Source organism: Rhinolophus sinicus, linkage group LG06, assembly GCF_036562045.2.
Source record: "Rhinolophus sinicus isolate RSC01 linkage group LG06, ASM3656204v1, whole genome shotgun sequence".
Classification (NCBI taxonomy): domain Eukaryota; kingdom Metazoa; phylum Chordata; class Mammalia; order Chiroptera; family Rhinolophidae; genus Rhinolophus; species Rhinolophus sinicus.
In genome coordinates this window covers 35,503,007-36,656,439 of record NC_133756.1, presented here as the reverse complement: position 1 = coordinate 36,656,439, position 1,153,433 = coordinate 35,503,007, and the positions used below count along the sequence as shown (strand labels likewise).

Here is a 1,153,433-nt window from a genome sequence, read left to right as displayed (position 1 = left end):
ATTTTAATTGTTGTATTTTAATTATTTGTTTATGTTATTACCTCTCTTTCCAGACATTAACATCCTCAAAGCGAATTTCTAGGACATAGAAAATATTAATGACAGTTTCCTCCCTCATCTTCTTCTTTCCTTTCTATCTTATATACAGAGGATGCCAACAATATATATACACACACATTTTAAGAAAGGAAAAAATGATTAAAATTGTAATACTCAATATACACTGATAACAATAGATGAACACAAGTCACATTTGACTTCTGCAATTACAAGAGGTGCTCAAAGTGGTTACCATCAGCGTCCAGACACTTCTGATTATGGCAAACCACTGCTTGAGCAACATTGGCCAAAGTGTCCAATTGTATACATTTTTTTGGCACCGTGTGTGTGTGTGTGTGTGTGTGTGTGTGTGTGTGTGTGTATAGTTGACATTCAATGTTATTCAACTTCAGCTTCAGGTGTATAGCGCAGTGGTAAGGCATCCATACAGTCTATTAAGTGTTCTCCCTGATAAATCCAGTGCCCACCTGGCACCCTACACAATCTTTACGGCATTGTTGATTATATTCCCCATAATGTATTTCATATCCTTGCGGCTATATTGTGACTATTAATTTGTACTTTCTAATCCCTTTACCTTCTCCCCCTTCCCTGCCCCCCTTCCATCTAGTGAATTTATTCTTTATGATGGTTAATTTTATGCATCAACTTGACCGAGTTAAAGATTGCTCAGATAGCTGGTAAAACATTATTTCTGGGTGTGTCTGTGAGGCTGATTCCAGAGGAGATTAGCATCTGAATCCTTAGACTAAATAAAGAAGATCTGCCCTTGCCAATGTGGGTGGGCAACTTCCAATCAGTTGAGAACCCAAACAGAAGAAAAAGGCAGAGGAAGGGTGACTTCTCTCTCTTTTGAGCTGAGACATCTGCCTTCTCCTGCCCTTGGACATCAGAGCTCCCTATTCTTGGGACTTTGCACTGTGGGAGTACACCAACAGGCCCCCAGTTCTCATGCCTTTGGCCTCAGACTGGGAGTTACACCATTGGCTCCCCCAGTTCTCAGGCTTTCAGCCTTGGACTGAATTACACCATCGGCTTTCCTGGTTCTCCAGCTTGCAGATAGCAGATCATGGGACTTCTCAGCTTCTGTAACTAAGTGAGCCAATTCATAGGATAAATCTCTTATATATCTATATCTGTATATCTATCTATCTATCTATCTATCTATCTATCTATCTATCTATCTGTCATCTATCTATCCATCTGTCTATCCCATTGGTTCTGTTTCTCTGGAGAACCCTGACTAATACTCTTTTTCCTCCTTTCCATACCGCACTCTTTGAGAGGAAGTCACTGTACATACAACCTACACTTAAGGAGTAAGGAGTTATGCTCCACCTCCTTGAGGATGGAGGATCTACATATTTGGAATTCTGCATGGGAGATTTGTCTGTTCTCCCTTATTTATTTATTCTATTATTCATTTATATCAGTATAGACTCATGGATATTTGTTTTATACTTTGAGTTATGATCTATATGACTTTATTTATTTTGTTCAGAATGTTCCTTCTTTGGCCATTGGGAGCTCTTTCAGTTGGCTGCTGTGTCCCTTTGACATATACCAGGATTATGTGTTTTGTTTTGTTTTGTTTTGTTTTTTACACTTCCTTATTTTCTGCCACTCTAAGATGTTCTATGCTTGTCTTCTATATATTCTGTCCCAGTCCTAGAATCAGCTTTTTCTCTGAGGAGTCCTGGTTCCTTTTGTTGAAGAACAGTATTAGAAAGCAAGATCTGGACTCGATATAACTCTTCCTATTGGGGTTGTGCTTAATTTTTAAGCAGATATCCAAAACCAATACAATATTGTTTATTTAATAAACAAGTTGCTATTGTAATTCGTAATATGCTGACCTGTGCTTGAATAATGAATTTAGTCTGACAGAACTAACCTCTGGCAATCAATATCCCTTGAATGGCTTTATACATAAATTGAAGTATGCTCCTCTTAGGTACAATTAATTACAAATTAAAAGCATACATCAAGGTTATTATACTATGTGAAATTATGTATGTGGTGTAGAGCCTTTTAGAGCTTTACAAATGTGTGCCGAAACTGATTATACATTTCTAAGAGAAAGAAGCACCTTTTTGAGAGTCAGCTTCTCTGATTCTTTCAGACTTAGAGAATAAAGATAATAATGCTGATTTGGTTCCTGAAATGCATTGCAATGTGGAGAAGATTTTCCATAACTGAAATAAAAATACCAACAAAAGCTGTGATTCTCACCTCATCTTGTTCCCAATTTTTGAGCATCTCCACTATTGGTGAGCAGAGTGACATTTGGTCAATACAGGTAACCAAATATTCAATGACCACAAATGTCCTTGACAATAAAAATGCAATCTTGTGACTCTAATCTAATCTGACTTGCTAAACACAGGAAACATTTGACACTTTCCTAGGGCATTGATTAATGAAGAAACACTTAGTTTCACAGTTAATGTGAATTATTATAATCCCCGGGAACATTTTTGTTTTATAAGATACTGGTTCTGTATTATGATTACATTTATTGGTATCTGCATTCATAACACAAGACCAACATCTCCAAATGACTTCGCTTCAATTTGAGAAAAATGCATTCTTGGAAATGCATGTCATGTGCTAAATGCAGCTCCCTCTTCCTCTTCTCTTTTGGCTTTCTATTGGCTTTATTGATGTGAAAGGGATAGAGGAAATCAAACTAACATGAACTGACTATCCCATTTGTGCATACATTTAATTCAATTCTTATAACAGCATTAAGAGCTAAGTATTACTATACGTGTTTTAAAACCGAGGAAACAAATTTGAAGAGGTTACATAACATGCACAAGATCACACAATTTATAAAGTAGCACCTTATAAAGTTATTATATAGAATTTATGCCCAGGTCAATTTAATCCCAGAGCTCACCTTTTCCTACTCCGGTGAGGGTTCTCAAAACTGGCAGCATGTATAAGAATAATTTAAGATGATTTTTAAAAATAATGATGTCCAAGGCCCACTCTACGAGATTCTGATTTAATAATTCTGGGGAAGGATTTGAGCATCAGCAAGTGTTAAGAGTTCCCCTGCTGATACTAATGTGCAGTCAGGTGTGCATCAGAGCACTACTCATTTCTGATTTCATTCTCATACCTAACATTGATGCAGCGTCCTTGCAATTTTCAAAGCTGTTGTTTTTTAGATACATAGTTCGTTTAATCCTTAAACCAGTCTTTCAGTTAAGGATTATTATGTCCATTTTATAGAGCAGGAAACAGATACGCAAGGAATTTAAAAATCTTAGTTGATTATAGAGTCAGTAACTGAAACCCCCCCAAAATTGAAGACGGCCACCATACCATTTTTATCCTTATTTAGAATCTCCTAATCTTGGTCCCTTTTGGCTCCCCCTCCTGCTCTGTCCTACTCCCCAGCCAAGGACTGAAAGAGCTTCTTGAATGCCGTATGAAGCTGTCAACTATATTTGGAGGGACAGAAGTGGTGACTGTGAGAACTGTGACATTATTAAAGCAACATAGGTTAGCAGTAAGAGCAGAGTTGAGGGTAGAATACTTTAAGAAAGTGATTTTGTTTTTGAAGTTCAGGTTCAACAATAAAATGGGGGAAACAATAATACTACTTCACTGTTTTATCATGAAAATAAGATAAGATAATGTGTCTAAAAGGATTTTGCAAATTGAAGGCATTATATTTTGTGCTAGTCATTGCTATTTTATTTGTAATGATTAGTTCTGAAGTGTTGCATTAGTTTTGCAGGGCTTCTATAACAAATCATCACAACCTTGGTGACTAAAACTACAGAAAATTGTTCTCTCCCCATTCTGGCGACCAGGAGTCTGAAATTAGGGTATCAGCAAGGCCAACCCCCTTCTGAAGGTTTTAAGAGAGAGAATCCTGTTCCAGTTCTGATGGCCATTGGCATTCCTTGGTGTTCCTTGGCTTGCAGGCACATCACTCCAATCTCTGCCACTCTCTTCCCATCACCGTCTCTTCTGTGTCTACATTTCTCTTACAAGGATCTTTCCATTGGATTTAGGACCTACCTGGAAAATCTAGCATAATCTTTTCATCTCAAAATCCTTAACTTAATGACATCTGCAAAGACCGTTTTCCAAATAAGGTAACATTCATAGGTTTCGAGAATTAGGACAGGGGCATAACTTTTGGGGGGCCACTGTTCAACCCACTGCAGGTATTACAAGTATTTCTCTTTCCTTAAACTCAATATGCCACTCTCTGATTCATTACTTGCCAAATCCTTTATATGGTGAATAAGGTCTCCAGTCCACAAGTCAGCGCGGCCCCGTCCCTCAACCACACAGCCCTTGCTGTCATTTCCCAAATTTTCCCCACACTTTCCTGCCCCTGTTTCTTTATGTATGCCATTCCCATTGCCTACCTTCCCTCTCTTTCTGGACCTCATCACTGTGTTTCATCCTCTTCTGGGAAGTATTTACTGAACATCAAAAGAAGACTGCTTCTTATTTTCTTTCTAAACCTGCTAGGTTTCTTGGCGTCTTACTTTTGATTCTAAGACTTACCACAGGCTGAACATTACTGTTGTAGCTGAGCGTTTGTTTGCTTTCCCAGCAGACTGAGCTTTGTTTTTGTTATGTCCTCAGGACACAGATGGTGACTCACACATCTTTGCACTGCCCACTGCATGAGGCTCAATGCCTGGCACACGGTAGGTTCTCACCAAGCGTGGTGAACCACAGGAAATGATGAAGTTCCCTCAGGTTCCTCCAGTCTACTGCCAGGTGGGGCAACTAAATCCGGGCCCTGAAGTCTATTGTACTTTCAGTGGTACAAATTCTACCAATACATTTGTTGTATTCTCTTTATTTGGGCAATTATTATTAGGTTGGTGCAAAAGTAATTGCAGTTTAAAAGGTTAAAAAGTATTGCAAAAACCACAGTTGTGCACGAACCTATTTTATTATTATTAATTATTAATGTTATTATTTAGAAAATTGACTTGTAGGCCCTTTTCTTCCTTTTCTCACTTGGTAGTTTATTTTCTGGTGATGAATTTAGGTATGTTCTAGAATTTTCTTCTATGAGATTACTTTTTCTTTGATGGAGCATATTTTATTTGATGATGAGTCTATAGATTTGCTACCAGTGAAAACTGGTATTTCTTACATAATCTTACTTTAGTTAACACTTTGTGTGAGGGAGGGGAAGGCATAGAGAGGCTGTGTAAGTCTCCATTTTCTCCTCTGATCTCAGCTCTGTGCTTTGATTTAGGTTTCACCTTTTCGAAGTTCCATATATTTGTTTTTCTCTTTACCTCCCCCTATCCCTTTTGTGACTAAATCCCCTTTCAATCTTGGATTCAAAATCCAAAATTAGGTTTGGGAAAAAGTAAACCATAAATTGAATGTTGTCCCATTTTCTGAATACTACCAATGCTATGTAGTGGGTACACACTTGCCTTCAGGATTTTGAAAAAGATTTTCCTTTTTTTTTTAAAGATTTTATTGGGGAAGGGGAACAGGACTTTATTGGGGAACAGTGTGTACTTCCAGGACATTTTTCCAAGTCAAGTTGTTGTCCTTTCAATCTTAGTTGTGGAGGGTGCCGTTCAGCTTCAAGTTCTTGTCCTTTCAGTCTTAGTTGTGGAGGGTGCAGCTCAGCTCCAGGTCCAGTTGCTGTTTTCTAGTTGCAGGGGGCACAGCCCACCATCCCTTGCGGGAGTCGAAACGGCAACCTTGTGGTTGAGAGGATGCGCTCCAACCAACTGAGCCATCCGGGAGCTCAGCGGCAGCTCAGCTCAAGGTGCCGTGTTCAATCTTAGTTGCAGGGGGCGGAGCCCACCATCCCTTGTGGGATTCAAGGAATCGGACTGGCAACCTTGTGGTTGAGAGCCCACTGGGTCATGTGGGAATCGAACCGGCAGCCTTCGGAGTTAGGAGCATGGAGCTCCAACCACCTGAGCCACTGGGCTGGCCCCAAGATTTTCCATTTGAAGTGAACACTTTTCTCAGGTTCTCCTAAATTGAGTAGCCATATACACATACTTTGAAGGTAGAGGCTGTCTGTTGCACATTTCTGTAATCCTGGTGCCAGCACAGTTTCTGGCACAGGATACATAGTCAAAAAAAAAAAAAAAAAAAATCAATGCAGGCAAATATCCATTTTGGGATCTGGCAAAACATCAATAGAAAATGGGTATCTCTGATTTCTCTTTCCAACTATTACACCTCAATTATGTGATGATCTTTTATTGAAATAATCTTTTTTTTTTCAACAAAACATCTAAAGAAGCTCAAAGAAACTCTTGGTTGAAATGAACCCGTTTCACAATTCCTGTTCTGCATACAAAGGCAACGCTGATGACTTCGAGTTTTCTTATAGTTCCACCATTCCCACTTTGGGAATTTAAAGCCCATTCAGGTCTACAAGGATCTGGGTAACAAGACAGAAAGCTACCACACTCCAAAAGCAATCTTCTCCAAAAATCTACATCTGCCAGTGTCCTAAGTAGCAGTTCTCACATATAAGCCTCTAAACTCAGCGTGAGATCTCCGGGAATTGCCCACAAGTATATAGGTCCTTTTGTCTCAGTTTTGTTTGTAAATTTTTCCCCAGGGGGTTGGGTATCAGTCTCATCACATATGTCACTGTTTCTCCCATTCAATCTTCACTAAACTATAGTTCCTGGTGGATACAGTGTGTCTATGCTACTCCTACCTGTTTCCTCCCATATATACTTGCAATAAATAGTCAAATATCAAAACAATCAAGTCCAAATCATCACCACTTTGTCACTTGGGCTTAGAGAGGTTTAGTCAAAATAAATGAGATCATGTATGACGATCACTTCCCAGTATGAGCTAGACATTCTTCACAAAGTTCCATATAGCAGTGGTCCCCTACAGAGGGCTGTGCATGCATCTCTCACTCCTCCTCTATTGCCTTAAAATTGAGATACAGAGCTGAAAGGCAGTTCCCATATTAATGTATGCACCAAACCACACACATTATATTTTGTGTTTCACCTCAGACAGGAAACAAACAGGATCTCAAAAGAAATACTTAACACATGGTGTTCACCATCTCTTTCCTCTCTCAATTCATCACTTATATACAAATACAATATAAAGTTGTCAATAAAAGGGATAGAAAAGCATTTTCAAGTAGTCTTTGGTGGTTTAATCGACATTTCCCATTCTCAGTTAAAAACGTGGACACTCAGTCATTGGTTCCTACACAGTCACAGAGGCTGACACTCACAATAATACAAAGCAGCCATCCTTCATGGTCCAGCCATGTTGCATACACAGCAGAGAACATCCGCCTCCCCCCTCAACTCCAGCAGTCTTCTGTCCACAGAGAAGGAAATACTTACTATCCATGATAGGAGCTTGGGGTTTGGCAGTGATCCAGCCAAGAAATAGGAACAGAGGTCTGTAAGATAGGAAATAAAATTAAAGTTAATCTGAAACAGGCTTTGTACCTAAGAAACATAAAATTAAAAAAAAATTAGGGAGAAAATTGGTAGTGTTAGGTTATTTTTGCAGCAAAGGCTGCACCTCCATGGGAGATGTGGCTGCCACTGAGATGTGGGGCAGGTGTCCTCCAAGAGTAGTGATCTTACTACTCTAAGGTCACTTCAGATATACTCAAAATCCATGTCGTTATAGGCACTGCATCTAGAAATCTGCTGAAATGTTGAAGAGGGTAACACTGCATCACTGAAAGATGTCGCACAATTACACACACACCCCAAAAACAATTGGTGTGAACTTTATGTATTTTTGTCTCCTAGATTATTTTTTTAACTTTGTCTTCTCTTTTCCAGTCTTTTCAGCTGCATCCCTTAGTTCATGTCCTTAGCAGTTTTTCACAGGGATTACTGCAATAACCGTGCAAACTGCTTTCTGTTTCTACTGCCATCCCCTGCAATTTACCCTTCACACTACTGCTAGGATAAGCCCAGATTTGTCCTTGTTATTTCCCTGCCTAAAAGTCGTGAAGCACTCCCTGTTGCCTGCAGGGTAAAATCCAGGCAGAAGCATAAAAAACCCTGTGTAATCTGGTCCATGTTTATCTCTTACCACCCCTCAATCTCACAGAACTTTTTGCAGTGGCTCCAAAGTACAGTAGTGCTCTGGGACTCTGTCTTCTCCCATGTGATTATCCTTTAGTATGGCAGGCTCTTCTCTTCTAAGACTGATCAATTCCCATTCATCCTTTGAGATTCAGCTTGGGTGTCATTTCCTTCACGAAGTCTTGTCCTACTCTTGGACTGAATTGTTTGCACTGTGGGTTACCATAGCATCTGGTTTCATCCCATCATCACAACAAATCACATTGCATCCTAGTTGTGGATATAATTGTCTGTATCCCCATTAAACAGTAAACAATGTGAAGGCAAGGACTGTATCCCCTGCATCTAGAGGCACATGGAACGTCCAGAGCGGGTGTTCAGTGTGGAATGAATCCACACGCTCTTACTGGGCCATATTCTTCCTCAGGCATTTTCATATACGTTATGTCTTTCAGTCTTTCCAACAACAAATCCACCCCTGTCCATTCATACAGGAATGGTCCAATTCTTGGAACATTCTTCAAGTTTTAGGCTGAGATAGAGGTGAACATTATTACATCAGACAATTCAAGGGGAGAGAGGATGCTGAGATGGGAAGTAGATAATGAAAGGGGAGATAGTTAAGAGAGAGAAAGAAACGGAGATCTTAAGACTTTACAACTCTGATGTTATAACAAAACAGTTCTCTCTTTATTTGAAATCATAGAGGAGAAAATGAACATGAGATGGTATCATTGTATAGTGTTAACTCTGTAATCTGTTCATTATTCTATTTGCTTTGGGGCATTAACTCATTCAATCCTCAAAAACACTCTAGGAGATAAGTACTATTAGTATTCTCATTTGACAGACAAGGAAACTGAGGCACAGAGAAATAATTTATCCAAGGCGTATAGCAAGTAAGTGGCACAGTGATATTATAAGCCTAAGCACTCTGAAACCAAGCCACTACGCTCACAGCTACAACACTATATGCTTTCTGCATGATGCAGTTAAAATGCAGACTGGTAAATATTTCAATAAGTTATAGCAGTTGCACAGACTCTGATGGCAGATTGATGGTCAGGGAAGGGTTCATTAGAAGGTGAGGAATGATCAAGTCTTAGAAGAGTAGAAATTGACCAAGGGGGCAAGAAGTGTAAAAATGTTTTAGGAAGAGGGAATGGTGTCTGAGAAGATGAGGAGAATGTAGAGAAGACTCTACCATCTTGGTCTGGAGCCATACTTCTGGCTGTATGTCAAGGGAAAGGGAGGCGAGAAATTGGAAGACCAAGATGGCAGCAGTGTGGGTTGCCTGAGTCTATACTCAGTAGTGTTGGCCTCGTTTTCCCAGCAGGGATATTGGGGGAGTCTGCTTTGGTGAGACCCGAGTATGCCTCATGTGAGTAAGTCTGGCCACAAGTCTCACCTCAGGATTCCCTAGGGCAGGCAAAGGACTAGGATGCTTGCGAGACACCAGCCAAACATTATCATGGTAAGAAATGTCTGTAGCCATGACTTCCCACTACTTCTTTTTTATATCAATGAGGACGTGGAGATTCAAATAGATTAAGTGATATAACCAAGTTTGTACATCTCCTTAGGAGCAGGGTTAGGACTGGACTAGGAGATGCAGTACTTTCCTTTGAAGAGCTGATGACCTCTCAGTGAGATAAAAATTAAATACAGAAACACACTAATATCACAAATAGTACAGCATTTCAATAGATGCAAAACAAACAGACAAGCAGAAGTTGCACAATGTAAAATCTAAGTGCTGAAGGGTTGACTGAGTAAAGATGGAAACCAGGAAGTCTGAAAGTCTTCCTGGAGCAGATTAGTTTTTAACCAGGTTTTTGTGAAGTGAGAGACTTTGGCTGGAGGCCAGGAGGGACAGGGGAAATGAGCTCCTGAATGGGAAGGCATGTCTTATGATATTACAGTATGTATATAACAGTTTGGTGTGTTTTATGGGCGGGCAGCTTGATATCGTAGAGAAAGCAGAGACGTGGGAGTCATATAGAATTGAGGTCAAGTTGCTGCATTCGTCAGCTGTGGGACCATGGACAAGTTCAATTATTTGAGTACCTCTCTAAAATGACATAGAGGTTCTTGAAACATAGCAGTAATTATAACTAAAGTCATTTTGTGACAATTTAATGAGAAGCAGGGATTGAGGTCCCTTTGCCTTCTCTTTCTTTACTTTTTATTAAATAAATGTATGAATGAATAAATGAATGGGTGAATCGCCAGTTAGATTTTTTTCAAACGCATCTGAGCAATGAAACGTGGCACTCACCAGGAGATTCAAGCATGATCTGATAAAACACACCTCACTGTTCCTAAGTCCCTCTTGTGCGGCTTGCCTAGGAGGAGAAAGGAAAGGAGAAAGAATTACCAAGGCCAGGGAGGGGTGAGTGCTATTTGATGAACCAAATGGGGGGTAGAGGGGAAGCAATGTTCCACAGACTTTAGGCACCTATTTCTCACCTTCTGAGAAACATGTACCCTCACCAGACCTGTGGGTGGAGGGGCATATGATTCTTATATTCTATACCAAGAATATCCAGCATCCGTGTTTAGGGTTTCCAGCCATGCAGTAAAATATTTTCTCAATTTGGCTCTGGAACTCCTAAATGTTGCTTCTGTTTATACTCTGCCATCTTAAGGAGACTCTGGAAGGCTCCAATCCTGTAGGTATCCTGATGAGTCATCAGAAAACTTGTAAAAGAGGTTCCACAATATAAAATATCATAAAAATCTCAGAGTTGGATAGAGCCTTAAGGTCATCCAATGTAAGGGTTTCCAGGGTTTGGGATTTCAAGCACTAGTAAAATTTTAGAAAGCAAAACAAAATAAGAACAAAAATAGGAGATTGACCTAGGGTGGCTGTGTTAAGTTTCCTAGGGCTACCATTAAAAATTACCACAGACTAGGAAGTTTAAACAACAGAAGTTTATTGTCTCATAATTCTGGAGGCTCGGAGTCTGTGATTAAGGTGTCAGAACATTTGGGTTTTTCTGAGGCCTGCAGGAGAGAATGTGTTTCACGCCTCTCCCTTCTCTTCTTAGCTTCTGGTGGTTTGCTATCATTCCTTGGCATTCCTTGGCATTCCTTGGCTTGTAGATGGCAGCCTCCTAGTGTCTTTGCCTCATCTTCTCCTTGTATGTATCTTTCCCTGTGTCCAAATATTCCCCTTTAATAAATAAATAGTCATATTGGATTAAGGCCCATCCCAGTGCCCACATCTTAACTTGATCATCTGGAAAAACCCTATTTCCAAATAAAGTTAGGGGGTTAGGACTTCAACATCTCTTGAGGGGACTAAATTCAACCCATAATAATGGACAACTCATAATTTAGATAATTAAAGACATTAAAAAAACAACAACCCTGCCATCCACTGTCTTCATTATTTCAAAAAGAAGACATTTTAGCATGAAGAATGTTAGGAATGTTATCTTGCTGCAAAGGGCAGTTTTTCCTAAAAAGAGCAGCTGCAGCCTAAGACCAAACAACACGAGAATGCAACGTGGACTGCACTGCTCTTGCTTCTTAATCTTGTTCTGGGTTGGCCAGGACTTTGTCACTGACCAGGGGAGACCTGTGGAAAATGTTTCCTTTGGCGTGCTTGATCTAGTAAAACTGCTTGACCACTGCTGAAACCCCCTCTACATGAAAAAAAAAAAAGAAAAAAACCAGACTTACCAAGAGGTTACACTGTCCATGTAATGTCATACTTCTGTACCTGAAATTGCGTGAGACCTGGTTCCTTTCCTGTTTTCTGTATTGTCTTGCTCAAGTATGCTATGGGCTGTTTCTGTGAAACTTGTTTTTGTGAAATCTCACTGCAGGGATCCAGCAGAGCATTCTAAAACATCTTCACAGCATCTGAAATCCAAATTTCAGCTGTGTGTCTCCAAGCCTGCTTTATAAAATGCTGATTTAATCAGCCATTAAATTGGATTTTGAAATTGTATAGAATGAGGAGTAAGCAGTACTCAAACACAATGATTGGTCATAAACAACCACTTGAATTCTAGGACCACTCTTATTTGGGGGCAGATACAAGCTTGCTGGAGCCTTAAGGATACAAACCATATTAACCTTCGAGTCTTAAAATTGGTATTCATGTCCAGCAACTGACTTACCCAGAAAGTCCAATATGCACAGAAGATGGATTATCACCTAAAAAGTAGTTTTGGGAAAATAAAAATGGATGAATAAGATTGTAGCTTACATATTATTTGGTCATTTCTCCTACATGTCATTTCTTTTTCAGAATTCTATCCTCTCATTACTGATGCTCTGAAAGTATTAAGCATAGAAATGTAAAGAGAAAACCTTTAAGGAGAGAAAAATAAGAGAATATTTAAAAAGTCATGCTGTAGGTGAAAAGATTGTACGAGGTGGTTTGACCTCTGCCTCTGCCCCTTTATAGTTGCATGATCTAGGGCACAATACTTACGCTTCTTGAGTCTTAGTTTCATCATTTATGAAATGGAATTAATAACATCTACTCCATAGGCAGCTGTAAAGATTAACATATCTCTGGTGGGGAAAGGAGTGGTGTTCAGGGAAGACTTTCAAGAAACAACAAGTAAACTTAATGTGCTTTTGCCTAATGATGAATTTTCATCCACATGCCACAGGAAGTGTGATTCATGCTGGCACTTAAATTTTTTTTAATCTAATTTTCTTCTTTGAGTTGAGCAATCGTGTGACACATTTTCTGAAAGAAATGATGAGTTTACCTTCAACAAAAGTGGAATATAACCAAATACGCTTCATATCAAACGACCAGAAGGATACTGAAGCAAGTCAAGCTCTTCAAGGTCACGTAAGCTACTGGGAATTGAATGCACTTCTCTGGAAGACTCACAGGCTCAAGATGCCTTTGGGTATTTAACAGAGTTAAACTGATGATTATCACAAAACTACATAAGAAATCAAATTTATCAGGCTCTTCAAAATGTTACTTTCCATTCTGACCAGAAGCAAAATGTGCTTCATGGCATTTGTAATTTTATTTTACGATAAGGCAAAAGATGTGCATCTGTTTTACTGTTCCATGTGAATTAAAAAATTTTATTTGAAAAAATGAAATTGTTGGATTGAAGAAGATGTTAAATAGGATTTGAAGGATTTAGAAGCTATGAGCAAAATATCAAGCAAGCTACCAACAAATGAAAGTTCTCTGTTGCTTTTTTTCCTAACAGCAGAAGTAATTTTGACTGAACCATGTGGAGAATTTCATTTTGGCAGCCGTTTTCAAAGGAATATTTCCTGATTTATTTGAACATCTTTCAGGAAAAAAAAAAAAAAAACAAACCTATCCATTCACAGTCCTGACTATTCAGGGAAGAGTTTTTAGTCATGTAAAAGGCATTTCACATTCCTGCATGAACACTGACTTATGAACTCAGGGAGCTAGATTCTAGTTAAAATAATAGTTTCTCTCTATGATGTTGCCACCTGACTAGATAAGGCAGAGGTTGAGGAGAGTCCTGCTGAGGTAGGGATATCATCAGGAAATTACAGTGTGACAGGAAAGATGTATGCTCAGCAGAGCAACCAAGACCCTACATTGCAGTTCCTAGCAGACTGGCCTTGTTCCAACACCTTCGTTCACGCCACTGTCCCACAGCTGAAACAAGAGACTCTGTGCTGTGGGAGAAGGCATCAGGCTGTTCTCGATTTAAACCTCAGTGTGGCCACCTAGTTAGCTCCATAACTAGACAACAGTCTTGCTTCTCACCTCAGCTTCCTGTGTAACAAGCCAGTATCTACCTCTTGTGGATTATAGTGAAAACTGTTCGGTAATATAAGGTGCACGACACATAACGGATACCTGCTCTCAAGCTACATGAGGAGGACGATGCTGGGTTTGGAACTAATAATCTTGGTCCAATTTGAGCTGTTTTGTTTCTGTTCTTAGTTTAGCTTAGTTTGTACTCAGTAGTAATTGAGCATTGGAAAAAAAGTAATACCATGGATCTTGTTTCTGCTTTCCAGGAGCTAATCACCTAACCACAGAAAGCACATAGATGATAAATATTATTTTATATATATATATATATATATATATATATATATATATATATATATATATATATCTCTCAAGATCATCTGTGGATTTGGTATTATGTTATTTGCTAGAGAGATGCAAAGGTAAACTAAAAGATGTTCCTGCTCTCGTGGAGGTTACAATTGGCGGAGGAGAAAGACAGAGGACAGGGCTATATTCATCCTTGTAGGGCCTGGTACAATTTATGTGAGTACGTGAACACACTATAGTTGTACTTCCACTCAGAACAGTTTTTCTCCGTACACTTCTCATCTCCTGTTGGCAGTACTAGGTGCCAGCCGTGTTAAATAGATGTCAGCAGGTGGCAGCCACCACGTACTCAGCCCCACTGTTTTTCAGGTTTTGAGTTGAGCACTTCAAATATACTATCTTTTTCAAACCTCAGAACAAACCTGTGATGTAGGGTTATTATCAACCTTTTACAGATGAGGAAGACACAGTCTTCGAGAGATTCATGAATATGCCTCAAAGCAACAGCTGTTACAGGATTGCGACTGAAAGGCAGGTCTGTCTGCCTCTACTTGTTTTTCCCCTGAAACTCCGTACTTTCCTACCTCACCTCTGTGTATTTCACACTAGAGGTCATACAGTAGGTGCTCAGACATATGTTTTCATAGATTGATTATAAAGAAATGGCTGGCCTAGAGGAAGCCCTTTCAGAGTGGACTCAGACCTGTTTGAATTTGCCCTTCCTAGTTGAGTGAGATTTTATAGCCAAGATTGTGTTGATTTGTTGCATTCCTGCTTTTCAAGTGCAACCTCATGGGTCTTTTTCTAAGATTCATAGCACATGTCCCTTGTACTTGGTTCTCCATATTATATAAAGCATTTGCTCAGCATTGTTAGGACCTTTTGGAATCTCAGTGGATGATCTCACATTGGCATAATTTTGTAATCTTTTTCTTGGGCTATGAGAAAGGTTGCAAAAAAGACCATGCTATTTTTATGATTGTTGTTGGAGGAAAAGAATGCTATGCAACTCTGTAAACTCTAAAACAAGCAGAACAGATCAAGAACATAATTCCAGCCCTGTGAGGCATCTTATCTAAAACCACAAGTGGATATGTTATGGTACTAACTTTGTTTCCGTACCCTCAAGCAGTTGCAGACATCATTAGATGTCCTCATATTTTAAAAGTGGAGGAGCCTTTTGCTTGTCTGTTGTTATCTTAAGATTTACTTTTATCAGTTACAAGGAGAGAGAGAGAGAGAGAGAGAGAGAGAGAGAGACAGAGACAGAGACAGAGACAGAGACAGAGACAGACACACACAGAGAGAGAGAACCTCTTTAAGGATAGCAAGGAGTAAGGGAGTAAGCACTGCTAGAAGTGTTAAGCCTTTAAAATTCATTGAAATGTTCCTGGCTGCTTTATCAGTCAGTATTTAACAGTACGTCTGAGAGTGACATCTCCAGTTGTGGGTGAGTGTGTTTATATCAAAGTCAAATTACAGGAAATGTATTCCAAAATCAGATTCAAGTAATTTGGGGATTATAGTTCCTTCATTCTTTCATTAAACAATCATTAATTGAGTGCCTGTTTTTGAATGATTGTCCTACCAGCTAGATGCCCATTGTATAGGATCAGAAATAGGTAAAGATGGACAGGGTAGGTTTTATGATAGCAGGATTGCTGGTTGCACATGAAATCTAAAGCAGATTCACTTAATCCAAGTGTGTCAGGGAAGCCCAGCCTGCAGAAGGTAAAGGTAAGTTTTACAAGATGAGTAGAAGGCACTGTGGCAAAGAAGCAGGTTCCAGAGAGGATGGCATGCAAATAAGTATGAAGAAAGTGAGAGGGCTTATAATAAGGTAAGAACGAATCAAAACAAAACTAAAACTCCTTTGGATGTACAGTTGGGTACCCTGTAGATATCTCCAGAGGTAAAACAACAGCCAGATATTGAAGGGCTATATTTGCTAGACTAAGGAGTTTGGACTTTGTCCTAAGAAGAGTGTTCAAAGACTAGGAACACGGTAATAACCAATTTTCTCTCAGAACAACAAGAGAAGGACACCAGGCTGTTGCAGTAAGAAAAGATAGTGTCTGTGAGAACAGATATTACGCGATAAAACTGGTAAGATGGAGTCATTGGCTAGGAAAAGATTAGGTAGACCCTGGCAGCAAGGTGGAGAATAAGACCAAGACGATGTATGCAGGAGAGAATTTGGAAGGGGTGGTACTCAAAGTGGATTGTAGCATGAGTTAATGGGCCACTATTTTGTGTTCCAGTTTTTATGTTTCCTTCTCTTATCCTCCACCATTTGGTAAAGGTTAAAAGATTGGTTTGTGGGAGCACTTTAAATCTCAAATCTACTTACTGGCTTTCTGATCTTCAGAAGACCACTTACCCTCTACAAGTATACCATGTTCTTATTGGTAAAATGATGGTAAGAGTACTTATGTTACAGGGTTGTCATCAGTAAGGGTTAAAAGAGAAAAATACACAGAGTGACCGGCACAAAGTGAGTGTTGAGTAAATGCCTGTTATTATTACTGCTGTTGATATTGTATGTTGAATGCTCACTGAGTGCAGGGTCTGCATTTCCTTCAACTTTGCTCCCCTCCAGGGCCTTGTCTGGTGGTCTAAACAGAGTCTGTCAAGAGATAATTGTTGAATGGAGCTGAACTGAAATGGTAGAACAAACCAGATGAAGTTTCTGAAAGAGATGACGAAGGATTCATGCATGTTTAATGTACAATTTCAGGCAAATAAGTCACACAGTAAAGGTCAAGAGTGACATTTGGGCGTGAAGGACAGGGAAAGAGCAATGGTATTGATTACATAAAATGGGAAGTAACTCTAAAACATTAAAGAAAGCAAACTGACCCAAGAGCCGGAGCCTTAGAAGTTGTCCTCACAGACACATGGGAATTTCAAGTTAGCGGTCTGACATTTTTCCTTCTTGGCTCAAGGTTTTACCAAGACATCACATCGGACATCATATCACGTATTATCACCGCAAGAAGAAAACTGTAGGACATAAACCTTAAAGAATGATATGGAGCCTAGAACAGAAACCTAATCTGAACACTGATATATTGTTCAGTTGGCATCATGACTCTTGTTTTATTTTTCTTAAGTCATTTAATTATTTGAATGTGAGCCATGTTAATCTTTATATATAAATAGAAAATTAAAAGAATTGCTTTTGCATCTTCAAACTAAACTTGTCCAACAGAGAAATAAAGTAAGAATATTTATTATTAACAGAACATAAAGCATAAACCGAGGAGATAGAGCATAACCTTAAGAGGAAATTACTTTGGTGCACTGGGTGTAGATGTTTTGGGGTTAACTTGCAAGTTGCTAAGGTGCGATTTACCATATATCTAGCTATAGTAGTTCAGCAGCATGTAAATCTAAGTCAAGATGACATGAAAAGGGGGAAAAGACTTCTTTAGCACTAGATAAATTCAGCAGCTCTCAAGCATTTTAGTTCCTAACAAACCTCCCAAATCTTGCAACGCGCTATGGCCCACTCTGTCCCAGGGCGGTGGCCAATTGTAAGCCTGTGCTCACAGCACAAAGGTGCCAGGCGGAGGAGAGGAAAGGGATCCCTAAGGAAGAAGGATCTGTTTCTCATTTGCATAAATGTATGGGTAAACAACAGCACTGCTGTATCCTATGTCCTGCATTGTCTTTCCATAGGGGAAAAATATCCCCAAAGACACAAACCAAGGCCTTGTTTCTTCCTATAGAATAACACGTCTCTTTCCCAGAATTTCAGGTGGACGTAAAAGTCTGGGAGGTTGACTGGAGAATGAGGATCAGCATAGATCCATGTCCGTGTTCCTGACGTTCCCGACCTGACCTTTCTCTGTGCTTTTCTCTAGTCGTCTATTATTTATCTTTTAATTGGTGGTTTTCCAGAGGCTTTGGATTTGCCTGAAATCATAAGAAATGATCTCCTTGGTGCAATTCATGACTGTAAGACATCTCCTGCAACACAACCCTGCCTTCTAGGTTTTCTGCTCAGCCAGGGGGCTTGTGGGGTCCCGGAAACGCAGATTGGAGAATGGCCAGGGTACTGCTTGCCAGAGGACACCGTACAGTTCGGCTGATTTTCAAAGACTCAACACTCATAGCTTTGCATGCTTTGGTGACCAAAACGAAAGAGAGAGAAACAGTGTTGTTGCTTCATTGCTCTCCAGCCAGATTAAACCGGTTTGAAACCGCCTTTTCCCATCCTTATTTTGAGTTACTCGGAGAGTTCTAAATAGAATCGTATATCCAAACATAATGGAAGAAAGAAAATATTTCTCTGCTCTTGTTTACATACGGGTTGATAGTTTGTGTTTCAGTGTGGTGTTTTGGCATAACCACCCAGCTAGAACATGATATCTGATATAAATCAGGCAGCGCACACGTAAAACAGATTTTTAAAATCTGCTTTATATTCTCCAATGCAACCACAGGGGAGAGACCAAGAATTTGGACATTTCCAAACAGAGAGAGATGATTTACAGACTTCATTGGAAAATAAATATCAAAAGCAATACACAAAATCTATCATATGGAGAACCTGGAATTGAATTGAAAGGAAACCAGCTTCAGTTATCTCCCCAGCCATAAGAAAGTATGGATTTAGAAACCTGAAACTCACCTCCTGCCTCGCCTACCCCACCACCAGAAAAACAAAAGAAAAAGAAAAAAAAAAAGATGTTGTTCAACAGGGATAACATATGTAACTATTTGAGTAAAACAAACAAAGAATTATAATCAATGTGATCAACTACATGCATAATGACTAGCCACAGAGCTTGGAGATCAAAGCCAGCCCTAACCTGAAGTATATTTCAAAGTTTATAGCAAGCCATGTGTGAAAAGTGCTAGGAAGGAATGTATTTACTAAATTCTGCACTTAGTTCTTTTTAGATTGCAGTGTTCTGTAGGATTCTAATGGAAATGCACAAAGATCCAAAGTGTCATTACAGTCTATATAAATGCCCTTTCCCCAAGTCAGATGGTCTCAAGCACTCCCTCACAATCAGCATTTAGAAGAACTCTTAACACCAGCTCGCAAGCCTTCTCTTCATCCCCACAGTAAAAATTGTAAACTACTTTCCTGAGACTTCCAGATTCTTTATTCTCTGTCCCAAACTATCTTCCTAGTTGCATCTTCCTAACCATCATTCTCACATCCCCTATGCACCAGCTTTCCCCAATGTTAACTTATTCTTCTTCTTACCTCCACAGTAGTAGGGAGAAGTATTTAAAAACTTGGACTCTAGAGTTAGACAGGTTTGGATCCAAGGGCCAGATCTGCCACATACCCAGAGTGTGAGCATGACAAGTCATTTCAGTCATTAATGAACTCTGAATCGAACAATATTTATTGAGACTCTAGTGTGTGCCAGGCTCTGTGCTGTGCATTGGGTTTAGACAAAAATGGTGCAAAGTTCCCATCCTCACGAGGCCTTTATTCTAGTTGGGGGAGACAGAAAATGTCTGATACGTGTCATGATGAAAAATAAAGAGGATAAGCATGCAGAGAGCAATGTGGGAGTTGAGAGAAGAGAGGGTTGTGCTTTCCACAAGCTGGACAAGGATAAAATGACATTTGAACAGAGACTTGGATAAATGAGGATCTGAGGCCTGTCAGTATCTGGGAGACAGTGTTCCAGGCATGGGGAGCAACAAGGGAGCATGGTTGGTGTGTCTGAGGAGTAATAAAGAGGGGGAAAGATGGCTGTAGAGTGATGGATTCAGAACAGAGTGCTAGTAAATGATATCACAGAGGAGTTGAAAGCAAAACCACGTAGGGTCTTGAAAGCTATGTTAAGAACCCTGTGAACTGGGAATCTGTTGGAAAGTTTGTTCAGAGTACTGACATTATCTGATTTGTGTTTTAAAGAAGCACAAAGAGACTAGATGTAATGCAATGGGAGAAGAACAGAGACCAGTTAAAAGTTTTCTGCAAAGGAGTGAGAAAGAGATGAGAACAGCTTCGACTGGAGTAGTGCTGAAGGGGATGATGAGACGTGGTGGGAAGACTTCATTGTCCTCTTTGGAAATTACTTCCCATAGTCATTATCTTCCTGATCACATGCAGTTGCTGTGAAGATTACATGAGGTCCATAAAGTGCTTAGGGCAATTCTTGGTACATAGAAAATATTTAACAAAACACAGTGTTATTTTCACTATCAAGCTCAGCAAATATGTCACCTCTTTGGAGGCTCCCTCACCATTTGCATCTACCCTCTCTCCACATGGTTTGCACTGCGTGTTGTACACACCATTATAGCAACATTTATCATGGTGCATATCCTCATACTTTTCTTATGCTTTTGTTTTCTCAGCTGGAATGTGAGCTTGATGGAGGGGTGATGATGCCTTATTCTTGGGCCCTCAGAGCCTAACACAATGCCTGACACATCAAAGTTTCTAAATGCATTTTTATTGCATGCATGAATGAATGAGCTTCAATCCAACTTGCTTCATGAAGTTTTTTAACTTACCCTCATCTGTACTCCCACTTATTATTTGTACCAGACATATCACTTAACATATATCATTTAACCTATATTATTTTGTATGCAAATTATTAATTTTTTGCATTGCTATCTTTTTTTCAACTAGGTCATAAAGTCTTATGCAAAGGGAATTGTATCTTTTATTTTTTGTATGTCTCAGAATATTATGTATATACATGGGTTAACTATCATTGTTCTGTTAAATGCTTAATGAATAAATGCATAAGTGGACTTAGGAATCATTAATAGAAATCATTAATAGAAATATTATGCATGTTTGATGAACTGAGTGAGTAATGATGTCAGAATATAATTACTATTGCTTTAGGAAAACCAGAGGGAACTCCCGAAGCACAAGACAGAGAAATTTTAGAATGCTCTCAATGATGAGGGACAATAGGATCCCAATATCATTTCAGCACTCATGATTTTTCATAGAAACTTATCCCTGATTGCTAAAGGGAGGAATAGAAAGAGTCTGAATGTAGAATCAGACAGATTTGGGCTCTAGTGTGTTCAGGAAAATATCATTGGAATAGTTAGACAAAATGATGAAAGATATACAGAATTCAATGGGATATCTTTGTAATATCTGGAAGAGTTGTGGTTCAAATATAAGAAGAATACAAGTAGAGAGAAGCTCTCTCAGGTTTCTGTCTATAGCAACTTGGAAACTTGCAGAAATCCTGTAGGTAAGAAGACATTTAAATATCTTAGCCAGCAAATGATGCAAAACTCTATTGAGAGTTATAGCCACTTAGTGGAGTTTCAGACCTTGTGAATGGACAGAAGAATTAGGTGTATATGTTACTTGAATTTGAAGGATACAGAGTATCAACCTGATATCCTGGGTATCAACCACCCAAGTTGGAGAGTGTGTTAGTATTTTATTGCTTTCCAACGAATCGCAACAAACTTTGCAGTTTAAAGCAATATAAATTTATCACCTCACGGTTCCTGTGGGAGTATCTAAGTCTGACTTAGCTGGATCCTCTGCTCAAGATTTCATGAGGCTGAAATCAATGTGTCACCCAGGGCTGTGATCTCACTTGAGGTTTGAGGGTTGTCTTCCAAGGCCAGCAGGAGGATGCTGTCACTGTTTCTTGTCTCTTTTAAGGCTCAACTGATTAGGTCAGGCCCACCCAAGACAAAATTTCCCATTTGATTAACTCAGATTCATTACATCTGGAAAATTCATTACATCTGGGAAATTCATTTTGCCATGTATCATAACAATCATAGGAGTGAAAACCCACCATGTTCACAAGTTCTACCCACACTCAAGGAGAGATGATTACACCGGTGGTTTACACCAGGGGGCAAGCAATCTTGGAGGCAATCTTAGAATGCTGTTTACCACAGAGAGCAATGACTTAGATAAATAGGACTTAGGATGTTCCAACAGCATTGCTGATCAGAGTGCAGTCATGTCTGGCTGGTAATTCTCTTTTTGTTTTTGTTTTTGCAAGGGAATATCACCAAAGTTAATACATACATAGGAATACCCCCTCCCCCCACATGCATGAGAGAGTAATTCTGGTTTTCAGGAAAATTAAGCAAAGTGAGAAGACAACCCCTAAAATTACTTAGAAAAGTAACATAAAAATTATTGGGGATGATATATTGTGTCTTTATATTTTAATGATGGCAAAATTTAGTATTATGTATTTAAAAAAACATATACATATATATGTCATTAAAGTACAAAAATGCAAAAATATTTGTATTCAGGAATCTGCTTATTTTAAATTTTAACTATTTGTATTTAACTGTTTAAGAAAATTAGGCCTATTAGAATAGCAGGTCAATCTTGTAATTCCAAGTTAAAATGAGTAACTGAGTCATTGTTTTAGACTTGTAATTTCAGATTGAAATTTTACTTGGAACACTTAAAAGAATCTAAGTTCACCATATCTATAAATTAACTTTATTAGATTTAAACAATTACATAAGTTCCAAGGAAGTTTGTTAAGTCACACGACTGATGTACTTAAAAAGGAAAAAAAATATATTACATTAATAAATGTGGCTAAACACTGTAGAAATTTGATTAAGTTATAAAATTTTCTTTCAAAGTAACTATAAAATTTGCTAGATTTATGACCATATTTGTGAAATTTATAAGACTAACATACAAGCTCAAGAAAAACAAGGATTTCAAAAGAATTGGATGCAATTTTGCACCCAAATAACCTTGAATAGCTCTTTTCTAGGCATAAAAATTGCCCTCAAGAACATAAAAATACACATAACAAGTTTCAACTCTGCTGTTTTGTATGACCTTTGTCACGTCACTTAACTTCTTTTAGCCTCATTTTCTCATTTATAAAATGGGGTTCATCATATTAACCTGCAGGGTTCTTCCAAGGAGTAAATGAGATATTTTGCATGAAGTGCTTGGCACATGTTAGGCTGTCAATGAGAGCTTAAAGGAAAGAAATCTGGTTCTTCTCCTACACATGAGGGCAGAGGCTTTGTTTCTAGCCTATCCATGCCAGAGACACTTTACATTTACTCCTCCATATACCCTCTTACATAACAATTAGTTCGTCACCTTTCCAGGCACAAATGATGTTTAGAGGTTTAATGTTAATACTCAAGGCAGTACAGTAACCCGTGTCAAACCCCAGAAGAGGTTGACCACACCCTTTAGATATTTACCAGAAAGTAGCTGTAGGAAGGCAGCAGAAAACCTCATTTCAGTCCTTAAAATTTAAGGCCTAGAAGACAGAAAATGTCAGGCTCCAAGAACTTTGTGCAACCAGTGTTTCTGTGCCAGTGTCTGTGGCCAAATTACTGGACTGGGATTCAAAACACTAGGGGAAGGGATAAGTTAGTATTCCCTACAGGCTAACAGTCGCCTGGTGAAATGTCACTATATTTGTGTCAGAAGGAGCAGAGGAATGCAATCCTGTCTGGGCAGAGTGTAAACAGAAAACCCAGAGGAGGGCGGATCCTTTCACTCTACATAACTTACAATATATTGTGGTTAATATAGACAAATCTACTTTTCTCAGGTTCCTATATTTGGGGACTGAAAATGCTGTTTCAAGAAAAAAAGTGTAAAATAATTATTCTGAGCAACTACAAAAACTTCAAATGTGTTTAATTTCTTTAAATAAGCAATTTTTTAAATGATAACCTTGGAGGGGAACAAACACAAATATAGAGAGGTGTGTGTGAGAGAGAGAGACAAAGACAGAGAAATGAAAAGGAAAAATGATGGAACAGAGAGTCTCAGAGAAAGAAAACAGAGGGACAGATTCAAAGAGAAGCTGTGAGATTAGACCCAGGCACAGAGAAAACAAGCATGAAGAGGGGCTGGATATCTCAGCTGCAGAAGTTCCCCCGAGGAGTGAGGGGTTCCAGCCCCACATTAAAATGCAGAGAGGCCTAACACTGAAAACTGATGAGACAAAAAAGTAAAGGAAGAATCTGGAAAATACACATATAATTTTCAAGGATGCAAGGAACCAGCCAGAGGACCAGGGGACAAAAAAGAGAGAAAGGAAGATAACACAGGGCAACATTCAATTTAGTCAATATTTATTGAGTACCCTCAGGGAACATAGCAACCTACTGGAAACTAAGTGGAAACAAATTCAATTCTCTCCAGTTCTGAAGGGTGGGGGAGTTCAAGTCTGTGTAACTGCCTCGAGGCTCAGGAGTTGTGGGTACATGCAGATGCACACTATGCTCTGCTTCCAGTAGGTTGGCTTCACTGTTCTCTGCCTCCTTGGGCTGACCTGCAACCTTCTCTTCTTCCCCCAAACTCCATGGAAGGCATATATATATATATGCCAGTTCTTATACAAGTATTACTTAGTGGTAACACCGTATTTCTTAGTTAAACATAAAAATCTGGAGTCTTGATATTTAAAAAAAGAGAAATGTTAAAAAGTCTTCAAAAGAAATTGCCAGTCAAGATGGTAGAGTAGATGCTCACCTCTTCTCATGACCACATGAAAATTACAACTAAACTACAAAACAACCATCACTGAGAATCACCTGAAGTCTAGCTGAACAGAAGTCCTATAACTAAGGACATACAGAAGAAGCCAAGAGACTGGTAGGAGGGACAGAAATGAGGAACAGGCTGGTCCCATACCCATGTGTGGTGGTTAAAAATTGGAATGGATATCTCAGCTGCAGAGGTTCCCCTGAGGAGTGAGGGGTTCCAGCCCCACATCAGTCTCCCCAGCTCAGGGCTCTAGTGCCAGGAAAAGAAGTTCCCATAACTTCTGTCTGTGAAAAACAGCAGAGATTGTGGCTGAGTGAGACAGAGGGTGGCTGCAGTCCTAGACGACCCTCTTAAAGGGCTTGTGCACAGACTTACTGATGACTCACTCACTCTGAGCTCCAGCATTGGGGCAGCAGCTCATAAGGCACCAGAGACATATGGAGAGGAACTGAGTTGTCTTGGTGTAGGGCAAGGGCTAGAGGGGCAGCTTTCTCCCAGACAAAGGAGCTGGCAGATGACATTGTTTCTTTATTCAGCCATCCCACCTCCCTGCATGCAAGCACAGGTGGCTGCCATTTCTGAGTCTCCACCAACCTGGCTAACAATGTTCACCCCACCCTGATGATTCCCTCAGTCTCCACCCCACTCAACTTTCAGGCCCATCCAAGCAACTTCCAGTGGCTTTTCTATACAAACAGCCTGTCTTGGCTCATGCTTCAGACTTTCCTAAAATCTCTCAAAGGTTCACAAGCCACAAAAAAATCATCTGGCCTCAGTGTGCCCCATACCTCTTGGTGAGCAGCCCTGAGCCCACCACTAACAACAGCTGGCCTCAGTTCATGGCTGAGCCTCTCCAGGCATTTCCAAGCCCAGCACAAGTGGTAACCATCTCAACATCACATTGTAGCTCATATCAAGTGGTCCTGGGCAGAACACAGGCAGTAGCTGATCGTGGCCAGCAACAGAGCCACTCCCAAGGGACCCCAGAACCAACACATATGAATGGCCAGCTTCAGACCACACCAGAGCATGACCCAAACACCTCCACAAAATACACACCAAAAGGGCAGTCACAGAGCTCCCCTAAAGCAAATCCTTCTCTGTAGGGTCAGCCCCTGTGCAAAAGCTCCTCCGCTCCTGTCATAGCCAGTCTTCACAACAAATTAGCCTGAGAATCAATCCCTCCCATTGAAATGCAAACAGCAACTAAGGTTCAACTACAACAGGAGGGCATACACAAACCACACAAAAGACACACCTGGAGCACCAGTTCAAGTGACCAGGGAGACTGTGTCACTGGGTCCCCAGGACATCTACTACATTAGGCCACTCTACTAAGACCAGGAGACATAGCAGCTCTACTTAATACATAGAAACAAACACAGGGAGGCAGCCGAAATGAGGAGACAAAGAAACATGTCCCAAATGAAAGAACAGAACAAAACTCCAGGGAAAAAGAAACTAAACACAATGGAGAAAAGCAATCTACCAGATGCAGTGTTCAAACCTGGTTATCAGGATGCTCAATGATCTCAGGGAGAACTTTACCAAAGAGGTAGGAAACATAAAAATGGAAATAGAAAACAAAATAACCAGTCAGAAATTAAGAATACAATACTGAAATAAATATTAGAGGGAATCAATAGTAGATTAGATGTAGCAGAGGACTGAATTAGTGATTTAGAAGATAAGGTAGCAGAAAACACCTGAACAGAACAGCAAAAAGAATCTTAAAAAAAAAAAAAAAAAATGAGGATAGCGTAAGGGGCTACTGAGACAACATCAACTGTACCAATATTTGCATCATAGGAATACCAGAAGGAGAAGAGAGAGAGCAAGGAATTGAAAATCTTTTTGAAGAAATGATGATAGAAAACTTCCCTAACTTGGAGAAGATAATAGACATACAAGCTCAGGAAGCACAGAGAGGCTAAAACAAGATAAATCCAAAGAGGCCCACACCAAGACACATTATGATTAAAATGCCAAAGGTTAAAGACAAAGAGAAAATCTTAAAAGCAGCAAGAGAAAAGCAATTAGTTACCTACAAGGGAGCTCCCATAAGACTTTCAGCTGATTTCTCAACAGAAACTTTGCAGGCCAGAAGGGATTGGAATGAAATATTCTTAGTGATGAAAAGTAAGGACCTACAACGAAGATTCCTCTGCCCAGCAAAGTTATCATTTAGAATCGAAGGACAGATTAAGAGTTTCCCAGACAAGACAAAGCTAACGGAGTTCATCGCTACCATACTAATATTACAAGAAATCTTAGAGGGACTACTTTAAGAAGAAGAAGGAAAAAAAAAACCTCTTAAAAACATGAATAATAAAATGGCAATAACTACATATCTATCAATAATTACTTTAAATGTAAATAAATTAAAAGCTCCAATCCAAAGATGTAGGGTGACTGAATGGATACGCAAATAAAACCCTTACATATGCTGCCTACAAGAGACTCACTCAGATTGAATGACACACAGACTGAAACTAAAGGGATGGAAAAAGTTATTTCATAAAAATGGAAACAAACCAATAAACAAAAAATCTGAGATAGCAATACTTATACCAAACAAAATAGACTTTAAAACAAGAGACAAAAAGGACCCAGTGATCTCATGTCTGTGTATTTATCCAAAGAAACCCAAAACACTACTTCAAAGGGATATGTGCATCCGTATGTTCATTCCAGTATTTTTTCCAATAGTCAAGATATGGAAACAGCCTGGTTGTCCATCAATGGATGAATGGATAAAGAAGAGATGGTACATGTATACCGTGGGTGTCAAAAAGTTTTACACACATGACTTGTATTCATCTTTTGTTATCAGTATATATGGCATATTACAATTTTAATAGTTTTTTTCCTTCCTTAAAATGTGATACATTTTTTTGACACCCTCTGTATGTGGAATATAACTCAGTCATAAAAGAGAATTAAATTTTTCCTTCTGCAACAACATGGATGGACCTATAGAATACTGTGTTGAGTGGAGAAAGTCAGACAGAGAAAGACACATGTCATATGATTTCATATATGTGTGGAATCTAGAGAACAGGATAAATGAGCAAACAAAACAGAAACAAGCTCATAGATACAGAGAGCATTTTGATGGTTGTCAGGTTGCAGGGATGGGTTAGGAGGATGAGTTGAGGGGTGAAGGGGTTAAGAAGGACAAATTGGTAGTTACAAAATAGTCATGGGGAATATAGAGTATAGCATGGGGAATATAGTCAGTAGTATTGTAATAATTAAGTATGGTGTCAGATGGGTACTGGATTTATTGGGGTGATCACTTCATAAATTATATAAATGTCTAATCACTGTGTTGTACATCTGAAACTAATACAATGTTGTATGTCAACTATAATTGAAAAATAAAAAATATTTTTAAAAGAATGTTTAAATCTGGCACCAAAGCTTTGTTCTGTAAGGTAAAATAATAATAAACTAAACCTCATTTAAAAAATTATTTAAAAGACTGAATCAGTGACCACTTTTATTAGGCTCCCCCCACCACGTTCTGACGTATATGAAAATGTGCAGTATTTTTAATACAAATCGCTTTGTTTCAAAACTTTCAGCCTGGAAAATAATTATTAGGGAATATCAGAGTACATAGACACACATCTGATTAAAATGTCTCTGAAAAACCTGCAGAAAGGGAAAGGTAGTTATATGACTCACGGTGTCCATAAGATAAAAATAAACCAGAGGTTTAGAAAAAAAAATACAACTATTCCTGCAATAGGTTCTATGAAACAGCCTTGCAAAGGAAAAACACAATCATCAAAACTCATTACATCTCAGTGGTGAACCCACACCCATTCAGATCAACACATCTGATGAAACTAAAAGAAGACACATGGCAGAATAATTTATGGGAATATTAGCTTACCTTTATCCTTCCTGTATTTTTCTGCCTCACACCCTGAATTTTAGTATCTACTGGTTTTTGCATGGTGGAAAATAGAAGAGGCTTAAAGGAAGGGTTCTCTGCATCACGTTAAAGCGAGAAATTGCTGGAGAAACTGTGCTACTAGTATCCTGAAGAGGGGGGTAAAGAGAATAACTTTGAGAAACTTGGGAAGAGGGAGCTATGTCTCCCAGACCAAAAAGAGGGTGAAAGTTAAGGTCCATGCATTGCTTAGTAGAGAAGAAAAGCACTGTCATGTGCCAGTGGGAATGTCTCTTTGATGTGCCATGAGAGTGGCATCGTAGGCACCAGCGTTCCAAACTTACCAAAGATCGCATGCCTCCATTGTGAGGTGAAGCAAGAGAGCAGCCAGGTTGGCAGGATCAGACCACACACTCTGGAACAATGAGAATCACAACTGGACCAATGACCAGTGACTGCCTCTCAGATGGGTGGCACCACCTACGACTAACTCTAGGACCTCAGCACAACTCCATGGTGTGGTGAGTCCCAGTAATGACTGAGATTGAATTTTCTACCACCCTGGCAAAGAAACTTCTAGAACAATTCTATAAAAATAAACAAATGAGTTTTTTTATAATTCAAAGATTGTGAAAACAATCTTTGACAGCATGTAGAACTAGGGCTGAGTAACCCTTGGATACCTTACTTAATTTTTCCAAGTCTCAGTTCTCTCATTTGTAAATTTGTAAAAAGGAGATAAAAATGGAACTTAATTTATAAGTGTCTATAAGTAGTGATGATTCAGTGGATGCTTAGGTGCAGTGCCTGGAACACAGCAAGTGTTCATGAATGGTTGTTATTTTTATTTAGTTTGAAAATGAGTCTACTAGAAGTGAGATAAAATTTTGACACAAAGCTTTCATCTATTACACAAATACAGCCATTGCAAAGAAGGAAACACCATCAGTTCTGCACACTCTTTACAAGATAAAAATAAATTATTAGTAGTTCTCCAAAATAAATACCACTATCCCTTGCAGGAAGAACAATATGAGAATGTGGCCAAGAAAAACACCAACCATCTCCCACAACTTTACCAACACTGGGTCATGCCCATTCAGATCAGCAAGTCTAATAAACCTCAAACCCATGGGAAGAACAACAGAAGCAATTGAATGTACTTAATATGGTAATGGCTTTTAAAAAGTCAACTGCCACCCTTCTCTTCCCTTTTCCCTCCCTCCCTCCAAAATGACCACATCTGAGCCTAAAGATATTTATAATTCTCTGGGTGACTAACTGTAACAAACTTGACAAACAGGCTGGTAAACTTGATAACAGTATCTTAACGTGACAGATATACTTCTCAAATGGAATGTAGGAGGGGAGAATGTATACTTTATTTTTTGATAAGCTAAAATAGCACCTTTAAAATGGAATGACCCTGTAGAAGGATTTAACAGTAGAGTCCATTTCAGATCAGATAAGTCTCCAGAAATGAGGTAGGTAGTCAGGTTTTCATTCACATTAGAAACTTTAGTGGGACCTCAGGGTCTCCTCATTTCTTGCCTTCCTCTATGTGCCCAAATCATTTGGAACTAATCATTGGTCTCAGGTCTGTTGCTCAATGGCCTGTGGTATAAAAATCATGATTTAACAATTCAGCAAACATTCCTTGAGCCTTTGCTATGAATCTGGTACCAAGGACACAGAAATGGACATAGTCCATTTCAGGCCCATCTCAAAACCCTGGCACAGCTTTCTCCAGCTTCTAACAGCTGCGCCCATTCAGTCCTGCCCACAACCTGAGCTGCTTCCTGTGGCACCTACCACCCTCAAGTATGGCCTGGTATTTTTGCCCTTCTGTATGGCTACAGGACCGCTATAACTCAAGATGTCTGGACTCTTGAGGGTTAGCCTCTCTCCTGATAATGGGAACTCAAGCATGAGTTTCATCCAGTGATTCTATTTTGTAAGATAAGCCTTCTACATTGGCTTCCTTACATTTGAGTTCTTGTTCTAGAAGTCTTCCCGGTTCTCTAGACTCATCCTAGAAGAAATGTACCTTGATTTCAGCAGTTCTGCCTCCCTGGAGATGAAAGTTATTATCCAGAGCACTATGTTGGTGGCTGTGATCTTGTCACCTGTAGACAGGCTTCCCTACTGACACCCCTTGGAATTTCTAAATTCCACTTGTTCATTACCCTGTGCCCACTTCCAAGGAATCCTGCTACAAAAGGTTAAACCACCAAAACCCCAGGGATGGATAATTTAGCGATTGTTGAATGAGGGGATAAAACCATTCATTCACTCACTCTTTCCAGCATTCATTAAGTGAATTCTTTTGTCAGACACTGTGTCAAATGCTGGAACTATGGAGATAGGAAGACATAGACTCTATCATCAAGGAATACATAGTCTCAGAGGGAAAACAAAGAGAAACAAACAATTATAAGTAATTTAATGGAAACATTAGAAAAAAAACAACGGAAACATATAAAGGGAGAGCCAAAATTTGATTGTGAAAGTTAGGGTGTGTGTCACAGAGGAAGTGAGGTTGGAGTGGTGTTGTAAAGGTGAACTAAGAGTATGCTAGAGAGAAAAATGGTTAGTAGGTGAAATGGGGGTGAGTAGAAGTACATAGATTCCAGGCAGAGGAAACACCATATGCTAAGGCCTGGCATATAAAAGATGGTCTATCTAAAATATGATATATGTTTTGCTTAGGAGTTTGACTTTTATCTTATAGACCCAAAATGGCAAACGCAATTTAGTCTTGAGGGCCTACTGGCTCCTGCATGTCATGGTATTTAGTAAAGTCTATTACAGACAAGAAAGAGAGGACCACGACCCAAATGCTGTCTATTTGCAACCTGAGCATAGCAATCTTGAGCCACTGAAGAATTTGGTTAATCTGGAGAATAAGGTACCAAGAAGTTTCTATATTGCTACCCGAGTTGGGAGAGCTTCTTCAGGGACTAGCCTGGCCTCATGGGCATATCTGTGACAATGAACCCTCCTCATTCTCTCCAGCCATGTTTCATTACAAGTAAACAGGGCATAGATTCTGAATTGTGATACCTGTCCTTGAGGAGAAGATACTGAATTGGAGGACAGGAATAAGCAAACAAAGAACTATCAATAGTGTCATAAATGTCATTAAAGGTACATTCTTACCATGTACAGAAGAGAGAAGAGCAAAATCTGCCTGGAAATCTGGTTGGAAAACTCTGAGTAGATCACAAAAGATTCTTGCATGCCAGGTGGGAGTGTGAGAAGGGTATTCTCAGATGAGGAAACAGCATGAGCTAAAAACGTGATGTTTGAGAGTAAACTGTCTTTTTAGCAACCAGTAAAAGACTTTGCTACTGCCAGGGTGGTGGAGGACCAGGGCCAGTGGCACAAATACAATTTCAAAGACAGGTTGGGCAATGGCACAGGGCCTTGACCAACATGCTAAGAAGAGGTGACTTGAGTGGAGCTGTTTCTCAGACACACCTGATGAGGTAAGGAGACTATGTTATAAATTGGAGAGCATGGGGACAGAGAAAGGAGTTAGAAATCCAGTAAGGCATTCAGAGCAGAGAAACTGAGCCAGAAATCAGAGCATCCAGCCTTTGTCCTGCTGCCTAGGTGAAATACAGAAGTCTGGGTTTGAGTTCTGGTGCTTTCGCAAACAGCCCTGAGTCTGTGTCAAGCTGAGGGAACACCTAATAGAGCTGCCAGTGCCCTCTAGCGGTAGCCCACTTGATGGCTAGAAGACCCACTAGCCAATTCCTCACTCATTTCCCAAGTACCCTCCACGATGTGCTGGCTTCTATGATAGCTGCTGGAGCCACAGATCTTCAAGATACTGGTTTCACACAAAAGTAGCTCACAGTTTAGGACAGAGAAGAACACATCAGAATAAAAGTGTGTGGTCAGTGCAAGGAAAAAAAAACACGCAATCAGATACATGCATCAGACAGAGTTTGAATAGAGACAGATGATTAACTTTTGGGTCTGGGGGCTTTGATAGTAGTTTGATGTCTGGGCTGGCAGCGTAAAGGCTTCCTGGAAGATGAGATTGGGCCCTGAAAGAAGATGAAGACAAGGCAATTAATAGGAGATGAGCTTTCCAGGAACAGAGATCAACATGGGTTATTTGGAGAACTGCCAAGTAACTGAGATTTCTAGGAGCATCAAGTGGGAATAGAATTAGGTAGATTTGGTAGTGGCCCTTTCTGAGGGAATCTAAATGGTTCCCAGTGCTTCCCAAAGTGTTCCATTCGGCAAGTGTTTATTAAGCAGCTTCTATAAGCAATGTGATATGGAATTAAACAGCCTTTGCAAAGTAGGGAGCACTTGACTTGAACACTGAAGAAAAAATGAGTAGGAATTTGCCTGGGGCAGTTACAGGACAGGAGGTGGCATAGGGTGGGGGTGGTCTGTCTTCAGTGGCAGCATTAGGCTGATGTCTTCCTGCCTTTCTGGTCACGTTTTTATTTTCCTTTCTGATTCCTCTCCTTACCACCTTGGCTGTGACCAATCCATCCTGCTTTATGACTGCTGAATAATTGCTAATAAGTAAGTCTGATGTTGTATCATATAGCACCGCACCGCTCCTGCTTAAAATGCGTCCCTATAACCTACAACCTTCAGAATCAGGTCTCAGCTCCTTATAAGTGGTAGACAGACCTCGCCTGCTAACCTCTCTAGCCTCATTTGTTGTCCTCTGCTTCCAGGAATTCTCCAGAAATTCTAAACTGACTGTAGCTCTCCCTAAACATCACATTGTTTTATACTTTCCTGACTTGAAATGCTGTCACATAGAAACTCTCCCCATCACTCTTCCCACATGGCAAACTCCCAATTTATCCCTCAAAACTCAGTTTCCTGTCACTTCCCTCCAGGGAGCCTTCCTTTACTCTCTCTTTTGGATGGATAACCACTTCCTTCTCTGGGCTACTTCTGGACCACATGTGTATATCTATAATTATGTCATTTTGTGATGGTCTGCTTACCTGTTGGTGTCTCGTGCTCCAGGATGAAGCAGCAGTATAGCAGAGTAATTGAGCAAACAGAACCAAATCCCAGCTCTGCCACTTATCAGAGTGAACTTGGGCAAGTCATTTATGTCTCTCATCCTAGTTTTCCCATCCCTAAAATTGGAATGATAATAGTACCTGCCTCATGAAGTTGTCAGGTTAATGTATATCAAGTGCTTTGATCAGTGCCCGGTATAATAAGTGTTATAAAAGAATTTGCTCTGATCTTCAACTGTGAGCATCTTGATGTTAGGACATTATGTCTTATTCACTTTCATTTTCCCAGGGTCTAGTACAGTCCCTCATACAGAGAATATGAGAAATAAATGTTTGTTGAAAGAAGGAGTAACTGAATTTTTGGCTCCTTTTTTCTTTTGTTCCAATATCTAGTAAATCCTTGAGTCCTGCTGGCTTCTCCTTTTCACTGTCCCCTGCACTTAGTTTTATTTCTGTTGTAACTGTCACCACTCCTTCATTTGTTCAACAAAAAGTTATTAATAATCAACAGTGTATAAGACACCTCTCTGATTGCTGAGAATACTGCTCTGAACAAGACACATTTCATCTGCTATGGACCTTACATTCTAGCAGGTGACACAGACACTGAATAATAGCACATTAGTTATTTGATCATAAGTGTGACATATAACAGAAGAAATTTAAACTAGTCTTAAAGGTCAGGAAGTTTCCCTTAGACAGGAGATTTTCTCTGATACGTGGAAGACTAGAAGTAATAACTAAAGTAAGATGGTAGAAGCTGTGGTAGATAGCACCCAGGCAGAGGCAACAGCACATGCAAAGCCCAGAGTCAGGGAGAAATTTGGCACACGTAGATTTTGAGTTCGTTGTGTCTGCAGAATTGCTACATATGCTACCTGATAATTTGTACAGCATGACCCTCCACACAGCTATAGGCTTAAACTTTCTATAATGTTCACTCCCTTCTCAGAAACCTTCCATGATTCCCTATTGCCTAGTCAATGACATATTAATTCCTTATTTGTTTTTCACAACCTGATATAATATGGGCTCAAGTAATGGTCCAGTTTTATCTCCCATAAATTATCTGCATCTATACTCAACAATACCCATTATGAACTACTTGCTATTCCCCATGCATTCCTTATTATTTGTTACTTCCCCACATTCAGTCAGGTTGTTATTGCCACCAAAATGCCTTTCTTCTCTGTCCCCATCCATTCTTGTTGTTCCATAAAATAATAGCTTGTTCTATATATGATGTGGTTTCATATATTCTTTTCTAGTCTATTCTATTCTACTTTATTCTATTTCAGGTTTTAAAACAAGTAAGTTACAGTGTTCTAAAGTGATTTCACAACCCCCTAATGGATTTTGTCCCACAGTTGAAGGTATCGCCCCAAAAGACCTGAAAGATTTTTCCAGGATATATGATTCTTGAATGAGGTTGGCTTTGGTAGATCCTAAGCTTACTTGCAGCAGTAGAATTCTCTAACTCAGTTACATCTTGATTATTGGGCATCTGTATTCTCTGAAGACAGGATGGTAAAATTCTCCATGAACACATGTCCAACGGGGGAGCTAATCATACAGAGCTAAGGCATCTGAGGGCACTTGGCAATGTATCTTCATTTGTAGGAGATGTCACATTTCGCTCTTTCAATTCTAGTGATGTTCTGAACTAAAGTTCTTAATTGTATTAAGTTGTTCCAGATCACATATTTGGCAAAGGTGAACATAGGAGAGTATTCATTCCAGCATAACTGAGAAAACAAAAACCTCCATTCGCAAATAAATCCGTGGCAAACAGATGCAACTGTAGCTCATATTATGTAGCAAGGGTACTTTTGCAAATAGAATTTCCTGAGGAGAATACTTGAACCTTTTGTAATAATAACTCCTCAAAGAATGTGTTTTTCAAAATTGCTTTATATCTTGGGTTGACTTTCAATGGAGAATTTCAGTATCTCAGTATTTCTTCCATTTTTTATTTTTGCAATGTCAACACATGATCAACTTACCGTCTTGTTAATATTCTTCAAATCTTCATCTCAGCCTAGATATCCTACTGCCAGCTGGACATGGCTGTAACAATGACTCCCCAATACCCCAAACTCATCAATCTAAAAGTGAATTCATTATCATCACTCTAAATTAGCTCCTCTTACCCCACCCTTTCTTACTTTGGTTATAGAATGGCACACCATCTTTCCGCTTAAGCCAGAGAACACTGGCGTCAGGTTTGACTCTTCTTTCAACTAACCTGACCCTAATCCCTCTTGGTATTACATCCTGTATGCTTGTCAGATCTCTACTTCTCTCCAACCTCCTTGCCTCTACTGATGTTCAAGTTTCCCAGATAGTCGTCCTACCATCTTTCTAAGTACATTTCACAAGGTGACCAATCTGTCATGTCATTCTCAGCTGGAAACCATTCAGTTGCCTACTATTCCCTTTAGGAGAAAGTCCAATAGAAAGTAACTAAAATTGCTTGCAAATTCCTTCTGATCTATTCTCTAATAAACTTTCCTGCCTCATTTTTTCCTTTGTTCTTCCTTCCCTCCACCTTTTCCTCCATTCATATTCTATCCTTCAGTCACTGAAAAATGTTCTTTGTGCCTCAAACTTTCCTTTTTTTGTTTGTTTGGTTTATTTTTGATCTGGCAAACTCTCCTTTTTTTCTGGAGAGCTCTTACTCTTCCTTTAATGCACATCTTCAGTATCTTATGGGACAGATTCCTGGAGCATTCTAAATCCAGGGTTTGGTTCTTCCCTTGCCCTCCCTTACTGCCCTGTAGCTCACCATTACATGACAATGAAATCACCTATTGATTTCAGTCCAATAGTGTGAGCACAAGAATTAGTCAACATATTTTTATTGCCTAGCACATAAGAGGTATATAATTAATATTTCTAGAATGAATAAATAACATCTGGTTTGCTTTCTGCTAAGTGGTAAGGGGGGTCCCCTATGGCAGGGCCCTATAGTGTCCAGCTATTCTGATGATTTGAGAGATAAGTCTATCCAACAGTAGGATGAAATATTGGGAAACTATTTTGACTGTAGTTTTAAGTCATGGTCACCAAACAGCTTATTAGTAATATAACTTACTTTAAAAAAATAATCTCCATGTGTTTTATGAGTCTTACTTCACAAACTCAGGAGGAGGTAAAAGGAGCGGGAGGGATGCCTGTTAAGCTCAAATACCATCTCTTCTATGAAGCCCCTCAACAGGATCAATGGAAATCTTTCACGCTGAAGGAATTCCTCTGCACTCTGAGTGCCCCCAGCATTTTTGTGACTTGCCTTTCCAATAGCACTTATTACATTGTATTATCCTTATTGGTGGACATATCTCTGTTCCTTACTAGACTGTGAGCTATTCATTAATTTTGCACCTACAGGACCCAACAGTGCTTGATTCACATGAAAGCGTCCATATAGATGGGTTTAATGGTTGAATCATTCTGTTTTTTCTCCACCTCTTTTGTGTCATTGTAGTACCAAGTTCGTGTTGACCAGTTTTGGCCAACTTCATGATGTATGTTATTAAAAAGTTCTGATCTCATAATTAGGATATAAATTATTTTTAATTAGTCACAAATTCATCTTGGAAAAAGCAAGGAGTTGTAGTTTAAGACACATCTTTGTCACTAAGAGATTGTGTGGTTTGGGGCAGTCAATTTACCTGCCTTGGCTTCAGTTTCTTCACCTATAATAAGAAGACATTACTAAATAATTTCTGTGTTCTCCATCCTCTCTACTTCTGTGAACCAATAGTCTTTCCTGAATTTATGCAAAATTAATGGTCTAGATCACTGGACAATTTAATGAACAGTTTTCATCAATCTTGACTTGTTTCCTATTCCTTTGCTTTGCTTTTCCTTAAAACCCATAATCAAATTGAAATTCTTTATGGTTTACTATGATATTTTTAGAGCCCTCAAAGTCACAGATATAGGTTCAATCCCTGACTCTGTCACTTACAAAAGTAATTTTATAATTGTGGTAAATTGCGGCTAAGCCTGTTTCCTCATGTGTAAAATGAGAATAATAATAATAGTGCTTGTTTCGTAGGGTTATAATCTGTTGCAGTCTACAAGGGATGCAAAGATCTTAACAACACAGACATCTTCACAGATGAATTAATCACTAGCCTCTGTTTTCTCCCATTATGTAAAGTGTTTTGTATGTTTTTTTTCTGATTGCCAGATATTCCAAGCATCATAATATAATGCAAATATAATGCCAAGTAAATACAGTGTGAAGTATAATTGCAAAATCTTGCAACAGATGCAAAGATTCATTAAAATGATGAAAATAAGTCAAATAATGTTTAAACACACAGGAAAAGGCTCTGACAAATACAATGAAGAAGAGAAAAACTCATAAAAACATAGCAGAGTAGACATCTTAACGATAACAAATGGAATATGGGAATAAATAGATAAATCCTTCTAATATTTATCACAAAAATTAACCATATTTATGACCATGCTGCAAAAAGCATTAAAGGATTTTATTTTGTATTGTGATGCATTAAAAAAAAAAAAAAAAAAAGTGCTCCAAATCACTTTTTTTTTTCTTTGCTTTTCCTAAGAAGTAATTTATGGAATTACCTAGTAAGAAGATGTAATTCGGCATGAGGATAAGAGTGTCTCAGCCAGTGGGCATTGTGGGGAAGGCCAGGGACAGGGAAGTCGGCAAAGACAACATTGACCTAAGCTTCAGTTCTGCCTCCAGCCAGCTCTGGTGGGTATCCTCATCAACAATGTGGAAAAGCAAGGCAATACAACTGAAGCTGAAGCTCAATAATATTGAATGTCAACTATAATTTATGTGTGTGTGTGTGTGTGGAGTACAGCATAGGGAATAGAGTCAATGGAACTGTGACAGCTACATACGATGTCAGAGGGGTAGTAGGTAGGAGGAGGGGGATTATAACTTTGTGAGGGGTGTAAATGTCTAACTATAATATTACATTGTTTTGTACACCTGAAACAAAAAAAAAAAATACAAAAAACACACACAGAAAAAACACAGACTTATCATCAGACCATGTATGTTTGACTTCTAGCAATTTATTAAAGTTTCAACCAAAGCCATTCTATTCAGCCATGGAAAACAAATACAACTAATAATTTCTAAACTTTAGTAGAACTTTAATAAACATTAATTTTGTTTATTTCCATAGCATCTGGTGATAAATAAAGGTAATTCCATTACATTTTTTATGTTCTATTAATAACTCTGTGAAATAGCTGAAACAGGTATTTCTCTTTTTACTGTTGAAAAAACAAAAATTGGCCAGGTCTAAGTTTTGCTTTGTCTTGTGCACCTGAAACTAATAAAATTAAAAAAAAATATATATATATATATATATATATATATATATATATATATATATTATCAATGGTTTCTCTATAGAGTGAGAGAATTAGTTTTTCGTATCTTTTATAGACTTCTGTACTTATAGTGCATTTATGATCAGATACATAAAAAAAGTTTTAAAAATAAAAATGTGTTCTTCAAATAAAATTAAAAAAATTGTCCAGGCCTATTCAGATAGTCAGAGATAGGATACAGGCTCCCTGACTTCAAAACATAATGATAATGGTGTTTTATATCCCTTCTCTATCACCACTAATACTAAATAATTTATGTGTTAGTTCTAATGCTCATTACAATCTTTTCAGAATAGATTTTGTTGTCCCCAACTTGCAGATATGAAATCTGAGGATCAAAGATATTAAATAAACTTCCCCAAAGTCATTGTATTCCTAACTTCCCAGCCCTTGGGATTTTTAGGACCCTCACCCCTTTCCCTAGGTCTCACCCTTTTGTTTGCTGAAGTTCAATGTTGTATGTATTTATTAATAATAGAAGAACTACACCCGCAGAGAAGAGGCTTTAGAGTATAATGGAATTTTAGAAAGTTTGTCTTAGAAAAAAAGTGATCATTTTAAACCTTTTCATTTACATCTATCTTAATTATAATTATTGGTAAACTTAAGAATTCAAGTTTAAAAGTGATGCATTTATTTCACCTTTGTTCCTTTTTTTCTATATATTTTCTGGGGGTAATCCTAAAGAGTAATAACATAAGCAAAAACCATGATGCACCAAAAGAAAAGAAAAAAGAAGCTGTAATTTGTATAAATCCCTAAACTCTGTAGGTCACTGCCTGTCACTCCATTTTACCTATTGAGATGTGAACTATCAAGGGATTCAGGGAATTTTCTAGGCTCGGTGAGAAAATATACCAACTGTTCATTGACCATGCATTATTTTGATGACTGTCTTTAATCCAAGCATATTGTAGTAAAAGTATAAAATTGTGTTTAATACCGCAATAAGCAGAATACATCAGTTGAAATTATTGCCAATAAACTCTGGATTGAATTTATGTATTGAAATGGTATATGTATCATACCATTTACTTCTACTTACAGCAGTTCTCGTTATGGCTTATTTGTGAAGTGTTTTTCATATGGTGATATAAATTGCATAAATAAAACAAAGACTGAATATATACATATTTTAAATTATATTAAATTTGCAGCAAAACAAATATGTTGCAGTTGAGTGTCAGGACCAAAAGTCTCCCATTAGAAGGTGATGCATTTGTTCATAAAACTGTAAAGCTGAAAGGCATCTTTCTAGAATTGCTGATGCATCATCTAAACTAAATAATAACAGCAATAAAATAAATTTTGTGTTCTCGCTTTTATTTCACACATTTATATTAAGATTAGCAGATGTAAGAGGCAATTTATAAATGCATGAACCAATCTATAAGTGGCTTCAAGAAACAAAGCAGTTCCTAGGAAAAAGAAACCTTTTGGATTATTCCAAATCAAATAAACTCTCACTATATTTTCATATTTTAAAAATAAACAGCTATTGTGTCAGTCAGTATGCTGTTATGGAGATATGACAGTGCATTATAAAATGTCCCACATTAGCCTTCAAGCCTACATGAATCTCAAATCCACTGATTCTGTCTTCTTTTCATTGTCCCTTCCCTGCCCGACTCATGTCCTTCCTCCGTTCCTTACCTCACTAAAATTCTCTGGTCAATCATTATAACTATCTCCTTGCATATTTGGTTTTTTGTTTTTCTTTCGTGCTTAGCAGAACTAAAAGGGTTGCACGTTACACAGGTATTTGTCAAAAGCATAAAATTGTACATTTAAGAGTTATGCATTTAATTGCATTTAATTTTACCTTTAAAAACATTTAAAAAATTGAATTCTAGTTAATAGGTTTGCTTTTTGCAATGGTATGGCTAGCAATTTTAAAACTTGCTTAAACAAATGAGTAAATATATTGAAGGCAATAGGAGTAGTATTTTAAGGGGGAGTTACAAACATATAAAGAAGGAACATTAACTAACAATTGTTACCCCAATAAATTTAATTAGAAAAAAAAAAAGGAACATTGGTATTGGATTGAAATGAAAGTAGCAATATAAACTCATAGTTTTAATACTTATCTATCTAACTAGATAAATATATAGAGACATATATGTGTATATGTGTACATATGCATGTACGTATACTAGATCTGTTCTTTGAAACTATCTAAAAGTTATGACACAGCATTAGCAATGAACACATCTGATACCTAGATCTTGATTTTTATTTACCATTTCACATTGAAGATAACCTAGGCTTCTTAAAGAAAAATAATTCCAGGACTGTATCAGAGGTGAAAATATAGCTATAAAGGTTTTTATGGGGAATATTGACAAAATTTGAATATGGGCTATGAATTTGCTAACATTGCTTATCAATATTAATTTTCCTGGTTTCATTAATTGTTATGTAAGTGAATGTAGTTATGTAAGAGAATGCCCTTATATTTAGAAAATATTCACTGAACTATTTAGTTATGGTAAAGGGTCACACATGTCTCCAATCTGCTTTCAAATAGTTCAGAAAAAATCATGTGAACACACTAATCAAGACTCATGAGACAAAACTCAGTGAGAAGGCCAATTTAAAGAATTACCGTGAAAAATCGAATTGCCACAGGTGTCAGAAAATTGATCTTCTGCTCAGCTTATTCTCTATAAGAAGTTGACATGGAGTACAGTGGATGAGTGCAAAGTTACCTCTTTTTGTGGATTCAGAGCAAAATGAATGAGTTAGTCAAATTATGCTAGCCCCATGCGTACGTTTTTTCTGTCTAAGGATAGAGTATTGAAAACTCCACTCCTCTCTTCTGGGCATTTTCTCACTTCATGGTGTTAAAATGAAAACTATTAAATTTGGGTTTGGAGAGCTCCCCCTTTTAAGGTTTCCATATTAATCAGTTTGCACATTTCTTCCTTTAGTTATGTTAATACGTATCCAGGCCTCGGTCAAGCCCTGTTGCTATTGGTTTCCAAAGGAACTCACATTGCTCTTTGAAAATGATTTTGCAGATGACTGATCTTAGCCACTATATACTGAATTTATAACTTTAGCTGTTATAGTTGAGATGAGGTGGTTCCTCCACTGTAACTCCTGTCTCTATTGTCTACAATTTTTAATAAAAGTTGTTTAATAGGTCATGCCTATAACTGACAATATTGGGTTTTGTTTTTTTCGTTTTTTTTTTTTTTTTTTTTCAGCATTTCCTAAAGAGGGAAAAAATACATTTACTAACTTTAGCTATCAGGACATAGCATCAGATACCTTGGAAGTCTGCAAGCATTTTTTCTCTTTCAGGAAAATGAAAAAGAATTAGCACAGGAGTCTCAGGATCGATCAGTGGCATAGCTAGATAGTGACATCAAACTCTGATAGCCAAATACATCCAGGCTTTATTACCCATCTGTGTCTGATTTTCTTATCTATAGTAAAAACATCCTAACAGCCCTTTCGACCTATAGTAGATATTTTCAGGGTTCCTCCCAAGCTCAGATCACTCCTATGGGAAATGATCCCATCTTCTCCATGTAACCCTGTTTGAACTATGTCATCTTCTCCACTGGTCACAGTTGATTGGACTAGTATAGGATTCCCTTTCCTGTACTAATTTAGAATTTGGATCCATAGCCTCAAATTGGGTCACCTTAAGGTTCAATGTTGCTAATTTTCTATAGTCATTGCTTTGTCTCAATTATGAAATATTCCAAACATACAAAAACACCCAATTACTACCCAGCCTGAATGAACAAATGTTACTGCTCTGTCATATTTACTTCACATTTATTTTTTTCTAAAAAACTATGAAATTTTTGATATAGATGTAAAATTAGAAGGAATAATATAGATATACCAATCAGCAAGATAAAACAATTACCAACATTTTGTCACATTCACTTAATCTATTTTTAATTTATTTTTAAATTGTGGTAAAAAAAACACATAGCATAAAATTTACCATCTTAATCATTTTTACGTGTACAATTCAGTAGTGTTAACTATATTCATAAACTCTATGTGCTCTGAACAATTCATTTTCCCCTTCCCCCAGTCCTTGGAAACCACAATTCAACTTTCTGTTTCTATGAATTTGACTATTAGAGATATATCATATAAGATATAAGTACAGTATCTGTTGTTTTATGACTGGGTTATTTCACTTAACATAATGTCCTCATGATTCATCCATGTTGTAGCATGTGACATGTAATGATGAGTGGGGAAAAGAGACAGGAGGACACACTGGAATGGGGATTAATCAATTTATTTATTTAGCAATATCTAATCAATTTAGTTAGCAATATCCAACATCAAAAGGCAAAGACAATTAATAGACTGTGTTAATGACAGAAAGTAAAGGTGGTTAAGACTGAACTATATACATTGATAACAATGTCATATCAAAGGAGTATACATACATATAAGTTTAAGAGATCCCAACACATGTTTACTATTGATCAAAAATCACTTGGCTAAATACACAAGTAACATCAGCAAGGAGTATCCAAAAGCAGTAATAAGATTTATAGGATAGCAACTATTATAGTAGATGCCAAAATCTCACCAAACTGGGGGAGAACAGCACTGGACAAGTCATAAATCAAAACCTTGCCAAGTCTGTAGCTGAGAGAAACTCAGGCATCTCCCACACCGCTGCTTGCTAGTTCCCAAGATGCTGCTGCTGTTGGCGTTGTTGTTGTTGTTGTTGTATCTGTTGGAAGTTAGGAAGCTTTGTGATACTGCAAGCTGCAAGTTGCATACAAGTTCCCAAAGATGCTAGAATGATGACAATTCACCAACAAAAGAAGTCTCTACTGTCCATTGAGGCAAGTTCCGAACTCTTACTCTGAAACCATCTAATCCTGAAAAGCTGTCCTGAAACAGCAAGTCTTCTGAATAGCAATCTTTTGAAACAGCAATCAATCAATATCCATATGCCACCTGAGGTCTGTCTTATATATCTCTTTAGATGCACCCCAGAGCCAAATTTGTGTTCCTGCCTCCCCTCTCAAGGAATAGCCAGTTCTGAGAGGGTTAGACAGTTAATGATAAGAACGTTGCACATCTGGCTGATGAAAATAATACCTACTGTTTTCGCCTGGGACCATCAGCCCAAGGCCTTCCAGAACTTGGCAACGTGCCTATCACATCATCCTGATATAACTTAGCTACTCCTTCACTTCATCTGTTGATATGGGCAAAACAGACAGAAAGCAACATCGGCCTCATATCTCCCCTCGGGAGGATGAGACCAAAACGGAATTTACTCAACCCCTGATCACAGAATTCTTTTAACCCTAAGCTAACCATCACCTCACAGCATAGACAGAAGAGCAGTCTCATCTCACATCTCCCCTACTTGGGAGAATGAGACAAAAGGGGGACTTAAAGCAACCTCATCCCATGTCTCCCCTGCTCTGGAGAATGTGACCCAGAAAGCAACATCATCTCATATCTCCCCATGAGACCAAAAGGGGGAATTTACTCAACTCCTGATCATAGCACAGAAAATCACCTCATAGGCAGGAACAGATAAAAGCTAATAGGCAAAAGCTCACATCAACCAATGAAGGCAAATTTTCCTCAACACCCACCCTACATGACAGGATTGCTTCCTTTTTTAACACTGAATAGTATCCCAGTGTATATATCTACTACATTTTCTTTATGCATTCATTGGCTGATGGACATTTGGATTACTTCTACTTCTTGGCTATTATGAATACCACATCAATGAACATGGGTGTGCAAATATTTCTTTGAGATTCTACTTTCAATTTTTTTGTATATATACACAGAAGTAGGATTTTTGGATCATATGCTAAATGTATTTTTAATTTTTTGAGGAACTGTTATACTGTTTCACAGTAGGTGCACCATTTTACTTTCCAGTCAACGTTGTTAATGCTTCCAGTATTTCCACGTTCTCACCAACACTTGTTATTTTCTGTTTTTGTGAATAGTGACCATCTTAATTGGGTAAGGAAATATTTTATTGCTGTTTTGACTTTCATTTCTCTCATGATTAGTGATGCTGAGCATTTTTTCGTATGCTTATTGGGCATTTGCATTTTTTTAGAGACATGTCCATTGAAGTCCACCAATTTTTTCCAATTGGGTTGTTCTTTGTTGTTGTTGTTGAGTTGTAGGAGTTCTTTATGTATTTTGGGTATAATCTCTTGTCAGATATAATTTGCAAATATTTTCTCCTGTGTGAAGCTTGCCTTTCACTCTGTTGATTATCTCCTTTGATGCACAGAAGTTTTTTAATTTCACATAGTCTAATTTGTCTATTTTTGCTCCTCTGCTTTTGGTGTCACTCCAAGAAATCACTGCCAAATCCAATGTCACAAAGCTTTTCTCATATGTTTTCTTCTAGTAGCTTTATAGTTTCAGGTCTTATGTTTAGGTCTTCAATCCATTTTGAGTTAATTTTGGTATATGGCATGCAGTAATGGTCTAAGTTCATTCTTTTGCATGTGGACATCCAGTTTTCCCAACACCATTTGTCAAAGATACTATTCTTTCCCCCATTGCATGATTATTCGAACTTTTGTTGAAGATAATTGGATCATATGTACAATGATTTATTTCTGGACTCTATCGTATCCTATCCCATTGGTCTACAGGTCTGTTTTTATGCCAGTACCACATTGTTTTGATTACTGTATCTTTGCATAACTTAACCTATTTTAAGACACCTTTTTCCTTCTTGATATATTTCACAGCAAATATCATTCAGCATAATTTTACCCCTACATGATTGAGTATGAAGCTCTAAAAATTATGAGCATTTTCTTACAAAACCATAGTATCATTATCATTTATATCATTATAATAAAATTGGCAATATTTCTTTGCTATCATCTCATATCTAGTTCAAAATTAAATACATGAATTGCCTTGAAAAAATGTTTATTGGTTTGTTTGAATCAGGCTCCAAACAAGTTCCCCACTTTAGTTTAATTATGTCTCCTCTTAAGTCCCTTTTGATTCAGAAAAGTGCTTCCTCACCTCTTTATCCCCCAGACATTGACTTGTAGAAATTGGATTAGTTGTCCTATAGAATGTGTCACATTATGAATTTCTCTGTTGACTTCCTTGTTCTGTCTTTTAAATTGTAAGTGGCAGTTAACTGGTGACTTAATTTTATGGCCATTTAACTATAAATTGAAATTAGCTCAGAACTTTAATTTTTTTTATGGCTTCATTCAGTGTTTTTAATTTGTTTGCAAACTGAAGACTGGGGACATTTCAGTGGTCATTCTCAGATATGTCTTCCCATGTTTCCACCAAGGGAACATAGAATCCTTTTCCCTTAGACATGGATATACGTTAGCAAATTTTTGATCCTAGGTTTGTGGAGTATGTAGGTTGTCCCCATTCATTTTTCACTATACCTGCCATCCAACTTTGATCTTGTTTCTTGGTCTATCACTAGAGGTGATTTACCATTTGCGTTCATAGTCTGAAGTTTATGGAAATGTCTTGACTTCTAGTTTTATTTAGATGTTGTCAATCGATTTCTCATTTGCTATCCTAAATTGACTTGATCATTTTTCAGGAAGAATTTTGGGGAGATTAAAAACCTACTTTCCTACAAGATCACATCATGGAAGTTCCTCAACTTTCCTTTTTTTAAAGAAAAAAATATCACAGAAACACCCCACCTACCAACCCACTTCATTTCATTCTCTCTTATGCCCATCCCCAAAGGTAATCCCTATCCCAAGGTTGGTATGCCCTGTTCCCATGTATGTTTTTATACTTTTATTACATGTATATGTGTGCATAAATTTATATCCTATTGTTTTGTGAGTTTAGAGTATTCACAAATATGTTTTTATGTTATATGTATGATTTTGCTACTTGGTTTTCTTCACTAAAAATTATATTTCTTGAGATTTATCCATATTGAAACATGAGTTCTAAATCATTAATTTTATCTGCTGTAGAATATTCCATGGTTTGAAAAAAACATAATTTGTTTGTTAGCCCCTGCTGAGGGAAAATTATTTAATTTCACCATGATAAGCAGCATTGCGAAAAACAAAACCACTTGTGTACATGTTTGTTTGTGTATATCTGCATGAGTTTCTCTAAGGTAATATCTAGGAGTGAAGAAGCTGGGTCAAAGGACATGTACATCTTCTCATGTCCACACATAGGACAGTTTCTCCCTTTTGTATCTAGAGCAATATTTTTGTTGTGGCAGAGTTTCAGCAAAGATTCTCTTGACTTAGTCTTACTGATAATTTTAGACATCAAATCTTGATCACAATTATGTACAAGGTCCTCATAACTCAGGTATTTCTCTAGAGTAACACTGGATGGATTTTCTTTTTCTCCCTGCAGGATGGATCCTCCTATTAAACCAAATCATGACTCATTAGGAAGCAGAGGTTTTTAAAGTGTGCTTCTCATATGCCCAGGAGTTTCAAAGAGGAACTTGATCTGTGGTAATCTTGAGGTGCCAAAATGGAAATGTCTTCTTCTCAAGATGACTTATGTCTTTTACCTAGAGAAAGAGTTGTCAATGACCTGTAACCGCTTTAGCCTACTTTGAGGATCTTGACTTAATATGAAAGTTTCAGATTCTATTTTTGTACTATGCAACAGACTCAAGACTGGGTCTCTGTATCCAATTACCATACAGTATTAGCTGCCAGGTAATTCCAGGAAACCCATTTGCCTACCATTCATTCATTGTTCATTATTCCATTTTCAGGTCATTCTTACTTCTTCCTTTTTCTTCTTTCTCCTTTTTCTCCCTTCTTCCTTTTCTTTTGCCATTGGAGATTTTTTTTTTTTTACTGTCATCTCAGCTATGAATACATTTAAATGTTATGTCTGCAATACTTCAGCCACAATCTAGTTGTACTGCCCTGGGAGTGCCACGCACTCAGTGTTTCTAGTCAATTACATAGTAATTTTTTGAAGGCCTAATCAGAGTTAAATTTGTATTTCTTTTTTTTTTTAACACTGTGCTAAAACTGACCACAAGGAGACCTAGCTTTTTAAAGGTCATAGGCTTTTCCACCTCCCTCCCACAGCAGCACAAACTCAAGGTAGGAAGTTAACTATGTAGGCCCAGGATCCTGTCTAAACCATGCCCCCAAAAAACTGGTTCGATTTCTCTCTATTCTTTTCATGAATATGCTTGCCATTACTTTCTTCTCTATACCTCAACAATTTGGTCAGTAGATTCAACTTTAGTCTTGTTGCATTATGTTTTACACAGACATTTTACATATTTTATGTAAAGCAAGATAGAGCATGACTCTGTGTGAGTGTGTGTGTGTGTGTGTGTGTGTGTGTGTGTGTGTGTGTTTGTGTATGCAGCAAACTGTAATCTTAAATTTTTTATTCTTTAGCATAACAAGAGAGAGGGTCAAGTACAGGTGACAAAAGAATTTATCAAAAAACAGACAATTTCTGTCTTCAGGTAAGGAAGAATTGCAAATCTCAGACTGGTCAGAAATAAAAGTTTATAGCGTAAGAATCCACATTTTATGCTATGAGATGTCTGTGGGATTAAAGTACATATAGGTAGACTCCAAACTTTGGAATCAGAGGGGACTGCTGGCCGGAGTTTTGTTATTGGGTGTCCCAGCTGACTACTGCCAGGATACTCCAGTATTTACATGCTGGAAAGAGGCAGCAGTTGTTATCAGGTGACTGCTCAGGAATGTGACCTAAAAGGGACACTAATTGAGACACAGAAACTGGTCATATGGCTCTTTGGTGAGTTGTTTTAAACAGTTGTCTGCAATTCTTGATGTCTATGATCCGTACCTAGGTCACCTTCAACAACTTCTCTTCCTGTAAACAGGAGAGAGGGTGCTGGGAAATAGGCCAGTAAGAGTAAACAAGTAGGACACACAGTCACTTCTGACCCTATCAGCAAATAGGACACTACTTGTTGGTCCTGGAGTTGAGTTTAGTAACCCTTAGATATTTTTGGCTGCCTTGTTCAGAAATTGAACCTCAAAGCAAATACTAGTGAGGTTGGATGGTGTAGCTGAAAGAGTTCAGGGTTTGAAGGGATCAAGTCTTAGCTCCATTACTTAATAGCTGTGTAATCCTGGTCTTATAACTTATCCAGGTGTTATTACTTCAATTTGTAAAATGGTGATTATAATAACAACCTCAATAGATTAATGTAAAGATAAAATAAGAAAACATAAGGAGCTGGGCAAATGCTAGGTGCTCAGTATTTATTGGCTCCTTTTTCATTTTGTTGTAGGCTACTTGTACCCAATCCTTTCACCTGGAGTTTGGGTTAGGTATTGGAAGACATTCATATGTTCATATTAGGGATCAATTTACTCTATCTACACTAACCATCCTCGTTATTGTTCTAACATAGCAGACATTCTCCTGCCTTAGGGAAAAAAGCCCGACTGTTCCTTCTCCCTGAATGTTCTCCCAATTATGCTCATGGGCTGACTCTTTTACCTCCTTCAACTCTTTGCTCATTTAAAATTGCAAGTAGGAGACACAGACACAGTCCACTGCTCTTACCATGCTCTCCAATTCCTCTTGCCATGCTCTTCTTTTTTAAATACAATTTCACCTACTAGCACTCTATACAATTTATTTTTTTATTATGTCTAGTGTTTATTCTCAAGAGTTGCCTTCCTTCACTAGAATGTATACTCCATAAAGGCTAAAATCTTTAATTAATTCACTGATCTGTCCTGAGCACCTGTTTCCTGGTATATCATAGAGGCATAACAAATACTTTTGAATGAATGCACACATGCATTTCAGACTAAATCAGACCATAGAATTTACTACCTGAACTATGGTGTTATTTTGTTGTTGTTGTTGTTGTTGTTGTTGTTGTTTAACGTTGACGTCCCCAGAGCATGGACTGTAGGAAGTATAAAATGCATAATGGAGTGGATGAAAACAGTTGGTTCAAATACAATGCAACTTCCCAAAAGGGCTGGGAATTACTCAGGCTCAGGCAAAAATCCATTATCATTATTCTCTTCTTTCTGAATCTAATAACCAAACATACTGGCTTAGGATTTTTTCTATATTTGACTGATGTTATGCAGCCAGAAGGTCAAGAAAATGTGGAAAATATTAACTACTTCCTAAGGACTTTGATGTAATCCTGGTGAATATGTTCACTGGGTCATTTAAAGTTTGAGTGTTGATATTTAAATTAACACTGAAATAATTGTTCATCGTTTTGTAATAAAAGAGCAATGTAATGAGATTCAGTTGCACTGCATCACTAGGCAGCCCTCCACTGCTACTCCTGTCATTCTGAGTTTAGCTGAGCAGGATGCTAGTTGGCATCGGCTCTCATGGAATGAGTCTATTTACTGCTCCCAAGTGAAGAGACACAACTGATTAAGCCCCTTCTGAGAATCTAGTCTTTGGTCTTAGAATTTTCTGCTCTATGTAATATCATGAAGGCATCATCTAGTATAATCTTAAGAGATTACCACACCCTGTTACCATTCAAGAGATGACATCACGCTCAGAAAATTTCTGTAGAGTTGAATCCAAAATGAAGAATAACTTTATATTGGAGTTATTTGGAGGAACACAAAGCATGAGACATAAAACAAAGAGGAATGTATGTTACAAATACAAGGAAAGAAAATTTAGAGAAATCATAGTAAATTTTCATCAAGAGAGCTAGAATTCAAATATGCTTTATTATCACCTGACTTCTCTTCCTCGACTTCAAACAGTTAAAAATAATAGTCTATAATTAAAACTAAGGACAAGCTAATCTGATTTTACACAACTATTGTGCTCAGTCAGCTATACTTGAAATGTCATATGTGCTTGAATAACCAGGCATCGTGTAAAAGCTTTATGTGATGCAAGTATCTGATCTTGCCTTACAACAATGTATTGATCAATTAAGCGTGCCTTTGTCTTGTCTTCCGGTATTAATGCTATTAACGATTTGACAGGTTGCAATGAAGAAATGTGTTCTAGAAGAGCACTGCATCTATTTATATTCTACCTCATTACTAACACAGTCATTCACTTATTTGAACAAATAAAGGGTAAAGGAAATATGCCATCATTTTCTGAAACAATGTGAGGACTTCAATTAAGCATTCTGGTAAATAGATCATGCCCCAAAAATATGCTTTAATGTGTGCAACAGTCTTAAGTGCTCAAAACCCAAATATTTCACTTTAGAGTTAGAGCTCCCAGGTGGCAGACAAAACTACCAACTTATTCATGATTCATTCTAACCTCTTTACAAAAGACTGCAGCTGGGAACACAAAGAAGGAACAAGCAAGCTGAGCCAGAATCTATGATTGGAGATTATTCAACTGAAATAATGACATAAAAGCACTTGGAGGTTGAGAAGGAGAAATCAAAATACATATAAGATCATGAACCCAGCAGTACGCTGTTGAATTATGGATGAGCGAAGATGGGTAGCCCTATGTAGAGATTCTAAATCAATTGGAAGTGATGCAAAGCGGGTTGCTCCCAAGACTCTGATGACATAAGTATCACAGAATGAGAAATGGATCAAATGGTTAGTAATAGAAGTAACTAACCCCCAATAATTTTACAAATGATGTAAATGGGCTCTTAATAGAAGAGCCATTTTAATCCACAATCAGTTGATTCATACCAGAAAAAAATATATATATATCATATTTGCTATTAAATTGTCTCTGTCTTATTAGGTTCATCTAATATATTAGGGCATCAGGTCGTATGATACCAAATAATTGAATTGGCCATGTGTTTCACTTGATGCTCAAATTTATGGATGAATTTTTATTCCATTTTGTCATTGCCTTTGTTTGGTATTAGTTATAATGCCCTTTTTACTTTAATTAGAGGATTATTGTTTCCAGGCATCTTTTCTTTTGCCTAGACATATGTCATTTGTATAAACAGGCTATAAAATGGAGTTCCCCAAGGTCTGTTCCTGCTTAGCTATCCCAATTTCTACCCTGAAATTAACCACTGGGACGTGAATATACAGCACTGAGAAGGGAGCCAACCAAGGACCCGACATCAGGTGATTTTAGACATTGAACATTGGCACAGCAATTAAATTCAACCAGCTGAAGAGGCAATTAAAAATATGGAACCAGATTACTGGTCAACTATTTCAGATGCATGGCTCTGGTTACGCAATAAAAATCCACATGACATAAGGCCACAGTAGAGGTTGCTATAGCCAATCTAGTTAACAATCCCAGACTCTTATAGCTGAGAGTCATCTAGTAGTCCCCTGTTGCCCAAGGTCACAGAAGTCATTGATGACTCATCCAGAACAAAAACTCAGGATTCCTCACATAAGTCCAGGACTCTCTACAACTAGTCTTTAACTGTGAGAATAATTTGTGTAACTTGTATCTCTTAAGAGCAATTTGTATAATTTTTTTCTGAGTCTATTGGCATATTTAAATGACCCCACATGATTTCAAATGTATCCTGGTTTGAAGTTTCAAGGATCTTGGTTCATTTTGAAACTGCAAGTTATTTATAAATCTTAAAAGGACTAAGCTAGATTCATTTTCTTTCATTTGTTTGTTTAAGAAAAGGGAGGACAAATTGCCCCAAACATCAAGCTGTTGATGCTGAGGGATTGGACCATAGGAATCAAGAGTATAGGAAATATGAAACACCCACAAATGCAGTCAGTGGCAAATTGTATGTGCTGGAGTGGCTGAAAGTTTTAAAAGTAGGTATATGGCAAGAAAGATAGAAGGTAAGGAAGAAGGAAAGCTGAGGAGATACATTTTTTCTCATAAAACTCCTTTAAATTACCCTTTTCTGTGACAGGTCTTGTCCTATTTAGTAAGCCATGATGACTAAGTCATTTTTTCAAAAAGCTATTTATGTATCCAGATGCTATTTTCTGCCCTCAGAAAAGGAATTTATAACACTTCAGAGTTCTAAGGGGAGTAACAGCTGAGTGATCCCCTTCAGAGTACTGTTCACTTCACTTGCTAAGGGACCAAACCTTGTGGTACAAAGCAGTGGAATTGACCATGAATCTAGACATGAAATAAAACTCTCTCTTGGCTGTTATCATGTTTTAGTGTTTATTATATATCACAAAATGTTAGACCTTAAAGTCCCCTACCTAGAGCAGGGACCTCCTGCCAACTGCATTATGCTGTCAAATGAGCAAAATTGTAAACTTTTATTATGTTAGCTAACTAGAATTTGGAGTTCTTTGTTATAGCTCCTAATGTTACTTATCCTGACTGATGTACAGAGGAACACATCTTTTTTTCAAATAGGTCATTTTTTCCATGTGATAGACATTATATGTAATTTTTCACTAATATCTTATTCTCCCCTACTTCTGCACACCTAGAGGATGTGATTACTGACTTTCTTGAAGTTGAGTCAAGCATTGTGACTAGTTTTGGCCAATAAATTGTGAGTGAATGTTATGTGTGGCGGAGGCTGTGAAAACCTCATGTTTAGTTTTCCAGGCTCTCTTCCCCATGCTGAGTCATTGAGACAGCTTGTGTGCTAGGTGGTGCAGACACAACATAGGAAGTCTCTGAAGCCTGCGTTCCTGAGTGATTGTGGCATTGAGCTCCATGTCAACAAGCAATGCACATGTAATTGGAGCAGGAAATAAGTTTTTATTAGGTTAAATCACTGAGATTTTGAGCTTGTTTGTGCAGAACTACCCTATTCTAATATATGACATACAGGCTAGAATATGTATTTGCATGTGATGAATATGTATATATATATATATATATATATATATATATATATATATATATATATATATATATATATATATATACACACACATACATGTACATAGCTATGTATGTATATATACACACATATGTGTATATCTAGGTATATATACACATGTATGTATAAATTTATTTATACGCTGTGTTTCCCCAAAAATAGGACCTAGCCGGACCATCAGCTCTAATGCGTCTTTTGGAGCAAAAATTAACATAAGACCCGGTCTTATTTTACTATAACATAAGACCTGGTCTTATATTAATTTTTGCTCCAAAAGACGCATTAGAGCTGATGGTCCGGCTAGGTCCTATTTTTGGGGAAACACGGTATATATATATATATATATATATATACATAAACACATGTATGTGTATTAGCCAAAATATGTATGTATATATGTACACGTATACACATATATATCCATATGATTACTAAATTCTTGCATGAGGAATTTTGATGACATTTTGGTGCTTTATTTTATAGAAAGCAGTCTTAATTATGTCTTTAAAAGAAAAAAAATTTAGCAATTTCGGTCATTTTAATAGCACCATGCCCAAAACAAATCATACTCTAGATGAGTGTTGGTTCTATAAGGTACTAATCATGCCCCTTGTCCTTTTTGCATTCTAAACAGTATGAAAAACAAGCACAGGAAATAGACGAAATTGTGGATCTCAAAATATTTGCGTTTTTACCCTAAAAATGGTCAAAATGGATTTTTCTACTTTATACCACCTAATGTGAACTAAATCATCCATGTACTTTGCAGGGGGGAGGCTGAAGGACTATGGGTTTGCCCTTGCAGAGGTGAAATTCCTGCTCCAGAGAGCTTAGTGTATGAAGCAATTAGCAAAGAGCAGAGCAGGTACTGCTCGAAGACATGATGGAGAAGGAACAAGACACTGTCACCTTGTATGACAATGTCGTCCACTTCAATCTTACCCTTTAGAGAAGTAAAAAATGGGGTAATTGGGAAGAGAGACTTATGTGGCCTTACGACATTGTTTCTTCATGGAAAGATGCAGAGATTCCTCTTGTCTCTGGAATTTTGAGGAGTTGATTAATAACCTTTCTCTTCCATTATAACAACCTTTCCTGAGTCTTCTGCATCTTTGTAGTTATTACTATTCAACGTTAGAAACCATCTCTTCCTACTAAGGAGACATAACTACTAACTACAACGTGATATACTAGATTGGATCCTAGAACAGAAAAGGGACATTTGCGGAAAAACTGGTGGAATCTTAACAAAGTCTGGAAGTTAGTTGTTAGTAATGCACCAATGTTATTTTCTTAGTTTTAATAAATATACCATAGTTGTATAAAATGATAACTTTAAAGAATACTGGATGAAAGATATATGAGAATTCTCTATACTACCCTTGCAACATGTCTGTAAATCTAAAATTATTTCAAAAAAATTAAAGAAAAGTATCTGTCTTCTACAAGCTATGGGGCACAATCATTAGAAATCTAATTCTGTGAGTAAGTTTATGACAAAGTCTGTTTAAAAGGTAAGTGGATTAGGTATGGGGAGCATGAGGAGATATTTTGGGGTTCCTTTTAATACTCTAACTTAAACATAATAGTAATATTCTTCTTATAATACTCTGTAGCAAAGCTTAGACCAGATTGGCATGTTTAAGTAAATCTGCACTGAAGGCTAGTAATTTACAAAAGAAATAAACACTTTAAAAAGCTGATCTACAATATGTAGCTAAATTCTCATAATTTTGTGAATCCTAAAAGGTGTTCTCCTTTACTTTGCTTTCAGTTTCCTTCCACCTGGAGAAGTTCTTTTTAAATACACGTATCCACTATCCAAGAATGATACCAACACTTCTCAACTTCTAAATCAAGGAGGGGATGTTAACATTTTATCCTCACAATTCATTGGGGGGTTTCATAGACATCCTTGCTGGATGCAACCTCTACTTCTCTACATTATAAATAGCCTCAATGTTTATGAAATTGATAATAGAAGAGCCATTTGATGTCAACAAACAAACAACCTCCTGAAAGTCAACACAGTAGAAAAGAAATGGTTAATAGCTTTGGAACCAGAAAGAACAAGTTTTAAATATCAGACATGCCACTTTCTACCAGCTTCTCTTAAGCAAAATATCTCAGTTTGCTTAATCTATAAAACTGTGACAATAGAGCCTACTTACAAGGTCATTGTGCGATGTAAATGTCATATCATACACAAAATAGTCTTGGGATGCAGTGGAGAATCTCTACATATCGGTCCTACATTCTCTTACAAAGGTAGGATTTAATTTTTAAAAAAGAGAAAAGAAAAAGTAGAGTAAGTTGAAACTATGACCAATAAGATGGAGGGAGAAACCAGTTTCAGTGTGAGAAGTGAAGGTATAAGGTCTTTAGTCTCTTCACTGCTGTATCACCAGTGTCTAGAATGAATATTTAAAACATGTTGGCACAAAATAAATATTTGTTGTCTAAATAAATTAAGTTTTTTTGTAGAAATTCTTTATCTTTTTATGAAAGTTTATATATTCTTTACATATTGATATAATCATTTGAATTTTTGCCCCATAATCACTATTGTTTTGACCTGGTGATTTCCCTAATACTATCTGCCTTCATCCTTGGTGATGAGGCATTACGTTTTTGAATACTGCAGGATTCGAGTTGCTGATATTTTAATATATTTGCCTCTCGGTTAAAAAGTGAGATTGGCCTATACTTTTTCTGAGTCTGATTACATGTCTCTTTTAGACAGCATATAGTTAGATCATTTTTTAATCCACTTTGCCAATTTCTCCCTTTAATTGGACTGCTTAATTCCTTTACATTTAATATAATTAGTGATAAGGTAAGATTTATTTTCCTATTTTGCTATTTGTTTTGAATATATTTTATATCTGTCTTGTTTCTCTAATCCTTCATGACTACCTTCTTTTGTGTTAAACAGATAGTTTTACTATACCATTTTAATTCCCCTATTTCTTTATATTTCTTTGAATTATTTTCTTAGTGGTTTGCCTGAGTACTGAAATTAACATCTTAACTTAAAATAAGATAGTTTGGATTAACTTAATTTTAATAGTATGAAAAATTTTGGCACAATATATCTCCATTCCCTCCCCCTCTGTGCTGTTATTGTCATGCACATTATAGCACCGTAAGACAATCAACACAGTTCTATAATAATTGCTTTATGCATCTGTCTTTCATCTACCATATCAAATTGCTGTTACCAATGCTTTTAATTTCTTCATGTGGATTCAGATTATTTTCTATAGTTTTTTATTTCAGCTAGAAGGACTCCCTTTGGTATTTCTTTTAAAACAAGCCTGCTAACAATGATTTCTTAGTTTTTGTTTCTCTGGGAGTATCTTAATTTCTTCTTCATTTTTGAAGGATAGTTGATATAGAATTCTTGGTTGAAAAATTTTTTTCTTTTAATAGTTTGAATATGTTATCCCACTATGGTCTGACCTCCATGGTTTCTGATGGAAATCACCTGTTACTGTTATTAAGATTTCCTTGTATATGATGAGATATTTCTGATGCTCTCAAGATTCTCTCTCTGTCTTTCAACAGTTTATGTGTCTGGGTGTGGATCTCATTGACTTTATGCTTCTTGGAATTCCTTGAGCTTCTTGGATATGAAAAGAAAAATTTTTTCATCAAATTTGGGGAGTTTTGAGCCATTGTTTCTTCAAATATTCTCTCTTCCCTTTTCTTTCCTTTTATTCTGGGACTCCCATTATATATGTGTGAGTAAGGTTGATGGTGTCCCACAGGTATCTGTTAATTTTTCTTCATTTTTTTTTCTCTTCCTCAGACTGGATAATATCAATTAACTTATCTTCAAGTTCACTGTTTTGCTTTGTTTCTCTGCCACCTTAAGTCTGTTGTTGAGACTCTAGTAAATTTTTCCTTTCAGTTATTATAATTTTCAACTTTTGAACTTTTGTTTTCATTTTATAACTTCTGGCCCTTTTGATATTGTCTGTTTGGTGAAATATGGTTCTCACACTTTCCTTTAGTTCTTTAAACATAGTTTCTTTTAGTTCTATAAGCATATTTACAATAGGTAATTTAAAGTCTTTTTCTAGTAAGTCCAACATCTGAGTGTACTCGGGGACAGTTTCTTTTGGTAGCAATTTTCCTGTATATGGGCCACACTCTGTTTTTTTATATGTCTCATAAACTTTTTGTTGACAACTCAACATTTTAAATATACAATATGGCAACTTTTGAAATCACATTACCATCCTTTCCAGGACTTGTCATTATAGTTGTTTGTTGTTGTTTTTGTTACTACCACATTTTTTGTTTGTTTGCTTGTTTACTGACTTTTCTAAGTCTGTAAAGTCTGTATTCTTTGAATTGTGTGGCCACTCTAGTCTCTGCTTAATTGGCTTAGTGAGAAGCTAATAATTGCACATGTTTTCTTTGACCTGTTGAACAAGTAAGTTTTCAAATCTTTCCTGAGGAGCTCTGTTGGAGTTAGGGTCTTCTTCAACATTTTGGTTTTGTGTGTGTGTGTGTGTGTGTGTGTGTGTGTGTGTGTGTGTGTGTGTGTATTCACAAGAAGTGGAGTACAGCATAAGGAATAGACACAGTGGAAATGTAATGGCTGTATGCGATGTCAGAGGGGTAGTAGATTGGGGGAGGAGGTTTATCACTTTGTGAGGGGTATAAATGATAAATGTCTAACTGTTACATTGTTTTGTACACCTGAAACTAATAAAAAAAATTTCATATAACTTGAAAAAAAAACTCTACCTTAGCCTTGACTTTCAACTTATGCAGAGTCTTGAGATCAGACAGAGTTGAGAATTAGAAACTTCTCTGGTCTCTCCTGGGCATGCATGTGTGTTTGCCTTTCTAGTGCCCTGGATATGTCAGAGCTTTTCAAAGCCCCCTACAGACTTCTCATTCCCTAGATTTTCCTTTTAAATATTTTGGTCAACTTTTTGTTTGCTCCTACTTGTATTACTGCCTATGCAGCTGTTACAATTGCTGCTGCTTATTTTACACTGGGGATAGGGATCTCCTTACTGGGAGACAATCGAGTCAGGTCAAATAAGGATAAGCTCTGCAAATGGAGCTTTTCCAGGAAGCTATCATTCAGGTCATCTAATGATAAATTCTTTGGAAATGGGGCTTTTGGGGGAGTTCCACACTCTTTGTACTCCCTCCAGTGTCTGCTAGGCTGCTGATGTATACAGGTAACATGTTTCTGAGGCTGCTGGTTTTCAAGGTTACTGAGATGCTGAGGTAAGAGGAATGGGGATAGAGCAAGTTGAAACACAAGCAGTCACTGTTTTCATCAAAAGTCAGATGTTTTTCTTGAATAAATTCTCACATTGTTGTAAGTCAATGGTTAATTTACAGAGTTTTTACAAAGTTTATTTTGATAATTTTTACCAGTGTTCTTGTTTTTCTGGAAGAATCCATTTTCAGTGGTCTTTATGTGAATGTTTGTGTGCTCCCAAACTCATATGATGAAGCTCTAGGTCCCCAGTGTACTGGTATTAGGAGGTCAAGCCTTTGCAAGGCAATTAAGTTTAGATGAGATAAAAAGTATGAAACCCCCATTATGAGATTAGTACCCTTATAAGAAGGGACATCACTTAGCTTGCTTCTTCTTCCTCTTTTTACCATATGAGAATGCAGTAAGAAGGTAGCCATCTACAAGCAAGGAAGAGGATTCTCACCAGAACCTGACCGTGCTAGCATCTTGATCTTGGACTTCCCAGCCTGAAAAAAGTGTGATAAAGAAATGTCTGTTGTTTAAGCCACTCAGTTGATGGTATTTTGTTATAGTAGCCCAAGCTGATAAGACACTCCGCCTTTCTAGAATTTCTTTTAGAAGTTTCTGGACTATCTCTTCTGAACACTAATCAAATTCCTACTCTTTTAAATTAAAAAAAAATCATTTATAGTTGATATGCAATATTATATTAGTTTCAGATGTACAATAGAGTAATTCAACATTTATATAACTTACAAGGTGATTGCCCAATAACTTTAGTAACCCATCTGACCATACATAGTTATTACAATATTACTGACTATATTCCCTATGCTGTACTTTACATCCTTGTGACTATTTTTAGAACTGGCAATTTGTATATATTAGTCCCTTCCCATCTCACCAATACCCCTCCCATCTGGCAGCCATCAATTTGTTCTTTGTACGGTATCTAAGAGTTTGTTTCTGTTTCTCCATTTTTTTAGATTAAACATATGAGAAATCATATGGTGTCTGTCTTTCTCTGTCTGACTTATTTCACTTAGCATAATACCCTCTAGGTCCATCCTTGTTGTCACAAATAACGAGATTTTACTCTTTGTGTGGGTAATAGTCCATTGTATATATGTACCACTTATTCTTTATCCATTCATCTATTGATGGACAGTTGGGTTGCTTCCATATCTTGGCTATTGTAAGTAATGCTGCAATGAACATAGGGGTGCATACATCTTTTAGAATTAATGGTTTGGATTTCTTCCGATAAGTACCCAGAAGTGGTCAAGTTCATTCTCTTGATTCAACACTACATTATCTTGCTATACTGCTGCTTTATATTCTATTTCAACTCTGAATTAATATGCAATGTAAAGAGCAAACACTAAATGAACAGTAGGTTTTGGAGTATGACCTTTCTGTTTTGCTCCTTAATTAAAGAGCATAAGGATTGAATAATTAAATCCTTATTCAAATTTCAACAGAGACATTGCCTCCTCTAAAGACTTTATTAAGTCTTTCTTATCCTCCTCCTGGGTTGTGTTAGGAGCCTTTCTTCTATGTTGCTTCTTTATATTTTTATAATGTCCCATGCATATCTTTGTTATGGCATATATTTCACTGCATTGTGTGGGTTGAGATTTTGGCTATTTATACCACTGGACTGTGGTAAACTCTTTGAATGTAGAGACTATGTTCTATATCCATGATTCTTCGAATGATTTCTGGCCATATGAGTGGCACAATAATTTTTCCTTGAACAAATGAATAAATGGTATCAATTGAACTTTCTTCTGATGTGGCTAATGGGGAGGGGATAAAACTGGTTTACAATTTAGGCATTGTTGTCTTTAATCTAGAGCTTATTACAAATAGATACACTATAGTAATTTTAAATGCAAACACCTAAGTATGATTCAGTAATGTCTTGATTTTTAAATTTCTCATTTTGTTTTAAGAAAATTTTGACTATTGTCATTGGATATTTAAAAGCTGTGGTTTATATGCAGTTCCCAGTCATTAGCAGTTAAAATGCTCCTTGCCGTTTATCTCTATAGTCAACTCTATTTGATTTTTAAATAAAACTAATTTAAATCACAATCTACAGAATTTCTGCTAATCCCAGGAGGGCCTGAAAGTCTCAACACATGTTACATGCACTTGGAGAAATAACTTTCTGCTGCATGCATCTGGTCTCAGCTGCCACAACAGAAGTCAAGGATTTTGTGATAAGAAAATTATCTTGGATTATCCAGGTGTGACTAATAACGTAATCACAAGTGTCCTTATAAGATGGTGATAGAGGGAGATACCACTGCAGAAGCAGAGACAGCAATGTGATGATAGAAGTAGAGATGGGAATGATGTGGTCACAAACCAAGAAATGCAAGCAGCCACCAGAAACTGGAATAGGCAAGGAATCAATTCTTCCCTGGAGCCTCCAGAAAGAACCAGTTCTGGGAACACCTTGATTTTAGCCACATACAACTCATTTCATACCTGTGGCTTTGAGAACTGTAAAAGAATACATTGCTGTTGTTTTAACCCACCAAGTTTGTGGCAGTCTGTTAAAGCAGCAATAAGAACCTAATAGAAACACCCTCTTCTTTCAGCTCCCTGTACCTTTAATTTCTCCAAGAGGTCTCTTGATTCTTTAATTTTCCCCTGATAGTGTCCTCTTTCCTCTTCTCTATTTGCATGGTTACCTGAACACTTCTCCCATCAACATCTTCATTTCCCAAACACCACTTTTCTTCCATCACACCCACTCAGCAAAACACCAGCTCTGGATTAGTCCCTTTACCTGCCTTCTCCGTCCCTATGCCTAGAATGTCAAGAACTTCTGAGGAAAAAAATATCATAATCTCAGGAAACTTAACCACTGAAAATGTATGTCCTCTAACATTTTAAGACAGAATTTTCCTAAGAATCTATTTCAGTTCTTTACTATCTGTTAATTCCTTCCCCTAATCTCCCTCTGTTCTAGCTCAGCAGATAACCTCACTTTCTTCATGTAGAAAACTGAAACCATCAATCATAAAACAAGGTATTTTCTTTTTAAAAATCTGTTTACATCCTTATCATCGTTATATTCTTTTGTTCAAGCTCACATGTCTCCTTTCTACATGCTTGGAAGTAATAAGATTAAATGTATATAGACGGCCCTCTATATACATGGGTTCAGGATCTATGGATTCAACCAACGGTGGATCAAAAATATTTTTTTAAGTGTGACATTGTTGCTGACATGTACAGTAGTTAGGTCTACGATGGTTGCCTCTGTACTGAACAAGGACAGACTATTTTTTCTTCTCATTATTCTCTAAAAAATATAGTATAACAACTATTTACATAGAATTTACATTGTATTAGGTATTAGAAGTAATCTAGATATGAATTGAAGTATGACATTAGGGAGAATATGCATAGGTTATATGCAAATATGAAGCCATTTTTATATAAGGGATTTGAGCATCTGCAGATTTAGGTATCTGCAGGGGGTCCTGGAACCAATTCCCTGAGGCTCTCAAGGGACATCGGATCTATACATATAAATAAGTGCAGAAACAAAGATAAATAAAAGCAAAACAACAGCAGAAGACTTAGTAAGTCTGCCAACAGCAGTATTAAGGCAAAAAGCCTGACACAGTTCTTAAAAACTGTGTTTATTGTAGTAGGCTCCTCAGAGTCCAAGATTCTCCTGCCCCACACAATTCACAACCTACTAAGAAAAACAAATATTTAAATGAATACATTGCAGTACACTATGCAAGTCTAACATTTGAAGTGGGTATGCTAGACGGGAAGAACACAGGAGCAGGGAGCAACTTTCCCAGAAGAGCAGGAAAAGCAGTCCAGCATTGGCAAGAGGTTTCATGGAGACTGCTCTGCTGAAGCAAGTACTTAAAATCAGAATGCAGGAGAGAGGGGTCATTCACCAAACAGAGAAGAGCAAGGGCAAAGTCTGGAGACATGGAATGCATAGCATTTCCAGGAAACAGTCAAAGGACTGGTATTCTGGAACACTCCATTGGAGTTGGGGTCAGGAAAGAGAGGTTCTAGAAAAGTAAGCAGAGGCCAGGTTATGAGGGGGGAGGTTAAGGAGTTTTAGTATTATTCTGTAGGCTAATGTATAATCCCAGGAATCTCTATTTTAACTAAATGTAGGAGAGTAGAAAAAGGAAAAACTTTATAAAGTTTTTCAAATTTTAAATAAACATTACCGCTTACTAGATATAAGATCCTCAGAAAAATACATAGCCGTCTTGAGTCTCATCTCTAAAATGTGGAAAATGACCTCTATCTTGCAGGGCTGCTATGGGACGGTGATAGGATCCAGGGCAGTTCTAACATACAGTAGACAGCCAATGGTAGTAGCTATTAATGTTAATTTTGCTGTTACTTTTCCCACTATCATTCATGTTCTCTCTCTTCTTAGACTAGTATAATAACTTTCCAACATGTCTTCTTGCCTCCAGCATTATATTGAACACAGCAGCAAGAAGTTATGCAGGCATCAGAAATGACAGACCGAGAGTGAAGGGTGTGGATGGGGGTCAACAAAATGACTGAGCCAACCCAGCGCACCCATGTCAGGGAACAGAATTCTGAAGAATTCACGCATGCTTCTAAGGAGAGGGTCAGAGAAAGAGTGACAATCAAATGAGGATGGTTCGTGTATCCAATGAGGCAAAGGGACTTCAGAGAGAGAGCCAAACAAGCTCTTATACAATCTGATAAAGGAAGAGGGGGCGTGAAAGCACAGACCACACCCTTCTGCCCTTCTGCCCTCAAGTTGAAGACCTATAAGCACTGGGGTGAAGGGAAATAGGAGATTCACACAGGGGTCTCAGATTGGAGTTTTGAATTGAATGAGACTATGTTTTGCAAACAACCAAAAGGTATAGAATCTTTCTAAGATGGTCTTAGGTGGGAAAGGGAGATTTAATTTAGTACCATCAAAGGCAGATTTTCTGAAAAAATGTTTTCTGAAAATAAATTTAGATTCATGCGCCTTCAAGTTTGAACTGTTCAAGAATCTGGTAAGAAGACTGACGCCATCAAAGATGACACTCAGGTCTATGGGATTGGAAAGAAAGTAGTGCTGTTACCAGAAAAGGAAATACAGCAGCCCAGGTTTGGATGTAGAGGTTTTGTTGTCCACTTCCTGAAAATGTTAGCTGAAGCATTGTCAGAGGATGTGATGGCTTAGGGAGAGTGACTGGAGGATAGCCAAGAACAGTCAAGGAAGGAACATCAATGTGGGCAACAGAAGAGAGTAAGCAAGGGATCTGTTCCAATCAGGCTGTGGCTCCTGATTCCAGTTTCACTTCCATTACAATGGTGCCAACAGCCCAGACCAGTTGAGCAGGTTGTGCTTTTCTCATTCCCTGCAGAGAGAACACAGGATGCTTTTGCTTTTCAAAGAAGTTCTGCAAAGGATACTATAGGTATGCAAAGTATGTTTATCATTGTTGGGGGGAGGGGGTGCTTAGAACTCCAGAAATGTCCATTGGTCAAAGAACGGACTTCCAGGAAAGAAAATACATAATTCATTGCTCCCTCAGTGATTCCTTGGATGTTCCATGGTATTCGGATGCATTAAGGAGCACCAATTACAGTCTGCTACCTCTTCATAAACTGCACAGACCCTAGAATCATAATTTCACAAGCCAGGAAGAATGATAGCTAGTGAAAATAAAATACACTTGTCAAGAGTACTCAAACTTTTTTCTCAACTTGAGAACTCTAGAGTGTGAGCTGGTAAATGCAGCTCACACTCCTCTCTATCCAACTCATAGGGATACTTAAATAAAATATATTCAAATATATTTATTATGAATGCAGGGTCAGTTAGGGTTGCGGAGGAGGATAGCATCCAGTGGCATGAAGATGGGTACTCAGACGCTGTGGGGGCCCCCAGCAAGTGCCCTGCAATAGAGGTATGTGGTGGTGACTGCACTTGCTGGACCATTCTTTTTTTGTTTTTAAGATGAATAATTTTTTTTTTAATTAAAATTTACTGGGGTGACAATTGTTAGTAAAGTTGTATAGATTTCAAGTGTACAATTCTGTAATACATTATCTATATCTCACATTGTATGTTCACCACCCAGAGTCAGTTCTCTTTTCATCACCATATATTTGACCCCGTTTACCCTCTTCTAGAGCCCCCCTCCCCCTTTACCCTCTGGAAACCACTAAACTATTGTCTATGTCTATGAGTTTTTGTTTCTTCATTTGTTTGTCTTCTTCTTTGTTGTTTTTGGTTATATATACCACATATCAGTGAAATCATATGGTTCTCTACTTTTTCTGTCTGACTTATTTCGCTCAGCATTATAATCTCAAGATCCATCCATGTTGTCACAAATGGTCCTATTTGATCTTTTCTTACCGCCGAATAGTATTCCATTGTGTATATATACCACAACTTCTTTATCCATTCATCTATAGAAAGACATTTTGGTTGTTTCCATGTCTTAGCCACTGTAAATAAAGTTGCAATGAACATTGGACTACACATGTCTTTATTGATAAATGTTTTCAAATTTTGGGGGTAAATACCCAGGAGAGGGATTGTTGGGTCACACTGCTCGACCATTCTTGTGTCAGGAAATTGGCTGTGATGTTCTCCCTTAATTCCTGCTAATTCAAACTAGGAGAAATATTCAGGCCTTTTATGTTGCTATGAGCTATGAATTCTTTTTGGCCTAAATTAGCCAGATCCAGTTACAGATTTTTATAGCCAAGAACCCAGACTAGTACAATAGTGCTTTGGAGTTAACTTCCCCTGGCCGTTGCCCTTAGGGAGTTAGTGCTACAGTGCTTTAGGACAAAATATGAGATGCCCAAGAGACTATAGATGGGAAGAGTAATAAACCTCCATGTCATTTGTTTACCCAGTATCCCTTTCCCTCTGTTTCTACTAACGTACACTCTCATTCTGGCTTGCAGAGAGACATATGTCCTAAAATGGACCAAACAACGTTTCACCATCACCTAATATCACAGTGATGGAAAGAAAGGATGGATGGATGGCTGCAATCAGACATGAGTCTGAGAATTTTTTTAAAACAGAAATTGTTGGGGGGTGGGGCAGGGAAGAGCCTGGGAATTTACACTTCCCTTGGAGCAGCTCTTAACTAATGACTAGTAGGTACCTGATTATTGAGACAATGCTGAGGATAGATCTACTTCTTTAGAGTCCCTCTGAGGGATTGAGGCAACTGTACCTACACTGTGGGGTTTTGCTTCATTTCGCACCTTTACCTTTGCTTAGCTTCTTTCCCTTTCCTGAACCCAGTTTCCACCCCCTTGTCAGATTTTCCCAGGAATACTTCCTAATAAATCACTTTCAGGATCTACTTCTGGAGACTCTAATTCAAGAAACCAGAAAAGCCAGCACTTCTCTCTCACTCCTCATAAATAACAGTGCTTGAGATAGAAAGTCGACAAGCAGGAAGATGGATCGAATCTCTGTTTCCCAGCACTCCAGTCTCTCCAACAGATGAACTGATAAATTCCTAGGCCTGCTTAAGCTGGGTTGATTTTGATTTCTGTCACTTATAACTAAGAGAAACAATTCATCAGGGTGAGATAGACTGACTTCTTTCCTTGCTCCATTTAACAACGGATCGAGTGAGGGATGTCCATGAGGGGAGTAAACCAGTAGTATTTTCTGAAAAAAGTTATCAGAAGATCCCTGTCACATTCACTGCATTTTGGGTACCATGTACCTGATTTATGATTTATATGTATCTTCCATTAGAGTTTGCAGAACAATGTCCAGACTTTTCTACATTATAAACACCTGAAAAAGTTCAATCTACCTTGATAGATTCCATAATACATATATACATAGTAAGAAAGATAGAAGAGAGCAAAAGCTTTCTAAAATGTAAATCTGATGATGTCAGACCAAGTTGAAAGCCCTTCAATATCTCCTTCTTGTTCCCAAGATAAGGTTGATACTCCTTAAAATGATCTTAAAATGCTTTGTTATGTGATGTCAGGTGCAATCTCCAATCGCACTCTTCCCACTCCACTCCCATTTCAGTTTCTTGAATGACGTGCTCTTTTTTGGCCTTGAACCTTTGTACCTCCACTTCTTCCACATATCCCAGCTTCTCACTTTACCTGGATTACTCTTTTTCAGACTTCAGGACTCAGCCAAGATTTTACTTCTTCCAGGAAACCCTCTTTGATATCCCACCTTCCACCTATCTCATTGTTCCCTTTACTTCCCTATGATTTCACACATCACCCTCTAGTGTGATTACATGTGTTTGTTTAAAACAAGAATATAGGACCCCTGAGGTAAAACTATGTCTATTTGTTCAATGTTATATTGCTGGAGTCTAACAAAGTGCCTGACTCATAATAGATTCATGCTGTTTTTGAATGAATGGATGAATAAATGAAAAAGAAAAGAGAAAGAGAGATGTTTTGAGAGGATAAATGATGTCTTTTTGAACACTAGTATGGCTGGCACACTAAGTTCCAATCTGGAAACATCTCCTTAGGAGAAATATCTTGATGGGAAAAAGATGTATATATATTTCACCTCAGCATATGTCTTCCTGAGCATCAATTCTTTATCATAGTTAAGGTCAATAACCATAAAATATGTACTCAGCAGCAAGATCATTCTTGTGACTTAACAACAAGATTGAGAGTCATTTGGCTGTGATAGCTAGCTTCCCTTCCAGAACAAGACACCCAAGTTCTCTTGGAAAAAAGACAGCTGAGATGAGTATACCCACTGCTGAGACTTGGGTCGATCCCTTAACCTCTTTATTGTATATTAAATTATGAATTAATGTTCAGGGGCAGAAAGCTGTACAGACTGCTCTTTAATACAATTTTATTTTCAAACTTGTCTCTTTTAGGAGCCAGAGAGATTAAGGAATAAGGAGACACTGACTTAAATAATAAATTGCAAGACCGAAAGTTAGATGTTCATGCACTATGAAAGCAGAAATAGAAAGCACTAATCTATGTATGCTTTCTCTTATCCAGTATAGTGAGAAATGTACCCTTCCTTCAGCACAGTTTATTAATTTTAAATTGCACATTTCACCCCGACCAAGATCATTATGCCAGATGTTATGCTCTTCTACAGTAGCCTAACCATTTTCAGAAATGGAAGATATGACCATGTTACTATCACTCCTCTATGCGATTTTCGTGACAGGCCTTACTTACTCATCAGGACATCCTTTTTCCATGAGACAGACTCATCCTCAGAATGCTCCTCAATGCATTCCTCCAGTAATCACTCCTGTCCAATTAAACTTGCCATTGAAAATAAAACTGTTGTGTCATTCTGACTTTTCTGCTCAACCAGCAACAATTATCTTTTGGGATTTCAAACAATAATCTCCTTGCCATTACTGATATCACTGTCAGTACTCTCAGAACTACTTACCATATGCCAAGCCACTGCTCTTAGAGCAGATAGGGTGACATCTATGGAGCTAATGAAAATACCTGCTCACTCACATTGATTTTAAGCAGCATTTACTTCTTGGAGATTACTCTTTTTTCCCTTTGTTATAACGTGATGGATGGCCTCCAGGAGCACACGTAGTGATGGTGCTTAAAGAGTGTCTGTTTCATGGCCAACCCAATCCAGTCCACATCTATAGGGAGGAGGGTTGGCCATCTACCCAGGCAACAGTATCAGTAAGGCTTCTTTGTTTACACAAAAGAAAGTCAATACTACTACATATATACTTCATTTTTACACATCTTGATCCAAGCACAACTGTCAAAGAATATTTGAAAATATGACCTTTGTCTTAAAACTATTTGCTTTCCATCTCATCATCAATCTTATCAGGGAAAAAAAAAAAATCCCTTTTGTCTTCCAAATTCCTTGGTCCTCTGTATTTCCTCTCTTATCTCATAATCTAACCCAGGGTTTTCTAAAATTTAATCATTTATATCCTACATTCACAACCTTTGCCAGCTATACTCTTATAGATGATAGCGATAGATAGATAGATGATAGATAGATAGATAGATAGATAGATAGATGATATTGAAAGATAGATATAGGTATTGATGGATACATAGGTAGATAATCTGTTTTAAACTAACCTACTTTTCGTAACCTATTACTTGTCCTAAATAATAGCCATGGGGTTTTTTTCTAATATACATTTAAAAAAAAACACATAATCCTTAAAATTTAAAATGATCCAGCACCATCTAAAATGATCTTGACTATGACTATAACTCTTTGAGAAACAATAATTTATGCCAGTGGTTCTTAAAACTGGCATATCACAATCACCTTTTTAAAAAATTCCAATGCTTAGATCTCATCCCAGATCAATCGAATCTGGATAATATCTGAGAACAATGATACAAAGAAAAAATTATCATGCAGAAGCTCCTCATTCTAACCTATAAACTGTGTAAAAACCTCAAAATAGACGCTTACCATCAAAAATAAGTTGAGAGCCACTTTACTAACTAAATTTGGGCTTCTTTCCTCCCATCAGGAATTTATGAACTAGCATTCAATTTCTACCCCAATCAATGGTTCTAACAGAACTTCTAATTTTAAAAAGATCAGTTGTTTGGGCTACAAAATTTAGTTTTTCAAAGTTTATGTAAGCCAAACCAAACAAAATGTTTATAGAGAAATGTTCCTCCACCTGTATGAGTTGGGACTCAGCTATGAGTTCTTTAAGAACAGGAACTTTATTATCTTTCCCACATCTATGGATCTATGTATCTGAGGTCTCAAAGAGTGTGGTACATAATAGACCCCCAATAATTGTTCATCAAATAAATAAATAAGTAAATATACATAGTTCTAATACTTACAGAATGCAAGTTTTGTCAAAAACATTTTAAAATTACTTCTCTTTTCACTTGAATTTCATCTGTACTGTGAAGCTTTCTTATGTGATTTAAAAGATGAAGACTGAAGTTTTCTTATATTTCACTCCTTACTAACAAGTAAGGTTACAGTAAGAGATTAAATGCTACTTTGATCATCTGTTTTAACTGTGCATGGTTTTGGTGTCTGCAATCTGAGGAGCTGCCATCAATTTCAAGAGGTGACTGTGTCTAACCTTATAGCTGAACTGGCATCATTTCACGCCTATCTAAGCTACTGTCCAGTGCTGAGCATGTAGTAAAGTGCTCAATAAATCTGTCATGGGTATTTGAACAGACCTGATTTGTGGGATTTTATCAAAACACTTTTTGTAGAGGAGTTTTTCCCCTACTTCTGGATGAAAGCTCTGGCAGATCCCACAACTTCTCCAGCTTTTCAGTCTTACCAGTTATATTTAACTTTCAAAAGACTCATTTTCTTTATCTGTAAAATAAAGTGTTGGTACTACATACTAAGGTCTCCATTCCATTAATATTGTTGCTCTACTTTTAACATTCTAATAGCACAATTTAAACTTTTTTGTGTAAGATCTGAATATGTCTTAACTTTGTTTCCTCATTCCTTATTTCAAAATATGGGATGACATTTTGCAGTTACATGGAGACCCCGCTATGACTATAAACATTGATTTCACCTACTGTTTTTAGCAAGGATATAGTTTGTACACACAGTGCATCTTGACAGAGTTGATTTTGACAGAGTTGAAATCATTGACCTACAGAGAATGACATACAATCTGTCTGATGACTTTAACATTCTCTTGTCAGACACTTGCGTCTTCCCTTTGATTTGAGAAGGTTTTAATTTCCATTTTATTGGCACATATATTCACTATGTTCTCTTCCTCTCCATCAAGCTATTGCATAGTTGCCACCAAATCTGCAAAATATGGGTGGGTACCTTTTATACAACTGATGGATGGATATAGACTGGAACCTTCCCCACCACCATCATAAATTTCTCATATAAAGAGCTAGTGTTCACATTTTCTGAGCTCCATGAGCAAGTGACTGCAAAATAATGGCAACTCATACTCTGGTGATGTCTCTAACTGAGCCATAACAATCTGCTGCAATTGCATTGTCCCTGATTGATATACTTATTTTCTCCAGAAATAAACCAGAGCCAATTCCTACCATATGTTGCAGACAAAGAACATGACAGTTTTAGTTTTTTCTTTTCTGCTTCTTATATGAAGCCCAAACGTTGAATTTTCTTACCTTGAAGAGAGATGTCAGAGTGAAGTCTTTTTTGTTCCATATTGCTGAGCCAGTGATGAAAAATGTAAACTGAAAATTCTATTCTACTTTCTAGTACCAAATGAAAGGACAATACAGCCTTGGTGAATAACAGCCAAGAAATGGAACTGTCTCCTGAGGGGACAGAGAGGATAAACATGGCACGATATTGTTCTGAGCAGCACTGTTATGAGATACAGAGGTTACTGGTGCCGAGTCCCCTCAGAGAATACTATCAGGCTGGAAATAGGAATGTGTGGGTGGTGAAAAATCCTCCTCATGTGAAACCAGATGAAACTCCATTGCCCTCTGTTTCTATTTTGGGGGAAAATAGCCAAGAGGTTGATGAGGAACTAAGAGGAAGTTGGATCACATTCTTTTTTTAATCCATATTCATTTATGTTTTCCTTCTTTTGTATCACAGATGGTTGTTAAGCAAATATCTATCAGCACTGTGCTAGCCTCTGGGGTCACAAATATTATAAGTGGCGCACAATGTAGCCATCCATAAGCTGAAATCAAGTTGAAAAACAGTCACTTATGCAGGTTATTATAACACAAAGCTTTCTGGAGATTATAGTCTCTGAATTAAATTTTTCTTAGTTTAATACTAAACATAAATTTAATTGGCTAGACAATACTCCTTTAATACTTTACACTTTTAAAATTTGTTCATCACCACATACACACGTGCATACTCATCTATACTAATTGTTAAATGATGAGTGTAAACTAAACTTTGAAGGAAGGAAGTAAAGATGATGTGGAAGTGGAAATGGTGTTATGCCAATAGAGGAACTTGCATGAGCAAAGGCATAAACACTTCAGTGTACTGTGTAGACACCAGCATTTTAAATAGATAGAATGAAGAAAAAATGAAGTAAAGTGACCGTATAATTTATTGTCCAAAAAGACACTTTTGAAAGTGAAAAGGAATGCGAAAATAATTAAAATTATACGTTTTAAAACATTTATATATTTACCTAAATCGTGTTGTTGTTATATTGGTGGACGTACAACATAAGTCTATTCAGTAACTACTGTATTTTCAAAAATAAAATTATTTCCAAAATTAAAATAGGATATATCTATGTATATTAAAGAAAAAAACTAAATTACCTGAATGTTACAAACATAAGCAGAATAATTATTCTTATAATGTTTATGTAAATATTATATTTAAGTTTAACCAGTTTCCAAGACAGTACAAGTAGTTGGCAATATTAAATACTTCTCCCTTTACATCTGAGACATAAAAGTGTGAGCTATCTTTCCCATTTTTTAAATTTTGTTTATTAACAAATATTCTGCATTGTGTCTTAGAAAAAATGGAGATGGTAGTTATATTATGCTTGGAAAGGTCTGGGCAAAGGAAGATGTTTGTCATTGATCATCTTTCAGATTAAGCCATGTATTGTAAAGAGAACTCTGTTTAATATAAAAGTAACCCATCATTACTACCGTAGATAAGACATGACAAAAGCTGGAAGTGCAAAATAGAGTAAACCCATTCCAGCTTATTTGAATGTAACTATTACTAATAATACTTTATTTAATACAATGAAGAATCCTGGACAAATACTAAACCCTCAGACAACATTCATAAACCTGAAGTTTTCTAGGCAAAGTGGACAAATGAAGAGCTGACAGTTTCAGGGAGTGGTAAGCTAGAAAGCTAGAAGAGGAAGCAAAGGCCAGGTGCTAGAGGGCCTCCCACGCTATGTAAGGGAGCTTGGAACTAAGCGAGGGGAAGCCAGTGAAGAACTACAGACAGAGTTGTGTTTTAGTTAGAGCATCCGACTGCTTTTGGAAGATGAATTTTGAGGAGGCGGAGCTATTGTATTGTTTAATACAGAGAGAGCAACCCAGAAGCCCATGAGCTGCTTCTACCCCACTCGTATATTTTTGTTTCGATTTGACTTGTTCTTTGCTTGCTCAGTGTTAACATGCACAGTACTGAAAAACTGAATTTGCAGTTTAAGCAACTCAAAGGCAGGAAATTTCACATAAAAAAATTTGGATTGCTGACTTCTATTGAAAAACTGGAAGATCTGGGGTTGTAAGACCTTTACTGGATGACAACTGGCAGAAATTGAGTAGCAGTTGCCCTTTAGAGTGTGGGAGGTACTTTCCAACTTGACTGACAGGTTTGTTTTTACTAACATGCACTAATGCCTGGGCCTATGACACTTGAGTTGGGAACTTCCAACATACACTACCTTTTAAATGAGCAACACTTGATGAAAATGACCAGAAGAAAACACCCATTAAACTAGCAACTGAATTCTCATCAGATGTCCCAACTGATTGGCACAAAAGTGTGGACCAGACAAATTTAAAGACAAGCTTCAGATATGGGTGGGGGTGATGCCCATTTATGTGATCACTTCAAATGTTACTTTGATCTTGTAACAGCACTGAACACTAGCTGTGCTGGTAAAATGACCCAAATATAGAACAATCTAAAGACCACTCTCTGCCTGCTTACTGATTCCAAGCAGTAACTTACCAGAAGGAAATTTCATTTCAATTATAGTTCATGGGCAACTCCAATATAACTAAAACAGAGTAAGCCCACCACTCACCTCCTCCTTCCTTTGGCCCAGTGCTTCAATGAGATGTGGAACAGCTAAGGTTTCAATAGTGTTTCCCAAATGAAGCCACTGGCCACTACCCTTCCTGGCCCTAAAAAAAAAAAAAAAAACACCAATATACTCCACTGGGCATGAACCTCCTCTTTTCCAGGGTCCATGTAATTTGTGGCTTCTACTTTTCTGGGCACTTTATACAAGGATTACACATTTTATTAAGACTTTCAGTCAAAGAAAAATCATGTTACAGAAGGTAGAGAATAAAATAAAAAGGGTGTTGGTTTTATGCCACTTATACCATAACATTGAGAGTTCCCTCTGTTGGAGATGCTACAGGCCACAGGGATAATTTTTAACATTTTTTCATGTTTTATAAGACCTTTCATGATCTGCTTAACTCACTATTCACTCTGCAGCCCCTTCTGCCACAAACTCAGTCTCCATTTGTACTTATTTGCTCTCATTTCCTGACCTCTGCGTGCTCTACCTTCCACCTACAACACTTTCACAACCACTACTCTTATTTGCTGTATATTAGTTATCTACATGTATTGCTGTAAAACAAAGTAGCCAAATTTATCAGCTTAAAACAATAAATATTTATTATCTCATGGTTTTTGTGGGTCAGGAACCTGGAAACAGCTCACCTAGGAGGTTCTGGCTCTGGGCCTCTCATGAGGTTACAATCAAGCTGTTGGCCAGGGCTGTTGTCATCTGACGGCTTGCCCTGGAATGAAGAATCCATTTCCAAGATGGCTCGCTCATATGGCTAGAGGCAGCAGGTCTCTGTTTCTTGCCACTTATTGGCAAAGCCCTCAGCTTCTTGTCCTGTGGACCTCTCCACATGGCTGCTGACCTACCAGCTGATTTCCCCAAAGCAAGTGATCCAAGCGAGAGCAAGGCAGAAGCCACATGTCTTTTACGACCTTGTCTTGGAGTAAAACACCATCACTTTGGCCATATCTTTTATTAAAAGTAAGTCACTAAGTCCTGCCTACAATCCCTGGAAGGAAATTAAGCTCCACGTCTTGAAGGGAATATCAAAATATTTGTGGACCCGTTTTAAACCAGCACAGCCTTCCTAAAGCCAAATATTTCAGCCTGGTTGGTTACTTCCTTGGTTAGTCTTTGTGATTCTCTCAAGACTGGGTTGGTATCTCTCTTTAGCTCTTAGGAGGTACCTCTCCTAATAGGTACTGTATTTTGGGGAGTATTTGCTATTCGCTAGTTTGTCTTCTGCAGTAGAACATACGCGACTTGAAGGCAAGGACTGTGCCCTGATCACATGTGTATCTCTAAGCCCGGCGCAGCGCTTGGCCTTCAGTAGGCATTTGTTCAATGTTTGTTTAAAAATGAATTACACCTGCTTTCCCACATGAGAAGCAGGGAAAGAAATGGAAAGAAATCAATTTTATGGGGCACCTCCTGCTGTGCCTTGCGCGTTTTATATATTATCTCAGTGACAGATGGAAACTTTCATAGAAGTATAATTGTGAGACAGAAAAGAATTGCACTTTTATACTCTCCTGCCGCCTAGCACTGAAGAGACTTGGGCAGGTAATTAGACTTTTGGAACTTCAGTTTTATCCTGAAAAAAATTAAAAGATATAATAATAATTGCTTTGCCAACTATCACGGTTTGAGTGAGGATCAAATATTACAAGACAATATAAATGAAAAGGAGGTTCAAACCATAAAACGTCATATAAATATAATATACAAACATTATTATATCTCAGATTCCTATAGAGTATGGACGACATTGCCAAATATGAAGAAGATGCTTCTATCTTTGGAAACTTCATCACAGGTGACACTCGTATTCCAGCGATAACCGATATTTTAATTAACTCATTCATTCCATACTGACTGAAGTCCTACCACGTATATATTCAAGGTACAGGCCAGGTGTTCAAATACCTTAATGTTTTCAATTAAGTCCAAAGGCTAATGCAAAATTTTCAATATCTTTTTGTACAGAGCTAGTATAAATTCACTTGGAAGAATTAGCACTTTTTAAATGACAAAAGGAGGTTATCAAAAGAGTAAAAAAAAGCAGGCTACAGGCCTCAGTCATTTCTTGACTCAGAAGTCTGGGAGTGCCTGCTCCTACGACGGCCTTGGCTCTCCTCTCAGGGAAGAAAGTATTGGTGCCTGGCATTAGCAAGGGCTTAACAGTGGTTGAATAGAACTAAGTAAATGGCTATCCCTTGCACAAGCATCATTAAATGCTATAGCTAGATGGAATGGCTGAGGTTTCCAATCCAGCTGCCTCCTTTGCAGAGGAGGAAGCAGAAGCTCAATAAGGTTAAGTCTCAAGATATACAGGCAGGTAATAGCAGAGGTTAGACTCCAAATACATCTGGCTTGCAGTTTTATGCTGTTTCAACATGGTGTACATTACCTTTAGCAAACGAGAGTCCATTTTGAGAGTTTATTAATAGAAATAGCCTTGTCTCTGCCTCTCATTTGCAAACTGATGAAAAATAACACTGATTTACCTCATAGGCTTCCTTAAAAGACAGTAAAATAATGATGTCAATAAAAGGCTTCACATATTTCACAAATTAGTCCAGTTACAATAATTGTGGCCAAAGTTTACAGACAAGCAGCAGAGACACAAGTCTTTCAGGGTAACATTTAACGCAACAATCAAAATTGTGCATGGAAGATATCCTGCAAAAGGTTAATGTTATAGCCTCCTTCTTGGTATAATATTACCCAAGTTGGGCAGTATCAACAGCCACACAGAAGTAAACTAGCACAAATTGTTGTTTTCATTTTGCGTCTTCCCTCATCTTTATTTTCTTGAGTATTAAAGGACAAAAATGTTCCCCCAAAGAAAAACAAGTACTTTATATCAGACAATCACTAGGCTATACAAACACAATTCGGATTCCCTTGTGTGTCAGTTTTCAACTTGGACTATTCTGATGACGCTGAGGGAAGATTATTCACACTCTGCCTTAGTTGATTTGAGGAAGAGGAACTACTCCAGAGGCTAAGCTCACTAGCTGTTGAAACCTGGAAATATTTCAGTCACTTTCCAATATCTTCCAGCTCTACTCTTAGTACTTCCCCTTCCCCTCAACTCCTGATCTTGAACTTGTGGTTTTTACATTACGTGGTAATATTTCTCATGGAATGTGATCCAGATCAAAGCATCTACAGCACCTCTGGCAAGTAGTGAGCCAAGCTGGGCCTGTATCAGTTCCTCCGAAGGAATTTGTCCCTGAGGTGGAAAATGTCAAATGACAGAAGCTTGGTTACCAGGAGAGTTACACTTCTGGACCCATCAATCGACACGAAATGTAATTCATTTTAGGTGAAAACAACCATTCACTCAGTTCCATTTTTCCAGAGGAATGTGTCTGGTCTGCTTGTCTGAGTTCCAAGGGAGAAAACTTTCAACATGCCTGGAATTTTGGGAAAGAAATTGTAACTTGGAGTGAATGTAAAAGGGTTTATGGTGAAGGCTTTAAAACAAAACCAACACACCAAAGCAGTGAGAAATACAACAGGGTGGTTAAAATATAAGCTTTGATATCAGAACTCAGTTTAAAGTTAAGCTCTGCACTTGCCAGTTGCATGAATCAGGGATGAAAGATTAAAACAAATTTATAAAGTGGAGCTAATAATACCTATCTGATGGCAAAGCCATGAGGATAAAGGAAATAATGACTCTAGCTTATTTATTCTGTGCCCACAACATACTAAATACCCACTGTGGCTTTTATTATTGCAAATGACAAAGCCAAACAAAGGCAACTCATGCCCTAAATAGTTCTCCCTACTCCTTAAGAATTCAAGAGCCTTTGCAAGCTTATTTATTGCTTTCATCATATATATGTGAGGGATCTAAATTGATCTACACTCCCTGAGCCTATTAATATAATGGGAACATTTATTTTTGTCCCCAGGTATGGGCCTGGGCTCTGTAAATATGCAAAGCTCTAAATTTCCAGGATATAAGTGGAAGTAAATTTAAGCTATGTCTCCTCTCTTTCATTGGGCACATCCAAGCACTTGAGTGAAAAACTGTGTGCTGGTAAGAGTGGGGCTTTACAAGATGCTGGGATTTCTTCCAGAATGGTTCTATTTACAAAGTCCTGAGCTACATCACCCCAAAATACTTCACAAAAATCCTGTTCTCCAACAAATACAGGTTTCAGATTTCAGTATTATGCAAAGGGAAATACTAATGGAATAAAAATCCAGGGTAATTGCATTCAATGATATTTTACTGTCCAATTTAATTTGCTTTTCTCTCTTGTGAATAAGCCTGATGACATAAGTATAATGCAGAGTGAAAAATTACAATAGTATGTTTAGTATCATGGCAAGCAGCCAGTTCCTCCAAATTAAGGTTACCAGATAAAGTACAGGATGTCCAGTTACATTTGAATTTATGATTATATATATATATATATATATATATATATATATATAATTTCAGTTCTTGCCTACAACAAAGGAATCATTATTCACGTATGGGTTTCAAATTGGACTTCTTTCCAAGTCCATTTAGAGCAGACTTAAAAGCTAGGTTTTATTGAGAGAGAAAGAGGTTTTTCTGAATCCTAATATACATATTATATATATATATAATATATATATATATATTACAAACTGATCCTGACATCTGAAGGTAGACTTAGAAAAATTACCAGGGGTACCCCTAATGACCAGGCTTCATGTCAGATATACGTTGGCTGGCAGCCCTATTGCAAAGGAACTGAATTATACTAACTTCTACAGTTACTTGTCATACAGTTATTTGATCACCCTTTAAAAAGTCATATTCTGAGAATTTTCAGCCATTTTTCAGCACTTCTTTACTTTAAAGGGATAACAAAAATTATAGATTAAAAGTTTTTTGAACTCAATCACTTTTTATAATTTGATTTTATATAATTGTTATGTATATTAACGATAACTTCATAAAGAGGAAGTTAACATGCATAAAAATAGGACTTAACTCTCCATAGACAATCATGAATTCAATAGGCCAGTATAGGCTTCTGGGAACAGAGAGCAAAGCTTTACCCTTATGACTGGAACCTGCTGGAAGATTTTTTTTTATATTAAACCTGTGACCATTTAGACACAAATAAGCCAATTTTAAATCTGGACAGTTTTTACCAATGATGTCACAGCACAGAACTGGATATTTTGGACTTGAAATTAAATCAATATCGTAGTTATAGATAGAAAATTCAAATTTCACCCATGCTTATTTTAGACATTTCCAGATTTGTGCCATCAAGGTTTTAATGCTTTTGGACTGCATTCTGGTGGCTGATAAGGGATGAATTCTGAGAAATTTACTCCAAACCCCAGTGAACTGTTATGGTGAGTTTTCTCAGGACATGCTTGCAAAGAGTTTTATAGACTTTCCGTCTCACAGGGAAACCACCTTGTTCATCTAAATTGTTAAGTGCGTGAGGAAACATTTGTTAGGATATAGCAATGAGCCTCAATGTGTGACTTTGTTTGCTGAGGTCCCTTAGGCTTCAGCATGGGTAATAATCCTGATGACCTCTGGACCCTGAACTTGTCACAGGAGGAATCCAAGTCCTGCATTTCCTGTACAGTTCCTGGTGGACTTTTATCTAAAATCATTTCTTCTCACTTCATGCAGACTGTGCTCTTCTCCCACTGCCTTGTGGCCCTTAAAATGGGAAAGGACTGCACCACCACCCTACCCCCCAACCAGCCCTGCATGGATCATCCCAGGGGAAGTCCTTCTTCTTATGTAGATCCCCCCTAGGCAAGTTGCTCTCTCTGTTTGTCACAACCTCCCTCCTCAAGGAACATAGCAGAAATTCCCAATGCTGTGTCAGAAGATACTTCAAGGGTTCCTTCTGTGCCACACTCAGAAGAATCTCTCTCCCTTGAGCTTACTTCCAGTGTCCCAGTCAGGCTCTGTGCATCTCTTCACCAGAGTTATTTTCTTCACCAGATTTAGGGAGCTTCCTGCTCACCCAGGGCACTTTGCTACCCTTTTATTTTTTTGAGACTAACTTTAGAACCTTAGATCATATTGTGCATTTAAATGTGTTCCCTGTTTTATCCAAAATTACTAACATACTTGCATAACTATCTTACTGATCTACTGATTCTTTTATTCACTCTTCCATTTATTCAAGTAATATTTCAGTTCAACAATGTCAAACCAAACAATTTGGTTCCTACCTTCGTAACTCTTGTAACTCATTCGGGAAGAAAGGTTCAGCAAAAATAACTATTTTTTAATATTATCTGACGTCTTCTCAATTCCCTCTAAATCTTGTTGTCCTGTGACTTCTCAAATATCAAAAGAATAACACTTATTTTCTTCAGGGAGAATTCAGTTCTTGCCTACAACAAAGGGATCATTACTCAAGTGTGGGTTTCAAATTGGACTTCTTTCCAAGTACATTTAGAGCAGACTTAAAAGCTAGGTTTTATTGAGAGAGAAAGAGGTTTTTCCGAATCCTAAAAATGTTCCTCAAATGTCAGTAAAAAGCTTGGAGGACTGACTAGGGTGTAATCATAGAATAGGGAGGACTGCTTTCAGGCAATAATACATTCCATGGCATTAGGGAAGTTCCCAGCTATCCCCCCTCTACCCCCCCCCCACCACCTCCCGCTGCAAATAAAAGCTTTTCCAGGGCTATAGGAGGAACAATAGGAAGATTGAGAGACGGTAAATCCAGGTTTAGATGCTGCTTGGGCCCCCTCTAAACTCAGCATGCGTCATCTCCTAGGCCTCAACCCAGAGGGGGAATGGGGAGCAAGATTACAGGTGAGGAGGATATGAAAGCCCATTGGATCAAACCAAGTAAAACGAATGACATTGTCTATATTTCTGCTGGGGAAGACATTCTAAGTAATCACCAAGATTTTCCATTTATTTTTCTTTCTGGGCTATGGCTGCCTGGAATTAGGCATGGCCATGTAATTTACGTAGAGTAGAAGTGATTTTTATCACTTCTAGGTAGAAGCACTAATGACATAAGATTCTCCGTGCTTTATTTTGCTAGGCAACCGAGAAGGAGGCAGATGGCACAGTTACATGATACTAAAGATTCTGTCAGCCTCAATTCCCGAGTGTGAAGAGCAGTGATATTTGGTTTCTATCTGCCATTTCCTTATTTTGTTTTTTAATTTGTCCTGAACTCAAGGGAAAAAAACAAGTGATTTGGGATGAAAATCATGAATTTCGTATTTAGTCTAAAGGCAATTTTTAAAATTTAACCTAGAACAATTTTTTAAATACTTTGAGCAAAGCAGCTTCATGAAAGTAAGGGTATATTTTTTCAATGTAACTGTTTTGGAGATAACACTAATTTGTTTGCATAAATTTTTCTGTTTTAAAATAAATCATTAAATTCAATACATCTTACAGACAGGTGGGGTTAGCTATGAAATATAGGGAGTGAAATAAAAATTGTCTATAGTGAAAATAACCCTGGAAATTATCAATAAAGATTTATGAGCAAGCTGGACCAGGTTGGGCATAATGATGAAAATAATTTTATTCTTTCTCACTGTGCTCTGTTAAACTTGCTTTGTGGGCCTCTTCTTCCCCACTCCTGTATGAAATATCAGTCAGGTCCCATCACTTCTGGGGTCATTTTTAGCTAATAAAATTTCTCATAACTTTCAAGCATTAAAGACTGCAGATCTGCCTGGGAATTACATAATGCTGCTGTAATATTGTGTTACTTTTTTTCATAATCATTCAAAGGAAAAATCTGTGCTTAATCAGGTGGAGCCTGCATTTAACAATGATAGCCTACATTGTTTTCTCCCTCTTCCTTCTGCATCTCTTTGCACTTGCTGGCTGCTGTTTCTCACCCCTTCCAGAGATTGCCCAAAAGAGACAGGCGATGAGAGGAGGAAAAAAAAAAGCATAGCCAAAAGTGCCCGAAACAATTGCAGTCAGCATTAGAGACCCCTGGATGTGACCGATGCCCAAAGCTGACCTGATCTCTCATTGGATTCTTTAGAGGTTCCCTGGAGATCTGCCCCTGGTGGTCTCTTCTGTACCCCTCTAGTATAAGTAATGTTGCCCCTCCTGGTGGCCACTTAGAAGCAAGCCCCTCACAGTCCCGTGGGTTTTGGGTGGTCAATGAGCTAATTCAGTTTTTTGGACCCTCCAGCCAGTCCCCTCAAAACTTTTTTTCTTGGAGTCTTACTTTAGTCACCAAGAAACACACAGCTTCTCTCAAAGTTGGCTCTGCTTGTGAAAAGGCAGCTCTGTCTCAAGGCAACCCTCTTTATCGGGCTGTCAGCAGGCCTAGCTGCAGCAACAGTCTCTCTCTCATTGTTATCTCAGGTTTAGGGTGGACTTCACATGTTACTGAAATGATTTTGTGGCTTTCCCCCCTTTGATCTATTATTAAATACACTATATAGGTAACCCTCGTATAAAATGGTTGTTAAGTTCCTAAAATGCCGTGTGATGCAAATCCGTGTCATACGAAACAAAGAATTCATGTTATAGTAAAAAAAAGGGGGTTAGGTTCCAAAAATTAAAAAAAAAACTATTACATTTTTATAATTAAGAGAAATATCTTTATTAAACCAATTTTCACCAAAAGTATAACATATTAATATGTATTTATTAAATAATGCTTTCTTCATCATCACTACTATGCACCATTAACCGAGGCATTTTCTTTTTGACAAGATATCTTCACCTTCTGAACTTAACACTCCACGAACAAAATGGATTTAAATTTCTAATCAATTTAAAAATTCTGCAGTCAAATCTGAGATGACATTCATGCTCGAACGCAAATTTTCAGATGAGATATCTTTTGCTCTTAAAAGCTTTTATTACACTCCGTGTTATTCGGGGATTTCTCTAATTTCAAATGAGATATTTTTTTGCTCTTAAAAGCTCTTATTACACTCTGTATTGTTTGGGGATTTCTCTAATTCTCAAACCGTATTAGTATGAAACCGTGTTCTAGGATGCCGTGTTGTACGAGGGTGTCCCCCAATTCTCGAACCGTGTTAGAGCGAAACCGTGTTATAGAAACACCATGTTATATGGGTGTTACCTGTATTACCTCTGACAGGCCAAGTTCTTTTCTACCTTCTGGATTTGTATGCATTTACCTGCCTGGAATAGCCTCCCACTCCTCCTGCCTACTTCCTGGTCATCCTTCACATCTTGGTTTAAATGTTACTTCCTAAGAGAAATCTTTCACGTCTATATTATTTGAAATTAGATCATGGGTTATCGTTTCTCAAAGTATCCTGAACTTTTAATGCTAGTACTTATCACTATTTGTATCACAGCTATGTATTTATTAATGTGACAATCGTTTTGTCCCATGAAATAGTGATCTCTCTGTGAGGTGTGGACTGTGTACCCCACATCTGTGTACCCAATTTACTGTGTATCTAGTAAATTCATGGCACATAGTAAGTGCCCAATAAAAGTTTGTTAAATTAGTGCAAAAATATATTTTGTACAGTTATGCATGCTTGTGCGTGTGTGTGTGTGTGTGTGTGAGAGAGAGAGAGAGAGAGAGAGAGAGAGAGAGAGAGACCCCATTTTTTGTTGTTGTGGCACGTTCCTAGAAACCACATCCCTCTTTGAATCTCTGGAACTCATGGAACTTGTGGAGAAAACTATTATTCAAGTCTAGCTCCCTCCCACATTTTATGGAGAAGGAAATTAAATGGCAGGATAGTTATGTGACATCCAAAGTCCCACTAGTTTATACCAGAACTGGAACCAGAAGCCATATCTTCTTGATTTTTGTTCTCATGTGATTCCCAGGTGCCACTGCCTCTCTCTTTTCCTTCCAAGCTCTGTTCTTTCCACTCAGTTGTACCAGGAGTCCCCCACCTGTTCCTCCCTATTTCTGAGGCTTCACATTGTGATAAAAGAAAAAACAGTATCTTAGAGTACAAGGAGATTTAAAATCAGAAAGACCTGGATTCGAATGTTAACTCAGTCACTTAACACTTATGTGCATTTGGCAAGTTCTTTAACTCCACTGAGCTTCTATCCACACCCATAATTTAGATGTAGGATTGCTATAAACATTAATTGGAAAAGTACATATAAAACAAGCATCTGTCATTGGGCCTAGCATATGATAGTGCTTAGAAACTATCAATACATGTCATCAATTACTTCTGTTATGCCACACATGAGCATGTATTTATTTGTCCTGACACTGCATGCAAAGTGTAGGAACATCCATAGAGAAAGGTCTGAGTTCAAACCCAATATGATTAATATTGCACCAAGTACTGAAGTTGTCTTTGATTCTCTAACATGGGGAACTCAAGACAATCTATGAAAAAAAGGAAAAAAAAAACAAACAAAAAAAACCTTCCTACAGGCTTCTTGAAGCAGCAGTGGTTGCTACAAAGACAAGAAAACCAATCTGAACTCAATCTTTTAATTTCTTTTCATGATTACTGTTCTTAAATGGAGAATGTAATTAAAACTAATGCTATATTAGTTCGCTTTCCTCAAAATGAACGTTGATCAAATTCTATGTAAAGGGTCTGTAACATCTCTCTGTAATTATTTTAAAACATATTAACTGGGATCTGTGTATTGTACAACTAAGGGAACTGTTTCTGCAAGAAAGGAGCTCTTAGTTCTGGCACCTGCTCCTCTATATACCAACTATGTGACCTTGAAAAGTCACTTGTCATTTGGCAAGTTCTTTAACTCCACTGAGCTTCTATCCACACCCATAATTTAGATGTAGGATTGCTATAAACATTAATTGGAAAAGTACATATAAAACAAGCATCTGTCATTGGGCCTAGCATATGATAGTTAACCCTGTATCTCCTCTATAAAATGGGTACATTAATACCTACCTCACAGGATTGTTTAAGGATCACAAAGGTCATGCATGCTAAAGCAAAAATTGCAACACACTTATAATAAACTATTATGATTACTACCCACCTTCCTGAAAAATATGATTAACACAAGCCACACAGAAATCAGAATCATTGGGACTTGACACAAATATGTCATAATGCTTATTGTCATTACATGAAACAAATGTTATCTAGAGTACTCAGAGGGCTAATTAGCTTATAAGAAAGGTAATTCCTTTCATTTTTAAATGGCAACCAGAGAGAAAAGCGTAAAAACAGCTGAGACTCACTACTGAACACACATGTATTTATTAAGTAATTATACCACCAAATGATTCAAAATAATCAAAAACTGAGATATGATACATATAATCTATACTTTTTTTGAAAGTTTACTTTGCTAATGTGGGATGACAATCCAGGCTTGTTGTTTGTCCTAAGTACCCTCAAGCTTTTACTTTATTTTTCTCTTCAACAACTTCTCTGATGTCTCAACACACTGTTCTCTAGGAAATGCTTCACTGCTGCAAACATTGATTTAGCCTTTGTCAAAACCTGTTAGCCACGAACTTTGACAGTGTTTTTGAACTTCTAGAATTCAATTTAGATGGAAATAAAAAAAAAATTCTATTGCTATAAATCTACCCTTAACAGCCCAACTATTGAATTAAAGATGGCTATCCATAAAGTATGTGTTTTGCAAAAGGGTACATAATATTTAAACAGACACATAACTATGTCAAGCTTCATTTTTCATCAGCCATCATTGTGTCATGAATTTCACAGCACTATAAAACTTGGTCCTTCTACCAGCTCTGACTGGGCTAAACAAAGTAGTCACCCTTTATTTCAGATCATGAAACTGACAAAATTTATATCTAGATTGATGCCAGAGGAGATAAAATTTTCCTGAAGGAAAAAAAAAGTCATCTGCTATGCTGGTGGAAGGGCTGAGCCAGCTGCATTCTTATAATTGTCATCTGTAATTACTAGATGGAAGGGAAATGGAAAAATTACCTTTCTGACAGGCATGAAACATCAATAGGACCCCGTTTTGTTGGCTCAGACAGCTACTACTTCAGAAGTTAACATTTCTTAAGATTACCTAGGACAGAAAGAAAAATACAATTGAGGATGCAAAGGATGTCATTATAAAGCAAGCCCAAGTTCCTTCTGACAATATTCCACTGTCCCCTTTCTTCCTCTAAATAGCTAAGCTAAATTTTCATTTGACATTCAACAAATATTTGCTGATCAATTAGTAAGCTTTTCATTCTTCAAGGCATGACTTGAGCTGAGTAAGGCACAGGCCCTACATTCGAGGAGCACACTGTGGTAAAGTAAAATGTGTAACAAAGCAATCAGAAAATAATAGGATACTACAGGAAAAATCATCTTCTAAATGTCATCAATGCTGATCTATGTTGTTAGTTGAAGTGTTTCAATAAAGATTTCATGGAGGAAGCAACATTTAGATTGAGTGTTACTTGTTAAATAAAAGACAAGGAGGTGATATTCTAGGAAAAAGGAATTGATTGTGCAAAATCATAGACTACAAAAAAGCACACCTTCAGGAAATAACAAGTAATTAATTAGATTTCTCTGAGTAATAGTTTTTATAGAAGAGATTATTGACTTCCAACTCTGAAGAGAATGGCAAAATAACCTGCTTGATCAAGCAAAGACAAGTTTATTGCTTACTGCAGTAAGGGGAACCACTTATGACCTTGACAGAATCTTAGTAGCACCTCAGAAGGGGATAGTCAAAGCAACATTTTGTAAGGATTTGGGCTCTAGTTTAAGGCTTGTTGTTTAGTGAGGGGGTCTGATTGCATTCATAATGTAATCGTGTAAGATTAATGGGTAAAATAAGGGGAGGGCTTTGAAGAGAGTCTTTGAAGAGTAAACAATTATTTGATTAGCCCAGTTGAATGATCTATTGTTCTGAGAAGAGGTTATTTATCAAATGAGAGCAAATGGATTATGCAGATAAGTAAACACAGGACATTCTGAAATAAAAAAAATAGTTATTTTCAATTTTATCTTTCTAGATTTCCAAAGATTTCCTGCAATAACAAAGTTAGGTAGTACAGAGGTTAAAAAGTAAAATCATGTTAACATAGACAGTAAGCTGCATGAGTGTAGATAATTTCAGTTGTCAAGAAGCAGATGAAGTTTGACAATACAACTTGGGGCTGAATTGTGACTGTCCTCATATGCCATTTGGAAAAATTAAAATGGGGAAAGAAAGGAGAGGGAACAGCCTAGACCCCATGCTAAAGTGCTATGCAAGAAAAGAAATTCAATCACTTCTTAGAGCAATCCTATAAAACAGATATCACCGTTCTCATAATCCAGATGATATCAAGGCTTAGAGAGATTATACTTAAAAAGTAAACCTCTTTGGGAGACCACCTCAGGGGTGATGTAGATGCCTGATCTCTGCACTGTACACCTGAAGCTGAACAATAATGAATGCCAACTATAATTATATATATATTATATATATATATATATGTATATATATATAATATATATATATATATATATATATATATATATATATGTATGTATGTGGTTACAGGAAGCGGAGTACAGCATTAGGAATAGAGACAGTGGAAATGTAATGGCTGTGTGCAATGTCAGAGGGATAGTGGATGGGGGGAGGGGAGATCACACAGTGTGCGGGATATAAATGATAAACATCTAAGTATGGCTTTGTCTTGTGCACCTGTAACTAATAATTTTTTAAAAAAAAGTAAAGCTCACCGGGTATTTTTTAAGTAATTAGTGGAGCCTGATTTCAAATCCAGTTGTAGCTGACTCCAAAATCATGTTGTTCTTCCCCTTATGTAATGCTGCTTCCAGTAGATTGTAAGGCAGAGATGCAAAATGAAAAGATTTCTCTTTAGAGATTGACTATTGAAAGTGTGGACCCTTGGATCAACTGGTTGCTTAATAGAAATGCAGACTCTCAAGCCCCATCCCAGAATCAAAATCTGCTAACAAGTTCTCAGGTGATTGCTATGCACATTAAAGTTTGAGAAGCACTGTTTTAGAGAACTCATGAGAGGCAGTCCCCGTGAAGTTATCTCATGTTGCACAGTGAAGATTTCTGCACCCCTCTGATTTCCAGCCCTGTCCTTTTTTTTCCCTTATCTTTGTCCTCTGTGATAAGAAAACAAAAGGAACAGAGACTTTATCAGCATAATATCCTATGAAAACTCTGCAATGGAAATGTAGTCAATAGAGCAAGAGAAATATTGCCTCTTTTGTAGATGTTCCTCCATTAAGACTGAAAAATGACAGCCTGTTCCTAGTTGGACTGACGATTGCCCTCCCATGACGGCACTTGGAGCTCCTCTCTAGAGCAGAACTCAGACCATGGAATAGGTGATTAGGAGAAGGGCAGAAAACTAGAAAAGACCAAAGGGAAGATGGGATGAGGGAGAAAAGAGAGGAAAAACAAGGTCTGAGACCAGACGTCAAAGAGATTACTAGCTACCCACAAAGAAGCATAGCAATGGACTTTTGGGAAAAACAAATGTTTCATATCATCTGAATCCGTGTGTGTTGCCAATCATAAGATCAGATCATTTTGTTTCCGATAATCATATGTACCTGCACTGTAACTAAATTTATTGTCACCTTCTTCATTTATTCACTCACCAGCATCTATTTTGTTAATGCCTACAATATGTCAGACACTGTTCTAGTCAACGGACGTACACTAATGAGATAAATCTGTAGCTTCTTGGTGCTTATGTTCTAGTGGGAAGGAGAAACAGACAAGGAGTAAAAATATTATTTCAGCCATTTAATTTAAGAACTTCTCTAAATATAATTATAAATAGATATCTAGACTATGAGGACATGTGACATTTGAAATCAGTATTTTGGTGGGTATAGTGGGCAAACCAGGAAAGCTGCACATCTAACAGAATGGTGCACCACCTGCCTTCTTTCAAACTGCACAACAGTAGGGTGACTGTCATGGCTCTCAGGGAGCTGAGAAAGGAATGTTCCCTGCACCAGGTGAGAATTTTGTAATGTGTCTCAATTTCTTACCAATAACATTCTCTTTTGGAGCTCTGCACACAAAGCACTCTTGCTCTTAATTTCCCTGCCTTCAGAACCCATCATTTAAATCCCTCATATAGATTTCCTTTCTCTGAAAGCATGCTATCAATAGCTGCTCAATTATCAAGAAAGAAAGCCTCCCAAAGGGACATGACCTGCTGTCCCTGAAGCAATTCCTGTGTGACACATCTCTGTGTTTTTAGAAGGTTTAGTGGGACTTCACCTCAGAGTGGTTGGTTATCTGTGGCTGGGTGACATGGCTTAGTGATGTGACAGAAGTCTAACCCACTTCCCTTAGGACAGAGGTTTTTTTAACCTGTTTTTTCTGGGAGTCTGAATAATGATAACTGACATTTGTATAGTGTGGTTTTCCACACTATATATATGTATATATACATACGAAGGTTTTCCTAACACTGTCTTATGTTGTTTTATATAGTACAGCTAAGAAAATGGATATTCAAAGGCAATAGCATTCTTCCTAAACATCTCTGTGCCTGAGAAGTAAGTGTCATGTCTTTCAATTTCAAACTCGCTATTCCTTCCACTATTCCAATGCTAATATTCCATCATAGTTAGTCTCTTCCTCTGCACACCCCCTCTCCTTCCTCCTCCCTCTGCCTTTCTTTCCCTCTTTCCTCATGGTTTGGATAATTTTAAGACTGAAGGAAAATGAAAGCAGCCATTCTTAGTTAACCGATTACATTATTGTACCTTTCATTTTCATTGTCTTCTTTATGGGAATAAAATACTTAGCATTCTTTCATCACCCTTTTTTTTATAAAGGTAACATTATTAGTAACCCCTGTTACAAATTATAAACTCCATTGTTATTCCTATTGATACTAAACAAGAATAGTTGGGGGCTGGACCGGTGGCTCAGGTGGTTGGAGCGCCGTGCTCCTAACGCTGAGGTCGCTGTGCCCTACACAGCTAGACTGAGAAACAATGGCTTGAACTAGACTGGGGTGTGGGAGGCGGAAAAAGGGGGGGAAAAGTTGACTGGTGACTGCAGATCTGAAAATAAACTAGGTCTTATTATTTACTTTTATTATTATCATGTGCAAGTATTATTTGTTGAGGCCATAATTGGGAAATAATGTTTGGTGTTGAGAGAGAAAATACCTACATTTCTCTCTGAGCACTTTGAAATATATTGCCAACAACAATAACAACAAAGGCATTCAAGAAGAAAAAAAAGTCTTCCTCTTTAGGAATGCATTCTTGGCTATATCGGATATTGATTAGCCAATTACTAGAACTTGAAGTAAACTTCCCATGGAAATAGATGTAATAAAGTAATCTGTAAAAACTAATAGTGGCAAACACAAAAAATAAAAGTACAAGCGGTCATCTATATAGATATTTTAAAGAAAACCCTTGTGAGATTGTCATAATCACACCTCTTTTTAGTGCCAATGTATTTTTAAAAAGAGCAAACATTTGACTTCCTCTACCGTGGCTTTAGCTTAATTTGGAAGCACATTTAGTTTGGACACTGAAAGTAAACTCAGTAATGCCTCAGTATTGAGGTTTTACACTGGTGCTCAGGTGTATTCAGTTTATAGATCACACTTTATCTGCCTCAAAGTATTACAAAAAATGTATGCAATAATATTGGTATCTAAATGAAAATCATGTGGATCTATTTATCTATGTCTGTTTTAAAACCAACTTATCAATACAGAGTGAAATACAAAGTTCCAGAAGAAATGTCTATGTTCAGGAAATGTTTGAACAAATATCCTTAATTCCTAGAGAAACTACATGAATAGAGTCCCTAACTTGAAGAGATTGCCTTCAAAATCGCATTTTGTTCATACAATTGTAATAAATAGTATGACAGAGTAAAATTATCCATGAGTGGTGGAAGAAACTATGTCTTATTTATCTGTGCCCTTATAAACCTAGAGTAGTGACAGACTTAGATATTTAATATAGATTAGACTGAAGTGATATACGGTCCTGTGTTCTTTCCAACATACGCAAGAGAGGAGAGCAGAGACAAATATGAAAAGAAGAGTCCCTCTGCTTGTGCGCATGCACACACACACACACACACACACACACACACACACACACACACACCCCTCTGACCCTCTCTTGATTTCTAGTCCATCACTTGCTTTCGATGGCCGGACAAGAGCTTCCCCGGCCACGGCATAGCCTGACTCTCACTGAAGTGAAGCAGAGATGGAGGTATTTCCCACACTCTGAAAGTAGGTGCCCTTTTGCTGTGGTTTCCACCCCTTTTCTCAGGCCTTATAGAGTCACCCCAGGATTAAACTCACAAGTTCTCTTCTATACTTCTTTTCTGATAATTTTAACAATCTTTGTCATTATCTTTGGTATTCTGCCATTTCACTATGACATTCCTTGGTGATTTTTTTTTAATCCTGCTCCACATTCAGTGATTTTTTTCAACTTGGTGGCTCAGATATTTCTTCTAGAAAATGTTAATAACATTTGTTTAAATAACAGAAATGTATTATCTCACAGCACTGGAGGCGTGAAGTGTGAAAGCAAGCTGTCAGCAGGGTTAGTTCCTTCTGAGGGCAGTGAGGGAGAATCTGTCCCATGTCTGTCTCCTAGCTTCTGGTGGTATGTTGGCTTTCTTTGACATTCCCTGACTTCTCCTGCATCCCCTTAATCTCTGCCTTCTGCTTGTGTGTGTCTCTGTGTCCAAATTTCACCCTCTTATAAGGATACCAGTCGCAAGGATTAGTGGCCCACCCTAATCCAGTATGACTTCATGTTCACTAATTACATCTCCAGTGACCCTGTTTTCAAATAAGATAACATTCTGAGATACTAGAGGTTAGGGCTTCAACATATGAATTTGGAGGAGGTGGGGAGAACACAAGTCAACCCAAATTCAACCCCAAATAGAGACCAACAGTGTTTTCTGTACTATCCTTAGCTTTGTGTCTGTGTCTCTAGTCTCCTACCTCTTCAGTCTTTGTAATACAAAACCTAGATCATATGCCTGCACCCTTGCTATAATGAAGGCTGGAAATGAGGTGTTTGGAGTTTCCTTTGGGAAGGTGAGACTCATAATGTGGGAATCACAGCAGAAGGTAGGGAAAGTGTTCAAAAAATGTGAGAATCCTTAATTCAGATCTATGTTAAAAACTGGGTTTTAATTCTGGCAGCCCCTTCTTGATCTTGAGTTAGTTATATAAATGCCTTGATCTTCAGTTTCATCATTTTTAAAATGATTTGTGTGTGGGCTAAATGTCAAGGACATAGCATTGTGTATGGCATATAAGTAGGTGTTGCATAAACACTAGGTCCGTCAATGCCCTTTCACTTCTCCGAACCCTCAGAACTCTTCATTTCTTGCATGGTGTCCATTAGATACTGTCTTGTGTTTATGGTTGTTTGGCATATTTATACAGGTTTACTGTAAATTTCATGAGCCAGGGACATTTTTCTACACCAGTGCTTCTCAAGTCATTTGTGATGAAGGACTATATATATATATATATATATATATATATATAGAGAGAGAGAGAGAGAGAGAGAGAGAGAGAGAGAGATCCAATCTTTAAAAGACCAAGATTTTTTATAAAATATAATAAAAATAAGTTACTAGAAAAATGAAGTTAAGTAAAGACAAAGACATATAAAATGCAAGTGCCAGTTTTATTATTATTATATTCAACAAATATAAAATTACTCTGTCAAATTGCTATAAAAGTTTCTAAACTTTTACTTTCAATTTCTGTACTTAACCCACTGTAGACCAGTAACCAACATTTCTCTGCCAAGCCCGGGTCTATGGACCACACTTTGATTGGCATGTCCTAGACTCTCGCTCCTCAGAATGTGACTCCAGCACCAGAAGTTTTGGCCTCACCTAATGAGCTTGGTGGACACACAGAATCTCAGATCTTATCTCAGATCTATTGAATCAGAACTTGAACATGGAGGTCTGAGAAACACTGTCCTGTATCATGTTGAATCCCTTGCATTACTGAACTCCATAAGTCTTCCATAAGATAGGTGCTCAATCAAAACACATTAAAATTATTGGGGAGTACAGACACCCAAAAGAGACCCAATATGTGACTTAGGGCATCTGGCAGTAGAGTTTCATTTTATTGTGAAAAATATTTGTTGATAAATAATTGAAGAGTTTTTCTATGTGCACCCTTAGTAACAAAAAATAAATTTTTACAGGAATAATTGATTTTATATTTTTAAAGCACAGTATTATTACAATTTATATTTTTAATGTATGTGTATCAGGGTGTGTGTGTGTGTATCAGTCTGTGAAGTATATAAAGGAGGAACATCAGTTCAAGAGTGAATAATCTGCTCTTTGTGTCTCATTAAGATGAAGGTTAATGGAGATGAATTCCAAACTGCAATATATTTTAATGAAAAGGGATTAGCTTTGAAGTCAGAAAGGCCTCCATTTGAATACTGGGTTTTTATCCATTATTTAGTTCTTTTCTTTCATCAAAATTCCCTCATTTTTACAATGGAGTTAGTGTTCCAATTCTGTGGGATTGATGTAAGATTAAGATAATTATATTACACACCAGTATGAGGTCTCTTATGGTGTGGGTACCCAATAAACTTTGTTGTTCTGAAAAGAGAGAAATTAGTTTAGATTAACTTTTTATTTTTTAATGAGGCTGGTGGAAGAACAGAAATGTAATAAAACTAATGACTATAAAGTATATAAAACAACTTAAGTGAGGAAAAGAAATTTAATTTGGCAGAAAAATACAGTCACTTTTTGAATACTTGTAAGTTTAAAATGGCTGTTGCTATGTGTGACAACGCCGTTGATACTCATCATTCTTCTCCTCGATGGTAAAACTGAATTTCTACCTAACATGAGTCCGTCATGCGCCCACAGTACATGTTACAACGCCTTGCTCATGGAAGATGTTCCATACATATTTCTGGGAGAAACTGTGAATTCTTTTCTGTCAGGAACCATGTTTCATTCTCCTTATCCTGGGTCCTCTCCTCAGTTTCAGATAGCAGAGCTTGCCACCCAGGGTGCTGCTGTGCCCTGGTGAGCCACACATAATTTTCAAGTACCCAGAGATCCTGCACTCCGCTGGGCAGCCACACAGAGCCTGGGAAGCCGCCGCAGCCCCCTTTCTGTTTATGCCAGTATTATACTGTTCTCACATAAAAAAGCTTGGGAGACATGGGTCCATCCTCTCTTCTTTCCTAACTAGAATCATTGATATACATATTTTTGTCCTATAGTGAACAATCCTTTGAAAGGGGGCCTGAAATTTATTAATCATGGTGTGACCTCCACTCCTTCCTCCTAGACAAGTACAGTACATCTTTAGGTGAGTTTGGGTAATATTCTCACCAATTATTTTTATTGTAAACTTGACCCTTATCTCTAACTAAATGTGTTTCCTTCCATTACTTTTTCAGATTATACCATGCTGCAACTTGGTGCCTCCTAGCATGGATACTAAAATGATTTTACATTAGTGTGTTGTTAAATATTTTTCTTACTCAATTTGCTTTCAATCCTCAAAGAGAAAGTCCGTGTTTGGTGTTTGTGTGACTTGAACATCTTCTCAGTCTCATGCTATTTTCCTTTTTTTTTTTTTAATTTTTATTAGGGAATATTGGGGAACTGTGTTTTTCCAGGACCCATCAGCTCCATGTCAAGTCATTGTTTTCAATCTAGTTGTGGGGAACGCAGCTCACTGGCCCATGTGGGAATCGAACTGGTGACCTTGGCATTATGATCACTGTGCTCTAACCACTGAGCAAACTGGCTGCCCACCAAGCTGAAGCCGTTGCCTGTCAGTGGTCCATGTGGGAATCGAACCGGTGACCTTGGTGCTATGAGCACTGCACTCCAGCCACTGAGCCAACTAGCTGCCCTATTTTCCATTTTTAACAACAGGAATGTGAGACCTCAACTGTTTGAATAGGCAATAGGCTCTAACTAGAATTTAATAACTTTTTTACCTTAATTATATTTATTTTTATGGTTTTTTTAAAGCAAAGGATAAGGCTTTTTATTTAAACCATAGTAACATAAAGCTTTGCAATACATGCTTATTTAAGGAACAAAATTAGTTAAAATTTTTAAGTCCATGGATATAGCAAACTCAAGTTCATGGATATGATAGATACGTGAAAGTTGTGTGTAAATAACTGAAGTTTGCAAAACACCAGTATAGCAGAAAAAGCTCTAGGTTTTGAATCAGAAAACCTATGATTGGGCAACAGCTTCCTCAATTACTTGAGTTAAGTCTTTAACCTTCGTTAGCCACAATGTTCCCCCTTCTCTGTAGAATAGGGATGATAGCAACTACCTGAAAGAACATTCCTTGGAGATTAAATGAAATAACATCTGTGAGAGCACTCTGTAAACTAGAAAAAAATTATACACATATTAGTTTTTCACTTTTATGAATACATCATAACTGACATTTCAAATTATAATTTATATCACAGTGTTCTAAGATAATCACACAAATTACAAGATGCATAATATGAGTATTAAAGAATTGGGGCATAAAACCAAAAATAATGATTTTTAAAGGTATGATAAAGCCCTCTAAATATTGCTAACATTGGCATCTGGTTTGTTTTCAACTTTTATTATATGCCAAAGTAGCTTCAGAGCCAGCTGAATACTGCTAACAGGCTATTTGGAATGAGCTACGTAAAATAGTGGAACAACAAATGACAGCCAATGAAGTAACTCCTTGAGCAAAGGATAAAAGAAAGCTAAGTGGAGTGGGAGAAAGCAGGTGGTACTCTGAGGAGAGGTGATTAGAAAACCGTGTTCTGGGCAATCTGGCTTACTTTGAGTTCCAACAAGGTAACTATGGGAGCCATAACGAATACCGTACGTTGGGAAGCAGGAAAGGAAGAGTGCCGGGAGAATCTGTGGGATTTACACGCTGGTTGGAAAGCCAGGCTATGTGCTCTCAAGCCTCCTGCCAAAATACACAGTCTATAACAGACTAAGCTTTGAGAAACTTAGAGTACACTAGTCTCCTAATAGTCACAGTCTACATATTTCAAATAGTGAGTAGGAAAAGGGGGGAACATTTGGACTTCCTGGGAGCCTCCAGAAGAGAAAGCCAGCTGGGCTCCCACAGGCTTGTTTACACACAGAACGCTTGATGGATTTGCTGAGGCTGGACACTGAAAAGGAATATTTATTTGAATCTCACAACCACCACTCTCTATTAAATGACCTATTGAACCAGTCAGATGAGGCCCTAAGTGAACAAAAATCAGTAGTAACCAAGGTGCCTGACCTTTCTGCGGCTTGTGTGAAATTTTTAGAACTTATAGATCCAAATCTTCATTTATGTATTCTAATACCTTATGCTACCTATTAGTCTTTGTTTTAAAGGTTAAATGATCTCAGCTGTGAATATTGTTGTACTATCAATCAGACCAACAGCATCAGTGGGACATACCTCATGCCATCAAGTTTATTGGCTAAGCTAGTGGTTCTCAGAGTGTGGCCCAGGGACCCTGGAAGTCCCCATTCACGGTATCTGTAATCTCAACTATGGTAACAATAATTCTAAAATGTTATATTCCTTTCTCTCTCATTCTGTCATGAGTGAACAGTGTTGTTTTGCAGAGTCACCATGAAATGTGATGACACATTGAATTTCAGAAGCAAATATGAGAATCCATCTCTCTTTTGTTAAGCCATCAGAGATTTGCAAAAATGCTAAGTAATCCCCCTCTTCTCACTAAATATTTTTGTTTTGGAAAATATAGTTATTTGTCATTAAAAATGTTATTTATGTTAATGTTGATTTGCATTAACAGGTAATTGGTGTATTATTGCTATTTTCAAATGAAAATTTTCTGAATTTTAATTTTTAATATGGACCCAGGAAGTATGTATGTAACTCACAAAAAAATAGATGTGTAACTTACATAACATGCATCTTGGGGTCCTCACTACTTTTTAAGACCATAAAGGGGTCCTGAGGCCAAAAGGGTTGAGACCCACTGGACTAAGCTATTAAGCTGCCAGTTCCTACAGGGCTAATTTTATCTGTAGTTTGGAATTTTTGGTATTGGCTTGAGGAAAGGTTAGCAAATTCAAATAGGTAGCAGCTGAATTAATACTGGTAAATTTGTGTGTAACTGCAGAACACCCAGAGAGGAACCCATTTTCTGATTTGTTCTGCCCATGCTGAGCTCCAGAACCTTCACTGCAACTCTCCTTTGGGATTTGTCTGTTAGCTATCAAACTGTAGTCACACTTGAGAAGATTTTTAGAAGTGTGATTTTAAAATAACCAAAGTTTATATTAGAAATGACCGAACCTGTAGTGTGGTATGAAAACTGGAGACAGGTTTTTATACAATTATGTTAGGCTGAATTATATATATCCCAAATATAAAGATTGTGCAACAGAGGTCTGACAGTGATGCAAATCCTTTCTCATTAGAAACTAGTGGACACTTAGAAAGGAGAATTGTGCAGTGATGAAGAGTTCAGGCTCTAGAGTCAGGCAGAGTGCGTTTGAATACCATGTCCCGTACTTTTAACAACATGGCCTTGGGAATGTTAATTAATTTTAATCTTCATTATTTCTATAAAGTTCAGTTTCCTCATCTATAGAATGAGAAATAATAATAGTTTCACTTCACAGAGTAATTTGAAAATTAAATGAGATAATATATAACATGCTTGGTGTACATTATTTCATTTAATCTTCACAGCAACTTTAAGATGTATATGCCATTGGTGTGTTTTTTTCCATTTTACAGACAGGAAAACTGATATTCAGAAAAGTCAAATCGTTTTCCTAAGATTATGATATTATAAGTGGCAAAGCAGGGAATTGCTTTTGACCATCACTCTGTAAACGGCCATATTATTGTGTTTTCTTAGCAGCAAAAATTAGAAAATTGCTGGCTTCTCTTTCTCTTGTGCAGTCTATAGCTCAACACTTAGCTTTGTGTGAGACATACACAATCTCGAGTTTCTTATAAAGCAGGGCAAGAAAATGGCAATGGGCTCAGTATAGGGGAGGGTGGGCAGCGGTTTTTCACAATTCCCCAAGATATGGAAACTGACAATTCTTCTTTTACAGAGGTTTTATAGACAAATTCTTTTTTTATCCACACAGCACACATATGTTCCACAAGTTTCCTTTACTATGTTCTGCAATAGGATTGAGCATTTATGACAGATACATGTAAATATTGGTTTATACACTGAGCGATAAATAAGTGATCTTAAAAAAGGTAAATAAATGAATTTCTCATAAAAATCTCTCTCTGAAGCATTCTAGATGAAAGGGCTTGAGGCAGTGCAGGCTCTTCTTGCTATAAGACCAGGTCAACAAGCTGAGGACCGGATGCCTTAGATCTGGAACATTCTGTGCCTTAATATTGTAATAGAAATGCAGGGGTAGCTGTGAATATTTCCCAGATCTTGCTATTTAAGAAGCAATTCTATTTGGAGCATTTATATACTAGACAAGTTAAAAACAACAACAACAACAAAAACCTCAATGCTTTTTTAAAAAACATTTATTGTAAATGCAGAATAGTAGACCTAGGTTACACAGTAAATAATCTATGTAGCTCTTCATATTCTGTGGATGTGTATAGCCAGGAACTTTCTCCATTTCTAGACTGGCAATCTAAAATTGTAAGTAAATCTTTATATTTAATGTCTGTGGTTACCTCTTTTCTCTGAGCTACTTACAACTTGAATCATCTGATATTTCCTGGAGACACCATCCTCTTTCCCCCTCCTGCTGTACTTCATCTGTAATGTGACTGCTGTGTGAATTAGTGGTGAAACTGACTGAGTCATGCCTGAAGGAAGAGCTACAGCTTAGCAATGAGTCATGGCCATAACCTGAGTCAGGCTCTTCTTTAGCTCATTAAACCATAATTTTGATTTTACTTTTCCCCTGAGATAGAGATAAGAAATTACATCTGTCCATGTGAAAGTTGTTAGTTTTATGTTCCCCTTATTATTATTGCATACATTAATATTTGGAGCTATCATGTGTCTCTTTCTTATTCAGGTTATTTCTGCTTTTTAAATTGCACTGAAGTTCTTCATGGATTAGAGGAGGCCAGCTGCAATAAGCTCCAACTTCAGTTTTCCATCTTGCATTCTGAGGACAGCATAGTTCAGGGCTGTGGAAATAATAGGTTGATGCTCTGCATTTCTATAACACCTTTCACCCAAAGTAGAAAATGACCTTGTATTTTTCTTTGACTTCATTTTAAGAGGTAAGAGAAATGAGACGTCACGGTTTTTCCAAGAATAGGTACCAAATTATGACTTCACCCTTTCTAGTTCATCCTACATACTTCCTCCGGGGGGGGGGGGGGGGGAATCAAGATATTTTATTTATGTGCAGGTCAAATATTCTTCAAGGTCAAAATAACAACAACAAAACGGCCAAGCTGTCATAGGTAGAATTCACCCATGAGAAGACTTTTGATACCCAGTCCACTTGACAGAACAAAAAAGGAAATGCCTCATCCTATAGGATTCCTTTGAATAATCACTTCCATTGCACACCAAATGCTACATAAAAACTAGAACTTCAGCAATATCTCATTCCCAGAATTTCAACTTGTTCTAACTCATTTCTCTGACATTGTCATAGTCTTGGTATCCCATAACTCCTAGCCCTCCTATTTTCATCTACATCTCACTTTTTAGAATTGACCCTCAATGCCATCTTCCCAGGTTTAAGCTTGCTGCCTCTTTGAACATGATTTTAATTTTTATTCTTCCTCCAACAATGCTCTCCCTGCCATCTTGAGTAAATCGTAGTATGCGTATTTTTGTTTTTACTTTCAGCATTTCATTTACTTCAAAATCAATTTTATTGTAGCCAAAATTAACTGTACATAATAAACTGTTACACACACACACACACACACACACACACACACATTAAGTTATAAGAAATAAAGTTTATTTTGGCAGATAATGGTAAACAAAATTAAAGTCACATACTTTACAGTCACATACTTTAAAGTCGCATAACTCAACATCCTTAATTTAGTATAATGTGACACATTTTCTTGCTTTCCTGTGCTCTGCTTTATAAAACTAAACTGCTTTATAAAACTAATATGCTAAAATTCAGCTTTGTTGTTTTTGCTTACACTCTGATTCCAAACAAAAGTTTTCATAAACTTATTCTATCTCAGGGACCCTCTTGTCATCAATATCATCTAAGTATGGACCACCAGCACCTGATAAATCTGTTCCATTTTCTTCATAATCTGGGAAAAAGTCTTCTCTTTTAAGTAACACTTGATATTACTTTAAAGAAATAATTATGATGATTTTAAGTAAATTACTAATTGCTTTAAATAAATCCCCCACTTCAATAAAGCCCAAGAAGTTTCTCTTTTAAGACTATCCCTGTGTGTGGTTGTCTTATCCAATTGGCTCTGAGTTTGAATCTGGAAAAAACTTCTTAGAAGAAGAAAATGAAAGAAGAAAGGAAAGAAAACAAAGATCAAACAGAAACTTATCAATAAGTAGTTTCTGAGCTAAAATTTCTTTGGAGATCCCTGGCAGCCAAAAGAAAAAACATCAAGGACTTAGTTTACAAATTCAGAGGCGTCAAGGTAGCCTCCATCTGGTTGTGTTAATGGAATTCCAGCTCAACCATCACTATTAGTATTTATTTTTAATCCACATTTTGTCAGGTACTGACTATTTCCTGACACGTATAGAAACGTGGAGTCGGCTGGGAAAATTTCTCAACCTCTCTCATAGTTCCCATAGAATCTGGAAAGCTCACAGCAGTAACTTTGCGTTTTCTTCTGAGCCTCAATATTCTGCTGAGAACCATGGTTCTTTTTACTTCAAAGGGAACTCTTTCTTAGGACCCACAGCTAGTAGTTGACAGAGACCATGCTTTCAAACATCAGGCTCTATTACTTCTCATTATCAGAAAAAGCTTTTAGAAGAGCATAGATGTGGATTCAGATTCCAGGCCTGATTCTTACTAGGTGCTATGGGGAACATTTCTTCATCTTTAAAGTTAGTAATGATAATTCTTGCAGATATGTTATGAGATTAAAATAGGACAAGTATGTGTGTATGCACCTATCAAAATGCCTGACATTTAGTACGTACCAAATATATAAAATATACTCTGTCTCTAAGTAACTAAAGGAGGGACCGTGTTCACTATTGACATGCTAATTGATGTCTTCTGCATCCAGCTTTTATTAAACCAGCGTATCATCCTTCTATAAGAACAGGATAATCACTTCATTTTAGAGACAAGTGAGCAGGCTCAACCATGATACAGTCCAGAATTGAAGTGCATTAGTTTCCATCCAAACATTCTAAAGTGGCCAACTTAAATGGGAATGCTTGTATTTTTCTTTAGCAGGTATCTTATTTCCCTTATACATACTTTTATTAGAGATGCATCATTTTTATCTTCTCTGTAGTGAGACGGAAAGTTTACTAATCCCATCAGAATTATTCCTGGACACGTTTCCTGCAATTCCACATCATCCTTCATGGGCTTAACTGATCTGAGATCAGAAGCTCAGTATAAAAGATAATTTTTTCAATGCTACGTAATCTAAAGAAGGCTTTTTTTCTAACCACATGATAAATCTGACCTTATGCTGCCTCTCTGGAATGAATCTGACAGTAACCAAAAACAGACAGAGAGAACTAGATTGCACAAGGGGAGAAACATGAGCAAACCTTCATACTTCTCTGTTTCTATCTTCCCTTTTGAAAAGCTGCCAATGAATGAGATAAATGAGATAAATGAGTGAGAGTCTTAACAATACAGTTCACATTTCCATCTGTAATGACTATATCTGACCAACCTTGTTTCCATAGGAAATTGTTACAAAAAAGCAGCTAGTTGTGGACGATGCTTTATTGTATTCTTCTAGTCATTAACTATAAATAGAACAATGACAGAAAATGTTTCTGGAATTAGGTTTTCATGTGTGTTTGGGTTAAATAAACAATGCACTTCAAAGGGAGAGTCATCCGCCTCCCTTTACCATCTTTAATATTTCATACCTAAATTCCACAGTCTGTGCTGCAGGCATTTGTTACTTCCACTGGGAATGTTTCGGTAGCCTTGATATTTACTCTTTTCTTACCACCATGACTCTTGTGTAGAATGCTACATAAAATGGAACATCACAATTGTGTATGACTCACCTCTACTATCTCTATCCTGCTATCTATCATGTGCAACATTTCTAGATTCTTATTCCCAAATCATAAGCTTGGAAAGCCTCTACTTTATAACCACACTTTCAAAAAGCTTTCCAACCTACAGCATTTTACCCCCCAAAACCCCACTACGCAAACCCTTCAGTTCAAACTAATTGATCTTTTCATTGCTCCCCAATCATTCAGGAGTATCTATCGTGATTTAAGCCATGGCCCATCCTAAGAACTGAAACACCTTTGTCCTCATTCTCTTCTTTCCTGATAAAGGTTTCTGAGGTTTGGGAGAAGCTGTTTGGTATGGATTCTTTCCATATAATTTGGAATTGATACTCAAAAGAAATGAAGACTGACATCAACAAAATGGTGGGATAGGCAGCTCCAAGCCCTCACCTGTTTAAAAACATCGAAAGACAAGCAGAAGTTATTAAAAGCAAATTTGTCAGAATTCTAGAAAACAGTCAAAGCTTTACAGCAAACCGGTAAATGCTGAGCCAAGAAAACAGCAACTTTAAAACAGTAGGAAAGCCTTGCGGCATTCTACTTTGCTCCACCTTCTCCACAGTGTGATGGGAGTCTTAAAATGGTGGCAGCCCATGTTCCCAGGGTAGAACCCTGGTCCTTCATTCTGAAGGGAGCAGAGCAGACCTTCCTTGCAGGTTATTGTGTAGATTTGTTCTCACCTGTCTGAGAACTATCTGAAGGACTTACACAAAGCATTCATTTCTGATTTGTCTAACTCAGAACTCAGTCTCAAAAGCACCAGCCACTGCTTAAAAATGCTGCAGGGCAAACTAACAATGTGCAGAAACCTAGTACAAAAGATTAAACTACAGATATACAACACAGCCTAAGGCCCAGGAGAAAAAGGTGAGGGAAATTCATTGGAAAATTAGAATACTCAAAAGAATCATTTATATGGAGAATTTTAAAGTTATGCACTTTCTCAGGGAAAGACACATGCTCAGAAAAGACTCCAAGCTTTCAGTTTGCACTGATCCCCAGGCTCACCAAAAGCCTAAGTATTGGAATGCTCCAGCAAAGAACAAATATGCAAAAACTGGAAGAGTTTTTTGTTATTGTTGTTGTTTTGTTTCTTAGTTCTTAGAATTCAAAGAAATCTCTACCAAAATATTAGAACACAAACTAAAGGAACAGAGACTTCAATTACCAACACAATAAGGAATACAGTCTTTGCAAGAGATTTGAAAAATTCACTAAACAAATGGACTATAATAGCCTTCAACAATCAAAAGGAAAAAAAATAAGTAAACTCGGGGAATGGGGAGAATCTGACTTCCAGAGTGACTACATTATAATTTCCAAATGTCCTGTTTCCAACAACAAAAATGCAAAACATAAAAGAAAGAAGGAAACAAGACCTACTCAAAGGTACAAAATTAATTGACAGAAATCATTCTCAGAAGTCCAGATATCAGAATTACTAGGCAAAGATTTTTTTAAAACTTTCTTAACTATGCTCAAAGACCTAAAGAAATACGTGGACAAATAACTGAAGGAAATGGGAAAATGATATATGAACAAAATGAGAGTATCATAAAGACAGAAATTATAAAAAGGAACCAGACATAAATTCTAGAGCTGAAAAGTAGAATAACTGGGAAAAAAAATTCTAGTAGGTTTAAGAGCACATATGAACAGGCAGAAGAAAGAATCAGAGATCTTTAAATTAAATGACTGTAATTATCAGGTCTTGGGAGCAGAAAACAAAAAGTATAAAGCAAAGTGAACAGAGCTTAAGAGACCTGCAGGATACCATCAAGCAGAACAACATACCCATTATGGGAGTCCCAGAAGGAAAAGAAAAAGAGTGGCAGAAAAAAATATTTGAAGAAATAATGGCTGAAAACTTAACAACAGGGATACATTCTGAGAAATGCATTCTTAGGTGATTTTGTTGTTGTACAAAGAACTTTTAGAAACTCGAGACAAAGTATGACAGCATTCCAGTTCATCTTGTTATTCATGCTGTTTAATGCACATATTCTGTTTACTCAACCTGACTATAAGTCCCTAAAGATTAACAATTGCTTTGTCTCCTGGAGTAACTAGACATGATTACAGAATTCGTGACATGGAATGAGTCACAACCATTAAGCTGGGGGACAGATCTAGCCATTGGACCTCAGAAAAAGCAGAGAATTCAAGAATAAGATAGCACAAGACATGCAGTGGTTAGCATGGGGGCGGTTTACATAAATTGAGAGGGAATGTCCTGGTCCATGGGCAGAGCAAAGTGAAAGAAAAACGTGAAGCAAAACTCAGAGTTCCCAAATTGCAGGAAAGCAGTTGATAGCAAGAAAATATAGTAGCAGGGGATAAGAAACCACATGTGGTTCAGACTCCTAAGTGGTAAATATTATTTTTCATAGCTTATAGTAATAAGGAGTAATGGGGTGGGGCAAAGTAAGATATTGATCATACAGTTTCTGGAAAAGTTACCAAGACCTAAACAGGAGCTTCAGGTCAAAAATCTCAGCAATAGAATTGGAGCAGAACAAACTTAATGAACACTAAGAGTATCTCCATTTTGAGCCCCAGAATAACAAAATCAAGCTCCTTAAAGCTTTCTAGCCTAATTTTTAGGGCTGTCCCTAAAGATTAATATAGGAATAAGCCTATACAGGTAGTGTTCTTGCCGTGTGGACAGGAGGTATATAGCAGTAAGCAACCAGGTGGGTCCCGTTAGAAACTTTTGCTCCTTTAAGTCCTGTAGAGTATCTCGTTCAGATCCCCAAACTTAGTAGCTGCTCCACAAATAAATGTAAATAGGATCAGAAAAGTGACCTGGACCTCATGAGTCTACCTCCACTTTGAGAATTTCTAATTAGAAAGCTCTGCAACTTCTTAACTTTACTTTGACACCGTATGAGGAAACAGAATAGAAGAGCCAAGTTTTTTAATTAGCAAAAGCACTTAACCTTACTCTAACATAAAAAAGAAGCTATTTCATTTTTATGTTGTGTTCAGATTTAAAAGCCTACTAAAAATAGATTCTTCTGCCTTTCACAAACATTTTTCTGGAAAAACATAAACTTCAACTAAATGCAAAACAAAGAATAATCTCTGTGCAATACAATTTCTCTATAAAACCTATGGAACTTTAAGACAGGGATTTTAGTCTGCCTAATACATGAAAGAGTTTAAAAAAGGAAACAGACATGATGTTAGAGACATTATAAAAACATATGAGATAACCTTTCCCATCAAGGTACTTAAAATCTTTATAATGAAATAACACATGACAAATACATATACCCCAGAGATAAAATATAAACTGCATTTCTTAGACAACTTCATCATTTCATCTATTTTTGGTCGTGTTAATAGGGCTATCTGGGCTCTCCCCAAAGTTTATTTACATATAGAGGAACTTGACAAGTGAAAATGATGAATCACTTTAAGATTGCCAGGCAAAGACTTCTATATAAATATAGTGGATTAAACACATCCATTTCCTTTGGCTCCCTCCCAAAAATCCCACTAAAGTAATAGTAACACAGTTTCATTTAAAAGTATAAACACACAAAATCAGGGAAAATGGAAGACAAAGTGAAAGAAAAACAAGCCTACAGCAATAGAAGTATGGCAGCTGAAAACAGATCTGAAACAAAAATCAAAATGCTGAACCCTAAGATAACAGTGAGGAGCACTACAAAATAACCTGACTTACAATTCAAAATGCCCCCCAAATCTCAGGCACTATTGGCACAGCAAAGTGGAGAGGAAATGGCTAGAAAGAGAGGCCTTTTGAAAATCAGCTTAGAGAAGTTAGACGCTCTTTCTTTCTCTACTTTGATCTCCCATATGACTGTACCTCCTTCACTCTCATAGAAGCTTGGAGGAACCTTTGTTCTGTTCTGCTTTCTTCCCTTGTCTTTTTTTCTCTTAATAGGTTAAAAAGGGGGTCTTTGAATTATAGCAGAATATGGTAATAAGAACAGAGGAAAGAGCTAATAGATGGAAACTGGCTGCTGAGCCTCCCTGGCCTCTTACCTCCATTTGGCTGCAGAATGTTGGAAACAAGGCCTTTACCTTCTAAGCAGAAAACAGAAACTGCCTAAGATAGGGATTTCACCAGGACAACAGGAAATTCCCCTGTATTCCACCACCAGGATAACAAGCACCAAAAAACAATCCACAGCAGCCTACCACCAGGAGAGGGACAAGAGCATGGGGAGAAACCAGGGAAGGCCTGCAACTTAGGGCGAGGTAGGAAAATTGAGAAAAAGGCTCTGAAAAACCAACCCCCTCTCTGCCCTGCCATGGTAAGAACAAGGTAACGTTAGCCACAGCAATGAAACAATACAAACCCAATTAAAAGCCTGACTCTATGGACTCAGTAGCCGCCATCAATGGCCCAGCAGAAGAAAGGGTGAACCCATTGTCAGTCATGAATACCAGTAATCTCAGTCTGTCTGCTCCTCCATAAACTGTGTCCAGGAATCAGTAAGACATTATGAGACACACAAAAGGCAAGGAAAAAACAACCCATTGTCAAAAGACAAATTAATCAATAGAATGAGAAACAGAGATAACCTACATAATGTATCCATTAAAGAGAGAATTTGAAATAACTATGATTAATATGTTATCTAATGGGAGGAGAGCACAACATGCATGAACCAATGCAGAATTTCAGCGTGAATAGATGGGAAATACAAGAATAAAAAAGAATTTTTTTTAAAAATGCTAAGGGGAAAGTAATCAGAGTTAGAGAAATTAAGAATGTCTTCAACCGGCTAATCAATAGACTTAACATAACCAAGGATGGTCACTAGATATCACGCAAACTAAAACAGAGAGAGAGAGAGAGAGAGCAAGAGAAAGCATAACAGAGCATCTGAGAGTTCTGGGAAACTATCAGAGTCTAACATACATGTTCATGTAATGGAAATTACAGGGGGTTGAGAGAGAGAGAGAGAGAGAGAGAGAGAGAGAGAGAGAGGATTATAGCACTGAAGAAATATTTGAAGACATAATGGCTGAAAATTCTCCAAAAATATTAGAGATATCAAACCACAGGCCATGGAAACTCAGAAAAGCCCAAAAAGGATTAAAAATTAATAATAAAATTAAATGAATACACCTAGACACATGATATTCAAATGCTGAGCATAAAAGATAAGGAGAAAATCTTGAAATTATCCAGAGAAAAGGCCACTTTATGAAGAAAAAACAAAGACAAGAAGTATATCAGAAGCCTTGCCATAACTTTGCTTGCCAAAAGAAAATAGAGTGACATTTTTAAAATGCTAAAAGAAAAAACTATCAACCCTATACCTCATGAAACTATCATTAAAAAATGATGGAACAGTAAACAGTTTTTCCAACAAATAAGAACTAAGAGAATTCATTAATGGCAGATCTGAACTACAAGAAATGTTAAAGAAAATTCTTCAGAAAAGAGAATTATGACAACAGACAGAAAGTTGGATATATAAAAAGAAAGAAGGATCTCTGTAAATGGTTAGCACAAACATAAATACAAAAGACATTTCTTTTAATCTCTCTAAAATATCATTGACTGTCTAAAGTAAAAATTAGCAATGTTTTATGGTATTAGAAGGCATATAAAATTAAAATATATACTTGTACGGCAACAATAGGGCCAAAGGTGGACAGGAGATATTGTGAATATACATACTATCAAAAGTTCTTACACTAATTGTAAAGTGGTGTATCTACTACTTGAAGATAGACTGTGATTAATTGAAGACATATATTGTAAACCTAAAAGTAACCTTTAGAATAAATTAAAATGTGAAGGTAGAAAAAAATAAGTCAATAATAGAGAAAAAAATATAATCTTTAAAAACACTCAATTCAAATGTAAGTTAAAATAGAAGAAAAAAAGAACAAAAATAGAAAAACTAGCAATAGAGTAGACATTAATGACAACATAGCAATACTCATAGTATATATGTACAGTGTAAATACAAAAATTAAAACCCAACTTTGATTAAAAAAAAGAACACGCTATCTATAAGGAACCCCTTGTTAAATATAAATGCGTGGAACGATGGTGGCCACGTATGTCATGAACATAGATTAAAAATAAAAATGCATAAAAAATATAGCATGCAAACACTAATCAAGAGAAAGCTAGAATAACTATATAATTATCAATGAACAATTCAGAACAAAGACTATTACTAGGGATAAAGAGGAGTATGACATAATTATAAATGACTCAATTCACCTAAAAGACATAATAATCCTGTATTTATACACTTAACAGTAGAGCTTTAAAATATATGACTCAAAGACTAATAGAATAAAAGAAGAGACAAATCTACATTTATAGCTGGAGACTTCAATACCCTTCTCTAAATAACTGACGAAATAAGAAGATAGGGAAAAAATCAGAAAGAGTACGGAACATCTGAATAACACTAAAAATCAACTTGACATAGTTGTCATTTATAGAACTTAACCACCCAACAGCAATGGAATATACATTCTTTTCAAATACACATAAAACATTCACCATCGTAGACTATTTGGGAAAATAAAACCTCACCAAATTTAGAATTTAAATCATACAACATATGTTTTCTGATCATAATAGAATTACACTAGAAATCAATAACACAAAGATATATGGAAACTTTCCAAATGCTTGGCAATTGAACAACATTCATCTAAATAAGCCATATGTCACAAAGGAAACTAAAGAATATTTTTAAATGAATGATAATAAACATCAATAATGACAGTTGTGAGATATAACCAAAGCAGTGCTTGGGGGAAGTTTATAGCATTAGCGTCTCATATTAAAAATAAGAAGAGTCAAGCAGAAGGAAAATCAAGCACAAGGAAATAAATAATAAAGAGTAGAAATGAATAAAATTGAAAATTAAAACAGTAGAGAACGTTAATGTAACAAAACTCTGGTTTCTAGAAAAGATGAAGAAAATTGTTTACATCGTCTGACAAAAATTTTAAAAGTATAAAACAAAATTCTACTTGAATTTGGTGCCCTTGCAGTTTTGCTTAATCATACTTGAGTTATTTTCTGTCCCTTGCAACCAAATATGCTTAACCAGAATAAGAATAGACACATAATATAACCAACCCTGGAAAGGATACAATTCCATAGGATAGACATGTTTAGTTGAAACAATTTAGTACGAATATACATTCAGTTAACTTTGTTTCATTTAAAACAATATTCAGGCAGCAGTGATCTGGTAAAATTAATCTTGGAGAATACTGAGATGCAGGGATCCACCTTCCACCTCCCTGATTCCCAAAAGGAAGCTGCTTGCTAATATTCCCTTTCTTCTCACCCTCCTTCCTATACCATCTATTCCTCCAAAAAGATAAGTACTTTGTTCCACCCGTTTGAGAACAACAGTTGTGAAAGACAAGAGCCAATTGCCAAAAGCATTATTTACAAATTCTTGTTATATAACATATAAATCACAATATATATCACAGGCAAGGTAGATTAAACCCAGTAATGCAAGAATGATTTAATATTTAACTCTTAATATACTCATCACACTAACAGGTTAAAGTAAAATAAAACACATGATACAAAATGCTAAAATGATGAAAAAAGGCCTTCAATAAAATTCAATACTGACTCACGATACAAACTCTTAGAAAACTAGAAAAAAAGTATTTTTTAACCTAATAAAAATATCTTCTAAAAATACAAAACAAGCACCACATTTTATGGTAAAAGATTGGCATTATACTCCTTAGTAACAGTTGTAAAATAAGAGTGCTATTTACATTACCATTCTTAAAGACTGAATTGGAAACCATAGCCAGAATAATGATACAAAAATATATGTTTTGGAAAGCAAAGAAACAAATTATTCTCTGCAGATGATATTATCTACAAAGAACATTCAAGGGACTCTACAGAGAATCTGTAAAAACTAACAAGAGTTCAGAAAGCTATTGGATTCCATAAACTCCATCAATATATGGTGACATACTATATGCATAGGTAAGAAGAATTAATATTTTTTTAAAGTCAAGTCTTTCCAAATCCCAACAATATTTTTATCAAAATTACCAAATTGATGATAATGTTTATATCATGAGAAAAAGACAAAGAGTAGACAAGGACATTTTGAACAACAAAAACAAAGAACAGGTAAACGGTGTGGGTGAGACTTATAATATCGAATATTAAGAAATGTAACTACTATAGTAATTATTACAGAGTACTCTTACCGTTAGGGTAGAAATATACACTACAGGTCTCAGAACAGAACCAAGGGTTTATGAACACCTGTGAGAGATATGAATGGTATAATTCAATGGAGGAAAAGATGCATATATGTGGGGAAAATTATATCAATGAAAAAAATATAGAGAAAAGAAAGTTAAATTCTTACCTCATGTCCTACATGAAAATGAAAGTCAGGTGAAGTAAATATATACAGAAAGACAAACCTTTTAAAATTCTGATAAGGAAATTGGGGGGAAGTTCAAAGGAAGCATAGTTGTGGACTTTCCAAATTCCCCTACAAAACAACTAAAACAACAAAACATTCAGCATTCCAGTTCCGGCCCGGGACGCAGAAGCCGTCGCAATGTTGATACCTAGGAAGAACCGGATTGCCGTTTGTAAAGTCCTTTTTAAGGAGGGAACGATGGTGGCCAAGGATGCTCTCAGGCCTACCCACCCCCAGCTGGCGGACAAGAATGTACCTAATCCGCGCGTAGGTCAGGAAGGCCAGGCAGCCTCTCAAAGCAGGAGGCCGTGTAAAGGAACAGTCGGCCTGGAGCCACATCTACTGATCCTCACCAGCTAGCGTATCCGGTATCTCCGTGATTATCTCCACCTGACACCCCACCCCCACCCCCATCGTGCCTGCCACTTTGCACCGCAGCCGGCCTGAGACTGGCAGGCCTAGGCCCAAGAGGTCTGGAGGACGAGCTACCTGCAAGACCCCCAGGAGAGGAGGCTGACGACACACCTACAGGCGGAGCAAGGTGCCTGCTGGTGCCCACAAGAAAGCCTTAGACCCCGGCTGAGTCAGCAACCGAATTCAGTTTAGAGGCGGGTTTGGCCGCGGATGTGGTTAACCACGTCCTCAGTGAAGTTGAGGGATTATTTTGTGTGAAATAAACTTGTGGCAAGGGGAAAAACAATTTCAGCCAAAATCTACAACAAAACTAAACAAACAGTATCTCTATAAACCCCAAATGTGGGGAGTTGAGACCAAACAAACTAGAGCAAGCCTCACAGTCCTGGCAACTGTGAGGGAGGAAGCAGAGAGTGGGCCTAGGGACTTTTGACTGCTGGGAGAGCTGGAGGACTCAGCAATTGAATTTCTCAAGGATCCCAAATGGAGAGGTTATTGTGGAAAGCTCAGTGGGCTATTCTTAGAACAGCATCAAAATAGGAACTGATTTGATGGGCTCCACTTTGCCCCAGAGGGCAGAGAGACAGCAAAACTTCCGATGTTGCAGGTCAGTTTGTACCCTATGAAAATCTGAAATAAAACAACTAAAACTCCCTTGTAGGACGAAGATCCGCCTCCAGGAGAATCTATCTTCTGAGAATAGAATGTCAACTGAGCAGGATAGAGATGCTAACACTAAATGAAGGAAAACATCCAGATAAAAGTAAGGGAGAAGAACAGAGAAGGTGGGCCACAGAAAGTATAACATACATTTGAATACTTCGTAATAATAAGAGTTCTACAACCATGTAGCTAGGAAAGCTGCTGGCCAACACTCCTTTTCTGAGAGTGTGAAAAACCCCATCTCACCTAAACATGAACAAGAGTAAAGATTGTGGTCAAGTCATATACAAAGTTATTGTAAGATAAAACAAAATAATGCACAGAACCATATAGTGAAACATATTGTGAGTTTATTTCTGCTTTCTTAGTTTGTTGTTTTTATATTCTACATGAGTGAAATTATATGGTTTTTATCCTGTTCCATCTGACTTATTTCACTTAGCATAATATTTTCAAGATCCATCAATGTCACAAATGGCAATATTTCATCTTTTTTATGGCTGAGTAGTATTTCATTTTATATATATATGGTCATATCTTCTTTATACATTTATCTGTTGATGGACACTTAGTAACAAACAAAGTAACAAAATAAACAAACAAACAGAAAAACCACACTCATAGATACAGACAACAGAATGGTGGTTACTGGAGAGAAGGGATGTGGGGAAGGTGAATTGGGTAATTGGGGGTCAAATACGTGGTAATGAAGGAAACTAGACTTTTGGCAGTGAACACTCAGTAGAGTATACAGATGTCAAATTACAATGTTGTACACCTAAAGTTTATATAATGTTAACTCAATAAATATGTCCCTAGTCACATAGCCAGGAAGTGATGAAGCTAAAGAAGAAAATACAGTCTGAATCCAGGTATAGTGTTTTTACCATTTCATCATGCTGTTCTTCCTCCCTGTTTTCTTTCTTCCTGCTTTATACGCCTTTTAAAATATATATGAAAATATATAATACGTATATTATACATTTTCATTTTCCTTTCCGTCTTCCGCCTTATTATCTTATTTTTTTCAAAGTAGAGGGAAAGATACTATGAAAAATGGATGGATGGATGGATGTACAATTTACTGGGTATGTAGATATACAGAGGGATAGAGAGATAAAGAGCTCAATCGATGAGTATGTGGTATGTAAGTGACATGTCATGGAGAAGAAACAATGGACCTATCTGTTCTCAACCTGGACTATAAAGTGTCAGGGAGAGCCGTGTTCTACCACTAACATATCTGGGAAAATCATGATTAGAGCAAGTTTTAGGCATTCCTCACATCACCTTCATGCTTCCACCTCTGTACAGAAAACCTTGTCAAAGAAGACAAGGGCATTTTCCAAACAAAATTATGTCATGGCTGCTGGTTATGTAGGAAAACAGAAAATAACAATAGATTATAATTATTATTATTTTGTTATTTTTATTATTATTACCTTTCTCCTCTTCTATTCCACTGTTGGAGTTGCCAAGAGTGATTTATTTTTACTAAAAAAATTTTGTAAAACTTTGTGATTCTTTCATCTTGGCTTCTTCAGTTAAAATATTTTATGTGTTGCTATTCTCAGGGTCATTTGACAACTCATTGAGAGTCCATAAACAATTTCAGTAAACATCAGGGCTGGTGGAATATTCGTACCTGCGAGGGTACCTTTCAGGCCCTGATTTTCTGTGGCCTGCTGAGGAAGAAAATGCCTTTCTTCCATTCATTCAAGCTATCAAAGTTTGTCCCTGTCAATTGCATTTTGAATCATTAACAGACACTGCTTATTATTAGAGAGTAGTGATTTAGCTGCACAATGACCCACTTACTGTTTTTGCAATACTGAGTACAGAAAATGACCTCAGGTAGAACTATGAAACTTGGTTGGGCCACAGAGAAATTGAAGCACTTGCTTCATAAAGTGACTCCCTGAGTCTGTGGATAGACTCAGTAACTCAACAAACAAACCTGTAATTCAATAAGCTTTCATCAAATTTATATAGTAGAAGTGTATCGGGGTCAGAACCACTAAGCTCTACTTTTTGTTCTCCTACATTTTAGATGTGTCTAAACAACAAAGTCAAGCTAAATATCCAGATAATTTATCTGTGAAATGAGTGAAGAATCACCAGTTTTTCTTTCTCCTTATTAAGAAAAATTGGGCCTGAAAATAAATAGGGCAATTTTCTCAAAGTTTCATTTCATAAATCTCCTGAATCCATAGTGTCTAGAACCCAAAAGTAAATCGAGATGTGAATTAGTACAGAACACCTAGAATTTCTATATTTTTGTTAGATAATGCAAAAACAAGACTTTAATACAGGAAAAGATAGTCTTTATATATCTCAGCATCAAGTTTATCCTCAGTACCTAGACATATATCATTTCTTTTACTGATAAACGTGAAGATGGTTTATTATGAACCAGTCAGGTCAGTTGGTCAGTGAGTCAGTTAGATGGGCAGGCCTTAGTTATTCCCAGAATCACAGGATGGCTGGCTAAAATGCAAAAGAATCTTATATTTCATTGATTTCATAAATTTGTTGGTATTGCCGAAGATCCTTCCTAAATACTATGTTTCCTGATGTCTTTACTTCCAAGAAAATAGAATACATAAATTTTTTTTCCATTTCTCTCACCAAGTACAGTTGGACATTTTGTGGAAAATGAACATGAGAAGACTCTGTAAAGTACAGAGAAGAGGCTGGCTAAAGAACTTGGGACCTAAAGAGTAACATCATGGTGAGTTCTTTGTGCTTTTCTTTACCTCAAATATCCCATACGTGGAGCTGAATAAGCCTGCAACCTGGAAGTGTCAATGGGAAGACACAGAGGAGGAAAAGGACTAGGAGGAGGAAAAAGACAGGACAAAGAGAAGAAGAAGAAAGAAGGATAAAAGGACAGAGAAGGGGAGGGAGGGAAGAACTTGGTTTTGACTCCACCACCTACTTCATAGCTGTTTGACCTTAAGCCACTTTAGTCCTGGGACACAGTCTTTCTCTCTACGATGAAGGGTTTAGGTTCAATCACCTCTACAATCACTTCCAACACTAATGTTCCATCAAGCTGTGCAGCGTGATTCTACATTTCCCTTGTTTATTGATTAAAAAGAGGAGATAAACATTTGGTCACAGGGAAAGGCTGCATGCATCAGGGCCTCTTCCTCTTGCTCCGGTCATCACACTTACTAGTGTGCTGAACAAAGCAAGCCTGACGCGAATGAATAAGAAGAGGCTTTTCTATGTGGCATTGAGAAATTTCAAGAAAACTACCACTTGATCAAAAAGTATCTTTCCCCACAAGTTTCTGTTGATACTTAAAATTCTAAGGTGGGGGCGGCCAGATGGCTAAGTTGGTTAGAGCACAGGATCTCAACAACAGGGTTGCCAGTTCGATTCCCGCATGAGATGGAGGTCTGCGCCCCTTGCAACTAAAGATTGAAAACGGCGACTGGACTTGGAGCTGAGCTGCGCCTTCCACGACTAGATTGAAGGACAACGACTTAGAGCTGATGGGCCCTGGAGAAACACACTGTTCCCCAATATTCTCCCATTAAATATATATGTGTATATATATACACACACACATTAAGGAAGGCAGCATTTCTGTGGGTGCTGTCCCTATCAAATTACAAAAGTCTCTCGAAACGCTTTACTAGTAAGGCAGCATTGCGAAAAGAATAGGACTTTGGAGTCAAGAAGACCTTGGTGGGAAGCCTGACTCTGCCACTTACTGGCTCCAAGAATTTGAGCAATTGACTTATTTGTCTAAAACTTAGCTTCACAATCTGTAAAATAGGGATAATAATAGTACTTGCTTTACAGGGATTCTGTGAGGATTAATGATATAAAGCTTTTAAAGCACTTAAAAATAATCAATAAATTATCGCTAATGTGTTCTTTTTAATATTGTAGGAGTAATTTTTTCTGATCCCAGTGATCAGTTAGCTTCTGGTGTTAGGTGTCGTGGCGTGGAATTAACCCCTAGTTATTCATAAATGGTGAAAGCATTCACAGACTCTATAAAGTGGGAGAGTGAAGCAAGGCTTTATTAAAGTTAGGGCAGAGAGCATCTAAAGATGATGGCTGCTGGGGGTAGTAAGGAGAGAAACACCGGTGGGCCAGGAAGGAGGGGTGTCACCAGGGCAGAGTCCAGAGTCTGAAAGTGGACAGCTGCAGTAACTTCAGGTTAGCTTTTTCTTACATAGGAAAGGGGAAGTCAGTCAGGCAGGTTTGAGGGCTGACATCTTCCTGGGGTCTGGTCTGTTTGAAGATGATGTGATCTCCGGACTCCAGACTTGGACTCGGTCTTAGAGCCCCAGGACTTGAATGCATTGCCAGTAAAAACTGCAAGAAGTTGTAAATTGGTTTCCAGTATTCGGGTGCCTGAGGATTCAGAAACTGCTGTTTCCCAGATTAGGATATTGTTAGTCAATGCGGTATGGATAGCCTTGAGAAAGGGAATGAACAGAGTTCTTCAGTTAATCAGTGAGGGAAGAAACAAAGAGAAAACAGCTGAATATCAGGCTGGATCTAACTGCAAACTAAGTCTAATTACTGGTGGCTAGATAGTGAGCTGTGTGGTGAGGTAAACTGCAAACTAGCTAAGTCTAACTGCGTGATTGATTCCCTGTGTTTCACCCTAACATTAGGTTTGTAAATGGGCACATTCTAGATAAGGGAAGGAAATACAGATTCGGAACACAAGAGTCTACGTAGGGATGTTGGTTTGGTGGGAGGGGGAGGGCTAGGCAGTCTGAAGTAACAGGGGGTCCTTAAGGAAGAAGGGGAAGGATTAAAGCCAAACTATTTATAGTAACTGCAATTGGAACTCACTTTTCCAATGACGTTTTAAACCTTTTGAAATGCACTTACTGTCTTGTTGGTTAACCAAAACCACACATCATTGTAATTCCGCAGATACCACACATCATCTCACAACAAATCAATACAGCACTAGCAGACACAAGAGAATCCAGCTGTCCCTGAGGCAGCCATGACCATCTTCCAGTGGCCCTGAGTCCTTGGCTCAGCCAGGAAACTTATCAGCAACAGTCATAGTTGTTTGGGAACGACAAAAAGAGCACTGGAATCTCAGGCAGTGTCCACTCATTAATCAACGATTAAATGAAAACATTGCTTTTGTGTCTAAAGCACTGACATCTTCTGTATAAACTACATGTTTATGATGTGGCCTTCTCCCAAATAACTCAGATTTGGGTTAATGCAATTCCTGATTCAATGTTTGACTTTTGAAGACTTTTAGCAATTTTGAGAACTTTTATTTCTCTGCTCTAAATTAATTGCTCAAAAGAATTAATACACAAATATCAGTCTTTGGGCAATTTATTATCGAGTGCCCACAACGCTAAAGACAGACTTAGGCACTCTCTCCTCTCAGGTCCCACTGCACCCTGTATACATGGTAGCACATTTCACATTGCAGTTAAGTTGCCAACCCTTCAGAGCTCAAACTTCTTAATTTTATCCCTATCATGATGCCAAGCACATATCGAGCACTTTGTTGAATATCTTTAAATTAATAAATGAATAATGGATAAATTAGTCGCCACTGGGAATGTGAAATTTTGTAAGACTCAACTGATCTTCCGACTTAGTTGAATAGATAAGGTATGCAAGATTAATAACAATCCAAGAGTTAAATTATTCCAGAGGCTAAATTCTTCCAGAGAAGAGCACCTGGGCAGTAACTACTGTGGAAGGAGAAGAGGCAGGACAGTGTTCTGGGTATGAGTTTAGGCTCTGAAATCGGATGGAATTTGTTTGTTGCTTGACTCTACTATTTGCCTGCTGCGTAAACTTGGGTAAGTTACTACCAAAGGACAATACGATCATCACGCATTATCTGAAATAAAACACCAAAGCTAAATGTATTGCTTATTATACTGAGACAGAGAGATGCTGGTCAGACACAGGCTCTGCAGGTCTTACACAGGCTTTGGAGGAAGCATGCAGTTCTTGGAGACTTTTAGAAGCATGTAGATGCCTGATGATTGGGGGTAAAGACTGTTGTTGATTGATTGAAACTCAGAAATGTGTTTATTGGAGTGAGTCCTGATTGGCTGACTTCCAAAAGCAAATCTGGCTCTGGTTGGTTGGCTTATAAAAGTACATCCATTGCAGCAGCTGTTGATCAAGTGACTGGGTTTAAAACCAGTTCTGTTGACTATCTGTTTCCATGGCTACAGAGTAATTAATCTTTTCTTATGTTTGTGAAACTTAATCTTTCTAAATTTCATTTTCTTTACCTATAAACCTCACAGGGATTTTATGAGAATTTTGAAAGTTAATGTTCATAAAGAACTTACACTGCTTGCTACATAGTGAGTGTTCAATAAAAGCTATGTTTATATTTTTAAGATACAAAGCATGTATAAGATGGATAGGATTCCTATGAAATATGATCTGAATGATTTTGTTGAAACACCTTGAAACATTGTCATTCACTTCGTCTCTTCCCTCTCCCCAATCCTGGGGGAAAAAAACAAAAACAACCCTCAACTAATGTGGTATTGTATTCACAATATCTAAAACTGAGTTTAAATAGGTTTGTGTTATGTAGGATTCTGCTTTTCTTCTCTTTTACCTTAACTCACCTTTGATTCTGAAGGCAAGAAATAAATAGAATAAATGTTATCCAGGGCTCTAGGAGAACATGTGGAGATGTGGTAGACTGGACTATTATCTCCAACTCTTCTCTCTCATCTTATTATAAAATTGTACATGACTTTACAGTATCACACACCATGTAAACAATCTGTTTCCCATTCCCACTGATATTGGCATTGGCCACGTAGATTACTTTAGCCAATGAACTATATAGCAGATGTGATTCAAGGAAATGTTTAAGGCTTGCTTTCAGGATTTGGTGGAATTTTGAATCTCTGCCATCTATCATAAGTGTATTATACACTACCCAAGAAGAATGAAGAAACAAATGGAACAGATCTGGACCCAATGTGCAGACTGAAGCCAAGCCCAGCAGATCACCAACAGATCCACAAGTGAGAAAAATAAGTATTTGTTGGTGTTAAGTCCCTGAGATTTTGAAGTTGTTTGTTATGCAGCAGTTAAGCTGAGTAATATATAAGGGAAAGACATGAGGCAGAGCCTGGATGGTTATAGACTGGAAAAGATAAATGGAGCAGGAATGTGGAGTAAAGAACTAGAGGAATAGATTAGCTTAAGAAAAATATTTCCATTACCTTGTTTTGTTTCAGCTGTACAGGGAACATTAATACACTAATACTTTCTCTCCTCTTAGGTACAAAATAAAGCTAAATTAGAGCAATCTCTTGTCTGCCGTGTTATCTATATTCTAACAATGTTTTCCTAGAAACAGATTCCAAGACTTCTGGGAATAAATTATGTTATACTTTCAAAGGTTCTATCAGTTAAATTTCTTTGTAACAAAGCAATGTAATCTGACATTGATAACCTAAGTGAAAAGAAAATTTATTACGGCATGTTATCTGTCTGGCAAGAACTATAATGGAGGTATCACACTTCCTGACTTTGGCCTGTACTACAGGGCCACAATAATCAAAACAGCATGGTATTGGCAGAAAAACAGACACATAGACCAATGGAATAGAATTGAGAACCCAGAAATAAAACCACATAAATATGGACAGATAATTTTTGACAAAGAAGCTAAAAACATACAATGGAGCAAAGACAGTCTCTTCAATAAATGGTGCTGGGAGAATTGGATAGCCACGTGCAAAAGAATGAAACTGGACTGCTATTTGTCACCATGTACCAAAGTTAATTCAAAATGGATCAAAGACTTAAGCATAAGACCTGACACAATAAACTGCATAGAAGAAAACATAGGTACTAAACTTATGGACCTTGGGTTCAAAGAGCATTTTATGAACTTGACTCCAAAGGCAATGGAAGTAAAAGCTAAAATAAACGAATGGGACTATATGAAACTTAAAAGCTTCTGCACAGCAAAAGAAACCATTGACAAAATAAAGAGGCCACCAACTGAATGGGAGAAGATTTTTGCTAACAGTGCCTCCGATAAGGGGCTAGTATCCAGAATATACAAGGAACTCATGCAACTCAACAACAAAAAAACAAACAACCCAATTGAAAAATGGGCAGAGGACTTGAAGAGACATTTCTCCAAAGAGGACATACAAATGGCAAATAAACATATGAAAAATGCTCAACATCACTAATCATCAGAGAAATGCAAATCAAAACCACAATGAGATATCACCTCACCCCAGTCAGAATGGCTATCATCAACAAGACAAATAGTAACAAATGTTGGAGAGGTTGTGGAGAAAAGGAACCCTCATACACTGTTGGTGGGAATGCAGACTGGTGCAGCCGTTATGGAAGGCAGTGTGGAGGTTCCTCAAAGAATTACGAATAGAATTGCCGTATGACCCAGCAATCCCTCTCCTGGGTATCTACCCAAAAATCTGAAAACATTTAGAGATAAAGACACGTGTGCTCCAATGTTCATTGCAGCTTTGTTTACGGTGGCCAAGACATGGAAACAACCAAAATACTTGTAAGATATAAAAAAAAAAGATAGAAGTTAGAGCAGCTCTGAACATCTTTACATGAACTAATGGATAGTGTCATGAGAGTTGAATAAGCTGTAATTATTTTTATCCTATGTCCTTCCCTACGAGATTCCAAAACCCAGGTTAGCGAGACTGATTGCCTTGGATTATGCCATGTCCCTCTGTATCACCAAGATTGCAAACAATGGGGGAGAGATAAATTATCCAGGAAGAAATTTTAAGTTGCCCCCCAAAGGGAGAGCGGGATGCTAGATGGCAAAAATAACAGATGTACAGATGGACAGTTCGTTGTGGCTCTTTCATTAATTTGGGGTGTCTTGCTCAGAGGTTGGCCCACGATGGGCAATTAATAACTATTTGTTAAACAAATATTGAATCAATGAACATGAAATGAATTATCTCAGTCTTATTGATAATCCCCTTTTTTCATCCTCTATAAAATGGTGATATCAATATCTGTCCTATCTTCCTCTCATTTATCTTAAAATTAATTGGGGTTCTATGACACAAATTATTTTTTAAAATGTAATGCTCTACATCAACAAAAGGGAGTTGGGTATTTTTTTTTTTTGGTCTACAATAACTTACATTTATTAGGTGCTTCTAATGGGCCAGACACCACGCTGAGTACCTTACATAAATCATTTCATTTGCTCTTCAAACCCGATGTGGTAGATGTTATTATACACCCCTCCCTTGCTTCTATTTTATATATGCAGAAGCTAGGGCTTAGGCAGGTATATGAATTGTTTAAAGTGTCACAGTAAATTACACTTGAGTAGGCATTTGAATCCAGAATTGCATGACTTCAAAGACCACACTCTTAACCATTACACTTAATAGTCTCCCAGAATTTTTTGATCTAGAAGGATCTTACAGATTTCAGAATTATCAATGTCAGCAAACATTATCTTTTAAATACTAATGTACAACATGGGGAAAGTGGCAACTCATAGCATTAGAGCCTTCTAGTTTAAATTATGAAAAAAATACATTATTTATATCAAATGCTATGCTTTTTAGAAAGGGCTACCTTTGATTCAACTAATATTAAAACTCTGGCTAAACTCCAGAACAGCTTTGGTTATCTAGGTCAGATCCATGTCCACCAGAGTCCTGTTAATTTATGGGTGTCTAATTAATTTCTTTCATGAAAAAGTTCATAATTTTACATCCCAAGGATTTGACAATGAGACATTCAAAACAAAGCTGTGTTTTTGAAACCAAAATATAAACTTAACAGTTTAAATTATGTGCGCCAGATTACATCTCACAAATTTAGAACACTCTTCTCAAAAGATTAGTATGCAATAAAAAACTGTTTGTATTTGGAAATTCTGAACTTTTAGATGAAAGGCTAACTGGTTCCTATCAGCTCATCGCTATTTAAAACAGTTCATGTGTATTTAATAGCTGTGAGGTTTTTCTTTCATCACACTGTGATGGTGTTGTAATAGTAACAACTTTGAAAGAACAAAGTATACTTTGTTTTCACTTCTGCCCTTTTTTTAAATAACATTCTCAACTTATCTACACAGTTAAAGAAAAAGCAAAATTAGGACCCATTCTTTTTCCCCCACTCAAACGGCTATTGCTAAAAGACTTTGAAGCCTGAATTTTTTTCTTGGATAATAATTCAGACTTTCACTTTGGTTCAGCAAAATAGGTTTTGAGGAATACGTAAATAATGGTTCTTGAAGCTGAGGAAGTGTTTTGAACTAGTAATTCCTTATCAACTAGAGTGCTTCTAGCTACCATTAAAAAAAAGTCAAAGTTTCTTAAACAAAAATAAGAATGATATTTGTGTATTAATTCTTTGGAGCAATTAATTTTGAGCAGAAAAAAAAGTTTTCAAAATTGCTAAAACTCTACAAAAGTCAAACATTGAACCAGGAATTTCATTAACCCAAATCTGAGTTATTTAGGAGGAAGCCATGTCATAAGTACAGTTTATCAAGTGGTAATACATGTCTTCAAATCTCAAATGAAATGCCTCACTGATATCAGCTAAATGTGCTTTCTCCTTCTTTTGCAGTTTTGAACTGGAAGACCTCTGAGTCTCTGTCATGCAGTAGATACTAAATTTTGCTTTATACTTTATTAGGTTTTCTTATGTATTTATTTTGTCCTCCTACTTATTGTAAGCTCCTTAAGGGAAAGAGCTTTATTTTGCTCAACTACAGGACAAAGCAAACTGCCTTGTATGTGCAAGATAGTCAAAAAATATTTGTTAAATTGCTTTATAGAGCTAGTGTAGGAAGCAAGAATCATCAGCTTTTTCAAAGGAGCTAACTTACTTTCCGCAAGTCTACTTATACTTAATGAAAGAATCATAAGCGACTAACCTAGGATTCTTCTGCATCCCGCACTTACAGGACTGCTTCAGTATAGTTTGTGTGAACATACAGTTCAGTACTTTGTGCGTGTGAAGGGGCAAGAGCCGGAGAAGCCCCACAGTCACAAGTACTTTTAAGAGATTCCTTCACACAGGGAGAGTTTGGATTCTAATTTTCTCCATAGATTCAGAATCTAACACCCAAAGTAGAAAACCTCTCTGGCAAAAGGTAAGCATTTCGCAGAATGGGAGGTACTGGCTGGAGATCAGAAGTTGAGAAGACAGATAAGTCAGGGTATTAGTTCACTTACTGCCCTCCTTGCCTGACTTGGATTCTGGCCACATTTGCATTTTATGGTTATAGTTCCCGTCTTTCATGGCCCCAAACTGTCTTTGGGTTCCATTCTTTATCAATCTCCCTTGCCCTTTCAGGACTTGCAGTCTAAAATATCTTCCACTAATTCCTGGGCATTTCACCATCCACTGTGGGTTCTCTCACCTCCACCTCCCTCTGTACACATCAGTGGGTGAGATTGGCCCTCAGGCTGATTGGCTATGGGATTTGGCCATGACCACAGCTTATGGCTGTGACTTCAGATGGGCAGGGGGGCTTACCCCACTGAGTGGGATTTGCCCCAGTGGGCACTGGTGCCTGTTGAGACCACCCTTTGTGCCATTGTAGGACTAATTGGGTGGTGCTTTTCTGTGGTCTGAAGCCCACCTCCACGTATGTTGGTTCTGGGGCCTCTTGGGAGGGGCTCTGGTGCAGGCTCAGGTCACCCACTGGCTATGACTGGCTGGGGATTACCTAGTAGGAGCTATAAAGCTATCTGCAGCTGTTTGCTGCCTGTGCTAAAGTTGGAGGCACATAGAAGAGGACACATTGCAAACCGAGGACAGCTACCACCAGTACCGGGCCTGCGGTAGCTCCACAAAACTCCAGGACACCCTGAGTCCTGCTACCACCTGCTGGCTCCCTTAAGATGCAGCCACTGATAAAACCATGTGTGATACTTGATTTGGGTGAGGCAGGGTCTCAGAGAGTCACTAAAGTGGGAAGAGTTATGGTCAGCAGTTAATGTAGACTCTGGTTTGGTGCCAGTGTAAGCCTGGAGCTACTCAGCAAAAGTCTTCAGAGCACAAGAGGCCAGTATAGCCGTTTACCGGGGGCCTGCTGGACTTGGATAGTTTTCCAATAAAGAGTGCAATGTGGGTGGAGCTTGCTGCCTGTGAGATGGTGGTGGGGGAGTTGGGTAGGGCGGGTTCCCAGTGAGTCAGCAAGGTGAAGCAGTGGAGCTTGCCAGACCAATCAGATTCAGATTTGGATGTTTGGGGGCGGGCTTACCACAGGAAAGATGGCGGCTGCCTGATGCCTGCATAGGAAGAGAACCTCACCCAGGGAAAATGCCGACTGTCCTCCAGTCCTACCCCCAGCCAGTCACTTCAGCCTTCCCTTACTCTGTATGTCTTCAATGACTCCAGAGTCACCATCCCTCCGCTGGAGCCCAAGGTGAGTACTGCGAGCGAGTGAGTCTGTGTGTGGGCTGTTTAAGAGGACTCTGGTTTTTCCCATAGCCTTCCATCCCATCCAGATGGTCAGAATCCCCACTGTTATTCACAGCCTGATGTTGTGGGGGCTCTTCTTCCTGGCCCCAGTACTCTGGGCCGGGGAGCCTGGTGTGAAGGGGTTCGGGTCCCTCGCTCCTCTGGGGGGAAACTTCGTGGCTGAGATATCTTTCTCAGTTCTCAACCGCCGCATAGAGGTTTGGGGCCCATTTTGCGTCTCCACCCCTCCTACCACTATCAACTTGGCTTCTTTATATTTTGAGTCATATGACTTCTGTTCGGCTAACCTTCAGATGGTTCTCCAGGTTTATTGTTCTATAATTTAGTTGTAATTTTAATGTGTTCATGGAAGGATGCAGGCATAGTGTTTATCTACTCTGCCATCTTGGGTCTCTCCAGCAAAACCATTCTTTATATTAATCTTTCTCTTTCCCTCTCTTTCTTCCTTTCTTTCTTCCTTCCTTCCTTCCTTCCTTCCTTCCTTCCTTCCTTCCTTCCTTTCTTTCTTTCTTTCTTTCTTTCTGATATAACATTTTATTTTCTTAATTTGTTTCTTGGTGTTAAGAAAAGCAATTGACAATTAAAAAGAAGAAATCTCAATTTTAACTATAGTAGCCATATTTAGTTAAATATTTCCAATAAGTATTAAATCTGCAGTTACCAAACAAAGATATTATGCCTTCAATTCACACTTTGTTTCACTGTTTTAAATTTAAAAATAGAGTTAAAAAAAAAAATCCAGGTGATCATATCAGAAGACAGAATAAAATAGTATTGAATGTCAACTGTAACTGAAAAAAAAAATTAAACAGAAAGAGAAAAAAATTTAAATAGCATTTTACCCAAACCATATGAGTATTTCTTATGTTACTACTTGGTAAAATCTAAGGGCATGAAGTTTTAAGCAAAGATTGATAAAGGAAGTCCCCTAAGGAGCCAGAGCAAAATTATACAAGGATGTTGTTTTAAGGAAAAAAAAGTTTTGTAGTCTGGATAGTTAACCCCTCAATATGTTTCATAATCAAAACAATTTTGATTAAGTTTGAGAAACATTGAATGTGACATTATCCATACTCTATTATCTTGGTGGTTCATAAACTATATTAACATAGGAAGATGCAAAGAGTTCTAAAATAAACAAATCTTTTTTCCTGAAACTCATTTGAGGCTGATATTCTTTCCTTTTTCTATCAAAGGGGAAATTAGCATGCCATATAACATATTTTGTGCACCTCGCCTTAAGATATGTTCTGGCATATTATATGCTAAACCTTGGAGAATTTTCAAAACAGAATACATAATATCTCCCTCATACTGCTTTTATCAATACATTTTTAGCAGCAAGTGAATCAGAGAAATAAAGATTAAAGGTTTCTAGCAAGACTCAGAATACCAAGTATTCTACGTTTCCTCTTTCCTCCTTGAAACACCTTTTATACTTAACTTCCTGGATACTGTACTCCCCATTTTTTTTTCTACCTTACTAGTTGATCTTTCCCAGACTCCTTTGCTAGTTAGTTCTTATCTACCCAGTGTCCTAATGGTCAGTTCTTAGACACCTTTTCTACTTACACTCATGAATATGGTGATCTCATCCATTCTTAAACAAAATCTGTGTTGAAGATTCCCAAACTTATATATCCAAACCAGACTTCTTTCCTGAACCCCAACTTCATATGTCCAGCTGTCCCCTTGACATCTCCACTTTGGTCTCTCAGACTCAACATGTTCAAAACTGAATTCTGAACCTCAAACCTGTTCCTTGTGCATTCTTTCCTATCTTCATTAAAGTTCTTTTTTCCAGGTGCCAAAACCTTGAGGTCATTATATTTGATTCTTCTCTTTTCTAACAATACAAATCCAATCCACCAACAAATGCTATTGATATTTTTAAATACATATCCAGAATAAAACACTTTTCTCCTACTCCAGTGCTCCATCCCTGGTCCAGGCCACCGTCAAGTCTTACCTACATTATTACAATAGCTCCTCACTAATCTTCAAGATTCCATCCTTCCTTTCCCACTGTATCAGTCAGGATTCTCCAGAGAAACAGAACAAATAGGAGATGATAGAGACAGAGAGATAGAGGTAGAGGTGGAGATAGATAGCAATAGAGATAGATTGATTTATAAAATGAATTGGTTCATGAATTATGGAGGCTGACAAGTCTCAAGATTTACTTTCAGCAAGCTGGAGATCTAGAAGGGCCAGTGGTGTAGTTCCAGACTGAAGGCCAGCAGGCTTAAGATCCACAAAGAACCAATGTTTCAGTTTTATTCTAAAGCATGAAAAAAAGCCAATGCCCCTGCTCAAATATAGCCAGGCTTCAAAAATTCCCTCTTATTTGAAGGCGAGTCAGCCTTTTGATTTATCCAGGACCTCAAATGATTTGATGAGGCCCATGCACATGAGAGAGGTCAATCAGCTTTTCTCAGTCCATCAATTTAATGTTACATTCATCCAAAACACCTTCACAGAGACACTCAGAATTATGTTTGACCAAATATCTGGGTGGGCACCCTGTGGTCCCCTCAAGTTGACACATTAAAATTAACCATCATACCCACTATAATCAACGTTAGTTGTAACAACACAGGGCATTCTGCTAAAACAAAATCCAGATCATGTCAGTCTCCAAATTCTTCCTTGGCTTTCCATCTCCTTATATGACTTATAAGGCCCTACCCAATATATAACCCCCTGCGCCTCATTTCCTCTCTGATTTCACTTCCTTCAGTTCTTCCTTGTGCTCATTCAACTCTAAGCATACAAGCACCCCTTCACTTACTCCACCTCCCCACTCAGGGTCTTTGCACTTGCTGTTCCCTCTGCCTGGATTGCTCTTCCCCTCAGATATCTGTCTGGCTCTCTAACTTCCATCAAGTCTTTGCTCCAATATTACCTCCTCACTAAGATCTTCTCTGGCCATGCCTTCTAAAATCGAGCCTCTGCCTTCCATTCCATACTCTCTATTTCCCTCCCTGCTTAAAATTTTTCCCCATGGTGTTTATTACCGTCAAACTTACTACTTAATTTACTCATTTATTTTATTTTATTTTTCTGTCATTGGAAGATAAGTTACATGAGGGTGGGGAATTTTGCCTACTTTATTCACTGTCATATCCCTGGTGCCTAGAAAATTCCTGTTTAATAAATATTATTTGTTTTCCATCTTCACATATAACTTGTGAAAGTAATGTTTCATTGTTAACGTTTTAAAAATCTAACATTTTTCTCACTTTAAATAACTTTCCTACCTGCACACAGAAAGGTTGCAAAAGTGTCTGTAGGTTGAATTTCTCAAATAGGAGTTCCTGCTCTGTTCATGTTCTTAAATAAGTACTCAGTGGAAGCCTTGTAAAATTTTTTTTTTTAAATAATAAATGCCTAGAAAACATTTCCTGGATCAGCTGGAGCAGAGAACACTAGGTCTGGGATTTTAAAATATTTCTTACAGTGTCCAAGAAGCTTTACACATGTTAATTTTTCTTAAATGTTTGATCACCATTATTTTCCTAATATACATGAAAATTAACCATGAGGAAGTGATATACAGAAAGAGAGTGGATTCTCCATTTGAAGGAAAATTATCACTGAGCCAGCCCCAAAATTTCAAATCCAACATGGAGATATACAGGCTAGTTCTGATCATTAAGTAATAAATATACTTTTTCTTTAGGTAGGTGAAATTCCTTTCTTATTTAGTCCATTGGATAACGTTTCATAATAATAACTTATGGTTAAGAATAACCATACTCAACTTTCGCTTTTTTGCTTAAACTGTCCTTCCATAGAGGCCGACCACACAAAGTAATTGTCTTAATAAAAGAAATCATCTATAATTAAAATTATCTATTTTAGTCATTCCTAATCCAGGCATTTAACTTACCAGTAATTATTAAGTCAATTAAGTTTCAATAGGTCCACAAAGAAGGAAAGAAATTAATATCTATTGCTTGCCAACTGTATCAGTCACAAGTTTGAGCAAGTGTGTGTGTGTGTGTGTGTGTGTGTGTGTGTGTGTGTGTGTGTGTTATCCCCATAATAGTCCCATGAGATGGGCAATGCTATCTCCATTTCCACAGGTGAAATAATTTTACCAAGGTATTATAGCTACTAAATGAAAAAAGATGATAGGTATTTCTAATTCTAACGTCTCTCACCCTTTCTTGCTGTGTTGTTTTCACATAAGATTTATAAGATTTATGGAAAATCAGTATAAGACTAATTCTGTCAATAACCTTAAGCTGAGCCTTTGCTTTCATGTCCCATGAACTTGGAAGGATCCATATAGCAGTACATAAGATCATAGGCACTGTGTCGACCCTCAACCAACTGCACAGCTGTGCGTTTCCCTGAAATTAATAATTAATTAATTAATATTATTGAAATTAATACTCATTTGGAGTTTGGGAGAGGAAACTTCAGCTCTAAGTTGCAATATAATGCTCAACACAGTAGCCAGAGTAATCTTTTTTTTTTTTAAATACAAGAAGATATACCCTGTAGCTCCTCTGACCAAAGCTCTCCAGTGGCTTTTCAGGGAGAAGCAGCAGCCCTTACAAGGCCCCACATGATGTGTTACCTCTCCAATCCAATCTCCTAGTATTCTCCCCCATGCTTCTCTAACCAGACTGCTCCCACCATGCATGCTTCCACCTTTCACTTGTTTCCTTTCACTTGTGCCTCTATCTGAAATGTTCTTCCCCCAAATCACTTGGCTCACACCATCACTTTCTTCAGAACTTTGCTCAAATATCACTGTGGAAGAACCTCCTTGGCACGCTACCTTGGCCACGTCCTCCATCACCCAGTATATTCACCATCCCCCATCACATCTACACCTCGCACCTCCACCACAATCCCAGCTCTTCCTACACTTCCCCTTCTTCTTTTCTTTATTGTAACATGCTATATATCTTATCTATCTATGTTGATTACTGTCTGTCTCTCCCCTCTCCATATTATTACAAAATGTGAAATTCACAAGGTCAAGGATTTTCTGCGTTTTGTTAATTGTTATATATGCAGTGTCTATACCACTACTTGTCTATATAGTACATGTTCCATTAATATTGGTTTAGTCAATGAATTTGAAAGTGGAGGATACAGCATTTGCATGACTTCTGAAAATAACCAGTTTGTTCCAATCAGTCCATTTACACAAGTTCAGATAGTACCTAAAGCATTTTCACCTAGAAAATATAGCATGTTGGACAGTGAATGATTTTTACCTCTCTAGTTCTAAGAACCCAAAGCCTTTACAATTTTATAGCAAAGATCCTGCACTATCACCCTTCCAGCAAAAGGTGTGTCAGACAGGATGTTATTCGTATTTAATTTTTTATTACTTGTTTTCTGAGCCCTTGGGATTTCAACTTCTGAGCTAAAACTTCCTGATGGCTGACTTATTGAGAATCATTATTCTAATGATTCATTCTGTTTAAATTCCATTACCTGTATACATAGAAAATTTATTTTTGTACATGAAATTCCATGAAAAGGTGCATAAAGTGCAGTTTAAAATCATTGGCATTTGTCTCACCTTGCTTTACAAGTAAAATAATTTAATACTGATTATGCCGAACTGGTCAGATTTTTATGTGTGCTTATATGGATATTTGAAGCTACATAAACATTGTTATTAATAATTGTGACAAATTAACAAGTGTAGCATTGATTTTTCTAATTCTGGCACCTGCTCTCAAAATGGTAATTACAACTTAATAAGAAGACTGACTAAACAAGTGCTCACATCCTTCTGGGCAATTTTTAATACTCTCTCTAATGCTAGTGATGCTCTTTCAAGATAAGTTTGAATTACAGCCTATTTTATAAGTGGAGAAACTGTGGCTTGAAAAAAATGAAATAACTTGCTGAAGGGGTCACACGGCTAATAAATGGCCAAGCAGGAATGTTGAAATCAGTTCTCTGGATATACTTACCATTTACTCCATGGCATAAATTGTGCAAAATGTATCTCAATAAATACAGTCAATCATTTCTACAGTAGTCAAACTTCATCTTGAATTTGTGCCCAAGTGAATTACCAGAACTTCTGGAATTTTAAATTATAGTCAGTAATTTGATTTCCCTGAAGCATCTCCTTTCCCCAATTCACCTCTAAATGGCATCTGGCATAATTTTTAGTTTAAATAAATTTATTGTTTATACTTTTTCAAAATTTTCACAGAAAAGTCATTAGGAAATTGAAGACACTTTGCTATGTTGCAAACATGACCAAAATTGCTGATTTAAAGAAATTAGTATTTTTAAGGATTTAGTCTATTTCACTTCAGAAACCATCATTTGGATTGTGTACATCTTTTGATTTATTAATAAAACAATTCATCCTTCCTTCAGTATACTTTCCTTATCTCAGATAACAATATCTTTTTAATCTTAGCTAACTAATGCAGTAATAATCTTTTATTCATGCTGTGCTTGCACACAGAATGTATTAATAAATAATGTTAAATATATTCATAACTGTTGAGAAATTCAATAAATTATATACATTATTTTAGTTTTTCAGGTTGTAAGTAATATTATAATATGTTACCTCCTATGACTTTTCAGTTTTATTTATGTGTTTCTACTCGAAGCTGAAGTCCTTCAAATTATGCTGGATGCTTCCCCTAGAGTCTTATTGGGGAAAATGTTATCATTTTTAAGATTTGTAGAGTGCCTAAAATGATCTTTAGCAAATTCAGTCTGACCCCTGACTTTTTTTTAATATATGAAATAAGATGTTTTATTAAGTATAAGGAATTAATAAATAAAAAAAGTTGATGTTTGTCATGTATAATGACTTCTATGACATTATAAATAGCTGTTTTAAAATTTAATATTGAGCATATAAATAATCACACTTTTTTGAACTGAGACGATTAGATAAGCTTGCCATTTTAGCATTCATCAAGATATAAATTATCTATTATATCACAGCAAAATCTCTTGAAGAAACAACCTATAGTAAAAGAACTCTGTAAACTAACTTCCCAGAAACATAGCTAATACTAATGTGTTACAATGGGATTTCATGATATGCTCAAAAGTGACAGTGTCTGCATTATATGAATTTCAAGTCATAATTCAAGATTTTCTCTCACACTAATTCATGATATGACATTGAGTAAGTCACTGAATTTTTCTATGCTCCATTCTGCTGATTTGTAAAATGAAGATATTTACTGGAATAACCACCAGCCTCTACAATATCAAAATTCTCAAATTCTACATACTGTGATTGCTGGTAAAAGATACCAATAGAAAAATCATAAGTAAATGATTGATGAAATGCTTTCCCTTTATTCTGTTAAAACATATAATTTACCTCTGATTTTGTCACAGTTTGACTATGGTTTTGAATTTTGTGATGAAAATATTTGTTTAACTATTAATGTAATTCTAATAAATAATAACAATTACAAATTTCACTTGATATGTTAAGTAAAAATCATCATTTCTTTTCATTAAAATTAAATAAGGTGTATTTCAAGTTATATATTCTATAATATATTCTATCAAAATATACTGAAACATGTCATTAACATGATTAAGTTGGCTTTCAGTGTTGTAGTATAATTTCAGTGGAGGGTGGAGATTTTATACTTAATTTGCATTTGTCAGTTTTCTAGTTTTTTTCTTTTATTATTTGCAATTAATCACAAAAAGTAATCTAGTTTCTTTTCCTCTTCATTTTTAAAATTATCTACCTTTCGATATTAGTTTTGTGTTTTTTTTAATGTTGCTATTAAAATGACCAGATTGTTTTTTACATGAAAACATTGCCCTAATTCTACAACCTAACTTCATTTGTATATATAATATTCACATTATATAGATTTTACCACAATTTAGTAGAAAAAAAATTAATAGATTTCCTAACAATTTTAGACTAATGGATGTTATTATATTAATGTAATGAAGTTATTGATCCTATGGTAGGTTAAACTGTGGCCCTCCAAAGATGTCCATATCCTAATACTGGGATCCTTTGACTATGTTAACATATATGGCAAAAGGAACTTTGAAAATGTAATGACATTAAAGATCTTGAGATGTAGAAATTATTCTGGATTAATTAGGTGGGTCCAATGTAACCCCCAGGGGAGTTATAAGAGGGAGACAGAAGGATCAATGACAGAAAAAGGAAATATGATGTCTAAACCCATGATTGGTGTGATGTAATTTCAAGATGAAGGAAGGGGCCATGAGCCAAGGTATGCAGGTAACCTTTAGAAGCTGGAAAAGGCAAGGAAACATATTCTCTCCTGAATGTCCTATAGGGAATACAGCACTTAGAATACCTTGATTTTAGATTTCTGATATCCAGAACTATAAGAGAAATATTTTGTATTATTTTTAGTTGCTAACTTTGTGGTAATTTGTTATTTCACCAATAGAAAACTAATATTAATACTATAGCCTCTTAAGTATGCTTCATTTATACTGCTATGTTTTCCCTAGATCTTTTGTCAATATATTGGATTCAGTGTCTCATAAAAAAAATGTTGCTATTATTAAGAAGAGTGTTGCAATATGATATTATTAAATAAAATGAAATAAATTAATAATTCCCTAATACAATACTATAGACTGCTTTTCTCACATAATAATACATCATATAAAATATTCAATTATTAAGTGAAATTATTTAGATTTCTCTTTAATGATGAGATCAGATTTGCAGTGAGAATGCACTACAGTTTATCCAACCATTATTCTATAAATGTATGTTTCGGATGTCTCTTTTTTATTTTTTATTTTTTTAAGCATTTTATTTTAAAAATTAAAAAATATAATTATTAAAAATAATTTTATTAAAAAACATACAATATTATATAAGTTTAAGGGGCACACCATAGATTTTCAACATTTATTTACCTAAAGAAGTGATCACCATGATAAGTCCAGCAACCTTCTAACACTGTACTATGCTATCACGTATTATTTACTATATTTCCCATGCTGTACATTACATCCCCATGACTTACTTGTTTTATTCTGGGAAATTTGGATCTCTTATTCCCCTTAACCTTTCCCCCCTTTTTTAAATTTTCAATTACAGTTGACATTCAATATTATTTTTATGTTAGTCTTAGGTGTACAGCATAGTGGTTAGACATTTATATAATTTAAGACATTTATATAATTTAAGAAGTGATCCCCCTGACTAGTCTAGTATGCACCTAACACTATTACATAATTATTACCATATCATTGACTGCTTTACTTTACATCCCCATGACTCTTTTGTAACTACCAACTTATACTTCATAATCCCTTCACCATTTTCACCCTATCCCGCAACCCCCTCCCATCTATCACCCCAACAAATCTAGTACCCATCTGACATAATACACACTTATTACAATATTATTGACTATGTTCCTTAAGCTAAACCCTACATCCCCATGACTACTTTGTAACAACCAATTTGTACTTCATAATCCCTTCCCCTTTTTCACCCACACCCTCAACCCCTGTCCCATCAAAATTTGGCAACCATCAAAATATTCACTGTATCTATGAGTTTGTTTCTGTTTTGTTTGTTAATTTTGTACTTAGATTCCACATATAAGCAAAATCACATTGTATATTGCTTTCTCTGTCTGATATACTCGACTCAGCACAATACCCTCCAGGTCCATCCATGCCACTGCAGATGGCAAGAACCCATTCTTTTCCATAGCCAAGCAATATACCATTGTTTATATGTACCACTTCCTCTTTATCCATTCTGCCATTGATGGACACCCAGGCTGCCTCCGCATCTTGGCCATTGTAAACAATGCTGCAATGAACATATAGATGCACACATCCTCTCAAAGTAGCATTTGGGTTTCTTCAGATAAATACCCTGAAGTGGGATAGTATACTAGGTCCTTCATTTTCACTTCTTATAGCCTTTATTTTAAAGTCTGTTTTGTCTGGAATAAGTATTTCTACTGCAGCTTTTGTTGTTGTTGTTGTTGTTTTCATTTTCGTGAACTATCTTTTTCCATACCTTTACTTTCCAACTGTGTGTCTTTCAATCTGAAGTGAGTCTCTTGTATAGGTTACATGTACAGGTTTTGTTTTCTTATTCAGTCAGCCACCCTATGTCTTTTGATTGGAGCATTTAATCCACTTGTGTTGAAAGTAATTGTTAATAGATATGTAGCTATTGCCATTTTGTTCATAATTTTTATTTTTATTTTTTTCATCTTAAAGAAATCCCTCTAACATTCCTTGTAATGCTGATTTTGTGGTGCATCTAGTCTGCTGGTGATTCCCTCTAGTACATTCTTTATTTCAGTTACTGTATTCTTCACTTCTGACTGGTTCTTTTTTTATGGTTTCTATGTACCTTTTTATTCTTGCTATCTCTCTGTTGAAGTTCTGACTAAATTCTTTAAGCATCCTTATAACCAATGTTTTGAACTCTGTCTCTGGTAGGTTGCTTGCTTCCATTTCATTTAGTTCTTTTTCTGGAGTTTCTCCTGTTCTTTTATTTGGGACGTATTTCTTTGTTTCCTCATTTTGGCTGCCTCTCTGTGTTTGTTTCTATATATTAGGTAGATCACCTATGTCTCCCAGTCTTGGCTGGGTGCCCTGTGTAGTAGGTGCCCTGTGGGGCCCTGACAGAGTCTCCTTGGTAACCTAGACTACATGCTCAAGGAGGGTCCTTTGTGTGTTTTTTGTGTGCCTTCCTGTTATAGGTGAGCCTTGATTGCTCTTGGTGTGTGGGATTGACCCTCAGGCTGACTGGCTGTGGGATTTGGCCTCATCCACAGCTTATGGCTGTTCTGCAGGGGGTTTATCCCACTGAGTGGGATTTGCCCTACTGGGTTCTGGTGCCTGTTGAGGCCACGCTTTGTGTGTGCCACTTGAAGGGCTAATTGGACAGTGTTCTGCTGCGGTCTGAAGCCAATCTCCAAATATGTTGGTTCTGGGGTCTCTTGGGAGGGGCTCTGGTGCAGACCCAGGTCACCCACTGCCTATGACTATTCAGGAACTACCTCGTAGGATCTACAAAGCAATCCATGGTTGTTTGCGCCTATGCTAAACCTGGAGGTATGTGGGAGAGGCCATGCTGTGAACCAAGGATGTTCTGCCACCAGTACTGGGTCTAGGGTGGCTCCACAAAAAACCAGGACACCCTGTAGCCTGCTGCCACCTGCCGGTTCCCTTAAGATTCAGCTGCTAGTAGAGTCATGTGGTGTGCAAGTTGGGTGAGACAGGGTCTTAGGGAGTCACAAGAGTGGAAAGAGTTGTGGTCAGCAGGTTAATGTAGACTCTGGTTTGGTGCCAGTGCTGAGCATAGACTCAGCAAAAGTCTCAGAACACACTGAGGTGAGTTGCTGCCCACTGGAGGCCTGACAGACTCTGACAGTTTTCTAAGAAAGAGTGTAATGCCGGTGGGGCTGGCTGCTCTCAGAGAAAGTGTCTCCAGCATTGGGGGTGTTGGGTAGGACAGGTTCACAGTGAATCAGAAGGATGAAGCAGCAGAGCTCACCAGGTCAATCAGATTCAGATTTGGACATGTGAGGGCAGGTTCAACACAGGAAAGATGGCGCCCACCTGCCAGCTGCACGGAAGGGGGACCTGACACAGGGAGAATGCCGACTGTTCTCCAGTTCTCCCCCCAAGCCACACACCTCACTCTGCCCCTCCCGGTAAGTGTCCGATGCCTCTCAAGTCACCATCCCGCCACTGGAGCCTAAGGTGAGTGCCTATGAGCAAGTGAGTCTGTGCGCGGACCGTTTAAGAGGACATCGGTTTCTCGTAGGTAGCCTTTGGTCTTACCTGGATTGTCGAAATCCCCGCTGTTTGCCAGATGTTTTGGGAGCTCCTCTTCCCTGAGCCGGTACTTCAAGCTGGGAACCTGGTGTTGAGGGTGGGGTCCCTCGCTCCTCCGGGGTGCAAGGAAACTCTGGGGCTGAGATATCCCTCCTGATTCTCAACTGTCACAGGGAGGTTTGGGGCCTGTTCCGCATCTCTGCCTCTCCTACCAGTCTTGACGTGGCTTCTTTATATTTTTAGTCAGAGGACTTCTGTTCAGCTAGACTTCAGATGGTTCTCCTGTAACTTACTTGTAATTTTAATGTGGTCATGGAAGGACACAGGCACAGTGTTTATCTACTCGGCCATTTTCCATCTCTCTGATTCCTGAGTTGTGAGAGTTCACAATAAAAGGCAATGTTAACTCGTTTTATTCACTGTACATAAATTCCTTAAAAAGGTAATCCGGGAGTCATTTATCTCAGAACCACAACTATCTGAAAAAGAGTGGAAAACTGAAAGGAAAAAAATGAAACAAACAAAAAATCCTTAGAGTATATTACCTTTTGGGAACCAGAATCAATACTATAGCCTATGTTCCATGCTCTAGGTCACTGTTCTCTAGTTATAGGAGAACCTCAGACCTTAGAGTTAATTTAATTTGATGGTAGACATAATTCTATCTTGCCTTATCTCCATCATTGTCCCATTTCCTGTCTCCTCCCCAACATATTCATTTGGGATCTTTCAGTTTTACCTCCCTGTGCATCTTGGCATCTGCAGTGCCTCTGCCTAAACTCAGGCCTTCGATCTATTTTTCCTAACCATGGTAACTACCTCCTCAGTAGCTCCTAGCGCCAGTCTCCATTCTCTTCTCAGATATCCTTCACCAAGGTGATCCTGCTACAAAGCTAATAGAATCATATCACCTTCTGGCTTAAATCTTTAATGGATTCCCAATTACCTACAGAATTTAGTAAAAGCTCCTTAGCATGGCATATAAGGCCCTTCATTCACTGGCCCCTGCTACCTAAAAAACAAGTGAAGGAGAGCAACTAAAGGGGCTGAGAGTCACCCATTAGACTTGTTCAGAGTATTGCCCAAACACAGGGGAGATGACCTCTGGCTTTGCACAGAAGTCTAATGTAGTGAGTGGCCTTCAGAGACTCCTGGATGTCTAGTCTTCTTGGTCCTTTGACAAGGAGATGATTCAGCAGGATTAGGAAAAGCTGTTCTTTCTTAGCCTAACATGGTCCTTGATTTGATTGAATTGATTGAGCATTTTTATTTTGAAAGTATAAACTTTTCTCTATTAAGTGTGAATCCATATTTTTTCAGTCTCCAAAATCCAATAACTTTATTGATTTAGTAGAAAAGATATTGCATTATGAGTATTTTGAAAATTATATTCCAATACCTGGAACTGGTATGTTGTTGAATTTTCTTAAGATTTTTAAAAAAATTTACTAACAATTGTCACCCCAATAGACTTTAATTTTAAAAAAAAAGTTTATTAAAAGGATTTAAAAAAAATTTTTTTTAACGTAAGATTTAATATAGGTAATTTTCAAAATGACAGCATAGGACATTTAACAGCTCAGAAACAATTTGCGTCAAGGTTTAAGAAAATAAAATCTCTTGGTAATATCATTCTAACCAAATTGTTCTGTTTTTCTCCAAAAGAAAACTGTAATATCTTTCTCTCTTTTTAATTTTTTTTATTATTGTTAAATATATATAGATGCAAGGAAGATAGGAATCAGAAAGTGATATTCTTAATAGTCTCCATTATTCTAGGACATGCTTCTTATTTGATTTTTGGCTTATTTTACCATATTTGGAAGGCAGATACTTTATGTTAACTATAGGTTTCTCATGGACTGCACAATAGGTGAAAAAATATGTTATAGGCCAGCTGCATCTTCTTGCAAGTCACATATAAGGAAGCCTGAAGGTATGCAATAGCCTGAGGGTAAATTTATGCTTTAGGGATTGACAAAAGAATGAGCAGCAACTTCAATTTAATGAAAATTCTGCTTAAGAGTAAAATAAAAGTCAAATTCTCCTTTTGAGATAGGCAAAGGTCTAAGGGACACCACAGCTTCCCGCTGGAGTTTTCTCTCGGATTTTTCTAGTTTTTCACTTTGATCCGAGGTGGACTCTACCATCCTTATATGCAATATAACCATGACTATTACACAACACGCAATACACTAACCCTATTAGTCACACAAAAGACAGTGCACATATAAAATCACAGGGACTTGTCCCTGGCAGATAGCAGGAGCATCTAGCCTTCTGCATCAGGATGCTTCAGCTAAAAAGGGCAGAATAACGGATTAAAAGTGGTTCAACAATAGGGGTTTATGGTCATGTAAAAGAAGTCTGTAGTAGACGGTTTCAGGGAAAGTTCAGCAGCTTCAAAGAAGCTACTAGGGACCCAAGCTTGTTCTCTCTTTTTGCTCCACCATTATTGGAATATCTACAGTGTTTCCTTTCATGGCTGCAAAACTAATGTTATACTTCTAACTATAACCATCATGTTCCCACATGACAATATCCAAAGAGAAGAAAGAACTGTCCTCCTGTTTCCATACATGGCCTAAAATTAAGGATGAATATTATGTGCTGGCTTGACATCTGGTGGGACAAGGGGACTTCCTATGGCCTAACTAAAAGTCCCCTCTGCACACTGCTCCCACAGATAAGGTCCCTGGCCAAAGAACCCTCCTTATCAAGGTGACTGGTGCAGTTCCTGCTTATGCTTGAGTAGCAGATTTCAGTTCCCTGACAGGTCACAGAATTATGCAAACAATCCAATCACATCCTCTCACAGGAACCAGGGGCCTCCTCATCCCCTTGATACTACGAAGCCTGTCGCCCACAGTTCCTGGTTATTCACTCTGTTTGGAGTGTAACCCCATGTGGCCCAGCACGGCACCGTGTTCTCCTCCCCTGGGCTGTGAGTACGTGACTAATAAATTGCTATCAATCATCTGTCCAGTGCCAGGTGTCACCTGGTTAGCCATGCCCATAATCCTTGGGTGTGAATCACTTCCTTCTTCATCAAAGAAGAGAATTGGAAGCGATTAAAACAATCAGTAAAGGAAATCATTCCCTGAATTTCCTCAGAAAACTTCCCCTAGGTTCCTTTATGTCTCACCCACCAGAAATGAATCACATGGCCAACCCTGAACTAATCACTGGAAAAGAGGACATAATGATATCCATTGGCTTAGGCTAATCAGGCACGAGCCTCTGCTGGCTGCACAGGGAGAGCCTAATGTCAGGACATAACTGGAGTTCTATCAGCCTTTGGCTGTCAGGGGGGCAATCACAGCACCATCACAAACGTTTCATCAAAACCCTCTAATCCAACTTTAGTATTAGCTAGGATTGTCTCTGCGACGAAGAGCAGTACTATCGGGTCTGCTCCTATCAGGAACATCTGGTACGTTATTGTGTTTGTCACTCTAGCTGGTGTAGTAATAGGTCAAAATGCTACTATGTAAAGAAAGATAGGAGATAACAGTATGTTTCCCTTGCATTTAATCCAGCCAACCTCTATGTGTAAAAGATACTATTATCTGCATTCTGCTCACAGAGAGTTACAGTTTTAAGCTCAAGGACACCACATACTAAGTGGTGCATTTGGAATTCAAATGTGGGTCTGTCTGACCACAAAGCTCTAGTTCCCTTGACAAGGCGTGATTCAGTCTGGCGGAGGCATGACTCCCAATGTCACAGGAGGCTGCTGAGGCCGAGAGAATAAGCTGTTAACACCAAAACACTGGTTCTATGGGCAGGAGATTTGAGTAAAGGAGGCAGTGGGTAAATAAAGACCCACAGGAGCAAAGGCAGTTTTCCTACATAGATGCATTGGATGCACAGTCAGTTTTCAGTCATCTGTGAACTAATTAAACAGTCTGAAGATCAAGTTCTCTGTTTCCTGTCCCACCTAAGTCTTACAGTTTGATCATTCTCCTAAATAGGAAGAAAACAAAAATATTCCACTCAATCAGTTACCTTTGTAGTTACTTAATGGATTTGATAAAACTTCCCTGAGGGAGACGGTTTAATGTAAGGGCTTTGAAGATATCCGTAGATTGTGAATCACAACTTTTTTTGAGAGCAAATGTAATGTGTTTATTCTAATCAACAGTTCCAGGTCTTTTGTTCCAGTATTTGAAATCACTTCTGCTCAAAACTCTTATTTAAATCAATTTCATAATGGATTTAGCAAGATAAGTGAGAAAGTAATGAAGTAAGCATATTTGTGTAATCAAACTAAATGATGTATTATTTTTAAAAAAATAACTTATCAGGGTGATCACTTCATAAGGTATATCAATGTCTAATCACTATTGTTTTACATCTGAAAGTAATACAATATTGCATGTCAAGATGTATAAGATGAAAAAAAAAGATGTATAAGATGTGTGTGTGTGTATAGATATAGATAGAGGTAGAGATAGAGATTTGTTTTAAGGAATTGCCTCACATGATTGTTGAGGGGCTTGGCAAATCCAAAATCTGCAAGGTAGGTAGGCAGGCTTGGTATCCCAGAGAAGAGTTGCAGTTCAATTTCTAAGGCAGTCTGCTGGCAGGCAGAATTATCCCTTCCCCTGGGGAGATTAGTCTTTTTCTATTATGGCCTTTAACTGATTGTATAAGGTCCACCCACATTTCGAAAGGTAATCTGCTTTCCTCACAGTATACTGATTTAAATGTTAATGTTAATTTTATCTAAAAAATACCTTCATAGAAACATCTAGAATAATATTTGACCATATATAGGGGCACTGTGGTTTAGCCAAGTTGACATAAAATTAGCCACGGCAACTATATTTTGAGATTATTATAAGAGTAAATGAGAGAATATATACACACCATAAAGCAGATAAAAACATATGATACTATTAATACTGCTCATGAAGAGGTAACATGATGTATTACAAGAAGCATGAGCTTTGGAATCAGGTACCTCTGAATTCAGATTTTAACTTGATCATTTTCTCCATCTGTGACTTGGTTGACCTTACCCTCTCTTAGCTTCTCCATTTATAAAATGTGATTAACAAAACCTAGCCAATCGGAGTATGTGAAGGTTAAATAAAATATTAATTCAATGAAAACAACGTACCGTGCTAGATCAGAACACATGTGAATGTTCCTACCAGCTCTCTTTTTCTTCCATCGTCCTCCTTCCTGCCTCTCAGTCTACGCTGTACTTTGCCCCTTGCGGTTTCCAATCATGCTGCTGCCCAGCTGAAAGGACCTGAGGACAAGGTGAGCGGAGAGGTGGGTAAGGTCTAAATGTTTACCATTGAGCATTTTCATTGAAACACAACCCTCTGGAAGAGTCCTATTTCAGTAAATACCACTGTAACATAAGATTCCATTTCATGAAGTGAACCCCATATCCTGGCTGACGGCCCACGCTAGAATGGATTTGCTGATCTGGTTTCAACAAATTCTTTTAAGGGAAAATGTTGTAGACAGACAGATTCCCAAGACTGCATGCTGAAGTCAGCCAACTTGGAAACTACATTGTAATTTTTATTCCATACTTATACTTTCTACCATAACTAAATGTGTCCAGCAAGATTCAGTGAAGTTACAAACCAGGCAAAGTGGAAAGAGCACTCGCTCTGGCGTCATTCTGAGCCTTGCTTGGATCCAAGCTCAGCCACTTTTGAACTCTCCGACCCTGGGCAAAGTTCCAGGCCTTGATTGCCTCTTTTTAAAATGAAGATATTAATAGTGCTACTGTTCCAAATGGCTGCAAGGGTTAGATATAATGACTGAAGGTATCTGGAGTATAAAAAAATAAACAAATGGTTTGACAATATACTATAGTCATTATAGGGAATTTAGGTCTAGAGTCTGGAAAGGACTCTAAAAGATAGATTTGAATGTAAGTGATGTCAGCAAGTCTCGGTGAGCTATAGAGTGAAGAATAAGTAGTTAAGCTCAGCAGACAGCAAGCCAGTGAAAATGAAATACGCATTATCTCTCCTGCTGAGAGAGATTCATCCAACTTAAAACCAAAATTAGCAAAGCAGTAGTGAGATTGCCTCAAGTGTTATGATACAAAGTCCATGATAGCTAAAGAACTGAGAGAAAATGTCAGTAATTCCCTGGCTTTTCCAAGATGAGTAGAAAAGAACTTCCCTCTGAATCTATGTGATGAGAGAGAAATAGACCTGGACTGGGATGGAAAACTTTTACTTTAAGCTTTGCCAGTGAATTATAGAGGGTGTAGGGCAGACAATTTCCCAAGAAAGAGAGTAAATAAAAGAGAAGTTGAATCACTGGCCCAAGGATACAGGTATCAGAATTAGTTAGACTATAAATAACAGGAAACTGAAAGTAATTTTGGTTTAAGCAAAACAGAAGAGGTAGTCAGTCCAGGGCTGCTTGCTGAGTCCACAATCATCACACCTTCTATTTTTGTGCTTTATAGATTTTATTCTCAAGATTGCTCATTGCCCAGTATGTCTGCTGGAGAGCCCACCATCAGGTTTACATTCCAAAGAGAGGAAAGAGGAAAGGGCAGAAGTGAGAAAAGAGTATGGCTCCTGTGTGAGTAACTTCTCACATTGTCAAATCAAACCTAAAAGACACAGGAAATATGGATTTTAGATGCACATATTGCCTTTCTGAATAACATTTGGGTATAATTACTAAGGAAAAGGGAATAAACATTTGATGGAAGTCCAAGGAAGAAATCGGAAAATTGGCTAAAGCTCTTTTTACTCCATGCTTTAGTGGTGTGGTGGTTTTAAAATGTATCCAGAACATATTGGACACTCCTCTCTTCAACAGGTGGAGCCTAATTTTTCTCCCCATGAGTGTGGGCAGTACTTAGCAACTCAATGAATAGAATGTGATTAAAGTGGCAGTGTTAGACTTTTGAAACTAGATCATAAAAATCATTAGGTCATAAAAAGCATTATAGTTTTCTCTCTCTCTCTCTCTCTCTCTCTCTCTCTCTCTCTCTCTCTCTCAGTAGCCAGCAGCTACTCAAGCAACCTATGGAGAGGCTCACATGGTGAGGAATTGAGGCTTCCAGCCAACAGTGAGCCATGTTGGAAGCAAATCCTTTAGCCCTGGTCACGCCTACAGATAACGGCTACTGCCAATATCTTGACGGCAACCTCCTAAGAAACCCTGAGCCAGAACCACTCAGTTACTCCCAGATTCATGACCCATAGTAACTCTATGAAATAATAAATATTGACTGTTTTAAGCCTCTGAGATTTGAGGTAATTATGCAACAAGAGATAACTAATAACAATGGCTGAAATATGTAGAAGACTGAAAGAGATCCTATCATGTTTAACCCATTTTTCTAGTCATCATATATCCCTCTTGGACAGAATAAAGCGAACACTGACATAAATTCTCCACTTTTGGTGTATTCAGTTGCCCACTGCCTCTGTGACATGAAGAGGGAAAGTTGCATCAAATACACTCTTTAATTTGGAACAAAGAAAGCCCTGGAGGGTCATTACTTAGGATAAAGTTTGCCTGATAGCTATTGGGCTTTGGTTCATACTTCTTATTCCAAATTCCTAGACATAGGGGGCAAAAATGAGTTTCACCTCCAACCTATGTGTTAACTATAGCAGAAAGAGTTACAAAGCACAGATATTTAATGCTAGGACTGGTATAAAATATATCTCTTGGGTGTCGTGTCTTTATACAATTCACAATATGAACAGCTATTTGTCAAGTGTTTGTCTTTCTACATAGTTGTCGATAGATTTGGGAACTGGATAACTTACTTTCCTTTGCGGAAGAAGCAAAGCAACTGAAATTAGCTACTGGATATTACTAACACCATCCCAATCTCCATCTCTACCCCGTGACTTTATTTTTAGCCCAGCCACTTCTTGCATCAATAATGTCCAAAGCATAGTTACATCACAAAGGAATTGCTCTAACTTCAAATACATATCAATAATTTTAATATAACCTGTTTAATATTTGAGGATCATTGTCACTTTTCTGGCTTCACACCTTCACAGTCAATGAAAACTAACAATTATACTACTCAGAACACCAGGGTTCCCAGGCACAACACTCTGCTGGGACAACACTAGGACCAAAGCAAACAGCAATCTAGTGAACACTTCAAATTATAAGAGACATCTCTGCCAAGGGCAACTCCTTCCCCAATTCTCCATATTTCTTCTGACTCCAAGTAAAGCTTTGATCACATGGAACACTGTACCCACTTAATACACTGAGTATGAGGCATAGGACTGCTCATGATTTAGTCCCGTAATGCTGGAGCTTCAAGACTTCAGGTCAGCTCAGAAACATATCATTTGAACACTGAGGAAACATGTAGCATGGTGACTTACTAAGGCCTGTGACACTAGTTGGACCTCATCCTGCTCAGGTCCCTTGAATCAAAAATAGTCAATTAATTCATTTATGCCCTTTATCTGTGGTATCTTCAGGTGGTGGGTAAAGACAACATCCCAGACTACAATGCTGTCATTCATTCTGTGCTTTGTTTTCTTATTCTTCCTCTCAAAGTCTTCCCCCCCAACCTCAATTCACAGGCAATTTCAACAGCTACATGGATGATTTATCTAATAATCTAATCTCAAAGTTTTTTATTTAACTCCACTAACCTTCATCCACAACCCTCCTCATCTTCCCAATTTCTTGACTTCACTGCATCCACATTTTATATATAGTCCCTTTTCTAAATTTTCTTCAGTTACCCCGTTTGAATATGTTATCTGTTTGGCACTAAATATTTCTCATTCTATCCACCATGCATCTTAACTTCTCATTCATATTTTCTGTTTCCTTATCTTTCTGCACTGAAGTATGAATAATTTCTTCAGATACATCATCCAGTTTCTTAATTCTTTCTTTAGCTATATCTCATCTCTAATTTAATCCACTTGAAGATTTCAAAATTATATGTATTCTAGAATTTGTGTTTTTTTAAATATGCTTAGTAACTGATAATCCATTGTTGTTTATTCATCTGATTATATTTTCTTTGTACGGCATAGGATAAGCCTGATACTACTTTCCTCAGGATCTCTTTCTCAATATAGTTCTGGTTTGGAGTCTACCAATGGGAAGCCCTTATATAAAATTTTGAAGGTGGGACAGAAGAAGTTGCTATTCACTGAAGGCAGTTGCAACTAATGCCTCCTAAGAAGATGTGAGATTGATAGCAATTTCCTAGGTCACTCTTGATAGACACCTACTTCACTGCTGTGGGTGGAATAGTGGAGAGGAGCTCTCCAGAGATTGTGGGCAATTATACTGACTTCCCAATGAACTCCAAAAAACCACACATTCTGGTGACTCAGGCTGAAAACATTGGTGGCAGCTTTAATAGATTACAATTCCCCATTTCTTCTAAAAATATAAAGCCTCTAGTTCTTTGACTTTATTTCTCAAAACTGGAATACATGGAGTAGCTTTTGTTGTTCTCACTAAATCTTAGCTTACAAACCCAAGAAAAAGTGACCATTCCTATCTTTATGCCCATTCTTTAGCATATACAGACATTGATATTGTTTAAAATAGCTTCTTGTGTTTACTTATTACTGTATCTCTACCCCTCCCCTCAACCCCTATGAAGCACATTGTACAAGAACTGGTGCTCTTTTAATTTTTGTACCCCCAGCATAAGGGGACTAAAAAGAAACAGTTTATTTTTAATGTCATGAACCATAATTGTCCTGGTCATGAACAATCATGAATCAGGTCAAAGATTCTTTCTTCAAGATATTGAGGAAACAGAGAACAGGACATCGCCCACTTCCCACAAGTGACACAATAATTTTTAAAACTTCTGATGCCTAGTGACTCCTTTCTCCAGGGTTTGCCCTGCCCTCAAATCCATGGCAAAGGGGAAAGTATACTTTTATCTTTTGCAATGTCTGGGAAATCTGTCCCCTTCCACACACATACAAACATACTTTTGTCATTCATATTTAGTAATCACACTTCATCAATCACTCAGGCTGTACACACAGTTCACTACTTAACCTATCGCCACAAAATTCAGTTTGCTACCTTTCCATAGCAGTTGTGTAAAATTTGTTATATAAGTGCTTTACATAACATTTTTTAAATGAAAAAAGCAGACTCCTAGCATGACATTAATGTATAAGCATTGCTATCTATTCAGTCTGCCTACAATAAAAAGTGTCAGTTGCTCTAATTTCCCCGGTGTTTGGCAGACAGCAATGCTCCACTGCTGCTTGGTTGCATTGAACAGCGCTGGTTCCTCCCAGATTCTGAGGAAATGGCCAGCCCTAATGGGAGTCATGCTACTGAAACAGAATCAGTTTCTTTGCAATGTGGTCATTCAAATGTTCACACTTCCTACTTCATTGGGGTTTCTCAATAATTGTTGAACAAATGAGTAGATAAAAATCAAGTACATCAGTGACTTCATGAAGGCATCAGGCACACTGCTGGGAGGCAGAGAAGCTACACAATTAACAGTTCTGTCTATGACTTTTATGATATTTTATCATACTTTTATGATAACAATTACATATATGTAATTGTCCAAATATACACATATGTGTACAGTTAAATGCATGTATACGAGGTCAGACAATTAAGTTGGTGAACTTGTTACAACAATGTTGCTAACCTCTTTTGATATGAGAGGGATTATTCATTATGAATTTGCACCAACTGGATAAACAGTTAACCTAGTTTACTATTTGGAAGTGCTGAAAAGGCTGCATGAAAAAGTTAGATGACCTGAACTTTTCGCCAACAATTCATGGCTCTTGCATAATGACAATGCACCAGCTCACACAGCACTATCTGTGAGGGGGTTTTTAGCCAGTAAACAAATAACTGTATTGGAACACCCTCCCTACTCACCTGATCTGGCCCCCAGTGACTTCTTTCTTTACCCGAAGATAAAGGAAATATTGAAAGGAAGACATTTTGATGACATTCAGAACATCAAGGGTAATACGATGGCGTCTCTGATGGCCATTCCAGAAAAAGAGTTCCAAAATTGCTTTGAAGGGTGGACTAGGCGCTGGCATTGGTGCATAGCTTCCCAAGGGGAGTACTTCGAAGGTGACTGTAGTGATATTCAACAATGAGGTATGTAGCACTTTTTCTAGGATGAGATCTTGAACTTAATTGTCAGACCTTTTATAAAAATCTATCTTATAGTGCCAAGAAGGACAAAAGTAAAATGAACATTTATTATCTCTACTGAGTGGTAGTTGTTTAATCTTCCTTACTTCATTCAATCACATAGACTATTATCCTTGCCATTTTACCAAGAAGGAAAGTGAAGTTCAGAAAGGTCATTTATACAGCTAATAAATAAAAGAATTAGAATTCGAACCTATATCTATCTGGCTTCAAAACTCCAACATTTTCCATGGCAACTTCTTTATGCTGCTTCTCTAATTTTTATGATTATTTTTTAGAATTAATTATTAAGAATGACCTGTCAAATAAAACATGTTATTTGGGGCTTCCAGGTTGTAAAGGTATCAGACATAACCTATTTGTCAGCTAAAGCTCAGAATTTTCAATGAGAGCCTGTCTCATAATATACATTCTAAAAATTTATCAAATATACTAAATAAATAAGAAAACAAATGCCTTACTTTTATATATAAGCTGGAAGTGAGGATCACAAAATCGAAAAATAAAGCACATAGATATCCATCATCTATTTCCTAAGTCATTTTAGTCATTGATGCAAACCGTACCTTCATATATTACATTATATCTCTTCGTCCAGAGTCCACAGGTAACCACAGTGACAAAGTGCCATTGACCTCAGGCAGACATAAGGCACACTGCTGGAAGATAAATAAGCTACACAATCAACAGTACTGGCTATGGTTTTTATACAATCGCCCCTAAATGATCAAATAACCAAAGTGAAGCTCTTTGGCGTTCATTTGATCTGCATAGCTTTAATTTCAAAACAGATATCCTAAACTTCGCTTGCAACAAAATGTTCTTATGAGTCAGCAAGCAGTAAGTAGTTTTTAAAACAGAAGACACCAGAACTTCCTTCTCATCAGCTAAGACACCCTACTCTCTTTGTTCCTGGGAATGAATAACAACAGAATCACATTTAATGATGATGGTAATAGCAGCTAAGATTTATTGAGCTTGTACTTTAACTATATGACCTCACTTAACCATCATCTTACCAGGTTCTCTCATTTTACAAATAGAGAAAAGTGAGTTTAAGGCTTTACCAAAGTCAGACACCTAATCACTGTCATTCCTGGTGACCCAAACTGAAGCAGTCTAATTCTCATGGAGCTAGGCTTTCATAGTTCCATTAATAAGTTGAGCAATTTTTGAAGCCCTATGAACAATTTGTAGAGAGGACATTAGAATTATAAGAGCTAGGCTAAGTCCCTCACTGGCCAAAAACACTTGTACAAGTAACTTGATGAAATAATATGTAATACTAAATACAATTTATTTGTTTAATGTCCATCTCCTTCACTAGGGTATCAGTTCCACTCTGGCAGAGATCTGGTCTTTCTTGTTCAGAGCTGAACAAGAGCTATAATGGTGTTAGCCTTAGAGTAGGTGCTTAATTGTTGTTGAGTGACAGTGAGTAAATGAATGAATGAATGAGGTACTATCAAGAATTACAAATTCATAGAACCATTTCTGAATTTTTATTTTAAATCAATAATGATATCCTTTGCAAATGTATGGCTTTATCAATGTCAGAGAATATTACATATATCTTAAAAATGAGAATTTGTTTTTATTTAAGTACAGGTAGCATTATGTAGAACCTCATTTATCATAACGAAAATATTCTTATTCAATTGTTACCATAATTTTACATTTCAGTAAAATTTCAAAAAATGTTAAAATTTCAAACTATTTATATGACAGGCCTATAATTGCTAACTTCTCGTTTTATAAACTATGGATATTAGTTTTATACCAACCAATCAACCAACCACGTACTTAATCAATTTTTCATTAAAGAAAGTACATTTTACAACCAAAGAAGTAGACAGGATTTAATCCCAGAATAACAGTTAATGCTTCCCCAAAAAAGAATAGTAAATAATTTTACATTAATATAGCTATGTGACACTCTTCTTGTTTTTCCCAGTTTCCTGAAGATGATTAAAATCTCAGACATGGACTGGCACTGATGCACCAATAACTTTTTGTAGTAAAGCCTTTAAAAATTACTAATCATGTTTAATGCAAAATCCATTAGTCTATTTTCTTAAAAGTGTAGTTCAGATTCAGGAACTCATACTGAACACAGTGTGTCAGGCATTTTTACAAAAATCCATCCTATCCAAAATGCTTGAAAGTGTATTAGCACCACTGAGTGGGTTAGAAAAGTGTTACTGATAGAAAAAAACCAATTACACAAATTCACACATAAGATACTGTGTCCACTGCTCTTTCTACAATGACACATCTGCCTCACCCTTGGAGATAGAAATATCAATGAAATCTTTTCTAAACATGCTTACCCTGACTTCTCCCTCTACTAAAAGTAAGACATTAATCTCTTCCTTCCTCTGCTTTCCTGCTACCTGGTACTTACTTCTATCATGACAACACTTATTGGCCTTGCATTTGGCATGCCAATCTCCCAGGACTGGACCATGAGTTTCCTGAAGGGCCTGGACAATCTTATAGTCACTTAGTACCTTCACAAGCAAACGTGCTCATATCTGGAAAGTACAACAGGTCCTTGAAAAAAGTCGTTTCATTTAACATTGTTTCATTATAACTTTCATGAGAAAAAAAAAATGATTCCTGGCCAGGGCCTCTCTCTGTGTGGAATTTGTGTGTTCGCCCCATGTTTGAGTGGGTTTCTTCCAGGGACTCTGGTTTCCTCCCACATCCCAAAGGTTAGGTGAACTGGCGTGTCTAAATTGTCCCAGTCTGAGTGCCCTGTGGAGGGGTGTGTGAGTGCGCCCTGTGATGGAAGGGCGTCCTGTACAGGGTGGGTTCCTGCCTCATGTCCTGAGCTGTTGGGACGGGCTCCAGCCACCTGCCACCTGGAACTAGAATAAGTGGGTTGGATAATAATTATCTTACTTGTTTTATTAATCCTCCTTAAAAGTATGTATAGCTCACATTTACTCTAGTATTTAATATTAAAAGTGTTTTGAGACTTTATTTCAAAATTTGGCGATGTTTTATAACCAGAAATATGCTATAGGGATTTAATTCTAATTAATTAGCCTACAGTAAGGTTGGTTTCATTATGCATCATTTCCCTTAAAGTCACAGTTTCCAAGAAGCTATCGACAATGTTAAGTGTATCGCAATAAATTTTGGTTGAATGAACAAATATCTCATTTTGCAGGAAATATGAAATTTAAAGCATAAACTGCCAAACTGATGTTTCAGTTTATATGTGCCAAGAACCTGCCCACACAATTTTACAACCATAGCAAAATATACAACATCATTTAGCAAATTCTTCATCATCTAGGTATATAGTTTTTCAATATAAAGCAAAGGAGGTTATACTTTAAAGAATTTTAGAAATTAAAGGTCAAACACCATTAATTTACAGACGAAGAAATGAAGCCTAGGATGGTCATGTGACTCAACTCTTTACATAACTGAATAGACAATGAGAGGTCACAACCCATATCCCCAAACTCCATCTACTCTTCCCTCTTTTATATCATATCATTTAAATAATATTCACATTGCTAGCTGATTATCTCCATCTATAAATAATTCAGCCCTGATACTTATAATTAGTTAAATATACTCTGTCTGGATTACAACACTTCAGTATTATATTTTTAAATCTTTGTTATACAGAGACACAGATGCCTTTTTTAATAGTCTTTATGTTAACTAAATAACACACATGAGAAATCTACCCTGAAATAGACCTATTTGCTTACAGTACTAGCCTGGAGGCAGAGATGTTCATTTTCAAATTTAGTTAGTTGTCAAACATTTGAGTGTCTACTGTATAAAAAGATTGGTTTTCATCTAGATAATGGCTACTAATATTTAACAAATATTAACTATTTTGCCCTTATTCCAGGTTAATAATTTATCAATTCATGAGATTGCCAGATAAAATGTGGACAATATTTGGGACATACTTATCCTAAAAAAATTATTTGCTTTTTATCTAAAATTCAAATTTAACTAGACATTTTATTTTTTATTTGCTAAATTTGACAACTTCATTAGCTCAACAAATATTTAGTGGGGACTTACTACGTATCAGGTCCTTAGAATATAACAATGAATCAAAAAGAATAAGACCCTGCCCTCATGGAGCTTATATCATACTTGGGGGAGTTTTTATTACTAGTAAATAATGCATCAGGTGAAAATGAGCAATATGAAAAATATGAGGAAGTAAGACATGCAAAGACTGTTCCAGGCAGATGAAATAGCAAGGGTAAAATGCCTGGGCTGTGTATAATCTTGAGATATTTAAGGAGCAGCGTACCAAGAGTGCTCCTTGGTATTTCATCTCCCTGGGGCACTCTTTCCTCAGCTATTTGCCTGCAAAGCTGCCATGCTGCCTGCATAAAATGTGAATGCTGTCTCCTACTTTTATGATAAGCAGCTGCCCAATTTGCATGTCTCACTTCCTCAAATTTAGCAAATAAAAATTAGCCAGGAAAAAGGGCAAACTATCTAATATGTGTTAAATATCAATAGCCATTACCTAGATAAAATCAGTCTGTCTCCTGGCTACCTATCCTGCCTCAGGAAGTAGATCATGCAAGTATTTGTAGGTCATGGTAAAGTCTTTAGATTTTAGTTTAGATGTTATGGGAAGCCATTGGGTAGTTAGACCAGGAGTGTGACACAATATGGTAGTAGAAGCAGGGAGACAGGAAGGAGGTATGCAGTCAAGAGATGGTGGTGACTTGGACTTCAAGAGATGAGAAATGGTCAGATTTGGAACATGATTTCAGAATTATGTCTGTGGAATCAGAAAAAAAAGGAGTGAGAAATGATTTCAAGAATTTTTAGCAACTTAGTGTATGAAGTGCCACTTACTACAAAGGGGAATGCTATAGGAGAAGTAGGACTAAAGGAGTGTAAGAAATCAGCAATCCGATTTTTAGACACTTTGAACTTGAGATGCCTGTGGGACATTCTATTAGACATTAATTAGAAGTAGTCTATATTTCAGGGCAAATTCTGGGCTGGAGACATAATTTGGGTTTAATCAGCATGTAAATGCTATTAAAGTCTTGAAATGAGATCATCGAGGGTGTGAATATAGGTAGAGAAAAAAGGGATCTGAGGACTGAGTCTTAGGTTCTCCAACATTTGAAAGTCTAGCACAGGAAGATAATGCAACAAGGAGAAAGAGTAATTGCGGTCACGGAGGGACTTCATGTGGGGTATTTCCAAAGCCAAGTAAAGAAAGGGTTTGGGGAAGGAGAAAGTGAAAAACTCTATCATATCCTTTTGAAATGAAGACTGAATGTTGACATTGACTTCAGCAATATGGCGGTCTTTGGTAACCTTAATAAGAACTGTCTGAGCAGAATGATGAGGATGAAAGCTTGGTTGGAATGACTACACTAGAAGCAAGAAAGGAAAGACAGCATCTATAAACAAATTGTTCGGGAAGTTTTCTATCAAAGGAGAAACTTTATGATTACAGCTAGGAGACATGGCATCTTGGGATGCTTTTTTATTCAAGATTGAAGATGTCATATCATGTTTTTATGCTGATGGGAAAATATGATGATGTAGAAAAGACAGCGGATAATTATAGAAGCAAACTCCGTAAATAGGCAGAGAAGATTAGATCCAGAGTTCAAGGAGATGGATTGACTTAAGATAGGCATATTCACTGCTCCTGGAGAACAACAGGGGGGACGCAGTTGATATGAGCTCAGAATCACGCAGATTAGTGGATTTGGTGGTAGAATAAGAGGCTTTCTATGAATTGATTCTATTTTCTTAATGAGATCAGAAGTTAGGTCACCTACTGAAAATATAAAGGGAAAGGGAAGGGCGTAAGGACAGGAAGTCTTTTCTGACAGTGGAAAAGTGATTCATTAGAAAAATGTGATAGAATTCACATTTTAATATTCTATTCAAATCATTAACGTTACATAGGACTGTATGTATGTAGAAAACACCTGAGGATGAACTAAATTCTATCTTTTCTAATTTTTGAATGAGCTAGAATGGGAGCAGCATGAGAGAAGAGACTGTTGTCTATTCTGTTCCCAACTAAATCACTGTGCATGGAGCATCACCTATACATAGTAGATGCTCAGGAAACATTTGGTGACTGAATTAGTAAACAAGAAGCCACTGTATCTAACTTTTTGTTGTCGTTACAGATGATTTTTAAAGATTTTGATTAAAATATAGCTAACATACAATATTATATTAGTTTCAGGTGTACACCATAGTTATTCAACATTTATATACCTGAAGAAGTGATCACCATGATAAGTCCAGCAACTATCTGACACCGTACTATGCTATCACAATATTTTTGACTATATTCTGTATGCCCTACATTACACCAGGTATACAGCATAGTGCTTAGACATTTATGTAATTTAAGAAGTGATCTTCCTGACTAGTCTAGTACCCACCTGACCCTATACATAGGTATTACCATATTATTTATTATATTCCCTATGCTTTACTTTACCTCCCATTGACTGTTTTGTTACTACCAATTCGTACTTCTTAATCCCTTCACCTTTTTTACCCTGACTACCAAACCCCCTCTCATCTATCCCCCCCATAGACCTAGTACCCCTCTGACACCATACATAGTTATTACAATATTATCGATTACAATATTATCGACTATATTCCTCATGTTATACCCTACCTCCCATGACTACTGTGGAATAACCAATTTGTACTTAATCCCTTCCCCATTTTCACCCACCTCAATCCTCCTCCCATCTGGCAACCATCATAATGTTCTCTGTATCTATGAGCTTGTTTCTGTTTCATTTGTTTGTTTATTTTGTTCTTTAGATTCAACTTATAAGTGAAGTCATATGACATTTTTCTTTCACTGTCTGACTTACTACACTCAGCAGAGTACCCTCTAGGTCCCTCCATGTTGTCACAAATGGTAAGATTTCATGCTTTCTGATGGCTGAGTAATATTCCATTGTATATATGTACCACTTCTTTATCCATTCAGGGACATCCAGGTTGCCTTCATATCTTGGCTATTGCAAATAATGCTACAATGAACCTATAGATGAGCATGTCCCCTCAAAATATCATTTTGGGTTTCTTCTGATAAATACCCAGAAGTGGGATTGCGGGATCCTTCTTTGTCTCTTGTTATGTCTACTTTTATTTTAAAGTCTATTTTGTCTGGGATAAGTATTACTACTCCAGCTCTTTTGTTTGTTTGTTTCCATTTTCATAAAATAACTTTTTCCATCCCTTCACTTTCAGTCTGTATGTGTCTCTTGTAGGCAGCATATGTAAGGGTCTTGCTTTCATATCCATTCAGCCACCCTATCTTTTGATTGGATCATTTAATACATTTACCTTGAAAGTAATTTTTAATAGGTATGTAGTTATTGCTATTTCATTATTCATGTCTTTTTTTAATTTAATTTAATTTAATTTTTTTGTCTTAAAGAATCCCTTGGTTCGACAAGATTTCTGGTGATTCTGGTTGATCGTTGTTTTGTAGTTTAGTTGTAATTTTGATGTGGTCATGATAGAAGGTAAGCATGGCGTTTACCTGTTCTACCATCTTGATGGGAAAATCTTACAGATCTTTTTCTCACCCACAAATATACCTTCTCACCTTATCATGTTTTTAGTAGCATTTTTCCAATTAAGTTTTTTAAAAATATGTGGCCATTTTTAAGAAAACATTTTGTGGTTTACACTCATCTATTTTTAATTCTCCAAAACATTGTTTTGCAATATCTAAGGGACAGTTTAAAAGATTCATGAACTAAAAGGCACATAGTGCCAAAATTAAATGAACAAGAAAGAATGAAAAGTTTGGGTAGAGTTCAAAATTTTAAGCTCTCAAGGAAAAAGAATGCACAAAACTTGAGATTTTAGTTTCTCATATTCCCACATTAAAGGGTGCAAACTGTGTTAAGGGACCAAAACTTTTAAGACAAGCTTCCAACTGTGAAATGTACTGAAAGACTCTTAAACCGAAATCCCACTAAAAAGCTTGCCTAGTAACCATATTTTTTATTTCAATGTGTTTATTTATTTACAACAACAACAGTAAAATTTTCCTAAATCCCAAGATATTTCTAACCATTTCGCAGAAATGGATGGCTTTGTATGTTTATTAAAAGAACAGATGGTCTGCTACTCTTCAACTACTGGAGGACATTAATCCTATTCTTTCCCACAAAACTGGTTATTACACATGTGGAAAATGTTTAGCAAACAGAAATGCAAATAAAAGCAATTAGTTAGCATTTTCACCTATTAAAAAGGTGATACACTTCTCTATGCATGTTGGTTTCCAATATTTTTTATAATTGTCTTAGGATAAATTCTTCAGGAAGAGATTATTGGATGAAAAGCTATGAGCAATTTTATGGCTTTGGAAATATATAGCTAAATTACTTCAGGACAATGTAACAAATTATTATACCAAAAGTACAACTTTTATAACATTCTGTCAGCATTGGCTTCTTGGCATTTAAATATTATTTTTTACTTAATATACAGTAAAATTCACTCTTCTTGCTGTATGTTCTATGATTATTGATAAATGTAGATAGTAGTAGCATTACCATACCACAATCAAGATACAAAACATTTCCATCAGCCCCAAAAGTGTCCCTTCATAGTCAACACTTCCACTTCAACTCTGGGAAACCACTGGTCTCTTCCTTGGTCTTATAATTTGCATTTTCCAACATGTCATATATACCATGGTACACTTGGGCAGATATATCATGAAGTCGTCTGAATATGGCTCATTTCATTTGATACAAAGCATGTGAGTTTCTTCCATATTGATATATGAATCAGTAGTTTGGGGGTTTTTTATTGTTTTTTTTTGTTTGTTTGTTTTTTATTGCTCAGTAGTGTTCTATTGTGTAGATGTACCACAGTTTGCTTATTCATTGATCAGTTGGGTTGTTAACAGTTTTGGTGATTATGAATAAAACTGTTATAAACATTTCCATACAAGTTTTTATGTGAATCTAAGATTTATTTCTCTTGAGTTAGTTGGCTTTTATTTTTTACACTTATTTATTCCATATTTATTCTGTGGTTTTTAAATTCATGTTCCCACAGGAAATATTGGTGCCCCAGGCTGAGCAATGCAGGCTTAGGTAAAGTTATATCCAAGATAATGTACATAAAACTCTCAGCACTTAGTTGAAATTTGGATAGTACTAGGGATACAAAGATGCTTCCATAAATAAAATTAATTGTGAAACCTTAAAATACTCAGACTAGGTGATTTTTAAAAAAATAGTAAGTCCACCTTTCAAACTTACTTTGAATGTTTCAGCTAATTATGGGGAAACATAAGAACAAAAACTTCTCACATTTAAAATTCCCTGAAAAACTTGAAATCTGAACGATCCACAACAATTTCCAACTATCTTTTTAATTCTAAAAATAAAATAATAATAATTGTTCCTGCCCATGAGTTTGCAAATTCACTAGAGAAGTTTATCTTGTGTCTAGAAAGATACACAGCAATTCAGGACAGAAGGTTAAGGATATGAAAGGAATGCAATTGCTAATAAGTACAAATGGAGTTCAGAGTTGGGAGCTGGGGGCAAGATTTGAAGGAAAAGGCAAGTAAGGGTGAAATTTGCTGAGCCTTGAAGGGGAAATAAAATATTTCATTTGAAGTTGTAGCTTTTTTCTCTAACTGGTAAACCTTGGAGTGTGGAGGCAATTTAGACAGGCTCTTGGCACAGATTCTTCTCCCATTCTTTGTACAGGCCTATAATGAGTCATAATACCATCCAAGATAATTAGAAAACCCCTTTGGCACCCAAATAGCAGAATATTGCTGCCTGTGTATACAGGCTGCATCGTTAAGTGTCCTCTTCTAAGTCTGTCTGATAATAGCCATATGATAGATTACACAACACCACTATTAAATTTGGAGAACATTAACCAAGAAGGATGAAGGACTACTGAGTCATTCCCAAGTAAAGCCATCTGATTCCATTTGTACAACAAACTAATCAAAGTCAGAGCTAGCGAAATCTTAATGCACATATAATTTTGCAGGCAGAAAATAATAGTGTCTTTCTGTACCAAGAAGAATATACTTTTAGCAATTTCTCCAGAATGTGTCCATCTAGTGAGTCATATTTTAAAAATCATTACTTAATCTAAAAATACTTTTTTACAAAAAAGCACATAAACAAGCACATATTACTTCCTATTTTCAATCTCTCCTTCTCTTTTATAGTTTCCTTCTTTCCTACTACTTCATTTCTGCCCGTCTCTATCCCTTTCCCTTCCTATGGACACCTACTACCAATGTACACAGTCATCTTTTTAACATAGAATATTTGGTTTCCAGGCATCCAAACACCAAAAGGTACAAAGCTGTTTATTATTAATTGCTGCTTTTTAAGTGTGAATAAATTATATATGTAAAATTTACATACGTATATATGTATGTGTATACATATACATGTATGTATGTGTGTTTGTATGTATATTAAATCATGGATGTATTCATTCATTAATCAATATGGAAAATACTAAATTACACGTGTACCATGCTCCAGGCACTGAGAACACAGAGATGAAATACACAACCCTGCTCTTCTTGTGCCCACAGACAAATGGTGGAAACAAAGAGATAAAACAAAGTTGTAATAGAGTGCAATGTGCAATAAAAGAGGGAGAGTAATGCCCAGTGTGTTATGTGAACATAGAGCAGATTCACTCCACCCAGAATGAGTTAGTAAAATCTCTAAAGGAGATAATCGTTCAGCTGAGACTTGAAAAGGAAAGTAGAAGGAAGCCAGATAAAGAAACCAAAAAGGGAAATGATCCCATTAGAGGATACAGCAAACAAGAAAATATGTTTGTATGAAACTGCAAAGAACTGCAAGTGGTTTTTATAAGGCTGACATATGTCTTACATTTGGAGGGTTTCTATAATAAACTTGAATTCCAACTTTTACTCATGAGATTCCCAACTTTCTTCCCATGACATGTCTCTTTCCTTGCTACAACTCCAGCATTTTTAAATGAACATGGAGTTAGTGTAGTTTGCCTGGAGGATTAAATTTGTGCACATACCTTCTCTGCAGGTCCTGGCCATGCTGTCTTGGTGTCAGTTAAGAATCCGTACCCTGCCATTGCTCATCAACTCAACTCTTCTCTTTTTCATGGGCATGCAGCTAAATCACATTTTTTCTGATATGCTGGCCTCTTTGATGAGAGGTTGGTATCATGAAACTAAGTCCTGGGAAAATGGAATGTGGATAAAAGTGATATATTCTGCTTCCAAACCTGGCCTATAAAAGTCTTTCACATTCAAAGCTCCACTCTTACTCTTTCATTCTATAGTGATTTAAGATACTAAAGGTAGCAGTACCACTAGACAGAAGGAACCTGTGTTGTTCAGAATAGCTGTTTGAAGCAGAGTCCCTCCACCAATCAACACTGGACAGTGACATGGCACAAAATAAACCTTTACTGTGTTAAGCCTCTGAGATTTTAGGATTGTGTCATTACAGCAGTCAACCGGATCTTAGCCTGTTTGTTCTACCCACTAACCCTATACTCTCCAGTAGATGTATTTTTGACTTGGCTTTTTAATCATAATATTTCATGTCATAGAGTTTATCAGCATACTAAGGAACATGACTGATTTTTACCACCTTCTTTGTAGAAGCCTGATAGAACCATAGCTCTATACCAACTGGTTTGAACTGAACTCCTGTGCCCCTCTATACACGTACACCTGCTCTAAACAAGGAATCTCTTAGTTTCAAGTTCTTTGGGTCTTTCAGAAAGAAAAAAAATCTCCTAAAAGTGTCTTTACTGTTTATGCAGCCTGCTAGAGACTTCTTCCCGGGTATTGTTTATTATTGTCCTTAGTCATTAGGGTATTTTTCTCATCTTTCCTTTCCTGTTTATTGCTCTATAATAATCTTATGCTGTGACTTCCTTCTATCAGAAAGGAACTTTTCATTATGCATTTAGCACAGTAACCAGTCACTTACAATTGATCTGTCTATAGTTTAACACAGGTTAATTATTATCAAGAAGAAAACAACCATTTTAAACTCTTATTTAAATTATTTTATGAGAATATATTTCATAATAAAAATGTCAATGTTTGTTGTAAAACCTGAAAGAAAAAATAAACTCTTCCTTTGTCTCCCTAATTCCCACTAGGCACAACCAACTTAAATGTATTACTTTTCACCTTCAAAATTCACTTTATTAGATTATTTTATTACAAAAATTACACATGATTGCTGAAACATGTGAAACAATGCAACAATATATAAAGATAACAATATTTATCCTCCTTCAAATCCCACCTCCTGGGATTGTATTATATATCCTCCCAACCTTCTCCATGCTCAAACAACAGAATACATGCATTTAAAAATTTTTTTTATAAAACATGGTCCATATGTTTATCTATAACTTGCTTTTGTTATTTAACTATAGATCCTGGATATTCCTCAAGAACAGCAGATATAGATCTAATTCATTCTTTTAAATAGTGATTTCATATTCTGTAGTAGGAATGAAACAAATGTTTTCAACCATTCCCTACTGATATTCACTTTTTAAGTACATTTCTTGCATGTGTGTGTGTTTTTGTGTGTAGAAGGCAGATTGGGGAAACGGGTCCCCACTACAAACAATATGGCCATACCAATACTTACACATAGGAATTATATTAAAAATATTTGATGGTTGGCATGGTAAAGAAACTGAATAATCAAAACTGATATCCAATCTGTCAACTGGTACACCATGCCAATCATAATTTGATTATCAGCTCTACTTTTGCATTCTTTATCTTATATTGCTGCTTGCATTTCTACAGTTTTACATTTCCTGGAAGACTATCACCCAGGTTCCGTTGTCTATTGCTGCATAATAAATCACCCCACAAATTAGTTGCTTAAATAAACATCTATTATCTTATTCTCTCTCACGGTGTCTGTGCTCAGGAATTCAGGAAGGGTTCAGCTGACAGGTTCTGATTTGTGATCCCTTGTGTAGTTGCTGTTAGTCTATGACTGGTGCCAAAACAATAATGGACTAGAACTGCTGCGAGCTGGTCAGACCCCCTTCTCTCTTCATGTAGTCTCAGAGCCTTTCCGTGTGGTTTCTAACATGGTTTAGGCTTCTTCACAGCACGATGGTCTTTAAACTACTGAGTTAATGGGGTAGCTGAAGTCTTCAAAGGGAAGTATTTTTGTGAACAAAGAAAAAAAAGGTGCATGGAAGTCATGCAGCCTCGTGTATGCCACATTCTGTTGGTTCCAGGTGAGTCACAGCTGGCCCAATTCAAAGGGAGACTCCATGTCTTCCCGGGAAAGTGGCAAGGTTGTAGAAGAATATTTTGGGACAGGAAATATTATTGCAGCCATCTTTGAAAAAATACAACATGCCACCATTTGCTCTCTGGCCACAAGAAATTACATCCCTCCCATGTGCAGATTACACTCACTCTCTCCGAAAACTCTTAAAAAGTTTCGTCCTATTATGGCATCGGGCTCAAGATCTAGGAGTTTACCATCTAAATTAAATAGATCTGGGTGCAAATGAGGTTACTTTTGTGTGGATATTTTCAGATATAGATTGTTTAGTATTCTTCTTCTTTATCTGGAGACCTGTGACTTAAAGAGACAAGCTATCGGCCCCACGTGCCCCCAATATAGAGATGGAACAGTCATAAGATAACCACTATAGGCGGCTCATTCAAAAAGGGTGAAATGGAGGCACACGAGCAGGCACTGATGTGCACCAACATTGGAAGCCTTTATAGGTACCCTATTGCCAGTTTCCTGCTTGAAGTCCAGTATTGCTCCCTGAGACTCATTTTCTGCAGTTCTGGGTTTTACCCTCTGGGGTCTTAGTTCTGCCCTCTGGGTCATCTTTTTGTTTGTTTTGGGTTTTTTTCCCCATGAAGAATAGCCTATATTTTCAGCTAAGTTGAATAGTTTTCTTAGCCTATGGAAGTTCTTGCCTATAGATCAAGGTTCCCAGGTTTCTTCATTTTGTACTACTGACCGCTTCCGTCCAAGCTGATAGGACTTTTTTGTGGACTTTTAAAATACAAGTTTATAATCTACGGTATTGTAGAAAAATCATACCCCAAAATATCTTTGTGGTAAAGTCCTGTCTACCTCAGTTTCCCTGTGAAACTTCTGTAAAATAACATCCTTACAATTCTCAGAAGTCCTGCTATTAAATGGGGAAGAGCTGTGAGGTAGTCCCTTTAAAGGTCCTTAGAAGACCTTTGTCTGTTTAAAAGAGTCCATGAGGCACCTTACTCATAGTGGTGCCCTCAGACACTAACTTAGAGCCTTTTTAATTAAACTTTAGTTACAAATCTAATAGCTGTGGCTGTCCCATTGGTCAGCTTCCTAAACATGCTAATGAGAAGAATGGAAGTATGTAAGGATGACACAGCTACGGTCAGGCAAAGTGCCAACAATGATATATTACAGATGAAGTCATATACTGAAGAGGATGCTGAAATACTATGAAGAAAACATAACTCAAACTATGCAGCCATCTGAACTATAATTTTGTCATAAATAATACTATACTCCTCAGTAGTACTGAGATCATGAAAGCTTTGAGGGGTCACAAAAAAAGGACTTGACATTCATTTGGCATTGTAGTTGAGAGCTCAGCTCTGATGCTAGGCCCTGAGTTTTAATGCCAGCTCCAGTACTTCCCTGATTGTACCGCCTTAGGTGAGTTATTTTATGACTGTACCTCATTTCATATATGGGGATAATAATAGGAACTATCTTATGGAGTTATTATTAGGGTTAAGTAATATAATATACATAAAATGCTTAGGAGAGTACCTGGGACACAGTAAGCATCTAAAAATGTTAGCTATTGTTCTCATTATTATTATTTAGTTTAGGTAGCTGTAGAAGATAAAATATTTAGAAAGCATTTCATCACAAATAGCTGAAACGTACCTGATTTAGGGCTGAACAGAGTATTCTCTAGTTACCTGAAAAATCTACTTATGTGGAATTTCTCATTCTTGTGACATTAGACTAATAATACATTAGTGTCCTGGTCTCAGAGATAAGAAAGCAAACACAGCTGAAATGAGTAGCCAAAGGCCCCTCACGAGGTCAATCCTGAGTTCCAGAACTCTGCTCACTATTCCAGGGAAAGATTTTATTGTTTTGCTATGTTTTCCCCTCTGCACCATTCTTTCTTGAATGGCGTCTTTGAGAGCGAATTGCCAATTTGGTCTTTCCATTGCTGTTTTCTTACATCCTTGGTGTATGCTGAATTTCCTAAACTTTGTGATTCAAAATGTTCTGACATTTCTTCTACTTACCAACATTTGGGGGACATTTGAATCAAAAAGCATCCTTAGAATCCAAAGATAAGAACTTTCCAAATAATCATTTGGAGCTGTTTCTTGAAATTTAAAGGATCACAAATATCTTTACTAAACATTTGAAACCATTGCTCTTTTCTCCATAAAAGAAAATGCACATGCACATTTGCATATAACTTCAGGGGATTAAGGTGGATTTCCCTTACCTATTGATATATCAGTTAGAGCCTCCATGAACCACAGTTTAAGAACCTTTGATTTAAAGACAGTAAGGTGTGACTTCCTAGAGAAGCAGAGTGTATTTTTTCTAATAGAGTTGTCTTCTTTCTAAAAGTGCGGGGGAGATAAACTGGATATGTTGTATTAGCAATTGTATGTGCTTATGATTTTTAGTTATTCCACCCTTGGAAGAGGGTGGGGGAAGTATGATTGAAATTTTCCCATCCATACATGTCTTACTGTTCTTTATTAACATCTCTGTTAAGTCTCTTAACATACTACTAACATCAACCTTAAAATAGGAAGAAATAAATTTTTATCAGAAATAAATTTTTAATATATATGTATGTATATTTATATATTTGTATGTATATTGTTACAGGAAGCCGAGTACAGCATTAGGAATAGAGACAGTGGAAATGTATTGGCGCTGTGCAATGTCAGAGGGATAGTGGATGAGGGGAGGGGGATTGACACAGTGTGAGGGATATAAATGATGAATGTCTAAGTTTTGCTTTGTCTTGTGCACCTGAAACTAATAAAATTTAAAAAAAGAAAGAAAAAAAAGAAAAAGAAATAAATTTTTATCAGAATCCTTTTTTTTTTTTTTTTTTTTAGGATTCAAAACATGCGTGTTGCAAGTTAAATAGCTTAGAACTAACACTAGACTTTACACTGCAATGTTACATGTTTGTTCAGTAGTTTCTCTCTCAGGAAGATAGGAATGGTGCTGCTTCTGTTCTAATGCTGACAAACTATAAGTGTCATTATTACTTTCCCCTGGAGTAACTATGATTTTACCTTTCCTACAACACCAAGGACAAGCAAATAGACTTCTCTAATGATAGCAACTTGTAAACACTGATTGGTCATAATATTCATTATCTGAAAGTTATACTCCCATTATGCTCTATTATCAGCCAACAAATCCATAGCATTGGTAATAACTTTAATGCATATCACCTATCTCCTTATGATAATTTCCTAGAAGCGCTTCCAAGATACTTCTTAATAAGCACCATTATCACCTTTTCTTAAGACACAAAAAATCCATGCAATATTTGCCTCCCTCCATCTATAATAACCTTGTATTAGGCCATTTAACACCTGACTGCTGGGGGAAGTTGAAATATACTGCCTGGCATTCAGCTGTAATAACAACACCAGCAAAAACCCTTACAAGTTACCAGGCATCTACTGAGAAACTGATATCAGACCTTAGGTAAATGACAGGGAACCATCAATTGCACAGCAATGAATTAAGGTTAGCAAGGCAGGCACCAGAACTGAGGAATATTTAGGGGCAATGGTAGCTTCCACAGGCTTGGAGCTGGGCCAGATGGGAAAGCAATTGCCACCTAAAAGGAGCAGAAATGACCACCTCCAATCAACAGCAAAAGAGGATGCTTTTGAGGGTCAGACATCATAGTAGCTCTGAAAATCTTGAACAAACAAGGGCTGCATATCAAGCTTGGCTTTCCCCAAATCTAAAGAGGGCTTTCAGTTTTTTTTATTTATTTAATTAACTTTGGTGGGAAGTTGCTCATTTGAATGTCTCCAGAAAGACATGTACTCTAGCTCAGGACCAGGTAATTGAAACTATTTACTGCTTTTACACCTGGTAATGTGGTTACTTTAAGGAAGAGATTTGATACATTAAAAGTAAAAAGAATGAGATTTAATTCACGGAAGTATTTTCACGTAATAATTTATACATACTAAATAGAATGAATGAATAGAATAAGGCAATGGTTTGTGGGATCTCTAAATCCCAATCATTGCTCAGAGAGTGTCCAGAGACAGCTGTGAAAACCTTGGGCAATAAGTAGTGTGGGACTAAAATCAATCCTAGATCCATTTGTGGCGTCCACACAATACTCTTCGTTTCCTTTCCGAGCTCCGTTGACTTGGGCACTTATCTGAGCGCCTGTTGCTGCCCCCTAGTGGACCAGGGTTTCCAACAGCAGAGCCCCTTTTCCTTCTCTCAGTAAACTCACCTGCCAGTGTCCCCAGCGCTCTGCTTTCTTCTATTCAGTTCCAAGAGAAGATTTTTTGAAAGTTTACATGTAACTTATACATTACACTCTTTTTTAAAGCTAAAATAAAAAATAACTCCACAAACATTTATAGAATGTGATCATTTTAAGTAACAAAGTCTTATAGTTATGGATTATATTCACATTTTGTTTCATTTGATTTTGTGTGTTTGTGCACCTCTATATGTACATGTATACATACAGACTCTGTGTGTGTGTGTGTGTGTGTGTGTGTGTGTGTGTGTAATGCAGAGGTTCAAAGGCAGGCAGTGGCATTGGAAAACTTTATAGTGAAAAAAAAAAGGAAGGCTTCAGGTATGCCCTTATTGGAATTTTGTTGGCATGGGGAAAAATGGGGAAAATGTAGATGGGCTAGCTAGAAATGTGGCATCTCATTGGTAAGAGGTGCATATTTGGCTTTCTCTGTTTGGTTGTACATTTGAAGCAGAATCAAAAACTAGAGAAGTTGTCAAATGAAATCCTAGCCAATATGGGCTAGTTTTACAGAATTTATTGTTTAGCTTCCTGGAGTATTACTAGAGATAGCTGTCTGACTTCCTGCAAATACGGCTTATAGCACGCTGACTTCCTGTAATAAGAAAAAGAATAAGGAAGGTACATGGGAAAAAATCTGTTCCCTGGGATCTCAAGTGAGGTTAACAAAAAAGTTTCAATGACATTTATACTAGTTTTATTATTGCTAAGCTACAGCAAAAAAAAGACCCCAATTATTTCAGACCTAGCAAAGAGAAGAGAGGCATGCCAGGTTTTGACAAGTTTCTAAATTATACCCTTCTTAGGTATTCTTTCTTTTTGCCTTTGTATCTAAAAATCAAATTATAACCTGTCCAATAAATTTTAGTGTACTTTAAAAATGCATACATAAAGGATAGCAAGCACTACTCATAGTTGTCAAAGAATTCGGATGGTTTCAATCTGACTAATGAATTATGGGGTTCCCACGGAAGTACCGGACCACTGAAATTATGGCTGTCCCAGGATTAAGAATATTATACCTATATAATCTATGTTTGCCCACCTAAAAAGTATAACCACTGCCACATCTATTGTCCTAGAATGGTTTTTCACTTCTCTGCTAGGTGACATATCAAATATATCTCATTTTAGTGGACATAGGTAAGAGATTCAAATGCCAATGTGTAGAGTATAATTCTGATCCTTGATGCTTTAGGAAAGAATCTGTTTTGTTGGGGAGAGCTATGAGAGGGCTAGTACTCCAGGTCTCACAAGTATAAGAGGACTCAAACTTAGACTTTGAAATTATCTACAAATGAAGTCATGCGTATGGATATTTTATTTGTATATGTGTTTTAGATATGTATTTTTTTCAAATGAAACACAATTTTTATAACTTTATTTTTTATATATTTTTTCATTTTCAATTCCCTGGGAACCACAGATGTTTATGGGTGGAAGATTATAAGATTCCATAAGCATAATGGAACACATACCCCTACTGCAAAGGACAAAGGGTGACCTTTGTAGGAGCAGTGCGATTCACCTTAGCTCTTTAAAAATATTCTCTCTAAACCACTTTCAAAAACATAGGTAGCAACCATATTGTGTTTGGAGAAAGGTGAATGTAGGAAAAGATCTTACAATGTTTTACTAGAAGGAAAGGGTTTACTTGAAATTTTTTAAATGAGTTTTTAAAATGGATGCCTTTGAGACAACTTTAAACATCATACTGCCTTTTTCCTATGTAGCTCTTGCAAAATATATTGATTCGTGTCTTCTTTAAAATTACATACTCTGGAAAACTGAAGGACCATAAATATTGCATCAATGAGAACATTTTGAGCCAAAAAGAAAATGTGTTGACCTGGAGGACACCAGAAGGGAGAGTGCATTATCTATCACATAGAGTGAGCAAACTCCACGTGCTAACATGGCTCAAAAACAGACCATTTTCTGACTTAACTCTTTCTCCTCTGTATATTCTCTCAGAGACCTAGCAAGTCTGATATGGGAACAAAACCCTCACTCCTGCATCCCTTTCCTCAGGAATAGAGTATCTCCTAGTCCAGTTCAACACCATGGCTTCCTAAGGTAGTCATTCCTGCAGAAAAAGTGAACTGATAGCTGTTATGATTAATCAATTTGGAGACAAAATTAAGACAGGTTGTAAACAGTATAATCCAGGAAATCTGAAATCAGATTGAAGTAAAGCAATAGTGTTTCAAATCCTTGTGTCATTAACAGGACTTCTGAACATTCCATAGGAACAAACTCAAAATAATTACATAACAGAGGAAAGAGAAGATCTTATATTCAAGATGAAAAGTTCTGGAAACCAAATAGAGAGTGTGACAAAAAGGATGGTATACATGAGAGAAACAAGCATGATTTTATAAAGTAAAAAGAAATTTTAAAAAAGGGGGGGAGGAAGAAAAGAAGAGAGGGAAAGAGTGAGGGAAGAAGAGAAGCAAAGTAGGAGGAAGGAAGGTACATAAAGGAGCAACACCTTCCAATAATACTAGAAGCATATACCTAGGAACAACAGCTTTCATGTTTTCAGGGTTTCACGTGTATTCCTGTATATATAGGTAGATAAAAATTCTGGCCTTGTTTTCTAGGCACCATTTGTGTTTCTTTTAAAAGTGATATATAATAAAAATAATAGAGTTCATTCAACCCACCCTGGGTTGTTATGTTAAATACGATAGTAATGTTGAATTCTAATTTCGTACAAAATAGTGAGAGGTGAAGGTGGACTTGCTGATAATATTCATGCCCTGTGTATTCATTCCATCATCTATTGGTTCTTCTTGTGAGAGGACACATATGCAAGATGTCTGACCAAGGTAAAAAGTTCAGTCTACAGTCACAGTCGGGTGGTTCTGTGTGGAAATAAATGATCCACATAGATATCTGTCCCTTTGTCTCCCACATTGACATTGAACTAGAGATTTTCTTCCTGTCATGAAGTAATGATTGATGAGGCAGGTTTAGTGAAATACTAAGTCAGCTACCATTGCAGAAACAAACTCTTCCTCCTTATGTGCACTAGAATGGTGCTTCCCAGCTTGGGATGATACAAGAGAGAGAGGGCCAGGAGAATTACCTGGAGAGCTGTTTTAAAATTGTACATTATCACCATTAACTACACTTGAGAAAGTGCTTCTGATCTCCTAAACTTCTAGAGATCAAAGCCTTTCCTTTTGCATCACTACAAAACAGGAGACTTATAGCAAGAACCTTTATTTTTGTTTTAAAAATACAAAGAAAAGATAGGAGAACATACTTGTCTACTAGTTATTATACAAAAAAAGGCCTATAATTTAGTCAAGGGGCTCCTTATCTAGCCACACATCAAAATCTCCTAGGGAGCTTTTAAAATATCCTAATGCCCAGACCCCTATCCCAAACCAATTTAATCAAATCTCAGGGAAAGTTCAGCCCTCTATTATTTAAAAGAAAAGAAAAGAAAAGCCAGGTTTTATAATAATGTGGTAATAATAGGAAATACTGAGAACCACTGAATTAGGCCAATCAAATGTATAAAGACATCAGCATATGTCATAAATCTGATCTAAATTCTAGTCCTAGCTCTGCTTTGAATTTGATTTGTGGCCTTTAGCAAATTAGCTAACCTCTTGGATTCTTAGTTTTCTCAAAGTTAAAGTGAGATCATTGAGTTAGAACATTCAATATTTTGTTTCTAAAATTATATCAGACACACATCTTAACGTGCCTTATAAGACTTCCTATCACGCTCACTGTTTTGGGCCAAGTCCCTCACTCTCAGCTTCCCCCTCTTTACCCCAGCCCTAGTGAATTTATTTTAGCCCCTTGATCACCTGTAAGCTCCCTTTGCTTAGGAAACACTCTGGGACCTCTCCCTTCCCCACCCAACCCAGTCAATATTATCTAACTATAATCACTTTTCAGTTAGAACTGTTCTCCTTGGAGTCATAAGGGTATTCTTAAAAAGAGAAGATGAATATTCATGGGCCCCTGCACAATATAGTAATGAAATCATGTAAAAAAAAATTACTCAGAGATGGAAATTCCAAGATTTGGGTTCTACAACCAGATCCTGTTCTAATTAGAAAGTCGACCGAACTTAATCCAGTAATCTCAATAACTTAACCCCTCTAAGTGTCAGTTACCCCCTTATCTAACTCATAAATCATTTCCAGAATGAAAGGCAACCATTAGATAAGAAAGCACTTTAAAAGATTTTTAAAATATAAATCTAAACTATCATTAACACATGCTGGAGGGGATAAGATAGAACACAGATTTTTCTAAGAAATGCTTTGCAAGGAATTCTGAAGCCATGAATTTCCCTAGGTGAAGGAACCTGTCATAAGAAGTGTCTTTTGAGGGATGACTCTGAGGTCAATTTTGAGACAGAATATGGTAAAAAGTTTGAGTTGTTCATATTATTTCCCAGTCCCAACAACGACTGCTTCTAAAGGCCATTTCTGGAAAGGTCAGAAAATGGAAATACATGCATCAGAAGAGATTGAAAACAGAGACACTTCTTTCTCATAAACTCTATAAATGAGTTCAAGGTCCCAGTGAGAAAAGACCTTTAAACTCTCTCTGCCTTCTACATCAGGATAATGACTGTGGGAAGGAGTGGAAGGCAGATCATATTTTAAGGAGACAATGGGGGCTGTAGGGCAAGGAGAAGAATCTTGTCATACTTTTCCCACAAATGCCAGACAATTTGACTAGGAAGTCATGTTATATAATCGTAATATAGATGCAGGGCCAGTTCTCAGAACATTTAAGAAGTAGAGTGTATTCTCATTCCCTCCTTATATCCTTTGCTATTTCTCCATTTATAGAGCCTCAGTAGGCACAGAATGACATTGGGTTATTTCTGGCTGCCCATGGCAGCGTATTATACCTCACTGAGCACACCCATGCTTCTCCAACTTACTCAGTCCTCTAGCTATTCTATCCAGCAAGACACGAGGCATAAAGAACAACAACAACAAAAATAGTGCTTGTCCCCAGCTAGAATATTATGATCTGTTTGTGACTACAAAGCAGAAAAATGAAAGACAAATATGGGAAATTCATGGGGGTAGGATATGTGTGATGGCAAGTGGAAGGTTTGTCTTTAGGTAACAGTGGGAGCAGTCCATTGTCATGGGAGGAAGAAAAAGAGAGCATATTGGTAAGAAAAAAGTACAATGAAACTTTGGTAGTGGAGAGATGACTTAGTTGTATTATGGTGGTTATTATTTCCTTAAGAGATGAGTAAATTTACCACAGGGAATTAAAGAGGGAAGTAGTTGATATTGGTGGTTAATGGAGAGAGAAGGTGTGAAAGCTCCTCAGAGTTGGAAAGCAGAGATGGTTCTGCTAGTGATATGACTGAATAGTCAAAGAGGCAATGAGGGATTGTAAGGGCAAGGCTTCACTTGAGACTTGTGGTCACAAATGCAAAGTAAAACCAGTTCACAAAAGGTATGTATGTCTCCAGGCGGCAGCCACATTCCAGGCTGATCGGTGTAGTGTGGAGTAGGCACACAATTGGCTTTGCCAGTTAAGTGAAATGGATGGAAACGGGGTGATGAGGGAGTTGAAGTTGCTTGCAATGAAGGTGATAGACCTTGGAGTCTAACCTAGGCAAGGAAAAAAGTGAGAAGTAGGAAACACGGAACAGTAAAAAAGTGTTGGAGTCAATGAATTGGAGGTTTGCATGGGGTAGTATGTTCAGGTGGACCTATTATCATAAAGGAGGTAGAAAGGAAAGCGGTAGTTGAAACAGAAGAGTAGGCTGCTTAAAATTGAGGTTTCAGAAGTGCTGCATTTATTGATGATGATGATGATGATGTCTATAGTAGTATTTTTCAAACTCCTTAGACTGCAACCCTCAAAGAGAAAACAGTTTTGCAGATGTTTAATGTGTATATACATATTTTCATAAAACAATACTTATCCTTAAATTCATACTGATGTTTTAAATACTATTCCATTCCCATTTTAAAATTCTAGCTACTAAATCAGTTTTAAGCTGCAGTAGTATGTCAAAATCAGCAGTATGGAAAGCACTGGTCTAGGATAGTTCCAATAGGGGTGACTAAGTGGGGTAGAATGAAATATAGAATTAAGAAAATCATGGACCTCACAGGCCAGCATGTTGAACTAATCATTTTGTTGGTATTGAAGTTGCCAAGAATAATGATAGAAGTAGTGGTAGAAATGAAAACAACTCACCAGATGTGGAAATGTTATATTAATTATCTTTCCAACAAAAATAAAATTATAATAAATTAAGAAATGAATAAATGAATAAATAAATTTAACAAGGTTTTTATAGAACAAAGTGCAAGATTTTAAATAAAGTAAATAAAATTTTTAAAAATTGTTTTCTATTTTTGGTTCTGTAACATAAGATTTAATGTACATTTAAATGTTTAGTTGTTTTTTCAAACATTATGATAATTTAAAGTTTTATTTGTTGACAAATCATGCCTTATTTAATTAAGATGTTTTAAATATGATGGAAAACTGTTGACAATTTAAAAAAATTTTTTAATGTTATTTTTATTGAGGCATAATTGACATATAACATTATATTAGTTTCAGGTGTACAACAAAATGATTTGATATTTTTATATATTGTGAAATAATCACCACAATAAAACTAGAAAGTTCTGACAATTAAGGTCGTGAACTTGTTGCAATGATGTTGCTAACCTTTTTTGATATCAGAGGAATTATTCATTATGAATTTGTACCAACTGGACAAACAGTTAACTAAGTTTACTATTTGGAAGTGCTGAAAAGGCTGCATGAAAAAGTTAGACGACCTGAACTTTTTGCTAACAACTCATGGCTCTTGCATCATGACAATGCATGAGCTCACACAGCACTGTCTGTGAGGGAGTTTTTAGCCAGCAAACAAATAACTGTATTGGAACACCCTCCCTACTCACCTGATCTGGCCCCCAGTGACTTCTTTCTTTACCCAAAGATAAAGGAAACATTGAAAGGAAGGCATTTTGGTGACATTCAGGACATCAAGGGTAATATGACGGCATCTCTGATGGCCATTCCAGAAAAAGAGTCCCGAAATTGCTTTGAAGGATGAAGTAGGCACTGGCATCAGTGCATAGCTTCCCAAGGGGAGAACTTCGAAGGTGACTATAGTGATGATATTCAGCAATGAGGTCTGTAGCACTTTTTCTAGGATGAGTTCACGGATGTAATTTTCTGATCTCATATTATGTGAGAAAAAGATTTGGTTTTTACCCTCGTGTAGTTTGTAATCTAGTGTAAAATAAATACATTGAATAAATAATCACAAAAAATATAGAGTTACAACTTGTGGTAACAGCAGTAGAGTGCTATAGGGGAGAGAAGATGGATTGGGAGAAGTGATATTTGAGAAGTCCTCTTTGAAGAAATGATGTTCTCGCTGAATCCCAAAAGATGAGTAATAGGTGGTCATACGGCAAATCATATATCATTCTGCACCTTTTTTCATCTTTGAAATGAGAAAGAGCTAAAATAATAGAATCTCAGGAGGGGATGAAGCCTTAAAGTCCATCAAGCCCAACCTCTTCTGATTCTTGAATCCTTTTTAAAATATCTCTGCCCAGATGTCAGTATCATGGCAAACCTGCTCTTTTTCAAGGGCAGTTAGTGAAGATTTTTCTAATTATTATTTTAGATATTTTTCACACATTCATTCATTTAATCCTTGTAGCTACCCTATGAGAAGTAATGTTCTCTCATTTGTGGAAGAGGAAATCAATGGAGTTGGACTTGATACCCAATGGTGCTAGTAACCACCATCTCTAGGACTTGTCCTTTGAGCTGTTAATAGTGGCAGTATTTTTCTCTCATGCCCCAGCATATGCAAAGCAGCTGCCTTGGCTTAAAGGAGCGGTCTCAAGGTCAAGAGACAGTATCTCTGAGTAACCATCTGGCTCTGATCCAGCATAAAGTCACATCCATGACCTCATTTGCATTATTCTCTAGCTAAATCTAGACCAGGGGTGTCTAAACTTTTTTCAACGGTTTTCACCAAGGGCCATATGTGGTAAAATACACAAACAGCCAGGGCACTCACTCGAGGTGAAGTACGTATTGCCTCACCTGGTTTATTTAAGTAAACTAAATATATTTTTGGAATTTGCTGCGGGCCAATTACCAATGGATTGTGGGCTGCAGTTGGCTCGCGGGCCACAGTTTGGACAGCCCTGATCTAGACAAATGATAGATTTCTCATTCTTATTTTCCCTCATTCTTTCTAATCAATCAACTCCTGCTGAGTGTTACTAGACACTAAACCTGGGAATAAAGAGTAAAGTTATCATCCTGCCCCCCTTCAAGTGCTTACACATTAATGGAGAGGAAGAATAAACTAAACAGAAGTGTCCATACTAAGCATGGGAGAAGTGCAAACAATGGTGTAGAGGCTGCTAAGGGAGCACAGAGAAGAAGCATATACCCACTTTTCTAACTCTAGGGGCACACAGTGTTTTACAGTCTCTTAAACACATGTTGCCTTTTGATAAGCATTCACATTTCAAGTCTCCACACACACCCCAAAAAACACGATTCTAAGAAACCCCTGAAGGAGCATGCCTCTACTGAGAATTGCAGTATTTTGTTTTCTTACCTGCATTGACTTTTTATAAATTGAATTACACAAACAATGGATTGTTTTTCTTTTTCCAAATTAAAAAAAAATGTTGATCATATTGAATATACTTTCTAAACTACCTGACCCACCATCATCTCATATCTTTTGTACAAAATTCTGCGAATTTCCCTTTGCGGGAGGATCTCATATGTCCTCTTACTAAGTGCACCTCCTGGAGAATCCAGGGCTTAGAGGATGTCCAAGAACTAGCAACAGAAGAAATAGCAACAGTGAGCATTTAGACCAATTATTCCCAACCCTGTCTGATCCTTAGAGTTTTCAGGAGCGTATTTAAAATATTCTAATGTCCTGGAAATTAATTAAAAATGATAGAGTGAAGGTAATGCTCAGGAAAGAGGCATTCTTTTTTTTAATTTTTATTGGGGAATATTGGGGAACAGTGTGTTTTTCCAGGATCCATCAGCTCCAAGTCAAATCATTGTTTTCAATTAAATTGTGGAGAGCACAGCTTAGTTCCAAGTCAAGTCGTTGTCCTTCAGTCTTAGTTGTGGAGGGCACAGCTCAGCTCCAAGTTCAGTCACCGTTTTCAATCTAGTTGTGGGGTGTGGGGGAGGGGGGCACAGCACACCATCCCCTGTGAGAATTGAAATGGCAACCTTGTTCAGAGCTCACACTCTAACCAACTGAACCATCTGGCCGCCCCGAGGCATTTTTAAAAAAACTTAGCTTATTTCAATTTACAGCCACTTTCAATGTTGAAAACCACTGATAGAAATATAAAATTAGTGTTTCTCTTCAATTGAATCTTGGAAATATCCCCATGGTGCATGGACTCTCCTGATTTGATCTTGGAGGAAGCTACTCATTTCTACTCATTAGCCCCCATTACCTCATTGATGAGCTATTGCAATAACCTTCTATCTGATCTCCTTATTATAAGTCTATCTCCCTGTCTTTGTTCATTCATTCATTCATTCACTCATTCAGTACAGCAGTCAACAATTCAACATCATTGAGCACCATTCAGTGTTCAAGGGAATGCTAACAATATACAATCATGAAAGTCATGGCTACTACCCTTAGGGACCCCAGTCTAACACAGAAGACAACAGTATAACAGCAGGATCACACTCTGACAGAATATGGGAAGTATGTACAAGGACGTGTGGGGGCATAGGAGGGGAGCATTCACTGTACCTGGGCAAAGAACTTAAGGGGACATCTCAGGCTTACCAAGGGAAATGATGCTTCAGCTGAGTATTATAAAAAGTGGACATGAAGGGATTAGAAAGTGCAAATTAGTAGACAATATAGTCATGGGGATATGAAATACAATTTGGAGAATATAATCAACAATGTTGTAAAGATTATGTAAGGTGCCAGATGGGGCCTGTAATTATCAACGGGATCACTTCATAGACTGTGAAGATGCCTGACCAATGTGCTGTACACCTGAAGCTGAAGTAGAATAATAGTGTATGTCAACTGTAACTAAATAGATATAGATATGTAGACATAGGAGGTAGAGTATAGCATAAAGAAGATAGTCAATGGCATTGTAACAATTATATAAGATGCCAGAGGGGTAGCAGCTTGAGGGAGGGGGTTTGTCACTTTGTGAAGGGTGTAGATGTCTAACTATTATGTTGCTTTAGACACCTGAAACTTTGTACAGATTAAACACATTTTAAAAAGTGAACATGAATTGTCAACTGTCAGCTCCCAAAAGTCCGTCAGGAAAATCTGAAGATTAAACAAATCTAAACTTATTAGACTTACTGCAGCAAGCAATAACATCACCTTGGCAAAGCTTTAGTAGTAGCTCAGAACAGTGAAGGCAGGGGAAGATGATGGATTTTGAGACTTGTGCTCAGTGCCTTTAAGGTGGATGTAGGAATGCAGGGGACTAGATGAAAACTGGATGGAAATGGGAAGAGTTCATGAAATAATTGTGGGTTGGTTTTGAAGCCAGTCTAGATGACGAAGCTGTTTGTTTTGGTAGGTAAATTATTTTAGCTGGTACATAGTCTTACTTCCAAGGGCATGTATTACCTGGAGCAAGCATCTAAGTTATTTTTACTTGTTCTAAATAGTATTTAATATAGGGACAAGTAACAAACAGCATAGAGAATATAGTCAATAATGCTATAAGAACTTTGTGTGGTGACAGAAGGTAACTAGATTTATCATGGTGATCACTTCATAATGTATATAAATGTCAAATCACTATGTTGTGCATCTGGAACTAATATAATATTGTAAGTTAATTATACTACATATATATATATGCACACATATATATAAAATATGGAAATATGTCCAGTCCAGTCCCAGTACGGTTTACCACAGGGATATAAATGTTGGTTTTAATACTCACTAAAGGAGATGAAGATGTGGACAGATGGGAACTGGGCAATGAGATCAGTGTGTAAAAAAACAAAGCAATACAGCAGAGTATGCTCTAAAAATCTCTCTCTTCTGCTTTCTAAATCAAGTCCAAACTTTTGAACTTGGTGTTTAAGATGGTTTAGTATATGAAGCAACTTACATCTTTTTTTTTAAATTTATTTTTATTTTTTTTAGGGGGAACAGGACTTTATTGGGGAACAGGGTATACTTCAGGACTTTTTTCCAAGTCAAGTTGTTGTCCTTTCAGTCTTAGTTGTGGAGGGCACAGCTCAGCTCCAGGTCCAGTTGCTGTTTTCTAGTTGCAGGGGGCACAGCCCACCATCCCTTGTGGGAATCGAACCGGCAACCTTGTGGTTGAGAGGACATGCTCCAACCGAGCCATCCGGGAGCTCAGCAGCAGCTCAGCTCAAGGTGCCATGTTCAATTTTAGTTGCAGGGGGCGCTGCCCACCATCCCTTGCGGGAGTCGAGGAATTGAACTGGCAACCTTGTGGTTGAGAGCCCACGCTCCAACCAACAACCGAGCCATCCGGGAGGCAGCTCAGCTCAAGGTGCCGTGTTCAATCTTAGTTGCAGGGGGCAGAGCCCACCGTCCCTTGTGGGACTCGAGGAATTGAACTGGCAACCTTGTGGTTGAGAGCCCACTGGCCCATGTGGGAATCGAAGTGGCAGCCTTCGGAGTTAGGAGCATGGAGCTCTAACCGCCTGAGCCACCGGGCCAGCCCGCAACTTACATCTTAAGCATTATTTCCTGTTCACCACCTACAATGCAGCCAAAAAGAATTAGTTACCATTCCTAATCTTTTGGGCATTTTTACACTATTTTTTACATCTTCACGTATCAAGGATCAAATCCCAACTCTAACATTTTACCCACCATGTGACTTTGAGCAAATAAATATTTTGTGCCTGTTTCCTCAACTGTTAAAAAAAAAGTGAAAGTATCTACCTCATAGATAGGTACTAATAAAATAATCTCTCAGTAAACGGATATCCATTGAGTACCTTCTGGTATCAGGCAATGTTCTAAGGGAAAAGATTGCTAGCACTCAATGTATTTATTTATTTTAGATATGCTATGAAGAAAAATGTTGAGTAATGTGAAAGAGGGTGACTGTTGATGAGGCATTTCACTTTAGCTAGATTAAAAAAGATCTCAATGGAATACTACTCAGCAATAAGAACAGATGAAATACTGCCATTTGTGACAATATGGATGGATCTTGAGAATATCACGCTAAGCAAAATAAGTGAGACAGGAAAAAACAAAAACTGTATGATTTCACTCATATGTGGGATATAAAACAGAAAGCAACAAATTAAGAAAAAACCTTATAGACAGAGACAACAGTCTCATGGTTAGCAGAGGGGAACAAGGGTGCAGAGAGGTAGAAAAGGGAAAAGGGTGTCAATTATAGGGTGATGGAAGGAGACTTGACTTTGGGTGGTGAGCACACAATGCATTACATAAATGATATATCATAGACTTTGTACACTTGAAAGTTATATATTCTTATTAACCAATGTCAACCCAAAAAATTTAATAAAATTTTAAAATTATAAGATTTCATAATTTTTAAGCCAATTTAAGAAAATTATACTTATATCATATTTATACACATATATTTAATGGTAATGGTGGTAGACAAGGTGCTTTAGGGGGACTACAATGTTTCTAAAATGTATGTGAAAAGATAGCAAGACTAATCAGAAAATTTCTAAAAAAGAATAATGAGTAAGTTCTAGCCTTGTCAGATATTAAAATATACTATCCAGTGCCTGCTGCAGCGTAACAAACCACTCCAATACTTAGCTGTGTAAGATAAGCATTTCATTATGTTCATGAAATTTGTGGGTCGGGAATACAGTTTCTTGTTATTTCTAGAAAGACTAGTATAACTGGGGATGAGTTGGCTGTTGGGGGCTGGAAGCAGAAGCAGCTTCACTCACATGTCTGTACCTGGGCTGGGGTGACTTGTAGCTACAGCTCAGCTGGAGTGCCTACACGTGCTCTCTCCATTAGCCCAGACCAGACATTCTAGAAAGAGCCACCCAAAAAAAGCAAAACAAAAAAACCTGTTAGATGAGTTTCTTCTGGGAGCAGCAGGTTAGATGGTAGAGGTGAGAAGAGTAGGACAAAAAGGAAAAGATGAGGAATGAATCTGGAATAGGAGGAAGGCTCAACATGTTTAGTATTAACTTTTAATTAAAAAATAGTGAATATAAAAAATTAACCTAAAATTTTACATCTGTTTATGATATACATGATAAATTAACTGTAACCAAATATTTCATGTTGTGATGGAATGTTTTCCAGGATAGCATGGTAAAAAAAAATTATTTCTTGAGGATCAGAAGCTCTGATTCTTTTTTAATGGGGAACGAATTGCTACTTGGATTTTTGAAGGACGAATGTAAGTTCTAATGCACAGAGCAAGATGAAAGTTATATGCATATTATATGGGTCAAGTCTAAGGAAGTTCTTACTATTACTTTCAAATATTCATGCTTAGAACTAAGTAAATGCAATGGTTTTTTTCTTACTTAATAAAATGAAAGCAGTATTTTCTTCATGTTTGTTTCATGGTTGACACTATTGCTTTTTGTTTGGCCAAAGTCAGGGCCTTAGCTCTAAAACAATCCCAATTGCTGGCAACTTACTATGAAAAGCAAGTAGATATAAGTGAATGTGAATGCCCCTGGAGGACTTCTATGAGAAACTCCGGAAGGCAACCTGTGGGATCAAAATAATCTAAATAGGAAATATGTCACTACAGGTTCAGCTTTGGAGTCAAACTCACAAGATCAGGAATTTGGTGTTTAGAAGTTTGTAGTTTTATGTGTGAATGATATAGTCTTGTTAAATATAAATTAAATTCATGAATATCATTCTGTATTTCAAATTTCCATAATGATCCAAAAAAAGACTATCACAATAGTGTCAACTTGCCAGAAAATGATTACTTGGAAATTCTAAATCCTGATACATCAATTACACAAGCTGGGAAATAAATTTCCTAACATTTAGTTAGATATCAATGTATCTTGGAATTTCAATAATCATTTTATTACAAGGCTTTCAAACCCAGCCTTAGTCTGCGCATGTACCATTACTTCAACCATGAACTTGATAACAGACATTTCCACTGGGCTCCTGTTGGAATGAGGAAGAGAGTGAGCCACTCAGGAATTGTCAAAATCAGAACAGCTCTCATAACAACCTTCCTTCAATCTTTACTGTTGTTGCCATCTGGTCCAAGGGCTCGCATTTCCTGTATTGTCTGCTGTTGTATCCTGAGGCTGAATACAGAAAGCTTGGCATATAGAGGGGGGAAAACAAATGTTTGTTCACTGAAACTAATTGGAATATGATTGTAAAACTTGGTTTCCCCAAGGACTAGTCTAATAAATCTATGATTTGCTATTGCTAAGAATTATGTTAAGCACTTTATAAAAACACAGTAAGAAGTCTTTACTGAACACTGAACTCCCCTGAGCTTCTCTACTATCGTGTGTGTGTGCTTTATCACTTACCATGAGCTGTGTTTATCTTGTCCTTGAGAGTATAAGCCCCTTGATGGAAGGGATCCTGTTTTACTCATCTCTGTACCCACACAACCCAGTATGGTACTTATTCTCAAAACAATCCCAAAAAGTAGTTATTATCATTTCCATTAGACAACTGAAAAATTGAGGCTTAGAGAGATTAAATAACTATGCTCAAGTATGCACAATCAAAGAGACAAAATTTTAATGACTGTCAAAACTCTAATGCCTACTTCTCTACTAGGGTCTGTTTAGGACTAATTACTATCTATAATCCCACAGCCAGCCTTCCCCACTCCAAGTACATATATTAAAAAGAAATGGCAACATGACAAACAAAAACTGCTAGATACATTTCCATAAAAGAAAACTTGTGAATATACATCAGGCCATTTAGAAGTCTGATTTTCCCATTCTAAGAATGCCTCTGGCATTCTCTGGCATCATCTCATTAATGATAACTTTTGCTTCTTAATTTCTACAACAAGGAAATAAATGTCTTGTTGTCTCTACCACACTATCCTGAAAGTCTCTCTGAAATTTCACCCTAGAGGGAAAGGTTGGCAAGGAAAAGCTATCTTCCAAAGGCTTGTATGCTAGTACATTCTTATTTTGTGGTCGCTATTATTTTCCTAAACTAAGTTATGTAAGAAAAGAAAAATACACTTTTAAAAAAATCATCAAATCACTCCAATAGGCTTTTCTGCATCATTAAAGTTCAAGGGTTAAATAGCTACCTTCTGGTTCGTAAGCTCCTTTTGCTTCTTTGTGTGAGAAAGTGACAAAAGAAGATTTCTGGATCAGTTCCCAGAGAGAAAGCTAATGAAGTCCAGGGTGAAGCATGGTCAAAAGAGATGCTCTCAGGTCTCACTGAAAGACAGCTTGCGGTGGTTAGATGTATTCTTCCTCTAAGCTCTAGTGTCACTAATGTACAGTCTTCAGGTACAAAAAGAGTGATCAAGGGCAATAAGAAAAATTCTACGCTGATGCTTGACCAAGACATCTCTCATTTGATTTAGTCTGTAACACCAATTAATCTTTTGCAAAAGGTTGTTTTGATGTCTTCAATTCATTCTGAGTGACAGTATACTCACACACAGGTCTTTTTGTGTAATACTTACTAATGTTGCTGTAGTGGGGTTTGAGAAAGGAAGTATTACTTGTTTTGTTATATATTAATAAAGGTTAATGCATGTCTCAACTTTTTCCTAATAAAATAAACTTAAAGGTGAACTTAAGTAGGTTATAAAATTAAATCATCCAATACTTTCAAGGGACATAAACATCAATGTTCTGGCACCTCATATTTACCAATGAAATTATATTAAGTGGTGAAATATTAGCTCTCTTAGGTTTCACTTGCTTCCTATAATGTAATGTTGAAGCAGCACATCACTCAGTCAGTTTCTTCCTTCTGCCAAATCCATTTCTCAGAGTTTCTGGCAGGACTGAAAGAATGTACCCAAGATGATTACTAATGTGTTAGATTATTTAAAAATTAACTCCCCCAGAGTTCTCGTTTTCATTCATTTTCTAGGAAGACAGTCCAGGTCACCTGAACTAAAGGCTACCCCTTAACCACCTTAACCTTGAATTACCTCATTCTGAAGGCCGAAGGCCTGTCTCACAATCTGGACATTTTAATGGTGACACAAATTGCCAACTCAAAAGAAATAACCAAATTACAAGGGACAGCCAACTAACTCCTGGAATAAATGATATTCAATGTTAATCAAATTGTACACAACTAATATGACTCAGAATTCACTCTTGGCATCACATATATCATCAACAAAAGTGTTTTTGTCATGATAATTGGTCTCGGCTGGGTGAGCAGATTGTAGGACAGATGGATAAAAATCATAATAAAAATAACAATAAATTGCACAGCTGCCCTAAACATAAATGTCTGAAATTGAGCCCTTTTGTTATGTCCTAGGAAAGGCAGAAGATCTCAGAATACTTATACAAAGAAGCTTAGTTAAAGCGGTAAATAATTAATATAACTTTATATTCATCTTTAAGTATAATATAAAAAAATTGTAAGATTGCTTTAAAAAAAAAAGAAGTTTAGTATTCTCCTCCTATTGCAAGAACTGGTTGTCAGCTGATGTAGTAGAAATCATCAAAACAACTTCTAGTTTATATTCTGACATTAATTGTGTGACCTTGTGGGAAATCACTTATGCTCTCTGGTAGAAGTCTATTTGGTTGTAAAATTAGTGGATTTCACTATATCTTCTACATCCCTTTACAGCTGTAAAACTCCAAATTCTACATAATTTATTATGAATCATTTACTATAGGAGCTTTGTTTTGTTCACTGCTGAATTTGAGCGCTTAGAATTGTGCCCAGCACATCATAAATTCTCCATAACTATTTCTTGAATGAATATACTCATAATGAAACATTTGTTGAACATATGCATATATAAATCATGTATCTTTTCAGTTTCTTATCACTATATTATATTTATATACAGGGACTATGTTGTGAAGAATTTTTTGAAAACTCCCAATGTACCATAAGCTAAAGTCCATGGTACAAAAAATGAAGTTAAAGAATAGGACAATATTTTCTAACATTTTTACTCCATAAAATACCTAGAGATTAATATATGAGCAACCACATTCAGTGCAAGAGAACAAGATCAATGAAAACTGGTGAGTGCTTGGGGAAAAGAAAAAAGGGATACAAAGACCTTTTTTTGTAATCTCTGAGTCATTTGGACAAATACTTCCCAGATTTCCGAGTTAAAACATGGAATTAAGAAATGTCCCATTACTTACTTGATCCAATTTAAACCACTCAGCTAAACACTGACTCACCTCAGTTCCATTCCTTTCTTCAGGTCCTCTGCTCTGGCCTAGGCTTTGAAGAAGACACAGAAAACGAAAGTCTCAGACAGAGGCTTTGCTCATGAATATCTAAAAGTCTTAGTAACACATCTAGAACTCTTATCACACACCACACACATACCTCTTTTTTGTCATTCGTCAAACCAATAATTCCTGAGGTCATATTTGTATGCCATGTATGTTCTGGGCAAAGGAGATGCCAGGCTTCTATGAAAAACAGAAAGGAAGCCACTTTGGCTGGAGAAGAGTGACTCAGGTGAGGGTCAAATGAGATAAAATCAGAGAGGCAACAAAAGCCAGACTGCAATACCTTATAGATTTAGGAGTCTGACTTTTACTCTGAGTGAGATGGACAGCCATAAAGGGTTTAAACCAAAAAGGGACATGATCTGACTTCTTTTAAACAGGATCACTCTGGCTGCTTATTTAGAATTGGTTGTAGAAGCGAAAGGCAGAAACGAAAAGACCAGTTAAGAAGCTGTTGAAAATACACACACACACACACACACACACACACGCCAATCTATTTGTAGGAGTTTCATTCATTCCTTTTTCCCTGAGAATCCGCTATGTGCAAAGAATATAAGTGGTATTATATGAACCCTCCAGCCCACTGCCTATCTTACATTTTACTATAAGACCCAGTATAATATAATATAATATAATATAATATAATATAATATAATATAATATAATATAATATAATAATATAATATAATACCGGGTCTTGTATTAATTTTTACTCCAAAATACACATTAGAGCTGATGGTCTGGCTAGGTCTTATTTTCGGGGAAACACGGTAAAGTCCCTCATAGTAAGCAGGTCTAGTTCTGAATCGATGTTGCACTTAATTGTCCACTTAACATGTCCACTTCATTCTTTAGACATTTCCTTGCTTTCTGGCACAGATATGCCAGTCACATTTTGTCCTTTTTCTGTCCCACACCTGGAATCAGCCATTTCCTCCAAGAGCCTGTTTCCTTTATGTGGAGAATGGTATTTAGAAGATAAGATCTGAGTCCTTCTCATTTCATGACCTCTAAAATTATCTCCCATAAAAGCCATTTGTTATGGCCTGAATGTTGGCATTTCTCCAAAATTTTTATGTTGAAATTAACCCCAGTGTTATGGTCTTTGGAGTTGGAGCCATGAGAGGTAATTATGTGGCGATGAGGCCATGGGGGTGAGTCCTCCACGAGGGGATTCGTGTTCTAATAAGGAGAGGATACACCAGAGCTGTCAATCTCTCTGCATGTAAGAACACAGCAAGAAGTTGTCCACCTGCGGCCAGGAAACAGGCTCTCACCAAGGACAGAATCTGCCAGTGACTGATCTTGGACCTCCCGACCTTCATAATTGTGAGAAATACATCTCGTTGTTTAAATCTATGGTATTTTGTTATTGTATCCCAAGTTGACTTATACAGAAAATTGGTACAAAGAGTGGGGGTGCTGCTATAACAAATACCTAAAGTGTAGAAGTAGCTTTAGAACTGGGTGACGGGTAGAGGCAAGAAAAATTTTGAGGTGCATGCTAGAAAAAGCCAATCCTGCTATAAAGGAACTATTAATGGGGATTCTGATGACTCGAAAAAGAAAAGAAGAGAGCTGTAGAAAAATTAAAGGCCATTCTGGTGAGTTCTGGAAATGAGGAACATGTCCTTGGAAACTGGAGAAATCCTTGTTGTAAAGTGGCAAAGAATTGGGCTGAACTGTGTTTGTGGTCTAGTGCTTTGTGGAAGGTAGAACTTGCAAGTGATGAAATTGGATATTTAGCTGAGGAGATTCCTAAGCAAAATATCGAAGGAGTGGCTTGGTTCCTCCTGACTGCTTATATAGTAAAATGTGAGAAGAGAGAAATGAGTTGAAGAAATTATTAAGCAAAAAAGCAACCAGAACCTAAAGATTTGGAAAATTCTCAGCCTGTCCATATTGTGAAACATGAGAAAATGTGTTCAGAAGAGAACACTAAGGTCACGGCCAAGCAGTCATTTGATAAAGAGATAAGTATGGGTGTCAGCCACTGCCTTAATTGGGCACCCCAGCAAAAACTGCAAGTTTGAACTGAAGAAGATAGAGACAGGATGAAAAAGGGAAGACTGTCAGACATCTTAGATCTACAACACCAAATCACAGAGCTATTCAGCTGCTAATGCGTGGTATTCTTCAAAACTATAGGGAAGAATGACCCTGAAGCTGATTCTGAGAACATTAGGGCAGCCTCATCCTTCTCCAAGGAAGTGGGGAGGACACAGTCATAGAGCCATGCAGGGGAAGTGCCTGGAGGTGGGGCCACCCAGTGCCTTGGTGGCACTACCCCCACCTGACAGAGTCTTGGATGTGGGGGTAAGACCCATGCCAAGAAGAAGAAAGAAAGAACACAAGAAAAAGGAAAAAGGAAAGAATCTTGGTATCCATATTAGCCGAGACCCACCATCTCCCTGTCCTCATTCTCCTAATTCAAAATTAGTCATTTTAAGATTCATCATTTAAAGTTCACTCCTACATCATTTCTAAGAAATATTCTCTGACACCCAACTCCACCACAACCACAACCACACTGACCTAGGTGTTCATTCTTCATGCTTCTATAACATGTGATACATATCTTCTTTAATAAACTTACCATACTGATTTTTAATCATGTATTTATATATCTATTTTCTCCAGTAGACTATAAACATCTTGAAAGCAGGGACCATGTTTTATTCATTTTTGTAAGCTTAGGGTCTAAAATATTACAAATTATTCCAAACATATTAAAATACTATCAATGATTATTTTGGTAACATGTACTAGTAAGTAATAGTTATTCCCCATATTTGAATGCATTTTTAAGTGTTTTATAATGATTATTTATTAACGTTATTGTAAAAAAAAAAAAGTCCTGATGACCTGAATTCATTGCATTTCTGTCATTGAAATATTATGTCACCTATAATAGAAAAACAATCTTAACTATTACAGGGCCCTGCACACCTGAAAATAGAAATCTTACAATAATTTTCCTTTTGGTTATTTTCTGGAAGAGAAAAACATCTACTGATATGTTCAATACTTTCAGTTTAATTTCTTTCATTTGATACTCCTTTCCCCCCTTTCAAATGAAGGAAACTTTTTCACCTTAAAGAATGGTACAGCCATAAACAGGCCTTCAAGCTCTCCTCAAGGGAATGTTTCATAAAACCCCCTAATAAAGATGCTATTGAATAGATAATGCCAGGAGACCAATCAGAAAGTGTGAGGGCCTCATTTAATAACTTTCAAAAATCATAATGCATCTAGTTTCAGTTTAAAGGTCTGGTCAAGAGTAAAATTTCTCACTTTTCCAGCATTTCCCCCAAAGACCTCACGGAGCAATCTAAATAACATTCAATAATAAAAGCTAAATATCGAAAATTTTAATAAATCAAATTTAAAACATAAAAATTAGTGCCAAATATATATACCTGTACAAAGATATTATTCTTCATTTTATCATTCTACTACTTTATGTCCTAGAAACATTTGAAATATTGATGTTTAATTCTAAAAAATATTAATTTTTTAGAATCAGAAAAGATCTTTGAAAACATCTTTATCAATATACTCATTTTGGAGATAAAGTAAGTGAGACCCATGGAATTTAGGTAGCCTGCTCAATTAATAGCAGAGTTCAAATGAGAACCCACATCTCCAGTCTGATGTCAGAGGTTCTTTCAGTACATTAAGATGTTTTGCAAACTTTTCTTTATTGCCATATCTTTATAAGTAAATCCATAAATGTATCTGTGGTAGTCTACTTCTAAAATGGTTCCCAGTGCTCTCCTGCCTCCTGGGGTTCACTCCCTTGTGTAATCCTCTCCCCTTGGATGTGAGCTAGAATTTAGGTACTTATTTCTAATGAATAGAATATAGTAAAAATGATGGGATGTCACTTCCAAGATTAGGTTATGAAAGACTGAGTCTTCTGTCTTTCTGCCACTCGTACTGGTGCTCTTTGGTTCTCTCTGCTGGCTCTCTCTGATGAGCCAAGCTTCCGTGTAGAGAGATCCTCCATCCAACAGCCTGTGAAAAGCTTTACCTTAGCAATAACCATTTGTGTGAGGTTGGAAGCAGGTCCTTCCCCAGTTAAGCTTCAGAAAAGACTGCAAATTCAGCTGACACCTTTATTGAAATGTTGTGAGTCCCTGAGCTAACCTGTGCCCAGAATGCTGACCCACAGACACTATGAAATAATAAATTTTTTATATTTTAAAAATAAATTTCAAATGTTGTTTTCAGTGACTAAATTTGGGGTAATTCAGATTCCCTAAGCTGAATGGTCTTCCTCTATAACATAACCCTCTCTATATATGTGTGTCATCTGTAAATCTTAGGATAATTGGTGGGAATTGGGGCTTCAGGAATGTTGATCGATACCCTGGCTACTGCTATTTCTGTGAGTAATAAGTTAACCTTTGGCTCTGACCCAAGAGTCTCATGTTTTCTACCATCATTCATGAGACTGCAGCAGGTTCACTTGTTAGTTCTAAGCAAGACTCTTCACAGTTCTTGAAAATGAGATGTTCAAGAATATAAAGAAATATTTTCATAAATATTGCTAATAACACAAATGTGGCTGTATATATTTTGATATATTAACTCTAGTGCCCTATGATTCTTCCTTGCTAAGACAAATTAGTATAATGATGCAGTCTTAGCGAGAGTGATGAATCAACAGAAAGGCAGAGACATGGCTTTTGAGTTTCAAAACCCAATTAATTTGCAAGGGCTTCATTTCTGAGGTCCCCAAATCTAAGCCCTTTATAAAAATGCATGCTTTAAATAATAGATTGGAAAGAAGAAAGAAAAAGTCACTCACATCACCGCCACACTAGAGAAAGTCTCCCTTTAACAATGGGGATGTGGGGCAGTGGGAAGAAAAAGAGAACAGACAGTGAAAGCAAGAAGTCTATGTGCTGTTGGTTCTCTAAGAAAGAACCCTTAGAGGCTGGGACTGAGAGGCAAAGACACCCTGGAATCTGAGAGGAGAGAGGATCTGTGTTCTCTGTTTTTATGTAAAACAGAGAGGAACTTGACAGCTGTGTCCGCTTCTTCAGTATAGTAGGAGAAGAGTAGGTAAAATGCCTATGAGGCTTGTCTAAATGAAGCGATCCCCCCTTTATCCTTGGTGCCAAGACACAGAGACCAAGTTTTTTTGTATACCAAGTGGGGTGCAAAACTCATGTGATTGAGGCATTAAATACAGTGGTGACACACATGGACTAATTATTGGAAATGGGAAAAATAATGTACATCTTACCTAATGTCATAGTGGATAAATGAAAATAACCGAGGATGAGATAAAATTTTCCTAGAGTCCCCATAAGCCTTCTGGAACTTAGATGCAATACGGGAGAAATGTGTAGGAGGGCAGGTACCCCTGAAATGACTGAATCAACAGAGTTAGTCTTCACCAGCAGACAGAATAGGGGTTCAAAATAAAAATTGTTATGGAAAAATAAGGAGTGCCTTTTGGTTTGTTTTTGTACATTGTTTGTGACCTGAAATCTATACTCATTAGACCTGCATTCCTTAAACAATCGATTTTAAGAATACATTTACTGTGATTCATCACTTATGAGGGGGAAACAAAAAGGAAAATCCATGTCTTTTGTATTCTTGGCCAGAGTCTCCTGAATTGTCCTGCTCTCATTATTTATGGATTCCCAGAACTGCAGTGAGATTGAAACTATGATGTAGTCCACCTGACATAATTTCTGCAGCAAAGATATATTAAAAACTACCTCTAGCTAAACTACTTGGAGTCATATAAATAATGGAAACTATTCCCACCTCGAACTACCCTCCTCTGACTATTACTACTTTGCAAACAGAGGGAATTTCAACTTGCATTTCCTCTGTATAAGTAAGAAGATAAAATAAAATGTATTTACAAGAGCCTCATTTCCACACGTAAAATTAATGTCTATATTGTGTTATTCAGAGCCTGAAGAACTTTAAGATCATGTGTATTTTCTGAATCTTTCTGCATTGTTTAAAAATTGTACCTTAAGGGTCCGTTTTTATCTCAATATATTTTGAAAGCAGGAATGTTAAATGAAATTGGCAAACTAGATAAATTTGCAATCTTCTGTAAAGCTTTTTCTTCCAGGAAATTTAATCAGTTTTTATAACAATTAAGCAGCAATTCCAAAGGTTAAATGATTTTTAAAGTATCTACCAAGCCAAGACATTTTATAGAGGTTACTTTTTTTAGCTATGTCTATAAAGGAACTCAGTGTGACAAGAGCAAAAGAGAGAAAAGTTATATGGTTTAACAAGGGCACTTGATACAAAGCAGTCATCAATCCCAGGCAAAGGTTATGTTTGAGAGACAAAAATACGGAGAATAAAATTGTACTTCCCCAACACAAATCTTCCACAGACACGCCTCAGACATGAACCTCTTGACCAAATATCTATGATATTCCTGCCTCATACTGATGTTGTCACTCTCTATTAAATGCTTCCTACACTTGCAACAATGCCCAAACTCTGGCCTTCTTTTCTTGCAGATATAAATTTTAATATCTCTTAAAGCCTAATAAATCTCTCTCTCTCTCTCTCTCTCTCTCTCTCTCTCACACACACACACACACACACACACACACACACACACAACAGGGCCTCCAGCTCTAATTGATTTCTTCACAATGATAAACCCAAAAGACTACAGTTCTATCGTTCTCATTGCCAGGACAGTGACACCTTTATGATCCTCCAATCTGTCACTATGTCTGACCTGTTCAATAAACCTTGATATCATTTGAGGGTTGTGAATGTGACTCACATAATTTTCTTATTCCCAAAAGAGCCCAGCCCCTTGTTGGTACTGAATAAACCAGTTGTTGAATTGAAGCAACCCTTAAAAAGCTTCCAGATATAAAAATTAAGTTCTTTGACTCTGCTAAAAAGTATCTTGCAATCTTCCTCAAAGGAGAATTTACCAGAAGAATGATCCCAGTTTAAGTTGCTGACTGTGGTTATCAACTTTATATAGTAGCTAAATTGAAGAGATACCCGTAGATACCAATTACAACTTTTTGTTTAGGGCGTTTGAACTCTGATTTCCAATATTTTCCATTATGAGAAGTAAAAGAAAACTAAATTTAGCTGGTTCCTAAAGCCATCTATTTCAGAGATTATGTTGCAAATAAAATAGTAAGTTGATAAACAAAGTGGAAATGAACCAAAATCAGATGGATGATATTTCCCTCAAATCAGACATGACTTCAAAAGTTTAAGACAAAGGTGACTGGTGATAAATAAAGCATGATCCTGAGTATAATACTTTCCAGAAACTTGTACAAGATATCCTGAAAGTACAAAATCATTTAGATTCATCTATCCCTGACAAAGAGTATATAAATATAGCCTATAATATCTTTCTTTTTTTATTGGCCTTCAAGATATCTTTCTCCTTGAGTAAATGCATACCCCTCCTTTCTAATTTCTCCAATTCTTTCCCAATGGTACATTTCTTGTTCTTAGCATCATGATATCTTGGTAACCAGTTTTATAGAGCAAAGGAACAAAAGTTTTTTAAAACCAGAGATGTATTTTTCTTGCTTTATAATTTTGTTCCAATTGGATTTCTGCCCCAAAACAACTGTGCATGAAGATGAAGTCAATCTACCTGTTGTAAACTACCCAGTCTGGGGTATCTTGTTATAGCAGCCTGAAGGGACTAAGCTTCTTTACGAAAATTATTTTTAATAATCTGTCAGGCAATTCGTGTATCTCCATTTCTTTAGGGTCATTTACAAGAAATGTATTTTATTCTTTTGCTTGTGTCATCTTTTCCTGATTCTTCATGTTCCTGTAGCTTTACGTTGAGGTTTGAGCTAACAGCCATCTCTCCCAGATTTTATGGACTGGCGTTCACTGGGAAAGACCTTCACAGATCAACCTGGCTAAATTCTGGGCCTTTGTCCTTAGCTGCTCCGGACGTTCAGTCTTTTCTTTTTTTTCCAGCTGCTTGTAATCTCTTGCTCCCTCTGGAGTCCACTCCTTTCCCTCCTTATGGGGAAAAGGTCTCAGTTCTATGCCTTTTACAATCTCACAGAGCCAGGCCAGGTGGAGGAAGTCACCTGCCCCTTTTACTTTGTTCTTAGCTGCCCCAAGAGTCCAGATAGGCAAGTTCCTTCAGCTCTCCAAGTGGAGCAAGACAGAAGGAGCCCTTCAGGGAGTGCCTTGCAAGGCCAGACACTAGAGGCATGCTTTACTCTTCTCCCTCCTTATTGGGGAAAAAGCCTCCGTTCTGTGCCTTTTCTCAATCTTACTTCAGGGAGCTTCCCCCCTCTTTTCTTTTGTTCCTACTTGTTCAAGGCATACAGACAATGCCCATTCCTTCAGCACTCAGTGTGAGGCAAGACATAAACCAGGCCTGTGGCACACAGTGAAAGGCAGAAAGACCAGGTGCATGCTCCCCTGCCTACCCTCCCAAACCTCACACACACACACACACACACACACACACACACACACACACACACACACGCATATACACCACAGTAGAAGTCACTGGCTGGCTGAGCTGATCTCTCTTCGCCCTGAGCTGTACCAGTTTGGGGGAAGGGATGCCCTAGGTAAAGTGAAATTGTTCTTCTTACTTATTTCAATGCAGCTGTTTCCAGGTCTGTGCTTAATTGGGGTGCTGCAACTTCTTAATTGGATTCTAGACTTCTCATAAAGGTAGGATGGAACTGCCTCTTCCACCGTCTTTCTAACATACTCAGAAAACTGAGGTGAAATTAATTTTAATAATACATTTTTTAACCCAGTATATCTAAAATCTTATTTCAACTTATAATCAATATGGCAAAAGTATTAATTAGATATTTTATATTCTTTTTCATATGCTAATTCTTTGGAATCGAGCATGTATTTTATATTACACCACATCTCAATAGCCACATTTCAAGGACTCAACAGCCTCAGATAGCTAATCACCACAGTCAGTTTTCAGCAGTGCAGCTTTAGATCGTCTCCCTATCCATTGCCCTCCACAGATCGTAAGTGTGCTCTTATGCAGATTCTCTTTGTTTATTACCCTCTAGGGCCATAAGTGAGGAAGACATTATGGAGAATGTCTTACCTGGAGCTGCATGGTTTTCATAGGCCACCTGTATTTGGTGTACGTTTGGAGGGTCCACTGATAACCTTAGGGATTGAGTAAACAGACTGTTGCTTGCTAAGTTTGTGTATCTTTGGCAATAGAATTGCCCTCCAAAATAAGTACTGCTTCTTTGCAATTTCTTGTAGAGAATATCCCAGTCAAAGATCTTGTGTAGACATTCTCTTAGGATGTCTTTGAAATGACCTAAATTTAGGAGAGACCTTGGATTTCCATATGTTCTCTTGCTAAGGGTACAGCATTGTTTGTGTTGGCTTTGGTGACAGAGACAAAAGCAGCTGGCATTTTTCTTCGGGCAAACCTCTCAGTCAATAAAGATTGCAGGTTGCGGCAGAGTGTCTCCCTTATTAAAAATATATGTACTTCTACTTTTGCTTGCAGTAAGGTAGCCAACTGTCTGGTTTGTCCGGGATAAAGATAGCCAACTGTCTGGTTTGTCCATTTTAAGACTGGAATGGTCCCAGGAAAGCAGGGATGAGTTCGCCACTAGTATGCAGATAAGTCAGATCTAGACTTAGGATTTTTTCTCTGAGGATTTTGTTTTTCAAAATTCCATCTCCACTACATTTTAAAATCTGTTATTGTAGCAACCCACTTCCAGGTTTTAGATGCTTTATTAGTTATGGATTGCATTTGAATGCATACATCAGAAACTTGATTACAGAAGCTTAACTAAATAAATATTTTTCTCAGTAAATAAAAGTATGAAAGTAGATAGCTCAAGTCTGCCCTGATAACTCCATAAGTGCATAAAGGATTCATGTTCCATCTAACTTTCTTCTACTCAAAGCATGAGGCTCAAAAGGACAAGGCATGTGGCTTTTGTCCTTTTGGTCGTGAAATGGCTGCTCCATCTTCAGGAACTGCATACGCATTTTAGGTGGATAGAAGGTTTAGGGTAAAGTACAAAAAAAGGACTATGCTAACTGAGGCTGTGCCTAATATTAACCAATAAAAAATGGCTTTCCTTGCCAAAGAAACACGACTTCAATGCTGTATTCTTTATTTCCAAGTATAAATTTCCTCATCGACCTTGGCTTCCAAATGAGCACATTTCATCAGAAGTTATTTCAGTGCATCAGTCTTCTTTTTATTGCCTGGGTGAATTTTCAGTGTAGCTTGAAGGAGTGTAAAAGATGGTTGTAAGTCATTTCTGTAAAGATACCAAAACCTGAAAATTCTGCAGTAGTACATGAGAATTTCTTTATTAAGTTCCACTTTTAGCAGCTTGTAAGAAATCTGAAGGAATGTTATCAAATATCTGCCATCAGGATGCTTTTAACCCTCACAATTCCTGTGACAAGGCAGCACAGTGACATCGCTCACTCTTCGAGCCCCCAATAACACGACCTCTTATGCCAGGAAGAGATTTTAAACACATCCCTGCCACATTGAGCTGGCTTAGCAGTCTCCCAAATTCTCTCTTTTGTACCCATGATAGGTGCTTTGTCTGTCCAAAAGCCTGTCCTTGTTTTGACCCCAGCCTCATTTCCTTACTGCTAATCCTTCCCTTCACACATGTTCAAACCTGTGCCCTTACAGTGCCTCACCTATACCTCATTACACTCGAAGGCCAGGATGTATTCTTGTTTATTTCCTCTATTCTAGAACCCTTAAGGAGAACAAATGCCAAAGTAATAACCCCTCTGTCTAATGGTACATACAATAAATACTCAGTTAATATAAATGAATGAACAAGACAAATGAAGAACATTGCTTGCCACATACTGGATTTATTTTAGTTATTGTGTACTTACTTTATGTTTTTTCTTGACAAATAGATGTCTACTCACTTCTACCACTGCCACCACCAGCCCCTCTTCCATCGTCACCACTAGACTATGAGGTCTTTGAGAACAAGAACATGTCATTAGCTGTGTCCCTTGAAGCACACACCACACTGCCTGACACAAAATTGATATTTTGACTGAATTCACATTATTTTCTCAAGTTGGCTTTTGTACTTTGTGTATCACTAAATGGGCAACACTTCTATCCTCTATAACAGGCTTTGAAATGCATTTTACAGTCTTCTCATTTTATTTCACAAGAGTTATTGCAAAAGGAACTCACTGTGAGTGACTCAGCACTTATCATCAACCTATTATTAAGATTTTAAAGTGCTTTAAAATTGATTCAGCAGTTAAATATTTCTCCACTGCTCCTTGGAGAACCTCTCAAAAGCTTCTTTACCTTCTCCTTGTAATTGTGTTTTGTTTTTGTTTCTAAACATTTTTGCAGGACTTTAAAACAAACCACTGAGACAAATCTATGAAGTAGTTTAAATGAATTGGAATTTGTAAGAACTTTCCTGTTTCATCTGGGACCTCCAAGGATTACTAACAGCAGCCTTTTGCTCTTGGAATTAAATTCATTCTACCTTTTTATTTAGAAGCAATAGGGATTCTAGTATCAGGGCTCATTATTTCAGCTTTTGTAAGAGGCTAAACGTATCTAAAAAGATAAGTCGCACTGTGCAGAATGAGGTATGAGGAACTAGGAAATCCATGACAAAGTTCGAGAGAAGGTCCGAATCTAAAAGCCAGATAACACCATGGTTAGAAAACTAGTGGATTTTTGTCATTGATGGGGTCCAGTGTTACAGTGAAGACACAATGCTTGTACAAGGGCCAAAATCTACTGTGCTTTGTTTTTTGTCCTCTCCTCCAATCTTACCAACTTTCTCATGTGCTGTTTGGGTTTATTGTCAAATTATGCCATGTTGTGGGTAGTCTTCCAGAACTTTCCCAGTATCAACAGTGGCAATGAGATATTTGACTTAAAAGTACTCCAAGAAACCAAATAACTTTAATTTCATATTAAGAACATTAGATTTTTAATCTATAACAGCATCTCAATACTGTATGCAGAGTGCTATATCGCAAAGTTAGTATAGATGCTTTCTTTTTCTGAAGTAAAAAAAAGGTTTAAAAAGAAGTTGTGAGAAAGCAGGTTTAATTTGTATGTCTTAAACAAAAAAATCTCACTGAATAATAAAAATTAAAGCTCCCTCTTATATAGCTACATCTCATAGTGGGAATCTGGTATTCAAACAATATGAAACATTGTCAACTTTTGTTAAAGAAATGAGCATTAAAAATATAACTGAACCATTTTGATTCAACTAAGTCAGAAAGTTCTACAGCTTTATTTTATTTATAAAATATCATATATTAAACCTTAGTTGAGAATGTCAAGTTAAGCAAACACAAAATTTTTAACATAAACAGATAAGCACTTTCATGAAGAGAGTTCAGCAGAAGCAGGCAGACATTGGTACCATTACTTGACTAAAAGGAGGAGGAAGTTACAAGGTTTAGAGCCAAATAATGTTTGTGGCACCCAAATGCTTGAAGCTAACGTAAACTATCTCTCCTTTGTCCACCGACTTAACCATTCACCTCACTACCAAAGACTCAGATGAATCAGATTCATCGGAAATGAGAGGGAGGACAGAAGCTCATACTTCCTGGCGAGTCTAACCCCCTCCTTTAGAGAGCACACAGGACTCCCCAAAACTCAGAGACTTCCAAACACGTCCAATGCTATCATTACCTCCTTATCCTTTTTCTAACCCACAGAAGGTTTATCATTTATGTTTTGTCTTGTTCTTTTTTACTTTTTTGATTGTGCGAAACCTCTCAGCAACATCCTTCAGGGAGCTAAAAGGAATAAAAGAAAGCAAGTACTGAACTTATACCATTATTTTCAAAGGAAAAATGTTTAAAGAAGCTTCTCCAATTGGTTTTCTGTTTTGTTGTTGTTTGGTTTGACTTTAGGGAGTGGAAAATGTAACGTCATCTTTGGGATATAGGTTTCAAGTGCAGAGCAATGCATCTTGTGTCCTGAATTTACAAAGTCCTGGTGGAAACATTAAGAATCTTAGAAATAAGAATTCATCTGGAAAATCCACTGCTTTGTATCCCCTTAGATTTTTATTATTTCCACCTTGTGTGATCAAAAAAAAAACCCATCAAGTTTATTATTCCATAAAACTAACTTACTAAATTAGAGATAACAAGCCACAGAAGATCATAAAATTAACTTCCCCTTAAGTGGATCATTAAGGTGCACATCAATTAGTCAAAAAGTGATGCTGAAATAGATAAGCCATTTCGGAGGACTCACACGAAGGCTGAAACAGCAATTCAGGACCCAAGAATTCAGAAGAAGTTTGCAAAGTCAAAAACAGTAAGAGTGAGCAATAAATTTCACCACTATGCTGCTCTAAATCCTGTTATTGTGATCATCTATGTTCCCCACACTTGATATTTAACTCATTCATAAGTTCTTGAGCATAAGAACCTGAAAAATAAAATTGCGTGCTTCTATAAATATTCAATAAATACACATTTTACCATTTTGAGATTTGTGTGACCAAATAAAGAGACTTATCTTACAACAGTTCTGTTTGGTCTACCTTTTTCTTTCTTCACGAGTATACCAGTTTGTTTGTTTTTTTGTTTTTTGTTTTTGAAAAGGCAACATCACAGAGTGAAACCACCAAAAAGAAATACTTTTGGAGGATGGTATAACAGAGAGAAATTCCCTAAATAGTTGGTCTCTATTTACCATTTTTCTCCTCTTACTCACTGGAAAAGATCTTCAATCTCCCAAGAATCGGTTTTTGTTTATCAAGCAGAAAAACAAAAGAATCCACAATTTATAGTGTACGGATGATAATAAATTAAAATGCCATCATGTATAATCCCTTGTTTTTTGTTTTTTTGTTTTAATCCAGCAGCTGACTCCTTTGTCTCTGTTAATTCTCAAAAACAAAACTAAATCTTGATAGCCCTCTTATAAATTATGATATATTTCTGGGAACATGGGAAAATCTTCAGTTACACCACTGCTGATGTCACATTATGTATAGTGAAGAAATTATTGTATTTTTGTTAACTTCTTGACAATTTTTGGAATTAAGTCTGGCTTTTATGAAAATCATCTAAAAGTAACTAATTATAGAATTACTAATTGAGTAACCCATCATAAATTTTAATTTTGTTCTAGTATTCTACTAATTACTAATACCATGTTGCTGGGCATCAATAAGGCTTTTTGTGCGTATGCTTGGGAAAGTACCTGATATACAGTAGATGTTCAAAAAAATATTTTTAAATAAATGATGAAAAAAAGATACTCCCAACTTTTCTTTATCATCTACCTCCATGTCAACAAAAGTTGTGTTTTCCCCGTTATCATAATATAATACCTAAATTATAAATATTCTATCTGATTTGAACCATTGGCACTACCTTAAAATAATCTGAATCTTTAAATTTAACCAGTGCAATTTACCAAAATCTACTACATGTTTGTTGAACACTGACTATGCAGAAAATACTACAGGGACATAACTGTCAGCCCCGGCCCCCCAAAGAGCTTACAAAATAGGAGGAACACGTACATTAATAGTTATATAACAAAGGGAAATATAAACATCAGAAGACAAGGGAATATATGAGTATTAACCAGGGAGCTCAGTGAAGGAGGCATGGAAAAAGTGACATTTGAAATAAACTGTGAAAATATGGTAACAATTCTGACAGATGACATTAGAGAAATAGGGTATCCCAAGCAAGAAAACACAATGTGCTTTTTAGGTCTATCCAGAGAACTATGACTAAAGCAGTTTTTTACTGGAACAAAGGGTTGATGTGAGAGGGGAGTAGGAGAGTGGCCTGAAAGTTGAAGATCAGCTTGGGGCTTTGCACCAGTCAGGGTCTGAAGCCAATAGCACATTCAAATGGAATCAATGGGTGGGGTTTGATAAAGAGAATATTCCAAAGGATGTGATCTGAGTGAAGGACATCAACAAGGGATACTGAACAACATCTTGCCAGCCACAGTGGGAAGAAAGGGTTGCCACCACTAGTCCTGAAAGGGAAAATGGAAGGAGACATTACTGGAAGCTGCAGGGAGAAGTTATAACTCTAAGAAAGTGTCCCCTGACATGAGGCAAGGCCTTCTGTGGAGGAGGACAGGCAACCGACGATGGAGCAAGGAGAGAGACGGGAATAAAGCTCTGACTCCCTGCTTCCTCCCTCCAATCTCCTGCTAGTGCCCCCTGTTGGCCAAACCCAACTGGAAGCCATAGTCAAAGAAAGTCATTGATGTAGTCCATGCAGGCAGGCCTCCCAGGGCACAGAGCAGGGCAGAGACAGGAAGCATGTGGGTCTGGAGGGACAAAAGGGAAATAAATAGCCAGCACAGGACTTTTGAGCAAAGAGAGACATACTTCCTCCTAGGAAAATCAATTGAACAGGTGTAGATAGAATCAAAAGGTGTGTAGATGAGGAAACTAAGAATATAATAAAGAGTAGTAGAGAAGATCAGAAATAGGACCACAGAAGTGGAAAAATAAGCAAAAATTTGTCTTCAAAACATTACAGGGATAAATTTAGGGGCTTCTAAAATATTAGATGTAAGGGAAAAGGATATTAGAAGTCTAAAATTTTGAGTCTTGGTTCCTGGGAGAACAAGGCCATTATTAGAAACATAAAAATTCAGTGCTGGATTTTAAAGTAAAATATGTAGTATTCCAAGGTCCTACTCGCAGGAATGGGGCAGCCCTGGGGAACATGTGCTACGAGCAGCGTCCTTAAAGTCAGGCACAGCGCAGGACAGGTTTCTACCCAAGGTCACAGCAAGAAGCACAGCAAGAGAAAGCGTCCAGATCAATTTTGGTCCCCATATCACCCACATACCCTTCCCGAAAAATCTACTTTTAAAAAGAATGCTGCTGCACCATCTCCCAAAAAAAATACCATCCAAAATGGTAGTGGATGGTAAATTGTGTGGGTAAGTCATAAGGGAGGACAAACAAGAAGGGTCTAACACAGAATATAAACCAAACAACTGTAGTAATTGTGGTTACAAAAAAAAGTGCATAGTTTTCATTCTTGAAAGAAAGGCTGCGCAAAGTAAAAACAGTGCTTTGGCAATGGAACAAAAAAAAAGCCAAAAACTACTAACCAAAGCAAGGGGCAGGAGAGGGAGGCAGGAAGAAGTGTCAACGTTAACAATTAAAACAGTGTGGTAGTGTCATAGGACTAGACAGGCAGATGACGAGAAAAGGATGATCTGGAACAGGTAGGTCTGCCTATAGGAATTAGTACACGATAAAAACGTATTTAAAACCAGGGAAGGAGAGTATGAATTGCACCATAGATTGTGAGCAATTCACTAATCTTTCAGAAAATATTAACATGACATTTGGTATCATTTAGGAATGACTTCATCAGCAAGTAGCAGAAACCCCAACTAACAATTGCTTAAATAAAGTGGGGGTTTATATGGCTGGTCAATAAGAATTCTGGGGATAGGAAGTTCAGGACTGACAATGGCTCAGCAATGTCATCCAAGACCCAGGCTGTTTCTTTTTCCACTGCACCATCATTACCCTGCAGTCTATAGAAGCAGGCTGCACCTCGTGACCTCAGGCCTGCATTCCAGGGAGGAAGAAAGAGGAAGAGCACAGGACAAACGGGCATTTCATTCACACACTCACCCAAATCTTAACAGTGGCAGCATCTGTAACTGGATTATTTTTATCTTTCGTTTTTCATGTGATCTGAATTTTTCCAATGATTGTGCATTGGATTTTGTCAAAAATAAATTATGAGCCTATTGCCATTTTTCAGAAAGATTAATTAATCAAGAAAATCATAAATCTCTTCCTAAATCAGTAAGCATCCATTGCTCTGTGATTCTCAGTATTATGCATCATCTTAAGTTTTATTTTTAAATCAGACCACTTACTAGATTTCTTCTTGTGGAAAATGAGCTGTACAGAAAATTTACCTTTGTGTTCTGAACCCGTGGGAGCATAAAAATTATGGGTTGATTTGGCAATAATGTTGAGCCTCTAAGAACTTTATTTAATGCATTTAGGTTAGCTGTGTATTTCCAAGCATCTAACTGCAAATGTTAAAAATCATCCCCAGCATAATGTTCTCAGAAGGAGAAGATGTGGGGGTCAGAAGAGAAAAATCAACCTACAATGAACTTTTCAATATTTATCACTATTTTCAGATTTTGCTTAAATATTCTGTTCTACCTTAGAATAATTCCATTTTTTTGCCATATGATTTTTAGAATTCAATACAATTATAGAATACTAAAAAGATTGCTGGATTTGGGGAAAAACAGAAATGTTTGTGCTTGAGTTAGAAATAAATCTTCACTGTTCCCTAAACTAAAATGGTTCCTATGATTAACTTATATAGCATACCAAGGATTTTAAACAGGGTAATTATTTCATAATGTGTGGGCTAGTTATACTAACATTGCTGGTAGAAAAGCACTTAAAGTGCAAAAGCAGAAAATGGTATTTAATTTTGGATGACAGATTTTTCTTCATTCCTGGTCTTTGAAAAACTCAGGAAAGCATTTCCCCACATGCCATTTCCTAATGAATTAATACACAGCCCTTTAATAACCACTCTGGACATCCCCTCAGTTCCTTGGAATGATGAAGAAAATGGGCATCCAACCAGGCCCCTCACATGCCACTCAAAGTCATTCCTTACAAACAGAAAGAGGTTGAAAACCGCTGCTTCTTTTATGCCTTCACTGTCTTCCCCACATAGGACACTGTGTTAGTTTCATGAAAGAGCAATTTGCTACATAAACCAAAGCCAGTTCTGTGATGGCTATATTGTTAGTCTGAATCCTAGCTCTCTAGGCAGGAGGTCTGAGATCCCTAACAAGTCACTTAACTTCTTTGGCCCCCAGTTTCCTCACTAGTAAAATAGATGCCATTGTGATGATTAAGAAAGATCATGTTTCATTAGTACCTTGCACATAATAAGCATTTAACGTTTTAGCTGTAATATACGTTATATATTACATTATATTATATTGCTATTCTATTCTATTACTAAAATCTAATCCATTCTTTAAGACTCCTACATTCTTGTTCACCTTTCCCAGTGAAACCATCACCCCTATAAGGTGGTCTCAGTAATCCACCCTTGCTGATTCCTTAAGACATGTTATCTGTATTCCTTATGTGAGAATGTAATTCTATCCTGTCTTATAAGTCACTCCCTAGCTTTCCCATGTTCTCCTAGGAGGAGATATCGTTCCTACAAGGGTCTGCTGACTGGCCCCAATCCTGACCAAAGCAGGAGAAATATATGCTGCAATCCAATAGCCCCTGAGGTCTGGAATAATTCTGCACTCTGTATAAATGGATGAGCTCCATCCAAATCGCTTATCCACTAAGCAGATTTTCCTTTTGGTTCAGGTTTCGGTTTCCTTGCATGAAAACCCAGGTATCCAGAGCCTAGCATCTTTCCTGATCCCAGCTTCCTTGGTTTGTATCTGTCACTATCTCCTCCCAGTCTTCTCCTCTGAAAGGGATGAAGTTATTCCAGTTTCCTGCCCCCTCTCCCCAGTCACAAGTAAGAATTATGTTAAAAATGTACTGATCACCTAAGAACAGAATATATAGCCTAGCAATGACTATTCAAGTTTTCCTGGGTTTCTAAATTTTCTTTGTCATATCCCATCCTCCACATTAGATCTCCCTTGACATAGATGCCTTGAAATTTCATTGCCATGACCTTTGGGTACCATATTTAACTTGTCCATAAGCCCAAGGCCAGCCCTTCAGCCTGACAAGAGATTGTAACAAAAGGATGGAGATTATACAGACTTTAAGAAGTAACAAAGTTTATACTTTATCATAATGAAAAGCCCTTAAGGGTTTTAAAAAGTAAGTGATGTACGATTTGCCTTTTTGAAAGATCCCTCTGAGTGCAGTGTGAAGACATCTGGATGATATCTTTTTATTATAAACATCAAACCAGTTATGAAAGAAAGGAAAATCCTTAAAGCGGGAAAGCCCAAAATGACTCTGAGAGAAAAAGGTTTGATGTTAGAAAAAAATCTGACGTGCTGGTGGAGAGAAATAGAAGAAAAATGTTACAGAGATAGAATCAACAGAATTTGAAGATTATTTGAATATGTTGTGAGATAAGAGTTATGAGAAGTTAAATAAGTTGCTTAAGGTCACAGATCGCATGCATGTTTATTACCTCTCAACTTGATTGTATATGTTTTGATGGCAGGAACTATCTCAAATGTTTTCATGCATACTCTAGTGCTAAATAAATAAATACAGGTTCAATTCACCAACAAAGAATCAATAAGTCTGCTATGCTAGCCACCACAAGCCTTGTCTATAAGGAATTCTCTTATTGAAATCGAGAATCTAAACTGTGAAATAATTTTAGCCAGTTTTTCCAATTTTGCATGAAAAGCAACATTGATAAAAAATTGTGCAGATGCCTGGAGACCAGCAAATCAATTCACTTACAGTTTTAGAAGGTAATGTGCTGTTTCTTCTTCATGTTATTATTAATCATTCAAGTTAATTTGGGTGGTTCTCAAACTTTAGTGGGTCTCAAAATCCCTGGAGGATTTTTAAAAATATAATTGCTGCACGCAGTTTCTGATTCAGTTGGTCAGAATACAGTTCAAGAAATTACTTTGAGAACCACTGCCTTAGAACAATGTTTCCAAAATATTGATTATAAAAATCACCTATAATTCTTGTTAAAAATATAGAGTCCCAGGCCTCATGTCTGATCTACTAAATCAGAGAGTTCGGGGGGTGGGGGGCAGGGTGCAAAAATATGCAATTTTTTAAAGTGTTTCATGTGATTCTTATAATCAGCCAAGTTGGGGAAACACAATGATGCTTGAAAGTATTCTATGATGTAGGTACTACTGTTATGATTAATATACAAAGGAAAAAGAGTGGCTTAGCAAGCTTTGGTACTAGTAAATGGCAGAACTCTGAACTCTTCTACCAGAGGGCTTAAGCCAGTGTTCGGCTCCATATAAAATGTTTCTTATGTGGAAGTGCTGTGGGCATCTTGGTAACAGGGACTTTATCTTATTTATCATAGTATCTCTAAAACCTGGCAACATGCACACTGAATCGGTGGTTTAGAACCACATCCTGTAATATAATGCTATAGCTACATAAAATATAAAAAAACAAAGCAGCTAACAATAAACAGATCAACAAACAAAAGACCGTCAGTTCAACCAATGAAATGGAGGAAGGCAGAGTCAAATCATCATTTAAATGAATTGACCAGAAAACTAAATAAAAATTCTCAGCTCAGTATTTGTTGGTAAGCAATGCAAAAAAGTAGATATTGACTCTGATACCAAAAAGAAATTATACTGTGTATTTTATAACTGATTTGATATTTACAATAAAAAGATATGATCCAGGTGTTCACAGCCTTAAGAGTGCCCTATAAATTGCTTTACTAGATATTCCAAGATTTTTGGAAAATGAAATATCACTGTTTGCAGCAGAAGTATTATGTACACAACTGTCCTTAAAATGTTTTCCTCTGAAATGTTCCATAATTAGATTGAGTGACTTTTTAAATATACAATATTATTTGATCACAAGCCTATAGAAATATTAATGGCTAACCTGAAGTGCTCTACAGGAATAAAACCAGGCCCATATGCATCTACAATTCACATGCTGAACCACGAAGTTATGCCGTCTCCTGTGTTCTGAATACAAGCTTGATATCCTCATTTCACTTTTTTGAGTTTGCCATCTCCAGTTGTTATTATTTGCAATCGTAAATAAGGAAATAGATGGAATAAGGACAATAAGGAAAAATAACAAATTAAAGAATAATCACTCAGAAGAGGATGTGCTTAATTTGGGCCATGCCTACGTAGACAAAGAAGGAACAGGTGGTCATTACAGTCACAGGGGATAGAAAACTGGCTGCCAGTTATTTTTCAAAGAGCAATTCTACAGGGACAAGCAAATTCTGCCAAAACATTTTGAGAATTTTCTTAACACAAGGCCTGCAATGCTTTCCTTGGTGGATACTGATTTTTGGTGTTCAGCCCTACATTCACTCTCAGGTTTCAGCATTACAATGCAAGTTGAAATCACTGCCTCTCGGAAATGGAGTGGGAAATCTGAATTGATTCAGATGAATCTGAGAATACTAAACCCGCAAACTGACTTGCCAGTGAAAGCAGGCTTTCCTCACGGCTCCCTTCTCCTGCTTGAAGATCCTGAAATGACCCTACCCAGAGGACACGGATTCTCCCGAATCTCTGATTTCCTGACTGAAAACACACTGACATAGGTAGAATAACATTTTAATAGTAATAATAATAATAAATGTTGATAGTTTTACAATGCCGGTACACAAGACATTCATAATAAATATTTGTTGAAGAAATCGTTAGACAGAGGCTTAGATAAGCCACAGTATCAAATTCAGACTCTGGTAAGGCATGTTACAGCAAGAAATCTAATAGGCCCAAAATTTTCTTCCTAATCTTATTTTTCTATATCTGATCTGATTAAAGACAAGATAATTATATTACATTTACAAATGTTAAATTTCCTTTCTAAACAGAAAACCTTCTTTACTTTCAATTAATAAAAAATAAGAATGAAGACAGATATTCCTAATACAAGAAAAGCCCTAAAGTAAAATTTATTAATTCTACCTACAGTTGCTTTTTATTTTCTAAGATAATTTTCAAAAATTTTTCAAAGTAATATTTGAATGTAGTTAAAAATAAAATGGGATCAAAAGACTCATAAGGAAAAGCAATTAATTATATCTTATCCACACACATACACCTCTTACTGTCAAAGGGGAAACATTTAAGTCCTTTCAAGTATTTATTTTACCAGTTCACATTAAATCTCAAAATATTTTTAGGCAACTTTCTTTTAAATTTAGCTATTTTACATTTTCCTTAATCACTACTATAATGTGTGGGAATTCAGATCTCTTCTCCCACCCTCTGTTCTCTGTCTTTCTCTTAACACAGTTATATAAAGTTTTGTTAACATCTGTTTACACTTTTAAGAATTTGTAAAGTCAAGAATTTTATAGTGATTTTATATCCTTTCCTGGAGTATCTGATTATTTTTTCTTTCTTCATAAAATTTATTTTTTCTAATAATTATCATTTTTTTAAGGTTTAGTAGAGCCGATCCTCTATGAAATTTCTATTTTCCCAAAGATCTTCCTCTCGAAGTCTTGTGTGTTCCTGCTGCAGATTTCTGAGACTTATTTCATCGACTATCATCCCGAGGATATTCTCAAACTGTGCTTCTGGATCCCATTCTTCCTCCTGTCAGTTTACTTCTTCATTTTACTAGAGTGTATTCTCATCAAACTTTGTTGAGAAATAAAAGTCATGCAGGGAAGATTCACTTTTGCAAACCTAAAAATGCATCTGCTCTACCCCTACATTTGAATTACAGTTTGACTGAGTATAGACTTGTAGTTGCAAGTCATTTTTCCTCAAACCTCAGAAGACCATATCAATGCTATATCCCTAGCACATCCGAGAACAATTCCTGGCATATGCTTGATACTCAGGAAATATTTGTTAAATGTATGAATGAATGAATGCAATACTTTTTTCAAAATTCTTTTGAATCCTCTTCTGTTCCCTTTCATATTTCTGTCCTTTTCTCCCTTTCATTGCTGATGATCCCCCATCACCACCACCACTACCCCATCACCACGAAATATATACTGATCCTCCTTTGCCTGTTGGTATTTAAGAAAGAGGCTCCAAAAAGCTGACTTGAGGGTACTCTCCACAAGAGTTCTTCTTAAACTATGGTTCTCAGCATGATCTGGAAACTTATTAAAAAGGCAGATTCTCTGGCTTTATCCCACCCCTAGTGAAACAGAAACTCTAAAGATGGGACCAAGACTTCTGTGTTGTCATAAGCCCTCCAGATGATCCTAACGCACAGGAAAGTTTGAGAACCACATAGGTAGAGCCAAGACTGGCATCCATTGCTTTGGGTTAGCTGGAGGGGAGGAGCATTTACACAGCGAGATCTTTCCTATGGGACTGTTTAATTTCATCAGTGAAGAACTCTCGGGTCTTTTGCCCGGAGAGTAGATATCTAAATGCTAGTGTTCTGTTGGATGGTTGAGAGTGGGGCACTGTAACCCATGCCTCTGATATGATGCCAAGATGAACAAAGCGACTCTTAGATCTTTAGAACTGCTGTAATTTTTTAAACAAGGAGCCATTGTTCCGATTCCCTAAGAGATGTGGCTGCTTGGGCTACTAATTCCGTTTCTTGTATTTCCTTTCTTAGACATGTATCCTTTCTGTAGACTCATCACCTTAAGTCATCTGACTGTTTCCCTATTCTTGCTACTTGCAGAAAACTGACAAATACAGCTTAAAAATATAAACAATTTGTCAATGTATTCACTATTTGGATTACTTGCAACTCAAAAAAACCAAGTATGGCGTCAACTGGGAAAACAAGTCCAGCTCCTTTTAGAAAGTGCATGTTGTTTATTTCCCTCGAAGACCACTAGGTGGCACTTTCTGTTCTACTTATAGTCACTATTGACGACTTTCTAGTGGGACAAATCATTAATGGAGTTCCTTTAGCCTCTTGTGGCACCTCCTCGAGATCTGATGAGACAATGAGGGCACCTTGGTGACTCAATTAGTCTTTGGTGACTCATTCAGTTAGTTTTGCTGTGTGAGTAAAGAGTTAAATAATGCCATGTGTCCAACTGTCACAAGTTGCATCCATTTTTACTTTGCCCAGTGAGAATCTGAATACTAAATTCCAAAGTCAACAAAATACAACACAATTATCTTAATCCAGTGTTTCAGTAAAATGTTACTAACCTTCTCTCTCTCTGAGGATATTTTTCCCCTTGCAATGGGGTCCAATAAAATGAAGCTCAAAAGTTAAAGATGGTTCTTATAAATAAAGCCTGCCAGTCCCCTACAGAGAAGTAACAGTGATCCTTTGGATTTTTACAGAAAATTTGTTCTTACAAATATAAATAATATACAAATCAACTTTTCATTGATTATCAGAGGATATTTTCTTAATTGAAAAAATTGTAGGTGGCCAGTTAGCTCAGTTGGTTAGAGTGTGGTGCTAATAACACCAAGGTTGCCCGTTGGATCCCTGCATAGGCCATTGGGAGCTGCGCACTCCTTATGAAAAAAAAAAGTTAATTGCAAAACTTTCCTAAAGATTTGTCTTCAAATTATTCCTATGTCTAAATTTTATTCAGCCTTCAAGAATCAGCTCATACTTTATTATTACCTCTTACAAATCTTTACCAAAACCTCCCTCTTTCATAAATTGAATTAGAGCTCCTTCCTCAGAGCTCCGCATACCTGTCACATGGTACTAACCACGTTGGCTTAGAATTTCCTGTTTGTGAATTATATCCGCCTTAAAGAGCAGAGCTGTGTCATAATCATTTCTATATTCTATTTCTATAGTACACAGTGGAGTGTCTCGTTAGATTTTCATTTGAAAAGTAATATAGGTCTCTAATTATTTGATCAGAAAAACTATTTGATCTTTTAATGTTCATTTTTTCTTAAGAAGTCAGCAATCCGGTTAACTCATGAAGTACATTATAAAACAATACTAGTTAATAGAGGGTGGCACTGGGAAAGAAAAGACAAGCTGATTGGAATGCTAGAGACAGCCAGAAACAGACTTGGATCTTGCATAAGTGACACGTCGTTTGGTGGCCTCGCGTCCTCTACCATGTCATGGAGTCTCTTAAAATATGCAGATTTGGTCATTTTGAATTTTTCCTTAACACGTTGCGTACAGATCACGAGAATCTTCACGAGGGATTTAAACCCCGCCGTACGCAACGTGTTAAAACCCTGACATATGTCACTAATTTGTATCTTATTTCACTGGCATATATTTAATAATATGAAGCAATGCAATACACTCATACAGTTAACTACAGTTTTCAAAAAATTCAACAACATTGAAAGGCCAGGTAAACAAATTATAGTCACTGGCATACAAAGGGTCAGCCAACCGCAGCTTCACAAAGTGAAATATAAGTGTGCTTCTTTTATAGCAGGTTATCTTTTATTGGATTTGGGGATTTTAGCTATTTTTAGAGAAATTAATAGAGATAGTCTATGCAGAGTTACTAAAACCTGATCTCAATAGAAAAAAATGTTTTACATTGAATGATTTTTTAACATCTCAGATGGTGAGCTGCGGGGGAAAGAAAACTGACCGGATGACTAAATATAAAGAGAAAATATTATTAATGGCTCTATGTCTTGTCAGATGAAAAATACTGAGCCTGTCTGAAGAGATCCTAAAGGAAGACAAGACAGTAACCAGTCTTCTTGCTTGGCCAGAAAAATCCCTGCTTTCAGTGTATAAAAATGTGTGAAAGTGACCCAGAAAAGACCTTCTCACTGGAACATAGCCCAGCGTTCTGCCTCTGGTGCTGCCTTCCAGGCAGCCTGACAGCAAAACTAGACAAGAACCAGAACTGAATTGGGGAGAAAAAAGAATGAAGCAGGATTTTACTTGGGTTTATATGAAACTTCCCTTCATCAAATTCTTCTCAACAGTTTGTTTCACATGAACCTACAAAAAGTAAAACTGTAAAATAAAATAAACCCCTTATTTGGTTTCAATCATGTCCTCCCTAAGAGGCTTAAACAGGCAGATTTAAATACCATTTTATTTCATTTCCCGTCATTGGGTTGTTTGGAGGGAAAGCAACACATCGTATAATCCCCATTCTGGGATGGATCTTAGTCTCCTGAACGACAGGGAAAGCTGTGTCTGTTAGTTGTAAGAATCAGAAAGCCCATAAACCATGGGTTCAAGTCCTAGTGCTGACATGACTTTGAGATTTGGGCAAATCATTCTATGAGCTTTCATATCTCCTAAAATAGTAATAACGGGAATAACTACTTCACAGCATGAGTCAGGAAAGGTAATATGACTAACAGCCAAAATTTATAACCTTGGAATAAATATCCAGAGAGCAATTGTTCATTGAAACTTGGAACCATAGATCGTTCTAACAGCTTTAGTCAAAAGGACTCTGACAGCAACCTTTCTTTTTGGAGAACAGAATAAAAAGAGGGGAGAAGAAAAAAGCATAGGTGAATTCAGTCATAAGTCTAACTAATGTACTGCAAGAAAAGATAGCCATAACCTGGCAACAAAAGTCACAAAGAGCCAGTGTTTTGTGAGGAAAGAATAGGACAAACAGCAGATCAGGGCTTTCTATTCAAAATGTATGCCATGGGTGTGCATTCCTGAAACCTAGCTAATAAATTTTCTTCAAAAATTCTTAAACTTCACTGTCTAGTTACATCCATCACTCATGGATGTTACCATGTTCCCAGTTTTTACCTCTGTTTATTGATATTTAATGACAAGTTGAAAAACCTACATAACTGTTTTAATGACAGATTTTATACAATTTCCCAGAAATTTCAATTTGATTTTAAATTTTGTGATTAAACAAAAAGCTTGTATCTTGTTAAAGGTGACTTCATTTGATTCATAATAAATGTTTATTATAGAAAATAGATTTCTCTTAGTTAATAACTAAACTCAGTCTTGTGTTAATTAATCCACCATTTTGTACCCATTCTATGAATATCTTTGAAAATAGAAAATATCTAACTGCATATTCTACACGTTCTCTCAGTAACCTACTTGAAATTAAAGAATACCACTGGAAAGTACCAACCCAAATACAACTTGAAGCTTTAGTCTTCTACTCTCAAGATCCTATTTTCATAAAGTTATGTCTATTGCTCTCTCACATGGCATAGTGGTTAAGAATTCCAGATTCCAGAGTCAGACTGCCAAGTTTAAAATTCTAGCTTCATATTGACTGGTTGTATGACCTTAGGCAAGATACTTAACCGCTACATATCTCAGTTTTCATATCTGTAAAATGGAAATGTACATAGTACTTACTTCTTAGGGTTATTGTGAGAATTAAATGAGTTAGCATGTGCTATGCATTTAATACATTTCCTGACACATCATAAACTATATAAGAATTTGTCATTATCTATATATCCACCCATCTTGCATATATTTGCATTAACGGATTTCTGAAATTATGTTCACCTAAAATGCTAATGAATATTTCTACTCCGTTAAGATATTCAGTGTTTTTTTTCCTTCTTTGTAGGTTTTTATAGTGTTTGTTTTTTATGGTATGTATATATATATGCTATTTATATAAACACAATAAAGCTTTATTTTATATGTAAACTGTGTAAGTTTTTCTGGGGGGAAAAAAAAAAACAGAAACAAGATAGCCAAAAAATTTCCCTTTAAAAAAAACTTATAGGGACGTGGTTCTTCTGGACATAAAAATATGCTATAAATTTATAGTAGAAAAAGAATATTACATTAATGTAAAAATAGATAAATAGATCAATGAAACAAAATTAATTGCCCCGAAATATGAGAATTCAATATGTGACAAAGTTTGCCTGCTATATCAATCAGGAAAGGACAGTTTATTCAACAAATAGTGTTGGAGACTCTGGGAAATTCCTATCTCACATCATACAAAAACAAATTTTACATTGACTAGAGATTGGCATTTTACAAACAAAAGTATAAATGTCCTAAGAAAAAGAAAAGGAGATCGTATTAGTTTCCTATTGCTGCTGTAACAAATTGTCACAAACTTAGTTACTTAATATAACACAAATTTATTCTCATAAAATTCTGGATGTCAGTCTGAAATGGGACTCCTGGTCTAAAATTAAGGGGCAAGTTCCTTTCTAAAAGTTTTAGGAGAGAATCTCAGCTGATCTAACCCAGAGTTTCTGATTTCAACCACTAAACTCTTCTGCTTCTGAAGATATGAATCAATAAAATTCTCAGAAAGAGGAACAGGATGAGAGACTTGGAATTGTAATTTAATAGCTATAATAATTAAAGAATGTTGTATTTATACACAAGTAGACAGTAGAAAATAGAGTCCAAGAAAGGATACATGGATGTGTACATGGAAACTTATTTATACATCTGTGATATTTTATGAAAAAGGTAGCATTTCATATTACTGGAGAGATGGTCTATTCAATAAGTATTATTAGCACAATTGGAAAATATAGTTTCAGAGAAAGTTTGGAAAAACAATGTTTGGCAAAAAATAGTGTTAGCTCTACCTCACGATATATATGAGAGGCATTAAAGCTATAAATATGTTAACATGATAAAAATATTTAAAGATATATAAAGGATATATAAAGGATATTTTTCTGATATTGAAGTGGAAGATCTTCTTAAATAAAGCACAAATCCCAGGAAACATAAAGAAAAAAGAGACAGATTTGATCTAATAAAACTTCAAAACTTTTGTGTGACAGAAAATACCACAAATTAAATTAAAACACAAGTGACAGACTGGGATAAAATATTTGTAAAATATATAACAGACAAAGTATCAATGGCTACATTATGTAAGGCATTGTTTAAATGAGTAAGAAAGTCAAACAGGGTTATGAGAAAACATACATGTACATGTGATGGTTGTGCACAGATGAAAATCTCAGGCAATTCACACACAGAAAAAGTTTGCCAATGAAAAGTTTTAAAGGTGCATAATTTCATCAATAATCAGAGAAAAGCAAATCAAGACAAAAATGAAATATTATTTTGCCTATCTGAATGGCAAATGTATTACAGATTAATAATAACAAGTATTGGCAATGTTTTGAGAAAATGAACACTGTTTTTTAAATTTATTTTTCAAATATAGTTGGCATATAATATTATACTCATTTCAGGGGTACAAAATAATGATTAGACATTTATATACCTTATGAAGTGATCACCACGATAAGTCTAGTACCCATCTGGCACCATACATAGTTGTTACAATTTTATTGACTATATTCCTTATGTTATACTTTACACCCCTACTTATTTTTATAACTGGCAATTTGTACTTAATCTCTTTCACCTTTATTGCCCATCCCCCCAATGCCCCTCCCATCGAGCAGCCATCAGTTTGTTTTCTATATCAATGACTTAGAAAATGAACACTCTTAAGCAGTATAATTGCAGTATAGATTGGACATGTCTTTCAGGAATGCGTTTTTGGCAGTATCTTTTAATTTTTTTCATGTTCCATTCCTCTGACCAAGCAACCTCACTGTTTGGAATGTTGTTTAAAAAGAAATACTTGCACCTGTGCTCTAGGATCTAGGCACAGGGACATTTATTGCAACATTATAAAGTATGAAAATTTTAGAAACAGATGTGTAGCTATAAGGTAGGTTGCCAGCCCCCAAAAGCATTCCACAGAAGAGTCATTTTAATATAATTGACCTCCACAGATTCTCTCACATTACTCTGTGCCTTTCTATCACTTTCTTTTGAACAACGAAGTACTATTTAAAGAAGGTATATTAACCAAAACAAACTCTAACCAGTTAGAAGGGCCGAGAGAAAGGTGGAAAAATTTAACACAGATGCAGTAATTGTTCTCTCCAGCATGAGTCACAATTAAAAATGTTTAATATCACGGTTAGCAAGCCTTTTAAAGAAGACTTTAAAAAAATAATTCACTAAGTAAGTATGTACAGGACAATGAAAAGAGCAGCTGTCCTAACGTTATGCAAATGAGTATTTTCGGTTTGGCTTAGGATACAAGTAATGACAATATAAACAGGTTTAAAAAGAATGAAATTACAATGTAGAAATAAAGAGGATGAGCTCTACAAAACAATCAGATGATTCAAAAAGTGGTTTAATGACAGATAATATCAAGGCTGCATTAGGAGAGTTTTAATTAAATTGTTTCACAGTAATGTAAGAATGACAAAAAGCAGCTACTAAGTTAGTAATTATTTTATAAATATGCATGACTTTAAATATTTATGAATAACTAAATTATTACTATAAGTAAACATTTGATTTCTTCATCTTTACCCTCAAGGTTTATGTATGCAATATGACCAAAAAGAAATGTATTTGGAGGCTCTGATTAAAATAATGAGAGGAGTTGCTTTATCTAGAAAGTCACCCAACTTTAGAGTAATAATTGCCCATCAAAAGAGAGTCATTAAGTAAACTATATCAAAACCATTCTGGAGAATAAAATGCAAAGATTAGAAAGAATGAGTTAGACTTACACAATTTGCCATGGAAATTTCTCCAAGACAGACAGTTAAAAGTATATTTGTTTGTATGTTCATTTTAAAAGACTCTAGAAAGATACACAACAAAGCAGTTACATCTGTGAAAATGAGAGTGGGTCAAAAGGGACCTTGACAGTTTGCTCGTATATTTTTTATTCTGTGAATCCTACAAATATATTTGCACATTGTTTATGTAAGTTTTAACAGAAGAAATGAGATCGACATGGCTATAATGACATGAAAATATGGCAAAGATAAATTAATTTTTAAATGTTATTGAAAAATTTTGAGAATTATGAGTATATGTCTGTATAGATATGTATTCTGTAAATATGGGTGTGAGCATACAGATTAGCATGATCACATCTGGAAAAGGTGGACAGGGAGATTTGGAAAATGAAAGGGACAGTCAGTATTTCAGTATTGTTTAAATCTTTATACTATGTGCATATTATTTTGTAATTTTAAGATAAATTTAAGATAAAACTTCTTAACTTATCCTTCACAGCCCTCCCAACTTACCTTAAACCATGTCTCCAATCTTTTCTTTCACTTCCAAAAAATGCATAGTTCTTTTGTTCAGTTTCTCAAAGCTGCTGTTTACATAAAGCCATATTGAATCTGCAGGGTACGGTTGTACACGTTATGACCTGTGCAATGGCCTCTGGCAAGAGGAATGAGTGGGATCCCACCCAAGAGGTGAGGAGCTCATGCTCATGAACTCTGGGATAGGCCTAGCAACCTCCGTGACCCCAGCCAAGAGAGAACTTGCTGTCCTATGAATGTCTGTGACTCATTTACCATCCTTTATAGCACACTTATTTGTTTCTTTTCTCCCCTATTGCATGGAGAAATGAGGATAGGAAACTGCATTTTGTTATCCTTCCAAGTGCCTAGAACTAACACATGTGATTTGGCAAGAAATACCTGATAAATAAAAGAATATATAAAGTGTGCCATTATACACCAAAGTAGCATAAACCTTCAGGAGTGTTGCATTTCAATTAATATGTAAACTTAACTTTCACAACAACTGAGGATCTATATATTAGGGTGGTGCAAAAGTAATTGCGGTTTAAAAGGTTAAAAACAATTGCAAACACCACAATTACTTTTTTTTTAACACCGCCATTACTTTTGCACTAACCTAATATTACAGCAATATGTATCTGCCAAAACTCTGAGCTAAGCAGGACATGCAAAATTCTGTAAGGCAATACTCAACTTACAGAAGAGCAAAAAAAGGCATATTTGAACCCCATACTGAGACCAAAATATAATTGTTTATTAAAAGTAAAGTACTTTGCCTCTTGAATATATAAGCAAGCCAGATAAGGAAAATAAGCATTGTAATGTAATAACAACACAGGACTGGAACACATCAAAGGGAAGAACATGTATATGAAGGCAAATTAATTCCATAAAGAACAGAATTCAATTGACATTCAATTCTAGCCTTCAAAACGTTCTGTGAAATAAATATACACTTAACCCAATTCTCTATCTAGGCCATTCTCCCTGAGCTCTAATGCTATGATTCAGTGAACAAGTATCGTGAAGTAGGCTCCAATCTGTGATCTACCTTTAAACCAGGATGTGCTGATTTAGCTCCCAAAATTGGACTACTGAAAGCTGTTTAGTCAATAAACTCCAGCAATCATACTTCATTATCTCAGCCAATTTAATTTAAGGTCCTTAAGTGCCAGCTTCCTTGTGCAATATGTTTCTGCATGTTGGGTGCACCTCTCACTCTAGATAGATCTCAATGTTTGATCTTGATTTTAGAGTTCCAGGATTTCATACCAGGATGTCAAGTGATTATAAAATGGCTGGAAAAACAATTATTTGGATAGAAACTAAATCCTCCTGCTATTCCTTAGCCAAAATGCCCATGTTGAATTTCAGTCTATTGATAACAATCAGTATCTCGCTTGATTGCCAGCGAACTTGATTCCTTATCCGCAAGATGGCCTAGGAAATGGGAGCAGAATTTCCAGATAATTTTATTTGACTTCTACCAGTTAGGCCCCAAAACTAGCTTCAACTCAGTTTCAAAGAGCTGAATTACCTAGTTTGCATCATGGAAGTAGTTCATTGAGAATTTAAGTCGCTGAAAGTGTTTCATATTGGTTTTATTATATTTAAAAGCAAATAAGCATATAAAACAAAAAGTCTTCTCAACAGAAATGGCAAATTTCCTGCAAAGGTCACAACTGGGCCCCTGGGCTCAATTCCTTGGCACATGCAAGTCTGACACAAGGGGTGATCAATGGTCCATGGAGTCCTGCTACCTATGAAAGAAGGGAGTGAAGTTTCTCTGTTATTCCCATATTGATTCTACAAATTTTTCATACTGACCACCCTCTCCAGAGATCCTTCCTTTCCTAGATACCTGGATTTTGATACTTGATATTGTCCATGACATGGAATAAATCAATAGGTAAACTAATTCACATTAAGACATTCACTACTAAAACATTATATATCCTCTCCCTCTCATACCCTTAATTCCAATTTTAACACTGATGATACTTCACCCTTTCCCCCATGCCACATCTTTCCCAGTGTTTTCTGAGTTTCCCAAGACTCATTCTCTCATGATCACTTTACTCTTCAGTTCTTGCTTGGTACTAGGAGAATCTCAACATCACCTCCTACAATTTTTCCTCTCTTTCTGCTCCACGCTAACTCACATGGAATTCGTCCACTCTTCCTTGATTTCTGTTGAGTCATTTCTTATATAGCAGACTTTACTGAAGGTTCACAGAAATGTGTAAGGTTTATATTAATGCAACGTGAATAACTTAAAATTGAATGCTAGGCTTACCTGTTCTTAAAAATAGTCTCTCAGATTTTTTCTATCAACTTGAGCAGCAATTTTCAGTATTGCTGCTCAGTTGGTTTGCATTTCCCATCACCCCTGCATGTCTCTTGTGGGCAATTCCTCTGTCTCCGTGACAGCAAGGTTCTCTCTCTAGCTCCTACCCTAACAGCGGCCTTCCTTTTCGTATACTAAGGCTCATCCATTCATATGCTCTGCTTACCAGTGAGCGATCAGTGAGCCATCATCTGTCCTCCACCCACCTCTGTAGGGGGAAAGGACCAACGCAGTGATTATTCCTTTCACTGATATGAAGCATGTCATCCCTTTGCTAAAATCAGCTTTAGTTCCATGTAACACTTTTTTCCTCCGTAACCGTGTTCATTCTTTAACACTTAGCACAAGTTTACCTTTCCTGGCTAAAATTCCCTGACCCACTAACCTCCCTGACCCAGTCCCGTTCCCATCAAGGTAAAGTGTCTTTTCTCATAATGTATTAAAAATACATGTTTCGGGGCCGGCCTGGTGGCTCTGGTGGTTAGAGCTCCATGCTCCTAACTCCGAAAGCTGCCGGTTCGATTCCCACAAGGGCCAGTGGGCTCTGAAACCACAAGGTTGCCAGTTCAATTCCTCGACTCCCGCAAGGGATGGTGGGCAGAGCCCCCTGCAACTAAGATTGAACACGGCACCTTGAGCTGAGCTGCCGCTGAGCTCCCGGATGGCTCAGTTGGTTGGAGCGCATCCTCTCAACCACAAGGTTGCCAGTTCGACTCCCGCAAGGGATGGTGGGCTGTGCCCCCTGAAACTAGCAACGGCAACTGGACCTGGAGCTGAGCTGAGCCCTCCACAAATAAGATTGAAAGGACAACAACTTGACTTGGGAAAAAAGTCCTGGAAGTACACGCTGTTCCCCCAATAATGTCCTGTTCCCCTTCCCCAATTAAAAAAAAATCTTTAAAAAAAAAAGTGACCAGTGGTCATAAACATATAAAAAAAAACTACATGTTTTATAAGCTTCTTTTTCCCTAAGAGACTACATGCTCCTCAAGGGAAGGGATCAAGTCTTATTTGTTTTCTTAATTCTGCATTTTCTAAAATAGTACCTGCGAGGCAATATTGTACTAAATACATTTTCTGAACTTTAATAAGTTTAGTAAGTTTTCTGAACTTTTCAAATCCCTGAAGTATTTGCATGTTGAGAGGAAAATACTTAATCCCTTCTTAAACCTTAACTCCTCGTTATTCATCAAATCTAGTTAAAATATTATCTTTTCTATAAAACTTTCTCTGAGTTCCCACAGTAACTTATTCACGCCTTTATTATGACAACATAATCTTTTCACATAAGTTGTGCTAAGCACAGTTTTAATATAATTATAGCCAGCTAGACACAGGGCTCCTTAGTGGAAGGAACCATGACTACTTTATGACAATGTCTCAAACTTCCCAACTCTTATGGTGTGCGGACCATGAGAGGCATGCAGTAGATATTCATAAAAAAGAGAGAGAGAGAGTGATGGGGAGGTAGGACAAAAAGGAGGGAGGGTACCAAGGAGTTAAGAGATTGGAATCAATGGAATATTATTCAGCCATGAGAGAGGAAGACACCCTGCAGTTTGCAACAACATGGCTGGACCTTGAGCATAAGAGTATATGTTAAGTGAGGTAATCCAGAAAGAGAAAGACAAGTACTGTATGATATCACTTATATGTGGAATCTAAAAAATAAAATAAAAGTCAAATCTGTGAAAAAAAATAGAGTTAAATGGTGGTTATCAGGTATGGAGGTGGGGAGACAAGATTGATGGTGTTTAAGGGCACAAACTTGTAACGAGTAGTAAATAAGCCATAGAAATCTAATGCATAGTATAACGAAAACAGTCAATAATCTGTACCATAATGATGGAATGTGATAAATATTGCTTATATGGCAATCATATTACAATATGTAAACATATCAAAGTAACATGCTGTACACCTTAAATTTACAAATTGTAACATATCAAATTTATTGAATAAAATAAATTAATCAATTTTTTTTTTAAAGAAGGTGTAATGTTGCTACTTTCAGGTAGCATTTGACGTAGAAAGTGTTTTGGAAAGGCAGCCTTTCCAGGGCTTTTTAAATTAAACCATATTATAGTCACAGGATGTGGAGTACAGCATAGGGAATATAATCAATGGAAGTGTAACAGTTCTACATGATGTCAAGGGGTAGTGGACTGGGAGGATTATCACTTTGTGAGGGGTGTAAATGTCTAATCATTATGTCATTTTGTACACCTGGAACTAATAGAAAAAATCAAACCCCCCAAAAAAATCAAACCATATTGCTAACTGCTTATTATGTCTATAAATAAGGTGAGTCCTGCAATTTGATTATAAGCTTATCTTAGCAGAAAATATATTTCAAAGGCAGAATTTTCATAATAAGCATTAAACCTCAAAGTACCTTTTGAAATAACATCTGAATCCCTCTTACTAAACATGGTCAGTTCTTAACTTAAAACACACACACACACACACACACACACACACACACTTTGAGAGGAGCAAGGCAAATGTATTTTAAAGCTCAACAGAATGAAATTGGTGTGTCTGCCTTTTACCTAGTGACCAATAAGTATTTGTTAATACTGTATGAGAAACTCTTCAATTGAGCCTGTGCGTAATGTTAAATGGTGTCATATGGACTAATCTCTTGACTTAAAAACGGAGGAACAAAAATCTCAGAAAATAAAATAAGAATCTGAGTACCTGCTTTTGTCATTACAATTTGCAGAAATATTCTACTAACTCACTAAAGATGTACCTTGATTAAAGAAACTCAGTGCATGTTTTGTCCCAGGGTCACAACTTTTGTTTGGATCCTGAACAGCAAGGGGTTGAGCCAGGGTTCTGGTCCCAGGCCTATCATCTACCAACTGTATAATCATGAAAATTTGCCTAGCCTTTCTGAGTTTCCATATCTTCCCTGCAAAATGATGATAATAATAGTATATATCTCACAGGCTATAAGGAAAAGTCAGTAAGACAATCCATAAAAAGCTCTTAGCACACAATGTACACAGGCAACAAATGCTACTATCACAATAATATTATGTTATGATTTGTATTATTATTATGACTCTTGTAAGAATCTTTGACTAATCCCCTAAAGCCCAGCCTTACCCACTTCAACTACCCAAATCCTCTTAAACACCATTTCCACGTTAATATTCTTGTATTTTTCCTTAAGTTGTATCACTCTCCAAATTTAAAGTCTGTAATGAGTCAGTTATTAAATGAACAAACTATAACTCCCTAGCCTGGCATTCGGAGTTTTCAATTTGTGGCCTTAAACTGCCTTTCCAGATTTGTTACTCATAGTCCACATATTCTTCATATGGTCCTTTCCTATTTGCCCTTTGTGTCCATCTGCCTCCATATTTTTCTCACTGTTATCTTTTCATCAGACATGCAACTGTCCTCACAAACCCTCATCTATCTACTTGCTGTAATTTTGCCTGTGTTTTCTATTGCTGGTGAAACAAGCTATCACTAATTTAGTAGATTAAACACAAGTTTATTATTGTACAGTTCTGTAGTTTAGACGTCTGACACAGTTTCAACAGGGCTAAAATCATGGTCTCAACACAGCCACGTCCCTTTTGGAGAGGTTAGAGGAGAATCTGTTTTCTTGCCTTTTCCGGTGTCTAGCGGCCACCTGCAGTGCTTGGCTCATGGTCCACTTCTTCTGTCTTCAAAGCCAGCAACGTCTCTCTCTCTCTGACCTTAAATCCATCTTCTATTGTCAGATCACTCTGACCACAGTTTCTCCCCATCTCCAGGTTCTAACCTTAATCACAACATCAAAATCCATAAGTTCTGGGCATCACGACCACAGGGACATCATTCAGGTGGCGGGGCGGTGCATGATACTGCCTACCACATTACCCATTCATTTGTAACCTTGGCATTTTAATATACAGTTAGTACAATTGTAATTGGCAAATTTGTTTTGGAGGGTAAGTTCAAATATATCAAAATTAAATTTGTACATTCTCTTTGACTATAATTCCACATCTATGAAATCTATGCCACAGAAAGTTACATATTTTATTTATTAGACAAATACTTGCTGAAAGTATATTACACTCCAAGTACTTCAAGTAAAGTAAATCAGGACATTATTACCAGATCAAGGGAGAGCAAATAATGGGTAGCAAACAAACAGCCAAGCACCTATTATAATACCTTACATTACTAACATGTATCTAACACAAAGCCTATCCAAGTAATGAGCAGTTGTGACAACACACTGGCATATCTTCATAGCTATTATAGTACAAAAGTTGCCATATATGATACATACACAACTGAGCATGACTATGTCCAATAACATCCCAGGTATCATATAATTTTATCTGTAAAAATTTTAGTATGGGTGATAAATAGATTCTCATTTAAAAAGATATAACCATGTTTTTGTAGTTGATGGTTCTAGGACTATCAGGTGAAGGTCTTTGCTATAATCAATTCCCTTCAAACAACATAATATTTCAAGACATAAAAGTGCATAGTCCAATAAATATTAGTTAAATGTGATTTAATCACATTAAGTGTGCCTTAAAACATTTCCATGTTTAAAAGTGTGTTGTGAATACAGATAAAAAAGACCCAAGCCTCCACGTGGCCTCTGCTAATATGACTCTTCTTGAGTGAATGCTGCTACAATTCAGAACAGTGCGTCATGAGGTGGAGCAGTCTCTAATCCTTGGTCTACATTCCAAACAAAATTATGTGGACTGTTCTCAAAAGAGCACCTTACTTGAAGCTTTAATAGTCAGAGAGTTGCAGGATACTTTTTAAAGTTAAATTTGTTGGGCTAACATTGGTTAGTAACACTACGAGGGCTTTATTTTAGTAGAAGTGCCCAGCTAATTAATACCCTTAGCTGACACTTCAAATATGTTTGAGAGTATGTGCATTAATTTTTCTGGAATTTGAATTCTTGATCTTCCTTTCAGAACAACAGGATCTAATACCCAGATGTAATGGGGGTCCAGAGATGGTCAAGGTAGGGCACCAATATTTGGACAGAAATTTAATGTTCACTTGACTCAATAGTTGAGACTTATTTATTATGATCTACTAATTTTATTCAAACCCTATTTGGGCTACCATTTTTTTTTGGCTATGAAATTATTTTTCTTTAATGACAAAATTTATTTAATGAATGGATTCAGAACTTTTATTTACCATCACCACTTCAGCCTAAAACACAGTTCAAATATACAAAGCTAAATTACACGATTTAAATCATTAAAATAATTGCATGAGGATTGAAATTCATATTGATTTTATTTTACTTAAAGCTCATTTCAAAGCAAACAGACATTGAGAGTAATATGTCTACTGACTGGCAATTGCAATTTTCTGCAGAATTACTAGGTCCTCAAAGTCAATCGTCTGTCTCTGCCTAGTGTGAAATAAAGTAGAGGCCAAGGGACTAGGGAGCACTGCATTTGAAAGATCTATCTTTAATCACCCTCCTTCAAGCATTTTCTATCCTCTTCTCAGCAACACCCGTGCCCTTTTCTGAGGCTCTTCCTCGTGGGTATCTGGGCCATTAATGTTGCTCAGGACAGAATAAAGCATCTGATGTTACTGACTTAAATACATTAGCTTCATCCTTTTTGACACAGCCAATTCCAATTTTTTTATTCCAATTATTTTTTTATTGTTCAATTATAGTTGACATTCAATATTATTTAATATTAGATTCAGGTGTACAGCATGGTGGGTAGACATTTACATAATTTATGAAGTGATCCCCCAATAAGTCTAGTACCCACCCACATAGTAATTGCAATACTTTTGACTATATTCCCTATACTACACTTTAATTCCCATGACTATTTTATAACTGTTAATTTGTACTTCTTAATCCCTTCACCTTTTTCACCCAGATGGTTACCGGTTGGGAGAGGGGTTGAGAGGTTGGGTGAAAAATGTGAGGAGCCAGTTACAATTTTAATCCACATGTCAGCATATGCAACCCCAGCCCAATCCTTGATCCTTCCTTCCAGGATGTCTGTGCATTCCTATGGTTAATCCTCTCATGTCACTGATGCATCTGAGTTTTTGTTCCCAAGAGTCCTTCAATATCACCTCTCATGACTGAAGTGTTCCATCGTTGAGAAACTCAAGTTCATTTCCTTGTTTTCTGAAAAAGAGACAACAGGGGGAAAAACAAACAAACAGATAAATCAGTTGTGTGACAAGCCTTTTGTGAAGGTCTGGGGGCAACGGATGGGGTTACACAACCTCAACACACACGAATATTTCAATATTATCTCCATCATTCTTAAGAGAAGCACCCTATAATGTTGTTCTCTTTCCTTCATTACAAACACCAACATTTCAAAAAAATTTTGCTCCGATAAATATAGGTTATTTTGCCTGAATCTAACTTTTCTCTCCATTTTCCCAGTTTCTAAAGGCAAGGGAGATAAATGGAGATTTATTTGCCCACTGAAATGAATTAGATCACACCCTCTACGTTATAGGGCCAGCTACTGTTCAAAGCAGGATGTATTCCTCTCAAAAGAAGGACATATTATTTACTGCCTTAAAAGAATGCCTAACTAATAACCAATTACCTGCTAGAAATTTCATTTCAGTGTAATAGCCACCAATGTACTCATTGCCCTTTGTTACCAGATCCAAGGGCACAGGGTATTTGGGCATGTACTGAGCTTCATGCAGTGACCCAACAAACAGAATTCTTGCTCCTTCAGAGTAACTGGAACCATTACCCAGATCTGGCAGGGAGAGCAAGCAGCAGGTGCACCGACCTACTGGCTCAGGAGCTCAGTTCAATTTACTTTGATCTGGAGATATTATTTGTATACTTGTTTGGTTGCCAATGAGCTTTGGGCAATGGAGCCTGTCAGTTACAAAGTATGAAAAGAAGGATGAAGAGCAAAACTATTTTATCCTCAATTACAGCATAATGGAAGGTAAAGTCATAAAATATTTACACCCCAATAAAAATACTTGACAACAGAAACAATACTGAATAATTCTGTCCTTTTAAAGCATAAAAAGAAATAACTGTAAAATATAACAAATCCATTTAACCTGGGTTAAAAATTTATAATAAAATGTAAATCATCCATATGCTGAAATTCATTTTTTGGCACTTCCATGTTTAAAAAAAAAAAAATCACCAGACTTTATAAATCTCTATTTATTGTTACTGTTGGATCTAAATACAGAATAATAATGCCATTAGTTGGACAGAACATCTTTACCAAGGCATTTCTCACCCAGTAGGAAAATAGGAAAGACAGACAGTTGGTAGAAAGGAGATATAAGTGACTTTTATATGTATGAAAACATTTTCACTAAATGTAAATTGAAACTACAATGAGATACCATTTTTCATCAATCAGATGATCAAAAAATTTGATAACTCCCTGTGTTGGCAGGTGTTGGGGAAAGAGACATTTTTATTCCTTGCAGGTAGGAGTGCAAATTGATACACAACATCCACGGAAAACAATTAGGCAATGTCTCTCAACATTAAAAAGGACATATTCTTCAGCCTAGCGAATATAGCCTGCTCAATATTATACTTTAAATTGATGTTCATGGGGAATAAATGCCAGTCATACAAATGTCCTTTTTCCTAATATATTATATTCTATTAATTTAATTGCCTGAATATGAGAGCCCACCTAATAAAAAATGTAAACTATGTATGATATATATTGTTGAGATCAAAGTTTCCATTACGTATCTATCTTCATTTGGTCTATAAATTTCATTGAATATGTCCATTATTTTTTTTCTTTAATGACCTAACAACTCTATCTTAAAAAACAGAGACAATCAGACCCCTGGCTACACAACATTGGGCCCAAAATGTCTTATTTATCATTTTTTCTTTCTGTGTCTAGTACAAGCATAGCACATGTGAGGATTTCATTACGGGTTTGGTAAATTAATCTAGAGATTGAAAGGATGTAAGAAACACTAAGGATCTATTGCTGTCAAGAATTTTTAATCCCATGATATTAGTGATTTTATGTATGGGCAGCAGGGCCCTATTTTTGATTCAGACTCCAAGAAGAATTTACCAAAGTAAATGGAAAATAAATCCCTTACAAACATAGCATGTGGAGTAGAGAATCCTAACTTCAGAGGTAATTTTTATACATTAATGCAAATAAAAAGGCAGCCAGTGGTTTGCTGAACATATTAGAAGAAAGCATAGCCTTCTGTAAAAGACTATTAATGAGGACTTGACACTTAAAGACTGCAGTTTGAGTAAGTGTCTAATCAAAGCCTTGCTTTGTAATAAGAGCCCTACAGGAGGAAACTGACAGATCACATTATGTGGGACAAGACCTGCATGGGGCCCACAGAATAGAATAAAGATAGGACCAGAACGGAAACTATTTCTCTGCTGCAACAGATAATGAGTGTCTCTAGAGTGTTAGCAAAGGGAACCGGGGATTATTTCTGAAACCACTGGGAATCCTTTAAAGTCTGTTATGTGTATGTACATGAAGTAAATATTTCCTGTTACAAAGTCTGGATTTATTTATTCCCAAAACATCATTTTATTATCTTTCTAAATCCCCAGTTGAAGACACCAAAGTAGTCCAACACTCCAGGCTATGTGGTTGCAATCAGGGAATATACTGCCTTGCAGAATTCTCTTGTAATGAAGTCTATTTCAATCTTGAAAGGCAACAAGTAATGCTAATAGATTTTTCCAAAGTGTATTCTTTGAAAACTTAGACGTGGCTGATGCTCCTTGGTTTTGGGTTACAGGAGCAAGGGTCAAGATAGAAGATAGAATATGAGTTCCATGGTTCAAAAAATGCTAACTATAGACCTCTCTTGGACTGAAGAAGCACATATGCTTATCATTAGATTAGTGCAAAAGTAATTGCGGCTTTTGCAATTATTTTTAACCTGTTAAACTGCAATTACTTTTGCAAAAACCTAATAAATATGGAGCATTGCTGCAGGAAAGAAACTTCTTTAAATTTAACATAGCATTTCTTAAATTTACTTGATCAAGGAAAGGTTTTCTTCATGTAATATTAAATAACACACCCAAAGATCTAATATTTCACAGAACAAATTTTAGAAGAGTGTACTACTTTGTGATAATTAGAGATAAGGACTAAGGTCCTTAGAATATAATCAGACTCCAATAAATAGGAACTATTTTCTCCCGCCCCAAATGACAAACCTATTAAGACAGAGACTGATAATTGAATAACCAAAATTCAGGAACAGGACGATAGTTTGAAACATCTTGACTAGAGTGACTTCTTGGCAAGTCTATCTTCCAGAGTTTGGTCAAGGAGAAACACCGTAGGCTTGTGTTGGTAAACAAACCAGAGGAGTCGGGAAAATGCACTGGCTTATAAGGAGGGAACAAGACATGCGAAGAGGGGTTTTAAAAAGGACAATCTCAGTGAAAAGGCTTTCAAGGGAGAGAAGTTGTTCCAGCCCCAGTAGAAGTTTCCTGACATAAGAAAAGGTGTAAAAGTTAACAATCATGTGGAGGAGCATCTGTTTCATGACTTGACAGTCAGACCCTCCTGCTAGATCTGTTATATCTGGGCCAGAACAGAGACAGCTTCCTGTACATCCCATCAGAGAAGGTCCAACCTGTCCCCTGTGCCCCAGACGCCTGCCACATGGGTCAGAGGATATCCACATTGCCTTGCAAATCTCCCAAGACCCACGTACTATGTAAGCCTCTTTCTCAGGGCCGGGAAATGTTACCTAACTCATGTGTAGGAGATCACTGCAGAAATTAATTCCACTTTACAAATACATATTGATAAACTGATTTTATGTGCTAATTTGCACCGGTTGTCTCGGCATAACAACCAATAACATCCACGTTTACTCTCAAAAGTATTTCAATTTGGATAATAAATTATATGGAGACCCCCAGTATATTGAACACCTATCATGTGCCACATGTACTAAGCAGTAACAAAAATTAAAAAAAAAAAAAAAGGTGTGTGCCTTGTCATCAAAAAAAAGTGAACAATCTCATAATAGAGGCAAGAATAATGCATCTGAAACAATCTGAAAACAATAAAATGTTTTCTAATTTAAGGTCATTGCCTGATACAGCAAATAAATTGCAGAACAAAGCACCAAGGGGAGAGGGTAGGTTGCACTACAGGTGCTGTGGAAGGCAGATGGACAAGCTGAACCTAGAACCCAAACTTGAATGGAAAAGATGTGCATACAGACATAACCTACTGACTCCATGCTGGTGATCTTCAGGCTGCCTCTCCTGGAGCAGGAGTCTGTTTTTTAAACCAATTTCTTTTGATTAAAAGATCAGAAACTGCTTCCACATGAAACGTACCCCCACGTATAAACCAGGACTGTCCACCATCTCTTTCAGACCTCAAATATACAAAATTTGGAATTTTATGTCTTTCCCCAAGAACCTTTTAACTTCCAGAAAAAAACAAACAAACATGTTTTTGACCTCCAGAAACCAAACTATAGGACTGTTTTGCTCCCAGAACCCTTTCCACGTCTAAGAGAGCCTCTGGCTCTCGGTCCCTGCTTCATTTTTCAGCATTTCAGGAGTCACCCGCTGAATGCCAGCAGCCTAAGTCCGATTTGCTCCGTGTTCTCAGGGGTTAGAGATTCTAGTTTTATTAAAAAGTAAGGCATTTTAACAAGCCTTACTTCTGAGCGAAGCCCTAGAAGAGCAGTGATGTGCTCCTAAAAGCAGACTTGATTGAACATTCTGGGAAATGTGGTGGCCTGGGAAGAAGACGCACGCTGAGCACGGCACAGGCCTCCACAGCCTGATTTCACAGGGAAAGGAGAGCGATCCCATGCGATCCTGTCCTCTGCGAGCAGCGGCCCTAATGAAGGAAAGAGCCCCTCCATGTGGATGCTTCGCAGTGCTTTTCATTAATTTCACACAGCGCCTCGAAAGCCCTTCTCTGTCAGGAGTAATTATCTCCAGTGTGCAGAGTGGCACACAGCGTTTTCACAGACCGCACAGCCCCCTTCAGAGCTCCAGTCGTGCGCGTGCGTGCGCGGGGCAGCGCTTCGTGTCTAGTGCCGGACACACAGCTCGGGGTTCAGCCCGTGAGGGCGGACGGAGAATATTTCCATCCCACGCTTCCCAAAGAGCTATGTGTCCTCATCAGTGATCTGAGAGCCCAAGTAAGGACAACATGCAATTAAAGGACAGCATTAATTCTCCGTTCACTAAAAGAGAATCCTAATGTATTGGGCAGCTCTTATACGAACAAGTCAATCCTAACGCTGTATAAGACAGAATAAACTCATAAAATGAACAAAATAACGTGCAACCTTAATTCAGTCCCTCAATAGTAGTATTGTGTTAAAAAAAACAACACTTGGTTCTTCAAATAGTCAATTTTTGGGTGTGAAACAAAATATAAGTCACAACATTTTATTCAAGGCAATAGACATTGCTTCAATGTAAAATATTTTTAAGGAATAAATGATGCAATATGAGGATTTCTAGGATCTCATCTAGGTCTAATATGCAATCTTTTACATAAGGATTTTGATCCTTTTATTGTATCCTGCTAAAAGGTATGAAAAATGTGTGGGAGCTCTTAACCATTGTGAATTGATTTTCTTAAGATTTCTAGTTTTTATCTTTAATTATCCAACGTACTTTTAAATCTAATTCTAGGAATAATTGCTAAATTTCAACCACCGTTTCTTTTAGATGAAACTGATTTGAAAGCAGCAAAAATCAACCATACACAGAACTTTTCCCTAATAGATTGTTTGAATTAATTGAGTTTTAATCAAAGTATTTAAATTGAAGTATTTAATTAAAATATTTAATTAAAGTATTACATTTACATATTTTTTAGGTTCAAGCAATGCTAAAAGGCTTCTGACAACAACAAAGCAGTTCTGTGTTCTCACCTTTCTTGTCTTGTTTGCAATTTTAACAGTTTCTTTAATATTTGCTTTCAAAACTTTAAATAGTATGTATGTATCACTGTCTTCCAACGTATATTTTGAACTTTGCTAACTTTCCAATATAGTAAATGATTTCACTCACCCTCTGTCCTTTCTATTCTTGCCAATATAATTATAATATTCTCTCCCTCTCTCTCTTTTTCTCTTACTCTCTCTCTCTCATTTAAACCCAAATTCAGAAGTTTCATTATTATAATTATGTAAGTATTTATCACTGCTGAGTCACCTCTGAAGTATTATGATTATATTTACTTCCTTTACAAATTTATGTTTCCAAGAATTGATGATAGCCTCGTTTTTTTGTTTCATTTCCAACACACTCCAACAACTCTATAAAAATCCTTGCAATATAATTTTCAATTCAATCAATACTGCCAGATAACTTCTCAATTCTGTATGTTATGCTGGAGACAGCATCCCCTGCTATAACCTGACCTCTTGCTCAGGGCTGACTATTCCTCAGGCCATCCATTTTCTTGGGAGTTTCCTTTGCTGGCATCTTGAAAATTCCCTTCACTTCTTTTGTTTTGGATCTGCTGTTTCCTAAATCCAAAATCTTTTTTATGACCCTTAGTTTATTCCCTTATTTTGTTGAAGCTCTATTTTTCAGTATCTTCCTGAGGAAGGATGTGTAGGAAATGAAGGTTTGGGAGTTTATATTAATCTGGCAATGGCTTTGTTCCACTATAAAACCTAATTGATAATCTGTCATATGTGAAACAAGTTTTTCAGCTTTCAAATTCCTGTTGAGATGTCTGATATTATGCTATTTTCTGATGCTCTCCTTTGTAAGTAAACTTTTTTCTTTCCAGTAAATGTTGGAATTCTTTTTTTGTTTTCTGGTATTGAAATGCCATGATACTTAGCCTTGGAAAGAATTTGTCATTACTTCTTGTGCTGGAAATTTAATGGGCTTTTTCAATCTGGAGCCACAAGTTCTCAATTCTGGAGAATTTTCTTGTAATACCTAACTGATAATTTCTTTCTGTTTGTTCTGGAATTTATGTTAGTAGGTTGTTGAACCTCTATAAATAGGTTATCTTTATTCTCTTATTTTCCTATATTTTCCCTCCTATTATCTACCTCTTTGTATTTTAGTTTTTCTTAACTTTTTTATTGTCAAAATTTTATCTGCTGACTCTTCTTTTGAGTTTGTTTTTATTCAGCTACCATAGTTTTAATCTCTTGGCATTCTTTCATATTCAGATTGTTCCTTTTTTATTATATCTTGTTTTTGATTAATGAATAGCATAACTTTATTATCTCTCTAAGGATAATGATTTTAATTGTTTTAAAGTTTTCTCTGCTTCCTCCAATGATTTCCTTTTTCTTTTGGCTTGTTTTGATATCTCATGCTAAAAGCTTTACTCACATATCTAGCGCTCCTTAGCTATCAATTTCAGAATCAGCAAACTATGGCCACAGGGCTAAATCCAGCCCACTACGGGTTTTTGTAAATAACTTGGTTTCACTTTCTTCAGAGACTTCCTCTCCAGGCTCCTGTAGGAGTGAAGAGGGGTAGTAACTTAATTACCTAGCATGGGGAGGAAGAGACCAGGTCAACCTGACTGCTCCTTTTATAGACAGTTAAATAATCCCTCAATTTGGAGCCTTTTACATACCACTTTTTGTACATTATGGATTATTTGATACCTCTAATTCCTGAGCTTTTCCAGGGTTCTGCGGGGAAAATTGACTTGCTTGTGGCAAGGGAAATTACTGTATTCTTTGCAGGTGAAAAATTCACTCAATACACAAGCTGAATTTCTTGGCCCTTGGAGAGCCTGAGGAAATGTCACCTAAACACTAAGAGTTGGTTTACATGGTAAAATTACTGACTCACGATCAATACTTTCTGTGATGCAAGAATTTCTCAGAGGCATCATTGTTTACTGCAGACAGAACCCCATAAAGGTGAGTAGGGGTAGAGAAATAAAACTTGAAAGATAACCAGAATGGAAACATCCCATAGTGATGCTGCCAAATATAGAGTGTTTAACTGGACATCTGCTCAGTGACCTTTGAGGACTCTGGGTAATGTTTTTTTCTGCCATTGCAGTAAGGATGTCAGTAACCACATGCAAGCAGCCCAGAGTATGTCCAGAGGAATGGTTTTCTACTTAAGCAGAGACTTCTTGAGCTTTCACCCTAAATTACACTGATATTAGACAGACTATGGTAATGGAAATCTTTGAAAATAATAGAACATCTAATCCAATTCTGCAAAGACTGGTTTACACATAACAAATCCCATCTTCTACTCTGAAAACTACTCTGAGCTCAGAATACTAGCTTTACATCCTGTAAAGCATGTCACCCTAATTTTAGTTCCAGCTAGCCATGTAGCCATGAGACAGAGGAGACAGAACGAGAGCGAGAGCGAGAGCGAGAGAGAGAGAGAGAGAGAGAGAGAGAGATGGAGAGACAGAGAATAAAATTTAACAAAAAATGCCTCTCATGAAATTCAGTAATCATAGACGTCCATTCAAAGACAATTTATTTTTTTAATTAAAGAAATTATTTCTAGCATAAAGACCAGAGATGGCTTTATGGGGGGATGATTTGAGCTGGCTTGTAAAGGATGGGATTAGATTTTCACAGACGGTAATAAAAACAAGAAACAAAAATTCTGATTCAAAGAAAAGCAGTGCTTCTCAGAGGTCAAGAGATATTTCAATTTTGAGGCTCTTAATTTATTAAAGAAATCTCCAAATGCAAAAATATACAGTTATAAAAATGTGACACATTTTAATATTCAATCTTGTGTACGTTTCTGTTTCATTTTGAAATAATATTAAAAAGTCTAAATTTCAAACCCATTTTGATTGAAACCCTTAAGACAAGTGGTCTTTTTTGCTTCCCACGTCACCCCAAATAGACTATGGGATACAAAAGCAAAGGGAGAGAAAAATTACAAAGTATGTTTATTTAGAGGAAATAAATGTGATCTTGATTACAGAGATATACAAGACTGGTTAGGTGGATTTTTTTCCTTCCTGTATTTTTAAGAAATGTTTAAGGGAGTTCTTTTAGTATCAAGAAAGCACAAGAAATTGTGTGTGTGTGTGTGTGTGTGTGTGTGTGTGTGTGTGTGTGTGTGTGTGTTTTAATGGCTTAAAAGCATTTATCTCTCTCCTTCGTGAATCACTCCACTTGTCAACTGCAGTAATAATTACCTTTTTAAAAACCGTCTCATAGATTTTCTTCCATATCAATTTTGATTCTCCAGCAAAAGGAAATATTATTAAAGCACAATATGACTTTCCTTGGAGTGGCAGCAGACTTTCATGTCATAAACACCAGGTGATCTCTTTACCAAGAGTCAGATCAAGAGAAGAAACTGTGCTCTGAGGGTAGGAAGCTCATCCGCAACAAGAAAACATTCAATAAAAATCAGTGTAGGTGCCAAAATTCACTACTCATAAAAATCACTATTTTATGTTTTACATATCCCTTTTGTTTTACCCACTACATTTCACACAAAATTCACCACTCACTCCCCCAGGCTTTTCTCCTATGATTATGTACTCAGAAGTCTTCATAGTACTTTAGGTGATGTTGGTGAACAAATCAGAGTTTATCAAGCAGAGAAGAGAATGGGTTGAAAAACACCAGGCGAAAAACTGTCAAAGGAATAGGAAGTGGGAGAAGGCCAGCAGAGTGGCAACAAAAAAACTCTGAAATAAATTGGATGAAGGTTTTCCAGGATTCAAACCAATAAAAATTGTGAGCCATGGGTTCTATCTGGCAGTAACCAAAGCATCAATTGAAAAGAGGAGTGATGAAGTCACAAGTAGTCTATATTTTGTTAGCTTAAATATTTATTTAAGTAATCTATTTTTAAATAATGCAGAATGGATTTGCTACTCATTAGTTTATTGAAGGTGCATACTTAGTAGTCATTTTTTCACAGCATTATTTTTCTGCATTGATGGAGTGAATGTAGGAAAACTGGTACTAGAGTCATTTTTGATGACTCCCTAATACAAGTAGGTATTTTTTAATAAATAGAATTTAAATTACATGTATACCATATATTAGTCTCATTTTGGGTATTTACTGTTAGGCCAGCCTCTGTTAGGAAGAAATACATGTTCACTATCCCTCCTCAGTGTATCTTAAGAAGCTCTTCCATGGCCAGAGATGGCACTTGATAATTTCCAGAGGAAAATATGTATGGCTCAGAGGTCACTCTAGACAACACACTTTATGATCATGATATATTAATTGCAAAAGGTCCTCCTCAATCATTTATCCACTCCCTGTATCCATACTCTTTGTAATGTGAGTTTCAGCTCCTCCCATAAAGAGGTGAAATCTATTTCCCCACTCCTTGAATCTTTAGTTAGTAGAATGCAATAGAAAGATGCTGTGCTGATGCTGTGCTAATACTGGGCCAAGGTCTCAAGAGGTATTGCACCTTTCCACTCCCACTTAGAACCCTGCAACTGCCTAGTTAACAAGTCTGGACTAGCCTGCTGAATGATAAGAGACATTTGTGAAAGGTATCCATAGACATTGATAAAATTGGGATGTGAAGAAGCAAAAGTGAGAATTAAGGAAAAGTAAAGAGAAGACAACATTTATATACTTTCTTGCATTTACAAATCATCATCTTAGACATTTTTGACAGATATTGTACAAAGGGCATTACTATTTACTCTACTTATGTGTGTAAATCAACTTAGTAGACTTTGTGAATATTACAGTTTCATAAGCTATTTGACTTTCCCCTTTTTGTATATCAAATATTATCTCCTAAAATCAATTGTCTGGGAGAATGATTAAAACAAGGGAGAAGGAAAAAAGAAAAGGAAATTCCTAAAATAATCTCTCCTGGCAACTGAGAAGGATAAGCTTATCTAGACACAAACTTACTGACAATATTATAATCTTGTTGAATATGTTTGCTGAGAATTTCAATGAAATATGTCTGATCAGTGAATTGCTTTGTTTGAAGTTCGAGGCTTTGGTTAGGGAGTGCCCCCCAATCCCTACGGGCTAATTGTAGTTTCCTGTTTTTGACACTATATTAATGAAACTCTGGACACCTGACCAGAAGTACTTGAAGACTGACCAAGGATTATTGATGTCTGTTTGAGTAAAGCTAATCAGGAAAACATATCATCACAATTTCCAACAACTTTGAAAACATTACCAGTTTGAAAAAATGAAAAATCAGAAGAGAAATAAATGGATTTTGAAATGTGTTTTGCAATAGCAAAGCAAAACTATAGTCATATTTGGTTATTACTGATTTGGGGCATGGAGAAACAAGATATACACTTCTCTCCTATAGATTTTCCCTAAAACTGGGAGGGGAAAAAAGATCACCCTACATAACTGTTTACACAGGCTTATGTGAAGACTCAGAAACAAGAATACAGATCAAGATGGAGGCAGGAAATGGGCTCTTGTCTCAGCCACTTTAATTGGCTATGTGACCACTTTCAAATCCCATCTCAAAACCATGTAGATAACTGTGTTCTTTTAATTTTTTAAAGCAACCATATAACTCTAGTGATGGCTGTCACTAGGGAGTGCTTAATACATGTCAGACACTGCGCTAAGCACTTTACTAGTATTCTCTCAGTTATTGTTCAAAATAATCCAGGGTAGTAGGTGCCATTATAATTTATTTTAGAGATGAGGAAACAGAGAAGAGATTAAGTAATTGGCCTAAAGTTACATGAGAAGTAAAACCAGAATTCAAATTCAGGCCATACAGCCTCATACTTGTAACCTTCTTCTGTATTTGAAGAAATGTATGATGTATTCTAGAGATAGCATGTTACAAATAATATAAAGCACACATCACAGTATTACAAAATAAGTGATCTTACAAGTTTAAATAGCCATAGTTCATAATACAGTCATGCGTCACATACTGACAGACTGTATATATGACAGTGGTCCCATAAGATTATAATGGAGCTGAAAAATTTCCTCATACCTAGTGATGTCACAATACAACATATTATTCACAGGTTTGTGGTGATGCGGGTGTAAATGAAACTACTGCACTATCAGTTGCATAAGGTATAGCACATACAATTATATATAGTACATAATACTGGATAAGATAATAAATGACTATGTTACTGATTTATGGAGTTACTATATTACACTTTTAAACATTATTTTAGAGTGTACTCTTTCTACTTATATTAAAAAAAAAGGTTGCTGTAAAACAGTGTGTTGTGTTACACCAGCAGCTGCCTCATACATCTCGTGTTTCCAACATCTCTTGATTGCATCATTTTCTCTTGTTGTTTAATCTCATGTTATTTTCTACACTGACATGCTGTACAGGCTCGTGGTCTAGGAGCACTAGGCTATACCATATAGCCGGGGTGTGTAATAGGCTACACCACCTAGGTTTATGTAAGTGCACTCTATGATGTTCACACAACGACGAAATCACCTAATGATGCATTTCTTAGAATGTATCCTCATCGTTAAGCAGCGCATGGCTGTAATTACATTAAAACTGTGCTTAGCACAATTCTTCTCCCCATCTTATTTTTGATAATACAGTTCCCAGCAGATTGGTGAGTGGGGCAGTGGAGGGACGTCCAGATCTGAGGGTTTTAATTTTCCCGCTCCATATGTACCTGTTTCTTCCTTGAATTTAGGAATTCTGGCCTCTGGCTTCCAGGTTAAAGAATCAAGTTTATTGTTTCAGACTGGTTACTTTAAAAATTATTTCTACACATGAGAAACCAAGGTGCTGCCTCTTCAAATTTCCAGTCTTATTTTTATTCAGTATTAATTTCCGTAAAATAAGAACATGTTAATATTGGAAGGTTGTGGTAGGCAGAATAATGGCCCCACACAGATGTTCTTGTCCTAATCCTCAGAACCCAGGAACGTGTCCACACATGGTAAAAGGAACTTTGCAGACGTGATTAAGGTCAAGAGCCTTGTGACAGGGGATCACCTTGGATTATCCAAGCTCCATCCAATCATGTGAGTCCTTAAAAGCAGAGAATCTTGCCTGAGTCAGAGAGAGATGATTGAAAAAGGAGGAGAGATTCAAAGCATGAGAGGGGCTCACTGAGGCTGCCTGTGAAGATGGAGGAAGATGACCATAAACCAAGGAATGCGGTGGCCTCTAGAACCTGGGAACCGCCCTCAGATGACAGCCAGCAAGAAAACAGGGTCTCAGTCCTACAACTGCAAGAAACTGAATTCTTCCAAACATCCTAAAGGAGCAAGGAAATGCATTCTCTCTGGAGCTTCCAGAAAAAAACAGCCTGGCTGATAATTCCTCGATTTAAGTCCAGTGAGGCCTGTGTCAGACTTTTAACCTTTGGAACTGAATGATAATAAATTTGCTTTGTTCCAGCTGCTAACTTTGCGGTAATTTGTTATGGTAACAATACAAAGCTAATACAGGACGGATCTTAGATATTTTTTAGTTCTATCCTTCATTTTACCAGTGAGAAAACTGAGTCCTAGCTATTCTGTGGCATGTTCTTCCAGCTCTGTCCATCTAGCTCGTGCCTATTAGGCACGAGGTAAGATTCCTCAAGGTTCAACTTGGATGTTCCTCCAGGACTGGGTTAGGTGTCCCTACTTACCCCATGCAAAATTTAGCACATTGCATACTTCTCTGAACTCCCACCAAATTTGATTTTGTCTTGGTATCTCCTGAGCATAACATACTTCCAGCAGTTATAGCTCAATAGTGTTTAATGAAAAAACAATAAAAGAAGCAATGTCTCCTGATTCCCAATTCAGGATTCTTTCACCCACGATTTTTTTAGCAGAGTATTCTGCTAAAAATTTGCTTGCCAAGGTGTGGCAAACAAATCGGTAGCCTAGAAGTGGCATATAGCTTGTTTGTTATGAACAGGGCTTTGGAACCATGTAAACTGGGTTTTCATGTCCTAGCTCTGCTGTCTATTAGCTGTATAGCCTTAGACAAACTCCTTTAAAGTTTAATTTCCTTTAGTGCTACTTCCTCATTTATAAAAATAACATAATGGTAGCACTTAGCACAAGCAGTTGTATGACAATTCATTGAAATGTTTGTAGAATGCTTCGCGAGGTACCTAACACATAGGAAGAAGAGCGAAATAAAAATGCCTATTATTATTACTTTCATTACTCAGTATCTGTGTATTTGGTGTCCAGATATTTGGTCAAACATTTTCTGGATGTTTCTGTGAGGGGGTCATTGGATGAGACTAACATTTCCATCAGTGTACAAGTAAAGCTGACTGTGCTCCACAACGTGGGTGGGCCTCATCCGATCAATTGAAGACCTGAACAGAACAAAAGACTCACCTCCTCCAAAAGGAAAGAATTCTTCAGCAGATGGCCTTCGGACTTGAACAGCAACATCAGCTTTCCCTGGGTCTGCGGTCGGCCTGTGTGCATATGTACACACACACACACACACACACACACACACACACACACTTCCTATTCGTTTTGTTTCTTTCAGGAACCCTAATATAACAGCAAACCTATAAATATGGTAATATTACGTGTGACTTGTAAAAATGAAAATATAAAGATAGCTAAGATTCCATCACCCGTTACAACTAAATGTTTCCATCACTTCAATATCAAATGGGACACTTTCATTAATAAAAGAAGCAGTAACAAGATAACAAAAGAAAAACTGGTTTAACAATAAAAAAAGAAAGAAAGAGGAGGAGAATGAGGAGGAGGAGAAGGAGCAGACTCAGAAGGAGGAGGAGAAGAAAGAAAAGGGAAGAGGAAAAGAAGACATGTATTAGCTCATATGACTGACAGGTACTGGCATAGATCTAGCTTCCGGGATAACTGGATCAACATCTCAAAAATCCCAACAGGGCTCAGTTGCTGTCCATCTCGCAGAAATGCCTTCTCCATGGCATTTCATTCTCAGGTAGGTATTTTCCTCATGGTGGTGAAACGGCTGTAGCAGCTCCACATTACATACTTTCAGGCTCAAGTCAAAGGGAACGAAACCGCATCTTGTCTGGTAATTCCCACAGTAGATCTTAGATTCACTTTAAGTGGTCTGGCTTAGATCAAGTGGCCACCCGGAGCCATCAGTGTAGCAAGGCTAGACACGTGGATTGGTTTAAGTTCATCTGAGGTCAGCACTTGAGCTCTCCACCAAAACCAGTACTTAATAATGGGGCCAGGGAAGCTTTCTACAGGGCATATTTTACATGAAGAAGGTTAAATGGATGCCAGGCAGTCAAAACAAAAGGTGGCCACTCAAATTGCTTAACAAAATCACTCTTTGCAATTTTGGTTCTTTTCCCTCATACAAAAGCTATTTGATTTTTGAAAATAAAAAACACACGAGGATACCTGGAATTACATATTTTTTAAATGTTCCACACTAAAAATTCATCCAAATGAAAAATTTATATAACAGTGAATTTCCTTTCTTGGCTCTTTTAAAACAAGAACAATTTCTAACCTTTCCATAATGCTACAATTATCATTATTGTTATTTGGAGATGATTAAACTTCTAAGCTTGCTTTATATTTTCAAAATACTGTTATCATCGTATTAGCCATCACATATGGGCCAGCCAGCTCCTCTCATATTTCTTTCTCAAATATTCAATTAAAAAAACAAAAACAAAGAAAAACCCTCAAACCAGTTGGTTGAAGCAGCTGTGGCTAGGCTCAAATGAAAACCTCCTCCCCTCCTCCCTCCAGCCAGGATAACCAGTGTTCTACTTAGTAACAACAGCAAGGTGCTCTAAATCTAAACCACAACAAAAGTTGGACGGACAGTTTTTACTTGTCATGATTCCAATATAAAAGACACTGTCTATATAATTTAGAGAAAGAACTCAAAGGCATGCACACAGAAATTTCATAGTGGTGAAATAACTGAGTACCTACCACATGTGTACTTTACATGTATTATGTCACTAATTCTCGTAAAAACTCTATGAAGCAAACATTATTATCATCATCTCCATTTTGCTTAGGAGGAAAGACATTAAGCTTACAGCATTTAAATAAGTTACTTCAAACACGTTGGTAAGCACCCGAACTGGGTTTTGAACTCAGAATATTGGATTTCCACTTTTCTATAATGGAAGCCTATTTTTAAAAAATCTTCTCACTAATTCCTGTAATTCTCTAGAACAAAATCATTTTTGCAGAAAGAAAAAAATGTTATGGAAAGTAGGAGGGAAGGAAGGGAGGGAGGGAAGGAGGGAAGAAAGGGGGAAGGGAGCAATTTCATCATAGTCTAATAATCACATTATAGCAATGTTTACTTTTTTTAGCCTAGCTTGGAGGTTGTTAAATATAAATGGACAAGACATGACTTATTGCTTGCAGTGAATGCTATGCAATGTGTGCTATAGTGAGCATTGGATCACCTTTACAAGGTCAGGGCACCCATCCACCCTTCTCCAGAAAATTCCATCAGCGGGCTGGAGCCACTTTGCCAGGGAGGTTACCCAGAACTCCACCCCACCACCACTGCCTTCTTGCTCCTTCCCATCACTAGTTTTGGACTAGGCTCCTTCCCATCCCTAGTCCACAACTAGTGATTGAATAACACGGAATTATAAGAGGCCAGCCTCCTTGTCCCCAACTCTGTAGGGCATTTATTTCAGAGATCAACCCTTAAGGAGCAGGCCAAGGCTAGCTTTTCTGGACTCTTCTTCAAAATAAAATAAGCTATGTAAATAAAACACGTGTCTGTCTTACAGAGTTGCCTATTTACAACTAGAAACTAGGGATTCCATCACGATGGAGTTGATCACATAACTCCCACAATTGCAGGAAAATGGCTTGCTAAAATGCTTAAAAATTGTTTATGCTGGGTTAAGAATGGTGCATGGGAACAATGAAATGAGAGATCAGAAGACCAGAGTTCCAGCCCTGGTTCTGCCAGTTATTTTTACTAGCTGTGTGGTATGGGGCATTCACGTAACCACTCAGAATCTTCCTTTCCTTCTCTGTAGACGATGAATTACATTTGTGCCTTCCAATTCAACAGGTAGATAGGAGAACAACCGAGCTAATGAAAAAAAAAAAAATGAAGCTTGGAATTTTTCTGATAGGAGAAACTGAGATATACAGTATTATAAAAATATACTGAACTCAGAAGTCTCTAACCCCCTGAGCTATGCTATGTGTTCAGTCAGAGGCACACTACTGAAAAGATCAGGAATGTCTGCAGTATCTGTCAGTTCTCAATGGGACAAATTTAAATTGATTTTGCGAGCAGTAAGTCAACATTGAATCAAGTGTGGTTATTAAAAATATATATATAGCAATCTTTCATTTAACTAATTTTCAATTTCTATCCCAAGAGCAATTACATTTTTTATTATACTTATTTTTCCCCCCAAGTTTGTAGTTGCATTATGAAGCAAACAGAGTGTTTCTTTTGTAGTGGAGATGGAATTTTTTTTTCATTACTTACTTGTCTTTGGGTAATTTCTAAGACAAATTTTCTTATTTTGAATACTAATACCTTTGTTACCCCATGATGACTTTTGGTTTAATGTTTGCCACCTTTTTTCTCTTAATATTGACCTCCTGAGAGAGGTTTCTTGTGAAGCAATTTTATTTCCTTTTGTTTTTCTTTCTAAAGTACATTATAAGCTTGATTTCCTATTCCCTGAAATTTCCTTCAGGTCCACCAGAGTAATTAAGTAATCATATTATTTTCACTCTATCAAAAGTAGATTTCCATTTTTGTATAAAATAAAATTGTAGTTCCCAACTGTTTCCTGGCTTCTCTGTGGAATTCAGTTCATTTAAGTTTACTGTGTTGTTAAAAAGGATGTCTTAATTTTAAAACAGTAATCCAGATTTCACTGTTACTTTCTTATATGCCCCTCACATGTCTGAGCTATTAGTATTTGGCACAAAACTCCAAAATAATGGATGATCTTCTCTATTTTACCTATAATAGAATTTACTAAAAAAAAAAAAAAAAAAAAAAAAAAAAAAAAAACCTAAAAGAAAATGTATAAGGAAGAGCACAGCTCCATTTCTTTTATTATGTAACTTGGAAGCAGTCAGAATTCAGTAATGAATAAGTTCTCAGGGACAAATACATGAGTAAATTGAGTCACCAGCAAAAGACATGAGCTTGTTATATTTTACTGGCTTCAAAATAAGGTTTTCTGTTAAATGTCATCTAGCTGAATAAAATAAACATGATGCTGGGTCTTCTTAATATAGTACACATTGGCTTTGGTGTGAGATTAATTTCACTAAGATTTCAACAGCGACTGTAGTAAACCCAAGAGCAGAATGGAATTTTGAATAATGTACCCTATAAAGCAATTCAGCGAGAATAGTCTCCTGGAAGCCTGATCTCATTTAACCTGACTAGAACATGGCTGTCCAGTTATGTTCTCCGTCTACATAGCCAGACGTACTATATGGGGGTAGGGGTGGGTGGTACAGTGTTTAAACACTGAATCCTCATCTTGGTGTGAACTATGTCATGGAGACACGCTTGCAGATAACCAAAAGCTGTGGATAAACTTCATAAACCCTAATAAACATAGGGCCTTCTCAGGCAGTAAGGAACGGTGCCTAGAACATGGTCATGATGGTTAATTTTATGCGTCAGCCTGGCCAGGCTATGGTACCCCTGGTGTTTAGTCAAACACCAGTCTGGTCTAGGTGTTGCTGTGAAGGCATTTTTTAGATGTGATTAACTTTTAAATCAGTAGACTTGAGTAAAAGAGTCTATAACATGGGTGGCACCATCCAATCAGATGAAGAGCAAAGGCCAAGTTTTCCCAAAGGAAAAGCAATTCTGCCTTAAGACTGCAATAACTCTTGATATAAATTTCCAGCCTGCCCTACAGATTTCAGACTTACCAGCCCCTACAGTCACAGGAGCTAATCCCTTAAAATCTCTCTATATATGTCTATGTATGAGTATGTATACACACATATGTATATACCATGTTTCCCCGAAAATAAGACCTAGCCGGATAATCAGCTCTGAAGCATCTTTTGGAGAAAAAATTTATATAAGACCCAGTCTTATTTTACTGTAAGACCTTGTCTTTACTAATATAATATAATATAATATAATATAATATAATGTAATGTAATACCGGGTCTTATATTAATTTTTGCTCCAAGACGCATTAGAGCTGATTGTCCAGCTAGGTCTTATTTTCGGGGAAACATGGTATGTACACACACATACATACACTCTATTGGTTGTTTCTCTAGAAAACCCTAACAGAATGGTAGCTAGTTACTGCTCACTAGAAACTCTGAAAGACTGAGTATAAATATGGACAATGGATACACCATATATAAAAATAGAACTCTAACCCACAATCTGCAGCAATCTCCCTTTTTAGAAAACCAACTCCCTTGTCTATAATAAACAACCCAGGAAGGCAGCCTGTTGTAAGTCAGACTTGCTGGAAACCTGATTGCTGTCGCTAGTGACAATCCAGAAAGCTAACAAGAACTTCTGCAACCATCGACCCCAAATAGCCAGGACTTGATTCATAACTGACAGCTTCCCTATTTCTCGTCCCTGCTTTTGAATAAAGATCAGCCCTAAAAGGCCAAATACGCAGCCCGGACCAATCACATTGGAGGCCCCACTTCCAGTTTGCCCCGCCTCCAGCTTCCCCAAAGCCCACAGAGCTGCATCAGGGCACACTTGAAGCCTTCCCTTCTTAACACTACACAAAGCTTTTCCACTCCTCTGTCTGCCTTTGGTTTTCCACAGCTTTTTGTTTTGTTTTGTTTTTTGAACATTTCTAACAGAGACTGAATGTCCATTTAAGGTTCATTCATCTGACAGTTTCAAATATGGAAACTTTAGTTTCTCATATGGAAATTTTAGTTTCTCATCAATATCAACAGATATTAAAATTTCTGTAAGTCCTTATGTTTTGCTGCTCTCTGAATCTCTACCAAAACACAAGTGACAATAGCTGACTCCCTTGCGAGCTCAGAATAAATAGTCATTGCTTTTCTCATTTGGCTGGTCTTCCTTTATTTCCACAGCCCTCAGGTCCTGAAATGGTGGGAAATCAGGTGTTCCACAAACAACAGTTGGATATGACCTGCCTATAGACAGAATTTCCAGACTCAATACAGATAATTCAGAATTGTGGACAATACATAGAATGTATCCTTAAGTAATATCCTCCTACCCAGTACTGTTATGAATCAAGTTCAATGAAACACGTATTTTAACTAAAACAAATGGTGATAGCAAACAAATGACTGAAAGCCTTTACTATAAAAACAATTTAAAAACTCTAAATACTTGATTTATGACTTATTGACAATAACTTGCTCTGCACTTAAACTATAAAAGATTCTGTGTTAAGCTTTTCTCCCTTTAGTCTCACAAATTTACTGTTTCAGATAAAAATATAAAAAGTATTATTCCTGTCTCTAAAAGCGGCTTTTGACCTGCGATGAATGGAATTTATAACTAATCTGCAAACACGAAGGTTTGGATATGATAGTTATACAACTGAATTTATAAAAATTAACATAAGTGGCTGAGACATCTGAGAGTTGGGAACTAAAAGGGCCCAGGAATACAAGTTAATTCCACATAATATAGGAGTATCACAATGGAATGCATTTGATAATTAGATTTATTATTTTTTTAAAAATAGTAAATACAACCTTAAATCAATAGAATTTCACAATATTTGACTTTTGGCATGTGGTAATTAAGTGTAAACCATTGCTTTGAGCGCTGTTTTCAATATACAAAAATCATACTTGCTTTAAAAATTTAATAATTTAAATTCTTCAGAAAATATCAAAAATGAATTACCATTATATTGTAAACATGATCAATATAAATCTTACATGATGAAAAAAAGAACACAATTCCAAAAAGCAACACAAGTCTCACCTCCTTCAGAGGCCAATGTCTACCAAAATTAACATAGAAGATATTAACAGAATTCACCTGTCAATGACAATGGGCAAGAGAAAACTGTTTTCCACAGGGAGGATTCCTGGAAGGTTACAGTTGTGAAAGGTACTGACGAGGTGCCTTAAAAATTTTCACTTGAAAATTCTGCAAAGGTTAATTAATAGTCCATTCAGTTATTCAAAAGATTTGTTCTCTCACGAAGCAACTTCTAACAGCATTGCTGAAATGTTAGGTTCAATTTGCATTTGGACGGTGCTGTAATAACAGTGCACAAGAAAAATAGGTTATTAAACCTACAGGCAAAGACGTCACCTCCCCCAAGGACTCTTCTGAATACTACCATCTCTTAAATGTGCACTGAGTTCCCTGTACATTCATACACCTTGTCTATTGTAGGAAGAGAAGAGAAAACTTTTAAGAGTTCACAGCGAGGCCACTCTTTATAAACAGAGCCCCAAGACTAAGCGCACACACACACGTGCACACCCACCCATAGAAACTATGATAATAAAACTTACTGCTGCCTTCAAAGCTTGATCAATATCTTCCATTAGGTCTTCTTTATCCTCTAAGCCCACAGAGAGTCGAATCAGTGTGTCACTAATCCCAAGGGCGTCTCTCTGGCTCTTAGGCACTGATGCATGGGTCATGATTGCCCTGGAAAAAAGTGTGAGCAAATTTTGGATCATTATATTCTATGAATGGAGGCATAAGTCTGTCTCATAAATTGTAATTATCTTCAGATTTTTTTCTACTCTAAATATCAGATTCCTCATACACCTATAACTTTTCACAGGAAAAAAAATCAGTTGTGAAAACTAATCTTTTTAGTCATTATTTTAAGTGAAAACCAAGGTCTTTTATTATTTTTATGCCATCAGTAAGGTATACTCAATCCAGACACTGAAGGTGCTGATCAAGCAGGAGGGAAAGACATAGCCTCCAGTGTGCAGATTTTAACACCTTGCCCGAATGAGGCCTTGGCCAGAACTCACATACCCTGTGACCAACCAGCTAGACTTACAAGAGGCTTCTTGGACCAAGAACTAGCCAGAATTCGTTCCCTCTGGACCAACAAGTCAATCCAGAGCTGGACCTTCTGAGGCAGATCCACGAAAGAACCAACCCAGGATCACTAGTTCAGCCACTGTGCATTAGTAATTTCAGCACACGACCCATGTGTAAAAGTAAAGCACCTACTATGTGTCAGGCACTATAGTAAGAAACCAAAAAGAAAGATATTTTCTTTACTGTAGATAACAAATAGAAGCTAAAGATTAAGACAATTCACAGAAACAGAATAGTCAATAGCAAATGCCAAACCGGTATGGACAGTTAGGACTGCCAGACTTCAGAGGAGGAATAACTCCTGTAGGCTGAGGCCTCATGGAGGAGAGGCTTCTAGTCTCACTGAGCCCTAACACATACCTTACCACCGACACTCATCCTTTCCCTGCAAACTACCAGCAAAATCACTGCCCAAGCTGCTTTCTCCCGGCTTCCTTCAGAGCCATGGAAAGAAAAATGTCAGTCATGGTCAGAGTAAATGGGTATCTTCTTGTATCACTCTAATGAAGTTTTACACACAAACATTCCTCCTTAAAAATGTTCCACCTCTTCAGGCTCTTAACTCCTTAGAAGAGAGTATATACAGAGAAATAAGGCCTCTGAGCCCAGTAGACTTGGGTATGAATCTCAGCCCCTCCACATACTGGTTGTGTGGACTTGTAAAACTTACCTGGCCTCACAGTCGATTTCCTTACCTGACATAACAGCGATTATTTATTGTATGCTTACCATGAGGCAGGTACTCTACTAGGTCATTTGTATGTATCAATTCATTTTTTAATGAATACAAATTGGATAGAATACCTATCTCAAAAGTTTGTCACAGGGGTGGCTGGATGGCTCAGTTGGTCAGAGCACAAGGTCTGAACAACAAGGTTGCCAGTTCAATTCCCGCATGGGATGGTGGGCTGCGCCCTCTGCAACTAAAGGTTGAAAACGGCAACTGGACTTAGAGCTGAACCGAGCCCTCCACAACTAGATTGAAGAACAATGACTTGGAGCTGATGGGCACTGGAGAAACACTGTTCCCCAATATTCCTCAATAAAATTAAAAAAAAAAAAAAAAAACACAAAAAACAGTTCATTTTATAGACTAGCACTTTAGTAATAATTATTTTTTAAAAAAAAAGTTTGTCACGGTCGTTAATGGAAGGAACATACAATCACCTGGAGTGCAGTAGGTGCCTAATAAAAAACAATAATTCATAATAGTAGATAGAATTTATTGGGCACTTAATGTAAATTAAGGCATTAGCTTAGGAATGTTTTCCCCATGTTCTCACAATAACCCTAAGAGCTGGGCACAGTGTTATCCACATTTTACAACTGAGGACACTGAAGTTGAGAGAGGATAAGTAACTTTTCGAAGGTCACAGAATTAATACACATTTTCAGGCTGGGAGACCAATGCGGACCAGTGCAGTTGGCTCTGCTTCCTCCTTTCCTTATTCCAATGCTGCACTAGTTACAGCCGAGTTGGGAGAATGACAGAAAGGAGGGTGATGGAACAGACAAGCCCTGACCTCAATTCACGGGTCTACTGGCATCAGGGTTATGCCCTAGCTGGAGCGTCTGAGAGCTAAGCAACTTTAAACCAAATCCCTAAACAAATCAGCAGAGGTCTGTTTTTAAGAGAGTCTTAAAGTAATACACATTTCATTACTATGAAAAATAAACCAATTTCATATGCTGAGTGTGCCCTCTTGTGCATTCAGACTCACTAGCAGGCATTTCCTTGAAAGACTAATGAAAACCTTTATGCGTTATCTTAATTATTTGAATCACTATTTGGACATCATACGTAGATTGTTTAACTTTGTCATATTGCCTGACTCTCCCCAGAAATTGTAAACTACTATAAGAGGGCAGCAAATGTGCCTAAATTTTGGTAATCCCTGATACCCCTCAAAACAATGCTTCTAGAACATAGTTATTCCAGAAATGTTTATGAAAAATAAAAGACAGAACCATACCATGTACATTTATTTAGTACAGTTGAAAATTATTAGGTAATGATGTTGATTGATCCTGGCAATAACTACAATATACAGTCATAGTAACATACAATAAAGTCAGGATATAGTTCAGGAATGCTTGTTGGGACAGGTAATCAAAACATGATAATCATTATTTTAATTATTAAGCTTATGGATGAAAAATGTTGAAGCTCAAGGTTAAGTAAGGGGTGGAACAGGTATCATCAGATCCAGATCGAGACTGCTTTGACCTCCCCTCATCCCAAAGCTTCAAAAGTGAAGCTGTTAACATATTCCAGTGTGATATTTGAGTAATCAGCACAACTTTCTGTGTCTTCGTTTCCTTGTATGTAAAATAATTATTTGGACTGCCTAATCTTAGGCTGCTTCATAATCTAATATCCTCTGGTGCTTTGATAAAATTGGTAGTGAAGGTCCAGGAAAAACAAGTTAGATTTTGGATTTACCTTGCAAACAAAATGGAACCATTCAGGGTTGAACAGAAAGTAAACATATTTCATGGTATCTAGTTGGGCCGACCTCTGACCATCAAGGCAGGGAGGTGTTTTGTCACAGACATTTCCTATCTATCTCAGGAAGCCTTGAAATCAGCCCTTTCAGTACAAAGTCCCACTGCTGTTTCAGGACAGAGTGGGATAGAACAAGCTGTGCTGGGCCAAAGGCCAGAGAGCCTACCAGACAATTAATTACTGCTGGAATCTCCTTCAGGCAGAACAAGGGTTGAAGCGAAATTTAGGAGGACACTGGTAAGTGGCCCCCATTAGACTTTATCAGGATTTCCATTCTATTGAGTCAAAGTCCACTCTCATTAGATAGTGCCATGCTGTTCTTATCATTAAATATCTTGAGTTATTCCTGATTTTATCATATCCCTTTTCCAAATGTTCATTAAACCTGACACCGAAGTTAAAATACTAAGAAAAAATATACATATACTCACGGAAGCTCAGCAAGACTCTCGTATCCTCCCAAGCTCTCAGCCAGAGTAAATAACTATGGTAAAGAAAAGAGTAGTTTAGATGTCCCACAAAAACAAAAATACAAAAATCTAAAAATAAAGGTTTTTAAACAATGGCCCTGGGACAGAGGGTAAGAAATGGTGGTGATTATGAAGAAACTGTAAATTGGGCCACAAAGTCAGAGATAAAATGAGAATAAAATCCATAATAAAGATTTCATTAATTAGACATATTATGTATAAACTTTTAAAACATTAAAAGTTGATAAAGGCAAATTCTGTGTACCTCCTACATCTTAACTTAGCCCTATACTTAAGTAATACTTAACATGAGCTCTAAAGCCTCAGAATTATTACATCTGAGATCTAGCTCTGTGGTTACCCTTTAAATAAAAATCTCTAAATGTCTACACACTAGTGTGTTAAGATGTATCAGTTATTAGATTAATACAACCATTTAACTCCCTCCTGGGATAGAAGGGGAAAAAAAAGAACTCGGTTTTTGTATGTAGTGTTACAGTATCAACAAATTTTACCAATGTTTTTTTAAATTACTCTCAGAAGTCTATTAAATATACACTAATCTTGTTCTGATTTTAGAGGTGGACACATTTTAGATATCAGTAGGGCTTTGACTAATCTGGCAGCATCCTATGCTTTAGACCTATAGTATTTAAAACTTAAGAGTCAACTACACGAGCTCAGAGTAAGCCCAGCATTGGAGTTACACAGACCTCTCGCGCAGGGCGCCAGAACTTCCTGCCACTGTGAAATTTAGACAAAGGCCTCCCGCAGAAGCAGCCTGGGAGGCACAGGATTTGGAAAGCCACACCTCGGCTGGATTTCAGAGCAGCCTTTGTGTACTGCACTCACTGCACACTACTTTGAGGTTTCACCTCGTATTTCATTTGGAAAAGGGGTTTACTTTTAAATAAATGAGAAAACCAATGCACTAGAACATTCTGTCCCTCTCAAATTGATGGCAGTATCCAGAAAGTATAAGTAACTAAACATATTCAGATATCTGCTACTGCACCAAGGTCATTTTCTAACCCAATGCATTTCATGATCAAAAGGTTTGTGGGTGTGACCTGCAGGTACAAAAACATTAATCTGAGTTGGGTGGAAGTGAGAGACAATGAATTGCTATAAGAAGGACTTACCCTCTACAATTTCACAACTTATTTGAAAGTTTACCTTCAGGCTCTTGAGGAAAGTCTCAGCATGCTGAAGAGTGCCCTTAATATAAAAGGTGACCATCCCCGGGCACCCAGTGCACTGGCGCTTTGCCAACTCATGCTGAGGATGAGAGGGCAGTCCTGTAATCATGAGGTATAATAAAAGTCTTATTTTAGAGTCAAACATGTAATTTCAAAACAAAACAAAAAAATCACTTTTTGTTTAAACTGCAAAGAAACTTAAATAATGAGCGTTACACCATGGTCACACATCTGGCTACTTATTCGGGCCCCTGTCTCTATCTCTCCAGCTTCATTTTGGTCTACCTTTTCTACCCTCTCTATGCTCTAGCCACACCAGCTTTCTTTACACCAGCAGTACCACTCTTTTTTCATCTCAGGACTTTTGCACCTGCTACCCAGGTTAAAACCTGTAGCTGTCTTACTCACCACACTAGTTCCATGAGGAAAAATCCATTTCTTTTGTCGATAATTGGATCCCAGTTCCTAGTACAAACCTTAGTCCATAGTTGGCAACTAATAAATATTTGTTAAATGAATCTGAAATGCCTTGTGCATGTCCTTTTAACAAATGCGACCCATTCTTTAGGGCACAGCCCAAAACGTTTCTCCCTCTCTCCACCCAAAATATACAACTCTTTACCTAGGATACATACAGGGCATTTAATCTCATATGTATTTCTGCCTTGGCTTATTGAAGTTCCTAGGGCAGGGATTAGGCTTAATTCCCCTGTACACCCAAGACCACAGGGCTAGATACCTCAAAAGAGTTTAAAATAACTCTTTACTTAAGACCACCACAATTTAAAAGACTGGTAAAATATCAAAGAGTAACATGTATGTCTGCTAACTCCACATGAGTGTTCCTAGATGTTGTAAGAGGTGAAGGAATTCAAAACAGAAGTAAGAGAGCTTTGGGGGAATTTTGGTGCGTAAGTATCAAGTCTCAAATTGATATGTATCAAGCCCCAACCTAAATCAGATAAAAAAGAGCTAATGTAGAACAGTAGCCTGGCAGGATTATATGCAAATCAACTTGAAAGTACAATGTTGCAATTTTGGAATAGGTATACACAAACCTTGGAGCAAAAGACCATCACAGGAACGTCTAATGCTTAAGACTAATTTCCTAACATGCGAGCATCCACTAGACTATAGGCAACACAAGGCCAGAGACCATGCCCATCTTCTTCACCCCAGGACCCACCACAGAGACTAATGCACCACATAGCAGCATTCAATAATAAATGAACAAACATAAAAAAATATATGAAAGTGCCTAACTTACAAGTAAATGTTACATAAACAGAATGCTTAGGATAATCCTTAAAATCCCAAGGACATGTACTTAGAAATCAGATGAACGTACCAGGAAAAATAACCTTTTCTACCAGAGGATTTGATTCCAGAAACTGAGCAACTGCCATTCCATTTTCAAAATGCTTCTGCATTCGGATTTGTAGAGTCTTCAGACCCCGATTGAAGAGGTAACAGTCAAAAGGAGACGGAACTGCTCCAATAGCTGTAAAATGAATATATCCTGGGTTAGTGTGAAGGTGGGGAGGAACTCAGAAAACTCTCTGACCCCTCTTTTTCATCAGTGTCTTTGAGGGGATTCATATATCAAATCAGAAGCATGAGAATGAAGCACAAAATATGCTTAGAGAAATGGGCTTTAAAATGAAGAGGGAAAATAAAGATCCTGAAAATTGTATAAACACAATAACTTCTCGAATATGCACACAAACAGTCCTTTGGATAATCTTAATGAAATGACACACTGCCCATAGTTTAACCTTGTTATTTCTTTGAAAGAGTAGTATAACATATAGACAAAAAAAATCAGTCCAGCTCCTATTATTACTGAATGTTCTACCAATATTCTATTTAGCTTTTGTCTAAAGCGGCCTAAGACTTCACAGACCTCCAGGATATGGACCTGACTCCTGCTGTCTATAAATAAAATAAATTTATCAAGCAACAAGTTCTTTCCTCAGTGCCCCCTTTTGTTACTTTAATATTTATTTCCTAGAATATTAAATTAAGAATATTTTTATTCTTAATTATGTTAATATTTGATGTGTCTATAAAACTGCAATGATTAAACAAAGTCTCTTCAAATAACCCCTATCTATACATAAGATAACTAAACAATCTAAACAGGAAATGGTGTTTAAACATCATTAAGTTTATATCTTAAGTCCTGTTTAAAATTAACCATCATTTCAGGTATAAATAGTATAAGAAAGCCGAATGTTTGGTTTTCTTTTTTAAAAAGGAAAAAAATCCATTAAGCCTTAAAACTAAAACTTCACTTGGTCTTTACCAAATTTGATAAAAATTAACATGGATTTGCAAAATAACAAAACTCATTCCAGTTGTCATGTTGTAAAGCCCTGTTATGCTATAACTATATTTTTATAACCCGATTTTCGTACTTCCCTCTAAAAATCATAATTTTTTTACCTCTATTTCTCATTTCTTTCTAATAGAATGCTATCACTTCATAAGATCTAATGGAAACATAACTATTAAATGTACTCTGAGAGCATAAGATAATCCAGATGTTTTAATACTTACAATTTTGCAAGAAACGGAGCCTACTGTGGAGGGTCTCAGAATTAAGAGACACTAAGCCCATTACAACATCACTGTGGCCTAAAACAAAACAAAACCTTTACATTAAAAACAGTGTATGTTTATTCTTTATTTTATAATTTCTAAAATGTTATTTTCACTTGAAAAAATCTCTAGGAAAAGCCCCACAAAATTAATTTAAATAAACTTTATTCAGTTTGACAGTAGCAAAAGCTATACCTAAAATAATAAAATAAAAATCATATAAAAAGTAAATGCTTTTTTTTAAGCTGTAAGCGAGACAAAAGCATAACCTGTTATAGTAAATTTTTATTCACTGCTCATAAATCATGAGCATAGTTTTATCTGCTATAAATGAAATTCTATATTTAATTAAAGTACAATTTTATGACTTTCTATCTGAGTCACAGAGAAAACCTGAATAGAAGAAAAGGGACCAAAATGTCAAACCTAAAGCTCTTTTCATCTATCCATGGAAAAGAACATTCAAAGTATAGACTATGCATGTCTTACCATTCATATATTTTGTTCCTGAATACATACAAATATCAGCTCCCAAAGCCAAAGGCCGCTGAAAAGAACAAATGGTTTTTCTTTTAAATAAGAAATCATTTGAAAATATGCATCATTACTTGCGTATTTGTTATTGTGAATACCATTCCTATTCTAACTTTTCAAAAATAGGTACATCTTAAAATTTTCCAGGATCTCTGACATTATCTTTCCCTTTCCTCCCTCCCATCAAATAAAAGGACAATGTATTGGACCCAGTATTCAATCAAAAGGTACATTTCTTTTTTCTTTTTTTAAGAAATAACAGATAAACTCAGGTCAACAGGTCTCCTCAACCTGTTTTTTCAGAGCAGTTGCTAACTGGCCCCTAAATGTATTACCTACAACAGAGATGTTGGCATTTTATGACTCGGTAAACACATAAAATAGTTGACATAAACATTATGCAACTGTTATGTCATGTAAGACAAACTTAATCTGCTTAGATGTTTAATCATTAAAATCTGACAATATATACTGTGCTTATTCACTTGGTAGGCTATGATCTTGACTCTTAAATACTCTTTTATTTACAGTAGTTTACCCAAGTTTAAGTCACTTATAAAGAAATTTGCTTTTCCTTACCCAATTGTCCTACAAATTAATCCTTTAGTCTTAAAATGTCTTTGATATAATCAACTTATTCACTAAACAATATATTATGGACATCTTTCCATTTATAGTTTCTTTATAGTGTGTGTGTTTAACCTCACTAGTTATTTAGTTTTTGGAAGGTATTAGTGTAGGGGGCTATGGGACTTTTTCATTTAGAGTATTTAAAAAAATAGGATATTTTAAGTAAGGTGTTGTTCGAAGCACTCTCTACATATGTGTTTGCTCATTTCCAAAGTGAGGTAGTCAAACTAGATGATATCTGAGATCTCTTTCAGGACTAACACTCTGTAAACTCTGTGGTCAAAAGAAAAACTAATAACTAACATCTATTGATCGCATTATGTGCCAAGAACCCTGTTAAATATTTCACACAAGCCAGGGAAGCACTGTGTAAAATACTTCACCTAACCTAATAAAACCAGTACCTTTATGATTCTGATTGTACAGGTTAGGAAAAGGGACTTAGAAAAATAAAATAGATGTCTCAGATAAAAATTTTAAAAAAGCCGATAGAGCCAGGACTCAGACCCAGACTACCTGAATCCACAAGCTCTCCTCTGAAATTTTACACTGGCTTGTCTGTCCACCTTGCCTTTTGTGAAACTTACACAAGATCCAGAAAACAAAAAGGCAGGCAAGAAAGAATATATCCAGGTTTCGTGAGGATAAAACAATGAGAGGACCTTCTCAGAAGATTTGCTTTGTGGAACCAATCAATACTTGTGGTTGCCTAGGAAGAATGTGATTCTGAATAATTCAACTGGAATGAATCCAGATTGAAATGAAGCAAGTCCTGCCCCTGGCATGAGCGATGTGATGTTGGCTTCAGAAAGGTAGAAAAACTGGACCTATTTTAATGACGGTAATAGGAGAAAGAGGGCCCGGCCTGGTGAGTAATCTGGGCAGGTCCAGGCTAAAACAATGCACACCATCTCTTTGGGAATGTAGAGGACTCACTGTGACTCAGCCAGATGAATCTATGCTGTATTAACTGGCCTGTATTAACTGACATATGGGGTAAAGAATCCCTGGGGTAAAGAATCTAAGAGTGAAAATACCTGAGACAAATAGGCAATGTCAGGAGATTTTCATTTAGAAACAGACTGCTTTACCAGGTTTTCTGTTACAAGAAGATACAAAAAAGCAGCCAAAGATAACAGTCAGCCCTCCATATCCATGGTTTCGCATCCACAGAGTCAACCAACCACAGATGGAAAAGATTTGAAAACAAAAAGTTATGTTGTTGTTGATGGGTACTATGTAATTAGGCCTAAGATGGTTGCATCAGTACTGAACATGTACAGACTTTTTTATCTTGTCATTATTCCCTAAACAATACAGTATAACAACTATTTAGAAGCATTTACATTGTATTAGGTATTATAAATGATCTAGAGATGATTAAAGTATAGAGGAGGATGTGTGTAGGTTGTCTGCAAATACTATGCCATTTTATGTAAGGGATTTGAGCATCTGCAGATTTTGGTATTACCAGGTGTCTTGGAACCAAACCCCTTGGATACCAAGGGACAACTGTATATTATAAGTGAAAGGTGAATGGCCCACGAAGCTATCTGAAGGCAATTTAGCCATGAAGTGTGTTTCAGGAAAGGAAAATAAAACATAATAGTGCCTTCGAATTAAACAAAGGAAGGTGAAGAACATAACTATGAAAATTGCCTCAGGAGTCAGCCAGTCACATGAAGGCAGACATCTGGCCCAACTTCAGGGATCCAGAACAGAAGCATGGAAATATAAATAATTGAGCTTGTAAACATCTGCCTAATTGAAGAGCTGAAGTAAACAAGCTGGGGTTTTAGGAGCTCTACACAATAAAGGGGAATTACAAGAATGGTACTAAGAATAACCACAAGGTATAGGCAGGAAGGAAAGAGCAGGGAGAAGGGAACTTCTAATAAGGAAAGGAAACTGTTAGGTTACTCAGTGGAAGGAGAGGGAGAACAGGCAGGAACAAGTCAGACAACTAGTGAATTACAGAGATGCCAAGATGATCTGCCAAAAGGAACAAAACAGAACAGAAAGCAAAAAGAATCTGCAAAAAAGTAGGAGAAAAAAATGAAAGGAATAAAGGACAAATGGGAAGGGGGAATGTTTGGGTGAGGGGAAAGGTGTATGTAGATGGTAAGAAAAAAGACAGTCTAAAAGGAGACTATAAATACTTACAACTACAATGTGAAACATGAAATAGAAATTCATAATAAAAATAAGGTAAAGATATAGAGGACTAGGCATAATCTTTGGGTGCTGAGGGAAGAGAAACTAGAAAGAAGATAAATGAATAAACAATATGTGTGACATACATTGGGATGTCATTGAGTACGGCTTTTCCTTTTATTTGGAAGTTTCGTCAAGTTAAAAATATCTATCTATCTGTCTATCTATCTATCTATCTATCTATCTATCTATCTATCTATCTATCTATCTATCTATATAGTGTGACTAGAAATAATATTACTAACTTGTAACCAGCACATACACATTCTAGTCCCTACTATGTGCATGGCACTGACAGATACAATCACAAAATAAGACCACATCTTCGGAGAGTTTACACATCCTAAGAAAACCTAAAAGCTTGAATTAAGACAATGTTTAAAACATACAAAGTCCCATACAAGATATTACCCTAAAGAAAGGAAGGATGTTTACATTAAAATCACTTTCAAACTCATAAAATCTAATCATAATTATTGACTAGACAAAGAATTATAGTTGGATCCTTTCTACTATTAGTTAATGTCTTTTCAACCTAATTACAGGTGTCTATGTAGTCTACAAATCATACCCCCCAAAATTATTTCATTTACCTGGAAATATGCCGACATAAAAGTGTTATCCACGACCAGAATAATGTCTCCACGTTTATGGACAGTCTGTGCACAGGCTGCAATATCAACTATCTTCAAGTTAGGGTTTGTGGGCGTTTCAATCCAAACAAGCTAAAACAATTCAGGAAGTAACAACAGTTTATAAAAAAACTCCGCATAAATATACATCCCATATATTGCAACCATTTGGGAGACTACCCTGGAGTAGCATTGATGATGAAGCTAAAAGGTTCGAATCTGAATCCTAGCCCCCATAAATTTCTGCGAGGTCATAGCTAAGTATTAGGTTGGTGTAAATGTAATCGCAGCTTTAAAGGTTAAAAGTAATTACAAAAACCGCAATTACTTTTGCACCAACTTAGTAACTTACCATCTACATTCCTCAAATTCTTTGTCTGTACAATGGCACTGGTAATATTTACCTGAGAGACTTAGTTGTTGTAAGGATCAAATCAGATAATATACATATAAGCAGAAAAATATGGAAGTTAACTACTGTAGTTATTTTCCATAAAAAAGAGAACGTTTTCCAAAGATGTATTTCAGTGTCTGGACATTTTGTTCTCAAAGATTATATAGATTGTCTAAGGGTACATCCTAGAATTTTCATTAAAGAGAACTATCTATATAATGCCAGAAATATCCTTAATATTAACTCAAATAATGCCAGACACACTAGAAACTATAAAATAAGTACCCAGGACTTGAAGAAGAGCATAGGTATTAGAGTGAAGAAGTGACACACACACAACAGAAAAGCTGCTACAGCTCACTTAAGACACAGTATCATATTTATCTGTATATTCCCAAACCTAGCACAATTCAGGTATATAGTGGATGTATGATAGTTATTGAAAAGACCAAAAAAGAGAATTCTATTTGTTAAACAAGGTGCCACTGTGTTAATGACATTACCTACTGCTTTCTTTTTAAAAGGGTTAATAGTGCCTTTTTTTTTATGAGTTACATAAATGGGCAAGAAATATGGTTTAATACCCCTCCTACTCTAGAATTTTACTGTAGAAAAGATAATGTAGTTAAAATAATGCATTTTGCAAGAATTGAATTATTTAAAGACTCTATAAAAATTATTCCTGAGTAAGAATTTACTATTCTCACTCATTTTAAAAATAATTAAAATAAAAATAAAAACAAAGTAGATTTCATATGCAAAAATATCTTCAATGATGAGGCAGATATTGGGGGGGAGGTAATGTATTAATTCCAGTTGGTAAAGAGCGACTACATAAAGTTCAGTTGACAAAAATTAATATACTCACAATTTGCTTTCCTCCCTTAGAAAGACTCAGACCATTTTAATTAGTATCTTTTCTCCCAAGCAAGATAAAAAGCAAGTTTCTTTGCAAATAGACTTTAGTCACTCAAAGCTGAGTGAGAAAAGATTTTCACTTTTTAGCGATCACTGTAACATAATCCTGAGTACAATTGAAACTTTTAAATCATTAGCAAAAATTGAAAAGGGTTGACTTATAAAAGACACTGGTCCTTTTTTCACCCATACAGAATTTAAATGAGGTCCGAAGAAAGAATATCACATATGCCACTCACTCAGGCACAATACACCTTCTGATGGCATACAAACTTCCCAGGATAGAGGCTCAAGATTCCTTGTGGCCCATTCTCTACTTCTATTATTTTGCTAAAGTATTCCTAGAACCCTTAAAAAGCCACTATACTTAGGGTCTAGGGACTTGGCAAAGCTTCCTTTTCTGTAACCCAATTTCACTGATGACTTCTGTTACCAATACTAGCTTGGTAATACAGTTAAGAATTGTGTGCTTTTGCTAAAACTTTTTAAACAGTTATCATGTACTGGGTACTGTACTAAGTATTTCATGTGCCTTATTTCATTTAATTCACAAAACCACCTTTCTATAAAACAGGTACAATTATCCCCATTTTGCAAATGAAGAAATTAAGACTTTGGTTAAATAATTTGCCCATAATCATATACCAACTATGACACAGAATTAGTATTTGAATCTCACTCCAGAAGTCATGTACCTAATCATTATACTATAATACCTCAGGGACACCAGACCTATCTTACTCTGGTTCCTGGTTTCCAATGACTTCTAATAAAATATGTTATTCCGATTTAAATTATGTCCCCTAGTAAACAGAAATGATGAAAACAAAACATGACAGGGAAAAAAAGACGAAACTAAAAACTGAGTTACCTTGGTTTCTGGTGTAATGGCCGCATCTAGCAACTTAGTTTTGGAACAATCAACAAAAGAAATCTTTAATCCAAATTCAGCTGCCACCTGCCTGAAGTACCTGTTTGTACCTGAGGCATAAGAGAATCAGATAAAATGGAAGAACATTGTATTAAATGTTCATTCCTTATAGGTATAAACAATTATATAAGGAAATGTCAATCACCAATAAAAATACAACTAAGAGCAATTCTACTTTGGTTAAATAATTTGGCTATCGTGTAAAGAATATAAGGCTTGGATTTTAAACTAAAAGTTAAAGAGTCAAATAAAACACATGAAGCAGAAAATACTTCTCAAAACACACAATCTCTACTCTTCAGTGGCATGCTCCCCGAAACATCAATATCTCTTTTTAACAATTTCTTTCTAGTACTGAAATTTAAAATAAATGAACCAATGTCAATGAAATGTTCAAAATAAAATTTCAATTTGATTATACTTTGGTAATAGAAAAGAACTGGTTATTATTCTTTGTTCTTTCTCAGTCTTTTTGTTCTATTGTTCTGAAGGCTTTAACAGATAAATGAGATAATGTAAATCAAACTACTTGAGTTTTATAGTGAGAAAAGATAAATAATTCAACTTAGGTTAATTTCTTCTATAACACTGTTCTGTATTTGATTTTTATATATGCAAATTTAAAGGGAAAACTGCTACTGCTGTAATTGATAGTCAACTAAAAATAAAAAGACAAATACCCTAAGATCAAAAATATACCAGACTTTTGATGTTATGTAGACTGACCCTAGTTAATATAGGTTGAAAAATGATATAAGTAAATGTTAAAAATTAACAGCAATTTTTAAGATTTTATGCTATATTTGCCGTGAGATTTTTATAATGCATTATATAAGTAACTAAAGGTTTGAGATTTCATCATTTCAATTCAGCAGTCATAGGGACCTAAGATAAAATATATAGCACCTTGCAAATTTCTGAGGATAAAATGATTACTAAGGGTGAGTGCCTTCCTTCAAATAACGTACAGATTTAACTTTTTGTTTAGGTAAGAGATAGATAAAAATGATCATAATATTCTAGAAGTCACATTTTAATTATTTGGAATACATATGTATATTTACAAAAATTTTTGCTGTTGTTTTGAATACAAAAATCAGTCTTGCTTAAAGGTAAGGGCAACCTGTTTTCTTTACCTTCCCACTTGCCACTTTAAATAACTAGCATCTAAACTCTTTAGAATGGTAGTTCTTAAATTTGGATCCATGGACAGGCCTCAGGTGGTAAGATCCCCTGACCCTGAAATTAAAATAATAGACACTAAGTGTCATCTTAAGTATACTTAAGGTGGGGGAAGGGGTCTATAGCTTTCAACAGATTTTCTAAAGGTTCCCTAAAACCAAAAGGTGGGTGTGGGGGACAGGGGGAGAGTAAAGGGGTGAGTAGAGTTAAGTTCTTTGAAAGTGACTTGAGTTATAACTAATCTTAATTGCAAGTAAAAATTTTAAATTACACTAGAACACTCTCCCTATAAACACTGTCTTTTCTAGAGCAGAATATGTCTAAAAGTTGATCAAGTCCTACGTTGTCATCCCAGCAGCTTAAATAAAATTCTTACTAAACAGTCTCTTTTATAAGCAGTTCCACAGCATGGACCTAAGAATTTACGCTCCTCCTTTACCAAGTCTGAGCCAGCACAGAGGTGTCCATTACACCATTAAAAAATAATAACTAATCAGTAATATTGATAACATAATTCAGGACCTATTTTATGACCTTTAAATATCAGGTGACACAACACGAATGTGAGAGGGCACCTACCTCCATATACATCATCCATACAAATAATTTGGTCTCCTGCTTTTAAGAGATGGGTAATAGTCATAGTGGCAGCTAAACCTGAAGCAAAGGCCAAACCTAAAATAAAAACAAAACCAGAGTTAGCCCAGTAGGTTAAAAACACGTACAGTGTTTTGCTTGTATTACTTTATGTCCCTCTCTCTGCAGACAGGGGAGTCATCACTGCTAAGTCATCAGAAGTCCCTCGATTACATCATTACAGAATCCCCCTTTCCATTTCAAAGACAAAATATCTTTAAAATAAAAAATATATATAATTCTGCTTCGGTTATAACCTTTCTCTAAATCACTTCAAAGAAATAATTATTTATACAAATCTGAGATAAAAGGCCAGTTGCCAATTCAATTACCGTTGAAAAACAGCAAACTCGAAAGAAATTTCAAACTTGAGGAACAGAACCAGATATGATTCGTGAACTATATGGATACGCAACTGGGCAAAAAATTAACAAAACTCAAAATCAGACCTGCCATGTGTCTGACAAATTTAATACATTTCATTATTATTTTTTTAATGTGGAATCTCTTTTAAACAAATATGATCTTGTGTTGAACAAACATAATAAAAATGAATAAAAAAATAACTGGCATTGCGCACATTAAACACTCTAAAAGAAAATATCCTGACAAAATATCAATAGATCACCTTGATGATAAAAATCACCTATGGCTAGCAGAAGGGATAATCCAGTTAACTTGAAAAATGAAGTTATTGTAAAATCTTCTCAGAAAAGTTTAGATTAGGATTACAATTCTCTACAAAGCAGATCTGTGGACCAACAATGAATTCATACAGAAGGCTAAACTTCAAAAAACAGTTTAAAACAACCATGTTTTCTGGAGCCCACTTGAAAAGTGTCTGACATAAGAACACTCAGCCTTTATACCTCTGCAGGAAACAATGTTGCCTGTACAGTACCAAATTTCAGCAGTTTAGTGTTTAATCTCATCCAAAACAAAACAAAATAACCCCAAATCCCAAATAAACACAATAATTCATATTAACATTTCTAATTCCTACACTCTTGCTGTGAGAAAACTCCTTAGACTCATTTCTATTCACTATTCTGCCCTCTTTAGTAACATTTATATAAAAAAACACAAATATGGGGCCGGCCCAGTGGCTCAGGCGGTTAGAGCTCCATGCTGCCAATTCGATTCCCACATGGGCCAATTGGGCTCTCAACCACAAGGTTGCCAGTTCGACTCCCGCAAGGGATGGTGGGCTGCACCCCATGCAACTAGCAACAGCAACTGGACCTGGAACTGAGCTGCGCCCTCCACAACTAAGACTGAAAGGACAGCAACTTGAAGCTGGGCGTCACCCTCCACAACTAAGATTGAAAGGATAACAACTTGACTTGGAAAAAAGTCCTGGAAGTACACACTATTCCCCAATAAAGTCCTATTCCCCTCCCCCAATAAAATCTTAAAAAAACAAACAAAACCCACAAAGATGATTTAACAGCAATCCATTCCCTTAATGAAAAAAACCACAGGATTCAAGAAATTAATTCCTAATCTCTGAGAGCACATTATCGATAGTGCCTGCCTATTGCAAAAATACCTTCCTGTTACTCTTAGGCACAAATTATCAGGTAACTGAACCTTAGGTTGCGTAATAAAACTTAGTTAATGTTTACCTATTTAGACTGACAGCTTCAGATAAAGAGTGCATTTATTTACATAAATATCAAATGGCAAATTCTGCCGTTTTGCCTCTATTCACATTTATTTTTACCTAATAATTATATACATATTGTATAGTCTACCAGCTGTGGGACCTCGGGCAAATAATTTAATGTCTTAGTGAAATAAGAGTTTTGAACCAAGCAATCCTTATTTCATTCCAATTTTACATTCTGTGCCTCTATGATTTTCTCTATACATACGAGGTCTGACAATTAAGTTTGCAAACTTGCCATCATGCGCTTACATTGGCAGCCCTGTACAAACAGCTCAGTAAGATTTCATAACGTTGGTATATCAGTGTTTCACAGCTGTGTTCGTGTTGAAGTGTGGTGGTGTCTTGCTGAGTGGCGTTCATTATTGTTGTTGCGTGTTTTTGTGTGCCATTGCGAGAATGTCTGAGCTTGAGTTAGAGCAATAAACAAACTTTAAATTTCTTGTTAAACTTGGCAAGAGTGGAAGTGAAATCAGGGACGTATTAGTCCAAGTTTATGGGAATAATGCCATGAAGAAAACGGCAGTATACAAACAGATTAAACGATTTTCTGAGGGGAGAGAATGTATCACTTATGAAGAGAGGTCAAGGCAGCCAGCAACGAACACAACTGACAAAAACATTGCAAAAATTCATCAAATTGTGCATCAAAATCATCGGCTGACTGTGAGAAGCATAGCAGACCAAATAAACATCGATAGAGAAACAGTTAGGAAAATCTTAACTGAAAATCTTGGCATGAGAAAGGTGTGTGCAAAAATGGTCCCGAAGGAGCTCATCAATGAACAAAAGCAAAGGAAAGTCAAAGTTTGCCAAGACCTTTTGGAAAGGCAAGACAATGTTTTGGGTCCTGTAATCACTGGTGATGAAACTTGGGTGTACCACTACAACCCTAAAACAAAGCATCAAAGTACACAATGGAAGTAAGCCAATTCTCCATGACCCAAAAAATTCTGTCAGTCCAAATCAAGAGTCAAAACGATGTGCTGACCTTTTTTGATATCAGAGGGATTATTCATTATGAATTTGTACCAACTGGACAGTTAACCAAGTTTACTATTTGGAAGTGCTGAAAAGTCTGCGTGAAAAAGTTAGATCAAAACGACCTGAACTTTTTGTCAACAATTCATGGCTCTTGCATCACAACAATGCACCAGGTCAGACGGCACTGTCTGGGAGGGAGTTTTTAGCCAGTAAACAAATAACTGTATTGGAACATCCTCCCTACTCACCTGATCTGGACCCCAGTAACTTGTTTCTTTACCCAAAGATAAAGGAAATATTGAAAGGAAGACGTTTTGATGACATTCAGGACATCCAGGGTAATATGATGACAGCTCTGATGGCCATTCCAGGAAAGAGTTCCAAAATTGCTTTGAAGGGTGGACTAGTTGCTGGCATTAGTGCATAGCTTCCCAAGGGGAGTACTTTGAAGGTGACCATAGTGATATTCAGCAATGAGGTGTGTAGCACTTTTTCTAGGATGAGTTCGTTAACTTAATTGTCAGACCCCGTATAAGAATAGATTCCAGGGAGGAACTTCCGGAAAAATGGCGGAGTGAGGAACATGATGTGAAACATACTAAGCTTAATCCTGTTAACCATTGTAGAAGGAAAAGCTGAATGGTGTCCAGGAACCAGGAGCTGCTCTGTAATTATGTTGATTAAATATTGTTGATTGAAAAAAAAAAAAAAAAAAGAATAGATTCCAGACTTCACAAACTTTGATATGGAAATCACTTACTGTACTTAGCCCCATCCAGAGCTGCCACTGCTTTTTCCAAGCAATTCCTGGTGGGGTTTCCAGAACGGCTATACTCAAAACCCTGAAGGAAAGAAGTCAGAGTTCATCCCAAGAAATCTAAATTTATTGTCAGAGTCCTGCAATGGAGAATTTTACAACTATGGGTTCCTCCTACCATAATAACTTTTTTGTTATTTACATATGACGTCTTGCCATTAGAAGAATAAGTGTTGTAGCTATAGTGGTGTGGAGGGGCTCTGAAGTCAGCCAAAATGGATTACAATTCTGTTTCTGCCACTTAAGCGTTACAGGTCAACAGTTAAGTTACTTAACATCTCCTGGTCAATCTCAATTTCTGCTTATGGGAATAAAATACAGATATCTAGTTCATAAAACTGTAGCGAGATTAAAATGAGATAGTGTACAATAAATCCTCTCCATGGTGCCTCGCACATACTAACTACCAGATAAATGGTTGTTTTTATTACTAGCATTATCATGCTAGACTTACCTTTACCCATTTATCTGGGGACATCAGGAAAAGGGAATCACCTCAGCCACCAGAGTAAACCTAACTCTAAACTGTATTTCATTTCCTAACGAATAAGTGATGTAAGTTCTGTTTAGCATCCAAGAGGAAGTTATGAACAGGTCCTACAAATGCTCAAGGATCAGATCTTGGATCTATAAAAGTGACTCAAAAAACAGAGAGTAATTCTTGGTAAAGCAGCTCCACATAATACTTTTCTGACATTTGCTTTATGTTCCTTTTATGCATATGGCACCATACTAGCTATATTCATCCAGTCATTTTATTTAATCCTCATCATCTGCTTTGAGGAAAGTGAAGCCAAATATTACAGGGAGTGTCAGAGTCAGAATTCAAACCCAGGTTTTAAACATTGACGAAAAATCCTATCATTTTCTCCCCCTGACTTCTTATAGCACACAACAAAACACAACCACTCTTTACACCTTTGTTTCTGATTCAGGAGCTCCCAGTTGCTAATAATACATATTTTTAAGTTTTGTTGTTTTGTTCATTTCCTTGTTTTTGACAAACTTAGTAGACATTTTATAGGGCTCCAGATAGTCTAGTCCCCTCCTCCCACCATCACCCCCTTGATGTGACCTGCAGCTGTACTCACTAGACAGAAAAAGAGCTTGGATTCACGCGGCTACTGCCACACTAAGGTACTCCGTATTTCCATAAATATTCACTTCAGAGATTTAACTTCGTGGGGGAAAAGAAGTATATTTCAGAGGCAAATTTCCACTCTCTTGCCTATTCAATAGCTTTCCAAATGGAACTGGATAATTAGATGCTTCTCAAATTCTATTTAGTTTTCTGATTTTTTAAAGGTATTAAGAGGAGTTTGTGGATTTTACCATCCCTGCTGCTCTCTGAAAACATCTGTTAACATCATAGCTAAATGGTTAACTTTTGTATTAAGTACTGAAGCTTGGGCTGCCACACATTCACAAAACCCTACATCAGGAAAAAACTGCATGCATGTATACAGATATTGATTCCAAAATACAGTAGTAGCTAGAAGTATCCTAAACCAGTTGTAGAAACGCCCTTAGAACTCTACCTCATAAAACAAAGGTTAAGTCTAAAAGAATTTTCCTCAGCTTAATATAGCATAACACACGCTAAAAAGGTTTTTGAAGTATAAGCAACTTTTAGACATACAAAGTTCATTTAATTTTTTTCTGAACCTCAGCAACTTTTAAATACTCCAAGATCCATTAAGTATGCTACCAAAAGGGAAAAAGCTATATGATTAACAAAAAGGGCTCTCTCATAAGCCTTACATGTCATGTATCTATGACTCTGGGTCAGTTCCTTTTCTGTAAAAAGTGTATAATACCTATCCTGCCCTCTGACCTGGTTGTTGTGAGGATCGAATGAAAAAATAGTGAAGTGAACACCACGAAATACCAAACTACTGAGCAATTACAATGTACCATACAGCTTAACATACATAGCAACAACTTCTGTGGTGGGTGTATTATTAACCCCACTTACACAGGTTATGGAATTTTGCTCAAGGTCACCCAGCTCAGAAGAGGCGGTGTAAGAATTCAAATGTAGGCCCTCTGACTACATAATCTGTGCTACTAATCACTAAACCACACTGCTTAAATGATGCAATGGGTTAGATTATTGCTAGCATTACTGGAATATGGCACAGTGTGTAGCCTAATGCCTAAAAGTGGGGTTCTAGAGCAGGGCTGAATTCAAGCTCCACCGCTTACTAACCCTGTGGCCTTTGGCTACTTACTTATCCCTAATTCTCAGGTTTTTTTCATGAGAAAAATGAGAACCTAATTCATACTAGGGTTGTTGTCAGGATCATCTGAGACAATACATGTACTACACATGATATAATACATGTAAGTATGTATCTAGCACATAGTAGGTACTCAGTAGATACAACTGAATACAGGTATTGGAAATGATCTTGATTCCAGATGAGTTATAAAATCCTAATTTTTCTAAGCTGACTCATTATACCTTTATTATACCTTTAGGCTGTTAAAAGTAATTCAAGAAGTTATGACCCTTAGTTTTTAACTGCAAATTTGCCAAAATCACATGAATTTCAGTGCAAATCTAGATGGCAAATTGGACGAAGTGTTCCTTCTAGTCCTGCTTATCAGAACAAATATGATCACTGAACCATCCAATTCAAAGCTTTACTGCAAGGAGGATTACAGGTGTAGTAAACATTCTTTTGGGCTGCCTTCCTGATGTATAAGCCATCTTATAAATTTCTTGGGAGCCTTTTTAATTTGTAAGCCGTCTCTTTTCCTGCCCAACCCTGGACCGCCCCAGGTAGACCCAGCTCACCGAGTGCCGGCCCGGAGCCCCTTGCTTGAATGTGGTGGACAGTGAGATGGGGGGCACTACAGCCATGGAGGTCCATTGCTCTGGTTCCTGGCCCACGTGGATGGCCTGCGTGGCGAAATGTTGGAACCTGGGCAGGAAACCGTGTGGGGAGACGTCTTTTTTCTGCATGCTGAGCTGCGAAGGAAGAAGAGAGGGAAAGGGCGATAAAGACAAAACTAGGAAACCGGTGCGTGAGGGCTTGAAAGAGACACAGAAGAGTCAAGCGGAAGGAAGCTAAAGAAACGCCGGATGGCCAGCAGCAAGCACACAGAACCCGGACTCCGCGACTCGGGGGCTAAGACTCTATTAGACTGGGGGGAGTTGCGTTCCCCGCGGGGCGGAGCCAGCATGACCCAATGAGCGAAAATTCGCGACCTGGCTTCTGCTCCTCATTGGCTGACAGTGGAGGCGTTGCCCGGAGCGTCACCAGGACGGTCTTTCTCGGTGCAGACCGTGCAGTGAAGCCGAAGGCCGTATTTCCACGTGGGGTTGTTGTTGGTCCCTGCAGTCGAAATTCCCGAATCCCGGCCCTGGGTAAGCTGCCGTGCTGGTTCCTGGGAGCCACTCGGGCCGGGAGAGGTGCGGAAAGGTTGGCTTGGTATTGAAACCAAGTAACTTGTGAACCACAAAAATAGCCTCCTCTCATTGTAGCCTGTGCCTCTCCCCTTCCCGTCCTACCCTTTGTCCTGAGGGTGGTGCTGACAGATGCTAGCGATAAAGGAGATTCCTTCCAAAACCGTGGCCCAAGCTGCGAAATTTGCAGCTTGGATTCTCATTAACTGAGGGCCGCCTGCCTTTGAAGGTACACTGAACTACGCAATGACCCAGTACTTGGGCAATGATTGAAACAGGAGTGAGGGTCATATTTTTCTTAATAGTAAGCTACTATAGTGAGGATCTCCAACTCTGGCAGCCTCCTAAGAGCGACTCAAACTTGAACTTTTTTTGAAGCATTGTTATCTAAGTTTGAAACATCCAGAGAAACTCTCCCTGATGAGAAAGGTGTGTGCAAAAATGGTCCCGAAGGAGCTCATCAATGAACAAAAGCAAAGGAGAGTCAAAGTTTGCCAAGACCTTTTGGAAAGGCAAGACAATGTTTTGGGTCCTGTAATCACTGGTGATGAAACTTGGGTGTACCACTACGACCCTAAAACAAAGCATCAAAGTACACAATGGAAGTAAGCCAATTCTCCATGACCCAAAAAATTCTGTCAGTCCAAATCAAGAGTCAAAACGATGTGCTGACCTTTTTTGATATCAGAGGGATTATTCTTTATGAATTTGTACCAACTGGACAGTTAACCAAGTTTACTATTTGGAAGTGCTGAAAAGTCTGCGTGAAAAAGTTAGATCAAAACGACCTGAACTTTTTGTCAACGATTCATGGCTCTTGCATCACAACAATGCACCAGCTCAGATGGCACTGTCTGGGAGGGAGTTTTTAGCCAGTAAACAAATAACTGTATTGGAACATCCTCCCTACTCACCTGATCTGGACCCCAGTAACTTGTTTCTTTACCCAAAGATAAAGGAAATATTGAAAGGAAGACGTTTTGATGAACATTCAGGACATCCAGGGTAATATGATGACAGCTCTGATGGCCATTCCAGGAAAGAGTTCCAAAATTGCTTTGAAGGGTGGACTAGGTGCTGTCATTAGTGCATAGCTTCCCAAGGGGAGTACTTTGAAGGTGAACATAGTGATATTCAGCAATGAGGTGTGTAGCACTTTTTCTAGGATGAGTTCGTTAACTTAATTGTCAGACCCCGTATAAGAATAGATTCCAGGGAGGAACTTCCGGAAAAATGGCGGAGTGAGGAACATGATGTGAAACATACTAAGCTTAATCCTGTTAACCATTGTAGAAGGAAAAGCTGAATGGTGTCCAGGAACCAGGAGCTGCTCTGTAATTATGTTGATTAAATATTGTTGATTGAAAAAAAAAAAAAAAAAAGAATAGATTCCAGACTTCACAAACTTTGATATGAAAATCACTTACTGTACTTAGCCCCATCCAGAGCTGCCACTGCTTTTTCCAAGCAATTCCTGGTGGGGTTTCCAGAACGGCTATACTCAAAACCCTGAAGGAAAGAAGTCAGAGTTCATCCCAAGAAATCTAAATTTATTGTCAGAGTCCTGCAATGGAGAATTTTACAACTATGGGTTCCTCCACCATAATAACTTTTTTGTTATTTACATATGACGTCTTGCCATTAGAAGAATAAGTGTTGTAGCTGTAGGGGTGTGGAGGGGCTCTGAAGTCAGCCAAAATGGATTACAATTCTGTATCTGCCACTTAAGAGTTACAGGTCAACAGTTAAGTTACTTAACATCTCCTGGTCAATCTCAATTGCTGCTTATGGGAATAAAATACAGATATCTAGTTCATAAAATTGTAGCGAGATTAAAATGAGATAGTGTACAATAAAATCCTCTCCATGGTGCCTCGCACATGCTAACTACCAGATAAATGGTTGTTTTTATTACTAGCATTATCATTTTAGACTTACCTTTACCCATTTATCTGGGGACATCAGGAAAAGGGAATCACCTCAGCCACCAGAGTAAACCTAACTCTAAACTGTATTTCATTTCCTAACGAATAAGTGATGTAAGTTCTGTTTAGCATCCAAGAGGAAGTTATGAACAGGTCCTACAAATGCTCAAGGATCAGATCTTGGATCTATAAAAGTGACTCAAAAAACAGAGAGTAATTCTTGGTAAAGCAGCTCCACATAATACTTTTCTGACATTTGCATTATGTTCCTTTTATGCATATGGCACCATACTAGCTATATTCATCCAGTCATTTTATTTAATCCTCATCATCTGCTTTGAGGAAAGTGAAGCCAAATATTACAGGGAGTGTCAGAGTCAGAATTCAAACCCAGGTTTTAACCATTGACGAAAAATCCTATAATTTTCTCCCCCTGACTTCTTATAGCACATAACAAACACAACCACTCTTTACACCTTTGTTTCTGATTCAGGAGCTCCCAGTTGCTAATAATACATATTTTTAAGTTTTGTTGTTTTGTTCATTTCCTTGTTTTTGACAAACTTAGTAGACATTTTATAGGGCTCCAGATAGTCTAGTCCCCTCCTCCCACCATCACCCCCTTGATGTGACCTGCAGCTGTACTCACTAGACAGAAAAAGAGCTTGGATTCACGCGGCTACTGCCACACTAAGGTACCCCGTGTTTCCATAAATATTCACTTCAGAGATTTAACTTCGTGGGGGAAAAGAAGTATATTTCAGAGGCAAATTTCCACTCTCTTGCCTATTCAATAGCTTTCCAAATGGAACTGGATAATTAGATGCTTCTCAAATTCTATTTAGTTTTCTGATTTTTTAAAGGTATTAAGAGGAGTTTGTGGATTTTACCATCCCTGCTGCTCTCTGAAAACATCTGTTAACATCATAGCTAAATGGTTAACTTTTGTATTAAGTACTGAAGCTTGGGCTGCCACACATTCACAAAACCCTACATCAGGAAAAAACTGCATGCATGTATACAGATATTGATTCCAAAATACAGTAGTAGCTAGAAGTATCCTAAACCAGTTGTAGAAACGCCCTTAGAACTCTACCTCATAAAACAAAGGTTAAGTCTAAAAGAATTTTCCTCAGCTTAATATAGCATAACACACACTAAAAAGGTTTTTGAAGTATAAGCAACTTTTAGACATACAAAGTTCATTTAATTTTTTTCTGAACCTCAGCAACTTTTAAATACTCCAAGATCCATTAAGTATGCTACCAAAAGGGAAAAAGCTATATAATTAACAAAAAGGGCTCTCTCATAAGCCTTGCATGTCATGTATCTATGACTCTGGGTCAGTTCCTTTTCTGTAAAAAGTGTATAATACCTATCCTGCCCTTTGACCTGGTTGTTGTGAGGATCGAATGAAAAAATAGTGAAGTGAACACCACGAAATACCAAACTACTGAGCAATTATAATGTACCATACAGCTTAACATACATAGCAACAACTTCTGTGGTGGGTGTATTATTAACCCCTTACACAGGTTACGGAATTTTGCTCAAGGTCACCCAGCTCAGAAGAGGCGGTGTAAGAATTTAAATGTAGGCCCTCTACATAATCTGTGCTACTAATCACTAAACCACACTGCTTAAATGATGCAATGGGTTAGATTATTGCTAGCATTACTGGAATATGGCACAGTGTGCAGCCTAATGCCTAAAAGTGGGGTTCTAGAGCAGGGCTGAATTCAAGCTCCACCGCTTACTAACCCTGTGGCCTTTGGCTACTTACTTATCCCTAATTCTCAGGTTTTTTTCATGAGAAAAATGAGAACCTAATTCATACTAGGGTTGTTGTCAGGATCATCTGAGACAATACATGTACTACACATGATATAATACATGTAAGTATGTATCTAGCACATAGTAGGTACTCAGTAGATACAACTGAATACAGGTATTGGAAATGATCTTGATTCCAGATGAGTTATAAAATCCTAATTTTTCTAAGCTGACTCATTATACCTTTATTATACCTTTAGGCTGTTAAAAGTAATTCAAGAAGTTATGACCCTTAGTTTTTAACTGCAAATTTGCCAAAATCACATGAATTTCAGTGCAAATCTAGATGGCAAATTGGACGAAGTGTTCCTTCTAGTCCTGCTTATCAGAACAAATATGATCACTGAACCATCCAATTCAAAGCTTTACTGCAAGGAGGATTACAGGTGTAGTAAACATTCTTTTGGGCTGCCTTCCTGATGTATAAGCCATCTTATAAATTTCTTGGGAGCCTTTTTAATTTGTAAGCCGTCTCTTTTCCTGCCCAACCCTGGACCGCCCCAGGTAGACCCAGCTCACCGAGTGCCGGCCCGGAGCCCCTTGCTTGAATGTGGTGGACAGTGAGATGGGGGGCACTACAGCCATGGAGGTCCATTGCTCTGGTTCCTGGCCCACGTGGATGGCCTGCGTGGCGAAATGTTGGAACCTGGGCAGGAAACCGTGTGGGGAGACGTCTTTTTTCTGCATGCTGAGCTGCGAAGGAAGAAGAGAGGGAAAGGGCGATAAAGACAAAACTAGGAAACCGGTGCGTGAGGGCTTGAAAGAGACACAGAAGAGTCAAGCGGAAGGAAGCTAAAGAAACGCCGGATGGCCAGCAGCAAGCACACAGAACCCGGACTCCGCGACTCGGGGGCTGAGACTCTATTAGACTGGGGGGAGTTGCGTTCCCCGCGGGGCGGAGCCAGCATGACCCAATGAGCGAAAATTCGCGACCTGGCTTCTGCTCCTCATTGGCTGACAGTGGAGGCGTTGCCCGGAGCGTCACCAGGACTGTCTTTCTCGGTGCAGACCGTGCAGTGAAGCCGAAGGCCGTATTTCCACGTGGGGTTGTTGTTGGTCCCTGCAGTCGAAATTCCCGAATCCCGGCCCTGGGTAAGCTGCCGTGCTGGTTCCTGGGAGCCACTCGGGCCGGGAGAGGTGCGGAAAGGTTGGCTTGGTATTGAAACCAAGTAACTTGTGAACCACAAAATAGCCTCCTCTCATTGTAGCCTGTGCCTCTCCCCTTCCCGTCCTACCCTTTGTCCTGAGGGTGGTGCTGACAGATGCTAGCGATAAAGGAGATTCCTTCCAAAACCGTGGCCCAAGCTGCGAAATTTGCAGCTTGGATTCTCATTAACTGAGGGCCGCCTGCCTTTGAAGGTACACTGAACTACGCAATGACCCAGTACTTGGGCAATGATTGAAACAGGAGTGAGGGTCATATTTTTCTTAATAGTAAGCTACTATAGTGAGGATCTCCAACTCTGGCAGCCTCCTAAGAGCGACTCAAACTTGAACTTTTTTTGAAGCATTGTTATCTAAGTTTGAAACATCCAGAGAAACTCTCCCTGATGAAAAAGGTAGTGTGGCTTTGAAAATCTTAATTGGAGCTTCAAATATTTACCAAAAAATGCCTTCATTGCTACACAATTGATAGCAACATTCTTGTAGGAAAAAGAAAACCGTCCCCCGTCACTATTTACCACTCACCAGCACCCAGAGCCCAACTCTCACAAGGATCACTCCTTTAAAACAACAAAAATCTTCCGTGTTTTTCTGAAAATAAGACCTACCCGGACAATCTGCTCTAATGGGTCTTTTGGAGCAAAAATTAATATAAGACCGGGTCTTATTTTACTATAAGACTTGGTCTTATGTAATATAATATAATATAATATAACATAATACCAGGTCTTATATTGATTTTTGCTCCAAAAGACGCATTAGAGCTGATTGTCTGGCTAGGTCTTATTTTTGAGGAAACAGAGTAGTTCCCTAAACAATACAGACTTGACCTATTTACTATTGTGATTATTTTCTAGGACTAGGGCATATTTAGGGATTTTTCTGTTCCTGCAAAGTCTTAGCTAAAGATCTGAAATTTTATTAAATCAGTTAAAAAAAGAGAAAGTGCAAAATAAGCAGCTCTTAAAATTTTACTGGAAGGACTGAGGTAAATTGCTTTTCAAGATATCTTCAGGTAGGTTTAGTCTTTAAGCACTAGAAGAGCAGTGCCTCAGGTCCTGCAAGGCTTTAGAGGCCTCCTAATATGTTTATGCCTGGGGGGAAAATCAATTAACTCCAAAATACTAATAGATATTAATATATATTTAACTGATGTTCTGTTTAAAATATTACTTGTTGTCAACTGCAACTCATCTCAAGAGTTATATATAACTGTACATGGGTATCTTTATATGATACTAGGATGCTTAGAGAGCAGAAGTGTGTAAAACAGCCCTAATTAGGTTACCTCCTAATATTTGTGGATAAATATGGGTGTTTTATTTAGTGTTACTGTAATAAAGGATTCTTGAAAAGATGGCACCACTATAAATGCTCTAAATGAAGCCTTTTTTACTCTCATAAATTGAGGAAACTTTATTAGATGGCAGCGTCGTGTTATATATCAAGGACTCAGCAATTTTACTTGTAGGAATTTGTCCTTCCACTGTATTCCCACATGTACGTGAGGATGAGCAAGAATGTTTGTTATACCTGTTTTTGCCGTTTTTAATAGCAAAAGAATGGAAAACAGTTTAATTATCCATCCATAGAAGACTAGTCAGTCAGTCTGGTCTAGTTCTGTGATGTCTAAGTTTATGGCCGAGAGGCAGAAGGACATATGAGCTGGTATGTCGTGGTCCCTAATTTCTGAGATAGCAAAAAAGTGTGAAGCAATCTATATGTTATGCTTCCACTTTTCCAAGAGTATAAATTATGTTGCATTCTTTTTAGACAGATTTATGTATGGATTAATGTGTATAAAAAATCATTCTGGTAGTAGAGACAATGGATCTGCAGTGGAAAAGTAACTTTGCTTACATTTTATTTGCTTTTGTGTTCAAGTTTTATACCAAGAGCATAGAGTACCTTTTCAATAACGATAATACTGATATTAAAAATCCTAATTTAAAAATTGCAGTTAAGCAAGTTATTTAGAAAAAAAATTTTAAATGAATAAAAGATACTTTAAATATAAGAAATGATATATAGTTTGAAGTGTGTGCTAATTTTTCATGTAAGTTAGCTTATAAACAACAAAACAGGATTATCATAACACTGAAAAATTGTTAATTCCTTTTGGGAATAGGATTCAGCATGGGTGTAAAACATTAGAGCTAATGGGAAACTTCTCACTTTTTACATTTCTTTACTATCTAATCCTCATGTAACACAAAGTGCATTGTTACTTTTATAACACATACTTTGAATAATAATAATATTGTAATAATAAACACTATGAAAATAGCATTGTACTTCTTACATATACTATACACAAAGACCTCTACTTCTCTCATTAAAGTCAGGCTGTGGGTGAAAATATTATGACTGAATAGCAAAAAGAGCAAAGTAAGGACCTGAGAGGGTTGTTCATGTAATGTGTTGTTACTGTTAAGCATAAATGTAGGTAATAATTTTGTTTTACCTCAAAGGGAAAAGTTTTGCTTTTCCTTAGGGTTTTGCCATTGAAATTATGAGATGGGAATTTGGGGCACAGGAGAAAAAGACTTTACAACACAAGCCCTTACTTTGTGGGCTTTGTAGATCACTACAGTGGGCCAAAGCCCTCTAGATACCATTTATGATACCTAATTTAACTTGCCCAGGAAGACAGCTTTTACAAATAACAAAAAGAAACTGAATCTGGTTTTGATATGACATAATTGAAAGTGTCGACCATAAAACAAAAGTTGTCTAGGTATTCTTTCACCAAAAAGAATTTACATGAGAAAAAGAAGAGCAATCCTGTACATGTAGTCATGGCAAGTCTCCTGGAGGTTCTGATTGGACAAAGATGGAGGCAGTACTTTATAGAGGTGGAGAGGAAGTGAAGGGGAGGGGCTGTTACAACCATAGAGCTACGTTGTAAACACAAAGTTCTTGTGGGGCTCTCAGGATAACCAGGGTCTGAGAGCTCCTCCTATGCTCCTCTCAGTTCCTGTCTAGGTTAACGTCTCTGTAATAAATTTTAACAAAAGTGATATCTTTTGGAAATAAAAGTGTAAATACTGTTGATGGAATTGTTAAATTTAATATCAAGAGAGACACTGGGGAGTAAGTTTCTAGCACAATTGCTTTGTGTTAGTGATGAGATGCAAAAAAGATAAGTGACATGTTTATGCTTACACATACAGTGTGTAATCTGAGAATAGAACCGAGTTTCAGACATTCAGGATGAGAAAGTAACCCAGAAATCATTAGGATGCATTCCACAATGATATAAAAGGAGCCAAATAAGACTGAAAAATGTAATGAAATACTGACGTGGGCATTTTTGAGTTTTGGAGCCAGAATGGTTGAATTTTAAGCTACACCTGCTATCTCTGTGACCTTGAGGATTCAATTTCCTGAACCTTTGTAAGTCTCATTTCCTCTTCTGTAAAGTGAGGAAAATAGTAATACTTGACAGTTTTCAAAAATAGGTCCTTAGAAGCTTATGACAGGCCAGGGAAAAGGTAGGGAGCAAGTAGACTGAGTGGGTAGCACTTAGATCAGAATGCTACTTTTTGATATGTTTGATATTTAATATCTTTGCAGAGGTGTATTATACATAGGTCATTTGGCCCAGTTGAGAATGTGGGTGACATCTTTTTGCACAACTCATAAACCACCACAGAGGTAAGATAATAAGAGTGATAGGTGATGTGAACGAAGGTGTGCAGAAGTCTTGTTCATTTGGTAATACAGCAATTAAAAATCTTTTGACTTTCTTGCTGATAGTTTTATATCATAGAGAAACACAAAGTAATTCTCCATGTTTGGGACTGTCTGTCTCACCTCAGAGCAGTTATCCTCCCTGGTGGCCAGCGGCACACCTCCACATATTTTCAAACATAGAACGACCAACCCCAGTGAAAAACCATAACTAGAGGAACTAAGGGACTGCTTGAATTTAGTCTTACCAGCAAGGAGAATAGATTGGTAACAGACACATATGGAGCACTTTGGGGAAAATGATCTTATTATCTTGAAGATTGTGGTATCCAGACAAAAAAAGCCAGACATGTAGGACATAGTACTTACTAGACGAAGCCTCTCCAAACTGTGCCCCTAGGAATGTCTGTAGAAAACAAATTGTTGTGTGGCCAAAAATATTTGGGAAATACCATATACTTAATCAGCCATATTTATTTGTCTCATAATGCCTACTATTAGCATAATAAAGGGTCGGAGAAGTCTTAGAATTAGAAACCCAGTATAAAATATTTCAAAAGGAAAGACTTCTCCATGCCCTTATTAATATGCTCTCTTCCTATGGCTCATCTCCCACTTCTACTACAGCAGTTTTCTCTTAACAACAATTCAAAACGGGCTTCTCTGGACAGGTTTTAAAATATTTAAGAAAAAATATATAGTAATTCTAGTGTAGAAGAAGATAGGTCAAGAAAATAGTAATTATAACTTTTAAGCTTTTTTTCTTTTTTTTTTTAATGTGAAAGAAAGGCAGTATACTTTGAGATTCTCTCCTCTGATCCCTCAAACCAATCAGAAATTCTTTTGGATGCCTGTGGTTGGTCAGTTTCTTCACTAAATGGTCACTGTATCTATTGTAAGCTTTCGCCACTCTCTTTCAAATTCCTATCCCAGGACTCTTTTTTTTCTTTTCTTTTCTTTCTTTTTTTATTTTTAATTTAAGTTTATTGGAGTTACAATGATCAGTAAAGTTACATAGGTTTCAAGTGTACAATTCTATAATACATCACCTATATACGTATTATGTTGTGTGTTCACCACCCAGAATCAGTTTTACTTCCATCACCATATATTTGATCCCATAAGGGGAAAGGGGGGTGGCAGATGAGGGTAAACAGAACTCTTTCCTCCTTCTCTTCTTGACACCTTCACTGGCAACTAGGTGAGAACTCAGTTAATTTTCCCTTTTGTCCCCCAACTTTTCTCCATCCCTTCATTGTCTTTTATCTGAAAGTCACACTCTGACAATAATAATAACTATATCAACTTTCGTTGATGCCTACTTATTCTAAGGGCTCTATATAATTATTTTCTAATCTGAAGAGTAATTGCAGAGGATAGAAATTATCTCAATTTTATAAGTGAATAATCTGAAATTCAAAGAATTTATGTAACTTACGCCAATCACAGAGTCAATGAATGCAGACTCTAAACTCCAGACCCCATCCTCTACCTCTTCCTTCTGCTACATTTTTATTATGTCCCTCCGTTCAACTCCTTCCCTTCAGAATACAACTGTGCAAAGCCCCTCCTTAAAAAAAAAAAAAATTCCCTTCAAGACTTCATTTCTATCTAACAACAACCCTAATTTTCTTAATATTTTCATAATCAATGTACCTTTTAAATGTATTCCCTCTTCTTCATATCCTTTGCTGCATCCCTGATCAGGTGCTACTGTGTGCTCCAGTCTGTTTCCTTTTCAGTTCACCTTGCACGTGACAGCCAGAATAATTTTTCTAAAGTGTACTTCTGGTCATGTCAGCACTCTCAAGTTCCTCCTCTCAAGAAATTACAAACATTTGTACTTTGTCCCTAGCGCTGTATATACGTGTGTGGCAACTACCAACATTGAGCTATATTTATTGTTCATTCATTTATTCATTCAACAAACAGCTATTCAATATCAATTAGATGCAAGCATAATTCTTTGTGTCGGCTGAAGTCCTTTATTACATGTCACCTGGACCATCCATATCTTGACCTTCCACTAGAAAGAACTTTGAAAATAAAGATGCAAAACCGATCATGGTAAGCCCTGCCTAGGGACCCTTGGTTATCTTGCCCATCCCTCCCCCTGTTCAGCTATCTCAAGCTGCATTCAGTTCCTTGACTATGCCAATATCCTTTTATGATCATGAGTCTTTATACATATTATCCTGGAATTCTCTTCCCACTTCTTTACCAGATGACCTAAATCCTGCGGGTTCTCTTTATATTTCAGCTCAAGCTTTTCCTCTTCTGGCGAGATTTATCTGAAGCTACTATCCCCAGAATTAGTTTCCTCCCCACAGATGTGGGTTCCATAACAATTCTTACTGTTTTGAATTGAAATTGCTTGTTTAAATGTCTTTTGCAAAGTTATATGTCCCTGGAAGGAAGGGAGCAGTATCTTTGTCACCAGCAACTATATCTGTATCTGCCATACAGAAAATGCTCAATAAATATTTGTGAAATGGCCGAATAAATGCTAAGTAATTGAGAGAATACCAAGACTTAATCATTCTCCTCAAGAAGACTAAAAAATAAATAGTGGAAGCAAACCAGTATTGTCACATTCTTTACTACTGTGTTGTTTATTTGTTTTAAGTGAAACTAACTTCTCTATAAGGGAACTTTATTCCCAAATAAATTGTAAAGCACATATTATAAGAGATATGAAAGTGTAGGGATTGTTGGTAAGACACAAAGAAAAGTAGGAGTAGGAAAAATAACATAGCTGACCGAACTGTTCTTCCTTCAGCTGCAGTTCAAGAAAAAAAGGAGAACAGGTAAGCATAATATCGGTTGTTGCTCCTAAGTCTTCTGTTTAAATTATCACTCATGAATAATAAATACTGTCTTCCATATGACTACTGTATCTAATCATCAACAAAACAAATTATTAAACCTTAAATACCATTGGATAATTTTTTCCAATTATACTTGACCATTGTTGAGCTCCTAGTACAATAGGTTTTATTATAAATAGGGTGAATGACATGTTTCCCCATTTATATCTACATTAGAGAGGGTAATAGGACCATCCGTCATTTATTGCCCATTATTGAATGCCAGTTATGTGCCAAGAACTGTGCTAGATGGTGGGTACATTGATAGAGTAATAAACAAGACCCACTCAGTCTCCAACCTGGAGGAGCTTACAGAAGACCAGACAACTAACCATGACACATAGAGAGTCATTTTAAAAAGAATTCTTATTTGTTATGTGACTACCCGCTGATATCGTGCATGACCCTTTCATTTAAACCATCAAAGACAGTTCTGCTGCCTTCCACCACTGTTTCCTAGATTACTGTTCTGATCTCCTTTCTTCCCCACTCATAGTCCACTCAACACAGCAGCATGAGTGATCATTGTAGTATGTAAGTCAAAGCATGGTCACTCCTCCTTGGTACTCTTTTACTCTTAATACTCAGCGTAAAGCCAAAGTCCTTCAATTGTCCTATAAGACCTTAAATTGCTCTTATCCCCTACTGCCCTCCATTAATAGTGGTCTTCTTGCTGTTCCTTGAATAAGCCAAGCATGCTATTGCATCAGAGATTTTGCACCATCTGTGCTCTAATTCCCTCTACCAGGAGCACCCTTCCATCAAATCATCCATAGCTGATTCCCTCACCACCTTTAGGTCATTGCTCAAATGGTACCTCCTCCTCAGTGAGACCCCAACCACACTATTTAAAATTTCAATCATTTCCTCCCCAGACCCTGACCTCTCTTATTTTGCCTGAATTTCGCCATAGCACTTGCTACCTTCTACCAGACTATATAAACTATTTATTATGTTTATTAGTTCTTGTGTGTCTCCCACTAAAATTAAAGTCCATAGGGATACTACTTTTTATTTTGTTTACTCCTATATATTAAGACCTACAACAGTGTCTGGTACATACTTCTAGTAAGTGTGCAATAAATATTTGTTGAAAACATAAATATAGAAAAAACTCCACCACCTGCTTGGACAAAAAGCAGGTTAGTGCTTATCCATATATTAATTCAGCCAAATTTATTGACCGTATGCCATGATTCAGACACTCTAAGTAGAAGATAAATAGAATCAGCTTCTTGCCTTGGAAGTATTCATGTACTAGTGGGAGAGACACATGAACACATAGTTTCTTCACTTTGTTGGGTTAAGTGTCATAGAGGAATGTGTAAGGTATTGTAGGAGCACAGAAGTCAGAGCAGCTTAGTTTTAGACATACTCATGGAGTGCGCAGAGTTGTCTAGCCCATAATAATTGTACTCATCATATGGCTGCTTGGTGAGGTAGGCGTCTTGCTCTAGGAAGACTGGGTAGAATAGTAGTTGAGCTTCTAATGTATCTATTTTTAAGAATTGACATATGTGACATGGAATACTCTGCTTCTACATCTGACTGTTGTGAATATTAAATGAATCAACACCTGTAATGTTTTTAGAACAGACCTGGCACATAGTAAATATGCAATAAATGTTATCTATTATAATCATGCACAATTTTTCCAAAAGTGCACAACGAGGTAGAATAATGCTAATCAGTCCATTCAAAGTGCTGCCAAGGAATCTCATGTTCTGATTTTAAAAATCAAATCAAAACAAAGATATTTCTTGAGTACCTACTGTGTATAGGATGCTATGCTTGATCCTGTGTTTATAAGTTGTTATTATTAGTTTCATGTTCAATTCCCAATTTCTCCACAGCTCCTTGGAGAAATGTTCTAGAAATCTGTGTCAAGATAAGGTAAAAATCGGTCTGGCCCAGTGGCTCAGGCGGTTAGAGCTCCATGCTCCTAACTCCGAAGGCTGCCGGTTCAATTCCCACATGGGCCAGTGGGCTCTCAACCACAAGGTTGCCAGTTCAACTCCTCGAGTCCTGCAAGGGGTGGTGGGCTCCGCCCCCTGCAACTAAGATTGAACATGTCACCTTGAGGCCCTTCAATGTTGTTCTTCCTTGAAGCAAAGGGCATGGGCTTGTCATGCATCAGTCAGTGTATATGGGCTATATCCAAGGAGAGGGTATGTCCTTGAATAAGCTGGCTCTCTTCAGGTAAAGACAGTCCCCAGAGAGAGATTCCGTTTTGAGTCATTAGCCACCAACATTCAATGCAGGGAAAATGAGGGCCTAAATCCTACAGGGGAATACAGGTGACACACTACAGCATCCACCTAGGGCCAGGGAGCTAAACAAAAGATCAGTCTACGAAATAGAATGAACAGTCAGTGAAAGAGAATATTAAAGAAGCTAGACATCAACTTAAATGGTAGAGCTATAACTGTAAATGTAAAAGAGGTTAAAATAATTGCAAGAGGATACTAATAGTAACTTTGGCATCAGAATTGACAAGACAGAAGTGGATAATATTCCAGCAAAATAAGCATTACCACAATTGGCTCAAGAAAGAAGGAAAAGTTGAATAGACCAAAGAACAGAGATTAGAAAAGTGATGTTGTCACACAGCAGCATGCCTGTCTGTCCCCTCGTGCCTACCCCTAAAAAGAAAGAAGAGTCTGTGAGACTATTCCTTTCAGGGACATTGCTTCACGTTTATGCCATCTCCTTGTTTGGCCCCAAAGGATGGCTGGCTAGCCAAGGACGGTAAGATTCCTCAAGAAAGGAACAACCTAAGACAGGCACAGTTGTGTGGGGACCACCAGGAGAACTCACGGGGTTGATAGGGGTGGGCATAGACCGCCATCATCCCCCGTCTAAGGAGAGCTTCTGCCTCTGTGGCTGTATTCCTTCTCACAAGCTGCTTGGGAAGTGATGCTTGATGTGACAACATCAGTTCTCTATCTCAGTAAGTTTTCAACATAAAGGTTTTGTCCCCTGGGGAGGTACAAACAATAATTATTTATACATCATGGGACTTTCGACAGGCAAGGGTGATTGGTTTGAACCAGTTTTCTGTTATGATGGCTGAGACTCACAGACCCTAACAAAAGTAATGCTACTTTTATGTGCTTAAATAAAAGCCACAAGGTGGCCTGATTCGGGGCTCTCAGTCCTTTGAGGCTGTGAGACCCTTGGCCCCTGTTTCAAAACTTTCTCGATTTCTGTTTCTTTCTTAACCCTTCACTGCCCCTTATTCTCTCACTGCCCGTGTTGCGCTGGACGCGACATGATGTAAGTTCTACCATTGAAAAATGATTACATACCTAACAGCTCAGATAACTTCAGTATTATTTTTAATAGTGCTTCTGGAACATAAATGTACATAGGAAACTCCTGGGGGTCTTGTTAAATGCAGTTACTAATTTAGTAGCTGTTATGTTATATCTAAGGTTATGCATTTCTAACAAGCTTCCTGTGATACCAGTAGAGGTGGTCCATAGCCCATACTTTGACTAGCGAGGATTTAAACTAATCCAGTCATAGCAAAAGATGGAAATTTTCCAGTTTATTTTATGATGCTTACATAACTTTAATATGAAAACATGACAAGGATACTGCCTTTGCTTTTTTGTCAAAGATCAGTTGACTGTATTGATATGGGTCTATTTCTGGGCTCTCTGTTCTGTTCTATTGATCTCTTTGTCTATAGTTTTGTCAATACTATGCTGTCTTGCTTACTGTAACTTTATAATAAATGTTGAAGTCAGGTAGTGACACTCCAAATTTGTTCTTCTCTTTCAATATTGCATTAGCTATTCTGGGTCCTTTGCTTCTCAGAATCAATTTGTCAATAGCCACAAAATAACTTGCTGGGATTTTAAGGTGGGATTGCATTGAATCTATAGATCAAGTTGGGAAAAACCTACATCTCAATAATTTTGAGCCTTCCTATCCATTAAGATGAAATATCTATTTAATTCTTTGATTCTATCATCAGAGTTTTGTGATTTTCCTCATATAGACCTTGCACATATTTTGTTAGATTTATCCCTAAGTATTTCATTTTGGGGGATGCTAATGTAAATGGCATTATGTTTTCAATTTTAAATTCTACTTATTTATTGCTGGTATATAAGAAAGCAATTCATATTGTATGTATACATGTTTTTTAAATATTTTGAAGTTTTTCTTTCCCCAAGGACCATGCCATCCTTATATCTATTTCTTGAGAATTTTCTTTCTCCAATTAAAATATTAAAGCATATTAAACTGAGTTTCATATAGATTCTAACCTATAAATGAAATAAATGATCCCTAAGTGGAATTATATTCTAGAGTGGCAAAGTCTGATAAAACTTTCTGGGAGGATGTAAATTCCCTCTATCTGTACTGTCAAAATACAGTAGCCACTAACCATACATGACTTTTTAGTACTTGAAATGTCACTAGTGCAACTGAAGAGCTGAAGAAATAAAATTTATTTGATATAATTTAGATTAATTTAAATAGCCACATGTGGCCAGTAGCTACGTGTTGCAAAGCACAATTTTTACAATTATTTATGAAACCTTGTATCATACCTAATTTAAACTTCAGAATTTGAAATCAATCCTGGGTAAATTTGGGCTTTTCCACTGATTATCTGAATAAATTGAAGTAAGTTACTTTAGTTATTCAAGTCTCAGTTTTTTCCAACAGAACAGTAGAAGTAATGATTCCTGTTTTGCATAGGATAGTGGTACTCCAAGTGTAGTCTGCCTGTCAGTGTCCTTCATAGGTTGGTGCAAAAGTCATTGAGGTTTTTGAAAATTTTTAAAAAAATATTTATTGGGGAATATTGGGGAACAGTGTTTTTCTCCAGGGCCCATCAGCTCCAAGTTGTTGTCCTTCAATCTCGTTGTGGAGGGCGCAGCTCAGTTCCAGGTCCAGTTGCCGTTTTCAATCTTTAATTGCAGGGGGCACAGCCCACCATCCCAATTCTGGCAACCTTGTTGTTGAGAGCTAGCGCTCTAACCAACTGAGCCATCCAGCCATCCCTCCTGCAGTTCGTTGTCCTCACTCCAGCAGCTTGTCTTCAATCTAGTTGTGGAGGGCGCAGCTCATTGGCCCATGTGGGAATTGAACCGGCAGCCCTGTGGTTCAGAGCTCGCACTCTAACCAACTGAACTATCTGGCCGCCCCGGGTTTTGCAATTTTTAACCTTTTAAACCGCAATTACTTTTGCACCAACCTACTATTTGTTAAAGGTCAGAAATTAAGAGTGAGAAATAGAAACTTTAAAAAAAAATTTGACAGAGTAATTTTATGTCTTTGGACTCTAATATAATTTTGTATGACATTTAAAATTTTAATTTTCCTAGCTATTTGTTTTTGTTGTATTTTACAAAAGTATCCATCTGCAACAGATTGCAAATAGAACAAAGCTGATACTTTACAACAGATGATGTGAGAAGTACTGTCAGAGTCACAGTGAAGACAAAGCATCTAGAGGTAAAGTATCTAGAATGATGTTTTATGTAGCAAACAATTGATGAATGTCTATTGTTATGAATGTCAGTCTTATAATTTTTCAGTTTCTATGGTAATAGAAATAATTCCTCTGACTTGCTCAGAATATAACCCGTGGGTTGATTCTGTGACTGGCTAACCATGTCCAGGCCTATAGGTCTCTTTTTCTTTGAACAGCCATAAGACACAATAAATTCAAGTCACTATGAGTTAATAGCAATATATTTCACTCTAATGATTGATTGTACTTTTGAGTGAAGGCTGTGTTGTTAATAATGTATGTAAGAAGTAAAGTTTGTTACTCTAAGTGCTTAATGAACAGTATGTATTTGAGTGACTAGAAAGAGTATCATCATTGAAGTGGAACACAGAGGATTTTTAAGGCAGTGAAAATAGCCTGTATGGTAATATAATGGTGAATAAATGTCATGCATTTGTCCAAACCCACAAAATGTACAAGAGTGAACCCTGAGGTAAACTATGGACTTTGGCTAAGTATAATGTGTCAATACAAGTGCATCAGTTGTAGCAAATGTACCACTCTGGTGAGCAATGTTGATAATGGGAGAGACTATGCATGTGGGGGTTAGGAGGTGTATGAAAAATCTGTATCTTCCTCTTAATTTTGTGGTGAACCTACAACTTTTCTTAAAAAAAAATAAACTTTTTTTAAAAGAAATTTAAATTTCTGACAATAAGAAAATAAAAAAAAGTTTTTAGCCTTTACTGCATTTGGGATTTATATGGTTATTTGATAATATTGTTTAAGAACTACTGGGTATTAATACAATCCTGAATATTGCATAAGAATATAATTTACACTATGATTAAAAAAAAGACAGGATTTACTACTAGGAACCACAGAAACAAATTATTATTAATTTTTAATTGTGTTTTATTAGATAAATGTGTGCAGCTATTTTCTTATGTTGAAGACTAAAAGGTTAAAACATCATAGCAAATAATAATATTAAAAATTTGTTGTCCACACTGAGATACTGTGCATGCAAAATGCCTTAATTATTTAGTCAACGTGTTATAACAATAAGAAAAGATTATTATAATTACATAAATGAAACATACCTAATCAAAAGGTTTTAATTCAAAATGGTCACTCAGAGCATATGTGCTTGCCAAAATTCCTGAGAAAAGAATCTTAGAAAATAAGGAGATGCTGAAGTAACATAAATTGGACCTTAAAAATATAGATTTAGCAAAACAACATATATGATGAATAGCCATAGCATCAAACTGAAATTATGCTTAGAATGAAATAATCTTCATGTAATGAACAATAGAGTGTGGAAAGAAACCAAAATATATATCTAGGCCTTGTTGAAAATTCAGGAACACAGAATGATAGGAAATACCTAACTGCAGTATGAAAGGAAAAGATAGTGTTTTTAAAATTACATGGTATTTAAAAATTAGAGACTGATTCATCAAAATTAGGCTGTACATATATTGTAATATTTTTATTTAAAATTAATCTGGGTGAATTTATTCTCCTGCTTCCCCTCCTCCTCTCCCACCACTTCCTCCTCCTCCTTTATTTATTTATTTTTATTATCTATGGTTATTCAAGAACTAAGAATAATTGTCCTAAATTGTGTGTATGTGTACGCACATGTATGTGGGTGCACATGAAGAAGGTAGTTTAAAAATTCTAACAAATATTTCAATTGGTAGATCACATTCATGTGTAATATTCCCAATTCCTACTTCTTGAAATGAAACATTAAAAATATTTTGCATTTTATTTTATGCATTATCATTATATAGCTACCACAGTGAGAATCCTTCCCATAATGTTAAAATAAGAGGAATAAGTAGAGTTATTTGAAAGTTAAAATTTGAAATGATCACAAAGTGAATTTGAATAGAGATGGGCAAAGTCATAAATAAACATAATGTCTTCCTGGGTCACTCTTGACAATAGCCACTTGGATTGTTTCAATATATCTAAAGAAAAACAGTGAGAAGTAGATGGATATGAGAGTGGGGAATTAAGAGTGTAAATCATCCAGAAATGCAAAGAAAAATGAAGTCACAGAGGCATAGGTTGGCACTGGCTATTTAAGCATGGTGTGTTGGTGAGGAGTGGGTTGGCGCTCTGCAGGTCTTTTGAGTCTCCATCTGCCTCACAGACAGAAATTTTGCTCCTGTGGAACAGGGCACATCAGGCTCTCAAAACACAATGCCATTAAACATTAGAATCAAATAACTGACTCCTCTTATTCTGATTCCAGCCTCACCAAGCAGCCTTCTGCTTAGTTGGCTTTGTATGTAGTTTGTCTACAGGGAGATGTGCTGATGACTACTTCTAATCCACTTGGTCATTTATTTTAGATTGGAATTCTGGTATGTTAGTCTTCTATCCTTGGCTATCTCAAGTCCATCCCTGGGAAATGGACTCACTCTCAGAATGCTGACAAAATTAGATTTCTTTGCTTGTCATACTGAGGACCAGCTCACAGATGATGGTGAATCCATTGTAGTAAGTGCTAGTATAAAAGGTTCTTTACTCTCAGCCAACATTCTCCAAACAATGGCTGTTTGCATTCCCTGAGCCAAATGCTCATAGCAGTCAAAGAACCACAGTGGTTTACATTTCAGCAATAGGGGGCCCTCAATAATTATAAGATCAATTGACTTATTTTTCTACTCAGATATTGCCTCAAATGACCCAGATAATACTATTTTGGAATCTACAAAAGTAGAATGTAAAGCTAAGAATGACTTGAGAGCTGGAATTAGAAAATTTGAGAAGTGGAAATAAACAGAGAGGATACAGCTGGAGTAGAGATAGCATCCTCATGATACATGTTTCACATACTGTTTTTCGCTGTACAAACTGCTCCAGCCTCAACTCTTCCCCAGTATCTGCTTTTTTATCTATTAATGAGAAGAAGGAAATGTTGACAAGCAAAGACTCTAAGAAGCATCTTAAAATCAGGATTGAAGGAAGAATGTTGGCAAAATTAATAGTAGTATCCAGAGAACAGGTTGAATAGCAGAGAGAAAACTGATGGAGGCAAATCCATAGTAAAGGACAGTTGTATTATCTTATTAAGGTAATAATGCACTGTTTTTGCATATGGAGTTAGGAGCTGTTAAACAAAATCTCTAGTTAGCAGCACCTGGACTTTAAGGGAAATGAAGGAAAAGAGCTGTCTGAGAAGAAAATACAGGTAACAACAAAATTTTTTTAGATTTCATAAATGTAAATGGTACATATCAATGCATAATACCCACCATATAATAGAATAATACCTACTCTATTCACAAAGTTTAAATTTACAGACATACAAAGAAATTTTCTTAAGCTTACCACATATATACTTAAGTGTGATTTGTACAGCTGGGGAACACTTATGATGTACCAATCTTAACCCTAAACAACAAAAGCAAGACCTAGTTTAGGTGACAGATGATACTGAAACCAAACTTTGTCTAATCTACACACTATGAGGTGGTAAGATTTATGATTTGGAATCATCCAAATACTGATTATAAAACAGGGTTCGTATTAAAAGTAAAATTATATCATGCTTCAAGAATGTTAAATAAACTAGCCTATCATTAATTAACTTATTAATTCCATCAGCAAATATTTATTGAGGGCCCACTAGTGCCAGGCATTGGGAGCAGCCATAGATATTAGGGTGAATATGACAATCGCTAAACTTTTAGAAATTATATTCTAATGAGAGATACAGAAAAGTAAGTCAAAAATTATACTATGGTGCAAATAAGTGGTAAGTGATGGTGGAAGTGCTGAATGTTCTGTAAGTGCACAGGAGATGTACCTAACCCAGACATAGATAAGGTGCCAGAGAAGTTTTCTTGAAGATACTGAGGACTAATTTGAGACTTAGTGACAAGAGTAAGGAGGGTGGGGCTCAGTTATCGATCGAGAGAATATTATGGATAAAGGCTTGGAGATCTTTTGAGAAAAATTGTTCAGCATAACCAGACTGTTGTGTACAAACTGAAAGTGGCAAGATTAGAGAGGTACACAGGGTCAGTGAAACCGTGAAAATGTTTGTAATCTGTGTTCGGTTCTTTGGACTTTATCTAGAAGTCTATTAAGATTTTAAAAATATTTATTATAAATATTTGAGACACACACCAAGCACAATATTATTTTAAAATATGTATATGTGTCATGAAGCATAAATAAAACAAAAATATCCTTTAAAAAAGGGGAAAATCCAAAAATTAAAAATATACACTTAATACAAATACACATATGATGGAATTTCCTTGTTTATCCCTATGTATATTACATGATGCTGAGTCAGCTCTGACTCCTGGCGACTCTACAAATGAGAGACATCCACAATGTCCTGTCCTCAACAGCCCCACCCAGCTCCTGTAGAATCATGCCTATGGCTTCTTTTAAGGTGTCAATCCATCTCATATTCGGTCTTCCTCTTTTCCTTCTGCCTGCTATTTTTTTCCAGCATTATTGTTTTCTCCAAAGAACTCTGCCTTCTTGTGATGTACCTGAAGTAGGACAACTTCAGTTCTGTCATTTTTGCCTTCAGCAGCGTTTCAGGTGTAATTTGCTCTAGAACCTACCCACTTGTTTGTCGTTCTGGCACCCTCCAAAACCACATGTCAAATGAATCCGTTTTTGTTTTTTTTTCTATCAGCCTTCTTCACTGTCCAACTTTTGCATCCGTACATAATAACTGGGAAAATGAAGGTGTGGATGATCTTAGCTTTGGTCTCTAATGACAGACACATCTTTGCTCTTTATGATCTTTTCTAATTCCTCCATGGCTGCCCCTCCAAGTCTCAGCCTTCTCTTTTCTTGGCCGCAGTCTCCATTTGAATTGATGACTGAACCAAAATAAGCAAAATCTTTAACAATTTCAGTGTCTTCATTGTCTATGTTAAAGTTGTGAATTTCTTCTGTAGTCATGATTTTTGTCTCATTCTTTGATCTTATTGATGTATCCCAACTGATGGCATTTTTTCCCCCCTTCATGTTACATAGAAACCGCTATCCTGATAATGGGTGTTATTATTCCTGTACTTTTGATTTTGAACTTTAACTACATATGTAACTCTAAATAACACAAGCAAATGGTTGAAACATGAGTAAAGCTGACCAGTTAAATTTGAATTTTAGATAGAAAAACAATTATTTTTTAGTATAAGTATGTCCCAAATATTGAATGGGTATTTGCAATCCTCGCAATATTGTCTGATGCAATATTTGGGACATTCTTAAATTAAAAATTGTTGAATCTGAAATTCAAATTTAACAGGGTGTCCTGTACTTTTATTTGACAAATCTGGCAATCCAAGGGGTATGTGGATGTGGTTGTTCTGCATATACATGCATGGGTGAAAAAATGGAAGACAGAGACACAACATTTTGGAGGAAGTTTCAAGTGGCAGTAGCCTGAACTCAAGTATGGTGTTGTGCAGGGCGGCCTGCAGGGTCTCAGCTCCCGCTCCCCACACAAGAACGCAGGATATGGTGAGGCCAAAAAGGAACACCCACGGAGCCATAGGTAGGGGAGTCATACCACTATAGTCTCACTGGAGGCTGGATTCACACGACGTGTGACCTGCTGTCCGCTTTTCTGCCAACCCACTGACTCTCTGACTTCCCTCGACACTCCTCCACTCCCCAACATAGCCATAGCAGTTATATTAGTGGCCAATGGCTCAATGGTTACAGCTGATGGCCATCTACTACCCGAGCCAGCACCTTTTCACATGAGGCCGAGAGTCTGGAAACTGCTCTCTGGGGCTCTGTCCCCACATATGGCCATTGTAAAATCAAGAGGAATGGTTCAATTTTAGAGCTCTATGTGAGTTAGAAAGGTCAAGATTTGGTGACTGGTTGAATATGGGGCCATGGGAGATGGAAGAGTTAAAGATAATGAAAGTGATATACAGTCTTGGCCATTGGGATTGCTGAGGGAGATAATTTCTATATTGGACATGTTCAGTTGGATGTTCTCTTGAGGAATGTTTAGGCTAATTGATACAGCATGTAGTTGGATATATTCTGGGCAATAAAGTCATTTAAAATACAGAACCAGGAAGCCATGGACACAAGTACTGACACTTATCCACCTATGCCATTTAACCTCCATCTATTGTGTCTTAACTTTTTCTTTCATTGAAAAACCCATTCACATCTGTGTTTTATTTTTTATTCCAGGCCTTGGTTGGTGATCTAAAAATAATTTCATTTATAAACGATGCACTTTATCTTTTCCCTTTCGTCTCATATTGACTTGTCCTCTCGTTATGCTCCTGGCATCTTTCCTTCCTCCCCAACCTCCTTCATGAGTCTGTGTATTTCATCTGTGTCTGTGGAATTGCTTGCTTCTGGAACTTCCACAGCTATTGGCTCTGGGTTTCCTTGGCAACCCCCTTCCTCTCTGAGTTTTTCTGATTACTTAATCAAAATCTGACTAAATCACTAATAATCACTGATCAGAAATAGTAGAAGGAAAGGGAAGTGCCCAGCATTGCCTCAGAAAGAGGAAGTGGGGAGATTTAGAGAAAAAAGAAAAATACCGAGACCTAGGAAGATGGTTGTAAAATGTGTGAAGAAGGTATTGATTTACATGGTTTGTTATTTTCATTTGTCAGTGCACTGTTAGCAGTGTTGTCAGGGGATGTTCAAGATGATAATTTCATTACCCAAGCAGCTGTATCATCTATCCAACTAAAATTCTCCTAGGCCTTGCTCAACCAATATAGAGTATAGAAAAATCATATTCTCGGTTATTGTGAAAATATGAAATGCAAACCTTCAAAGAAAAAGAAAAAAGATGTGGACTAAACTTGCTCTAATGTTTATATTTGAAATAGCATACAATATAAAGAGAATTTAGTAGGATTAGTAACTACCAATCTTAATTTTAGGTCCATTGACACATTTACACAGTATAACCAATGAAATTTCATTATTTTGTGTAGTACACTCTATATTTCATAGTGATACTATTGTTCTTAGTAAATGAAGATTCCAGGATGGGGATTATGTGCTTTGTCTAAGCTAGTACAGGATCATACATTTCTGCTAAAATTCAGAATATTCATCCTTAGAACCAGGCTTAATCCTCTAGTCGTTGTTGGCTGTTACTGTACATAAGGCATTTAACAAATCCTCATTCGAAACAGTTGAAAGACGCACACTTATCAGATGGTACTTCTTAGTGCTATTCAAATCAAATAGATCATTATTTGGGTTCTTAGCTACAGCAGGAGGGAAATTATGAAGTGCTAGTCTACAGAGCCAGAATATCATCTAGTAATTAAATAACTGAGTCATATAGTTATTGGATTGAATTTTATATTGGTAATATTTGAATAAAAAGTAAATATATTGTTTGGCAGTAAAGTTATTTAGTCATTACATATTGATATAATTGAAAATCACAACATATTTCATCATATTTAGTCCAAGACAGTGTGATAATAGGCAGTTTTTTTCTTCCAAGTAAAATTTCACTTTTAATGTATGGGCGCAGTACTTTTCCTGACTGCTCTAGTGTTTGTCTCCTCAGAATCTTTCTCACCTCATTCTCATTATGAAATAGTTTGGCCCCACCCTGCCTGGCTCAAAAATGAGTGCTGATTGGACAAAGCCAATCAGGGTAATCTCCTCCCACATAGAGATTTGTTCATGTAACCCAGGAGTCAGCCAATCATTTTCCTGGACCCATGGATTGGACACGGTCCTCTTATGAATGTTAAGCACGAGGATTCTGTAGTTGCGGGCCATCCTTCTGGATCTGAAGGAGGAAATGTGGCCCCTGTTACCACTGGCAGCTATCTTGTTTCTTCAAGGGAAGCTGGCTGGCCTTCTGAGGATGCTCCAAATAGGGAGAGGCTCACAGAGAGTCACCAAGAAACTAACAGGTGGTTTGGTGAGGGTCACTCTTTTTTTTCCTTTGGACAAGGTCACTCTTGAAGACATATCTCTTCACCTTTCTGTTATGTAAGTCAATAAATCCCTTGAAGCCACTTTCAATTGAATCTACTGTTATTTGTAAATGTAAAAATAAAATCCAAAAATGATATAGCTACCCTTGGCCTCACATAAGAATCCAAGACAGTAGTAAACTTCAGTGTAGTCAGATTGGGATTATTTAAATTTATTTAGCATCTTGTCACTTAGTTTACAGTTGTCTTGGTACTATTTAGATACTTTGGGGTTTTATGTTCTAAGTGATTGTTTAATTCTACAACTGTTTATTATTAATATTAAGCATTCACTATTTCACATCTGTAAAGTACTGTGCACACAATGGTAGAAAACATAGTTCCAGTACTCAGCTGAAAGGAATAGAGAGGCAGATAAGAATATCAAAGAGGCATGCAAAAATTAAAATGGGAAGTCAGAAAGAAGGCAAAAGAGGGGCACCTAATTCAAAATGGTGGGGTGTTGGATAGGAGAGAAGGGGAGGGAAGGGCAGGTGTCATTAAAGACTCCTAAGGAGTTACTAACTTTTGTTTGGACCTCTTTGGCAGTATGGTAAAGCCTAGGGACCCAATTACAGAACAGTGTTTTTAAATGTATACAATAGTTTGGATTACAAAGAAAATATAGTGTATTAAAATAGTTATTGAAATGTTTTTAAAGACAAATTTATGATATAATAATATATGTGCTGCTTTATTAGCTCATTAAAGAGCACGATCTAGTGGTCGGCTTAATTATTAACATAATTTTAAGGTAGTGATGATGAATGCACAGGATATTTTGAATTATCTATAGCAATGGTAATGTGATACAAAAATATCTGTGGTTTCTTTTGGTTGCAAAAGCACAAGTATTGCTAATACTATTGTAGTTTGTGGCCTACATTCATAATAGAAGGACATGCTAAATTTTATTTAGAGCCTTAGCTTGATGTAATTTCCTGGACCCGTGAATTCTGTACCAAGTTAAAACAAAAACAAAATCTTGTGCTAAGAAGAGCTACTATTTGAACTAATTTTAGACAGATTGAAGGAGGTATCTAGGTGAATGATATAGATATGAGTCTGGGTCATATTGAACTGTATGTGCAAAGTCATGGATGCATGAGAGAGGGTAAGGGACATCGGATTGTTTTGGTTAGAATGAAGAATTAATTTGTCATTGTGGTAGGAGGTGAAGCTGGAAAGACTGGCAAAATCTCCTCTCTTTGGGATATAGGTTGATTGTATATTATGGTGATTAAAAGTGATTCTATCTTTATTGTGTTTGAAATCCTTTGCAAACTCTCCATTGCCTATATAGAGTCCAAGTTTTATACAGTTGTTCTTTGTAATCTAGCTCAGGCATTTCTTTCTGGTCACATTTACCATCACTTTTCCTGTCACATGCTATGCTCCAATGATTTTCAGATATCGTGCTGTATTTATGCATGCTATTCTTTTTACCTCTGCTCCTCAGCTGGATGATCGCTTACTGTGCCAGAGTTGCTTCATCTGTAAAACAGGGACCGTAAGTACCCATAGATTTTTTGTGGGGATTAAATCAACTAGTTATTGAAATTTGCTTAGAACAATGCCTAGCACATGGTAAGCTCTCAATAAATGATGGCTATTATTACCTATTATATCTTTTTCCCCTTGTCCAATTGGCCAACTCCTGCACGTTCTTTAAAACCCAGTCCAGACATTACCTCTTCCAGAAATATTTCCTGATCACCTGACTTTCATTTCCTTCAGATAAAATGAATAATTTCTTCTTTATTATGTCAGGATCTCATATAATTTCAAGTCTTACATTTTTCACAATGTGTTTTCATCTTATATTTCTATATCATTTCACCCTATTCTACTGTGGAGCTGTTAAAAGTAAGGGCTGAATATTATTTTTGAAGTCTAAAGTTTTTGAGTTTTTGAGGGAGGACACTTAGGAGTTTCCACATCTGTCCATGAGTGGCAGCCACTAGTAAGGTACTTTTCAATTCTGGATCCAGTGATAAGATACTTCACAGATATAATAGTAGACTATTTGGTATAGGTTTCCGATAATAATAGGATGCTGGCCATTCTTCCTGTACACGTTCTTTACATATTGGTGTTTTCAAGGTTTTCTTCTAGACTGGGTACTAATTTCTCACTCTACACAATTCCTTGAGGAACTCAATGACTTCTGTGGCATCAATTACTGTGTAAATGATAATTCCTGAATCTTAACCCAGATCTCTGTCTCTTAAGGTTCATTTCAAAATATCCCAAACATATATGTACCATCTAACTCCTGGGCGAGTAACAAAAACCTTCAATGCAATATGCCGAAACTGAACTCATTTTTTAAACATCTCTTAAACCGTCTCCAGCTTCACTCTTACTAACTTGGTTCATGCTCTCATTATCTCTTATCACCTGAATTAATGCATACTTTAAAAAATTAATTTATTTTTTATGATTAATAAAAAGTAACTTTCTCATTGTAAAAAGAAATTCAAGCAATATGTGATTTAGCAATTCCATTGTCCAGAGATAACCACTGTTCACCCTATGTGATATATATATTTTACCTGACTTTTACACCCAAATATTAACATATTATTATTGTTATTTGATTTATGCCGTAATCTCTGTTTCCTTGTCTCTAGAGTAGTCCCCTTGTAATCTTTTCTCAATATATACTTTTCCAAAGTATGAGTGAATGACTTTTCCAAAAGGCATGCTGTTCCTGTTTACATCCCTAAAAGGCTATCCATTTCTTTTAGGATAAAGTCTAAACATTTAAGATAACATACAAAGTTCTGCATGATCTGGCGCCTTCCTTTTTCTCTAGTGCTGCAGTCAGAATTGACTATACTGCATTCCAGCTTTAAGGCATTGGGCAAGTTTTTTGAACTGTCAAATTGTTGTGGGAGAGTAGGCCCTTCTCGGAGCGATGTCCAGGCTTGGCTCTCACACTGGGGGTCGAACGTGGGCAGAGTCTGGGCTAGATTCCCAGACCAGAGGTCGAACCTGGACCTTCGAGCAAAACTGGAATCTTAGCTGCTCCAGCTGCCGGAGTAAGGGCCGTCTTCGGTGCGGTATCCAGGTTCTTGGCTTCTCGAGCAAAGAACTGAACGAAATACCAAGGTAAAGTAGTAAAAGAGCTGTTTATTAGAAGAAAAAGTATACTCCAAAGGGTTTGGAGTGGGCACCCGAGCAAAAGCAAGGCTCAAAAAGCCCAAAGGCCCAGGCGCAAAGGTGGCATTATTAGGAGAAAGTACACAAAGCACCGAGCAAAGGCAAAGCTCAAGAGACTCAAAGGCGCTGACTGGTGATGACTTGAGAGTTTTTAATCCCTTGTTTTTCTCTAAAATGGACTGTTCCTTTCCTGGCCTGGGACCACTTACTTGATTGACACCTGTGATTGACAAGAGGCTATTACCTCATCTTTTTAGACTGCGCATGTTCCTTCCCAGAATTCAATCTGTTATAATAAACTTCTGGGCATATGTATGATATTATAATGATGGTATAAGGAGGCCCAGGTGAATTAAAGATCGTTGTGGCCTTTATTGCGCAGGTGTGAGCGACTGGTTTAATCTAGTTGGGGATTTTGTACCCATTTGTTCCTCACAGGGGTAGATAATTACAATGAAAAGGGGAAGAGAGGGAAGAAGGTCACATCCTATGGGTTGTGTTGGGTGTGCAGGAATGCAGAAACCCAATGTCTATTTCCAACTGCCTACCTTGTTTTCCTCTTGAGAGACATGATCCCCATAAAATCTCCATGGGAAGTTGAGGGATAGGAAGTCTTTTCTTCTGTATCTGCCTTCTGCTGGGCAGGGGTGTAGAGCTGTCCCTATCTATTGGGGAATTAACGGAACTCTCGTCCTATCTGATCTTAGATGAGAGGAAGGGGTCTCGAGATCCGCCTGGAGGACCTTGTTGGCTTCTTTGGCTGGGACTGGTAATCTTGCTGGGGTATCATCTGTATCCCCAACGGCCCTGAATGAGGAAAAATATATTTTAATTGATAAATTTCTTAAAAGCAGAGCTCAAAGCTATTGAGGCAGGGGGCCGACGTGATGGAAAATCCGTGAGCTCTTATGGAGCCTGTGGCCATTCAACTGGTTACTCAGGTGACGTCAATTGTCTAGGAGCTGGGCCCAGAATGGGTTGGAAAGAACATTAGGCTTCAATGATTACAATCAACAAGTATAAACCACAAGTTTTAGGGTAATTATTTAAAGCAGGGGGTAGGAGATAAGAAAGGGGAAAAGAAAACTTAAGAAAAAGGGAACTTAAAATCTCTACCGGAAAGAAAACTTAGTATGGGCGGAGGGCTACTCGCTTGACCCAAATCATTTCCCCCCTGTTGCATATGTTATGTAGATTTAAGTTGGAGCCTGGAGTGGATCCCATACAGATGCAAAACCTCTCTCAAGTCACAGGACCAGCCCTGGGATGAAGTAAATAGAAGCATTGAAATTGGTATGCATAGTAAATGTATAGGAAACAGAATCATTAAAAGGCAAAGAAAGAAAAGAAAGCTTTCAAAAAGACCAGAGTCCCAAATAAAAAGGGAACTTAAAATCTCTTAGAGTGAGGAGGCTCTCCCATATCAAAATGAAGATTGGTGAAAATGATACTTATCACAAGGAGATAACAAACTGCATGTAAAGTGCCAAGCATACTGCCTGATTTAGAGTTAACAATAAATATTGACCCATGTGAAAGAACAAAATGTTCTTGTATATATGTGTTCATTCTCTCTTGCCTCCTGAGCAGATCTTTTGAGGTGCTGATTGGGTAATGCTTGAACAGTATTGGAACAATCCTCACCCCCCCACCAAAAAGAAAGAAAAGGAAGAAAGGGAGAGATTGATTTGAATACATTTGAAAGATGATGGGGGTGAAACCTGAGTGGCGAGGGGGGTGGGGATGAAGAGAAGTCAGTTCCCACAGGGTTATTTATTTATTTGCGGGGAGATGAAGGTGGTAATAAAGTTTAAGACAAGAGATTGAGAGCAGCATCTGTCAGAGTAAACGGGACTTTGGAGAAATACATGGGTTAAGATCTTTAGGACATTTTGCTAACCTCCCTCCCCTCCAGTTCTCCACAGCTTTATTTTGTCAAGACTTTATGGATGTCAGATTTACGTGTTGTTTTTATTTTTAGAATTTGACGCTCGGTCGAGGTTGGCTATGAACTAGTCCAGTGATATTCCAGTTACACAATTATTTGCCTTTCTTCAGCGTCCTCTCCTCACACTTAAAACTCTGACGCCTGCCCGAAATTGATGAACAAATATTTGAGTGACCTTCCCTCTCCCTTTCTGCTGAATAGCCTATTTTCTAAGGTCAGCCCCTAAACTTTTCTATGGTGACTTTTCGGACACTATACCACCAAAATTTGCCTCTCCCTTTTTTGTGCAACCCAGCTCCCCGCATCCGCTTCCTTCCTCGCCCTAAATATTGTATCCACTTGTCTATCTTTTCTCCTTGACTGCGCTCCTTTGAGCCAGGGCTGGCGTTTTATAAACCTCCTAGCTCAGTGTATGGCACAAAGTAGATCCTTAGTAGATATTTACTGAACGACTGGCCGGTGCTTCTCAGTGACATCACATCCTGCGTGCAGGGCGTCAGTCTGCACTGCTCTGTGGGAGACCCAGAAGTCGGAGGGCTTAAGACATTTGTAAGACGCATCGAATATCTAAACGTAGGTTGTGATACAACCTCCACGAGAAGCGCGGCCCAGGAGAGTGCCGGGTCTCGCGCTCCTAATTCAGAGACTCCGCCTTGGGGCGGAAACACGCTGCCGGGCAGGTGCTGGCGCCCGGCTACTCTCAGGGAATCCAACGTGCGGGGGAGGGAGCGGACAGCTCACTTCTCGCGGTGTTTGCTCCCTTCTCCCTCCCGCGGGAGCTCTCGCGAGAGAAGCCCAGGGAAGATGGCCGTGCTCTGTTTTTCGGGGTGAGGCAGTGGTGGCCGCTCCGGCGGCGGTGGCGGCGGCGGCGGGGACACGGGTCCTGCTGTCGTGGGCACCTGAGCTCTAGCTCCCCTCAGCGAGCGCACGTCCTTTCGTGCCTAGACAAGAGCCCGCTCTTCTTCCTCCGGGAGATGCGTTTGTTCCGGGCTCGGGGGCTCTGTGGGAGTTCATGCTGCGAAGGAGTCTCCTGGCCACCGCTTTAATCGCCTTGTGCCGCCGCAGCGCCAGTTCCGTCGCGAGCGGTGAGCCTCCCGGATCCCTTTTCAGCCCCTGGCGGCGATGACCGGGGAGAAGATCCGCTCACTGCGGAGGGACCACAAGCCCAGCAAAGAAGAAGGGGACCTGCTGGAGCCCGGGGATGAAGAAGCGGCGGCTGCCCTCGGCGGCACCTTTACCGGAGGCAGGACTGGCACCGGCGGCAGCGGCAAGGTCGGCAAAGCCTGTCACAAGATCTTCAGTAACCATCACCACCGGCTGCAGCTGAAGACCGCTCCGGCCTCCTCCAATCCCCCCGGCGCTCCGGCCCTGCCGCTGCATAATTCCTCCGTAACCACCACCTCCCAGTCCCAGACTCTTCTAGCGGGCACCAACCCCACTGCTGTCGTCGCAGATGGAGGCAGTTGCCCCGCACACTACCCGGTGCACGAGTGCGTCTTCAAGGGGGATGTGAGGAGGCTCTCTTCTCTCATCCGCACGCACAACATCGGGCAGAAGGATAATCACGGTGAGTGAGTAGTGCTCTCCCCTCCCCACCTCTCCTTCCCCTACGGGTGTGCCTCTCCAGGCCTCGGGAATCCGAGGCTCCTCTCCAACAGACCCTTCTTTCCTCTCCTTTGGCCAGTATCCGGGCCTGATGTCTGTAAATCATGACGGATTCGGTGATAGAATACTAGTGGTCAGGAGATGGGTTCTTGTGGGTGCAAAGGAATGTTTCCTCCTTGCCCACTTTAAAGTTTCTCGTGAGAAAGCTGTTTTGTTTCTCTGAGACGGGCCTTCAGTACGTGTTTTGATTATAAGACATTTTAGGTTGCCTGTCGTTCAACCTGGCTTTCTTCCTTTTTTTTTTGGAACTGTATTTCTTTTCTTTTTCTTCCCACCTCCCAACATGGGATCTTGAATAAGGACACATGGGCATATTGCCCACCTTCCTTCCTTACCGGGGTACAGATCCCAACTTGAGTACAACTGGTTGTGATTGCTACCTGCCATCAGGTTGCCTTTTTTTCTCTCTCCCCCTGCTTTAAGGAAACTTATCAAACTTATCAAAGGATACAAAATGTCTACATTTTGCATTTAAGATGGCATTTAGAATGCTTTGGTTTCTGAAAGCCACATGGTACAAATTTGTTGGCGTTTGATACCTAGAGCAAGTAAAGTGACTTGAGTAGCTAAAATTTTGTTGGGGTACAGTTTTTTTGAGGGGTTTTTTTTTGTTTGTTTTACATAGGTAGTTGCTAATAGTAATGTTTCATCGTGAAGACTGACTGAAAATGATACTGTGGTTTTTCATAGTAACTTCATCATAGCCTATATATGACAATAGGTAGCATTTGTGATTCAAGGACTTTATTTCTAATTTTTGTCTTAACTCATCACCTGAATTTTTTCTGTTTCTTTAGTTTTAAAAACATAATGTGATTGAGTTGACTTTTAATCAGTAGTGAATTTGTTAATGAAAACTAATATAAACACTGATATTATCCTCAACATTTCATAGATAGGCCATTTTTAACTGGGTAGTTAGCAAATAATGTTGATAGCCCTGCTTTTAATAAAACTGAACATGTCTATTGCATACATTCAGTTAAGAACACATTTAACTCTGTGCTCAAAATAATTGAACACATTAATGAAATACTTGCCTGAGGAATAAGCTCCCTTAATTCCATTGGAACTCTAGGCTTCTTATCTAAAATTAGGGCAGAAATTGAGATTAAAAAGTAAGATTTCTATTGATCATATAACTGTCTAACAGCTGCCCTTGTATTCTGAATTTACAGTATTGTAATAATATCACTACCTGTCATTTATCATAAGTCAAATTCCCCTAAAAGTTCCTGAAAACTGCATCCAGTTTTTCATTCCTACATTTAATTTATTTCATCATTTTACTATTGTTATATCAAGCATAATATTGTTTGTTGATGGTAATTATATTCTAACTCTTTGGAAAAGAGTTTTTAGTGGGAGATGTATTGTAGCTTTGGGTTACTAGTCAATTAGGAAGTTTTTCGGATTTGGTCTTCGTAGTAGCTATATACTATATGTATACATATATGTATATATATGCTTTATTTTTATGGCCATTGCCTTTCAAGAAATATCCCTGAAAACAGGTAAGTTTCATTTTAGTTAATTTCCTTTGAAAGAAGATATAGATGAATATGATTGACAAAGTACGATTGTATAATATGTTAGAACTGATTTTCTTGGTTGATCACAGAAGGTACTGAATTGCAGGATTATTGGGCTTCCGTATCCTATAATCCAACATTTAGGAGTTGGTTTCTTAAAGTACAGATTCTGTTCAAAGTGGTTAGAATCTGTATACCCTTAAACTCTTGTCCTTAGCCCACTGAAAGTCACTTTTTAAATTGCCTCTGTATACCAAATGTTTGCATTGTACTTAGCTGCCTTTTTATTGTTGATATTTCTGGTGAATGTAACCAGTGTTTCACATACCTGTGGAAAGTATAATTGCTTTTTTCCATGCAGTGTACATCCTCATGTCCTGCAGTGAGTCTCCCAGGAAGAGTAGCGTGTATTTAATATGCTACTTCTTTAATCCCTTTCCCCACTGTAGCTGCATAATTTCTCTGCTATTTTATGTTACTTTTACTCTTGATAGTTTAGTAACCTGGATACTTTATTTAGATTTTTTAGAATATTTCTCCTTTCAAATTACAAGACAAATAGTTTTTAAGTCACCAAAACAAAAACAAGCTATGTGTTGTAATTGGATTGTTATAACATGATAAGTGCATAGCAGAATCATTCACTCATACAGGTGCATAGCAGAGTCATTTAATCATAACACATTGGATCACATAGTTTCATATTCACTGTAGAGATTCCTTCCACAGCATTATAATGATGATGATCATCGCCAGAGATACAGTTTATTGAGTGTGTCAGCACTGTGCTAAGTGTTTACCTACATTATCGTATTTAATTCTCACAGTAACCCTGTGAAGCAGATAGTTTTTATTTTAAAGGTGGAAAAAGTGAAGTCTTGAGACATAAGGAAACTTTTCTAAAGTTGCATACTTATTATATAAATTGCAAAGCTGGGAAATGAACTAATAGCTAGGACTCCCAAGACAGTGGTCAACCTCTTTGTAAATATTTCTGTTGATCAGGAACCACTATATTGCAAAGAAGTCAGTTCTAATAATATGTATGTGGCAGTTTACAGCATAGTTCTTTGATGCACATTTTCTCGTTTAGTCCTTATAGTAACCTCATAGAGAAATTCTGCTATTGGACAGCTCTCAAGAGATTTTCTGTAGAGTCCAAATCTCTCACTCTTGTTTGTTCTGTGTCTTTATTTAATGACACAGATAAATGGGCTATGTCGTTCACATGATAGCCTTTAGATATTTGACAAGAGCTATCATGTTCTCCTTATCTTCAGGTAAACATTCCTAACTTGTGTATTCATTCTTCATACATATATAATGTCCTTAAAATGATGCCTGAAACATAGTAAATACTATGTGTGTGTTAAATAAGTATATGAAAATCTTAATCATCATCTTTTAATGAGACTCTAGTTTGTTAATTCTTTCCTTTGAAAACTAACCTTACTGCTGGAGCTATAATAGCTTCACAAGCAAAGACAAAAAGATTATATTTATTGCTTTAAGCAGTATACATTCAGTAATGAGTGTTACTAAAAGCACTCATTAAGTAACGTGCAAGAAAGATTATGTTAATTTTTTAATACTGTGTTTTCTCAAGTGCATGGCTGTTTTCTCAAGAATGGAAACATTCTATCCATTCCTGCATTTATTTTTTTTAACATCAAAAGTGGACTTTACATTTACTAAATTTTATTGTTAGTTTGGATCCTTTATTCTACTTAGCTGGAAAGTTTAGAAATTTGATAACTGTTTAGCTCACTATTCATTAGCTCTTTCAGTTTCAGTGTCCTTTGAATGAAAAAACTTTTTTTTGGTGTGTGTGTGTATGTGTATTTACAAGTTATTGCCAAATTGAATAGGAGCAAACAGAGCTTTTTCTTTTGTGGTAAAATGTTAGTTGACTATGAATTGCTTTTTCTGAACCATCAATTATTTTGAGGAATATTGTATTTGGATCCAAACTTATCTCTTAAAATATAAGTTAAATACACTAACAGCCATAACATCATGTGTTCAAATTTGCTAAATGATTGTGACTCATCGTACATTTAGTAACCTTTTTTTTGGGTGGGTAAAAAAGATATGGTACATTAAATACACACAAATTTATTAAACTTTGTATCTTCGGTATATCTTTAGCTGTATACCACATTTTTCGTTAGTATAGAATTAAAGTTTAAATCTAAATATTTTATCACATTGACTGTTTTCTCTGAATCACTTTTAGCTAAAGCATCATGCTGACATGCTTTTTCAAAATAATTGATGCTACTGATTTTTGCTTCTTCACCTTTAGAACTGAGAATGTTTGTGAAGCATATGGGAACACTTATTTGATTTTGACTGTATTTCCTATTTGTTAAGCCTGTAATTTTGTTTTTTCTCTTAAATGAGTTAAATATCCTTAGAAGTTAAGTACCTTCTCTTGGACATTAGTCAGAACCAGCCTTTTCTAGATTATGAAAATTTTCTGATCTATTTTGGGAGATTTGGCAGTTTCTACTGCCTTTAATTACATTGCCTGGCATGTGAGAAGCCATCTTCTCTATACACAGTTAATTTTTATTTTTACTGAGTTGTAGTGTAATCTTATTGAAGGTATGTTACACAGTGATTAGAGATTTCAAATTTGAGTTAAAATTCAATTTAGAGTATTCCTGCCAATTCAGGTAACTCATTGAAGTGGTAGGACATGGTTAACCCATGACATCTCTGTGTGGTAGGTGGCAGATATCTTCAGACAGGGATCTGATTTAAGATGTTTGAAAACATCTTAATTTTAGAAAGATTAAAAATGTGTGTGTGAGAATTAAGGCAATAGGATAATGTGTTTGGTGTGCATATGGTATGTTTATTGTGACAACTCTGTATACATCTTTAAACTTCCTTTTGATATTCTCTGCTTTATTTTTGTGACTAAAATCTTCATGATAAGTGATGCAGGAGAATAATGAATAATATGTCTGTTTGAGAAGAGGAGACTATAAAGCTAAATTTTGCCTGGCAAAAAAATCTTGAATTAAGCCTCAGGTAAACAATTTTAGTCAGGAGGGTTAAAATGATGGCACATCTTTAGCAGAACACTAATAGTTGTGTATCTGTTCTTGTGTTTTGTAGTCTTTTCTGAACTTTGTTTTTGAAAGGTAGATCTCATTTCCCTTAGGAAAAAAGTGGTTTCTGGAGGCCCAGGGTAATCTGTAATCTGTTAGTGTTACACACATTCACTGGGTACAAGGGTCATTTGGTGGTGAATGCTGTCACTGTGCTCATCTCTTGAGTTGATTCAGTTGATCTTAACAACTATATGAATAAGACTTTTTATCTTTCACCTCTTACTGCATGTACTTCGCCAACAGAATGGGACTGTCTGTGGGATAAGTGGCTGGGTTTCCTGATGGCATCATCCTTAGCACTACAGAATGTGACTTGTCACTTACAATTGTGATGTGAACACATCTGCAGAGCTACCTCATAGGAGGGAGGAGGAAATCCTCTTCTCCCACTTCCTGCACTGAGCTACGATAGGAATAGGAATTCTGACCTTCCACTTTGGCAAAAAAGGAAGTAGAAATGAGCGATCATTGACAGTGATGTGTCCTGGGCATCCTCAGCGAGGCAGGAGGATTCTGGGGGGCTCATTGGAGAATTGAGTGTTTGCATCAAGTTAATGTCATTCTAAAGTCATAGAAATCTAATGCAGAGTACAGTGTAATTGTCGGGGTGTTTTGGGTTCTAAAAAATAAGTGTAGTTTCTCAAAACTTGGATGGGGGCTGGGCAGACAAACAATATGTCCCTGTTCATGTACCATTTATTTCATTGGAAGAGAGATGGAAGATAAGTTTTAGAGCAGAGCTGAAGTGTGTAAAACGGGGGTAGGAAAAAGGGAAAAGGTCTTTATTTTCTGAGATTATGAATGGTATTAATCAGGATTGTGTGGTGTGGTTGAATTTCATCTATTCTTGAGCCTGCTACTCTTGTTGGAATCCCATAGATTATTTGCAATCCTAGAAGGCCATCTCTATGTTTGGAATCAGATCTGAGTTTGAGATCATGCTTCTCTACAAACTGTTTTTTTTCTTTTTTTAAAAATGAAATTATGCTATTTACTTAGCTGCCGAAATAAGTAGATATAATAATATCTACCTCTTGGAGCATTATAATCTCAAATGGGAGACTGCACTTAAAAATATTTTATTCTGAAGGCTTGTATAATAGTAATACCTATTAAAATAAACATCTGGCTCTCACTTTTGGTGTTAAGTGCCTTCCAGCAGAAGACATTCTTGTTTTTGAGGTTTAGATTGAACTTCAATTGCAGATTTATCTGATACTTGAATGTATATTGCCTGTCAGTGAGCTACAAGGTGAGGTTTAAGTCAGTGCACGCCATGGATATGTGTCAGGCATGTTAATGCATGATAGCTCTTACTCAGCGCTGTGCTGGATTCTTTACAACCACATGTGCAGTCTTGCATGTCCTCTTATGCACACGAGACTATATCCTTTTTCTGGCTTTCATAGAGAATCATGTGGAGACCTGCATTGTCCTGGGGGGAAATGTTTTTTGGAGAGTAAAAACAGATTTTAACAATATTCTAATGAGTCTTTATAGTGTTTTTATTTTCTTTGTCCGTTTATTTATATAACAGATATATCCTGAGCTAACAATGTGTGCTAAACAGTGTTTTAAGTGCTGGGGTTTGAGCAGTGAACAAAAAAAATCCCTGCTCTCATGGAATTTACCTTTTAAAGGGGGAAGATAAATAATAAGCAAACCAATAAATATATGTTAATGATAAATATAGAGTAAAATAGAGGATGAGGAGGGTAGAGAGTGCTGGGGTAGAGAGGAGGGGAGGGGAGGAGAGGGAGTAATGACTTCATTGAGGTCAGGGTCAGGGAAGACATCAGTGGTAACAGAAATTTAAGCATTTACCTAAAGAAAATTAGGAAATAGATACCTGGCAGAACAGAGTCCAGGCAGAGAATAGCGAATGCAAAGGTCCAGTGTTCACGGAACAGGAAGGAAGCCAGTGTGGCTGGAACAGGGGAGAGTGTTAGGAGATACGAGAATGGAGAGGTATCCGGGTAAGCACGGAGAACTTTGGGACCATCGTTAAGGATTTTGGCTTTTACTCTGAGCAGCAGAGGAAGCAATTGGAGGGTTTTGAGCAGAGGAGTAATACGATCTGATTGTAGGTCTCACTCTGGCAGCTATCTGAAGCAGAAACTTGGGTGGGCAAAAGTGCTACTTTATAAGTTGAGGATAGCTGTGGAAATAATGAGAAGGTAGAACTGGTTAGGAGTTGAAGATGGAATGGATGTACTATGCTCATGTGTGAGTTTTACTATGTACCATTTTATGAGAGAAAATACAAAGATTCTCCCTTACTGCTTGCCTGGATGGGACTTGAAGGTGTCTATAGAAGCTGGAGCAGTGTTGGTTTTAGTACTCGTTGTTTCCTGCTTTGCTCCCTAGTTAGGGGGCACATCAAGTCAAAACTACTTTTCTAGTAATACAAATTCATTGCTTGTCTTTATCACTGGGCTGACATTTTCGCTGATGGTACAAAGGCAGTGGTCAGTAAAATTGTTGGAACTTGAGCACAAATCACGGCACCAGACTGCTAGTAAACATTGTATTACTGCCATGTACTTGCGATAAAAAAAAGAGAAAAGGGAAAAAAAGCCTTTTTACTTAATGTCTTTGATGAAGCTGTAGAAACGATTAATTTTTATTAAGTATTAATCTTGAGTACATGTCTTTTTTATATTCTTTATGACATGATGTGGATATATGCTGCATACTGAAGGGAAAACATTTGTGCAGTGGTTGAGGTGTAAGCCAAACTAGCTGCTTTTGTCATGGAACATTATTTTTTACTTAAAAAAAAAAAGCAGTTTACAGACAAACTATGGTTATTTCAATTTGGATATTTGCCAGCCATTTTCTGGAAAATGAATGAATTGAACCTGTAATTTAAGGAAAACCATTGACAGTATTTGTTGTCAGTGAAAAAATTCAACCTTTGAAACGAAAATTATAATTTGCAAAAGTTGTCTCTTGTCACTTGAAGCTTGATGGCTTCCCAGTATTTAAAGACTGTTCTGGTCAGATTGGTGATAATACCAAATGTGAGTGTTTTGATTTTGGATAGTGAAATGTACTGACATTTGGAACATCTGCATAACTCAGTCAACCAATATTTTTCAGATGATCTATGCATGATGTTACAAAATCATATATCAGTAAAAGATATACATTCCAAGTGCAAGAGAAACCAGTGTAATGTAGTACAAAAGGTTTATTGATGTGGTTTTACTCATAGATTTCATATTGCAACTAACCTTTAAGAAATGACCACTTGCTAAGTTTTGGTGTAGTAACAAAGAATAGCTGCAGTTATTTGCAAAGGCTATTAAAATACTCCTTCCTCCTTTTTTCAATGGCATGTCTTCTGAATCTGGATTTTCTTCGTATACTTCAAACCAAAACAACATTTATGCCCAATTAAAATGCAGAAACATTTATAAAAATCTAGCTGTCTTCTGTTAAGCCAGACATTAATTTATTTTAATTTTTAATGAAAGCACTTAAAATAGCACCAAATTTGTTACTCATTTTTGTTTGTTTTGGAAAATGCAATTTTTTCATTAAAAAACTTATTTTAACATAATGAGTTTATTGTAATTTTAAAATTAATAAATTAAAACATTTAATTTTTAATTTCTAAAATGGTAAATATCAATAGATTTATTTTTATAAAAGTTTTTTGGGATTTGCAATAATTCGTTAGAGTATAAAGGGGTCTTGAGACCAAAAAGTTTGAAAACTGTTGGCATAGTAAAAAGAAGGATTTTAGAGTCATGACTTCCATAATTTCTAGATATGTAATTTTAGGAAATTACTTAACTATTATTAGCTTTATTTTTCTTACCTGTGAAATAGGAGTAATGTTTGTCTCTCAGTGTTATGGAGCAAATTAAGACAAAGTATATAAGTATATAGCATAGTGCTGGCACACAGAATAGATTCCCCATAAATGCTAGCCATTTGGCTGATAATTTGCATACTTTACTACTACCACCGTGTTCCCCGAAAATAAGACGCATTAGAGCTGATTGTCTGGCTAGGTCTTATTTTCCGGGAAACATGGTATAGTGGTCTTATTGTTACTGGAATGTTTTTTACTCATTTGACAAAACAGTTAAGTTTTGTTTACTCAGAACCAAGAAATCCAATTTTAGATTTAGAAACTACATTGTGAAAAGGTGGCATAGAAGGTTATTTTAAGTTTTTGTATTCTTTGTATAATGAATTAGCTTAAGTAGCAGATTACTTAAAAAACCAAGAGAATAGCACTAAATAGAGGTGACTAGGACATTTAATCCCTTAGTTTCATGATGCACTTTGTCAGTAAATTTAATGTAGTGTTGGCGAGGTGGAAGATGATGTTGGTGATGATTATTTTACATTTAAAATATTGAAATCACAATATGTTATTTGGTGTCCTTGCGTGTAGTATTTATTTCTGATTATGTTCTTACCTGTAAAATGAGAGGGATTGAATTGTTGAACTCAAAGTCATTTCTAGTTCATGAATATTTTGTAAATGTGATTAATTTGGATTTGTAATGGGAAGTTTCATTTGTAACTTCAGTAGGTACTGATGCTTGTATCCTTTCATCTATATGTTCTTGGGGGGGTGGTTTAAGAAAGTAGAGTAACTATCTCGGTGTGTCTTTACCCACTCAGTTACCCTCCTTGGCAGCAACTAGTGTTAATATTTCCTTGTTTTTCTCCTGAAAGATAGGAAAGTGAAGAAAGAGAACTACTACTACCCTTTCTACTATTAGGACACAAATGGATATTCAGAAATTATATGTTTGATTTTAAGTCAATCAATCCTCCTCCCCCGTCACATATTTTGTGTCTCCAGGCTAGAGTTCTTGGAGTTCCAGGTTTTGTAATCTCTCCACTTGGGAATCTCAGAGATATTTCATAATACACTTGTCAAAATGCAGTTACATTTTCCACCTCACCCCTTCCCAACTGGCTACCCAGTGTTTCAGTAAATCATGCCATTAACTATCCAGTTACTTAAGCCTCAGTCGTGGGGGTCATTCTTGGTCTCATCCCCTTCTCTTATCCATATACATCAATTGACAAGTTATTTTGAATAAGTCTACTTTCTGTCTCCAAACTACCACTTTTGCTGTTTTGATTACTATAGCTTTGTAATACGGTTTGAAATCATGGAGCCTGCTACCTCCAGCTTTGTTCTTCTTTCTCAAGATTGCTTTGGCTGTTCCGGCTCTTACCTGTGATTTCTTTTACCTAGTATTATGCTGAAGACTTTGAAGGCACTGAATAGTTTATTAAGCTGACCCCCGGATGGTTTCTAATCTGGTATCAGTAGATGACTGTTTAAAATTGTTCTTCAGCATTTTCATGTAGTATTTGAACTGAGCATGATGTTAGTAGAAAAATTATGTCTTATTGAGAATTCCTTATACAGAAGAGTCAAATGAGAGTCTATAACCATATAGTTTTTTTTGGGGGGGGAGGGGGTGGGTTCGGTGATAGAGAACAGAAAATTCACTAACATAGTTTTGTTGTGTTTTTAGAGTTTTTCTATAGTCTTTTGAGATAGATATATGATTTCAACATAAGCGAGAGAAATCAGTTTTACTAATAACTTCATATATAAAAATAATCTGCAGTGAAAAATACTATCCCATATCGAATTATACATCAACAATGCTGTTCTAAAACCAAAAAATACTTTTCATTGGCCTTGTCAGTTTTATTCTTACCCATGTACATTTTTCTAATGTTACGACAGCATTTTGAGAAGCTAGCTTACTCTAAAGGATGTGAAATTTGAGGGGGATTGAAGTTCGTCTTTCTGGAAAATAGCTTATACCAATAACTTGTAGTAATAATGTCTTGCTTCAGTGTATGATTATTAGCGATGTGCATTATAGTCATTTCCATATTTCAACTAGGTTGAGTTCTGAGGTGTGATAACTGGGGAGTATATTGCCTAGTCAATAATGGAAATTTGTACTTGAGATTTTAATTTCTGAAAGCCATAATTGAATTATATCCCAAAGTACCCTTTTTTGTTCCTAATAGTCAAAACCAAGAGATTTACTGTAATCCAGTTTTTTTTTGGTAAAATTACTTATAGATGCAATTTAAATTTAGTGAATTCATTTGTATCTTATGTATTTTATATGAAATACCATCTTGCTGTCTTTGCCAATAATTCTCATTCTCTTCCGGCTTTATTATGCAAAAGGAGTGTGTGTGTGTGTGTGTGTGTGTGTGTGTGTGTGTGTGTTTTAATCATCTTGCCAGGTGTCGTCCAGCTGAGATTGGGGTAGATCATATACGAGTTTCTTAGAAAAAATAATCAAGTCTTGTTTTATCCTTTATATGATTTCTTGATAAGTGTGTGTAGCTCATTTTATTGGCAAAATTTGTTCATGTACAGAGTTCTGTAAAAATGGTAATATTTGAAAATTAGTATACATAAATTTTAATCAGTAACTTTATTTTCAAGTATTACTATAGCTTTTCTTAATTCTGTGATCAAGAGTTTTTTAGTCTATAAGTGTGACTTTGATACCATGTTGAAATTAAATTAGTCATTCTATATCATCAACTATAGGATGTCGTCCAAACTATTGCACAGCCTACAAGTCCTCATTAATTTGTCTTTTGCTAATCTTTCTGATTTCATTATTTACTCTTCTACAAGCTCTTTACTCCCACTAGTCAAAAACTTTTTTGTATTGTATTTTCCAAATGTAACCTGTTCTTTCATTTGAATGTAATTTGGGAGAATTTTTTTTTTTTAACGTGGAATATTGATCGGTGTCGCTTTGTTTGCCCACAAACTTCTTACCCATTCTTCAAGACTCATTTCACTGTGGTTCATCTTCAATGTTGCACTTCTCTGCACAGGCATAATTAGGTACTCTGCCCTATGCTCTGTTATCATGCTATACTCCCTTTTATTCTAGTAAATAGTAGCAATGATTTATTATTGTATCAGTGTCTAACCAGAAGACTTCTGACAGCTTGAAGATGGGATTGGGTCTTATTGATATTATTCTCAAGGATGAGTATATAGTAGGTATTTAAATTATTCACTGAATGAACAAATAATGATATGATAGAGAAATTAGCAGCAAAGGAATCTGTGGAATCTAGAGAAGTCCCAAAAGCAAAAATAGGTATCTTTTGGGGGGGGGGCAGGTGGGAATGGGGTGACAGGGAAGAGGAGTTGGATACGTTGTGTTAGACACCATGGCGTCCTCTGACTTTGAATTTGCCATATTAGCAGGATCATTTTACAGTCGTATTATTTTTGCTTAAAATCTGTCAGTGAAATTTCTGAAGGAGCTGAAACTACTTTTAAATATATTTCCCTATGTTTTTATACTAATTTTCTTTTCTTTTTTTTTATTTTAGGAAACACTCCTTTACATCTTGCTGTGATGTTAGGAAATAAAGGTTAGTAAATATTTTCTTTTTTATGTTTAACTTCACTCATGTATATTCAGTTATAAAATTTTAAGATTAATTTTGTCTTTTGAATTTTTTTCTTTAACAGTTTTGAGTTATAATTCACATACCGTACAATTTACTCATTTAAATTGTACAATTCAGTGGTTTTTGGTATATCCACAGTTGTGCACAACTATTACCACAATCAATTTTACAACACTTTTATCACTCCAAAAAGGAATCTGGTACCCATTAGTAGTCACTCTCCATTTCCCCCACCTTCCCCTCTGACCCTAGGAAACAACTAATGGATTTTCTATAGATAGAGTTGCCTATTCTGGACATTTCACATAAATGAAGTCATTTATGTGTGGTTCTTTGTGATGGATTCTTTTACTTGATGTAATGTTTTCAATGTTTATCCATGTTGTAGCACATGTCAGTACTTCATTCCTTTTTATGTTGAATAATACTCCATTGTATGTATACACCACATTTTGTTTCTCCATTCATCAGTTGATGGACATTTGAGTTGTTCGACTTTTGGCTATTATGAATAATGCTGCTATGAACATTTGTGTACAAGGTTTCGTGTGGACATAGATTTTTATTTCTTTTGGGTATATACCTAGAAGTAGAGTTGCTGGGTCATATAGTAATTCATGTTTAACATTCTGAGGAACTACCAAACTGTTTTTCACAGTGGCTGCCCCAGTTTACTTTCTCACCAGCAACACACAAGGGTTCTAATTTCTCCATTCTCACCAACGTTTATTATCTATGGTTTTTATTACAGTTTTTATTTCATAGTGGCTATGAAGTGGTTTCTCATTGTGGTTTTAAAAAAAATTTTAGTAATTTCTTTTATTTTTCAATTACAGTTGATATATTGATATACAATATTTTATTAGTTTCAGGTGTACACCATAGTGATTAGAAATTTATATAACTTGCAAGGTGACCACCCTGATAAATCTAGTACCCTTCTGACACCATATATAATTACTACAATATTAACTATATTTCTTATGCTTTACTTTACATCCCCATGACTATTTTGTAACTACCCACTTGTACTTCTTAATCCTTTCCCCTTTTTTACCAGTCCCCCCAAATCCCCTCCTGTCTGCCAATCATCATACTGTTCTCTGTATCTATGAGTCTGTTTCTGTTCTGTAGTGAAATCATATGGCATTTGTCTTTCTCTGTCTGAATTACTCCACTCAACATAATACCCTCTAGGTCCATCCATGTTGTTGCAGATGACAAGATTTCATTATTTTCTTATGGCTGAGTAATGTCCCATTGTATTGTATGTACCACCTCTTCTTTATCCATTGATTCATTGATGGATTCCCTCAGATCTTGGCCATTGTAAATAATGCTGCAGTGAACATACGGATGCACATGTCCCTTCGAAGTAGTGTTTTGGTTTTCTTTGGATAAATACTGAAAAGTGGAATTGCTGGGTCCTTCTTGTCTCTTATTATAGCCTTTGTTTTAAAGTCTATTTTGTCTGGTGTAAGTATTGCTAATCCCAGCCTTTTTTTGTTTGTTTGTTTCTATTTTCATGAAATATATTTTTCCATTCCATTACTTCCAGTCTGTGTGTATTTTTCTATCTGAAGTCTCTTGTAGGTAGCATATGTATGTTTTTTTTCCCCCTTATCCATTCAGTCACCCTATATCTTTTGATTGGAGCATTTAATCCATTTACATTTTTTTCTATGACTTTCTTCACTATTTAAAAAAAAAATCAACCTGATTATTTTATTTGCTAACTGAACTTAGGATTCAGTATATTAAAAATAAATATTTTTATAGCATTTTTTCCCCAAAAAAACTGGTGAAAATGCTGTATTAATCTTTGTGCGCTTTTTTTTTTTTTTTTTTTTTTTTTGATTTTATTGGGGAAGGGGAACAGTGTGTACTTCCAGGACTTTTTTTTTAAGTCAAGTTGTCCTTTCGATCTTAGTTGTGGAGGGTGCTGTTCAGCTTCAAGTCGTTGTCCTTTCCGTCTTAGTTGTGGAGGGTTCAGCTCAGCTCCATGTCCAGTTGCTGTTGCTAGTTGCAGGGGACACAACCCACCATCCCTTGCGGGAGTCGAGGAATTGAACTGGCATCCTTGTGTGGTTGAGAGGACACGATCCAACCAACTGAGCCATCCAGGAGCTCAGCGGCAGCTCAGCTCAAGGTGCCGTGTTAAATCTTAGTTGCAGGGGGCGGAACCCACCATCCCTTGTGGGATTTGAAGAGTTGAACCGGCAACCTTGTGGTTGAGAGCCCACTGGCCCATGTGGGAATCGAACCTGGCAGCCTTCGGAGCTAGGAGCATGGAGCTCCAACCGCCTGAGCCACCGGGCCCACCCCAATCTTTGTGCGTTTTGAAACTATGCTTTTTTTTCCCTTACTTGGTTATTTCATTAAGCAAGTATTTATAATTTCAGAGACATATTTTCAATATTAAGGTTTATTAATTATTGTAATACTTTTAATATTCAAAGTTATATAAGATTCTTTAATATGGACTATTTTGTATATCTAAACTCATAAGTCTAGGCTTTTATATGGTAGTAGATGATTGTAAAAACTTAATACTACTTGCTTATTCTTTAAAAAAACAACTCTGTGCTCTCTTTGACAGCTCATACACTAAATAAAAAAATTAAAACACCCACAACTCAGATGATTTAAAAGATCTGCTTTATAAGGCTATTCCTATATGCAACAAAATCTTAGTTATTTGGATTCCCAGTAATCCTGAAAAACGAGGATTCCAAATAGCTGATTGGCAGCCTTTTGACTGCTAGATTTTAAAATTTTAGGTATATATACTAAAAATATTTTAAAAACATACACTAGATTTTTTAAACAGTCTAGTTAATTTTTAAGACTTTTCTTTCTGATCATCTAGATATATCATTATGAGCATCTATTAGTGTAATGTAGTTGTTGGTATTAACCTTTGGTCTAAATATATTCTGATCCCAAGGGTACTAGTAGAACTTGCTTTGTTAAAGAAACAGTTCTTTTGCTAGTTTGGTTTTTAAGTTCACATGCTTCACTGAAGCATGTGATTTGCAGGATAATTTAATTTTATTTTAATTCTCTATAGATTGGTAGTTTAAATATTTGTTTAGTTATGCTGGCTCCCCCACCCCCTTTGTGCAAGAAACAGACTAACTTGAGTAACTTAGTAAAGAGAGATTGATTAAGAGACTATATATTATAGAAATTCGCGATACGGGAACTAGCTACATCTCAGGAAAAGCATAACCAAGTCAATTTGAGGGATTAGCCTTTCTCCTTCCTTCCTCCATCCCTCCTTCTTTCTCTCCCTTTCTCCATCCATTCATCTATCATCTGTTTCTCTATTATGGTGTGTCAACTGTTCTTTATATATATGTAATATGCTCCCTTTTCTTGATTTATTTTTCTGTTTATTGCAGTTGAACGTGACCCAAAATAGCTATTCTAGAATCCTATTAATAAATCTTCATGACTTTCTGATTTCAGTGTTCACCACCAACTAGTTTAATTTCTTAGGTTCCTGAATTTCTGAGCAAAAGTTTGATTGGTCTAATTCATCTGAAGCTAAGCCATAGAGATGAATAACTGGCAAACTCATGAATTATTTTTGGGATATATATTTACTTTTGTGAAATTCACTTTATTAGTTTACTTACTGGCTTCTAACATAGGATGTAATCTCTGATAGCAAGGCCTTATCTTTCTTCTCACTGCTTATATCTAGGATGGGGTACTTAGAAATAGCATTTAACAGGCATTTGGTAAATATTTGCTGAATGGCTGATTGAATGAGTCATTCATTTAGAAATTTAGGTTGGATCGTTATCTTAAATTTCCTTTAGCCTCCGTTTAAAATGGTTTTTGCCTGTTAACATACGTTTTTATTTTTAAATTTTACAAGTTTTCAACCTATACAGTGGTCTGTTTATACCTTAGACTTCTTTTGATTACTAGAAAGACTATCCAGATTTGGCCTCGTAATTATAAACAGATTATTGCCCTATTTGGTTGTTTTTCTAAAATAAACATTACTGATCCTTTTTGAAAACATTTTTTTTTTCTGAAATACTGAGCTTTCCTTTTGACATTACAGACATACAAATCCTCTTTATTTACTAAATAGTAGGTATTTTGATGTAAATTACTTTTGAGTTTCTTGGGTTGCCTTTCAGTGTGGGAAACATTCTCAAAATGTTGTTGGGAACAATTATCCGGACATAATCCTTTCTTTGTAGAGAGATCCAATTTATTTATAAGTAATAGAGTAGATATTTATTGAATCTGAAGATTTGAAATAACTTGGTTTAGATATATAGGAATTTAAAAAAATGTTTAATTCTCTGTGGTACAGTATTTCTTTCATAGATCTATTTATATTAATTTGTTTCCTTGAATTTTTACATGATTTTTATTTTTAGAGATTCTGAAAATTGTGTGATGTTTGATATTACTACCACTTTATGTTTCAGAATGTGCCCATTTACTTTTGGCTCACAATGCTCCAGTAAAGGTGAAAAATGCTCAGGGATGGAGCCCGCTGGCGGAAGCCATCAGCTATGGAGATAGACAGATGAGTAAGCAATATAAATTACTATTGTTGATATATAGTGTAAAAATACAAAGTGATGCATTTGAAATGTTTTTCATTTAGTGTAACTTTCATACTATGAAAAGTTTGTAGTTATTTATAAATATATATTATTCATAACTTAGGAACCTGAGCATTGGGTAGTACACAAAAAAATAGAGGAATTACGTTTAAAAGTATGTTGCTTATAATTTTTTCTCCTTTTACAGTATTCTGCCTTACTGGTATTCTTTGATTTTTGTTGTTGTTGTTGTTGTTTTATTCAGAATGAAGGACTTTTTAAAAACATTGAGACATGACTGTCCTTTCTGGCAACCACTTAATTTTTTGAAAGATTAATTGGAACTGAAAGTAATCACAGTTTGTTAATAACAGTTATTTGTCTGCTTAAATTGCTGGGCATAGGCTTTGTTGAAAGCATGGAACAAGTCTATCTCTATTTTTCTTTTCGTCTTTAAATAAGAATTTCCAAAAAAGGTCACATGCATTTTCACAATATGCAGAGTGTCCAGTTATTTCACTCTCCCTCCTCCTACACCTAACTTTTTTTTTTTTTTTCGGTTTCATATACAGGCCTTATTTTTGTCAAGCACATTTCAGTAGTTGAAAATTTTACAAAATTTAAGTCTGGATGAATAAGAATATTATCTTTCTGGTAACACTATGTGTTTACACTGTGAGGCTGAAAATGATCACTTAAATTTAGCTTTGTAGAAGGAACTACAAAAAAATTGGTAGTTTCGGGGGCGGCTGGTTAGCTCAGTTGGTTAGAGTGCAGTGCTCATAACACCAAGGGTGCTCATAACATCAAGGTTGCTGGCTCGATCCCCGCTTGGGCCACTGAGCTGTGCTCTCCACAACTAGATTGAAACAACTGCTTGACTTGGAGCTGATGGGTCCTGGAAAAACACACTGAAAATAAATAACAGTTTTAAAAAATTTTTTTTGCAGTTTTATTAAAGAAATGCATAACATTGAACACTCCATGGATGTTACAAAGATTTAATTTTATTTTGATGTTAAGTTTGGGGCTCTTACGGGGTATTTCTTATGTTTTAGTTTTACATGTAATCCACATATTACATCTTTGTGGAGAACACCTTGGGCAATGTTTTTTCGTGGTTTTTTTTTTAAGATTTTTGTTAAAATATAGTTAGCCTATAAGATTATATTAGTTTCAGGGGTATACTATAGTTACTCAACATTTATATACCTAAAGAAGTGATCACCATAAGTCCAGCAACTATCTGACGCTGTACCCCACTATCACAATATTATTGACTATATTTCCTATGCTGTACATTATATCCCTATGATTTACTTGTTTTATACCTGGAAATTTGAACCTCTTATTCCCCTTTTTAAAATTTTTCAATTACAGTTGACATTTAATATTATTTTATATTAATTTCAGGTGGACAGCATAGTGGTTAGACAGTTACGTAATTTACAAAGTGATCTCCCTGATTAGTCTAGTTGTCTCTCTACATAGTTACTACAATATTATTGACTATATTCCCTATGCTTTCCTTTATCTCCCCATGACTATTTTGTAACTACCAATTTGTACTTAATCCCTTCACCTTTTTCACCTAGTCCTCCAACCACCTCCCACCTCACAACCATCAGTTTGTGCTCTGTATCTGTGAGTCGATTTTTGTTTTGTTGATTCATTTATTTTGTTCTTAGATTCCACATAAAAGTGAGATCCTATGGTATTTGTCTTCTCTGTGTAACTTATTTTACTTAGCATAATACCTTCCAGGTCCATCCATGTTGTCACAAATAGTAAGATTTCATTTTTTATGGCTGAGTAATATTCCATTGTATGTATGTACCACAATTTGTTTATCCAGTCATGTATTGATGGGCACTTAGGTTGCTTCTGTATCTTGGCTGTTGTAAATAGTGCTGCAGTGGACATAGGGTTGCATATATCTTTTTGAATTAGTGTTTTGGATTTTTTCAGATAAATATCAAAAAAATGGAATTGCTGGGTCATATGATAGTTTATTTTTAATTTTTTGAGGAACCTTCATACTGTTTTTCATAGTGGCTGCAACAATTTGCAATCCCAACAATGCACAAGGGTTCTCTTCTCTTCACAGTATGGCTGACACTTGTTGTTTGTTGGTTTATTGGTGGTGATAGCCATTCTGACAGGTGTGAGGTGATATCTCATTGTAGTTTTAATTTGCATTTCTCTGATGATTAATGACATTGAACATCTTTTTATATGTCTGTTGGCCATCTGTATGCCCTCTTTGGAGAAATGTCTATTCATGTCCTCTGCCCATTTTTTGAGTGGATTGTTAGGTTTTTTTTGGTGTTGAGTTGTGTGTTCTTTATAAATTTTGAATATTAACTCCTTATTGGATATATCATTGGCCAATATCTTCTCCCATTTGGGAGGTTGTCCTTTCGTTTTTTAGATGGTTTCCTTTGCTGTACAAAAACTTTTTCATTTGATGTAGTCTCATTTGTTATTTTTTTCTTTTTCTTCCTTTTCCTGTGGAGATATATTAGGAAAAAAATATTGCTAAGAGCAATGTCAGAGAGTTTACTTTCTATGTTTTCTTCTAGGAGTTTTATGGTTTTGGGTCTTACATGTAAGTTTTTAATCCATTTTGAGTTTGTTCTTGAATATTGTGTGCGAAGGTGATCTAGTTTCATTTATTTTGCATGTATCTGTCTAGTTCTCCCAGCACAATTTATTGAAATGACTGTCTTTACCTCATTGTATATTCTTGCCTCCTTTGGCATAGGTTACTTGAACGTATAGGCATGGGTTCATTTCTGGGCTCTCTGTTCTGTTCCATTGATCTGTGTCTGTTTTTATGCCAGTACCATGCTGTTTTGATTACTATAGCCTTGTAGTATAGTTTGCTATCAGGTATTGTGTTACTTCGAAGTTTGTTCTCGTTTCTCAAATTTGCTATGGCTATTTGGAGTCTTTTATGGTCCCATATAAATTTTAGGATCAGTTCTAGTTTTGTGAAAAGTGCTATATAGATATTTTGATAGAAATTGAGTTGAATTTACAATTACGTTTCTTTGGATAGTATGGACATTTTAACGATGTTAATTCTTTCCATGAGCATGGCATATGCTTCCATTTATTTGTATCTTCAATTTCTTTCTTTATTGTATTATAATTTTTTGAGTACAAGTCCTTTACCTCTTTGGTTAAATTTATTCCTAGGTACTTTATTTTTTGATACAGCTGTAAATGGGATGTTTAAATTCCTCTTTCTGCTAATTCTTTATTGGTGTATAGAAATGGAACTGATTTCTGAATATTAATTTTGTATCCTGCTACTTTACTGAATTTATTTAACAGTTTTAATAGTTTTTCAGTAGAATCTTTGGATTCTGTCTATATAGTATCATGTCATCTGCAAATTAATGACAGTTTTACTTCTTCCGTTCCAATTTGGATGCCTTTTATTTCTTTTTCTTTTTTGACTGCTGTGGCTAGGACTTCCATTACTATGCCCCCTAAAAGTGGTGAAAGTGGACATCCTTGTCTTGTTCCTGATTTAAAGGAAAAGACTTAGCTTTTCCCCATTGAGTATAATGTTAGCTGTAGGTTTGTTATACTCGTATGTTGTAGGAAATTATCCATTTCCATATTCTCCAATTTGTTGCCATATAATTGCTCGTAATATTTTCTTATCCTTTGTATTTCAATTTGTTGTCACTTCTCTTTCATTTCTGATTTAATTATTTGGCTCTTTTTTCTTTTTTTCCTAATGAGTCTGGTTAAAAGTTTATCAGTTTTATCTTTTCAAAGAACCAACTCTTTGTTTCATTGCTCCTGGATTGTTTTTTAGACTCTGTTTTATTTATTTCCACTCTCATCTTTATTATTTCCTTCCTTTTACTCACTTTGGGCTTTGTTTGCTATGCTTTTTCAAGTTCCTTTAGGTGTAGGGTTAGATTATTTATTCGAGATTTTTCTTGTTTCTTGAGGTAGGTCTGTATTGCCATGAATTTCCCTTTTAGGAAAATAATGATAAAGGGATTATTTTTCCCTTTTAGGGAAATTCACTGTGTCCCATAGATTTTGGGTCATTGTGTTTTTATTTTCATTTGTCTCAGGGTATCTTTTCATTTCTTCCTTGAGCTCAGTTAACCATTCATTGTTTAGTAGCATGTTATTTAGCCACCATGTGTTTGTGTGTTTTTAGTTTTTTTTTTCTTGTAATTAATTTTTAGTGTCTTACCGTTGTGGTCAGAGAAGATGCTTGATATAATTTCAGTCTTTTTAAGTTTATTGACACTTGTTTTGTGGCCTACATTTATTTGAGATTTGTCTGTTAATGGAAAATGTTCTATGTACTCTTGACAAGAATATATATTCAGCTGCTTTGGGGTGACATGCTCTGAAAATATTAATTAAATCCATCTGATCTAGTGTGTCATTTAAAGCTGCTGTTTCCGTGTTGATTTTCTGTCTGGGAGATCTGTTCATTGATGTCAATGAGGTGTTAAAGTCCCCTACTATGACTGTGTTACTGTGAATCTCTGCCTTTATGTCTGTTAATATTTGTTTTATGGTTTTAGGTGCTCCTGTGTAGGGTGCATAAATGTTTATCATGGTTATATCCTCTTGTTGGACTGATCCCTTTATCATTATCAAATCTTTTTCTTTGTCTCTTCTTATAGCCCTGTTTTGAAGTCTATTTTGTCTGATATAAGGATTGCTACCCCAACTTTTTGTCTATTTCCATTTGCATGAAGTATCTTTTTCCATCCCTTTACTTTTAGTCTGTGTGTGTGTGTCTTTTGATCAGAACTGGGTCTTTTGTAGACAGTGTATGTATCAGTTTTGTTTTTTATTACTGAGCTACCCTATGTCTTTTGATTGGAACATTTAATCCATTTACATTTACAGTGATTGTTGATAGGTATGTAATTATTGCCATTTTATTATTTATATTTATGTTCTTTTTCTTCCCCCCTTCTTCTTCTTAAATCCCTTTAACATTTCTTGTAATACTTGTTTGGTGGTAATGAATTTTTTTAGCTTTTTCTTGTCTGGGAAGCTCTTTATCTCTCCTTCAATTTCAAATGATAGCCTTGTTGGATAGAGTAGGTTTGGTTGTAATTCCTCACTTTTCATCACTTTGAATAATTCCTGCCAATCTCCTCTGGCCTGCAGTTGAGAAACCAGCTGACTGTCTTATAGGAGCTTCTTTGTAGGTAACTACTTTTCTTTGTTGCTTTTGAGGTTCTTTCTTTGTCTTTAATCTTTGGCAGTTTAATTATGATGTGTCTTGGTGTGGGCCTCTTTGGGTTCATCTTGTTTGGGACTCTCTGCACTTCCTGGACTTGTATGTCTGTTTCCTTCACCAGGCTAGATAAGTTTTCCGTTATTATTTCTTCAAATAGGTTTTTGATTTCTTGCTTTCTCTCTTCTTCTTCTGGTACCCCTGTGATACGAATGTTGGTATGCTTGATGTTGTCCCAGAGGCCCCTTAAACTATCCTCATGTTTTAATTTTTTTTTTTCCAATTGGTGTTTTATGCTTCCTTCCTTGTCTTCTAAATTGCAGATTTGATCCTCTGCTTCATCTAATCTGCTGTTGATTTCTTCTAGTGCATTCTTCATTTCAGTCATTGTACTCTTCATTTCTGATTGCTTTTTTACGGTTTTTATGTCCTTTTTTATGCTTACTATCTCTTTGTTGAAGGTCTTACTAATAAGTTCCTTAAGCATCCTCGTAACCAGTATTTTGAACTCTGTATCTGGTAGATTGTTTAACTTCATTTTATTTGGTTCTTTTTCTGGAGTTTTCTCCTATTCTTTTATTTGGGACATGTTTTTCTGTTTGTTTTTTTTCCTCTCAGTGTTTGTTTCTATGTATTCGGTAGATCTGCTACATCTCCCAGTCTTGGCAGGGTGGGCTTGTAGTAGGTATCCTGTGGGGGCCAGCGGCACGCAGTCTTCCTGGTTACCTGAGCTGGATACTCCAGGAGTGTCCCTTGTGTGGGTTGCCTGTGCCCTCCTGTTGTGATTGAGCTTTGATTACTGTTGGCACGTCAGTGGGTGGGGTTGGCCCTCAGGCTTACTGGCTGTGAGGATTGGTCATGACCACAGCGTCTGAGCTGCTGTGCGGGGCTGACCCCACACATTGGGATTCTCCCCAGCGGGCTCTGGTCCTGATGAGACCGCTCTTTGGATATACTGTTTGCATAGCTAATTGCATGTTTTTCCATTGTTGTTTGAAGCTGGCTACCAGGTGTACTGGTTCTGGAGCCTCTCTGGAGGGGCCCCTGTGCAGGCCAAGGTCAGCTGCTGCCTGTGACTGGTCTGGGGTTACCTGGTAGGAGCTGTAAAGCTATCTGTGGTTGGTTGATGCCTGTGTGGATCTGGAGGTATGTGAGAGAGGCTGCACTGTGAACTGAGGCTGGCCATCACCAATACCAAGCTTGGGGCAGCTTAGCCAAAGGCCCAGGTACCCCAAGGCCTGCCGCCACCTGCCAGCAGTCCTTAAGGCTCAGCAAGTGAAATAGTCTCAGGTGGTATGGGAATTGGGTAGGGCCGGGTCTCAGCTTGGGGCAAGTGGTGTTCAGAGGGTTATGCAGATTCAGATGAGACTAACCTTGGGCAATGTTTAATGGTGAAGTTACATTTGGGTTTACGATTTAATGTGAGATAAAATTGTGGTAGTTTAACAACTATATGAGTGTGTGTGTGTGTGTACTTTTTTGTTATTCGTTGTGATTTGTCCTTTCTGGACAAACATCAAGAGACCCTTATGAGAGCAAAAAACTATACTAATCTTGAAATTATTTCAGGAAAACGATAAAAATATACAGCTCTAAAAAACTGAGAGTGAATTAAAAGTTGCAGCAGTTCCTCCGAAGGAATGTTCTCTGATGTTTCTAACCAATTAGTAGACCAGATGGACTCCTGGATTTCTGACCCACCCTGAGATTTATGAGACTTTCAAGGATTCTTGTATTCAGAATCAGTAAATATTTACTGAATCCTTATTATAAAGCATATGTATATAGTAAGATGTAGAAAAATCAAGACATGGTTTCTGCTGTTTAGTAATTCATAATCTATTGGGAAGGCCAATAAACAGAGTTTTCTAGGAAAATCACTTACTGGGTATATAGTAATAAATTTTAATGTAAAAGATAAAACATTCTGAATGGTATTCGATTGCCAATTATTTATATAATTGTATGTCCATAATTATTCAGTGCTCCTATTTTTATAACTTCTATCACATGAAACAGAAATAATCAACTACTAATTTAAAAGATAACAAATTCCTCAACTCTTATGGTACGTATTTAGAAAATGTGAATATATTTATAATGGTGTTAAGCATGACCATATTTTGAAAATTTTTTAATTGCTATGACTTGTTTTTGATTATTTAGCTTATGTTATATTGAAATAGTTTCAGCAAAACCTATACTGAGCAGTTAAATTTTCTGGGCATAGAAAATTACATTGATACATAGATAATCTAATATTATAAATTGTTAGTGAAAACTTTGTGACTTTTGTCTTTTTTGGTTTGATTTCTGCTAATGTTTTTGTGCTACATAACAGTGAGCTAATGCTAAATTACGTGTCAGAGACTATTTAGAATTATTTCACTTTAAAGTTAATACAATTTCAAGATTATGTTGCTTTTCTGCTCTACAGTGGTTACCTGGTGAACACTTGATCAGCACAGGCCAGTATTAGGGAGAGAGATGGATACAATATAAAGGTCTTTTCCCAACTTACAGGTCACTCATGGTTCCCTGCTTTCCACTGATCTAGACAGCTCTAGTTTCTTATTCACACTGGTGCCTAGCTGCTTTTCCAGGAGTTACTTACAGTTTGTACAGATTTACGTTACGGTGTACATATGCTATGGTAGTTTTAGGAATTCTGTCAGCCTGCATCTTATTTTTGTAGCACATTAAAAGTTAGTTTGGAGGGAAAGAAATAGCAAGTAGTCCATGTTGGTTTGCAGTCTTGTCAGGAACTGGCAGTCTTCTTAATTTGAGTTTCAACTTCATATTTCTTCCTGGAAGAAGCCTTAACTCCTGGAGTAGAGTAACTTCTTCTCATATATTTTGAAGTGATCCACTCTTTTCCTTTGCAGTGCTCAGTACACTTCTAATTAATTGTTCACTGTCTGCTCCCTATTCTGTATCCCTTGTGAGGACTGAAGTCATGAATAGTTTATCTTATTCATCCTTTTATCTCTGGCTCCTAGAACAATGTCTGGCACATATATTTATTATGTGCCTTTCTTTCTATCTTCCTTTGTCTCTCTTTTTTACCTTCTGTATTCCACATAAGGCTTAAAATAATTTATAAGAATGCATAATGTAAAATAGGGAAAAATGGTGTATATGAATATATATATATACGTGTGTATATAAATATATATTTATTTATATATATATATATATATATATATATATATATATATATATATGAAAAAGTATGTCAGCACCAGGAGAAATGTCAGCATGTATTGATATATACATTTTTTCTCTCTCAATGCACATTGTTCCATTTTCTTATCCTTTGCTAGGCTTATTTTATTCAAGCCTAATATTTTCCCTTATTTCAGTAACTGTTAGAGACTGACCGATTTTTCCAGTCAATTTTAGACCTGCATTCTAATATATTAAAATTATATTTACTTAATTGTAGGCACAGTAGTAAGCAATTTATGTTGAGGCTTTACGATACCTCTATACAGTATATATGACTTTTTATTTTTACTTGACAAATGAAAAATAGAAATTTAAGTTTGGGGAAATTAAGTAACTTGTCCAAGTTTATACACAGCTAATAAGTAGTAAAGCTAGGCTTTGCTCTTAACATAGTGTTTAAAGCTCCATCTCTTTTAACTCTTGAGAAAACACTAAGGAGGTCTTCAAGTTTTATTAGAGTTAGAAGTTATTTACACAGATAGAATGGCATTCACTTTTTTCCCCTATATTAGTAGTATGTGAGAATACAACTTCTAGTGAAAAAAATAACAGGTACACCTAGTAACAAATGCAAATAATTATGTTTTTAGAAAAGTAGTATCCAATGGGATTTTTGAGATCTGCTGTCTTTGAGATCTTTTAGACCAATGTTAAAACAGATCATTGCATCACATGACTGAGATTGGTAAATCTTGACTCTGTCAAGTAAATTCATACTGATAATTAAAAACTGGGAAAACTAGTGTGAATATAAGTTAATGTTGAATGAGGTATCTCATCTCAGTTTTCCTTGGGATCATGATGGTTTTACTAAACTTATTTACTAACTTGTTCACAATATCTCTCTCTCTCAGTGTATGTATATAATAAGCCAGTGGTGTTTTCTACCATGGTGATAGCTATTTTAATTTTTTTTTATTTAAACTTTAGTTACAGCTCTTTTAAGGAAGCTTAAGCAGCAATCCAGGGAAAGTGTTGAAGAAAAACGACCTCGATTATTAAAAGCCCTGAAAGAGGTAGGCCATATTTCTTTGGTGACGTTGTACCTAAAGAGTAATTTTGTGTACTTTTACGCATTGTTTTTAATATGGTCTAATTTCTCACTGATTATTAAGGGTCAAGAAATGGTAAAAGTCCTACTTAAATTAAGCAATAGTGACAACAAAATACTACGATTATAATATATAAATGTATTCTTATGGGAAGCACCATTTACTTTGAATTCTGAAGGTAGATAAAGAAATACTGCTTTCAATAAATTAGATGAGAGCTCTAAGAGAAACGGAGGTAGGGCATAATTAATGGCAATAATTTTCCTTTGTTCTTTGGATTTGAAGATTCTCTTAAGAGTTGAAGACGTGGCTCCCAGCAGGAGCAGTTTACATTTTCTTTATATAACAAAACTTTTTTCTCTACTGTCTCTCATAATGGTAAGAGCTGGGTATGCTGGCACAGAAAGAGAGAGAGGTTTATTTTCTGATATTCTCTTCCTCTGTATTTTTGATGCCTAAAAGGACTGTGGGAAAAAGACCTATCATGATGACTATGTCTTCTCTTAGGTATGCTTCTTTTTTTTTTTTTTTTTTTTTTAGATCTCAAGAGATTTTTCTTTTGAGAATATTTGATCATAATAGTTTCCTTAGCAGTTATAGTCTTTGGTATTTAACTTCTAATTTGTGAAATAAAAATTTTCTTTACAGTTCTCTTTACTATATTATTTCAAATATAGTAAACATTTGTGTTACCACTTTACAGAAGAGTTTCTATTGCATTGGGTGATTTTTTTTTTTTTAAAGACCATTATGTGGCTCCACTCATTTTTATAACACTTTCAAAATATTAACTATTTTTACAGTAATACTTCTTGTTATTTAAATTATACTGAGAAATGAATATGTATTTATGCAAATTTAAATGCTTATCAGTTTCAGATATGTTCTTATGTAATTGAAATGTTCTTACAAAATCTTCAGTGGTGCATATTTTCCTTTGTACATAAATGTAATAAGTAAGATGGGCTATTATAATATTTTATTGTAAGTAATAAACCTATTTTTTCTCCAACTCTGAATATTGAAATTTTCCTTTTCTTGTCTATAGACCTTTAATGATAAGTTTTTAAAAGCAAAATATTAAGTTGATATCAAGAGCTGTTAACTAACGTGCATTCAGTAATTATTCACATTTCATTTCTCAGCTAGGTGACTTTTATCTAGAACTTCACTGGGATTTTCAAAGCTGGGGTAAGAGTGTGCTATGTTTTACCATAAAATATGTACACATGAAGAATTGCAAGTATAAAATTAAGTATTATATGGAAATGTTAACATAAGAAATTTGATAGCGGAAAGTGTCTATTTTCCCCATTTGAAATGTGAGTCCACTTAGGGTGAAAACCTTCATTGTTTAAATGGGAAGTTTGATCCCAGTGACCTTTACTTTAACTAAATAATTACCAAAACAACTAAATTTTGTTTAAAAATATTTTGTAATATAAGCTGTATGTAGGTTGCAATTTGAATTAATTTTATGATATATACATATTTGAATGTTCAATGTTATTTATCTCTAAAATAATTATAAAAATAAATCATAAAGTCATAAGTGTAAATTATATATTGACAAATAGAAACCACTGTTAATGTTTCAGGCTAATACTTTCAAACCTTTTTTAATGCTTAGTAGATGTATATGTGTGTGTGTGTGTGCGTGCACACACACACACACATTTATATTTATATCCTGAGCATTAGTGCTTTTTTAATGGAATCATACTATTATATCATTATGGAATTTGTCATTTTTACATAACATATCACATAAGCATTTTACCATATTAGTTCATAAGGAAGTATTTCATTTAACATCTGTTTAGCATGGCTGATTAGTATATTAAGCTCTAAAGTAAAGTTTTAATCCCTAAATAAAATCAGTTCTTTCAAAAATTGCTACAATTCTAGCTCACCAGGCCAATTTTGGCTCCATCATAGGCCAACCTTGGCCTTTATGCTTTATATGTCATTCAGAAGTCCTGGTGTACTAGACCACTGAGAAAAAAAGAAGTCTGTGGTAGCTCTGTATAATAAAAGAGCTCCAAATCAGATTGGTCTAAAGCCTGAATGTATTTTTTCCACCCTGTTTTTCACCTTATTCTTGCTTGGTGATCTTAAGCTAAGCTTGTCCCTTGAGTGTATTGGTTCTTTAACTGATTCTCTTAGTAATGTTAGTGGTTTAAAGTCTAAAATAGTCAATTTATCTTGCTGAGCATAATGTTTTCAACTATTTTAAAAATGACATTTCAGTTACGTGAAAAAATAGAAATGAATGTAATCACTCCTAAAATTGTACATATGTATGTATCTACAGTTATAAACACGTTATAATTGTTGCATAACCAAATTCATGATGCAACTACTGAGGTATTATTTCATTTTGTAGATTTTGAAACTGAGGTACAGTGAGCTTAAGTAACCAAGGTCACATATTTGGGATTCAAACTCAAATAAGATTATTTAGCTTTAAAAATGTCTCTTATTATACACATTACTTTCTACTATTTAATCACATTGTATTTAAAGGATCAGATAGGATTCATGTTTATACAGTTAACCTGTTCAGGAGGGTTTAGTTACCATAGGGCATTGTTTTCTCATCTACGAGTATAATAATACCCTGCAATATGTACCCGAGAGTAGCATTATATCAACTCCACTGTTCTTGTATGTGTTGGTGGGGATGGGTGATTGGGGGTTTAGGGGAGTGTGGTGAAATATACAGCAAATACAATTAAACAGTAGATATTTGAAATTGTTCAAAATTGCTATGTATATTATTTTTAAGTTGGAAAATACTATTTTAAAGGAAATTATTGCAATGTTGGTGAATTAGTAAAATGTTTACATTGTTCTTCTAATAAAAAAATTGTAATGTCTCAGAACTTTAGGTAGTTAATTTATGACTTTTCTTTTTAAAAACACAGTGCCTTTACTTTCCCGAATTCTGCCTTCTGATGCATGTAAAATATACAAACAAGGTATCAATATCAGGTAAGGCAATTTGATTTTTTCTGAGTAACAGAAAATTGAGATTTAGAGGAAGCTTTTTTCCCTGTAGTGATAGCCTACATTTGGATGTAGTATTTTATAACTTAAACATGCATTAATATATTCACAATATTTTATCTCATTTGAGGCATACTACAGATAAGGAACCAAAGGCATAAAATAGTGACTAAAACAAAGGTATTGTTCTTATTCAACTACAGACTATCTAAAAGGCAAACAGAGTGAAGATCATGATGTAATACTAAGAAGAATTAAGATGGTCATCTCCCTGGTCCTGGCTTTTTAAGGAATAAGGGACATAAGGAAGATCTAATAACTCTTGTCCTCTTTTCTCCATCTCCCTTATACCCCCCCCCCATATAGTCAGCCATGTATCTATCCCTTTGTCTCTTCAATCATTTATCTATTCTAGTGCGCTCTTTAAGGCTAATTCTAATTTTTTCTGTTTCCTTTTAAAACTAAGATTGACATGTAGATCTGATGGGAAATTTATTTTACTCATTTCAGAAGTTTACTTTTATCATTCCTTATATTTTTAGCTTTATATTAATATAGGTATATTTATAAATTAAGTATATATAGCTATATATATAATGCTAGAAAATATGTGAACTTTTATATATATTAGAATACTTATAAATTATATAAAGTATTACATATTTATTTCTTTATACATCTCCAGAGTATTAATTTGGATATTAAGAGTCTAGAACTGGAAATGACTTGAAGATTAACTCATATAAACCTCTCGTTTTATATGTAAATGAGAAAGTTCAGAGAGGTGAAGTGATTTTTAGAAGAGCATGTTGCAGACTAATAGCTGAGCTAGGACCTCTGACTTCCTGTCAGTTCTCACCATGTCAGAAGGCAGAATTTTTAAAAAATCAACTCTTTATGAAATTCATTATGTAATAGTTGAATTCTAGTGAACAGATAACCTAAGTTTGAGGTAATTCTAGGATAATTATTCTCAAGGGGTAGAATTTGATTAAGGCAGATGTTGCTCAGTTTTTGATTTTTAAAAATAACCTCATTTTTAATTATGAAAGTGCTCATGCACATTGAATTCATAGAAACCTTGGAAAATACAGAAAAATATAGAAAAGAAACTAGGAAAGGACTTGTTAATGATGTAGATTTAATTCAGCAGCCCATTGTTAGCAATATATTATGGATTCATCAAAAAATGATTCATCCTCAATTTTAAAATTTTTAATGTAGACACTTGCCAAAGATAGTATGTAATTTGGAAGAATAGTATTATCTTCCATGTGTTACTTTTAAAAATGTTAGTTTTATTTTGCTTGACTTTTATAAATAGGAAAAAAGGAGCAATTTTCTCTTTTAAAAAATTGTTTCACATTTGTATATGACTTTTGGAAGTAAATGATATGAATATTATATAATAAATATAGATAATAAAACCGCAAAATGGTTAAAATAGTGACATGAGAATAAGAGCCTATGGGAGAATAATTGTGTCAGAGGATGTAGGTTAAGGGGAAGAAGCTACTATAATTTAGCAAGACACTCAAACCTAGGACTTACTAGCAGCTGAAGATGAAGGAGAAATGTGATAGGTTATAGAGCTCTCATTACCAAATGAAGTTTACCACATTAATGGAACTGGATTTTAGGATGTTTGGTAAAGGTTTTTTGCATAGATCACAAGAATTGACTTAAAAAGGAATCTGTTAATCATTAAATAAAAACTTTCTAATTTAAATGTCATGAGACAATTATTTTTTAAAAACATCACTTAAAGTTGAATTTTAAACTATGTTCAAAGGAATCTTTAAAGTTTGCTTGTATCTCATGACAGTCTTCTGATCATGTAAAATATCTTCCCTGGTGTCAAGGAAAAATTAATATTTTTTGTAGAAAGAGGAAAGTGTAAGCAACTTTATTGTTGTGGATACTAGCAAACATTTTCACTATTAATATTAATAATTTTGAGGTGATCTATCTGACTGAAATGCAAACTTTGCCTCATTTCAGGCCTTTCCTATCTCGAGAAGGCTCTATTTCCTTTTTCAAGTTTGTTATTTGGCATTTTCCAAGTTTTTATCTCAAAGAAATATTTTCTATTCAGATCTTTGCATTTGTATAAATGATTTTTTATTCTTGATGGCTCAGTCAGTACATGGCAAAAATTAAAAATATTTAGGTTCATGGGCTTAAAGCAAAGGACTAGTTAATACATTAAAATACCGTCATGGTAAAAATTACCATTATGCGACGTGTGATATTTACCAGGCCATCTATTATGTCAGGAATATTGCAGAAGATGTATTAGATAGTCTTATTCAGTTGCAGGTTACACAAATAAAAATGAAATAAACATTGGCTGTGACTGATTTTGGGTGTGGCTAGATCTAGACTTATATGTCACCATGTCAGTCTGTCTGTCTGTCGCTGCCTCTCTCTGCATCTGTTTTCTCACTATTTCCACCCCTACCACTTGCAGCCCACTACCACTCATCCAGGATGGGCAAATGGGATGTAGTGTTTCTTGGCAACTGAAGCTTAGAGTCCAAATACGCCACTTATATAGTGATCTGTTTCTTTTTGTCAGTATCAGTAGCCCACATCTTACGGAAGTAGGGGATGAGCCCCTTTTACTGGCATTATTTTCTCTTATGCCATGTGCACAAGCAATAATAGAGCATCTGTAGTAGTACAGAACTAGTATAATAGCAGGCCACTGAAAGTGGACCTGGAACTAGAATTCAGGTATAAAGCAGCAGGCAGGCTTCATTCACCTCTGTAGGAATTGGTGACTTGCCTTTTTCTTTTCTTTTTTTCTTTTTCTTTTTCTTTTTTTTTAGCTCTTTTTTATTTCATTCTGAGGGATGTATGTATTTCGTATGGCTCAGAAAAGTGCCCCTTATACATAGGGAAATCACACTTTCCTGGTTCATTGTTGTTGTCCTGGCAAGGTTATTAATATTATCTCTTTCACTTTTAAAAGTTACTCGTTTTGATGATGTAACCCTAATTATTCTTTTGATGCAGCATGTGAGATATATTCCATTTCTCAGCTTTTTCTGTGTAGGCTAACCAGGAATGCCCAATCACTTTGCAGGGTCAAAACTGAAAAAACCTACGAAGTGATGAATTCTTATAGTTGTATTAGAAACTCAGTAACCATAGTGAATCTCTCACAAAGACTTAAAGGAGTTTCCTTAGATAGGATCAGCATCTCTTAACAGATATGTCAGCCCATTTCTTAGATTAAGGACGGTGTTTTGAGCAGCCAGTCAGAGAGATCCTGATGTGATCTACAAAGCCTTGTGCAAGATTGGAGTGCCCTTCAGGGGACTTGAGAATTTTTCCCTTCCAGTATTTTCCCTAATTTCAACATGTAGTGAGTCATCTGTGGAATGTATTTGAGACCAACTCATTGGGCTAGATCAGGCCAGGTCTTGATAACCAAAGAGAAGAGCACAATAAACACACGTTTGTGAATCTAGGAGCTTTTGACACAGGAATGATCCACAAGATTTTTAGGCTGTGGAGATGTTGGAAACAAGAATGCTAATCTGAATCTGGGAAGTCAAACAGAAATGCCAAGAATTGGGAGTAAGTTAATGGGCTATCAAGTGGAAGGATGAAGCCAGTTTTGGTTAGGCATAAGGCAAAGATGTAGATCAAAAGGCCAAGACTGTGCATACAGTTTTTAGTCTGAGGATGTGGTACGTCCATTGCTTTATCCCTCTTATATGCTCCACTGAGCTAGCAACATAGTCTTAAAGGGCTCACAGAAGGTTAGGCCAGCTTGCTTTCTTTGTCTGCCCTTCCCAGTTTAAGTAACTTTCGTGGAGTAGCTACAGTAAGGGAAATGGTAGGGAGAGGAGTACATTTACGGAAATACTTCAATGGGGAAGCAATCTTTTTCTTGCTGGATTAATAAAGTATATGTTCAGAATAATGAAATATAGGTAAAGTGGAATGCATTTGAATATTCTTTCGGTTTTTTTAAAGTTAAGATATTTTAAAATTAGCTTTTATCTCGAAATTTGACTTTGAGATATGGTATTAGCACCTTGGTTTGAATTTAGAAGGAACAAAGCTTATTTAATAATTATGGAGTTCTACTGAAATTTTATTTGTCAGAATTTCTCATCTACCCATTTTTCACAGGCTTGACACTACTCTCATAGACTTTACTGACATGAAGTGCCAACGAGGGGATTTAAGCTTCATTTTCAATGGGGAAGCAGCACCCTCTGAATCTTTTGTAGTATTAGACAATGAACAAAAGGTTTATCAGCGAATACACCACGAGGTGAGCACGTTGTTTTATAAGTATTCCTCTAAATGATTTTTAAAAATGTCTTTGTATGCAACCAACCCACAGTGTAATTGTTTCAAAAAGCATAAGGTATAATTGAGATGGTTCAATCCCAAAGATTTCATTTGCTTAGTATGAGCTTTTTAAAAGTAATTATCATTTGGTATCCATCCTGGCCAATCCATTGAGTCTGTTTGTTCTTAATTCATTGATGATCTCCTAGTTAAATGAGCTTCAAGTTCCCTTGTACCCATTTGTGGTTCTCATTTGTGGAACCTGTGCTGACCCTTTCACCATTTATTATCTTGCAACCTTAGCTTCTTTTAAAATGATGCTGACCATCTCTTATCTCCTTAATAAGAACGCCTCTTTCGGCTCTCTGCTTGTACTCTTGCTTTTCCTCACTCTTTGGCTGCCTTTCTTTGCTCTTTTCCTTCTTAGCGTACACAATTAACTTCCTTCTGTAACATAATATATCCATGTTGGTATTGCCTCCACAGCCATCATGGAAAACCATATTCATTGTTATCCTCATCCTTTGTGCCCTGAATGCCCCTTTCCCTACTATTAGCCAAAGACAAAGCTTTTCAGTATCTCTATATCATTGATAGCCCTACAAATGTTTTTTAAGTCAACATTTTGTTTTGTCACTGTTGCATTTACTTTGTTTTTATTTTTCACCACTTCATTTCCCCATATTGTCATTTACCACATCTTGTGGCTCTTTCCTCAACATCTGTTAGATTAGACCTCCCTACTATCATATCTGTTGATGAAACCTTAGTTACTTTGTTATATGTACTGTTGAAAAACAGTGTCCTAACTGACACTCAATGAAGATTTAGATTGGAAGAGGAGAAGAAAAAAGGTATTCCCTGTGGAACACACCGGTAAAGGCAGGGAAGTGGGAATAAGAATGGTTTTTTGGGAAACAGAAAAGAGATCTGACTACAGTGAAGATTTTTCTTATTGAGTGTGGGAACATGGTTTATGAAAGGGCTCAAAAGCCAGGTGAGATAACTTAGGATCTGCTGTAGTTGGCAACAAAAGGTCATAGATTCTTAAACAAGGTATTGATATAATCCCAAAGTAATTTAAGTGAATTAATCTTATGTATTTCTTTCACTTCCCTTCCCTTCCTTCCTTTTTGTTTTTTCCAGGAAAGTGAAAGAGATTTATTGAAATGATAGTACACACTTGAGAGGGACGTAGGGGCAAACTCAGAGATTGAGCCACCCTCCCTTCTTTTCTTAAACATTTATCAAGGACCTAATAAATGTTAAACACTGCTATGTGCTATGGATAGTGGTATTGTATTAATAGTGTGTATCAATTACTAGCATATAATAAGCATTGTCAGCATATTGGAACTATAATTTGATTACAGCTCTGCTCATTAAATCCTTAAAATAACATGTCAAAGTAAATTTTTTTATCTCCACTTTACAGATAAGAAAATTGAGGTTTACAGATATTAAATTACGTCTCCAAGATCACATAGCTATATAGTATGCAAGATGGATTGGAAAAGGAAGAGACTGGAGGCAGGGAAATTATGTGATAAATTTTTAGTTATACAGTTGAGAAGGAATGAGGATCTTGAGGATCTTGACTAGGATAGTGTCATGAATAATTAAGAAAGAGAAGTTATAACTTTTATATTTCCAAGAATGAAATAATAGGGCTTGCTAATAGATTGAGTATAGTGAATTAAGAACTGGAAATATTGAAGGGTGTGTGTAGTGATACTATTTTGAAGAGTGGCATGATGGTGGTACCACTGTTAGTAATGGGGATTGGAAAAGGAAATAATTGGGTTGGGATTTTGGATGATGTTTATTTTGAGTCCATTGCTATAATCACTGCGTGTGTTTCAACCCTCTCTTTATTAAACTTCTGTGAAGTATTTGCTATTATTGATAATTCAGTTTTTAGAATTTTCATTTCCTTGTGATTTGATCTTGGTCATTTGTTATTTCCCCTCTCTCCTCCTTATTCTCCTTTGCCTGTTCCTTTTTCTTTTCTTTTTAAAAAAAAATTATTAAATTTATTGGGGTGACATTGGTTAGTAAAATTATATAGGTTTTAGGTGTATAATTCTATAATACGTCATCCATATATTGCATTGTGTGTTCACCACCCAGAGTCAGTTCTCCTTCCATCACCATATATTTGACCTCCTTCTCCCTCTGCCTATTCCTTTTCTCTACTCACCTCTTGAATATCATATGCCCCGGCGTGGTTCTCATTTTTACAAACGGCAAAATAATCTCTTATTCCTACAGCTCTAACTATATCCCATAGGTTGGTGATTCATAAATATATTTTTGTATCCTACATAGATTTTCTGAGTGGAGACCTATCTATTTAAATGCCTAATGGGCTCGTAGGTAACTTCAAAATTTAACTTGTCTAAAACTCAACTCATTATTTTCCCTCCAAACATGCCCTGTCTCCCATTTTCATTCTTTTGGTGAATGACATTCTCTCTTCAGCAAGAAAACAGGGAGTTATTTTTGACATCTTTTCTTGTACTCGGTGTTTCCTAGTTAGAGAACATATGGTCATTTCTGTCTCCCTAATGTCTTATAAGTATCCCTTTTTTATTCATACTGTTAATGCCATAATTTAGATATTCATTACCTTTCAACTGGACGGTTGCAAATCTCATAAATGATCTTCCTGGCCCTTTCTTGTCTGCTTCTAAATTATCCCACGTGTTGGAGATAGCTTGAACACTGAAAACAAATTCACAAAACCTGCCTTCTTGTAAGATATTGTTAAAGTTCTCTGTTGCCTAAAGAATAAAATCCAAATTCCTTAACTTGAGATGGTTCCTCTGTGACATGGCTTTTGCTCACTTTACCAGCCTTTTACCTACCTTGCTATCTTAGATACTCTAATGCTGAGGTTTTTTTGCAGATTTTCAGGTGTGCCAGGTTATTTAGTGCTTCATTCCTTTGTTCACATTGTTTCTACTTTCTAGAATGACTTTCTAGCACCGTCACACCTGTGGGGCACCTGCTTAGTGTCACTTCCTCCCCTGCCAGGTGACCACTATGTTCTTTATGCTTCCACTAGATCTGGTGCCACAGAGCTTCTACTGCTTTATTTGTTTATAAGGTTTTCTTCCTCTGTTGAGCTAATAAGCTCCTCAAGGGTATGGGGTTCTTTCAGTTGTGTTCTCTGGTATCTAATACAGCATCAGTACATTCTAGGCCAGAGTTCAGTGAAGTCTTTCTGTAAAGGAAGCGATAATAAATATTTTCGATATTTAGGTATATTGGCAGGCCATGTGGTCTCTATCACAACTACTCAACTCTGTTGTTAGTAACATAAATGCAACCATAGACAAAATGTACATGAATGATTATAGCTGTATTTCTGAAAAACTTTATGAAAACGGGTGGTGGATTAGATTTGGCCTGCTGGCCATAGTTTGCTGACCTTTATTCTGGACTCTCAGATACTTATTAAATAATTTGACCTCTTACATATTAAATGACAACGGGATAGCTAACTAGGCAACAACAGATACATTGGAAATATGGGACTGAAAGAGAAGCCAGAGATTAAGGCTAGTAGTGTGAGTATTAGCTGACGTTATAATTTTAATGAGATCAAGGACTAGTATTTAGGATATATATGTGTATGTATTTTATGCCTAAAAATTACAGACAAGCTGGGTTTTAAGCAGTAATCCTCAAGTCAGGAAATACTTGTTTATTCTAATATGCATACATAAGTAATAACTATCCAATAAATGTTTGTTGAATGGATGAAATTAACAACCTGTCTTTTTCAATGATGCAGTTAGGAGATGGTCAGTCAAAAGTTTATTTGAAAATGAGGTGTTTGAAACTTACAGCAATTTCTTCATAGACAGTGTTATATGTGGTGCTGTTCCCAAGCTACTACATAAAATATTAATTAATTTGAAATTGAAGCGTATTGTCTAACAGTTCTGTAAAACCTATGCAAGCCCAGATTTTTCTTAGAAACTTTTGTTCAGAATTAGTTTGGGTTACCAGGAATACATCTTCACCTAGCATTAATGTCAAGATTTTTTCATTCCACACTTGTAAGGGTGAAGGAAATGGTACTATCCCAGTCCCAACGTATTACTGTTGTTTTTCTGTCGATTGATAGATTAAGAAATGGACTATATCTGGGTGAAAGTTTGGTGGTGAAGAATAGAAAATGGGTCTGTTGGGAATATGAAAATCAGGATGTGTGGGAAATAGATCTCTAGCCTTTGTAAGCCCTGTGGACAGTTCTCATTCCCCAGACATTTCTCTAGTTGCTGCCTTTTTTTCCCCCTTTTTTTCCCTTAAGATGTTGAGGTACTGAATGTCTCTTGGTCTGTCAAACAGTACAACCTCATCTTATAGCTATTCACTACCCTTCTGTACCTCATCACTTAGTCTTCTGTCCCTGAAGCAAGCACAAAGTGTTCTTTTTTCTCATTTAAAAAATATTGATCAATTTTTATAGGCAGGCACTGGAGAATATGTGGAGAATAAAATCCGAAGCAAGGCTACTTATTAAGTTTTGAAATTTTAGGTTGATATTTATGAATTTCTTTCTATGAGAAATATGGGAAAATCCCTTCTGGACTCCTTTCTTTCCTCCTTTCCTACCTCCTTCCCTCCCTTCCTCTCTCCCTCTTTCTCTCCTATCCTTCTCTTCTTTCCACTTAGAACAATTGGGAAAGAAAGGCTCAAATGATAGTGGTGGGTCTTTGGATTAAAAAGAATTAAAGTAAGATTCATCTATAATTAAAGAAAACAAGACCTTTATATGGGCATTTTGTCTAACCTGTCAACTTCAGTCTTTAAGTAATCTTTAAAAATTGCTCTGCATACTCTCTGAAATGGGTAATCTAGTATTGTTTCTATTACATATCTATAACAGTGTAAGAGTGCTATATTTCATGTGTTCTGGATTTATAGATTCACAGTTAGTCATAATTCTGATTTATTTAGATGTATGTAGTTTAAAATGCTGTAATTGTTAGAATAAGTAAAACTTCACATTTTTTAGAATCTGTTCTTTTTATTTTTTGAAATTCATAACATTTTGTTATTTTCATATGTCATACTAATAACCTTTGAAAACCTGGATTCTTATATTTAACTTTTGCTCCCTCCCTAGGAATCAGAGATGGAAACAGAAGAAGAGGTTGACATTTTAATGAGTAGTGATATTTACTCTGCAACTTTATCAACCAAATCAATTTCTTTCACACGTGCCCAAACAGGATGGCTTTTTCGGGAAGATAAAACAGTATGTGCAAATCTAGATTTTTAAACTTTAAAAATAGTTCAGTATTTAATGTTGCCAAAATACTGTGATGGAAATGCAGGAAGGAAATAGCTTATTGAATTGTCTTCAAGTAGTTTATTCTCTCCTCCTTGAATCCAGACGGGGAGTTATAATGGTTGGTTACAGACTTGGAAAATAGTATTACAAAAGCCAGGAGACAAACTTTGGCGCACTTGAATTCTATACTGGGAAGATTCTTGTTGTCAGCTGTCTTGTTATTTATACAAGGAACAGTATCTTCACATGGTTGCATTACATTGTTAATAGTTTTTCCTTAAGAAGACCACAAAGAAGGATACACTTTTGAATTTATTTCCCTGGACCTCTTTCCTTTCTACTTTTAGGCTTCTAAACTGTTTACTTATTCAGGATCTGTTTCACAGTATTCCGTATATATGACTAAAATTAAATATGCTTGTTACATTTCTACAATACTGTCATTCAATTCAGTCTCGGTGGAGGTTTCCTCTTTGTGAATTGTAAATTTATTCCATAATTTCCATATTTGTCAGCAAGAAATTATGTAAGACTGTTCAAAATATATTCAGAAATTTTTTAATTAGACATATTAAGAAGCATTTTATAAAATTTTAAAGTTAATAACCACATCAGGTTAAGGGCCAGGATTTACTGATATTAAAAATTATTATCTTTTATTACACACAGTAAAAATGAATATATGCTCATTGGGAAATAAAAACTGCCTGTGTTTGTCAGGGTTCTCTGTGATACAAAAATCAATCTGTTTCTTTGTCTCCCTCCATTATGTTATATGTATATGTATGTATAAATATAGGTAGATGTATAGATACAGAGGAGAAAGAGGTAGGGAGAGATTGATTTAAGGAATTGGCTCATGTAGGATGTTTAAGGAACAATTCATGTAAGGAATGTAGGAGCTGGCCAGTCTGAAATCTGCAGGCTGGACTCTCAGGCAGGGTTTCTGTGTTGCCATCTTGAGGCAGAATTGGTTTTCCTTTGGGAAACAAGTCTTTTTCTTCAGGCCTGCAATTGATTGGATGAGGCCCACCCACATCTGGAGGGTAATCTGCTTTACTGTTAATTTATTTCAGTTAATTACATGTAAAAAAAAAAAATGACTGCAACATCTAGACTGATGTTTGACTAAATGATTGGGCACCATAGTCTAGCCAAGTTGACGTAAAATTAACCACCACACAACCTTGTACATAAAACTAAAAAATCCCCGTTGGCCACTACTCATAATCCCAGAACACCTTGCAGAAGGTTCTCCATTTTGTATATCCTCCAGATCTTTTTTTTAAATGCTTTTCATAAATATGTATCCACAGTAATATGTTGCTTTAGTTGATATTTTTTTATAAAGTGTTATATCTATTGTTTTGCTACTGTACTAAAACACTCTTTAGTATGTTTTAGAAGTTCTTTTTCTTAGTAGTAGTGCTACTTCATTCTTTTTAACAACTGCATAGTATTCCACAATATGGATATATTGTAACATATTTATCCAGTCTCTTATTTTTAGGCATTTAGATGAATGGACACACATTCGTGTCCAGTTTTCTGCCATTTTAAAGGATGTTGCATTTACCTACCATTCTTTTACATTCCTTTGCAGTGTCTCTTATAGATAGCAAGAAATAGAATGCCTCAGTTATGAGAAATACAGACTTAAAATTTTTCTTGTCATGATGATTTACTATTAATAAATGTGTTTTCATTATACGATTTCAAAAACTGGTGATTATCACCAGAATATTTCCCAACCACAGAAAATCCTCACCATGAGATCTGGGCTCATCAACTTTCCCCTCTAAGCCTATTTGATAGCAAACAGCATTATAGGATTCCTAGCAGTGAGATCCTACACTGCAACTCATTTGTTGGCCTGAAGACTTATTTGTTTATACTCGGTCTGTTCTTCAGGACAGAATTAGAAGGATCACTTCAAGAGAAGATAAAAATTGAGGCTGCTGTTCATCTAGTGTTACTTCTAAGCTGCTCAAAGCTCTTGAACAGCATCTAGGTGATCTTAAATCTTTGACAGGTAAGGAGGGAGTCAGTAATGCCTATGGTTCCCATTTTGTAGGTAGAAACAGGTGCAGAGTGCTTTGCTTTCTGGTAGCTGGTGAGGCCACCAGAAGCAAGGTGGACATGGAAACAATTCTAAACACATAGTTTTGGAATGCCAGAAAACAGCAGTAAGATGGAGACCAAATGATTTGCAAGCAGGTAGAAATGGGAAGCTTGTTTTCAGTAAGTTATTGATCATGTTTTTTGAAGTAATTCTGACCACTTGTGAGTCTGAAAAAGGTGAAGGTTGATGTTGAAGGAGGACTTCATTGAAAGGAAATACCAACTCTTTTCTTGATGTCCTTCATATCTCTTGAGTTTCCCTGTCCCCAGTTTATAATATAAACACTTAATTGTATTGGTGAGCAAGACTACTTTGCTGTTCTCTTTGTTGAAAGCAGCAAGCAACTGTAACTTGAAGTTTAATCCTGCTAGAGAATAGAGTATTGGAGCAGGTGATTGATTTGAGTTACATTAGAGATTTGTGTGTGACTTAGACTATTTCTTTTTATTCCACTTTCTTTTCTATCTATAAAATGGGAACAGTCATTATCCCTGACCCTTCCTATTAATCATGATATTTGACTCTCAGGTAAATAAAGTTTTCAGCTAGCTTTGTGCTACTTGGGAGTAGATTCTAAAGGATATTGTGTGGTATTCTTATTTAAATTTAATTCGTTTGCCGATTAACTGCCATACATCTTGTGCACTTAAAATTTTTCTTTACAAATTTGAAATGTGTAATTTTATATATAGTTTAACTTAATAGAATGTGTAAGATAATTTGATACTTTCAAGTACAAAAGTAATATTTATTTTCACCTTAATGTTACATGTTTATGGAAAAACGTGTATGTATTAGGTTGGTGCAAAAATCAAAATAATTGTAAAAACCACAATTACTTTTTCACCAACCTAATATGTTACTTTGAAACTTTCTTCTAAGGCAAACACAATTTTATTATTTTGAAATATTTGATTTTGTTTCAGGAAAGAGTAGGAAACTTTTTGGCAGATTTTTATCTGGTGAATGGACTTGTTTTAGAATCAAGGAAAAGAAGAGAACATCTCAGTGAAGAAGATATTCTTCGAAATAAGGCCATTATGGAGAGTTTGAGTAAAGGTGGAAACATAATGGAACAGAATTTTGAGGTATAATTTTCACTTCACATTTGTAATGTTCTAAGGAAAGGGGGGTAGACTTCATTCCTGGCATCCAGTATGTTTATATAAGTCAACAGGTTTTGTTTTCCTTTGATATGGCCTTTGGCCATTTTTTGTATGTCCTTGGTCTTTGAGACCTCACTAAGAAATAGATTAAATCATTTTGTAATCATGAAAATCAGTGTTCATTTTTAATCCATTGCATACATTCTTTATTCTATTTCACCAACTGAAATCACCTGCTGCTTTGAAGGCCCGGTTAAAGGCCCCCTTCCTTTATGAAGTAATTTCTAGCCTATTCCTTCCCATAAATTTTTATTCAGCACGTGTTTATTGAAAGCATGCTATATGCAAAGAAGTATGTGACGGTAGAGAAAAGGGGTGGGGGAAATTAGGAAATATACTATGAGACTGCCTCTGCAAGTTTATTCCTTAATAAGATGAATTGGATGGGTTTTTTAATTTATTTTTTATTTTGACAATTTTAGACTTACAAGAAAGTACTACAGTAATACAAAGAATTTCTGGATACCCTTCATCAAGATTCCCCAAATGTTAACATTTTACTAAATTTTAAAACTGTGTTTTTCAAATTGCAGGAGAGGGACCCCTTAGTAGATTATGAAGTCAGTTTAGTGGGTTGTGACCACCATTTTTGAAAAAAAATAAATTAGAATCTAAATCAAGATAAAAGAGAAAAAACAGTACATCACACACTGTATGGCTTCTTACTATTTTATAAAACAATAGTTTTGGGGTGTATGTGTTATATAACTGTGCATATGTGTGAGTGCTGGGTTGTGGTATAAAATGTGAGTCACAGCTGTAAAAAGATTAAAAGCTGCTATGAGGAGGCTTGAATTCCTTGAATGTTTAGTCTCTCCCCTGTGATACTGTGCCAGATTATGTTTTAGGGATAGACAGACTTTTCAGAATAGTATGCCAGATTCCAGTGAATTTATAGCAATACCTTGTGTGCCAGGAAAATATTTTAATGTTTAGAAAGTTCATGTATTGAATGAATTAGCCATAATTTAGTTACATAAGTACAGGATGCAAAGTGTTTAAGAATCCCCATTCAAGTTTAAGTTAAAATTGTGATCATACCAGTTTAGTGTGATTCTGTCCCCTGCCAGATCCTCTTTGCACTTACCAGTTTTGTTTTTGCTTTGGGATAGAATAGAGCTTCAGCAGATTTTAATTTTCAGAAGCCTCCTAGTATTTACTGATACCTTGACGACATGATATGCTCAGAAAATAGAAATGGAGATGAATTGAGAGAGGAAATGCTGAACTCAATCTTTGACAAAACTGCAGCCCTCTTCCATTGTTGAGCAGACACAAAGGCCATTTCTTTGGATTTGTATTGTGATTTAAATTTTATTAGAGTTCTTTTTAAAAAATGATTTTGTTGTGGGTGGTGGTTATTGCTACTGCCTTTGTTTAATTTTGGCAGGAAACCACTTTGGGATGAGTACATGAGTATTGCTACCTTTGTTGCAGCAAACTATTTTGGGATGAGTACATGGAAACAAAACTTTATAAAATAGCATTTCGTGGACTATTTGCCAGTTGCCTCTGATTGTCTGATTTATCTCTATTTAAACTTAACAGTACACAACCTAATTTTCTTTAGGGCAGAGATTATAACTCGATGCACTTAAATTGTTAAAGGGTCTTTAAATGGCATTTTAATACGATACCATTTCGCACATTGAAATTAAACCATAGTTTAATTTCAGGTATCTGTATAATAGAACAAAATAATATGAATTAAATAATTAAACTTTCGACTTCTGATCAGAAATCAAAGGAAACAGTGCCTATGTGAATCACATAGCCCCTTGAGCTTTACAGTTTTTGATAAATTTTTAATTCAACTTGTCAATCTCTATGAAATATAAGAAACTTGGTGGGATTTTGATTAGTATGGTGTTCAATCTATAATTCAATCAATTTCTGCCAAAAAGCCACCTTGATTTTTTGTTTATTCAACTTTTTATTTTGCGATAATTATAGGTTCAAATGCATAGTTGTAAGAAATAATAGAGTCCCTGTATGCCTCACAGTTTCCTCTGATAGTAGCATCTTGCAAAACTGTAGTATGATCTAACAACCAGGATACTGGCATTGATAGTCAAGATATAGAACGTTTTCACCACCACTGATCCCTCCTCTTTCTCTTTTATAAGCACATTGACTGCCCTTTTGCCCCTTCTCTGTGTCTCACCCTGGCAACCACTAATCTAGCTGTTCTTCCATTTCTTTAATTTTGTCATTTCAAGGATATTGTATATAACCTTTTGAGATTGGCTTTTTATTCAGTCAGGTTAATTCCCAGGTTATTTATCCAAGTTGTTGTGTATATCAATACTTTGTTCCTTTTTGTGTAGTATTCCATGTTGTGAATGTAACAGTTTATTAACCATTCACTTATTGAAAGACTTTTGGGTTGTTTCCAGGTTTTGGCCATTATGAATAAAGCTGTCATAAACATTCACATATAGATTGTTGTGTGAGCATAGGTCTTCATTTCTCTGGGATAAATGCTCTCTTTGGAAATGCGTGAAGCTAGCGGCTTGAGTGTGTGTTCAAGGGGTACATGGGCAGGTGGGATACTGGGGGGGTTGGGCCCTGGGACCCTCTGTACCCTACTGCCCTGGTGACTGGGTAGGACAGTTCATGCCCCCTCTATGCACTGTCCATTCCTGTTTCTGGAATGTCCATCCCCAGATCCTTTCCTTTCTCTGGTCCATTAAGAGCTACCTCTCTAATAGAGTTCATATCCTCAAAAAAGAAAAAAGGAAAAACAGTTGCACCCTGCCAACTCTGAGTACAACTAAGAGTGCAGTTGCTGGGTTGTGTGGTAGCTAAATATTCAGTTTTGTAAGAAACTGCCAAAATGTTTTCCATTTTATGTTCCTACCAGCAGTGTATGAGTGATTGTTTCATTGCATCCTAGCCAGCATTTGGTATTGTTACAAATTTTTATTTTACACATTTTGACAGTGTCTTAGCTTGGGATGCCATAACAAAATACCATAGACTGGATTGGTTAAACATTAGGAATTTATTTCTCACAGTTCTGGAGGCTGGGAATCCAAGGTCATGGTTGCTGGCCTATTCGCTTCCCGGATGAGGGCTTTTATACAGGCTTGAAGATGGCTGCCTTTTTGCTATGTCTTCGAGGGGCGGGGGTGGGAGGGTGGGAGTGTTCTGGTCTTCCTTCCTCACATTATAAACTAATCCCATCATGGCAGTTCCACCTTTATGACCTCATATAAGTAATTACCTCCCAAAGGCCCCACCTCCAAACACCATCACATTGGGAAGTTAGGGCTTCAACACGAATTTTGGAAGGGATACATTCAGTTCATAAAAGGTAGTGTATAGTGCTGTCTCAATTGTGCTTTTATTGCATTTTCCTCATGGCTAATGATGTTGAATGCTCATCTTTTCACGTGCTTGTTTGCCATCTGTATGTCCTCTTAGATGAAATGTCTCTTCATGTCCTTTGCCCATTTTCCAATTGGATTTTTTATTTTATTTTTGAGTTTTCAAAGTTCTTTATATATTCTAGATATTAATTTCTTTGTCAGATCTGTGGGGGTTTTTTTTGTTGTTGTTTTTTTTAAAAGAGTTTTATTGGGAAAGGGGGGAACAGGACTTTATTGGGGAACAGTGTGTACTTCCAGGACTTTTTCCAAGTCAAGTTGTTGTCCTTTCAGTCTTAGTTGTGGAGGGCGCAGCTCAGCTCCAGGTCCAGTTGCCGTTGCTAGTTGCAGGGGGCGTAGCCCACCATTCCTTGCGGGACTCGAGAAATTGAACTGGCAACCTTGTGGTTGAGAGCCTACTGGCCCATGTGGGAATCGAACCGGCAGCCTTCGGAGTTAGGAGCACGGATCTCCAACCGCCTGAGCCATTGCGCCGGCCCTCAGATATGTGTTTTGCACATGTTTTTCTCCTCTATAGCTTGTCTTTTCGTTAAACTTTTTTTTTTTTGGCAGAGGAAATATTTTTGACTTTAATGAAATCCAATTTATCAATTTTTTTTATTTATGGCTTATGCTAAGTCCAAGAATTTTTTGCATAGCTCCAGTTCCCTGAGACTTTCTCCCTATTTTTTTTTTAAGTCATCGCATACGTTTATATTTATTTTAGTCTATGAACCAGTTAGTTTTGTGTAAGTTGTGCTGTTTGAGGCAAGGTTTATTTTTTTGCCTTGGGTGTCCAGTTAGTCTAGCACCATTTTTTGAAAGGGTTATCCTTCCTCCATTGACTTGCCTTCTGGAATTTTCATTGGGATGGTGTAGCACCTGTGGATTAATATGGGGAGGGTTGATAACTTAAAGATATTGAATCTGTGTTTCATGAACATGGTATATATCTCTCCATTTATTTAGATCTTACATAGTTTTTCTCAGAAGTGTTTTGTAGTTTTCAGTATGTAAGTCTTACAGATATTTTATTAAATTTCTCTCAGGTGTTTTTTGTATTTTTAATGCCATCATAAACAATATTTTAAATTTCATTTTCAATTGTTCATTGCTAACATATAGAAATACATGTGATTTTTCTATATTGCTAAATTAATGTATTAGTTATATAGTTTTTTTTGATAGATTCCTTAGGACTTTATACAGATAATATGTCATAAAGTAATAGAGTTTTTTACCTTTTCCTTGCACATCTCTGTGCCTCTTATTTACTCTTTTGTTTAATTTGTGCCTTACTCCACTGGGAAATACCAGTATAACGTTGAATAAAAGTGCTGAGAGCAGGTGCTATGCCCTTTTCCTGATCTTAGAAGGGAATTTTTAATACTATGTTAATATAAAAACTCATTATATTATTTTTAACCTGGCATAAGTAATTTATTATGAATTACAAAGAGCCATGGCTTTTTTCTTCCTGTATTGTTTTAGCTCTGTAATCCTTTTAAGATTATATTTTAATTATTTTAGTATAAAGAAAATATACCTAATATTATTTGGGCTTTTGATAGGGAAGAGCTAATGGATTACATTTTAGAATCATTTTGGAGCTCAATTATAAATACAAAAAATTTAAAGAAAATATTGTTTCTATCAGATATTCATCTATACATATAATTTGATTTGCTTGAACCTGGCAAGGTGCAGGATGCGGGAACAGCAAAACAGAATTGATAAGTCTAATTATAAAAAAAGATGCAAACAGCTATTTTTTTTCTCCTAGACAGAATTTACCAACACATGAAAAGCAGTATGGGACTGATACCAGTTTAATTATATTTGACAGTGGGCATGAAAGGAGAAAAGAAATATTTGTATGCATTTCATAGATAATTTTGAGAATAGAGTTTTTTTAAAACCTACATAATAAGCTTTTTAGGAAAGGACCATACAAATTAACATAGTTAAAAAATAGGTGGTCAAAAGAGTAAAGGGAGGGATCTATCAAATTTAAGAGACATTACTATTTTAATAGTGAACTGTATTTAAAATCTTAATAGAGTTTTAGAAAACATTGTACACCAGTATTGAAAAGTAATAGCTGCTAGGTCAGAACTGGTGCTGTATACAAACAAATCGAGTGTGGAAATCAGCATTTCCTATATTAGCTTTCAAGTCATATGAAATGTAGGTTAGTTACTCAAATGTATATATTTTAATTAGTGACAATTATAATAAAACATTATATTGGAGATTAACAAAAGATTCTCTAGTAGCCTAATCTGAATGGCGTGATGGAGTGCTATAAACTCAAATTTAGCTTCTACAGGTTAAAAACTGAATCTGTATATGCAAGTATTACATAGACTTGAAGCAAGATTAGACAGATTTTAAGCAGTGTTCTGAACATTGATCATGGTCTGCTTAGGTAGACATTTGGGTGAAGGTGGGATTAGCCTTTGCTATGGTTCTGGATTGGAACAGCAGTTTGCATTTTTCCAGTCATTTCCCCTAGAATTACAAATAGATACATGTATGTCTGCCTTTTGCAGTGTCTCAAGACACTGTTTTACCTAATGTTTTGCCATAATACTTATGAGGGTCATTACCTACCTTTTAAGTCTGCTTGTCATTCTACTGATAAACCATTGCCACATATAGTATGATGTGTAGTATCCCACTTTGTGTATTAAATTTGGTATTGGTTATGATGATTGGTTGCTTATAAGAGATTGCAAAATAACAGTAAACAAGATAGAAGTTTACTTTCCTTTCAGGTTGCTCTGTGAGTTAATCTTAGACCTAGCCTTTATTGTCTTATTTATCTGTCATTCCTCATCCACATGGTATAAGATGGTTTATTACCTGTTTAGTATTCCAGCCAGTAGGAGTAGTAATTCCTAATAGTATTTAGGAAGGAGAGGCCATGCCTGTTCTATTTGAGAACCCAATCAGTAGTTGTACACATCTCATTGGTTAGATCTCATTGGTTTGAACTTAGTAACGCTTAGCTAGCTTCAAGGATGGCTAGAAAAGAAGTTTTTCATTAACTAGGAAGTTATGTATGTGTCCAGATCTATAGAGCTTCTGCCAATTCTACTTGAATAAACATAGGTATCTAAAATTTGGTGTGTTTAAAAGTTTTAGGTGTGCAATATAGTAATTAGACATCTGTACACCTTGTAAAGTGATCACCCCGATAAGTCTAGTACCCACCCATCTTGTACCATACATAATTACCATGTTTCCCCAAGAATAAGACCTAGCCGGACCATCAGCTCTAACGAATTTTTTGGAGCAAAAATTAATATAAAATCCGGTCTTATATAAGACTTGGTCTTATAGTAAAATAAGTTCCAAAAGATGCATTGGAGCTGATGGTCCGGCTATGTCTTTTTTTCTGGGAAACACAGTATTATAATGTTATTGACTATATTCCCTATCCTGCCCTTTATATCCTCATGATTGTTTTTATTAATTGGCAGTTTGTACTTCTTAATCCCTTTCACTTTTTCCATCCATCCCCTCAACTCTCCTCCCATCTGGGTACCATCAGTAACAATTGTTCTCTGTATCTATCAGTTTGTTTCCCTTTTGTTTGTTCGTTTATTTTGTTTCTTAGATACCGCATATACCGTGTTTTCCTGAAAGTAAGATCTAGCTGGACAATCAGCTCTAATGTGTCTTTGTGAGCAAAAATTAATAATATAACACCCGGTCTTATTTTACTATAAGACCAGGTCTTAATATAATAAATATAATATAATATAATATAATATAATATAATATAATATAATATAATATAATATAATATAATATAATATAATATAATATAATATAATATAATATAGTATACCGGGTCTTATATAAGACTGGGTCTCATATTAATTTTTGCTCCAAAACATGCATTAGAGGTGATGGTCCGGCTAGGTCTTATTTTCGGGGAAACAGGGTAAGTGAAACCATATGGCATTTGTCTTTGACTTATTTCACTTAGCATAATACTCTATAGGTCCACCTATGTTGTAGCAAAATTTACTAAATTTGATCAAACAATTTCCTTTTTCCTCCTATCTTCTCTGTTTTGAGTGGTGGTACCATTCTCTGCCATCCAAGCCAGCAGCCTGAAATTGGTTCTTAGACTTCTTAGCTTTCCTTACGCCTATGTCTGATCAATCACAAAGTCCTAAAGATCTCTTGAATCTATTTCTCTACTTCTGTTTTGGAATAGCATGCCCTTACCATTTCTTATTTGGATTACTGAGCTAGCTTCCTAGCTTACACACTGCTGCCAGAGTGATCTCCTTGAAACAGATTGAACTATGGAATGCCTATGCTCCAGAACTAAAATGTACGGAAGACTTAAACTATGTATCAGGCACTGTTTTAAGCACTCTCTATTTAACAAACCATTTTCATCCTCTAAGGACCTGTGACGTTATATAGTTGATTAAACTAAGACAAAAGAACTTGAATAATCTGTCCAAAAGTCAGCTTGTAATTGGAGAAGCCAGCATTTAATCAGTCTGGCTCCAAAGTTTGTGTTCAAAAACTACATTATATTGCTCAAAATACTTGTCCATGGCTTTCTGAGTAAAATGTAATTTATTGCTCAAACCTCTTCCAAACTCCTTTTTCTCTTCTGCGTCTTGCCCATTTACCCTTATATTGTGCTGCTTTCTCTTTATTCGATTCATACTGACTAGTCACAGTATACGTGCAGTTTCCTAGCACAGCATGCTTTTCCTCACCATATCATTTCCTCAGTCTCCTTCCCCTAGTTATTTTGTTCTCTTTCTTGTAGACTCCTCTGCTCAGGAACCACCATTGTTTGCACATCTTTTTGGCTACCCCAGTCTGAGTCAGAAACCCCTTCTCTGTGCTTGTATGTCATCTTCAAGATCTCGATATCGTAGCGCCAATTACCTTGGGTTATAATTGTCTCCTTTCTATGTGTCTCTAAGCTTCTCAGGACAGAATGCCCTCAATTCATATTGCCTGATGCCCAAAAACTGTACGTTTCCTTTCTTCTCACAGCCTCTGTTGCTACCCAGAGGTCATCAATGACTTCTCACCAACAAAATCTATGGCCTTTTCCAAGCTTCTTTCTCCTTAAAATCTTTGTATTATGATATTGAAATAGTCTTTCCTTTTGGCCTCCATGACACCTTGATGCTGCAATTTTTTGTTAGTAACATCTGGCTCCTTTTTGTCCTCCCCCCCCCACCCCCGTTCACCCCCAGGGTATATGGTTTTATCACTCATCAGCCCTCTATTTTCTTACTTATTTTTCATCTATTCAGAGAATTCCTAAACCTTTATCTCTAACTCTGATTTCTTTCCTTCTGTTTCTGTAACTGCCCTCTAGGAATTTCCCAGTATATAGTAATAGTTCCTGTTATTTCCTGAATCCTTTATTCTGTGCCAGGCAGTATGTTCTTTCCACATATAATCTCCTTGAATTCTTAACAGTGAGGTTTGCGTTCATATTCCCATTTTACAGGTAAGTTCAATTAACATGATAGAGAGTAACTTGCCTTAATTCACACACTACCAGGTAGTGGAGCTGGAATTCCGACTGAGTTTTGTGTCTTCAGAAATCCTTGATTTTAACAACTCTGATATGCCGCTAACATCTTAGACTCTATATCCAAAACTACTTCTGTGAATAGGATCCTCTCCCAGTGTTACTATTTATCTTGTTATTCACATCAGTTTTAATTTATTATTACCCTTTTGCTCCACAGTTTATCTTATTAGTTTTTCCTTAGTGGGTGTCAGTTTCTACAGCCACTCCCTACTTCCTTATTGCCAGTTCATCCTATAGTGATCCAAATTCATATTTAACAAAGACAAGGTGTAAGTTTTAAAATCAAGCTTGACCTTTTGCCAGTGTTGTTCATCTTCCTTTTGAACTTCCCTCCCTAGTTCACATAAATCAATCTACTTGTGTTTTTCCATCATTAATTCTTCGTCTAAAATACTCTTTTTATTTTATTTTCATTTAAATCTGAGCCCCCAATCCCCTAGTCTGAATTTATTATCCAAAGAAGATTGCTCTCTTTTCCGAACTCCAGTCCCACTCAGTTTTTTGTAAGCTCACTTGGCCTTTAATCATACAATATTTTTTATTTCTGATGAACTGCTCATGTCTACTTTTTTTTTTTCTTTCCAACTCTGAATTGTAAACTTCTTGAAGTCTATATTTCCCATGTTTACCAGCTACCATGATGCCAGGAACATTTTAGATGATTAAACATTGAATGAATGGATTTTATAACTTTGATACTTGTTGTCTTAGAGATTTAGAACAAAAATTGATAATAAATATTATTGATAGAGCTTAAATCACCATGGAATTATATATATCAGAAGTAGCCTCTTAAAGCATTATATTAAAGAGATTTAGAAGTTTAGTAGTTTAAAGTTTATTGTATGTTTTTATTTTATATTTTTTAAAATGACATTTTTCTTTCCTCCCTCCCTCTGTATCTCTGTCTCTCTCTCTCTTTCTCTCTGTCTCCGTCTCTGTTTTTCCCCCTTTCCCTCTCCCTCTTTCTTTCTTTCTTTTTTATTTTTTGGCAGCCAGTTCGAAGACAGTCCCTTACCCCTCCTCCTCAGAACACCATTACCTGGGAAGAATATATATCTGCTGAAAATGGAAAGTAAGTGGTTTTTTTTTTATTTCTTTTGTTTATATGTTATTTGGATTTTATAAAAGAACAATTTGTAGAAACATGAGTATGTAAAATTGTTTTAGAGAGAATTATTAGTAGTTTTGTCTGAAGTGGTTCTTTTACCTTTTAAAAATACGGGTTAGGCATGATGAGGGGGAAGTATCCCCAATTATGTTTATTCTTTGAGTAAGTTACAGAGCCTTCATTTGGCATCCCTGCTGCCTGTTTATACGCACCAAAAAACCTATAGGGCATTGTTCTCAGGAAGTGAGGAATTGCCCAGTGCAGTTGCTTTTTTGAGTGTTTCCATGTTTTGATGAACTTTGATATCCTGTTACTATCCTGAGTCTTTACTGTGGTGTAAGGCCATTCACTATTTATTTTTTGCCTTCCAAACTCCTGTCAGTACCCTTTTGTTTCAGCCTTTGCCAGACTGCTTCTTCCCATCCTTACATAGATAATTTCCTTAATGTTACGTTACTACAACTTAGTGATTACCTAGCGCATAGTTTGTATTCAGTAAATATTTATTGAATCAAAGAATGATGAATGATAAATATTTTGAAAGAATCGATAAATAAAAAGTGTTTTCTGGCCAACCATATGAAAGAAAGTACAGTGCTTTGAAGTAAATACTGTTTCCTTTTGGCGAACGAAAGTACAGTTCTTTGAAGAAAATACTATTTCCTTTTGGCGGAGAATAAAATATTACCTACCTCCATGCTTAGGAAGAAGTTGTAATGATTATTGTTTTTTGTATTGAAAGGTTTATTATTATACTTTAATTTCTCCAAAATGTTTCCATCTTACAGTATTCTATAGTTAAGATAGAATTTATTCTTCACATTATTACTTATTAATCAGTGCTGAGAACTGTAGACAATAAAAGAAATTGAATAAGTGATTTTTAAAGATACACAATGATATTTTAAACTTTTTTTAATGATTTGCTTTGTTTCTAAATAGTTGGATTAATAAAATTACATTCAGTGTGAAATTTGTTGAGTTTTGATAGTTTTTATGAACTTCTACACTTTGCTATTTTATTTTTTGTTACCCTTGTCTTACTTCTTATACATGTATCATTCCCTTTTATCATAACTTTATTTCTATACTCAGTGTAAGAAAAAGTGAAATATTAATAAATGCCATTGGAAGATTGACAGATTCTTCTTAAGACGATGATAACATCTGGAAAAAGTTTCCTAATTATTTCTTTCTCCCATTATAGAGCTCCTCATCTGGGTAGAGAACTGATGTGCAAAGAGAGTAAGAAAACATTTAAAGCCACGATAGCCATGAGCCAGGAATTTCCCTTGAGAATTGAGTTGTAAGTTTGTTACTAACTAACTATACAAGCTTATGAAAGAAGCCATTAAACCCTAAAGGCTGTATGTAATAACACTTACATCTGAGTGGTGCATTTGAGACCTTTGAAGTGCAAAAGCCAATAGCCATTGCTTTGATGGTGTGTGCCCCCTTGTAGGAATTTTCTAGTTCACAAAATATTAGCATTTTTATTATTTTAACCAGACAAATGTTTGAGTAGTTATTTTAATTATAAAAATAATACATGAATACATGTGTATTATAAAAACTAATAGCATGAAAGTTTATAGAATAAAAATGACAGTTTACTTTCACTTTATTACTAGCAGTTAATAGGTGAGTAACTGGTGTATTTTTATCTAGATTTTTCTCTGTGTTTTTGCATTTTTATTAAAATAGTATAGCCTACATTTGTTCTGTGAGTACCTGTTTTTTTTTTCTTTTAAAAGTAAGTATATCTTGCAGTTATTACAATAATTACTTTTTAGTCTATCTTCTTTCCATGGTTTTTGTAGTATTGATATACTGTAATTTATTTTGTCACACCCCTGCTGCTAAACATTTTGATTGTAGTTTGTTACCATTACAAACAATACTGCAGTGGACATCTTGAATATATCCTTTCAAACCTGTACTCATCAGATGTAAAATTAAAAATGAAATCAATTTGGAGAAATGGGTGGAATGGGAGGTGGGTAGCTAGAGCTAATTCTGACAGAACTGTAACTTCAGGCTCCCCACTAAAGTAGGGGATGAATTGAAGCCCTACACTATTTTCCCTTCCCTAACAATCTGGCTAATGCATTAAAACAAAATTTTCATAGAAGAGAGCAGGCTCTACATTTTTCTACAGAGTATATACATGTATTATACTCCCCAATAGCCAGACTTTAGAAAAGTAGATAGAATGTGCTATATATACAGCCCTCAAGCTATAGATCAGAGAGGGAGGGAGATAGACAGTTCCCAGAGGATCTGGGTAGGGAGTTAACCATACATACAAATCTGGGTAATTCATCATATCTTAGACCAGAGTCACTAGTATTATATTCTAATAAAGAACAACAATGTGGTCAATTATAAAATGCTATCAATTTTAGGAGTTATCCCAATTTCAGAGATGTTAGTATATGAAAAAACATGGTATAACTTATAAGTGTTGCATTTATAACCATTTCCCATGCAAAAAAGTAAAATAAAGAACATAGCATGTAAAAGACAAAGAATTCATTCTAGAACGAAACATAGGTCAAAGAACATAAAATTCCTTGTAAATGCTATAGAAAAAAAAATGTGAAATGAGTAAATTAGATCACGCTAAGAGAAGATGATAAGATAATAGAATGAAATGAAAAGGAGATTGTAAAGCTAAGGGAATAAAGTAAGTACTAAATAGCACTATTGCAAAGCAAATACATTAGGAATAACAATGAACAGAATGTATGTGGCAGAAAATTAAATTTTGATAGCTCATACTGCATTTCCCCGAAAATAAGACCGGGTCTTACATTAAGTTTTGTTCCCTTAGGGCTTATTTTCAAGGGATGTCGTATTTTTTCATGTGCAGCAATCTACATTCAATTATAGTCATGTCATCTTCCAGAACATCGTCATAATGTACTAAACAAATGCGTCTGTCTGGCTGAGATCTTAATGGGCTTATTTTCGGGGTAGGGCTTATTTTCGGGGAAACAACTGTAGTAAATGCAAGTGAAAGAAGAGGTTAAACTAATCAGAGAAATAATGTTTCTGGAGACAAAGATGGTTCAACATAAGGACCATTGGTGTGCCCCTAATATAGAAAGCTTCCAAAATAGTAATCCAGATATGATAGAAGAAAATTTCTCTGTAAGAAAGAACTGAATCCTTAGCATAACATTAGGCTCCAAGAAAAAGTGATAAGAGGATGATTGGTAACAATAATTATTTTAATTAAACTATTTGACTTCAATTTTTAATACTCTAAAGGCATTCAAACAGAAAAGATGAAAAACAGCCTGCCCTACGTTTTTTCACATCTTAGTATTTCTGAGGCAAAGAAAGTGTGATCTGATAGTATATCCAGATAAGATGCTATTTACATGTCAAGGCAATTGAAAAAGACACAGAATTCAAGAAATATAGCAGCCATGGACCATACTACTTGAAAATGAAATCCATCCAACCAAAAGATGAAAGGAGAAGTTATAGTATAATGACTGATGCAATACTGAATGCCAGAGGACATTATGAAATTGTAGTTTAGAGGGAAATAAGTATAAACTGAAATTTTATGCCAGCCAAATTTTCCTTTAAATATGCAAAATGGAAACACTCATTTATGAAATCTGCAAGAAATCAATGAATACTAACTAAGCACATAAGAGCCCTTCACACACACAAAATTGACAGCGATACTCAGCCACCCAAACAGTGAGGCTAATTAAAGAACTCGGGGGAGGGGGAGGTATGTAAACTTCAGGAAGAAGATAGATGTCAGCCTTGAATCCAGTTAAATATAGAACTAAAATCAAGTAAATGTGGAAATTATGACTGTACAATAAAATGTAAAAGTTATAAACTTTGACACAGCAAAAAGAATAATAACCAAAAAATCAAGAGGAAGAATGAGGCACCATTTCCTCATCCTTAATATCTAGAAATCAGTAGTACTGTCTGAGTTTGAAGCTTGTGGTTATGAAACAGCATAAGAACACAAAGACATCCATTTGAAAAATGAAAACATTTTTTTCTTCCATTTTTCAGATTATTGAATGTTTTGGAAGTAATAGCTCCCTTTAAGCACTTTAACAAGCTTAGAGAATTTGTTCAGATGAAGCTTCCTCCAGGCTTTCCTGTAAAACTAGGTAAGAGAAAAATTATAATTTCCATGTCTATTAGAAATATGGAACTGTTTACTAACATTTAATAAGAAATATGCTTTGAAGGAAAATGGATTTCCTAGTTGCTAAAATTTAAAGAAGTTTTTCTGTAATTACATGCTTTGATATTCACGTTTTGTCAGATATATAAAGTGCCTGATGAGAGTTCTACTTCTACTTGATTTAAATTAAATATACGGGATAAGCAAATACTTCATACAAGAGGGTGTGGGTGAACTCATGATGCACTGTGATAAAGTTTTTGAAGTGAAATAGGAAGACTGGATTTTAGCCCAAATTTTTAAGCAAACTTGAGTTCCTGAACAGTGGGGAATGTTTCTGGAGTCAACAGTCACTATTTATAGATAAAGTAATACTTGTACATTCTATTTTCAGTCTTAAATATTTAAACATAGTATTATCTTAAGCAATGATCTTTATAAACAGTAAACTCTCATTTTTGTATATATTTATCTTAACTGTATCAGAAAACTGGGAACAATAGACTATTAAAAGGTTCTTTAGGAGTTTAGGCTTAGATTTAGCATTGATTTAAGCTTCAGGAGAGCCTTCAATACCACCGATTGATCCAGCCACCAAATATTTAATCGCCGCTTGCAATGTGCCAGACGCTTTTCTAGGGATGAAAGGCAGTAAAAGTCCCTGCCCTCTTGGTGTTTACATTCTAGTGGGAGAGGAAAAAAAAGCATATAGTAAATGTAATCTTTATATAATTCCTCACATACATATTTTTTATCTTTATTCAATATTACTGAAACTACATCTCAGAATAATTAGGCCCAGAAATAATGTTTTCATTGCTAAAAATTAAACCTGAACTCAACTTTCCAAACTTGGAAATAAGCATTTGGTAGATTAAAATGGATTTTTAAGCATGTTTTCAAAATGTCACTCTAGAGTCCCTTTGTGCTGAAAAAGCAGTGGGAACCCAATGTCTCCTTGAGGAAACCACTATAAGATCTTAGGCAGAAATGGTTAGAAAACTGAAGCAATCGAGACCTGTCTGTTTGAGCTATAGATACAGGATCATTACATGAACATTTCTGCAGAAGCTTCAAATTCCACTGTGATTTTCTATAGCCAGCAACTAGTTCAAGCATTGGATTCTCTTCTAGGTCCTGTGTTTAGGAGGCACAGTGATAAACGAGAATAGAGGGCAACAATTGAATACATGAGAATTGCAAACTTGCCCTGTGTTCACATCTCTTTAAGCCCCAACCTCAAATCACACCCCACACTCAATATACATTTTTATGCAAAAGGAGTATTTTGATTATATGAAAAGGAAAAAAGTCTATTTTTTTGGAGGCATTTCTCTGATATAGTACCACATCTTAACAAGGGATTGATAATCTTTTGCTTTTGTACTTACAGTTATCACTAATTTTCTTACCTATCTCTCTCTCTCTCCTAGTTTTTCTTCTTTTCAACTAACCTTGTGAAACTCCAATCCTCAGTCATTTTTATTTCCTACCATTTCTGTTTCTGTATTTAGGCTAAAAAATACAATTGAGGGGGAAAATTATAAAAATTTGGAAATTGTTGTTAAGACAATTATATTTTTTCAAAATCAGCCAGAGCTTTAAAGAATGATTATGAATGATCTTATCCGATTAATTATCCTCTTTGCTCAAAGGCTAAATTTGAACCTCTTTTACCAGTCTCCATCCTCTCTCACTACTTCCTCCCACAATCTAAGCAGATGATTTTTGTTTCCTTAGTTACAGAAAAAGACTATCAGAAATGAGACCTCCCTCCACCTACATAGACTTTCTGCCCCCAGCCTTGTCTTTTCCATCTCAGTGGAAGTGGTGCCCTCTTCTTAGCTTGAATAGTCTATTTGTACTATGGATCTACTCTCCCAGCTCTAACGAGCTTGCTCTATCAGTCTCTGCGTATTTCTTTTTTACCATCCAACTCTCTACTGACTTTTTCCTCTTAGCTTTAGGCTTTGTTTAGGTCTTTCTCCTTTTAAAATTCAACCAGCCAAATAAAATAATCCCTTTAATTCCTCCCTACCTAGCACTTGCCTTTAATCTTTGCTTTCCATAGCCAAGCTACTTGAAAATCTACTTTTATCTCTCCATTCTTACTTTACAATTATATTATAAATGGGGTAAATAGCCACATAAAGGGAGGCAAGGTTTTTCTATTATACTTGAACTGCTAAAATGATGACACGAGTTTATAAGTTGGTTATATATAATGTATATTTACAACCACCACTAAAGAAGCTATAAGAGGAGATATACTTAAAAACACTATAGAAAATTAAAATCAAACTCTAAGAAAATAGTCAGGTAACCTACAGGAAAGGAAGAAAACAAATTACAAAATGGCAGACTTAAGGCTTACTATTAGGTTGGTGCAAAAGTAATTGTGGTTTAAAAGGTTGAAAATAATTGCAAAAACCGCAATTACTTTTGCACCAACCTAATATATAATTTCATTAAATGTAAGTAGTCTAAAGAGACTATTTGAAAGATAGAGATTGGCAAAATGGCTTACAAAATATGACAAGTGTATGCTATCATTAAGAAAGTCTCTTCAAATATAATAGTAGGCAAATTGAAAGGGAAAGGATGGAAAAATATGTATCAAAGGATAATGGGACTAGCCATGTTAATATTAGGTAAAATGGATTTCAGAGCAAAGAAAATTACCAGAGACAGAGAAGGACATGATATAATGATAAAAGGGTCACTCCACAAAGAGGAATAGCAATCCTAAATGTATGCATATACACCAGACAACAGAGCTGCGAGACAGGTGTAAGCAAAAAAATGAAATCAATGAAAGGAAAAATAGATCTATAATATAAATTGAGACTTCAGCACCCTTCTCTTCACAGTTGAAACAACAACGAGATAGAAAATAAGCAAAGTTATAGAACATCTCTACAACACCATAAACCAAAGCATCTATTTGTCATTTATGGAATAGTCTACCCAACAGTAGCTGAATACACATTCTTTTCAACTGCCCATGGAACATATACATAGGTAGGCCATATCCTGGGCCATAAGGTGACCTCAAAAATTGTAAAAGAGTTGAAAATCTGTCATAATAGAATCAAACTAGAAATTAACAATAGAAAAATAACAGAAGAATCTCCAAACATATGGAAACAAAAGAATACTCTTCTAAATAATTTATAGGTCAAAAACAAGGTCTTGGCAATAAAGAATATATTAAACTAAATGAAAATGAAGTAATAACACATCAGAATTTGTGGCATATATCTAAAGTGGTGCTGAGAGGGAAATTCATAGCACTAGATGTGTACATTAGGGGAAGAAAGTCACACATCAGTAATTTAAGCTCCTACCTCAATTAACTTAGAAAAAGAAGAGCAAATAAACCCAAAGCAAGCCGAAGGAAGGACATAATGAAGTGTAAAAATCATGAAAGAGAAAACAGAAAACAAATAGAGGAAGTCAATGAAACAGAGCTGGTTCTAGAAAATGATCAGTACAATCAACACATTTGTAACAAGACTGATAGAGAAAACAGAAGTTATCAATACAAGAAATGAAACAGGATATCACTACAGACCCTGCAGAAATCAAAAGGATAATAAATTTAATGAGGAATAAAGGGGAAAAAAGGCATTATTCAGAGAAGAAAGGAAGAAATAAAGTCTCCATTTGCAAATGATACGATTCTATCAGTAGAAATATCAAAGATTCTACAAAAAAATTAGAATTAACGAGTTGAGCAAGATGACGGGATACAAGTTAAACAAACAACAGCCAATTGTATTTCTGTATATTAGCATTGAACACAGACACCAAAATTGAAAATTAAGTACTGTATATAATTGCTAAAAAAGGAAATACTTAGGTGTAATTCTGACAAACCATGTGCGGTACTTATATATGCTAAAAATTATACAACATTGATGAAAGAAATCAAAGAAGATATAAACAAATGGGGAGACATACCATGCTCATGAATTGGAAGACTCAACATAGGAAAGTTGTTAATTCCTCCCAAGTTAATATATTGGTTTAACACCATTTTTATCACAATCTCAGCAATATTTTATGCATATATATAGACAAGATTATTTTAAAATTTACATAGAAAGGCAAGAAAACTAGAATATTAGTTTTCTAGGACTGATATAACAGAATACCACAAACTGAGTAGCTTAGACAACAGAAATTTAGTGTCTCACAGTTCTGGAGGCTAGCAGTCCGAGATGAATGTGTCGCCAGGGTTGGTTCCTTCTGTGAGAGAATCTGTTTGTTCCACACCTTTCCCCTGGCTTCTGGTGATACTCCTTGGCTTATAGAAAGTCACTCCAACCGCTGCCTTCATCTTCACATGATGTTCTCCCTGTGTGTGTGTCTCCAAATTTACTTTTTTTGTAAGGACACTAGCCATACAAAGAGAGGGTTAGGGACCACTCTCATGACTCTTGACTTGATTACTTCTGTAAAGACCCTGTCTCCAAAATAGGTTACATTCTGAGGTACTGGGGTTTAGTACTGGAACATACAGTTTTTGGAGGGGAAACAATTCAACCTATAACAATAACCAAAACAATTTTGAAAAAGAATAGAGTGTGGGTACTCAGTTTACTCTGTTTCAGTGTTTACTGTGTAGCTATGGTAGTCAAGACTGTATGCCAAGTGATAAACATATAAATCATAACAAAATAGAGAATCCAGAAATAGACCTTCATAAATGTGCCCAACTGATTTTTGGTAAAAGTTTAAAGGCAGTTCGACAGAAGAAAGATAGCCCTTTCAACAAATGATCCTGGAGCAATAGACATCCAAAAGCAAAACAGTGAACCTCCCACCTAAGTCCTTTAGTTTCTACAAAAATTAACTGATAATGGACCGTGGACTTAAATTTAAATGTAGAACTTAGACCTGTAAAACATTTAGGAAATAAACATTGAAGAAATTCTTAGGAATCTAGGTTTAAGCTAAGAGTTCTTAGGCTTTACACGACAAGCACAATTTATAAAAGGAAAAAAATCAGTGAACTGGACTTCATCAAAAATAAAACCTCTGTGAAACCCAGTTAAGTGGAAGAAAACACAAGAACTCTTAAAACTCATCAGTAACAAAACAAGCCAATTACAAAAGGACAAAAGACATTCCACCAAAGAGGATGTGTAAATGGAAAATAAGCACGTGTTCAATATTATTAGCCATTAGGGAAATGCAGATTAAAACCAGAATGAGATATCACTATACACACCTAACAGAATGGTTAAAATAAAACAACACCAAATGTTTGTCCAGATGTGAAGTGACTGGATCAGTCATACTTTGCTGGTGGTAATGTAAATAAAATGATAGATAGCCATGCTGGAAAACATTTTTGCAGTTTTTTAAAAAAAAAACTGAATACCCAAGTTCCATATGATCAAGCAATTGCATTCCTGGGCATTTATCCCAGAAAAATAAAGATTATGTTCACACAAAAACTGTACACAAATATTTATTCACAGCAATGTTATTTGTAATAGCCCCAAATTAGAACCAACACAAGCTGCTCATTGTAGATTCACTTTACTTTTCCACTTTTACTGTGTTTGTTATTGATATTCATATTGTTTTGTATATCTAATGGACACTTTTATTCTTTTAAATCTCTCCAAGATTTAACTATTTTTGTGGAGTCCTTATCCCAATGAATGATAGACTTTCTTCAAATTTCCTCTGACTTCTTTGAGTTCTCTCTTGATTTTCTTCCTGCCTCTCTGGCCTCCCCTTCTGGAGCACCTCTCTCTTTTGACTTATGTCATGCTACATTATACTCTCATCACATCTGCTAAAACTTAAGCCAAAACACGTTATGACTACTCTGCTCACAACCATCCATTTCATTCAGAGTAACAGCCAAAGACTTTTCCTAGACCGAAACCCCACGTGATCTGGCTGCCAGTTTTCCTCACCCAACCTGCTGATCTTCCCCTCACCCACTTGGCTGCAGCCACACTGGTCTCTTAGCTGTTCCCAGAGTAAACCTGGCACTTTCTTTTTAGGGCTTCTGTACTTATTCCCTCCACTTGGAATTTTCTTTTCGTAAGCAACTGTATGGTTCTTCTCTTAGGTTACTTCTCTGAAAGGTTACTTTATTAAGGTTTTCCTTTGCCACAGTATTCAAGACCTCTTACCCTCAAACACTGGGATTCCCTATCTCCCTAGCACGCTTTATTTTTGTCTCCTTAGTCATTGTAAAATGTATTTAATAAAATGTCAATATATGCAATGTAGTATATTGTTAGCATGGAAAATGCAGCTTTTAAGGTGTTTCTTACAAACACTTATTGATGCTCTGGATTTGCAAATAACAATCTCTTTAGTAAAGGTCCCTAAACTCCTTCAAATTATTTAAAATCCTGGAAAATGTTTAAACTAGGCTGGCCACTCTAAAAAACCTGACAGATGCATTCTGACACATTTATCAGGATACAATTTAAAACATTTCTTTAGCTAAGAGTTTTAATACGATGTACCTACCATCTTATGACTCTTAACACATTATTCTTCCTATTTTCATTCCATTGAAAATCAGTAAATGAATGGTACCCTGTGTTTCAATAAAACTACTCACGGACACTGAAGTTTCAATTTCATGTTATTTTACTGGCACAAAATATTCTTTTTTTGACCATTAAAAAATGTAAAATCTTTTCTTAGCTCACAGGCCAGGCAGTGGGCCTTAGTTTTTTGATGACTGAATAGAAACGTCCTCTGCACTTAATAGGCATAAATGAATGATTTTTTTTCCCCAGAGATAATTGGAAACGGTAATCCTTATGTTGATTTATCTTTTTTTTTAAAATCATAATATTACTTTTTGCAATAAAATACTAGGTTTGTTAACAGTCAAATAAACTTAATTTACTGTATGCCTTTATCCTAGACACTCAAGTTAGCTTTCATAGAATCATTCAGAGTTTTAAGGGTGATTTAGAGTTTATTTTGTAGATAAAATTCCTGAGGCACATAAGTTATTTCATTTGTCGGAATCAGAACCTAGGTTTTAGGATTTATATTCTTTCGAATAGCTTGTATTAGGAATAAAACCAAGCAGAATGATTGAAGTATTTGGCCATTTTTAATGTCAGATTTCACTCATAATTGCAGCCAGAAATGTATTTTATATAGAAGATTGTTAGGCTGTGGTGCCATGATGTTAATCCAATTCTGATGAGACTGTGGATGCATTGTTTTTAGTGTTTTAAAACAAAAAAGGATCCATGTATTTTATTTGTTAGAATAAAAATAAATCAGCTCAGAGTCAGAATACATGCACTATAATCTGAAAAAAAGATGGCAGAATGAAAAGTACACCTGTCCCTTTACCCCAAGAATAATAAAGAAAGACCAGTAGAATCTGGTGTTATAGTTCTAAGATTGGGAAGCAATGGGAACTTTGAGTTTTTGATGTAATTCTTGATGCCTTGGTATGTTCCTTACCTCGATAGTAACCAAATGCTGCCCCACGACACACATACTCCGTAATAAACGTGTTAGGGTTTGTCTGCTGTTTGAATAGTGTTTTTTTACATTTTAAATAGTACGGATATCTCTAATAGTATTTTATAGTCTATAAATAGATTAACATTTCATTTTACAATGTTACCATTGATTGTCCTCTCTTAGATATACCCGTGTTTCCTACGATCACAGCCACTGTGACCTTTCAGGAGTTTCGATATGATGAATTCGATGGCTCCATCTTTACTATACCTGACGACTACAAGGAAGACCCGAGCCGTTTTCCTGATCTGTAACTGACACGGAACACAATGTAATCTAACCAAGCAAAACCAGAGAATGTAGAGACTGCAGAATGAATCCAAATAGGAGGGACAGATGCTTTCAGTGAAGAAAAGGGAATTACACTGAATCGACACATCAGTAATACGATATAGTGAAACGGGCCTTGAATAAGAATTTCAGCAAGTTTCCTGATGTGACACTTTCAGTCTTTTTAAAAATATGCATATTATAGTGTAATAGATTGACACCTTAATGACCCTAAGTACTTCTTATGTAAAACAGCTATGAGTGCTGTGATTTGTTTTTAAAAATTTTTACACTTCTTGTGAAATATATGTGCATATAAATATATCTATATCTATAGCTATATCTAAAACACTCCTGGACCATTAACATAAATTAAATGTCTTAAGAGATATGAAACCCTTTTAAACTTGTCATCTTATATTCAAGGTGACATTTATAAATATTCCTTCAAGCTTTGTTTTCATAAAATGTAAACTATGTAACATTATGTATAGTTCAGTAATTTGAATGTTTGTTCAATATAATGAACTAGAAGGAATGCAGTTTTCTGTAGATGAATGAACCAAATGGTAACCATTAAACAATTGCATTTATATGTTGCAATACATTCAGAAGGAGTGTTCACTCTGCAGGGAATAAGGTACCTCCTTTAGCACCTTAGTGCAATTCATTGTGGTGCTATTTGTTTTTACCTGAATTCTTTCTTCAACGGAAAATGTTTGTTACTAATCTTCTTTTCATAGAACCTGTATTTTTTTTTTTTCTAAACTTGAGTTTAAGTCTTTTTGTGTGTGTGTTCATGGTAAGGTATGGTTAGCATGCTTAAAGGTATTCCTCTTCCAAATCTCAGCACTTTAAAAAAAAATTCCAAAATTTTAAACTTGCTTCCTAGAAAGTATACATCATTCTGATTATTTTGTTTGCTTTTAGTGGACTATGGATGCATTCGTGTCAGTTTTAAACCCACATATTTTGGACATCCCTACATGTTTAATGCTTTCAAAATAAGGTAAAAACATTTTATATGCTAAAAGAATATATTTGTTATCAGTTAAATTCCAGAAACGTACATAAGATTGACAATTCCTACTGTTTATATTGTAAGTTACAAGAAAATATTTATTGGTTTTAATTATCTCCAAAGTGTTAAAATCATGCATTACTCATTTTTGCACTTAAAATTTTTTATATTTATTCCAAGATGGTTTGATGGTCCAAGAATGAAAATAAATTAGGAATAATGTATCACAGTCATAAAATGTTATGTTGTATTAAAAACCTTAGCTAAAGAAATGTTTTTTAAATGTACCCTGATAAATGTGTCAGAATGCATCTGTCAGGTTTTATAGAGTGACCAGTAGTTTAAACTTTTTCCAGGATTTTAAATAATTTGAATGAGTTTAGAGACTTTTATTGAAGAGATGATTATTTACAAATCCAGAGCATCAATCGTAAGAACATTTTTATAATAAACATCTTAAAAGCTGCATCTTCCATGCTGATAACATACTACATTGCATATGTTGACATTTTATTAAATACATTTTATAATGAAGAAGAATAATCACAGTTAAACGTTCAAAGACCTATTACTACCAGATGTGGGTCTGTTGAATTTTGTGGAAAGAGTTGGTAAATGAGACTACGTTTATTGAATATAAGTTGATCCCTATTATTTTGGGAATGCTTATAGATCATGAAACTTGAAATACCAAGACACTGAACGGCAGTGATCACTGTTGCTTTTAGGCTCCCTTACTCTCTGGGAGTCTGGTATACTTTCAGGACTATACTATAGAGTGTTTCATAGGTACAGGCAACTTACTGGGGGAAATAAACATGGTAAATTCCAGCTGGGGATTTATCAATTTCATAAAAGCTGTGAATATTTTGCTGGGGTACACTGGAGGTAGGAAGACTACTGAAAACTTTTGCACTGGATTTTGTTGTTAACTCTTATCATTTTCTTTCATAAAGAGTAGTAGAGATTGTTCATTCCAAATGTCTTTTATTTGATCACAAAGGAAAAGCAAATGTCTGTATCTCTTAAGATGGTGTAAACAAGGAATTATTAATGCAAATAAACTTTTCACATTATTAGACTTTTCAAAGTGTGCCTTTTAATCCAGTTAATGAAGTTACAGGTTTGTCGTGTTAGGGACCCTGCTCGCTCCGCCATTTGTCATGCGGGGCGGCCTGTGGACTCTCTGCTCCCGCTCCCCACATAAGAACCCAGGATATGGCGAGGCCAAAAAGGAACACCCAGGGAGCCATAGGTAGGGGAGTCATACCACTATAGTCTCACTGGAGGCTGGACTCCCGTGACCTGTAACCCCCCCCACCCCCCGTCCTCCTCTCTGCCTGCCAACCAACCGACCCACACCCGACTCACCAACCAGCGCAGCCGCGGCAGTTATATCAGGGGTTGATTGGCTAACTAGTCACAGCTGATAGCCATCTACTACCCGAGCTAGCACCTTTCCACGTGAGGCTGAGAGCCTGGAAACTGCTCTCTGGGACTCTGTCCCCACACTCCACCCCTGCAGGGTTTCACCTCACAATTCACGCAACAAGCATCTTCCGCAAGGGTTCCTGCTTCATATTAGCCCACAGGCACCGACAAACAGAAAGAAACAGTAGTCCCAGGAACCAACAATGGCAAATTCCTTCCATTTGGGAGGACACACGCCAACCCTCTGTCCTGGGAAAGGAGGGTCGCTGCCACTGGCACCGCCCCCCCCTCCCTGGGCTGCGGCACCAGACCTCCACGGCACTGCTTGGGGTCCCCTGTGCAGTCCCAACATGCAACAGAACAGAGGACCCCACAGTGAGAGCACACAGGCTCCCCGCAAAATCATCCTAGCACCGGGACCTCTGCACACCACAGTCACCCACGATGGCCACTCAGCCACCACCCCTGGCATCACTCACAAATCATGAGTCAAACCGGCCCCCCATGGGGCTATCAGGCCTAATCATCGACAGTGGGGGCCTTCGACCTGCCAGGGCCAAGTCCATTGCTGCCGTTCCCCTGCTTTCAAGCATGTGGGGGTGCTGGCAGCAAAATGTTCCCATTTCTGCTGTAGCCTGGCTTTAACAGAGTCTCACTGGTGGTAACTTGTAATTGAATGGGAGCGGCCGTTCGATGTAGCAAAGCTTCTACTGGTGCGGGCCCTCCCTTCCGTGGTCTCTCATTCAGGACTCTCAGGACATCCCATAGACGCGAGGCCCAGTCACGTGTCGTGGGAGGGTGTTTGACACCCAGAGACCTTGCTTCAAAAGGCCATTATAGCGTTCAATCATGCCAGCTGCTTTTGTGGGTTATACGGGGTATGAAACAACCATTGCATGTCCATCCTGGCAGCCCAGCGCTGCATCTCCCGCACCGCAAAATGGGCACCCCTGTCACCCTCAATGACTCGGGGGCGCCCATAGAGGACGCACAGCCGTGTAAGAGGGACCACTGCACGCCACTGGTCTGCAGCCGGACACTGCCAAGCAAACATCAATCCCGTAGCAGTGTCCACTGCTGTAAATGCGTATATCGCATTGTGGGCCTTAGGCAGGGGTCCAATGTAATCCACTTGCCAGCGAGTGAGGGGCACCTTCCCCTGCGCAATCCGCTGTGTCTCCCAGGGGAGCCTCTGCCTTTGGGGGCTGTTCTGGGCACAGACGGCACAGTCATAGCAAGCATCTGCCATCTCCTGCCATTTCAAAGGCAGACCCCAGCATCCGCTCACCTGCCACATGGTTCGGCTTCCAGCGTGCTGCAATTTCCTATGCAGCCAATGGGCCACATCAGTGGCAGGAGCCCGTTCTAACCATCGTACCCGTGTTAGGGCATCTGCCCCACCACCACCTGGGGACACCAAGGGGGGAGTGACCTGTGACATGCATTAGGGTCACCTCCTTTCTCTGCCCCAGGCCCCAGAGATCCTGCCACATGGCCTAACCCCACAGTGGACGGTGTCCTACCAACCAGGCTTGATGTTTCCATGCAGGGAGCCAAAATATTAGGCCCCAGAACACCGCCCAGCTGTCAGTACAAATAACTAGGGGCCCGGGCTTGTACCATCCACACAGCCCATAGCTCAGCCCACTGGCTACTCTGGCCTGTCCCAGTATCAAACCAAATGGTGTCTGTTTTGGGCTACACACCAATAGCCGTCCAAACAGCTGCAGCCCCTCGGCTAGAACCATCGGTAAACCAGGCATCCTCAGGTACTGGGGGCTGTCTTTCTTTGTAGGGTGAGGGCTCCAAGTCCTCCCCCCTAGGTAGAGCGCTTGGCTCAGCCTGGGCTGCAAGCTCCACAGGCCCCAGGACCTGTTGCAGCTCTGTGCTCAAAGGGCTTGAACTAAGGGTGCTACGTTGTTCCAAGTAAGCACCCCACTTGGCGAGGGTGGTGGTCTGTGCCACCCCCGTTTTGGGTCCCTGGGTCCACGTACGGACCCACCCCTGGACCGGATAGGTTGTTCGAACCAACACCCGTGCCGTTCCTACGATGGCTTCTGTGGCCACTAGGGCTGCATACACAGCAGCCAGCTGTTTCTCTATGAGAGAGTAGCGCACCTCCGCTCCTTTCCACAATTGGGACCAAAATCCCACTGGCAACCGGAGACGCTCCTGCCGTTGCCAGAGGCCCCATCCATACCCCTCTTGGGTTACGGGAACATCAAGTTCAAATGGGCAGCCGGGGTCCACTACTTGCAGAACCTGTGCCTGCTGCACTGCCCATTTTGTGGCAACAAAGGCTTGCTCTACAGCCTCTGTCCAATTCCATGAGGCCCCCTTTTTTTATCCTGTTATACAAGGGTCTTGTCATTTGTGCTAAATGGGGTACAAATGCCCACCAATATCCTAGCAGTCCCAAATACATCTGCAGTTGGGAGACCTTGGTCGGCTGGGGAAAGGTTTGTATCTTATCAGTAGTGGCCTCAGGTATGACCTTTGTCTTACCTGACCACACAACACCCGAAAGCTTGATGGATAAGCCAGGGCCTTGGACCTTTTCCTCATTCACCGCCCAGCCGCGTGACTTCAGGTGGCGGAGAAGAGAGGGAGCTGCTTCCTCTAAATCAGAAAGAGAATCGGATGTTAATAGAATATCATCGACATAATGAAACAAGGCCACAGAGGATGGGTGATCCCACTGTGCCAAATCCTGGGCTATGAGCCCGTGGCAGATAGTGGGGCTGTGCAAGTATCCTTGCGGAAGGACTTGAAAAGTCCACTGCCACCCATCCCAAGAAAAGTAAACTGCTCTTGACACTCAGGTGCAATGTCAATGGAGAAAAAACATTGGCCAAGTCCACTACATAGTGATATGTCCCCAGGCGGACAGTCAGACGATCCATCAAAACGTGAATTGAAGGCACTGCAGCGTGCAAGGGTGGCGTCACCTTATTTAACTCCCTATAGTCCACAGTCATTCGCCAGGTTCCATCTGGCTTCTTGACAGGCCGTACTGGGGAGTTAAAGGGACTGTGCGTTGGCCTCACAATATGTGCCTTCTCTAATTCCAATATTGTACGACCAATCTCCTCCTGTCCTCCTGGCAGGCGATACTGTCGCACTGTAACCACGCGCCAGGGCTGTGGCAACACTTGAGGAGGGTGGTGAGCATGCCCACGTGTCACCGCTTTCAGCACCTGGATCTGGAGACCGAACTCTCCTACCGACGTCTGTAAGCTGAGGCCATGTAGCACGTCCACCCCTAGAATATACTCCGGAACGGGGGAGACATAAACCTTGTAGGTGCGAGGGGGAAGCCTTCCTATACCCAGTGGTAAGGAAATGGCTTTCACAGTCACAGTCTTTCCTCTGTAGCCATCAATGCAGATTGCTCGTCCGGGGAACAGTTCTGGGTTCCCATAAACAAGACTGCAGTCTGCGCCAGTGTCAACTAGGGCCAAAACCCTCTGCACATTAGAAGGGGACCAATGTATGGACAGTTCCACGTGGGGCCTCTGGTCCCTGCTCGTCCCCTCTGACCGGGTACCTTGGCCCCACCCCTAATCAAGCTGAAAGGAGTTGCCTCAAGTGGCTGCATGAAGTCCTGGAGGGACACGGGTCGCGCTTTCCCAGACTTGTCCTTTAGGCTTCTCTGGAATTGCTGTTCCGGACGCAACTGTTTCCAAAGCTCCAACAAGAGTGCATTGGGTTGTCGATCTATTTTTTCCCAGATCGACCCCTCCTGCCCCGAGATCAAGCCACATCTGTGCGCGTGTTACTGTCTGAGGCCCGCGACCTCACCCCCTTACTTTTGATTTGGGCTTCCAGGTCTCAACTGCGCGGACCTCCTGTCTTAACTTCCTTCGCCTCCGGCTTTCAACATCCCCTAGGGTGGCCATGGCAATTGTAACTTCATGGATCCGTAGCTCCACATTAGGGATAAGAATGCCAACCAAGGATCCAAAAGCACTCGCAGGTGCAGTATCCAAAACCAGATCTCACATGCTGGTAGTAAAAAGCTCGTCATCTGGGCCCTGCATGTTGAGGTTAAAAATAGCATGTCTCATACCCATTTCACGGATTATTTGCGTAAGTTCTGTATATGACTGCCATTGACTCACAGTGTCTGGCAGCTCGCCAGCCTGTCCCCATACTGTGTGTACCGCAGCAGTGAGCCACTCCATTAGAGAATGGTTGCCCTGGTTGTTGGCCAATCTATGGCAGTTTTGTAACCTTTGTCGCAGGGACGGATGCACTGTCACAAAGGCTAGCTTTTCCATCTCGCCTGGGGAGCAGAGAATGTTGTCTGCTCCCTCATCCCATAAACGTAGTAGCCAAGCTGAGATTGGCTCTCCAGGGCGCTGTCTGTACCGCCTCCCCAGCTCCTGCAACTCAGTGGGAGTGTAAGGGGTGTAGGTTGTGAACTCAGTCACAGCTGGGTTGCCGGCAGCAACGCCTCCAGGGCCCAACGGTTGCTCACATTTTACCCTTTGCTTCAAGATGGGCCGGGCTTGGGGGTTGGGAGCTACATTGTCTCCACTTGCTTCCTCCGCCTCTGCCTCAGAGTCTCCACCTTGGGGCCCCTCTTCTAACAGGCGGACCCGGGCTTCCAGCGCTTCCAACCGGGACACCTGGTCAGGCACCTGGGCCACTTCATTAAGCGCACTTTCTGTGTTGAGACTCAAGGCTGTGAGGAACATCCAGCCCACGCGGCCAGCTGTAGCCTTCTCCTCCTCCGGCAACCACTCAGCCAGAGCCTGCAGGGCCCTCTCCACGCTGGCCGGAGAGCCGTCCATGTCCTCCCACTCCTCCTTGGGGGTTCAACCCTTGAGAACAGTGGCCACCGGACACCACACACTGTGTGGGGGCCACACATCTTCCCAGAGTCAGACGCCATTCCTACCTGGTCGGAATCCTGCTCACCGTGCCAGGTGTCTGAGTGGGTGGTGGCCTCAGTGTATAATGTCCACAATCCTCGGAGCCTACAGCAGAAGCAGATCAACAAAAGGAAGACAACGCCTTCCATGGCCAAGAGGGAGGTGTGCCATCTGGAGTCGTGAGTCTCCCAGGCAGACCGTGCCTCCCGCTCCCGACGTCGCTCCTCATGGGCCTCCAGAAGCTGAACTTTTACACGCACAAACTGTTCCACCATGTTTCGGTAAGTTTTGGCCGGCACCATACCCTGCTCGCTCTGCCATTTGTTGTGGGGGAGGCCTGCGGGGCCTCTGGTCCCGCTCCCCACATAAGAACGTAGGATATGGTGAGGTCAAAAAGGAACACCCAGGTAGGGGAGTCATACCACTATAGTCTCACTGGAGGCTGGACTCACACGACCTGCAACCCGCCGTCCTCCTCTCTGCCTGCCAACCAACCGACCCACACCTGACTCACCAACCAGCGCAACCGCAGCAGTTATATCAGGGGCTAATTGGCTAACTGGTTACAGCTGATGGTCAATTAGCCACAGCTGATGGCCATCTACTACCCGAGCCAGCACCTTTCCACGTGAGGCCGAGAGCCTGGAAACTGCTCTCTGGGACTCTGTCCCCACAAGGTTATGCTTCAAGTTAAGTATATCAAAACACCATATATTTTAATTTCACACGAAAATCCAGATTTTGTAATGTAGGTTCATAAAATCTTATATTCCTTCTATTTGTGATTGAAGAAACTGTTTAAAACTTGGGGGACTGTAAAATGGTCACCTTAAATGACTTGAGAAATGCTCAATATTCCTGCCACCAGTGTGGTATCAAAAGAAGATCGTTCCCTAGACACAATTTGCCTTGTCTGTAGATGGTCACATACAGAGACTTGTCAGACGTCATGAAAAGGAAGCGGAAAGCAGGTGGTAAAGTGATATTTGTGAGGCGAGGCACATGCACGGGTCTGGAAATGAATACATTTCAGGAAGCTTATAACCGGCAAAAGCTGAAAAATGACTTAGTTTCTTATGCTTAGAACTGTTACTGAGGCTGACACTGCACTCATAGAAATGGGTTTTTATAGTGTTATTTGTGTCCAGTTTATGAGTCACACCTTGGGGAGGGTGGTGAATAATGATTAGTGATCCTGTTTAAGGGCCACAAAAGGGCTGGAGTAAATATTTTCAGACTGAATGAAGGGGTGCTTCCTTTTGCTCATTTATTTTTATTTGCAAACTGCATGATTCATCAAGTTGTAGAAAACTAGGTGAATTTGAATTCCGGCCTGTAATACGCTAGCCTGTAAAACGGAATGAGAATTACTGCTTAGTATGGGACACAACAGGCCTCTGCTCTTAACTCCAGTAAAAGACATCTTAACCATGTTTTCTAAAAGTTAACAAAATGCATCCTTACCCAAGTTGCTATATTTGCAAACTATGGAAATTTTCAAAGACAATTGACAGTGAAACTTGCTCTAGCAATAAATGGACAGGAGATAATAAACCACTTGTCAAGATAGCAAAACTAAACTTGGTTAAAAGCCACTGTGGGGACAGAGTCCCAGAGAGCAGTTTCCAGACTCCGACCTCACGTGGAAAGGTGCTGGCTTGGGTAGTAGATGGCCGTCGGCTGTGACTAGTTGACCATCAGCTGTAACCAGTTAGTCATTAGCTGCTAATCTAACTGCCGTGGCTAAACTAGGAGGTTGGTTGACAGAGAAGTAGATGGCAAATTGCAGATCGTGCGGCTCTCGCTTCCTGTGTCTCCAGCCCAGGAGCCAGCGAGAATATAGTGGTATGAACCCCCTATCTATGGCTCCGTGGGTGTTCCTTTTTGGCCTCACCATATCCTGTGTTCTTACGTAGGGAGCGGGACCAGAGACCCCCACATGACAGCCACCATTTGCATACTGTGAATTAGCAAAAACTACTTTTGCTAAGCATTATATGTCAGAAATCTGGGGCAACAGTATCTACGGTCACTATCTAAAAATGTCATCTCAAGTATTACTGTGTTTTTTAGATCACGTGGCCCTCTTTACTTACAGTACTACTTAGTGATGAATGTTTAAAATTACCGTCAGCTCATTTTAGAATAGTACTTTTGTTACTGTGCTAAGGTCTGGCTGCCTGCCGCTTAAAAAAGTTAAAAATCGAAAGACCAGGTTGGTGGAAAGAAAAGCAGGTTTATTCATAATACCGGCATTCTGGGAGGATGGCAGACTCTTGTCCGAAGGCCATCTCCCCGTTCCTAGACCAGTCAGGTTTCATAGGTACACCAGAACAAAGGAAAGGGAAAGTCGGTCAGGCAGGTCCAGGGATGATGTCGCTTCCTGTGATCTGATCTGTTAAAATAATACCTCTGGGTTCGGCCACTGCGGCCTGGGGCTTTATGCGGCACCTGTAAAAACTGCAAAATGGATTCCGGTGTCTGGGTGGTTGAGAATTAAGAAATTTTTCTTTTCAGGTTAGGATTCGGCTGATTAAATGGATTATCGAGGTATATGTAGCACAAAAGAGTTCTTAAATCAGAGTTGTTCAATCAATCAGTGAGGGGAGAAACAGAAAACAGCTGAATATCAGGGTGGATCAAACTAAACTAGCTAAGTCTAACTACATTATTGCTTCCCTGAGTTTTACCCTGACACTTTCAGCCAAAATGGCGCCTGTGGAACATAGAATTTCAATGCCACTTTTTGCCACAGCACCCACAAAGCAGAATATCCTAAGGGTTTTTAAAGAAAGGTACTTGGCAATCATTCCTGAATTTGATCATTTTTTAGCAGGTGAAAATGACTAATTGGCCTATAGTAAAAGCTTTGTGTAATAGTTAAAAAAAAAAAATTATATATATATATATATATATATATATAATTTACACACACACACACACACACACACACACACACACACACAATTTACCTGTACCTCCACAGCATTCTTGCTCACTAAAGAAGGCTGAGTGACTGGCTGGATGCTTTAAATGAAAATTGGTGGTTTTGTTTTGGAGAAGTATATCAGCAATTCTGAAGCTCATACACATTCTGTTTTACCAGCTGGTCCCTTTGGGATGGGGCAGCAGCTGGGCCTGCAATTACTTCCCCTTCCCCTTATCCTCCTTTCCCTTCTCAGACTTACGGGCCAGCTGTGTGTTTAGCTTCACAGTGAAAGGTTCTTTCTGGCTTCAGCCATACCACCCAGGTCAGAAGCAACAAGACCTGACCTGAGTTTCAGCCCATCCTTGTGGGTTCCAGCTTGTGCTTGGTTCCAACTTACTCTTACCCTCCAAGACCCATCTTCCCTTCCCGACTGACTGTGGGCTTTAATCTCCAGGACCATGCAAAGACAGTCAACAGTTTTGAGACTATTTAACCAGTTCCCACAATGAAGGTCCAATTCCTATAACAAATCTTTTCTAGTGGTTCTGCTCGTTTGACTGAACGCTGACTGGTAAGAATCTTCTTAATATACGTTTGTCTTCCAATTTGATATTTAAGTAAGCAAATTTTAACTGTTAACTTGTTCATAGTGAATAAAAAACGGCAGGGTTTTTTTTGTATTTAGTATAGCGACAAAATTAGGTTGGTGTGAAATTGCAGTCTTTAAGGTTAAAAATAATTGCAAAAACAGCAATTACTTTTGCACCAACATAATAGATCTTGTAACTGAACATTTATATTAAACATCATTTGGAGCATTCCATTCTTTAATTTGTGATGCTAGACCTTCAATTTCTTATGCACAAATCATACCTTAGCCAACTAGCTTTTAAGACTTGATACTAATTTTAGTGAAAATGCACTGGGAAAATAACCTTTACAGAGTACTGTTTTGAAAAGAATGTGAACATGTCACTTCCCCAATTATTTTTGTAAGGACATCATTTAAAAAATGTTATTTCAGATCTTTTCTAGGAACTGTCTTATATTGCTAGTAACATCTACTATACACTTCATGTATATGAAGCATATTCCCACTGGTAAGAAATTAGAATGGTTCACATGTGAGTTATTTTGCTAAAGAATTTCTAAATGGATTCATGCTTTGACATAAAAAATGACAACAAAAGTAAAACAGACTCAAAAATCTACAACTCCAGAATTGGTCTCATTTAGACAAGTACTTCTACAATTTTTCCCTGAAAATAAGACCTAGCTGGACAATCAGCTCTATTTTCGGGGAAACATGGTAACAAAGCCTTAGGGATGGACATATTCTGTATGCTCATTAGCTATTTTCGAGACAAAAGGAAGACATCTAAATTCCTTTAAAAAGGTGTCTGTCAATCTTCAAATGGCAGGGGCCTTCAGCATTGAGGAAAGTGTAGTTTGCTAGAGGAAAAGCGGACTTGTGTAGAAGCAAGAACTTTCCTCAGTTGTAAGACGCAATTCCAAAGTTAAAGTAAAATTAGTTTTTACTGTTCTAATAGAAGTTTTCCTATTCTTAAGGACCTAACATTTATCTACCATCCACATACATATACCATGTTTCCTCGAAAATAAGGCTGGGTATAAGACACGGTCTTCTAATGTTTGCTCCAAGCGACACATTACAGCTGTCCGGCTAGGCCTTATTTTCGGGGACATGGTACTGTAATCACTACCAGGAAGCTGACTATCCAAAACCTATCTTCACAAAAATGAAAATGGCAACATAGCCTTTGCAAAGTCTTAACCTGCAATTTACCTTAGTGCTTTTGCTAAAATATTACCCCAACGTAAATCATTGTAGTTTTGGAAAGCTCCATGATCTGACCATGTACTGACCCAGGCAAAACAGACCTGTTTTTTTCCTACCAACTACACAAGATAGGTTCTCACTCCCGTTTTAGGAAAATGAACGTGACACAGGTCTGTCTCCCCTGGTGTAAATGAAACCAAACACTTATGACTGGACTTACATAGCCACTACCTCTCATTCACTCCTAAAGAACTTAAGCAAATAAATAGGACAAACATTTTTCTAACAAAACCACTTTTATTTTTTAATCATTTACTACTAAATACAGAATAAAACTTAGTGTGGAGGCAGTGTTCACTTGATTTCAGCTGGTCGTCTCTGTTCAAGGCTTGTGTCCCTGTGCATCCCTGTGTTTGTGCAAAGTTTTCATTGGGAAAAACCCAACATGGATTCCCTTCACTGTAGCATCTTAAGTCAGTGACACTATTTTAAAGCCAAAACTTTTTAAATCCTGTTTGGAAGGTCAGTATATATTTGTACTCAGAGATTACCAGTGAGGAAAGAGACTAACATTAGGTTTAACCAGGTGAATGAAACTGCCAATATTTTACTTGTTTTGACTTACAAAAATGGCAGATGATTCAACCTTTACCTAATAAAAAAGTTTTTATAAGTTTAAACAAATGTCATTTGCATTCAGCTGTTTAAAAAATGCAGTGATTATTAGGACAATTACTAGAACTCCTTTAGCTATAGACAAAAATTCTTGATAAAATCTTTAAAAAGTTACTTACTACAAACTGTAAAAACAATGCTGCTTTTGTCTATATGGCATTTCAATTTTAAAAGTTAAAAAAAATCATCAAACTTGGATGAAAGCTGTATTTCCAAGTCTCATTTTCTCCTTAATCCCAGCCACTCCAACTACTCATTTCATAAATGTACTATTTAGTATTGTACAGTAAATACATACCATTGACAGTGGCTCTACTATTCTAGCAAAGGCAAATATATTTCACCAGAAAAATTAATTTACTAGATACAGGTGGGATCATTTGTTTATCCCCAAGTTCACTGCTTAATCAACCCAATTCCTACATCCAATTATGAGAAATAAAATTACACTAAGGAAAAGACAGTTTTAGATAGAAACTAAACCAACTTTGACAATTCTCATGGCAAGTAACCACTCCAGTGATGGATTTTATGTCAATATGTGGATTGAAAGGGGAAAGAACTTGATTTGTAAAATGAATGAGGTAATGTCATACATTCAACAGCTTGCAAATAAATACAAATCAGTTTTACAGGAACATGAACATAAGTTTAAGGGTTTTATTATCAAAGTCTTGTAAAACAATTTCAGAAACTGTACATCAACATGGCACAGACTAGCCTACTTTTGTTCTTACTGCACAAAAGTGAAGCTTGAAACTCCTGTAACTAAGAAAACAGATGCCTAACTACTTTGCATTTAACATGGAATCACTGTGTGCATAAGATTACTACTGCAGAAACAGTAACACAAATTTATTGGTTTATACAACTTGAGATCAAATAAAAAGTACATTATCAAGTACACTTATCTTATTTTAAAAGCATATGAAGGTCAATTTAAAATGCACTACCCCCTTTTTCCAACACTGACATTAAAACAAATTAATAAAAGTGAAAAACTGAAAATCACGACAAGAGAAAACTTTTACAGATGGTCTCAGAATAGGCAGATAGCTTTCACTGATGTAGATGTGGAATAAATTATTTTAGGAAAAAAAATTCCCAAACACCATATGAAAAATGTATATAACTCTACTTCAAAATGTTATTTACTCACTGCCAAAGACAGTTTCCAATTGAAATCTTGTTTCTTTAATTAAAAGCCTAATTAGCCATCAAAAAGGTTAGTGCATATATAACCTTTCAAAGTCAAACAAAAGCCACAAAAATTTAGCCACAAGGCTTAAAAGGATTATCTATTTCAAATGCTTATTTCCAGATGTAACTATAAGAATGTTAATTTGTCATGTCAACAAACAAGACCATAAGTAGATCCATCATGTTGGGAGGATTTTAATGACATTTAGGATATTCCTGCCACAATTAACATGCAATCAGTGCATTCCCTACATGGCTCTATTACGGCAATGAATCGAATCCTAGAAATGCTATAAGTGAACTTACTTAATGAAGGTCATACAACATAAACAATCCATGCCGGCTGTTGATGCATGCAGCTGTTGGTGTTTGCTATGAAGCAGCACCACAATAGTAAAACTGCTTGGTTACTCAATCGGATTTCACCATGTCAAGGACTGGTACCCATGTATCATTTTCTAAAAGCTTTTGGATGTAAATAATTAATATCGATACCAGGAGCTTTATAACCATTTATAACTCAGCTGTGTACATCTAGGTTTGAGATGAACAAATACAGCATTAAGAAATCACACAAAGGAATGACACTGATGCATGTACAGCTGGATCCCCAGGAGGCAACACTCAGTCACTCATATCCATGTCCTCCTCGTGATGATCGTCCCCGTTCACTTTGGATTCTCTCAGTGAATCACCGGGTCCCTTCTCCACAGAACACTCTTTTGTTTTAGGGGAACCTGGTTCTGTTGGTTTCTTCTCTTCTTTTTTCTCTTTCTCGCTGTCATACCCCTGTTCCTCTTCATCGTAATCCCGTGTAACCTGCTTTGCCAAGGAGAATAAGAAAAGTAAACGTCTTCACAGAAGGATCACTTCTTACAAGTACTAGCACCACCCAAAGTACCAAAATAAATTAGTATGTAAACATACTTTCACATCTTTATCACTCTCTGATTTTCTTTCTCGATCCTTTTCCTTATCCTTACTTTTCTTCTTCTTGCTTGTTGATCGTTCTCTCTCATCTCTGCTTCTTTCTTTGTCTTTATCTTTCTTCTTCTCCTTTTTGTGTCTAGGATGACAGTAAAATGTTCTCAAAAAGAAAAAAAGATGCTTTAAAGGGAAACACTCAAGTTTCACTTGTAAATATAGCAGTAAGTTTGAACTTGTTTAAATGGTGAACTTGATCAAGTTCACATGGCACAGAGAACAGCAAAGACCCAAATTCAAACCACAAGACTAACTTGGTTTTAAGGTTTAAAATGCCCAAACCTCAACAGTGTTTGTCATACCACAGTCTCAAGTCATAAAGGGCAAAATGTATCAGCACTTTCAAAGCATTTTATTGAAAAGGAAGACAACTCCCTAGAAGTTTTTAAAACAAACACTGGTAGTTTCTGAAAAACAGAAAGGATGGAAATCATTCTTACCTCCTTGGGGATGGGGAGCGAGACAGTTTTCTTTTAGGAGACCTCGGCTTTTTAGGAGATCTTGTGCCACTCCTGCTCCGTCGTCGTCGCCTCTCTCTAGAACCACAAATGTACAAACTACACTTTAAAATACAGACACATCATAGCAGATGTGTCTGTGATGGAGCTCCATCACTTTTAAATCATTAAATAAGATTCAAAGAACTAGGATTAATGGTAATATACAGATCGAAGTGATCCCTGTTTCCAGCAAACTGTCGCCCCAACCCTGCTTTGTGCAATTAAGTGTTTAAGATGTACAGCCTTTCCCGTCTCTTTACAGATTTTTCTTTTCCTTTTTTTTTTTTTTAACTATCCTGCTTCTGTTACTATTCTCAAAATTAGGTCTTGCAAGATGACCGTTTACAAGATTTAGACACAAAATAATCAAAAATAAAACCCCATACTTTCAGTTGTCTAATTTCTAAATGAAGCTTTTTGTAAAAAAAAACAAACCAAAAAACACGAGAAAACAAAAAACACCTTTACAGCCCTGTGTGACACCCCCAACCTCCACAACCTCCACTGGGGTCCTGGAAATATTACACAAACTAATCTTCATCAAATATTAAGTTTGTCAGGATTATACACCTCAGATTTTTTGCTACTGCTTTATGCAACTGATACTCCAAATTCCCTAGGTGGAAGAGATGTTTTATATTATATTTCTGTGTCCCTTGATAGATTATATAGTACAACTGCAAACACAATGGTAGGTATTCAATAAAAACAAAGAATATGCCTTATAGTGAAACAATAATTAAGCAGAATAAGGTGCTTATGAGCAAGTACATTAAATAAAGTAAGGCAAAAAACCCCCAAAAAACTCCAGTTATAAAGGTAAGAAAAATACACATTGCATGTCCCATCTTTTATGCCCTTTTGCCACTTTTCCCTCAGCCCTAATTTGGCATTTTCTTGAGTACTTACACTTGGTTTCATTTTTTTTTTTTAATATCAGTTGGCACTCTGGATTTGCAGGTTTCACATCCACAGATGCAGAGGGCTGATTGTATGCTTTATTCTAAGCCATTAATACAATGTTTCCCCGAAAGTAAGACCCAGCCGGACAATCAGCACTAATGCGTCTTTGAAGCAAAAATTAATATAAGACCCGGTCTTATTTTACTACAATATTAAGACCGGGTCTTATATTACTTTTTGTTCCAAAAGATGCATTAGAGCTGATTGTCCGGCTGGGTCTTATTTTTGGGGAAACACGGTATAAGGGATATGAGCTTCCTTGGATTTTTGTATCCACAGAGGGTTCTGGACCAATCCCCCATGGCTACCCAGGAACAACTGTCTTTTCCTTTTATGAAATTATTCCTCACCCTAAAAGAAACCCCATACCCTTTGGCTATCACACCCCAACCTCTGATCTACTTTCTGTCTTTATAGATTTACCCATTCTGGATATCTCATATAAACAGAATCATACAATTTGTGGTCCTCTGTGACTGACTGCTTTCATCTGGCAAGTTTTCAAGACTTACCCATATTGTTAATGTCTTGGTATTTTGCTCCTTTTAATTGGTGGATACTTCATTGTATGGATAAACCATTTTGTTTACCATGTTAGTTAATGGACATTTGGGTAGACTTTTTAGTTATTATGAATCATATTGCTATGAACATGTGTGTACAAGGTTTTATGAGGACATATGTTTCTGTTTCTCTTGGGTATACCCCTAGCAGTGAAACTGCTGTGTCAAAAAACTCGTTTACTTTGTAAGGAACTGCCAAACTGTTTTCCAAGCAGCTGCACCATTTTACATTCACACCAGCAACATACATTCCCAGTTTCCTCATATCCTCACCAACACTAGTTATCATCTGTCTCGCCATCCTAGTGGGTGTGAAGCGGTTTTGACGTGCATTTCCCTGATGAACAATGTTGCACATCTTTCATGTACTTATTGGACACTTTCGTATCTTTTTTGGAGAAATGTCAATTTAGATCCTTTGCCTATTTTTTAATTGGGTTTTCCGTTGTTCTATGATTGAGTTGTAACAGTTCTTTGTATGTTCTAGATACAAGTCCCTTTTCGGATATATCATTTGCTATTTTCTAGCCCTCTAGGTTGTCTTTCCTTTCTTGACAGTGTTCTCTGAAACACTGAAAGTTTTCATTTTGATGACCTCCAATTTGTATTTATCTTTTGTTACTTATACTGTTGGTGTCATAGCTACAAAATCACGGCCAAATTCAAGGTCATGGAGATTTACTTCTATGGTTTCTTCTAAGAGGTTTTCAGTTTTAGGCTTTACACATTTAGGTCTTTTATCCATTTTAATTTTTGTATATAGTGTGAATCTCCTAGCATTTAAATAATCAAGATTAAGAAAACAAATACTTCAGCAAAACGTGTAAACAAGATTGGAAGAAAACAAATATGGCCAGTCCTTACACATTTCATATAAATTCCAATGTTAAGTGTGAAAAATATATCTCTGTGGACTAAAGTTTCCAATACTGAATTCTCACTATGGCAGGTTAAAGACAGATTTATTTATCTAAGAGTGACACAAATTAGAACTTGCACTGCCTCTATTTTATCAGTGAACCACTGGATATGGGGAAAATTCTTTTCAGTATTAACGTGGCTATTTTAAATATAACTTACTACAAACTTAATGCAATAATTCAAATCAGGATGTGAAATGCTTTATAAAGCAAACATAAAAACTGACCTCTGCTGAATTCCATGTTATTTCAAACACACTCTATACCATAAATATTAAGTAAAAAGAATAGATGAACTTTAGGTTGTTCTCCATAAACTGCCTTTTTAAATGTCAACAATGAAGTATGCATCTATACACTAGAAAACATTTCATGTTCATAGCCTACTGATATCCCAGCACACAGTTTAAAAAAAATGCCAAGAATTCATAATGTCTTACCTGCTTGCACTTCTGGACCGTCTGGCTGTGCTGTAACTTTTTGGTGGTGTTTTGGAACGTTTCTTTTCTTTGTCTTCTTTCTTTTTGTCTCTAATAAATGAACACAATTTTTGAATACATTAGAAGTTTCAGCTAATACAAACTTATATAGCACTAGAAATATAAACAAAAGCACAGTGAGATCTAATTCCATCCTTAAAATATGAATGTTATCCTAATAGAAACTATAGAAGAAATGACTCAAGTGGCATTATTTGTGGTAAGAAAACTTTTTTATTAAAATCCTATTTTCTGTGTATGTGGCACAGAATCCTATTTTATGTGTATATGGCAAAAAAAAAACAATAAAGGGTATCAGCCAGTTTTTTTGGTATGTGTGGCACACTCACCAATAGTTTTAGTAATCGTCTCTAGCTTTCCAACAGCAGTTTCTTTTCTATCAGCTGATTTCTTTGTTTCCCCATCCACCATGGCTCCATGTCCTCTGCTGTCAGGCCCAAACCCGTAACACCACCAAAACTAATCATCAATATTCTTCCAAAGCACACACCCCATGCTAATGTTAATTAACCTCTAAACCTCTATCATGGACCACCTTCTACTCCCCTCCCCGCTGCTACATATTCTGGGCTACTCAGTGCTTTTGAAGAAAATATCCCACTGTAACTGACTGGTACTGCTACAACCATACCTCAACTCAAAATCTTTTTATAGATTTCTGTAAGTTTACTTTTATTCCCAACACCATTTTTTTCTCCCTCTAAGATCACCATTCTTCCCAAGACTCTAGGCAGAGGGTAATCAACTTATTTGTTGAATGGCAAGTCTTTTACCATACACTCATCTTAACTATTCTATAATTTTAGAGATTAAAGTATCTCTCGTTGCTTTAATTCTCCCACCCTAGATTCTTTATTTCATTCCCTCCCTTCTTTGGTCACCCTGCTCCATCAGTTACCCTCTCTCTTCGTCCAAGTCTTTATCCTCCAATACCTAGATTACCACAACAGTCCCTTAAGGGGCCAGTCATATTTCCCACAAATTTATCTTGTTACAGAAACTGGTATCACAAATTGATCCCCCTTTTAAAGTACAAACTTGAAAATATTAATTCCCTGTTCATTACTTTTCAATCCATTCCCTTCGCCTCTTGGATAAGCTGCGAACTTGGATAAGTGTGAACAATAAGGCCTTCTGTTTTTGATCTGTCTCCTTACACTTTTCTGAACTCATTTCATGGTCCTCTTATACCAAAATACATGCTATTTCAAGAATTCATTCTAATTCTGTAAACAACATTCTCTACCCGAAACCATGCCTGTCACTGGGTCCAGTCAAATCTATCCAAATTTAACAGTCAAGGATCACTTCTCAATTGAGTCTCTTCTAATATCACTAACAATGGCCCTTCCTTAGTAATTAATCTTTCTCCTAGCATAAAGTAAATTTCTTGAGGGAAGGAATGCCTAATTCCTTTTTGTGTAATAGATGCTTCAATAAGCAAGCTTGTTTGTTTGACTGGATTAAGAGACACCCACTCTGTAAAATGACTAAAAGCCTTGTTATAGGCTGAACATTCAGCTAAGCTATCCAGTAGTTATATGGTTACCAGGAATACCTTTTTCTTGGCCCCTTGCTGTCCTTTAATTACATAATTAAACATATAAATGGATAAAGTAGTATAAAGAGTTGCTTCTAGAAAACTTAGGGCAAGTATTCTAGAAAGAGATAAAGGACAGTTGCTAAAAAATAAGTTTTGTGAAACTGTGACAACTATAAACAGGAAAATATATAGGCACTTTTCAACTGATAGTTCTCTTGCCACTTTAAAGCTGGTTCAAGTGAAGAAACTGATTTAGTACGTGTTACTCAAATACTAGGCATACTAATTTAAAAGGTTTGGTCTTAAATGACACACACACAAAAATTACTGAATGCATGTTTAAGTCAAAAAAAATTTTATGGTGGGATATTTTTTACTGAATACCTCACATTAACTCTTGACTGGTCCCAAAGCATGGGATGAGACTCTCTACGTATGCTTCAGTCTCTGGCATACAGCAAATCTTAATAAATATTTATGTGGTGCTGATAATGAGGTACATAAAGATGAATTAAAGCATGGTTTTCTGCCATAAACCCTTTGTCATACCATAAGGAATGGCTGGTAGCACTAAATCCTTAGCAGTTGACTAGAAAGGAGGAAATGAAAGAAGGTAGTAGGACAGCTAAGAATTTTTACTACAAAGAAATCTTATCCAGACCTCAGCTGCAAATAGAAATCTCAAGTTTACAAAGGAGCAAAAGAAAAATAAATTTTAGCCTCATGAAACTTCAGTTTCTTCCCGAGTCAAGCCTTAGCATCACAGCTCTTTTGTCATTAAGTAACACAGTATTTGGGGTCTTGGGAACTCTAAAATTTGTCTTCCCACTCAATGTAAGTCTACTGTACCTGGTTTTGGATGTGCTCCTCGACCTTCTGCCTCTCTCTCTGGAATGAGATCTTCTCCGTCTTGGACTTTTGGATCGTCGCCTACTCCTTGACTTAGAATGTGATCTCCTTCTTGATCTGCTTCTCGATCGCCTAATAATGTGAAAGAAAGCCAATATAAATATGTAAGTATAAACAGACTAGTTCTGTTTGTGACTATTTCACTTGGCATCAGATAAAATACTCAAACATATGGGCGAGCCATCAACAAGTGGGGGTAATGTACTGCCAGTTGCTGCCATTATTTATTTGGTCCCCGTAATAAACATTTTTGATACCCTAGAAATATGTAATACCTTTTGTTCGACCTGTCAAACTAGTCCTTCTATGCCCATTGGAACAACAAACTCCAAACTGAAAGATATTGCTCGAGAGTAAGAAGAAAGAAAAAGCAAAACAAAAAACCTGATTCATTAGTGTCATCTTCACATTACATAGCATTTTAGCATGTATTTATTTGATTTCTTACTATTCCAGGTTAAATCTATCAATTATCAAATACTTACGTATGCTTTACAAATACTCATTTTATCCTCATAAGTCTATAAAGTGGGTACCATTATTATTCCCACTTTATAAATGGAAACTTTCCACTTAGTGTTGCCTTCTACAATTGGTAATTTTTGTTCTTTGAAATGTCTTCCACTTCTTTAATTTATAATTTAAGAGCAATGCAGGCCTTAAACAGATTTTTACAATTCAGTACCAACTGCCTCTTTTACTCTCATTTTCCCTCATTGTCTCTACATGATTTCTTTCCTGTCATGTAACGGAATGTTTCTCTCCGTATCCTCTTCCCTCCACTCCACCCAATCCTATACTTTCTTTCTCTTCCAGAATTTAAGAAGTACAATATTAAATATATTAACCTTTTCATGCTGTCATTGATCCTCCTTCCTATATTTTATTTCTCCTATTTATAAGATTAAAAATGAATTGTAATCCTTTGCTTAGACTTGATCATTTAACTTCTAGTGACCATCCAACCTCTTTCTATGGTAAATCTCAAATACAGTCTAAACTCTTTGCTTTCACTTTTCAAGGTGCCAGAGGATGGACATTTTATAAATAGAAAAGTTTGTGTTCCAATTTCATTTATAAGCCAGCTGAGAACATTATGTAACCTCTTTGAGCCTATTACTTAAGCCAAGAAAAATAATAGCACATTGTAGAAATAGTTGTAATTCAAATGGAATTATAAAGTCCAGCACGAGGCCTTAACGTGGGCGTGTACATTCAATACTGACCCCCTTCCTTCTTACTGACGTGCTAATATAACTTGTTGCCCCCATTCTCTAAAACTTGGCTATTTCAAAACCTATCACCAGTGTCTTATTAAATATAATTTTTACTTTAATCATTTTTCATTTTTGACCACATATAAAACTGTTTATTAAAACCATTCCTTCTCAATAACATGTCTATATCCTAGGAAATTTTCATGTAATGCTTATCTACCATTCTGTAAGCTCCATAAGGTAAATATGTCTATTTTATTCACCAGTGTATCCTTAAGCAATTATTACAATGACAGATTTCAATAAAAGGTACTGGTAATATATTTTGAGTGAAATACTGACCCTATAAAATATCAGAATCATCACTTTCTTAAGAGTTAAAAAAAATTCTGAAAAACTGAAAATGAATGCTGTTAGAATTAAGTAGGAGTCATCTTTTGAGGATTTTGGCGTTAAGAAAAATGCAAGTCAACAATCAGTTTACGCTAAACTGAGTTACACATTTTTCCTACCTTTAATGTATATAGAAAAAATACACATACAGAAAAAAAAATCACAAGCTCATTCTTACAGGTTTCTTCCTAAAGAACGTGATTAATAATATAGTTTTTAAAAAGTCAGTAAACAGAGGTACCGTATCAATCTATTTACTGTAAGCTCCTGAAAGTTATTTTTTCCAGAGTAATGTACCGCAGTCACTTTAACACACTAGTTTATATGAGCTTTTAAAAATCAGAAAAATGGAGATTAGCATATTATATCTAATTAAGTAAAAAAAGCTTATTGAAAGTAATAGGTAATTTTATATGCCAAGATGCTTAAGATACTACAACCTGTAATCTCTGTTATGATGTATTGTAACAAGTGTCCAAAATCACTTTGTTCAGGAAAATAAATGTCTCACTGTTATCCCCCACTGGTCATCTTCAAGTAATTCAAATCAAAATTTGAGCCCCAGGATGTGCTTGGTATATACAAAAGAAAAAGACATGGTTCTCCTTTTATAAGAATTAAACTAAGCTGGGAGACCCTAGTCCTGGAAAAGAGGACTGTACGTAGCACCACTAGTTCACAGAAGAGGGAAATTTTAGTGTGTTGTGAACAAAGGGAAAGGAGCTCCTAAGGTGGGGGTGGAGGTGAAGAGCACAGGGCAGAAAGGAAGGAACATCAGGAGCGAAAACATGGCGGCACAAAGAACAGGACGTGTTCAGGCCAGGAGTACTGCAGTTAGCTGTCTCACAGTGGTAAATGACAAGTGTGCAAAGAAAAACTAGGCTGAAGAGTAAAAAACCCTGAATGCCACTGTAAGGTTTGATTTACCTCCTTATTAAGTAAGGCAACAGGGAGCTTCTCAAGGTTTAACAGAGTTGTGACATGATCCCGATTTGGGTTTTTGAAAGACATCTTTAAGAATAAGGCTGGGGGAAGGCAGGTAACAGGATAAAGGAGATACCAGAAAAATCATGTAACATTTTGCTGTAGACTGAATGTTGGTATCCCTCCCAAAATTCTTATGTGAAACCTAATCCTCAATGTAATGGTATTTTGAGATGAGGCCTTTGGGAGGTGATTAGGTTAAGAGGGTGCAGCTTTCATGAACAGGAGCAATGAATATCCTTTTGAAAGAGATCTTACAGACCCCTCACCCATTCCACCACATGAGGACACAGTGAAAAGATGGCCCACTACAAACAAGGAAGTGGGTCCTCACCAGTAACCAACTCTGCCGGCACCTTGATCTTGGACTTCCCAGACTCCAGAAGTGTGACAAATAAAATCTCTGTTGTTTATAAGTCACCCGGTCTATGATATTCTATTATAGTAGCTCAATAAACGACACAGTCCAAGAAATGACAATGTCATGGGATCGATAATGTCAAAATTATTTTCAAATAATAACAGACATTTGTCTTTTTCACAGTGTTGACATGTGCACTAACGGTGCAAAAGCACTGGTGGTGTAAAAGTGCTGGCATCTCCTTAGCACAAACCAAGGTAGGGGGAACTGAACTGCCCCATTAATCACTGTTTTCTTCAGTGGCATTTGTAATGTGTACTTTCAGTAAAAGAAAAAAACAAAAATGTCATTTCACTAAGGATATCTTTGATGAAACATTAAAAAAAACATTAATTTTATTAAACCTAGTCTCTTGAATATTAAAGCAGTACTATTATTGACTAGTAATATTAAATCTAATCCCTTCAGTAATATCCTGTGCAACGAAATGGAAAGTATGGAGAAATCACTTCTGATACTTATTAAACTTCAATGACTGTTATCAAGGAAGGCACTTGTGGGATCAAGTTTTGAGCTTAACTAATTGCCTTTTCTATGAAACATCACCTTTACTTTAAATAAATGGCAAACTACAGTTGTTCAAAATTGGGTATTTGGGAACCACTTTCTTGAAAAATGAATGAAGACTATCATTTCAAGGAAAACAATTTGTTGCCAAAGAGAAAATCAACATTTTTGAAAACTTGAACTCACCATTGTGAGCCTGAAAGCTTCCTAATACTTAAAAAAGGTTTTCTGATGAGATTTGTGGTGGTAGCACCAAATGTCATTTTTTCGTATTATATAACAAAATGTGTCAACATCTGAATACTTGAATGATGCAATGAATTGATTTTGCAAACCACCAATGCATAATTTTACAAAACCATACCCAGGAAAAAGATCCATTAAAAATGTAAGGAAGATCAACAGATTTTACGCACATAAACATATATGAAAGGTTCATTTATGGTTTTAGATTCCCCCCTATTTCAATTATCTTTTAAGAAACTATCACTTGTCAAGTTTTGGTGTTATACCTAAGAATATTATTTGCAATAACTTCAAAAGACTATAAAATAACTTTTTCCTTTTCTAACTACATTTGTGTGAAAGCAGCTTGCTATACGTAATAACCAAAATATACTGCAGTAAGTTGAATGTGGAACCCTGTACATGTCTTGCATTATAAACATTACAGAGATCTGCGAAAAAGTAAAACAGTCACTCTTCTAACTTTTTTAAAAAGTTTTTTTCAAAGTTGTGCTAACATGAATGGATGTACTATCATTATTCCAAACGACAGTTTTTAATACTGTCTACATTCACAGCTCTAAACATAAACAATTTTTGGGGTTCTCATATTTTCTACAAGTACAAAGAGGTCCTAATACTATCAGCAAGTTTGAGAACCACTAGTCTAGAGAGAACCTTACAAATTTATATAGGGATGTCATGTGGAAGAGAATAAACTTAGTCTTACTCTAGGCAGGATAAAAGGATGATAATACCAATTAGCTTATCCAGTAATACAAACAATTCCAAAAGAATAGTAAGCTGTCATTTGCAAATGCATACTTTGCAGGCTGCGTGATGACCTTCCAACTTAAATATCAGGATTCTAGTGAAAAAACAGCACTGGAATCCAAGTCAAAAGTTTCTAGTCCAGTGTTTTTTCCATAGTAATAACTCAATTTGGTGCCCAAGTCCCACACTTTCCTCCCTCGATTTTCTTGGTTTTCAAGTATCCATCTATTTAGTCCATACCTTTTCTCCATTTATATATGTGTTAGCATTTACATATACTCTAACAGCAGAGGTTATTAAAACACATTTCAACCAGGAGCTAGTTTGTAGGTGAACAGGCAGCAAATTAAGAAAGATGTGACATACAGATATTATCTTTGTCTAACGTACAACTGAATACCAAAAGCAATCAATCTAACCTATGCCTAGAAGATGAGGGAGTCCTCCTCCTCCTAGAGCGTGATCTTGACCTCGAGTGCCTTCGTTTTTCTTCTTTTTTATCTGGATTTAAAAGGAAAGGAATCTGGATTTAAAAATTATCAAACAGATTATTCCTATTCAAGAGTAAATATGAATTTATCTTCATTTTCAGCTTTTACAAATAATCCTTAAATGTTACAACTGATCAGTTTACAATCAAAATGCTGAAGCTTACTTAAGTGATACAAATTATCCAGATTTTTGGCAGATCCAAATTAGACTTTTGATTTTCAGCTAGGCAAACAAAGGTTCCTTTGACTACTTCGTTTTTTAGACTTGGAAGGCTGTGAAGTGTCATCCATAAAACAATCCATGAAAAGGGTTATCTTTCTCATCCTTTATTCCTTAGAGGTTTTGAAATGAGGAATCCCTTTTTCTATTCCTAGGTTCTAGTTTCCCAAATATAGCTACAATCCACCCAAATTAAAACTTTAAATTCTACATTATTATGTATTAATAACATCCCCACAACAAACACACTTAACTGTAAAATACTTAATAAATTTATAAAATAAACATCTTAAAATTCTTGGTCTATCAAAATGTTCCTTTACCACGTAGCTCTATGTTCTTTTGCAAAATAAATTAATGTACGTTTATGTTAAAGTGATTGATAAACAGGCTCAATATTTGACCTCAAAATCCAGAAAGTCATGATTCATTCACTGTTCTTACTATACTTCTTTGACAGAGCTAGATTTTAGTAAGCTCTCTTATTCTGTCTTTCCTCTTCTTCACCAATTTTTCTTTTTTTAATTAAAGTTTATAGGGGTGACAATTGTTAGTAAAGTTACATAGATTTCAGGTGTACAATTCTGTAATACATCACCTGTATCTCACATTGTGTGTTCACCACCCAGAGTCAGTTCTCCTTTCATCAACATATATTAGACCCCATTTACCCTCTTCTAAACCCCCTCAACCCCCCTACCCTCTGGTAACCACTCAACTATTGTCTATCTATGAGTTTTTGTTTCTTTATTGTTTTGTTCTTTTGTTGTTTTCAACCAATTTTCAATTGTTCATGTAGGAGATAGACCTAGAACAGTTTGTTCCCAATTTCCTAGTTTTTAAATAACACATAAGAAATCTCTTTAACTCAGGACCAAACAAGAGAAATAGACACTGCATTTATGGACAATCATCAAAGTGAGAATGAGTTTCTCTTTCACATTTAGATCATTTCATTAATAGGATTCAATTTATTGTTAATGTCATTAATAAACAAAAAAATCTTGGAGAAAAAAATTCATAAACTACTTTTAGTCATTCCATTTATGAGTTTTCAATAAAAATAGAAAGTTTCAGCATGGTATTCTAGCTTTAAAGCTCCTACTGCTTGCTATGTGACTTTGTGCTAATTAATACTTTGTTGATTAAATGAGATAATACACATAAAAGCAGTTGATATTAGTTTATCCAATATTACACTTTACAATTTTTTTCTTAATACTGTACCTATTAAAAATCTTCCCATTTACTAAGAAATAACAGTGAAAAATGAATAAAACATTATTTAATGGGAAAAAAAATCCAAGCCCAAAGATCCAAATATATACAGGCAGACAATAGGATAACCATCCATTCCATCTCAAAAAGACAACCTACAAAAAATAAGGTACTTGGCTTTTCTTTAGGCAAATGGCATAAATAGAAGCATCTTTACTAGGTTCTCTTGGTCAAAAAAGGACTAAAAATCAATTAGGCTATCCCAACATAGGCAATCATAAATGATTAAAAACCACCCAAAAACAATAAATTAAAAACATAAATATCATACCAAACATCAGGTAATCGTAGGCATTACTAACATTTTGGAATGCATCATTCTGTGTTTGGGAAAGGGCCTTTCCCATACACTGAAGGTCTGATACATCCATGGTCCTCTGCCTACTAGAATGGTTAGTACCAGCATGACAACTAAGTGTCTCCAGATATTTCCAAATGTCTGATGACAGCTCCCAATCCACCCTTGAGATGCCTCCACTGAAAATCACCGCACTACATAATCTTTTATCAGAATTGGGAGAATTAAAAAATGATTCCAGGTTATCGGTCAACAAATTTCCAAACTCATGCAATAATCATTTCTGCCAACAAACATACAGTTTAAGATGCAATATAAATGCATAAACATATTTTACCTGGTTCTATGGCAGCAGAAATTAGGGACTGTGCTTCTCGTACTCTCTTCATGGCTTCCTCTATTTCTTTACTAGAGGTATCTGATTTCAGACTTGGTGAAACAAGACCAGCAGCTACATGATTCAACCTGAAACAGAACGAAGAATTTTGATCTGAACCATTTTAAAATACACAACAGCATTTCAAAGACATACATAAATGTTTCATATAACATTATTTTAGTATGATATTCCTTTAAAAGGGGGGAGGGATTCCATTATTTTGGTAAAACCATATATAGCACCCTTTTTAGTATTTACAATGGCATCTGCATTTTAAAGACTCAGATATCTGAACTTAAAAAAATAAAAAACAAAACCCTATTTAATTATGCTGACTGTCCATTAATGTCCATAAACACATTTTGAGAAATGCTAGTACATGGGAATAGAACTTTCCTTCAGATGATTTAAAATCTTTCTACAACATCTTAATTTTGTTGGGAAAAGCTTATTTTAAGTTTGTGGATTGGAAGAAACTGAGGCAGAGGCTAACGGCACACAAGTCACTCATGAAATTCCTGACTTGAAAGGCTAAAGAGGCAACTTAAGGGTTTAAGTGAGAAAAAAATTAGACACCAAATTTAGGAAAGTAGTTATTTGTGGGGAGAGTAGGAATTGTTAAAAAAAAAAAAATGCGTACACAGGGAATTTCAACTGTATCGATGTTTTATTTTATGAGCTGAGTGATAGGTGCATGCATGGCTTTCATCTGATAATTTTTAAACGATTCTATCCTCCCTTCTCCCATGCTCTTCTACTTATTGATAGTGACTTTCACCAAGGAGAAAAAGCATTCAGTTCAAATTTAAGATACCAAGGAATTACCAATTAAAACACCTCATGCCTTTGTTACATATATACCAAGTAGGAAATGAAATTGTTACAGCATGAAGAGAACTTTTCAAAGCACCTAAAAGATGTTGGCCATTATGTGACATATGCCACACTTCTGCTCTAGGATGGTGTTTCCCTCACTTCTGTCTCCCTAACTCCTCCTTATCCACTAGACTTAGCTTCTCTGATCTTCAAACTAAGCCGTCCTCCTTGTAATAAATTTCCACAGCACCTCTCTTTATTTCTTCCTGTTGGTGGAATTGTTTTACTCTATTTAAATAATGTCTCCCTTCCTAACTAAAGAATAAATGCTATGAACACGCTTATTATAGTAATCAAAACAGACATTTTAAAACGAATCAACAAAAGATAGTGTTTACGTTTATTCCTGTCATCCTGGTATAATTTACTTACAATTATTCTGAGAGGCTCAAATTATACTAAAACAAAACCTTCTATAGATGGTCTTACCATTGGATTTCTCTCCTTGTTTCTAGAAAACCAAATTATGTACGACATGCCTCAAGATAGCTTTTTTAGCTATTAGAAAGTAAGTGTTCGCTAGACATTCACATACTATGCCCATATAATCAATGGAAACCCAGCAAAAATCCTTACTTGGGATCAACAGTACTCATAAGCTTCAGCAACTGATCTGCAGCAAGAGACTACAAAAACAAAAGATGTAAGTCAGAATACATAAAACAATAATGACTGCTATTTTATTTTCCAGGATGTTGAAATGTCCTAAGACAATATGGCAAACCTACAAAAAGGAACATATTCTTGGCACAATGATGACCAACAGAAATATAATGCCAGCCAAGTATGACATATTAAGTTTTCTAATAGCTACATTAAAAAAAAAAAAAGAAACAGGTGACATCAGTGGCTATAGTAACTAGGCATCCAAAAGTGTTTTAAAAAATTAAATAGGAAAATTATAAAGCTGAACAGTCTAGATTTCACAGAATGATTACATCTTGCTTATTTCAAGACTTTCTGAGGGGAAGTAAAGCTTTAAAGAATCACGTACAACAAATGCTGAAGTGCTTTGTCAGTATAATAAAGCAAAAGGAAGTTTTGCCAAATTACAGTGTGATAAAACAAAAATTTCCAAGTGAGTAAATGACAGGAAAACAAATTACGAACCCATGTTGCCATCCTTTCATGACTGTTTACTTTGACTCCATAAAACATTGATGTGTTAAATTCCTATGAAACTATCCTCTATGTTCAACTACACAAAAGCAAGAAATTTTTTAATGCGCAAGGAGCTAATTATGAGTTGACGTTTTAAATCTCTTTTTAACAAGTTTACCTAAGATAAAATAAATACTACACCATAGCAATCGGTTATCTCCTGCTCTTGAAATGCAAAGTTAACAGTTAATGAAATAAATTCTTTAATCATAAAAGTGAGATAAAAGTCCAAGGGTATTATGTTATACCTGAGAGTTCAAGTTTGCTCCAGGAAGCCCAAGTGCAGCAAGGGCAGGATCAAGAGTAGGAGCTCCCAAAGCAGCCAGTGGAACAGCGCCAATCTGTGAAATTCCAAATTTATTTAAAATTACATTTCTGTTCCTTATGGGTGGTAGTGGTGGGGATGTCAACTTTTTTTTCTCTGAAGGGACAAATAACTGGTTGAAGTCTGTAGGGTATGTGGACTCTGTTACAACCACTCAGCTATACCACTGCATCTCGAAAACAGCCATAGCCAATATCTAAACAAAAGGGCATAGTTGTGTTCCAATCAACAAAACTGGGGGTCTGCCCCAAGAGCTGTACTTTGCGTACTCCTGCTACATACAATGGTCTCATTTTTCACTTGTCGTTACAGCACATTTATCCTAAAATCAAAATTTAGAAAAAAATACAAAAATTTTCAATATATTCTCTCACCAGTTATATTTATTGCTTCTCAGATCCAAATCTAGTTCTTTGTCCTGCTTTGTGACAATGAAGGTATCACCCTTATAAGCATTTCTCCATTGACAGCTGGCATGATGCTAAGCTTTATATGTAACAAGAGCTGAAATGACACTGACTCTAAAAGGGGTTTCTTTTGCTGCTCCCTATGTCCCCTTTCTGACTGTTACTGCAGCACCATGTGGGATACCCAATGGCCTTCACCTCTCCGTAAATTTTAGAGCCATCCTCTTGGGCAATTTCCTAGCAAGTTCTGTGACACCCCGGAAAACGTCTCTATGTCCACCCCTTTGGAAATGGTCTGAATCAGCCTTGAGGTAGAAGAGGAGCCTCTTCATCTAAATGTGTTTCTTTCTTGTGTCCTTTTGCCCTCAGCCCTAGAAGTAATGGTTGCTTCCTGTATCTGCAATTCCTGTATTCCTTAGAGTTCCCCTAGTAATCTCCTGTTACTAGTTAGTAATTCCTTATAATTAACGTCCCCTGTTCAAATTACTGTGTGGTTCTGTCTCCACCTGATATAATTCTGATTAATCAATAATTTAATAGACACAAATTATGCAAAATCCTACTGCTTGGAGGCAGTCTTTCTCTATAAGCACTGTGCTAAAAGTTCTCCTACTTTCAACTAATTTTTAATAAATATAAAGTACCAAACTTTCTGTAATTTAACTGTTTGCTGAGTACAGTTAAAATACTGTGATAACCCCTTTACTGAGACGTTTGTTTATATCCGAATGAATATATCCAAAATTTTTACACACAAAAATGTCATTTATATACAAAGCAGCTCTAATTGCTATTATTAAATGCATAAAATAGTAAAAAAAAAAATCAACTTTTTCTGTTTTGTGGATTTCTGACACATTTTGAGAAAAAAAAACACCTTGAAATCAATTAATGCAGCAAGAGAGTTACTACTACTATAAAAATGGCTATCTTATTTAGTACACAATTTGATACATCAACAATATCTACAAATTACCCAGACCCTCATTTTATAAGTAAAAATTGGGGGTTTAAATGAGTCATAACAAAAAAGCTGGGAATTCCTGTTCTCCGTCTTTCTATGCTACCATACAGTTCACTTAATAGCTAATCGAACTATTTAGACAGGCAAAATGACTTAATAGAAAGAACGTTATAAAGTTGTAGTTGAGGCTCGTCATTCCCTTTATCTGTGAAACCACTGACCAGTTATCATTGTTCTGAGTGGTTACAACACATGGTATTTAAAGAAGCTTTTAGTAGTAAAATGATATGCATTATCAGGGTTAGAAACATTGCCCAGTAAAATTTTCTCCAACTTGGGAATATTTCACCTTTCCCGTATCAAATATCTCCATGAAGAATTCATCATTTCAAGCCACCTACTTAATTCAAAGCCCAAGATAAGAGCAAAAGATCAAAAGACACTGACTTTTGGGCAAAGAAAAAAAAAGAAGAAATCCGAAGTTCACCTTTACTTTCTTTCCTGGTCCAAACGAACATACTATTTTCAACAGCATGTTTGACAGAAGTCTTACGTTCCATAGGATTTTTAAAAAAAATAAATATAGTTACTGGGTTATTTTGACAGCCAGTGGCAAAACCACTGTGACAAATATTTAAGATTTTCAGAATGTTCTTAAAATGCAAACTTCCAAAAGATTCTATTTAGTATTTATGATTGCAATATACCTTTTACAATACTGTACACGTAACATCGTTCTGTGAACTAGAATCACAACAACACTTAAAAAGCTCAAATGTGTTTAGCTTTACCCGCAATTCTGAGTTCCTTTCCAACCTTTAAGAAGAATTCGATAGAAGTACCTGGGTAAGTGGGTTAGGAGTAGGCAGGAGTCCACCACCAGGCAGAAGACCTGCCACTGCATTAGCTGGTGCCAACAGAGACAAAGCCTTAGTCTCATCAGGAATAACTCCTGCAGAGAAACATCCTTGCATTAGAACATACTCTTTTGCAAGACAGAAAACACACAAAAACACCCAGAAAATGTCTCCCTGATACACCACCTGAGTTTGTTGAAAGTACTTATGTTCGCTAAAATATAAAGCTTGATTTCTATGATTATTTATCATTAATTTTATGTCAGAATGAAACTTCAATGTGTGAAAATTTGTTTCCTTTTTCTCTACAAATGGTTAAGTTTCTAGAGTAAAAAAAAATAGCACAATACACACTACTTTTTTGTTAACACTGCCAAGATTTCATCACCTGTACTCGATTTTTAAGTCATGAACCAAACGTAAGCAAGCACAGTCGGTTCTCCAGGGGTGTGCTCTCAACTTTCAAAAGCTGTTTTATGAACAACGACTCGTGTCGGCTGCTTCACTATAAAGCACACAGAAAAATCAAGATACACAAGACAAAAAAAGTTTGATTTAGGGGTTAATAATATGGTACAGTTACTATGATTTTCTTTTACACCTACCATACAAATTTTGTAAAAATTAAGAGAAGAAAAGTATGTAAAGGAAATACTCTGTTGGACTCAAGCGTAGGGCTTTTGCTGACTCTTGAAAATGAACATGAATGTTTCTGAAGGTCTCTGAATACACACAGGATGTGTGTGGGGGAGTGAGAGAGAGAGAGAGAGAATAGGTAAAACAACATGGCACATTCCTTACCTGTACAGTAAAATGCTTTATGTTCCAACATGTGCCATGCTAACCATACCAAAAAATGCTGCTATATTATATAGTGTCAGTTCAAAAGCTAACTTAGCCAAACTCCTAAAGTCAAAAACGACATGTATGTCTGTTTTTAAAGCCTAATCTGTGTATTCAGATGAAATCTAAGGGTCCTAAGACAAATATTTATGTAGACAATTTAAATTCTATCCAACAGCAAAAGCCCTATACAGATGGATTAATCTGTTAATGTGCCCAAGCCCCCAAAATGAGAGTTCAATAATACAATTAAACTACATATTTGCAAATACCAGTAGTATTTCTGTAATACATATTAAGAAACTGCATCTCATCATAAAACATACAATATGTACAGGGCACTTAAGAGAAACTGGATAAGCTGCAGAAGAAAACTGTTGGGTGGTATTTTCAGCAGGGCCTGGTATATAGTTCAGGCTGAACCAGGGAAAAGAACTGTAAAACACAACAACAAAAAAGAAAAACCACTGTTAAATAAAGGTAATGGTTCCTTCCACCTATACTGAGAAGTGCCGATAATATAAACAAATGTATACTACACAGCACTGTTATCTTGCTTGTGTCAGAGCTGTCATCAATTTAGATACCAAGAGTTATGGAGGGAGGGGAAGGGAGAAGATCATTTAGATATAGGGCATTAATGCATCAATATTAACAAACCTACAAAGATTATGGGATAATCTTGCATGCAAAATTATGTCTCAAGAGGATAATATTAAATATCAACATCTTACTCAAATTAGTGCATTTGCAACATTTCTGGCAAACTAAAATCCTCTTGAATTAATTGTGAGACACCTGATAGAAGATCTGCATCCATTAAAAAAAAGTCATGCATCTGATCCTCTGATTAAAAAAAGACTATTTAAAAATAAAACTACAATTTAAAAATAGCAATGAGGCCCCTCACCAGTTAATTTTCATGCGTCAAGAGTTTTTTTTTTACTGCTGCTTTGATAGAACCATGAAATACTGCATGAATGTGTAGAAATGAAAGAAAAAGAAACAGACAAAAGAAACAAACATTAACCAAGGAACCTAAATAACCCCCAAATCCATTACTATTAAGAGTTCCTTCCAAATCCAGCTATCTCAGTTTTACCAATTAAGACTATTCCTTACCGTAGACTGTGTTTATTGTTCTAAAACACTGACCAAGAGCCAACACCAAGTATAAGAGCTAAAACTAGGGTGAATGGTGACAAAGGGATTGAGTATATCAGTCATTTAGTGGAGATAACATTAATACAGCATATCATACCAGTAATTAAATACACCAAAAAATAGATTCCGGAACTAAGTATTTCTGCAATTCTACATATAGTCCTAAATACTTCACTAGCAAAACAGATCCAGAAAAATACCATGGTCTAAAAATATTTATAAAAGCCAGTTATATGATATACTGTATTATGTTTAAGGCTTGGGAACTATGACATAATATTTAGCCAGTAAGAATTCTTTAAATTTAAAGGCTAACTAATGTTTTGCACATTACTCACATGATTTCACCCTTGTTCCAAACACTATCATCTGTATCTTACTTATCCTAAATTTGAATTGTAAATTTTCTCTTGGTGATAAGTCTTATCCTACAACAGGCACACTGATATAAAAGAAATCGCTTAATTAATACACACTAAATCAAACGTTTACCAGCATATATATTTTAAAACCTTAAAATTGGGTTCACACTTTAATATCATGGAGACAGATGTACTATTATATAGCATGCCTTTAACCCACCTATGAATGCAATTTAATTTCTTTAGAAAACCAGATGCAATTTTTCTGAGTTTTAAAGACTAGACATTTCACAACTTTTACAAGATTATGGTGTAAATGTTCACATTGGTATTCAAAGAGCTAAGATAGCATCTAATGTTAACAATATCAATATTCTGCTTCACTGACCAGTTCATTTAGGAAATGGGAAAGCATTTAAATCCTGGTCAGCATATATGTTGAATTATTAACTTAAAATCCAGAAATTTTATATTTCAGTGATTTGATTAAAATTTAGTTACCAAAAAAAGCAAATAAAGTAGCAAGTACATTGGGAACAAACTAATTATAAAATATGCCTTAGGAAATTTTACAGAATGGAATTAAAATAGTGCTGTCTTGTCACAGTGGCTTTTTTAGATCCAAAAACCCTGCTCATTATTTTTTGTCAAATTACTTAAACAGCCTAAAATGTAAAAAGAGAGAAATGTAGTTAACAAATGGTTACACCAGGAAAACACTTGGGGGACTTGAGTGCTTGCTGGCCTTTAGTTAATGTCTAGAATCCCCTGTAGCTGCAGAGGACCCACTGTTTTTCAGTCATCTGGAAGAGTTTTGCATTTGCCTTCTCCACTACAAAAATCACACACACAAATAACAGAGAGAAGAATTTATTATTTAGAGATATTCTAGAAAATATAGCAAGAACGAACAAGAAAATCTGGCATAAAAACAAAACACCCAGTGCCCATCTGGCACCTAAACTATAGGAAATCTTGAACTTTCATACAAACCAAAATCATTGCAACCCTTGGTATACTGGAATTCAATGTGGGATTTTTTTCTTTTTAAAGTTATCAGTAAGAAGAAACACTAAGGAAATAAAACTCACCTAGTCGTTTATGCAAAACAGAAATAACATCATGCATTTATTTGAAGGTTTCTGTGTAAATGTGCATGGAGTGAATCCTTCACCATTAGGGCTTTTTCATAAAACTCAACAATAAATTAACTAAGTAGACATATCTTAAGGAATTACAATTACGACATGGTTTTAATGAACTTACAAATGTTTTAAAGGAATAAAAAGATTACATATCTTATAAAAACAGATCTGATTTCTAATTTTTAGAATTAAAAAAAAAACCTGCAAGTAAAAATATGCACCGCAGTATAACAAGGGTTTCAAAATGTTAATAGCTTAGATTTTTAACATGCTACTAACGCTCACTCTAAAACTATACTGAGGTAGATGGTCATCATAGGATGCCCACACAGGTAGTTAAACAAAGCACAAACCTTCTGCATAGGGTACGACTATCAAAGCTCTGTCAACGAATACAGTGTTTGTCAGATGCTGTGCCACAACTGCTGAGTCCGGGTCGTGGAACTTAACAAAGCAGACACGGGATGAGACTGGCAAAGGCGAGTCACTGAAAAACAATGAAATAACATAAGAGAAAAAGAATATCAGCTCAAACATAAATGTATGCTTCACTAATCCAAACTTGAGTTCCAAAAGCAAACTAGGCAGATAAAAATACATAACTGCACATATATTAGTTAACTAGTTCAAAGAAAACTACATTTCAAATGAAGTACTACCCACTGAACTCAGGTAGTCAATTGCATGTAGACAATCATTGTTTAATTTTATAATTTATTAAGTTAAAAACAGTTTGAAACTAAAGTCTCAGTTTGATCAGACTGCAAGTGTCAAATCAACATTCTTTTTTTCATAATACCACTACCAGCTATTTTTAAATACACGTAACAAGTAATTCATTTTGGCTTAGAAAACTTTTCATTACGGCTAATTTTTCAGAGTAAAAAACATTCAGGAACAAAATATTGTGGGAAAGTACATCTATTTGACAATGAGTTTTCTTGCCCTGCCCTGTCCTCTTCCACCTACAGCATATCGACTACACATTATAAATAATAAGGCTCTCCCTTAGAGCACTTTTGGGGGGGAGGGGAAGCACACATAGGGGAAGTACTCCATACCCTAGTAGTACTATTATGCAAAATAAAAGCTACTTCCTTCAGCAAATTGCTTAGGTAAAACACAAACAATTGCTAAAGTAAAGTGCAAACTATGGCAGCATGTAAGACAGATTAGTTAAGGAGCAGGGTTTCTTTCTTTTTAATAAGGGTGGGGTTCAAATTTCTGACACAAAACTTCCTGTGAAAGGGAAAGACTAAATAAAGGCAGGATTGCTCCCTAACCCCCAACCAAAACTTATAGGAAAATCAATGCCCTAATGTTGTAGTAATCACAACATTCCTGGTTACACAACAGAATCATCTGTTGGGGAAAAAAAGTACCCAGCTCTCTACTCCACAATCAAGATCTCTTATGAATGATGTACTAAGTGCTTCCACCTTTATTTTAATTCTCTGACAATTTCTTTATGCACCCAGAGTAAAGAACCATAGCTTTGTTATAACAAGCCAATTATTGCTTAAGACCCAATAATGAAAAGGGAGATTCTCTAATATATTTTCATGTTATTAGAGCAGGACTTATTAACTTTTGTAATAAACCAGATTTTCATGAAAATGTGTCTACATCAGATTTGGTTACCCTAGGTATTTCAGAGAAGTATTTATTGAAAAAAATTTTTTTCTACTAACTTGTGCACTAACATAAAAATAAAAAGGTATTACTTATGAGGACTTAACATGAAGCTACATAACCTGAGAACTCAAACCTGTTAGAACTTAAAAGTTTACCTAAAGGCATCATCCATACTGAACACAGATCCTTATCTAGGTGCAAAGTTGACAATATATCCAAATGGAATTTAAGCTATCTTGTTATAGAGGCTTTACTGCTAAACGTTTCTGAAAGGAGATGGGTGTTTTTTAAAGTAGTGTTTTTTAATGTGAAGCACTACTGGTCCAAAATTTAACAATGATACACAGACAGTAGAATGAATGTCATTTTAGCAGTTTCAGTACTAAAGCTAAAGCACTTTGTATGTAGTTTCTGACATCTATAGTTTCACCACTAAATTAAAAAACTCTTTAAATGCTATTATTTTATATTCATAACACGTAACATACTGTCTTGGGAAGTAATGGGCACTCAATTTCTTAAAAAGTGACCTCTGCCATTTCTTTGTCACCGTCTATTGCTATCTGATACAAAGAAAAAAATGACTATCAAATATTAGGTTCTTAAAAGAGATAAACGTAATGAATAGTTCTTTAAAAAATTAGAAAGTACCACCTACATGTGCACAATGTATTTTCATTCACTTGGTTATCTTAAAATGATTAATATTTTTTCTATCCACTCATGTCACAGGAATACTGCTATTATTACTTGGGCTATAATCAAACCAGCAAGTGGTGGTGAGGTAAAGATAAAATATGAATAATTTAAACACCATGGAAAAGATAGTCACATAAGATAATTCAGAAGGCCAAATAATCCATCTCTCCCCACTTCAAATGGTCTTCTTTAAAACCACTGCTATTTGGACTCACAATTATATTTTTATTTTTCAATTAAAAAATTTTTAAATAAAAGACACGTTAATATAAGCTAGAGGACTGATGTCTGAATTTAATTTTCATACCCTAGAATTCTGTGCAAGTATTATTTCTAAAAATGTTAAGTCTTTACTCCCTATCTTTGAGAACATAAAAGAAGCAGGGGAGCTGAAAAGAACTAAGGACTAAGAAAGGAAAAAGTGGGCTTTGTATGATGCTTTTGTCCTATACCTAAGAGTGATGGTAGTTTCTAATGTTTCAAGTGTCCTCTAAGGTTTCTCAGAATCTTCTGGAATGCACAGAAAATTCAGATTTGCTTTCCATCTCAAGCCCACTGAATCCAAGATTCCCTTTCATAGGAAGGCTCAAATTGTTAGCAAGATCCCCAGTTGATATTTGTGCCCACTAAAGTGTAAGCGCTTCTGGTTAGGCCATTGATACCATTCTTTCAACTCCCACCTGTACTAACCATTTCTAAGCAGAGAATTTTGAGTTCATGAACAAAGGCATCTCTTAAGCCCTCCAAAATAGCAGGTTTGTGACAAAGGTAAAATTCACCTGAAAACTTGACCGTGTTACCTCACATGCCCTCCCTCTCATTATGTTTTTATTCAGTTCTCAATACAGTAAAATGTTGCATTTATTTAAAAAAAATAAAAAAATAAAGGTAAACTAAGTTCTCTCCCTTGCCTACTATACTAAATTATTTATGATAATTACAGTATCTATTTTTGGTCACTGAAATACTTATTTAAATAATTCATTATTTAAATAATGAATTTAAGTTTACCTGCAATGTTACAGTAGCCTTTAGTTACTGCATAACTTTGACATGTGCTTCACTGAGATCATTACCCTGTAAACACTCGTTATATTTTCCATTATGAAAATCCACTAAAGCCAAACATTTGAAGGAAGTGAAAGAGTGATTCCACTTAGAATTGCAAGGCTAAATCAAAATCATGAAGTGGTGAAAGGGTTCACAACATTAGGGTTCAAATACTAGGTCTGACACTGGCAGTAGTTTGGGTGTACAAAACAACCTGTTATTTGTGAAACTAGGTAAAACACAGTCTTCCGCTGGATTTGTAGGACTAAGAAAATAGGAAAGCATTCAAACAATGTTGAATTTCCAATATGCATTTTAGGAACAACTAGAATCAACGTAGCTTTTTCTTTAAAAAGAGACTGAGAAAAATACTGATGGATGCTTTCAAATAGCTGTAGTACTGTCATACCGAAGAGAAGGTTAGAATATTATTTGTTGTGAAGATTGTATTATCAGTGGGTGAAATTATAGGCCAGCAATTTTTGGCTTAAAATAATCAAGAAATAGATGGACTCAAAACCAAAAAAAGGATAAACGTTCTTGAAGAAATTGTCACTGAAATGTTTGGCATAATCTCAGATCCCAGTATCTCCCCTTTCCCCCAAATAGGCAGGGGGGCTCAGTCATATCTGCACACTTTAAAATGCTCCCTAAGTGACATTAATGACCCCAAGGTACCTCATATTCTAGAAAAGGATGGAAGTTAAACTTAACTGTCAGTTGGTGATTGGTGCATAGAGAAAAACAATTCAGTTAAGTTCAACAAAGAATGCATGGAGCAGGGGTGCTGTACTTTTACACAGGGTGATTAGGTAAGGCTTCTCTGATTGACATTTGAGCAACAAAAGAAAGTATGTCATAGCCATCCGTATCTAGGAATAAAAGAGTTCCAGGTGGGTATAAATGCCTTTTGAGGTTAAAAAAAAACCCACAAAAAAACCCCGCAGATACCGTAAAAAAATCAAGTGGCAAATGTGCTTACAATAGTCAGAATGTTATGTAATCTGAGCCATTTGATTTTATTCTGTAAGGGCAAATTTTTGAAATGATGAACCCTTTTGGATTAATAGGACTTCATAGCACATTATCACAGTCAAGCTACTGTTGAAAACTGTAGCAAGCTTAAAGAAAATGTCAACAAAGTATTTCCAAATGGCGTAGGTCAGATTAGCTACTGAGGCTTAAAATTAGCAACAAACAACATTACATATAAACAAAAGTAGATCTGTACACAGGTACTATTCAATTACAGATCACTAAGATACTATAACATTCACTATATTGTAACTTTGTACAATTTTAGAAAAAAAATGGTGTATAGGTGGGAACACATATGAAGGAGTTAAAACAGCAAAAAGGTGTCAATATGTATTTCCAATACAGGGAAAGCAGTCCTCTCAATGCACAGTACCCCAGATAATGTTATCCAGTGCACATCAGTTATCCTGGATGGAACTAGTCCTTTTATTACAAAGCAAAAAGCCATACTCAGCTTGATCATGACTCCCTCTAAGATACTGACCATGTAATAAGGCAAAAGAGGAACAAGTAAACTGGCTATACCTCTGTGTCTCGTTTTTATAAATGAATCATAAAAAGAGCATCTTCAAAATAAACACAGCACTTTAAAGTCAGCAGCTATAACCAAATTCTTAGTAACTTGAGGAACTGGAAAGCATTATTTTGTAAAAAAATCCAGTATCTCAAATGCTTTGAATAACATGATTACAACAAGAAAATGTGTCATTCATTTTCTACCATTTTACTGTTTAATTTTACTGACAACTTAATTAAGGGTATGTTGTGAGAAAAATGAGTAACAGCAAAACATTTATTTCTGTATGTTCATGTTATGAAAGCTGTATGTTCTTCGTTATCAAAGCAAGTAAAATGTCCATTCAAAATAAAAACATGTTCCCAGAATTCTACACATGCAAATTAGTAACTCCAAAATCTCTCTCCGCAAGTACACTCCTTTAAAAATTAAAGACAACACAATTTGAAAACAGTACCATCTGAAAGCATGATCAAGTTCGATTATTTTAGTGTACAAATGTACACAGATTAGTGATTTATTACCTCCACCAAAACAGTGGATTCCTTGAGGATTCCAATTTCCTGTTTAGCATTTAAAGTGACACCATAAAACTCCGTGGGTACTGGGAGTTGCTGGCTATAGCATCTGAATTTTCACTGCTACCGAAGAGCACAAGACTATTTTATTTCAAATATTTGTTCTAATATTTATCACATCTTATTTCATAATTATTTTTCCTTAATAATCCAGTAATTTAATAATTTAGGGACAGAAATAATAAATGTGAGATAGCAGTATAAAAACAAAAAGCCATACACTGTAAATTAAAAATTGTAACATTCTACAAAATTCCTTCTCAGGAACAACTGGAAAATATCATTAAATGTATACATTATGTTAACAAAGGAAAATCCTAGGTTTCGGCTACAGCCCATTTTTGTCATAAAAATGAAGTACCCAGGTTCACTGAATTCATCGTCTCTCAAAAATATTAATCTGACTTATAGTCACTGGGCCAGAATCACTTAACAGCAATACTCACCCAAAAGTGCGTAATTTCCTACAACGTTCAATGCCAAATTAACATAGAATGAATAATTTTGTTACTTTCCAAAGAACTCAAAGAAACATTTTTATTTTATTTTTTTTTAGAAAAAGAGATTAGCCTGTATACAAAATACATAAACTGCAGTTGTCGTGCTTTAGGTGCCCAAAGAACGACCACGCTGGCACAATTTAAGGGGAAGAAAAAAAATCCCGATTAAGGGCCAGTGTCTCCTAATCCCCCAAACCCTGGCCCTGCCAGTGCATTATTAGCAGGACTAACATGCATATTCTCTCATAAGTACATGCAAGAGCCAGCCTCAAGTAAAGCAACCTGGTCCGGGGAAGCATCGACAAGGGCCTAGGAAATGGTGTGTGGTTAGCGGTTAGGCCCGGGCTGGGGAGGAGTTAAGCAGAAACGGTGATGGTGGACGATACTCACTCCGGCGGGAAGAGGCGCAGTTCGTCGATCTTGCCTAGGAAACCGAAGAGGGTCCGCATCTGCTCAGAGCTAGCGCTCGGGGAGACATTAGTCACCTGGATTACCTCGGTGCCACCGCCTCCGCCGCCGCCACCTCCGCCACCCGGCCCGCCGCTGGGGCCCGGGCCCGCAGTGCTGGAGACGACGGTAGTGTTGCTCATGGCGCAGCTCGCGTTCTCGCTCCTGCTTTAACACATCAAACACACAACAAACAGTGAGAGGGAGGGGGAAAGAGGAACCGGTTCGCTGGAGAGGAAACAGGAGAGTGCCCGAAGTTAGAACCGCTGCTGCAGCCGCCGCCGTTTCTCCGCCCCGCCGCTCGCCAGGGGGGGAGGCTGGGGGGCAGGAAAGAGAGCGCGCGAGTTCGACACCACGAGAACACAAACGGCCGCCCCCACTTCGCCTCCAACCACCTCCCTCGCAGGCCCCAGCTCCCCACAATGCTTTGCGGCGCACGGGCGCGTCACCGTTGGCTCCGCCCCGCACAGGCCCAACAAGCCTCGCCCACAGCCAACGAAGCGCGAGAGGCACCGCGGGACGGAGAACGGCGTCATCTCGCTTCGCTTCCTCGTTATTTGAGAAGTGGACGGCATTAATTTTTTTAAGCAGTATTCACTCCCCTGCAAAAACATGCCCACGTCAGTAACTATTCTTATTAAAAATGCCCACCGTTATTTATTTCTTTATACAGAGTATCATCTACATACCTGTCTAGTTACTAATGAAATTTCCACCCTAGCTACCAAGATTTTCCTCCCCACCACAAGTTTCTGAATCTTTACATACACTTTGTATGTGACATTAAATTATAAATTTGCTTTGTCACTGAAGCCTTCAAAAAAGATCTACTTTTAATGTTACACTTACCAGTGCTTTATAAGCTAATTTTATTAGTATCTCACAAGTTGACATTTTAAAAGCACATTTTATAGTACCGAAATATATTCAAGTATAAGATCTGCAATTTGTACCAAAAAACTTCCTTTACATGCGTATTCTTAAAATAATTATGAAGCTTTTGACTATAAAACAACCCTTGGTTCATTTTTTAACCTCATCTGAACTATTCTCCCACTTTCATCCAGTGTTACCTATCCATTGACCTGCAGTTCCCCAAACCGGACAAAATCTTTCATTTCACTGTGCCTTTATTAACGACCTCCGTCATTTTACCTAACTGCCATCCTCTGTTAGGCCTTCCTCCCCTCACTGCCACAACTTCTGCAAGCAGTTAGGGCTTCCTCTTCTCTTACAAAGGGTACATACAACTTGCTATGTGGACATGGATCCCTCCCCCACAAAGCTGTGAGTTTTCTGAGTCAGTTTAGGATCCAGCACAATGTCTGTCACATTGTCAATGCCCAATAAATGTGTTGAACGTGTATAAATATGCCTTAACAGAGCCATTTATTGTAAGACAATTGTCAATAATTTACTTGACCCTGAATATTTTGGGAGGCTAAACCTGAGGCCTTTTGGAATATTTTCATTAGTAAATAACTTTATGGAATAATGCTGTCAAGAGTGTAACTTGTGAGAGATTATAACACAACCTTACTGAGATTTAGATGTAGAGCCAACTGGCTAGGTTTACTAACTAGCTAAGTCATTTCTGCTACGTAGTTCTTACACAGAAGAGGGATGCGTTGGTGAATGTAAGTCTCAGCAAAATTACAAATTACATCTAATTGTATGTCACTCATAAATGTGTATCTATGAATATAAAAAAGTCATTTATTTTCTCATTTGAATCAGACATATGTAACTGCCAATTTCAGATTCTTAACAGTTTGATAAAGATAATTTGTATATCAGGACCTACAAAATGGAGGCTGTCCCAGTTGCCCCGCCCACATCACAAATCTAAACCAGTCAGCCTACAATTATGGGAAACATCTGTCAACAAAACCTAACATAGGCATAGACCAATCACAATCCTCCAGCTCAGCTTTAGCTAGCTTACCTTACCCTAGAAAATAGGACCTGCTAGCCTTGTAAGAAACCCCCCACCTCCTGGCCAATCATGTCATTTCCACATTGCCTCCTCAGTACCCTATAAAACTCACTCTTGCCCAAAATCCCTTGGGAAGAGTGCTTCACTGCTTGTGAGGCAATGTACTCCCCAATCCACGGATTGTTTTCCCTTGAATAAAGGACATCAAACTTGTTACTAAATTGTTTTAGCTTTTTCATTTGTACAGTTCAATACTTATTAGGAGTGCCTATTATATGCCAAGCATGCTACAATGTTCTATGATAAAAGTACAAATAACACAAGGGCAGGGTTCATACACGTGTTTTTTTTTTTTTTAATGTTAATATCTTTTTCTCTGTGGTAGAGGCACAGAAATCTTTTATATTATTCTACACTTTTCTGTATGTTTGACATATTCCACAATTAAAATTACACATCCAAGCCCAAGAAAAAGATACCTCTGTGGTAAGAAAAAAATCTTTATATCATTAGAAGCTGGTTTATGTATAATAACATAGAGAACGTATAGATAGATGATGCTTCCACATGGAGAAACAAAATGGAAAAAAAATCTTATTCTAATAAAGGGTATTTTTGAATATTTCAGTTTCAAATCTTCAAGCAGCTAGAAAAATTACTGGACTTCGAGCCAGGAGACTGGCTTAAAATACTAGCCTGTCATTTATTAAGTGTGATTTAAGGAAATTTCCCTTCACTTCTAAGAATCTATCTCAGGAACTGCTGAGCTGAATCATAATTCTGAACATCCTTTTAGGTCTAATAAGTTGAATAATTTATTAACTACCTTGCATTATTATGTTTCCCATAGGAATGAAATATTTGAAATAAACATTTCAAAGCAAAATAACAAATATATCCCATCTATACTAGTTTTAAATCACTTCAGATTTGTTTAGGCTCCCAATTAAGCAAGACTAAGAAATAACTGTCAGGAAACAGGTATCATGTCTGTCTTATTTACTAACCCCAGTATCATAACAAGCTGTTAAAAAACTCACAAATTCCCTCAAATATTATGTGCCTACTATGGTCTAGGATTTTCCTATTACTAGTCGCTAGTAATACAGCAAAGATAGGCAATATCCCAGATCTTGGCACTAGTATGGCAAACTTAAAATAAACAAACACAAAGATGTAAGGGAGCAATGTGCTGTGATGAAAATAAACCAGGATAGAAGATGGGGGAAAAGGTGTTATCTAAGCTGAGCCTTTAAGAAAAGGGGGGACAGCCATTTGAATTTCTGAGGAAGAACAATGAAAGCAGATGAAATAGCAAATTAGGAAGGTACTGAGGATAAGGACAAGTTTGAAGAAAAGTAGGAAGACTGTTCTTTTTGAGCGAATGTTTTCTATAGTTCAGAGTGAGACTTATACAGGATCCTTCCTGTCAGTATCACGTGGAAAGTGAAGGGAGAGAAGTATGTACAGAGAAGAGTCACAGCTCATCTTTGGGGAAGGGTTAGGGAAGGCTTCCAGTTATATCTGAAGGATAAATATTACCAATTTTACTAAGGGTTAATGCTATTTCTAATCCAAAGCAAAAAGTAACATGTTAATTTGGGCCTATATAGTCATATTTAACTTATATATACACATTAGAGTGCATGATTTCTGATAGGTGAGGAACCATCATTAACACAGTACTAAGAAAATTTTAAACTGGTGCGTGATAATGGCAGGAAAGTCTACCAAAGAATATTAGAAAATAATGCTTCAAGTAAATTCTCAAGAACACTATCAATCCTCTAAGTCATAATAAACAACTTTCAGTTCTTCCTATTCTCAAGCTTCCAAAAGATCTCATGCATAAAATAATGAAACTAGACCCCTTATATCACTCACAAAAATTAACTCAAAATGGATTAAATAATTAAATTTAAATGTAAGACCTGAAACCATAAAACTCCTAGAAGAAAACAGGAAATAACTCCTTGACATGGAACTTGGCAGTGATTTTTTTGATATGACACCAAGAGCATAATCAACAAAATAAACAATAAACAAGGCAACTGCATACATTAAACTAAAAAGCTTCTGTACAGCAATGGAAACCATCAGCAAAATGAAGACTCTACGGAACGGGAAAAGATATTTGCAAACCAAATATCAGATAAGGGGCTAATATCCACTATATACAGGGAACTCATACAACTCAATTAAAAATGGGCTAAAGACCTGAATAGACATTTGTCTAAAGATACATGAATAAACAAGTTACACCTAAAAATGCCCAGCATCCCTACTTTAGAGAAATGCAAATCAAAACCACAATGAGATATCACCTCACCCATCAGAATGGCTAGAATAAAAAAGACCAAAGATAACAAATGCTGGGGAGAATGTGGAGAAAAGGGAACCTTGTGAACTGTTGGTAGGATTGTAAATTTGGTACAGCCATTATGGAAAACAGTACCGAGACTTCAAAAAATTAAAAACAGAACTACTATATGATCCAACAATCCCACCTCTGGGAATATACCCAAAGGAATGAAAACACTATGTTGAAAAGATATCTGCACTCCCACATTCATAGCACCATTATTCACAATAGCTAAGACATGGAAACAACCTAAGTATCCATTGATGGAGGAATGAATAAAGAAGTTGTGATACAAGATGGAATATTATTCAGCCATAAATAATGAGAAAATCCTGTTGTTTGCAAAAATATGGATGAAACTTGAGGGCATTATGCCACGTGAAATAAGTGAGACAAAGAGAGACAAATACTATGATCTTACTTATATGTGGAATCAAAACAAACAAGCAAACTCATAGAAAAAGAGATCAGATTGGTAGTTACAGAAGGGGTGTTGAGGGGGGGAAGTGGAAGGTAGGGGATGGGGAGGGGGAGGAAGAGGAATTGGAAGAAGGTAGTTAACAGGTACAAACTTCCAGTTATAAGATAAACAAGTACTAGGAGTGTAATGAACAACGTGACTATACTTAACACTGCTGTATACTATACATGAAAGTTATTAAAAGAGTAAATCCTAAGAGTTCTCATCATAGAGAAATTTTTTTCTTTTCTATCTATATGAAATGATAGATGTTAATTAAACTTACTGTGATAATTATTTCACCATATATATGTCAAATCATTATGCTGTACATCCTAAACTTATACAATGCTATATGTCAATTATATCTCAATAAAACTGAAAAAAAAAACACCCACTTGTAGTAAAGACATTTCTAAGGGGAAAAAAAAAAAACTCACGCATTTAGATAGACGTTCTCCAATGACAGGTATGTACTGTCACTCTACCCACTGGACACCAGGTTTCCAGTTGGATCATTAGAGTCACCTCTGTTATTGTTAGCCACCTTTTTACACATTAATGGAAAAGATGACAGAGTCCTCTAAATTGTCAGAATTTTGCAAATCTGCAAAAGTAATAGGCTTTTTATCAAATAAGTTGTTAAGCAGATCCTTTCCTCTAGCAAACACACTTTTTGAGGACAAGGAGAGCAATGTATTAATCTTAGTGTTTCTAATGCTTAACGATATTATATTGTAACAAAGTGAGAAACTGACAAAAACTTACTGAGTATTATCTATGTGCTAGAAACAAATGCCTCACATAATCTGTCCCACAAAGGCTTGGTGAATGAAGATAGGAATGCATTTGTTAGATTTACTGGCAAATTTGGTAAGATAAACTCTCAAAGTATTTGGCTATATGTTTTATTCCCTATAGTTACAGAAAGCAATAAGAAAAACCTAGGAAACAAACTGCTGTTTACAAATCTGTAACTTTAAAAAAACTTATCTGCAAATATATTTTAATGTGTATTTCTGATTCTACAAATTAGATATTTGTATTTCTATTCTAAATCTACAACTTAGATAATTCTACAAATTATTGTATTTGATTTTAAAGGATATTGATTTTAAAAATCAAAATTGTAAATCCCATGCTCCCCTTTCTTCTGCTCCACATAAAGGAAGGGGAGAGACCAAAGGATGAATTAGCAGTAAGGGACTGATGAAAAGACAGGTGGACACAGCAAGACAGAAGGAAAGCCTACTTAAATTTATTTCCAAATACGTGTTTTGCATTGTTTAACTTATATTATCTATTAATAGCAGCAATCCTATATCTACATTTAAAAATTGACAGCACAGGGTCTATGAACACTTTGAAATTGTAGGCAAAAATCTGTATGTGCCCATTTTTCAAAGTTTTATTTTTATGATTAACAGAAGGAAAAAGTAGAAGTTTGAGCATTAAGATACTATTGCCTCTCTCCATATGCACTGTATTCTCAGCTATAATACTTGCAAAATCAGTCAACATATTTGTACTGCTTTGTTTGGCTTTTTTGATTAAATGGGGTCAACAGAAATATTTGGATGGGGAAGGTCCAGGTACTGACTACTCAGTATTATCCTCTATGTTATCAATGATTCTTTTGGAGACTCAATTGAGAAAAGGCCATTTGAGGGAATGCTTCACATCTTTAAAAAAAAGTGAAAAAAAATTCAGAAGTTATATATATCTTTAATAGTTTCAAGCACTTTAACATTATATAGTTTTTTCTAATCAAGGAATTAGACATTTGCACTATTTGGATTCTTTTTTCCTCTGTGCTGTAAAATGAGCTTCTCTTCACGAAAGAAAATTATTTCTAAAGTCTTTTAAAAATGGTAAAAATGTAAGTGTACTCAACTCAGTAACAAGACATCTACATTAACTGAATGCTTTTAAAATGCCTTTTAATTTCCACAACACTTAAAGCACAGTGATTAAGAATGTAGAAACTGAGGGAATCTATCCCCAATTGGGATAATTGTGACCTTTGACTTGATACTCTGTGCTTCAATTTTCTTCTCTGAAAAATGAATAACACTTACCTTATTGGGTTGTTGTGAGGATGATGTGAGAATATTAATACAAATGCTTAAAGAGATAAACATTAAGTATTCTATAAACGAATGGTTACCTCCAGTGGGTTCCATTTTACACCATCACTCTATTTTATGCTGGCACCTTGGATTAATGCTACTTCATACGAAAAATGTGAATCAGAAAAGTTAATATACGTAGAGAGGAATTTCTTCTTTAAAATACCACATTTCAATGTGGGTTTTTGTGGCACATTAAAATTCTGTTATAAAGTAATAAATGCAAAATGTTAAATGTTCAAACTACATGAGTGTAACAAAGTAGAAGTCTCCCATTCTACTGTCCTATGTGTGTTCTCAACTACAAGTGTAATTAGCTATGGGAGCCCCCATTCCCTTATGTGAAAAATGGGGATAATGATACCATTTAAAGTTTTATAGATCAGAAATATGGCTACGGCACTTAGCACAGTGCCCAGTACATACGCACTCAACAAATGGTATATACTATTACAGGAAAGTCTGTTCAACTTTCTCATCTTTTCAATGGATGAACAGTAACAATATTTTTGTCTTACCTTAGAGCATTAATGTCAAATGTGAAAATACTTCGTATACTGTTAACATGTAGTAAACATGTGAAATATACTATTATTAGATGCCCTTTCTCCTTTAACGAGCTGCTACAACGGAAACATGACACCAACAGATTTCAAATTTTTCATATTCAGTTTGATCCTAAAGTAGCATTTCATTAATACATGCATAGATCTTTGGATGGCTAAACAAAACATTCCTTTTCTGATAAAATACAAATGTTTCATGGAAAACTTTTTCTAGGAAGGCTTCAATTACTTTTCTACATTTTTAGAGCGATAGAGTATTATTCTTATTTTCAAAAGACACAACTGCACATATGCTTGATTAATATTGTGTTTCCCCGAAAATAAGACCTAGCCGGACAATCAGCTCTAATGACCAGGTCTTATATTAACTTTTGCTCCAAAGGATGCACTAGATCTGATTGTCCATCTAGGGTTTATTTTCGGGGAAACAGCGTATTAAAGTAGGGTAACATGGCTCAGAGCAACAGACTATGAACTGACCAAAACGCTGATTAAAAAAAGGAAAATATTACTTAGTACAGGAAAACAATGTAAATTCCTGACACACGCTAAAGCTCAAGGCCATAATGCTTATTTTCCCCATTTGCCACCTCAGTCACTTGAAACTATGAACTGAAGTTAGTTTCAAGCCACAATTAGCTCATATCGAAGTCTAAAGCATGTGGAGGAGACACTGATCAAATAATTATTTTGAGGGAGCGAAGAAGATAGTGGAAAGGTAACTTTCTAGGAAATGAAGAGGTAAAAGAAAAGCAAATAGGTCAGCATCTCTAAGATGGAAAACAATCAAAGCTGTATTAACAGTTGATTAATTTAGTGATGAGTGCAAAACATGCATCTCTAGAAATATGAACAGCAAAGCTGGGTTCACAGATTTGCATTGTAGGTACCACGCATTTAAATGTTCACTAGTATTTCAGCACCCCATTGATGGTATCTTTCAAATTATTTAAGTCTGATATTTTAAAGGATTAAAAAAAACTAATATAAAAAAATTGTGGCCATATTTGAAGTTATTCTGAAAGCTAAACTAACATTTATCTTAATTGCAATTATGAGTATAAATATTCCACTTTGAAATTTGAGTATCAAATTGTTAAACAAAAATCTGATTGTGATTGTCAATAAACTATCAAATTATTCACATTCCCCCACTTATCAACTTAAGTTGACACTAAAAATAAAGTCTTAGGGACCATATCTTGTCTCATTAAACTGTTGAGGAGCTTTGCTCAGATACAACAATATTTTCCATATATACTCATAATCATTTAATGTCTCTCGAGCAAATGTAGTTGTAAGCTGAATCCAATAAAACAAAATTGGCGGGGGGGTGACATAAAGTCAAATTTTAAAGTAGTAGATTTTGATTAAAACTAATTTTAAAACAGATTTATTTGGTAGTGGTTTTGTATGTGTTTAAAACAATTAAAGACAATGACACTATGAAGTACATTCTATGGTTTGGTGCCCAAATTTCTCTCTGTATTAATTTACTACTTTAAAGCAAACAAATCCATAAAATCTATACAGTTAACATTAAAATTAAGACTGTAAGTCACAGAACACATTAATCTTAAAAAACAAACAAGAACTGCCATTAAAAGTTAGGAATAACATTACTGGGAACAATGGGAAACATTTTAGCTGATTCTAGAAAAACCAATAAACAATACCACGTGTTTTTATTTAATGACATAAATAAAACTGGTTTACAACCACCGTTTCAGCTTTTTTTCAATTAAAAAAAGCTATTTTCCTACAATTTTTCAATTTGCCTCAATATATCAATCTTATCAATTGAAACTCTCAGCTTCAAAAAAATCCAACATGTAGCAATGCTCTTAAGAGTAACATTAGCCATGTTTGAAAATGTCTTATTAAATTTTAGTGGTGTAGATAAGCTGTTCTATCTTACTTTGATAATAGTCTTACTTTCCCTTAGGAAACAAAATAGCATTTTTTGGCAGATGTAATTCCTTATGCTCAATATATTTTTAGTTTCTTCACTTTCTTTTTTCATTTACCAAAGAAGTTAGAAGAGTGAAACCTTCCATTGCTTTAATACAATGAATATAATAAATTGTATGTAGACAAATAGCATTGCAAAAGGTAGCTAGCTAGCTATGTAGTAGTCTCCAGCCCTTGCAAAGGAGACACCCATTTCATATTATTTTAATAATCCATTTTTTTAAAAAAACAAATGCTTTCACTTAAATGCTCATGTTGAAAGAGGGTTGGTTTTTTTTGTTTGTAATGCATTCTGTGTAATATAATTGATACAAAAAGCTAACTCCCACAAATATAACTATACTCTCTCTTAAAGCAGCTCAATTCAAAATGATAAGCTTTCAGTTTCTATAAATTTGAGATAAAGCATGTAATTTTTCCCATTGCATGAGGAAATAATTTTTATCCTCATTTTGATCAATTTGCACTTGCTACACAGGTAAAATATACAATGTACTATAGATACATACTAGCAATATTTTTACATGTCAGTTTATATCTATTGTAGTTTACCACAAATATATAGTCACTTGGATTTTTCACAATTACATTATTTTTCCATTAAACAGGATATGCTTCTCTTATACAAATGTAACAATGTTTCAACATATTATAATAAACATCAAAAATCAAATATTTAACTTCAAGCAGAAGCAAAAATTACACCTTGCAAGTTATTTAAAACAATGTTGAATTAAAGTAGAATTTATTGTAGGGGGAGGGGTGGCTATCCTAAAATATTACACTCGAGCAATTCATCCTCCAAAGGTAGGCTACAAAAGAGAAAAAGGTTTCTCTCTAATAAACAAATAAATCTCTTCTAAAAGATAATTAAAGTGTCCCTTATAACAGTTCCAGGATAAAAGCAAGTTGAAAACGATGAAATAATAGCCACCAGGCAAATCATAATGATTGACAAGAAAGGTTTTGGAGAGACATCTAGGTTCAAATTCCTGGCCATACTACTTATAGAAATTGTGACCTTGGCAAGTTAATGGCTTTAGCCTTAATTTCTTCACCTGAAAAATTGGACATTGTGCTAAATAAGATAGCAAAAGATGTATTATTAGCAAAGAGTCGCACTTAGTAAAGGCTCTGACAATCATTATTGTCAAGACAAACTGGGGGTGGAGGGGACCTCATTAGTGAGTGACCTTGCAAAAACTGCCATAGTCTTTGCTTTAAAACCCGCTCTTTTCTTGCTCGGCAGTGTAACTATTGGTACTTTTCTGCTGTTCACTTTTAGAGTAAAGGACTCTACACAACTAAGGGAAAAAAAAGTGAGCGGGGGGGTTAAAAACCGAATTTTACAGGTAGCAATAACCGGGACTCAGGCAAAATTGTGTGTGCTGCAGAATTTGTCGTCCCATCTTTCACATAACCTACTGATCCCCCACAAAGTTGATGGGGGGTTAGGAGGATATTTCCTGGTACATGCTTTGTAAAACAAAATCATTTAAGGCAAAAGAAAAGTCTAGCACCCAGGACAGCACTCAAGATGATTTCTTAATTATTTGTTGAATGAATCAATAAAGCTGTACATTTCAGACAGAAACTAACTTCCCAGGAAAACCGACTTAAGTGAACAAAATTTTCGTTTCTTATTCTGAGTTAGAGTCCCTTTCCTCATCAAGAGCTCAACACTTAAAACTTCAGCTTCACTTTATTAAAAAAAGAGAGAGAGAGAGCAATTATCCCTAAATTAAAAAGACTGAGCTTTAAAAGGGATCAATTGCCTCAAGTTACGTAGCTTGTAAGATACGGAAGCAGATGAAATTCGAACTCGCATCTCTGGGTTCCAAAGTCCAAGCTGTTTTCGCTATGCTAAAGCTTGCACCTCCACTTTTCTCTCCACACCGTCCGGTAGAGAGAACGCTTATTATTAAGCTTCCCTCCACCCTTTTTCTGTTGCCAACCCTTCCATACCACACTGCCTCCTATGCGGGGCTATAAACTCAACATGGCACCAGGCCAGGTACACTAATTCTAGCGGAGTACAGGCCCCAAACAGAAATTAGTTTTACTTTCTAGGCCAGACGGAGGACTGGCGCCACCACCACCAGCGACAAACAGGCTGGGGTCCAGAGAGGCTGCAGACCGCGCCCAGGTCTCAAGTTTTAGTCAAGGCCCACGTTCAGGCCCGGCGAGGAGAGAAGAGGTTATTCTTTCCCAGCAACCTGGCCACGGCGGGAGCACAGGGGAGACGCATAGAGTTGCAGGCATAGTGCACACAATAAACCCGAAAAGCCCTCCTCAGTCGGTTACACGCACTTACTCGAGCGGAGTAATTCCAAGACACCAGGCCGGCACCGGCAACGGGAAGGGCTCCTCTGTCCTCCAGCCCCAGGCGCGGACGGTGACGACATCTGGGTCGCGCCGCCAAAAGCGAAGGCCCGGCGCCAGGACACGAGCCCGGTTCCCAGAGCGCGCGCTCCCGGCGGGGGCGGGGATGCGGGGCGGCGCCGCCTTTCAGCGTCACCGGCGAAGCTCTGCTTCTGGACCCGGGGCTTTGAACATGTCGCGCCTGAAGGGAGTGTCTGAGCGGGATCCCCGAGCGGGTTTCAAAGCGGAAAGGAGAGACTGCGGTGCCTCAGTACCCCAGGGGCTGTTGAAGGCGGCGAGGAAGAGCGGCCAGTTAAACTTGTCGGGTCGCAACCTCAGTGAAGGTAAGCTCCGGAGGTACGAGCCCATCGTGCGTCCTTGCAGAAAGCACTTGCCCCTGGGAGCCTCCCTCCCTCCGGCCTGGCTTTGGCCGTCTTTGCCTCAGCCCCCCAGCCAGGATCCCTGCGCTCTGTCTAATTCAGGCATTCATCATGTTTCCGCTGGTTCGGTCATCCGGCTTTGGTTACTACTCGCTCCAGGAATCTTGATTGAAGGGACGGACCCTGTTGGGAATATGGCCAAAATTTAAACTGGGCGTTTTCCCGGATTCCCACAGTCTATACGATAAATAACATAATGTGTAATTAAATTAGCTAACAAAGAATGAGCAAATACTTTGTTTCTTTGGCCCTCATGCCCCGCCCCCTCTTAATTTAACCTCTTTGGGCACTTACACCAACGCTAAAATTCTGTATTTCATTTGCTCCTTTGGAACTTAATGACACTGTTCCCTGTCAAGATCCTTTGTGCAACTGGGCAGAGTACTGACTACAAGGACTAATGAGCATATTTCGTAGATTGAGGATTAGGATAGATGCCATAAAGAGTGAATTGGGGCCATCCTGAAAAACCTACTAAAGATCAACACAAATCTGGATACGGTGAATGAATAGTAGTCAGATGCTTTTCTGATTATCTGTTGTATAAGGGAGGAAGTGGGAAGTGGGGAGAGAGAGAATATAACATGCTTCCTGTAATGTTTTCCTCTACTTAATAGTCAGGTTTTAGGCTATCTGGGATTAAAACCTTCTATTTTCCTTCTAATGATTGCTTTTTTATTGTGTCATGTTACAGACTACACCACACAAATACTTGCTGAATGAATGAAAGAATATATGACATAAAGTCTCTGCTCTACCTGATAAAGCTTTTAATGAATGGGAACCTAAATATTTTAAAGCTACAGACATGCATATGTACACTTTATTTTCCTAAAGCATGGAACATTTTCCTGAATACGTGACTAGGGCTTCCTGTAAGACTGCTCAGAGGTCACACCTCAGAGCGGCCCTTCCTAACTACTGTCTGTATAAATACCATTGCTAAGACTCTGTTCTCTTACCTGTCTAATTTTTAAACAGCATTTATCACTATGAGTCTTTATAACATGTATTTGTTTATTTATTGTCTTAGTTTGATGAGGTTAAGGAGCTTTGTTTTGTTCTTTGTTGTAGACCTAGCACCCAAAATAGTACTTGGTATGAAGTAGATTCTTATTAAACATTTGTGGACGGAATAGGTAAATTAATGAATGTTCCCAAACAACAGTGTGGTATGCTGGAATGTACTTATCGATCGGATCCAGATGATTTAGTCTACTGAAGTTTTAAGGAGCAAATGAATTCTGACTCTTATGGTGACATGGATCACAGCTGTTTAGGCTGTTATTCCATAAACAGAGCCTAACAATACCTGACGCATACTAGGTAATCAGTAAATAATGTCGAATGAGTGAATGTACAATATTTCAAAGGAGAAAAAAGGCATAAATAGGAGAGGCACATGGTATTTGTAGTTTATATATCAAAAAGGAGTTTTTGTTACCATAATATGGAAGGTGTTATCTACCTGTAGCTTCAATTTCATCTCTTATCAGTTAACCTTAAACGCCGAAGCCCGTATAATTCTAAACTATTTATAGTCTCTTGTATGGGGCCATGCTCCATATCTCCATATCTTTGAGATGCTTAATCTTGTTCCTTATTTTCTCATTTACAGTATGGTATTAATTGGATCATCTAAGGTTTAAATGAGATAATACACATAAAGTGACTGGTACATAAAAAATACACAGAAAATATTGGCTCTTGCTGTTATTGCAAGAGCCTCCTAAGGGGTTACCTGTATTTGTTTTAAATCTCACCTTCTAACTTAGTGTCATTACCAGGTGTTATCTTTACAAAACACAGATATTATTATGTCACTCACAACATTTACTGACTCCTCAAGATTCAGTATAAAGTTCTTAGCACAACATACAAAAGCCTTTTGAAATCTTACCCCTAAGTGTCTACATAAGGCCTCCCACCTCTTTTCAGAATCCTATACTTGAACAGTAATGACAATAACAAAAATTCTTTTCCCCATAGTTTACATTGCTGTTCACTCTTAGTGTTGTGTTGTTCTGAGTTTTGATAAATGCATAATGCCATGTACGCACCATTACAGTATCATAGAGAATAGTTTCCTGCCCTGGAAATCTCCCGAGCTCTACCTATTCGTTCCTTACTTTGCTTCTCCTGAAGCTGTGGGAACCACGAATCTGTTTACTCTTTCTCCCAGTTTTGCTTTTTCCAAAATGTCACATAATTGGAATCTTAGAGTATATAGCTTTTTCAGACTGGTTTTTTTCACTAATCAATGTGCATTTTAGTTTCTTCCATTTCTTTTAGTAGCTTGATAGCTCGTTTTTTTTATCATTGAATAATTTTCCATGGTAGGTATATACCATTTTGTTTATCCATTCACCTTTTGAAGGACACCTTGGTTGCTTCCAGTTTTTGGCAGTTATGAATGAAGCTGCTATTTATGTGCAGATTTTTGTGTGGACATAAGTTTTCAACTCATTTGGGTATAAACCTAGGAGCACCACTTCTGGATCACATGATAAGATTATGCTTCACTTAGCTTTGGAGGAAGTTGCCAGACTCTTCAAAAGTGGATGTACCATTTTGCATTCCTACCAGCAATGAATGAAAGTTCTGTTGCTCCACACCTTTGCTACCATTTGGTATTATCAGGTGTTTGGAGTTTATTCTAATAGATGTGCAGTGGTGTCTCATTGTTTTAATTTGCTATTTTTTAATGACATACGTGTATCATCTTTTCATATGCTCATTTACCATCTGTATATGTTCTTCGATGAGGTGCCTGTTCAGATTTTTTGCCCATTTTTTAACTGGCTTGTTTGTTTTCTTATTGTTGAGCATGCTTGTCCTTTATATTTTTATGCTACATGTCTCTGCTCAATAACTGATGGTTCAATGAATAAGTGACATATAGAAGTAGGCCAGTGGCCTATTGATTATGGTTCTTAAAATCTGTTATATGAAGTATAGATAAAGGCTACAGAAGTGTTTTTTGATGTAATCAAAGTAATTGCAGAACATGATTATTACTTTTACTAAATTGTCCGTTGTAGAGGCTTACACATTGTTGTACTTTTTAAAATACACTGACTTTTTAAAAAGTCCCCTCATATCTTTATTATTATCCCCAAATATTACCTAAAATTATGAATTATGTTCAAAAGATAGTATCAAACATGGATTCTTTCAGATTGCTGTCATCATGTATGAGATAAGATATTTTATATGACATATATGAGCTAATAAATATTAAAGTTTGTATGCTGTGGGGAATGCCACATATTTAAATAGCATTTTTTGTATACCTTCTACCGTGTTTCCCTGAAAATAAGACCTAACCGGATAATCAGCTCTAATGAGTCTTTTGGAGCAAAAATTAATATAAGACCGGGTCTTATATAATATAATATAAAATAAGACCGGGTATAATATGATATAATATAATACCAGGTCTTAAATTAATTTTTGCTCCAAAAGACGCATTAGAGCCGATTATCTGGCTAGGTCTTATTTTCAGGGTAACAGGATATCTATGTTTCTCCCAGCCGTGGGAACCACCAGTCTTGTTACTCTTTCTGTAGTTTTGCCTTTTCCAGAATGTCATATAATTGGAATCATAGAGTATGTAGCTTTTTCAGACAGCCTAGGTACGAAGGAAGCAAAATGACACTTTGAACAATTCATAGTCACATAAACATTTTAACACGAGCCTTAAACAGATTTATTAAGACTTGCATTTGTTAAATAATAGATGTTTTATACTCCACGTCTTTATTTCCTCTTTCAGGTTTATTCAATCATATAAATGTATTTGTTAAGTACAGTCATGTCCATTATTTCTACATTGGAAAAATAGAATCTAGCCTTTTATTTTGATGTATGTAACAAAAAGCAGTTAAAATTCTGTTTTCTTAGATGGTGGTTTCTTTGAAACAATTCTTCTTAGCAGGAACTCTAAGCGCAGTGAAACATTTTATTGACCCATTAGGGTTGTTAACTCATAGTACAGGTTAACTTTCACCTGTAACTGAAATCTGGATACTTTTGCGGGTTTTAGATACCCTTTGTTTTTATACACCATAATTCTTTTGTGAAAATATCATTGATTATTTTCTTTTTTATAAAAGCATTATGTCTACTGTAGAAAAAGTAGATTTTATAGAAAGCATAAAAATCAAAATGACTGTCTAGGGTTAATCACTTGATATTTTGGAGGTTTTTCTGTAGTTTTCTATATGAATATGTATATATAAGTTGCCTTCTGTTTATTACCTTTAACAAATTTAGAATTGTACAAAGCCCTGCTTTTCTGATTTCAGTTGTACATTTTTCAGTGTCACTTGAAAAATCTGATTATTTTTAATGACTATAATATCCCATATAATTTTATGACTACTATAATTTACTTAACATCCGAATACTGTTGACAGTTTTAAAGTCATCATTCTGGGTGTCAATCCTATAACTTAGAAAGGTATGCCTAAACAAAATAACTGTTAATAACCAAGTTCAAAGAAGAATATTGGAAATAATCTGGAAATTTTAAGCGACAGCTCTTTTTATGAGTAGCAGCATAAGAATATATCATCAATTGGTTTAGTATAGATATTGTAGTTTTTTCACTGGACCAGTAAAATGATGGAGTTGAAAAGGAATTATTGCTTGTTGCTTATGGTGGCATGACCCTGGCAGAGCAGTAGTGTAGGAATGTTTTGGAGTGATCCATCAAAAACTGAATGAAAGCAAAAGGTTCCAGAATTTGGAACAAAAGAAGGCTGTAAATTCTAAAGGAAACCAAACTGTTCAATTTAATATGTTTTGAGTAAGAAAGGAAATGTGTTAGCTAACAAGTGAATGCCATCTGTCATAGATACTATCACAATGAAAATACAGATTGGAAGGAAGGGAATTGCTAGACATGTAGTGATAACTGTATATTTAATTTTATGAGTTCACCAAATTGTTTGCCCCTAGTAATAGGACAGATTCAGTTGCTCTGCATCATTACCAATACTTTGTATTTTAGTCCTTTTAACATTAGCTATTCTTGTGTTTGTGTTGTAGTATCTTCTTATGGTTTTACATTTCCTGATGACTAATGATGTTGAACATCTTTTCAACTGTTAATTAGCAATTTGTATATTTTTTGGCAAGTGTTCAGGTTTTTCTGTCTAGTTTTAATTGGATTATTTGTCTTACTGAGTTATGACACAAGTTCTTCTCAGATATCTATAGTGATAATTTATCTAATATATTCTCCCTGTCTGAGGCTTGCATTATTTTCTTAATTTCTTTAGAAAATTATGTTTTAAATTTTGATGAAGTCCAGTTTATCAAGTTTTTCTTTTATGATTTGTACTTTTTCTGTACTAAAAATTTTTATCTATCCCGATTCCCTGAAGATTTTCACTTCTGCCTTTTTTCTCATTTAAGGGCCGTGCTGTCCATTGTGGAAGCCTCTATTCACATATGGCTACTTAAATTTTTTTTAAAAACTTTTATTTGTTTTTTAAGTGTGTTTTTCCAGGACCCATCCACTCCAAGTCAAGTAATTATTTCAATCTAGTTGTGGAGGCAGCAGCTCACAGTGGCCCATGTGGGGATCAAACAGGCAACCTTGTTGTTAAGAGCATTGCGCTCCAACCAGCTCAGCTAACCGGCCCCTCCTGGCTACTTAAGTTTTAATTAACCAAAATTAAATGAAATAAAAAAAAGTCCTTCAGCCACTTCAGCTACATTTTTAGTGTTCAATAACCTTATGCAGCCAGAGGCTACCATATTGAATAGTACAGACAGTAGGATATTTCTATCATTGCAGAAAATTCTATTGGGTAGTGCTGTTTTAAGGGTATCATCTACCCTGTGAGAAATACATATATATATATATATATATATGATATTTGTTTATTCATTTACTTGTTGATGTATGTATACATATATATGATTACTTTCACATCATTTGTATTTTAATAATTGGCAGCCTTTTTTATTTTTAATTAACCTTATCAGGGTATAATTTACAAACAGTACGTGCACCCATTTTAAGTGTACAGTCAATGAGTTTTGACAAATATATACAGTTGTATAACCACTACCACAATCAAGTTACAGAACATTTCCAACACTTGGGAAGTTCCCTTAGGCCCCTGTGTTGTCAGTCTACCCGCTGCTCCACACAACATTGTAGTGATCGATCTGCTTTTTGTCAATACAGATTAGTCTCTTAAATGGAATTATACATTGGATTTTTTGTTTTAGGCTTCTTTTGCTTAGTGTAATATTTTTTGGGGGGGTTCATCCATATGGTTTATATCAGTAGTTCCTTTTTATTGTCGAATAATCGTCCATTGTATGTATATACCTCAATGTGTTTATCCATTCACCTGTTGATAGACATTTGAGTTTTTCTAGTTTTATGCTATTATGAATAAAACTGCCTTGAGCTTTCAAGTACAGTCTTTGTGTAGACATATGTTATCATTTCTGTTGAGTATGTCAGGTAAAATCGAGAGCAGCTCCCAGAGTCATATATGCCTTTCAAATATTCACTGAGAGGCAAGACCTTTGCCAGGGTTTGAATTCCATCTTTGCTACTTACTAGCTGTATAATTCTGAGTAAATTATAATTCTTTCTGTGTTCCATTTTTCTTGTCTATAAAATGAGGATGGTAATAGCACCTACCTCATGGAATTATGAGGTTACAGTTAACATAAACAATTTTTATGTTAGAAAATTGCCTGGTATTTGTAAATGTTGTCTCTTATTGTTACCAGTGCTTTCTTAGACTTAATATATACTTCTGTTATAAAAGTTATAACATTACCTTATAAATGTTGATTTCTATGCCTTCTGTTATTCTGCTAGAGTACATTCTTTATTTTTCTTGTACATGTACCACAATATGCTGTACAGAGTATGTATATAGTAGATACAGTTGAATGAAGATAAAAGTGAGTTCTGATATGTAAAATATATATCACGTATTCTGATTTTGAATAAAATCAACTTTTACTCTACTTACAATTTATTGGTATTTGTTTGACTTAATTGAAGTTTTTTTAGTTAAAGTTTATTGGGGTGACAATTGTTAGTAAAGTTACGTAGATTTCAGGTGTACAATTCTGTATACATCATCTATATATATATCACATTGTGTGTTTTTTAATGTTTTAGCAATTGTTTTTCAGTAGATAAATTTGATATCTATTATAAAAGTATGTCACTTAGTATCTCACTTCTTGTTCTCTCTTTCTTTCTTTTTTTTCTTTTTCTTTTTGTTGGTCTGGGTGTGGTGGAGATAGTGCCTCAGTGTGTCTGGAGAATAAATATGGATATCCCTGAGGAAGCTAATCAGAATCTTTCATTCAGTGCGACTGAACGATGGTGGGAGCAGACAGATTTGACCAAGCTAATCATATCCAACAATAAACTTCAGTCACTTACAGATGACCTCCGACTCCTGCCTGCACTCGCTGTTCTTGATGTAAGTTGACTGATTATAGTAGATATGGGTCATTAGTTGAAAAGACTAAAGTTAAATTTAAGCTTTGATAAGCAGAAAATCCATGTTCAATTGACAGAATGCAAGGAAGAATAACAAATTATTAGGCATGGCTAATGGTTACGAGTGCAGAGTTAGAAAATGAGGCGTCAAATTCTGACTCTACCACTTGATAGCTGGATAACCTTGGGAAAGTTACCTCTTTGTGCCTCAGTTTCCACACGTATAAAACAGGACTCATACTACTACCTATTTTTAAAAATTGTTCTTAGAATTAAATTAATTCTAACTCATTTCTCATTTGAGATTGGAATTCCACTCATTGGGGTGAAGGGTTATTTTTTAAATTGTAATATTTAATGTTCATGATTTCTGAACAGCAGTTTGGTCAGTTTCAAACTCTTTTTCCTATTCTATACACAAAACAAATTTCCAATAGCCCTACTCGATTCTGCGGAATTAGAATAGGATTATTGTTGAAGAATTTTGATTTATATATGGTTAATTATAAGACTAAGATATTGACTGTGTTTTTAAATAACTTTTAGATACATGACAATCAGCTGACATCCCTTCCTTCTGCTATAAGAGAATTAGAAAATCTTCAGAAACTTAATGTCAGGTAAAATATAAACTTATTTCAATATTGATAATATTAGAGTATAAATCTAATATTCTTTAAATTTTTTTTCTAACTAGAAAATACTTTTGTATTATCTCAGAAAGTGGTTAATGCAGAATAAGAATTGTAAGTTTTAATTCTCAAATTATTTTTATTTTTTTGTTTTGGAATTGCCTACATGTTTTCTGGTTTTACAAATTTAAAGCAGTTGACTTTTTAAAAATACTTTTTTTTATTTTTATGAAACAATTTTAAGTAGTTATTTTAGAAAACATGTTTGTTGATATCAAGTTTTAAGTTACTTTATTATACTAAAAAATATCTAGGTGTGAAGTAATAGGAAAAATTTAAAACAATTCTTTCATTAATGATGAAAAACTTCATAGTTTTGATATTAGTGATATTTAACGTTTTCTGAGGACTTCTGGGGTTGGGTCTATTGTGTGCATCTGGTACTCATTTATAGGTACATGGGAGGCCAGGTGGCTAAGGCTCTTGCTAACTCTTTGCCCTTCATTACATATCCAGACTTTCCAGAATAACTGCCTTATATATTATATATGCACAATTTATGGAAAATGGATTAGGGAAGATTTCATTTAGGAGAGAAAACAAAAATGTTTAAATATTCAAAACATAGTGTGAAAACTATGGTTTATAAAATAGATATGGTTATAGACTTACCTATAGTATAGTGAAGTCTCAGTTTTCTGAAAGTATGTTAACTTTCATGTGATTTGAGGGAACATAGTACCTGAAATAACAGTTCTCATCTTGGGAAAACTTAAAATGACCGTAAATCAACAAAAATATCTATACATAAAAAGGTGCTAATTATTTAGAACTACATTAGAACTTCTTCCCCTTATAAGTTGAAGGCATGGATGTGGCCTGCAAAGGCAAGAATAGGGAGGGTTGACTGGAAGTAGTGAGGGAGTATGGAGTGGGTGTGGCTTTAGCTTTAACTTCCAACACTGAAGATTAGGATGGAGTAACTAGATAGCAGAATGGTATCTCTGCCCAACTATCAAATGTACAAAGATTTCAATTACATAATCAACAACAAGAGACAATTTTTGACAACTTTTAGTGGTTCTTACTTTAGAACACATCTTTTGGCATTTTTGTTCCAACTAGTTTTATTTTAATATAATTTAATTAATTTAATAACTAAATTACAAAATTTTGTAAATTATAAAATTTTAATTTATATTATTTTAATTTAATTTAATATAATTTATTGTTACCCCTTATATTTTCCATTTCCCTGTTATTTTTTAAGTAATTTTATATGGCGTGAAAATAGAGTGGAATTCCTAAGTGAATAGTTACGTAGAGATTAATCTGGGAACAAGTTAAGTCAACTCTTAATTATTACAGAGTGTATCGTCCTCAGTGACTTGGGGCTTCTCTTAAACCAATGAGTTGAATAGAAGAACTGAGCTAAAAAGTTAAGACTCAGTACAAAAAAGAGTGGTGTTTCATATTACTTTCAAATGGACATGCCAGGCCCTCCGACAGAAATAGCTATTTTTATCTTGAGTGCTAAGTTTATAATAGAATCTCCACGTAAGATGTCACTCCATTGAAGTGTATGTGTGCACATCTTTGTCAAAATTCTAAAACTCAGCTATGGTATAAAATATGAAGTGTCCATTGTATCCTTTCACATTACATGTAAAATCAAGAGTTCATTATAAGGAAGCAATCAGAAGTTCACAAATTATTTGTTTGGTTAAAACTTTATTTCCTTGTTTTTCTTTGAAACCCTCAATTTGATTACTTTTGATTACTATTTTAATGTATGTGTACTTTTGGGATATGAAGTGTGATAAGTATTTAAAATTAGTAACCATATTTCATATTTTTAATGAGCCCATGTTGTTAGCAAAAATGCCTTTATAAATATTTAATATGTTGTCACCAAATTATTTAGCATTTATTTTATTGATCAATAGTCATAACAAACTGAAAATACTCCCTGAAGAAATTACAAATCTAAGAAACCTGAAAGGCTTGTATCTCCAACATAATGAACTAACTTGCATACCAAAGGGATTTGAACAACTTTTTAATTTAGAAGATTTGGTAAGTTGTGATCTTCCAGTTTTTATATAATTTGTGGCTAATGGGATTTTTTATCAGGCTGAGAATTTGGTTGTATGATTGAAATCATTAAAATACGGACAGCTGATTCTATGACTAGATTATCAGAAACTGTACATTTCAATTAGATTGCTAAATTATTAATTGTAAATTTGTTTTTCCTATGTTTTCTATGAAATGATCTTAGGTTTTAATTTAGGAATAGAGTTTGAGAAATGGTCATAAGGATGACCTTGTTATTCAGAAGCTTTTATGGCTTACTTAGAAAAATAGAGGAAAGATGTCTTTAGCATATATCAGTTCTCTTTTCTATACCATTCTACTTCCTCCTTTACAACCTCTATAGCTTTCTTTCTTCTGAGTATCCCCTCTGAGTACGCAGATATTCCTTTAAGGACTGCCTTTTCTATTTTTCGGAAAAATGGCCACATTACCTGGCAAATTTTTGTTGCATCTGTGTCACATGTTAAATAGAATAATTGTAAAGCAATATAGGTATTATTTAATCACATTAAGTAATTAAAAACAATAGGCACTTGACTTTGTGCTTTACATAGGGCAAGTTAGACAGTTGTATCCCCTAATGCAGATAGCAAACTAGGCTTATAAAAAAGAAGTAACTTATCAAAAGTCATTCAACTGTAAGTAAGGAATTCTGGATTTTGACATGTCAATTTGACTTCAAAGTGTATCTTTTCTTTTTTCCCCTTCATACTTCACCACTGAAGGAGTAAGATTCCACTGTAAGGTATCCTATTTGAAAGACTAGTTATATTAGATCAGATGTTCTAATACATAATCTCTTCTCCACATAGTTCTCTCATATTCTTATTCTTTACCCTATTACATGTTTTGAAAAACTCATTTATGTCATTTTAGCCTTAAAGTTTACATTTCATTAAAGGAAAAGTTACTTCTTTTACTTACTTATTTATTTATTTATTTATTTTTATTTTTGTAAACACATCCTCCTTAGTCTTTTCCTTATCTGCACAAGTGTTTAAAATAAAAATATATACTCCCTTCAACCATTCCTTCAGTATCTCTCTTTCAATCTGATCATAATTGGAAATAAGGTTTGGAAAGTAAAAGGCAGAGGTAGATAAAATGAATGGCAACAGAGGGAGCCATCAAATTTTCTTATAAAATTTAAAGATAAAACGGCAATTGATTTTTTTTTTTAAGAGTATTTAGAGTAGGAAGGAAACCTCCTAATAAACTACAGCAGTTCTCAGTTGTTTCCCCTCTATGTGTTCCCGTGTTCCAGGTAGCATAGTGAAAGGATGTTTCAGCTGAGAATTGTGTTCTTAAGGACTCAGTATCATGTAAACCATAATGTGAGCAACAGTATATTAAAACATTAAAAGTATAAGCATCTGTAATAATTTACGCTAATATTTCTTAGTTATATAAAAACTGCTTAGCATAATGGTACTACAGTATTGAAGAAATGACAGCATAAATATTGATTAATTTATATGTAGTATACTTATGCTTTATATCTAATGATTAACTATAATAATTAAGTGTTTAACTTTATTAGTAATTATTGATTTGGGTTATTTAAAATGTCTTAAGAATTTGTGAATTAATATCTTTTCTCTGTCAGAAATTTTTTTTGTTTTAAATTTTTTATTTTGGAATAATTTCAGATTTATAGAAATATCATAAAGATAGTACAGAGAGCTCCCTTCCCATATTCCCTTCACCCAGAATTCCTTAATGTTAACATTTTACATACCCATGGGACATTTGTAAAAACTAAGAAATAAACATTGGTACAACATTACTGACTAAACGACAGATTTTATTAAGATTTTCCCAGTTTTTCCACTAATGTCCTTTTTTTTTGTTCCAGGATCCAGTCCAGAATACTACATTGCATTTAGTGTCAGTAACTTTTGATATTCTGCAATATTTATTTTTAGTAATCTGTTAATTCTTAGAGTTTAGAGTATTGGAGTTGTAGATTATTATGTTGTATGTTGTAGATTATGATAATATGTTATTTTATGTTATTTACAGTATAACAGTGTTTTTTTAAACGCTGATTTACCATTTTGGCTTTTTTCTGTCTTCTTACTTTAGAGTTATAGAATGCAATTGTTTAATATTAGACTAACTGAAAATCTTCAGAGAACAGTTCCTTTAAGTTATTTTTTACTTATCCATTCCTGCCACTGGCTCGACCTAACAGTTTGCTGATAGCTAGTGGAATACTTTGACTGAATTCAAATGTCATGAGAAGATTTATCTGATTTATAACATGGAGTTTCAAAAAAAAAAGTTCTCTCATAACTGTTTAAAGAATAAACAGAAACAATGACTTAAAGAAACATCAAGGTATAGAGATTAATTAGGCGAGCTTGAATGAATGGAAAGTAGACTTGCTTCGGTCAGCAGAAGAATCGAAGGAATACTTTTTCCTCAAAAATTAAAATGTCAGTTTTTTTTCAGGTTTATTTTTCTTTCAAGAATTTTTCTTTTTGCAAAGATGTTTTTCATTTCAATTACATTTTGCCCAGTTTATCATAGGTACTCCATATATATTGGATAAAAATACTGATTTTTTTTTATTGAAAACAGGAGGCAAGATATATAGTATGACTTAGGGTTAGGTTGGTGCAAAAGTAATTGCGGTTTTTGCAAATTTTTTTTTTTTTTTAACCTTTTAAACCGCAGCTAGATTTGCAGCAACCTAATATGAGTAGAAACATTTAAATAAAATATTTCTGAGATCAGAATTCATTCTAATTCCTCGCGGCTGTTTATTTGACACCTAGTAGGCCCACAGAATATTGAGGTAATGAATGATGATTTATGAAGTTGTTAGTATATGCGAGCTACAGAACATGTCATCCCTGAAATAGTTTTTTTAATGTTTCAATTTCTGCAAAATTCTAAAATATCCTTTAAGAATTATTTATTTATTTACTGATTGATTGATTCATTCTTTCATTCTGTCTTTCTATTTTTAAAGGATCTTTCAAATAATCATCTTACAACTGTTCCTGCTAGTTTTTCTTCTCTATCCAGTCTGGTGCGACTCAATCTTTCCAGTAATCAACTGAAGAGTTTGCCGGCAGAAATAAGTGGAATGAAAAGTAAATCTCTATTTAAAAAAAAAATGTATGAATTTGAAGTTGATCTAACTGACATTTAGAAAAATAAATTTTAATACAGTTATTACACAGAAATAAAATAATAGATTGTATGGTGATAAATGCAAGCAATAGCAACTGGTTAGATTTTCTCAAGGCTATTATTGCCTAGCAGCTTCCTAAACAACACCAAAAAGATACTTTGACATATCAAAAGGAAGAAAAGAAAATTTGATTATGAATAGTTATAAAGTTAAATACCTGAGAAATTAAGGTTTTGAGCTATGCTGTATTTTCATTCATTCATTCAATATTCACTAAGGTTATTTCCCTTTTGTAGGTTATTCCACCTATGATATATAGTTATGTCATAGCTATAGCTTCTTCGTGGTTCATACTTAATGACAAGAGTCTAGTTTTGCCAAAATTGTGAATCCTTTCTTTAAAAAATTGTTAAAATTCAGTGGTTCTATTACAGTTTACCATTGAACCATCATATGTAAAGTATTGTAGAACTAATATTAAGGGATAAAAATATTAAGGTACATTTTAGTACTTTTTTTTAAATTTAAGTTTATTGGGGTGACAATTATTAGTAAAGTTACATAGATTTCAGATGTACAATTCTGTATTACATCATCTATATATCACATTGTGTGTTCGCCACCCAGAGTCAGTTCTCCTTCCATCACCATATATTTGATCCCCTTTACCCTTATCTACAACTCCCCTCCCACCTTACCTTCTGGTAACCACTAAACTATTGTTTGTATCTATGAGTTTTTGTTTCTTCATATGTTTGTCTTGTTCTTTTGTTGTTTTCAGTTTTATATATCACGTATCAGTGAAATCATATGGTTCTCTACTTTCTGTCTGACTTATTTTGCTTAGTGTTATAATCTCAAGATCCATCCATGTTGTCACAAATGGTACTTTTTCATCTATTCTCATGGCCAAATAGTATTCCATTGTGTATATATACCACGTCTTCTTTATCCACTCATCTATCGAAGGACATTTTGGTTGTTTCCATGTCTTGGCCACCGTAAATAAAGCTGCAGTGACATTGGAGCACATATGGATAAGTGTTTTCAGATTTTTTTGGATAGATACCCAGGAGAAGGATTGCTCGGTCATATGGTAATTCTATTATCAATTTTTTGAGGAACCTCCACACTGCCTTCCATAACGGCTGCACCAGTCTGCATTCCCACCAAGAGTGTATGAGGGTTCCTTTTTCTCTACAGCCTCTCCAACACTTGTTACTATTTGTCTTGTTGATGATAGCCATTCTAACTGGGGTGAGGTGGTATCTCATTGTGGTTTTTATTTGCATTTCTCTGATGATTAATGATGTTGAGCATTTTTCCATGTGTCTATTGGCCATTTGTATGTCCTCTTTGGAGAAATGTCTTTTCAGGTCCTCTGCCCAGTTTTTAATTGGACTGTTAGTTTTTTGTTGTTGTTGAGTTGTATGAGTTCCTTATATATTTTGGATATTAGCCCCTTATCGGATGTGTTGTTTGCAAAAATATTCTCCCATTCGATTGGTTGCCTCTTTATTTTGTCGATGGTTTCTTTTGCTCTGCAGAAGCTTTTTAGTTCCATTAATTTATATATAGTTCCATTAATTTATTTTAGCTTTTATTTCCCTTGCCTTTGGAGTCAAATTCATAAAATCCCCTTTAAACCCAAGGTCCATAAGTTTAGTACCTATGCTTTCTTCTAAGCAGTTTATTGTTTCAGGTCTTATGCTTAGGTCTTTATCCATTTTGAGTTAATTTTGGTACATGGTGACAGATAGAAGTCTAGTTTCATTCTATTGCACGTGGCTTTCCAATTCTCCTAGCACCATTTATTGAGGAGGCTGTCTATTCTCCATTGTATGTTTCTGGCTTCTTTGTCAAAAATTATCTGTCCATATTTATGTGGGTTTATTTTTGGGTTTTCAATTCTATTCCATTGGTCTGTGTGTCTGTTTTTCTGTCGATGCCATACTGTTTTGATTATTGTTGCCCTGTAGTACAAGCTGAAGTCAGGGAGCGTGATACCTCCAGCATTGTTCTTTTTTCTTAGTGTTTCTTTGGCTATTCCAGGTCTTTTGTGGTTCCATACAAATCTGACGATTTTTTGTTCTATTTCTTTGAAAAATGCCATTGGGATTTTGATGGGGGTTGCATTAAATCTGCATATTGCTTTGGGTAATATGACCATTTTAACTATGTTGATTCTTCCAATCCATGAACATGGAATGTCTTTCCATTTCATTGTGTATTCTTCAATTTCTTTTAAAAAGTCTTCTAGTTTTCAGTATATAGGTCTTTCACATCATTGGTTAAGTTTATTCCTAGGTATTTTATTATTTTTGTTGCAACTGCAAAAGGAATTGGTTTTTTTTTTTATTTTTCTGAGATTTCATTGTTAATGTATAGGAATGCAACATAAGAATGGACTTTTGTACTTTGATTTTGTAGCCAGCAACTTTACTGTATCCGTTTATTGTTTCTAATAGCTTTTTGGTGGAGTCTTTAGGATTTTCTATGTATAGCATCATGTCATCTGCAAAGAGTGACAATTTAACTTCTTCATTCCCAATTTGGATGCCTTTTATTTCTTTCTCTTGCCTGATTGCTCTGGCGAGGACTTGCAACACTATGTTGAAAAGCAGAGGTGATAGGGGACAGCCCTGTCGTGTTCCTGAACGTAGAGCAAAGGGCTTCAGTTTTTCACCATTAACTATGAGATTAGCTGAGGGTTTGTCATATATGACCTTTATTTTGTTAAGGTATTTTCCTTCTATACCTATTTTATTAAGTGTTTTAATCATAAGTGGATGTTGTATCTTGTCAAACACCTTTTCTGCGTCTATTGATATAATCATATGATTTTTGTCCTTTATTTTATTTATGTGATGTATCACATTGATGGATTTGCGGATGTTGAACCATCCCTTCGCCCCTGGGATCAACCCCACTTGGTTGTGATGAATAATCTTTTTAATGCATTGTTGCATTCGATTTGCTAGAATTTTGTTTAGGATTTTTGCATCTGTATTCATCAGAGATATTGGTCTGTAGTTTTCTTTTTTTGTGTTGTCCTTACCAGGTTTTGGTATCAGGTTAATGTTGGCTTCATAAAATGAGTTAGGGATTACTGTCTCTTCTGCAATTTTTTGGAAGAGTTTGAGCAGGATTGGTATTAGATCCTCTTTGAAGGTTTGGTAGAATTCACTGGTGAAGCCATCTTGTCCCGGACTTTTGCTTTTGGGAAGGTTTTGGATGACTGATTCAATTTCGTTACTGGTGATCGGTCTGTTTAGATTTTCCAGTTCTTCATGATTCAGCCTAGGAAGGCTATATGTTTCTAAGATATTGTCCATTTCTTCTAGGTCATTGAATTTGGTGGCATATAGTCCTTCATAGTATGATACCTTTGTGTTTCTGTGGCGTCTGTGGTAACTTCCCCTCTTTCATTTCTGATTTTATTTATTTGTGTCTTTTCTGTTTATATCTTAGTGAGTCTAGCCAAGGATTTGTCAATTTTATTAATCTTTTCAAAGAACCAGCTCTTTGTCGCATCAATTTTTTCTATTATCTTTTTCTCTATTTCATTTAATTCTTTGATTTTTATTATTTCCTTCTGCTGATCTTGGGATTCATTTGTTCTTCTTTTTCTAGTTCTTTAAGGTGTAAATGAGGTTAGTTATTTGGGATTTTTCTTGTTTCTTGAGATAGGCCTGTAATGATACAAATTTCCCTCTTAAAACTACTTTTGCTGCATCCCAAAAATTTGGTAGGATGTATTTTCATTGTCATTTGTTTCTGTGTATCTTTGGATCTCTCCTGTTATTTCTCTTTGACCCAGTCATTCTTTAAAAGTATGTTGTTTAATCTCCACACATTTGTGGTTTTTCCTGCTTTCTTTTTGCAGTTGATATCCGATTTCAAAGTCTTTGATCAGAGAATATGCTGGGTATGATTTCAATCTTCTTAAATTTGCTGAGGCTAATTTTATGTCCCAATGTATGGTCTATTCTTGAGAATGTTCATGTACACTAGAAAAGAATGTGTAGTCTGATGTTCTAAGATGAAGTGCTCTATAAATGTCAATTATGACCATTTCATCAAATATGTCATTTAGGGCTGCTATTTCTTTGTTTATTTTCTGTTTGGATGATCTATCCATAGCTGTCAGTGATGTACTTAGGTCCCCTACTATAATTGTGTTTTGGTCAATTTCTCCCTTTAGTTCTGTTAGTAGGTGCTTGGTATATTTCGGTACTCCCTAATTGGGGACATAAATATTGAGGACTTGTTGTATCGTCCCCTTTATCATTATGAAATGTCCATCTTTGTCTCTTGTTGCCTTTTTTATCCTGAAGTCTGTTTCATCTGATATCAGTATGGTACACCTGTTTTTCTCTGGATACCATTTGCTTGGAGTGTCAATTTCTACCCTTTCACTTTGAATCTATATTTGTCCTTGTAGCTGAGATGTGCCTCTTCAAGGCAGCATATGGTTGGGTTTAGTGTTTTGATCCAGTGTGCTACTCTCTGCCTTTTTATTGGTGAGTTCAGTCCATTTACCTTCAGGGTGATTATTGATATATGAGGATTTCCTATCATTCTAATTTTGGTTTTCTGGTAGGACTGTCTCCGTTGTTTCTTTGCCTTTTTGTTGCTGTATTCTATGATGGTGGTATTCTATGAATTTTCCCTGTTTCTTCTTTTATTATGTTATATATTTCAGTTCTTGATTTTTTTTTGAGTGGTTACCATTAAATTTATGTAAAAGAAAGTTTCATATTTAGAGTATTCCATTTTCTTCAGCATGCTTACTTTTTCCTTTCCTTTATGCTGGTTCAGACCTTTACTCTCCCCCTTTTATGTTTTTGTTATCAGAAATTATCTCTATGCTGGTCGAATAGCCTTCTTCAGTATTTCTTGTAGTGCAGGGTCATGAGTTAGAAAATTCCCTTAGGTTCTGTATGTCTGGAAAAGTCTTTATTCCCCCTTCATAGCTAAAGGATATCTTTGCTTGATGTATTATTTTTGGCTCATAATTTCTCTCTTTCAGTAGTTTGAATATTTGAGTCCACTCCCTCCTGGCTTGTAGAGTTTCTGCTGAAAAATCTGATGAAAACCTCATGGGCTTTCCTTTGTAGGTTACCGTCTTCTTTTTCCTGGCTGCCTTGAGGAGTCTTTCTTTATCGTTAATTTTTTTTTTTTAAAGATTTTATTGGGGAAGGGGAACAGGACTTTATTGGGGAACAGTGTGTACTTCCAGTCCTTTTTTCCAAGTCAAGTTGTTGTCCTTTTAATCTTAGTTGTGGAGGGTGCTGTTCAGCTTTAAGTTGTTGTTCTTTCAGTCTTAGTTGTGGAGGGCACAGCTCAGCTCCAGGTCCAGTTGCCGTTGCTAGTTGCAGGGGGCACAGCCCACCATCCCTTGCAGGAGTCGAACCGGCAACCTTGTGGTTGAGAGGACGCGCTCTAACCAACTGAGCCATCCCAGAGCTCAGTGGCAGCTCAGCTCAAGGTGCCGTGTTCAATTTTAGTTGCAGGGGGCGCTGCCCACCATCCCTTGCGGGAGTCGAGGAATTGAACTGGCAACCTTGTGGTTGAGAGCCCGCGCTCCAACCAACTGAGCCATCCGGGAGGCAGCTCAGCTACTCAAGGTGCTGTGTTCAACCTTAGTTGCAGGGGGCAGAGCCCTCCATCCCTTGCAGGACTCGAGGAGTTGAACTGGCAACCTTGTGGTTGAGAGCCCACTGACCCATGTGGGAATCGAACCGGCAGCCTTTGGAGTTAGGAGCATGGAGCTCTAACCGCCTGAGCCACCGGGCCGGCCCTCTTTATTGTTAATTTTTGACAGCTTCAATACAATGTTCCTTGGAGAAGGCCTGTTGAGGTTGAGGTAATTAGGTGTTCTATTTGCTTCTTGGATTCGAGAATCCAGTTCTTTCCACACGTTTGGGAGGTTCTCATCGATTACTTGTTTGCATATACTCTCTGTTCCCTTCTCCCTTTCTTCTCCCTCTGGTACGCCCATTATGCTTATATTGCTCTTTTTGATGGAGTCAGAGAGTTCTTGTAGAGTTCTTTTATTTCTTTTAACTCTTAAGTTTTTCTCTTCTTCTGTCTGTGTCATTTCCAGATTTCTATCTTTGATGTCACTGATCCTTTCCTCTGTTTGGTCAGTTCTGTTACTTAAGCTGGCTATTTCATTCTTCATTTCTTTTATTGAGTTCTTAATCTCCAGAAGTTCTATTTGGCCCATAAGTTCTCAAAATGCTTTTACGTATAAAGTTTCGCATCACAACAGTTTTGTAAGTTAGGGGAGATGCATATTATTTGCATTTTAAAAATTCCTGAACCTAGGCTTAGAAATTATATCGTAAGTTGTAGAGCCAAGGCTTGACTTCTCTTACTCCATCCTCATTGCTTTTCCACCACATACTGCTTGTTTTCTCAGTTAGTGCTCTTAGATACAAACTATTGTGAAAACTAGAGTCTCTAAATTGTTTATAGACTTTACTGGATTTGGGGTGCGTCAGATTGTGACTTTTGTTCTTCAGTGCTCTAGCCAAATAATACATAAATTATTATGTTATTAATTGAAAGTAATACTATTACATTTGTTTTGAAAAGCAGTTATCTTCTTTAAAAACTGAAAAAAACGGTCTGAGGCACATCACTCAGTCTTGAATTATGTTAAAATTAGCGGCCCAAAGTACAGGAGAAAAAGTTATAAAATGCATATAACCTATTCAAAGTAGAGGATTGAGAGTGAATTGTAGAAAATTGTGGCCATGATAAGTGGAACAATCTTTATTATGGATTAAGGAGAAAACTGCTTATTGAAGTCTTAGGGAAGGAAGACCTTCACTTTTTTCCATTTTTATTTTCAGTTCTGCCTTTTAAGAAAGAAAGGTCCAGGAGGTAAGAGAGAGATGCTGCAAGTTAGGACATTCTTGTCAAGAGTGTTAGCTAAGCTATTAGAGAAAGCATGTAATTAAAAAAAAAAAAATAGAAGGAAGGAAGTATAGAAGATAGAGTGATATTGGCAGTATAGGTAGATGAAAAATAGGAGGGAATACATAAAAATCCCAAGGCTTTTTGACAGAAAGTAAACTTGCCTATTTTATATACAGATGTATCTAAGTTACTTGACATCCATTCATACGACTAATATGCATGCATATTTATGTGTCTAACTGCCTTAAGCTTTTTCTCTTTAAAGGTGTATAATTATAGTATAATTATGGAGGGAAATAATAATCTCATAGTGTATAATTTATATATTTTAGAGTACTTTAACAGAATATTAAAGTACTTTATTTTTAAATCTGTTACAAAGATGACCTGGACTATTATTAAACATTAAATTTAATATCACTTCTCTTTAATTATAACTAAATGTAAAAAAAAACACCTTAGTTTATATTTAATTCAGTGGTATTCAAGGTTCTTGATTATTATAGCACAGGTTCGTAAGTTCTCATGATTATCCATTCTTTGAATGTATATACAGTTATAGACCAATATATTTTTCTCTTATTATTTTTGTTTTTCACAAAATATATATTATAGGATTAAAGCATTTGGATTGTAATTCAAATCTGTTGGAAACTATACCTCCTGAATTGGCTGCCATGGAATCACTGGAACTGCTTTATTTGCGGAGGAATAAATTACGTTTTTTACCAGAATTTCCTTCTTGTAAATTATTAAAGGTACTCTTTAGTTGATTATTAAATAACTATATATTTTCCAAAAGTTAATTATAAAAATGAAAGTTTTAATCTTGTTTTATATTGGAAATATATATTACAGTTACAAGTACTATGTTTTTCCTATATTAGTATTATTCAGAATTTTAATGTAACTAAATACATTACTGGTATTGTTAGTAACAGATTTAAAAAAAAAAGAAATAATCAACTTAAAAAATAGAAATATTTTATCTTGGTGAGTTTTTTATAATTGGAGAAGTAGTAGATGATGATGCTAACATGGTACGTTGGGACCATGCTGTAGGAGACCTAGAATATGAGAATACCAGCAAAGAATGTGTATCCAATTCTATAAATTGCTACCTCTCTTGTTTACCTGGTCATAACCAGGTTAGTTTAAAATTAATTACTTTCTTTTGGTTTTAAGTATTTAGCATTAAGATTGTCTTTTAAATTTGCCGTGCTTTGCTTTCCTTTATGTATACTTCTATACTTTATGCATTATACTTTATGTATATACTTTTATGCATTAGTGTTAAAGAGAGTTCCTTTTAAGCAGAATGGTGACAGTGCTAAAAAAAACTGAAAAAGTTATCATTTATAAGATTAATTATCTGGTAGCTATAGATTCTGTTAATGGGAAATCATATAAGTGTATAAGTATATGTAATAATTATTAGTGGAAATGTTGAATAACAAACTGATAATATAAATAATTTTTTAACTTGTGTTGATTTATTTTAAAACTTTAATCTTTCATCGCTATAGTTCTTGGATTTGTATTTTTATTAATTCTATAAATGTAACTAAATCAATTCTCTGTTTTGGTTTTATAAACTTTGAACGTTCTGCTAGGTTAAACCGTTATTTTTAAATTACCAGAACATTCTTGAAAATTTTCTTATTGCAATTTTTCTTTAACTGCAGGATAGCTTAAATGTAATTGAAAATTTAAGCACCTTATTAATTAAAACGTTATGTTGTCCATGTGTTCTTCAGTGATTTGAAATTAAAATTTCTATTTTATTTTTGTTATCTAGTATAAAATTGAATGTGGAAATATATATGATTGATGTTTGATTTTGTAGGAATTACATGTAGGTGAAAACCAGATTGAAACATTAGGGGCAGAACATCTTAAGCATCTGAATTCTATCCTTGTGCTAGACCTGCGGGATAACAAGTTAAAATCTGTTCCAGATGAAATTACTCTACTACAGTCATTGGAAAGGCTTGACCTAAGCAACAATGATATTAGTAGGTAAGTTTAAAGATCAAATGAATAAGAAATCATGTCTGTATTTGGTTATAATTCACGAGTTGAAATATTTGTAAAAAGCATGTAGAGATCTCTTTTCCTAAATTAAATTCAGTAAATATTCATTGAGCAGGTATCATGTACAGACTTACACAGAGTAATTAGAATTTGTCCTTGGCAGCAAGCTGAACATACTCTTATAGTCAGATGCATGTACAAGTTACTCTAACCTACCAGAACATAAATTCTCAGAAGGGTGCATTTTTATTTGTTTCATTCACTGCTCTATCTCTAACTCCTAGATCAGTGCCTGGATACACAGAAGGTGCCTGATAAATAGTTGTTGAATTTATTAAATGAATCTAAAGCCATGGGAGAGATATAAAATGCTTTCGGGGGCTTAAGTGAGATACAGGAGTCACAATTTATTGAGAGGATTCAGGGCAGACTTTGTGGAAGAAACCTTTTAGATGATCTTTAGGACCGGGACTAGGTTGAGACAAGTTAATTGCCTAGAGCACAAAATTTAAGAACACACTCACTTTCAGGGTCATGCCTCACTGTAGTCCCACCATCTGATCTTGAAAGGATGACCACGATTTTCATGTGCACATGTAAGGTGGCCATAGTGATTCACTTGGCAGGAGAAAACTGTACAAAGCTTTGAAAGCTCAGAAAGTTGTAGGGATATGTATTCAGAGAACTGCAAGGAATAAAGTGAACTGGTAAATAGGATGCAAGTAGGGGGATTGTGAGAATTTAGGGTTTGAAAGGTAAGTTGAGGCCATGTGGAAGGTGTCCTTGAAATACCTGTAAAGAGTCAATTTTCGTTAGTTAAGAGGTGGGAGCTATTGAAAGATTAAAAACAGAACTAATTTAATCGTAATCTCATTAAAAAATAAATTGATGATAATGGGTTGGATACTTTGGATTGGAGTGGTTTTGTAGGTGGGAAATCTAAATAAACTCTTATATTAATAATATTTAGCACTAAGGAGCACTTGCTATATATCCACTTCGCTGTATCAACAACTTTGAAGATTTCTCATGTAATAAGTACCTGAATTGTGGTGAAGATGGAAATGGAAAGAAGAGGAAAGATCTGAGAGTTGTGTTGAGTTAGAATAATTAATATTTTGAAATTGGTTGCCTGTGTTAGAGATGGGGAGGAGGAGGGTAGTGAGCAAAGAATCATAAATGTTATAGAACATAATATTTAGAGATGGAATTTTAACAGATACAAAAAAATAAGACTCAGACTCTAGGATTATACACCAGTTAGATGTCTGAGGTTTTGCATTTCGATGTCAGAAACATGGTTTGCTACTCATAGATGGCAAAAGACTAGGCAAGGCAGATTTTCTATGTGTATATTTTAATAAGTATTTTTAAAAATCAGAATTGTTTTCTCAATGTACATATGGCATAGGGTACGTCTTCACCATAATTTGAATGCTTGGATGTGACACCCTTCACTTCTATTTATGATAGAATTAGTAAGTGACCTGGATTAGCTTACAAATAGCTTACAAATAATCTCTTGCCTCTTATAAATATTGACATACAATTTTTTTCCCATGGCAGTTTTATTTTAGTATCTACTGCATGAAAGCAGTGGAAAGCAAATATTTAAAATAGACAACACTATGATAAATAATATTAAATAAAGTAATTAGTACAAATATTTCTGATATATATGTTCCTGTTTCTCCAAAGCTCTGGATATAAAATGTATATATGTCACAGAGCCAGTAACATAATGGCACTTAATAAGTATTAGTTTCTTTCCTTTCCTCTAACCTCATACTTCCTATGATTAGACAATTCTATCCATTTTGTACCTCTCCAGGATCTCCTCTAACCAAAATACTGATTCCTCAAACTGCTACCAGAATATTTTTTATCAAATACAAATTATCAGGTCATTCTTCTGCGAAAAAGCTTTGATGGTTCTCCATTGTTACAGCACTGTTTTCCAAATATGGCTATGCATCAGAATCTCTCAGACGCTTTGAGGAAAAAATTACAGTACTCCCTTATCTTTGGGGGATACATTACAAAACCCCCAGTGGATTCCTGAACCACTGAGAGGATAAGGGGGGGGAGGCATTGTACACATTCTGAGGTATCAATGAATCAGAATCTCTAATTGATAGGATTGTAGAATTGTTTTGTTTTTTTTGTTTGTTGTAAAGAAATCTTGGAGACTTTGATGACTCTGGTTTTCCAATTGGGAACCAGTTTCGCAAAATAAAGTCTAGTCTTTTTAGCATAAAATTCAAGGGCATTTCACAGTCAGACTTTATTCTCTCTATCATCTTTTACTCCTACATGTATTCTGTTCACTTACTACACTGAATGAATGATAAATATCCTGACTTTTTCTTTGTTTTGTTCCTTTATCATAGAATGTCCTTTTCCTGCCTCATTGCCTGATGGAATACCATTCCTTTATTTAGGCTTTGCCTCTCTCTTCTCCCCTTATACTCTCTTGCTTATTTCTATATCTCTACTTTCATAGCGCCTATATTTGTTTAGCAGGCTTATTACATATATATTTTATATTATATTGATTTGTTGATGTGTAGTTTACATACAATAAAATTGACCAATTCAAGCATACAATTTGATGGTTTTTAACAAATGTGTTTGTGTAACCATTGTCACAGTCATGTAGAACATTTCTGTTGCCCTAAAGTGGACTCATACCCTATGCAGTCAATTCCCTTTTCATATCCCCAACCTCTAGCAATCACTGATGTGCTTTGTCACTGCAGTTTTGCCTTTTTTTAGAATATCATGTACATGGAATCACACAGTATATAGTTTTTCTGTCTGTCTGCTTTCATGTAGCATAAAGCTTTGTGATTCATTCATGTGATAATGAGTATCAGCAGTTCATTAATTTTTATTGCTGAATGTTAATCCATTATACAGATATACCACAATTAATTCATTTCTTTACTAGTTAGTTGAGAGATGTTGAATTGTTTTCAGTTTTCTGGCTATTGTGAACATTCATGGAAAAATCTCAGTGTGGTCATTGTTTTCATTTCTCCTGTGTAAATACGTAGACGTGGGATTGCTTAGTTGTTTGGTAAGTGTATGTTTAACTTTAAAAAAAACTCCACTTTCCAAAGTGGCTGTACTATTTTATATGCTCACCAGCAACGTAAGATAATTCATATTTATTATATTTTTGTTAGATGTATACTGTAAATAAGATGTATCCCTGAAAATAAGACCTAGCCGGACCATCAGCTCTAATGTGTCTTTTGCAGCAAAAGTTAATATAAAACCCAGTCTATTTTAATATAAGACCAGGTCTTACATAATATAATAATACAGTATACTATACTATACTATACTATACTATACTACCGGGTTTAATATAATATACCGGGTCTTAAATATTAATTTTTCATCCAAAAGGCGCATTAGAGCTGATGGGGCTAGGTCTTATTTTTGGGGAAACACAGTGTGTGTCTTTTTCCTTTGTTCAACTAAGAACTCCTTAAGGGCAAGGATCTTGAATTCCCTACGCCAATGCCTAGTATAGTATAAATGAATAATAAATTTTGAGATTGAATATTTATATATGTAAGTGGGTTTGCTTTTTGTGTACCAAAGATAATGACTTTCCTTATTGAATGAAAATATGAATTGGGTGCTTAAAATTTTTTTTCTTTGTCGGTTTTTTTTTTTTTTTTTTCATTTAGGAAGAATTTTATTTACTTGATTGAAGGGCAAAATCAAAACATTAGTATCAGTGAGGATGGCTATCTTGAGTCACTGATTGATTAAAATTTATATTTTGAACATTTAGTTTTTAGAACTAGATAAATTTAGTAAATGTGTTATAGCTTGCATTCATTCTCAGCAATCACAGTATGACAATTTGGAAACAAATCTGGGTTTTACATGTTGAGTATTTCTCTTGAAGGGAAATATTGTAGGCTTACGTTACTTGAGTTTTCATTGATACTGTTATACGATACCTAGTTTGTCATATGAGTATATTATTAGTTTTAATCCATTATTTGGTTGAATTATACTTATCCTTAATGTTTTCCCTGAAATCAATCTTTGATAATAATCTTTGAAATTATCTTTGAAATAATCTTTTGTAGTCTGCCCTATTCATTGGGAAAACTTCATTTGAAATTCCTGGCATTAGAAGGAAATCCTATGAGAACCATTCGAAGAGACATTATAAATGTAAGCATATTTAGAAATCAGCTCCTATTGTTAAATTTGAAATTCAAACATGCATGTTGATCTATGAAATTGCAAGATATGTTTGGTGAATATGTGTCCTTCTCTCTACCTTTTCAGAAGGGAACCCAAGAAGTCTTAAAGTATCTACGAAGCAAGATTAAAGGTACTTTATATTTTCTTTCATATTTTGAATGATTATATGAAAGTGGTGAAGTGTTAATAGTACATATATTTACATGTATGTTGGATATAAATAGTTAGAGGAAATGGTTCCTGGTAGGTGTGCCTCAAATTTTGAATCCATGTAGATCATAAGTATAAAAGTCTTAAAAGAAGTTATAAAAACATCCTCAAATTTACAATAATGTTCTTAATCTCTTTAATTTTGTTATAGTATACCAATTAGAAAATACATAACTTTGAAAATAGCAACACTTGACTTTTATGGTGTAATGTATGTGTTCTATTGACTGGAAAGTATATTAACAGATATTTGAATATCTGCTGCATGCGTAGTTTTGCTAAGTTCTAACAGAAATAAAAGACAAAACACATTTTTCAGGTTACGTTCATTTAGCATGAATATGCACTAAAGAAAATGATACTATAAATTTAATTTTTAAAGCTTCATTAAAATTGTTATATATCCCAATTTTTATTTAATGTATGTCATTGTAGCAGACACTAGAGCATTAAGAAAAAAATTAGTTGTATGAGTGTATTGCTGTACATACCACCAAACCACTCCAAAACTTTGTATTAATAGCTAAATACAGCAGTCGTTAATTTGGCTTACATACTCTATTATGCACAATGTACCCTAGCACCATATTGCCAGTCATTATGTTAGATTATTGTATATTTCAGCAGTTTCCATTTTCCGCCTTGCCCTTTAAATAAATTATTAAAATAATTTTCTAAGACTCTTATTTCTTGCCAGAGTTTCCTCTCTTCTCCCAATTATGCTTTCTGCTCCAGAAAAATTCGTTTCTTCTGATATGAATCAGTTAGAAGTCATATCAAAATCATCAATTTTTTTCTAAGATTTAATTTTTTTTAGTGTAGTTTTAGGTTTACAACAAATTGAGAGGAAGGCACTGACGTTTCCCATATATCCTCCGCCCCCACCTGCATAGCCTCCCCATTATCAGCATCGCTTACCAGAATGGAACATTTGTTTTTCCCAAGCATGAACCTACATTGAAACATCATAACCTTAGAGTTATTCTTGTTGTTTTACATTCTGTGGGTCTGGACCAGTATACCGGGGGTGCCAAAAAAATACACACGCACATGACTTGTATTCATCTCTTGTTATCTGTATATATTATTACAATTTTAATACAGTTTTTTCCTTTCTTAAACTGTGTATACATTTTTTGGCATCCTCTGTATAATGACATATATCAATCATTGTGCTATCATTCCACTGCTATAAAAACCCTCTGTGATCTGCTTCTCCTTGCCTGGCAACTACTAATCTTTTACTTGTCTCCATAATTTTGTCCTTTCTAGAATGTCATATAATTGGAATCATAAAATTTGTAACCTTTTCAGATTGGCTTCTTTCACTTAGTAGTGTGCCTTTAAGCATTCTACATGTCTTTTAATGGTTTGACAGCTCATTTCTTCTTAATGCTGAACAATATTCCATTGTCTGGATGTACTACAATTTACTGTATTTTGCGAGGTATAATGCACACCCACATTTTGGGCCTAAACTTTCAGGGAAAAAAACTTTTTTATTTTAATTCAAATTTTTATTTGTTTATATTTAGTACTTTTTTTTTTAATTATAAAGGGATTTTAGCATTTTTTTTTAACATTATGATACAAGAAATTTCATGTAACAAATAATTACAAAATACAAGAACAGATACAAGATACAAGAAATTTTATGTACTGGTAACAAATTTACAATATTTATGTATCATAGAAGGCCAAGAACTCTTCTCATAGTTGCAAGTTTGTCGTAAGTTCAATAAAACCCATTGTTGGAAGGATTCCTGGGGATTATTTTGCATACAGATATGGTTACTGATTTCTAGAGTTACATTTTTAACTCATAAGCCTAAATAAAAGAATTAAAAACATTTATATAGATATGGAATTAGTACTACCCATGTATAATACACATCCTGTTTTTCCCCTCACAAATTTGGACAAAGAAGTACACATTATGCACTGCAGAATATGGTATATATCCATCCATCTACTAAAGGACATCTTAATTTCTTCCAAGTTTTGGCAATTATGCATAAAGCTGCTCTTTTTTGCATGTAGATGTCTTGTTTCAGCACCATTTGTGGAAAAGACTATTCTTGCTCCATAGTATTGCCTTTGCTCATTTGTCAAAGATCAGTTGAACTTGCTTTTTGGTTTCATTGATTTTTCTCTATTGAGTTCTTGTTTTCACTTTCATCAATTTCTGCTCTAATTCTTATAATTTATTTTCTTTTTACCTTGGATTTAATTTGCTCTTCTTTTTCTAATTTCATAAGCTGGAAACTTAGATTGTTGATTTTAAGTCTTCTTTTCTACTATACGCCTTCAGTGCTATAAGTGTCCCTCTAAACACTGCTTTTGCTCCAACCAACAAATGTTTATAAGTTGTGTTTTCATTTTCATTTAGTTCAAAATACTTAAGATTTCTCTTTAGATTTCTTCTTTGAGCCATGTGTTAATTAGAAATGTGTTTTTTTTCTTTTTTTTTCAATTTATTGGGGTGACAATTGTTAGTAAAATTACGTAGATTTCAGGTGTACAATTCTGTAATACATCATCTATAAATCCCATTGTGTGTTCACCACCCAGAGTCAGTTCTCCTTCCATCACCATATGTTTGATAGAAATGTGTTGTTTAATCTCCACATATTTGGGGATTTTCCAGTTGTCTTTCTGTTACTGATTTCTAGTTTAATTACATTGTGATCCGAAAGCAGAAATTGTATAATTTCTATTCTTTTAAATTTGTTAGGTGTGTTTTATTGCATTTTAAGGTACAAGAATGATTAAATATATTAGGATATATCTAAGCTGTTGTGTCATACATCACTTTTTCTCATATGCCATTGGTCAGAACTTAGTCATGTGGCCACATATGTAAGAGAAGCTGTGGAATACAAACCTTTTTTTCTCTTTTAAATAAAAAACAACTTTATTGTGATATAATTCATGTACCATAGGATTCAAATTCACCCATTAAACCATACAATTAAATGAATTTTGCTATATTAACAGATATTTGCAAATATCACCATAGTTAATTTTAGAACATGTTTAGCACCTCAAAAATTTTCCATACCTCTTGGCAATTACAGATAATGCTATTGATAAACATTTATTTACAAGTTTTAGTTTTCATTTCTCTTTCATATGTATCTAGGAGTGGAATTAATTGCAGGGTCATACGCTAACTTTGTTTAGTCATTTGAGGAACTGCCAGACTGTTTTACAAAGCAGCTGCATCCCTGTACATTCTCATCAGCATTGTATGAGAGCTTTTTTTTTTTTAGATTTTATTGGGGAAGGGGAACAGGACTTTACTGGGGAACAGTGTGTATTTTTCCAGGATTTTTTCCAAGTTGTTTTCCTTTCAGTCTTAGTTGTGGAGGGTACCATTCAGCTTCAAGTTGTTGTCCTTTCAGTCTTAGTTGTGGATGGCGCAGCTCAGCTCCAGGTTCAGTTGCCGTTGCTAGTTGTAGGGGGCGCAGCCCACCATCCCTTGCAGGAAATCGAACCTGGCAACCTTGTGGTTGAGAGCCCACTGGCCCATGTGGGAATCGAACCGGCAGCCTTCGGAGTTAGGAGCACGGAGCTCCAACCACCTGAGCCACCGGGCTGGCCATTGTATGAGAGTTTTGATTCACATCCTCACTAACACTTGTTGTTTTCTGACTTTCAGATTTTAGACATCCTGGTAGGTGTGAAATGACATCTCACTATAGGTTTGATTTGCATTCCCTGATGAGTAATGGTGTTGAGCATCTTTTCATATGCTTATTGGCCATTTGTACATCTTTGGAAAAATGTCTGTTCAGAGATCATTTGCCCAGTTTTCAATTGAATTATTTACCTTTTTATTAATGAGCTGTAGTAGTTCTTCCTATATGCTAAATATGTCTCTTGTCATATATATATAATTTGCAAATATTTTCTAGCCATTTGTGGATTGTCCTTTAATTTTTTTTTTCTAAAGATTTTATTGGGGAAGGGGAACAGGACTTTATTGGGGAACAGTGTGTACTTCCAGGCCTTTTCTCCAAGTCAAGTTGTTGTGCTTCCAATCTTAGTTTTGGAGGGCGTAGCTCAGCTCCAGGTTCCGTTGCTGTTTTTAGTTGCAGGGGGCACAGCCACCATTCCTTGCGGGAGTCGAGGAATCGAACTGGCAACCTTGTGGTTGAGAGGATGCGCTCCAACCAATTGAGCCATCTGGGAGCTCAGCGGCAGCTCAGCTCAAGGTGCAGTGTTCAATCTTAGTTGCAGGGGGGGGAGCCCACAATCCCTTGTGGGACTCGAGGGATTGAACTGGCAACCTTGTAGTTGAGAGCCCACTGGCCCATGTGGGAATCGAACCGGCAGCCTTCGGAGTTAGGAGCATGGAGCTCTAACTGCCTGAGCCACCGGGTTGGCCTGTCTTTTAATTTTCTTGATGGTGTCATTTGAAACTCAAAAATCTTTTTGAATTTTGATGAAGTCCATTTATCTATTTTTTTCTTTCCTTGCTTATGCTTTTGGTTTCATATCTAAAAATTCATTTAATTCATTGCAAAATTCTTTTTTATGAAGATTTGCCACTTTGTTTTCTTCTAAGAGTTTTATACTTTTGCTCTTACATTTAAGTCTTTGATCCATTTTGAGTTAATTTTTATATGTAATGTGAGATAAGGGTCCAGTTTAATTCTTTTGTATGCGGCTGTCCAGTTTCCCTTCTCTATTTGTTGAAAAGACTATTTTTGGCATCCTTGTTGAAAATTAGTTGATCATACATGTAAAGTTCATTCTGGACTCTCAGTTTTATTCCATCGATCTGATCTGTATGTCTGTCCTATGCCATCACCACACAGTCTTGATTACCATGGCTTGGTAATAGTTTTGAAATCAGGAAATGTAAGTCTTCCTACTTTATTCTTCTCAGGCTTGTTTTGGCTATTCTGGGTTTTTTGCAATCCTGAGTTTTAGAATCAGCTTAATTTCTACAAAGACGTCAGCTGGGATTCTGATAGGAATTGCATTGAATCTATAGATCATTTTAGGAGACAACTGCTGTCTTAGGTTTTTAAGTGAAAAATTCAGTAAATGCTCATGGTAAAAAAAAATCTTTTTTCAACAAATACAGGATATACCGTGTTTCCCCAAAAATAAGACCTAGCCGGACCATCAGCTCTAATGTGTCTTTTGGAGCAAAAATTAATATAAGACCCGGTCTTTATTTTAATATAACATAATGTAATATATAATATAGTATAATACCAGGTCTTATATAATATATAATATGGTACAATATAATCTAATATATTATAATATAATACCAGGTCTTATATTAATTTTTGCTCCAAAAGATGCATTAGAGCTGATGGTCCGACTAGGTCTTATTTTCAGGGAAACATGATATAATGAAAAGTAAATCTATCTCTCACACTAGTCCTCTCCCACGAGACAATAGTATCCCTCTTTACATTTTCATTGATGCTGATTGATATAGCTCTTTGGAAAGTGTTGCGAATATTCTTTCTCAATATATAATCGTGGTAGCATACATGTATGTTTAAAAAATAATGCTGGGGTTTTTTGCTGGTTTAATATTGTCTCTGCTGATGTAATTTGGCAATATATATTATACATTCTTTAATGTGACATATCCAAACTGCTAAGGAACTTCTAGATATCGAATCATTCACTTGATATTAATTTTTCCTTGATGTATTTTATTTCTACTTGATATTTTGTCATTTATTCTGTGCTACTTCTATAAATAAAATATATGATATTTGCAGGGGAAGTAATAGTTTTAAAAATTATTGAGTGGGGCCGGCCCGGTGGCTCAGGCGGTTAGAGCTCCGTGCTCCTAACTCCGAAGGCTGCCGGTTCGATTCCCACATGGGCCAGTGGGCTCTCAACCACAAGGTTGCCAGTTCAATTCCTCGAGTCCCTCAAGGGATGGTGGGCTCTGCCCCCTGCAACTAAGATTGAACACGGCACCTTGAGCTGAGCTGCCTCCCGGATGGCTCAGTTCTTGGTTGGAGCGCGGGCTCTCAACCACAAGGTTGCCAGTTCAATTCCTCGACTCCCGCAAGGGATGGTGGGCAGCGCCCCCTGCAAGTAAAATTGAACACGGCACCTTGAGCTGAGCTGCCGCTGAGCTCCCGATGGCTCAGTTGGTTGGAGCCTGTCCTCTCAACCACAAGGTTGCCGGTTCGACTCCCGCAAGGGATGGTGGGCTGTACCCCCTGCAACTAGCAACGGCAACTGGACCTGGAGCTGAGCTGTGCCCTCCACAACTAAGACTGCAAGAACAACAACTTGAAGCTGAACAGAACCCTCCACAACTAAGATTGAAAGGACAACAATTTGACCATTGTTCCCAATAAAAAAAGTCCTGTTCCCCTTCCCCAATAAAATCTTTAAAAAAAAAAAAAAAGTTGTTGACTGATGAACAACTGATGAGCTCAATGCAAGAGAAATACACTTAGTAATATTTAACAAATGTTCATTAAATGCCCACTGGGCTGAAGCAAGATCAGGGATACTGCTCATTTTTTTTTACGTTCTTTGGGCGTGCCTTCTGCTCCTTGTGTTTGAATACTAGAACTGTTTCATCTTTTTCACATTGCTGAAAATTAATAATTTTATTTTACTTCTGTCTAGATTGCTGAAGTCTCTTTTGCCAAAACATCACAAAGCCATTTCTTTTAAATGTGTGTGATTTCTGTTTGCTTTTTATTTGATACCATACAAGGCAGTGTTAAACAGTCCTTGGAGATTAGTGAGAGGGTTGATTGTGAATGTGTGAGTATACAGGCATGCTAGGAAATGTCTATTGAAAATAAAGTCTTGCACTTGCTCAGAAAAAAGTCTTAACATAAATAAATGTATTAAAAGCTTACTTGGTTATGCAAATTGCCAGATTTTACGTGATTGGGGATAATCAGCTTCATTGTATCCTAAACTGAAAAGATAGGTCTATGCCTGTCTGGTAGACTTTTGTGGGAAATAATCTTTTTGTTTTGTTAACAGATTTCTTCTAATGGACTAATATTTTGCTTAAGAAGAAGGATTACTTATTGTTGTTTCTTCTGAGACATTATAGTTATTCTTTCCTACTTCTAAATTTCCTTATGGTAGGCTTTATTAATAGATTTTGAAGCCATATATAGTAACTTTATTTTGTATTAAATATTAAATGCACACTCAGATATGAGTTATTGGAAATGAAACGTATGACTAAAGGCATGCTCACCAATAATTTCTGGAAATTATATGTACTGTTTTTATGTAATTTTAAAATTTTAAAAATGGCTTTGTAGTATAAATACTGACTGGTTTTATATATTTTTTTCCCAGAGGATGAAGCTAACCAAAGAGACTCTGTTACTGAGACTGCCATGACACTACCAAGTGAATCCAGAGTCAACATGCATGCCATCATCACATTAAAAATATTAGACTATAGGTATGTAATTTGTGTATGTGGACATTGCAAAACACATAGGAAAATTTCAGAAATAATCCTTCTGAAAAAGGACAATTGGTAAGGAAGAATTCATCAGAATGCATTAGTGCTTAAATTAGAATAATAGCAGTTGCAAAAACAATGATAAGATAAAAGCTTTGAAAGTACAATGAACTTAAATGCCCATTCCTCAGGTGATTTGTGTTTGTTATTCTTAAGAGATAGACCAATCGTTATTAATAGTAAAATATTTGTAATAAGTATTTTGTTGTTATAAAAAATAAAACAGTGGCAGTATTGGTTGGTATAGACTGACAAAAATAACTCTCCAGATAAATCCACAAGAAAAAAAAAAGGTTTATTGGGGGAAAAAAGGAAAAAGAAACAAAAATCACCACTGCAGTGCAGGAACGCACACCTCCAACCTGGGGCTCCAACTGGTTGCCTCGTGAAGAAGGAAAGTAATGGCCAGGTTTCAAGATGGCTATTCTATTTATTAGCATCCCTAACCCTGAAGTTACCACAAAGTTTAACAGGAAGTCAGGGCTAGAGCGTCAACGGGAGCCCAGCTCCATGGTTAAGCATCCCAAGATGTCAGTTCACTTTTATCAGTTGGTAATAAAATTTTCTGCCTCTAGCACCCAGAGAAGATTTTATATTGTGGGGGTGGGAGGGGTATATATTAGTAAATAAGTATAATTTAGTTAATGAACACCTCAAGTAGGGAAGCTTGAGAGGTTGTATCCATTAATATATCTGAATGGAAGTCAAATAATATGTCATAATAATAATATGCTCTGGGTCCGCTGGTTAGCTCAGTTGGTTAGAGCGCGGTGCTCTTAACAACAAGGTTGCCGGTTCAATCCCCACATGGGCCACTGTAAGCTGCTCCCTCCACAACTAGATTGAAACAACTACTTGACTTGGAGCTGATGGGTCCTAGAAAAACACACTTAAAATAAATAAAAGTTAAAAAAATAATAATATGCTCTGGTAGCACATATATTAAATGTGAAACATTGTTGATATATAAATTGAGACAAAAGCCTAAAAATGGTAATATATTGTGGAAGTGTCTTCGATTGGGGAAAGAAGATACCTGTGCAAAGATTGGGAGTGGTTGTAAAGTGTTCTTTCAGTACTATCTAAGGCAACAAAAACAAAAATAACTAATACTGTTAAAGGTCTTGCAGTGATTGTATATATGTGGGCATTGTAATAAAAATACAAAAGAATACACACTCAAATCAGATAGGCGACTACATTTATTCAATTATCCATGCAGCCAGCATCAGTGTCTGGCTTCTTTTCCTTTATGTGTCAGTAGGAACCACCTTCTCAGCAGTCAGGATAGTCTCCTTTTCAGATTTGTTGTGTTTTTTTTCATACCATGTTTCTCCGAAAGCTGGACAATCAGCTGTAATACGTCTTTTGGAGCAAAAATTAATGTAAGACCCAGTCTTATATTTTATTATAAGTAAATATTATAAGTAAAATAAGACCGGGTCTTACATTAATTTTTGTTCCAAAAGACGTATTAGATCTGATTGACTGGCTAGGTCTTATTTTCAGGGAAACATGGTATTGTTCTCACCTCTCATTTGCCACTCTGATGTATGTAGAAATTACTACTCTACGCCAACTTCCTTCTTTGACACTAACACAAGGTAGTACTCTTCCATACTTATACTTGGGTCTGTCTTCTCATAGCATAGCATGGTAACAGCCTGTCTTATGTTCCTCATTTATTCAGTAGATATTTTTGAAGCCTATGTAGGTATCAAATTCTAAGCTAGGTGTCATACACACTGAATTATGAGACAGACTCATTTCCTGCCTTAGAATTTCTTAGTTTACAATTTCTTTTATCTCTGGCTTCCCCTACTTCCACTCTGAATGGATACCATTATTCAGTCACTATTCTGTGGTGGGCACTGTGCTAAATACTTTACATATGCTGTTGCTTTTAATCCTCCAAACAGTCTATAAACTTGTATTGATACAATTTTGTTTGGGATAGCCATTTCTGCCTTTTTTTTTTTTTCCTTTAAAGTTTATTGGGGCGACAATTGTTAGTAATCATTTCTACTTCTTAAAGGCACAGATATCACAAAAGCATAATAAAGATAGCACTTAAGACCATACGTCTTAGGTTATTTAGGTTCTAAATTTATTGTAATTTGTTTTCCTCATAGACTTTAATTGGAAAGGAGTATCCTATTTAAAATACAAATAAATTCCTAATCTCAGGGCATGCCTTCAACTAAATTTTTTAAAATAGCATGAATCTTCAAAGTTTGATTAGAATAAATCAGTTCCCCATGACTTGAGCATATCGGATTGAAGAGATAAAAATGTTGCATCTGCACAGCAGAACAAGGAGTCCTAACGCAGAAGCAGAAGGCATAATAATTATGAAATTTAGGCTATCTTTTTACCTACCTATTACAATGCTTTTCTTACACAGTTCTCCCATATAATATTGTTTTCTTGTACATACTGTCATTCATTTGGCATTCCATTGAAGAATCTTTTAAGAGGATAATGTGTTAGGCAATAAAAATTGTATGAAGAACATAAGGATAACAGCTAATTATATAACATCAACAAATTGTTAAATCTGCAAATGTCAGAATTCTACACTTTCAAGATTATATTTTATTGAAAATCCTACTGAAAGTTTTAATCTACTGAAAAGGAAGTTTATTTACAGTTGCAAAAGATCTGGCATAAATAACAGTGAATAATCCTTTACATTCTAATTTCACAGAACTGAGGTTCAGGGATGGTAAATTACAAAGCTCGTTAATGGTAGTTCCAGGGATAGTTTATTCTAAAGCCACTATCCTGTCTGCCTTGTCACATGCTAAAGGAGAGACAAATTGGTTTAGCTCACGAGAAGACTAATTTAGTATAATGTTGGACTTTTAAAAATGATTCTTGTCTTGTAGTTAACTGTATACCCAAAGAAAGTTGACAGGTAACCCATTAGAGAGTTTAAGAAAAGGAGCAAAAGCAGTTTTTCCAATTACAGATTTCATTCTATACTGAGGTAGAGGAATCCATTTACTATATTACTATCCATTTACTATATGACTTGTAGACATCTTAGACTATGAAGATGTATCTCTGCTTTTTATTCACATTGAGTATATGAATGCTCAGAAGGTATGGCACAGTGTGTTGTGTTGTGACACAGTATGTTGTCTGAATTCCTGATGGTTAACATTTTGTGGGTTGGCAGGTTTTTGTGGCACTCTTTACAGAACTGAATAATCAATTGCCTTCAAAACTTTTCCTTTAAAATCTTTAAAGTTCTTTAAAGGTGAAAAGTAATAATCATATTTATCTGGACTGCTAAAAATGATGCATTTCTTAAACCATTTTTCATTTAGTGATAAACAAACAACTTTGATTCCTGATGAAGTGTTTGATGCAGTCAAAAGCAACATTATCACTTCCATTAACTTTAGTAAGAACCTGCTATGTGAAATTCCAAAAAGGTAAGAACTGTTCATGATGCCATTTGAATTAAGTTGTAACTCATTCTCAGTTGTGTTTGCATCTTAGTTGCAAAAGTAAATATTTTTCATAGTTTTTTAGTTTGAAAGTACATGTGAAATTTCTTGCATTAATAACACTTAAGAATTTTAGCAAAATTTACTGAAGTATTCCCTGAGATACTTTTAATATTTGTTATGAGATGTATGTAGGTTTTTTAAAACTTTGTTTCTTTTTTATATTTTAGATTTGGAAAATAGATATTAGAATTATTAAAAGTATTGAAATACTTTTTCCCATGTAATTAAATATTAGAGGAAAGTGTTAAGAGACCATCCAGAGCTGGTCCATGTAGATTAATAGGAATTTTTATCTGGGGCTTTCTATTAATGAATTGCCAAGCCACTGAATTTTTCCACTAACAGTAAGAATAAAATTGACTGAGCCCTGTTAATATTTTCCTTCCAGAAAAGGATTCTTCACTTCCACATATTAGAAGTTGTTTGCATTGTATTTTGTACTGTTTAATACATCTTTGTTTATGTTAATCATAGCAAAATCTTTAGGTCATAAGAAAAAATTGGTATATGTTGAACTTTTAAAAACGATTGTTCTCTCTCAGTAAACTATGTATCCAAAGAAAGTTGACAAATCACCTTGCAATTAAAACAACAGTAAGGGAGACAAAATAGGACAGTGTTAAAGAACTTGGGGCAATAGAGTCAATTGCTTGTATCTGTATCCCAGATCTACAAGCTGGAGGCTTTGGTCTGGGCAAATAGCTGTTCTTGGTTTTCTCACCTGTGAAGTAGAGATAATAATGGTACCTATTTATAAGAATTAAATTAAATGACATAATCCACATAAAGCACTCAACGAGTGCCTAGCCCTTAGTAAGCGCTTAAGTACTTAAAAAGATGATTTGGGAAAATAGAATGGCTTTCATCTGACTACAAAAATAACTTTTTAGATGTTTAAAATTTTTACCAAGTCAGACAAACTATAATTTGCTTTCTATTTTACAGAGCATATTTTAGGGAATGTAGGTGATAAAAGATGATAACTAAGAAATTCCGTTGCAAATGGGGATCTAGTCCATCTCATTCTCTCCTATTTAAGGTCTTAGAGGATATTTCATAGAATAGGTGAGCATTTAGATTTGCTATCAGATAGGATAAGTTTACCTTGGGGATCCTCGATGGAACAAGTTAATTGAGAGCGAAGATGGAAGGAGTTAAAAGACTTTGCCTTATTATTTACTTTCTCACTTTATCCTATGGTCTGGTTATTCTTATGCAAAACAATATGTTACTCTATTACCACAGTTATTTCATCATATTTTTAGCAGTTTAGAAGGCCAGAGAAGACATATAGTAGAGACATACCTTGCTGTAGACAATTTCTGAACCACTTTCCCTCTTTCTTAAATTTTTATTTCACAAATCAGTTTTCACCATATTCTAATTGTAAAAGTAATTTTTATTAATAAAGTCTTGGACTAAATGAAAGGACAAATTATTTTTAGTCCCATCACTGATTTATTCTATTAACTCGTGGCATATTTTATTTCAAGCTATTCCCCATTTATAATTATATTATAATTTTTATCTTGACTGGTTAATTTGTTATAAGTAGTTCCCTATGTTGTAAACAACACTTTTGAAATCTAATTTATATGTTATAAGTTGATTATGGCAATAAGTAAAAACAAACATATTGTTTCTTTAGGCCAGATTTCCAGAAGAATTATGAAATCAAAGACTATGACTCTTGATACATATATCCAAAAATTTGCCAAAAAAGTTTTATCAGTTACATATCCAAACTCATGTATCTCTCACTATATCTTTTTTAGCACAGCATTTGATATTCTTTGTTTTTCTCTTTGCTAATATAGATAAAAATGACTTATAGTTTAATTTCTTGGCAAATCACATATAACATTTCTTGTTCTTATGTAGTTAAATTCATAACATACTTTAAAACTACTCAACTTGACTAGGCTTACTTAGAAATGTTTAATTCTTCCTCTGTAAGTCTTTGACTTAAGTTACTTAGTAGTGACACTTTCCAAACCTAGGAATTAACTTAATGTTTTCTTTCCATCATGACTAAATGTAATGATAATTTAGTAAATAACAAATACTACGCTATACTTCTAAAATGTTGAGATATCGTATTTAAAAACAAACAAACACTTTGAAGTACCCAGATGGTATTATATTATACAGTCTATAAAGAAAAGTACTGTGTTCCAGAATATATGTCTAACAGTTTATTTTGTGGATTCAAGTCATTGACAGAATATAGTATAAAAATTGCCTAGATTTGATTTTTCTTCTTTGTACTGGTTTAAATATAAAATAAAGAGGTTCTTAAACTTCAACATACATTTAAGGACAATAGAATTTTTGGGACTGATAAGATTAAGGCTGTTTTTAAAATATATGTTTTTATCAGTTACACATCCAAACTGATTGAAATTTTTATGAGAAAAGTAGAAGTTACACACAAATCTGAATTAGCAGAAATAATTACAGGATTTTCCCTTCTATGGTCTGCTTATAGTTTTGAAGTTCTGACAGTGAACTCAAGTGCTAACATTTTGAAATTATTTTTGTTTCAGGATTGTAGAACTAAAGGAAATGGTTTCTGATGTCAATCTCAGTTTTAATAAACTTTCTTTTATATCTTTGGAATTATGTATGCTTCAGAAATTGACTTTTTTAGATCTCAGGTATTTATTGATACTATTTCTTTACTTTTTTATAATTTGTCTTTGAGTTTTGCCTAACTTTTACCCTTTCCCTCGTATTTTCCTAAGTAAATATGGAAATTGTTATTAGTTTACTAATAATATATTAGGAGAAACCTAAAATCAAGCATTTGGGAAATATTTTAATCAGATAGCTATCATTTGTAGGCAATTTACAAGTTAAGTAATGAGAGAACTATTTAAAATACGAGAAAATCTGAACACATTCTTTAGATCCATTGCTTATGCAAAATTAGAAATGATACATGGAAGTGTTTGCTTCACATTGTTCCTTTCCTGAAAGTAACAGCATAAAACTTTCAAAGCCCCATGCTGGCACAGCAGCTAGAATGGCTTCTCTTAAAAAGAACCTATTTGGTTTCAAAAAATTATATAAAACATGCAAGGCCAGAAAGAAAAAAAAACCACTATGAGTGGCAACAAAAAGAAAAACTGCTTATGGCTCTGTAAAGTTAAATTTAAGTGTATTCTAAGTTGAAGTGACAAGATCAGAAGTATCACAGTTCTTTGAAGGTAATAATGTATGTCTCAGGGTTATATAGTCATTTATTTATTTGGACTTTAAAACTATTTGTGAAGTATAACTCTACTACTGGACTTCTTACTGCTCAGATATTGTTACTAAGTGTGTTTTTAGTTTATTTAAAGCATAGCTCCTCTTGTTCTACTCAAGCAGTAGTCAAATAACAATAAGGTAAATTATATCTGTTTGAGGATTTATTCTTCCTGTAGAGATAAAAATATTTTGCTTGCGTGTTTAGAGCAAATCTACTAATACTGTGCTCCTACTAAACGTAGACTTTCTTCTATTTTCAGGTGGCAATTACACTGGCTAAACAGTGTAAAACCACATTTTAGTTCAGTATTAACAGCAGGGAGAATGAATTCATGTCCCATTGCTGCTGTCTTTCTTTTTGTCCCATTCTTCTGTGTGTGTGTGTGTGTGTGTGTGTGTGTGTATTTATATATATACACTTAACAGATTAGGCTTGATTTCTGAACACAAAGAAATAGGTTAGAGAACATTATTTGGTTGTAATAGGACATTATTTAGTTGTAATAGCCATGTACTTGGATGTAATTTTCTCACAGATATTTTCTGTTATTATTAGTTATACAGCCTCTAGAATTCTTCTACCTTGTTAACCTTTCTTCTAGCATTGTTCCCAGATTCTTCCAGTAGTAAATGAGATTCTGTTTACTGCCATGTTTCATCATAAGATCCCCCCAAAAATGCATTGTGCATATTGAAATTCTAAACTTAGAGTGGAAATGGACTTCTTAATACTTACGTAGTAGAAAGCTCCAAGTTTCTAAATATGCAGAATCTTGTTGCTTCCCTGTTTTCATTTTTTCTGTAAAATATTTCAGTTCTTTTTAGAATAGAATTTCATGTCTATATGCAAGATATATGAATTAACACCAATCAAATATCTGTGGTATGAAATAATGTGGTACATACAGGCATGATCTAAAGTGTGCTGACCGTGAGAAGTATTGCTGAGCTCAGTTTGAAGGAGTAAGGGATTAGTTTACAGTGTTTGCCTTGCTAAATTTATTATTAAAGAGTTTATTGCTTTATGAATTGGTAGCATATTGGTATTAGGATTTGGCACACTAATCAAATACCTGAGGCTGCCGACTGTCTTAGCATTGTTAGGACTCAGCCTTAAGGAGATCAGGTCAAAGATGGACAAACTGAGCTATGTAATTTTTTTATAATTTTTCAAAATTTCATTATTAAAGTTGTACAAACTTTTTTTGTAAATTATCTTTTTTTTTTTTCCAATTTAGAAACAATTTTTTAAGTTCTTTGCCTGAAGAAATGGAATCATTGATAAGACTACAAACAATCAATCTTTCCTTTAACAGGTAAGAGACAGAACAGATAAATCTGTGACTAACAATTATTCTGTGGAAAATTTGTAAGTCTTACTAGAGAATACAACTTAAAGAGCCAAAAACACAAAAAGGCCCTATGTTTTTACTTTATGTCACCATCCAGGTTTATTTTCACTTAGTTCTACTTAGAGTTGAAAGTGATATTGCTATCTCAGAATTTTCACAACTGATGTCCAGTAGATTTTTTTGTTCCTTTTAACCATTTTAAGAAACTTGTGGCCTAGTAGGAAAACAAATATTCAAATAATTATAATTGCTATAATGGAAGCTTAGTGCATAGACAAAAGTGTTTCCTTTTCCAAAAGTGAACGTAGAGGAAGTAGCATTGAAACAGAGACTTGAAAAGTAGATAGAGATTCGCCAGACACCCAGGGATAGGGCATCCCAGGCAGAGCAGATAGCATGTACGGTACTAAGCTCAGGGTTGTGAGAGCATATCTTTGGGACCCTTCAAGAAGTTCAGTATGGCTCGGACCATGAGGTGAGGAGTGGGAAGAATAGAAAGAACAAATGAAATTGAGCATGTAAGCAGTAGCCAGCCCTTTAAGAGCTTTTTATGCCAAATGAAACTTAGATTTTATTCTTCAATCACTATAAAGATACTGCCCATAATTAAGGATAGCTAATATTTATTGGGAGCTTTTTATCTGCTCCCAAAGTACTGGACTAAGTACATGTATTTTCTTATTTAATCCTCACAAAAGCCCTACATAGTAGATTCTGTTGTTATGGCCAGTTAAAAATGGAGGATTAGGAGTTAAGGAACTCTCCTAGGGTTCACAGAGATAGTTAATTATAGAGTTGAGATCAGAGCCCAGGTGGTTTGACTTCCAAAGTTGGGGCTCTTAACAACGTCATATTGTTTTCTATGATGAAAGTTGATTTTGGTAACAATTTAATTTAAATATTAATAGCTAACATTTACTGTATTCCAGCTACTACCTGAAGGTTTTCAATTCAATTCACTCAATCCTTATAACAGTGTGTACATTTTGTACTGTTATTCCTCATTGACAAGTGAGGAAGCTAGGGCACAGTGATGTGAAAATGCTCCCTATTTAAATTTTTGTTCTGTCTGCTCCATTATTTTTGCTTTATATGTATGCACTTCTCAGATCTCTCCTAATTTTCATTTGTGAATTGAATTATCAATTTGTGAGTTGTTTATTCAGCTGTCAATTGCATTGTCAGGTAATGTCTGGGGAGGTGGCAAAAGCTAACCCTAACTTCTGTGTTGGCAGATGAGCCGCCTGCTTTTTAGTTACCTTGTTCACGGGTTGGTGGGGAAGCAGAGGAGGAGGGCGCCCTGGGCGACGTTTGCTCCATCTGCACTCATGATTGTTGGCTCCTCAGTCCCTCTGGAATGGCAGTGCTCCCTGGAGTTTACCCTTCACTCTTGCATTTTTTTGTTTCGACGCAGCCAAGGAAGGGCAGTATGGGAAGTGAAAGGTCACAGCTAGAAAGTTCTCCTTCAGTCCCTCTTCGTCTTTTCTAGTCCAGGCCTGCAGTTTGCCTCACACTGAAACCGTGCCAGCATCTGTACCCCAAGGGACCCTCAACAACCTTGTGTTCATTGCTCTGAGAGCCATTAGACTTCCCATCAATCTTGTGGCATCTTAAGGGTTACTTTGGATGAGGAAGCTAGTAGCCAACGTTAGTTTGTCATCTTCTCAGGAGCCAAAATGCACTTATTTTTGAAACTTCAGTAAAAGCAAAATATAAATCTCGAATTTTCACTTAATGGCAGTGATTCTGTTTTATAAGAAATAAAAGTGAAGTAAGGAAGAATACCTACATGGAAACATTTTATAGAGAATCTGAGATTTCCTTATCTCCTGGCTGTGAAAAGGAAAACATGGGAGAATGGACTGCAACTTTTGTTTGATTTTATACAATAAATAGAAACTGCTACAAGTCTGTCCACTTAACATATTTCCAGGTTTCCAAAATTAGTCCATTTTCTTTATTTTCTGGAAAATTTGAAAATAGAGAGGACTTATATAAAATAACTTACACTAAAGAAAACTTTATTTCATGATATCAAACTTCAGATCATGTATTTGAAGGAATGATTTTTCCTCTGATTCCAATATACTTATTCTGTTCGTATATTAATAGGCTCAAAATACTACCTGAAGTTCTATATCGCATCCCTACACTTGAAACAATTTTGATTAGTAACAATCAGGTTGGATCTGTGGACCCTGAAAAATTGAAGAAAATGGAAAATCTGATCACATTGGACCTGCAAAATAATGACCTCCTACAAATTCCACCAGAGCTCGGTAATTGTGTGAACTTAAGGTAACTACACCATTCTACTAAGTTTTTCCATTTACTTGATTGATTTACTGAAGTGTCATTTTGTTTACCTCTGTTGAGGTAGTGCAGGAAAGTTGAAGTAAAAGTATATTTAAATATAGTAAATGATTGTTTCTTTTGAGAAACAATGAGAAAAGGATTGATCCTTTTCTCTTTTTTATTGTGTAAAAATGTCAGGGAAATATAAACTCCTTAGCTGTGCATATAGGGTGTTTAAGATCTAATGACAGAATACGACCATTTATTTCAAGTTGGCTTCACTCCAGGGCGTGGTCTTCCTCACTCTTTGTGTTTGCTGTTACCTCAGCCTCAAATGCCTTTATCCTGCTTTTATCAGTAATCAACTTAAATATCACCTTTGCAAACCTTCCCTATTCTCCAGGCACAGTTAGTCGCTCCTGATTTTCCATCCTGCTTTGTTTAGACTCATGTACCATCTCTTTGTCCTCCTTTAGATATAGTTGTCCCAGTGCCTGGAACAAAGTAGGCTCCCAATAAGTGCTTTTTAAGTGACTATAAAGGGAGTCTGAGATCTCAACAGAAAGCCAAGTAGTTAAGCAGAATGTGTCAGAAATAATTTCATTATTGAAAACGGCATGTGATGGTTTGACATATTTTACTAGGACAGCACCGGCATCTGCTCTGGTACCTCTTTGTAGTGAATTATACGAGGCAAATGCAGTTGCTTCTCATTATTTGCAGCAGTTGTATTCTATAAAGTCTCTGTAAACACCAAAATAGTGAATACTGAACCATTACTCCTAGGGGAAGTACAAGAGTTAGGTTCTTTGGAGCCTCTGTGTCACAACATTTTCATCAACCAATCAATGCATAACCTTATTTTTTGTGTGCTTCTTTATTAAGACACCTTATTTAATAGTATTGCTTCATTAACATTGAACTATGGCCGAAGAGCACTGTAACTCCTGCCTGAATGAAGCTTATCTAACATGTATAAACAAGGCACATGACAGCCTTGTTTAAGAAAACTAGATGACGCTTCAGCACTACACTTGCAGGCTATTTTAAACAGTTAAATCACCAACAAGTACAAAAATACAAAAAATGTTGCACTGAGTAGACCACAACAAGGCCACTTGTTTACAGTAGGAGGGCTGAAACAAGAAGGCAAAGCGTCACCTTGTTCAACTTCAGCTGTGAGTGTGCCTAGCAAGCAACTCAAATTTTTCGTTGCTCTGTGCACGTCCAAAAATGACTTTGAAAGTGCCATGCCATGTCTATTGATTTTCGGGTTACAAATAAATTTTAGTGAGTAGGCCAATTAGCAAATATGAAGTCTGTGAATAACGAGGATTGACTGTAATTAACTCATTTTTTAATAAATTACGAAAATCAACCTTTAGTAGAATTTCCAAGACACATACAAGTATTTGAAGATATAAAATTTAGATCTATTGTATGAAATGGTGTGAATCTTTGACTTTTGTTTACACAAGCACTTAAGTTATTGAACATTAATAAAATTCTATCTTATAATTTAAGGAATTTCATTAATTATACAAAGAAATAAACCAACAAGCTCTTAAATCTTAAATTGAATTTTATTTCAGAACATGTAAATAGATTTTTATATGTGTATCTGGTCAAGGGTGTGAGAAGGCAGACGTGCTAATGTTTCCCAGGTGGGGGATATATTGATTACATTATAGTCTGTGGAACGAGTACTTGTTGGTATGCTCGTTGTATACTTGTGAGGTATAGAATTCAACCATTTAGTATGTGGTCATCATAAGATTGAGAAGAGGATGGGTTAAATGGTAGTTCAGTGCTCCTCCTTTTAATAGCTGTGTGTGATCTTAGGTAAGTCTGTCTTCCCTAAATTTGCATTTCCTTTACCTCTAAAATAGGAATATTAATGGTGTGTACATCCTAGGGTTATTAAAATAACTAAGAGAATCAGTGAATTTAAACTACTTAGCACAGTACCTTTCACATAATAAGTATTCGATTCATGTTGTTTTGGTTATTATTGTAGTTATAATTCCAACTTTTTTAATGCTTAGAAAAAAAATACACACATTTTTGTTTATAAACTTGCAAATGAGGGCCAGCCCAGTGACTCAGGCGGTTGGAGCTCCGTGCTCCTAACACCGAAGGCTGCCAGTTCAATTCCCACATGGACCAGTGGGCTCTCACCCACAAGGTTGCCGGTTCGATTCCTGGAGTCCCGCAAGATATGGCACCTTGAGCTGAAGGTGGGACCCCTGCATCTAACAATGACAACTGGACCTGGAGCTGAGCTGCGCCCTCCACAACTAAGACTGAAAGGACAACAACTTGACTTGGAAAAAAGTCCTGGAAGTACACACTGTTCCCCAATAAAGTCCTGTTCCCCTTCTCCAGTAAAATCTTTAAAAAAAACAAAAAACTTGCAAATGAAATTAGAAGCCTCCTGAATGTAAAATGTTAAATTCTTAATTTCTCTCTTCTGTTTAGAACATTACTACTAGATGGAAATCCATTCCGTGTTCCTCGAGCAGCCATATTAATGAAAGGAACAGCTGCTATTCTGGAATATTTGAGAGACCGAATTCCTACTTAAATTGGAGTTGTTTTATAATCTTGGTAATATTAAGTTTTTGAATTCTTACATTGATAACTAACATTTTTCTAAGGTGTTGTGTACATTTGTGATGGTGATGACCATGTATAGTATTCATACATATATTCTGAATGTTTTGTAACAGATTTATCCTACTCATTTTCATTCCTATGTAATACAGTAAACACTTTCTTCAAAAGTGAATTATTATTTAATGTAGTTTAATATTTTTATAAAGACAAAGCATTTTTGTAGAAGTGGATTTTTTTTCCCCATTTCTGTTTGTGTGACATATAATCTGATCAAATTACTTGAGTATGACCATCCAATTTCTCTTTTTATTCGATATAAAATTGAATTTTATTCAGTATTGTTCTTTGACATTAAAAAAAATAAGTTTTCATTACCCATAATAGGACTTTTGTGGTATATTGGTATCAGTATAAGTTTTACATTAATATTTGCTGTATTGTTTTTAATCTAGTTGAAATGTTTCTAGCCTTTCTCCATGTTTTATGAAATCATTTTGTCAGGGTTTCTAATGTCACAGAAATGCTACACAAGATATAGTTATTGGTAGAGAAAATAGTAAAAATGTTGTTACAATTACTCTCACAATTTTCACTTTAAAACTTGACAAGTTTTTTCAATGATGTCTTAGTATTAAGTTTCCAAACAATAATCTGGTACTTCTAGATTCAAGAAATCTAAAGAGATTAGACCTGCATATTTTCACCTCAGAGTGTGTGCAGTGAAAAATACCTTTTGTTCTTTTTTAAAGAAGTACCTAAGACCTTAGTTTATTAATTCTATAGATATCAGCAACTGAAAATCACACATAACATATACTGCATAGAAATCTTGAAATGTACTTTGTTTAAATACTTACTAAACAGGTATTTGTATACATAATCTACTCTGGGAGTGAATTCTAATCTAACTTTGTGCATTTTTTTTTTCCCAGGACCTTAATGTTAAAATTTGCTTGTAATCTTCATAATACTAAACTTGTAGTCATGTGGTAATTTTCTGAAAGGGAAGATGTTATAGATGAACTTCATTTAATAAAAATCATATATAAACGTTTTTATTTATACCAAAAATATCAGAAGTAGGCTAATCAGTCATGATAAAACTAACCATGTGATTCTATTAAGTAGGCAAACAGTATAATGTATATTAATTTATATAGATAAATGGGTAGGTAGGTAGGTAGGTAGATAGATAGTTTTTGGATAATTGAGGCATGCTCATATTATGAAAAAAATCATTGCTTATAAAGATAAATGTACATGTTCATAATAAAAGTTACGTTTTTTCAAATAAGAATTACATTTGTGTTTTTGTTTAAAAGAAACATGTTCTTTTCATACTACAGGTCTGTGGCTAAGAAATCTGCTTTGATATTAAACAAAAGACAGTTTACAATAAGGTGACATTTTATTTATACAATAAAGAGACTTTTATGTTATTCAAAACACTTTTTTAAATACTGAAAAAGTTGAGTACACCAAAGCCGAAAAATGGCTCTGCTATACACTGCACAGCATTATTTTAGTCCCTGTATTTTGTATCTGTACAGAAAGCATCTTCGAAATGCATTCTAATCACATTGTACACCTTTACTGATTAGTGTCCATACATAAAGTAAAACTGGAGAATATAGCCTGCATTTGCAAATTAACTGACAAAGTAAGGAATTTCACTGATTCAGTAAATTTAAAATATAGATTCATAGGACTTATTTGCACATAAAATGAAGCAGCTTTCAAGGTGGTAATGGTCTCATACTGCAAAAAAACCATTAAGTACATTCACAATCTATGTTAATAAAGTAGTAAATATGTCTTCATTCAGTTTTTATTTACATCAATATGTAGTTCAACTAAAAAGTACTATTAATTGTGATACAGTTGTTTTTTTAACACATACAAAAATGACAATTTTTATATATAATTTAAGCTCAAAATCACAATTATCTCAAAATATTAATTACAATACAGCCATTTCAGTTAACATGTGATTTAACTTTTTATAAAATGGTAAAATTTTTTATTAAAGTAAGCAATTAATTTTCAATTGGCTAGAGTTCACCCATGTAGAAAACCTTAAATGTTAAAAGGTGTTTCCTGCCCCCTCCCATTCGAATTTGTATATAGCCACCTAGACTAGCAAAGAGACAGAAAAGGCCCCAATTTATAAAGATTAAGCCTCTTTTGCTATACTGCTGTGGCTTGTTGTTTCTTCCATAAAAGCTTTACAAGGGGAGTGTCAACAAGCTATGCAGTGAAATGCATGCATTAATATACAATATGTCTATGTAAAATGTTAGCATTTACTAGTGCACATTAAAATGTTCACAGAGACTGCAAAAGAAGTCATAAGTAAAGAAGCGCTTATAGAGAGCTACCAATTGCAAATTGTAAACTTGAAAACTACTTAATAATATAATGGAATTTCTTTGAAAACATCCCAATTCAAGTTCTTTCTCTGGTAAAGGAGCTCTAATTACTTGGCCTTAAGATGTCACTGTGTGCTGCACATATGGAAGTGAAGTCAGATGTCAAGAAAAGAATGAGTCTAGAGACTCTACTAAAATAGTGGCCTAATGTTGCATCACTGTGTAGGAATTTTTCTTAAAACTTCCAGAAGAGTGAAATACTTCGCTAACCAAATTAATATGATTTCAAATGAAAAATGTGTGTGTGTGTTTAGCATATGGAAAAATATTACTATAAGTGGGTGGAATTAGAACTTCTTTATATAGTAATAAAAGGATTATGCCCCCAAAATAATCAATTAGCAAATACTTTAGGAATGAAAACAATTTTCATGGATACTTAAGAAAAATACCAAAAACCTTAGTATTCTTTTACTCATAATTCTTTACAAACCAATTAAAAACCTATCACTGTCTTTGTTTAGAATTGCTGCTCTTAATATTTCTTCTCTGACTAGAAAGAGACTATAGTTCACATTATGGTTTACTTATCTACAGCTGGGTGTATTGGGGTTGTCCTTCGGTGGCTATAAAATGGGGAAAAAATGAAACTACTGTACTTGGAAACCTTACTTTTGCAAGGTTATTTGAGATGTCTTTGAAACTTACAGATAGAATTCAGTAGATTTACTTATGATTTTCAAATAGAAAAAATTTCTCCTTCATATGAGGACAATGTCATGTCCACAAGCTTCCTTTAGTCCCTTCTGTATACTGAGTAAAAAGAGAAATTTGTTTGGCTCTTGAGACAAAAATATCCGGTTTATATATCAATTATCTTTCTCTTCATTCCAAACAGAAAATAATAAGGCTTGCATTTTCAAGGAGGAAAATGTAGTGGAGGATGTTAAAGGGAAATGCCTACACATAAAGCAGTATTAAAACATTTATTGCATTCCACTGACACTAGGTGTCATCAAAGCTAAAACCAAATTTCCGAGAGTAAAACTTAACACACAACATTCCTTACTGCCCTGAACAAATGCCTTTTCCACATTCAAGACCAGGAAGGGTCCTCTGAGTGGAAAGACTACAAGTATTGAAAATAAAATTTATTTCAGCACTACATTCTGAAAATAAATGACCATTGTAGCAAATACGTGAACTGCTTTTATGTTCTATCTGCCTGAGAGTTTCATCTTGGTGCTGTTACGGACTTTCCAAAAAAATTACAACATAAGATTTCCTGACTATATAAGAGATGTTCTTTAGTAGAGTGTTGGGGAACGGGAAGAGGAATGGAAAGATACAAAGAAATACAATGTGATTTCTTCCGTCCATCAAATGATTTTCTTAATCCTATAAAGGTCAGTGGACCTGCATACCTGGGTATTATTTAACCTCATTACCTGTGCAAAACAAGTACACAAAGAAAAACACCTATGTAGGAGTCTCTACAGAGACAAAACCTGAGTCACAATAAAAAGTTTTTAATATAAGAAAACTTTTCTTAATGTAGGAAAATAACCTTTAAAGGGCCAAAAATATCTTTGTACAATATAATTAGCTAACTAAAACTTCAACGTGCTTAAGTATCCCATATTTTATAAGACCCAACAAAAAACAGGAATCATTTACATTTGATAATTTTCTTAACTATAGCTGAGACAGCCACATTTTTATTTCTAACATCTATTTTCATTCTCCTGAATTCATTAACTTCTCCCCCCGCCAAAAAAAACAAACAAAAACATTCAAGTGTGAGGATTGTTTAATTTCTTATGAATAATTCCTACCTTTTTCTAAATATTGAGGACCTAGAAGATTTGGGGTTGTTAGGCATATAATTTAATGCCAAGCCATAGCAGAATTCTAAAATTCAAAGCCAAATATATAATCTATTATTAAGGGAAATAGTACTATGAAAAACATGTTGTAGGTAGAGTTGGGCCGAAGTCTGCATGAAGCTATTCTCTCATCTGCAGGCTCCCTTTCTGCAGACAGTTAACTCTTAAAAACTCCTTTCTCTAAGCTCCAGTTCCTCAGCTGTCAGTAGGTTTCTTACTTTCTCCGTGCTTGAACCCTGATTGGCCCTTGCTCACATCCAGCCACCAGTTACAATGCCCTCTTCATATCTTTGTTACCTCTTCCTCATCTTCAGGAGCTCAGTTCTCCGGGAAGAATCCTGGACCTGCCCTCCTGTGCCACTTAAACTACTTACTAGGAGATAATCTGTTTAAATGCCGCCCTACCCCGCCCCATCTTACCATTAGACACTGATTTAAGGCTTAATTCAGGACACACATTCTCCGGGCTGTGTACATCTCAGACGCATACTGAGAATATTTTATAGAAAAATGAGTGCAAGTAGCTTCAGGCAGCCATTGTTAGCTGGGGCATTGCATTGATTATGCAGTCCTGTCATTAAGTCACTGATACTTAGAAGAGGAAACCTCCTGGACCAAAAGGTTCCCTGCTTGCATCTAGTTGGATAGGAGGGCCCTTTGAATGGTTGTATCAATCCGTGAAGGGATTCTTGGTGGTGTCCTTGAACGCTTTCCTCTTGGGTCAGTGGACCTGGTTTGGGGATAGGCTGGGAGATGCATGCGGTGGGATGAGGGATTAGAGGCATTAGCCTGGCGAACTGTAGTCTCTTCCTGCCCTGTACTTAATAAAGATTGTACATGACCCTTGAAGGATCACGAGACCGATTTTATATTGGTGCAGAAGGCTAAAAGCGGAGTCACACTTTCTCTGCCAACAGACTTGTTACCATGGGAACCAATGCAGAAAAATGAAAATACGACAAGAAGCCAAGGATTAAATGTGGAGAAAATTGATAGGGAGTTGGTTTCTACATGGTAATTTGAACATTTGGGATTTAAAGAAACAGGATGCTTCTCGTGTGGCAGACCTATGAAGATGGACAAAATGGCCTGCCAGTCTGGTCCTGTAGGCTGAGAGGTGGGAAATGCAGGGAGAAAGCAGTAAGTGTGTTGTAGTTTGCGTAAGGGGAACTAAAGTCCCGGGGAGGTTGAACTCTTCAGCCCAAATGGTAAATTAAACATATAATCAAAAGGTGCCCTTCAGAAGGCACATTCATCTTAGCTTGATAAATAAAAGCAGCCTGCTGTAACAAGTCTTGTCTTACCTTTACAAGGCCAGCACACCTACCTGATAAAAGTATTGCACATCTAACATATTATTGCTTGAAACATCTTTCCAAATGTTAAAACAAAAACCACTACAACTTCTAAATTTGTGACCTCCCTCCCCCATCAAGGCAGCTAGTGTAAATAACCTAGAATTTGGTTTTTCATTAAGGAAATGATTATTTCCCTTCACCTGATACAAGTCCTCCCTGTGTACACTCCTCTGTTATTCTGGAGTTGATAATAAACGGATCAAACCAGACTTTAGGATTCCAGGACAATCTGTAACAAGGACTTGAAGTTTCAGCCTTGTCTGAGAAAAGGCTGAGAAAAGCAGACCTACGCATTTTACTTTCAGAGGTTCCAGGGAGACTGCACTTGTCCTGTCCCCTAAGCTTCCCAAAAAGCTATTTTCTGAGATCATTCCTGTGACATCAGCCTTTGGCCCATATTTAAATGTAATTGCCCTGAGAAAATGAGGGAAATTCACTATACACGACCAGATTTGACCCTTCCTGGGGAGCTGATTGTCAAGTAGTAGTAACACCTTTCACCTGACTCACCCTCCGGACACACACAAATTAAAAACTAGAAACAACATCACCCACGAAGTAGGAGACAAGCCATTACTGGATAATTAGTTGTCTTTAGGGTACATCTAGCTACAAATAGTCTAAATAAAATATGCTCTTTGTGCAGTGTTACGTACACTGCACACAGATTTCACTAGAAATGCTTATTTCTTTCTCACTAATTACATGCTGTTTGTTACAGTTCTATTTGTTAGAGTTCCTTACTGAATCCTTGACAATCTCAACAATGAGTTCCTGAAATGCCAAAAGCCCATTAATTTCTGTTTTCCCAAGAGAGCTTATAGAGTTCTAACATCCAATAAAATGCCTGGATTTCCTACAACTTGTAGAGTTTGGGGCAAACTTGATAATGAACAGAGATTTGAATACAATGATCTTACGTATGCTAAAATAATTTCTTCTATCAATATTCCAGTGAATTTCAGAATTTGAGGCTTCTTTGCTTGGTTTTTGCAGGTGGGAAACATTAGAATAATCTGATGCAGGACTAATCTTTAAAGCTACGTGAAGCACTGCTTTATACTAAGAACAGGTAAGCAGATCTGTTTCTGAAACAGGCAAACAAAACATAATAGGGTCTTCACAAGCAGCTATTCCTTTGAATGTGGCATATGATAAATGAGAGCCTGCTTCTTTTCATGTCTGACATGGTCTCTAAAAACAGGCAGCAGATGCCTGGAGGAAAACTAACTGCTCTGGATTAAACTAGAGAATGATTAGCTACTTCTGTGACTTTGTACAGATTCTCTCACTGGTAGATCATTCCTTGGGCAAAATAGAGCTCCTCCAGGCTGAAAGGCCACCTGACACTACTGTATTTAATAGTTTTACCACATCTGCTCATTCTTCAGACAAGAATTTAAAATTGTTGTAACACATCTCATAATGTATTGCAGATTTAAATTTGACTCCTTCTAATTTTTTAAACAATTTGATTTCTCTCAATTTTCTTTGAGGTTGTATAAGTGATTCCCTGCTATATCATGTTTCTTAAAGAATTACAGACACAACTGTTACATACTTTCCTCTAGTTTATCATACAATCAAGAATATAGTTCACAAAAGAACCAATCTTGCCAATATTAGGACATTTACTGCTTTCAACCACAAGGATTCGAATATCAGAAAAGCTGATTTCTGAGTGGAATGAGGCCTGCCTTGTAGGCCTATGACGAATAAGGCTGGAGATTGAATGTACAGCATGATGAATGTACTAAATATTTTATTGAATACTGGAAATTTGCCCAAAGAGTAGATTTCAGGTGCTGTCACCACCAAAAACAAACAAGAAAAGGTAATATGTGAGATGAAATGCTAATTAGCTTGAGTGTAGTAATCGTTTCACGATGTATACCTTAAATATATATAACCTTGTATTAAGAACAAATAACTAAACAAACAACAACACAAAGCAAACCAAAACAAAACAAAAAACAAGGACATCATACTCCATGGCTGTTCTTTCCGGATGAAGGTGTTAAATAAATAGTTCAATTTAATGGTGAAAAAATGAAAAGATGGTTTCCTCATGTTGGCCACTAAATATACATAGGTACTCTTTTCAATACCTTTCAAACGTGATCTCCAGCAGTATGACCAAAGTAGTACTTGAAGGTCAGGACACCTGTAATTAAGTGTCTCATTTTCAAATGTAGGCATACTACACAATCCATTACAAATAGTTTTAATAAACTCACATTTTCTAAGTTGATTTACAAAGACACTAAATTGCTCCAAGGTAAAACTCACCACTTTATTAACAAGTAGCAGCAAATTTTCCAGACCATGGCTGTACTTGTTTTGAATCCACTATTGTTATGCAGTGCCTGTCCCACTTCTAGGCTAATCCCAACTTGAGTTTTAAAAAATCCTTGGTTTTAACCTCAAAGAGCAAACATAAACTCTGTGATTATGTTGGCTATAAAACTCTATCGGCCATTTCTCTTGCCAGTGTAATCTCTGAAGAGATTCTTCCCTCAGAATAACTTGCACGGATTAGATGGCTGCCATTTCTTAGTGCTTAGAAATGTTGTCAGGGCAGCTCAAATTGTCAACATTGGAGGACCCTTAGAGGAGGGTCTGGGAGATACGCCACGTGGCTATTTCAGCCGTCCATCTAAATGGCCTGACTGAGACTGGTCTGTACCTGCAGAATCCCAGCCAGTCTTTAGTTTTTTGTTTGCTTGTTTGTTTTTGACTTCCTAGAGTATTTTATCATAGGTGCTGGTCAAGTTGCATTTCTTACTGAATTCTAATGGGCCCTATTCTGTTCTTAAACACAAAGCATGCCCCTAATAATGGAGTGTTTGCTAACAGGAAAGAGTGTTATCTTTTGTTTGTAGGTAGGTACATGTTATGTATTTAAAATACGCAAATCCACCAGAACGATGTACATTTTTCTTAGGTGTTTAAAACAAATATGAATTATTTTAAAGCAAAATTTCAAGAGTTACTAAATGCTAACCATTGTACTTTCTGCTTTCCTCAGATTCATCTTTTCAAGTGGAAGAGTAGACCTTTGTTATCAAGCTTTAGTGCCCTCCCTACAGGAAGAGCTGCCCTGGATCCCTGCAGCCCCTCTGACTTTGACCTGTAAGGCGCAACCTCTTGAAAGGATAAAATCAAGTGAAAGTGGAAAGTGAGAATTTAGCTAACCTCGTGACTATCCTTCCGTGATGTGGTTCATTCAAGACACTACTGAGTTATTTACATACCCATTGTCACCTGAGACTTTGCCCTTTTTGGAAAAGAACATATAAGAGAGATAGGAGCCTGCCATCCTAAGGAAAGAGAAAAAGATTCCTCATCCACATTATAAAAACAATAAAGCTGAAAGGAAGCATTTGCCATTTTATTAGAATGGGAGAGAAAGTGATAATAGACTGTTCTCTATTCTTCCTTCATATTTTGTACCTATACAGTAGCATTTTTTAGACGTTTTACGTGTCTCCCCACTAGACTGTTTCTTGAGGGGGGGGACCACAGCTTATTTGTACTTCATACGATTCTCAAAATCATTTGTTTATTCACACTTGTTGATTAAATTGAATGTACAGCAAGAAAAAATAAACTGTTTCAACATATATATACACATATACATGTATATATATGTACACGTATACATATGATAAACACATAGATTGGCTAGAAAACAAGTCTTAGGATGGTCCAGAGGAAGACTCTGGAGAGAATCTCATACCTTTCTAAGCTAGATTTATTCAAACATACCTACGGACTTGGATGAATATGATATGAAAACATATTGTTGTGGGGGTAGGTGAACATACTGGAAATATGGAAAGTCAAAAAAAAAAAAAGGAGGGGCCGGCCGGGTGGCTCAGGTGGTTAGAGCTCCATGCTCCTAACTCCGAGGGCTGCCGGTTCGATTCCCACATGGGCCAGTGGGCTCTCAACCACAAGGTTGCCAGTTCAACTCCTCAAGTCCCGCAAGGGATGGTGGGCTGTGCCCCCTGCAACTAGAAATGGCAACTGGACCTGGAGCTGAGCTGCGCCCTCCACAACTAAGATTGAAAGGACAACAACTTGACTTGGAAAAAAAGTCCTGGAAGTACACACTGTTCCCCAATAAAGTCCTGTTCCCCTTCCCCAATAAAATCTTTAAAAAAAAGGAGCTATGGTCCCTTACCTTTGAGTAGCTTTTAATGACCTAGGTCCCTCGGTCACAGGAATCAGGAATAGCAACTATCATTTTGGGGAAATATGTGAGAACCTAAAAAACAAGTGCCTGATTGTGTGTGTGTGTGTGTGTGTGTGTGTGAGAGAGAGAGAGAGAGAGAGAGAGAGAGAGAGAGAGAGAAAGAGAGAGAGAGAGAACGTGCCAAGTTTTGTTGGATTTTTCTGGGAAGTGGTCTAAACATAGATCTGTAATGTTTAATAGCAACATTCTTGGTTTTATAAAGAACATATCAGAATGATGACCTGCTAGAGAATCTGTCTCAATCATAATGAGACTGATTCTATCAAGTGCAAAAGACTTAATTGCTAAGAGGAACAATACAAGTATACCCAAAGACTTGCTGTCAAAGATGGATAATTTAAAACAAACAGAATGACAGCAAAGAAAGACAAGTATTGTAAGTCAGGAACAGTTTGTATGATGATAACACAGAGGAAAAATCAAATTTGGAGTGCCTTTTCTTTTGCAGGTGAATTCTGGCTAAGGAACATCAAAGCCAGTAAATGGAATCTTGAGTACGACCATCCGTCACTACTTATTTTGCAGGGAGGTGATACACTGGACAATCAGCATCCTGGTGGGAATGGGGAGGAGTACAGAGTGCTTCAAAGGGAACCAGGCATTTTAACTAACAGTACCTCACTGCTTTCTTCTTCCCTCAGCTGCTGAGGGCCCCACTTCCAACCCAATGTTGGTCATCTTCCCATTTGTTGTACCTAAAAGCCGAGCTTCCCAACCTCTTTACATTATGGTACAGATAGCAAGTGATCATGTTTTTTCTGCATAATGGAGTGTAGGTGGTAAAACAGAGGAGGACTCCCCAGGCAGAAGCCACAAGCCCCGTGCTGTAAGGGAACCCATAGCTCAGTACTTAGGGGAACTGTGCTGGCTGCTGGGCAGGAAGCCCTGACCTAGAGATTGCTCCCAGGAATACAAAATTAGGATTCTCCATAACACACACACACACACACACACACACACACACACACACACACACAATACTTGTAGGTAACAGTTGATACCAAAAATCTAGAGGTGCTACCAGCATTAACAAAACAAAACAAAAACCCACTACTGGACTACATAAATAGCTTTCAGGTAAGTTTTCCCATCTTTCTCAGCACAAATTGTTCCTAATTTCCATTCTGATACTTAGCTCCAAGTTCTACAACGAAATCTATCATGCAAAACTTACAGAAGCCTGAGAAGAGATGAGAAAAAATGAAGAAATAGGAAACAAGGCAATAAAGCCAAAAGCTGTGTTCAAAAGAATGAAACAATGGTGGACCCTTGGTGTATTTGCTTTAAAATGCACGGCCACATTGTATACAATTTAAATTTGTTCAGGAGATATTTATCTTCCCTGCAAAGAGAGGAAGCACACTTGTAGGCAAACCCAAGACTGCCCTTAAATCATCAGGTTGAGGTCATAAAGAAATTATAAAACATCAACCTCCAAAGAAGGTTGAACTGGTTTTGCTAAGAAAGAACATACCACACTAGCAGCTGGGGATCAGGTGGCCTGAAGGAAACTGTTTTCTTTGGAGGAAAAGGCCAGAGGATTTAAATAGTTTCGCAAAGACTTTGGGAAAGAACACCTTGTTCTCTCTCTGCTTTTTGCTTGGGGTTGGAAGAAAAAAGGATTAAATGGTTGGCAAACACTAGAAACCTCACATAAGCAGGGCTTTGAGAGAATTAGCAAAGGAGAGGCCCAAACAAGGGTGCTGGCTAAGCTGTGAGGGGGAGGATATAATTAGCTTAGAAGTAAAACCAAAACTTTTGGCTTTTTAATCAATGATCCAGTTAGAAGAGGCCCGGAAGTTCCAAATATTTAAGAACCAAAATAGCTTAAGGACATCTGTCATTTAAAGCTGCCAGCAGAGACTCTGTGCCTTCAACACCCAGACATTCTGACTGAAAGAAGGGAGGTTGGGGGGAATTGCAAACTACTGTGTTTCCCTGAAAATAAGACCTAGCCGGACAATTAGCTCTAATGCGTCTTTTGGAGCAAAAACAAATATAAGGCTCAGTTTATCTTACTATAAGACTGGGTCTTATATAATTAATATAATATAATATAACAATATAATATAATATAATATAATACCGGGACTAATATAATAATATAATGTAATATATTATAATATCATATAACATAATATAATAACAAAGACCGGGTCTTATATTAATTTTTGCTCCAAAAGATGCATTAGAGCTAATTGTCCGGCTAGGTCTTATTTTCGGGGAAACATGGTACTCCTTGAATCCGATGATCACTTTATGAAATACATTTTCAAATACATTCCTTATTCACTTTATAAGGTAAACTCTGATTATATTATGCTAACTTCTTGTACACATAGATCAAATGAAAAATTAGGAGTTTATACTAGGTGCCTAGTTTCTGCCAGATGTCAGTTGGAAATAAAGCTATACACATGTACTCAGATTGGACTAGTTTTAGAATTATATTAGGAAGGTTCTGCCAGGTGAACTTAATTCCCAATGTTTAAGTTTTGGAGAGCTCATTTTGAAAATATATTGTAAATAATTTGTAGCAAATATCTTCTCACATATTTGGAATGATCATATCTGAAGGAAGTTTGGTTAAAATAATGGCATATAGGCACAAAATATTTGGAAAGCACAAGCAAGTGAGAGAACTAGTAAACTGACAAATGTAGTAATTAAACAGAACAATTAGAAACATCAAAACTTTAAAGCACACATTCACCTGAGTTTTAGAGAACAGACTTTCTTTTTCTCCCTATGATTAGGTCCCAAGTTGGCTGATACAACTTGACAGGTTGTATGAAAAAATATAGAAACTGCTTAAAATAAGCTAAAAGCTCTTAAATATTTTTCTATATTGTTTAAATTTAGAGCATTGTTTCAAACTAATATTCTAAAAAGAGCATGGAAAGGGGTGTTAACAGATTTATTAACAATTATTTATTCCCAGTGATATCAGCACAACAGGTATAAAAATGGACTGTCCAGAATGCGGTAGTCCAAGCTAGAGAATTGCTCAGATTCATATATAAAATATAGATATAAGGGCGCCATCTAGTGGCACCTCTTCTTAACTGCAGACATCTTCCTAAAAAGTATGTGAATCTGTCCAACTATGTATGAAGACAGTGTATGTCAGACTTGAATCTAGTAATTTTTTTAAAAAAATACATTTTATTGGGGAATATTGGGGAACAGTATGTTTCTCCAGGGCCCATCAGCTCCAAGTTGTTGCCCTTCAACCTTGTGGAGGGCACAGCTCGCTGGCCCACGTCAGAATTGAACTGGCAACCCTGTTCAGAGCTCGCGCACTAACCACGGAGCCATCCAGCTGCCCTTGAATCTAGTAATTTAAAGGGAGGGTCTTTTTGGGATGAAACACATGATTTGTTGCTTTATCGAGGTGGTTTAGTGAGGGAATTGATAGCCTTTCCTCTGGAGAATTTACAAGTAGCATTAATTCTTTCCTGATTGTAGACATGAATCAGATCCTCTCAAGGTCTTTTTTTTCTCTTAGGATAGAACAAATTTCCCGCATTTCCCCACAGAATTTTTACCTATGGCTGCATTGTTTGATATTGGTCTCTATTTCAGAAAAAGTTCTCTGGTAATTTTTTTCTATAACTTTTAGTGATATTCCTTTTACAGACGAGCTGCATGACTACAAATGACACACTACATTGCAAAAATAGTTTCCAGAAATAGATGGCAATTAAAGGAAATATATTTCTTACACATGCCTTTTTTTTCATTTTGAATTTTTCTTTCTACTTTTGGAAGGGTGACAAGTAGGCGAGAAACCAAGAAGAGCTGAAAGATCACTCTTCTGGCCCGCAGAGAGGGAGGAAGAGGAAGGGATTTCCGGGCTGTTTGAAGGAGAGGCCTGACACCACGAGACTGGAGGAAGCGTTTGATTCTGGGTCTGGTTTCTATTATCTAGTTTCTCTGTATCAGTTCTTTATCTCCCTCTTATCCGTTTCTCATTCTTTTCCATTAATAACTTATTAATTTCTCTCCTTCATCCACCCCTCATGTCTGCTCTCACTATTACTCACTGTTCTAAAATATTCTTACTTAAAATACTTAACGTACTCTTATTATTCTAAAATATTCTTACTCATTTACTACTCTAAAATAATGTTACTCTCTCAATATTTCAGTTCATTTTATTGCAACAGATATTGGCATTCTTTTCCTCATGTAAATATGTAGATACTGGGCTATAAATCTAAAGTGTAGGCCTCTGGAGAGCTTGAGGTACCGTACTATCAAAGAAAATGGTGGAAGTTTCCTTTCAGGAACTTTCTTTCATGAAGAGAAACCATAGTCAGCCAGCTAGCAAGTTCTCATATAAAGAGGAGATAGCAAGTTCTCTACATACAAAGGAATTAAAATGCAGAAGCAGAGGGAGTGTTACTAATATCAGCAAAATAGTAGATGAGAAGTGGATGTAATGTTTAGGAATATTTGACTCGCTTCTGCAGTCAATTTGCTAGGAACCTGAACAGAAAAATATGAGAAATATTTCTGAGAGAAAGCTGAGCAAGAAATGCTTTACTTGCAGGGAAAGCAAGGTCCTATGAGATGATAAAGAATCTATGGTTAGGAGCTTACCAACCCAGGACTCTCCCCACTAGAGACAGTTTTTCTTTTCAGGGGCTGGATTCCATTTTTTGCCCCAGCAAGGGAAGTATCTAATAAAGCCAATGGTAAAGACAATATAAATGGCATTCTTTCGACTTTGAAATCCACAGGCCAGATTCTGACCTAAATAAAAGTTTGGGAGGGGACATGTGGTTTTTGTCAAGGTAATCCAGATTTTCTGTGATCTATCTAAATAATTAATTGTGTTAATTCTATAGGTTTTGCAGTGGCTGGAGAAGTTTTGGATATATGACATTTTCACTTGAGGGTGGTGGAAACTGTCCATGAGATGATGCCAGAATTCAGTGTGTAAATATTGTCATGCTGAACTATGGCCAAAAGCCTGTGGACAGACTTTTCGTTATTCTAGAACAGGCAGCATGAAGCAGCAGTTTTATTAAACAGTCGAGCTAAAAAAGGATTGGGGCTCCCTCTGCCCGACTGCTTTTCCCTAGCCCCATCCCTATCACCACTCCCTTTATTATTCCTCACGTCTCCAAATTTTAAAAAGAGCTTAGCAAAGTAATCTACCTATCAAGTCACATTGTCCAGGTAGAACCTTAAAAAGGGGTCTAAAACCAGATACAACCACATACTTTTGTTTCCTTGGTTCGCAGAGTCACTTCATTTCTGCAGGCCTCAGGCCTCTGGGAAAATGAGGGAAGTGGGCTTGTTTATCTCTAAGATGCCTGGAAGACCAAAACCACGGCTCTATGAGTTCAACCTCATGTACTCATTTCTCTGAGAGATTCCCGACATCTGTATGCCTGACGTCTTCCAAGAAGAGAAATATAACCCAAACCGATCAAAAGGATAGATAGGGTGTACTCTGATGAAATGAACAAAAGCCACTTAAACTTTTTGAACAGTATGAAAGTCCTTAGAACACATAAAAGGGAAATTAAACACAACAGCTGAAACACAGCACAAGAGCCTGAAAAGTCTTAGAAGAAATGTGGAGGAGAGGAGGAGGATTAGGTTAAAAGGAAGAATTTAAAACAAACAAACAAACAAACAAACAAACAAACAAACAAACAAACTAGAAATGGTTAATGAACTGAGAAAGAGAGGTTCATGGCTTAAGGTTGTGCAAATTGAACATAAACTTCCTGTTTAGTTCAATATTTATTAAGTGTGTTTACATGCCAGGCCTGTCATCCATTTAATCATTATACAAATATTTATTGAGCACCTACTACTATGCTTCTGACAGTATTACACGCACTAAGGATACGTAATAAGCAAAACCAGATGTGACCTCTGGAAGCTCTTTGCTCTAGAATGCCTCTCTTAAGTATTGTGCGATCCTTTCTCTCTCATGGAGGTTACAGTTGATAGGAGAGAAAGAACAAACACCAAATAACTATGACCTCAGGTAGAATATGATAAGTACAATAAAATATAGAAAAAAAATAATATGATGGTACTAAGGAAGAGAAATCTCTTCCAGTTAAAATTAGGGAAAAGTTTAGCGTGGTGGTGATCTTTGAACTGAACCCTGAAGGCTGCATATAATTTTGATAATTTAGAAAGGGAACGGGGAGAGGAAGACATTCCAGTAAGGGCCCTATGTGAGTAAAGGCTGAGGTTGAAAAGCACAGGGAGTACTCAGGGGAAGGTAAGGTTTTCTAGGTGTCTAAAACACTCACTATGTATAGGGTAAAGAAAATTAAAAAAACAAACAATTCCTCGATTTAAAGGATCAGACTTTCCATAGAGGAATAAATAAATGGTTATGATATGGGGACATGTGTGACCAAACTTATGCAAACAGTATTTTCATGGGATAGATTGAACAGTAGGCAGTAAAAATGTTCTTCACCTGACTGAAGGATGTTAAATAAATAAACATGAAATGCAATCACCTGAATGACTATTCAGCTTCTTGCATTTCTGAATGGATCATTCTAATATTGGATCCAGCTGGACTCCCATGCTCCCTGATAGTCTACAAAAGGCAGTGGCCATAGAAGGGACCCTTTAGGGACACTCCACACAGAAGAATCTCTTCAATCCAACACCTCATGCCTTTTAAACTACTGACTTCCACCTCTTTCCCCCTTCATGTCAGGGACATAAAGACATGGTGCCAGGCCAGGTCCAGGGACATACATCATCTTTCATTATAGTCTCTCTTTTCTTTAGAACAAATGTGTGGCAAAATTCTCTTCCAAAGATTCAAGGGATTCTGATTGCTATTTGTCTTTCCCAGTGAGGTATCCAGTAGCCTATGAAATATTGCCCCTAAATCCCAGCAAACATTCATAATGGCCTCCCAAAGACCATAGGACCCAGCTGGGAGACCTACCTGCAGCTTCAAATGGAACAAACACACTCAAACCCCAAAGAGATTTGATTAAAGAAGCTGCTGCCTTTTGCAATACACAGGTTGAGGGCAGGGACAGAGGGACTCACCACATTGCCTCGTACTGTCTTTGATCTGGAAGTTTTCTTATCTTTCCATTTGATTGTGAGATTCTGTGCCGAGGAGACCATGCTATATCCTTTGTAGTGCCTGGTATATAGTTGATGCTCAACAAATAGTGATAAACTTTGCATTTAATGTTTTTGTTACATTCTTCAATAAAATGACCCCAAATGTTTTGAATTTATGAATGACATACCGTAGGCATCAGAGATTCAGCTACAGTAATTGTTTACCTGTGGAGGAAATGCGCGGTTCGCTCATGAAATTAATTGTCTCTATCTAAGATACTTTACTTTAGGTATAGAGGTGCGTGAATTTTTGTAGGCTGCTTACCATCACGTTATTTTAAAGAAGGAAAAACACCGGCACAAATAATACAATTGTGCAGCAGTGATAGTTTTAAGAAAAAATATATGTACTTTCAAAACTAGAGAAAGATTGGATGATTCATTTAATTTTTTCCTCAAAACCCATTTCTACAAACATTGAAAATTATACTAGCTTAAAGAATGGGAAAAAAAATTTTTTTGTTTTTGCTTTTCAGAGGAGAAAAAATATCATGCTAGGTTTGACAATCACACCTGTGGAAATTTTGTCCATGGCTTTTTCTTTGGGTCAGGCCTACACTGGTCCCAACTCCAGGCTTTTAAGGACCACAGGATTTCAGTGCTTCCTACATGAACACTGCCTGAATTTCACAACTTTCCACTCTTTGAAGTGTTGGCATTAACAAAATCAGCAACCCCTCCCCAAAAAGAAAAAAAGAAAAAAAGAACAAAAACAAAAAAATACCACAGTAATTTGCAGCCCCTAGGACAATTTGGGGGAGGTATTGGTGCAGTTACAGAGAGACCCTTCTCCTCTGTGCCTGCCTTACATCCAGCCATGAGATGACGGTTTTATAACAGAATCCAACTGGGAAAACTAGCAGGTGACTGACGTTTCTAAAGTTGGATCCAGCGAATTATTTCCCTTCTCAATTCTTCTTTCTATACTTCCCATAAAACTGCTCTCAGGGAAGATTATAATAATCACATAATTAAAAAAACAGGGGATTCCATATTCCTAGATTTTCATTTATTCTTTTAAATCAAATCTTAGAGTAGACTTTTCCCTCCATTTATCAGAAATCTCTGAATTCTCCAAAGCAGAAGTTGTACAATTTATACCCTCACAGGAGAATGTTTCCAAACCATTCTCTTGCAGACAGTGTCAAAGGGGACGAAGATTGGAACCTGTCCCAGTAACAATCAGCTAGGAGGCTCCGAGAAGGTCCTCCATACGGTAAAATGGTAAAAATTCAACATTTTAAAAACAGATGTGGAAACAAAGTTCTATGAAGACATTGCCACCCTCAACCTTACCCACAAGCTTTGCTGTTGTCAGAGACAGAAGTGCTCTGCCTTTGAGCCTTGGTCAATGCTACTACTCCAGGTTCCTTGATCACCCAAGAAAGTTTCTCCCAAACAGGAAGCTTGGACCATCCATTGATACTTAAGGGTCTCCAGACAGTTAGAACTCTAAGGGGGCCTCTTATCCTTGTATCAGCAGGATAGAGACAGCCATCCACTGCCTTTGGAACATCACAGGGATGGATCTATAGCAGCAACAGCAGCAATGAGGAGAGGTCAGTTTTATACGCTAGAAACAGAAATGCCTGCAGAAGGTTCAGCATATAACTAGAAAGCTTGACTGCATCTGCCTTAGTTTTGCATAGTGGGGTGTTTTAGAAAATACACTCTCTGAATGGTTGAGATCAAATAGAGCTGAAAGAATGCACAGGACAGCTGATGGATGCCCAGGATCTCCTATAATATTAATCCACATGCTTTCTACAGGGCACATCTGTTTTCCCACAGCCCACATTCTAGTTTCTTGCTATTATGGACACGTGGGGGATGGTCTTGCTGAATGATGGGGATAGATTCTGGGCCAAGGCAGGATGCTTTTCTTAATGGAAGGTGGTTGTATTGATAAGGAGAAAAGTTCATGCAAGTGATCTCGTGTCTGAAGATTTTCCTCCAATTTCTTAGATCATCAGATACCTACAACCATAAGAGAAGGACATTGCCAACCCAGTGTTTGAACATTTTATTCAGCTTTTGCGAGATCTGGTATTTCTGTGAAAGGAACACTACTGGAACCTCAACCCTGCTTTTCTTGATCCTAGATGAAGGACCCATCTTCTCAACTTATGGGATTTCATTATTTGCATAACTTGTTCCTGACCCAGTGTTTCAATAAACCTGCTGCTTGGTCAGTATATCAGGAATAAGTCAAACACATTGTCTGATTGAATTTACCAAAGACTTAGAGTGGTAGTTCTCTACCAACATGGCTTTTTATCTAGTGATGCTATGTTGTGACCTCATGATAAGACTGTTCATCAGAATAGACAGTCTTGATCTGTGTGCCAATGAGGGCCACAAATTGATTGAGGACAGCATTAAAAGCCAATGAAAGGACAAATTGGCAAACACACTATTTTTCCAAAGCTTTAAATTGTGGTGGAGATATTAAATAGATTTTATGATTAAAAGTAAAATGTTTTTCTGGCTTCCTTTGTCTAATCATTTTGGCAAATTCAGATACCTTTTGCTTAATATTTGAATATATAAATCTAATTTCATCAATGATTTCCTCCCTCAGAATATTCTGTCTTTAGCTCTGCTGGTAAAAAAATATTTCAGTCCTACTTTAAACAAGCAATTATATTAGTGATATGTGTGTGATCATCTTCAAGATTAAAGACAAATTAAGGCTGATTTGTCACCCTCTCTTTAAAACTGCTTTCCATCTTGAAGGTGGTAATCCAAGGTAGGGCCCAGAAACAATGTCCATGTAATTTGATGTCTAATTACTATCCTAATTAACTGGGACACATTATTTTATAGGTTTCAATGAGCAATAAATTAGCATGATATAAATGTTTCTAGTCATACTGACTTTGATTATTCCTTGTCAAAAGTACACTTACATTTTGAAATTGTCAATTTTGTATAGGTGACTTGTGTTGTCTGGAAGGCTGAAATTATGGTAAGAGAGCTTTGTGACAACATGTTATAAGCCATGTAAATAGTTTTAAAAATTGTCCACTAATGCCTATTTGGTTTTTAAAACCTGTAGCAATTTTACTAATAATTTTCAGTGTTTGTTCTTTCCACCTCTGATTTTTCTCATTTCCCTCCATTGTCTTACTGATCCATCAGATATAGACAGTTCCCTCAGCAGGAAGATTCTAATAAAAATTAAACACCAAGAGGTAGAGTCTCTTGGAGCCATCATGAGTTCCATATTTTTGTTGTTTTGATTGTTCTTTTTTAAAAGGCACACCTTTAACTTTTTTGCTTTGTTTTGCTTTTTGTTTGTTTGCTTTTGTTCACATAAACCAGATTCTTTTTTCTGGCAGCAAAACCAGTTACTCCAAAAAAGCCAATACTCAAAAATCAATGTATTATTGGTTTGGTCAACTATGGACTCAATTAGATTTTTGTCCCCCCTCAAGTGTTTAGTGATTTTTTTTCTTTTTTTCCGTGAACCTAAATAAAAAAGTGCCTCTTTTCATTATTACCTGCCTTTTCTGAGTATGCAGCATGGCAGTACAATTGACAATGAGGTGCTTTGGCACATCAGATTTCTTTTCCAGTTGGTCAGGGATCCCTTTTTCTGAACTGCAGAACAGGAAGGGTTAACGCATTGGCCGAGACAATGTTGTCACATCAGGAGTGGCAGAGGTGTTTACTAGGATCATGAGCCTCTCAGCTTTGTGCCTCAGAAGCATCTCCTGAAGCCCTGGAGTTGCTGTGGAAACCTGACATTAGAGAAAAGACTTGGGAAGTCCTATATCTGGCTCTTCTCCCACCTCTCCTGTAAAAGATTAACCAGAACTGATTGGCTGATTTCAGATGCTTCATTGTCGCTAAACTACAACTGTGAGTTTGTTTTTCCTTTAAGTGACCTTGTGATGACAATGAGGGCCCCTATCTTGATTAATGATGATCATCCTATAATAGGGGCTGGATATGGTGGTTTGGTGCAAGTTTTTGACAAAGGAAATTAGGCTCTGAAAAACATTTCTCATCAGAAACTGTAAATATATTAAAATGCATTTAAAAGTTACTTCTGGGAAACATATTAAATAGGCCAATCATTTAATTCTTTGTTAAATGTGAAACTCTATAAAATCATGGTATAATGTCATCCTGACATAAAGCAACATCAAAATTAGTGCATCATCTATAAAGTGAAGTATCATTTGTCTTCAACTGACAAATTCTACTACCAAAAAATACCACTGTACTTCTAATAAGTGACATTCATTTTAATAGACCCTACAAAAATACAATATTTTCAATGTCCCCATAAAACAATTAACTTACAAATATTATTCTCAGAGCTTTGGTGACATCAATATGTGACACTACTGTGAAAATTCTAATAGAATACTTAAAATTCTAGCATGAAAATTTATTACATATATATTTTTAAAGAGCTATGTGGAAATATGAGAGAGAATTCAAACAACCAACTCTGGGAAATTATTCTGGAATTTCAAATTAATATTTTAATAAAATTAATGACTAATATATAAAATAAATATTTCGAAGGATTATAAAATGACTTGGTCATTTATAGAGGAAAACAGTTCCAATGTAAAAATAACTAATTCTATGTTAACTACTATACTTGTCTTTCTCTCCAGTGACACAAAATTCAGGATTTTATATACTTTGAGTCTTTTTTGGAAAAAAAGTATTTCTTATTTCAAAAGCAGATACTGAAATTAATAATACAGGTAGACTATAGCTCTGAGAAATTATATTTGAAGTTTCATATTTAAATACCAAAGTTTTTAAATCTCCAACCATAACTTTCTAACAACAGTCTTCCTTAATGATAAATTTTATCAATCCCCCGAACTCATTTTAAATTGTTTAAAAGTAGCAAATTAGATAAAGCACACACAAATAAATTCCACATTTACAAGTAAAGAAATCACAGGGGCTACAGTTTATAATCAATATAAACTTGAATGAAATAAAGCAATACATTTCCTGCCACCCATCATTCACTGCTTAAATTTGTGGTGAAAAAGATTTATCTGCAATGGCCTTTAGTCTGTATTTTAACTCTACATGTATTGTAATTAGCTAAAGGTATTCAATAAATTGGTTTGTACTATTTTTTTATTCAGGTCCCAGAGATAAATGGCTAATTTATGAAATATTTCACTGTTTTATGAGAATTTAGCAAATGAATATGGAACCAAGTATAAACATTTTATACCATATGTACAGTTACTTTCATAAGGCATTATCATGTAATTTTTATTGAAAAAGATTCAATATAGTAAAGTCTTATTTTAAGATATATTTTCTTTCTCAATCCGAGATGTTTAGTTTATGAAAATATTGTTTTGCTCTATATTCTTTTTGTATATATGCCAACATATACCTTGTGCTAGAAATATTGTATGGGAATTATAATTCCTTATATTTGTATTTTCTATATAAAGGCATATACAACTTTGAGGCAGTGTCTTTGATGGAGAGCAGAATTCGTAAAGAGCTTATGTGTGCTTCCGTGCTCCGAAATTATATGAAATCCACTTTGAGAAGAAACTTATTTGGTTAAAAAAAAATAAAACAAAAAAATAAAAACAGAACTGCACCAATGCACAGCCAAAGGCTGACAATTAAAACTAATACATAACCACATGAACATCATATTTATATAGTTAACATTTTTAAGGATGATCAGTGCTAACATATAGTATTATACATTTGGCACTAATGTTTGCCATTGGTCCAGCAATTGGCAAAATTTGTTTCTATGTATAAATTTATTTTTGAACATTAGGTCTGGCTAGACGTATCTTCACTATTTATAAAAAATATTTAGACAGTAAGCTCACGTTGAATAACTAGGTCTACTGTGTTCTGGAAACTCTTCAGTAGTAATACAGCTTTTTCATGTTCCATATGTACAAAACTATGTCCATTTGCCTGTAAACACACAAATAAAACAAAGACAATCAATACAAGACACTTGCTTATCACTTTATCAGCTTCTAATCATGAGATTCAAAGGAGTATTGTGCAACCAAAAGTTATCAGTTTTAAAAATTCACAAATATGGAAACAACTTATTAATTTCACCCAGCTTCAACTCAATTTATTAATTCAACAAATATTTATCAAGTGCCTTGTATGTCCTACCTAGGACTGTCCTAGTCTTAGTCACTGTGCTATTTATATGGACACGTAGGTGAATAAGAGATAGATGCACATGAAATTTTCTAGCTGTTTTGTTTTTGCAGGGACTTGGTTGAGATGGTTCTGAAATGTCCACAGGACGATTGCCTTCTTGTTATATAATCACTGATATAAACCCATCAGCATGGTCAAATATTACTTTGACTTACTGAAAAGTTCTTAGTTTATACATTTTTATATAAAAGAGATCATTTTTATTCCCTGCATTGCTAAATGCATGTATATTTTTATCTACACTAGTGGTTCTAAACCTCATATAGCTAAGAAATCCATCCCTTTGGAATAGAGGGAAGAGAAGAGGGAAAATTTCCAAGGCAGCTGTTTATCTGAGGCATTTAACAAAGGAGTTTCCTGGTACACACACCTGGTAAATGTGGTTAGCAAAAGACCATAACAGCCTGACTAGTCTAAAACCTGGAGTGTCCTTCAAGCCCTGGACATGTGAACAGTTGGCTATTTCAGGTAAATTCTGCAACAGTCCATTCAGAAAAAAGAGTTTTAAGATGATTCACATATGTAATCATTACTTTGTGAGAATTTTAAAATAAAAATACTTATGAATTTAGACCCTAGGCTTTAGCATAAGAAGCAACCGTAAAGATAAGCTAATATGATAGGGCTTTGTAGGTCATAGGGTTAGCTCATAGATCCTTTTCTTCATAAGAAAGAGAGATGGCCCAATATGTAAAACATTTAAACAGAACTCTTCTGGAGAGATAGAGAACTAGAGGATGAGAGAGCCAGGGAGACAGAGGTGAGAGTTGAAGGGGGGATTGTGCCCAGAGACTAGTGGTTGCAAAGCCATAATTCTCATTCAGATTCCTATCAGATTTAATTTAGCTTGTTCCAAAAATACGAGTAGAAATAACATTCAGGCCGATATTACGATGTGCAGAAGTGCCGAATCTCTCATTAGAATTTTGACTCTGGCTAAATTGAGCTGTTGTAGCCATTTGTGAGCTAGAAAGTAGAAAGACTAAGGCAGACAGTCTGCTAGGGCAGTGCCAGGAGCCTTGAGAGGACATGGATTAAAAAGGAGAAAAATTGTTGGGCAGAATCTCTAAGTTTGGCACCTGATTGAACAAGGGAATAAGAAACAAACAAGAATCAAATTATGACGCCCTGAACAGAAAACGGAAAACTTGGAGGAACAGCAAGCTTCGTTGGGAAGACAATGGAGTTTGTGGTGCTGACAATACAGGAATGTTAATCACAGGTTTAGAAAGAAGAGATTGGAGCTCAGGAAGGAGGCCAGAGTGGTGGCATTAGCAACAGAGGTTAGGTTTTACTACAGCTTGGTACTAACCACATGGAATGCTGAGAGATTTATCTGAAGATACCTTTAAAAGGGAGTATGTGAATGAAAGGAAATCTAACTCAGGGAGCAGGGTGGGGATGCACGCAGTTTGGATATGTAGAGCAGAACTGAAAGAGAGTTTGCTGTTGACCTGGGTATCTAGAAAAATCTGTCTAAAGTGAGGGAGGGAAAAGTGAAATAGGGACAAATCCTTTCTGCCAAAGGATGGCAGAAAGCTGGCTTTAGCCTGATGTCTATACTAAAGAATAGGGGTTTTCACAGAGACCAACGCATTGAGGGGAGAAAATAGGAAACCTGGATTCCTAGGAGACCTAGGCAGGAGGAGAACTGGGAAGCATCATCCTGAAGAAGATCAAGGTAGAGTGCTCACAAAGGTAGCCGGAAATCCAAGAAAACCAAGCATTTTCTAGTGGGCCCAATTCACTTTAACTTTCTGTAGCACAGAGGAAATAGCAGGGAAAAGACATAGTCAGATTAATTTTGGCCTTGAATCTGGGTCTGTTCCCAAGAAACCAGACTTCAAGATGTTCAGAACCACAGTCCAGGTTCTGATTCCAGGCTAGGGAGACCCCTCGCATAACTTAGCTTTCGATATAGCTTCAAAGCATCAGCTTTAATTTTCATGCTTTGTAAGTACAAATGGGGACTATAAAGTTGGAAACACAAACATAGAGCTGGTTTCCCAGAAGGAAATAAGCAGATTGATAAATTAGATCATTGAGTCAAACATTAGGACTCTGTCATTCTAGTCCCCCAAACTGTTTAGGATCTAAACCAGAGTTTTGGTGAACCTCAAGAGGACTGATTGAAAGACCACAATATAGATCTGCCTGAGCATAGCGTCAAAATAACAGAAGGGATTAGAAAGAACAGAAAGCACGTCATTTTAGAAAGTTTATTAAATATTAAATGAATTAATATATGTCAAGAGTGTAGGATAGGGTCCAGCACACTATAAACAATCAATCAATAAATGTTAGCTCTTACTGTTAATATCCCTTCACTATTACTTTCTTGAATTTAAGAAATACAATTTTCACTAAGCCACAAGAATAGAAGGAGAAAATATTAGAGGAAGGAACTTTTGTTTCTTGTTTAGAAAGTTCTTTTAAGCCTAACATTTTAAAAGATGAAAATGTAAGAATCAGAAAGATTCCACAAAATGACCCAGCTCACACAGCTAGTGGCTAGGTGGGAATTTATGTCACAGTAGCCAACTCTCTGCATCTCGACACAACTTGTTTCATTGGATGTTGTGAGGTTGTAACAAATGCTTTAGGTTCATTCAATGAATTTATTTTTTAAAAATATTCATTCAGCTATTTCTTTATATGGAACGTTTGTATTAGGCCATATGCCAGCAGAGGCAATGACAGAGGGAGCTGGAAGAAGGGTTTGAATGGAAGGAGAAGATAGAATCTCAGTTGTAGAGAAATGGCTTACATTTTGAGAAGTTCAGACAAGCAATCAGAAAATTATGTTTACTGACTTTGTGTAGGGCTTTTCCAATGAAAATGAAGACCAGAAAAATCACAATATGTCAACAAGTAAGGTTTCATGGTTGCTTTGTGTGTGTGAATAGAAGAGCTGAGGAAATAAAGGCCGGTTCTAGGCAACATTAGTTATGGAGTATAAATCCAATAATGCTTTGAAAAATAAATGAATATAATTTATATTTATGCATTTGATATTTTGAAGCTATGCATTGTATAAAAGCATAAGATGATTTTAAGAATACACGGTAAATTATTGAAATATATTGCCATGTTTGATTACATATGTGTTTTATATAAATACATAGTTCATCATGGATTACAATGTAATGTGTGCAATTGTGAGGAAATTGCAAGTAATGAAAAATGAGAAATAAATGAATGGTTATTAAGTAAAAATGAAGATAATAAGAAAACAATCCAGGAAAGAAAAGCTATTCTGAAAATTTCATCCTTCAAGAACATGTAATTAATGGGTTTCTGGCTTTAGCTAATTTGAAAGGATAAAGGAACATTTCACTATAATCTTTTTTTATTTTTAAAATATATCCTCTTTATTGTAATCCCACTTGACATCTGTGCCACAAAATGTTTTTTTTAATTATAATTTATCATTTTTTGGACATAAAAAATATTTGTAATTCCAACAAAAAGTAGAGCTTTGCAATTACAGCTCATCAGTTTACTGTAAAACACACTTAGTTTCTGGATTTCATCCTCTTGGTCCTTCCTGGATTTATCTGTGATTTCCTTCTGGTAAATGTTTTGCTAAGTGAATAAATTATGGATGTTTATACTGCAGATATTCTCCAGATGATGCTGTAATTCTCCTAGGAATTCTGTGGTATCCTGATTATTCAAAACTCTAAACTTAAAAACCAGTCTCTGGGAAGGCTTGGCCACAGCATTGGTGGGATGATCCAATGAAAGCATAACTCTTTTTAGAATCCAAAAAAGCAATGGGATTAGAAACATGGACATGGGATTCTTGTTTGATTTGAACTCACCATCAAGGGACAAACATTTAAAGGGTCAATGCACGTGTATTTTGTACATTAGATATATATTAGCACATTAATTACTTGTGGTTGAATAGTTCTTGGGATGAGGGAAAAAAATGCAGCAACCAAATTAGAGCTTGAAGGACAAGCTTTCATGTCTAATCCTGACAGAGAGGCATTATCAGAAACAGTGGGAATCTCAGATAATTATAATTATGTTTCACAGTAACTGTCTGGAATTCATTCCCTTTTCAGTATTTTAATCTGATAGAGTACTCTCATTAAATATTGGTATCTATTTAGGGCTGAATATACTGCATAATCAATACTACACTGATTTTATGCCGAGTCATTTTTAAACATTTTCTTTTTATCAAAAACGATAGCATTAAATTCTTAGAGAGTTCACATGAAAAAATTTATATTGCCCTTTTTAAGTGTGAGAGAGTTTGACATCTTAATGGCTTTTCCTGTAGTATTAAAAAAATCTTTGTAGAATAAAACATACATAAGAATTTCTCTTTTGTCTTAAGTGCCACATGTACTGCAGCTTAAATGTTTCACGAATTCAGGCTCAAAAAAGACATGGTTAGATAAAATAGACTCAATTGAAGACTGAATTATTTGTATAGAAATGAAGGTGTAGAACAATAAGTAGTAATCTTGAAGATAGTTGCTTACTTATTTGTTCTGATTTTAGAATGCCTGTTTTCTTCTTATCAAACATATTGAAGGGACATCCCTAACAATTGAATTCCCTACCTTGGTTTGCAAAGCAGTACCCTGACAAGCTACGCTTTATTCCTTTTATTTTTGCCACAAAAAATAGCTGCAAAAGCAACCTTTCATTTTCAGGGGACTCTTTGTAGCCAGATTGGTCTCTGGTTTGGTGAAGAGCTTGGTCTTAGAGGAAGATAGACTAGGCGTTCACTTAATTAAATGTTTGCTAGTCAGCTCTTTCCTGTTTCTCTTTCTCCTTTGTTTTTTGCTCTGTGTAATTTTGGGCTTGTCTATTTTCTGGACCAGGCTGTGTAAAGGAAGGAATTTTGTTACATTTCCTATTCCATTGCTCACATTCCTTGGCACAATAGTGGTTATTTGTACATAGTGGCATTTAATATGTATTTTCCAAATAAATAAATCGAAAATATGATGAATAGGATGCTATCAATAAAATTTGCTTCAGTAACATCAGCATTGTAAATGAAAGAAGCTCAAATAAGTTATTTAACTTCTGTCAACAATGGATATCTTGCAGATTTGTTGTGTGATATAAATAAGACAATGTAGGTGCTTAATTAATGTTTTTTCATTTTAGGCAATTTATGGAAGTTAGAGTCAGCCTAATCAAATTACCTTATCTTTATTGGTTTTCATTGTTGTACTTCATACTTATAATATACATATTTTTTGATTTGCAAAAAGTACCATATTTCTCAGTCTTTTATTAGTAATCTGTGCTGAACTTTCTATATCATGAACAAAATGAAATGAATAAAGATATGGCATATAATACCATACACATTATTTAAATTTATTTTTGGTTGTCATCTAATCAAACCATTTTTAAAAATTCTATTTCTTAAATGTATTATACCATTCTAAGCAATAATGACTCTCAACACTAAGAGTCACATGATTACTGCACCCCTCTCACCCTCCCTTGCCCACTTTCCCCTCAACCTCTCTGGTGTTGATTTTTCAACCATCAAATAACATCAAATATAGAAAAGCATTATTTTATTTGGCCTTGTTGGGAAATGCTTTAGTGAAATTTCCAAATACCTAAAGTTTATTTCTGTAAGGGTCCCACACCTCATTTTAACCATAACAAAAAATTTTCACTCTTTACCATTTATAGCTTTTTGGGGTAGAAATGAAAAAAATAAATAAGAGAAATGAACATACCCATTCTTAATGACTCACAAATTATGAATATATTGCACTCTCTGAAATAAAGCCATGGGCTCAGTTAGTTGCTTCTATAAGAAACACTTTCAAAAGTGTGTTTTGTGGATGTGGTTAATTGATGTTGTTAGTAAAGAGGGTTGTATTGTTAAATATGTTGGGAAATATAAGTTTCTAAGATTTACTAGGTTCTTAATATGCTTCATACACTGTGAAATATGAAATAAGGCACAGAATCTCAGGTGGCTCTGAAACATATGTCACTAAGGGATTTTTTGTTTTTTAAGTTATCTAAGAGATACCACTGGAAGATGCTGTTCTATACTGAATGATTCTGTTATACTTTTTGAATTTTGTTTTTGTCTTTAAAAAGAAATGTCTCTCTCTTCCTGGTCAGTGAATCTGTCTGCTATGACATCTTGCTTTTAGCAATGTGCCTGAACGCAGAGGCTTTCCTCTTGGTTGCCTGGAAAACTAGGGAAGAGGCTCCAAGTATGAAATGAAGTCTCTTGTATGAGCAAAAAGCACGAGATTTAGTGTATGGATTTTGTAGCATTAATTATGCCTTCTAAGAAGCATTTTGTTTGTTTTCTAGTTTTTGTTTTTGTTCCTGATAGCTGAAGTTATTGAATAAATAAGCTTTAGCTCAGTGAGGTAGGTAATACTGTTAGCAGCCAACCAAACTTACTACTGGTCATTAAAAGAGGTAGAAAACTTCCATTCAGACAAGGAAGGTTTGATTCAGTGGTTGTATACAGATAATAGCACTGTGTATCTGTATGCAACAGATCCAGCCATCCACGGACATTTCATTTAGACTTCTGGAGAGTCTAAACTTCTCATATTCTGAGTCTTGAAAGCTATGTCTCTCTATCTCCTCCTTACCCCATCCCCACTCCAACCCATCTCCATGTTTGAAGTCTCCAACTCCATGAGAAACTTTAAAATCCAAGGTTCTCCTTTCTGCATGCCTGGGATCTCCCTCCATAGTACTCTCTCCTTTCTACTCCAGACTAATGGGTTCTGGCACAAGTCTCTTACCTCTGCTCCTGAAGACTGGTGCCAGTCTAGCCCACAGGTATACCTTCTCCTACTAATCCTCCTTTCTGGTAAGCCTGGAATAACTTCTGCTCCATCAAGAATAATTTACATAAAATTTCTCTATTCCCTCCATACCCAGATCTCCATAATTCCATGTTCCTTGCCACACAAGTCTCGCCTCTCCCACTCTGGTCCTGATTCACTTGATGAGGTGAGAACAGGAGGGGTCAGCATCTTGGTGTTTTTGCTTGTGAGTGATCAACTTCTCTGCATCTCAAGAAATATCTCTTAACACTGCTACAACACCTATTAGTCACATTACAAAATCAAGTACTTTATTCATTTTCTATTAAGACTGCATGCATGAATCTTGTCTCCCTAGGAGCTCCCTGAGGGCACACAACTTCTTATAAGACACTAATCAAGGATGTAGAGTGGAGTTATCAGTGCTTGTGGGACAGAGCAGTGATAAATCCCATGATTTTGGCCTTGATATGGTGCTCGGAGCTGAACAACCCACCAAGAACTAATTGAAACTTATTAGACTTACTGGTATTTGTTGGGAATGGTTTCTTGAATTGTCTATATGAATCGCAGGGCCAAGGTTTTTTAAGACTACAAAAACGGGAAATATCTGGTGTGTTTGAATTATCTACTCTTTGATTATTCTGTTTTGGTATCTTTTCTTCTTTTTTATTTTTTATTTTTACATTTTTATGAGTTTGTTTGAGCCAAACTGATGACATATGCTGGGGAGCAAGATCTTAAGTGGTCCTCTATTTTGTTATCTTTTAGGTACAGTAGTAGACCAGGAGTATATTTTGGATTACAAATACTAAAACTCTTAATATTATGGCAAAGTAGAAGAGACTACAAAATTATCTTTGTTTGGGTGTCATATTTATATGCCTTATATTTTTTAAAAAAATCTGTTTTGATGACAAGTAATATCTAGATAGCATTAATTATCTATAAATTATTTGATTCCTCTTGTCCTGCCATAGTTAAGTTCTTGTTTGGGGGTGAAGGAGCTGGAAAAGAAAGAGGATAGGGGTTGACTACTGTGCTATAATAGAATGAGATACTTACAAGTGAATTTTAGGCTATAACTGTGACTCATGTTAACTATTAAATACACTATATATTTTTAAAAAGTCTATTAATCTTTTCAACAGAGTAACTGTTATTAATAGATTTTGTATATTTAAGTATATTTTAATTGTAAAATGTATAATGAATTAGACTGAACTTTTTAACGTTAGAAAGAACATTAGAAAAAAGAAACCATGATGTTAAACCAACATAATTGCCACTTCAAAAATGGTTAAATATCAGCAAATGCACATGATTCAATCTAATAATGTTTTTTTATGATCTGTGTGCTTTTACTTGTTCTCTCTCCCTCTTATGTAATTCAACTTTACAAAGAATGAGGCTGTGAGGGGTCAGCTCTAGCACAGTGCTCTTTCCTCATGCCATGCTGTTGTAAAACAAAATGACTTCATAAGCACAGGAAGTTATTTGAATATGCTCATTCATTATAGTGTGTCCATTATAGGAAGATGACTAGGAAAATGATGCGAATATGTTTTGTTAACCCAAAATATTTTAATTAACATTAGCCCTTAATGCACACATCTTCATATAATTCAAATAACATGCTCATAATACCAGAGCAGAATAAGGAGAGAATAGTGGGTAAAAGGACTTACAGAACAAGAGAGATAATTTTTATCTGATTAATGTGGAGTTTGGGGAAGATTTTGCTGTTTCATATCTCTTTGGCTGTTTGTTGCTGCATTAGATCAAGCTCGATAACGGCCATCACTTAGGGGGCTCATTTGCTGTTTATTGTTTTTTCCTTTTACCTTTATTTTCCAGGTTGTTCATTATCATTAAGGCTTGTAAATAAATTTGCTCCTGTGATGATATATTCTAGTGATCTTGTAAATGACAGATAACTGAATGTTATAAACCCATTTTTCCAGTGTTCTTTAAAGTAAGAGCCAATAAGTATTACGTATAAAGAGACAAATATATAATTTGCCCTCTTATCATCTGATGTTGGCAATCATTTCTGTTTAGAATTGGTCATTTTTCTTTCAGAAGTATAATTGGCCATTTATGCTTTTTAACTAGTATGAAACTGTAAATACAGTAATTTATTTGATTAAGGTATGTGTATTTTTCTTTTTTTTACTTAAAATGGACTTTGATTTTATTATACTAGATCCAAATGAGTTCTACAGCAAATATAAAATGTTACATCTTTGATAGTCATTTATGAAGAGAAGCAACATCTGAGGTGCAGCTGTTCTATAGTATTTTCGCTTTCAACTGATTGGGCTTACAATTCCTTCTGACTTCTTACATTATGGCTCTCAGAGACTAGAAATACTAAACTCCCATGTTCCCACATTTAACTATTCTAGAATGTCATAGCCAGAAAAGAGTATTCTGACTCTCCAGCTAGACACTAACTTAATTCTCATTTCCCTCCTACAGGATCGCTCTTCTCCTCTCTCTCTCTCTCTCTCTCTCTCTCTCTCTCTCTCTCTCTCTCTCTCTCTCATTTATTTATAGATAGATATAACATTTAAAAATATCCATTTATATATATTTCTTTTTTAATCTGGAGAGCAAATTATTTCTTTTGCTACCTCTGTCATGGATGAAGGCAACGCCCCAAACTTGTCTCAAGTTATGGAATGTCACTCTACCTAGCTTGGCATTCTAGTAGGTCAGAGATATGAGATTAACTGGCTACATTTTTTTCAGACTCTGAGATTCAAAATAATTTTTCTGAAATTCAGTACAGAAGAAAACTTGTCATTTGCTTGGCTTAAGAGAAGCATTTACCAAGTGTGAGGGAGTTGCATTGTTAATTCATTTTTGGCCATCTTATATGGAAATTGACAAAATTATTGAACAGATAAAGTTTTGAGCTGGAGGAACCTCAGATATAAGTACGCCACAGTTCATTTACATATAATGAATGTGAGTCTCATAGACATAATATAAAATGCTTAAGATCAAAGGTCTAGTTAGGCAATCCAAAAATATAGAACTTCCATAATAAAGTAGTAAAGAACCATTTAGATTATTTTGTGTCGTTTTGGTTTCAGTGTTTTAATTCAAAAGACCAACTGCTGGTTTGCTCTTCTGCCTCATGAAATGGACTCAGACCTGTTGGATGGTATTTCTACTGTGATATTGGGACAGGTTGGAGCAGCTCTTAGTCTTTTCTGAGAATTACCACTTTTGAAAACTTGAGTTTTCATCTTGATAGTTAGCTTAAAATATTTCTGAGAATAAAAGGTTAAGGCATGCAATGTGTGTGTGTGTGTATATATATATATCAAAATTATATACATCAAAATTATATATATCAAAATTATATATATAAAATTACTGAGGTCATAAGTCAAAATACTGAATCTTAAATAAGTTGATGGTACTTAAGAGCTTTTCCTTATGATGTAGGAAATGATTAAGCACCTCTTATATGGGACATGAATTCAGTGAGAAGGAAGGACAAAGAAAGCAAAATGGATGAGGTTATACTAAGCTGTTTATTTCACTGTTTACTGGAGTGACCATTTTCTGATATGCAGAACTCTAAGTTAGAGAGTCTTTTCCCATCAGACAATACATTTTAAAGAGTCACCTTACATGCAGCTAAACTTTGTTCATACATTTGAATAGGAAGAGTAGAGAGATACTACCATGTGTTTAACAGCACTCAAACAGTAATAAGCTTATTGTTGAGAAATTAAATATGAACCAATCCTTTCTCCCTCATCTAAAGTCACATAGATATCCTATTTGGGCACCATTTCTCTTACGTATATATGGTAACTATGCATCGATTCTTGTATGTATAAATTTTTCTTACATTATTAAATAATATTCATTTAAACAAAAACATGCACACCTACCATGGGTCAGGTACAGAGGGCACTGGATTCTATCAAACTGAATTGGTTTGTGACCTCTCAACCCCAAAACAATAAAGTCAAGTAAGCAATGTAAGAAATACTTGTTTAATTAATGATTGGAATCATTTAATTCAAGTCATTCAACTTAATACCTTGGTTAGATATTTGTTTCAATGTTAACATTTGAATACATTGTTTTTTCGTCTGTCTTACCTGAAGGATCTTATCACCAGGCTGTAGTAGGTTGGATGCTGGTCCGTCAGGCTGAACCCTAGTAACAAAGATACCCTATAAGTCAGAAGTAACAGAGGTTAGGATTCCATTATCAAGAACTAGGTCTATTTAATTTTTATTCATATAGAATACAGTGAAAACAGCTTAAAAACAGTTTATACATGTAAACTTCAAAGATTGTTACAGTATTGCAAGCAAAACATCACTGCAGGTCAAGTCTAAGTCATCTTTACTTGCAGAAAAAAGCTCCTTTTGTTTTTAAAATGTACCTATGATTTATAAATTAATTTCATGGCATAGTCTTTCATTCTGAAATCATTGGAAATATGGTACTAAGCATCTTTTGTACAACTTCTGAAATTGGCTTAAGTTATTCTGTATTGAAAATGTCTTCTATTTGATAGGTTGTAAATTCAATGTGCACTTACATAACCTTACTAGAATTACATATAATTACTGGTTTATTTGAATGAGTACTACTCTGTATGTTCCTGGGAATTTTAAGATAAAAGGCATATGAACAAAGGAAACATAAGAAAACTTCAACATTGCATTTTTAAATATAAAGTGTATGTTTACATAATTACAGAACCCTAAATTGATTAGTTTATAAAAATAATCAAAAATTTTTTGATCATATATATAAAGCAACATTTATTGAATGTCTACCACATTTAGGCCTTGATTGCTAGTGTTATAGAGATATACAGAATATAGTTTCTGGTTTCAATGAGCTCACGATATAGGGAGGGAAAAGTAAAGAAAACAACCAATTACAAAGCAGTATGACAAGTGTTCTGATAGAAATACAATAGATTATCAAAAATATTGCACCTAGCTTATCCTTGGTATGTTCGGATTTTTAAGAGGAGCACATACCTGACGGCTAAATTATAAAAAAAACAACTGAAAAGTGTCCATCCAGATAAGGGGAGGAAGGGTATTCCAGATAGCAAGAACACCACATACAATAGTGAAAATGCCTGTTACATTTAGGAAACTGCAAGTAGTTCTATTATGACTGGAGTGGTGATGGAAGGGTGTGAGCGGATGGGGTGCAAGAGCATGGGAAATCAGGCCAAAAAGTAGGCTGGGGCTTGGTTAAGACAGGCCTTTAATAGACGTGCTTATCAGTTTGGGGAGCTACTGAAGTATTTTAATCATGATGGTGACAAGATCTGAAGAATGAACTGATGATTGGATAAACAAAATGCGTACATCTATCCAGTGGTATATTATTCGGCAGTAGAAAGGAATAAAGTACTGAAAACATGGATGAACTTTGGAAACATTATGCTAAGTGAAAGAAGCTGGTCACAAAAGGCCATATATTATCCAATTTATATGAAATGTCAGGAATATGCAAATACATAGGAAAGGAAAGCAGATTAGTGTTTACCAGAGGCTGGGGAGCAGGGGGCTGAAGAATGACAACTTGTACAGAGTTTCTTTCCAAGGTAATAAAAATGTTTTGAAATTAGATAGTGGTAATGGTTGCACAATTCTATGAATATAGTAAAAACCATTTAATTATACACTTTAAAAGGGTGAATTTTATGGTATGTGAATTAGATTTCAATATAGCTGTCGCTGTGTTTTTTTTTTAATTCTTAAGAACTATTAATAGAATACAATATTTTAATGTCTTTGCCTATTATTCAGAAAATCATTTCATTTGTTGATATATATACTTAAAGATTCTCACTTAAACCCATAACTTATGTGTGTGCGTGTGTGTAAATGGTTTAACAAACAAACCCTAATTATAAAACTCCTATGTCTGTTTTCATTTAGCATTTCAATTAGTTGTGAAATTTATTCATTTAAGGCTTTTGAGTGATTTTTATCTTTCCAAAGATTTTAATCTCTTTAATTTCTTTTCCTTCCCATTTAAAGATGAAACTACAGATAAGCATCAAAATTGCTAGAAAACGAACATCACTTTTAATCTATGAATTCAACTTCTAGAACTTATCTTAAGCAAATAACTGGACAAATATGCAACATACATTTACTAATATGTTTATCATGTTATTTGCAATAATAAAATTACAAACCATAACTACATGTCTAATAATGAGAGACTGATTAAATAAATTATGGTAAATCTATACAATGAATAATGTATGGTCATTAGAAATGAAGTCCTAGATGGCAGGTATAGAAATACACTATGGCTTAATGAAATAAGCAGGTTGTAAAACATTATGTGTGGTATGATACTATTTTTGCTGAAATATGTTTACATGCATATTTGTGTAGGAAGATATGTGCAAAATATACTTATCCCTAAACATTAACAGTGGCAGTAATGGGAGACTATATACGTATATACATATACCTACATAGAGATATATATACATATATATGTATATATATATATATTATATATATTTCTTTTTGCTCATCTGTGTTTTCTAAATTTTCTACAAGGATTATGTACTACTTATACCATTAAGAAAGTAATTATACATATATCTATAATCTCTCTCTCTCTCTCTATATATATAATTTTTGTTAATGTGGCACTATTAGGAGTGATGCTCAAACAGCTAGTTACTTTGGTCAATTCAGATGTACAAATGGTCAATTTAGAAGGAAAAATAAAACTGGTTGCTTGAAAAGGATAGTTAAATAAGGCACAGTAATTAATCCAACAGACCAGTGAATGGCACTGGTTGTGAAAACAAATATATTCCCTACAGTCCTATTCATAATGGGCATATAACTCTCATGCTCCATCAATCCAGGAGACTGTATGTGCAATCAACCCCCCAGTAGTTGTATGTACAGAGACCTCAATAGCCTTCTCTGTGCTACTGAAGTCTCTGTACAACAGGCAGAATGACACTATTGCCCCAAATTAGCCACTACTTCTCTCGGTGCTGGAAGTAAGGTTGTTTCAGCTATTATTTTATTCTAGCAGCCAAAGTCTGTACTACTTATTTAATTTTAATTGTCTTTCTTTAGTTCATTGTACAGGAATAGTTTAATAATGTTTGTATGAATCCAGACCACAGGAGCTGAATTATGGCCATCACATTTGTAATGCTGGGAGGAACTAGGCATGCCCCACAGCCTGACTGCTGAAACAATACAAATGTAGTGTGTGTGGCAGGTTTAATTTCATCCATCACAAAGCTCTGCAGGATTCAACCACTGTTCTGAAGACTTGCTTTGAAGCTTTCTCTTATGTGTCCTGAGTCTTCCAAAATATTTACTGTGGTTTTCTAAAGCTTTAATATTTCTTTTCAATCAATAACCTTCATCCACTAAGAAACTGCTACTACCCATTGCTACAGTTTTCCTTTTTCTCTGCATATGGTATCACACAGCATACTGCCATGTTAATTGAAACACATAGCAATAAGTGCTATGTGTGATAATTGTCTGTGGCATTCATGATTTGTGGAGGTAGACTGTTTCCCAAAACACTGCCTGCAAAGACCAGCACCCTGATTTTCCCCTCTATGTGTGTATATAAACAGCAGGCTATGAAAGAGACCAAATAACTCTGAACCCGTCTGTGTGGTCTCTGTTGTGATGAATATTGATGAGAAATATGAAAACTTTGACAGTATTTTGAAAAAGCTCATTGTGTGTCATCCTTTCAACAAATTCATTTTATTCTGAGTCTTCAAAAGAATACTTTTGACAGAATACTTTTGAATACTTATGGCAGAATTTGGTGAAGAATTCACCAAATTCGTATTCGGAAAATTAGAACAGTAATTTCCTACTGTTTGGTGAAAACCCATCTCCTACCTTCCAAACAGCAATAAGTCACCTTGTATGTACCAAAGATCCAAATCATGGCATTTGATCAATTTTATAACTCTACTAACAAGCTCTAAAATATGTTTAGTTTCTTGTAACATTTGTAGTACGCTAAATATGGGACAAACCATGCAGGACATTCAAAACTAGTGAAACATACTATATACCCAAGATTATAGTGAAAGCATCTAGCCCAAGGAAGGAAAATAGTAGCTCTCTTGTTCAATGAGGTGATGTGCGTTTGTATTTTATTGCTGCCGTAACAAATTTAGTGGCTTAAAACATCCCACATTTATTCTCTTACAGTTTGGTAGGTTAGAAATCCAACATAGGACTCACTGGGCTAAAACAAATGTATTGGCAGGACTGCATTATTTTCTGGAATATCTAGGGGAGAATATGTTTCCTCATCTTTTCCAAATTCTAGGAAGTGTCCACGTTTCTTGGCTCATGATCCTCATCCCTATTTACCATCTTCAAAACCAGCAATTGTGCATCTCTCTGAATATTCCTCTAGTCAGATGCCCACGTGACCACAGCCAGGAAAGGGTGTCTGTTCTTAATGACTCATATAATTACTTAGGGCCCACATGGATAGTGCAGAATAATCTCCCCATATCAAGGTTTTAAATTTAATATCATCTGCAAAGTCCCTTTTGCCATGTAATGTAACGTATTCTGGGAATTGGGTTATGGCTCTCTTTGGGTGCCTATTATTTTCTGCCTACCACATAGTATAAGAAGTAGATAAAAGCATAGCTCTGCAGTTAGACTGGCTGTGTTTATAATTTATATATATATGACACACGACTTTGAGCAAGTTAATTAGCTATTGTGTACTTAACTTTTTCTCATCAGTAAAATGGGTATAATAATGGCATATACTGCATAGTTATTAGATTAACTGAGTGAATGAAGACAAAATACTTAGAACAGTGGATGGTACTCAGTGTAGGGTCAATAAATGTTAAAATTATTGAAAGTCTGAAGGTCGAGCTACAATCTAAGGTCTTTTTATCCAGCAAAGCCCACATTGAGAGTTTCTGAGTCTCCAACTGTACCAGATTTATCGTCAGGAGATTCTTCTTAATTCTCAATATGGAGTATATTGCAAGGCCAACATTTATCTTTTTCTTGAATTCCCAACAGATAAGAGGATTTGCATCTCTTCTCTAGGAAAGGGGATGGGAAGAGCGCTGTAAAGTCTCTCCTATCTTATCCGTGGTTTCCTAGTGGTGGTTCTTAGTGATAATGACTCCAGTTATTGTTCACTCTCAGTAGTGGACATGGGTCCCAACTACACAGCTTTCTGATGGTTCACAGTGACTTTCAGGGGCTACCTGCTTTTGTACCTTCAAGTTAGGTACATCAGCTTTTTGTGGTAATGGCTGCTAGAATCTAGCTAATAGCTTAGGGCATCTCCGAGTGTGTTTTCCAATGTCTCATCCCTCAGGACCAGCTCTCAGGTTCCTTAGTGGCTTGACAGCACAGTGGTTTTCCCTTAGCACCACCTTTAGAGGGCATCTCACACCAGAACAAAAAGATAAGTGCTGTAGCCCTTCCCAAAGCGCGGAAGTCTTTGCTGCTCCTCAGGCACCAATACTTGGGTGTGCTTGAGACAGACACAGGCCCCATAGCATCACAGAGGGCACCCCATAGGTGTGAACCAAAATTAATCTAGAGAGGGTTGGCCGAAGGCTACAAATGTTTCCCCATTTAAAAAAAGAAACAAACAAAAAACCCATAATCTTTATGCAAGTCATAAATAGTTTTTCCAAGGTACCCATAATTGGGTTTTAAAAAGTTTTACTTTTCACAAATAATTTTGAAAAAGGGTGAGTATAGGAGGTTTTTTACAGTGTTGAGATCTGACCTTGTCTTGCTGGTTACCTAGCTAGCCTATACTCCACTGGACAAAAACCTTAACTTGTTCAGAAAGTTAATCTACAGGGCCAACACTTAACATTCTAACTTTAGAGAAGAAAGAAACTTTATATGACTTTTTAATGATGAAGGTGAATGACTGTGACAGTCTCAGCTGTTGTAAATTTAGACACCAAAATAGAACTTCTCTTAAGGGAGCTGCAACTTCGATTTATGAAATATGCTTTTCTTTAAAATTCTGAAAAATCTGGGCTCTAGCTGATGCTAAGAAATTGGTTTCTAGAAAGGCCGTATCTCAGATAAAAATTGCATACTATTACAATTACAATTCAGAACACAGTGGTGAAATGTTATAGAATATAGTATTTCATACTTTCATATAATTATGAAATTTCAAAGAGTATTTCTGAAGGAAACACGGACTCATGAAAGTAACAAACAGTCATGGAATCAATAGTTTTTAAGGGGAGACTTTTTTCTCCAAAAATGTGACAAGTAACACATATATTTTTTCATAAACTGATCAAGGTTAATATAAAACTATGTTGTGGCTCATAGAAGCAGCATTACATATGCACAATAGACTGTATTTACTTAGTTCCTGTGATTATTAGAATATTTGACACATCAAGGATAAAGGCATTATTGATAGTTTTCCTTTCTATGAATCAAAAGAGTGATGACAAAATAATTTAAGGTTAATTGCCAAGTGTCAAATCTTAGGCTTTGGACAATGTGTCACCATAACAACTGAGGAATTTATAAGTAACAAGACAAGAGCTTTATCCCAGGGCCATTAGAAACTGCAAGAAAGTGGGGAAAGAGGGACAGACAGGAGGGAGGGAGAAAGAAAAAGGGGCATTAGCAGCTGAATATGATGCTTTGATGTACGATTGAACTTTAGCTGACAAAACAATGAAATGTAAAATTCATAAAAGATGAATGAACACAAAGAAGAATCCCTTTTGAAATCTAGAAAATTTGAGCCTCAAAAGATAAGCGATACAAATAAAAATTCTACCAAAGTCTTTTAAAAATTTCTCAAAAATCTTATGAACAGATGTTTAAAGAAATTCCTATAAACTCTCCCAAATTGTTAAATAAAGTAAATATTAAAATAGAAATCACTTGATTGCGTTTTACAAATACTGATTAATAATGCATTGGAGCAAGAAGGAGACTAATAAAACCCATACAAATCACCCATACAAAACCCGTACATATCACCCACACAACTATCTTAGTGGCAATATAATGGAGATGATCCTAACAGAAGAAATGCTTCATTGTTGATCTTTAGACGTGCATCATACTTTCCGGTCTTGTAAAAGTTTGTTTAGTAGGCAAAAAAAAAGTATCTTTGTTAAGATACCGCTCTTCTGACTTGCTAAAAGCATTAAAAAAGTAAGCAGTTTATTCTCTTTTATCTGCGATTCCTGTTAGAAATGACGACTTGAGTACTAGAATATTTTTTATAGTTTGATTCTGATCACAATAGGCTGTTCTCTTTAGGGAAATTTGAATGTAAAAGTTAAAATTGTTTGGCTTTGTTTACTTTACAATTATAACTTTTATTAGTAGTTCCAGCATTCCAATTATGATCTAACAATCAAACTTCTCTGGAATGTCTACTGTGACTCTAAGTGACTTTGCTGCCTGTTTATTTCTTGGTGAAATTCTTGAGTTTAAAAAGCAGTTTTTTTATTTGATTTTTGTATTTTCTTTTAAATGTAAATGGTCATATTCCCTCATACATTATTGTCTTTCCAGATTTCTTGTCTCTTTGGAAAAAATACAAGAAATAAACTAATAAAAAAAATGAAAAAAAAACACAAGAAATATTCTTTAAAGCCTGTGTTCAGAATGAGACCTCAATTGGTGGTGAATATTTGGATTGTTGAGTTTTATACAGTTTTCTGATTCTGTCAGAGCCTCTAATGGCTTTCCTTCTCAGCTTCATGCATAGCATAAAATAGATGAACCTATTAAAACAGGAGTGGGTAACTGTAGGTGGCTGTGGATTCTCCTTCCTAGCTATTCCTAAAATAGTGTCGGTTAATCAGCTTTCTGATTATCATCCCTGCAGGCTTCCTCAAAGCCCTTCCAATTGTATACTTTTTTGACATCATTTTAAAATAATGACTTGAAAGTGAAGAATTCAGTCAAACTTTTTTTTGTCACTTATACTAAAATAAGGTTTTGAAGTAAAAAATTGTTTTGTTGTAAGCTATATTCAAACTATGATTATTTTAGATTTACCATGGTTTTATTTAATAGCTAACCTATCATTGTAGAGTCAGCCAATGCTAGTATTTCTTAGAGGTGGCAGTGAAATCAGGAAGTGAAAAAGGCCAGTAGCAAATACCCAGAAGACACTATGGTTATGAATACTGATACTCTGACTTATAAAGTGGCTCTTAGGTCAAGGTTGTACATGGCAGTGTGGGGGTGGAGTGAAAAGGATAATATTTTTTTACTTTTTAGTCGCTATATTATTTGAATTTTTATAGTGACAATGTTTTCATTTATTACCTGTGCAATTTTTTATGTGACTTTTTCTTTTAATTAAATTTATTGGGGTGACAATGGTTAGTAAAGTTACATAGGCTTCAAGTGTAAAATTCTGTAATACATCGTCTATATATCACATTGTGTGTTCACCACCCAGAGTCAGTTTTCCTTCCATCACCATATATTTGACCCCCTTTTTCCTTATCTACAATCCCCTTTCCCCCTTCCCCTCTGGCAACCACTAAACTATTGTCTGTGCAATTTTTTAAAGGCGTAAGTTAAAAGGACTTTGCAGTTGTGTACATCTGAGACTAATATATGATGGTTTTAAAGAATGATGATTATGTCACCCAGAGTAAAAGCCCTGAGACTGCCATGTAGCTAGTGAAGGAAAAGGATGCAGTTCACACTCAGTTATTATTAAAAAAAAATAATAATAAATAAATAAATAAATATATATATATATATATACACACACACATATATATACATATATATATTGAAAAATGTTTTACTGATTGTTGTAAAATACGACAAAGTGATAGCAATCTCAATTCTAGTGATTCTCTAAATATATTGCTAAATTAAAATATCCCAATGTATTTATTCAAAATGGTACTTTTTTTAAATAAAGAACAAAGATTTATTTCTTTTTTTTTAAACTTATTGGGCTGACAATTGTTAGTAAAATTACATAGTTTTCAGGTGTACAATTCTGTATTACAAAATGGTACTTTTTAATCACCTTATTTTTCACATGTGTGCCTCAGTGATATCCTAAAGAACAAAGCCTGTGTTGAGTTACATTTTATATTCTTTCATAAGATGAAATTCGTGCCTTGTTTATGTTACAATGTCTAGACACTGACAGTATCCAATTGACTAAAGCACATGTCATGCCTTTTTAAAAAAGCTTCGTATAAGTGGTCATACCTGTAGAAATCCTATTAATAGGAGATTGTGGAGACTACATTTCTATCAATGTTTTTGATTAGATTCAGGATATTTTCTCAACATAAAAGACAAGGAACGGAATAGGCAAAGATACATTTTTCAGTTTTTAAAAATCTCACTTTTACTGTCCTCAAACAACCAAGTGGCATTCTCAACTTCTCAGAATGGAAGTACCTTATGAACCAGCAATTCCACTCCTATTCAAAGGAATCCAAAACACTAATTCAAAAAATATATGCACCCCTATGTTTATTGCAGTGTTATTCACAATAGCCAAGACATGGAAACGACTGAAACACCCATTGATAGACAATTGGATAAAGAAACTGTAGTACATTTATATAATGGAGCACTACTCGGCCATAAAAAAGAATGAACTCTTACTGTTTACAACAACATGGATGGACCTAGAGAACATTATGTTAAGGTAAATAAGTCAGACTGAGGAAGACAAATACCATATGATATCACTTATATGTGGAATCTAAAGAACAGAATAAATGAACAAACTAAATAGAAATAGACTCAGAGATACAGAGAAAAAACTGATGGTTGCCAGATGGGAGGTGGATGGGAATGTTGGAGAAGGTGAAGGGATTAGAAAGTGCCAATTAGTAGACATAATACAGCCATGGGGATATGGAATACAGTATGGGGAATATAATCAATAATGTTGTAAAGATTATGTAGGGTGCCAGATGGGCACTAGACTTATCAGGGCTAGCATTTCATAGATTGTGTAGATGCCTGATCAATACGCTATACATCTGAAGCTGAAGTAGAATAATATTGAATGCCAAATATGTATATATATATAAAGGTGCCAAAAAATGTATATACATTTTAAGAAAGGAAAACTGTATTAAAATTGTAATAATATATACCTATAACAAAATATGAATACAAGTCACATTTGACTTCCACAATTACAAGAGGTGTTCAAAGTGGTTACCATCAGCATCCAGACACTTCTGGTTATGGTGAACTACTGCTTGAGTAATGGTGACCAAAGTGTCTGCTTGTATAAATTTTTTTGGCACTCCCTGTGTATTGCCACAGGATGTGGAATACAGCATAGTGAGGAGAGTCAATGGAATTGTAACAGCGATATATGATGTTAGAGGGGTAGTAGATTGGGGGGGTTATCACTTTGGGAGGGGTATAAATGTCTATTACATTGTTTTGTACACCTGAAACTAATAAAAAAAAATAAATGCTTCAAAAAATTGCAATGTGACTAAGATGCAGCTGAAATAATCAATTGTGCTGTAAAATAATTTTTACTTGGCATTTATTTAAAGAAAATCAGTTCTACATATAAAAAGATCTGTTTTAATCCCTTCCCAAATTTAGTCCAAAATGCAGTGGGTAAACAATACTATATCTAGCCATTGCTGCTTATTGTCACTTTCACATAATGCAGACTCCAAATTACTATGCACTGCATAATCACTTGAAGTAGAATTAAGGATAGGACAGATACATAAATTATATTATAAAATGAATTTAGAAATATGTAAAATAAATCGTATTTGTCTAGTAGTTGTGCAAAATGAAGAAAATATGTTTTACATAGTTTAATATTTATGTGGTATATACAAATCTTATGCTATATGGAGTTCTAGATAAATGTGTTTGCTATTCTTGATTTTCGCATCCCTGGAGAATACATGACAAGAAATAGACAGATGGTATGTACTTTTTCATAAGTCAAGAACATATCTTTTGCAACATTTTTGATTATGATTCACCCAATGTCAAGAGGCTGAGCAAATCTGGAAAATTATTCCTGTGCATTTTCGAATGTGCCACTCACTGACACACTCATGCGAATGGGCATTGTTATACCAGGCAAAGGTATCAAATAAATGCTTTGATTCTGAACATCTAACCCTCCTTTTCTTCTTAATATTAATCACAAAAATACTTTTCTTTGATGCAGTATGCATCTCCACACACAAAAACTTCCCATTTTTTTTCTTGGGGTGGAAAGTGGGGTGTGAAGAAGAGGGGCTTAAGTCTTTGCAGGCCTTTTTGACATTTGGAGTTATGCAGAATAAGATATAGTAATGTACTCCGAAGTCCCAGAACATTTATTTAGAATTTATTTCTTTTACATTTGCTATGCCTCCAACATTTTTCCTTGCGTTGAATTTTACCTGTACCATAAGCAAATTACAACATTTAGAAAATAACATGAATTTGGTTCTTCTGTCATTTCTGTCTACATGCAGATTACAAATCAGTGAAAATGTGGGTTGGCTCTCTGGTATCTGTTGAGCATGATTGTTTATAATAAAACTGTGAAGAATAAGTGATTCTTTGACCTTGATGCCCAAGTATGTATATTTCCTGCTGTCAAGTGTTTTCAGGATATATATAATATAGCTTTTATTTTAATCTTATGACTAGATAATTGTTCATGGGACTAGTCAGAGCTATACTTTTTGAACATATAGAGCAAGGGGCTGTGATTTTTCTTTAATATCTTTCAACTCTAGAAGTTTAGTTCTACCTCCTCAAATGAGACAAGGAGGGATATCGGTCCTTGAATGAAGAACTATGTGAATGCATCGTTAAAAAGTCATTCATTTGCAGAGTCTTGGGCTACTTTATGAAGTTATCACATAACACGGTATTATTTATCCATTAATTCAGTCTCTTCTTTTTAACAACATCCAGTGGAAATTCTATTGGTAAATTACTTGCATCTTGCTGTTATGAACTGTTATTTTATGAACCTTTAAATACAGGCAAAGATTATTGTGATTTGTTCCATTGGCAGAATCACCACTGTAATGATAACAGTCCAAAAGTTTTATAATTGCTTTGCAATCCATTGTGTACAGTATGCTTCTCATTATCTAGGTTCAAGAGAGAATACATGCTGACTTCCAAGTACTTGTTGAAACAAATATCTAGACTATGACTAATTAGAGGGTTCTGTAATACTTTCCATATTAGAATATCATATTAGTCTCAACTCTACAGGGTATAAATTTGCCATGTGGCCCTGGGCATTTGCAGATAGAGGCATGCAGCACAGTGCTTATTAAGAGAAAGGGATTTGGAGTCAGATCAATTTGGGTTCAAATCTTGTCTGCCACAGATCAGCTGATCAGACCTTGGGCAAGTTAAGCAACCCTTCTGGGTCTCAGGAAAATGAGGAAAATAATACTCAACTAACCCAAGTTAGTTATGAAGATCAGATAACTTCATGTATATGAAAAGCCTAATGCAGTAACGAGCACATTGTATACTTAATAAAAGGCTATTATTTTTATTACTTTTATTATTATCATCAGATTTGTTAGATTAAAATCTTTCTTTTCTCTGTAGCACCCTGCCATCTTGACAGCAGTGTTTCTCTATAATAATACACCAGATCATGACTTCCATCCACTTCACTGGGAGGGCAGAGGCAAGCGTTACATAGAACCATTTTTAACCAGTTTTCTACAGTTCTCTTTCCAAGTATGTAAATGCAGTTTTCACCTGACAGCGCACCGAAAATAATGAACTTCATGGTGAGTGAATTGGGTTGCTCAACTAGTAAATATTATTCCAACAGTGATATGAACCTCAGGACTAATTGTGCTCCATCCATTTAACCTGAGGAGACAATAATTGATTAGGACTACCTTGGGGTCCTAAATTTGTAAGATCAGATGCTGTTCTAAGCTCTCACAGTCTGGCACAAAACAGTGCCCATATATGGCTTAATCCCGAATTCTCCCCACAGTCTCAGTTAATTGTTGGGCTGCCCCAAGGGGTTATGTGCAATAATCTCACACTACCACAGACTTTATATTGGAATTTATATTGCCTGACTAAACAACACAGCTCACTTTTGCCCCAGTTGCACACTCCCAGGCTTTTGGGATGATGACTTCATGCTTTCCTTATGTGGTTGTGTACCAGGTAATCGGTTGGGATTCTATCTCACATTGATCTTTGGCATTCGGCTGGAATAGTGGTCCCCATCGGTCAAATGAAAGAGAGTGAAACAAATCTATTGGCTACTTTAGTACGGAACGTCAATGCCTCTAAGACATTCAGGTATCTTGTATACTTAGAATTTTGAGTGGCATTACAAAACATTCAAACATTCATGAATAGCAAGAAAAATAATATAGTGTGCTTCTAAGAATATTTCTAATCCATTGCTGTGTTTATTGGGAGGCAGTATGTGTCATACTAAAGTTTAAACTTTTGCATGACTAGAACTTCTTACAAAGCACCCACCTTCAAATCAGGTAGTATCTGTTGAATTTAAATGTATGTTTAATTTGCTTCTCTTCACCCTCAGCTGTAAATTAGCCAACTCAGGGAAAAAAAACACATTGTTTTGTGGAGAGAGGGGTATTTTTAAAGTTCATTTTCATTTTCTTGCTGTTTGGTATTTTGGGGTTGATTTAGGTACTGGATTCTACTCTAAATTTTATGCAACTACTACAATAATGGATCAGCGGGGCTAAAGAAATATAATTGAATTCTCAAGAGGATAATCTCTTTTCTTGTGAGTGGATTAAATTCCTGTATAAATTGAAAGAGCCAATGTCTTTTTAGATCTTCTGTACACTTTAAACTAAGTATCCACCATATGTTTGGCATGACACCAAAAGTGGTCAATAAATTAAGAGCAGTCTTGAGAATCTTCTGTACATTTGGAACTTTTAATTACTCCCATCAATTTTGCAATAATAGAGATTTGCATTTCAGATTGTGAAGTGTTGTAGAGAGTAATCAGGCAAAGAAAAGTGCTTTTGAAGGGAAATCTTTCAATGAATACATTATACAATTCAAGCTCTGTATCTGTTGCATTTAACCAAAAGAGCAAATTATAAGATTATAGAAATAGTTCAGTCTCACTAGAGTCATCAAAATGTTACAAATGAGAATTTATATTTAGTTACAATTATATATAGTGGAAGAATTACAGGCAATGATCTGAAAGCCTCACATCTACTGTCCCCTTCAGTTGAAAATAACAGAAGAGCAATAGCATTCAGACATCTTGACTATTTAGCAACCTGTTCATCCTTAATTTAAAGATATTTATTACCCTGTGATTTCCAAAATATAGTGAAAAGGTGTATATACTAGTGGGAAAAGGGCGAAAAACATGTCTTTTGAATTTCAACTATCTTAAGAATGATAAGGTTATTACTTTTCATTGAAAGAACTTATGGAGGAGATATAAAACCAGAGACAAAAAGGGGGACCAAGATAAATAAGACAATGATTTCAGACTTTTAAAAATATTATCGTATGTTTCTGATAATTTTGAACTTTCAAACTTTTTGTCTTAATATATATTAATAACTTGTCAAAATTCAGTAAACACCTGGTCCCATTACACCATGAATCTTTTAATTCTACTAAATCAATGGTTATCCTCAACATCATTTCAAAATAGAAATGCATATGCATAAACATTTCTAACTGGCATTCCCCTAGTTACACAGGGCTGCCTCATCCACACTCCTTATATATGAATAGCTGCTCCAACCAGTTGACCAAAGGAGCCATTGAGGATCTCTTTCTAGTCCCTTACATTCTAATGTGTACAGTGTGTACAATTTCTCCTTTTGGTCCAACCTCTTCCTCCCTTCTGCTTCTCTAGAAAGGAGAGGAAGAAGGGCATAAAGAATGCTAGGAAACAATAAGATTGGGAAGAAGTGGAGGAAAATAAGCGGTGAAGGGTACTGTTTCAGGCTACAGAAATCTCCAGAGTAGGGACATTGAAGTTTTTTTCAGAAGCAGGTTTTATGATCAGAAATTGATGTGAGTTATGTTTTTAATGGTGAGTTGAAAAGATCTGCACCAGGTTGTGACTTAAAGGTAGATTGAGAGCCTGTGGACGTTTTGTTCATATCTAATTTCTGTCTGTCTTCATCACCCCCAAGTTTCATGCCACTGACTACAATTAAATGTGATGAGGTCAAAAGCAAATAGTTTCAATTATCATCAAATTATAATTACTAATTGAGTCAAAGCTGAGAATATTAAACATTGATGGTAGCAGGGCATGTGATATAGCTCAGGGCAAATTTTTTAAAATAAAAAAGTCAGGTTTTCTACGATGGGATCAGACAGGCCAGATGTGAGCATGGGCAGCATGTTGGGTGTTCAGGAAATGGCTGAGGTTAGAGCTGGGGGTGGTGGGGAACCTTTGCCCATGGTGTGACAAACAGGGGTAAGCATGGGAAGAGGACCTGATTCCCCTGTCATGGCTAACTCTGATTTTCTCATAGAATACAAGTTTTCAGTGGTCTTTCAGTTCTACAGTTCTATTGGTGAAATACTTTACAAACACGATGAATTAAAGAGATGTCAGTCAGCTGGCCCTGGCATTGGATCCTTATTTAATCATTCAGTTAGTACGAGAAAACATCTTCCCAACTAAATGATCTGCAAGTAAACTTTTGTAACAACTTATAAGAACTTGCCTGAATGTCTTTCATTACAAATATGTACAATTGTGAACAAAATGCAAAAAATGAACAATTTTCCTTCCAAGGATTATGCGTAAATTTATTTATTCTTAGGATTTAGCAAGCACTGCAGTGAATTCTTTTTCCCAGTGCTGAAAATTTTCTAATTGGCTTTATAGTTAGCTAGCTTATTAAAGCACAGTAAAAACACTTAAAATTTTTTCTAACCACTTTTGTTTTCTTGTGGTAGAAGACAATGTTTTTCTAATTAAAATTGTCAATAAGAAATTTACTTCTTACCTTGTCAGAAGGTTTAAATGGATTTCCTTGTCCACTAATTCCACCACTGATACTAAATCCAAGGCCAGGATTCTTTTCTATTCTCACACAAAACTATGTAAGGAAGATATAAAAAGTTAATCAAATACATATCAAAGCCAAATATCTTCAAATAACTGCACCCATGTAGAAAAGATTCACATTTCACTTAAGTTCTCAGGGTTACCCTATGTTAACTTGGTACACAAAAGACAGTATAAACTCTGACAGAATATTTAATGTTTCTTTTCTTATTTATTTAATTTATTTTTTTAAATTAAAGTTTATTGGGGTGACAATTGTTAGTGAAGTTACATAGTTTCAGGTGTACAATTCTGTATTACATCATCTGTATATCACATTGTGTGTTCACCACCCAGAGTCAGTTCTCCTTCCATCACCATATATTTGATCCCTTTTACTCTCATCTACCATTTCCCTCCCTCCTTACCCTCTGGTAACAACTAAACTATTGTCTGTGTCTATGAGTTTTTGTTTCTTCGTTAGTGTTTCTATAGGCATCAGTTTATGATTGAAACTAGCTTGAAATTACCTGGGCAAGCAGACATTAGTAAGGATTTATTCATTAAATCCTGTGGAGGACTGAATCTTGATTAGCAGTTTTTAAAAATTAAAAGCCTTATAAAAGGTTGTGAATTGTTACAATTATCCAGTTTAAATGCACAAGTATTCCAATTAATTTGAAAGGATTGTAGGAATAAGTGAAAGAAAATTTGCAAATGTAGAGGGATGGAAAATATGGCTATTTCAATAAACTGCTGCTGCTTCCTAGGAGAGTAGTATGATTCATCTTCTTGGTAGATGATTCTATTGTTTAGAAATAGCAGGACTTTGAGTTTGAGAAAGGGGAGAACTTTTGGCCATCACCTGAATGAGGGTAAAAGAAAGGAAGAATGAAATACTCAGTAAAAAGAGAGACTCAGCAGTAGCTCCTGGAGAAGGAGTTAGAAGTCTTGGAAGAAAGAGAACACTGTGAAAAAGAAAGAGGTCGGGCATATGAAGAAATTATTTGTGACAGGGAATAGCCAAAAAATATTTAAGACTGGAGGGCTAATGTTCTAGCATTCTGTGCTATGTTATCTCCCCAAACTCCAAATCATCAATGAAAGTCTGTTAAATACAAGAGCCTTGTGCTTTGTAGTACTACGGGAAAATGATGGCCTTAGGGGGAGGTCCACCATGGCGTAAGGCCTTAGTAAAGATGATAGTATTATAGGAGTTGATACAAAGAATGTAGACCAAGAAGTCCATAAACGAGAAATCAGTGCAGGGAAAGACCTAGAGAAACTATAACAGACCTGGGAATTCTTGATGATCCTGAGCTAGGGATAAGTGTGTGGGCTGTGGTGAAAATCCTAGTTTTCCATGTAAAGTAGTGGGGCAGTTGACCCCAGATGATTGAAAGACTTAAGACCTTAGAGATAGCATGCACTTTGGTTACATAAAGAAAGAAAACACTTTCATAATTTTTAAGTACAGAACAAGTACTGGAACTAGGTGAACCAAGTATTACCAGATTAGCAGGCAAAAGATTCATAGAGAATTAAGGAAAAAATAATCTAAAGAAATATATTAGCATATATTTTGCATTTATATAAATATATACTGGAAAAGTTCTTAAAGATGATTGGAAATGCTTGCTTTCTCAAGTAGCTCTCTGTTTCCCCAGCAATCTTTTTTAGCCTATTAATTTGCTTATGGGCAAACGCAAATGCCCAAAATGCTCTCTATATTTTTATTTTCAAGGTACCTTCAATCCCTACCTCTTAGATAGTTCAAGGTAAACTTGAATCCTATTCCTGACTTAATCAGCATATATTGTGAGTTGCTAGGAACTGGAACAATTAGGCTTGGCCATTTAATGGAACTGTTTTTAATTCACTGTCATATTTCATAATAGTAAATATAATGTTTAACTATTACATAGTTCACTTGCAACACAAAGGCAAAAACTATTTATTAATGTGTTTTTTTATGGTAGAGTCATTAATGAATAGTTTCTAAATTACGAGTAACTTTAGTTACAGTAAGTACTCTTCCATATATTTATTTTAAAGACATGTTTAATTACAACTTTTCCTTTAATTGAGCTACATTGGTTAAAACTAGTTATCATAGGATGTTAGAAAGTACAGTTTACAATAGTTTTGTATTCATATGGCTCACTGTCTGTGGATATGGACATATAATAGCTTGATGTAGCTTGAAGGAGTATTTTAGCTTTAGTCAATATACCAGTTTACTTTGTGGTCCTTTTTTGTTATTAGTGGTCAATTAAAAAATGGGAAGAAAGGAACTACTATGATTTAAATATTTTACCTTTGTGTTTCCCCATATAACTGTGCATTTCTAATTAAATTATCTAAAATTTGGGTTATATCTTTCTAATGTGAAAATTTCATATTGCACCACGCAATGTGCAGAAGGTATATGCACTCTGGCTTTCCTGGGCTACTCACTATAAAACCTGAAAGGAAATACACGCAACAGATTTTATTTACAAAGTAAATTGTTGGGGATACGTTCTAGTTCTTCTCTTTCAAGGTAGTGATGATATCTGTTTCATATAATTGTCAATCTGGAAGGCACTAAAAATCTAAGGGAAACACACTTCATATGTGCCAAGTATACGAAGAAATGCCTCAGTATATTTTTTAATGGCAAAAATAATAAAGATGACACTGTGGTTTTATAAATGTGACGAACAACTATTAATTCTTATCTGAAGCTAGACTAACCTTGGGCATGTAACATGATATGGCTAATCAGTTGTGTTGTGACTGCTGCTGTGTCCCATAAAGCATGTCAGAGAGAGTCTCACATATAAGGAGTTCCACCTGCAGTGTAAGGCCCAAAGGGGCCATGAAATGTAAGAGGAGAAAATACCTCACAGCCAAGAAGCAGTCTGAAAGTAAAGACAATTAGCCAAGAGGAAATACGGTGTTCCAACAAAAGGTCAGATCTAAGCAGCTAATAAAAAGCTTATTTCACGAGAATCAGCATTTCAATTTTCTATTAAGATAATTAATAATGAATGAAATTTCTGGCTGAAGCTATAAGCAACAGCCTGGCAGTCAGTGGTGCTTTTGCTTCTTTCAGAGTGTGTTTTCATCATCTGGCTTCACTTGATACTTCTGGTCTGTGCTAGTCTTGCTCTAATTAAATACATAAATGCTGGGTCTATCTTAGAGAAGCCCGTGAAAAAACGGACTGTTATGTGGCAGTGAGGCCCTGTGAGGCATCATCTATTATCTCTAGAACTCTCAGTGCTCTAAAACCTAGTAGCAACAACACAGGAAACAGCTGCACTTCCCCCCCCAACGCCGTAGTCCCCCCCCTCTGCCCACCCCTTGATCTGATGGATGCAAATCACTTTGTATAACTCACAGAGGTTGATTCTAATGTAATTCTTGTAAGTTCTCTTTCAGGAACAAACTTTAGTTTGAAAGTATACCCCCAAGAACTGGCAGGAGACAGCTATGGAACTCTTGTCATCCTAATATGTTCGGCCAATTAGTGGGTATAAACTCTTGTCTGGAGCAGACATAACGCATGAGTATATGTTTTTCATTGTTTTACTCCTCCAGCATGGGCTTATTCTTGACCCCTGTGTTTGGCTGTAGTGCTGCGGGCTGCAGTGTGTAATGGGGTAGACTCAGGAGACTGGGTTCTAACTCCAGCTCAGCTTCTAGATTGTTATGTGACCACAGGCAAGACAGTTAACACCTCTGAAACTTACTTTTCTAATTTGCTAGTCAACAAAACAGACTGCTCTACTGGTATTACAGCATGATTGATTAGATGAAGTCAGTTAATACATGAAAGGGTTTTGAGCCGTTGGAAGCATCATCATCATGATTTTCCTTCCTATATTTCTGCTTTATATCTATATGTTCCACAGATGTAAATATACTTTGCTTTGGATTATACATTTGCAAAAGAGAAAAACTAAGTTAATGTTAGTTCCTTTTTAAAAATAGTCAATAAGTTATGGACAATTTATGTCTATTTTTAAACAGTGATAATAGCAATATATTATTCAGCTGATACATTGTTTAGTTACAGAATCTTAAATATTGCTTCTCACCTTGTCTACACAACAGAATCACCTGGGATGTTTCAAAAATTCCCAGTACTGAGATCACATCCAGACTAATGAAATCAACTTCTTTGGGGTATGGCCAAGCATCAGTGTTTTTTAAATCTCCTGAACATATTCTAATGTACAGCTGTGGTTGGAACAACTGATAGAAATAATTACATTGTGAAGGGGAGAGTCAGGTGAATAGAATGTTTAAGTTTCTTCACTTGGGCTGAGAATCAAAGGGAAGCACTAATAGCATGGATATGATAGCTAAGAGTTTTTTCATGTGGAATGGAGTCAAACCTTCACTTTCTGGCTTTCAATTTACTACTTAATACAATTCTTATTCTTATTCTGTATTACGTTTGTCAATAATCAAAATGGATTATGCATTAAAATCCCTTTTCTAAGTAAAATCCCCTGATACTGAACTTCAGGGGATATGCATGTGTTTTTATGTTGTAGATAATTTGTTAAAAAGAACATTCAATACTAGAAATCAGATTTCTAGTCTATAGAAATTAATACGTTGAATCTGGGTATCACTTAATGGTTTAAAAAATCACTTCCATATATTTTATCTATTTATTTCTTAAAAAATTAAAATTAGGTATAGATGGTATACAATGTTAGTTTCAGGTATACAATATAATGATTTGACATTTATAATACCTTATAATGTGATCACTGTGCAAAGTCTAGTAGTAATCATCTGTTACCATGCAAACTTATCACAATATTATTGATTATATTCCCTTCACCTTTTTCACCCATCTCCCCAACTCCACAACCATCAGTTTGATCAGTTTCTGAGTTTTTATTTCATTTTATTAGATTCCACATACAGTGAAACCATATGATATTTCTCTTTATCTGGCTGACTTATTTCGCTGAGCACAATACCCTCGAGGCCATATATTTTATTTCATTTAATCCTAGGGTTGAAAACAGACTTGATACTAACATCTATGTAAAATAAATGTCAAAATAAGTGCACTAAATTAGAATTCTTTGGTATTTTGCCCTGTTATTTATTTATTTATTTATTTATTTATTTATGCTTGCCCTGTTGTAATGGATAATTTGAAAATTGAGATGGTTTCATCATTGGGCAGGAACATCAAAGTTTACTAAGTGTTTCTTAACTGCTAAACAAAGTGAAGTACTCTGGGTAGGTAAAAAAATGACACTGTTTTAATTCCTTGAATTCATCAGTGTTATGATGAATTCACTTGTTCAAATAATAAATGGCAACTGGGAACCAAATAATAAATGGCTCTAAACCATTTATTAGACTCATATATTTTCATCGCTCTATGGAATTTATTTTAATCAGATTAGACACGCATTAGTTCTTTAGGTCATATTAAGGTATACGGAGGAATGTTTTCGTTAATAATAAAACTTGCCATTTGTTCAGCATTTTTTGCTTTTCAAAGCATTGGAAGTGTTCCTGTGAGTTCAAGTCAATACTCTCTCTGCATACGGCAGTTCTATAATTCTGAATTAGACCTGACGCAGATTTAATTAATATCATTTAACAGAAGAGGACACTGAGGTTACAGCAAGCATCTGAAATCATATTGTTGAGTTAATAGTAAGATTGGGACAGAGAACTTGGATTTTGGGTCAGACAAACCTGGGTTAAAATTCTAGCATGACCAATTATATCTTTCACAGGTTACTTAATTTCTCTGTACCTTGGTTTCTTCATTTGTAAAAGAGAAATAAGATTATTGTGAAGATTAAATAAAATAGTATATATAAGCAGGACCAGCTATGTAACGAGTGGGGCCTGGTGCAAAATGAAAATGTGAGGCTCCTTGTTCAATGAGTATTAAGAATTCAAAGCTGGTGACAACAGAGTTCCAACAGAAACCAAGTGTAGGGCTTTTCTGAGCACAACTACTTCTCATACTTAAGTCCCTTCCTTAGCACAATGATTGAATGTTTAAGTTTTCACTTCTCAGTTTGAAAGGCATCTGATGCTTTTAGAGCCGTGAATCAAAACATTCTCAAGGGACTCTAAATACATTCTCTGAAAGAATCATGATGTTTTAAATTTAATAAGCATGTAAACTTTATAACTTCACAATCTTCTCCTTAGTCAAACTATACAATTTATGTGTGTTTGGAAGAGCAATGTTAAAAGACCTTTAAATGTAGAGTGTTCAGAATAAGTGAATGCTAATAATTAGTATGCTAATAAGTGCATACTAAACTTACTATTGAAGGTAGGTGAAAATAGAGGGTGTTGATTTCAGTGAATTTTTAAATGCATTGCTTCTCAGAGAGAAAAAACAAAACGAAACACGTAGCTGCTATAAGGAATAACTACCTAAGTCAGAGAACTGAGTTGAGGTTGTGATATGTGTGGGGGAGGCGATATGAACAATTTTTAACCTTCTAAGGTATCTTTGATAAATCATAATTTAAAACTTCATTCACTTTTTAGAATCCCTGGAGAATTACAAACCTCACATTATTCCCTCATTAAAGACACCTGTCTGATTTATTTTACCTTAATTCCAACACTTGGCCTAGATTAAGGGAAGATAGAAAAAAATGATCTTTAAAAATACCCTATGATTCAAAGAATGATTAATACATAATCTCAGCTTTGAGAAAAGTATTAAGAAATTGAGGAAATGTCTAGAGCAACTGGGAACCAAATAATAAATGGTTCTTAATAATAGAAAAGAACAAACTAGAAAATGAAGATAATCTTGTCTGATATGTTCAGAAAATAAGGTGGGGTGATATGTGAAGCTTTGAGTAAGTAAGAATAAAGTGAAACCTTTTATAAACCATGTTAAGGAGTGAAGTCAGTGAAGTTAGTGAAGTCAGTGGGCAAAGTCAGCTTTGTCTAATTATCTGAAGAATGAAGTAAGAGAAATTAATATTGTAAGAATTCTAAGACCTTAATGTCTTACTTTCTCAGCTTAAAAAAAAAAAAATCAGCTTAATATAACTCAATAGCTGAGATCCTATTCAGTTTTCTAATCCTAAGGAAGGAAAACAGATTCTATAATGAAAAAACAAATCCTACTTTTAGATGAGTCAGAAGAGCAGCAATCTTTTTGCTACATGGCATTTATCAGTAGGTTTTGGAGCATTTCAGAAATGTTTTCCTTCTAACTGTTCTTTATAATTTTCTTCATAGCAAAGTATTATCTCTGTTCTATTCAACAATCAGAAAATAGGATTTATATAAAATGTTCCCACAAATAGAGAGGAACATATAATTTACTTTTAGCACTGTCGATTTCAGAGGCCTTGGTAACTCCATCCAATCCATTGAAGCTCTTTGTAACATCCAAAAGCAGTGCTATAGAGCTAAATTGGAATTGGGAGTGGGTAGGAGAGGGTGTAGGATACACCAGAAATATGATTCTGAACCGTCAATTTTCCTTATGTAAAATGGGAGTTTTACCAACCATCAATTCCTATATATTGTAGTCTTTAACCAACGCAAATAATGATAAAACCTACAAAGAGCGCTCCACTCCATTCAACATGGTGACAGCATTGATGTGTCCCTGATTGCGTTAATGAGGGAAGACAAACCATGGATGCATTGGACTTTCCTGAACATTTCCTGAAAATTCATCACTTGTGAAAACTCTTCTCACCTGCTCTGGGTATCCATCCATACTCCTTTGCCCTTTAGTTTGAATTAAGCACCGTCCAGGTTGAGGTCCCCGGGTGGCCTGTGAAGAGGGGATCTGAATAGGCAATGGTGACTGAAACTGCTGGATGGTCACTTTGTTAATATTTCCCTCGTATGGCTGCTGCTCCCGGCTACGATGCTGAAGGCTTTGGGACCCCATCAAGGTCTGGATATGGCTGCCTGCCTGTGGAGAAGATAATCTGTCAGGTGAAGATCCGTGGTGTTGAAAGGATGTGATTAAAGTAGAAAACACGTTCAGAATACTTCTCTGGTGAAGTGGCATCATTGGGGTTTTCAGCCACGGTTGGAAAAGATAATGAAAAAACAGCAAGGGTCTGCCTACTGTGGTTTGTGAAAATGTTAATATCAAAGCGAGGTTGCATAAAATACATTCGTAGTCATCTGGTGGCTTTCCAAAGATTATTTTAAATCCTGTTTTAAGGGAACAAAATTCAAACTGCAAAATCTCAAGATAAAGAAGTCACAACTTAAAAATAAAGTGGAGTTTTATCTGGCATTTCATTTTGAAAAATACCAGGGAGAGAGATGCGATATGTATATGAAACACCAAGGGGAAAACGAGAGAACCTGGTTCTTAATTCTGATGCAAAAGAATTAAATAGCATAGTTTCTTTTATGCCACAAGTGCATAGTATAATAAGATTGTTCACGTGAATCTAATAAATATTTATTAATTTTATGCATTCTAAAACCAAGAACATTGTTTTGGGATCATTAAGTTACATGAACAATTACTCATGTGATAACTTCCTGTGAGTATCGATAGCCTGTGGAGGCACTAGATCTCGAAAGGTCTTCAAAAAGAGTTCTGTAGGCAGATCTTCTCACGATGAGCTTTCAGAGATTCATCAGGACCTTTCATTTAAAGTGATAATGCTCATTTCTCAATTCTTAAGGCAGTTGTTGGGGGAGAGAGGCCACGCTCAATGTGGTCTCCCATCTTTAAATGATATGATACAAACCCCCGCTTCTTTGTTCACTCCTATTTTCTCCCCTTCTTTGTAGCATTAGTTCCTTGAGTATTTCTACCTAATATCTTTTCTATCAGGAAAGCAGTTCTGTTTGTGATCTGGTAATCTACAACATGCTTTATACATTAAGTATGGTTTAACCTGGGAGTCTAACATGGGAAGTAAATGCTTACCATTAATACTTTTAAACATAGATGTTAGTGCAGTGCTTGGTATTTAACCCATTGCTATGGAAGGATCTAAAGGTTTACTTCCAGAAATCATTTTCTTTCTTGTTGACCTTTTCAGGGTAGGTAATTTGGAATTCTAAAGTGAATGTCACCTTCGAATTCATTAGTTAGGAAAGCCTGTGCATTTTCCTGACTAATCAAGATTTTGATTACTATGAGAAAGTCAGGTTGGAGGAATAAGGAATGATTATTAAACAAATATTCAAGGATGAGATTAATTTTTTAAAAAGTTTTTAAAGAAGAGCAACATAAGAGACATCAGGAAATGACAGTGAGCATGGAAAATCATTTGAAGAATATGGAAGGCATATTGCTTTATTCCAAACAAGAGGTAATGTCAGTGAAGAAAATATTCAAAATTATTATTTGGCCATAGGTAGGACAAAAGAAATAACCATTTGATTATATTTTTAGGTGTCCAATTGGTTGTCTTGGTATCATGTATAGTGTTTTTTCCCCCCACATTTAAAACAGTAAACATATTTCAGTCATAAGAAATTAAAGGAAAAGATGCCAAAAAGAGTTTTAGGCTGTACTAGCACAAGCAAAAACAATTAGCAATCCAACACTGTCCAACACAATTAACCAGCAGTCACAAAACTGTAACATCATAAATACAACTAAGGTAACCTTATAGAAGCAAATATGTGTTTCTCTATTGTATCTATTCCCTTCTCAGCCATTCTAAAAGATTGAACACCCTTCTGGTCAAGTTTTTCCTTATTGTGAATTGAATACTCTCCTACATCCGTGAAATTTGATGTTCTCTTGTTTGGGAGGAGAGGAAAGCCAGGATAAACTCAGTATCACATTTTGAACTACTATACTCTGAATGAACTCACTGGCAGGCTGAGTTAGAGAAAATAAATCCCTGTAGTTAGAGGAACTGGGGGTATAGGCTGACTAAGGCTGACTGGATTGGCTACTGAACAATCAGCTGATTTTACACGTATACCTGCTTCTCACCTCCATTGGCATAATAATTGTGGTCTTCAGTCAGTGCTTGAGTCAGTGGGGAAGAGAAAGACTGGCAGTTTAATTGAGAGTGATCGCATAGACAAGCCAAGAATTTTAACTCCTGGAAAAACTTGGAGGGATCCAGAACGTAGCTCTAGTTCCATGATGTATAATCTACATGAGAAAATCAATAACGACTGCTTAACAGCCACTTGATTGATTAGAATATTCTTTTAATGGTCTGTCCAAGAGTGAAAAATTTATTCCCTATATTATAGAACTGTTACAGCCTTTAGATTTCCTTTTCTTTCTGGTTTATTTTTTTTTTCCTTCTGATGGGACAGTTTGAGCTCAGGAGTATGCCTTGATTTGGAACTTGAGGGCAAGCACACCTTCCCTGCCATCTTTGATGACTGGCACATTAACTGGTATTTAGTAAATAGTGCCTACCATCCAACCAGGAGGTGCCAAACAATGTGCTAAAACTTACCTTATATGTATTACCTCCTTTAATTCTCATAACAGCATTAGAGATCATTATTATTATCTAGTTAGACTGAGGAGGAAGCTAAGGCTTGGAGAGGTTAAGTAACTTTCCCAAGTCATTTGCCAATTGCTAAACTGGTAGGACCGGGATTTGAATCAAGGCTGTCTATCAAAAGTCGTGCTCTTAAACACAAAATTATACTGCAACCCCCTTCCTTCCAAATAGGTTCCCACTGCCCATAGTTGAACTGTGAATTGCAAAAAAGCCCTGGCAAGCAGCAAAAGAATCAGGATGCTGAGGTAGAACATACTCAATATCTTTAGCAGCTCTTTAATTTGCCAGAGAGCCATCCCTACTTATGGATTTAGGTCTATTATGTTTTAGATCCTACACCTGTGAGTTAGAGCTTTACAGTTAAGCAAATAGGTTGATACTCTGTGTATTTAGTAATCTTTCCATGATTATGAAATGATGAAGCTCATGTGCTTATATGGCTTGGCAAACCAGAAAGTGGGCCTTGGAAGGAACATGCTGTAAAATGATTCTGTTGGCGTTGGCTGCAGATTGTTCACTCTGTATTTGGGCTATAGGCTGCCACGAATTCACAAAGAATTAACCCTCAATTTCGTGTGAAGTTAAGCAAACACAAATGACACAAGGCATCGAAAGGAACAATGATGGTGTGGAGGGACTGCAATGAGGAGGTTTCTCCAACAGCCACAACAGCTTAAGAAAGTGCAGTGATCAGGCATCTACATCATCCCTGATGATCACTGCACTGTACCCCTGAAGCTGAAGCTGAACAATAATGAACGTCAACTACAAGTTTATATGTATGTACACACTTACAAGAAGCGGAATACAGCATTAGGAATAGAGACAGTAGAAATGTAATAGCTGTGTGCGATGTCAGAGGGGTAATGGATGGGGAGGGGGTTTGACACAGTGTGAGGGATATAAATGATAAATGTCTAGGTGTTACTTTGTTTTGTGCACATGAAACTAATAAAAAAAATAAACCTAAAAAAAAAAAAAGCTTAAGAAAGGTGATAAGGATGCTCATGGTGAAGTACAAAGGACTGAGGAAAATGTAGAAAATGTCAGAGACTGGGTTTATTCAAGCTGAGGGTTGGCTACGAGAACACTGACTCATACTGAAGGGGAATTTGAACATGAAGGTTTCTGTAAAATCTGTGCTACACATTTTGAATGATAAAAAGAAATAGAGAAGATTTGACATTTAATTTGAACTTTTTAGGGTGGGTTGGACAAAATAACATGTATTTGAGGAGAATAGTGATGGAATATGGTGTTTTCAAGTTGACCCAAAAAACATACTGTCAATGTTTACAGGGAAAAATTCCAATACCCAGAGGATCCAAGGAAATACTAATGTCAACACCACAGAAAAGAAATGTTGATTTGATACCCTTCTGAAAAATTCATCCCACAGCTAATCAGGCATTTTATGTGGAAATTGAAAGCGTGTGGGAGTTTTATAAGTTATGAAAGAAATGACTTTCTAACTACGATAATACCTTGGTTCACTTTATTCTCTTACAAAAGAGTGTTAGTTAGCCTGAGTAGTGTATTACCTCATTTGGTCATCTGTTTTACTACCCATCTTGGCTCTTGAACCGCTGGAGTTGCTTCCAAAAATTAACCATAGCCTCAAAAGATGATAATTTATGCCACTGAGAATATGTGAATGGAGACAATCATTCTCTAAAATTAAGTCCAAAAGAGTTCTAAAAATGTTTGGGAGCAATTGCAACAACACAAAATCATTTACAAAGGATAACTCAGTAACTAATTTTAAGGAATCAGCAGCACTCCTTGAAATGAGTCAGCTTCAGTAATTTTGTACAACAAGGACAACAAAACAGTCCTATCACTTTCTATCCACACCATTTATTCTGTGGTGCCTCTTTTACTTGTTTATTTATTTTTTAACATGCAGGTTAAGTTTTAAACCTTGAGGCAGTAGGACTTCTGCTTCTAGGTGGATTGAGTAGGCATAATTCCCCTATTCCCTCCATTAAGCAAAACTAAAAACCCTGGACATTGTATATAAACAAAGATAAGAACTCTGGAAATTACACAGAAGAAAGCAGATCAACTAGGGACCTGGGGACAAAGTAACAACATGGTGGTGAATTCACTGGGTTTTACTTTTGTGTCATATATCCCAGACTTGGAGCTGAAGGAGCGGGTAACCTGAAAATGCCAAAAGATGAGACAAGAAAAGCCTCTGCTAAAGCTTACTCTATGTAGCCAAAGGACCAGGGAAAAGGGGCAACCTAGCAAGACAGAAAAGTTAGACAATGGCTGCCTTACTGTAGCCAACATTGGAAAAAACTATAGTCCTACCCTAATAATGCCAGCACAGGCCAAGTGGGGAGCCTCGACTTCTACCCTCATCAGGATGTAACTAGGCACACCACACTCCTGCTGGTGTGGGATCATCACAGGAGGCCAAGTAAGATGCCGCTGCATTAATTCCCATGGGCCAGGAGGAAGCCCCTCTCTTTCCCAGTGGCGTCAGAGGAGAACATAAGGAGCATGGACTTATACTCTGACCTGGGAGTAATGAGGCACTTGTCCACTTCCCCAATAGATTGGTTAGAGAAGGTCTCGTAGAGAGTCAGGATCTTCTCTATTACCCTGTGGTAAAGAGGCTACCCCTATTGAGGTATCGATGGAGATCATCTGGGAAGCTAGAAAGTCAATACCTGCCCAGCAATACTGAGGAGACTTTGCCTAAAGTGTCCTGGAGGCAAACGGGAAAATTGGACTTCTACCTCTACCTGGCCAAAATGAGGCAGTGTCCTACTTTCCTCTCAAAACCCTGGAAAGATTTTTTTCATATATATAAATAATATTATTCTAAATTTTATATTGAAAGCCAATGAAATTATAGTAGCTAACACGACTTTGAAAAATAAGAATAAAGTTGGAAGAATCAATCTATCTGATTTCAAGATTATTATAGTTGCAGTAATCAAGACTGCGTGGTACTGGCAGAGGGGCAGACAGATAGATAAATGTAACAGATCAGAGAACCCATAAATAGACCTACAAAAATAAGCCCAAATGATTTTTTGGCAAAGGTGCAAAAGCAATTCAGTGGATGAAAGATAGCCTTTTCCACAAATAATGCTGACACAATTGGACGTCCATAGGCAAAAATAAGTGAACCTTGACCTATGTCTCATACCTTACATAAAAATTAACTCAAAATAGAATCATAGATTTAAAACATTAAGAGAATGAAAAAAACAAGCTGCAGAGTTCAAGAAAACATTGGCAAGCCACATATTTGACAAGGGATAGTATCTAAAAATACCGGGGGTGCCAAAAACAAATGTACACACGACTTGTATTCATCTTTTGTTATCAGTATATGTTGAGTATTACAATTTTAATACTGTTTTTTCATTTCTTATAATGTGCATACATTTTTTTTGGCACCCTCTGTATATAAAGAACTCTCAAAACTTGATAGTAAGAAACTTCTAAATGATTCATTTAGAAGAATGGTCAAAAAACATAAAGAGATAGTTCACCAAAGAGGATATATAGATGGCAGCAAAGAAGCACATGAAATGATGTTTAACATCATTAGCTATTAAAGAAATTCAAACCCCAATAAGATATCATTATACACGTATATGAATGACTAAAATAAAACATAGCGACAACAAATGTTGACAAAGATGAGAAATTGGATCACTCATAGGCTGCTGCTGGAAGTGTAAAATGGTAGAGCCACTCTGAAACAATATTTGGCATTAAATAATAAAACTAAACATGCAAGTAACATATGATCCAGCAATGATATTACTGGGCATTTATCCCAGAAACATATTAAGTTCACATAAAATCCTGCTTTAGAGGATTGTTTGTTTAGAGCAAGTTTCTTCATAATAGCCCCAAACTGGAAACCTAGATTTCCTTCAATGGGTGAGTAGTTAAAAATACTGTGATGCATCCATACCTTAGAATACTAATCAGCAATAAAAAGGAAGTAATTACTGATATACCCAACAACCTGAATGAATCTCCAGAGAAGTATGCTGGGTAAAAAAAAAACAATCCCAAAAGGTTACTGCATGATTCTATTTGTATGACATTCTTGAAATGACAAAATTATAGAAATGAAGGTTTATAGAAATGTCAGGAGGTAATTAAAAAATTAACAGGAAGTACAGATAACAGTCTTTGGAGATAGATGAATCTATCTATTCTGGGTTTTACTCTTTGCTCTGTTACTTTTTAGTTATGCAATCTTATGCAAGTTACTTAAGTCCTCTGCTTTTCATATGAAAACTATAGATAATAACAAATACTTCATAGAATATTATGAGGATTAAAAAAGATAATGTAATACATTGAGCATATTGCTGGTACATAGTAAGTACTCAATAATGCCAATGAGAATAAAAAGTTCTTATCTGCTGAGTAAAGGTCTGATTGTCCTTTGGCCATAGCAATAAATAACCACCAAGTAGAACTGGTTTTAAACCTGTTGTAATTAATCAATGACAACTTGCTTTAGAAACTGCACCTGAAAGTTAGCCAATCAGCGACAATTTTACTCAAGTAACCATGATTCCCTAGTTCAATATCAATGAATTCCTCAACATTCCAACTTCTAAAGAAAGTCCACCAATCCCTGAACTCCATGTTTCCCCTAAACCCTGTCGTACTTAGAGAGATTGTGCCTTCCAAGTTATTTGTTAGCAAGCAGTAAACAATGCATTTGTTTCAGATTTTTGGAAGTGGCTTTTTTTGTGGAGGAAGATAGCATACAGAAATTAAAAAAAAAAAAGAATTTTGCCATAAGTAGAGATACTACTTACTCTTCACTAATGTTGCTAATATTTTAGGTTGCCGTTGATTCACCTTCATTTTTTCCCCTAGATACCTCCATCCCCATCATTCTATTTGTTTTTAATGCAACCGTCCAGGTGAAGAGGATAGGCTGTGTTTATGTATAAGTAATTCAAAAGGGATGTTAACTCATGACCTTGGTCTTATTAACAACCTGCTATTAGGAACAGAGATAAATGTAGATTTAGCTTGTCCATAATTAACACTTTTTAAAATCCAAAATAATATATATTATAATAGCTATCATTAATTAAATACATATTTGACAAGAACTGTGATAAATGTTTTATGTCATAATCCTAATTTTCAGAACTACTCTACACAATATATGTAATTGCATTCTCTTCCAGGATGAGGAAACTAAACAACAAAGTTTAATATGCTCAAGGGCTAACTAAAGGCAAAGTTAAGGTTCAGTATCTCCTGCACTCCTGCTTAAAAGAAAAAATAAAAAGATCTTAAGAACTAAGAAAAAGTTTGCGACACTATTTTTTGTGCAGCTTAATTTTTATGTATTAGTGTAATTATCATTTTGTAGGGCTTGCCGCAATATTCATTGTAGTTTTATCACTTTCACAAGTAGCCCTGGTGACAGGACTTAGATTGTTTTGTGGAAAATGGAGACTATCAAACAGGAAAAGATGGTTGGAATTTTAGGTGATATAATCTAGAAGTTTGATGAGCTAATTTATTGAGGAACAATATTAACAAAAGGAACTAAATTCAATATGATAGAAGGATCCGTAGGTAGCTTTCAGTCATGCTTAGAGCTTCTGATTCTATTCCTTCTGAGATTCATAGCGGTCAATAAAGAATCTGTAAATATTTCAGATTAAGGAAAATGAATACTTGGTAAACAAGCACAGGTAGGAATATCTAAAATACTTGACTTGCATAGGTCATGAAAAACAAGTTGAAGATGACTCAAAAATTCTCTTTCTTTTTATTTTTTATTACATTTATTGGGGTGACATTGGTTAGTAAAATTATATAGTTTTCAAGTGCACATTTTGCAATACCATCATCCACATATTGCATTATGTGTTTACCACCCAGAGTCAGTTCTCTTTCCATGACCATATATTTAATCCTCTTTACCCTCTTCTACCACACCTCAACCCTCTTACCCTCTGGTAACCACTAAACTGTTGTCTGTGTCTATGATGATTAAACCACTTAATAAAATGGGTATAGGAGGAAAGTACCTCAACATAATAAAGGCCGTATATGACAAACCCTCAGGTAATATCATACTTAATAGTGAAAAACCAACAGCTTTTCCTCTATGATCAAGAACAAGACAGGGATATCCCCCCATCACCGCTGTTATTCAACATACTATTGGAAGTCCAAGCCAGAGCAATCAGGCAAGAGAAAGAAATAAAATGCATCCAAATTGGGAATGAAGTTAAATTGTCATTTTTTGCAGATGACATGATTCTTTATATAGGAAACCCTAAGGATACCATCAAAAAGCTATTAGAAAGAAAAAACAAATGCAGTAAAATTGCAAGATATGAAATCAAGGTACAAAAATCCATTGCATTCTTATATATTAATAATGAAATTTCAGAAGCAGAAATGAGGAAAACAATTACTTTTGCAATTGCAACAAAAAGAATAAAATACCTAATAGACTTAATAAAGGATGTGAAGGACCTATACACTGGAAACTATTAAGATATTATTAAAAGAAATTGAAGAAGACACAAAGAAATGGAAAGATATTCTGTGTTCATGGATTGGAAGACAACATAGTTAAAATGGCCATATTACCCAAAGCAATATACAGATTTAATGCAACCCCCATCAAAACCCCAATGGCATTTTTTCAAGAAACAGAACAAAAAAAGAATCATCAGATTTGTATGGAATCACAAAAGACCCCGAATAGCCAAAGCAATCCTAAGAAAAAAGAACAATGCTGGAGGTACCACACTCCCTGACTTCAGCTTGTACTACAGGGCAACAATAATCAAAACAGTATGATACTGGCAGAAGAACAGACACACAGGCCAATGGAATAGAATAGAAAACCCAGAAAAAAACCCACATAAATATGGACAAACAATTTTTGACAAAGGAGCCAAAAACATACAATGAAAGAAAGCGTCTTCAATAAATAGTGCTGGGAGAATTGGAAAGCCACATGCAAAAGAATAAAACCAGACTGCTGTACCAAAATTCACTCAAAATTGATCAAAGACCTAAACATAAGATCTGAAACAATAAATTGCACAGAAGAAAACATAGGTACTAAACTTATGGACCTTGGGTTCAAAGAGGATTTTATGAATTTGACTCCAAAGGCAAGGGAAGTAAACAAGCTGAAATAAATGAATGGGACTATATCAAACTAAAAAGCTTCTGCACAGAAAAGAAACCATCAACAAAACAAAGAAGTAACCAACTGAATGGGACAAGATATTTGCAAACAACACCTCCGATAAGGGGCTAATATCCAAAATATATACAGAACTCATACAGCTCAACAACAAAAAGATAAACAATCCAATTGAAAAATGAGCAGACGACCTGAACAGACACTTCTCCCAAGGAGACATACAAATGGCCAACAGACATATGAAAAAATGCTCAACTTCACTAGCTATTAGGGAAATGCAAATAAAAACCACAATGAGATATCACCTCACACCAGTTAGAATGGCTATCACCAACAAGACAAATAATAAGTGTTGGAGAGGTTGTGGAGAAAAAGGAACCCTCATACACTGTTGGTGGGAATGCAGACTGGTGCAGCCACTATGGAAGGAAGTGTGGAGGTTCCTCAAAAAATTAAGAATGGAATTACCATATGACCCAGCAATCCCTCTCCTGGGTATCTACCAAAAAATCTGAAAACATTTATCCGTAAAGATATATGTACTACGATGTTCATTGCAGCATTATTTATGGTGGTCAAGACATGGAAACAATCAAAGTGTCCTTCAATAGATGAATGGATAAAGAAGTTGTGGTATATATACACAATGGAATACTACTTTGCCATAAGAAAAGATGCAATAGTGCCATTTGTGATAACATGGATGGTACTTGACATTATTCTGCTAAGCGAAATAAGTCAGCCACAAAAAGTTGAGAACCATATGATTTCACATATATGTGGGATATAAAACTGAAAGCAACAAAGGAACAAGACAAATAAAGAAAAAAAACCTCATAGACACAGACAGCAGTTTAGTGGTTACCAGTGGGTAAGAGGGGAGGGGGTGGAAGATGAGGGTAAAGGGGGTCAAATATATGGTGATGGAAATAGAACTGACTCTGGGTGGTGAGCACACAATGTGATATATAAATGATGTATTATAGAATTGTACACTTTAAACCTATGTAATTTTACTAAGCATTGTCATCCCATTACATTTAATAATAATACAAAAGAATAGAATTACCGTGTTTCCCTGAAAATAGACCTAATCGAAAAATAAGCCGCAGCATGATTTTTCAGGATGCTCGTAATATAAAATAAGCCCTAATGTGTCTTTTGGAGCAAAAATTAATATAAGACCCAGTCTTATTTTTGGGTAAATACAGTAGGGCTTATTTTATATTATAAGCATCCTGAAAAATCATGGTAGGGCTTACTTTCCAGTTAGGTCTTATTTTTGGTGAAACACGGTACCATGTGACCTAGCGATCTCTCTTCTGGGTATCTACCCAGAAAACCTGATAACATTTATACATAAAGGTATATATACCCCCTATGTTCTTTGAAACAATATTCACAGTGGCCAAGACATGGGAACAACCAAAGTCTCCTTCTATAGATGATTGGATAAAGAAGATGTGGTATATATACACAATGGAACATACTCTGCCATAAGAAAAGATTAAATACTGCCGTTTGTGACAACATGGATGGATCTTGAGATCTTCATGCTAAGCTAAGTGAGTGAGACAGCAAATGTCGAGAACCAAACAATTTCACTCATATGTGGGATATAAAACTGAAAACAACTGAAAAGAACAAAGAAACAAAAATTCTTTTTAAATCTATGACTAGGTTTCTTTCTCTCTTCTGACCAAAGAAGCAGAAGAGACAATATCAAGTGGTGGGAAAAAGGACTAGCTAAATATATATCAGAGATATTCCTGATATTGAGGGTTATTTACTATTGCAACAGGGTTACGCTATAATGTTTTCTGTTTTTGTTATTGTTGTTATTGGGTGGGGTGGGTGGGATATAATATATTAGTAGTATAACATAACAGTTAGACTAGAATGTAGAACCAGACGCTCTGGGCTCCATTCTGTGTTCCTCAATTTCATGCCCCTACCTCTTTGTCCCATAGGGTTGTTGTGAAGATGATAAGAGAGTGTCTATGTACAGTGCCTGATATGTATTTAGATATTGTTTTATGATTATGACAACCAAACTCTTAAGCTTTATTTTTTTCTTCTTGCTATATCTGTATTCAGCTAGGGCAGTTCTGATGCCAAAAGAATCTATGTTCTCCCATTTGGGCATTAGAGGACGGGCTTGCACAAATCCATGGAAGAGAGCTCTGAAGCTTGAAAGGGGACAGGAAGATGTTTTTCTCCTGCCCTGGGGATTGGGTGACACTGCATTCTGCCAGCAAAGTGCAGTATTTGGGAGGGGGGCATTCAACATATTTACTGATCTTAAATTTTTTAAAGGCAAATGCTGATGATATACTCCAGTGCCTCAAATGACAGATAAAAAGGTGAGGCACAGGGCTTCTCCCTTCAGTGCATATGCCTTGGGATGGCAGCTGGCTGATATATACAGGCAGTCATTTCTGGCTTATTGAATCTCTATAAGCACATTATTTTCCTATGATTAAATGTCAACTTATAAAACATAGCTATGGAATTAGAAATTACTAACCAAAATGAAAAACAAAACAAAACAGTAGAGGATCCATGATAGCAAAAATAATTAAATTAGAGCTAACTCTACACTTTTTAACCTACAATTTATTTTGTGATGATGTTGACATACATTCCTGAAATAAAATAAAAAGGAAGATGTTAATAACAATAAGTTTGACAATCATTTCTTTTACCCATAAGATTTTTGAGAACGGTAGGTAGTGGAGTAAGTCAGCTAAGAATCAAGTGTCAAGAAATGGAATCTTATCACTGGACATCCTCTATTTGGCAACAATCTGGCAGTTGTCATGTTGAGGTCTTCAAATGACCTACTCATTCATGAGCACTTTTATTGGTAATTCTGCATTTTTTTCGCTTTTATATTTCTTGGGCTAATTCTGCATTTTTTTGCTTTTATATTTCTTCCAAAATGAAGATAGTATAAATGTTACTGAGTTATCTTGATTTTCTGAAGTAGAATAGTCATTTATTTTAAAGAACACCTATGTCAAGAATTGATGGAATAAGTAGTTTTAATCTGCCATTATTTCTGGTGCTTTAGTCTGTGGAAAGTTTTTTTTTCCTACTTCCGACTTAACAGCCATTTGATAGACACACTTTAGGTTTGCACTTTTATTAAGAAAATAATTAGTCAGTCTGGATGAGAACATTCTCCTGATTTTATGTCAGTGACATCCGTTGCTACTAGAGACAGCTGTATTGTATTGTTGCACTGGTATTACAAGATAAAGGGGTATGCTTTGTGAGTTAAAGGATTAATGTTGTATTAAGTAAAAAATTCAATAAAAAAGTGACTAAAACTAAACAATATTTTATTCAGCTATCAGTTTAGCTTTAAGTTAAAGAAGAATTTTTCTAGTCATATTTCCATAACCCCTTATCTGTTTTATTTTTGAGAACAAATTTAATAAATAGAAAAAGTTTTAAAAATATCTATGAATTAAGTAAAACTAAGATTAACTGATTAAAAATGCATTGTCCTGGTTGTTCAGATTAACAAAATAAATATTTGAAATGGATCATTAAATACTAGAGGAAATTATTTCATTGATGTCCTGAAATCCTTCTTCCTGATTCAGGGACTATTACTAAGTACATGGAACTGCCTCTGAAGGGTTCCATTTTCACAAAATTTTTGACTTCCTACAGGACATGTGCTCTTACATTGGGAATTAATTTTTGTTTAACAAGTAAGTCTTTATGTATATACAACCTTCTCGCTCTTATATCAATAATTTGTCATTATGGGGGCACTGAATTTAATTGGATATATTCATTCTTATTTCTCTAGTATAGCAAAAAAAAAACATGACTGCATTGATTTACTGGAAAAGGTAACATGATAATTAATCAATAAGCTATGTTTTAAAAGAGTACATTTAATTCATTTGAATAACTACTGATACTGGTCACATAAAAAGAGTGTAACTTGAAATTCTCAAGACTAGATTTCAGCCTTTAGCTTACAATGCCTGTAATTGTTCTTTGGATTGTTCTACATATTTGAACATGTACAACCTCCAACAGTGTATTTTTATCCTGTTCTAACACCATAACTATTGTTTATGCCATAAAGACCATGTTGAGACCAGTCTAGTAGAGACAGAGGCATATATGTGTTAGGCAGGGGAGGTCTTAAAGTAGTCACTAAATATAAGCATCAGAAATTTCAAAAAGCCTCCAGTGGGTGTTTGATAAATGACTAATAATGTCATCAGTAATTGATCTTTAACCACAAAAGTCACATAAGATAATTTTCACCAACCTACCTCTCTTATTCTTAACCCCTCCTAACCTGAAGGGATATTTGTGACTGTGGGTATGCTCACGTCTTTGTGTGACTGGAACTGTTGCTTAAAACTCTTGTTTTCAAAGGAAGAGTGAAATTAAGGAGTGGGTACTTACTATTTACACAAATAATCAGTTCCAGATTATTTCTGGATATCGAAACTCTAAGGATAGTAGGGTTGCATTACGGTAGCTCTAGAGAGGCATTTTCAGAGTCCTGCTGGTGATAGAGGTTCTTTTTTTATTTGTGCACATTTACTATCTTCCCACAGTTCCGCTCTCCTTTTTAAACTTTCATCCCCTGAAAAAATGGCTTTTGGTCAAGAGAAAAACTCTGGATATATTTGTGTAAGAAATATTTCTCTGGGGGCAACAGACTGTGCTAAAACTTTTTCTTCATAATTAAAAAATTTCTAATTGTATGCTTTCATCGATCTACCCAATCATTGGCTCATTTCTCGTTTTTTTGGGCAGAGCTCACTGACAGCAAACACATTTAACTACTATTTCTTCTCAAAGTTCAGCAGCCTCCGGAGAATATGCCCGTACCACAGATGTCAATGTAGCCTTTATGTTCCTCAGCATAGTGTGCTAAGGGACACCAACATGAGTGGGGGACATGGGAAGAGGATGAAGGCAGAAAGGAGAAACTCAACCCACCAACTGACTCAGAAAGATGTCTTTTCCTAGTGTTTAGAAAAATGTTTGGAGTTCAAAATGACTCTACATAAAGGATTCCAATCTGTTTTTGAGGTTTGGTGATGGCCCAGTCTACCAGAAGAAACATTTACTCTAACCAGGGCAAAATTTGCTCCTATCAGAGGGGAAAAGTGAGGCGTGGGAAAAGCAGGAGCCAGGATTGTGCTTGGCATTACTCATAATGATAGAGAAGATTGTTCTCATTTGCTTATGGACTGAGGAAGTCAAAGCATTACTCCTGGGGGTTCTTCTGTTAATAAGGTATTTTGCTTTGGAGGGGAAAAAATACAGGGTCTCAGGCAAAACTTAACTACCTGACACATTTCCTTCTGTACAAATGGAGAGTTCAGCTACAGTATTGACAATCACTAAAGTTTCAGAATTATTTTTTGATTCAATTTTACTTTAAACTAGAGCAGATATTCTTGACTTTGATGCTATTTATGGAAATAAGAAACACTTCTATTTCTCTGTCTGTTATCTCTTGTATGTAAGGTTTACCCAGTTGATTTTCATATCTGCTTCTTCCATATCTAGACTTGCTCAATTAATTATAGCTTCAAGATTTACTCTACTTTCTGCCATCCTGACGTTTTCAATATTTAAATATTCATCTCTTTTTCTTATCCATTCCAGACTTTCCTCTATTTCTCTGTGAGCTACATCCACCCTTCCCTTTGCCTTTGACATAAATGATTCCAATAGTACTTACAGCCCAGTCTCAGTTAAATTACAAAACCCAAGAATCGCAGTTATTTTTATTTTAGTTCCACATATAGTGTTATTTGTTTTTAATGGCAAAAGGTTTGAAGGAAATTATTTTTCTCTGACTAAAACTTAGTGATTCTATATTTTAGATAAGATTTTTATAGCATGACAATAAAATGCTTCTGTTTAAATCACTAAATGTATAAGTTGATTTTTCTTATGTTGTACTTTTAAACATTTACTTGTCATTTAAAAATGACATCAGTTTATTACTATGCTCAGAAAATTTCTACCATAGCCTGACTTTTTTTACCAAGTGAAAAATCATCAGAAAAAGTCGAGAACCATATGAATTCACTCATATGTGGGATATAAAACTGAAGGCAACAAAGGAACAAGACAAACAATAAACAAAAACTCATAGACACAGACAACAGTTTAGTGGTTACCAGAGGGTAAGGTAGGGGGGATGGTAGAAGAGGGTAAAGGGGGTCAAATATATGGTGATGGAAGGAGAACTGACTCTGGGTGGTGAGCACACAGTGTGGTATATAGATGATGTATTATAGAAATGTACACTTGAAACCTGTGTAATTTTACTAACCATAGTCACACCAATAAATTTAATTTAAAAAAAGTGGAAAAAAAGCAACAACAAAAAATCAATTCCAGTAGTTATTCGATTCAGCTGTTTTAAAACACAAATGATGGCTTGGTCATATGGTCAATGAAAAAGCAACTTAAAATTTTCAAAAGATATCTTTGACCTTATCTTACTAAATATGTACAAAAAGAAACAGGAAAATGCATTATACTCAGAAACATGAAGGACACTTTCTGAGAGAACCAAGATGGTGGCGTAGATACACATTGCACTTGCCCCAACCCGTGAATACATCAAAATTACAACCAATTTACAGTACAGTCAACCTGGAGAACCATCTGAGGTCTGGCTGAACAGAAGTTTTATCACCAAGGAAATAAAAAAGAAGCCACATCAAGACTGGTAGGAGTGGCAGAGACACAAAACTGGCCGACCCCAAACCTCCACGTGGCTCATGATAACTGGGAGGGATATCTTGGCCACAGAGGTTGCCCACAGAGAAGCAAGCAAGTCCAGCTAAAGAAGTTAATCACCATCAAACCAGTATTGCAAGGAATATTAGAGGGACTTCTTTAAGACAAAAAAAAAGAAAAGATGAAAAATGGGAATAATAAAGTGGCAATAACTACATATCTATCGACAATTACTTTACATGTAAATGGATTAAATGCGCAAATCACAAACATAGGGTGGTTGAATGGATAAGAAAACAAAACCCTTACATATGCTGCCTACAAGAGGCTCACTTCAGATTGAAAGACATACACAGATGGAAAGTAAAGGGATGGAAAAAGTTATTTCATGAAAATGGGAAAAAAGAAAGCTGGGGTAGCAATACTCATACCAGACAAAATAGACTTTAAAACAAAAGACGAAGAATAACCCTGTAATCACACTTCTTGGTATTTATCTGAAGAAACCCAAAACGCTACTTCAAGAGGATGTATGAATTCATATGTTTGTTGCCTCACTGTCTACAATGGCCAAGATGTGGAGACAGCCTAGGTGTCCATCAATGGAAGAATGGATAAAGAGGAGGTGGTACATATATACAATGAAATATTGCTTGGCCTTGGAAGGGAATGGGTTCTTGCCATCTGCAGCAGCATGGATGGACCTGGAGGGTATTGTGCTGAGTGTAGTATGTCAGACAGTATAAGACAGATGCAATGTGATTTCACTTATATGTGGAATCTAAAGAACAAAATAAACAAACAAACAAAACAGAAACACACTCACTGAAAATTTTGATGGTTGCAAGATAGGAGGGGTTTTGGGGGGGTGGGTGAAAAATGGGAAGGGATTAAGAAGTACAAATTGGTTGTTACACAGTAGTCATGGGGATGTAAAGTAAAGCACAGGGAATATAGTCAATAATATGGGAATAACTATGTATATTGCCAGACTAGTCAGACTAGTCAGGGGGATCACTTCTTAAATTATATAAATGTCTAACCACTATGCTGTACACCTGAAATTAATATAAAATAATTGACTGTAATAATTAACTATAATTGCAAAATTAAAAAAGAGAGGAAAAAGGCGAAGGGGAATAAGAGGTTCAAGTTTCCAGGTATAAAATAAGTAAGTCATGGCGATGGAATGTATGGCACAGGGAATATAGTCAATAATATTGTGACAGTGTAGTACGGTGTCAGATGGTTGCTGGACTTACGCTGATCACTCCTTTTGGTATATAAATGTTGAGTAACTATTGTGTACACTTGAAACTGATACAATGTTGCATGTTAGCTATATTTTTAAATAAAAACCTTAAAAAAATATGACAAATGCCAAAATTAAAATAAGGAATAAATATTTCTTCCAAGAAACAATAAAATTAAAAAAGAAATATTTCATATGATCTGAAAAAGCAACATTTCCAATTTTGGAGCCTGCAGAAGACAGGATAAAAAGAATATAAAAATGACCGAAAACACACATGTAATTTCTTTTAGTTTCTCCTAATGAGTTCCTGGGTATGCCTCAGAGATGACGAGCAACTTGCAATCCTAAAACCCTTATTGGCTGAGGTTGCATTATAGATGTGAGAAAATCATGGGCAAATTCAGCCTAAGGGGCAAGTTTGCGAGCTAAGACTAAATTAACTGCATTTTTCATACTTTCTCTTCAGCTGTGTCCATCCTGATGTTGACCGTTGACACCCATCTTTATTACTCTAGCTGCCAACTCATTATACATTTAACCTAGAATAATAGACATGGGGAAGGAAGAGTCATGCTAAGGAGTCAGTGATAAAAGAGACCTTTGAACGTCTAGTTGCTACATATTAATTTTTTTTCAGATTTAATATCACTAGGGATTTAAAGTCTCTTAGTTACCCTTTCCAGAAGGGAAATGTTTTAAGTTTAATTTGTTGTAATCAGTCACTTTAGCTTTTTTGCTGCAATGTTTTTCTGCTCTAACATTTTAACATATCCTTACAGTATTATCCTTCAATTTTAAATCTCTTCAGAGATAGTTAACCTATTTAAGACTCTCCATACTTTTACAAGAGTGTCATTTCAGAATCAGGGAAAAACAGCTTTGTCACTCCTATAGAGGATTCTATGAAATTAGAGTATCATGTCTGACTTTAAAATGAAAATTGTCTTCATTTATGTCTTACACTATGACCTTCACACAATTTTCTTTTACATACAGGGGAGTAATCTAAAATATTTAGTCACCCATGTGATCTTGGCAAGTAACCTAACTTAAACTCTGTCTCTAAATGAGAAAGCCTAAATTCAGTATTTTCGTTCACAAAGTGAATAAAAATAATACTGCTTACCTTATATGGTGGTTGTGAGGATTAGATGAAGAAATACACCAAAGCATTTAGCACAATGCCTGGCACCACATACTATTTAATACATGGTACACAATAGTTCTTACTGTGTTGACTGGGGCATAATTCAATAGAGTGTGGCAGTGAAAACAGTGATGGTATAGGACTCTAAAATACACATACTCCTTCTGAAATCACTATTGTTTTCAGTCATTGCAAGTTTGTAATAGCAATTCTCAAGTAGTACTGCCTGGAATTCAGGGGGAGATTTACAAAGCTGTGACATGGTCTTCTAGTAGTGATTCCCAGACTTTTTGAATTATTGGACACCAGAATTTGAAATTTTGGAGACTGACATAGCAAGAGACAAAGAATTTAAAACTACCACCTAGGTACTATCACACCATTAAAAAATACAATTTAACACCTTCAACAATTTGCCATGGATTAGACACTGGTACACAGGCCCGTGACAGATACAGGAACAAAATTCTTTCTGATAAACACTTTTTGTCTAATTTTATGTGTCTAAATCTCTGGATCCACAGCTTGGAGGGTACCCACATTTGTTCTCCTATAGTACTTGGAGTACCGCTAGTCATAGTCATGAGTATTACCAATAGTAGTTCAACTGAAGAGCTATGAGAGCCAGCACAGAGAGCCACAAGTTCAATCAAAGCCTTTCTAAAAGGGATTTCCACTGAATCTCTGCAGTGTCACAGTAGTTTCTGATCACAGTAGTATCACAGTGCTAGTACTACAGAGTAGTCATAGCACAGTGGCAGCATCACAATAGTACCTCTAGGCACAGAGATACAATTTAAAAAAATCTTCTGCAGAGACTTTGAGAAATAGACTAAAATAGTGCTGGCTACGTCTTCACCACTTATTCTCCTTTGATTCTCCATTTTATTTGTAGTTCAATTTTGAATTTTTCACTCTCATCCTGTTTGGTCTAATGACCACTCACTTTACAACAACTGGAAAAGTAACATTGACTTTAACATAGGTTCTTTGTAGAATAAAATAGAAACCCAATAAATAATTTCACAATTTTCATACCTATCTTGATAAATCCTGCAGACAAGGCAAATCCATTATGATTTTCATTTACTTAGGTTAATTCTCATTCAAGTAATATATAATAAAAAACTAAATTTGAATATTTAAAACATTCACTGTTCTCTCTACAGTGTTTGGTAATAGGTAGACATATCTGTTTATAGGTTCTAAAATCTCAGATTTAGATGGGTAGTCAGAAAATGCTTATCATGGTAGTAGGAAAAATATAAATATACTCATACAAATGAGTTTACACATGAAAGACATAATAAATTCTAAAGACATATTACATTATTTCACACTTGACAAGAAGTATAAAAGGTTAATAAAGTTTTCATATAGATTAAACAATTATTTTAGACTTTAATCCACAAATGTTTAATCAATATAGGATTGCATGGGGTTCTCAAAGCACATAGAAAACAAGCAAACGATCATCATGGTTTGTGTTGATGATATGATTAAACAGAATATTATGGACTCTGACAATAGATTTCATGTAAAATGGTTTTATGGATGGATAATGTAAACACCTGTTAGTTCCATTTAGAGTAATAAATGAATAAGGCTTTTATTTTATGAGAAAATTATAGTAGCCCTTTGCAACTATGTAAGTGCATGTGGTTCCCTCCTCTGGTCAGGCAATCTGCCCCAGGCCTTGAGAAGTACTCCTTTAATCTCCTGCCATCACTTTCACCCTCTCCTCTTTCCTTATACAGAAACAGATTTCCCTCCTTTCCTGTCTGAGATTTACAACTTCCTCTTCACTAATGGCTTCTTCTCATCAGCCATTAAATATGATCAGGTGTCTGCCATCTTACATATTTCTTCTGTCTTCCTTACAGTCCCTTCTAGACTCCATCATAATTATCTCTATTCGTTCTAATGGAAACTCCTTCCTGGAGTTTTCTAGGTTCCTGTCTCTATTTACTCTGTAAAGAGAAGAACCAATTTTAGGATAAAGCCAACAGTATGAATGAAAGAGTGGGGAGGAAAAACCTTAAGTATTTAAAATTATATAATTGAAGACAAAGACGGAGCCTTAGCCTACATGCTGACTGCTTCTTATGTTAATTAAATATTTTCTTAATGTTCAAGGCTGTTTCCCTTGTACTTTCTATAATTTGCAATGGAAACAACCCTACCGATAAAATCTTTGGTTATTCCTTCTCTTTCTTTTTGCTAGGAACACTTTTGAAATGTTGGTATTCTATGGAGTTTTGTGTCACCCATCTGTCTCACTCACATCTCAATTATAACATATGTTTTGGTGATTACTAAAGATAACTCAAATCAACATATTAAAACTTAACTCCCCTCCTGCTTCCACTTCCACCTATTACTCTTTTCGTATTTCAAATCTCCTTGCAGATCACCACTCACTTGTCCAAATCAGAAACATGGGTATCAATCTTGAGATTGTGATCTATCTCCTATGTGCTATGTCCAGCAAATCACAAGATCATGTTGGCTCTACCTTTTAAGAATATTTTGAATCTATCCATTTTTCTCCACCACCTGTTGCTTCTATCTATTTTCCCCTGGATTACAACAGAAGTTTCTTAACTGGTTCAATTGCCTCCAGTTTTTCTCCTCTCCAATTCATTCTCTTGAAAGCTATCAGAGGGCTCTTTAAATGAAAGATTAATCTTGTCTTTCCCCTGTTGAAAATGCTTCAATGTTCCCCTTCTCATTCCTTCTGAGTACAGCCTAGCATGATCTGGCTTCTGCTTATCCCTCCAGCCTTATTTTACACCACTCTTTATTCTCAACTTCCTTTCATTTCTTTACTAAACAGGTGCCCTTTTCAGGTGCTCTAATAGCTCTGTACCCCATCTTCACAGCACTAATCACACTATATTATATTTATCTTCAGGGCTGGATATTGCTTATAGGCAGATTAACAAATCAGGGTGTTAATTATTTTGGGTAAATAATTTGCATTTATCGATCTAGCTATCATCTATCAATCTATCTATCTATCATCTATCTACCTATCATCTATCTATCTACATGTATGTATTTTAAGAAGTGCTGCAGTCATCATCAAGGTTACAAAGAAATCATCACCTAGGTTACGAAGAAAGTATGTGATTATGTAGTATGTATGTAAGTTATGAAGCACAATTAGAAAATGAACATTCCTGACATGAAGAACTAGACTGTAAGAACCACAATTCCACTTAAGAGAACAGTACCAATAATACCAGCTTCCTCCCTCATCCTAACCCAGTCTCCTCTTTAGAGATAACCATAATCCTAAATTTTGTTAACCTTTCCCTTATAAAAATAGTTTTCTCACTCATGTACTTATGCCTACATAATATAGTTTTAGTTTTGCTTCCTTTTGAGGTTTATAAATATGGTATTTTTGATGTGTAGTAGCTTCTGAAATTTGTTTTTCACTAAAATTATGTTTCTAAAGTTTATATACATTACCATAATTACAGTTAACTAACTTTTCATTGCTGTAAAATATTCCTTTGTGGGAATAACAGAATTTATGTACATGCTTTCCTGGGGATAGGCTTTGGGTTTTTCCCGTTTTCTACTATTATAAACATTATAGGTATCTTTATAGGTTGGTGTCAGGAATTTTTCTAGAATAATATCTTGGGGGAATTGTTGACAGGTAGGATATATGCATATTTAACTTTATAATTTGTGTTTGAGCTTTTTATTCCCACAAGAAGCATTAAAGAGTTTCCATTGCTCTTACACTTGCGAATAACTTATATTATTCAGACTTAATTTTCCCAAGTCTAGTAGGTGTAAAATAGCATCTTTTCTGCATTTCCCTGATTAACAGATTCAGTTTTTAAAATGTTTAGTCGTCTGATTCCACTTGTATTTTACGCATCCTCCTCCCCCCTTTTTTGGGTATTGTGTTATATGTCTTTTCTTATTGATTTGTAGGAATTTTAAACAATAGATTCTGGAATACTAGTCTCTTGTCCCTCATATATTTTGCAATTATCTTCTCCCAGAGTCTTTTTTACTCTATTTCTGGTGACTTAACATGTAGTATTATAATTACCTACTTACCACTCAGCCTACCTCACTAGACTAAAGGGGCCTCGAGGTAGGACACCGTATCTTTTCATTGTTGTTCCCCAGTATCTAGCAAGTGCTGCTGCTTGCTCACTATGTGTTTATTGAATAAATGATTGGATGAATGAATGGCTACAACTGTAGAAATGGTGAATCAATCTTTTTACAGCCAAATTTCATTTCATGCAAATTGGCTACTCCATGATGCTGAAGCCAAGGGAGTCAGAAATATATGTTACACATTTTTCTGTATTTGCACTTCAAAGATGGGTGTCAGGCATGAGTAACAGGTGCAGAGAGATGGCAGAATGTTGTTTATACAAATTTATTACCAGCTCTGAACATTTGGCAATATTCATTTTTCTTTCTTTTCAATGCACTTATAATGAACTAAGCTTCCTATAGTGGGATAATATTTAGCCTGAATTTATCACAAAGTTAGAAATGATGTTAAGACATAAGATATGGATTACATGTTACAATGGATGTGCAAGGTTCATGGTTGGTGTCATTAACTTAAAATTGGTTACCTTTTTAGTAATGGTGTCCGGAGGTACATCCCGCCTCCCAAGAGGATAAGGATTCCACTGGCCACTAGGAGATACATCTTCTTGTCCATTGTCTAAAATGTTGCTTTGCTGGGACGGGGTCTATTGTAAAAATGGTATGGCATTCTTTAGTGATGTAATATAAGTTTATCGTAGGTTTCTGAAAAGAGTCTCTAAGATTATGGTAAAATTAATTTTGTTTAATTGTAGAAAAAAGTATATCCTGAACTGGAAGTATTATTATATAGAAGTATTATTATATACTATTTACTTGGTAAAAAATTCTAAATTGACAGCTTTTTGGAAGCAGTGAGAAATTCAATTAAAATAACAATCAGAGTTATGTACTGCATTTTAAAGAAAAGTTTAGATTAGTTACAGTAGCTGAATAGAAATAATCAGAATAAAATTAACCAATTGTTAAAAACCACAACATTTAAAACTTGCTGAATTTGTTTCTTTCTTACCATTTAGAGTATAAATTGAAACCATATGATGTACTTCCATATTCCAACCATAATCTAAAACAAATTTTATAAGGCTGTACTGATGCTGGGAGCATATAACTTGCGCTAATCAAAAATGTTAACACTAGCATAGTGTAAGATTCATGACATTATGACATTATCTACAGATAGCTTTGAGGAAAAATTAAAACATTAAAATATTGCTATTAGAATCACACTGTAAATAAACCATGGCTGCTTTGATTCTAAATTTATTTATATAGATCATTTGTGCATTAAATTTAAAACTATTAATATATAAGTGTATATTTTATTTTTTGCTGATTTACTGCTTATTATTTTCAGCAAATAATAATGCCCATGTCTTCATCATTATTAACATTAGATATTGGGGGGGGGTCTCCATAGTCTGACCTGAGTAATAGTAATTAATCATACACCATGGATGGATTTAATAGTGGGATATTTTTCTTGGAAAAGGAGATTAACTTTTTGCAAAGTCTTTTTTCTTCCCCTAACCTACAGGACACAGAGATACTATTTGATTTCCTGTGGGATTCTTATGTGGGTGAGACTTTATGTTTAGTGTTTCCTATTCCATTTTATGCCCATGTTTTGAAGGATCACCATAGATAAATAAAGCCAGGTTAGAGGGTATACGTGCATCTCTACTCAATGTGAGGTATTGTCCTTCAATCCTAGAATGGGAGAACTGGGCCATTCTCTTTATAACATGGCAGAGATGGGCTGCGTGCCAGGCTTCAACTAATTATATGGAGTGGTCCTAGGTGTTCTCCTTTAGAAAAAATTATGTAACTACCTGATCTGTATTCTGACTACATGCATTTTTAAAAAGCATTGCTTGGAACTGTTTTAAAATAGGATTGATTATGACACTAGATGAAGTTTTCCTAAGGTCTAATGGATACAGGGAAAAGTAAGGCGATAACTCAATTTTCTTCTTGTACGTTGGCCATGTGAATTCCTTTTTCATGAGCCTATCAGAACGTATGAACAAACAGAAAATAGGTATTGAATTGAAGCTAGGAATGAATTTACTTGTATCTCTTTGTACTAAATTCTTATATTAGAAAAGAAGCGGGATCTCAAATCAATAATCTAAGTTTCAATATTAAAATACTTAAAAAAGTCAAATTAAATTTGAGACAAAAGGGAAATGATAAATATAAGAAAAGAATGAAAATCAAAAGTAGATAACACACTTAAAGTTAACCAGATAACTATTCAATGCCCATCTGTCTGTTTTTAAGCATTAATTTTCTAGTCTTTACCTTTCCCAGATTATTATGTTTACACACAATTTTTCTAGATATTAAAATATGACAAATAAAATTACTTAAATTAACATAATTTTCTAGAGTAGGCATTATTAACCAGTTTTTTTTTTTTTAATTTTAATACCTATACCGTTTTTGGCTTGGTTTCTTTGCCAGTTAATACATGTTAATACATACGTAAATACCTGTGTTAATACATGTGTTCATCTAGCTAGGTGTGTGCAACACAGATTTTTGAGAAGTGGCTAGAATTCAACACAGGTATCCCTTTCTTTTCTCCATATCATCCCCATCTCCATCTCTATTTCCTCCACTAAACTTGGTTCAGCTGGCCAGACATGACTTCTAGGCACAAACAGCGACTGAGGATTACAAAATTCTTTCTGGTGTCAAAAAAGGCTAAAGCCCTTGAGTTAAAATCCTAATGTCATGATGATATAGGCTCTTCATTAGTTTATAAATTAATCTCTTTCCTTTAAAAATTAGGATCAGCAACCACACTAATTTCTCTATATTATAGCCAAAGGAAACATAAACATGCAGACACATAAAAAAAAAATCTTTTACTAGACAGAAAATTAAAGATATTTCATGAAAGCAATTTTCTTTATTAATTTAAAGAATGTTTTGGCCTTTCAGCTTTTCTTAACTGAGACACCCTAAGGGTGACTTAAGTTTGCTGAAATAGAAAGACCATGAAAATAGTTTATTCATGTTTGGGAGGGGAGAACCCAAAAGAGAATTATGTGATAGGTTCACATTCTTTCCCAAAAGGAGAATAGCTATTTACAAAAAATAGTACTTTTGATAAAGTGCTACTGAACTGTATATAAATGCAATTGCTCAGTTGTTAAAATTCTATGGCAGGTTAAAAGGAGCAACTGAAAAATGCAAAAAAATAATGAAATTATCACTATTGAAATTTATTTCAGAGAAAATAACCAAATTGAGATTGAATTATTTTTAGTGCCACATTCTAGACATTCTATTTAGATATTTTTAAAGATAAGAATGAAATCTTTTTTTCTTCACCATATATAACCAATTAAATATAAAAGACATGGAAAATCATTAGCATGCACCATTCCCTTAGCTTCTAAATTCTGTAGATCTTTAATATTTCAAAATAATAGATAAAATGATCAGTGGGATTTAGTGAAAAATAAGAAATTTTATTTGTTAAGAAATTCAGGAATGCTAGTAAAAGTTTTGCTGAATAGATGCTGGTCCCAAAGACTGCTGTGGGCATTTGTAGATTTAACATTTATGATTTGACTACTGTGAATAATCCCTGTCTATCACAAGAAATAATATCTAATTTTGCTGAGATATAAATGTGCATAATTATGTATGTCTGTCTCTATATATGTCGGTATACATATAAGCATGCATAGGAGTGTGTGCATGTATGCGTGTACATGGGTGTCCCAATGTGAGTATATGCATATGTATAGGATTCACAAATTAAGCGTAAATGAGCTTGGCTGATCCAATGGCTTTGCTATTGTCTCCTAATTAATGGGTACAATGGAAGCTTGGGAAATTCACTTACTGTATTTTGTTGGAGAAATCTATGAGCATGGTATTAGACTTTGACAGTTTGCAAAGGTCTTAGGATATACCCCTTAAGAACTTCAAGGATCTATTTTGCTTGGTAATTGGCACATAGTTTACAAAGAGCATTACCATAGATTCAAAAAATGTGTTAAAAATACTCTTCCCCAAAGTATTTCCAGTGAAATTATTCTTTTTCTGCATGTCTTTGAAAAAAAAGTAGGAATCATAAAGACAAGTATATTGTAGGTTGGAGCTAACTGATTATGATTTCACGAGGTTCAGTATGAAGGTGGTAATGTAATGTCCAGATGAATTTCGAACCAGCATTTCATTGTACTGGTGAAGAAGCATCTGTATGAATAACATTATTATTTTGGAAATTTTAGCCACAGTCAGTGAAAATGTATGTGGTGTATAAGTAAAAGCATTTTTCATAATTACAAAGTTAAGGGAATCCTTTTGAGGGTAGGTAGCCAATAATAAATGCAGAAAAATCAATAGAGACTATAGGCATGAGTTGTCCCAAGGTGCCATATAAATTTTGCTTTGTTCTAAGCAGAAAAATAATGGCATCAAGTAAGTAACCCTTAGAACTAGGGTGAATAAATGCATATAAAATGTTGGTACTATTTGATTCTGAGTCATTTGCATTGGTTTAGTAAAAAGGACATTAGAAATTTTAAAATAGTTTAGATGGATATATTGCTATCTAAATTTATCTAACTCAAAAGGTGGTGCAATGAGTATCAACAGATAGTGAGACAATCTTCTTCCAGGCACATATCTATGAAAAGATTATTAATACATAAATTTCCATAATTTCAGCTTCCTTTTTCCTGAAATTATAATTTATATTAGTGTCTATTTCAATAAGCCAATAAGCAGTTGGTACTATGGTATAATATTATCATGGTAGAAGTTAAAAAAAAAAGGAACAAAATATCAATTTCTTCAGTGTAGACGAGACCACACTCTTTGTATTGGCAGCCAGACGCCTGCAGTTGGGGAGTTAGAAAAGGCCAATCAATGATTTCTTTCCCCCAGACCTCCTTGTCCCTGGGACTACAGTAGAATGGATGATTAATTTATGATTTTCTTGGGTTCACAACTTTTGGCCTTTCACTGATGCAAGGCACATTTCTTGGTGAAGGTGAGTGCTTAGGAAGTGCAAGTGGATCTGACAGAGTGTATGGTAACTACCAGCGTTTATCAAGCTCAGCTAAGAGAGCAGGCGTCTGTAGCACACAGGGAATGATTTGGGTCATGGTATGTTTTGGATAAATTAATATATTTTACTTGTGTATTCTCTTCTTTATCCCATGATATCTGGACTGTTGTGAAGATGCTGTGAGATACTAATGGATATGAAAAAGCTTTATCAACTATTATGAGTTATGTTCTAAGAACATGTCAGGTTTTACAAATATTTGAGAAGGCATCATCATATAGTAGAAACAGCAGGAAGTTGGGTGCCCAGCAGTCAGATTCAAATTCTACCTGCTGCTATGCTGGATGCAGGAGTTATAATAGCAAAACAGTAAAAACGCAGGTGAGTTCATTTTTGTGACACATGCGGTTTAGATTTCTCATCTCTACAATGGAGATAAATACTTCCTTTGAGGGTTTTTGTGAGGGTTGTGGGAAACAACATATTTAAAGTACCTCATGGAACCAGGTACATAGTAGATTCTCAATAAATCCTAGTCTTTATTCTTCTCTCAAAATATTTATTTAGTCTACCATCAATCTGAGTAATAAAAATGGTAGTTTGAACTGACATTTTACAATACAGTTGACTCTTGAACAACATGGGGATTAGGAGTGCCGACCCCTGTGCAGTAAAAAAAATCCACATATAACTTTTGACTCCCCAAAAACTTAACTACGAATAACCCACTGTTGGCCAGAAGCCTTACCGATAACATAGTCAATTAACACATATTTTGTAAGTTATATGTATTATATACTGTATTCGTACATAAAGTGAACTGGAGTAAATGTTATTAAGAAAATCATAAGGAAGAGAAAATACATTTTCAGTATTTATCGAAAAAAAATCCACGTATAAGTGGAAACCCATGCTGTTCAAGGGTCCACTGTATTAAATTTCTCTCTGATAACATAAAATTTCAAGACAATAGCAGAGTTCAACTACAACAGAACACATCCGAAGAAGCACATGGAACCATTAATAACATCATAGAAAGTTGCCTTAAATGCTTTTTGGAGAGGCAGTAAATAAATGATAAATGAGAAAATGAATGAATGAATGAATAAATAGATAGAAACTATGAATAATTTTATAATTTACTAGCTTATTTATGTCTTTAATGTTCTGATCATAACTACTATCAATTTTGGGGAATCAGAATAAGCATCAGTAAATAGAAAAATTAAAGGAAATTGAATTTATGAAACTAATTTTGTTGTTTAATTTATTCACATTTGTTTACTATCTTAAGAGTTTTCATAAAATTACATTAGAAAGTGCAATATACTGTTTATAGTACAGAAGCCTATATTTAGTTTGTAATCCATGAAAAATGTACAATACTTAACCTGGCATGTAATAAATATGAGAACATTAGAAATATTCAAAACACATAGCAAAATTGTGGGAGTCTTGCCTTTCAGTCCACATGAATATTCAGTACACAAATACTTTATCTAAAGTACAGAGTTGTGCAATCTTCATTCAAAAATAGTTATATTCTTTAGTTTACTATAAATTTCTTTAAAAGAAAGTTGAGAAAAAACACACAACAACTAGATATGTTTTGGTCAACTGAAAAAAACAAAAACCCAAACCATAAAAAGAAACAATGTGCTGAGTCAGGACCTCAGGTGGCACAGATAGAGCTTTTCTGTCAATTACCAAAGTGGAGGGGTGGTGGGGAGATAGAAATCACAAAAAGGTCCCCTTTCTGGGTGCATAACTTAGAAAAAGACAGTCTCAGTGTAACAGAGGAAATACAAAAAAGCGCTCCTTTCTTCTAATTGCAAGAGGTAAAGCTTGGCAAGCAGAGTTCGTGGGAAAAGAGTCTGGATTTCCGCCCCTGAATGTTCCTTGGGGAGAGCACCACTGCACAAAAGTATGTGGCAACTCTATTTCCTGTGCTTAACTTGTACTACATGAAAACATTAATTTAGATTCCTTAGGATACTTCATTCATCCATTCTCAGACACACCAGAGTCATTTGCCATAACAACTAACTAGACATGGCCAGTATTATCATTGAGGAATTTTATGAATAAAAAGGCAGCTCCAGGATTTCCATGAGAGAATGAACAGTTTTGTCAATTTTATCTACTGAAAATGTTTGCTTATAAATTGATCTTATTCTGTATTTTAGTGGAAGTCTCATGGCTAACAAACATTTAAGGCCTGCAAAGAAATCATAAATCGATGATGCTAATCTTTATTTTCTTACGCAGCAAGACAAAAGTGCTGTAATAGGCTTTTATGACTTTGTAAAGCAAAGGAAAATAATTTTTGCCTATCTCCTTTTCTCTAGAGAAGCTTTCAGGGAAACTGAGCCTCAAGCATGGGACCAGTTAGCAATGGTCAGTGGCTCCAAGAAGGAGGCTCTGAGAGGCTGCATCTTAAGAGAGGGTGTCATGAAAAACACAGACATTTTCCAGTTAAAGCAGCTCTGCAGAAGGGATATACCTGAGCACAAAGGTGAAGGGGCAGAGACAGATTGGAATCCAGGGGAGGAAGTAAGGCCTGGAGTAATCTCAAACTGAGTCAGCACCACCCAGGGCCCACACATGATAAAATTCCTACAGTGGCGGCAGGGAAGGAGAGTTGTCCCAGATGCCTAAATGCCTAAAGTGTATAGGCCTCAAACTGATCATTTTTGCTTATAAAATCTTTTGGAGGTAATGGGATAGTTGCCCTGCCTGTGTTCCTTTTCCATCCCCTGCCTTCTTATTCTCTCTTCATGTGGATAACGAAGTATTGATGATAATTCATTTTCAGATGGAGTCTTTCAATACTGAAGTCATTCTTGGTTGCAATTTAATGTAGCTTCCGAAGAGAATCCCTTTAGGTCATCTCTGTGCCCAACTGAGAAAGGCTGAAGTGTCTGTAAATATTATAACTCTGCAATATTTCTGTTATAGGCCATCTTAGAGCTATAGTAATCGTTCATGAGTCCATTCTCTGGGTTACCTCAAACAACATCAGAAAATTAATACAGCAATACAGAGGTTCCTAAGTTCTATCTGGAGATAACTTAGACATTGAGAAAAGTGCTTCAACGTGTATTACTATTTTTCAGACACTGAATATATCTGTATTATTCTATAAATTGATGATTAAAAAGGCTAAAAGTTAGTCAACTAAGGAGCTATTCACATGATATAGTTTCAAAGGGCTCAAGCAATAACTTCCTTCCTTCTTTCTCATCTCACAGAATTTTGAAATTCCATTATTTGGGTTTAAGGGTTTGAAATCTATGAATTGTCAAGCCCCCCAGAAAAGGGGCCTATTACATTTGTGATATCCCGTGTGTGCCTCAGTGCAAATATGTTTCAAGGCCTTTTTGAAAACTGGTGTTGTTAGGGCAGAGGATAAAAGCCCTGGGCATCTGAGAGAAGATGAAGAACAGGTTCCATTCAAGTTGGAACTCCAGCGAAAAGAGTTTTGCTGATAGCTGTGTGCTGGAGCCAACTTGTATTAGCTCAGGAGAGCCATCTGTACTCAAGGCCCAGCTCAGGGTTCAGTGATATTAAGTCAGTGCTTTGAAACTGGCCGTCAAGGGAATATTTATATCACTGACACTGGCAAACACCACAGATCAGGGCCTTGTTTTTCTCCTTGGAGAGAAAGTTACCCATAACTTTCCTGCAACAGAAGACTGAGGACAGGAAAAACAACATTCAAGTGTTCTTAATTTTGTTAGTTATTTTTTAGTGGTGTTGTTCTCGTAGTTTTTCTCAAAGTGGTGAAAAGCTGTGAATATTAATGTCCCTTTGATTTTATTACTCTACTCACAGTAGGAAGCAAACAATCCAGAGTGAGGGATTGTTATTAAGACTAATTTGACAATAAAACATGAATTTTAGGTCTTTTGACCCTCAGTTTGCTGGGATGGGCATTTGTCCCATATGTTCACTAATTTTATTAGGAAAGAAGTGCCTTAGTAGGAAAGGAGGCTACTGTCATTCTATTATCCCCACTTTGCATTGCTTCTTTCAAAAAAATTACTAGGTTAATGACTATATTAATAATATAGTCATAATGACATATTGAATGAAAATGACTCATTAGTCTCCATGAAAATGTAACTAAGACAGAAGGCATTAATCAATTTAAACAAGAGAAATGTGCACTCTCAATTTTGCCTGAAAACACAAGCTGAAATGTTCCTTTGACCATGGAAATGTTTCCTCTTACAGTATATTCCTTTTCAAATGAACCTACATTTTCTTCTAAAACTATTTGAATTTGCTTCTTTTCCATTAGCCTAGGATGAGTAACAGTTTGTTAGCTAAGCCACAAACTTGTTTCTCACATTTTACTTCTGTGTAATATTTCCTGCGAAGAAAATGGGCTGAAAAAGCATTTAAAAATGTCGACTCCTTAATTTCCATTCTAATTTAGACTGGAAATTATGGAATGTCTTTTCCAAAGGAATCAACTGAAATTCAATAATAATTTCTGGCTGTGTTCTTGGAATGCATCAGCAAGAGAAGATGGGGCTATGTAAAAAAAAAAAAAAATTATATATATATATATGAAAAAAACACAAAGAATAAAAGAAAAATAAAATGAATAATAAGAAAAATGAGCCTTAAAGCAACACATAAAGCCATGTATCTGCTCAATCCAAAAAGCAAAGCTGTCAAGCAGGAACCTGATAACCAGTCTAGCTACAAATATTCATTTAGCAACTAAAAGTTCAGGCTCTACATTATTTGCCATTATGCTTTTGTGGACTCATGAGAGTCTTTAAGCCAGGTTGTATGTACAGCCTAAACACATTAAGTGAACAAACAACATTAATTGCCTTTGGTATGCTGACACATGTAGGGCAGTCCATACTTACTTTCTGAAGAGGTAGTTCTTGTAGATCAAATTTAGACTTAGTCTGCAAGTTTAAAGTCATGCTTCTGCCTGCATGCATTGCTGAAATACCTCCATAGGGCAGCATGCCAAGGTTAACTGTGTTGTGTTTGTAAGCAGCATTCTGAGTAGAGGAAATAATCATGTGACAGGATGTGAACACATGCTCAACAAACTGATCATTACATGAACATGTTTAAATTTATAACATTTAACTTTAAGCGAGCAAACAGTAATTTTCTTTTTAAAACATGCACTTGATCAGACAGAAGCATACAATAAACAGTGTTAGTTATGCACATAATGAGTACCATCGAAAACTACAGAGAAGACAAAAAGCAAAGATACATTCTGCTTTACATTTGTTGCTAACTCAAATGCATAAAAATCTATCTCTTATGTATCATGATAGTAGTGACTTTGGATAAATGTTGTTCATCTGTGGCAATCTGTTAATTAAAAAAAATTCAAACAGTGAAGTCTTAATCAAATTTTGTCAGCTGCAAATCTCATGGTCTCTTTCACATTGTGAGATCATTACATACAAAAGGCAAATCCTAGCTTCTAATTCTGCCTTAACACTAAATGCACTGCCATGTTAAAGCCAAAATCAGTCTCCTTTATTTCTCAGTCTATAGACTTAAATACAATTAAGGAGAAGAGCTGGTTTAAAAAAAAAAAGCAACCACAAAACAACCCTCATTCAATCTGACCACTGGCTGAATGAATTTATTGATTAATTTAGGTAAAGCAGTCAAATAAGTTGTATGTGGAACCAAAGCGTCTAACATTTTTTGTTGCTTAAAAATTACATCTTAAACTGGAGGTATTTCACACTGAAGCTAGAGGGATTATGATTTGAACTATTAATGCTAGTTATCTAATATACCTACATACCTATGGAAAACGTGATGTTTTCACTGTGGCTGCCTTTCAGGAGGTACACCTAAAGTTATTCCAAGGGGCGGACATTTACTTTTTTCTACTGAACTTCATTTAAAAATTAAAACATTTTGGATGCCTGGTCATCAAATAGTTTCTATCAGTACAATCTCCACTTTCTACCTATCATGGAAATGTACTAAGTGACAGCATTTGGCCCTTTAAGTAATTCTCATATTTTTGAAGAAACAAATCTACAGAAATTAACTTAGTACACTTTTTAAAAAACTGTGTATTATTGAACATTAACAGCAGGCAGCTATTCTATTCCGAGGGCATTATTTGCCAAGTAATGATTTTCAGTATCCAAGTTTCATTTAACTCAACTGAAAGACGATTATACTCCTAATGGTGTGTTTATCTACCAATCATATTTGCTATGGATCCCTGATTTTTCATTGTCACTGTCAAAATTGAGTACACTGAACATGTCAATCTAGCACTGAAATGTTTCCTTAGGGTTTAAAATTACTCCAGGCTAGGGCTTTATTAGCTCGTATAGAACAGTAGCAGTCTCAGACACATGGGTTCATATTTTAAATTCTCCGTGGGGCTGTAAGCCTTGAAGAGACCACAAGCATCTTTTTATTGAGGGTGGTACTATGGAGCTGCCTCTTCAAGTACCGAACGAGACCCTTAACCAACATTACACTGGGCTGTTAAACTTACGCAGTTCTGTTTTACGAGGAATGGACAAAGATCTCGCAGTTTCTAGTGTAATGATTTGATTTCCAGTGTTCAAATCGCTCAACTAAATTTCACTGGGACAGAAGCACATCAGGCGTCTGGTATACTCTGACTTTAGACAGGATGTTAAGTACCATAGCTACGTCAAAACTAGTTGTACATGTAATAACTGCTTCAGAATTCATCTTGTTGAATAGCTGGGAAGTTTTAAGTAAGATACAGCCTGAATAGCTCAGTAACTCAATTGAGAGGAGGGAAGAATGTTACTTGGAGAAAACAAGAGGAAGAGCTTCCAGGATCCAATGGCTTGAAATAATGTTTCACGGTAATTTAATTTCTTAAAATTAAATGAGAAGCTAGTGAATATACCTTGAAATTACTCTGAAAAATGAAAGACAGACTGAGAAAATTACAAACAAACAAACCGGGGATACATGGAGACTAATTAAAAAGGGAGGTATTGTTACAGCAATGGAAAATACAGGAGTCATTTTTTAGTTATCTAGACCTGGGACAGGCAGGGAGGGCCTCCACACCTCTGGTGATCCAAATCCCCCTCGCCCAGGCTTATCTTTCTCCCTCCAAAGTCCTACTCCAATTAGAGGAGGCACCTATACTTTTCAGTAGCTCTGATCAAAGGAGAGGAACCTTTATCTGGGAAACCAGTAAATAAATGATGGTATCAAACATTTGGAATTTTGTCTTTTCTCTTTTATGTTATGTTTTCGCTTACTCCTCTGTTGCCTCAAATTGTTAGTCATTGTACATATGCTCTGAAAAGCTTCTTATAACCTTGCTTGACTAGTTCATCTTACCCTGTTACATATGGTCGTGTCTACACGAGGCCAGAGTTCCCAAACTACACTGTATTATTAGGCCCCAAATATTTTCACCCTGCAAGTTATCTGTCTACATGGAGGGTGTAACTTGACGTAAGGCATGGTGACAACTGAGCAGGTGTCTCCCACTGACAGCCAGTCATGAGGCTCTGATGAGTCTCCCTTCAATGGGATTGAGCACACCTATTTGAAACAGACATTCTGATGAAATATTTTGCAAGGCAGAACCAGTTTCCACACTGAGAAACTACTAAACTACTAAACCCACGTTTTATTAGTTCACTCTTTCCCTAAAAGTAACTGTTTCCTTGTCATGTAGACACGACCTATAAACAATGTAATTATTTAGAACGAGGATACCTGAAAACAGAAAAATCAGGATTAAGGCAATACGTAATAAATGCAGGGACCTGTGCTTTTAGCAGGATGTCAAATAAAGTCATGAAAACACCGTGTGAAGCATTCTAATAGTATATTATTACTCAGATTCCCAGTTTACACTGAGCATTTAAACCTAGAAAATGAGAACAAAAGGGCCTGTTTTCACAAAAAGGAGCTTTACGATTTTAAGGTCAATGCAGAGCACACCGAGCCTTCTATGCCAAAGCTACCAAGTACACTCTGTAATGATGGTCACTGATCATACTTCAAGAAAATGAAAGAGATTTCTCTTAGAGAGAAATGATCAGGCAACAAAAAAATAATTCTAGGCTTTATACAATTTCTTTTTTACTCTTCAATTATTATGCATTCCATGTTTTATTGTGACTCAATTTTTACCTGAATTGGGATTAATTTCCCTCTTTTTTGCTGCAACACACACACAGGTCTGTATAGTTGTAGTCTTCATAAAGACATCTATTTTTGTTGTGTGTAGAATGACCTGAATTTAAACATTTCTTTCTATATAAAGATTAACATTCTAAATGGCAAGATTTTCATTAAATAATTTGTAGGAGAGCATTTAATCTCTGCTTATTTTATTTTTTCTGTTTCTTGCTGGGACGATTATTGCTCATTTGAAGTAGTAAGTTTAGTAGTCCCAAAGCAGTAACTATATGCAAATTTTATAAACAAATTAGGCCTGACTTTAATAAAAGTGAATCCGTGCAGAAAGGGGCAAAATACTCACTTTTTATAGATTCAATAAAAATCATACTCGGTAGGTCACTAGAGAACAGTTTTGTGTCCTAGGAGAGGCATTTCGCCTCAGTGGCTACAAGGCAATTGAAGCATCATCCCATATAATAGGGTGAAATTCTTTCTTACTAACAACATTTAGGCTGGATTTGATAAGTCATTCACCTGCAGGTTATGTACTCGCAAAAAGCATTAAACAATACTCAAGAAAAACTATTGTGATCAAATTCCCCACCATATAAAGATAAATAAAATGCTTATCATCTATTCATTCATGTAGTTCATGCTTCACTACATGTACTTAGAAATGCCAATAAAGCAAAACTAAAGGCAGGAGGGATATTCTTACAGAGAAATGCCAAACATACCCTGTCTAACCTTCTAGCTTCTATATGTCTAAGCAGCTGTTGTCTCCAGTCTGCAGGCATTTTACCACAGCTCTCCTCTCCCTTCACAGGAGTAGGCCTCGTCTTTATATCACTGTTATCTGATGGCTTGTCACCATAGTTACCCAAGTTATAGTCAGATGGTATTTTCTCCAAAAGAGCTGCCATAGTAGGCCTAGCTGAAACTGGCCTGGTTTGGGAGGCACCGTAACTCTCTGTACTGTAGCTTCTTGCAGACAGTGGCCTCCTCTGGGTAAGGTTTTTAACTGGAAAACTTCCCGCCTGAGCTTTCACTTCTTGATATGAAGGGTGTTCATCTTCATACCTGCCATTCCTTTTCAGGAACTGGGACTCAGTCACTGAAACGCTGCTTTGGCGATCCAGACCTCCCCTATACGGAGGTCTGCCGTACCTATCACTCGGAGGCAGCTCATGAGGTTCACTGACCCTTCTGAACATGGCCATTTCTGTGGAGCTAGCTAGGGAGTCAGCTCTTCTCAAGAAGCCTGCCCGGGCACCTTGGCTGGCAAACTGGGCATTCACCACCGCATCCTCATTCACAGATGGCTGAGAAAATGAAAATATTTGCTCCATTGGTGGGTATCCTCTGTAAGCTCTGGGACTGACCAAATCCTTGGCGATGTTTTTGCTGGTCTGTTGCATGTACTCAGAGTTGTGTTGAAAAGGAGGCGGTATCCTCTTTTCGGCTTTAACTTCCACTGCTCCTTGGGGATTGAAGCTTTGGTCAAACTGATAGACTTTTTTTGTCATGGAAGCTTTTTGTTGTTGTTGCCCTTTACTGCTTCCATAAGAGAGCATCTCGTCATCCAGCATTGGGACTGACTGGCTTCGAGACATACTGGACATACCATGCTCTGGGCCCAACATTTTATCTGGTCGTTCATGGCTTCCTAAGTGATCACTTCCTGAAGCATAGTTTTCTAATGGTATATTATAAACCTTGTATGAACCAATGTCAATTTCATCGATACTCTGTGACTTTTTGAATTTATTGGACTTGATATCTTTCATTAGTGGGGAAAGCCTCTCTGTGCTTTTACTAATGGAAATAACACCTTTAGAAGATTCTGGGCGGCAGTGGATTTGAGAAAAGACATTACTAAGACTCCTATTGGGATTGGAATCGTGATATTCCCATGGTATTCCTGGAGAAAAAGGACTAGGCATTTCAGCAGGTTCTTTTATATGTTCTTTCCTTTCAGGTAATGGGCTGGTGGTGGGGGTTGTCTCTAATTTGGAAGGGAAAGCGGTCCTGTCTTCAAAAGGACTAGGGGTTCTGGTCCAATTCTGCCAAGGATTGGAAGGAGGCACTTCTGTTTCTGGCGTGTGTCTATGTGTAGTCTGCTCAAGTTCCAGGGGAACCCCAACAATCCTCTCCTGCCTAATCAAAGGCCTGCGTCCATGAGAAGATGGGTTTCTAGATTTCGAATTTAAGAGAGCGTTACTGTTGGCATTCTCGCCTGTGGTTTCCTCTGCAACAAACCCTGTGTTATCATAATGTGAGCCATCAGTCCAGTTGTCAGTGAAGGTGTCACTTATTGGCAGCCGGTCAGGACGCTGTGGCAGATTCCCTGGGGGAACAGCCTCCCGCTGGCTGAGTAATGGCTTTGAATCAAGAGGTTGTGGGAAAGATTGTGCAATCCTGTGAAGACAATGGGAAGAAGAAATTTGAAAATGAGGAAGAGCTGGGTCTTTGCCAGAAAGAGAACAAGCAGCCAAGAAGGCCACCATCCTTTGTTTAATGGATCATTCATCAACACCTCACTTATGACTAAGATAGCGTGATTATTTCATGTCCCCCAAATCCACCTTTTATCCTGCTCTCACTTTCATTTCTTACTAGTAATCATCACCTTCTAACATATAATTTACTTACCTATTATATTTATTGTGTACTGTCTGGTGTCCTCTGCTAGAATGTAAACTTATGAGGGCAGAGATATTTTTCTCTTCAGGCCCAGTATAGTGCCTGGCACAGAGTAGGTATTAAACACATATTTGTTGAATGAATGAATGAATAAATAAATGAAATATATAGGTCTTTAGTAATGGTCCCCAAACCTGTCTGATACTTAGAATCATTTGACTCCTGGTCTCCATCCCTGGAATTTCTGATTCAGTACATTTCCAAACTATTGGTTCAGAGTACCTATCTTATAAATGCTTGGTGTAACTAAGGAACAAAAACTGCCTTCCAATAAAATTTATTTGAAGGCCAGGTATTGAAGACATTAAATCCATTGTATAGGGAATATATTCATGTATCTTTTTCTAGAATTTAAATTCTATTATATTACATTACATGATATTATATTATGATTTTTGGTCATTGAATGTTTATACCAGTGACCACAGTAAGTCTAAAAGATGCTCATTTTTCTAAATTTATTCTCAACCATTTGCACACTAATAATATGGAATTATATATTTTCTATCAATGAAAGACTTTGAAGTGCTTTTGCTAATAGAAAAAATTATATTTAGAAGGTATCTTCTAAAAGTACCTAACTTAATCTCAGCTTCTATCACAAATAATGAATTATAAATTGTAAGATTAAGATTTTTGTCACAGCTATCAATAAGTAAAAATAGCTATTCTTTAATTACCAAAGAACTTATTGTCAACAGTAGTGATATTACCAGTAAAATATGAGTAAGAGTCATTGACTACGTATATCATATGATAATTTTTATTTGCTATTTGTAGTATAAAACATAGCTACAAGTTACAAAACAGATCAGAGCTGGATAAATACTACCTCACTGAGTCACTTTATTGTGATCTGTGGCTTTCGTTTTTTTCATCTGTAAAATGGAAATAATATAGAGTAGGATCCATTTTGGAAAGATTAATTACTTTTCCTTACATCGTAACTTTTCCAGGTGGTGATAAAATGATGATGATGGTGATACCAATGAAAAATTTACTGAATTTTTGTGTTAGGCATATAAGGGCTTTACATGCACCTTATCTTAATCCATAACACCATTTCAAATGGTGAAATGCCCACATGCATATAAGTATTGGGAAAACACAATTTTTGATTAAAATTTTTTTTGTCCTGACTAAACCTGTTTATCTCCTACCATCACTCCCTTAATCAACAGTTTTGCTTTGTAAAATGGATTCATGTGTTCTTGGAAATCCCAGAGGACTATGTTTGCTTACCTGCCCCTCTGTCTTCTGTGCCACTCATGTGCTGAATACAATTCCAAAATTAAGACGATTTCATTTTTAAAAGTTGCTGAAAATAAGCATTTGGGAACAGAAAGAGGGAATTCTAAACACACCTGTTACCCCACAAAGAATTATGTACTGCATCTTTAGCTGTTGTCTGCAAGGACCCCATTTTAACCCGGGTGTTAGAGGATCCTGATGAAGCCTGGGAAGGCGAGTAGTCTGAGTAAGTGCCTGAGGAAACACTGTTATTCAGACAGTGAGTTTTGTCAACTTCAGACTCATCAGTTGATTCTGAAATGGAAAGGAGAAACTATTATAATGCTCTTGAACACTGACAGTTATAAATACAGAAAAGTAAGTACAAAAAACAGATAGCATATTGATTAATGTTAGAAATACTATTTATAAAATATTTCTATAGACTATCGTGTATCATAACTTAAAACCGGTGATTTGTCATGCACATGCATTTGTGGCATATTTTCCACATTAGGGTCACAATGTTACCTTTTTTGTCCTTCCCTAGCAGAACAAGTTTGGGTGGGTACAGAGGGGTCTCAGCTAATGAAGGGTGAAGCTCCCCAATCCTCATTTCATTAGCTGGATGAACAAAAGAATCCTGAGAGATATAATAATATAGGACAAGGAAAGTAAACATTTAAACAATGGTTAACCAAAATGATAATATCTTTATTTGGCTCAGAGTTAAATATGGGCCTCTAGAATTTAAATCACTGTGGAGCACTGAAAGAAGTAAATCATATGTATCTCTGAAGTAAGCCCTAATTTTTTTCTCATTTAAATGGGACCATTTATTCATCAGACATTTCTCAAATGCTGTTTATAGATGCCTGACACTGTGCAAAGAACTGTAGAGGTTCCAAAGAAAGACAAAATGTCACCCGTGCCCTTAGGGAGTTTACAGTCTAGTTGGGGAGATGAGATATAACTCATTATAACACATGACTGAATTAGGATAAACCCGGTATATACATTCATATATACCGGGGGTGCCAGAAAAATGTATACAAATGGACACTTTGGTCAACGTTGCTCATGTGGTAGTTCTCTGTAATCAGAAGTGTCTGGATGCTGATGGTAACCACTTTGAGCACCTCTTGTAATGGCAGAAGTCAAACGTGACTTGTATTCATCTTTTGTTATTGGTATATATTGAGTATTACAATTTTAATAGTTTTTTCCTTTCTTAAAATGTGTATACATTTTTTTGGCACCCTCTGTGGATATGTGTGTGTGTGTGTGTGTGTGTGTGTGTGTGTGTGTATTACATACACATGTAAGAGTTCTAAGGGGTGAACTTTCTTAAGAGTTCTAAAATGAAAGTGTATCACTAACTAGATTCTTTTTTAATCCTTAGTCATATTAATGCAAAATTGGATCCTATAACTCCTGCTTTTACTGCCAATCTCCATCTTAATTCCCGCTGCTTCCCAAGTGATCTCAATTTCTTTAGTTCTAATATAATTCTTCCTAAGATTACTACTTTTCTTGTGATCAATCTAGCTGGCTGTATCTTCATTCTAAATCTGCTCATTGAGTGCAATGAACAACATTGGTGCAAGAATATAACTTTATAATGACAAATGAACACGTAAAAGACCCCATGAATTTTAAACTTCTATAATTCAAATTATTTTTCCCAGGTAACTAGGTAGTGGGAGAGTATTAGGGAAGGCAAAAATACAAAATTTTCATTTTCTTCTATGTGTAAAAATGACTCATCTAAGACCACGAGTAAGCACTGATGTGAATTTATGCACAGCAATTACCTTTATGACTTTTTTTCCCTTAACCTTTAGGTTAATTTGAATTCAAAGAAGAATTTTCAGTTTTTTTTCCATTCATTAGAACTTGTTAGTTTGGAAGTTAATGTAACATTAATGTAACACATTAGGAAATATTTTGTTAAATCAGAGAAAGAATCTACTTGAAGACAAAAATATAGAAAATGAGATGGGACCTCCTTATAATTAATAGGTTGGCAATGATCAGACAGAAGCTCCTATTATGAACGTTAAGGCCCCCATAGTGATAGGCTCAGGCCTTTGAGTCTCACAGAGAAATATCCATTTCTTTAACTCTTGGTTTAAGTTTTATCTTTTGGGTTGTTTTTGGTTAAGTTTGTTTACATGGGAATATTTGCTTATGAAAAAACAGGGTATATCTGATATTTCTTAGTTTTTGTTTTTAAAAAATATTCCAGTGGAAGAAGATTGAAAAATCATATAGTCCCTTTCATTTTCTAGAGGTGGATTCTGAGACCCAGTGAGGCCCGGATTCACACACATAACTAGACAAAGATCCAGCGTGGAGGCACGAGGCCAATGATCTTCCCTTCCTGCTGAGCTCAGCTGTGAAACATTAGAAACTTAAATGCAGTATCAGAGTTGAAGGGAGATAAGAAAGAGAGTAGGATTGATGGAAATTCTGGAGAGGAAGAAGGAAATCTGCTTTTGTGGATTTTTAAAATTATTTCAAGGGATTTTGCATAAGAAACTTAAGATAAAATTGTAGGTTGACAGACTAGAGAATAAAACCCTTTACACATCTTTGGAGAAATTTACAAGTAGAAGCAGACGAAAGTTTGATAAATGGTACCATGAAAGGCATAAAATATATTCGGACTTTAAAAAAATTCAGTTGCAAGATGGCATATTTCTATTTTATTTCTGCTTTACCCTTTATTAATCGGGTTACCTTGGGCAAGCCATTGTACCTCCTTAGCTCTTATTGAGCTCACCAATAAAATGAAGGTAATAGATAATAAGGAATTAGTGCAAATGTGTGTCTAGTACTAATAATACTCTATAAATCTAAATATAACTTATTTGTTGAAATAATATTTAAAAATATTCTTATGACATTTAATATAGAAATATAGGTATTTGGTTTTAGTCAAAATAACAAACCAAATAATTATACAACACAGAAATGTAATTGAGGGTTTTACTGTTGTTTTTTTTTCCCTTATGCCTTAGACATTCAGTACTCAAGTTATCTTGTATGTTCATACCAAACTTTCACACGTGTATCCCAAAATTGTGACTGGAGCGTGGGATAGTAGCTATGGTCTGCCTCAGAAACAAGTCTCTGGCCCTACTCAAGATTTTCTATTTTGAATCCAAAAGAGCCCCAGTGACTAGGAAGAGTACGATTTCAGGTAATAATGAACTTGCATCTCTTTAGAGTTCTGTGCACCTCCACCTAGGAGAATAACACTACTGAAGCAAGAATAATGGATTTGCACTGATTCAGTTAGACTCGCTTATCTTTGTGAGCAAATGATGATAATGACGATGGTTATGATGAAGATGATGATGGGCATCAGTTACAGAGAAACTTTTACACGTCAGCTATGGCGCTACTATACTAAACATTCTGTATATTATCCCTATTCATTATTTATACAATAACCTTATTATTTCTTTTAAAGTTATTTATTATAATCATCTTTGCTTTACAGATCAGGAAGTGAAGGCTCAGAGAGATAAAGTCATAGATCCAAGTCACAAACCTAATAAGGGGTAGAGCCAGGATTTGAACTGGGAGCTGTCCTACTAAATTCTTTTACAGAACCTGGAGGAATTAAGTTCATGGTGGAAAAGTGGGCAAAACTTTTGGGACCACTTGTAAGACTGTGGAGGTTACTGGTGGGGAATCAAATTTAGTGGGGATCCCACTATAAGCACATTGAACCATATTTCCTTCTGTTGAGGAGACAGAAGTAGAGGGGAAAGACAAGGTAAGACCCTCTTTTTTTCCTTTTTTTTTTTTTTTTTTTTTTAACCCAATGGCTCTTTCACCATTCAAACTGAATCTTGGCTGCTGTACCTTGGCTGCTGTAATGAAAGGGAGCCTAAGGCAGAAGTCAAAGGAGGAAAAAAACAAACAGCTTCTGTCTGATCTATGAGAGTACAGGTCTAGGAGAAAGATATGGTTTCTCTACAGAAAAAAATTGGGTTGAGTCTCCTAACAGAGGGAAGAGTGTAGAACCTTTATCAACGACATAGTTATCAGGTATGCAGTATAAAGTTTTCTGTAATGCAAGGTAGTGGCCCACAAACGGGTTAAAAGAAGATGGAACAGGACTAGTACATCATTCTTTTGTGTGAGGCAAGGGAATAGGGATTATCATTTGTTGCAGCTTTCCTCTGTGCCAAGGACTGAGATTGGGGCTGTATGTAAATACTCGTTTTTATCTGATTTCATCTCCACGAAAATTCTAAGTGTTATTATTTTCTTTATTTTTAAAGATAAAAAAATAAAAACAAGGCTCAAAAAGATTTCATTGACTTGTCAAGGTCACACAATTGGTAACAAGTTAGATTCATGATTTGAATTAATGTCTGCTAGACTTCAAAGACTTTCTCCTGGTTACCAAACTGTGCTTTAAGGCACCTGAGGTACTACTTGCAATTCACAGGGATGCATAGGTTATTTTTAATATTTGAGGGAAACAAAGCAATACTTGACATCAGTTAGATACTGTGTGAACTGCTACCTCCAGAGCTCTCAGTTGCACATTGCTTTTGATGGTGATCTTTGTGAAGCTGCGTTTTTGGTGGTTGCTGTGATCAAAAATCAAGGGCCACTTGAAAATCAATGGGAAACAGAAATTAGAGTGGTAGTATGCAATGTGATTGCAAGTTCTGAGCAGGTAGGTGGTGTCCAACAGGTGCCCACATTCCATTAATAAGTAGTTTTGGTTATTTAAGAATTTAAGAATATAAACATACTTTCTCTTTTAATTTATGTGTATTGTTTTTCAAATGACCACTAACTGAGGCATAAATAGTCACTAACTTGTTTGGACCTAATTACTTAGTAAATGAAACTGTTAGGTATTTCTTTTGGTCTAGGGTGCTTGTGCCAAAGTTATTAAGACACTAAAGGCATTTATATACCAGGAATTCAGGAACCTGTAGCCTTTACAGATTTTGTGTCACAGTTTTATTCACTGTACCGTTCTTCTTCCTTCCTTATTCCCTCTTTCCCCGCCCCCCTCATTCCACAGTATTCTCCATCATAATATTTTACCTTTACTCGTAATATTATATCCATGTATTAATATACATAATATAATGGAGCTAAGAAGAATTTCATTTTATTGGCCATATGGTAGATTGTTGTTAAAATAAATTTTATTCAACAATCAGGTGATAAAATGTGCGTAGGTATGTCAGCCAACACTCACTAATTCAACAAAAACTCAGAGACATTGTCTTCGCTTTCAAGGAACTTCTAATTGGATGGAGAGAGAGACATCTTAACAGAGTTACAATACTACACCATATAAGTCATTCACTTATTCAACAGACATGCATTATGACCTTACTCTACGCACACTAAGCAGAGTGCTAGACTCTAGGAGGATAGTGGTGGACAAACAGACATGGTCCCTGCCTTCATGAAACTCCCATCTGAAGTTAGTAGGAAATGGTGGCTGCTGAGTTCAAGATAAGGAATACAGGAGGGAGAAAGCATTACATTTAATTTTGGATTTGTTAGCACTTGTGGGACAATTTTAAGATATATTTTCTCTACAAAGGTTATTATGAAATTCATGGCCAAAGCCATATTTTCCTTGCCTCACCTATCCCATTCCTGTATTAAGCAATTTTAGGATTTCCTAATATGTAATGAAATCACTCAGTTTATGGAATATCATGACCTCAGAATTATTTTGAGGTTAAACTGTGATCACATGAGATTTAAATACAGTGTATCTGTTTTCATTGTGTACCTGCTAAATGTTGATTTTCTGCCTCTTTATATTATTGCAGTATCTTAGAGATAAAAGTATTTTACTTTACTACAACATATCTGTATTATTTCAGAAAGGAAAAAAGCAAATAATACTGATTTTATCACCAAAAGAAAAAAGCCAATTAATATGAATATTTACTTAAATTTTCTTCCCTAGATATCCAGCTGTATGCTTCTCTTCTGGGTCAGGCTGGTACTTCCACAGGTAGATGTGCACATCATGCTTAATTTTGCTCAAGGTTTTCCCTTTGCTTCCCTTTGCTCAAGGTTTTCCCTTCGCCTTCCTCTCTTTTTGACTTCAAAATAATTACCCAATTATTAATATGCAGTTCCACCTTAAACTGCTTCACATAACTTTCTAACTGATCGGCAATGATTGTTTATCTCTCCAATTTCTTAGAGTATTATATTCTCTACCACACAACTGACCATGTCATCATATCATATCCTCTAATCACTTTATCTTTGTTAGGTTTACCTGGTTAGGCTCTAAATAATTTGGGGACTATGCACACATTTTATATTTCTTCTCTCTCTCACAGTGTTTAGCACAGTGCTAAATATATAGTTGGTGTTTAATCGGTGCAACAAATGGATGCTCTGAAATGCAGATTTGTAAAAGAGTTTTTCCAATCTACATTTTGAGAAGCAAAAGATATAGTAACTTCTAGATGTATTCATACCAATTATGTTTTTAATGAAGATAAAAAGGTGATAATCACATTATCTGAAGAGTTGATGAGACAGTGCAGAGGTGGCATAAATGTAGTTGAATTCTTTTCAGACCAAAGAAATTAACAACGTACATCCAATTCCTTCTAAAATATAGGAATTAAGGTTCATATGCCTAGAATCCAAAAACTTATATTTCAAAGTTATCTCCCCCTTTTTTTGGTTTTTAGTAGTGTTTCCTATAATGGTCGTAACACAGCAGAAAAACATTTTTAAAAAATGGCTCTAAATCTGATCAGGAATTTTACTGAGATTTGCAGGATAAAAAATTTTCATTTAGTCTTTTCTAATGACTCATAGAATAGAAGTTTGGAGTAGCCAAAAGGATATCATGAAAATGATATAATGCGCTTACTGGCCAGGCTGAGCTAGGTGAGCAAATTATTCCTTCTGTGGGTATTGGAACTTTTGGAGCTGTATTAACGATTTTAGGCTATGAGGATGTCATTTATCTGTGCTTTATTAAATGCAAGCCTCATAGTTTGAGAGTTAGAGAAACTCATTTATATTTTAGGAAATAAGATGCATTTTTCAAGGAAGATCTATTCAGTTAAAAAAAACAACACAACATATCATTTAGCAATTCCAAAAAATCCAAACCACACTGGCAATTACCAATAACCTTGAAATACCTCCACTGTAATCTCCTTTGGGGCTACAGGCCACTTGTGTTCATATTTTTCTTTCACAGTTTGTTCCGTGTTAGCAGTTGGATTTGAATTCTCAACACGCACTCCATGGCTTGGCTTACCCACCAGATTTTGAACAGATTTTACCATATTCTTTAAATCCTCTGGGTAAGGAGTTGGATATCGTTTTAGGTTTATTTCAACCTAGAAGTTTATAAAAAGAAATTTAACATAAAAATACCTTCAGCAAGCATATTCACAAAACTACTCCATTTTATGTGTAATAGTATAACCAAATGCAGTATAGTGAGTGTTGAGCTGGCTGAGAAACTGTTCTGTAGAGTAGAACACATAGTGTTCCTCTCACATTCTGCTTTATGGGACTTCTCCTCACCCATGCCCACCCTTCTAGACTAAATACAATTTTTGGATTATATTCTATCTTTAGACCTACCCCATAATGATTGAAATAGCAGTGCACTCAATGCTTAAGTGACTGGTAATCTCTAAAAAAATTGATCATTATTATCAGCTGCTTTTATATTTTAGAGGCTGTTCTCTTCCCTATCTTAGTTATTTATAAGTAATTATTTTGATATGAAAAATATCTTTGGTATAACAATGCAGGTGATAGAGGAAATACCTAAAGATTTACAAGTAGAGTGAGTTGTCATGTATTAAAAAAATGGGGAGGTGACAATATCTGCTACCCAAAATTGTATCACCTCTATGGTAATTAGCATGTTACATCAAAAGATTGGGCATTTAATTCTTGTTAATATTTAAGAAAATATGCTTTGGGGTGGTTTTACATTTAGTTTTCACCCTAATTAAGTAACATGCTTTGTAGGCAATGTCTTACAATAAAAAGAAATAAAGAATTGGGAACATTTTCTAAGATATTCTAGGTAAACATGTAAATTTTGGCTTACATTTCATTCTTGAATTCATTTTTGGTGTATCAACCTGACTTTAGGGAGCATATATATTAATGATTACTTTTCCCATTTAATTTTGAGAGAGAAAATATGAGACATTCTATGTAGAATATCCCACCATCAGGGTACTTATATTTAAATGGAATAGATACAAATTATTCATGCTTATTAAAAGGGAGTAGGAAGAAAAAAATAAGGGGCAGACTTACTTAGCCAGGATTTTTCCAAAAATCATGACTTTTGGCATCTGAGTAGAACCAACTTTATAAAATGGAATGGTTTATGTGATTGTGGAGAGTATGTGTCTGTGGAAAGTGCGTGTAGGGGTCAGGGAGGAGAAGGTGGAAGAGAAGCTGAAGGAGGAAGAGTGAGAATGAGAGAGAAAAAAAGAAAGAGGGAAAGGCATATACATACCCACCCCAAATACCCATGTAATTCATGGGATGTAAGAAACTGTGATGGAGGTATAGATCTGAGGATTATAAATATGAATTCAAACACTTTTGCCCATCTGCAGTTTTAGCAAATCCACCAACTTTGTTATTCTAGTATTTTGTCTTTCGTGTGGCTCATTTTCCTTATCAAATACTGGGTTTGGACTTCCTTAGATGATTTCTAACATTTCTTTCAGTTCTAAAAATACAAAATTATGTATTTTCAATAAACTTTTGGAAAGCTGATGAAAAACCAGATAATTTTGCTAGTGTAAGTATTGTTTAAATGTAATTGAATGCTTTATACTCACAAATAAATAAGGATGAAATAAATAATAGATAGAAATAAAGCTACAAAAATATAACCCAAGAAAAAGATACAGTTTACAGAAAAAAAGTGTAAGTTGTTAGAGTATAATATAAATATATCTTAGGGTACTTAATTTATAATGGATTCTTCAATAAACATAAAAAGAATGATATCCATACTAGACAAAGTCAATTGGGATGCATGCATTCTTGGATCTGTTGTTTAAATTGTGGTAGAAATGTTAATCACAAATTAAATCTAAGTTTTAAATTATATTGGTGAACTTATTTAAAAGTACTTGATATCAAAGGGCTAAAAGCCAAATACTACATTTAAAAAAATGTAAGTTATAGAATGGTATGGCTATTATGCCAATTAAAAGCATCTTCAATTTTTAATAACCAATGGTATATGAATGAAAAAATAATTTTCAAGTAGGGCATTAAATTAAAGTTCTATGTACCTTAAAATATCCTCAATGCTAAAATTACACTTCTAAATTGAGTCAAAGGCAAAAAAAACTGTGAAATGTTCTTTCTTAATTGAATTAAACACTTCATTGAATAATGTAATCTATTTTGTAGATGCTATGTCCATTGGACACAATTAGACAACTGTTTACTAATGGACCTAGTATCAATATTCTCTGGTTATTTTATAAGTCTGTTAATGTGATAGGTTAGTCATATCACCAGAATATGTTTGGGTATTTTATCTCTGTAAAAAAATTTAAATCTAGAAACAGAAGCGTATTTGCCACGAATGTAATGAAGTTTAAGCTTTAGGGCCTATCGCATGGGTTCTTTCCAAAGCCTCATGAAGGCCCCTACTTATGTATTTACGTGGTTATTTTATATTCTTTTCATTAAAGAGGCCCCTCCCCAAACTGTGGAAGCTTCAGGTTCTCATAAAATTTAGATTTGTTCCCACCTACACAATGAACTCCTTGTTTCCCATTTACTACCAGCAGAATTAACTGGACTTTGAGTCTAAAATTAAGCTGCAAATTTACCCTGACCAGCTATCAATTCCTACTCATGTAAAAATGCGAATGATAATATCTCTCGCACATGCTTGGGTTAATCTAGAGCTAAAGTCAGAAAATAAATACGACAGTACTATGAAAATTTATAGTTTCTGTGCAGAGATTAGATACTACATCTAATGTCATATTCTACTTATGTATTTTTAAAATATGGATTCCTTCGGCAATCTAGAGTCTACTATAGATATGTCAAACCGCAATACCTATAACTGTCTGAATTTTTTTTCAGATTGTATGCAGCAAAGATTATCATTTACTCAGTCTTTGCCTTGGGCCAGATACCATGCAAAATGTTTTGTAGGGATATTTAGTTTATTATTAGTTATTGATATAATAAATAATACTTATTTGCCATATATTTAAATATAAATAACAAATGATTAATTATATTAATTCATCATTTATAATCAATTATAATTAAATCTCATTTAAATTTCACAACCCATTATACTATCTGTTTCTATTTTATGGGGAAAAAAACCCAAAACAAGACAGGGGCTCAGACAGTGTAAGTTACTTGCCCAAGATCATACAGCTAGTAGGTAGCAGTGTCCAAATTAAAACTTAGGTCTTTGATGCTAAATCTTGTGCTACACAAGTGTTACTTGGCTCAGAGCTATTCTCTGGTATAAGTGCAGCACATATTTATATTCTTGTGGAAGAAATACTGTAAATTTAAAATGTGAATTTTATTGAGTTAAATTACAAGATAATTTCCATGTTTTGAAACATAAAGCTAACACAATATTTTATGATTTCTTTTTAAATGAAATTGTATTTTATAATTTTGTATGTTTGTAAGCTCTTCCAAAGCATATTTTATACTCTTTCACAGATTATTTTCCCTTCTTACTTTTCAACTCATGTGTACAGTACTTCAGAAGTGAATAAACATGATCATAAACACAATCATATTAATAGCTCAGTAATGTCCAAATACAAAAGCAGTTTCTTTATATTTCTAAATGTATAGGCTAGAAATATTCCCTTATTCTAATATGGGATGAAAAAAGATGTATATTCATTGATTATACATATAGGTGGGGAAAATATCTGTCAATTACATTCTTACCAAAATGTTATGTATGTCACTCACCATAAAGTATTTGTTCATTTTACATATACATTTTATTAAAATGCAAGATTTTTACTGAAATGCTGTTTTATTTTAATTTTGGAAAATAGAAATGTTTCACAACATTCTATATATTTCAGATCTAAATAAAGTGCAGTAAATGCAAATAGCAGCTGCAAGATGTTGGAGACTCCCAAAAATTTAGCAATGAAGAAAGAATTAATGTTAATAGCTAAGGCATTTAGAATATCTTGAATTCACACAAAACTCTGATTTTCTTATATAATGATTAAATTCTCATTTGATTTGGTTGGAAATTCCAGTAAGAGAAATAACAGTTAATGCTTTGATTATTGAGTGTTAAATATCTTATTGTAGCAATTGATTGGTACGTTTTACATATAAAGGAAACCTAAAGCAGTTTTAGTGAGGAAAGTGCATTCTCAGCTTGCCTTATATTGTAGAAAGAATATAAGGCAGAATGAGAATCTTGTCCATTACATGCGGATGGTAAAGTTTACCAAAAATGCAGTGTTCTTTCACATCCCATTAAGACTTTTTATTTTCATTAAATTCTTAAACACCTGACTCAGGGAGATAGGAAGCCCTATTTGCCACAATTCCCAAACCAATCTTCTCTTACAGGAATTCTCATCATTTGTGCCTTCAAATAAAAGGGAAATGGATGCTTTTCAACAGATGCCATCTTTGTGCTCAAAGTTCACTCTCAGCAAATCTGAATTCACATCTCATGTTCTTTTCGGAATCAAGTTTAGTTATTTAATGTCCCCCAGAATTGATATTTTTTATAATGTGGGTATGTGTGGGGACAATTTAGATTTTATCAATAGTGTCATCAACATTCTGCTTGACTATTGGTATTCCCACACTTTCAATTAAATAAATCATCTTTACAAAAAAAATAAAAATAAAAATAAATAAAAATGAAGCACCCAACTCAAAAACCATGCCAGATATCCCACCATTAGGCACCTCATATTGACGTTCCCTGTTCCCTCCCCTCTGACTCAATGCTCCCCACCCCATTGCCAATGTCAATGAACTAAAAATTAAATTGGGATCAAACACTGGCAATTGAGGGTTTCTATACAATGAACATTTCTTACCCCAAATCATGCAGAACATACCCCATAAACCACTGTTCCAAGGTTGCCTCTACATGGGGGATTCTCCTACCCCAAACACCTAGGCCTACCTGTCTGCCACTTAGAGAGGGAAGAGTGGTGGATTGTGCTGCAACTGGCAATGGAGTACACATGCTCCTTTCCTGCTGGAGGCCACTTATACAACCCCATGCCAGCTGTGGGTCATTCTGGGGGACAGGCATATCTTGGATCTGCTGATCACACCTGGCCCATGGTGTGCAGCAATCGCCAGACAGTCTGGCAGGTTGAAGAGTAATCCCACGCTGGCCCCTTTCCCAGGGGGCTTGGCAGGAGTGATCCTGTGGGAGAAGGAATCTCCATTTTCTGGGAGAAAGAGGAGCACTGTAGCAATACTTTCACGTTATCATTTTTCTACTCTTGATTTTTTTTTTTTTTCCACTCTGGGTAGTGCATTTAAAACAATCACCAGAAAATTAGTTTTAACTCTATGTAATACAATACTTCCGATATTATATGAAGCTAAAGTGTCACCATTTCTTCACACAATGCAAGCATGCATACTACACTGTACACACTATAAATAGGGCATAATACTCTAGTCCATTTGGAAGTTGATGGCATAGGTCACTGGTTCTTTTCTAAATTTTGTGTAGATTAAAGGGAAAATGGTGCTAAATTTCATGTACGTGTAATGAACCAGTAAAGTGTGATTAATTTAGTTTAAGATGTCAGGATAGTCAACTCATAATATTTCCATGATGATTTATTTAGAAGTTTGTGTTCTAATTTGGTCAATAGCCAATGACATTGGAAATATTCAAATTGTCAAAGCCTAGTAGTTTGAGATTTAGGAAACATGGTTTCACCAACTATAAATAAATTACATATAAATAAACATAGAGAAAAATGCCCTTAAAGTACAATGAACCTACTCTGATTATAAACAAACCTGATCAAATAACACACAAACAGGGCTTCTAAATAATTGTTTGCATTTACTATATTTTGTGTTTTCATTGAGACATATACTAGAGTAAATTAAATGCACTCTTTTCCTCTTGGATACTTTGAATATAGATTTTTAGGAAGACGTATGTAGTTTTTGACATTCAATGAAATAAAAGAATGAATCAGAGGTCCAGTATAGTATGCATTATCCACTTGTTATGGATTTAACCTATGAAGTCCTTAAAAAAAAGACTGAAATGTTCTAAAGTTCTTTTTTTTTAGTTTAGCATTATTTTTTCTAGGAATTCACAATAAAACAAAATGTCTCTTTGGTTATTAGATAGCGTTAACCACCCATTCAGAAACATTTTTGTTTATCCCAAATCTTTAGCAGAATTATCATTTTGATTTGGGAATCCATTTTGGGTTCTCCACAATGATATAGATAGGTCTTGTCAATTACCTTACTGTCTAATTCTAATAAGGTTCTAGAGTGTGTTGGTTTAAGAAAAATGTTTAGAAAATGTGGGAATGAGAGGATAGAAAAGAACACATCACACAGTCTAGATCTACTAATAGAATATATATAACTACTTAGGTAATTAGTCACGAAGAGTGAGAGCTGTTAGTACCCATGATGGAAAAAGTACACAAGTAATACCATAAAAATTAATGAGAGATTCAAGATGTTGCTATAATGATAACATGAAGATCTGATATTGATAAAATCTATATCAATTCTGATACTTTTAAAATTTAAATAATGAAAAATATAGATTTTAAAATCCAACTTTGTTACTTGACTTAGATTAGTTCAAATAAAAGATTTTAAAAAATATGCTGTCAGCTTGAAAAATTGAAGTATTTTCCCTAAGGAACATCACCTTCTATTAGGCACTTACCTCCTTTAAAACTTGTCCTCACATTTAAGAAAACTCATAAATTCTTCTCAAATATCCCAGGAACATAGACTCTTTTAGAGATTTTTAATGCCAATGTAATATATTAATCTGTTGGCTCTTCTATAAATGTGCATTTTGGCTTACAGTCCGCATGATGCCTTGCTCAGTGGTTAAAAGGAAACCATTTCAGAGTTTCAAAGATGTAATAAGATGCTTAGGGAAAGCCCACCACCTAGATTGGTTTGTTTGTTTGTTTGGCTTTCTCTCACCTTGAATCTCTTTCATGTTATTCTGTAAGATGGGGTGGCCTATCAAATGTGCTCAGTCAGAACATTAGTCTTATTCTGAAGCACACCAATGCTTCCAAAATTACCCTCATGCTATAATGAAAGGTACCACCGTGAGACTTAAAGTTGTATCTGACTTTCTAGCAGAGGTCCTTCAGTTTGTCCCAAAGTCTACCTGAATAACACTAAACAAGCAAAAATAATAAGAAGAAAGAAGAAATAAAAATTAAAAGGTTCACCTTAACTTTCCCAGCGTTATCATCATCTTCCTTTTTTTCTTCAAATTCAAAGGCAACAGTCATGCGTTGTTGTCTCTGCTCTTCCCACAGGGTAGGGTTAAAGCTGTCACTGTCTGACTGGAAATCTACAGTTAGATTCCAAAGTATTATTGCTTTTTCTTTTTTTTTAAACGTAAAGTGTTATTATAGAGTTTAGTACACTCTGCAAAAAAATGGTGATAGGTACTATAAACAAATACAAAAATTGAAAAGAGGGAAAATAAAGAGAAAAAAGAAGGAAATAAAGAGAGAAAGCAAGAAAGAAAGAAGGAAAGAAAGGGGAAAGATGGAACACTATTCCCTTGATATTTGCTATGTGGTCTTTTAACATCTTAACTCAAATTCAGCTTTCCTAAGTATACATTAATTATATATTGGGATTGGGAATTTTTCCAGCGTAGAGAATGAGCTCCTCATAGGATAGTAATAATAGAGAGAGCGGGAATAAGCATTTAAAAACATAATCTCTTTTAGTCTTCATAACAGCACAATGGTAGTACTAATATCACCCACAATTTACTAATGAGAAGCCTACAGCTGAGTTTTAAGACTTGCTCAAAGTCATGTTTCTCTGTGGCCAAAGCAGGATTCTGTCCCACGTCTGTGTAATTACAGAGTTCATAATTGTAACTACTCAGCTCTATCATGAGTTTATAAAAGGTACTATATAACAATGGTTTTGCAATAAAGTGTATAAGATTGCACCCATGTATGTGTGTGTGTGTGTGTGTGTGTGTGTGTGTGTGTGTGTGTGTCTGTGTGTGGTAACGGAAGGGAGTTATTTTTAGTATAATGAAAAACCAGAGGGTGAGTTTCTTAAAATTCAAGAAAACTTTTCTAATACCAACTCTTTCCAAAGCTAACTAAACCAAAACAAAACAAAGCTAATTCCTTAACATTACACCTTACCTAATTAGATCTACCTCACTCCCTGGAAAAATTAGGGATTTAATCTGTTAAACTGAATCTCAGGAATAACCAGCAAATATAAGGCACTTTCATTTTTCCCTACTTCCTTTTGGAATGAAATATTTTGATAATCTAGGGATATTAAAATGTAAATATAAATAAAGTTAAATGAATACAAAATAACTCTTACTTAATGTTTTTCTTATACCACATGTAAACGCAGTCACTTTTCTTTCATAAATTCAAAAGATCAATTGTATTGAAGTCTGAAAAATACATATGAAAACACTTTCCTTTTCCAACTTCTGTAAGTCAAAATTTGAATGAAAATATCCTAAACTATCCCAAGATGATTCATTTACATGTGTAAATCAAAGACTCAAGACATTTATTACAATTATTCCTGAAAAGAAGAAATATATAAGCCAATAGTTTCTTTTAAAAGTTGGTCTCATTCAACTGGATTGGGTGAACTTAATTCATGGGTGGATTAAAATGAGTTTACTCTTCAAAGTCTTCATAACTGTAAGACTAGAAGACTGTAAGACTAGAAAATGTACATGGCAGCCTGTGCTGCCTTGGGCTAAAGAGCCTATATTAAGTTCCAAATGATAAAGAACAAACTTCCTTTGAACATTTGATGAATAATCTGAGCATAAGACACAAGGTTTAATTATTGAAAAAAGTTTAGAATGTTCAAACAGTATTCCTATCATAGTTGCTGACATCGGTTAGAGAAACTCAACTTGAAAAAGAAAGGTCATCGTTTGCAAGTCATCCTTTTATGGTTGACTCTTAACGTGAAATAATTTGGGGCCAGGGATCTCTGGGCTAAATGTTTAAATTGTGTTCATGAAATTAGTGAACACGGAAAATAAATCAGCTCATCAAACTTTCCTTAAGGTTTGACTGTTCTTAGCTCATTTCAATTAGCTGGGTATCGCGTTTGGTTAGCTAGTCCTGTGTCTTGCAATCCACCAAGAGAAGGAGTTGATCCTAAAAGTCAACATACTTTTCATGTAAGATATAAAGAAGAAGAGTTATATTTTTAAAATCTTACTTAAAATATTATAGTGTGGAAGATAAGATTCATACTTACAGTTAACCTCCAAATGGTTTATGTGTATCATGTAATTATCTTTATAGCTTTGCCCATGTGCCAGTATTCCTGGCTAGAGATCAGAACACAATTAATCTTTTTTTTGTCTATAATCATGTAAATATAGGAGAAATTTCTACTAATAACTTACCTTCATCGCCACGAGGTTGCTGGGGAAACATGTAGTTAGTCAATACTCTTTGCTTTGTTTCTGGGTGGGCTTCAGTTTGTAAAGGGATAAGGGCTTTGGACTGGAAGCAAAGAATACTTAAATTAGATCAATAAGCTAGCAAATATAAATAATGTTTTTTTCACATAAGATAATGGTCAACAGTCTGGACTCATTCAAGCTGAATGAAAAATTAAAAGAAAAGTAAGGGGAAAAAAGCGACAAAATAAGAAAGTATAACAAAGTAAGACTATTGCTGGGGAATATTTTCAAATTCTCAAGTCTTCATAATGAGATTATTTTTCTCTAGTACACTCTTTTACAAAATTTTTCATCCTCACTGAGCAATGTCAATATAAATCCTGAAGAGACCAAAATATATTAAATTGTTTCAACTAGTAGTAAGCTTTTGGTATGATTAGATACGCCCATTCATTTTCATGAGCTGTTCCCCTAAAAATGGAATTTGCTATCAAATTTATGGTATTCACAATCCTCTACGAATTTAATTAGATTAAAGCGTATGCATTTATTTTTAAGAGCTATTTTCAAAACCAAAGACAGGGTCCACATCCAGATAAGCAACTGTACTTGTATCTCATATGTCACAATATACCGTGTTTCCCCGAAAATAAGACCGAGTCCTATATTAATTTTTGCTCCAAAAGATGCATTAGGGCTTATGTTCAGGGGATATCATCCTGAAAAATCATGCTAGGGCTTATTTTCTAGTTAGGTCTTATTTTCGGGGAAACATGATATTTACCTAGGGATGGTAATATTTCATTCTCTATTAATTAATTTGATTTCAGAAATATTATTTTTGAAGGGTTTTTAGAACTCTGATATTATATGCTGTATGTGGAAATATATTGGGAATTACCATTTTATCTAATGTTTTAAAAATTAGCTTATTTCATGCCATTTATTAATAGGAGTGAAGCACAAAGATACCAACTTGTCTCATGAAACTGAGTCAGGAACACATTAAATTATGGTCCTAAATAAAAGTTAAATGATGTAGTCACTGTTCTATTCATTCTCCCACAAGAATAATAAATCATGATATTAGTTTTTTTTCCACAAAGCAAAACTGAAGAGACTGTTTCATTAGCACAATTCATATTGATTCTATTAATGCTTTATTTACAATGATATACTGATGACTTGAAAAATCTATAGTTTATTGATAAGGTTTGAATTTGAATGACAATCTAATTTTGTAGTAGTAGATGGAAGCAAGTGCTGTAAAAACTGCAGGAACACAAATATTATTCTTACACTTACAATTTACACTTTGTAGAGGTTTATTTTAATTTTTCACAGAAGCAACCCAATATCTAGAAATCTGAACAATTCATTTACTAGTAATGCTGCTTTTATTCTTAGAAAACAATGACGACAAACTGAATTCAACATGCCTTGTTTTCATTTGGCTACTCATATTTGGGGATGGGTGTTTCAAAATTTTAGGATTACAAGAAGAGAGTAAAAGAAGACTATAAACTATGTCAAAATTATCGATCACCCATTTTTCTGGTAGCAAATGAGGTGTCTTCAACTGTTTTTCATTATTTTCCAGTTAATAAAATTATTAACACTCAATTATTTATTCAATTATAATCTATTTTCATGAGAAAAGGAATAATATCAAAACAATTTCACAGAAAATACTGATAATAGTTGCAAAGATACCTGCAAATTTCTTTAATAGTTTTAGAATTAAGTTGATTATGATTAAAAATATGAGAATAAAAAGGAACATGGAGGATAATAATTCTCTCTTGTGGGGATTGTGGTAATGATTTCTTATTTTTTACCTTCAGAGATATAATTAAAGTACAGCCTCTAAGGACATATATGTACCACCTCGAGCTGAAAAGCTGTAAAAAGGATCATTTTGTATATTCAATCGCTGAGAATGAAGCAGATGCTAAATTGAAGTATTTAAAGAACGTGAGGAGTATAGTACTGTTTTATCTACAGCAATGAAATACATATTTGAATTGCTACCTTTACAGAAACCTCTCCTCCAGCAGATAAAGAATCTGTATTTTGTACTAATTGTCAAAGGTATCTATTGAAAATAAGTTAGTAATTCAGTTTCAATTATAGTTCAACTCAATAAACAAAATAAATCAAGTAATAAAAGTTGTCACCTGATTGTCAGAAAGCCACAACGCTGCAAGCTCCTTAAGTTTGGTAAATGAGAATGGTAGATTCTTCAATCTGCAAAAACAAGGAAATTCTAATAGCATGGGTGAAGGTGGAGATAGTTCATTTTTATGAAGAATTATTTAAAATACTTTAATTTATTGACTTCATTCTTCTTCTCTCTTATTCTTTTTGCAGTGAGTAGCATGAGCAATCTTTAAAAAATGAAAATCTCCTGTTTACAACCCTTCAAATGCTTTCCTTCGTATCTAGGATAAAATCCAAAATCCAGGTTAACATGCCTTTCAGACTTTATAAGATCTGCCCACCCCCAAAAAACCCTCTAGAAATTTCTGCTACTCTTTTCCTGACTTGGTTCCATGAGCACCACTGACATTCTTTCAGCCTGCTACGGAGATAAGACAAGTTCTTTTCTCTGTCTGGAATACTTTTTCTCTCATACTTCATTTGATGAATTCTCATGTATACTTTAGCTCTTAGCTTAAATGCCATTTTCTCAAAGAGGCTTTTCCCTGACTTCTCATTTAAATTACTTTTTCACAACCTAGTCTTAAAGCACTTTGTATTTTCCTTCATGGAACATAACACAATTTGTAGTTTTTTTTTTGTTGTTGTTTTTTTTTTGCTGTCTGATATTCCCACAAAACTGTAGGCTCCAGGATAGCAAAGGGCCATATTTCTCTTACTATTAAAGGAATTTATAGCTTCCAACATTATGTTGACTTCTGAAATTGTGTCCTTTTGTTCCTTCAGCCTTCATATATTATGTAGTAGACAGTCAAAGAGAAACTCTTTAAAAATAGCACCCTGAGATATATGAAGTTTGGCATCAGCTTAAGTATTCAATCAAAGTTATCTATTTAGCTTCGGCTTCAGCTTTTGGAGAGCCAAATAGCCAAATGCCTACTTTGATATTCCTGAAATTGTGCATGATTAATAAATTGTGATTACAATGACAGCTGGTCAGAAAAGTGAGTAATACAAACAAGGCATGCCAAAGGATTTATTGTTAAGTTCTGCGTGTTCACTTTTGCATACAGACAAACTGTTTAGATACAACTGGTAATGAAAACTTCCTTAAGTCTTTACTTAATATGTTGAAAGTCTATCAGCCAATTGATGAATAAGTATATTTTGATAATGGAAGTGGAAAATGTTACAATAATTAATAAGGATTGTGGGAAGTTAGTTTTATATGCAAAAGCAGTTAAGAACTTTCAAATAATTTAGTAAATATGAAAAGATATTGACGGCGAATGCAAATATCAACAGAATGTGCATAGGCTAGATAATACAACAACTTTTCTGAGATTCTAAATATTTGTAAAGCATAAATAAGAATTTAAAGATGAATAATAGAAATGAAATTATATCACAATTCTCTTTTTGTACACTTATTTGTTACACTAGCATTTATAACATTAAACCAAATTACCCATAAAAGCTGTGTCCAATATTTAGCTGGAAATTATGAAGTAAGGTCTATGGGGAGAACTTTTTACATGATGTGGAGGTGAATTAAAAGTAGAATACCAATTCTGCTGTATCAATGGTACATGAGAGCAACACTTTCCAGATGCATATACAACACTATCCATGATAAACCATCATCAATCTAGTTGTAAATGTAGAGTAGGAAGAAAAGAAATTGTTCGAGAAGGATGTTGCCCTCATTTTTTTTGCTCTTCCAGTGGCTGCTGTTGAAAGTGGCCTTTCTTTTGTATCACAGTTGTGCAGTAAATTGACAACAGAAGCAGCCTTGCAGTTGACAGGGGCAAGGAATCATTGTTACTGAACTATAATGCCAAACTTTGAACCTCAATTATGTTTTAAGCATGAAATAGGAATAATCATGACTTTTGGAAAACATTTCATATTTAATCTTTTATCCAAGCAGGTCATTCTCTGTTTATTATGTTCAACTTTGGCCTCAGTTTTGGCTAAATATTGATTTTAATCTCAGGTTAAGGTTCATCGATTAATTTGTTAATTTAAAAAATATTAATTTGGTGCTAACCTATGTTTCAGTCACTGTACAAGGAGATAAATTAAGCTTTATTTCTGGCCTGATGGAGTATTTAAACTCATGATATTATGAGATTCTCAGTGTTTTATTCAAATCCTTTGGACCAGCATTTAGCGATGTGTCTGTCCCATGATAGGTGCTCAACTATGCTATATTTGTTGAATAAATAGCTCCATTGGTAGTCCTTTTAGCTGTGGATCATTTTTAATATTTGACAAGGATATTTTCTATATCATCACACTGATTATTAATGTATAAAAGTTGAGCAGACCAAGAATTTAGAAGAGAGTTCTATAGCTCATCATGAAAACCCTCTCTCCAGGTTGACAATAATGGAGCTCAGTTCCATTGAGAGGCTGTAATTGAATCTATGGGGCATCCATCTTCCTGTGTTATCTCCATGACCATATTTCTAATCTTAGTCAGAAGAATATAATTAGAAAAATTTAAAAAATGTCTTGCTGAAAGGAAGGCACAACATTCGATGCATCTTCCTCATCTTCCTGTCTGGTAACCCAGTCAAAACAGGAGATGAGGTTGGTTTGACATGACTTACTCTTGTTGCACCAAGCTATGAAACTTCCTTGTCAGCATGATTTTAAAAATAAGATCCCAAACCTTTTAATGGAATGTTTTATTCTCTTACATGGGAACATTATTGAGCTACTAAATGAAAGGTTTTTTGAAATTCACATTATGTTTTTTCCTTAAACTAACAAACAAATAAGAACTTCCACACTTAGTGAAACTTTCAGAATCTGAACATTCTTCATGATTCCACAGAAGCTAAACCTGACAGTTCTGTTGCAAAGTCTGTGAGTTTCTCACATTATCAGTAGTCTGACTGAGACTTACTAAAAATAAAGAGTTCAAGTATTCTATTTCATAATTACTTTATCTTCTTAGCAGTTGTCTAGGGTCAATATTTATTTTAATCCTTTCCTATTTGAGGACAGTTGTAGTGGAAACAAAGAAGAATTGCAGTTTTACTTTTTCTTTTTACCCATCCACCAGTATAACACCTTTGTCACAAGAAGAGGACTTTCTTTGTTCATTCTGCTCTGAACATGATTAAATAACCATTTATTGTCCTTACCATAATGTACAAACTTTTTTACTTTTTATTATTAGCTTCCTGGAAATATTCCTACCAGCACTCTGATGTTGTTGACAATATACACATTTCCCATTCAATTTACAGAGACAGAAAAGTTTAAATAAATCAATCTATCTATCTATCTATCTATCTATCTATCTATCTATCTATCTATCTATCTATATACACACACATGTATATATATATATCTGCATACATACATATCTATGTACACATTTTTATTAATACATTTTGTAGGTTTTTATTTATTTAAATTATTTTCCATGTCTTTGTAATAGTATGCTTTCTGCATATAGGAGGGTTTCGGTATATAAATTTGGGTGTATAAATTTTATGTAATTTAAATATACAATATAATATTTGATTTTAATATAATCAAATAATAACATTTTGAAATAGCTGTTTAAAAATGTAGTCTCTGCATTTTCTAAATGTATATTTGCACATTTATATGATATGTGTATTCCATATATTTCACACACACTTTACACAGAAAATGTTTCCAAAATTATTAACAAGAAATAGTAATTTGCTTTTAGGAAATAAATGTACAAACTTTTTGACTTTTTATATATAGGAAATAACTAATAACATATATTAGGAAATAACTAATATATGATTGTGAGTGTGTGTCAAAAATACCTGTTATCACTTAAATTTAAGACTCTTAGTTTCTGCATCTGTCCAATCTCTTCAGGAAGAAATTCCAGTTTATTGGAACGTAGAGACATAACTGTTACATTCTTACAACTTCCAATCTATGAGAAACAACAACAGCAAAAGTGAACAATCACATTGTAGGCTATTTTCTTATCAATTTTTATAACTTCTAAAACAATTTGACTAAATTACATATTCCCTTATCACTTTTAGTGTTCTCTCTTAATATATGTATTGTTTCATTTTTATTATCTCTTTTAAAAATATGTATATTATTATATACATTCCTTAGATATTAAGATAATGTACATCTCACATTCTTTTACATATTAGGAAGGATTTCCTATATAATTTTATTATCAGAGCACTTGTTAACTTTATTGTTTTCATAAATTGCATTGTTTATGTCCGTCCAAGGGAATACTAATACATCTATGTTTATAACAGATCATGCATATTTAAAAAATGAAGTTTTGCTAACATCTCCTTGGTAAAATTACTTTTACTTCATATTACAATGGTATTTGTCATTTTTATTCATTACTTTCGGCTCTAAAATAAGGATATATGGATTAATGTTCTTTCATCATGGAAGTGTTTTGTTGAAAATGTTAAATTAAAAATACACTTCTCACTTTTTTCTTGACATTAGTAAATTAAAATCCCAGTTAGAGATAAAAAACCTTACAGAAACTCTTGATGGATCCTGAAGTGAAAATATTATGTAACATGAGACTTTTAAAAACTTATTTACATTGAAAAATTTTCACTTCAGAAATGAAAATGTAAATATCCCCAAATGTTATTTATTTCTATCATCAAAACCAAAACATATAAATTATTAAATTGTATTCCTTCACATTAATTAATTTACAATATTTTATTACTTTTCTTTGCAAGCAAGGTTTATGTCATATGCATTTTCTGGGTTGAGTATAAGTTAACACGTCATTTAAAAAAGAATGATTAACAAATATACACATAGACAATTCCTATATACATTCAAAGCTCAAGTCATGAATCTACACTGCTGCTGAACCTGTTAATATTTAATTCCAAAACAGAATCATAAAAAGTTAATTAATAGAAATAAGTTTATTCCTCACTTCTCTGGGTAATTCTGGAAGGAAATTCTCATCGACTGCTAATGTTCGAAGACTATGAAGGTAGCCAATAGTACAAGGGAGTGCCTCCAGTTCATTACAGCTACAGTCAAATTCTTCTAGTAGAGATAAACTGAAAAGATAAATACATTAATCAGACATTTTAAAAGGTCAGATGGTAGAAAAGTTTTGGAAAAGCCACATATCCAAATGCACTAAAAAAGGTATTTATCTGGTGACCGCATAATTTATATAAATTAATTTATTTTATCAGTTCAGCCAAATGATTCAATACCATTTAGTAAGTGGTTCAATTTGGCAAAATAAGTATAGTTTATTTTTTTCCCTTTCTAAATTCACCTGTCACTTAACTGACTCATTGAAAATGAGAGAAGATTTTGTTTGTTTGTTTTTAATACAACTGAGACATCATTTCCAGGCAGATGTTCATAATGTATCTTTGGAAGGAATGCCTATAACTGGCATTGGTGGGTAGAAGGGCATAGAGGGCAGGTCCAAGAAAGGGAGACTAAAAGGGGCAAAGCATTAACAACAAAACACTGATTAAATGGTATGTTTTTTACTAAGTGTTTTAGAGATAAAAATAACTAATCTTTTCCTTATAACAGCTCTATATCTATTATTTTAAAATAATAATTTTAAAAAATATTATTTTATGGATAAGGAAATGGAGGCTTACAGAAGCTAAGTAACTTGCCCAAGGCCACACAAGGTAGGAAGGCAGAGACCTAAATGCACCCCACATAGCCCCAGTCTATTCCCTTGCCTCTTGGCCTGTGCCTCTGTAGAGGAGGCTACCAGCAGGGCTCATTTCAGTCTGCAGATGTATTTTGTTTGGTTTACATAGTATTTTCAAAGGTGATAAACTCTACATAATGACCCAGACCTTTTAAAAAAAGAGGAAGCTCTGGCAATACTGGGCCTGTTCTCTAGACAAGTAATGGAAATAGAGCAATGGCTGCTGCCTCTAAATGGGCACAGTTTGCCAGTTTATCACAATACCCACCACGCCATACTTGGCCCGCTTCACCTCAGATCTACAGAAAGGAATTGTATGAATGCACATTCACGTTATCACCAGGAAACAAGACATTTCAATGGCTAGTTTGAGACAGCGAGGAGAGAGGGCCTGGCACAGAGTAAATACTAGCTGTATTTAAGTTGTCATTGATGCTGTTGTTAATATTATTACACTGTCATTACCATTCATATCATTGTTATTACTGTAACAGGAAGGAACCCCAAGGGTGAGGATGTCATGCTTGTAAAGGGAAGAATGAATTGGAGTTAGCAGGACGAGGTGGCAGAATCAGCTTCCTTTTTTATACCTTGGAATGACCTGGCTTGAATGCCATTTACCTTCCAATCATACAGTTAACAAAGTGAACACAGACATGAAGCATATGGGTTTTAAGTTAGTCAGAATGGCTTTATGTTCAGGCTCTGTCACTTACTGGATCTTAGGTTTCAAAAATCAAAGCTGATTTTATTTACCTGCCAGGCAAGGGAACACACTGGGGAAGGAACACACCAAGTAGTGCTCTAAGGCAGTGCTAACAATGGGTTCCAACTACTCATTTTAAAGATTAAAAATTTGCATTACAGAGAGGGTAGAACAAGTTCATAAGTCTGTGTACAGTTAGGTAAACCAAGTCTCTCTGTCCATGGGTCTGGAAAAAAATGAATTCAGTCAGGTCCAATTTGACCCTGACCAAAGTAACTCAGGATTCATGGTCTTTAACAGCTTCAGCTGTTAGAACTAAATGTGGTGAAACACAGAGTTCAGCTTTGAATAATATCTCTTAGGCAAGTGCAGCTTAAGTGAACGTTTTTCCTTTTACATAGACAAGTCACATAACTTTCCTCTAAGCCTTAGTTTCTTTATTTGCAATGAAAATACTAATAACCCCTGTCTCATGTAGTTGCTCTGAGTATTTCATAGAATATTGTAAGTAAAGAATTTAGCACAGTGCTTGCCATAATACACATGCTCAGGAAATATTTTTTCTTTGTATTACTGAACCCTGATAAATTTGTTTCTAAATCCTTTTTAGGCTTCACATACGGAGGTGGTCATGTCCCTGGATGCCAGGTGTGCATGGCTATGTGACGTGTGTGTGTGTGTGTGTGTGTGTGTGTTGGTGAGGACAGGACTCAATGTATTTGGGAAACCCAGTAACCGCTTATTTCTTTATAAAAGGAAACAGTCAAGCACAGTGTCTTCTACATATAATACACTTAAATTGATTAAAAGAGGTTTCAAGCAATGGTTCAGGGTTTTATATATATATTCAGCAACTGATCATGAAAGTACCACAGATTTTTTAAAGTAAAAATTTCAGATGTATGTTCAGAGGGAGAAGTTAAAGAATTAAACAATTAAAAATATAATTAAGGTTCGTTATTTTTTATTTCTTTTATAAAATATGTTTTGAGGTTACTCTTTTCTTTTTTAATCATTTATTTTTTTCATTTAAAGTTGACATTCAATATTATTTTATATTAGTTTCAGATGTACAGCATGGGGGTTAGATATTTATATAATTTATGCAGTGATCCCACTGATTAGTCTAGTACCCATGTGGCATTATACATAGTTATTGCAACATTATTGACTATATTCTCTATACTGTACTTTACATCCTCATGACTATTATGTAACTACCAATTGTATTTCTTAATCCCTTTGCCTTTTTCACCCAGCTCCCTTAGCAATCTCCCCTCTGGCAACCATCATTTTGTTCTCTGTATCTATGAATCTGTTTCTGTTTTCTTTGTTTGTTTATTTTGTTTTTTTGTAAGTGAGATTATATGGTATTTGTCTTTCTTAGTCTGACTTATCTCACTTCACATAATACCCTCTGGGTCCATTAACGTTGTCGCAAATGGTAAGATTTTATTCTTTTTTATTCCTTTGTATATATGTACCACACCATCTTTAGCCAGTTGTCTATTGATGGGCACTTGGATTGCTTCCATATCTTGGCTATTGTAAATAGTGCTGCAATGGACATAGGGATGCATGTATCTTTTCAAATTAATGTTTTGAATTTCTTCAGATAAATGGCTGGAAGTGGAATTGCTGTTGTCTTGAGACAAGTGAATTTTACCAAACATTCAAAGAAGCATTAACACCTATCCTTCTCAAACTATTCCAAAAAATTCAAGAGGGAGGAAAGCTCCCAACCTCATTTTATGAGGCTACCATTACCTCAATTCCAATATTGGACAAAGACATTAGAAAAAAGAAAATAGTCGGCTGATATTCCTGATGAATATAGATGCAAAAATCCTCAACAAAATATTAGCAAACTGAATTCAGCAATACATTAAAAAGATCACACACCATAATCAACTGGGATTTGTTCCTGGGACTCAAGGTTGGTTCAATATCCACAAATCAATTAACGTGATATACCACATAAAGAAAATGAAAGATAAAAATCATATGATCATATCAGTAGAGAAAGCGTTTGACAAAATCCAGCATCCATTTATGATAAAAACTCTAAGCAAAGTGGGAATTGAGGGAACATACTTCAACATAATAAAGGTCATATAAAACAAACCCACAGCTAACATCAATGGGGAAAAACTAAAAGGTTTCTTCTTACGTAAATGAGCCCATTTTCTACATGTTTATTCAACATAGTATTGGAATTCCTAGCCACAGCTATCAGACAAGAAAAATAAATAAAGGGCACCCAAATTGGAAAGAAAGAGATTACAGTAAGGCAGTCCTTACTTTGTATAATTATGATATACAAAAATTTCAGCTATCATAGTTTCTTTAAATAACATTAGTTCCTCAACAACATAGCTCAGATTTTAGTTACCTCAGTATACTAACCGTGAGTAATTGCATAAAGCATAAACTGTACTGCTAACACTTTAGTACACAAGTCACAGTGTAAATAACAGATGCACATTATGATTAGTGACTAGTCATATTTCTCCTTTCAAAGTCTGTCAGTAACCAGTCACTGCTCATCCATTATTCAGTTCACACACAAAGATAGTAAAACATGTAGTTGTGTTGCTTTCTTGTCAATCAGCAGTAGAGAGATACTATAGGCAACATAATTTAACATTTAAAGCACTATTACTGTATGGTAATGTTCTTGGTCATCCTAATTCTCTTTGGGATTGAAATGAAAATGTGAAAATTTGCTTTTTATTAATAAGAATAGCTTCATTAATCCAATCAATGGGCCAAGGAGTTATTTCATCTTTGAAAGCCCATCCTCTTCCATAGAATTTTGAATATGCTATTGATGCTACAACTGGAGAGCATTTTTAGCTGAGTTTTGGGAGAAACATGACCTAAAGCATGCAACTGAAAATATTTAAGTATCATTGAAGAACATAACAGCAAGTAACATGGGTGTCGTGTAGAAGAAACTTTTTTAGCACACTGTGCAAATAACTTTGCAAGATTTGAATCAAACATAAATGCAGTTATAGAAGAAATATTAATAGTCAAGTGTTGAAATTTGCCTAGTACTATTCAAGAGACTGCAGATGCGCTGCCAGCAGAATTTAGTGAAGGCAAACTTGTTGATGTAAATGAGGAAAATGGTTGTGATGAAAATGGTGAAGATGTCTCTGGCAATAAACTTCACATTAAAGGAAATCTCAGAGATGTTTCATGATATTGAAAGCACAAAGGATAAAAATTGGGAAGCTAATCCAAGTTTAATAAGGAGTATGACAATTTACTGACACATAGAAAAAAGTTAACTCTGAATTATAATTTACATGATAAAAAGAAAGCAGGCATTTTTCAAACTATTCTTGATAAAATAATTAAAACATTGCAATTTTTGATGTTCCTAAAATTTACAATGACAGAATACTAAATAAATAATGGTTTTACTATTTTTCCATTTCCCTATACATTTATAATCAATAGTAAAAGGGTTTATTATTTTAAAAAAAATGTTTTAAAGACCTTTTCTCAGAACAATCATAATTTTCTTTATTGATTAATAGTATTTTGCACAATTTCAGCTTGTACAGTTGTTTTCACAGTCTCCCACCACTGTACAAAGCAAGAACTTCCTTCATTAAAAATATATTTTTACTGTATTAATATACTGAATTAATAATTTATAGCCTGAAAGAATTTTACATCTCTGGGTTCCAGAGAAAAGCTATTAAGTGCAAAACACACATTCTTCAATGATCTCTGAAATTCAAGATTCAAATTCATAATCTAATGTTCCAACTGATGGCTATCTTGTTAGAAATCACCTAAGGTAGTTGACTACAGGATCTACATAAATACAGTTGTAGCACATTCACTCAGATTATCACTGGCATAGACCAAGTAAGTGAAAACACTAAGACAAAGACAAAATACTGTATGATCTCACTTGTAGGTGGAATCTAAATAAACAAACAGACCTGAGCAAATAGATACAGAGAACAGATTGGTGGTTGCCAGAGGTGGGGGGTAGACAAATGGGTGAACGTGGTCAAAAGGTACAAATTTCTAGTTATAAAACTCATTGTCATGTGGATATAATGCACAACATGGTAAATATAGTTCATCATATTGTATTGCAGATTTGAAAATTGCTAACAGCATAAATCTTAAATGTTCTCATCACAAGAGAAAAATTTGTAACTATGTGGTGATGGATGTTAACTAGACTTACTGTGGTGATGTTGTGGAAAACGGCGGAGACCGAGAGACTCAAGCGGCACGCAGAGATCAGGGAGTACACAGATTTATTACACCAGAGGGCTCAGCGGGATTGTTCCCAAAGACTGAGTACTTACTGGGGTCGGGTGCTTTGTTTTATAGGGTTAGGCCTCCGGGTTTGGGGGGGATTCGCACCGTTGCTATTGCGGCGCTAGCGATTGGTTAAATCTGGCCAGTGTGCTGGGGAGGTCCGTCCCTAACAGCTGTGATTGCTCAACACTGTTTTGACGGGAAAGCCTTTAACTGCTGTGCTTGCAGGAAAACTGCTCTGATAAGATATCGGAGGAGGGAGGGGGACGGAAAGCTCCCAAGGCTGTGCTCGCAGGAAAAAAACAATCCCAACAGTGATCATTTTAAAAAATATATATACAAATATTGAATCATGTTGTACACCTGAAACTAACATGTTTTATATCAGTTATATCTCAATAAATAAAAAATACGTTCATTATATTTCATGCAAAAAAGAGACAGATCCCAAAGTTAACTTTTTTGAAGTTTTATCTATCGTCTATACTTGTACACACGAAAAGTGAAAATAAGGGGCTAAGGAAGAGTAAAGTACTTTAAAGCAATGCTCCCCAAACCTCAGTGTGCACAGGAATCACCAGGAGAACCTGCTACAATGCAGATTCAGAGTCAGTGGTGTGGTGTGGGGCCCAGATTCTGCATTTGTAACAAGCTCCTGGGTGATTTAAGTGCTGCTGGTGTGGGACCACAAACTGAGCTATAAGACTTTACGTAAACCCCTTGCAAATATTTCAAGAGTAACATTTACACACACACACACACACACACACACGCACACATGCACACACATGCACACACACATGACATGTCAATAACAGCTAAAATCCATACAAACAATAAAAGAGTTGTGTTCAGTAAGGCTTTGCCTTACTTCACATATCAGTGCAAATGACACTGCTGGAGGTAGTACTGCTTGAAATTAAACAACAGTATTGACTTAATTTTCTAAAATTATTCTCTATGTTTTCATCTAATGTAGTCTTCATGAATTAGTCTTGGTTGGGAGGATCTTACTGTATCATTAACCCTCTATTACCAAGCTAATATGGAATAGGGACTATGAATATGTTACATAGGTAATTTATACTTTCACTTTAACATTTATGATCATTAGAAACCGTTAGATACCATATATTAATGGTATTGTCTATCAATGTAGATGCTAATGGCAAAAATAAATCACTCTGGGCTTCATTTAATTAGTTCACTTTTAACTCTTAACAGAAGTAATGTAATTCAGTGGAAAATATTCAGACAGACTTGCGTTCCAATTTTAGTGTGGCCATTTAATATCTTAGTAAACCTGACTATTAACCCGTTTTCTCATCTATAAAATTGGTGATTAATGCCTAATTTAGAGTTTCATGAGGATTAAATGTATGCTAAGCACCTAGTATAGGTATGGCAGTCCATTACAATGACCTGTTAGGAGATAGAGACTATCCTGACAAAAATTTTTTTTGGCTAATCTGTTTCTGAAACATATAAAAGTTATCCTGGGATATTCCCTTTTTAAAATAATTGTTTCATGTCAATAAAATCTTCCAGTTAACAAAATGCAAAATTGCCAGCATTTATTATTAAGACATGGGAGCCAGACAAATTTCAGATGACTACAAAGAATTGTAATTTTATTAGCAAAGATTGAATAGAAAGGGATAGAACAACCAAAGAGAGAGATATAAACTTGTTTGGAAAAGGCAACCTAGTGCCTAAAAATGCCTGTATAGCCCAGGGGTTAAGACTTCCCACTGCAGCCAGCCAGCTGGGATGGGAGTCTGGACTAGCATTTACTAGTGGTGATATACTCATCAATTTACTTAATCACTCTATACCTCAGTGTTATCACTGGGCACAAAGGGGTGATAGCAGTACTTAACCACGTGTTAAAAGACGAATGTAAAGGAGTTAGTAATACATATAAAACAGTTAGAATGGTGCATAGTGAAAACTAAGTAACTTTGCCATTACCTTTATTTTCAGAAATTATAAAATCAATTTCGTTTAATTTAGGCTAGGAATCAAGTTTTAGATTACATCCCTAATTTCTCATTAACATTAGGTAAGTTTCTTGGGCTCTTCTAAACAAATGGAAAAAAATTAACAAAACTTAGATTAATTCTTTTCTATAGTGTTTAGTAAATAAAACACACTCAGTTTTTGTACTAAATCCTAAGCAGAATTCAGTCAAATTGTGGTGGAAATAGTATCTCTTAGGAATAGTCAATCATTTAGAGATTTTTACCTGTAAAACATCTATATTGATTGATTTTGATCAGAGTTACCATCATCGTATAGACAATTTCCAAAGTAATTATTATAATTTTATTTATTTATTTATTTATTTATTTATTTATTTATTTATTTATTTATTTGGAGGCTGCAGCTCAAGGCGGCCCATGTGGGGAACCAAACTGGCAATCTTGGTGTTATTAGTACCTCGCTCTAACCAACTGCTTATGCAGTCAATCTGTTGAAGTTTTGATTGCTTTGATTGAATTATGTAAAAAGAAAAAAAAAAGACTCACATAGATATGTAGTCGGAAAAGGGACAGTTTAAAAGCCTTTTTAGAGAATTGTGATTACTTTTTGCTACTACACCAAAACTCAACAAGCGGCAGTTTCTTAGTGGATAATTGCAATGTGCAATCTGAAACTATGTCAATCAACTTTTCTTACTCCTTATACCAATACATTAAAATCAACTGGTCCATTTTGCACTTTGAACGGGTGTTTTCCTCATGTCTGATTTTGTAACTCATGCATTGGTCATTTGGAAAAATGTTGCTTCACTGAATTGCGCATATTTTCCAAATGTTGATACATTTCATAAGGCAGTTTCAACAAGTCACATTCATTAATATCACATCAACCTATCAGAAAAGTATTGGGAAGCTGTCAAGCTTACAGTGGTAGTTATAAATTTTTAAAAATTTCAAATTTTGGTTAATAGTTCAAATTTTAATGTTGGAAACAAATACTGTCAGTTGTTTTCCTTGAATTGTGAAGCTCACTTGGTTCATTTCTTACAAAATATCTGCTAAACACCCAAGTCTAAATAACCATAGTTTGTCAGTCATTTTTCTTCTTTTTAAATAGATTTTATGTTTTAGAGCTGTTTCAGGTTCAGAGAAAAATTAAGCAGAAGCTACAGAGATTTCCCATATACTTCCTACTGCTCTACAAAAAGATGCTTCTTTTAAAATTAGTCCATTCCTCAAGCACTTCCCTTTTGTTTCCCTTAAGCAATAATCAAAAGATGATAGTGGCACTGAAAAATAATTAAAAAAATAAGCTTTTATTATACAATTCTTAACATTTATCCCTCTAAACCATTCATCAACCTTTGAATTGACTAAGCCCCTTTATCTTTAATAAATCTTTTTAATACTTTTAAGGGCAAAGAATTATCAGTTTTTTAAAATTAAAATGAAAAGAAAACTAAGTGTGTAATAACCTAGCATAAAATTCACTTGCATACTGAAAAAGTAACCTTTCTTTGCCTACTTTTAGATTATTAAACCTCTTTAATTTGTCTTCACAGAGCTAGGGGAATTAGTTTATATAAATGTATATAAGTAATGTGAACATAAATGCCAAAATACCAATAACCTTGGTAGGGATAAATTAAGTTGAATTCAGTATTGATCTAAAGAAAAAGATTAGTGCCTAAGAATATAATAATAAGATGGGAAGAGTTTTTAAAAAGCATCGGCCTGATAAGGACAATCACTTTTATGTATCCCTAAAGAAAATAAATTGGTCTTTATATTGGAGAAAATGGAAGTAATTGTAGAACAAAACAGCATGTTGATGCCATTGAAATATTAAAAATGGTTGAGACTTTTACTACTCTCCAAAGTTTGAACATTAGAATTTTAATTTTGCCAAATTGTTCCACTCTTGGAAAGTGAAGTTTTCCACATCAGTGGTTACTTGCCAACTTGGGGTGAGGAAGGGGCATAAGAAAACCTTTGGGACTGAAGGATGTTTTCAACATCTTGATTGTGGTGATAGTTTCATGGCTTTACATCTATGACAAAACTTAATGAATTGTACACCTTAAATATATGCAGTTTATTGTACATCAAATATACCCAATAAATCTGTTTTATTTTTAAAGCTAAGTACCTCCATCCCAAGTATACCCAAATCTGTTAAATTATGGGTTTATATAATTCATCACACTGAGATGTGGAGCAAGATTCCTATAAAATGGCCTTATATAATTTTAGAAGGAGCAGCTTATTGATTTATCACTTTACATAAGTTGTAAACAAAAGCATTTCAGTGAAAAACGGATAATAAATCTATTTCTTAAAGAATTGAGAACCAAATGATAAAGGGAACATAAAATTAGAAATACAGTGCTCTCAAATAAATGGAATGTATTTTATGTTTAAAAGGCAATGATGGCCTTTCATCTTGAAGCTATTAAAAATGCAAGCTAAAACAGAGGCTTATCTCTTTAGCTTCTAAAAATACATTACACTTCCATAAATAGCAAATATTACTAATAATGTAGTGGTAACATATACATACTGCAGAGACATAAAAATTAATTTGATTTTGTAAGACATATTCAAATGAATTTAGAGCTGCTACTCAGTAAAAACATCAAATTAATAATATTTGGAAAATTACAGGCAATAGTATAATTGAAGGTCTGGGCAATCACTTTGCTTATGTAAGAATCATGGTTAAATATTTTTCATGATATATGGTTGAGTGTCAACGTGATATTCAGATATAAAACTAAATTAAAATATATACAAATATGTAACTAAATGAAATATGGTTTAAAATAAGTTTACATATGAACAAGATTATTAGTGTCTCTACTAGAAAGTGTTTTGAAGTAAAAAACTCAACATATCCTTTTGTTTCTGGCTTTAGAGAGGAGGAAACTCTGGTACTTACTTTCCGATTGTATTGGGTAGTATTGTAAGTTGATTGTCATCTACTTTCAGAGTAGTTAGTTTTTTCAACAGTCCTATAAAAGAGAAGAAGTTTTATTAATACATAAGAACAGATTTCTGATGGGAACTAAAATGTGAAAGAAACAAAAGAATCACTTGTAATGGATGTTTTTTGTGCTAATTGGCTGCAGTCTGCTTATATAAACCTACAAACTGATATTTGTGTGTAGTCTAGTTTTGACCTTCCAGTTGCAAAAAATTTACTTCTGTCAATGGCAGTTCAAGTACATCAATGCAGACAAGTAAACAAAACATAGAGCTCCATAGAAACATGAGTTGACAGTAATCTACCACATTTCCCATTTCTATTATGCACCAATGGACCAGATGAAATTTTTCAAGCCAGCTGTGATTTAATATTTAATTAACTCCTAAGCACTGATAACTAACTTTCCTGTTGTGATACAAATTGAAAACAAATCTGAATTAAGCCTAATAATTAATGAATGGGTACTGAGGTATTGCAATGCAGTGGTTATAATTATGGACTTTGAAAATTACAACATATGACCTCATACTCTTTTTGTTTCCATAAATCCTTGACTTGGATCAGCAAAAAGCACAAAAGGTTGAAAATTTTAATATACCAAGTAGAACTGGCCAAGAATTAAGGTTTTAACTATTTATCTTTACCATCTGATTTATGCCCTGCATGCCCTTTACTGCTTGTTCTTCTCCCAGGGTTTTAATGAACATTAGCCACAGAGTAAGTGAAGAACAGTTTCCTTTACCCCAGTCATAGCATAACTATCATATCAACACAGCACCAAATCCAAGGGCAAAGCATTAACAGTGGCTAATTTTTGTTTTACGTTGGAAATAAGCATACATGCTATAGACTAAGTGTTTTGCAGAAAACTTGTTCTGATGGCTATAGTAGGATTCCATGGTCAAATGTGTCTGGGAAATTCCAAATTAAAAAAAAAACAACAACAGATTTTTTTTTAAAAAATGTAGTTTTCCTAGGAGCTTTTGATGTTCTAATATAGCAATGTGACTCTCCAAAACTATCCTGGAATTCGTGTGCGTGCCCACAGAGTATCTTATACAGGTAGTAGTTCACGAAGACATTTTGAGAAGTACTGCTGCAGATCATGACCACTCATCTGAAGTATTTCAAGGATTCCTGAAAGGCATAGAGTAAGGCACAAAAAAATCTGAAATAAAGTTGTTGCTCTTTAAATTTCGGTATGTTCAGTTACATATTCTTCAGGAGCACGCACAATCTCTATTCTAGTAGAGAGAATTGTTATCACCCTAAGACTGCTGTGAGAAAATACCTACAATATTTGGAGCTTAATACATCAGCCTGTGCCCCGAAGACACACTGCTGAAAACAGCAGCACCTGAAAAAGAGGACAATTCACACTGGGATAATTTATCTCTGAAGTTTGAACAGCCACTGCCATATTCGCGCCATATTTGAACATATTCATCTATGTTCAAAGGGTGACTGAGTCACTTGAGCTTCTCTAGTGTGTATACTAAAATATCAACCTTGGAAATACAAAAGAACTGCCGAGCTTGTTCATAAATTGCAGAAAGAAAACAGGGGACTATGAATCATCGCTAAATTTCGCACGACTTGATAACCCTGGTTAAACCACTGGCCCTGCCCACCGGCAACGCTGGAATGTTGAAGGGCTCAACATCACTTTCCTGGGTCACAAGAAGTTTTTGGTGGGGTTACAGACAGCTGATCAAACACCATGATGCCAGCCAGGTCCCAAAGCATTCTTTAAGAGCACCACAGTCCCCAGGTCTGAGGTAGTAAGGAGAAAATCTTGAGGCAGATTAGGGACAAGGACCAAAATGTTGATACAACAGATTTTTCTGAAGAATGAGAGAATGACTCTGACCGTTGACAGAAGTTGCTACAGCTTTAATAGTGGAAGCAAGTTAGGCCTCCCACCTTAGTTCTATGTCTGTGGATGTAAAGAAACATCATTCATTTGTAATGTGGCTACTTCGTCACTCACATAGTCCATCCAAGGGGTGCTCTTTGGACACATTCTGGGGCTTCAGTAGGAATCTGATTGCCTTGGAACGGAATTAGGCCACTGGCCTCACTGTCATCTGCTGCTCATTACTTTTCTCGGGCAGATAATTCCTTTACTGCATTTCTATGTCATACCTGCTTGGACTCTCTTTGTCTACCCTACAGCAATCAAAAGTACTTCATCCTGTTCCTTCCCTCTACTTACACCCTTCCCCAATCCCCACTTCTTTATCCTATACTTCCAACAAAGAAATACTGGAGAGCTAGAAAAGAAGGCCTTTTACCATGACTTTAGCTACTAATATATAAATATATAATTTGCAGCAAATAGGTTAAGCATTAATATGTTATTAAATATACCTAATATGTACATGGATTTGACACATGTTACAGAATTTTGAAAGCCAAGTAGCTGTGTATTCATTAAATCTAAGATTATAATTATTATTATATTATTATAATAGCTAACATTGATTGAGCACTTACTATGTGCTAGGTACTATTCTAAGCAATTTTACATATATTAATTCATTTATCCCTCAAAACAGACTTGTCTAAGGTAGTAAGCTAGTAAGGTAGAAAAGCCAGACTCTGAGCTCAGATAACTTGACTACAAAGCCTGTATCCTTTTCCACTAAATGAAGAAGATAAATTATTTGGGGAAGTAAAAAAATGACATTCTCCTTTATTGAGTTTCTCTGCTATCCAAAGAAGCTGATTATTAAAGGTCTAGCTAGAAGAGGAAAAGAGCCCTCTTCTTTTTCCCTGGATCTAGAACAAGGAAAAGGCTTCCACACACAGGGCTTGTTATTGAATATATAACTCCATTCAAGTACCCCACAGCTGCAGATGAGCTCAAACAGGTGTGAAGGAAGTAAAGATTTTATTAGAGTGGCTATTTCCCTTTACTGATACTATGACATTTCTTATCTTTTATTCTTTTTAAATGTTGGTAGTCCAAAAGATAATCTATGCTCAAATACAGAAGACAATATGATATTTCACACCCAATAAGAACAGTGAATTATTTGAGGGCCTTAGAAGAGAGCTGTCAGTGTACTATCCCAGATACCACACTTGACCAAGAAAGTAATTTTTAGAGGAAAGTCAGCCATTTTACATGCATAATTAGGGATTCTGGTGACTCTGAAGATGGATAAATACAATTTTCCCTGAAAAGTCAATGGGATCCAAGGTAGTTTGAGTAGTAAGCAACTAGAACAGACTTACTTTCTTTATTTGAAAACCATTCAGATTCCAAATGAAGGTGTTCAATACACAATACCGCTTGCCTGCTATAGTTTGTTTATGCCAGCCAAGATTCAAATCTGATGCTATCTATCACCTCTACATACTGCCTTTCCCAGACCAGCAGGCTAATTTCCTAGTCTACTTTCTTAAAGGAAGATATTTTCAACAAATAATTATATCATTTTTATTTCACTATGTGACATTTTTATTTCCAGGATTTCTAATTGTTTTTTTTTTTTTTAATTTTTAAATAACCACCCATTCTTAGCTCCTGTTTTTGTTTTATGAGTTCTTATTATTTTCACAAACATTATTCTTCCTTTTATCTAATTGAGGATTAACACGTACATAAAATCTTTATTTTACATTGCTTAATAACTTCAGTTTCCCTTGGGGTAAATTTTTCTACTTGTTTGATTTTTGGTAGTCGTAACATTAGCTATGAAAAATTTCTGTTTGCGCGCTCATTTGTGAGGATGAGTATCTTCTCATTTCCGACACTCACCTCTACCTGTCTGGCAGTTTTATGGTTTCCTGCACTTGACGCCCACGTTTCTGGAGTTCAGAACCAGGTCTTACATCAGCAACATGTTGTCCTCATTCCATGTGGATATTGCAAATCCAGTCCAAACCAGCTTGTCACCGTTTTGAGCAGTGAATCTGTGTCAGTTCTTGCTTTCCACCCTAGCTCCACATATTAGTTGCAGGTTTTTGTCAATCTCTCTTCATAGAAAAGTGGTCCCTTCCTCAGTACCCTGTAAATTTAAGTTCCCTTGCTATGCTTAAGGTCCTATTTTTTTTTTTTTTTTCCATTGCAGGAAAGAAACCTAAGGCTGCCACTGCTGTGCGTGGCCTGGAGTCCATCAGGCTGGGTCATGGCTGTGTTTTCATTCTATCTTAGGTTCAGGTAGATGTTCATACTTCTTAAGCATGGATAAATGATTTTATTTACTAAATATTTAAGGAGCACTTACCATATACCAGGCATGGTTCTTGGCACTGAGGAGGCAATGATGAACAAAATGTTCTTTGACTGTAAGTCATTTTTCTATTCTCTTTATGTCTTTCAAGAGGTATGGAGTAGTAATTGAGTAGGAATGTGAGGTATGAACCTTAACTAGATGGTTATCTCGACCAGAGGACAATTTCTGTCATCTTCACCAGAGGATTTTTTAAAAAAATAATTATACTTCCTTACCTTCTATTGGATAAAACACTATTTCCTAAACTTACCTGATCATAAGTTTTACCTAGGATGTTTAATAAAAATACAGCTCAGAGGGCCTATCACAAGTTTACTGAATCAGAATTTTCTGAGAAAGAGCCTGGAAATGTGCAAATGTTTAATAAAGCTTGCAGATATACTTATGATACAGCAAGTTGGAGAAATGCTGTTATAAAATATGTGATTATATACATAAAAAAGTCATCAAATCTAGAAATAAAAGCTAGCCTGTTTTGTTAAAACTAGTGTCCTCTATCAGCCTGAAAATGGAAGCAATAGATTATTGAAGAAAATAGATTATTGCGAAATTTCCTTTTCTTCTAGCTTCCCTTCACTCAGGCTACCTAGGTTGTGACTTAATTTTCAGAAGCATTTAATAAGTTCCAGAACACAGGGCATATCTAATTCAAAGTGTTAAAAACTATGTTCCAAAGTTAAATAATTTGATGATTACCCTACATGCTGAATATTCTCATAAATAGTAATAGCGAGGTATCTATACAAAAAGGTCTACTCATTTAAATTAGACTCATAGTTTTACTCAGATAAAATTTAAACAGGATGGGTTGAGTGTTTAATATATACTAACAGACAAATTATCTGCTCTCATGAATCTTAACAGCATATAAAAGAGAATGTTTCTTTTTAAATAATAGAAATACAAAGATATTTTACATTTATTATATATATTTATGCTATTTCTAGATGATAGCAATGCTACAACAGTATTAAACAATAGAATATAGCAAACCTATGTGGATAGAAGCTACTGTGTCCTATAGTAATAAAAGGACACATGCATGGTTATTGCATTACTCTAAATCTAAGATATATACTTACAAGAACATTTTTATAACTTAGATGTGAAAAAAATGTAAATATATCAGTTTAGTAGCATAATTTAATAGGAGAGCCTTCTTGAATTTGACAATTGGAGTTACCATTTCATTTCAAGACATTGATAAAATACTATTTTATCATTTGAAAAATGAACTTGGTAGTTTATTAATATCAGGTGAACAGTATATTCCCTACCTCCACAGATAAACTACACTGTCAAGAAAGAAAATGGTATATATATATATATATTTTTTTTTAAATGGTATATTTGACATAAACATTCATGACAAAATATATTCTCACCTATAGAGTCAGGCAACTGTTGCAACATATTGGATGATAGTAAGAGGTCTTCAAGGGCTTCACATCCAGAAATGTCCATGTCGACTGTTTCTATTCTGTTTTTTGACATATCCAGGTATACCAACATCTTTAACTTCCCTATAGACTTGATGACATTGCATAAACTCAGGGTTAGTTGAGAAACTTTCGAAAGATATTTTCAAGCTGTCAAAACCACAACACTATAAAATTAATTTTAAAAGCAACTGCAATAACAAGTGTTGGCAAGAATGTGGAGACATTGTAACCCTCATACATTGCTTGCAGAAATGTAAAATTATGCAGCCACTTTGGAAAACAGTTTGGCAGTTCTTCTAAATGTTAAGCTAGAATTCCCACATGATCCAGGAATCACTAGGTACACACTCAAGAGCGAAGCCTATGTCTACACAAAAACACAAATGTTCAAAACAGTGTTAGTCACAGTAGCTAAAAAGTAGAAACAACTCAAATATCCATCATTTGATAAATAAATAAATGAAATGTGATATATCCGTATGTTGGAATATTATTTATCAATAAAAAGGAATAAAGTACTCTTACATACTACAAAGTGTATTAACCTTGAAAACACCGGCAGTGAAAGATGCTAGTCACAAAAGACTACCTACTGTATGATTCCTTTATGTGACATGACATGTCCAGAATAGGCAAATCTATAGAGGCAGAGAGTAGATTAGGGTCTCTAGATATCCATCATTTGATAAATAAATAAATGAGGTTGGGAGGAAGGAGACATGGAAATAATTGCTAATGACTTCAGGGTTTCTTTTAGAAGAAATGTTCTAAAATTAGATTGTGATAACGGCAGTACAACTAAGGGAGTGTTCTAAAAACCAGTGAATTATATACTTTAAATGGGTGAATTTTACGGGATGCTAATTCTATCTCAATACAGGAGTTAAAAGAGAATGCAACAATAATCTCAAAGTTGCCACTGAATTAAATACATACATACATACATACATACATACATACATACATACATACATAAATAAATTGCCACCAAAACATCAAATGTTGACATATTCATTCTTACAATTTAAAATGCATAAGAAAGGTTCTTATATTGTGATTTGGACTTTAACCATACTAAGTAGATTCAATATTTTGCTCATTCAACAGTTTTTTTTTTGTTGTTGTTGAGGATCTACTATGTATCAGGGCTTGTGTTACGTACTGGAGAACAATAATGAATATGTCAGCCAAGTATAGGGCGAGACTTGTCATGAGACAAAGCCTTTATCCTTAAGGAGCTCATGATAGTGAAGGAAACTGTCAAACAAATAATTGTAATACCCTATGATATGTGCAATAAAAAAAGCATGCAGGGAATGCCATAGAAGCACAGAGCTGCAAATTGCCTGGAAGACGCTGCTTGTCAAGAAAAGGAGAAACCACCTGGAAGAGAGAACAGCACATACATTCACAGAGAAGTGTGAAAAAGCATGGCTTATTTGAAGAAAAGTGGGAAACTCAAAGTGACAGAACACAATGATGAGGTTAGCATTGTAAAAAGCCAGCTGTTATGTGGGGAGAAATGAACTCTATCTAATAGTCAACTAATCTGTTCAAGGCTTTTAAGATGGAGAATGACATGAACAGATTTGTGCTTTGAAATAATAACTTCAGGGAACTGTGAAGAGAAGATTTGTGACTGGAGTCAGAGAGACTCATTAGAAAGATCTGGAAGCAGTTTTGCTGAGGAGATGAGAGGGTCCTGAATGAATGCAGCAGAAGTGAGTATGAAGAGGGGATGGGCTCAAGAAACATTTAGAAGTGGAATGACAACTAGTGACCGATTGCGGAGGACAGAGGAAAAATCAAGGGGTGCACAGTGCTTGCCAAGCTGAGACATGGACTACAGGACCTAGAGCAAGATGAAAGTCTTAATTTTCCTTTTCTTTAAGGGCATGTTTTGCAAATAAATGTCCCCCCCCCCCCATATCAGTGTTCAGTGGTCTATCTGTTTGTCTGGTCTACCTGTGTACACTTTACTATTAATATATTGCCTCTACCTATTTGACAAAGTATAACTAAACAAATAAATAAATACATTTATTGCACACATGCACAGTACTTGGCACTGTGTTAAGTTCTTTATATATATTACTTGATTTAATACTTTATATTCTTGCTAGTCAAAATGTGTTTTGTAGACTAGCAGCCCTGGGAATACCTGCCAGCTTGTCAGAAATTTCAAATCTCAGATCCGCTCCAGACCCACGGAATCAGAATCTGCACTTAACACACATTGAAGCTTAGTGTTTAAGTGATGTCACACATTAGGTTCCTCCCTGGGAGGCAGAGACAAAGAGAAGTTGATGAGAGTGTTCTTAGGATCAATAGCAGTGGAAAGAGAGAGGTAAGTAAGGAAGTAGAACTGTGCAGATAAAGAAGTTGGGCTGTGATTGAGTCTTGAGGAAGTGCTCAGCTGCCCTTCAAGGAACAGTGAACTTAGATTGTCCTGAGTGGAGGGGAAGAGGCCAGGCCTTTCTATTCCTGCATTGACTGGTCATTGCAGGTCTCTCAGAAAGGAGGTATGACCCTGCGTGAGGAGGTTCTCTTCAGTCAAGACAATTCCTGATGAGGGTGGAGATCTTTAAGCAGCATTCCCAGAAGGTGGGGAAATATAATAAGCGTCTACTACAAGTAACATTCTAGGGTTAACCCATTAATAAGGGTGGAGCTAAAATTCAAACTCACTTTTATTGGGTTATACATTATAAAGCCTCATGATTATATTGGCATTTCTTGCTCTCTAGCTCCCTAATAAATTAACCCACATAACTTTAGCCCTGTTCCCTCAGCTCCCTTTATGGACAGTGTGAGCACAGCCTTGGAGTAGGTGAATAGTTGTTAGGCTAGGAACTGAGTATTTTGAGTGAGTAAGGCTGACTTTCTCCTCATGCTTAGAAATATGTCACTTTGAAAAATGCTGTCACATTACTTATAGCTTTCTATTTCAAGGAACTATTATGTTACCTTAGCTCATTCTTCTCTTCTGGTAAGCAAGGAAAAATGACATATGTATCTATTTGTGTGTGTATGTATTTCCTTTTTTTTTTTTTTTTGTTCTTTTATCCAGGAGGAAATTTCTGTCTTCTTTGAAGGTTCTTTAATTACTCTCTCCAGCACAACTCAATATTTTGGTGCAAAGTTTCTAAACATCTTTTTTTAGAAGCAAAATAACTCTTTGGTGTTTAATTTTTAGTTTTTCTAAACCCTCACTTTCAAACACCTTATAAAGGCAATAATAGCCTGGAGTAATAAAGGCCATAAGTCTCAGTATCTCAGAGTCCTTGAGGATATTGAATGTTGTTCCAACATTGCTCTGGACATAGAGGAGCCCATAGGTAAACAGTGGAGGGCAAATGAAGAATAGAAGCCATCACAAGCAAAAGCAGATATTGAAGTGTTTCTTTAAAAAAATAAATGTGGATTCAATACACTGTTTAGTCATATTTTGGTTGATCTTAGAGTGATGGTCGCAAAACAGAGCTATATATAAGACTAATTTTTGATCATTATCTATTTGTTTCTCTGAATTATGAAAAATCGAGTGGATAAAAGATAGCCCAGGCTTCTTAAAGTTTTTAGAAAGTGTATTAACTTAATGTATTATGGTACATGAACTAATAATAAAATGAAACTGCTTCATTCCGTGTCTTACGACACTCAATATTTAGGGTTAATCATTCTGTGAAGTTGATAGACATGGCCTGAAAACCACATTGAAGATGAGCGACAAACAGACAAGCCATGCCTATTTATGGCAGGGAGGTGTGGGGTATTCCCACAAGGAGTATAGCAAAATGTGAAATTCAAGCGTACTAACGAAAGTAAGAAATCTGCTTAAAGTTGGCAGTATATGAGAAAAATCTACCATTGACACAGACAAATTAAACAGCACTTCTGTTTTACAGATGTCATAATACCTTTCCATTTCAATAATAAGATTACAAAGAAATTTGAGGTCTGAGTTGATTTGCAAGATTGGATTTGGGAATGTAATGATTGTGAAAAATAAGATGAACCTAACTCTCATTTGTATCTTCTACTGAGGCTATAGCAACAGCATTTTCAAGCATAATAGTGAACAACAGGAGTTGGTTTGAATTACAATTCAGCCATTCACTGGCTGCATGACCTTGGGCCAGTTACTTAATTACTCACTCTTTTTGTGTCAGTTTCTTCATCTATAACCCAGGGATGTAAAAACCTAGTTTCATAGTTGTTTTGAGGATTCAATGAGTCAATATTTGTAAAACACCTAGTCCTAGATAGTTCCTAGCCCGTGACAAATGCTATGTAAGTGTTTTTGAATAAATAAATATATTGAAGAAGCAGCTATAAACTTTTCCAATGAGACACACACCTTGATTCCTCAATCTTGCACAGGGAATTGATGAGGGCTTTACTTGTGACACCCCACGATTTGTACATACCGTGGATATGACACAAATCAGACTCTACTATATGTAGTGGGATCCAGGTTTTTCTCTCCTGTCACGTTTGAGTTCCTCAAACAAATATATTCAAGGTCATTGAATATATTATCTCTGTAACCCTCATGTTAGCATGGTTTCTGGTTCATATAGGTATATTTGTAAATGGTTTTTGAATAAATCAAGAAGTAGAATATATGCATGCTTTTTTGTTTTGTGTCTGTGATGATGGTAGAAATGTACTTTTTTTGACAAGAAAAGAAAGTATTTTTTCCCTAACTTTTTGCCAGATATTCTCCGTTATGTGGCCTTATGCTTGTTCAAAAGAGAATAAGCTTCTTGTTTTTGTTGCTTTTGCAATCATTTTAAGAAATTTTTAATATCAATTCAAAAGAGGAATAAAATTTGTTTTGTGAACACACATTTAAATCTCAGTGGCTGAAGAATTATTACAAATCCAGCTGTCCTGGCTATTTAGCCTAATGCAAGGAGTTTGGAAATGGCTACCAGCTTGGGAGCCTTGTACCTGCTGTGTGTGTATGTGTGTGTGTATGTGTGTATGTGTGTATGTGTGTATGTGCGTGTATGTGTACATGCTTATTTGAGTGTATGTGGTCTGAGTGACACGCAGCAGTGTTTTATGGAAGTCATTCTTTCACTAGATGGAAAAAGCAGGACTAGTCACACTAAATGAAATGGTTGGTAAACCTACTACTCAGGAGATAATGGACTGTCCATTAGTTGAGGAAAAATGTTGACTCTAGTTTAACTTTCTGTTTTTAACAACTTATGATCCTTGCTATTTTCAAAAATGCAAGTGAGTTTTACTAAAAATCATCTGAAAGATTTTAATTTTTTGGGGAGAGATCTAACACTATGAACAGAAACCATTATCTAGTTACCTAAAATATCAAGGTTAATTTTGTAAAACTAAGACTTGATATTATATATAGCATTTCTTTATCAAAACATAACAATATAAAAAATTTAGCTTTTAAAATACAGTCAATGTAGAAAGAGAAAACAAATATCCTCCTAAGAGAACAAGAAATATCTTTTATGCACTTTCCATACCTGATAACACTCACAAAAGGTTATATGAACTACTCAAAAACAAATTAGTGAAAAACATTTGGTGACTGAATGCTCCTAACAAATGTGTTACTTTGAAATACAAACATCGGAATTTAAGATTATCATCAATTACAATTAATATATAACATAGATGCTAGACAACATGGTATAATGAAAACTTACATACCCCAGGTAGTACTTGCAATGCATTATTATCCATCCACAACTCCCTTAAATTTTGTATTTGATCCAGAACTTCAGGCTGCGAGAGAGATAAAAGAGAAAGGAGAGAGGAGGAGAGATCCAAATTAGTCTCTTCTTATCACAATATAAGATGTGTTCTGGAACTTTCATTTGGGAATCTAGTGTTAATTCTCTAAGAAATTCCAAGTTTCACAGAACTGTAGCAAAACTGGTGGACCCCGAAGTAGCCAACCTAGAACTGATCTGGAAACAATCTGAACAAAAAGAATGAAAATTAACATGTATTTCTCTCCCTTAACACCCTACAGTTATCTTCCGTAACATTTATTACACTCTATTCAATAAGTGTCTGATTTCTTTGTTATAGTATAAGATTTTGAAGGGCAGCACAATGTTAGTTTTTTAATCACTACATCCTCATATCCCCATTGTTTGTCATGGTACTTGGCACGCTGTAGGTTTTATCTCATGTGTGTACTAGCACATTACATGCAAACAAAGCATTATATTACCATGATGTGATCATAGTATGAATAAGACCCACTCATTGCTTATCCCTTCATTTACCCAACAAATAATTAGATGTTGAATAGTGAGGATGGCTACATTGCAAAAGGCACAGTGTAGTATCCATAGTTATCCAAAACCCATTCCTGCCTCGAAATAGCTGCTGATCTACTTGGGGAAACAAATGCATGTAAATAACTAAAGCACAAGGCAGCACATGGGAGGGAAGAATCATGAACGTAGAGAAATTCACAGAAAGGAGGGAGAGAATATGATCACGGTATATAACAGAGTGCATAAGGAAACACTTTAATGTGCTAACTACTCCTGGGCAATAGATTATATAAAGAGGATGGAGGTTGCTATTGCTGTCAGCATCATTTCTTGATTTATGATGACTTTTCCTGACTTCTCTCCAGAAAGTATCCCCCACCCTAATCTAAGGCCACCTGCTTCCCTTGAAGTCAATTCCTTTTGATCACTCCAGGGGCGTGACTAGGCGTAAGCTAATTAATGCATTGTATTCATCTGGGCAGAGGGATTGGCTCAAGGATGGGATCATGATCCCATCATCGCAGATAATTCTCTGAATGGGGCTTCTGGGAAAAGACTCTTGCTCTTCCCGGCTAGATTCAAAAATGGGAGGTTACAGCCCAGGGAGCTTCAGGCATGAAGAAAAGGGAGGAGCCTCTTTGAATTAAAAGATGGATCCTGATAACATCATATTAGCCTGAAATTAAGCCACACCTGAAGTCAGATTTTTTTTTTTTGTCTCTTCCAAAGGAAAGAGTTATCACTGAATCAAGGTACAGATATAATTTCTGGTCAATTTACTACATAAGGCCACTCTACTAAGATTGGGAGGCATAGCAGCCATACCTAATACATAGAAACAAACACAGGGAGGCAGTCAAAATGGGGAGACAAGAAACATGTCCCAAATGAAAGAACAAAACAAAGCTCCAAAAAATGAAGTAAACAAAATGAAGACAAGCAATCTACCAGACGCAGGGTTCTAAACACTGGTTATAAAGATGCCCAGTGAACTTAGGGGAAGAGTGATAAATTCAGTGAGAACTTTAACAAAGAGATAGGAAACATAAAAATGGAGATAGAACACATAAAAAAGAACCATTCAGAAATGAAGAATGCAATAACTAAAATGAAGATTACATTAGAGGGAATCAATAGTAGATTAGATGAACCAAATAATTGAATCAGTGATTTAGAAGACAAGGTAGAGGGAAACACCCAATAGTAACAGCAAAAATAAAAAAAAAAATAAAAAAAAATGAGGACAGTTTAAGGGGCCTCTGCGACAACATCAAGTGTACCAACATTTATATCATAAGAGTACCAGAAGGAGGAGAGAGAGTAAGGGATTAAAAACCTATTTGAAGAAATAATGATGAAAAACTTTCCTAACCTGATGAAGGAAATAAACATACAAGCTCAGAAAGCACAGAGTCTAAAACAGATGAACTCAAAGACACCTATACCACGACACATCATATTTAAAATGACAAAGGTTAAAGACAAAGAGAGACTCCTAAAAGCAGCAAGAGAAAAGAAGTTAGCTACGTACAAGGGAGTTCCCATAAGGCTGTCAGATGATTTCTCAACAGAAACTTTGTATCAGAAGGGACGGGCACAAAATATTCAAAGTGTTGAAAAGCAAGTACCTATAACCAAGATGATTCTATCCAGGAAAGCTATCATTTAGAATCAAAGGACAGATAAAGAGCTTCCCAGACAAGAAAAAGCTAAAGGAGTTCATCACCACCAAACCAGTATTACAAAGAATGTTAGAGGGACTTCTTTAAGACAAATAAATAAATAAATAAATAAATAAATAAATAAATAAATAAATGGCAATAACTATATATTTATCAATTACTTTAAATATATATGGATTAAATGCTTCAATCAAAAGATAGGGTATCTGAATGGATGAGAAAACAAGACCCTACAAGAGACTCACTTCAGATAGACACACAAAGACTGAAAGTAAAGGGATGGAAAAAGATATTTCATGAAAATGGAGATAGACAAACAAAAAATCTGGAGTAGCAATACTTATACCAGACAAAATAGACTTTAAAACAAAGTCTATAACAAGAGACCAAGAAGAACCCAGTAATCTCATTCTGGGTATTTGTCCAAAGAAACCCAAAACACTACTTTGAGGGCATGTGTGCATTTATATGTTCACTGCAGCAATGTTTACAATGGCCAAGATGTGGAGACAGGCTTTGTGTTTGTCGATGGAAGGATGGATAAAGAGTACATGCACTACCATAAGTTGTAGTACATATATACAATGGAATATTTCTCAGACATGTAGAGTATGGGTTCTTGCCATCTGCAGAGGCATGGATGGACCTGGACGGTATTGGGCTGACTGCAGTACATCACACAGATAAAGACAGATGCAATGTGATTTTGCTTATATGTGGAAGCTAAATAATAAAATAAAGAAACAAAACAGAAATAAACTCATAGATACAGAGAACATTTTGATGGTGATCAGATAGGAGAGGCGTTGGGAGGGTGAAAAAAGGGGAAGGGATTAAAAAGTACAAATTGGTTGTTACACAGTAGTCATGGGGATGTGGGGTATAGCATAAGGAATATAGTCAATAATCTAATAACTATGTATGGTGTCAGATGAGTACTAGATTTATAGGGGTGACAGATGGGATAAGGGTTGGGGGAGTGGGGTGAAAAAAGTGAAGGCATTAAGATGTACAAATTAGTAGTTACAAAATAGTCACAGGGATGTAAAGTAAAGCATAGGGAATATAGTCAATGATATGATAATAACTACGTATAGTGCCAGGTGAAACTAGACTAGTCAGGGGAATCACCTCTTAAATTATATAAATGTCTAACCACTATGCCGTGCACCTGGAATTAATATAAAACAATGTTGAAAGTCAACTGCAATTGAAAAATGAAAAAAAGGAGGGAAAAGGTGAAGAGCATATTTCCAGGTATAAAACAAATAAGTCATTCGTTTGTCATGTACAGCATAGGGCATATAGTCAATAATATTGTGATAGCATATTACGGTGTCAGATGGTTGCTGGACTTATCATGGTGATCATTTCTTTAGTATATAAATGTTGAATAACTATGATGTACACCTGAAACAAATATAACATTGTATGTTAGCTATATTTCAATAAAAATCTTTTAAAAAAAGATACAACCATAGTTCAATAAAATTTGAGGCCTAATTAGGAAATCCAATGTATTTTACATAATACTAGTGGAAAACAATGGAATTGTACCAATGTTATAATTAGAATATTGGTAAATGTGCATGTGAAGGAGTTAAACATATATGTTTGACACATTAGGAGGGCTTCAGAGACTTCCAATACAACTGTGGAGATAGATTCTGATACATTTAGCCTGAAATAGCAGTGGAATGTGGGACTATTCCTGGGAGAAGTTTCCATTATAACAAGGATCAAAATCTACAGTTAGAGCATGGCATTCAGCCGTGGAATCAGAGGAATGTGTGAATAAGTGTGGGGGATTTCTCTGTGTAGGAAAATATTCCCACTGTCACTTAGATCACAGAAAACAGGCAGTGAACTAATCTGCCTGTATGTCAAGATTTGCAGAGATGGAAAACATAAATCAAGTGTAGAAAGCGTGCTCTGATGTGCAGAGGCTTTGAGGTAGAGGGCTTGCTAACAACTGGCAGGTCATTTGGAAAACATCAGTCATGTGGTATAGTTTTTACTAAGCTTAGGCATCATGCAGACTTTAGGAAAAGAGATCGAGTTGCATACTATGTAATGTTGACACAACCTTATATGTATGTAAGAAGATGGAGATTGATGTATAAACTTGGAACAATGAACATTATTCAGCATAGACTAGATTGTGTTGTGGTAACAAATTAATCCTGAAATCTCAAAGGCTTAACATGACAGACTCACTTTCCACTCCTACTACATGTCCAGAGTGGGTTTGTGACCCACAATCTTGTGTTACCAGTATCTCAAGACTTCCTGAGAAGCCGAAGCAGAGAAGACAGAGTGTGGAAAACTAGCTGCTGCCCTTACACATCTAGGGCTGAAAGTGACACATATCACTTCTGCTTATAGCTCATTGTCAAGAACTATTAACATGGCTTTGACCTAAGTTCAAGGAATGCTGGGAAATGTAGAAGGACTTCATGGAGAATTTGGTGACTGCTACTGTCCCTGTCACATAGTGACACCATATAAAAAGGCACAAGAATGAATTCACAGAACTTTTATAACTTAGTTATTCTTTCATTCTGTGAGTACTTATGAAACATCTAATTCCCAGACACTGCACTGGAGTCATAATGCACAGCATGGTCTCTGCCCTCAAGAAACCCAAAGAGCAAATGCATGATATTATGGAAATATAAAGGAAGGGGAACAATATGCCTTAGTAATGAGAGAAGCCAGACAAGGACTTGTGGAGCCGAGATGAGAAGAAATTGGTCAGTAGAGAGGAGAGGAGAGGAAGCACATGTTAGCCAGCAGCAGAGTGGTAAGGAATAGCACGATGTATGGACAGGAATAACAGGTAATTAGCTTTACTGGAGTATTAAGTTTGAAACAAAACCAGTAGTAGAAAAATAAGTCTGGTAAAAGAGGATGGGGTCTGTGAAGGCCTCATGTTTTCTTAGGGAGATAGGACTTTATTGTATGACTGAAGGAATATCACTAAAATATTTTTTTTTTCACTAAAATATTTTTAATAAGTGATTTCAGCAGATCAGTATTATATGCGAGTATATATCATCTATATATAATCTATCTCTATATATAATCTCTCTATATAATCTATCTATCTATCTATCTATCTCTCTATCTATCTATCTATCTATCTATCTATCTATCTATCTATCTATCTATCTATCTATCTATCTATCTATCTATAGATGTCAGTGGGCACTGTGGGGGGATGACTGGAAGTTGACAGAGAGCATGTCTAAAGGTCTCAAATTTTCTGGATGAAGTAGGGAGCAAGATGATCTGTTGAGCAGGAAGGGGTAGGGATTTTGTATCCATAGAACACTTGGGGATGATGGTACAACCTGAAATTGTTTGAGGGGATTCAATGAGGAAGTCAAGGGCAATCAAAAGAGCTCTATCAATGATAACTATTTGAACTTTTTGTTTTGTTTCAGGTTTCCATGTGGTCAGAATGGAGTGCAGTGGGACTGAGGGGTTGAGAGACCTAGAAGAATAAGAAATTAGAATGAGAGAGCAGAAGTTAGGAGTGTAAGATTTCTGAAGTGGTTCCAAGAAATGGTGTGTGGCTAGAAGAAGATGCTGTGGGAACATAAGGCCCTGCATGGTCTGTAATGATTTGAGGAGCTTGGAAGCACTGTAAAACTTGCTGCATAGCTGTGTCAGACAAAGTGGCAGATGAAGCAAAACAATTATACCTCTAGAATATCTCCCACACTGAGCTCTAGTAGGGACCCTAGCAACTATGACTACTTGGAAAGGGGTAACTAATGCTAATCTATATTTCTACTTCATTTCAAAAGATCTCATTTTGATTTATTTAATACCATAATAAGGTAATAATAGTCCTACTTTATGGATAAAGATTCTAATAATTATTTCCTGGGGAAAATGAGAATAATTTGATGAAGTTTGTATAACTGCGGCTAGGATTGTTTCTCAGGTCTTCTGGCTCCAAAGATGCCATCATGTTATAGCTTAAAATTAAAATTCTGAAATAATGAAAAATGCTGGTCACAAATACCCAATAAAGAAAGTAAAGCATATTCTGGCTTTCTAAAAAAAGACAGTATTTTTATTACTGGATGTTATAATAAAATGTACCACAGAAGAAATTTCAGAAACTTACTAATAATAGCAGAGACAAAATATATTTAGCAGATCAATACCTAAGCTTTCTGAAACAAAAACCGCAACATAAAGATGATGCAATGACATTTTATAATAAATAGACACTATTAAAGTGGATCTTGGAACTAAACTAAATGGCTTACAACCAACCTAACACGCAAATTGCCTTTTTTCATGCTACTTAATTTCATCCCAAAGTCAATCATTTCCACTAAAAATTAATAAATTAAGTCAAGAATGGCTTGGTTTATTCAATGCTGGTGAAAGTGCTATGAGCTAGGCACTCACATAAACTGTTTTTGGTAATATAAATTAGTGTTGTCTTTTAGGAAAACATTTTCAAATATGTATCGCATGTCTTGAAAATGTTCATATCCACTTTTAGGTGATTATCTTTTTTTAAACCTTTTATTTTTATTAGTTTCAGGTGCTTCTGAAATGATTAGAAATATAGAAAAAATATTTCTTATTGCAGAAGTATTTCATTGAAGAATAACTAATAATATAAAAAAGTTGGTTACGATCTTAATAAACAGCAGCATAATGAATAGATAACCAAATTATAATAAAATCATATACTGAAATAGTATACAGCAATAAAAATGACATATATAGTTTTATGTATGAAGACAGATAGATCTTGCAAACAATATTGATTGAAACTCCAATTATGTAAAATTCATATAGCATAAATAAATGTACATAGATTTGAATAACAGTGCTATGTATATATTTATAAATACATATACAGGCAGTAAAAATGGTGACATATAGAGGCACACCAAATTCAAAGTAGCAATTATCCTAGGATTGAAATAGGACTAGAAGAGAGAACATAGATGAGTTCTACTTGAACTTCAGTGTTTTACTTCTCTAAAATAAAAAAAATATTAACTCAAATATGAAAAATAGTTCACATTTGTTTATTTTGGTTAGTAGATGTTGATACATTACTTTAAAATTTTTACATTTTATAAAAATATTTTTATATTTGTTTTTACTTTAAAAAGTTAGAAAAAAATCAGAAGACACTATATCAAAATATTAATTTATATGGTGGGCTTATGATTGACTTAATTTTTCTTCTTTTTCATTTTTTTCTATAGTTCCCAAATTTTCTATAGTGTGTAGACATTACATTTAATAATCAGAAAAAATTAGAAAACATCTTAGTGTCTTTTTTTCAAATTTACACTTATCTAACCACTTTAGAATTCTTTCTGAAGTGATGTTACTTCAATTAGTTGAAATGGGCTGTGAAAATTGTTACATCAGTATTAACAAAATGAAACATATATTTTGCAAGACTGAAATAAATTTCAAAAACTCCTATCATGTATATGCAATATTAGGCTCTTCTATTGATTTGACTATATGTGTTACTTTTACTCCACTAATTATAATAATAGACTTCGATTACATTTATTTATACACCTAATACATTTTGTTCCCAATGACATTAAAAGAAATGTTAACTATGAAAAACATAACATCTGACTTTTATCTACTTTTGTCAAAATTAAACTAGGGAACTTTAAAATTTCAAATTGAGCAGTTTAAGTGTCTTAAAGTTGATGAGATTATCTGGCAGATATGATAACAAAAGACTGCTATTCCCAGAAACTATGCAAAACTAGAAGGTGACAAGATGAAACCTGTTTCAAAGTGCAAATAAATAAATGTAGTTTTTTTCTCAAATTAGTACACGTAAAATAGCAAATGCAAATTTAAAAATTATGTTCTCTAAGTAAAGTGACATAATTATCATTCTTCATTGAGACATTTCAGTTACTACATTTTTTTTTCTAAATTTTGGGGCCAATATTTCAAAGTATCATTTTTAATTTCTCTTTTACCATCTCTGTTTAATAACTTTTAGAGTATACAATTTGTGAAGATAGCATGGCTGCATTTTAAGAAATGTTCTCCCATTTTTCTTTAAATCTTTCATTTAATAACACACTTGGCTTATTACTAGCCCTTTAGCTCTCACAACTGGGAAATCTTATTCATGAATTTCATAGTACACAACTGAAACTCTCTGATACACAAAATTGGATGACTAAAATTGTTCAGCTCTTGATGACAAGCCTACTTACTTGTTTATTTTCTCAATTGTTCTGTCCTACATGCCTTGAGACTGATTAACTTTTTCAGTTAATTTCTTCGGTGATAAAAATGTTAGCTCCATAGGGTCTGAGCCTATTTACAGTTTAGACTAATTTTATGTTTCTCAATTTTATTTCAGATGTCGATGCCACTGAAATGTTTATAAAATTTTGTTTCAAATTTACTCCAATCAGGTAACATTTAGGAACAATAGTTTTATATTTTTAGAAATTAATGAATGAAAAAATAAATAGCTATTCTTAGTGACACTTAATAATAAAATACACTGCTGAGAAAATGTGATTAATTTGTAATTAATTAAAACACTTTCAGCCATAAGCTCTTATGAATACTTTATATGAATATGAGTGTAATATATTCTGTTTATGCAGATGAGTGTATTGATGGCATAATGGAAAAAAATCAACAGATGCCATGAAGTTGAAAGGGAGAGACAATATGTGAAATGACTGAATTAGTATCCAAAATGATGGAAAAATGTTCGAAGACTCGATAGTTCTAACAGCATGAAGCTTAATAAAGAAAAATGTAAAGTCATGCCATGTGTTCCCCCAACCAAGCATACAAGTATAAATCAGAAGCAGAAGTGTGAAAAAAATTGGGGCGTTGACTCAAGAGTAAACTCAGTATTCATTAATTCATTTGTTTATGAATGCATTCATTCAGGAAAGAAATATTACCTACCCATGCAAAGAAGGCACTGTAATGGTCTTTGGGAATTTAATTCAGACTGTGAGAAGGCGGTCCCAAAGTGTTTTCTGTTAATATCCTGAGCTGTACGCAACCATTAACCCACATAGGAACTATAGTATTCTAGGTGCCCAAGTGTAAAGGGGTCCTCAACAAACCAGAGCTTATTCAGAATGTCTGGAAACCATGCCATAGGACAAATGACTAAAATGACTCAAACTGTTTAGACTAAAGAATGGAAGACACCCATCTTTAATATCTGACGGTTGCTGTAAGGGAGAGAGGGTAGATTTGTCCTATCTTCATCCACAGTTCAGAATCAATGAAGAAAGTTGCAGGAAGGTAGATATAAGTAAGCATCACACAAGGAGTGTTTCTTTCCCCCCAATTAGATGTATCTAAAATAATCTAATTTCCTGTAGGAGATAGTGACTCTTTGGTCAAGTGAACATATAACTCCTTAAGAAGATCTAAATAACAAGAATAAAACAAAATAATAACATAGGCTAAGTTCTGCTGGGCACTTACTATAGTAAGGTCCTTTCAGAGTGCTTTTATATAAATTATGCTCAATGAATCTTCACAACTATCCACTGAGGTACGTGCTATAATTGCACAGGCCGTAAGCAGAGTAGACTTGTTAAGAGCATGGTTTCAGGAGCTACACTGAGTTCAGAGTCGAGTTCCCTTGATTAGTTGCTGAAAAATCTTGTTTTGGGTTCCTCACCCATTACAGGTGGATGACAGTAGTGTTGGTGACACAGGGAGATAATGAGGGTTAGAAATGTGTGAAAACATTTGAAGGGCTTAGAACACTACCTGGTTCTAAGTGTTAGTGCTTAGTTACTATCCCCACCTTACAGACAGGAAATGTCAGCATAAAGAAACAAATTACTGTGCCCCAAATGATATGGCTCACATATGGGGAAGGCTAGAGCTTGATCTTGAAGTTTTATAGGTTGTGATGAGTAAGGTTCCAAAGGAGGGGTGTATTCCAGAGAAAAGGTATAAATGGTTCACACCTAGCATGATGCTACCTTAGAATGAAGTGCCAAAGGAAGCCATCAGATGCCAAAGGCCGACTTTAATTGATTCAACAATTTCATTTAATTAGTTTTTATAAAGAGTCTATCATGTACCCAGCACTGGAGAAAGAGTGTGAGGAAAACAAACACACCCTCATGGAGATGACATTCCAGTGCTTTATGTTTCCTAGGCCAGGTCCTACAAAGTGTTGACAACTGAACAGGGAAGCAATTCTGGTTTCATGATTTGCACTTTAATGTACTACCGTCCACCTAGACTGCAAACTTTGATGACAGTGTCTGAACTAAATTTAAGAGTGAAAACTATATAACACATAAACTCATCTCATAATTCAAAGTGGCCTCTTGCTTTTCTCCAAAAGTCTGCAGCCACTTCCTTTCTCCACCCTCTGTCTACACAGCAGCTAGTGGGCCATTTCATCATGTCCACACCTTTTCCCATTATCCAAAGATTACAAAGCCCAAATGCCTTTACTGTATCATACGAAACTCTCATCTGACTCTTGCTTACTTCTCAGCCTCTTATTTCACTGTACCTTCATTCAAACTAGAGCTTCAAGGAAAACCAGACTCTGCTGTTCTTAAAGACATAATGCTTTATCTTGCAATTTGGCCTTTGCAAATGTTCCCTAAGCCTGTTCACCTGCTCCTTGACTAGGTGAGGTATCCTTTCTTCTGACTTGGTATCTCTATTGGAGCACTTTCCATATTATACTGAGAGTTCCTTGAAGCAGGGAATTGAATCTTCTTTACTTCTGTATCACCAACTTCTTCTATGGTAACTTGTACATGCTAGGGCTTCAAAAATTCCATCTGATTTGAACAAAATAAATAACCCACAATCATAATCTTTTCCTCTAATCCATCTCAGTAATTCACTCCCAAGATCCCATTTAAACTTTGGCGTCACAAATACCTGTATCGCCTCTGAAATCTCAATTGCATATAACCCGGTATCTGACTATCGCCTCCTATACTTTCAGTTCACTTATTCCAGTACCCAAGAACTCCCCTGTAGGAGTTATTGATGTGACATATCACTGACATGCTAAGTTTATCTTTATTCATCTATCTTTTTTCTTTACTAAGCTGAGCTTCATGATAAACACTCATCGTTATAAGCAACTTCTCAGAAACATCACTCAGAAAATTTGCCCTTTTTCCTCATGTCACATTACCTACCTGAACTTAACCTAAGCCAGTTCCATCTTTCTGACTTTTCTGCTACTGCACCAAGCTTTCTTGGAAAAAAAAAAAAAGAAAGACAGTTTGGCTGACTGGTCTTATTTTAAATTCATGAATGACAAATACCTGAAATGCGGACTGCAATACTGTCAGGCAATCTTATTACTTTTCCCCAAGAAGTTGCTTTTCAAATCTCTGAGACAATTTCACAGTTCTTTAATCTTGTCAAAAGTATCCTCTTACCCCAGCTCATACCTTACTTTGTTTTTCACTGAAACAAACAAACATGCAGAGGTGGATTTACTCTGAAGGTAATTAAGTCTAAGCTTCAGGCCTCTCACATGCATAGCTTAAAAAAAAAAAAAAAAAATTGCAAAGAAATATATTTTAAAGACTATTGGTTAAGATTGCTGTCATTTGCTGCATAGACTTTCTCTCCATCATAGTTCCTTGGGCATAATGTGATACATTTGGGATTGAATCAGGGATACATTTAGTTTAGATTTACTACAATATATCTACACGTTTTATAATCACTTTTGTGGTTCTCTTTTGCTAATAACCACCTCTGGCCATCTCAAATTTGTGTCCCTTTCCTGCCCATTTGAGCTCTAGATCACATCTCTTCCATCTCTTCTTGTCTTTTCAGGGATCCAGGCCTGGAGTTATCTCCTTTCTGCACACATCAATCTCTGTTTCTACTAGGTTACCTCCAGTAGCATCCAAACGTGCTTTAGCTTCTCTCATCATTAAAAAATGTACTATTTTCATTGCTTCTACATCTACGCGCCCATTTGCTTGCTCCTCTTCCCAGACACACTTTAGGAAGAGTTGGCCACTATTTGTCTTTGCTTCCTTATCTCCCATCCACCCTTCAACCCATTCTGATGTGTCACTGAAAACTGTTCTTCTGAAAGTCATCATCCCCGCCATTTTGGAGCTGGGTTCCCTAAAACACAGCTGTGTGAGTCAGACTTAGTACTTAGCTACTGAAGTCGCACAGGAAAGTAAATCAAGGAAGAAAAAAGCAATATTAAATGAAATTTATAGAAATGAAAATTAAAAATTTACATTAAAAATGAAAACTTACATTAAAGCCCAATTGATTAAAGGAAATTCTGTATTTCTAAGTATTTTCAAGATAGAGAAAAAAGTATGTAGTTGCCAATGAAATTTTAAATTCTGGAATCTTTAGGTGATGTATGGGTGTTTATCAGTGCAAATTATAATAAACTATATACTTTCTATGTTATACTTAATTCTTTCATTAATATTTGAAATGTTGAAAACACATAGACATACTTTTAGATACACCATGTTCTACAATTTACACATTCCTATGAGCTGATCTCTGAAAACACCTAAAACTGTGTTCTTCTGTATCAAATAAGTGTCTTTTCCAAAATAAGTATTTCAGTGAACAAAAAACAAATCTGAGTCACTACTTTTTATTGACCAAGTTAGTCAACCCCCTAATGTGGATTAATTCATAATAGCAGTGAGCAATGTTTTTAATAAAACTGCTAAGATGTACAAAAGAATCTATGTGTACCATTAGTCTTATTTTCTATAGATACAGGGAAAATTCTCTTTGTATTATGACTTGACAACATTATTGGATTTTACTTATTTAATACAGTGAAAGTTAGTTTATCTGGCAAATCAATAACCTGAAATCTCTTTAAACTCCAGTTCTACACTCACTAATGTGAACATCTTGGAGCAGGACTGGCATCTCTGAATCTCTAAAATTTAGCCGTGTGTCTGTTGCAAAAATACCAGCAGTGACCTTTGAGGATCAAAGACATAGTGCAAAGCTGAAGTAATTTTAATGAAACTGTTAAGATGTACATATAAGACTACTGGATCATAAGACTACTTCTATTCAGAATAATTTCAAGGTAATTTAGAATTTGAATTCTTTGAAAATCAATGATCAATATCTGGTGTATAAGATAATTAGTTACCTATTAAATTGTATAATGCCCCATTGTTTGAACAGAAAGCAACAAATTAATGTCATAAGTCTGCTAAATAGTAAGAGCTGCATCAAGTAAGAAACTGAAACTGTCAGATGTGCATGCATTGTCTTTTCTGCCTAAAAGTCAAAACTGATAAGGCAGATAGTTAGGCCTTGTCAGTATCTTAAACTTGTTTAGCAAAAGTGAGGACCTACATTAAACATTGTAAATCTTTCCATTTTATTATGTTTTTTGTAGCAAGAGTAGCTCATTAGTGGGTGTCAAGAATGGAGTCAAGACAATACCCGTTTATATTTGGGTTCCAAAGTCATCCTGTCTTTAATTTGTAGCAGTTAGGAAATGTTAAAACCGCATCATTACCATTGTAGCCCCACCACCTAGCGTAGTGGATGCCTAATAAATATTTGTTAAATGAAAAGAGAAAAAAATACTATATTATTAGTAGAACTAAATTTTGCTGTGCTTTCATTTTCTCATTAGAGAAGTGGAAACCCTTATATTTATCTTACTTTACTTCACCGCATAGTAATGTTATGTACATCAATAAAATCTTGTGTGTTACACATCACGGGCTTTTCAATTGAACTTGAAAGACATAAATACTTTAAACATTATTAGAAGATGCCCGGCTAGCTCAGTCGGTAGAGCATGAGACTCTTAAACATTATTAGGGTGCCACGGGTTATTTTAATCAGAATTTTAGTTACTAATTTTGTATATTTTTATTTTATTATTCCTTAATATATTACAGTTTGTTTTACTTATTAATATCCCATCTCCTACTTTTATAATACATTCTAATATTTACTCCTGTTATACATTTATTCTCAATTAAAGATCAGATCAGAACACAAATGGTATAAGTATTGCTGGATAGTTATATTTGTTTTACCATATCCCACACAAACAATATGAACTGGTAAAGAAAATGTATAACATTCTAAAACATCTATCTCTATACTTGGTTGCTCTAATACTTATTATCTAAATAACAACCATCATCATCATCATCATCATAATTAAATCTAGCAACTTACAAAACTTCTCATTTTAGTATTAAAACTTATACTATGAATCTGTAAACATTCTAACTGGTCACTTCTGAAAATTTAACAAGTCCTTACCAAGCATCAAGGTCACGTCTAGCACTGTGTTTTGGGATATAGGTTCATGTGCATGTGCAGGAGGGAAAACTCCAGAGTGTTGTAATATGATCTCAGACAAAATGTAAATGCAAGTTAATGAAGAGACATATCGGATCCAGGGCTAAATATGTGGTAAAAATTATAGTAGCACACAAGGCCAAAGAAAAAACTAAATGAATTGAGAAAAATATCAGTTTACTTAAGAGAATAAAATCAGTTATTTCTTTGGTCAGATTTTAACATTTCATTGTTTCCACACTTGCTTTAAAGCTCTTTAAAAGTCTCAGCAGGAGAACACACAATGGACTACATAGATGACATATTATAGAATTGTGTACTTGAAACCTACATAATTTTATTAACAAATATCACCCCAATAAATTTAATAAAAGAGAGTCTGAGCTTAATTTTTCTCTGCACAAATTCTGTCATGTGAACTACACTAATAAGTTATATATTTTCTATTAGTTTTATACAAGAGTTGAATTAGCTGTTTGCCAGGGTATATTAATGTGTCAATATAGTTCTATATCAGTACACCCAAATTATTCTTACGATATTGCGTTGATTCCTTTATTAACCCCCATTTGAGGGCTAATTGCTGCTACGTAATTTAGCAAAATTATATTGATTGGTGCAATCTATAAAGATCAAGGCTATGTAATTTGAAATTACATGCTCAATTGTTCTGCTTGTCACTATAAAAATTTTATGTTTTATCAGACAAAATTTTCTTTTATATTACAAATGAGCAATGCATCTTGGGGTTGCAATTTAAATCAATTTGTATTGTATCAACTTTAAATGAAATATTTTCTTTTCTATATAACCTTGCCTAACGTTTATAATTCTAGAACTCCCTGAGTTGTCTTTACATACTTTCCTCTCACCTACCTAGCTTTCTGCCCATGGTTTTGTGATTCCCTCTCAATTTGTATTGCAGTCACTGTGCACTCATCATGCTTCTTCCTGCTCTTTCTTGTACTTAAAGCTCCCTTCCCTTTTCTTTGTCCGGTTAATTTCCACTCATCCTTTAGATTTTATTTCAAGATCACTCCTTCCAGAGAGCATTTGTATGGCCAAACTCCATTAGAGGCTCCTTATACTTGTCATGGCTGGAATTTTACATTTCTGAGGGTATTTGATTAATATTTGTTTTCCTCACTAGACTATAAACTCCTTGAGAGGAGAGCCTATCTCTGTTTTCACTTTGCTTTTGTATACTGAGAGCGTGACAAAGTGGTCAATAAATGTTTTTATCCAACAGATATTGACCACTTTACTTATATCAAACACAGTGCTTAGTGTAGGGGGATATAACAGAGAAAAAAACAGCCATAAGCTTCATTCATTCATTCATTCATTCATTCATTCAAGAGTTGAATGAATAAATAATAATTTGCTTATATTAATCATTCCTTATCAACCTCTCTTCCAGATAAGAATAAATCTTTCAATTTGTATCATGCACATAGTGCTTTAGCATGAACATTTTGTGTACAGAGTTCTGCAAGTAGTAGGCTGCTAATAACAATTAGCCAGATTGATGAATGAACTAATGTCCAAGTAGATTAATTATGGATGCATAGGTTGATGCTGGCTGACATAAGACCAAAGGAATACAGTTTATATGCAAATATACTACCCTTTCGGTAACACAAGAAAACACACAAAATGTGTGAACAGGATGCTTTTAAAAAAAGTTCTGCTTTATCTGTATTATGGTTATTTAATATTCAAATTCACATTAGGAAGTCAACAAGGGATTTTGCTAAAAACAATGTGCATTTTTACCAACATGATATGAAAAAAAAAGTTGTACAGACTTAAACTTGTAACATATGCTTTGTTCTCTTTTTTTTTCTTTTTCATGTGGAGTTGTGAACAGATGCTTGGGCAGGTTAATTCTGTACTAAAACTTGTACTTCTACACATGCCACGGAGGTGGATACTCTCCAAGTTAGCACTGTAGCTCCCTTGTTGGTCATTAGTCACATCAAAACCACTTATTTTTGCTTTTATTAAATTAAAATGAAAATGAGAGTTCTGCTAACAAAGGTTTATTTTATACAGTGGGGAGGCAGCCTCATCTCTCATTCCTCTGCCACAAGAACCTTTGCTCTTGTTAAACTAATCTAATCATCAACGCTTGGCATGCTTATGTTTCCTCATCTCCATTAATTTCTACCATGTCCCTGTCCTGACCAACCACTCCCCACCTATCCAAATCCTTCAAGGCCCAGGAAATCCTGTGCCATAGGGAAAGCTTTTTAAAATTACACCAATCATTAGTCATCCCATTAACATACATCAATTGCACAGTGTTTGAGAATCTACTAGTAATATGTTCAAATAGCTAGGCCATACACAAGTGGAAACACGAAGATTAGGTAGCCACATGTCTTTTTCTTATAATGCTGTTGTTGAAGAGAGGGAAAAACAGTCAGCATTCATTCAACAAACACTTATTAACTTGTGACTATTTTTAACGTTACCGTGGATAAGAATCATCTGAGGAGTTTTTAAAAAAATGTAGGTTCCTTGGTTCCAAATGAAACCCACTGACTCAAAATTTCTGAGAGGGTGACCCAGAAATGTAAAATTTTAACAAGTGTTTGTAATTTGAGGATGCTTCCTTAATATACACTGCTTGGACACAGGGGTTACTAAGATGAATGCACAGATTCTCTGCCCTCGAGGAGCTCACATCCTAGTTAGGGCAGGTGATTAATCACAATAAAAATCAAATATTATGTAATTACACTATAAAGTAGATCAGGCTTGTGAGATGGTTTCAGGGACCATAGGGGATGGTAAGAGGCAATAGTGCTGGATGCACTGAAACCACCAGTTAGCTTTATTGGGTTCCAAGGGATTCAGATCCCTTTATGGACAATATTCACCAAGCAATAGGGGAGAGGGAAGGGAAGGTTGTGTGCTGTGATCAGGCACCTACACTGATAAGGACAACCATGACCTAAGAAAGTACTGGATGAAGCAGAGCTCTCTTTACAGAGGGCTTTATAGGAGGGAAAGATCATTTCTAGCTACTGACTTCTGGGAGTCTTTGAGGAGCTACTGTATTTGAGCTGGGCCTTGAGGAAAGGTAAGATTTACAAAGTATAATACAGTATAGAGAAGAGGATGAGGGAAAACAAGGATATTCCAGAAGGAAGCATTAGTACAAACAAGGACACAGAAGCAGGAGCACAGTGACATGGAGGGGGACCAGCAAGTAGCTGTGTTTGGCTTAGTGAAGGATAATTTTTCTTTTTCTTATAGTTGTGGATTTAGGGAAACACTGCAGACAGGTAAACTGGGCCAGATCTTAGGAGACCTTGAGAGCTAGACTTCAAAGTAGCATTTATTCCTTGGATAGCTCATTTGATACTTCATATATATACTTTTTTTATGCCTTTCCTCCCCAACAAGCTCATACTTTTCTTGAAGGCATGGGTACATTTCATACTTCTGTATAAATTCCTCAGAATGTAGTGCAGTGGCTGGCACACAGCAGGAGTTCAAAAATTTTCTGTTGACTAATTAAGAGATTGTTTTTTTTTCTCAAAAGGAGGGCTTCCATGTCATACAGGAGGACCATGGACCACTGGGGTTTTCTATGTTCTGTTGGCACCATGTTAAGTGTGTGAGAAGGTTGTTGCTGTTGACAATCTCAGAGGTCATGCTGTGATGATGTTGGAGGAGTCTAAACATGAATAATGCAATTCTAGCCCATTGGGAACTTTACTCCAGGTGCATGCTTCTTCGTCATTTTCTCCACATTAACTATAAATATTTTCTTGAATTTGTATTTCTGTCTTATTAACATAGTATCAAAAGGTGTAGTGGAATGGAAAAAAAAAACAGAAAATACTCTGTAAAATCAATTGTTTGGAAATTTAAAAAGTAATGAATGATTGATTGTTGTAGTTTCATTTGGACTATAAATTTAAGGAAGAAACTTTTTTTTTTTAAGAATTAAAAAACGGACTCTCTCAAATTCTTCATGGATTTTCTGGCTATTGAAAAGGGTTGTTGCATCAAGAAAAGTCATTACCTTAACTCACTCCATTACAACTTCATATGTTTAAGACATTCAATAAATACATCCAGAAAGAGGAATTAATATTTACTGAAAACCTACAGAATGTTTGAAAATATTCTAGATTTTGGGATACACTGTTGATCAAGGGGGACAAACTCTCTGATTTTCTAAAACTTAAATTCTAATAAGATCCAGCAGTTTAGTTCAATTGTTCCAATAACAACAAAACTTGTCCATACTTGTGTTATTTTCCACAACTCCCTTTCCTTCTGATTCTATACATTTTCCTCTATTATTTTCCCTTTCCATAGGGTCAGCTATGACAGTGACTCTCAAATCTCTGTCTCAGACACATTTACTAACTTCCAGATCTGTATTTCTAACTATCTTTTAGGCATTTCCAACTGCGTGTTCCAAAGGTAATTGAAACTCAGTGGTGTTCAGAACTTCCATTTTCTCCTACCGAACTTCCTCCTCTTCCTCTCATTTTAATTCATAATATTACCCACCAAATCCCAATTACAACTAAAAGCAACATACTTGATTGCTTCTCCCTTTTCTATACCCCTTCCCTTTTTGTAAGTTCTTTATTTCTTGAATTCATCCTTTCTTTTTTTTTTCCCCCTCCACTTCTCCTGTCTTCATTTCTTAGTTCTGTCTATGGAATGTTTCCTAAACTATTATAGTAATTTCACTTATCACTGTTTTTAATCTGTTCCTACTAAAGTTCTAACTCCTATCACAATTTCCGACACATAGTAGGTTATCAATAAAAATTGGTGACTAAGTGATGAATTTGTCTTTTATATCAGAGGTACATTTTAAAATGTAGACTTGAATACGTTATTCTTTTGCTTAAGATATTTCAGGCTCTCTGTCATTCACTAGATCAATACCAAATTCTTAGCATGACATTCAGGACTCTGATGTTCTTGCTTCAGTTCATTTTTTCTAATCTCACTTCCCTTTATCCTATGAAAGAATCCATAGTCAACCATATCTAACCACTTCAAGCCCTCCAAGCCTACCCTTCGGTTTCATCTCTCTATAACTTCCATGTGCCATTCTCTCTCCCCTTCTTATCTTTCAAGTCTTTCCTGATCCTGAATCTCTCTGCCTTTCCCCCCAAATGTCACTCTTCAGATCTATTATTTTATCTATCCAGCTATCTATCTATCTATCTATCTATCTATCTATCTATCTATCTATTATCTATCTATCTATCTATCTATCTATCTATCTATCTATCATCTATCTATCCATTCATCCATCCAGCTACCTTTTATCTGCTAATTGTGGTGATATCATCTGCAACTTCTATTATTCTTGAATTTCTAAAAGGTAAAATGTATGTCTTATTCATCTTTGTAGCCTCTCAGTGCTTACAAAGGACCTGCATAAGCATAGTGTAAACATATGGGGATAATCAGCAAGTCGATTCAGATGTAAAGATGGCTTTATCTTTATTCTCTCTCTAAGTTCCACTAAAATGACAAAACAAAAACAAAACTGTGTGACTTATTTCACTTTGCGTAATACTCTTGAGATCCATCCATTTTGTCCCAAATGGTACTATTTCATCTTTTCTTATGGCAGAGTAGTAGTCCAACACTTGAAACCTATGCAATTTTACTAACCATTGTTACCCCAATAAATTTTAATTGAAAAAATATGAAAGGGAAAAGTGCTGTTGTTAGTAAACAGGAAAAGGTAAAAGAAGCCAGAGACTTAGAGAATTTTGTAGGAAATACAAAGTAGATTCAATTGTATATATTTAAAAAAATTCAATGCTAACACCTGTGACTTAATACAAACAAAATAGGGTCCCTCTGGGAAGCCAGAATTGCTTGGTTTCTCTAATGAGTTCCAAAAGTTTGTGCAAATTAGTACTTTTTTTCAGAGGAAAAATTTCCAGTATCTAGTAAAATAAAATATGCACACTTAATGATCCAGCAATTCTACCTCTAAGAAGCCATTCTTTGCAAATATTTGCATGTATGTGTCAAATATTGGTCATTTCATCATTAAAATGCCAATCAATTGGTTATAGATTAAATAAATAATATGATGTCCACTGTAGGGAATTATTTATAAATTTTTAAAATGAATATAAGATATACAGTGTTCATGATATATTCTTAAGTGAAAAAATGCATATGCATGTACACGTTTGTAAATGCACAAAAAAAGAACTGGCATGACAGATGGTAAACTGTGTTTACCTATGGGGAATGGGACTGGCAGGATGCTAATAGGATTTTTCTCTTTTTATTTTTATACTTCTGTATTAAAATCACTTTTATAAGTAAAGAGCAATATCAATCATTAAACAATTTAGACAAAGAAAATTTCCAGACTTGGAATAGCAGGTGCTGGGAACAAAACAGGTCATAGTTAGTCCATAAGGAACAACTGTAGGACTTCTAGAGAGTCGGGAATTAACACTTAGAGTTAATTCACTAACTGGGATTGCTCATTAAAGATCTGCTTCTAACTGGCTTCTAACATGAGCGGTAGGGTCAAAGCAGGAGGCATTATTCCAGCCAACTTCAGGTTGGCAAAACCCAAACAGCAGTGAAATTCTATAATGAGTTTATCCTCATTAGTAATTCTTCCTTCACCTCTTGCTGGCAAATGCAGCTTTAGCCCTCAAGAGCCCCCTGACAATGGCTAAAAGAGATGATGGGTTGAGAAGCACGCTTCAAACGTTGGAACTCAACCAGAGGGCCTCACTACAGGTAGCTGACCACAGCAGTGATTACCCAGGATGGAGAGCAGACTGAGCTGGTCTGTCACCCAAAGAAGGGCCCTCTACTGCCATCCACCTTTCTTGAAGGCACCAAACCATATCTGCTTGTTCATCTACCTGCTTGCTCATTCACCAGAGCCAATATGTGGTATTCTGCTTGGGACTCAGGAAGAGTGAAGTAGGGGAAGGGAAACAGAATCGTATGGCATAGAATTATTTCACAGCGGGAGGGGTTCAGCTTTATGCTTGTCTCTGGGGAGGCCAGTAAGTCTGGCACTGATTCTCAGCTAGGAAAAGGGCAGCGGGCTAATTAAAGATTGCAAGGTACTATTTCAAATTTGAAACTACCCTGGTGGCATCCAGGGCTGGTTTGTTTATTGGGGATGTTAGCTGGCATCACAAGTTAAATAGCCTTGCTTGGCTATGTGTACAGAGGGCACGGAAGATTCCACTGGAAATTTTCAGGGAGCACTCTTCAAACTAAGAGTCATTGTACAAATCTTGGTGTTTTTATCCAGAGATGAAGCACATCCCGTGTGAATAAGAAGGACCATGGGAAGCTGTACTTGGAGGGCTCTTTGGCCTCTGATGTTTACATTCTCTTTTAACCGCTCTACTGTATCATTTGCCTTTATGGAAAGCCTTATATGAATATCCTCTTTGGAGTCTTACCAACCCTTTCAATTATCTAACGTGTTGTAATCGTTGTGAGAACAGTGAATAAAATATATCTGTATTAATTTTTCAATGCTTCATAACAAATAACTAAAAACTTAGTAGCTTATAGCTTAAACCATCACTCACTTATTAGTTCAGAGCTCTGTAGGCCAGAAGTCAGGGAGTGGTGTGATTATGTTCTCTGTTTAGGGTTTCAAAAGGCTAAAATTGTAGTATTGGCTAGACTGTCTTATCATGTGGAGCTTGGCGTCCTCTTGCAGCTCATGTGGATGTGGCAGGTTTCAGTTCCTTAGGGTTGTAGGATGGAGGTCCCTGTTTCCTTGCTCGCTGTAAGGTATTTCTGTGCTGGGGTCTCTCAGGTCTTAGATGCTACATTCCTCACAACACAGTTCCTTCTATGATCCCTCTCACACTTCCTATCTCTTTAATTAAGAAGAGTCTATTACCTTTTATGGGATCTCCTATTTAGGTCAGATTTACCCAGGATAATTTCTCTATTTAATGTCTAAGGTCATCTGACTTGGGACTTGAATTATATCTGCAAAATCACTTCGCAGCAGTATTTACATTAGTGCTTGATTGAATAATTGGGAGACAATATCTGTATTTCAGGGGGTACAGATCTTGGGGGCAATCTTGGAATTCTGCTTTCTACAATATGCCCCAATGGTTAATTGAGCTTGTTAATACAGATCATAGAATTGTGTTTTGTGGAGCCACAGGAAGTAGAAGGAGGCTGTTGGATACCCCCACCCTCATTTATAAGAATGAGTCTACTTGTATCTATTGTACACAATTATAGCCTGTATACACTGTTATTACTATACTTTGTCTATACTCTTTCCTTTGGTGATAACATCTAGTCACATAGTGACTTTTAAATTATATACTTATATTTATTAAATGTATTTATATGTATTTCTACCCAGACTCATGGTTAACGACCTTACTGACAGCTCCACTCAGATATGTAATAGGCGTATCAAACTTAAGACTTCCAGAGCAGAACTCCTGATTTTCTCTTTAAAACCACATCTCTTGTCCCTAAAATCTCTATCTGGGCTGATTGGTAAAGTTCTTTCTCTGTACAGAGCTAGACTGTAAAAAATAGTAAAGGTAATAAGTGTCTTTCAATTGGGCAGACACCAAAGCAAAATGTCAAAGAACATTAAGAAACAGGGAAATAAGCCCAAACAAAGCAACAAAATAAGTCTTCAAAAACCAGTGCTAAAACAATGGAGGCATATGACATACCTGACAAAGAATTTAAAATAAGGTACACAGAGGAAAATGAGTAAAAAAACAAAACCTGCTACTCCAAAAAAATGATGAAACCAAAGGAAGATATCCAGAGGAAAAAGACAAGAGAGCTACAAAGCAGACAGAAAATATTTAACAAAATGGAAATAGTACGTTATCTCCTGTCAATAATTCCTTCAAATGTAAATGGATTAAAGTGCTCAATCAAAAGAGATAGAGTCTTGTCTATTTTTTTTTTGTATGAATGGTTAAAAAAAAATCCAACTGCAGGTTGTCTGCAAGAGATTGACTTTAGATTTAGCAACATACATAGCTGAAAGTGAAAGGATGGGAAAAGACATCTCATGCAATGGTAACCAAAAGAAAATAGGGACATTCATACTTATATCAGACAAAATAGACTTTAAATTAAATACTGTCAAGAGACAAGGAAATTACACAATGATAAAATGGTCAATTAATGAAGAAGATATAAGTAAATATACACCCAATATCAAATAATCCAAATGTAGAAAGTAAACATTGAAAGAACTGAAGGGAGAAATAGACAAAACATAAAAAATATTAAAGGATTTAAAAACCCCACTTTCACTAATGGATAGAACATCCAGACAGAAGAGCTTTCCAGCAAATTTTTGAAGGTGTGGCCTGGTTTTTACTTGCTGATTACAGTAAAATGCAAGGGGAAAGAGAGAAAGTGGGAGAACTGTTAAGCAAAATGTAACCAGGACTTAATTTGGGAAATTCTCCTTCTTTCAGATCACAAAAGATGTTACAATTAGGAGATTCACTGCCAGGAATCTCCTAAAATTAGAAGATTCCACAAGTGTGTTCTGGAAAGAAAATCAAGGGTGTTTCTGGGCAACCTTTTGCTAGTGCCTTGTAAGGATTAAAAGGTCAGCGTATTCATTCATTCATTCACATAAAGTGTTCTCGAGATTAGATATGTGTCTCATGGAACCTATCAGACATCTTAGAAGAAGCCAGGAATAGATACGGTATTATCCAGGAAAGACCTGTGGAGCGATCTCTTGTTTAATGGAGAAATCCTCAAGTTGTACATGGGAGACCATAAGGCTCTTAAGACTGTTGTATCAACAGAAACATTGCCAGTATAGACTGAAGGGGACAGAGAGAGGACTACATGAAAGAAGACTGCCAGGGTCACAAAATTCTATAGGTAGGAAATAGGTGGATAAATGTACTCAGCATCAAAAACATGCTTTCCTTCCTGGAAAAGGAAGGATGACTCAGAGGGTGGAGCTACAGGCACAGAGCAATGGGTTTTGAGACACAGGCGAAATTCCCAGTCCTGAAACTTAATGGAGTTTGCCTGGCTGGATTTTGAAATTGGTTCTGAGTGTAGACTCCTTCAGTTCTTCCATTGTTTTTTTCCTTTTTTTTTTTTTTTAATTTGGGAATGTCTATAACTGTTATTCTATGCCTATGGCATAATTGGATTTTGGAAGCAGATGAACTGTTTTCTAGTTTCACAGGTCTACAGATGGAGAGGGATTTTGATTGCCAATACCTATGAATGTGTCACCTTACATGGTAAAAGAGAATTTGCAGATATGATGAATTTAAGGATCTTGAGATAGATTATACTTTATTATCTGGAGTCCTGATGTAATCACAGATGTCCTTAAAAAGAGGCAGGAGGGTCAGAGAAGACAGAGAAAGAGATAAGATGATGGAAGTAGAGTCAGAGTAGGAGATGTAATGACAGATGCAGAGACTGAAGTGATGTGAGAAAGAGGCCACTAGCCAAGGAATATAGGCAGCCTCTAGAAACTGGAAAAGGCAAGAAACAGATCCTCCCATGAAGCCTCTAGAAGGAACAAAGCCATAATGACACTTTGATTTTAAGATTTCTGACCTCCAGAAACCAAAGCTAAAAGAATGAAAATGCTAAGAAATGTAAAGAAAAAGGGATGAAGAAAGTACATGTGTGTATGGAGGGTGTAATTAGGTAGGGTGGCCAGGGAAGCTTCACTCAGAATGTTTTCGGAAAAGAGGGTCCTTCGTTTTGCGTGGGAAAGAATTAAAATGTGAGCCAATAGAGAGTTGTTGGGTTTTTTTTATGTATTTTTTTTAATTCAAGTTCATTAGGGTGAAAATTGTTAGTCAAGTTACATAGATTTCAAGCGTATAATTCTATAATGTATAACTTATATATCACATTGTAAAAGTAAGTTTATTTAGCAGAGAGTAAGAAAAGAAAAGGCCACCCTAGACAAAGTGGCGATCTCTAATCACTAGTGCAAGAGAGACTCCCTCCATCTCTAGGGCCAGGGTTTCTGTGTGTTTTCTGTTTCTATGGAAATTTTATTGGTATGGGGGAAAAGGAGGAAAGAAGAACAATGGCTAAGTTTATCTTTAACTTCTGTAAGAGGCAAGAAGAATAGAGGCAGGTTTGTTTCTAACTCTTGTAAAGCACAAGCTGTGTTTTATTTGCTGTGGACTTAACTGCAGGGATGGTCCTAAAGCAGGCTCTAGTCTTTGCAGAGTTTGTTCTGTGTGATTAACATCTGCCCAAGTTCTGTGTCTTACAGCACACAAGCAGCAGGCTTGGAATCCAACCTTCTACTTCCTTCTTCTGTAAAAATAGTTCTCATGTCCCTTTCCTATATGAAGAAGTTGACATTTTAGTAAAACCCTAAAGACGAGGAAGTGAACCGTGCAAATATCTGGGTGGAAGATTATTCTAGATAGAGGGAACAGGAAAAATATGAACACCTGAGATAAGAGCAAGCATAACATGTGGACAGCAAGAAAACTAGAAGGGATGGAGTAGATTACGTGAGACGAGTAGGATGGCAGACATGGTTGCAAACCATATGAACAAATTCCACTAAACCTATATTAAAGGTATTTCCATGCAACTTCCTTTTATCTAGCTTCCCAAAATGCCTGCGGCCATTCCATCACCACATGACATAGGACATATTACAATAAAGGGGAAGTCAGGATAGAAATTATAATTAAAATATTTTACTTTTGCTCAGCATTCCAGACCTGGGCATATCCCTGTATTCCTTTCCTATTGCTGAACTGCAACAAATGACCACAAATGTAGTGGCTTAAAACAATTCAAATATATATATATCTATATCTATATAGATATATATAGATATAGATATAGATATATATATATTTGAATTGTTTTATATATGTGTGTACTCTTATTTAATGTAGTTTATCCTGGTTCAGTCAGTGAGCATTTCTTTTTCCCTTAATTTCCCTCATAGAAATTGTGGACAGAATCACCATGGCACTTGACTACATTGAGATATATGCCATTCTTAGAAAAATCTGTTTACAGAAAGACAAAGACCTAATTCATTTCATTCATGGTACCCAGTCATGATACTAGTAAAGTAATGAGACATGGCAATGAGGGAAAAACTACTTCCTTTAAAACAAAGGCAAAAATCACTTATTTTATTGCTAGGAAAGGGAAAGTTTGAAAGCAAGAAAATGAGTTTCTTTATTTGTATGTGTGACATTGGAGATTGCTTATTAAAACCCTAAGTCAAAGAGATTGCATTTATAAATGAGGAGACCCCAATTTGATCTTCCTATAAAAAAACCCTCCACAATTGTTTTCAGTCAGAAATGCATTTTAAATGAATGATTAATCAAAGATTCTTTTCAAGTTCCAGAGTTAGTAGAAACACAGTTTTATTTATTTACTGGTCACAGTTGCAAAGTTTGAACTTAAAAGTTTCATGGAGAAACTCATTTGGAAATAGTATATCTCAAACCCAGTTTAAATTGATTCCTCAAAAGATAGCTAATTATAGAATGATTGCTTTTCAGATAAAGTATTTCTTCCACCTCTATTACTGTTTAGTTTGAATTAAACATTTCCAATTTTTATGATTCTGATGATTAGAATTATTTGAACTGTTCACTTTTAAAATCAAATTATTCATTCATTCAAAAACATTTATGAAGTGCCAGTTGGGAACCTGGTACTCTATTAGATAAAGGGAAAGCTTTCTGGAGAAAAATGTTAAAATTGAGTTGGCAAAAATAAACATTTATTTTATTTAAAAATTTTAAGCTATTGTCTTTCAGCTGAGGGCCCACTTTTCTATGTTCTACTTTGCAATTCTGAGGTTAACATTTCTTTTTGACAGGTGGCTCCGTGTCAGGGACTGACAATTTGGGTGTGCCTGAGAGAGACTGGAAGTCTAGAGAGGAGAAGGATGGGACTTGCTCATTCTGTTTATTTCCTGGTCATGTCTGCATCTCAACAGCAACGCTTCTCCCTGTGGTGACACTAAACTTCAGCAAGAGCCGTTTGTAGTTTTCCCACACAACTAGAACCAACCTCAATATGCCCCCTCAGAGACACCTGCACCAGCTAGCTGGTGCCCCTCTTCAGAGGTCTGAGTCTCAGCTTTAAGGTTTCTTAATGTCTTGCACTAACTCCTTCCATTGGTTCCCTATCCTAGAGGTGTTAGCTACTTTCTAGAGTTATTACCTCTGTGATCATTCATTGTCTCCTGTTTGCCCTTTCAGTTCTCTACTACAAGATTTACCATTCTTTCTATTGCACTTTCTTTGTTAAATGATATATTTTCCACCTTCTGGCTGGACCTTGACAGATACAGAAATTGATGTGCCTCTACTAATTTAGAAAATAAGTTTCATTTCTCAAGTTTTTCCTGATATATTAATAACCTCTAGCAATGTCTGTGATCTATATCTACAATCTACACCCTCAGTAGTTTTACAAATGTAAGACATGGAGGAGTTAATGGGGGTGGCCAATTCTATGATGACAGATTGTGTTTTATTACTATGTTCTTTTTTACAACTTTACTTGAAGAATAATTGAAAAACTTTGATTAGTAGTTGTAATTACTTAAAAAGGAAATTACTGCATATGTAAATAAAGTGCTTGCCTCAGGTAGACATACATCCTAGGTAATTAAAAATTAGTTCACCTTGGGCAAACTAGGGAGGTGAAACCATTGGTAGCTATGCTTTTAGTAGAATGAATTTAATTCTTAAATGAAGTTTTTAAATTAAATTTCAATCAATTTTAATTACATGTTAAGATATTAGCAGAAGTACTCAACTGTTTCAAATTTCCATAGAACACATTCATATTATTTGTATAGGCCAAACAGATATTCTATAAAACCATTGGCATTTCTTCTCAGAGTTGCTCTATTCTTTACTTATCTATTTGAAATTTTTGCTTGACTCTATGAAATAAAGTGAAAAAAGTCAACAGAAATAAATTCAGTTTGAATACTGAGATTAGAAATTCTTGCTTATTGTGACCTGTAGCCTTGCTGAGCGTGTACAGTGGTGATTTGTAGAGTGCAGAATATTTTTCAGCTTTTCTATAAAGAAGTTTTAGAGAATATAAATCCTCTAAATAGTCCACGAATGGCTGAATTTATGAAATGTTTTTATAAAGACTGTTTGACATACTGTCTCCAAAGTTAGATAGTTAAAATGTTCTTCATTTTCTGATGAATTCTCTGGACTTCTAAATTCAATTTATCTTTGCATTGTGCTTAGAAAATTAAATGGTTTTTTTAATCATATAAAATATATATTTTTTACTCTTTAAATATTCTTGTTGCTATTACTTAAGTATTTGTTTATAAAAATTCATGTTTTGTTTTTTAATTCAGAATTTGAGTGCCCTTTAATTTATAAATATCTCTGTCAGTAACTGGTACATAAAATAGTTCAAAGAGTTGAAAATACTCTTAAAATGATCTCACCATTCTGAAGAATGAATACTGGATAATTTTAGGTGGGGAGCCTGAAAGACTTTCTTTAAGGATACAAAATAAATATTTTAAAATTACCCCTTATCTGATTACTTTTTCAGAAAAAAACATAAAAAAAATTAATGAAATAGCACTTTAAAATCATTTGTGATATGTTGCTCATATTAATATGTAACCCAAATTCCAAGAAGAAAGACAAAACATGTAGATAAAAGGCAACATTTGAGTAGATAAGGAATGCTCATTTCTGAAAATTGATGAAAAACAGGAACCCACAGATAGAGAAAGTACACAAGAATAATAATGTATACAAATCTCATACAGGAGTAGATTTTTAAAAATCCTAGACAGTATTGTACCAAATATAGTTTATATAGAAGGTTATGGTCATTGCCATATCATGATCATGTTGGATCTATTTCAGAGATACAAAATAGATTTTACATTAGAAATTATCTCTATTTAATTCGCAGCATTAACAGATTAAAGGAGAAAAATACTATTATCTCAATAAGGGCAGTAAAAGGATTTTATAGACTGTGGTACCTACTCATGATAAATTCTCTTAGTAATCTAGAAATAGAAAGATATGTACTAAATCTAAAAAAGAGTATCCAATTTAACAGTAAGGAATATCGTTAATAATGAAACATTAAATGCATTTCCATTACAATTGGGAATCAGACAATAACATTTGCTTCTATTCAACTATTCACAGAATCTTTGATTCTCTACACAGAAATCTCTAAAGAATCTATAGACAATTATTCATATTATTAAGAGAGTTTAGCCAGTAGCTGGATATAAGTAAATAGACAAAAATCACATGGATTGCTATATACCTGCAACAAAACCGTTGGAGACTACAACTTTAAAAAAAAGTATATTTATAACTACAACAAAAAGATAAAGTACTTAGGAATAAACTAACTAAAAATGTGTACACATTTTTTGAAGAAAATTATAAAACTTAGCTGAAAGATATTTAAATGGACAAATACATGGAGATATGTTATATTGATGCCCAAAAAGATTCAATACTATAAAAATATTAATTTTCCATTGTCAACCCAATCAAAATTGATTTATAGAATCAATGCATTTCTAATCAAATTCCAACAATGTTTTTTATTTTGGGGGAACTAGGTAAACTAATTTTAAAATTCATATGAAAAATAAATGTCCAGGTACCTAAGGTAAAGAGACTTGTCTTATCAGGTATCAAAAACTTGTTTGTGCTAATTATGACTGGTGTTTTGGTAGCCAGATAGTAAACTGACCAATGCAGAAAGTAATCTATGAATATATGGAAATCATATTTTGTTAAGAGTTGGCACTCATATTCAATTGAAAAAGATGGACTGCTGAACAGTCCATCTGCTTGAGAAACTGGGTATGTGTTAAGAAAAAATAATACAAGCAATGTAAAATAATTAAGACCGGATGGAAATAAACTTGACTATGAATAATGAAACTCTCACTTTTTTAGAAGAAAACATATGAAAAGATCTGTTTGACTTTGGGGAGGCAAGGACTTCTTAAGCAAGACCCAAAATGTGCCAGACATAAAGAATATACACATTTTATTATATTTCATTACAAAGTTCTGGTCATCAAAGACACCATGAAGAAGGTAAAAAGATTGCAGAGGCTTGGAGGAGATATCTGTAGTTCATAGAAGCAACAAAAGATTAGTATCTAGAATATATAAAATATTTTTTATTTTTATTTTCCTTATAGATTTACAAGAAAAAGAAACCAATAGGAAAATGGGCAAAAAAGCATAATGGGCATCTCACAGAAGAGGAAACACAAATTGCCATGAACATGGAAAAATCCTCAACCTTCTTAGAAATTAGGGATATACAAATGAAGATCATAATGAGATGCCATTATACTGGCAAAGATAAGATGTCTGACAATATCAAGTGTAGGTGAAGATGTGAAACATGGGAACTCTTACACATTGCTGGTAAATGAGTACAACTATTTTAGGGATAAAAGCATTATTTTTCAAGTTGCACATATGCACAGTTTATGACCAGAAAATTCCACTTCTACATATATGCCTTAGATAAACTCTTGCACATGTGCAGTTATAGGAATATTTATAGCAGCGATGCAATGACAAGAACTGGACAAAAATTAATGTTCATGAAGAAAAGAAAGGGTAAATAAGTTGTAGTATAGTTATAGCTTTAGAAAGCTTAGAGAACAAGCAAAGTGAAAGAATATAATTACATACCAAAGTAGGGAATGTCAAACACAATTCAGGATTGTAGTTGCCTCTGGGAATAAGGCAGAATGGGATAAGAGCTTACAGATAGTGATACAGGAGTCGTGACGTACTAGTACAGAATATGATGGTGGAGTCACAGGGATACATTTTCTTATGTTTTGCAACTTAAATATATATTAGATATAGTATTTTATATGTATCAAATTTGATATAATAAAACTTTAAGTGTCTTTGATTTTATTATTTTTCTCTTAAATTTGAGTTTTAATTCACTATTTTTGTTTTTACCTATTATTTGATAGTCTTCCTAATTCAGCTACAGAGAAAGCTTATAACATAATGCTTATAAAGAATGCAATTCCTTGAATGTGATCATCATGCATTGATATAAAATAGAATGCACACTATAATTCCTAGTTGGTAATAGAAATATCTTTCATGAAAACACATATAACCAGTATGTATGACATCACAGTTACAATGGAATGTCAAATCTCATTTCTCTGACCTCCCTCCTGCATGAATAGCAGGAGAACAAGAAATCTGGCCTTTGCTGGGATCCTGCTCCCTAGATTTTGCTTTTAGGAGTCCTTTTGGGATGGGGAGGAGTGGTGGAGACAAGGGAATCTCTCACGGAACAGGAGGTGCTGCTCCAGGGCCCACTGTAATCTCTGTCTTCCTCCCTAGCTGCCCATTGTCACTGTGTTGTCAGTGGGTTATTTCTCACGCTGCTGCCAGCCTCTAAGTTGTTGAACTCTAAATCGCACACAGGCCACACACCACAGTCTGCTATTTGCTTCCTCTGGGATCAACTGTTTTCTTTTCCTGGCTTGCAGAAAACTTCCTTATTTTGCTTCTTATGACTGATTCTTTTGATAAAAGATATAGCAAAGTTGTTGGGGGCCCTAAGAGACATTTGCCTTTATTCCATAGCCCTTTCCTTTCCAGTGCAGGGCAGGGAGGAGAGAGAGAGTGAGACAGGCTGGGAGCTGGGAGCTTGGGCTAGATGAGAGGGATGGTCAGCGAGGGCCTCACACTGTTTCTGGACCCACCTATTGATGCCATTTCCCCCCAGGCTCTGCTGCTCTATCGGCTCCATTTTCCAGTATTCTCACTCATGGTGATTTGCTTTTGGGGCTCCATTAATTCCTATGCCAGTTGAACACCACAGGAACTCAGCTCATTGGAGAGATCTATAGACCCCTGAAATATATACCTATCACAGGGCTTCTGGGTCCCATCACGATCATTCAATCTGTATTAGCAGACTTGATCATTCTATAACTTTGGAAGTTCCTAATACCCTCTGACAGAAGATGGTTCTAAACAAAGTTCCCAGAGGATATTTAAGGATTCATAGAATCCACCTCCACATATCAACCTAATACGCATAATGTCCTATCTCTGACCTGAGCCCAAATAACACTCATTTGACCTCATAAAAAAGCGTGGGGTGGTAGCAAAGGGTAAAGAGGGTCAAATGAATGGTGATAGAAGGAGAACCAACTCTGGATGGTAAACACACAATACAATATATAGATGACGTATTATACAATTCTACACTTGAAACCTATATAATCTTACTAACTAATGTCACCTCAATAAATTTATTAAAAATACATAAATAAAAGGAAAATTGGGGGGGGGGGGAGAAAGACTATACCAAAAAATAATAATGGTAACATAAGGGAATGAGATTGTGGATGATTTTTAACTATCATTTTTATACTTCTTTTAACTTCTTAATTTTTAAAAAATGCACATTGGTTAATTTCATATTGATAAAAACAAGCCATGAGGGAAAGAATTTAAAGAAAGAAAAGAAAAGAAATCTACTGTGTTCACAGAAGTTTGCTCAGTATCTTCTGGTGGTTACTCCTGTCAAAAACATAAGATAATTCCTATTGTTTAGAATTTTTCATGATTACAAAGGCTTCCCTAAGTAGATATTTCAACTTCAAACCTCATTTGGGATTTTACACTGATTATTAAGCAAACTTTTGTTCTCTTCATGCTGCTGCCAGCCTCTAATTTTAAAGCTTTTTTAAAAAAAATTATTTACTTATTGCCACTTTTTTCTCCACATCTGTCTCTTTACCATGTCACACAAAATGAATCATCTAACTGTAATCTCCTTGGTGTCAATATCTAGCTACAGAATAGAATTCAATCCCTTTTCCTCTATGTGACATTACTTCTAGGGGCCTCTTATCAGAGCAAATTCTCTTCCTTTCTCGTTAAAGGTTATACCACCAGGGAAACAATAGCTAGTCCTACACATGTGACTAATAAAAGCCAGACATTTGATTAAAAGTGAATAGCATTAGAAATGTGAATTTCCATAATTATACTCTCCTGTCCTTCCCTCCAAATAACTGAATGTTATCTAATAAAGGGTGCTAGAAAAAATGCCAAAAAATAAAAATTAAAAAGATACTATTTTATGAGACTAGTATGGAATACTGGGAGTTCAAAAATAAAACATGTTTCTGCTGAGATGCATGATGATTTCTTAGATACCATAAAGCATAAATGAAAAAATATATATTTTAAATTTACTTTTGCTAAGTCTATTTTCAAAAAAATAAACATGCTCTAGTCATGTTTGTTTATCTAAATATTTCTAGTAAAACCGTGATTCACAAACTATCCATATGAAAGACTTCAAAATGATACACCTGACAGAATTGAAATCATGGAGATATATATTGTTCATGTATATGAAATTCTCTCAAAAAGCCGATGAGATAGATGTGATTGATCCCCTTATTTTACAAAAGAGGAAGCTAAGGATAGAAAGTGAGCTACAGACACAAAAGTACTCAGTTACCCAGTCATGGAGTTGAGAGTCAAACTTCAGATGTCTGAATCTACTGCCCATGTTTTTTTTAACTACTGCGCCAAGCTACATCTCTTCATGGAAGCCTGGGCAGGTATTAGCTTCTTAACAACTAATTTAAAGCTATCACTATAAACTAGTTTTGCCACTATCTGTTATTCACCACCCCTACCAATCCCTCTACCTACATTAATACACATCTGCTTTTAAAAAGCCAGAAGTACATTAGACTACATACTGGGTCTCTTGCTGTAATGTCTGTTTGAGCCCACATTGCAGGCTGCCCTGTAACCAAGCTGAGTGCATGCAAAGAAAGGCAAACTTAGCAGTGCAATGTAGCAGGCAGAGGGAGGCTCTGAGGTTGATTTTTAGTTGGCCTCTCTCAGTTTGCATGTCATGTAGACTCTTAGAGCCTATGTATACTGACCACTATTGGGGTGATGGCTGGTGAGGTACCTTCACAACAGAAACAAGGGGATGGACTGTTAAGCCTGGTGCTGGAAGGAAGACAGGGCAGAGACTCAAGTCAATGCCAGCAAGAGGGATATGGCCAGTGCTCCCAGATAATATTGCCTGAGCCCAAAGGACTGAGCATAGGTTCAGAACTGCAGATGTAGGAGGCAGAATCAGTTGCAGACACCAGCCCCGAGGCCAGCATGTGCTGCCAGCACACTTCTGCAAACCAGCACTCTTTCCTTCAGGTCAGTAAGACACGCAGCCTCCTTTGCACATACCCAAATTCCATCTTAAGGAGAGAAGCTGGGAAGGTGAGGGATACCTGAGAGACAGAATGTTTACCCAAGGAAGATGAACACAACTAAAGGAACCATGTGACTTTTTAAAGCAGATTAAACTTTTAACCACAGATGAAAAAAAGGTCAGTTTTTACCTTCAATAAACAGCAAATAGAGGGTAGGATGATAATCAGACTAGTTGTGGTTAAAGCAAAACAAGTTATTTTCTTTGCATACTCCAGATGTAGTATAAACTCCACCTCAACATCCTTATACATTGGCCCTCACTGGGAATCACTTTTTTCCCAGGCCCCTATATGTATTATCTCAGTTAATTCTCACATAAACCCTGTAAAGGAGGAACCATTACAATCTCCATTTTATACAAAAGGAAAACGAGGCTTAGAGGGGTTAAGCAATTTACATAAATTCATATCAGTAGCAACATACCATGTTTCCCTGAAAATAAGACCTAGCCGGACCATCAGCTCTAATGCATCTTTTGGAGCAAAAATTGATATAAGACCCCATCTTATATTATATTATAAAAGACCGGGTCTTATATTAAAATAAGACCGGGTCTCATATTAATTTTTGCTCCAAAAGATGCATTACAGCTGATGGTCCGGCTAGGTCTTATTTTCAGGGAAACATGGTTGCTGGGACAGAAAAGCTGATTACTTACTTGACTGTTTTTAATTTAAAAACAGTTAAAATACATTTTAGATGAACTGGATTTTTGAAATTTTGAAGATGTTTAAGTGGAAGACTTCTGAATAAAGAAAGCTGGGTCTGCTTGAGTATTTGCTTTCTAACTTGCATTTGAGGTTTTAGTCTTCAGGCAAATTTTAAAGGAAACTTAAGCCTAGAAAGGAGCAGTCAGGATTCTGTCAATTTTGATGGCAGTGAGGTCATAATACGTGTTCACTAGAAAGACACTTTCAATCCAATTCAAAATAGAAGACCATTGGCTTCTCCCCTCAACTAAGACGTCTCTAAGGCAGAAGTCTGCAAGCTATGGTTTTTGAGTTAATCGAGTCTTGGTTGAATTTGTCTTCAGCCACATAAAAGCTATGTAAGTCAGTGACTACTTTGAGCTCATCTCCATAAAGTTAATATGGCAACGTGTCAAATGAGGATTAAATGAGGTAACATTTGTGACACACTAAACATGGTACCTGCCACATAGTTGGTGCTCAAAACTGTTAATTTGCATCTGCCTGTCCTTTTTTTTTTTTTTTTTCCAATGAATCCTAATGTTACTCAGTTCTCTGTGGCTTATTATATGTAGTCAAACAATCACTTTAACTCCCAGGTTTTGTTTTTGTATTTAGTAAAAGCAAATGTGCACTTGCTGATTTAATACCACAGGCTACAAAGACAGAGCAAAATAAATAATGTCCTGAGGTGTATTTATCAAGTTTAGAAAATGCATTCACTTACCAAATCACTAAATTCATTATTGCCTAGGTCAAGTCTTTCCAGCTGGGCCAGTTTGTGCATTGACCTGTAACAGATGAAGAAAAATACTGTTGTGAGGCAGTGCATGACACATTACACCAAAAGACGTTCCATCCATCCCCATGTCAGATTTACCTGGTTGCATAGTGCACAGAAATGGGGGTATTTTTCAGTGAGAAGTAAACTGCAAATATACAGCAATGTATACAAACTGTCACCTGAAAACTTTTAGTAGCTTACCATGTTCCCAAATGCCAGTCTATAGTTGGAGTACAGCGTTGGCTGCTTAAAAACAACCTGGGAAGCTTGTGAAACAGGAGAAGGTACAGGGAGGAGCCCCCACATCTATATTTTTAAGAGTCATCACAGGTATGGGAACCAATGGATGAATCCAATTCTTAGCAAAGCCTTCTACAACCCCACAATATAGACACAATTTCATCATGAATCTTGTCATTTTCTACTTCCCTAAATGAACGTCCATTATAGGCAAACTGTTTTACTCACTGTCTCCTCAACATATTGGCTTAGAAGCTGCTATAGCTCTGAACAGTTGCAAAACTTTGGGCAAGAGTTGCTGCCAAGTTAGAGGTACCTTAGCACATGCTGTGTACACAAGCATTTCTCAAGCCACTCTCGAGTACAGCATACAACCTAAAAATGATAGTGTTTTCCTGTGTCAAATTTTTTCTCTCCCCACTCACCTGAATGCTGTCCTTAAGTCCTGACTACACAGAAATTCCAGAGGCATAATTAACTCAAATCTTAGAAATTTTAGTTCTTTCACCTTTAGGATGGATGTAGCGATTTTCTTATGGGGATTTTATGAAATACTGCTCTAATCCAGACACTGTCAGGCACTCAGAAATGCAAAAATGTGTGTACCTTTTCTTCACTCAGCAACTGTTAACACAAGATTATGTACCAGATAATCTTCTGAGGTCTGGTGTACAGCAGTGAATAAAAGAGACAAAAACTCCTGGCCCAAAAGGACTTTATGTTGCAATGTGTGTGTGTGTGTGTGTGTGTGTGTGTGTGTGTGTAGGGCGTATTATAACAAATAAGATAATTAAGCAAAATAAAAGAATATACTAGAAGGTTATATGTGCTACAGAGAGAATTTAAGCAGAGGAGATTAGTAACAGTGATAAGAAATAATTAAACAAACAAGAAAAATAGTAACAAATGAGGAATAACATGTAGCAAAGGGCCAGCTCATAAGGTCGTTCATGTCAGGCCAAGGAGTTTGAATGTTTGCATGAAGGTAATGGAAGCCTTTAAGGTTTAGAAGCAAAAATTGATCAGATTTGTATTTTAGAGAGCTCACGCTGGCAGCTGAGAATGGTGTGGGAAATAGGGAGAGGATGTGCTAGCAAAAAGGACAAATGAAAAACTGTCCTGCAAACCATGTGGTGATGAGGATGACTGATCGGATGTGGGAGGTAAAGGACAGGGGGAAATTAAAGGTAGTTCCTTGGTTGAGTAGCAGTGTGGGAATATTGGAATGGAGTAAATCTGAGGTAGAGATAGATTAGATGCAGCGAATTCTATTTAAAATACTATAGTAGCTTTGAGGTAAATGTGAGCGGCTTTGATTAGGGAAAATGAGTGTGTGTGTGTGTGTGTGTGTGTGTGTGTGTGTGTATGACTGGAGCTCAGGTAAAAGGTCTCGACTAGAAATAAAGGTCTGAAAAACAAATGTGATGTTTCTTATCTACTGTACCTGGAAATTATCTCTGCTTTTTAACACACATACCATTTGCTTTCTTTTCCATGGTTATGTGACATTTACCACTTACTTCCTTTAATGATTAGTTTTTTTCCTATGTATATGCCCTTCTCCACCAGATCTTAAAATATGTTTCAAGGTGCCCAGAAAGGCCTCTATGGGACCACCAACCATCTAGAGGTTGTGAAACTATGCCAACCAGCACTGTAAGCGAGGATCTGCCTCACCGCTTGCCAAACCTCTACTACTGAGTGGGTACATCTAGGAAAAGTGGGTGGGCCCCATGAGGAGAGAATCAGATTTTATTCTGAGCCTGGGATACTGAAGAATGGCAAATTCTTGCAAATTTTGTTCCAAGACCACACGTCCAAGAAGCAAACAATGAGCACCAAGGCCTTGGGAGTCAGGGAGAAGGACCAAGTGGCCGAGATAGCAAGTGAGTGAGAAATGACCACAGGGAGTAACAGAGCCACCCACAAGTGCATTTGACTTGACTCTGTAGCATTAGGCAACACATACTCTAGCGAGAACCACCGTGGGCTGAAGACCACAGGCCCTTCCACAATTTTCTGGATTCTATGAACCCTGTAGTTCCCACTGAACTCTAATGAGGGTATCATCAAAACAAAATAAAACGAAACAAAACAGATTTTTCCCCCTCAGATCTAGTGATAGATGACCAAGACAAAATTAATTTTATTAAATGAATAAATAAGTGATAACTTGTACCTGAGTATACTAAAACATATTCATCAGTTATAGGATTTATCTTTTTTCCAAGCTAAATATTAGTGACCTCTTAAATATCCCTTCTGTGATAGTGTTTTCAGATCCCTAAACACCTGGATTATCTTAATTTAGACCTAAAATTTGTCAGTAGTTCTCTTCCAAAACAGGGCCAGGTCCAAATCTGGCACTCCTATTGTCATCAATAAAGCTTTAGTTGAATGCAGGCATGTCCGTTTGTTAACATTTATGCTTGTTTTGCACTGTAATAGCAGAATTGAGTAGAGACCATATGGATTACAGAACCCGAAACACTTCCTATCTCTGAGGACCAGGTGGCGCTCAGAGTTGAACACTATTCTCTAGATGTGGGCTGACGAAGACCATGTAGAAAGAAACTATTACTATTATTTTTTTATGTTTCTATTAGTGTAGTCTAAGTTTGATTTCTTTTGTGGGGGATAGGTAACCTCTATGTCACTACTAAGCCGTTTTCTTTTCCCAGTAGTTTTAGGCTACAGCTTTTGAAAACTTGAGTTCATAAATTCATACCTAGAAACTATACTTTAAATGTATAACATAGCTCCCATAACATTCCTTTTCCATTATTTTGAACGGGCAACATTTTTTTTTCTTCTTTTGCTTGTTCTGGAATAAAAACGGTTTCCCATGAGGTTTTGTGAACTATTTCCTGATGCCTCAGTTCTGTTACTTAAAATATCTTTTCTTCTATTTCAATTTTATCTCCGTTTATTTTTATAATCCTAGTTTCCATCATTGTTTAATTGCTATCACCAAAGTTTCCTCCCATCATGATATTCTTACTTCTGCTTTGGAAGTTGTCTTTCCAATATGACTACTTACATCTTATAGCTTTAAAATTATTACGTTTCTACTTTTGTTTTTGAAGATGTCATTCAATATTATTTCTTACATTTTATACTTTTCAAAATGACTGTCGTTACACAAAAGGATTTCAGCCAGTCTGTAACACAGCCTTCTATAACACTGCTTTTCTTGTTCAGGTGCTCGTTGCTAAACTATAGTCATTCTTCCAAATTGTCCCCCCCCGCCAAAAAAAAAAAAAAAGAAAAACCAGGTTCTTTTTCGATGAACATATGCAGTAGGTTTGTAATTTCATCAGGATACAAGCAAGTAAAGCTTTGTCAGAAAAATAAATTAGAACTCATGACATTTTTATATTAGTATTATTCTTTTTGGTCCCTCATTCGCTCAATTTATGCTTCTTATGGCAGGTCCCATGTGGACACTGGAGGTACAAAGATTTCTGGGCCTCAGGGTTTCTCAGCCTCAGAACTACTGACATTTTGGACATGTCACTTCTTGAATATACAGGCCTACTGTGAGCCTCGAAGGCTATTTACCACATCCTACACAGTCTCTACTCTGAAGACTTATTTTCTAAATGGGAATGACCTTTAAATGAATAACTACTTCATAGGGTGATAAGTGCTAGAATAAAAGTATGTATAGATTGCCATAGGAGCTCCAAAGAAGGAACACCTAGCCGTTCAGTAATTAGGGAAAACTTTGAGACATGACATTTCAGCTAGGTTTTGAAGAACCTTGTTATACGAATCACATGAATTTGCACATATGAAAAGAAACAATGAAAATAATATCCTTAAAGGACATAAAAGATTTTGGTTCAAAGAAATTCTAAAAATTCCCATTAGAGTTTGTTGTAGGAAACCCTATTTTCCTACCCTCATGCCTGGATAAGGGGATTTCTGGGATGTAGCTGTCTTGTACACTATGGAATGGTTAGCAGCATCCAAAGCCTCTATCCACCAGTTATCAGTAGCACCCTCTGCAGTTCTCACCACTAAAACATCTAGAGATATTTTCGAATGTGCCCTGGGTTGGGGTGAGGTGGACAAAATCACCTTGAGTTGAGATCGACTCTGGGCCTAGAGAAATACTTCAGGTCTTTATCTTCTCACCTTACTGATTGGGGGGAGGGTGAAATTCTTATCCTCATTTGTTTACCTCCTTACTATATACTAGGCAGGCTCCCCTGTGGCCTGTCTTTATGCAATTCAAGCCAGCCTGCTGGAGAGATGTACTCGTTTGACTGCACCTTCTTCCTTGCCGTGAGCACGTGTGGGTCTGGGGCCTATCTTTCTGTCCCCACAGGGATCCTGCTGGTGTGATTTCCCCTTACAAATGACTGGTCTTGAACACATGATCACCACCATAGGTCAGTGAGCAAATATTAGGACTTGGTCACAAGTTTGGGCCATGTTCTCAGTCAGTAATATTGACAATTTGATCTCTATCTAGCTGAACCAAATACTGTGGGATATAAAACTGAAAGCAACAAAGGAATAAGACAAACAAAGAAACAAAAACTCATAGACACAGACCATAGTTTAGTGGCTACCAGAGGGAAACGGGGGTGGGGAGAGTGGTAGATGAGCTTAAACGGGATCAAATATACAGTGATGGAAGGAGAACTGACTCTGGGTGGTGAACACACAATGTGATATAAAGATGATGTAATACAGAATTGTACACTTGATACCTATGTAACTTTACTAACCATTGTCATCCCAATAAACTCTAATCAAAAAAAAATTTGCTGATTATTTAGATTCATTTGTAAGTTCACCTGGTTATCTAATGGAGAAAATTCTAATAAAATGGTTGTATTGAATAATGTTTACCAACCTATGGTCATATTATATATGTAAAAACTGTAGAAATGTGTAAAATTTCTATAATCGATACTCTTTTGCCGTTTCTCCTGCCTATGATACTCTTCCCATAAATCTCAGAGCTGGTACCTCTTTCTCATCTCAGCTCATAAGTTTCCTTATGACACAAGTCCATCCCCACCATCCAAAATAACTTCTCCTTCTTGACTTCACTTTACATATATTTTTACCCTGTTTCATTTTCTTCTTAGCACTTACCACTGAAAAACATCATATTTTTATTTGTTTGCTAAGTGTTTTTGCCCCGGTAGATTGAAGCTTCATGAGAGCAAGTCACTTGCCAATCTTATTCACAGCATAAATAGCTCAATCAGTGGTTGTTTAATGAAGATATTCATACATGTATGAATGAATCTTTACCAGTGAGAAGTATAAATTATAGAATATTTACAAAGACACAACACTCAATTTCTACCAGGCATCTACAATTTACAGTTGTCAGGGAGATATCCTAATAGGCCTGTTTTAATGAATACTGTCAAGAATATACATTTGCTCACATATTGTGGAATATGCATGATGGATGAAGGTAGACAAAGCTGAGGTTCACCAGTTCCTGGATAAATCTAGTGTTAAGTTGACTTTCTGACATTTCCAACGATAATTTTTGTTTGTTGGTTTGTTTGTTTGTTTGAATTCAAATAATAAAAGAAATATTAGGTAAGTTTTTCATTTCTCTGAATATCTGAAATACAGCAACAAAACTATGCATGTAGAGTAGTTTAGGGCATGGAGTTTAGATTCAGACTACGTGGGACTGAATCCCAGTTCTACCACTCACTAGCTGTTTGAGTTTCAACAAATTTAAGCACATCTTTGCATCTCAGTTTTCTCACCTGTCATATGGGGATGCCAATAAGAATCCTTATATCATAGGGTTATTGTGATGACTAAAATATTTAACATAGGTAAAACACATAGCTGGTCCCTGACACATGCTAAATGCTCTGTAAGAGTTAGTTATTAAAATACTTAGGAAAGGTTTTCAGAATTGGAAATAACTTAAGAGATTGTCTAGGTCAGAGTTTCCTAAAGCTATCTTAAGGATTTACAGGTGCTGCTTGATTAAAAAAAAAAAAAAAATTCAGCTTGCCAGTGCATTTTGGCAAAGCTTGCTGAAAAAATGTTAAATAGATTTCTTGTTGGCAGGACTTCTCAGATCAAATATAAAAATGTTTATTGTGATTCTCTAACAGATGGAAATAGTTTGGACTATTTCCTGTTTATGTGACCAAGAACATTTTTCTTTTCTTTTCTATAGTACATTTCTTAGACGAGGACAATGTGTAAAAAAATTTTTTTTTAAAGATGATGAAATTAAGCTCTTGTCTATCCCAGTCCATGAAATCACATACATACTTAGTTATAAAAACACAGGCCTATGTGTCTCTAAGTTTCTTATTATGAGTATTTTAATTTCATCAGATCATCCTCATTTGTCTACTTGGAATTCTGACTTGTTAGAATTTCAGATCACCTCAGTTCCCAATATTCACTTCAGTCTCTCCTTGCATTTATGGCTGGTTTAGTCATGACACCCTGGCCTGACTTTTACAGTTGTTTTAAAGACCATGTTGTTTTTTGCCCTGTGGCATTATTCACTGCAACCTCAGTAAAGGGAAATACTCACTTCTCAGGAGAGGAGAATTGGTGACTTGCTCAAGGTCACACAGAAAGTCAGTGAGAAGGTTGACATAGAATCATCTCCTCTCCCAGCACAGGACAGGAATCTAAACCTGGCCTGATTTCTTTGGCTTGACCATTGTGTAGATCTGATTTATTTATTTATTTATTTTATTTAATGGAATGTATGTGGTCTACAACTCACTCTAATCTATAAAACGAGTCAGTAAACTTTTACTGTAAAGGGCCAGATAGAAAGTGTTTCAGGCTCTGCTGCCCATATGGTCTCTGTCTCAACTACTCAGTTCTATCCTTGAGTGCAAAAATAACCACAGATGATATGTGAACAAACGGACCTGGCTGTGTTCCAATAAAGCTTTGTTTACAAAAACAAGTATGCTAGATTTGGATCATTTTTTTAGGGTACATGTTACTGGAATCCAGGAACATTTATTTTTAATACTGTAATTTGCTTGCATTTGTGAATATTATTAAGTCCTCACTAGTACGCTATTACTTTATAGCATTTATCCAGTTGCAAAACTGAAAAAAGATTCCAGTTGGAACAATGATGGAAAATAATGCCATAACTAGGTGCATCTGTCACTTTGATAAAATTATACAATCTATGATTTTCTTTTCATCAGATTCAGAGGTTTTTTTGTATTTAAATGTACAATTACCTCTGAAACCATATGAAATTGGCAAGAATGTTGTTTGCCCATAAATTCCCAGTGCAGTAACTTGGGTTTGCTGAGTTTCACATGATTCTGCAAATTTTGGCATGGGCTTAATAAGCATTATTGGCTTATACATTCCCGCTTTTGATTTGTCTTTCGAAGGTACTCAAATACACTCTCTAATCAGTGACAATTCATGGCACAAGGATAGAAAACTTGTTTCTGCTGTTACTGTCTGATGCATCACTCTTATTGAAATTTAGAGTAAGAATATACTGTCTTTCCAATTTCTTTCATCTGTGTCCTATGTTTAATGGACATTTGCATTTTAAAATTTAAACCTACAAATTTTACCACATTTTCATGTTATTCTCTTGTTAAGAATCTCTCTTTAAATAAATCTCATATTATAAATTTTTGAAACAAATTGTACTAAACTTTAGAATGCCCAGGAATTGACATTCTTTATAAACACAACAGCTCGCACACCTCATATTAAAGAAACATCAACCTATCATCTGTTAAAACTAGGAAAAATTAAAAATCTAGTGTCCAGTGGCAGATAAAACATAATTTCCATTATCAAATGCTTTATATAAAAATTCCCCTTGGTTATTATAATAGTTTAAACTAATGTCACTGATAATGATTTTTATATACACGACATCATTTCAATTCAACTCCCCCTAAGAACAACAACACAAAAAGTCAACTGGCTTCCTGGAATCTTCCAGAAGGATATGTAAGCAAACTAAACATCTATTATTTTGTCAAAAAATACTGTGAAGACGTTATTTTTTAGACAAGTTTGCTAATGTTTCTCAATTAAGATGTTCCTCCTTGCAGTATTTAAATTATTAGAATAAATATTTAAAATATATAATTTGCATCAAGCTGTCATGTATTTTGAGTATTTGCTTTGGAAATACTTTTTTCCTTTTAAATATTTAAAATTTAAAGGTTTAAATTGATTTTGTGATGTCTTATTTGAAAATTTTTCTTTCCTCTAATTACTTACTCCAATTTAATGCACAGCACGAAGAAAAGAGTCTATATGAAGAAATAAACTCACAAGTAACCTGTCAAGAATAGTTCTAGTTTATATAGTAAGGCATACTTGTTAAATGAAGTAGTTTAAAGTGACAAACAGAATTTTAAGAATAGCAATGGGATCTAAGACAAATTCTGCACTACTTCTTATAAGCCTGAATTTCATTCCTCTCTATAGTCTTCTTGGGTTTATAACCAAAACCCAATCATTCATTCACTCTGTACATGAATTTTCCCACTGGCCAAACGTTATTGTGCATTCCTAATTGTATAACAATGCAGCAAAGATATAATCATACTTGTAAGGGTTTTTGAGTTCTTTGTGGTGAAAAGGTACCATGTAAGCAGGAACTATGACAATATTATCTGCCGATGGCTGTACCACTGGAACTGAGGCTCAGTGCTTACACTGCAGCAGTCCAATCAAAAGGTTATGTGAAACATAATCAGTTATGTAGAAGCTCCTTTTCACTACAACATATTGCAACCTACATTATATGCTCATGAAGACATTTTACTTCTACTTAAAAAAATACTTAAGCGGAGTTAAGCTATTTTAAAACTTCTATAGATAACTGAGCAGGGAACAACAAGATGTTTCTTTTCTAAGAGACTCCTTTAACACACACAGGTACACACACATACACAGGTGTTTTAGGCACTTTGTTTCCTCCTATACATCCTATAAAAATGTATTATTTGTTACATTGGGCTTTCTGAATATCAATTCATGTACTGCTATGTAGATTTGGGCTTAGACTGCTGATACTCTGATGCATAATATGCATGCAATCGTGTGACTAACATGTCAGAGAATTTGAACTTTAGAGGACAAAGGCCTTTGAAAATAATTTGCCAGGTAGCCATGGTGGGTTTCCCAGGCAACTGTAGTTTCCCTCCCCTTTCTTGCTTGACAGCAGTCCTTGCCCTGCATCAGAAACTAGAGATGCCAGATAGTCAGTAGGCAAACCTTCTTTGCAGTTAGGACATGAACATATGATGACTCAGTTAGGGTTACTAGAACAGGAAGCGGAATCTTTTGGGGAAGAGTCTCAGAAAGAATTTCTTTGTTGATTTAAATGATGCAGGGAGGCACGAGAATTTTTCACCTGTCCTCCTTTTTTTTCCCCATGGTTGGATGAGAATTTGGTGTCTGGAGTTGCAGTGGACACTACGCAACCATGAGATAACAAGTCCAAGGATGAAAGCCAACATAGTGGGGATAGCAGTATAAAAAAAATGAAAAAAGCCCAGGCTTTTGATAAAATCATTAAGCTACTGAAACCAACTCTGGAACCATTTACCTTAAAACTGTTATAGGCAACAATATACCTACTATTTAAAAAGTCACTTTTACTAAGAATTCTGTTTCTTAGGGCCAAAAGCATCCTTCCAAATACATCCATTCTACTGCACTGTTAGGTACCTATAAGAGTGTGTCACAATGTTTGTTGGTGGCAGATCTAACACAAAAATAGAGCTCTCTTAGGTCTAAGAAGAGTCTGATCAGACACACCACACTTTTTCAAAGAAATTAATATCTTAGTATTTAATTAAATTAAGTATAAATTTGCACTTGCGGTAGTGAGAGATAAAGTACATTTTAAATAATTTTAAAAGAAATAGAAAATATATACAAAATTATTTGCATAGTTTTATATGTTAATCATAAGCTTAAGAAAAACATTTCTACAAATAATTTAGGGTTAAAAGTGGTTTACGTTTTTTTTCCTTTCCATATTTGACTTTTCAATATTCTAGTTTCCCATTTTAAAAACTTCATTTGCAAAAATTATTGTGTGGATTTTGGTGTGATTCCTGATGTTTATATTTTCTGTTTTTCAGAAACCATGACTGTGAATCTATATATATTCTGTTTTTTTCTACTTTTTATTACTTTATAGTTTCAGAAATCAGGTAAATATGTTAATAATTTTCAATCTATATTCCTCTTCTTTTTTACATTTATTATATCTTCAAAGAAAATTACTCCACAAATCTTTTTCTCCAAGTTCAGTTTCTCTTTAAAATAATATGCGTCTTAGACTCAACTAGATATTTTTATTTTATATAAAGTTATTGCTACAGATTCTTCACTTACCGTTTGAATGCTAAAACCTTTATTACTGGCATATTTTTATAGTGTCTATCAATACATAGAAATATAGTTAGATTTTATTTAGTATTTGGAATGATGTGTGCTTTCTATAAGTTCATTTAAAATAGCAACTTAAGAACAAATTTTACTTAGTATAACTTTCTGGTTGGCTTTAACCAAGACTTTTTTTTTCCCTATGGATATAATTTGGCATAAAGATTATCATCCTAAAATATGATTATGACAACCAGCACGTAGGAGTTGTAAAATGAAATATAATATGATTGCTATCAGAAATAATGGACTGTACAGTAGAAATTATGGTAAGAAATCTACTCTAAATGAGATCATTGTGAAATGTGCCTATAATGAAAACTCATTTCAATCAAAGAACTGTAAAAGACACAGAAGTCTAATTGCATTATTTCTCATGGATTATATTTATATAAAGTAAATCTTTCTTTAAGAGAGTCATGTTCAACTATTGCTTCTGAACATACTCTCAAGAAAAATTATATTTCTGAACGTATATGTTTCTTCATATCATTGTTCTCATTGTAGACAAAATAACAAGTTAATGATCTAGACTCTTTACTTCATACTACACTGATGCTTCACTATATAAATTCTCTGCAAATTAAGCCTTTTAAATTTATTAACCAAATAATTCTTTCATTGAGAACTAACATCTTCTGAGCACATTAGGTGCTAGGCTAAGGGCTGTGACGAAGATGTGGGTGTTGCCTTCAGGTGCCTCACAACCTATGTGAGTGCTCATAAAACCTTGTGATTAACGATAACAATGACTACTATGAGGTTTTTATGTGTGTGACACTGATTCAAGGATTAGCAAAATAAACACAGTCCCTGCCCTGCCTGGAGGAAGCTTACATTCTATCAGAAAATTTAATAATTAAATGATTATAAACTTGATGTATTAGTTCACTATGGTTGGGATTCATACCACCTAGAAGATGGCAGAGTGTATGAGAACTTGTCATTCAGTGCCTGACCTAGAGATGGCTTCATAACAGGTAGCATTGGAAGTAGGGCTTGAGAGACAAAGAGATCACTAGATGGAGAAGGCAGGAAAGGAATTCCAAGCAAAAAACAAAACAAAAAAAAAACAAAACCATTCACCTAGGTATTCACCTAGGTATGAAAGTATTTAACATGGTCTGGAAATAGCTCAAACAGTTTTTGGCAACATAGTGCGGATCAGAGAAGTTTTTTGCTTCTTTAACCGTAATGCCAACAACAACAACAAAAAAGAGACAGAATGTTCTTTTTCAAGAGCAATTCACTCATGGAGAAGACGGTTCAGAGAATTATTTCTGTGTCAGGCTACAAAACACCATGCTTCTAAGGTCACACTGTAATCAGGACTCCATTCTTAGGGACAGAGAACCATCAGTGCGAAAATAGGAAGATGGAGCTCACTTTCCCTAGAAGGAAAGGAAGGACTGGGTGTCCCAATAAAGCAATGGTAGAAAGAACTTGCCACTTACTTCCCTATTCCCTGTTTTGATGGATGTTACCACTATTCTCCCCGTAGCCTGAAACGGAAACTTGGAAGCCATTCCAAATCTTTGTTTTGATCACCCTCCAAATTAGTAAGTTATAAGCATCTGTTTATTCTATCTCCATTACATGTCTTGAATGTATGTTCTCTTTTCATTTCCTCGGCCTGACCCATATGTCAGAGATGGCTTTATATCAGATAACATTGGATGTAGGGCGTAAGAGATGAAAAGTCCCTTAGCTCCTCTCACTTCTTAGTTTACTTATCTCTTAGTTTATTCTGTTACTTTTTTGACTATGGTAAGCCAGGCCTTTGTAACAGCCTCTTCACTAGTCTACCTGCTTCCACTTTCATCTCCTTACAATGCATATTTATCATTGTTATTAGAGTAACCCCAAAATAATTTGGTCATGTCATTTCTGGGTTCAGATACCAAATTATCTCAGGAAAACATCCTACAGTCAAGGAATCTTAATTTGATACCAATATACATTGATGGTTTTACTGCCTGCAAAACCCCTATACATATTATAATCTAGTCATAATGAGCCATTTATACTATTCTAAATAAGTAAAGTTCTTTAATGGGAGCCATTCATTGGTAGATTTAGCCTTGGAGGTCATGAGGCTAAATTTAGCTGCTTTAAAGATATCTCAGAGGACCCCTCAGATTAAAAAAAATAAAAAATTAGAGAATAATTGTATTTTCAAGAGAAGGAATTGTTAGGGAAAGTATTTGTTATGATTTCACCTCTTGAAAGAATATTATGTTATCAAAAAAATGTCATTTTTTATAGATCAGAAAACTAACAACAAATTTATGGATTTGTATGCAACAAATATGAAGTCTCTCACGTGAAATGACCAGTAGAAAATAATCTTTAAAAATCTATGTAAGGGATATGATGTACAACATGCTGACTATAGTTAACGGTACTGTACGATATATATCAAAGTTAAGATAGTACATTCTAAGTTTTCATCACCAGGTACAATTATTTTCAATGTTTTGTTTTCTTCTCTTTATTGCATCTATATGAGCTGATGGATGCTAACTTATTGCAGTAATCATTTTACAATATGTATGTCAAACCATTGTGCTGTATGCCTTCAACTTACACAGTGATGGATGTCAATTGTATCTCAATAAACATGGCATAACACTGATGAAAAAAATCTTTGAAGAAGTTTGTTATAAACATAAAACATAATATATCCAAATAAAAGAAAAATTTAAAATATTTATGTAAAGCAGCTTGTCCTAGAACATTATTGAAGTGGGAGGTAGAGTTTGTCACTATTTCCTAATGTAAGGGCTATTAAATTAGATGTAGATTCTAAGTTTTACAGTCAAGACCTAGAGGTAATGGACTCTATTTGGTGACTTCTTTTCTAATTCCATGTGATGTGTTTTTCTGAACCAATCAATACCATTGGCTCTTCTCTCTCCATACCAGCCTACAGGCAACAGACTCATTAATAATATTGCTTCTTAGTTAGAGCAGGGGTTTTCAAAGTATGATCTGCAGGCCAAATCTGATCCACTGACTATTTTCATATGGTCTATAAATTAGGGATTTTTTTTCTTGTTTTTAAATAGTTGAAAAAAACAGAGAAGAAGAATATTTCATGATGCAAAAATGACATTAAATTCAAATTGCAGTACTCACAAATAAAGTTTTATTGAAACACAGCCATGCTCATTTGTTTATATATTGTCTGGCTGCTTTTGTGCTACAATGGCAGAGCAGGTGTGTTGGAGACCCTATGGCCTGCAAAGCCTAAAATAGTTACTATTTGGCCTGTTGCAGGAAAAAGTTTGCTGATCCCTGAGTTAAAGTGATACCTGCTATGGAATGAATGTGTCCCCCAAAATTTATATGTTGAATTATACCTCAGTGTGATGGTATTAGGAGATGGGTCCTTTGGGAGGTAATTAGGTTTAATGAGGTCATGGGGGTGGAGCCTCCACCATGGGCTTAGTGTCCTTATAAAGATAGGAAGAGAAGAGACCTCCCTGTCCCTTTGCCATGTGAAGACACAGTGAGAACATGGCATCTGCAAACCAGGAAGAGGGCCCTTGCCAGGGAACAGAATTGGTTGACACCTTAATCTTAGACCTCTCAGCCTCCAGAAGTGTGAGAAATAAATTCCTGTTGTTCAAGCCACCCAGTCTGTGGTATTTTGTAATGGCAGCTTTAGTTGAAAATTATAGGCTTGAGTAATTTTTCTAATTGGCTGCCCAGCACCTGGTATTCTGGTAATTCCTGCTTCAGGGGTCTTGGTAGGAGGCAAAGCTTGCCTACTGAGAAAGGAAAAAGCCCCTCCCAACAGCTGACACCTGTCTAGTTGCTGCCTCTTACCAGCTAGTCTGGTTGCTGCCTCTTAGGCCATGGTACTTCGCTGCTTACCATAAACAGTTTCACAAAATATCAGCCTCAGTTGAGGACTCTTCATGATCATGATGGAACAAAGCAAAAACAAGACAATCACAAAATCAGACCTGAATAGAGATAAAAAACAAAAGATCTTGTGCTTCTATTACTGGGAGGGACTGCTGCTTCTTCTTTAGTGGCAACTCTAGCTCTTTTCCATTCCCTTGCTTTCATAGATTAAAAATATTAAAATCTCCCATAAACACCTGCCCAACTTTCAGAGAATACCCAGTCCAGAAAAGACAACCACATTCATGAAACTTCTCTAACAATCACCTACAATAGGCCCTTCTAACTCCCTCTTACTGAGATTCTCCATGATTCTCCACAGTATGCAGTCTCCCTTGCGGTAGCAATGAATAAATCTAACATTGGTGAGTAGGTGTACTGGGTGGTCTTTGCCTGCTGCACATCAATGTCATGTTTAGAAGCCAGGTACCTGGTTTTCAACCTTTCCGGCATCAGTGAATTGAGCACCCAGGATATCTACGTCAAACACATGCTCCATACTTGCCACAGAAGCTACTGACTATGGAGAATTCATTATGGCTTGAGGAGCAGCCACAAAGGCAATAACAAACAGAGACTGTAGGCAGATGGTGCAGTAACAGTGGTCTGTGCGCAGTGCTGGCAGGGTGCCAGTTCAAATGGTGGCATTCAACATTCAGTGGTGGCGACAATGGCATTATACCACACTGTTATTTTTAAAATTGTTTTTGCCTGTTTTCTAACTTTTACTTGTCTTATTGTCAATTATTGCACTTATTCAATGTCCTCTCATTCAAGTCTTTTTAAGCTTAAATTATACAGTGTTTGTTATTGTGTGACTAGCTATGTACCTGCTGATACTGTAGCAATATTCTATACAATTTCTCTATGCAACTTAGTGACTGAAATATAATTCTTGAGTCACAGATGCTCTTGTAAGTCCCAGGTCTAAATATTTTATTGTTTAGTGAACAACTCTTTAATATACCACATGAACTTCCAATTTATCATGTTGAAAACAAAATTTGTCATCTTTCCAGATCTCCTCTATTTCTTGTTTGTGTAGTTGATACCACCTAAATCAGAAACCCATGACTAATTATTCACCAAACTTTATGTATTCTACTCTCTTTGAAATCTGTTTCTTCACATCTCTATAGCCATCTTATAGCTCTAGTTCAACGCTTTGTTTCTCTCATGGATTACTTCCATGGCTTTGTAAACTGGTTACCATGTCTTCCATCATGCTCTCTATAATCCACATATAAGCCAGAGAAATCTTCATGGTATTGGCAGAAAAACAGACATGGTAGTAGCAGAAAAGCAGATGTAAAGACCAATGGAACAGAATTGAGAGCCCAGAAATAAACCCACCTATGTAAGGGCAAACAGTTTTTGGCAAAGGAGCCAAAAACAAGTGAAGAAAAGACAAAAGAGAAAAGAAAGCCTCTTCAGTAAATGATGCTGGGAAAATTGGAAAGCCACATGCAAAAGAGTGAAACTAGACTGCTATTTGTCACCATAAATAAAAATTAACTCAATGGATCAAAGACCTAAATATAAGGCCTGAAACAATAAAATATATGGAAAAAACCCCAATTAATTTCTGACAATTAAGTTCGTGAACTTGTTGCAACAATGTTGCTAACCTTTGAGAGATCAGAGGGATTCATTATAAATTTGTATCAATTGGACAAAGACTTTACCAAGCTTATTATTTGGAAGTGCTGAAAAGGCTGCATGAAAAAGCTATACGACCTGAACTTTTCACCAACAGTTCATGGCTCTTGCATCACGACAATGCATCAACTCAAACAGCACTGGGAGGGAGTTGTTAGCCAGAAAACAAATAACTGTATTGGAACAGCCTCCCTACTGATCTGATCTGACTCCCAATGACCTTCTTTCTTTATGCGAAGATCAAGGAAATATTGAAAGGAAGACATTTGGATGACATTCAGGACATCAAGGGTAATGCGACGACAGCTTTGATGGCCATTCCAGAAAAACAGTTTCCAAATTGCTTTGAAAGGTGGACTAGGCATTGGCATCAGAGCATAGCTTTCCAAGGGGAGTACTCTGAAGGTGACCATAGTGATATTCAGCAATGAGGTATGTAGCACTTTTTCTAGGATGAGTTTGCGAACTTAATTGTCCAAACTTGTAGGTACTACACTTATGGACCTTAGGTTCAGAGAGATTTTATGAATTTGACCTTAAAGGCAAGGAAAGTAAAAAACAAAAATAAACAAATGAGACTATATCAAACTACAAAGCTTCTGCACAGCAAGAGAAATCATCAACAAAACAAAGAGGCAACCAACCAAATGGGAGAAGATATTTGTAAACAACACCTCTGATAAGGGGTTAATATCCAAAATACATAAGAACTCATAAATTCAACAACAAAAAAGCAAACAATCCAATTAAAAAATGGGCAGAGGACTTGAACAGATACTTCTCTCAAAAAGACATACAAATGACCAAAAGATATATGAAAAGATGCTCAACTTTACCAGGTATTTGGGAAATGCAAATCAAAACCACAATGAGACATCACTTAACACCTGTTAGAATGACTATTATCAACAAGACAAGTAACAACAAGTGTTAGAAAGGTTGTGGAGAAAAGGAACCCACATACACTGCTAGTAGGAATGTAAATTGACAGAGGTAATATGAAAAACTGTATGGAGGTTCCTCAAAAAATAAGAAAAGAGTTACCATTGACTCGACAATTCCTTTTTCGGGTATCTACCCCCAAAATCAGAAAACATCTACTGTAAAGATATATGTACCCCTCTGTTCACTACAACATTATTCACAATGGCCAAGACATGGACACAAGAGGTGTCCTTTGATAGATGATTGGATAAAGATGATGTAGCATATGTATGCAATGGAATATTATTTGGTCATAAGAAAAGATGAAATACTGCCATTTGCAACAACATGGATGGATCTTGAGAATATCATGCTAAGAGAAATAGGTCAAGATGGAAAAAATCAAGAATCACATGATTTCACACATATGTGCTATGAAAAACTGAAGGCAACAAATGAACAATATAAACAAACAAAAACTCATAGACCTCTGTCAAAAGTATGGTGGTTACCAGAGGGAAAAGGGGGAGTGGGAGGTAGAAGAGGGTAAATAGGGTCAAATATATGGTGACGGAAGGAGATTTGACTTTGGGTAGTGAACACACAATGCAATATATAGACAATATATTATAGAATTGTATACTTGAAACCTATAAAATTTTATCAACCAATGTCACGTTAATAAATTTAATAAAATTAAAAAAGAAGTCAGAGAAATTTTTTTAAACTGCAAGCCATATGATGTCACATAGAAACTGTCTTTTGGCTCCCCTTTGCCAGAGCAAAGTTGCTTCTAGAATAAATTCACACAGTATGGTACATGGAATGTGTAATGGTGTCCATGTTTCTGTCTAATAGAGATCCTTTTTTGGTCTCTATTCTAAGCGGGGAGTCACTCTGCTAAAAATGATATTTAAAAACCTTTGCCATCCCCATAGTACCACAGTGCCACAGTATAAGTCGATTCTATGAAGCATTTATTCAGCAAATATTTATTAAGTGTCTACTATGTACCAGGCCTTATTCTAAGATATAAGAATATAGCAGAAAGTAAAACAGATAAAGTCTCTGCCATCATGGAGTTAGTGGGGAGAGATGTCTCAGAGGGAAATAAACATAAATATACAACATATCATGTGGTGGTAAGTGCTATGGAGAAAATAAAGCAGCGTGAGAATGACTATTAGGTGGTCAGAGAAAGCCACTCTGAAAAGTTACCATTTTATCAAAGTTCTGAAGGAAGTAAGGTAATGTAATGCTGTAATGTAGTATATGTAAAAACAAAAGACTGTAGTGGATAAAACCATGAGTTCTGGAGTTAGACTCTCTGGGATCAAATGTGAGCTCTGTCACTTACAAGCCTTGTGATCTTGGGCAAGTTCTTTATTTAATTTCTCATTGCCTCAGTTTCCCTGTTTGCAAAATGGGAACCATATGCGTACCTACACTATTGGGTTGTGCATCTTAAATAAGTTAGTAAAAAGTGCTAACTTGTAAATTCTCAATAATAGAAATTATTGTTATTTTGAAAAATGTATTCTAAAACAAAGCAGTGAGGTTAGAAGAAAAACTTTCAATGCCACACAATCTAATCAATAATTTGTAGACAATAGGGAAAGCAAACTTTTATTAGAAACCAAATAATGAAGGCTCAGAGGCTGAACTTGGAGCATGTTCGTAAGCAACTACCAAGGAAAGTTTCATATCACGCATCCTAATATTTATTGACTATCTACTATGTACCAAGCCCCATGCCAGACAATGGACACTAGGTGAGAAAACTAGTCATTATCTTTTTTTTTTTCAGACAGGGTAACAAGGAAGATATATAGTAAAACAACCAATTACAGTAAAAGGTATAAAGGCAATGGTATAGGACTACAAGGAGGATGCCAGGTAATAGAACTGGATTAATAAGAAGGCCTATGAAATAAAAGGCAGACATGCCAGACAACGTGTAGAAAGTCATCGAGACTGAACCGAACCAATTCTTCGCCTCACTTTTATTTTCACTTTTAATAAAAGTATAAGATAACTGTAAAAGAATACATACCAGAAGCATAAGGCTCGCTGAATTTTTATATACTGAACTGGTTGTAATCACTATCAGAATAAAGAAACAAAATACAGTGGTACCTCGGTTTTCTAACATAATCTGTCCCAGAAGACCGTTTGAGATTGAAACTTTCCAAAACCGAGGTGTGGTTTCCCCATAGAAAGTAATGCACAATGGATTAATCTGTTCCAGACCTTTAAAATCAACCTCTAAAACGGCAACTTCAGCATGAATTTTACTATCTAATGATACCATATATCCATAAAATTTACTGCGTTCGTAAACTGAAATGTTCCTCAACGGAGACGTTCGAAAACTGACGTACCACTGTATTTCCAGGGTCCAAAAGCAGCTTCCCTCATGCATCCTTCTGGTCACTACCTTACCTCCCAAAAGATTTATTACAATTTCTGAGAGCATAGATTAGTTTTTCCTCATGTTGAATTCTATATAAATGAAAGCATATATATTCCTTCTCCCTAAATATTTGTACAGACTTGTACATGAATATTCATGGTAGTTTATTTTGCAATAGCCAAAAACTGGAAGAAAACAATTTAAATATCCACTAAGAGATGAAAAGATAAAGCAATAATATTAATAAATGTTATAACATGGGCAAATCTCAAAATGATTATGCACAGTGAAATAAACTAGACAAAAAACAAAAATATACTAAATGATTACATTTATACAAAATTCTGAAAAATTTGAACTAACCTGTAGTGACAGAAAGAATAGTAATATTTGTCTGAGTGGGGAGTGTGTGAGCAGTGCCAGGAGAAAACTTTTGGGGATGATGGATATGTTCATTATTTTGATTATGGTTATGCTTTCACTGTTGTATATTTCAAAGTTTATCAAATTGTACATTTACATGCAGTTTATTAGATTTGAATTATACTTTTTAAAATTAGTTTCACATGTACAAAACAATAGTCAGACATTTACACCCCTCACAAAGTGATAACCCCCCTCCACCAATCTACTACCCCTCTGACATCTTATATAGTTGTTACAATTCCACTGACTCTATTCTTCATGCTGTACTCTACATCCTGTGACTATATATATTAAATTATAGTTGACATTCATTATTATTCAGCATCAGCTTCAAGTGTACAGCGCAGTGATCAGGCACGTACACCATTCCTGAAGTGGTCTCCCTAATAAGACAAGTTTCCATTGGATACCCTACAAAATCTTTACATTATTGATTATATTCCCTAAACTGTCTTTTGTGTCCCCACGGCAATCTTGTGATTACCAATTTGTGCTTTCTAAACTACTCACCTTCTCCCCCATCCCCATCCCCCTTCCAACTAGCAACCATCAGGTTTTCCTCTATATCGCTGAGATTATTTCTGTTTATTTTGCTCATTTATTCAGTTCTTGCAGATTGGTTGCAGCCACTATGGAAATCAGTAAGGAGTTATCTCAAAAAACTGGAAATCCAGCAATTCCACTCTTAGGTATCTACCAGAGAAATCCAGATCAATTATATTTCAATAAGCTATTTGTTTTTGTTTTAAAGAAAGGTTTGAGTATTTTATTCATACATGTTAGCAAAATTTTCCTGAATTCATCATGTATTCAAACCTATACAAAATATCATCACATATCCTCAAAGCTTCAATCAGTTTGGGTGGACTCCATTCAGCTGTGCCATGGTCATTAAGAACAAGGCTTCTGAGTCAAGCTGCCAGAGTTCAAATTCTTCCTCCTCACCTTACCGGCTTTGTGACACTGGGTAAGTTATTCCTTTATGTTTCAGTTTCCTTACTTTTAATATGGAAATAATAATATTACTTAATTCAAAGAGTTAATATGAGGACTATATGAACTATTATATGTAAAGAATTTAGAAGTTAATAAATATTAGCAATTATATAACCTATTAGAGTTAAGATTCTCCGGTGACCAATTAGCTAAAATCAAATGGACAATATTCCTTGCAGAATTGACTGAATCAGGCTTATGGCTTATTTCTCTTTATCGCTCTAATCATTATATTGGCATACAAAACCCTACTTGAATAAGCTCTGTCTTGATTTTCAAACCTCATCTCTTGACATGCACAACCAATACATCGAGCACAAATGAATCTCTTAGTACTTTAGATAACTCATCAGTTTCTCACTCATCTCTCTATTTTTGCACATGACTCTTCTTGGCTTAGAATATCTCTCCCACAGAAACAAAAAGAAATATTGAAACCACCAAATACATCTTTAAAATTTTCAACACATAGCACAGTGCTTAGCATAGTATAAATGTTCAACAAATGTTGGGCAAATTCTCCTGGATATTAATTTTCATTCTATTATTGAGTTTTCTGTCACTAATGTTAAGTACATTTATTTCTTATCCTGTCCTTTGTATTAACAGAATATACTGTTTGGCTCTTCTATGAGAATTACTAAATGACAAAACTAGGATGACAGTTTATGGATCTCCATCTCAATGTATCCATATTTACTGCTCTTTTTAATCCTCTTTATTTCCAAGTTTTCCTTTACAGTTATAGACACCCACATAAACCTGTTGATCCAGAGAAAACTGATGAGAATGATATTCTTTTGCTTTTCCTAAAAGTTTCTCTAATTTCTTTATACTTTTTTACTAAAGAGCAAAATGTATATTAAGTATGTATATCAGGGAAAAGAATGTTTGAATTTCAAGTATGATTAATTTTGTATTAAAAAATGAATTCTGAAATCTCTTAGAATAACAAATGCTTTGATATTACAAGCTACATCGTTTCTATACTTACTTATATCAAGAAATACTGAAAGTACATTGTTCAGTAATTACTGTATAGAAACATCCTGAACTGCTTCACTGTGTTTTATGGTAATTAACTATATAAAATGATTTAAATTTCAAAGTTTTACCAGTTTCTATGAAATCCTTCTGCAAAGTATCAACTTATAATGAAAATTACAATTCTAAACATTTGTCCTCAAGGGGAAGTATAATATAGAATTAATATACATCAATACATAGCATAAGCTGACACAAAAATCAGTGCATTGCTTGTGGCACTAAAGATATTATTTATATGGTAGCAAATAAACATTAAAGTTCTTATTATCTGAATGGAAAATATATTTTATGAATTCCTTGCCAGGTTAACATGCAGACAAAAAAAAAATACTGTTGTAAATACTTTGATGGGCTTTGAAAAATTTAATGCATGTGAGTTGTATGAGGTATTGTTACCTTTACAATTTCATATCTTATGAAATGCAAAAGAAAAAAAAAATCTTGATTTTAAAAAGTTGGAAAAATAAGACTGATAATGACACTGAGTCATAAATTAAAGGCAGCAACGAATGCTTTACATTATTACAAATTGAAACTCTCATACCTTATCAAATGCATTGATCATCTCAATTTATCATTAGAAGACTAAATGGTTAATCTGTAATTCCAGAACCGAAAATGTAATCTGACATTTCTTTTTTTAATGAAAAGATATGTAGAATCACAAAAGACCCCAAATAGCCAAAGAAATCCTAAGAAAAAGAACAAGAATGAAGGCATCACACTCTGTGACTTTATGTTACAAAGTGACAATAATCAAATAGCATGGTATTGGCAGAAAAACAGACACACAGACCAAAGGAATAGAATTGAGAACCCAGAAATAAACATATACTTATATATATGCGCAAATAATTTTTGACAAAAGATCCAAAAAACATACAATGGAGAAAAGAAAGCCTCTTCAATAAAATGTGCTGCGAAAATTGGAAAGCCACATGCAAATGAATGAAACTAGATGTCTGTCACCATATACCAAAATTAACTCAAAGTAGATAAAAGGTCTAAACATAAGACCTGAAACAACAAATTTCATAGAAGAAAGCATAGGTCCTAAAATTATAAACCTTGGGTTTAGAAAGGATTTTATGAATTTGACCTCAAGGCAAGAGAAGTAAAAAGCCAAAATAAATGAATGGGACTATATCAAACTGAAAAGCTTCTGCACAGCAAAAGAAACCATCAACGAAGCAAAGAGGCAACCAACCGAATGGAAGAAGATATTTGTAAACAATACCTTCAATAAGTGGTTAATATCCAAAATATATAAAAGAATGATACAACTCGACAACAAAAACCAAACAATCCAATTAAAACAATGGGCAGAAAACTTGAATAGACACTTCTCCCAAAAGACAAAGGACCAAACAGATAAAAGAAAAGATCCTCAACTTCACTAGCTATTAGGGAAATGCACATCAAATCCCCAATGAGATATCACCTCACACCTGTTAGAATGGCTATTATCATCAAGACAAGTAATAACAAATGTTGGAGAGGATGTGGAAAAAAGAAACCCTCATACACTGTTGGTGGGAATGCAGATTGGTAGAGCCAATATGGAAAACAGCATGGAGGATCCTCAAAAAAATAAGAATAAACTTACCATATGACATAGTAATTCCTCTCCTGGGTATATATCCAAAAAATCTGAACACATTTATCCGTAAAGATATATGTGCTCCAATGTTCATTGAAGCTTTATTTATGGTGGCCAAGACATGGAAACAACCAAGACATGGTGTCCTTCAATAGATGATCGGATAAAGAACATATGGTATATATACACAATGGAAAACTACTCTGCCATAAATGAAATACTGACATTTGTGATAACATGGATGGATCTTGAGATTATTATGCTAAGTGAAATAAGTCATACAGAAATAAGTCGGACAACCCCAGAGTATGCAAATAAGTCAGACTTACTATGCTAAGCAAAATAAGTCAGAGAAGCATATAACTTCACTCATATGTGGGATATAAAACTGAAAGCAACAAATGAACAAGAAAAATGAAGAAACAAAAACTCATAGACACAGACAACAGTTTCGTGGTTACCAGAGGATAAAGAGGGAGGAGGGATGGTAGAAGATGGTAAAGAGGGTCAAATATATGGTGAGGTTTCTATAACTGACTCTGGGTGGTGAACACACAATATGATATACAGATGATGTATTACAGAAATGTACACTTGAAACCTACGTAATTTTACTGTTGTCACCCCAATAAATTTAATTAAAAACAATCTCTTATTCCTGCATCATGTTCACCCAACATCTCTTTCCATCATCTCTTTCCTCAGTGCTAGATAAAGTCCCACAGTATGTGCTCCTGATGTGTCACGTCCCCTCCAGCTTCCACATGAAGCCCACAGCGAAGCACAATTCTCCTCCTTTAACAACTTTTCTTTGACAGAGTCTTCTAGTGACCATTGTCTTTTCTCCTCAGATAACAGAGTTAAGTGGGCAAAGTGAAAGGAAAAATACAAAAATCTCCATCTTATCCCATTCCATTTTAATGTGCCTCTTTCCCCCCAACCCCCGAGTATGCAAATACTTGTCTGATGTCCCTGGACATTTCACAGAGGAATAACAAATTCTTGTGATTTAAATCAATTAGCATTAGTAGTTAATCTCTCCTCTTTTGAAAACCAGAGTCTCAATTTTACAGCTGGTGGATGCTCCTTATTCCTCTCACAGAAGCAAACAGACCACGCCAACATCCAGGCTTCTGGATTTCTCCTACCCACCCTGGGCCAAGCTATGGGACTCTCAATCTGTGGCTTATGGACTGAGTTTCACTCCTTCCCCTGGCATTGCTCCAGAGGGGCCTAATAACCCTAAGAAGTCTCTCATCACCTCAGTGGATCACAGGGTCTTTTGAGGGGTGGGGCATAGAAGGGCTACTTCCCGTTGCTGGGTGCATGAGGACAGGCCTGCCTTGGTTGCTTTGTTCTCACGCTCCAACCTTGCTTCACCTGGTTCTTGGCCAGATATAACAGTAAACCTGGAGATTTTTGTGAGGATCTCTTACTTAGTGCTTCTTTGTTTCTGAGCTTGTCTTGCCTGGTACACCCAAGCAGTGGTTATATTCTGGCCAGCAATCAGTTTCTTTATTCCACCAGCCGCACTGTAATCTTGTGAGCTTTCGAGTACCTAGTAGCTCATACAAGCAACTCTAAAACTAGCTTTACCTTCAGTCCTGCAGGAGCAGCAAGACCAGCATGGTAGCCCTTCTGAACTAGTGGAGTGGAGTTTGAAAATAGACCCAGAGAAACTGCCAGGAGTCTTGTCCTCCCTTGCAGAAAGAACTTTAATTTTTGTACGAGCTGGATGGCCTCATAGTGCCACTGAGTGTTTCTTCAAGTGAACAGGAATTTCTAAACCAACCCTGCATTCTCTAAAAAGTTGCAATTCCAATATCAGTGTGACCACAAATTGTCCCAAGTGGTTTTCCAAAGAAAATACTGTTTGTTCTAGATTCAGTTTCGCCACTTTATATTTTAACTGAAGATATCTGTCATGATTTACTGGCATTTTCTAACGAACTCTTTGGAGAAGTGGTTTTAACCAAAGAAGTTAACAAATTTTGTGGTACCATAAACAGGAAGTTCAATGTTTACAAATACCCTTCGCAAACCTTTAAGGCAGGGAGAAAATAGAAGTTCCAGATTTAGTACTTAGCAAATTTTACTAAAATAGCGTGACATGTTATCTTCTACTTTCACTTTGCTGTGTACTTCTGAATCTTCTACCCTAACTGAACTTTTTTCCCATGCCATTTTGTCCTCACTATTTCGGTCCCTTAGTCCCTTGGGCCAGTCCCAAGGTCACACACCTTGGCTAGGATCACATGACATTCTTCTTATGCGTCTTGTTTTCCCAGTACTCACAGTCTCTACGGGAGTGAAATACTTCTGTTCCATTTGCCTCTTAATTATTGGACAGAAACCTCAAACACATCATGCTAAGTGAAAGAAGTCAGGCACAAAAGACTGCATATTGTATGATTTCATTTACATAAAATGTTCACAAAAGGCAAATTTATAAAGACAGAAAGCAGATTAGTGTTTGCCTGGGGCTAGAGTGGGAACTGAGACTGGAGTGAGGATTGATTGTGAATGAGCATGAGGGATTTTGGTGAGGGTGATAGAAATATTCAAAACTGCACTGTAGTGATGATTGCATAAATTTGCCAAAAATTATTGAATTGTACACTTAATATGGGTGAATTTTATGTCGCATAATAATCACCTCAATAAAGCTGTTAAAAACATCTACTGACTTGCGTTTGTTCTTTGCTTCTTTAGAGGGGAGAGTGAGGGGAGAGTACCTATGAATCCTCACTAAATACATTTTATGCCATCTCTCACAAATCTAATGTATCATTTCTCTGTTTAAAATCCTTTCATTAAAACCTCATCATTGCCCACAAAATGAAGTCTATCCACAGCACGTGAGCCCCTTCATGATACCTCCTCTATCTACCTCATGATTACTCCTTCTTCATGTATACTATTTTGCACATTTAATCCCCGTCACATGTTCTCTTTAAGCAACACACATTCTCCTTCTGCCCACTTGTTCAGTTTCAATTTATTGCTCAAAAGACTGGGCAGACGGTACTTCCTTTGCAAAGTTTTACTTGGACTTTGCCAATCAATAGGATTACGCATTTCTCTGTACTGTTTCTGTTTATTTATCACACTTCCATAATTCCATGTAACATGCTGTAACGCATGTCATGCTTTACTTGTCTATCTTCCCACCAGACTGTAGTTGGCCTAACTGCAGGGGCTCTGTTGTACTCGGTGTCTTTAATGTTTATGCTTGACAAAACAGTGGACTCTCAACAAATGCTCACTGAAAGGGAATGAATTAAAGGTTTGTATCCTCTACACAATTTGCCCAAACAAAAGAAGTGACTGAGAGTTTGGATTTCAAATGTTATGTCCATATGTACCACACAGCTGACATCCACGCAAGTTGTGCCTGTGAGGAAGATGGGGCAATGACTAGTTTGATAGAACACTTTTACTTCAGTGAGATTTGGAGCCACTATGTAGTTTCCATATCCTCAGGCTATTCTAACTCCCCGCTGTTCTCTTCTGAAACTGTTATTTTTGACTATAATGACATCCAGACGCTATAACTTTGCCCTACTGATATTGTTTGCTTTTTATGCCAGTAAATAAATATAAACTATCAGTTTTTATCCAATTTATATTGATTGCTAGTGGTAGAAGCAAGCAATATAAAATAAAACTTCCAGCACATGAGTTCTTTAAATTTTGTTTTTCACGGAAAATTGATAGAATAATCATATTATTTGGTGACACTATTTAGGTTTGCCAGTTTTGCTGCAGGAAGAATTGACTTGGTTCAAAAGAAAATACATAATGGCTGAAACCTTAGTTGTTAAAATATGATATGAACAAAAAAGTAGGGATGGGACAGTATATGAAGCTCTGACTAAACTTGCAGGAACCTGTAACTTCTGAGAAACATAAGAAAGATGTGTCCTATTTTCTGAGGTAATCCTAAGAGCCATAACAACTGACTTCTCTTTATGAGATGTTGGTAAGATGTTCAAAGGCAATTGAGTATGCTGCACACAGGGTGGCCCAGGTTCTGGGGAGCAACACTTACCTTCTGAGGGAGGAAAAGGCTCTGTTGTACTCGGCATTCTTCTTCTTAAGGGGTGTTTTTAGTTTTGTCTATTATTAATTATGTTTAGTCAAATTCTGGTTTAATATGTATACCCCACTGCTCATAAATGCATAATCAACAGAATATATTTCTAAAAGACTGCTCCATAGGGAACTACTATTATTTCAATGACTACAAATGCATATAAACACATTTTGTCCTTTTACTATTTTATCAAGTTTTAAGAAAACATAGAGGCTAAAATATGTAACTTTATAAAATGAACACATTTCATATTTCTGTTAAATTTGTATGTATTACTCCTCTCAGGATAAAAGACTAGAGTTAGAGTGACATAAACATTGTAAATGAATTTACACTTGTTGGAAAACTTACAGTGACACATAGCATTAACAGGGAGCAAAAGTGAATTGAGTATCATATTCAGTGGTATTTAGTTTAATTTTTTGCTTTCGTAATCACTTCTTTTTTTTTTAAAATTAAATTTATTGAGGTGACAATTGTTAGTAAAATTACATAGATTTCAGGTGTACAATTCTGTATTACATCATCTATAAATCCCATTGTGTGTTCATCACCCAGAGTCAGTTCTCCTTCCATCACCATATATTTGATCCCCCTTACCCTCATCTCCCACCCCCCACCCCGCACCCCCCTTACCCTCTCGTAATCACTTCTGACGCAGTTTAAAACCACGCTGGCTTTGACAACAGTTATTCAAGTTTATTGTTAATTTTTGGTCATTAAGAAAAGTTTCCTATATCCTACATATACAAGCTATAATTACAATATTTTATCATAAGACCAGAAATGCAACATGGCTTACTGCAGGAAGGTCATGCCAACAAAATAATTATCTAACAGAATTACTGCTTATTGCTGCAGACTTTACTCACAGCTCTATAAGACTCTCGAACTTTAAAAATGGAAAGTCCAGTTTCTTACTTGGAATATGATAAAGGCAGAACAGCAGTATATCTTTAATCTTTAAAGCTACTTTCACGCAGACTATTTTAAATAATCTCTAAAATGTATTTGAAGGACATGGTGAGAACACAGTATAAAACTACACCAAAATAGCACAATTTATTTTAAAGTAGAGTCAGAAATTTACTTTGTGTTCTTAGAATATCAACTTAGTTTTCGATTTACAGTTTCTAGATATATGCAATATATGTGAAAACGGTAAGTCAGTTAGCATATGACATACAAAACTAAAAACATGTACAAACTCAATTAAATAGATTTATAAATTTTTACATACAGATCTTCATTAGTGTTCACGGAAAAATAAAAATTTGCACAAATTTAACTAAAGAATCCAATGTCCACTTTCATATGTACATGTGCTTTTTACAAAGGGCTATGCATTTTAGGACATACTTTCATTATTTTATATATTTCACATAATTCAAATGTATTAAAACATAATAGAAATATTCAGTAAAGTACATTTTGACTCCATAGTGTAGATTTTGCAAAAAATAACAGTTCGCAATTTTTTAAATAATAAAACAGAAACAAAGCCAACAAAAAAAGGGGGGGAACTATTAAGTTCAATCTGTCCTGCTCATATAATTTGAAGAACCTTCAAATTATATTTAATCAAGCAGTAGTTCCAATAGAACTAGCATAAATTTTTTGTCTTGTTCTAAAAAAGAGTTAAGATGTGGCGAATGATGAATAAGCTGTACTACACCAACATGAAGATCTCTGTATATTGAGTTTCAAACTCTTCAAAATTTTAGTATGAAACATATCTTACTTCTAAGTCATACATATAAAGTGTTAAGTGTAAATGCACCCATTACGTCGATTGTTATTTATTTTGCAAAATCGTCATCACAGAGACTTGTTTTACATGCAAATTGAAATGCTGTAAATCATTAAACTACAGATTAAGCCAATGTGGTTAATTAACAAATGTGTTTTACAGTTACCAAATAACTGTTTTACATTAAATTACATAAAATGAAAGGATACATAAAACCAATCAATCTATTGGCCTTTCATATTTTGACTTGGGGTCACCTGCGAATAATCTTTTACTTTGAAAAATAAGTTCACAGTGAAACATCATTAGGCAGTACGACAGAGAAACTGGGCAACTGAACTGACCAGAGAAATTTTCTTGTTTCCTGCAGTAGTATAACTTTTAATATGACGGATTATTCTGATCTATTTTTTAAAGCAATGAAACGAAAGTTGTATGTGACAGCAGCTTTATATAATAGTTAAATAAATTTGACAAAAACATGGGTATTAATGTTTTCCTGAGACTGATAAAATTTTATATTCATTGAAAGTTAAGGAAACTGAACACACTTGGAATAAAAAAATCAGGTTTCTCTATATTAGTTAGAAATGTCATTGTTAACCTTTAACAAAAACCAAACATTTTGCATAACACTAGGCAGTAAGAAGGCAGCCCCCATCAGCAGGTCGCATATCAAAAATGTTTGGTTTCATAATATAGTTTGGGAGAACTACCTCTACAAAGTCTATTCGTGCTGATGCTCCTGATGCTGCCATTTCTGATGCCCGAAAAGCTGCTGTCTCCACATCGTCTGTTGTAGGTGTCACTGTATAGTCTCAGGCGATTGGGCAAGGGGCACACTCAGGGTCTTCAGATGCTAAGATGAGAAAAATCAATTTCAATGCCCAAAAGATGGAATGCCTATGCAGAAGGTGACTAAAATAATTACCGATTGGTCTACAGTACAGAAAGGTGGAATGTTCTTTTCACATAATTCCATAGAACTAGGTTTTAAACAAGAGTTGTGTAAAGAGGTATGGATGTAAGATTAGGAAAAATGTTAGATAAACTAGAAACAGAAAGTTAAACTGACTGGAATTGGACCAGATGACTGAAAACATGCATACTTCCTGAAGGGAATCTAAAACATTCATATTAAGCTCACTGAGGGATAAACCATTCTCATGAAAATAACTTACTTAAACTTTCATTTGCAAGGTTATTTCTGCTCATTTAAATTAACTCTCTACAATAACAAGCATTATTGATACATGTTGTTTAAGGCAGAATATGAGTGGATACTTTGGTGTTTTACTCTGAGTTTCACTGTCCCTTTTTCTCTCTGGGAATAACAAAATTTGGTTTATGAATGTCCTCTGTTATATAAAAATTTCTTCTTAAATCTATCAGCTTCCCTCACATGTAGAATAATTCAGTGTGATCTACATAGTATTTGAAAAAAGCTCTTATATGTGAAAACATCACTGAAAGAAACCAGTGAGAGATATACATGTAACTGGACATACTATAGAAGAGTACATGTTATTATTGTTAAAATAATTTTGATTGGAAGAAAGTTTTGGGTTGTAAAAAATCATCATTCCTTCCATTTCTTTTTTATTAAATATTTAAACTGCAACTTTTGCCCAGCATAAAACAAAAATGTGTAATTTGTATTGAAACATATTTTTAAAAAACCATTGACTTGAATGCAAAATGATAAATGCATATATTAGAACAAAATTATTTACAAAATATTTACCATTTCTGGAAACAAAGCAGTAGCTCAAATTAATATACCATGACTACTTTGAATTAAATCAGTTAAGTAACCATCTTTTTTATTTAAAACATTAGCATTTTTATGACAGTCATTTATACAGCCTGTGCACATGAATTCATTATATTTGATATACTGTAAAGTGACAAGTGACCACAAATTATAACGACAGATTCTTATTGAACATAATTTTTCAGCAGGAGCCATCCTGAATCAATTAATCATGCTATTACTCTACTTTAGTTTTGCTCTCCATTTTTTTCCAGAAAAGCTACAAATCACATGCTTCAATTAATGACTTTTACATATTTTATTTACCATTTTTGATGTACTACATTTTATTGAAATTAATTAAATGCTACAATTTTACCAACATATAATGATTTAAAAATTGGATATGCTTAATAGCTAAAATTATGGTTTTTCAGATAAATGCAATTATGATCACACATAATATTAAATGATGGTTGAATAACTTATCTGCATTAGACATTTCTCTTTGAGAACTCTGAAGAGATTGTTATATTTTTAATTAAAAATAAAAATGTAATTTTACATTACAATATTTTTACATACAACTGAAATTAGTGTACATTAATCTTAAAGTATTTTGGCAGTAGAAGGCAAGGAGTCCTCAAATCCATGATTATTAATTACATTAGAAGAACTTGGTAAATGCTCTAAAAGCTGAACAATTCAATGCTTACAATAGGTAGATTAGGAATGCACATATACTATTTGAACAAAAATTATCTATCTGCATGTTTAATTGACAGGAAATACATATACAGATTCTTTGTGAGGATATTTTGTCTCATAGATTTTGTTAGAATTATAGTTTTATTTATTAATTTTTGGGTATATTATTAAATAGTCATTTAAAAGAGGAACTTATTTACAAATCAATGTAGCTATTTCACATCATTATCATAACTCTCCCAATATATGTTTATTATATTCACCGTCTTATTTTAATAATATAAGAAACATAACAGCATATGCAAAATATTACAAAGATTATATATTATATATACTACCATTCTGTATAAATTAGATATAGATAATGCTATGCAGTTCAAGCTCAGGCTCAAGTTGAATATAGTTGAGCAATTTGTGTATTTTTCTTGGAGAATTTGAAATATGCAACTGGATAGCTGGCAAACTCAAAATAATGAAATCTTAGTGTTTTTGTCTCAGATCTCTCTGTCTTATCATTTGACCTTTTCATATGGCATACAGATTATTCAAGAATGGATCTAACAGAATAGTAACATAGCAGTCAGTATTCACATTCCACTGTCTAACTGGCCAAAATTAAGCACCACCTGAAAGCTGAAAGTATTACAGAATACAGTTTGGCTTTAAAGATAGGGCCCAAGTATAAATCATTTTCTTTGAACACCAAGGTGATCAATAGATAAATCTTTATAATGGCAAGTAACAATTTATTCTTTAAACACATTGTATAAATTGTCCCAGTCTATGTGTCATTTTCAGTATGAGATTAAAACTCATTGAATTAAGAATGCACTTCTATTATAAAACGAGATACCCGACAGAACAGTCTTTAGCTGATTAGTAAGAAAATTTCAACTGTATATATTATTTTGTATATAAAAGGTTGAACTAAATAAATACGATTATGTTCAAGCTAAATCAACTTTGAAATTCCTTTGCTCTAAATTATACCTTATAACATTTCAAAAAATTTTGTTGATATGCTAAAGTATTTCAAAAGAACTTGATAAATAAGTGGAAGAGTATTTTATCTATGGCCCCCAAGTAACTACAGAAGGAGTACATTAAGAGATATAAAAGGGAGGGAGTGACAAATTCTGTTTGGAGAATTTAAAAAATAATTCTAAGAGATAATCTGTGATCTGAGTCTTTATTTTTCAATAAGAGATTACCATACAGCAAAAGAGGGAATTTTTAGGCATAAGAAATTTCATGTACAAATTTATTAAAATTTTAAAGCAAATAATTTATGGAGAACGGTGAGATATTCTTTCATGGGGAATCAGAATATGGAGGGGATTGTTGTAAGATAAAGCAACTTGTCCTGTCTCCTTACACATTTATGTCTACACCTCACTCTTTTTGTTCAACCTTAAAGAAAGTGTTTCTTCACCTATTCAGGTTAAATTCTTGCTTGTGCACTTGATCCCCTGCCTTATCAACCTTTCCTAGGAATGATCTAACTGTGCTACACAATGAATAGCAAGATAGCAAGCTGAGTTGGTCTCTGTCCTTTCTTGTCTTCTGAAAATGGCAGTCTATCTTACTTCCTTTTCATTCACTCATCAACCCACTGCCCTCTGGATTTCTAGCCCATCCAATTTAATCAAACTACCTCACTCATAGGGAATTAGTATTACTAGTTGTTAATCACGCCAGGTTTGGAGACATAGAAACTTAGGACTGATTCCCACATGTGCTGCTGTCTGCTGACCTTAAGCTAGTAATTTGACTTTCTGGAACCATCATTTTTCTTAATCTTCAAAACAGACATACTGACACCTTCCTTAGTCTATTGAGTCAAGTTCAAAATGAAATTTAGTACATGCTTTACAGTGGTTTATCTAGAGTTTTGCACGTAAAAGTTCAAGGAATTATTAAGTATCAATGTTCATAATTTTTTCTAGTTCCAAATCCAACTATCATTTTTCAGTCTTTATCTTTGGGATTTCTTTGCTCTCTTTGACTATTGGTTATTCCCTTCATCAAACCTCTCTACCTTATTAGATTCTATGACAAGACATTCTTCTGCTTCACTTTGCAGTTTAATGTCTCCTTCATGGGCTTATTTTCTGCCTGTTCTATAATTGTTGGTTTTTTGTTTTAGGCCCATTGCTCTCATCACTCGATACACAAAGATGTGCTCACATAGTTTCAGATAACATGTACTAATGATGCCCAAACCTAGATTTCCAGCCCACTTATCTACCTTTGAGCTTCAGATTCTTATATCTTGTAACTATTCTAGGTATAGAATTGGATCTTCCCAAATTGAATCCGGTGTTTTCCCTCTAAAGCATCTCCTCTCTGGATTTTTTTTTTTTCACATTCATTTTAAATTCATTGATTTCTATTCATAGTTCTACAGAATATTGTGATTTTTATTTTATTTTATTTTTTTTTTGCCTACATTACTACAGTAGACTGTCACTCCATCTCTTTTCCCTCAACTCCGTATTCCACATGGTTACCAAAGGAAATTTAACCACATCACTCTCTGTTGTGGGCTGAATTGTGTCTCCTCCACCCCTCCAAATTTATATGTTGAAGTCTTAACCCCCAGACCTAAGAACGTATTTGGAAATATAGTCTTTAAACAGACAATTAAGTTAAAATGAGGTTATTAGATGGACTCTTTATTCAATATAGCCAATGTTTTTACAAGAAGAGGTGATTAGGACACAGATTCACAGAGGGAAAACCATGTGAAGACACAGGGAGAAGACAGGTATCCATGAGACAGAGAGAGACCTCAGAGGAAACCAACTCTGCTGAAATTTTGATCTTGGGCTTCTAGCATCCAAAATTATTAGAAAATAAATTTCTGTTGTTTAAGCCAACCAGTCTGTGATACTTTATGATTGCCCTAGCCAATGAACACACTACCCTGTGTATACTTAAGTTGTTGAGAGTACATGGGATAGAATCTCAGCATAACAAGTTGCCATATCATACCTTCCTATCTAGTTTCCCTTCTGACAACTTTCTGCTATCATGCTATGCTTCAGCAACCATCAACTGTTTCCAATTCTCTGTATGCACTGTATTTCTCACCTTTGTATTTCTGCTACTGCTGTCCTCTTCACCTGGCTGATTTCTATCCAGTCCTTTAGATTCAACTTAATCACTATCTTTCTAGGAAACCATCCTTTAACCCAAATTGAATTTTAAGTAATGCACAAACAAAAGTTGTAATGCATAGATACACGGAAGGGGGAAGAATCACCATAAACATTTAACCCTAAGATGACCATTGTAACTTTTTAATGCTTTTCCTTCCAGCTTTCTAAGACTGATTTTCACATGATTGAAATTTTATTGTATAAGCAATTTTGCATTTAGTGTTTATTTGAATTGACATTATTTGAACAATGTCATTTTTCATCATTAAAAACATAATTTTGATGACTTGACAATATATTTCAATATGTTGACTTATCTCAATCTAATCATTCTTCTATAACTAGAAATTCAGAAGCTCTCATTGATTGCCCTGGGATTAATTGTACAGTATGATTCCCAACCTTGTAATTCTAGACTTCTTTCCTGGTCTTTGGATTTGCATATCAGTTGGACATACCTACCAGAGCATTTCATGAAAACTTAATTGGTACAAAACAAAAGTCAATTATTTCCCCCGATACCTGTCCCATATCTTCCACGCCTTCTTCTGTATCTGTTTAGAGCACAGTAATTGACCAGATCTTCCAAACTAGCAACCAGTGGGTCATCCTGACTTTTCTTTTCCTTCAACCTTTCCTGATTCTGTTTCAGTCATTTACTACAGTGTTTTGACTCTCCTAAGAATACTTTGTGTCTTTCCTCTCAACTCCACTGTCATGAATTTAAACTGATTCACATGATCTCTAGGCTATTGAAATGGTCTCTAAATCATTCCTCCAGATTTCTCAATTCCATCTTCCTCAAATTTGCTTCATAACTGTTACCATAATTGTTAAAAATGCAAATCTGATCATGTTACTCTTTAGCTTTATATTATTCTGTGGATCACTGGATTCTTCAAAACCATGTCCCAACCTTTTCTCATGGCTTTGTAATATGTATTTTATACAGATTATTTTAGCCAATCCTTCTCAGAACTCCCTGAGGGAATCAGCCTGACATTTCCATTTTATATCAGTGTTTCTGGAAGAACTGTACTGTGACTATGTACTATATGTCTGTGTGGCTGACTGCATCCCCAGAGTAGAAACATGGAAGAACAAACTATAAAAATAAAAAATTGCTGAAGGGTTTAAATATCTATGTTGGCCAAAATCTTTACTGTAGATTCAAGGTAGACAGAATATTAACACGTTGCGTACGGTGGGGTTTAAATCCCTCGTGAAGATTCTTATGATCCGTACGCAACGTGTTAAAAGAGAAAGAAGAGACTGAAAAACAAAAATAAGTAACCAGGAATAAAATCACAATCTAAATGGAAATAATTTTTTTTTCACGTTTCTGAATTCCTTTGGAAATGTATGATAATTTTGTAAAGTTCTCTATAATAGAGGCTTTATTAGTTTATTTATACCAGTGTCCCAAAGGGCCTAAAAACATGTGACTTAGTACTCCTATGGTGAGTTTAAATATATATAAACTTTTCAAGGTTTAGGTGATTCACAAATGTTGGAAAGCAATCAACTTATTGCTAAAAACATTATTATTCTAAGACTAACCCATTATATCACAAGCACTGATCGATAAAAGTCCACATTCATCATTTCAAACATGGGAGCTTAATGGAGACTTGACAGTAAGCAGTAATTACCGCAGGAGCACTAATGCAGAATTGATATTCAGTGCTAACAGATTAATTTTGAAGCTAATTGAAAAGAAACTTTGCTTTGAATCACACCATTCCAAAGAATTGTTATTGTTATGAATTTTCCCCTTATTATTTTAAAGACTGTTCTGATGCATTGTTTATATAGAACACCTGGCAGGATTCTAGTAACAAGTTTTATGAGTAGAAAATATAACCCTTAGAATCAGAAGGAAGGTCCATGTCGGAAAAGGCTGGATGCCACTAAATCCTAACCTTTAAAAGTTCTTTGGGAGGATGAAAGGATCTACTTTTCCACCATTTAGCCTGCTGTGTGTCACACCTTGCTTTTGGTCCACACTCTATAGTTTTTCTCCACTTACAGACCCTATTTAGTAATAGACCTAAAGCAAAAGCATCCTGTTGAATTTATCTTGAGTTTCATTCTTTTGCCATTTGAGAATTTGCCACCTTGACAACTGCAAACCTCCTCACAAATAAAAGTTAGATGAAGTACATTTAGGCACAGTTATTCCTTTCCAAATATTCCATTTGCCACTAAATGTTCTTTTCCATTTGGCAGCAGCACCTAGGAGCTATGTCTTCACTCATTACTGCTAGTGAATCTGAAGTTATTTTGGTCACAGTTTGATTTTCAGGTCATTTGTTAAGTGACCGATATTTTGTTCAGTAGCTCTCTCTCTGTGTCATCTATATAAAAGGAACTGTCTTCAGTGAGTCACTTAGTCTGATGCTTTTTTGAAAAAATTAATAAATCAGATTTTAATTTTCTGATAGATCTTGAACATAACCCACCCCCACCCACACACACACTTTGTTTTCTTTATTCACAATGATACCTGAATAGAACTTTACAATCCTTATGATTCCTTTTTATTTTATTTTATTTTTTATATTAATTTCAGGTGTACAGAAAACATTATGATTAGATATTCACACCCCTCATGATGTTCTTGAGGACTTTAATTCCTTGGCTATCAGAATCTGGTGGCTCTTAGTATTGACTCCTAAAACATTGCTCTGACTTCATTCTATCAGTTACTTTTAGCTTTTCCTTCTGATAATTAGGTTTCATGCAGCCTAGTGCCTGAAACATAGCAGGTATTTAAAGAATATTTGCTGAATAGTAGACAGGTATTTTGCAGATGGTCAACTGACACGTCTACTAAGAGAATAGCTAGCATGTAAGTACTTGCTTAGGTTACCCTTTGCAGGCCAGCGAAGTTATTTTATCTAGTTTGCTGGGGGTAAGGTGGGAGAAGTGCCCCTCTGCTAGGCTGTTCTCAGGTAGACTGACTAGAACCATCTTATTTTTATACTTTTGGTTTATACTCTTCTGTCCCTACTGGATAACTGCAACAAGCAACTTTCTGGTTACACACAGATCCAGAAAGTTTCTCAAGAACCAGCTTATCTTTGTGCCCTCACGCTCCTCTTCTCTAGGAGAAAAAAAAAAATCACATTCCCTTGGACATCAATGGTTTCCATACATCCATTAGTAAGTCTTAGTCTGCACTGTTTTATTTATCAGTTCAAATATTCAAGCTTCCCTAATGGGATTTGGTATTGCCTCCATGATTCCATGTGTCCAGTGACAAAAAGATTGTAACCATAGCTTTTCTTCTTTGGTTACAAAGATCCTCACTGAAGGCTAATGAATGTTAACACCCTTTGTTTTAAGCAGTGTTTCATCATGTTGCCTTATCTTCCAACACTTCAACATAGGGCTATGAATAGTTGATGTTGTCTTAACATCAACACACATGGAATAAATTTAATGAGTAAATTACTGAGTGTTGCCTTCCACAGTGTTTGGGAGATCCAAAATTAGCTTCACTAGCTTTTTGTGCTGGCCAATGTGTTTTTATACATAGTCTTAATTGTATATGTTTGAAGCAGTGTTAAATGTCATCCTAGACTTTTATTTTTAATTTTGTCACACAAACTCATCCATCCATTCTTCCTTCCAAACATTCTTCCTTGTTACTGCTCTAGGCAATGGAGATACAAATATAAAAGACACTCTGCCTTAAAGGAAATCATAGATGAGTAAATAAACAATTATAACATAATGGGATTTTTTTTTTTTTTCCACTAAGAAAGCACAGAAAAGGGATGGCTGAGACAGTCTGAGTGGTTTCAGAAAAAAATTTCTACTAAACTTATGGATGTTGGGTTCAAAGAACATTTTATGAATTTGGCTCCAAAGGTAAGGGAAGTAAATCTAAAATAAGTGAATGGGACTATATCAAACTAAAAAGCTTCTGCACAGCAAAAGAAACCACTGATGAAATAAAGAGGCAACCAACCAAATGGGAGAATATTTTTGCAAACAACCCCTGATAAGGGACTAATATCCAAAAAATATAAGGAACTCATAAAACTCAATAACAAAAAAACAAACAATCCAATTAAAAAATGGGCAGAGGACCTGAAGAGACATTTCTCCAAAGAGAACATACAAATGGCCAATACACATATGAAAAAATGCTCAACATCACTAATCATCAGAGAAATGCAAATAAAAACCACAATGAGATATCACCTCACCCCAGTTAGAATGGCTATCATCAACAAAAAAAATAGTAACAAGTGTTGGAGAGGCTATGGAGAAAAAGGAACCCTCATACACTGTTGGTGGGAATGCAGACTGGTGCAGCTGCTATGGAGGGCAGTGTGGAGGTTCCTCAAAAAATTAAGAATGGAATTACCATATGACCCAGCAATCCCTCTCCTGGGTATCTACCCTAAAAATCTGAAAACATTTATCCCTAAAGATATATGTACTCTGATGTTCCTTGCAGCTTTATGGAGGCCAAGATATGGAAACAACCAAAGTATCCTTCAATAAATGAATGGATAAAGAACATGTCGTATATATACACAATGGAATCCTATTTGGCCATAAGAAGAGATGCAATAGTGCCATTTCCAACAATATGGATAGATCTTGAGATTATAATGCTAAGCGAAATAAGTCAGACAGAAAAAGTAGAGAGCCATATGATTTCACTGATATGTGGTATATAAAACTGAAAACAACAAAAGAACAAGACAAACAAATGAAACAAAAACTCATAGACACAGACAATAGTTTAGTGGTTACCAGGGGGTAAGCAGGGAGGGGAGTTCTAGAAGAGGGTAATCGAGTCAAATATATGGTGATGGAAGGAGAAGTGACTCTGGGTGACAAACACAAAAAGTGAGATATAGATGATGTATTACAGAATTGTACACCTGAAATCTATGTAACTTTACTAACAATTGTCACCCCCATAAACTTTAATAAAAACAAAATTTCTTGAGGAGCTTATCTCCACTGAGTTATAATGGGTAAGTAAATTAGGTAATCAAAAAGTAGGAAAAGATGTACCAAGCAGAAGGAAAAACATACACAAAGGCCAGAGACAAGAGTGTAAGTAAGTCAAGGTGACGGGCACATAGAGTATGATGAGGGGGAGGAAGTAGTGAGGAGAGAAGAAAAGACAGTTGAGGGACAGATCATAAAGGGCCATTATCTTACAAAGTGTAGATCTTTTTTCTTGAAGGTCATTGACGTTATTAAGAATTTTAAGATAGAAAATGACTTAATTTTCACTTTAATTTTGGAAAAACAGAGTGCAGGGTGGCGAGAGTGCAGGGAGGCAGGGAAACAGACAATTTTAATAGCTAAGGCATGACTTAATGATAACCTGAACTAACGCAATGATATTGAAGAGTAAGAAAAGGAAAACAGATATGAAAGGAATTACTCGTAGTTGTAATTTTACATTTAGTTATGTGATTAGTTGACAAATGGCTGTCTCTTTTATTAAATATAAGCTTCAGGAGTACAAAGATAGGGTTTGTTTTGGCTCACTATGGTATCGCTGATGTATAACACGTCTGGCACACAAGTGCTTAACGAGCATTTGTGGGATGAATTCTATAATGAATGAGTTTAAGAAATGCATTCATATTAAATGTATATCATGGACTGGACAGTTTACTAGGCAATGAGGATATAGTGATGAACAAGCAAGGTAAGATTCCTGTTCTCATGGAGAAATGTTAGAAAGAAGAGAGACAAGTAATAAGAGATTTTGCAATAATCAGTGTTAGAAAGAAATTAAAATACTTTTTTTGGGGGGGTGGGTAGCACTGGAGTGGGAGCTACCAAAGACTTTTGGGACAAGTGACATTTGATTTAAGATGTGCGTGATAAAACAAGGAGCCAGCCACGTCTAGATCTCAGAGCAGAGAGTTCCAGACAGAAGCAAATGAATAAACAAATTAGACAGATTTGACAGGATTTGTTGACTGATTGGATGTGGGAGTAAGAAATCGGCGTAGGATGATTCACAGGATCCAGAAAATGTTATTTCTAAATTAACTTGAGGAAACTGGAAAAAGTACAGATAGTGACATAAACTGAGCTCAGCGCTGGAACTGTTAACTTTAAGGTACCTGTGATATGCAGATGATAATTCACCTCTAAGATACTTCCTAAGAACAGAAAAGATACAGACCACAGCTCTAAAGGGTTGTTATGATAGCGTTCTCCAGGGCAAACTTCTTCACTGACAATATCTTTAGTTGACTACATTTGCTGAACGTCTTCCCAATACCTCCTGTTATTCAGAGCCAGTCGACTCTGTTCTGTTTCAGAATTTTCTATTAATGTAGTCATAGAAATATAAATTGACTATTAATTATCAGTAGGCTTTAGACAGGATTGTTTCCATGAAGAAATTTGGAAATCTGGACTCTTCAACTGCATTCTTTACTATCATGCTTCAATACTGTTTTAATTTCTGCTGTCTTGTAAAAATAATTTCACTTCCGTTGAAAGAGGCCCAATTTTGGGGGATCTCACCCACTACTTTTGCCAGCAAAATAATGTTTATGTCACATATAAGAACCTCCTATCAGTGTTACATACTCAACCTAGACTCAGAGGTCCAGTTCAGATGTGGGTATTACACTGCAAATATGTTTTAATACTGTTTTGGGCTATTAGTAAGATAGTTCCCTTTATGCTATAAACGAGAAGAAGGGAGAATATTAGACTTCTTTACTGGTGATATTTTTGTGGTTAATTTGGGAAGGTATTGTACTGACTAAAGACCTTCCAAGATAGAAAGTGATAGTTATGTACAGATGTGCCAGAGACTGCCCTGCTACATAAATACAAAGGTACTGCAACTTCATAATGAAATATTATTTCAGTAAAGAAGGTTCAACTATAAGGAATTCGACCTGATAAATCTGTCCTTCCTGTCAGACAACTTTTAAGAAATCTCAGAAAGCTAGACTTTAGCAACTGATTTTATCAAGTAGGTAGGACCTGATAGCCTCTTGTCTTCGAACTGCAAGAACACCTGTAATTTCTAGCAGCACCCACACAGAGACCCTACATGATATAAGGCATAAAGCAAAGTACCTCTGGTCTAGAACTCATTCTCGATTCGCTTCTTATGCCATGGCTACTCCAACTGACAGCTGGATCCTGCTGATTTTTTCAGTTATATGGTACCAATTTAACACTTCACTTCCTTGAACTGGATTTTCTACCTCCTTGGATGTATTTAGCTTTTATCAAATCAAACCTGTTTGGTAGGGCTCCTCCTCTTTAATCTGATTTCGACTCAGCTCTCCGTAAAATCAACTGGTTAAATTGCTTGTCATGTCCAGCAGGACTCATCATGTAGATCGAATCTGTTACATTTCAGGTGTCAAAGTCCATTAAGGAGTATTTGCAATTCTCAAGACACCACTGCTAGATTTTTCCTGCTACTCATTTTTCTGAAGCAATATGTTGACACAAGGTCACATTAAGTTGTGTCCTTTGCATATTCTCTAGGAATCCCATTAGTGCATTTATTTAAAGAACATTATGTATGAACTTAGAAAAATATCAACACTGTTGAAGGTGTAGTAGATAACGCAAAGATTCACAGACTGCTGATAACCATTGAAATATTTGGCAGTGCTTTTCAACTTCTTTTTTATTTGAAAATGCTATATATATATATATATACACACACAAAACTAAAATACAACTTTCTAAATTTATAAATGTGATTGTCATATACCCAGGGTACCAAAAAAAGTATATATATTTTAGGAAAGGAAAAAACTGTATTAAAATTACGCTGATGGTAACCACATTGAGCACCTCTTATAATTGCAGAAGTCAAATGTGACTTGTATTCATCTTTTGTTATCAGTATATATTGAGTATTATAATTTTAATACATTTTTTCCCTTTCCTAAAACGTGTATACATTTTTTTGGCATCCTCTGTATACTTTTTTCAGCATAGTCTTAAATTTTTAAAATTTTATTTACTTTGTGCATCTTTTCCTCCTCTCACCTCTACTCTTTTTTTTTTTAATTAAAGTTTATTGGGGTGACAATCGTTAGCAAATTTACATAGATTTAAGGTGTACAATTCTGTAATACATCATTTTTAACTGTGGTACATTTATATAATGGAGTATTACTCGGTTCTAAAGAAGACTGAAATCTTACCATTTGCAACAATATGCATGGACCTAGAGAACATTATGCTCAGTGAAATAAGTCAGTCAGGGAAAGACAAATCCCCTCTACTCTTTTACTCTTCTGACCCATATTCCAGTCTCAAGTGACCCAAATATATAACCCAGTAAGTAGCCTATTATATTCTTCTTGATGTGTATAGAATTATTAAGTTGGTGCAAAAGTATTCCATACATTCCATCCAAGGCAACTATTCCATCATTAATAGCTTTGATTATAAATTCTTAACTGTTATCCATAATTCTGTTGCTTCTTATATAAATTTTAAGATTATTTTATCCAATTAAAAGCTTTTGGAATTGAAAGAGAAGGTAGGTTAAATAAATACTGAACTTCATTAATGAGTAATTTTGGGAATAAGATTTTTATGATATTAAATCTTCCCATATAAGAAATGATATATCTTTGCATTTATTCACATCTTTTATGGCCTTCAATAATAAATTATAGTTTTCTTTTATAAGCATTTTGCCTCTCTTGTTAAATTTATTCGTAAATATTACTTGTTTCTATTGGGAATAAAATATTTGTTTCTTTCATCACTGTTATTTTTCCAGAATGAAAAAAAATCTTGATATTCATATATTTATTTTGTCCAACTGTCTTGCAAATACCTGTATTCATTTTAGTAGCATCTTGGGGCTCAGATTTGCTAAGTATACATAGTATGACTGTATAGTTAACAAATAATATAACTGCCACTATCAGTTATTTCTATCAGATTTATCACTCAGCTGGATCTGTCTTTGAAACCTGAATTTACCTCTAAGAGTTGTGCAGTATTGGGCAAGTTTTTGAATCTCCTCAAATCTTATTTTTCTCATCTGTAAAATAGAAACTGATAATGGTGCCTATCTTATAGTGATATCATGTGGATTAAATTTACTGATAAATATAAAATAATATAGTGCTAGCAGGTATAAAACACTGTGAAATGATGGCTGGTATTGTTAGTATAGTTGCTGAAGAATTCATAGGCAGAAAACCAGTTTAAGTAGTAAGTGTAAATTTTTCAGCAGTATTGTTTCTTAACCATTTTTAAATGAAGAATGGATATACAATTTTAAATAGGCAAGCTAGAAGAGCTTGGATTCTTCTGGGTAGCAAGAGATTTTCTAGGGACAATATGAAACAAAAAATGACCCAGACAAAAAATACAATGACAGCTAAGTATTTAGCAAAATAGAATCCAATAGAGAATATATATTTCATCTAATGAGTCCTTTAAAGTTTAAAAGACAATAATAAAAAACCTTATCAGAGAACTGATGTACATATCAACAAAGAATAATAAAAAAGAAATAGAATGGCGAATTAAATTTTGTGAACTGTATAAACCATCAAGAAAAAAAAGAGAATTGAGCTCATAAGTTGACTGTAGTAGAAACGGATATATTCAGTATAAATGTCTGCTTATATCATCTAGGTCATTTTACCTTATTAATAAAGGAAGATTAATACAGTTTCTTCAAATATGAACACATCTTTTGAAAATCTAGCTGGTGTAGGTTCTCTAGGAAAGTTTTTTGTGATTTAAAAATGGGTTAAAATGAAGATATCATTATTGTCAGTTTAAAGGAAATATTTCCACTGTTTTGGATCCCTTATTCTTTTCTCAACTTTGCTAGCTCTTTACAAAAGCATTGCATTTAGAGAAAGGTTGACAATGTTTAAATTTTTATAATTTAGCTAAATAAAAACTTCACCAAAAGTGATTACATTACACTTGTCAACAGAAAGAGACTTAATATCAGACGCCATTAACCCTAACTGCCACCAGAGCAACATAAAAGGTAATAAAAATTCTTGGCTCACCTTATAATAAAAGCCTTTACCAACCAAAAAGAAAAGACTGAATACTCAGATTAGCTATCTGTCAATAGCATGTTGGATTCGGGGATCATAATTAATAATGGTAATTTGACAACACAAACATAGGAAATCTATTATATAGGTATGTGATACTAATATGTTAGAAGAGCTATTGAATAAACTTTATATAATGCAGGAATCACCATGCATGTATTTATTGTATGCTTTTTAAAAAGTATTTAAATTTTTCTTCATCTAGTTATTAGAAATTATCAAAACTCAATTCTGATACATTTGTTAATGTAATCCTCATGTACACAGACGGTATAAACTGAGTCACTCTCAGCAGAAACATGCGCTATTATGAATTATGTATAAAGCACTGGATTTGGATCTGGATTGATCCAGGAAAACTTTTTTGGAGAGGAGCAGGGGAACTTATTTTTGTTTGTGGATAGTTACATTCATTTCCTAGCGCTAAGAGTACAATTGATGGTTGCATAAACCATTTCCTTAAACTATACCTTTTCTAGATCTTTATAGAAAGTTTGTCATTGGTTGTCCTTGGTTGTCTCACTAGTGCCATATTCTATTAAACACCTGATCGGAATAGAAGACAATCCAAAGTTTGCCTTTCTTATTTCTGTCTAAAGGGGCTCTTTGTTGGACGTCGACACAGAAACTCAACTAAACTGTGTTTTGTGTACATATTGATTGAAAAAAAAAAATAGTCTTCTTATTAAAAACAAAATTAAATTATCTTGCCTCTTCAAAGAAAGGTGGGGCAAGATCATCATTTTAATGACTCTATTCTTTCTATGTCACAGGATCAGGAAAAAGGACCTTGGCCAAATCTTTTCCTTAACCACCAGTGATCATCTACTGAACTTGCCTAATAAGAAGAATCACCAAGAAAACAGGTGTGATAGGTGAGAATCAGATTATTAAATCAAGTCAAACATGTAGCACTGCTTTTTAAATTTTTATAAATTCAAATGAGTTATTTTAGGCCGAAGCTCATATTTTTGTGTGTTCTCTGTACGTTTTCTCATATTATAAATTGTGATGGCATGTTTTGAACATATTAAAATATTCATGGCAACATTAAACAGCCAGCAATAATTCAATGTAATAGCTATAAGGGTATAACAATATCATGCAATATTTATAAAAGCATCCATAACATTAAATGATTCCTTATTCACCCTCATGTACTTTTTGGCTATTTGAATAATCCTGTTTACTGCCTTACCTGAACTAGAATATATTCAAGAAAAAAAATACCACTTGTTTCAATGGACAAACCGTCTTCTTTTGACTTAACTATGACCTCTTATTTACAGAAATTGTGTCCCTTTCCACCCAGTACTACAGCGCCTGGTCAGGGCAATGTTCTGCCTGACACTTACAGCCATAAAGATAAGAATGTTCAGTTGTAGCCAAAATAACATTGATATGTTAACTGAAATCGGCATGTTTGTGAAGTATTGATGTGGTTCTCATGTGCCGTAGCATCCTAGTTAAGAACAACTTTTCTAAATTGGCCAGAAATAATTATATTGTTTTTGAACTGATTTTTATATAATCTTCATGGATATTCAGGCAATTACATTATTTTATTTAAGACAAGGACACTTTGAAAACATAATAGACCTTAACTCTGGCATAAAACATGCTATTATATACTATCAAGTAAGTATGCAAATAACAAAGAAAGTTGAATATATTTGACCATCAAAGGATATAAATATTATCAAATAACCAAAATATACAGGTCTTCATTATCCATTGCGTGAACAAAAAGTAATAATTTGAAAATTTTTATTGTTTCTATAAATAAAGAAACACATCTTTTTTAGTCATGTTACTAATCCATATGTCTACTCAAGGTTTTGATGAATTAAGTGTTGACTTGAATAAGTGTGCTGGATTTCAGTATGAGAATATGGGACACATAATGTCTGATTTGGAGCGTGCTAGTGGTGCACGGTGATACACACACAATACTGCCCCTTATTGCAAATATGCTGTATGTGTATCGCTAGGCCTCTGGGTCCAAGTTAAAAATACTCATTCTGTGAAAATAAATGACATTTATTTCTTCATTTATTCAACAACTATTGATTATTGTTCAACTCTGTGCAAGGCAGAATGCCAAGCATCGAGGAGGTTACTACTGCATGATTAAATAAGATAAAAGAACGCAGAGGACAGTTCTTCAGGATCTAGAAATCCGATAACTCAGCAAATACAAAATGGGCACGTGCGTCACAGAAATTTAGCGCATATATCTTACGATTTACGTGGGTCAGAGGGAGTGATTCTAATATCAGTGCTTTGGTTTCCTGAGCAGTTGTTATCTGGATCCTGCTGTGTAAGTGCCACAGTGAGGAACAGCAGACAAAGCAGGAGCTGAACTGGTAAACTAGGAACCCAGAGCCTCGCTCAAACTCCCCAACTCAAAGGATGATAGGAAAAGAGAATATCAGGAGAGAACTTCTAGCATGGTAATTTTGGGGTAGCCTGCATGGGAATGACCCCCTTCTCTCTGAATTTCTTTCTATCTTGAGCAAGGACTTCTGCTGTATATGAGTCCCTCCAAGAAGCTTCTCTTGGCTGCTTTTTCGCCCCTTCCCTCTGCAAGCTTTAGAACCACTTCTATTTATTATGCATTAACTATGTGAAGCACTATTGGGTATAATACACACACTGTATTATTTATAATGCCTAAATGCATAATAGGAAAACTGAAGTTCAAAGAGGCTAAACCACTTGCCCTAAAACACTGGTACTAAGAGGTGAAAGAGATCTGAATTCATGTTTGCTCTCTCTAAAACCCAGGGCCCCTCCACTTGGCATGATACTTTTCTTGCTCCTGACATAGGAAGGGAACTATAGGTTAAGAAAAAAGAATTCAGATTTTATTTTGTAAACTATATATATATATATATATATATATATATATATATATATATATACACACACACACACACATATATATATATATATATATATATATATATATATATATATATATAAACTATAGAATTTTTAATTAAAAAAATACTGGTATATTTTGGAAATTTGCCTTGGGTTTTAAAAGAAGATTGTTTTATTTTGTTATTAAACTGTTGACACAGCTCATCTAACAGCTCTTTTTTTCAAAGCAATACTTATTTTTTATTATAAACTTTTCAAGCAGTAATTGTATTCTGTGTGAGATTTATAAAGATTTCTGGAATCCCATTGCATCAGGTCACCCCAAGTATGATGGTTAAAAAAGAGCTTATGATACACCAAAAAATTAATATTCCTGTTTCATCTTACTTGCTTAGTAAAGCCCGAGGGAAAAATCAGTGTGCTTTCTGTTTGAAAATACAGATGGAAAAAAGTGACAGAAAACAATAGAAACAAAATTAGGAAAGTTAATTATCCATGTTACAATTATATCTAAGGTCTCAAGTTAAAAACATGCAAGAGTTCAAACAGAACTATGCTGATTTACTTATTTAATATTTGCTTTGTAGGTAGAATAGAAATAGCAAACATAATGAGTTTATTTAATGGGATTTTGTATCATCTATTCAAAACCTCACAACTGGAATGCATGCCAAGATTTTATAAATGAATAAATTTTACTTATAACCACTATTGAATCTTAATCATTACACTGGATTTAAAAATATACAAAATATTATATCAATTAGTGAATTACAACTGAAACAAGAGTTTCAGGTTTCTCTTTGTTACTATGAAAGGTAACAGCTATCCACTGCTCAAACCAACTGAGTTCATATTTCTCATCTACTTTCTCCCACCATTTACTGAATTTCAGGTCTGCCTTCATCTTTCAACATACTTCTTCCTATGACAGTCTGAATACTTATTTTAAATGAAAAATTTCTATCAGGAATTACATCTAAGAGAAAAAATAAAAGGTGCTAATTTCTTAATGATAAATAGAACAGAATTCCAAGACATGGATTATTTTACAATTTCAGATAGATAACAAATCACCAAATAATGGTTCCTTCAATACAACAATGGAGCACACTGTGTATCACCTATTAGTGTTTTTTTGTTTTTGTTTTTTGCCTGATAGCATCAGGGGGATGTGTAGTAGCTGAATTTGGGTAGCAGGGAAGATTTAAAGATTTTGTAAACATTTCCAAGTAGAATACATTTAGTAAGCTATAGAAACTTTGCTAAAATACCTCTATAGCAAATTATAATTGCATTATGGATTTTTGGATACAAAGTGTTTTAAATGGTTTGCTTCCCAGGCAAATAATGGTTCCTCAATACAACAATGGAGCACACTGTGTATCACCTATTTGACACTGTGTATCACCTATTGTCACAACATTTGACAATCTAGAAGAGGCCATATTACACTGTACCTTCCTTTCTTTAGAACATATTTTCATTTTACATAATGCTATGGAAATTCATTCTATATAAACATACTATAATGTATTTTCTTATAAGGAATCATAAAAAATATATCCGAAGTTTACTTTTTGCCCAATTACAATAGATAACAATCGCAGTTAGCTAATCCAAGAAAGTAAATAAAGTTAACGTAGAACTAAAAGTGTCAGTTTAAGCTACCTCTTTATATTGTTAACATTTTTTTAAAAAACAAAAGATAACACCACCAATAAGACAGCTGTAGTGTATTCTCTTCAAAGCTAACAGCGAGGGGAATGGCTAAAAGGTATGCACGTGAAATAAGAGGAAAGAAAAACAATGTGCATTGTGCTTGAGTTAATTTTTTAATAATCAAGAGTCAGATGTAGTGGACAAATTACTTAACGAGAAAATATCACAGAGTTTAACTTCTTATTCATTTCTGGTCTTTACAATCAATCAAGTATTCATCAGACGCCCACCAAGTGCTTGGCATTTTTCTAGGCATTAAAGTACTTCCTTCTATACCACACTGCCTGCCTTCATTTTAGCAAATATTTTTTGAGAACCTTCCTTATGCCCCACATTGTTGCATATATATATATATATATATATATATATATATATATATATATATATATATATATACATACATAAATAAAAGTAAGTATTGGGGATACACTCAGACAAAAAATCCATATAATGTGATAAAGGCTATCACAAAGGAATGTACACAATGCTATGGTAGCAAAGAGTAAGAAATAATTATGCGTTCCTGAAGTGTCATGAGACATTTATAGAGAAAGTGGGATATGGATTGTACTTTCAAGATTCACAGTACATCAACAAAAGAGAGAAGGGAAAATAAAACATTTTTTCTTGACCCTTTCGTATGCTCAGTTTTCTCCATCCTCAATCTTAGATTGTGTAGTCCCAGATTCCAGGCACTCTCCTATAAGCAGCCTAAGTTCCCTTGTCCCTTTCCTCCTCCATCTGGCATGCCTGGCACAGCCTAGTCAGCTGTCTCCTTCTGTGCCAGCAGCAAAGTATCTGATTCGCTGAAGAAGGTTGTTCAACGTTGCTGAATGGATTTCTTTCAAATATATACACTTAAATTTCAAATGGGCAGCCATCTCTGCCAGATGATTGATTCTATGATACCACCCTAAAATATGCACTTCCCCATTCTCTAAGAGAACTGCTTTTTCATAATTTCTCCCATCTCCTCAAATCTCCACCATTCCTTTCTCACTCTCAGGTGATAATTCTTCTTCATGCTTCATAGAGAAAATCAAAGCAATTAGTCAAGAACATTCTCATCTTTCCACTCCCAGGCCGTGATCCATGTTCATATCCATCTTCTCTAGGACTTTTATATGTCCGTGTTAGAAGGATCCTTGCTTCTATGGCCACCTCCTTCACTTGCACTCTGCATCACATTCCCTCACCTCCTCATATATTGAGTTTTGTAATTATTTCCCTTCTCTCTAGAATCATCTATTCCTGTTTCTACTGGATAATTCCCATCAGCTTGCAAATATGCTTTAACACCATCTGTATTAAGCAAACAAACAAAAAAAACAAAAAAAAAAAAAACAAAAAAAAAACTTTCCATGACACCATATTGCCATCCAGTTGCTGCCACATTTTCACGGTTCCATTCTGCAACCAAACTTAGTGAAGGAGCTGTCTGTACTTATTGTCTCCTTTGGCTAATCCCTACTCTCTCCTCAACCACTCCAATGAGGCTGCACATAATGCATTACTGAAATAGCTCTTACCAAGCTCCTATCAATGACCTATATCTTGCTAATGCCAATGCTCAGCTTTCTGTTCCCATCTTACTTGAATAAATGCAAACGCCACCTTTTCACCAAGGTCTTCCCTGACCAGCCTAGACAAAAACAACAAACAAACAACCAAACCAAACAACCAACAAATTAAACAAACAAAAAACCCAAAGCCAAACTGTTTCTATAACATCATCCTGTTTTCTTTATAGCAATTACCTGCCTTATCCCCTTGTTTGTGTGTTTATTGTACGTCTTCCTCCACTAAGTTTGGAAGTCATTGAAGAGTAGAGTGTCTGTCTCTACTGTTCATTGTCATATCCTTTAGCACCTAGAATAGTGTCTGACACATGTTAGTACATGCTCAATTAAAGCTATTTTTAAACTTATTTCTTTATGAGCAACTTGTAAGTTATATAAAGAAAGAACTTATCAGCAAGTGTGCAGAGGCACAAACCTGCAAGTCAAATTTAGGGAATTGAGTGGGGAGTGGCTGGAGGGAAAGTAGGGGCCACACTGAGGTCTGGAATACTATGGTTAGTGGTTTGGATGCTATTGTACAAGAAATGGAAAGCCAAAAGTTTTTAATTTTATATTCTCTCTTAAATACAGACACTAGGTATAACATCTTCCTTTTATAAAACTAAAGCATGTAAGTATATTTAAAATGCATATCCATTTAGTTGGATACAATAATTAAAGAAATGCCCTTTAAGATTCTATTTACTATAAGACATGCTTTTCCATTTGTTTTTGGAAATTGCGTGAAACATTTAATCAAAGTAAAACTTTGGTTTTAGAAATCTGTTTAATTTAGAAATGTTTTACTATAATCATAAGAGTCAATAGCCTTAATACCATTTTAATGTAGTTAAAAGACAACGTAATTTATCTAAATTGCCACTGAACGTTTCTTAATGGAAAATATGTTGTCCTTATTTTTAACCAATTCATGTAGCATACTATTTTCAGTATACCTTTTTAGAACAAACATAAATCTAAACAGCTACTGTTTGGTAAAAGTCATAGTATTTTAATCTAATTAATTTTATTTCTAATATTACTTGTAAAATTATAGGACATTTACTTTATAACTAGCATACATTGTTATTTTGTACTAAATGTTAGTGGAAGTCTTTTTGATATATTGAAAATAGTTTAACTATAAAGAGAATAGAGAAAATAAATAGAAATACAAAGCAGTTAGGTAAAGGTTTGGGATCCTTTTGAGTGTAAATGATGCAAAACTAATGATAATGGAATAAGAAGTTTGGCAGGGAAGAAATCATAATTTTTAAAAGCCATGAAGGAAAAACTAAAATCTCATATCACTAAAAGAAAACATAAATCCAAAGAAATTAGTATCACAAAGTTAGCATAATATGTGAATTTTTATTTTTAATATTGCTCAGGCACTGATGTTAAATGTCACAGAAACTGTGGAAAACTATAGCAACTTAGAAATATCCCCCTTGAGCCTGTTCAGCAGAAAATCAAGCCTTTTTAGGATGTATTTTGCATATTGAAAGACCTGAATTAACCCTGACTTGAGTAGAGAAGAAAGTGGACACTACAAAGAGAGCAGACAATTTATGGAGAGCTAGAGACATTTCATTTGTTTTAGTATCTATTATTGAGCCAATAATCAATAACAGAGTAGTTTGTACTTTACTCTTCAAGAGTCCTTTTCAAAGTAAAACTGAAAACATAGATGGCAGGGAAATCTCTTAAAATGATGGAACGAAGCATATCTCATGAAGTTCAGTTTTGTCCCTCACTTACCAAAATACAGATGCTCCTGGACTTAACGCTGGGATTATGTCCTGATAAACGCATTATACACTGAAAATATCATTAAGTTGAAAATGCATTTGATACCCCTAACCTACCAAACATCATAGCTTAGCGTAGGCCATCTTAAATATGCCCTAGACACATACATTAGCCTAGAGTTGGGCAAAATCATCTTGCGGCCACCTCCCAGCATCATGAGAGAGTTACCGTATTGCATAGAGCTAGCCCAGGAAAAGATCAAAATTCAAAATCCAATGTACAGTTTCTATTGAATCTATATGGCTTCTGTACCATTGCAAAGTCAAAAAATTATAACTCAAACCACCATAAGTCGGTAGAGAAGGTCTTAGTGAAAATCATTCAACAATACCTCTTGAGTGTCCACTATTGCTAAGATTGTCCTATTACAAAATTTATAATTCGAAAGGAAAAGCATACTGCTCAGCATCACATACTTGACAGCTTGACTATAGAGTTGAAACTGCAAACAACATATTCAAGACAATCGAAAAAATTCTCTCACAAAATGAAGCTTGGATTTCTGAGACCAACTATAATTAGATTAAAATTCTTGTGAAAACTTTGTCTTGAAAAACTCTGATTTTCAGGTGGTGAATATTCCATTTGAGATCTGGCTATTGGAATTCAGGTATGTGTTTGCAATTCACCCCCTGAGAAGTGATATTTACGACCACAGGAATAGATGAGGGTAAACAGGATCAAATATATGGTGACGGAAGGAGAACTGACTGGATGGTGAACACACAATGTAATAAATAGATGATGTATTACAGAATTGTACACCTGAAATCTATATAACTTTACTAACCATTGTCACCCCAATAAACTTTAACTAAAAAACAAAAGAAAGCAAAAAAAAAAAAAAGTAAAGAAAATCTCTGATTTTCAAAGTTACCACTCTGACTGCAGAATCTATGACTAATTTCACAGCAAAAGTGATGAAAAAATTAAGGGGAGATTTGGAGTTTTTCAGACAGAAAAGGGTACATTTCTAAGAAAGATGCTTGGAAGTTCAAAGGTGTGTTGTACATTGGATGTAGCAGAGAGGGCCTGCGGGATGGTGAATGTTGGAAGGTAATAAGACTAGAAATGCTGACTCCAAACTATGAAGGATCTTTACATGTTTGTCCTCTGCAAGCTGTGAGCTTTTAAATTGACATGTGCCATGGTCTATTTTAATAAGAAAACTCTGACAACAATAAGGAGATGGACCCAGTAAGGGAGATAAAGGAAAGGAGGAGTTACTGGTGTAATATTAAGGAACTCAAGTAGGTCAAAGACAGAAGCAAGAGTGCTTAGACGTGACATAAGTTGATGGCGGGTGGATTTGGGGATAGTAGGAGAGGAAAAGAGGATGAAGATTTCTAATTTCCGTGAAGAGGTGGATGGTATAGCCATTAGGGATTTATCATAAGAAGCCTGGGATTTCTGTTTTGTTTGGTTTGCTTTGGTTTAGTTTGGTTTTGCAATGGAGTGGTGGGTGCAGGAGAAAGATGAAAACGATTTCAGTTTTGATAGGTGGTGAATATTCCATTTGAGATCTGGCTATTGGAATATAAAATTGGAATTCGGGTAAATGTTTGCAATTCATCACCAGAGAGGTGATATCTGAGACCACAGGAGTAGATCTATTAATTAGGTCCTTTGTGTCTTTGTGTATTTTTCTGGCCCCAAACTCTGAGACCAAGGTCAATACTAGTGTGATGTTCAGAATATCTCTTTAAAAGATACCACATTTATCCATAAAGGGGAGAGGAACTGTCCACATTCAATTATTTGAATTTGCAAAGCTGCAATGAATGGATTTATAAAAGTATATGAACTCACAAATGGTGGATACGTTCCTCTTGGTGCTTGCTGAGAGTGTTGGTCTATTTATTTTTTTATCATGTCTTTTAGTATCTTTGTCCAATTTTCCCAAAGAAACTACCAATTTTAAAAAGAAAAAACGCCAGTGTTTAATAATGGTAGATATTAGTTTGGTGCAAAAGTGATTGCGGTTTAAAAGGTTAACCATAATTGCAAAAACTGCATTTACTTTTGCACTGGTCTAATTTTAGTTGAAGCTCTCACATACATTACTGAGGATGAGAAACAATCAATTATATGAGTTCTCATTACAGGACTGCTTGAAATTAAGAAAAGCAAAGTACGATCACATGATTTTTAAGCCTTTGTTATGAAGAAAATATTGAAAAAACACTACACCCTTTCTAATAAAGAGATTTTTATGAGATAAAAATGGAAAAAAAATGTATGACTAATTCCAGTTTTTTCTTGCACACACTGAAGTTTTCCAAGTGCCAGAGTTTACGCACTTTCCTGGTCCTACATGATCACGAGACTCATTTTCATCACCTATGACCCAAAATACAGTTTACAGTTCAAAGAAGGTAATGACTACCCAGTATTCTTTAAAAATAATGAAGTTTAAAGTAGTTAAATAATCAGTAACAAGCAGAAAGGGCCTGAATACAAACCAGGTTGGTCTGGCTGCAAAGCATATACCCATTCAAGTACATTATCTTCCCAGGTAAACAGAACGAAGCACAAGTTATAATTGTCCACGAGAGACTAAGCCTTGAGACCTAATGAAACTGCTGAAGCCACAGAACTTTCAACTTCACGATTGTATCAGACAGCTTTTATCTTTTGGTAAATTTAATCATCAGCGATCCGAATGGCTATTGATTGAAGTACTCTGGACGAGTGATTTGATCTAATGGTTTTATTTGGCATGTGTGCCCTCTCCCTAGCACCTCACTGAAATTGATACAAACTTACCTAGCCATAATATTCTCAATCCTAATTTTATATTGAGAGTAGGCTAAAAAATATAGTTAGTTCACAGAGAGAGAGCTATAGCCTTCCCTCTAGTGAATCTTTGGAAGATTTATGCTTGATATTTTATAAGAGACTCTAATAATTACATTGTTATAATGCATTATAATTTATAGAATATTATATGTACTACTTGCTTCATTTGAATTTACAGTATAACACCAGGTGAGAAGTAAAGAAAATACCTAGTTCTAAGTGCAATTGTCTACAACCAGAGGCCACTACTATGGTAATCCTTGGTTAGTTTGCTTGTCATATTGTCATTTTGATAAAGATAACCGAGAATGGGATAGTACCATGGGTTTAGCAAAACACTATGCTTTATAAATTTTATATACATTGATAAAAGCATAAGGTTATATGATTATGAAAACACATTGTATCCAATTATGTATTACAGTCACAAAAGCAATTAATAGAAACATCAAAAAGCTATTCTGTAAGCTGTGCCTGACAAGGGAATTTTTTGTTACAATAGCACTAAGGAACTATTGATGTCTTTTATTGAGGTAACTAGTACAGTAATGTCAAATGAGATAAATTCATTAATAGGACCACTGAAATGAGAATAGAAAATGACTTAGTCACAACTGTCCATTTCAGAATACATATTATTTTATGATTTTTTCTTCATTATGCTGCCAATAATAAGGTAGTAAAATACATAACAAAGGAAGAGAGGTTTCAAAAAGGAAAACATGACAAGTACATTATATTTTTGTAACTCTGACTATAGAGTAATCTTATTTAAAAAGAATAAATGAACTTATGAAATCTAAAAACGTTATTTGCAAATAAATAGAAAGCTGAGTTATAATTACAAATACATGAAGTATTTATTGCCATTCATGTGGGAAAAAGTAAATCCACAGTACATATATTATTCACATATGTAGAACGTTTATCATTGAAATGCTCATTTTTACAAATAGGCATTTTATTACATGAATGCAAACTCTCCCCTTGCCCTGAAATCTACAAGTATTACAGAAGTGAAGGTTATAATTTTCTCCATGTGATAGTGTTTTTTTATTTTGAAGAATTTTTGTTTGAAAATCACTTTTTCAAATAAGTTAAACAATCAAACTTACAAAATGGTTCAAAGTACCAAACAAATAACTTTTCTGAACTACTTGAGATGCACTGCAAACCTGGTGGCCCATCGTTGCCAAACACTTCCGTGTCTATTTGCTACAAACAAACCCATTCTCCTACCAAAGCAAAATGCAACCACCCAAATTAGGAAATCAACATTGATACATTGCTACCATCCAATCCTCAGACCCCATGCAAATTTTGCCAGTTGTCCCAATATTTTTTTTTATTGACAAAAGAACCAATTCTAGTTATAACGTCTCTTTAGTCTTCTTCAGTTTGAAATACTTCTTCAGTCTTTTCTTGACTTTCATGATCTAATGTTTCTCACTAAAAGTATTTTAATGTAGCTCTGATTTTAATTTATATTTATAATTCAAGGGGATCTTTTTTAATTAGAGTCTCTGTCCAGATAAGGCACAATGTTTTGACACCTTCTATGAATATATGGGTGTTATGTTTGGGTCCTTAGACACTGAGAAAGGGAAATACTGTAGAGTTTCTGAACCTTTTCTTCAGGGAGGACATCACTAAATAAAAACAATGACACCTAAAGAACAAACTCATGTGTGATGGATACACAATTCACTAGGTGTCAAGCATACATAGTTTATGTAGTGGTTTTCAGAGTAGCATTCATGCTTATACTTGGGAAAATTTTTCTTTAAAACTATACCTTAATGATTTTTTTTTAATGTAGGGTTCAAAAAATTTCATAGATGACAGTAGAATATAATCCTATTAATGAACCAAATGAAATTTTGCTCAATAAAATATTCTCTTTTGAGCAAATATACTACAAACAGTTACATAATTAAAATAATCCACTTGACAAATTTGGTCCTTTAAAATTGAGAGGGTCCTTTTTTTTGGTGTTCTTTAACAGCATAGTAAGTATTTTGATGTGGCTTATTTTACATAAAAAGACAAAAATAATCTACTTTCAGGTGAAAATAAAAATGTGGAAACTCACAATAGACCATGAATATATTGGAAGTAGATACAACTGGGTTTTGGAATTAACTATTTTCTAGATTCAACAGCTTTTTTCAGTTTCTCAGAGGAGCTCATGATCCAAATTAAGTTGTCACTATTTCAGATTTATAGTCTCCACTCTGAATCCTTCTTCAAGCAACTCTTAAGAGTTCCTTTACCACCAAGTTCATTCATTTTTCCCTTTTTTGTTCAGCTCATTAATGTTGACTCTATTGATATTGCCCCAGAAATTCTAGAGGAACATGTCTGAAATATTACTCTTAGTCAGTGTATTATGATAGCAGATTGAGGAATCACATTTCATGCCTTGTGTACCCAGGAGGCAGGGTAAAAGTAAACATTAATATTAGCTGAATCTGTGTTTTTTTCCTTCATATTCATATTTTCAAAATTATTACAGACACAATAACATAAAATCATATTTTAGTTCAAGTTAAAACAAAGTTAATCGTAGCCATAATATACTATTAATGGGCAGGCCATATTTTAACTTAAAATTATTATAAAAATTCTTCTCATAATTATGAAAATATTTTATTTAAAGATAAAACCCACTATTATTACTAATCATTATATGTTACGTTACTTCCAAGGAATTGGTTTTTAATTTTCACTTTAAAAAATTGTTCTTATCCTTTCACTTTTTTCTTGAGATATATTGTTTCTTGATTAAATGTATCACATTTTAATGACAAAAGCAAAGAAATAAGTTATATTACTTTAAGATTTTCTTTAGTTGTTATAAATATTAATTTCCTTAATTTGAAATTACTTTCCTCCCTTGTCATGCCTTAGCTATTATATGTAATTATAACAACCCAAGGGTGTGTGTGTGTGTGTGTGTGTGTGTGTGTGTGTGTGTAAGTTTAAAATTTAAGGCTCAGCTATCAGCCATTGAGAACCTCCAATCATTTATCTTTGTTCTCCTCCATCTGATGATTACCACAGACCCATCTGATTATAGTATTTGGTATCCCATATAATTTTCTATGGGGAAAATAATCAACTGACAAAATGTCCAGGATGCATGATGGATATTTCTCATTTGAATCAATACATCAGCATTCTTGTTTATTTATTGAGTGCTTACTATGTGCCAGGCATTGTTTTAGGCTCTGAAGATTTAGCAGTGACAGAAAAGAAAAAAATAAACCCTCTCCTTAATGGACCTTAGTTTCTGCCAAGGAGATCATCTCTCAAAGTAAACAGAGTTAAAATAATTCAGAGAACCATAAGTGTTAGGAAGGATTTCAAATGTAAGAGTGAATTGGTATAAAGGCTGGGGGCAGAGGGTTCAATCTTATGATGTGATCAGGGAAAGCCTAAGGAGGTAATATCTGAGGAAAGATGTAATGCATAAGAAAGATCTAGCCATACAAAGATTAGTGGTAAGTGAATTCTACACAGAAATAGCTAGTGCAAGAGCATCAAATGAGAACAAACGCATTTCTGATTTGCCCTCGAAAAATGTAATCATGAGAATAATTCTGCTATGAGGAAAAATTGTATCTTGAAATCTAAAGGTTTTTCATTTTGATTAGTTAGTTTATTCAGATGCTCAAAGTTGTCAATTATTAGTCATAATCAAGACCAACTGTTTCAATGATTTTTAAGCAAATGTGTATAAGAGAAATTTAATTCTCTCACTCATATATATAGAAGAATGATCATAAAGAAGCTGTAAAAAATTATAATACTAACTTCTATTAAATAACTGTAATAATTTGTTCTAGAATCTGCACATATCAAAATGTTTCTATTAGTTTACTAAAAAGATTCACATTTAAATGTGTGGTATATCATAATTCTTACAGATTTTTACCTTTTTCACAGATTGCCAGGCATATGGACTTTAATACAGAAGATGAAGAGAAAATCACTGAAGATCCCTAAAGACTTGGCATCTTATTTGTATCCCTGAGGAAATAATGAACTATCTCTTCTTGGAGTAATTAGTATAAAACTAACTTGTTTCTCCTAAAAGTACGTTTCTTTATTTTCACCAGAAGTACAAAATAAAGGAGAGTAGAAAGCTCTGGCATATCTCTCAGTTACAGGCCTAGCTTGGTGATCAGAGGTACTATGTGTAATACATAGAGAAAATACAGTTTATTTTTATTTACAACAGAACTTTCTGCAACTCTCATTTTATAGACACCAGAACTAAGATACAGTTCTCTGTATTTTATGCATGTTTTGTTTCTTTAGATTTGTGTCTATAAGTTAAAAAGTGAACATACTAGAGTGAAAATAACTTTGAAAATGTCTTTAAATGTAAACATTGTAACAGCGATACAAGTTATACATGCATAACAGTCCATCAACGAGACCCGCTGTCATTTCTACACATCTTTACAATGTATTTTACACCAAATGCAGTTGAATGCATGTTATCCCACTTACTTCCATTCTGTTTTGATACTGTGCCACAGTTTCAAATCCTACAGAATACCCACACACCAATTACGAGCATTATTACTCATTACTATGAATCATTCACACAGCTATCTCATACGAAATCTATATATTATCAATATAGTCAGGCCCTAATTTACACTTAAACTTTCTATCTTAAATATATATATTTAAAAACCTGACAAGTTATTTTATATTTATTTCACATTTTCACATCAAAACTATTATTTGAGAGCAGAGGGGAAAGGATTCTCCTCCACATATTCAATGTCTTCTCCTTGATCTAAACATATATATTTAGATGAAGGCAACAACTGCCCTTTCACTATGGTTTAGTTTTTACTTAGCCATGCTTCCACTGTATTTTAAATGTAACATTTAAAGCATTGGGCATGGAAATGTTGGCACTAGCTACATTTGCAGGAGATTAATGCCAAAACAGAAATACATTCAATCATACCCCCATCTCTGTTTATGCCCCCAACCTGGGAGAGGTGCCATCCATTAAACCTATGCATAACGCTATGGCTTAGAGAAAGGCTACTCAAAAGTGCAGGGTGTCTAGATATGGAGACATTTTCTCCTTCCACTTACAGAGGAAGAATAGATGTTTTATCTCTCTCTATATATATTTAAATGAGATCCATGTCATTATTGAAAGTTTAATATTATCCTGATAGAATTTTCATACATGATATCATACATAAAATATGCTTGAAGGTATTTTATTGTTTTATTGGCTAAAAAAAAAAAAAAAAATCAATGCAATTCAGTCCAGTTTGCTTAAGGAAAGGATTTAAAAAGTAAGAAATAAAGTTAAGTTTTGGTTCAGCAGAAGAAAGATGTCTGAGTCTTGCTAATATGTTTGAAAAATTAATCACTGTACTAAATATTTTTTTGCAATACTACACGAGGGTAATAATAGCAACATGGTACTTTCAATAATTTAATTGTAACATATACCATTCATATTGATTTATTTGAGTAAAAAAAACTTCCCATTTTGAATAATTTTTGACTTTCAAAACATTTTTTCCCCTGTGTAGCACCAAATTCTATTATTAGACATAAATAAGTCAAGGCATAGTACAAAAAGCATTTTATGAAACTAAACATTACATAAAATTTCAGTATTAGGTTTTACATAAAAATCCTGTGTTATTACATAAACCAAATTTTAAATAGACTAGTAAAAAAAGAACAGTTTGAAATAATTTATAAACATAAATTTTCTTCAAACCACTTTAGGATCTCTAGAAAAAGTTTAATGATTTTTGAAATAAAATATTTTGGTATAGTCTTGATTTAAAAACTTAAAAACTATCACAATCCATAAATAAACTTGAAAATTTAAGCATCTTATTGGGTTGAACCTTTTGAAACTGTTGATTGTTTTTGAGCTTAAAACTATCAATTTAATAAGTTCAATGAAGTAATATACTGGTGTGTGTGTTCAGCTATGAGAAGAAACTTAAATGGGTTCTTCCCACATTTACATGTAATTATATGATTTTATAAGGCTGGATACATTTTTATTTAATATGAATCTCTTATAGTATAGACTAGTTTTCAGTCTCTAGGAAAAATTATGGAAAAATTAACAATCAAAATGGCAAAGCATAGCCAAAATAAAAATAGTCAGTATTTTCATAGCGAAAAAAATCACAATTAAAAATTTAGAAAATATGCAGTCACTTACTTTGGTAGAGTTTTCAAATGATTTTCTCTTAACTCCAAGATCCGCAATTTGACAAGTCTGCAGAAATGAATTTAAAAATTGCTTCTTAATATTTTTCTACACAACAATATTCCTGTGGTAAAGTCCATAATCACTACATTCTCCCAACAACTATGTCCAACATCACATGCCATGTTTATAGATTTTAAAGTATAATACAAGTTGATTAAGAGAAGTGTTACATCAACATTAGAAAATAACAAACATCATTTGTCAAAATCAAATTTGTCAAAATCAAACTTGACAAGTCATTTGTAAATTCATCAAAATTTCCTAAAAATAAAGATCATTCAAACACAACATTGAGCCCAAATCTTTTAAATTTCATGTTTTATAAAAATACATTCACTGTTGTTTAATTGGATGCAGTCAACAGATTACTGAATATCTACTAAATTCTGCGTTCACTTTCCCTAAAAATACTATAAATGAACTTGTAAAGTAAATAATGTAACATAGTGGTTAAGAGCTTGAGCTTTATGGTCAGAAAGATCTGGATGACACTCAGTTGCTCATAGTCTATCTCTGCGATACTGGGCAAATTAATTAACACCTCCTAAGTTTCACCACCTATAATGAGTATGTGATAACAGTGTCAGACGAATAGGGTTTTGAATAGTAAGTGATGTCACACATGTAAAGCATAGTACCTGGAACATCACAAGTTTTAATATGTGCAGCTATAATATTACCATCATCATTAATTGCACAATGGGAAAAGTTCTATAATACACCATATTTCACTGACTCTAAAATGAACATCTTAACATTTCTGAAGTGGATGTGCATTAAAATTCTATAGCATTATCTATCTTGTGAGGCTGCGGCAATCTGTGGAGAGGATGAAAGGTGTTCATGTTTCTGTTGCTATGTAGCATTTGTGATTAGGAATGCATGTCATACCCAGCTACTTGTTAAAGTCTGCAGTTGGGGACACTCATGTTTATAACTGAATTTTACTCATGTTTACAACTGAATTTTAAAATGTACTCAGTTGAGGCTACTTTGAAATATATAAATTGTATTCTCTGAATTACTAGTGTTTGAAGAATATTTCACTGTTTAACTATTTCACCTTAAATCACTCATATTTACTGTGCTTTTAGGTATTCATCTAGGTCTCTTCCTCTTTCTTTTTTTTTGTTTTTTGTTTTGACTCTTATCAAGTTTCTAACTTAATTTAAATCTTATAACTCTTCATCTCTATAGGAAATGAAGTGATTCAGTTCTTCAGAGAGTGGGTAAAAGAGATTTCTTAAACATTTATATGTTGCAAATCTTCTCAACACTTGTACTAATGTAATGATATTCTGGCCTTTAAGGGCACCAAATCTCAGGTTTTGAAAGGGATCTTAAGCATATTTTTACCAAACTACCCAGCTAGAGGTTAAAAACCTTTTTCAGATCATGATAATAAAATGGAACATGTTTTGGCAAACAATTTATGGAAAATTAAATTCTAATTCCAAGTGGGTTTGGCTTAGAAAAATGCTGTTGACAATAAGCTTAAATTGTCTTAACTTTTAAGATATATCCTTTATATTTGTAATAGTCAAGACATGAAAACAACCTAAGCCTCCATCAACAGATTAATGGAGATATATATATATATATATATATATATATATATATATATATATCCATTAATATATATATATCACATTCACAATTCTATCAGAAGTATGTAACATTATCTCTTTCCTCATACTCTAGAAAGCTTTTGTAATAAGCTAGAATATGATGGCACTTTATAGCTATTTTAATTTGCATTATTCTTATTATTTGTGAGGAGAAACATGTTTCATGTGTTCACTGGTAATTTGCATGTTTTATTATTAATTGCTTGTACATACATTTACCCATTTGTTTTCCTATGAGATCTTTGTCTTACTCATTTGTAAGAATTCTTTATAGGTTAAGGATATAATTTGCTTTCCATATATGGTGGAAATATTTTCTCAGTTTATTGTTTTTCTTCAATTTTTAAACATTTTCTGATGTTATTTTATTTTAAAAGTATTAATGTAGTCAATCTATTTATCCATTTATATTTTCATTTGTTTCTATGCTATAAAGATATTTCCTAAACCAAGAGCCATAGATATTCATGGATATATTTTCCAGATAATTTTGCATTTTATTTTATTTATTTTATTTTATTTTATTTTATTTATTTTATTTTATTTTATTTTATTTTATTTTATTTTATCTTATTTTATATCTAACTCATAAAATTTATTTGATTATCAATGATCTAGTTTTACTTTATCTTTTGCAAAGTGTTTCATAAGTTAACATTGTCTTATTTACTGAATTACGAAGAGGTTTATCACAATGGTAAGTGAAATAAAATTGCATCACCTAAAACCCTAAAGATTCCACCAAAAACTATTAGAAACAATAAACAAATACAGTAAAGTTGCAGGATACAAAATCAATGTACAAATCAGATGATTGGAGGGTTAGACTTTTCAGCCCTACCCCCAGACTTCTGGGAGGGGAGAAGGACTAGGGATTGAGTTAAATCAACAATAGACAATGATTGAATCAGTCATGCCTACAGAATGAAGCCTCAACAAAAACTCTTGAATGAAGAGGTTGAGGGCTTCAGGGTCGGTGAACATATCAATGTCCTACGAGGGTAGTGCACCCAGAGAGGGCATAAAAGCTCAGTGCCTTTCCTCCTTATCTTGCCCTATTTGTGCCTTCCATTAGGCTATTCATAAGTTGTATCCCTATAATAAAATTCTAATTTAAAAATAGCAAACCAATAACAACAACAACAAAAACCAATGAACAAAAATCTATTGTGTTCCTATGAGCTACTGGTAACAATGAAATTTCAGAAAAAGAAATGAAAAGAACAATTCCATCAGCAATTTTAAAAAAAGGATAAAATACCTAGGAATAAAATTGACAAAGGATGTAAAGGACCTATACACTGAAAACTATAAAACATTATTAAATGAAATTGAAGCAGACACAAAGAAATGGAAAGATATTCCGTGTTCATGGATTGAAACAATCAACATTGTTAAAATGGCCATGATACCCAAAGTAATATACAGATTTAATGGAATTCCCATCAAAATCCCAATGGCATTTTTTCAAGAAGTAGAACAAAATATCATGAGATTTACATGGAACACAAAAGATCCAGAATAGCCAAAAAAATTCTGCGAAAAAAAGAAAAAGAACAAGGCCGGAGGTATCACACTCCCTGACTTTAATTTACACTACAAGACAATGATAATCAAAACAGTATGGTATTGGCAGAATACAGATCAGACACTCAGATCAATGGAACAGAATGGAGAACCCAGAAACAGACCCACATATATATGGGCAAATAATTTTTAACAAAGGAGCCAAAAACATACAGTGGAGAAAAGAAAGCCTCTTCAATAAATGGTGCTGGGAATATTGGAAAGCCACATGCAAAAGAATGAAACTAGATTGCTATCCATCACCATACAACAAAATTAACTCAAAATGGATCAAAGACCTAAAGATAAGACGTGAAACAATAAAATACATAGAAAAAACATAGGTACAAACTTATGGACCTTGGTCTTAGAGAGGATTTTACGAATTTGACCTCAAAGTCAAGGGAAGTAAAAGCAAAAATAAATAAATGGGACTATGTCAAATTAAAAAGCTTCTGCACAGAAAAGAAACCACCAACAAAACAAAAAGGCAACCAACTAAAGGGGAGAAGATATCTACAAATAATGCCTCAATAAAGGGTTAATATCCAAAATATATAAAGAATTCATACAACCCAACAACAAAACACAGATAATCCAATTAAAAAATGGACAGAGGATCTGAACAGACACTTGTCCCAAGAAGACAAAAGGCCAACAGATATATGAAAAATGCTCAACTTCACTAGCTATTAGGGAAATGCAAATCAAAACCACAATGAGATACCACCTCACACCTGTTATAAAGGCTATTATTAACAAAATAAGAAATAACAAATGTTGGAGAGGTTGTGGAGAAAAAGGAACCCTCATATACTGCTGGTGGGAATGTAAATTGGTGCAGCCACTATGGAAAACAATATGGAGGTTCCTCAAAAAATTAGGACTAGAGCTACCATATGACACAGTAATTCCTCTCCTGCGTATCTACCCAAAAAATTTGAAAACATTGTTCATAAAGATATATGGACCCCTTTGTTCACTGCAGCATTATTCATGGCCAAGACATGGAAATAACCAAAGTGTCCTTCAATAGGTCATTGGATAAAGAAGATGTGGCACATATATATGTGGCACAATGTAATATTACTCAGCCATAAGAAAAGATGAAATACTGCTATTTGCAACAACCTTGATGGATCTTGAGAATATCATGCTAAGCAAAATAAATCAAACAGAAAAAGACAAGAACCATATTATTTCACTCATATGTGGGATATAAAACAGAAAGTAACAAACAAACAAAATACTATTAGTAACAGACAACAGTACAGTGATTATCAGAGGGGAAGTGGGGAAAAGGCCGGTAGAAGAGGGTAAACGGGGTCAAACATATGGTGACGGAAGGAGACTTGATTTTGGGTATCGAACACACAATGTGATACACAGATGATGCATTATAGAATTGTACACTTGAAACTTACATAATCTTATCAACCAATGTCACCCCAATAAATTTAATAAAGTTTTTAAAAATGCATCATTTAATTTTCTTATTCTTACCTTCCAAAATTTGCTGGAAGGAATTCAAGAAAGGCGTCATTCAGGTAGAGCTGGGTCAGGTTTATAAGCTGTGTGAAGCCATCAGGAAGCCTAGAAAGAAGTTCAAGGTTTAGTCACTGCATCAATGTTGCCATAGAAGCAGAACAACAACAACAACAAAAAATATATATATATATATATATATATATATATATATATATATATATATATATATATATATATCCCTGAGGAGAAAAATAGAAGTGTAATATATTTTTCAACTCTCCTTTGGTATTACAGTATAGGAAGAATTTATTGAGCATGTTGTTACAGCTTTAAAATTTTGCCTGCTATTAAAATAAATGGCATTTACCCACCTCCATGCTGCTCTACTATGCTGAGATTTATGTCACTGCCAAAGTCAGTGATATCATCTCGCTGTTGCCCTAACATTATGCACAACAGAGAGATATGTCTTTATGGAAATTTCAAATTGCATGCCATGTTTTATAATTTTAAATTTAATGTTCTTTCCTGATAGGATACTCACATATACAGTCAGGCAAGGGTATCTCCTTACTCTGTCATTTAATCACTCAAATTTGTCTACAATTTGTTACAATGATGACTAAAGTTGCCTAATATGAAAAGGAAGGAGTATTTTTGTCCTCGCAACTAATAATTTCTTCAATGCAGGCTCAACATGGTATGTATGTTCTAATTCAAATTTGTCCAATTCATGTCCACTAAAAATGAATGACATTGAAACAATAATTAAACAGAATCCTAAAGGCTTTAGAAGGCGTTAAAAGAGTTGAGAAAATATCTTTTGGGGGAAATTTTACCAGTTAAATGAAACAATTATTTGAAATATTATATCTTTTTCACCAAAAAGATTTAACTCAAATATTTTCTGGGACATTTTTCCCTAGAAGGGTATTGAATTTTTTCCTGTCATTACATTTATTTTTAAACACCTTAATGTCTTTATCTGTTGTCTAGAAAAGATTATGTTCTTTTACAAAATACTGCTAAATAGTGTTCAAATTTGTCTTCCCCTCAAGTTATGACCTGTCTCCCTACTTGCCCTTACTGACAAAATTATTTAAAGAGCTACCTATATTCACTGCTTTTTACTACTTCTCAAGTCATTGTTTTCCAGCATCTACCCCAACTCTGTTACTGAAACTGCAGTTTCCAAAGCTTCCAATGATCTCTTAGTCCCCATTTAACTTTGCATCCCACACTGCTTAGCAACAGTCGCCATCATTGATTGTTCTCTCCTGTTTGGCTTCCAGTATACCACTTTTCCTCCTTCTCCTCCTACTTGTGGGACATTATATCTGATTTCATTCAATGGCTTCTCTTTCTATGCCCAATCTTTTGTCATGAAACGTTTTATATATAAAAGATTATATGTGTAGCCAAAATATATTATAATAAATAGAACTGGTACCTCTAAAACCCTCTGGGCGCCTCTCCCTGATTACATCTTCCTATTTGCTCCACAAATTCCTGAATGATGTTGACTGTTCTGATTTTCAAAAAGTTTTACTACAATTATTTCAATCCTTAAAAAAAATTTGGGTGGATTTGCATGTTTTTGAACATTATATAAATCAAATTATACTAGGAACATATTTGAGACTTTTAAAAATTAGCATTAATTGTGAAATCCATCCATTTTGATTTAGATTACTGATCACTATAGTATAGTATTCCATTGTAAGGATATATCACAATTTATTTATTATCCTCCTTATAAAGAACATCATAATTGTTTCTGGTGTCTTGTTTGTTTTCTATTGCAAACATTGCCTCTGTGAATATTTTAAAACATATAACCTTTTATACAGGGAATTATTTAAGTTATATCCCTGTACCATAGGAACAGCCCTCAACTAATAACTAGCAGGAGTATAAATAGCTCAGCTGCCTCACAGGTATTTTACACTGTTTCCCAGAGTTCCTCAGATAGAGTAAGATCCAGTGGTCCATACTAGTAAATAGCTCAACAAGTATTTCCTCAGACCACCTCCTAAATATAATGCTTGAATTGTTTCTAAACATCTGCTTCTGGGGAATACAGACTAAATACAATTGATACTTTTATACTAATTTGTAGGAATTTTTATACACTCTGATGATACTTATATTGATTATTTTTGCTACAAACATCTTGTTCCAGTTTGTATTTTGGAGTTGAATTGTTTGTATACATTTTCATAGAGGATGGTTCCATAAATTTGCTCTTAAAGAACGGAGGATTCGTGAAAATAGAAAAATAGGAGAAAGGAAGAAGGGAAGAGTGAGGGTGTTTATAATGTAGAGGTAAGAATTCACCTGAGATGGGTGACCAAGAGAAGATGCGTTCCAGAGAAAATGCTTTACGTACCAGCGTATTAGGAGTTAAGATTTGAGAATGTCAGTAGGGTATTAAATATTTGACTCAAAAGTTTGAACTTTATCCTATAGGATTAAAAAAAAAAAACTGTGGGAGATCATTGTTTTTTTCTATATTTTCCTTTAATGCATTAGAGCTCATATCCTTGTAGTATGATAGTTTTTATGATAATGATAGAAATGTTCAATAGGTTTCAACCCAATTTACCTACTATCTTTCTTTAATGTCCTCTACTTACTATACTGATTTGAAAAAAGGAATCATTCATGACTTTTTTTTTAAAAAAGGTATTAATACATGTAAAATGAGAAGAATGTTGAACCTTTTATCTAATAATTTACTTTAACGTAACTACTAATAAGTAAAAAAGCTTTAAAATACTAATTTTCTAGATAGGTACAATTTGAATTATTCAGTTTCCCTTAGTCTACTATTCTGCATATGTATACACTGAATGGTATTACATTGTACTGCTTCTTTGATCAAAAATATATTTCTTAATTTCTGCTTCACTGGAAAAATTTGTGCTACAAGGAAATCTGGCTTCTTATGTATACACTTCCTTGAAGATTGAAGAATTGACCACATTGTGCAGATTCCAACTGCAAAACTGGACTGCCAAAAATAAATAATATGAAAAACCAGAATATAAAATAATTTTTTTCTGCCTTGTTATAAACAAAGATGAGTTGACATTTTATATTGAACCATTCTTTTTTAAAAACATAGAGCTAAAGGTTATATTTATATAGTATGTCCTATTAAAAATTTATGTGTTTTTTTATTTCAGTCATTTCATTAAGCATTTATTGAATGGTTCTCTGTGCTTAGATTAAAAATTAATGGCTTTTTTCTCACTTTCCCCATAGTTTTCTATTCATAGATTTAGCAACATGCTTACACAAATTATTCTTTGTACAAGTGCTGGGCATTTTCTCTTCCTGGGATAAATTATAAGTTCTTGAGGACAAGAAATTTTGTAATCTCCTCAATGATCTAGTACTGTATTTTGAAACATACTATTTGAAAAATATAAAAAGTCAGTAGGTCTACTAAAGAAGACAGTCAATTTTATTTACTTCTAATTTTATGGTACAAATTTGTAGCTTCTTCTAGAGACAATGGCCCCATTTGTCAATATCACCATTTCCAGAGGAATATTCAAGGAGAGGCAAGGAAGAAGATAGTCCCAGCAAGATAGATATGCTTGATGAAGTGACTATCATGGATTTCTTTATCATCCTCCAAGCTACTCAATGAAATCCAACATTTTACATTAAGCTTGGGAGCTCTCAACAATGAAATAATATTACTATCCTAAAATCACTGGTGGTTTTTCACATTTGACTGATTAATTTAAAAAATTATATATGTTATATATATTGCTAAATAGCTCTCTGCTAAGAAAACACTTTCATTTTATTAATTACTCAAGTTAAAAGTGGGACAGTCAAACTACATCAAAGAAAGGATAATAAAACCAGACACCCATATGGTTTAGTGGTTGAGCACATAGGCACTGATGTCAGAAGACCTGGGTTTGAATCACAGTCTTTCAATTATTATATCTACGACCTTTGAAAATCTTTGTGAGACTTAGTTTACTTACTTTTAAAATGATATTACATGGGAGGTAGGGTGAGGATAAGGGGGAAGGTGAGGAGATTAGAAAGCACAGTCAGTAACCACAAGACTGCCACAGAGATATGAAAGTCATTTAGGGAATGTAATCAATAATGTTGTAAAGATTTTGTAGGGTATCCAATGGACACTTGTCTCATTAGGGAGACCACCTCAGGGATGATGTAGATGCCTGATCACTGCACTGTACACCTGAAGCTGAAGCTGAACAATAATGAATGTCAACTACAATTATATATATATATATTTAAAAGAAGCAGAGTACAGCATTAGGAACAGAGACAGTGGAAAAGTAATAGCTGTATGTGATGTCAGAGGGGTAGTAGATGGGGGAGGGGGGTTATCACTGTGTGAGGGATATAAATGATAAATGTCTAACTATTACATTATTCTGTACACCTGAAACTAATAAAAAAAGAGTTTGTACAAATAAAAAAATGGTATTACTAATATCTACTTCCATAGTTGCTCCAATGATTAAATGATGACCTGCCCCATAGTAAGAACTCAGTACATGGGAGCAATTATATTACTTTTACTTGGTATAGTAGTATTGTTTTTATTCTGATCTTTCAATGTTAACTAGAATACTAGTTAAATATTTTTATTAATGCTGTTTTATTATTGGAATAGGCAAATTAAGATTGGTTGCAGACATACTTGTTTCAACATTTTTCTTTTCTAATTCCATTTACTTTAGTAGTTAAATAAAAACTTATTACAGGCATTTGACCTCTAACAGAAGAGTTAGACCAAATTAAATTACAGGTTTTATAAGCTGTGATTAAGAAGCTAATGTAAAATATTCTACCCTTACTGGAAATGTATTTTACATCTAAATATTTAATTTATGTAACTTAAAATTCTAAAATTAATACAACAATATTATCGAACGTTTGAAAAATAGGGAGAAAAGAAAAATACTTCTCATAATTCCACCTCCTTAACATTGCCATCATTACCATTTCATGCATTTCTAATCTAATTTTCAATTAACTGTTTTAACATCACTGCAAACATGTTTCATGATTTCTCCCTTTACTTTGCAATTATCTTTCAATTTTGCTATATAACCATAGTGACTCCATAATCTATCATCCAAACTAGGACATTTTTGAGAGTTAAAAGAGCTATTATTAATCATGCCACATCAAGAGGTGTAAAATGGGATGACTTGAGCAAACAGAGCCTCGATTCCCTTGAAATGAATGAAAGTAGAAATCTAAACTTTGAGGACCCTGCTGAGGAGGGCTTAAAAGGAAGTGAGGTATGGGTTATTGAAAATTTCCTCAACCTGATAAAGGGCATGTATGAAAAACAACAAGTAACAATTCCACACAACGGTGAAAGTCGGAATACTTTATCTCTAAGTCTGGAAACAAGGCAATGATTTCCCTTTTCATCTCTTTTATTCAACATTGTACAGAAGGTCCTAGCCAGGACAATAGGAAAAAAATAAATAAACAAAAGTCATACCGATTGAAAAGGATAAAAATGAAACTGTCTTTATTCACAGGTGACATGATTGTCTACCTAAGAAACCACCTCAAATCTATGAAATATTTACTAGAACTAATAAATGAATTTACTAGAACTAGTAAGAACTAATAGTGAAGCTTTAGGACGTAAGGGCTATATAAAAATAAAATCAATTGTATTTCTATATACCAGCAATAAACAACTGAATAATAGAAAAATCATTTGCAATTGTACAAAAAACATGAAATACTTGGAATAAAATGAACAAAACATGTACAAGATTTACATGCTGAAATCTAGAAAACATTGATAAAAATACATTTTTATAGTATAGATAGATATATATTACAAATTATGCTCAGTGATAGGAATACTCAAGATTTTTGAGATGTCAATTCGCCCAAATTGATCTACAGATTCAATGTAATCCCTATCAAAATTCTAGAAAGATCTTATATTTCTGTAGACATTGGCAAGCTGATTATAAAATTTATCTGAAAAAGCAAAGGGCATAGAATAGCTCAAGTATTTTGATACAGAGGAAGAAAATTGAAGGACTCACAATCCCTAATTATATGAATTACTATAAAGGTACAGTAATTAAGACAGCATGGACTTGATGTAAAAAAATAGAATATAGATCAGTACAAAACAGAGAATTCAGAAATTGAACCACATACCTATGATCAATTGATTTACAAAAAGATATTCAGGTAATTTTATGAAGGATAATCTTTTCAACAAATGGTAGTAGAACAATTGGATATCCATATTCAAACAAACAAACCAACAAATAAACAAACAAATATGACCCTCAAACTTTGCACGTATATAAAAATCAACTTCAAATTGATCATAGACCTAAGTGTAAAACCTAAACTATAAGAGCTCCAGAGGAAAACTATAGAAAATCTTTATGACTATCAATTTAGCAAAGGTCATTAAGATAGGAACAACAAGCATAAGCCATTAAAAATGTATAATTAGAACTTCATCAAAATTAAAAACTTCTCTTTGAAAATCACTATTTTGAAAATAGAAAAATAAGTCACACACTAGGAGCAATTATTTGCAAACAGATATCAGATAAAGGACTTTTATACGTGTATGTGTGTATATATATATATATATGTATGTGTGTGTGTATATATATATATATAAAGAATTTTAATAATTCAATAATAAAAAGACAAGTCAATATAAATGAACAAAAGATTTGAAATTTTCTGCCAAAGAAACAATACAGATTGTAAATAAATACATGGAAAGATGTCACTTGTATATTAAAAATGTAAATTAAAATTACAATGAAATATCACCATGAGACAGAACATCTACTAGACTGGCTAAAATAGAAAACAAAAACAAAAACAGATCATATCAAATTCTGACAAAGATGAGGAACAAAGAAAACTCTAATAAATTGCTGATGGGAATGAACGATGAATAGCTGTTTTGGAAAACAGTTTGGAAATTTTTTATAAGTTTAAACATACATGTACCATATTACCTAGTATGCTATTCCTAGGTGTATAACCAATAGAAGTGAAAACATATGCTTATGCAAACAACCTACATGTCTATCAAATTGTAGTAAATTCATACAATGGAATACTACCTACAAATAAAAAGGAATGTAATGCTGATTCTTAAAATGACATAGATAAATCTCAGAATCAGTAAGAAAAGTTTGATACAAAAGTATGGTACCATTTATATGATATTTTAAAAAAGGCAAAACCATGGGGATAGAAATCAGAACGGTGGATGATTGAGCTGAGGAAACTTCTTGGGGTGATGTAAATAGTCCGTATCTTGATTATGGTGGTGGTTCCACAACTGTATACATTTGTCAAAATTCACTGAGCCATACACCCAAAAGGGTAATTTTTACTGCATATGAATTATATCTTTAAAAAAGCCTAGCTTTAAAATTAGTGTGCTATGTAAATTGACTCTTCTATAGAGTAATTTTTTATGAATTCCCAAACTGTTTAATGTTTTTAGTGTTAGGCATTCTTTTTTGATGAAATAGATCATTCAGTCATCTTTTAAAAAGTTCAACATATGAAAACAATTCAGAGACATAGCCAACAGGACTATAAACTTTAAGCTTCTTAAAGATGTGATTTATCATCTAACCTACTCCCAAAGAACTGAGCATGATTCCCAAATAAGATGAGCTATTAGAATTAAAGAGCTAGAAATCAAAACAATTCATCATCTGCCTGTGGCTTATGATTCAAGTCAAGGCCACGGCTATAGTATTGATGTGAGAAGTTAGCAACATCTATTTCTTTGTTGAGAAAATTGCATTCAGGTCTAAACGTTTTGGGAAACACTTCTCACAGGATATTTTTTCCTTCCTTAGTCTACTTTTCAGGTAGAAAAGCTGTACCTTTCAAACACATTTTATTGCTTGATGTTCCACTTTCAACTAAAGGCCTTCAATTATTCCACAAACCATTCACTGTAAAGATCTCCATCTAAATTTCGATCTCCTTCTTTCACATTCTCTTCCATTCCTATTCTCATCTATAGCCTCTTCTCATGATCCATAGAGACACCATTTTCACTACTCCTTCTCCTCAACTCCATTGGTGAAAAATTTCCCTTCAAAGTTCCTTCGATAAACTTCCTTTGGTCTTCTTCTAAAAACACTACATTCATTAAATAAGTTTCCAGTGGGCTTCTGGTTCTCTCAGTCTCTCCAGCTTCATGTGGATAAAGGACTGAGGGAGTTTTCTCCAACCCTGCTTGACGTGTTGGTATAATTATAATGCCAGTCTTACTCTGGAACTCATTATCTGCATCCCAATATCACTGATTTCTTTCAATCTCTTCCAAATATTACTACAACTGTCAATAGCCTTTCTAGAGTTCATGTTCACTTCCACTGTTAAATGACTTTAACATGGAGGTTCATGGCTCATCTAACCCATTCATTTTGTGGTTTCTTGATCCACTTGTTCAATAGTACACCCTCTCTCATTATGATGTAACTGTAATTCACAAACATGGTCACATGCTGGGTCTCATTTTCCCATGGCATTTTTCTAATAACACATCAAAAATACCCTATGTCTAATTACTAGCATCTTTACCATCCATTTTTTTCATTCTCCTACCCTGATAGAATTATCTTTTTGTTCTTCCTGTAATCTTTGGCACACAAATGCTACCTCCTTCTGGTCGTACTTAATTCTATTACCAGCTTGAACTATATGATAAGCTATTTTCATGCACCTATTAATCCCTTAAACCCTTGCACGCTCTTGAACTTTCATCACATCCTTGATGCTAATTTTCTATCATGACCATAACTAATAACTGTTTCCGTAGTTTCACTGCTCTTCCATGGAATGTTGCCTGAGAGACACAAAAAAATGATGACATAGTTTGCTTCAGAGTAATACCATGATGCACCAATTAGGCCTTCATTGTTACACAGCAATGCTTTTAATCATCTTTTGTTGAACTGTTCTGATTTGATTATTCCTTTCACATCATTCTACTGAATTGAATTTTAAGTGCAGCATTTAAAATTAATTTATTATATAAATTTTCTTTATTTTGGTACATTGTTATTCAGTGGAAACATAAAATAAATAAAATGAAATCACTCATACTCACTTAGAAATGGGATTGACACTGGCTTCAATAATTGTTAAACACTTACAGCACTTTATGTTTTCTGGAAATTCTTGTACACCTAAAATGTAAAAAAAAAACGAAAAAACAAACAAACAAAAAAACATGAAAATGTCCCAGTATAAATTCTCTCCATTATAGTTCTAATATTAAGAATAATTAATTAAATATACAGTATAAACACTAATGGGATAATCATTTAAGTAAGAATAATAACTTCATATTATATATTAGTGTCATATCATATATACATACATATCAAAAATAAAAGTTTAATGTCAAATAATATTTAATGATAGTAATAATTGGAAATTGGATATACAATTGAGGACAATTGTATATTTGGCATAAGGTAGATCTTGGCTTTTTATGTATCCAAAGATATAAAAATAGTTTAGGTTGACAGTTACTATATTCTGCTACTGGAGGAAGGGGAAATCATCAGATGATGGAAAGCAGAAGAGAAAAATCTTTGCTTCCTTCATGTTATAAAATTGGAAAGATTGAACACATACATGTGAAAAATACCTAAGGACAAATCACAAAACCAATAGATATTCTCAAACTAATACGGGGCTTTAACAAATTTTATGTAATTCTTCCTTGTTGGCACAAAGTGCAGTTCTGCAGTTCTGCATCTGCCTGAAAAGGTGAAGAGGTGAGCAGCCCTTCCTGGGTCATCTCTAGAGGCTCTGAGGTAGCCAGGCTAGCTCATTGCCCTTGGAGAACTATTCATCTGCTGTCACAGCTGTGCTGTTGGCTGTGTGACAGAAAAACACAAGTTTTTCTTACTGAAAATCAGTAAATCACAAAACTTAATCCACAAATATGAGTGTCAGGGGTAAAAGATGTGGACGACATTTCAATCAGTTGGTACACGTGAGTTAAATATAGTAGGCCCTGCAAAGGTTAGAAAACAGCTATCTGAAGCCATGTCTATGTGCCTGCAATACCACCTGCTCTCAATTTTTGAAACCATTACTAAGGATGTAAAAATATCCATAAAGTATGAGTCCTGGTGAGCACTTCATATCTTACAGAAGGATGAGGAACTTTATGTGGCAGGTTTTAGTTGAACCTTTTTTGTTTCTTTAAGAAAGAAAACCCTCCACTTCCTAGATTTAGTTCACCCAAACCAGCATGTCCACAGGACCTCAGCCCAGTGAAGCAGCAGGTGGGGGGTCAGACCAAGGCAGATTGTTTATTCAGTGTAAAGTAAGCGCATGAAAGAGAGGATGGGGACGTTTCTCATGCCATTTTTCCGTATGTGGAATTTCATCATAAACTATGCTCTCCAAAAATTATTGCTCAAGCATTTCACCCTCTTAATATGCCCAAGGTATTTTAGGAGCTCCGTTATGTATGAATTGAATGAGAAAGGCCAATTCTCTTTATTGGAAAGGCCATAACACCTAGAGATGTCCTCATTTACTGGATGTGAACAAAATGGCCAAAAAGTCAAAGGCTAACCCTTGAGCTAGCCTCAATATTTTACCTTAGTATTCATATTTGCTTTGGATAGCTACAACCAACAAAGGCATAAGCCTTCTTGTTTTCTCCTTTTAGCTTTCTCTAGTTAGTCACCAATCTGGGCTCATTACACACGGGTAGGCCTGATGCCTTATGTCTGCACTAGGATGATATTTCCTTAAATTATGCATAAAACAAGTCATGGGAGCAGAAGCCAATTAAAATACGATTTTAAGGAAAATACCGTATCTCTTTTTGTTCTTCTGAAAACGGAATTCCCTGCTGTGGTGGAAACGCTATCATAGTATTTGTTTAAAAACTTGTATTATACTGTTTACAGCTGAAACTTAAAAGTGTCCAGAGCAGCGTCCATTGGATTAGGATGGAATCCCAATTTTACCACTCACTGGTTGAGTAACTCTAGGCAAGTCACTTAAATGCTCAGTGTCTTAGCTTCCTACTGAAAAAATGGTGATTATATAAATGGTTTCATCGGAGTGTTGCAGTGAGGATTGAAAGAGATAAAGTAATTGGCAGAAAATGCTGCATAGATGTTATCTATAATTACCAGAAATAAAGAGAAGCAGAGGGTATCAGTCAACAAGGGAACAAACAACATATAAATATATAACAAGTTTATGCTCAGCAATACTTGTATATTTTTGCTGAGGTTTTTATAGCTATCTTAATTTGTTTGTGAAAGTTGGAACAAATTTGGAAAAATAGGTGACAGGGGAATTTTTCCATATAGACCAATATATAGGCCCTAGAGTTTAGGAAAAGTACTTCGAGTATAACCTCAACTTGTAGTTCAATCTAAACATGGAGAGTTTAACTATGCTAAACATAGCATAGTTAAAGGCACAGGTTGGAAGGGTGACCGAATCCCAGTATTATCGCCTAACTAGCCATGTAATCTTAGGCAGACATTATAATATTCAAGTGTCACTCACTCATTCCTTGCCTAATTCAAAAGGTTTTTCTGAGTATTAGATGGTTTGAATGTAAAGAACTTAGTATCATGTCTGGCACTGAATAAATACTTTATAAATACTAGATAAAACTCATGTATTAATAAGAGAAAAGTTAATTTAGACTTCTCTATGCCTGTGTGCAAAATAATTTAATTTTCTTAATAACCTTGTGAGGAAGATATATTAGGCAATATTACTTCCATTTTATGGATGACAAAACACACATTCACAAGGATTAGGCGACTTATTTAAATATCTAATGAGTGTTTATAGATGGAAATGAGGTAGGTGGGATTTAATTCATTTTTTTAACACCATACTCTTGTTCATATTTACTCCATTATGCTTACATACTACTAAAATTATTTTAGATTTTATTATATAACCCACATTTTTATTAACCAGTCTTTGAGATTGGTTTCTAGTCCTCTGAGCACAGTGTTTTCAATTTATAAAAAGGTTTTATGTATCTCTCTCTCTCTCTCTCTCTCTCTCTCTATATATATATATATATAGATATAGATATAGATATAGATATAGATATAGATATAGATATAGATATACAAATGCACACAAACATACACATTTTCTAAGATGGACTTTGTATTGATTTTCAAATTTATTTTTCCAGAAATAGGGGGATAAATATCCTTTACTTTAACAATATATCTTATTCCGGCCTTTACTTGTGATTACTGTAGGAAAAAGGATCAAGCATTTGCAGGCCATGTAATTCAAGTTCTAACCCCCATTTTTCAGTTGAGACATCTCAGAGTCTTTCTAACAGAGCTCCACAAGGAATTATCTTCTAAGGGCATCACAAGTTCATTTATTTTGGGAACCCCTGGAGATTCACGTTTATTGTATTTAAACAAGATTCAAATCTGGGCTGAACAACAAATAAGGGCTGTATTCTAAAATAATTACACAGAACGTTTTGTGATTTATAGGTAAAGTGGTATATTTAGCTAAAAAGTGGACAATTGTCCTATTCACAAATAGCAGACGGCATCAATAAAATGTTTATCATCCAAATTAGGACACTGTGGTAATAGTATTCCCAATGTGTTTACTTCAACAACTATACCACAAATCTCTTTGGAATATGTCCACAAAAATTCTGTCAAATGAGAAATAACATTTCTGTATTCTGAACTTAAAATATCTTAGAAACAAAGCTTTTAATGCAATGGAATTATTCATAATTGCATTAACAAAATATTAGTATCTTGAAGAAGAAAATATGTAATAGAATACTTTATCTGATTGTTTCTTTGTCTTTCTACTTTTTAAAAAAACTAGGTTGAATAAGTTCCTGCTCAACTTTAATTATTCAAGAACTAATTCACTTTGTGGGGTTTTCATTCTTTTTCCCTTTCCTACTACCTCCGTTAGACCATCTCACTGGTGTGCAGAAGAAGGGAGAGAAGAGAATTCCAAAATCAATCAAATATGAATCTTTCCTGCTTAGCATGGGGAAATGAAGTCATGGCTAAGAATAGGTTTCAGTGTATTCAGTTAATCGTTTTTATGTGGATTAACCTGTTTATTACTAATGCAGACAATTGAGTCTTGATAGAAGGATTTTGAGTTGATAATTAATATAGTTTTCAACTTTAATTATAAAAAAAGATTACTGATGTAAAAATAAAAATCAAACAAAAGTGTTGTTAAAATCTTGTGTTAGGCTTTAAGTTGGTATTAAAGTATAAAAGCAAATGTTTTTTACCAGTGCAATATGTAAGTGTGGAATCTAAATGTACCAAACAATCTTCTCATTATCAAATATAGTGCCTAACAACAGCAATAGCAGCACTGACCCTTATGATCATAAATGAAAGATCTTTGAAAGGCAAACCTGAGTGTAAGATATTTCTATAACATATACTCTGTTTTTTAATCTCATGTTCTGAATTAATTAATTAATTGTCTGAATATATTTATTTAATGTGTTATAATATTTACCTGTCCCTATCTAGTCTATCATCTAAATCCTCAGTAAGAATATTATCCATGTAAATACATTTAAACTCTATCAAAGATGGATCAGAAATGCCTGGGTATGACCCAGCAATACCACTCCTGGGTATTGATCCAAAGAAATCCAAAACACTAATTTGAAAAGATATATGCACCCCTATGTTTACTTCAGTGTTATTCACAATAGCCAAGATATGGAAACAACTGAATTGCCCATCAATAGATAACTGAATAAATAAATTTATATATATATATGATAGATATATATATATATATCATATATATATATATCTATCTATCATATATATATATGATATATATATATCCAAAAAATGTATACACATTTTAAGAAAGGAAAACTATTAGAATTGTAATAATATATACCGATAAAAAAAGATGAATACAAGTCACATTTGACTTCTGCAATTACAAGATGTGCTCAAAGTGGTTGCCATCAGTGTCCAGATACTTCTGATTATGGTGAACTACTGCTTGAGCAACGTTGACTAAAGTGTCCTTTTGTATATATTTTTTGGCACCCACCCCCGGTATATATAATATATATTAATTATATGTATACATATGTATACATAATGTAATTATATGTATATTATATATCTATCTATATCTATCTATCTATCTATCTATCTATCTATTTCTATCTATCTATCTATCTATCTATCTATCTATCTATCTATCTATCTATCTATCTCTCTGCCAAAAAAAAAAAAAAAGAAATTTTACCATTTGCAGCAATATGGATGGATCTAGGCGGCATTATGCTAAATGAAGTAAGTCAGACTGAGAAAGACAGATCTCATATGATCTCACTTATATGTGGAATCTAAAGAATGGAATAAATGAACAAACAAAACATAAATAGACTCATAGATACAGAGAACAAACTGATGTTTGCTAGAAGGGAGAGGAGTTGGGGGGATGGGTGAGAAGGGGACAGGATTAGAAAGTACAAATTACTAGTTACAATATAGTCACAGGGATGTGAAATATAGTATGGGAAATATAGTCAATAATATTGTAAAAACTATGTATAGTGTCAGATGGCTACTGGACTTATTGGGGGGAATCACTTCATAAATTATAAATGCCTAACCATTATGCTGTACACCTAAAACTAATATAAAATAATACTGAATGTCAACTACAACTAAAAAAATATATAGTCACCGAATGTAAAGTACAGTATAGGGAATGTATTATAATTAGTGGTATTGTAATACCTATGTATGATGTCAGATGGGTAGTACACTTGTTGGGACTATCACTTTGTGAGGGGTGTACATGTCTCATCACCATGGTGTTTTGTACACCTAGACTTAATGATAAAAAAATAAAAAAATAAATTGAAAAAAAGAAATGCTGGCAACTTCAAATTTAACTAGGGTGTTTAGGGTAAGCCTCAATGATTGGAAAGATGGCATTCAAACAAAGACGTGAAGAAGGTGAGAGAGATAAGGGCACAGATGTCTGCATGTCAAAGGGAAGAGGAACCAAGGTTTCTTTAGAATGGAAAAAATAATAGCAGGTGTGTATGCCTATTAAAACAAACAAGTGGAGAGGAAAATCTTGATGATGTATTAATAGTAGAGTCTGAAGAAAGTTGCTAGAGTGATATCTGTAGATAGGCAAGAAAGGGTGGTTATCTAGTGAAGAAATTGGCTTCAGAGAGGAACAGGGAGAGGTCAACTACACTAAAAGGCAGGAATCAGAGACTATGGGTGCAGATGCATGTAGATGGGTAGATATGATGGTTAACAGCCTGTAGAAGTTATCTTCTGAGAGCCTTAATATATTCAGTGGAATAGGATCGATAGCCATGAAGATGGCAGAGGAGGTGTGGAAGGGTTCAAGGCAGAGGAAAACATGTAAAATAGTCACCAGAAGAGGAGAGTCATTAGACAAAGGAAATATTACGTGATTGCTGGGAAGCATTAAGGCTGTACTTTAGAATTTCTGTGATGAATTTCAAGTTATGTCAATGTAATTGTTTTTTGCAGATCCTTTCAGCAATAGGTAGAGAGTTGGGTTCAACCAGGATTGGAATTTTACTGAGCATACACAGTGACAAGAGAGGAGCAAAGGTGTCAAGGGGGTTATTTGACGATTGACAATGGAATTTGAGCTGTGCAAAAAGGGCAGAGAAAACAGCAAGGATGAAAGAATTCCTGAGAAGGCAGTGGTATTAATAGACTGGTGGTTCTGGTGGGGTCAAAGGATGGTTGGAGTTTTATAAGAGAATGTGTTCTGGAAAGATAGGAGGATGGAAATAGAGTGAGATTTGTCCTTTGACATTCAATTTCTTGATACTCCTGACATTATCTAGCTCAGACCTAGGAAAACAATGGTAACTTGGCGAGTGTTTGTTAATTTGCATAGAATTATATTTTTGCATCAATACCTTGAAGCGATGAACATAACTTCACAAAATGGAACGACATATTTAATTTTAGTACAGAGGCTTTAGATTCAAATTACATTTTCTACATGAAAAAGGTAACTGTCTCTTTCCATACAAATATAATATAAAAAACTTTTTATAAATACCAAATTTTAAACTTTTTAGTGTTCTCGCAAATGCATCACCTTTTGTTTATTACTTATAAATCTTTATATAAATCAGTACACATGATAACAGTTATGGATAATGTATTTTGAAATGTTTGTTTTTCTGAATTTCATAGATATCATCAGCCCAAATTACTCTGTGATAGAAGTAACATATGCTGATAAAAGACAAAAATCATAATGTTATATCTTGTATATAAAAAAGGGAAATCTATTTATGAGATTTTAATATTTTATGTGATATTTTAATTCCAATACCAAGTTTTATATATTTTTTTTCAGTTTTGAGAAGGTAGGTGGTTATTTGTATATCTAATAAATTGAATTAGATTTATGAGCAGAAAGAATGGAATTTATTGAGAAAATATTATAAGCATTTTGCTTATTTTGTCTTCACAACAATTTTATAATGTGGTTTATTATTCTCATTTAACCACTGAAGAAACTGAGGCTCAGAGGCTAGCCAGGATTTGAAACCAGGCCAACCTTATTCCAAATACTATCATATTTTACCTGTATTAAACTGCCTCCATCAAATCTAGGATTTAAACTACTTTGGGGGTATAAGTTTTAGCTACCCAAGATTGGCCATGCAACATTTATAATAGAGTACTATACATTGCATTTGTTCTCTACATACTCTCCAGGTCAAATACAAACAACCAACATTCTGGAACTTTGAGTTTAATGCGTACTCAAGATTGACCATGTAGCATTCTTACAGGGGCATTGTAAACTGCATTTGTTCTATAATTACCTTTGGTCAAATTTCACAGAGTGTCATTTTTCTGGAACTTTGAGTGTAATGCTCAGGTAATAAAGTTCTTTACTTTTGAATTTAATATACCACCAATCAGCATCATAAGCCTAGCTCAGAATCTTTTTATTTTTTATACATAGTTTAACAGATACCTATTAGAAGGAACAAATAGGAAGACGGGGCTACTCAAAATAGTCAGGATGTCCATATGAAGAAACTATAACTGATGGTCTGATAATAGATGCGGTGATGGGAAAACTATGAAGATAACACCAAGACTCTTCAAGTCTACCGTTCTTATTTTGTGTAGAGGCAAGCAGCCACACATACTTAAAAAAAAGTTCAATAACGCAATCCATGAGGAACCCAAGTCCACTTGAAAAATTTAAATTGCATTAATTACACTCATAATTATGTGATATGAAACTTTTAATAATGTGATGAAACTTTTTTGAATAATCATTCAGAATGATTCAAACACAGTAAAAACTTTTACGTTAAAAAAGGATAAACTGTAATTTAATTTTGTTAAATTATTTTGTGTATAAACCCACATTTCCCAAGGATATTTGGTAAATGGGGCAATATCTATTAAATAGGAAGTACGGATTAGAGGGAGATTTCAGCTATGGGGTTAGTAAATTTGGGAGAAACAGGTCAGCTAAATCAGAGAGTGGGGGGGAGAGAGAGAGAGAACAAACAGACTGGAATGGTTTGTTTTACTTCTAACCACTCTAGTGAAGAGAGCCGAGAACTCAGTCAGAACCTAAGCAAGAACTCTGCCTATTTTAGTGGCGTTATAAAGAGAAAAAACAAATGCAGGTAATCAATAATTTGAGAGACTTACGCTACTGATTCTGCCTGAGGGACATGTCTAGAGACAATTTTGAAAAGTCTTTATGACCTTGACCAACGAGTTCATTCACAAAGGAATGAATCTGACTTAGTCAAAATGAATTAAAATGACACCTGATTCCCTCCCCTACTCTCCCCCTGCTTTAACAAAATATGTATCCAGTCACGATTATGTGAAATGAACTGTTTAATAATCTTACTTCATATTTGACTAATAATTTTTGTCTTTGTTATCAATCAACCCCTTTATTGAGCACTTACTGGACCTGTACTGTGACGGAGGCTATTATAAACAGTGTAAGGTGCAGCAGTTCTAGCTTTCAAACGGTTTATACTGAAGCTGGGAGGGAGTAAGCTCACAATGTTTCATTACCAGTTCAATTTTGTTCTCTTACAATTTTCCAGGATTTACAAGGACACAGAAGACAGCTTAATCACTCAGCTCAGAAAATGCTCTGCTGTGACTGTAGAAAAATGTATCAGTCTAGGTGATAAAGCCCAACACAGACTTAAGGAGGAGAAGGGGGTGGGAAAAGTTCCTTTCTCCCTTATAATTAGATATATTACCCGATTGTAAACTCTATCACCCAGGAACTAAGTGTTGGTAACACACATATGCAATATTTGTTGATTTTATTTAATGATGACGGCATTAGAAAGAGTTAAAAGGTTGGGCATCAGGCTGAGAAGGTGGCAGGAGGGCAGACCTGGTTTTTGTTGCCCTCATATTCTTTAACAGAAATAGAAGGAGCCAATCCTCAGTTTAGCACTATAATCTTGGACAGAAGTAAATTCTGGAGAAAGGGAAAGAAGTCTTATAGTGAGGGAAGTGCTAGTGGTTTTTCAGATAAATAACTCATTAAGAGTGTTGAAAGTCAGGGATTTACTAAGGAAGCATAATAAGCTTTACTCTAAACAAATGGCCTAATCATTTGCACAACACCAAAGAGCATATTTATTGCTCTTGAGAACAAATGCATGGTAACATTTTTTCCCCAACTCACATAAGACATCCCAAAGTGGACTGCCCTATGAATTTATATATGCATGTACACTACCAGAGTCTATTCTTCTCTTAATGTGCTCAAACTTTTAAAGATTTTTATCATTTAACTGGTTACTCACATCTGCCTTTTCTAGTGTGTTTGAGGGAAAGTCTCTCTCTTCATTGAAAGTTGAGAAGATACTGTTTGTCTTTAGTGTTTTGCATGCATTTGGGGAAGGGGAGGAATAATTGGCAAACTGGTAAAACATATAATAATGCCTTCAACTCTGATTGCATTTCATTACAACTAACAACAGTAATTTTTGCCACTATGATGCTTTTAAAATCCATTCTCGTATAGAAATAAGTTTTAGAGGATGAGAGGAAAATCACTTAATTGCTGCAGAATTAGGGAGGTCTTTCACATTAATTCATTTTCATCAAAGTCCTTAAATTATAGTGTCATAGTCTGTCTGAAGCTTTGACAAATCAACAATCATACTTAAAACTGAATCACTGCCTAATTAAACCTTATCATTCATTACCTGGCTTTATCATATAAAACAATTTACTCCATTATGACCATGAATCAGCTTTATAAACAGGCAGATACTATTCAGAGATCACACTATATAAAATGTATACATCTCTGATGGACAGGAGGTTTTTATTTCACTGTTGAATTAAGATCTGAGGAATAAAAGATAAAAGACCTATTGATATGAAAAATCGGTATTTATTTACCGATTGCTGCATGTAAATTTGGGATCAGAAGGACTCAGAGAGGAAGGGAAGGGTAATTTACAAGCAGCATGGATATTTATTTACCTCTCCCATATATATATATATATATATATATACTGGGGGGTGCCAAAAAAAAGTATACACATGACTTGTATTCATCTTTTGTTATCAGTATATACTGAGTATTACAATTTTAATACAGTTTTTACCTTTCTTAAAATGTATATACATTTTTCTGGCACCCTCTGTATGTGTGTGTATGTGCGCACGCACACACACACATACATATGTATCCACATTTCAAAAAATTGACTAGAAAATGTCTTAAGAATGTTCAAGGTTAAAGTACTTATTTTTAAAGAGAAAGAGTAGAATCTTTATGAAAGAATAGAATCTTTATTGAACACAAGAGGTTGGGATCTCATTTTCCAGTTCATTTCTTCTCAGTTCATTATGTGTGTTCAATATTCCAACTAGGTAAATGTTCCAAGCATTGGGTGCTTTCAATGTTCCAAGTATGCAAAAATCATTAAGAAACAGTATTTGTCATAATGAAAGTTATTAATGTAATGGAGAATAAAGTATATAATTAGTAGATCCCTAGCCTGTGCCCAACAATCAGAGAATATGTATTTATATTACGAGAAATAAAGTATATTTAAAAAATTGACCATACTTGGCCAGAATGTGAAAGTCAATAAATAATGGGAAATTAGTATCATCTAGACCATGTAGTCTGCAACATATTTCAATAAAAATATGATGACTAAAAGATACATAAACATGTTGGAAAACTAAAAACAACTGAGTAAACCCTAAGGAAGTAGAAGAGGCATAATAAAAACAGCCACAGTAGGAAGTAATAAAGTAGAAATTAATGACTAGAAAATCAACCAACCAAGCAACCAGCAAACCAACCAACTAACCGATAGAGAGACTAATAAGCCAAAAGAGTATTATTTAAAAGATTAGTAAAGTAGAAAAACCTCTGGCAAGATGGATGATAAAAATGTTAAAAATGGATAGCACAATTAACATTAGGAAGACAAAGGAAGAAACAGCCACAGATACGGTAGTTATTTATACAATGCATAAGAGAAGCCTAAGGACAACGTTTGACAATAAAATTGACCATCTGGATGATGCACTAGATGATTTCCTAGAAAATTAACTTATAAAAAGAAGACTCAAGAAGATATAAATGTATAAATGTATAAGGATGGGAAAGAAAAATAGTCATATGCAGATGATATGATTTTATACAGAAAAATTCAAAAGAATCTACTAGTTATATATTAGAACTTAAAATTAGCACTGGGGCTGAATATAAGATCAAGATATAAAAATTAGTTATGTTTCTATGAATCAATTAAATTTAGATACAACGCTTTTTAAAAAAAGAATACAATCTATAAACTTAAACTAGCAACTTACCTGCAAGTAAATTAAATGCCCAAGTATAAAAAGAAAAACTAGAATATATAGACAATATATGATATTAGAAAAGAATTTCTTAAATAAGCTAAAAAAATGCAAACTATAAAGAGAAGAGTGATACATTTTAGTACATATAGATGACAACTTCTTGATGGCAAATGGTATCTTGTTCAAAGTGAAAAGATAAGCCACAAATTCGGAGATAATATTTGTAACCCATTTAACCAAGGGACTAGTGTCCACAACACATGATCACCAAGAACATCCATAACTGATAAACAATCCAAAATAAAAAATGGACCAAGAAAGACAATTAATAGAGCAAGATACTCTATACTTGCCAATAAGAAGAAATGAGAAATTTCCAACTCCTCTAATGATTAGGGAAATATAAACTAAAATATCCAGCTACCCTTCCATTTGACTGGCCAACATTTAAAATATCCACTAACCCCAAGTGCTGGCAGAGATATGAAGCAGCGGAAACTTGGTACTTTGCTGGTACAATTAGATCCATTCACACTGATCATTAAGGACAAATTTCAGAAATATAATGTAGAATGAAAAACTTGCAGAACAATATGTACAATGTATTAATTAGCACTTCACTGAAATTTTAAACACACTAACGCTGAGAGGGAGGAAGTGGGAAGAGAGGAGGATGAGAAGCTACAAGTTTCTGTAATGTTTTATCTACTTGAAAAAACAAACTAGAGTGTGATATCTATAATAAATGCTAATATTTTAATCTCATGGTAAGCATATTGCTGTGTCCTATTATTTCTTTCACGTTTAAAATGTTTAATAGCTTGAAACTAAGAGTCCATACATACTTTAATGTAACTGTCAAATGTTTTTAATAATAAACTGAGTTTTGAATGATGAGTAAGATTGAACCAGGTGAAAGAGGTGTGTGAAAGGTGATTTAGGCTGAGAAAATAACACAGTCACGGAGATGGTGAAACAGCATTAAATATTTGAGGCAACTCTTCAGTTTCTAGACCATAAGGTTAAAAAATGCTAATCATCTTTGTGAAGTGGGCAGATGAAATGCAAGTGTAGATGGAGGTCAATTGTGGGGACTTTTAGTGCTTTGTTAGGGAACCTACATTCTATCCTAGATCAACTGAAATATCGTAAGTAGGAGAGTAAACTAACCACATTTGCAATTTAAAAAGAGTGATAAAGCTCCTTTGTGGAAGATGGGTTTGTGAATGGTTGCGGCAATTAATGGGGCTGGGGACACCGATTAGGAGGTGATGTAAGCAGTCTAGGAAAAAGAAAGACTAAATTAAAATTGTATGGGAATGGTGAGAAGAAAACAGAGTTGACTATATTTAGAAGGTCTATTTGGCAGGATTTGGTGACTGACTGCATAGGGGAGTCAGAGGAAAGAATCAATGTTTGCATTCAATGCCTTTGTGGATGATAGTAACATTAACAGATAACTGGATAATGGAGGAAAAGCATTTTGGGATGGATGATGAATTTGGTTTTAGATATATTATGTTTGGGGGTGTTTGTTGAATATATCATAGCTAAGTCCAGCATGCAGTTGGCTATACCAGTCTGAAGCTGGAGGGAAGCACAAAACTTGACATGAAGTAATCATTACCCCAAAGAACACTGATTTTAGTGGTTACTCCTTACTTATTACAATGCCATTTCTATGTTTGCCAGCATTCAGTTACACTATTTAACAAGACCCCAATATAAGGTGAAGATCTCATCCTATGTTGGGTCCCTAATGTATGTAATGTAATATAAATACACACTATATACTTCAAAACAATGCTTCTGCATAATGGTATTCACCTGCCAAACATTTATTGCGCACCATCATGTATGCTGGGAATTGTGTTAGCCACTCCACATAGAGAGATGAACAAGATAGTCCCCGATTTCAAGGGTTTCACAATCTAGTCAAATAAATAGGGATGCATAGAAATTAAATTACAGAGTGAGGTAAGTTCAAATCAAAAACATATACGAAGTATACCAGAGGAAGGAACAATTAATTCTCTTTGTGTATAGGGTGTCAGGAAAATTTCCAAGAATAATGACATGTAAAACGTCCTTTTAAAGGTGAAGAGGACCTACGTCTGGTTAATGAGGGACAGCAGTGGGGAGGAAGGAATACTTTGAGCGAGAAAATATTGTAGTTCCTTGTGTCACAAGTAAACAGTTGATGAATTTGAGAATTACCTGGGGATGGCATGGAAGGGAGAAGGGTTAGCGGGAGTGGCTAGAGAGGTAGGTGAAAGCTGTTCACACAAATTATGTAGGTACTTTTCTGCACACAACAGTCATTTATTTAAAGGTTTTAATATAAAATAGTACCTTTGAATTATGGAAGGAAAAATGGGGAATCAGGAGGGCAGGTGGAAGAATTGGAAATGAAAAGTAAAGACTGGAGGCCACATGGATGACCAATCAGGTTTAAACTCAGCATCCAAGTGAATTAGTTTCATCATAAGGTGTCACTCATCAACTTCACACACATTTCAGGCAAATTTTTTTTACCTAGATTGACTAGTAGTTAAATGAGCCTGTCTCAAAATAAAACATTTTCTATTTTCTGCTCCTAAATACTAATACTAATACTAATACTAAATACTAATACTGATATTCTCTCATAATATGTTGTCGCATGTCTTGACTCTTTTTCCACCAGAACTCTGAGGCTGACACTGCACTTAATTTCTGGTCTCTGCTCCTTCTTCACTTGACAGATTCCCAAAGGATATATTATGCTCCTCAGTAATTGTCAAGGTCTCTGCCATAGAATTCAGTGACAGCTTTTTTAGGTATGGTTTTCTGAAAGGGGTGATGTGTTGACATCTTTTGCTGTAACTTCTGGCAATGGCTCATATATCATCATGCTCATCAAAACTTTTATACTGTACTGACTTTGCAGAATGGCTTGCCATGTCTCGCATGTCTATGTGCATAAATGCTTCCAGGACATAGAGATCATAAGTATGTCTAAAAGTCCCTAAATAATACTCACAAGGACTTCTAAGGATGCTCATGGATTTAATTCTAAGCTGAAGAAGTCGAACTTGCAATGCACTTCCTGGCAACGAAATTTTATGATGCAAAAGAGCTACTAAGAGATAATTATAATGCTCACAGAAATCTCATATGTCTCAGGAGTTTTGTGTTTGTATTTGGTGATGATTTTTTTCTGACCCTCTTTAAAAATAAGATAGATTTTATGTGGATTCTGCAGCCCAACCTTTCTAAAGGTCAAAGGATGTAATATATTTGGCCATATGATATTTCTCAGAAATTGTAAGTTGAAAATAGCATTTGATGTGTGAATGTATATAAATACTGGGGGTGCCCCAAAAATGTATACAAGTAGACACTTTGGTCAATGTTTCTCAAGCAGTAGTTCCCAGTAATCAGAAGTGTCTGGATGCTGATGGTAACCACTTTGAGCAGAGCTTGTAATTAATTGCAGAAGTCAAACATGACTTGTATTCATCTTTGTTATGGGTACATATTGAGTATTACAATTTTGATAGTTTTTCCTTTCTTAAAATGTGTATGCATTTTTTGGCACCCTCTGTATATAAGCAGTATTAATTGTTACTCAAGTACAGAAATACCAATCCATATAAAAGCGTGGCCTGTAAATCTAACCGTAAAAGAATAAAGGTAGGCCTAATATCATCTCTAAATGGGCCTTAATCTAATTGGTGTTCTCTTTCTATGTCTGCATAAGGTCTTTTAAAAACTGTTTTCCTGAAAACCCTCTAAGTGGTAAGTCAAGTTGGTATAGAAGAATGTGTGTGCGTTTCCCCGTTTGCATTCTTACTGTTTTCTTTAAATGAAATGCTCTCCTTTATTCTGATACTACTGTGCTTCATGGAAATCCTCAGCTTATATCCTTTACTTGAACTCTCCCCTAATACTAAAGCAGTCTTAATTAATCTTCCTACTCTCTAAGAATTCACAAGTGTAATTAGGGCCAAATAACGGAGCAACTCGTTATATAGTGTTTTATGATATTCACTGATTATTTAGTCTTATCTTTCCAGCGACACTGTAAACTTCTCTAGGACTCTCATGGACTTAAACTGAAGATATTTTAATCGTCATTCACACTGGTACATTTCAACAAATGTCCCATGTTCATCCGGCAGAGCCGTTAATTCATGATTCGTTGAATAACTATTTGTTGAGCTCCAACAATGTGCCAATCACTGTTTTAGGCAATACAGATATACCAGTAATGAAAACAACAACAACATTGAGACATCACTGAACTTTAATTCTAGTAATAGGAGTCTGGACAATACATAAATGATTTAAATACATAGTATGTCAGTTTCTCATAAGTGTTATTAAGAAAATAAGACTGGGAAGAGAAATACGGTCTGCTTCTAGTGGCTGTTACCAAAAAGATCTTAGTTGTAAGCAGGATGTTCCAGGATTTCTTAGAAATGTCAATTTAATGTGGTTAATAGAGGTTTTCCTGGTGGTGCTTAACAAAACAGATTAATTTAAGATCCTATTTACCTAGAATGTCAAGCCAATCCTACCTAACTTCGATTTGATTTTTTTTAGGGTACTTAAATTAGTCTTTTACCTTTAAAAAATAGATTTATTGAAGTATGATTGATACACAAAGAGCTATACATATTTAATATGTGCAATTTGACAAGTTTGGACATAATACAAACACCAATGACAGCATCACCACAATCAAGCTTACAGATATAGCCAATACCTCCCAGAGTTTCCCTGTGTCCCCTTGTTGGTTTTGCTTTTCATCTTTTGTTTTTTGCTGTGAGTGTGTGTGTGTGTGTGTGTGTGTGTGTATGTGTTAAAAACACTTAATGTGTGTTACCCTCTTAAATTTTGAAGTTCACAATGCTATATTGTTAATTATAGACACTATTTTTAATATCAAACATATCTCCAACTCAATTATAATGTCTTGAAGAAAGGATCTATGTTTTCTATTTTTATATAAATTCCTCCTGGCTCTCCACCCCACATCCTGAGATGAGGAAAATAAGCAGTTTAAGGCAGTAAAATATTCTGGAAAAGATTAAATAACATCTGAATGCAGAGGTAAATAAGGGCTGAACATGCCAGGCACACTAGCGAGAGAAGGGGAGAGAGGTTTTCTGTCTTTGACTTATCAATTAAGATTTAATTTTTCAATAAAATTAACTTAGAGTTATAACAAAATCAGAGGAAAAGTGTTATATCATTTGCTAAGAGAAAACATTAAAGCGTATTTTCAGTAAAAAAAAAATTCAAGTTATTTAGAGATGAGATGAAATCTTACCATTTTTACTGATGTCGAGTTCTTTAAGATTAACTAAACTAGCAATAGTGGTTGGCAGATTTGAAAGGTCATTATCAGGAATACTTAGTTTTCGTAGAGCTTGACAGTTGAACAATTGCTGTAAAAAACATAATGATTGATTAGATCTCAATTTGGTTAAATCCATTCATATGTCAACTCAGTAATAAAATTCAATTCACCATCTCTATAAAAGGCCAGCTCTAAAATCTCACCTTCTTTCACACCCATACTCGAAATTGTTTTCAGAATGTTTTCACATTCCATCCCCATGTTAGTGCCTCACTTTTTTCTGCTACCCAGATTCAACCCAAGGTATTCTACTTTTCCTCCTTCTGTTTACCATTAACGTTCGATTTGTCAATGATCTTACAGATATTTTTTTCTTTGAAAAAAACTGGAGTTATCTCTTTTTTTCCATTCCCATAGCTATTAGGATTATCTTAATTTTATTTTCCTGCAACTATGTTAGATGTCAGAAAGTATTACTTCTATTTAGTGATGTTGAACAGTTGCTTATATGGCATGCAAGAACTGATATAAATTTGAGTACATGAGCTCACATTTCTTCAGTGTCAACCACTCCCTCCCCACCCCCAACACATACACTGATTCATAGATATCTAGTAAACCAACCATTCAAACTCTGATATTTGGTGAAAACAATCACTAATGATTGGTTCATTTCTGCCATCAGGCCAAAGTACTGGGTGGGGAAGAACCAAGTGTTAAAACAATGGTTCTCAAACCCAGCAGGCTTACAATCACCAGTGGATGGAGTTGTTGTTTAATATGTGGATTCTTGAGCTCTACCCAAAGAAGGACCAATCCCATGGGTCTGGGATAGAAGACACAATCTGTGTTTTTAACAAGCATTCTACCGCTCTGGTTATTTTAATGTAGGTGTTTCCAGTACCATATTTTGGGAAACAGTAAGATTTTTTTTAGCTATGTCCATCTCCTCTTGACTATTCAAGATAGGAACAGCTGGGACAGAAGTTTTATTCATTTCTGGAAGAATTATCTTAGTGACATCTTTTCTGTTTGACATTTCTAATTGTGTTTTGCTAAATTTCTACAGATAAAGTCTCTGGTATCCATGATTATGCAATTGGCCCAGCGTATATTTAACTTCCTCTTGTTCTTACATGTAATTCATTATTTATAGGCAAAAACAATGTAGCACATGGTTGTTATTTCTTAACTCATTAGCTTTTAAAAAATAGCTACCTAAGATGAAATAGACAGTTTCTTACTTTTGGTTAGTCATCTCAAATATTGCTACTTTTTAAATACAAGCTAAAAAAAGGAACTGTGATGGATACTTTTTACTAACTACTTTTTCTCTTAAAAAATAGAAAGCCAAAAACAAAAAAAATGAAAAACAGATGTCTACATACACTCATAGTACAAGTTAATTTAAATTTTTGCCCAATCTATATCATCCTATAAGGATCATTCATCTGCATGCAGGGTGGTAAGTTATAAATTCATGGATTTAAAAAAAGTAAATTGCCTCAGGCCTGTTGTTGGTAAGATGTACTATTATTTAGTCTGATTACTATAACAATTTCATGCTAAATTTAGACAATAATTTCCAAAAAAGAGTTTTTTTTTGAAATTCAAGTCTCATAATCTCAACTAAATTCTCAATTTCCCTCAGGAATTAAAAGAGGTTCCTGTATTCTTCTCCAACTTTAAATGAAACCACATCAGGAACAAAAGATACAGAACCTCCTGAACACCCTATTACAGAAAGAACCCAAGACCTCTCTGGTATAGAGGTGAAGAGCATGACATTTCAAATTATACTGTTTTGGGTCCAATCCCTACTCATCTACTTATTAGCTCTATGGCCTTTGGCCAGTTACCTAACATCTCTGAACCCTATCAATTTCCCTATCTGTAAAATGGGAACAATGATATTACCTAACTTGAAGGGTTATTGATAGCATTAAATGAGTAAATAGATTTCATCAATTGTAAGGCCTACATTGTTTTACATATTAACATCTTTGATATTTGGGATGCATCTTACAATCAAGAGTAAGTTATAATTTTTAAGGAATGTTTCTTTCTAAGTGTTACTGCAATAATGATGTGTATAAATAACCAATGGTCTTGATTTGATGAAGTGAATTACTTGTGAGCATGTAAAACTGTATGATTGTCACATAGTAAGAGTTGATAACTATTAGCCATTATTAATATTTAACTACATGGATACCGAGGCACATTTATATAATTAATCTATTTCTTACTTGTCTAGATGATGAGGTTTTGAAGGTAGAAGTCATATCTAATTCACCTTGTTATTAACCTGTGTTACCTTTGTATGTACCAAAGTCACCAGCACAGTATCTTGTACGTACCACATGCTTAATAAATACTGGGGGTGCCAAAAAATATATATATAAGTGGACACTTTGGTCAACGTTGCTCAAGCAGTAATTTGCTATAATCAGAAGTGTCTGGACACTGATGGTAACCACTTTGAACACCTCTTGTAATTGCAGAAGTCAAATGTGACTCCTATTCATCTTTCGTTATAGGTATATATTGAGTATTACAATTTTAATACAGGTTTCCTTTCTTAAAATGTGTATACATTGTTCTGGCACCCTCTGCCTATTTGAATGTCTACTTAGATAAGTAAAGGGAAAATGAGGAGAGTGCTGAGTTGCCACTGAATGTGGTACTTTTCTGTATTGGCAGTTTCATAGCGGTAAAAATCTCAGCGGAATCTAATTTCATAAACAAAGCAGTGAACTCTTGAATATGAATGAGTCATGATGTCAATAAATTGAAAAGAAATTAAAAAGACATTGTAATGATTCTTTCAAGATTCAAACTTTGAATGAAAACAAAGTGAAGGAAGATTATGAAATAGCTGTAATTCTTCAACATAGTATAAAATAGCAAATATAATTCATTGCTAATTAGAGGAAGACTGTTAATGGTTATAGTTATCTTGCCTTTCATTTGCTAATGATATTTCCCATTTCAAAAAAGATGAAATAGTTTTTAGTTTAAAAATATTTGTGTATTAAAGTGTTCTTTTACTTAGGCTAATGGAAGTTATTTAACTCTCATAGAAAATAGTTTGAGAAGAGTATGCAATTCAAATTACTGACTCAAAAAAGTAATAGCTAGGTGTTTTCTAAGAGTGATGATACAAAAGAGAAAGGCCTGAGGATTGAGAATAAAAGCATATTTAGAGCTAAAATGTATATTCTAAAAGGTACTATTCATTCATTACTGGAAAACCATTAATTGATACGCATTACAAACTAAACACTATGCCAAGTACAAGGGACACTAAGTGAACAAGACATAACAGCTGAGCTCAGACTACTTACAATTTAATATTAGACAATAAATTAAACACAATGTGAAAAAACTGTGCCAAGGTAAACATCAGATGTGATAAAAACACACAGATAAGATATCTGCACCAGATTATGTGGATGATGGTGGTGGGTTTGACTCATGAAAGTATTCCTGAAAGAGGTGAGGAAAAAATGGATTACCCAAAAGTCAGCACAAGTAAGCAGATGAAGACCAAAGAGGGATAATGTTGCACCTTTTTTGTAGCGTCCAAAGACATTCCCAGTTCAACAAATTTATAAATCAAACTAGTTTTGCACATTTGCCTGATAGTATAAAGAGACTTGGATCTTGGAGTGAAGATCCAAGAGTATACAACTTCTAATGCATTTCAAATAAATTTTCTGAATATCCATTATAAGCTATGGCCTTCATTTAGCACTGAAGATAAAGACATGCAAAGATATCATCAATTTCTGTTTTCAGCAGTATGGTGGACTAAATATTCAAAGAAAAACCTTTCAGTATAGCAAAACTACTCTCTCTCTCTCTCTCTCTCTCTCTCTCTCTCTCTCTCTCTCTCAATGGACAACTGAGCTCTGGCTGTAAAGTACAGGAATTCCTCAAATTCCAGGACAACAAGTTAATACTAACTCATAGAGTTAAGTAGGTCTGTATTTAGCTTTTACTCTGTTGGTATCTGTTGGTCACTGGTGGCTGAAACCTGGTTTTTTTTAGCAAATGAAGGATAGAAGACTGCCTGGGGTCTGAATGAAGTGGGAGACTGGCTTAGAGACCACTCCATATAGAGTTGGTGTCTATATGATCAGAGTCCTTCAGAAGAAGTCAGTAGGGGAATACATGCCTTTCTCAGTTTTATCTCTGAGTAAAGTGAGTAGAAAGAAAATAGATAAAAGGAAGAAGAAAGAAAGGGGAGAGAAGGAAAGAAAGAAAGAAAAGAGGGAAGGAAGGAAGGAAGGAAGGAAGGAAGGAAGGAAGGAAGGAAGGAAGGAAGGAAGAAAGATATCTTGATTTATATATATATATATATGGAAAGAAAAACAAGAAAGATGAAAAAAGAAAGAAAGGAAAGGAAAGCAAGGATGGATGGAAGGAAGAAAAAACAGAGGGAGGGAAGGAAAGGAGAAAGAAAGGAAAGAAAAGGAAGAAATAATAATAGTAACAACAACAATAATAATAAAACAGAAAGAAAGATGAAATTAGTCCTCTAGGGATTACCTACTGTGTTTCCCTGAAAATAATACCTAGCTGGATAATCAACTAATGCGTCTTTTGGAGCAAAAATTAATATAAGACACTGTCTTATTTTACTATAAGACTGGGTCTTTATAATATAATGTAATGTAATGTAATGTAATATAATATACTACAATATAATACCAGGTCTTATATTAATTTTTGCTCCAAAAGACGCATTAGAGCTGATTTTCTGGCTAGGTCTTATTTTTGGGGAAACACGGTATTATATTATATTATATTATATTATATTATATTATATTATATTATATTATATTATATTATATTATATTATATTATATTATACCCGGTATTATATTATGTTATGTTATGTTATGTTATGTTATGTTATGTTATGTTATGTTATGTTATGTTATGTTCTACTCTATTATATTATATTAGACCCAGTCTTATATTATAATAAAATAAGACCGGGTCTTATATTAATTTTTGCTCCAAAAGACGCATTAGAGCTGATTGTCCATCTAGGTCTTATTTTCGGGGATACATGGTACCAACCACAAACCTAACTTCCCTTGAGTTAGGCACAGAATTACCAGTATCTATGAAACTCCCTAAAACCCAATCCAGAGTTTCAGGTGGTTCTGTATTAGTATTGCCCCCAAGTGCCTGGTAGAAGTAAACACAAATCTCCTCTGATGCAATAAACTTTAAATCCAGGCCTCAATGAAGTCCCATAAATAAAGTTCCAATAAACATGAAGTCATCAAAAAAATAAACCACTAAATATATGACTAAAAAATTGACCTGAATGAGATGTAAAAGAACAAATAATCTTGCTGCAGATGATGCAGATATTACAATTATAAATTCAAAGTACAAAATATATGCATTTAATATGTTTAAAGAAATAAAAGTGGAATTTGAAAGCATGGTGATAAAATAAGAGACTGTTAAAGAGAGTTTACTAGATTAGGAGATTAAACGTTGCTGGAGAAAATAATAGCGAATGAGATGGTAAAAAGAAATTAGCTGAATGTAACATGAGAGACAAGGAGATGAAAAATAGAAAAGACTGGTTAAAGCACATGAAAGAGTGAAGATCTTTTTGAAATTCTAGGAAAAGTTTGTAGAGAAAGAGGATGAAGTGCTGAGCAATTCCACAAACATCTTCAGATTGAGGAAATTTAACAAATTCTAAACAAGATAAATGAAATTGCAGAGTATCAAAGGCAGTAGATCTTGACATTGTCAGAGAGAAAAGATTGTTTTCAAATGACTGAGAATGAGAAATGCAGAGAACTTGATTTAAGCAATGATTCGTTAGATATTTTTTGCTAAAGAACTGAGAGCAAATTATAGCTTTTTTTAACGAAAAGGGCAAAGTGACTTAATTTCAGATAAGACAAACTGAATTTACCACCAAGAGACTTTCACTAAAGCAGCTGTCAAAAGATATCTTTCTGGAAGAAGGCAAATGACCCTTGCAAAGAAGTCTGAGTTGCAAGAAGGAATAGCAATAAAATGTACTTTTTTAAAGGAAAACATTTGGTCAAATCTAAACAAATATCAAATATATAAAATGACTAACAATATGTCTAATTGTGTAATAAAAACATCAGTGTAGATCAAATCAGTATAGAAATGGCATAAAGATATAGATAGATCTATGGAACAGAATTGAGAGCCCCAAAATGAACCCTTATATATTGACAACTAATACTTGACTAGGGAACCATAAAGATGCAATGGGGGAAAGGATTGCCTCTTTAATAAATGGTGTTGAAAAAAACTGGATAACCACATGTAGAAGAATAAAACTGGACCCTATCTTATCCCACTCACAAAAATTAACTGAAAATGGATTAAAGACTTAAAAATAAGATCCAAAACTGTAGAACTACTCAAAGAAAGCTGGGTAAAGCTCTTCGACGTTGGTCTTGGCAAATATTATTTAGCTATGACACCAAACACACAAGCAATAAAAGCAAAAGTAAGCAAATAGGACTGCATAAAACTAAAATGTTTGTGCACAGAAAAAGAAACAATCAATAAAATAAAAATGCAACCTATGGAATGGGAGAAAACATTTCCAAGCCATTTATTTGATAAGGGTTTACTACTCAAAATATACAGAGGGTGCCAAAAAAATGTATACACATTTTAAGAAAGGAAAACTGTATTTAAATTGTAATACTCAATATCTACTGGTAACAAAAGATGAATACAAGTCATGTATGACTTCTGCAATTACAAGAGGTGCTCAAAGTGGTTACCATCAGTGTCCAGACACTTCTGATTATGGTGAACCACTGCTTGAGCAACGTTGACAAAAGTGTCCACTTGTATACATTGTTTTAGCACCCCTGGTATAAAAAACTCACAGGTATATGAAAAGATGCTTGAATAACTAATTGTCTGGAAAATGCAAATCAAAACCACAATGAGATATCACCTCTCACCTGTTAGAATGACTATCATCAAAAAGACAGTAACAAGTGGTGGCAAGGCTGTGGAGAAAATGAAACTCTTATGTACTGCTGGTGGGAATGTAAATTGGTACATCCTCTATGGAAAACAGTATGGAGTTTCCTCAGAAAATTAAAAATAGAACTGCCATATGATGCAGAAATCCACTTCTGGGTAAATATCCAAAGGAAATGAAAACATTGTCTCGAAGAGATATCTGTACACCCCATGTTCATTGCAGTATTATTCACAATAGCCAAGACAAGGAAACAATCTAAGTGTCCACCAAGAGATGAATGGATAAAGAATATGTGAAATACATGTAATATGGAATATTTTAGCCATAAAAAGAAAGACATTCTGCCACTTATGACAACATGATGGACCTTTAGGGCATTATGCTAAATGAAATATGAGAGACAGTGAAAGACAAACACTGTTTATTCTCACTTGTATGTAGGTATAAAAAAGTCAAATTCATAGAAATAGACAGTTGAATGTTGGTTGGCAGGGGCTGGGGTGGTAGGAGAAATGGCAAGATGTTTGTCAAAGGGGACAAATTCTGAGCTGTAAATAAAGAAGATCTGGGGACCTAATGCATAGCATGAGGACTATTATTATCAATACTTTGTTGTTTCTTGAAAGTTTTTAAGAAATTAGATTTTAAATGTTATCAACATATACACACAAATCATTATTATGTGCAGGGATGGAGATGTGGTACCTTATTAGCTTATTGTGGTAATTATTTTGCAATAGATACATATATCTAATCATCATATTGTACACCTTAAACTTACATATAAGTTAATAATATTGCAATACAGCTGGGGAAAAATCCATGTGGAACTAAAACTCTGAACAACAAAGGCATATGGATCAGAAAAAAAGACAATCAGATTAAACACATTCTCAGATTTTTGCACTGTTTGGGAGGAGGGTAAAGATACTGATTAATTTTAGATTAAAGTTAAATGTACATGTTAAAATTGCTAGAGTAACAACTAAAGAAATAGAAATGAGATGTATAATTTCCTAGCAGATAGAGGCAAAATAAATGAAATGAGATAAAGAGAAAAAATATCTTTAATAAATATAATGGAAAAGAAGTAAATACTTTGGAGAAACAAGATAGAGAAAAATGAAGACTAGAGTGGAATAAATTAATGCAAATATACCAATAGTTACCATAAATAAATATGGATTAATTTCTCCAATTTAAAAACAAGGATTATCAGAGTGGATAAAATTAAAGATAGGCTATCTTCTATTACCAGGGGTGGACCTAAAACTTGAGGGAAAAAAGATAAAACTGGCAAAATTAACTAAAAGAAAGTTTATGTGGCAATACTGTTTTAAAGCAACATGCATTATTAGAGAGAATGATATGTTAATAAACACTTCAGCTCACCAGGAACATATAATTCTGAACATGTATGCACCTAGTATCATAGCCTTAAAATATTTAAAGAGAAATTAGGCATATCTACAAAGAGATATTCTAAATCTACTATCCTAACAGGGTATTTTAACACATTTCTCTCAATAATTGATTAAAAGCAGACAGAAATAGAAGAAAAGCTATAGGAATAATTGATGGCCACAACTGGTTTTAGTGGACACATATGGAACACTGAACTTGACTGCTACAGAGTGCTTTTTTTTAAGGCAAATAAGAAAAAAATTTCGATGTACTAGACCTAAAGGAATTCTCAACAAACTTCAAAAAATTACTCATAAAATGACCAAATTCTTGGTCCATGATGTGATTAAATTATCAACCAAAAGATAACTTTAAAAGCTTTTACAATATATATAATTGATGGGTCAAAGAAAAAACCATACTGAAAATTTTAAAAATGCAAGCAAATGATAATAAAACATTACAAGTTAAAAATGGCAGGATATAGCTAGAGTATCTGGGAGTAAATTGTAGCCTGAAAAGCTTATATTAGAAAAGAAAAAAGGGTGAAAAGAATGCATTAAGCATGCAACTTAAGAAGACAGAAAAAAAGTAACAGAATGTAGAAGGAAGAAACAAGAAAGAAAAGAGTCCCTTACAACAGTATATGAAGTAGAAAGGATAGAGATTCTGAAACAAGTATGAAACTGGGAGCTCTTCAAGAGATGAACCATATCTTTGATGGGTCATTGCATGTATCTTATAATTGTTTTTGTCATTTAAAATTTTTATGGTGCAATACACAACACAAGAGTTTATGGAATATGTATGCTCCTCAAAAATTAGACAATAAAACAAGGACTCATATTCCTCAGTCCAGCTTTAGAAAGCTACTTGATGTCTTTCCCAATCGTGTCCCTTTGTCTTACCCGACCCATCGAGAGGCAACTCATTTCTGGAATTAATAAAATTCCCTTTTTTTCTGTTTACTATATGTTTACCACAGGTCTAGTAATCCTAAAAACACATATTTAACCAGAGGGTAAGGGGGGTGAGGGGTGGGAGATGAGGGTAAGGGGGATCAAATATATGGTGATGGAAGGAGAACTGACTCTGGGTGGTGAACACACAATGGGATTTATAGATGATGTGTTACAGAATTGTACATCTGAAATCTATGTAATTTTACTAACAATTGTCACCCCAATAAATTTAAAAAATAAATTAAAAAAATAAAAGAAAAAATGTATTATTGTACTTAGACTAAAACTTGTTCTAGAACATTAAAAAACACACATAGATTTCTCTGTTTATCTTTGTATGCATAGAATAATATTGTATGCTTTCTTCTGCAAGTTGACTTTTTCCATTCAATATTGTGTTGTTACCATCTTGATGTACAAAATCTATTCATTCATTTTTACTACTTTATGCTTCATAGAACACAATTTTCTTATATATTCTACTGTTCATAGACTTTTGAGTTGATCCCAATTTTTCAAATATGAACAACACTTCTAAGAACATTCTTAAATATATCTGCTAGTGCACATACACAAGTTTCTCTGAGGAGGTAGGCATAAGTTCAAATTTACTAAGTAATAGAATGGTTTTCCAATGTGGCTATAACAATTTAAATTGCCACCAACAAGGAAAAGAACTTTTATTTCTTCATACTATATTCAAAATTTGTATTTTCAGACTACTTAATTTTTTCCAGTCTGTAGAATGTAAAATAGTAACATCTTTTCCCAAATTACTAATAAAATTGAACATTTTTTTCTTGTTTTATTAATGGGAACAAGTTTGTCACATATTTTGGATAATAATTCTTTGACAGTTGTCTCAATATATGGCTCAACTTTTCATTCTTTTTATGGTATCTTTCAATAAATGTTTATAGTAGTCAAATTTATCTCAGTTTTAATATGTGCAGATGTCTCCTATATTTTTTTTCCCTGAAAGTTTTAATGCTTTGATTTGACGCATTTGGGATTCATTTTTAAGAATGATGTGAAGTAAGCATCCATTCTTTTCCCTTTATAGATGACCATTTTGAAAACAATCAATTATCTCTTCTCTGATTTGCACGACAAGCTCTGTTGTACATCTGACTTCCACATAAGTATGGGTCAGTCTCTGAACTTTCTATTTCTAGTCCACTGGTCTATTTGTCCATCTCTCAGTCCAGCTGGATCAATTGCACTCTGTGACTGTGATTTGTGCTTGAGCTAAAGAAGACTGGGGAAGGAAAATGAGAGAATGGCTGGAGAAGGAAGAAAGAGCTAATCTAGGTTTTGAGAGAGGGGTAGCTCTGTGAGCAGGGGGTGAGGTGGCGAGGAAGGGAGAATTTGGAAGAGGAAGGCAGTCCAGAGTGCTGTACTATGTCGGAGAAAAGACACAGGGGCCTATTAGGAATGGCAATAAATTAAAAGTGGGTATATTCTAAATTTTGTAGAGGTGAGTAGAAAATGAAAAATTTAGCCAGAATGTGAAAGAAAAGGTATAAGTCTGGGCTTTAGCCTACAGGAGGTGCTCAGATGATGATTTTCAGTCATTTTTGAGTCAACCTTACGGATACTATCTCCAGAAAAATACATGCATATGCACAAGCACACACACACATACCTATTTGCGTTCGATTTCAAGGAACTTGCAAATCACCAGACGCCCATGCATGGATCTGTGGACCAGGTGAAGGACCCCTGTGACAGGTCTTGACATGTGACTTCTGAATAAGCAAATGTGATCAGGTCCATCTCCTGATAATTTTCCCCCCTAGTTGTTCTCTGCTCTCTTCAGGACAAAGTCCAAATTCCTTAATATGGCTGTCAGTGCCCTTCACCTCTCCAGTTTCTCATCTTGTCATTCCTGTTCCCTGTCTCTTGCTCATACTTTGCCCTGTATTGTCCTGTGTTACCATATCTGCAGCCACACTCAGTGGCTGACAGATTCTGCACCCACCATGCTCTTTCTCACCTTTGCAAATAAATGCCAGCTTTCCGGTTGAAGTGTTGGTCCCACTACCTCACTATCCCCTTCTCCACGGTGAGACCCTCCCAACTCTGAAGTCACAGCCTAATACCAGTTTACATGCTCCACTCCTGTACTTGCATAACATTCTGTATTTATCTCTACTGAAGCCTGGATGTCCCTGCTTTGGAATTATCAGGCTGTAAACTTCTCTAGTCCCTGTAGCACCTGCAGTGTATAATGCAATGCCTGTCACATGGTACTTTCTCAGTAAACTAGTTGTTCTTCCATGAATGTTTTTATGTAGGGAAGTGGCAAATAAGATGGTCGCCATTTGTTGAGTGCCTATTATATATGTGCAGGGCATTAAACTAGTTTTAAAAATATATTATCTCTAGTTCTTGCAACAGTGTTTCAGGGAAGGTATTATTATCCTTATTTTGCAGGTGGGAAAACTCAGAAAGTTAACTTTTACAAGGCCATATACTTAAGAAGTGCCAGAGCCAGACTTCAAATTCAATTTTGTCTGATACAAAGCCATTTCCACTGCAGAGCACTGCTCCCTCTGCACCAGCAGATCTGTGCTTTGGAAAGATAACAGTGACAACTGACAACAGTTGCAGGATGCCTGGGAGGGGAGAGTGAATGAGACTGGGAACTTTGAGCCACAATGGTTCAAGGGGGGTTAGGAAAGAAGACTCAGACTCAATGACTACTGAAAGCAAGGACCTAAATTAAAGTAAATGTGAGTATATGTTATAGCACGTTGCTAACACAGAAGTGCTATATAAATGCAAACTGTTATCATTTGTATTTGGATTTTATTTTCCCTTTCATACTCTAGCGTAGAGAAATAAAGATACAATAAAAACTCCGTCAATGTGAATGACTCTATCTTAAAACAGTTCCTTAGAAAAAATATGAAATAAGCTGTTTATTTTTCCACCACAAATAAAAAAGCATCAATGGCTTGTGAATTTTAAAAAGATAACTGCTTTTCCTGAAAAGTTTCATATAAAATCATAAATATTCAATGAGAAGGATATTGATGCCATGTGTTGGCACAAGCGGATTCCACCAGGAAAAAGGATTGTCTAATGAGTTGGCATCACTGAATGACTCGTTTCTTAGAAGTTCTTCCTTTGAATCACTTTAAAAGTGTTCAGGGTATAGTATTTTCAAGTTTGTTTGAAAGCTGTTTCAAGGAAATAATTCTTTTGTGCACATTATAATAAAATGTTTTAAAATTCTTTAGTTTAATACAAGTGTGAATAATTATCTTTAGTTAGAAAAGAGCCAACTCAAAAACAATAGTGTAAATATGGTTTTATCTGTGCACTTGGTGAAATTGTAAGCTTCTAATTATGACAGCAATTGACTCTTGTCTTTCTTTCCCTCCCTCCCTCCTTCCTTTCCTCCTTTCTTCTTCCCTTCTTTTCTTCCCATCTCCCTTCCTTCCTGATGGCTTGTACTCAGAGAGCATCTCTTAAACATCTGCTTCCGGGCTAGCAGGCACAGCTCTACAAAGTATCCCCTTCCTCAAGTATGCAGTGGTTATAAACACAAAAATATAAAATAAAATGCAATGTAAAAAATACTAAATAAATACTATCAGAAAGAGAGAGGGCTTTGCCCATTGCATTTTAATAATAATAATAAAAATATACCTTTCCTAGACCTTGCCTTTGACCTAGAGAATTTGTACGTGTGGATTTGCCTGCTTTTCAAAGTACTCTATACACCGCTCCCTCACATTAACATCTACCCCTTAACTGTTCATAAGTCGTGATGTGACTGACTCGGAATTTTGTTTTTGAGAAACAACTGGCATTTGTGACCAGAAGCCGACAGGTAGATGATTAGAGAACATCTAGGTAAAACATAATGAATCTTAAGGCGCTGTCAGGAGGGGTGACTCATGAGGAGAAATCATTAACACTTGGCGCCAGTAGTATATCACAGTCAAAGGAGGGAAAGTTTTGTGGTCTGACAACACTTTAAGGTCTCAGAAGCAACGGAGCTGTGGGCTGACGTGGGCAGTGTGGAGCTGGACAAGTGCTGGCAGCATTAAATAAGGAAAAGGCAGGCCTTACAACACCTTCTACAGCATTTCAGTAACACTGAATGTGCTGCAGAAACGAGAGCTTTTCTTCCCTGCAGAAAGATGGCATCTACAATAAATACCTAGGCACTTTATCCTAGAGAACAATAAATACCACTGCTGTTACTTTTAAAATACAGATCTTTTCAGCAACAATTTGTACAAAGGCATTCTTGAAATCATTTTTTTCCCTTTAGAACAGCAAGGTTATTTTAGCATTTGTCATTGTTTAGAAGGAAGGGAATATATTTTATTGGAATAACAGCTGTTGGTTTGAATATACAAGGCATAGCACCTTACCAGACACTCTCTACTTAATAACAAATGCATTTACATTTTTAAAAATGAAAATGTTCTTTAACTTATATATCTATGGTTACTTTACTTGTAAACAAGTTAATAACACCAAGAAGAAAACTGGAAAAAGTGAAAGCTGAATATAAAAGCACCGCTTAAAATGTTTAATTTTTATTGTTAATAGGCATTTGGGGCAAATTCCTGATAACTCTGCTATACATAAGACAAGCTTTAAGGCAAGTGATGCATGCGTGTGTGTGTGAGTGTGTGTATGTGTGTGTGTATACAAGCACAGGTATGCATTGGGTTGTTTTTTTAATTACTTCTTTAGTAACTACGAGTTGGTAAAATTTTTGGTAATTGACATTTATGAAGGTTTTGGCTCTGGCTATAGACAGTAGTCAATGTGATGTGTGAACAGTTGAGTTGCATATATATATATATGCAACTTTTTGTTCAGGTCAGCAAACCAGAAAAAAGATGGCTTATGGTATAGCTGGAGTCTTTCCTCCACTTGTGGTCATAATGGAAAGATTACAAACTTTGGAATCAGAGGACTTAACTTTGAATTTTGACTCCACCCTTAACTAGCCACATGCTACTGAGCAAGTTCCATACATTTTCTCTAAGGCTCACATTTACCACTTAAAAAGCCCCGTTACACTGTTTTCTAGTCTTATCTTTAGCAATGCTTTCTGCCAGTCAGATTTCCCTGATCCCTCAGGAAAGCAGGATTAGTTGTCTCTCCATTGTGCTTTCGTATGGTCTTGTATACATATTTCTATGACCCACTTTTACAAAATCAGATTACAATTATTTGTGCAATAAATATTTAGTGAGATCCTAACTTTGAACCAAACAAGATTAAAGATTAAGTAGTAATAGTTTAAAGATGAAGTAGACATTATCCCTGGAGTAGGGATAATTCTACTGTCTTCCTTCTTCAACCCTGTGTCCCTGGAGTAGAGGTGGCATTCAATAAATATGCATCGAATGAACAATTGCCATCGGTTTGATAAGTGCATTTGTAGAACTGTACACATGGTAATATGGAGCACAGAGAAGAGTTAAATCACTGTGCCAGTGAGTGCAGAATGAAGACTGTGGGAGGACGTGACAACTGAGATGAATTTTGAAGTAGCATAGGAGACAGAGGAAACAGCGTAAGGTTAGAGGCAAGAAAGAGTTCTGTGTTTCCAGAACACTTGGTGTGAGAACAGAAGAGGTTGGAGAGGGAGGTTGTAGGCAGACAACAGGAGGCCTCATATCAGCATAAATTCTCAGTCCCGTCGCCCCCTCCCCCCAAATTAGAGAGGAAACAGAACAGCCTCAACCGAGGTTATCGGCCTGGTCATATTTACATTTGGAAATATCACTGTCGGCTGTGTGAAGAATAAATTGGGGGAGAAAAGTGGCTTTAAGACATATCAATAAGAAGACTGTTCCATTAGTTCACTGAGAGATGGATGAAGGCCTGTCAAAGGTTCTGTGATGGAGAGCTGAGATTAGATTTAAGAAATCAGTGGCAAAATTGACAGGACTTGGCAGTTGATTTGATGAGGAAGGTGAGTAAGGAGTAAGAGTAAAAGATGACAGGGTCTTGGTATTGGGACTCGATAGTCACTCAAATGAGACAGAGAATATAGGACAGGAGACAGGTTTCAAGGGGGGAAATTTGTTGAAGACAAATATTCAAATAAATCCAGAAAGCATGTATAAATCTAAAGCTTGAGAAATAGGGCGTAGCTGGCAAAATCGATTTGTAAGTCTTCAGTGCAGAGGCTGAGAACATGAGAATGGATGAATGTGATCACCTAGAAAGAACTGGAAGATCAAGAAGCTACTCCCTCCTTCCCCCCCGAAGCTGTTATTGTAAAAGTCATGAATACTGCCATTTACGACTCCACGGATGGATCTTGAGATCATTACGCTAAGTGAAATAAGTCAGACAGAAGAAGTCAAGAACCAGGACTTCACTCATACGTGGGATATAAAACTGAAGGCAACAAAGGAAGAAGACAAACAAGTAAAGAATCAAAACTCATAGACACAGACAACTGTTTAGGGGGTACGAGAGGGTAGGAGGGAGGGGGTATAGGGGACCAAATATATGGTGATGGAAGGAGAACTTACTCTGAGGGGTGAGCACACAATGTAACACATAGATGATGTATTATAGAATCGTACCCTTGAAACCTGCAGTTTTGTTGACCACTGTCACCCCAATATATTTTAATAGAAAAAAAATAAACTGAATAACTAAATGTTTCAAAGACAAAAAAAAAGTCACGAATGAAACTTTACCACCCATTCTAATGGATTCTCTAGTTTTTGCCTTACTTGGCTTTCCTATTCCATTTGACAGTGTCACCCCTCCCTCCTTAGAACTCTCCTCTCCCTTGGTTTCTGTAACTCTGTTCTCCTGTTTCTTAGCATTCCCACACCCTGCCCTGTTGGCCTTGGACCTGCTCCATTTCTCCTAAGAGTTAGAACTTCTCTGCAGGCTGGTGGTGCTTCACTGGCAATGGTGGAAACAGCCATCATTAATGTTAATGGGTAAATTTATGGGGTGAACATAGATTGCAAGCTTTTATGTAGTCAATTCTTAATTATTTAGAACAAATAAAGAGAACCTTTATCCTATTAAAGCCACTGACAGACAGAAAAGATACCATGAAGGACCATGGGAGTTAAAGTCAACTTAATTAACCTTTATTGTCACTTAAAAAAAGAAAAAAAGAACACAAATCTTTAACACACACATTTAAAATTTAAAGAAAAGAGAAAACTTAACTTTCTAGGCGATAAATACCACACACATACACACAGATGCCAAAATGAAAAATAAGAGCAAGGCTACACTGTTACCAGGAAATCAAGAATCTGTAAAAACGTTCTAAAGAGAAAGATAGAATATTGGTATTTCCTCTAATCTCTGGTCAAAATTTAACTTACTTATTGTTGTTTTGGGTTCATTACAGAAACAGCAAACCGCCTCTTTGTATTAGACAGATAAGTATCTCTAGGATTTTGTTAAAAATAATTTTCACATAAATTTTGGAAGAATAGATATCTGCAAAAGATTGTCTCTCTTTTTATATCACTATTAACTTAGAAAAGAAAATAGTTTCCTGTTTGTGAAGTGGAACTACCATTTCTCATTTTATAGGAAAAAGTCAACTTTTTGGTTTTCTTTATGGTACTACAGCTCTTAACAATTGCCACCATTTGTTGGAGGCTTTGCGTTTCGCCAGGCCCCATACTCATACTTCACAGATGTGTTATTTAAGCTATAACAGGGAAGAAGAATGACCACAAGGTCGGTACATGATGAAAACAAGGTACAGGTAAAACAATCCTGCAGGGTAGATGTTTTATTCTAAATAGGGTAGATGGAGAACCTTCCCCACACTGGGTTTCTAATTCAAATTTGCCTGATTTTAAAGCTCTACTGCTTTCTATCACACCAGACATTTCACTTCTAACTGCTCTTCATCTCGGTAACTAGAGGTTCTAGTGGGATTTTTGGATCTGACCTTTGAAGTTAAATATAGTAGCTAGCCAGCAATAAGTGTGAATTTACATTATTTGTATCCTTCTCTGCATTCCTATCATTACCTGAGGAACTATCATTATCTCTAAAGTTTAGTCTATGGTCTCTTAAACTTCTACCACAGTTCTTCTAACAACAGAATACAGTGAACATGATTTTTTTAGCCCAGCAATTTAGCTGAATTTTGCGTTTGATTCCATAACACATTCATGTTTCTCTCTTAGAAATCTTTTAGTTCATTGTCATTCTTAAAAAATGTGTCACTTGTATGCTATAGCAGATCCTAACTCACAGCCTCATACACCTGTACCAATTTTGGAAGCAAATGTTCACATGGTGATTTTCACATGTCTACAGACCCATTTTAGGGAAGGTCAACCTTGGAATCACACTGGAGTAATTCCATGTTCCTATAACAAGTTGAGAATGGCCTGACTTCCCAGGAGTCACTGGTCAAGAACTATTATCTTGATGTGGTTCTCAGTCAAAGAAGGTATTCCACTAATGCAGCAATTTGCTCATTTCTAGAATGAAATCAGCCTTTAAGGGATTTCTCTAGAGTATAATAATAAATACTATAGAGACATTATACTCGAATTAGTCTAAAAATTGAGAGGGTAGATAGATACAAAACAAGCAATAAAAAATAAAGCAACTTCAGAAGAAAAAGTATACTTTAGAGAAATTAATTCCCTAAATGCAGATTTTATTCTAGAAGTCAGTCCAAATTGCCGTGTTAGTAAATGCCCTCTGATTTAGAACTACTTCACTTACTAAGGAGTGAGCCAGGAATGAAATAACATGAAAACATGTAATAATAAGTTAACTAGTATTATAAGAACTAGTGAAGAGTAGATGGCAAATATCGACTGACCCACCTTTATAAATTTACATTTTAACTTATGTCATGTAATTTGCTCAAATGTTACTTTACAATTTACTCGAGCAGCAGACATTTACATTTATTAGTGTGCCATAGGGACCATTTTCAAAAAGAAGTACCATAATTTGATCAGAGCTACCAAAAGGTTAACCTCTCATGCTTTTCTCTTCCAGTTCAATTCTCTTTCTTTAAAATTAATTTTTATTTTTGTAAAAGCATTACATTGGTTCTTTATCCCGTTATTCGCATCCCACAATCCCATTTCTAGAGGTAGTGGCTTTCAACTTCTTTAGCTATTATTTTTTGTATATTCTTCTATATTTCTATAGAATACACATGTGTTTCCACTTCTAGTTTTATCAATTACAAATACTGCACATTTATTTCATATTAAGGCAGGTGAAAAATCATATTTCTCACTACAACAACCATCATCATTCTTTTTTCTTATCTTCCTGATATATTTACATCTAATTTTTTGTTATATCAGTAGTTAATGCTGATATTAATGTTTATTTGCACACTGTGTTTTTTTTTAACTCTTAATTTTTTTTCTGAAGTTGCTTTATTCTTTATTTGCTAGGTTCTCTACACATTTAGCCTTAATTCTTTCCCCCCAAATACTCAAACAGCTCTGTCAAATGCCCAGCGATTATATTTCCAATTGCTAAAGCACATCAGATAAATTACTAGGTCTACATTTTATTCTGGAGGAACTCATTCCTGCACCTGGTATAGCTGGCTCCAGTCTGGGCGGATGGGCGGATTTCTCTCTGTGTGACACACACATGGCTTCCATAGATATTCATTTGCTACCTTCCTGAACTGGGTTCTGGTTTCCTGGACTCCATACCTCCATCTTTTGGTTCACTCCTTGTTCTCTAGTAGAAAACTGGGAGTCATGTGTGACTCATTTGGCCGCTTCCCTCCAAATCAAGAGATCAAACAGATGACCAAATCCAGTAAATTTTGCCTCCAAGAAGTCTCTCAAACTGTGTCCTGTGTTCCATCCTCAGCGTCACTACCCTGAACTAGGTCATCATCCTCTCACAAATGTCTACTGGTCTTCTTGCCTCTAGGTTTACACTTTTATGTCTATTTTTAGTGCAGCTAGAACTATCTTTCTAAAATACATATGTGATATTGCAGCTACCCAGAACACCCACAAGTGAAACGTCCAGAGAAAATTCAAACTTCCTATCTTATCATGGAAGGTCTTTATAATTCTCCATCCTTGTTTCTCCCATTGTCACTCTTGCACTACATATTTAAGCAATACTTAAATTTTTTCTGTTCCTTAAATATGTCTCATTTGTATTGTCTCTGGAACCTGGCCATTCCTCTCCAACTGAACTCTTTCTAATCCTTAAGACTTAGTTGTAGTGACATTCTTCAGGGAGGATGCTCCACTGAATGTGTCTAAAACACCTGTTGCTTCCCCTTCTATCATAAAAGACAGCTTATCTGATGCAGTTACTTGTTTAATGTCTGTCTTTCATGCTAAAGAGTACATAAGTCTGTTCAATCACTATTTTCCCAGTGATCAGCAAAGTATATATCGTTCAATTTCCTACAGGAGCTGGATAGGTAACTTCAATGTCAGTGGCAGCCTAGATGGAATCTGTAAACCAGAGCTGCTGACTTGTTCCCTTCTCCACCCCCACACATGTAAAAATACTTTCCATGACACCCCCCCTTTGACTGCTTCTAGAGTCAGAGACAACATTCCTTTATTTAAGAACATATTGTGTGGCAGCTCTAATTTATATGGATAAAGTGCTCAGAGCTTGAGAGTACAAAAAAATTGCAGAGTGCGCTGTATTAGGTAATAACTTGTGGGGGAGCCACAAAAATTATCCCACCTCACTTCAACCTACAGAATCAGCATCAAAAAGTTAGAATAGGATAGAATAAAATAAAACGCCATTAAGCGAGAGAGTTTTATTTTCTGTGTCCTATGCAGATATGCTCCAACTTTTCCCGCCCTTCCTGACCTCCGGCCACAGTCAAAGATCTGACTCTTTGTAAAATAATAGACACCATATCAGAGGGAGCTTTTTATGCTGATGTTTTATAGAAATGATATTTAGACAGCATCTTAATACGGGTTAACGTAATTGAATTGTACTAGAAATTTTCTAGAGATACAATTAAGCCTAAAATTTTGTTAGCGGGAATAAGTAGTGGTGGTGGTGGTGGGTGTTGTTATTTTGTATATGACAAAGGGGTGTAGCTTCTCTGGTAAGGTGATTCTGAGCAGAGACCTGAAGGAAATGAAGGAGCAGGCCTGTGGAAAAGCAACGCTAGTAGAAGAAAGAGCAGGGGCCAAGTCTCTGAGCAGAGAGCTTGCATAGCTTTTATGTAAAGGCTCAGCACAAATGCTCCCACACAGTTGTCATAGCCCATTTGCTGGTCATTAACTTGGAACTTTATTTTACCTGCTGGCTGCTGGCACGATTCGGGTTCATGTTTTGTTGCTCATTTATTTTATGGAGAGTCAATGAGGATTTTTGCTATTTATGGTCCAGTGACTGGAGGCAGGCCATGACAATATTTTCACTAGTCTAAAACATCTCTCTTTGATAAATTCCTGGTTGCTTCATATTGAATGATCTGTTTCAGCTCCACAGCCATACACGAGTGGCAACGTGGAGGACTGACATACAGTTTGTCTTTCTTAAAATGTGTATACATTTTTTTGGCACCCTCTGTGTGTGTGTGTGTGTGTGTGTGTGTGTGTGTGTGTGTGTGAGAGAGAGAGAGAGAGAGAGAGAGAGAGAGAGTGTGTGTGTGTTTATGAAATTGAATTTCAACAATTACTTAATAAAAAACAAAGCACTGGAAGAAGTTGGGTACTGGAGGTCAACTTCATGTGTACTATAGACTACAAGACCGCAAACTGATGAATTTGTACTGAGAAAACAAATATGTTATAGCAAAATAACATTTTTTAGCAATATGTCTGCATTTCAAAAAGTATTATATCCTATTTTTAAAAAGTGTATAGGATATATCCATGCAAAGCAATATTATTTGGCAATAAAAGGAATACACTACAACATGGATAAACCTTGAAAACATTATGCACAGTGAAGGAAGCCAGTCACAAAATACCCCCAGCGCTGTATGATTCCACTTTCATGAAATGTCCAGAACAGACAAATCCATGGAGAAAAAGATTCCCTGGGATGAGGAGAAGCAGAGAATATGAAGTGATTGCTAGCAGGGATACTGTGTTTTGGGGGAAGTGATTAAAATTTCTAGAGTTAGACAGTGGTGATGGTTGTACAATTCTGTGAATATAATGAAACCACTGAATTGAACACTTTGTAAGGTTAAATTTGAAGGTACGTGAAATATATCTCAATAAAACTGCTATTTGAAAAAAAGAGAGTATAGGGTTACTGCCGCACAGTTCTTGTAAAGGTGTACCATTTATTTGGTATTTATGAGTGTTTTTCATATTTGGCTGTAAAATTATGCTTTTACAATAAAATAATAAAAGTCTTACATAAGACTTTTAAAATATTTATTTATCAAGAGAAAGAGAATGTCAGTTTCCGCATTTTGCTGGATTATCAATTTGAGAAGTGTGGGATCTACTGATCTGGGTCATGCTGAGGCAAAACTAGAGCCCAAATAGAGATATTATCAATATGTCTCCAAAAAAATGAGCAAATTTTAAGAACACAGAGCTTAACATTCAAATTAATATTTGTTTCTTTGGCTTTCCTAATTATTTTAAAATATCTGAATGACCTCCCTATATCTCACGTGTTTTGTGTCCCGCCAACTGTTTTATGGCTCTCTGATAGGAACGTAGGACATTGCCTTCCTCATATATAAAACAAACAATTCATTTGAGGTCTCTATGTGTGAAATGCTCACGATCTTAAATTTCAAATGTCTTGAAAGATTGGAAATATCCAGAGTTAGCTTTGAAAGTGCTACATAGTAAAGGCTATATCCTTTTCTTCTGTTCACTATGAACAACAGATTTTTGTATGCTTTAGAAGCTAGATAAAAATCAGTTGAAATGCCAGATTTGTCTTACCCACAGTCTCTTAGCTTCATGAGCACAATAAAATTTCTAAATTTTATCCCTGTATACAAAGTTGCCATGACGGCTGGGGAAAACACAAGTAATTTCTAGCAAGTTCTAGTATGAGTTTGTAGTATTATTTTGCTTTTTAAAGTTTAACATTTATTTCTCTGCAATTTTCTTTTTCCTTTCTCTCTAAGGGATATCATCTTGTCTCATTGTTTTAATTCTCACCTCTAGGAGGATGACTCTTAAATCCATCTCTAACTCTAACCTTGCTCTTGAATTTCATTACCATTTGTTTATCACTTTGTTGGGTACTTCCACTTGGACAAATATTGCAATTTGATAAGTCAAACTAATAATTAGAATGTGTCCAGAGGAAAGGAACCAAGACTGTGCAGCAACTATAAAGCCTGTCCTTGAAAATGGTCAAAGAAACTTGTAAACTAGTCCTGGAAAAAAAGAACTCTAAGGCAAAGTACACGAATTCCTTTAAAATATTTCAAGGATCAAGGCAGTAATGAGAAAAGCATAGTTCCTTGTCCAGAGAAAACATGCTTTGATAATCTTTTTATAACCCTGAGTGCCCAGCCAAGTGTTGGATGGGTAGATAGATAGATGGCCATTTGGGGTAGATAGATAGATGGCCATTTGGAAACATCAACAAATTACAGAATTTTCTTATAATCACAACTCTCCACTAATGCAATGATCTGCTTTTTAAGTTAGTGATTTCTTCCATAACAGAAATGTACATAAAGAGGTTGGATGACTGTTGAAAGACAAAAACAGATACTTCTGCATGGGTGGAAAGTTAAACTAGTTATTAGCTGTGGGCTCCTCAAGAGCAGTGGTCCCTGTGAACACTCACGGGACACAAAGCAGTTGTTCAGTTATCCACTGAAATTTTGACTTGTTACTGTAGTATAACCTATTTTATCCTGACTAATACATAATCTTTTCATAATAGTTTTGGATAGACGATAACATCCCATGTGGCCTAAGGGAAGTTCATTAACTTTTCTGGCTTGGACTTGCTTATTAGTACCAACAAGGGCTAAATAAAATAATTTCCATGATTGCATCTACTCAAAAATGATGTGACATTGTGACTTTGTGAATCAAGGAAATTCTCTGGGGAAGTGGTGGTGTTATCCCAAATGTGCTAGTGTAGCTGTTAGGGTCAAAAACATTTTACCCATTATGGGCAGGGTATTGTTTTTCTAGAAGTTGTCTTTGGACATTTCAGAAAGAGATGAAGTCATGACACAACATGTTTCTTTTGGAGAGTCAATACCCAGAACTATCTTGAGATGTTACCAAATCTTATTTATGTTTGACTCAGTGTAATTACATAAATTTTTTTCATCTGTGATAGGAAAATGATGAATAGAAATTATTAAATATTTTTCTATTCCAGGTATTCCACATTCATTATGTCACCCAACATTCTATCTATAATATCTATCATCTATCTATCTATCTATCTATCTATCTATCTATCTATCTATCTATCATCTATCTATCATCTAACTGCCATCTATTTAGGCACAGGAGGTAGTGCTATTATTTTCTCAGTTTTGCTAATGAGAATATTGAGGATTCCAGAAAATAAAATCCCTTCCCAACCAAATAGCAGTGCTAGGATCTAATCCCAGGTTTGTCTGGGTCCAAAGCTCAGGTTCAAATCTTTAAAATATTTCTGGAGTAGGTTGTACACTTTTAAATGGAGAAAACTTTTAAAGTATGGTGCTTCAGATTTAGTCCCACCCTCTTGTACACATGTTTAAATTTACCTCCTCTACTAAATTCACTCTCCATGTCTTTCAACTTTGATCACATATTGGCTTTTCCAAAATTATGTCTATTCTCATTTTAAAAGTTCCTCTTCAGTTTCAGGAAGTTTCTCTATAGTTTTTCTCTTTATTGCTTTTTTCACATTTGCCTTCCCACACTACTTCATGTGTTATGTACACCTGGTATGGTCTATTAAAATTATCTTTCTATAATTTTAAGTTTCCAATTTAAAATAATAAGCAAAAAAGTACTGAATTATACGTTGTGGGGCTTTCTATCACTGTGTGAAAGGCATGTCACTTTGTATTTTTATCCTTTACAACAGAGAATTAAGCAACACTGATTGAACCATTCCTCATCAAAAAACTTCATGTTCTTTCCTATCTATTTTTGCATCTTTTCTGACACACTCTTGACATATCTTTTCCTAATGCCATTAACCTTGACTCTGTTCTCTACCTGTTGTATAACATCTTACAGGAGGGAGTCATGGCCAGCTAGAATATTCTCAGTATAAAATATCAGGAAGAAAAGAATAAAAATGTTTATAAAAGGCAAGTCTTGCCATAATGTAAAATCAAGAATAGGAATGGCTATCTCATTACTGAATATATCGGAAACCACATGGCAACAATGCCAGAGGAATATTAAGAAAACAATAAAATAAGATGGCAGACAAAAACATGTTATTTAATCTAGTTTTAAAGATTTAAATTCCAGAAGGGCTTAAGATTTTATTTACAAGTCCTTAAAATTGTTATATGTTGTCTTTGCTTAAGAACAAATTGATCTCATGAAATCATTGTATAACATTTTGTTTATAGTGTCCATTGTGGTAATCTCCCCAGCAGTCCTTCCAACCCTCCCTCTTGTGTTGCTGGCAACAATCACTGCTCCATAGAGGTGGCCATCATTGTTTAACCCAATCATAATGATCCCTTTTTTCTTGCCATATGCGATTGCATAGCAAAGGGATTAAATCAGCCATAAACATGTGACACAATTAAGGCCAATGAGACCTGAGGAAAAGTTAGTTGAGCAATTCTGAGGGAGATACTTTCTTGTCCTTCTCAGAAAAAAAGTTTCAGGAGCCAGATGTTTCTTTTTGGATGCTGTAGAAGTGGACTCTAGAACTGTTGTGACCAGCCTGCCACCATGAGAGAAGCGAGCCTCAGAATAAACTTGATCCCACACAAGGTGAATAAAAACATACCAGCTCTGGAGCCTGTCCTAAGATGGATCTTCCAGTTATGTGAGCCAATAAATACTATTTCTTGTTTAAGTTAGTTTGGATTGGGTTTTCTATTACTTGTAACACATATAGGGAAGGCAACTGATACATCACTCCTTTTGTTTCTTAATTTCCTATTTTTCTAAAAATGCACAAATATAATGATACACAAAAAATGCATCATTAAGATATATCTCAATGTCAGATAATTTAGATTACAGGTCAAAATCAGATACTTCAGAAGAAACTAACTTACAGGGCTGCTTTATGAAAGCAAAAAAATTGAATTTGGGGACTATAGAAACCTTGAGGGATTATGTGAAAGATCTTTGAAATATATAAAGCATACCAATAATAAAAGATACTTTCTTCTTATCTTAATTATAATGCATTGGGAAGTGTACATCTAATCCATTGAGGAGGTCGTTGGTTCATTTTTATTATTTAAATTTACTACAAATGCAAGCCTATTTAAGCTCCTCGTGACTTACTTGATGTATAGAACTCCCTAATGGCACTATCTGCCTAATGCATTAAGTGAAACAATGCTGTGTGACTCTTAAAACCTTTCATAATCTGGGTCCTCCCACTCTCCCTACTGTACCTACATGTAGTCAGAACTCACCACGTGCTCCTTCAGCTCCAGACTTTTCATAACTCTGCTCTCTCTTGTCTCCCTCTCCATACGTACCATCTTAAGTTTTACATCTGTGCTTTTGGGTCAAGCACTCCTCACTCCCCTCCAAGAACAGAGCTCTTCTTTATACATAAGCTCTGCCACAGTATTTGGCTCTTTGGCTCTGATTATAAGTTACTGTGCATTTACCTTGAATGCTTCCGATTTCTCTGTAATTAGGTTGTCAGATCATGGAGAGCAAGGATTGATACTTAATTCTTTTATATCACCAGTAAAGCCTCACATACTTCATAATAGATATTAAATAAATATTGCTTGATTAATCAACCTTAACCGTGTTTTTACTATTTGTCTTACAGAATCTGTCACATAGACCTAAAAAAGATTTTAAATGACTAGATGGGCTTAGGGTTTCCAGATCTGGCAAATAAAAATATTGGATGCCCAGTTAAATTTAAATTTCAGATAAATAATGAAACTTTTTTTAAATATAAGCACATCTAATGCAATATTTGGGGCATAATTATGCATATACTAAAAAAAGTGTCTGTTTTTTAGTTTAAAATTCAAATATCACTGGATGTTATTTATCTGGAAATCCTAGATTGGCTTTCCCTACAAAAACACCTGTGCTTATTTTTCTAAATTAGAGCTAAATGCCACATTTAGCAATTGTTTACCCTTATATAATTTTGCTAATCGAGTCCCGTAATGCATGAAGTTCTCTGCATTGTTCCACCTGGCAGTGACAACCGATCAACTGAGTAACCATTATGTGAAAGCAGGCATGCATGCATACAGGGAGGCCAAGATGAATAAGATGTCATCTTTACCTCAAGTAGTTCATAGTGTGGTAGAAGAGACACCAATTCAATCCAGCCTCTACCTGATGTGCAATCCAGATGATAATCCATATTGTCAATTATTTTTTAGCCTTGACCCAGCTCTCCTGAGCAAAGAGCTAAGATGACACTGTACTCTTAGGTTGTCAAAAATGAAGCATATTGGGTTGGATGTACACATTAAATAGTTCTTGCCTCTGAAGTGTTTATAAACACCATAATTAATAATCCTAAATGGAAATAATTATTCATAGTTTGTTTTGCTCAGCATGTTATACTTAGATTTTTGATAATGAAGTTAGTTTTATTATGGAAGATTCTTTTTCTAGTTCCTAGATATTTAATACGCATTTGATTTCGTATCAATAATGAAAACATGTTGCATGACATTTTTTCCCCCTCAGAGCCATTGTGCAAATCTTTCACAGGTAATGCCATTCTGACTACTTAATCTGAGTCACTTATTTAAGTGATCATTAGGATCCAGTGGTTTAGATTTTGACCCTCCCTGTTGCGTGGCCTTGGTCTGCAGTAGCTAATCTCTTCTCATCCAATCTTTTCTGCCATGGAGAACAAGATCACAGGAGACATTTTCTTTGCATAGCACAATGTTATAATGGCTCTTTGTGTGTCTGTGTGTCTGTGTGTGTGTGCGCGAGTGCAAAGTTTGATATTAATTAAACATATTGCTACACTGTGTTTTTTAATTGTATGCCATATACATTCAGTGATGTTTGTAATAATCTATGATTTCAAATTCCAGAAACAACAGCATGTTTTCCATAATAGTATTAATTGCATGTGTGTGTGTGTGTGTGTGTGTGTGTGTGTAAAAGGTATTTCTTAGATCATATAATTCAAGTTTTAAAACAATGTCCCCCTAATATACAACATATAAAACTTTCAGTTTTGAAACAGTGTCATGTTTTTCCTTTCTTTTTTACACATTAGCTGTTGATCTCATCCACCAATCTGTATTTTCTTGGGGGGGCATTTTAAATTAAAACAACAAGGCATAATCCATAAAATGGTGATTTCCATGGAAGTCAACTGATTATTGACATATTACATGAAGTTACAAATGGAGTGGTATTAAAAGGCAATGAGAATATTGGGGAAAGTTATACCAATTTGAATGAATTGTAAATTACCCGCACAGAGAGCTGTGGTTAGCATTATCATTATGCCAAGTTTTGGGAAATTATGAAACACTCATTTGCAGGGTATATTTCAGGTTGTCAAAAATTACCTTGGGTAGCTCTTCAATTTGGTTAGCATCTAGATAAAGCTCCTCTAATGTCCTTTCAAAGTTGAAGACCTCTTTTGGCACCTGCTGAAGGCTGCAGTGAGAGTAATCTAAAACGGAGATGATTTCTTCTTCACCTCGGAAACATCGGCACGGCACTAGACGGCCGATTATTTTCCGTTTGGTGGTCATCTCCAGGCACTGCACTAGAGAAAAACAAACAAACAAAAGAAAACAACTGCTTAATCAATTGCCTTTGGATGGCATTCTTGTTATATTTAAAACTGAGAAATTTAATGTTAGTATATATTTTATAATTACATAATACTTTCAAGTTGGTATTGTATATGCACATGCATTATATCATTTAAACCTTTAAGCAGTTTTATAAGGTAGGTGAGATAGGTTTTATTCCCATTTAATACATAAATAAATAGATGTAGAGAGGGTAACAGGCGTCCCACCATCACACAGCTTTGGAATGGCAGGATTGGCCAGAGTACAATCAGGACTCAGTGCAATACTATCGCTATGTTTACACTCTCACTTGAAATGTGGATCTATAATATGGTTTTCATTTCACACAAATTACAGTACAGAATGGAAACCTCCAGAATTTTTGGGAAAAAACACTTTCTCCCATTTCTTCAAAAATATTCAAGTTTCACCCCTGACATTTAAGATGTCTTCTTTTTGACCACAAATTCATTCCATCAGTCAACCTATACTCATTGGATAACAATTCTTTTCGAGGCACTGATCCAGGTACTGGGGACAGAGTGAAGAATTGAACACATTCTCTGTTTCTAGAAAGCTTATATTCTATTGGAGCTACAGATTCGAGTTGGATTGATCTGTGCTTAAGAATGAGGGCCTATCTTTAGGAATCCTATGATTTTAATGGAAGAAAACAACTTGTAATCATGATAGAAACCTGTGACATCCTTGACAAGTCCCTCTCTAGGTGAAACAAACTAAATGCCATGACATCTTGCACAGACTTAGATACCTATAACATTTTATTAAATCTATTTTTTTTCATGTCATTCTTCTCATAGACTGTAAACCTCTTGAGGGTAGAACTATGTTTTATTCATTTTTTGCATTTGTCTTGGTGCTTGACAAATAATAGATGCTCAATTAACAAATCTAGAATGAGCAAATAAATGCATGAAGGAATAAATGAACATGTTTGGGACTCTTCCTCCACAAGCACCATCAGTTACTGATAATTCTCTTGAAACCTTCTCATCCTAACTAAAAGGTCACAATCTCTGTGTGTCTCCCAAGGAAGAATAATGACGCGCATCTTCCTCTGAGTTCTCAGAGCATTAATCATGTTGCTTCTTAATTATGCGTACAATTTCCCTATACACTAAGTGGGTTCTGTTTGGGCTCAGGGCAGGCCACCTCAAGATATCCCACAATGGTATGCTGAGTATTTTGAATTAAACTTAATTAAGAAACTGCCCATGCACTTGTACACCTGACATTTATGTAACTTTACTAACAATTGTCATCCCAATAAACTTTAATTAAAAAAAAAAGAAAAAAAAAGGAAAAAAAAAAAAAAAGAAATAGGTACCTAAGGTGCTGACCTTGAAAACGTAAGGAAAACAAAAAAAAAAGCAACTGCTCATGGAAGAAGAAAGCCCTGACCACTCTGTCCCTCTAAAATTAGGAAATACATTTCCCATGTGATACGTGCCCTCCCTACTCCTGAGGGTTAAGACAACCTTATCACGAGATTTATTATAAAAGAATACGGAGTCAAAAGCTTGTATAAACAAGCTTTGTTAAGGCCTTTACTAATTTACTACCCAAGCTCGAACTTTGTTTAGATTCCTCACTAACGAATACCTGAACCCTGCTTGGATTCCTTGTAATGAGCACTAACTTTCTTTGCCCTTTCAATTTCTCACAAATGTATTATTTCTTTGTCTAAAAAGTATAAAAAGGTGCCTGGTTTGATCATTTCTTTGAGCCTCATTTTATGATCTGAGCATCTTATGATTCTCCTGTGTGTATATATTAAATTAATTGTTCTCCTATTAGTTTAGTCTTGTGTCAATTTTACTGTTTTAATTACTAGTCCAGCCATATAAACTAAAGTGTTAGAGGAGGGGATTCTCTCTCTCCTCAATGGGTGGTTATTTCCACATGGTAATCTGTAGAAGGCCAACTAAAAAACATTTAAAAAGATGACCTTTCTTTTCCATTACTTTCTATCTCTCGAATTCCTACACTTCTCATTTCTGGGAGCCTGAATCATAAGGTTTTGTAACTGTTATTATACTTGACCTTACCTGAAATCCTTGATCATAGATTGGTGACTTCCACATCTCTATGAGGGATCTAGAACATATTAGGCAACCAGTAAATGCACCTAGTAAATACCTGACATATATTAGGCACCTACTAAGTGTTTGTTGAGGTTATTGCAGTTGTAAAGAAAAATGATGATGGCTCAGACTATGACAGCAACAGTAAGTATGGACAGAAGTGATGGAAAGATTATTTAAGAGGCAGAATCCAAAGTGTTGGTGATGGATTAAATGAGAGATGAAAGGGGAGGCTGGGGGGGGGGAGGACGGTATCTTGAGAGATTCCCAGGTTTTTAATTTGAGTCACTAGTCGCCATATTGACCACTCAGCTGTGATGCCATAGTGCTGACTGAAGGCATATACCCTGTCTGCCTCGATGACCCACAAATGAGTGTGGAATCAATTGTTCATGCTTTTTGTTGCATCGTACCTTGCATTTATCCTTTTGTGCTGAACCACATGGGTATTTATTTGTTTTTTATTACTTATCTGTTGCTACCACCAAAATTTTTTTATTATGAACCAAGAGAAAAAAAACAGAATATCTAGGTCTGTTCCTGAACCATTTGGACAGAGTATTCACTGTCCACTGAAATTTTTGGACTTGAACTCACTTAGAACTGCTTTGCCTTTCATTGGCCCAAAACGTGGGCTCTTTTGGTCATCTTTTCTGTCCCCCACAATGTGCTGAGTTCTTCCCCCAGCCCAACTTCTCTTTCCTGGACTCCCTCTGAACTCAAAGATTATGCCTTCTATCAAGATCAACATGTCATTGAGCCTCATCCTCTTCACTGAATGTTCCTTCACTTACAGCCTTTACAAGTGGAGCACATTGATATTCAAACACCTTAAACACTTCCCGGTTAGAAAGTGGAATTGTTATCCTCCTTGCTCTCTAAAAATTAGTACTCTTCTCTCATCCTCCAAAATTCCTGTTTCTTTGATGGTCTCATTACCTGGCAGTGACATCTCACTACTCTTCTTACACCATTAACTTAGCATCTCTTGAACATCCTCTTCCACCTAGTGATAATTTTGGTATTTAATGCATGGACTCTCAATTCCTTCCATTCCTGAATTATGCTCCCTACACATAATAACTTCCAAATTTTTAGAACTTTTTTCTACCCTAAATTTCTAAATAACTTGATTATAGTGCTAATCTTGAATTTTTAAATTACAGGTTATTAGTATGTAATGTGGCAATTTACCTTCTTCTAGTAGATTCCCACATACTTCTTACCGACCTCTCTCTCTCTTTCTCTGCAATTTTCTTTTAAATTAATAGGATTTATTTTATGATGATTATATACATTTGCAATTCAATCATATTTTATTTCTTATGCATCTTTTTGTTTCTTTAAAAATTGTCTCTTGTTTTCTTTGCTTGGTTTTTCTATGTACCTTCCACTAATTCAATTCCCTGTCTCCTCTCGTGCAGTCACACCTGCTCCTGTCTGGAGTGGTTGCTGTTCTAGACCTGCCATATATCTGTCATCCTGGAATTTCTCTTCACTATCATTCTGTGAATTTTTCAATTCTTTTTTGAGTTATATCTCCTACTTCCTGGATCCCATGCCTTTCTAGATTTATTGGAAAACATCCAAAGGTGGAATATAATATCCAATAACTTTCTGAGAAAGCATCTATGGTAGGTACATCTTTTGAGAACTTTGCATGTCTGAACATGGTATTATTTCACTCACAAAAAACTAAAATTTTAGCTTGATATATACACATATATACTTTCAGGTCAGAAATAATTTTCCTTCATAAATTTGAAGGCCTTTTTAATTTATTATTTTCTAGTTTTTAAAGCTGTTGTCAGGAAATTCAGTTCCATTACTATTCAAAATCCTGTTTTATACCCACCTTCCCTTACACTAGATCATTTTAGAATTTTTGTCTTTTCTTAGTTTTTTGAAATTTCATGATAGGGTGCTTTAATTTTAATCTTTTTTCAATCCATTGAGCTGGTGCTTGATGGGGACCTTTTCACTTTGGAAGCACTTCTCTGCCAGTTCTGTTAAATTTTACACAATGGGATTTATAGATAATGTAATACAGAATTGTACACCTGAAATCTATGTAATTTTACTAACAATTGTCACCCCAATAAATTAAAAAAAATTTATTTCTGTTATTATTTGACATTTTTTCCTCTTCATTGTTTCTATTTTCTTTTTCTGCAATCCTGATTAACTGGATTAGACCCTACCTCCTAGATTTATCTGATAATTTAATTATGATTTCTCTTGTAATTTCCATGTCTGTGTCTTTTTATTCTATTTTCTGGGAGATTTTTCTCAACTTTATCTTCTAAATCCATCTACTGTATTATCTTTATCTTATAATATAGTTTTACTCTCCAAAAATTACTTGTTGCTACTTGAATGCATGTTCCTTATTCATAGTATCTTGTTTGTATTTCTGGGGGCCATACAGTTTTCATGTTCTCTCAGAAGATATTAACTATAAACTAAATCTTTTTACCCCTGCTTCTGGCATTATTTCTGAGTTCTATTTTTTTGTTTGTCTATTTAGTTCTTTATCTTTCATGATAGGGGTTTTATTAAAATATCTGGTGATCCCGGCTGTCCTTCAGTGTTGAACAGTGAAGCTCTAAAAAGCTAATTGAAAGCTTTGTATGCACAATAGGTTTCATTGCAGGATGATCTGGCAGCAAGCCAAAGAATATTCTCATGTTCTGCCTGGGGTATAGTTTTGTACATAGAGAATTTCAGTCAATTTGCCTATTTTCAGTACTAAATCTTTTCAGGTACTTGCTTGGTACCTGTTGTCTTCAAGACTTTCAAGAGGTCCATAGAGTAAATAAATTTTTGTATCTCTTTGTGGGTATTTTATAATGGAGTCAACAATGCACTTTGCATGTAGATGAGTATACACAGCATCTCTGTTTCCTGGATGCTCAAAATTTGCTGAAATTTCTTATATCCTGATGTCTGCTATTTTCTCTGTCCTTGTGAGTATATGTATTTTAAAATTTCTTTTTGCTTAGTTGAATCTTGGTTGTAAGAATAGATAAATAAGGAAGGTGGGAGGTTAACTTCCATGCATAAAGGAAAATTTTCCTTTAAATTGCTTGCATGCTTTTAATCCCTCAACCTATTAGGAGAACTAGGCAGAGAACCACATCCTTCTTCCGGAAACACTTTCTTTCTTTGGCTCCTCTTACATCATACTCTTCTGAGATTTATCCTTCCCTTTCAGTTCCTCCATTTCAATCTTTTAAGAAGGTGCCATCTTCTCCACCAAAGATTGATAGTATTAGAGTCCCCCCCCACCCCCCCGCCCCCACCAGGCCTGTTGTCCTTCTAATTATACACTCTCTCTCCCTTTACAATCACATTCATCTTTCCCAACTCTCACTTAATGTCAATGAGTGGATGGCTGTAAAGTATTTTTTTATCTCTACTCAGATTTAATTCCCTTATTATTTCCACTTTACATTTTATGGGCATCTCAAGTGTAACATGTTCAAAATTGAAATGATGCTCTCAAAAGGTATGGAAAACATCATGAGGGTCAAGATTCTGTAGCTAACTCCCTGGTGTGTGATTTTGGGCATATTATTTTATTTCTATCAGATTAGTTGTCTGTGAAATAACAGAGTACACACAAAGCACTTAAAATTGTGATTTATAGTTTTAATCATTCACAGTGTTAGAGATGATGGTTCTGCCCAAACCCCCACCTCCTCCTGTGTTCTCAACCTCATTGAATGGCAAACCATTCACCTGGTTTCTCAATATAGAAACCTTGGCACTTTTCTTGACTTTAGTTCCCTCACGTCCCACATTTATCATCAAGTCCTGACCATTAAACAGCCTTAGCATTTCCCGAACCAAGACTATTTTTCTTCATTTCAACTGCTTTGAACACTAGCTCAAACAATTATCTCTTGCATTTATATGGATCTCTTTCTACGGTTTTCCCTTCACAGTGCTGCTGGAGTGACCTTTTTAAAACATCAATATTGTGATGCCAGGCTTTTGCTACAAATACTTCCATGAGTCCTCTCTGACCTCTAGGAAAAGTCCAGTCTTTTTACTGAGTCTTATCCAGAAATGATACGGTTCTGGGGTCTGACTGCTGCCTTCCACACGCATGGACCATCCCCTGCATTGCCTCACCCGTTGTCACTCTTCTCATTGCTTTCTGTGCTCTTTGCAATCACAGCTTCTTTTATATTCCTAAGACTACATGATCTTTCTTATTAGGGCCTTCAGAAATAGGGCTGCCTCTGCAAGGCACATTTCCCTGGTCTAGTACCTGGTTCAGAGAAGATACTTTAAAAGTATTATCAATATTAGCAAATAAATATGGGAGCTAATTATGACTTTTATTTGTAGTGTCTTTGAAAAATTTACAAAACAATTTATAATCTATCACCTTGTTTTTTCATAAGAAATAGGCACTTATGTATTATTTCCCATATTTTATAATAAGCTAGTTAAGGTTTAATGAGTCTGTGACGTGCATAAAGTCACATACAATACTTAGTAGACCTAAGATGGGATCTCATATCATCCTCTTACCTAGCGATCGGTTTTAAATTATTTGAATGTCAAAAGTATGGAAAGGAAAATAGGTAGAATTGAGAAATACTTTCAGGAATTGAGTGAAGCACAAAACACAAGAATGCACGTTACATATATGATACACAGAAGCAAATATTTGCTTTTGGCTGAAACATGACCATTGCCCAGTAGACCACAGAGGCATGTAGTTTCAAACCAGGGTTTGGAGTGTGACTCGGATTCATTCTAATCTCCTGTGTTACTACCTATCCTTAGCATACATCCAAATGACAAGTTCTTGGATTTTCAGTTTTTCAAAGGGAGTTAAAAAGGCAAAAGCAAAACAGGTATTCATCTCTTTCTGTTAAGGCCCTTCATGTAAATTCCTTGAAATCAGTGGTAAGAGCATCCTTTTCTGGATTTTCACAACACTGCATGGATTCCCTTCTCTCTTAATCATATTTTTTAAAAATCTAAATTGAGTAGCTAAAGTCGATTTTTTTTCTACAACCACAGTACAGGGAGCAGCCTTCATTTCAACACTCTCCCAGAATCAAATGCATTTAAATAGCATGGCTTGCTAACATGGCCTAACTAACCTAGGAGAAGTAAAAAGAAGACTCATCTTGCTACATTCTTCAAATTCTTCTCTACTGATAATTTAAACCAAAAAGAATTTTAACCATTTGAGAATTATACCTGCAATAGTTGACTCAAGCTATAAGGATATATGTATCAAAATACCTAGGTTTCAATACGTCCGTATTTCTTAGGATTTTAGACCTGTGTCTATGTTATCCTTGCATAATATTCCATACCTTGAAAGATAAGGGGATAAAGGAAAGTTCAATCTTTCCAAGATTTCTTGTGACAAATACTCTGGCTGTCCTCATTAGTTGGCACAGTCTTACATTTTTCAAATGACAAATGTTTCTAATTTATTCACTGAGAAACCATTTGCCTCACTAAATGTGCCACAGGGATATGGAAAGCTGCCAAGCTCTCTCCATGTCCTACTTCAAGAAACATCTTTAAAACCATTACCTAACCTCCAGTACGTCTCTGAAACCCCCTTATCAAGACACCATGCATGTTGATTCTAGGACTCCAAGTGGAGCATCTGAAGCTTTGTTTGCTTTTTGACCATTGAAATGATCACATTTCAAAAACACTCAGATTTCATGGGTTTGTTTTCATCTTATAATTACAATTATCTGGAAGCCTGCAATTGTTATACATGATTTGATTTGCTGTCAATATGTGGATATCAGTTTGTCTTGATAAAGATCAATGGATTATCAGGACAAAATTCTAATAGTCTTTAATGATGATATAATTACATTAGCAATCAAAACAAAAAATCAAGAAGGTAAGTGTGGTGCCTGGTACCAAAAAGAAGCTTATCAAATACTTCTAAGTTATGCTTTTAGACAAGTTACTTCTTTTAAGAACAGCGATGCTTCTGTTCTCTCCATTCACATTCTTCCCAAGAATTTTCATCTACTGATTTCAAGAGTCTCTTTCTATGAATGTTTCCTAATACAAACCATCACCCCTAATTTATTTTTTGTTTAATGAGCTACCTATCTTAAAACAAAACTCAAAAAGTCTAAAGCAAAACTTGGAAATATTTACTAATCTTCTATTCTGTACTAGACACTGCCTTCCTCCTTGATTTCTTGTTTTGATTAGTTGTGTTTTAATTCTCTTAATTCTGTACCTTGAATTCTTCTTTTACTGCTCCTTTCTTTACTTGTATACTAAATATTTTACATCTTCCTCTTTCTTTACCATTCAATCTGGTTTAGACCCATATCATTTGGTAGTAGTACTACCAAACTATAACTGTATGGAAGTAAACTATTTCCAGGTTATCTTTCCTTTACCATCATTTATTCAACAAATATTAATAAATGTCTACTATGTGCTAGATAGGTACTTATTGGGTTATATAAATGGAAAACACCAGTGAGTAAGAGCTCAGGTCCATGCTCTAATAAATTACCTGGATACTGAGGGAGAATGACCATTGAATAGAAAGTTATACAGATAAGTCCATAATTGCATATTATTATAATTGCTATAAAAGTAAATATTAGATTTGTGTCCATTTTATATATTAACACATACACTAAGTATCTTGACTAATCTACTAAAATGCACGTCCATTCCCCAGTTCTAGACCCTTCACTGAGTCCACATTTTCAATAGCCGTATTTGCCAGTCCAAGTTCCTGAGTTGCATTTCCTCTGAGAAAAAGCAGTGCTCATTAGCATATTAACAGCTCAGAGATGTCTTGTGATAAAGAAATACGCTTATCTTTGTTTAAACCAGTGTTTCCTAACCACTTTTTTTAAAAGATTAAAAATGTTAAAGTTTATTATTGTAATTAGGAATTAGTATTCTGAACCACACGTTTTAGGGAAAGCTGATCTATGACATTTTTTAGCTTGACATTCAAACTCTCTTCAGCCTAACTTTTCAGCTCTTTTACCAGTATTTCCAAAAGCATACTTTTCCAATTCCATGCTCTCGCTTACACCACACCCACTACTTAAAGTCCTTTATCCATTTTCTTCATCTATACCAATCCTGCCAATCTATGGTAAAACCACAATATCCTTTTAAACCATGTGGAATGATTTTTATTCATTGGTTATTATATTTGTTTGCAGGTCTTAAAACATCACAGTAGTTGCTGTTAAAGAAATCTGTAAACTGGAACACCTTGGAATGATAAATAGAATATTCTGTTTTACTCTTTAATTTATTTAGGTCATTGCCTATGAGTCACAGTGTGTGTTCACAAAAAATCCATAGAATTTGAGTTTGGATCACTTATTGAAGCTCAAATCCTTTTTAAAGTCTTCTTTAACTGTTCCAGACTATAAATAATGCTATTTTCCTTGTCTTCCTCCTCCTCATCACCGTTATTACTATAATCTTAACTAACTAAAGAACATCAACCTAAGCATTATAGAATCATTCTGGAAAAATTCTCTTGAGAGAAGATTTCTACTAAGTAGTGGCATATACAAGCTTACTCAAAAATCTCTCCTTACTGTATCACACAGGTAAATAACAATCTTTTAATACTTCTGTCCTTCTCTCTCCACACATCGCCTCTTGGAATTCTCATCTATTGATCTATTTAAATATGAAAATATAGCTATAGAGGACAGTAGAAAGCAGACTTCAAGATAAGATTAAAATAGCCCAAGTTCAGAAAAAAATTCCAATTCTGTAAGAAACTCTTACAGTACACCTGAAACCTATGTAACTTTACTAACAATTGTCACCCCAATAAACTTTAATAAAAAAAAAAAGAACTTTGCTTTCAGGCAAGTTGTGAACCTTAGCCAAGAGCAGTATGAGGAAACAAATTTCTAAGCATTAAGATACTCTCAAAGATCTAACTTTCATAAGGTAACAACCTAAAGTAATAAGTTTCTGGAATAATATCTGAAGATTTGCTTACAGAGATACAGAATAAGAGAATGGAACAGAAGTAGTCAGATAGAGGCTATTTAATTAATAGAATCTTAGGTTTTGGTTGGAACCTTATCTAATCACTCGTCTCATCCTTAAATAAATTACTCATATTGTGGTCTTAGACCTCAATATCTCCTGAGATATTTTATACTGTAGCATAATGATTTATGTTAATGATGAATGTGTTATTAAGAGAAAGATCAGTTATTCAGCATGATGTGTTGAGAAGCCAGAGATGTGTATAGTATATTTAGACGTAGGTTAGTCAAATATTTTATTTAATGAAAATTTGGGTGCATGGTGGTTAATATTAATTCTGTCAAAAGTTCCACTTTATGTGAAACACTTCACTCCAAACCTTCTTTCAAAGATTTGAGTAGGAGCTCGTAAGAAAGCATTTTCCACGGAGCTGTCTCATCTCAGGGACTCCTTGCCTTTTGTGATGTGACACAATGTCAATACGGTGCCCTTCACAAGACGTGATGAAAGACCTGTTTTCGATCTGATATAAACAACTCGGAGAAAGCATTTTTAAATGGCACCTCATGTTGCTCTATATTCATTTTTCAATCTTAACAATAGATAACTTCTGAAAGTATCTATGTTTATTAATATTTTAATTAATGCTAATGATGGTGGTACTTGTGTGTTCAGGATACTTAGAGCAAATGCTGCAATTTTTAAAAACTAAATAAACAGGGATTGTAGTGATAATCTTTTAATAAATTAAGTTGCTTTGGGTATAAATCTAGGCAGTTACTTTATAATTGGAAAGATTTCAAGAGATTCATAAAACATACAAGCCTGCTTGGTCACCCTCAGGCTGAAAGAAGAGTTAAAATAAAAGGGAAATTAATTTAAGAAGTTTAAAGCTGCAAGTAAGTTAAAAGCATGTGAGAATGCACTCTTAGATAGAATAACAGTTAAATGAAAGGTTTATGAAAGCTTAAAATGGCACAATCAGGGCTCATTTTAAAACCAAACTATTTTGTTATGATTCTGAATTTTGTTTTCATTGTTAGTCTACAATGTGAGATTAAAAGTCCAATTTCAAACAACAATGTAAAATATTCTGAGTATTTAAATACATATCTTTATTTACCTTATAAGTAATGAATGCCATATATGGATTTTTTTCAGTTTAAATTCTTCCTGGATTAAATTCTTTAAACAATAATGAAAGGCAACAGGAGTTGAGAGAATGAAGAGACTACAATCAGGAGTCAAAGTTTTGCAAAGAGAATTGGAAATGATTTCAAGAAAGCAGATGAGCTTTTAAATGAAAAGACCATGTCTAAGTGATGGGGTCCCGTTGGAGGACAGAATGCACCTCAAAAAGATCACAGCACTACCACAACAACCGTTTCCCAAATTCACATCTGTGTGAGAATATGTGTACAATTCTTCACTGGCTCCCTGCGACCCTCACTACCAACCCCTTAGGGTTGCACAGCCAGGTATGTAAGCAGCTGCCATGGTTTTAATCTCCTCTCCCCACCACACTCACACCTTACCTTTCATGATTTGGGGCCTTTGCATTATCTATTTCTTTTCCTAAACCTTCTTGCCTGTTCATCCCTTCCAGATTACTCTTCCTTATCATTTTCAATTAAATTTAAAGATTATCCCTGTAGAAATATTTTCCTCTATTATCCCAGGGTCTTTTCAAATTCATGTGTTGAAGCCTCGATTTTCAGGACCTCAGAATGTGGCCATATTTAGAAATAGGTTTGTTGCAGATGTAATTACTAGTTAAGAGGAGGTCATAGAGGTATTTTTATAAAAAGAAGGCCATATGAAAAGAGATGCACATAGAGGGATGATGTGGAAACATGGAGATGATACCCACCTACAAGCCCAGGAGAGAGTTTTGGAACAGATCCTTCTCTCATAGTCCTCAAAAGGGTCCGAACCTGATAATACTTGATTTTTGTACTTCCAGCCTCCAAACTTATGAAACAATGAATTTCTGCTTAAGCCATCCAGTTTGTACTTTGTTATGGTTGCAGCCCTTGTAAATTAATACAACCTCCTCTTTAGCTTCCAACCAAAAGTTAGGTGTGTCTTCTCCAGTAAATTTCTGTTACCATACAGAAATGACAAGGGCCCAATATGGCATAAATTTATTACAGTTGTTTCCTTGTCAATCTCTTGAGGTAGAATGATTCTTAATTAGACCATGAGGTCTCTCTTTTATTTGTATTCCTAATCCAAGACAGATATGCAATGTGAAATTCTTTTTTATACAGAGAAATGTTGCATTAGAGGCAAAAATAGAAACTTTGTTTTGCCTTAGATTCACTAACCTGTTGAAAAAGACTTAAAACTGCAATTTCACATATAAGTAAAATTGCCCAACAAAAGTATATAATTAGATACTCTGAAGAAAAGTATGTGACATCACAGAAAGAACAGAACGGATAGGTTACCCATTCCTCAGAAACAGACATCCAGGAAAATAAATGACTGAATGTCTTGAATCAATATGCATAGTGAATATAATAAACTACTTGAACCTAAAAATTGAACCCAAATAGTTACATAAGTATTTCAGAAGTATCTTGAAAAATTGGTATGATCGTTACCATACAGAAATGACGGGCATATCTTGTTTAGAAGAAGCAGTTCTAACAGAAAAGAGAGAGTATTATATGTTAATATGGACATCCTAAATTGATAATAGAAGTAAATTGAAAAACATTTGAGAGAGGATAAAAGTAGAAATTGTATTACTTTAGAAAGTACACTATTAACCATTCAATCACATGAAATATACCTGAGTGATACTTTTCTAATGAACATTATTATACTGGCACAGAAAAAAAAAAAATAAGAGTAAGAAAGAAAGAAGAACTGTTTAGAGATTTTGGATATATAATTCTGCTCACTTGAAATTTTGCTATTTAAAATTCCACTTGTTTTCTTCATAATATAAAGGTAATGTATATTTATTATGAAGCATTTGGAAAATATAGAAAGGTATAAGAAAATAAAATTCAACATACTACTATCATCCAAATATAAAGCACTATTAACACAATGGACTATTTCTTATCATTCAAGGTTGCACTCCAAGTACGTACCATGTTTCCTCAAAAATAAGACCTAGCTGACAATCAGCTCTAATGCATCTTTTGGAGCAAAAATTAATATAAGACCCGGTCTTATTCTACTATAGTAGAAGACTGGGTCTATGATATAATATAATATAATATAATATAATATAATATAATATAATATAATATAATATAATAAAGTAACACTATGTCTTATATTTATTTTTGCTCCAAAAGACACATTAGAGTTGATTGTCCAGCTAGGTCTTATTTTTTGGGGAAACAGAGTACATACAAACCCAAACTCCCTCCCCCCCTAACACACATACACACATGCAACATACACATATATTATTAAGATTAACTATATTGTTTTTTGTCACGCTTTTCTACTTAGCATTATATTGTGAACATTTTTTATATCATTAAACATTCCTTAAAACATTCTTTTTGAAGACTATGAAATATTCTGTTGTGAATATGTCTACCAAAATATTTGACCAATCTTTTTCTTATTCTAGAAATTTATACAGTTCAGTATTTTTCCAAATTGTAATTAATGCCTTGATAAACAACCTCAAATGTAAGTTCTTGTGCATTTATTGTGTGAAAAGGACTAGAACACTTTTATTCTTCTTGATAAATATTGCAAAATTGCTCAATTATTTGTATTAAATAATACTGACCAGAGTATTATATATAACTATCCATTTCCTTTCACCATTGCCAGCAGATGTTATCAGTTTATTTTCAATCTCTGTCAGTTTGATAGAGCAAAATATAATATAAGGTGTTTTAATTTTTTTTCCTTTATTTGTCCCTCCCTTGATTTATGCTTACAAAACCACTTTGTTGAATGGACTTAACTGAAGGGCTTACAAATAGGAAACACTACATTTTTCACCAATCACTGCTTTTACACATCATCTTTGGAAACTCTCTTCTCCCTTCTCAGACAAGAGCTTATACAATTCCCAAAGTTTTCTAATTTTATAGTTATATAATGTAGGAATAGTCTCGTTCAGATAATTAGACTCATTTTCAGGTATAGTGCCAGCATAATGTGTGAATAATGCAGATATTTTTGGAACTTTACTAGTGGCCATGGTTTGATTTCGAGCAGGTGGTCCATTAAAGAGAATCACGTAAATGATTACATAAAGGGTATAGCTTTATATGTTAAGGGGTAATAGAATTTAAGCCCTCATTTGGCTTTGTGTTTTCAGGGAAGTGATATTTACAATAATATGAATAAATGGAGAGAAAATATTTCTAAGATTTTTTCTCCTTTGTCACTAATGAACCCTTTCAAATGGAAATGCCTCTTGATAGCACTTATGTTGACTGACCTTGAAATTTTGCACCAAGCCCTAGATAACAAATATTTATTTTTCTCACTGATGCAGGATGCCACAGACCAAATAACTCCTAGTAATATAAATTCAAAGTTTTACTTTCTTCCATGAACCCAGTTAGAACTCAATCCACCTCTAGCAATTACAGTGAGATTAACATACAGATGCTGTCAGAACAAATCTTCTTTCTATTTCACATTTTCTAGATAAATGTAGAACAAAATAAGGTACAGAAATGGACATCAATGAAGACAAAAACGTACCTGTTTTCTTATAAAGTAGCAAAAACTGTCTACCTAGACTGGCTCTGAACCAAGGACCAAATCTAATCTGAAGCAGAAAAGTAACATAATTTCATCATTCTCCTGGACCATCTGTTTAGTTTTTAAGGAAACTAGAAAAGAATTCATTAAATGGGTTTATCTGCACTGTGCTTGTGTGTGTGTGCGCGTGTATCTGAGTGTTGAGGTTGAGAGGGTGCAGTGTCAAAGTAGGGGGATAGATGGATATTTTGAGATAAGTGACTATACCATATAATTAGAGTAATCCTTTCACTTCTTAGGTTAAGTGGTTTATTTATATTTTAAAATTTTTTTCCCCAATTATAGTAAAAAGAACATATTTAGAATAATTAAATTTTCCTGCTTGTCTCAGAGTTACCATGAGATTTGGTAATCTGCTTTGTAAACATTATAACAGATATAATTGGTCAGAGTATAGAAATTTAAGAATATGTTATCATATTTTTTAGACATTTTCTACTTTTATGTAGAAATAGAGTAAATATGTACAATCATTTAACCTCAATATCAGAGTAAGAGGCAAAACCCTTTTTTTCTTGATAAAAATGTATACTTCAAGTAAGCCTCACTAGATTAATTTCCTCAGTGAATTTCTTCCCCTGTATAGACTTTCTTATTGACTACTACTTTTACTGTTCTTTAAACTGATAACAATGTTTACTGCATCCTCTCATTATTTGCTCCCCCAAATCCTGCCTTCAAAATGTACCGCCATCTTTCAGTTAATGAACTGACAACTCGTTCAGTCTCCTAAGCTAAGCCTTGGGAACCATCTCCTACTCTATATTTTCTATAATTTTCCACTTTCAATGTCACGAATGAGTCAGATTTTCCAATGTGGCCCCTCCTCTGTGTAATCATTGCTGGAATGCTGGATGATGTTGCCTTCTCTTCCCTTGACAGCTGAAATAGCTTTCTAGTTGGTTTCCACATAGCCTACTCTATAAATGTTGTCAACTTCTTCCACCCAACACATATTCACAATGCCTCTGCATTTTTCTATGCATTGTCCAATGCATTTTTCTGCCAGGAATGTTCATTCTTCTTTTAACTTGAAGAAATCTTAATCGTTCATCCTCAAAACAGCTCAAATGTCATGCCCTCTATGAATCCTTCCAACTTCCTCAGAATGTAAGTTACTCTTCGTTTATCCTTAGAGCACTTTCTAACATTTATTGTGGTAAATTGTCAAAGCTCATTCCGAGGAATCATCATGACTACAACCCTAAACGAGACAGACGATTCCAGAATTCTTCACTAGCAAGCTGACAATTCTATCCCTTCCTAGCAAGCTGACAATTTAGATGTCTTTTAAAATTTTGCCAGAAAGAAAAGTAATAGCACTTTCATGCTTTACTAGACATTACATATAGGCGACATCTAAATGATGAATCCTCTTTCTTATGAAATGTCTTTTATAGTAATATTTATGTTCTAAATAACTTGCTAGCAGGTTATAAACAAACCAGACACTAACTCTGCTGTCTTTAACAATAGAATGCTACTTTGCTTCAGGTACAAAATAATACACATTAAACTTTAAAAATTCTTTGTCACTTATGCATCACAGTTATGCTCTGTGAACAACAAAATATTTGACAAAATTAAAAGCACTAATGTAATTATATTGTCAATCACCAAAATTTAAAATAATTAAGGTCTATGGCATATCTTTGTGAAATAATAGTCACTGTTTTTCTGTTTTAATCTGAGAATGACTGACCACCTAATATAGAATTGGGTAAACATTATTAAATAAATGGGTCTCATATCCTAAAATTATTCATAGCTATTGCTGAGATATTTCACAATATGTAAACACACACACACATACATAACACACACACACACACACACACACACAAACACACAAACAAAACAAAACCTAATGACCATATAATCTGGACACTAAACACATCCAAATTAAATTCATAAGGTAATATAAAATTATTTTACTCATAAAAAATATTGGCCGCTAAAATTACTATTTGCTTGGAAATCTTTTCACTGGAAATATTCTATTAGGTGTTTATATATAATTTATACAAAGCAGCATGATAAAAGTACAAGTATATGATATTAAGATACCAGGAAACCTTCATTCTAATTTTAATTCTGATGCTCACTAGTAAGTATCTTACACTATTTGATGCTCAGTTTTTCAAATAGAAAATAATAATTTTTGAATGGAATTACTCAAATCTTTACCAAAAGTAATGATGTATCATTCTAATTATTTCATATACATAGCTCTGCTGTGCTTTAAATGATTTAGAATCTGTAAGGATTTTAGGCAGTTTTCCTTTGGAGTTTTTATGTCACAAAACTTGCATAAATACATACACACACATACACATACTTATAGATTTTATATTTCCAATCTTGCTTTTTAAAAATTATCTTAAAATCTCCATCAGCTTCTTAAATCTTAGCATCACTTTCTGAATAATTTGTACTGGCTTAAACAAGATAGAAGTTCATCTTGAAATGTCCTGAGAGTTCTCGGTGTGGGGAAGATCTGATCAGATCTGTTTTGTATCTTGCTGCTCAGTGAAGAATAGTTTGAAGAAGGCTGGGAAACCAATCAGGAGGGTTTCTTTTTTGTTTTATTCTTTTTTTAAAATTAGTTTCAGGTGTAGAAAACAATGCAATAGTTAGACATTTATCATTTATACCCCTCACACAGTGATTAATCCCCCCGCCCCATCTACTACCCCTCTGACATCACATACAGCCATTACATTTCCACCTGTCTCTATTCCTAATGCTGTACTCTGTTTCTTGTAACTATATATCTATATCTATATCTATCTATCTATAGTTATATATATAAATATATATAAAATTATAGTTGACATTCATTATTGTTCAGCTTCAGCTTCAGGTGTACAGTGCAGTGATCAGGCATCTACATCATCCTTGAGATGGTCTCCCTAATGAGACAAGTGTCCATCGGATACCCTACAAAATCTTTACAACATTATTGATTATTCCCCAAAATGACTTTCATATATCCGTGGCAATCTTGTGGTTACCAATTGTGCTTTCTAATCCTCTCACCTTCTCCCTTATCCCCACCCCCTCCTATCTAGCAACCCTCAGTTTTTCCTCTATGTCTCTGAGACTGTTTCTGATTAGTTCATTCACTTATTCTTTTTTTTTTTTTAGATTCCTAGAAACATACCTTTCAAAGCTAACTCAAGAAGAAATGGAAAACCTGAATAGACTGATTACCACCAGAGAAATTGAATCAGTAATCAACAAGCTCCCAACAAACAAAAGCCCTGGACTGGATGGCTTTACATGTGAATTTTACAAAACATTCAAAAAAGAATTATCACCTATTCTCCTCAAACTATTCCAAAAAGCCCAGAAGGAGGGAAGGCTGCCAAACACTTTTTACGAGGCCATTATCACCCTGATCCCTAAATCAGACAAAGACGTTACAAAAAAAAGAAAACTACAGGTCATCCCTAATGAACATAGATGCAAAAATCCTCACTCAAATATTAGCGAACAGAATTCAGCAATACATTAAGAAGATCATACACCATGATCAACTGGGATTCATTCCTGGTATGCAAGGGTGGTTCAACATCTGCAAATCAATTAATGTGATACACCACATTAACAAAATGAAAAATAAAAATCATATGATCATATCAATAGATGCAGAAAAAGCATTTGACAGTCAGGAGGTTTTGAGAAAGTGCCGTCAGAAAGGAGGTAGAGATGAGAGAAGTAAGCAAAGTAACAGATTAAGTAAATAAATAAATTAGAGTGACACTCCCCAAACTCGGTGATTGATTGGTCACAACTGGTATATCTCCTTTAGTTTGCTTTTATACTGAGAAACTTTGGAGGCTAGTAACATTTGGTATTCCTTCCATCTCCTCCCCATGCTTGCCTCTGTTCTTTAATTTTGTGGATCATCATTGTCAAATGTCTGCTTCTCAACACTGGTTCTCATATACTCTGCATTTTAGTGATTTCTATCTTCACTGCTGGTCTTTAGCATCTTTCTTTTGTGCAGGATTCTTTTCTTCTTCCTTTTCTTTTGGTTTCCTATTCTTTTCCTGGTTTAATTCATTCCCTCAGGTCTCAGGTGACATGTCACCTCCTTTCTGGAGTTTTCCTAATCCTTATGGATTGGATTATAGAGTTGCCAGGTTTAGCAAAACAAAAACAACAAACAAACTAAAACAAAACAAAACAGAACAAACAGCAACAATAAAAAATAGGATGCCCAGTTAAATATGATTTCACTCATATATGGGATATAAAACTGAAAGTAACAAACAAACAAAACAAAGAAAAATCCTCATAGACACAGACAACAGTTTAGTGGTTACTAGCGGGTAAGGAGGTGGGGGTGGTAGAAGAGGGTAAAGGAGGTCAAATACATGGTGATGGAAACAGAACTGACTTTGGGTGGTGAATACAATGCAATATATAGATGATGTATTATAGAATTGTATACTTGAAACCTATGTAATTATACTAACCAATGTCACCCCAATAAACTTAATTTTAAAAAGTAAATACATATAAAATTCAGATAAACAATGGACAGATGAGTATGTCCCGTGCAATATTTGGAACATGTTTATACTGAAAAAAAATTGAAATTCATATTTAACTGGGTTTTCTATTTTTCATGTGGAAAGACTAGATTTGGAATCTCTTTTACATGCCCCTATATAGCTCAGTGAACCCACCACTTTTTACCTAATGTAATAAAATTGTTTAAATGACTCCCTTCCCCATTAATCTTCAGACTAACATCCAAGTCTGCCTTTCCTCACTGCAGTTCCTCCAGTGTCTAGTGCCGTATCTGACACATAGTGAATGTTTAATAAATATTTCTTGTGTTAATCTATAAGTAGATACTTCTACTAGCTTGCTCTGTTTTGAGGGTTGGCAATTGCTATGAATTGAATTGTGTCCCCCCCAACATCTTCAATGTGACTGAATTTGAACAGAGGGTCTTTATAGAGGCAATTAAGGTTGAATGAAGTCACAAGGATTACGTCCCTAATCTGATAGGACTGATGTCTTTATAAAAAGAGGAAGAGACACCAGGGATGTGCAAACAGAAAAAAGATCATGTGAGGACCCTGAGAAGGTGGCCATCTACAAGCCAAGGAGGGAAGCCTCAGGAGAAACCAACTCTGCCAGCACATTTATCTTGGACTCCCAGCCCCTAGAACCGTGAGAATGTAAAATTTCTATTGTTTAAGCCATCCAGGCTATGATATTTTGTTGTGGTAGCCCTAGCAGACTAGTATAGCAATCCTTAGTGTATATAGACATCATAATTCAGTATTCTTTTCCCCTTCTATTTAGAAAACTGACCAATCATACAGTAGAGCACATAAACTCTCATGTTTTATTTATTTTCCCCACTTGGTTCCTTTGTATATTAGAGGTCTTTTCTGAAGTTGCTCATATCTGTGAAAGCTGGGTAGTTATGAAACCAGATTCTGACCAACAGATGACAAGGCCATTTTTTTACCGTTAACTTGTCAAGTGAATTCAGTTTGCCTAATAATAGTTCCTTATCTAATAGCATAAACGGGCAGCCAGTTTCTTCTCTGGTGATTGACATCTTGAAAATTCAGATTTATAGCCATCATTGTACACAAATTAAAATGTTTTTGGCAAAATATGACCTTATTTCTTGAATAACTAGCTCTCTCATTGAATTAAATGAGATGTAAATTATCTTCCACATATCACCAATATATTGCCCAGTTAACCAGTAAACAGATTGCTTCCCCTATGATAATAAAAAATGTAAATATTCAAAGCAATTGAAAAAACATGAACACAAATCAATTAACTTTATAAAAATGTGTTCCCAATCTTATTTTAATCTTGTGCTCTCTTATGTCGTATCCGTTTTGAGACTGTACAGTTTAAACCATCATGTAGCTGCTAAGCAGAATTGGCAGTAGAAACATGGCTGCAAGCCATCCTGATCCTGGGTGGGTTGGAAGCATTTCTTCTACTATATTCCTGGAGGTAAAGCCTATAGCTGTCCCCTTCTATGACTAACACCTTTAATTATCGTCCCTATCCTTATCACTGCCTGCCCTCTGCTAACCCCAAGACCAGGGAAAACTATGTAATTCATATTGTGGTATTTCCTAGCTAGTGCCTATTCTTGTATCTTTCCTTTTCAAAGTCAGAAAGAAATAAATGGGAAAAAGCAACTTGACTTCTTTCTTTATGGCCTCCACCTAATCTTAACGGTGTTCTTTCCCATCAGCATCATTTCATCTCTGGTTACCATAGTGACCACTGGCTATACTGTTGTCTTGCTATTAGTTAGGTTTCTCACACCCTCTTATTGTTCAATATAGGAATTTTGCATTATATCCAGTAGCCTAAAAACTGCTGTTTGGGGCATAATTATAATCTGTTTTCCCTCTGTAAGGAATTTCTTACTTGACCATCTTTTGCTACGTCCTGTTTGTTTTTAAGCTCTTAAGAGTCCTCCAAGAACTTACTCCTGCCTTTCTACATTTTACTGAGTCTCCAGGGTTCAGTTAAGTTTTTTTTTTTCTTTACAAGCTGCCAAGAGTTAAATTTATAATACCTGATAACTTACTAAGTAAAGCAGTTTAGCTCTTTCTATGTCTTATTTCTCTCACATCAACTACCCCTGAAGGGGGAGGGGCCTTGCCTTTTATAACTAACAGATCCATCAGTGTGCTGTTTTTGAATAAAAACAGCCTCTCTCTCTCTCTCTCTCTCAAAGAGGTACTATTTAATATTTCTAAGAGACTGACTCATACAGCAGCGGATAAACTAACATTTTGCATAATAAGAAAAACACATAAAAGGCAATTTTTTAAAAGTAGGCATTTTGTTTTAAATAGTTCCAGGTTTCAATTTATAAGGTAAATTGTCAATAGAAGAGAAAAAAAAGTAAAAACTGGAAACATTTTTTTTTAAAGTAAGGTTTCATCATTATTAGAGATCCTATAAAATACTTAGCTGCAGATTATATAAGCCGTATAAGCCATGGAGTAGCCAACGCAGAATGATGACAGGGTAAGGACATGGCCTATGAAATGATAAGATATAGATTTAAATTCCACCTCTACCAATTACTAGCTCTATCATTTCAGTTACCTTCCCAACAAAATAGAAATAATGTCTTCTGAACAGGACTCAATGACGTAATCAATGCAAAATTCCTTACTAGAATTCAGTACATTTTCCTTCTATGTTCCCAGTAAGATAAAGGTGGCTCCCCTCAAGCAATTTAGCACTCATTTGGCACCCAAAACAGTTCTCAGAGAGCCACAGCAGATATTTTGCCCTCTGAAATAAAATAAGGTGGTTTCTGCCAAACACAGTTAGATTCTCTGTTGGACAAGTACAATGTGAGCTCACAATAAAATTCCCTGAGACGAGGTTGTGAAATAAATGCAGCAAAAATCCCCTTCTTCCTTTTCCCTTCTCTGTTAAAAAAAGCAAAAGAGTAAATTCCTGGCCTAATATTTATGAAAAGCCTCAGCTTCTTAGTCTTTGATCCGAAATTCCAGTACAAGACTGTGGTAAATTTGAGGCTATCAGGGCTGATCAAGGGAAAGAGAGGAACATAGGACGGCAGAATTCAGAATTTCACAACCAGCTTTCCTGGGTGGCATGTGGAAGGTTTGCAAGAGTCCTAAGATGTACCTCACTGTGGGAGACCATCAAGAGATGGTGGTGTGGGACTACCACCCAGAAGGGGACCTCCTTCATGGGGAGGTGACTTGGAGAAGAGGCTTTTATGTCTAGGTGATGCTACTTTGCAGCAAGCTGGGGGGTCTCTGTGTAGGAGAGCTGTGAAGGGTAGCAGCCCTGTGGGCTCTTTTCCGGCCACAGGATTTGTCTCGTGTATGGCTAGCATATACTGGATGCAGTGTTGTGGGGTATACAAAGCGGATAGGCTCCGAATGGTAAAACCTATGCTTTGGGGGGCTCTATTTAAAGCAATTGAATATGTAAGAATTTAAGCATGGCTCTGGCACGTGTTGAGCTGACAGTCCTAGCTTGTTGAGAAGAAGTAAACAATATAGGAGCCAATACACGAGGTCATCTTTAACTCATTTATATAACAGACTCATACTTTCAGGACATTTGTTTACAACTTGATTGTCTCCAATCAGTTCAAGGGCTGATAACATCAAAAGCAATATAAGATAACGATGGTAATAGTAATAATCATGGTAGCAATATTAATTAGATGAAGTCCTACCATGAATCTCCCAACAAGATGAAAGAGCTGGCAGCTTTAATCCCTTTACATAGACAAGGAAACTAAGTCCCAAAGCAGTAAACACACCAAGATTCAAACACACAATGGTTTAACTACAAAATCTGTATGTACCGTCTACACACACTCCCTCTGAGAATGGACCTTCATATCAAAATTCACCCAAATTTTCTGGTAACTTTCCAGATACAAATTTTCATCTTTCAGATGTTCTGTTCCTCTGAAGGAGAATCATAACTTATTCAAAAACACTGATGGAATATATTTTAAAATTAGCTTTTGATGATCTAAAATGTCTCATTATTATTCAAATACTATTGGGTTACATTCAAATATGGAGGAAGTATTAAGCACATTTTATTTGTGTAAGAAAACTAAAACTGAAAATAAAAACTTGTAATTATAAAGTTCCTTTTCTCTCAAAGGAGTGAAGACACAGCAAAGTGACTTAGTAAATGTTCAAATATTAAACACTGTAGAGTTAATGAACAAATTAATAATTATCTATTTTTAGTGAACTGATCAAAAAAGTAATCAAACATTATGGGAATTTAAAAAGCAAGCTATATAATACTTTTTCTGCAGTGCTTAATCTTGAAAATTTCAAATGTCATTTTTCAAAATAAAAATTGTGAAATAATTTCAACATATGTCACACAGACTTGCAGAAAAGCAGTAAAATTATTATTTTAAACAAATAATGAAGCGATGTTAGTATTACTAAATTCATACATTTTCCCAAGCACCAAATTTGAGCATTTTTAACAGCAAAAGCAGGCTAGACTAACAATTAAGTTTCTATTGCTTTTCTTAAATTAAAAAAATATATATATACTTGAATTATAAATCCACGAGTCTATAGTAATGAGAGAGAGAAAGAGAGAGAGACTGGGATCTAAAGGGGAACTTCTTTAAAGAATACCAATACAATGTAGAACAATGACACACTACGCCCATTTTATAATCCCTAATGGTAATTCAGTCAAGGATCATCAATGGCTGCTAAAGCTATTGGGTAAAAAGTTGGAGTTAGAATATTCTCACAGTTTCAAAACCCACACATCAGTTACCAATTACAAAGGACAAATGTACAATGGCACAGTTTGGCACAACCTCAACTAAGTGGTCAAATTTAATATCATCAATTATGGGACAAACTGACATTATATGTGTTCTGATGTGATACTTCAGATGTGAGACTGAAGGGATGTAATGACCACGATGCATGAACATTGGATTCCAAACAAAACAGTCGTAAATGTCATTTGAGGGATAATTGGGGAAATTTAAATATGGACTAATATTGAATGATATTATGGAATAATTGTAAATTTTCTTGGACCTGACAAGGGTGTTTTAGTTCTAGAAAAGACAGTCTTTATTTTAGGAGCTATAGAGAGAAATAATGAAAGACGAAGTATCATGATGTCTACCACTTATAGATAGTTAAAGCTAATGTGGGTAAATGTTGACAATTGGTGAATCTAGGAAAAGGATGTAAGGGCTATCATTTCCTATTCTTAGTTATTTATAGATACAGACATTTCTGAAAATTTAGAAAATATTTTTTATTGTTTTTATAATTTTTTGTATATTACCATAGATGCTGTTTATCCACACAACTTTTGAAAATTATCAGACATTTTGTCTATAGTGCCCTAAAATTAAAATTTAGAAAAATCTGCCTCAAGCATAAAAATGAATTACCAATGGGACTAGGAAGTAAAAAAAGATAAGAATTGAAGAGTTCAAAACCATCATTCAGGTATTTTACTTAACAGTAATTCTACCTTAAAAATCTATCCAGAATTGAATGTGTATAAAGCCATGCATGATTACTTAAAAAAGCAAAGAAAATTTAGAATAACTTAAAATATAGTCATAGAGGACTGGTTAAATAAATATAGCATGTACTCATAATGGAATACTACGCTACCTTTGAAAATGATATAGATAAATAATGATAAGATGTTTACATTGGTTATATTACTCTACTCTGGTTCCTATAAATCTCATTTATAGATAATATTAATGTAAAATCCACATATCACTATTTTTTTAATTTGAAACTGATTATATTTAAAGAGAGAAAATATTTGTCATATATTGCTAAGAGCAAAAAAACCTTAACATAGAAAAGATTCAGAATTAGTCCCTTTCGTGTGTGTGTGTGTATTTGTGTGTGTGTGTGTGTGCATGTGTGTGTAAGTATATTTAGATAAATGTACCCAAAACTTAATAGGGGTTATCTCTGATGGTTTATGGATGTTTTAAATTTTATTCATTTTGATTATATGTATTTTTTAACTTTTCTACAATGACTGTGTTTTGTTTTAGTATAAATTAAAAAAAATATATAAAACAAAGTAGTTAAGCATGATCTTGGATTTTTGACATATGTGACTCCCCCATCCTCAATCTCTGCTATTTATGCCATTTTACGTGAAGCTCTAACTTTGCTGTGTACCTTATTACAAAGAACTGAATCACATCACCAACTCTAACTCCTATTTGTGACCACCTAAAACAGCACCAGAAAACACTAAGCCTAGCTGAGTTACGTCCTAGATGAGGGAAATTAACAGTGATAGAAAGCAGGGTGGATACTTTCTGAGATGGAAAACTCCTGCTTGTAGAGCTGCACAATCTGATAGAGTAAAGCTAACTGCCTTTGAAGAAAATTACAAGTTTAGCAAGGACATTATTTGCATAAAAATAGGTACAATGTTGAGAAATCAGTGGAAGAGCTTCTTAGCACTAGCAAAGTATGTTTTGACGGCTTAAAGAAGAGAAAAGTTGGGCAGGACACTTAATGCCAAAATGAAGGGGAAGTCTGCAAGAATTGCTGTGGGAGGCTGCAATTTACAACAATTTTCCACCATTATTCAGAAATAAAATTCAAAATACATTGGTAGTCACTTGTACCTAAGATAGATGAATTAGGTACTCATTTAATGCAAATAAGGAAACATGAGCAGAAAATGACAAATAATCAAATCATGTTATTATCCTTGTTTTCTGGATGACTTAAATAAAATTACTTCACTGACTTAATTTTCACACTCTCTTCTCTGTCCCTGGGTGAATAATGTGCCCTCTCATAGACTCTGAAGAAAGGCATGTTCACAGAGAAGTGGAACAAGGACCAATTATAAGCTTAATTGCATGTCTAACAGGGAACATCAAGTACCATCAGGAATCTTGCCAGAATTCCATTAACACGTTTTGGATTAAGAGTCAGGAGACTTGAATTCTAATCCCAGTTCTGCCATTAAGTAGCCACATAATCTGAGTCAAATCACCTTTTATTTTTAAGTGTCCTCATGTATAAATAGAGTACATTGGTCCCTGTTTCTATGACTTCCTAAATTTACTGTGTCTTAGATAAAAAAATACATATTTAACGTATTTTTTTCTTTGTTTTTTTCTATGAAAACCCATCGAGATCTCTTCCTACACTGGCATCTTCCCTAGGAATTAGATATTCCTTTCACATCTAGCTGGTACAGAGCCTCTGGAACAATGGATCCTGAGCCATTGACTAACTCCCACTGTCTCAGGAATGTATGGAGGTCCTACTAACCATAAAAATGCTTTATATCTACTCTACAGACGTACATTTTGGCAAACATTTATATTCAAAGGAACATGTTGGTTATACCCCAGTTTTCATTCACATCTCATTTTTGAGTACAAGAAGAAATATTTTTTTTTTATAAAAAGGAGATAGAGCCAACTATGTTTTTCATTTTGTCAAAATTTAGATTCGATCTAAAGAAAAGAATAAGTGAATGAACTAATCAGAGACAGTTTTAGAAACATGGAGGAAAAACTGAGGGTTGCTAGAGGGGCGGGGTGGTGGGGATAAGGGGAAGGTGAGAGGTTTAGAAAATAGTCGGTAACCACAAGATGGCCACGGGGTTTTGAAAATTAATTTGGGGAACGTACAGAGGGATAGTGGATGGGGGGAGGGGGGTTCACACAGTGTGAGGGATATAAATGATAAATATCTAAGTTTTGCTCTGTCTTGTGCACCTGAAACTAATAAAAAATAAATAAATAAATAAAGGAATCAAGGACTAAAAGAAAAAAAAAGAAATTTAGATTCGAAATACTGCAAGTATATCTTAATCCCAACTGAGCATTGTAGAAACACTCTATATCTTCTTCAATGGCAGGGGAGGAAGGGGTCCATTATTACATTTACTTAAATCTAATTTTTCTCTAGTTTATGTCTCTGTCAATATGAAACAATCTTTGTTTCATTCCTTCACAACAGAATTTTAACATACAGAACTTTAAAATAATTACTGTTTTATATTTCCTAAATTTGGACAAGATATTTAGATTCATTATTTCTAAGTTTTTAGGTATACGTCTTTTTAATTGACTAAAACTTTTGGAATTTCTCAGTGATTGCATATTTTAGTTATAATTGTGCAATCTTCTTTTGGATGATTGGCTATGTATGTTTCTATTTTTCACTAGATTGTATAACAATGTCCAACTTTTCAAAACATTAAAAAGCCTTTTAAAAATTAGTTTTTCTGCCATAGTGTTAAATGTTTCCTGTATTTTAAAAAACAAAAAACAAACAAACATTTTTCTTGGTTATGTTCAAAACCTTTTTAAAGATACTCAGCATTTTTAAAATCAGCTGATTATTATTACTACTAAATTGGATTATTTTTGCAATGTAATATATTTTTATTGAGTGACTGCTTTGTTATTTTATTACATTTCCTAGGCATTAGATGGTTTGAAGAATAGTTCCATAGTATGTATAAAGAAATAAAGTAAAATACTTTGTCTACTGTTCTTAAGTAAATTATCTAGTTAGCTCTAAAAATGTCATTGTTTTCGTATAAAGGGAGAAAATCAGGGACATATAGAGGACATTTCACATTTCATCTGGAAATACCAAATAATACTTTCTTAATAACAAGCAAAATCTTCTAATAGTGTCACTCCTATTTCATAAGTGCTTATAAACTGTTCAAACATCATGTTATTCTTTTGTCCTCAAAATGCATCAACAGACAATCCTTGGACAGATTTGCTGACATTCGCAGATAGAGACCACTTTCAATAAGTTTAGCATTGAAAATTTTGTTCCAAATAACAGTTTTCCAATTTGTTATTTGATAGCAAAGTGAACACCTTTCAAAATTACAATCCAAGCAACAATCTACTTTGGAAAAGGCTGTCTCGATGATTTGTCTTATCTCTTTTATTCAGAAGCTTACATTAGGTGCAGTTTAGTCTTTTGTTAGCATCCTCCAAATGAGTCTTATTTTCTTGGCTGTTTCCAAATTTTGGTAAAATAGTAATACATTTATACAATTGTCAATATCAAGCTTATAAGCATACTCTTTTGTAATGTGTTCCTTTCCTCTAGGCATAGCTGCAAAACTGTTAAGTCAAAGTCCCCTTCTCTCATTTGCCAGATGGGTAATAATATTAATGGAGTTGAAGTCTCCTTGGCTGCAAATAAAATTAGTGGATTTCTTTTTCTTAGTAGAAAAGTTGATCCGTTCCCTTAAAATGAAAGGAAATGTCATTAATTTTCACATTTTCTTGGCTAATAATCATGGAAGGAACTGAAATTTGGAGTCCAGTGTTCTCTTTCTAATTCTCTTATTTCCCACAATGGCAGATATTTTGATGTAGTAGTAATAACTACCCAATCTGTCTTGTTCACAAGGAGAACACTGCACAGTAGGAGATGCCAATGAACGGCAGGATAGCTTTATCCTTCCTTCCCTTGCTGCATATTTGATGGCCTTTAATGTAGCTTCGTTCCTTGTTAAAAGCATTCTCCAGGCAATTTGACAGATGGGATGGATTGTTTTTTAATGTTTATATGGTATTTTCAAAGCAAGAACAAATCTACCTTTTTTTCAAGGAGTCTCTAGTTAGAACTCTAGTTAGAACATAAAGCTATACACGTTTTCTTGTTTGTTTGTTTGTTAGTTTTTATGTGTATGTGGGGGGGTATTTTTATGGTTAAATGGGGATTTAATATATTAGAACTTCAGTTTCCCACAAAAAAAATCTACCAATACATCTTAAATATTAAACTATTCTATTTATAATTTAAAAAGAGAAATAAAAGTATTGTTCCATCTATTCTGAAAAAAAGGAATGAAACTGCCAGTATTTACGTATTCCAGGCAAGAGACTTGATATTGCATTAAGCACATACAGTGATCATAAGGATGCAAGGTGATCATTGCAGTTGCCCTAAGAAGTAAAAACGTGTCCACTGAAATCCCTCCTGGGGACTATTTTGACACTACCCCTACACTCAGAGTTGCCATAAATTAATAATCACCAAAATGATTAACAGCCTTTATTTAACTTTTTTTCTATATTCATGAGCATGTTATTATGGTAAGATTTTATATTTATAATTGTTCAATCTGCTTATTTAGCATCTTCTAAGAAAATGTAAAGCCCCACATGAAATATGTGAAATGAGACTATTCATTGCAATCAAAGCCTCACCATGATACAGCAAGTCTCGGTTTGTAATTTTTAAATTCCTTAACTTAGCGTTCCCCTAGGAAGCTTCTTTTCTAATGGCAATTGATACAGAAAAAGCAATTCTGTAAAATATGCTTGTTTTTCACATAACACATATTAATGTGGGTGGCTATAGGAATCCACTTAGGCTTGTATCCATCCTTATGGTACAGATAGGTTAAGAGTAACAATTCATAAAGGACAGTCAAGGGAAAGAGAGCTACTTAATTGGAGGTCTTATTAGTAAATGAAGCATTTTTCTAAGAAGAAAATCTGGCAGTAAAGGAGTTAGCTGGCAAGAAGATAGCTGGGGAGGGGGCTGGATTTGGAAGAGAAAATTAGTGGCTGCAATAATAAAACCCCTTATAGCAAAGTATTTAAAATAGTAGCCTAGCCCTGCACATTCATTTTCCCCACTCTCTCCTGGGATGCTGTGAGGCACTCTCCAGCCCACATCCCTTACAGGAAGGAACCATTCATTTTTTTAGCTGCTGGAAGGATGCCTGTTAATGGCTCATAGGTGCATCCCTCTCGGCACTGCTTTTACTGGAGGTCGACTTGTCCACATTACACTCCTCCAATGACTGGTTGATGCTGGTTTAAAAGCCCAGCCACCTTGCTTCACTGTGGCATAAATCTGAAAGGTTTTCCCAGCTCCAGGGCTATCCCTAGGCTCTACAAAGGCTTCTGTTGTAACCTCATCACAGTTTAATTTCTCTCTCTACCTGCCACTCCCAATAATTCTCTTTATCTCAGAGCCTGTTTCCAAGGAACTTTACCTCAGGACACACTCTATTCCTTAATCTACACTGTTGTGAAGTTCTCCCACAGGTCCCCTACGATATCTTCACTACCAGATACCATTAACTTTTAGAATTCTTTGCAGTTTTTATTTAACTCTGCTGAGCATTTTTTTTTGAGCACCTTTTTCCTCTTTTGCTTCTGTAAATTCATTTCTTTCTACCTCTCTAAATGAGTTCTTCGTTTGTTTGTTTTATTAATCCAAGTTTTGTTTTTGGTTCTCTTCTGACTTGGCTTTGCATTTTTTTCTTGGGAAATCTTATTTACACTCTTGGTTTTAGTTCCCCTTTTCCTGGAGAAAGCTCCTGAATCCACATCCTTAGGCGCTCAGATCTCTGTCCTATGATAAAAAAAAAAGCCCACTTGGTATTGTTCCCTGAATTTTTCCATGGCTGTTCCAGATAGCCATTTTCCTACCTCCCACTAATGTACCCTTTATACTCCGGCCAGAGGCATCACATTCAAAGCATAAATATTGGCTGCTATTGCCATTGGTCCTTTGTTGTTGCTTTAAGAAGTTCCATTTCTATTGCATGAAGCTATGACTCTATAACAGAGTTTCATGATAGTGGTAACATTTTATGATGGTCTCTTGATCTAATGTCTCACATGCAAACTCTTTCGTCCTGGCAATACAGTAGAAAGAGAGTGGTCTTACAAGTCACATAGAAATAGGTTGTAATACTGGTTTTTCCCCTTAGTAATGAAAAGTTACTTAACTAACTTCTCTGCTGCTTAGTTTCTCATCCCTCTTATAGAGGTATCATGAAGGCTACGTGAGAAAATGGGTGTATAAATGTAAAACTACACAAAAGTTAATAAATGTCAGTTTTCTTCCCTTCATCCTTTCCTCTCCAGGTTTATAGTTTCAGCTATGGTTTAAACAACAAAACTCAATTCCTAAATTCCAGCTTCAAAGTCCTCAACCAGACGGCGGGTAGGAACTGGGTTCTTTGTTCTGCACAGATAATTTAGGAATTAAGTCAGACAGACATGGCAGCATCAGGAACTCATTCACCTGGCAACACTTCAGGGCACAGAAGCCAGGTTGCTGGCTCATATGGAGACACCCAAAGCAGCACAGGTCTGGCCAGAAGCCTGCAGTGAGCAGCTGGCAGTCATCTCTCTCTCTGCTCATCACGGCCCTAAGAGTCAAGTACCCGGTGTGTCAACTTCCTTGCTTATCTCTGGCTTCCTTAGCATATGATCACTACTTTGTGGCTCAACAACTTTCTTTCTTCTCATAATATTTATAACCTTTAGACACCAAAGTTGCATACTGACATTATAAAATCTGAAGAATTGCGTCATTCATTTCATTCTTTAGATTTTGAATTTCTGTCCATAGAGATGCAGCTTGTAACCTATACACATTGGTTATAAATTTTAGGTTATTCTTCATGGAAAATATATACTATTTTTGATTTCTCGCTGACTGTCTAGTAAACACAATTACTGATGCACTCTCAGGATATGTATTTGAGCACTTGGAGGTAGTTTGGGATTAGTTTTGTTTGTTTGTTTATTTGTTTTGTTTGGTAGTAGCACAGACTTATTACATTTTAAAGAAGCCAAATAAATGAATGGATAATTATTTGTAATAACAGTTGAAGAGGATTTATTTTAAAACAGCAAGTCCCCATTTTATATTGAAATAATTGTATTTACAAAAATTCAGTAACTACACAATTGTGCAATTTTTGTAAGTCTCTCAGCCATTCACAAATATATGCCTGTAAGATTTCTCATCTCAAAAGAGAAATAGCCTCCTAGCTGATATTGACATTTCCTAGTTCTCCGTATTCTGATTCATTGAGCTTGAAGTAAAAATTGAAGAATTGAGGAAGCTCAGATGTGTACCGATCTTTCCTTTGAGTCATTTACTGTATTTTGCTGCTTCATGACATAGAAAACCAGTGTTTTAGCTAAAAACCTCTGAAACACATGGAAGAATGTCTTGCCTCACCGACAGACTCAAGAGGGGGAAGGATCATGGTGAAACCACCAAGATTTGAGGTGAAAATCCTAGAGGGCTACACTTTAGAAAGAGGGGATAACCAGAGATAGACTGAGTCACCCAACCTCTACTCATCTCATTCCCTGAATTAGGTAGAACACTTTTTCTACCTTATTTGCCTCAATATCATCACCTAATTCTAAAATTCTATGTATTCAATATCTGGCATTTAATAAAAACATTACTGCAAGAGACAATGACCAAAATATAAGGGAATAAACACATACTAAAAACCAATGCATACGCAGCAGCTATGGAAGATAGTATGGCAGTTTCTTAAAACATTAACAAGATACTAGAGTTGTCAGACAAGGCCTTTAAACAGCTACTGATATGTTTAAGAAAATAATGGAAAAGGTGAACAAATAGATCAGATTAAATAGGATTTCACCAGATAATTAGAATATATAAAAAGTATCAAATAAATATTACAAAATTGAAAACTATAATATCTAAAATTCAGAACTCAATAAATGAATTTAAAATCAGGTTAGAAATTGGACTAGTGAACTATAAGGCATATCACTAGAGAATATTCAATTAATGTAAACAAGAAAAATAATATGAAACAAAGGATAGAATTTAAGAGAAATATGGGACATAGTAAAAAAATCTAATATATATATATATATATATATAGCTGAAGTCCTCGAAAGTAGGGGATTAAAACAGTATTCAAAAAGATGGCAAGGAATGATTCAATATTGATGAAAGGCTTTAACCCAGAATTTTAAGAATATCAGCAAACTCTAAGCAAAATGACTTGAAAGCAAACCACATCTAGGCACATATAGGTATCCTCCACTTTCTGAAAGTTCACTTATGCCATTTTCACTTTCACAAAACTTTGTTGGCTAGGATATGGAAAATTTAGTTTGCTTGTACACTGTTCATGGAAATGTAAAATGGTGTAGCAGCTATGGAAAATAGTATGGCAGCTTCTTAAAACATTAAAAATGAAATTATTATATAATTCAACATATCAATGTCTGGAGATATACCCAAAAGAATTGAAATCAGAGATTCAAAGAAATATTTGTATACCCATGTTCATACCAGCATTATTCACAATAGCTAAAAGGTGGAAGCAAACCAAGTGTCCATCAAGATTAATAAACAAAATTCATGTATAAAATGAATTATTATTCATCCTTAAAAGGAAGGGAATTCTGACATATGCTACAATACACATGAAACTGAAGGAAATTATGCTAAGAAAAATAAGCCAATCACAAAAGGACAAATACTATATGATTCTACTTATATGAAGTCCCTCATTCAGAGACAGAAAGTAAAACGGTGGCTGGCAGGGGCTGGGGGGGAAGAAGAACGAGAAGTTGTTTTTTAATGGGTACAGAGCTTCAGTTTTGCAAGACGAAGAGTTATAAAAATGGATGTTAGGGATGGTTGCACAAAAATGTGAATGTATTTAATGCCATTGAACCATACACTTAAGGATGGTTCCGACTGTAAATTTTATATTATGTGTAGGTTACCACAATTTAAAAATATTTAAAAAATCATTTAAAGAATAAAACAAATAATTACCAAAGGAAAACCAGTAAGACGGATGACTTTCTTTTTAACAGAAAGAATGGAAGCTATAAAACATTGAAATCACATCTTTGAAGTGCTGAAAGAAATCCTATAATCAGTAAAAATAATCTTCAGAAACAAAGATGCAATAAAGAAATTGTAAAAAAATGAAAACTATGAAAATTTATTTCCAGCACACGGGCATTAAAAGAAATACTAAAGAGAGTTCTTCAGACATAAGAAAAATATTCCCAAATGGAAAACAGATAGGCAGAAAGAAATGAAAGACAGTGGAAAGGGTAAATATGCAGGTAAATATAAATGGATATTGACTGTACAATAGAAATGTATTGAGTGAGGATTAAGATAAGATACCCATAGAAACATGTATCAGAATAATAATGGCGTAAAATGGAGGTAAAATCTTCTAATGTTATATCAGTATCAGGTTATTGTTTAAAGTAATATCAGGTTATTTGTTCTAATATATTGCATTAAACTGTAGTAAGTAAAGGATGAATGTTGAAATCTCTAGAGTAATCACTATACAATCAATAAAAGAATATATGTCTAGTAAGTTAATAGAGATAAATGAATAACAAGAAGTAGATATTAATCCAAAATTCCAAAAGAGCAATGAAAGAGAGAAAAAGGAACCTAAACAGGTGGATTAAAGAGAAAATAAATGGTAACTTGGTAGATATAAACTCAACTATATCAGCAATTAAATATAAATGTAAATGGACTAAATATTCCAAGTAAAAGATACTACTTATTATGTGATGCTTACAAGAAATTACAAATATAAGAACACAAGAAAGTTGAAAGTAGAAGGATGCTAAAGAAATATCATGCACACATTAACTAGAAGAAAGCTGGCAGTATTTGTACTAAAAACAGAAAGAGTAGACTTCAAAGCAAGAATCATTATTAGAAATAAAAAGGAACATTGCATAATGAGAAAGTGGTCGTTCCATAGAATGTTAATGTTAATTGTGACTATTTGACTTGTCTGGCTTTTCAAGCAATTTTTACTTTCTTCATCATACTTTCAATCATTCCTTGATTTTTTTTTAACAATAAACATAGATTATATAACCTATTTTATAAGACTATTTTTACTGCAGACAAAAAAAAAAAAAGAAAAGAAAAGAAAGAAAGAAAGAAATACAGATATTTAAAAGTAATCTATTTCTAAATAAAATGTTTAAAAAGATTTCATGGCTTTTATGCCCTAATTACAACTATTAAAATTGTCTATAGTTCCAGGGCAAGAAAAATAAAAGAATAGAACTAATGAGAAATAGGTGGAAAAATCTCACATAAAAGTGTTACTCTTATTTTCTACTTAGTCTCATTTGCTTATTAAAGGATTTGAAGATAGTCTAATAATTCTGAGTGTCTTTGCTGAGAGCAGATGGTACTTTAAAAAAATGTGGAAATAATCCCAATGGAGAAACACATTAATTAATTCATTCAAAAATAACTTTCAAGTACCTACATGTGAGGCTGTGAAATTTTAAAGTTTTATATATATATATATGGTTCTTCCTCCATTTCCTGCCACAAGGCTCTGAAACCCTTGTAAATTCCCAAGTGATAAGGGCACTAGAAGCATCTTTTGTTTTAATATTTGGTCTTTGATCCCAGTTCCTGAATCTCCTAAATCTCTTGGTTTTTCCTGGGGGATAGGAGTGTCATTTGTTCTAATGAGGTGACCCTGGGTGGGCCCCTGGGCAGGGGCTGGCCACAGGAAAGACCAAGTCATGATTAGAAGCTTGGAATTTTCAGTCCCATCTCCCATTCTCCAAGGAGAGGCGCTGGAGATGGAGTTAATAATTGATCATGCCTACATCGGTAAACTTCCTTAATATCTTAATAGTATGGGGTTCGGAGAGCTTCCAGGTGGTGAACACATCCACATTCCTGAAGGGTGACATACTTCAACTCCATAGAAACAGAAGCTCCTGTGCTGGGAACCCTCGCAGACCCGGCCCTATGTATCTCTTCATCTGGCTGTTCATCTGTATCCTTTATCATGTCCTTTAATAAACTGGTAATTGCAAGTGTTTCACTGAGTTCTGTGAGCTGTTCTAAAAAACAGTAAAAACCAAGGGGAGGAAGTCATGGGGACCTGTAATTTGTAGTCATGTTGGACAGAAGTTGGGGGTAACCTGGGGTCCTCCAACTTGGGGTTGCCATCTGAAGCATGGTGGGGGGCAGTCTTGTGGGACTCAATCTTTAACCTGTAGGATCTGATGCTACCACGTCTCCCCAAAAATAAGACTGGGTCTTATATTAATTTTTGCTCCAAAAGACACATTAGGGCTTATGTTCAGGGGATGTCATCCTGAAAAATCATGCTAGGGCTTATTTTCCGGTTAGGTCTTAGGGAAACATGGTATCTCCAATAGATAGTGTCAGAATTGAGTTGAATTGTAGGATTCCCAGCTGGTGTCACAGAAAATTGCTTGTTGTCGGGTAAAACCCCACACATCTGCTGTCAGAAGTGTGTGAGTGTGGTCATGTGAGAGTAAAGGGGAACCACAGGAGGAGGATTGGGGTTTTCCCAACACAGAGGCAAACAGAATATTTGCCAGCTTTCATTTATGTGATTATTAAATGAAATAATAATAGACCACTTATATTTGATGGGATCACCCAGTAATGAAGATTTCCATATCCAAAGTAAAATTATGGGATCTTTCAGCATGCTTATAACCAAAAGATATTCTGAGTAAATCTGAATTTAAAAATATATTAAACTATGCAAAGATAAATCTAAAAAAATATATAATTCTATTATTGGGATTGATATAGGAAGGAGATGAGGTAAATAATAAAATGACTATATTGAAACGGATTCATAAATCCATCTGGTTTCCAAAGTTGGTTTATCTCCATTAGGGTTCCCAATGACTGACTAGTAGTGATATGCAAAACCTTTTTCTCCCTCAGTCATCTTCTTCCTAGACTCTTCAGCAACATTTAACACTGTTAAACTCTATGAATTTCTCTGCTTCTTTGGTTTCTTTAAAAAACAAAACAACAGCATTGGAAGCCAGTTTTCTTCATACTTATGACTATTCAGTTTTTGTGGCTGATTCTGCTTCCTCCACACAGAATTTTGATGACTGAATATTGATGATCCTAGGACTTGTACCTGTGGTAATGATCCCCTTTCACTCTGTATGTGTTGTCTGCCTGGTTTGATTCTGATGCTTCAATCACTATCTATATTTAGATAAATCAAGCCCGTCTGTTTTCTAGGCCTAGAGATCCAGTTCTGAATTTGCACCATCTCTCTGATACCCCATTTCGCTATGCTAGAGGCACCTGAATTTCAGTTTTCCATACTAAAGTTAGCATTTAACATCCTCTACGGAAAGTTAACTGCTCTTCTTTTAATGTTCCAGATCTCAAATAATGGAATCAATATTCACCCAATCCAAGTTCGTGTAGAATCCAATGAAGAAGGTATTTCTTTCAAATCAAAGTCCTGCTCTGTATCTTAATGCTACCACTTTGACTCCTAAAATTTTCCATCTGGATTACTGCATGCATCAATTTCCTGGTCTTCCACCATTAGACTCTCTCCCAGCAGTCTACCAGATGTTTTGCCTTTCACTAACTTTTCTTTGAAGTTCTTCAAGACCTTTTAAATTATGGTCTTCATTTCCTTCTGAGCTAGAATTGATTTGGACTATTACCAACGTATTTCTAAACACATCTTCACAACTTTCTCTCCTTTAATACAAAGATAACCCAATTGAAGTATTTGAAAAGTCTCCGTCTTCTGAAAGTAGCTTTCTTTCCACTGACTCACAGTGTAAGCTTGTATCATTGTAGGAAAACCCAAGATAAAAAGTCTGAATTTATAAACCAAATATATTAAGGCCTAATAATTTACATCATAATATGTTTTTCATCTCTATTTGCTTAGCATTCTTCTTGTCAAAATGTGTGGTTCCAATCAAATAAATATTTGATAGAGTTCATATGTGAGGTGTTTATCATCCATGACTTGTCATTTATACAGCTGTAAAATAAGATTGAAAGGGAAGAACCTTCTATTGGCTTATATAATTCTTTAGGAATCTGTACTGTTAAGCAATTGAAACACAATTTTAAACATTTTTTATAATTGTAGAAATTTCTACTACCCTAGGGTTTCAAATATAAAAATATGTACAATTTCTAAAACATTTTGATTGTGGATATTGCTATCATTTCTTATATATTTCTGTTTGTAAACATATTTTAATCATTACCATTGAAAAATACTTGCTAAATTAAGAATTAACTGTATTGTTTCGTCTTAAAAATATATGTATATTATGCATATAGGTGCATATAAATCTATGTGTTTGTGTTTATACATATATATGTAATTATAACATGTAAAATAAATTTCTAATTGCAAACTTAGTTCCTTAATCTGTACAATGAAAGATTTGATGTAAATACTTTCTAAAATCCTTTTAGCTTTAATATTTTGTGATGCGATGACAATTTTCAAGATACATTTGAGGAGAAAGAATCAACTCCAACCTTTTTAATGTGGAACAATGAGATTTTTCAAAGAGTCTTCTTCCCATTCAAATAATCTTATTTACCCTTTTCTTATTCACTTATCCAAACATCGCATGATTTCATCATTGAACCTCCTATTTCATTTCTTGAAAATGTCAGTAAGTACTGATAAATGGAAAGCTCCTGCTTTGTGTCTGGATTTCATTTGATATCACCTTGAAATTTTGAAATGTAACCTTCAAAAGTGAATGTAGTTTCACTCCAGTTGTTAAAAACATAATGATTATAGTGTAACTTTTATTCATGGTTTATGAGAGTAATTAATATATTTATATTGCGGTTATATATGTCACAAGGTATAGGGAGATTGTTACTCTTTTTATAAAGATATATATTGTTGAATTAGAGCTCTAAAAATAAGATCTGAGAGAGGATACAATATTTAAACTCACCTTCCTGAGCAAAATCATTTCATTATTATTGACAGAAAATTACTTTCCTTAAATTCATAGTTACTATTTTCTTCCTATTTTTGTGATGTATAGTTAACATAAATATTACTAAGTATAAATTTAACATTATGAGACTATTCAGTCATTATAGAGTAAAATTCTCAGAACACTACTGGATTCTATATACTTAAGCATAGTAAAATAACATAGTATCTACTTGCTAGTTATTTCTGTCTCTGCAGACTTCTAGGTTGTGGCCACTTTGACTTGCATTTTTTTCGTGTAGCGGGCTCCTTTAAAAAAAAAAGAAAATGTACAAACTTTTAATTAACTGAACTTATAAATGGACAAATACATCTAAATGAACATAATATGCAAAACTGGAATGTGAACTGCTTAACCAGAAGTTTTTCTAATTGTCAGGTTACACATCTTATCAGAATAATTCTACAAAAACTACCACTTTAAACATTTGAGCTGTGAATACACAAATCCGGTGTGGATAAAAAGGATGACATTATTGTCTAATATTCCTTTTTAAAGTAACACTTCAATAGCTGCAAGGAAAATTCTTTGTATAGGGATTTTCCTCCTTTCCTGTTTTAGTTCTAATAACTAAATAGTAAATGTTATAAAAGCGGAATTTCTTTTAAAATATTTCATCATTTAGATTCGTACCAGTCATAGTTGCCTTTTCCTCTAATTATTTTGAACACATAAAGTTTTATGTTCTCACTATTAGACCTTAAACCTTGATTTGGTAATTCCCAGTGATCATTAAAACAAAGTGCTTTGAGACTGGCACTTATTACATGTGTATATATGCATAGCTTAATGTGTTTGCTATATTGTAATTGTAATAATTGAGCCTAAAATGCCCATATGCATTTGTAATAAATTTGTTTTAGAAAAATGACTGCCATGAGGTTAATGCTGAAATCCACATTTATTTGGTGTTGTGGTTTGCACTCTATACATTTACAAACCACGGTTGATATGAGAAATAAAGAAGAAAATGGTAACTTGAAATTATTTGTTTGAATACTTAATATGAAGGCTTTACATTTAGAAAACACAAGAATCTCTATATAATTATTAAATGTGTAAATGAGGACTACAGGGAACCTTCACTTATCAGTGGAACAGAGAAGTATCTAGTCCATGCACAGCGTCAGGCACTGTCCGGTGTGTTTTAGGAGTCATACAGGGAAGCTCTCTTGTTATAATTTAGTGTAATTTTCTGATAAAAGAATTAAATGGGAAGTGAAAGGACAAAAAAAATTCAAGATCTGCTTAATAAACTCAACTGTACATAGTAAGACTTAGATACTGAAAAAATCTCTTCTTGAAATCAGAACCTAAAAGATATTTTGGAAATAAAAACTGTAGTGAAAATATTAAAGAGTAGTTAAAATGCTGGAAATTATGTATTTAATTGATGCAATTCTTTACTTGTATAAAATGCAGTCTTAGAATAAGTAAAGCTTAGCAAACCATGTGTTTAGGCTGAATTAATTTTCTAATTGCAAATGTATTACTAAAATGAAATAGAAAGTTTTGTAGTTATAATTATTCTTAATACTTTTGGTTTTTATTTTTATACTAAAATTGAAAGTGATTTACACACCACCATTACAGTGTTACATTATGAAATGCTTATAGTCTGCAATACATTATCCTGAATTTTGTAGAATTTCAAAGATACAGTCTGATTAAATACCATTTAATACAGTCTAGGTCTATAGATTAGAAAACTGAAGTAATCTATTTTAACTTGTTTATCTATAAAATTGCAAAATTAATCTTAAGCGGCTCATAAATAGTTTTTTAAAAAATAATGTAAAATAAGTTCTGTTAAAAGAGAAAACAGGCCCAAAATGGAGTCACCTGTGCTAAAGCCCATCACATGGAATCTAGACTTAATACCTGACCTGATTTACATTTTCAACCTTCTCCAGGAATGTAATCTTAATTGGCCAGTCTGGAATTTTTTGGTCAGTACCAATGAGGTAATTTGTCATGTGGGCCTGTTCCATCCCCAGCAAACCCCAAAGGGAACTGAGGTAATCTGTCTGATAAGTTCCCACCTTCCCCTAAGGGAAACTAACCTTCCCTGAAACACTCCTTTCTTTTCTTTTGCTTAATAACTTTGTTGTCCTGACTAGTTTCTGCCTACATAAGCCTTCCATATTTTACAGCTTCTTGGAGCAACTCTTTATTTGTGAGATGGGATGATGTCTGACTTAGGAATTGCTCAGTAAAGCCAACTGGATCTTCAAAAGTGAATATTGGTTCTTTAACAGTTCTAACAGCTAAGCATTCTCCTTAGGAGGAAGGTATTTTTTTACTGTTTTATTATAAAAATGAAATTATAAGCTTAAAAATTATTATTCTAGTACCCAACAAAGTGATATGTAATTAAAATAAATTATTATAATCTTGTTTTCTGTTATTTTGTTGCTGTTTTTTTAAAAATGAAAAGAGCCCCTTCACTTTCAGGCAGATTACCCATTCAATATAATGAAAGGAATATATGTCTGAATTTAGAACAATAATGTATTGTTATTATCGTTATATTATTATTTATACAAATACTGTGCTGTAGTATACTATACCACATTACAATATTATAATAATAGTTATATTATTATTATATTATAGTTATATTATAATAGTATAATATATAGCTATGTTATTTTTAGAATAAGTAGATTTGTTTTCGTTCTTTACAAATCACCAGAATTGGGCTCTGCAATGGCTAGCATGACACGCACACTCTTCAGAGAAGAGAGATAATGTTAGGAGCACACACTCTTTTCTATACAGTACTTTACTTTTCTTTTATAAGAGACCTAATATACTTAGTTACAGGGAACATCACATTTTTAAGGCTAACGTTGAAGGGAGAAAAAAAAAGAACCTCTTGGTTATAATAGAGGTGAACACACCATGTGCAGTAATGTTTCTAATAAGTGTTTATCACTCTGCTGACACTGCACTATTTAACAATTGTTGCTACAGCACTCGAGCCATGGCTGCACAGTAAATGCCAGATTTGTATGCCAAGCACTACAACTCCCAGCTTCACGTCTCAATTGTAATTAAATGAGACAGCCTAATGCAAATGTTTCAATGTTCATTAAAATTAACCTGTTGAAACCAGAGGGCATAATGGGCACTCATGATAATACTAAAGGTTAAGGTTTAGATTTAGGTTTCCCACTACTGCATAAATGAAAAATTCAGCGGATTTGAAATGTCAAGAATGTTTTGAAATAGATACTGAGTTGGCTAAGAACTTGAACTCTGTCTCATGGTTAATGGTTTCAGTGTTTTTGTGATATGATTACTAATAATCATTGATTATTTACTGTCAATAATGTTCTAGGAGCTAATGAAATACAGGTACTGCACATCAAAGAAATTTAATAAGCACTAATCCAAGCAAGAATCACGGCCAGGTTGCATGATAAGCTTGAAAGAAATTTTAAATAGCATAGTCTGTTCATAATTTTAGGAGGAATTTCACCACCGCCATCCTTAGCGAGTGAGAATCTACTCTATTTTGAAAGTCACCAGTATCTTCAGAAAATGCATTAGGATTTTTTGTCACTCTTGCAGGTGCCACCCTGAAGCACTAAAGTTGAAGGGCATTCCAGAAAACATGAGACCATACACTCAACATTGGAATTGTAAGATCTGGGTGGAACAAGGGTTGTCTTTGCAGTGAGTGCTGTTAAGTCACTTAAATTTAAAGGCAGAGCTTTAAAGTAGAGACATGAAGTCCTTTCAGAAATGAGAGGGCAAACAGAATTCCTAATATGAGACTAAGGCCTTCTGGGTAGGCAGATTGTGTGGGCTCTAGGATACAATGTGAATAAGGCCCCTAGAAAAACTTGTCATTGAGGGGCAATGATCCAAAACAGATTTAAATATAATCAGAGACGTGATATGACAGAAGTGTCCAGATTGTACTGTGGGAGCCTGGAGAAGGGGCACTCAGAACAATCTGGGATTTCATGGAAGCCTTCCAATCCCGTGATCAGTTAGTGCCTCGGATGCCCCTAGCTTTTTATACCTTTTCTGAAATTTTAATTGAATTAGGTTAACAAAACCAAGATTCCTTGTTTTTCCCATATGTGCATTTTACCTTAAGATCTGTAAAAAGGAAAAAAAACAAAAACAAAAAAACACCACACACACACACACACACACACACACACACACATAGCAGAGCCTTATGGATCACTATAATATTTTCATTGTTCCTTTTACATCCACTTCCCTCTCTAAATCCCTCAAATTCTACAGGGAGTGGGAAAGAATAGATAAGTGTAGACCTGCTTGGCCTGGGTGGTGCTGGTAAGAGAAGGAAGCCCAGTAGCTATAATGCAGCCAGTGGGCTAGATGGGGCCACCCCTTCTGCCTCTCTCTGCCTATATATCCTGTCTTGAGTCTTTTTTAGATCATAGACTCTTGACCATCATGTTACGAAATGAAAAGTAAAGTCTTGCTTCAAATGTCTACACATATTTGCAATAATTTTTCCTCGTTATCACAATAATTCATACTCAACATTTCTGAAGCATTTTTAAAACAGAAATGAAGTCATAAATTATGCAGGCCCCCAGCTAGCACATCCTTCTTATAAAACTCTCTATTATAGAGATTACTTCTTTAATCTTTATAATGATTCTGATAGGTGTGTATCATTATCCTCTTTCATAGATGAAAAAACTGACTTTGAAGTCAGGTATCATGCATTCATTCACTGAACAAGTGAGAACTTCTATTTTCCAGGCACTATGGTGCTAGTGACATAGCTTGCTATCAAAGACCTCACAGTCTCAGTAGAAACAAAGCTGTGTGTTCACCACACCATTTCCTTTTCCTGCATATACAATAAGTCTGTATTTCTCTGACTCCTACCTCTCACTGCGGCTAGATTGGGGTCATGTGACTAAAATTTGGCCAATGATTGGTGAAAGTAATAGAAGCTACTTCTGGCCCTGGAAAAAAATCACCTCATTTGATCTTTTGGTTCTCTCTTCCCCTGAGCAGGCTGCACAGATCTAGCTGATATAACTATAATAGAGGCAGGCCTCCCAATCTGCACTGTACTGTGACATGAGGGAGAAACAAACTTACTTTGTTAAACTGCTGATATTTGGGGTTTAATTTGTTTCCATAGTATGTCTATTTCTTGTCTAAAACAAAGTTTCATGGGCAAGACAGATATTAGACAATTGTATACAAAAAACAAAAATGCTTTGAAGGAAACATGATACATTGAACTAGAATAACAGAGGAGACCTATTAGAGCAGATTGGATCATGGTTCAGAAATGTTCCCTTCACACCCCCCACATTTCCAAGGGAGTAGCACACTATTGATGCTAGATTTGGCTTTAAGACTTGCTTTGGACAATACAACAAATGGAAATAATGGACTGTTCTGAGCCTAGTACTTAAAAGGCCTTGCATATTTCTGCTCAGATAGTTACACCTCTGTCGTTTATGGGCTATGAAATGAATATGTCCAGATTAGCCCACTGTCCTAGAAGGGAGATGAGATATATATGAGATATATATGGAACAGAGTTGAACAGCAGAAGCACCATAGATCAGCTAACTTCCCGACATGAACAAGACCAGATGACATCAGCAGAGCCACAGAGGGAGGCCCAGCCTGGTTTGAAAAGCCCCCAACCAGTTCCCAGACATTTGGGATGAATAAATACTCATTTTTGCATGCTACTGAGATTTTGTTTGTGTTTGTTATGCAGCATTATTTTATTACTAGCTAACTGATACATCTTCTCAGATAAGGTGGCCAGGGAAAGCCTCACTAAGAAGGTAACATTGAAGTAGACACCTAGGAATGAGAGAGAGCTATCTATGTAAGTACCTAATAATAAAATTCTAGAGAGAAGAAACAACAACATCCAAAAAGACACTAAGATATGGGCATATTTTGAGGAACTAAATGATGGCAAGTATGCCTCAGCCTAACCAGCATGAAGGAGAGTAGTCACAGAATGGATTGGAAAGATAAGCAGGTAACAGACCAGACCTGTAGGTCCTGGTAGGAAGTTACTTTTTTAAATTTCCAAGATCCACAAGAGACTTCAGAATGTCTGTTTAAAGCTAGCTTAGAAGAGGAAAATGAGTTGGAAGAGAGGACAAGGAACACTTACTTGACTTGAAAACGCACTTATATAGAAAGCATTGTTTATAGTTTAATTTTACGCTATATACATAAAATAATGCAGATACACTTTGATCCTATGTGGGAGAGACTTGAACACAGTTGGTTTCGTTAAGTACCTCATCTTTGCTCTTTCTTTCTGACTTCTACCACTGTCTTCTCTCCCAAATAAAGCTGAAATTATTTTAAGTTAGCTGCCGAGAAAAATAAAATGCATGAAGGATACAGTTCTGTTAAAATACATCCTTAAAAAGAAATTCCAAGGAGAAGGAACAATATCATATATATGGTGGCTCTGAGGTGTTGATGGAGATCAGAGGCCCTTCCACATTTTCCCCCGAGACCGCTGCTACCTGGGAGGCCAGACATGGCAGATAAGAGCAGGAGGCCTGGGAAGCTCTTCCCCATTTCACAGAACACTTTGCTGATCTCTCCACCTACTTTCATTGGCCTAATAATATATATAATTTCTTTTACCCAGGGGTAGCTTTATAGCACCACTCCCTCTTATACCACTTCATAGAACCATGTGGTCCAGAAAAGTATGTCATACACAGTCAGGGATACAAGAGAGTCATAATCAGGCCGTTGTGACTAAATTTCACTGGCATGTCACCTTGGCCTAGCTGGGTCTTTACTGCTTTTTGTCAATTCTAAAGCAATAGTCTACCTCTCAACAGCCTCTCGGACTCTAACTGTATCCACCTCCAAGACTGTAACATAGTCTAGAGATGACTTCCTAAAACATTTATGTCTTGCATGTTTGACTCAGGGGAAGAAGGGCAAAGAAAAGGAGAATTAACATTTACTGGGTGCATATTTTATTTCAGACATTATTCTAGGTGATTAGAGAGGGTATTTCTCTAAGGTTGGTTTCACCCCACAACAGATTCTGCCTAACACAAAGATTTGAGAAGAAATACTTTATTGGGGAGTCAATCCTAGGAAACACCAGTGGAAGAGCAAGGAAGTGAAACAGGGAAGGGAAGGAGGCCTGTAAGGGGTGTGTAATGAAGTGATTACCACTCTGGGCAACTAAAGCTTTATCCTACTGGGAACTCTGAGATTCACTGTGCAGTATAGCTCAGGGTAAGCGGCTGGAGTCAGGAGGAAGGTGGGCAACTTATTGTCCACTCCCATCTGTCAACGACTGAGGGTTGCACTTGGAGACATTAATTCCTCTGACTTCAGGTTGCACTGAACACAAGCTGAAAGAATGTTCTCAGGAAGATGTGACAGGGCTTGCTCTTAGATGCCATGGGAACATACCAGATGTTAAGGGTAAAGAGGACATGAGAAGGCCCTCAACAGCTACAGATCCGTTTTCTCATTTACTTCTGTTTAATGTCACTGTTTTAGGGAGGTTTTCTCCGACCACTGAATTTAAAGACACATACCCCAGTTTTCTATCACTTGATTTTTTCTTTCTGAGTCCTTATCACAACTGTTCACTAGTAAGTTATTCCTTTTCCTATATATTTTCTGTATTTGTCCCTAGACTGTGAGCATAATGAGATCAACACTAAGTTTCATTTGTTCACCAACATCTAGTAAAAACTAGGAGCCCAGTATTTTTGGAATCAGTGAAGAAATGATAGCCCTAGGAGTTAGGCAGTGGGATCTTCATTACAAGATGTGAATACTGAGGCTATATTGATGGTGCCAGGATCAATCCAGGATGGTATGACATGAAATCCCATATTTTTCACTACACTGTGATACTGACACCATGCTGTTTTCCTATTTCCTGCCTCCGAAAACTCAATTATTTCCTGTTTCCTACATCATTAAATCTAAACTCCTCTGCCTGACTTTCATTCCTTCTATAATCTGGCTAGTCAGATTAGTCTTGCATCTTAAAAAACTTAGTGCACAAATACATACATAAAAGATAACTGAAAAGCTTAAAACCATGTGTGAAAATGACTTGCAGTTTGCTTATTGTCAATCATTAGTTTAATATAAGAAAACAGTGTGATCTGGCCACTAAAAAAACCAATGTGAAAGGCTAAATGAATATAAATATAATTTCTAGAGCAGTCAGAGGGGTGGGTCGGAGTAATGATAAATTCCAGATTCTGTTTCTGAGCCCAGAATGACTGGAAATCAGAGTAACTGATGATAGAACAGCAAAATTCCTTTATCCATGCATAGGTGAGTGATTTTGCTTCACATGGCTGAGCCTGAACAAAAAAACATACAACTATGCAAGCAAAATGGAACCCAAAAGGATGAAGTCAGAAACAAAAGAATAAAAATCAATGTATTCCTACTTATATTTATTAAGGATGTGTAGATGCTTTTATTTACATTATCTCACTTAAGCCTTAGGTAATTTATCATGAGTGTAAGGCCTCATAAAGGCATTAAAAAATAGCATTCTGTCATGTAGTAAAGAAATTACTGGGAAAAATAAAAAAGCTGTAACCTGAGTACTAGGTTGAAAATTCACATAAGAAATAATTAGGTAATAATATGACCATGTGTTTTTGGAGGGAAGATGTAGTAGAACATATTGATTGATCACAAAATATTTGCAGCATTTCTCAATATTGTCAGGCTCCTCCTTATGGGTGTTTCTTCCTATAGGAGGATCATACTTCCTGCCTCAATGATGTTAGCCCAGGTCATGTGACTCACTTTGGATAATGGAAGACAAGCCAGGAGAAGCTTTAAACCAGCCTATGCTTCTACTACTAGTGCTCTTTGACTTCTGTTGTAAATCCTAGATATGGACTTCATTTCCTTTCTAGATTCTGGAACAAAGAGAAGTTGGAGCAGAATCTCAGCCAATATGTAGCAAACATGCAATGGTATGAAAATAAACTTTGTTGTTATAACACTAAGGTTTAATGTTGTTTATCATTGCAACGGGGAAAGTTACATAAGGAGTGGGTAAAATTGTCTAATTCTGGGAACACTTACAAATTAAAAATTGAGATCATGAAGAAAATCACTTTCCATTCATAATTTTAAGTTTAATGTAACAAAATTTTGTAAGTGGTGTTAAAAGTGTTGATAATATTTGAAATCTGACGTGTTATGGCATAAGGGCATGTGATTCCAAATGAAATGAAAAATGAATTACTGAGCTATGAGGTTAAGTGGAAATGCATAGAATTTCATTTAGTTGATTAATAATAGCATTGTAATGCTTGCGAGAGCTTGAAATTTACTACATTTATACATTTAATTTATTAGATGCTCAAGAGTGGTGTAATTCCTTGAGAAGGTTTTACTTGTTTCATCAGGTCATAAAATATCTAATCAAGAAGATAAATGTATTTGATTTATGAGGAAAATGGAAATGTTTTCAAAAATTTAATAGTTTTTGAATAATAACGTTTTAAACTGATTTGAAAAACTTACTAGATTTATAAATAGAATAAGATTTGTATGTTCAACTTTTAAAAAATATGAAAAAGTGTGTTAAAGTTAAAAATGTTAATTTTTACAAAATAAAAATTAATTTAAAATTGCAAATAACCATAAACAGTCTTTACTTTGCACAAAAGCCATTCTGTAACATTAAAAACTCAATGAGTCATTATGAAGTAGTAATATATTTCCCATTTTATAGAGGAGAAATGGAGGCTCAGAAAAATTAAAGTTGCCCAAAGCCAAAATTATGATAATTTACTCAATTTAGTAATTCTACAATTTGCAAAATGGTTTTCAAATGCTCATAAAATGTACTTTATTCTCTTTTTTGCCTTTACAATTTTAATGTATATTCATTAATAAAAGTTTTCTAAATTATCAAATACAAATAAGGTCTTAGGTATTATAGATATTTGTATATTGGAAGAAATTACTCCCCAGTTGATTTTTCTTTTGAAAAAGTTTTGCTTTTCCAAGTGGACAAATTATTCCTTAAAATGAGAAGAAATTTATGTTACATGACGTCCCTAAGAAAAAATGAGTAAATAAACTGTGCACATAGTAGTAGCAAGTGCTTGGTAAGTACTCACTGAACTAATGGATAAAGTGCACAAAACATAGACATTTTGTTTCTTCCCTTTTCTTTATCTCTTTCATAAAAGTATTTGAGGAGGCTTATAATAAAACGTAGGTACAAAATAGTTTTAAAGAAAAAAATAGAAAAATAAAAAGGAAAAAAAAAAAGAAAAGATCTTATTATAAGACTAATATGTTTACCGTGCCTTCCCATTGAATGCATCTTTTTGCTTCCTGGAAGAGAGGCAACAAGAGAAAAGATAACCCACAAATATTCTTAATCTGCTTCAAGGAGGCACATCAAATCTGATGCAAAATTCTTAAAGATGTTTAATTTCTTGATTTATGTATCTCATAACCTAGACTACCTGTAAACACTGACCTAATCCTTTAGTTTTTCAAGTTTAGAAAGGAAATGGAAGATAGTTCAATAAAATAAAGAATAGGGATTAAGTTAAGTGCATGTTTATCTATGTCCATCTATCTATCTGTCTGTCTGTCTGTCTGTCTGTCTGTCTATCTGTCTATCTGTCTATCTGTCTATCTGTCTATCTGTCTATCTATCCATCCTCGTATGTTGACACCCTTTTATTATGAAACATTAATGTTAGTTAAAGCGCAAGGCTCCAACTGAAGTTAAAATATGTTAATATACACATTATATACATGCTATATACATACACACATTCACGAACATATATTTACACAATTTGGGGCATTTAAAGCAACAATTACATAATCTACTGAAGGATTTTTATAGACCAGAGATTTAAATTTATTCTTAGAATAGATATGCAGATATGTAACTAGTGGGATAGCATAAAGAACTCTAAAGTTATCCCATTCTTGGATAAACTAGCTAACGAGTGCAATTTAAGAATAAAAATAACCTCCTCCTCAATTCTCATAGCCCCATCCAAAAATGTATCTGAAACACTTAGATTTAATATTGAAATATAAAAACAGAACACAAATTTTATGAAAAAAAGTAAAACAAGATTTGTCTTTGCCTTGAAACATTAAACAATTAGATAAAGTACTTATCTATTGTTTAACCACTTATCTTAAAAAATGATGCCAGGAAAGGTTCAGTTCTCTGAGAATTTTCAAGATAAAATATATCAGGACAGGCAAAAATGAAAGGTCATGTGTGAATCTGAGGTAAGACTCATTTAAAAGTTTTAGTGTTTTCAGACTATTCCAGGATCACAGAAGAACAAAAAAGCATTAAATAACTGAAGGCTGGAGTCTATGCAGACGGATCAGTGAGCCGGGGAATGGGCCACCTCATGAACTTGCTTAATGACTGTGTAGATAATACATAACACCAGAAATATAAATCATGTCTATGTAATAAACACTGCAATTGATCCTAGGAGAGGAAAACATGTCTGGATAATGGCTTGTCATAAAACTGCTCACCCTTTCGTGACTCATTGATTTAAAAAAACAACAACAAAAAGGCATCGTGGCTATTCAGTACATATTATACTGTGCCTAAAATATTGTCTACATTTCACCTATCATCAAAAATATGTATCTCAATAATGAGTTTCTGAAACACTATAATTGTATATTCAATCAAAAATCATTTTTGCCTCCTTTATATACTTTAAGTTCACATCTCTCTCGCTGAGTTTTGATTGTATCCTTCATTATATACTGTGGTTCTTAAAAGTTGGTAAATATAGTCTTTGAGTCAAGAATGAAAGAGTGAGGTTTTAAGAGTTTCTTTTCTCTTTTTCCTGTTCCCGATTAATTTTATAACAAGTTTAGTTAAAAATTTGGCTGAATGGGACAAAAGTCTGAAAAACAAAACCTTAGAAAAGCTTAAAAATCATTTGGTGGTTGAGGATGCAGGAATGACTCTTCCACCATGGATTATTCCTGGTAATACTGTCTAGCCAGAGTATTGTTAAGAACAGGATGTCAGCAAAAATGTGCTGATCACAAAAGCTGTCATGTTTACTGTCATCTGCAGTGCTAGGCTCCAAAAGAGAGCAGTGAGAACTGATGCACTTTATGAGATATTCTATCTTGTCTGACAGTAAACTGATAGGCATGTGACATGTCACATACTATAGCTGAAAATATGTTCTTGATTAAACGTGGTGTGTGGTGACCTGTCAGCAGACAGGTGACATTATTCACTCTTCAGGCATACAGCCAAATAGCATAACAAGTCACATATATTTTTGCTTTTAAAATTTAAAATTAAAAAGTTGCAGAGTTGTACACCTGAAACCTATGTACATAACTTTACTAACAATTGTTGCCCCCAATAAACTTTAATTTTAAAAGAACTAAATTTTTTTAAAAAGTATTTCACTTTGGTTTTGACAGCAGAATGTTCAAATGCACACAAAATAAAACAACACAATGCCTGATTTTTGGACATTTGTTATGAAAATGTAAATGAACTTAAACACAAAATTTACAAGTTATTGATGCAATAACTTTCTGTACATCATACCACATGGACCCACCATCAATTCAAACAATGAAAACAGATAAAATGCAATCTCTCCTCCAACCTATACAATACTGGAGATACTTTTAAAATCTTTGAGTACAAATGTCCTCTGTGTACTAATTTGGAAATAAATGAAGCCAACTCTTCCTAAAATAGCGTGTTCCAATTAAATGGTTTTCTTTAAAAAAAACACACACAAAAAAACAGAGAATCTTCCAAAGGGACTAGAATACATTCCTTGCTTTCAGGATGTTTATTACATAGAAGCACTCATTTATTCTACATATAAAAACAGCCTCACAAGGAGCAGAGTTTTAGTTGTTAATGGAGCTCTCAGTAAACTCCAAGGAACATGAATTCATAAGTGCACCACTGGCTTTAGCATGCTTTCAATGTAAGGACTCCTTTTCATTTAGTATGGATGATACAACAACAAAAATTGAAGTGTATGTATTTTTTTAATGAAGATGTCTTCTACTATTCATTCATTCAATGAGCAAGTATTTAACAAGCATCTCCAAGTACCAGGCACTGGGCTCAGCCCTGCAGGTGTCACAGAGACACAGATCCTGTCTCTACAGCGCTACGTCTCTCATGAAGCAAAATTCACAACATGATGTTCTATTAACAGTATTTCTGCTTTTTATGGGTGGGGGCTATTTTATACTAACTTTATTCCAGTGAGCCTGAAATATATAAAATGCATACATTTCCTAACTAATAAGTTGTCCTTTTCATGTACTTCTTTGTTCCTTTATTTACAACAGCTGATTTGACAATTTATAGAGGAAATTTCTTGAGGCTTGGTCTTTATCTTTTATCCACCACTTTAAAGCCACAAGTACAGTTTTACTTAGCATAATTAAAAAAAACAAAAAACTAAACCTTGACCCTACTGAAAATCACTTGTGGTTTTGCAGCTAGGGCTGCAGCGGGTCAGAAATCAAGGATGCCAGAGGTTAATGACAGAGAGGCATACTCCGAACTACAATGGACACCTCCTGGGACGTTGTCTGGATAACAAGGATTTCTTCTTCCTGGAAATGGCCTTAATATACAACACCACACGACCCTGGATTTGGCACACTAAAAAAAAAAAAAAAAAAAAAGACTCAAACTGGGCTGGGCAAATTATCTCTCTGCTGAGAAGTAAAAGTTGAAGTAGGGAGATACTGATTTCAAATCTTTGGAACTGAGTCACTTTAATGGTTTGAGAGAGACCAGCTATGGACTACTACTGCTGAGTTCTTTGGAATTTTCTAGGTCTTTATCCCTTTCTTCCTCTTTACTCCTCTCTTCCCCCTGTGGCATGAGTGAGGAAGTTAGATATGTTGCCAGCTCCTAGATAACTTTTTTAGGGGCTACCACTGCTACTCTGTGAAGTGGCAGAACCAGTTTCACAGGTGATACAGAAAGAAGGCTTTCATGGCCTCACTGGTGTATTCTGGTTACCATTCAGTGCTGTGAGGACAACACATGAAGATGCCAGGTTAATGTGGGTTTCTGCTAGGCCAACAGAAGAACTGGATATACTCACAAGTATGACAGGATGTTTGAATAGAGACTTCAATAAAGGCAGCAAGATACCATAGATGTTATAGTTCAAAGCCAGAATGATGTATGCAGAATTTACAAAGGAATAGTAATAGCAAATAATTATGTAGTGTTTGCCACATGCCAGGAATCATTCCAAGAGCTTTACACATAGTAACTAATTTAATCCTTACCATTATTGTCTTCAAAGAGTCAACTGGAGCACAGAGAGTTTAAGCAACTTGCCTGCATCATACACCTAGTAAATAGTAAAGCTGTCACTCAAACACAGGCAGCTTGCCTCCAGGATCTGTATTCGCCTATTTGTTCTGTGCCAGCGAAGCTCACGTGCTTTTGGATCCCTCAGCCTGATTAATGATTTAAAAGGGATTGAAGTGTTGAAGGAGGAGAAGTGGTGACGGGATTTCATTGGCTTTGCTATAGTATGACGGCTCTTCCCATCTATCAGTAAGGAATTCCTAATGCTACTTCCCTCACTTCAGGCTTGGCAGGAGAGGTCTCCATGGAACCCTTCAGAGAACTTGAACTATTTTCCTGCAGTTGAAAACATGGAAGACTGGTGCTTCACTTGTGCTTAGAGGGTGAATGCAGCCCGTGCAACGAGGTGTAGGAAGCTACATGGCAGCGTTGGGATCTGCCTACATGCCCAAAGTTCGCCTGAGTGAGGGAGGCGTGAGTGCTCCCGTGCATTAGAAGTAGGGCACACAAAGGAGAGAACTCATGTGGGGTCATCTTAGGTCCTGCTCAATACAGTTGCCTAGAGGGGCAGATGAACCCACAAGCAAGAACCTGAAGGTAAACACTGGCTTTCTAAGAGATGCAGAAAGTGTTGCAATGACATTCAGGAAGGAGATGTATCTGCAGAGGCCGGGGAGAAGTTCTGCCAGAGAAGGGATTCTCCAAAGAGAAGCCATGAAACTCACTCCTCAAATAGTTACTTTGAAGGTCTCTTTAGAAAGAATAAAGTCCTCCAGCTACAGGCACACAAGAGCTTCCCTGTCCCTTCAAGTTTCTCCAGATCCTTCCTTAATTTGAGGGGATCTGAAACAGTTGCTTGAAAGCCAGAGAGAAAGTGAAGCTGGTGGGAGTGAAAAGGCTCTGACCACACCTTCTTACGTAAAGTCAGACAGGTGTGGAGGTGAGGAAAGAAAGTCTTACATTAAAATGGAGATTAAAGTGTTGATCAATAATTTAGATTGACATGATCTAATGACAAAATTGAGGCTGTTTTGTGACTTATAACAATTACAGGGCTGTCTATTTCCTAAGAGGCGGTCAGCGACATCAGGGGTAGGAGAAGATTATCCCCCTTCAAATGGACAGAGGGAGACAAAAATATAGTTCCCTATCAATTAGGTCATAAACTATGGTTGTTCAACATCTTACTTATACAAAGATGTCTAGGCTAGAAGTAGAATGTAATGAGTTTGGTTGTAGGGATAAGAAAGGGTACTAGAAATTTTGTGCACTTTTCTGAATATTCCTGGGGAGCAGAAAAACAAAAGAAGAGCCAGATGGGATTCTCAAATTATGGGAGACATCTTGTTGATTTAGTTAATGGCTGCTCTGGATAAAGCCTTTTCTTTCTGGGGCATGGTTTGGAAGTCATTCTGGATCAAGTGTTTTGGCAGGGGGTCATTTCGTCAGGCACCAGAGAGGTGGCCTCAGTATAAGAAAGTACCAAGGGTTGAAAACTAAATTAAACTAGCATAGGACAATCTTCATGGAGTTACGGTGCTTCATGGACATGAATGTTTTACCAGAAGCTCTTTGGGTTGGTCTTTCATCCCAGAGCAGGTATTGTAGACATTTATATGCAGTCACTTCACGGCAGACTGAACCCACAAAAACTGCCAGAGCTGTTTCATGATTATAAGTGCCATGGTAGGTAGTCTTGTAGGAGGGGACTTCTTGTAGAAGTCTTACTTCTAAGGATTCCACGAGGAGGTATTTTCCTTAAACTTCCTGGGCTCTTGACTCATTCTTTTCTCCATGGATGTGGAAGGAGTTATCTGAAGGAAGACCCTTCTCCTCTCTTCCTTCCGGAGCCCATCTGGGATATCTGCTTTTGCCCACCAAGGCCTTGGCTGTACAGCAGCACGCCCCATAGTTATGATGCTAGATGGGCTAAATCTTAAGATCAATGTAGCCATGCACTCAAGCAACATCCTCCAATATGTTTTATCAGTAATAAACACAAGTCGTCAAAAAAAGTAATAGGGTGCTTACTTGATCTTGGTGACTCAAACAACAGTTGGAGAAGTTTTTGTTGGGACCAGGGCATATGGCTTTGGGCTTTCAGCTTTAGCAAGTGAGCCATGCAGAATTTGACTTGAGAGTTGATGGTGGTTCACAGCAGATTTACTCCTAAGCAAGATGGAAATTTTTACCAACTTTTTATCAACACTGCGTTGATCCTGCTGACCTTAGTGGATACTGGTCACAGTGTTTGAGTTATGGCTGTATGAACTTGAACTTTGGGCTGAATCATCACAAAAGCACTATCCATGGCCTTATAATTCACAGAACACTCATTGTGGATGTCCCAGCAGAACAGTGGTGAATTTGATTAATAAACAAATAAAAGGTAATAGGGAGCCCTCACAACGAAGACATTCCCCCCTCTTAGGTGACACTGAAAGAGATAACAGAAGTCAGTGAAATTATTGTACACCTAAAGACTATGAAAAGAAATAACAAAGACTGTGTTTGGAGCACTTGGACTGTAAGAACTGAGTTAATGTGAGATATCCAGACGGAAGTGGAGTGGTGTGAAAAAGGGCATGTTTCAGTTTTATTACTGTAACAGAAGGCAGTAGAAAAATAAAACCAAAGTAAAGGAAAACTGGGTGCTTACTTGGGAGGAAACGAGAGATTTGATTAGGAGAAATATTGAGGTTTTATGGGATTAGATATGAACCTGAAAGTGGGATATGAAATAGAAAATGAGATATAAAATGGAAAATGGGATCTTGAAAGTCAAGAGAAACAAACAATAAAAAGAAATGAATAGACCCAGTGCTGACTAATCTTTCAGAAAAGGCAGGAGATGTTTCAGCTTTACCAAATCAAACAACCGTGACTGGAGCCTAAAGAAATCTAAGCAAAGCAGAGAGACAGAATTTCAGAGGACAATCTAGAATAAATCCCTGAGAGAGGACAGAATCTGGGAAACTACTGATGATGTGGCCTTTTAAAGCTATGGAGAGAGTCCAGTATGACAGCAACTGGGAACTACAACTTGAAGAGTGGGGATGCCAAGATTCCACAAAGTCTGAACAAAATTAAGGGTAGAAGGCAGAAAAACAACAAAATAATATTTAAAGCATTCTTAAGTGAATTTCAAAATGGTAAAAATCATTAGAGGTGAGGGTACAGGAATTTCCTTGCCATTAAGAAACATTCCAGAAATTTATAGAATTACTGTTTTAAAGGAAGATCCAGCAAAGACAAAACATATTAGAGGAGACATGTTACAGGAAAAGGCAGCAGAACAATAAGAGATCAAGTCCAAGTTTGAGTCTAAAGCTGATTTTAGAGAAAATTTCTTTCTCAGTGGGATTATCTGATCCAGGAAGGTGGGGATGAATATGACTTGTTTGAATAGTGAGGCTTTTGAAAGACTCAGAACTTACTGCCTTCATATCTCTCATATGGGAGACCTCATGAAACAAAGTTTAGGAAAATATGTTAGAAAAATATATATTTGTGTCCAAAAGCAAAGAACTGAAAAGTGATAAGTATTAGTAAATAGTACTAGTTTCATATTGTTAAAGAAAGAAATAGATCAACTAAAGGAACAACTTAAACTTTTAGAAACTCAGTTCAGACCCCCTGAAATAGGTTTTATAGGTTTAGCAAATACAAATAAAGGAACTCTGATGTTTAATTTTATGTCAACTTGACTGGGCCACAGTGCCTAGATATGTGATCAAGCATTTTTCTGGATGTTTCTGTGAAGGTGTTTTGGGATGAGATTAATGTTTAAATTTTGGTAGACATTGAGTAAAGCAGACTTCCCTCCATAATATGGGTGGGCCTCACCCAATCAGTTGAAGGTCTTTATAGAAAAAGACTGGCATCCTCCCAAGAAAAGACATTTTGCCAGTAAATGGCCTATGGACTTGTACTGCAACACTAGCTTTCCCTAGGTCTCCAGGCTACTGACTTACCCTGCACATTTCAGGCTTACCAACCTCCATAAGCATGTGAGCCAATTCTTTAATAAATCATATGTCTTGTCTTTGTTAGATCTTCCTTTAAAAAAGATATAGATATACACAGATAGATCTCTCTCTCTCCACACACACACACACACACACACACACACACACACACACACACGGGATCTCAAAAAAATGTATACAAATTTTAAGAAAGGAAAAAACTGTATTAATATATACTGATAACAAAAGATAAATACAAGTCACGTTTGACTTCTGCAATTACAAGAGGTGCTCTTAGTGGTTACCATCAGTGTCCAGAAACTTCTGATTACAGTGAACTACTGCTTGAGCAACGTTGACCAAAGTGTCCACTTGTGTACATTTTTTTGTAACCCCTATTATGTTTTTCTGGAAAACCCTAATACAGCCACCCAATTAAATTTGAGTTTCAGGTAAAGAATGAATAAATTTTAGTATAAATATGCCCTAAATATAGTCTGAGATATATTTATACTAAAAATTTACTTGTTGCTTACCTGAATTTAAATTTAACCAGTTGTCTTGTATTTTAACTGGTAACCTTTCCCTAAAAAGCAGTAAACCAATAGAGGGAGATCAAATACAACAGGCCTATTTCACATCTGTAAAAAAACCAAAAAACAAGTATATATATATTCTACTCAAGAAATTCTACTCAAGGCCTGACAATGTTGAAGAAAGCAAGTTTCTTGAAAGAGTACACACTTAGCCTCACTGGGTCCCTGGAGGCACACATTTCTGAAGTAACAAGCGCTGTTTTGGGTTAGTAACATGATGAGGTTAATTCTCCCGATGAGAAAAATAAGAATGACAGCAGTTGTATAGGCCTAAGTAATCCCACATGGCAATGGCCTCTAGGGTTACTCACCAGACTTTGTAGAAACCATGCCACTAGACAGACTCACAGTCAATCCATGGCTGGCACTGAAAGGGGAAACAATTTCTGATCCCTTGTAATGCTAATGCTGTTCTGGTCAGCTTTATTCTTCTGGCACTGTTGGGCTCTCAATCAAACCCTACTGGTGCCATCTGCCAGGGTAGGAAGGTGCTTTTCTGGGCTCCCTGGTGTTACTGAGTTACCTTCTGGGAAGGTTCAGAAGGCAATGTGCCTGGGTCTCCTTATGCCACTGGGTGGAAGGAACAGAGACACAGAGTTTCACTGTTGTCACCATTACTGCCACGTAGGTATGCCTGCCAGGGAGAGCCAGGCTGGGAGGTCCTGGGGTCTCAGTCTTGTGTTGCTGCAGGTGGATCAAACTGCCTGTCAGCTCAGATGGATTACAGAATGGAGGTTGGGGCTCTCTGTAAGGTCTGTTGGGCTTCCCCTCTCCCATTCCTGTGAATTGTGAGAGGAGGCCCTTCTTGCTTAATAATAATAGTAGTAGTAGTAGTAGTAGTAGTAATAATAAATTATTAGTATTACTATTATTATTATGTCTTTTGACAGTGTCAGGCTGTCGGTCTCTCCAGTGCCCAGTCCAGGGATATATGGAAGATAAAAAGAAAATGCAAGGAACACATTATGTTGTCTTTCCTCAAGTCCTGATGTCCCAGCCAGTCTGCATTCTTCTTTTAAGCTTTCAGAGTCCTTTTATTAGGTTGTAATACCATGGTCTGTTGAAGAATTTCTGGGCTGTTCAATAGCATTTGGAATGGAGGAACAGGGAAAGGTGAGCCCATGCTTTCTGTCCCATAATCAGAAATTTGTCCTTCCCTTCCTTCCTTCCTTCCTTCCTTCCTTCCTTCCTTCCTTCCTTCCTTCCTTCCTTCCTTCCTTCCTTCCTTCATCGTTTTCTTCTTCACCTTCTTCACTTTCTTCTTCTCCTTCACCCTCTCCCTCTCCCTCTCTGTTTGTCTGTTTTCCTTTCCTTCCCTCCTTTTTCTTACTTTCTATCCCTCCCCCTCTCTTTCTTTTTCCTCAAGCAGATCCCTGCAGTGCACTTTTACTTTGAAAGTTAAGTAATTCATTTCTTCATTCAATCTGAAATATTTGTTAAATATCTCCTAACTCCCAGGCACTATGCAGGGAGCTGCTGACACAATTGTAAATAAAATATCTTGCTCTTCAAAGAGCTGATAATATAATTCTAAAATATTTGTTTGATGTATCTGGGTGTAGATCTCATTTAACTGATTAGTATAGCACACTGTAAGACATTTTAATATATTGTCAGATGTTTTTATAACTTTGAAAAATATATTCAATTAAGGCTTTGATGATTTTTTTCCCTGTAAATTGCTCTGATTTCTTTCTTAGAACAATTTATAATTCTTAACTTGGATTTCCATTCTTTATTTGTCCGTATTTGTCATTATTTCCCTTCATACTTATTATCTGGTCATATTTCTTTTGTATTCATGGGTTTCCAGTATTTGTTCCTCAAATTTGTTCTTTATTGTATTTTTACATTATTAATTATTTTATTGACGCCAGGGGAGATTTTAAGTCTACTTTCGTGTTTAGCTTTTTATAATTCCTTTCCTCATCAGTGTTCATTTTTATTTCTTTCCTTTATTTTTTGAAATAAAAAATTGCTTTTTTCCATATTGTTTGTTTATTTATTTTTGATTAATTTTTTAAATTAAAGTTTATTGGAATAAAAGGCATTAGAATTGGAAATGAGGAAGCTAAATTATCACTTTTTGCAGATGACATGATGCTACATATAGAAAACCTTAAAGACTCCACCAAAAATATATTAGAAACAATAAATGAATACAGTAAAGTAGCCGGCTACAAAATCATTGTACAAAAATCCATTGCATTCTTATATAGTAACAATGAAATCTCAGGAAAAGAAAAAAAAAAATCCTTTTGCAATTGCAACAAAAATAATAAAATACTTAGGAATAAACTTAACCAAGGATGTGAAGGACCTATACACTAAAATCTGTAAGACATTTTTAAAAGAAATTGAAGAAGACACACAAAAAACATGGAAAGACATTCCATGTTCATGGATTGGAAGAATCAACATAGTTAAAATGGCCATATTACCCAAAGCACTATTCAGATTTAATGCAATCCCCATCAAAATCCCAATGGCATTTTTTAAAGAAATAGAACAAAAAATCATCAGATTTCTTTGGAACCACAAAAGACCCTGAATAGCCAAAGCAATCGTAAGAAAAAAAGAACAATACTGGAGGTATCACACTCCCTGACTTCAGCGTGTACTACAGAACAACAATCAAAACAGCATGTTATTGGCAGAAAAACAGACACACAGAATAACTGAATAGAGTTGAAAACCCAGAAATAAACCCACATAAATATGGATGTATTATTTATTTTGAAGCTATTTTATATAGTACTCATCTTCTTGTGATTTTGAAAAGTTTAAACAACTTTCTAAGTTTTTCTTCTAGTTTCTGCACTCATTATTTCCCAAAAGTATATTCTTCATTTCCAGAAAAATTGTTTTGTTCTCTGGTTCTATAACATTTCAAAAGTATATATTCTGTTCTTTTATCAGTAAATATGTTCAGAAATTAAAAGAACACAAAGGGCAAAGGAATAAAATGTGAGATGAAGCTAAGGGGGGAAGAGCGGTTAGAGGCCAGACTATGCAATATACTATAAACTACAGTAAGACTTGTGTCTTTCTTGAATGGGCAATCACCATAGGATCATTTTAAGGTGAAAAGCATTCAGAACTGTGTATAGGAAAACTACTTACGGGAGTATCTGGTAGAATCTTAGAATCTGTGCAGAGGAGGTGATCTATGAACAGGTTCAAAACATATTCAAAAGTTGAAAATGAAGGCCTTGAAATCATAGTGGATGTGAGAGTAAACAGGAGAAGAAGGTATGAAAGATGACTCCTAGATTATGTCCTTTGAAACTAATTAAGAGCATCTAGCAATCAGACAAAAAAACAACAAAAAACAAAAAAAAAAAACCATGGAAAAAAGCTCAGGTTTTGAGAGAAAGATCATAGATTTGGTGAGTTTGAGTACTGTCAAAATATCCAAGAGCATGTGTCAAGTAGACCTTTTGATATATGGAAAGAGGTCTGGGTTGGTGGTATCAATTTGTGAGTCATGCGATTATAGGAGTAATTGATGCTGTGGGTGTAATGAGATTGTCTATGGAAAGAGTTTATTTAGAAGCAGATGACTTCAAACAGTTTTCAGAATTCTAATATGTAATGGCTGGCAAGAGAAAGTTGATCATGTAAAAGAATAAGCAGAGAGATGGAGGAAAACCAGGAGAGTATAATGTTATGATAGCCAAGACCTTAGAGGGTTTTCAAAAGGAGGAAATAATCAACTATTGATTTATGCTAAGAAGTAAAAAGAGCCCTGGGGGGAAAAAGAAGCCTGATAGATTTAGCAGAATTTACATTGGCAGAATTCTAAGATGGCCTCATGATATTATACTCCGTCCGCAAGTGTTCAAGTCCTGTGTAAACCCCTCCTCCCCTTGGATTGTCAGGACCTGGGACTTGCTTCTAGCCAACAGAATACCGGAAAAGTGATGGTGTAGTTAAGGCCCCAAATCAGTTGGTTGTAAATTAATCAAAAGTGAGATTATCTTGGCTGAGCCTGGTTTATGCAGGTGACATCCCTTTAAAGGAGGACAGGGCCCTCCCTGAGGGAGTCTCCTCACTGGCTCAATGAAGTGAGAAGTCATATGGATAAGGTATGCATAGCAAGGAACTGCAGGAGGCCTGTAAAACCTAAAAATGGCCTCTAGCTGGAAGTCAGCAAAAAGCAGGGCTCTTGGTCATACAACCCAAGGAAACAAGTTTGGACAACAGCCAAAGGAAGCTTGGAAGTAAATTCTTCCTCAGTTGAGCTTCTGACGAGACTTCTGCCTGGTACGACATTAAACGCCGAGAACCCCGCTAAGCCCTGCCTGGACTCCTGACCCACAGACACTGCGAGATGATAAACAAGTGCTCTTTGAAGCCACGAGATTTGTGGTAATTTGTTACACAGCAATAGACAATGAACACAGCAACATGAAGAGACCACTGGCGGTGTGAATGAAAGCTGTTTCAGGAGAATAACTGGGTAGGAGCCAGATAGCATGAGTTTGGAGGAGTGAGTGGGGTTAAGTAAATGGGGTGAGCATAGATGACCTTTTAGAGAGGTTCACCTGTGAATAGAACAAGAATGTGGGTCTATGGCGGAAGTGGGCTGTGCTTTTTGAGAACAAAGATTTTATTTTTGTTGTCTAATGGGAAGTACCTTGAGCATGTTTTAAAGTCTGTCTTTTACAAGGAACAATTAAGTTTTACTGAAAGCTGCTTGGCTATGCTAGATGCAGCATAGTTAGATAATTCACGTGAAACAATTGGTTAAGAGTTATGTGTGGTGACCTAATGTTGATCTTCACATTGAAATATTGGAAAAGTAGTATAAAATGTTATGAAAGGAAGCATTATGAATAACGCTGTTTTGCAAAATCTTCCTGCAATATCTCTCAATGCAAGAAGTCTCTCTTTGCATCTGGAAGATCCTCTGTTCTTTCAATTCTCAGCACAGGGAAGCCACTGCCATTTGTCTTTCTATGATGATTTTCTAAGGTGACAGTTTTCCTTGGGAGTTGACCAACAAGTCTTTGTCTATATCCCTTATGAATTTGTAGAATGATAGGGAAAGAACTACGCCATTGTGTAAGACAAATTACTATTTAAAATGTGTTACTAACACTGCTGCAAGAATTTCAGCTTTATGTCATTTGTTTAACACCTATTCCTTGCCACCCGTTATTGTTTCTAAAAATAATAGTGATGACTTCTGTGAATTTTCCTTTCTGTGATCGGAAACATGGTTTGTTATCCTCACACATATGATTAGTTTGAAATAAGAAGAACAATAATAACAAGTGAAAAGAAAGAGAGAGGAAAGAAAGAAAACTTGCTTTGTCTCAGGTTCTGTGCCAAGTAAACATCTCCCTTAATTCTCAAAACAATCCTACAAGATAAGCTCTATCATTTTTCTCATTTTTCAGATAAGTAAACTGAGTCTTAGAATAAAAAAAAAAATACTGAGAGTCCTGCAGCTGGTCACATTAAGTGTCACATTAGAGAATAAACCCCTCCTGTGTTAATGTTTTAATTAACTAATTGGCTAAAATTAACTAATTACATAATTAACTAAAGTTAGTGTCTTAATTAACTAATATAATAGGCTACCTGTATTCTAATAAAAAGGCTTCTTTCTTAGGGAATTGACAGTGGTCTGTAACAGGACAAAAAGAACTGTTCATTGTACTAACAAGGGATAATTAAGACTGCTCTGGAAGAGAATAATATTTTACAGGTTTCTCATTTCTCATTATGTCTTTCCATATTCTGTAACATAGTCAATCCAGCTTTGTTTCTGTAGTGATATTTTAAAAATGGCCCTGACTGCCACCGTGCAACTGATGAGGACCGTCTTGTTATAACACAAGGATCAGTTATATTATGTGTCTTGTATTAGACTCTGAAATATGCCTATAACCATTAGTCTTTTGATCCAGGATGATTTGTTATCATCTGCAGCCAGTCATTTGACTTAAGCTAGTGGTTTTCCTACTTGAGCTTACGTCAGAATCTGCTGTAGGGCTTACATCAAAACACACAGGTTACTGGACCTGACTCTCACGAGGTTTTTGATTCAGTAGATGTGAGTTGCAGCCCTTAAAATTTGCATTTCTAACACACTCTCAGATGCTGCTGCTGGTTTGAAGACCACATTTTTAGAACCACTGGCCTACACCAGTGTTCAAAAACCTTTTTCTGTGAAGAATCAGAAAAATGCTTTTGGCTTTGTGGGCTATATTATCTGTGTCACAATTACTTAACTCTTCCTTTGTAGTGCAAAAGCAGCCATACACAATACCTAAATAAAGAGGAGATGGCTGTGTTTCAATCACATTTTATTTACAAAAATAGGTGTCAGGCTGGACTGGGCAATATACCATACATAGCTGGTTGCCCTCTAGCCTAGACCAACTCAGTATAGAGGACTGAAAAATTACTTTGTATACGTTAAATAGCAACTCTGTGAGAATCAACTGTAGCTTTATTCACAAATATCCCTTCAAAGTTTTTAAATAAAGTTTGCAGAACTATACTAGTAACTAAGCTGATTTTGTTGAACTATCACACAGAAGAAACCACAACATTTTTGTATGATCTTATAGTTTTCATATCATAGTTTTTGTTTTAGAATACCTATGAACTCAATCTCCATTTTCAAAGTTTAGTTTTAATTGGATATCATTTGGACTGTTAGAAACTATAAATCTACCAATTAAAAGAAAACTAACATTACATTGAATGACATAGATGCCAAATCAGGTTGTCTACTGACTTTATAATAAAACAGAACAAAACAAAAAACATTCTACTTGCCATGAGGGTGCCCAGCTTCCATGTATTTGGTCTTTATTTAGAACAGTGTACTTCAAACTAATGTAAAATGCCAATGTAATTTTAAAAGTCTACTAAACTGTACCCTCCAGTATACCCACTGCATTAGCTCTATCCTTATAAAATGGAAGTTCCTGGAAAAGGACAAAATTGAGATAAATTTTTGTCATAATGGTATGTGATTTACTTCCATGAAAATAATTACATGCAATTACCCTGAGGAAAGTTAGCATTATGGGACTGCTTAGAAACTTAAAATGCAAATATTATGCCAAATGTTTCCAACAATGCTGCAGACTAGAAATATTTAAAAATTATCTACACACAATTATATATTCTAACATTAAATAATATGAAGATGGAGTAAAATGAGTTCATGGTGGGATACATATCTTTCATTTTCAAAAATGTTTTCCAAAATGGGATTAAATCAAATGTTTCTGCTTGTCCAATGAGTTTATATTTACCACTACATATTTATTCTTCAGTCTAATGTAGTGGTTTCCAAAGAGTCCTCAGTTTAAAAAATATATAAATTGAAAGAGCATTATGGTCAAAGGAAACTGAAAAATGTTGATTTTAAACACATTTCAAGAAAAATGTTTTAACTTCTGGACTCCTTAAAAATATTCATGTTCATGATATAAATATCTAAGAAAGATATGTTAGATTGTACACCCTTTTCCAATCTCGTTTGAACATGGAAACCAATTATCAGCAGAGCATCTTAACAAAGCTCTTAGTGTTGTCTCAATCCAGGTAACGTGTGGTAATAAGTTTTTTAAAAATAAATTCAATTTGATTCAATAAATATGTATTAAGTACCTCTATTATCGATTAATTACTTAAAGGTTTAGTTTTTCAGTTTTACTCACCAAAATTTATCTAGGACATAGACAATCCTATTAAACATACTTACACTCTTCTTCAGGTCTCTTCCGAAGTGCTGCACGAACTTCTTTACAAGGACTCCTCTGATATTGTGGGGGATTCCTTCCCCTTATTAGGTTCTCCATCCTATAAGAGAGAATCAAAAGAGTGTATTGATACCAAATCTTGCTAAATTTTTAGAAGTTAAATGATTTAAATCAAGAGTCAATTATTATTCAAGTATCCACAGAGGCTTGGTAGACAACATTGATGAGTATCCGGTAAGGAATAATCAGTAGGGAGTGTCAGGGACTGGGGTAAACTGGAGAATGCTTGACTTTTCCAAGATATTCCAGTTTAAAACATGTGAAAACACCATGTAGATAAAATTCATAGGCACATTCTCCAATCAGAGATTGTTATGGACTGAATGTTTGTGCCTTGCCTCTCACTGGACAAATCCATATGTTGAAGCCCTAAGACTAAGTGTTAGTATTGGGAGGTGGAACCATTGGGAGGTAATTAGACTTATAGGGTGGGACACCCATGATGGCATTAGTGTCCTTGTAAGAAGATGAGGAGAGACCAGAAGTCTCTGACTGCCTCTGCCTCTGCCTCTGCCTCTCTCTCTGCCATATGAGGACACAGTAGAAGATGTGGCCTCATCTACAAACTGGGAAGAGGGCTCTCACCACAACCTGAATCTGCTGGTACCTTGATTTTAGACTTCTCAGCCTGCAGAACTATGAGAAATAAATTTCTGTTGTTTAAGCCGCCCAGCCTGTGGTATTTTGTTATAGCAGCCCAGCTGACTAAGGTGGAGGACTATTGATTAAAGAGTGATTACTTGTCAAGAAAACAAACTTATCAAAACTCAGGTCACTCTTAGGAAAAAAAGAACACATCTTTCACCAACATTACGAATATAAGTTTCAAGAGTGTAATTGCTGCTCTCATTCCATGTGAATGACTAAATTGGGAGGGGTTTTCTAATTCCAATAATTGTGACTTCTTGAAGAAATGATTAATATAAAGTGTAATTCTCAGTTACTATAGCAATACTGACAACCAGAAAACAAAAATGAATGCATCAAATGCAACTTAGGTTAGCGTACTTAATAACATACACTTTGGGATTAGCATTTTGTGGTTTCAGGAAGCTTTGTAGTTTTGTTACCAATGTACACTTTATTCATTTTGTTAATATTACAAAACTTATGGAGTGTTCAAGATTTGAAAATTCAGAATACAACCATGATACTTATTTACCATTTTGAAAATATAAACATAGCTTCTTAACCTATGATTATTCTAACCGGGTATCACTGGGTTTGATAACTGTGCTGGCTGATAGCATGTATACCTTTGAAAACGGCATGGTTGTTACAGGTTATGGTGATGGTTGGTTTTCTGGGGTTAGTGGTACAGAGGATTATGTTTCTGGCGTTTAGAGAGGAAAATTAGAAAAGGACGATCCCAGAAAAAGCATTATTTGAAATAGCGTGAAATATAAGGTAAACAACCTTTTGTATTGGAATAATAACATAACACTATTTTGGTGGGAAAATGTCACTGGTTCTTAAAAACACTTTTTCAAATATACTTCCTGATATCAGTCCATTTATATGTCGTTTGTGTGAGTGTGTGTGTGTGTGTGTGTGTGTGTGTGCATTCATATGTCCATGCTTGTGTAAAGTACAGGAAAATGTTTCTCAACGTGCAATGATAACTTGAAGCTTAGTTTCACTTGAATCTCATTTCAAGTGCGAAAAAGAGTTATTTCTCTCAAGGTTATAACAATACAATAACAGGAAACCAAAAAACCTGAAGAGTTTAAGACACGATTTGTCTTAAATGGGGGGTGGGAGTGGAGGTGGGGTGGGATAAAGCTTCCAAGCCTGTGCCTGCAATTTCACCATGAGGGTTAGTCATATAAATTCAATTATACAAAATTTTCTAGTTTCAGAATCTTGAACTAATTCAATGTTCAATTCTGATTAGATTTCAGCAAAAACATGAATTTCCATGATGATCAAATAACAATTTAAGTAAACTAATAGTTATTTACTAGTATTTAAGACCTCAAGATATAACAAACATAACCTGTGCATGCAAATATCTACAGAAAATGGTGATTTAATTTTAGAAACCACTTTTTACTCATCATAATTACACTCTGATGAGGAATGGCAACTTATCCTGGTTGGAAATCTATGTAAATCACTCTCTTGAATGGGCTATTATTTTTTCTTTTATATCTCTAGCAATCAAATATGTGAAAACAAAGGTGGTTTAGTTGATTTACATGTAACTGTTTGAGGATATGTCAGGAAAACCTGAAAACAAGTTAGAAAGTACTAGCAGGGCTCCAGGAGAATTTCATTTACATGGTTGTTATTGATCTCAAAGAACCCCAAGTCAACCCGTCAAGAATCATGGTACCCAAAAGTTGCATTCTGGGAACGCTCACAAGCAGATCTGCAGATTATACAATGTTAGCAATGGAGCATGGCTTAAGTGTGAGGAGACTAGGTTCTGGAATCAGACCACCTGGGTTCAAATTCCAATTCATCTTTTAAAGAATGACTTTAGGGAAAGATACCTACTTTGTGTCTTAATTTTCTCTTAAGTAAAGGGGAATAACAGTCACCTCATAGAATTGTTGTGAGGACAAACATGTTAATATGTGTAAAACGCTGCACATTGTGTCTTTCACAATGCAAGACCTTAGCAAATGTGCTATTATTCATCATAATTATCCCAAATAAAAATGAAATCATACACCAAAATTTTAAATGTCAACTATATTAAGAAAAGTATGAAAACTGGCCTTTATTTAATAAAGAAAAAGAGCAGATGGCACGGTTGAGGAAAAACAAAATTCTGACTTAAATGTTCTGGTTATTAGAAAAACACAAAACATTCATGAACATAAATTGCCAGTTTTCAGAAATGAAGAATTTAATAAATTATACTTCATTTTATTCAATAAGATTTAATATATACTATATGATAATCTTCCAACGATACTAAGATGGATAATAGTGAGTCATTATCCTAAAGTGCTACATACCTCAATCTTTCTTAGAGAATTTAGGAGATGTTTCAGAATTGTATAGTGCCCTTTGACCTTAGAAACAACAATAAATATATCTTGTAATGTACTAACACTTATCATTTATTCCATTGAATCCCTACAACAACCTTCTAAAAGATCATTTTGAAGATGAGGAAACTAAGGTTCAGAAATGTTCGGTGATCTGCTCAAGGGCACATAGGGAATAAGATTCTCAACTGAGACTTAATCAAGATTCTCTGACTTTTTATCATTTTCTAGTTGTTTCTGAATCCATTATTTCCATGACTCTATGATTATTCAGTATAATTCCACTAGGAGCCCAAATACTTCAGATTCTACCATGTAAAGTACAAGTTAATTGTGATAAAGCTTTTATTAAACATAATCTTGATATTCATATTAATATATACTTATGTATAAATAGTATACATATAAATATAAAATATAATACTACACAAGCATCTATATTACATATATGTTGATCGGCTAATTACAGGTTGATTTTTGATCATTTAGGTATTTTGACTGAAATGTTTGCTTCTATCAGTGACATTGTAAGTTTTTGAGAAGCACTAAAAAGATAACTGGAGCCAAAGAAACTCACTATCAATTACATATACAACACACTAATAGATAAAAACATTTTAACACAGCATTCAATGTCCATTTTACTCTGGAATGCTAAATGTTATACCCAGAAGAAAACGCATTGAATCAAATTAAAAGTTTTACAAAGCAATGTTCATGTCCAAACTATTATATAACTGTGAGACTTCCATCTTCCTGAGATTACATTTCGGGCTGCTTGCATTCTTCCACCAGTGTCATCTGTGATCTACAGTTTACATTAATGGTCAGACTAGAGGACCAGGAATGAAGTCTTGACACATAGCCAGGACACAGCAAAGGAGTTATTCTAACTACTCTCTAATTTGGCAAGCCACCAGCAGGAGTGTGTTAAGAGTTCCAGCAAGGGCAGATTAAGTGTGATGAGCACAGGCAAGATAGATGCTCTAACAACTCACTGAAGAGCTCGGAAAAGTGCAGCCTCCATGTTAGCTGCTGGGAAGTAATAGAGACAGCCAGATTAATGTGAAACCATGAAAAAAACAATCAGGTTATGAGCCAAGGTATCCACAACTCTTTTGGTGGTGTCTCCCAAACTTAATTAGGTCACAAAATTACCTGAGGAGCTTTAACCAAAAACAGATTCTCCCATTTCCAGCACTAAAGATTTTCATTCAATAGGCTGGGGTCAGGTCCAGGTAGATGTATTTCTTTTTTTTATTAACATTAATCAAATGCTTCTAAAGTAGCCTTACACTGGCCCCAATACTGACATTCGGGAAACCCTTTAAATAAAAATTATACAGTCGGAAATGTAAGAGACAGAAGTTTAGTGAATCATCTCTGGAAACTACCATCTGCTGATACAAAATTGAAGTAAGGATGTGGGAAGTAGACTGCATTTAGGACAGATACTATCAAAAATGAAAAAAGTACCCAAAAAGGTGTAGCCGAAGGCTTGCCAAGTTGCCTGGAGGTCAACCAGATGAACCTGAAAGCTGTCCATTTAGAAGGCTGATGATCTCAATAGTTAAATGTTTTTCTCCAACACAGTTTGGCAGATTCAGCTGGATCAGAGAACAAATTTGTAGAATTTTGGACTGGGTTGGGATGTGACTAGTTGTCGTGTGGGAGACCCTGCTCGCTGCGCTATTTGTCGTGCGGGGCGGCCTGCGGGGTCTCTGCTCCCATTCCCCACATAAGAACGCAGGATATGGTGAGGCCAAAAAGGAACACCCACGGAGCCATAGGTAGGGGAGTCATACCACTATATTCTCTCTGGTGGCACTATACTCTCACTGGAGGCTGGATCCACACTGTCCACAAACCGCCATCCACGCTTGCCAGCCCAGCCGCCATCTTCTTGCTAGCCCCATTCTTTTCTCCTTCTTTGTTAGCGTAGCCACAGCAGTTATATTAGTGGCCAATGGCTCACTGGTTACAGCTGACGGCCAACTAGCCACAGCTGATGGCCATGCAATCACAGTTGATGGCCATTTACTACCTGAGCCAGCACCTGCCTATGTGAGGCCGAGAGCCTGGAAACTGCTTTTTGGGGTTCTGTCCGCACACTAGTGAATAAAGAAAGTGAAGTTTGGATGAAAATATGGTTGAAATGAATTTACCCTAGATTAAAAAGGAAGACAGAGAATGATGGAATCCCTAGAAGACAGGGAGTTAGATTGAGAGAATAGAGCTATCAGGTATAAGTATTTCTAAAATGCTTATTATGTGTTAGGTGCTAGGTTAGGTTCTTTATATATACATTATCTATGTCATTCTTATTTTATCTACGGTTAACCTGAGGTTCGGAGATGTTAAGTAACTTACTTAGGGTCCTATAGCGAGCAAGTGTAAAAATCAGGATATTAATCCAGATCTGTCTGACTCCAGAACCCATGCTATTAACTACTATATAAACTGTGCAATACAACTTTCTGTGCTAATGGAAATGTTCAATATCTGTGCTGTCCAATACAGTAGCTGCTAGCCATAGTCAGTAATTGAGCACTCGAAATATGTCTTACTGTGACTGACGAACTGAGTCTGTGATTTTTGAAATTTTATTGAATTTTAATTTATTTGAATTTCAATTTTAATAGCCACATTTGACTACTGGAGTGGACAACACAGCATATCTAGAAGCCCCTATTTAGCACATGGCTGGTTACCATACAATTCTCCACTGAAGACCTCTGAATTCAAGACAACAAGAGCAGGGAAGTCAAGTCTCAAAAAAGTGTTCCATATTAGGGTTTTTGCTGACAAATGAACAAATCAACTAACTCCTCCCCGTAGAATGCACGCACAGTAACCTCCTAAGAGCCTCCTTGCGGAAACACGCTTTTTCATACAACTATGGTTTTCAACTACGGAGCTCTCCTCCCAGCACATCTAAGTGCCTTGAGTACACACTTACAACTGCTTCCTATCCCAGGACCTTTACGCCTGCTGCTCCCTTTGCTTCGAAGGATCCACCTCCTATTCCATCTGAGTAACTGCCAATCATCCTTCCAGTCTTTGTTATATCACTTTTTGAGATAGTGAAAGATCACTTTGACCCCTTAATCTAATTAGGTCTCCAAATACGGTTCCACCCCACAGGCTGGGGTTTTCCATCCTACCACTTACTACAAATTGCAATCATATATTAGTCTTCTGGAATTTCTGTTTAATGTCTGCCTTTCTCCTGGACTGTAAGTTGTATGAAGACAGGGATGACGTGTTTTATTCTCCACTCTATTGGATGAACTCAGCACAGTGTTTGGCATTCATGAAGTTATTTGTGGTTTGAATGAATGAATAAATCTATCTCCCCTAATCCTACCACAAGGGAAAACACATCTTCCTGTGATCACTCCGGGTGAGTCAGGTAGTCAAACTAGCGAGGGACCTTCCAAATAATGCTGTTTTTTCCAATGCCCTCAACCTGCGTGCTTTCCCTCAGACATTCATTAGCATCTCCTAACACTTTCCCAGTAGGTAGGTGTCATGCAGGGTCTCTGGGCCCGCTCCCCGCATAAGAACGCAGGATATGGTGAGTCCAAAAAGGAACACCAATGGAGCCATGGATAGGGGGGTTCATACCACTCACTACATTCTTGCTGGCAGCTGGTCGAGACACAAGAAGTAGGATCAACACGATCCGCAATCTGCCGTCTGCTTCTCTGCCAACCAACCAACCCACTTGCTAACTGCAATCCGTGCTTGCTAGTTCAGCCACAGCAGTTATATTAGTGGCTAATGGCTAACCGTTACAGCTGATGGCCAACCAGTCACAGCTGATGGCCATCTACTACCCAAGCCAGCACCTTTCCACGTGAGGCCAAGAGCCTGGAAACTGCTCTCCTGGCTCTGTCCCACAGAAGGCCATTACCTTGCACTCAACAGCATCCTTTCACCATTGACTCTTCACTAGCTGCCAAGGCTGACCAGTTATCAGAGGGCTGTCATATAATCCCAGATTCCCTTTGCTGCAGGGCTGAGGGGACGGGTGAGAGGAGCTCATTAGGGAACGTTCTCCTCAGTGTGATGCAACTCTGTGGGGACCAGGTGCCTCCACCAGGAGACAGGGTTCTGACCAAGAATAGTGCTTTAATCATAACATCAAAGAAATTAATTGAAAAGTAAAATCAACTTGTTATGCTTACAAGTTACAACAATACTGAAGCTATTTTTTCCCCTCTCATTGAGCTTGTTAGTGTATTTGCTGCTTTGTGACCACAACCCAGACTGGAGATATGTAATGTTTAAATGGGTTTATTTGATAAATAGACAATTTAGATTAAGTCTCTAAATGAAGGTCAGTGCACAAGCAATGAACTCAGTATTTGCAAGCCTCTTTGTTTTATGCTCTGTAGGCTTCCTGAGACTCCTTAAGGATTTTTTTTTTTAATCAGTTAAGTAGATATAAGATAAATTACAAAGAGTATACAAATATCCTTGACTTATTAGTTTCCAGGAAAATAAAAGTTTTCATTATGTTTTAATAATTATCTTTAATTAAATAATTTTGAACAAGTGCAGTCATTTTTCAAAAAGTCAGACTGGCATTTCACTGAGTTTTCTTTAATTTGATTATAAGCAGCATTAGATACAATAAACCACATACCTATAAATGAATACAATCCTTTATGTTTAAAATGACATTCAATATTAATAGGAAGCTTAGTATGATATAGCGTAAAACATGGTAGCATTTGCTGCCTTCAAATTTGACAATATATATACAAGGAGCATTTCTGTTAAAGTTCTTTGAAAGTTGACTACAGTCTGAAAATTTACCCTATCAGTCTGTGTGGTAAAGGAGGTACTACCTTTTAATTTGTCAAAGATTAAAATGTATGTCATGTGAGAAAAGTCAAATATCTTTTTCTTTGCGTAGCCACTTCACCTTCCATGGTATCCCTTGGAAGACACAGACTGTGGTAAACACTCCACAAATATTTGACAAATGATTTAATGAATGGATGAATGAAGTCTGCGCCTTCCTGGCGGGAATATTTGGAAGAGTCTACTTTTACATTACAAAATTTACCCACCCTTGAAGGCCCAATTTGTAAGTCCCAATTCGACTCAGAAACAAATTCAACCACTTCAAGTATACTCAGTGTTTGCCTTCTGAATCTTCCATATTACAGCTAGTAAGAATTTAGAAGAGTAACCAGTGATCTTCTAGCTAGTGTTAGTCTCCATTTCAATATTTGTGCCTTTTACTCACAGATTGTAAATCATTTGAGCTCTTTGATACAGTGCACTACAGTTGTCAAAATACTTTCCCATAATTTATTTTATTTCATTTTCATGACAATTCTGAAGTAGGTATTGGTATGTCACTACTTATAGATGAGACAACTGGAAGTCTGAGCAATTAAGTGACATATGCAAAGAAACACAGAAAGGGCAGAGTAAAGGCTGGAACTCCAGTCCTTTGACTCCCAAAGCCCAATCTTCACTTCGTAACACCACTATGCATAGATAATATTGTCAGTCTTTCATTTCATCTAATGTTTCATAGAGTAGGAGTCTTACCCAGCGAGTCACAGATTTCAATAAATTGTAAATATTGACTATTTATAAGTTATTGTCACTTGGACTTATGCTTTTGTAGGTCTAAAAACTCAACAGAAACAATTTATGGCAAACTAAAATAAAAACTCATAGGGATTACAAAATGACAGTGTGCTTAAGTATGTGGTAAAAAGAAGATCTGTAAATTATTTTTGGAAATACTAATAGTCTGTCCTGTGCAGGCAAAGAGAATAAGGGGGCAGCATGCTGTGAACATCCATCCTCAACAAAGTTCTAAAGCCAAGTGAAGCTCCCTACTCCCAGAGTTTCAGAATTTCTAATTTGGCTTAGAATTCAAGGATAAAAAAGAAAGAAAGAAAGAATTGAAGCAGTGGAAAGTGCTCTTGCTTTATCACTGAGCTGCTGTTTTCTTTTAAGGAAAGTTGAGCCTGAATTCAGCACAGTGACCTAAACCCCAGACTAGAGGTATGCATGGATATTAAGCATACAATTGCCATTAAAAAGAGTCTCAAGTGTTTATAAAGATCCAATCTGAACTGCAAATGACAGTGCAAAAATAATCAATACCCAATTATCTCAGCCAAATATGTTGAGTTGATATCTAACGAGGACAAACTGAAGTTTAACAGCAAGATTATTGTGAAAAGAAATCACATCTCAACTACACTTAATCTGCTTAGAAAAAGAGTGAAATGTTTAACAGAACAGAAAGATAGATGACACACTGTCAAGTTGGGAAAGAAGCAGGTGTCTGATTTTTAAGGGCAGTGATGACTTATCAAGAATACAAGAATCATCAATAGTTTCAAAAAGGAGCAACTTGTTTTTATATTGCCAAGTCACACATTTAGGGAATGACAAACACAACAATATATGGTTTTCACCTTTGTTTTTTTTCTCAAAGGAATAGAATTCAAAGTAGATAGGCATCGTTATAGACTTCTTAAAAATCTAGATTCAATCTATAAATGACAGTAGTCCATTCTCTGAGACTTAAGAAGGACCCAAGTGAAGTGGAATAATCTGGAAATGAGCAGAGCAGTTCCTTCATTTAGGCAGCTGTGTTCATTTACAATGGTATATAATTTACTCTATAGAGGTTGTAGCAAACAATTGTACAAAAAAGCTATGAAATTAATGAGAAGAGCATGTGTAGCAATGGGAAAAAGTCAACCTCCTCATAAATTCAGGAAGCACACTATGCACAAAATTCTAGTTTTTAAACTGAATTGCTTTCTTTCTAAAAACACATTTTTGTGTTTTTTACATATCAGAAATCTGTTATCTTTATGAAAGTATTTTATGAACAAATTGAGTAGATACAAGAAATAGCAAGCTGCTCTGAGTAAAGGTCATTACAGAAATAATTGAGTTACATGCAAGATTTAGGAATATGTTCATTGCCAAAATCACAAAAGAACAACCAATTAAGTTTACTAAACTCAAAGAGTTATTAAAAAAAGAAGTCTCACAAAACTATGTAAATTAAGTGGGTAAATTAATAAAACATTTGCCTATAAAAATGAGTGACTTTCACAGGATAGCAAAAATGTAAAGAACACATAATAAGAAATAAATCAATACATCTAAAATACTCTCAAGAGCAAAAACAGAACTGGCAATGTAGAAGAAATATATCAATTAAAGAATGGTGAGAATTCTCAAAAAAGTCCTAATGTTGAATCAACATAATTATGCAGAGATAAAATTGATATTAAACACTATAGAAAAAAATGCTAGGTACTTTAATAAGATTATTACAATTCAGATTATGATAAGAGATTATACCTGAATTGTCCATCATTTTTAAATATAATAGCATATGGAAACTATTTTTTTTAAATTTGTATTTTGAATAAGGTAAAATAGAGAAATACAATGTAATTACCTGCCATCTAGAAATGAATACAATTTAATACATTTATTAGCTTAGTTTGATTCCCTTTATCCAGTCTCTTTTCTTCCCCCCACACACTTTGACTTTAAAGAAAGAGGAAAACAACCTTTGTCAACATTTGGCTTTCATGATTTTTCAGTCAACATTTACTATGAAATAAGAAGACTAATGCCACCAGAATACAGAATCAGCTCTCCTCTAGAAAAACTTCTGTAATTTCACCTCCCATATATCCTCTGTCTCTCTGTCCTATTACAGGGTCCTACACATACATATTATCATCCCAGCCTCCACTAAAAATCCCTGAGGGCAGAAGTTATATCATCCCAGAGAACATAGCACAATTCATAGAACGGAATAGAAATTAAATATTCATTTTTAGACGATTGATTGAATGAATGGTGTTAAAAATAAATGCATGCCTGAGACAGCTCTAATGTGATCTACAGCTATACAACATCTTCATATATATTATTTATCCCTCATAAAGAGCCTGTGGGCTTAGTATTTTACAGATGAAGAAATTGACTCACTTGCCCAAGGTCAGCATCCAAGCCTGGATTTTCTGATTCCTCCTGATCTTCTCACTTGAGCACAGCTGCCTAAATGGAGGAACTACTCTGCTCCTTTTCTAGATTATTCCATTTCACTCGGTGCCCTCTTAAGTATTAGAGAAGGGGCTACTATCATATAAAGTAGTTTAGATGCAAAAGAAAAAAACTGTTTCTGAAAGGACTCTCGTAATTCCACAAGAAGAGTACGTATTCCTTTCTCAAACAGTACTATTTGTTTGATGGATATGATTCTTATTGATTAGAAAAAAGGAAAAAATCAGAATCATATTTATGATTTCTAGGATGTGTAAAAAATACTTTCAATCTCTTAGTATTTTATACTAAGAAAAGAAAAATAGAACATGCTGTATCTTTTACTATAGGAAAAAAAATTGAGATGACTCATCTAGTTAGGAAGATGGGTTTCAGGAAAAACCCAATTAAGTTTCTATTTGAAACTGAGTGAGTACCCGAACAGCATGAACTACTGAAATGGACATCACGTAACGATGTGCTAATTCTAGGAGTATTTAAAAAGAGTTTTTGCATTTTCTAAAAATTTATGGTGTCATGAGAAAGGATCACATCACACTTCACATGGCAATTTCCCCTTAAAAATCTTCACCTGGTGTTTCTTTTTCCTTTTCCTTCCCTTTACACAGTGGGTGGGAGGGGGGAGGGGAGAAGGGAGGGGGGTAGTTTGCTTTTCTTTCTTCCCTTTTGCTTATCATCTAATAGCTTCTTTTGTGGGTAAGTAAATAGTTCATCCATTAAAGGGATGTTAGAGTTTACATTCAGTCACAGGTCCCTGTGCTACAACCTTGCTTCCCTGTGGTCTATTCTCAATTCAGCAGCCAGAGAGTCCTTGTAATTCATGAATCAGACTGTCACTCACTGCACTGCTGCCAGCACTCTGAGGATTTCCCCATTTCACTCAGAGTAAATGCCAAAGTCCTTGCCGGGCCTAAGAGGCCTTTTGTGGTCTGCTGCCTGTAACCTCCCCTTAAAATCTTTTCTTCACCTCTTCATCTAGCCACAGACACAGGATGCTCCTGCCTCAGGCTTCCACTCTAGCAGTGTCCTCTCTCTGGAATGCATGCCTTCACGTTGGTCTACCTGGTCCAGTCTTGACTCGGATGTTGCTATGCCAATGATGTCTATCCTGACCTTCAACCCTACACTCTGAACAGCTTTCCCAATACTTCACTCCTGCACTAACACTCCTGATCCTCCTTCCCCTGTTGTACGTTTTCCTTTACCCTAGGATTTGCCAATGTTTAACACAATTTTTAATCTATTGATATACAGACTTCATTGTTTATTGACTGTAAAAGTCCATATGTGCTTTGAAAAGAACATATATTATCCAAGTGTTGCTGATTTTTGTTTCTGTTTATTAATTAGTGAGAGAAGTGTGAATATTTCCCCCATATGATGGTAAATTTGTCTACTTCTGCTTATAGTTCTGTCATTTTTTGCTGACTGTGACTTGAGGCTATATTATTAAGTATATAGAAGTTATCCTGATAAATTGAACCTATTATTATGTAATCTAGTGATTATGTGGTGATCTTAAGATCTAATAAGGCTGTTTACCTTAAAATCTATTTTTCTGATAATAATATAATTGAAAGGGATCTTTTGGGTAACAATTGCCTGGAATGTCATTTTCAATACTTTGGATTAAGTTGTTTGATTTTATGGGGGGAGGGGGGTCTTCATATTTAAGGTATGTCTCTTGGAAATAAAATATCATTGTATATTTAAGTCCAGCTTTTGTTCAGTTTTTAGTCAGAATATTATATTTACATTCACTGACTTTACTGATAATACTTTGGAATAATTTCTATAATCTCATGTTGTGCTTTCTATTTAATACGGAGTTTCTATTTTTCTTCCCTACTTTTTAATTGAAGTGGTTTTTCTTTTTTTGTTTCCTATTTTCATTCTATTTTTTTGACTTCTACTTTGGAAATTATAATTTCTATGTTTAGCTATAGCCACCTGTTTAATATTTGCTTACTATTCTTTATTGCATCTCAGATTTTCTACGTTGGATCATTTTCCTTCTCCCTGAAGTTCATTCAGCCTTTGAAATTGTCTTTAAAGTGAATTGAGATTTTAAAACTCTCAGTTGTTGTTCACCTAAAAATGTCTACATTTTGTACTTCTTCTTGAGCGATGCCTTCTCAAGATGAGAATTAAATGTGGACAGATATCCCATAGCTCACTGTAGGTGGTATCTACAACTTGTGGCTCTCTTGTTGCTATTGAGAAATCGGTTATGACTTTAACGGCTCTCCTTTGGTAGGTAATCTCTCTTTTCTGTCTAGCTGATTTTAAGATCTATTTGTTATCTTCGGTGTTTTTCAGTTTCACTATAATATTGTCTATTTGTGAATTTCTTTTTGTATTGGGTTACTTTTTGATCTGAGGGGTATTGTCTTTCAGCAAGTCTTAAAAAATCTTCTATTTTATCTTTGAATATTAGCTTTTCCTGTCCTCCTCCCTTTCTTTTAATAACAACGTTTACATGTAAGTTAGGCTTTTGCACTCTACCCTCAACATCTGTTAACCTCTGAGCTGGGATTCTGTCTTTGCCCCTCTAATCCTCCCTTCTCTACTTTGTTCTGTGTCCTGGCATATTAACCTCTGTGCTTTGCATCAACAAAGTTTCCTTGATTCTGGTATCAAGTGTGTTTGACCAATGAAAGTTACCAGCAGGACACTGAGTATGGGAAGAGAGAGAGGGGAGAATTCATTTCCCCAGCTGTGGCCTTAGTGGGTTGTGGGTCAGCAGAAGCTATTCTTCTACCAAAATTTGTAGTTCCTTTCAGATGACCTTTTGCTGTAGCTATAATTACAATTCTCTCCAGTTTTGTATAACCTCTTTTCCCCATGTTCCTTTAGACATAGAAGTGAAAATGGCTCCCTGCTGTTGTTGGTCCCAGGATGCTTCACCATATAGTTTGCTGGTTTCTTTAATTCTGCCTATCTTGTTTTTATAAATCCACTTGGTTATTTTTATAGACTCATGTTCTCTTGTCACATTTTATAAGTCCTTATTTCTTAAAACACAGACATTTTAAGATAAATACAATAGCTGAAGACTTTGCAATCTAATTTTTCTGGTTCTTGTTTTTGCTAACTCCTGATTTATGGTGCCATGCTTCTGACAGTTTCTGGTTCCTCTGTGTGTTTTGTGATTTTATATGACAAGTTCATTTTTTTTTTTTTTTTTTTTTAAATTTTATCTTTGAGGTCCAGATTGGAGAATATTTATTCCAGAGCATATCTAAGCTGTAGTCCCTGACTGTCTGGCCATTTCCAGCCACTAAAACAGGAGCTCAAGTTTGTAGAGTTTAGCAGACACCCGTAGGGTAAGACCTAGCTTCATTTCTTAGCCACCTTCCAGGATTTTATCCTTCCTTTAGCTTTTGGCTATTTTACAGCCAGCTGAGCAATGCATGTAAAGAAATATAATTTATATTTTATCCAGATTATTTAGTTGTTTTTATGTGAAGTTACTTTCAGGGTATACAGTGCTGCATGCTGATAGTAATAAAAGTTATCTTTAAGAACGAAACAAATTCAGTTGTTATGATGACTGATGACATGTTTTAGAAGGAATTAAAAACAACAAGAATTACTTAAAATATTGCCATTGTATTCAAAATATGAGGAAATTAAGCCTTAGAAATGCTTAGTACATAAGCTGTAAGGGATGACACAAATAGGAAGTAGGAAAGATTGATTCAAATTCACGTTTTCTGAATTCTAAAATCTCAAGGCTATAAGACCTCTATCGATCTTGGTTTCTTTGTATTATATAAGAATAATATTGCCAAATACCGGGGGTGTCAAAAAAATGTATGCAAGTGGACACTTTGGTCAATGCTGCTCAAGCAGTAATTCACCATACTCAGAAGTGTTTGGACGCTGATGGTAACCACTTTGAGCACGTCTTATAATTGCAGAAGTCAAACATGACTTATATTCATCTTTGGGTATCAGTATATATTGAATATTACAATTTTAATACAGTTTTCCTTTCTTAAAATGTGTATACTTTTTTTTGGCACCCTCTGTATGTGTGTATACATACACACACACAAACATATATGTATATTCATATATATGTATAATTACTTTTGGTTCAAGTAAGAACTATTAAATGCTCATGTTATTAGTATAAAATTGACAAGTTAAAAAAACAGCTGTTATAAAGTACACTAAAGAAAATCAGTAAAGTTATACAGATTTTAACCAATAGATTTTATCATTTTCAATATTAATAAACTAAAGAAACCCCTTTCTGTTGGCAGAAATGGTCTATGAACAAGCATGGAGGATAAATAAATCTGTGAACTGAAATCAATGAACGACCTGAAAGATAACCATATAAAAAGTAATGCTTTCAACAGGACTATACCTAGAAAAAAAATTTTAAAGAGGAAAATTTTTATTTATATGAGACCTTAAGTTGCTTTTTGTTCATTTTCCTCATTTCTCATACTTTTTCTGCCTTTATTTTATCTAGATTGCTCTGCAGAGCTGGCTAAATTAATAATATCTTAAAATGGATTCATTCAATATTACCCCTTATAATATTTTATATCTAAGATACCTCAGGCAAACAAATAAAAATCTGTATGCATTTTACTTATGGCAGTTCAGATACATAAAATCTGGATGAAAGGGATCCGTGGGAGTCTGGATAGTACTTTTCAAATTGGACAATATAGGTAACTTTCTAATCTTGGCCCACATATAGGTGTACATGTTATTCTGAAGTAATTCTATTCATAAGAACTATCTTGACATACTGGTAATTCTTTACACAAAATCATCTATTGAAAAGACAGTGCCTTTAAGATTCCAATAAATTGTTGCTTTAAACAAATAATTATAATGTTTTTGACTACTAATTATACCTTAAAAATATTATTATACTTTGCTCTTTCAGATTAATCATAGAGTGTAATATATAGGAATATTTATTACTATTAGTAACATTCAAGTGCTGGTGAGAAATTAGGTCAGTGTGAATTGGGATCAGTAACCAGTATCTTTCTCTCTCACACAGACTCACAATGCAAGTGTCTAATTTGGGGTCTATAATTGACTGAATTTTTATACCTTAATCAATATGATTTTACTTCTAATTGAAAATTTATGTCTTCTATTTTCCTTTCCTTTCTTTTTCTATCTTTCTTTCTATTTTTGTTTTAATAACTATAATATAGTTAAGAATCATGGTAGTTATTTCTTGATGCTTCCCATTATATCGTCACTAAAATGATTTATCTCTACTATCATTTATATTGTAGACATTTATCAGCATTTAGTCAATATTTAGGATCTATAGTTTCTGTTTAAAGCAAAATTCCTTGAAATTTTACTTTTTTATTTTGAGAGAAACGTTTGTACTCAAATTATATTAAATAACCTGGAGAATCTTGTTAGGAAAATAAGCCACAAGTGGATAATCTCACAATTTTTTAAAAAGAACATTCTTATCTATTACAATATACTAAATAAGCTAACAGTAATTTTTCAAATGTTACAAAGCAATAGTCTTCTTGATGATTTAATTACAAAATCACTAGCATGTTGAGGAGGGATGTACTATACTATTCTATGCACAGGTCTTTAATTAGTCCTCTCGATAGTCACTGCCTCTCTTTCCCTCTGTTCTGTTTTCCAAATCAGTGGTTCCCAAATTTTGGACTGTGGATGACAAGTTTTTCAGTAGGGAAATGAGAATAATAAGCAATGTTTTGAGGTTTGCGTTAAACAATCTTTTTGGTATTAAAATGTCCTTTCTCATAAAATAGTGATGACAATAAATGACAATTTATCATTCTTATTCTAACAAAGTATGGTCCCAATTAAAAAAAATAATCACCTTGGTCTCAGAGCACCATCCCCATGGAAGAATGTGGTGGGCGATGAGGTTCTGAGCCCTGAAATCCCTGCAGCCAGACTCAGTGACATGCTGTCTGAGCTGTCCCGCTGGGATCAGCCTGGGAGGGTGGCAATGGGGTGGGAGAGGAGAGCTCACTGGTGTGTTTGTGGCTTTGTTCTCCTCCCGTATAAGGAACCTCATACACTGATGGTGGGGATGTAAATTGGTATAGTCGCTATGGAAAACATTAGGAAGTTTCCTCAAAAAATTAAGAATAGAATTACCATATGACCCAGCAATCCCTCTTCTGGGTATCTACCTGAAAATTTTGAACTTTTATTCATAAGGATATATGTACCCCTTTGTTCATTGCAGCATTATACTTGTACATAGTCGCCAAGATATAAAGACATCCAAGTGTTCTTCAATGGATGATTGGATAAAGAAGATGTGGTATATATGCACAGTGGAATAGTACTCTGCCATAAGAAAAGATGAAATACTGACATTTGCAACAACATGGATGGATCTTGAAATTATCATGCTAAGCAAAGCAAGTCAAACAGAGAAAAATCGAGAACCATATGATTTCACTCATATGTAGGATTTAAAACTGAAAGCAACAAACAAGCAAAAACTCATAGACAGAGACTAAAGTTTGGTGGTTATCAGATGGTAAGGAGGGAGTGGGGAAAGTGTAAAAGGGTCAAGGGGGTCCAATACATGGTGGGGTCAAATACTTTGGGTGGTGAACACACAATACAATATACAGATGATGTATTACAGAATTGTATACTTGAAACCTATATAATTTTATTAACCAATGTCCCCCCAATAAACTTAGTTAAAAAAAATCATTGCTCTATGAAATTCCAATGTCTGGAGACCACTGAATTGCATGATCTTGGGGAGGTTGTTTTGGAAAAACAGGGCATTCTTTTTCTTTTACTTTTGAATCATGTAAACACTTTATTTAAAATTAACAAACAAACCACAGTGTTTACAAATAATTTCCTCAATACCAAATTCAAAAATGCCTACATCCTCACAAGTTGAAAGTGGCCTGGACCTGGCTCATGCTCTGAGAAGTTCTAAGGATGACTCATGTTGTAAGTTGCAGTACAATGGTGAGGAAAGATAAAAGATACTGAGTTTCATGGCTTTTATTTTTCCTTGTGCTGCATGAAGTGAGGTTTCCTGCTAAGAGTAAGGAAGAGGGGTACAAAAGGCAAGAAGAGGAGAGGATAAAATAAGGGATCGCTGAGGCATATTGAAGGGTTGGTTAACTGAAGTTGGAAAACATAAATTTGCGAACGTGCCAGTTGGTTTGGGGTTTTCTTCAGGGATGGTCAGCAGCCTGGGAGTGGGGGTTTAGGAGATTGGTGAGAATATAAGAACTGAAAAGCTTTGAATTGGAAAAATGATATAAAAGTGGCCCTTGAGAAGTTTACAGGACTTCATTAGGTTTGCCACAATTCCAGAGTCTGACTCTTTGGAGGTCCACCTACTTGGTTTTATTATTTTCCTAGAGGTGATCAGGCCTGGTGGAGTGATGCATTAATCAAGCTCACAAGAGACTGGCTGATAAAATATAAGCTTCATTTACAAATTTAAAATGAAAAAAAAACAAAAAAAACGGCATTCTTGATCAACTTGGTAAATTGGATGTTGGTGATCCTCTTCCTCAAGGAAATAATACAAAAAAGAAAGGGGAGGTGCTTAGCACTGTACCTGGCACACAGTAGGCATTCTGAAAATAGTAACTGAGTGAATATAGAATTAATAAAAGTACAATAGTAAATATAGGAAGGTATAGTTGAATATGTGTTGTCTGGTTAGAAGTTTTGCATACTGAATTGATTTTGAGAGCTACCTGGAAGCATTATAATGATACACACTATAATATGAATACTGAAGCATACAAACACCAATAACCAATATACATCATGAATATTCTTAACAAAATCTATCTGAAGATGTAGGAGAGAAACAAACAAACGAACAAAAATCTCTTCCTTTTAAATCCAGCTCAATTCCAGTAGAAAAATCAAGAGATAAAAATGACAACAAATAAAAAAAATCCTTCTTGAATGTACTTTCCTTTATACAAAAATTTATTTTGTCACTCTTTTAGCAACATTATTTTACAAAGGAATATCTAAAAAAGATCAATCATCAGCTATTTTGCTGGTATTAAATAAAAGCTATGTTTGCTAGCATTGAATGGCACAATTCCTAGAATGGCATTTTCTTATACACTGGCTAGCATTATCTAAATAGGCATTGGTAAAAACATAAAGTTAGATAAATAGAAGTATTAACAAGGCATTACATGTCAATTTGTGATCTAATCTGAAATAGATCTCATCACTAAAGCTAAGATTGTATTAGACCTTATACTTAAATACATTGTCCTCGGTCCTTGTTATAATAACCAGGTTCTTGATCAGAAGATCATGATGTATTACTACAACATGAAAGGATATATTCTTTCATCCCACTTCCTGTTTTATGCATTTTAGCTGAACTTTAATGTCTAGTAATCAGGCGGTATGAAAGAAAAGTGATCTCTAAACAGATTGTGTTATGGGCTGAATTGTGTCCCGTCCAAAGTCATACGTTAAAGCCCTAACCCCAAGTACTTCAGAATGTGGCTGTATTTGAAGATAGGGTGTTTAAAGAGGTTATTAAGTTAAAAATCAGTCAGTTAGGGTAAGCCTTACTCCAACCTGACTGGTATCCTCATAAGAAGAGGTAATCTGGACACACAAATCGATACCAGGTACATGTAGAAAAGACCATGTGAGGACATAGTGAAAAGGTGGGCATCTGCAAGCCAAAGAGAGAGTTCTCAGAAGAAATCAAACCTGCTGTCAACTTGCTCTTGGACTCCAGAAATGTGAGAAAATAAATGTTTGTTGTTTAGGCCACCCAGTCTGTAGAATTTTGTCATGACACCTCTGGCAAAAGAATACAGATTGCATCTCTATTAATCTTTTGTGCTAAAGGTTGATTGTTCTATTAATTAAGGTTTTATAGTTCGATGACCACCAAATGAGGAACTATTTTCTGAGCTTGCTTCTGTCACTTTGGATTGAGATGGGAGAGAGACTGACTTTCTGGTGGGAATGTAGGTCAAGATTTTTTAAAATTAGAATCCTGTTTTAATACAAAGCTTAACTCTTAATAAGATCTTCCATAAGTTTGGAATTTTATAGTGATATTAAATAAATTTCTGTGGGTAGGGATTTTTTTAAATGAAGTATTGGCATTGGTCAATCCTAATTTTTCCAAACACCAAGAACAATAATTATCAATAGGGGTAAATCAAATAGCTACAGTTTGGGAGTTGGTAACTTTCTAGGTCAGAATCATAGCTGCTTTTTTTTACCGTGTTTCCCTGAAAATAAGACCTCCCCTAAAATAAGCCCCAGTTAAGATCGTCAGCTAGACGGACACATTTAGTATGTTATAGGATGTTCCAGAAGAAGATGACATGACTGTATTTGACTAAATGTAGATTGTTGTACGTGAAAAAATAAAACACCCCCTGAAAACACGCCCTAATGTGTCATTTGGAGCAAAAATTAATATAAGACCCAGTCTTATTTTCGGGGAAATACGGTATTGAAAGATAGTTATCCGGGAAAACTAAAATGAGAAAGAAGCATTGACCTAGAATGCTTCTGTGAGCTTAGCAGTATTCACTGCAAAGTACTAAAAATATTCATGTTTACTTATCTTGTATTCAGTTATTGAGAAGCCTCAACTATCTGAATTATAGCTGAGACTATGCAAGGAAGCCAGTAAAATAAATAAATAAAGTAATTAAAAAATAAATAAATAAATAAACCTCTACATCTCATAACAGCAAAGTTTGTTCTAAGAGTCAAATGAGTTTAGACATGTAAAATGCTTCCAGGAGTATTTAGTGCTCAGTGAGCAAACAATAAATATGAGCTAATTTTGCTGTAGTATACTATCAATATTTGTAATAATGATATTTAAATATGAGGAAAAGTTTAAATTCTATTTACTCTATTTTATTAACTCTATTAAAGGCAAAGGAAAGTGCATAAAACGGTTAGGAAAACGTCCATCAAATACCATTCAATAAAATGCATGCTGAGGCTTAATAACTCAGCTTTAATGAACAAACTAATAATCGAAATGTGTTGAGAATGTATGATTACAGGAATCACATAACTCATTTACTCTACCCAGTAACCCTAAGCATCAGCATTGCAGAGAGGAAGACATACCTTGCTCCAGGTCATTTACAGCTAGAAAGTGGTAGAGTCAGAATTTGAATTTAGGCCATCTGGCTCCAGAGTCCACACTGTTGACCAAGAAAATTGGACAACATTTCTTTTCAAGCTAAAATTTATTGCGTCTATATAATGCTTATATGTAATCCTCCAAACAACATTCTGAGGTAACATTTTTCCCCTTGAGAAAAATCTCATTTCCCAATTATGCTGGAAAAGTGAAAAGTTATTGTAATACACAGAAGGGTAAGGTGGAGACTTCTCATTATAACAACCTGGGGGGCGGCATCTTTCACTTACAATATAGTGTGAATGGTGGCCTGTGGAATTGTGGATCCTGGCAACCATGAGTTATCGTTGACATTCATGAAAACAAACTATCAACTCCTGAGAGCAGTAACTGAGCCATGTTCACTACTACAGCCTCGATTTCAATCAAAGTGATTGGGACACATCGGTACTCAATTTGATAAATGTTAAACAAATGCTGGCATAAAATCTTGATAACATAAGGTCTGGAGTTTAAACTACAATGTATTATTTTAGAGGGAGTGTCACCTGAAATATATGAGTCAGTCAATAAGAAAAAGTTACCATTCTAAATAATACAAATTAAACCCACCACCTCATTGTTTCAAATAGTATTAGTCAACCCTACTGTTGTAAGTCATATAACAAATGTTATTTATGTGCAGGATAACTCATCAGGCCTTGTTAACATTATTGATACAGTTGCAGTTTTGTTCATATTATTACATAGTTTATTATTATTATTACAAAAGCCATTGGGCCAACCTGATAGTTAATATACCATCATATAAATTTAAGACCTCAAACTTTTTTAGAACAATGTTTGAGTGCAAAATTTCAAAACTTGACAAGTAATTAAGAATATTTCTATTTTAGTGGTTATTGTACTGTGAATGCTTCAAATTCTTAGAAGCATTCTAGTTGATGCCTTGTACACTTTTTCCCCTTCTTTACTAACAGAGCCCCAATTTTGTTTGAGGTAGTAGGTCCCTAAATGTTAGAATCCTCCATCTCCCAAACTCCTTTAAATCTGAGGGTGGCAATGTGACCCAGTCCAGGCTAAAGTCCTATAAGCCAGTCACTAGGGCACCTGGGAAAACACTTTAAAAGAGACAGGCTCTGTTGTCTTTTTCTCTGTTTCTCTTCTGTTGGCCCTTTCTCTTCTTTCTGATTGCAAGATGGATATGATGGTATAGATGGCACATGCAACATGCAGGCAATAAGCAGGAAGAAAACCACATGTCTCGTAGACAGCTGGAAGAAGCAGGGGTTCCTAGAGGCATCTCTGAGCTATTTCACTGGCCTGATACTACTACTTGCAGTGCAGGTAAGAATAGAAAAAGAAAACAGATACTGGTTTAAGTCAGTTTGGGGGAGGGAGAGGGATTTATATTACTCCCAATTGAATATAATTCCAAACTGATACAAATGTCTTTTAATAATAAACATATCCAAGCACACGGTGTTTCCCTGAAAATAAGACCTAGCTGGACAATCAGCTCTAATGAGTCTTTTGGAGCAAAAGTTAATATAAGACCCGGTCTAATATTATATTATATTATATTATATTATATTATATTATATTATATTATATTATATTAAATTACATTATATTATATTGACCGGGTCTTATAGTAAAATAAGACTGGGTCTTAACATTAATTTTTGCTATAAAAGATGCATTAGAGCTGATTGTCCGACTAGGTCTTATTTTGGGGGAAACACGGTACATATAAAGCCTGTGAATTCTTTTATTTAACTCCATTAACTATTTATTCAGTAGAAATTTATCACAGACATTTGAGCAAGTTCATAGCTTTCTCAATGTAACTAACTTGCTCCCGGGATTCATTTGCTTACTGGCTTGATGAGACCAATTAGCTGTGAGACATGGAATATTGCACCCTCTTGATTATAACGAATGACAACAGGGTACACAAGTTTAAACCAATCTACTTGAAATACTGGCCAGCATAGCTGGTGTGAGTGATTTTGATAATTTACCACCAAAATGGTAAATATATTTTTAAATTTCATTTCTAAGAAGTGCAGCCCATTTATGTTATGAAAAATTTATCACTTACTAATGTTGAATAAATGGCAGGAAAGTTGCCATATTTACTATTAACCTGTCTTAAGTTTTCTCTCACTTGTTTGCAGAAGGATAATATGTGCAGCCTCTCTTATAGCCTAAAAGCAGCTATTGTCTTTTAAAAACACACACGAATCTATAATGCATAAAAGAAGTATATTGGGCAAAGATTCAGAAATGATTTTTTTTTTAATTGAAAAGTTAGATTCTTTGTATTCAGAATGGTAACTTTGTTTTTCACCTAGCATCATTACGTATGTGCATGGTTAGGCATCGTAAGATTTATTTGGCACATGCTCTGAAGGGCAAGACTGGCAACTTTAGTAAGGGTTGTTATTTCTTCTTCTCACAATTCTTATTTTGGAAGTAAGTATCTAATAGGAATTTAAATTGGAATAACCACAAGTTAAGATATATATTTTTTCTTACCTGGATTGGTTTAAAGAAAAGGTGAAGGGATTAGCAGTTTACGTTTTCATATTTCACCTAAAAATGTTCTTTGAATTTTATACATATAGATTTCTTGGTAAGATGAAGACAGAGAGGCACTAAAAGAGAAAGTGAAGTAACAATCTAACTAAACCAGTGGCATACATTTAAAACTTCCACATTCTTTTAATACTTTTCTGAAGTTTCTTATACTGCTATATTTTGATAATTTTTATCCTGTTTCTAAGATAAATATAAGGCTCTTAGAATCATGTCTATGCTATTCCCACTGTGCTTTTTGATTTTTAAATAAATTATCCAGTTAATTTTATCTGCTACTGTTTTTAAAATAACTCTAGTAGATGTTGTGAGGCAAAATAAATAATCTTTGAATTGACAGATGTTGTTGGATTTTCAAAGTTCCACTATGACCAAAAGAATGCATAATTTTGGTTTCAACTACAAAGAAAGTTAGTTACTTTTCTTTCAAACTTTAATGTTTTTTTTCTAAGTCAGTATCTTACCTAATTTGTAAACCTGGTTAAACTTGCCTCAGGAAACAACTTTGTTTAGCATTTTTATTTTTAAGTAGATTTACATATTTGAAACTATATATGAATAGCATGAATAAAATATTAAAAAGTTATACTTATGTCTCTAAGTTCATTCCAAAACTTAGTTATATTCAGGTGCTACCTCTGGCTTGTCACCTAATTAGAAAAAGTTGACATTCATCACTTATTTTTATAAATCTAGATGTGCCAAACTGTCTTGGGGATGAGTTAGCTTGAGGCCTCAGTTCATAATCCTAGAAGTGACATCTGTACTTGTCATCACTGCTGTAACTTTCACACGAAGAGAGCATTCCTATTTGTGGCAAGTATAATCGAATGGAAAATGTCCTAAAATATGCCCATTAAATTAGGTAGGCTTTTGACAGTGCCAGAGTAATGATGTTTATAATACGCTCCCAAATTCTGCCAAAGTGTGTCTGCAAATTTGAAGCACTCAGAGTACATTTAAAAGGAAAATTAAACTTTTCTGATGATAAGAAATTGCACATCACATTTTACTCAGAAGGCATGAATAGAAACACTACTTGTATACAAAGCTGACATGCATGCATGCATTAAAGAGTTGAAAACTTCCCAATCAGCCTGCAGTGAGTGCTTAATAAATACAGCAGGTTGTGGAATAGCGTTTCATTCAACGTTGTTTCATTTTAATGTTGATGGGATGCCATAGGAACTTAACTCTTGTTTATATCAATTAACCTATGGGAAAAATTGGTTTTGTTTCACATCATTTTGCTTAAAGTGGCAGATCCTATAGACGATAAGTGAGGACTTACTATACTTGTTCTCTGTATGAAAGAATGTATTCTTCTGTAACAAATGACATAGATGCTTGCCTTTTTTGTTGTTGTTGTTAAGAAAGTTTTCTGAGACTACTCCAAAGCATTTAAAGAAATAATAATAAATTTGCTCTCTTTTTATGAGGAAGAAACAGAATTAATAGTAAGGTGACAGGGAAAGAACTTGCCTTGAAGAAAAAAAAAAGACAAAATAAATAATGAAGTAATATTTTTACAGTTGTGCTCTGTCCTTGAGTTTCATTAGCAGAGACTCATGCTGACTTTAATATTTTGTTTAGAAAATACTGGTAGGTTTTCCTACTGTATCTTATATTCTCTTATTGTAGGCTTGTCTACTATTGTTCATAAAAGCATTCATATCTCCTGAGATTAAACCTCCTTGAGGAGTCAGCCTCATCCCCATGTGACTATCATTGAAGGCCAAGTGGGAGTCTCTTTTGAAATCCACCTTACAGTGTAAGTCATCCGTACCAGTCTTCATTGGTTCCTGAGTAAAGCCTCTGGGGCTGTTTGCAGTGTAACCTGGAGCAGTTTGTTAACTGCATAAGGACCCCTGGCTTAGGAGCTCTGTTCACCAAACCATATGCTGCTGCAACTGCATGGAGGAAGGGGAGTCTTTTTTCAATGAGCACGAAGGCACCATGTGGGCTAGTGATGTCTTTGTTGACATCTGTCCTGGAGGGTTTCTAGAGCTTTTAAAATTCCTCCCAATCTCCACTCTCATCTCCTTCCAATTCCATTATCCAAATGCATCAGAGATTATTTTCTAAAAAGGAAAATTATGAAAAGATAAATACCTCCTTTAACTGTTTGACAGTTCCCTATATTTTGGATATTCAGTGAAATTTCATATGTCATACAAGGTCCTTCAAAATCTGAAGCCTATCAACCCTCCAGTATTCACTTCTGTTCTTCCATAGCCCTGGAAGTGTGCCTAGAGTCTCGGTTAGGCAAAGCAGATGGATCAGTCCTCATCCCTAAAGCAAAAAGTAGTTTTTCCTCCTTCAAAATTGGGAACGAGTAATAATCATAATCGTAATAACAATTTTAGAGTATTCATTGTGTGTTAGGCTCCATGGTAAGCACTTTATGAGATACTAAGTTGGTTCAAACATAATTGCAGCTTTTGCAGTTATTTTTAACCTTTTAAACCACAATTACTTTTGCACCAACCTGATAGTTACTATGTTATTTCCATTTTACAGATGAGTAAACTGAGGCACCAAGCGGTAAAGTAACTTACACAACATCACACAACTAATAAGTGGTTGAGCCAGGATTTGAAGAGTATAGACAGTGAGACAGAGAATTCAAGAATATCTGTATGCTCACATTCCAATAAAATAACATATTAGAACACTGAAAATCTTGAACAAACTGCAACTTCATATCATTAATAAATCAATACTTCTTAGCCCGCTAGTATTTTCTCATGACATTATTTTCTCAACACTGTCTGTTGACTTCCTATAATCCATAGAAACCATGGGACAAGTGATATTCATCACCTATTTTTATGAATCTAGATGTGCCCAACTGTCTTGGGAGATGAGCTACAAACAATATCTCATGTATACTGTCTCATATTTCGATCTTCAAATATACTCTACTCTTTGCACTGTCTAGAATATGTCTCACCTATTTTTACCTGCTATTTCATGGTTTAACAAAAAAAAAAAAAAAAAAAAAAGGGAAGAAAAACCACTTCAAATATTTATGCAGGGAAATTGGTCACGCAGGAGGTGGAGGACTGAGGAGTCCAACAGTGGACAGAGATTAGCAATAGCAGGAAACCACTATCCACACTGATGCCTAGAAACAGAGCAGAGAGAGAAGGCAAGTTTCTGAAGCCCAAGGTGTCAATTCCTCTGGCAGAAGCTGGAACCACAGGAAGCCTGACCAGCTGGAGCCAGAACCACGGAGGGGATGGAGCTGTTGCTAGCAAAGCCCCTGGGGGCAGAGAAGTGGAAGAGAAATATTCTGGCTTCTACCTTTCCTCTCCCTCTTCTCCAACCATAGTCTCCCATTGATCAGTTCCAGGCAGAAAGCCAGCTCACAGGTCATCCCCCTGGAACATGGAGCAACACAGAGGAAGTCTGAGGATACAGAGGCCCAGGCCCTACACATCCTGCAAATGCCTCATTCTTAGGCCTCCCTGCTTCTCTTTTATTCCCCTCACAGAACCATGCAACTCACTTCTCCTAACACCTCAAGTATTTTCAATAACATTAACATTAGTTAACAATCCACGAATAATTATCAATGGAACAGACACTAAATGCTATACAGATTCTCATTTAAAACTACCAACAATCATTACAATCAAGCCTGTATTTTTTTCTAGACAGGAAATTCCATAAGTGCAGGGTTCATATCTATCTTGTTTTCTATTAGTAGCTAGTGTTTAGTATAGGTTGTAACCTGTAGTAGGACACCCCTCCCTTTTTAAATTAAATCATTAAAGTTCCTTGAAACAAATCTGATAAAAAGAATTATGGGTTAAGTCCAAAAATGATTTTTCATATTAGCCAAAGGCATTTCCATTTGTGTTCAGAGAAACTTACTCAAAGAATCGCTGAATTGTACAATCTAACCTGTGATAAGTTAGTATGCTGGATATTTAACAAATAATTTTGGGTTTCTAGGTGATAAAGCTATGCATTAACATTAGGGGAACAAATGTCAAAATGTGACGGTTTCAGAGTCTTCCTGAAGTAAATTTTGTATGAAGTTTGTCACTATGGTTTTTATTTCTCTCTAGAACTCATGAAATTTCCTTAAATGATCAACTCGTTTTTATTATTAAATCCTATAGCTATATAAAGCAATAGTAAAATCATTTAGTGAATAAAATTGTTGAAGTCTTAAACAGTTTGTTTTTCTTTTAGTAGATTTTTACCTAAAATTGAAAAAGAAAGCCACGGCTCTAATGATGATCAAGAAACCTAAGCAACTGACTCTGAACAGTGTGATATATAAATGATGTAATACAGAACTGTACACCTGAAATCTATGTAATTTTATTAACCATTGTCACCCCAATAAACTTTAATTTAAAAAAAAAAAGAAGAAAGAAAGAAAAGAAAAAGAAACCTAAGCAATGTGGGCAAGTAAGTATGGGAAACACTGTGATTTACCAAATAAATAGCTGTTCCCATTTTTTTAAAAAACTAAACACCAATTTGGTTTGAGAGAATGACGTGCTTAGTCCCAGGGTATGAACAATGCCTTTTAAAGCAAATCATGGGATTCTAATTGTTTTCTGGATATACATTTTTCCAAGCCTTCTTAGATGTGAGCATGTGAGCTGATTCTGGCTTATGGGTGGAAGAAAATGATTGAGAGATTTCTGGAAATGGTATTCCTTCCCAAAGAAAGAAAATCCTCTTTCATGACAAATCCTTCTTTCTTTTAGGGGTGCTTGGGGCTGAGGAATCCACTGGAGACCTGAGATTCAGAAAAGCCAAGAGAACCAGAGTCCAAAACATCATTAAGCACCTAAAAAACAAACAACAAACAAAAACCCTGGGATCTCCTACTTTTATACTCCTTGCTAAATTAGTATAAGCTACTGTTTGGTTTATTTTGAATAAGAAACAATAAATAAAAATCACATGTATCCTAGTCACTGAAATCAGAATAACAGTTAACCAGAAATGTACTCTCTTTGTAAGACGAAAAATAAAGGAACTAAATTTATGATGTACAAAGAATAAACACTAGGACTATTGTTACTCTATTCACATTCAGACAGAAATTATGTTCGATAATTTTTATAAAAATATTATAAACTAATAAATCCTCCTTGATCAATAGAAATATATCAATTACAGTGACTACTGCCTTGCATTTATTCATTATTTCATAGATATTTATTGGTAATATGTCAGGCACAGTTCTATTTGCTGAGAATATAGAGGTGAACAAAGCAGACAAGATCCCTATTCTTTTGAGCTCATTTCTATAGCTAGGATATGGAATTAAGCAGCATACATACTGTTGGAAGCTATAAGAGCTGTCCTATTCATGAGACATGGAATAAGCTAGAATGGCTTGTTACTTTATCCTAGGGACGTGACAAGCTCTCCATCCAGTGTAGTAATAGAAAAAAGGATAATAGAAAGTTGATACACTAAACCTGTGAATCAAGAAGAGTTGGGATCACTTTCACCATGTTTGGTCTTAAACCTGGGCCAACACATTTACCAATGTAAACATAATGACTCCTATATTGTCTGGGCAGAGATAAATGCAAAATTGCACCACAGAGAGTAGTCTTTGCCATCCAGAACAAGAGAGACAAGTGGGATTCCTATGGAAAGTTATTCCAACTGAAAATAAACTCAAAATATAAAATGATTGATTCCAGGAAGAACCAAACTGCCATGAGAGAGGTCTGAAAAACAACAAATGGCACAATTTTCTCCACAAGATTGACAGAAAATAGAAGCTGTAGAGTAAGAATTTTTTTTAATGTTCAAAAATATAAAAGAAGAAATATACTTCAGAAAACAAGTGTGTGTGTGTATGTGCACACATGTACATACCTAAACTATAGCTAGTTAGCTAGCTAGCTAGCTCAGATGAATTGAGGCAAATAGAGAAAAGAAGCAAGTAGAAATTAAATATGTAGTCATCAAAATAAATAAAACATCAATGGAAAGTTTAAACAGTAGACTAAAACCAACTGAAGAGAAAATAAGTACATTATAAGATTATCCTGAAAAACCACCCCATATGCAGCAAGCAGACTACTAAAGAAAATGAGAAATATAAAGGAGCATGCATGTTTGCTTGCATATAGTTAATACATATAAAATGGGATTTGGAAAAGGAGAGAATGAGGTAGATGTAGTATTCAAAGAAGTAGTAGATTTTTCTGGAAGTAAATAACTATACAACTTCAAATTGAAGAAGCCCACAGCTTGAAGCAAAAGAAATAAAAACAAATCCTAAGTAAACTATAGTTTGAATAAAAAACATGAAAACAAAAGGTAACTTCTTAAAAGATACCAGGGAGTTTACAGAGAATCAATAATCAGAATGGTAGCAGACTTCTCATGAGCAAAAAAGGTAGCCAGAATTTAAACATCTTCAGTGTTGAGAAACGTAAGTGAAAAGTTAGATTTTACATGCACTGTTCTAACTCTGAAGACTGAAAGCAAAATAAAGACATTTTCATTAAAAAGTTGAGATTCTGCTTCACAGAATCTTTAAAGGATGCACTGTAAGTAGGAAGTCAAATTTGGTAGGGAAAGTAGGATGCAAAAATCATTGGTCAGCAAAGAAATTGGTAAAATATATTGGTAAATCTAAATAAGTATTGACCTTAAAAATTAAATAAGACTAAATAGATAGCCTTTAAAGCTAATGATGAAACTAAAATGCTAGACAATAATAACATGGGAAATTAGATGACAGTGCTATTCTGTTTTTTTGTTTTTGCTTTTGTTTTTGTTTTGTCTCAACCAGATCCTACCCTATAGGTTTCTTCTTCTATTCTTATAGGCTATAACTCTTTAATCAATATTTGCCAACCAATTTTAAAAAATTTTTTCATAGTAAATCATTTTCTGAGTTCTTCTCCACTGAATGCTCAAGATGATGCTTTTTCTCTTATTAAGCCCCATTTCAAACTTATTAAAAAGCCTCTGACAGTGTCAAATTATTTAAAGAACATCCACAGACATATTAGTGCTGCCAGGATTGGGAACCACTACTGTAGAGGTTCAGCTGCACTGCTTTCAGAGTACAGATTTTGTTTTAGAACCAAACACTAGATACTGTGGGGAGCAGGGAACGTGTACTCAAGTCAGAGGATACTGTGCAGGAGAGCACAAAGATCAACCTTCCTGCTTTTCAATGAAAACTATTCCCTTTAGGGCAGCGTAGTACAGCAGCCAATGGGAATCCTTGTCTTTACAAAATTTGTTCATTAATTTCTATCTCATGCTTCAATCTTTCTTTATCTTCATAGCTAATCTGTGATATGCTTAAGGAACTGCATGAAGAACTACTAGCTAGAGTAGAAAACATTGACATTCAACTTGGAAGTCAACCTTTAACTTTCACTATGCCAAGAAATTATGAAGACAAATACGGGTAATTCCCTAACATCTGGTTTTTATATTAGTGCCATTCTAAAGCTTTACTTCAAAAAGATAAAGAAAAAGGTAAAATGATGGCTTAAGTGTAAATCTATGCAAAAATACTCATCAGACCCTCAGATCTTTTCAAAAACACCTCTTAGCAGATGGAAAAAAAAAAAAAAGTAAAATAAATACATGGCACTATAGCACTTTAATATCAATTCTAAGTTATTATAAGTTACAGCTACAAAAATGAAATTTAATACAAATACTGTGTATTATCCACACTTCTCTGCTTTAAAAAAGGGAGTAGAGCTATCAGCCTAATTCTAAATATGTTGTCCAATTAGCTATTGTGTGTATATTTTAGTCATTCATATAAATAATTTCCCAAATCTTAGCATGTCAGTGATGCATCATTCATAACAACCTATTATAAATTGTCCACTATTATTTCTGAAACTTAACATAACATAGCCTGTGACCTTGAGGATTTTGCAATCTGGGACAAGAAAAAAGTTTTTCCATTGGATTTAATTTTAAATGTTTACTGGAAAAATCTTTGGAGCACCCAAATTTATTACAGTTCTAAATCAAATCCAGTTGGGACCTTTTGGAGTATGATTTCTAAAAATCCTGGTCTTTGTTTTATTATAGCCTTAGGCATAGTAATATTGTTTTGTGGTTTTTCTTCTTTATAAGTCATATTTCTTTATTATACATGAAGTTATTTGTTACAAATATTTTCTAAAAGAGGTAGCAGAGTGCAGTGGCTAAGACTGTGTGCTCTGGAGTCAGATAGCCTGCTTTTTTTTCTTTTTAATGAAAGTTTATTGGGGTAACAATTGTTAGTAAAGTTACATAGATTTCAGGTGTACAATTCTGTATTACATCATCTATAAATCACACTTTGTGTTCACCACCCAGAGTCAGTCCTCCTTCAAATAGCCTGCTTTGAGATATTAACTGTCCAAACTCTGATCATTAGCTAAATTATCTGGGCAATTAGTTGTGCTCTCTGTGCCTTGCTCTCCTGATTTATAAAAAGTGAAGAATGATATTTTTAAAAAAAAGAGAGAGAGAAAATTTCCTGAAAGAACAAATAGAGAAAATAAAATTAGAGATATCCATTTTTGAGGGTCAACATTCTGGACTCATTGTCGTTCCAAAAAGAATACACAAAATGGAGAAACAAAATAGAACAAACAAGGCAATTTTCCAGAACTGAAGACTTCAGCTTCTATGTTGTGAAAGCCCCCCATATGACTATTTTATAATGTTTGATGCTATAGTACATTTTTAAAAAGTTCATTGTGGAAATGTTTGTTACTAGTATACAGAAATACAACTGATTATGTATATTAAACTTATTATTTTGAACTTGCTAAATTTGTTTAGTTCTAATAGTTGTTCTATAGATTCCATTGGGTTTTCTATGAAATCAATCATGTCACCTTTAAATATAGAAAGATTTTTACTTTTTTTCTGAACTTTACTAAAGTTTACTAAAGGCGCTAGAAATTCCAGTACAACATTAAATATAAGTTATGGATTGGATGGTCTCGCCTTAGCCCTATCTTAGGGGAATGCATTCAATTATATTAAATATGAGCTGTGGATTTTCATAGATACCCTTTCATAGATGAAAGAAGTTCTTTTCTCTTCCAGAATTGCTAAGGACTTTTATGAATAAAAGGTATTGAAATTTGTCAAATGCTTTTTCTGCATTTATTGTGATCATCATATAATTTTTCTCCTTAATCTGTTAATGTAGTGAATTACAATGATTTTTGAATGTTAAGCCTCAGATAAACTTCACTTACTCATGATGTATTCTCATTTTTATATTACATAAAGTATTACAAGATTCAATTTGCTAACAGCTTGTTAAGGGTTTTTGTTTCTATTTCCTGGTGAGATAGTTTCTACTTTTCTTTTCTTACAATATCAGGCTTTGGTGTCAGAATTAGTTTGGAAGTATTTTCTTCTCCAGTAGTTTTTGAAAGCGTCTGTTTGATATTGGTATTATTACTTCCTTTAATGCTTGATAGAATTCACCAGTGAAACAATCTTGTTAAAAAATAACAAAATCCCATTTTGTCTATTTACCAGACACCTTTAAAATATAAAAACACAGGTACATTGAAAGTAGAATGATAGAAAATGACATATCATGCAAATTATAAATATAAGAAAGCTGGTGTGGGGGTGGGTCGTGGACCCAGAGGTGGGGGGAAAAGAAAAGAAAGAAAGAAAGCTGGTGGGACTAGAGTGATATTAGAAAATGTAAAATACAAGACACACAAAAAATGTAACCGGTTACAAAGAGAGACTTTTGATAATGATAAACAGGATAATCCATCAGGAACACATAAAAATCCTCACTGTGCATGAACTAAGTAAGAGAGCTTCAAAACACATGAAACAAAAACTGACAGAACAGGAGAGGAGAATAGAGAATTCCACAATTGTATTTGCAAATTTCTATACTTCTCTCAGTAACTGAACAGACTGAGAGAAAATCAATAAGAATATAGAAGATCTAAACATCAAACTCAATCACCTCAAGCTTGTTGACATTTATGGAATACTACATCCAACAACTGCAGAATACGTATTCTTTTTAACTGCACATGGGACATATTCAAGATAAACCAAATACAGGGCAATGACATAATCTTTTAAAACTAAAAATTTTGCTCTAAGCACTGCTTTAGCTGCATCACACACATTTTTACATATCTATATTTTCATTCAGGTGAAATATTTTCTAATTTTTGTTTGTGGTTTCTTTTTTACCCATGAGTTATTTTTAAATATATTCTTTTAATTTAAAATATTTGGAGATTCTCCAGTTTAAAAAAATCAATTTCTAATTTAATATTGCTGTTCTGAGAGAGCATATCCCATAGGCCAACAAAGAAGTTACTTGGCAATCTTCCCAAAGTAAGGCAGGGGTGCTCCAAAACAATTACACAATTGTGAGATTTCTGTCCACAGTTTACATGAATCTGACTTTATTCCTTCAGACTGTTGAGTAAAGAGAGCAAAGAATTTTAGAGTAACAGTAGAACAAATAGAAAGTTTGGGATATTTTAGATGTACTCACCATTTGACCTACCTAGCAAGGAGCAAGAATTTCCTATGGCTAATCAATCATAAGACATATTGTCCATCACTAGAAAAGAGGGATTGAACTGCAAAAGAATGTGGACTGCACCTTTAGGGAAACAGCTGAGGGAAGCTGGAGGGGAATGAGCAGGACAGGGATTTCTGTTATCCTCTACAGGCTCCTTTGCAGAAATTATACCTGTGCCCCCCAAAAAAGCTAGCAAATGGACATCCTCCACCCTGAGGGCAGTGATGGAAGATGACACGTGGTAACTGTCAACTCAGGTCTTTGATAGGGGCCAGATGAGCAAGAGGCACTTGACCTTTATCTCTCTCTTCCATGACCCAACACATACAAGGAGTTTTAGAAGAGGAGGAGGCGCAAAAGAGCAGATCATTCTCCTCATGTACTGAATTGAAGACTGGCTGGCTGGTTCTAGGAGAAGAAAGAGAAGGATCTCTTATGACTGCGTGTTTAAACTAGACTGAAAATTTAAATATCAGAAAGTGATTAGAAAATTATGAAATCTTCCAAACATGTTTTTAAGGAGCAGGAAAGGCAGAGTGTGGTAGAAATTATGGATTGGTGGGGTGGATCCCCAAGGGTGATGTTGAATTCTACTGAGTTGTGACAGTTTATAAGTAGAATTAATTATAAAACAAGGTTTAGTATAAAAGCCATGAAAAGGTAAGACAATGGTATGGGAATACAAAGAAAGAAAAGATCAACTCCCACTTAGATATAGAGGAGAATAGTGCATGTGATATAAACACATAATTACATGATCTATTGAGAGGGGTAATAGCTAAATCATTGCTGTTTTTACAAGGCATTTCACTGGAATTTTATTGCTACTGTCCCGTATAATTTTCAGTAACCTTGTTTTACCCACTTAACAGACTTTGAAGAAATGAAATCTCAGAGAGCGGAAAAAATGAAGTAATTAAGCCTTAAATTGGAAATGTCAAAACTGGGATTTGAATGGTCATGTGACAGATTTTAATCTATACCCCTTGTCATTGTATATTATTTCTATACATAATTTAGAAAGACATATTCCAAATTAGGTTTAACATGTCATTAACCACTCTGTTAGTTGTATAGTTTGTAGATATTTTTACTACATATAATAAACCAAGGAGGACTTTGTGTCCCTTATACAGAAGATTTACTTTTTGTTTTTATGGGGCCTATGTATGATATATAGCTCTTTACCTTGAGGGCTGATTTAACACCATTGCTCCCTCAAATTCACTAATTGAATTGGAAGCTCACCATTGAAGGACTATCCTAGAACTAACATTTTAACGCATTAGTTTAAAATGAACCTTCTCCTGAGAACTCGTTCTGGAGTACTGTTAAGAGGTATAGGACTAACCTGGGATAAGTGGTGGTACTGTTGGTGTGATATATCAATTTTTGTCAGACTCCTAAGGCAGTAAACATGTCAAACTGTCCAGAGAGGTATTATTACAACTATTAACAAAAGAAATTTAATGTGATATACCACAAAGGGCACCACATTTGTTTATCATGCCATGTATCAGGGTCTTACTTCCTAGGCTGAGACCTGCCACTTAAAATCTGCATTTTAAATAATTAAAAATAAACACAAAAAACATTTTATGTAGTATTTTTATATTATGTTGAACTTAGAGAATATGTTTTTCCCTTTAAGAACAATGTAATTCATGTGATGTGAATAATTTTTCTTGCTAATAGAAGAAAGAAATGACAGATAATTCAAAAGTCATTGAGATTTAAATTATAATTACATTAAATTATCTTTTAACAGATTTGTCTTCTAATGTAGCTATATTTACACTGTTAGGAATAAAAACCAACATAATTTACTATCTCTATGTTTAATGATCCTGGGTACAGGCATACCTTCCTGTCTGTATGTTAACACTGAAAACAAGCAGCAATAATTTGTTATAGGAAATATTTGGCACTAGGAGGTGAGAATGTGAACTAAAATTCAGTTACTGCAAAGTATTACATGGAAGATATATAGGAATACATTTATAACTGGGGTTCATTCTGTGAAATGTCCAACTTTTTTCTCTATTCAGGTAAAATAAGTTTTTTTTTATCACTAACAATATTTAATTAACCTCTGCACTTTTTGATTCCTGAATCATTTTGACAGAAAAAAACAATCCCTAATATCTTTTTTGAAAAAAATGTGTAAGTCTCTTATGTCATTTTATTTATTGTTATTTGTTTTGTAAAATACTGCCTATAATTACTTCATAGATATTGTGACTCAATGTTAGTATTTGCTCCACTAACTGTCACCCCAATAAACTTTAATTAAAAAAACAAAACGACCTTTATTGATTTTGTCTTTTCCAAATTCAAGTCTCAACTCTGAATAATAAAACTATTAAGATTTCATTTAAACCTAAATTATCTTTGTTCCTTCATATTACCAATGAAAAGATAATGGAAGCAAGATTGCAGTTCATTCTCCACATTTTAATTAACTCAAAATCATAGCTATTTCATTTACCAAACTTAGAACTTTTTAAAAAATGACAAAAGAGAAATGCAGTCCTCCTAAATTAATTAGATATAAATAAAAATATCAGTTTTAATGATTGCATTTATCAAGAATATACTTGTGTATTATACAAAACATAGCTGTGATATCTGCTTTTTTGATCTTATCTTTATTATCTATTTTAGATTCTTTTAATTACTGCTTTACCTCATTAATTCAATGCACCAAAATGATTATTTCCATAATAGCTTCCATAATTAATTGAAAGTAGTTTTAATATCATTTTTTTCCTTTTAGTCTTTTAGTAATTAAGGATTAATCATATTCACTAAGCTTAAAGAACACACAAAAGTTATTTTAAATACTGGAACGTCTGACACTTCCCATTCCTTATGCCTCAGTTTTCCTCTCCAATCAGATTATCTTTTATATTTACTTCAATCTTCAGCCAAGTCTGTTAGATGCCATGCCTCCTATGATCATCTCTGATCTTAAAAACCATGACCTGCCATGTTCCCAGAGGCTGAAATGCTAGTAGTTGTGTAGTAGCAATTCCAAAGTATCCTAAGAGAGGTGGTCACAAAAATTGTGGTCATACAACCAGAAAGCTAAGAGAGAAAAGGATAATTTGGATGCTATGGATATAAAACAATAAGACTCTATGGCCACATAATGGAATTCGACAGGCTTACACTACTCATCTGGAAAACAAAAATAGTTTCCAAGTTTCAACAGAACCACAAATTAGGTATGTAGAACAATGTTTTTTTTCCAGAATCAAGAGTTATTTTTAAAATTTAGAGCATAGATGAAAACTGTAACAGAACAGCTGGATTACATGGAAAAACAGATTTTTAAAAATCTACTGGCAACATCTTTAAATGGCTATCTTAAAGATCTTTTCATTTCACACAATGAGTATATAACGTACTGTCTAAATTTATCAAAATCAACATAAAACTGGATGACAATGACGACAATAAAGCTTGGTCCTTAAAGCAGGCTCTACAAAACAGATTGCTTAGGTATACTTCCGGTTTTTTCACTTTTTACCCCTGCCATCTTAGCAAGTCATTCTATTTGTGTTTATTTCTGTATCTACAAAAATGTATATATCAATACTATTTACCTGATTGGGCTGTGATAAGAATTAAATTTGTGAGAAGATAAGAAGTATTTAGAGCAGTACGTGATGCATAGTAAGTACCTCCAAAACGCTAATTATTATTAAATATTAAGTTTATGTCACTAAGTATAAATGAGTTAAATCCTCCTCTCATACTGTAAAGACTCTCAGACTGAATCATAAAACAAAGTCTAACTGTCCACTATTTATAAAGGTCCCACTCAAAGCAAACTGGAAGGTTAAAAGTAGAGTATTAAAAATATATACCAAGAAACATGAACGACAAAAAAATCAGTCATTAAGATAATATAAAAAAATTAAAATCAAATACCTTTAAGTTAGACAGATATGGTGATTTAATTTTGATAAAGTGTATAGTCCACAATCATGAATCTTTATGTAACAAGTATAGAGTATTAACAATAATCTTCAAATACGCTAGAAACACAAAAAATTTAAATAAAGGAGACAGTAATAAGAGATGCAACTCATTTTTACAGAAAATGCTTTGTTTCCAGAACAAGTAAGCCAAAAATAAGGAATGAGATTGTATACTATATTATTGTTATTGATTTAGAAGCTGCATGTCAAACATAGTACTTTATGAAAACTTCATATTTAATAATGGAAAATTAAAAATACTGATCAGATATTATTCCACAAAGAAAGCCCTAAACATTTTTCAAAAGCACAAATTATAAATGCTCTATTTTTGTGATTTCATTGCATGAAAATTGTGAAGTAATAATGTAAAGTAAAAAGAGAAAGAAAAAACTCTCAACTGTTTGGAAATTATAAAAATAGTGAACTCTAAGGCTAGAGAGAAAATTAAAACAGGAACCTGTAACTATTTAGCAAAATTATAGCCTTAAAATTATGCATTTGTTCATTAACCCCATGTATATTCATTATTCTAGTCACTGAGGTTCCAGTGATAAACAAGATAAACACTGTCCCCATTTGAATGGAGCTTACAGTCTGGTTGGAGAAGGGAAAGAGGCACTTACTTATTCACTCACTCATTCGGAAAAAACCCAGTAAGTTGTCAAATCACTGAAGGAGAAAACAAAAACAAAAGACAAAACCCCCCAAAAAAACCAACAAACAAAACAACCCCCTGAGAAAACAAAGAATAAAATACAATGGTAAATAAAAAAGTGATTTGGAGAACCAAAAGATGTAAAAGTGAAAAATGAATGTAAAACGGCTTCTTGAAAAATAAAAATCACGGATTTTAAATAATAATTATGTTAAAAGATTAATCGAAACTATGCAAAATTAAGACTGAATGATATAGAACATTTTAAATGGTATAAGGGAATCCTTGTCACTTAGTTAATTATTAATTTAACAAATATTTATAGACAATATAATAAATTCCAGGTACTGTGCTGAGTGTGGGTGATAAAATACTGAGCAAAACTGATTGTTTTCTTTCCTCGTATAGCTCAAAGTCTATTGTGGGGTTACAAAAAGTATCTAGAAAAGTAACATATAATCTGTTATGTGCTAAAGGGATGGAGAGGCAATGGGTGCTAAGGGCACACCTAAGAGCGGCCACTCACCCTGTTTGAAGTTCAAGGGAAGGTTATAGGAAGAAATGCACAGGGTCCTCACCAGAGGAAGAGCTTGTGAAAAGTCCGTAACATTAGGGAGAATGCATTTTATTAGATTGTCTAAACAAGATTCAGACTGCCTAGTGCAGAGAGAAGAGAAATACTAAGAAAGAAAGAAAAAAAATGGGCTGTATTCGGAACAGAGGTCAATAAAAAAGTCTTGTAAACCATAATAAAAGTTATGGATTTTAAGCTTAGTTCAACGGGGAGCCTTTGGAGTGACTTGAGTAGGAGATAGACATGACCAGATTAGAGATTATGACGAACCCACTGTTTAGCTACGAAGTGAAAAAAATTGTGACCACACTGAGAATGATGTTTATTGTGCTTTTTTATCAAGCAGCCAGCTAGAGTTCAGTAAGATACAAAAGCAGAGATTAGGGTTTTAGGGGAAGGTTGTGGCAGAAGTCTAAACAATGTACTATTACCTAATTTAACAGAGCTACTAGCTCTTTATTGAGGATTATCTGACACCAGCCAAGCTTTCATAAGAAAATGACATCTTCTCTCCCGTTTTTGGCTATTGTTCTTTGTCAGAAAGTCTTCCTGGGCTTTATAGAGAGGGGAAAGAAGGGAGACTGGCAGGGCAGGATCTTGGCAACCCCGAGTCCTTAGCCACATGTATTAAATAGAACTAAACATCATCCTGATCCCCAAATCACCAAACTACCATTAAACTCAGAGACGACTATTATCACTACAAGATAGAGTTTGTGTAAAACGAGAAGATAGGAGGTTCTATGGCAAAACTCTGTGGAATATAAACAAGGACTTTAAGTTAAAGGAGCGTGAAGCCTGAGAGAAGTCAGAAAGCAAGGAGAAAATGAGGAGGATGCCATATCATATAAACAGCAGAAAAGAGGATTTCATGGAAGTTGTGGTCACTGTGCTATCAGTGACTGTGGCAAGAGCAAGTTCATCGGAGTGATAAAGACAGATATTCACAGTGTAATAGATTCAGGTGTAACAGGGTTTGAAGAAGTGCAGGCCATTGATGTAGAGAATTCCCACAAAGGGAATGATTTTTGAAGCATGTGACCCAGGAGTCAGAAAGAGTGACCGATTTGGCTACATAACTATCAAGCAACTCATACAACAAATGGGGAATATTTATAATGTCTACTTATACATTTATAAATAACTCCTAGAAACAAAGATATGAGGTAAAAGGATAGAACTGGGCAATTATTAGAAAAAAGAAATAGCCACTGGATATTAGCCACTGGAGAAGGTGCTAACATCGCTACTGATAATTAAAGCAATGAAGTATAATACCCAGCGTTTAGATGAACCAAAATTAGTTATTTATAAAGTGATGGTGGAAAGTATAGGTGAATGAAACTGTTGATGGATTGGTAATTGTTCAAGACATATTTTTTTGGTAAGGTGATTTGTCAGTAACTTCAGGCCTTTAAACACTAAGTCCAACAACCCATAAACAGCAATCTTGCAAATCTGCCCTACAGAAATATGTGCTAATATCACTTTTGTCTTGAATAGCACAATATTGAAAAAAGTCCTCGGTAGGCAAGTGAATACTCCATTTAAGAAGGTTTGATGTGAACAGGTCTATAGAAATAGATGATAGATAGAGGGGACAGGAGCCAAAGTAATGGAAAGCAGGTTGTTTGTTTATCATGGGAGATACTTATGGAAGGGAAGTTTAAACAAGGAAGGGAAGGAACAACAAAGAGAGAGATATGAAATACAGATGAAGGATAACAGACAAAAGTAGAAGTCAATGTACTCCCAAGCATGGAGCAGAAGAGTCACTTTTTAAGAACTGTGATACAGGGAAGAGAAGAGAATAGGTACACATGCCAGTATGATTGTAGATTTGGTGACAAGAGATTGGAAAATCTCACATTTGAGAGTCTATATTTTCTACGATTTGAGAAGGAACGTAGATTAGTTGCTGAGAGTTGGAGGAGATGGAATCAAGTTAGATTTTGGGGAAGTGAAAAAAGAAAGAGAGAGAGAGAGACAGAGAGAGAGAGAGAATATACAATGAGAAGTAGCGAATTATAGAAAAATATAGAAATAGTAACTCTAATGGCATCAATCTAAGGGGTTATTTACTTTTGTCAACAGTTAATAAAATCAAAGAGAGAACTAGTCAGTAAGGACAGGGAGAAAGGAACTGAGGATATATTGGAGAGACAGTGGTTAAAGTAATATATTAAGGAGTCAAAACTAGGTCAAAGATGGAGATGAAACAGAATCGACAGAGTATAAAATTCTCAGAAATGGAGCCACATGTTTGAAGAAGAGGTGCTAGACAGTGACTGATCTTAGAGAAGGGCAGGTTGCAGAGAGTGAGGTGCTTAAATATGGTCATAAAGGGTTGGTATAACCAAATCCGAAGTATGAATAACATGAGCCTCGAAGAAAATACTATACTTAATACATAAAACTGTCAATCAATTCTAATTACTACTTTAATTTGCAGTTAAACTAAATCCCTATGAAATTGAAAAGGCCATAGCGGTTATTACAATGATTTTGAGAAGAATAGATTTAAAAAAAAAAAAAAGATTTTATTTTTTAGGGAAGTGTGAGGTTTACAGAAAAACTGGGCAGAAATTACAGAGTTCCCACAGCCTCCTCCACTATCTGCATCCCACACCAGAATGGTGTATTTGTTACGATTGATTAGCCTATGTTGATACATCATAACCATCCAAACTCCATAGTTTTCATTAGGATTCACTCTGGGTATCATACAATGATGGGTTTTGGCAAATATAGAATACATATATTAGCATGTATGTATAATGCATCCCTATACAAATGTATAATACATGTACATATTCCACCATCATGGTCTCATGTAGAATAGTTTCACTGTTCTAAAAATCCTCTGTGCTCTGCCTGTTCCTTCTTTCCTGCACTCCCTAGAGGCTGGCAACCACTGATCTTTTCACTATTTCCACAATTTTGCTTTTTCCAGGATGTCATATAGTTGGACTCGTACAACATGTAGCCTTTTCATCTTGGCTTCTTTCACTTAGTAATATGCATTTAAGTTGTCTCCATGTATCTCCAGGGCTCGATGGTTCATTTATTTTTAGCACTGAATAATATTCCATGTTGTCTGGATGTACCATGATTTATTTATCCATTTACCTACTTAGACACATGTCAGTTGCTTCCAAGTTTTGGCAAGTATGAATAAAGCTGCCATAAACATTCGCATGCGGGCTTTTGTGTGGACATCAGTTTGAACATTTTGAACTTTTTTGTTTATGCCAAGGAGGGTGATTACTGGATCATATGGTGTGAGTGTGTTTAGTTTTGTAAGAAACTGTCACACTGTCTTCCAAAGTGGCTGTACCGTTTTGCATTCTTTCCAGCAATGAGTGCGCGTTCTGGTTTGCTCCTCATCCTTATCAGGATTTGGTGTTATCAGTGCTTTTGATTTTTGTCATTTTAATAGATGTGTAGTGGTATCTTTTTGTTTTGATTTGCAATTCCCTAATGACATATGATGTTGAGTATATTTTCATATACTTATTTGCTATCTGTATGTCTTTTTCGTGAGGTATCCTGTAAGCTCTTTTGCCCATTTTTTAATCAGGCCATTCATTTCCTTATTGATGACTTTTAAAAATTCTTTCTATATTTTGGGTAACAGTCTTTTATCAGGTATGTCATTTGCAAATATTTTCTTCTATTCTGTGGCTTGTCTTCTCATTCCTGTAACAGTGTCTTTTGCATAGCAGCAGTTTTTAATTTTAATGAAGTCCAGCCTATCAATTATTTCTGTTATGGATCATGCCTTTGCCAGTGTACCTCAAAAGTCATCACCAAACACAAGTCATCTAGATCTTCTCCTACGTTATCTACTAGCAGTTTTATAGTTTTTCAGTTTAAATTTTAGTGTATGATCCATATTGAGCTAATTTTTGTGACGGGTGTAAGATCTGTGTCTAGATTTTTTTTTTTCATGTGGGTATCCAGTTGTTCCAGAACTGTTTGTTGAAGGAACTCTCTTTGCTCCATTGTTCTTTATCAAAGATCAGTTAATTATATTTGTGTGGGTCTATTTGTGGGCTCTCTGTTATGTCCCATTGAACTATTTGTCTATTCTTTCACCACCAGTACCACGTCATCTTAATTCCTGTAGCTTTATAGTAAGTTACAAGTTGGTTCATGTCAGTCCTCTGGCTTTGTTCTTGTTTTTCGATATTGTGTTGTCTATCCTGGGCCTATCCATACAAAATTTAGAATTAATTTGTCAATATCCACAAAATAACTTGCTGAAATTTTGATGAGATTGCGTTGAATGTACAGACTAAGTTGAGAAGAACTGACATCTTGAAAATACTGAGTCTTCCAATCAATAAAATTGGAATATATCTCCATTTATTCAGCTCTTTGATTTCATCAGAATTTTGTAGTTGTCCTTGTATAGGTCCCATAGAAATTTTGTTAGATTTATGCTGCAGTGTTTCAGGTTTTTGGGTGCTAATGTAAATGATATTGTGCTTCTAATTTCAGAGTCCAATTATTCATGTTGCCGTGTATTGATCTTGTATCCTGCAACCTTGCTATAATTGCTTCTTAGTTTCAGATTACTTTGTTGATTCATTTGTATTTTCTACATAAATGACTAAGTCATTTGCTAACAAAGTTTGATTTCTTCCTTCTCATTCTGCATATCTTTTATTTCTTTAAAGGTATGCATTAGCTAGGATGGAGTTGACAAGGAGTGGTAAGAGGGGATCTTTTTTTCCTGGTTTTAGCAGGAAAGCTTCTAGTTTCTCAACTATTAAGTAGACATTCCATAGATTTTTTAAATGGATTTTTTAAATCCCAATGAAAGTAATGATATAGCACATTCCAAGTTAGAATTTTTACATGATTCTGCAGACGCTTGCGGGGCTCTGAACATTTGAACAATGGAAGTTATTCTACCAGTCAGTAATGAGTCAGAAGAGTTGAAATGAAGCAAACAGGAAGAAAGATAAAAAGCAGGTAAATTACATAACATATTTATTACAACAGTTCTAGAAGTGATGAGATCCTTAAGAGGCAGGATAGCAGCAAATGAAAAGGAAATTGGTGATAAATTTACCTCTTCCAGAGACTGAACTGGCTAGAATGGTTGATACTAGACTGGTTAGAAAGTCTGGTACAGACATATCTGTACAAATAAACATGATAGAACCTGACAAGGCAATTCACAAGCTAACACTTTGAGAGCAGAAAAGTAAACACCATACTCTAGTAAAGAGATTGAGTGTGATTATTAAACAACTATGATATTTCAGCCAGGACATTTTCTAGCGCAAGAAAATCTCCTGTATGCATCTGAGTCAAGAACATGATCTAAATTAAGTTCTAAAGATTTCCTTAAATCCTAAGATTCCAAACAATCTTAGATAAAGTAGAGAATCTATATAAACTAATAGAATCTAATGGAAAATCAGATGGTGAAGCTTTGATTTTGGGGTAGTCACTATTCTAGAAAGGAGTGTAAGAAAATGGGAAAAATAGAGACAATGGAATTGGATAAATCTAGGTTTGCGTTCTGGTATGAGAGGATGTTGGGTAAATTATCATCCTGCACCCAGATTTCCTCTTCTGTAAAATGGAGATATGCACTGAGTTATTCATCTTCTAAATGTTGACATATTTCATTACACAATGTCACTATCACCACCAAGCTCATCAGAAAACTGTTTACACATTGGGAAGCCTTCAAGCTCACAGTGGCACAAACACATTTTCCAAAATTCTAATTCTCACTTGAAATTTTACCATTTACCACAAATACTGACAATGTTGTCCTTGAAATAATTGGCTCACTTTGTTAATTTTTGAGGAAATTTCTGCCAAATAGCAAAGTCTGAATTATTTGTTCTTTCAAGCAGAAACAGTATTCCAGGAAAAAGAAAAGTTCAGCTTGCAACTCACACAACAAGGGCTTTCCCTTGAGACAACCATTACATTTTGGTGTGTAGCCGAAGTGCTTTACACATAATTCCTGTTTCTTCATGCAGACTATGAAAGAGTTGCACTTAAAAGTCAAGACTTATTAAAATAATTATTCTTCCTTCATCAAAGACATTCATAAAAGAAACTGATGATGTTTTGGCTGCAAATGAGTGGCAGTGAAGAAGACAGTGCGATGCCACAGCTTTGATTTGTATGAAGCCATCAGCAGTTTTACTCATCATTGATTTTTTTTTTTACCATCAGTGCGATTGTCAACATACAGAAAAAGACATAGAATGTTTATTAAGAAAAAGTTATGACCTTACAGGCCATCATTCCTCCCCAAAGGTGCATGGCCACAATTTGAAAACTTCTGATCTAGAAATGGTCACAGATGAATGAGATGGGTGTGTGAAGCACTAGAGAAGAACCTGCATACATGCCAAACAGAGAGTTACACTAGATGGTGACACAAGTAAGAAATAAACTCTTATTGTTTATGCCACTCAATGGCAAGTTTGTTTAATGTAGCAGTAAGCCTCTCTGATTACAGAAATTGATACTTTGAAGTTGGGTGTTACCATGACAAAAACTAAAATATGGGATGTTAAGCTAATGCTAAATTTTGGGTCATAGATGGCAGAGACAGAGCTACAAAGAGGCTAGAAAGCCCTATTTTGCCTTTTAAAACATTTGCTAAAACTATCACCAGTGATAATTCTGGAAAGCAGGCACCTGCTCACAGATCCCATAGCTCTAGGGGAAGTAATGAGAAGGAATTAACATGATCTTGTGTGTTGGATGCTGTTGCTGTCTCAAGCAGAATATTATGAGAAAGAGATGAGCTTAAACAAGAACTGGCAGGTTTGTTGGCAGAAATGATATGGAAAACAAAGTCCATAATTTGAGGCCTTGAAGGAATGCTGAAGACAAATACTTCTAGGCTCCAAACAATAGGGAATAAGACCAAAAAAAAAAAAAAAAAAAAAAATGTTTCTGGGCGTCAAAGATCTACTAAGTCTTAGACCTTATGTCTCAGGGAAGACTCAGGATATAGCCTCCTGAGCAATGTCTGATGGTCTAATATAGCTACCATTAAGTAGAGAGAGACTGGTATGTACAGGAAAGAACTATCGGGTATAGTTGCTGACATAGAGTTGACTGGAATCAAATATGTCAAAAGCCTACTAAGTTTTCAAGGAAGATTTCTGGCCAAAGAAACCAGGAGTCTCAACCCATTTGATATTTAAAATAACTCTCTGGCCCCAATACTTGTATGTGCCACAAGTAGAGCTGTGAATATGGGCAGCCACCAAGGTAGGCACAGCCACAATGTACACATCATATCTGGCAATGGAGATTAATGGAAATGGAAGAACGTCCCAGGGCCTGGAGCCAGGGGTCTTAAGAAAAAAAACGGATGAGTGTGTTCTTTTTAGTAGAACTGGAGTCTAATTAAGGAATATCCCTCCCACCCCCACCACATCTTACTAGTCAAACTTCATAATTATTATGGGCCAGTATCTTCCATTCTTTCTCCATCTAAAAACAAGTTTCTATTATGTTTTCCTGATTATGCTCCATCACTGTATATTATTGTTATGTATGAGGTTATGGATACCATTTTATTTTATTTCTTAGACCGCTGGCCCAAGGAAACACATCCAGAGCCTATGGAAGGGACTGCTTATCACCCAACGACAGGTCCTATGCTTTGACCTGGATCCAGAGACTAAATGGGATTTTGGGTTGCCTTTCTAGAGAAGGAATTAGTACATCCTATACATGGGAAAAAGTGTGAAACAGATATGTGGTGCTCTTAGGAGTAGACTAACAGATACTGCTGGTGTTCATCAACTTCCATGTTCTCCCCTTCTTCCTGAGCGAAGTGGGAGTACGTTTCCCATAGCCCTTTGGCATGAACTTGTGACTTACATTTAGACAATGGAATGTGAGTGGAAGTAATGTGTGCCAATTTCTGAGTACAAAAATACCTCATTCTCTTTCCCCATCTGTTGGCTGATACAGAAAATTACAAAGATTTAGAGGGAGATGATGCGAAAAAAAACAAAAAAAAAAACAGATGGAGTCTGGATCCCTGAATGACTGCTTGTGTAGAGTGCACTCTATTGACCTGCGTTGGACTTTGAAAAGAATGTGAAATGAATCTTTTATTACAATTATCTGCTTAGATTTGGGGATTTTTGTTGTTGTTAATAGCAGTCAGCTACCCTGACCATAAGTGCTGAGATGCTGCATCCTGCAGACAAAGTCATTTCTTCCACATGTAGACAGACTCAAGCCCCACAAGCTCTCAGAGTATTTCTGATTTTTGACTCTAAGTATATAACACCCCCTTCAGCTCACAAATAGTTTTGCATCACATTCAATTCTCATTGTTAATGTGGTTATTCTTATAAATAATAATCCTAAGGTAATTCTGACCTTTTTTAAAATAGATATTCAGTAACTATTGCTTGAGAAACTACTATGTGCAAGGCAATGTAGTAGGTGCTGGGGATATGATGATGCAGATCAGGTGTGATCCCTACCCTCATACAAGTGATATGCTTGCTTCTGCTGACTTATTTGCATTTGATGTATATCTTCTTGATTTAACTTAAATAAATCCTAGACCTGTCTAGAACTAAACTTTAATATCTTGCTGCTGCCACCTATACCCCAATATAATTGAGATATCCATTCAATTATCACAGCTGTGAGTAAAATGTATTTAAAAAGAGGGACAATGAAACTGGCCACCAGACAATTGCTGATTGCATTACTGATTAGAAATTGAATTTCTTTTTCATGTAGTTTAGGATAACTAGATGTTGGATTAAAAATGCAAATAAAATATGGAAATTAATTTTTTTTCAAAGAACAATGAACAACCTTGACTTCCAGCATTTAAATGTGATCTAGTGATTTAAAGTTAGGCACATGTTCCGACAGAATTTCTTCAGGAATACATGTTACTCTTACTTTCCTGCAGTATATTCTGAACATGGAAGTTTCATTGGGCATGGAGAAGGAGTTCATTCTGGAACAATCCTTCGATTACTCTCATTGTCCCTACTCTGGCTCATCCATTGTCATTCTGATTGCGTCCCTTCCACTATGAAATACAGGGTGTTTCATTTCTCTGAAGAGCTAGCAAGGCTAACATTTTTTGGCAATACATCTTTAAGGTAGAACCCAAACTAGCCTTAATTAATTAGTTGTTAATTAGAAATGTGGAATATTTTAAATGAAATTTAGTTTCAATTGGTCTTTCTAGGCTTTCGATTTTTATTTTTCCCAATCATAAAGTCCATGAATGTATCAGGTATAAGCTTTTGGAGAAAGGCTTTCCCATTAAGCTTTAAATAAAAGATTGCTAAATTAATTGAGGAAGCAAGCACACAGGACTTGAAGGCTTCAATATGCTATTTTATAGAGTATTTTTATTTTACTAAACATTTCACTGTGAGGGCACTGTTATGGACTTGTATGTGATATGGAACTACTAAAGATTTTATTTTAACAGATAATAACTGATCTATTAGTTATTTTAGAACATAACTACAATACTTAGCCACACTTTTAATAATAACCTAGATTTTACTACTAAAAATCCCCAAATCCACTTTCTAGGTATCTAAAATTGACATTCAGTTGTATTTAGTGCACTATGATTATAACCTTGAAGGTTATTTTGAATATATTCAATGTTTATTGTAAGCTTCTTAAAGTTCTATATTAAAATTTATACATTTTTATACCTTGCTATGCTAGCACAGCATTGCTTTCATAGATGACACTTGAGAAATAGCAACTTTCTTTGACAATCACATTTAAATGTTGCCTTTTCTTTTAAATAACAATAAATTAATAGTTTCATTGATAGGAACCTCAGTAATACATAATTGGTGATTAAGTCCCATCCTCTGACCAGCCCCAAAGGAGCTAAAATTCTTCTCTTCTCTGTGGTAAGGGGGTGAATTGTGTGTGTGTGTGTATGGGAGGAAGTGCGGGGGGGGGGAAGAGTAGGTGGTGTGATGGTAGAAAGTGATTGCTTCATGATCATTGGGGATTTTCTCAATTCAGTGTGTGGTTATAACAGTGTTTTAAAAATATCTTTACATTACTTTTGCTAAAATAGTGATTGTCATTAACTTCATAGTAACGTGAACCTGTATTTCATATAACTGAATTTTTTGCACCCTTCCCTCTCAAATTTCCTGTTTTATTGATATATGTATATGCATATATATATAATTGCACATATATATGTATATGTATATATGCTCTCTCATCTTATTTCAAGAATGTGTGTAGCCTAAAATACACTTACAGTGGTTTAAATAAAGGTGTTTTTTCCCTCACATTATTAAAATTCTGAAAGTAGGAAGCTGTTGGTATTGATTTAATAGCTCAACAAAGTCAGTTCCTCGTTCTCTATTATTATTTTGGTCTTTCCCTCAAAATGGCTACTGCAGATTCCTTTCAATGTGGTAAGAAGGGAGAAGAAACAGTATCAGTAAGCAGCCTCTGCTTATTTTACTAGAAAGCAAAATCATTTCAATAACTGCCCTACCTCCCAGTCTTCTGCTAATGTTCTGCAAGGGAGGTTGGGAAACTGGGAAATTATTTTTTTAGCCCCTATAGATGCAAGTAACAAAGGGGAAGGGAACTAAGAGCATTTGCTACAAAGTATTTATGGATTTTTTTTCTTAAAAGTGATTAAACATCTGATAAACATTTAAAAAATTATTTTAAAGCAGGAAGAGTAATTACATGGATCTGTAGTCCAGCATATTTATATGTATTCTGAATATTTTATGCACAATATTTGGCTAAAGTAAGAAAATGTAGAAGAAAAGTACCCAAGGCTCTTGGAAAGATATAAACACTGTATATCTAAAATAATTTTTATCCCACCCAATGGGATACATTGTAGAGATGTTCATATGTTACACTGAGAGACATTTTATATAACTCAGGTCTAGCCTCCAAATTTGTGGTACATTGTTTCTACTCATTCAACTAATTAGAGTTGTCTGCTGTTATTAGGAATTCAACTCATTGCCACAGTAAGTAGATTAGTTGCATTTTACAAGTGAGATAAATCACACAAGTTGTTAAATTTCTGTATCCCTCAAGTCACACAGAAGTTAATAGGAGAGCCAAGATAAGTAATCAGTGCCAAGAAAGGAAACATGAATGAAGACAATGAAAGTTGCCTGAGGGCAATTTAAATTGCTCTTGTTCTTTTGTGTACAAAAGAACACAGCCCAAATTGGTGTTTGGTCAGTTATATTCCTGTGCCACAGAGGTCAAAACAAATGAGACTTTTATCTGTCTACAGTGCGGATGGGTAAAAATGAACACATACCCTAGATGACTTGCATTCAGTTTTAAGTGGCATAGAAAGGAGTGATATACAATTATCACATACTTCAGGGTTGTATTCCAATTGTATTTAATATTGCTTGTAATATGTTTGCAATGTGATTGGCTTTGAAAATTGTTTGTTAAAATGAACAGTTTATTGTTATGCTCCTGAGTGTTTGTCTTAACAACAAAGTTCTCTGAGAAAAGGACCTATTTTAGTCATGCTCATTTTATATTGGTGTCCCTCCTGTGTGCCATTTCAAGCACAAAACTCATTAACAAATGCTCTTGATAACATAAGTAAGCCAATAAAATTTTCCAATAAAGAGTTTGTGGAGGACGTCATCAAAATGGCGGCGTGAGGTGAGCCTAAGTAAAGCTCCCCGGGAATTTACAACTAATCGAACAATAATAACTCCACAAAGGACTCCCTGCACAGCAGACAGGAAAGATGAAGAGGCCCACTACTGAATTCACTTAAAGGTTCGCTAATTGCGTGGGTGGGGGAGGAGGGAAGGGAGAAGTCTGGAGATGGCGCCGCGCCGCGCAGGCGCAGGACGCAGACCTAGCTCAGTGCTTCGAGCTCGCGGCATCCCGGAGCTACTGCAGCTGCGGGAGAGGGAAGAACTCGGACTGCTAGGGCTCCGCTTATGGCCCACAGGGCTGAGGGGGGCAGCATATAACATGGCTGAACCCAATGCTCGCGGCAGAGACCTCGGAGAAAAGACTGAGGGAAGAAGGCTGAAAACGGTGGTTTAAGCCCTCATTGCCGAGCAGAGAACGGAAGCCTTAGGCACTGAGACTAGTCGCACCCTCCCGACCCTCCCAGAGCTCGCCTCGCCGCCACCTGCCCGGTGCTAGGAGCGGAACAGTAGCAGTGTCAGATCAAAAGAATAGAATATTTGCTGTTCTGAGAACTGTGGACCACAGACACAGATTCGCAGCCCAACTAGTTCTGGCACAGGGGAGGGAGCTGTGGAAGCAGGACCGGCTGTGGTGGTGGTCACCGCCATTGCTCTGGGCCACCCCTCACAACTCACCCCGCCCCTGGCCCCACCTATCTGTGCAGATCCCTGCAGGAGTAAACAGAACTGCTGAAACATACGGGCTCTGAATCTGGTGCAGGAAGAGCATGGAACTTCAAAAGTTCTCTGCATACCCACACAGACACTGCGCCCTGTGACCCAGGCGAACTATTAACAGAGGAGAAGCCCATCTCCCAGGGAATTCCCCCATTGTGTGAGAAGCTGGAATAGTGCACAAAAAACAGCAATACCGTGTGAGAGAGAAGAAAAAGGCTACAGTCAGAGAGAAAATAAAACATTCTACCAACAAGTACTGGAAAACAAAACAAAGACCTCTTCCTATAAACCTGTGGCTGAAGCCACTCCTTTAGATGTCTAGGGAGAGAAATAATAAATCATTAATTGCCATGAATAACCAAGGCAACAAGACAGCTCAGAAAGAAAGCGAAAAGTCTCCATAAAAGGAACTTAAAGAAATGGAAATATGTGACTTAAATGACAGAGAATTCAAGATTGCAGTTCTGAAAAAACTCAATGAGATGCAAGAAAACACAGAAAGGCAGTTTAATGAACTCAGAAACACAATCAAAGAACAACATGAGCATTTTATGAAAGAGATTGAAATTTTAAAAAAGAACCAAATAGAATTTCTGGAGATTAAGAACTCAATAGAAGAAATTAAGAATGAAATAACCAGCTTAGGTAGTAGAGTTGACCAGATGGAGGAAAGAATCAGTGACATCGAAGATAGAAACCTGGAAATGACACAGATGGAAGAAGAAAGAGACTTGAGACTTAAAAGAAATGAAAGAACTCTACAAGAACTTTCTGACTCCATCAGAAAGAGCAATATAAGAATAATGGGCATACCAGAAGGAGAAGAAAGAGAGAAGGGAACAGAGAATATATTCAAACAAATTGTTGATGAGAACTCCCCAAACTTGTGGACAGAACTGGATCCTCGAATCCAAGAAGAAAATAGAACACCTAATTACCTCAGTCCCAACAGGCCTTCTCCAAGGCACATTTTATTGAAGCTGTCTAAAATCAACGACAAAGAAAGAATCCTCAAGGCAGCCAGGGAAAAGAAGATGGCAATCTACAAAGGAAAGCCCATTAGATTATCCTCAAATTTTTCAGCAGAAACTCTACAAGCCAGGAGGGAGTGAAATCAAATATTCAAACTATTGAAAGAGAGAAATTATGAGCCAAGAATAATGTATCCAGTAAAGATATCCTTTAGATATGAAGGAGGAATAAAGACCTTTCCAGACATACAGAAGCTGAGGGAATTTTCTAATACATGACCTGCACTACAAGAAATACTAAGGGCGTCTATTCGACCACCATCAACAGGGACAATTTGTGGCAACCAAAACATAAAAAGGGGGAGAGTAAAGGTCTGAACTGGGAATATGGGAATGAAGAAAGTAAGTATGCTGAAGAAAATGGAATACTCCAAATATCAAACTTTCCTTTACATAAACTTAAGGGTAACCACTCAAAAAAAATGCAGAACTGAAATATATACTGTAATAAAAGAAGAAACAGAGGGAAACATCATAGAATACCACCACACAGAAATAATAGACAACAAAAAGGCAAAGAAACAATGGAGACAGAGCCTTACCAGAAAACTAAAGATAGAATGACAGGAAATCCTCACATATCAATAATCACCATAAATGTAAATGGACTCACCAATAAAAAGGCACAGAGTAGCAGATTGGATCGAAAAACTAAACCCAACCATATGCTGTCTCCAAGAGACACATCTCAGCTACAAGGACAAGAATAGACTCAAAGTGAAAGGGTAGAAATTAACACTCCAAGCAAAAGGTATTCAGAGAATATCAGGTGTAGCAATAATGATATCAGATGAAATAGACTTCAGGGTGCAAAAGATAACAAAAGACAAAGATAGACATTTCATAATGGTAAAGGGGACTATACAACAAGAAGACATAACAGTAATTAATATTTATGCCCCCAATCAGGGAGCACCGAAATATACCAAGCAACTACTAACAGAACTAAAGGGAGAAATTGACCAAAACACAATTATACTAGGGGACTTAAATACATCATTGACAGCTATGGATAGATCATCCAAACAGAAAATAAATAACAAAATAGCAGCCCTAAATGACACATTAGATGAAATGGACATAATTGACATATATAGAGCACTTCATCCTAAAACATCAGACTATACATTCTTTTCTAGTGTACATGGAACATTCTCAAGGATAGACCATATATTGGGACATGAAATCAGCCTCAGCAAATTTAAGAAGATTGAAATAATACCCAGCGTATTCTCTGATCACAAGGCTTTGAAATTGGATATCAACTGCAAAAAGAAAGAAGGGAAAAACACAAATACATGGAGCTTAAACAACATACTTTTAAAGAACGACTGGGTCAAAGAAGAAATTAGAGGAGAGATCAAAAGATACGTAGAAACACATGACAATGAAAATACATCCGACCAAAATTTTTGGGATGCAGCGCAAGCAGTTTTAAGAGGGAAATTTGTATCATTACAGACCTATCTCAAGAAACAAGAAAAGTCCCAAATAAATAACCTCATGTTACACCTTAAAGAACTAGAAAAAGAAGAACAAGTGAAACCCAAGGTAAGCAGAAGAATGGAAATAACAAAAATCAGAGCAGAACTAAATGAAATAGAGAACAAAATAGAAAAAAATTAATGTTACAAAGAGCTGGTTCTTTGAGAAGATTAAGAAAATTGACAAACCCTTGGCTAGACTCACTAAAATAAAAAGAGAGAAGACACTAATTAACAATATCAGAAAAGAAAAAGGGGAAGATATCACGGACACCACAGAAATACAAAGGATCATCCAAGAATACTACGAAGGACTATATGCCACCAAATTCAATCACCTAGAAGAAATGGACAAGTTCTTAGAAACATATAGCCTTCCAAGGCTGAACAATGAAGAACTGGAAAATCTAAACAGACCGATCACCAGTAACGAAATTGAATCAGTCATCCAAAACCTTCCCAAAAGCAAAAGTCCGGGACTAGATGGCTTCACTAGTGAATTCTATCAAACCTTCAAAGAGGATCTAATACCAATCCTGCTCAAACTCTTCGAAAAATTGAAGAAGAGACAGTACTCCCTAACTCATTTTATGAGGCCAACATCACCCTGATACCAAAAGCTGGTAAGGACAACACAAAAAATGAAAACTACAGACCAATACCTCTGATGTATACAGATGCAAAAATCCTAAACAAAATTCTAGCAAATCGAATACAACAATGCATTACAAAGATTATTCATCACGATCAAGTGGGGTTCATCCCGGGGCACAAGGAAGGTTCAACATCCGCATATCCATCAATGTGATACATTACATAAACAAAATAAAAAACAAAAATCATATGATTATATCAATTGATGCAGAAAAAGCATTTGACGAGATACAACATCCATTTATGATTAAAACACTTAATAAAATAGATATAGAAGGAAATTACCTTAACATAATAAAGGCCATATATGACCAGCCCTTAGCTAATCTCATAATTAATGGTGAAAAACTGAAGCCCTTTGCTCTATGTTCAGGAACACAACAGGGCTGTCCCCTATCACCTCTGCTTTTCAACACAGTGTTGGAAATCCTTGCCAGAGCAATCAGGCAAGAGAAATAAATAAAAGGCATCCAAATTGGGAATGAAGAAGTTAAATTATCACTCTTTTTAGATGACATGATGCTATATATAGAAAACCCTAAAGACTCCACCAAAAAGCTATTAGAAATGATCAACAGATACAGTAAAGTTGCTGGCTACAAAATCAACATACAAAAGTCCATTGCATTCCTATATATTAACAATGAAATCTCAGAAAAAGAAATACAAAAAACAATTCCTTTTGCAATTGCAGCAAAAAAAATAAAATACCTAGGAATAAACTTAACCAAGTATGTGAAAGACCTATATGCTGAAAACTATAAGACTTTTTTGAAAGAAATTGAAGAAGACACAAAAGAAATGGAAAGACATTCCATGCTCATGGATTGGAAGAATCAACATAGTTAAAATGGCCATATTACCCAAAGCAATATATAGATTTAATGCAATCCCCATCAAAATCCCAATGGCATTTTTTAAAGAAATAGAACAAAAAATCATCAGATTTGTTTGGAACCACAAAAGACCCCCAATAGCCAAAGCAATCTTAAGCAAAATGAACAGTACTGGAGGTATCACACTTGCTGACTTTAGCTTGTACTACAGAGCTACAATAATCAAAACAGCATAGTATTGGCAGAAAAACAGACACATAGACCAATGGAATAGAATTGAGAACCCAGAAATAGAACCACATAAATACGGACAGATAATTTTTGACAAAGAAACTAAAAACATACAATTTAGGAAAGACAGCCTCTTCAACAAATGGTGCTGGGAGAATTGGATAGCCATGTGCAAAAGAATGAAACTGGAATGCGATCTGTCACCATGTACCAAAATTAATTCAAAATGGAACAAAGACTTAAGCATAAGACCTGACACAATAAACTGCATAGAAGAAAACATAGGTACTAAACTTATGGACTTGGGTTCAAAGAGCATTTTATGAATTTGACTCCAAAGACAATGGAAGTAAAAGCTAAAATAAACGAGTGGGACTATATGAAACTTAAAAGCTTCTGCACAGGAAAAGAAACCATCGACAAAATAAAGAGGCAACCAACTGAATGGGAGAAGATTTTTGCAAACAGTGCCTCCGACAAGGGGCTAATATCCAAAATATACAAGGAACTCATGCAACTCAACAACAAAAAAACAAACAACCCAATTGAAAAATGGGCAGAGGACCTGAGGAGACATTTCTTCACAGAGGACATACAAATGGCAAATAGACATATGAAAAAATGTTCAACATCACTAATCATCAGAGAAATGCAAATGCAAACTACAGTGAGATATCACCTCACCCCAGTCAGAATGGCTATCATCAACAAGACAAATAGTAACAAGTGTTAGAGAGGCTGTGGAGAAAAAGAAACCCTCATACACTGTTGGTGGGAATGCAGACTGCTGCAGCCGTTATGGAAGGCAGTGGGAGGTTCCTCAAAAAATTACGAATATAATTACCATATGACCCAGCAATCTTTCTCCTGGGTATCTACCCAAAAAATCTGAAAACATTTATCCATAAAGACACGTGTGCTCCAATGTTCATTGCAGCTTTGTTACGGTGGCCAAGACATGGAAACAACCAAAATGTCCTTCGATAGATGAATGGATAAAGAAGTTGTGGTATATGTACACAATGGAATACTATTCGGAGGTAAGAAAAGATGATATAGGAACATTTGTGACAACATGGATGGATCTTGAGAGTATGATGCTAAGCGAAATAAGTCAGACAGAAAAAGCAGAGAACCATATGATTTCACTGATATGTGGTATATAAACCAAAAACAACAAAAGAACAAGACAAACAAATGAGAAATAAAAACTCATAGACACAGACAATAGTTTAGTGGTTACCAGAGGGTAAGGGGGTTGGGGGGTCGGAGATGAGGAGAAGGGGGATCAAATATATGGTGATGGAAGGAGAACTGACTCTGAGTGATGAACACACAATGGAATTTATAGATGATGTAATACAGAATTGTACACCTGAAATCTATGTCATTTTACTAACAATTGTCACCCCAATAAATTTAAAAAAATTGACACTAACTAACTTTTAAAGTTAAAAAATAAAAGATATGCTCCCTGACCTTACCAATTGTACACAGAATCAAAAAAGGCAATGAACATAATACAGTGTGATAAATATTAACAGAGATGCAAGTGAGTGTTCAGCGGCTACATTTCGGAGACATCTCTTGCAGACTGGTAGATGATGCTTTGCATGAAAATTGAAGGATGAATGAAAGTTCATTAAATGACAATGATGGGGGAAGGTAAGATTGTATTAGGAAGAGCAACTACCATTTGGAAAGGTCAAGAAATAAAGAATATGCCAAAATAGAGAACCTGAAATTGTCTAAGGTAACTAGAGCTTATAGTGTCAAGGGCGAAAAGATGAGCCTTGGCTTTAGCACTTACTTGCTATGTGATCTTGGGCAAGTTACTTGACTTGGGTAAATTATTTAAACCCCTGAGCCTCAGTTTCCTCATCTGTATAGTAGAGATAATGGTGTCTTCAGTAGAGAGGTGTTGTAAAAAATGACTATTTGTTTGTGTACACATATTTTGCAAAATTAATTTTAAAGCATTAGAAATGTTTTCGGCATATTATATTACCTGGGATAAAATACACAAACTAATTGAAGAAAATAGTTTCTCACACCAACAGTCTAAAATTCCTGACATGTTCCTTCATTATGGGTATTCCCTTAAGTCAAAAGGAAGCTTCTATGTCAGTAACAAGTTTCAGAATAAACCTAATCTTCTACTTAAGAACTTTTCATAATGGCTTCTTTTCAAGCCAGGGGGTGGCCACTTTCTAGTAATTAAACCCTGTATATTAAAGCATATAGCAGAATATCCAATAACTTATTCTTAAATGTCTCATAAACTTAACTTGCACATATTCAAATATTTCCAGGTATTAGAATATTTATGCAAACATAACAATACAGAAAAACAATTTAAAAACCTAATTATTACTGACAGGAAGAAAGCATGGGTGATAATCTTTTAATCTTAAAGCAGATCAAGGTTTGATAAAGTCACTTTAACTTTTAAATTCTTAAAAAGCTAAATTGTGCTATCTGATTTCATAAAACACTGATATATTATTTTATTGCAGTTTGCTACAATACATTTATTTATTTTTAATGCAATATAAGACAATAACATTATACCGTAAGAGGAATTATTCAAAGGCATCATTAAAATGTGGATGACACAGAAAAGCAAAGGAAAAACCAAAATGGAAAATATAGTCAATTTTGTTATTTGGAGATTCCAAATTGATGAAGTTGCCTTTTCACAACAATTTATTGGTAAATCCCAAACTAATACTTGTGGTGCGTTTGTGGGCACTGCTGGAGATGTATAGGCGGAGAGTGACAAAAAACTTGAGTTGCTTCATGTGCACATTTCTGGCTGAAGTTGAATGAGGTGATGTTCTGTTGTCTTGCTTCATCTCTCATACTTCAAACAAGTATCATTTTTGAGGTATTTAGTGCTACCTAGTTGCATTTTTGTACTTTTTGTTTGTGATTTTGCTCTTTAAAATGTTCCCCAAGCATAGTGCTAAAGTGCTATCTAGTGTTCCTACGCAAGAGAAAGCTGTCGTGCAATTTATAGAGAAAATATGTATATGTTAGACTAGCTTTGTTCAGGCATGAATTACAGTGCTATTACCCACGAGTTCAATGTTAATGAATCAACAATATATATTAAATAAGGTACCTTTAAAGAGAGCACACAGAAAACAGGGTTACATATTGATTGGTTAATAAAAACATTGTGACCAGAGGCTTGCAGGAAACTAAGCCTATATTTCTTCTAGGAGCAAAGATTCAGTTCTCACTAATTCAGCATTTGTAGCCACTTTATCAGAACATAAAAAGCAAAAATCAACTGTCTTGACATATTTTAAAATATGTAATTTAAAATCACTACAAATCTAAAATAAGGTAAATAAGGTGAAAGGGAAATGACAATCTAGAAAATATATCTGCAGTACTTAGGACAAAGGTTACCAATATATTAAAAAAAAAATAGGAAAATATGTGAAAACAAAATATATAAAAAGAACAATGACTGTAACTTTGCTTTTGTTAAAATTATAGTTAAAATCATTGGTCACAAATTTCAAAAGTGCTAATGAGAAACTGAAAAAAGTTGTTGACATAAGTGTTTTGAGAATAGAAGCACCAGATTAGTCATTATCTTTTATTGGAAAAACAATCTTAGCAAATATTTATGTACATTTTCCATAATAGTTTAATTAGATTTATACCTATTCTATATCTTTTCATCATAAAATTGAATTTCTTGCCTAAGTATATTTAACAAAGCAATATTTCCTGTAAATAATTAGATTTAACAAAAAAAAATCAAGAATTGTTGATGTATAACTGTGAACCTGAAGATGTTTGTTATAGAAAACTAAGTGTTAAAATAGTCTGTGTAGAAAATTGTGCTTTCCCTTAAATATCTGAAATATTTTTGCCTTGTAGATTTAATATTCTCACCAGTTTTATAACAGTTTAACCATTATGTGTTATAATTAATTAAATCAGTACGTAAGAAATGTGTTTTCATGTTAGATTAGGGATATTTTTTAAAGCACTGTCCTTTAAAAATGTTCTATGTAAAAAATTGAACACGTCCCTAAGCTAACTACATTAAAATACAACAAAAACTTGTTTAATCTTCCATAGTGGCAAATAGTGCAGAGAACAAAAGACAAAGAGGTAATTTACTAAAGCAGTTCAAAAGTCCAATAATCATGTGAAAAAAAATCAATATCATAGAAATGGAAACAATAATGAGTTACTAATTTCAAGCTATTGAATTGAAAAAGATTTTTTAAAAAGTAAGGGAAGGAAGTAAGGAAGGAAGATGCACTAAAAGGACATGGGCCTGAATCCAAAGACCAATCTTGACATCAGGGAAAATGGGGTAACCTGAAATTGTATACTTCCTGATATGGTGCACAGCACCACAGACAAAATATTCTAATTAAATAAATAAATAAATAAATAAATAAATAAATAAATAAATAAAATTGAACCTGAATTTCATCAAGCCTTTCAATTTAACCACCCGTTCATAGGAAAAAAGAAAAAGAGGGAAAGGTTAAACAACACTACACTGAATTAGTCAAATCTAGGTCATGGAAAGTTTTTGAGGGAAAATGATCCTATTTCTTCACACATAAATTGCAAGAAAGAATCAGAAAATCATTCAGAGCTCCATTCTTATCTGTTTGAGATATACACTGAAACACTATGGATGAAATGATATATTATCTGGATTTTCTTTAAAATACTACAGTAAACAAAAGAAATGTCAGCATAGATGACACAAGAGTAGGAAAATACTGATCACTGTTGAAGCTGGCTGATGGGATATATTAGGGTTCATTTGAACATTTTTCTACTTTTATATATATTTGAAAAATTATGAAAAATAATTCTGGAAGGTAGTTTGTAAAATGCCAGTACTTTAAAAAAACTTCTACAAGTCCTCTCATTTCTAGGCATGATTCTATATAAACAGTGGGCAAGAATGCTTAATGTTCACTGTAGCATTGTATATGGAAAAAAAATGAAACAACCTGAATATCTAAATATCAAGTATTGGTTAAATAAAATACATGTATATTATCCATTAGAAATCACAATTTGCAATGACAGTTCACACTGGTTAAAGACAGGGCTTTGAAATTAAGCAGACAGGTTCAAATCACATCTATACCACCTACTAGCTGAGCACCGTTATATATTATTTAAACCATGTAATATTCAATTTACTTATCCAAAAAATGGTAATTATAGTAGTACTCTGATTAATAAGATTTTTTAGGATTAAGTGTTATCAGTGTTTATTTCTGGGTGATGATATCACTGTTTATTTTTCCTTTCTTCCTTACAATTTTAGTTTTTTTCTACTATATTTCTTTGTCTGTCAATCTGTCTCCATTTCTGTCACTCTCTGTGTATGTGCATAAGTAAAAAGTTAAAAGAGACTCATAAATATACCTAACCTTTTGATTTCAAACAGTAAAATTTTTTCTTCAGATAAAATTGGAATAATATAAAATTTAACATATTGAAACATTTTCTACTATTTTAACTGATCATCCTTATGAATATAGAGAAGTTGGTTAGATTTGAAAAAACAGAGGATAAAATGTCACACTACCTGGCTGAACATACAGAATAGAAGCAAAATTCTAAGAATTTTTAAAAAGCAAGGTTGGCCCAAGGTCAAAATGTGAAGTCCACAGTCTTCCTTCAATCTACTTTCTCTGTTTTTACAGACTAATTCTTTCACATCACAACAGAAAAAAAACGAAAAAAAACCGAGTGTTTTCATGCTGCCTCTGCTAATCGTCAAATATCCCATTATCAGGAATTTTTTCCTATGGGGAAATACAACTTTTATAAACATCATATTATGTTAGACAATACGAACATGCTTTGTGTTAAATCTTATCATTTTCTTCTATGTAAAGATAAAGGTATGTATGGCAACTTAGAGAGAATCCCAGTTCTTATTTTAAAGCTATGTAAGTAAAATATTTGGTAGACTACTATGATATCTGAAGTTGGGATTCTTAATGTCTTGTTTACTTCTGTATCTCCACTGCCCAGCAAAATATCCAGTATATTGAAAGCACTTAACAAATATTTACTGTGTTTGTTGAAGGAGTGGATAAAAAACTAAGTCAGGGACTGAATATGGCAAGGTGACTGGTTTGTGATATTTTTAAAGTTATTTTAGGGTGTCATGGGATGCTGCGTGGCAGAGTAAGACTACCTGAGTGCCCAGAACACCTTCTCATCACATGATCACCTCCAGGAAGCCAATGGGCAAAGTACAATGGAAAATGTCAATGTGGTCTTAGAAGTCACAAATGACAAGAGATGGTGTCCCAAGTCTTTGGGATTGAGGGCCACACCAGCAGCCTCTCAGAGACTTGGAATGTGAGGACGAGTAGCAGAGATGGAGGCCCAAACAGAAGATGGCCAAAGAAAGGTGCCTTAAAAAGCCCTTTCAGGCTAGTCTTGAAGACTTTTTTTTAAAATGAACGAAAAAGGAATAAAAATTTATAAACATTGACAAATTGCCAAGTCATTTGAAGCTATGTCATGCCAAATAATCAGCAACATTTCCACACTGTGGAAATAACTGGACTACAATAGAATGGAATGCTAGTTTTAGATTTGGAAAATGGAAAATCCAAAGCGAGAAAGCCCAGGATATCCTACAGCTGAGAAACAAATGTTACTACCTTGAATGTCAGGTATTTACTTTGAATTGTGTTTAATTTCTCAAGTAATATGTGTTTGAGACCATGCTTGAGAATTGGTGGCTTCTTAGGCTCAGGGTCTAGGTAAGTGACTACTAGCTCTAAACTAGCTCAAAATACATTGTGTAAAATGATGTCTCAGCAAAATTGCAAATTATTATACAGTGGACTTTCAAGAAAGCTCTTATTAAGTCAAAAATCTCAACTACTTATGTGTGGATGCCAAGAATATTTTGGACTTGCTTTATGTAAAGGTTTTCATCAACCAATGAAAGGGAATTACTTCGGTTCAGAAAGTTTGAGACCTACACACACACACACACACACACACACACACACACACACACACATTTTGAAGTGTCTAAAGCAACTGTAGTTTGTCTCTTTGAAAATGAAATTCTTTATGAGATAAAAAAGTAACTTTGAGCTCGATATAAATTTTAAATTTTAGAGAATATGACTGTAGCTCTTTGGCCTAGCATTGGGATCATTCCCCAATTCTGACACACTTATTTTTCCAACCATACCTCTCATTCAGCCCCTATATTCTAGTCAAAGTAGATTTTCATTATAAACAAACAAACAAACAAACACACAAATAAATAAATAAATACTCATTCCCTCCTACTTGTATGTGCATGTGTTGTTTTTTTAATACTGTATCTTTACTTCATCTTGGACTATTGAAATACTTCCCATCTTTCAGTACCCACATCAAATATTCCATTTGCCAGATTATCCTTGAGTATCTAAGCCAGTACTTGTCTCTATTATTTGTTGAATGTATTCTATATATTTAATAGAACAGTCCAGCTCTTTCAGGACAATCATGCTCACTAAGATAAGAAGACACCGGCCTAGACATTCAGTAACTCTAATGTCCAATGGGGCACCATATGTCAAAATCAAATTGCTCTCACACATTTGCTAAAGGACTGATTTTAATATTTTGTTACATATATATGATGTATCTTTTCTACTTTTTCTGTCAAACTGTTAGTAGTAAATAGTTGACCTTTCTTTAACAGAGTACCTTTTAATTTGTATTATCTCTCAAATCCTAAAGTGGCAGGAAGCTTCTTAGAGCCAACCTAGTATATGCTACCAGCTATCACCTAATGCCAGCAAACCCAGAGGATTGTGATAAACATGTTGGTAGGTTTTGAACTACTTACAAAGTAATTTAGCAAAGCCCCTAAAACAATAAAAAGGGATGGCAAAGATATTGTAGATATTCATCAAAATTTAATCTATCGTGTATGTTATTCTCCTGGGATTCTGTTCTCTACTAGAGTTAATCCAATAAACTAAATCACTAAATCAAGTTAAGGTATTGATGACTTAATATTTTTCTAGTTTCATATAAAGTTTGAATCTTAACAGAGGATTTCTATAACTCATTTGCTTCTCACCTATCAAGAGGATTATTTAGGGATATTATGAATTGTGAATTACTTTAAATGGCCAATAGAGAAATGCATTATGTTTTGTTTCACTTTTTTTTGGCAGAAAAGCATTCTATTTTTCTTTCTTTTTTATTAAATTTATTGGGGTGACATTGGTTAATAAAATTATATAGGTTTCAAGTGTATAACTCTATAATATACCATCAGTATATTGCATTGTATGCTCACCACCTAAAGTCAAATCTCCTTTGGTCACTATATATTGGACCCCCTTTACCCCCGTCTACCTCCCTCCTTCCCCATTTTCCTCTGATAACCACTATCCTATTGTCTGTGTCTATGAGTTTTTGTTTGTTTGTCTTGTTTGTTACATCCCAAATCTGAGTGAAGTCATATGGTTCTCCACTTTTCTGTCAGACTTATTTCACTTAGCACGAAAATCTCAAGATCCATCAATGTTGTCGCAACAGGCAACATTTCATGTTTTCTTACGGCTGAGTAGTATTCCATTGTGTGTATGTACTACATCTTCTTTATCCAATCATCTATCAAAGGACACTTCAGTTGTTTCTATGTCTTGGCCACTGTGAATAGTGCTACAGTGAACACATTTACAAATAAATGTTTTCAAATTTTCAGGTAGATACCCAGAAGAGGGATTGCTGGGTCATATACTAATTATATTCTTAATTTTTTGAAAAACCTCCATACTGTTTTCCATAGTGGCTGTATCATTTACATTCCCACCAGCAGTGTATGAGGGTTCCCTTTTCTCTATAGCCTCTCCAACACTTGTTATTATTTGTCTTGTTGATGATAGACATTCTAACAGGTGTGAGGTGATATCTCATTGTGGTTTTGATTTGCATTGTCTAATAGTGAAGTTAAGCATCTTTTCACGTATCTGTTGGCCATTTGTATGTCTTCTTGGGAGAAATGTCTGTTCAGATACTCTGCCCATTTTTTAATTGAAAATTGGAAAGCCACATGCAAAAGAATGAAACTAGACTGCTATTTGTCACTATACACAAAAATTAACTCAAAATGAATCACAGACCTAAATATAAGACCTGGAACAATATAATTCATAGAAGAGAACATAAGTACTAAACTTATGAACCTTAGTCTTAGAGAGGATTTTATGAATTTGACCCCAAAGGCAAGGGAAGTAAAAGTAAATTAAATGAATAAAACCATGTCAAACTAAAAAGCTTCTGCACAGCAAAAGAAACCATTAACAAAACAAAGAGGCACCCAACCAAATGGGAGAAGATATTTGCCAATAACAACTCTGATAAGGGGCCGATATCCAAAAATGTAAAGGACCCATACAACACAACAACAGAAAAACAAACAATCCAATGAAAAAATGCACATTATTTTTATTGACGTTTGTTTAAAATAAAAAATGAATTTGTTTTGAAGACCAAAAATAAAAGTGTCATATTTAGCTCTGTGGTTGAGGATGGATACTGAAATAACTCAGCCAAGTAAAATAAAAACAATAAACCACATAACTTTTGAGAGGCTTGGGGTTTTAGATTTCAAATGTGAAAATAGCATATCCACCTATGCAAAATCAGAAGAAGAACACCATAAACATCATATTTGCCTTCTAAAAACGTTCCAGATTATAATTTGCTGTTTCCTCAGGTCCAAGAAAAATGAAAAAAGCAAAAAACCTTAAAATATTGAAGAGCTTGATAAGGCAAAAAAGCAATTTATAAAGATGATATATATTGATTTTTTAAATGGTTCATATGTTTGAAAACTAATTCAGTCATTTTCTAACTGAATTTTTGGGGATGGACTCAAACTACTACTAAGGATAGAGAAAGAAAAAGGCACAAGCAAAGCAACTACAAAGGAGAGTGGTTACGATGGTGCCCAACTTGGCATGTGCATTCTGATATTCCAAAGAATGTACAATAAATTTCAATGTACAAAAACAAATAAGAAATTTGAAGATAACTAAAGAGATATTACACAAGCACAAGATAACTTTAGGCTGATATGGTAGAAGACATCCATCTAGCCCCTAGAATGTAAACAGCAATAAATGAAACAAAAATTTCTACTTATTATTTTGCTAAAAAACTTCTGTTTCCATTAGTCTTTTGGATTAAGACAGATCAAATAGAAGTCATAACATATAGAAAATATCTGGTAAAATGGTATTTCAATAATGAAACAGAATTAATGTGAATCACAGTAAATGCAGAACTTACATTTTTATGTAATGAAAGTTATAAAATAGAATTAGCATAATACATCAAACTATTTTCAACATACTTAGCTCTTTCCCTAACCAGCAAAGGGGCTCTTCCATTTATTACATCCATCAGAAGCATTACCAAATCCCACCAGGATCATATAAGTAACAAAATTTATTGGTGTAATTCTGAATCATCTGAATTCTACTATCGAAACTACATACTTATAGTAGACTGAAGAGTGGCTTCATAAAATATGTCCAGTTCCAAACTCTGATACTTGTGAATGTGATCTTATTTAGAAAAAGGGTCTTTAGATCTTGAGATGACATCATACAAGTTTAGGTTGAGCCCTGAATCCAGTCATAAATTTCCACATAAGAAAGGCAGAGAAAGAGAAAAGAAACACAAGGGGAAAGCCATGTACAGATGGAGTTGGATACTAGCGTGGTGCACGTATAACCCAAAGATTGTAAGGGTTGCCTGAGCGTAAGCCACCAGCATCTAGAAATGAGGCATCAAACAGTTTGATTCTCCTTCAGTGCCTCCAGAAAGAACCAACCCTGCTAACACCTTGATTTCAGACTTCCTGTCTAGAACTATAAAACAATAAATTTATGTTGTTTTAAGTCACCCAGTTTGTGATAATTGGTTATAGTAGCCCTAGAAAACTAATATGATACTACAGAACAAGAGTATAAAAACAATACTAAATATTAATACTTTTTAAATTAATTTTTTTTTACCAAAGGCCATCTTATTCAAAATTGTCCATTGAAAGCCTTTCTAAAATAGAGATATAATGAAATATGTATCATAATACCATGTTTCCCCAAAAATAAGGCCTAACTGGGCCATCAGCTCTAGCGTGTCTTTTGGAGCAAAAATTAATATAAGACCCCATCTTCTTTTAAAATAAGACTGGATCTATAATATAATATAATATAATATAATATAATATAATATAATATAATATAGATAATATAATACCGAGTCTTATATTAATTTTTACTCCAAAAGACGCCTTAGAGCTGATGGTCTGGGTTGGTCTTATTTTCGGGGAATATGACCTTTGGGGAATCACCTAGCTATATACCTAGCTTGTACAAATCAATGGTCATTTTATTTTAGTTTTAATAATTGTTTTATATTTAACTTACAGTTGACATACAATATGGTATTAATTTCAGGTGTACAACAAAGTGACATTTATATAATTAATGAAGTAATTATCCTAAAAACTCTAGTACCCATTAACACCATACCTAGTTATTACAATATTACTGACTATATTCCTTATGCTATACTTTATATCCCATGACTATTTTGTAACTACCATTTGTACATCTTAATCTCTTCCCCTTTTATACCTACTCCTTAACCCCGTTCCCATCTGGCAATCATCAAAATGTTCTCTGAATCTACAAGTTTGTTTCTGTTTTATTTGTTTGCTTATTTTGTTCTTCAGATTCAACATATAAGTGAAATGATATGGCATTTATCTTCCTCTGTATGACTTACTCCACTGAGCATAAAACTCTCTAGATGAACCCACGTTGTTGTAGATAGCAATATTTCATTCTTTTTTATGGCTGAGTAATATTCCATTGTATTATTCATTCATCCACTGATGGACACCAGGTTGCCTCCATGTCATGGCTACTGTAAATAATACTTCAAGGAGCACATGTCCTTTCAAAGTCGTTTTTGGGTTTCTTTGGATAAAAACCCAGTAGTGGGATTACTGGGTCCTTCTTTGTCTCTTGTTATAGTCTTTGTTTTAAAGTTTATGTTGTCTGGTATAAGTATTGCTACCCTCCTGTTTTTCTTTTCTCTTCTCTTCTCTTCTCTTCTCTTCTCTTCTCTTCTCTTCTCTTCTCTTCTCTTCTCTTCTCTTCTCTTCTCTTCTCTTCTCCTTTCCTTTTCTTTTCCTTTCCTTTCCTTTCCTTTTTTCTTTTTTTCCCATTTTCATGAGATAACTTTTTCCATCCCTTTACTTTCAGTCTGTGTGTGTCTTTAGATCTGAAGTCTCTCGTAGGCAGCATATGTAAGGGTCTTGTTTTCTTATCCATTCAGCCACGCTATCTTTTGACTGGAACACTTAATCCAGTTACGCTTAAAGTAATTATTAACAGATATGTAATTATTGCCATTTTATTGTTCATATTTTTATCAATTTTCTCCTTTTTCTTCATAAAGAAGTTCTTCTAATATTTCTTGTAATACTGGTTTGGTGGTGATGAACTCCTTTAGCTTTTTCTTGACTGGGAAGCTCATTAGCTGTCCTTCAATTCTAAATGATAGCCCTGTTGGGTAGAGTAATCTTGGTTGTAGGTCCTTACTTTACATCACTTGGAATATTTCCTACCACTCCCTTCTGGTCTGCAAAGTTTCTGTTGAGAAACCAGCTGGCAGTCTTATGGGAGTTTCCTTGTAGGTAACTAACTGTTTGTATCTTGCTACTTTTAATATTCTCTCTTTGTTTTTAACCTTTGGCATTTCAATTATGATGTGTCTTGGTGAGGAGGGCCTCTTTGGGTTTATCTTGCTTGGGACACTGTGCTTCCTTGGCTTGTATGTCTATTTCCTTCACTAGGTTAGGTGAGTGTTCCATCATTATTTCTTCAAATAAGTTTTTAATTCCTTGCTCTCTCTTCTTCTGGGACCCCAATGATGCAAAGGTTGGTATGCTTGATGTAGTCCCAGAGGCCCTTAAACTGTCCTTACTTTTTCTTTGGGGGTAGGGGGAGGAATTCAGGCTATTCTCAGTGATGGTTGTTCTGTAGTTTAGTTGTAATTTTGATGTGGTCATGAGAGGAGGTAAGCAGAGCATTTACCTTCTCTGCCATCTTGACTGGAATTCATCAATGGTCTATTTTAAAGGACATTTACTCTCTTTTAGTTTACTTTGTGTACAATGTCCTAATTATTAAGTATTGGGAGATTATATATATATATATATATATATATATATATATATATATATATTCCATATATATTTCTAATCAACAAAATTCCTGTTGTAGACTAGGAATATTACATTTGTTATTTAGCACCATCAGTTAATTATGTAAAAATTTTACAAAGTAACTATATGAATTACAGTGAATCCATTTGAAGATGACAGAAAGATGGTGTCAAAATTATCACTGAACAGAGAGACAGATCTGGGTTCTGTTTCTTGCTCTAGCATTATAAAGTCATATAAACATAGGATTAACTAAATCTCAGTCTCTTTATTTGTAAAGTAACACTGACAAAATTTGCCTAACTCCTAAAGTTTATCTTTGAAATAAAATGTATATGAAGATGATTTATATATTACTGAGGTTATCTACTTCAGCATTTTTTTAAATTTACGTTTTCATCATAAAAATGGAAAGAAAATATATGTGTGACCCAATGGAAGTACCTTTATAAAACACAATCCAGCTGTCAAAAACAGTTTCTTCTTAAGGAGCAAAATGAATACTTTCAACTAACAGATTTTAAATTTATGCCTCAAAAGACACGTATATTCATTTCATTTTTTTTAATGATTGAAAAAGAAGATAGTGTAAAAGAAGTTGGTAGCCTAACCTAAAATCTTTATTTTCTCATGTTGATTTTGCAAGTTTTGTATATTAATAATATTTGTTTCAAAAATATTTATCATTAACAATTTAAAGGTTACATTGTTATGTTTAAAATGACTATATTGGCAGGGGAAAAGGCACTAACCTAAGTAACTTTGTAAATGAAAAGTGTCTATAACACTAAAGGCAAAAGTAACTGCACATAAGTACTGTTCTCTACTTGATACAGTTGTTTCTCATAAAGAAATTATTTAACAATTCTGAAACCACCATACATGTACAGTGAAACTGAACAATTAAATAAGTAAACAGTGGGTGGCGGAAACCATGATTTTTACTATTGGAATGAGAGGTTACAGAGAAATAAGAGGAGGAGGAGGGTAGAATGGTACATGTGGTAATGGATTAGAGTTGGAGATGGTATGAACTCATATTTAGCTTAATATAGATATAGATGGTAACACACAGAAATATTTCTGGATCTACATAAATGTGTATATATATGTATATCTTTGCTCTGGCACTTGAGAGGGCCTAGACGCAATGACACTCCAGTAGCAATAACATATACGTAATGCTACCAGTTTGGTTTCTAATACCATTCTTTAATAAAAGGTACTAGAGCTCCTTGGATAAATTGCTGATTTGAGGACTGAGACAGAATATATACAAAATAAGCTAGAGTATCTTGTAGCGCCGCAAAGTAAGGAAGTGATAAAAACCATGGATGTATGTCAAAGGGACCCACGAGTCAAATAAAAGAGCACCTAATGGTTAAAGCTGGAACAATTTGAACAATAAAATAAAGTTGCATTGGACTATAACCAAAAGAATAAAATAAATATCCATGAGTCTGTGCTGGCACTTTATCACTGTGTTCCTCCTAAAATCCTGTAGCCCTAGTCTAATCATACGGAAAACATAACACAAGTCTCAATGGAGGGACCAGTATGCTTCAAAACTGTTGAGGTCATAATCAAGGAAAATTTGAAAAGCTGTCATAGCTAAGAAGAGCCTAGGGAGACAGGATGACTGAATGCAATGTGTAATCCTGGATGATATCCTGGAACAGAATAGCACATTAGGTAAAAACTAAGGAAACATGAATAAAATATGGACATATTTAATAACATATCAATATTGGCTTACTAATGGTGACAAATGTACCATACTAATGTAAGATAATAAAGGAGAAAGTAGGTATGGGGGTACATGAGAACTCCCCATAATATTTTAGTAATTTTTCCATAAATCTAAATACTTTTACTTTAAGTTTTTAAAAACAAGACTATATTAGTGGGATTCTAGAGAAAGACGCAGACTTATTCTCTCATTCCAATGACCTCACATAATCCATAAAACTCAGATACATACTTGCTCATGTTCACAACAGTTATTAAATGAACTAAACTGAGATTTGTATGTAGTTCAATGTATTGTAGTCTCTATACTACCATATCAATTCATAACTGAAGATAAATATAAAATTCGTGCATTTAGTTTTCTGTTACTTACTGATGATCTCATTTCAGTAGGCCCTGTATATTATTCAATAATACTTTACCTACATGGCATAATTTCAATGGAGTGCATAGTAATTTGCTAGTAGATTTAACTGGAAAATACTAAGTAGTACCCAGAGCATATCATATGGTACATTTGAATTATCATACTATACTGAGTATGATTTTTTCTAAACATCATGCATGTGTTTCCCAATAATGGTGATTCCATAAGGGGGTTCTGGGTGTGTATTTTTCCATGCCTGAGTGTTCTAAACTTGGTCTTTGCAATCACTTTGTGGAGACCATCTATACCTTCCTCCATGACTATATTTCTAGTTTTCACTTTGTCATATACTTTGCTAGCCTTTGGCAGTCAGTTCACTTCTTCAATTCTGTTACTTCTGGTAAGTCTACTATGTTCTATTAAAGAGAACACCGGAAACAGAGAAGTCTTGGGTTCTGCCACTTTTTAGCAATGCAATTTGAAGCAGATCTATAACCTTTGGAGCGTCTAAGGATTGTATAGATACGAGATATATGATACATTACATATATAATTTATTTTATATATAATTTATTTTAAATATATGTATATATAATTTATTTACCTATGAGACATAAAAATAGGTATCTAAGCTTAGAAGATTTTTGAAGCAAAAATTTATAATAGAAATGAGTAGTACAAAAGTTTATTAAGAATTAGTCTTTATTTAGAGCTCATAAGATGTCCACCACTATACTAAAGGACTTTATATCCATTACTATAGTAAACCTCACAGGTTTATTACCATTCCATTGACAGTTAAAAACATTGAGCCCAAAAAAAGTTAAATGACTTGCCCACATGAGCATTACTGTTGGAATTATGGGGGCATTATTTTTTCATTGAAGTAGCTTTACCTATGTATATATGTATGTATATGTGTATATATATATATATATATATATATATATATATATATATATATATTCACTTATTTATTTATGCTAAATTTTAACTTTTCTAGTATAACTGGGTAAACAACAGAAAAACACAATGCAACAAGGCTCATAGAATCACCAATAAGAAAGTGTTTTTTTCTTCATTAAAAGTCAATTGTGTATCATGCAGAATGCTTTGGGCTGAAAGTAATAGAAAACCTGGTTTATATTGGCTTATACATAAAGAATATTGTTTTAACTTGACATATAAGGTGAAGTTTAGAGGCAAGGTAGCTCTAGACTTAGTAGGATCAGCGTTTTAGAAGTGTTAGCACAGAACTGGAGAGCTTCCACTACCCTATTCTGCCAACTCCTGTATCAGATTCATTCTAAGACTGGCACATTTTTTCATCAAATATAAATGTATTTAATAATATTGATTTCATGTATAATATCTAAATAAGAAAATATGTATAGGAATGAAAGGGGCAGTTTATCTTCTGGGTATCTTCCTAAGAGTAAGGAAACTTTTTGGCAGACCTCTGCTCAAGTCTTGTTGGCCATTGGGTCTAACTCAATCATTAGCAAACAGATTAAAATGGCCATGATTGGGTTAGACCAATTGTGATTTACCCTGGAGCTGGACATAGATATATCCTTCTCTGAGACTTGTAGGGGAAAGCAGATACCCAAATAAAATCAGTGTTCTGCCAGCAAGGAAAAAAAAAAGGGACTGGATGTCAAATAGATAGCTAGCCATGTCTGCTGTCATCTCATAATTAAGTAAATGGAGAAGCCAAGGCTAAAACCCCAGGTTCCAACTCACTACTTTTCATTTGTTGTATGTGGCTTCTAGCTAATCAGATGTGACTTCTGGATGAATGAAAGATTATTTTCTAAAGCTTATATAATCAAAGGACTTAATATAGTTTTGTTATGCTGAATTAAAAAAAATCAACTTCTAACATAGCTCAGGATATATAGATTTGAGTTAAACCTATATTCTGTCTAGTCTCCTATAATAATTTACATGAATTATTTCATGAGAGTAGAAGGTTCCAAGCAATGCAATGAATCTCCCCATGAAAATTTAGTCTGTGCTTATGCTCGCAGATTAAAGAAGCACTGTAACAAGATAAATAATCAAGAAACCTGCTAGTCAGCTTCCTCAGGTGTACCTAAGGATTCTTGGCACATGAAACAAAATGAAAAGAACATGTACACCAAAAAGAAATTGATGTGAACCTCATCTATTCTCCGTTCTATTTGTGCAATCCTAGGCTTATTACTTTCATTCCCTGGTCCTTTGAGTCTTCATTTGTAAAACTGAGATCATTTGTACCTCACCCTTGTGAGGTACAAATTAGCTAAATGTAGGAAATGAGCAATATGTACTATTTTTCCTTTTTCTACTTTCTCTATGGAGACTTTTCCAAGAGTTTAAGGTACATTTGAGGCATTAGGTACTTTAAGGTACATTAAGCTTCATTTGCCATGCCAGGTCAGGAAAGGAAAGTGCATGAACATGTCCATGGTGACTCTGAAAGAGTCTGAATCACCTGGGTATAAAAGAAAGTAAGAGCCTCAAATGAGACCAAAGTTAATGATGTTCAGTAGAAATACTTGGAATGTGAAATCTGTAGAATGCTGGATCATTGACTTTGCTAATGGCATCCTTGTTTCATTAATTGTATCCAATATTCCTTTTCACATTTTGGTTGGAAACACGTTGGTATATGTGATGGTTAATTTTATGTGTGAACTGGATTGCGCTACAGTGCCCAGAAATTGGGTCTGGTGTCAGTATAATGTTATAATACTTATAATGTTATTCTGAATGTTTCTGTGAACGTGTTTTCTTTTCTTTTTTTCTTTTCTTCTTCTTCTTCTTTTTTTTTTTTTTTGTGGACATAAACTTTTAAATCAGTAGATTTTGAATAAAGCAGATTAATTATGCTCCGTAATGTGGGTGATCAAGATGGCAGAGTAGGTAAATGCTGTGCTTGTATCCTCTCATAACCACATCAACATTACAACTAAACTATAAAACAGTCATCACTGACAATCACCTGAAGTCTAGCTGAACAGAAATCCTATAACTAAGGACACACAGAAGAAGGTATATCTTGTATGTGGGGGTCCCCACAGAAAAGTGAGGGGTTCTAGCTCCACGCCAGGCTCCCCAGCCCAGAGTTGCAATACCAGGGGAAAGAGAAGTCCCCACAACTTCTGACTGTGAAAAGCAGTGAAGATTGTGGCTCAGTGAGATGAAGGGCTGCTAGGGTCCCAGGTGTTCTGCTTAAAGGGTCCACACATGGACTCACTTACAGACTCACTTGCTCTGAGCTTCAGCTCTGGGGCAGCATCTTGAAAGGCTCCAGGAACATATGGGGAGGAACTGAATTGTCTGACTTCAGGGCAAAGGCTGGAGGGTCAGCTTTCTCCCAGACAGAAGTGCTGGAAGAAGCCACTGTTCCTTTGTTGAGCCCTCCTCTCTCTCAGCATGCAGACTTAGGCAGGCATCATATCTGAGTCTTCCTCAACATGGCTAACACAATTTGCCCCACCCCGGTGATTCCCTGAGCCCCTGACCCACCCAACTTTCAGGCGAACCCAAGCCACTTCCAGTGGCGCATGCTGCAGACTTTCCTAAAATCTCTCAAAGGTTCACAAAACCCAAAGAAGCTACATGTAGCCATGGCATTCCTTGCCCTCTTGCAGAGCAGCTCCAAGCCTGGCAAGGTGGCAGAGAGCCTTGGTCAAGGCTTGGTCTCTCCCAGGCACATTCAAGTCCAATATGAGTGGTGGCTGCCTTCATATTACTTTGTGGCTCATTCCAGGTGACTCCAGGCAGGGCACAGGCTGCAGGTGAACTTGGTCTGTGGTCTCTCCCAGGAGGCCCTGGGGCCAGCACTCACAGTGGTATGCTTCAAATTGAGATGGAGCACCACCTGGTAACCTCTGGGATGACACACTCAAGGTCAGACTGGGAAGGCACTAGAGCCCTGTTAAAGTGAATCCTGCTCCATAGGATTAGCTCCTGAATAACAGCTCCTCCAATGTAGTCATGGCCACTCCTTACAACGAATCAGTCTGAGGGTCAAACCATCTCATTGATGAGCAAATAGCAATCAAGGCTCAACTACAACAGGAGGGCACACACAACCCAGACAAGGGACACACCTGCAGCATCTAGGCTAGGTAACCAGGGAGACTGTGCCATTGGGCCCCACAGGATACCTACTACATAAGGCTACTCTGCCAAGGTCAGGAGACATAGCAACAATACCTAATACATAAAAACAAACACAGGGAGGCAGCCAAATAGGTAGACAAAAAAACATGTCTCAAATGAAAGAACAGAAAAAAAAACACCATAAAAAGAACTAAAAGAACTAAAAAAAAAAATGGAGATAATCAATCTACCAGATACAAAGTTCAAAATACTGGTTATAAGTTGTTCAGTGATCTAGGTGAGAACTTCAAGAAAGTGGTAGGAAACATAAAAATAGAGATAGAAACATAAAAAAAAGAACTAGCCAGAAATGAAGAATACAATAACTGAAATAAAGAATACATGAGAGGGAATCAACGGTAAATTAGATGAAGCAGAGGATCAAATCAGCAATTTAGAAGTTAAAGTGGAAGAAAACACCCAATCAGAACAGCAAAAAGAAAACAGAATAAAAAAAATGAAGACAGTTTTAGGGGCCTCTGGGATAACATCAAGCATACAAATATTTGCATCATAGGGGTACTAGAAGAAGAGAGAGAAAGCAAAGAATTGAAAACCTACTCAAAGAAATGACAGAAAACTCACCTAACCAGGCAATGGAAATACACAAGCCCAGGAAGCACAGACAATCCCAAACAACATGAACCCAAAGAGGCCCACAACAAGACACATCATAATTAAAATGCCAAAGCTTAAAGACAAAGAGAGAATCTTAAAAGCGGCAAGAGAAAAGCAGTTACTTACCTACAAGTGAGCTCCCATAAGACTGTCAGCTGATTTCTCAACAAAAACTTTGTAGGCCAGAAGGAATTGGTATGAAATAGTCTAAGTAATGAAAAGCAAGGACATACAACCAAAATTACTTTACCCAGCAAAGCTATTATTTAGAATTGAAAGCTAAAGGAGTTCATCACCACCAAATCAGTATTAGAAGAAATGTTAGAGGGAGTTCTTGAAGAAATGAAGAAGAAGAAGGAGAAGGAGAAGGAGGAGAAGGAGAAGGAGAACATGGGTATCAAATATATGACAATAAAATGACAATAACTACATATCTATTAACGATTACTTTAAAGGTAAATGGATTAAGCGTTCTAGTCAAAAGATAGGGTAGCTGAATGAGTAAGAAAATGAGACTCTTACATATGCTACCTACAAGAGACTCACTTCAGATCGAAAGACACACACAGACTGAAACTAAAGGGTTGGGGAAAGATAGTTCATGAAAATAAATAAATGAAAATCTGGAGTAGCAATACTTATACCAGACAAAATAAACTTTAAAACAAAAACTATAACAAGAGACAAAGAAGGATCCAGTAATCCTACTACCAGGTATTTATCCAAAGATATCCAAAACACTACTCTGAAGTAACAGTTGCATCCATATGTTCATTGCAGCATTATTCACAATAGCCAAGATATGGAGGCAACCTGGGTGCCCTTCATGGATGAATGGATAAACAAGAGGTGGTACATATATTCAATGAAAATTATTCAACCATAAAAACAAGTGAAATCTTGTGATCTGCAACAATGTGGATGAACCTAGAGGGTATTGTGCTGAGTGGAGTAAGTCAGACAGAGAAAGACAAGTCCCATATGATTTCACTTATATTTTGAACGTAAAGAACAAAACAAACAAAACAGAAACAAAGTCATAGATACAGAGAACATTTTGATGGTTGCTAGATGGGATGGGGTGGGGGTGGATGGATGAAAAGGGGGAAAGGATTAAGAAGTACAAATTGGTAATTATAAAACAGTCATGGGATGGAAAATATAGCATAAGGAATATAGTCAATAATATTGTAATAACTATGCATGGTACTAGATGGGTACTAGATTTATGGGATGATCACCATGTAAGCTGTATAAATGTCTAATCACTATATTGTATGACTGAAACTAATATAACATTGTGTGTCAACTATAATCAAAAAAATAAAAAAAATTAAATAAAGAGAATACAGAGGAAAAAAAATAATTAAGTAAAAAAGAGTGAAAATACCCATATGTAGAGGGCGCTAAAAAATGTATACACATTTCAAGAAAGGAAAATCTATTAAAATTGTAATACTCAATATATACCGATAACAAAAGATGAATACAAGTCATGTGTACACATTTTTTGGCACCCCAGTACATATATAAGTGTGTGTGTGTGTGTGTGTGTGTGTGTATATATATATATCCTCTTGGTTCTGTCGCCTAACTAATAGAGTACAGTAGCCCCCCTCCTTATCTGTGGTTGCACTTATCTGCTGTCAACTTTGGTAAAAAAATATTGAATAAAAAATTCCAGAAATAAGTTGTTCATAAGTTTTAAATTGTGTACTGTTCTGAGTAGGTGATGAAATATCACACCATCCCTGTCTGTCCTCTCCGGGATGTGAATCATCCCTTTGTCTATTGTATCTACGCTGTATATGTCCCCATTATTAGCCACTTAGTAACCATCTCAGTTATCACAGAGAAAGAGAGACCATATTAACATAACTTTCATTACAGTATACTATTGTAATTGTTCTATTTTATTAGTTACTGTTAATCTCTTTCTGTGTCTAATTTATAAATTAAACTTTATCATAGGTATATATGTATAGGAAAAAACATTGTATATGCAGGATTCAGTACTATCGGTGCTTTCTGGCATCCACTTGGGATCTTGAAATGTATCCCCCATGTGTAAGGGGGACTACTATATGTATACTGAGCCTACCTTAAACATTTCATGATGCAGTAGAAAGGCACATATATGGTAACAGAAGACTTGATTTCAATTGGAGCTTTGCTATTTCCTAATTCTTGGTAAGTTTCCTTGGTTGCTTCTTATTTACCTGCTTTACTTCTGTGGGCTCCCATTTTCTATACTTAGCATATGGTGGTGATTATATCTACCTTACAAGATAGCTATGATTATCAATGCACATGAGAGGTTTTTTTCTAATTACAAAATATAATATTGGTATCATAATTATTCTTAACATTTAAGCATAATTATTCACATTGCTTGCTAGGAAAAGATCAATTGTTAGATGGAGACAAGGGGACTTCTACCCTGGGAAGTATACCCCATGTCTCAAAAATTTAAACTCAACTTTTCAAAACTTCTTGGGAAAGAAATTCTAATACAAGGAAATCATATCTCAGAACTTCTGATAATAACCATGAGCCTGCCCTTGTGCTAGCCAAACCCCACCTTACTGTTCAAGAAGGCCTTTGCAAAGATTATCAGCCCAGAACTGGGCTACTGTGCTTGCCTGAGATATTGCCATCACAACCTATTTTAATATATTTAAGCCAGATCAAAACATACTCCCTGATATTTTACCATAGACTATATTCCTGAAAGTTTAGTCTCAGTATTCAAGGTAAATGAAGCTTAGTAGCCTGACACTCGTAGGAAAAGCTCACACTTCAGTAAAAACTGTAATTTAGTTAACTGTGAATGAACACATCTTTCCAGGTATGCATTAATAGATGGGACAACACATTCAGATTTAAATCTATTCAAGTGATACATTAAAGAATCTTGCTTCTCAAATCAATTTACTTCACACTTAAAAATTACATTTGGTGGCTGGGAATATGTCCTCATAGAAAATTCTCTGGTGATGTTTTCTTTGTAAGGTCTTCCTTGTTTTCTCTCTCCCTATTTTCTATGGCTGTGATGTAAATGAGCTCACTGAGTCACAAAAGTATTTGCAAAGCTGGCATTTACAAAGAAAATGATCATATCGCTGTATGTTATTATGTGATGTTAATTGTTTGATTTAATATCCTAGCACTGTATATTGAAGGTAAAGATAAATGGACATCATCCGAAATAGGTAAGTCAGTTCAACAGATTGCCCCTCAGACATCTCTTCTTAGTATTTTCTCCACTCTTACTCTAAAACCTGACCACTTTGGGGTTTCAAGTAAAAAACCTCTTTTTCGTAGTCAACAGCAATTTATTGAGCTTTTTATTACGGGTAAGGCACTTTTCTAGATGCTGCAGACACTCTGCTTGATGCTGGGGTTCAAATTCAATCTGGAAGATTTATTACTTAAATTATAGGTAGTAGGACCAGTCTCGTCTAACGGAAATTTTTATTTATAGTATATGGAAGAAGGAGACAAAAGCTAAAGGAAGTGAAAAAGACAGTAAGTTTTTCTTCCTTCTGAAAACTCAGGGAATCCAAACCGTTTAAATGATAACAGATTCCAATAGTTTTGAAAGTCAAATGAACTCTTTGCAGTTTCTGGATTTTTGTACATGATTTAATATGATTTATTAATCTATGAACATCTCTCTCTCCAGCTTCCTCCCTTTCTCTTCCCAAGATGTAAATGTCACTTCCGCCCACAGTTCTCATCTTTCTGAGTCTTGGTTAGATGACTATGCTCTTCTCTCATATTATCACGTACTTGCCACTAACATAGAATTATATTGTTTGCTTGGTTTAATTTGTCTTTCCCAGAAAACTGTTGACGTTCTGACAGCAGGAAATAGGTATTTTTTTATTTATACTTATCTCTAGGGCACACAGTAGACTCTCTCTCTCTCTCTCTCTCTCTCTCCTCTATCTTTCTCCCTCTCTCTCCATATATTTATAATAGATGTAATATATAAAACGCATATGTAATATATAATATATAATATATAATATATATTTTTATATTATATATTATATATAATATCTATATATACATATATACATATATAAATATATATTTGTATTTGTGTGTGTGTGTGTTTATTTATTTATTTATTTATTTATTTATTTATTTATTTATATATATACTGGGGGTGCCAAAACAATGTATACAAGTGGACACTTCGGTCAAGGTTGCTCAAGCAGTAGTTCACCATAATCAGAAGTGTCTGGACACTGATGGTAACCACTTTGAGCACCTCATGTAATTGCAGAAGTCAAACGTGACTTTATTCATCTTTTGTTACTGGTATATATTGAGTATTACAATTTTAATAGTCTTTTCCTTTCTTAAAATGTGTATACATTTTTAGCACCCTCTGTATATATTTGTCCAATAAATGAATGGATCAGTTAAGCCGCAGTCAGTACAGAAATTATATTATGTTTGTGCAAAAATAATTGCAATTTAAAAGGTTAAAAATAATTGCAAATACAGCAATTACTTTTGCACCAACCTAATAGATTCTTTCCCTAAATCTAATGACCTTCATGTCTTTACCTCATTCATTCTTTATTTATTCAACAATTATGACTAAAGTTTGTGTATCAAAATTAAAATTAAGTACTAATTTTTGCTTAAGAAATCATATCTAGATATGAATTCATTAAATAACTAGGTCATCAATGATTGATATTGAAATACTTAATATTTCCAATATACTCTATTTTTTATACTCATCTCAACTATCACCTATTTCCTTCTTGCCTAATCCCCCCTGCCCCCAAACCAGAATATAAGCCCCTTGAGGACAGAGATTTTTTGACAGTTTTGTTCAGTGCTTTAAACTCGAGTTCTTAGAATAGCAATCCTGGCACATAGTAATTACTTAATACATATTTGTTGCATGAATGAAATAATAAATTAATGAACATACATTAAAATAACTCTGGTTTGTAGGTTAAAGCCCTGGATTCAAGTCCAGGCTGGAAACTCTGATAGTACCAATTCCACAGATTTTGAGGATTAGGTAAGATTCTGTTTGTGAAAGCAAATTGAGAAGTACTGACCGAGTGTAAGGTATCGTTAGTAACCTTAAGGCAGAAAAACATCCTGTTATAATAATACTGATAAAAGATAACAGTAGTACTTATTGGCTTTTATTTTTCAGTTTTATAAGATAGTCAATGAAAATTTGAATTAATTTCTGAAATTTGTCTGCCTGCCTCATCAGCACACCAAGTGGCTGGTACCAGGCCCTTCCCAATCAACACGCTTCACTAGCGCTGTGTAGATCCAAGCACAGCTCTACACCAGTGAAAGTGAGGAAGGAGAGGCAACGCTGCTCGTGTTGACAAACTGACATATTTCCCATACATACAAATGACTGACTTCCTGTTCACTTGAGATTAAAAAGGTGTGTTCCAATTAAAGTTGAAAGTGTATTTCTAACCACCATTTAGTTATAAAACAGGTTATCTTTCTGAGCTACTTCAAAAGACACTATTGTTTCCATCCACTGGTGTAGCTCCATGATTCAAAGCATCTTGCTATGTGCGAATTCGCTTGTGCCTCGATTAAGCTCTGTTAAGTATTAAGTACTATTAGATTTCTATGCAGGACTCCAGGCGCAGGGACATTCCACGACACTGCTGGTGTGCAGTGGTTAACAGTAAGGGCTCTAGAATCAAATGCCCAGGGTATTTGTTCTGGTTTCACCGTTTAATGTTCTGTGTGGTTTTCAGCAAGTTACTTAACCTCTCTGGGTATTTAATTTTTTAACCCCAAATGATAGTTATACTTGCATTGCTGTGAAAAGCAAAGAAAATAATCTGAATAAAGTAGTTAGAATAATGGTTGGCACAAATTATATGTACTTATTTTGTACTTTACCTCAGAAAAGAAACAATCTTTGCCTTAAAGTGCCTGGACAGTCCTTCTCCTATAGATGTAGACCCACAGGTACCATTGTCCATTTGGGTGTGATTGAGGATAATTACTTAGAAGAGTCAAGTAAAAGGTAATTAAATCCTCACATCAATTCACACAATCTACTCTTTATGAGACAGTTTAATAGCCTAAGAGAAAGCAGTCACTTATTGAATATATTATTAAATACAGTTGTATTAAAATAAAAACGTCTGCTTTATTATTAAAGCTGAGCAAGTTAAAGAAAATTTACTGGAAACTTAAATAGAATATAGTTAAGTATGTTCAAAAGAGGCAAATGATGGGATATCTATATAGATTTAATAATATACCATAATATATTAGTGAAGTGCCATCTGACAGACAAAGTTAATTGTTGCTAGAATGAGTAATGTGATATACCATTTCACCACATCTGACACACAGTGAAGCTAGCACAGGTTGAAGTTCACTATGTGTGGTGATGCCCATTGCATCATTAGAGCAGGAAAATCCAGGTAAGGAAGATAATGTTGTAATAAAGTTAGCAGAAGCAGTGGTGTCATAACTATTGAAAAAAATATGAGTTATCAGGCAGTTGTTGGTCCAGTAATAGTTAAAAGTCAGATTTCCTGGATATGAAACCCAGCCTTATTCATTATCTGCAGAGACCTCAGGCAAGTTATTTAACCTTTTTTTGTGCCTTACTTTCTTCATTTAGAAAATAAAATAAAAGGACCCAATAATACTACCTAGCTCATAAGGTAATTGTTAGGTTTAATTAAATTAATCCACATGAAATGTATAAAATAGTGCCTGATAATATGGTAAGTATTCAAGGAAAGTAACAGTGATCATTTTTGCAAAAGTCTCTTTAGGTACAGTGACTTCATCTTCTAAGTAGGTTGATCATATATGTTGATATTAAAAGGGGTTGATGTAAGTTTCCTTCTCATCCTTTAAGATGGTTTAGGTTACACCTCCTCCAGGTTGAGTAGGAATTATCCAGACAAACGAATAGCAAAGGCACTGAGGAGAGAAGCAACATAATGAATTAAAAGTAAATGCAGGATTAGACCACATCTAGGTTTTAGAAAGATACATCCTGGCACCAAAGACCATGATTTAGAGGGGGAAAATCTGGGTGGCAGAGAGAGACTTCTTAAAATGCTATTGGAATATTTTAGGCTAGACATTGTGAGGATCTCAACTAAGGCACTGATAACAGGAAGAGAAAAGCATGGGTGAGCTGAAAGTCTGTATGGAGAGAGTATGGACAGGACTTATCAATGAATAAAATATAGGAAGCTTAGGAGAGGGAGAATTCAATATCAAGCCCTGAGAAGTTGGTTGTAAAAGTAATTCCAAAGGCATTTCAAAATCGTTATGAGCCATGACACAATTGTTGGCCTGAACAGAGCCTTCCTGGGGGTTACTTTGAGGAAGAGAGTATAATTGCACTTGTGGTACTCTTTGTATTTTGGAATCAATGCTTGCCAAATGCATGAAGAGGCATAAAACTGTTCATAATCAATCATACAAGAATTTTACTTTTAATAAATTATCTCAATGAATTTAGTTAATCAAGGGATAAAGAACTATGTACACAAAGACGTAATTTGGACATAATTGATAATAGGGAACATGTCTAGATAGCCTGAGTCACCTGTAGGAGGAGATGAGTTATAGTGTATATCAGTTTCATAGACTGTAATACAGACAATAAAAAAATACATGTTAATAACTCCTACCACTTACTGAGTTCAATGTACTAGACACTGTATAGATTATTTCACTTAACTACTATAATTCTCAACAATGAGTATTGTTATCCCCATTTTACAATGAAGAATATTAGGCTGCAGATAAATTAAGGAAATTTCCCAAATTTCCCAATGCTGGCTAATGAATAGCAAAGGTTGTCTGTGGATAGGTTGTGTTAAGAAATTTAGAGTCAGTCATGTATGTTCATGGCTTTAAGAAGTTTCCATCTTCTGCTTCCACAGAGGGGAACTAGCAGAATAAGGAATTAATTAAGCTCAGGTCAGGTTCATCTGACTACAAATCCTATGCTCTGAACACCAGGCTTCCCAAGTCATGTTTAAATGACAAGAGATGAACATTATGTGCCTGACCACCGCACTGTACACCTGAAGCTGAAGCTGAAGAATATTGTATGTCAACTATAATTTAATGTTTATATATATGTATGTAGTTATAGTCATGGGATACGGAGTACAGCATAGGGAATAAGAGTCAATGGAATGCTAATAGATATATACGATGTCAGAAGGGCAATAGATTGGGGGAGGGGATCATCACTTTGTGAGGGTCGAAATGTGTACCTATTACATTGTTTTGTACACCTGAAACTAATTAAAAAAAGAAAAAAAAAGAGATGAACATTATGCACAGTCTGGGGTTTCAACTATAGCACATTTATATTCAAAGGGTAAATAAAAGAAGGGTACAGGAAAAATAGGAACTGTTGTGCTTTGTAAGTTTTAAAAATTTCCTTAGATATTATTGGAATTTGGTTTTACAAAGAAAGGGTGTTTAAAAACATGTGAATATTAAAGTTAAGGAAAAAATCTTTTATAATATATTTCACATACTCAGGTCTCCTGCTGACATGTCAAACTGTCAGTACATTTATTGAATATCTACTATTTGCTTAAGAATAAATTTTAAATACACTTTAACCACCTGTTAATTGGTTGTAAAAGCAAACCAATATAAACAATATACAGCATTGTTAGATGTCCAAATATAGTTTTATTATTATTAAAACCACTTGGATTCTACTGTGAGTTTTCATGGATTTATATTACATTTTTATTAATTTACTTATATGATTGTTTCTCAAATAATGAAAATCCCAAGAATAATCAAATTTCTAAATAATGCAAATTACAGAATTTTCATTTTTATGCTCTGTTACTCAGCCTCTCTTCCATACTACAAAGCCAAACAAATTTAATTCTCTGAAAAAACTGATTCTTTGAAAAACCTGTATACAACATAACATGTTGATTAGAAATATTTATGTAAAGAGAAAACACAAATTTTTATGAGGCATTAAAACATAGCATTTAATTGTCAGGATTCCTGAGTTTGGATCCTAGCTATGCCTCTTAGGACTCTGAGAAAAATCACTCATCCTCTCCAATCACACATCTGCAGTTTCCTTATTTGTAAAATTGGGAAGATAAAATTTCCTTGCTCCCAGAGATGTTGTGAAGCTTAAATATATGTAAGACATTTATCAAAGAATGCCTGATAAATGAAAATATCCACTGTTATTGTTTAATCTAACAGTAAGATGCTTAGCATTTCTACCCCCAGTACAAGTTCTTAAATTTCCACAGTGTCCCCTAAATGCTCAACTTTATTTTAGCCAAAATCTTTGTAGACAGAAAACTGCCATAGATTTAACCCTGAGCTCAAATCAGACAATATTCTCCCTCTAGATAAAAAACTTCCACTGGTGTTTGGCTACCGTTAGGGTCTTACAATGTAATGACTTGAAACTCAAAAATTACAAAAACATTCAAGAGTTTCCAAAAAAGAAGTTATTTGAGAAAAAAAATACATTACTTGTTCTTGCTCGTTTCATTTTTATTCTTTGGTTAAGAATAAAATACAATCTCTCTTAATTTTTGATTCTTGATTCCTTTCAGGTGATGTCCTTATGTTCTTTTGAATTGCCAGATTTTATATAATTATTTAACTTACTTAAAACTTGCATTAAATTGGAACATCTGCTGCTTCTTACAGGCTGAAGACATATGGTAGGTACGTGTGTGTTGGTGTGTATGTTGGTGTGTGTGAGGGAGGGGAGAGAGGAAAGAGAATGTGTGAGAGGCAAGATAACCCATACCAGCTTATTGTAGCATCTTGCATAACAGAATATAATTGCCTTTATTCCCCTCTAGACTACAAACTGTTTAAAATTAGGAATTAAGTCTACGTCCACCACTTGACATAGTGCATTGCACATAGGGAGCATGATTAGATTAACATATTTTAAGTAAGTGTTTACAGGGCAAGAAGGAAAAATAATAAAGGAAATAAAAGGAAGAAAGAGAATACTGAGAGACGTGAGAAAAGTTTTTGTATTACTGAGGCAAGATGGTGGACCAGCCTTAAGGAGATATTGTATAGGTAAATATAATACATTTGCTAATGCCTTATCAGTAACAATAAAAACATGGCCATTCCTTGCTTCATCTGATTCCTGTTTATTCTAATTGGATGGAGAAATGGGTAGGTAAGTACCCACCTGATCATCAATCCTGATTCACATATTAGATTTCTGGTGAATTTCTAGATAATAAAGGAAAATAAAGAATGTTTGTCTTGGTGTCATTGGGTTATGAAAAACTGTGGAATCAGAAGGAGTTGTCAAAATACTAAAGATTAGATTTATTAATGTCCATAGAGTAAATCCATCATGAAAGCTATTGTTTTTATTATGTTAGATTATTTGAGGATCATATGGCCTTACTTCAAAGCATATATGATTTATATTTGCTGGGCAGAGATTTTTCCTCTTGACATCTATGAAGAAACCACTATTCTGCCAAACAGCTTCTTACCCCCTGACCTTTTTATGAGGTAGCAACATATGATCTTGCCAACAACATTAGATATTGGTGTGAACAAATGTAACTAAAATGTAGATAAAGTGGAAGTTCTTCAATGTTAATTGAACACCCCATTTTTTTATTTATTTTTTGGCATTGATTACCACTGCATTTGTTTCTGTCTGTTTATTTTGAGGAACTCTTTGGAAAGTTTCAAGGAGTAAATCAAATTAACTCCTGGAACTGCTGGGCACGGCATCTTCCTTCCGTATGTTATCCAGAATCAATGATCAATGATCATATGATCTTGTTTTTAGAGGATCTTTAAAAGTTTATTTTCCCATTTCAATTAATAATTATCTTCTTCACCTAATAAAAATTAAAATTCAATTTAAGGATAGCTAAGATTTCCTATATTTAAGGAAAATTGCCATAGTTGCTAACTACTACTTATTAATGTAATAATAGGAATAATATTAACAAATTATTATCTATAATCTTTTATAGCACCTTATATTTTAAAAAGGTGTTTTCATATTTATTCTCTCTTAATCCTTACATCTCTGCAAGAGTAACAAAATTCAAAGAGACTTACTTTCTACACAGATCAGTCTTTGTGTATTTTTGAAATCTGTAGTTCATATTTGATATTAAGCCTGTGGATGAAATGTCTAGAACTGGATATGATCTAATAGCTGATCAGCACATTAGTTGGCAGATGTAACTAGTCCATGTTTGGTATTTTCAGGATTAATTGGACATACCATCAAGTTAGAAACCTGGAACATGGTATCTACTACCTCTCATATGCCACAAAAATATGTCTTCATATGACATTCTAGTCCATTTTATATTAGTGTATCACTTGTCTTGGTGGTGATTTCTAGAAAAGGTCTTCCAATCTCCATTTTTGCTGGCAATTTTTGGAGTACAGTAGGCTTCTTTTATGCAAAATGTTACATGTTCTTAGGCTTCTGCAAAGGTTGCGAACATCCACCACAACTGGCTAATAAAGCCATAATTGTTAGCAGTTACATTTATTGTTAATACTACTAGACTTTGCTGATTCTGATTGCTGATCGACTCTAAGAGCTATGGAAGAATACAACATAACAGCATGAAAGGAAGAGTAGGGATCTAACTTTACTGATACCTATCCTGTACTAGGAACTTACTGGGGATTCTATTTATATTATCCCATTTAATACAATAACTTGATGAGATACACATCATTAGCCCCGGTTTGTAGATAAAGAAACTTAAGTATAGCCTTTGTCTTCAATTTCTACTCTAGTTGGAGATACAGGACAAAAAAATAAAATTTGCTAACTACCTTTTGGGAAATAATTGGGAACTGTTTGAAAGAATCAGTGGATGCTCTGAGTTGCAGAGATTAATTTTATTATGACCATATAATATTTGAAGCTATTTCATGGATAATATTGTTTCATACATTTTTTTCCTATATCGCTTGCGTCCCTTACAATGGTGGAAACAGTGACCTTTATTGCAGAGGAAGAGGACGAAAATAGCTGAGAAAAAAGAAGTTACTGCTCAACCTTGAATTTCAAAATAGTGCTTCAAGTTCTTACCGGCACAACACTTACTGAGATAGAGGTTTTCCTTGGAGTTTCAAAAGCTGGGCATTAAGTGTCAAGTAATGAACTAAGAGAAATGGGCACAGATTATGACTATCAGCCACAGAATACAAAACAGTGCTTGATAACTGAATATCCCCCACAAAGGAAACAGGCATTTCACCATATAGGAAGAGAGAATGATCAAAGTAAACAAAACTAGACAATGGATACCACGGGCGCTTAATGATAGGTCCGTTAGTAGAATTAAAATCTCAGAGTGAGTGGGACAGATACATCCAAAGAGCTTCAACAGCATCTCTTCAGGGACTGTATTTCTCTTCCCAGAATATAACCCTGGAAATCTACAAGCCTTTCAAAACACTCCCTGATCCACAATTGGTATCTGAACAAGACTGAGGAGGTCTCTACAGACATAGGGCTAGGGACAACCTCATAAAGTTCTTAATACCCCAGTGAGATGAGCAAGTTTCTGAGTGAAGTTTCCAAGGTGAGCATGAAGTGCTGAAAGGATGGGTGTATCTGAAGGAAGGGGGAGTTGAGGTAAGGAGAAGATAAAATACAGATACCTGAGTGATTTAGAAGTCCAGGTGGGATATAGAGAGTGTTCAGGCAAGCTGTAGTGATGGCAGTTAACCCAGTAGTTGGATGATTGGATACCTCAGCAGAGGCCAGAAAGCAGAGGAGGAGGATGACATGGGCGATAGGTACGCTCCCCCAGCCCCCCCCCACACACACACATACAGATATGTGCCAGCAGCAGCCACATGGAAAAGAAAGATGAAGAATATACCGTTTTAGACAAAAAGTGACTTGAGAAATTTGTTGAGAAAATATAAATTTAAAAAGCACAAAATAAGACCTGGTGAGATGCTTTCATATCTTATAAATAGATTTTAAGTGTTGTATTTGGCACATCAGAGTTTGTGACTGTGACTATAAACTTAAACCTACTAAAATATTAAATTAAAAACAGCTAGTCTTCAATACTTTATAAAACATTTCTATCTATCTCATTTGATTTTCATGGCCAAATGGGGTGGTGGTTATTAATATTATTATTTTTCTTTACACAGATGAAAAAAACAACCCTTAGAAAAATTATGCAGCCTGTCCAAAATTTCCTAGTTATTACTTGTAAAGCTAGAACCCAAATCCAGGATTTATAGTTCTGAAGCTCATGCTTTCTCTGTGTTTCCATATTGGTTGAATTTTATTTCATGCTGATATATTCAATTTAAAAAAACCTAAATGTTTAGTATATTCTTTCATCTTCATCTAACAAGAAGACAGAGAAAATTTAGACTATAGGCCTGATCACATTATGCCTGATGAATTCAGTAATAAGCATATGCAAGTTAGTTGTTAATTTCTTATTGAGTTCATTCATTCTTTTGCTATTCATTTATTCCTCAAATATTTATTCAATAGGTACTGTGTGCTAAGAGCTGGGTGTACAAAAAAGAATAAGATGCTATTTCTGATATCATATGCTCACCCTAGTGGAAAGGACACATAAACAATTAAAATATAATATAATTAGCCTTTTGATAGAGATGTATGCAAATACTTTCAAAACACAGAGGAAAAGCCACTAACTGAAAGAAGGAGACAGGTTATAGAAAGTCTTCATGGAGAAAATGACATTTGGAAGTAGAACCTAAAGAATGAATAGGGCTTGGGGCAAGGCAGGGTACACTTTTGGAGCTTCTTGTACCTCAGTATGGCCAGAATATTAAAGGCACATAGGAGGAGAGTTAGAGCAGAAGTCACCATGTATATATGTCATCCTTGTCAAAGTGTTTGAGCACAGGGATTCAGGGATGGTTTTGAACCAGGAGACCTGTCCTAAGCAGACCTGTATTTCACAATCTCAAGGCTGGAGAGCCCGTAGAGGTTGCACTGGAGAAAGAAGAGCCCAGAGGACGTGAGGGCCAGCCAGGGACCCTTGCGGTAGGACCATGTAGACACAAAGAGGTCCTGAACTGCTAGTCGTGGGCCCAATGACGGAAAAGGAATTTGAAAACTATTTAGGAATTAGAGATTATAAAACTAGAAGAAAGAGCATATGCTGATAAGGGAGGGAAGAATAAGACATTTTAAGTTTGGGTGACTGAGTAAGCCACATCAGCAATAAAGATAAGTGATTTAAGAAGGAAGACATTTTCTGTCCATAAAGTGCTCTGTGATATTATGCCATATTTTAACACATGCGTACTTAAAAATATCCCAGACAACAAACAGGCACCTAGGTATACAAACATGTATAATATATTTCTTCAGATAAATATACTAAAGGCAAGAATATAATACCTCCTACAAATGGCATTATTTAAATACAGTTGTGAAAATGGCATGAACGTGTTAGAAGTTACTCGAGTCTCTACTTTTTTGTTACTCAGATTCAGAAGACAGTAAATCTAAGATGTAACGATAAATGGGATTTCTTAGAATCTCAGATTTTGTTGCTTAGTAATAGTAATAAACAAAAGACAGTAGTTTAGAGAAATAGAGACCAAGTATGCTGTGTCCATTAAAGCCTTAGATGACACTCAAAATGCTGACACTAAAGTTAGGTAAAAATGCATTTTTTATACTGGCATCTATAAACTGAAAGGACTATTTTTCAGTTACAATAAAAAGATAACATTTATCAAGAGTTACTGGAATTAAGTAAATGGAATGCATTGTCTCATCTGATCCTCCCCCTTTACCCTATCAGAGCAGGATGACTTGCACACTTGACACATCAGAAACCAAGGCTCAGAGAGACTGATCTGTCCACAGGCCCACAGCTGAGGAGGGGCGAGGCTAGAGCCTGTTCCAGACCAGCTGACGCTGAAGCCCTTGCTCCTGACCACAAATTCTACACAATCTCCCGTCATATTTTGTCTTGATAATCAATAGAACATATATTTCACTGTCACCTAGCACAATTCACTGGTACATTTAAGGGCAAGATGAATTCAATAAAGCAAGTGGTATGAGGACGAGCATTTATTAAGCCTCAACAAGTAGTGCGAGGCTCTTTACTTGTTGCTTGGCGTCTAATATCCTATGTATCTTTCATCCTATGTGGGAGCTTGGTCTCTTTGGAGAATTCAGCTGAGTTTCAATGGAGCACGAAGTTTGTGTAAAGAAGGAAGAGAGAATAAGTTTGAGAAGGTTGCAAGTGGAATTTGAAGTCGTGTGAGCTTCAACTTAAGAAATTGAAACTTTTTATAAGCAGTGGGGAACTATTGGAGATCACCCAGAAGGAAAATTAATTCTGCAAGGAAGGCATTCACAAAAATTAATCTGACAGATGGGTGACGGAAAGTAAATTCAGAAAGACCAATTACAATAAGATAGTAAATTCTGACATGTAGGGAAGGAGGTAGAAGGAAAGAAAAAACAAAAAAACTTTTAAGTGGGTCAATATTTTAAATTATCAAAAACTTCAATTAATTTACTTTAAATTTTGGCTTATCATTTAATATAACTGGACACAGTAAGTTTGGCTAAGTATCAGATCAGCCTTTAGTACCTCCACTATTTAACAATGGTATATTTAATTCTACAATAGCCCTCCATTCTCTAAAGATTCATATACAAAGCCATAGTCTGTCCATTTTTAAGTATCATCTATGTGAACAAAGAATTTTATTTAGTTCACATTTACCACATTTGAGGTATAAAGGAGCGAAGGGCATTATCTTGTAAAATATATAAGATACACAAGAATAGTTTGTTAATTAAAAATTTTAGAAGGATATATTTCTAAGCAACAGTTCGTGTAGTTCTTTCTGAATTCACCGGTGGCTAGCTGTGTCATTCTGACAAGGTCAGTGGCCCTCATTTAACTGGCTGCAAGTGTTTTATCACATATTGTACTTCCAAGAAATGTTTACTGTGATCAGCCACAACTTATTTCTTGACATCTGCAGGGTCTGTCAAAGCTTCTATTTTTGTGTTTGTGGTGCAAAAGACTATCAACATCATAGATACTACCTTATGTCATGGGAATTGCTTTCACAATAGTTCCTTATTTGTAAATATATAAATTATGTGCAAGATATAAACTATCTTTTTGTTTTTAAAAGATTTGTATTTCATCTACCCTGATCGATACAAATGATAAATATATCCTTGCGGGGGGGGGGGATGGATTTAAATATTCTACAACATGAAATGTTTCTTATGTAATAAAACTTTTCTATAATTCTCTAGCTTTTCAACAAAAGGGAAAAGTACTTTTTCAGTCTATAAATTGATTTGCATGCTTCTCTTCTGCCTCTTGATTTGGCACAAAGATTTTAATGATACATGTACATTATTTCTTTTCTAAAAATCATATTTGCTCAGAGTTGGTGAGGATTACTTGAGGAAAAATATAGATAGCATGCCTAGGTGAGTTCCTGAAATGCTAGCAGGCTCCCGATAAATGTGAACTCCTTTCTTCTCCTTTTATTCCATTTAACATAAATTCATTTTGAAGCATTTTTGTAAATGTTCAAGACAAAACATTGCAAAAGATCAGAGTGGTAAAACTGTAGATCACTCAGTGAGCAGGTATAGAACACTTTGTGTAGCATTGTGCTATACGCGCAGTGCCAAAAGGCAAAATGATAACAGAGGCTTTCCACAGGAAGTGATCACTCAGTTGAAATAAGAAGGTAGCAATTATCCAGGTGAAGAGAGCAGTTAATGAGAATAGCGCATGTAAAGGCCAAGAGGTGGTAGGAAACAAGCAAGGCCTTTTCAGGGCACTGAGAAAAGCCAAAATTTTGGGACATGTAGGAAGTGAAGATGCAATGTGGATATTAGCCAGAACTGATGGATTTGAAGGAAAAATTGTGGATTTCGGTCTTTATCCCAAAAGAAATGGCAAATCAATAAGCCCTTTTCAATGGGAAGGAAATAAGGTGATTCATGTTCCACGTTGAAGGTATCACTAAGACAATAGTATGATAGATACTATTTTTTTACACAAATTATTTAATCATTACAACATTTATGTAAAATGGGCATTATTATTATGTTTGTTTCAAGGATGAGTAAATGATGATGTGGAAAGTTAGAAATAACTTTTCCAAGTTTACCTAGCCAGAAAGAAACATAAAAAAATTTAAACCCATAATTTTTAGCCTGACTGCAATTTAACTATGCTTGTCACTGAACCACAGATACCAGCAAAATAAAATTTTAACAAATATTTGATAAAAAGTTTAAGACAAATGTGACAGAAGGCAAGAGAGTAATGGAGGTTAGCCAACAAAATTCCATGTCTTCTAAAACAGAAGATGCCCCTCCCTTAAACACCCTCAAACATTTCTGTTATATGGGATAAGAGGGAAATGAAATTCTGAGGAATTCTGTCCACCTCTGCCTATCAGCCTGGAGTTCACTCACAAAACTGTAAGCAGTCTCAGCAGGATATTTAGAATAAAGGAAGTGATCCCAAGCCCTGACAAGTACAAAAACAAAGGCCAACCTAATGAGCCATTTTCAGCAACATGAGTAAATCATTTCATCTGTCTCAGATTATCCTGGCATGTGTTTTCTCTACCATTTTGCTCATTTAGCTGGGTGTAAGATATTCATTAAGAGGCAGAACTGGCAGTCCCAAATACCTTTCTGCCTTGGAGAGGCCTTGGATACACACTGGTAATTGGTGTGATACAGCGAAACCCTCTGGGAGTCTTTGTGTGGATAATATCACCCTCTATCAATCGAAGACAAAAACATGAAGAGCTAATGCAGTGCAGCCTTATGAATTGTACTCATAAGACAATTCAAATGACTTTGCTCAACTCTAAATTTGTTGATAATTTGTAGCTGAAAATAAATAAGGCCTATATTTTCTCATAATTTCCCCAATTGGAGGTATTTTTCTGTTAAAATAGGAAGTGAGAAATTATAAAATAGTTATATGTTAGCATGATCATTCTTGAATATAAGAGTGGTTTTTCAAACATAGCAGTCTTGCTTGTCTTTGATTTATGCAATGGAGTTTTTTGTACTATTTCACTTGATAAAAGTGCTCCACGATCACAAAAATGTTTGAAAACACTCATCTAGTGGTGATTGTGTTACCGTTCAAAGTCGGAGTGCAAGTGGTTTCAAAAGAACACCAAAGAAGGTTAAACACGAATAATCTAATGTATTTACTTTTGAAGAAATTTTTTTTATTAGAAATAATTTAATTTTAATGGTTTTGTTTAACAAAACAAAAAAATAAAAATTTCTTAGCAAAAATATGAAATACATAATGGTTGTAATCCAAAATTTTAGATAAAGTAGAACTGAACCAAAAAAAATAAAAAATAAAAAATAAAAGGTTTTAAACATTAAAGGGCATTCAGATTATAGCTTTATCAGCTGATAGCTCTCTTGAAATTTCTAAAGTGCAATCATTCTTAAAATCTAAATTACTTCAGGCATCCGCCAGATTTTCATAAAAAAAATAAAATTTTATTTCATAACTAAGTTTTGGTGGTTGTAAAGATATGAAATTCTGTTTTCTCAAGCTAAAACTGAATTGCTATTACTATTAACCTAGAATTCAAGATGAATGCTATTGTATCCAAGTGCCCATACTAGGGAAATAGCAGGGCATACCAAAAGCAATTTATTTGAGAAATTTATAAAATACATTTCAACTCAATCAACGAAGAAAAAAATGAAAATATGTCCACAAGTACTACTGTATTAAATAGATCTGCATGCTGGCCAGAAAAAAAAAAAGAAGCACACACACACACACACACACACACACACACACAGAAAAGACTTAGAAAACTCAGAATTGATATCCACTGCTGCTATTATCTTTGGTGCCAGTCCATTTGAAGGCAGTTATGTTAAAGTACGAATACTCAGAGTATAAATGCTAAGATTACTACCCACAAGGTAGACAATGATTTACAGAGTTAGAGTTCCTAAAGGCATCACTGAGCCTCTATACCAGCGTGAATGTTTACCTATCATTTCCTTGCCATTCCACGCTTGGTTATGTGACTTTCTTTGGCCTATGGAATATGTATAGACATAAAATATGCAGAAGCTTTCACTGAACTTGAGGGGGTCAGTTTGGCCTCTTGTTCCTGCCCCCTACCAGGAACCTCCCAGAGAAGGGTTACTCCTTCAGCCTGGATGCTGGAGTGAGAAGACTGGGTGAATAGAGCCAAGCAGAGTTCTTGCTGCATTACACATCTGTGAGAAAAAAGGTTTGTAGTTGTAAGCCGTTGGGATATTTTGGAATTGTTAGTTACCACTGCAAATGCTAACTGGAGGAGGGGGTAAAATAACTATCTTACTCAGTTAAACCACTAATTGTTGGTAACTTACAGCTGAACACATTCCAAAATAATGTATCCATAACATGTACATTTATAAAGCATTATCATGTTACTTATATGCACTCTCTGGGCAGCAATTTGCAGTGTGTTCTAACTGACAGAACTTAGCACCAGGTTATTATAATTGTGACAGGCTCTAGGAAAGGGACAACAGAGGGAATGATTGCAAATATGTGTGGCCTTGCCCAGACAAGTTGACAGAATGGAAACCTGGATAGCTACAAAGTACCTGAGATGGGTTGTTTAAAACAAACTTTACTAATGGTTAACATGCCTCTGCTCATCGCAGTAAACCAAATATAAAAGGACCAAGAGTAAGGTCTTCTTTCCAAACTTTAAAGCATAATGGGAAAATTTGGAAGAATTTAGTATTCAGAAGGAATGAAGATGCATTCCTGTTTTCATTTCATGCCAAAGAATAATTAAAAGAAAATCAAGATAGCGACACACAGTGAGTCACTCTAATGCATACCCAATTATCATTTATCAAAAACCTTTATTCTTAAAAAGAGGATTTAATTATTTTCCTCACAAAACTATTCACTGTTTCCAGTAATTTTATAGAGGGGTGTTTAGTTATATAAATTGATGCTCTGATATATGCCTTATCAGTATGTGAGCCCGTTATTCAGTTTCCTTGATATTAGTATCAATGTTCTGGTTATACTTGAATACATTAGCTCCCCCTCCAGGATACTCCAGACAACAAATTGTGCCTCCATGTATCTAGTTGTTCCTGTCAGAAATCTTGGAATAACCCTTCATACCACACTTTTTTCTCATTAGCCCTCTCCCACTATTAAGTCAATGAATCCAATAGGTTCTACAAAGCGTATCTCAGTTCTATCACCTCTTTCCATTTACACTACCAAAATCTTAGCACCAGATAGCTTAATCTCTTGCTGAGACTACTTTAAACATCTCCTAATTTATAAATCCCTACCTCCACTCTGGCCTTCTTTTGTTTAAAAATGCTTAATGACTTCATATAGGTTATGGAAGAAAAATCTTAAATTCTTAAACTGATCAATAAATCCTGATGATGTGACTCATCGCTATCTCATATTATGCCAATCACCCCTTGCTGTGTAATATCCAACCACACTCGTCTTTTTTCAATGACACTGCCTTCCACCGCACCATCTTCTCCTGACTTAGAGTCTGTGCATATGCTACTGGCCCAGCTGGAATTCTCCTGCTTCCTTTCTTTGCCTGGTTAACCCTTATCATCTTCAGGTCTTATTTAAATATCAGCTCATCAGAAATGCTACTTCTGCATCCAGACACTTTGTTATATTCACTCTCAGTCCATTGGTCTTTTCTTTCTTAGTTCTTGTCATAACTTGAAATTGTATACCCTAGAGTGATTATTTGTTTGATATCTGCCTATCACACTAGACTATAAGCACCATGAAAAACAGGGGTCACATTTGCAGTCAGCCTTGCCTCGCACAGGGCCTGGCACAGAGTAATAGCACAATAACTAATCAGAATGAATGCATGAATACTTGAGTAAAATTTATTAAACTGAGAAAATGTTGTAGGTTCCCATAGATACAGATTTTTTTTTGTCATATTGTCCCAACAATCTGTAGAATGAGAAATACGTATCACTGGTTTCTTTGATTTGTTTAAAAAGAATACAAGAGTACAAGAATAGTATCAGAGTTGTGAGACTTCCAGTATATCAAAATACATGTGCACACAAAATTACAAATTGAGAAAGTCAAAGTGCTTGAAGCCTTTGTATCTTTTAAATATAGCTCTGTTAATTATTATAACTTTAAACTGTCATAAAAGAATACATTTTTATATTAAAATCTAAATTAGAGGCATGTTCATATGTAACATCCCTGTAATTGTGATGACATGAATTGGACATCAGAATTCTACTTTCTCTAGAATTTTGTTCAGTGAATTTGAGAGGAAAGAAAGGTTGGGCTATCTTCGGTAACAAACACCACCCCCCAGCCCCCAATCTTAACACAACAGCACCTTAGATCTTGCTCATGCTACACGTTGAATGCATATGTGCAAGGATGACTTTAGTTGTTCAGGGACCAGGCTGATGGAGGCTCCATCCTGATGCATGCTTCTACAATGGCTATATCAAGGGAAGAGCAAATCACGCACTAGGTCATAAATATTTCTATCAGAAGAGACACGCCTCATTTTTTGCTCCTATTGCATTAGCCAAAGTAAGTTACATGCCACACCTAACTTCAAAGAAGAATGGGGAAGTACAATCCTGTGATGTTCTCATTAAAGGAAGAGAAGAAGAAATTGAGGGGAAACACACTAATGGCTACAAAAGTCCCTGAGAGGCATTCAGAAGCATAAGTGAAACCATTCATTCACACAACATGCATCCCCCCGCCCCCACATTATGTTATGAGCTAGTTTGCTAGGGATACAAAAAGCTAGTGAGCCACTGTGTATGTGCTGGTTTGGGAAACAGCCATTTAAACGATTACATAATGATGCTATGATGCTATGAATATTTACAAATTGAAGCATCTCAGTAAACACCAACCAAAAGTGATCTTTGGATGATCACACAAATCACACAATTTAAAAGTTTGATCATTTTTAAAAAAATGCAATGTGCAGATAATGTATTATAGAATGGTATACTTGAAACCTATATAATTTTATTAACCAATGTCACCCCAATAAATTTAATAAAATTTAAAAAAGGATTGCTTAAAAATGGGATAATCAAGGAACTCTAAAGTTTCATTAAACTATGTTGTATTCTGTATATTTTTCATCTAATTAAGCACTCTAAAGAGAATTTACCAACTTAACAGTGATCTTTACTCAGCTTAAAGATAAATGCTTTCCTTGACTGAAATCCAGAAGAGAGTGAAAAACCCTTTAAGTAGCAACCATAGAGGTTTTTGTTGCCTTCTTTTTCAGTGCAAGTACTAGAAGCTATTAATGTTACTTTTTGTAACATGAGCCCATCACACTGTAATTCTTGACTCTCAATAAAATGTTTTACCTTTTATATCAAAAACATACTATTTTATCCATTGTTAAACAATAACAAAAACAAGTGACATTTAAGACAAGAAAACGTTCATCTATTTTCCTAGAATCCAAATCAACTTTCTTTTTTCTGCACTCCTATGTATTTTTCACACATAATCATACAAATAAATTCCACCAGGAAAAGGGGGAGAAGTTAAGAACATACTAGATTCTAGAAATCATGGATAACTTTACACATGCAAAGAAGAAATGTGCCCTTGAGGTTTGGGGCTGTCCTGGTCACATACAGAGCCAAAGGAGTGATAACTGACTCCCTAAGACTGATTACAAAGAGATTGACATGTTATTCCCTTAGCAGTCACCATAAAACCATGTTTTCCGGGCTGAATGTATGCTAATTAATAAATGGTAGAGAAGATATGTACTTTGCCAACTACTACAGTAGACAAGTGCCTTTGGTTTGGCTCAGGGAGAATTTTCAGGGTACATAAAGGGACAAAGAGCTTGACATATGTACTATTATATTTAGAAAAAACAGATGTTAAACACTGCTTATACACACCCTTGTTCTAACTTTTTTACTCAGCAGCACATTTTAGACTTTAAGTTAAATGCAACCTCAATTTTACCCATTGTCTTCCTATTTTCCAATATATTTTCGTAAATGAGCATTTGCCCCATTTCAATATAGACTGTGATCCTGGTAATCCATGTATTTATTAACTATTAATAAAGCTTATTTTTCTTATGATTTTTGTATAGAAAATCAACATGCCTTGCAGTTCTGGTAGTTTCTTCCTATGCCAATGTATAAAAATACATCACCTTTGCACCTCTCCTCCCTTGTTCATATCATACTTTGGTGGCCACTGTGTTTGAGTCTCAGCAGCTTGATTTTTGTCTGCAGGAAGCTACCTTAGATATGTCAAGGTACAAAAAGCCGGCAAGCAAGCAGGTAAACAAGCAAGCAAGAAAGGAAGCAAGGAAGGAAGAAAACACAAAGCACCCTTAACTACTTATACATCTAAATCTCATTTATATATAACAAATTAGATATTTTGAAAGATAAAACAGTATTATTATGGAAGTAATTCAAAGCCTCACTGGTAAAGGTTGACAGTTTGTCTTATCTTTAACACTTAGTCTTAGGACATCGAGATTTTGTCATGTGAAATGGTGTGTGGGATCAGATTCACAGATACAGAAATATGTTCCGTTCTATCACACCCACGAGTCCCAGAAAAGTACACTGAAAACTGGCATGAATAGGAATGCTTCTACAAATGAAACGGGTAGCTAATGTGCTGATATGTAATGGATTGATTTAGTCACCATGATTTTGTTTTATTTATTTTTTTCAATTTTAAATATTATTGCTGTACTAAACATTTAAATTTTCCTTTTAAAGAGGGCTATTATGTGTGACTATGTAGATATATCTTGTTAAATCAATACTTTTGTTTGTAAATATTTCTATATGTCATTGTTTATAAACCAAATGCATAGTTTAAGAAAAGTACATAGTTTCAAAAATGCTTTATAATTATTGCTAATATGTTTTAATAGTTAGGGCAAAAATATCCTGCCCTAAGTTACGCAGTAATCGAAGCTTCTAGATAGAGTGGACTCAGAATAGGGGCTTTAGAAAAAACTAATATTAAATGAGAAACATTTATTTCAAATTTGTCTCATGAAAGCAGAGATAAATGAGTGATAACAGACAGGTATATAAACAGATATTTAGTAGTAAGAGGGAACTTATTATTTCAAAGCACACTTCAAAATGTAACTTTGTAATGCAAAAACAAAGTAAAAGAAATTAGTATGTTTCACAGAGTCCAACTGTATCATATTTTATTTTCTTGATTAGTATGTTTCCCTAATTAATATTTGAGGCAATATTTCATAGAAAAGCATAAGTTTAAATCATTTTTGGTTTTTTGTATGAAAACTCATTAATTTTTAATGCAATTAGTAAATTTAAAAGAGAATTCATTTATCTGAAATGAATTGAACAGTTCTCCATCATCTAGTTAGTCATTTAGTTGGCGTTATGCTAAAAAGATCAATAATTTAAAAGAACACTCATTTTCATTAAAAAGGGTATAGTATCCAAATTTAAGATGCTTTAATATTAGTGAAATTAATTCCATACTTCTTAAAGGTATCTTTTTAAAACTAGAATCTGTAATAGCTGTTAAATTTATAGCATTAAACTGCTTAGACAGTCAAATCAAAGTGGAAAGATAAGGCAACCATCCAAAAAACTTAAGTCAAATAAAAACTCAGGCCAAAATTCAGGCCAAAAATGAAATGAGAAAGAAATGTATTTTGGGTGGGGTCATCATATTGGCTGGCTTCATTAACTCGATTTATTGGATGAAGGATATTTTTCCTATTTCCCTTTGCTCAGGTGCAAAGGACTCCAATAGTTTCAAGGGTGTGGTTTTACTGGTAAAGGTTGGGAGCCAAGAGATCTCTTTCGATTTCTATTTCTCTCACTAACAGTTGTATGACCTCGAGCAAGAAAGTAAGCTTAGCTGAGCTCAGTTTCCTCTTTTGTAAAATCAGACCCTCTCAATTCCTTTCCATCTCTGAAATGTTATGAACTCTTGAAATAATGAGATTACGGCTGTGTGTGTGTGTGTGTGTGTGTGTGTGTGTGTGTGTGTGTGTGTGTTATAATAAAACAGAGCAATTATAGCTGTGTGGGCAGTGTGTAGATGCCTAATGTTCAACAATATGGTATTACCCTAAGGACATTGCTAATATTTAACAATCACTGGAAGTTTAAATAGGTATTTGATTTAATTACAATAGCTCTTATAATTGTCTTAAGAAATTAATCACACTTGAAGTAGAAAAGAAAATTTTTTCATGTCTTGAATGACACTGACTCAGAATAACACTGAGTAAATATTCAGTGTGATATCAGTGCTCAGAATATGTGGTCTGGGGTACATCTCCGTTCTATGTGACTGTAAGATGCCTACTCAGGGTAAGAAGTACAATGGTGAATTCACTATATGCAGAATATTTAAGCAGTTACAGCCGTGTTTCCCCAAAAACAAGACCTAGCGAGACCATCAGCTCTAATGCGTCTTTTGGAGCAAAAATTAATATAAGACCCAGTCTTATATTATATTATAGTAAAATAACACCGGGTCTTATACTAATTTTTGCTCCATGGGACGCATTAGAGCTGATGGTGCAGCTAGGTCTTATTTTGGGGGAAACATGGTTCTCAAGAAGCCTAAAATTATTTTAGTTACACGATATGTGTCACATTAGTTCTAAAATTCAGCTGACACATTTTAGCTTTGTGTCCATTACTCACATTTTTAGTGCAACAAATGTCTTCATAACACTTAGGCACTGTTTCAATAAGGTTTATTTCTTGCCTTTCCTTCTATTACCAGATAATTTGATAATGTATCCAGCCATCCATAAAATTTGTTTCCACTACACAAAAGTATCTTTATCTGTCTCAATATCATAATAGCTTATATAGCTATAATATTTTTTCTTGGTGAATTAAATCAAACAGATCTTTTTCAACTGTTTTTTCCCATCTTTTACTCTGCTAGTTCTGTATTTCACAGTACCACTTTCTTTTCTTTCTCCCTTTGAAAATCTCATAATGATAGTGAGATTTATCATCATCACTTAAACTATCAGTATTTTTCTTTTCAGGTCAGCTACCTCTTCCCTAAAATTGGAACCCACAGCTCCTCACTTGTTTTCATACTACTTTACCTCTTGAATGGCACAAAATTTAATTCTGTCTGATCACATACCCCCCCCCACACACACATATTCTACAATTCTCTTTCTTTTAAATTAAAAAATTTGTTATGCTACTACCCTGGACATGGTATCACTATCTTCTGATGTTAAACATGCTCTCGGCCTTACTGAACTTTATATAGAGCAAAAATATTCTGGAACAACTGAAGAAACCACATCTTTAAGAAGCCAGTAAATTAATTATTTAAACAATGTAAGCATCTATTCTATTGTTAAAATATTTAAACAGATCATGTCAATGCTGATGTAAATTTCAATATGTTATTTCTGGTAACTACTGTTCCTTTCATGTGTATTAAATAAAATAATATTTTGTATAGAGATTTTAAGTAATTTATCAAGCAGTGAACGATGTAATGAAAGTGACTGTATGCAGGAAATCCTTTGGGTTATTAAATTCACTTAATAATGTTCCATATGTCATTGAATGACAAATGATAATTTTTCTATTATCATTAATAATTTAAATAGAACATATGATAACTCTTCAGAGAGGCCTAGGTATCAAATATGTCATCATAGTTGCAAACTAGACATGAGAGCTGTTGACTCAAAATGTGCTTTATTGAAAGCTTCCTTTATGTACTTTTATATGACAGATTATAATAGCTTATTAAATGTTCCTGTTGTGAATTAATTATGCCAGGAATATAAGTACCACTATCTTCTCTACCAACATCAAATGATGGTCAAAAAAGTAATATGGTGTATTATTGCCAAACACATATATCACTTTGAAAAGCTGGTTCAAAATGTTCATTTTTCTTTATTCATTAGGAAATAGTTCTATGAGATACAGATTTCAGTCATTCAACAAGCACCGAGTTATGCCTACAAAGGAGAGGGCATGGTACAGGGAAAAAGGTACAAGAGCCAAATCTGGGTTTAAATCTTTTTCACTTTCTAGCAATGTAACATGGGCTTGACACTTGTTGTCTTTGACCTCAGTTTTTAATCTTTCACATGGTGAGAATAATGCTTATTACAGAATTACTTTGAAGTAAAGCACCTGACTCATGGTAGATGTTTAGTAACAGATAGCTGTCATTATGAGTACAGTTCATGCACTGTGATAAGGAAAGCAAGATGACAAGGGATGGTTCCTGATCACAAGAGCTCATGGATTTCTGCGCATAATCACCTAATGCCAAGACAGGGAATATATATATATATATATATATATATATATATATATATATATATATATATATATATGTACATATATGGTATTTAAATGGCATACCTTAAAAAATACACTATGACATCATTATACACAAGCACATATTCACTCACACACACACACACACACACACACTACTAAAGGAAAACTGATTTGCCCCAAAAAGTTTATGTTGCACTCTTGTAAAATGTCCAAACCATTTTCCACGTATCACTTTGTCTTATTATTTGCTATGCATTACAATTATAAATGAGCAATGATATATTACCTCTGTTTTACAGCATTAAGGAGGCTGATTTATATTAGCTAAAATTACATGTTATTCTGCAAATTTACATGACTGACTAGACTCATCCAAAAAAGAATGTGGATGATGATCTACAAAGCATTCATTGTTACTGGAGAAAAAAACAAAACTCCAAACAATGTCTTTTTTGATGGTGTAGTTGTTATAATTGTTATACTCCATGAATAGCATATATTCTTTAAATAAAGAATTTTCCAAAAGTTATGAAATAATTTATGTGAAGGAAGAAAATATAAAAAGAATCTATAAATAACTCAGATGGTCATTTATCACTAATTGGTTACTCCATGTACTCTATTCATCTGGATATGGAATGAAGTTATGATATTACAAAATGTGTGATCTTCCTTATATTGAGGCCACAGTCCTCAGAAGATAAAATTATAGTTTAAATACATATAATTTTGATACATCAATTAAAATATAACTTATCTTCAAATTTTGAACTGTTCTAAAAAGTGGACATTATAAGTCATGATTAAAGAAACCAGGTTTTTATATCAAATATTACCATGTACTATAAACTGAAAAAAAGAGAGATCTAAGAAATATCCCTGGGAATTAACACCATGTGGATAATATAGCTGTTTAATGACTTTCATGAGTGATAAATAGTCATAGTGATATTAACTATATCTTCTTCACAATTTTTTAAAATCCAAAACAAATCAAAATATAGACACAGAGAAACACTTAAGCTATGTTCTATATTTCATAGAGGAAGCAGAAAAATTAAAAGCTTAAAAAAGAAAGTGAGATGATATTTTAATTAAGAACATTTGAATGTCAGCCTAAAGCGGTGCTAAAATTCTGAATAAAACATGGCTACTGTAATTGGACCAGGTTTATTTCTTTAAGAAGTTGTTTCTAATTCTGAAGCTGCATATGTGCAGGCACACGTGATAGAGAATGTAAGGGTTGCCATGGTAAGTGTACATCTTTTCTTGGACAGTCAAGTATAAAAATAAAATGTATAAAGAACTCTCACTTCATAATATGTCATGAAAATTGACTCTGCCTTCCCTAACACAACAAATTAGCATGATGCAATGCAGCATAGGGTAGAAATAGCCCACATTTAAAAAACTTCAGCCCATTAAGATGGCTTATAAAACATGGATTGAAAAATGAAATAAGAAGTCTCCAAGTCAGGTAAGCATAAATGCACGGTCTAGAACAAGTTCGACCTCCATTAAATTAATAAATAATCACAACTCAGGACATTCCACAGGCTTGAGACCTCTTCCCAGGAGTCCAAGTGCATACACAGCTAGCTAAACGCCATCCTCAATATACTTTAGTCCTATGACTGTCATTTTTAAGGAAAAATAAAATCATTCTTACATCTGTACTTTATCATTCCTTCCCGTATCAGACAAGCGGGGATTTGACTCTGCTCTACTGCCTTTTGCAAAAATATCTCGTGGTGGTTCTCTTAGAGTCTGTGAAGTCAGCTCAAAGACGCCTGGCTGGAGGCGTGACACTTGGACTGGGGAGGTGGCAGAATCTGTCGCGAATCGCCGCAGATTCTGTGGCGCTGGAGAACCCACGTGTGCAGAGGCTGGAGAGAACTTTTCCGCCACGTCTCCCAGAAGGAATGCCTCATTTTCAAATAGGGGGCTGGCGGGGTTGAGGGACTGGATGAGAGTTAGGTAGTCAAAGAGGTGAGATGGGCGGCAGAGGAGAAGGCTCAAGTCCTTCACAGGTATCAATCTACCTGTGCTTCTCTAGTCGCTATCTCCTAATACACACACACCCCTCGCCCACCCCGTCAACTTGAATATTTCCCCCTCTTATAGGAGGCCGTAAGTAAGCGGGATGCTGAGCATCTCATAGGCTCAGCCTGGAACAAAGAAAATCGAGTTCCTAATACTGTATCTCTCCGGTTGGAGAGATCACGTGTCCTGCTTTCGCTGGAATGCACTCTTCTCGCCCACGCTGTAAAATCTCTATTGTGCTTAGAAATTTTGCCCAGGTGAAAAATATGCTCACATATAAATTGCTTTTCATCTATCAAGAGCCACATTTCCACGTATACCCGTAAGCATATTTACGTGCTGACCTAGTTACCAATGCAGGTGAATTCGATGTGTCGAAAGTGTGCTGTGAAAGTAATCAAAAAAGAGCAGGTGGAGGATCTTTACGTCTCACTGCGCCTCCCCCACCCCCATTTTCTAATTCCCTTTGAAGGAGAACTTCGAAAGGTACGTGGGAGTCGTGGGCGTCGCAGATGGTTCCTTTCTGCAGCCGGTTCCTGGGAGTTGTGAAAGTGACCCCTTCCCTTCTCTGCCTGGCGCTGCATCCTCTCGCCCAGCCCGCTGGCTTTGTCACTTGGTGGGGAGGAGACAGTGAGGGAGAGGGCGGAGGCGGGTCTTTTATTCAGCCCTGATGGCCACGAAGTAGTATAATGAAGCAATGTTGCAGCCATCTCCGCTATTATGAAGTCGCACTATTTTGAAAGGCATTCTTTCTGGACGACCCCGTGTCCTCACCCCCGTTCTTGACTCTGCAAACCCCTAAGACTAGAGACCTTCGGAAGCCAGTCTAATTGTTCACGAGCCAGGGTGCCATGATTACCGTAATGCTAATGCTCTTCCCTCCCTCTTTCCACGTTGGACCCAAAACTAGTCCTGCATCCTTAACGACTCTAAGAGGAGGACACACAATGCTGAAGGGGGCTCAGCAATGGGATTGGGAACAGTGACGGCTCAGCAGCTTCGCCAGGGAACACAAAGGAGATGTGGGCAGGGGTTGTCTAGTTTAGAGCGAGGGAGGCATGGTTCTGCCTGACTCCCAGGGAAAGCTTTCAGTCCATCGCTCCCCACTTCTTTCTGTCCTCCAGTCTGTCATACTCCTGTTGCCCTCCACCCCCAAACCCCACCCTTTCCCTTCAATCCCCAATGGCATAAAGATCTCCTAATTTTATTTTTCAGACAAACAGACATCAAACAGTAATACTACACCTTCCAAGATAAAGGGACAAATTCGACCCGCCACAAGTGTGTGTGTGTGTGTGTGTGTGTGTGTGTGTGTGTGTGTGTATCAAAAGAGCACTTCACCCTTAGACACCTCCGGGAAAAAAGCTGACTGGAGATACCTATGATAATAAAGAGCTAAGATTAACCTCAGCTCGACCACTGGTCTCAGCACCAGCGCCCAGCACTCGCTCTTTCTTTACCTTTCCTTTTTGCAGTATGGAACCCTTTAGGGTCTCCTGCCGGCCCAGGCCACTCAGTACTCCCATGCAGCCACACAACTAGCACCCCATTTCCAAATGCCCCGCAACCTACCACATCCCACCGCCTCCGCGGGCCACCGCGCGAGCAGCTCCCTGAGAGCGCTGAAGGCTCCTGTCCTCCCACCCCCGCACCCCTCCGCCTCTTGGGTCCCACACCTTCGGGGCTCGCTGTCACGGCGGACACAAGCGGGGTGCCCCCCCACACCCCCGTTGGCCACGGAACTAGAGTGTCCTACTCACATTGCCCGCAAGAGAAACTGCCCATGAGGTTCCAGAGAGGGTGAATCGTGCAGCTGCCAAGGGTTATTCCTTAAAGTATTGGTGGTCCGCAGTGGACACGAGGGTCCTCGGAGGAGGTAGAGAGGAGGGGTGGAGTAGAAAGAGGATGAGGAGAAGGGATTCCAGGCAGGTGCCACGTTAGACCATGATGCCGGTGCCCTTCAGGTGGACGGCTGGAGAGGTTCCGGCGGGAAGCGGCTGAGGGGAAGCCCGAAGCGCTGGCGGGGGTGGCAGGAGCGCATCCACTCCCCAACCTCCGCCTGCCTGCCGTGCGCGTGGCGCTAGCGACCGCAGCAGCAGCGGCGGTGGCGGAGGCGCAGCTCCCTCCCCACCCCCAGAAGGCTCCACAGACAATAAATCCTGGGCGGAGAAGAGATGAGCAGAAAAGGCGAATCGTGCACCCAACTCTGGAACACCCCCTGCCCGCTGCCGCGCCTCTGCTGGGCGAGGATCCCTGGGGACCCGGGTGCAGTGGGCGGCTCCGAGGCACTGTGCGCTCCCGCGGCTGCAGGCGACAGCGGTGGCCCGAGTAGGCAGCTGCAGGTCCCTCCGGCGAGAACCCGCTGCCCAGGGGCTGGGTATTCGTGGCTTCAAGCCTGGGGTTCGCCCGGTGTGGGGTCCTCCTCGGTGCAGTGGCTCGGCGCACAGGTGCCAGGATTGGCAGGCGAGGAGGCGCTGCTCTTGGCTGTGTCTCCCCGCTCTCCCCGCCCCCTCTCTTTTTTCCCACCCCCTCTTCCGACGACACGAGCTGCAGCTGCTTCAAAGTGTGAAAAATGTCAAGGATATTTTACAGCGACAGAAGGGGGTGACCACGTTCACAGCCCTCGGCCCCTTTTGGAGATTCTCGCTTGCGCCTCTGACCTCTGCTGGGGCTCTCTCAAATTGTGAGAGAGAAAAATCCCAGTCCGGTGGAGAATTGAAATGCTCGCCTTCTCGCGGCTCCGTCACAGGCTGCTTTTAGAGAACGGGACAACAGGCGGAGCTCCCTGGGTTCCTTCTGTCGTCCCCCGTGAGCGAGGCAGGTGCTGGAGTGGAGGCAAGGCGCCCCGCAGCGCGCACCGCCGGCTCCTCCCGCTCCTCCCGCTGCGAGACCGGCCCGGGGCGCTAGCGCAGCTCAGGGTCCTGCAGCGCCGGCGCCTCGGCGGCAGAAGCGGCTCCCGGCCTCTGAGCCTGCCTGAGCGCCCCTGCTCCCGCACCAGCTCAGTGACGCTGAGCTCGTGGCTCCGCAGGCTGCTGCTCCTGCTATCTCAGCAAAGGGGCGGCCAGGAGCGCCTCCTCGGGGTTTCCTCTCCCTCCCGCCTTTCCTGCTGCAGGTTGTTGGCTGCCAAGGAGAGAAGTCTCTGCTTGCGGGTCGGTCGCTTCACACCAGTCAAGAAACCTTTCTGTCTGCTCTTACGTTCCCTCCTCTTTTGGGGGCCAAGGTTGCAACCCTGGGAATGCGCAAGAAGAGAAGGGGTTTTGCAACTACCCTTCAGGCTTTCACCGCTGCTGCTCCTCCTGTCACGAACACATTCTTACAAACTCAGGTACTCCCTCACATAGAGGCACACACACAGACACTTTATTCTCACTTCTTTTTAAACTCTCATAAGCAGCAATTTGTTAAACATATTGATGAAGCTAGTGCTATATTTAGACTTCTCTTTTATGCTCTAAACCCATCTGCTGAATTCTCTCTTTGAAAATGGCTTTATTATCCTGGAATCATTCTTTTGTGGAATATAGGCCATAGGTTTGCTTCCAGATTAGGGGAGAGAAAGAATCTTCCCATTAGTTCTGTACATTGCTAATACAGTCAGACTGCAGGGCACTCAACTACCACTCTGAGGTGGCTGTAAGCTTACAATTTACTAAAAAGAAAAGGCACGTACTTATATTCTTAGATTTGCAATGCTAAAATCTTCAAGGTCAAAAATCATCTTTTCTGGCTGCTAGGGATTTTCTAGGAAAACACTTTGGAGACTGCAGCGTACCAAGAATGAGGATTGTTTTCCACTTTATCTGGGCCATGAAGGTGGGCTGACTTTTAAGGGCAGCTTCCCAGTATTTCATATGATTTTCGTAGAAGGAAAAAGGAATGAGAGTATCTTTTGAAAAGCCAGATCATTTTAAAATGTATTATAAAACCACCAAGAAAGGGTTCTGAAATCGCAAGGAGATGAAAAAATTAAAAGACAAAATTTTGAATTGACCTCTGTGGAGCTCTATTTTTTCACCCATACTTTTGACCTTGTAAATATTTTGCCACCTCTCTGTGTCTCAGCTGGATGGAGTGATGTGAAACATTTTAGGTACTGATTGAATATCTAACATATAACTTAACACAACAATTATACAATTGTAGCAATCCTTTGTAGGCTTCCAGTTGTTTTGAATACAATGTACACAGAACTTTCACATATATCCTTTCACTTAATCCTGTCCTAAAATTATTTGGTGAATAATGTTATCCTTACTTATAGGAAGGGCACAAAGGCTCATCTTAGAAAGGTACCCAGTTGCCCTGCAATTGAACTCAGAATTTCTTATTTTAACAGCAGGATTTATTCACTTGAACCAAAATATTTGACAAAAATTGTATTTAATATCACAGCCAATTATGAGTAACTGCAGATCCTTGCAAACAGGCAACAGACCTACTAATAATGATTTTATCTCTTGTGTTAGCTAATTGGAATTGTTTTCCAAAGTGAAAATGAACTTGTTTCTGTCCAATGGTGAGAAAGACATTTTTGGAACCCCAAATTAAAAATTGATGATGCTCCTATGATATATATTTAAACCACATAATCTCCTTTACCCTTTATCTTATCCTAGAACCATGATTTCAGGCCATAAAGATCCAAATAGATAAAATATTTTAAATATGTGCAGATGTGATGTAGTGCTTATGGGTGTTAACAAACATGATTTTAGCATTAAAAAAAAAGAAGGGAGAAGAGTATTCTCTGTAGAATAGGCTTTGGCTATAATGGTCCTTTTCTTTTTCTCTAAGATTTATGAATCTTGAACAAAATATGGCCACCTTCACTATTTAAACAATGAGGCATATTGAAGAGATTTCAACGATTTCATAGAATTATGGGACAATTGAAATGCAAATGCAGATGCTGTCTTTAAATTCCAAGTTGCCCTGTCATCAACCCTCTGGAAACATAGACGGCTGTCTGAAGTTTGAAGAAAGAAGAATGCTAAATATCCTTAGGCTGTCTGTCATTCAAGCAGAGCTCCAATAATAAAAACAGTAGCAACTTTAAAAATCAGATCAAGGCAGTTTTAACAGATTAACTGTTCAGATTACATCTATGAATAACTAGACATTAAGCCTATAAAATTCTGTAAATTGCTAATCAATTCCTTTGACTCCACTACTAAAATTTTTGAAATGATAATCTGTTCCTAGGGCAAGTAAAACTAACCTTATTTGAAAATAAAGACATACAGTGATATTGAAGAATTAGATGCCAACTATCTTTCTAATATTTCTCTTTGAAGGCCTGAAATGTCACCTCTGTCTTAGAAGATTTTCTCATTGACAATTCCTGATTAAAATAAAACTATTTATAGAAAGCACAACACTTTTAGTTTTACCAATTGTTAATATCCTAACAGGATTGGCTTAATTAAATATTAGTCCTTGGGGAACTAGAAAACATTGTCATATTTGGATGTATGGAGATACACCTCTGAAGAGCTCGTAGCTGTTAGAGCTTGGTAGGACAGGATCAGTATTAGTAGGATACTGTAAGGGTAGGAAGTGCTGTGTTGTTATGGTTAGATTTTGAAAAGTAGGGGAGAAGCTCTCAATAGGAAGTAAATTTCATTATGATTTTTCTTAAATTTTGTTAGATGGCCTTTACCGTAAAACTAATCTCTCAGATTAAAAATCTGTTCTAGCTAAAGAAAATGCCTGTTTCTTTGGGTTTAATTTGTTTGGATCATTAACTTTTATTTTTAAACATTAACTTGCATATTAAGATACACAAAATAGAATGAATACTGATGTACCCACCATGTGCCTTAAGAAGGAAAGACTCCTATGGTTCTATTTCTGCTCCCCTTACCCCCCCAGAGGTAACATCATTCTTAAATTTTGCGTTTATTTGTATATTAATACCTTTATAAGTCTCATGCACTTTTACTGCTAACAATCTTTCTGTATCACTTTAGAAATTTAACCCATACACAAATGATATAACACAGCATGTATTTTTTCACAACTTACTTTTGATTTTAAAAAACCAACCTTTGTTTGTGAAAATTATGATGTGTTTCACTCTGGTTCACTAATTTTTACTGCTATGTGATAGTTGATTGTATGAATTTATCATATTCACATTCAGATCACAATTTTTGCTTTTATAAGTATAGTAATACTGTTATGAACATGTTTGTTTATATCTCTTTATGTATGTCTATGAGAGTTTTTCTAGTTTATATATCACCTAGGAGTGTATCTCTTGGGTTGTAAAGTGTATTTAATATCAAATTATTTTCAAACAGTTTATATTCCTACACAAATTTATAAGTTTTCCTTGATCAACATCCTAGCAGTTTTGGTATTAGCAGACATTTTCATATTGTCCAGTCTGAGGGATGTGAAATGGTATTTCATTGTGGTTTAAATGCATATTTTCATGCTTACTTGTGAGATTGACCACCTTTCCAAAAGTTTATTAACAATTCAAACTTGCAGTATGAATTGCTTGGTTTATACATTTTGCTCATTTTTTAATTGTGTTTTCTCTCTGTGTGTGTGTGTGTGTGTGTGTGTGTGTGTGTATCTGTGTATGTGTCCCAGATTCTAATCCACTGTCCATTATAACTCATCTTTAGTTTTCACTCTCAATATTGTGTATTTTTTATGAAAAGAAGCTTTAATTTAACATTATCAACTTTATCAGTACATTCCTTTATGATATGTGCTTTGTATTTTGTTTAAGAAAACATTACTACCTTGAGATTATAAATATATTTTTCTATATTGTATTCTAAATGCTTTGTAATTTTTTTTTTTAACCATTTGGACTTTAAATTGTCTGAACTTGATTTTGTGTATGGTGTGAGGTAAGGGATTAATTTTTCTTTGTGTTTTCACTTTTTTCCTCATGAGATAACTGATTATATGTACTAATGCCTCCTCACATACCAGCTCATTGATGAATTTTTGGCTTGTATATTTGGTTCCATCTGTTACTCTATACTGTCTTAATTGAAAACTGTCCTAAATTACTGCAGTTTCATAATCAGTATTGATATAGAGGAAAACAAAACACCTCATCCTGTTCTTCAAAATGTCTTTGACTTTTCTTCATCCTTTCTCTTTGAACTATAAATTCTTAAGCACGGTATAAAATTTTCTCACACCACACATCTGTTGAAAACAGATTGTGAATTCACAAAACCTTGTTCTATTTAGCGCTATATCATATTGGCAATTTTCTAATAAGACGTTCAGAGTCAATTTATCATGCCAGTACTCCAATAAGAAAGTTATCTTAGATAAGAGATCAACTAAGAAGAATTAAATATCTTTTTTAGAAAGCAATATACATCAGTTCTCTAACACAGTATAGTATAAAAAATAACCACAGAAGACCTTGCATAGCCAAAGAAACAATGAGCAAGAACAAAGTGGAAGGTATCTCACTCTCTGATAATAAACTATACTACAAAGCTACAATAATGACAACTATAAATTACTGAGGACCTTCCAGTGATCTGCAAATATAGGAATTCAAACTGAATAACTAGCCAGAGTTCAGTAGATTACATAAACACACAATCTATTCTAGAGCATATACAATATTCACCTTCCCTTAGGTAATACAATCCTTTAATCTAAGAGTACATACATTGTTAAAATTAAATTGTTTCTATACTAAATTGATCATTATGGAAACACCAATTATTTTATTAGAAATTAGGGAAAAAGAATTGTTGCTGTTTTCCTCTGCTCTGTGCTTTGTTATACCTCCAGATTGGGAAAAAAAAGAAAAGCTACAATTAAATTCTTCTAATGGTTTTATTTTTTTCAAATAACAGCTAGAGTAGTGCCTTGTTATAGTCCATATCACAGAATCATGCTGGCCCATCTATAATTGTTTTCTTACATAACACAAATCTTAGACCCTCAATTATAGTTCCAGGAATTTGCTTTGGTCTAGAAAGAGAATTTTTAGGAAAGGATATATTTCCACTCAATGATGGGAAAGTAGACATAGCCCCAAAATTATGATGTCTACATTCTTGTTTATTATGTAAGACCACATCTAAACCTAAATGGAAATGATGGTGGTAAATATAAGTTGAATCAAATCCTAATTTGATTATGGCAAGATATATTAACCTGTGATAACTTTGATAATTTTGTTTTACAAGCTTTTTCTATCTTGTCCACTTGGACCAATCTTGTCAGTCTATTTGCTTGACAGAAAATAGTCAAACAGTGGTGCCAAACACAGTAAGTTCAATTATTTGATGATTTTATAAAATTATTTATTTTTAGGAAAAGTAGGATGGAGTAGTTTAGACATCATATGTAGTCAGAGGCTCACTATGACTATATCTGTGGTTAGGTCTCACTATTTTGTTTACTTCAAGGCCAAAGAAATGTCTTTCAGTGCATAGTCTTACTGGGATATTTCAATATATTCCAGAATAGAGGTATTTAACATAGAATATAATCAAAGTTCAAGATAGAGACTTGATACTATTGATTAATAACTGACATGATGTTATACTACTTACCCGATTTTATTTCTTTAACACATCTCAACTTCATTATTAGAAAAACACAGTGTTTGGTTAACATGAAACAAATAGAGATTCATTCAGATTCAGGATAATCTTTTATTTCAGTGAGTTTTTCTACCCAACAGTTTTCACCTTATATCTTATAATCTATAACCATAAAGACCCCAAATTCCAAAAATTTAGATTAGGTGAAAATGTCTTTTTTTTCTTGAATAACAGTTTAGCTGGTATACAATTCAAAGGCAACAATTATTATTCCCTAGTGTTTTGAAGATATTATTCCAGGCGTTTTGGTCTTTTTGCTTTTGAAATATCTGCTCTCAGTCTAATTTTCATCTCTTGTAGTCAATTATTCCTTTCATTCTTACGTGCTGTTGAGATATTCTTATTTTGTCTTTGCATACTGATGTGTCTAACCATGGAATTCCTTTCCTTTTATTTCCCAGTTTTTATTTTATTTTCAATTTTTTTCACTTTATGGTGCTAGTAAATAAGTTAGTTTTGGAAAATAATCCAACTTTTATCTCTTTACATATTGTCTTGCTTCCCTTTCCTGTATTTATCTCCTTATTTTATCTTCCATATCTCTCATTCACTCTTTAAGATTTTTCTCTCTTTGTCTCTCTGTGTAACATTTTGTGTAAATTTGTGACTTTTACCTTCCAGTTGACTCTCTCTCAACTATCTAATGTAAAGTTTAACCCACTATTGAGTTTTCAGTTTCACTAATCATTTTTTTTTTAATTAAATTTATTGGGGTGACAATTGTTAGTAAAATTACATAGATTTCAGGTGTACAATTCTGTATTACATCATCTATAAATCCCATTGTGTGTTCATCACCCAGAGTCAGTTCTCCTTCCATCACCATATATTCAATCCCCCTTACCCTCATCTCCCACCCCCACCCCCGCCCCCTTACCCTCTGGCAACCACTAAACTATTGTCTGTGTCTATGAGTTTCTGTTTCTCATTTGTTTGTCTTGTTCTTTTGTTGTTTTTGGTTTATATACCACATATCAGTGAAATCATACGGTTCTCTGCTTTTTCTGTCTGACTTGTTTCGCTCAGCATTACTCTCTCAAGATCCATCCATGTTGGCATCCAAATTGGGAATGAAGAAGTTAAATTATCACTCTTTGCAGATGACATGATGCTATATATAGAAAACCCTAAAGACTCCACCAAAAAGCTATTAGAAACAATCAACGAATACAGTAAAGTTGCCGGCTACAAAATCAACGCACAAAAGTCCATTGCCTTCCTATATACTAACAATGAAATCTCCGAAAAAGAAATACAAAAAACAATTCCTTTTGCAATTGCAGCAAAAAGAATAAAATACCTAGGAATAAACTTAACCAAGGATGTCAAAGACCCATATGCTGCAAACTATAAAACATTTTTGAAACAAGTTGAAGAAGACACAAAGAAATGGAAAGACATTCCGTTCTAATGGTTTTATTTTTTTCAAATAACAGCTAGAGTAGTGCCTTGTTATAGTCCATATCACAGAATCATGCTGGCCCATCTATAATTGTTTTCTTACATAACACAAATCTTAGACCCTCAATTATAGTTCCAGGAATTTGCTTTGGTCTAGAAAGAGAATTTTTAGGAAAGGATATATTTCCACTCAATGATGGGAAAGTAGACATAGCCCCAAAATTATGATGTCTACATTCTTGTTTATTATGTAAGACCACATCTAAACCTAAATGGAAATGATGGTGGTAAATATAAGTTGAATCAAATCCTAATTTGATTATGGCAAGATATACTAACCTGTGATAACTTTGATAATTTTGTTTTACAAGCTTTTTCTATCTTGTCCACTTGGACCAATCTTGTCAGTCTATTTGCTTGACAGAAAATAGTCAAACAGTGGTGCCAAACACAGTAAGTTCAATTATTTGATGATTTTATAAAATTATTTATTTTTAGGAAAAGTAGGATGGAGTAGTTTATATATCATATATAGTCAGAGGCTCACTATAACTATATCTGTGGTTAGGTCTCACTATTTTGTTTACTTCAAGGCCAAAAAAATGTCTTTCAGTGCATAGTCTTACTGGGATATTTCAATATATTCCAGAATAGAGGTATTTAACATAGAATATAATCAAAGTTCAAGATAGAGACTTGATACTATCGATTAATAACCGACATGATGTTATACTACTTATCCTATTTTATTTCTTTAACACATCTCAACTTCATTATTAGAAAAAACACAGTGTTTTGTTAACATGAAACAAATAGAGATTCATTCAGATTCAGGATAATCTTTTATTTCAGTGAGTTTTTCTACCCAACAGTTTTCACCTTATATCTTATAATGTATAACCATAAAGACCCCAAATTCCAAAAATTTAGATTAGGTGAAAATGTCTTTTTTTTCTTGAATAATAGTTTAGCTGGTATACAATTCAAAGATAACAATTATTATTCCCTAGTGTTTTGAAGATATTATTCCAGGCGTTTTGGTCTTCTTGCTTTTGAAATATCTGCTCTCAGTCTAATTTTCATCTCTTGTAGTCAATTATTCCTTTCATTCTTACGTGCTGTTGAGATATTCTTATTTTGTCTTTGCATACTGATGTGTCTAACCATGGAATTCCTTTCCTTTTATTTCCCAGTTTTTATTTTATTTTCAATTTTTTTCACTTTATGGTGCTAGTAAATAAGTTAGTTTTGGAAAATAATCCAACTTTTATCTCTTTACATATTGTCTTGCCTCCCTTTCCTGTATTTATCTCCTTATTTTATCTTCCATATCTCTCATTCACTCTTTAAGATTTTTCTCTCTTTGTCTCTCTGTGTAACATTTTGTGTAAATTTGTGACTTTTACCTTCCAGTTGACTCTCTCTCAACTATCTAATGTGAAGTTTAACCCACTATTGAGTTTTTTGTCTCACTAATCATTTTTATAATTTTAACAAATTCTATTTTGTTAGGTATTGAAATTTTCTGATCTTTTCTGAAAACACCATGTTTCTTGCTCATGTTTTTTATTCGCTTTTATATTACATGCTATGTCTAATAATTTCAATATCTGAAGTTCAAGGGGTCTAATTTATGGTGCTGATTTATTTTCTCCTGACTCTTGCTCATGGTCATATGTTTCCTTAGATTCTGAGTTCATTTTTAGTTGGATATTATGTGTGGACATAATGTGAACTCTTGGTTAAAGGTGTTTTCCTCCCTTAAGAATTTTTTCCAGGTGCCCCAGCAAGCTAGCCACCCATATCATTTCAATTTTTAGCTATGGGTTTCCCAGATCATTCAAATAAGTCCCACGTGCTCAAAAGGGCATGCTTGTGATTATAAATCCTTAGAAAAGACTTTCCCACACAGAGCCAAGGTTGAAGCAGACAATATGCCTTGTAATCCCTGTTATCCAACTGTAAATATGTTTAAATTAAAATGTAGGCCTTCCAGGGTCCCATCTTGAAGTACTGGTTTCAGTTGAATCCCACCTTTCCTAAGCTAAAGGTCTAAAATCCTGTTCACCTGCCTGTCACTGGGTAATTTTTAGATTACTATTAGGTTAAAGTTCCATATCCAGTGCAGCCAGTTGCCTGTTAATAGGCAGATAGGGATTACTGATTGGCAAATGCCTTCAGGAGAGCTGTATATTTAAGGCTTTTACCACTGTGGCTTCCTATTTTCTCTTAATTTTTGGCTGCCAAGTATTTCACTTCTTTCTTGGAAGTTCGCTGTCCACAAAAACATAAAAAAGGCAGCTTGTTCTTTTTATTCGGCATTTGTAGATGTTTTCTCCTAGAAGTATTTTCATGATATTTAGGCTGCCATATTTTGGAAGTGGAATTCATTCATCTGTTTACATCACAATTGTTGAGGTGATGTTTTTCGTTCTCATAATGTTGAAGTTAGTAACCTAGAATTTGCAGATTTCCTTTCTGTAGAGCATGATAGTATAAGAGATGGCAGTGGATATGCACCTTGCCTCTAGGCTGTTGTTACAGAGGGCATTGTGGTGACTTTACTGACTGATAGCATCTGAGTGAAACAAACATACAAACAAACAGAAAACTTTAGTTATTATTTTTGATGTCCCCAATATATTTTCAGAGTCAATGCATGTAAAAATCTCTTTCAATACCAGATCTCCATCAGTTAAATAATGAACTCATTCATCTAAATGAGTTATTTTTTATGACAGGGCACACTAATAGATAGCATTAATGATTATCATTTGATTAAAATCTTCTCTCCTGATAGCATGATTCATTTTGAATAATGAATGGTGTTCCAATCATTCAGCTAACAATTAAGAATTTAAATCTGAGACAGAAAAGGTAGAAACCAAGTACGTTTAGCTCTTTTTGGAGTAGATGGACTTTTTGATAAAGATACAACAAAAAATTCAATAATCTGAAAATTTATGGAAAAAAAGAATAGTATTAGTAATGAAAAGAATATATAAAAAATAACTGTTTCTCTGACTTTTTTATATTTTTATTTTTTCTGATCACAGAAGTAGTATATGCTTATTGTTATATAATAAATATAATATAATAAATAAACTATATAAGCTTATTATTGTCACACAGCAGCCTTACTGTCTGTCCCCTCGTGCCTATCCCTAAACAAAGAAGAGTCTGTGAGACTGTTCCTTTCAGGGACTTTGCTTCACCTTTGTGCTTAGACCTCATGTCTCTCTGTTTGGCCCCCAAAATATGGTTGGTCAGCCAATGACGGGTAAGAGTCCTCATGGGAGGAACAACCGAAGCCAGGTGGAACCGAAGCCAGGAGAACTCACAGGGTTGATAGAGGTGGGCACAGCCCCCCAGTTAAGGAGAGCTTCTTCCTATGTGGCTATATTCCTTCCCACAACCTGCTTGGGAAGTGAGTCAATGATGTGATAACATCAGTTTTCCTCCCATTCTTATCAATAAGTTTTAGTATAAAGGATTTGTCCCTGGGGAGGCATATATGATAATTATTAAGACATTATGGGACTTTCTATTCCGGCTGTTTGCAGGCAAGTGTGATTGGTTTGAATCAGTTTTCTGGTATGATGTATGAGATTCACAGACCGTGGAGAAAACAATGCTACTTCCTTGTGTGTTCATCAATAAAAGCCACAAGGCAGCCCGATTCGGGGCTCTCAGTCTTTTGAGGCTGGGAGATCCTTGGCTCCCTGTTTCACAACTTTCTTGATTTCTGTTTCTTTCTTAACCCTTCGCCGCCCCTTCTCATTCTCTCACTGCCTGTGTTGTGCTGGATGCAACAGCTTATTATTATAATCTCAAGCAATGAAAATTTTATACAGTAAAATATGAAATTCTTCCACAATTTTCCTTTGAAATAATCAGTTATTAGTATAATGTACGCTACAGAATTTTTCTCAGCATATAGTAACATACAGCTATGTTATTAATTTTAACCCTCAGAAATGTATTCTTACTATGAATATTGTCTTATATCTTGCTTTTTGCTGAACAATGCATGATAAAATATTCTTCTGTTTCAGTTCTAATATAGTGATATCCTGTTCTTTTTATGGGCTTTTTAGAATCCTATCGCATAGAAATACCATAATTAATGTAACTTCATTCATTTTAATGGCTATTAGGTGAATTGTAATTTTTTCACAATTGCAACAATTTTGCAATAAATATCCTTGTATGCAGAGGGTGCCAAAAAATATGTAAAAGTGGACACTGATCACCGTTACTCAAGCAGTAGTTCGCCATAATCAGAAGTGTCTGGATGTTGATGGTAACCACTTTGAGCACCTCTTGTAATTGCAGAAGTCAAATGTGACTTCTTTTTTTCCATCTTTTGTTATTGGTGTATATTGAGTATTATAATTTTAATACAGCTTTCCTTAAAATCTGCATACACTTTTTTGACACCCTCCGTATATGTCTTTGTATTCTTATGTAAGAGTTTTATGGCATGATTTTTAGAAATATGATTGACAGTGTGAAAACTATACATATCTAAAGTTTGATAGATAGTATGAAAATCCATCCTAAAATATTAAACTAATTTATGTTGTCACCAATTGTGTACCAAATTCTTGTTTTTCACACCACTGTTAACTCTCAGTACCAATCATCTTTTCAACCTTCCCAATATAATAGACAAGCACATTTCATTATTTAATTTGTATATCTGCAATAATTATTAAATTGAAATTTGCATTATGCCTTTTTATGAAAGTTGAAATGCAGCAGGTCTACCTTATTACTTATAAAAGGGAAAGATGGTCTTGTTTCACATTTTTTATCCACAGCAATAAAAAAAACAGAAATGAGTTAAAAATATAGAAATCAAAATTTTTTCCTACAGAAAATCAGTTTTTAGTTAAGTCTCATGAAACTTAGTGGCAAAAGGAAAACGTGGCAAAGTTTTCTCAATTCATTACATCTCCCCACAATCCCAATCCCAAGCTCCTTCTCTTTACATCTCTATGAAGAAAAATGTCACAGACCTGAAAATCTCTGATATTCTCCTGGATTTAAACCACATCAATAAACTAACCTTCATTCAGTTGATTTAAATGGATGTTTAGTGTTCAGACAGGAATTGGCATTACATGGCTATAGCCAAAGCGTTTTTGATTACCTTAGTCTTCCCACCAGACACTGACAATTCACATTGTGTAATCTTCAAACTCAATAACATTTTCTTAGTTTCATTGCTTAAAAATGCCATAGACCAGTATCTTTGAGTTTGGGTGATTTAGTGTATTTGTTCCTTCATAAGAAAAGAAAATCAAATACAGTTCACTGTCAGGCATTATTTTTTTAGCTTGATATTTTATTTGAAATAAAAATAAATCGTATTTGTCTATAGTAGTTTCTCTGTGTACTGCAAAGCATTTAAAAATATTAGGTAAGAATTTGGGAGTGTTGAGAATAAATATAATAGATAATATGAAAATCATTACTAATGCAATTTATTTACAGTATTAAAACGGTGAAAGTGGTTTTTAAAAATTTCATTATGTAAATTGATACTGGATCAGGATGCAGACACTATCTTCTAAAGCCTAACAAGGTATTTTATAATATTAAATGCATATCTAAAATGCCCAGGAAGATTTTACCATTGCTATTTAACCTTTGTTTATTGTATGTCTCTAAATATGTCAAGATATAGTCCTATTTCTCTAAGGTACACACGTGGCTAATTTAAGATTTCCATGCTTGTGCTAACATTAAGTATAAAGAGATTATTTTACTCTCTTGGAAATAAATGAAAATCTTATATAGGTGGCAGAGTTATTACATTAAAAATTCTCTAATTTAAAATTGAACTGTCTGTTATATTATCCACAACGTGTGTCTAAATATCTTTGTTGCTGTAATCTACACCAAAATGATTTAAATAAAAATTTTTTTTTATTTGTACTTTCACTATTGTGTTTTCTAAACCAATTAATATGCCTATTTTCTGGAAAATATAAGCCATTATCTGATTTGCATAAAAATGACTATAAAACATAAAGCTTTTTGAGTTCTGTTTTCAAATTTTACTTCTACTGAATGTATGGTTAATTGTATAAAATGATGTTCAGCACTTTTAATGAATACTTGCAAGGGCCCAAAGTTTTTTGCCTTAAATTCACATAACTTATCTTTCAGGCAAGGAAAATAAAAGTGCAGGATAGATAAGCTTTTAAACATGAGCAGAACATGCACATGTGCTGTTGTTCCTCCCATTCTCTCCCCGCATCTAGTCTTGTCTTCCTTTCTGCACAACATAGAACAGTCATGCAAGTCTGTCTTTCTGCTTCTACATGCCCATGACCTTTCACCATAAAGATGAATATAGACCAAAAGTCTCTGGCTTCCAGGAGTGTCAAATCCAGAGAGCTCACATAGATGTTGCTTGGAAAACTCTCAACAAAGATGGGCTGCTGGATTCTCTCTTTCCAGTAATGAACAACTTGATAATATATCCCTTTCCATAAGTGTTGGAAATAAGAAAGTTTTCCAAACTAATTTCCTTTCCCAGATGTTCTATTCCATTTAAAGAAATAAAACAACATACAGAAGAGTGTTTACCTAGTGCAAAAAAGTATGTATGACATAGAGACGTAGAGTGCAATCTCTTGAAGTATGGTCAGTCCTATAAGGCGGGTAAAATATATAAAACAATCTTTGAAAATTATTTATAACTTTCATTATTTTCTAGGATGTGATGATTCATGGTAGCTGGGGGCGTTATTTATTTATTCGTGTTTTTTTTTTTTTTTTTTTCCTGAGGACTGGAATGGACGTGGGTTTGAGAGCTTAGGGTGGAAGCTCATACAGGACACATTATTCAGCAACATAAAGTGGGCAGTGGCAGTGCTGACACCTGACATGAACAGGAAATCAAAGAGAAAGGCAGAGGCTAGGATACTGGCTACTACTTGGTGAAGAATTATAGAAGAGATTCCAGGGAATGAGATAGTTTGAGGAAGAAAATCAGATGATGAGGTTATGGGAATCAAATGCCAAAATGTGATTCAGTCCTGTGACTCTCAAATCTTTACAAAAAGGGCTACTCTGAGGAAATGATTAGATTTCTTATAACTAGCAATAAAGGAACCAATGGCCACATGCCAGCTTCTGGAGTAGGGGAGACAAAATCAGTTTATGAGGATGATCAGCTTATATATGGGATATATATATATATATATATATATATATATACACACACACACATATATGAAAAAATAAATAATTTATGGCAGAACATGATTGGTTCTGAATGAATGCATCAATAGAAGTATTTTATGAGATACCACCTCACTCCTGTTAGAATTGCTATCATCAATAAATCAACAACCAACAAGTATTGGCGAGGATGTGGAGAAAAGGGAACCCTTGTGAACTGTTGGTGGGGTTGCAATTGGTGCAGCCGGTTTGGAAAACAATATGGAGGTTCCTCAAAAAATTAAAAATTGAACTACCTTATGACCCAGCAATTACACTCCTGCATATTTATCCAAAGAAATCCCGTACACTAATTTGAAAAATATATATGCACCCCTATGTTTATGGAAGTGCTATTCACAATAGCCAAGATATGGAAACAACCGAAATGCCCATCGATAGATGAATGGATAAAGAAATTTTGGTACATTTATACAATGGAATATTACCCTGCTATAAAAAAGAGTGAAATCTTACCATTTGTAATAACATGGATAAACCTAGAGAATATTATGCTAAGTGAAATAAATCAGACTGAGAAAGACAAATATCATATGATCTCACTTATATGTGGAATCTGAAGAACAGAATAAACAAGCAAACAAAACAGAAATAGACTTATAGATACAGAGAACAGACTGATGATTGCTAGAAGGGAGTGGGGTTGGGGGACAAGGTGACGGTGAAGGGATTAGGTGGTACAAATTGGTAGTCACAAAAGTGTCATGGGGATGTGAAATATAATATGGGGGATATAATCAATAATGCTGTAAAGAGTATGTAGGGTGTCGTAGGAGTTCTGTACTTATTGGGGAATCACTTCATAGATTGTGTAGATGCCTTACCACTGCATTGTACACCTGAAGCTGAAATAGAACAACATTGAATGTCAACTATAATTATATAGTACTCGTATATAGTTAAGGGTTCTAAAATAAATTACAGCATAGGGAATACAGTCAGTGGTATTGTAACAGCTATATATGATGTCAGACGGATAGCAGATTTTTTTTGGGGGGTCACTTTGTAAGGGATGTAAACGTCTAATATTCATGTTGTTTTGTATACCTTATACTAATATAAAAAATAAAATAAAACCAAAATATTTTATGAGTTCAAAAACAGAAAATTCACTAATGCACCTCTTTTTAGAAAGAGTGTGTTTTTCATAAAAGAGGGAAGATTTCTAAGTTTTTGCCAATTTCTGTTGAAAATCACCCACTGTCAAATAGTTATCCAATTGGCAGTGTTGCATGTACCCCCACAAAGCTCAGGAGATCTTAAAGCTCTAAGGAGAATATGTGCATGTGCAACTGTGGAGAATACTCATAGAATAGATGTTGCAGAGAATATGAGGATATGTTCTAGCCCTGTTCTTAGCCTGGACAGTGGATATTAATAATGATTATTGCCCATCGGGACAGATTGCCTATCATAGAAATCATTATTAACCTCCTTATAAATCTCTGACACAAAAGCATTTCCCTTGAGGATTTTGGCAAATCTCTGTTTACATAATGGGACAGAGGAGCAAACTGAGTCTTTTTTCTTTTTTTTTTAGGTTCTCAAAAATATATGTTGTCAACTTAGGCCATGGTATCTTAAATTACATTCTCATAATCAATCCAAGCAACCAAAGGTGTTTATGAAGGAATATACAAAGGGTCGTGAAATAACAACTAATTAGAATAACTATGTATTATGTTCACGAATACGTAACAGTAATATCCTTGGACTATTTTAGAGTAGTCCTAAATTCTACTTATTCTCTTCATTCCCTCTTGAACTATGGTCATTCACATATTTATTTTCAATATCATGTCAAGAAACACTTAGTATCTTGGATGTTGTAAGGATATTTATAGCCCTAAACATTATGGGGAAAATGAAATATGGCAGGCTCAAGAACACATACTTCTCCCTCCCATACAAAATTAATTAATAAATACAAAACTCCAGGTGATACCCTAAAGGGGTAACCAGTTGGAAATACACTGATTATGAGGTGAAGAACAAGGCATTGAAGTTAGGCAGATCTGGGTTCAAATCCTTGTTCTGTTAAAGATTGTCTGAATGTTGGCATTTTTTAAAAAAATGGTCAGTGCCTCAAGGTCTTCATCTATAAAATAGAAATAATATCTACTTATCTAGATTGTATGAATATCAAATAAAATAAGACCTCAATAAGTGCTTAAAATGTGCTTGACAAATAGTAAAGACTCTATAAATGATAATTGTTATTTACCATTAACCTCCATATTTAAATGTTAATTTAGTTTATAAGCAAAAACAATCACTTTATATGAGAAGCATTACAACTACAAATAATGACTGCATTCCCCACTAGAGTATAAGTTTTATGCGAACAGGGATAAATAATGTTTATCATATTAACCATTCCATCCTCATAAGTCTTCTCACATGGATGCCATTGAATTAATTCTATTTGTTGACATATTGAATGGATATGTATCATCTGGGAAACTTTGGCAGAACATTAATGATCCCAAATGAAATTTGGAAAACTACATACTACACAGGGTCAATTAGATGTTTGTTTTATGACTAAATAAAATTTGTCAAATTTCACCAAATCCTCCTTTGGCTGATGTAAAGAGGGAATCAAATTTTGTGGCCATTCGTTTATGATTAAAATATTTGTCAATAAAGGTTAATTCAGTGATTTTGTTTTTATACTTTTGGGCAGCAATTTGTTCAGTGTAATGTGGTAAGGTACAAACTGATGAATAAGATTTAATCTTATAAAATAATAGAGAAGAAAGGCATGAATACAAGAGAAAAAATGATAAGGACAATTGAAGAAGTAGTATTAAAGTGCACTGTGAGTGCTCAAGAAGGGAACTATTATGAATTATAAAAACTAACTACTCATAACTGATTAATACAATTGATAAATACATTTTTATATGGTCTACACATCTGTTCTCCCATCATCTCTTGACTTTATTCTTTACTTACTAGACTTCCTAACAATTCTGTGAAGTATACAAGATTTTGTCTAGCTAGAGGAATCACTGAAAACTTCTTAGAAGACCAGGCACTTGAGTAAGATCTTGAAGCATGAGAAGGACATTTGGAGAATATTATCAAAAACACTGTATTTACAAATTAAAAAAGTATTTAAGAATTATAATAGCTTCTACCACTTGATTAGAAAGAAATATCATTGATACATCATCAAAATGGCGGCGTGAGGTGAGCCTCTGTAAAGCTCCCCTGGAATTTACAACTAATCAAACAACAATAACTCCACAAAGGACTCCCTGCACAGCAGACAGGAAAGACGAAGAGGCCCACTACTGAATTTACCTAAAGGTGGGCGAATTGCGTGAGCGGGGGAGGAGGGAAGGGAGAACTGCGGAGATGGAGCTGCACGGGCGCAAGACGCAGACCTAGCTCAGTGCTCCGAGCTCGCTGCATCCCGGAGCTACTGCAGCTGCGGGAGAGGGAAGAACTCGGACTGCTAGGGCTCCGCTTATGGCCCACAGGGCTGAGGGGGCAGCATATAACTCAGCTGAACCCAACACTCATGGTAGAGACCTTGGAGAAAAGACTGAGGGAAGAAGGCTGAAAATGGTGGTTTAAGCCCTCACTGCCGAGCAGAGAATGGAAGCCTTAGGCACTGAGACTAGCTGCCCCCTCCCTACCCTCCCAGAGCTCGCCCCGTCCCCACCTGCCCAGTGCGAGAAGCGGAACAGTAGCAGTGCGAGATCAAAAGAACAGAATACTTGCTGTTCTGAGAACTGTGGACCACAGACACAGATTCACAGCCCAACTAGTTCCGGCAAAGGGGAGGGAGCTGTGGAAGCAGGACTGGCTCTGGTGGTGGTCGCTGCTATTGCTCTGGGCCACCTCTTACAACTCACTCCGCCCCTGGCCTCACCTATCTGGGAAGATCCCTGCAGGAGTAAACAGAACTGCTGAAACATACGGGCTCTGAATCTGGTGCAGGAAGAGCTTGAAACTTCAAAAGCTCTCCACATACCCACATGGACACTGCGTCCTGTGACCCAGGTGAACTATTAACAGAGGAGAAGCCCATCTCCCAGGGAATCCCCCCATTGTGTGAGACTGGAATAGTGCAGACAAAACATAGCACTATCATGTGAGAGAGAGAAAAAGGCTGCAGTCAGAGAGAAAATAAAACATTCTACCAACAAGTACTGGAAAACAAAAGAAAGACCTCTTCCTATCAACCTGTTGCAGAAGCCACTCCTGTAGATGTCTAGGAAGAGAAATAATAAATCAGTAATTGCCATGAATAAGCAAGGCAACAAGACAGCTCAGAAAGAAAGCAAAAAGTCTCCAGAAAAGGAACTTAAAGATATGGAAATATGTGACTTAAATGACAGAGAATTCAAGATTGCAGTTCTAAAAAAACTCAACGAGATGCAAGAAAACACAGAAAGGCAGTTTAATGAACTCAGAAACACAATCACAGAATAACATGAGCATTTTACGAAAGAGATCAAAATTTTTAAAAAAAGAACCAAATAGAATTTCTGGAGAGTAAGAACTCAATAGAAGAAATTAAGAATGAAATAACCCACTTAGGTATTAGAGTTGACCAGATGGAGGAAAGAATCAGTGACATTGAATATAGAAACCTGGAAATGACACGGATGGAAGAAGAAAGAGACTTGAGACTTAAAAGAAATGAAAGAACTCTGCAAGAACTTTCTGACTCCATCAGAAAGAGCAATATAAGAATAATGGGCATACCAGAAGGAGAAGAAAGAGAGAAGGGAACAGAGAATATATTCAAACAAATTGTTGATGAGAACTCCCCAAACTTGTGGACAGAACTGGATCCTCGAATCCAAGAAGCAAATAGAACACCTAATTACCTCAATCACAACAGGCCTCCTCCAAGACACATTGTATTGAAGCTGTCTAAAATCAACAACAAAGAAAGAATCCTCAAGACAGCCAGGGAAAAGAAGACGGTAACCTACAAAGGAAAGCCCATTAGATTATCATCAGATTTTTCAGCAGAAACTCTACAAGCCAGGAGGGAGTGGAACCAAATATTCAAACTATTGAAAGAGAGAAATTATGAGCCAAGAATCATATATCCAGTAAAGATATCCTTTAGATATGAAGGAGGAATAAAGACCTTTCCAGACATACAGAATCTGAGGGAATTTTTTAATACACAACCTGCACTACAAGAAATACTAAAGGAGCCTATTCGACTACCATCAACAAGGACAATTTGTGGCAACCAAAACATAAAAAGGGGGAGAGTAAAGGCCTGAACTGGAATATGGGGATGGAGAAAGTAAGCGTGCTGAAGAAAATGGAATACTCTAAATATCAAACTTTCTTTTACATAAATTTAAGGGTAACCACTCAAAAAACTCCAGAACTGAAATATATACTGTAATAAAAGAAGAAACAGAGGGAAACATCATAGAATACCACCACACAGAAATAATAGACAACAACAAAAAGGCAAAGAAATAATGGAGACACAGCCTTACCAGAAATCTAAAGATAGAATGACAGGAAATCCTCACATATCAATAATGACCGAAATGTAAATGGACTGAACTCACCAATAAAAAGGAACAGAGTAGCAGATTGGATCAAAAAAATAACCCCAACAATATGCTGTCTCCAAGAGACACATATCAGCTACAAGAACAAGCATAGACTCAAAGTGAAAGGCTGGAAATTGACACTCGAAGTAAATGGTATCCAGAGAAAATCAGGTGTAGGCATAATGATATCAGATGAAACAGACTTCAGGGTGAAAAAGATAACAAGAGACAAATATGGACATTTCTTAATGGTAAAGGGGACTATATAACAAGAAGACATAACAGTCATCAATACTTATGCCCCCAATCAGGGAGCACCGAAATATACCAAGCGACTACTAACAGAACTAAAGGGAGAAATTGACCAAAACACAATTATACTAGGGGACTTAAATATATCATTGACAGCTATGGATAGATCATCCAAACAGAAAATAAATAATGAAATAGCAGCCCTAAATGACACACAAAAAAAGAAAACTACAGACCAATATCTCTGATGAATACAGATGCAAAAATCCTAAACAAAATTCTAGCAAATCGAATACAACAATGCATTAAAAAGATTATTCATCACCACCAAGTGGGGTTCATCCCCGGGACACAAGGATGGTTCAACATCCGCAAATCCATCAATGTGATACATCACATAAACAAAATAAAGGACAAAAATCATATGATTATATCAATTGATGCAGAAAAAGCATTTGACAAGATACAACATCCATTTATGATTAAAACACTTAATAAAATAGGTATAGAAAGAAAATACCTTAAAATAATAAAGGAAATATATGACAAACCCTCAGCTAATCTCATAATTAATGATGAAAAACTGAAGCCCTTTGCTCTATGTTCAGGAACAAGACAGGGCTGTTCCCTACCACCTCTGCTTTTCAACATAGTGTTGGAAGTCCTTGCCAGAGCAATCAGGCAAGAGAAACAAATGAAAGGCATCCAAATTAGGAATAAAGAAGTCAAATTATCACTCTTTGCAGATGACATGATGCTATATATAGAAAACCCTAAAGACTCCACCAAAAAGCTATTAGAAACAATCAACGAATACAGTAAAGTTGCTGGCTACAAAATCAACGTACAAAAGTCCATTGCATTCCTGTATACTAACAATGAAACCTCAGAAAAAGAAATACAAAAAACAATTCCTTTTGCAATGCAGCAAAAAGGATAAAATACGTAGGAATAAACTTAACCAAGGATGCGAAGGACCTATATGCTGAAAACTATAAGACATTTTTGAAAGAAATTGAAGAAGACACAAAGAAATGGAAAGACATTCCGTGCTCATGGATTGGAAGAATCAACATAGTTAAAATGCCCATATTACCCAAAGGAATATACAGATTTAATGCAATCCCCATCAAAATCTCAATGGCATTTTTTAAAGAAATAGAACAAAAAATCATCAGATTTGTTTGGAACCACAAAAGAGCCCGAATAGCCCAAGCAATCTTAAGAAAAAAGAACAATACTGGAGGTATCACACTCCCTGACTTTAGCTTGTACTACAGGGCTACAGTAATCAAAATAGCATAGTATTGGCAGAAAAAGAGACATATAGACCAATGGAATAGAATTGAGAACCCATAAATAAAACCACAAAAATATGGACAGATAATTTTTGACAAAGAAGCTAAAAACATACAATTTAGGAAAGACAGCCTCTTCAATAAATGGTGCTGGGAGAATTGGATAGCCATGTGCAAAAGACGACTGCTATCTGTCACCATGTACCAAAATTAATTCAAAATGGATCAAAGACTTAAGCATAAGACCTGACACAATAAACTGCATAGAAGAAAACATAGGTACTAAACTTATGGACTTGGGTTCAAAGAGCATTTTATGAATTTGACTCCAAAGGCAATGGAAGTAAAAGCTAAAATAAACGAATGGGATTATAGGAAACTTAAAGACTTCTGCACAGCAAAAGAAATCATCGACAAAATAAAGAGGCAACCAACTGAATGGGAGAAGATTTTTGCAAGCAGTGCCTCCGATAAGGGGCTAATATCCAAAATATACAAGGAACTCATGCAACTCAACAACAAAAAAACAAACAACCCAATTGAAAAATGGGCAGAGGACCTGAAGAGACATTTCTCCACAGAGGACATACAAATGGCAAAGAGACATATGAAAAAATGCTCAACATCACTAATCATCAGAGAAATGCAAATAAAAATCACAATGAGATATCACCTCACCCCAGCAGAATGGCTATCATCAACAAGACAAATAGTTACAAGTGTTGGAGAGGCTGTGGAGAAAAAGGAACCCTCATACACTGTTGGTGGGAATGCAGACTGGTGTAGCCGCTATGGAAGGCAGTGTGGAAGTTCCTCAAAAAATTACGAATAGAATTACCATATGACCCAGCAATCCCTCTCCTGGGTATCTACCCAAAAAATCTGAGAACATTTATACATAAAGACACGTGCACTCCAATGTTCATTCCAGCTTTGTTTACGGTGGCCAAGACATGGAAACAACCAAAATGTCCTTTGATAGATGAATGGATAAAGAAGTTGTGGTATATATACACGATGGAATACTATTCGGCGGTAAGAAAAGATAATATAGGAACATTTGTGACAATATGGATGGATCTTGAGAGTATTATGCTAAGTGAAATAAGTCAGACAGAAAAAGCAGAGAACCATATGATTTCACTGATATGTGGTATATAAACCAAAAACAACAAAAGAACAAGACAAACAAATGCAAAACAAAAACTCATAGACACAGACAATAGTTTAGTGGTTACTGGAGGGTAAGAGGGGTGGGGGGTGGTAGATGAGGGTAAGGGGGATCAAATATATGGTGATGGAAGGAGAACTGACTCTGGGTGGTGAACACACAATGGGATTTATAGATGATGTAATACAGAATTGTACACCTGAAATCTATGTAATTTTACTAACAATTGTCACCCCAATAAATTAAAAAAAGGAAAGAAATATCATTAATGTGATTCTGATTATAATTTTTATACTTTAGATCTGTTTTTCATTCTTGTGTGCTTCCGATTCCCCAACTTCCACTCTATGAACATGTGACATCACAAATGGCTCTTATGCCCCTTTGCAGGCTTTTTCCTTTCCCAAACATTTTCCTCCAGCTTATTCTTTCTCTGCATTATTTTTAACAGGAAAGTGTTATGTTGCTTTGATTGTGAAATAAAGAAATTTCATTATGTTCCAATTGTGTTTAAAATACTAAGAGAAAAATAATGTACAGGTAGTAGTATGAATGCGTATGATCAGCTACATTAGGCAGCAGTGTTGTCTACTAAAAAAGTCATAATCAAGTTTTTAAATATGATAAAATAAGCTTCACTGTACTGTGAGCTCCTTGAGATCATGAACTTTATCTCTACATTGCTTGGCATGTAGCATGTACTCATTTAGTCTTTGTTTAATGAATATTTTTTGCATTAATGGATGTTAATTACTAATTAGCAGAGAATGGAGAAATTAAAGATGAATAGGGTTATAGACTCATTCATTCATTCCTTCAACAAAAACTGATTAAGTTCTAACAGCATTTAAGGAACTGTCTCTGGTACTGGAGATATAATGAACTGCTAATAAGTTTAGACTGCGCCCTCAAGCAGATTCCAGGCTTGCAGGAAAGACAGACATCAAGCCATAATTCAACACTTGTGGTAAGTGCTACAAAGGACAGAACACCATGAGAGCAAGTAACAAGAGAGGCTGTTCCTGATTGTAAAGCTACCACTATAAGTTAACATTTAAAACAAAAAAGATTCTTCTAAATATGGCAAAAAAGATGCTCATTGTAGAATGAAGGACACACACACAGAGAACAACGCAAAGAACTTCAGCCTGGAAAATTAAGATGAAAAGGTCCTCCTTCCTTCGTTCCATTATCTCTCTGTCCATCTATCCATTATCAGTGTAAGTTACAACAGCACTACTCTTCATTAGAACTCTCATTTTGAGATTATATCATTTCTATTTTTTTATATTAAAATGCTATTCATATAGGAAATATATGTTATTTGTTAAATCACAGTTTTGAATACGCTGGATTAGGTCACCTTTTCTATCACAGGTGACTGATTTGTAGAGACATTGATTTTCATACTAGTTCCCCCTCTCCTTCCCCCCTTGGTTTGTGCTAACAACCCACTTGTTGTCTGAAATAGGTGAAAATAACTGATTATTTAGAGTGGTAAGTGGTAGATTTTGGTGGGAGTAGAGTTTTTTTCAGTGAAACAGAGTTAAATTACATCTCATATAGGAGATGGGAAGGGACATATATTATTGGTTGCCTATGCTCAGCCATTATCATCTTCTTATCTTATCTTACTTATCAACAGAACTCATATTTTGTTCACATATTGAACATCAATAAAGGGAAGGAAGGACACTCTGTGGTGATAATATTTTGGCCATGCTTGGTTTCGGTTTGTCACAAATTGGAAGGAATAGCCTGCTGTGATTTTTCTGGGGGAATATCTTCCTTTCTGATAAAAAAGGTAGAAAATATTTAAAACGTTTGTGATCTCCCTTGCTTCTGATTTTCAGTGGTATACGTTGAGGAAGTCATGTGGAACTATGGCACTCATCTTTGGACCATGAAGAAAATCCAAGAGAATCACTGACAAACAAACTTAGCACCCTGACATTGTTCAACTGTTGAATCAATCCTGGGAACACTTACTTTCAGACATTTTGTTATTATAAAAAGAATTAAGTCACTTTTAGTTGGGCATTCTCTAACATAAAATCAAAATCGTTCCAATTGATTCATGGGGAATTTGTGTGGATTTAGTTTAAAACAAATTAACTATGTGGTTAGTTTATATTTTAGTCTAATGATATAGTATTCTGATCATACAGGCAATATTATGTACAAAGCATAAACAGTATACATTTTTAATAAAATAGTAATATTCTTGGATAGTCATTAATGTAATACTTTATTTGGTATAATATACTCTCAAATAAAGTTTTCAAAAGTGCTGAAAAGATGAGAATGCATTTGTCAAAACCCCAGTGATTGTAGTTACACAGCATATCTGCTAGTACAGCATCACACATTTTTATTGCTATGAAAAATATAAAGCCAAAGTTTTAAAAGGCCTTACCTGGGGAACTAAATCAATCAGCCAAATGGGTGAGGAGGGTGTTTCAGATAAATAGAAGAGAATGTACATAAGCTGCTCTGCAAATTATTCCTTATGCAAGAATACAACAAATGAGGGTCAAAAATCTATACAATTCTATGTGATAGGAAGTTAGATAATTAAAAAAAAGCTATCTATGGATTTAGCATGCTTTGGGTTACAGATATCAGAAAATATGATTGAAATTAATTTAACTAATAAGGAAAGTCATTGGCTCAAATAATAGAAGCTCCAGATGGAGAGAAGTTCTCAGAGCTGGTTGGTCTAATATCTCAACATCATCATCAAAGACCCACATATTTTCTGTATCCTTACTCATAGGTACCCTAGATGATTGGGTGGTTGCTAGTAGTAACTGAAGTCGTATTCTTTCTTGTTCATATGCAAACATGATGTGAGAGGAAGAAAGGGTTTTCATGACTGTTTGTTAACTGTTAGGAACAATTTTTCTGTAAGTTTCTACCAAACTTCTTTTTCGTTCTTATGGGCTGGAATTGAATCACTTGCCCAATCTTAATCAATTCCAGACAAGGAGGAATGGGACTCTTAAAACAATCAGGACTTTCTCAAAGCTAAGAGATAGGGACATTTTTCCTGAGCCATGTGAACGGCGTGGGGAGGGCTATTATACCTGAATAAAAGTGAAGTTCTGATAGGAAGAAAGAAGAAGTAGATGGATGAGAATAGGCAACAAAAGAAGTCAATGCTTGTTATTCACCAAGAGCTTACTATATTCAGATATGGTAGTAAGAATTTTTATTCATAAAATTATTTAATTATTATCTTATCCATATGATATAGTAAATATTTTGGTGGACACTATTATTGACCTAGTATATCTACCAGCTTTTGCTAAGTTCTGTGTGATAACAAATCCCAAATCTCAATGTCTGATTAAAACAATACTTTGTCTTGCTGATGTTACTTTATCCATGCAGCTTTGCTCTATGTCTTTATTCTAGGAACCAAGTTGAAGGCATATCCATCCCTGTTGTTGTTGCAAATTGCTGGGTTTCTTTTTTTCATAGCTGAATAATATTCCACTGTGTGTGTGTGTGTGTGTGTGTGTGTGTGTGTGTGTGTAGGTGTGCATGTGAAGGTGTGATATATATAGATATAGATATAGATATAGATATAGATATAGATATAGATATAGATATAGATATAGATATAGATATATGGAGAGATAGTAGATACAGAGAGCTATAGATACAGATATCACATCTTTTGTGGACGCTTTGGTTGTTTACATATCTTGATTAGTATGAATAATGCTGCAATAAACACGGGAGTACAGTTACCTGTTTTCATTTCCTTTGGGTATATACCTATTAGTGGGATTGCCAGATCGTATGGTGGCTCTCTTTTTAATTTTTTGAGAAACCTCCATACTATTCTCCATAGTGGCTGAACCACCAGTTTACAATCCCACTAGCAGTACACAAATGTTCCCTTTTCTCCAAAATCTCACCAACACTTATCTCTTGTCTTTTTGATGATTGTGATTTTTAAAGGTATCTCATCTTGGTTTGGGTTTGAATTTCTCTGGCGATTAGTGATATTGAGCACTTTTTCATGTGCCTGTTGTCCTGTTGGATGTCTTCTTTGGAAAAATGTATATTTAGTTCCTCTGCTCATTTTTTAATGAAATTGTTTGTTTTGCTATTAAGTTGTATGAGTTCATTATATATTTTAGATGTTAATCACTTATCAGATATATGGTTTATAAAAATTTTCTCCCATTCTGTAGGTTGAGTTTTAATTTTGTTGATTGTTACTTTTGCTGTGCAGAAGCCCTTAAATTTGATGTAGTTCTACTTGTTGATTTTTTCTTTGTTTGTTTGTGCTTTTGGTGTTATATTCAAAAAAATCATTGCTAAGACCAATGTTGAGGAAATTTTTTCCTATGTTTTCTTCTGGGAGTTTTATGGTTTCAGGTCTTATATATAAGTATTTGATCTATTTCGATTAATTTTTGTGAGCAGTGTAAGTTTATCAGGGGTCCAATTTCATGGTTTATCAGTTTTCTTTTTCTGTGCTCACCTCCTGTTGTGGTTTCCATTTATTTATTTTTCTTCTTTTTTTTCTTTTTCTTTTCTGTGAGCATCTCTTGAGTCCTGGGTTCTGAAACTTTCCATAATGCAAAGTTTTGCCTTTTTTGGACTCCCTAGAATTTTCTAGTCTTGGACCAACTTTTTTTTTTTTTTTTTTTTTTTTTTTTTTTTTTTTTTTTTTTTTTTTTTTTTTTTAGCATCAATAGTCTTTACCTTCTTTTCAGTATGTAACACATCATGAAGGGAATATCTTTCTTGTGCCTTTCTAAGTTTGTATAAGCTTCTGACATTTTAGCCTTTGTGTTTTTAATGTTATGAAATATATTCTAGAGTTCTTCCAAAGTGAAATTTTTGCCAGCATCATTTCATTATTTTCATCATAATCACTTTTCTCATTTATTTCTATTTTTTGTGTGACTAAGTTTATTTAGTGAATTTGACTGCGTATCTAGAGTCCCCTGAAAAGTGGCATTGTAAACATTCCCACACCCTTTCTTCTATAATTTCGTTTGATTTGAATTTCACTTCCACCATTATTCTTTTTCTTTTTCTTCCTTTTTTCTTTTTCTTTTTTTTTTCTTTTGCTGCATTTTCATCTTTTTTTTTTTTTTTTTTTTTTTTTATTAATTAGTTTCAGGTGCACAAGACAAAGCAAAACTTAGACATTTATCATTTATATCCCTCACACTTCCCTTATCCCACCCTGCCCATCTAGCAACCCTCAGTTTTTCCTCCATTTTTCCAAAACTGTTTCTGATTAGTTCATTCACTTATTCTTTTCTTTAGATTCCACATATAAGTGAGATCATATGGTATTTGTCTTTCTCTTTCTGACTTATTTCACTTAACATAATGTTCTCTAGGTCCATCCATGTTGTTGCAAATGGTAAGATTTCTTTCTTCTTTATGGCTGCGTAATACTCCATTGTATAAATGTACCACAGTTTCTTAATCCAGTCATCTACTGATGGGCATTTCGGTTGTTTCCAGGTCTTGGCTATTGTATATAGTGCTGCAATAAACATAGGAGTGCATAAAGATTTTTGAATTGGAGTTTTGGATTTCTCCAGATAGATACCTAGGAGTGGGATTGCTGGATCATAAGTTGGACCAACTTTTATATTTCCTATCTTGACTTTCCTATTCTACATAAATAGTATTAATATGAACCCCAAACTATGCAAGACTCAGATAAGATGGGAGCTTTATTCCCCTCATTTTAGAGCAGAGATAAGTTCTTCCAGCATATCACCTTAATACAAGCATCTAGATTTCACATCCTCACCTTATTCTACTCCAAAGTCTCATCTCCTGCTTTCTGCTGTTTATTAAAGTCACAAACCATAACCCTAGGGATTATGTCTGGCCCAATGCCTCTCTAAGTTTCCACAGTTTCAACTAATATCCTTATTGAAATGGCATTTGTTTCTTTCTTTTCTGTCACCTGGAGTTTTTCACCTCTTCTCTTTGAGGTTGATTGTGTATTTAAAAATTGCTGTATTTCATCCAATACTTCTATAAATTTAAACAGGAGACTTTTCCATTCCAACACCATTCGCCATAATATTGGAAATCTGTTTGTTTTTTTACACATAATAGATAGATGCTTAATTAACACCATTTTTTGGTTTTATGATTAAGCTGCTGGGTAGATGTCATGCTTAAGAGAGAGATCTCTATTCATTTACTCTATTCATTTATTACTAAGAATATCATACATTTATTGCCTATTAGGGACTTCCTAACAACAACCCTTTTGGTAAACATTATCCTCATTATCTTTTTATAGATAAGGAAATCAAAGATGAGATTAAATAAATTATCTACAGGAAACAGATACAACTAGTATGATTATCTAAGCCATTAACTCCAAATATAGAAATTTCCTTCCTAAGGCTGCTTGTAAGTTAGGTGAGACTTTCCAGCAAACATGAGTATTGTACTATGTAATGAAAGTTTGGCTTATTACCCTCAATGAGTATTAGAAAACACAAAGTCATACCAGAAAGAAGCCATACCAGAAAGAGTTTCTGTCAGTATTTTGTGTGCGGTGTCTATTTAACCTGCCCTGAGATCCAAAGTGTGGCCAAAGCACTTGGGTCAAGGTGAATATATGATAAGCAACTACTTCTTAAGGACTATATAGGAGAAAAGACAAATTAATGTGATGATTTACTGTTCTATGTCAAGAATTTAATCTTAAAACTATATAGCTATTTTATATTATGACTTTCTAGAATACTAGTAAAACTATGTTTTTAACAGATTTACTCTAACTTTGCCCATAGAAATTTAGCCCATAGCCTACAGTCATTTGTCTGAGATAGAGAAGATGTTTGTTTAATTAATAAATTCATATGTTATGCAAAATTGTGTGAGTTCATGCACACGCATATGTACATATACATTATATATAAAATATATAAATAAATGTTTTAGTGTACAATTCAGATGCCTTTTGATTTATAATATAATTATGTTTTGAAACATATTTTAAAAATATTTTTTATCAGTTTTCTATAAATGTAAGAGCTAGAAGCAAATTAGAGTTAATCTAGTGATCTTTTCTTATTTCAAAGATGAAGTAACTTTAAAACAGAGAATCAAGAATAAAATATTAGTCTTAACACCTTTCAAATATTCTATAATTCCTCACAATATATTGAAATATAAAGAGTAAAGTAATGAAATTTAACAAGATAAAATGTTTATTTTATTTATTTTAAATTGAGGTGTTTAAAGTATCCATTACCAATGTGACTCAATCATTCTCTATTTTACTAGATCCAGCGGCATCTATTTAGACAATTGTATTGATTTGTTTGAAACTTACTTGTTTTGAATGTGGTTGCTGTACATGGTAAAATCAATTGAATTAGTGATACAGAGGTCACATTAAAAGATTAAAAAATGTTAAATGTAGCATTTTTGCTTCAAAAATATTAGTTGCAATATTTGGAATCAGAGACACCACAAATATTGACTTCGTCCAATAAATAACTTTCATGATATAAAAATAAATAAATAATACAACAGATAAGAGTTTTCTACCAGCAATGGCAACTATAGTTATCGACTCTGGAGTGAAACTCCTTTCAATTCTGGACCATTGACTTAAAGTTTTGGTACCTCAGTTCTATGTGTAGAAGGGGCATCATAATGCCATTGTGAGAATGAAATGAGTTGAATATGTAAAGCTCTCAGAAGCGTGCATTAATAGCAAATGAGTCAGCTATTGCTGTTTTCATTGATGGTAGCATCATTTCTTATTTATTTATTTATTGTGGTAAGAACACTTAACATGACATCTACCCTCTTAACAAACTTATGTGTACAATACATTACTATTGACAACAGGGACCGTGTTGTACAGCAGATTTCCAGAGTTTACTCATCTGACTTAACTGAAACATTATGCCCATTCATAAGTAATTCTCCACTTTTGCCTCTCTCCAAACCCTGGCATTCCACTCTTTGAATCTATAATTTTGAATTATTTATTGACTGTGACAGTAAAGAATCTTCAAGGTAGCTTAGACTACCTGATAAATTGGGATAGAAAAACGTATATTGAATTGTTTAGATCACTAAGATTTATAGATTGATTAAGCTGATGTAGAATTTAGTTACCTAAACCAAATGATGCTGTTTTCAGGTGGAAATTTAGTTCCTGGTCAAGAAAAAGATTGTGATATTGTGATTATGAATGATGTAAGGCTCCTTCCATGTTTTGGATTTGTGGTAACCATGGTTCTCAATGTCTTGAAGGAGGCTAACATAATCTGAGACAATATCAACACTCCAGATCATTCTTAAACTTGAGTATTTAGTAAGGCCAAAGATTAACAGTATAATCAAAGATTACTAATTAAAAAATAAGACAGCCTTCTCTGATATATTGCCTAATTCATCTGTAAAATATACATAATAAACTCTATTTAAATTATTACATCTGATTAGGCTTTTTTTTCTCTTCTTTTCTTATTCCATATATCACTGTATATCCAACAAAGGAGAAAAACATTTATACACAGCAACTGGAGGATGAGCAATTCTTCAAGGGAAGACCTAACGGTACAATTGATTGACCTAGATGAATGTAACTTGCCTATTTACTGTGATGTTCATCTACTTTTTCTCATTTCAAAGCATTTTAATAGACATATTTTGATGATTTGGCTTATATCTGACTACGTTTACTAAGGAAGCCATAGGTCTATGAGTTGACACAATTTTTAGACCACAGGATTATAGTTGTAGTAGATATTATGTTTGACTTGCCAGTATCTATTTTACCTCTTTTCGATTTTGTAGACACCATGCTAGCTTAGTGATTTTGACCCCTACATGAGCAACAGGTGGATTGAGAGACTATCAGGGAAATTCTGTTTCCTGCCACAGTTAATGGGCCCATAACTCAAATGTAAGCAATCCAGTACAAGATATTCCCCTGATCACAGTGAATGTAACTAAAGTTATTTCATTGAGAAAGGACCTAAGGACATTATTGTCAATAGTTGAAGAAAGCAAAGCCCTCTTTCCTTTCTGAATATTGTCGAGGAAGCATTAATGTTGATTTTTCTACCATGAGAAAAGCAATCTGAGGTGGTAGCTTGTCCACTGATGAAAGGAGACTTAAGAAAATCAAAGAGAAATGTAGCTATGAAGAAATATAGTTGCATCTTTAAAAATATTCCTAGCAAATCCTTTGGCTTTATCTTTAAAATACATTCAGGGTCTGACCAACAGGCACATTTATTGCTATACTGTTGTCCAAACCACCTTCATCTCTTATCTGGCTTATTGTAATAGCCTCCTAACTGGTTTCCCTGCATCTTCCCTGTCCCCATTCAGTCTATTCTCAGCACAGCAGCCAAATACGTTGTTGAAGTGTATGATCTTGCCACTTCTCAGTGTCACCTAATAGCTCCTAATTTCATTCAGGGTCAAATCTAAAGTTCTTACAATAGCCTACAAAGTTCTGTGTGCTCTGAGCACTGTTTCCCCTCTTGACCCATCTCTACCTTAACTCTTCCCAGCTCTGCTCAGACCAAAGTGGTCTCCTTTCTGCTTCTTAGCATCCCAGGCAAACTCCCACCGCAAAGTCTATTCACTACTTACTCACGCTGCCTGGAATGCTTTTCTCCCAGATACAATCATGGGTCGTTTGTCCATTGTGCCCAGGGTTTTATTTATATGTTGCTTTTTCAGTGAAATCTTTCAAAATCAAACTATTATGATAAGCACCCCTCTCCCACATATAACCACCCAAACTCTACTTGATTTTTTTTCTCCAAAGTCCTAATCATCATCTAATTACTATTTTACTATGTTTTAATTATTTTTTCTCTTCTCTTAATTTGATATAAGTTCTAGGAATGTTTCTGTTTGGTTTGCTCCTATATTAAAACATAGTACATTCCCTGGCACAGAGTCAGCACTCAATAAAAACTTGTTATTGCTTTTTTCTTTCACCTTTGGCTGGGAGGGGGCCAAGGTACAACTTTCTTCAGTCGTCCTGAATCCAGGTTCATCCACAACACCAACCGCCTCCACCATGCTGCCTAAGTTAGACCCAAACAAGAGCAAACTGGTATACCTGAGATGCACCAGTGGAAAGGTCGATGTCATGTCTGCCCTGGCCCCCAAGATTGGTTCCCTGGGTCTGTCTCCAAAAAAATGGTGGTGATCACCAAAGCACCCAGTGATTGGGAGGGTCTGAGGATTACAGTGCAGCTGACCATTCAGAACAGACAGGGTCAGATTGAGGTGGTACCTACGGCCTCTGCCCTGATCATTAAAATCCTTAAAGAACTGACAAGAGACAGAAAGAAAGAAAAAACAAAACAAAACAGTAAATATAGTGGAAATACTACTTTTGATGAAATGTCAACTTTGCCTGACATATGTAGCACCAATCTTTAGCTAAAGAACTCTCTTGAACAATTAAAGAGATGCTGGGGAATATCCAGTCTATGGGCTGCAATATGGATGGCTTTCACAGATGTCATAGATGACATCAACAATGGTGCAGTGGAAGGTCCACCTAGTTAAGGACTACAAAGGCAAATATTTCAATTAAAGATCATTTGACAAACAAAGAGAAAAAAATCTTGTTATTGAGTGATTCATGAATCTCTGAATGAAATTGTGCCTAGAGTCTGGTCTGTCTTTGATTTTTTTTTTTATTTACATAAAACAATACATTTCTTGTATTATTTAAGTCAACTTAAGTTGAACTAGCCTTTCCTTGCAACTGTAGACCCTGTAACTGAGACGGTAATTAAATACTTGATGGACAGAATGAACTTGCCAGAAGCAAAACTTAAGATGAGAATTCATATGTAAGGGATTTATCAGGGAAAACGTTGTCATGGGCTGAACTGTATCTCCCCCAAAGATGTTGTAGCCTTAATGCCCAGTACCTGCGAATGTGATTATATTTGGAAATAAAGTCATTGAGATGCGCTTACTTAAGATAAGGTCAGACTGGAGTAGGATGGGCTCCTAATCCAATATAAATGGTGCCCTTATAAAATGGGGGAAATTGAAGCACAGGTGGAATGCAATGTAAACATGAAGGCTGAGATCAGGGTGATGCTTCTACAAATCAAGGAACACCAAAGATTGCCAACAAATAACCAGAAGCTAGGCCAGAGGCATGACACTGATTCTCTCTCATAGCCATCAAAAGCAAGTAATCCTACCAACACTTTGATCTCAAACTTCTAGACTTTAAAGCTGTAAGACAACCAATTTCCACTTAGTTTGTGGTATTTGGTCACAGAAGCCCCAGAAAATGAATATACACTGCTAGGGATTTAGGCAGTGGGACTGGGTTACGAAAGAAGGTAAGAAAGGGGACAGATTTCTACAAAGTGTAGTTTTAATTCAATCTCACAGAACTTTGTCAACAGTGTAGGTACCATCTCTGAGTTGTCCCCTCAGGGGCAGGAAAGCAGGAGCTTTTGAAATCCTCTACACATCAGGCTTTCCTTGTGCTCAGACAAGCTGGTTCTAGCAGCCAGCGGCCAGCCTGTGAACAAAGATCCATAAGTGCCAACTGTCAGTTCTTAAGAGGAAGAGAACAGTAGAAGATAATGTTTGGAAAATTGGTAAAGGGTCTGAGAGAATATGGGCAAAGCACTGGCAGCATCTGCCTCAATGGGTTAGGAAGCAATTAAGGGATGTTAAGTAGCTGGAGAAAAGGGGAAGTAAACCAGACATACAATCCGTTGCTTTTCTGTCTAGTGAGGTTCTAGTAGTTCTATTTCTTTACATTATTTGAGGTAATAAACTTGGGAAAGACTCCTATTATAAACATAAAGATGTGTGTTGAGTATTTATAAGTAACTTCCTGATAGTTGAAATAATATTTGATATGAGCATCATGAAAGAACAAGAATGGGAACAAATGAGAGTAAAATATTAAAAGATATAACAATAAAAATATATGAAGGGACACAGCTGTCTTTTAAGTGTGTGTGTGTGTGTGTTTGTGTGTGTGTGTGTTTGTGTCTGTGTGTGTGTGTGTGTGAGAGAGAGATAATTAAAGTGATTCATATTTAATTTGCAAAACCCTGCAAATACAAGGAAAACAAAAAATGACTTAGTGATTGGTACTCTGATTTAATCAAGTGTATATATTGTTTCCCAGGTACAGAGGCAACTTCATTTTGAGATATTTTCTTGCCTGCCTGCAGGTGAGAGATTAAGAGGGATCAGTTTCTAAAAGTTAGACAAGAAGCTCTTGATTCTACCATTTATTAAAAGAGAATGTGTCTCTGTGTGTACCCAATTTCAATAGGGTTAAACAATTGTAGTAATAAAATATCCTGTCACCAACTGTACAATTGATCCTTTCTGTGCAAGAATCGACTGTCTTTCCATACTATACTCATGTCAAGATGGTATTTTACTTTTTATTTGTGACTTTTCTTTAAAAGCCTATTCATTACTTTTTGTTACATTTGATTTAATCCATGAACTGACTCAGAATTCTGATCCTAATATTTACACAGTGGAAGGTTTTGCAGGCATAGATCATTGCATTGTCTTATTTCTTTGTATTGTAAAGTAGCTTCTGTATAATGGATACAATAAATATTTGCTTTTCTATTATTTTGGGAGACTTTATTAGTGACTTAACCAACAACAATTCATTCCTTCCTCTTTGCTATTAAAACCTTAATTCTCTTCAAGAAACAATGTGTCTGGCCATATAGATAAATCAACATTAGTGAAAATCTATCATAATTTGTCCGAACAACCCTGTTCGTCCTAGTCAGATACTATTTGATTCATGAAACACAAACATCTGTGGAGGGACTTCTGAGAGATATTTTTCTCCCTGGTGGAGACCCACAAGAGGGAGAAAGAAGAATCCCTCCTTCTTCTCCTCATTTAGACATTGTGACCTTGAGGCAACAAGCCAGAGACAAAAAAGCCAGCAAGATGTGAATAGCTGAAAGGAAGGACTGAAAAAAAACCCTGGGATCTTAACAATGCTGCCGAGCTGCTATAAAACAAACTTGGGACCATCTACTTTTAGTTTTGTTAATAAATATCAAAAGTCTGTCCAGTGTAAAACATTATTGTTCACACCTTCTTTTATTTGGTACCAAATGCATCCTCACCAAGACAACTATCATTTGCATACTTATCATGTGTTTGACTAAAGAATTTCTTCAACTTTTATATATGAACATGAAGACTGTGCACCCTTGTTTGTTATTTCCCAATAATCTACGTATTAGTTTCACCCATTTGTGATGTGTGATCTTCATAAGATTTTTTTCCCCCACACAGTCTCCCTGTTTTATTTCACCATCTAAACCTGTTGTTTTGCTCGTCTTCATTCAGCATTTTACTATAATGCAGGGCCCTTGAGCTAGACAAAGTTGAGGTCAAGCCCTTATTTTGCCTTTCAATATCTGTGTCACGTTCATCAAGATACCAAAATCTCTCTTAGGCTTCAGTTTTCTCATCTGTGAAATGAGGAAACTGATGGTATCATCATTATTTTTTATGATGAGGATTATATAAATGCTTGTGTCCTATAAACATTTGCATTAACCATAATCTCGTATGTTTGCTTGTTTTCCAATTGACTCAGTCCAAGAGACAGGGTATTTTGTATATTTGTTTGTTTGTTTTCACTTCTGTATTCTTAGTGCCTTGAACAGTGACTGAAACATCATAGGCACTGTTTGTTAAATGATTGAATGGACTAAGTTACTGACCTTGGTTTTGGCAGCTCTGTAATCTAGGACTAATAGTCTTAGAGAAAACTGAACAGTACCGTGGGAAATAAGTCACCAATGTAAAAGCATTGATACACAACAGGTATTGTGCAAAGAAATCTGAAGTTTGGAGATTGCCTACATGCTGGATCTGGCTGACAAACAAGTTGTGTTTGTCTTAAAAATGTTTTGATTTTTTTTTTTTCAATTGGTTGTCAGAAATAATTTTAAAAAGAGACTATATAAAATTAGTTTCTCTTCGCAATTGGAAGATTTTAAATCACTGCGTGGCAATCAGCTGAAACTGAGTAGTAGCTCTTGTTTTTATTTAACTGGAGGGCTATTTATTATTACACAGACAATGTAATTAATACAAGATAGCAGTTATTTACATAATTTAATAAACTATTTCTTCCATTTGCATCTATAATGTTTGTAGATGATACCTTTGGTATTCTGGTCACAAAACTATTTTAATAGAGACTGGCATTTAAGCTTCATTCAGGGGTCATATACTTTGGGGTCATTGATAATATTCTTATAGATTAACATACGTGTAGATTATTGAAATCAATCTTCCATTAATAGAAAATCAAAACTGTTGCAATAATACTTGGTTTTTGTGTTGTGTTGCAGTATACACTAATTTCGGGACCGCACACTCACAAGAAAGCATGCTGTATTACCCCCTGTATCAAAGAACAGCATATATTTGCCATTTGCTGCAGTCTGCTCAAAGTCTGCAGCAGTGTGTGCCAAAGGCATTGCAGATGCTGCAGCAGCAATAATGTATTCATGATGTGTACAAATACATTTTGACAGGAGCTGTCTCTAGATGTGTGTAGCCAACTTCAGGCCTTTGCAAGGAACATAAATAGAGATTGCTTCATCTACTATGCATATCCATCAAATCTGAAATAGAATGGTCCTTTATAAATGAGGGTAATGGGAAATAAAGTAATAAAAATTTTATTCAATACAATTTGGAATCTGACAGGTAACCTACGAAGTATTTGTTGTTTGGATGTAGAATGTCTACTTAACTCATGCTATAATATATTAGTCAAGTAATTCAACAAGTTGAAGAATGGTCCACATAATATCTAAAGCGAGATATCATGCTAGGTGGGGTTAGCACCACCCAAAGATGAATGCGATTCTCTAGATGGTTAACGGAACTGGAGTTTATATATCAGTAGAGTTGTAAACCATATTATCATTGATAGATTTTCATTATTAGAAGTATGAAGATTTTCTTTTTAGAAATTGGTAAACACTTCCAATTCTCCCTTATATTTTTTCTCCCTTTTCCCAGAGTAATAGGGACTTTAGCTAGATAGAGTGCAACTCACATAAACATTATACTTCCAAATCTCCATTTTTAGCTAAATTGCCCACATGACTAAATTTTTGAACAATGAAATATAAATAAAAGTGAGGTGTGTGATTTTCAAGTCTTGCCCTTATTTGGAAGGAGCAATACCCATTACTTTTCCTTTCCCTTGTCTGTTACCTGCAAAGTCAGTATATTGGTAAGACTTCTTATACCACTCAGACAAGAGCAACACTATACAAATAATTGAGGCTCTTGATGAAGTCATGCAGTAGGGTCAACAAACAAACTCATACTTTTACATAAACAAGAAATAAACTCCTTCCTTTAAGGTCTTTCACAAAATCTTGCCTGACCCACCATGTCAGAATCAATCACTCCCGTTCTTACATAGTCACTTAGCATGTAATTAGGACCCTTCTCGTATTTTCATTTTATTCTGTTTTGGATTTATATTTGTGTGTTATGTGTATTTGTTACCCTAAAAATACTATGGCATAGTTATGGCTTTGCCTCTCTCGATTCTACCAAAAAACTAGAATACTACACTCTCGTCCTGCTGGATTCCTTGGACAAGCTAAGAATATTTTTCTCTCAGGGTCTTCACACTTGCTATAACCACTACGTGGAATACTAGCCTCTCAAACATTATGCATTTAGTATTATGTAAAATAGTATTCTGACCCATTTTGTCCATGTCTCTGTTGAAATGTCACCTCTCCCAGATGTCTTCCCTTACCCCATTTCACTTTAACTCCTTACTCGGCTTATATGCAATCAACAAGGACAGTAGAGCAGAAAATTTGAGAAATTACTGAGATAGAAAGTAGGGAATATCAAGGAAAGATTTCTGGGGTAATGGGAGTGATTTTGGGAAATTGAGCCCAGAGAGCATGAATAGAAGTGGAAGAAAGAAAAAAGTGAGGTGATTTCTTGGTGAGCTGCATTTGCAGCAGTTGAAAAATTGTCCCTTTCTTTTCTCATGGTTGGCTCAATAATGAGTAGTTGAAATATTTGTCCACAGGTTCAAAGGAGTAAAAGTAATGCTGAAATCTGGGAAACAGAGTACCAATTTTAGCAATAACCCAAACTAGAGTTTGGCACCCAAACACCAAAGATAAGCTCTTAGTCGACCACGCTGAGTGTTCCATCACAGGTACCACAGGCAGGGAGGCAAAGAGAGAATCTCGATACAAATATGAAATGATTACCAAGAATTGTTGATTATTCAAGGAAAACTGACACCATCAAAGAGACATCAAACTCAACATCAATATTAATAAAACAAACAGAAAAAGAAAGGATATTATGAAGATATAAAAGATAGTATTTCTGAGACTACTATGTGCAATTTAAAAACTAGAAATACTGGAAATCAGAAGAAGGCAGATACTGATTAGAACACAGACGTCTTTGCTCAGCTTTGAGTTTTAAAAGAAAGATTTAAATTCTAAGACTGGGACAACGGTTTGAAAGTCAAACATGTTTGACTTTAATTGAAGGAAAGGTTGTCCTTGGATTCATAAGCTGAGTTTTAATTGTAAAGAGCAAAGCACTGAGGACTGAAACAGAGATTGCCATCAGTCAAAACCATAGAAAGAGGAGGTTCAAAAAAAGAAGACTAGCGCTTATTAACTGGTAAATTCCTAAGTGGCTGTTACACTCCCTCCTTCAGGTGAAGTCCTGATGTGCATGCATATATCTATGTGGGTGCATGTGTGTTTCATAAAAATGGACTTTCTGCTCTGAGACCTCCCAACATGTACTTATATAGAGTAGCAGGGATTCGGCTTCACATTTCTAAATCCAGAGAGGCTGCAAACTTCTTAGAGATGCCTACTAAAATTGAGGAATAATGGGGAGCATATGTCTAAACAGATAATCTGAAGACAACTGAAACTTGGAAAAGGCAAGTAGCTAAGAATTTCAGAGTCCTCAACTCTAACCCCTCCACCATCACCAATGTCAGAAGGACAAAATATATTGAGAGGACAGAAGAGGATGTAGAATATGTGGAATGTGGGACAAGAGCTCAAGTGACACTAGACAACAACAGCTGGTGTCAGTATAGTGAGATCTAGGACTAGATCAGTAAGAAGAGGGGGTGGCATTCATAGCAGATGCCCTTTTCCTGGCATCAAGAGTCTATATCTATAACTATATATAGATATATCTATATATATATAGATCTCTCTCTATATATATACATATATATGTATATATGTGCGTAATACATATATGTGCGTACATACATATATATATGTATATGTATACACACACACACACACACACACACACACACACAGAGGGTGACCAAAAAATGTATACACATTTTAAGAAAGGAAAAAACTATTAAAATTGTTATACTCAATATATACGATAACAAAAGATGAATACAAGTCACGTTTGACTTCTGCAATTACCAGAGGTGGATTAGCGTCCAGACACTTCTGATTATGGCAAACTACTGCTTGAGCAACGTTGAACAAAGTGTCCACTTATATACATTATTTTTGGCACCCCCGGTATATATGACTGTAACAATTTTCAGTTATATAACAGAAACTCCTCTAGTTAATTTAAGCCGAAGATTATATTATATTCACATTCTGTTTATAGGACAATTGTCATAAATATTCAAATTTAATTCTTAATTTAAATAGCATTCTAAATAAATGTGTTGTAAGTAAAATAAATGTAACATTTCATAAATATTTTGTCAGTATTTCAGTTGTATAATTTTACTATAAAATTGTTTATTTTGATTCATTTCTCATTTGACTGTATTACTTCAAACAAACGTTTTAAAAGAATGATACATGGGTGATGCTTACAGAGTTTGGTGTATTTGAGAATGTCTTTTGTATTGCCATCACATGTGAGTGACAATCCGGATGGGTAAAAATGTTCTTGATTTGTATCCTTATCCCTCAATTGTGGACACTGCTCCATTGTCAACATCTAAAGTTGCTGAAGAGAAGCATGAGGTGAACCTATTTTTTTTTTTCTTTTTAGGAGACTTAACTTTTTTTTTTTCAGAATGATTCTTACGTAAGCTAAATATATGAAAAATAGAATTTGTGGTTGTCAATCTTTGCTCTTTCTTTCTTTCTTTCTTTTTTTTTTCTTCCTTTTTTTCTTTTTTTCTGACAAGTGGATCTCTCTGGGTCCTTTGGAAATGCAAATTTATATTACTTTTCATTTCAGGAAAGTTTTCTTTCATTTTTATTTTGAATTTGTTTTTTCTTGTTTACTAGCTCAGTTCTCTTCTCTAGGCATATCAATAATATTTGTGTTGGATATCTGTTGTCTTTCTCATCTATTATCTCTTTTAGATTGATTTCTAGTGTATTATATGTGATTTTTCTGAATTATCTGCCCCATGCCATAATCTGATCTTCTGAAAAGTTGACTGCATTAGTCTTTCCTGTGGCTTGCTTATAATAGCCTATGTTCTATCTTTATTGTTCTCTTTAATTTCTTTATTCTGTTTTAGTCTCTTTCATCATATTTATTATCATAACTTCTATATCATAAAAATCCATGTTTTCCTTAATTAATGTCCTTAATTGCAATATAAATATTTCTCATTTTCTCTTTTGTCAATTTTTTGCTGAAGTCCTTGTATTTCTGTTTATTTATATTTAGGTAGGGTAAATTCTATTTAAGTCCATATGTCACAAAGTACTATAAGTAGAGTTTCCTTGATTCTCTTTACGTCCATCTGTGCAGTCAATGCACATATATTTACCGAGTCTTTATTCTGTGCCAGGCACTATTTTTGGCCCTGCAGGCATAAAAGTCAACAAGACTCTAGGAGGTTACAAGCTAGTGTGGAAACTCAGGAAATAAGATAAATACATAGGATAACTTTAAACATCAATTAGCACTATAGAAAAAATGACATGTTGGAAAACAATAAAGTATGACAGTAGGGCTGATGTAGCTTTAGGTAGTATTAGGTAAGGCTTTCCTGAAGATGCTAGAAACTAATCTTATAAATTAAGTGTTTGACACTTTGGTTGCCACTGAGGGCCCAAGGAGTTAGGACCCTGGGCGATGCAGTCTAGGCTATCATTATCTATCTATCTATCTATCTATCTATCTATCTATCTATCTATCTATCTATCTATCTATCTATCATCTATCTATCTTGTTATCTATCTATCTATCATCTATCAATCATCTATTTTGTTATCTATCTATCTATCTATCTATCTTGTTATCTTTCTTTCTATCTACCTATCTATCTATCATCTATCTATCATTTATTTATTTTTATTATCAGATTTGTTTCATTAAATCAGGAACATGTTTTGTCCCATTGATCGTGAGTTACCTTGGAGTTCAGTGTCTTTTCTTTCTTTTTCCCTTTCTCTCTCTCTCTCCCTCTCCCTCCTCTTCTCTTCCTCCCTCCCTCTCTTTCTCCTTCCTTCCTCTCTCTGTCTTATTTAGTTAGCTTTTTAAAAATTAAATTTATTGGGGAACATTGGTTAATAACAGTCTATAATTTTCATGTGTACGAGATTGTAATTCGATATCTGTGCACTCTATTGCATGCTCACCACCCAGTCTAGTTTCCTTCTGTTACCTATACTCGTATTTGACCCCCTTTTCCCACTTTGCCCTCCCTCTCCCTCCTTTCCCCTTTGATAACCATCATTCTGTTTTCTGTATCTATGAGTTTGTTTTTGTTTGTTTTGTTAATTTGTTTTTGAATGAATCAGTTAGCTTGCTGAAAATTTAAGGTAGAGAGATGCCACTTAATTAATACAGCTTTTACAGCATAGCCCAAATATTATTTATCTCTGTATAGCTATTTCTGATAAGTCTACCTCTGCCTTTCACTTTTTCTCATGAGAAAGCCAGGTTAGATAAGGTTTTCTAGCCCCACCTGGACTGATAACTTGAAGAAGAAATGGTTTTTATGTAAAAATTTCACAAAGCTCACTTTTATTTTTAATGTTAACCTATCATCACCTAGAAGTACCAGTCAAGCTTTCTCACTTATTCCTCATAACATTGTACCAGGCTCATGGACTACTGAGATGTACATTGTTTATCAGCCTCCTTCCTTAAATTGGTCCGGAGTTGTTTTGTATCACCAGAACTAATGGCAGGAGGTTGAGTTCTCAACTAGTTTTGGAATAGACAGTATTTTTATCTCTATTTGGGCCTTTTTGTTGTTAGTAAATTCCGTGTTTTTTAAAGAGGGTTATTAGCAAACAGGTACTTAAAATTTCACCATATTTATTAGTAGTCCTACTTCTTAATACTCTACGTGATACATTTAAAATATTTGTTGATTATTTTATACTTTACATACAAAATATTCTTTCTAACATTTGCTTACCAAAGAATATCTATTGGTCATATAAGAAGAAACACAATGACATTGTCCTGTCTTTATGAAAAAACACAATACCCAGATTTATTTGTTCTAACCTTCTTCTATAAGCTACAGAAAAAACAAACAGGAGACACAAACATTTTATGGTAATATATTTAGTTCAGTAATTCCTCATCATCTTTCTGAATATTAAAATATACACACATGTATGCACACTGTGCACAAGTTACATCTCTCAATCACTATATGTTTTGTAGGGAGATAAAATGAAGAAAGTAAAAGAGGAAATTGGTTAGAAGAAAGTTAAAAAGTGCATTTTTGGTTTTCTGCACTCTTAGCACTACAAAACTTATCACACATATTTTAAATATAATGAGCAAACTCAAGATTCTTCACATTTCCTTTCCTTCCAGACACTGGCTAAGTTTCCACTATGAATAATACAGAAAATATTCCCTAAAGAATCATGGTATTCTCTGACTAACACTGTCAGAATATCACCTATATTATTTGTCCTTTGTAATATTTAAAAAGGTGATGTCAGGGGAAAATATAAAACCAAAAGTGATACTAAAACAAAAGGAAAAAATAATCTTTTAATAACTTGCCTTGGTTTACAATGGCCAGCATCAAACTGTGAGGCTTGCATCCCAAGGATATACAAGATTGTGGTGTAGAAATAAAATTTTAAAATCCCTAGTTATATTTATTTTAATCTTATACTTTAAACATTTGTGTAGAACACACATCTAATGTATAAATAATTCAATGAGTCCACAAATCATGGAGGCACAAGGTCAAACATTTTTACTAATACAGTAGATAATGAAGAAAAAAAAACTGCACTGGAGAGCCCTGGGTGTAGATTAAACTTACCCTCCATCCTCCATTGAATTGTTATTGAATCTTTGTCAAAAATCAATTTGCTGTACTTATGTAGGTCTATTCCTAAAATTTCTATACTGTTTCATTGATACAGGAGTGTATCCTTTCACCAATATCATACTGTCCTTTTCAATGTAGCTACATAATAGGCCTTAATATCAGATAAAGTGATTTCTGCCTCTGTATTCTACTTTGTCATTATTATTTTAGCTATTGCAGAGTTTATGTCTTGCCATACCCATTTTAGAAGAAGCTCATCTATGTCTACTAAAGACCCTGCTAGGATTCTGATAAAAATTGCATTAAACCTATAGATCAACTTGGGGAGAATGTACATCCATAATATGTTGAAGCTTCCAGTCCATGAACACGCTATTTTCTGTGACTTTTACTGAAATAATATACTGAAATAACCGGAGTAGCATTTACATAATACAATCAGCAACTTCATCTTATTAATTTAGATTTCTATTTGTCTTTTTCCCCATAACCACCATTTCCCCTTTTAACCGCTTTATTGAGGTGTAACTGATATACAAAAAGCTGTACATATTTAATGCATACCGTTTAAAAGCTTGGAGATGAGTCTATACCCATGAAACCATCACCACAATCTATGTCACAAATATATCCGTCCCCTCCAAAAGTTTCCATCTACCCTCTTTATTTATTATTGCTATTATTTTGTGATAAATACACTTACTATAAGGTAAATCTTTAGCAAATTTTAAAATAAATAATATAATATTGCTTATGATAGGGATTATGCTGTATTGATCTCTAGGACATTTGCATTTTGTATAATTGAAAACTTTGTACATTTTGCCCGTTACTTCCTACTCTTCCTTACCCACAGCCTCTGGCAACCACTCTTGTACTCTCGATTTCTATGAGTGTGAGTTTTTGAGATTCCTCATATAAGTGGGATCATGCAGTGTTTTTCTTTCTGTGTCTGGCTTCTTTCACTCAGCATAAGGCTTCCAGATTCATTCATATTGTCATAAATGGCAGGATTTCCTTCTCTTTAAAGACTGAATAATATAATGTTCTATGTATAGAACATTTCTTTAGTCATTCATCCACCAATGGGCATTTAAGTTGCTTGCATGTTTTGGCTATTGTGAATAATGCTGCAGTGAACACGGGAGTGCAGATAGCTTTCTTTTTATTTTTATTAAAGTTTATTGGGGTGACAATGGTTAGTAAAGTTACATAGGTTTCAGGTGTACAAATCTGTAATACATCATCTATATCTCACATTGTGTGTTCACTACCCAGAGTCGGTTCTCCTTCCATCACCATATATTTGATCCCCTTTACCTTCATCAACCACCCCCCCCAGACAATAATTTAATGGTTACCAGAGGGTAAGGGGCAGATATCTTTTTGAGATCCTGATTTTAATTCCCTTGGATATATACTTAGAAGTGGGACTGCTGGATAATGTGGTAGTTGTATTTTTAATTTTCTGAGGAGTATCTATACTGTTTTCCATAGTGGCTGCACCAGTTTACATTCTCACCAATGGCGTACGATGGTTCCTTTTTCTCCATATTCTGTCAACACTTTTTTTTTAATAATAGCCATTCTAATGTGTATGAGATGATATGTCATTGTGGCTTTGATTTGCATGTGCCTGATGATAAATGATGTTGAGCATCATTTTATATATTTGTTGGCCATTTGCATGCCTTCTTTGGAGAAATGTCTATTCAGTTCCTTTACGTATTTTAAAATTGAGGGTTTTTTTCTTTTTCGCTGTTGATTTTGTAGGAGTTTCTTATATTTTTTGGATATTAGCCCCTTATCAGATATATGGTTTACAAATATTTCCTCCTGTTCTATATGTTCCCTTTTATTTGGATGATTGTTTTCATTCCTGTGTGGAAGCTTTCGTGTACTCTTACTAATCTATTTTTGCTTTCATTACCTGTGCATTTGGTGTTCTATCCAAGAAATACTGCCAAAGTCAATGTCAAAAAGATTTTTCCGTATGTTTTCTTCAAGGAGTTTTAGAGTTTCAAGTCTTAAATTGAAGATTTTAATCCACTCTGAGTTCGTTTTTGTGTATGGTGTAAGATAAAGGTCCAATTTCATTCTTTTGCATGCAGATATCTAATTTTTCCAAAATTACTTATTAAGGAGAATATTCTTCCCCCAGTAGGTATTCTTGGCACTCTTGTTAAAGATTGGTTGACCACATAAGCATGGGATTAATTTTGGACTCTCTATTATGTTTCATTGACCTATGTCTCTTTTTATACTAGTACCATACTGTTTTGATTACTGTGGCTGTGTAATATATTTTGAAAACAGGAAGCCTTATACCTCCAGCTTCGTTCTTCTTGCTCAAATTGACATGGTATTGAGTCTTTTTCAGCTCCAAATGAATTTTAGGATTTTTTTCTGTGAAAATGCCAGTGCAATTTTGATAGATTATATTGCATCTCTAGATCACTTTGGGTAGTATGGACATTTTAATAAATATTAATCCTGGTAATCCATGAACATGGCATATCTTTCCATTTACTATTGTCTTAAAATTTCTTTCATCAATGTTTTATAATTTTCAGTGTATGTCTTTTACCTCCTTTGTTATGTTATTTCCTAAGTATTTTATTTATGCTAATGTAAATGAAGTTGTTTTTTTATTTTATTTTCAGATTGTTTATCCATAGTATACACAAATGCAAATAATTTTTGTATATTGATCTTATATCCTGTAACTTTAATGTTTCTTTTGGTGGGGGGGGAAGTGGAGTCTTTAGAATGTTCTACATAAAAGATCATGTCATCTGCAAACAGAGATATTTTATTTCTTCCATTCTGATTTGGATACCTCTTATTTATTATTCTTGCCTCTTTGCTCTGGCTAGAACTTCTAATACTATGTTGAATAGAAATGCTGAGAGTGGGAATCCTTACCTTTTTCCAGATCTTGTAGGAAAATTTTTATTTTCCACCATTGTCAACCCGATGAACAATTACAACTCATGCTTCAAGGATGACCATAGGTAAACGTCTTGGGATATTTAGATATGTACGACTCTGTCTACTCTCAAAGCCATATCTGCGCCTTATCATGCTTTCTGTCATATTGTATTGACAGTGTTTCTTTAGTTTATTTCACCGTCCTCTAAGCTGAGAGATGCTTAAAAAAAGGATTTTGCCTTATTTTTCTTCATATGGCTATTGGCTGGCACATAGTGTGTGTTTAATATTTGCTGAATGCACAAGTTATTCCTTGAAATTAATAGGGCTTCACAGTTTTGCAAAATGCTTTATACTTACTATCTTACCTGCTATCTCAATTACGGTCTCACTAATACACTGATAATTAGATTGCCCAACTCTGATTTTATAAGTAAGGGAACTGAAGACCAGAGAGTTTTAAGGCCTCGTTCATTGTCATAAAACTTGCAGTAATGTCCCTATTTCTGAATCTAAGGAAATGCAAGTTTATGTTCATATTTACTTTGTAGACTAGGAAGATAGACAAATATTTAGTAATTTTTAAAATTTTCCAACAAGAAGAAGGAACAAGAGAATTACATCAATTAGAAAATTCATATTATTAGACTGCTTCCTTCATACTAGTTAAGGCCTGTATATGGAAAATGGGAACAATGGTAAAGAAGGCTGTAATCACCATTGCATAATCATTTTCTATTCCCAATTCACTAGAATAAAAATGGAAAATCTCCTGTGACAGAAAGAAAAGAAAAGAGGTGTTGATTAATGTTGTGCTGCCTTGTCTAAAAAAGAATGCTACTAAATAAAAGTAAAATACATATTTCATTTATATTCATAATGAAGTGTCCCATTTGAATTTTGGTAAATAGCTGGATGGTCTCAAACAACTGTACAGTGCTGAAATATGAGAAATTATGGGAAAATTCACTTTCTTTGATGAAAAATATGCTAAAACTGAATTGTTTATTTGAGGTGGTATTTACTAGGTTCCTGCTCATCCAAGTTAACTGACTGTTTGACCTCAATCTGGATGCTTGACATGGCCTAAGTGGAATGATTGCTGCTTGATTATGATGAAATCAAGGCTATGAGCAAGGTTTTTAAAAAGTCCTTTTTAAAATAACCTTTTAACTAAAACAGACATAACCTAACTTCTTATTATTTTTAAATTATTTATTAATTTTTTTCAGTTACCGTTAATATTAAATATTATTTTACATTAGTTTCAGTTGTCAAGTATAACCTATTCTATAGTACATAGAACTTTTGGTCTTCAAGTGTTCCAGCAATAATCAAACTAAAATATTTTTATATTGGGTCAGAGAACCTTACACTACAAAAAAAAAAAGAAATCTTTAAATAAAGATAAAAGCTTTACACAGATAAAACTATTACAGTTTTATATTTTCAATTAATGTCTTTAAAGATATTACATTATACTCGCTGTTAAATCTCAAAATAATAATAAAATATTTAAATAAATAATGCTTGCAAAGAGCTACTAGGAAGCACAGAATAGATGTTTGATATAAAATTTAAAAATAATTGAATAATTATTTTATAAAATTTCTTAAAACTTTTGGTTATTCTGTATACTTAACTTTCATCTGAATGAACTTTATGATCTATAACCCTTAAAACTCAACTGTCCCTAACTAATTATTTTTAACTGTCTTTAAAAACCTGTTCCCCCTTACCCTCTGGCAACCACCAAACCATTGTCTGTGTCTATGAGTTTCTGTTTCTCATTTGTTTGTCTTGTTCTTTTGTTGCTTTTGGTTTATATATCACATACAGAATTGTACACCTGAAATCTATGTAATTTTACTAACAATTGTCACCCCAATAAATTTAATAAAATAAAATTTAAAAAACAAACAAACAAAAAAAAAGCCTGTTCACCTGTCCTCAAAGCCCAAATCCAAGTCAGTCCACTTTCTTCCTTTTTATCCTCTATCTCCTCTTAATTTCCAAATACTAATGTATTTTTAAATATCTTATTTCTATCACCACATCTACACTTAATTCAGTTCTACCACCTAGAATATTGCAATTGTCTTCTTTTCGCTGCCACTAGTTTCGCCCCCCTACCAAAGTAACTTCCATCCATTGCTTCTAAAAGTAGGGTCTGTTCATCAGACCACTGGAATCAAATGAAGCTTTTTTTACCTGGCTTCACAAAAGGATATGTGGAGAAATAGAACATGTCTGCCCAAAACACTAACATGTTTTGAGATAAATAAAAGAAATTGCCTGTGATTGAACAAAGTGTCAAGTCTTAGAACTAACTCAATTTAAATTATGTACACATAATACTACATATATATCATGATATATATTTATGTATAATTTTTATATATTTTTATATACTATATGATATATATGTATATATACATATACACACACACACACACACACACACATATGCATATGACTATCATAACTATGGCTGCATAGCAAATTGCCCCCATGGGACAGGACAGACAATACAGTCCTTAAACTTGGTATTTATATGTTTTCTCTTTGCTATTTGAACCTGAATTTTTCTTTATTCTCTTCTCTTGACTCAATGCTTAACAGCTCTTGAATTCTTACTCTGATTTTAACATGATAGTAACTATTATTTTTCTCAAGAAGAAATAGCATATTGTAGTATATTACAAATTTTAGATTAGGAGTGAGGCAGAAAGTAATTTAGGCTTCTCAGAACCCAGTGCAGAGCTCCTTCACTGTCTGCTGTCTGCACATTTAACTTCAAGTCTGACCCATTTGAATCCCTATCTCTCCTCTCCCTTCACTTTAAAGGAAAGGCACAGAGAAGGAGGCAGCTGGAATTGCAGAACAAAAACTACTTAATAATAAGAAACACAGGTCCCTCTAACAATACCATGTGAAAAACAATAGGATCCAATATGCATGAAAAATCAATTATTATCTTTCTTTTTCAACCCACGCACGATACAGAATGTCCAACCTACTCCCTGCCTAGAAGTGGGCTGTTGCTTTTAGTAATCATTCTGAAAACAACAGTATTTACTTAGGTGTTGGTGAAGAGCAAGATACTGAAAAAAAAAAAGAAAATTCTAAATCTTCCACTCTACATAGATTTTTCAAGTTACATAAAATCTTTGAAACTTTGTTTGTTGTCAATACAATTGGACTTATAATACTTTCAACTTCAGAAGTAATTAGTAATAATGAAATAATAGCTAATATTTATTTACTGTTTACTCCATATCAGGATAATCTAAGTGCTTTACACACATTACTTCATTTCATCACCCAGCAATATTGCTGAGTAATTTCTGTAATTATCAAAATAAAAAATAATTAGGCTTAGTTTAAGATGACTTACAGAAAAATTGGCAGGCAATTCAAATGTAAGATTATCTGATTTCAACCATCATACAATACTGATTTGAATGAAATAAAAACATGTATGTGAATAAAACTGATGTATAACATGTGCTAACTAAATGCCAGTTTCCTTCTCTATTTATAATATTAAAAGCTGAACAATGAAATCATAATGATGTTGTTGTTTTACAGATCCAGCTATCAACAAGTCTAAAAAGTTTTAAAATATCTTTAAAATATTAAAAATTAAACACAAGTGAACAGGGAATAATCAAGGGAAACCTCTTGGGGAAGACAAAATATGAAATGACTTTAAAGGAGATGGTGCATAGCGATGGAAAGGAGGGAAGTCAGAAAGTACTTTGCTCTGTACATAGATCCACGTCAAAAGCTATTGTTTTAAACAGAATTAACTGTATATTTTTTTCAATGAATTTACAGAGTCCCTGTTACAAACTTCTTTATTTGCCAATAAAAGTTAAATGCCTTATTTCCCCAATAAAATTGACTTTGGGTAATAAGGACCTATTTCAGTTCTATGAGCCTTATTTCTGGGAACTCTTTAAATTTGAGAGCATTCAATTCCTCATTAACATCCTAATTTACATGTCCCTGGTGCTGCTCTAGCTGCTTTATTCAGCATAGGGCCATTATTGGAAATGCTTTGATGGAATCAGAGGAAATGTTCTCTTGCTTCACTGGACATATGCTGAACAACCAGAGGTATTCATCAGTAAAAACATGCTTAATAAGTAAAACAAATGTAACAAAACTAGATAGATAGATTTTTTTTGGCAGAGACAATAATATTGTTGTGAGGATATTTGCCAAATTAAATGAATAAAACTTGACTTATGGTCATTTTATTAACTTGCTACTGCTGAGTATTTTTACTTGACCAGGATCCACATATAGAAATTTGTCACACTTAGCCAAATCATAGATAAATCTCCATCTCAAGTGTTTCAGTGTAGACTCCATATTAAAGTTCTCCATACACTTAAATCATGCAGCGGGCCACCATTTTGTTATGGGAATAAGCTCAGCAAAACACCAGGTTAAACACTTATACATGTAAAGTGTTCCTGAAATGTTGGTGGAGATGTCAATAATCATCAAGGAATCCAATTTTATTAAATATTTATAAATAAAAATCCAATGTGCTTGCACTTAAAAGTCAATAAAGTCTATAAAGGATGATTAAAGGCATTCCTGAAAAGGATACTTAATGGAACTAATAATTATTAATAATATGGATCCAGGATTGTGGTAGGTGCTGTGGTGGACACAGCAACTCACCTCTAGGATCCATTTTCTTCTTATTTCTTTTGGTATTGTACTCCAAAACTCCAAAATTAAGGCTTAGAATCATGCTGGCCTGTCAGAGACTACACTAGCCATGTGGCTAAGTTTGGGCCAGTGGCATAGAAGTTGAAATCACATGTACAGTATGTGCCAATTTCCTGCAAATAAGCTGTCTGACCTGGACTTGTCCCCCCCAAACAGGAATGCAGAGATGAAGGTCAGCCAGCTTCAACCACGAGCAAAATCATGCCATTAGAATATATGAAAACATCAAGATAAAAAGAATTTAAGTCCCTGAAAGGCCTTTCGAAGCAGGACTCACCTACTCACCCTGATCTGTTAGGTGGCAGAGAAATAAATTTCTTTTTGAAGTAACTATGATTTTAGGTCTTTTTGTTATATAGCATCTTAGTCTATACCCTGCATAATAAATGGTCTTTATGTATTTCCCCTCATTTAATCTTTAAAATAGTCAGATAACATGGGTATTACTATCTCTACATTAATGTTCAAGAAACTGGGGTATGTAATGATGAAGTCTTGGGCTCAAACATAGTGGAGAAAAGATTTGAATATATAACTCTTGCCTTTTTAACAATCACTTGATTTTTTCTTTCTTTTTTTTTTCTAAATTCATATCTCCCTTCCATTCCCATGTAATTTGCCCTTGAATGTATTTCCTTCCTCTGTTCCTGGGTATCTAGCTCCTCTGTGACTTTCTTGGTGTTGTCTAGCTATTCACAATCATTTCTGGATTCAGTATTTCCCAGAGCTGCTGCAGTGAGGCATTTTGATTTGTAATGAGCACATTTTCAGGATACATAATTGAAAAACTATATGAAAATGTTCAATTTTTCATGAGTTCATGTAAACCAAAGAGAAATCAATCTTATTGCATTAAAAAGGCCAACTGAATAAAATAAATATGCTCTGTTCCTTGTAGGTGTAGAGACTGAAATCTGGTTTACTGCACACATTGAAAACTTCTGTTCCTGGCTCACAGTCTTCCTCTCCTCCACACATCCTTAGTGATTTATGTACCAATGATGACTACAGAAACTGGAATCTCCGTTCTTTTCCTCTCCACCTCCAATGACTATTTCTCCCTCACCACCTCAGCCATCTGCTCTTCTGGATGCACATTGGAATCTGTCATCATCAGAAACTGAGTTTTCTTAGATCTGGATGTCAAACACTCCGATATATAACTATACTTTCTATACTTCAAAGACATTTACTCTAGAATCACAACTTTAATTCTTTAACTTCCTTGTGACCTAAAACACAGACTCCACCTTTCCCACCATCGCTGTGCCTCTTCTTGACTGTCTTTAGTGCATTCCTTTTTCAGGTTAAATCCTTAGTCTATATTATAATCACACCTTATCAAACTTCCTCAGCTCACTTGCCAACCTCTTTATTGTTATTACCTGATATATCTCCAACCCTACAGAAACACTTACTTTCGTCTCTGTGCCTATACCCAAGGAAATGAATATTATCAGAGAAAATCACATAGCACTGATTTCACTTTGAATTTATAATCACAAACTTCAAACCGGTCCTTGATTCTGCACATCCGTTCTCCTGTGTTTTCCTATAAAACTCATTTCTCACTCTGAAATAATTACTTCATACCTTGTCCCATCTGCTCCTGTTCCCTCTGGTTATGGTAGATAAAGGCTCCCTCCTATTTTCCTTGTGTTCTACGTCCAATCCTTCTCATCTTTTTCAGGAATTGACTCCTACTTTTAACATTACAATCCTTTCTACATTCTCTTTCCTTTCTTATCTTTACTTACCAGGCAGAGGGATGCTTTGACAATCATCCCCGTTTCTTGCATCATATTCTCCCTTTCTACTGTGTATCATTCCCATCAGTATATAACGACCTGCCAGAGTATTTCCTGTTACATCAAAAAATCTGCTCTGGATCCCACACATCTTCCCTAGTCTCTCCACATTTCTTTGTTTCTATTCATAGTAAAGAAATTTGGGAGAATCATAATGTCTTCATTTCTTCACATTCCATTCATTCTGTTCACGTTTCTACTAAGGCTTCTGTCCTCACCAGGCTACTGAAATTGCCAATTTCTATACTTTTCTTATTAGACCTCGCAACATCTTGCAACATAGTTGATCACTCTCCTTTTGAACAAAGCCTCCTCAATTTTTATAACACTATACTCTATTGGTTTTCTTCCAAAGATTTTAGCTCTTCTTTTTATACATATCTAGTCAAACTGGAGCTCACTCTTGGGTCCTTGTCTTTATATTTTCTTGGCTAGATGAGTTTATCCATTCCTATGACTTTGAAAATCATTTATATGCTGTCAACTTCTATACTTATATCTACAATACGGACATTTCTTCTGATATTTGGGCTCCTATAACTGAAGGAATATTTGATTTTCCCACTTACATAGTTCATGAGTATCTCAACATTAACATACTCCTCAATAGAACTATTGACTTTTCCCCAAAACCTGTTTTCCCCTATTTTCTCCCATTTCATTAAATGACACTAATATTGAATCTTCACCTCAGAAAACTGTAGTCCTTCCTGGTATCTCCTTCTCTTGTAGACTGCATATCTAATCCACCCTTAGTTCCACTGGTTCTGTATAATGTATTTTAAATATATCTGTTCCACTCTATTATCGTTGCATCTACTCTAGGGTAAGTAACCACCATCTCCAGTTTGAATTATCTCCTAACATATCTCTATTGTTTCACTTGGCATCCTTAAAATCTATTCAATAAACCTTCAGATGATCATATATTCTAACTTAAAACTCTTATGTTTAGTTCTGTTGTCCTTGGAAAGAAGTCCATTAAGAAAATGAAATAATAATAATAATAATAATAATAATTGTTATTATTACAGACACTGCCTGCCTACAGGCATGTGCTGTTTCTTGCTTACCTGTCCAAAGTCATATTGTATCACTCTCACCCTTGCTTTACTCCTACACTTCAACCACACTGACCCTCTTTGTATTGTCATATGCTATACAATGACATTTTGTTACCATAGGTCCAGTAGGGTCACAGGGAGACAGAGAGGGAGGAAGGGAAGGAGACAATGAGGGGAGATAAAGGAGGGAGGAAATGAAATCATCCTTTAAAAAAGTGCAGCTACCAGTCCAGGCAGAACTAGATTTTGGTGGCTGAGAGCAGATCCAGGACACCATCTTGAGCCTTAAGGTGAACTTTAGCCAATTTTAATAGATTGTAATTTTGAGCCCTCCTTCTAATAAATTCCTAGGCTTCTTTGTTCTTCAGAGCAGTTCCTCTTCTCCAGGACTGCCTGCTTTCCCTTCTTGAGAGTGTATTGTCCTCCTTTTAATAAATTCACCACTGGTTGTCTTATTTAGTGCATCCTTAAATTCATTCCTGTGATATATCAAGAACCTGTTTTCTGGCAACGATTTCAGCCAATGATGGACCACCTAAACTAAGGTGGTCCCGTAAGTGTGTAATGAAATTGAAAATCTCCTATTACCTACTGATATCACTGCCATCATAATGTTTCAGCACGACACATTAAATAAATACTCGCCATTGTTTACAATTGCCTACAATATTCAGTACAGTAATATGCTGTGCAGGTTACTGGGAGCTGCAGGAGAACAGAATTTATCACCCCAAAATATATCTCTTTGGTCTAAGGATTATTTCAGGCTAGTTAATTTTAAGTAACTATAGACCTGGGAAAAGCTGGGAAAACCAAATATAAGTTACCATTTGTAAAAGATGTCTACATTTGAAGGGAAATCTCCTAGCTGTATCAGGTATTGCAAGATGACTTTATCTCTAGAAACTCTTATCAGTTCAGAAGATAAGGACTTAAATCTGTATAACAGCCTTACCCTCCTTTACTGTGCTTTTCCTGGTAACCTCCCATAACTGATTCCCTTAGCTCTAACATCCTCTTTTGTCTTCAGCTGAAGACAGTATCTAAGATGGTGACTTCAGCCATTTTGGCCAGTGACTCAGTTTTCCTGGGTCTCTCTCATGTATACAGGAAATATACATCTTATCAAACTTTTGTTTGTGTTTTTCCTGTTAATCTGTCTTTTTATTTCAGGGATATCTAAGATAAGAAAGCTGTAGAAAAAAAAAAAAAAAGCAACCCCAAAAAACCCCAAAAATAGTTCTAAGTAAAGTAACCCCACAGAGTGGTCTGATCATAAATTCCTAACTTGGCAGGTCATGCACCAGGCATATAACTTTTTCAGTAAAAAGGTTTATCTTTGCCTTAAGTCAGCTCTGCCCATTGTTCTTGTGCATTTAGGCTAACATACCTTTGAAATAAGCATAACCAATCTCAAGAGAGCACACAATCTTGTCAAAGGTCCTGTAATCCAAACCCCACCTTGCTTTCTCCTACCTTCTGTAATCTTCCTTAAATTCCCTCCTTAATTTCAAATGCACAAAAGAAACTGAAAAACTGTCATTTTCAGGAGCATTTGAGATCTTGCTTCCAGGCCATTGTCATCAGTTATGGCTCAAATAAACTCATAAAAGTCCTCTACAGGTTTGGACGTTTCTTACATCGGCAACCCAGAGGGGTAGAGGGAAAATTATTTTTCCACTCCTACAGAGCAATAGGTTATACCATGTAGCCAACGTGTGTAGTGGGCTATACCATCTAGGTTTGTGTAAATGCACTCTATAATGTCACAAAATCACGAAGTCACCAAAAGATGCATATCTCAGAAATCTACACCATTAAGTGGCACATGATTGGATGTGCTAAGCTCTCTTCTAGCTCAGGCTCTGTAATTTTCTTTCCCTGTAACTGGAATCATCTTTCTGGGGCTCCCTGAAATCTGGTTTCTTTTCATATTTTAGGTTTAAGTTAAAATATCTCTGAAAATAACATTTTTTTCTATTTATTGATCTAATAAAAACATAAGCAGATTTTGTTGTTGTGGTTAATGCACATCAGCCTATCCAAGTTACTTTCATGGTGCACAGCATCTTGTGTAGAGGAAATATTATAGAATTAGGTCTGTTTTCAAAATAATTCACTAGAAGATATGCTAATGAAGAGAAGACTTTATGGACAATTTCCCTGGTAAATAAAACTTCAACATAGTTATTCAAGGTGAAAATTAATGCAAGTTTTTTTGTTATTTTCTGATTATTCAGGTCACAGTCAAGTTGTTGCAGCTTGTGCTTAGCTGTGAAATAGCTAAGAACTTAGTCAGTGCTAATTGTTTACATATTACTATTAAATACTGTACTGTTCTGTTTATCTAATCATTACAATTTCTCACTCCAAAATTTAGTTCTGAAAAGAATCCTGGGGGATAGGGTTAAAGCCAAAATGGATTAAGGTCCTTAGAAAACTATTCATGACACAGAGTACATATTCAAGTGTGTCTTAAAAATTCAATTTGATTAATAACGTGTTACTGAATGTTATATTGGAATGGTGCTGCTCCTGTGATAGTAATTATGTGTTGGTATTGCTTTTATAAAACCTTTATGGTTTGGTTACTGTCTAAACTTGAAACTACTCAGTAGAATTGTTTACTACCTTTCAAAAACTACAGTTAGCTTTTTGTTAAAAAGTGTAAACAACAGACAATAATGCTTCAAGTGCCGTCCTTAACTAAGGGAGTTTTGCTCAGACCAGCCTGGGTGTATCTTTGTATAATAATGTCCCCCTAAAATGTTTGGAGTTTTACATTCCTACCAAAGTTGACTATGAATAAGCCATATGTCATAGATACCTAGAAATTTCATGTCCCTTTCTCTTAGCTTTCCTCTGATTTTCATCTTCTAAGGCCCTTACCTTTTTTTAAAGTAATTCTGTGATTACTTTTTTAAAAAAGTTAATGGTTACGATATGTACTCTGTACTAATTCAACATTAAATAACAACAATGTTATATCATCACAGCCTTTAATAGCCTCGGTTCCTACTTAAGACTCATTTTTACCATGCTATTTTGAAAAACCAGCTTCTATAATTTGACTTTCTCTATTTAAAAGAGCAATACAATAATATAATGTTGTATTAAATAGTATAATGTGTATTTTAACTGAAACATAAAAGCAACTTTTGTACTTGTTATTCATGAATGTACTGATGTACGTAAAACATGTTTGTGGTATATACCTGTACCAATCAATACTTTAAAAAATAAACACCAAGTCCATTTCTTCTTTGAACCAATATTTAGCGAATGCCTACTAAATTCTAAACACTGTGCTAAGTTCAGAAGTCATACACATGTTGTAAAACAATCATGTCAAAGAATAAATATGACCACAAAATCTTTGATATTACTTCTATCAAATATTCTGTGTGGGAAAAATAACTGCTTTCAGTGGTAAAATAAAATGGAAATGATGTACCAATTTCTGAATACAGACCTTAATAACCGACCTAACTGTTGTGCCACTTCCTGCCTCTTGGTCTCCTTGCTTCTCCTTTCTCTTAAGACTTAGTCATCAGGCTGTGAGGAAGCCCAAACCAAATTCTGGGGAAGCCCGGGTCAAAGCCAATACCCATATTCCACCTGTGGTAGCCAGCCTCTGAAATGATGCACAACGATCCATGCCTTCTGGTATTTACGGTCCAGTGTCGTGCCCTCTCACACTGCACAAAGATGAACTGTGTGACCAGCAGCATGCAGCAGTAACAACAGTGAGTGACTTCTTAGGCTAAGCATTAAAAGCCATTGCAATTTTTCTCTCTCTTGCTCTTGGACCACTATGGAGAAAGCCAGCTGCCATGTCATAATGTCACTCAAGCAGCTTTATGGAGAAGTCCACAGGGTAAGAAACAGAAGTCTTTTGCAAATAGCCAGTACCAATTCACCTTCCATCTGAGAGCTCCATCCTGGAAGCTGATTCTCCAGCCTCAGTCATGCCTTTGGATCACTGGGGCCCTAGTCAAAGAACTGGCTGCAGTGTATGAGAGACCCTGAGCAGAACCACCCAGCTAATTGTCTCTCAGATACCTGACCCACAGAAACCGTGTGAAAACATACAAGCAAACAAACAAACACAAATGCTTACTGCCTTTCTAAGATGCTAAATTAGAGTTAAATTGTATGTTGTAATAGATAACTAATACAGCAGCCCTTCAAAGAAACCATCTTAGAACTGGATTTTTCAGCCCAAGTTCAGCCATCCCACGGCTATTGTGTGCAACAAAGACAAACCATGCTTGCTAAGTCCTGTCCAGCTATTATATTAAAATGAGAATGGATAGGACAGATGGTAATAAATGCCAGTGGTCCTCTCTGAGAGTCACTTGCCATCATCATCACCAATATCACCACTGCCGTCATCCTCCTCCTCATCATCATCCTTATACATCTGTGGTTAGCGTTACATTTTGTAGAGGAAACTTCAAAAGATAGACCTTTAGATAGAACTCTTTGTGATAGACATCAATGCAAACAGAAAAACAAATGAGTTTAAAATCACTGAAAATCTGGATAACTGCTTAGTCTCAAGTCCTTGTAGAAGGACTAAATAATACCATGGAGGATGAGGAAAGGCAATGTGAAGCCTAAAACACTACAAAGAAAAATAACAGAAATGAGACAAGATAATATGAGTAAAGAAAGGGATAAGTTAGAAAGACAAAAGAAAGGAACGTATAATAAATAAAATAGAAATGCATATATTTGTGTTGATAATTGGATACAGGAATGTAAGACAATTGCAAAAAATATTCAAAAATTATCTTCAAGCACCACTCAGTGATATCAGAAACACAAAGACAGACTGATTGTATTTTTAAAAATTATTTAAGAAAATAATAACCAACATCAAAGTATCAATATTTTTGGCTTATGCTATCTCAAGAAGCAAGGAGGAATGCATACAATTCATAGCAAACTTGTACTCAAATATTCTATACATATTTATTGAATGCCATGTATGTACCAAGCACTATTGGCTTTCACGTTGGGCTTCTCAATCATCAGTTCTTTCAGCAAATTGGCCTTGCATGTTTGTAGAATACATACTAGTAAATGATCTAGGTGTTTAGACTGTAAAACTATCTAAAGGAAGAGAAACTCTTCTTGGCATGATGGACTCTCATACTCCTTTTCTATGGTTGTTAAGCAGAGGCATAATCTGTGGCAAATTTTGAACTAACTTACTGATCAGTGAGAAAAATGCCAGTGGTATTTATTCCTGAAAGACTGATACTAATTGAACTGTGATGTGTTCATTATTTATTTAATAATTACAGGCAATCAATGAAATATTTTATATTTAAGAAGTCTTCTCTAATAACAAACTTAGAATTTTGAAAAGAAAGGTTGAATTAAAAAAAATCAATATATTATGTAGATTGTAATAGTTAATTTTATGTGTTAACTTGGTTGGGCAATGGTGCCAGATGTGTGGTCAAATATTATTTTGGATGTTTCTACTGAGGATATTTTTGAATGAGATTAACATTTACACTAGTAGACATTGAGTAAAGCAAAGTGTTCTTGATAAGGTGGGTGGCACCTTATCTAATCAGTAAAGACCTTAATAGAAAAAGACTCACCTCTCCCAAGCAAGATGGAATTCTCCCAGAGACTGCAACATTGGCTGTTTTCTGGTTCTCTAGTCTGATAGCCTTCGGACTCAAACTGCAGCATCAGCACTTTCTGGAACTACAGCTTGCCAGCCTCCATAATCATGTGAGTCAATTGCTTTAAATAAACAAACAGACAAATAAATAGATAACTAGCTAACGAAATAATCGTATCCTATTGGTGCTGTTTCTCTGGAGAATCCTGGCTATTATAGATACAAACACATTTTCTTATGATATTTTTGCCTCATTCATATGACATGTTTTGTTTTTTAAAATAAGCATTTTAATCTTGAAACACTTAATTTAAGTGTCTTAATTTCTGAGACAGTATTTTCAGTTTATCTAAAGAATTATTTTTCTGACACCATCTTCAGAAGCAGACATTTTGTCTTGCCATTGAATATAATGCAAAAACTTGCAGGATAACAAATGATGACCTATTTCTCCTAGGAGAAAATACTCGTATTTTATGTACTTTTCCAAAGGAGATTGTCTTAGCAAAATTTCTGTGATACTCAATTGATATGGACCAGAGACAGATATACATGTTAGAGCCAATATGTATTCCATGATTTGGCTGATCTTTATCTTTTGCTGTCAAAATTAAGTAAAACAATGTTATATTCACAAATCCATGAATCTTCACTATAAAGATCTATGTATTTTCATTTTCTTTTTCTTTAGCCTTACTGTTGCTGTCAATTTCTTTATGAAATGCTTCCCCCTAATATCCATCATTGATTAGCTTTTAGATGTATTTACTTGTGTGGCTCTTGCATCATCCTTGGGTCATACAATTTTATGGAGTATGTGGATAATAGAAATGGTTTAATAAAGCACACATGGCTCTAAGCTCAACTGAGTGAAAAAAAAAAAATGACACTCAAGTCCCTTTACCACCTTGTTCTGTATTTGGTAAATAATCTCCTTGTCCACCATTTCTGCCGCATTTTATTATTCATAATGATGTTCACTCCATCCTCATGAGCTAGAAGTGTCATGCTATTCCTCTAGCTTCCATGGATGACGTGAAGTGTTTAAAGTCTCCTCTAAGTCGGATTCTTCTCAAAATGCTATCTGTAGTCCCTCTCCTTCAAATTTAGGCTCTTGAAAAAAATGACCTCACTATTTCAATATCTTGTCATGTCACCAGACTAGAGTCTCAAAAAGAGTGGCTTTAGGTCCCAGTTTCTTCCAGCATCCCTCACTCTATGCACCTGGAGGAAATTAAAACTAAACTTAAACAAAGTATATTTGTGCGTCACCATTCAGCTTCCCATTAATAAATATCCTTTGTCATCGAGCAAACTCTCAAGATACATTCAGATGAGCTTAAACTGTTTGAGCTTTAAATAAATGTCTATTTATCAATATTGGTAAGGGCTCTTTATTTCCCATTTCATTACAGAGTTTTAACCATAGTGTCCTGGAGCCTAACATCTTTACTTTTGGAACCCTCTTTCCAAACAGTAATGTCCCTTTTGGCTGCTGGTTTCCTGTATAGATGAAAACTTCTTTTAAGCAGCTGTATTCTAGATTTTTATAAACTTCAAATCACCAAGGTTTCACAGAGCCTCTCAAACTCTCAAAACACTCTTGGCATTAAAGGAACACCAAATGTCACCAGTTTTGTCAGTTCTCAGTCCCATTGCTTCCTATCACTCCACATTAGTATGTGGTCCAGTAAGATTTTGGTTGGATAGCAACCCCTCCCTATATTTGAGTGTTAGTCCATATTTTCTTCTCCTTTGATAAGGCTCGTTGTCACAAGAGATGTTGAATAAACAGCAAACTGAGGGACACAGAGGCTAAGTTGTTAGACCATGCACAGTGGTAAGTATTTGAATTAGGAGATTATTTCCCCACTTCATCATGCTGATTATACATGCATATAATGCAGATGAGGTCTTAAATATATGCAGGGAAGAAAGGTAAAGACTTTAAGGTCTTCACAAAAGTGCAAAGCAGAGTTGGTAAATATAGTAAATTAATAATCTCTCTCTCTCTCACTCTCTCTCTCTCTCTCTCTCTCTCTCTCTCTCTCACACACACACACACACACACACACACACACACTCAATCAACAATAATATATGCTCTTTTGCTTCTATGGATAACATAAAGACATTTTAATCCCTACTAGGAAACTGTTTCTAATCAGACAGAGAGTAATGTAATTGTCTAAAATCAACCAATCAATCCATCAATCAACTGGAATGTAAAGAATATTCATCAATATTGTCATTTTCGGTGAAAGGGGAGGGTTGCTCACTGAGTGTGGTTTGCCAATTTAATGAGAAAAATATAGAATGCTGACTTGTGGTTTACAAAATAGTATTCCAATTGCTTGTCCTTTTTTTGGAAGTCAAATTATAATTGGTATCTTGGTCAACATTTACTATCAAGTGAAATAAGCAAACAATGGAATAAGTTGATTTTTAAACCCAACATTTAATGACACACTTTCTCCAGGTAAGAAATATATCTATTGAGAGTGTAATGCTGAGCAAAATAAGTGAGACAGAAAAAGCAGAGAACCATGTGATTTCACTGATATGTGGTATATAAACCAAAAACAACAAAAGAACAAGACAAACAAATGAGAAACAGAAACTCATAGACACAGACAATAGTTTAGTGGTTACCAGAGGGTAAGGGGGGTGGGAGAGGAGGGTAAGGGGGATCAAATATATGGTGATGGAAGGAGAACTGACTCTAGGTGGTGAACACACAATGGGATTTATGGATGATGTAATACAGAATTGTACACCTGAAATCTATGTAATTTTACTAACAATTGTCACCCCAATAAATTAAAAAAAAAAAAAAGAAAAGAAAAAGAAATATATCTAAACACACACACACACACACACACACACACACACACATATATATATATATATATATATATATATATATATATATATATATATGGTGTGCCACAAAATGTATGTACACTTTTTAAGAGATGTTATCTTAAAATATGTATACAATTTCTGGCACCCTAGTCATAGTATTATTTAGACTACATGCATATTACTTTCACTATATGTCTATTACTTTCACACCTATAATTTTTAATAATTTTGGTACTTTGACATAGCATTATATGGTTTGTGCTATTAAGTAATACATTTATGTTTTAGAGTGGTTTAGATTCATAGGAAAATTGAGTAGAAAATACAGAGAGTTCCCATATAATCCATCCCAATACACGCACAACTTCCCCCACTATTGATACCCCACACCACAGTGGTACCTTAGTGCACTGTGGAATGATGAACCTACAAGTTGATACATTATTACCTCAAATCTATAGTTTATATTAGGGTTCACTCATGGTGTTGTACATTGTATGGATTTGGGCAAATGTACAATGACATAACTAAAATAGTTTCATGGCTATGAACATTTTCTGTGTTCTGCCTATTCATCTCCTCTCCATTCTCTACTCCCTGGCAACCACTGACCTTTTTACTGTCTTCCATGGTTTTGACTTTCCCAGAACATCATATGTTTGGAATCATAGAGTATGTAGTGATTTCAGATTGGTTTCTTTCACTTAGTAATATACATTTAAGTTTCCTCCATATCTTCTCATGGCTTGATAGCTCAATTTTTTTTAGCACTAAATAATATTCTATTGTCTAGATGTACCATAGTTCATTTTTCTATTTGCTTACTGAAGGACATCTTGGTTGCTTCTGAGTTTTTGACAATTATGAATAAAGCTGCTATAAACATCCATGTGCAGGTTTTTATGTGGACATACATTTTCAACTCCTTTTGGTATATATCAAGGAATGCTGTTGCTGGATCATATGGTTAGTTTTGCAAGAAATGGCCAGTCTTGGAAAGTGAGCCATTTCACATTCTCATGGTAATGAATGAGAGTTCCTTTCCTGAGCATATTTATTTATTTATTTTTATTATTTTTGGATATTGACAACCTAATTCTAAAGTTTATAGAAAAAGTCAAAAGACCCAGAATAGCCAATTCAATGTTGAAGAAAAAAAAATCAAGTTGGAAGACTGACACTACCCAACTTTAAGACTTAGTATTAAGCTACAGAAATCAAGACAGTGTGGTATTGGCAAAAGAATAGACAGATATATTAATAGAACAGAATACAGAGCCCAGAAATGAAGTCACACTTATCTGTGATTTTCTGTTTTTCAAACTGGCCACCGTTCAAATGAACCACACAGTTAAAACCCACATTGTTCAAGGGACAATTCTGCAGTTGAGAATCTGCATATGTAGAGGGCCAATTGTAGTTATACGTGAATTTTCTACTTTGTGGGAGATCTTTCCCCCTAACCCCAGCATTGCTCAAGGGATAACTGTAATTAATTACTGATTCAATTTCTTTAATAGATATAGGCCTATTCAGATTGTGTATTTCTTATATGAGTTTTGGTAGATTGTGTTCTTCCAGGAATTGGTCTATTTCATCTAGGTTATCAAATTTGTAAGCATAGAACTGTTCATACTATTCCTTTATTATCCTTTTAATGTCAATCTGTAGTGATGACCCCACTTCCATTTCTTATATTAGTAATCAGTGTCTGTCTCTATTTTTTTTTTTTTCTTAGTTAGCCTGGCTAGAAGCTATTGATTTTAGTGATCTTTTCAAAGAATTAGCTTTTAGTATTGATGATTTTCTATCCTTGAAGATGGAGCCATAACTGAGGCGTCTCATTGATAATGTAACACGATGGAATGAGTAGGGGCTTTGAAGTCACTGTGATCTAGATTTTCATCCTGGATTGGCTACTTACTTGAGCCACAGTTTCCTCCCATGTTAAAAGCAGATACCAATGCCCATTGGGTTCTTGTAATGTTTAAAAAAACTAATGAAATGAAACTGACCCAATACCTGGTAAAGAGTACAATATCCCATCTCTGCACATGTCACACTCATAATGCATATAATTGATGACAACTGAGAATGGTGGGGCTTACCACACAGACAGGCTAATTCAACTGGTCATATCTATAGCAACAGAGTTGCATAGAGTTAAAAAGAGGAATTGATTGCATTATTTTAATAAAAAATGAGTGGTCACAGATTATTATTAATAGATTATTCTTAAGTAAAAGAGCATGTTTTGTTTTTTACTTTAATTGTCTACTGGCAGCATTTGTGATTTTAGTGAATGCAAAAAAAAAGATGTATGTGTTCATGTATATAAAGGTGGGATAACCTTATGTAGAGAAATGTCTTTTGATTTCTCTCCTTAATCTAAGTGGAGTATTCCCTGATGCAGACACTGTTTTATTTTATCCATGTTCTTTTGTTTTCTGAACTTTATTCTATCTTGAACCATGTTGTGAAGCCTGCTAAATGTTCTCTGTGAAAAAATGATTTTGAGCTTGTCAATCCATCAGGCATGATGACTGGGAAATGTTTGAAAGAAGATACAAAATGTACTTACCAGGAACCTGAAAATATAAAGCACTGTTTTCTACTTGTCACTGTAAAAGAGCATGACAAATTTATTGTTATCCTGACTTCACAGTTGTCAAATATTCTACATACAGTGGTCACATAGGCACTTATGGTTGTCACTAGCAGTAGAACTCGAGGTATCTTTACAAAAACACCCAACCTTAGTGCCCTAGCAAGAAGGAAAATACCCATTATTCTTAGTAAGACAAAGGATATCAAAAGGTCTGTGATTTGTTCACAATGTGGTTGGGCAACTTTGGCAATGAGGCTAATTATGTTGTTCTGATAGGTGTTGGGGGCAGGTAGGTTTGTTTCCTTCAATTATCATTCCAGTTTCTAGCCAGTTTTCCTATAAATGTGTGCAGCTGGTTGTAAAGGGATCACATTAAAGAACATTTATCAACTATCAAAGTAGAGGACAAGAAAACTTTTGCTTGTCCTCTACCATGTGTCAGTCATTGTGCAAAATCCTGGGGATACATAAGCAGATTCAATAAGACTCTCATTTTCAAGATACTCACAACCTATGAGAGGGCAAAATAAAAGCTCCAATACAAGTGTGGTTTGTGCTGGGCTGGAGCTGCACACAGAGATATGCAGGAATTAGGGGAGGCTTAGTTGATGAGATAACTACTGGTATACATAATGCAGATCAAGGGTAGTAGGAAAGGACATTTTAGGCCAAGGGAGTAGCTGGCAAAGACCACAGAGGCAAGAATGAGTATGGGGCTTTGAGGTGCTTTTGGTTCAATGTGGTTGAAGTATTGAGTGGGGGCAGTCATGGCAAAAGATGATGCAGATAAGGCAGGGAGGAATCAGACCAGACTGGATCTCCATGCCACAAGAAGACCCTATCTTTTACCCTGAAAATTACAGGATGCGAGTATGAAGGTGATGAACATATATGCAGAGAATATGGGAATGATATTAGAATTAAATCTCTTTGGTTAAGTGCTGCACTACTGTTACTAAGCTTGCATTCCTCCAGAGTGATTCCTACAAACGTTGTAAGAGGCGGATGCTAAATTACACGGGAAGAGCCCATAACTATTTCTGTAACCAAGGACAAATAATACACTCTCAAAAGCAAGCAAGATTCATGTCTGCCTCCAGGGACAATTCTCATTAGATAAGGGCAGCACTCAATAGGATAGAAAACCATGCTGCTCATGAGGACCCATGGTGGAAAGGCATTTTCAGCAGTTAGCGAACAGAGTACACCTTCACCTATTTGATCCAAGAATGCGATCCCAGGTGCTGCTCAGAAAAGCCTTCTGGCAATCTGTGGGTAAGGCCTCTGATTATTGCTTCTTACTTCAAAGCTGTCTGCCATTATCTGGAACTTACATATTTGCTTGAATTCAGACAAAATCAAGAAATAAACTAGCCTATTAAGTGATAGAAAATTGCTCTCAATATGTTCAAAGATGTGGGTTTTAGAAACCCTTGAAAATGATAAAATGTGGCATGAAGAAATTTAGAAACTACCAATACAATTCCAACCTTTTTGCTTCAATAAGAGTCTTAATACTTACAGTCACATGTTTCAGAAAAGCAGAATGAACTTATTTCATATAGTTCTAGAAGACAGACATAGATATGTGGGGGGAAATGATAGGGAAATAGACTTCATTTCGTAATAATGAAAATATTTCTGAAAAATCAACGCTTCCCAATTTTAAAAAAGCACTTGTGGCAGGAAGTGTTTAGATTAGGTGTATGTTACTCTGGAAATTGTTTGTAGTCTATGAAGTTATTTTTTTTTAAATAATTTTTGTTTTATTGAGGCATATACATGTAACCAACACTCCGCTCTAGAAACAAAATATTACATAATGAATATAAACGTGAAAAAATATAAAAGCTGTAATCACTTTTCCAGAAAGTTAAATGTACAATGTATTCAGTGAAAAGCCTGTCTTATCCTGAGAGTATATCTTAGCTATTTTAGGTCAGTAAAAATACACTTTCTATTAGGAAATGATATCTGTGGCTCATCGGCTTTCTCGACTGATGTTTCTATTGTCTTTAACTGGACAAAATGATGAGTTATCAAAGTAACATTAGCTTTTCTGGATACCTCTTGAAATGCATATCTTTCATCAGCCACGAAATCCCAGAGTGTAGATAACTACCTCTAAGAGATGGTGGAAAGGGTATTTATTCATTGAATAAATGAGGAACAAAACAACATCATCATTTATTTCCAATCTGGAAATAAAACCAAATAAATACAATTTCATATCAAGAGTTTAAAGGTCATTTTTTTTCTGTATTTTTTTGGCCCATTAAAAAAAAATAGTTTTGTTCTACCTGTTTGTCATTCTGGAAGAGGGTAACTCTAAAGTACATATGTGCTTTTTATATTTATTTTTATTTCAGAAATGTGTTTTCTGCTTTTCACAAATTTTGGACTGCTTCTCAATAACTCAAGAGATATCTTAGTATCTCTTAATGTTAATAACTTATGACTTCACATTAAAATTAATAATTAATTTTTAAAAATGATATGCAAATTCAATTGGGACACTTGTAGTTATTGCTTGAATAAATTATACTTCTAAATTTTATACACCAAATATAAGGGTTTTATAGAAAACCAAGATGCATATAATATGTCTTATGCTTTTATGCAATTTTAAAACTATAAAGAATTTTTAGAGGGTATTATATATTTTAATGGGATTATTCCCTCTGAAAATATCATTAATAACAATAAACTACTTTGCCATGATTTCAGCTTGTTCAGAAATTTTATAATACAAGAAAGGATCATTGCAAATTGATTACTACTCCTGGAAAAGCAACTCAAAACCACATTACTGATGACAAGTTAGCTACATTATCTTTGCTTACAGAAAGATAGGAGTATAGAGAATAATGGTTGAGCAGAATTGACTGCTTTTCTAATCAACAAGTCTGGCTGACATGCTTTATCTAACAGCCTTGAGTAATGTCCTCATTTTTCAAAACTGTTATTATGGGCCTGTTCAAGTTCAGGAATACAGTTATGTCCCTTTTGTCATTTTGCTATAGATGAAAAGAAAAACCTACCAATATAAGTCTAGATAACTGATATATAACTTATGAATCTATTATTTCTCATGATGGGTAAAATATATCAGAATGAGGCATCCAGGAAAGAAGGATATTGGACATGGGGTAAGTGGTTAAACAGATAAGCCACAATTTTGTATCATGTGCAACTAAAGCCTCTGAAATTTCTTGGAAAGTATGAAAAATTCTGAATAGAATACAAGGAAGAATATATACAAACAACTAGGGAAACGGACTAATATATTGTTATAATTACGGAAATTTACCGAGTAGCTCTGACATACAGTCTTTGAAATTACTACCCACTCCCCAAATATAACACAATTTTAAACTTTTTAAGCAAAGAGAATTCAAATTAAAATAATGTATATTATTTACAGTTATTTAAGCATCCAAAATTAAATATTATAAAAGTCTTCAGTGACAGAGAGTGTGTAATAAAAATGCAGCAATTATATATTGTAAGTGATATTGTAGATTGGCATATTTTTTCTGAAAGATTATTAAGAAATACCTTTAATGGTCAGTACATTGTTCATATCCTTTAAAACACTAGTGGGTCTCTTCTTCCTGGGAATTCATTCTGAAAAAAAAAACCACAATTCCTTTGGGAAAAAAAGCTACAGTGATTAAGATGCCTACTGCAAAAGTAGCATAAAACATCTAATCAGAACAACAAAAAGAAAAAAAATAAACCCCCTCCCCCCAAATAAACATAGTTTAAGGGGCCTCTGGGACAACATTAAGTGTACCGACATTCGCATCATAGGGGTACCAGAAGGAGAAGAGAGAGTGAAAACAAGGAATTAAAAACCTATTTGAAGAAATAATGACAGGAAACTTCCCTAACCCAGTGAAATAGATATACAAGCTCAGGGAGTGCAGAGTCCCAAACAAGATGAACACAAAGAGGCCCACACCAAGACACATCATAATTAAACTGCCAAAGCTTAAAGACAAAGACAGAATCTTAAACGCAGCAAGAGAAAAGCAGCTAGTTACCTACAAGGAAACTCACATAAGATTCTCAGTTTATTTCTCAACAGAAACTTTGCAGGCCAGAAGGGATTGACAAGAAATATTCAAAGTCATAAAAAGCTAGGACTTACAACCAAGATTACCCTATCCAGAAAAGCTATCATTTTGAATCGAAGGACAGATAAAGAGCTTCCCAGACAAGAAAAAGCTAAAGGAGTTCATCACCACCAAAACAGTACTACAAAGAATGTTGGAGGCACTTCTTTAAGACAATAATAATAAAATAATAATAATAATAAGGTAGAAGATATGTACCCTTATGTTCATTGAAGCATTACTCATGGTGGCCAAGACATGGAAACAACCAAAGTGTCCTTTGATAGGTGATTGGATAAAGATGTGATACATATACACAATGCAATACTACTCAGCCATAAGAAAAGATGAAATACTGCCATTTCTGACAACATGGGTGGATCTTGAGATTATTATGCTAAGCAAAATAAGTAAGACAGAAAAAATCAAGAACCATCTGACTTCACTCATATGTGGGATATAAAACTGAAAGCAACAAAGGAACAAGACAAACAAACAAAGAAACAAAAACTCATAGACATAGACAACAGTTCAGTGATTACCAGAAGGTAAGTGGGGAGAGGGAGGATGGTAGAAGAGGGAAAAGGGGATCAAATATATGGTGATGGAAGGAGAACTGATTCTGGGTGGTGAATACATGATACAATATATAGATAATATACTATAGAAATGTACACTTGAAACCTATATTATTTTACTAACCAATGTCATCCCAATAAATTAATAAAAATGTGAATAATAAAATGGCAGCAACTACATATCTATTAACAATTCTTTTAAATGTAAATGGATTAAATGCTTCAATCAAAAGGTAGGGTGGCTGAATGGATAAGAAAACAGGATCCTTACACATGCTGCCTACAACAGACTCTCTTCAGGTGAAAAGACACACACAGACTGAAAGTAAAGGGATGGGAAAAGATAATTTCATGAAAATAGAAGCAAAATTGTGGGGTAGCAGTACTTACACCAGACAAAATAGACTTAAAACAAAGGTATAACAAGAGACAAAGAAGGACCCACTAATCTAATTTTTGGGTATTTATCTGAAGAAACCCAACATGCTACTTAGAGGGGACGTGTACATCCATATGTCCACTGCAGCATTGTTTAAAATGGCCAAGATGTGGAACCTAAAGAACAAAACAAACAAAACAGTAACAAACTCAGATACACAGAACATTTTCATGGTTGTTAGATGGGAGGGGGGTTGGGGGAGTGGGTGGAAAAGGGGAAGGGATTAAGAAGTAAAAATTAGTTGTTACAAAGTTGTCATGGGGATGTAGGGTATAGCATAAGGAATATAGTCAATAATATTATAGTAACTATACATGGTGTTAGATGGGTACTAGATCTATTGCGGTGATAAATGGGAGGCAGATTGGGGGGGCAAAGTGAAAAAGATGAAGGGATTAAAAAGTACAAAACTGGTAGTCACAAAATAGCCATGGAGACGTAAAGTAAAGCATAGGGAATAGAGTCAGTGATATGGTAATAATAATGTATAGTTCCAGGTGGGTACTAGACTAGTTAAGGGGATCACTTCTTAAATTATATGTGTAACTGTTGTGCTGTACACCTAAAATTAATAAAAAAATAATACTGAATGTCAACTGTAATTAAAAATAAAATAAAAGGGGGAGGAAGAGAAGGGGACAAAGAGGTTCAAATTTCCAGGTATAAAACAAATAAGTCATATATTTAGGGGATGTAATATACAGCATGGGGAATATAGTCTATAATACTGTGATAGAATAGCATGGTGTCAGATAGTTGCTGGACTTGTCATGGTGATCATTTCTTTAGGTATATAAATGTTGAATAACTATGGTGTACACTTGAAAACAACATAATACTGTATGTTAGCTATAGTTTAATAAAAATCTTTTAAAAAGAAAGGAATAATGAAAACAAAAAACACAGAATAGGGGGGCAGTGTCAAAGAGCAAATTAATAATAAAGCATCAGGCCTCAATTCAACCATATTAATAATAATGTATTAAAGTTTAATGTAGTAAACACTCTAATTAAAAGGCAGATATTGTAAGAATGAGTAAAATAAAGCACACTAAAATATTGTCACAAGAGATATACTTTAAATACAAAGAATATATTAGAAAAAAATATTTAAAATTAATGACCTACGTTTTCATCTTAAGAAGATATAAAAAAAGAACAAGAAAGAAATAACAAAGATAAGGGTAGAAATCAATGACAGAGAGAACAAACAATAAGAAAAAATGAACAAAACTAGTCTTAGTAATAGTGGTGAAATACAAAAGAGAGAACACAGATTCCAATATAAAGAATATAAGAAATATTAACATTATAGATTCCAGATATTAAAAGAAAAATAAAGGAATTTTATGACCAAGTTTGTGACCAACTTTATGCCAACAAGTTTGTCAATTTAGATGAATAAAATGAATATTTAAAAAGTACAAACAGTCTAGATTGACACAAAAGAAAACAGAAAGACCTCTTTAGTCATGTATCTCTATATAAATTAATTATATATGTATATATAATTTATACAGACTCTCACACTGGAAAATTCTATCAACTACTTAAGGAAAAAATATCACCAATCTTAAACTTACTAAAAAAATATTAAGTGTAGGGAACAATTACCAAATTATTTTATGAAGCCTATAAATCACAACATTAAAAAACTTACAAGGAGAATCCAAGAAAAAAATTGCAGCCCACAAATCCTTATTGCTATTGCTAAGAATACTATAAAAATATTAGCAAATCAAATGTAGCAATATATTAAAGGAATACCACATCAAGACTAAGTAGGCTTATTCTAGAAATGCAACATTTAATTTAACATTTGAAATAGATGATTGTAATTTGCCAGTTTAACATTTTAATAAAAGAGAAAAAAATACAATTAATTCAATGTGCAGATAAAGCATTGGGGAAAATTCAATACTCATTAATGTTAAAAAAAACTCTCTAGGGGGTGGCCCGTTAGATCGGTTAGTTAGAGAGTAGTGCTAATAACACCAAGGCTGCGGGTTTGATTCCCGCATGGGCCACTGTGAGCTGTGCCCTCCTTAAAAAAATAATAATAAAATAAATTAAGTAAAATAATAAATTTAAAAAACGAATTAAAAACATAAAAAAATTAAAAAAAAACTTAGCAAGTTCAAACTAAAAAGAAACTTCCTCAATCTGATAAAGCTGTCTTTGAAAAAATCATGTGAAAAATAGGATATTAAATGATATAATGTTTAATATTTTGTAAAATTGAGAACAAGGCAAAACTTCTCACTCTCATGACTTCTTACTCAAAATTCTACTAGAGAACTTAGCCATAAGATAAAAAAGGAAATAGTAATTATAGATCAGAAAGGAAGAAGTAAAACTGTCTTTTTGCAGATAACGTAATTATTTATGTAGAAAATCCTATAAAACCTTCAAAACAAATGCATAACTGAATGTCAAATTTAGCAATGTGGCAGCATCCATGACTAAAAATAATTTTATTTTTGTATGCCAATAGCAAACAATAAGAAAATCAAATTTAAAAACCAATTCCTTTTACAATAGCAACAAAAAATAACTAGTAAATTTAACAAAGAATGAGCTGTGCAAGACTTCTATTCTGAACAAAACAAAACAAAACAAAACAAAAACTTTTCAGAAAATTTTAAGAAGACCCAAATAAACAGACAGTGCATGTTGTTCTTTGGTTGGAAGTTTAATATTTATACTGAAATGCAAAGAACTTTGGATATCCAAAGCTATATTGAAAAAGTAGAATGTTTAAGTAGAGGACTTACATTGCCTGACTTCAAGACTTACTATGAATCAAGACAGTGTGACACTGGCATAAGTGTTGATAAACAGATCAATGAAATAGAATAAGCAGCTCAGAAATAAATCCTCACTTTCAACAAAGGTACCAAATCCAATGGAGAAAGGAAAGCTTTTTCAACAAATGATGCTGGAATAACTGGATATGTGTATATGGAAAAAATATAATGCCCCCTAAGTCCTATCTTACACCATAAATATAAATCAATTTCCGATATATTATAGACTTAGACATAAATACCAGAAGTGTAAAACTTCAGGGGATAATATAAGAGAATAAATTTTTGACTAATAGGTAGGTCAAAGTTGCTTACAGCAATGATAAAAATTAATGATCACAAAAGAAAACTTGGTAAATAGTCTCTATTATCACTAAAAACTTCCTCTCATCAAAAGCCAACATTAATAAAATTATTAGGAAAACCAAAAACTAAGAGAAAATGTTTCTAAAATGATATCTAACAAAGAACTGGTATTCATAAAGAACTCCTACCACTCAATAAGAGAATGGCCATCAATCCAGTTTAAAATCTGGATAAAAAAATTGAATGAACATTTTGCAAAAGAAGATATACAGATGGCCAATAATTCCCATCTTCAGTATTTACCCAGTAAAAGAAGGCATGTCTTGAAATGACTTGTACAAGAATATTTATAGGAGTTTTATCCATAATAGCCCCCAAAATAAAAATAACCCAGATGGTCTTCAAGTAGGAGAATGGACAAACACCTGTGATATAGTCTTACAATAGATATTACTTAGTTATAAAAAGGGAGCAAACTGATGGCACCAGCAATGTTATGGATGAATGTCCTGACACACTATTTCACGGATTAAAAGTTTTAATATAAAAATATCAATTGTCTTCTAGGTTTACTGCAATCTCAATCAAAACCACAGTAGTAGGATTTTATTTTTGTGGGAAGGACAGGTTTATTCGGAAAAAATATATATGGAAGTACAAAGAGCAAAACTAGCCAAAGCAATCTTGAGAAGGACAAAGCTTGAGGACTTACACTACCACTAATCAAGGTTTAACATAGAAGGTACAGTAAACAATAGAGCGCTGTGTTGGTGCAAGGATAGACTAGCAGACCAAAGAAATAGAGTCCAAAAATGTACACGTACATGTTCATAAAGATAACATTAGTATGGTGGGAAAATAAGAATTTTTTAAATTATGATGGTAGGTCATTTGTATAAAAATAGTGCAGCTTAAAATCTATCTCAAATCTTAACCAAAAATTAATTTGCACTGTACTATTGATATAAATGCAAAGTATTAAATGTGGAAAAATATCTTTATGATTTGAAATAAGCAAAGATTTCTTAAACAGAATCCAAAAACCTAACAACAAAGGAAAAGACTGATACATTAGATGGCATTAAAATTAAGTTCATTTGCAGCTATATACAATGTTAGACAGGTAGTTGATTAGGGTGGCAGGGTTGCCACTTTGTGAGGGGTATAACTGTCTATTACATTGTTTTGTAAATTTGAAACTAATAAAAAAATTAAATTCTTTTGTTCTACAAAGAACATCATTAAAAGAGTGAGAAAGCAAGCCACAGAGTATAAAAAGTATTTGTAGCACATATATCTGAAAAAATACTTGAATCCAGAATTAAAACAAAAGAACAACAACAACAACAACAACAACAAAATACTCCTAAAAACATTTCGAAAAAATGACAAGAGGGTCAGTAGGAAAACTGAAAAGGATTACACGTGCACCAACACAGCCAAAATGAAAGTGATTAGAAACACCTAGTGTTGGTGGGGATGTGAAGAAACTGAAACTCACACACACTGCTGGTGGAAATATAATTCAGTATAACCACTTGGGAAAACCATCTGATAGTATCAACAACTGAAAATACGCGTACCTAATAACCCAATAAAATTCCTTTCCTAGGTATATTCCTAACAGAAATGTATTTATATTTTCAGCAAAGTCAGTCACAAAAATATTCAGTTATTTTTAATAGTCCCATGCTTGAAATACTCAAATGTTCATCCATATTAAATGAAAAAATAAAGTTTATATTCATATGATGTGGTATTATTCAGCAATGTTAATGAATAAACTGCTCCTCTATGCAAAACATGTATGAATCTAATGTGCATAATGTTGAGCAACAAAAGCCAGACACAAGAGTACTTACTGTATGATTCCATTTATATGTATTTCAAAAACAGAAAAACAAAAAAACAAAAGAACTAATCAATGGTGATAGATGCCACTACAATGGTTACCTTAGGGTTAAGGACTGGGTATAGGGGGACTTCAGTGGTGTTTGATAATTAAATCTAGGAAATAAAAAGATGTGTATATACTACCGTATGAACAACTTACAGGTTAACAGCTCTCAGATGCTTTTTTTCACTCTGCCCATTCCCCCTACCACCTATCTCACCAGTTTTTCAGTGCAGATGACTTTGGTTCTCATTTCATAGAGACAACTTAGAATACTGAGAATGATCATTAACTTCTTGTGCTCACATGTATGAGCACCTAGATAGGTACAAATATCAGTTTCCCTATTCATAACTAACCACACCCTTTATGATCTCTGTGTGATATCCTTTATATCCACCAGGATATAGAATCTGCACCAATGTTTTTTTCTTCTTAACATGCATAGTCATGTTACATTTTATATGGTTCAGGATGATGCTTTTCTAATTACAAAATAAAAAAACAAACAAAATCCAAACATTCTTGATCCTCTATTCATCCATTTATTAATTTCTTCTTCAATTCTTCAGTTACTTCAAAGAATAATTTATATTCATGGTTTCTTTTCCTTTGCATCTGTTTACTATTTACTATGGCTATGTAAAATATACTCGAAACTTAGAGGACTAAAACATCCAGAATATTTCATCTATAATTTGAGAAAGCTTCAATGGGGATACCTCATTGCTGCTTCAGATATGTCAGCTGGAACAGTTCAAAATCCAAGGTCTAAAATCATTCAAAGTATTGCTCACTCAAGCAGTTGGTGCTAGTGTTAGCACTGAGATGTTAGCTGGGTCTTTTAGCCAGAATACCTACTCTCCATATGACCTAGGTTTCCTCACAACATGGTTTGTCAGTTTCAAGAACCAGGGATGAGAGAGATGATAGAGACAGAGATAGATAGAGATAGGGATATAGAGGTAGAGATAGAGATAGAAAGAAATGATAGATAGATAGATGATAGACAGATAGATAGATAGATAGATAGATAGATAGATAGATAGATAGATAGACAGATAGATAATAGAAAATTTCTCATTATGATCTAAACTCACAGCATTATTTCTGCTGCATTCTGTTCATTTGAGATGGTCACAAAGTCCTATTCTGCTTTGAGGAAATAGGAAATGGACTCCATGTTTGATGGGATGTATCAAGATTCTGAAAAAAACAATTAAAATAAGAAGTATTGCTGTGCCCACATTGAACTTCAATTTGTTTCTCTGTAAAATGGAATGATAATAACACCTTTTGAAAAAGGACAGTCTCCCAGTATGTTTTATCCGCACATCAAACTTCTACAGTCTAATTATAGTCTCCACCATTGCAATGACACTTCTTGCAAATCACAAGCAATCCAGTGACTGTGAAATCATATGGTATTTCTTTTCTCCTAATCTTACTTTATTTCCCTACAATATTTGGCAGAATTGATCTCTTCCTTCTTGATACATTTCTACTTCGGTTTCTTTGGCATCAGTATGTCCTGATTTCCTTTACACTCTATATGCATGTGCCTCTCATGTTCCATTTTAAGTTCTTTTTCTTCTACCTATCTTTTATGTTTTAATGTTTCCCAAAGTTCAATTCTTAACTTTCCTCTTGTCACTCTATCTAGTCTCTATAAGCGGTCATATATGGTCCTATAACTCCATCTACCTATTATATGTAGGTGATACACAAATGTCTTGAACTCCATGTTAAACAAACATAACCAATTTGTGATAGACCTCTGTGTTGTCACGTCCTACAAGCAACTCAAACTCTTCTTCAAAACCAACTTATTTTACTCATCTCATCTCCCCCTCCTTACCTCCCCACCTGTGCCTCCTCTTGGAGTTACTATCTGATGAAGTCATCATCTTTGTAGAGGCTGGATGTCATTCTTAATTCCTTCCTTTTCTATGTTGCAACATTATGTGAGTAGCCATGCTCCATTATTCCAAGTTCCTGTTGTTTCTGTGGTTGACTTGGTTCAGGTCTTTATTATTTCTTTCATGGACCACTGAAATAGTTTGGTAACTGATTTCTTTATTGTGCCCTCCAATTCACCCTCCACATTGCAAGTGGAATGATCTTTTTAAAATGCAGTGTATCATGGTACTCTTCTGGGTAAAATTCTGCAGTGGCCTTCCATTGTCTACCAGAATATGAATTCTAAAGTCCTTATGTGGCATAAGAGATTTTTCAAGCTGTGGCTCTGAACTGTCCAGTTTTAATCGGATTTTTAGTCTAACCAAAGTAATAATAGTATCTGTCATTTACAGTGTGCAATGTGTAGACTGCATCTATTATCTTGTGTAAACTTTATAACATTTTTTATATTGGAAATTAATTAATAGGTATAGATATATAATTATAATGTATATTTTATAATTAATGAATCTTTATAATTATAATTTTACAGAAGAAGATACTGAGATTAAGAAAAGTTATTAGTTTATTATTACACAACTAATTAGTGGCATAGGGTTCAAAAACAAGGCAGTCTACTGTTAGAGCCCAGGATTCTATGTTCCACATTACGGCACATTAACTATTTGAAGTCCTCTGAATGTGCTAGGATTTTTAATCCAGGCATTATTTACACCTAGGTTACCATTCCCTTGCATTTATATACATGAGAGAGTTGAATTACATTTCTTTTATGTTTCCAAAGGAAACTGTCACCCAATAATTTATCATATTTTAGTGATCTAAATCCTAGAACAAGTAAAAAGTAAAACAGAAGGTCTTCTTTGCATTTTCATGATATTTGATGCTTGAAGACTTAAATACAAACTTGAATTTTTCATGACAATTAGTTGTTTTTCCAACTTTTACAATGAAGTAAACAGTACTTGATGCATTATAAAGATTTTTTTTTAAGTAGCTAAACTAAGGCGTGAAAAATTTCAACATGACAATTACAAAGTCATGAAATTTATTTATTTTGCTACTGGGGGACAGACTCATAGCAAACATCTTGCCCAGAGACAGAAAAACAATGCATTTTCTGCTAAAACTGAAGATGTTGGAGTGATTTCAAAATATGCACATAGCTAGATATGCATATTTATGCTGTTTGGAGGATGGATGCCCCATGTCATTTTGACATGGAAACCAGACACAAGTAGATACAAAAAGAAATTACTATGAATTTTCTTTTGATCATTCCTGTGATTGCAACAGTGGTTCAAAGGCCTATGTTCAATTTAGAGATGTGCATATACCTGCATGGAAAATACTGAATTATATAAGTGTTCATTTCTTGATTTTTTTTGGTCCTATGTAGTACATAATAAAGCAACTTCCCCATGCTTTGTTCTTGAGGAGATAAGTCCATAATCGCTTTGCACAGTAAAAATGAGCAGTAAGAAAAAATTTTCATTAAAGTTATTTGGAATTATCTTCTTTTTTTCTAGCTCAGCCCTGGAGATCTTTCTCTCTTTGATAATCTACCATTACCACTAACATTTCTTCTTTCTTTCGCCTCAGTGATAAAAAGTATGTGTACATGTTCAGATTTTCTAGCCCATTTTTAGAGAAGTGGATCATTTTCATTGTGAACTTGGGTGAACAAATCGACTTCATTGACCTTCAGTTTGCTATTCCATAACATGGAATGGGTTTTGGTGAGCATCAGAGGGATACCACTCTTGATGTATTAACCGACAAGTTGTGAACATTCACCACCTATAAGCTATGAATTATTCTATCCAACAGCCCCATCTTAGAAAGACTCCTGTTTAAGGGCTAATTTTTATGCTGAAAGACCTTAAAATATTCACAACATTTTAAAATGTTTTGAAAATCTAAATTTGTTCAGTAGTAAGAAAACATTTCCCATTATTTCTCATCTATAAAATGGGGATAATAATATCCAAATCCTAGGACAGTTGTAAGAATTCAGTGAAAAAAATTACATACAAATCCCTAAGAGAGCACAGGGCATATGGCAAGCACTTAGTAAATATGTTGTTATTATTAACAGTGCATAACTAAGTCCACAAGTAAACATTTGGAGGCAGCAGAGACCAATATAGAAAATAACGTGTTCTCATTACATGAGGTTAGTTGGTTTTCTTCAGTGAGCATGCCCCAGGATATTGATATGAACATGGCTGAAGATTTGGAATATATAAAAAGAATTTCCTCTTCTCCTTTTCCTCTATTTACTCCATAAACACATTTTGTGAATTTCCCAAATATGATATTTGATGGGTATCAGCCCAGTGAGCTGGAACTTTGTAAGAAATATGGATTTCTCAATTGGAAGAAGACAATTCATCAACTAGAAGACCTGATAAAGACAAAGAACTGTGAGGGTTATTTATTTATACAATTAGATGCTATTTCTTATGTGCTGTACAATGTTCTAAGTGTTTTGACGATATCAACTAATTTAGTGATCATAACAGGTGATTATGGTAGCCTCTATCACTATTTTCATTTTACACATAAGAAAAGTGAGGTACGTTGGGTTAAGCAAAGTTTTTAAGGTCACACTGCTAATAATGAGTTCATTTGAACACAAGTAGTCTGTGTCCAGAGCCCTTGCTATTAACCACTATATAGGCTCTTTCTAGAAACTTTTGATAACCCCTTTAATACAGCTTCTGTTTGCATTCTGGTCAATATCCTACCTTTGACCTATTGCTTTAATGGGCCACTGACTCAATCTCCATGTAAGAATGTTAACTTTACTCTCTTATCATTACTTGGCCAGGCAAATGCCGTTAGTGGAAAGCACTCAGGTCTGAGAATAAAAATTTAAGTATGGTTTTCCTTGCTGTGTGAACTCTGTTTATTCCACCAATTTCCACAATGAATTGTTTTGTTTGGATTTCACAAGGGAGGCTCCACATTAAGTGGGAAATGCCACTCTAAAATTTAAATAGAATTTTTAAATCATAGGATTTCTCAAGAATTTTGATTATATATGTGTATATATATATATATATATATATATATATATATACACACACACACAGATATGTGTGTATATCTATATATATATATATATATATATATATATATATGAATATACACACACACATTCTTCACAGAGGGATATGAGAAAAATTATTTCACAGACTCATTTTGATTGGAATTGTTTTTATATAGAAAATCACAAAATCTTAAACAACTAATTTGAAGAAAAGATTTTGAAGAAAAGATTTTGAAAATGCTTTGCTAATTTATCTCTGAGACATATTTTGTTATTTTTGAAGAGCTTAGTTTTTATGATTCCAACTAGACTAAAATCCTGTGCTTATGAAAAATAAGAAATAAAGTAGTTTGCATGTACATTCACTTTGATTCATTATTATGTTTTGATGCAAAATCTGATCAAATACTCAAAAAAGTTTCTGCTGAAGGAAGTTGGAAGATAAGTTAGAAAACCAGGCTGAAATTCATACTTAAACTAGTACAGTGCATCTTCTTACAAATTTGTGTTTAGCTTCTTAATGGCAGAAATTCTGTATTACTCATGTTTGTATCTTGTGTGCCTATCAGAGTTCTTGGCACAGAATGGGTCTGGATGGAATGAAGCTAACATAACAAGTTTTTTCAAGGAAATTCCAAGTAGGAAAGTCCACTAAAAGTTGAATTAAGATTAGTTTTCAGAAACACTGCAGTGCTTCAAAATATACACCACTTAAATCTAACAAAAGCTTGATTGTTAACCAAATATAGAAAAAAAAGTATACTCATGAATAAGTAGAAAACAACTTGTAAAAATCTGAATAGAAGTATTTAAAATAAAGTGTTTTCAATTTGTCATTTTTTTCTGTTTTCTTAAGTTACAGCATAATTTGTATTTAAAAACATTTTTTTTTAAAATGGATCAATTCTCTCATTGTAGTGTGATAAGTTTTTTTTTTAAATTTATTGGGGTGACAATTGTTAATAAAATTACATAGATTTCAGGTATACAATTCTGTATTACATCATCTATAAATCCCATTGTGTGTTCACCACCCAGAGTAAGTTCTCCTTCCATCACCATATACTTGATCCCCCTTACCCTCATCTCCCACCCCCCACCCACCTTACCCTCTGGTAACCACTAAACTATTGTCTGTGTCTATGAGTTTCTGTTTCTCATTTGTTTGTCTTGTTCTTTTGTTGTTTTTGGTTTATATACCACATATCAGTGAAATCATATGGTTCTCTGCTTTTTCTGTCTGACTTATTTCGCTTAGCATCATACTCTCGAGATCCATCCATGTTGTCACAAATGTTCCTATATCACCTTTTCTTACCGCTGAATAGTATTCCATTGTGTATATATACCACAACTTCTTTATCCATTCATCTATCGAAGGACACTTGGTTGTTTCCATGTCTTGGCCACCGTAAACCAAGCTGCAATGAACATTGGAGCACACGTGTCTTTATGGATAAATGTTTTCAGATTTTTTTGGGTAGATACCCAGGAGAGGGATTGCTGGGTCATATGGTAATTCTATTCATAATTTTTTGAGGAACCGCCACACTGCCTTCCATAACGGCATGCACCAGTCTGCATTCCCACCAACAGTGTATGAGGGTTCCTTTTTCTCCACAGCCTCTCTAACACTTGTTACTATTTGTCTTGTTGATGATAGCCATTCTGACTGGGGTGAGGTGATATCTCATTGAGGTTTTTATTTGCATTTCTCTGATGATTAGTGATGTTGAGCATTTTTTTCATGTCTATTTGCCATTTGTATGTCCTCTTTGGAGAAATGTCTCTTCAGGTCCTCTGCCCATTTTTCAATTGGGTTGTTTGTTTTTTTGTTGTTGAGTTTCATGAGTTCCTTATATATTCTGGGTATTAGCCCCTTATGGGAAGCACTGTTTGCAAAAATCTTCTCCCATTCAGTTGGTTGCCTCTTTATTTTGTTGATGGTTTCTTTTGCTGTGCAGAAGCTTTTAAGTTTCATACAGTCCCATTCGTTTATTTTAGCTTTTACTTCCCTTGCCTTTGGAGTCAAATTCATAAAATGCTCTTTGAACCCAACATCCATAAATTTAGTACCTATGTTTTCTTCTATGCAGTTTTTTGTGTCAGGTCTTATGCTTAAGTCTTTGATCCATTTTGAATTAATTTTGGTATATGGTGACAAAAAAGTTAATGCGACAAACAGCTGGTTCTTTGAAAAAATTAACAAAATTGACAAACCCTTTGCTAGACTCACTAATTAACAAAATCAGAAACGAAAAAGTGGACGTTATCACGGACACCACAGAAATACAAAGGATCATCCAAGAATACTATGAAGGACTATATGCCACGAAATTCAATAACCTAGAAGAAATGGACAAGTTCTTAGAAACATATAGCCTTCATGGTTCTTCCATGCTGAACCATGAAGAATAGGACAATCTAAACAGACCGATCACCAGTAACGAAATTGAATCAGTCATCCAAAACCTTCCCAAAGGCAAAAGTCCGGGACCGGATGGCTTCACTAGTGAATTCCACCAAACCTTCAAAGAGGATCTAATACCAATCCTGCTCAAACACTTCCAGAATATTGAAGAAGAGACAGTACTCCCTAACTCATTTTATGAGGCCAACATCACCCTGATACCAAAACCTGGTAAGGACAGCACAAAAAAAGAAAACTGCAGACCAATATCTCTGATGAATACAGATGCAAAAATCCTAAATAAAATTCCAGCAAATCGAATACAACAATGCATTAAAAAGATTATTCATCACAACCAAGTGGGGTTCATCTCCGGGGCACAAGGATGGTTCAACATCCGCAAATCCATCAATGTGATACATCACATAAACAAAATAAAGGACAAAATCATATGATTATATCAATTGATGCAGAAAAAGCATTTGACAAGATACAACATCCATTTATGAGTAGTGTGATAACTTTTACACCTGAAATGTCTCTTAAAATCTAAGAACTTCAGTCCATGGTGCTCGATGCTTTATATTGACTTTCTATAAGCAACACTGGAGATTTATTTAGCAAGCCTTATTGAATATCTACTGTATAATCATTCACTCTCCTTTTCTCGTACCAAAGTTTAATATTTTATAGGTCCTGGATTTATCAATCAAACCCTAATGCTCAATCATGTTGATTTAGGCCATCAAAGATACAACATCAGGTTTTGTGAAAAATCTGCTTATTCATTTTGTAAGAAATAGATACAGAATATTTATTTTATTTACATAAGTTATACAATTATGTAATTAACACTATTGCTACTGAACACTTGGAGACCCCTGGATATCTCAAGGCCATATTGATCAATGTCCAACGTCTAAAACCTGAGACGTCTGAGACAGCTCCCAAGTAGAAAGTAAGTTTCAAGAGCATACAGTAATGGTTCTAAGGTGAATCAACCCAGGCTGATAGTGTTGCTGATGAAAAGTGCTGTTTATGTATACACACAGCAGGTATGGATACAGCACTAGCACACAGAAAGAAAATATCTCCTTCCAGACTCAAATTTGAAGTCTGCCCCTGTTGCCTGCTAACATCCAGGTCCAAGCACTATTATTTTAATATCTTATCTTCAGCATACTGGATTGTTCTGCTACATTTAGATATGACTGATATAACTCTTTCACAATGGTGGAATATGGGATTCATGTAAACTATCATCTTTTGTTATATATTCTTTTCCTTCCTTTCTCTCTGTTTCTGTCCTTCTCTCTCCCCATAGTCATGCATATAGCTGTTTAAAAATTTTTTTTCTCCACAAATATTTTTCAATATTAAATTCCCTAACTTTCAAACAATAACTGGTGATGACATATACACAGACTCTACATATCTAGCTGTGACTTATGTGTTACTGACTTAGCCTATAAAAATTTCTCGTATATGGTGGATTTTTTTCTTCATTTTAATCACAGCTGTTAGATTTAAAAAATAATTATGTGTTCTATGTATTTATATCATGAATTCCTCAAGAATAATCAAACCTCTTCCAAATGCAAACTGCTTCCTTAATAAAAGTGATATTTATTTGATATTCCTTTAGTAGAACCTTTCAAAAAATACATCACAAGCACTGTTACATAGGAAGGTATTAGAAGAGTCAAAATGAAGCAATAAAGCCAATAATAAATATATAATAATTTAAGTACTGACTTTCATTATATACTTTAATCCTAGAATTAGCATATATAATGCAATACATATACCCTAAAACCCCACATATCAGAGTAAACCCTACTGGTTTTTTTTAGATATAGAATTTAGACTTTATTTTGAAGGTAATGAAAAAAACAACAACAACAAAAGCAAAACAGGGTAGACACTATAATTCTTTTATAAAATTTCTGGTATTTAATCAAGAATTAACAGGCATTTAAGAAAGCAGGACCAAATGGCCAAGAAAGTTTGCAATAGACACACACACGATCCAGACAGTTGAATAATGGGATATGGAGTTAAAATAATTATTACTGATACGTTCATGGAAATAGAGAAAAATGTCAAGACAGAACTGGTCTGTGTGAAAAACAAAGCAAAACAAACAAACAACAAAAAAACTTTATGTAGGAAATATAATAAATTGATAGATTTGTTATAACAAATTAGACCTGCTGAAGAGAACAATAGTAAATTAGAAGACAAAGCAACAAAGGTTTCCAAATTGACACACATAGAGGGGAAAAAAAGATAAAAATACACAAAAGAGTGAAAGGGGATGTTGAAAAGATTTTATATAAATATAATTGGACTCATAGAATTCATAGAGGAGGAGAAAAAGGGAGTGGGGAAAAAGTAGTGCTTAAAAACATATAATGGTTGGGGATTTTCTAAACCTGATTAAAGATGCTAGTCAGTGTGACTCAAGGATTTCTACGAACATAAGAAGAAATTGCAAGAACACCATTCCTAGGCACATAATAATAAAATCTACTTCATAAAAACAAAACACACACCAAAAAAGAAATTTGGAAACTTTTAGAGTAACCAGAGAGAAGGCCATTGCTTTCAAGGGAACATCAATGAGACTGACAGCTGACTCATCAATAGGAATGATAAAGCAAAAGACAACAAACTACATAACGAAAGTGCCGAAAAGAAGTAGCTGCCAATCTCAGATTCTTGACAGGGAAAAATTATTCATTAGTAAGTAATGCAAAATAAAGCATTTTTAGACAAAGATTGAGATAATTTATTGTTAGCAGACATACACTTCAACAAATAATAGAAAGTACTCTTTAGACAAAAAGAAAATGATCTCAGATGGAATTACAGAAATGTAGAAAGGAATAAAGAGCACCAGAGATGGTACAAAACACTACTAGAAATCTGAGTATATTGGTCTGGATCTAGGCAGGAGACCCAAACGAAACAAATTATTAGAACAGAGAAAATTTAATGTCCATAAGTGCAATGTACAAACAAACAGCTGTTATTCCCAGGCTGAGAGATAAAGAAAGACAAAGAAACTGAGGACTCAAGAGAGAGTCCCTCCCTATTCTACCCCCTGCCTCATTCCAAAGCTGGGACTCAGATTTTTTAAAAAGAAGGTGTGGGCACCATAGGAATATGCTGCCTCACAGTGGTAAAGAAAGATTCCAGAGGGCACAGGCCCAAACTAATCTTTAGAAATGACCTGCCATAGCTCGAAAGGGTGGGCAGGCTGGAGCTGTTTTAAGGACATAGCTCTTAAAGATGGGAAACAGTTGCCTGAGTATGTGACCAAAGCTGCTCTGCAAGGAGCCCAATGGAGCATCTCAGAAGCAGTCACTGGATAGGAAGAAATGGATTCATCCAGGGCTACCAAAAAAGCATACCTGGAGCCATGGACATAGCCACTGGATGGGGAGTACAAAGCTTGAGGGTTGAAATTGGTCTGTAAGGTTTGCAGGGCATCCATGCTAAATAAAAACATGGAGGACCTTTACCCAGAATGAAGGGGTCTTCCTGCTGCTATGGCCTTCCATTGTCACTACAGTGTCTTCTACTGGCAAAGTCTAACATTGCTCCAGATGGCAAAGAGGAATATTCAGATGGTGCAGCTTAAGTATCATGAAGGAGGCAAAGAAGGACGGATTTGAAGCTAAGAACAATAACTTGATATTGGTTCACCGATAATGTGTCTTTTGTGGTTTAATAATATGCGTAATTGCAATGCATGTGAATAATAACATAAAACTTGAGAGTTAGATGAAAGCGTAATTTTTTCTAAGGTCTTCAGCATATCTACAAAATGGAAAATGTACTAATTTAAGGTAGAATGTACGAAGCCAAGGATAATCATTTGTATCTGTAAGGAACCTACTAGAAGGATAATAAAAGACAGTATGACTAATAAGCTCAATAGGGAAACAAATAGAATAATGAACCATGCTCGAGCCAACAAATAGAATATAAGAAAAGGAATAGAAAAAGAAGAGATGAAACAGAGTCAAAAATAATATGGTTGATTAAAATCCAAATACATTAGTATTTATATTATGCTTCTAAGATAAATGCCCAGTTAAAAAGAAAGATTTTAAAACTGGAATGAAAAATATAAAGGCAGATTAAGATTGAAAGTAAAATGATGAAAAAAGACATACTGTAAAAATTGTAACTAAAAGAAAGCCAGAGAAACTACTTGGACTTGTAGGCACAAAGTATTATTAAGGACAAAAGGGACTTTTCACAATAATAAAAGGGTTAATTCAACAGAAACATAATAGTCCATAATTTATGGAATTACAATGCAATTAATAACACAGATCCAAAATATCCACATCAAATTCTGGCAGGATTATAGGAAAAATAGGAAAACCTATAATGGTAGCTAGAGATTTTATCATACCTTTGTCACTAACTGAGATAAAATAATAGACCAAAATCTAGTAAGGAATAGAAAATTTAGATATCATGATTAACAAAGTGTCCTAATTCACGTGTTTAAAGCACAGTATCAACAAATGCAGAAAACATTTTATGTTCAAGTACACATGAAATATTTACTAAAATTGACCGATTATTATGCTATAAAGCAAGACTCATCATAATTCAGAGAGTTTGCTGACCAAGCAGAACTTGATCATAGCCAGTACTTAATACAGTAGTCCCTCTTTATCTGCAGGGAATACATTCCAAGACCTCCAGTGGAAGCCGGAAACCATGGATAAGACTTGAACGCTATAAGCACTACGTTTTTTGCTTTTCTCTTTAAGGGAGCATTTTATGGCTTATCTTTGGCATATACAAATTGCCAGCATCATTACTCTTGCGCTTTGGGGCTACTATTAAGTAATATAAAAGGTACTTGAAGACCTTTTAAAAGAACAGCAAATTATCACAGCAGTGCCTCCATGGTTGATCTGATAGCCTAGATGGTTACAAACACAAGTGTTGTGTACACAGTGTGAATACACTGCACAAAGGGATGATTCACCTGGGTGGCACAGAGCAGGAGAGAGAGATTTCATCATTGTAGTCAGAATGGCAGGCAATTTACAACTTATGAATTGTTTATTTCTGGAATTTTCCATTTAATATTTTTGGACCCTGGTTGACCATGGGTAACTGAAACCGTGGAAGGAGAAACCATGGGTACCACTCCCAAGTGGGGGTACTATAATAAAAAGATAGCTAGAAAACCCCCAAATGCTTTGAAGTTAAGCCATGCATTTGTAAATAACTTATGGGTCATTTTAAAATAAATATTATAATATACTTTCAATAAATTATATTAAAATGTTACATACCAAGATATGTGGGCAGCAGCTCAAGAGATATGTTAAGTCCATAAATTAGAAAATAAGAAAAGTTGAAAATTAATGATTGTAATCATCTATCTCAAAAAGCTACAAAAAAGAACAGTAAATAATCCCCAAAATATGGAAAAAGAAAATAATGACAATACGAACTGAATTAAATGAAATAAAAACACATCTATGTGGTCATTTTACGAGAAGTGATAAAGCAATGCAATTAGGAAAGGATGGTCGTTTAAATAACTGGTGCTGTCTTGATTGGTGTAATTATAGAGAAAACAAGCACCTTAACCTTTAATTCACACAAATATAGTTTTTACATGATTTGTAGACCTAACTGTAAAATTTAAACCAATAAACTTTCTAGAAGATAACATACGAGAATATCTTTGTGGCCATGAGATAGACAAATATATATTTTTTAAATCGGAAAGCAAAAACATTCATCATAAAGAAAAAAAATAAAATTGAACTTCATCAAAATAAAAATAAAGTTCATCAAATATTCTATTAATAGAGTGAAAACCTCAAACACACACTAGATAACGATATTTGAAATATATTTTACAAAAGCTCTATATCCAGAGTATATACAAAATTTGTATTAAGCCATAAAAAAAGGACAGGAGGAAGCACAATAGAAATAATAGCAAAAGACTTGAATGAAAGAAATATATCATATTGACTAAATATGAGCACATGAAAAGGTGTTCAATGTTATTAATCATCAGGAAAATACAAATTACAGCCTCAATCAGATGTCATTTGAATTAGAATGGTGCAAAACTTCACATTACCCACAATTAGTGCAGATGTGGTGCAAATGCAACTCTCATGCACTGCTAATGGACATGTAAATTAGGTCAACCACTTGGAAAACTGTTTTGCAGTATCTACACTAAAACTGAAAATACTATGCATCCTAAGGTCCTGAAGTTCTAGACTAGGTATAAAGCTAACAAAAATGGTAACTAAAGACATACACAAGAATGTTCACAACAGCATTATTAAAAATATTCCCAAACTAGAAATCAATGTTAAAAATATTTAACAGGAGAATATCAACAAAAGAATGAGTAAATACATTTTATATTGATGTAACCTAGAAATAAGAATGTGCTTCAAGCAGCAACACAAATAAATCACAAATATAATGTTGAGAAAAGAAAGCCAGACACAGAAGAGCACATATCATGTTATTCTAGTCATGCAAATTACAGAAACAGACAAAAACTAATTGATGGTGATAGAAGTAAAAATATTCTTTCCTTAAGGTGACCAGATGGAGGCATGAGCAAGGATTTTTGGGGTGCTGATATCCTGGACTTGAGTGGTGTCTACATGGCTATGTTCATTTGCTTTATCAATTTACTTGTTCTCACTTTATCCAATTTTTGAGGTTTTCACATTATATTTAATAAAAAATATAACAACAATAGTATTAACAATAATACATATGACTATCATTTGTTGATCACTTATTCTAAGTTAAGGACGCAGTGCTTTTCTAATTCGTTAGTTCATTTAATTCTCACATCAGTCTCATGAAGATAATGCATTAATTATGCTGATAGTAAATTGATCCTAGAAAGATGAAATGACTTCCTTGTCAGGGGTAGAGCTGGGATGAAAACCCAGGTCTGCTGAGTTCAGAAGGCATGCTCTGACTCACCCCAGGATGCTATTCCCAAATGCCATGTTATGCTGCACACATTGAAGGGAACAGCTGCATGCTGTAGGTCTGCCTGGCATAGAGAAGATATAAATGAGAAGTGTGATAAAACATTTAGTCGAGAATGACTGAGTACCATTTGGGACGTAATTGCTGCAATCAAGTTATGAAAGAAACCAAATAACACTGGCAGAATTACTGCTATTCACTCGGATGAACTGAGGTCTGAAAGAGCGTGCCCTCAGTTACCGAAAATGTCAGCTGGTCACAAGCATAATCCAAAAGGGTTTACTGAGTCATGACAAGCAGGGTAATACAACAGGTAGGAAAATGACAAGAAAGAGTCAGTGAATGTTAATGAAACATCCACAGGCAGCACAAAGTTGGAGTGTGGTGGGCTGTTTTCATCTTCTTAGAAAATATATTCCTTTCCCATAACGCTCGAACAAGAAACCAGAATTTTGAATGGCTTACAGGTGGATAGTGGGAAAGGCAGGAAATAGAGAATGTGGCTTGAAAAACCTTAAGATACTTATCCTACAATGATAACAATCACCCTGATCCACTTAGTAAATTAATCAAAATACTTAACCTGATTCACAGACTTCAACTGAAATAATATGTATCACTGTATCTCAAACTTTTTCTCTAAGCATCCTCAATAGTTGAAGACAGTAAAAGCAATCCCCCCACCCAGGGTTCTGGGTAAGCTGCACAAATTTGCTGAAACAAGAATTATATTTTTTTTAAATTTGGTATTTTATTTTAAAACTTCATGCTTATTTTGCAGTCCACTCCATTATGCACCTGTATGACGTAATATGAAAAAATGTTTTACATTACCTAAAAGAAAATAAAATTGACTAGGAAGCTTTTTCAACCCCTCACATACCTACATAGCTTCATGATATTATATATGCCCATGTACTTTGAGAAGCATAGCTACAAGAAAAAGACTTTAAAGCTATTAACTGTAAAAGGCTATGAGAGTATTATTGTTACTATTATTCTTATCATAAGAACACAACTTTGGTAGAAAAATAAGCTAGGAATACAATATGCAACTGTCTTCTCTCTAGGGCATCTGCTCCTCTGGGAAGATGCAATGTGGTGAGGGCTGGCTGCTTGCTTCAGGGCCAGTCTATCCTGGAGTTTCTGTCCTGCTTCTCTTCCCAGGTGGGTTCACCTTATTGCTCGTTGCCTGACAGTATGGGCGTCTGCTCATTAAAAACATTAATATGTCTCCACAAATCACTGAACACAGAGTTTCTATGAAAGCCAAAATGTCAGACATTACTTGACAATTTGCATATGTGTCTGTCATGAGCTATTTACTTGCCTGTTGATTAATTTAACCATAGGTGATACTGTAAGAAAATAGAAAGTAATTAAAAAATCAATTCACACGTGAATCAATAGTCCTTCCAAAATGATTCGGGAAAAGAGAACCAGGTGACTTATAAATCAATTAAATGTAAGTTTAGGGTCTCTTTTCTACCCTGGCCTTCAGAGAAGGTAAGAGATTGTTGAAATGGATAGTGCTGTGTGACTTAGGATTTCAAGTCCTTTACTTGCCAGAAGAAAGGATTTTAAGTATCTGGTGACTCTGTTATTGCTTTCTCGCTACAAACTTCAAATAATCCACAGCCCAAAGAAAGAAGTGCTAGGGCAGAAAGACCTGTGCAGAAGACTGTTTGTGATTTTAAATAATATTGGCATCGTGTGGTACTTGTTCAAATTTAAACTCTATTACTTCTTGGTCGTGTGAATATTGGGAAATGACTTTGTATGGAAATCTTGGTTTCCTCATTTGTAAAGTGGAGAATATAATGCTTACCTAATAAGGTTGTTCTGAGGATCAAATATGATACTATATTAATATATAAAATGCTTGGGGTAGTATAGTTGTCTATAGTTAGTAGGGAATATAATTTATTGTTAGGAGCACAGGTACAGAAGACAGACTGACCAGGATTTAATTCTAGGCTCTTTTATTCACTAGATGTATGATCTCAGGTATGTTTCTTAAATTTTCTGAGCCTCAGTTTCCTTATTTCTAAAATAGGGATACTAAAACCTGTAATACTAGATCAATGGTTAAGATAGTTACTGATGTACTGGAATGTGGCTGGCAAAATATATTTATTTTGCCATTGATTATATCTTATCATTATTGAGTTACAATATACATGTATCTATAATGAATTAGCAATGAGTAAGCATGTGGACAAGAACAGCACCTTACTGTCAGTGCAGTAGCTAATTCTGAATAGCTATTGGGAACAAGACTCAGTGCAAAGTGCTCTGTGGAGCTGGTATGGGAAATGCTGAGGTCAACAGGTGCCTGCCTCGATGGAGCTAATGATGCATTGTATGAAATAAACCATGGCTATACATAAATAAGAGAGAAAGCTGAATATATTGAGTGATATCACAGACTATAAAAGGTAAATTTGATCTAACTTAGAGAATAAGAGATGGTTTAATGGGGGATGACATTTAAGTGGCCATTGAACGCTCAGCAGAATTTCAAAGAGCAATGAAAATTGGATCAAGTGAGTCCTAGATGAAGACAACAATGTGAACAAAGACACAAAGCAAGAAACTACAGGATACGCTCATAGAATGATGAATTTTGACCCAAATATTGTGTGGTATCACTTATACGTGGATATAAAAAAGTCCTCCTCATAGAAAAAAAGAGTATAATGGTTGTTCCCTGGGGCTGGGGAGGGGATGGTAATTGGAGAGATTATGAAGGGTACAGACTTTCAACTAGAAGATGAATAACTTCTGGAGAGCCATTAGCATGGTGATTATAGTCAATAATATCGTATTACATACTTCAAGGTTGCTAGGAGACTACATCTTAAATGTTCTCACCACAAACTAAAATGACAATTATGTGACACGATAGAGGTGTTAGCTAAAGTTTCAGTGGCAGTCATATTGCAATATATAAATGCATCAAATCAACACTTGTACACCTTAAACTTACACAACGGTATACAACAGTTATATCCCAATAAAAAAAGACAAGATGAAAAATTCTCTTCTGGAACCTTCAAGTGGTCCTAGTTCGGTTTTACTGGCACTCAACGTGATGTGTAGTTTTGCATCTGTTTGTGTAAGAACTGAAGCCAGAAAAGTAAATTGGGGGCAAAAATTAAGAAGGTCTTACTGCAATGCTAAAGGATTTTACGCTATTTTTGTTTGTTTGTTTGTTTGTTTTAGTAGGCAGTAGGGAGTTTTTTAAGATTTTTTTTTTTTTAAGCAAAGGAGCAGCAAAATGGGTTTTAATTAAACACAATAAATATTTATAGTATACATACTATACACCAAGAACTGTGCTAGGCACTGGGGGTATAAAGATAAAATGGGACTTGAACTTTATCTTCATGTGACAGATATAAACAATAATTACAATAATAGAAGTCTGTATAAGTGTCAGACTTCATTGATTATACAAAAGCTAAGAATTCTACTGGGAGTTGGGTGTGTGTGTGTGTGTGTGGGGGGGGTGGAGTTTAAAAGATAAAAGTGCTCCAGGCTGAAAAGGTAAGGTACGATATACTAGGGAGGAGGAAGCATACACAAAAGAATGTAAGTAGGAAGCAATGTCTTGTGTTATGAAAACTACCAGCAGCTCCATATTTCTGAAACTTGAACTGTATGTGTGTGTGTGTGTGTGTGTGTGTGTGTGTGCGTGTGTATGTGAGCCTGTCTTCACATGTGTATACTCATATATATAGAGGAGGTTCAGCAATGGTTGAGATAGAAAAGAGACTGGAGAATAGTTAGAAATCCATACTGTGAAACTGAATTATAAAATATACAACATATTAGAGAATTATACAATTTTACCTTCATAGGCAGCATAGCATCATGGTTAAGAGCATGGGCTCTGGAGGCAGACTGCTTGGGTTGATAATCCCAGATCTTCCACTTATTAAGTCAGTGTCCTTAAATGACTCAGTTAACCATTGTTTACCTCAATTCTCATCTGCAAAATGAAGATACTAATAATACTGTTTTATAAAGTGCATATGAGTATTAACATTTTACTAATATTTTAAAATTAATGTTTAATATGATAATTAAATATTTTGAAACACTTAAAGCAATATGTGTCAGATAAAAAATTTTAGATAACTCATATTTGAATACAGAAGGTCCGCCAGGTTGGTCGGATCACTGATTTGACTGTAGCTTCAGGGGTATTGACCTGTCTACAAAAACTTAAAAATATATATATGGACAAAAGAGCATCAGTCAACAAAGACACAATGAGTCTAGAGAAGATGTGGGATTGGCATTGGTTGTTGAAGTTTGCAGAATCACAGTAAGAGGACAATCCACATAACCCACTCCAAAACAGACATTTCTAGACTTTTACTTCCTTAAACATATCTCTAAATTAGAGGAATCCTGTTAGGAAAACAAATAAACAAAAACAAATGCTGTGGAAGAGTATTTCTAGAGACTGGGATACATTCAACTGAGATTAGAAGATTGGAGGGATATAGAAGCCATACTTCTTCTGGAAGTGACAGCAGCAGTAGTACCAGCAATGCCCATTTCAAGTAGTGGCTTCAGAAGTATCAAAGGTGAGGGAGAGATGCCTCGATTCCTGCTAAGTAACAGAGATGGCAGCTTGAGGAATATCAGCTATGTGTGAGCTCTTGGGATCATACGGAGTGATGACAATTTTCTATAGTTCTTAATCCAAGGGCAATAACGCAAACCCTTTTGTTTTCCAGTCCTTCCAACATTTTTATTCCCCTGAATTAAATTCCTGCCTGCTTCAAAAACCTTGAATTGTTTGTTTTTCTGATTTGATGCTTACTCTAGGACCAATATGCTTAGACTTTGGGTAGCAAAACTTTTTGTGTTTTATCCCATTATCTTAAACATTGGTTGTGATGAAAGACTTCTTAAGAGACTAAATTGCTATTACACTATGGATATTAAAGAATTTTATGTGAGCTATAGAATTAAAACATAATTTGAACTCAGTTCTGCTCTGTCTGTGATATTAAGGCAATGAGTATAAATGAGTAGGACCCTGAGAATAAGAATAGTTACATTTGGGTGAATGAAGCTGAGAACTTTGAACCTCCATATTACCATGAGTCTCCTTTGAATATAGGAGCAGTGGTTTCTTTTCTGTTTGAGGAAATAAAGCATCCCTTGCTTGAAAAACATCAATAACTTTAGCTAATGATTTCTACTCTCTTCACTGTCCATCCCGCTAACCTGCATTTATAGTATTTGACTAGAGCCAGGGTGTCCAAACTTTTTTCAATATTTTTCACCAAGGACCAACCATATTTGGTAAAATACACAAACAGCCAGGCCACTCACTCGAGGTGAAGTATGTATTGCCTCACCTGGTTTATTTAAGTAAACTAAATATATTTTTGGAATTTGCTGTGGGCCAATAAAAAATGGATCGCAGGTCGCAGTTGGCCCCCGGGCCACAGTTTGGACACCTCTGGACTAGAGTAAAATATCCCAGATATACTCTAGCGGAACAAGTAGAAAGTCTCAATATAGAGGAGAAACCCACCCAATAATTAATATTGCAAGATTTTTATTTATATTATTTATATATTATATTATAATATATATAATATTATATATATTATATTATAATATATATAATATTATATAATATATATACATAAAATATATTATATTATAATATATATCATAATATATATTATATTATAATATATATAATATTATATATATTATTATATAACATATATACATAAAATATATTATATTATAATATAATATAATATATTATTTATATATTATATTAGACTGGGAAATATGTATGTAAATATATACTGTGCTAGAACAAGGAGAATAAAAATCACATTACATTGGGATAATTTTATCAATATGGCTGCACTTATTTGACTATTATGGATTGAACTGTGCACCCCTCCAAATTCATGTGTTGAAGTCCCAACCCTAGCACCTTAAAATATAATGATATTTGGAGACAGGCCCTTTAAAGAGGTAATTAAATTAAATGAGATGATTTGGGTAGGCCCTACTCCATGTGACTATAGTTGGAGACAGGGCCTTCAGGAGGGACTGAGATAAAATGAAGCTATTAGGGTTGGGCTCTAATCCAATATGATTGGTGTCCTTATAAGAAGAGGTAGAGCAACCAGGGAGGCACATGCAAAAGCCATGTGAAGACACAGTGAGAAGGTGACCATGTGCAAGCCAACGAGAGAAGAAACCAAACCTGTCGACAGCTTTATCTTGGATTTCTGACCTCAAGAACTATGAGACAACACATTTCTGTTGTTTAAGCCACCTATCTGGCGTATTTTGTTATGGCATCCCTAGCAAACTAATACGCTGATGTTCAGTATTTAATGTATTAGTTCAGGCAGCCAGGAATGGAACAAGCACTTGATTTGACTGATTTGAAACCTTTGAGCTCATTTGTTAGCTCAACTCAGTGATGACGAACATTCAGTCACAGAGTAAGTAACATTCAGTCACTAGGTATAGTGTTGAATGGTTGTCCTTGGGGCTGCAAATAAGAATCCCTAGAAGGCTTGTGAAAACACTATTACTGGGCCCCACCCTCACAGGTTCTTACTTAATAAGTCTGGGTTGAAGGAAAATAATTTGCATTTTTAACAATTTCCAGAGTGATACCGAGGCTGCTGGTCTAGAGGCCACAATTTGAGAATCAGCCACGAAAGTACACAGACATTCTTCTAACTGGGGAACCTCTCAATTCCTTAGAGAAGGGAGCACCCACATCCATTAAAAGCTTTACAGTACATTTCCTCCGAAGATCAGAAATGATGGTGGGAGATAGTGAGAATAGTGGGATGCTGGAGAAGTGAAGGCCTGGTGGCAATACTTAAAACACCTGATACAAGATGAGATATAGTTAACATAACAGACAGCAAAGCCAGAAGAAAATCAAAATGTTTGATCCACAGGGACGTTCAGAAGTAGCTAAGTAATTACTTTCTTCTCTGGAATGCAAGAGATGGACACATACACTATTGCTTGATCTAAAAACGTAAAAATTAAACCCTGAGTCTGGTGGCAAGAACTCTGACTTGAGTTGTCACAAAGGGCTGTTTTCCAGTCTCCATTCCTAAGCTAATTCATAGATCAACAGTCACTTTATTGAAGAGGAGGTCAAGTTCCCTTGCATTGCCACAAGTAATATCATAAATCTTCAAAACTTTACTACAGCAATATAGGAAATGGAGGGAAATAGACTTGGGAAGGATTACTAAACAACAGCTCAGATTTGACATTAATGCCCAGGGACCTAAAACAGCACAATGGTCCAATAGCAGAGGCTTATAGAGGTCAGGTATTAAATCAAATTTTGGACTTTCTCAAAGTGAGTCCCAGTGATTATGCAGACACAATCAGTTCCTGAAAATATAGTTGAAATAGACATTTTTGGCAACCTGTAAAATCTCACATTGGATTCCTGACCAGTGCATTAAGGTCTATTATTAGGAAGGGCCAAGTAGAAGTCACTGAAATGTCAATTACAACCAAAATAGAAAACCCAATGTAATTCTGCATCCCTGGGGGCATTTCAGAAAGCAGTGCCACTATCAAAGCTTTGAAAGATTCAAAGTAATGATTCCTATAATATCTTCACCTAATTTAATTTTTGATTTGTGAAAAAGACCAACAGGTCCTGGAGAATGTGTATTATCATAAGCCGACCAAGTGGTTACTCCAATTATAGCTTGTGTTCCAGATTGATCTCTTACTTGGAGAAATCAGCACAGTCCCTGGCATTTGGTTACTGAGCTGAGTAATTGAGCTGAAAAATATTTTTCTTATACCATTTAATAAGGACCACGATAAATAATTTGCTTTCGTCTGACAGTGACAACTGTACGTGTTATCTCAGTGCTATGCCAGCCCTATGGCTCTCTTGTAATGATATAGAAGACAGGAATGTTAGTCATTTTGCCTTTGCAAAAATATCATGCTGGTCCTCTACATTGATGACATCATGCTATCTGGACATCATAACGAGAAGTGTTCTACATGACTTGGTAATACACAAAAATCCCAATGTGGAAAATACATTTCTGAAAACTAAGGGACATCTAGTAAAGTTTTCTTGAATATAGTGATCAAGAACATGAACAAATGAAAGATGAATTTCACTCCTAATATAATCTACTACTAAGAAAGAAGCACGATGCTTGGTTGAAATATTTGGATTTTAGAAACAACATACAACTTTGTTTATGGGTGCTTCTCTGATTCTATTACTAAATAACCAATAAGCTTAACAGTTTTAAGAGTTGCCTAAGCAAGAGAAGAACTTGCAACAGATCCAGGATACAATGTAAGCCCTCCTCCACTTGGTCCATGTGACCCAGTAGATTTGATGATGCTGAAAATGTATATAATAGATAGAGATCCTATTGATACAAGCATAGATGAGGTGAATCACAAGGTATAGGAAACAACATCAAGTCCACTTTAGAAAACAACTATTCTCTTTTAGAACAACAGCACTTTGCTTGCTACTGGTTACAATCAATGCCGGAATCCCAAACCATGGGACAGCAAGTGACAAGAATTGGATGTATCTGATCCAATGACCCAGTGAATGCAGCAGCACATCATCACCAAGTGAAAGTAAATAACACAAGATTGGGCTTGAGCAGGTATTAAAAGCATGATCTTGGACCATTATGGTAACTGTATTGTTTACTCTTTTTCAACCCATTTCTATGATTCTGTAGAACAGAGGTTGGCAAACTTTTTTCTTAAAGGGATAGTGAATATTTTAGGTTTTGGGCCTTAATAGACATGATTGCAACTATTGAATTCTGCAGTTATTAATGTGTAAGCAGTCATAGATGATATGCAAATGAATGTGACTATGTTCACATAAAACTTGATTAAAAAAAGCGGATGGATTTGGCTCTTGGGCTATAGTTTGCCAACCCCGGTCATAGAGACTCCTTTACAACTAGTTGACTGAAGGAGAAAAATATTAGGCCTGAGCTTACTAATCATTCTGTACAATATGCTGGGACTAGCCAGAAGAGAATTGTTAAAACATTACAGGCTTAATCAAGGAAAGTCCTAAAAGACAAAAGGGTAGGGAATTTTCCCAAAGAGCAAAAATTCAAGCAGTATAACTAATTGACACTTTAATAGAAATATGATAGACCTACACTATATGTATCTACATTGATTCATGGAGTATAGTTAACGGTTTGGCCAGATGGTCAGGACTTAGAGAGGAAAAGGCTGGCAACTTGTTAACGAAAAGAACTATAGATGAGGCATGTGATGGACATCTCAGGACAGGCATAGATTGTGATATTTGTGCTACATGGGAATAACTAACAAAGGGCATTCAGAGCAGAAGAATATCTCAATAGCCAGGGAGATAAGATGAATTTTTGTTGTGGTCAGTTGAGTTCAGTCAACGTCTTTCTTCAACCCTGACGGGTAGTGGATTCAAATGTGCCTTGGAAAACATACATCCAAATTCTAGCCCCTGGTACATCTGAATGTGACCTTATTTGGAAATGGGGTCTCTGCAGATGTAATGAAGTTAAGGAGCTTAGCATAAGGTCATCCTGGATTTAGGGTGATTCTTAAATCCAGTTACTGGTATTCTTAGAAGAGAAAGAAGAGGAAGATCTGAGACAGAGACACACTGGGAAGAAGGCCATGTGAAGACGGAGGCAGAGATTAGAGTTTTTGCCAAGAAACAACAAGGGCTGCTGGCAGCCTCCGGAAATCAGAGAGAAGCAAGGAATAAATTTTTCCTTAATGCCTCCAGTAGCAATCAACCCTGCCAACGCCCTGATTTCAGACTTCTGGCCTCCAGTACTGTGGGAGAATACATTTCTATTGTTTTAAGCCACCCAATTTGTGATGCTATAGCAGCTCTAGGAAACTAAAACAAGGTGCTTGCTTACTGGAAAAGTAGACTTGACATCAAGGGTTGAAAGCTATGCACATGCTCAACCATGAAGTCTGATATGGCTACTTCTCAGCCTGTCAGCAAATGAGAATGGTGTTGAGTCCAGAACACAGCACCATTTTTTTTTTCTTTTTTGATGGCGGGGAGAGTGGATATCAAGCCAGCCATTCAGTAGAAGATTGATGACATTAGTTCCTTTCCCTCATGGACTAAGCAGTGGTTTATCTCAATTGGTCAGACACTTATTCTTGATATCTGTCCACATTTGCAATGCTTCCACATACAGACTCATAGAATGCCTTACTTAAGGTCGTCACATTGCTTCTGACCAAATACTAATTTTACAGCAAAATAGTCATAGATTAAAACTATGGAATTCATTATTTCTCCATTATCCTGGTGCAGCGGGCCTGATAAGATGAGAAATGGCCCATTAACAAATCAGCTATGGTGCCATGTGGGAGGCAAAACCTTGTGAAGTTAGGATGTTGTCCTGTAAGAGATGGAATAGGTTTCAAAATATGCTGCTGTTTCTTTTATGGCCATACCTGGACTTCAAAAGAGTTGAGGAAGGGAATAGAAGAATTAAAATTCACCAAAATTTTGTGAAGAAACATAGCATATATTGAAATTGGTAAAATTTGATTTCAGCACATTCGCTCCCAGGAAATTTCACAGGGACCCTTGTCTCTTTAAAAGAAAAATAATCGTTCTATTTTCTTCACAGGTGGGTAGTTAAGGTAATTAAAAGTTACATGTTCAAAATAAAACTAGCATAATGAAGCAGATCAGTAGTACTATTCCACCCAGCAGATGCGAATCCCTGTTAACGTGAATTTAGAGCTACTGCAAATAATAATAGTTGTGTAAAAGTAACAGGATGTTCTATTTTGGTTAAGTAATGAGTGCTTGGTAAAATATTACATTAGAAATTATATGTGGCAATGATGGCTTTTCAGTGTTCTACCCCTATCTTTGGTACCAGTATTCTTTTTTATAGTTGAAATTTAATTGTTGATAGTTTTCTATTTCCTCCCCTTGATATTTTTATTTTTTATAAGCTATCCCACTGTAGTACTATTGGAATTTAAGAAATTTTATTTTCTGGTTTTATTTAAAATTTTTATCGTGTACTCTATCCTCATTGTTATAAGTGTAGCTACCTCTATTCTTTACGGCAATGATAGCTCAGATAGAGAATGATGAAGCACACATATTACCAGCTATAAATATAACTTTCAAAAAGTCACTGTGTTACATTGAATATCCAAATGTTTCTAATCACATCTATAAATCTCAGGAATATGATTAGCATACACAAGCCAAAAATAATGATTTCCATAATATGCCTAGAATTGGAACATAATGAAACTTTCAATTTGTACATTTACAGAACCTGAACATTACAGTATAATATAGTAGAATTTCAAGCCAAAGAACAATGAGGTTTTTAAATGATGCTTTTAAAATGAATGCATTGCATGCTGCCTTGTACAGTGATGCCTCAATTAACAAATACCATGGAAATAAAGCTCTTTTATTGGAATCATACAATTGAAAAAGAAAATCATCAATCATGCTAAAAAGAGCTGCCTAAGATTCTACCCTCCACACAAAATCCCCTCGTTGCCTATGTCTATATGTCAGGGCACAGCTGAAGGTAAGTAATTTTTTAAAAGTCAGTATACCATTTGTATTAGAAAATTCTCCTTTATAATTTTTGACATTTTTTCTCTCTGCAAATCCCAGGGTACTATACCCAGAAATTGAAGTATCTAATATCGAGTTTCCCCCAAAATAAGACCTAGTTGAACAATCAGCTCTAATGAGTTTTTTGGAGCAAAAATTAATATAAGACCCGGCATTATATTATATTATATTATATTATATTATATTATATTATATTATTATATTATATTATACTTGGTCTTATAGTAAAATAAGACCAGGTATTACATTAATTTTTTCTCCAAAAGAAGCATTAGAGCTGATTATCTGGCTAGGTCTTATTTTCAGGGAAACAGCTACCCATTAAAATTAACAAAGTTCTGATAAATGGTGACCACCTCTTGTGTATTGACTGGTTCCTATAACTAAATCTCAGTTATGATGCGTTGTTACCTTATGTAAGTAATAATTACCTTTGAACTCTAGTTTCCTCCAATTTTGTTAAAGTAAAATGACTAGCACATTCATCGCCCATAGTAGAAACCTTACTCAACAAACGATAGGTGCTTTATTCATTACTCCTCTCATGTCTCTGCACTTAATACATTGTTGTGAAGACCAATTCTCTGATGGTTCTGAACAGAAATTATTGTAGTAGACTAGAACATTTAGAGAAGAAAACCATGATTTATCCATCTCTTTATTTCCATTATGCTTTGGTATATTGGGGCGGGAAGTGGGATGAGCAGGTGGGCATGACCGACAGTTGAGCAGGAAATATCTTTCTTGCCAACAGTTGAATCTTGACAGGAGCTGCTAAATGGGGGTTGTTCCATGTCCCAATGCCTGCTTAAGTTCCCAATGCTTGCTTAAACTTAATGGTGAGCCAAATTCAGGGGTTTAGCAAAATAAGAAAAGACTCACTGCAGCTTGGTCAAGTCAAATTAGCCGGCATTTTGTCCAGACTGTTCAGTAGGGCAAAAGTTTAACTAACCATTTATGAGACAAATAATGGCAATTTGGAGGGTCTGTGTCTGGCCTTGTCAGAGATAAACAGGGGGACATTTGCAAGCCTTACCTAAGTCTTACGGGGAAGAGTGGTTCTTTGCGGTCAAACGTTTCTTGAAATACAAAATAATGGAGGGATTTTTTAACCATTGTTGTTTTCCAGAAGCACAGGCCTTAGGTAAAGTCAACAATGTCAGTCCTTAATATTTCTTATAAGTGAAATAGTAAAATGCTGGAAAGGACACAAGCCCCTCTTTGAATGGCCACTCCAGTGTGCAGACAAAGCTTGGCTACAAAGCTGAGATAAACCTATGGATCATCTACTCCCATGGCCAAGTGAGTTACACTAGCTGCAGCACCCAGAACTGTTTGGGATAGTTACAGAATTCCATATTCAGAGAAAGTTACCAACAGCTCAGCTGATACCTGAGTTAGTCTGGACATTGTATTTAATAGGGAACAAAAGGAAAATGTAACCCCTTTTCACCTTCTATCTCTTCAATGTTTTGTAATTTCTGCTTCATAGAAATCAAACAATTAAATAAACAGAAAAGAGTTTTCATTTTTGTTGGCTGTTTCTAATAAAATGTTCATAGTATTTATCTCTTGGCCTTTGTGAAGAGTTTGGGATAATATCCAATGGTAGTAGTTCAGATAAGAGCAAAAAGCTAATGGAGGAAATAATGTGTCATATGGAGATGACTTAAATCCTTAACTAATCCCAAGTAAGCAACTTTCTAACATATTAGTTTATTCTTTCAACCAATGAATACTTATTGATCATTTAACATGTGCCTGGCTCTGGATAATGGTAACACAGAGTGAATGGGGTGTTTTTCCTGCTTTCCATGCCTCTATTAATCTAGTAGAGAGGTCTAACATTTAAAATTTGTTTATCACCCAATGCTACAAGTAGAGGGTTAGTACAGGATCTTACTAAAACACAGGAAATTATATAACTACCTACTCCTTGAAAGGACTCAGGATTTCCTCACACAGGAGTGACATTTGAATGGACATTAGCCAGACAGAATGTATGGAAAGACTTTCTAGAAAGTAGAAATAGGAGTTGTAGAGGCAATAAAGCAAATGAAACATATCATATTTGATGGCCCACCAATCATATAGGGTGGACAGAGAGTCGGAGTAGTGAGAAATGGTTAGCTGTGGGGCTGTAGAGCATGTTGTTTCTCAGAAGGTGATCTCAGAAACCCTGCATCAGAATTTTCTAAGATGACTATTAAAAATTCAGATTTATGGTCTTTAATGGAGACCTGTACGACACTATCCATGGAGTAAGGATATAAAATCTGTATTTTTAACAATCATCCCAGATGACTCTGATACACTCTGAAGTTTGATATTCACTGCTATAGATAGAGGTTGGCAAATTTGGAAGATGAGGTTCTTATCTACTGAACTATGAAGATTAAAGTTTATATGTATTTGGGAAACAATGAAGCTTTTAAAATTGGATTTAGACTGATCACATTTTCCATACAGTAAGATCACTGGCTGCAATGTAGGTGATAAATGGGGAAAGGGGGTAGTGACACAATAATAACAATAAAAATGAGTTAAGATGTGATTGCTGCAATCCAAGCAGGAAATATTGTAGTTGAGGGTTTAAACTAAAGTAGGGTGGGGAATGATTTGAAAGATATTTAGAAGGTATAGTTGACCAATCTTGTGATCAATTAGATGTAGAAGAAGGAGTGTAGAATGACTGTGAGGTTTCTTTGCTTTGGTGACTGGTATTTCAAAAAAGTGTGTGTGCATTAATGCCCACATTTGTTTGTATTACATGCTTTACACTCATCTCCTTATTAATACTTTCTACAACTCTGAATGAGGCAACTTCTTTGTCTTTATTTTATCTCTCTTTTACAGTTCATGAGACAGAGTCTTAGAAATGTAAGTTGTCTTGATCCCAGACTCCATAACAATTAAGTACCAGTGTCAGGATTCAGATGAAGGCAGATTGAGTCTAGACTCTACACTTTCACCCACCACACCCACCATTTCTCCATAGAATTAACCAAAACATTGTCTAAGAAGGGAGGATTGCTATGTAATCCCATATAAGATGTTCGACTCTTGCACATCTCCCTGAAGAATTCACTAAGGAAGCCTGTGGTGTCCTGGCCAGGTAATTAAACTAGTACTATAGTTTGTTTTTCTGTACGCTCTAGTCTTCATTTTGCTTCTGCGTTAATTACACAGTTGTCTCTTTTATGTAGTTAAGGTCTGAAAATTTAAAACTTGGTCTTTCTTTGAATAGCATAGTACCAAACAAATTGCTCTGTTTAGAATCACAATATTGGCCATCACTTCTTCCCTGTGGCATGGCATAGTTTCTTATCATAGTCAGTGAACTTTCATTTAACAAAACATCTTCATAAGCTGTTTTGGGTAGGGAAAATGAGATGCTCCGTATCTCCCTGTCCTCATTATAGGGTAGAAGGGAACTGTGAAACTTATGTTCTGCATTAAGAAATTCTAACAGGTGTTAGAATGGCTATTAGCAACAATACAAGTAATAACAAGTATTGGAGAGGCTGTGGGGAAAAAGGAAACCTCATACTCTCTTGGTGGGAGTGTAAATTGGTATAGCTGCTATGAAAAACAGTACAGAGGTTCCTCAAAATTTAAGAATAGAATTACCATATCCTTTTCTGGGTATCTACCCCAAAATTTGAAAACATGTATCCATAAAGATATATGTACTGCCATGTTCATTGCAGTATTATTCATGGTGGCCAAGATGTGGAAACAACTGAAGTGTCCCTTGATAGATGACTGGATAAAGAAGATGTGTACATGTATACAAAGGAACCCTACATTCCTAACCATAAGAAGAGATGAAATATTTGTCACTTCTGACAATATGGATGGATTTTGAAAATATCATACTAAGCGAAATAAGTCAGACAGAAAAAGTTGAAAACCATATGATTTCACTCGTATGTGGGATATAAGACTGAAAGCAACAAACAAGGCAAACAAAACAAAACAAAAACTCATAGACTGACAACAGTTCAGCATTTACCAGAGGGAAGGGGGCAGGGAGGAGGTAGAGAAGGGTAAAGGGGGTCAAATATATGGTGACGGAAGGACATTTGACTTTGAGTGGTGAATGCACAATGCAATATGCAGATGATGTCTTATATATTTGTGCATTTGAAACCTATATGATTTATTGACCAATGTCACCCCAATACATTTAATTAAAAAAAGAAATAATGAAAGATCAGGAGCTGGAAAAACAGGACGAAGAAGAAGATAGGGAAAGGGGGGACAAGAAGAGGTAAATGAATCTGTCAGGAAAAATTTCTCAGAAACAGAAGTGGTCGAAGGAAGAGGAGTGTTGACTCTCCAATTTTATTTTTGCTGTATGATGCTATGATGTAATCCTTACCCTGTCAGACCAGACATCTTATATCAATGGTGACTTTCAAGAGTGCTGTTGTGAGTAAATAAAGAAAAAGAGGCCATGTTGCATACATGAGTCAACATCAGAAAGCATATTACTATAAAGAGGCGATTGTGTTCTCATAAGCCTGTTCTGGTAAACCTAAATTTAAAATCAAATATCAAATGCAGGCCTTAGACTTTACATTAAATTACCTAGAAATCTCAATCTCACATCCAATAGGAAATCCTAAGCCCATTAATGATTTATATTTTAAGTTGAGTAACATAATAAAGAGATGGAGTGATGGAGATAGGGAAGAGATTATAAAAGGGGAGAAAATGAAAGATATTTGGGGTAGGGAACTAGCAACTAACAGGTGAGGGAGCAGTACTGGGTAGGTGCGGTTTGAGGAGATGATATAAGGAGAAACACTGCTGGGTGTCATGAATTAAATCTCTAAAGTTTTTATGAAGAGAATAAAAATTATCATGGTGATTAAATTTAATTTTGTAAGCAGTTAAACCCTCTAGGATTTCCTGTTTCACAGTCACTGGGTATTTAGGGACTACTTTCTCCAGAGTCTCCTGACTTCAGGGCTTGGAACACAATTAATGTTCTACTAACAAGGGGAATTTGAACATGATGTAGAAGGTGAAAAGGAGGCAGAATCATAATATTTTATTTTCTCTGTCAGTGGCAGGCACGTGCATAGGCTTCAGCAGTAGTGAGATTTTGTAGAGGTTTGCAGTGATCATCTAAAATAGCTTCCGGCATTTTTCTCTTCTGGTTGGCAGAACCTGGTTACCACCTAGTTCTCCACACTGCCCCTGTGATGGTGAACCTGAGGGCTAGTGGAAATTTTCCCTGCTGTGTGCATCGTCAGCCCTTCCAATGGTTTTGTAAGCAATTAATTTCCTACATTAAGTCTCCTTTTGGTAAAAAAATCCTTAGAGTGCTTTGGGTTTCCTGAAACTCAAATTTGGAATTGATGATATTGAAGTTTATCTGAGCCCTGTATGCCTAGAAAATCCTAATAGTTATGAAATGGCTTCACCTTTTGGTTCTCAGACTCTCTTGCCCTCACATATATCAGGATAAGGCCTTGCTCCATTCTCTATCCTGAGTCCCTTAAGACTCTGATGACTTCCTTGTTTACCTGTTGCTGTAAAACACAGGCCTCGTTCTTCTCTTTGAGACATTCTTGTTTAACAAATGTTCTCTCTGTTAATAATAGCTTGAACAAAATTATCTCCTTGTTGAACTGGTGAATTTCGTCTTTCATAGAATCATGTTTTGTTAATATGACTGCACAAAAACTACTTATGTCAGGAATTCTTTCAAGATCGATGGATGGAACTTTCGTATTGTTTTCTATGGTCTTCCCTAGACACATAGCTTAAAGAAATTTCCTAACACCCATATGCCATTATGGGTTCATATGACGTCATAATTAAAATTTTACTGCAACTTACTCTAGGACAAAATTCTTACTCTGATCTTCAATAAAACATGCCTATTATGCTAAAATTGTGTTTTGGCTATGAGGAAGCAAATTGTTAGAATAAATTTTAAGACTGAGGGGGTACGTCATCCTATTTTTTAAACTTCTATTGTTTGCATTTGTGTCCTAGAGCAAGTCACTTATGTCTAAAGTTTAGATCCTCTATTAAAAATAATTTGTTGAATTTTGGGGATAATATATGACAAAGACAGCACTATTCTTCTTTAAAAAAGGTATAGTAATATATTTGTAGAGTAATATATATGTCCTCTATGAGCATGTTCATCTAATAAAAATACAGATTTTTTCAACATAGGAAAGTTTTCCTTTATAATCATAGCCTAAATCCCAAACTTTTTTATTAGTTGCATTCATCATATTGTCTTTCTTTTATAAATAATTCTCAAAATAAACAACAAATGTCCATAGGAATTTGAGACTGTAGTATAACATTCATGGCATTTTACACTTAAAATAAGGTTAAATTCTTTCTTCTTTTTCTGTTATACCCCTATGTTTTCACTATATACGCCTATCTCTGTATTAAATTTATAATAGCTGATTTTACCTATCAGTGATTTTATCTTCCTTTCACATGTGCATAAATTTTGACCGATGTTCTGCAGTGGGTGACAAGAAGTGTGATGCAAAGAATATTGAGGGGGAAAAAAAACAAAACTGTAGAGACTTTGTATTATGAAACACATCCAGGCTTGCTAGATTGAAAGGAAAACAAAAATATCGTCAGTTAGCAAAACCTGGTTTATGCTGTGGAAACAAAACTGCAGTTCTCAATGGTTTAAATATCTATGGTTTCATTTCTTGTTCATTGTAGGTTATCAGGGAGCTCTCTTCACCATAATGTCTTAGGGACCCAGGGGATGGAGCCACATCTTCTCAAATACGTAAGTTACCACACTAAAGTGAAAGGGGGACTCTCACTTTCTCACTAGGCAATTAAACGTTCTGTCTCTGAACTAGCTAATGCCCCTTTTACTCACACTCATTGGTCAAGACTAGTCACATGGACCCACCCAATCTCAAATTGTTTCTGGAACTAGATGAAAGAAAGCCAGAAATATTTGGTATACAACACCATTAATGACTACCACAGAAACTGAGGGAGGCCATCAATTCTATAAGATTTTTATGAATGGTATTATTTGGGATGCACAATAGAGGTCATACTCACATGTGGGTTATGCCTACATGAAGCATTTAGAGAACACGACATATTTTATTTGGTAGATGATCAATATCCACAGGTAGTCTTTAAGGGCGTTGCTTTTTTCGCTGTTATATCCTGTGTTCTCCTTATTGTAAGATCACTTGTGTACTTACTGAATATCCAGTATATATAAGGTACTCAGAGAATATAAAGATGAATCACCACACATTGTATGCTCAGGGAACTTATACAAAAAGCAATAATACATAGGCATACTTATTACATAAATTATAAAATAATAAATGTGAGACTTTAAAGGAGGAAAAGATTGCTTTGGGCTGGGCAGGAAAATGACAGTAGCAGAGATCATATTTTTGTTGAATCTTAAGGAATGAATAGCATTTGAATACTTGTAGAAGGAGAAAGTGAGTGTCGCAGGGAAAAGAATGGTATAAACAAAGTTATGGTTATAGAATATTGTGATCTGGTGAGAAACAGAGTAGTAGATCAGCAAAAAATTCTGAAGTGAAAGAAAGAGAATTTTGGAAGTATATAAAAATATTGCAATAAAACAGCTAAAATTAATTGCGAACATAAACTAATTGCAAATGTAAGAATTTTATCTGATATTTTATTAAATGTCATAAACTTCAGAAAATTAATTAGGGAATCTCAGGTAGGATAAAAGATAAAATGAGACCTCTGTTATTTGACATGACATTAAAGAAATTAGGAAATTCAGCTGTGAATGAATTTTGAAGTAGCCTTCTCAGGAAAAAAAGTTCAAAATGATCTAAACAAAGGTTAATTCTAGCACATTTAACTTGTGGAGCTGCCAAAATTAGACACAATTGATTACACAATTGGGACTAGGACAATAAGAAAGTAATAATATAAATTCACTTGTCCATTTGCTTACACATTCATTATTTTAGCAAGCAATTAAGAAACACTATTGATGTACTAGGCACTAATTTAGACTGATCATATCTATGGACAAAGAGGACTTTGAGTCTAGTGGGGAAGACTTTACTTAACAAATGATGATAGTAAAATGGAATAATTGTTATGAGAGTGAGGAACATGTTATAAAAACATGTAGTTTGGGTACTAACTTCATCTAAGGGTCAGAGGAGTCCTTTCTAGAGAGAAATAAGCATATTTTACTTCTCTTCTAATGTTTCCATCCACATTTAATGACTATAATCTTGTCTCTATTTTCTATAGTAAGGGAAGTCAGGATGGGTGTAGGTGTGGGCTAGAATCCTACAAAATAATTGTTATTTTACTAAGTGTATCAGACAGGGTTCTTGATTACATACAAGAGAAAGCAAGTCTGGCTGACGAAAGCATAACATAATTTATTGGATAGTATTCAGGTAACTCACAAAATCACAAAGTAGGCCAAAGAGCAGAAACAAGAGAAATCTTGTAGCCAATGCCACAGCCCAAATCATGTTGTAAAACTGGTTCAATGACAACACCACTGGCCCTGCTCATAAACATCAATCTCAGTAGCATTCCTACCAATCTGCCAGCACTAGACCCAGCAGACTGCCTCTGACACAGCTGCCATTATAACCTGATGCTCTTGCTACCACTACTATTTGTTCCAGTATAAATTCCTAGCTTTCCCTGATTCTCCATGTCACTACCCCTAACTTAAAGAACACATATGTCTGACTAACTATGCAGGCAGAATCTAAGGTGGATCACACTCTTCCTGCCTCCTGGTATTCACACCTTTGTATAATGCCCTCTCCTTGAACGTGGGCAGGACCTGAGATTTGCTTATAGGCAATTGAGTACAGAAAATATATGACAGAATATATGTGATTACAAATGATTATGTTACATAAGATCGTAATACCCACTTTCCAAAGAGACACTTTTCTTTGCTGGCTTTGAGGAAACAGGCAGCCATGTTAGAAAGGCCCACAAGGTAAGGAACGAGGGTAGCTTCCAGCTGACAGCCAGCAAGAAACTGAACCGTTCCAGCCAACAATGCATAAAAAAACTGAATGATGCCAATACCCATATAAGCATGGAAGCAGATGCTTCCTCAGTGGAGCCTCAGAGGAGACTGCAGCCCTAGTTAACAACTTGAGGTATTAGACCCAATAAGTAAGCATTGCCTAGACTACTGAACCACAGAAATCGTGAAATAATATATGTGTATTGTTTTAAGCCTAATTACCACTAATTGTGTGGTAATTATGATATAGCCATAGATAACAAATATAATGACTGAGCCTGGACCCTAGGCCTGCACTGTAGCAATAAGGGAAGTTGGGAAAATAAGCATCTGGACTTGTTAGCTTCTCAAGCAAACTTGGAGGCTTAAAACAATAGCAATTTATTCTCTAACAGTTTTGGAGGCCAGAAGTTCAAAATCAAGGTGTTGCTAGGACCAAACTTCCTCTAAATGCTCTAGGGGAGAATTTGCTCTTCCAGCTTCTGGTGGCTTCCAGAATTCATTGGCTTGTGGCAGCATAACTCTAATCTCTGTCTCTTTCTTCAAATAGCCTTCTTTTCTCTGTCTCTGAGTGCCCTTTTCTGTGACTTAGACTACTCTGATTGAATTTAAGGTCTACCCTAATCTATTATGACATCACTCTAATCCTTACCTTAATTACTTTCACACTAAATTTCCATAACATAAATATGTCTCCCGACTATGAAAAAGTACTCAAAAAGCATTGCCATGTGGTTCATTTGCTATGTCCTAATTTATCTGGCAAAAGTTGACCTCACCAGCACATTTTCTTCAGTATGATTTGAACTACTTGTTTATAATTCAATAAAAACACATTTGGGGGGAACTATGGGGCAATTTCATCCTTGCAGGAGAAAATGTTTTAGAGTCTAATACCAAACCCATGATTTCTCTCTTTTAAAGTTCCCACCTTTGCTCTATCCTGACTTTTCCCTGAAGTGTGGTTTGTATAAGAAGTCCCTGTTTAGAAATGGTGCTAGGCTCTGCTTTTAAATTTGAGCCCAGTTACCCATCAGGAGCCCTTCTTGGTAGGTATCTTCTATCTCAGGGTTCACAAAGGTAATATTGATTTGAGGTGACTAAATATCAATCCTTCTCCCTCATAATGCTTTTTAAGCATTAAATTAAGAAATACTTTGTAGTGTCAGTCAGCATCATGCTACAGTTTAATAGTTTTTAAACAGAATCATAATGTAGCAGGGAGCCTTGCCAAATTCAATTTTATATTTCCTGTACAATGTCGAATGTTGATGGTATATCCTACTATCTACATAGTAAGGTCTTAAGTAATCCACTAATAAATAAGAAATATAATCTTGAACCACAGAAGTCAAATTTTTCATTGGCAGGCTTCTAAATTTTGTATATTAATATCAGCATCAGATTTGAATATCTTTGTCACCTGCTGATCACCAAGTTTGATTTTGTGTCCAGTTGTAGTTCAAGGTAGAGAAACTAAACTGTCAGAATCTTTCAGTTTAAATATAGACATAATATTGACCTCCAAATCTATATTTGGGCTGGTATCTAATGTTTTTCAATTGCCAACTTTATTTTAATGGCAAGAAAAGATCACCAATACGATTGTTTAAAGATACCTCTAACCAGTCAACCCAACAAAAACTTAATGTTATTCAAATTTGATTTTTTAAAGTATGAATTTCTTATTCATTCATTCATTCATTCATTCATTCAAGAATATTTATTAATCTGCCACTATAGACCAGTTTCTATGATAGATGTTTTTATCCTTTATTGGGTGTTTTATTGTCATTGATCCTCATAATTCTTCAGAGCAGGTGGTATTGTCCTTATTTTATAGATAAAATAAGTGAGAATCAGAGAGGTTATATGGAATTCAGTGAATACATTTTTTACCTTAACCAAACTCACTCTATAGATTTATGTAAAGTCAAGATTTACATAAAGTATATAAACTTGTATACTAGTTAGAAACTTTTTCTTGGTAGGAAGTAAAATAAAAGTAAAGTAAGCAATTTGGGATTTACTTTTGTCATATAATCAGATATCGGGATATATCTGTAGATTTCTGTTAATACTGGTTCAATAGCTCGAATATATCAAAACCAATATTTCTGAAATTATCCTGGTCTCCCCCCATACCACACCTCTTCCTCAGCTACAAGCAACATGATATCTATATTCCAGGAAGAAGAGGAAGGAAGTGGTGTCGATTAATACCGAGCCAATCTCTTTACCAAGAAAGCAAGAACTTTCCCAGAGCCATTCTAACAGATTTCCAGTTATACACCAAGATCCAGACCACGTGGCCATTCTCTACTTGCAAGAGAATCTAAGAAAATAAATGTTTATTTTTTCAGCATCAGTGACAGAAACAGCAAGGTGAAAGAAGGTAGGAAATTGGTGTTGGATTTCCCATACGATGAAACCAGGAGTCATCATAATACTTATCTATTGCCTATATTTTCATGGTAGGTACACACACATACAAACAAGCATGCAATAACAAAACATGCAAAACAACAAACAGAAAGATGGCCTGGAAAGAACTTGCCAGAATATGTGTACACATGTTCATTTATAGGTGTGTCTGTATGTATATAGGTGGGATGAGTGGAATATAAAGACCAACATCTGGAACCTAGATGAAAGATATAGACATAGGAAATAGACCATGAAAGAATAATAACAGATAGTTTTTATATGTGACAGCTTATTTGTAATCCAGGAAAAGTTGCAGAAACACACTCCACATAACATCATTCCCTCAGTGGCTTCTCATTGCCTAACAATTTTGGTAGGTGCTCTTAATTTGATTTTTAAGGTCCTTCAGTATCTGATTTCAGGCACATTTTTAGTTTACTTTCTGCCCTTAATAACTCTATGTTCCAGCTACATAGGTCTAACCTACTTTTTGCATATACTCCATATTTTTCTAACTTACTTATGCTATCTTCCATCTTAATGACCTTTATTTATAGTTCCTTGTTTTTACTCATAATGTCTGCTATTCAAGCTTTAGGTATCCTTTAATACATGTCTGAGATGACATTATTTCTCTGAGGATTTGATTTCTCCACCTGAATGTGAACCTTCAGACAACTGACCCCTTCATAATACTTTTTAGAAAATTATTCTTTATATAATATTTGCCATAATTTTTTTTCATTTAATTCTATACTCATTCTCCTTTCATAAGAACATTTTTCTCAATCTTTTCTATCTTCAGGACAAAGTCTATCTAGTTCCTTGGATAGGAAAAAGAATGAGTGAAATAAATGTGTTGATTTGAAGAAAAACACAGACTGTTCTCCTGATGACTTTGTCGATGTTTAGTTACATCTTATCAGACCATATAAGACTATGAGGAATCCTTAGTGAAGATAAATAGTACTCACAGTGATGGATGATGCTATATAAAAACAATGAAATGGAATAATAGATTATGAGGATGATAATTGGTACGATGGACCTATTAGAAATGTAAATGTCCATTTGTAAACATCAACTTGTAAGAACAGCATTGGAGCATCTCACCTCCCTTCTCTCCAAATACTCTACATTTTACATAGACTTGAAATGACCACAAAGTCTGAATACTATGGCATAACATCAACTGATCGATGTAAAAGAAACAATGATTTTATTTTAATAATGTTTTTCTAATTAGACACAGGGTTTTTGTTAGGTTCCAGGAGGGGTTTATTTTAGGAGATAAAAATCCTTCAGTTTAGTTAATCACTAAAGGTCAATTTTATATAAAATTTATGTATCGTGGGCATGGAATCCATAGTTTCCCTGTTACCTATTGGTCTTCAGGCCAATAGTTACTATCCTTTACACCCAAATCGAGGTAGTATCAGTGTAATATGTGACTATTGCAGTATAGTGCTGACATCTGTGCTGTGCACAGTGGAAAAGTGATTACTGTAATATTCTTGATATTGATCCAGTACCCATGACCCTGCCTTGACAACAACAGCTCAGATTGGATCTCATCCTATTAAACTAGCTCATTCTTTGATCTGTGCTGATTGCTTGGCATTAAACATACCAATAGCATTGAAGAGTTTATTATATACTTCTGAAGTTCATACAATTTTGAGTATAATATGATTACATGATTATTCTGTTGGACTACCAAAGCCAATGGGATGGGGTTGTGGGAGAGTGGATAATATTTAATGACATAGCTCAGTAGGTGTCATTGCATCCATATTTCTTTCTAATTGTGTGTGTGTGTATGGGGGGTGGTAGCTAATGTTATAAACAGAAAATTAAAAATCAGCTCTTTTGTAGCAAAAGGAAATTTACCTCCTGTTGTTGCAACTTGTGTAGAAAACAGAGGCAACTGGAGGAGAAATACACATATACAAAACAGTGCTGAAAGGCACAGCAGGATGTATGCAAAGAATTTCAGAAGAAAGCAAATATCAGGGCTAGTCTTTAAAGTATTTACCAAGAAGATTTTCTCAGGTTGTCATGTACCCTTTGCACTTCCCCCTTTGGAGGAACATATGGCACAAAAGCACACACAAAAATGTAACCCATTTAGGATTACAAAAATCTAATCTTTAGTTTTTTCTAAAGCCTAGGCTTTAAAGAACTTCAATTAACATAGCACAAAAACTTTGAAAGGAAAAATATGAAGAAATAGGCTACCCACCTCATCTTTCTCTCCAGACTAGATGGACATTCTCTGGAAGGAAATGAGAGGAAGACAGAGAAAGCAAACAACTTAGTCGATGGTGTTTTCCCAAGAAGTAGATTTTTGCTTTGCCCCTACCCACTACATACAGAGATTTTGAAAACAGATATGGGAGAATATTCTGGATATACTTGGAGACAGATATACTCTGGATATACTTATGAACAGAGAAGAACTGTAAACTTGTCCTCAGAGTAGAGCCTAGAGTAACCACACAACAAGCATACTGCTAGAGCAAAATTCAGAGCATGAACTAAGCCAAAACCATTCAAAATGGAAGTGCAAAAGGTACCCATAGCCTGATGGGGTTAGAATTAGCAGAATGTATCTATTGTACAGGGAGGGTAGTGTGGCCATGGCATAGGGATTAGTGCCGTGAATTTGGAACAAGGAGAGTGAGTAGCAGCCTGGGTAAATCTATAACTATAGGTCAGGTGGGAACAAGTATATGTCAAAGACTAAAGTAGATAACTTTATTGTGTTCTTCCACTCCTCATAGGGCAAGGTCAAAGTGCTACATAATCCCTTCTTCCTAGAGAATTTGGATATGATCCCTGGAGAAGGACAGCGAGATTCCAAGTTAACTAAATATAAATTTCGAATTCCTGGTGGAATGTGGATTTAGAACAAAGTCAATTAATGCAAAACATAACACTCCACTTCTTATACACTCCCAATATATGACTTGCCCAATATATACAACATGCCATTGACTTCGTGCTCAACCTGAACTTTAAAGAAAGATAACATACTGTCTATATTTAGAAATTAGAGATAAATACAAGATATCAACATCCTCATGCAAGCAGCTTTAAACAGGAACACTCCATGACTCAGAATATAGACCATGTAGGCAGAAAAATGGGAGTAGAAATGATCAGAATAGAAATAGTCTTAAGAATATAGAATCTATTTTTTGCCATTTTCTTAAAAGAGATAAATTAAAAAAAAATTATAACCCAAATATATATTTTTTAGGCTAAATAATATATAATTACATACAGTAAAATAAGTTGACTTTTATTTCCACATCATGAGTTTGGTCATTCTTAACAAATCATTTTGTTTTTCTATGTCCTAATATTAAGAACATTTTCAGGTATTATTACAGATAGATACTTGACCAAAGTGTCTGCCGTCTGCCTCTTATAATTAGGAATGCCCTGGGTGAACAAAATAAGGTAGTAATACACCTTACCAAATGTATTTTATCGAGCTTTCTTCCTTCCTAGGTTTGCTGAATACTAAATATCCATTCTAGAATCCTTGGTTTTAACTTGTTTGACATAGAAGTAATACTAGCCTAGCCTTCTAATTATATACAGATGGATATAATTTCCCTAGACTTTTATCAAGTTCGTGTCTGAAAACAAGTAAAATTTATAGGTCATCAAAGAATGGTATTAATGTGCCATCTCCCATAGATTCTACTCAAACACTGATCTGTTGAAAAAAAAAAAAGTATGTTGATAGTTATCCTAGATCTCCCATGTGGATGCCTGATATTTCTTCAGAAATATTCAGTGTGCAGCAGAGAGTGAGAAAAAAAAATCAATATTTACTTAATGTACTTTCCACTTAGAAAACAAAATGTACCAAAGTGGAGAAGAGATGAAACTTCAAAATGAAAAATTTAATTATAAGAATAGACTTAACTATCTACATGTTTAAATGCCCCAAATAAAAGGATCTCAGTATAAACAAAATGATATCCTCCATAGCACATGGCACACCTATTTAAACCAAGAAAGTATTAACAATATAAGACTAGGGGGTGATGGAGGGGTTGGCTGGAATATGTATAACTGATTAAAAGAGAATTTTATTTTAATTTTGAATCCTAAGATATAATTTTGAGATAGAGATAAATAATTTTGAACTAGTCTCATACTCAATGTTTAACTAAGCTATTTGGAAAAATCTTTCAAAAAACTCTGAAACCTACTAAATAAAGGAGAATAGCATCTTCACATGTGTTGTTGTCTTAAGTGTAAGTACACAATTTCAAAATTTTTCACAGGCTGGAAACCTGTGGAAAATTTGTTCTGCTATGAAAATACGGTATCAGAGTTTGTTGACAGCTTCCATATTCTAGGGCAAACAAGTGGGTTTTAGTTATAGACTAGTGTATCCCTCCCTTGCCCCCCAAATTCATATGTTGAAGCCCTATCCTCAGAATGATGGTATTTGGAGATGGGTCCTTTAGGAGGCAATTTGGGTTAGATGAAGCCATGAGGATAGGGCACTCATGATGAAATTAGTGATCTTAGAAGAGACAGCAGAGAACTCACTCTCTCTCTCAGCAAACACAAAAGAGGTTATGTGATCACACAATGAGATAAATGCAATCTTCAAGCTAGGAAGAGAGCTCTTACCAGAACCTGACCACGCTGACACCCTGATCTTGGACTTCCAATTTCCAGAACTGTGAGAAAATCAATTTCTGTTGTTTAAGCCACACAGTCTATGGTATTTTGTTATGGAAGCCCGAGCTGACTATTGTAGCCTTTTCCATAATGAGGAGATTGGAGTTCCAAAAGATCAAGGGAGGGTGGAAGGGATTTTCAGCCATAACTTCCCGTATTGTTCAAAAGTACAGATATTTTCAGTCCTGGGGTTCTTGCACAATCATCTCTTCTATTTCCTCCTATAGGCCTCCTTCCTTTTTCTTTTCATTTCATTACTTTTGGATTCTGATCTCCAGTGATGGTAGCAAGCAATAGTTTCCCCACTTTTGGTACTGTTGTCTGTGTCCCTAAGACCTAAGGTTCACTTTACCTTAGATCATGCAGCCATCTGCCCATTGTTATTTCACTGAAGAAGCAGGTGGAGCTTTTGAGTACTTAGCGTGAAGTTGGAAGTGAGATACGTGGATAGAGAAGTGGAAATTAATATTGTCAATTCACTGTGTGACATGACAGAGGGAAATTGAGGAAGGACACATTGCTTTTTAAGGATAATTTAATAGGAAATAAATACACAAAAGACCTGCAGTTGTAACACAGCCCAAGTTATTGCAAAGTGCTACAAGCTGAGTGCCAGGAGTTGGGTTGACTTGCCCACCTGTTAGGGGTAAGTCATTGGGGTAATCTTTGTCAGGTCATATCAACTCTCTGGGCCTTAGTTTTCTAAACGGTAAAATTAGAAGTTAGGACCAGATGAATTTTAGGGTTGCTTTCAAATCTTTTTGGAATAAAATGCTTTTATTTTTGCTTTGAATTCTGTCAGGCAAAAACTTTTATTACCAAAAAATAATATAGGCCAACTTTCTTCTTTTTTCCTTTTTTCTTTTTGAACCAGCTGAACTGGACTTCTTTACATCTGAAATCCTGCAAGACAGAATCCTAAACTGAATTCAAAGGGAGTTGAGGTCATGTAGTCCATTTCACGCAGGGCAGCCTACACAAACAATGCTGTTGTGATGTCCGATAGAGACTTGATAGGGTTTCAGTTAACTCTCCCAGGAAATGTTCACAAATCGTTTAGGAGAAATATGTCTATTTTGTTGAGAAAACCAATGTCTTAGATATGCGTTCCAAATAGTGCAGTGTATTCAATACCCACCTATTAGTACCAGTCCATTAGTGACCACTAAATACATAGTTCACTAATAAATATGTAACACTTCATTTCCATCTGTTCTTCATTTCTTTCCAATTCCAGATGTCCTTCATTTCTTTAGTCATCCTTCATATGACATGATTTCTAGATCCCTCAGGCCTATGTCAAAATTGCTATAAAAATGCTCTGTTCTTAAAACCAATTTCTAATTAATTGGATAGTCTATGGTTGAACGCTCATGCCAAAATTCAAGAAACCCTACAGTCAACAGAGAGCCTAGGAGATTCATTCACATTCTAAATCCAGGGCATGCTGTCATCAGTTACAGTGCAGGAGGCCATCATGTGCTAAAGAAACCATGACAAAGTTTTGGGAATTATAAAGTACACAAATCTAGAGTTGGTTAAACAAAGGAAAAAATGACCTCATTATGGTTGAATATATGATACATTAAAACTCTGGGAGAAATAGCATCATTTCCAGTTAAAATAAAGATAATTAGAGGGGAAAAAAGGGTTTTCTAATTTGTACTTTAAAAAGCTATCACAGATACAATACCGATGAGATACTGTCTTCAATCTGCAGGGCAGAAATAAATACCAACATGAGTACATTATATATCCTTCCTGATATAAAGGGGAGATAGCTTACAAATTTTATAATGTCAAAGATTTCTTAAGTATTTCCAACAAAAGACAAATTCCAAAATGATGCATGAAGGATCTTTCCATCCTCATTCATAGGATCCTTACAACAGTAGGAGCATTCCTGACAAGACAATAAATTTCTTTGAGCGCATCAAACCTATTTAATAGTGATTTTTCCTTTTTACATTTTCTGAAGAATGCCTCACTACACATACAAATTTAACAAAAAAGTCCTGCATTACAGTGAAATGCCTCTTTCCCTTTAGGCCCTTATTTAACTTTGTCATTTAAAAAAAATCTTAAGTTCTCTGTATTCCCCATTGCCTCCAGAACACCCCACTTCTTATCCTAACCTTAAGGTGCTACACAACTCAGTCCACCCTCTCCCTTCCCCTACTAAGGGTCTCATCCCATTACAGCATCAGTTCGAAGTCCAAAATTCCATTATCTAAAGTGTCTAAATAGGGCAATCCATTAAATGAAGCTTGTGGGCAAAATTCCTCTTTCTCTCTTGGCTTTTAAAGATAATTAGACAAGATATCTGGCCCCAACACTCCCAACATACAATTGTGGTGCAGGCATAGGATACTAATTATAGATGTTGCTGTTCATTTTTTTAAAGGTGAAAAATGGAAGATGAAACAGTCACAGGTCTAATGTAATTTTGAAATTCATCTGAGAATAGTCCAGCCAGAGCTCCTTGATTCAGCTTCAAGGCTTGGGAGCAGCCCTCCATGGCTCTCGCATCTATCTGCTTTCTGGCTTGCTTGTACCCCCGGGGCTCTTGGTTCTGCCTTCTGATCCATCCTGCATTTTTCATGAAAAGTAGCGAGTGTTTGCAACTGAGTATTTTTACCAACCTGCCCGTAGGACTTTGGGGGTTCAGGAGTGTCTTAATTTTGTACTCTTTTTGTTTCTTGCATCTAAGCTGGAAGTGTGTGCGCTGACATAATTTTCTCAAGAATCTCATGGGTTTTGTGAAGAATCCTTTATTCCATTAGTCAAAAGCTATAGCCATAGATTTTCAAGACAATGCCTTCCTCTATCCTGACCTGTTGAGGAGGCTTGGAGATGACACTCACAAGCTTCCTTCTTGGTTTGATAGAGAGGGTCTGTAAGGCACATCCTTACACTCTTGTGAAGGAACCCTGTGATCTTTTGATCTTTCCAAGGTTTCATCAAAGGTCCATAGTCACACCCTCGGCCTTGTCTCCAGAGTATGTTTTCCAGTCAGTTAATTTCTTAGTTAAATACTTCTTGCCCCACTTGTCTCTTTCCTCTCCCTCTTATTACAAGCAGAAAACAAAACCAGGCTGAACCATCTGTGCTTGGAAATATCCTTAAATGTATACCCAGGTTCATACCTTACAAGCTGTGTTCTCCACACAACTGTGGGGTACGGTTTCTGCCTGTCCATAACAAGGATCCCTCCCTCTTGTTCTAGTTCCCAATAATGCATTTCACATTTCCTTCTGAGCCCTCATCAACCGCATTTTCAATGTCCATGTTTCTCTTAACAGTCTGCTCAAGGTAATTTAGACTTTCTCTAACACACTTCTCAGCAATCTCCTCAGATTTCTTCCAACTTCTGCTCACTGCTCAGTTCCAAAGGCATTCCACATTTTTAGGTATTTGCTACAGGATCACACTTCCAGGCACCAATGTTCGAATTAGTTTTGTATTGCAATGCAACAAGTTACCACAGTTTAGCATCTTAACACATTTATTAACTCACAGTTATATAGGTTAGAAGGCTGGAGAAAGTGTAGCTGGATTCTCTGTTCAAGGTAGCACAAGGCTAAAAATGAGGTTTTGGCTGGAACTGCAGTTCTCATCCAAAGCTTGAGGTTCTCATCCAGGCTCCATGATTGCTGGAAGAATCCAGTTCCTAACGATTGTTGGACTAAGATCCCTGTTTCCTCACTTTGGTCTCAGGGGCCAGTCTTAGCTACTGGAAGTCCCTCCTCTCCAAAGGCAGTTCACAACATAGGTGCTTTCTTCCAGGCCACCCAGAATGCATCTGTCTGACAACATCTGCTATCAGCTGGAGAAAACTCTCTACCATTAAATGGCTCCATGATTATGTCAAGCCCATCTGGATGAACTCCCTTTCTTAAAGCCAACTGTGTCTTATGACAGAACCTAATCACAGCAATACAATCTATTACCTTCACTATAAATACATAGTTTAAAATACTTGGAATTATACAGGGCATGTACACCAGAGGGTTTCTGCCTACCATTATAGTCTGAAACAATATCATCTCACCCCAAGTCTGTCTCTGAAGGCTAACATAAACCAGGTTCACTTATTTTCCCCCTATTCAGATGTAATATCAAGAAGAAAATAACAGTTTCAAAGTTCCCAGAATTATTTTATTATCAGCTTTACTATTTTAAGTAATACTTGAGGAATCCCAGTGAACTCTGTATTGACATTATATTGAACTTTGTATTTGATATTGATATCAAGTTGATATTGATATTATCAACTTACTAAATACAATACAACAGAAAACTAAATTGTATATGTTACCATTTATGAGGAAAAAAAGTCACTTAAACACAGGCAGTTCAATTTGGACCCAAAGGTCAATTATCTTCTTTTCTTCCAAAAAATTGAGCTTACATAAATCTTTATGGAAAGAGAAAAAAAAAAGATGTATGTTCTCAAATTACGTATATTTGTATATGAATATGCATATATATTCATATACATATATATACATATACATGTATATGTATTATATGTATATATATGTATACACATATAATTGAGTACCAAATAGGAAAAATAGACTTGTGTATATAAATACAACTGAGAAAGACTTAGATGTCCTTGTGTAGTAGTTCTCAATCTTGGCTGCAAAAATGCATTCAGGGAGATTGAAAACTCCTGTTTCCTACCTATCCCTAAAGATTGTAATTCCACTGTCTCTAGTCCTAATGCTGTAGTTAACATTCATTGTTTTCAGCTTCAGCTTCAGGTGTACAATGCAGTGATCAGGCATCTACATCATCCCTGAGGTTGTCTCCCTAATGAGATAAGTGTATGTGATGTCAGAGGGGTAGTAGACAGGGGAGGGGGTTATCACAGTGTGAGGGATATAAATGATACATGTCTAACTAGTACATTGTTTTGCACACCTGAAACTAATAAAAAAAAAAGATTCAAATTCAATTGCAGGTCATGGCCATAATTAATCCTGTAAAGAGCCCTAGCTGCGGTCCTCAAGGAGTTGACAATCTAATGTGTGAAAAACGACGCTTCAAAAATCAGTTGCTTTCAACAAGGATTCAATGTTAACTTTAAAACTTGAAGTTAATACAGATAGAGAAAGGTACAAAGGCACACGTGTACAGCTCAATGAATGATCACAAAGGTACACACCCATGTAATGCTAATTCATGTCAAGAAATAAAAAATAACAAAGAACAAAGCCCCCCTTCCTGACACTTCCAAAATGTTAAACCCCTCCTTCCCAAGGATAAGTATTTTCTTGAATTTCAATACAAAAGATTAATTTTGCCTATTTCAAATTTCATAGAAACCAAATTATAATTTCTTTAACTATGGATTCTTTTATTCATTATTATATTTGTGAGATTCATTCATGCTCTCGTATTTTATGTAGTAGAGATTTGGTTTTTTTCCCTCATGTTCTGCATTTTCTGAATTGTATAAATATATTACAGTTTGTTTATCTATTACTCAGTTGAACATTTGGGTCATTTCCCAGTTTGGGGCAGTTAGAAATAACACTGCTCTATATATTCTTGACTTATATACACGGCTTTCTGTGCACACGTGTGCATTGCTATGCCACGAAGTATGCACATGTCCACTTTAATAGTTACTGCCATGTAGTTTTCTTAGGGTAATTGTACCAGTTTATACTCCTCCCAGTAGTGTGTGATGGTTCTCATTGATCCAAATATTTGCCTACGCTACTGTTAATCTTCTAAAGTGTTAGCTGCTATGGTGGCGGTCCAGTGATGGCTCATTGCAGTTTTAATTTTCACTCGATCTCATGTCCCTGATAATAGCCATTTGGATATCCTGTCATGTGAAGTGCCTGTTCAAATCTTTTGCCCATTTTCTACTGGGCTTTCTGACTTTTTCTTATTGACTTATAGAAATTCTTTATATAATTTGACTATAACAAGCTCACATTGGGGTACATGTTTTGCAAATGTAAAAAACAACATATATTTGTTTTGCCCTGTTTTAAGGGTGTCTTTTAAGAGAAGTTTTAATTTTAGTGTAATCAAAGATATTCTCCTGGATAGTTATTGCTTCTATATTAAATTCTATAAGCTTTATTGTTTTGTCGTTCACTTTTAACTTTATTAAACATTATTTGTATATGTCCTTATAAAGAACTAGTTATTGTTTTTCTGTACAGATATCCAATTAACCCAGCACCACTGGCTGGGAAGACTAAATTTTCTAGAGATAATTTGAAGTTCTAAATTAATGTTACCTTACACTACTGAGGCTATAGACTTTTTCTGTCAGATTCTAGGTAAGGGCATGTAACCTTAATGGATGCAGGTATTGAGAAGTTTAGAAGCCCTAAGAAGTGCCGATATTGTTTCAGGTTGACCCTATTCCCGTGGGTCTAAATTCTTGGTGTCCCATTTTAGAACCCCTCCACTCTTGGTCTTTGATCTCCAGTTTTTGTTCCCCGAGCTTGTGAGTCTGCCAAGAGTCCCGTTCACTTTCTTAGCTTCTCAGCTACCACTTTCAAATCAGCAAATGCTTTGAGGAAAAAAGTTGTCCTAAGCATCAGGTTCACATTTCTTTGTTTCCTTCATCTTTGGGATCTTACTCTGATGAACTTGACTCCCTTGGTAGCTTACAAATAATGCTTACACACAGATTTATTTTATTAGTTTGTCTAATTTTTTCCCCTACATGTTCTAAGAAGGAGAGTTGATTCAAAATAAACTAGTCTCCATTGTCTAAAACAAAACTTTCAAAAATGTAATTTCAGTCCTCTAATGGCTATCTAACTTCCTAAAACAGAAGAGAACCCAGTCAATTTCTGTTTATCTGACAACTCTTGATAGAGAATAAAACATATATTTAATTTAACTCATTACAACTACTTAGTTACATCCAAACGCTCTTTTAAAAGAGGTTATGTGGAATCTGCTGGTGTCAGGTCAATGGAAGAAATACATTTTTGATTAGAGAATGGAATCCTTGGCACCTTTCAAACGATAACTCACAGGTAGATGCTGACTCCACCTTCGTAAAGGATCTCCTAGTAAGGGGGGTGGTAGAGATTATCAGTGTAATACTAGTGTCTGAAAGCTAATGACAACACCTGTTTCTTTGTACAATGACAACTATGGCTCAGCATCTGGTTTGGAGAGATCAGAAAGACTGTGATATCATTTACATTCTGATTTTCTCCCCGTTTATTGCTTTGACCTAGGTCTTTGGTATTGTTTAAGAGAAACACAGGTTATTCTTGAGGCCATAGCTGTATGGTTAAAGAGAAGCCACAGCTCAGTGAGCTTGCCTAGCTTATTCAAGCCAGAACAAAGATCAATTTACTTCTTCCTTCGGTCTTTCTATTCACATTCCAGGCTTAAGCACATTTAAGCACATGATATTATGATGTTTAGGGCATTAGAATCTCTCTTTACTTACCGGCACGTTAATGCTTTCCTCCCTTGTTTCACTCTTGATAAGAATAATTATGCTGAAAATATTGGGAATATTTTCCAATACTGAGAATATTTTCTAAATCCATATATTTCTCTCAGGGATTTTAATATTTGATGTTTTCTAACAGGGAAAACATTTGGTACACTTCCTCCTTTTCTGACCATTAGTAGTACTAAATAACTTAAAGGTATACAATAGACAAAAGTCATAAGGCTTCTGAAATAGTGGTCCACAGATAACTGGCAGAGGATCTGAGCATATGTGGAATGCATGTTCAATGTTTAGATTTGTAAGTCTTACCCCAGTTCTCAGTCAGAATCTCTAGAGAAGGGCCCAGGAATTGTCATTTTAACAAATTTTCTATGCAAGTATAATTTTTACATATATTATTTAATATTTATAGTGGGAAGTTTCATCACATACATTACCTCACAGAGCCTTCTAGATAGGTATGATTATCTCCAATTTTCCAATAAGGAAACTGAGACACAGAGAGGTCAACCATTGGAAAAAATTCACCTGTAAGTGGATCTGGCATGCCACCCAGTTCTCCCGACACCAAACTCAATGCTTGTATCACTACATCAGCTTTACTATCTATAATCTCTAGCTTAGAAAAGAGATGTTTTCCAGCCACAGCTTCCTAAACTGCATAAGCCCAAACAGCCTAATATTTGCTCCGTGATAGCAATTCTTGAGATAGTGTATTAACAACTTTCAGCACGCACACACTGGGCTTTTCACTTGCAGAGTGCCCAATTTTGTCAAGGCACTTGAGTGCTCGCTGCAAGTTTCTGTGTATAAAAGCTATGCCCTGGAGAGAGCACATTTAACACCTATGAGGGATAGTGCAACCTGAGGTCACCAGGAGCAGAGATGCTGCCACTGTTGGAGCAGATATAGATGAGTTCTAACAGCCTTTGATGAATGACTCAGCCTCAACCTCACAGAGGTGAAGCTTACCAAATCCACTTGGAATTACTACCTTTTATAATGAACTAGAAAAAGTGACATTTTTCTATCTGAGATACTAGGCATTTTGTTGGCCAGCAAATAAACTACTGATAAAGACTTGTCTTCTAATAATATACTGGGATGATTAAAATTTGGGGTATTTTTGTTGTTCTTTTTTGTTTATTTTCTCAAGCAAATGCATGAAGATAATAAGCATGGCCACTATTGACAGCTACTGATATTGAACACTCATTATATGCCACAAACTCAGCCTAGAGCTTTATAACAATTGTCTTATTTGACTCATTACAAGCTTATTATTTGATTGCATATTAGAAAACTAAAGAAAAACTAGAGGAGTTAGGTAATTTGCCCATAGCCAGCGTGGCTGGTAAATCCTTATCTATTTGAATCCAGAGCCCATTAACTTAATCACTTTCCTACATTTTCTTCTGTGATGTATTGAAGATCTATTTTTATAAATGGATTATAATTTAAAACAAATACAGAGAAAAGACCATGGAAACACCTATTCTTTTTTTTCCCTTTGAGTGGGAGCTTTTCTAGTAGCATAGTACCTTAAGAAGTTTCTTCTTATTCTTACACACAAGATATTGGGAAATGGGATTAGCATTCAGTCTTCTGCCCACTTTTTATTCCTGAATATCACAGTAGCTTGAAATGTGATTAACTGGTTATGCAGACTAAAGAGAAATGGTGGCCAGTAATTGGCTTTATGTCTATCAGGCCAGCTGGCCAGTAGGACACCTAGGGTTTTAATGTGATAGAAAAGGAAGGGACTTTAGAGGTTAAAGAGGAAGAAGAAAGTCACAAGTTCAAAAAGAAAGCACACCTTTAAAAGTGTGCACCATTAAATTCAGGACAAAAAGGAACATAGGACAACTGTGTCCTGCATGGCTGCATAACTCTCAGATGTGCTAAGTGAAAATGAAAAAGAAATGCAAGAAATGTAGTAGAGACAACAATGGCAGTAGCGGCAAATGCATTGTTTTGGAAGTTTTCCAAATATGGCAGAGTTATATCGTCAGAGGGAATTAATTATGGTTTAGGAGCTACATCCTCTGAATGACTCTGCCCCAAACATGGAGAACAACTTTGCAGTCCTGCTGAGCAGCAGGAGGTTTTAGTTTTTCATCATATTTTTCTCTGAAGTTATATAAATATAAAAATTATCTAGTTGATAACGTTATTGGTATTTTCACTTCTCTTTTTTCTGTCTGTAATACCCACTGCATCACTTATTCTCAGATGATAATTTTATACAGTTATGTGCATTCAAATTCTTTTTTAGATAAGAAATTAAAGTTTGTATTCTATCAGAAATCCCAAAATGATTGAGCAAACGGTAGACAAAATTTCTTAAAATAAATATGGCTAAAATATTAGATATTGGCACTCTACCATTACTATTGGGGACGTGGCTCTTGGGTAGAGAATCACCAAAGAATATCAATATATGTTTTCTATTGCTAACCACCCCAGAATTTAGTAGATTAAAAACCTAACTTTTATTTGTTCATGGTTTTGTGGATTGGCTGGGTGATTTTTCTGGAGTGGGTTCATTCATGCAACTGTACTCAGCTGGTGGGTTTGCTGGTGTGTCAGTGTGGGAGGCGACAAAATGAGGGGGTGAACACCAGATGTAATCCATTGGGGGTCTTTAACATAACAATCTACAACAATTAATAGCTTCCCTTTCCTTTGATTTCATATGAGGGGTTTTAACCTAGCATTTCCACCTCAAACTCTAGAGTAAGTCATACTTAAGGACTGACTACAGTCCAAATGAAAAAGATAAAAGTCCCATGGTTGTGGCAAAAGTCACTTCATTTGTCAAGGTTCCACCTGATTATTGTTGCCTTCGCTACACCCGTCTGTTCCCCTACCTACTGACTTATTACTTGCTGTAGATACCCTTTTCACTGTCTTCTCTTTTAGCATTTGTATCCATTAGGGATCAACCAGAGAAGCAGAACAAGAGATATATTATATATATATATATATATATATATATATATATATATATATATATATAAATATATTTTCTATTTAATATATAAATATTAATATATTTAATATATTTTTATATGTGTGTGTATATATATATATATATATATATATATATATATATATATATAATATAGTACAAGATTTATTGCAAGTCTTATGTTGATTGTAGGAGCTGCTTAGGAAAGTCCAAAATGCATAGGACAGGCCATCAGGAATGACAAGCTGGAACTCTGGGACATGAACCAAAGCTGCTGTCCACAGGCAGAATTTCTTCTGCTTAGGAAAACTTCAGCTCTTATGGAATCAGCCTGACCCAGATTATCTAGGACAATCTCCCATATATCAAGTCAACTGATTAAAGGCTTTCACTATATCTAGAAAATATCCTCACAGCAATATCTAGATTGGTGTTTGATTGAATAACTGGGGACTGTAGTCTAGCTAAGTTGACACATCCAAAGACCAGCACAGCACATTTCAAAACTTCTTTTACAATAGCAAATTTGAAATCTCTTAGGCCTTATCTACCTGACTGTCCACTATTGCTTTTTCGTAAAAACTGGTGTTGTTTTTTCACACATTTTAGCCTGGCTGCCTAACTCTGACTCACAATATCTATCTAATCTTACGTTCTAGTAATGTTTTATTCTCCCAGATTTAGGGACAGAAGCTTCGAATTTTTAGGTAACTTCACTGTCTTTTTCTGCTTTTCTAGTATTCCAACAAATGTAAGTGATCACAACTGTGTAACTGATTCACTATAGAAAATACCTGAAATGGTTGCTGTTTTCCTGACAGGAAAGACTTGAAAAATATTACGTAAAATGTGAACTGGATTATCGCTGAGTAAAACAAAAACAAAACCATATGTGTGTGTATATATATATATATATATATATATATATATATATATATATATAGAGAGAGAGAGAGAGAGAGAGAGAGGTATATCTATATATATAATTTTTTATTCTTTTCTTGCACTTTACTATTTTATAGCTATATATTTATTATATGTATTATTATTTTTTTGAAGTTGAATCAGAACTTAGTCTGGTAGAGTCCCAATGTCACACATTTGCTGTTCCATAAAAATTAAGGGGGAGATCTTGTTTGAAACTATATGTTAAATTACCAATATTTATTGTGAATTTACTATAAGCTCAAAACTCTGCCAAGTGCTTAAGAACAGGAGTCCTCATACACATATACATGTATATATGTATATGTGTATATATATATATATATATATATATATATATATATATATATATGAATGCATAAAAGTTTGGGACACTTTTCTCTTAAAAATGCACATCTGCAAATTAATACAATATTTTGCATGAAATTTAAGGGTGTTTAAGTATCCCTGAATGCCAACTAGAGACCATTCTGTGCACCACAGGTTAAATTCTAGTAATGGTGAAAGAAAAAGGTAAAATCCTATGTCTTTTCTTAAGTTTTTTAATCTAATTATGGAAATCAGTCCTAACACCATGAGAAATTAAGTAGCAAAGAAGAAGCAAATGAATGGGTGAGTGAATAAATGAATGAATGTGTAATTACATATAATTCAATTGTAGAAAACTCCTACAAGGAAATATATAGTTAATAGCTAAATGAAAACACATGTTAAGTGCTAACAAATTGGGTAATAATTACACAAAAGAGCCAAGTTATCTGTCAGGTAAGTTGACTCATAAAATAGATTATCCAGTGTATCAACATCAAGCTTTAAAAAGAAAATATAGGTTCCAGTCGAGATGGTACAGTAGATAAATGCAGTGTTTACCTTCTCTCACGGTCACATCAAAATTACAATTAAACTACAAAACAAGCATCATTGAGAACTGCCTGACATCTTGTTTAACTGAAGCCCTACAAATAAGGACATACAGAAGAAACCAACTTGACACTGGTAGGAGGGGCAGAGACACAGAACAGGCTGGTCCCACACCTGCATGTGACCATTAAGAACCAGGGGGGCTATGTCAGCTGCTGTGGTTCCCCCCCACACACCGGAAGAGCAAAGGGTCCCAGTCCTTCCCCAGTCCAGGGGATCAGTGCTGGGGAAAGAAGTCCCCATAAATTCTGATTGTGAAAACCAGCAGAGATTGTGGCTGAGTGAGATGGAGGGCAGCTGCACTCCCAGGCACTCCTGTTAAAGGGATGACCCTAGATTTACTCACCAACAAAGTCACTGGCTCTGAGCTCCAGCACTGGGACAGCAACTGGAAAGGCAGCAGGGACAGGCAGGGAGGAACTCAGTGATGTTCTTTGGGACCGGGGCTTGAGGGGCAGCTATCTCCCAGACGGAGTAGCTGGTGGAAGCCATTTTTCTTTGTTAAGCCCTCTCTCTTCCCGGCATGCAGATATGGGCAGATGTTATAACTGAGTCTCCATCAAGCTGGCTAACACCATTTGTTTGCTACTCCCTGGTGATTCTGAGACCCTGCCCTGCCCAACTTTCAGGCACATCCAAGCCAGTTCAAGTAGCTTTTTCATATGAACTGCCTGCCTTGGCTCATGCTGCAGACTTTCCTAGGTTCTTTCAAAGGTTCTCAGAACACAAGCAGTATCTGGCTTCAGCGGATCCCATAACTCTGGCTGAGCAGCCCTAAGCCCAGCACTAGTGGCAGCTGGCCTTGGTTTGTGGCTTGGCCTCTCCAGGAACATCCAAGCACAGCACAGGTGGTGGCCATCTGCAGATTGCTTTGTGGCTCCTGCCAGGTGACCCCAGGCAAAGCATGGGTTGTGGATGAACTTGACCTGCAGCAGGTCCCCTTCCAGGTGGTCCTAGAGCTGGCAAACCCAGGGGCCAGTCTCAAAATGAGCTGGAGCATCACCCAGCCGCCTCCAAGTATGACACACCCAAGGGGCAGATTAGGCAGGCATCCGAGCCCTGCTGAGGCAGATCCTGCTCTATAAGGTCAGCCCCTGCAGCACAACTCCTCCACTGTAGTCACAGCTGGTCCTCACAACCAATGAGCCCCAAGGTCAATCCCTGCCACTGACATGTAAACAGCAACCAAAACTCAACTACAAGAGGAGGGCACACATATCCACACAAGGGACACATCTGGAATGAAGGGTTCCAGTGACCAGGAAGTCTGCATCACTGAAACCCACAGCATACTTACTACATAAGGCCACTCTACTAGACCGGGAGACATAGCAGCCCTACCTCATACACAAAAACAAACACAGAGAGGCAGCCAAAATTGGGAGACAAAGAAATGTATACCAAATAGGAGATCAGAACAAAACTCCAGAAATAGAATTAAACAAAATGGAGACAACCAATCTACCAGATGCAGAGTTCAAAACACCGGTTATAAGAATGCTCAATGATTCCAGTGAGAACTTCAGGAATGGGATACAAAACATAAAAATGAGATAGAAAGCAAGCAAACAAAAAAGAACCAGTCAAAAATAAAAAATACAATAATGGAAGTTAAGAATACATTATAGGGAATCAACAAATTAGATGAAGCAGAGGATTGAATGAGAGAGTTAGAGGATAAGGTAGCAGAAAACACCCAATCAGAACAGAAAAAAAAAAAAAAATCCAAGCAAATGAGGAGAGTTTAAAGGGCCTCTGAGACAACATCAAGCATACTAACATTCACATTATAGGGGTACCAGAAGGAGAAGAGAGAGAGAGAGCAAGGAGTTGAAAACCTATTTGAAGAAATAATGATGGAAACCTTCCCTAATCTGGCAAAGGAAATAGATATAGAAGCCCAGGAAGTGCAGAGAGTCCCAAACAAGATGAACACCAAGAGACCCACACCAAGACCCATCATAATTAAAATGCCAAAGACAAAGAAAGAATCTTTAAAGCAACAAGAGAAAAGCAGTTAGTGACCTAAAAGGGAGCTACCATAAGACTATCAGCTGATTTGTCAACAGAAACTTTGCAGGCCAGAAGGGATTGGCAGGAAATATTCAAAGTAATGAAAAGTTAGGATCTACAGCCAAGATTACTCTACTTAGCAAAGCTACCACTTAGAATAGAAGGACAGATAAAGAGCTTCCCAGACAAGAAAAAGCTAAAGGAGCTCATCACCATCAAACCAGTATTACAAGGAATCTTAGAGGGACTTCTTTAACATAAAAACAAACAAAAAATCCAAAACATGAATATAAAATGGCAATAACTACATACCTATCAACAATTATTTTCAATATAAATGTATTAAATGCTCCAATCAAGAGACGGGGCGCTGAATGGATAAGAAAACAAAACCCTTACATATGCTGTCTACAAGAGACTCACTTCAGATCAAAAGACACACACAGACTGAAAGTAAAGGTATGGAAAAGATATTTCATGAAAATCAAAATAAACAAACAAAAAACTGGGGTAGCAATTCTTATACCAGACGAAATACACTTTAAAACAAAGACTATACGAAGAGACAAAGAAGGACTTAGTAATCCACTTCTGGGTATTTATACAAAGATACCCAAAATGCTACTCTGAGAGCTCGTGCTCATCCACATGTTCATTGCAACATTATTTACAATAGCCAAGATATGAAGCCAACCTGGATGTCCCTGAATGGGTTAATGGATAAAGAAGAAGTGGCACATATATACAATGGAATATCACTCAGCCATAAAAAAGAATGAAATCTTGCCATCTGCAACAACATGGATGGACCTAGAGGGTATTGTGCAGAGTGTAGTAAGTCAGGCAATGAAAGACAACTGTTATATGATTTCACTTATAAGTGGAATCTAACAAACAAAATAAACAAACAAATGAAACAGAAATAAATTCATAGATACAGAGAACATTTTGATGGTTGCCAAATGGGAGGGGGTTTTGTTGTGGGTGAAAAAAGGGAAGGGATTAAGAAGCACAAATTGGTTGTTACACAGCAGTCATGAGGATGTAAAGTATAGTATAAGGAATACAGTCAATAATACTGTAATAACTATGTATGGTGTCAGATGGGTACTAGATCTATTGGGGTGATAGATGGGAGATGGGTTGGGGGCAAGGTGAAAAGGTGAAGGAATTAAGAAATACAATTTGTAATTACAAAATAGTCATGGCGATGTAAAGTATAGACAACATAATCAATAATATGGTAATAATTATGTATAGTGCCAGGTGGGTATTAGTCAGAGGGATCACTTCTTAAATTATATAAATGTCTAACCACTGTGCTATACACCTGAAACTAATATAAATTAATGTTGAATGTTGACTGTAATTGAAAAAGGTGGTGGGGGGAATAAAGAAGAGTAAGAGGTTCAAATTTTCAGGTATAAAACAAATAAGTCATAGGGATGTAATATACAGCATAGGAAATATAATCAATAATATTGTGATAATGTGGGCAATGTCAGATTGTTGCTGGACTTATCATGGTGATCATTTCTTTAGCATAGGGAATATGATCAATAATATGGTAATAACTATTTATAATGCCAGGTGGTACTGCTGAATAATTATGATGTACACTTGAAACTAATATAATATTGTATGTTAGCTATATTTTAATAAAAATCTAAAACATAAAAAGAAAATACACACCAAATAGTACTTGAAGTTCATTCTAATTTCTTAGATATGATAATTTTCCATTGTTGTTGAAACACATAAGGAGTGACATAATCAAGTTCTCCAGTCAACCTAGTGTTTGGCCTTGAGGTAGTATGTATGGTATCGTGGAAAGAATTTGAAGTAAAAAAAATCTAAGTTGTAAATATTTTCTACCATTTGTTAAATATTTTGTTGGGACAATCTTGACCTTTTTGAGCCTCAGTTTCCTCATCTATACACTGGAGATATTCTGGCTATTATTATAATACAGATATTATTTCTGTATATAAGTTACTCTAAAACTCAGTGGTTTAAAATAATAAGCATTATTTTATTATATTAACTATGTTATTATATTAACGATTCACTATTGTGAATCATTAAATTGGGCATAGCTCAACTGAACAATTTATCTGTTCCACGAAGTGTTGACTGAGATGACCCAAGTATTACTCATTGGGAGACTATCTGGCCTGGAGGGTCCTAGATGGCTTCACTCCCTTGTTTGTTACCTTGTGTGTGGGGAGTTTGGACTTGGTTGTGGTTAGTTGATTAGAGCACCTATATGTGGCCTCTAGCATGATGCCCTCAGGTTAGTTGGAGCTCTTCATTATGGCTTAAGACTCTAGAGAGAGTGTTTCAAGAGAAAGGAATTGGAAGCTGTCAGTCTCTTAAGGCCTCCACCTGGAAACTGGAGTAGCATCACTTCTGCTGTGCTCTTTTCATTGCAGCAGTCACAGAGATGATTACTTTCCAGGTGAGGACCCATGGACTCCATCTCTCAATGAAAACAATGTCAGAGAGTTAATGGCCATCTTTTGTCTGCTTCAGGGACTATTTCCTACCTCATCAGAGTTATTATAAGAGTTAAATAAAATTTAATACATATGAATCAGGTTTATTGAAATACTTGAAAAAGTTAGAAAGCAAGCTTGCTATGTGATTATCTCCCAACAACTGCTCCTACAAACTGTCATTTTTTATAGGGTTTGTCTCTAATCCTGCATAAATCCCTAGCACATGTCATAGAACAATTAATCATTCTCAGATATTCGAAGAATATGTTCTTTCCCCAGGTTTTAACAATAGATCAGTCCATAGGCATTTCAGGTATTGAATTCACATTTCTCTAAAAACTTCTCTTTCTCCCATCCTTTAATGGGGATGGGATGGCAAGGCTTCCATTCTTGTTTTCACTTGACATCTTTCAATACAGTTGTTTAGAAGGTAGGAAAGGTAACGGGGCAAAGGAGATCTTACTTGTAATTTCTCAGTTACACCGGTAGATGTGGTGGATGCCGAGAGTCATTTATTTATTTCCTGTGTCACTTCTGTGAATCTCTGACTTCAGGTCCTCAGTGCACGTGATAATCTCTAGCTGGCCACATCTATCCCATTTAGCCTTTGGGATAAATGGGATAGATGTGGCTAGCTCCTCTATACCAAGGTCTTTGAAGGAAGGAGATTAGCATAGAGATATTTTCAACACAACGCATGGCTATCTTCTTTCTGACACATGAAAATTACACAGGCAAACTCTGAAAATCTGGCTTGCTTTCAGTGAAGATTCTTTTATCCCGTTGCTATAGGTTAATTCTGCTAGTCAATGCTGCTGTCCTTTAGGCTTTTTAGGCATGAATCTGGTAGCATCACTGTATCCTTCAAATTCTAGGAGATTCATACCAGACTCTACAAACTTAAAGTGTCTTCAGCTCAGGTGAGCACAAAGTAATCTCCTCCCATCCCATTTTTCACAGTGGTTGACATGGAAAAGTAGAACACAGGACATGCCTACAATTTCTCCAAAGCAATTCTAATACCTGCTCTAACTCTTCACACCTCCAGTGTGCCATTCTAGTTTTTGAGTTCTCCCAGCCCAGGAGCCAGACATGTGGGAATGAGCTTTTGGATGATTTTGGCTCCTAGTTTTTGAGTCTCCCTCAGTCTTACATTGAATACAAATTCCTGATCCACAAAATTTGTGACATAAAATTGTTGTCTTACACTTCTAAGTTTTGCCTTATTTTGTTACCCAGCAGTAACCGGAACAAGTACCTCCTGTGTGTGTGTGTGTTTTCCCCAGTTTTGGGATCTCAGTTACACCTGAGTAAGAAAGAGTCTCATATTAATGTACAATTACATAAACTATTTGGAACACAACATGTACTTAAATAAAAGATAGTTGTTATTCTTCTTGATATGACAGGATCCAGGAGTTTTTAAAACCATTTTTCCAAAACATGCCTGTAGGAATATAAAAGGGCAACCCAGACAGTCTGAAATGTCCCATGCTTTGTCAAAACATTTGCTTGTTGGTGGGTGAGCATACTGCATCACTCATATGACATGTGATCTGCCCCATGACTAAGGATTAGTACTTCTACTGTACACAAACTGTGAAATGCAGATGATGGTGCCTGGGAGAAAACTGCAGGACTACATCCAAAGCAAATTAGGAAATTTCATTACATTAGAAACCAAAATGCCAAAAGTGAAGGAAATTCTTAAGCAGCATCTGCTCTTACCCACTACTTCTCCTAACTTACACTGAATCTAAAGAATCATAAAATCATGGGTAGCTCTGCAAAGACCAGTGAAGTCCTTGATGAGAGTTGTTGAAGTCTTCAGACTTGGTGGCAGAGATTCACAGGCACCAAAGGAACTCATTTGTATAAGAAATGAATCTTGCTTTGGCAGTGAAGTTACTCCTGAGAAGTTGCAAGTGGAAATTTTTAAAATGTTAAATATACTCAAACAGTATACAGTTCAATAAATATTTTTTTGCTTTAACCAAATGAAAAATTTCAGCCATTTGATGACATAATACTTTTATATAGTATAGTCCAAAGTTCTGAACACTGTTTACTACATTGTAGCGGACACCTATGGAGGTGTACGCTCAGCCCCTTGCCTTGTCCTGAAAGAGCTCCTTCAACAGTCATCATGGTGATATGTTGGTCCAGTAACAACCACGCTTAAATTCTCTCCATCTGAGACTATCCAGATAAACTATTCTTATTGTCTTACCTTGGGTCAATTGCCTATTTCCGTATCAATCATTCAGGTGCAAAATGACTACTGGGGACCATCATGACAACTGTAAGAAGTTACTTCAGTATAATGCAAAGGACTAAGCAAAAAACTCCATGAGTGTTGACTATGAGAAGCAAAGAGAGACAAAATTAGAAAGAAAGTCAATGCAGATAGTGAAGCAAAGCTGAATGATAAAAAGGGACTCTTAATGCCATTTATGTTCTGAGTTCCTTATTTTCTTGAGGTCAAAGAGATCCTTGACCTTTGCGTTCATGAGATATTATAGTAGGCTTAATTACATCCTTGTTTCACTTGTTTAAGCGAGGAACACTGTGTTTCTGTATCTTGCTCCAAAAGAATCCTCTTACACTTAGACTCATTTTTTAAGATTCCCTCTTCATGCTCTGAACTGTAGCCATGCAAATGTCTCCTAGCTCCCTGAATTTGATATTCTCTTTCATCTTGCTAGGTATTTACACATGTTGTTCATTCTGCCTTCTCCCTTCCTGCCTCACCTGGGCTCACCTGGCTTATTCTTGCCCATACTCTATCTCTCAGCTTAGAAATCACTGTTTCAGAAGCCCTCTTTAACCCTCACGTTTGACTTAAGTTCTCCTCAATGCTTCTATATGTCTAGTATATATCCTATTATAGAAGGTATTTCACTGAAATTTCCTGTCTTCCAATAGACTGAAAGTTCTTTAAGATACAGGCACCTGGGCCATTCTTACCATCAGAAATATCCAGGTCCTACACGATTATCTGGCACATGTAGGCATTCAATAGCAATCCCTTAAATAAATAAATAGGTTTACTTAAAATAATACATACACACTAAAGATATATCAATAACATTAATTATAAGGGTAATGTATACATTAAAAATTGTGCAGTAAACAAAATGTGTTATTTTAAATCTGAGTGGTTTGTACTTCTCTGTTCTTCTGAGTTTGATTTCCTTCTTTTCTCCCAACTGCAGTTATTTATTTATTTGCTTATTTATTTATTTAATTAAGGTATTTACTGAATCTACCCTTATTGAAGGACTTCTCATATATAAGACCCTTTTCTCTTCCAGCAAAACTTGACAATTTTACATCCTCTTCCTTCATATCCTCCTTGGGACACGACATTGATTGACACGTTAGCACATTAGCCATTGGTAGCATCCCAATGAGCCTTCTTTTTCCAGTAAGTTCATGTACACAGGAAGAGTGCCTTTCCGAAGGAAATGCCTTAATAAAAAAATATGGCTTACATCATAAGAAATTCATGCAAAGGCAGCCCAGAGGGAAGGTAATATTTTAAGCAGGTAAGACCCCATATTCCTCAAATCAAATAAATAGCTGTCATCCTCCTCTTTTGTAGGGTCAATTCTATTTACACCTATCAGTGTATCTCACATAGGTAAGAAGAAAATTCATCACGTGCCCTAATGTTTTAAGCTCATAAGAATAAGTACCTTGCAGATGATCAATCAGAAGAATATGTACAATAAATATTTATGATGGCAATAAATAACAAGGCCTAAATAATTCTCCCAATCTGATTCTATGCTATTTAGCAAATTGCCCTTTCTCATCAACATCCCTTAGTATATCAATGAAATATGAAGAGTGGGGAAAAGACAGCCTGTGAAACCTGCTACATTAAGCTGCAGTGATGTGAATAGTGGTCAAAACTCTTACTTTCAGATTAGGTCATTTTCTTTGGTTTCTTTAAAAACATTTTGAGAATTTTCTTTGGTGGACTTTAAGGTTATCTCAGCTGCTCTTTGTTTATACCCTTTTATAGCACTTTACCATGTTGTGTTATAATTTCTTTCTCTATGTCCGCCAAGAAATTATGATGATTCAAGGAGAAGTTCTTTGTTGTACTGATTTTGTATATGCAGAGCCTGTTACTCTTTATTCACTCAATGAGGCTTTCTGGTAAAATAAGAAAAATGCAGTCTCTATGTTATTACTTATATGCATGCTTTAATGACATATAAAGTCTGGAGCTCAAATGATCTTTATTACTTTCCCTAAAGTGTTTCCTTCTGAAGATGTCATGGCATGTTAACCAGGGGTTCAGAGTGCATGGGGTTGTGGGCAGGAGTGAGGCAGGAAATGAAACAATGAGATAATAAAGAACCAAATCATACAATGCTTTGGTTTGATGATTTGTAAGTCCTAGTTATTTAAAAAACATTCATTGAAGACTTAAAAACCAACAAAAAGATCAATAAAGGACAGGAACTTCCTCAAGCCGATACAGGACAATGGTATTGTAACAGCTATATAAGGTGTCAGAGGAGTAGTAGCTTGGGAGAGGGGAGTTATCACTTTGTGTGGGGTGTAAATGTCTAACTACTATTACGTTGGTTTGTACACTTGAAACTAATAAAAAAAATTGAAGAAAATATCTAGAGCGTATAATATGTTTAAAGTAGAAATGTTGAACTCATTCTCATTAACATCAGGGATAAGTCAAGGAGGAGCCCACACTCCCATTCTCACTACTTTTCCTTAATGTTGCACTGGAGGTCCCAGTCACAACAGTTTTTTTTTTTTAAAAAAAAAAAAGCAAAAGAAAGGCTTAGTGATTAAAAAAAAAAGAAAACTATCAATATTGCAAATGATATGATTGCTATTAAAATCACCAGTGAATCCACAGATTACATGTTAGAATTTCTAAGTGAATTTATCAAGAATAATGGATATCAAACTAATGCAAAATAAAAGCAATGATTGATTTAAAAAATGCATTTTAAGATAAACCATCTACTATACATAGGAAGGAAAAGCATATGATTTAAACAGAAATAAAAATATAGCTTAAGACTTTCATGAAAAAATTATAACATTTCTTTGAAGATGTTACAGAAAACCTAAATATAGAGAGGTGTCCATGTCTTTAGAAAAGTGGAACAGAATAAGAAGTCCATAAATGACCTTATCTATATATTAAAATGTAATTTAATTATGACATAGTTGTCAGTGCCGATCAATGGAAATACATGGTTTGGGATCCTTGCTCATCCACTGGGGGAAAAAATGTCAAATTAGTTTTCTACATCATTCAAAAAAGCAATTCCAGCTAATATATAGATTTCAATGGGAACGGAAAACTCCATAATTATTATAAGACATTTTATGACTCCAGGGCAGGGAAGAGTTTACTAAACAACAAGAAGAAAATGAAAATTTTAAAACAAAAGATTGATGGAATCTATTATTACATTAAAATGAATACTTTCTGATCATCAGAAGATAGTCAGACCAAAAAAATATAAGCTAAGACGTGAGAAAATTCTCACAACATATATAACAAACGAAGGATTATTATCTTGCCAATCATCAATAATAAAAAAGGAAACAACCAATTAAAATTGAACAAAAAGCACCAGCAGACATTTCATAGAAGAGGTACATGAATGACCTTTGAATACATGAAAAGATGTTCAAACTCATTAGCTACCCCAGAAGTACACACTGATGTCTCAATAACACTTTACTTTACAATTTTATGTGTTGGCAAGAATGTGGAGTGATGACAACAGTCATCCACCACTCATGAAGTGAACACTGTTGCAGACACTTTGGAAGAGTGTTTGTCAGTGTGTAGTAATGTTGAACCGGCACAGTTCCACTCCTAGGTATACATACTAGGGGAAATCCTGCACAAGTACAGAGGGAGGTAATTTATAAGGCAGCAATGTTTGCAATAGAAAATAAATGTTAACATTTTAAATGCTAATCAATTGTAGAATACATTAACAATTGCTTTATATTCATACAGTATAATAATATTCAGCAGTGAAAATAAATTAACTACAGCTATGAACTGGGTTAATCCAATTCCCCAAAAAATAATGTTGGGAGGAAAAAAATCACAGAACTGCACACAGTATGATGCCATCATTAAAAAATTTAAAAATAGGCAGTACTAATTGTATATCCTTTAGAGCCATCTTTATTTGTTGTGAAAGTTATAAAGAAAATCAAGGGGCTGATTAGCACAAAAATAAGAATGATGGTTTCTTCTTGAGGTGAAAGACACTGGTGTAATTGACAAGGGAGACACAGGAGGCATAGATGAAGCCTCTAAACTAATAGAAATGTTACTTAACTTGGGTTGCAAGTCTCCACTTATTCCTCTAACAGTCTGTAAATTTGAATATATGTTTTAAAACTCTGCAAACCTAAGGTATATTTAACAATAAAGTATTTTAAACAAAAATAAATGTCATTTTAAATTTATTTGTCCTTGTAAAATAAAGACTGAGACTTCTAATTATTTCAGCACTCACCTTTACTGTTATGATTCTACTCACACAAGCCCTCAGCTTTATTTGATTAATTTGCATGCCAAAATTTTTCAGATTTGCTCAAAAATCTATATCCACTTACAAAGCTGTACTCTTTGATCACCTAAGAAACTCATTAGCTGGTAGAGGAAAAGTCAAATGAAAGTAGTTTTATCAGCAGGTAGTTATCCTCAGTTTGTTCCTTTCAGTGCAGAGCCCAAGAACTGCTGAGTTTGGATCAGATGCTCTGCTAGATATTTAGGAACAGTATCGCAGTGAATCCTTGTGAACTCATGATGCATCTGTTATCACTTCTATTTGTTTTTCAGATAAAAAACAGTCTCAGGAATGATTACATAATTTACGCATGAATACCGAGCTAATAAGAGGTAGAAAAGAGAATTCCTGGTCTTCAGATTCTGAAGCCAAGGGTTTCCCATGACACACGGCCACCCCATAGGGACACCAGGATCACCAGGTGCCAGAGAATACAAGCACAGTGCCTTCCACGGAATTAAGAGCTTAGTAAATATTTAATGAATGAAGGAACAAATAAATGAGTTTCCTGAAATTACAGTCCTTACTTAAACATTGTTCTCTTTTTTTTTTCAGTCTTTTTGTTTTTAGTCTTTGATCCTTTTTCCATCTTCAGTTGTGTGTCTGTATAACCCTGGACCATGACATTTCATTTAATGATTGGAAATCACACTTTCTCATACATGGGACATTTTACACAACATGCTAAATAAATAATCTTACCATAATTCAATTCTTTTAACTCTGTTTTCCCCCCTCTTTTATACTATACTGTGTCTAAGTAACTATTAATGATAATCTCTGCTATGAAAATTTCATAAGATAAAAGTTTCAAGTTATAAAAAATGAATTAGGCCTTTGTGTTACAAATTCCATAATTTCAAAATGCTGCAAAATGATTGTGTAATAACCATACTGTGTTACACAGAGGAACGTTTTATTTTTTAATATATGGTTTCCTCAATCTCAAACTATACTTGATTTAAGAGTCTAGAGACTATTGTTCCCTTTCCATTGAAGTAGCCATGCATGTTAAATAATTACTGTGCTTCAACAGTTTCTTAATTTATAAGCAAGATTAATTTGATAAGCAAGCAACAGTGCTATTTCCCAAGATCTCTCTGCACTAGCTTGGGAATGTTTTGCTAATAGAATCACAAGGATTTTATTGTAGAATTAGTGAACTGGAGAAAAACATTTATCTGCATGTCACACATGTAGTATTTTTAAACCTATAAATAATAAAATACAGTACTTAGATTTTGTCTGAAAATAATTTGTAGGTAATATGAGGGAATTGGTGCTGAGAAAGAGACTGCTCAAGGACTTGTGGATTGTTTTCATGTATCATAAAACAGCTACAGATTTGGTGTCCTCTGTCTTAAATAGTGAAGAAAAATAGACTTTCTGTCTTCTGGGTAATTTATGTTTAATATGATGAAATAATAAGCCTGAACAATTTCACAATTCATTCACTCCTTCTTTCCTTCCTTCCTTCCTTCCTTCCTTCCTTCCTTCCTTCCTTCCTTCCTTCCTTTCTTCCTTCCTTCCTTCCTTCTTTCCTTCCTTCCTAATTCCTTCCTTCTTTCCTTCCTTCCTTCCTTCCTTCCTTCCTTCCTTCCTTCCTTCCTTCCTCCCTCCCTTCCTTCCTTCCTTCTTTCCTTCCTTCCTAATTCCTTCGTTCTTCCCTCCCTCCCTCCCTCCCTCCCTCCCTTCCTTCCTTCCTTCCTTCCTTCCTTCCTTCCTTCCTTTCCTTCTTGCTCTCCCTTCCTCCTTCCTTTTTCTTCTCTCTCACTCTTTCTCTCTCTCTCCCCTTTTTGCCTTTCCTCAATCACTGTTACTTTTCTTTCCTTCCATTGTATTCTAAGAGAAAGACAACAAAAGCAGAACTTTTAAATCCTATTTAAATCCTAAATCCAGTAAGAAAAATAACTTGGATTTTGACTAGTGAAGTAACTTTAATAAAAATTTAGTCTTGACAGTGAACTTGTCTTAATTTACCACAAAATTGATAATTTGCAATAATGTGTAGTCTAAAATACTATAGAAAATTCAATGTAGCAGGAGCCCTCTAGACTAGGAAACAGATCAGACTTCTAATACAGACCCTAGTCTCACCTCACCCTACTTGTATAATTTTAGGCAACCAATTCAGTTTTCTCATCTACAAAATGGAGTGTTTATTAAAGGAAACTCAAAGGAGGTTGTATCAAAACAAGTTAAAATAACAAAGCTTCATATTAATGTATGGCATTATTATTTGAGAGCAAGAAAATGTTTCTTTTCTACCTTTTAATGTTTGGAATTACAATGGCTACAGTATTTCCTGGATTTACTGTAATTCTGTTTGGTTGTTTGGAGGAATAATTTGAGAATGGAAGTCTTTCACACTGGCCTTTTGATAACAAGTTGTTAACAAGTTTTGATGTTGAGGGGGACTAATATGAAAATATCATTTTACCTAAGGCAAACCAGCAGAATGGTTTGCCTTACAGTAGTAATCCTAATCAGTATTCAATTTGTCAGCTATGATGCAGTTGGGAATATTTTAAACTGATTTATATTAAATTCAAATGCAGAGTACATAAATATTTATTCAAGCTATCAAATGAACCAAAGTCCTAGAGTGACAGTAAATGTATATGTATGTATTTTAAAAGATTAAGCCTATTCTGATTTCATTTTTACTGTGTTTCAATAATCCCCTCTCATTTAACTTGGTTTGTTGGTCTGCCTTTACAAGTGAGTATAAACTTTCAGTCCTTGGCCTACCCTTTTCAGCTTGGGTATCACCAAGACAAAAATTTTTCCTTGATTATGTTTTTAAATTTTACTCAGTGGGAAGTAAATGAAATATCTGCTATAGTGGACACGTTCAAGCACACCAGCATCTTCACTTTGCAAAATTTACTTGCAAATTGAAGCAGATTGGAAGAAAAAGAAAAGGGGGTGGGGTGGGTGGAAGAGGTTAGACAGAAGGTCTCAAAAACAATTATGGAGCTGTAGAGGCTTTATTGAATATGTCAAAATTCATTAATTATTTGTAGAATATTACCCAGAAATCCTTCCATGATTGTGTTTGTACTGATTAACATATTGAAATCTTAATCTTTCTCCTTGCTACCAATGAAGACTTGTGGAGACTCTTATTTTGAGTTTTAGTTTTGTTACTTATTCCTATAAATTAGGTGACTACTACGGTATATACTCTCAGACCTTTAACTTCATCTATAAAATTATAATAACACAAAGTATAAGAATACTGAGATTTCCATTATTATCTATGAACACATACAATGAAGAGGTTTAAATGAATTATTATCTATAATTGGGAGGTGATGTCATCCAAATGCAGTGTGACGTGAGCCTCTGGAAATCTCCCCTGGAATTTACAACAAATTAAACAGCTATAACTCCACAAAGGACTCCCTGCACAGCAGACAGGCAAGATGAAGAGGCTCACTACTGAATTCACCTAAAGGGACGAGGTGCCCTATTACCCAGGCGAACTGTTAATAGAGGACAAGCCTGCTTCCAGGGAATCCTCCCATTGTGTGAGAAGCTTGAATAGTGCAGAGCAAAAATAACACTACAGTGTGAGAGAGAAAAGAGGGCTGCAGTTGGAGAGAAAATAAAACGTTCTACCAAAAAGTACTGGAAAACAAAAGAAAGACCTCTTCCTATCAACCTGTTGCAGAACCCACTCCAGTAGATGTCTAGGAAGAGAAATAATAAATCATTAATTGCCACGAATAACCAAGGCAACAAGACAGCTCAGAAAGAAAGTGAAAAGTCTCCAGAAAATGAACTTAGAGATATAGACATCTGTGACTTAAATCACAGAGAATTCAAGATTGCAGTTCTGATAAAACTCAACGAGATGCAAAAAAACACAAAAAGGCAGTTTAATGAACTCAGGAACAGAATCAAAGAACAACATGAGCATTTTACCAAAGAGATTGAAATTTTAAAAAAGAACCAAATAGAATTTCTGGAGATTAAGAACTCAATAGAAGAAATTAAGAATGAAATAGCCAGTTTAGGTAGTAGAGTTGACCAGATGGAGGAAAGAATCAGTGACATCGAAGATAGAAACCTGGAAATGACACGGATGGAAGAAGAAAGAGACTTGAGACTTAAAAGAAATGAAAGAACTCTACAAGAACTTTCTGACTCCATCAGAAAGAGCAATATAAGAATAATGGGCATACCAGAAGGAGAAGAAAGAGAGAAGGGAACAGAGAATATATTCAAACAAATAGTCAATGAGAACTTCCCAAACTTGTGGACAGAACTGGATCCTCGAATCCAAGAAGCAAATAGAACACCTAATTACCTCAATCCCAACAGGCCTTCTCCAAGGCACATTGTATTGAAGCTGTCTAAAATCAACGACAAAGAAAGAATCCTCAAGGCAGCCAGGGAAAAGAAGACGGTAACCTACAAAGGAAAGCCCATTAGATTATCATCAGATTTTTCAGCAGAAACTCTACAAGCCAGGAGGGAGTGGAACCAAATATTCAAACTATTAAAAGAGAGAAATTATGAGCCAAGAATAATATACCCAGCAAATATATCCTTTAGATATGAAGGAGGAATAAAGACCCTTCCAGACATACAGAATCTGAGGGAATTTTCTAATATACAACATGCACTACAAGAAATACTAAAGAAGCCTATTTAACCACCATCAAGAGGGACAATTTGTGGCAACCAAAACATAAAAAGGGGGAGAGCAAAGGCCTGAACCGGAATATGGGAATGGAGAAAGTAAGCATGCTGAAGAAAATAGAATACTCTAAGTATCAAACTTTCTTTTACATAAATTTAATGGTAACCATTCAAAAAAATACAGAACTGAAATATATACTGTAATAAAAGAAGAAACAGAGGGAAACATCATAGAATACCACCACACAGAAATAATAGACAACAACAAAAAGGCAAAGAAACAATGGAGACACAATCTTACCAGAAAACTAAAGATAGAATGACAGGAAATCCTCACATATCAATAATCACCCTAAATGTAAATGGACTGAACTCACCAATAAAAAGGCACAGAGTAGCAGATTGGATCAAAAAACTAAACCCAACCATATGCTGTCTCCAGGAGACACATCTCAGCTACAAGGACAAGCATAGACTTAAAGTGAAAGGGTGGAAATTGACACTTCAAGCAAATGGTATCCAGAGAAAATCAGGTGTAGCTATACTAATATCAGATGAAACAGACTTCAGGGTGAAAAAGATAACAAGAGACAAAGATGGACATTTCATAATGGTAAAGGGGACTATACAACAAGAAGACATAACAGTCATCAATATTTATGCCCCCAATCAGGGAGCACCCCAATATACCAAGCAACTACTAACAGAACTAAAGGGAGAAATTGACCAGAACACAATTTTACTAGGGGACTTAAATACATCATTGACAGTTATGGATAGATCATCCAAACAGAAAATAAATAATGAAATAGCAGCCCTAAATGACACATTGGATGAAATGGACATACTTGACATTTATAGAGCACTTCATCCTAAAACATCAGACTATACATTCTTTTCTAGTGTACATGGAACATTCTCAAGGATAGACCATATATTGGGACATAAAACTAACCTCAGCAAATTTAAAAGATTGAAATCATACCAAGCATATTCTCTGATAACAGGCTTTGAAATTGGATATCAACTGCAAAAAGATAGCAGGAAAAAACACAAATACATGGAGATTAAACAACATACCTTTAAAGAACGACCAGGTCAAAGAAGAAATTAGAGGAGAGATCAAGATATACATAGAAACAAATGATAATGAAAATACGTCCTACCAAAATTTTAGGGATGCAGTGAAAGCAGTTTTAAGAGGGAAATTGATATCATTACAGGCCTATCTCAAGAAACAAGAAAAATCCCAAATAAACAGCCTCTCATTACACCTTAAAGAACTAGAAAAAGAAGAACAAATGAAACCCGAGGTCAGCAGAAGAAAGGAAATAGTAAAAATCAGAGAACTAAATGATATAGAGAACAAAAAGACAATAGAAAAAATTAATCTGACAAAGAGCTGGTTCTTTGAAAAGATTAACAAAATTGACAAACCCTTGGATAGGCTCACTGAGATAAAAAAAAGAGAAGACACTAATACACAAAATCAGAAATGAAAAAGGGGAAGTTACCACAGATGCCACAGAAATACAAAGGATTATCTAAGAATACTATGAAGGACTATATGCCACCAAATTCAATAACCTAGAAGAAATGGACAAGTTCTTAGAAACATATAGCCTCCCTAGGCTGAACCAAAGAACTGGACATTCTAAACAGACTGATCACCAGTAACGAAATTGAATCAGTCATCCAAAACCTTCCCAAAAGCAAAAGTCTGGGACCAGATGGCTTCACTAGTGAATTCTACCAAACTTTCAAAGAGGCTCTAATACCAATCCTGCTCAAACTCTTCCAAAAAATTGAAGAAGGCACAGTACTCCCTAACTCATTTTATGAGGCCAACATTACCCTGATACCAAAACCTGGTAAGGACAACACAAAAAAAGAAAACTACAGACCAATATCTCTGATGAATACCGATGCAAAAATCCTAAACAAAATTCTAGCAAATCAAATGCAACAATGCACTAAAAAGATTATTCATCTTTTCAGGGCAACAAGTGGGGTTCATCCCCGGGGCACAAGGATGGTTCAACATCCACAAATCCATCAATGTGATATATCACATAAACAAAATAAAGGACAAAAATCATATGATTATATCAATTGATGCAGAAAAAGCATTTGACAAGATACAACATCCATTTATGATTAAAACACTTAATAAAATAGGTATAGAAGGAAAATACCTTAACATAATAAAGGCCATATATGACAAACCCTCAGCTAATCTCATAATTAATGGTGAAAAACTGAAGCCCTTTGCTCTACGTTCAGGAACACGACAGGGCTGTCCCCTATCACCTCTGCTTTTCAACATAGTGCTGGAAGTCCTTGCCAGAGCAATCAAGCAAGAGAAAGAAACAAAAGGCATCCAAATTTGGAATGAAGAAGTTAAATTTTCACTCTGCAGATGACATGATACTATATATAGAAAACCTTAAATACTCTACCAAAAAGCTATTGGAAACAATCAACGCATACAGTAAAGGGGCTGGCTACAACATCAACGTACAAAAGTCTATTGCATTCCTATATACTAACAATGAAATTTCAGAAAAAGAAATAAAGAAAAACAATTTTTTTTGCATTGCAGCAAAAATAATAATATACCTAGGAATAAACTTAACCAAGGATGTGAAAGACCTATATGCTGAAAAGTACAAGGCGTTTTTAAAAGAAATTAAAGACGACACAAAGAAATGGAAAGACATTCTGTGCTCATGGATGGAAAGAATCAACATAGTTAAAATGGCCATATTACCCAAAACAATATACAGATTTAATGTAATCCCCATGAAAATCCCAATAGCATTTTTTAAAGAAATAGAACAAAAAATCATCAGATTTGTTTAGAACCACAAAAGACCCCGAATAGCCAAAGCACCTTAAGAAAAAAGAACAATGCTGAAGGTATCACACTCCTGACTTTAGCTTGTACTACAGGGCTACAATAATCAAAACAGCATGGTATTGGCAGAAAAACAGACACATAGACCAATGGAATAGAATTGAGAACCCAGAAATAAAACCACATAAATATGGACAGATAATTTTTGACAAAGAAGCAAAAAACATACAATGGAGAAAAGACAGCCTCTTCAATAAATGGTGCTGGGAGAATTGGATAGCCACGTGCAAAAGAATGAAACTGGACTGCTATCTGTCACCATGTACCAAAATTAATTCAAAATGGATCAAAGACTTAAGCATAAGACCTGACACAATAAACTGCATAGAAGAAAACATAGGTACTAAACTTATGGACCTTGGGTTCAAAGAGCATTTTATGAATTTGACAAAGGCAAGGGAAGTAAAAGCTAAAATAAACGAATGGGACTATATGAAACTTAAAAGCTTCTGCACAGCAAAAGAAACCATCGACAAAATAAAGAGGCAACCAACTGAATGGGAGAAGATTTTTGCAAACAGTGCCTCCGATAAGGGGCTAATATCCAAAATATACAAGGAATTCATGCAACTCAACAACAAAAAAACAAACAACCCAATTGAAAAATGGGCAGAAGACCTGAAGAGACAGTTCCCCAAAGAGGACATACAAACGGCAAATAGACGTGAAAAAATGTTCAACATCACTAATCATCAGAGAAACATAAATAAAAACCACAAGGAGATATCACTTCACCCAAGTTAGAATGGCTATAGTAACAAGTGTTGGAGAGGCCATGGAGAAAGGAACCTTCATACACTGTTGGTGGGAATGCAGACTGGTGCAGCCGTTATGGAAGGCAGTGTGGAGGTTCCTCAAGAAATTACGAATAGAATTACCGTATGACCCAGCAATCCCTCTCATGGGTATCTACCCAAAATATCTGAAAACATTTAGAGATAAAGACACGTGTGCTCCAATGTTCATTGCAGCTTTATTTACGGTGACCAAGACATGGAAACAACCAAAACGTCCTTCGATAGATGAATGGATAAAGAAGTTGTGATATATATACACAATGGGATACTATTCGGCAGTAAGAAAAGATGAAATAGGACCATTTGTAACAACATGGACAGATGTTAAAATTATAATGGTAAGTGAAATAAGTCAGACAGAAAAAGCAGAGAACCATATGATTTCACTGATATGTGGTGTATAAACCAAAAACAACAAAAAACAAGGCAAACAAATGAGAAACAAAAACTCATAGACACAGACAATAGTTTAGTGGTTACCAGAGGGTAAAGGGGGGGGGCAGGTAGTAGATGAGGGTAAAGGGAACAAATGTATTATGATGGAAGGAAAACTGACTCTGGGTGGTGAACACACAATGGGCTTTATAGAAGATGTAATACAGAATTGTACACCTGAAATCTATGTAACTTTACTAACAATTTTCAACCCAATAAACTTTAATTAAAAAATTATTATCTATTATTACTTAATCTATAACTTAATGTAATAATATATATTATAATATGATACATATTATTAACATATAATAATTTAATGAATAATAGTTTATTCATATAAATGAGCTTTATCCTCTGGAAATCAACAGAAACAACATGCTTCATTTACATGAAGAACCATGTAGCTTTTTAAATTCTTTATAACTTGAGCAGAGTATATGTAGTTACTGCTTAATTTATCCATGAAACAAAATGGTAGCAAAGTAATGAACTTGCCATCATCCAGAGGAGGCATAGATCAATACTGATACATTACCACTAGGTAAGTTTAAAGAGATCACCTGTTATTATGACTGCCCTTTCTGTCTTTGTGTCATAAGAGCCTACTGTGTCTGTACCCCAGCCCCCCAGATAGTTTTCAGTCATTGTGCGAACCATTATTCCTTCATGGTTTGGTCAATCAGAAATACCCCACTTGCTTCAGTCAAATTCATCAGCTGAGCGTTGCCAGTAGGATCTAAGCTGGGTAAAAGAGATTTCCTTAAAACAGGATATTGATATGTGATTAATCAGAAAATATTCTAATACCACATATTCATGTCTTCAGAAATTGCCCCTACTCTCCATATCCTAGAGAAAATAGGAGAAGATTAAGAGAGATGTCTGATAACATTGTCATAAAAAATGAAAAATCATGGTCATACCAAGGCACTGTACATCTGAAGCCAAAGTAGAATAATGTTGTATGTCAACTTTAGTTAAATACACACATACACACACACACACACACACACACACACACACACACACAGGGGGTGCCAAAAAATGTACACATTTTAAGAGATGTTGTCTATGTATTACTTTTCCAAGTTGAACTGAATTATGGTAGCAAGTTTAGAATGACCTTCCCTAAAAAGATGGCAGTAATCAAATGAATACCAGAATCATTTATTGTACTACAATTTTAATACAGTTTTTTCTTTCTTAAAATGGGTATACATTTATTTTTGCACTCTCTGTATATGTAGTCATGGGACGTGGAGTATAGTATAAGGAAGATAGTCAAAGGTATTGCAACAGCTATATATCAGAGGGGTAGTAGCTTGGGGGACCGGGGTTATCACATTATGTGGAGTATAAATGTCTAACTATTACATTGCGTTGTACACATGAAACCAACTTTTAAAAAAGACAAAATCAAGTCATCCAAGACATAAAAAGTTTCATAGAAAAAGGAGGATTATTATAAAATGAATATGAAAATTAAACTGCTTTCTTTACTATAAAACTTCTCAGACTCTATAATATGCTAATTATTACAATCTCTACATGCTAATAGATAGATGTATATATCCTTCTATATGTGCCAACAGAGAAATATGTCATATTTCATTGAATATAAAATGCCATCTAGTGTTAAGATACATCATTTTAGGTACCAATAAATAAGAAATAATGATGCCAAATATGGTACAACGAAAAAAAGAAAAGTCATGGTCATATAATGACCCTCAGTAATTGCAATATTCCATTTGTAGCATTATGAAGTTCTATTTCTTATCTTAATTTCTTTGAATCAACACAATTAAATTCACTACACAGAGAATGTTTAAGATGCTTGACTCAATGTTTCTCAGGTTGAGAAAGTAATCCTTAACCTCACAGTCTCATGGGTAAAAGTAAGAGCATCTGCCTCAAAGGAGAAAGACAGGTGGCTCATTCTTATCCTGGGAGTAGCTTCTTCTTTATCCACTCAAGGTTCCCAGGTGGAAGAGAAAAAATAGTCCACATCAAAGTTGGCTAGCATTTTATGTGTTTTGCAATCTCTATCCGGGAAAGCAGTGTCCTCAAATTTAAGTAATGCCTTTCTTCTTGCAGAAGGATTATTTTGTTCTAGCTCCAGATTCATTCCTGAATTACAAGAAAGAAAAGGGAAAGAGAGAGGCCTTTCCCTTCTCTAACAGCAATGATTTCTCCCAACATCCATCATCTCTCTCTTATAAATTCCCAGCTAAAGTAATGGGAGATATCTCTATATTTTCGCTAGATGACTTCATTAGTCCCTGGTTTTAAATCTCACCTAGAAACTGATGAAATTAAAATTTATAATTTTGGCCTATAAGTGTCCTTTAAATTCCTGAAGTGTGTATTCAGCTTTCTGTATTTCCACTTGGATGTTTAATATCATGTCTAAAAGAGAACTGCTGTTCTCTGAAATTTTCCTTTTCCAAGTAACTAGCTTTCTTTTCATGCTTACAAATTTGGGGATATCCTTTATTTACCTCTTTTAATCCATTCAAGCCAACATTCTTCACAGTCATCAAAGAGATCTTTCTCAAATATCTGATAAAATCCAAATGTTTTAAATTGGCGTGAAGTGCCCTTTATGATTTACTCTGTGTCTATCTTTAATAAGTACTACTTTTCCACATGACCAGCAATCTAGCCATAATAAATAATATCCATTTCCCATAAAGTGACATTCTCTTTCCATATGCTAAAATTCATGCAAGGAATTATCATCTTGCCACCTATTTCCTGATGGATTCCCACCCATCTCTTAGAATTCAACTCAAGCACCACTTTTCTGAATTGATTCTGACCTTTAGGAGCTGCCTCCCTTTGTTGCCATAGCATCTTTTGCCTATATATTGGAGTCATTTTCATTAGGACTCTAACAATATGAAACAATATGACACTTTGTCTCTCTCTTCTCCTTATTAGACTATAAAGAATTTGAGGCTAAGAATTTTTTTTTCTTGTATTTTTCCATCTTGCTTAGTTTTAAATCAATAAGAACCTAGCACAAAGTCTATCAAAAGATGGTGCTCAACTAATATTTTATAAAAGAATAAATGCTATCACGTAAAAAGCATAGTTTTATCCATTTAAGCTAAATCGTTTAAGAACGACTCAGCCTTATTTTGTTAAGTATTCTATTAGGCATTTGGCAGTAATATTCCTCTATCAACAACACCTTCACCCTTAAATACCTGACAAACAAGTCTGCAACCTAAAACACTCTTAGCCTTTACTCTGCTGTGAAAAGATGATATAATTTGTATGAAAACTGCCTTTGAAGGATCAATTATTAAATGTCTGATATCATTTCAGGTATGATATCTTTTTCTGTGATTTGAAGTTTGAGATATTTTTGTAACAGGAAATTTAAAGTTTGAGTTTACAGTGGTGTTACAAGGAGCATCCCAAGTTGAGAGCTGTTTTAATCATCAATAGTTAAAGAAGAAAGCTCCAGGGTTGAAAGAAAATAAGAAACTCTGGCTCCATTTATATAGAGATCATGATCCCTGAGCAAAACTAAAGGGGAGAGATCTAAATCTGGAAGAGGTCCACATGCTAAGGAAAATATTTTAAAATATTAGTGAGAGAAAAGATAAAAGCAATCTGGAAAAAAGAACATAAGGCTGGAAGTCGGCAGACCTTGACTCTGCACTGTGCTTATTGGAAGACCTTATGCAAATCCTCCATTTGTCCTAACAGTCTAGATACAGCCAGCTATGCCTGCCTTTACTTTCTACCTCATAATGAGTAAAGCACAAGATGGGAAAATAAATGAGAAAATAGTTTTAAGAAAGAAAAACCCTCTTCTAACTTAAGTAATTATTATTAATAGCATTCTCAATAGTAATCGTAAACAAATTAAAAAAAAACAACAGTATTAATAAAACTAGATAACTGGTGATGGTGTTCAGGGTTAGGGAGTCTGCCAATGGATACTTACTTTGAAGGGTCAAATTGCTCCCCGTATAACTGAACGTACACATATGTTGCTCGCTTTCTTCACCCATTTACATTCTGTCATCTCTTCAAACTCAGATAGATCCAGTTAAAGAATTTTAGAGTTACTGGGCGTTTCAGAAGTCATTAATCTAATTGCTCCTCTATTTCATAGGAAAGGAAGCATATAAATCTCAGAAAGATTACATAATTTGCTCAAAATCACCCCGCCAAGGAGTAATGGCACCACCAGATCACATATTTGCCACCTACTGATTTGATACAATTTGTACCCCATGCATGCCCTTGTCTGTCTATAGTATAAAGCCTGACCACTTGAGTTCACACAGCAGAAGACTGCCAGTAAGAATGACATCCCATCTCTGTCACTGACAATTTGACTTAGGCAAATCACTTATCTTCTTTAAGCGTGGACTTTTTTTTTTTAAATCTGAAAAGCAAGAATAATAAATGGAAAAAATAATTAAAGATTATTATTTTTTTAAATTATAGAATGCCAGATTTTGTGCTTGGTTCTGAAGATACAGGTTTGATGGAAACACAGACCATACTCCTCACAACTTTTCAGTGCAACACTTTGTAAATTATATTCTGTGGCTTTCTGGTCCTGCAGGAGTTAATGATGCTCGGATGGAAAAGTGTGGGAAATCATTAATTTTATGTCAAGTTTTAGAGATTTGTAATGCACATTAGCATATTGAAGGCTTTCAAAAATCCTGCTTTAAATCAGTTTAGTATTAGCAAATAAAGATCTGAGTTAATATTTATGAAAGTGCCTCGTTCCCCATAAAATAGAAGACAGATGTAACATTCATCAAGTCTTCCAAATTCTTATTAATTAGAGTTTGTCTTACTTGTCTTTTTTACTTCACTAATTTTTTCCTATCCTTAGTTCATGTCTCCTAAGTAGTTAGTCATTTATGGGCGCCGAAGGTAAATTTAGATTCAGCTAACATCATTTTCCAGGCACTGAGCTAAGCATATTCTCTATGCTTTCTGGCCCGACACATAATAATCAGTGTAAAAATATTGGCTGCTGCTGTGAAAATGATGTTGAATTGAAGATCATTCTGGTTATCCATGAATTGGAGGCCAGTATTCATGGCATCATGATAAATCAAAGAAGTAGTCTTCACACTTCTCAGAATTAAACTGCTGCTCACTCTTCTCATGAGTGCTTATGAAAGTTGGTCCTTGATGAAATATGTAAGATTTCGTTTTGAAAGTCATATTAAAATAAGAAACTGCTTCAGCATGTTTCATAACAGCAACTGCTAACACTAGCCAAGCACCTTCATATACTAAGCTCTGTATTAGACAGGAGATTTTAAATATATCTATATCTATATCTATATCTATATCTATATCTATATCTATATCTATATCTATCTATGTCTATGTCTATATCTATATCTATATCTATATCTATATCTATATCTATATCTATATCTATATCATTTATATCTATATCTGTATCTATATCTGCATTTATTCCTCTCCACAACCCTATAAAGCAGGTTACTATTTTTGCTCATTTTTATGCAATTATTAGATGATACTGTGTATGGGGGTGGAGTGTCTGTCCTGTCAATGTGGTGAATTAGATTGATTGATATTTAAATGTTAAAGTGACATAACTGTGATAAAGCCAACTTGTTCATGACACACTTTTATTTATTTATGACTTTTTATAGCTAATATGTGTTAAGGAAGTTCATAGTAATGTTCACAAAGGATATTGGTCTTTTTTTTTTTTTCTTATAAAGTTTTTGCTACAGTTTGTTATTGAAGATATACTGGCCTTATAAATAAATTGGGAAGTGTCCCTGGTCTATTTTCTAAAACAGATTGTGGAGATTGTTATTTTTTCTTCCTTAAATATTTGATAAAATTCACAAGAATGTCTTCCTGGCCTGAAGTTTTATTTTGGGAAGGTTTTCATAATGAATTCTTTTAACATAATTGTTATTCATATTTCTACTTCAAAATCTTGTGTCAGTTTTTTGAGTTGCTCATTTCATCCAAGTAATTAAATTCATTGGCTTTATTTTGTTAATAGCATTTCTTTATTATCTTTTTAGTATCTGTTGATCTGTAGCAATATCCCATCTTTTATTCTTGATATTGGTGATTTCTATTTTCTTCTCTTTTGCTCTTTATCAGTATATCTAGGGTTTCATAAATTTTGAAAAAAGATTTTTATTAAAAGATAGATAACATACAATATTATATTAGTTTCGGGTGTACATCATAGTTATTCAACAGTACCCACCTGGAATTATACAGTTATTACCACATTATTGATTATATTCCCTATGCTAAAACAGTGATCACCGTGTAAGTATTGTATTGCTTTATCCAAGTACCAACTTTTGCATTTGTTATTATATCTATTATTAATATGTCTGTATTCCAACTCATCAATTTTTGTTCTTAGTTCTATTTTTCATACTTTCACTTACTTTGACTTAAAATTTCCTTGCTTTTTCTAGGCTCAAAAATTATAATACTGAAAAAAAAACTTTCGTCTTTGCTAATATAAGTAATTAGAGCTATAAATGTCCCTCTAAGCACTGCTTTAGATGTCTACCATAGATTTTGATATGTTGTATTTTGATTATCACTCAGTTTGATATTTTTCTAATTTCCCATGTTATTTTCTTACTGACCTTTGTCTCATGAAAAAGTGTGTTGTTTACTTTCCAAATATTTGAAGACTTCCCAGATATCCCAGATATCTTTATTTATTGCTTACTGCTTTAATTCTCTTATGGTCAAAATAACTCCTGCAAATAATCAATGTTTTCAAATTAATGAGAGATATTTAATGGCCCAGCAGGTGGTCTCTCTTGGTAACTGTTCCATGTGCACTTAAACAAAATGTTCATTCTATAGTTTTTGGGTGAAGTATTCTATATCAGTTAGATTTGGTTGCTTAATTTTAGTTTAGTTGTTCTATCAATCACTGAGAGAGTGGTGCTAAAATTTGCAACTAAGTTTTTTTTCTCAATTCTGTCCGTTTTTGCCTCATGTATTTTTAGTCTATTATATATATGCATATGTATATATACATATATATGTGTATATGTATGCACACACATACACAGAGAAGAAACGAAAACATCTATAATTTGATGCATTCATTCCTCCTAAATCTATCTTCTTTCCTTGTTTTTTATTTTGTTCAAAATCCGTCTTTTAATTTAATATTATCCCTTTTTATACTACCTGCATACCTCTACTCTCTTCCCACTTTTTTTTTCCTCGAATCCACCTAAAATTTCTGTTTCCATTTTTTCAGAATTGTGTGTAGAATGTGTTTCTTTGGAATAATGTTCCCCTCTCTGCCTACAAATTATACTCTACCAATCAACTCACACATTTATATTGCTGGTTCAAAATACTCTGGGTTTGCTCTCTATATTTTCTGTACATATATCCAATTCTTCAAAATTCGCTAAAGGCACATTTCCCACTGTCTTTAATTCCCCAAACTTGATTCACTCGTTTTCTTCTATAGTTGTTTCCGGTCTCCTTTTGGGAATATTCCTGATGTAAATGAGCTAATCTATGAATGGTTAAGAAAGTCATCTCAGAAAGCCAGCCAGAGCTGCAGTTTCAAATTAACCTTCTCACAACTTATTTTGCAGATGGATATTTGAAACAAGGAAGCCCAAACTGGACGAAATAAATAATCTTCTGAAATGGGCTTTACCAATAATGACAATAATAAAACAACTTATGCTCCCTATTCCTTTATGTAGCATCCATGCAGGCATTCAAATTACTGTTGTTAACTTAGGGTACCACATTAATTTTCAGAAATATTTCATTTACAAAGAAACAGGAAAAGACCTGCTTCTTGATAACTATTTCATATTTCTACTTTAGGTGAAAAGAAACTGAATGGAAATACAGTTCATAAAAAAAAATGTAAGCTGAAAATAAGTAAGTTCCTGACATTCAGTAGAAATGGCAACTTAGATAGGAGAAGAAAATTTCATTCATACCCAACAAAAAATATATCTGCAATATTATTGAAAAAGTAATGAGAATTTATCTCCTGAGGTCATATAATGCTGGTTACTAAAGGAGTTCTCAATTACTTGTTCTGTTGGTACATTTGGGAATTTAGTGCATACACCCAAAAATACATTGTAATTATGTTGACCATTTTTTATAAGCCTAACCTCAGGTCACATGATCTGACAAAAATATTTAATATTGCAATCAAGAATGTTTTATAAAATCTACAATGTTGTGATCATAATATAACAGAACTAAAAGACAAAACTAGTATTAAATTTGTATTGTTATACATTAGATATATTGTATATTGCTCTATTGATTTCTAATAACATTCTTATTACTAGGTAGGAGTTAATTGTCCTCTTTAAATATAAAAATATTAAGATGCAATAAGTGAAAAGATAAACTATGAATCTAAGTCAGATTACAAAGCCCATATATTTTTTATTTGATATAACCTTGACTTTCAAGGTAAGAAGATTAATTAGGAAGCCATTGAGAATTCGGATTAAGATAATGTATATTGAGATATAGGAACAAGTAATGTGTGAAAAATAGATGAGAGGAGGAATTTAGAGAAGACTCTAAATCCATAGTTTTCAATTCTATCAGACCCCAAGACCCCCACATATAAAAATATTACTAGTAACTTTCCCTTTTTTATCCTGAAATAAAATTTTCAGATACTTCAAAACTATGTGCATTCATTCATTAAACAAAATCAGTATAATCCTTCAAATGTGACATATAAAAGAGAAATTAAAGAAAAACAATTTTAGCAATATATACTTCAGTATATGAATCACAGTACAATTACCTTGGAAAGGAATAATGAAGTTATTACATTTTGAATAAATGTATGAATAAATGAATGAACAAATGAATGCAGTGATTCTTCAAATGTTTGCACCCATATGAATAATCACTATATATGCACAACTATAGATGCAGACTTATGAAATGGTTGCATATTGGTAACTCAAACACCATGAGCTGTGTTGCCAACAGTCATATAATTATTTGTAATGGTGAAAAACTCTTGGCAATGTTTAGGAAAAAGGACAATTTACATAATGTATGAATTTCTGAAAATTCAATATATATTAAAACTGCCAAAAATTGTTCCTATTTAATGTAATACTGAGTTGGATTCTGGGCTAAAAGGATTTTTTACAAAAAGGTTTTTTACCTATCTGGTGGGACATTTAAAATTCATTCAAGATATGGTACACTTTGGGGGACATGGCGGTCTGATCTGCAGTATGTGTAGCATCTCTAGCCCCTGCACACTAAGTGGTACTAGCAACCTTTAATCCTCATGACAACCACAATCCCTAAAGACCCACAAATGCCCCAAGGACCTCTTCAGGAGAGTATCTCTCCTTTTGAGAACTGCTGCACTAAGATTTGGGGATTACGTAGATGCCACTGATGAAGACCGGAATATGTGAGAAAGATCAAGTTCTGGAATGGCAGATGGTGAGATCAGTTTTAGATTTACTGAAATGGAATTAATATGGGGTATTCATGTAGGGCTAGCTATGACAAGTTGAAAATGTGGAGTAAAAATTCAAAAGAGAGATTAGACAATAGTTTGAAATTATAGGAATGGGTAAATGGTCAAGGGGAAGGATCTAGAAATTAGAAGGAATGACATATTAAGACAGAGCCATTTGAAAATACATTTAGGGGAAAGCAAATTGAATGGCAACTAGCAAATGAGACAAAGAAGTAATATACAGAGGGATAACAGGTGTAGGAGATACATACGTTAAGGAAGAAAAGGGAAAAGAGAAAGAAGTAGTGATCGGTGTTTGCAAATACTTGAAAGAGAATGAGCTGAAAAACTAAGACCGTTGGGCAGAATTTGGTAGTGTGATAGAGGTAAAAGCCACATTCTCAAGGGATTGAAAAGAGTGGAAAATGATGACATGGAAGCAGGACTGTGCATTGCTTCCGTCACCAGCTTTATTTGGGATCAGACTGGAAACAGTCAAGCTTAGTCCAGGGCAATTAACTGAGAAAATTCTCAGACAATTAACTGAGAAAATCTAGACAATCTAGAAAGAAAGTATCTGTTAATATCATAGGGGTCACATTTCCACCAGAATGTATGATCTGGAATGAGTCCTATTTTCTTCACAGTGTTCACTGGATCACAGATGAGCTCTGGGCATAAAACTAGCTATTGGTCTCCATGTCCTATAGGGACAGAAACTCTGCCTGGACAGTGTGTTTGTACACTCAGATAGGCTCCTGAGACTGCTCTGCTTCTGAAACCACACCATTTCCCTAAACCACAGTGCCTAATCAGAACCCTGGTTCTCACTAAACAGATGTTTTGGTCCGTAGTGCCCTGTGCCTGCGTACAAATGCCATCCTTACCTAAAGGCATCTTTGAAACTTTGGCAAAGCCACACCGTCAGATAACATCAGGGTCTCTTCAGTTCTACTTCTGCATGCCCTTGTGGACACTGTATTTGAACTGTCAGCATCACAGCCAGGATTCTAGCTTCTTATGTTTTCCCATCAGCCCTTATGTTCCAGCATATTTAAGGGCCATGCCTCCATGAATGGAGTCAGTTGAGACAAAAACAGGGAGTGATGCACAATACCCACTCAAGAAATTTAGAGGTGAAAGAAAACAAGACTTTTTCCTCATGGTTTTTCTTATTATGGACTAGATAATTGAAAAGCCATCTTGGGACAAAAACTTACAGAATAAATTACAACATTCTTTTAAATGAAAAAAAGGAGAGCAAGGAAATAGCTAAAGTGCAAAGTAAGATAACTCTTGGGAAGTGGTGTGGAGAGGAACATGATGATGTAGTGTCATCAAAGGCAAAGGTCATATTTTATTTCTCAAAGTAGACAGTAGGTAGCTTTTTTATTATTTATAATACCAATGTTATTTAGGTATATTTAATATTTCACATGAAGAGAAGGTATACTTTTTAATGGGGTGATGACAATTGCAACATTGCCAACAACTTGTCACTTGTTAATTGCTTGTGTTCCAGACACTGTGGTAGATCCTTTCTATTAATTTTCACAGAACCTCTGCAAGATAGTAATTCTTACCTTCATGGTACAGAGGATCAGGTAGTAGTGATTATGAGCAAGGGCTGTGGAGCCTGAGGGCTTGAGTTCAAGTCCATTATCTGCCACTTACTAGCTGTGTGCTCTGGGGTAGTTTACATACTGACTTCATGGCTCCATTTCCTCATCTACAAAATGTGAATAATAAAGCTATCTACATACAAGATTGATTATGAAAAAAATCATTGTAGAATACTGTTATTATTCTTATTCTTTTGATCATTCCTAACTGATGGTGTTGGCCTTCATAGCTCCAAAGTCCATGGTGTTCCATTGCTGAATTTAAGGGAAGGGACTGGATGGTAGGGGAAAAAAAAAATAAAAGAGTGAGGATAATTAATAAATCAAAGCCTCAGGTAGTAGAAGAGAATGGAGCAATGGCATCTCTTTTATGATTTAGGCTAATACGTATAACTGTTGCAGAAGAGTTAATTTCCTTTTCAGAAGTAACTTTTAAGCTTTCTCTGACCTTGTAAAGCCAGACATTTCTCAGGAGATACATACATATAAAGAGCTCTGCTTGGAACAAGGAATAAGCATATTTGATTAGGTTTAATAGGAAGAACAGTAATGCATTTGCTGAGGTTTCAATCAGATCATATTTTTTCCTCTCTTCAGATATCATATTTGATAGTCCCTTCCACCGGATGAAAGATGTGCAGTTTTGCATAGTTTGAACATGTATGAGTATACACAATACCAGTCTATGTACCAAGTAGGGGCCATAGATGGCTATTACTTCCATCTGAATATATTTTAATAAAAAACACTTTGCTGTCACTTGGCAAACTGGACAGTTTCGTGAAGTAATTCAAGTATATGCTAGGGTATGTCAAGTATCCATCAAAAATCAGAAATATTCACATCATATGGCTGTTTTAGAGTCAGTGTAACATTGTGGTTAAAACTATGGTTCAGGAGCCAGAGTGCTGAGTTTCGTATCCCAGTTCTGTCAACCGTTAGTTGTGTGGCCATGGACATATTACCTAACCTCTTTGTGACTCAGTTTCTTCTGCTTCAGAATGGGGACATTAATTGTACTGACCTCACCTCATAGAAGTTGCAAAGTTTGTGACTCAATACTACCCAGCATGCTGTTAGGAACATCACAGATACTTAGTGTGCTCTCAATCGGAGGTAAGTGGTACCACAATTACAATGATTTCTTCATACCATTGGTATTGTTCTACATCACAGGAGTTCATTATAACTCATAAGAGGCTATAAAACAATTAACTTGGTGAAGGTGAAAAACTGCTTATAAAATGTATGGTGATGTTTAATAAATAAAACGGAAGACACACTTTTATTATTTGGTTGGGAGAAGACAATGGATGCTAAAATATAATCTTTTCGGTTGAATATGACCAGATATGTACACAACCTCTGAAACAATGATTTACTTACGGTTATTCCTATGAAAACATTACAGATATTTGTGCAAATATAGATATAAGGATGCTCAGGATGGTACATTTAATAACAATGAAAACTTGGCAACAGTCTGAATGCCTCAAAATGGGGAATTGATTTACTAATAATTATAATGGGAGCATTTAAATCGCAAATTTTTTTTTCTTTTGTGATTTTCTGTTTTTATTCAAGTTTTTACAATTAAATATATATTAATTTTATATTTATAAAAGATGATTGAAATAAATTGTGACTACAGATCTTGGAACATGTATAATTCAAGTCATAAAAATATAAGGATATTACTTTTTAGAAAATGACGTCCAAAATGAAAATGAAAGTAAATATAAACACGTTTTCTCTGTGACAGATTCAATAAGCACAGCCCAAATGGTTTAACAGCACCAAAGATGACAGAAACTTTAAAATAAGCCATTAGTTTGAAATGCATCACAGGCCTACGCTACTAAATGCCTGATTATTGGTGGACATTAGCCATTTTATAAACTGAACTGTGATTTGATCACAAACAATAAAGGATCATACAGCTATAAACAAATTATTATATGACTTATCTGTGTGCTGAAAACATTGATACTCACTTGATTATCAGAAACTTTATCCATTAAAATGTGAATGCTGTAGAACTCATTTACACTTACATATTCCTATGTCTTTTAAAAACCATTTACTAAATGCTTTCTGAATTATTGAGGCCCTGGACTTGGCAACTAAAATAGAAAAATAAATTGCATAATCCCGGCTCTAAGAGCAAATATGCGATGAGCCAGAATACAATGTGCGACAGTGCACCGTATTATATGTGTTATAAATAATGTGTCATATGTAGTTGTATACAGATATCATACAATGTGTTGTGCTCTGCACCAGCACTTAAAATGAAATGAATTTCATTGCACTACATTAACTCTTTCTAGAAGCTTGTATCATTAACATTGAAAAATTTGGTTCATCAACTTACTCAATATCCCATATCCAAACAGACACCAAACAGACACCATATTCCAAAGTGTGTAATTTTTAAAATCTTAAAGTCAAATATCCTGTCCTTTATCAATCTAATTTCACCAAAATCAGCATTAACCTACTTCAGTAGTTATTAGCCACTTAACATGGAAAATTATCTCTAGGTTGATTAAGAGAGTGACACCTAAAATCTGTGAACTGAAATGAAGAAATAATACATGTCCAACCAATTGGTTTTCAATTTTTTCCAGCTCTTCTTTTGGCAAGTAGATGTCTAGGAACTTGACATAATCAGGATTAAATATTATCAAGTATAAAAGGATGAGAGTATATTTGGATTTTCATGTCATTCATATTCCATGGGTAAGAGTATACAATCAGTCAGTTATCATTTTGAGTTGCAAAAAGATTTTGTGATTCAAATAAGAAAAAAAATCACTAAATCAGCACAAATATAGAAGTGATTTTGACTTTTATGGCACTCAAAATTAGTGAAGAAAAAAAAGTCTCAAAATCATGCAGTGACATCAAAATGTTAGCATTGCATCAGCCTGCAGAGCCGTCTACCTATTATAGAATTGTGTTAGCTTCCTATTTCAAAAGAATTTGAAACTTTTCTCTGCCCAGTACACTACATGAACATCTCTGGGTCTCTGCCAATCAGCGATACTCATCAGATCCAATCAGGACTGGAGCTAATAAGTGTCCCTAAAAGTTGTAGGCATTACATATCAGAAGCAGTTCTGCCACCTTGAATACAGTTATGACAAACTCAAAGTTTTGTGGAAGTAGAAAGAAGAAGTGAATCAGGAATTCTTGGTCATTAATGGCCAAAAATACTTTCAGTGAAAAATAACACACAGTAATCTTGACAGCCAAGTCTGTTTTACCGTGTCCTGCTACTTCTCACATCATGATCAAGTTCCCATGTCTACTGTCTCAATGGACTATGGCCAGAACTAATCGACAGGTGTATAAAGATCCCACCAAGGAAACTCCTTAGAAGGGAATTTATGACATTACAAAATAAAGTGATGAGCCTCAAATAACAGGTCTTTTTTCTGGCTTCAAAGAAGAGAGAAAATAATGATGGTGATGAAGATGATAATAAATGTTTATACAGTTCTCACTAGTTTATATGCACTGTTCTTAGGTATTTATATAGTTTAATTCATTTATTCATCTAAAAAGACTCCTGTAAGATTAGTACTATTTTTATCCTCACTTTAAACATGTGAAAACTAAAGCTCCGACAGGCAAATAAACTTGCCCAAGCTAACACAGCTAATAAGTAAGAGCAGAGGTCCCACCATGTCAGTCTGCTTTTTATCTGTGCTCCTAACTCCTCTGTTTTATCGTCAGTAAATACTAAAACACTGAATGAGTGAACGGATGCATACCAGCAAAACAGTTTCAAGAGTGTGTGTGTGTGTGTGTGTGTGTATCGGGGGTGCCAAAAAAAATGTATACAAGGGACACTTTAGTCAGCATCACTCAAGCAGTAGATTGCCGTAATCAGAAGTGTCTGGACGCTGATGGTAACCACTTTGAGCACCTCTTGTAATTGCAGAAGTCAAACAACTTATACTCATCTTTTGTTATCGGTATATATTTAGTATTACAATTTTAATACAGTTTTTCTTTCTTAAAATGTGTATACATTCTTTTGGCACCCTCTGCATATGCATGTACTGAAAATGCTGCAGTTGTTGGCTCTGTCTGAATAAGCAATTTATGACTCACAGAATCCACAAAATCTAATTTCAAAATCAAGAGGAAAAAAACCCACTTAAAACCAATGCAATGTGAACATTGCAACATATCAATAGATATGTGACACCTGTAATTACTGAAGGCAATTTTAATTATCCACTCATCGTATTTCTTAACTTTCCAAGACAAAAAACGCTTATCAGTATGTAGTCTCTCAGCAAGTGAGACTGCTGAAATCTCTGCTTGTGTTCTCATTTTCGCAGCCCTGCTTTTTCAGCCTGTCAGATCATTCATATCATTATGAATGATAATGGTATAGCGAGTTCTCAACCTATCTACCGGCTCTGAGGTGTACCCAGGACCAAGGCCTGGCTAAGCAAAGGAGAAAACCCTCTACATACAGTGATTGGGAAAACAATAGACACAGAACCTACACTGCTTTCATTACAGTCAGGCTTAGGACTTTTTTTTAGAATTATTGGGGAAGAAGCACTCTGTGTCATTGTGTTTGCTAAACTGGGGTGACAGAAGTTTGAAACTGTCATGGGCCATGGGAAGAATAGAGCCTGCCTGTGAAGGAAGTAGAGCTAAGGAATGGAGAGACCAATTACTGAACTGTGCACTCCCTGATATCCACCTTTACCTACAAGAAAAAGGATAAATTATTACATAAGGATCTCAGGGGTCAAAGAGAACAGACTGCATACCATCAGAATTGATACATTTTCTTTATGTTACTCTTTTTGCTCAATCTAGTTTAAATTACATTTCTATAATTTGTATCTGAAAGAATTCTGACAATACGCTTGATAAATATTTTCTGATTGCTAGGTGGAGAAGCATTTGCTAAGAAAAAAAAGGAAGAAATGTCATAGGAATAGATGTAAAGATTTCACTTATGTCAATACATGAAAGCCACTGTGATGCTTCTCAATAAGACCGTTGAAATCAGGAAAATAAGACTGCTCTGTGTGAATTAAAACAAGAAATTAACACTTAATGAATAAGAATTAAGATATGCAAAGTCACACCAAAGCTAGAATGTGGATTTTATTGTGGTCTATAAAACCTGTCCTCTGAATTAAAAGTGAGATCCATAGCTCTCTCTTTGTTAGGTCTGGCATTGTAAAGGGTTGCCACACAAATCATCTTCATTGGTCTTTTTTGATCCAAGGAATCAGACCCAGGCCAAATATCACACCACGAGGCACACCCTATTCCCTTTTGTGTAGTATAAGGTGAGGCATTCAGTTTGTAAAACTCTGTGTAGAATGCAGAAGCTCAGGAAAAGAGAGACAACCTTGTAACAGGTTGCAAATCCACCAGGGCTGCGGACTCATGTGAGGAGAAGAGAGGTTCAATAAGGTTATTTTCATTGAGCTGAAAACATTGTACTTTAATTATGAAATTGCAGGTTAAATAAGCTTACAAAAAAAGAGGACAGGAAATTAAGACAGAGGCAGTTTGGGAACCAAGGGATTTCTCCAGTCACTGTAGCAGATGCTGGATTTCCTGCTAGTTCCCTCAGAGATGTCTGCATTTGCTAAAGTCAAATTTCTTGAATAAGCTCAGGAATTCCATTCCATGCTTTTTTATATATATATATACACACCAACATATAAAATTGTTTGATTACATTTTGGAAAAACAAGTTGAACTTGGCCAATCAAGTCTTTGGTCTATGAAATATTGGTTTGAGTGATTAAAAGTGAAATATAACTATTTCGATTTGATGTCATATATAATTCACATATTTGGTCCCTGAACCACAGTGGTTGAATGACTTTTGTAAATAAACAAGCAAAAAGTACAGATGTCTCACAATCTCTTTCCCAAATTTCAGCCTGTGTGCTTCACCAAATTTGCAGTTTGTTTTAAGGAATTAACTAGTCCAGTAAGTCAAAATGTTCTATTCAGTCATTTTGTGTTAAGCTAACTAACAGTTAAGATGAATTATTATAACACAGCATTCAAATAAAAATAAGAACAACAGGAATTTTTCCTGGAAAAGAAAAAAAAAAATGTTGACTATTAACTGCCTCCATTTTGTGATGCAAAGATAAAAACAACCCAGATTGCACTGGTAACATACCAGAAAAGGATATATTTCTAGTCCATGTAAATTATTGCTCTGGGATTTGGCAAAGTTTGTCACAGCTTTACTATGCTGTGCTAAACTGCTAAACAGAACAGCTTTAGCAAACTTGAGATCCACTTTGCTCTTTGAAGCTACGCAGTGGCCGTATCCGCTGCCCACAGCATTCTGTCTGCAGTCTTTCTAACTCCCTAGGAACTTCTGCAATAACGATGCCCTTTGATGTCTACTTGCAAATTTTTTTTTTTTTTTAAGTAGAAATGGGTGGTGAACACACAATGTGATATATAGATGATGTATTACAGAATTATACACCTGAAACCTATGTAACTTTACTAACAGTTGTTACCCCAATAAGCTTTAATAAAAAATAAAAGTAGAAAATAAACACATCTACTAATTTCTAAAATAATTTTCACACAGGAAGCCTGCATTTACCTGCTGTTTATTTCCTTGAATGGTTTTGTTTTCTACCGACTCTTTTCTATTGACTAAATATAACAGAATCTAACAACTGTGCTATGATCTTTTGGGTTTCCATTAGCAACCCTGGTTAATTGGCCAGCAGCAATGCAAAATGTGCAGTGGGAGCCAAGGATCCAGAAAGGAACATAAAAGGACCTGCTTAGGCAAGAAATGTTAACAAAACAGTATTCAAAACAGCATCTAGGTGGAAACCCGGCAGGAAGTTGGAGGTCAGGGGCAGCCTGGAAACCACTTTGCTGATCATCAAGGCTGTGTCAGCTATTAGGTTGGTGCAAAAGTAACTGTGGCTTTTGCCATCATTTTTAACCTTTTAAACCACAATTACTTTTGCACCAACCTAATACTTCTATCCTGCTCTGAGAGATGGTTCCTCCACGAGGAAGCCCAGGAAATCAGACTAGGTTACTGCCTAAACTAAAACAAAGCACACATACAGAAGGGGTCTTCTTTTCATCATTTTAGAAAGTCTTTTCCATTTCATCAACTGTGAAGAATTAATGGATTAAGTTTGCTGGAACACTTGCCGTGGAGGCTTAAGATTCATTGAAAAAGAGCCCTAGAATTCAAGCCGAATTGGGATGTGCTAACCAGGAATAATCTGCAAACGGCACAATCATGATTCTCACACAAATGTAGAATGAACATGTGCCCAAAATATATTTAACTAATTAATTGATGAAGGACCAGTATGATAGTCAAGGTGATTCAAAGGGTATATTAGGAACTGGATATTTATAGGACATTCGATAAAGGGATTGTAGGAAAGATTACTAGGTTAGATTCAAAAAACAAAAACTGGTAGTGTCGTACAGTTCACCTTTAGGGTTAACTTTTCTACGACAGAAATTATTTTCATCCCATGCAAAAGTCTCCAAGTTCCATGTAACTTCACAGTCTTAACTCTTAGTAAATAATAAATAGCAATGCCAAACAATGGTACATTCTCCTAAAAAATGAACTGTTAGGTGATTCTGTAAAACAATGCTTCAGGGTGACATTGAAAAGATATGCAAATGTTCTTTTGCCTTATTTACAGGTTTTGGATACTTATTTTTCCTAACAATACTAAGCAGATAGGCAGGAAACAATTCTTTGTATTTGTAATACAAAGATATGTGCCATTATCTCTTCAATGTGTAATAGTCATAAATAATTTCCTCATTTTCCTGTTGTGCTAACTAATTGTTTTAAAATACTGTTCTCATTTATCACGTTTAAATGATCTTCTAGTTCTTCGAGGGAAACTCCCTTTTTCAATTTACAATATTTAAAATCTTTAAAATCACAAGGCTGAACTTGGTGCTAGAAAATCAGAAATGGACAACTTGATTTTAGATAAAAGATAAGCACTAGATAGACATTAGAATTTTCTCTCCTGTTCTGGTGAGTGTAATAGAAGGAACAAGACTCAGAAAGACACTGGAGAAAAATTGTAATTTTGAAACTCAAAGAACTTGATGAAATCTCTTTCTCTGAGTCAGCTTTGGATTGGGACATTATGATTTCTAATAGCTAATAAAATTTTCCAAGTTCCCAGGAGCTGAACAGTTTCTGCTTTCTCTAAATTTACTTCAGGTCCTATAAGGCTATAGCTAGTACAGAGAGAATTACAGGGGACAATTACATCCAGACACTAATTGATGATGTTTGCGTAGCTGAGTAACTTAAAGATTTTCTCAAGAAATTATCCATCTTACCTTTAAATGTCACTGACATTAACCATGACAGTAGACCTGACTTAATGTCATCCTTATTTAAAAAACTAGTAATAAAGTACCCAGTAAATCTTGTTCTCAGGCAGAAAATCCTAGAGCCTTTATGTAACAAATGTGTAAATTAAGACAATACTTGATTCTGTCTGCATGAATAATTAATGAATTAGAATTTTACATAGTGTTGTGTAGAAGTGACTTAAAAATTTAAAAAAATATATTAATAATTCACTCACATGAAGCAGTATTTAATGTCCTAGAAGTAGTTCACCATCCTTAGTCTCTTCCAAGCATTAGTTTCTGTGTACCATCATGTATTGTAAATGTATGTGTGAGAGAGAACAAAAATATTTTTGTGTTTCCTTTTGTAAATTAAAAATTAGTCTGGGTGAGGCCCAGTTGCATAATACAATGAAAACAGCCAATATGACTTGAAAGAATAGCTGAATACCAAGGTCCCTGGCCTGTAATGTATGATACAGAAGAGAGTCTCTCCAAGGACTAAACAACCTAAGAATTCTCTAAGGGGAATGTAAAGTCCTGAGAAGCAGACATGAAAGACATAAAGAAGGAAACATAGTTTAATGAAGCTGGATCATTACTACGAAGGGAAACTGAGTCCAGCAGGGTATGCAGGGTACCAAGTGTAAATGTTCAGAAATGGAAGAAAGACTTTAACAAGTAACATAGTAGAACAGCTTTGGTGAAACCATTATTTTTGCACCCTCAACTGGAGATTTAAAAAAAAATTCTACAAGAGTCTGAGTAACTGCTAGAACCAGAATCAATCTAGAGTCTTCTAGTTGACTAACCCTGTGATGATCATCAGGACTAAGGAGAGCTAGGAAAAAAAAAAAATCTAAATACCTGTTCCTTGAGACTGGCTTGGATCTAGAAAGATAACAGCCAAGTAGGTGACAGAAATGGGTTAGTAATAGACAAAGATAGGTGGGGTGACGTGGTGTTGAAAAGCAGAAGAAGAGATAGAAACACAAGGTGAAACTAATAGATAGGATCTGAATAGACTTCCAAATGATCCACGCAGAAGAAAAGACCAAATAATGACGTCATGAATATGGTGTTGGCCACAAACTCAGATGCTAGAGGAATTCTGGGGGAACAGAGATCAGTTGGGCTGAAATATTTGGGAAAGGGCTCATCATGGAGGAGCTACATGCTCTGGCTTTGAAAATTGTTCAGGCTTTACTAGTTTAAATAGGGGAACTGCTACAAAACAACTACCATTAGGGCATTACTGAAAAGAATTAATAGCGATGAAAAGCAACCAACTTGCCAAATTAGAAATAAAACATATAAGAGAAAATAGAAAAATAGAGAAGTATAAAGTAAGTTGTTGTTGTTTTTTTTCCCCCCTCTGTTTGATTGTACATCTCTTTGTGTCTATTAGGTACGATTATTGTTTTACTTTAAAATGTCCTCAGTATTAAGGACATTTTTCAAATGCCAAAAAGTTTTTCTAATCTGATTGCTAGGTATACTGTAATTAATGCAAAGAAAGGTCAAGTCCAATAAAATATAGACCAAAAAAGAAACAAACAAACAAAAAAACCCAGAACATTCTGAGATTTGAGCTAAATGATAGCTATAAGCATTAATGAGACAAACAAGCGCAATCATAGCTATCAATTTAGATGGTGGACTAGATGCCCTTAAAGGTATTATCACTTCATAGAGCTTATTTAAGACCTTTAAGAACTGTTAAAGAAATATGGATGGTGAATTGCATTATTTTTTTTAAATTCTCAAAGAGATTGAGGAAAACATTCAGCAAAGCTATGACGAGTCTGTTATTTGGATCTTAAGTGCAGTGGAAAATAACATACTTTCACTGCAATAAAAACCCTAATAAAATGTTTGAATCCATTATGTTAACTAAATGGGAAGAGAATTACTTAATGAAATGTTACCTAAGTTTTGAAGGAATTAAACACTGAGAATTAAAGTACACTTAGTGAACTCTAATTCCTTAAATTGTATTCATATAAAAGACAAAAAGTATGTAAACTAGTACAAACAATTTATAACCCCTGCATAATATGACCACATTTGTACCTAGAAATTTCTTATTAAACACATTTACCAGGAAAAATAGGGAAAATGATACTATGTATTTGGGGGGAAAACGGTTCCTTTTTTAAATGAATTTTAATTCTTTCAGCCTTTGTTCTTATTGTTAATGTACTTTATGAAGGATAAAAAATAAAGTTTACCTTCTCATTAGTGTCATTCTTTTCAGGAATGACATCAATTCTCTCCTTTCTTGGACCTTCACTTCAGAAATAAGTAGAACTAATATAAATATAGTAGTTATAATGGGGGTGGGGTCCCATTAACTCTCTTGTAAATTTCATGGTTCTTCAATGAGATCAACTGAGTGTCTATTTAAAGCTTTAAAAAATTTGCTTGAGGCAAAATTAAATCCAAGGCAAATTGAGTGATATAAGAAGTACCTCTTTATAATTGTAATGTGGAAGTCCAAGATGAGGATATAGTTGTCATGGACATTTAAGTATCACAGCAACAGAATACTGAAAGCCAAATCTTCAAAAAGGATATGAACACATAGATAATAATAAATACAGAAATCTATCTCTGTTATGTCATGTTAGATTGCATAGACAAAAGTATCTGTAAGAACAGAAGGGATTCTAACAACGGCATTAATAAAATTGAATGAGTATATAGATCTACCGATGTATGTATAATAGTAACTAAGGAACTCACCAATGGAACAGTTATCAAAATGGAGTACATATTAAACAAGAAAAATTCATTTAATTCCCAATTTGAAATAGTATGGGCTGGATTATCAGATAGTAATACAATTTGACTAGAAATAAGAGCAAAATTAGAAAGCATGCTGTTGGTAGGATTCAGGCGCCCAAGGATTTCACTATCTAGGTGGAACACTTACAGGCTGCGACTGGACAGATTTTTTTTTTTTTAATTTGCAACACAGTGTCTTTAAAATCCTAGAGGGTGTCAGGATTATTTGATTCTGTTCGATTCCATGAGAGAGTAAGAGAGTAAGCTATATCCAACGACAAAGATCTTAAACCAGAGCAATCTTATCTGCTGGTCTTTTTCTCTACTCATTTGTAATGTGGAAACCAGCCACAATTAAGGCAACACCAGCTTTAATCCAGCATTCCCTTTGTTTGGCAGAGAAAGCTTAAAAAAAAAAAAAGAAAAAAAGGACAGTTTAGAGAAATTCCTGGAACTTCAGTGTTATCAGTCTCATGCTTACTAGTTTCACCGCCTTAATACTGTGTAGGCTAGATTAGGGTCCACACCACAGAAATCACTCCAGCTAGTTTAAGTAGAAAGGGAATTGGTGCTAACAAAATCAGCGGGATAACTTGAGTGGAGTCTCACAGGCTCTGGGCTGAGCTCCTAGGAAACACTCCCAAAACAGCACTGTATGACTAGCCCACATAGAGCCACCTCCTGTGCTGTCTTCAGGAAGCCTGAGGACCAGAAGCCACCACGACAGTAGCTAGCTACAAGACCTTGGGGCTCGGCCACACGCAGAGCCAGCCTTAGGTAGCCTCTTGCCTCTCAGCATTTACTGAAGCTTAACTAATTAAAACAACATTATACTTGTTCTGATAAGTGGTTGTTGCTTTCTACATTAAATCCCCCCTTCCCTCAAACCATGAAAATTTCATTGTAACCCTTACCAAATACTAACAAAAGATGTCAATAACCAAGGAGAAAATTAAAGAGAACCACTGCTTTGATTCATCTTTTTTTTGTGTGTGTGTGAGATTCAGTATAGTTGTGTGGTTAAGTAAAAGGCTTTAATGACATACTAGTATTAAACTCCAGTAAGAACTAACTGTGAAAGCCTAGGGCAGTTCAATCATGCTGGACTTTAATTTCTTCATCTGTAAAATGGGCATGATAATAATAGTGACTATTCCAGACAAAGACAGATACCATATGATTTCACTTATATGTGGGATCTAAGTAACAAAAAAAAATTTAAAAATGAACAAACCAAACAGTAACAAACTCAGATACAGAGAACACACATAGATAGATACAGGTCACCAGATGGGAGGGGAGTTGAGGGGCTGGATGAAAAAGGTGAAGGGATTAAGAAGTACAAATTGTTAATTACAAATTATAGTCACAGGGATGTAAAATACAGCTTAGAGAATATAGTCAATAATATGTAATAACTATGTATGGTGCCAGGTGGATACTAGACTTACCAGGGGATCACTTCGTAAACTATATAAATGTCTAACCACTATGTTGTATATATGAAATGAATATAATATTGAATGTCAACAGTAATTGAAAAAAAAAAAAACTAAAGCATAAAGATAATAGTGACTATTCATAAAGTAATTATATAAATTAAATGAAATAGTGACCTGAGTGCTTACAACACAGCCTGGCACATCATAAACCCTTAATGATGGTGAGACAAGTTTTATTATCACCACCTTATTACTTGCTGTCTCCTTTTTTTCTGGTACACTATCTCTTTAAGTCATAATCTCACGTCTGCCACTGACATTTCAGAGACAACCAACTGACTTCCTCCATGCCAAACCCCATTGATCTTTTCTCAGTCCACATTTATCTTGGTTTTGCTCTTGACTTTGACATTGTTCATCATCCTCACCCCCCTTGACACTGATGGCATATACCAGCTTTCACTCCCTACCCCCATCCCACCCTGCATACTTAATCTGTCAGAGTAACTATGGTAATATTTGTGGTCATCTTTTTCTTTTCCATCTATCATCCTAGTGCTAACCTTCATTATCTTATGCCTGTGCAAATTTTTATTCATTAATGATAGCTGACTTTTTTTTTCATTATCTCTGCTTCAATTCATTTTGCACACCAACTGATAAATGAATATCTTTAAAATACTGATTGTCATTCTGGTTCTCAGAAATTTGCAGTGACTTTCTAGTGTCTATCAAATTAAGTTCAAACACATTGGTCTGGTTTTCAAAACACTTTTTAATTTATCTCCTACCATGCCTTCCTGCCTCATATCAAGTCAGTTTTTGAAACGTGGTACTCATCACATACTATGCTTCTATTAGACCTTTATTCATATAGAAATTTTCCTGGAATGCCCTCTCCCCAGCCACTTACACCTCCTGAATTCTAATGTATCCTTCAAGGTCTGGTTAGAATTCTCTCTTCCCTAACAAGGTGTGGACGAAAAACTGGTCTTTCAAAAGGTGGTCTGACCATAAATTCCTAACTGGGCAGGTCATGGTGGGTAGCCACTCCCCATGCCTATAACTTCTTTAGTAAAATAATTATCACTGCTTTAGGCAAGCCCTGTTCATTGTTTCTGTGTATCTAGGTTAGCACATCGTTTCAGACCCCTCCTTCTAAAGCATGACCACTCGGTGTAATCTTCCTTAATTTCAAATGCACAAAAACAAACAAACAAACAAAAACTACAAAACATTACTCTCCAAAGCATTTGAGATCTTGCTTTTAAGCATATGTTGTCAGTGTGGCTCATATAAACTCTTATCAAAATTCTTTACAAGTTTGGAAGTTTCTTACATCGACAAAGTTTTCTCTGATAACTCCAATGAGGAGCAATCTCTCTCTCTTTTCACAATACTGAAGAGTTATATCCATGACTGGGTGCAACATACATAGTCCTGCATTATAGCCAGTTTTGTGTGTTTTTTGTAAATATGACCTAACTAGCATATTAGACCAGGGCCAGGAAACATCTTTAAAGGGCAGACTGTAGATGTTTAACTAAATATGGCTTGGGCACCATATGGTCTTTGTTATGACTACTCAACTCTGCCTTTCTACAGAGAAAGCAGCTGTGGATAATATGTAAATACATAGGCATGGCTGTTTCCCAATCATACTTTATTTATAAAATAAAACTGGAAATAGTTGGCCAGCCCAAGGGCTATGGTTTGCTGACCACTGTACTATACAATCAGTATCTGAAATGCAGAAACCATGCTATACTTATCTGAACACTGCTAACTCTACTACTACTAAATCATTCAATACTTTCCTATAGTCTATAGTATGGTTATATTGCATTTGCACATGAGGAAATTGAGATGCTTATCACAAATTGAAATTCTTTTTTCTTTTTTTGTATTTATATGTTTGGAGTTGTCTCTCTCTCTAGAGGGAAATTCTGTAAAAATAAAGAAAAAAATCTGTCTCATTTGCTACTGGGTCAGGCACAGAATAGTTATTCAAGTGTTTATTTAATAAATTAATAAATGAATTAAGCACAGAGAAGCTAACCCATCTGTCCAGGGTCACACAAGCAGTAAATAATAGAGCAGCAATTCAAATTCACCTTTTTTTTTTTTCAGCATTACATTTTTTTTTCTTTTTTCTTTTTTTTTTTTTTGGTCCAGCAAATGTTTCTTGAGAACCCACCATATCTGGGCTATGAGCTTTCCACTACACAAAACTGCCTATCAGATTCTATTCGATAATAGCCAATTCTTATAGAACATTCACTATGTACGAGGCTCCATTCTGAGTACTTTATACATATCCACTTATTAATAAACCTATAAGGTAGGCATTATTATTATCTCTAATTGACTGATAAAACTTAGGCACAGACAGCTTAAGCCACTCACCCAAGGTCAAATGTCTAGTAAGTGGTGTAATCAATGCTTTTAAGCTAACTTAATTTTTATAAGTAGTTTCTAAATACTGGTACTTGTTTTCTCCTTACTTCTGCTTTTGTCCATGGTAATAGCTTATGTTTTATAATTAGCTATCTTATACAGCACTAAGACCCCTGTTTCCTGAAAATCACTCCTCCCTAAAATTAAATTTTAATTCTAATCATGCAGACCATCTGATTTTCACCTTTTCATTTGCTCGGACTGCTTCCCCAATCTGGAATACCTCCCATTCTCTCTATGTCATTCTAAACTCTCTCAAGCTAGGGAGACTTTAATAATTTCTGTTGTTGTTGTTTAATAAAACCATCTCGTAAAAGGTAGAAACTACTCACCTAACTTCTAAACTATACCCAAATTTACTCATAGCTAGTATTCCAAGAATGAATAAGCCTGTGGGTCATACCCTGATATTTCACATCTTACATCAGTGTTCCATTTCATATAAAATGGGCATAATATATACAATGTTAAGTTTTGTCTTTTTACACATTATAGATCAAGCTTCTCATTGGTGCAACATTAGACAAATTTTACCTTTCCTTTCAGGTATTTAAAGATGTTATTCTTCCATTTCTGGGTTGTGGTTTGGCTAAGAGCAGGAGCTGTGACCATCCATCACGGTATTTTTGTATAAAGAGCGCTCAGTAGACAGTTGTGAAATGACTGAATTAATGTGTACACACATGAATATGCATGCATTTACTTTACTTACTTCTAATTAGAAATCATCTTAAATCTACCACCTCCATACTGCTCAGGTCTGCGTTAGTTCAGTCCCCCAGAGACTTTCACTAACATGCTTGTAACAACAGTGGGCCTTACATCTCATTTTTGCAGATTCTTAGTTCCTCCTCCTCTTTGCTCCCAAAATGGGGAACGTGGTTTTGTTCATGGATTACACACGCTTCGTCTTCCCATCCCATGCTCTAGATTGGGTCAAAGTTCCTGAGAACCGCATAGAAGCCTCTGTTGTCCAGCTGGCCTGACTCATTTCTCCTGTTCACACGTATTCAGCACTCCAGTGACATTGAGTAGAGGACTTGAAGTTTTTGGAACATGCCAACCATGTATACCTAACCATAACTGCGGACATATACTTCGTCCTGTGTGGAAAACCCCATTTCCCCCTCTGTGCGGCGTGTCCTTGGCTCCCAGTGTGGGATACTTTCTTGACTTTCAAGATTCAATTTAACTATACCTTAAGAAGCTTTTCTCCATGCCCCAAACTGAAATTAGTGCTTTGGCTCTACACCTATAACCCCGACCCCTTATTTTTGAATACCTTCACATTGATTATAATATATTTATGTAGCTATATTTCCACTGAGCTGGAAAATCTTTGAAGGCAGCAACCCTCAAATATCACCAGTCATATCACAGTGCCAGCCATATAGCCAGCCCACAATCAATATTTTTTAATGAATGATTTAATTAGTCAATCTATGCTGACATTAAAGAAGTTAAATTTGTGTTACAGAGATACAATCATTCAAAATAAAATTTTGGAACTATAACATAAAAGAGATTTTTAGTATATAATTATTCAAAATCATGATATGTGGTTATGTATTCATATCCTTATACTTTATTTAGAAAGAAAATGTTAGACGTCAGAATTAAATTGCTTAAGCAAATGATATCTGGCATCTGAAATTGTACAACCTGCCAAGTGAGTCATAAGAAGTTCCTAATTAAAAAGGACATATAAAGGAAACTGCATTGATTTTTGATGGCTACAGTATAAAGCATAATTATATAGTTATATTAAATGTACCATGAATATATTCATTTTCCTAAATGATATTTAATTGTTGGTCTCTGGTTTTCCTATTTAATTACTGCTAATTGCAGGTTTTAAAAGTATTTACTTTAATGTTGAGGACAATACCAAAAAGCCTTTTTTCAAAAGAAAAAGTTACATTGAAAATTGAAAACAATTCTATTTCAGTGATGGGGCCAGGAAAATGGCTTTCCAGTGGAGCCCCCATTCCCCATGTACTCCAGTGTTTGTGTGAGGGAAACTGAAAGCCAATATAGTGTCTGCTTTTATCAACCAAACTAAAGGTATTCTCTGGTTTACTTTATTGCCTGAGTGTCACTAGAATTTGAGGTGCCTCTAGGTTACTCAGTAGGACAAGTTTGATCAGAACCAATCTTAGAAGACTACCATACTACCAATGTTCCCAGAAGAAGAAAAAAAATGCCTCACAGTATGAATATAAGACATCTAGAAACAAATCTTCTTCACAAGGACACTTTTCCTCAAATGGCCCCAGGGTCTGTTTAGAGACTAAAATGCCTCTGCCTTGGACAGTAGGGTAGGGTTTCATGTTGATGTAGAATCAGAGTTTTGCCGATAAAAGTATGATGCTTGAGCAAAATAAAGAAAATCCAATCATATTAATGAATAAAAGAAAAAGGAATAGTCACCTGAGGTACATTTGCCTAACAATTGGTAAGAGTTCTCTGGCAAAAATCATGTTTAGAGCTTGGGACAAAGTTATTCATCCATTAAGTGCTCAATAGTTAGAGGTTGAATAAATGAATGGATGAATGAATCTTTAATTCTTTCATGATTCTCTGTAGTTCTATCAGCTTCTCAATTTTCTCCCTGACTGATAGGCCTTTATGTCTCATGTCTTCATGGAATATATATTGTCTACCCAACTCACATGAAATTTTATAGCTATCTTTACATATTTTTACTAAAAATAACCCATATTCAAAGTTAAGTAAACTTCTTCTAGGTACAGATTGGAGCTTACTGTTCTGTATCCTTAGAATCCAGTCAAGGGATTTTTTTTGTGACTCAATAGTTCTTTTATACTGCCTGTGGTTTCTAGCGGACACATTAGATTTCCAATAAATATTGGTTGCACTGAGTGGAATGATGCTGTCAAGCTCTTAAACAATTCTTCATCTAGTATTTTGATGTAGTTAGAAATTTATCTGAAAACTAAAGATGTCACTGTTTTAAAATATTGAATAAAAGCTATATTTATCTCTTCACTTTGAAAAATACACATCCACAGTATATTAATTTTTGGTATACAGTGATAAAATGAAATATCCCTGACTAACTATTTGAATTTGGATATAAATCATAGCATACTGCCAAACGATGAGAGCAAAAAATATCACATTAATAAATCATTGAAATAAATTTGTTAGCCTTTCTGCTGAATATATTTCCATATTAACAGAAGATAGTCATTGAACATTTACAAGTATGCTTATAGAAAAAAACAACTGATTCTCATAAAATTTTTAAGGTTACAACTATATTAGCTCTATCTATATGTTGTTGAAAAAACAAAAGGCTGTGAACCCAAGAACATTAACAGAGAAGATTAGAACTAATGTATTTAATATTTGTCCAAATATGAGATACTTTGTAAACATAGCCACTCTTGAAGAGTATGTCTCTGCAGTATTTCTTTTAAATTATGAAAAGAACAGAAAATGGAAAGACAAGTATAAATTGACTGTAAGTTAGATAATCTATTTTCTTTTCAATTCAATGAATAAAAAAGTTGACCTGATCTTACATTGACAATGACAGTCTAATAAATATACTCACAATGGTATCCTAATATCTTATTAAGCAGAAACTATAAAACTGCCTTCTCTGAATGTCTTCAATTATTTATTAAATTTCACACAATGATATAAGGTGTGATTTTAAAATATTGTGTAAGTATAGAGTCCACTTAAAAAAAAATCACTTCCCTCTTTGTTAACAGTTATTTTATGGTAGAATATGTATATTTTCCTCCCTAATGAAATGATTTTTCATTTTAGCGTACATTGCATTTGTTTTTCAAAAGGTGATACAAAAACCAAAATAAATGAACAAAGTAGTAACAGATTCACAGATAAAGAGAACAAACTGATACCTGCCAGATAGCAGAGGGTTGAAAAGCTGGGTGAAAAGGTGAAGGGATTCAGAAGTACAAATTGGCAGTTACAAATTAGTCACAGGGATGTAAAGTTCAACATAGAAAACATAGTCAATAATATTACAATAACTGTATGGTGCCAGGTGGGTACTAGATTTATTTAGAGGATCACTTTGTAAGATATATAAATGTATAACCACTATGCTGTGCACCTGAAACTAAATAATGTCAACTCTAATTCAAAAAAATATTTTAAAAAGGTAATACATTTATATATGAGGTATAACAATTAAGTATGTGAACTTGTTGCACCAATGTTGCTAACCTTTTTTGATATCAGAGGGATTATTCATTATGAACTTGTACCAATTGGACACACAGTTAACCAAGTTTACTATTTGGAAGTGCTGAAAAGGCTGTGTGAAAAAGTTAGACGAACTGAACTTTTTGCCAACAATTCATGGCTCTTGTATCATGACAACGCACCAGCTCACACAGCACTGTCTGTGAGGGAGTTTGTAGCCAGTAAACAAATCACTGTATTGGAACACTCTCCCTACTGATCTGGCTCCAATTACTTCTTCTTTACCGAAGATAAAGGAAATATTGAAAGGAAGACATTTTGGTGACATTCAGGACATCAAGGGTAATACGATGAGAACTCTGATAGCCATTCCAGAAAAAGAGTTCCAAAATTGCTTTGAAGTGTGGACTAGGCACTGGCGTTGGTGTATAGCTTCCCAAGGGAAGTACTTTGAAGGCGACTGGAGCGATATTCAGCAATGAGGTTGGTAGCACTTTTTCTAGGATGAGTTCACGAACCTAATTGTCCAACCTCATATTCAAAGAAACACAAGAGTGTACTGTAGAAAGTCTTCCTATCACTATTAGTATAGTCTTCCTTTTACTATTATATAGTTAATTGTTCACTACCCATTCTTTGCCTGGAACTATTAAATGTTATACGCTCCTTATCCATGCTTCCCTATGTATGTACACGCATTTATTCTTTCAAAATAAATGGGAACATAACATTGAGGCCTCTTGCACCTCAGTATTTCTTGAAACTTAACAATACATACCTTGGAAATTGCTTTGTGCCAGTGCATAAAGCTCTTCCTTATATTTTTGTAACTTCATAAATTATATTGCATAGCGATTGCCATAATTTATTTAGATAAGAGTCTATTGATAGCCTTTGAGGTTATTTCAATGTTTTACTTGTAAAAATAACGCTGAGTGAATAACTTTGAATATACATCATTTTGTACCTGTGTGAGAGTCTCTGAAGAACACATTCTTTGGAGTAGGTTTGCTGGGAAAAATAATATGTGCATTTGTAGTTTTAATGTTTGATATGATAAAAATTTCCTTCCATAGCAGTTGCACTAATTTATATTCATACCATCACTTCAAAAGAACATTTTTTTTCCCATTCGCCCTAGTCAAAATACTCTTTTATATTTCTGTCGTCTTCGTGAAGTGTGATACATGTATAGGAAAATGTACAAAATCACAAATTAACCAATGAATTTTTACAAGTTGAAAAATTCCAAGTAACTTGTACCCAGATCAAGAAACAGACCATTATCATCATCCTAGAATCCTTTCTTGTATCCCCAGGAAGTCACTGATCCCCAGCTAAGAGTACCCTCTATCTGACTTCTAACACCATAGAGTAGCTTTACCTGTTTTTGACCTTTATGTAAATTGAATCTCTATGCTTATATGTCTGAAGTCTTTCAATACACATTTTTGTGTGTGTGGAATTTATCCATACTTTCGTATATAGATAGAGTTCGCTCATTTTCATTGCTGTATTGTATTCCATTCATGGTACTTTCATTGGGAAGTTTCCAGGTTTTGGCTTTTACAAATAGTAATCCTATGAACATTCTTATAAATGCCTGTTGGTGGACCTATAGCCGAATCTCTGTTAGATACATATCTAGAAGTAAAATTGCTGGGTCATAGTGTATTCGTACATTCAGCTTGAGTTAAACTTTGCTGCAGTTTTCCAAAGTGACAGTACCATTTTACACTCCTACCAGCAGTGTGTATGAATTTGAGCAGTTCCACATCCTAACATTTGAGATTATCTTTTTCTTTTTCCACTCTTGTGGGTACAACTTAGTGTAGTTTTAATTTGAATTTATCTTAATAGGAATGAGAATGAGAATTTAGTATATTAACACACATATTAATTTCTCTGAAATCTATTGGCTCCACCTTCAAAGTATAGAAAGAATATAACCACTGCTCTCCACCTCTGCTACTGCCACACTGAACAGATAGATCCTCATTACCTGGATTATAAAAAAGCTCTCCTGACTTGATCTTGCTTCCATTCTTGCTTTCGTACTATCTAATCTCAACGTAATAGCCAGAGGGATCTTGTTAGTGAGTCAGATCACGTCACTATCCTGAATGAACATTTCAACGCTCATTTCACTGACATTTAAAATTCCCTGCATGACCTGGCCCCCATTTCTTCTTAGACTTAATCACCAACTCCTTTCCTGCTCACCTATTCTGCTCTAACTCCACTGATTTCCTGCATTTCCTCATATATTCCTACCATGTTGTTCTCTTAAGATATTTACCCTAGCTCTTCCTCATAATATTATTATGATATCTACACAATATTCTTAGGGCTAACTCCCTCAGTGTCTTCAAGATTTTGTTCAGATGTCGTTTCTATAAAATTCATCCTGACAACCCTCACCTCTGACTATGACTCCCTACATTCATACTCTGCTCCTATTATCCCATAGAACCTGACCTTCCAATACATTAATGTATTGATTTATTATGTTTATTAATTGCTTCCCTTCGGAATGTAACTAGTGAGAGCAGTGTCTTTAGTTTGTTTTTATCGATGAATCTCTAGTCCTAGATCAGTGTTTGCGATATTACAGAGACTCCATAACTATGTGCTAAAGAAATGTCAATAAAATGTGCCCACAAACATTTATCCACCGTGTGATAGCCTTTCTCATGTAGAGCTATCTATAAGAGCAGAGAAATAAATATTTTATAAAATGAAGAACAAATACTCTTTTACTAGTTGTCACTTGCTATTTGCCTTTGCTTAGAAATTATTGATTGCCCTTTAGAAAATAAAATTTTTATGCAGTATTACTTACTTGGTTTAAGTTACAAATTCTAGGTTTCACATCAAACTTAGTAAGATGTTACCCCATTAAGACAAAACAAAAAAACCGAAAAATCTGCTCGTACTTTTATGGTTTGTGTTTTCAGGTTTAAATCTTTCAGCCATCTGAAGTTTATTTTATCAGATGTCCTAGTTTTTTCGACATTACTTATTGAATAGTTCGTATTGTCTGCACTAATCTGAAATGCCATTGTTACCATTTATCCAAATCCTATATGAATTTGTGTCTTTCTTCACATTTTACTCTGTTTCATGGTCATTCTATTTATTTATCTACCAGAAAGACAGTGTTAATTAATTCATTGTAGCTTTATGTTACATTTAATATATTTTAATTTCTCCTTATTGCTCTCCCTTCCTTAAAAAGCTTCCTGAAAAGTTTTATTTCCTCTTGCTCTATATTTCCCACTAAATTTAGAATCAGTCCCTAATATCTCCTACAAAAAAATACTATTCGTATTTTTATTGTGATTACATTACTTTTTAATTAAGTTCATGATAAACATCTTTAAATTTTCTCATTCAGGAAAGAGGAACACTCATACAACATCACTAATCATCGGAGAAATGCAAATAAAAACCACAATGAGATATCACCTCACCCGTTAGAATGGCTATTATCAACAAGACAAATAGTAACAAGTGTTGGAGAGGCTGTGGAGAAAAAGGAACCCTCATACACTGTTGGTGGGAATGCAGACTGGTGCAGCTGCTATGGAAGGCAGTGTGGAGGTTCCTCAAAAAATTAAGAATAGAATCACCATATGACCCAGCAATCCCTCTCCTGAGTATCTACCTAAAAAATCTGAAAATATTTATTCGTAAAGATATATGTGCTCCCATGTTTACTGCAGCCTTACTTATAGTGGCCAGGACATGGAAACCAAAGTGTCCTTCAATAAGTGATTGGATAAAGAATATGTGGTATATATACACAATGGAATACTATTCTGCCACAAGAAAAGATGAAATAGTGCCATTTGAGACAACATGGATGGAACTTGAGATTATTCTGCTAAGTAAAACAAGTCAGACAGAAAAAGTCGAGAACCATATGATTTCCCTGATACATGGTATATAAAACTGAAAGCAACAAAAGAACAAGACAAACAAATAAACAAAAACTCATAGACACAGACAATAATTTAGTGGTTACCAGAGGGTAAAGGGGAAGGAGAGTGGTCAATGAGGGTAAAAGGGATCAAATATAATATATGGTAATAGAAGGAGAACTGTTTCTGGGTGGTGAGCACACAATGCAATATATAGATGATGTATTATAAAAATGTTCAGTTGAAACCTATGTAACTTTACTAACATTGTCACCCCAATAAATTTTAATCATAAACTTTTTTTTTTCTATTTCAAAATTATGTCTTTCTGTTTCTCTAAATATATTTCCTCCCCACAGTGACATTTATTTTTTAATAGAGATTTCATGTATTTCTGTTTATATTGAATTATTTTATTGGTATTGTGGACAAACACACTTTCCTGTATCTTCTAAGTGATTTTTTCTGCATAAAGTCTATTGATTTCTTTATGTTAATTTGGTTTGCACCCATGTTATCAAATGTTATTATTTGGAGAAATTTTTCAAATGATCCTCTCTGGCTAAAGAGGTATGTAGTTTTATTATCTTCAAGTAATAATTGTGTTTTATTTCTTTATTTTATTTTTTAAATCATTAATCTAGTTCTTTTGTCTTAAGTGAACATATATAGTAAATAAACTGTAAATAGCTAGATATTTATGTATTTTACAGTTTAGTGTTGGTCTATTTGATTGGTCATGGACTGAGACATGAAATTTAGAATATTAATACATATATATGCACATATACGTATACATCTGTACATATGCGTATGTGTGTGCTTGTACGTGTGTTTTCAATTTTACTGAATAGCACTGTTTCTTGAATATAACACTGATTTAGGTTTTGCATTAAGATCAAGTCATTATGTAACTGGTTTTCTTGTTTTGGGTATTTGTATTTTCTGTTACTTTGCAGTGTTTCCCTTTTGTCCTAACGGCTTACTTTAAATCAATATTTCTATATAATACTTGATTTTGAACTTCTTTAGATAGTATCTATTGATTTTTCACCTCAAGTGATAACATGATTTTATCTTCCTCTCTTTTCTACTCTCTTTCCTTTTCTCTTTGCAGATTATAATATTTTTTATATTGTTTTCCTTTGTTTCATGAATATGTTTGGACTGGATAGTCTCTTCTTGTTTCCCAAGAACCACTCTCTGTAATTGTCCACTCTATTCTGTGTCCTGAAAGGTGATGATGTGAGTTGTGTCAAAAGATATGTTACTTTCTGGCTTCCAATTGGATCAGTCAATGAAAGCCCCCACTGAGTGACCCTGTACTATGGTTGGAGTTCTCCTATCTTCAGGTCTAAGATAAGTAATAGATCCTTACTATTGCTAGTTCCTGGGAATTTCACCATTATTTTCTGATTTCCTTTAATCTGACAACATTAAAAAAAAAAATTGTCCATTTCCCAATTTTTCTCAATTATCACATTCAAGTATGTCATCTGCTTCCTTATGAGACCCTTACTGATACATTATTTGTTACCTCTACTTATTGTTTTATCAACTACACATAGTATCTCTTGACCTTTTTAGTAGCAAATATGAGGAAACCAGCATACTTATATTCCCACCCATCATCTCTCTTCCGTCCACTTAGCTTTACTTTTTAAGTGGTATAACTTCTGTATTGTCTAAGTATATACAACTTAAATTCTATTTTATAAGCACATCCCTTCATTTATTTAATATAAGACCCACTGCCAAATGGATTTAGTGCTCTCTACCAGTTCTTCTGCCATAATGTTCCAGCCGTCCTTGCTTAAGGAAATGTATGCTATAGCATTTGTTTTTTAAAGAAAGAGTCATGAGAGCAATATATCTGAATTATTTTACATTTCAAAAAATATTAATCTGTTCCTTCACACTTGAAAACTCTGGGGCCAAGTACAAAATTCACAGGCCACACTTTCTTTCCTTGAAAACTTTGTAGGACCCTCTCTTCATCTTCATACCAGCTATATTTATGTATTGAATCCTCTTCAGGAGAAGACTAAGATCTCTGCGTTTTTTCCTCCTCTTTTTTTTTTTTCATATTGAACATTTTTAAGAGAGTTATTTCTTTAGATTTGATGCTTAACAGGATTCATAGAATTGACTGGTATCAAAATTTTCTAGATAGGCCCTTTTAAGTCTTCTTTCATTTTTGAAAGTTTTCTCTGTTCCCTTATTTTGCTTCCTTTTTCTTTTTCTTTTCTTTCTCTCTTTTTTATTTTTGGTGGAATCCTATAATGTATATTTTGAATCTTCTTTTTAAGTTCTCCCATATCTATCATTTTCTCTATAATATTTGTGAAATATTTATTATCTTCATTTTAGTTTGTTCAGCTTTATCATTTCTGTCTTCTATATCTCTTACTACAGTAGTTTCAAGTATTTATTCTTGAACTGCTTCTAATTCTGTCTTCATTTTTTCTACTATTCTCACCATCTCTTCCCTAAACTCGTCTCTTGTATTTCTGCCATGCACTCTTTTATTTTAATAAAAATTAGTGCAATCACTAATTTTAAAACTTATACAATCATACTTGAGTACAGTTTTGCTCTGCTCCATAAGAACATCCTTAATATCGGCAATTTTCATCTGCAATTTATTTTCCTGTTCCTTCTTTTACTTTGTTTTGTAATGATTTTGTGCTCACTCCTTTTGGATTCTTCGTATATGAATGAGGAGAAGTTTGTTTTGTTTTTTTCTGCCAACTAATTCTTTGCAGAAAATTTATGTTGGGAAGATGCCACAGCCATATTTTTGGCTAGCGGAAATTTTTCTTGAGATTTAGTGAATTCTTTTTGCCTTAACTTCTTGTGTGCTAGTGGATCTAGGTAGCTGTAAAGTCGCTCACAATGCAGACTTTCTTTTCTCCTCTGTTACTTTGAGCTATGAACCAGATAAAAAGAAGATCCCATTGCTAAATCTATACATCCTATTCCCTTTGCTGTAAATATGAGATTTTGGTTTTATACTTATGGATGTTTCTTCACCTTGGAGAGATTTACTTTGCAGTTTTGAGATCTGTAGCTACTGGTATTCTCTCTCTCCTCTCTCTCTCTCTCTCTCCTCTCTCTCTCTCATTGTTTCTTTTTTATTGTGGCAAAATATATATAAAATAAAAAGCATCATTTTAACCATTTTTAAGTGTACGATTCAGTGGCATTAAGTACATTCACAATGCTGTGCAACCATGACCACTAGCCATTTTCAGAACTTTTTCACTATCCCAAATTCTGTACTAATTTTATTTGTAAAACAGTTTATATAAGCTCTGATTTATAGCCACAGTTATGCTCCAGGACCATTCAAATGCTCTGGCCTAAACTTTATCATGTGTGCTACAATTGTTAGACCTAAATCAATATCAATATTAACCTTCCAATTTTAGTATTAACCAATTTATAAATGTCCCCAGATATAAGGATTTCTTATTAACTAATTAGAGAAAAATATTAATACACATTTGAACTGCTAATAAGATTGATAGTATCAACTCAGGTGACAATAATAGTGCAGATATTTTAGACTTCTATGAAAAATAGCTAAACAGTTAGGACATTAATTAAACATAGAACTAATATCTATAGTCAATGCATATTAAACTGAGTAATCTTCGTATAAACCCATCATATACCTTTCACTTAACTAACAGGATGCCATTACTGCTGTACATATTAACTATAGTGTAACAACAACCACTACAATCCACTGGGTACATTTAATTACTTTCCACAAGTATTATTGACTTTAACCATCACCGTATAATCTATAACAGTTCATGATATTATTCTTTACTTTTTCAATTTAACTTAAATATTTTTTCAGAAGTTAACATTGTCATAGAAGTTCATTTATTTAATATGTTTAAAGGATATTTAACACAATCTCCTCATTTAAAATACTGAGACCCAAATAGTTAAATGACTCGCCCAGAATTCAGAGTTAGTCAGTGATAAAGTTGGGACAACTTCTTAGTTTTACTAACTCCTAATTTAGCACATATATTTCCTATAAAAAATGAAAAATTTAAATGCAAATTTTTACTTATGCATAAATGCACATTTATAGAGATTTTAAAAACATTTACTGAGTCCCTAGGGATACAAATATTCCATAGACTTGTTTTTGAATCACTTTGTGAATTCACTTTTTATTTATACATAGACAGAAGAGAGGTATATATTTTCACAAATCAGACCAAATTTTAATAATGTGGTTTCAAGAGGAGGCAATTACTTCAAAAAGAGATAACAGTCCTGGAAGATATTAATATAAGTTCATCAGTTGATCTTTCCTTAAAAAAAAAACTATAGTCCTCGTGTCCATCGGGACTGTTTTAAATGAATTTGCTTTCCACATTGACCAACCGGTATTCATATTTTTATCATTTTCCCCTAAAACCTAATATTAAAGTAAAATTGCAAATTATTTTATCCATTTTTGTACTTCTAGGTTGTTCTAATACATAATTTCCTACTAAAGTGTCTAGTTAGATATAAAGTGTTCAAACCACTGCATCTCTTCATGGTGAATTATTATCACTGTCATCTGTCAGGTGACAGAGGGTGTACACGGACACCTGAATTTGGTTTTTTTAAACATTCAGGATGAACATAAATGTATATCAACAAATCAGTAATTTTTTGGAAACATAAAATATTGCTCAATTATTTTTTTTAACTTTTAAAACTCTTATTTTCATAAAACATAAAAAGCATATTTTGGTTACAGACTATTAAAATTCACCTTTATATGAAAGAGTGAGATATATGTATATATAAACAAAAGTGCATATAAAAGGTAGCCAGTTCCTGATTTTACCCCCAGAATTTTCAAATGGTTGAATGGAATTTGTAGGATATATGACAATAAATGTTATATCATCTCTCTGAAAAATCATTAGTTAAATCATGTTTTAACTAAAGGCCAAATATAATGTGTTATTCTCCAAGTTGTAAACACTACATTCTATACAAAGTGGCTGCTGGATTATATTTAACAATCTGAATTTACTTACTTAGCTTAAGAAACAGTTCCCTATGTTCCCAACCACAGCTTTTCACAATCAAAACTGCCATATTCCTCACAGAATTATAACTAAACACATCACTAACCCTGCAACAATTGTCTCCATGATATTTCTTTATAATTTCTACAGTTGAAATCCATAACTTAACTCCAAATGTTTCTTTGTGCTCTGATATTTAAAAAGCAACATGTTGTATTTACTACTCTCTATTGACTTCTTTGTCTTCATGAATTTCCTTCATTCCTTTTTGCTCTCTACATGTTCCAGAGTTACCTTCGTTCCCCTGTGCCAATTAGTCTATGCCAAGAACATCCCTTTAATTTTCTTGTCTTTCCCCTAACTTTTTCTATCTATAATAGTTTCTGTCTTATTTAATGGATCAGTTCCTCTTGCTAGTTTAATACTGGAAAACAACTCTTCCCATTACAGAACTTGTATTCTCTTACGTATAAAGACGCAGAGGAGAAAGCTGTAGCTGGCAGCACCTTCCTACAGAGCATCCTTCTTATATTTACTTGTTTACTGAATAAGCACCTATTTAGATGGAGGGTGACTAAAGATGAACATAGTATAACCTTTCCCCATAAGGGCACAGTCTAGTAAGGACAAGTTGTAAATAAATAAATGCAATAAGCAATAGGTCTCAAACAGTTAATTAAATAACCCCTCACATATATTCGATTGAGGGTCTATATGAGGGCTAAGCCCTGAGAGATGGTAGAAAACAAAGTAAGTATGGATCTCTCCCTTGCAGAATTTATATTGCATTGAGGAAATAGAAATTGAATGTGGTCATTTTAAACAGCACCTTGGAGACTATTAATTTATCACCTGTTTCTTTAGTGCTGAGACAACATTCTCATGCTTCATATTCTAAAGATAAATGTAACATTAAACAGAATGTTTTGACCTACATTTTATGTATATCAGGCTTCTGGTAATAATGGACTGAAATCACACTGATTATGGCTCCCTGGCTATTATCTGCAGCAGCTGCATCTGTGAGCTGAGCTGGGTCACTGGGAGGCCTCCAACCATAAGGCCATTTGTAACTGTCATTTATCTTTATTCTACATGGTAATATCTCATCTTACCAATATCCCTATATTGGCAAGCTTCCAGGGCCTTTTTTTTAATCAATAGATATGATTTGCCAAACAAAATCAAGGGTAATGAAAATGTCTGATTTCCTAGAGGAAAGAAATCTCAATGGCATCAAACAATGAGGCTTCATGAAAAATATGTAGAACTTTGAAATAAAATCAGCCAACCAATCAATCATAAACAAAACAATTTCATATGCATTCTCTCCTTTGATTTTGACATCAGCCCTTTGGGAAAAGTAGGGCAGGTGTTAAAATCTTCATTTTATAGAGAGAAATCTGAATGGCTCAAGATCATTTTCAGTAAGAGTCCTTTGAATTCCAAAGTAAGGGCTCTTCTACTACAAAGGGAAAGAGGAATAGGAATGTATCTAGAGAAGGGAGAATATCTGCTCTGAGTCAGGAACTATACTGGTGAATTATGAATTTTATCCTATTTGATTGCACAGGAGAAGTGAATATGGTGCAAGGATGACTAAGAAGTTGATATCCGAAGGAGCCTTACAGAATAAGAATATAAGAATTCCCATACTAGTTCCAAGTAGTAGATCATCTGGTCCCATGTTCAGGTCTGCTTGTGGCACTCAGAGCCATGCTGTCTGTGACTGAACCTCAAAATGTTGGCATGTCTTTTATTATAGTGATGACAATGAAGAGATATGTGCAGAAGATGCTAGCCTGGGAAAACGACCCAGGTTCTAGCTCCAGCTCCTCTACACACACACACACACACACACACACACACGCAGCCTTGTAACTGAATAACTCAAACTTCTCTTGACTTCAGTTCTCGTTATGTCATATTCTCATTGATATTGTTGTTCTTACTAATCATGTTGAATTGACATTAGAGTAATCATCAGAAGCCTAAAGTCACTGACTCATTGTGTTCCTTGACTTCTAAAAATAGCTTAACTGGCAGAGACTAGAGAAAGGGTTGCTTAGGGGTGAAAAATAATCTATGGCAAAAAGAAGACACATGTTTATTTGGTTCCCAACCCTGTGTTCCTTTGAAGACCCACAGGCAACTTTCTGATCCTGATGAAGTGATGGTGACAGGGAAATAATTCCCTGGTGACAACTCTCATTGCTGGCTCTGCAATCCGTATAATTATATGCACTATTTTCCTCTTTGTTAGCAATAAAGCTAATGACTAGGCTGGCTCATCCATGGGCATTTCAGCAGCATTCTAGGATCGCTGCCCTACTTTACTCCTGCAGAAATCTCTTTAAACATCAGATGAGCTACATTAGCAGGATGCATGGATCAAATGCTTGATGGAGCTGATGAAAAGCCTTTCAACTAAATACCATGTCAAAACAACTCTACTAATTCAACATAAAACTGTAAAATGCTTTGAGTTTATGATAAGTGCTGGTCAGAAGCTCACTATTGTTTTCCATGCAGAACTTCAAAATTGACATTCATTGATCTTGTTGTCAGTGATATCCTGCAAATTATTATTTTTTTTCCTTCGAGATGAAAAGAGCACTTTGAATGGTGAGCAGACACCACTGAGGCGTCTTTGTGTGGCAGACAGACTTATGAGCCTCAGTACATATACAACATTGTGCGTTATTCTTTATCTTTGTACCTTTTCTCCTTTTCCTTCTCTACATCTTGCTTTCATGGGTACCCTTGATGGGAGAACAAGAGGATATTTTTCAAAGGGTGAAACATACTGGAAGTGCAACATCCTTTACACAGCAGGGAAACCAAATAAATAAAAGTTTTCTTTTTCAATATTGCGCCTAACTGTGCTCTCAGGAATGTTAATTAATTGAGAAATACAGCCAGAAACAGAAATGCAGGCACTAGACTTTGAAAATAAACCTGGATTTGTTAATGGATAACAGAAGAAAAATGCTTTCAGGAGGGACTGCTGAGTTTTTATAAGGTGTTTTCAAGACAGGTTGAATGTAAAAGGTTCATATCTACTGGGTACATTTTTCTCAGTTCTTGTTCAAAACAGCAGTTTTTGGAATGAATGACACCAGCCTAAGATATTACATAATGTGATAGCCTAAAAATAAAACGTCTGAACATCAAATTTCCTCAGTGTCCTAAGGTTCCCAAGATGAGTGGAAAAAAGTCTCTGAAATAGGGCACAAGGATGAGAGCTGTAGAATGTTAAAAACGTACAAAACAAGGCCATTGAAACTTAGCACTTTTATCTGCTTATTTCATCTGCTTTTCCTGCGGAAGAAGACTTTCAGTGAACTAACAAATCTATTTTCTCTTTAATCTCATTCTGTAGTTGTCTTTTTGGAATTTTATTTGCAATATTTGTTTTCCTGCATTTTTGTATTTGTTTCTCAGGCTAGTGCTTGCAAACTCACAAGGAGTTTGTGTTTCCACATCCTTTTGAGGAAAGAGTCTAAAGCCAGACATTTATATCTGCCATTTTCTTATTTTCCCCATGAACCGAGGTTGCACAGATTTAAGCTAGGATGTGAACACATCTGCCTCCTTTCATTTAACTCTTTTCATTACAACTAGTTTTACTGCCAACTCCAGTCTATCTCCCCTCATATGCTTGCCTCAATTCCTCTCCTTATTTATATACTCCAAATGTATCAGACTGAGATCCTGTGATGGTGCGTATTATAATTCTTGTCTTTTGTATACCAACTGTGCTTAACAAATATGTTAAAAGAGGAAATAAAGGGATGTGACCTCTCAAGTAATATCTCAGACAGCAAAATCAACTTGTGACTTTTTTCCTTTAACTTAAGTTAGCCATTTCTTCAAGAATTCTGTCAAGACACTTTTTTTTTCAGTTGAAGACATCATTGTAGTACAAGAATTCTGTTCATACCCCAGATAAAGTTTTACAGTATTTTTTTTTTTCTGATGTTATCTTCTAGTACCACTAATCCTTAGTATCTGCAAGTAATTCCTGCTGTGGGTGACAGGGAAAGAAAGGAAATGAGTACTGGTACGTTTTCTCCTGTCACTTTCTCTTTTGCTTTTCCCATTTCTTTAGGGGCCTCATTCCAGGACACCTGAAGTTTGATGTCTTATTTACAGAGCTTTCTAAGTAAACCTCTCCTGTTATTTCTCCCACATCTCCCTTTCAGTTTCCTATATAGCACTTATATTCATTTATAAAGCTATTTATTGGAAATGGGATGAAGAGATAACTCTTCCTTAGATAACAATTTCAAATAATAAATGTAGACACTTTCCCTCTAGGAAGTGAAGCTGAATTATCCCTTTGACTAGGCTGGACTCAGGGACTCCTTTCTAATGAAGAGTATGAGAAGGTAAATATAGTAACTACAGTGGAGAAACCTAGCTCTACTTCTTGGCCAGGTGATCGAGGTTAACATCACCAACGATAACTCATGCTGATAGCATGTACCCCTTAATAAAACATGATGAAAGTTCACCAAACCTATAACCCCAGTCTAATTGTGAGAAAAATATCATACAAACTCAAAATGAGGGACATTCGACAAAACCCCTTAAAGCATTTTCCAAAAGTATCAAGATCATGAAAAGTAAGGAAAAACTGAGACATTGCCACAGATTGAAGGAGACTAAGGAAACACGATGATTAAATGCACCATGGTATCCTAGACAGGATTTGGAACAGAGAAAAGACACTAGTGGAAAAACCGGCAAAACCCAAATAGAGTCTCTAGTTCAGGTAATAGTATTTACCAATGTTCATTTCTTACTTTTGACAAATGTGTTATATTTATATAAGATGTTAACATCAGGGAGAACTGGGTGAGTAGTGTATTGGGATTCTCTGTCTTATCCCTCCATCTTTTGTGAAATCTAAAATTATTTCACAATAAAACATTTTGGAAGGGACTGAAAGTATTTATTAGGTATAGGGTTGTGTAATGTCTGCCTCCCCCGTGATACTGGAAACTCCGAGAGGCTGACGAACACGACTACATATCTCTTCATTCCTGGGGCCTAGAACTGTAAGAATTCCTGGTAAGAGCTCAGGAAATGATTGTTGACATAATACATATCATTGCCTGCTGAGTGCTTGTCCGATAACTTGCTAACTCTAACAGGATTTATACCCACACTTGGGTAAACTCAAGACACCTTAGGCACAATGTGAGACCTAACTAAGCAACTTTCTCATAAGAAAAATAACATGTACCTTCTGCTTCCATTGGTCGCATTCCTTTATTTCTATTTCTCATGTAAATTCCTCTGACATGCTGATGGGGTTCAGGATACGCTACCCCAAAATATGTCACCTTGCCCTATTGAGTATTTCAAGCTGAAGGAATTTGAGAAATGGCAGGCGCAGGAAGGACTTTCTGACCTTCCCATGAAGCAGGTCATAAAACCCCCATGTGAGAGGTATTCTCCCTATACCCAGAAGAAAGAACATTCTTGCCTTTGAAGATGAAGGGACAAAGAGAGAAATCTAAACAAACAGGCCTTGTTAAGTTTTCCCAGTTTACTACACGCAGCTCATCTTTCTCCTATCACATTTTCCCACACCTGTCCACCCTACATCAAACCGAGCATAAAACACTCCAATGTAACCGTTTCTTCGGGGCTTCATTTCCTTAGGAAGTCTCCTATGCCACATAAAACTTATATTAAATAAATGAGTAGGCTTTTCTCGTGTTAGACTGTCTTTTGTTATAAGAATCCCAGTTGAGAACTTAGAAGGGGAACGGAAAATGATGGTTTTCCTCTCCTACACTGTCTAGATCCTGGTACCAAAAGTGACACCTGACAATCGTTAGCCATTTGGAATCTTAGAATTTCAGAAATGCACTCAAAGCATCAGGGCTTCCTTTTTCCCATAGTGAATCCTTAAGTTTTAAACAAAACCATCAATGAAATTCATAAAAGAGAAAAAAGCACAGCGGCTCTATTTTTCTCTAAGCCTCACTCATGTGATACCCCCCTTGAACTCAGCAGACCTTCGAGAGGAAGCCTGGGGCTCTGTGGAACCCAGGCTGAAAACCACCGAGCCATCTTTTTTATTTCACTGACAAGGAACACTAAAGCCCTGAGAGGTGAAATGATTTGGGCCAGATATCATAGAATTTTTGACAAGACCAGGAGAAGAGCCAAACTTTCTTAAGGATCTTTCCTAATGAGTTTGGGATAGGTAGCTTAGATACAAATTATGCATTTTCTCCATCACATTTAAATTCTCATTTATTCTCCCTTATTTCAAAGACATTTTTTGACTGGGTAAGATAAGAAAAATAGTACTCTCCACCTTTTCACCTTCCTCACAGTTTTCTTCTGTTTTATGAGATTTTTTTTTTTCTTCTCAGAGCCCACCAATATGTCTATGAATAGCTCTGAATTTAAGGCCTCTAGTTTGAACTTTGTAAATTATATTTCTCAAATCCTAGTTTCCATGATGACTGTCACATTCTGTGAAAATTTATGGATTTCTCTAAAAGTAGATCTACCCTGTATACAATAAAGTGAAATGTTGAGAATGACATTCATATGAAGATTTGTGAATCTCTTTTAAACTAGATGTACCCAGTAAATAATGGAATGGGATGTCAAAAATAAAACAATTAATTTAGAGTGTGTGCTCAGCCTTACGAGATAATTCAGAAAGAAATAAGTCAGTTCAGGACATAAATCATATGAATTGGAAGTAACAAAGCATGATATGGCAGAAAACTCACTTCAGTGGGCCATCAGGAAATTTGGGCTCTACCTCTAATTGGGTCATAAATTCTATACATTCATTTTTGTAATCTCTAAGGTTCAAAGGGTTGAACAGAAAGATATGGATCCCTTTTTAAAGTTGTGTCTGGATCTGAATTTATAACAACATCTTTGCCAGGGGAACCGGGTTGTGAAAGGAGAGCTGCTTTTAGGGAGGCTTTCCACTGCTCTTTCAGAAGCACCGGGCATCCTTTATACGTGTCTAAAGAGTTCTGATACCTGATTTTACCTTTATACATTTCTCATGCTAGTGCATACTCGCTATACTAATGAGGCTTTTCTGAAGATCAATAGCTCCCATTACAGTTTCTTTCTAGAGTCTCTTCTAATTTTATCTCCTAAACTGTGACCTCCAATTTGCATAAGAGAGATGCTACTTAAACTTAGAAACAGGATTGATTGACTGAACCTGGCAAAGGTGGGGGAGCAATTGCTCATTTGAAGCACATGCAAAAGATGGTGAAAATGATTAAAATCTGTACTATAAATACTCTCATAATCCTTATTTCTACTGGTTCTAAAAATTAACCCCCTCAGTGTAATTTTCTTAGCTCAGGGATTAAATACGACTAAAATAATTCCAGGTCAAGGGGACAGTGAACAAGGCAGCAGGCATTTCAGGTACTGGAGGCAAAAGAAGTGTTTTTACCCCAAGACATTTTTAGCTACACAGCGTTAAAAGTTTTACATTCTGGGTTGTAACACCAGCATGGGGACATTCTTACTATAGTTTCACGGTTAATTGTTTTGTGACAGATCTGGCCTAAAATATCCCCTTACCCCATTCACTTTCAGTTGTTCCCTTGTTCTTATAGCATCCTTTTAACATTTTCTTTACTGGCCAGAGGCACATTTCCTGTTTTTTCTTGAAGTCTTTCATTCCAGATAGTTCTCCCACCTATATTTCTCTTTATGAAATATGCCTGCTTTACAGCCTTTGTTATTGATACAATCAGGAGATCCTAGAAGTGTTTTCTTTTATCTCAATTGTTGCTATTAATTTTTTTTCTCAATTGTTCCTATGACCATCGTTGAATAAGTGTGAGATTTAGAGAGAGTACATCAATGGGACGAGCAGCATTACATTGATATTTAAATTAATAATATCTAGTATAGACCTGGTGCTTACTGTGTGTCAAGTAGTTACATAAGCCATCTTCATTCTCATAGCACTTTGATTAAGTAAACACCCACTTTGTAGATAAGGACACTAAGGCTTTAGGAAGTTTAAGCAAAAACAGAATTAACACATGGACTTGGGTGTTTATAAAAATCACTGAAGAGTGAAAGGAGTAGGCGCCAGGCTGGGCTTCTAGGGACGACGTCCAACAAACATACAGGACAAACAAACAGGGCAGGACTGACCTCTGAGAGAAAAGGTGGGCGATCCGGAAGTCTCTGGTGAACCACTGAAGGTCAGAACATCCATCTGCAGCAGCCAAGCATGGAGCTAGAAGAAAGGTGCGGAGGCTCTCAAAGCCATTGTGACCCCCTCTTGATACTTAAAAGCTTAGACACACTAATACCCTGTTACAGGAAAGCCCTTATTTCCAAAATATCCTAAATTTTTCAGCCAGTAAAAAACAAAACAAAACAAAAAAACCTAAGTGCAATGAGAATACAAATCTACAAGATCTCTCCTCCACCTTTCAAAAATCTGTGAGTGCATCGAATTGGTGAATCTAATGTGATGCTAGATCCTAGCTACAAAGAAGTCTGAGAAATATAGTTTTCAGTTTTCCAGTCCTTCAGTAAAGAAAGACATTCTAGAAGGTAAGAATAGATGAGGAGTGCCAACCAAATCAACTATATTCAACACAGATAATAAATGTCTCTGACATAACACGGAGCCAGTAATCAGTGCAGTTGAGAGTACGACTCAGGTTGACTTGTCTGCAAAGCCTGACACTTAAACACTATTCTCCATTGTCCCCATTGATGTTTTATATTTCCAAATGCAGCTTTTTGGGGGCATTAGTTTATGTGTTTTAACTGGAAAAATCTTCCCAAAAGCAAGGTACTAGAAAATGGAAAAAACTAGTAGACATCATCTTTCCTTTCTTCAAAGTTATTAACTTATTACAGTTATTCATGCACTATATACACTTTTGATGTGGATAAAAAACGTGAGTTGCTAACACTTCATGTAAATTATGCCAAGCCAGAAAATGTGGTTCCTTTGAAATAGTCTGTGTTTAAATCCCAGCATGCTGTGATGTAGAGGGAGGCTGATTCTTTTGATGTTATTGCTATAATTGTATAGCCCTTGCAATCTATAATTTAAAAGCCTACATATTTACTTCGGGAATTTCTGCCAGATTCTCTAGGTACCTTTAAGGTTCCGGGATAGTCGTCCATAATTGTCAAAATGTATCTGACTTCATTCCGTATTCAGCATACCCAGAGAAGAGCTGGGTGACATCACTCCTCTGCCAAAGGGAGTGCAGGGAACACAAAGATGCCAGTAATAGGAGCCCCAGTCCTTTGCCTGACAAATTGGACGTAGAGTGGCAAATACTGCTAATGCTATCCCACCTGCCTTAGTGATGCAGGTTAGCTAGCATATCCCTAGGTAGACAGGGAGGTCCCTGGTGGAATAAACAAAGACAGTCATATCCTAAAACTTCAGATTTTGAAATCACTCCTTTCCTCCAGGACATAATGTAACAAGGCCTTGAGGCTAATCATAAAATTCATTTTGGCCTGACAAATGGAACAGATCTGATAGATAAGAGTGGGATACATTGCCAATTCCTTTAGGATGGACAAGCAGAACCTGGTAGATGAATTTCATTAGAAGGCGCCAGTTCCCTTCTTCAAACAAGTTACCTTCTTCAAACAGCTCCCCTTCCCCAAGCAGGCAAGGGAAGGTATAAAAGAGCTTTTGTCTCAGTCATGGGGCACCCTCCATTCTGGACCCCCTCCCACTCAGGAGCTGCAACATCTTCTCCTGCCTCTAATAAACTATCCTCTTTTTAAAACTTTTTGCCTCTCCTCGTCCGTGTTTCCATTCTTCAGCTTCACGAGACAGGATCCCGGCCCACACCTAGAAACTGTCGACAGATCCAACATCACCCACATCATTAGGTTCTTTGAGATATTTATGTACCTTATGTTCTTATGTACTGCTAAGATTCAAACAGTGATTTTCTGAGACTGAGAACTTCTCCTTAGCCTTTATGAATATGCTGTTATTGTTATTGCCAGCTTCAGAGAATATTCTCCTACACTGATATGTCTGGGAAAGATCCGATAAGTCTGCATTTAAGGCGTTTAGAAGGACAGGGCATTTTGCTGGTAGTCAGAATATCTGATTTCTCTACTCTTGACATACCGTGTGAACTTGACTATGTCACTCCACTTTTCTCAATCTCATTCATCCTCAGAAAAATAGAAGGCACATCATTCGATAATGTTTGAGTGGAATCTATTTTCAAAAGAATCTCAGGACTCTTGGTTCACATATCTGCCTGACTCTTTATTTTATTAAAATAATGAAGTTGATGGAACAGTTGGTTTTTGTTTCCGTTTTTTTTTTTTTTTTTTTTCCAGATAGCTTTCTAGCACAAGGATAAGAATAGGGTATTAATGAAGCATTTGGCATGTACTTTTTTTTTTTTTCTTTCTCTTTCTGAGGTTCCTCTTTGTCAAAATATTTTGTATAATGTTGCAAGGAAACTACCATTTCCAGTAAGACAGGTAGCTTGAGTTTTCAGAAAAAAACCAGGGCAGGCATTTGAGAGGCAGAGGTTACTGAAGTTTCTTGAAGGAAATGCAATTTACATGTATGTGTGAAAACTGTAGTGCTTAAAAAAAAAAGAAGAAGAAAGAGAAACAGAAAAATTCCCACTCCTAGCTGCCATTTTCTTTTGGTTTTCACAATGGCAGTGGCAGAAAAATAAACAGGCTGCAGACAGTGTGTAAACATACCCTTTTGACAAATAGTCTCATGAAATAGGATTATGCAACAATGATCTTTAAGCTCCTACTGTGTGTGAGAAACGTGCAATGTTCTAGGGCCCTGTGGTCTTTTTTACTCTTTGGCATGCATTTGTTGAAGTAATGTAAGCAAAATCTTTGTATTTATCTAAACTTGTCAAGTAAATTGGAATACTTTGCAAATAGTTTACAATGAATATGAACTTCTGAAACCTTGACTTTCCAAATCCAAAGGATCAGCATGGATCTCTTTTTTCATCTCTTTTGGGGGTAAAGCCAACTTTTTTGTGACTCTTGCAATTCAGTTGTAGCATTCTGACATGCTCTTGTGGCCATTGAGTAGGAGGGGGTTCTGACAAGAATTAAACACTTTGGTTGACAAAGTTGAATGGGCTCATCTATTGGCAAGGCAGGTTTTTCCCTTTCTCCCTGGAGTCCTTTTGTCTTTGTTTTTTCCTCTAAAAGCTGTTTAAGAGGGTGATCTTTCCAGATAGAGGAGTACCATTTTTTGGCCAAGGGTATTTCTTGCTTTGTATCTCTACCAGGTTTTAGACTCACTGGAACATGGAACACACACTCTGTCTTACTTATCTTTTTATTTTTGCATAGCTATATTTTCCTCATCTACTTATTCTATGGAACTGCAATAATCAATCACCTTTATCTAATCAATTTTACATAGACATTTTTGTTGTGTTGGGTCCTCCACCAAATAACTTAAGGAAAGATGACTCTCCCTCTTCAAATTTATTTCCCAAATGGGCACTGCTACAAAAAAATAGTCCTTGGCATTCTTTATGACATTTTCCTTATTATTTCACCATTTTTATATCATTTCATTTTTCCTGGTATTTTGCCCATTAATAATCATATTTCCTGGTGTCTGTTTTCCCACTAGATTAAGTTCCACAAGAGAGGGACCATATTTGCTCTGTTCACCACTTTATAACCAAGATTATGCCAGTTGATTTTGTAAATATTGTGTCACGTAAACATTAAAGCAGCCTATGATTAGAAACTACTATCTTCCTTTTACTGATAGGATAACTAAGCCTTTAACATGTTAAGTATCCTCTTAGAAGTTCACTGTAGTATCAAGAAATGATTGGTACTCAGAGATCTGTGACTCTTCGGCAAATGCACATTGTACAATATCTTGCTGCTATTGGAGTTCTAAAAAGGGTAGAAGATCGTGTTCTGTATAAGATACAAGATTAGTTCACCTGTAATTCTGATTACCCCTTGTAGTACTGTAACTGACAAAAATGGTTTTGATTAAACATCAACAATGATGAATAGCTTTTACGCCCACGTATGACTGAAGCATGCTAAGGTGCTCAGATATAAGGTGTTACATAAATAAACAGCAGTATTTTTAATCTAATATGACTATAAGTGGTAATGGAACTGTGATAGATGATGATATAGCTTTTTTTTCCCTTGGTCTCTTATAATAATTCTACCTAATTAGTTTTTTTTAACTTAATTGTGCATTTTCAACAGTGATACTACCTGATTTCATCCTTTCTAGAGAACATTTACTATTTGTATTATTTAAATATACCACACTTGTCAGCATTGCAATGTCTAACATAATAACAATAATTGTCATTCATTGAGTATTAACAATTGGTAAATATCTTCAGTGCAAGATATTAATACTTTTAACAACCTTATGGAATATATTAATACGTGTATATTATCTTTATCCTCATTTTGCAGATAAGTAGACTGAAGCTTATAGACTGTTTCTTATATTTAAGGCTCAGCTCAAATGTCAGCTAATTAAATAGCTTTTCTAATCACCCTGTATCAAGTTAAATCCCAACTTCCCATATCCTCCCATCTCACATTCTATCCCTTTACAGTGCTATTTTTTAATGCATAGCTAACCACTGTGTGAAATTACATATATTTATATGTTTACTTTTTGTTGTTGTTCTGTCTCTTCCAACTATAAACTAAGATCTGTAATGCTGTGTGCTTTTTTTGTTACCACTGTATCACTAATGTCTGAAACAGTACACGGCACAGTAACACTAGACAAATGAATGTTGTTGAATGATTAAATTACTGAAACAATTGACTTGGAAACAATATTTGGAGCTGAGAAGAGAACCCAAGTCTTCTTACTTCTAGTCCAATCCTCTTTGTACTACATTACACAGATTACACAAGAAAACCGAATGTGTGCATTTTTAGAGTTTAGGATTTGAAATACTGAGATTTTTCCTTTTGTTTTACTTATAGCTACATGATTTCCCTTAAATCGTATTGGGTTAACAAGATTAAAAGGGGAAGTTTTTAATCAGCTAAAAGAACACTGTTTGAAGCACTGTAAGCAAGGCGATGTCCCTGTGTACAAACTAATCTCCTTTGTGAGAACAGATATCCTCCTTGAACTGTAAGCTATCATCACGAACTTCACATTACTGCACTCTTAAGAACATATTTATTTTAAATTCTTTTAATATTGCCGAAAATTCACACTTTTACTCTCCTTTTTCTGATTAGTTGTGAGTAGTGCAGACTTACGCTATGTCTGCATAGACTTCTTTGATATGGCTTGCCCTTTCTGAGTCTGAAAATTGATCTCTGATGAAACCTCTTGGCTTAATTTGCTACAAATTAGAATATAAGGAATGAGAGCTCAAGAACTGAATTTGAGTTATGACGACTTTTACAAGTACAAGTCAATTAGTTAAGAAGGCTGCAGACGTGAAACCATTTCATTGGTGACCCGTCCTGGAAGGGTCTTAATGGCTCCCTCTGATTAGCCTGGCTGTTTCACTTTTCTTAGCAACCTATATCCAGATGACTGAGACTGGGGACTGAGTCGAAGCTTTGTGCAGCAACTCTGCAGGTATTATTAGTGAAGTATATTAGCAGTTGATGCCAAAGGAAGGTAGTGACTTTTATAAACTCCAGTTTGAAAACACTGTATTTGCAAAGCATCTGCTGCATGAGCTGCTTTGGCTTCAACCAGTTCTTATTTTAAAATTTTTGTTGGGTAGAAGAAGTGGAGTCATGACAGGATTTCTCAGTAAGTGAATGTTATCATATAATCTTAAGGTTCTCATGTGGGTACATGAGTTTCCTAAATGAGAATACATACTTGGAGAATACCACATGTACTACCAAGCTTGACAAACATAGAGGTGGGAGGGATTTCTCCAAGGGTGGCATGAGGCGGCATAACCATGACCTGAACCAGAATTACTGTTAAAAAGAGCCGATTTGGGGAATCCAATTCAAAGAGTGGTAAAGAGAAAATGATTCTGACACTTGTTAAATATGGTAATGACGACTCATTGAAGGGACTGCTGCAATGGGGTTTTGCAGTAGGGGAGAGAGAGTATGCGCAGCTATGAATACAAAGAAAGGTGGGGGTTTATAGCCATGGAGCGGGGTAGGGATCTGTGGGTGAAAAATTACTAAGAGGAAATATCAGTAGAGTAAGGGGGGAGTTATGGTTAAAAAAAAATTGGACAGGATTTTTGCTGATGGCAGGCGAGCAACATCACCTGAGGGATGATGGGGATGAGGAATTTGATCCGATACACAGATGATCAGACATATAAGGTGTGGGTTTCTCACTACACTGACCTTGCAAGATTCTTGCTCTGTGGACAGGGTCAAGTCAAAAAAAGGGCTCAGATGAGGCTGACTAAAATTCGGTTAAGGAGAAAGTTTTTGTGAAGGGCAAAGACAATGAGGAAACGGTTTACAAAACCTAAGTTTTCATCCAGGAACACCACAGATCCAGAAGTGAAGAGGGGCTGAGGACAAGCCCCTGCATGCACACAGAGTGGTTAGTGGCGTTTCCTTTATATGTGGTGCCCACTGTCTGTCATGAAGCTCAAGTAAGGGCAACTTGGAGAAGGGCACAGGATTGAGCATAGTGGTGAGTTACTCCTAAGATGAAGGCTCTATGAAGCTAGGAATTTTACTAGAGATGAAAAGATTATGTGAAAACTGTTCTCAAATGCGAGACTTTTGGCTGTCCTTAGCCCAGTCTGGTTTTTTCAGTCAATTTTTTAAAGCTACTATAGATGTGTTTTGTGAACACTCCTAAATCGTTCTTTTAGCCTATTCCCTTTCTGAGGATGAAAAGGATGATCAGTACCTTCCTAATATTACCTAAATAATGTATTTTTCCTAAAACTTATTGAGGTACTTTCAAATACTTCATCTTTGCCTTATGTCATATATTTCATCTTCGTATATATCAGGGATGTCAAAACTGTGGCCCACGGGCCAACTGCGGTCTGCAATCCATTGTTCATTGTTCCTCAGCAAATTCCAAAAATATATTTAGTTTACTTAAATAAACCAGGTGACGCAATACGTACTTCACCTTGAGTGAGTGGCCCAGCTGTTTGTGTATTTTACCGCATATGGCCCTTGGTAAAAAACGTTCAAAAAAGTTTTGACACCCCTGGTATATATGATTCTGGCCTTAGTCATGCATGGTTGTGTGTGTGTGTGTGTGTGTGTGTGTGTGTGTGTGTGTGTGTATGCTTGTGTTTATATTAACGTCCTTTCTTTCAGATTGAAGAAACAGAAACACAGAGAGGTTAACGGGCTTGGCCAAGGTCACGCAGTTTGGAAGTAGCAGAGCAGGGACTTAAATCTGAGGCTTCTGAATCCAATCCTGGCTCTTCAAACAATATTTATATTAGAACATTATCCATATGGAAGATGTTATTTTTTTTTTTTATTTTCATGTGTCAGGATTATATCACAAAAAATCTATGGAAGGCTTTAATAATTTTCCTACCTAGGTACACAAAAGATACACATGCTTGTTTGTTTAATGCTTGCTAAGAACCAAAATATGCTCCTATGAGTACTTGTCTAGTTGCCGAATGATGGGGATATAATTGCATCTGTTTTTGCAAAAGTGTTTTCATTGAGCCACCTGGCATCTCTAGAGGACTCAGTACCCATGAAATTACTTAGGGTCATTTTAGTTAGTTTAGGTGGTTGGAGCTCAGGGTAAGGAAGCCATGGTAGAAGGCTAAGACAAAGCGCCTGGGAGGATAGGGGACTTTATTCTGCTCTAGGATCAAGCACTGTCTCCCTGATCCTGCACTAGTGACTGGAAGGAAAACCACGAGAAAACTCTGGCTGATAGATTGATGGACTGGTTCATTTATTCAGGAGTGGTCTACTTCATGCTAAGCACTCTGCCAGTTACAGGGGATTCTACAAGGAACCACAATGTGTTCCTGTCTTTAAAAAGCTTATTGCTTCTTGTTCAGTGGAATGCAAATGCTCGCAATATCATGAAACTAAAGAGAAGTCTGAAATGACTGGTATATAGGACAGCAGGGTATGGAAACAGCACACAACAGTAATTAGAACACAGACGCTGGTGTCAGATGGCCAATGTTCCAATTCCATAGCTGCAACTTATGGGCTATGTAACTTTAGCAAAGATATTCAACCTGACTTTGTGTTAGTTTGCTCATCTGTAAAATGGGCATGAACTTACCTTACAGGGCTAGTCTGAGGATTAAATGGATTAATATTTTTAAAGCAGTTGGCACATAGTGAGCACTAAAGAATGTTTTGTTAAATAAATAAAAATAGGAATCAGGAAAGGCAGGAAATAAGATTGGACAGGCAATAAAAATGAACATTTGTTCAATGTTTTTGAATGCCAGGCACCGTATGGTACTAAACTTTTAACTGTCACAGTGAAATGAGTCAGTAGGTTTATGATCTCCATAATGCAGAGCTTCTCAATCTCGACACTACTGCCATTTGAGGATGGAAAATTATTTACAATGGGGGGCTGTCTGTGCATTGCAGGATGTTGAGCATGTCCCTAGCTTCTACCCACTAGATGCCATTAGCACCCCTCCCCTCACCTGTAAAAGAAAAAGTCTACAGACATTGACAAATGTTCCCTGGGGTGAATCGTCACCCCCATTGAGAATTACTGCTAAAGTCAGGAAAGTGAGGCTGAGAGAGGTGAAGCAATTTTTCCAAGGTCACACAGCAGATGATGTAGAACAGCAATGGGAAATTAGTTTGCATCACGCCTATAAAGACAAGGATATAATGAATAATGTCCAGTAAAAATGAGGACATAATGAATAAGCTTTAATAATGTTTCCAGTCTCAGACTGAAATCCAGGCTATCCGGATTGACTTAATTATTCATTTGGCAACAGTATTAACTTGATCAGATGTGTGTCTGGTATGTATCATGGCACATGGACTGAGGGGAGAAGGATGTGAAAAGGGACAAGTTTTGAAATCATCCAGATGAGGCATGGTAAGAATGTGAACTAAGGCTAGATAAAACAAAAGAAACAAAACAACTGCAGAGAACAATTTGCTGAGATGCTTCATTATCGTATTCCTCCTATGTGAACAGCTTCAAATGCCTTTCTGACTTTACTCTGGTAGCCTCACTGTAAGATAAATAAAAGAAACTGTTATTTTACTCCCCTTTGTAGAGAAAGTGGCTCAGGTCCTGACAGATTAATTACAAGCACACAAGGTCATAAAGATGGTCATTGGGTCTTAGTTCTGCAGTTTAATCCCTGGCAAGCCTTGTCTCCTCACACTTCCTTCTAATCTAAATGATCTCCTATTACTGACTGCAAGAAAATGGATATTTACAAAACTAATCAATACCAGTTTAATGTATCTGCTTCAATCCACTCTACTTAATGACATGGCACTACTCTGAATAGCCTTTTCCAATAGGCAAGGTTCAGGTTCTCGCAACTATATGTCTGATATTACTTCCTGCTTCCTCTTTTCGTTTATCTCCCTGTCCTCCCTCCATCTCTCATTTCTTTTCCTCTCCTTCTTTCAGTGTGACACAGATTGTTCAAAGCACAGTGAATTTAATAATCATAACAGCATCAACAAAAATTGGCTAACATTTATTGACTAGTTGCTGTGTGCCTGGCACAGTTTTAAGCTCCCTGCATTTATTAACTCATTTAATCTTTACCACAACGCTATGAAGAGAATATAATTCTTATCCCCATCGTACAGACGAAGAGTCAGACGTTACTTTTCTCCTAGCGTTATCAGAATCAAATGAGCTAATGGATGCACTAGCGAACTGCAAAACACAACAGATTCGAGCTGCTGTTATTAATTCATTTTTCTGACTTCATTATCCAACAAAGTGAAATCTGACAACTACTTAACCTAGACCCTTAAAACCTACAAATAATAACTGGAATGGAAAGCAGATACTTTCTATTTAACAAGGCGTGTTCTAACAAATAACAAAAGCTCGATGGTTCCTGTTTACTTAGTTGAAAACACATCACTTTAAATCAGGTCAGGCATAATTAGGATTAAGGACTAACCAGACTTGAAAAATGATTAAACATAAGTGTCATCTATCTGGCCAATATATCTGTATTAAAAGAATTAACCTGTATGACTGAAATGTACTGAACTTATGTATTTGATTTCTATTGTCTACTCAAAATACTGAGGTATAGACTCAGTGAGAAATACTCTTCACAAGAGGCTCATTTTGGCTTCCCACCAGACAGTATCACAGCTCTTAAGGCTGAGTACAGAAATCAGGCTAAAAGGAATATGCCATGATGTAAAAATCTGATTTTATCTTAAATGTTATAATATTTCATCTCCCCATACACTCTGTGTCTTTTCTCACATTTATCACTACTATCGTAAGTATTGTCTCTAAACTTAGCAATTTCCTTTCCATTTCATCCAAGTTGGAATGTTTGTAAAAGTGGTTCACTCAGAACTACCGAAGAACTCTGGGAGGTCAGATCCAGTGGTCTCATCTCTATCTTCATACTTTCAACAATTTCTTGTCACCTGACATTGAACTTGTTTCACTTTTCTTCACTCCTAAAATTCTGTTTCTTCAGAATATTCAGTTTAGATTGTGTATCTCAGCCTTTTCTCTCTTCTTTCTTCTCTCTTCTCTCCTACCCTTCTTCCCATGACCACACCCCACCTCTTCTCTCACTCCCTTTTCTCCCTCTCTGTCTCTGTCTCTCTTCTTTTATTCTTTCTCGTGGACTCAAATACTGTATTTTTCCAGATGACGCTCAGACTCAAATGCTGTATCTGTCTCTATAAATGTCTAATAGTCCTCAAATAATGGATGCCTCTGCTCTGGGCTAAACTATACTTTGTTTTCTGGTTGCAATTGGAAAGATATTGCAAGACATCAATATACCAAATCCAGTGAAATGTTTTTAATTTTCCTTAATGCTCCATCAAACAAATGCCAAGAAATACTATATTCAGGTCTTTGTCAAAGGTGGAATTTGTCAGTGTTCTAAGATGTCTTCGCAGGCAGAGTTTAGTGAAAAGAGTGGTTCTAGAAGGATCCTTGCTAGTAGTCTAAAGGCAAATGCTTATGGGCAACTCTTTTCTCAGGGGAGAAAGAGTTGTTCTGATTTCTTTCATTATCCTCCTTGTGCAGAAATTAAAAAGACATCCAAGCATAATTTATTTTGCTTTATTTAATATTCAAAGGGACATATTTTCCTACAAGTTATTTATTTAAGCACAAACAAAAAAAGATAAACAAGTATGATTTCTAAGTCAAATGGCTTTACTACCACTCTATCCTGAAAAAGCAAAAATAAAATGAATCTGAAAATCCACAGAAGCTGGGTTAGGATACCTCTCCCTCTTGTGTTCCAAAGGACCTTCTCGTTCCCCATCACAGTACTCATCTTGTATCTTTGCTTGCTGACATCTACACACACATTAGCCAGTGCGCTATCTGAGGACACAAATAATTTCTTTCTTGCTCTGGTAGCGTAGTACTTAGCACAGAACAGTGCTCAGTAAATATTTGTTGAATAAACTGATGAATGGCACGCCTTTCCTCATTTTTCATTCATTCATTCAGCAAACACATATTGTATAGCATTGTTTAAGTCATGGTGATAGGTGCTAAAAGTTACTTTTGAGATTGCCTACTGTGTTCGCTTCAATCTTCATCTAAACTCAGAGTCTTTGCACTTAAATTTCCAAAGACATATTGATGTCTTTCTAAGTATCATTTTGTCTTTCTTCCATTTGTACTTATCCATAAATTCTGTCATGCCACTTACCGTTCATACTCCTCAGCCTGTTCAATACCCAAATATTCCATGGAGAGTCATAACTGTAATTTTGATTTTTCTCCTTTTTCAATATTAAATACATATCAATAAATTACAACATTTGTATAAAATACACCATTTTTGTATTCATTAATAAACCCTTACTGTCCATTAACTGGACATCTGCTAGTTACTGTGTTGTGCTGTGGGTATGTGAAACGATACATCACAGTGTGTCCTCTTTCGAAACTTGTTCTTATGATTTTGAACTTTTATCCGAACATCATGGTTCTCAGCTCACCTTCTCCATGAAACCTTTCCTGATAATACAGTCACACATAACTCTCTCTCTTCCCCTGCCCTCTCATATTTTAAAATCAACGTATTACTTATTTCATTCTGCTTTGTATTTGTAATCAGTTGTTTATCCAGGTCTGTCTCTGCTATCCCTCTCAAAAGACAGGTGTATATATCTTATTCTCTTCCTGATATCTCAGTGCCAGGTGCATACAGGCTTGAAATAAAGGCTAAATATGCATGGCCCACGCCAGTCAGAATTACCCAAAATAACAATTGCTCGCGACAGAGAAAAGTTGCCCAAGACTTTCCTTTAGAATGTAATATAGCAGAAAGTTTGCCATATCCTGGCTAGTCTGTTAAAGTGTGGATAGACTCCACTCTGTCTTGTTCACATTTGCATTCTTAGCACACATCACAGTGCCTGCACATACGAGGTACTCAATAAATAGTTCCTCAATGAAGAAATAAGTCAATTAACTAATCTTCTGTTAACTGGCTATGTGACATCAAAAAAAAAAAAAAGTCAACTCTTTGAGCTTCAGTTTCCTCATCTATAAAATAGCATAACAAGTATCAACTCACAAGTTCTTTGTGAGTCTTAAACAACTAAGTTAGACTTTACTTGTTGAATGTTGAGTTATTATTATTTGCTAATTTTACAGTCATGTCTTGGGAGTCATAACACAACTAAGATCAGAATGATTTGTGTGCTGATTAGTGAGACAATTTAAGTGAGCACACTGCCAGTTTTCTATAATTTCTCTTCATTTTCTCTGCTCGAAAAAAATGTATACGTATACCTGAAACTAATAATAATAATAAAAAAAGAAAAACTGTTTGCACATAGGTAAAAAAACAAAAGTATACAGATAATTGAAAGTAGATTATGTTTCACGTTCTTGTTTTCACTTTCTGGTATTCTTAAATGTGGGTTTTTTGTATATTTGTTTATTTATTTTTATTAGTTTCAGGTATACAAAACAATGCAATAGTTAGACGTTTATTATTTATATCTCTCACAAAGTGATAACCCCCTCCCCCAATCTACTACCCCTCTGATATCGCATACAGCCATTACATTTCCACTATCTCTATTCCTAATGCTGTACTCCACTTCTTGTGAATATATATATATGTGAATATATATATATATATATATATATATATATATATATATATATATATATGAAATTATAGCTGACATTCAGCTTCAGGTGTACAATGCAGTGATCAGGCATCTACATCTTCCCTGAGGCGGTCTCCCTAATGAGACAAGTGTCCATCGGATACCCTACAAAATCTTTACAACATTATTGCTTATATTCCCCAAACTGACTTTCGTATCCTCGTGGCAATATTGTGGTTTCTCCCTCATCTCCAACCCCTCCCATCTAGCAACCCTCAGTTTTTCCTCTTTATCTCTGAGACTGTTTCTGATTAGTTCGTTCTAAATGTGGGTCTTTTTGACAGGGAAATTTCAATGCATTTCATAATATGAAACCTTAGGATTGGTTCAGACCATGTAGTCATCTCATTCTTTCTCCTCTTAACACAAAAAATTGTTTGCAACAATCATGGCTTGATGATCACCAAGCTTCAGCATTAATACTTCTGATGCTGAGGCGTTAACATGAAATCATGCCTTGCCTTCCACTGTAGTGAGATTCTGCCTTTTCTCAGTGTTTCTATAACTTCCAAGAATTGTTCTTGTGCCCCCTTCTAGAATTGCACCGGGAATGCTACTTCTCCTTTGGACCAACTGAACCTTCACTATCTTAAGGCAGTTACTAATTCATCCTTGGATATTTTTTATCCAGCTAAGTATTTCCAGCTCTTTCCACCAGTCTCATCCAATATGGTTCTTGAATCCTCTGACAGTCTGATTGTCTTCTTGCTAAATCAGATTAAATTGCATTTTCTACATAGTGTTGTCTACATCATTTGTGGATCTAAGTACAACATGAAAACACGGAGCCCTTTGTTAAAAAATATTCATAATTTCAAGAGAGCGACAACAGAGCTTTAAATCAACTGCAGGGCTTTTCTAGGTGCAGGACCCTGAGCAACTGCAGGGCTGCACACTGATAAATCCAGCCCTGATTCTATGGAGAAATTTCATTCACAAGTCTTCTCTGACACCTCAGAGAGGGGTGTGAACCCTCTTGCATGACCGCATTACAAACAGATATTTTCCTTTGTATGTGGTGACATAGATTCTCCTTAGCTCAGCACAGATCCAATCCACATTTATGTCCACACTGTAATTATGAATAATACTCCTTGCAGTCTCCAAGTGTACTCATTTGAATGTTAAATTATATGCATACCTTATCTCTGAAAGCAGGAGTCAAGTCCATATTGTCTGCTCTGTATTTCCTGGGCCTTCAAAGTGCCTGTAAAATAATTGACTGCTTAATACATATTATGTGATGCTGATCACAATGTGAGATCTTGGGAAGAAGAGTTTGACACATTACCAACTAACACAAAATTTCAATGTTCTTTGATTTTTGTGTCATAATGTTGCACATCAACATCTATGTCTACGTGCAAACATTTGTTTCCCTTCCTATACTTTCAGTTCCGTTCAAATATTCCCACTGGTAAGAATTTCCTGGACTCCACCATGTAGAATCATCAGTTCTTATCTTGTGCTTTTCTATAACTTTGTTGTTTTTATCTACAATTGAATAATAATTTTTATGACACTACTACAATCAAATAATAATATTTTATGAGCTGATTCCACAATTAGACTGTAAGACCCTATTGGACAGGAATGTTTCTCACGATGGTCATCTCTGTCAATGTGGGTCCTTAACATATGTTTGTGGAATAAGTAAATGGAAGCAAGAGAAGTAGGTAACAGTTTCAGTTTGGATTTCTAAAGAGAAATCCTATATTTATAGTTCCTGTATAATATACATGTACAGGTGTGTATAATTCAGGAGATTTGCAACACTCTTCTGCATGTTGGAGAAAATTAGAAATGTAGGACCCATTAGAAATGTAGGACTCAAATTTGCACAGAACCCTTTTCTTAAACTAAGAGAACTTTCAGAATAATCAGCCATGAGGCAGAGGAAAGAGCACACATGCCAGAATTCATGGGCCAAAGTGCAAAGGCAAGTCACTCTCAAATTTTAGGGAAATATTAGCACAGTGCCCAACACATGGAAGGCACTCAACAACTCACAATTCCCTCATTTAATTTAATTTGATTCTGTCATTTGAGTAAAACAGTAAATCAGTCTAATATGGGCTGAGCGATTGTTCTGCGGACGTGGCACTGCAATGGATGCACTGTGAATATATTTCTAGAACTGGGTCTACGCTGACTGGTACCCTAGGTAGCTCATTTAGCTTTTCTGGGCTTGAGAGTTTGTATCTATACAATTCTATAATCAGATTTTTAAAACCATATTACCTGCGAGCTCTAAGATACTCTGATTCTGTGGGTTTAGTGCTATTGTTACACTATAGGATACACACCTAAGGTCTGTAGGATTTTATTATATAAGAATTTGAAAGTCAGAAAGAGTTCATCATGATACAGAAGGTAAAATAGATTCTCATATATGGGACCTTGTAAATGTCTTAGGTAGCATTAGAAATCAATGGGAAATGGTGGGATATTAATTAAATTGTACTAGGACAATTGGCTTACATATGGAAAAAATAATATTGGTATCCTACCCTATACCACCTATAAAAGTAAATTCGAGATTGATTAAAAACAAAAATATGATCAGCAAAACTGAACTTTTAAAAGAATGTAGGAGACTATAATCATGTCCCGATTGATAAGGATTTCTTAAATGAGGTGGAAACAAACAAACAAACCATAAATTAAAGTATCAATAAGTTGATCCCATAAACAAAGGTAAAAGACAAAGCATACACTCAGAGAAGATATTTGCAATACTTGTACTAGTACAAGATTAGTAGTCAGTACACAGATAGTCTACAAATCAGTAATAAAGAGACAAACAACCCATTAGAAAAATGAATAAAGGACATGAACAGAGCTAAAAGTTGAAAGACATAAAGGTATGAAAGGACATCTAATCTTACATTTTCACACCCATCCGATTTATAAAACTGAAAGTCTGCTAACACCCACTGTTGTGCAGGATGCAGGAAATTGGGAGTGTAAATTGAGAATGGTTTGTACTCAAATGCAGGGGAGTCCTGGTGGCTTAACCAGTGATTTGGGAGAAAGCTGTTTAGGGCATTGACATTTTAGACAAAGACTGGTGAAATATGGATAGGAATTTCACAATAAAACATCTAAGGCATCGAGCCACAGAAGTAGTAGTGAGTGGTTCCTGAAGTTGATCACTTAAACAGAGAAGATGTGCGGAAGCAAAAGAGGTAGAATGTAAAGGGTTAAAAATATCTCAGTGATTTATAGATGATGTAATACAGAATTGTGCACCTGAAATCTATGTAATTTTACTAACAATTGTCACCCCAATAAATTAAAAAATAAATATATTTCAGTGACCCTTATGCGCCCTTCACTATTGTCCTACCATGAAACTCTTTTTTGCATGCTTGCCCTGAATTGTCTTAGGCTACTAACTATTTTGTTTTATTCCCCTGGCATAATATTTCTAATAACAGCTCTTCCCCAGTGCCTTTGGTTGCATTACTTGGAACTTCCCTAGACCGACGGTTATAATTTACATCACATATATATTCATACTCACAGCCTGGATACAATATACAGAGAGTGCCAAAAAAAAATGTATACACATTTTTATAAAGGAAAACACTGTATTAATTGTAATACTTAATATACACCGATAACAAAAGATGAATACAAGTCACATTTGACTTGTGCAATTACAAGAGGTGCTCACAGTGGTTACCATCAGTGTCCAGACACTTCTGATTACTGTGAACTACTGCTTGAGCACAGATAACATCTCTGAAAATGTGCATACGTTTTTTTGGCTCTCCCGGTATATCTCTCCTCGGAATTCTCTGTCTCCTGTGACTTAGCCATTCCTCCTATTTCCTTCATCTCGCATCTAATGCCAGTTTTAGTCAATTCCTGGCCTCCTCTGCCACAGCATTGGAACTGGGCCACCAGTTCTTGAGCCTAGGACTCAAAATATGCAGTGTATTTTGGGAAAACATGAGAATCCTGGGTTGGTTGAGGAATAGCTTAGATCCATAAAAGAACATCTTCTCGAAAGGTGTGGTAGGGTTACATGATCAGTGACTTGAGTAGATTAATGGTTTTGCAACTAC

At 35.4% G+C, this 1,153,433-nt stretch overlaps 6 protein-coding genes, 1 long non-coding RNA gene and 1 pseudogene across 31 annotated transcripts; 3 read left to right on the top strand and 5 right to left on the bottom strand.

Moving 5' to 3' along the window:
* Positions 1 to 100,301: 100,301 nt before the first annotated feature.
* Positions 100,302 to 110,658, bottom strand: LOC141572115 (uncharacterized). 2 transcript variants are annotated; one of them, XR_012497280.1, is made up of 4 exons: positions 110,436 to 110,658; positions 110,120 to 110,327; positions 109,956 to 110,013; positions 100,302 to 102,134 (listed from the first exon to the last, which is right to left on the bottom strand). It is a non-coding gene; the product is annotated as an uncharacterized LOC141572115 (long non-coding RNA). The 2 variants fall into 2 exon arrangements; XR_012497279.1 differs by having other exon boundaries at positions 109,956 to 110,327.
* Positions 110,659 to 241,223: 130,565 nt separating this feature from the next.
* On the bottom strand, positions 241,224 to 264,035 carry CTH (cystathionine gamma-lyase). The gene is made up of 12 exons (XM_019755086.2): positions 263,714 to 264,035; positions 260,857 to 260,938; positions 257,390 to 257,485; positions 255,569 to 255,678; positions 253,347 to 253,478; positions 249,865 to 249,922; positions 249,334 to 249,411; positions 248,123 to 248,275; positions 246,752 to 246,873; positions 245,537 to 245,589; positions 242,050 to 242,188; positions 241,224 to 241,786 (listed from the first exon to the last, which is right to left on the bottom strand). Exons 1-12 carry the CDS (start codon positions 263,879 to 263,881, stop codon positions 241,766 to 241,768), a joined length of 1,212 nt encoding a protein of 403 aa, XP_019610645.1. The 5' UTR covers positions 263,882 to 264,035; the 3' UTR covers positions 241,224 to 241,765.
* Positions 264,036 to 265,739: 1,704 nt separating this feature from the next.
* On the bottom strand, positions 265,740 to 269,504 carry LOC141572318 (uncharacterized). The gene is made up of 3 exons (XM_074337056.1): positions 269,472 to 269,504; positions 268,603 to 269,314; positions 265,740 to 265,834 (listed from the first exon to the last, which is right to left on the bottom strand). Exons 1-3 carry the CDS (start codon positions 269,502 to 269,504, stop codon positions 265,827 to 265,829), a joined length of 753 nt encoding a protein of 250 aa, XP_074193157.1. The 3' UTR covers positions 265,740 to 265,826.
* A 25,648-nt stretch (positions 269,505 to 295,152) lies between these two features.
* ANKRD13C (ankyrin repeat domain 13C) lies at positions 295,153 to 362,288 on the top strand. Of its 3 annotated transcripts, none has more exons than XR_002139478.2 (13): positions 295,153 to 295,942; positions 308,066 to 308,107; positions 312,601 to 312,705; positions 322,112 to 322,197; positions 323,379 to 323,424; positions 325,161 to 325,227; positions 329,389 to 329,533; positions 334,694 to 334,825; positions 337,910 to 338,071; positions 348,107 to 348,182; positions 349,426 to 349,524; positions 352,269 to 352,369; positions 360,040 to 362,288. XR_002139478.2 is itself a non-coding variant. In XM_019755088.2 (13 exons), exons 1-13 carry the CDS (start codon positions 295,498 to 295,500, stop codon positions 360,168 to 360,170), a joined length of 1,641 nt encoding a protein of 546 aa, XP_019610647.2. In that variant the 5' UTR covers positions 295,153 to 295,497; the 3' UTR covers positions 360,171 to 362,288. The 3 variants fall into 3 exon arrangements, 2 of the variants coding, with proteins under 2 accessions (XP_019610647.2, XP_074191047.1); XM_019755088.2 differs by having other exon boundaries at positions 348,103 to 348,182; XM_074334946.1 differs by lacking the exon at positions 337,910 to 338,071 and having other exon boundaries at positions 348,103 to 348,182.
* An 11,278-nt stretch (positions 362,289 to 373,566) lies between these two features.
* Positions 373,567 to 414,649, bottom strand: SRSF11 (serine and arginine rich splicing factor 11). 9 transcript variants are annotated; one of them, XM_019755071.2, is made up of 13 exons: positions 414,496 to 414,649; positions 402,701 to 402,922; positions 396,647 to 396,780; positions 392,765 to 392,874; positions 390,475 to 390,567; positions 389,642 to 389,691; positions 388,148 to 388,275; positions 385,943 to 386,024; positions 380,943 to 381,074; positions 378,491 to 378,580; positions 375,545 to 375,661; positions 375,048 to 375,207; positions 373,567 to 374,942 (listed from the first exon to the last, which is right to left on the bottom strand). In XM_019755071.2, the coding sequence occupies exons 2-13, from the start codon at positions 402,898 to 402,900 to the stop codon at positions 374,745 to 374,747; spliced, it is 1,494 nt and encodes a 497-aa protein (XP_019610630.1). In that variant the 5' UTR covers positions 402,901 to 402,922; positions 414,496 to 414,649; the 3' UTR covers positions 373,567 to 374,744. The 9 variants fall into 9 exon arrangements, with proteins under 9 accessions (XP_019610630.1, XP_074191045.1, XP_019610631.1 ...); XM_074334944.1 differs by having other exon boundaries at positions 375,048 to 375,186; positions 375,545 to 375,640; positions 414,496 to 414,648; XM_019755072.2 differs by having other exon boundaries at positions 402,701 to 402,925; positions 414,496 to 414,639.
* On the top strand, positions 414,648 to 471,045 carry LRRC40 (leucine rich repeat containing 40). Of its 4 annotated transcripts, XR_012497278.1 has the most exons (17): positions 414,648 to 414,886; positions 422,273 to 422,454; positions 423,021 to 423,094; positions 425,053 to 425,182; positions 428,181 to 428,304; positions 435,891 to 436,033; positions 437,122 to 437,294; positions 441,422 to 441,509; positions 441,627 to 441,672; positions 449,073 to 449,181; positions 452,577 to 452,684; positions 455,309 to 455,419; positions 457,253 to 457,330; positions 459,479 to 459,664; positions 462,140 to 462,268; positions 468,887 to 468,962; positions 470,919 to 471,045. XR_012497278.1 is itself a non-coding variant. In XM_019755082.2 (15 exons), the coding sequence occupies exons 1-15, from the start codon at positions 414,670 to 414,672 to the stop codon at positions 462,243 to 462,245; spliced, it is 1,875 nt and encodes a 624-aa protein (XP_019610641.2). In that variant the 5' UTR covers positions 414,648 to 414,669; the 3' UTR covers positions 462,246 to 463,574. The 4 variants fall into 4 exon arrangements, 3 of the variants coding, with proteins under 3 accessions (XP_019610641.2, XP_074191043.1, XP_019610642.2); XM_019755082.2 differs by lacking the exons at positions 468,887 to 468,962; positions 470,919 to 471,045 and having other exon boundaries at positions 462,140 to 463,574; XM_019755083.2 differs by lacking the exons at positions 468,887 to 468,962; positions 470,919 to 471,045 and having other exon boundaries at positions 414,747 to 414,886; positions 422,269 to 422,454; positions 462,140 to 463,574.
* Positions 463,667 to 938,179, bottom strand: LRRC7 (leucine rich repeat containing 7). 11 transcript variants are annotated; one of them, XM_074334934.1, is made up of 28 exons: positions 937,357 to 938,179; positions 829,704 to 829,801; positions 803,236 to 803,311; positions 763,815 to 764,017; positions 735,773 to 735,890; positions 718,659 to 718,737; positions 709,523 to 709,612; positions 704,775 to 704,831; positions 642,531 to 642,594; positions 606,204 to 606,278; positions 600,456 to 600,600; positions 594,779 to 594,851; positions 584,104 to 584,233; positions 582,980 to 583,095; positions 579,179 to 579,248; positions 577,002 to 577,101; positions 574,804 to 574,928; positions 572,517 to 572,765; positions 567,502 to 567,702; positions 560,858 to 560,969; positions 560,461 to 560,641; positions 557,131 to 558,811; positions 553,138 to 553,278; positions 543,744 to 543,863; positions 520,038 to 520,259; positions 512,283 to 512,375; positions 496,399 to 496,473; positions 463,667 to 485,216 (listed from the first exon to the last, which is right to left on the bottom strand). In XM_074334934.1, coding segments are annotated over exons 3-28 (4,629 nt in total). In that variant the 5' UTR covers positions 803,237 to 803,311; positions 829,704 to 829,801; positions 937,357 to 938,179; the 3' UTR covers positions 463,667 to 485,108. The 11 variants fall into 11 exon arrangements, 10 of the variants coding, with proteins under 10 accessions (XP_074191035.1, XP_074191036.1, XP_074191033.1 ...); XM_074334935.1 differs by having other exon boundaries at positions 803,240 to 803,311; XM_074334932.1 differs by lacking the exon at positions 803,236 to 803,311.
* A 33,005-nt stretch (positions 938,180 to 971,184) lies between these two features.
* On the top strand, positions 971,185 to 971,681 carry LOC141572378 (large ribosomal subunit protein uL11-like; annotated as a pseudogene).
* Positions 971,682 to 1,153,433: the final 181,752 nt, after the last annotated feature.

Coding starts and splice junctions, on each gene's coding strand:
- ANKRD13C (XM_019755088.2), top strand. CDS start 295,498: ATGACCGGGGAGAAGATCCGCTCACTGCGGAGGGACCACAAGCCCAGC. Junction 308,108..312,600: donor TGTGATGTTAGGAAATAAAG/GTTAGTAAATAT, acceptor TTTATGTTTCAG/AATGTGCCCATTTACTTTTG. Junction 338,072..348,102: donor TAATGGAACAGAATTTTGAG/GTATAATTTTCA, acceptor ATTTTTTGGCAG/CCAGTTCGAAGACAGTCCCT.
- SRSF11 (XM_019755071.2), bottom strand. CDS start 402,900: ATGAGCAACACTACCGTCGTCTCCAGCACTGCGGGCCCGGGCCCCAGC. Junction 390,568..392,764: donor CTCCTAACCCACTTACCCAG/GTACTTCTATCG, acceptor GGAATTTCACAG/ATTGGCGCTGTTCCACTGGC. Junction 389,692..390,474: donor GAGCAAACTTGAACTCTCAG/GTATAACATAAT, acceptor TTGTTTTTGTAG/TCTCTTGCTGCAGATCAGTT.
- LOC141572318 (XM_074337056.1), bottom strand. CDS start 269,504: ATGACCCTCACTCCTGTTTCAATCATTGCCCAA. Junction 269,315..269,471: donor CTGTTTCAATCATTGCCCAA/GTACTGGGTCAT, acceptor GACAAAGGGTAG/GACGGGAAGGGGAGAGGCAC.
- LRRC40 (XM_019755082.2), top strand. CDS start 414,670: ATGCGGGGCGGCGCCGCCTTTCAGCGTCACCGGCGAAGCTCTGCTTCT. Junction 441,673..449,072: donor TCTACGAAGCAAGATTAAAG/GTACTTTATATT, acceptor TTTTTTTCCCAG/AGGATGAAGCTAACCAAAGA. Junction 452,685..455,308: donor CTATGTGAAATTCCAAAAAG/GTAAGAACTGTT, acceptor TTTTTGTTTCAG/GATTGTAGAACTAAAGGAAA.
- LRRC7 (XM_074334932.1), bottom strand. Junction 594,852..600,455: donor ACAGTTGCCTGACTCTATAG/GTGAGAATATAT, acceptor TCTCTTTTATAG/GACTGTTGAAAAAACTAACT. Junction 583,096..584,103: donor TTCCAGAATTACCCAGAGAA/GTGAGGAATAAA, acceptor TGTTTCTCATAG/ATTGGAAGTTGTAAGAATGT.
- CTH (XM_019755086.2), bottom strand. CDS start 263,881: ATGCAGAAAAAAGACGTCTCCCCACACGGTTTCCTGCCCAGGTTCCAA. Junction 255,679..257,389: donor TATGGATGATGTATATGGAG/GTAGGTGCCCTC, acceptor CTTATGCCTCAG/GTACAAACAGGTACTTCAGG. Junction 249,412..249,864: donor AGGAACAAAATATATGAATG/GTAAGACATGCA, acceptor GTTTTGTTTTAG/GCCACAGTGATGTTGTAATG.